The 1024128-nt window shown below is 44.1% G+C and overlaps 29 protein-coding genes, 5 long non-coding RNA genes, 6 other non-coding genes and 7 pseudogenes across 74 annotated transcripts in view; 36 read left to right on the forward strand and 11 right to left on the reverse strand.

Annotated features, from left to right (window-relative positions):
• The window catches only part of SPRY3 (sprouty RTK signaling antagonist 3), a 15725-nt gene extending 14525 nt beyond the window's left edge, over positions 1-1200 (reverse strand). Inside the window, exon 1 of the mRNA XM_053374069.1 lies at positions 1059-1200. The gene's annotated coding sequence lies outside the window, so the exon portion shown is untranslated. The remainder of the gene's footprint in view (positions 1-1058) is intronic.
• Positions 1201-63268: 62068 nt separating this feature from the next.
• Positions 63269-90866, forward strand: TMLHE (trimethyllysine hydroxylase, epsilon). 4 transcript variants are annotated; one of them, XM_053373664.1, is made up of 8 exons: positions 63269-63543; positions 74495-74676; positions 75278-75454; positions 78429-78708; positions 80531-80650; positions 84037-84273; positions 85605-85743; positions 88483-90866. In XM_053373664.1, exons 2-8 carry the CDS (start codon positions 74496-74498, stop codon positions 88612-88614), a joined length of 1266 nt encoding a protein of 421 aa, XP_053229639.1. In that variant the 5' UTR covers positions 63269-63543; position 74495; the 3' UTR covers positions 88615-90866. The 4 variants fall into 4 exon arrangements, with proteins under 4 accessions (XP_053229639.1, XP_053229640.1, XP_053229642.1 ...); XM_053373665.1 differs by lacking the exon at positions 63269-63543 and adding an exon at positions 70112-70454; XM_053373667.1 differs by lacking the exon at positions 63269-63543 and adding an exon at positions 71141-71216.
• A 13059-nt stretch (positions 90867-103925) lies between these two features.
• Positions 103926-332772, reverse strand: LOC128406444 (probable G-protein coupled receptor 34). 4 transcript variants are annotated; one of them, XM_053373853.1, is made up of 6 exons: positions 332663-332772; positions 332096-332243; positions 236127-236239; positions 228601-228748; positions 108560-108675; positions 103926-106857 (listed from the first exon to the last, which is right to left on the reverse strand). In XM_053373853.1, the coding sequence occupies exon 6, from the start codon at positions 106851-106853 to the stop codon at positions 105843-105845; it is 1011 nt and encodes a 336-aa protein (XP_053229828.1). In that variant the 5' UTR covers positions 106854-106857; positions 108560-108675; positions 228601-228748; positions 236127-236239; positions 332096-332243; positions 332663-332772; the 3' UTR covers positions 103926-105842. The 4 variants fall into 4 exon arrangements, with proteins under 4 accessions (XP_053229828.1, XP_053229830.1, XP_053229827.1 ...); XM_053373855.1 differs by lacking the exon at positions 332663-332772 and having other exon boundaries at positions 108560-108670; positions 332096-332303; XM_053373852.1 differs by lacking the exon at positions 332663-332772 and having other exon boundaries at positions 332096-332303.
• Positions 123447-124968, forward strand: LOC128406443 (RNA binding protein fox-1 homolog 2-like). The gene has a single exon (XM_053373851.1). The coding sequence runs from the start codon at positions 123587-123589 to the stop codon at positions 124616-124618; it is 1032 nt and encodes a 343-aa protein (XP_053229826.1). The 5' UTR covers positions 123447-123586; the 3' UTR covers positions 124619-124968.
• Positions 151756-152631, forward strand: LOC128406966 (zinc finger protein RFP-like; annotated as a pseudogene).
• LOC128406967 (vimentin-like) lies at positions 153082-154147 on the forward strand. Its single transcript, XM_053374864.1, has 2 exons — positions 153082-153222; positions 153695-154147. The coding sequence occupies exons 1-2, from the start codon at positions 153082-153084 to the stop codon at positions 154145-154147; spliced, it is 594 nt and encodes a 197-aa protein (XP_053230839.1).
• LOC128406968 (tripartite motif-containing protein 15-like) lies at positions 157083-164491 on the forward strand (annotated as a pseudogene).
• On the forward strand, positions 165686-166223 carry LOC128406453 (DNA-binding protein inhibitor ID-3-A-like). The gene is given in 3 exon segments (XM_053373861.1): positions 165686-165730; positions 165732-165786; positions 165877-166223. Coding segments are annotated over 3 exon segments (384 nt in total). The 3' UTR covers positions 166161-166223.
• Positions 196641-250840, forward strand: LOC128406456 (uncharacterized). Its single transcript, XR_008328501.1, has 2 exons — positions 196641-196719; positions 250617-250840. It is a non-coding gene; the product is annotated as an uncharacterized LOC128406456 (long non-coding RNA).
• LOC128406449 (DNA-binding protein inhibitor ID-3-A-like) lies at positions 198831-199566 on the forward strand. Its single transcript, XM_053373857.1, is given in 3 exon segments — positions 198831-198863; positions 198865-198934; positions 199022-199566. Coding segments are annotated over 3 exon segments (387 nt in total). The 3' UTR covers positions 199306-199566.
• Positions 207928-208691, forward strand: LOC128406454 (DNA-binding protein inhibitor ID-3-A-like). The gene is given in 3 exon segments (XM_053373862.1): positions 207928-207972; positions 207974-208050; positions 208123-208691. Coding segments are annotated over 3 exon segments (402 nt in total). The 3' UTR covers positions 208403-208691.
• On the forward strand, positions 253988-254527 carry LOC128406450 (DNA-binding protein inhibitor ID-3-A-like). Its single transcript, XM_053373858.1, is given in 3 exon segments — positions 253988-254032; positions 254034-254091; positions 254172-254527. Coding segments are annotated over 3 exon segments (387 nt in total). The 3' UTR covers positions 254456-254527.
• LOC128406969 (vimentin-like) lies at positions 254631-255278 on the forward strand. Its single transcript, XM_053374865.1, has 2 exons — positions 254631-254634; positions 254830-255278. Exons 1-2 carry the CDS (start codon positions 254631-254633, stop codon positions 255276-255278), a joined length of 453 nt encoding a protein of 150 aa, XP_053230840.1.
• Positions 264296-265681, forward strand: LOC128406441 (zinc finger protein RFP-like; annotated as a pseudogene).
• LOC128406451 (DNA-binding protein inhibitor ID-3-A-like) lies at positions 311060-311602 on the forward strand. Its single transcript, XM_053373859.1, is given in 3 exon segments — positions 311060-311104; positions 311106-311163; positions 311244-311602. Coding segments are annotated over 3 exon segments (387 nt in total). The 3' UTR covers positions 311528-311602.
• A 7804-nt stretch (positions 332773-340576) lies between the features above and the next one.
• DKC1 (dyskerin pseudouridine synthase 1) lies at positions 340577-526305 on the forward strand. Of its 3 annotated transcripts, XM_053373845.1 has the most exons (15): positions 510806-510907; positions 512666-512730; positions 513206-513292; positions 515403-515494; positions 516366-516550; positions 516683-516747; positions 518944-519070; positions 519871-520001; positions 521104-521247; positions 521732-521852; positions 523324-523442; positions 523958-524064; positions 524429-524492; positions 525121-525279; positions 525776-526305. In XM_053373845.1, the coding sequence occupies exons 1-15, from the start codon at positions 510892-510894 to the stop codon at positions 525842-525844; spliced, it is 1551 nt and encodes a 516-aa protein (XP_053229820.1). In that variant the 5' UTR covers positions 510806-510891; the 3' UTR covers positions 525845-526305. The 3 variants fall into 3 exon arrangements, with proteins under 3 accessions (XP_053229822.1, XP_053229820.1, XP_053229821.1); XM_053373847.1 differs by lacking the exons at positions 510806-510907; positions 515403-515494 and adding an exon at positions 340577-340587 and having other exon boundaries at positions 512664-512730; XM_053373846.1 differs by lacking the exon at positions 515403-515494 and having other exon boundaries at positions 510855-510907.
• Positions 341059-354454, forward strand: LOC128406970 (tripartite motif-containing protein 15-like; annotated as a pseudogene).
• Positions 355012-355716, forward strand: LOC128406448 (DNA-binding protein inhibitor ID-3-A-like; annotated as a pseudogene).
• LOC128406971 (vimentin-like) lies at positions 355928-356447 on the forward strand. The gene is made up of 2 exons (XM_053374866.1): positions 355928-355942; positions 355995-356447. Exons 1-2 carry the CDS (start codon positions 355928-355930, stop codon positions 356445-356447), a joined length of 468 nt encoding a protein of 155 aa, XP_053230841.1.
• Positions 388283-390832, forward strand: LOC128406973 (tripartite motif-containing protein 15-like; annotated as a pseudogene).
• On the forward strand, positions 392004-392567 carry LOC128406446 (DNA-binding protein inhibitor ID-3-A-like). Its single transcript, XM_053373856.1, has 2 exons — positions 392004-392139; positions 392220-392567. The coding sequence occupies exons 1-2, from the start codon at positions 392031-392033 to the stop codon at positions 392501-392503; spliced, it is 393 nt and encodes a 130-aa protein (XP_053229831.1). The 5' UTR covers positions 392004-392030; the 3' UTR covers positions 392504-392567.
• On the forward strand, positions 407967-411215 carry LOC128406974 (protein Shroom3-like). The gene is made up of 2 exons (XM_053374867.1): positions 407967-408282; positions 410979-411215. Exons 1-2 carry the CDS (start codon positions 408013-408015, stop codon positions 411213-411215), a joined length of 507 nt encoding a protein of 168 aa, XP_053230842.1. The 5' UTR covers positions 407967-408012.
• LOC128406452 (DNA-binding protein inhibitor ID-3-A-like) lies at positions 414512-415029 on the forward strand. Its single transcript, XM_053373860.1, is given in 3 exon segments — positions 414512-414544; positions 414546-414615; positions 414696-415029. Coding segments are annotated over 3 exon segments (387 nt in total). The 3' UTR covers positions 414980-415029.
• LOC128406442 (40-kDa huntingtin-associated protein-like) lies at positions 500512-504572 on the forward strand. Its single transcript, XM_053373850.1, has one exon. The coding sequence runs from the start codon at positions 500594-500596 to the stop codon at positions 501668-501670; it is 1077 nt and encodes a 358-aa protein (XP_053229825.1). The 5' UTR covers positions 500512-500593; the 3' UTR covers positions 501671-504572.
• Positions 504789-506626, forward strand: LOC128406445 (protein UXT-like; annotated as a pseudogene).
• On the forward strand, positions 518172-518365 carry LOC128407061 (small nucleolar RNA SNORD17). The gene has a single exon (XR_008328709.1). It is a non-coding gene; the product is annotated as a small nucleolar RNA SNORD17 (small nucleolar RNA).
• Positions 519714-519788, forward strand: LOC128407049 (small nucleolar RNA SNORD83). Its single transcript, XR_008328699.1, has one exon. It is a non-coding gene; the product is annotated as a small nucleolar RNA SNORD83 (small nucleolar RNA).
• LOC128407057 (small nucleolar RNA SNORA36 family) lies at positions 520039-520170 on the forward strand. Its single transcript, XR_008328705.1, has one exon. It is a non-coding gene; the product is annotated as a small nucleolar RNA SNORA36 family (small nucleolar RNA).
• Positions 522762-523006, forward strand: LOC128407060 (small nucleolar RNA SNORD17). Its single transcript, XR_008328708.1, has one exon. It is a non-coding gene; the product is annotated as a small nucleolar RNA SNORD17 (small nucleolar RNA).
• LOC128407048 (small nucleolar RNA SNORD83) lies at positions 523714-523790 on the forward strand. Its single transcript, XR_008328698.1, has one exon. It is a non-coding gene; the product is annotated as a small nucleolar RNA SNORD83 (small nucleolar RNA).
• Positions 526306-529338: 3033 nt separating the features above from the next.
• MPP1 (MAGUK p55 scaffold protein 1) lies at positions 529339-568252 on the reverse strand. Of its 2 annotated transcripts, none has more exons than XM_053373849.1 (12): positions 567816-568252; positions 554075-554218; positions 552628-552706; positions 550696-550781; positions 549652-549720; positions 537253-537449; positions 535978-536084; positions 535456-535536; positions 534607-534687; positions 533037-533239; positions 532162-532236; positions 529339-530638 (listed from the first exon to the last, which is right to left on the reverse strand). In XM_053373849.1, exons 1-12 carry the CDS (start codon positions 567915-567917, stop codon positions 530462-530464), a joined length of 1401 nt encoding a protein of 466 aa, XP_053229824.1. In that variant the 5' UTR covers positions 567918-568252; the 3' UTR covers positions 529339-530461. The 2 variants fall into 2 exon arrangements, with proteins under 2 accessions (XP_053229824.1, XP_053229823.1); XM_053373848.1 differs by lacking the exon at positions 567816-568252 and adding an exon at positions 559338-559463.
• Positions 541176-550997, forward strand: LOC128406455 (uncharacterized). 2 transcript variants are annotated; one of them, XR_008328500.1, is made up of 3 exons: positions 541176-541353; positions 541939-542036; positions 550625-550997. It is a non-coding gene; the product is annotated as an uncharacterized LOC128406455 (long non-coding RNA). The 2 variants fall into 2 exon arrangements; XR_008328499.1 differs by lacking the exon at positions 541939-542036.
• Positions 568253-582891: 14639 nt separating the features above from the next.
• Positions 582892-662645, reverse strand: F8 (coagulation factor VIII). 7 transcript variants are annotated; one of them, XM_053374721.1, is made up of 27 exons: positions 662449-662645; positions 658463-658637; positions 636639-636739; positions 634571-634693; positions 632734-632946; positions 626366-626437; positions 622217-622309; positions 620660-620881; positions 619757-620027; positions 618793-618967; positions 617029-617122; positions 614976-615187; positions 613370-613520; positions 612457-612666; positions 608235-610929; positions 607151-607316; positions 605581-605793; positions 603460-603688; positions 602351-602533; positions 598864-598980; positions 598027-598098; positions 593872-593957; positions 590821-590976; positions 587875-588019; positions 587088-587236; positions 584895-585071; positions 582892-584082 (listed from the first exon to the last, which is right to left on the reverse strand). In XM_053374721.1, the coding sequence occupies exons 3-27, from the start codon at positions 636640-636642 to the stop codon at positions 583927-583929; spliced, it is 6384 nt and encodes a 2127-aa protein (XP_053230696.1). In that variant the 5' UTR covers positions 636643-636739; positions 658463-658637; positions 662449-662645; the 3' UTR covers positions 582892-583926. The 7 variants fall into 7 exon arrangements, with proteins under 7 accessions (XP_053230696.1, XP_053230695.1, XP_053230700.1 ...); XM_053374720.1 differs by lacking the exons at positions 658463-658637; positions 662449-662645 and adding an exon at positions 653908-654276; XM_053374725.1 differs by lacking the exons at positions 658463-658637; positions 662449-662645 and adding an exon at positions 643225-643280.
• A 269-nt stretch (positions 662646-662914) lies between these two features.
• Positions 662915-671473, forward strand: FUNDC2 (FUN14 domain containing 2). Its single transcript, XM_053374729.1, has 5 exons — positions 662915-663104; positions 665075-665222; positions 665420-665495; positions 667983-668120; positions 670059-671473. The coding sequence occupies exons 1-5, from the start codon at positions 662948-662950 to the stop codon at positions 670134-670136; spliced, it is 597 nt and encodes a 198-aa protein (XP_053230704.1). The 5' UTR covers positions 662915-662947; the 3' UTR covers positions 670137-671473.
• A 4589-nt stretch (positions 671474-676062) lies between these two features.
• Positions 676063-681471, reverse strand: CMC4 (C-X9-C motif containing 4). Its single transcript, XM_053374737.1, has 3 exons — positions 681316-681471; positions 680098-680165; positions 676063-677285 (listed from the first exon to the last, which is right to left on the reverse strand). Exons 2-3 carry the CDS (start codon positions 680153-680155, stop codon positions 677116-677118), a joined length of 228 nt encoding a protein of 75 aa, XP_053230712.1. The 5' UTR covers positions 680156-680165; positions 681316-681471; the 3' UTR covers positions 676063-677115.
• On the reverse strand, positions 681396-686397 carry MTCP1 (mature T cell proliferation 1). Of its 7 annotated transcripts, none has more exons than XM_053374734.1 (6): positions 686309-686397; positions 684935-685070; positions 682072-682253; positions 681773-681943; positions 681610-681662; positions 681396-681502 (listed from the first exon to the last, which is right to left on the reverse strand). In XM_053374734.1, the coding sequence occupies exons 3-5, from the start codon at positions 682186-682188 to the stop codon at positions 681615-681617; spliced, it is 336 nt and encodes a 111-aa protein (XP_053230709.1). In that variant the 5' UTR covers positions 682189-682253; positions 684935-685070; positions 686309-686397; the 3' UTR covers positions 681396-681502; positions 681610-681614. The 7 variants fall into 7 exon arrangements, 6 of the variants coding, with proteins under 6 accessions (XP_053230709.1, XP_053230707.1, XP_053230705.1 ...); XM_053374732.1 differs by having other exon boundaries at positions 684935-685073; positions 686309-686393; XM_053374730.1 differs by lacking the exon at positions 686309-686397 and adding an exon at positions 686180-686289 and having other exon boundaries at positions 684935-685073.
• A 25-nt stretch (positions 686398-686422) lies between these two features.
• BRCC3 (BRCA1/BRCA2-containing complex subunit 3) lies at positions 686423-703508 on the forward strand. The gene is made up of 8 exons (XM_053374728.1): positions 686423-686768; positions 689311-689430; positions 689733-689820; positions 697634-697722; positions 699309-699364; positions 700221-700352; positions 702311-702354; positions 703232-703508. The coding sequence occupies exons 1-8, from the start codon at positions 686664-686666 to the stop codon at positions 703405-703407; spliced, it is 810 nt and encodes a 269-aa protein (XP_053230703.1). The 5' UTR covers positions 686423-686663; the 3' UTR covers positions 703408-703508.
• Positions 689828-696988, forward strand: LOC128406895 (uncharacterized). The gene is made up of 2 exons (XR_008328651.1): positions 689828-690679; positions 696789-696988. It is a non-coding gene; the product is annotated as an uncharacterized LOC128406895 (long non-coding RNA).
• An 11823-nt stretch (positions 703509-715331) lies between the features above and the next one.
• Positions 715332-727300, forward strand: LOC128406622 (transmembrane protein 47-like). Its single transcript, XM_053374164.1, has 3 exons — positions 715332-715769; positions 724711-724851; positions 726536-727300. The coding sequence occupies exons 1-3, from the start codon at positions 715565-715567 to the stop codon at positions 726715-726717; spliced, it is 528 nt and encodes a 175-aa protein (XP_053230139.1). The 5' UTR covers positions 715332-715564; the 3' UTR covers positions 726718-727300.
• An 8624-nt stretch (positions 727301-735924) lies between these two features.
• Positions 735925-751652, forward strand: FAAH2 (fatty acid amide hydrolase 2). Its single transcript, XM_053373795.1, has 11 exons — positions 735925-736235; positions 740373-740455; positions 741575-741711; positions 743736-743945; positions 744394-744513; positions 745430-745565; positions 746123-746240; positions 747207-747326; positions 749048-749159; positions 749726-749920; positions 750550-751652. The coding sequence occupies exons 1-11, from the start codon at positions 735987-735989 to the stop codon at positions 750723-750725; spliced, it is 1656 nt and encodes a 551-aa protein (XP_053229770.1). The 5' UTR covers positions 735925-735986; the 3' UTR covers positions 750726-751652.
• Positions 751653-756631: 4979 nt separating this feature from the next.
• Positions 756632-770585, forward strand: LOC128406638 (uncharacterized). The gene is made up of 7 exons (XM_053374177.1): positions 756632-757354; positions 760112-760232; positions 761620-761804; positions 762103-762302; positions 763280-763427; positions 768012-768145; positions 769029-770585. The coding sequence occupies exons 1-7, from the start codon at positions 757297-757299 to the stop codon at positions 769743-769745; spliced, it is 1563 nt and encodes a 520-aa protein (XP_053230152.1). The 5' UTR covers positions 756632-757296; the 3' UTR covers positions 769746-770585.
• A 19576-nt stretch (positions 770586-790161) lies between these two features.
• CLIC2 (chloride intracellular channel 2) lies at positions 790162-806473 on the reverse strand. The gene is made up of 6 exons (XM_053373673.1): positions 805499-806473; positions 798649-798758; positions 797768-797893; positions 793439-793545; positions 792125-792306; positions 790162-790940 (listed from the first exon to the last, which is right to left on the reverse strand). The coding sequence occupies exons 1-6, from the start codon at positions 805553-805555 to the stop codon at positions 790779-790781; spliced, it is 744 nt and encodes a 247-aa protein (XP_053229648.1). The 5' UTR covers positions 805556-806473; the 3' UTR covers positions 790162-790778.
• Positions 800040-829802, forward strand: LOC128406352 (protein eva-1 homolog C-like). Of its 3 annotated transcripts, none has more exons than XM_053373672.1 (9): positions 800040-800121; positions 810776-810975; positions 817767-817890; positions 818467-818619; positions 820730-820873; positions 822416-822490; positions 825781-825870; positions 827185-828167; positions 828925-829802. In XM_053373672.1, exons 2-8 carry the CDS (start codon positions 810832-810834, stop codon positions 827568-827570), a joined length of 1116 nt encoding a protein of 371 aa, XP_053229647.1. In that variant the 5' UTR covers positions 800040-800121; positions 810776-810831; the 3' UTR covers positions 827571-828167; positions 828925-829802. The 3 variants fall into 3 exon arrangements, with proteins under 3 accessions (XP_053229647.1, XP_053229645.1, XP_053229646.1); XM_053373670.1 differs by lacking the exon at positions 800040-800121 and adding an exon at positions 808116-808352; XM_053373671.1 differs by lacking the exons at positions 800040-800121; positions 825781-825870 and adding an exon at positions 808117-808352.
• A 13000-nt stretch (positions 829803-842802) lies between these two features.
• Positions 842803-903128, reverse strand: NHSL2 (NHS like 2). Of its 3 annotated transcripts, none has more exons than XM_053373216.1 (8): positions 902708-903124; positions 861849-861995; positions 859760-859899; positions 858918-859113; positions 856734-856865; positions 852711-854945; positions 847662-847794; positions 842803-845543 (listed from the first exon to the last, which is right to left on the reverse strand). In XM_053373216.1, exons 1-8 carry the CDS (start codon positions 902826-902828, stop codon positions 845267-845269), a joined length of 3381 nt encoding a protein of 1126 aa, XP_053229191.1. In that variant the 5' UTR covers positions 902829-903124; the 3' UTR covers positions 842803-845266. The 3 variants fall into 3 exon arrangements, with proteins under 3 accessions (XP_053229191.1, XP_053229192.1, XP_053229193.1); XM_053373217.1 differs by lacking the exon at positions 902708-903124 and adding an exon at positions 888863-889461; XM_053373218.1 differs by lacking the exon at positions 847662-847794 and having other exon boundaries at positions 902708-903128.
• TRNAK-CUU (transfer RNA lysine (anticodon CUU)) lies at positions 876266-876340 on the reverse strand. Its single transcript has one exon. It is a non-coding gene; the product is annotated as a tRNA-Lys (tRNA).
• Positions 903129-966510: 63382 nt separating the features above from the next.
• On the reverse strand, positions 966511-967986 carry LOC128406175 (uncharacterized). Its single transcript, XR_008328418.1, has 2 exons — positions 967775-967986; positions 966511-966729 (listed from the first exon to the last, which is right to left on the reverse strand). It is a non-coding gene; the product is annotated as an uncharacterized LOC128406175 (long non-coding RNA).
• Positions 967987-984628: 16642 nt separating this feature from the next.
• LOC128406626 (uncharacterized) lies at positions 984629-1005151 on the reverse strand. Of its 9 annotated transcripts, XR_008328550.1 has the most exons (4): positions 1005027-1005151; positions 1004732-1004856; positions 986928-986996; positions 984629-985440 (listed from the first exon to the last, which is right to left on the reverse strand). It is a non-coding gene; the product is annotated as an uncharacterized LOC128406626 (long non-coding RNA). The 9 variants fall into 9 exon arrangements; XR_008328554.1 differs by lacking the exons at positions 1004732-1004856; positions 1005027-1005151 and adding an exon at positions 1004481-1004574 and having other exon boundaries at positions 984632-985440; XR_008328553.1 differs by lacking the exons at positions 1004732-1004856; positions 1005027-1005151 and adding an exon at positions 989019-989095 and having other exon boundaries at positions 984632-985440.
• Positions 1005152-1024128: the final 18977 nt, after the last annotated feature.

Consider the following 1024128-nt stretch of genomic DNA (forward strand, 5'->3'; position numbering starts at 1 on the left):
CCATTAAGCCGAGCAAGCAGGAGTTCCCCCCAACCAGCACATTTTGGCTTACCGAAGTGAAGCAATACACATTTACCCTCTAAAGAGGGGGTTGCGTCCAGAGTCTGAAATTACCTACCACTGCCCCCCGTTAACTAATTATTAATCGTGTTAACGTTATCAATTATTTTATCCCGGGAGGGAACCGAGCCCCTCCAGTCGAGAGAAGCCGCTTTTCTAAAAGTGGCAGTTCTGCGGGCACGTCAGGTTTGCTCCATCACATAAGAAGAAGCTGTTCCGAGACAGCACTCTATCGCCGACCCCTGCATCAAAGAGCGACCCCGCCCAGCCACCGAATAGATCGTCCAGAGATACATACAAGCAACTCTACCCACCCCGCATTCACAAAGAGACCCCTTCCAACAACTGAAATATCTTCTCATGTTTTTACTGGCTAGGTACCTCCTGCCTCGCCCCATTCCATCCCCGCCAGGCTCCCCTCAAAGCGTGCCCAGGGCGATCCCCCAGGCCAGGCAGGAAGAAACGATCCGGCGGCTGCCCGATTATGGGTCAGAGCGCCGTCGAGTCCCGCCTAGGCAGGAGCCCGGCGCCACGCTGCTGCCTTAAGCAACTCTTCGCTTCGGGAAGCTGCTGCTGCTGCTGCTGCTGCCGCCGTTTCTTGAAGAGACAAGAGAGGAACACCCGCCGCTCCTCCAGCAGCAAAGCTGATGGATCTGAACAGGGGCCGCGACTGTCAGCCAGCGCGACCCATGCTCGCCCCACAGCCGCTGCTCAACCTTCCTGATGAGGAACTCTATTGAACGCGAAAGCTCTCGCGTCAGGCAAGAAGGGAAAAGCGACGCTCCCTCCCAACACCTGGAGGAACGCGGAGCATCCCTCGCCGCCACCACCAGCACCCCGTGTAAAAAACAGAGGACCTCTCCGTAGCGCAGGTGCTGAGGGTAAGAAAGAGATTGCAAGTTGCGCCGGCACTCCCTTGGTACCGATAAACCCTTCGGAGTAGGACGCGGAAGAAGGTTGGATGGCTCCATCCATCCATCCCTTCCGCGGGCACTCACCTCGAATGGGATGCAAGAGCTGTTATCAGATGCGCTCCCGCGGACTCCATCCAAGGGACGCCCTGGGGAGAAGCCGCGTCCGTGGTTTTAAGTACAGTCGCCGGGAGAGCGACCGGAGCCGTTCCGGATGAAACAAGGCAAAACCCCGCCTTCGGGGCGGGGCGAGTCTCCGAAGGGGCGGGCTCTGGTTACAGCGCGTGGAGCTGTTTTTGTGAATGTAGCCGCTCTAGCCTGCGCGCTTGTGAATGGAGGGAGCAGGAGGGGCGGGGCGTGTTTTTAGCTCCTCCCCCTGTTCTCCCCCCCACCTTCCCTGCTCTTCCTTTCCCGTAGCTCTTAATGCTACCCAAGTGGCGTCATCCAATTGAAATGGAATCGGCCCATTAGACGTCCCTAAAGGGATCTCGCTGCTGCTCGCCCGCTGATTCCAACCAGCCTTGCAGCAGAGAGTGAAAGAGAGGCGGTGGAGGAAGCAGCTTCAAGAGCTCAAACCAACCTCTCTACAACCCCGAAATCCAGAAGCTCCAAGATCCAATGTTCAATTTTGGAACATAGCAAGATTTTTTTAAGGCGAGCTTGCCTCTGAGCATGTACAGAGTCCCTCTCCCGAGTCATTAAAACTAATCTGAGTGGTTGAGGGAAAGGCTTCTAGGATGTCTTTTTTTAAGAAAAGAGAAATTCCGTCAACACTCTGCCTATCCTCAGAACTTGAGTTCTCAAAAGGCATTTTATTAGAAGTTATCCCAGTTTTCCAGGAAGTTAGGCACTCATACCCTGGTACCTGGTTGCACCTTCCATAACCTGCTTTCAATGGCAGAGGTCAGGTCTGGCTCACCTACAGTGAAAATAAAAGGTGAGAGTACTTCTGAGCTTAAACAGAGTTCCATAGTCTATGCAGAAATCACACCTAAAATTAATATTGGAGGAAAAATTTCCATCTGTTTCAGAGGTGTGTTCACATACGTTCAACAAGTGTGCAGAGTGTTTACCTGTGCACACAGCAGTTGAACTGCCCAAATCAAAAAGTGTACTCTATCCACATAAACCTGTAATGTGTGAACAGGAGACCTTCCAAGGCAGGCTTAGAGATGCAGTATTTCTGTTGTAAGCATTTCAGTGCTGGATCTGGATGATATCGGTATCTAACATCCTGATAGCTGGCATCAGGAATGCAGCTGGGACACTTGTCTTCCTAGAGAGATTGTCTCTGGCAGCATCTTTCGAAAACCAGCAGGGTTTGGCTCTGCAACCAAGAAGGCCACCAAAAAAATATATATCACATTTATCTTAAGACATTTTCACATGTGGCACCCAAAAAACATTTCCACAACTTTGTGCCTAAAGTACACTGTGCAATATGTTTGTGAATAACAGTGCTGTGGGAGGCAAACCTACTGTTCATTCTACCCAGTGCATGTTTTAACAGTAGCATTGCTATGTGTTCACACAGGCACCCAAATAGGCACCATTCTTTATATTTTGTGTGAAACAGCCTGCAACAAAATGCCATCCTCTCCTTTATTTATTTATTCAGAGCATTTGTACTACCCACTGTTCAACCAAAAAGGCTCTTATAATAGCTTGTGTACAATAAATTAAAAACAAGACAATCTAAGAAACATGATACGTAAGAGGAAAAGGGACAGGGAAGGAAGAGGGGAAAGGCACACTCAGCCGTAAGCAAGTATGCTCATAAACTCTACTGTGTTCAGTGGAGTTTTCTTTCAGGTACTTGTGCAGAGGAATGTTGTCAGTGTGCAGTTTTACAGTTCAGTCCTACTCCTCTCTGTTATTATTAGCATTAGTATTAATATTGTCTATATATTGCCATGTCTTTACAAAGAACAGGTGTGACAGATCTCTGCCCCAAGGGGCTTGCAATCTACAATGTATTCAGGGAAACCACAGAGAAACTGGGGAAATGGAGGCATGTCAAGAATAAGGACCGTATTGTTGAATAAACTCATTACGCTAGTGGGAGCCAGAGTAAGGATTCCTGTGAGGGCAACAGAGATCGATCCTCTCCTTCCCCCAATGTGCATCTTTACCACCCCCAAATCTCCTCTAGAGGAGCCTACAAAACAGATTAGAGGGCACACAGGGAGAGGAGAAGGAAAGAATGCTCAGTCCTGTAAGGAGAATTCTGGAATACTCTTTTAGAAGGATATTGACAAGCTCGAATGTGTGCAGAGGAGGGTGACTAAGATGATCAAGGGAGTGGAAACCAAGCCTGATGAGGAATGGTTGAGGCAGCTGGGTATGTTTAGCCTGGAAAGGAGGAGGCTGAGAGGAGATATGGTAGCCAAAGATCACCCGTGTCGAAACAATGATTCTTCAACATCAACATCAACTTCATTGGACTGGTCATGTTGTTCGGATGCTTGATTATCGTCTTCTGAAGCAAATACTCTATTCCGAACTTAAAAATAGAAAGTGTAATGCTGGTGGTCAACAAAAGTGGTTTAAAGACTCTCTCAAGACAATTTTTAAAAAATGTAGTATAAACACCAACAATTGGGAAACACTGGCCTGCAAGTGCTCCAGTTGAAGAACAGCCTTTGCCAATAGTGTCATGGACTATGAAGACGCTCAAACTCCTGCCCAGAAACCTAAGCCCCCACTGGAAAGACTTGTGGATCCAGAATTGGCCTCCACAGTCACTTATGGATTCACTGTTAAGACCATGTTCATGGAAGAAAATCTTACTCTGCTATGAGTGATCATCAAAGAAGAAGAAGATATCATGACTGATGGAGTCATAGCCTTAGAACTCTGTTGAATACAACCCTATGAGATTAGATCATTATGCATACTTTGGCTTAGTTACAATAGGAATTGGGAAAATGTGGGGAGAGGTCTCTCTATCCATCCCTTGCATCTCTCCATGGGCCACACTCCTCACCAGTTCTGCCTTTGCCTTCCTTGACTACTTTTACCTGATTGGCATATGACTCTCAACAATGATAACACCTATTGCGCCCCTAGAAAGAGAGGTGTGTGTGTGTGTGTGTGTGTGTGTATAAACCCCTCTGGTGTTTGTGCCCAAGGTAAGAATCCCATCTACTGCCCAAACCATTTTTGTCATTGGTCCTTGGTCCTTTTGTTGTTGGTTCCATCCCATGAGGGAATGTGGCCTTCAGGTTAAAAAATAGTTCCCCGCTGGTGGAATAGGGAGGTGTCCCAAGGGACTTCTGGAACAGTCAAGTTTTAGCAGAGGAAATAAGGGAGGTAGTTGCCTAGAGCAATTTCAGGAAGTGGTTGGAGGAATTATGGCAACAACAGAAAATGGGAGGCATCATCTCAGGAAGCAGAAGACCTTTGGCTGGCTCAGGGTAGTAGAGCTGGAGGAGGGAAGGTCACAGGAAGGGACATGTCAGGAAATAAGGTCAGGGAGATAAAAAAGGGGCAAAGCCATTGAGAGCTTTCGAGAGGAGGACAGGAATATTGCGTAGGAGCCAGTAGCGGATAGGAAGCCAGTGAATGGGTTTAAGAAGTGTGGGGGGAACAGGGTCAGAGTGACAAAAACAGTAAATATTTTTGCCTGAGTGCATGAAGGTGAGAAAACAGAAGACCAGAGGGAGAAAAAACAAGGAATTTCCACTGAAGGGATAGAGATGAAGGGTTGTCTGTAATGTCCTCATTTTTGTAACATAATGTTTACTTAGAAGTAAAGCCCCATGGAGTTCAATGGGACTTGGGTCCTGATAAGCAATCTTTCAAATGCACTTGCTGGCTGCCCAAGTATACTTAAGCTCGAAGAAAGAGCTAACAAATCAAGCAAGGCTTCACTTTGAACAGACTTCCATATGATTGTCTAGAGGAGATAAAATTTCTATAAATTTTGCTAAGCAATGTAAATGTGTATTTGTGTAATGTTCATGAAAACACAGCTACCAGGGAGAAGCGAGCCTCAAGATGCACATATTAATGAAAATAACATACAAAAATGCATAATAATAGTGAAAAGTGCTTGCCAAAGTGTACATATTAGGCAAAATGGCATACGAAATGTGGACTGTAGGAGAAATTTGCTTTTAAATTAATTCTCACAAGCAGCTTTTTGTAATATAAGCAAATAATGAAATGTGAACTGCTGTAAAGATGTGCAGAACTGAACCTAAGATGGGGGGGGGGGGGAATGAGAACCAGACTGAAGCTGACCAATTTGCTTTTCCTAATTTTTATCACAGTCTTTTTAACCAGGGATGAGAATATCTCATCCACTCCAGGCATGCACAGTAGTCAGGGATGACGGAAACTGTAACCCAACAACACATGAAGTCCCATAGGTTCCCCATCCCTGTAAATTAGGAATGGGGAACCTGTGGCCTTCCAGATGTTGTGAGGCTGCAACACTTGCTGTCACTGACCACTAGCCATGCTGGCTGGAGCAGATGGGAGCTGAGAGTCCAGCAGCATTTGGAGGGCCACAGATTCCCCTCCGCTGCTGTAAAAAGAAGCCCACCTTCGTTTTTATAGAATCCCATGACTCTTAAAAAAGGAGCTTTTGAAAAAGCTACAGAAAATGAGAAAGAGCGAGTAAAACTGGGCAGTGCAGTAGCTATCTATGAAAATCCCCCTTTTTTCAAATGATGACTGCATTTTGTTTTGGGAAGTGCAGGCTTCATAGATTTGCCTTCAAATGCAAACAGAACCAAATGTTCCGTTCTGTCCCTAGTTTAAATAAGGTGACCCAAAGAAAATACTTTTATTGTTAATTCTAAATAACAATTTTAACAACGAAACGATTTAAATTGTACGATTCCCCCAAACCAATCTCATGATTAGGTAGGCTGGCTTGATCTTTGACATTTCAATGTTAACAATTCCCTTTGCTCTATTTTCATTTTGTTTCAGGAGAGGAATGCAGGGGTGGGGGAAGACAATGCAGTTAATTTTGGAGCAAAGAATCCTCCCTACTTCCAAGTTTCCTTGTCAGACTAACAAGGGAAAAGGAGAGCATATAGCTATTTCCGAGATCCATTAGCTTGCTCTTTCCCCTCGCCCACAGCCCCACAGCCTCTCCATTTACCTTCCAGACTCACCAACTCTGGTTCTGCCTTTCCAGTCCAATAATTAACTGCCATGAATCAGCTCAAATGCTCTGGGGATGGGTTCATCTTCTGCCATCACCACACCATAGACAGCAGGGGAAAAAGGGGTGGATGGGGCTTTTAACACCTTTTCTGACCTGGTAGCCTTGCTCAGAGACAGTGGAATTGTTACCATTCCAAGGTCTTTTGCAAGAGGCTCCAGATCTCCTGCTCCTTCTTTAAAAAACCCCACAAAAAACCCACAATCTGTTTTACTGTGCTGTTAGGGTGCCTGAGTGCACTACTGAGACAGCTCTTGAGGAAGAACTACAGCCTCTCATGAAGGAGAGTAGCTCAGTGGCAGAGCATCTCCTTGGAACATGGAAAGTTCCATGTTCGGTCATTGGCATCTCCAGGTATGACTGGGAGTTTCCCATGCCTTGAGACCTTGGACCTTGAGACCTTGAGACTGACAGTCAGTGTTGACTATACTGAGCTAGAGGCAGCTTCCTTCGTTCCTATGGTCATCCATCATGTTAATTAACCAAGGGGGTCTGTACTAATAAATTAGCATGTGCCACTTTTGTGCATATTTGTTTCAGAGGCCTGTTACTCAGTGCCTACCGGTGCTTATCAGTGCCAGTGCCCCCAAATATTTGAGCAGGGCAAGCCGCAGAGTGGTATGGGGAACTTTGCACTTATTCTTTTAAGGGCTTGTGCTAGGTATGTACTGCTGTAAATCAAAACAGCTTCATCCTCCCCTTTTCCTCTTTAACTAACACATTCTAGGTGTGAACCTTACCCTGGAGCTAGGCACTTCTTTTACCTTTAAAAACAGCCAGGCAGGGATTTTAATTACAAAGCTCTTTTTCAGGAGGCACAAAGGTCTTGAATGGGAGGAGGCAGTCCCTGGCAGCAGGATGTAGGTGCCATGGTGTCTGAACCACTGTGATAGCTTGCCCAAGGAAGAAGATGCTGCTCCAGGTCTTCTCTCCTTTTGCTGCGGTTCAGCATGTCCTGATCCACCAGCGCAAAGGAGGGCTTGTGGGAGTGGTTGGGTGCAGGTGCACCAAAGAAGGATGCCAAAAATGCCAGAGCGATCACTTCAAGTACTTTATTAAAAGAAAGGTGTAGACTTACAACAAATCAGCATGACAGGTCTCCCAGCCTCTACAGATACAATATCTGCAGCGAGGGAAGAGCTTGTCCACACCCAAGCAAATGTTTATACATTCTTTAAATACAAAGCACCATGCATCACTTTGCCCAAGACTTCCCATCATTAAACCTGACTAGATGAAGGCATAGGTGGCACAAAACCAAATCTTACAGGTAGTTTTCCTTTCTGGGTCAGAGTCCAGTACCCCAAACTCCACAGATAAGGGCGACATCAAAGGAAGCCAATTAGCTTATATCAAAGAGAGTGAAGTTTAACATATTTCAGCTCATTGTTACGACATCTACCAATTAATTGTGGGGTTATTTTGACTACCAAGATGGCGTTTGCAGAGCTTCCAGAGTTTCCAGTTCACCTTTGTTTCAACACAAAGCACCACCATTACAAATTGCCCCAGAGAGTAACATTGCAGCTTCCAATGAGAACCACCTGGTTCTCAGCAAGAACCAGGTGACCCAAGGTCTGATGGTCCTTTTTTATTGTATGTATTCAAAAGAAGAGCCCTGCTGGGTCAGACCAAAGGCCTATCTAGTCCAGCATCCTGTCTGGCACAGTGGCAAACTAAGATGCCAACAGGAAGCCCACAAGCAGGAAATAAGCATAAGAGCAGTCCCCCCCCCACACACTTGTGCTCCCCAGCAACTGGTATTCAGAGTCATACCACCTCCAATACTAGAGATAACACACAACAGTCATGAATGGCAGCTACAGACAGCCTTGTCCTCTGTGATTTTGTCTAATATCCTTTCAAAGCCATTCAGGGTGATGACTATTACTACAACTTGGGGTAGCTAATTCCAAAGTTCAACTATGTACTTCCTGTTACAGAAAGGTAGCCGTGTTGGTCTGCCATAGTCAAAACAAAAAAATTTTTCCCCTTCCAGTAGCACCTTAAAGACCAACTAAGTTAGTTCTTGGTATGAGCTTTCGTGTGCATGCACACTTCTGTGTATCTGAAGATGTGTATCTGAAGAAGTGTGCATGCACATGAAAGCTCATACCAAGAACTAACTTAGTTGGTCTTTAAGGTGCTACTGGAAGGGAAAAAATTTTTTTGTTATGTACTTCCTTTTATCTGTCCTGAAACTTTCAACATTCAGCTCCATTGGATGACCCCAGGTTCTTGTATTATTGTGATTGACAGAGAAAAACATGTTAGTTTATTTGGTTAACGAATAATAAAAAATGGTATAAATAAAGTAGAATTCCCTGGATGCCTAGATCCAGATTTGGAGCAAGTACTCTTTGGTGAGAGAACCCCAGAAGACAATTACGATTACAAAACATGCAGCAAAGTAAAGGATGGAAAAACAAACCTTTAAAACATCCCTTTCTAAGTTGTTTCCAAAGTTACCCACTTCCCATAGCAGAGAAAGAGACCACATGTTTGAGAGGTTAAAATTGGTTTACATACAAACTCTTCAAAGATCAGATTCATTTGCTTTTCCATCCAGAAGCAAGAAAAAACAGGCAGTATAACATTAATTTCCAAAATGGTACATGCTTCTTTATTATTTGGATGGAAACACAAAGATGGCTTGCTAAAGCCATATGGTCTAAAGCTTGGAGCATCCAGCTCAGACCTCCTTACTGGTCAGGTTCACATGGTGGAAGAAGAAATGAGAATACAAAGTTTGGTAACCCTTCCTCGCAAGGTGAAGGGAAGTGACATAGCTAGGTCTGACAGGACAGCTTACTCTATGGTCTTAACCCCTTCATGCATTAATTAGAGTTAAGCATGTTGGTTATATGAAGTTGGATATCAAACAAAACTTCTGTCCATTTTCTCCACGTCGTGCATAATTTTATACCCCTCTATAATTTCCCTCCCTCCTTACTTACCTACTTTCTAAACTAAAATTCCCAAACATTGTAACCATTCCTCATGGGGCAGTTGCGCTAGTTGCTTGATCATTTTGGTTGCTTTCTTTCTGCACCTGATAAGGGTGGGCCACTCTCTTCTTTGTCTCTCTATCTCTTTGTGACATCCCTTTTTCTCCCTCCATCTCTCCCCTTCACCACCTGGTGGCTGTTGGGGTCGTGTTTCTGTGCTCTGCCACCGCCCTATGGTTCCTGCATTGTCCCTATTAAATAGTGTTCCAGGTTTCCCTGGTGCAAGTGTTTTGGACAGCCATTATACTGATACCCATGTCTGATACCCATTGATACCCATAAGCAAGCTACTGTGGGTTCATGCAAAAGTGTTCCCACAAGCAAAGGCTTCTGTATCACTGTGATAAGGAAACAGCACCATATCCCAAACCAGTTACCACTGGTTGCTTTGGTTTGTTTTTAAACTGGGAATGCATTCCCAAACAATGCTTTGAATTGTCAATGCCTGGGGTTGAAATGCTCTGGATTCCATTTACAAAGAAAAGAAAAGTGGGGGAGATGAGATTTGAGCACATTTGCTGAGAATGATAACCCACTTGGCTCAAGACACCACTTTACCTGGTCCTAGAGACAGCCGTCTTGTTCCAACCTAGTCCCTGAAACTATGACCTGGGCTGGCTGCCCCTGGCCTTCTGGAGCAGCTTTGCACTCTATCAACTAAAGTCAGGAGGCCAATGAATTTCTGTTGCCCTCAGCACCCAATAGCAAGTGTCTCAATGTCACTGAGAGTCCACTGTGTTGGTGTGGTGTGTTGGCATAAGATTGTCCTGGTCACATAGTGGCCCTGGGATTTGGCAAGCACTCAGTGCTGATAGCTGCCCTCACATTTGCTTTCATGGCTGCAAACATAAAGGCTAGGAGCAGCTGGAAGTGAGGAGGGCAATTCGGGCAAGCGGCTGGGGTGGGGTGTGTGTGATAGCATCCTGCTCCTCTGGGAGGGGGATGATGAGCCCCCACCAGCATCTGCCAGCACACTATTTTCACAGCTGACATCCTAGCTGGGGCTAAATATAGTCATTTGGGGCTTCTTGCCTGTTAAACTTTAATAAACCTCTCTACTCTCAATCACATTTCCTTCCCTTCTCTTTCACATTCACTCCTTTTCATTTCTCTTCCTAGTGATTCCCATGGATGCTGCTTTGGGCAGCTGTTGCAGAAAACCCTGGTGTTACAAAAATCCAGAGTGCAACAATAGTGGATAACTTTATTTTATTTTTCTAGATAATTGCAGCCTCTTCACAGACTAAGAAGCCCTCCCTCACAATATCACCAGCATTTTAAAGTCGTCTATTAACAACATATGCAAAAAGTCGAGCCAATCATTTGGTAAAATCAGTTAAAACATTTCGTAAATTAATTAAGTAGAGAATTTCAAACTAGCAAAAAAAGAAAAAAATTAAGTAGGCAAGCCGTAGATTGCTTGTCTACTTATTAAATAAAAGCATCTTGAAATGGAACTAATAGGGCCATCTGAATATCATTGGATGGAAGGAATTCCACAAATGAAGGGTCAACACTGAGAAGGTCCTGCCCCAAAAATCTAACTGAGTGGTGAGGAACCACAGGCCGAGGGGGCCAAATTTTGCGTTCCAGGCCTCTCTATCTAGCCCTTGGGACTCCCCCCCCCCAGTCAAACCCCTCACTGGCTCTGCTTTGCAGCCAAAGTGTTTTTGCCTGGCTGGAATGTGTCCCTGTATTCCAATAATGCCTCTTCATTGCCTGGATGGGGGAAGAGAGGGGTCACCCACCTGTCAAAGTAGTCCATGGGGGCAGGTCATGATCCATCCGAACACAAAGATCCGTTCCCTACACCTGTCATGGATGGAATGGAGGCTTACAGTTGACTTAGAAGAAAGTCCCATTGAGTTCACTGGAGCTTACTCCAAGGCAAGTGAGCATGAGATTGCAGTCTCAGTCAGTGAGAGCATGGAAAGATGTGCACACTGTTTCAGGCAGCTGTTGATGAGTTGAACGATAACAAAGCAGAGAGTGGACATCTAGAGGACTCAGCATTTTCAGCAGTCAATGGCCAAGTAAGCTGTGAAAAGATTTGCCAAACCCACATTGTGCTGAGGAGCTAAGTGTTGCCTGAAAGGGAATTGAGGAAGCTGTGGTGAGGAAAAAGCCAAGAATCCCCCAGTGATGTTGCAGAGTGAGTAAGAAGCAAGCATTTGTCAGCTTATTTTACTCTGGGTGTTAAATGCCCAGAACCAGGGTGCTTGAATTGGTATGGCGGGGGGATGGAGAGTGGAAGCAATTTACTTTGTACCCATCTCTGGAGTTGGACAAAAAGAGGCCAGTTTGTTTTAAATGCTCACTATTCTTCTTTAAAAGAATGAAGGACATTGACGAAGGTGTGAACTGGGAGTTAAGGATTCCCTGATTACAATGATTGCAGTGGGTTCCAGGTGTCTTTGAGGATGGCTTGGAGGCTTCAGCTGATGCAGAATACAGCAACGCAGACATTGCTGACTGGGGATGGAGCAGAAATTCAATTCAGTTTATATTTAAAAGTGAACCTACCTAATTCGCACTTTCTTAACCGGTATGTGAACCAAAACACAACCACCCTTTGAAATTCAATCTTCTGCAAATTTTGCAATGCAGTCCTCCAGCCCAAGTAATGTATACAAAAATGCATATACTTGGGTGAAGTGTGCATCAAAATGCAAATATTAGTAAAATGAGCATTAAGAATGTATTGTATTAAAGGAAATTGCTCTGCAGAAATATGTATCATTAGGCAAAATTGCATATAAAAATGTGTAAAGTAGGAGAAGCACACACTAAAATGGTGGTGAATTTTCACAAGGACTCATTTTTTAAAAAAAATAATTGCAAAGTGATGTGAAAATCTGGAGAACTAAACTTGAGATTGGATAAAGGAGAATTTGAGAGAAACCTACACTGACAGATGTGCAGGTCCCTTGTGTTGGCAAGGGCTAAACACTTTGATCATATTACACAAATGGGTGTGTCACCTGCACTGGCTGCCTGTATGATACCAGGCCTGATCCAAAGTGCTGGTCACAACCTTTAAAGCTCTTAACAGCTTGGGACCAAGTTAGTTGAAGGATCACCTGCACTCATACAAACCTGCTAGACAGTGATGGAGGTCCTACCCTTCTGGTCACCAGGGAGAGAAGGATAGGGCCATTTCTATGGATGTGGAACACTCTTCCCCAAGAGATATGATCAACCTCCTCCTTGTTATCATTTAGATGGGCTCTAAACATGTTTGAATTCATGACTGCTTTTAGGTGGGGAAAGGTAGGGGTACCTATTTTTATTGGGGTAAATTAAGGCAACTCTCACCATCCTGGTACTTTCCTGATATTTGGGGCAACAACCCCCACCAGCCCCGGTGATCCAAAATGTTTTTTTGGGGAACTATATAGGTGAAGACTGTAAGTGGTAGAATTGGGTTTGAAGTGAAATGTTTTGTGGCTCCCGTCATCATCATCATCATCTTATTATTCATCAAGTAGCTTAATGTTTGATTTGGATTTGTTTTTTTCACTTTCAGTGATAAGCTACTGTGGGAAAACAAAATGAGTTGTAGCCAATGCTAGTCCTACACAGAGTAGACCCACTGAAATCATGAACATGGCTCACTTAGGTGGAACAGTCTCCCTCGGGAGGTTTTAGACTCTCCTTCCTTGGAGGTTTTTAAGCAGAGGTTGAATGGCTATCCATCATGGAAGCTTTAGCTGAGATTCCTGCATTTCAAGGGGTTGGACTAGATGACTCTTGGGGTCCCTTCCAACTCTACAGTTCTATGATTCTAGGTTTCTTAATTTTTATGGGTCTAATCTTAGAAAAACTGAATTGAAGACAAGCCTATATTTTGAGCAGCGGTATATACATTAATTAATTTTTTTGAAAATGTCATCATCATCAAAAATATAGAGGACATGCTTCCACTTCTCAACTCTCCCCCCCCTCCAATTTTTTTTTAACATGGGAGTAAACATACTGGAAAAAGCTTAACTGCAAGCATTACTTCATGGCTTGTGAATGTGATGCCTGTAGTTGCCTGTGCAGCTACAGAGAACTTCCATGGTACCCACAGTGTTTTCATTGTTGGAGGAAGCCTTTTATTGCCAACAGAAGGTTTTGCCACCCAAGGACAAAATTTGGGGGCAGAGCGGTAGTCGATGTTAATGTATATGTTTAGATGCAATTTTTAAAATTATTTCTATCGGTCTAAATAGAAGTGCAACACAGGTCACCAAGTGATGAGGTTCAAACTGTTTGATGGGCAACTTCAAAGTCCCCAAATCATTGTGCTGCTCAGTTCTTAAAATATTTGGGTCATAGGCCATGAATCTCTATACAATTTGCAGGTGCAAATTGTGTATATATTTGCAAATGTGTATATATTTGCAGGTGCTAATTTACATGTATAAGTGCCAAGTGTCAGAGGGGAAAGCACTCTGTAAACAAAGAGGGGGGTTTAAAGATTTTAAAGGTGGGGAGGTGCGACTGAATGCAAAAGGTCCAGGGCTTACCTGTGTCTCCACACATCTCCAACAATTGTCCCATCTTATGGTTAAAGGTAAAGGTAAAGGGACCCCTGACAATTAAGTCCAGTGGCGAACAACTCTGGGGTTGTGGCGCTCATCTCGCTTTACAGGCCAAGGGAGCCAGTCCGCTCCTGCAAACAGTTTTTCCAGGTCATGTGGCCAGCGAAACCAGAGCAGTGCATAGAAACACAGAGCAGCGCACAGAAACGCCGTTTGCCTTCCCGCCGGAGCGGTACCTATTTATCTACTTGCACTGCATGCTTTCAAACTGCTGGGTTGGCAGGAGCTGGGACCGAACAACGGGAACTCATCCCGTTGCGGGGATTCAAACCGCCAACCTTTGGCAAGCCCAAGCAGCACAGTGGTTTAACCCACAGCGCCACCTGCTTCCCATATCTTATGGTTAAAGGTAAAGGTAAAGGGACCCCTGACCATTAGGTCTAGTCATGACTGACTCTGGGGTTGCGGCGGTCATCTCGCTTTATTGGCCAAGGGAGCCGGCACACAGCTTCCGGGTCATGTGGCCAGCATGACTAAGCCGCTTCTGGTGAACCAGAGCAGCACACGGAAACGCTGTTTACCTTCCCGTCGGAGCGGTATCTATTTATCTACTTGCACTTTGACGTGCTTTCGAACTGCTAGGTTGGCAGGAGCAGGGACCGAGCAACGGGAGCTCACCCCGTCGCGGGGATTCGAACCACCGACCTTCTGATCGGCAAGTCCTAGGCCCTGTGGTTTAACCCACAGCGCCACCCGCATCCCATCTTATGGTTAGGCATGTATAAAACTGTTAATCTCCCTAGTTGATACCCCTTTTCTACTCCACCTTCCCATTGCTCCTTAGAAACCCATCTGAACAGAAACCCACTGCTTCTAGATTTAGTTTCTTTAAATAAATAAATAAAAATCAAACACTTATTACAGATAAGAAAGCTGCTGGAAGTTATGACTGAAGTTGATATAGGGCATCCCTACTACGGTCACCTCTAAGAGATTAAGTAGGAGGAGGAATTCATCCTAAGAACAAAAAGAAAAAAATGTTTCTTACCTAAATTTCTCCAAGTTGTGGAGGGGGGGTGGCGGCAATTCCCAATCCTCATTAAGAGTTACCTTGAAGGTATTAATAGATCAGCCTCACCTACAGGCTTCCCTGTTCTGTATGAAAAGTTAACTATTTCAGATGTCTTCTTCATAGACTCAGATGGCAGCTTCCCATGTTCATGATTTCTATAGCAAAAAGTGTTTTTTCTCTCAGGCTAGCAAGCTTCCTGGTGGTGGTGTGTTGGGAGTTAGGGTTAGTCTGGAAAGTCCCTGGTAGAGATTTGAGCCAAACCAAAGTCTTCCAGATGCAACAACAACTCACTTTGTTCATTGGGCCATGTGTCGTGCCCCCATGCCAATTTCCCTTCTTACTAATGAGAGCAGCACATCAAACGAGGGCTGGAGATACCTGGATTCTAATCCTGCCTCAGCCATGAACCTCTTTGGACCAGTCACTGTCTCCCTCTCCACCTAAACTACCTCACAGGGTTGCTGTTAAGAGAAAATTAGGGTAGGTGCAGAAAGAACTTGGCATACACTATATGCTGCTATGAAATCAAATATAAAACTCTGATGCGGATAATGGTGCTGATAAAAATGTGCATGGTGAAAGTAGAGTTGCAGCATTTAGAGAGCCAGTAGGATGTAGTTGGACGAAGGCATGAGAGACCAGGGTTGGAATCCCTTCTCTGCCATGAAGCTCACTGGGTGTTCTTGGGCTAACCTACCCCATAGGCTTTGGGGATAAAATAAAGTGGAGAATCATGTATGCCACCTTGGGCTGCAAGAGGCAAAACAGTGGTATAAATGCTGTTATAATCACCATTATAGTTCTTTACTTCTTTTCCCAGCATGGGTCCTGTGTTTTTCACAGCTGTGTGCTGGGCAGAAATTCAGCAGGAGAAGTTTTCCTACCACTTACTCCTCATCCCATTGCCATGCACTGGGAAATGTCCATATCCATGGCATGGCTGATATAGAACCCCTGCCATAAATACAGACAACAACCTTAGATGGACCTGAAGAACTCACCTTTGGCCTCCCTCTTATTCTGCTAACCCATCACACTTGCCACCTTTTCAGTTTTGAAGGCCTGCATAGAGGGGGAGAGGGTCTCTATTTTTTATTCCCCTCTTTTGCACAGAAGGGATGCAGGGGGCAGGGGATGGTCCATTAGGACAAATGGGGCACTGCCCCACCAAACTCAGTCCGCCATTAGGTGGCGCCCACTTTCCTACCCCTTCCAATGAGTCCAGGGGCTGCCAGCTTCTTTCTCCTGAATTTCTCTTGTAGAAGTCAGCAGGGAGGAGGAGGAGCAGGAGGAGGAGGAGGGGAACAAAACTAGGTTTAGTTGGCTCTGGCTCTCATTGGCTCTGGCTCCTCCTTTTGCTTTTATGCCTCCCTGCCTTCAGTCCCAACAGGAACCAGGCACATGCACATACTGAGTCTCTCTTCCTCACTGGTCAGAGGCTGCTGCCTTGCAGGTACCTCAGCAGAGTGCCCATTAGCCAGAAATCTCTCTCTCTCTCTTTCTCTCTCTCTCCACCTCCTGCCTCCTTTCTCCCTCTAAGCCAGAGGCCTGGCTCCTGGCCAGCCAGCCATTTCCTGGTAATCTAATAGCTGCAGATGAACTGAAAATGCATTTCCTGCCACCCCCCTGCATTTCCTGCCACCCTGCTGTAAAAATTTTATTTATGTAACAGGAGAATATGCACTTCTGGTTCTGGCTGCATGGGTGGCTCCTGGTGTTTTTGCTGCTGCTGTTGCGACTGATTGCAGAGCAGAGGAGGGTGCACAGAGTGGTGGGCGGTGAGGCAGTTGAAGAGATTCACTATGCCATGCTGGTTCTAGACAACAGTACTAGGGGGTCCCCGTGTGCAGGATTGCTGCAGAACATAGTGGAGTGCTATCTCTTAACCACACAATTCATTTCTTCTTTTTCACACACACCCCGCACCAAAAAATAAACCCAACCCCATTTTTGCCCATTCGGCTTCTTTACCCATTCATAATTTTTATGAATGGTTTATATTTCAGAAGATCTGTCCATCCTTGTAATGGACAGAGTTTTGTCCTGTTGCTGTTGTCCCCCCCCCCTTCCTTCACTGGGAAAATCCTAAATGGACAGTAGCCCACTTTCACATGAACAGTAAATCTACAGGTGATTGACTAGATTCAAACTAAGGATGCCATCCTATGCAAATTACCTAGGGAGTAAACCCCAATGGCCACAGGCATTGTGGGACTTACTTTTGAGTAAACATAAATAGGTTTGCTCTGTTACAGCACAAGCCCTTTGTCTATTATGTAAATTAAATTGTGTGGGACTTACTTCTGAGTAAGTGGGGTTAGGATTGCAGTATTACTCCCAGGTAAGTATATATGGGATTGCAACCTTAGTTGCACTGAGATCCCATTGACATCAATGGAATAAGTTAGTCATATAGAAAATAATAATAATAATAATAATAATAATAATAATAATAATAATAATAATAATTTATACACCACCCATCTGGCCAGGTTTCCCCAGCCACAACAACAACAACAACAACAACAACAACAACAACAACAACAACAATTTATACCCCACCCATCTGGCCAGGTTTCCCCAGCCACTCTGGGTGGCTCCCAACAGAATTGTAGGGTTGGGAGGGACCCTTAGGGTCATCTAGTCGAACCCCCTGCAATACAGGAATTTCAGCTAAAGCATCAATGACAGAAGACCATTCAACCTCTGCTTAAAACCACCAATGAAGGAGAGTCCACTACCATCAGAGGGAGTCCTTTACAAAGTCATATGTTAGCTTACATATCATTGGGTTTTAGTGGGTATTAAGTGCAGCTATCTTAGGCTGCAATCCTAACCACCACTTAACTGGCAGTAAACCCTATTGAATCCAATAGGATTTATATCTGAGCAGACATGATTAGGCTTGCTCAGTCAGTCTGGATCCAAATCAATACATTTGACAAGTGAATAGATTGATTTTCAGGTTGTACCTACGACCATCCCCAGGACCACTGGGATGAAGAAACATACAATGGTTGGTGCTTCCGCCACCCATTTGTGGAAAACAATAGTCTTAACTATTGCGGGGGGCAGCGGTTCTACTCAATTTTAATCTATATTTCTTAGAGCATCTTTGTGCCCTGTACCAGACTAAAGAAAGAGACAACTAGGTATGGAGATAACAGACAACACATTTAAAAGACATTCCCAAACACCAGAGTTCTCAGGCGCCAATCTTGAGCTTCCCTCCCGCCCCCCTTTACATTTCAGATTTTGGCTAAAGGGGTGTGGCTTGGAGAGTCAACAAGTCACTAGGTTATTTAAGTGCTCAGTTGAGTGCAGGGTGCTAGGAGCGGCTGCCTTAACTAGAGTGCTTTCACTGGGAGCTCTCCTAGGTCCTGAAACCTTAACCTTTCTCTGGCACCTGAGGTTCTTTGCTGCTTGAGGACTGGTGCTGGAAAACGGCTACTCCAGTCAAGGCTTGTTCACCAGAGCAGTCTGGGTAGAACTCAAGGATGTCCAGAAGCTCAGCAGCACGAACAGCAGCGCCTCCCAAAACCACAGTGTCAAATCACCACATTCTGAAGTAAGCAATGCAGAGCTGGATGTACTATTGGTAAATTGACTCAGTAAAAAAAAAAAAAAAGCACTTCTGTGCATTCATAAAATGACAAGTGGAACTTTCAACAAAATGTTGCAGCATGGTGTGTTACTTTTGGGTGTTTCAGGCAGCAATGCATAAGATCATAAGAAGAGGTCTATTGGATCCAACCAAATGCTTATTGAGCTCAGCATCCTGTTTTATATAGTGGCAAACCATATGCTGATGGGACATGAGAGCAATAAGTCTCATTGAACTCAGTAACATGTACTTCTTAGTAGGCACATTTAGGATTGCCTTGACAATTAGAAAGCCATGCCCTCGTTATTCTATTCTGCTCTCATCCAAGTTTAATATTTTTACCCAACAGTCAGCATTCCATGGCTACCTTCTGCAAACCCTGGTGTTCCACTAAACCTGTTAGCACCTCTCCCTTGTGCATGGGGAGTACTGTTTTGGCTGCCTATGCAATGGATATGCACCCTGAACACAGGGAATAGAGACAATGGTGAAAGTAACAAAGAGGGGAATGGCACGATAAACAGGGGTGACTGGTGTTTGCAGTTGGGATGAGTGACATTTAAACAAAGAGCAAAGTAAATTGGGCTGTGCCTTAATTAGAGCCCCGAGTTCTGCTTTGCCTCTTGGGAACTAGAGGAAATTGCTGATGACCTTAATGAGAGAGAGAGAGAGAGAGAGATCAGAAGCAAGTTCTAACTGTATAAGGGGCTTTTCAAATCAGCTTGTGGTAAGAAGAAAGCAGCAATTATGGTGATGGTGGTGATGCTTTAAGAGAAGGGGAAGTTCCATTGCATTTCTCACGGGGTAAGGTAGCTGGTGTAACATGGTGGCTAAGAGTATGAACTGCTAATTAGGGATCTCCTGGTCTGCTTTCACCACTTCTGTGAGCTCAGGTTACTCTCTCCCAGTCTTTGCAACCCTAGTCTGCAATGCAAACATAATCGTATTGACCAGCCTCATGGGGTTGTTGTAGGGATTTCAACAGATTCATTTTTGTGAGGTGCTGTATACTTCCACATGCAATATAAATGTAAAGTAAGCATTCTGTATGAGAATGGGCCTTCTCTGCAGTGGCTCCCCATCTATGGAATGCTCTCCCCAGGGAAGTTCGCCTGGTACCTTCATTATACACCTTTAGGCGCCAGGCAAAAACATTCCTTTTTAACCAGGCCTTTGGTTTATCTTATTGACATCCAACACTCTTTTAGAACGTGGCTTTGGGGGTGTTGGGTTACTGCTTTTGGTTTGATTTTATATGTTGTGGTCTTGTTGTGAATCGCCCTGAGGTCTCCGGGTATAGGGCAGTGTATAAGTTGAATTTATCATCATCATCATCATCACCAATGTAGAATTCTTTTCTGGAAGGAGAGGGTGGTGCCACGATAGCACCCAATGCATGGCACCCAATGCCAGCCTTACCTGACATTTTTGTACCAGAGGCAGCATCAATATGAGACATTATACTAAGACACACCAACAGCCTTGTCTTGTCTACACTGACTGGCAGCAGCTCTTCTGGATTTCAGGCAGGGGTCTTCCCCAGCCCTACCTGGAGGTGTCAGGGATTGAACTGGAGACCTTCTGCGCACAAAGCAGGCGCTCTGGTCCTTCCTCAGACAAATCCAGCCCTCAAATTATGACCTGGGAAAGAACAGAAATGCTCAGCTAGAAACCAATCCAAACCTACACACACACACACACACACACACACACACACCCTCCCATTAGCCTCACTTAATGTCAGTTACTCTGTGTATTAACATGTTTGGGTGGCTATAACCACACTTAGGAGATAGTGGTGAGTTTTTTGAAGCTCCTTAAGCACTCCCTTGAAAAGGAAGGGTAAGAGGGAGGAGCAAACTCTTTCTCTGTTTAAATGCTCCATGTCAAGCCATTCAACTCATTATGGCTGCTTCTGCAGATTGAAGACAGAGGCAACCGGAACACCGTACCATCAGCCCATGAATTATTTAGTGCCAGCTGCAAGCCGTTGCATTTGCTTTGCATTTCCATCCGCTGCTGTCTGGGATGGCAGCATCATATCCAGGAGCTCCTGACTCCAGATTCCTGAACTGGGAGGTGTGTGGACTGAGATGAAACTGGGAGCACAAGAGGATCTAACAAGAGGGTCTCCTTCAGTACATGGGGCCCTGCCTTATATGTACTAGAACAGCTACCCTTTTGATGGCTCCATTGTTCGAGGGTGGCAAACAGAGAAGATCTGCTTAGTATTGGGCCCAGATTTTAGATGAAGCAGTCTGTTGTCGTTTGCTGCATTTGAGGTCTTGGTCACTTTAAACAGGCTCCAAAGGCTTGCTTATTTAGACAAGCCTTTTGCCATTGGCATGCATTGGTATTACTGGTGTGTGTGTGTGTGTGTGTGTGTGTGTGTGCGCGTGTATGCATGCATGCATGCGCAATATGATGGCTGGTGACCATTGGGACTGGTGGGGTCAAAAACAGTGAGGCCAATGGTAGGTGGAGCCAGAAACAATGACAGGCAGAGTCAAATAATTTTACATCTGTCCCTAACCTCCTCCTTGAAAATTATTCAAAGAGAAACTCTAAGGCAAAGGAGGATGAAGCAGGGCCACCCCCTAGACTGTTTGTAGGGGAAAAGGTGGGGAGGTGGGGGCTGTCTGAGGTTGGCTGTGTGGTGGTGTTGGGGTGTTTGATTCAATAATAAATGTACTGTGTTGTCGTTTCATATATACTGAAACAATCCAAGGATCACTTCAGCCAGCTCTTCATTGCTGAAATAAAAACTCTGCGTGTCTCTAAAATCACAGTCTCTTACTTGCTTTGCCTCTTAGTCCCACTTGGGAAGCAGTTGGCTATGAAAAGTACTCTGCACATGCTCACAGGATCTTTGTTATTATTGAAGTGCCAAGTGATGGTGTGTGCAGTTCTGCACACAGAGACACAACAACATATAAATGGGGTTCTTGGCAGCAAAAGCCAAATTACTCAGCAACAGGAGCAGGGTTGATTTTTCACTCTAGTCTTCCTTGAAGCAGCTCAGGGCAACATACATGATCTCTCTCCACACACACCTGGCATGAAGTTTGACCCTCACGATAACTCTGTGCAGTAGACTAGGCTGAATATGATGACTGGCCATCAGGCAGAGCCGAGTATTTTTTCCATCCTAGCCAAGAGCTGCATTCCCTTCTGAGCAACTTCTTGGGGGCCGCATGGTGGGCAGGGCCAAGTGCAAATGTGGATGCAGCCATACACACAAACATTGGTCTTGCTACCCAAACACAACACATCCTCAGGAAGTCATTTGTTAGGTGAGCTTTCGCATAATGACTCAACAAGTTCCATCGACTCCTGTGGGAAAATTTCTAATGTGTTCCTGGCCACAGAATCTTGACTCCAAAGCGATGAGAAAATCCAGGAAAGCCCCCTGAAACCTTGCAAAAGGCAAACAAGAGAGGGGGAAATCCTTTCTTATTTGTCCGATCTCTCTCTCCCCCCCCCCCCCCCAGGTTTCTGGTGAAACAGCTGTCACAGACTAACAAAACACAAAAAGAAAGGCTTATTACTATAGTTTATTTGATTGGAGTAGCACATGCAGGTCCGGCTGTTTGGATATCTGAAACTGCAGTGTATATAGTGAGGTTTTAGGTACTAATTCCTTGGGTTTGGATAAATGAATGTACATATAATGAACGTTTGGACAGCAGGACCTGTGTCTGCATTTCTGCACATGTTCACACCTCCCTATCTATCCTCCATCCAGGCAATCAAGCAGCACTAATAGAGTTCAAGGATTCATTCCAGTCAGCCAAAACGTTTGAGGAGAGTATGACTGAAGCAGGGTGATGGGGATAGAGAGGTTGGATCAGTAAGCGGTGTGACCTGGGAGCTGTCTTGAGGGTCAGCTAGAGAGGTCTGGGGGAGGCACATTCAGCCCCTGAACCCGAGCTTCCACCTGCCCTAGGACATCCAGTGAGCTTTATGACTCAGCGAGGAATCGAAACTGGGCCTGTCCAGTCCAAGCCCAGCAGGCTAACTACACCATCATGCCAGCTCTTTTTGCCAATTTGCTGCCGCCGCCACCACCAAGGGAAGAGCCATGACTCAGTGGTAGGGCATGTGGTTTGCATGCAAATGGTGATAGGTTCACCTCCCAGTATTTTTAGCTGGGCCTGGGATATTCCCCTGCCTGAAATCCTGGAGAGCTGCTTGCAGCCCATGTAAAACAGCTTCCTCTGTCCCTGCCAATCAGCAGAAGGAACCTGAAAATATTATGGGCTTAATGGAGGGGTGTTCACATCCCTCATTAAAGAAGTGCACAGCCTAAGTAACTATATGCACACAAACAACTGACCTGTACACTTGTACAGTCAGAGGCACCAACTCCAGGAGCTCTTGGGAGCCCGGACATCCACAGACATTTTGCTGTGGGTGCCCAGCCTCCACCCTCCACTGCTGCCACCGTCTGCTCCCTTACATCTGGTGCTCTGGCGCCATAGCGGCAACTGGGCCTGTGCCCCTGCCTCAGCTCCTCTATTGGGCCCCACTGCAGCCATGGTCACATCTTTAGCCACAGTGGGCCCCAACAGAGGCCCTGCAGCAGAGGTGCAGGCCCCAGCCCAGTCACCACCATAGTGCTAGAGCACGCACTCACCCGCCTGCCATGCTGCTGTGACGTCACACCATGATGTCATGTCGCGCTGCACCATCATAACATTGTGTCACGTCACGTGTGCCATGGGCACCCAATTTGGCGCCGCTATGTACAGTTGTTCACGTGCGACCTTCAATGAGTGCATACTCTCTGTAAGCACAGGGGCTGAAGTTGTAGTAATCAACAAGTGTGTGCTTTTCCACCCAAACACTTGCGCATGTGCAGATACAGTTTGTACCTGTGCTCAGAGTGACGTGCGAACAAGCCTGTAGGGATGTGAGTTGGACAATGGGCTCCCCCCCACCTAAGCTATCTGAATCAGGAAAGCCAAAGAGAAGAGCAGCAAAGCCCTCCCCGCCACACCCCCCAAACTGCTTAGCCTGAGTGTCCGAGACGACAGATAACCAATGTTATTTAATTTATTTTTTCAAAAGGAAAAAAAAAAGGTGGGGGAGGAAGTTGATAAATAATGTAAACTGGAGAATGCATTAATGAAAGGCAGAACAAAAGGGAGGAGAGGAAAGGAAGGATGAGGCAGAGCAGGAGAGAGAAGGCCAGAGAAGGCGGGGGTGAGTAGGAGGGAGACTGGGGGGGGGGGATATATTCCTGCCCTTATTGATTGTATATGATTACATTAGGCCTATCAAATATTTATAATACATCCCACAAGAGGTCATTGTATGTGTTCCCCCCCATACAGCTGTGCTGTGGTGATGGAAGCAGACTCTAGGACAGTGCAAACCTAGGCTGGTCAGCTGCTCCTCCTCCCACCTCTTCTCACTTTCCTCTCATCTCGTCAGCACTTGATTTGTATCCAGGCTCAGTCACTTCAGGGCAAAAAGGGCCATATCTCAGTGGAACAGCACCCACTTTGCATACGGAACATCCCAGGACTAAACCCCGGAATTTCTGGTAAAAACTCCTTCCGGCCTGAGCCCCCAGAAAGCTGTTGTCAGACTGTGTTGAGAGTAAAGAACAAGCTAGAACAGTCAGACCATTGGCCTATCTATTTAGGGTAAAGCTCTGTACCTGCTTTTGCCTGCAGAAGGTCCCAGGTTCACTCTCTGATGGCAGATAGGGCTGGTCGAGATCCCCTGCCTGAAACCTTGGAGAGCTGCTGCCAACCAGTGTGGACAATGATGGACCAATGGTTTGGCCCAGGATAAAGCAGCTTCCAATGTTCCTATGACAGTCATACTTACTGAGGCTTATGTTGCTGTCTCCTGCTACAGAAGTTATTGAGTTAGAATGGACCACAAGGGTCATCTATCGTTCTGCAAATTTGGGGAACCCATCCCTGATATGTGACTATTCAACCTCTGCTTCAAAACTTCTAGTGAAGGAGAGACCAGCAACGTCTGAGACCATCTGTTCCATTGCCAGTAGTGGGTGGGACCTGAGGCAGAAATAGGCAGAGCAACAAATGCAACTTGTATCCTTGTACAGCAGGCTAGTTTCTACACACACACACACACACACACACACACACACCTCCATCCTGCCAAGCATGAGGCATTATCACAGTTCAATGACACATCTCAGCTGGGCAAAAACTCTCAAGGTGTAAAGCAGGCCCAGTGAGCATCATGGTCTTGGCAAAGGGGGTGTTGCATGGGAAGAGTTCTGAGGGGCAGAAATAGAGGCCTCAAGGTCCACATTTGGGGCTTGGGGCTAAAGTTCCCCACCCCTACCCTAGGCCCAAGATTCAAAGGTAATAGCCTTAGACTGGCTGATGTTTCTGAGATTAAAACTTGCTGCTCTTAAAAATGGATGCCTCGAACCTGAGTCTCAGGTCCAAAGCATATAGAGCAATTGTGTAACAATTTTAAGAGTTTCCTCTATTTGTGAAATTCAGGGCTGAGTGCCAGTACATTTGCAGACAAAATGGCACCATCTCTGCACTCAGGGGAGGCTTTAGCTGACTTGGGGACACCCCAACATTTGCAGTAGTGCAAAGGGGGGGCAATCATTTAAACCATTCCCTCTGTTCCCTGAGTCATGTCAAGAGAATGCTTGAAGGACGCATATAATTTATTTGTGCACTGCAGGAAATCCTTGTGTGGCCAACGCAAACGCAACTGCTGCACAGAGTGTCTAGCATCCCTGAGTCACCACCATTGTAAATCCGGCATCTTCTAAGCGGGGGCAGCAGCAGTCGGCAGTGCAGCCTCAATAGGGGCCCTTTAGAAGAAGAAAAAAAGCTGAGTGCTCCAAGCATTAAGAGGCACATGGACCCAAGTCGAGAGAAAGAGAGCTAGACAGAGGAAATGTCTTAATTTAATTGGGTTTTAACAGCACATTTAGTTCCCATCAGACCAGTTTCCGTTGGCCTGCCAATCTCTCTGCTCTACCATTTCAATTAGCAGCACCTGAGTCAGCAAGCTCGAGGGGTTGGGAAGCAGAAGGAGACTTGAGGCTAGAGTTACAGCAGGCAAACAGATGGTTGCAAGGCGGAGCCCACAGGAATTAAAGGCTGAGGCTTGTTATCTGAAGCCAGCATCTTCCCAGCTGCATGTTCTCTGTGATCTCCCTCATTGTGAGGCCCTCCAATGTTTCCTGCTGTTATATGTTCTGTGTAAATCCAGGTGTGTTTGTGTGTGCATGCAGGAAAGGGCCTAAAATCATCTGCAGAGTGCACGATGGCTCAGCCTTCACTGTTAAAGGATACTATCAAGAGTTGGCAAGGCCCTCGGGAAAGGGCTGTGGCTCGGTTGTTAGCGCATCTGTTTTGCATGCTGATGGTCCTAGGTTCAACCCCTGGCAACTCCAGGAGAATTGCTAGACAATATTGAGCCAAAGAGATACTTAGTATAAGGCTGTTTCCTATGCTTTCAAAACCAATTAAGTGTTTGTTCTTTTGTGTAAGGATGCACTAGGACAGTCTTTACCAACCTTGTGCACTAGGAGGGGGCAACTGTACAGCTCCAGCCCTCTTCCTGTTGGGCTTTTTTCCATGCATTCACTGTGGGGTGAACTCTCCCCAGGCCACACCCCTCACCAGCCTTTCTTCATACCCTCCTTGAGTGCTTTTGCTTGGAGGAATGTGTCCTTGAACTTCAGTAAACCCACTTGCTTGCCTTGATGGAGAACAGAGAGTGGTGTGTAAATGTGTGCAGAAACTAATCTACTGTAGGAGGATGCAGCCCTTAGTTTGTAAAAAGTTCCCAGCCTAATGCAGACTGTATATTGAAAAGGACATCTGTACATCTCAGCATCTATGCATAAGAAGGGGTCCAATTGCAAGGTGCTCTGCCACCTTGCATACACTTATATGTGCACAGGCGGATCGCAGATATCTTTTTCTGTGCCTGCATCCAGTTTTGTTGAGGGTTGGGGCCTGCTAGGGAAGAAGCAAGCTGAGTTGTGCAGATTAAGGTGGAAGTAAGTCAGGTGCACTCAAGTAGAGCTGCTATTAGGGTATGGCAAGGCTGAGTCAGGTGGCGGTAAATCAGGTCAAAGTCATTCTGTTTGGGGTGAATTTAGGCACGAGTCAGGTCAAGGCATGTCAGTTCATTGCTGGGTTTGCACAGCAGGTTCGGGTGAGCAGGAATGAGAACCATGGATAGAACTAAGTCTGCTCTGTTAGCTGAGTAGTAGAATAATGTTGTCTCAGCAAAGAACCAGATTCATCTGAAATCTTTGCCCATGCCCAGGATGGCTGTGAGGACCTGCCATTGATTCTGCAGTTGCATGCTCCTTCATGGCTGTGTAATAGAGAAAAGGACAGTGGGGTTGTTCCCAGAGTATGAGGATGGTGAAAGAGTTGTTTCCTCAGGCTGGGAGGGTGTTGACAGAGTGCTGAGGGTTCACCCCAAGTGAGGTTATCTGTGATTCATCGGAGTCCTTCTCGGGGTGGCATTGGGACATATATACAGGACACATGGCAGCATGAACAGCTGGCACTGAAAGCTATCACTGCCTACTATCCACATGCGCAAGGAACTTAACAGAAAGAGCCCTTCTGTTTTCAACAGTTCAAAATCAGCTCCATCAGCATGCAAACTGAATGTCATGGAACCTTAATGCTCATGTGCATACATTTACCAGCTTGGGCACTAGGCACAAGACTTAGTGGCTAGAAAGGGAGCTGGATCCTGAAGCGTGGCAAATCTAGTAACTCACACTAATAACATTGTAACAAGTCATCCCCAATAAAGGTAAAACTAGGGACAAAATAGAGAAAGAAGTTGACAAGGATGAGGAAATTAGGCCTGCAAATAAGATCTAAGGATAGGTACTGAGAGAACATTTCAGAGGCAGGTGGTACCTTCTCATTGAAGTACCTTCTGGCCTTGGACTGAGCCTATCTGCTCAGGTTGGCCACTAGGTGCTACAGGACTGCACAGAATGGAAGAAGGTCTCCTGTTCCGCTTGAGCGTTGCTTAAGCAAGAAAGTTTTCCTGGACTGTGGTGTATTCCTGAATCATTGGTGGTTCTTCAGTCCTGATTTCTGACAAGTCCCTCAACTCCACCACCTAACTCCTCTGTGCTCAGTTCCAAACTACTATCTTCTTGTTTCTGGCTCACCTCAGTCTGCTGACCACAAACCTGCCCTAAGAGCAGAATGCTTTAGATGAGAAAGCCTTATCCCCAGTTTGAATTGAGAACGAATCTAGAGGCAGGCTCTTGTGGATTTATATTTGTGCATAAGCAGGTAGATATAAGATTAGGCTTTTTTTTTTTTCAGGCACGCAGTTGCCAAGCCACCTGAGGTTTTAAAGCACATAAATTGTGCTCAGAAAATTGCCCAGGAACCTGTTGCTTAGGCATTGTTGAGATGTGTTCTTATCAACTAGTCCCAATTAGCCGCATAACAACTAGATTTTGAACTAAGTGTACCTTCCAAACAGTCTTCAAAGACAGCCCCATGTAGAGCATATTGCAGTACTCAAATCTGGGAGTTGCCGAGTCGTGCATAACTGTGGTCTAGAACAGAAAGCCAAAGAAAAATTGTGCGTATGTTTCCTAACCATATTTCCAGTTCTGATGGGGGAAATGGCAAGTTGATGATAGTAATAATAGTAATAATGAATAATGAATAGTCACTTGTGGGGGAAAAATGGCTTCAGGCTGGAAGCATTTCTTGAGGATTTGTATTTCACTGCACATCTGCCCCCTTGTGGCCATATTTATCCTCAGCAATTTGACTTCAGGACGAACATATCTTTTCCATCCGAAGGACTTGGTAGGAAGAGGGCAGTGTTGGAAAAGGTGTGGGCAAGAAAGACCCAATGTGGGACAAACGGCTTTAGCAGTGCTGCTGCAAGATTTCCAAAGAGCTGTTGTTGCTGCAAACCAGGCACAGCTGGGTCAGGGAAGAAACAACACACAGTGGTTTTCTAAGCCCTAGCTGACAAAAAATATTTGAGGGGGCCAGAGCTCAGAGACAACTTTACTTTGCAGAGCTGGCAATGCTGTGACATCACCAAGCCACATTCCATGACGCCAGCAACCATCCCCTTTTGCGTCTCAGGCTTGAAGGTGCTGAAGGCCTGTAAACTTGACCAACAGAGCCAGTTAATGCACTCAGCAACCAGTCATCACGTGCAGAGGAGCCAAGTGATTCATGTGCACATGTAATGAGCTTTTGCTGAATTTGTCATCTTATCCCATTGAAAAACGTGCTTGAATGAGAGAAATTAGTTTCACTCTGCATTTCTCGTTCTACCTAATATGCACTGTCTGAAGCAATGCTTATACAGTGGTACCTCGCAAGACGAAATTAATTCGTTCTGCGAGTTTTTTCGTCTTGCGAATTTTTCGTCTTGCAAAGCACAGATTCCCTGGGTATTAACGGTTTTAAGAAAAAGGAAACAAACTCGCAAGACGTTTTCATCTTGCGAAGCAAGCCCATAGGGAAATTCGTCTTGCGAAGCAACTCAAAAAACGAAAAACTCTTTTGTCTTGCGAGTTTTTCGTCTTACGAGGCATTCGTCTTGCGAGGTACCACTGTATTTGGAGAAATCCACACTAAAATGTTGAAGTGTCAGGTGGGGTTTTTGGTTTTTTTAAAAGTGTGAACTAGTGTAGAAACGTGGAGAACTGAATTTAAGATTGGGAAAATGAGCTGCTGGGGAATGAACCTGGGGCCTTTTGCATGCAAAAAAGATGCTTCACCTCTAAGCTGCAGTCCTTTCCCAATTTTGTTTTGTCATGCCATTGGTTTTCATTATTAATTAACACTTTCATTTCATTATTTGTTCACACAACCCATGTTTGTTGTTTATTTTATTTTATTTTATTGAATTTATATACCACCCTATACCTGGAGGTCTCAGGGCGGCTCACAGAACAAAACTAGAACACAAAACCACAAAATATATAATCAAAATAAAAACAACAACCCAATATCCACCCCAAAACTATTTTTTAAAAGGACATAGGATTGTTATTTATTCAGGGCTATCTACTCCTGTTATTAATTACTTAGTACCCTGGCAAAGCTGATGCCCAGTGCTTGGAAACTTCATTTTTAAAAGGAACTATTTCTTGTTCTAGTTCATTCTGTGCAAACAAACACACAAACAAAGCCTAGGTCCAATTCAACTATTTCAGATCAAGTTCATTCAAATGAACTTTTTGGTTCATCATTTTAGTTCAATGTCCTCTGCCATTTTTCCCAACATTCAGATTGTTCCAAACTGGTGTGCTGAAGTATAAGGTCCAACGCGGGGACCCTCAGAAATCACAGGCGCTGAAGCCTGTGAACCTGGCGACTCGGCGGGCACCATTTGCGCCCCCCCGACCCGTGAAGGAGCCTTTTTAAAGACTTCGGAACGGGGGACGGGGTGAGCAGCGCGGTGCTGAGAGTCGACTGCTTCTCCTGCGGAGTGAAGCCGCATGCCATGGTCGGAGAGCGCTGACTTCTTCTTGTGAACAATTGGACTTTAAAAGCAACAACCCGTGAGTAGTACGGAAATTGGATTTGCAAAGAAAAAATTTTTTTGAATTAGGCACGATCGGGGAAGGCGCAAACAGGAAGTCCGTCTCCCCGTCTTGTAAATAATTTAAAGCAAGGACTAGTTAACTAAGGTCGAGAGAACTTCTTCTTCTTTATTGGGTAAAAGACATTAATTTCACGATTTGGCAGTATAAGTAATTTTACTGGAGGATAAGAGCTAATTTTGAGAGCTGAAGTGCCACCCCCACGGACCCGGGAGTGATCCGCGAGAGAGCCTGTTGAGGAGATATAGAAGGGTTTGACAGCTGTCAAATTAGCTGTCAAGAAGGAAAAAGAGAACTTTGTTTCTGCTGTCTCTGCTGGATATATTTGTTACAATTTGGTTATATTTTGTTGAAAACAAGGAAGAACTGATACAAACTAACTTGATTTTTGGATTTGAACTGGAAGGAAGATTAAGTAACCAAAATCCCTCTAGAGGGGGTTTTGGGACATTACAAGAATGGCTGAAGGAGGAAAAATTCAAGCTAAATTGGACAGAGTTTTTCTTCTCTTGGGAAAGTTACAAGGCCAAATTGATGTTTTGGCCACCAATGTTGCAACTCTGGACTTAACAGTAAACAAATTCATTGAATTTGATAAGGATTTGACTCAGGAAGTTCATGCAGCTGGACAAGAAGAGAAACTTGAGAGATTTGAGAGTGTGGAGAAAGAGATATATGTTGTTTCTGAGGAAAAGGAAGGAGGAGATGTAATGTTGCAGATGACAAAGGAGAGCCAGAGGCCTGACATGATGGTTACAAAGGAAAATAAGTACTGGATGATGAAAATCTGGTCTGAATTGGAGATTGAAGAATGGAGAGATCTCCTTATGTGGAGATCTGAAGACCTATGGATTACAAATTTGATTAAGGTGGAAGTTGGAGCTTTCGGGACATTTGGACTTAAAAGGAGTAAGAAACAAGATTCGGGCTTCACTTTTAAGTATGGAGGTCTGGCTGGAAGAAACATGGACCCTACTGGGACAGAGCTTCTCCGAGATCTGGTGTTTAATACTAAGGACTACCAAAAAAACCGGCAGAGAGGAATTGAGAGAGAATTAAGAGCCTCGGACGTGAGGTCTCCAGGCTGATAGTAGACTAAGACTGATGGACATTTGTTGGGGATCGAAACCGGGAAAGGGGTGGGGTGGGGTTTGGGAATCCAAAGGGTGTACAATTATAATCTGTTTTTTAATTTTGTTTTGTTATTAGTATGAAAATTGGGGAATTCGTGGAAGGGAATTTGGGTCAACTTTAGAAAAAGGTTTTAAGAATGAGCACTGATGTATAAATATTGATGTTTATAAGTTAAAATTGGTTTTTCTAAAATGAATTAAATATAAAAAGGTCAAAAATTGGGGATAAGAACTTGTTGAACTAACAATTTGAATTGGAATATAAGAAGGGGAGGTGTGGGGAAGTCAGGGAAATATGTTATTGAAAATACGGATTGTAAAATTTATGTGTTTTTAACTTTTTTGTTTTTTCTTTTTTGATTTTTTAATGTATTAAGGTGGAAAATCTCAATAAATATCTTTTTTTAAAAAAATGAAGTATAAGGTCCAAAAGTAAATCAGGGGTCAGGATGAAGCTTTCTCCATAATTGTGTTTCCATACTAGAAGATACTTACCCTGTTTAATTTATTCAAGCCACACAGGTTTTTCCCCAAGCACTGCTTATGATGCCCCATGGCTTCCCTTAGCACTAGGCACTTGGATCTAGGCAGTGACTATTTAAATTTCACTCAGTGCCCCACAGTGATGCTATGTTGAGAGCATTGTGAGAAATTTAGGTGGCATCCACCTACTGACACCACTGCCAGTTAAACCCTAGGTCCTGCCAACACAGGAAGAAGTCTAGCAGAGGATACTCTGTGGGGAAAGGGAAACCTCAAACCTACAGCTAGTCTTGCCATTCTTGAAACTCTGTGCCTCCTCCTTCATGTGTCCTGTCCCTTCTCTCAAGAAGAGCCCACACACAATCAGCACCACTGAACTAAGAATATAATCTAGATTCCGAACCCACCCGATCTCTCAATCTGAGGTATGAAGGATAATAACAAAACCTTTCCACACTGAATACCCTTCCGCTCCAGCTAATGGGATTATGATATGATAAGATTCTTATGTTACGAAAATGACTCAGAAATACTTTTAAAGGGGTCCAACTCCAGATGTCCTGTTTATTGAGCAGTCGTCATGATTGTTTGTCAATGGTGAGAATTCATCCTGATTTGCTTTCAGAGTGTTTAAAAATCATTCACTCATTCCACACAATTTCAGTGCATTTCTTTGCAAATTTCCAAACCACATACTTCCCACCAAATGCTGACAGCCTGGAGGCATCCTTACGTTTGTGTGTTTGGTGTGCACAAAATGGTTCTGTGCAAATTAAGAGCTTGTCACCCTACCCACCCTTTCCCCTCTGAACCCAGTGGGATCCTATTAGGCCTTAGTCAAGACATCAAAGGCACTGAGAAGCCCATCCCAAACTGGTCCGAATTCCACGAGCAAATGATGTTCCTCCTTTATCCATTCCTGCATGGCATATATTCAATACTCCATAAATATCTGCCCATTATGGGCCATGTCGGACATATATTATACCATGTAGGAAGCACAGAGTTTACAACCTAATTGCTTGAGTTGAGAGCTGCAGAAGGACTCCCACCCCCCTCCACACACACAATGGATTTTCTTCTCCTGGAGCTACTAATAGCCAGTGCCTCTTTGATGTTGCCGTTGATGGCACAAACTATCAGCCACATATTCATTCGGCCAAATGCACATTTCTAGATTCTCCCAAGAGGCAGGAATTTCGAATCAGCTTTACTGTCCTTTGAGCAAGAGAGAACTGATGCTGTATTCTGAATGCTCTTCTTATTTACAAATGTACAGTGGACACTTGGGTTGCGAACGTGATCCGTGCAGGAGGCACATTCACAACCCACAGCGTTTGCAACCTGCAGCGCCGTGTCTGCGCACGCGGGTTGTGATTCAGTGTTTCTGAGCATGCGCAACTGCTGAAACCTGGAAGTAACCGCGTCCGTAACCTGAAAAAACGCAACCTGAAGTGTCTGCAACCCGAGGTATGACTGTACAGGTATTGTGTGTCAGGGAACAGTTCTCTGGTTTGAGGGCTGACACAGCCATCGTATGCTGAGGCTGTGCCTCCAAGCAGAAAAAGCACACTACTGCCCTTGGACAGAGGAGAGGGCCAAGCAGGGGACATTTAACCCAGCACCCACTCAAAAGCACCATTTCCAGATCCTGCACAGCTGTTTGTCCCTCTAAACCCACTTCTGAATGCTAGACCACTAACAGATTAGTCTGCCCAGCCTTTGGTTCAATGTTATTTTTTTCCTCTGGGAATTTCCACATAGCAAGAAGGACAGCCTTTGCTGAAAGCTGTTTCCACCCACTCCCTAACTCAGGAGGGCCTGTTGATCCCCCCACACCCGGAAAAAAGAAAAGAAAAGAAAGTCCCTCTGCAACAGAGAAGGGAAATAACATCCCAGGACTAAAATGGACCAGAGAATGGCTATGACATGAAGTGCTAGGGGGAGGGATGGAAGTCTGACCTCTCCCAGGCTCTGCTGTTCTCATCATACCCATTCCTGGCTAGTTTATCGGTCATTGGAGTGAGACCAAGAGAATATCAGCAAGGACAGAATGAATATAAACATCTGAGCCAAGGCTTCCTTCTTGCCATGAATAAAGGGGAGGGGGCAAGTTTAAGGGGAACCTTAATTACACGCCAAAAAAATCAACACAAATAAATAAGTGATTATGTCTCCATGGTAATCAAGTTGAAAATCTGTGGGCTTTGGGAGGAAGATGTGAGTCCTGTTGTCATGAGGAAACTGACAAGGTGATGACCGTGTTGGTTGGGTCAACTTTGGTTGGGGGAAGAATAAGCAGACTTTTGAATCACACAGGGACTACACAAGCTGAGGCCAGAGTAGGAATGGGATGGCATAGCGGCAAGGCAGTGATTGGGAAATTTTCCAGGCTGAGGACCATGTGCAAAACCTTTCAAGGGCTGCATGACAGTGGCGGGTGGGGTCAGGGCCAATAGTAGTTGGAGCAGCAGAGGTGGCTCTCTTTGTACAGTAGGTTACATTCCACCCGTTCAAATGTTGAGAGATTCTACCCACACATTTCTCCATCCAGGCAAGTGAGGGGAATTATCACAGTAAGGGGGCACATTCAAGCCAGGTAAAAGCACTCAAAGTTAGCACAGAGCAAGACCTTGGAGGGAGTGGCTGTGGCCTGAGAGTAGGTGTTGCCCTGGGAGAGTATTGAGGGCATAAAAGATCCCTATAAAAAGAATATCAGAACAGGGATTTCCCACCCACTCCCCATCAGGAACTAGTTTTTGGCTTGCAAATACTTTTTTGTTCTTAAAATGTGGGGGAGTATTCAAAATGGCATCCCAAACGTGAAGTCTGAAGTGGCACAGTCCACTACCCCACATCAAGGCTCTACCCCTGCATTCTGCTGCTTGGAGGTAGAACTGGACCTAATTCTCTGCTCAATATAATAAATTGGAGCTACTTACTTCAACAGGTACACCACCAGTTTACTAATGAGTCCTAGGTAGAATCTACACACATATAAAAATAGCCCTGGAAATGTTTTTTTTAAAGCGTTTTTTAAAAATACATTGAATTTTCCAAAAGGCTCACCATCACCATCTAGTGTCACATTGTATATTGCATTTAAAACATTTTATTTGCAACTGTATAACTGAGTCCTCAGTTGCAACACTTTTTTCATTTAAAAAACCCACTGCAATATGTATAAGATAGCTTTCTATGATACTATGGGTGCATCTAAACACAGGGGGGGGGGGAAATGCTATAAAGAAGTCAGAAATTATATTGCTTTAACAAAAGAAAGAAATCTCTGTGGAAAATCACGCTTTAAAATTTCCTGCTCTTTGGCACCATCTGGTGTTGCATATTTTAGTGCATTCAAATTGCTGTTTCTTTACTAACGTAGCTGAGTCCTGTGTAAGTGTTTGCCCCTTCTCCCCTCCCCCTCCCCTTGCCCCTTTTATGGATTGTCCACAATATAGGTAAAGGTAAAGGTACCCCCTGCCCGTACGGTCCAGTCTTGACAGACTCTAGGGTTGTGCGCTCATCTCACTCTAGAGGCCGGGAGCCAGCGGTGTCCGCAGACACTGGGCCACGTGGCCAGCGTGACAAGCTGCATTTGGCGAGCCAGCGCAGCACACGGAACGCCGTTTACCTTCCCGCTAGTAAGCGGTCCCTATTTATCTACTTGCACCCGAGGGTGCTTTCAAACTGCTAGGTTGGCAGGCGCTGGGACCGAGCGACGGGAGCGCACCCCGCCACGGGGATTCGAACCGCCGACCTTTCGATCGGCAAGTCCTAGGCGCTGAGGCTTTAACCCACAGCGCCACCCGCGTCCCATTGTCCACAATATAGTTTCAGGCAAATAGTTGCTTATTTAATTTAGTCTGACTTTGTTTTTACTCTCAAGGAGAGGAGCTTGTGAGATTTCCTGCCTCAGGCCACCTAAACAACCTGACTTATTTTTAAATTGTACATTGACTTAAATGCAATAGCAGAAATTGCAATGGTAGTGGGTGAATCCAAGGCCGCAGCTATGGAAGAAGCAAGTCCTTCTTGGGGTGCTAATTCTGCGAACCCCTCCACCGTTGACTCAGGTTGCATATATTTGTAAATAATGCTATATGCTAAAGACACCACAGTCTCTGTTGTGCCTCATTCCAGAGGAAACACGAACCCTGGGTAAGCGCCTGGAACCCCTGGAATCTCAGTCGGTGATTGGGGTGGCATGCAACAATATTCTAGGACTGTGATGCCTCTGGTTTGCCTGGATGGAAGATGAAGAGCAGTGTGTGTCTGGCCGCACCCAATTTTGCCATGCCCACCATTGGTATGCAATTCCTGTCCAGGAAGGTGGTCACAAGATAATGTGGCCCTCTGAATGAAAAAGGTTCCTTGCTCCTACCTTAGCAGACAGAGGGCTTTTTTATACAGTGGTACCTCGGGTTAATTACTTTATTCGTTCTGGAAGTCCGTTCTTAACCTGAAACTGTTCTTAACCTGAAGCACCACATTAGCTAATGGGGCCTCCTGTTGCCGCCGTGCTGGGTTAGCGGAGTCTGTAACCTGAAGCGTATGTAACCTGAAGTGTATGTAACCAGAGGTACCACTGTATCTTCCTTTCGGCTTCCCTCCTGCTTCCTTTCCTCCCCCACCCCTTTAAAAGGGAAATTGGGGGCAGGGGGAGAGAAATGCCTGGGAGGTTTGCTCTCAAATTATCCCTGAAGAAAAGTGAAGACCAGGGAGGAAAGATTACATCAAGGGGCATGGAGTCATTCCCAGCAATGCCAAGACTGCTGCCATCTGCCATTGGCTGAAAAGGGTCTCCTCTGTGACCCCCACGGAGAAGAGCGAGCGGCCTTCAGGAATCCTAGGAAGGGCCAGAGATAAATTCTCATGGATGCCAAAATGCCTCAGTTCTGAAGTCACTGAGTGACTCACTCGTTTTGGTTCCTCTGGGAGCCACTCGGCATGAGAGCCCATGAACTTTTCTCTAGCCCTTCTGCCCCAAACAACACACTCCAAATATATAATGATTAAAAAACATGTCTGACCAGGTCTTTACAGCTGTTTGCAAGTCATTGCTCTTTCTCTCACCCCACATGTTACAGTTGGGTACCGTCTACCAAGGCAGGCATTGGAAATGAATCAAACTGAACCGTTTTCTGGAATAATCACTTATACATGCATGAAATCAGTGTGCAAATTATGAGAGTGGGAGAAGCAGTGGCAGGGATGAAATCCATGTGTCCCACCTCTGATTTTCCCTAATTTTAACCACACTCATGAAGCCTTCTAAAAACAGTAGCTAAGAGAACAAGGCTCTAATGGAACCAGGGCCAGGCTGCCCATGAGGTGGGGTGAAGCAGCCACCTCAGGTGGCAGAATTTTGAGAGGGAGCATCCCCTCCAGGTACCCTACCCTCCTTGTCACCAGCAAAAGACGGCACTGACGGCACTGGCAGTGATGCTGGTTCCCAGAGAGATATCTTGCTGTAATCTCACAGAGCATGTGAGATCTCACCGGAAACAGCTACTGTGGTTGCTGCTTTGTGGACGGTGCAGCAAAACAGGATGATCTGAACCCCTGTAATTTAGGCAATGCCTCAAATGTCACTGTTTGATGCTTGGCTATGGCCTAATACATGCTAACACATTTGTAGCCTTAAAAATGTAGTTGTTTTCTCTCTCGAACAGGTATCATTCATGTGTGACCCAGTCAGGATGCTTTCAATCAAGATTGATTTGGGCTGTTGCCATGGGAGTGTCCAGGGGGGGCAGCTGCCTCCCCATCAATAAAAATAAACAAAAACACACAGCTAACCTGGGTTCTGCCGCCCCGCCCCCAAACAAAAGGCCTGCCCCTCACAACTAAAGGCCTGCCCCCCCCAAACAAAAATCCTGGCTATGGCCATGGTTCTTGCCACCCAGAAAGGTGAGTGTAGTTACTTGATGCGCATTTGAAAAACCTACCCCTTGGTTAGGATATCCATGCCTTTTCCTCCCTGCACATGCCCCAAGTGAACGGAGAAGGAAGTAGTGATTGCAATCTTAAGCAGGTGTGAATACATTCACACACCCCATTGCTGGGACTATGTAGGTCTCTTATCAAATAGACACACTGTGGGGTAACACTGAATCAATCTGCAATGAGTTTTCATTTTCAAGGAGAACTTTTGTGAGTAGCAGGGAAATATGCAATAGATCTACAATGTGTGTGGATTATGGAGAGAGAGAGAGAGAGAGAGAAGCAAGTACAGTCATACTTTGGGTTACAGACGCTTCAGGTTGCGTGTTTTCGGGTTGCGCACTGTGCCGAACCCAGAAGTACTGGAACGGATTACATCCGGGTTTTGGTACTTGTGCATGCGCAGAAGTGCTAAATCATGCTTTGTGCATGTGCAGAAGCGCCGAATTGCGACCCGCGGATGTGCAGATGCCGCTCTGCGGGTTGGAACACTGCGGGTTGCGAATGTGCCTTCCGCACAGATCCTTGTGCCCTCAATCTTTCCCAACATCTATATCTTTCCCAGGGAGTCTTCTCTTCTCATGAGGCGGCCAAAGTATTGGAGTCTCAGCTTCAGGATCTGACCTTCCAGTTAGCACTCAGGGCTGATTTCCTTCAGAATGGATAGGTTTGATCTTCTTGCAGTCCATGGGACTCTCAAGAGTCTCTTCCAGTACCATAATTCAAAAGCATCAATTCTTCGGCGATCGACCTTCTTTATGGTCCAGCTCTCACTTCCATACATCACTACTGGGAAAACCGTAGCTTGAACTATACAGACCTTTGTTGGCAAGGTGATGTCTCTGCTTTTTAAGATGCTGTCTAGGTTTGTCATCGCTTTTCTCCCAAAAAGGAGGTGTCTTTTAATTTTGTGACTGCTGTCACCATCTGCAGTGATCATGGAGCCGAAGAAAGTAAAATCTTTCGCTGCCTCCATTTCTTCCCCTTCTAGGTGATGGGACCAGTGGCCATGATCTTCATTTTTTTTTATAAAAAAAAAAGCTTCAGACCATATTTTGTGCTCTCCTCTTTCACCCTCATTAAGAGGTTCTTTAATTCCTCCTCACTTTCTGCCATCAGAGTTGTATCATCTGTATATCTGAGGTTGTTGATATTTCTTCCAGCAATCTTAATTCCGATTTGGGATTCCTCCAGTCCAGCCTTTCGCATGATGAATTCTGCATATAAGTTAAATAAGCAGGGAGACAATATACAGCCTTGCCGTACTCCTTTCCCAATTTTGAATCAATCAGTTGTTCCATATCCAGTTCTAACTGCAGCTTCTTGTCCCACATAGAGATTTCTCAGGAGACAGATAAGGTGATCAGGCACTCCCATTTCTTTAAAAACTTGCCAGTTTGCTGTAGTTCCATGCAAATAGGAGGAAATATTGGAACTGTTCTCATTCTTTGACTTAGGAGGACCTCTAGTGGGCAGGAATAGGCTAAGCCAGGGTTGCCACTTGGATGGATGCATTCTATTTTCCATAACTGGAAATAAAGGAAATAAGTGGCCATGTGTCTTACTGCAGTGCTAGGAGGACAGTCCTCCATGTAAATGACAGCTGGAAGACAATACTTTCTTTGAAGGATTGCTGTGTTTGAAGAGCTGTCTGCTCCAAGTGCAGTTGAAACATAACCCTAAGAATGGGGGATGGGTTTTTACGTCGCTTGTTCACAATAGACACTTGGACTGCAGACTGAGCAGGCACACAGACCACCCGGCCACTGCCTTCCCAGCTAGTATGTGGACAGCATGATGCCTTCCAGCTGTTGTGAAGGTCCAACTCCCATCCAGCTCACCAACATGAGCACAAAGATTCAGGCGGGCCGCAGCTCAGAATGAACTCAGGCTTGCATGCAAAGTTAAAAATAAGAAAAAGGGTTGTTTGGCTATGTTCAAAGCAGGAGGAAGAACAAGCTAGTACGTCCTAAGCATGGAGAAGATGGGAGAAATGCTGTTGGGTGACAGAAAGAAGGCAGAACTGCTCAACACCTACTTTGCCACTGTCTTCACCTTAAAGAAAAGCAGTGCTCAACCTGGTGGTTACCAAAATAAATGATGCAAGGAGCGAGCTGCAGCCCAAGATAGGAAAAGAGGTGGTAAGGGAACACCTAGCTACTTTAAATGAATTCAAAATTCCAGAGTCTAATAAGCTGCACCCAAGGGTACTAAAGGAGCTTGTGGGTGTAATCTCAGAGCCTCTGCCAATAATCTTGAGAATTATTGGAGAACAGGGGAGGTCCCTTCAGACTGAAAGCAAGCAAATGTTGTCCCCATCTTCAAAAGGAAATAAGAAGACCCAGGTAATTGCTGACTGGTGAGCTTGACATTGATACCAGAAAAGGTCCTAAACAGATTATTAAACAATTGGGCTGTGTGCGTAGATTCAGTGATTACTAAGAGGCAGTGTGGGTTTCTCAAAAACAAGTTATGCCCAATCCTTTTTTTAATCTAGTGGCTAAAATGTCCGCATATATTTTATAATCATTATTAAGTAGGGAGATGGGTCTGTAATTGTTTATAAGTTCTCTATTTCTACCCTGTTTTAGTATCAATGCTATATGTGCTTGCTGCCATGTTTTTGGTATTTTCTCTTCCTCCAAAATTTTGTTTATCAATAGTTTCATGGGTAGCACTAGGGAGTCCTCTGTTTTTTTATAATACATTATAGTGAGACTGTCTGGTCCTGGGGACTTTCCTATTTTAGATTTTGCTATCTCTTGTTGTATTTCCATTATAGATACCGGAGAGTTTAGATATTCAATCTTGTCAGTTAATACGTTATACGTTAATACGTTCCATTGTAAATATTTTGTTATTTCTTCTTCTGTTTCACTACCAGCCTTGTAGACACTTTTAAAGTGTCTAACAAAGCTTTCCTTTATTCTGGTTTATCTAACACCTTCCCTTTTACATTTATTTTGTCAATCATTCTGTCTTTTTGCTTCTTTTTTAGTTGCCATGTGTAAAGGGAATTGGGGTTGCTCGTGCGTAAGGGGGCTGCTGCTCTAGGCAACGTTGTCTGGCTAAACCTTTCCCTGGCTGGACAGCCCTTTCTCCGTGGCTGTCTCAGTCACTGGCAGAATCCGTCAGTGGGCGTTTCCTGAACTTCTTCCAACATAAAAGCTCTTTGACGCCAAGTCTCCGCCTAGCCTCCCTGCGCGGAAGCCTTCTGCGCAGAGTGGGCATGGCCAGCGGAGGTCCTGGGCTCTCCCCGCTGGTCTCTGTGGAAGAGTCTTGGAGCCATCTCTCCGAAGTCCTTCCCTGCTCCCCTTTCTTCCTGGTGTCATGCCGATTTCCTTCCCCAAAGGAAGTGTTCTCTCTCTCCCTGCTGGTCCCTTCTCCTGCATCGTTGGGGAGCCTTACCTCCACTCTTGGCTCTGATGGCAGTTCCCTGACACCATGCTAACATTTTCCCTGGCTTATTTGGAAATTAAAATGTTATTTGCTTCATCCATTTTATATTGCTTTCTATTTCATGACTCAGCATTGATGAAATTTGGATTTGTAATACCTTTATTTTTTGTATAGCTTCCTCATTTTTTGGTTTTTTAGATAGTCATACCTCATGTTATGTTTGCTTCATGTTACGTTCTTTCAGGTTGCGTCCCGCGGCAACCCGGAAGTACCGGAAATAGTTACTTTCAGGTTACTTTCAGGTTACTTTCATGCATGCGCAGAAGAGCTAAATCACGCTTCACGCATGTGCACAACCGCCAAATCGCGACCTGCGCACCTGCGCAGATACGGCACTTCAGGTTGCAGGCTTTTCATGTTGCGAACGGGCCTCCGGAATGGATCACGTTCACAACCAGAGGTACCACTGTAATAATTTTTCATTTAATGAAATTTCTTTTCTTATTTGCTCTGATTTACCTTCTTGTAATCTTTTCTGTCTTGCATTCTGCTGTTTGTAAAATCCCCTCATAAAAGCTTTATTTGCGTCCCATATTGTCCTAATATCAGTATCTTGTGTTTTATTTAATTCAAAGAATTCCTTCAGTGCCTTTTGTGCTCTATTTACTATGTCTTCATCATTTAATAACCTATCGTTCAATCTCCATCTTCTATGCTCCCTCCCTTTATCCCTTAGTTCTAACACTATTGCATTGTGCTCTGTTAGTGTTTTTGGTTGAATCTCAACTTTATGTACTTTTATTATTAAGTTATTTGTTGTCCAAATTCCGTCTATCATGCCAGCTAATTATTTAGCTTCTGAGTAATGTGTGTACTATTTGACATTCGGATTTTTGTATCTACATGTGTCCCTCAGATTTAAATTTTCCACCATTTGGAAAAATGATTGCAGCAATCTCCCTTTCCTAGATTTCTTAACTCTTTCTGTTCTATCTAATTCTAAAGAAGTGACCCCATTGAGGTGACTCATTAGAATAATCTCCTCGTTTATATGTTCTAGTAGCTTTTCTTCTACTTCTTTAAAATATTTTGATTTATCACCGTTCGGTGCATAGATCCCTCCGGCTACTATTTGTTCCCCTCCTCTTAAGATCTGTATCCCCAATATTCTTCCTTCCTCGTCTTTAAAAATTTGTTCTGCCTCTAATTTATGGTTTACATATATAACAATCCCTCTTTTTTCCTTCATAACAGAAGAAATAAATTCTTGGCCTAGTCTCTTATTTTTTAACACTATTCTATGACTTCTTGCTACATATGATAAAATGTACCATCTTTCTCTTTACATCTCCAACAAGTTTTTGATCCTGTCTTATACATTTTAGCAACTTTCTCTGGTGTAATGTACCATCTATACATCATTTTCATATACAGTGGTACCTCAGGTTAAGTACTTAATTCGTTCCGGAGGTCCGTTCTTTTTTTTTTTTTAAATAAAATGTTTATTAAAGATTTTTTAAAATTATACAAAAGAAAAAACAGAAAAGAAAACAAAACAGAAAAATAAGAAGAAAAAAAATACATCCATCCTTCTCAAATTTTTAACTTTCATTACCTTCTTTCTTTGACCTCCTCCTCCTCCCCTTTCTTGTATCCTGGTTAATAATTATCACAGCAAATCCTATCCATAATTCATAATATTTTGTCCTTACATTATCTTAATCTATTTTCATCTTGTCTTATAGCAAACCTTGAAACTTAAAACTTATATCTTATTTTGACCAACTTCTCATAACCATACCATTATCCTAATTCTTTAAACATTTTTACTAGAACCAAGTAGTTCCATTTCAACATTTTTCTAACATTCATCAATTATTTTAAAACAGTCCTAATGATAAAAGAAAACCAAGTAAAACAATCCAATCTTCATCCAGCGTCCCTTTCTCCTGGTTCCGGATTTTGTCAGTCCTTTTTGTCCCATTTATCTAGCGCATTAACCTGGTGTCCTTATATCCGAGGCCCTCAAGTCTCTTCCATGTCCCTTCCGCGGCTCTTCTTCATATTTTCCTTCCACTCGTAGGAACTCCAGCTTAATAATATTTTTGACCATTTCAACAGATCAGCCCCATTTCCATAGTCCAGACTAAACTCCATGTGATATTTAAACACCTGTTTCAAATTCCCTCCAAAATTAAAAGCCCCCACAGCTCCAAACATCTGACGGCCCATTACCAGACTCAGAAAGTCCACACATCCTGGCATGGGAGGGTCATTCCAACCCCCCATTTCCAAACCAAACTTAACTTTATCTTTCCAAGCCTGGTTTTTTCCAAATTCATTTATCAAATCCAAAGGCTCATGATCCTGCAGGGCCGCAGCTCCCTCCATTTCTGACACCCAAAATTCAGCAATATCCTCTTCTCTCATCTGTGCTGTCATGTCACACTCCTGTTTTAGTTCCTGGGTAGGCTCCATGTAGTTTCCTACTGCCTGTTCAAAATTTCTGGTCGCATTAGTCATCAAGTCAGTCTTCTGGCTTAGCTGATCCAATAGGGCATTTATTTTACAGAAAGCACCCAACAGAGCTTCTGAAAACATTGTCCTGCAAGGTCACCAGTCCTTTCCCACAATTGTAATCTGTAACAGCTGCAAGCTCCTGAAGTTGGTTACAATTTCACAGTCTCCCTCTAGGGGGACAACTTGTTTATTCTTTCTTTTAAGAACAATAGCAACAAAGTTTCTTTTTTAAAATATTCAGTCAATATTTGTTCCTTTAAAATGCGAAAGGAAACAATGGAGTCACTATGTTACTTTTCTTTTAACTATCTGTCAGAAACATTTGTCTCTGGTCAATGAGCTTCAAACGTCAGTCCTGACACTCCGCTCCAGGATCAGGACGGTGGAAAGTTACTTTACTTTAAACTCACTTCTGCAGGTTTAAACAATCAAAAAGAAAGGTCCCCCTTCTTCTCCTGCTACCGAAGGGGGGGTTCCACGATTTTAAATGATGAAAGCCAGTCCTTTAAAGGTGAATTTCTATGCTCTAGTTACGTTGTCTTTGCTTTATTCTGGCTACAAAGAAACGGAAGGCTGACTTCCTGTTTAGACCTTCCCGTTTCAGTACCAAATTGAAATAAATTTTAAGTCCAATTCCTCTCTGCTGGCCAATCCTTATTTAAAGTCCAATTGTTCGACTTTTAAGTACTCACGGGTGATTCTTTAGATGCCAAATTGTCCCAGGAAAAAGGCAGCACTCTCTGGCAACGGCTATGCGGCTTCGCTCCACAGAAAAAGCAGTAGACTCACAGCACCGCGCCACTTTCCCCTCTTCGCTCTGGAGCCCGTTAGTGGGTTCCTTTGCGGGTTGGGGGGGCGCTAAAGGTGCCCGCCGAGTCCCATGGTCACAGGCTTCATCCGCCTGTGATTTTTGAAAGGGTCCGCGCTTCGCCGTAGCGGAAAAGACCCGTTTCGCGCGGAGCTGGTCCCTCCGGTTGAGAGGGAGTCCGCCATTGCCGATGGCGCCACCCCGGAAGTCCCGGAGGTCCGTTCTTAACCTGAAACTGTTCTTAACCTGAAGCACCACTTTAGCTAATGGGGCCTCCTGCTGCCGCTGCGCCACCGCTGTGTGATTTCTGTTCTCATCCTGAAGCAAAGTTCTTAACCTGAAGCACTATTTCTGGGTTAGCGGAGTCTGTAACCTGAACCGTATGTAATCTGAGATACCACTGTAATTCTCTTTCAATAAAATATAGTCTGTAATTTTAAATTCGCCCTTCACATCCTTTTCCAATCCTCAAATTGTATATAATGACCTAAATCTTGAGTCCACTTTATTTGTGCTGACTTTACCATCTCATCCAACATTTCCCCATATAGCTGGAGATTATACATCTTTTAAAGTAATTTTGTATCACTCTCGATAATTTCTTTTTGAAAATTTGAAAATATGTAACCAAAACCTTTCTTATTATCCTCTTTGAACTGTTCATTCAACTGTCTATGATGTAGCCAACTTTGCAAAAAGACTTTCAATTCTTCACACTCTTTTAGTTTCAACCCCCCCCCCCATCAATAATTTTCTACATTTCGGCCAGCTGCACTCTCCTGTTGAGTGGTTTTAATGCTAATGCTTCCATTGGTAAAAGCCACCATGGGGTTTTGGGTTCTAAAAAATATTTATATTTGTTCTAGACTCTTATAAGCATTTTTCTTATTATATGGTTATGAAAGTCTTTGCATTTTTTTATCTTTCCCATACCATAAATAGGAATGCCAACCAAATCTATTATCATGTCCTTCCAAGTCCAGTATTTCATCTTTCTTTAATTTATTTTTTTTATAAGATATTTATTGAGATTTTACAAAAAATAGACAAAAGTTTACAAAGAAAAATAAATAAAAATACATAAAAGAAAAATACAATAATCATAAAAGTAAAAACACATATTTAAAAGAAAAGAAAAAAATTGAAAAGAAAAATAGATCCATCTTTATGCCTTTTGCTTCATTTACTAGTTTCTTTGACTTCCACCCGCCTCCCCTTTTTGTATTCCCATTTAGCTAATCAATTCAGCAAATCCTTGGCCTATTTTCTTTATCTTAACTCTTTATCTTGACATATTTATAAATGAATATTTTCATCCTTTGTCAATCTATATTTAACATATTCTTTTTAACTTTGTTGCTAACACCTCTTATTTTCAATCCAACGTCAAATTAACATTCTATAACTTTACAATATTTCTGCAAATAGTCCTTAAATTTCTTCCAATCTTCTTCCACCGACTCTTCTCCCAGGTCACGGATTCTGCCAGTCATTTCAGCCAGTTCCATGCAATCTATCAACTTCATCTGCCATTCTTCCAGAGTGGGTAGCTCTTGCGTCTTCCAATACTTTGCAATAAGTATTCTTGCTGCTGTTGTCGCATACATAAAGAAAGTTCTATCCTTCTTTGACACCAATTGGCCGACTATGCCCAGGAGAAAGGCCTCTGGTTTCTTCAAAAAAGTGTACCTAAGTACCTTTTTCATTTCATTATATATTATCTCCCAGAAAGCCTTAATCCTTGGGCACGTCCACCAAAGGTGAAAGAATGTACCTTCAGTCTCCTTACATTTCCAACACTTATTGTCGGGCAAATGATAGATTTTTGCAAGCTTGACTGGTGTCATGTACCACCTATATATCATTTTCATAATATTTTCTCTTAAGGCATTACATGCCGTAAATTTCATACCGGTGGTCCACAACCGTTCCCAGTCAGCAAACATAATGTTATGTCCTATATCCTGTGCCCATTTAATCATAGCAGATTTGACCGTCTCATCCTGCGTGTTCCATTTTAACAGCAAGTTATACATTCTTGACAGTATCTTAGTTTTGGGCTCTAACAGTTCTGTTTCCAATTTTGATTTTTCCACCTGGAAGCCAATTTTTTTATCGAAATTAAAAGCCTCTCTTATTTGATAATAATGAAGCCAATCTCGCACTATGTCTTTTAGTTTCTCAAAGCTTTGCAATTTCAACTTATCTCCCTCTTGTCCCAAAATTTCCCAATATTTAGGCCATTTGGCCTCCATATTGGGTCTTCTCAGAGCCTTTGCTTCCATTGGTGATAACCACCTTGGAGTTTTGTTTCCCAATAAGTCTTTATACCTTATCCAGACATTAAACAATGCTTTCCTGACAATATGGTTTTTGAATGCTTTATGTGCTTTAACCTTGTCGTACCATAAATATGCATGCCACCCAAAAACATTGTTAAAACCTTCTAAGTCTAAAATGTCTGTGTTCTCAAGAAGTAGCCACTCTTTCAGCCAGCAAAAAGCTGCTGATTCATAATAAAGTTTAAAGTCTGGCAGGGCAAATCCACCTCTTTCCTTTGCATCAGTTAGTATTTTAAATTTTATTCTGGGCTTCTTGCCCTGCCAGACAAATCTAGAAATGTCCTTCTGCCACTTCTTGAAACAGTCCATTTTGTCCACAATTTGTAATGATTGAAACAAAAACAACATTCTTGGCAATACATTCATCTTAATAGCTGCTATTCGACCCAACAAGGAAAGCTTCAGATTTGACCATATTTCTAAGTCTTTTTTCACTTCTGTCCAACATTTCTCATAATTGTCTTTAAATAAGTTCCCATTTTTAGCCGTCATATTAACCCCTAGGTATTTTACTTTCTTAACTATTGTCAAATCTTTCTGAAATCTCTCTTTCTCAAGTGGTGTTAAGTTTTTCTCCAAAACTTTAGTTTTAGATTTGTTCAACCTAAATCCTGCCACATGACCAAATTCTTGAATCAGTTCTAACACTCTTTTTGTACTAGATTCCGGCTCCTGTAATGTCAAAACTAAGTCATCTGCAAAAGCTTTCAATTTATATTGTTTAACTCCGACCTGTACCCCTTTGACCAGCCGGTCCCTTCTAATCATGTTTAGCAAAACCTCCAGGACCGAGATAAATAACAATGGGGAAATTGGGCAGCCTTGTCGTGTCCCTTTCTCTATCTTAAATTCTTCCGTCATCACATTATTAACTAATAGCTTAGCCTTTTGTTCTGAATAGATTGCACTTATACCATTTTCAAACCCTTGACCGACCCCCATCCCCTGAAGATTTTTCTTCATAAACTTCCAAGAAATATTATCAAATGCTTTCTCTGCATCTAAAAAAATTAAGACTGCTTTAGTGTTAATATTCACTTGCAATTTCTCCAAAATGTTGATTATATTCCTCGTGTTGTCCGACAAGTGTCTACCTGGGAGAAAGCCAGCTTGGTCCTTATGTATCTCTTCCATTAATACTTTTTTTTAACCTATTAGCCAAAATGTCAGCAAATATTTTGTAATCCACATTAAGTAGGGATATGGGGCGGTAATTCTTAAGTTGTGTCTTTTCCACGACTCTAGCGCTTTTCCCCCTTCCAAAATTTCATTACAAACCTCCTCTAGTGGTTGGATTAGCCAGTCTTTCAAAGATTTGTAATATTTTGAGGTTAAACCATCCGGCCCTGGAGATTTGCCCAACTGCATGTTCTGAATGGCACCTTCTATCTCTTGTTCTGTGATTTTATGGTTCAACATTGTCTTATCTTCTTGAGAGATTTTTTGTAATCCATTTGTTTCTATAAATTGGTCTATGTCAGACTCTTTCTGTGGCCCTTGTGTATATAGCTGTTTAAAATACCTCTGGAAACAGTTTCTAATTTCCCCTGGATTCTGAATGTTCTTTCCTTCCACTTCCAAATTAGTAATAGTATTGAGCTTTTGTCTTTTTTTCATTTGCCAGGCTAACAATTTTCCACATTTATTAGCCGATTCAAATGTCCTTTGTCTCATTTGTTTGATTTTCCATTCAATTTCTTGATTCATCGTTTTCATATATTGCACTTGATATAACTTTATGTCTCTCAGAATCTCTTGTGACTTTGGTTTCGCTCTTAGTTTCTTCTCACCCTCTTTTATTTTTTCCAAAATTTTATCTTTTTTCTCATTTTGGGTTCTCTTCTTTATTGCGTTCTGTTGAATCAGAAACCCCCTCATAACTGCTTTACTTGCATCCCAGATTATTCTTTTTTCAGTATTAGTGTTCAAATTTATCTCAAAGTAGTCTTTCAAAGTTTTTTGGGCCTTCTTGAGAACCTCTTGGTCTCTAAACAAGGTGTCATTCATCCTCCATCTGAAGGGGCCGGTTGATGTTAGCTTCATATCCATTTGCACAGCATTATGGTCGGAGCAGATTTTAGGGCAAATTTCCACTTTTCGAACCTTTGGTGCCGTTCCTCTAGTTATCCATATTTGGTCGATTCTTGTCCATGTCATTTGGGCTTCAGAAAAGAATGTTCCCTCTCTTCCTAAGGGGTTCTTAACTCTCCAAATGTCAATCAAATACAGATTGTCAGTCAGTTCAAAGAAAGTTTTTGGTTGTCTGCCATCTTTAGTTACCACCTGTCGCTGTGACTTATCCATGTTTGTAGATACCACTCCATTCATGTCTCCCATCATAATAATATTATAGTCCATAAAGTCCAACAATGTCTCATGCAACTTCTTTAAAAATTCAGATTTCCCCTCATTTGGTGCGTAGACTCCTAATATCAAAAATTTTTCTCCTTGTGATTGAATTTAAATTGCCACATATCTTCCATGGTCATCTTTAAAAATGAATTTCGGTGATAGGCTTTCTTTTGCATAAATGACTACCCCTCTTTTTTTAACCTTGTCCGATGAGATAAATTCTTGACCCAGCCTCTTGTTAATCAGCAGTTTCCAATGTAGCCTAATCACATGTGTTTCCTGTAAGCAAATCAGGTCCAATTGCTCCTTTTTCAATAAATGAAAGACTTGTTTCCTCTTCTGAGGGGAGTTCAGTCCATGAATATTCCAACTTAGTAATTGCAGAGACATGATGTACTTATTCTACTTTCCTCCAACTGCTCCCAGACGCTCTTCTTCTTCTGACGGTGGTATCACTTTTGATGCCTTGTCCAATCCCAAAGGTGGTGGTAGTATGTCTAGTATGCCTGGTTTTAACGCTTTTGACTCTTCTCCAGCTTCTTTTTGCAGGTCTTCTCCGTGATCTCTTAAAAATTTATCTTTATCTTCCACTGATCTTATCTTGAACTTTTTCCCTTTAAAGGTAAAAGATAGGCCTTGCGGGAATTCCCACCTGAAGACAATTCTATTTCCTCTCAGCAGATCCACCAAGTCTCTGTAAAAGGCCCTCAAGTCCAAAATATGTTTCAGGATATCCTTGAAAATCTCCACTCTTATATCATTTATTTCCAGGGATTTCTTGAAGTGCAAACTCAATATTTTGTCTCTCTCCTCTTTTGATCGGAGGGTGATCAAACAGTCTCTTGCCCGGTTCTTTCTCCCTCTTTTTCCAAGTCTAAAAGCACTTACTATCTTAAAGTCTTGTTTGTCATCCAAGTTCCAATATTCAGCAAATTCCTGTGTAAGAAAGTCACTTAGGTTGCTTTTCTCAATTTCAGGTAGTGACCTGACCCTCAAGTTGGTCTGCTTCTCCCTCAGTTCAAACATAGACAGAAGGGACTGGTGATCTCCAAGTTGTTTAGATATTGGTGTTATTTTTCCCTCTAGAACCTCCACTTTTTCCTTAGCTTCTTCGGCTGTCTTTCAATTAGACGTAGATTCTTCCAGCAATTTTTGGATGGATTCTGTATTAAAGTTCACCTTCTGCCCCAGTTCCTTAATAGTAATAGTGTTCTGGTCAATTTTGGTTGTTGCATCTGCAACCTGATTGCTTAATTTATCCAATTTTTCATAAATTTTCCCCAATACTGCAGTAAATCCCTCTTCCGAAACAGCTACCTCTTCTCGCTGTGATACAGGAGGGCCAGAAGCAGATGCTCTGCGTTGTTGATGTACAGTACTGGTCTGCTGCAGTCTGGCCTTGGATCTTGTTACTTTTTCTGTTCCTTTTTCATTCATCTCCATTTGTCTGAGAACCAAGGTCAGACCCACAAACTTTGTTATTGTAGTGGAAACTCCCAGTGGAAAATTCAATACAATTGAATACAAGTGGAAAATTCCTCTACCAATTGTAGCAATTTTCCAAGCTCCTCTAGGGGGACACAGTATCAATCACAGTCAATGGTGTTACAATGGAAACTCTTTCCCGATACTTCCAGAATCCCCCCTCCAGCAAGAAACACGGAGAATGTCCTTAAGCAAGTTCAATTGCAAAGCTTACTGTCCTTAAGCAAGTTCAATGTTAAGCAAGTTCAAGTTAAGCAAGAATGTCCTTAAGCAAGTTCAATTGCAATGCTTACTGTCCATCAAGTTACAATGTCTTTTAAATAGTGCGACTCTCAATGCAGCAATTCTAACAATCCTGGCAGCCCTTCCCCAGGATTGAGAGGTGGTCTTTATTCTTTTGTACCTTCCTCTGCAGGCAAAAAAGGTTTCTTTCCTTCTCCCCCCCTTCTCCTGCAGTAAAGAGGGGGGATTCTCACATTTTGACGTTCGGATTTAAGGCTTTAAGGCACAGCTTTTAAGGTCTCAGCTTAGAAAGTCTTTGCTTTGATCTTTATACAAGAATGGAAGACGGACTTCCTGTTTGCGCCTTGCCGTTTCAGTGCTAAATCAATATCTTTTTTTCCCTTTTAGTCCCAATCTTCAAAGCTTCACCTACTTACGGGTCGTTGTTTAATAGCCAAATTGTCACAGGAAAAAGGTCAGCGCTCTCCGACCACAGCTGCGCGGCTTCACTCCACGGACAAAGCGATCGACTCTCAGCACCGCGCCGCTCTCCCTGTTGCGGTCCGGAGCCTCTTACGGGGCTCCCTCACGGTTTGGGGGGGTGCTGAAGGTGCCCGCCGAGTCCCACGATCACAGGCTTCTCCCGCCTGTGAGTTTCAAAGGGGTCCCCGCTTCGCCGCAGTGGTAGACCCGAGTTCCGCGGAGCTCTCCCCTCTAAGCTAGAGGGAATCCGCCATTAGTCGTTGGCGCCGCCTCCGGAAGTCTTTCTTTAATTTAATCCAGTCCCGAATCCACGTAATGCATGCTGCTTCATAGTAGAGTTTAAAGTCTGGGAGGGAAAAGCCTCCTCTGTCTTTTATATCTATAAGTATTTTATATTTTATTCTAGGCTTTCCCCCGTTCCAGACAAACTTAGAAATATCTTTTTGCCAGTTTCTGAAGCAGACAAGATTACTTATTATTGGTATTGACTGAAATAATAAAAAAAAATCTTTGGTAGTGCATTCATCTTTATTGCTGCTATCCTTCCCATCAGGGAAGGTTCATTCTGTTCCAAGTGTCCAAATCTTTCTTGATCTCATTCCAAGCTTTCTTGCAGTTGTCTTTATACAAATTCAAGTTTTTATTGATAAGCCAGATTCCTAGGTATTTAACTTTTTGTGGATTTCTATCTTTGTGATCTCCTGCAACTCCTTTTTCTCCATTTTGGTCACATTTTTTGTTAATGCTTTTGTCTTTCCTTTGTTTCCATAACATCCTTCTTGACCGTCTTGTGGGGCTGGGAGTTGGGGGCACTGTTATACAGTGGTTCCGCTCCTTCCTCCTGGGCCGTGTCCAGAAAGTGGTGGTGGGGGATGAGTGTTCAGACCCCTGGCTCACACTTGTGGGGTGCCTCAGGGTTCCGTCCTCTCCCCCATGCTTTTTAATATCTATATGAAGCTGTGGGGAGAGATCATCAGAGGGTTTGGGCTGGGTGTTCATCAGTATGCAGATGACACCCAGCTCTACCTCTCCTTTAAATCAGAACCAGTGAAGGCAGTGAAGGTCCTGTGTGAGTGCCTGGAGGCGGTTGAAGGATAGATGACGGCTAATAGATTGAGGTTTAACCCTGACAAGACAGAAATACTGTTTTGGGGGGACAGGGGGCAGGCGGGTATGGGGGACTCCCTGGTCCTGAATGGGGTAACTGTGCCCTTAAGGACCAGGTGCGCAGCCTGGGAGTCATTTTGGACTCACAGCTGTCCATGGAGGCGCAGGTCAAATCTGTGTCCAAGGCAGCTGTTTACCAGCTCCATCTGGTACGCAGGCTGAGACCCTACCTGCCTGCAGACTGTCTTGCCAGAGTGGTGCATGCTCTAGTCATCTCCCACTTGGAATACTGCAATGCCCTCTACGTGGGGCTACCTTTGAAGGTGACCCGGAAACTGCAATTAATCCACAATGCGGCAGCTACACTGGTGACTGGGAGTGGCTGCCGGGACCACATAACACTGGTCCTGAGAGATCTGCATTGGTTCCCAGTACGTTTCCAAGCACAATTTAAAGTGTTGGTGCTGACCTTTAAAGCCCTAAACAGCCTCGGTCCTGTATACCTGAAGGAGCGTCTCCATCCCCATCATTCAGCCCAGACACTGAGATCCAGCGCCAAGGGCCTTCTGGCAGTTCTCTCATTGTGAGAAGTGAGGTTACAGAGAACCAGACAGAGGGCCTTCTCAGTAGTTGCGCCTGCCCTGTGGAACGCCCTCCCTTCAGATATGAAGGAAATAAGCAACTATCTTCTCTTTAAAAGACATCTGAAGGCAGCCCTGTTTAGGGAAGTTTTTAATATTTAATGCTGTATTGTTTTTAATACTCAATTGGAAGCTGCCCAGAGTGGCTGGGGAAACACAGATGGGTGGGGTATAAATAATATATTATTATTATTATTATTATTATTATTATTATTATTTGTTTAATTTAAACCCTGCCACTTGCCCAAACTCTTGTATTTTTCCTAAGACTTTAGGGAGACAATTTTTTGGCTCTTCTACTGTAATTACCAAGTCATCTGCGAATGCTTTCAACTTAAATTCATTTTTCCCTGCTCTTATTCCCATAATCTGTTTATCTTTTCTTATATTTCTATTCAGAACTTCCAGGACCAAAATGAATAATAAAGGTGATAGCGGACATCCTTGCCTCGTTCCTTTTTCTATTTTGAATGGGGTCATTATCACCTTATTAATAATCAATTTTGCAATACTCTGAATGTCCAAGTATCCAATAATTCCCAGTTGTAATCCTTTTAAGGTTTTGATTGACTTCCAAATATCCAAGCTTGAAACAATCTGTAACTCCAAAAAAAGTCCAGTTAGTCCACCAGTGTCCATGTAGCTGTAATATATTTCCAGGCAGTAGGTCAACTTTCTAAAGATTTAAACTTTGAAGTACTTGTCCTGGTCTTTCAAAAACACAATGGATGTAATTTATTCCACTCCAGCAGTCAAGGTGCTCCACCCTCTTAGGGGTCTCCCCACCTCAGTCGGCTGAGCAGAACCCCTGCCAGGCTTTGGTAGTTGTTTGGAAAGATCCATCAAAATTTTATCAGGTTGAATTTCTTCAAAATAAGTTACAATATGCAGCTCTAAATAAGATCCAATCAACACCTCTCAATCCAATAAAGGTTCTAACAATCCAATAAGTTAATTTCTGTCCATTGAGAAGGGAAGGCTCTCCAGTCTCTAAAGCTGTTATTATTCATCAAAGGCTACAAAAAAATAAAGAAAACCTCTCTCATTCACAAAGAGATCCTCGCAGCTCCAGGCCACAAAAGAGGAAGTATGACTTCCTGTTTAATACTCCACTCTTTCTCCTCTAATTTTAGCCCAATTAAGTTCTGATTTCAATTCTTCAGAGAAAGTTTATTTTTAATTACCTTATTTTGGTATATCTGTTGCTTCTGGAGGCGACCAGTGACTTCGGTCGGTGAGCATGCGTTGGAGCCTTGAATCCCCCTCAACTGCCCCCCCCCTCGCTTACTGTTGAAGCAGTTGCAAGAGCCGGGTCCCGGCAGGAGGAAAAAACGGATTCTGCTGTAATTCAGTTAATGTACTTTGAAAAATTGGGGGGGGGGGGGGAACAGTTGGGTTTTGTGACCAATATATATCTACTAATGGAGCTTTACCTGGTGCCTCAGGTTAAGTACTTAATTGGTTCTGGAAGTCGGTTCTTAACCTGAAGCGTTCTTAACCTGAAGCGGACTTTCCCATTGAAAGTAATGGAAAGTGGATTGATCCATTCCAGACGATGAAAAACACCCCCTAAAACAACAATTTAACATGAATTTCACTGTCTAACGAGACCATTGATCCATAAAATTAAGGCAATAATCAATGTACTGTAAAGGGACCCCTGACCATTAGATCCAGTCGTGGCCGACTCTGGGGTTGCGGCACTCATCTCGCTTTGTTGGCCGAGGGAGCCGGCGTACAGCTTCCGGGTCATGTGGCCAGCATGACTAAGTCGCTTCTGGCGAACCAGAGCAGCACACGGAAATGCCGTTTACCTTCCCGCCGAAGTGGTACCTATTTATCTACTTGCACTTTGACATGCTTTTGAACTGCTAGGTTGGCAGGAGCAGGGGCCGAGCAACGGGAGCTCACCCCGTCATTGCAGGGATTCGAACTGCCGATCTTCTGATCGGCAAGTCCTAGGCTCTGTGGTTTAACCCACAGCACCACCCGCGTCCCTTAATCAATGTACTGTACTATAAAATAAATAAGACAGTATTTTAGATGAAAAAAATTAACATTTTTTTTCCTTACGTGCACTGATGATAGTCAATTTGGATGGGGGGCTTTTATCCATTTCTGAAGTCACACAATCAACCAGTAGCTGAACTGGGTTCCACACAGTCACAAAAACAAGTCACAAAAATGAAGTCACAAGCCACAGTCACAAAAGCCAAAATATGATCTCTGCAGTCTCCACTGTTCTATACAATTTCTGACTGTTTTGGAGCCTTGGTGTACTTTAAGTGTTAATTCAAAACTAATTCAAAATTATTATTGTATTTTTCTTTCCCACCAGTAGGTGGCACTGTGTTCTCTCTTTTTTTGCCCTAGTCTCGCACTTGGTGTTTTATCTTAATGACCTTCTCAGACAGTTCTTTGATTGCAAATCCGGTGACCTATTTCTGTTTCTTTGGTGAAGACAAAGACGCTGACTCAGTCTTTCTATGCTACCATTTTCCTGCTTAGCCTACACTCCACTGTGCCTTCTGCTCCCCTTCTTGTTCGTTCACTGTCTTTCTTCAACTTTCTTCACCTCCTTTTCCTTCTTGCAGCATCCACATATAATATATGCATGGTTATGCAAAAGTTCATAAACAAGAAATAGTAAGCGTAATAAATTGCTGTCAGGGAACACCGCGGCGAAGGCAGGATGCCTTTCAATAGTCAACGTCCAGCAATATTGTAGTGGTAGGTGCTCCAACGTAGGGAGAATATATTCAAACCACTGCTATTTCTGTTTTCATAATTGAATGTAATGTATCCAATTTTATTATCAGCTGATGAAGAATCATCCTTGAAACAGTTGACTTATCCCGGAAACACTGTTCTGTTCCTGTTTTGTTTGCTGTTTATTGCTGCATTCTACAGTGGTTTGAATATATTAGTGGTAGCAATTATTCTGAGATTATTCTCTTTGTTTTACCTGGCATTCTTAATATGTAATTACCGTAATTTTTGCTCCATAAGACACACTTTTTTCTTCCTAAAAAGTAAGGGTAAATGTCTGTGTGTCTTATGGAGTGCATGTGTGGTCCCTTGAGCCGAATTGCCCAGGGGCAAAAAGCAGATCATGCTTTCCCCCCCCTTTTTTTTTTTGAAAAAGGGAAGTGTGTGTTGAAACAAAGCCGCTGATCGGCAAGCGATCCGTAGGGAGATAAGGGAGGCTAGCAATAAAGGAGGCTGTCTGGGAGTAGGGAGGTAAAGACAGTGAACTTGCAAGGAGAGGAGACAGGAAGACTAAAGCAATGAGGAGAGAAATTAGAAGAAAAGGAGGAGAAAAAAACTGCTCCAGCTAAGGAAAAGACACTAAGGCAAACAAGAGGGAAGGGAGTGTTGAAAGAAAACAGCTGATCGGTAAGGGATCAGGAGGGAGATAAGGGACGCTAGTGATAAAGGAGGCTGCCTGGGAGGGGGGAGGTAAAAGCCCATGGATCCTCAGGATTTTTACATTGGGTCACCCCAAATTCACCATCAGATCACATAGCATATCTATGGCTACAGCCTGCATCAAAAAAATGCACCCACTGTTGCGTGGGGCCACAATGGCGCAAAAACGTGGTTACAAAGAACAGATCCACATGGATCCTCAGGATTTTTGCATTGGGTCACCCCAGATTCACCATCAGAGCACATAGCATGTCCATGGCTACAGCCTGCACCAAATTTTTTTTTAAAAAATGCACCCACTGTTTCATGGGGCCGCAATGGCGCAAAAACATGGTTACAAAGCACAGATCCACATGGATGCTCAGGATTTTTGCATTGGGCAATCCCAAACTCACCATCAAATCACATGACTGTGGCCACAGCATGAACCACAAAAATCATACATCCACTGTTTCATTCAAAGTACTTCTCTGTCCATTTACTTGGGAGTAAGCCCCATGGAATTCACAAGGACTTAGTTCTGAGTAGACATCATTAAGTTTATACTGTTAGTCACTTTTTTGCATTAAATAGTTTATAGCAGGTGAGACAGTTAAATCAAAAGCCCATCCTCTGTTGATATGAATCCACAATTCTATACCCACTTATTTGGGAGTAACCCCCACTAAAGTCAACAGGGCTTACTTCTGAGTAGACATGCATAGGATTGTGCTGTAAATTAGCCACACTTTCATAAATCAATGGGACTTAGCTAGCTGTGACTGATTTCAACAGAACCAAAGTGTGGCTTTTAGCATATACCAATACACGGTTCCATGTGCATTCACCGAATCATAGAATTGTAGAGTTAGAAAGGACCTAAGGGTCATCTAGTTCAACCCCTGAGGCACATTCTTTCCTTAAAGAATTTTGGGCACTGCAGTTCGTTAAGTGTTGCTGGGACTGAGGAGTAAACTACAGTGCCCAGAATTCTTTGGGGCAAAGGATGTACTTTAAAGGTGTAGCATGCACATGCAAAGCCCACTGAAGTGAAGAGCATGGCACGAAAGGGGGGTTAACTCAGAAGTAAGGCCCCTTGTATGACTTGCTTTTGTTTTTATATGCTTTCCCTACCAGGACAGTCCAAACTGTAAGGTGAAGTTCACGACAGCATGCACTGCTCACTGAAAAGCTGTTTCTCAGAAGGTTGCCTTACCATGAGTGCTGTATCTCAGAGCATGCTGCAGTTGGGCCAATGTGCTCTCTTGCACCCCCAAGAAAGAGACATGCTCACTGGGGAAATGGCGAGGTTCTTTCCATGGTGGAGCTCTGCCCAGCATTGGTAGAGAGTGATGGCAAACTCTGTGCTCAGGTTCTGTGGTTCATGGTGTCAGTACAGTCTTACCTCGGGTTACAGGTGCTTCGGGTTGCGCGATTTCGGGTTGCGCACCGCACCAAACCCGGAAGTACTAGAACTGGTAACTTCTGGGTTTCGGCACTTGTGCATGCACAGAAGCGTCAAATTGCAACCCACGTGTGCGCAGACGTGGCGCTGCAGGTTGAGGATGCTATGGGTTGTGGATGTGCTTCCCACACGGATCACGTTCGCAACCCGAGCATCCACTGTATAAAAGCTTTCCTGCCTTGCTCTCCCTCCAGGTCTTCAAATATTATGTCATCTAATGGAAAAGAAGATAAGGCTAACAATTATAACTGTTTTAGGGACTTTCCTATATACAGTACCCTAAACATATCCTTGGACCACAGGTATGAAGTTTACGGCATGTAATGCCTTAAGAGAGAATCTAATGAAAATGATCTACAGGTGGTACATGACACCAGTCAAGCTTGCAAAAATATATCATTTGCCTGATAATAAATGCTGGAAATGTAAAGAGACTGAAGGTACATTCTTTCACCTTTGGTGGACGTGCCCAAGGATTAAGGCTTTCTGGGAGATGATCTATAATGAAATGAAAAAGGTATTTAAATATACATTTTTGAAGAAAGCAGAGGCTTTTCTCCTGGGCATGGTCGGCCAATCGGTGTTAAAGAAGGATAGAATTTTTTTTATATATGCTACAGCGGCAGCAAGAATACTTATCGCAAAGTATTGGAAGACACAAGATCTACCCACCCGGGAAGAGTGGCAGATGAAGGTGATGGATTACATGGAACTGGCGGAAATGACTGGCAGAATCCAAGACCAGGGAGAAGAGCCGGTAGAAGAAGGTTGGAAGAAATTTAAAGACTATCTACAGAAATATTGTAAAATTAAAGAATGTTAGAAGGATGCTGGAATGAAGTTATGCGGTTTTAGCAGTAATGTTACAAAGGAGTATGTAAAAATGGATTGTTAACAGGTGAGAATGTAAAGTTACAATATACTATGATAAATTATTAAGATAAAAACAAAGATGGAAAGGATTTGCTGAATTAACTAATTGAACTAGAACACAAAAAAGGGAGGTGTGAGGAGGTCAAGGAAACAAGCAAATGAAAGATAAGATATGGAAAAATTGACTTGTTTTTAATTGTTTTTATTTTTCTGTTTTTTTATGTATTTTGTATTTTTGTTTTATTTTCCTTTATTTTTGTAATTCTTTGAAATTTTAATAAATATTATTTTTTTAAAAAAACATATCCTTGGAAATTGACATTACCTTCAAGTTTTCCTTGGTGTTTTTTCCTCCTGCCATCTCCCTCCAGTCTCTTCCTGCTCTTCCTCGAGGTCTTCTACAATTACTGGTAGATCTTCTGAAAGGAAAATCAGAGAAGGCTGCCAGTTAGATAAACTTTCTTATATACAGTGGTACCTTGGGTTAAGTACTTAATTCGTTCCGGAGGTCCGTTCTTAACCTGAAACTGTTCTTAACCTGAAGCACCACTCTAGCTAATTACCGTTTTACCGTTAAATAGTCATTATTTATTACATCAGCACAGCACCTCCTACTGTGATGAGAAGGAACTGCCCGAACGTAGCACATCACAGTCCCAGTAAAAAGAAAGAAAAGCATTTTATTTCATTTTTGCATTTTAAAGGTAAAGGTAAAGGGACCCCTGACCATTAGGTCCAGTTGTGACTGACTTGCCAGCGCTGTATTTAAAACGCCACTGCATTGTATACAATAGCCAGAAGAAGAAGAAAAAGTTGCCACAAAATAGAGATATTTGCAGCACGTTACAGCTCCATGTAGCTGCCCATCCAGTAGCAGACTGCAGGGACAATTACAGGCGCAATGCAATGATGCCACAGATAATTCTACGATAATTTGCAGCATATTTAAATCCTTTTTCCTTCAGCAAGTTTACGCGTCAACTTCCTGCAAAGTAATGTTAATAGCACGCCAAGTATAAGAACAGAAACACCCACCCATGTTGTAATTCAATGCACGCTTGGAAGACCATATAAATAGGCAGAGGGTTTGAACGGATGGATTTTATTTCTATGACACTTTTCATTCAAAAGATCCCAAAGCGGCTTACAAACAATAAATAACAGTAACATGGTAGAACATCTATCTTACAGTGCATTAAAATGCCCATACAAATGATGTCTGTGACATTACGTGAATTAGGAACTACCTGAGCGCACAACACTCTTAGTACTTTTTTTTTTTTTTTGCATTACAGCCTGACAAACAAAATCGAATATGCAGAGATTTAGGATGTATTTAAACATCATTGCATTTTTACAAGATAGCAAACTGCAAAACCAATAATCAATAATTGCAGCAAAAGCAGGGGTGGAGGATGTCCTTAGCACTTGTGCATATAGGGCTCCTGATCTGCCCAGAGGTTTGCGGTTCTTACAGCAAAACCAGACTACCATTCAACCAACATCAGTTGCTGAAAAGGATAATTTACTACGAACACACCCCCCCAAAATGGGGTCCCCTCCAAACCTGTGCTAGCCTTGCTGAAAGGCAGGAAAGCTCCTTAACCCTCCCATCACCCAGGCGCGGGGGAAGGTGTTGGCTGCCAGTCCTCCCTGCAACTCTCCCTCCCTGCTGCCCCCACAACTGCCATCCCTGCTGGTGGGACAGCGGCCAAGGGTGGGAAACGGGCAAATGGGGGGGGGGGGGACCAGCAGACAATGCTGCTGCTGCTGCCTCCTAGTGGTGCAACTGAGTCATTTTTTACTCTGTGGCTTTTTTCACGGATGTCCACAGGGGGGCAGTCAGCTGTGCTGTGCTTGGAGCCCCGTTTTCTCCCGTTTTGTTCCCTGGAGACCCCTCTCCCCCCCCCAAAAAAAACCAGACGTCCCTGGAGGCCCTACCGGGCTGCCTCTGCTGCCTATTCGCCTCTGTCTCTCTCCTGCTGCTGGTCAGCAGAGCCAAGGCAGAGCCTTGAACAGGGGGAGGGGGATGGGGATGACAGGCAGTCACAAAAGTTGGGGTTGTCAAAGGTGTTGCTTGGCTTTCCCAGATTAAAACATATCCCACCTTCATCTCCAAAGAGCTCAAGAGCTTCCACTGAAATGAGGCTGCATTTTAAATTGTACTTTAATCCTGCTTTTAAGTTGTATTTTAATTAATTGTTTTTGTACTTGATGTTAGCCGCCCTGAGCCTGGTCTTGGCCAAGGAAGGGGGGTATAAATAAAACTAAATAAATAAAACTAATTAAATAAATAAATGAAATAAATAAGGTGGCTCCATGATCCTCTCCTCGTTCAGCCCTGTGAGGTAGGCATAGGCTGAGAGGCAGCTCCCTGTGAGTTTTTTTGGCCCAGAGGGGATTTGAACCCTCTCATGTCCTGGACCCACACTCTAACCACTACATCACACTGTTGCGTCCTCCCCTGGCTTGTTCAATGGTCTGGGCCCAAACCTCACCTAGAGGCAGGAGGTGATAGAGTAAAAGTGACTCAGCCTCCTACTTTCACACACCCTGGGGCAGTTGCTGCTGCCCTTCCTACTCCCTTTTGCCGCTGGCGCAGATGCCCACAAGGAGGCAGAGGACAGTGGCACTGAGCAGAAGGGGAACAGACGGCTGACCAGCAGTAGGCGGGGAACAGGAAACAAGTGTATGGAGTGCCAGTTTTTCTGTAAGGACTGGTCAACTTCTGCCAGCTCATTGTCTCACATGGAAGTGCTCCTGTAGATGCCGAGGTTGTTCACAGAGCCTCTTTGCTGCTGTAACCACTGCTATGTAACCACCGCCTTGCCCATTCCCACAGGGCTCCATTTGCACCCCTGCTCATCTCACCCAGGATTTTGCATGTTTGAGAAAATGAAAGTAAACAGGCAGCAACCAGGAGGAGGAGGAGGACCTGCTCTGTGCAGGACTATGGCAGCCTGATGATGGCAATGGCCTATGACCAGGGCCAGCCCAAGACATTTCGGCACATGAGGTGAACCACAAAATAGAGCTTCCCCTCTTTGCCAGGGAGTTTCTATGCAACACACACAACGTGACAGGCTGTATGTAACTATATAAATTCTTTTTAAAAATTCTTTTTAATTCTTTTAAAAATACAATTCAACATATCATATCATTGACCAGGAGATACAATTCTTATATCAATCTTTTAAGAATTCTGGTGTTCCTTGTATGTAAGTTTCAGACAAAAGTTCTAAGTCTTTCGTCTTACACCTGCATACAAGGAATGCCAGAATTCTTAAAAGCATCTTCACATGGAACATTACAAGATTGATATAAGAATTCCACATCGTGGATATTGCTAACGTAAGAACTAACGCGGGTGGCGCTGTGGGTAAAAGCCTCAGCGCCTAGGGCTTGCCGATCGAAAGGTCGGCGGTTCGAATCCCCGTGGCGGGGTGCGCTCCCGCTGCTCGGTCCCAGCGCCTGCCAACCTAGCCGTTCGAAAGCACCCCTGGGTGCAAGTAGATAAATAGGGACCGCTTACCAGCGGGAAGGTAAACGGCGTTTCCGTGTGCGGCTCTGGCTCGCCAGAGCAGCGATGTCACGCTGGCCACGTGACCCGGAAGTGTCTCTGGACAGCGCTGGCCCCCGGCCTCTTGAGATGGGCGCACAACCCCAGAGTGTGTCAAGACTGGCCCGTACGGGCAGGCAGCGACGCGGACTTATAAAAAATATTGGGGGGGGCCCGGGAAAGCTCATGAATAATAAATAAGCTCATGAATATGCAAATAAAGTGGCGCCGCCTCCTCGTGAGCGAATAGGGGAGAGCGTGCTGCGCCTATTAATCAGCTCCAAAGGAAATTGGGTGGAGCTTTTGCTCGGGAGGGAGGGCAGGAGGCATGCAGCCCGCCCCCCCTGTGCATTTTGGGCTGGGGGAGGGGCGGCGATGGCGCTCTGCTGGAGGGGCGCCGGAGATTATTGGGGGGGCGGAGCCCCCCCAAACGAATTTTTGAGGGGGCTCGGGCCCCCTCAAGCCCCATGGAGTCGGCGCCTATGCGGGCAGGGGTACCTTTACCTTTACTTTAAGAACTAAATAGATTGTATCTCCTGGTCAATCTGCTGGACTCTAATTTCTTATAATATGTTTTGGATACGTCGGTCTACAGAACCACATATTTTGATATATATTGAATCGTATTTTAAAAAGAATTAAAAAGAATTTTTAAAAAAGAATTTATATAGTTACATACAGCCTGTCACGTTGTGTGTGTTGTTTAGTTTTGCATTTACGTGACAAAGTGTTTGGTAGTGTTTTGAAGGGAGTTTCTATGGCCTATGTTATTGACAACCAGTTTGGGATTGCTTTTCGGCAAAAACAGAATGCAAACACTGAAGCAAACACGAAACGAAAAAATGTCCCGGGAACACTGGAGCAACAACAACAAAAAAGTGCCTCCGATTACGCCGGCTTCGCCAGATCCTTACATTTTAACGTTAACTCCTATGCCTTTCCCGCAGCTCCTGCCCTGCACATGGATGAGCCTAACAGCTGCTGTCAAGAACCGGAAACCGATACGCAGAGACTGCAGCCCCTTGAGCCGAGCGACCAACTAACTCCAAAGAGCCCTACAATCATCGATCTACATAGGGGGCGGGATTACAGCCAGGCGTTCCTTCTCCCGTGGGATGGCCGCCATGTGCGGGGCACGGACAGAAATGCCACACGGTGGAACGCCCCCCACCCTCGTTCTGTCTCTCAGCCTCGGTGGCACGAATGGTTAAAATAGCAACCGGACGTGACTTAACAGTTTTATTATGACTTTCCTCTTTGCTTCTACCAAAAGAGTTACTTTCCTGAGACCACTCTGCTCCGCGCACTCTATGGTCGCTGGGTTCCTCCTCCTGCAGGGGCGGGTCGGTCTTCTAGAGGTGCGGATACCTTTGAAGGTAAGGGATGCTGAGCTGAAAGCGGGGGGGGGGGTGCGCGCAGCAGTAGCAGTGAAGGGGAAAGGGAAGCTGGGGTGGGGAGGAGGGTGCAGAACTTCGGAAGCATTCGTGGGGGTGCCTTTTATTGCGCTTAATTGAGACCGCTCGCCGGTAGGACATGTGAGCCCCCAGGAGAAAGTGCCTCTGAACACGCCCAGAGTGCATTTCCCACGCCGAAAAAAAGTCACAACTCATAAGGGATTGGGGGGAGAGAGAGAAAAGGGCAGCTGGTGTAGAGAACGCTGTGCGTGTTTGTTCAGTTTTCTCAGAAGTAAGTCCTATTGTCAGTCATTGATGGTTACTTCCGAGTAAGTGGCAGGATTGCAGCCCATAGGCAGACATGGTCGCTCTACGCCCCCCCCCCCCGCCACTTCTTGTTTAGATATGAAATAGTGGTATCTGTTGATGGGTTTTACAGGGGGTGGGGGTTTAATTAATGTAAATTCAAAAGTACAAAGAAGAAGACATAATCATAGAAGCAGTGCAGAGATAGTATTTTCCAAATAAATAGATAGCAGATAATGAGGGGAAATAACGGCAGAAAAACACATCATTGAAAGCCAAATTTCATGACTTGGTGGCATGTTTGTATAGCTGAATCTGGCACAAAAAAATTAAATCCTACCAAACCTGTTGCTTGATTCTCGAAATGAATGCTGAGATGTCGATCCTGGGGCATATCTAGATGGAAGGGTTTGCCTGGAGAAGCTCTCCCTTGCAAATTTAATGGATGTACTCATGTTTTTATTAGCATCAAATACGTTCCCCACAATGAATCTGCTTGGGGTGAATCATGCTCCCTCTGTTCCTCTGCTGCTGTCTCCAATGCAAGTCAGAACTGAGAAAGGAGGGTTTTTTTGTCATTTGTTCAGGTTGTGGGCTATATGTTTACGGTATATTGTCAGGGGCCACACAAAGAGATTTGCTGAGGTGCCTTTGCACTCATGTATGCTAACGACTTGTGTAGTCCATATTTGTTTAACGGAGTAGCCATGCTCCCCTCCTGGCTATTTTCAATGGAAATAAATATGTATAACTCTTTCTGCTATGTGCCTTGGCTCTAACAAAATGTCATTTCTACCAGCATTTTACTAGGACATTTTGTGCAAGTGGAATACAGTGGTACCTCAGGTTACAGATGCTTCAGTTTACAGACTCCGCTAACCCAGAAATAGTACCTCGGGTTAAGAGCTTTGCTTCAGGATGAGAACAGAAATCGCGTGGCGGCGGCGGGAGGCCCCATTGGCTAAAGTGGTGCCTCAGGTTAAGAACAGTTTCAGGTTAAGAACGGACCTCCAGAACAAATTAAGTTCTTAACCCGAGGTACCACTGTACTCATTTTGACTACTGCAAAAACCTGTTTGCTTCAGCCTAGCATTCCACAAGCAGTTCTTATGTCTTCCTCTCTAATACATTTGACACTATTCTTTCCCTTCCACTCTTTTCCATCTGCATATAAGGAACTGCTGGGTGCTGAGAACCACAACCTGCTAGCTTTCTACTGCGTTAAGGCAAATGGCACAACTGATGAGGAGAAGAACATGACAGATGTTGGGTTATGGCTCTTTAAGATTTGAACAAAGGTCTTTCGTGGGCTTCCTTCCTAGCACATTTTAATCTGGTAACTCAGGAATTGGACTAGAATCATTTGCGTGCAGCATGCATCTCCCATCACTGAAGTAGCCTTTGCCACATCTGAATGATGTATTCCTTGTTTTCCCTGATTTCCAAGCCATTATCCCACTCTTCATACCAGGGATAGGGTATTGGCAAAACCTATTGGTGTTTCTCAACTTTCTGACTAGTTGCAGGACCTTAGCCAGACCTAGCAGAGTACACGCAGAATCCACGGAAGCAATTAGCAACTTGCCTGCAGATAGGATAGATGAAGCAGGAACCAGGAACTTATAGTTAGGTGTTTATTATATACAGTGGACTATTTACAGGAACAGAACACGGATCTTTAGCTAGCTCTCTCATACACGACTCACAACTCCTACACTGACTGACACACTGAACTACTGAACTCCAAAACTCTCAACTACCAGTTAGTGGGCCATTAATTATCACTCCCTTGAGAGAGCTTGACCAATCAGGGAGCGGTCTCAATGCCTCTGTTATCTCCAGGCAGACTTACTCCTTCAGATTGCCTTCTGGCTGGCTGCCAAACCTTAATTGACTCTATGTGAGTTGCTGCACGTACACAGTTTCCCAACATAGGGAACTTCCAGATCAGGGGTGCACAACCTGAGACCCTCCAGATGTTGGACTATACCTCTCATCATCCCTGATCACTGGCTAGGCTGGCTGGGGCTGATGGGAGTTGTAGCCCAGAAACATCTGGAATGCCACAGGTTGTGCACCCCTGATCCAGATGAGTAACTGTTGAAATAAAAATATCTGGCTTCTAGCAAGAAGGCAACTTAATGTCCTATGAACAGGAAAGGACATTAAGTTGCCTTCTTGCTAGAAGTACCCAATGTGGTGCCCTCCAGGTGTTGTTGGACTACAACTCCCATCATCCCTGATTAATGGTAATGCTTGGTAGGACTGATGGGAATTGGAGTTCAACAACTTCTGAAGGGTACCATGTTGGCTACCCTAATTGGCTTTACGGTTTTTTTTTACAATTAAGCGGTATATACAGTGTTTAAAAATAAATTACAGGCAGCAACCATTTCAGGCCTGCCCAATTGATGCACACTGTGCACGCAAGCATCATGCTGGCTTACACTTGCTCTGCCAATGCCTGTGGGGGTCAGGAAAGGAACCCCCGTGCAAAATGGTGGTTGCCTGTAAGCAATTGGAAAGTGTGTTTGAAGTTGCCTTTTGGCTTTCAGGCCTCCCCCAGAGAAGGGATGTCAGGCAGGAACAAAGACTTGCCTGGCTTTTTTTATGTTTGTCTGGCACATAAATTTTTTGAACTGCTGAAGCACCTGGAAGTCAATCTGAGCTCTGCTGAATGTTACATGGCTTTTAGTGTCACTGTGAGTCAGTGCAGACTTACTGGCCTGATCCTAATGTAGCTTCTCTGTGCTCTGCAGGTGCCTTGCCATCTGCTAAGTTATCAGTGTACCCTTCTATCATCTTAGCTGTGGCTTGCTTTAATTGCAGAGCAGAACAGAGTGTACACAGCCCTCCCCAACCCTGGAGCCATCCAAATGTCCTAGAATCCAACTCCCATCGGTCCCAGCAAACATGGTCCATTCCATGGTCAGGAATGGTGAGAGGTGTAGTGCAAAACATCTGGAAGGTCCCAGGTTGTGAAAGCTTGCGGCCGAACCACCTCATCATAGTTTACCTGCCCCTCCATTGCTATAAGAGGACTCCCCATCCTGATTACACTTTGACGATCCTTGATCATACATCCACAAGTTAGGCAGAAGGTCCCAGGTTCAAACCCTGGCATTTCCAGGTGAGTTTGGGAGCTCTTTCTGTCTGAAACCCTCTTCCAGTCAGTGTAGAGAATATTGAGCTAGATGGACAAATGGTCTGAGTATAAGACAGTTTCCTATATTCCTAAATCCTCTAGGCATTGCTAGATAACTTCTGTGTTCCATGAAGTATTTAACACACTGCTGGTACTAAATAAACTTCTTGTAATACATGATGACATGTTTATCTTCTTGGCAGGGTTTTCTTTTGCCATCAGTCCATAGCTGGGTTTTTAAATTTTGTATACGTGTAATCAGAAGTGAAGAATCTCTAGTCTTGCTGATGTTATTGGACTTCCAACTCTCATCAACCTGAACCATCATGGCAAGTCAGTGATTTGAGGCAGGAACCCCCCGCCGAAAATTGTGTTTCATAAGTTTATTAGTAACAATGGATAATATTAGGCAAACTTGGCAGCTCCAGAGCTGTAATTAATGTTTTTCAGGTGATTATCCCTAGCAAATTTGCGAGTCAGCACATCACACACAGTTCTTTGGGTTGCTAAAGCTTATTAGTGTGTCAACTGCTTTCAGTACTTTAGTAGTTTTTAAACAATGTAAAGGAAACCCTTGCTATTGTCATTTCATTTTCACAAACGTTCCAGTAAAACATTCTGCAAAATGTAACATTTAAACCGCATTAAGTAAGCTTTCAATTTACCCTTCAGATATTTGAGGTCAAATGCTTTTGGTGCATCCCGACAAAAGACTGGCACAGAGTACTTTTTGAAATCTTTGCTTACTAAATACAATTAAAATAAACATGGTAAATTTGACTGCTTGTTGATGGCATCGGAGAATTTTCTGATACGAACCAAAAAAATATGTAAATCACTCAAATCAGTCCATGCAAATTAGCCTGATTTACATAGGTGGTTCCCCCGGCAGTTTTCCAATTGATTTTTTTTTGGGGGGGGGGCAAAGCCACATCACTAGTTGTGTGCTGTCAGCCATCCAAACATCTGAACCCTTCATGATGGAACAGCAATTCAGCAGTAACTGGATGGTGTCACCTATGCTTGCAAACGTAATAAGAGTTTGGCTCTTCAGTTCTCTAGTAAAAGCACCCATAGATTTTACTTGTTTATTCATTTTGATACCTATGCCTAACTTAACAACTTAAAAAACAGTTTGAAGACTCTAATAAACACAGAAAGGCAGCCAGTAAATGCTGAAAAATGAGAGAGAGAGAGAGAGAGAGAGAGAGAGAGCGCCACCAAAATAATTTAACCATAGCAGTGAAAACCACTTTGGAAAATGAGCAACCACTTATGGCTCAAAAGCTGCACTAAAAAGGAAAGTTGTGGTCTCCAGGATCTGTGAAATGTTGAGGGTCAGTTTAAAGATTACGTACCAGCCACACAAGAAGTCAATTCTGTTGCTGTGCCTGCTTTTGCTTCTGAACCTACCCAGCACTAGACGCCCTCAAGGGAGGGCCAGTCTTGCTCTATGGATAAAGGTTCCCCTTCCACCTACCTTAACATCTGATACAGGATGAACCAAAAGTAAGTGTACAGGTACTGCTTTGGAATCCACTTTCTTTGTTCTCATCATTCACAATATCAGTAAAGAAAAAAAAAATCATTCATTTTTCTTAAAAGTATACCTACTTTTGGGCTACCCTGTAGTATCTCAGAGGAAGGTATGAAGTGTGAGCTGAGTGGAACCCTGACCTAGAAAGCGTCTTTGGAGTTGGAGATGGGTGCCTGCACCCACACTGGAAGAATGGCAGATGAAGGTGATGGACTATATGGGTTTAGCAGAAATGACGAGCAGAATCCGAAACCAGGGAAGAGAAGCAGCGGAAGAAGAATGGAAAAAGTTCAAGGACTATCTAAAGAAATATTACAAAATTAATGAAAGTTAGAATGATGTTGGACTGGAAAGTAAATGGTTACTATTAGTAATGGTTAAGACAAGGAGAATAAGGAAGATTAACTTAAACTTAAAGTAAAATAAGGGAAGATTTGCTGAACAATTGATTAGAATCTGGAATACAGAAAAGGGAGGCATGAGGAAGTCGGGGAAGAAAGGTATATGAAATTAAGGTATGAAATGGTACTTGTTTTGTGTTTTGTTTTTGTTTTTGTTTGGTTATGTATTTGCTGTTTTTATGTTATGTTTGTGTGATTATAAAAACTGTTTAATAAAAAATATTAAAAAAAAAAAAGGAGATGGGTGCCTGCATCTATGTTAGTACCGTATATACTGCAGTGTTGTTGTAGTTTTGCAGCAGCCCAGTTGTTATACAATATGATCGCATCTTATGCACATTTAACTTGTGCAATTTTAACCATGTGCAGTTGAAATTTCACATTTTAAGTGCAAGAAAATCTGAGAGCTTCAAATCTCTTTTTGTGCAGGATTTGTTTTGTTTTTTTCGTTTTGCCTTGCTGGAGAAGCAAGGTCCTCTCTATGCGCCGGGTCTAGGATGCTCTTGCGAGTGTGTGCAGGAACTTGGATTTCAGTGACAGACCTGGGGGTCTCAAATTTCAGCAGATCCTATGTGGGATGCCAAAATTTGACAAATACCCCCCCTTCCATTCTGCATCATAGTTGCAGCATGGTCTGCAGCCAGTGCAACTGAACTGGCCATACTACCCTAAATTTGCCTCTGCAGATAACCTTGCGAGGACATCTTGGTAGAGAAGTGGGGAAACCAGTGGGAAAGAGCTTTTAAGCTTTCTGTCTTGGTTGGGGATATAAATCTTTTGGTACACAAGCTCCAGAAGCCTCAAGTTGCTTGTGCGAGGTTAGTTGATTCCAAGTGTTTAAGTATATGCATTTTTATTTATACATGGAACTCTTGGAACCTATCGTGCTGTATCTCCATTTTTCGTAGTCACAGCATCCTCTGTGCAAACAGAGCAAAAAGCCTCTCTGGAGACCTGAAGTCACCATGGCCTTCCTTTTATTTTATTTCATTTTTTTCCCTTGGAAAGCACTTAGCTCTTTGCTTTGCTTGCTTTGCTTTTTCAATTTTTTTTTTAAAAAAGCACCAATAAGCTGCCTTGACCTCTGACCAACTTCAGGGAGGGGATATACTGGTAGCTGAAGGACTGTTTCCCCCTCCTTAGATCATCACAGGGAAGCTGTTCTGTTGCTCAGCAGCTTCCCACGGGCTGTAGCTGCACTGCCTTTCTGCCTTTTCCTCAAATTCTGCTCTTGCCCCAATAATACATGCCCTAGGCATGGCTGGTCCTTTCTGCTGTTTTTGGATTTTCTGACAATTCTTGATCATTCTCCTTTATTCCATCTCACCTTTCACCTCTTGGGTCAGACCCAGCACAGTCTGGCCCCCTTGAAGCAAGAGTCTCTTGTCCCCACAAAGGAGATGACCACTTCCTTCCCTTAAACGCTCCAGATCATCACTGAGTTTGTACTTGGTTGGAATGAGCTGCGGATTTCATCCTGCTTATGTTCAGCTGAAGCTCGGAGGTAAACTTTGCTTGACGACAAAGTAATTGCTCAGCCTTTACCTAAAAAACAAGGAAGTGTTAAGGGATGTTGAGGATAACAGAAAATTTACCTCTGAACTGTTTGTTAACTACTGGTCATTGTAAGAGCCATGTTGTTCCCCTTGATTTCTAATTCTAAATTTAATTTGGCAATTTTATCTGCTCAGTTGTGTATATGTTTGTACATTGTATGTAAATTGCCATGATTGGTGGCTGATGCAAATTTCCATCGTTGATCTGTGTGTATCTGCCAGCCTTTGGCTCCTTAAACATGCTGAATTATTGTAAAGGTTAAAGGTGCATGCAAAATCTCTGGATGTGAGCCACGAGCACCTGGGATCAGTGCCAGCTGGTAATCACTGGACCTGGTGGGGTAGCCAAGGGGTCGCCAGATGTGTGGTCATTTAGTTCTGCTTTTCTCCCCATTTTCCTCCCTTGAAAAGATACTGTGGGCACTTAAGCAGTGCAGGAGCAAAAATAATGGTTGGGCTCTGCCCAATCTTCCCCTGGTAACCAGCCTCTCATGCATGGAATTGAATATACAGAATCGCCTGGACTGATTAGATCAAGGGCTGTGAGCCCTTTAGCTGTGAAATATATTCAGTCTGTCTCTGGCAACCTTTGATACTGGAACGGGAAAGGTGACAGAGACTGTGTGTGGGGAAGGAGATAACAGCTTTTAACTCCAGGCTCTTGGCAACGCAGGAGAGTCTTGTTGGCAGGTTTGTTGGAGCAAGCATAGGTTTGTAACAACTTTCTGTTCAGTTTCTGCACACACTTTCATGCCCGTTAGGCTCTTGGAATTACAGTCATTCAAATATCTCATTGATGCTTAGAGAAACTTCATGTTGAAATGAGCAATTCCACTCTTCAGGTTTGTTTTTCTCTCTCTTGAGCTGCTTTCTAGGAATCAAAAGTGGGGATCTAAGAGCTAATTCTGCAGTTTATGGTACTGAGTGCTCTGTTGATTGTTCCTCTCTTGATTTAACACAAGGATCATATTTTTCTCCGTGTTTTATGTTTGCATTTTATCAATGTGTGAATTAGTTTCTTCTCCCTTTGGAAAGAGTTTTGGGAGCAAATGCATTAGGAGAACATAGCAGAAGTGGTTTTTCTTGCTGTCTTTAATTAAAGGAACTTTTTTATCAGACAAGCTTAAGTTGGCATTGGAAAAAAATGCAAGCTTTTGCATTTCACAGCACTCTTGGTTAAACAAAACAAGAAAAGGCGCAGAACCTCGGCAATAGAAAGCAGGTGGTTGAAAAATACGTCTTTGCTGCCAACAGGCAATTCACCTGAAACTCGAAAGTTTGCAACTTCTTGTAGCAGCAAAAATCAGTCTGATAAAAGTATATCATGTCCCCTGCTTTATGCTTTGAGAGCAGCATCATAGCCACAGTCTAGCAGGTAATCACTCATCGATAATGTGAGAGTCTCAAAGGGTCAGCTTTGAGCAAAGGTAAGAATCATTCTTGCTAACTTATCTGTTGATGATAAATGTGAACTCTGATGTGTATGTTATGCTCTTCATGTGAATTGCTTCACGGTATCTTCTTTGTCAACTCTCTTTAAAAAGCTGTAATAGGAAACTGACTTGTATACAGTTGAACCTTTGGTCTATCTAGCTTGGTTTTGTCTGCACTAACTGGCAGCTGTTCTCCAGGGTTTCAGGCAGGAAACCTATCTGGGGATATCAGGGCTTGAACGTGAAATGCAAATGATGCCTCTACCACTGAGTTGCCTGTTACACTACAAACATAGGGAGCTTCCTTATACTATACAGTGGTACCTCGGGTTAAGTACTTAATTCGTTCCGGAGGCCTGTACTTAACCTGAAACTGTTCTTAACCTGAAGCACCACTTTAGCTAATGGGGCCTCCTGCTGCCGCCGCGCCGCCAGAGCACGATTTCTGTTCTTATCCTGAAGCAAAGTTCTTAACCTGAAGCACTATTTCTGGGTTAGCGGAGTGTGTAACCTGAAGCGTATGTAACCTGAAGCGTATGTAACCCGAGGTACCACTGTACTGAGTTCATCTACTATACATTGGTTCATCTAGCTTCCTGGCAGTGTGGATCTCAGGGTTTCAGGCAGGGAATTATTCTCAGCCATACCTAGAGATGCTGGGAATTGAACCCAGTTGGTTGTTTTGGTCTGTTTAACCTGGTTCTATTGTTCTAGTGGTGCTGTACCAACAATGCATGTTGTAAACTGCCCCGTGATCCTCAGATGAAGGGCGGTATAGAAATTTAATAAACAACAACAAAATTATAATACGGATAAGATTAAAATGCTGGGAATTGCAGCTGGCCAGTAAATGTACCTAGGATTGAAGTTCTTAGTAGATGAAAGGAGGGTTGGCCCACCCATGAGGCAAGATGAGGTGACCGCCTCAGGCAGCAAAATCCACAGGGGCAGCAGATCCAACCTGCAATGAATGCATTGCTCACTGTTGCTGCAGCTGCATTCCCCCCTTGTTCCCAGTGTAGATCTTTGTGGTTCATCTCAAGTGCCAAAATGTCTTGAACCAGCCTTGGATGAAATGAATGTTTAGACCCTGCCAAACCTTACATCTCATGCTAGCACGGTCACAAAATAATTGCTGTGAGAATGGTTGAATTAGTGCTCTGGGTCCTGCTTTTGGAGTTTTTCTACAGTTATGAGCAACTTTCTGCAGCCCTCCTTCCCTCCTCCTCTTGTATTTTCTTTCCATCACTGCCATACCAGTTCTGTTTTTTGCCTTGAGCTGAGATATAAAGTCAGTTGCATCTTTGTGAAATACCGCCATAAAGATTAGAATACCTACTTGACCTCTCTGTTGTGTGACCTAAACCAGTAGTCAAGTAAGGATGCTGCTGGCATTGAGAAATCCCTGCTTGGTTGTCACTAGGATTTGGGAAGAGTGGGAGTGTTCTTGTGGGTAGGGGACGCCACATAGAAGAACTTGGGAAGCTGCTTTACCCCAAGCCAGACTGTTGATCCATCTAACTCAGTGTTGTCTGCACTGACTGGCAGTAGCTGTCAAGGGTTTCAGGCAGGAATCTTTCCCCGCCTTACTTGGAGATGATGGAGATTGACACCTTCTGTATGAAAAGCATGTGTTTAACCACTGGGCTATAATCTGTTCCTCTCTTCCTGAGACCCTGTACAGCTCTGCCAGTCAGAATAGGCAATACTGAACTATATGAACAAGTACTCTGGCTTGATAATCTGACAACCCTGTATGTTCCTAAATCCACTTCAGCAGGTGCTTACTTGCAGCCAATCTCTACTCAATCATGTCTCCCAGCAGATCAAGTTAGCAGGATGTGTGCTGCTGTGCCACACCATGGTTCCTAGCATATAATTGCCAGGTGCAGAGGACTGATTGATTACAGCAGGCCGTTTACGTGACTGTTGCCAGCAAAAGACCCAAGAGCTACTGGCCTAATTCTCTTTCCTGCTGTCATCACACAACCTAGCAGTTGACACACTCAAGTCCCATTACCACCCAGAACAGCAGTCTCCCAATTGCAGTCTGATTTAGCAAGTGTCTGAGATGTGGATGTGATTGTTAACCCACAACATGGCCTTGGCCTTATCTCTTCATTGCAAATAACTCTTGATTGTTCTAAAGGTTCTCCTCCAGGTGAATGCGGATAAACCTCACACAGGGTTGGTTGGGAGGGAGGTAAGGTACCTTATTATATACCTTATTTTCAGCTGCATGGAATTCTGTTGCACAACAGCCCTGCTTACCTGTTCGTATGCAAAGGACAAAACCCAGCAGTGACCCCCCCCAGATCAGCATCTTGGCTGAGGATGCTGCAGGTTTCCGCCCCCCCCCAAGAGACCAGCTGCATATCAGGTGGTGCAGCTGTAATCCAGGATTTCACCAAAGTGTCTTTCTCTTCTTATATCGTCGCACACACAGCTCCTTGCATGCAGAGCGTCAAGCATGGATTGCAGTGTGGTTTCAAAACTCTCTCTAACAATGGAACATGTGAGTGAGGATCTCTCCCTATTTGGTCTCCCTTTCCCAGGATGTGGGGTCGCCAGCTGATTCACCTGCTCTCTAGCTCCCAGCGGCTACTGAAGAAAAGTCCCAGGTGCCGGGTGCCATGGCTGCTCAACTTCAGGAAAACCCTTCCAAGTCTGACCCGTTGGCATCACACAGCCCCAGAGTCGCTGAAGTCTGCCTGGCAATTAAACGATGATCACTTGGGTAAGGAGCCTGGGGGTGAGGGGCTTTGAAGGGCTGGGAAGGATAAATGTCAGAGCATGTGAGTGGCTTCCTGGGCAAAAGCGCTTCCATTCAAGATGCCAGCCAGCCGTGCTGCTTTCTTAGGACATTCAGTTTCCCCCTCCATGCAGTTAGTCAATCAGCATTCCATTGCCTGTAGAGCAAACTCAGCCTTCATTGAGCTGTGTGAGTCCTCTTTTTCTTTAGGGTCTCCCTCCCCGCAGAGTTTTTTGTACTTTTGTAAACCTCGGAATTCCCCCAAGCTTGCTTGAAGCTGACTTCTTGTGAGTCAGTTGGTGCCGTCTTGGCTGTTTTGCCATGCGCACTTGCAGAATGTGTTCGTTATTAGAAGGTCGCATCCATATTGTACATTTGAAGCACATTCATGCCACTTTAATAGTCATGGCTGTGGGAGCTCCAGGCCCTAGGATTCTTTGGGGTTGCTTTAAATGTGTGGGATGCATGTGACCTAAATTAGCTGCTATTAAAAGTTTCTGGCAAAGAATGGGATTTCATTTGGAAGAAAATCCTCCTTATTGTTTCTTGCATTTAGCCAAGTGGTGTGTGCGTGTGTCTTTCCTAGAGCTGAAATATGGGGATGTCCTCATGCGCTTTGACTACGTCTGGCTACGTGATCACTGCCGCTCGGCTTCCTGCTACAATACCAAGACCAACCAGCGCAGCTTGGACACAGCCAGTGTGGATCTGTGCATCAGGCCAAAGAGCGTCCGTGTGGATGAAACAACACTCTTTCTTACCTGTGAGTCTATGGAGTATTGTTTTCTGGGGTTTAGACGAGGGGGGAGCAGGAGAGGATGCAGAAAAGGATTTCTCAAGAGCACAACTTGAGTAAAGAAGAAACCAAGAGGCTTTTTCCGTTTATTTGTGGTAAAAGAAGAGGAAACTTGAAATTCTTTGAACATCTGAAGAAAAGGAACCTGTAAAAGATGGGTTCACACCCGTCTTCATGACTTCGCTAGCGATCCTGATACCAAGAATTTGCTTCTTAAGGATTCCTACAAAGTAATTTTTTTTAATTAAAAAAAAATCCAACACAGAAGGAGTCCATGGGGATTCTTAAGGATTTAAAAGTAAGTCATAATAAAATAAGTTCAAATATGGTTCTGTTACGGCCACAAGACTAATAACAAGTAAATAAGACATAGCATAAAACATAAATGGTTGTTTTCCTTGTTGCTCTTGTTGCCCTTTTGCTGAGGCAGGTCTACAAAATCGGCAAAGAAGCAAAAACAGAAAGGATATTCCTGGCAGGAATCAGGAATTAACGAAGTTTTGTCAAATCATATGCAACTATGATTTTGGATTACAGTAATTAATATTTTTGAGAGACTTAATCACATTTTCCATTTTTCTCAGTTATTATTCTTCAAAACTCAGTAATATTGTCCTGTAAATACCTTTTGTACTTTAACCATGGGAAGTAGCTAAACTAAATAAGCAACATCATTTCAGCAAACAGCTGATTCCATACTCAAAACCGTTAAAATTCTCTAAGACATTTAAACAAATACTTAAGAGCATCCAGGCAGGCAGTGTTAACTATGTGCACACTTTAAAATTATTATACCTTCTTCTTCTTTGAATCCATTTAGATGTTATCTTAAATATTGATCAATTATTGAGCTTAATTTTTGGTATCGCCTTCTCATAGGAATCCATTTAGATGTTGTCTTATATAGTCATCAAGTTTCCATTCTTGTTATACACCTATCCAATTGCAACTTCACACATTCTCACATCCTCATACTGTTTCACGTGTTCTTGGATTAAAAAGCAAGCTTAATTGTCAAAAGTAGGTTTAATCAAAATTTGCTATTAAATAATACAAATAGATATAAATAGATCCTAAAAATAGACCCTTTCCTGTGGACTTGAATTTTATACCCCTATATTTATTCAGTTGCTTTTATTGCTTTTTACTGTGCTGTATACTATATGTACTGGACACTTCTGAACTCCTCTTAATTTGGACTTCAGGCTTACTTCACTGAGCTGTCTTTCTGAACTGACTGAGCAATATTCTTATTCTGTCTCCTAACAATTCTTAGTACAAAATAACAGCCAAAACCATTTAAAGACTCCTTCTAGTCAATGAGTAACCATCATTCATGGGAGACTGCTGGGGTCAAAGGTTGCTGAGAACTCAGCAATTTTTCCCAAGACATAGGCTTTCGAGCTTCAGCAAATGTCACATACCACATCGCTGCAGACAAATGTCCAATAAGGATTTTTATTTAATAGCAAAATAAATGAACAAAAACAAGTAAACCAATCACACCCTTTCACAGCAAAACTTCTAGACTTACAAACTCAGAAGCAGTGTAAGAAAACAAATCTCCATTGATGAAGCACCACACACAGTCCAAATCACAGCAGCACAGAATTTGAGCCCCACCTTTATACTTCCTTGTCTCTCCTCCTGTGACTATTAATTTTCATTCCTAAAATGGCAAAGGGTCTTAAAATATCCAACATTATTTCCTGCTTTTGATGATTCTGCCCGTGCATGAAACCTATAGCTCCTTGGGCATTCTGTTGTGCCAGGTATGATTTGCGCCTGTTTTTAGAAAGATTAATCACCTCCTTGTTTTTAACGACATAATGTGCTGTTAGCTGCTTGGTTACAGGAAATTTATATTTGGAAACTTCAACAGAACATCAGTACATCCTCTAGTCTACATCTATTTAATATTTAGCTAGTACCTAATAACTAAAAAGTAATTTCTTACTTAGGTAAAGCATAATACAGAGGTTTAATTTTTAGAGAACAGCCCTAGAAGAGACCCTGTGATCATTATATGTGTTTTCCTGCTGATAAGAGTCCTGCTGTGTTAAGCAAAAAGCCCAACCCGTCCAGCATTCTGTTCTCACAGGGCCCAACCAAATGCCTACGGGAAGCATGCAAGCTTCTCCCTTGATTAAGTGTTGTTTTGAGAAGAAGCCCTTCTGTAAACTGAGGGCATGAGAAACAACTGCTCTCTGGCTGGCTCTGGTTTTAGAAGAAAGTGAAGTTGTTACTGCTTATTTACTTGGACTTGAATATTTTCATTATAAATATACAGAACAACAAGTTCAGCAAGTTTGGTCATTTCAGCCATATGCTAAACCTTATCAAACCAAACCACTCTTTCAGTATTTCATTCAGTTTTGTTTTGTTTTTTAAAACTCATGTTCTACCTTATTCTGCAAAGAAGCTCAAGGCAGCTAAAAGTAGTAAAGGCAAAACAAACATAAGCCCCAGAAAATCCCAACGTGCACTCAAAATAACCTCAGTATGCAACCAAATTCCAGTTGCATAGATCTAGGCGTAGAACCAACCCAGCAAAATATTGCAGAGTTAATGCAGGACTTGGCACAGCTTCACATAGAAGAAGGTGAGCCTTTAGGTTTGATCAGGACTGGGGAGCCTGTGGCTTTTTCTGTTGTTTAGAGTCCAGCTTCCATCATCCCTGATCATTGGTTGTGCTGTCAGAGGCTGATGGAAGTTGGAGTCCAACAACATCTGGAATCCCAACAACAGCTTTCCCTAGCCCTGGGTTGCATTGATGCTACATAGAAGATCAAAGGGTTGCACAAAAGGCTGCTGGAAGAAACAGACTGTGGACTCTGTGTGTTTCTCTCTCTTTTTCTCTGATCATAAAAGGCTTATCAGTTACACAGATCTGCCTTTTGCATTTCGAAAAATGTTTGCACTAATCCTGTCTGTCTTCCAGGGCCAGATGGCCACGTGACGAGGTACGGGTTGGAATGGCTGCTGAAGAACAGCTACGAAGGGCAGAAGCAGCAGGTCATGCAGCCACGCATTCTCTGGAATGCTCAGATCTACCGGGAAGCCCAAGTGCCCTCAGTGGACTGCCAGAGCTTCCTGGAGACCAACGAGGGCCTGAAAGAGTTCCTGCAGAACTTCTTGCTCTACGGGATCGCATTTGTGGAAAACGTCCCCCCAACCAAAGAAGACACCGAGATCTTAGCAGAGAGGATCAGTTTGATCAGGTAACTGTGTGGGTGTTTTGGTAAGTGGAAATATGTCAGGGGCGTGCCTGCGTTGGGTCACAACACTGCTGTGCTTCTCCTCTGACTGAGCTGAGAAAGGAGTGTAGCATTCCAGAGTCTGCAGCCTTTGCATTCAGCATCTCCTTCTGATGCTCATAGGGCTGGAAAGAGACTCGGAAGCATTGACCTCTGACCCTGCAGATGTTGTTGGACTCCAGCTCTCAGACTCAGCCAGTGGCTATGGATTATTTTAGTCCGGAGACATATGAAGTGCTGCATCTTCTCCACCCCTGTGTTAAAAGAATTTAGACAGGACAAGAGTTGCAAAGCACTTTATATATGCAACGAAGGGTACTTTTTAAAAAGCACATTTTATTTATTATCTTGCACCTTCTAAATGCAAAATCTGTGTTCTACCACTGAGATATGGTTTAATCCAGCCTTCAGCTGCCTGGTGCCCTCTAGGTGTTTTAGACTGCAATGCCCATCAGCTCCTGTGCTAGATGAGGCTGATGGGAGTTGCAGTCCAAAAAATCTGGAGTGCTCCAGGTTTGTTTAGTCCTTGTCTACCTGCATCAGTTGCATCTGGGCCCTGGTGGTTGTGGCATTTCTTCTCATGCCCTAGATAATGTGCTCCATGCTGATGTCTATTGAGGATTATTGTGTTGCTGCACAGAACTGGGGTTTATTTTTCTTCCGGCTCGCAATAAAGAAGGGGGGGGGGAAGAGTGCCATCTTTTCCTTTAGCATTTGTTCAAGAGCTGCCAGAGCTGAGCATAGAACAAGGAGCAAGTTCTTTTGGCAGGCTGGGAACATTTTAGTGTTCACGCCAATCACTGCTTCCTGTTTTCCCTGGAAAGGTTAGGAGAAACAGCCTCAGCCCCTGGAGACCCAAAGACCAAAGCAGTGCTTGGGACGTCAGAGGAAAGTACAAGGAATGTTTCTCTTCTCCGCCCCTTCCAATTTAAACTGCAGTTGTCAGGCTGACCCTGGATTGCCCTGGGGGATTAGGAAAGAAGGGATTTATACCAGCTGCCTGCCTGCTGGCTCCCTTTCTCTCCAGCCTGGAAGTGGCCTGAGCAGCCTCTTTGGCCTGGGAGCTTCTAGTTTGTCTTGCCGCTGTGTCTGATAATTGTTCCTTTCAACCCCTCCCATGCGTGGCTTGTTCTTAAGGCTGGATTCCCTTTTCATCTTCTCAAATCCACCCAGATTCGTTCTTGCTTTAGTAAATATTGTTACTCCTGAAAGATTGGCATGTGCAGACAAGATTCGGACTTGCTATCCTTAACCCCAGAAGGGAATTCAGGACTGGGTTCAGAGAGAAATAGCTGAAGTAGGAATAGCTGATTGCAGGTGTTTAGATAAGCAGAGGGAGAGCCTCTTGGCAGTTCCATCACACTCAGAAGTTCAGTGGCCCAGGAAAGGGCATTCTCTTTGACAGCCTTTTAAGTTGTAGAAATTCCTCCTCACAGAGATGTGTCTGGAACCTTCATCATATTGTTTCTGCCTTATGCTGAAGACACTCCTCTTTCCCCTGGACTTTGATACCCAAGATGTGTATTTTCAGGAACTCACCTGTTCTTGTAATTTATTTATTTATTATATTTATATATTGTCCCTTCGTCGAAAGATCTAACTCCATGCATGCTTCCAAGTCTGTGGAAATTACGTCTGAGCAAGCATAGATAGAATTGGTCTGCACAGGTGTTGCTTCACCTGCCCATTCGCATGAATTGTCATCAAGCCCACCTGCTGTGGCTTTAGTGGTTGGTGCCAACACAGAGGCCTTTATGCGTGTGCTTCTCTCTCTCTCCTTTTCCAGGGAGACTATCTACGGCAGGATGTGGCACTTCACCTCTGACTTCTCCCGGGGAGACACAGCGTACACCAAGCTGGCTTTGGACCGTCACACAGATACCACTTATTTCCAGGAACCCTGTGGGTATGTTCCAATGGCCTAAGAGGCAGGGAGTGACACGAGTCACAAATGCACTGCTCCTTTTTGTCATGATCAGGTTTAACCACATTATTATGTTTAATACTTCTATCCCTGTTACGTCTTTAGAACAGCCTACATTGGGCTTCCGTCCAAGCGTTGTCTAGGTGATTAAGTAAGTAATGCAGATGTATTTAAAGTTATCCTGAGGCCTGAATTGTTTAACAAATTTACATGGCCCATCTAGTCCAGCATCCTTTTTCTCACAGCGGCCAACCAGATGCCTGTGGTATGCCAGGGAGCAGAGCATGAGCACAAGGGCAGCTCTCCCCACCTGTGGTTTCTAACAGCTGGTATTGCTGCCTCTGACTGTGGAGCTAGAAGCCATTGATAGCCTTCTCCTCTATGAATTTCCCTAATCTTCTTTTAAGGCCCTCCATCACTGCCTCCTGGGAGAGAGAGTTCTATAGTTTGACTCTGAGCTGCGTGAAACACTTTTTTTAACCTGTGCTAAATCTTCCAATAACTACCCCATTCCCACCCCACCTTACAGGGTTCAGGGAACCCACCCTGCCAGAGTAGTCAGGTTCACTTTACCTCAACAAATGCTGTAGAGTTTGTGGGGCATTCACATTTTGAGTCTGCTATGACTTCAGTCATTGTCAGTAGGGCAGGATCCCCTGAGCTCATTAACAGTGGCTGCACCTGCAATTAGGAGCTAGCCTATTAAGAATCATAGGAAGCTGTTTTTACATCAGAGCCATAGCTTAGTGGTAGAGAATCTGCTTTGCGCGAGGAAGGTCCCTGGTTCAACTCCTGACGTCTCTAGGTAAGGCTGGGGGGAGAACCCTGTTTGAAACCCTAGAAGAGCTGCTGCCAGTCAGTGTTGACACTACTGAGTTATATGAACCAATGATCTGCCTTGGTATAAGGCAGCTTCCTATCAGATCAGACTACTTTCCCATCTAGGTCAGTAGTGTCAACTCTGTGGCAGTGGTTCTCTAAAGGTCCTTCACATCACTTGCTTCCTGATTATTTTTGAAATAATAAAGAATGGAGGGACGTGGGTGGTGCTGTGGGTTAAACCACAGAGCCTAGGACTTGCTGATCAGAAGGTTGGTGGTTCAAATCCCTGAGACGGGGTGAGCTCCTGTTGCTTGGTCCCAGCTCCTGCCCACCTAGCAGTTCGAAAGCACGTCAAAGTGCAAGTAGATAAATAGGTACCACTCTGGCAGAAAGGTAAATGGCGTTTCCATGCGCTGCTCTGGTTCGCCAGAAGCGGCTTAGTCATGCTGGCCACATGACCCGGAAGCTGTATGCCGGCTCCCTCGGCCAATAAAGCGAGATGAGCGCCGCAACCCCAGAGTCGGCCACAACTGGACCTTTACCTTTACCTTTACAGTGAAGAATGCAACAGCACAGGGCATTAAGGGACTCCCCAGCTGTGATCATCTCTTCCAGCTTCTCAGAGTGCTTCAGAAAACCAACAGGAAACTAAGCAGTCCTGCCTTTATTACCAGTGACAGCAGTTTGATGTTTTTATTACCCAGTTACGTGAATTTCAAAACCTAGCTATCACCCTAATATAGTCACATTGCAGAGAGCTCTAGTACAGAGGAATTTAAGTCCCTTTAACCTGTGGCAATTCCAAACAGCCTGCGCCTGCTTGAATAGTGCTCTGAACAGGTCCTGAAAACATTGACCTTGGACAAGATTTTGGGAGAATGTATCCAGCACAGAGACTGCAAAGTTTAAAATCTCTCTAAGGGGAAAAGAAAAGAAGTTGAAAAAGCCTGAGGTTGCACCATTATATTTACCGCTATATGTAATATGTTATGATCAAAAGACAAGAAGCAGGTTTCTAGACCTCAAGATAGTAAAGGGAAACAAAAATGATTTGTAGATTCTCAGAAGCCAGCTGAACTTCAGAGACCTTGCAATATTAGTTTTGCCCCTTCTAATAACTAACAGAAGCAATAGAGAGGCAGAGGGTTTAAACACATTTCTCTACATAAATAGACAAGTGGACAGGAACTGTAGGTTGCTGGCATAGTCAGAAGGCTTAGGTCCAGGTCCATTGCAGGCCTATATTGTTTAGGCCAATTCCAAACTAGATGCAGCAGTGGAAGTTTTTTAGCCTTATTCCCTAACTAAATCCAGGTGACTGAACCAGGTGCATATGGGAGGCATTCAGTGGTTTGCATCCAGAAATGCAGATTCAGGAACCTTTTGGCAGAAACCTGAAGTCTGATGCTCCAGGAGCCCAAAGCAAGGAGGAACCAGGTGCTGTTCTACTTGTATCAGGGAATGGATGCTGTGCTTTCTACTCATTTCCTCCCAGGGACTAGACTTCTTTTAATGAGCCAGGAGCCAAAGCGGTAAAGACAAGAGTAATGTCAAAAACAGCAGTGGGGAAGCCCTTGCCCACAGACCTCGTTATGCCTGTTAGGCCTCCCCATTTGGCCCACCAAGCCTTACCTACCTGCTCTACACCTGATGCCACATATGACATGGCTGAGCCAAAAGAGAGGTTGTAGGCACTGCCAGTCAGCTGATCAATGGTGCCTGAAAAGCCCTGTGCATCGGGCTTTGAAGCACCAACATGCAGCTCGTTTTCCATTCTTAACAGAGCACAGGGCTTTGCTTTTCACCTGCACTCTTTGGTTTCAAACCACACAGACAAGAATATGAAGCCTGACATTGTGGCTTGGGGTGATTGGCAGGTAGCCGGCTCTGCTCATCTGTCATATTGGGGACAAGGAGAGAGATAGGAATTCTGACTGTTGGCCAGCTCTATTGTCCCACACCTGGTTTAGAACAAGGCCACTACAAAGGAGCACAAGAGAGAGTTTGTTGATCTGACCTGTCAGGGCCATTCTTAGAGCCACAGCAGAATCACTTTCCAGGCTACATTCAGTTTCCCTGTTAATTTCCACATTATATTTGAACTTTCGCATGACATAAAGGCCATTTCTAGAAATCAAGTGAAACATAGTGGAAGTTTGGTGCTCATTTCCATGTTAATTACTTCCAGAACAAAAACAGCATGCAACTGCATTAACCCAGAAGATCGTGGGAGTAATTGGCAAAATATGGGGTGATGATGCCAGCCTACATTTCTTTCCTGTGGTTTCCATGGGGAAATGGAAGTATACATGCAGAAAGAGTAATTTTCTACAATAATGTCCATAGTTGGGTCACACCACACCCAGTGACATTTAGCACAACATTTAGCTGGTACAGTATATTGGTCAAAAAGCCAAAGTTCCATAATGCAACAGGTAATGCATTGTGAAAGGAACAATACAGGAGCATTAACAGGATACCCCCACACACACATCTGAATGTACTTATTGCCACCAAGTGACCGGCTCCTTCCTTGCCCTCCACAGCATCCAGGTGTTTCACTGCCTCCGGCACGAAGGGACAGGTGGTCGTACATTGCTTGTGGATGGCTTCTACGCAGCAGAGCAGGTGCTCCAGCAAGCCCCGGATGCCTTTGAGCTCCTCACCAAGGTGCCACTGAAGCACGAATATATCGAGAATGTGGGGGGCTGCCACAACCACATGATTGGGGTTGGGCCTGTCTTGAATGTCTACCCCTGGAACAACGAGATCTACTTGATCAGGTGAGATGGCCAGTGTCTGCCCTGGTCTTTGCAGCACCACAGAGCACTCCAAGTGAACAAAGCTAGAGGTGGACTGAGGCCATTTGAGCCCCTGTCGCCAGCCCTAGGCTCCACCTCCTTTGTGATAGCTACAGTCCTTAAAGGGGCTACACTTGGGCCTGTGACAGGCAGTTCTTCTCAGGCCCAGGGAAAGCACCTGTGAGGGTCCTGGATCTGGCGTTGAGGAATCTGGTCCAGGGGGCTCTTGCCCACCAGACTCCAGTTTAGCAGCCCCCCTGGTCTCCAGCATCAGGCTTTGTGTCAAGAACCCATTCTGGCTCCTTAGGGGGTGACTCTGCAACCTCTTACTTGGTATGCTGGGGGCTGCTGGATTCTAGGGTTGTGACAACATCAGTTGGAGCAGTTTGTGTTCATGCAAACATGGTCAAATTGCATGTTCCACCACCAGAAGAGATACCCAAGTGATTTAACCACCAGTACCTCTTCCTGGGAAACACTGGGAATTGTAGTTCTGTGAAGGGAATAGTTGTTCTCCTAACAACTCAGCACACTTACCAAACTACAGTTCCCAGGATTCTTTGGAGGAAGAAGTGACTGTTTTAAAGTGACACAATGCTGCTTTAAATGTATAGTGCAGATGAGGCCTTAAGCAGTCAGAGTTCAGCCAGAGCTGAACAGGGATGTGATCCTAGATATATCTACAGTCCTTGTTAGTTCCTCTAGCCATCCCAGCAAATAGTCCTGTACCAGAGCCCAGGCGATGCTTCATTGTGGATCTTGTGCTAATAAAATAGTTACCACTTTATTACAGAATCTGGCTGGTCAAGAAGGAAAATCAAGTTGTGCTGCAAAATTACCTTCCGCCCCCGCCCCCTAGCAAGTTCCTACTGAATGACCCCCCAAAAATTAATGTTTGCTTTTTTAAAAAAATCACAGGGGTGAAGCTACTAAAAGATGCACCATTTGGGCAAATTTACTGGCTGTGCACACCTTACGCCATTCCTGTCCTTCCCCGTAATTTCTGCAGAAAACCCAAGTCCAATTTATGTGTGCACAGGTATAGGGAACTTTTGGCTTCACAGATGTTCCTATACTACAATTCCCATCATTCGTGACCATTAGCCTTACTGGCTGGTGGAAACTGAAGCCTTAACAACAGGCTCCCTTCCTCTGATATACACAAAGCGTTTGCTCCCACTGATAAATAGATATCACTTCTAGCAGTCATGCCTCTGCCCATGCAGATCCTTAGAGACTTACTGGTTCCCATGTGGGGATTGCAATCCTTAAGTAGTGCACTGTGGATGTTCCCTTCTGCTGCTTTATTTTAGGTACAACAACTACGACCGAGCCGTCATTAACACGGTGCCTTACGACACTGTGCACCGCTGGTACAGCGCACACCGCACTCTCACCGCCGAGCTAAGGAGACCAGAGAATGAGCTCTGGGTGAAGCTGAAGCCGGGCAAGGTAAAGTCATGGCAAGCAGATTGGCATGTGGCTTTGGTGTGGAGGCGTTTGGTACTAGCAGCTCAGAGTTAAGTGCTCTTCCACTGCAAAACAACAGAATTTGCCCCCAGAAGACGTAGAGATTGCCTGCAATTTGGATGGCACTAAAAGAGGGTTAAAGGGACGCGGGTGGTGCTGTGGTCTAAACCACAGCGCTTAGGACTTGCCGATCAGAAGGTTGGCGGTTCGAATCCCCGTGACAGGGTGAGCTTCCGTTGCTCAGTCCCAGTTCCTGCCAACCTAGCACTTTGAAAGCACGTCAAAGTGCAAGTAGATAAATAGGTACCGCTCGGTGGGAAGGTAAACAGTGTTTCCGTGTGCTTCTCTGGTTCGCCAGAAGTGGCTTAGTCATGCTGGCCACATGACTCGGAAGCTGTCTGCAGACAAACACCGGCACCCTCGGCCTATAGAGCGAGATGAGTGAGCAACCCCAGAGTTGGTCACGACTGGACCTAATGGTCAGGGGTCCCTTTACATCTACTAAAAGAGGGTTGGATGTGTTCACAGAGGAGAGTTCTGTGTTCATGTCTCTTAGTGACAACAATGGCTGTGTTCTACCCCGACTGCCAGAGCCTCTGCCACTTGCTAGGAATCGCAGGTGGGGAGAGGGCTGCTCTGGTCTTCCCTGCAAGCTTCTCATAGGCATCTGGTTCAACACAGTGATAGCAAGATGCTGGACTTGTAGAGCCTTTTTGGCTTGATCCAGCAAGGCTGTTCTTCGCTTTGTGTCCAACCTCTTCCATGCAGGAGGGCAGAAATATATGTGTGCTGCATCTGAACCATCCTTGTTATCTCTTTCAAGTATCTCAAGGGAAACATGAAGGGAACATACTGAGGCTCCCAGCACTAATTTAACACCAAACTAACATCTGCTCAAGAGTGAAGTGGGCAGCAGACACTCAATTCTCTGTATAAAGTAGCTTTTTATGTTCATATTGTGGGGAACTTCAAACCCACGGGCCAGTTTAGCCCATGAGGCTGTACACCCATCTGTCCAAGGTCTGACATCATATGTGGCATAAGGTGTAGAGCAAGGAAAGATGTGGCTCAGATTGGGGTTGCTCTCAGCCCCCATCAGTTGAGGGGTGCTGAGAGGGAGACCTTCTGAAGTCATCCCCTGAGGATGGCTATGGTGATAATTTATTATTTATATGCTGCCCATCTTGACTGGGTTGCCCCAGCCACTCTGGGTGTCTTCCAACAAAGTAAAAGCATTTAGCACAGTAAAACATCAAATATTTAAAAACTTCCCTATACAGGGCTGCCTTCAGATGTTTTCTAAAAGTCAGATAGTTGTTTGTTTCCTTGACATCTGACAAGAGGGTGTTCTACAGAGCGAGCACAAATGCCAAGAAGGCCCTCTGTGATGTCACAAATGACTCGAGATGATTGACAGGTGTGTGGACCCACCCACCTTTCAAAGTTGGGGTGGAGGGAGAAAGGAGCCAGCTGACTTCCCCCCATCATTGCTGTAATAAGTAGCCTCATCATGACTACACACAGTTTAATTATTATTATTATTATTATTATTTATTATTATTATTATTTTATACCCCTCCCATCTGGCTGGGTTTCCCCAGCCACTCTGGGCGGCTTCCAACAAAATATTAAAATACAGTGATCTGTTAAACATTAAAAGCTTCCTTAAACAGGGCTGCCTTCAGATGTCTTCTAAAAGTCTGGTAGTTGTTTTTCTCTTTGACATCTGGTGGGAGGGTGTTCCACAGGGCGGGTGCCACTACCGAGAAGGCCCTCTGCCTGGTTCCCTGTAACTTGGCTTCTCGCAGCGAGGGAACCACCAGAAGGCCCTCAGAGCTGGACCTCAGTGTCCAGGCAGAATGATGGGGGTGGAGATGCTGCTTCAGGTATACAGGACCAAGGCCGTTTAGGGCTTTAAAAGTCAGCACCAACACTTTGAATTGTGCTCGGAAACGTACTGGGAGCAGACACATAAACGTACACAGACAGACACATGCTCCTTCAATACGTGGCCTCTCCAGTTCAAGTGGTGGGAAAGACCCCTCTACCTGTGACCCAGTGATGTAGGAGAGCTGGGGGGGGATCACATCTGGTAACCAATGTGCCCCTTTGGTTTCAGCTAGTGCATAGGTAGACAGGTCTAAAAAGCCTGGGATGCAAATTTTCAAAGTCCTCTAGCAGCTATGGTGGCTCATTGACCAGAAGTAATGTTTTTAGCATTAACTCTGGAAGTGTATGCTAGATTCTGACCAAACTCAGCTTCCTAGAGCACAATATACATCAGGAGGCTTAGTTTGGTCAGAATCGGGTATACAAATCTAGTAAATACATTACTTGTATGTAATGACCACCATAGCCACTAGAGGGCAATAAAAACTCGTGTTCCAGGCTTTTTAGACTCTCATACCCATGTACTGTCTGAAACCAAAGGGGCACATGGGTTGCCAGATGCAAAATATATTGGCATTATTTTTAGCTTTCCTACCCCCCACTAAAAGAGTTGTAATGCAAAGCTGTGCAGACAACCCTGGGTTGGGTGGACAGATCTTCTGACCCTTGTATAAAGCAGCTTCCTCACTTGTCTTCTATTTCCAAAAGAATGGGGGAGACGAGCTACATGTCTGTTCCTGCTAAGATTACCTAACCAGACGCCAATGATGTAACAGGTATAGGAAGAGCCTTGCGGCGTGGACAAAAATTTCCCATTTGTTCTTTCTGCAGGCCCTGTTTGTGGACAACTGGCGAGTTCTGCACGGCCGGGAGTCTTTCACAGGTTACCGCCAGCTCTGCGGCTGCTACCTGACGAGAGATGATGTGCTGAATACAGCCCGCTTCCTGGGGCTGCAAGCCTAGCTTGACCTGGGCTTCCGGAATTTAGGGAATTGCGGATCCAGGAATGAGAGAGCTTTTCGCAATATACCTCACAGACTTGACCTTCTGCTCGCAAGAGGAGGAGAGTTCCCCATGGGATTACTTGATTGTCAGCCAGCCCATGCAGTTTATTTGCCTTTCCCCCCACCCCACACATACACTATCCCAGTTTTTTGGTCTTTTGTTGTCCAACTCCCTTTGGCCTTCACGGCACAATGGACACATTTGGTGCAGGAAGGAATCAAAGTCCGCTGCAGCACTCGAGGTGCCAGATCTTGTTGTGCCTTTTTGCTGTTGTAACTGAACTATAATGCTAACCTTGGTCAGTGGGCATTCTTTACACTGGCACTCCATAGTTTTGCTGACCACAGGACAAGTGAGTGTCCTTAGAAGTGTGGGGAGAGAATTCTCTCCACCTCCACCAGTCTTCAAACACCTTCAAAAATACACAAGTGCCAGGTGTTGGAAGCTTTTAGGGTTGTCCCCATTGCCTGCTGATGGCTCAAACCTGCCATATTGATAGGAAAGCAGCTACAGGAAATTTTGTGGCGAGGGAGGAGAGCTGCATGGCTAGAGCCAGGTAACTATGCTGGGGGTCCTTCCTTACCAGATCTGCAAACGACAGTTTGTGCGCAGTGATATCTTCCCCTTCCCCATATCCTGCGTTGTTTTTCTTTTGCCATGATAGCTCCTCCTAGTCCATGATAGCTGCCCTTTCTTCATTTTGGTTCTTGAATATATATTTTTTGCCTTGTGCTTTTTCTTTTCTTTTCTTTTCTTTTTGCTTTGGCCTTCCAAGGATTTACTCCTACTTCGTTGATAGCCTCTCACCTTGTGAGCAATAGGAAAGTAATTGAATTAGGAGCAGTGGCACTGTCAGGGCAGGACTCTGGGGCAGAGGTCATGGTCCCCACAGCAAAATGAGCATGGAGGCCGACAGACGTGGCAGCAGGACTGACTTTCCACATTTTTGAAGTTACTGGAACAAGATGAATGACCATCTAAAGTGAGGAAGGATTCCCAGCTGTGGTTTCTTTGGTTAAAAATAATAATGAGGTGCTGGTACTCATATCTAGTACCAAGGATGCCAGCACAAAACAAGGCAATGTTCCTCCATACAGGTGGGAAAAAGCACTGACTTCCCATAAGACCAGTGGTGGGCCTACATTTCTGGGGCCCTGACGCTTGCTCTGTTATGGGGGCCCCTTTGAAACCAGGAACGAGGTATGGGTAACCACGGTTGACTTCCTCAATAGGGTTGTTTCATGACACATCACTGCAATTAAAAATTCATAATTCAACTACTGCATCTCATATTTTGATTGAAATTGCTATCCCGCGACACTCCACCTTTGCAGCATTTGTGCTACTGACTCTCAAACTTTGGGATTGTTGAAAAATTAATTGATTTGACTTGTGCAGCTGCACTAAAGTCCCTTCTGGAGCCCCTCTGGGATTAAGGGTCCTGAAGCTTAAACTTTACTAGTTGCATAGTAGATTGGCCCTGCATAAGACCATTAAGTCCAGCATCTAAAATTAACCATCAGCACTGCTGTTTCGAGGGAAGGCCTGAAGCAGTTGAGCCCTGTTCTAGAAAATATCTCAAGAAAAAAGAAAGAAAGAAAGCCAACTTCCTTAAATTCTGCACTCCTTGAGTTGGGAATCTCTCTGCTGGCTGAGCAACTTACCAGTTTTGTTTTTCTACTATGGGCCTTTCTCAGTAGCTGCCTTTTGTACCAGTAGAAATAGGAATAGCACATGGAGGACACTTCTGCTAGAATTCAAGTGAATGTCTTAAGTGAAGAAACTGTGCCCAACCACCTCACTGCCTGTACAAAATAGCTTTTTTGGGCCACGAACAAAGGAATCTGTGTATGTGCAGATGAGGTATGAATGTAAGCCATTCACCAGGAGTACCTTATGGGTCCTACCAGCAGAGTGGGACTTCTTCCTCTCATGTTGCAGTTCTTGGCCAGGACAAAGTTGGGATATCAAGGGCTGCTCTTTCTGGTGACACAGGAAGTCATTACCTGCCATTGCACGAGCCCCTCAAGTAGCAGCTAAAGAACCACTTTTTCTGTCCCTGAATTGAATGTAAACTTCCTGCCACCCAGCCCACATTGGATTTGCATCCATGCTTCAGTTGTTAATCATGGCTAACAATGCAACACTTATTTACAGATGCAGACTCCTTGCCTATGTCTTCAGTTCACACAGTTCAGTCTTTTTTAAAATATATATATATAATTTGTGCATGTTTCTGTTTCTGTGAAATTAGCTTCACAATGTATTTGAGAGTAAATGCCTGAAAATATTTTATATGTTTTTAATCTCAGGCAGAGGGAGGCGTTGAAAGAGCTGAAAGAGGTAGTAGAAAGTCTGCTGTGGTTTAACACATTTCCATTGCTGAACGTGGCAAGATCTGGACCAAATCCATTTCCTGTAGCTGGAACACCTTTTTGTCAAATAGGGGTTGGCAACCGGCTTCAGCTAGCTAGGCCAGTGGACTTTTTTTTTTCCTGGGAAAAGGAAAGCAGCTCCCATCTCCACATGATCTGAGGTATGACCAGAATCAGGTGCACAGGGTCATTGCTATAACTGACCTTTGACATGCCAAACTAAAGAGAGAGAGACCCATTAAGCAGCTGTGAAAATCTGGTCTCTGTATTAGTAAACAGGAAGTGATGCTGTACTTCCCTGGTGGCATTTTTTGGTGCTTGGTGGCTTTCCCTTCATGCATCAAAGTAAGATAATAAGATAAGCTGTTAGATTCCTCCAGGAGTGCCAAAAATAGAGATCTAAAGCTGAGTTCTGCATAGAAGTGATGTATTTTGGACAGTACTGCTGCAGCAGAAAGTGAGGGAGGATGGGGAGATTTGTGTCATTTAATGCTTCTCCAGGAAAATACAAATCCAGGACAAGAGTATAGATTGTAGCCTAGCCTCCTGTGGTCTTCAAGTACCGTACAAGTTGGTCACCAGCAAAGTGTCCAGAGCTGGTTGTTTCCATTACTCTACCAACCCTTTGCTTGAGTACTTGTACCACATCATTGCTGTCTGGTAGGGCTGGGTCGACTGTGACCCTCAAGATAACTGCTGGACTCCTCCAATCACCTCTGACAGTTGGTTCTGCTGGCTGGGGCTGATGGGAGTTGTAGTTCAACAACATCTAGTGGGTGCAGGTTCCTCAGCCCTTTGTGGGGCTTCCTCGGTGACCTAACATGGTTCTAATTCCTATATGAATTTTTTCTTTGACATTTGTTAGCATACAATACCATTCAGGTTTGGGGGAGTGAGCAGGGTGACACACATAATTTCCCTGCTTGTGTTAGCTTTTTTTAAAAAGTGTGGAACATCACGATCAAGCTGATTGTGATGCAATAGCCCAATACGGAGGCACCTTTTCATGCAAGCACACCATCTTTCTGTGAATCTTTCTGAGTCATAAACCTCACCACCAGCCATACGTGCTCCTGAGGCCTGTTGCCTGGAAGCTGGTGACTTTCTGAAGTGGAACCTGGTTTTGAAGCAAGAAAAGAAGGTTGAAAGGCAAATGCCAAGTGTGTTTGCTCCAAGATGCAGATCTAGAGCGGTGCTTTCTGCTGTTGCCCAGGCGCTTCCCTGCACACATTTTTGCAAACAGGGAAATTATCAGAAAGGGCTGATGTAGTTTGTACTCTCTTTCAGCCTCAGCCCTCTGCCGATCTATGCATTTGGTGTTTTGAATAAGAATAGCTTGCCTTCACTGTGGCATTTCTGGTCATATTTTGAAACCAGCATTTTCTGCATCTCTCTGCTAATAAAAAAAAGTGGCATTTCTTTTCAGAGCAGCTGGCTTGTGGCTTAATATTCTATTCAACAGGTGGTTTCATATATAATGCAACCATAGCTTTCTGAGTTCCAGCTAACTTTCTGTAGATACGATGAAAGCTCTTTCACCTTTCCCCAATGACTTTTCCCATTTCTATCTCCATCAAAAGGGGGGGGGGAGAATAGGGAATAAGCCTTTCCTAGGTGCTTAGTGTCTCCCTACTGAGCAGAAGCTAACTAAATAAATGTAAGTAAAATTCTACATGTGGAATTCAGTGTTCCTTTGCACTAGATCTGGGTTAATCTGTGTGCAGAATTTTGTTGGGAAACAGCATGCAGAACGAAAACTTGGATTGCTACATCAGATCAAAATCCATTCACTTCAAGGTTAGCTAACCTGTGGTCCTCCCAGATGTTGCTTGACTCCCAATTCCCGTCAGCACTAGCCAGGACAGCCAGTGCTCAGGGGTGATGGGAGTCCAGCAACATATGGAGGGCCACATGTTCCACTATTTCTGCATGGCTTAAATAAGCACTTTCACAGTTTCCTCCACGAACCTGTCTAAGAATCCTTTACAAAAGCTCTCTAAGCCTGCGAGTATCACAACCTCATCTTATACTTGCAAATTCCATAATGCTTAGTGTGTCGGGAAAGTACTTTTTCCTCTTGTTGATACTGAACCCTATTGCCAATCAGCTTTGTTAAATGATCTCAAATTCCAAATGTTACAAAACAGGAGAGAAGTTTTCATCTTTTCTACATCAGGTATGGGGAACCTATGCCCCTCTGGAAGGTCCTGGACTCCCAAAGTCCATCAACCCTGCTAGATTCCCCTTCCCTGTTCTACACAGTTCGTGCACACCTATTTTTAACCCTCACAGTCTTTCTTAGCATAGATGAAGTAGACTAGAGAAGATGAGCAGCAGCATGCCTTTGGATTGTAGGACAGCTGAGGAGCTGGCCTCCTGGTCAGATCTTGTTTCCCACCCATCCTTTCCCTGCAGCACAGTTAAGAAATGAAAGACAAGTGACACTTGGGGTGTGTGAAAACAAGGCAGTGCTTGCTTTATTGCAATGACATTATTTCTGCATAGAAACAGCATAGAAGCTTGTGGTAAACCTCATCTAGCCAAATACAACATTGCCTCTTGTTTCAAAATGACTTCATTTCCCTAATCTGAACCCAGCACCCTCTATATTTAAATATTTCAATTAAGCACTTCACAAGATCATCCAACAATGGCACCCTATTAGGACCCAAGGTTTCATAACAAAAAATGACAACTTGGGTGTTTCTGAGGTGGCAGCTTTCATTCTCCCCCCATTGTGCCTCAGCAAGTAGGGCTTTTGCATTCACACAGATAATTTTTTAAAAAATCTATTCTTAATTTTAATTTTTGTGTTCATCAACTTTCATGCTGTAGCCCTTTAATAGACTTCAGTTGTTTGATTTTAGAGGAGAGCCATGCTTTTGTCCCCTGCTGTTCATTGTGAAGGCATTTTGCTACATACAATAACAATAATAATAATAAATTTTGTTTATACTCCGCCCTCCCCAGCCAAGACCGGGCTCAGGGCGGCTAACAACCAGTAATAAAAACAAGTTGATTAAAATACTATTTAAAAACAAGATTAAAATACAACATTAAAACATTAAGATGCAGCTTCTTCACAGGAGGAGAAAGAAAAGAGAAAGAGGGGGGAGGGAATCAAACTGATTCTAAGCCAAAGGCCATGTGGAACAACTCTGTCTTACAGGCCCTGCGGAAAGAAATCAGATCCTGCAGGGCCCTGGTCTCATGAGGCAGAGCATTCCACCAGGCGGAGCCAGTGTTGAAAAAGCCCTGGCTCTGGTTGAGGCTAATCTAACTTCCTTAGGGTCCCAAACCTCTAGGGTGTTTATGGACTTTAAGGTCCTCTGTGGGGCATACCGGGAGAGGCAGGTACGAGGTCCTAGGCCATGAAGGGCTTTAAAGGTCAAAAACAATGCCTTAAATCTGACCTGTACTCCACCGGGAGCCAGTGCAGCTGGAAAAGCACTGGGTGAATATGCTCCCATGGCAGAGACCCTGTGAGGAGCCTCGCTGCAGCATTCTGCACCCGCTGGAGTTTCTGGGACAGCTTCAAGGGCAGCTCCGTGTAGAGCGAATTACAGTAGTCAAGCCTGGAGGTGACTGTCGCATGGATCACTGTGGCCAGGTTGGGACGGGAAAGGTAAGGGACCAACTGCTTGATGTGGAGAAGGTGGAAAAATGTTACCTTGGCTGTTGCTGTAACCTGCGCCTCCATGGAAAGGGAGGCGTCAAGGATTACACCCAAACTCTTAACGGAAGGCAATGGCACTAATTGGGCCCCTGCAAGAGAAGGGAGTTGGTCCCTCATCCCCATACCATCCCAACCCAGCCAGAGGACTTCTGTCTTCGAAGGATTTGGTTTCAATCGGCTCCCACGAAACCATCCAGCCACAGCTTCCAAACATCTGGTCAGTGTGTCCGGGGCTGAGTCGGTGTGGCCATCCATCAGCAGATAGAGCTGAGTGTCATCAGCATATTGGTGACAACCCAGCCCAAAGCTCCGGACAATCTGGGCAAGGGGGCGCATAAAGATGTTAAAAAGCACTGGGGAGAGGATAAAAATTGATTGAACTGCATTAGGCCCCTAAATGCAAGCTGGCCTGAGATTGGTTTCACTTGGGAGTGCTCAAATGAAGCCAATTCTAACAGGGATTAGCTCCACTCAGGAGCAGCAGTTGGGAGCTCCCAAGTGAAACCAACCGTAACTAGGGCTATATTTGAGGTCAATTGCAAAAGCCCCACATACCAAGGGATAATTGGCACCATGGTTTAATGTGCTTGATTGTTCATTTGCAGATGCACCTCTACCTATTCCCACATCTGATGTCATAGGGCACCCAGCAGGGGCAGGTGGGCATGACAACATTGTGTGGCTAATTAAGACCCTTGGAGGGCCTAATTTGGCTCATAGGCTAGAGGTTTCCTGTTCCTGTTTTCTTGTCGCCTGGTCATTGCTCTTCTTCTGTAAGCAATGTGCACAGATGCAAATGTGGAAGTGAAACAGTTTTTCCAGTGTGTCTCTGCATGTATACCAAGCATGTCATTTTAGAAATGTGTGTTTATTTCAAATCAGTTTTTAAAATATGAGTTTATTTAGGTGTGTATCATGTGAATCTCTTAAGGATTAGTGTTTACACGAAAGAGTGTTTCAGTGCAAATTTAAAGTTGGGGTAATATTTACCTAAGCCCTTCTTAGAGTAAACCCACTACTCTAATGAACCTGTTTGTCATTTCCATTAACTTCAATGGGTCTACTCTGAGTGTGACTAGCGTTGAACACCACCCACTGACAACTTCTTCTTCTTCTTCTTCTTCTTCTTCTTCTTCTTCTTCTTCTTCTTCTTCTTTTTCTTCTTCTGAACAAAAACCTGCCACTAAAATGGTGTTATGCACATTTAAAACCACACATCTTCCAGTAGCTAGAGTGCTCTACCCATGCAGTGTCAGTGTCAGATTTTCAGAGTTCCCCAAAGAGAAGGGAAAACCTTGGGGAAACAAGACGATGAAGATTTGATGCCAATGTTGTGTAGATGCCCTGTAAACAAAATGAAGGACCAAAGTGTAGCAGTTCCAGAGCGTAGCTGTCAAGCGTCTCTTATTTGGCAGGACAGTCCCTTATCCCAGCGCCATATCCCGCTGCTGTCCCTCATTGATGAGGCTTTGTTTGGCTGCTGGCTGGGCTTTCTGCCTTTGGCTTGGAGGGGCTCCGAAGTTGAACATACCTGTGTCTGGAAAATCCCTTATTTTGGCTGCTAATCCCTTATTTTCGAGGCTGCTGGTCCCTTATTTTCAAATCTGAAAGTTGACAGCTATGTTCCAGACTAAACTCCTAATGTGGAAACACCAGGAATAATCCTGGAGAGTATTATTCTTTAGAAGTCAGAGGAAGGGTACACTTCAACCATTCAGAGGAGAAAGGCCAACTCCACACACACATACCTTATTTCAGGAGAAACACTGTCAAATAATCCAGAAAAGCAGAAGCTGCTGGTTGTTTTCATTCCCAGCCCCCTTCCCCAGTGCTAGAACAAACAGTCCTTCACAACACCAGACCCCATAAATACAGCAACCTCCTTAATCAGAGAACTCAACCCATTTGCAATGGTATCGGGCCTACAGGTAAATTTTGCAAAGTCAGAAGCTGTGTGCTTCAACACCCCTCCTCACACTGTTGCAGGAATTTATGTATAGGTTGGGGGGGTTGCCCCTCTAGCAGATATCATGCACATGCAGCCCACTACCAAAATCAGCACAATCACTTTTGTGACTTTTGTTATTTGTCCCCACAAAATGCTTCATCACAGTTTCTTCAATTTCAAAGGGCCTTTGCTGCACGATACCAAATGTAACAATTCACTGATAAATGTATCTACGTACTGGCTCACTGAGAAAATTTCAAAAATTCATATAGACATGTGAGCTCAGCTACTCAGCAGCCTCTCTGCCTGAGGGATCATTCCTGGCATCCTGATACATGAGTGCCAGACAGGTAGCCATTCCAGAAATAGCAAACCCAGATGACAAAAGGGTGTGACTGACTTGGCTGGGAAACAGGGAAATGTAAATATCTCTTGTTACACTTGATGGGTGTTTGGTGGAGGGCAAGGAGAACCATGGGGCAGGGTCCAGGATGCTCAGATTACTGCCGTCAGACCTCCCCTTTCATGATGTAACCATGATGTATTAGTGATGTAGTTTGGAGGGTGTAACATGGGGATTAGCAGCTAATAAAAGTTTGGGGGCTCTTTAGCTCGGGGCTTCCATCTTGTTCTACCTTGTGGTAGGTGGGAGTCCTGTCGCAATAGTCTTCAATAAAGACGAAGCCTACTGGCTGCTGTTTTGCTCCAATTTTCCTGGTTGGTGTCCTTGCTTTTTGTCCAAGGGAGCCCTTGGATTTCTCCGTTAACAACACCCAAAAAGAACTCACTAATGTCACCAAAATAAAACTTTGCCACACCAAGTTCAGATACCATGGGGTACAAAGAACCAGGAACCTCAATAAATTATAACTCCACAACTACAACCCCTTGTTGGCAGCAAATTAACAAAGACCTAAAGAGATGGAACATGAACGTCACTCTCTCAGACAAAATAGCCATGATCAAAATGATCACCCTCCCATAACTAACCTACCTATTCCAAACCCTCCCAACTGGATCACCCCCAACCCAACTCCCAAAATGGCAGGAAAAAACTACACTTATTCATCTTCTCACACAAAAACCAAGAATAAGTCTCAAATATCTGTACCTCCCTTCCTCAGAGGGAGCATGGGGAATCCCAACATAGAAACATATTACATTGCCAACCAAATACGCCACATAATCCCATATATACAGTGGTACCTTGCAAGACGAAATCAATTCGTTCTGCGAGTTTTTTCGTCTTGCGAATTTTTCGTCTTGCAAAGCACGGAACTGCACCTCTTCAAGCAATGCACCCAGTTTTAAGAAAAAGGAAACAAACTCGCAAGACGTTTTCGTCTTGCGAAGCAAGCCCATAGGGAAATTCGTCTTGCGAAGCAACTCAAAAAACGTAAAACTCTTTCGTCTTGCGAGTTTTTCGTCTTCGAGGCATTCATCTTGCGAGGTACCACTGTACTAGAAAATGAGACAAAACAATGGGTACATCGGGAGAGAGACATAATTGAAAATATCTGCACCACAGCATACCCATTCCTTCCAAACAAACTAAGCAAAAATCCCCACAACACACACCAGTTTCACACAGACCATGCTTAAAGCATGTAAAACAGAAATGGGCAAACTGTCCCCAACCCCATTCCCACTAATTCCCCTGGCACACCACCCATTATTCCATCACTCAGCACAAAACCTCCAGATAAAAACCTGGCAAACGAAAGGCTTATATCGCCTAACCAACTTCTATAAAATTAACAAACCCTTGTCAACACAAGAAATACAAGACAAACTAGAGGACACCCAATTGCCCTGGTTAACACACCACCAATTACATGCCCTCTTAACACACCACGAATTACACACCACTGGTTAATACACACTGGTTAACATACCACCAATTACATGCCCTCTTAACACACCACCAATTACATGCCCACCATTGGCTGTGGGGAGGACTGCAGGGCCTGCTCCCTTCCAGGGCCTTTTCCAACTGGCCCAGGGGGTGTGGCCCAGGCCCTTACTCTCCCAGCTATAAAGGGACTCCTGCTGCAGTGAGGCCTTGGACCATCAGCTGTGGGGAGGACTGCAAGGCCTGCTCCCTTCCAGGGCCTTTTCCAACTGGCCCAGGGGGCATGGCCCAGGCCCTCACTCTTCCAGCTATAAAGGGACTCCTGCTGTAGTGAGGCCTTGGGCCATCGGCTGGGTGAGGACTGTAGGGTCTGCTCCCTTCCAGGGCCTTTTCCAACTGGCCCAGGGGGCGTGGCCCAGGCCCTTATTTGGAACAAATGTTTGGGGAAGTTGGGAAGTGTTCTGCGATTGCTTCCCTGTGTTTTAAAATGTCCTCAAGCAGTCGGTGGCAATTTAAATTTGTAATTCTTTTTTTCCTTTTTTCCTTTGTTGGGGGTGGGTGGGTGGGATGGATATTTGGTTGGGGATTAATTTTAGTATAATTGTTCTGTTTTTGTTTTTTGTTGTTTTATTGGTTCTGTAGAGTTTGTGTTTTGTTTTTAAGGGGCGGGATCAGGGCTGCCTGGGAGTGGGGCCCCAGCGTCGGTGGCAGAAAACTCACGCCGAATCTGACTGGACACAGGTTAGAGCTCAACATCGAGCCTACCAAGTGGCGATAGCGACGGCAAAGAAGACTTTCTTCACCGCCTCTATTGCATCTACAGAAAATAGTAGCAGGAGACTCTTTCAGGTGGTCCGCAATTTAATGGAACCACCTTTACCACCGGGGCCTTGTAAAGACCCCAAGATCTCCTGCAACAATTTTGCAAAGTTTTTTGCAGATAAAATCACTCATATTCGGAAGGAGCTAGACACCACCGTGGGAGCAGGGCTGGGGTGGGAGAGTGCTAGAGCCCTCTGGTCAAGTTGCATGGAATCAATTTCAATCCGTTACCCCTGAGGATGTGGACAGGCTGCTTGGACGCGTGAACCAACCACCTGTCTCCTTGATCCTTGCCCATCCTGGCTAATAAAAGCAAACCGGGAAGGGCTGGGCGATGGGCTCTGCGGGGTGGTGAATGCTTCCCTCTGTGAGGGAACATTCCCAGATCCGTTGAAAGAGGCGGTCATTAAACCGCTTCTTAAAAAACCATCTTTAGACCCGGCCAGTATGGCCAACTATCGCCCAGTCTCAAATCTTCCATTCTTGGGCAAGGTGATTGAGCGTGTGGTTGCTGAACAACTCCAGGCATGCCTGGAGGATGCGAACCATTTGGATCTCTTCCAATCGGGGTTCAGGCCTCATCATGGGACTGAAACTGCCTTGATCGCACTGGTTGATGATCTCCGGCGAGCTAGCGACAAAGGTGAGAGTTGTTTCCTAGTTCTGCTGGATCTCTCAGCAGCCTTTGATACAATCAACCATAACATCCTTCTGGACCGTCTAGAGGGGTTGGGAGCTGGGGGCACTGTTATACAGTGGTTTCGCTCCTTCCTCCTGGGCCGTGTTCAGAAAGTGGTGGGGGGGGATGAGTGTTCAGACCCTTGGGCCCTCACTTGTGGGGTGCCTCAGGGTTCCGTCCTCTCCCCCATGCTTTTTAACATCTATATGAAGCCGCTGGGAGAGATCATCAGGGGGTTTGGACTGGGTGTCCATCAATACGCAGATGATACCCAGCTCTGCCTCTCTTTCAAATCAGAACCAGTGAAGGCGGTGAAGGTCCTGTGTGAGTGCCTGGAGGCGGTTGGAGGATGGATGGCGGCTAATGGATTGAAGTTGAATCCTGACAAGACAGAAGCACTGTTTTTGGGGGACAGGGGGCGGGCTGGTGTGGAGGACTCCCTGGTCCTGAATAGGGTAACTGTGCCCCTGAAGGACCAGGTGTGCAGCCTGGGAGTCATTTTGGACTCACAGCTGTCCATGGAGGCGCAGGTCAATTCTGTATCCAGGGCAGCTGTCTACCAACTCCACCTGGTACGCAGGCTGAGACCCTACCTGCCCGCAGACTGTCTCGCCAGAGTGGTGCATGCTCTAGTTATCTCCCGCTTGGACTACTGCAATGCGCTCTATGTGGGGCTACCTTTGAAGGTGACTCGGAAACTACAACTAATCCAGAATGCGGCAGCTAGACTGGTGACTGGGGGCGGCCGCCAAGACCACATAACACCGGTCTTGAAAAACCTACATTGGCTCCCAGTACATTTCTGAGCACAATTCAAAGTGCTGGTGTTGACCTTTAAAGCCCTAAACGGCCTCGGCCCAGTATACCTGAAGGAGCGTCTCCACCCCCATCGTTCTGCCCGGACACTGAGGTCCAGCACCGAGGGCCTTCTGGCGGTTCCCTCATTGCGAGAAGCAAAGCTACAGGGAATCAGGCAGAGGGCCTTCTCGGTAGTGGTGCCCACCCTGTGGAACGCCCTTCCAGCAGATGTCAAAGCGATAAACAACTACCTGACATTCAGAAGACATCTTAAGGCAGCCCTGTTCAGGGAAGTTTTTAATGTATGATATTTTAGTGTTTTTTGGTTTCTATGGAAGCCGCCCAGAGTGGCTGGGGAAACCCAGCCAGATGGGCGGGGTACAAATAATAAATTATTATTATTATTATTATTATTATTATTATTATTATTATTAAACAACCCAGTAGTAAAATCAGCAGCAACTAGGCCCCTGACAACCTTCAAAATCCTCCTCCTAACAACAAAGGGACACGGCAATGGGATGGTATCCACAATATAAAAAATACTACTCCAAAACCCTACGAACCACCTAGATGTAAGCAAAAAACAATGGGAAGACAGCATAGGCTATGAGATTAACCCCACTCAGTGGAACAGAATGTGGTCTAAACTCCCCCTTAAATCCATATCAACGAGAAGGAGAGAACTCACTCTGAAATTCACCTACAGGTGGTACCTAACACCAAGGAAACTAGTGCTAATATGCCCAGGAACCTCACCAAAATGCTGGAGAAGGTGCACCTCCACAGGCACATACATACACATGTGGTGGGAATGCCCCAAAATCCAACTATTTTGCTGTTGTATGCACAACAGCCATACAAGAAATATGTAAAAAACTAAGCAAGTATTAGAAATCACCCCAGAACTGGCCCTACTAAACATCTTCCAAGACAATAATGCCCACTCACATCACGAAAAACTCATAACCCACCTACTCTCAGAAGCTAGAAGCATCATAACCAGACACTGGAGAGACCTGTCAGAATGGACCAATGGTACCAAATAGACCAGAATCCACCAGCAGCATACGAATCAATATGACTAACCTGATTCAAAAACACCCACCCACCCCACTCACACATGAAAACATAGTTCACCACAGCCAACAAGAAACAACCAACCACACCCTAGGCCAACCCCAACTTCTCTCATCACCAAAGGAACACAAGTGAATAGCAAAGAGAACCTGCACAAACGACACTGACACAAAACCCCACACATACATTAAGCAAAACAGAAACATCGCCTCCTGACCCCACCTCTCTCGCCTTTCCCCCCTCCACCTCTTCCCCCCTTTTCCTTCCCAATGTAAGCCTAATGTCTCAACAAATGAAAATGTATGTATGGAAAATGTAACTTGAAAGAAGAGACATTGCGCATACCTTTGTAAACCAAGAAAACTTTAATAATTTATTTTTTTTAAAAAAAGCAGTGCTCCAACAACCAATTATGAACATAGGGAGCTGCCACGTCCTGAGTCAAATCATTGGTCCATCTCTTTCAGTAGTGTCAGTGCTGAGTAGCGGTGTCTCACTCAGGGGGGACTTTCCCAGCCCTACCTGTAAATACTGGGGTTGAACAAGGGACCTTCTGTGTCCAAAGTAGATGTTCTACCTTTGACCTGCTGCCCTTTCCGCATTTGTCTTGGGGTTGTAGAAGTGAGGAGAAGGACACAGGCACCTGCCAGCAGCCACACAAACAAGAGCTTCCGGATATAGGTTTGGTTGTGCATGTTTATTTGTATTCAGTTGACAGCTGTTTTGCAGATTGCTTGATCAAAAGGCGGAGTATAAATCTACAAATTAAATTAATGATCTGGCCCATAGAAGGCCATCAGCTGGCCTGCTAGATGTGAGGGTTGCAGCTGGTTAGATTGATGAAAAGGGAAATAGGCAAAACAAGTAGGAACTACAACAAAACATCAACAGCATTTGATGCTCCTGTTCAGGATTCCAGCTCCTCCATTGCATTCCCCCTTTCTTGCTTTCCCAGTGACTGTCACTCACCCAAAGGAGGGTAGTCCATTGGGGCAATGGGGGCGCTGCTCCAACAGCCTTAATCTGTCTCCGGGCAGGTCCCATCTGTCTACCTTCTTACTTAATACCTTCTTGCCCTGCTTGTCAGCTTCCTCCTCCTTAGCCTCAACGTTGCCCTTGTAGACTTCGGCAGGGAAGAGAAGGATAGGGACAAAAACCAGAAGGAATTGGCTGTGTCTGACATTGGCTGAGGTTGCACCTGTCAATCGACACTGGCTGTTGGGTATCTTGCCTTGCACCCTACCAGTACAAATGGGTGCCAGCCACCACAGCGCTCACCATTTCAAGCCATCCAAGCATGCTCAGTCCTTGTTGGGCCACTTTTGGTTACATACACAATCAAATTCCCAACCCGAACATCAGAAACAGAGCAGATGCAGCTGCTAAACAAGACTCAGTGCTGTACTGTTGTCATTTAATCTTGGAAACGATGTCCTTGCCAAACATACTTTTAAAGGGTTTTCGACGTCTCACCGATTTGTATTCAGGCATTCTGACATTTATGCTCCCTAAAACTTGCTCCTTGCAATGATGTATGGTTGGTATTTAACTCCAACTCAATTAGCTAAAATGTATAGGATGAGAAACAAGAACTGTTGGAAATGTAAGGATAAAGAAGATTTTTACAATATGTGGTGGACATGCGATAAAGTTAAAAGATTTTGGGAAAATATTTATAATGATTTTTTAAAAAAATGTTTAGATATACAGTGGTACCTCGGGTTAAGTACTTAATTCGTTCTGGAGGTCCGTTCTTAACCTGAAACTGTTCTTAACCTGAAGCACCACTTTAGCTAATGGGGCCTCCTGCTGCTGCCGCGCCACCAGAGCACAATTTCTGTTCTCATCCTGAAGCAAAGTTCTTAACCCGAGGTAATATTTCTGGGTTAGTGGAGTCTGTAACCTGAACGTATGTAATCTGAAGCATATGTAACCCGAGGTACCACTGTATCTACAGAAAGTTAACTGGAACTGAAAAGGCTATGGTTGCATTATACATGAAACCACTTGTTGAATAGAATATTAAGCCACAAGCCAGCTGCTCTGAAAAGAAATGCCACTTTTTTTATTAGCAGAGAGAGAGAGAGAGATGCAGAAAATTCTGGTTTCAAAATATGACCAGAAACGCCACAGTGAAGGCAAGCTATTCTTATTCAAAACACCAAATGCATAGATCGGCAGAGGGCTGAGGCTGAAAGAGAGTACAAACCCTGAAGCGTTCTTGTTAGGTATGACAGGAGAAGAAATTTCAAAGGTAGATAAGAGACTCTTTATGTATGCCACAATGGCAGCTAGGACTTTACTGGCCCCAAAATGGAAACAACAAGAATTACCAATGATAGAAGAATGGCAGACTAAGATGATGGACTATGCAGAACTAGCAAAGTTGACGGTAAAAATCTGAAACCAGAGCAACCAAACGTTCTAGAGTGACTGGAGTAAATTTATTCAATATATAGACAATCATTGTAAATATCTAAAGACACTAGCAGGACTGAGATTAATCTTGTATCGTCAGACAGATGGACCTATCTACTGATGTTTAAAGTTTAAAATATCTAAGGAAAAAGGTAGAATGGAGACGATACAAATGTGTGTGAATATGAAATAGATATTAAAAAACCAGACAATGGGATGGAGGGAAGTCGAGAAGCTCTGTGCAGCTATTAATATACTAAATAAATATGTTATATATATGTTAAAAATAAATAAAAATATTTTTTAAAATAAATAAAACTTGCTCCTTGTTACTTTGAAGAATAAAAAATATGTAATCCCATATGAAGTAATTATAAAATATATAAACTGAAAGAAATGCCTGTTTAATTGCAGAAATAAGGTAAATGATCCATAAATTTACATTTCTCTGATTATGCAGTCTTTTATTTATATATTTAATTAAACAATGCATATACTGCTTAATTACAATAGTCTTTCAACAGTTTGGAGGACAAAAAACAAACAAAGGTCAGTTAAAACTATAAAATCAAACAAGTTAAAAGTTTGTGGAAACAAAAAAGGCACTGGAATCTCAGTGTGGGAGGGAGAGAGGCTAGTTGAATAGTAAAGCATTGGCAGAACTATAAATACTGTTGCTCTGTTAAGGCTGGAGTTCTCCAGGCCAGGCAAATTCATAGGGAAACCATTGAGGAAAACAGATAAAAAGTGGTTTCCAAACTATGAACTTTTAGTGTGACCCAGTCATGCTTCCACCCTATGATACATGCAAGTGTAACTGACCATTTTATGCTTCAGCACCCGTAGCTGCTGCTTTTTCTGTATACATCCTGGCAGTGGCGGACTTTGGGCTCTCAACTTTCAGTGGCGCCCTGTGTGAGACAAACTGGGTGGGGGGGCTCTTCTTGCGCTCTATTCTGCAGCATTTTTGTGGCACCCCTTGCAATGCAGCATACAGTGCATTAGCGCTACCCTAAAACTGCCTCTGGTCCTAGAATGTACTGTTGAACCTGTGAGTGTGGTGTAACTAAGCATACAATTTCAGCACTGGGTCTTCGATCCTACCACCACCACAACAACGTCTTAAAGAAAAATGCAACGTTTTCATTGTAGGGCAAGATTTAAAACCAATTAAAAACAAGCCACCAGCCAAGGAAGGTATTACTGAATCTATATGAAAACAAAGAGTCATGGTAATAGGACTCAGTTGCTTGAATTTGGGACAGGGAGCCGTTTTCAGCCTGAGGGCTGCATTCTCTCATGGAACCACAAACCAGAGATGGCTGGGGTTATAGGCAAAAGCAGAAGGAGCAATGGATGTGACTCCTACCTTTGAACAATGGGATGCATTCCAGCCACATAGAAGAGGTTTCTGCACCCCTGTTTGGATTGTGCATATATGTCCACTCCCTAGCCTAGCGTCTGGCTTCCTTGAAATGTGGTACATATTTGCTGCATATCTTCCATACTGCCCAACAACCAGTCGCTCATCCTGTACCTCAGCTCTCCTGCATTCTGGGGTCTGTGGTGGATTTTCTGTTGCCTGACATGTCTGGGTTCTTCTGAAGAGCTCTTTTCAGTTTCCCATGGGTGGCTGCCAGCAGAGCCCTCTTGAAATTGCTGGACAGAAAAAAGAAAATAATGGGGTCGAAGCAGCAGTTGAGGGCTGAGATGCAAAGGACAACTTCATTGGCAAAGTGGAGGGCCTGAACACTCTCTGCAGCAGAAATGACCCCTACCTGGGCAAAGATGTAAGGCACTCGGACCACGTGGTAGGGGGCAAAGCATATTGTGAAGACAAGCAGGACCACAGAGATCTTCAGAGTGGCTCTGCTGCTAACCCACTTACTTTTCCTTAAGGATGCTGTGTGGAGCTTAAGAGAGATTTTGCAGTAAGAGTAAAGGAAAAACAGCAATAGGAAGAAGAAAAGGAGCACTGCTGTCATGTTGAGCACTGCTGCCAGAGCTCCTCTCTTCTTGAAGTGGAAGCATTTGTGGCTGCAGGGGTCGTTGCTGTTGCCCTTGTTGAAAAAGTATGGCATCATTAGGGCAATGCAGAGCAGCCATACCACTCTGGAGGCAGAAGTGCTGTGAGGTACTTTGTGGATCCGGAACTGCTGGAGGGGCCAGATGATCTTCAGGTAGCGGTCCAGGCACATAAGGCTGAGGAGCAGGATGCTGATGTACATGGTGATATAGAAGACTGTGCCAACCACTTTGCACAGGATGGGAGAGCCACTCTCATTTTGATAAGCAGCCCGGAAGGGCAGGCAGAGGGCAAGCAAGAGGTCTGAGATGGCAAGGTTCTTCATGTACACCGTGATGGAGTTTGTCTTCTGTGTGCCAAACTGGAACACCCAGAGGGCCAGCATGTTGCTGAAGAAACCAAATGTGGAGATGACTGAGTACATCACAGGCAGAGTCCCTGCAAGAAAGCCATCTTGGATTTCACAAGTTGATCCATTAGAATCATTCCTTGGGAGATGGTCATTAGGGGAAAGGAAATTCATAGTTCTGCAAAAGAAAAGGGGGGTGGGACCAAGGTGCAGATGATTAGTTGATTCCACAAACGACTTGGTCCATCTTTGTTCTAGCTGCAAACATCTCTGGTAACATCAAGCATGTTGCTGATTCATATCTGCCTATTATGCAATGAAAGGCATTGCGGTAGCTTGTTGAGCCATGTTAGTTTGGCTCAACCAAATGGATCTCATATGTGGAAATTGCATATCTGATTGCTGTACTAGATGCCATTTTTGTAAAGAAACCTGACAGCGCAGTCATGTTATTTTAAATCATTTTTAGTCCACCTGACTTTTAGCTAATCATTTAAATTTTGACAAAACCTCAGTATATGTTTTGTTTAAGACGTTAAAGGAAATCTAAAATTTACAATTAAATGTTTTAAGTGCTATGTTTTAACACACCAGAACCAAAGTTGCACAGAATGAATGCATCTGTGCATAACTAGTGTTTCATGTGCACTTACTTTGTCCTGTGATTTATTCTGTTTGTCCCATGATTTCTAGTCATGCGTCCAAGAGGGGTTTTCTTTGTCCCATTGCTTTCCCCAGGAAAACTCACTGTTTTACTGCTGAATCAGAACATCAATCCACAGAAAACCCAATGGACATTTGTTCCAATTCAACAGTAAACAGCAGATCTTCCAGGGGAAAGTGACAGAACCAAAACAAAAACAAAAACAAAAGGAACCTCTCAGACCAGGGGCACTGCATGAGCTGCTGGTGGGTGCATGCATGCCCTGGGGACAGGCTGCGGAGGGTGAACAGAGCCTGTGTCAAGCCCTCATCTCCAACATGCCGCTCACCTGGGCCAAGTGGGGCCACACTGCACCCCTGTGCACCAGCAGCCCTTAGCAGGCACAAAGGGAACACTCACACTGCCCTGCCAGCACTGCACCACTTTGTGATACTTTGTGATACTGTGATACTGTGATACTACTCCACTATGTGGAGGAGGATGCAACAGGCATGCACCCTTCCTGTTGTGTCCTCTTCACACAGCCCTGTAGCACAGGGCTGGCAGGGCAGAAGGAGCAAGATGCACTCCCCCAATGCACCCGGGATCCACTGCCCCTCTGCCCTCCCCACGTGGCACCACTTTCTCAGAACCCCAACTATTTAATCACATTATTTAATGATGAACAGTGCCGGATTTATGTATAAGCTAAACAAGCTATAGCTTAAGGCCCCACTCTCTTGGGGGCCCCAAAAACATTTAAAGAAAAAAATTGGAGTACATTTCCAAAATATAAGATAAAGAACAAATAAAATAAAAACCTTCATACAGCAACAGTGTTTTATGTTGTGTAGACTCCCATGATGTAAGTAATGGGCCCCACCTGCTAGCCTGCTCCCTAAAATATCACTTCTTCTTAATTGTAATTTCAGTTCAACAATTACTTTGATAAAATACATATTTTGTTATGTGGAAATGGCTTTAGGTACCTACTATTTTATTTACTTTATTTATTTTATTTACAAAAATCCACAAAGACAAAAACAATAAACAAGAAAACAACACTATCCAGGACAGAAGCGAAAAAATACCCAAGTTTCAGAAATCAGACATATTGAAATCATAAAGCTCCAAGTAATATGAAGGTTATCAAATACCATACCTATGCCTGGTTTTCCAGCTTATAGCTTAAACTAACCATTCTAGGCTTAAAAACAAACCAACAACTTTTGCCTACCTTTGCAGCTTCGGCTTCTTTCACATGTCCCAGCTCTTTTAAAAAGTCCAACGAGCTCGTGACAGAATTTCATGTAGTGTCTCTGCCTCTTTCACCTCTAATGTCAAGATGCTATACTGTCAGCAAAGAGATGGATGTGGTTTGGTATGTGGGAGGGGTTTTTTATATATAAAAAGAGCAAAACTACAAAAATCAGCCCACATCTAACAGTGTCTGAGCCTGCTGCAGAGAGAGCAGAAGTGAAAGAATGTGCTTGCTTGCTTTTCAGCAAAGGGAAACAGAAGCAATCTGATGGAGAGGGGGTAGGGAGTGGACACTTGGGCTTAGGATGAGAAGTGATGGTGTTTTCCTTGTGTGCTTTGTATACAGCATGTGTGTCTTGGGGTGAGATACATATGCATCTGAGCATGCAATTATCAGAATTCCTTCTGTTTTCAATGTTAAAAGCTGTAAGTTTCATTGCTTACATAGCCACAAACATATACAAGAGGCTTGGAGAAACCTCAATTTTTACAAAGTGCAACCCCCCCCCAAAACCCCCACAACCTACCCATTGGGAGACCTCAAAAACATCCCAGTGAGGCTTCAGAACTCTTACTATCTGATGTGGGATTTAGGGACGGGGGGGAGTGGAGTTGCTAGGGTGGATGTTGTGTTGGTTGTAGTCCAGTCTTTCCTTGGTAAAAATTGTAACTGGCCTATTTAAAGGGTAGCACATTTGGCCTTTTGAAATGATACAATGAAAACAAAATGTAATTTTAATAAAGCAACCTCTTAGCAACCACCTTAACATTAGTTGTTCATTTTAGCTGTCTCTACACTAATACACAGAGTACAGGAAACAAGCAAGAGGAACTTGAGCTCTTAATACTGGGTGGCAAATATGACCTAATAGTCATTACTGAATCCTGGTGAGATGAGACTTAAGACTGGAATATAGAAACTGGTGCCTCCCCCCACCTCCAGCTGGATCTCTCCAGAATTCAGCTCTGGCACCTCTCAGATGGGCGCCATTGCCATTCTCAGAGAACAAGGGAGTTCACGGTGAGCTCCAGCATCCCTTTTTCTAGAAAAACAGCACTGGGTACAACCTATTCAAAAGGGATAGACCAAATAGGAAAGGAGTAGGAGTAGCATTATATATAGGATGTGTATGTTTGTAAAGAGATCCATGACCTGGATCATGGAAAGCAGACTCAAAGTCTATGGGTAAAAATGGTAGGAGTAAGAAACAACAGTGATCTTACTATGACTGTTGGCTATAGACCTCCAAGCCAGACTGAGGACATGGATGATGCCTTCCTAGAGCACCTTACCAAGCATTCAGAAAGGAGAGAGGTAGTAGTCATGGAAGACTTCAGCTACCCCAATATCTGCTGGAACTCAAACTCTGCCAAGAATGCAAGGTCCAACAAATTCCTCAATTGCTTCACTAACAATTTCATTTCCCAGAAGGTGGAAGAAGCAACAAGGGGATCCTCACCAATAGGGAGGAACTGATTGACAAAGTGAAAGTACTGGGGAGCTTGGGAGGAAGTAATCATTTCCTCTTGGGTTTCATTATAAGCAGGCAATTAAGAAGGCTGATTTCAAAAAGCTTAAGGAACGGCACTTCTGGGTTGGCGCCTCCGGCAATGGCGGAGCTCCTCCGATCAGGAGGAACTTGCTCCGTGGAAACCAGGGTCTGAACGCCACGGCGAAGGCAGAGACCCACTGAAATCACAGGTGGGAGAAGCTTGTGAACTTGGGATTCGGCTGGTACCTTTTGCGCCTCCCCTACTCACGGGGAAACCCTGTTTTGGGGATCCGGAGCGACATGGGGTGAGTGGCGCGGTGCTTCGAATCGACTGCTTTTTTCACGGAGTGAAGCCGCATTGCTGTTGCCGGAGAGCGCTGACTTTTTCCTGTGGACAATTGGACTTTAAACAACTACCCGTGAGTAGAACGGAAAATTGGATCTTCAAATATCTTAATTTGGCATCGAAACAGGAAGGTTTTAAACAGGAAGTCCGCCTTCCTCTTTTGTAAATAGTTTGAAGCAAAGACGTTACAAGCTAGTCATGGAAAATCTTTGGTAAAGAATTAAATTTCCATCGGATAAAAAAACCAAACCCCCCTTGGAAGCAGGAGAAGAGGGGGGAAATTTTGAACCTAGCGAGCCTGCAGGAGAGGGCGAAAAATCAAATTACCACCGCTCTGAACCTGGAAAAGGGCTGCTAGAAAAAGTGACGATTTGGGAGAGTTCATTGACTGTGAACAGAACGTATTTGACAGCTAACTAAATAAGAGAAGTATACTGTTTCCATTGTCCTCTTCTGCGTTTAAAAAGGAGGAAAAGTAACTGAAAATTGAAACTATCTTTATTGCTTGAGTTGTCTTTGAAAGGATTGATACAAGTGGAGACTGTTTCCCTCTAGAGGGAGCTTTTGAAATAGTTATAGGAGTGGAACTAGGGAATCTCCAGCTGCAAGATAAGAAATTGTGAGAACCGGGAATTGACCTTCGACCATTTAAGAATGTTGACAGAAGCCATAGTGACCGTATTATGCAAGATAAGCTGTTCGCTGGAACAGCTTCACAAGAAGACGGATGATATGACTATTAAAATTGATAGCTAGGGACAAAAAGTGATTAATCTGAGACAAAAAGTGAGCACCAACACAGAAATAATTCAGGACTTGGTACAGGAATCCACTTTGGCAGGACAAATTGTGGAGGAGAAGGAGAAAGCGGTTGTTGAATCTAAAGTAATACAAGAGGGATCCTTAGTTTTACAGAAGCAAATTGAGGACTATAGGTTGAGGCCTTTTATGATTGAATCTAGAAAAAGTCAGATTTTGAGGATCGGATCCCGGCTTGGACTGAAGAAGGAAAGTTGGAAAGATCCCTCTATGCAGGGATTAACTGACTTCTGGGACATGGACTTGGGTTTGGAGGAGATTGAAGCTCTGGGGGCCTTTGGATTTGGAGGAATCTTGAAACATGTCCTGAAACACTTTATGGATCTTAGCTTCAACTATGGAAATTTGGCTGACCTGTCCAGAAGGAATAAAAGTATTGTTGGGTCGGAGTCTCCCCGAGACCTGCTCTTTAGCATTAAAGAATATGAAGAAGACCTGCAGAAGGGACCTGGAAAAGAGTTAAGAGCCTCGGATATAAGATCGCCAGATTGATGGACTATATGGAATTGACGGAAAGGACTGGCAGAACCCGAAACCAGGGAGAGGAGATGGTGGAAGAAGACTGGAAAATTTAAAGTGTATATATAGAAATATTGTAAAATTAATGAGTGATAGAAAAATGGTGGAATGAATTTTTATGGCCTTAGCAGAAATGTTATAAGGAGTTAAGCATATATAAGTATTTTATCTTTAATGGAAAATAAGGTTAAAAATATGTTAAGATATTTATATTATGATAGAAAATAGAGAAAGATGGAAAGGATTTGCTGAAACAATTAATAGAAGTGGAATACAAAAAGGGAGGTGAGAGGAGGTCGAGGAAATAAGGGAATGAAAGATAGATATGGAAAAGGTGTGATGTATGTTTTTAAATGGTTTTTGCTTTGTTTTGTTTAGGGTTAGGGTGGGCTAGGGTTTTGTTTAGTTTAGTTTATTGTGTTTAGTTTAATGTGTTTAGGTTGTGTTTTGTATTGTTTATATATTGTATTGTATTGTTTCTTTTCTCCTTTGTTCTTTCTTTTTCGTTTTCTTCCTTTTTTTTCCTTTTCTGTAATCTTTAAAAGTAATAAATATTATTTAAAAAACAAAAAACAAAAAGCTTAAGGAACTACTGAGTGAAATCCCATGTATTTTTTTGCACTTTTTTCTCCTTCTTTGTTCTTTCATCGCTTTATTTTCTATAACAAATTATTTTAATGAAATGGTGTGTGTGTGTAACACCTAAAGAAACCAGTGTGGCTGCATAAGTAGCTCCCAGAAGAGCTGAAATGTAAGAGATGGAAGCTGGGGTGACAACTTGAATAAAATATTGTTGGGCCAGGTAACCCACCTTGCACACCATTTGAATGGGAATGCCCATCGACTTTGTGGGGGCTCAGCCCCCTCAAATATTATATTGTGGGGGCCAAAGCCCCCATAGCCCCTAGGAGTTGGCTCTTATGGATGGAAGAAAAGAGAAATCATGAAAGAAAAATATACACAAGCAGCCAACAGTTGCAGGGAGAAGGTTCAGGTGAGCCAAAACACAGAATGAGCTATTCAATGCTATTCAATGACAGAGAGAAGGCAGAATTGTTGGACCCCTACTTTGCCTCTGTCTTCACCCAAAAAGAATGAGCCACAAGCTTCATGGATCAGGGGAATACTGTGGACATAGTATCATAGAGTTGTAGAGTTGGAAGGGACCCTAAGGCTCATTTAGTCCAACCCCCTGCAGTGTATCTTGTATATTTATTTCAGTAAGCCTTTTGACAAATGATATTTTTGCAGAGAAGCTGGTAAAATGTGGGCTGGCTGAGGTTAACTCCCTGACCCCCACAGTGGTTTGAAGTAGAGCTCTTGCTTATTGTTTAAAATATAATATTGGTGTGAGTGGTGCAGTGATAGAATAATTGTCAGAATCTACTTTTGGCACAGTTTGTGGTTTGTGTTTGTTTTTAAGCCATTCTTTAATGTATTAGATGGAACTTAAATTGCTTGAATTGCAATTTGTATAAAAGTTAGAAGGGCAGGCCTACAGAAGGGCAGGGCGAGGTTGGCTGTGTACCTTCCTGGCCCGTTCTCCCATCCAGCAAGTGGGTGTGTTTTTGTATAGCTTCAGCTGTTGACTGCATATTGTTAGGCTGTAGAGAGGAATCTGATGTATCCCAAGTTTACCATTGGTTCATTTAGGCAGGTTAGGGGTGACTCTCCAGGGCTGGAGGCAGGGAACCTCTTCCAGCCCCACTTGGAGATTTTGGGGATTCAACGTGATACTTCCTGCATGCAAGGTCGGAGCTCTGCTACTGAGCTACAGCCCTTCCCCCATTAAAGCACCCAGTATTCCCCCATTAAAGCACCCAGAGCCAGGGCTTTTTCGGCTGTGGCTCCGATCTGGTTGAACGCTCTGTCACAAGAGACTAGGGCCCTGTGGGACTTGACATCTTTCCGCAGGGCCTGCAAGACAGAGCTGTTCCACCAGGCCTTTGGCCAAGGTACAGCCTGACACCCTCCTTTGGCAATCCTCACAGAACTCTAGCCCAATGGTTGCCATTAATTTGATTTGAACTGATATTATAATGAAATGATTTTAGAATGTTGTATTATTTTACTGTTGTTAGCCGCTCTGAGCCCGGCTTCAGCCGGGGAGGGTGGGATATAAATAAATTTATTATTTATTATTATTATTATTATTATTATTATTATTATTATTATTATTATTATTATTTCCAGGCTCTCCTCCCATCCAAGTACTCAGCAAGGCTGATCCTTCTAAGTTTTCAAAATCAGGTAGGTTCAAGGTGGTGTGGACATAGGCCAGGATGGGTGAGACTGAGAAATAAGCAACCAGGATGTTTTAATGGGCAATTTTATTTCTGATCATTCAACAACTGGGCGGCAGAATCCTTTCCCAATACAGCAGAATTCACCCAGAGATTTCTCAGTAAAACATGATGCAGGTGTGGGGCCAAGGGTTGAAGACCCATTACTATTTCTGCAGTAGGTTCCCTGCAAGGTCCCTGTCTCCAGCATCATGAAGCTACCTAATGAGCAGGAAAGGGGAGATTTTTTACCACTAATAAGATGCCTGACCCTTTGTGCTGATAGGAACCAATCAGAGTGAAAATAGCCATTGAGGATGGGCTGCCAGGGTCCTGTGGAGAAGGCAAGCAGGAAGATCTTCAAGGAGGTGTTGTCTCCATATGTGCCACAGCTAAGGATTTCCAGGAACTGAAAAGCAAAGGGGACTTGGCTTTCCCTTTCCAGGGAAAAGTGTGCAAGTCCTATTATGTACAACAGAAGTTCATGGGAAACACAACTTGAAGTCACTGTGGAAGAAGACATTGGAATGCACCAAATCATTTGCCCATTTACATGCACAGAAATTAGTAGATCAATCTGAAAGGCAACTTACGGAATTCTGCACTGATCACCACAATGCTTCCCTCCTCCTCCTCCTCCTCCTCCTCCTCCTCCTCCTCCTCCTCCTCCTTCTTCTTCTTCTTCTTCTTCTTCTTCCTCTCCTCCTCCTCCTCCTCCTCACATAATTATAAGATTATGTATAATCTTAGGAGGTTATATATAGTCTTCCCACCCCTGTGGCAGTGAATGTGTTTCCATTAGGAACATAAGAACCACCTGCTAGATCAAGACAATGGCCAATCTAGTCCAGCATCCTGTTTTCTTGCAGTAGTCAACCATTTTTTAAAATTCCTTGTATACCATGTCCCAATATCTTTTGGCGTGTTTACATTGCCACCATATTTGCATCAGGGAGCTTTCTGCCTCAGAGCACTTCCAACATAGATTGGACCCTCTTCTACTCATTTCAGCAAGTTTTGATGGTGTCAGATACCATCTGTACAACATTTTTTGTCTATTTTCTTTTACTGCAAAGCGAGCAGGAAAAAAAACATTTTATTCCAAAGTTTCTCCTAATCGGTAAGCTCAATATTATGCCCAATGTCAATCACCCAATGTATCTTCACAGCTTTGACTAGCTCATCTTTGTTTTCCCAGTCTAGTAGGATTTTATATATTTTATATTTTTTGTTGTTGTTTCCCATTAGTATCTTTTCAAATTCTGAGCCCTCTTCAGCAAATACTTTCTCTTTCTCTTTTCTAAAGCTCTTACTCACTTGCATATATTGGAACCAGTCTGTAAATATTTTTCCTGTTTCTTACCTCTTTTTCAATCTTACCAAATCTTACTTAAAGTCTAGGAGGTCTTTGTATGTTCCCTAGACTTTGTCCATATTTAGCCTTTTTACTGCCACTGCTTCCATAGGCAATACCCAGCCTGGGTCTTTCTTTCAGTGGATGTAGCCTACCTTGATTTCAGCAAGGCATTTGACAATGTGCCCCATGATATTCTTGTAAAGAAGCTGGTAAAATGCGGTCTTGACTATGCTACCACTCAGTGGATTTGTAACTGGCTGACTGACCGAACCCAAAGGGTGCTCATCAATGGTTCCTCTTCATCCTGGAGAAGAGTGACTAGTGGGGTGCCACAGAGTTCTGTCTTGGGCCCAGTCTTATTCAACATCTTTATCAACGATTTGGATGATGGACTCAAGGGCATCCTGATCAAATTTGCAGATGACACCAAACTGGGAGGGGTAGCTAACACCCCAGAGGACAGGATCACACTTCAAAACGACCTTGACAGATTAGAGAACTGGGCCAAAACAAACAAGATGAATTTTAACAGGGAGAAATGTAAAGTATTGCACTTGGGCAAAAAAAAATGAGAGGCACAAATACAAGATGGGTGACCCCTGGCTTGAGAGCACTACATGTGAAAAGGATCTAGGAGTCTTGGTTGACCACAAACTTGACATGAGCCAACAGTGTGACGCGGCAGCTTAAAAAGCCAATGCAATTCTGGGCTGCATCAATAGGAGTATAGCATCTAGATCAAGGGAAGTAATAGTGCCACTGTATTCTGCTCTGGTCAGACCTCACCTGGAGTACTGTGTCCAGTTCTGGGCACCACAGTTCAGGAAGGACACTGACAAACTGGAACGTGTCCAGAGGAGGGCAACCAAAATGGTCAAAGGCCTGGAAACGATGCCTTATGAGGAACGGCTAAGGGAGCTGGGCATGTTTAGCCTGGAGAAGAGGAGGTTAAGGGGTGATATGATAGCCATGTTCAAATATATAAAAGGATGTCACATAGAGGAGGGAGAAAGGTTGTTTTCTGCTGCTCCAGAGAAGCGGACACGGAGCAATGGTTCCAAACTACAAGAAAGAAGATTCCACCTAAACATTAGGAAGAACTTCCTGACAGTAAGAGCTGTTCGACAGTGGAATTTGCTGCCAAGGAGTGTGGTGGAGTCTCCTTCTTTGGAGGTCTTTAAGCAGAGGCTTGACAACCATATGTCAGGAGTGCTCTGATGGTGTTTCCTGCTTGGCAGGGGGTTGGACTCGATGGCCCTTGTGGTCTCTTCCAACTCTATGATTCTGTGATTCTAAAAGGTCCTTATATCTTGCCCAAATATTGTATAGACTTTTTCTTTTTAAAATAATAATATATTATTTATTTTTTTCAGATTTTGAAATTTACGAACAATTATCAAACAACCAACATAGAAAGAGAATTCTGAAGAATCTTCTGGACTTTGCTCTTCCCCTTTGTGGGTCCTTATATTAACCTTTTCCTCCTGCATATTGTCTATTAATCCAAATCTATTAAATTTCCATTCTAACCAAAATTCAACATTAAACTACAAGTGTTATTCCAATTCTACTAATAATTTTAATTATTTACAGTGGTTTTTAAGATAATTTATATATTTTCCCCGTTCCTTACTAAAATTTTAGTCTTCCTGATTTCTGATTATTCCAGCCATTTTTGCCATTTCAGCATAATCCATCAACTTAATCTGCCATTTTTCTTCAACCTTTCCTAATCACATGGTTGAAAAAAAATATTGTGGGCTTTGGTGTTATAATATAGATAACCATGCCCTCCATACACCAGATCAAACTCTTCTAGATCCAAAATGCCTTCATCCTTCACACTTCCTCATAGTACATTTTTTTGCATCTATTAATATTTTAAATGTAAAATCAAGCCTGTCATTTCCAGTGAAAGATCAATGGAGCCAGAGTTCACCAGGCATGGGTAGACCTCTGGGAACAAGCTGTGAAACCATTCGTTTATCACGTTCTTGACGTTGATGTCTGAGCTCAGGATGCACAATGAGATGTCCACAAAAATATCCCCCACAGATATAAAAGGAGTTGGTGTAGTTTCTTGCATGCTGCTCTATAATTTCAAAGGCTTCTGGAAAAATTAAAGAAAGAAGTAGGGGTTGGTAAACCATGTTTCCAGAAAGCAGAAACAGGGGGGAGAGAATCAGGGTCTTCTTCTAAGAGGTGTGTCTTCGACTATGAAATCGACAGCAGATCGAAAGCAACCTCGAAGAAGTGTGTAATTCTCCCAAATGAGAAACATTTCAACACTACCCAGCCCACCCAAATATCTTCTCTCCCTAGACAGAAGCAAAATCAGACCATTACTGAACCTTGTTTGGGGGATAGGCGACCCTTCCTTCTCCAGTGAACATTTAATATATGCCAGTATGCTCCAACACAAATGACGTAACAGCTATGTGGCTTGGCTTTGTCATTTCCGTTTTGGTTGACCACATTTTTTATAATGTTGCTGTTAAATATGCTGAATCTTCTCTAGTTAACATACATTTTTAAAAAAATTGTTGTTTTTATTCAACAGAAATGCTGTTATCTATCTAGGTTGATTTTATATAATCCTGACATAGTTACACTGCTAGAGCCAGATCATTCAAAAGCTGCCATCACCTCTTTCCTTTCATCAACATGCTGTCATGACCTTTGGTTTGTGGTCCACCTGCACCACTGTCTGGATAGATATAGCCTTACTACTGTTGTCTATGCTCTAGTAACCTGTAGGACAGATTACTGCAATGCTTTATACATAGGGCTGCCTCTGAAGACACTTCAGCTGGTGGAGAATTCGGTGGCCTGGTTGCTCACCAGGACAAGACAGTTTGAGCATATTACATTGATCCTGGCCTGACAGCACTGGCTGCCAATTAGCTTCTGGGCCCAATTCAAAGTGCTGGTTTTGACCTGTAAGGCCTTAATTGGCTCAGGGCCGCAATACTTCAAGGACTGCCTCTTTCCATATAAATCTACCTTGACCCTGCGATAAGCTTCTGAGGCCCTTCTTTGTGTGTCTCCTCCTCAAGAGGTCTGGAGGGTGGCAACACAATAAAGGGCCTTTTCTGAAGTGGCTCCCCATTTGTGGAATGCTCTCCACGATCTTTCCCCAACCCATCCTGCCCAAACCCCACACTTTCCCCTAACCTGACCCACCCAAACTGCAAGACCTTTACCCACCCCACCCCAACTCTGTGATGCTTCTCCCACCCACCCTACCTGAACTCCACGCTCCTTCCCCAACTCACCCTGCCCAATCTCCACAATCTTTATCCCACGCACCCTGCCTGAGCTCTGTCCTCTTTCTCACCCTACTTGCCCAATCTTCATGCCACAGTTGCCCCCGCCCGCCCCCTTGCCTTTGCCAGCTGTCTTTCCTCCACCACTGTGGCAGCAGTGGCTAGACTTCAGCCATATGTCTTCTTGCAGCCTACTCGGAGTTGCTGCAGCTGCAGGAAGTGGTGCACCCACTTTGGAAGTGTGCTTCAAAGAAGTGCTGAGCCCATTTCTGGGAGCATGGCAGAGGCCATGACAGTGGGGGAAAAGGCCATGGAGGAGGTGGCAGTGGTGGCAGAGCAGGACATCCAGAATTTCAAACAGAAGGGCTTCTGTGAACCCAGGATGTCCCGGCCAGTGGGACACTTGGGTGGTGTGGAAGCTCTGAAAATCTGCACCAATGCTCATATATAAGAGTAGATCTCTGTTGCATTCTGCTTGTGGCACTGAAGCTTCCAGCTGAAGCTTCCTGTAGAGGAAAGCTGCAGTGTAGCAAGGGACAGCAACTAAGGGATAGGTAGATGCTGGAGATGACAAGGAACAAAGGGGCTCATGGAACAGCTTCACAGGGCTTAAGGACATGAGATCTGTAAGGTGAAGATGGCAAGGTAAAATGTTCATGCAGGCTTTCCTGGAAAGGCCAATCCAGTTAACTAGGTGTATTAAGCTGATTTGTGATACAGTGCAGAGAGAAGAAATATCATGGTGCAGCAGCACAACTGGACACCTTCATCTGTTCCAGCTGCAACAAAGCATGTCTCTCTCATATTGGTCTCTGCAGCCATACCAGGTGCTGCAATTTATCCAACAGTTCAAGTTTGTCCCCAAAGGCCCCCTCCACCATTGTCTCCTGAGAAAGACAGATGCCAGCAGATGTGTTTTGTACTTGTTTCTGAATGTAATTGTATTGTCCACTTTATGCTCTTCACCCACGTGCTGCTGCTTATTATTATTATTAGTAGTAGTAGTAGTAGTAGTAGTAGTAGTAGTAATGTTGGAGGTATAGACATTTTTGCAAATAAATAAAACTAAGTCTTCAACTGGGAAAAGGTGACAGGAAGCAATGGCTGATGACTGAAAATGATAAAGACATAGAGATTTTCATCAAGGTCATGGGAAACTATAGCCTACAGAGCCACAAACCAGTTTGGCTCCAAGAGACTTTCAACTTGCAGCACAGAAATATGCTCTGATCTCCCAAGTCCTGTTCACAGCATTGGGTGAATTATGTGTTAAACTTGAGCACATTCATGGCAGGAACCATCTCTTCTTTATCTGGATTCAGCAAAACACATCCACCACTGAACAACCGTGTGGTTCTTTGATCTTGTGGTGTTCTGCTTTGTCACACTTCCCTTTGCAAGAGCTGCCAGAAGTGGACTTGGGGCTTCCATAGGCATCTTTTGAGCAAGTCTTGGCTCCTGGGGGCAGCCTTCACTCTGGGGAAATGAAACAAGATGCTCTGCACCTCAGCCTCTCCACACATGAAGAATTGGACCATCACCACAAAGCTTGCGAGGCAAGCCACTATTGGTAGTCCAAAGTTGCTGTTGCACCTCAGTGCCTTGCATCTGCTTGGGGCTGTCAGTTTCTTGGATTTGCATAAATTCACCCTGCCTGCGCAAAAAGCACTGGAAACCGAAGAGGCTGAAAGCATCCAAGATGATTCTCAACATCGCACCTTGCCAGAGTTCTACATCACTTTCATGTCGCAGCAGGAGATGTTTCACCCTGCTGTTCCCAGATTGGACTGTTCTAGTTCTTGCTCAGGGGAAGTTGGTGTGTAGACCATATCTCAAAGCCAGTGGTAAAGATGAACGGCAGTGGCCACAGGAACACCTTAACATAGAAGACACAGACACCTCCTAGTGGAAATTTAGCTCCAGGTTTAGCTCCTTCAAATTGCAGCCTACTCTCCCATGTCATACACGAAAGCAACATAGTCCCTTGCACATTTCACTTTCAGCTGCAAGGCACATGGTTGGGAATGAGTTGTTCTTACTGAGTACCAGTCCAAATAACAGACTATATGGCCCAGTTTCAGCCCCAGGTTGGGATAAGTGCCATGTTCCCAGTAAAAGTACCCACAGGGAGCCTCAGTTTATATCCACCAGATAAAGGAGATCAGGATAGGCAAGGACTTGCTGTAGCCACCAGTTAATAAACCAGAATACTTGCAACTTGTCTAAAAGCCACAAACACACAGGCATTTGTGGGTGGTGTGGCAATGACATAGATCACTTGCAGAAACCAAGAACAAGGTGTGAACAGGGCTGTCTTCTGAAGCAAAGATCAGGCACCCATGAGCAGAGGGCATTTTGTAGTGTAGGAAGATGACAACAAACACACAATGCAGACAGCTAAAATTTCCTCAAGGCAGACACCTAAAGGGTGCTAGATGAGAGTGATGCTCTATCAAGTTGCGATCAGATACCACATTAAATTCCATTAGGGACATATGAAGTTGGCTTATGGCAGCTCAGTCTATTTGCCCATCCAAGTCCCATAATGTCTATTTTGGCTGGCAGCAGTTCTCCAGCGTCTTACTGATCAAGACTGTTACAGAAGCGGCATTCAAGTCCTGTTCACAGCATGTGGAAGATTGTGTGTCGGTTGGTTTTTTAAAAAAAACTGGAGCACGTCAGTAACAGGAATCATCTCTTCAGCATCTGGAGTCAGCAAAGCACCCCCCCCCCCCCACTGAACACTGGGGAGAGGTGATGACAGTATATTTATGCTTGTTCAGTTGCATTTGTTGAATCTGACTAATTATTAGTTTTGCAGATCCTCAAGTTGTTATATTATTCACATTTGGTTGTCTTGACTCTTCTTCATGGTGTGCTTGCTGGCAATTGGGTCATCACCATCAGCAATCCAGTGTTGCTGTTGCACCTCAGTGCCTTGCAGGCAGTAATAGAGAAGAAGCCAGGCACCTCCTTGGGTTAGATTTGAAATGAATCAACCACCAACCTCTGGATATCTTGTTAGGTGAATCAGCTACACCTGCCATTGCTATCTCAACAAGGAACAGAAACAGGAACTTTGTCAGTTAGTGGTAAGGAAGATCTGGTGAAACGAACACTGTGCTGCAATTGAAGTACTTCAGTCCTCAGTTAATTAGTCTTTGGATTTAGACCATTTAGCAGTTCCAAAAAGCCAGACCAAAATGGGATGGAAGAAAAAGAAACGGGGACTGTGCACTGCTGGCAGGAAAGCAGGGGACAGGAAAGGCACACCTAGAGGACCCCGGGGCTTGATGGGGGCAGAGAGTGGCCAAGTCTAGGGCTCAACAGTGAAGCTTCCTACTCATGGACCATCTTGCTCAGATTGTTTGCACTCACTTTTCAGCGTCTCTCCAGGGTTTCAGACAGGAATCTCTTCCAGCACTACCTGTAGAAGCCTCCTGGAGCTTTCTGAAGAGCAGGCCAATGCTCTACCACATTGATTCAACAGGTCAATTTCCTGAAGGGTGGGCCGAGGCGATAATCATCCCAATTTATAAAAAGGGCCCCACATCAGACCCAGTGTGATGGCCTGGGAATCCGATTCAGAGGCTGAACCGGAGGAATCCCAGCCTGCACAGGAGTCCCCGCCTCCAGGGCCGGCTGAACTGGGGCAGGGCCTTGATTCTGAAGCACCCACACCTGTGCTGGATCCTCAGGAGCAGGCACCAGGTGAATCCACTCTGGCTCCGGAGGTGGTTGAGGACATAGTGCCTACAGGTGTGCCTCTCCCAGCCCTGTCAAGGGAAGGTGAGTCTCCCCCTGGGTCCATTTACCCTCCAGCCTCTCCTGAGCTGCAGAGGCTCAGGGCAGGGAGGCGGATGGAACTGGTTTCTCCCAGGAGGAGTGCTCGCCTTAAGGCCAGGAGAGGCGGGTCTCCTGGGGGCCGGGACCGCCCCTGGCCTCAGAGAAGATAAAGGCCAGTCCCAGGTTGTGGGAGCAACGTCGTTGAAGAGCTGTTTCGGCCAGCACCCAGTCCTATTCCTCCAGAGTTCCTGTCCTTGCACTGCTCCTCGCTTTGGACCCCGCTTTGCCCGTGGAGGACTGTCTGCCGACCCTCGACCCAGGTCCTGGACCTCGCCCCGCGGTAACCGCCCCCTGGGACCAGCACACCCGGTAAGTTACAGACCTATTAGTCTTTCACCTATACCTAGAAAATTATATGAAAAACACCTCTATATCAAATTAACCAGTTGGATGTACGCTGAGGCTGTCTTGGCGGAGAAAAAAGCTGGATTTAGGCAAGGCAGATCTACTATAGATCACTGTTTTGTCTTAGCATATCTTATTGACAAATACGCCAAGAAAACCTGTGGGGTCTTATATGCAGCCTTCATTGATTTGATTCAATTTCACGAGTAAGACTCTGGGCCAAATTGAATACATCCAGTATAGATAAAAGATTATTATTTTTGACTAATGGCCTATATAAAGATACTGTGTTGTACCTAAGATCCTCCACAAATGGCCAACTCGTAGGCCCAGTACCAGCCACCAAGGGGGTTAAGCAAGGCTGCATTTTAGCCCCAGCTTTATTTAACCTATATACCAATGACATGGTTCAAAGCCAAACATCTCCAGAGTTCCATGCTCCTAAATTGGCCACAAAACCAATCTCAGTGCTCTTATATGCTGATGAGGGAGCTGCGGAGAGGGTGGGCGGGGGAGAGACAGCCAGAGAGGAAGAGAAAAGAAAGGAAGAAACACGAGAGAAGAAAGGGAGGAGAACTAGGATCAAGGGGAACCCCCCCCCCGCTCCCTCTGGGTCACCATTCGGAGACGGGGCACAAAGCAAATAGGCAAAGGGTTCTGCCACAGCCCCACCTGGCGGAAGGGTCTTTCTTTCCCCTTTCTCCAACACCTCCCTCCCCCCGTTTTGGTTTATGGAGAAAAAGAAAATGGTCACTCAGGGTAACCAGGAACCGACAGCCACTCCTGACACAATGGTCCAGCCATTCACAACAATCCCATTCCCACCTCCTCCACAGAATGGGATCCCCACAGAATATGGCGTACCCCACACTCAGGACTATGCAGGCCAGACCAGCGAGCACAATCTGACAATCTACGGGAGTACACAGGCGCACGGAGAACAGAACACGAACACAGCCACCACACAGAATGGATCTCTTATGCAAACAGAAGGAGGGGCACAGACGGATGGCCAGCCGTCACAGAAACAAAGCAACGAGAGTACCGAGAGCAAATCTACTCCAAAACGGCTGCATGTCTCCAACATTCCCTTCCGCTTTCGGGATCCTGATCTCAGGCAGATGTTTGGGCATTTTGGCAAAATCCTTGATGTAGAGATAATCTTTAATGAACGTGGCTCCAAGGGATTCGGGTTCGTAACTTTCAAGAATAGTGCTGATGCAGACAGGGCCAGGGAGAAATTACACGGCACCGTGGTAGAGGGCCGTAAAATCGAGGTTAATAATGCCACCGCCCGTGTGATGACTAATAAGAAGATGGTCACACCGTATGCAAACGGTTGGAAGCTGAGCCCTGTGTTTGGAGCAGTGTATGGCCCTGAATTATATGCAGTTCCAGGCTTCCCTTACCCAACTGCAGCCACCACAGCAGCCGCATTCAGGGGAGCTCATCTGAGGGGCCGAGGGTGGACAGTGTATGGTGCAGTGAGAGCAGTACCTCCAACAGCCACCCCAGCTTACCCAGGTGTGGTTTACCAGGACGGATTTTACGGTGCTGACCTCTATGGCGGATATGTAGCCTACAGATATGCACAGCCTGCTACTGCAACGGCAGCCACTGCTGCTGCAGCGGCTTACAGCGATGATTATGGCAGGGTGTACCCAGCAGACCCTTACCACGCCCTTGCCCCTGCCGCTAGCTATGGAGTTGGCGCTGTGGCAAGTTTATACCGAGGTGGCTACAGCCGATTCGCCCCTTACTGAAGTGACATGAGGCCCCTGCAAGTGGGACAGCCCCCCCCCCCCAGTTCATGAGGCTTGCCTATTGCAATATTTACTAGTAGAGGAACTCTATAGCAAGAGGAGGAGGAAAACAAAAGAAAAAAAACGAGAAATACTTTTTTATACCTCACTATGTTCTTTGAATATGTATTTTTCCTTTAAATTTCTGCCTTTAATTCTTTTGTTCCAAAGATTGTGCATTTTGGGGGGGGGGTTGGTTTGGTTTTTTAAAAAACTGTGGTAAACATAATGCATTTCCATGTGTGTATATGCGTAGCTTATCCTACCAATCATAAAAAGAAATGAATAGTGCTAAGGAGCACCATTAGGAACCAGTATCATGGAACTAAATCAGGAACATGCAGCCATTTTATTTTACCTGTATCTGGTGCCTGAGGCCTGCGATACACAAGGAATAGCCCCCTCTGCCTGCAAAGGGCAGTGCTGATTGGCTGCAGCTGGAACCTGCATGCTGTTTGGAAACGCAAAATGTTCCCTTTTTATCATCACCTGACAAACACGGGCTTAGGACAGTTCTAGAAGTGTCAAGATTTTAGAGTTTTCAAGACAAGACTCCTCAAAACTGCCCAAAGACTTCATCTGTTAATGGTTTTAGGGGGACAAGACTTGAAATACATTTATGATCTTGCTGCTTCTATACATAAGGCCTTTAGTGATTAACGTCCACTACCAAGGCTGTCCTTAGTTTCTTTCACTTGCTGTGGTCTTCCTCTCTTCCTGTCCTTTCTCTCTTTTCTTTTCTGGAGGAGCAGCAGATGTGGGACAACAACTGCAGAACTTGAAGCCATGGTGGAGAGTTACATCTCCAATAACAAGGAATCTGATGGCCATGTCGTGCACACCCTGAACTTATAGAAGAATGATTGGGGGGGGGGGGAAGCTTGCACCAGTGCCACTCTGAGCTAATCAGTCACCCAGTTTCCAAAATCCTTCTTCTTTTCACCCTAAGATACTTAGCTTTGCTGCAAGTATGCCACCAAAAAGAATGCATGAAGAGAATATGGCCTGGATAATGAACCTAGAAAAGCAGCAGAGGCAGTGGGAACGATATTTTGTGTTGCAAAACTATACTTGAAGTAATCCTTGTGTAGCTTCAGCGTCTGGGGACAAGCAGAAATATATTTCATGATGCGGTCCTCCTATCCCGAACAAAAATAGGCCTAAAAAGGTTGATAGGAGAATTCTCAGCATACTGCAGGAGAGAACAGCTGGTGGTAAACTATAATCTATGCCCAGGGGCCTTGTTGTTCTTTAGCTATGCGATCAAATTCTCTACCTCCACTGTGGTTACAGGTGGCCAGTGATGTGAACCCTCTGGTTGAATGCTTGGCTTGTTAAACTGAGCTTCCTTGTCATAATACAATGATTGAAAGTATCAGATCCATTCTTGGAGTTCAACAGTACAAATGAGTACGTTACACTCCTGGTCCAGTAGGCCAGATATGGTACACCAAAAGCGACACTTGATCTTAGCCCAAAGGCTGAGAAGCGATGCTGATGACCTAGTACTTGTATCTAGAACCCAGGTGGGCCTGAGCCGGCTGCTTGCAAAATTAAGTTTATATTGCACGAGGAATGCTTTATCTATAAACTACGATAAGACGCAGCTCATTGTATTTGGGAAGCGTTCTAAAAAGCATGTTTGGCACCTGGATGAACACATCATAAACCAAGTAAATACGTTTTAATATCTGGGATTGATTTATTCAGAAACGGCATCCTGGAATACACAGCTATCCAATATTAAATTGCAAGCCTTTAAATCAGCAAAAGCTATTCTGACATTCGCTGCCTGTAAAGGTGGAAATCTGGTCAACCCAGCTCTATCTGTGTATAAAGCAAAAACAATGGCCCAGATTTTATATGGTGCAGAGGTTTGGGGTACCTCAAAGGTCTCCGGTCTGGAACCCCCACAGAATTATTTTTTAAGAGTTCTTTTAGGTTTACCCAAAGACGTGCAATCTGCCATGGTCAGGTTGGAAACTCGCATGTTGAACATAGAGAGCCAAATAGATAAAAGAATTCTCTGTTACTGGTTTAGAGTTCAACAGTTGGACAACACTAGGCTACCAAAAAAATGCATGATTGAGCTTTCAAATGGATTACCCCTTAAAAACTGGGTACATCATGCTGCCCAACTGATGGGCAAATATGACCTCTCAGTGACTGAGATTAAAGAACTCTCCTTATATTCACAGAAAAAATATTTTTAAACGAACCATAAGGGCAGTGGCAACTAAAAACGATCTAAACTCTATGTGCACATCTACATGCGCCCCATTGTATTTTAAACTTAGAGAGGTCAATGAACACATATCTTATTTTAATGAATTGACTTTTGCAAAGCTTCGAAAAACTTTTACAGAGCTACAACTAAATACAATAAGCTCTGCTTATAGAGATGGGAGACACAGAGGCATACCAAAAAACGAACGTGTTTGCATTAGGGGATGTTCTGAAGTAGAGGACCTTATGCATTATATCTTGCACTGTTCGTTATATAATGATGCAAGAAAAAGATTTTTGGTACCTATAATGACAGGGTCCCCTGGCCAGAACCCCCTTGACATGATGCTATATCTCCTTGCAGACACAGATAAGTATGTGACTGTTGGGATTCGCAGGATGATGAGTAAGTCTGCAGGCTTCAACAGGCAATACTCTGTGAAGTGCTGGGTCAGAGTGACTCAGCAGGAATGTGATTGGCTATCACCTGTTTTAAAAGGAAAGCCTGTTCAACAGTAAGTGTGGTTGTGGTGGTTGTGCTGTGGTGTGGTGGTGCTGTGGTGGAGAGTATTCGTTTGTCTTAAGGAGCAGGTACTCTGTATGGACTATTTTTGTAAATACTTGTATATAGCTCACATTAAAAAGACTGCACTGAAAAGAAACCTGGGACTCTGAGCGTTTCGCTAAAAAGCGCCGTGAGGAATTCGCGACAGTGAATTTATTTCCTGATTTATAATTTGAGAATATTGGATCTGTAGTGCTTTAATTTCCTTTTGGATCTGTTGATTCTTTGGATTAGATCTCAAGTTCTTCTCTTTGTCTTTTAGTTGAGACAGAATATTGTCTTTTTTCTCATTCTGTATTTTTTTCTTAGTCATAATTTTGTTGTATGAGGAATCTTCTCATTACTGCTTTACTTGCATCCCAAACGACTCTTGTTCCCACTTCTGAATTCATATTTGTCTCAAAATAATCCTTTAGAGTCTTTGAGCTGTATTGACCAGTCCAGCACAGTGGGAGGCAGGGGGATAACCTTGTCTAGGGAGCTCTCATTCTGAACTCTCTTGCTCACTTCTTTTTGGGGGAAATTTTGCTTTGCTTTGCCTCCTTCGTGGCTCCATAGAGCTATGAGGCAAGGTTAGCGTGATTCCCAGGTCCTTACAGTTCTTCCTGGTAAGGACCATAATAGATATAGGGCATGGAGTAATTGAGTATCGGCAGTTCTCTGATGACGCGGGTGGCGCTGTGGGTAAAACCTCAGTGCCTAGGACTTGCCGATCGCATGGTCGGTGGTTCGAATCCCCGCGGCGGGGTGAGCTCCCGTCGTTCGGTCCCAGCTCCTGCCCACCTAGCAGTTCAAAAGCACCCTTAAGTGCAAGTAGATAAATAGGTACCGCTTTATAGCGGGAAGGTAAACAGCGTTCCGTGTGCTGCTCTGGTGCCGGTTCGTCAGAGCAGCTTCGTCACGCTGGCCACGTGACCCGGAAGTGTCTGTGGACAGCACTGGCTCCCGGCCTCTAGAGTGAGATGAGCGCACAACCCTAGAGTCTGTCAAGACTGGCCCGTACGGGCAGGGGTACCTTTACCTAGTTCTCTGATGACCCTCTGCTCCGGGGGAGTTTAACCTTGCCTTGGCTAATGCCAGAGTCCGGGTGCTAACACTTAAAGATACTCACTAGCGAAGGCAGGAATTTACGGTAGTTGCCACTGAAGTTTACTGATATCTCTGACAGACGATAAGATAATAGCTAATGCCAGATAAAAATTATTGAGCCAAACTTGCTTTCAGTTCCTCAGGTAATCAGCTAGTTCTAGTTTCTAATTGCGACAGAGGACTCGGCGTCTTTGCATAGAGAGTGTTTTAGTCTCGTTTGCTAGTAAGCCCCTATGCAATATTTATTACTGGAAGCAGGTTGTTGAGCCTCTCTCAAAATGAAGTTGTGAGCCTTGTGAGGCTATAGAAACTCATTAAAAGTTCCTCTCATTCGGGGGGGGGGGCTGGAAGAGAGTTCAGCTTTTCCTTTCCTGCAACTTCCTGCAGCCTCACGATGGAGGTTGTTAGTCTGATAAAATAGCAGGGTAGAACATAAATCGCAGCTTTGAGAAGAGCTCTAATAAAGCATTGAAAGGTAGAATGGGGAGGCAGATAAACTGGTGCCAAGAAATAGATTAGGAGCTTAAATCTTGCCTTCAATTAGGGAGTAGCCAGAGTCACCTTGTCTCCTCCATCTTGACCGGAACTGGAAGTCCGGCATTCAGAAGCCTATTTCCCCCCCCCCATCAAAAAAATTTGGCAATTAAGGCCACATGGGCAGATTTAGAGGTCTTCCCAGAGCCTCTCGAATCTACCTACCCTACTGCTCCAATTATTACACTGGGCAACAATTTTTTACTTTTTGAATGTTGTCTAGATTTCTACAACTGATTTAGGGTATTTTTGCACTGCTGAATCAGGAAATGGCATCTGTTTCTCTCCATCAGGTCAGGTTTACTGTAAACTGAATGGTGGGCATTGATAAAGGTAAGTACATGTAAATTGCATGTTGCTTCAGCATTTTTCAAACTTCAGGGCTTGAACTTTCGTTTCTTGGAACTCCTGGAATGCTCAGCAGCAGGGAGGTCTCTCTTCAGAGTCCAACAGTAGTCAGCCATCATGACTGCGTCCCAGCGACCCTGATACCTGGTCTCCATCTCTTTCATGTCCTGATGGAATCTCTCCCCCTGCTCGTCACTCATTGAACCCAGTTTTCAGGAAACCGATCCATATGTGAAAATAGGTAGTGCATCTTGATGCTCATGTTGCAGCCCAGGTTTCTGAAAGCAGTCAGCATGTTGTTGACAAGTTCTGCGTCGTTTCTGACCTTATTGTTGCCAAGAAAGTTCTTCACTGCCAGAACAAATGCCTTCCACGCTTCCAGTTCCACTTCGTTCATTGAGTTTCCGAACTCGGGATCTCTGATGAGCTGACGGATCTGAGGACCGTCAAAGATGCCAGCTTTCAACTTCTTCATGGTCAATCCTGGAAAAGCCTGGCACAAGTAAGTGAAGCAGTCACCATCCTTGTCCAGAGCCTTGGTGAACTGCTTGATTAAGCCGAGCTTGATGTGCATAGGTGGGAAGAGTATTCTGTCTCTGTCCACCGGAGGGTTGTTGGTGACGTTCCTTTTTTTGCAAGGCACCAATTCCTCCCGCACAGGCCAGTCCTTCTTTGTGTAATGCTGAGCACGGTCCCTACTATCCCACATGCACAGAAAACATGGGTACTTGGTGAAGCCAGACTGTTGTCCCAACAAAAAGTTCACCATCTTCAGGTCAACACATAGTTCATAGTTCTCCTTCAGTGTACTCGAGTGAGCCAGGGGTATAGAGGCAAACTGGTTGCCGTTGTGTAGCAGAACACATTTCAGTGATCACTTGCTGCTGTCAATGAACAGTCTTCAATCTTTGGGTTCGTACTGTGGCACTCCAAGCTTGAGCAGAAGCTGCGCAATATCTGCACAGTACACCAAGTCCTTCTCTTCCGAGAAAAAACGGAGGTACTCTTGATGCCTGTTGCGGAAGAAGCTGATGGGAGCACTGTCAGAGAGGAGGTTTTCCCCTTCAATCTGGATGCCAACAGTTCGGCAGAGTCCTTTAACAAGCTGAGGTCGCGAACTAGATCATTCAACTCCTTTTGGGAAAATGGATGTGGAGCATCATCTTCAAGAACCACTTCTTCTTCTTCATGTCCTTCAACACTGGAGGCATCTTCGTCACTAATGTCCAGAAGTTCCCCAAAGATAGGCACTGGAATTTCATCACAATGAGCTACAGGACGACGTGCTGATTGAAGATCAGGATACTTCATGGGGCGGCTGCCCCATTAATTTAGTTTTGATCCCCCAACTTTATGCTTTGCCGCACCAATTTATGGAAGATTTCGAGGTTTTATGACTTCAAACTGATCCCTTTTCAACATAATCACACAGAACTATCGGACCTGAATACTTCTTGTCATTAAAATAATCATTTCCAATCAAAACAATTATTCGACATGGGATTTTACCCCCACCAACTTCTTCTAAACTGCTCCACACAAGCGTACATGTGAACAAAAATGTAAAAAAAGACATGTGGCCATAGCTCAAAAACTTGACCTGATTGAGCAAAAACAATGTGATTTTTGGATTCAGTGCATCAGATTCATCCTAAATCAACTGAAAAAACGCAGACAACAAATTTGTTGTTGATTATAATTTACACTCAGAAAAATTCATTTCTGAAGGATACCATGCAGAAATGCAAAGGGCTACCGATGCAGGCACTGAACAAAGTGAGTGTCACTCTGGAGCCAGTAACAGAACACCCTTTTCTTTTTATAACCTGAAGAGTTTGAGAAGAAGAAGAAATGCAGGACATGCTGGACAGCCCTGGGAGATTCGACAGCATGCTCTACGTGCTGGGCCATGCAAAATTCACCTCAGGAAGATATTGGTGGGAGGTGGTGGTGGAAGAGGAGAAGGAGGAAAGGGAATGGGCCACCTGGGCCGTAGGGGCTGCAAAAGAGTCTGTCAGGCGCAAAGGCTTTGTCAGCATGCTTCCTTCTGTGGGGATCTGGGCCATTGGGAAGGCCAAGGATGAGTCAGCCTCATCTGATCCCTTCTGGGCTTCAACCCACCCTGAGCGGACCCCTTTGAGCTTGACTTATGAGCCCAGGAAGATCCGGGTGTCCCTAGACTATGATGAGGGTCGTGTGGAATTCTGTGATGCCCACACTAATGGTTTGATCTTCAATTTCCAACAAGCCTCATTCTCTGGGGAGAAGGTTCAGCCCTTTTCCCATGCTTGGTGGGGAGTTGGTCTGAAGTGTTGATTCCTGGGGACGATCCTCACCTCTCCCAGCTCTGTCACCCCCACCCCAGATTGAGAGGAGGTGGCAGCCTAGCATTTTCTCTGCAGTGTTATGAGTTTGAGGTTGCAGAGATCCTAAATTTCTGGATCCAGCAAATGTTAGAATTTAATCTGTGTGTGGTGTGTTAGAACTGGATGCCAGACAGTAGGCTTAGCAAGCATTAAAATACAAGCCAGGCCAGCTTCCCCATGTCGGGAAAGTGCCTGGGAGACAAGCCATGGCTCCCACACCATTATGTTTCAACTTTATTTTTTACCTTTATTCTGTGCAACTGAAAAACTTTAAAATGTTATTAATAAAAGAACTACATGGTGGAAGGAAGAAAAGAAGGAAGGAATGGGCCATTAAGAAAAGTCAAGGAGAATGGGTTTCTGGACCAGATAGCTGTTGGGTGGGGCCCTTCCTGCAGTTCTGAGTTAGTTCAGAAAACAAAGCAAAGTTTGAAAGGAGAGTCTTTACAATGGGTGACCTAGGGGGAAGAAGTTGCAGTCTGGTAAAGGCGGCAAGCTGGGGAGAGGGTCAGAGCACGATGGTTGATGTTATTTTGAATCCTAAACTGCAGCTATGGAAGAGTTTGTTTTTTGAAAAATAAGGAAATAAAAAACCCTTTAAAAAAAAGAAGAGGAAGAGGGGGAAACAACCAGGTGTACAATGGAAATTGAATAATATTGTATAAAAAGGATAATATAAGAGCATTTGCCTGGAAGACTTTGAAATTGAGGTAAAATAATGTAAGCAGAATTAAAGGTAAAGGGCAAAGGTACCCCTGCCCGCACGGGCCAGTCTTGACAGACTCTGGGGTTGTGCGCCCATCTCACTTAAGAGGCCAGGGGCCAGCGCTGTCCGGAGACACTTCCGGGTCACGTGGCCAGCGTGACGAAGCTGCATCTGGCGAGCCAGCGCAGCACACGGAAACGCCGTTTACCTTCCCGCCAGTAAGCGGTCCCTATTTATCTACTTGCACCTGGGGGTGCTTTCGAACTGCTAGGTTGGCAGGCGCTGGGACCAAGCAACAGGAGCGCACCTCGCCGCGGGGATTCAAACCGCCGACCTTTCGATCGGCAAGCCCTAGGCTTAAAGAACCAGAAGGGGAAGTTGAGGGGAGTCTTTGGGTGGGGGGAGAACTGGATTTTATTTCATCCTTTTCTCTTCTTATGTTTAAGATGATTATGCTGATTTTAACATTGTATAAGTGTAAAACCCAATTAAAAAAAAATTAAAGAGGAAGAGGAAGAGGAGGAATACTACCACTCAACTTTATGATCAGTGAAAATATTTGCTACTGCAAAGGTAGCATTTCTGATTTTAAAATATATACATGGGGCTTTTTTGCAAAGAGAAGCATTTTCTGCGTGCACACAATAGAGAATCAACCAGAATGCCAAGCAAGGGGCAGTATCGATCGATCTCTCTCGAGGTTGCTTGCTTGCTTCTCCCGCCTTAAGGAAGGAAATCTTGCCCTTCTGCGAATCCCTGCTGGTTTCTCCTCCTTCATGGCCATGAAAGGAATCAGCCCCGTCAGATCAGTCAGGATCTGCTAGGAAGCAAGCTGCGTGCTGCCTCTCTGATCAGAGCCTCACCATCACCCAGGGAACAAACAACAGAATGAAGCCCCTCGGCCAGTGACTCCTGCTGCACAGGCCTTCAATAAAATGTGATGAGTCTTGCCAAAACAAAAAAACCAGAGCCCGGCTCAGGAGGAGCCCAAGAACCTCCTTTACGACATGAATGACTGCTACTCCAAGCTGCGCGAGCTGGTGCCGAGGATCCCGCAAGGCACCAAAGTCAGCCAAGTGGAAATCTTCCAGCACGTCATCGACTATATCTTTGACCTGCAGATCGTGCTAGAGGAACAGGCGAAGAAGGGGCAAGATCCGCCCTTAGCCAAGACTTCCCTACTCTCTTTAAAAGCTGCAGAACGGGCATCCGAACTGTGAAATCGCACACTTCCAACATTCCCACAGCTTGTGACAAATGTGGACTGATCTGCCGTTTGCTCAGAAAAAAGGGCAGCAAAGAATACCTTTGCAGATATGCAGATTGTATATTTTGGATTATAGTTTTTTAAACATCATTTTCTTGGGGGGAAGGGGACTTTCAAGAACAGGAAAACTGATGTGAAATAGCTGAAAAGCCAGCTTCTTCCCGCTGCGCTCATTGACCGTGTTCAGTGTGATGAGTGTGGTTGCTTGCATCCCCTAGTCCACCTGTCAGTGACCATCTATTTTAGAATATACAAGGGATTGCAAGAAAGAGGTGCAGAATTGAAATATGAGCCACCTGCCCATCTCACCAAATGTCAGCAAGAGCCTTCATATTCTGTATATTCTGTAAATTTTGTAATTCTCTAAATAAAGTACACCAAGCAGTAAAAAAAAAAAAAGATATATACAAGGGAGTTATCCATGCAATCCAGAAATCTGACAAAGGCCACCCATTTAGGGCTTACTTGGATAAAGACCTTACTGTGTGTAGTGGAGCTTGTCCAAAAATACACTCTTATGCTGCTTGGCCCCTTCATATATATATATATATATTTGACAGGCTGGCTCCAATACTTCCAACTGAATGAAAGACAAGAAAAAAAGGGTTTGCTGGAGAAATATCAAAACTAAAGGAAAATCTAACCTAGCCTAAAGGAAAATATCTATCTAAGATGTATAATCTCCTCCACAATTCACACCCTGCCATCAAAGAACTTTTGTCTCACTTAAAGTGCTCAACCTCTTCTGAGGATGCACACCTCAGAACACAGAGACAGGCCACATAAGAAGCCAGTGACTTCTGTCTTACAGGTAGATTTTTCAGATGACCCAGACCTTTTCTCTAAAGGCAAGGGGGGGGAGAGGAAGAACCACTGGAATATTGAGATGAAGAGGAGGAGGAAGAAGAGGAATATGACAAGATTGGTAACCACAGAATGCTTTCCATTATTGAAGTTACAAGAGATGCATTCTGACAGAATGAAAAGCCAAATAAATGTTTGGAGCACGGAATGAATTTTGGTTACTGGTCAAGTGTTATATCTCATCAAAGAATTCACACATTGCTGCTGCTGCCATTGCGAGTTTTGGGGAAGGCCGCTCCCTCCTGCAGGCCAATTCCATCGGGCATAGGGGGCGGAGCCCACACTCACCACCACAGCTTTAAGAGGCTCCAGCGAGGCCTCAGGACACTGCTGCTGCTGCAGCAAATGTCAAAAATGATTTTACATATTTTAAAATGTTTTAAAAGCATTTTTACATTGTTGCACTGTGAACGGTGGTTTTTATTTATATATTTTAATGTTTTTTTAATTTTGTTTGGATAAATGTTGAGCTGGGGTGGGGATTAGTTTTATTTTAGTACAATTGTTTTTGGCTTTGTTTTTACTTTTACTATTTTGTTAGGCTATTGTATAGTTTGTATTTTGCTTTTTAAGGGGAAAGGGTCAGGGCTGCCTGGGAATGGGCCTCAGCCAACAGAATGGCTGGGGCAGGTTCCACAGGGGCAGAAGCACCGGGACACCCGATCTCAGTGATCACGGGCAGGAGGAAGAGCTACGCTAAGACCAGACCATCTCATTACCGAGAAGGTAGGTTTAGTCATTGTCTGAGGACTATCCCTCCCTCTGGGTCTGGTCTTGACCAGAAGGATATTGGAATCAGCAAGGGAAACCCACATGACCTGAAAGTGTTGCTGTGCAATGCCAGGTCAATGATGAATAAGACCACTGCCATCCACGACCTGATTGTGGATGGAGGACTTGACCTGGCATGTGTAACAGAGACTTGGTTGGATGAAACAGATGGGCCTATCTTAGCTGCTGCTTGTCCACCAGGTTTCTCTTACACACAGCAACCCAGGTCATGTGGGCGGGGAGGGGGGGTTGCAGTGATTTTTAGGAAGTCATTAGTTTGCACCAGGCGTCCTATTGGGAAGACCCAGTGCTCTGAGTGCATGTTCTGGAAGCTGGGCAATAGGGGCAGTACAGGATTCCTTTTGGTGTACCGACCTCCCCGCTGCACCAAGGATTCCCTGCCTGAGCTGCTTCAGGTCATGGCAGATGTTCTCCTGGAGACACCTAGCTTGGTTGTCCTAGGCGATTTTAACATCCATGCCGACACGACCTTACAAGGGGCCGCTCGGGACTTTGTGGAAAGCATGGCCTCCATGCGGCTGTCCCTGAATAAGTTTGGCCCAACTCATAGCCGCGGACATGCCTTAGACCTGGTGTTGACCTCTATGGATGTTGGTGATCTGACATTAAGTAAAAGTGAAACAAAAGAAGTGCCATGGTCAGATCACTTCCAGGTGCAAATGGACTTCTCCATGACCCTTTCCCTCTGCAGGGAGGTGGGACCAATTCGGATGGTCCACCCCTGCCACTTAATGGATCCAAGTGGTTTCCAGAGTGTGGTAGGGGATGTTTTATCCCATGTTGATGGCCTTTCAGCTGATTCCCTAGTTGGAATACGGAATTAACCAGGGCTATTGACTGTCTGGTTACAAAGCGTCCTCTCTGATTGCATAGAGCCTGGGAAGCCCCGTGGTTTTCCCGGGAGCTGAGGGTGATGAAACAATTGCTGAAATGGCTAGAGCGCCGGTGGCGGAAAACTCACTCTGAATCGGACTGGGTTAGAGCTCAACATTGAGCCTACCAAGTGGCGACGGCAAAGAGAACTTTCTTCAGCGCCTCTATTGCATCTGCAGAAAACAGCAGCAGGAGACTCTTTCAGGTGGTTCGCAATCTATCGGAACCACCTTTGTCATCGGGGCCAGGTAGGGGCCCCAAGATTGCCTTCACCATGATGAACTAGAGTGAAGAAGAGAACAGCACATCTTCCTGTGTCAAAATGAACCCTTAGATATTTAGAATATTTGTTAGGAAAGCAGCAGCAGAGATAACCTCCCCTCATCTTGACTTATTTGCTTCCATTTTAAGGGTGGAAGAGAATCATGCATGTGTGAAAGCAATGTTGTCCAATGAAATTTGATACTGTGTCACACCAGGCCCACAGACTTTTGAAGAAAAATTCAATGGTGCATTCCAGGCTATTAGCCCATGTGTAGTTCAGATTCTGCAGTTTGATTGCACCCAAATGGCAGAACATTCAGAGTGCTCCTTGCAAGCATGTCTTAAACTTTAGTACCATGGGGCTCCAACCATTTGTGCCATATGACCAAGTAAGGCATCTTTCCAACTGCAGCAGCCCCATTTCCTTTGTCAAACATGGAAAAAAACAGTTCCATGGCACAAGAAGTAACGTAGTGTGAAAGAAACATGGGGGGGGGGGACAGAAGCCCTAACAGAATAATCAGGAAAACCAAAGCAATAATCACCACATCTAAATACAGCCTATGGCGCAAAACCATTAATAGCCCCTTGCTATTTGCAGAATCTACTGATCCCAGAAGAGCTAAATCTCTGCTTGAGGACTTGTTGCCTCCGTTGGTCGGAATCACGGACTGCAGGTACAAGGCAGGGCACACTGACCAGACCTCCTGGCCACCCAGGGCTTCAGCCCCCTCAGTATTTCTAGACAGGGTGCTCAGTTCCCCCAATATTGAGGTGCCCGGCATCCCCCACTGCCGGGCTCTTGCTATGGGGCTGCAAATGACTGTCACCAGCAGCCGTGGGAAGCCCAGGGCCCTGTTAGCAGCGAGGGACATGCGACAAATATGAATGGCCACCCCTGGCAGGTGAGGCGAAGATGGATGAGAGCGAAGGGGAAACATTTGATTTTATCTTTTTGCATACTGCAGGACCTAATAACAGGTTTCCAAACAAATAAACAATTTTTAACCAAGAGGAAGGAACCAGAATGATTGGCAATTAGAGCAAAATCTTTTGTTTTATCATCACATCTTAAACCAGCTTATGGGACAAAACAATAAATTTGGTGCAGGGCACAAGTAGCCGAGTGGGACGTATGGCAGATGTGGATGAATACATTTAGGTCACATCAAGGAATTTGACCACATAGTGCCAAGGAAATGGGACTGGCTAGCGAGGCAAAATGGAGGAGAAATTGGAATGTTAATACCCCCCGCCCCATTTGGGACAAACTGGTGGAGGCGATAGCAATGGGGCAGCTACAAGAATTCTTGGGGAAAAGGAGTTTGCACAACAATTAAGGAAACAGTTCAATGTAAAATATTTAGGACCAGGAAACAACTATCTTGGTCTAGAGAACCAGTGATGGAGGTTTTTTGTTAAGTGAAAGAAAGACAATAATTGAGTTGCTTGAATGGGACAACAAGCACAACTGGTTATAAAGTTGGGAATTCTGTTGCATGATGTGTGGATACTTTTGAATATGGAATTATTAGAGGCCACTCAAATCAGAGAATAATTAGGGAGTGGGATGGAGTGAAGAAATACATGAAAAAATATGGTAAAGACATAAGCACAGGGCAGGGCAGCCATTTCTCTCTCTTTCTCCACATGCACCGAAGAAACAACATCTGCTTAGCCAAAGATGCCCTCTTGGCTTCCAGCCAAGACAAAAGGACTGTCTTCTTATGGAATAGTTTCCAAGTAGATGTTACTTTTCTAAGCTAAGTCTGCCTTCTGGGATCCGATTGTAAACAGCATGTGTGAGTAAACCTTTTTATACTTTTATAGAAGACTGTGTCGTGTCTTATCTTTTATGAGGGAAAAAGGGGAAAATACCAGAACAGTTAATATAGAGGCTTTAGTGAGCCTGAGCAAATGCATCCGCTGCAAGTTTTAAAAAGGGGGAATGTTACTCTGCTAAATTGTGGAACTTGTTAACTCAAGTTGGAAAAGGATATAATCAGACAGAATATCCTCTCTTGCATTCCTCTTTTGCATCCCCCAAAAAACTACTGGAACCTAAAACTCCTTGGTGCATTTTGCCCATCGAAGCTTTTGCTGTTAAGAAGGAAAATATGATGGGAAATTGGGAAACATATAAAATGTTATTAGAGGGGAAAATAATATATTGAGATGAAAAGACTTTGAATTCTATAAATATTTGACAGACTGGCTCCAATACTTCCAACTGAATGAAAAACAAGACAAAATGGGGTTTCCTGGAGAAATATCAAAATGACTGCGAAAGGCTGTGGAGGGAAGATTCACTGCATGTTATAAGGGTGTGTTGAACGAGGAGGTAAGAGAAGGAAGCGCTGTCCTGTTCTCAGATTGGGGACAGCCTCCCCCCTCCTTCTTCCCAACCTCTGGAAGGACCAGACTCAAATTCCTCACCTCTTGACCCCTCAGCAAAAGTCCAAGCTACAACCCCAAGGTGAAGTGCAAACCTCAACCCCACAAGTCATGTGTCCTTAACTAAGTTTTACATTCAGAGGGTGCTATCTAAAGAAGTATCTCCCATTTGTAGGAAGGCCACTTCAACTTCATCTAGCGCTCAGTCGCTTTCTTCACTGTATTCCCACAGCTCTTGGGCAAGCTCTACGGGCTCCTGACATCCCTGAGGTCCATAGACTATGCTGCCAACCACAGGGCAGACTATTTCCACAAGCTGAACAAGGAGAGGGAATTCCACTACTCTGCCATCCGGTCCAAGCTGAATCACATGGTTTCCATGCTGCCTAGGAGGGGGAATGTGGCAGAAAACTACATAGGCTGCCACCCAGTGGGGTGCAACTCAAAGCCTAGGCAGCGGATCAGCACGAGCCTCATAAACTTCAGAGACTTTGCACTGTATTCATCAAATGACTGCTTCTGAGAAATGGGATCGTGAGAGCTGGCACACATAATTGCCATGCAGGAGGTGCTTCTGGCTTGGTGGTGGTGGTTTTTTTTAACTTGGCTGCTCAGCCATCTTTGTGATACTGCAAGCCTTTCTCAGGCTTTGACGTGCCATGGAGAAGAATATGCACATTATACCTTGCGGCACAAAGTTAGCCATCGCATGGAAACACCTTCACGTTGCTCTTTGTGGCTTACATTTTGTGTGCGTCACGTCTAAGTGCTCCAGCCTTCACACTTGGTCAATTCTGTACTGCCCTTACAAATGTTGCTTTTTTGCTCTAAGAAATCATGGGCTAACTTGGTTTCATCAAGGGACAATAATATTAGCCATTTAGAAAGTGCAAAAAGAAAGTGTTTGCAACTGTGATTGTAGTAATCATCTTTCTAAAATATTGCAAGTTTTTGCATAGTGTCTGTATGCACATCAGCTATATATAATAAATTAATCATCATCAACTTCTTTATACCCCACCCATTTAGCTGGCTTTCCCAAGGGACTCTGGGGGGGCTTACAGCATATCTAAAAACATCCAGCATTAAAAATCTCCTGATACACGGCTCAGGAGATCGAGAGGGAGAAGAAAGAGAAGGCAGGAAGGGTAACCATGTCAGACCACTAACTCCTCGAAATACAAATGTCTTCCGGATAGATTGCCCATAAACTCCACCCTTGGTCCAACACGGTTACCTCTTCCATGCTTAGCTAATCTGTTTCTCCTTCCCTCTCTGAGGAAAAAAAACCTGTACCCTTTCCCCGTACAAATGTTTAACTTTAACATATAAAACACACACTAATATAAGCAACATCAAAATACCAAAAACCAGTATAAGCACAGGGTGCCAAGCCAATTTTAAAATGTTGGTCATGGTAGGGCTCTATCCTGAAAAAATGTTCCACTAATGGTGTGTGGTTCAATCCTGAATATCCTGAGTGACTCTTCTTAGCTTGGCTTCTTTTACTACGGCAATATTAGTACTTTGCATTATGACACATTCCAAGTTTTTCCACAATCTTCATGTACTTTCTCATTCCTTTTCTCCAAGCAGACTGAATCCGTTGCAAACACCCTGCAGCCACACAACACAAACCCTGCCAGCACTGAACTTTTCAGTTACTTCAACCACTCCACATTTGCTGAGGGTGCATTTGCATTCCTCTCAGCCAGGAATGCCTCCGTTAGGAGGTACAATGACACCATTTGCAGCCACTGGAATCAGCCAGCAAGTGATCCACAAGAGCCAGATTCTGGACTTGAAGAATCCCAAGAACATTTATCTGGCTTTTAATTCTTTCTGCAAGAGGAGAGAAGTGAAAGGCAGTGGTACATCTGGCGCAGTCATTAGGGAGGTGCAATCACTAGGGACGCAGTCATTAGGGATTAATTCGGGGATTAATTAACAAAAAAGAGGAGGGGATCCTAACAGCCAGAAAGGGTGCTCTGCTTGGAAAGCGCAAACCTCAACCCCTCAGGCCATGTGTCGTTAACTAAGTTTTACAGTCAGTGGAAATATTTGCTACTTCAATGGTACTATTTTTCTAATATAGAATTACAGGGTTTTGCACAGTTTTTTGGGCTTTTCTACACCAAGATTGATTTATTCCTCCTTTATTATATTTATTCCTCTCATCATAACAGGTTTCCAAACAAATAAACAACTTTTAACCAAGAGGAAGGAACCAGAATGATTGTCAACTCTAACTAGAGCAAACTAGAGCAAAATCCTCAGTTTTTTAAACCACAATTTAAGCCAGCCTATGGGACCAAACAATTAATTAGGCACAGGGCACAGGCAGCCGAGTGGGACATACGACAGATGTAGATGAACACATCTAGGTCACATGGAGAAACTTGACCACACAGTGCCAAGGAAATGGGACTGGCCAGCGAGGCAAAGATGGAGGAGAAATTGGAATGTTAACCCCCCCAAAAAAATCTGGGGCAAACTGGTGGAGACAATAGTGGTGGAGAAGCTACAAGAACTATTGGAAAACACAGATAATTAAATGCATTTCCATCTGGGTTGAATCCTGGCCATGGGGGCTCAATTCCCCCAATATTGAGGGGGCCAACATCCACCGTTGGGTTGTTGTTATGGGGAAGCAAATGACAACCACCATCAGCTGCAAGACACACACCATAGGTAGCCGAGTGGGACATGCGACAGATGTGGAAGGCCTGGGAATATATTATGATGCAGCATGCTTTAGTTGGATCAGAGACTGGATTAAGTAAGATTATAATGACTTTTTAGACTTGGAGGGATGGAACAACAGATACGGTTGGCATGCCTATCTTATATATGGCAAAGTGGCAGTACATAAAGAATTTCTAAGTCGTGTAATTATAAATTAATTATATAAGGTCTGGGTGAGACATAGAAGGTTGTTAGAACCGAAAACCCCATGGTGGGAATCACCGTTAGAAGTAATATCGGTTAAAAAGAAAAATACGATCGGAAGAATGGCGACATACCAGGTGCTCCTAAAAGAGGAACAGGGCCAATTAAAACTAAGACCATACGAAGAGGTGACCCAATGCTGCACCACATGGTTGCAATATCACCAAATTGCCCAAATATTCAATCAGGATAAAGAAATAGGATTTGAAAAATAAAAATCAAAATTACAAAAAGTAGTATGACAAAACTCAAAAAAGAATATATCCAAAATGTTTAATTTATTATTAGAATGGGACTTAAAGGATGAAGAAGTAAAAGAAGTTATGACTAAATGGGTATGCAATATAGGATACATAATTCGGCTGGACCAATGGGATAAATTATGGAAATGTGATATTAAATTTACGGCATGTTATACAATCAGAGAAAATTTCATGAAAATGGTGTACCAATGGTACTTAACTCCGGTAAAATTGGCTAAAATTTACAAATTAAAATCAAATACCTGCTGGAGATGCAAAAAAGAAATAGGAACAATGTTTCACATGTGGTGGGAATGCCGACCTATTAAACAATTCTGGAATGAAATTTATGAAGAAATCAAAAAGATGTTTAAAATATCTTTCAGTAAAAAAATCGGATGCATTCCTTTTAGGTATAATCACAAACAATATTCCCAACAATCAAAGGAAAGTATTCCTTTATGCAACGACAGCTGCCAGGATACTTATAGCAAAAAACTGGAAAGGGATAGAAATTCCATCAATGAAAGAATGGCAAATCAAATTTTGTGAATATATAAATCTGGCAAGACTCACAGCATTCATAAGGGGACAGTTGGACCAGAAATTATTAAAAGAATGGGGATTGGCTAAAGAGCATATGAAAAAACACTGTTCTGAAGTAAGCATATCGGTATGTAATGAATAATGCTTTACAGGGTTAAAGAAAAAGAAAAATGGTGTAAAAAAGTACAGAGATGGAAATAATCTACATTGGATACAACAATACAGTAAGAGTAAAAATTTTGAGGTCTTAGAACAAAGTAAGAAAGTCAATATGTGTATATGTATGTATTGATTAGATTAGAATGATGATATATCTGCGATTCCTTGGTCTACGGGTTGATGCCGGCTGGACCTCAACGCCTGCACAGCATCGCTGCCTGCCTTGGTTGCAAAGTTGCCTTGCTCCCTCCCTCGGAAAACGCCGTAGAGTTTTGAGGCTCCCGTTTTCACCCCGTCGGATCCGGACTCCTGTGCAGGGTCCTTTGGGAAACCGGAGAAGGGAGGTGCACTTGCACTTTCTTGGTGGGGAGAAAAGCGACCTCTCCGTGCAGGCGTCAGATGATGGGGCAGAGTTTGCAAGTCGGTGGAGCGACGTTCAAACGCAGGGCTTTGTGCAAAATCCCAAGCGCCATCAGCCGGGGTTTAATCCAAGCGGAATCCATGACGCCATAAAGCTAGGCCAAGCTCACTGAGCCTTTGAGCCTGAAAAATACTGCAGAACTACAGTTCCCATGATCCCTGGCAGCAGAGGCTGATGGGAGTTGTAGTTCGGCAACACCTGGCGCGCCAAAGGTTCCTCGTCCCTGAGCCAGATAAACTTCGGTGCTTCAGGTCTAGCGATTTAGGCCCTTCTGGGATGCACTGCCCGGCCTCCATGAGGCCCTGGATTCGAACTCGAGACCTGAAGATGCCCTTATATGCAGGCTGGAAAGTGCAAGGCATTTTGGGAAGCACACCAGCTGACAAACAGCTGGAAGTTTTGCCTGCTCAGCTGGGATAATCTTCCTCCTGACCCCCATCTTAAAATTTCCTGAGTTCTTGGGGACTAATAAGGGAACTGTAATTCCCGTGCCCCCCTCAAATTCCTGTTATCTGGGGAGATTATATATTTATGATCTCCCTTCCCTCCTCCCTTTGTAATTAAGCAAGAAATATATTTTAAACGAAAGCAAGTAGATTTATTTATTTTTGGTTAAAAAGAATAACGTGCAAATTAACGGGAAGCTGTGTGTTGGTTGAGTGTTCAGGGTTTGTTTGGTCTGTTTGCAATGCGGATTAGAATCGCAGTGCAGGCTTTAAGGGGGGAAATGTTGGTTTTGGTTGGAGGCGCGACGTATTTTTTCCTTTACGGCTGAGAAATCTGCACCCACCTGGCAATTTCCATGCGCCAACAGGAGGCTGACTGCGTCCAAAGTCCTAATCCATCCATCTTATGTTTATTACGAGAAACAGTGTGCACAAATGCCTTCATTGCATTTTCTTTCTAAGGATCTTCTTGGCATTCTTGTCAGTCAACCCTGCAGATCTTAAAAGAGTTTTGTGGACAGTTCTGTTGGCTCGGAAAACAGGAGCTAGTGAAAGCTAAAACTATTTAAATAAAACTTTTTAGTTTATTAAAACTAAACAAAAAAGCAACAACCCCAAAACCTGAGGTTGCATTCCTAAAGCCTCTTATTATCCTGGAGCAAACCCCATTGAATTAAATAGGATTTCTCCTCCTGCATAGCTGTGGCTATGTTTGCACTAGTAACATTGAACTGGCCGGCGTTTTTAAAAGTAGGGTTATGCGACCTCAGGCTGCTTCTGAGAAAACTTGAGAAGTTCTTCAACTGAGATATCTTCCCCCTCTGAGACCCACACAAAGCCCCATGGCTGTCATTTTTCTCCCTTGAAAAGCACAAGGTGCTGAAGGTGGAAGTTGGGGAGAGTGCCAATCTTTCAAAATTCCTTTCTCATCTCTATGGGGCTTTTTCGAGGCTTGGATAATCCAACTAGGTCTTTTCTCAAGATCCGTTGGGAACAGAAGAGTTGGGTGTGTATGCACTTTTTATTTCTGTCTTCGCAGGCACGGGAGAGACATGGCCAGAGGGTCTGGCCACCCGCTCAGCAGCCGAAAATTTGCCAAAACAGCTGGCAAACCCTGCCGTACGACTTGTGCAAATGGTGGATTATGCAATGTATTTATTTGACAACGTGTTCCCTTCTCCTGGTCTTAAAAAACCCATGCATTGTGGTGGGGATGGGGTGAATGATTTGAGAAATTGCCAATATCCCATGCCCCCTTTTCTCCTGTTGTTTTTAAGAAGCACTGAAGCTTGTGTGTGTGTGTGTGTGTGTGTGTGTGTGTGTGTGTTTTGGGTGTGCCGCTTGAAAAAAAATAAAAAATGATGTTATGGTTATATTTGTAGATGTATGCTTTTTTGTCGTGTTTTTTACTTTGTTTTTCTTTTCTTTTTTGTATGTTTTGTTTTTCTTTCTTGTTTGTACAGTATTATTTTGAATTTAATGTTTCTAATTCTTGTTATGATTTTGCATTGGGGAAAAAATAATATAAAAAAAATTAAGAAAGAATTGTTGGAAAACACAGATAATAAAATGCATTCCCATCTGGGTTGAATCCTGGCCATGGGGGTTCAATTCGTCCAATATTGAGGGGGCCAACATCCTCCATTGGGTTGCTGTGATGGGGATACAAATGACAGCCACCATCAGCTGCAAGAGACACATGCCAGAGGAAGCCGAGCGGGACATGCGACAGATGTGGAAGGACACATCTCGGTCACATGGAGAGATATAACTTCACAGAGAAGTGGGACTGGCAAAGGAAATGGCCGGCTTGCCGTGGATGAGGGAGAGGAATGGGAAGTTCAGATGTGTAGTTCAGATTCTGCAGTTTGATTGCCCCCAAATGGCAGAACATTCAGAGTGCTCCTTGCAGGCGTGTCTTAAACTTTAATACCATGGGGCTCCAACCATTTGTGCCATATGACCAAGTAAGGCATCTTTCCACCTGCAGCAGCCCCATTTCTTTTGTAAATGATGGAAAAAACACAGTTCCATGGAACAAGTTCTTTGTAAAAGATTTTGGGCTATTATCCTGCCCAACCCTGCTGTAGATCACCTCATGAAAGCTTTCGGCCAAATATCTAATGACATCCCCAAAGACAAGAAAAATCTATTCCTTTACACAACAGCAGCTGCCAGAATATTGATTGCAAAAAAACTGAAGGGAGGGAAAATTCCATCAGTATCAGAATGGCAAAACAAAATCGGCGAGTTTGTAGAAATGGCAAAATTGACGGCAATTATTAGAGGCCACTCAAATCAGAGAATAATTAGAGAGTGGGATGGAGTGAAGGAATAAATGAAAAAATATGGTCCCGGAATTCAAATATTAATAGAGAATGTGTAAAACATGCAGGGATAAGCAAGAAAATAATAATAGAAGCAATTGAATAATTATTAAATTATAACAACACAACAAGATGGAACAAGTAAAATATTGGGATCACACATGGGTGACGGGGGGTGGGGGTATATGGGAACCTATAATATCATTTATAATATAATTGGTTAATTGTCTTGTATTTACATACAACAAATGGAAGCCTAGATTATTTAGATATATTTTAATTTAGGTAATCTATGTCTTAGGTAGTCTTATGTTAGAAAATGAATATGGATTTTGAATTTGATGTTTGTAAAAAAAAATTGGTTTTGAAATTAAAAAAATTGGATTTTTCATTCTCTCTGCAAGAGAAGAGAAGTGAAAGGCAGTGCTACATCTGGCGCAGTCATTAGGGAGGTGCATTCAGGGATCAATTAACAAAGAAGAGGAGGGGATCCTAACAGCCAGAAAGGGTGCTCTGCTTGGAAAGCAGCAGAGCTGGCTGCTCCGTCCCTTCCTTCCTCTTCCTCTTCTGCTGCTAATGAGGCCTAGAGCAAAGCAGGCCGAGTTCCCGGCTTCGTCATTGGTGCCATTTGCAGAAGGGTGGTTTCCACAGCCCCCCACCATCCCACCCCCCTTCCTCTATGCTAGGTAAATAGAATTACAGGATTTCCCACAGTTTCTGCTTTCCTCTTCATAGCTGCTGCTCAAGTACTATCTTTCCTTTTCAAATAAAAAATTGCAGGTTTCTCCACAGTTTCTTTACATACATCATCAATATCTATGCTTCATCCCTTTCCTACACCAAAATGGATTCACTTTCAAACATGCCTTCAGGTGGTACAGCCACACAGCTCACACCCTGCCCTTAATGAACTTTTCAGTTACTGCACACACTCCAAATTTGCGGAGGATGCACCTGTGTTACTCGCAGCAGGGAATTCCAAAACCCTTCAATAGAAGTGTCCTTACTCCTTTTCTAAACCAAGATTCAATCCCTTGCCAACACCTTACCAGAAGATGCAGCCACACAATACAGACCTTATATAAACCATAAATTGAATATAAATATCTCCTAGAACCTACAACCCTTTGGTGCATTTCACCCATTGAAGCCTTTGCCGTTAAGAAGAAGAACATGAAGGGAAATTGGGCAACATATAAAATGTTATTAGAGGTGGAAATTAATAAATTAAGAGGAAAGGACTTTGACATCCATATATATTTGACAGTCTGGCTCCAATACTTCCAACTGAATGAAAGACAAGGAAAATAGGGTTTGCTGGAGAAATATCAAAACTAAAAGGAACTCTAATCCAGCCTAAAGGAAAATATCTATCTAAAATGTATAATCTCCTCCACAATTCACACTCTGCCATCAAAGAACTTTTGTCTCACTTAAAACGCTCAACCTTTTCTGAGGATGCATACCTCAGAACACAAAGGGACAGAGAAAGCTAAAACATTCTGCAGTTTGAATGCCCCCAAATGGCAGAACATTCAGAGTGCTCCTTGCAGGCGTGTCTTAAACTTTAATACCATGGGCCTCCAACCATTTGTGCCATATGACCAAGTAAGGCATCTTTCCAACCGCAGCAGCCCCATAGGAGGCCTTTATGCCTGTCTAATTCTGTGTTCCCTTTATCCCTTGATGATTAATGTCTTATATGCAATCCTTGTAATGCATTTGTGTTAACCAATCAGCAACAAGCACATATGTGGCAATGCTGTAATATTCAATAAAAGGGACTCCCCAACACATGTTCGGGAGATGCCTCCCAGATGACACTCGCTACCTGTCTGTCATTATTTCAACCCAACAGAAGCTATGTAGAAAATTTTATTTTTTATAAGCCCCCGATTTTTACCCAGCATAACTAATTTTTATTTGTCTTTGGCTTTCTGTAAATTATTTAGCTCAAAGTGTATTTCTACATATATAGCAGGAGACCAAAACACTGGAAAGAAAATACAGTCTTGAAGAGACTAGTAAATTAATTGTGATGCCTATGTTGGATTTCTATTTCTTTTGATGAGTCAGAGTACTACAATCAAGTGCTAGCATATAACTGAGGATCCTTCTAGATTCCATGTTCTGTTTTTTGTGAAGCTCATTGTGTTTAACACAATGTGAGCAATCAGGTAAAAACTGTTAACCTTATTGTTTTTTTCTGGTGCTGTCAGAGTGTATGCTTTTGCACATTTGAAGTGCAGTCTGAAAGCAAATTATGTATATAATAAATTACCCTCCCCCCTCCAAATCTGGGGCAAACTGGTGGAGACGATAGCGGTGGGGAAGCAACAAGAATTATTGGAAAACACAGATAATAAAATGCATTCCCATCTGGGTTGAATCCTGGCCATGGGGGCTCAATCCCCCCAATATTGAGGGGGCCAACATTCCCCGTTGGGTTGCTGTTATGGGGATGCAAATGACAGCCACCATCAGCTGCAAGAGACACACACCAAAGGTAGTGGAGCAGGACATGCTTCAGATGTGGAAGGACACATCTCGGTCACATGGAGAGATATAACTTCACAGAGAAGTGGGATTGGTAAGGGAAATGTCCCGCTAGTCGTGGATGAGGGAGAGGAATGGGGAACAGTCAATGCATCCATCTGTAGATCATTTGCATGCTGCAGGGCTTCATACAATGTTTCTAAACAAATAAGCAAAACATAAATACAAAGTTTTGTTCATGGTAACATTAGCATTGTATAGAGAAACAACGGGTTTCTTTCATATCTTTATGTATTGGTTCATTTAAATTGGTTGTACTTTCCCTCTCCTTTCCTTCTGAAAAGCTCAAAGCAGCTAACAAAAAATCAAACCAATTGAGAATATTTGTTAGGAAAGCAGCAGCAGAGATAACCTCCCCTCCTCCCCTTATCTTGGTTTATTTGCTTCCATTTTAAGGGGGGAAGAGAAGCATGCATGTGTGAAAAGCAATGTTGTCCAATGAAATTTGATATTGTGTCACACCAGGCCCACAGATTTTTCAAAAAAAATTCAATGGTGCATACCGGGCTATTAGCCTGTGTGTAGTTCAGATTCTGCAGTTTGATTGCCCCCAAATGGCAGAAAATGCAGAGTGCTCTGCGTCAGAGCTGGCCCACACCTCCTTGCAGGCATGTCTTAAACTTTAGTACCATGGGGCTCCAAGCATTTGTGCCATATGACCAAGTAAGGCATCTTTCCAACTGCAGCAGCCCCATTTCCATTGTAAAAGATGGAAAAAACACAGTTCCCTGGCAGAACAGGTAATGTCGTGTGAAAGAAACATTGGGAAAAATAACAGAAGCCCTAACAGAATAATCAGGAAAACCAAAGCAATAATCACCACATCTAAATACAGCCTATAGCACAAAACAGAAGATGCAACTACACAACTCAGGTCTTATATAAAACATGGATGAAATATAAATATCTCCTGGAACCTACAACCTTGGTGCATTTCACCCATCGAAGCATTTGCCGTTAAGAAGAAAAACATGAACGGAATTTGGGCAACATATAAAATGTTATTAGAGGGGGAAATTAATTAATTAAGAGGAAAGGGCTTTGAAATCTATATATATTTCACAGGCTGTCTCCAATACTTCCAACTGAATGAAAGACAAGGAAAATAGGGTTTGCTGCAGAAATATCAAAACTAAAGGGAACTCTAATCCAGCCTAAAGGAAAATATCTATCTAAAATGTATAACCTCCTCCACAATTCACACCCAGCCATCAAATAACTTTTGTCTCACTTAAAACGCTCAACCTTTTCTGAGGATGCACACCTCAGAACACATAGAGACAGAGAAAGGTAAAACTTTTTGCAGCTTGATTGCACCCAAATGGCAGAACATTCAGAGTGCTCCTTGCAGGCGTGTCTTAAGCTTTAATACCATGGGGCTCCAACCATTTGTGCCCTATGACCAAGTAAGTCATCTTTCCACCTGCAGCAGCCCCATTTCCTTTGTAAATGATGGAAAAAACACAGTTCCATGGAACAACAAGTTCTTTGTAAAAGATTTCGGGCTATTATCCTGCTCAACCCTGCTGTAGATCACCTCATGAAAGCTTTCGGCCTAATATCTAATGACATCCCCAAAGACAAAAAAAATCTGTTCCTTTACACAACAGCAGCTGCCAGAATATCCCATCACTATTAGAATGGCAAAACAAACTCGGCAAGTTTGTAGAAACGGCAAAATTGACGGCAATTATTAGAGGCCACTCAAATCAGAGAATAGTTAGAGAGCTGGATGGAGTGAAGGAAAACATGAAAAAATATGGTTCCGGAATTGAAATATTAATAGAGAATGTGTAAAACATGCAGGGGTAAGCAAGAAAATAATAGAAGCAATTGAATAATTATTAAATTATAACAACACAACAAGGTGGAAGAAGTAAAATATTGAAATCACACATGGGTGAAGGGGGTGGGGTTATATGGGAACCTATAATATCATTTATAATATAATTTGTTAATTGCGCTGTATTTATATAGAGCAAAGGGAAGCCTAGAGCAATTAGATATATTTTAATTTAGGTAATCTCTGTAATAAGCTTGTGTTAGAAAACGAATATGGATTTTGAATTTGATGTTTGTAAAAAAAAATTGGTTTTGAAAGAAAAAAGAAAAAAAAGAAAAAGAAACCATTTGCAGCCACTGGAATCAGCCAGTAAGTGATCCACAAGAGGCAGATTCTGGACTTGAAGAATTCCAAGCACATTTATCTGGATTTTTCATTCTGGCCAAAATTATGCCAACAACCTTAAACTAAATTTGGCATCAATTGTGTCATTATTTGGGGAGGTCTTGGGGGCTTAACATGCAAGGCACCAAAGTCAGCCGTGGAAATCTTGCAACACGTCATAGATTCCATAGGTCCTCTCCAGTTGTACAGAAGATAGAAAGAGAGAGAGAGAAAAGACCTTGACTGGGGAAAGGATCAGATGTTTTAACCCCGTGAATCCAGTAATGAAGAGTCCCCCACCAGTCTCTTCCAGATAAACTGTGGAACATGGGTCTGGCCAGGCAGTTTCAGATGCCTTGACTGGTCTTCCAGAAACAACTTTCTGCCCTCAATCTGTTATTCTCTTCCAACGGCATGAAAACAAAATTTGCAGGCCGGGGAGGGGGGGCAGTGAAAGCAAGCCCACTTTTTAATAACTATCGTATTGCTGTATTAAACAAGAAGAAACTTTGCACAAGAAGAAATTTTGTGGGGTTTGTGTGTGAGACTGGGCAGGTTATTATTATTATTATTATTTTGAAAGCTCTGAACACTCAGATTCTTCATGCTAATTTACTGGTCAGGAGATTTCTTACTGAAATCGCACACTTCCAACAATGCAGCAACTTGTGACAAATGTGGACTGATCTGTCGTTTGCTCAGAAAAAAGGGCAACAGCAACTAAAAACCCCAACTTACATATATACAGCTTTTATGTATATTTTGGATTATAGTTTTTTAACAACATTTTTGGGGGGTGAAGTGGGGGGTATATGGGACCTATAATATCATTTATAATATAATCTGTTAATTGCGTTGTATTTAAAATTGGGTTTTAAAAGTAATAAGTCTATTATTTTTGTTGTTTTTTTTACTTTAGTATTGTAATGTATATTTTGTGTTGTGTGTGTTATATGTTATGTTTGTGATAAATGTTGAAAATTAATTTTAAAAATTGGGGGGAAAGAAGAAGTTAACCCATCAGGTGGGGAGAGCCAGTTGCGAGGGACATGGGGAACCCTTGCACCTTTTCTGCAGGGCTTGCACGGCTCCCATCTGCATTGTCTGCAAGAGGTCGAAAGAGCACTGCGAACATGAACTGATTAATCTGGACCAGGCTTCACAGTGGTTGAAGCAAATAGTCCAGTTTCTGGTGCAAGAGAGACAAGTGATTATGGAATTGAAACTGAAGAAAGAGCCAGGCATATCCGGCGGAGCTAGAGGAGGAGAAGAACAAGGTCATGGGCGCTTTTGAGCAGATGCGCAACTTCCTGGAGGAGCTGCAGCGCTTTTGGCTGACCAAACTGGAGGCTCTGGAGAAGGAGATGAAGAAGAAAAAGGAAATAAATATCATCAAGCTCTCGGAGGATATCACCGGTCTCAGTGTGAGACACACAGAAATGGAGAAGAAGTGCCAACTGCCCACTATTGAGTTCCTGAAGGGCATTGGGACTACGATGACCAGGTTTCAGGAGTTGAAAAGAAGGCGGACACTGCTGGGACTCTCTCCAGGCATGGAAGAGAGACTCATAATTTACACTCAGAAAAATTCATTTCTGAAGGATACCATGGAGAAATGCAATGGGCTACCGATGCAGGCACTGAACAAAGTGAGTGTCACTCTAGAGCCAGGAACAAAACACCCTTTTCTTTTTATAACCTGAAGAGTTTGAGAAGAAGAAGGGGAAGGCAGGACATGCTGGACAACCCTGGGAGATTCGACAGCATGCTCTACGTGCTGGGCCATGCAAAATTCACCTCAGGAAGATATTGGTGGGAGGTGGTGGTGGAAGAGGAGAAGGAGGAAAGGGAATGGGCCACCTGTGGAAGTTGAGGGGAGTCCTTGGGTGGGGGGAGAACTGGATTTTATTTCATCCTTTTCTCTTCTTATGTTTAAGATGATTATGCTGATTTTAACATTGTATGACTGTAAAACCTAATTAAAAAAATTTAAAAAGGAAGAGGAAGAGGAGGAAAACTACTGCTCAACTTTATGATCAGTGAAAATATTTGCTACTGCAAAGGTAGCATTTCTGTTTTTAAAATATATACATGGCCATGAAAGGAATCAGCCCCACTCATATCAGTCAGGAGCTGCTAGGAAGCAAGCTGCGTGCTGCCTCTCTGATCAGAGCTTCACCATCACCCAGGGAACGAGCAACAGAACGAAGCCCCTTGGCCAGTGACTCCTGCTGCACAGGCCTTCGATAAAATATGATGAGTCTTGCCAAAACAAAAAAACCAGAGCCCGGCTCAGGAGGAGCCCAAGAACCTCCTTTACAACATGAATGACTGCTACTCCAAGCTGCGCGAGCCGGTGCCGAGGATCCCGCAAGGCACCAAAGTCAGCCAAGTGGAAATCATGCAGCATGTAATCGACTATATCTTTGACCTGCAGATCGTGCCAGAGGAACAGGCGAAGAAGGTGCAAGATCCGCCCTCAGCCGAGACTTCCCTACTCTCTTTAAAAGCTGCAGAGCGGGCATCCGAACTTTGCTCAAAAGAGGAGAGGAATCTCTGCCACTAACCTCTTAAAACAGACTGCAAGTGTGGGATCCTGGCACTTGGTTCTCTCCAGTGAGACAGGAGATATGAGAGAGAGAGAATAAAGACCTGAAGAGGGGAAAGGATCAGATGTTTTAACCCCGTGCATCTAGTAATGGAGAAGACTCCACCATTCTCTTCCAGATAAATTGCAGAACATGGGTCTCCGATTTGGAAGGAGGTAGACTCCACCGTGGGAGCAGGGCCGGGACGGGAGAGTGCTAGATTCCTGTCTAGTCATGTTATATGGGATCAATTCCAATCTGTTATCTCTTAGGATGCGGACAGGCTGCTTGGACGAGTGAAACCAACCACCTGTCTTCTTGATCCTTGTCCATCCTGGCTGATAAAAGCAAGCCGGGAACAATGATGCCCTGTGCCAGCCCAAACAAGAAGCGAATGAGTACCGCAGGCAAATTCAGAGTCTCACCTGTGAAGTGGGTGCACTTAAAGGAACTAACGAATCCATGGAACGTCAGATGCGTGAGATGGAGGAGAACTTTAATCTTGAAGCTGCTAACTACCAAGATAACATTGCCCGACTCCAGGAAGTGATCCAGAACATGAAGGAAGAAATGGCTCGCCATCGGCACGAGTACCAAGACCTGCTGAATGTAAAGATGGCTCTTGATATTGAGATTGCCACTTACAGGAAACTGCTGGAGGGAGAAGAGAGCAGAATCACAATGCCCTTTCCGACTTTTGCATCCCTGAACCTGACTTGTCCTGTTCTCAGATTGGAGACAGCCTCCCACCACTTCTCCCTAACCTCTGGAAGGACCAGACTCAGATTCCTCACCTCTTGACCCCTCAGCAAAAGTCCATGCTACAACCCCAGGGTGAAGTGCAAACCTCAACACCACAAGTCATGTGTCCTTAACTAAGTTATACAGTCAGAGGCTGCTATCTAAACAAGTATCTCCCATTTCTAGGAAGGCCACTTCAATTTCATCTAGCGCTCGGTCGCTTTCTTCACTGTATTCCCAGGGCTCCTGGGCAAGCTCTACGGGCTCGCTGACATACCTGAGGTCCATAGACTATGCTGCAAACCACTACTCTGCCATCCGGTCCAAGCCGAATCACGTGATTTCCATGCTGCCTAGGAGGGGCAATGTGGCAGAAAACTACATAGGCTGCCGCCCAGTGAGGTGCAACTTAAAGCCTAGGCAGCGGATCAGCAAGAGCCTCATAAACCTCAGAGACTTTGCACTGTATTCATCAAATGTCTGATTCTCAGAAATGGGACCGTGAGAGCTGGCACACATGATTGCCATACAGGGGGTGCTGCTGGCTTGGTGGTGGTTGCTTTTTTAACTTGGCAACCCAGCCATCTTTGTGATACTGCAAGCCTTTCTCAGGCTTTGACGTGCCATGGAGAAGAATGGTTTGGAATACCAACCAATATGCACATTATACCTTGCGGCACAAAGGTAGCCATTGCTTAGAAACATCTTCACATTGCTCTTTGTGGCTTACATTTTGTTTGTGTCGCTTGTAAGTGCTCCAGCCTTCACACTTGGTCAATTCTGTACTGCCCTTACAAATGTTGCTTTTTTGGTCTGAGATATCATGGGCTAACTTGGTTTCATCAAGGGACTATAATATTAGCCGTTTAGAAAGTGCAAACAGAAAGTGTTTGCAAGTGTGATTGTCTGACACTGCTGCAAATGGCTGAAAATCTTTGGTACTGCAATTGTACTATTGATCTTTTTAAAATATAAACATTGCAAGTTCTTCCACAGTTTCTGTATGCACATCAGCTATATGTAATAAATAAATCATCATCATCATCTTTATACCCCACCTATTTGGCTGGCTTTCCCAAGGGACTCTGGGGGGCTTACAGCATATCTAAAAACATAAAGCATTAAAAATCTCCTGATACACGGCTCAGGAGATCGAGAGGGAGAAGAAAGAGAAGGCAGGAAGGGTAACCATGTCAGACCACTAACTCCTCGAAATACAAATGTCTTCCGGATAGATTGCCCATAAACTCCACCCCTTGGTCTAACACAGATACCTCTTCCATGCTTAGCTAATCTGTTCTTCCTTCCCTCTCTGAGTAAAAAACCTATACCTTTTCCCCATACAAATGTTTAACTTTAACATATAAAATGCACACTAATATAAGCAACATCAAAATACCAAAAACCAGTATAATCACAGGGTGCCAAGCCAAATTTAAAATGTTGGTCATGGTAGGGCTCCAGCCTGAAAAGATGTCCCACAAATGGATTTTTCATTCTCTCTGCAAGAGGAGAGAAGTGAAAGGCAGTGCTACATCTGGCGCAGTCATTAGGGAGGTGCATTCAGGGATTAAACAACAAAAAAGAGGAAGGGATCCTAACAGCCAGAAAGGGTGCTCTGCTTGGAAAGCAGCAAAGAGCTGGCTGCTCCGTCCCGTCCTGCTTCTGCTGCTGGTTTTGGGTTTGCTGGAGAAATATCAAAACTAAAGGGAAATCTCATCCAGCCTAAAGGAAAATATCTATCTAAAATGTATAATCTCCCCCACAATTCACACCCTGCCATCAAAGAACTTTTGTCTCACTTAAAACGCTCAACCTTTTCTGAGGATGCACACCTCAGAACACATAGAGACTGAGAAAGCTGAGACATTCTGCAGCTTGATTACCCCCAAATGGCAGAACATTCAGAGTGCTCCTTGCAGGCGTGTCTTGAACTTTAATACCATGGGGCTCCAACCATTTCTGCCATATGACCAAGTAAGGCATCTTTCCAACTGCAGCAGCCCCATTTCCTTTGTAAAAGATGGAAAAAAACACAGTTGCATGGCACAACAAGTAATGCTGTGTGAAAGAAACATTGAGGGGGGGCAGAACCCCTAACAGAATAATCAGGAAACCAAAGCACTAATCACCACATCTAAATACAGTCTATGGCGCAAAACCATTCAATTCTACATGCCCCTGCTATTTGTAGAATCTCCTGATCCCAGCAGAGCTAAATCTCTGCTGAGGACTTGTTGCCTCAGTTGGTGGGAATCACTGACTGCAGGTACAAGGCTGGGCACACTGACCAGACCTCCTGGCCACCCAGGGCTTTAGCCCCCTCAGTATTTCTAGACAGGGTGCTCAGTTCCCCCAATACTGAGGGGCCCGGCATCCCCCACTGCCGGGCTGTTGCTATGGGGCCACAAACGACTGTCACCAGCAGCCGCAGGAAGCCGCGGGATCACACATGAGTAAAGGGGAGTGGGGGGTATATGGGAACATATAATGGGAACATATAATATCATTTCTAATATAATCTGTTAATTGCATTATATTTACATAGAGCAAAGGGAAGCCTAGCGCAATTAGATATATTTTAATTTAGGTAATCTATGTAATATGTAATATATGAAATATCAAAACTAAAGGGAAATGTCATCCAGCCTAAAGGAAAATATCTATCTAAAATGTATAATCTCCTCCACAATTCACACCCTGCCATCAAAGAACACATAGGGACAGAGGAAGCGAAAAGGACAGGCCACACAAGAAGCCAGTGACTTCTGTCTTGCAGCTAAATTTTTCGGATGGCCCAGACCTTTTCTCAAAAGGGGGGGAAGAGGAAGAACCACTAGACTATTGAGATGAAGAGGAGGAGGAAGAGGAGTACGACAAGATTGGTAACCACAGAATGCTTTCCATTACTGAATTTCCAAGAGATGCATTCTGACAAAATGAAAAGCTTAGTACAAATGAGAAGACATTCCGTTGGCTCCATAATGAGGACCAAATGGCTGTGGAGAAGTTGTCTGATGGAATCAGAAAGTTTGCTGCTGATGCAGTTAAATTGGAGCAGATGATAAAGGAACGAATGTTCAATGCTGCAAATGGAAAGTAGGCATGCCAAACTTATTGGAAGCTGTATGGCTGTACAAGCTGCATATGAATGGATTTTCTGTATCCCAGGCTTTTTCTATGATTTTGCAAACTTAACATATTCTCACTGTGTTTGGCACTTTTCTATATCAAAATTGATACTGCTGTGGGGCGGGTTGCAGATGACTAAAGGACCAATTGACTGGAAGGGTTTCCCTTCAAAATGATGGTGGTAGTGGTAATAATAAAAGTATTGTGGTACAAAAAAAGGAAAAAAGTTTTTAAAAAGTTTATAGTGTGAGTGTTCACCTCTGTTGGTGCATTGTTCAATGGTCTGACACTGCTGCAAATGGCCGAAAATCTTTGGTACTGCAATTGTACTATTGATCTTTTTAAAATATAAAATTGCAGGTTTTCCCACAGTTTCTGTACGTATATCAGCTATATGTACACTTCTCCGTTTTTCTATTACACGATTGTCTTATAAACACGCCATCAGGTGGTACAGCCACACAACTCAAACCCTGCAATTAAAGAACTCCTGTCAAGACACTTCTGAAGTGGACTTCAAGCATTTCACTGAACTGCCAGTGCCCACTTTTGGAACAACGGCCAATGGGAAGTGTGCAATTCCAGAAAGGCCATCAGCCCAGGGTGATCCAGCAGCAGCTCCTATGCAGCCGTCTGCTGTCACTTGGATCAGAGACAAGACAACATACAAGAAAAGGTGTTTGCAACTGAGAACCTTGGCTGGAACATGCCAGGTGTGTGTGGTTGTCTGTCTTCCCACGCTCATTATGCTCCCCATTTACTCCTCCTTGCCCTACAACTCTCATCATAACAGGTTTAAAAACAAATAAATAACTTTTAACCAAGAGGAAGGAACCAGAATGATTGGCAACTCAAACTAGAGCAAAATCCTCAGTTTTTTTAAACCACATCTCAAGCCAGCCTATGGGACCAAACAATTAATTTGGCTCAGGGTACAGGTAGCTGAGTGGGACATATGACAGATGTAGATGAACACATCTACATGAACATATTACAGGGTTTTGCAGTGTTTTTTGGGCTTTTCTACACCAAGATTGATTTATCCCTCCTTTATTATATTTATTCCTCTCACCGTAACAGGTTTCCAAACAAATAAACAACTTTTAACCAACAGGAAGGAACCAGAATGATTGGCAACTCTAACTAGAGCAAACTAGAGCAAAATTCTCAGGTTTTTTAAAACCACATCTTAATGCAGCCTATGGGACCAAACAATTAATTTGGCTCAGGGCACAGGCAGCCGAGTGGGACATACGACAGATGTGGATGAACACATCTAGGTCACATTGAGAAACTTGACCACGCAGTGCCAAGGAAATGGGACTGGCCAGCGAGGCAAAGATGGAGGAGAAATTGGAATGTTAATTACCCCCCCCCCCCAAAAAAAAAATCTGGGGCAAACTGGTGGAGACGATAGCGGTGGGGAAGCTACAAATATTATTGGAAAACACAGATAATTAAATGCATTCCCATGTAGGTTGAATCCTGGCCATGGGGGCTCAATCCACCCAATATTGAGAAGGCCAACATCTCCCTTTGGGTTGTTGTCATGGGGAAGCAAATGACAGCCACCATCAGCTGTAAGACACACACCATAGGTAGCCGAGCGGGACATGCGACAGATGTGGAAGGCCTGAGAATATATTATGATGCAGCATGCTTTAGTTGGATCAGAGACTGGATTAAGTTAGATGATAATGACATTTTAGACTTGGGGGGATGGAACAACAGATACGATTGGCATGCCTACCTAATTTACAACAAAGTGGTGGTACATAAAGAATTTCTAAGTCATGTAATTAGAAATTCATTATATAAGGTCTGGGTGAGACATAGAAGGCTGTTAGAACCGAAAACGCCATGGTGGGAATCACCGTTAGAAGTAATATCGGTTAAAAAGAAAAATACGATCGGAAGAATGGCGACATACCAGCAGCTCCTAAAAGAGGAACAGGGCCAATTAAAACTAAGACCATACAAAGAGGTGACCCAATACTGCACCACATGGTTGCAATATCACCAAAATGCCCACATATTCAATCAGGATAAAAAATAGGATTTGAAAAAGAAGAATGAAATCACAAAAAGTATTATTACAAAACTCAAAAAAGAATATATCCAAAATGTATAATTTATTATTAGATTTGGAGTTAAAGGATGAAGAAGTAAAACAAGTTATGACTAAATGAGCATGTGATATAGGATACGTAATTCGGCTGCACCAATGGGAGAAATTATGGTAATGTGATATTAAATTTACGGCATGTTATACAATCAGAGAAAATTTCATGAAAATGGTGTACCAATGGTACTTAACTCCGGTAAAATTGGCTAAAATTTACAAATTAAAATCAAATACCTGCTGGAGATGCAAAAAAGAAATAGGAACAATGTTTCACATGTGGTGGGAATGCTGACCTATTAAACAATTCTGGAATGAAATTTATGAAGAAATCAAAAAGATGTTTAAAATATCTTTCAGTATAAGACCGGAGGCATTCCTTTTAGGTATAATCACAAACGATATTCCCGACAATCAAAGGAAAGTATTCCTTTATGCAATGACAGCTGCCAGGATGCTTATAGCAAAAAACTGGAAAGGGAGAAAAATTCCATCAGTGAAAGAATGACAAATCAAATTTTGTGAATATATAAATCTGGCAAGACCCACAGCATTCATAAGGGGACAATCAGACCAGAAATTATTAAAGGAATGGGGATGTGCTAAAGAGTATATGAAAAAACACTGTTCTGGAGTAAGTTTATCGGTACGTAATGAATGATGCTTTACAGGGTTAAAGTACAAAGATGGAAGTAATCTACATTAGACAAAACAATACAGTAAGAGTAAAAATTTTGATATCTTAGAACAAAGGAAGTGTATATGTATGTATTGATTAGATTAGAATGATGATATGGTTTTATTTGTAGATGTATGCTTTTTTGTCTTGTTTTTCTTTCCTTTTTGTATGTTTTGTTTTTCTTTCTTGTTTATACAGTATTATTTTGGATTTAATATTTGTAATTTTTGTTACAAAAGCATAGGTCTCTCATGAGACTGCTTGTTGAGATTGCAGTTCTTCAAGGGTTAATGCTATTGTGCCTGAATTGTAATGCTATTTAAAGATATATTTATTTTAAAAGTTGTACTATGCTGCACTCTAAAGAAAACAACTTTAAATGTGAAACTGTAAAATTATGTATTCATCTCATGGTATAAGTTATTTAGTTGGTTTAGCTACAGTATACGAAATATTAACCTAATCAACTAAAATGCTGACATGGGTTTATTTAAATTCTGTTAGTACTCTTTTTATAAGGGTACTTTCAATACTTTTTTTAAAGGTTTTGATCTTAAAAATGCTAGTTTATACAATGATTTTGCATTGAAAATAAAATAATGGGAGAGTTTCATTCAGCGTGTGGAGGGAGCCCCACACGCGACAGCTTAGCGGGCTGCACTGCTCCCGCGCCGGCTCAGCGGTTCGCCGCCTCGTCTCCCCTTTCCGCGGGAGCTGAGACTTCCACATCCTTCATTGAGAAGAAAGAAGCCAGCAGAGCAGGATTAATACAGGATTGTTTCTGGTGGTCTTCTTATACAAAGGCTGCCTTCGAGGGTGGGGGAAGAAGGAAGAAAAAAACACCCTGCTTATTTAATGAGCTGTGAAATGAAGCGCTGCTGCTGCTACTGCTGCTGTAACCTCCCAATTCCTAGATTCATCTGCTCTTCATTATGCTTAATATACATGTTTCTGCACTGTGCATTTAGAAGATCCCAGAAAGGAATTCAAAACAGCTGCCGGGGAAAGACTACCAAACATGCCTACAGAAACACTACAGACAGGTAGCATGGTGAAACCTGTCAGCCCCGCCATCACTTTCACTTCAGCCGTTCCACTCCGCATTTTAAACAAAGGTAGTTGTACTTTCCCTCTCCTTTCCTTCTGAAAAGTTCAAAGCAGCTAACAAAAAATCAAACCAATTGAGAATATTTGTTAGGAAAGCAGCAGCAGAGATAACCTCCCCTCCTCCCCTTATCTTGATTTATTTGCTTCCACTTTAAGGGGGGAAGAGAAGCATGCATGTGTGAAAAGCAATATTGTCCAATGAAATATGATATTGTGTCACACCAGGCCCACAGATTTTTCAAGAAAAATTCAATGGTGCATAGCGGCCTATCAGCCCGTGTGTAGTTCAGATTCTGCAGTTTGATTGCCCCCCAATGGCAGAACATTCAGAGCACTCCTTGCAGGCGTGTCTTAAACTTTAATACCATGGGGCTCCAACCATTTGTGCCATATGACCAAGTAAGGCATCTTTACAACTGCAGCAGCCCCATTTCTTTTGTAAATGATGGAAAAAACACAGTTCCGTGGAACAAGTTCTTTGTAAAAGATTTTGGGCTATTATCCTGCCCAACCCTGCTGTAGATCACCTCATGAAAGCTTTCGGCCAAATATCTAAAGACATCCCCAAAGACAAGAAAAATCTACTCCTTTACACAACAACAGCTGCCAGAATATTGATTGCAAAAAAACTGGAAGGGGGAGAAAACCCATCACTATCAGAATGGCAAAACAAACTCGGCGAGTTTGCAGAAACGGCAAAATTGACGGCAATTATTAGAGGCCACTCAAATCAGAGAATAGTTAGAGAGTCGGATGGAGTGAAGGAAAACATGAAAAAATATGGTTCCGGAATTGAAATATTAATAGAGAATGTGTAAAACATGCAGGCGTAAGCAAGAAAATAATAGAATCAACTGAATAATTATTAAATTATAACAACACATAAAGATGGAAGTAAAATATTGAAGTAAAATATCACACATGGGTGAAGGGGAGTCGGGGTATATGGGAACCTATAATATCATTTATAATATAATTTGTTAATTGTGTTGTATTTACATACAACAAATGGAAGCCTAGAGTATTTAGATATATTTTAATTTAGGTAATCTATGTAATAGGCTTGTGTTAGAAAATGAATATGGATTTTGAATTTGATCTTCGTAAAAAAAATTGGTTTTGAAAGAAAAAAGAGAAAAAGAAACCATTTGCAGCCACTGGAATCAGCCAGCAAGTGATCCACAAGAGCCAGATTCTGGACTTGAAGAATCCCAAGCACATTTATCTTCATTTTCCATTCTGGCCAAAATTATGCCAATAATCTTAAACTAAATTTTGCATCAGTTGTGTCATTATTTGGGGAGGTCTTGGGGGTCTTAACACAAGGCACCAAAGTCAGCCATGGAAATCTTGTAAGGCGTCATAGATTCCATAGGTCCTCTCCAGTTGTACAGAAGATAGGAGAAGAGAGAGAGAGAGGAAAGACCTTGACCGGGAAAAGTATCAGATGTTTTAACCCCGTGCATCCAGTAATGAAGAGACCACCACCTTTCTCTTCCAGATAAACTGTAGAACATGGGTCTGGCTAGGCAGTTTCAGATGCCTTGACTGGTCGTCCAGAAACAACTTTCTGCCCTCAATCTGTTATTCTCTTCCAACGGCATGAAAACAAAATTTGCAGGCCGGGGAGGGGGGGCAGTGAAAGCAAGCCCACTTTTTAATAACTATCGTATTGCTGTATGAAACAAGAAGAAACTTTGCACAAGAAGAAATTTTGTGGGGTTTGCGTGTGAGACTGGGCAGGTTATTATTATTATTATTTTGAAAGCTCTGAACACTCAGATTCTTCATGCTAGTTAACTGGTCAGGAGATTTCTTACTGAAATCGCACACTTTCAATATTGCAAACGCTTGTGACAAATGTGGACTGATCTGTCGCTTGCTCAGAAAAAAGGGAAACAAAAAACCCCAACTTTGTCTATATGCAGCTTGTATGTATATTTTGGATTATAGTTTTTTAACAACATTTTTGGGGGTGAAGTGGGGGGTATATGGGAACCTGTAATATCATTTCTAATATAATCTGTTAATTGTGTTGTATTTAAAATTGGGTTTTAGAAGTAATAAGTCTATTATTTTTGTGTGTTTTTTTACTTTAGTATTGTAATGTATATTTTGCGTTGTGTGTGTTATATGTTATGTTTGTGATAAATGTTGAAAATTAATTTTTAAAAATTGGGGGAAAAGAAGAAGTTAACCCATCAGGTGGGGAGAGCCGGTTGCTAGGGACATGGGGAACCCTTGCACCTTTTCTGCAGGGCTTGCGCGGCCCCCATTTGCATTGTCTGCAAGAGGTTGAAAGAGCACAGCGAACATGAACTGATTAATCTGGAACTGGCTTCACAGTGGTTGAAGCAAATAGTCCAGTTTCTAGTGCAAGAGAGACGAGTGATTATGGAATTGAAACTGAAGAAAGAGCCAGGCATATCCGGCGGAGCTAGAGGAGGAGAAGAACAAGGTCATGGGCGCTTTTGAGCAGATGCGCAACTTCCTGGAGGAGCTGCAGCGCTTCTGGCTGACTGAACTGGAAGATCTGGAGAAGGAGATGAAGAAGAAAAAGGAAATTAATGTCGTCAAGCTTTCAGAGGATATCGCCGGTCTCAGTGTGAGACGCACAGAAATGGAGAAGTGCCACCTGCCCGCTATTGAGTTCCTGAAGGGCATCGGGACAACAGTGAGCAGGTTTCAGGAGCTGAAAAGAAGGCGGACACTGCTGGGAATCTCTCCAAGCATGGAAGAGAGACTCATAATTTACACTCAGAAAAATTCATTTCAGAAGGATACCTTGGAGAAATGCAAAGGGCTACCGATGCAGGCACTGAACAAAGTGAGTGTCACTCTGGAGCCAGGAACAGAACACCCTTTTCTTGTGATAACCTGAAGAGTTTGAGGAGAAGAAGAAAAGCAGGACGCGCTGAACAACCCTGGGAGATTCGACAGCATGCTCTACGTGCTGGGCCATGCAAAATTCACCTCAGGAAGATATTGGTGGGAGGTGGTGGTGGAAGAGGAGGAGGAAAGGGAATGGGCCACCTGGGCCGTAGGGGCTGCAAAAGAGTCTGTCAGGCGCAAAGGCTTTGTCAGCATGCTTCCTTCTGAGGGGATCTGGGCCGTTGGGAAGGCCAAGGATGAGTCAGCCTCATCTGATCCCTTCTGGGCTTCAACCCACCCTGAGCGGACCCCTTTGAGATTGACTTATGAGCCCAGGAAGATCTGGGTGTCCCTAGACTATGATGAGGGTCGTGTGGAATTCTATGATGCCCACACTAATGGTTTGATCTTCAATTTCCAACAAGCCTCATTTTCTGGGGAGAAGGTTCAGCCCTTTTCCCATGCTTGGTGGGGAGTTGGTCTGAAGTGTTGATTCCTGGGGACAACCCTCACCGCTCTCAGCTCTGCCACCCCCACCCTGAGAGGTGGCAGCCTAGCATTTTCTCTGCAGTGTTATGAGTTTGAGGTTGCAGAGATCCTAAATTTCTGGATCCAGTAAATGTTAGAATTTAATCTGTGTGTGGTGTGTTAGAACTGGATGCCAGACAGTAAGTTTAGCAAGCATTTAAATACAAGCCAGGCCAGCTTCCCCATGTCGGGAAAGTGCCTGGGAGACGAGCCATGGCTCCCACAGCATTATTTTGTATAACTTTTTTTTGTGCAAGTGAAAAACTTTAAAATGTTAATAATAAAAGAACTACGTGGTGGAAGGAAGAAAAGAAGGAAGGAATGAGCCATTAAGAAAAATCAAGGAGAATGGGTTTCTGGACCAGATAGCTGTTGTGTGGGGCCCTTCCTGCAGTTCTGAGTTAGTTCAGAAAACAAAGCAGAGTTTGAAAGGAGAGTCTTTACAATGGGTGACCTAGGGGGAAGAAGTTGCAGTCTGGTAAAGGCGGCAAGCTGGGGAGAGTGTCAGAGCACGATGGTTGATATAATTTTGAATCCTAAACTGCAGCTATGGAAGAGTTTGTTCTTTGAAAAATAAAAAATAAAAAATCCTTTAAAAAAAGAAGAGGAAGAGGGGAAAACAACCAGGTATACAATGGAAATTGAATAATATTGTATAAAAAGGATAATATAAGAGCATTTAATTAGAAGACTTTGAAATTGAGGTAAAATAATGTAGGCAGAATTAGTAAATACTTAAAGAACCAGAAGGGGAAGTTGAGGGGAGTCTTTGGGTGGGGGGAGAACTGGATTTTATTTCATCCTTTTCTCTTCTTATGTTTAAGATGATTATGCTGATTTTAACATTGTATAACTGTAAAACCCAATTTAAAAAATTTAAAGAGGAAGAGGAAGAGGAGGAAAACTACCGCTCAACTTTATGATCAGTCAAAATACTTGCTACTGCAAAGGTAGCATTTCTGTTTTTAAAATATATACATGGGGCTTTTTTGCAAAGAGAAGCATTTTCTGCGTGCACACAATAGAGAATCAACCAGGCTGGCAAGCAAGGGGCAGTATCAATCTCTCTCTCTCGAGGTTGCTTGCTTGCTTCTCCCGCCTTAAGGAATGAAATCTTGCCCTTCTGCAAATCCCTGCTGGTTTCTCCTCCTTCATGGCCATGAAAGGAATCAGCCCCATCAGATCAGTCAGGAGCTGCTAGGAAGCAAGCTGTGTGCTGCCTCTCTGATGAGAGCTTCACCATCACCCAGGGAACGAGCAACAGAACAAAGCCCCTCGGCCAGTGACTCCTGCTGCACAGGCCTTCAATAAAATGCGACAAGTCTTGCCAAAACAAAAAACAAAAAAACCAGAGCCCGGCTCAGGAGGAGCCCAAGAACCTCCTTTACAACATGAATGACTGCTACTCCAAGCTGCGCGGGCTGGTGCCGAGGATCCTGCAAGGCACCAAAGTCAGCCAAGTGGAAATCATGCAGCATGTAATCGACTATATCTTTGACCTGCAGATCGTGCTAGAGGAACAGGCGAAGAAGGGGCAAGATCCGCCCTCAGCCGAGACTTCCTTACTCTCTTTAAAAGCTGCAGAGCGGGCATCCGAACTTTGCTCAAAAGAGGAGAGGAATCTCTGCCACTAACCTCTTAAAACAGACTGCAAGTGTGGGATCTTGGCACTTGGTTCTCTCCAGTGAGACAGGAGATAGAAGAGAGAGAGAATAAAGACCTGAACAGGGGAAAGGATCAGATGTTTTAACCCCGTGCATCTAGTAATGGAGAAGACTCCACCATTCTCTTCCAGATAAATTGCAGAACATGGGTCTCCGATTTGGAAGGAGGTAGACTCCACCGTGGGAGCAGGGCCGGGACGGGAGAGTGCTAGATTCCTGTCTAGTCATGTTATATGGGATCAATTCCAAACTGTTATCTCTTAGGATGCGGACAGGCTGCTTGGACGAGTGAAACCAACCACCTGTCTTCTTGATCCTTGTCCATCCTGGCTGATAAAAGCAAGCCGGGAACAATGAGTACCGCAAGCAAATTCAGAGCCTCACCTGTGAAGTGGATGCACTTAAAGGAACTAATGAAATGGGACCATGAGAGCTGGCACACATAATTGCCATACAGGGGGTGCTGCTGGCTTGGTGGTGGTTGCTTTTTTAACTTGGCAACCCAGCCATCTTTGTGATACTGCAAGCCTTTCTCAGGCTTTGACGTGCCATGGAGAAGTATGGTTTGGAATACCAACCAATATGCACATTATACCTTGCGGCACAAAGGTAGCCATTGCTTAGAAACATCTTCACATTGCTCTTTGTGGCTTACATTTTGTGTGTGTCACAGGCTTCACACTTCGTCAATTCTGTACTGCCCTTACAAATGTTGCTTTTTTGGTCTGAGATATCATGGGCTAACTTGGTTTCATCAAGGGACTATAATATTAGCCGTTTAGAAAGTGCAAACAGAAAGTGTTTGCAAGTGTGATTGTTGTAATCATCTTTTTAAAATATAAACATTTCAAGTTCTTCCACAGTTTCTGTATGCACATCAGCTATATGTAATAAATAAATCATCATCATCATCTTTATACCCCACCCATTTGGCTGGCGTTCCCAAGGGACTCTGGGGGGCTTAGAGCATATCTAAAAACATAAAGCATTAAAAATCTCCTGATACATGGCTCAGGAGATCGAGAGGGAGAAGAAAGAGAAGGCAGGAAGGGTAACCATGTCAGACCACTAACTCCTCGAAATACAAATGTCTTCCGGATAAATTGACCATAAACTCCACCCCTTGGTCTAACACAGTTACCTCTTCCATGCTTAGCTAATCTGTTCTTCCTTCCCTCTCTGAGTAAAAAAATTATACCTTTTCCCCATACAAATGTTTAACTTTAACATATAAAATGCACACTAATATAAGCAACATCAAAATACCAAAAACCAGTATAATCACAGGGTGCCAAGCCAAATTTAAAATGTTGGTCATGGTAGGGCTCCAGCCTGAAAAGATGTCCCACAAATGGATTTTTCATTCTCTCTGCAAGAGGAGAGAAGTGAAAGGCAGTGCTACATCTGGCGCACTCATTAGGGAGGTGCATTCAGGGATTAAACAACAAAAAAGAGGAAGGGATCCTAACAGCCAGAAAAGGTGCTCTGCTTGGTCCCGTCCTGCTTCTGCTGCTGGTTTTGGGTTTGCTGGAGAAATATCAAAACTAAAGGGAAATCTCATCCAGCCTAAAGGAAAATATCTATCTAAAATGTATAATCTCCTCCACAATTCACACCCTGCCATCAAATAACTTCTGTCTCACTTAAAACACTCAACCTTTTCTGAGGATGCACACCTCAGAACACATAGAGACTGAGAAAGCTGAGACATTCTGCAGCTTGATTACCCCCAAATGGCAGAACATTCAGAGTGCTCCTTGCAGGCGTGTCTTGAACTTTAATACCATGGGGCTCCAACCATTTCTGCCATATGACCAAGTAAGGCATCTTTCCAACTGCAGCAGCCCCATTTCCTTTGTAAAAGATGGAAAAAAACACAGTTGCATGGCACAACAAGTAATGCCGTGTGAAAGAAACATTGAGGGGGGGCAGAACCCCTAACAGAATAATCAGGAAACCAAAGCACTAATCACCACATCTAAATACAGTCTATGGCGCAAAACCATTCAATTCTACATGCCCCTGCTATTTGTAGAATCTCCTGATCCCAGCAGAGCTAAATCTCTGCTGAGGACTTGTTGCCTCAGTTGGTGTGAATCACTGACTGCAGGTACAAGGCTGGGCACACTGACCAGACCTCCTGGCCACCCAGGGCTTTAGCCCCCTCAGTATTTCTAGACAGGGTGCTCAGTTCCCCCAATACTGAGGGGCCCAGCATCCCACACTGCCGGGCTGTTGCTATGGGGCCACAAACGACTGTCACCAGCAGCCGCAGGAAGCCGCGGGATCACACATGGGTAAAGGGGAGTGGGGGGTATATGGGAACATATAATGGGAACATATAATATCATTTCTAATATAATCTGTTAATTGCATTATATTTACATAGAGCAAAGGGAAGCCTAGCGCAATTAGATATATTTTAATTTAGGTAATCTATGTAATATGTAATATATGAAATAGCAAAACTAAAGGGAAATCTCATCCAGCCTAAAGGAAAATATCTATCTAAAATGTATAATCTCCTCCACAATTCACACCCTGCCATCAAAGAACACATAGGGACAGAGGAAGCGAAAAGGACAGGCCGCACAAGAAGCCAGTGACTTCTGTCTTGCAGCTAAATTTTTCGGATGGCCCAGACCTTTTCTCAAAAGGTGGGGAAGAGGAAGAACCACTGGACTATTGAGATGAAGAGGAGGAGGAAGAGGAGTACGACAAGATTGGTAACCACAGAATGCTTTCCTTTATTGAATTCCCAAGAGATGCATTCTGACAAAATGAAAAGCTTAGTACAAATGAGAAGACATTCCGTTGGCTCCATAATGAGGACCAAATGGCTGTGGAGAAGTTGTCTGATGGAATCAGAAAGTTTGCTGCTGATGCAGTTAAATTGGAGCAGATGATAAAGGAATGAATGTTCAATGCTGCAAATGGAAAGTAGGCATGCCAAACTTATTGGAAGCTGTATGGCTGTACAAGCTGCATATTAATGGATTTTCTGTATCCCAGGCTTTTTCTATGATTTTGCAAACTTAACATATTCTCACTGTGTTTGGCACTTTTCTATATCAAAATTGATACTGCTGTGGGGAGGGGAGGGGTGGCAGATGACTAAAGGACCAAATGACTGGAAGGGTTTCCCTTCAAAATGATGGTGGTAGTGGTAATAATAAAAGTATTGTGGTACAAAAAAAAGGAAAAAAGTTTTTAAAAAGTTTATAGTGTGAGTGTTCACCTCTGTTGGTGCCTTGTTCAATGGTCTGACACTGCTGCAACTGGCTACAGTCACTGAAAATCTTTGGTACTACAATTGTACTATTGATCTTTTTAAAATATAAAATTGCAGGTTTTCCCAGAGTTTCTGTACGTACATCAGCTATATGTACACTTCTCCGTTTTTCTATTACACGATTGTCTTATAAACACGCCATCAGGTGGTACAGCCACACAACTCAAACCCTGCAATTAAAGAACTCCTGTCAAGACACTTCTGAAGTGGCCTGCAAGTATTTCACTGAACTTCCAGTGCCCACTTTTGGAACAACGGCCAATGGGAAGTGTGCAATTCCAGAAAGGCCATCAGCCCAGGGTGATCCAGCAGCAGCTCCTATGCAGCCGTCTGCTGTCACTTGGATCAGAGACAAGACAACATACAAGAAAAGGTGTTTGCAACTGAGAACCTTGGCTGGAACATGCCAGGTGTGTGTGGTTGTCTGTCTTCCCACGCTCATTATGCTCCCCATTTACTCCTCCTTGCCCTACAACTCTCATCATAACAGGTTTAAAAACAAATAAATAACTTTTAACCAAGAGGAAGGAACCAGAATGATTGGCAACTCAAACTAGAGCAAAATCCTCAGTTTTTTTAAACCACATCTCAAGCCAGCCTATGGGACCAAACAATTAATTTGGCTCAGGGTACAGGTAGCCGAGTGGGACATATGACAGATGTAGATGAACACATCTACATGAACATATTACAGGGTTTTGCAGTGTTTTTTGGGCTTTTCTACACCAAGATTGATTTATCCCTCCTTTATTATATTTATTCCTCTCACCGTAACAGGTTTCCAAACAAATAAACAACTTTTAACCAACAGGAAGGAACCAGAATGATTGGCAACTCTAACTAGAGCAAACTAGAGCAAAATTCTCAGGTTTTTTAAAACCACATCTTAATGCAGCCTATGGGACCAAACAATTAATTTGGCTCAGGGCACAGGCAGCCGAGTGGGACATACGACAGATGTGGATGAACACATCTAGGTCACATGGAGAAACTTGACCACGCAGTGCCAAGGAAATGGGACTGGCCAGCGAGGCAAAGATGGAGGAGAAATTGGAATGTTAATTACCACCCCAAAAAAAAAATCTGGGGCAAACTGGTGGAGATGATAGTGGCGGGGAAGCTATGTAGAAAATCTTATTTTTCATAAGCCCCCAATTTTCCCCCAGCTTTGGCTTTCTGTAAATTTAATTACCCAAAGTGTATTTCTACATATATAGCAGGAAACCAAAACACTGGAAAGAAAATACAGTCTTGAAGAGACTAGTAAATTAATTGTGATGACTATGTTGGATTTCTATTTCTTTTGTTGAGTCAGAGTACTACAATCAAGTGTTAGCATATAACTAAGGATCCTTCTAGATTCCATGTTCTGTTTTCTGTGAAGCTCATTGTGTTTAACACAATGTGACAATTCAGGTAAAAACTGCTAACCTTATTGTTTTTCTCTGGTGCTGTCAGAGTGTATGCTTTTGCACATTTGAAGTGCAGTCTGAAAGCAAAGTATGTATATAATAAATTACCCTCCCCTCTCCAAATCTGGGGGAAACTGGTGGAGACGATAGCGGTGGGGAAGCTACAAGAATTATTGTTGGGTTGTTGCTATGGGGAAGCAAATGACAGCCATGATCAGCTGTAAGAGATGCATGCCATAGGTAGCTGAGCGGGACATGCGACAGATGTGGAAGGACACATCTCAGTCACATCGAGAGATGTAACTTCACAGAGAAGTGGGACTGGCAAGGGAAATGGCCCGCTAGTCATGGATGAGGGAGAGGAATGGGAAGTTCAGATGTGTAGTTCAGATTCTGCAGTTTGAGTGCACCCAAACGGCAGAACATTCAGAGTGCTCCTTGCAGGCGTGTCTTAAACTTTAATACCATGGGGCTCCAACCATTTGTGCCATATGACCAAGTAAGGCATCTTTACAACTGCAGCAGCCCCGTTTACTGTATTGTTTCTGTTCGAATGAGAGGGGGTGTTAGGAAAACGTTCTTTAAGAAACAGATAAAAGTTCCTGGAAGCTTTAAAAAGGGTTCCAGAATTTTCTTTAGTGCCTAGGAGTGGCACTCTAGGATTGATTGGTGTCCACTGGAGGTGCAAATAAAGGGAGGAAGTTGCAAGCTGCAATGTTCGTACAAGGAAAGCACACACACACCAAACACACACAACACACAGGACAATGTGTGCTGACAATGGAAGTAAGACAATGTGTGCTGCTGATACTGTGAGTTTTGCTGTGTCAGGATTGTTAAGTACTGGACTGAGATTATTCTGTGCTGGATATATAAAGAAGGAATATAAATTTTCATTGTCGCATTTAACTTGTCTTAAAAGGTGGAGAGAGAAATCTAGTATTTGCACTTAGCAAAAAAAGAAAAGATAAGAAATGGGGGGGTGGGGGAAAGAGCAAACCCTAGCGAGGGAAAATTGTGCATGTCCTGCAACTTTGTATAACAATAGCTTAAAAAGGAATAAGTGGTTTATTAATAAATAAAGAAAAAAGAATATTTTTTCTTTACCTTCTGGTAAGAAACCATTCTAATATTCTATGTGTAAAAAGTCTCTGCATTATATTGTAATTTGAATTTTTTGTAATTAAGACAAAAACCTTGTGCACTCTGCAAAAACAAGACCAAGAAAGAATTTAAAGAGCTTCTTCCTGCTGCTCTCATTCACCGTGTTGAGTGTTGTGAGTGTGGTGGCTTGCATTGCCTTGGTCCACCTCTCAGGGACCATCCAGTAGAGGGCAGGACAAGCCATTCCTGGGACAGTTCTTTATTCAGTGGGACTTGAAAATAAAGATATTTTTCACGTCCAAAAAAACCAAGAAAAAGAAAAACATTTATTTGAATTTTCATTCTGTCTGCAAAAGGAGAGAAGAAAGATGCAGTGCTTCATCAGGCACAATCATTAGAGAGGTTCATTCCGGGATTAATTAACAAAAAAGAAGAGGGGATTCTAACAGCCAAAAAGGCTGCATCATACTATTGTTTGACTCATGTTTCGCAACCCTTTCTCGTGCCTGTCCCTCTCTGAAAAGCTTAGTACAAAATATTGAAAAGCTTAGTACTAAAAGAAAAAAGCTTAGTACTTGGCAAAAGTCCCAAGTTAAACCCAGGGGTGAAGTGCAAACCTCAACCCCTCAAGTCAAGTTCAGAGCCGATGGCCCAGCCGAGGGGAATGGAGCTTTCGCCTGGCCAAGCTATCGAGTGGGTGCAGGGTCGTACCCAGGGAGGATTCCTATGTCAGGAAAAGTATCCCTGAGTGGGTCACTCCATTGTTGCAGCCCCGCATACTAGACGGGAGGAGTATGACTACAAGGGACCACCGCGATGACCAAGGGAAGTTCGAGCAGAGGACAACTATCGAGAGCCGGAGCGCCCACCCCAGGAAAGTCGCCGACCAACGATGTATCAACCGCCTAGCGCAGCCCAGATATACTCGCCAGAAAGGTCTTGGGAGCCCCGCGGGCCGGTTCGGTGGTACGAGGAAGAGGAGGGGTATGGGCTGCATCCCAGAACCTCTTACAGGTATGAAGGGCAGGAACCTCAGCGTCCAGATGGACGAGCCCCGAGTTATCGCCCTGCCCCAAGGTACAGCTATGACCAAGAGGCACGAGATGTGGTTCCAAGGGGCATTACTCGTGGGTTTACCCTGAGGGATTTTGACTTACGTCTTTCCCCTGCGTATAAACCCCCCATGCATGTCCTGAGCTATCTGACTTTATTCGAACTAACCTGCCGGGAACTGGAGCTCCCTTCAAGACTGTATATGTCTATTCTGAAGACGTTGATTGGTGGGGAGTTGGCGGATCTCGTGGGCCATCTTCCTTTGTCCCACGTGCTAGACTATGAACGGTATAAACGCCTTGTTTTGCAAACATATAGACTGCATGCGGAAATCTACATCCACGCTTTCCAGAAGGTTGATAAAACTGCTTCTTCTGAGTCTCCCCTTGGTAGCTGTGAAGGTGGCGCAAAATTTCAACTTTCGGATGTCTGCAGAGGGGGTAGATACATTTGAGGGACTGAGGCAGTTGGTGATTAAAGAACAGTTTCTTTTTGGGGCTATTATCCTGCCCAACCCTGCTGTAGATCACCTCATGAAAGCTTTTGGCCTAATATCTAATGACATCCCCAAAGGCAAGAAAAATCTATTCCTTTACACAACAGCAGCTGCCAGAATATCCCATCACTATTAGAATGGCAAAACAAACTCGGCAAGTTTATAGAAATGGCAAAATTGAAAGCAATTATTAGAGGCCACTCAAATCAGAGAATAATTAGTAAGTGGGATGGAGTGAAGGAAAACATGAAAAAATATGGTTCCGGAATTGAAATATTAATAGAGAATGTTTAAAACGTGCAAGCAAGAAAATAATAATAGAAGCAATTGATTAATTATTAAATTATAACAACACAACAAGATGGAAGAAGTAAAATACTGAGAGCACACATTGGTGAAGGGAAGTGGGGGGTATATGGGAACCTATAATATCATTTATAATATAATTTGTTAATTGTGTTGTATTTACATAGAGCAAAGGAAGCCTAGAGCAATTAGATATATTTTAATTTAGGTAATCTATGTAATAGGCTTGTGTTAGAAAATGAGTATGGATTTTGAATTTGATGTTTGTAATATTTTTTGGTTGTGAAATAAAAATTAAGAAAAAGAAAAAGAAACCATTTGCAGCCACTGGAATCAGCCAGCAAGTGATCCACAAGAGCCAGATTCTGGACTTGAAGAATCCCAAGCACATTTATCTGGATTTTTCATTCTCTCTGCAAGAGAAGAGAAGTGAAATGCAGTGCTACATCTGGCGCAGTCATTAGGGAGGTGCATTCAGGGATTAATTAACAAAAAAGTGGAGGGGATCCTAACAGCCAGAAAGGGTGCTCTGCTTGGAAAGCAGCAAAGAGCTGGCTGCTCCATCCCTTCCTCCTCCTCCATCTTCTTCTTCTGCTGCTGCTAGTGGAGGCCTGGAACAAGGCGGGCCGAGTTCTCGACTTCATTATGGCTGCCATGGGGCCACATTCACCCCGTCCTCCCTGCCCTGCTGGTCCACGTGGCCATTTGCAGAGGGGTGGTTTCCGCAGCCCCCCACCATCCCACCCCCCTTCCTCTATGCTAGGTAAATAGAATTACAGGATTTCCCACAGTTTCTGCTTTCCTCTTCATAGCTGCTGCTCAAGTACTATCTTTCCTTTTCAAATAAAAAATTGCAGGTTTCTCCACAGTTTCTTTACATACATCAGCAATATGTATGCTTCAGCCTTTCCTACACCAAAATGGATTCCGTTCCAAACACACCATCAGGTGGTACAGCCACACAGCTCACACCCTGCCCTTAATGAACTTTTCAGTTATTGCACACACTCCAAATTTGCGGAGGATGCACCTGTGTTATTCGCAGCCAGGTATTCCCAAACCCTGCAACACAAATGTCCCTTCTCCTTTTCTGCACCCAGATTCAATCCCTTGCCAACACCTTACCAGAAGATGCAGCCACACAACTCAGGTCTTATATAAACCATGGATGAAATATAAATATCTCCTGGAACCTACAACCGCTTGGTGCATTTCACACATTGAAGCCTTTGGCATTAAGAAGAAATACATGAAGGGAAATTGGGCAACATATAAAATGTTATTAGAGGAGGAAATTGATAAATTAAGAGGAAAAGACTTCCATATATATTTGACAGGCTGGTTCCAGTACTTCCAACTGAATGAAATACAAGGAAAATAGGGTTTGCTGGAGAAATATCAAAACTAAAGGGAACTCTAATCCAGCCTAAAGGAAAATATCTATCTAAAATGTATAATCTCCTCCACAATTCACACTCTGCCATCAAAGAACTTTTGTCTCACTTAAAGCACTCAACCTTTTCTGAGGATGCACACCTCAGAACACAAAGGGACAGAGGAAGGTAAAAGGACCGGCCATACAACAGGCCAGTGACTTCTGTCTTGCAAGTAAATTTTTAGATGACCCAGACCTTTTCTCAAAAGGGGGGGAAGCAGAAGAAAGATGGAGGAGCAATTGGAATGTTACTACCCCCCTCCAAATCTGGGCAAACTGGTGGAGACAATAGCGGTGGGGAAGCTATGTAGAAAGTCTTATTTTTTATAAGCCCCTGATTTTTACCCAGCATAACTAATTTTTATTTGTCTTTGGCTTTCTGTAAATTATTTAGCTCAAAGTGTATTTCTACATATATAGCAGGAGACCAAAACACTGGAAAGAAAATACAGTCTTGAAGAGACTAGTAAATTAATTGTGATGACTATGTTGGATTTCTATTTCTTTTGATGAGTCAGAGTACTACAATCAAGTGCTAGCATATAACTGAGGATCCTTCTAGATTCCATGTTCTGTTTTTTGTGAAGCTCATTGTGTTTAACACAATGTGAGCAATCAGGTAAAAACTGTTAACCTTATTGCTTTTTTTGGTGCTGTCAGAGTGTATGCTTTTGCACATTTGAAGTGCAGTCTGAAAGCAAATTATGTATATAATAAATTACGCCCCCCCATCCAAATCTGGGGCAAACTGGTGGAGACGATAGCGGTGGGGAAGCTACAAGAATTATTGGAAAACACAGATAATTAAATGCATTCCCCCCTGGGTTGAATCCTGGCCACGGGGGCTCAATCCCCCCAATATTGAGGGGGCCAACATCCCCCGTTGGGTTGCTGTTATGGGGATGCAAAAGACAGCCACCATCAGCTGCAAGAGACACACCCCATAGGTAGCGGAGCGGGACATGCGACAGTGGGGATGTGGATAACCAAGAACGGAGCTCTCTGAATGAGAAGTGGAAGATGCTGGCTGGCCAGCATGAAGACGCCCGCGAGCTGAAGGAGAACCTGGACCGAAGAATATACAATAATGAAGCCTTCATTAAAATATTAATGAGAGACCTGCTGTCTTGAACAATATCCATATTTATATATTTTAAAGCTACAAGATAGAATTCTGTAAAGACTGCTTCTGAGAAATGGGATCGTGAGAGCTGGCATACATAACTGCCATACAGGGGGTGCAGCTGGCTTGGTGGTGGTTGTTTTTTTAACTTGGCTGCCCAGCCAATCTTTGTGATACTGCAAGCCTTTCTCAGGCTTTGCCGTGCCATGGAGAAGAATGGTTTGCAATGCCAACCAATATGCACATTATACCTTGCGGCACAAAGGTAGCAATTGCTTAGAAACATCTTTACGTTGCTCTGTGTGGCTTACATTTTGTGTGAATCACTTGTAAGTGCTCCAGGCTTCACACTTGATCAATTCTGTACTGCCCTTACAAATATTGCTTTCTAGTGCTTTTTTGGTCTAAGAAATCATGGGGTGACTTGGTTTCATCAAGGGACTATAATATTAGATGTTTAGAAAGTGCAAAAAGAAAGTGTTTGCAACTGTGATTGTAGTATTCATCTTTTTAAAATATGAACATTGCAAGTTTGGGCACGCTTACTGTATGCACAGCAGCTATATGTAATAAATCATCATCTTTATCTAAAAGCATCCAGCATTAAAAATCTCTCAGGAGATCGAGAGGGAGAAGGAAGAGAAGGCAGGAAGATTAACCATGTCAGACCACTAACTCCTCGAAATACAAATGTCTTCCGGATAGATTGCCCATAAACTCCACCCCTTGGTCCAACACGGTTACCTCTTCCATGCTTAGCTAATCTCTTCCTCCTTCCCTCTCTGAGGAAAAAAACCTATACCTTTTTCCCATACAAATGTTTAACTTTAACATATAAAATACACACTAATATAAGCAACATCAAAATACCAAAAACCAGTATAATCACAGGGTGCCAAGCCAAATTTAAAATGTTGGTCATGGTAGGTCTCTATCCTGAAAAGATGTCCCACCAATGGTGTGTGGTTCAATCCTGAATATCCTGAGTGACTCTTCTTAGCTTGGCTTGTTTTACTACGGCAATATTAGTACTTTGCATTATGACACATTCCAAGTTTTCCCACAATCTTCATGTGCTTTCTCACTCCTTTTCTCCAAGCAGACTGAATCCCTCGCAAACACCCCATCGGATACCTGCAGCCACACAACACAAACCCTGCCAGCACTGAACTTTTCAGTTACTTCAACCACTCCACATTTGCTGAGGGTGCATTTGCATTCCTCTCAGCCAGGAATGCCTCCTTCAGGTGGCATTCCTTTGTCCTCCCCAGCAGTATATTTTGTGGGAGAGTAGCTAGAGGAAGCAGAGAAAAGCTCCAACCAGTATTATTTTTTCTATTATTATTTTTTTAAATTTTGGAGTTGGTTTATTTTAAATTTTGGAGCTTGTTTATTTTAAATTCAATTTGTAAAGGTCCTTTTAGAAACGAAAAGATACAAACGCAAGTTAAGCACACAGTTTGCTTTTAGTTCAACACTTTCTTCATCCATCAATTTTACCCCAAATCACAAAAGTAATATTACAAGGCTTTCGCAGTGCACATTTACATATTCTGCATATACATCTATTCACTCTTCAAACAATACATTTCCATTGAATTTGGCTTAAAAAAACAACAACACAGCCCCTACATCAAGCTGGAAATATATAACGTTTCAAACCAATGTGTTTTTCCTCTTAAAAAAAGAAAATATGTTACTTGGAAAGAAGCCCATATTACACTAATTCCCAAACAAGACCCGGACATAAGGCAGGTGAAAAATTATAGGCCAATCTCGCTCCTAAATAATAATTACAAATTATTCGCCAGTATATTGGCCAATAGACTTAAAGATGTATTGGGAGAGGAGATTGGAAAGAACCAAACTGGATTTCTACCTGGTAGTTAGATGAAGGACGATGTTAGAAATATAACTGATATGGCGGGCGCCGGGGCATTTTTCCGACGGCTCGGAGCGCTCAGCGGGGCTGTGGCCATCGGGGCGGCTGCCTACGGGGCTCACGATTTTCGTTGCAGCGACCGAGATGACTACTTGAAAGAGCTCTATGAGACGGCCAACAAATACCACTTCTTCCACAGCCTGGCCCTCCTGGCTGTGCCATGTTTATGTATGCCACAATGGCTGCAAGGACACTTCTGGCTCAGAAATGGAAGTAGCAGGAACTTCCAACACTGGAAGACCGGCAGGTCAAGATGATGGAGTTCGAAGACATAATCTGGACTCAGCGTGACGAACTGTTTCAAAAGGACTGGAACAAATTTATATTTTATATGAAAGAAAATTGTAAACATTTGAAAACGTTTGTAGGCTTGAATTGAAATGTTTTGTAATGTAACTATAAGGAACTGATTTATTGATAATAAGGTGAAATATTATAATTTGACAAAGGGTAAATAAGTGCTTATAGAAATGCCAAGAATATGGAATGTTATGTGGAAGTCAGAAAGAGGGAGGCAGGAGGTCGATGCTCTTACAGAGTAATATATTAAGTCATAGAATTATGTAACAAAAGGTGAATATGATTTAATGGAAAACTCAATAAAAATTACTTTAAAAAAATAAGAAGAGAAAATATATTAGGAGTGGCTTTTCTTTTAATAAGTTAGTAAATGAACTACTTCATTGGCACAGCATCCAAATGAGGTGTAGTGGTTGTATAGTTCTTGATACGTTTTGTTTCATAGTTATATTTGGGTTGCTGCTTTTTTAAAAAAAATGGTTAGCTTTTTTTATCATAAAGTTCACAAAACTGATTCCTAGTATGCAACTGAAAGCAGAAATGGGGCACTTTTTCCTTTTGCTTTGCTGCAGATATGCATGGTATTTTACCATAGCTCACAGAATGGCATCATGGCACCGTTTTACTATGTATGTGAATTATTTAAAAAAACTGTTACTCGTTGACATTTTGTCTGGTCAATATATTTCAGCTTCATGTTTTGTTACGCGTATAATATTTTTTCTATTTTTAAAAAAGTGCCAGAACTCATGAGCACTTCCCTTGTTCTCTAATGGTGCCCACCTGAGAGGTGCTGGATCTGTTCGAGCAACTGCCGCAACAACTGCAACAAACGAGGGTTGTTTAAAAGATAGGGAATATAGAATGCAAAATGGTTGACAATTCAGACTGCCTGCTCTGGTCCAGTCCTGTACTGACAGTACCTTCCCAGAGTATGATATTGTGATGTTTCCTACATCTCAGCCTTTCAAACAGTGGCTTGAGTGGGTGGCACCAGTCGCAGATAAAGTGCCTTTGCCGGTGCAAGTGGGAGTTGGTCCCCTTCACACCTTTTGGACTTGGGAGCTTTCAGTGTGTTAAAAAGTCATTGTCCACCTAGACATAGGAGCCAATAGCAGTGGGGCAGCTACAAGAATTCTTGGAAAACAGAGATGATTTAAATCCATTCCCATCTGGGTTCAATCCTGGCCGAAGAACTGAGTCAGTCTTGGTCGCCCTGATGGATGACCTTTGCAGACAGGTGCCTATGAAAAACTAAGGGTTATGACAATCGGAGGCAGTGTATCTTTACTTACTTGCTTCCATTTTAAGGGGGGAAGAGAAGCATGCATGTGTGAAAAACAATGTTGTCCAATGAAATTTGATATTGTGTCACACCAGACCCACAGATTTTTCAAGAAAAATTCAATGGTGCATTACCAGGCTATCAGCCCGTGTGTAGTTCAGATTCTGCAGTTTGATTGCACCCAAAAGACAGAAGATGCAGAGTGCTCTGTGTCAGAGCTGGCCCACACCTCCTTGCAGGCATGTCTTAAGCTTTAAGAGCATGGGCCTCCAACCATTTGGGCCATATGACCAAGTAAGGCATCTTTCCAACTGCAGCAGCCCCATTTCCTTTGTAAAAGATGGAAAAAACACAGTTCCATGGAACAACAGGTAATGTAGTGTGAAAGAAACATTGGGGGGGGGGGGACAGAAGCCCTAACAGAATAATCAGGAACACCAAAACAATAATCACCACATCTAAATACAGCCTATGGCACAAAACCATTCAATTCTTCACACCCCTGCTATTTGCAGAATTTACTGATCCCAGCAGAGCTAAATCTCTGCTGAGGACCTGTTGCCTCAGTTGGTCAGAATCACGGACTGCAGGTACAAGGCAGGGCACACTGACCAGACTTCCTGGCCACCCAGGGCTTTACCCCCTCAGTATTTCTAGACAGGGTGCTCAGTTCCCCCAATATTGGGGGGCCCGGCATCCCCCACTGCCGGGCTCTTGCTATGGGGCCGCAAATGACGGTCACCAGCAGCCGCGGGAAGCCCAGGGCCCTGTTAGCAGCAAGGAACATGCAACAAATATAAATGGCTGCGCCTGGTAGATGAGGCGAAGATGGATGAGAGCGAAGGGGAAACATTTGATTATATCTATTTGCATACTGCAGGGCATCATAACAGGTTTCCAAACAAATAAACAATTTTTAACCAAGAGGAAGGAATGATAGTCAACTAGAGCAAAATCTTTAGTTTTTTCATCACATCTTAAGGCAGCCTATGGGACAAAACAATAAATTTGGTGCCGGGCACAAGTAGCCGAGTGGGACACATTTCGGTCACATTGAGGAATTTGACCACACAGTGACAAGGAAATGGGACTGGCTAGCAAGGCAAAATGGAGGAGAAATTGGAATGTTAATACCCCTCCCCCTATTTGGGACAAAGTGGTGGAGGTGATAGTGAAGGGGCAGCTACAAGAATTTTGGGGAAAATGAGTTTGCAAAACAACTAAGAGAACAAAGTAAAATATTTAGGACAAGCAAATAACTGGAGAACCAGTGATGGAAGTTTTTTGTTAAGAGAAAGAAAGACAAACATTGAAAGCAACAACATGCACAACTGGTTATAAAGTTGGGAATTGTGTTGTATGATGTGTGGATACTTTTGTATATATTTATAATGCTGTATTGTTTCTGTTCGAATGAGAGGGGGTGTTAGGAAAACATTCTTTAAGAAACAGATAAAAGTTCCTGGAAGCTTTAAAAAGGGTTCCAGAATTTTCTTTAGTGCGTAGGACTGGAACTCTAGGATTGATTGGTGTCCACTGGCAGTCCAAACAAAGAGAAGTTGCAGGCTGCAATGTCCATACAAGGAAAGCACACTCACACCCAACACACACATACAAACTCTCAGCACACATGCTGACAACAAGGTTGGAAGTAAGACAATGTGTGCAGCTGATACTGTGAGTTTTGCTGTGTCAGGATTGTAAATTACTAGACTGAGATTATACTGTGCTGGAGATACAAAGAAGGAATTTAAATTTGCAGTATCACATTTAACTTGCCTTAAAAGGTGGAGAGAGAAATCTAGTATTTGCACTTACAAAAAAAGAAAAGATAAGAAAAGGAGGGCGGGGGAAAGAGCAAACCCTATCGAGTGAAAATTGTGTAGGCCTGCAACTTTGTATAACAACAGTTTAAAAACGAATAAGTGGTTTATTAATGAAGAAAGGAAAAAATCATTTTTTTCCTTTACCTTCTAATAGGAAACCATTTTAATATCCTGTGTGTAAAAAGTCTCTGTATTACATTGTAATTTGATTTTTTTGTAATTAAGACAAGAACCTTGTGCACTCTCAGAAAAAAGAACAAAAAAGAATTTAATCAGTAGTGGATCTGGGTGCGTGTGAGTGGCAGGGGCTCCTGAGACCTCTAGTCGTCTTTCGAATGGACAATGTTGAAACAGAGCTTTATCAAAAATGAATGCTGGTCTGTATGATCCCTATCGATAGTTGTTATGATTTCTTCATTCCGTGGGGCTTGAATATAAAGTTATTTTTCACATCCAAAAAAAACAACAACAAAGAAAAAGAAAAGCATTTGGATTTTCATTCGGTCTGCAAAAGGAGAGAAGAAAGATGCAGTGCTTTATCAGGCACAATCATTAGAGAGGTCCATTCAGGGATTAATTAACAAAAAAGAAGAGGGGATTCTAACAGAAAAAAAAGGCTGCATCATACTATTGTTTGACTCGTGTTTCACAACCCTTTCGTGTGCCTGTCCCTCTCTGAAAAACTTAGTACAAAAAATTGAAAAGCTTAGTACTAAAAAAAAAAAGTTATAGTGTGGGTGTTCACCTCTGTTGGTGCCTTGTTCAATGGCCTGACACTGCTGCAAATGGCTCTGATTTTGCTCTTCACTATTCCCCTTCTTAATGAAAAGCACCAGGTGGAAATTGACCATTCTTGTGAACCAGAATCTCAGAAATGCACTGGCAAAAGTCCCAAGTTAAACCCAGGGGTGAAGCGCAAACCTCAACCCCTCAAGTCAAGTTCAGAACCGATGGCCCAGCTGAGGGGAATGGAGCTTTTGCCTGGCCAAGCCGTCGAGTGGGTGCCGGGTCGTCCCCAGGGAGGATTCCTATGTCAGGAAAAGTATCCCCCAGTGGGTCACTCCATTGTTGCAGCCCCGCAGACTAGACGGCAGGAGTATGACTACAAGGGACCACCGCGATGACCAAGGGAGGTTCGGGCAGAGGACGTCATGTAATTAGAAATTCATTATATAAGGTCTGGGTGAGACATAGAAGGCTTTTAGAACCGAAAACCCCATGGCGGGTCTCACCGTTAGAAGTAATATTGGTTAAAAAGAAAAATACGATCGGAAGAATGGCGACATACCAGACACTCCTAAAAGAGGAACAGGGCCAGTTAAAACTAAGACCATACGAAAAGGTGACCCAATACTGCACCACATGGTTGCAATATCACCAAATTGCCCAAATATTCAATCAGGATAAAGAAATAGGATTTGAAAAAGAAGAATGAAATTACAAAAAGTATTATTACAAAACTCAAAAAAGAATATATCCAAAATGTATAATTTATTATTAGAATTGGAGTTAAAGGATGAAGAAGTAAAACAAGTTATGACTAAATGGGCGTGTGATATAGGATACGTAATTCGGCTGCACCAATGGGAGATATTATGGAAATGTGATATTAAATTTACGGCATGTTATACAATCAGAGAAAATTTCATGAAAATGGTGTACCAATGGTACTTAACTCCGGTAAAATTGGCTAAAATTTACAAATTAAAATCAAATACCTGCTGGAGATGCAAAAAAGAAATAGGAACAATGTTTCACATGTGGTGGGAATGCTGACCTATTAAACAATTCTGGAATGAAATTTATGAAGAAATCAAAAAGATGTTTAAAATATCTTTCAGTCAAAAACTGGAGGCATTCCTTTTAGGTATAATCACAAACAATATTCCCGACAATCAAAGAAAAGTATTCCTTTATAAAGTATTCCATTATGCAATGACAGCTGCCAGGATGCTTATAGCAAAAAACTGGAAAGGAAGAAAAATTCCATCAATGAAAGAATGTCAAATTAAATTTTGTGAATATATAAATCTGGCAAGACCCACAGCATTCATAAGGGGACAATCGGACCAGAAATTATTAAAAGAATGGTGATGTGCTAAAGAGTATATGAAAAAACACTGTTCTGGAGTAAGCTTATCGATATGTAATGAATGATGCTTTACAGGGTTAATGTACAAAGATGGAAGTAATCTACATTAGACAAAACAATACAGTAAGAGTAAAAATTTTGAGGTCTTAGAACAAAGGAAGAAAGTCAATATGTGTATATGTATGTATTGATTAGATTAGAATGATGATATGGTTTTATTTGTAGATGTATGCTTTTTGTCTTTTTTTTACTTTGTTTTTCTTTCTTTTTTGTATGTTTTGTTTTTCTTTCTTGTTTATACAGTATTATTTTGGATTTAATATTTGTAATTTTTGTTACAAAAGCATAGGTCTCTCATGAGACTGCTTGTTGAGATTGCAATTCTTCAAGGGTTAATGCTATTGTGCCTTAATTGTAATGTTATTTAAAGATATATTTATTTTGAAAGTTGTACTATGCTGCACTCTAAAGAAAACAACTTTAAATGTGAAACTGTAAAATTATGTATTCATCTCATGGTATAAGTTATTTAGTTGGTTTAGCTACAGTATACGAAATATTAACCTAATCAACTAAAATGCTGACATGGGTTTATTTAAATTCTGTTAGTACTCTTTTTATAAGGGTACTTTCAATACTTTTTTAAAAGGTTTTGATCTTAAAAATGCTAGTTTATACAATGATTTTGCATTGAAAATAAAATAATGTTTTAAAAAAAATTAAAAAAGAATTATTGGAAAACACAGATAATAAAATGCATTCCCATCTGGGTTGAATCCTGGCCATGGAGGTTCAATCCATCCAATATTGAGGGGGACAACATCCCCCTTTGGGTTACTGTTATGGGGAAGCAAATGACAGCCACCATCAGCTGCAAGAGACACACGCCAGAGGTAGCCAAGCGGGACATGCGACAGAAGTGAAAGGTCACATCGAGAGATATAACTTCACAGAGAAGTGGGATTGGCAAGGGAAATGGCCCGCTAGTCGTAGATGAGGTAGAGGAATGGGAAACATTCAATGTATCCATCTGTAGATCATTTGCATGCTGCAGAGCTTCAAACAATGTTTCTAAACCAATAAACAAAAAATAAATAAAAAGTTTTGTTCATGGTAACATTAGCATTGTATACAGAAACAATGGGTTTCTTTCATATTCACACCCTGCCATCAAAGAACTTTTGTCTCACTTAAAACGCTCAACCTTTTCTGAGGATGCACACCTCAGAACACATAGAGACAGAAAAAGCTAAAACTTTTTGCAGCTTGATTGCCCCCCAATGGCAGAACATTCAGAGCGCTCCTTGCAGGCTTGTCTTGAACTTAATACCATGGGGCTCCAACCATTTGTGCCATATGACCAAGTAAGGCATCTTTCCACCTGCAGCAGCCCCATTTCTTTTGTAAATGATGGAAAAAACACAGTTCCATGGCAAAACAAGTTCTTTGTAAAAGATTTCGGGCTATTATCCTGCCCAACCCTGCTGTAGATGACCTCATGAAAGCTTTCGGCTAAATATCTAATGACATCCCCAAAGACAAGAAAAATCTACTCCTTTACACAACAACAGCTGCCAGAATATTGATTGCAAAAAAACTGGAAGGGGGAGAAAATCCCATCACTATTAGAATGGCAAAATAAACTTGGCAAGTTTGCAGAAATGGCAAAATTGACGGCAATTATTAGAGGCCACTCAAATCAGAGAATAATTAGAGAGTGGGATGGAGTGAAGGAAAACATGAAAAAATATGGTTCCGGAATTGAAATATTAATAGACAATTTGTAAAACATGCAGGGATAAGCAAGAAAATAAAAGAATCAACTGAATAATTATTAAATTATAACAAGACAAAAAGATGGAAGTAAAATATTGAGATCACACATGGGTGACAGGGACTGGGGGTATATTGGAACCTATAATATTATTTATAATATAATTTGTTAATTGTGTTGTATTTACATACAACAAATGGAAGCCTAGAGTATTTAGATATATTTTAATCTAGGTAATCGATGTAATAGGCTTATGTTAGAAAATGAATACGGATTTTGAATTTGATCTTTGTAAAAAAAAATGGTTTTGAAAGAAAAAAGAAAAGAAAGAAAAAGAAACCATTTGCAGCCACTGGAATCAGCCAGCAAGTGATCCACAAGAGCCAAATTCTGGACTTCAAGAATCCCAGGCACATTTATCTGGATTTTTCATTCTCTCTGCAAGAGAAGAGAAGTGAAAGGCAGTGCTACATCTGACGCACTCATTAGGGAAGTGCATTCAGGGATTAATTAACAAAAAAGAGGAGGGGATCCTAACAGCCAGAAAGGGTGCTCTGCTTGGAAAGCAGCAAAGAGCTGGCTGCTCCATCCCTTCCTTCTTCTTCTTCTTCTTCTTCTTCTTCTTCTTCTTCTTCTTCTGCTGCTGCTGCTGCTGCTGCTGCTGCTGCTGCTAGTGGAGGCCTGGAACAAGGCGGGCCGAGTTCTTGGCTTTGTCATGGATGCCATGGGGCCACATTCACATTCACCACATTCATCCTTCCTGCCCTGCTGGTCCATGTGGCCATTTGCAGAGGGGTGGTTTACGCAGCCCCCCACCCCACCCCCCTTCCTCTATGCTAGGTAAATAGAATTACAGGATTTCCCAGAGTTTCTGTACAGTACATGAACGCTTCAGCCCTCTTCTATAGTAAGATGGATTCCCTTGCAAACACGCCATCAGGAGGTACAGCCACAAAGTTCACACCCTGCCCTTAATGAACTTTTCAGTTACAGCACACACTCCAAATTTGCGGAGGATGCACCTGTGTTACTCGCAGCCAGGTATTCCCAAACCCCTCAACACAAGTGTCCCTTCTCCTTTTCTGCACCCAGATTCAATCCCTTGCCAACACCTGACCAGAAGATGCAGCCACACAACTCAGACTTTATATAATCCATGGATAAAATATAAATATCTCCTGGAACCTACAACCCCTTGGTCCATTTCACACATTGAAGCCTTTGGTGTTAAGAAGAAAAACATGAAGGGAAATTGGGCAACATATAAAATGTTATGGGGGGGATTAATAAGTTAAGAGGAAAGGACTTTGACATCCATATATATTTGATAGGCTGGCTCCAATACTTCCAACTGAATGAAAGACAAGGAAAATAGGGTTTGCTGGAGAAATATCAAAACTAAAGGTAACTCTAATCCAGCCTAAAGGAAAATATCTATCTAAAATGTATAATCTGCTTCATAATTCACACTCTGCTATCAAACTTTTGTCTCACTTAAAACGCTCAACCTTTTCTGAGGATGCACACCTCAGAACACATAGAGACAGAAAAAGCTAAAACTTTTTGCAGCTTGATTGCACCCAAATGGCAGAACATTCAGAGTGCTCCTTGCAGGCGTGTCTTAAACTTTAATACCATGGGGCTTCAACCATTTGTGCAATATAACCAAGTAAGGCATTTTTCCAACTGCAGCAGCCCCATTTCCTTTGTAAAAGATGGAAAAAACACAGTTCCATGGCACAACAGGTAATGTAGTGTGAAAGAAACATTGGGGGGGTGGACAGAAGCCCTAACAGAATAATCAGGAAAACAAAACAATAATCAACACTTCTAAATACAGCCTATGGCGCAAAACCATTCAATATATAATCTCCTCCACAATTCACATCCTGCCATCAAATAACTTTTGTCTCACTTAAAGCACTCAACCTTTTCTGAGGATGCACACCTCAGAACACAAAGGGACAGCGGAAGCTAAAAGGACAGGCCAGTGACTTCTGTCTTGCAAGTAAATTTTTCGGATGACCCAGACCTTTTCTCAAAAGGGGGGGGGAGAGGAAGAAAGATGGAGGAGAAATTGGAATGTTAATACCCCCCCTCCAAATCTGGGCAAACTGGTGGAGACGATAGTGGTGGGGAAGCTATGTAGAAAATCTTATTTTTTATAAACCCCCGATTTTTACCCAGCATAACTAATTTTTATTTGGCTTTGGCTTTCTGTAAATTATTTAGCTCAAAGTGTATTTCTACATATATAGCAGGAGACCAAAACACTGGAAAGAAAATACAGTCTTGAAGAGACTAGTAAATTAATTGTGATGCCTATGTTGGATTTCTATTTCTTTTGATGAGTCAGAGTACTACAATCAAGTGCTAGCATATAACTGAGGATCCTTCTAGATTCCATGTTCTGTTTTTTGTGAAGCTCATTGTGTTTAACACAATGTGACAAATCAGGTAAAAACTGTTAACCTTATTGCTTTTTTTGGTGCTGTCAGAGTGTATGCTTTTGCACATTTGAAGTGCAGTCTGAAAGCAAAGTATGTATATAATAAATTACCCTCCCCCCTCCAAATCTGGTTCAAACTGGTGGAGACAATAGCGGTGGGGAAGCTACAAGAATTATTGGAAAACACAGATAATAAAATGCATTCCCATCTGGGTTGAATCCTGGCCATGGGGGCTCAATCCCCCCAATATTGAGGGGGCCAACATCCCCCGTTGGGTTGTTGTTATGGGGAAGCAAATGACAGCCACCATCAGCTGCAAGAGACACACGCCATAGGGAGCCGAGCGGGACATGCGACAGTGAGGATGTGGATAACCAAGAATGGAGCTCTCTAAACAAGAAGCGGAAGATGCTGGCTGCGAGCTGAAGGAGAACCTGGACCGGCGAAAGAACGTGGTCTTGGACATCCTATGCAATTACCTCTCGGGGGAGCAGCTCCGAGACTGCCAGCATTTCATGAAGATGAAATCTGGGCTGCTCATAGAACAGCGAGAGCTGGACGACAAGATCAAGCTAGGGCAGGAACAGCTCAAGTGCCTTCTGGAGAGCCTCCCCACGGACTTTGTGCTTAGCAGCAGAAAGGGAGCAGAACCTCCATCAGCCACCGGGACCAGCTGACCTCCCGCACCAGCATCTTCGCTCTGACCCTTCCAGACGCGGCTGCATCAAACCTTTTCTTCTCATAATTATTTAATCAGAAACCTCTTTTAACTTTTTTTTAAAAAAAGTTAAAGAATTGAGGGAGGATTAAATTATTATTTTTAAATTAATGTTGGGGTGGGGGTGGGGAATAAACAGCACGGAAAGATTTCTTTTTCTTCTTCGTCTTCTCCCGGAGATCATGATTTAAATCTGTTTGGAATACATTGGATTCTTGTGGCCAAGCAAGATGCAGAAGAGACTGCCAGCAGGTTCTACGAGGGAGGTCAGTAGCTAATTATAAATAAACTCAAGCTGTCCCTGCTGAAGAGTCTTGCCCCCCTCCCCCCTCTGAGCACCTGACAGTTGTTAAAATAATGACGGATATACAATAATGAAGGCTTAATTAAAATATTAATGAGAGACCTGCTGTCTTGAACAATATCCATATTTATATTTTTTAAAGCTACAAGATAGAATAATTCTGTAAAGATTTTGTACATACGGTAACCAGTTATCGATTCTACTTCAACATGTACGTAGGGGGAAATGGTTAAATATTTTTTTTTTGGTACTTCACATGGGAAAAGAAAAGAGGAACAGCCTCGCCCCCACCCACCCCCCAAAAACCCCATAGTCACACACCATATCTAAATAAAGGACTAGCCGGAAAAGCTACAGGGCAGGATCCAAGGATGCTTGCATGCAGAAAGATGTACTTGGTGAATGTCAACCCAGACGTTGGATGTGGGTGCAGTTTGGCATCTCGTATTCCCTGGGCAAGGATCCCCAGTCAGAGTGCTATGGCTCTGTCCTTTTTCTCCCTCTCCCCTGCATGGTGGGAACCAGTGCAGGTCCGTGAGCAGGGTCCCCCCCGTGTACCATCGAGGCGGTCACTGGGTTGCAGCTTTTTATCTCTCTCAGTGCCCAGTGAATGTTGCCAGTAAGTGACATTTCCACGAAAGTGTTGCACAGCAAAATCCCGTCTTCCAGATCTGCAGTGCGAAGCAGCCGTTGGAACAAGCACTTGTGTGAACCAAACAACTCAGGAGTCAACGTGAAACTGAAGCAAAGAGATACTTCCTCCTTGAGACTCTCTCTTGGGCTCTGTGATATTATTATTTTTTTAAAAAAGAAAAACAGTAACAAGAGAAAGCATGGAACTGCATGCAGCCTGCAAACTTATTTGAATGACTTCTTGATGTGGTTCATTAAATGTCCTTATTTATAGATTGCTTTAAACAGAAACGGAAAAAATAAATTCTTCATGCTCCTGCTATTTGCAGAATCTAATGAGTTGCAGAATCTAATGAAAATTAATAAATTAAGAACTTTGAAATCCTTATATATTTGGCACACTAGCTCCAACACTTCCAACTGAATGAAAGACAAGAAAAATGGGGTTTCGTGGAGAAATATCAAAATGACTGGGAAGGCTGTGGAGGGAAATGCATATTATAAGGGGGCGGTGAAGAAGGAGGGAAGAGAAGGAAGCGCTGTCCTGTTCTCAGATTGGGGACAGCCTCCCCCCTCCTTCTTCCCAACCTGTGGAAGGACCAGACTCAAATTCCTCACCTCTTGACCCCTCAGCAAACGTCCAAGCTACAACCCCAGGGTGAAGTACAAACCTCAACCCCACAAGTCATGTGCCCTTATCTAAGTTTTACAGTCATAGGCTGCTATCTAAAGAAGTATCTCCCATTTCTTGGAAGGCCACTTCAACTTCATCTAGCGCTCGGCTGCTTTCTTCACTGTCTTCCCACTGCTCCTGGGCAAGCTCTACGGGCTCCTGACATCCCTGAGGTCCATAGACTATGCTGCCAACCACAGGGCAGACGATTTCTGCAAGCTGAACAAGGAGAGGGAATTCCACTACTCTGCCATCCGGTCCAAGCTGAATCACATGGTTTCCAGGCTGTCTAGAAGGGGCAATGCGGCAGAAAACTACATAGACTGCCACCCAGTGAGGTGCAACTTAAAGCCTAGGCAGCGGATCAGCACGAGCCTCATAAACCTCAGAGACTTTGCATTGTATTCATCAAATGACTGCTTCTGAGAAATGGGATCGTGAGAGCTGGCACACATAATTGCCATACAGGAGGTGCTGCAGGCTTGGTGGTGGTTGTTTTTTTAACTTGGCCGTGCCATGGAGAAGAATGGTTTGGAATGCCAACCAATATGCACATTATACCTTGCGGCACAAAGGTAGCCATCTCATGGAAACACCTTCACGTTGCTCTTTGTGGCTTACATTTTGTGTGCGTGACTTCTAAGTGCTCCAGCCTTCACACTTGGTCAGTTCTGTACTGCCCTTACAAATGTTGATTTATAGTGCTTTTTTAGTCTAAGAAATCATGGGGTGACTTGGTTTTACCAAGGGACGATAATATTAGCTGTTTAGTTTGTTTAAAAAACTACTAGTGCCTCTCTCTTTTTGTCCCAATATAGGAGCATAGAAAAATATTTTCATTGTATGACCCTGTAGCTGATGGCCTGATAACAGATGGCTAAGAAAAGACAATGACAAAAACAATGTGCAGTGACTCGTAACTTTTACAACAGCCATGGCCATATCTTAGGGCTCCTTTTAAAATTGTTTTTAGTGAAATCACTGACGTTTGTGGTGTGGATGTGGCTGTTCACCTATGAAGGTGCCTTGTTCAATGGGCTGACAAGGCTGAAACCGGCTCTCATTTCTCTCTTCACTGTTCCCCTTATGAAAATCACCGGATTGAAATTGACCATTCTTGTGAACTAAATTCCACCCAACATTGGGGGGATCTTTTTAAAAAAATATTGGGTTGATGGCACAGTGAATGCCATTAACCTAGTGTGATCCAGCAGTAGCTCCTATACAGAAGTCCGCTGTCACTTAGATCAGTGACTAGGCACCATGCAAAAAGAAAGGGTTTGCAACTGTGATTGTTGTATTCACCTTTTAAAATATAAACATTGCAAGTTTGTGCACAGTTTCTGTATGGACATCAGCTATATGTATAAATAAATTATCATCACCATCATCATCATCATCTTTATACCCCACCCATTTGGCTGGCTTTCCCAAGGGACTCTGGGGGGCTTAGAGCATATCTAAAAACATCCAGCATTAAAAATCTTCTGATACACAGCTCAGGAGATCGAGAGGGAGAAGGAAGAGAAGGCAGGAAGGGTAACCATGTCAGATCACTAACTCCTCGAAATACAAATGTCTTCCGGATAGATTGCCCATAAACTCCACCCTTGGTCCAACACGGTTACCTCTTCCATGCTTAGCTAATCTGTTCCTCCTTCCCTCTCTGAGTAAAAAATCCTACACCTTTTCCCCATACAAATGTTTAATTTTAACATATAAAATGCACACTAATATAATCAACATCAAAATACCAAAAAAACCAGTATTATCACAGGGTGCCAAGCCAAATTTAAAATGTTGGTCATGGTAGGATTCTATGCTGAAAAGATGTCCCACCAATGGTGTGTGGTTCAATCCTGAATATCCTGAGGGTCTCTTCTTAGCTTGTACTTTGCATTATGAAACATTCCAAGCTTTTCCACAATCTTCATTTACTTTCTCATTCCTTTTCTTTAAGCAGACTGAATCCCTCGCAAACACCCCATCAGATAACTGCAGCCACACAACTCAAACCCTGCCAGCACTGAACTTTTCTGTTACTTCAACCACTCCACATTTGCTGAGGGTGCATTTGCATTCGTCTCAGCCAGGAATGCCTCCTTCAGGAGGTACAATGAAACCATTTGCAGCCACTGGAATGAGGCAGCAAGTGATCCACAAGAGCCAGATTCTGGACTTGAAGAATCCCAAGCACATTTATCTGGATTTTTCATTCTCTCTGCAAGAGGAGAGAAGTGAAAGGTAGTGCTACAGCTGGCACAGTCATTAGGGAGGTGCATTCAGGGATTAATTAACAAAAAAGAGGAGGGGATCCTAACAGCCAGAAAAGGTGCTCTGTTTCGAAAGGAGCAAAGAGCTGGCCGCTCCGTCTTGTCCTGCTTCTGCCGCTGGTTTTGGGTTTGCTGGAGAAATATCAAAACTAAAGGGAAATCTAATCCAGCCTAAAGGAAAATATCTATCTAAAATGTATAATCTCCTCCACAATTCACACCCTGCCATCAAAGAACTTTTGTCTCACTTAAAACGCTCAACCTTTTCTGAGGATGCACACCTCAGAACACATAGGGACAGAGGAAGCTAAAAGGACAGGCCGCACAACAAGCCAGTGACTTCTGTCTTGCAGGTAAATTTTTCAGATGACCCAGACCTTTTCTCAAAAGGGGGGGGGGGAGAGGAAGAACCGCTGAAATATTGAGATGAAGAGGAGGAGAAAGAAGAGGAGTACGACAAGATTGGTAACCACAGAATGCTTTCCATTATTTAAGTTACAAGAGATGCATTCTGACAAAATCAAAAGCTTAGAACAAAAAAATAAGTTTATAGTGTGGCTGTTCACCTGTGTTGGTGGACATGATAGCGGTGGGAAGCTACAAGAATAATTGGAAAACACAGAAAATTAAATGCATTCCCATCTGTGTTGAATCCTGGCCATGGGGGCTCAATCCCCCCAATATTGAGGTGGCCAACAGCAGAAGCACAGATAACTTCCCCTCCTCCCTTATCTTTACTTATTTTTGGAGGGAAAAAAGAAGAAAAAAACACCCTGCTTATTTAATGAGCTGTGAAATGAAGCGCTGCTGCTGCTGCTGCTACTGCTGCTGCTAACCTCCCAATTCCTAGATTCATCTGCTCTTCATTGTGCTTAATATACATGTTTCTGCACTGTGCATTTAGAAGATCCCAGAAAGGAATTCAAAACAGCTGCCAGGGAAAGGCTACCAAACATGCCTACAGAAACACTACAGACAGGTAGCATGGTGAAACCTGTCAGCCTTGCCATCACTTTCACTTCAGCCATTCCACTCCGCATTCTAAACAAAGGTAGTTGTACTTTCCCTCTCCTTTCCTTCTGAAAAGCTCAAAGCAGCTAACAAAAAATCAAACCACGATTTAGCTATTGAGAATATTTGTTAGGAAACAGCAGCAGAGATAACCTCCCCTCCTCCTCTTATCTTTATTTATTTGCTTCCATTTTAAGGGGGAAGAGAAGCATGCATGTGTGAAAAGTAATGATGTCCAATGAAATTTGATATTGTGTCACACCAGGCCCACAGATTTTTGGAGAAAAATTCAATGGTGCATACCAGGATATCAGTCCATGTGTAGTTCAGATTCTGCAGTTTGATTGCACCCAAATGGCAGAACATTCAGAGTGCTCCTTGCAGTCGTGTCTTAAACTTTAATACCATGGGGCTCCAACCATTTGTGCCATATGACCAAAAGGCATCTTTCCAACTGCAGCAGCCCCATTTCCTTTGTAAAAGATGGAAAAACACAGTTCCATGGTAAAACAAGTAATGTAGTGTGAAAGAAACATGGGGGGGACGGGACAGAAGCCCTAACAGAATAATCAGGAAAACCAAAGCAATAATCACCACATCTAAATACAGCCTATGGCGCAAAACAGAAGATGCAGCCACACAACTCAGGTCTTATATAAACCATGGATGAAATATAAATATCTCCTGGAACCTACAACCGCTTGGTGCATTTCACCCATCGAAGCCTTTGGTGTTAAGAAGAAAAACATGAAGGGAAATTGGGCAACATATAAAATGTTATTAGAGGGGGAAATTAAAAAATTAAGGGGAAAAGGCTTTGAAATCTATATATATTTCACAGGCTGGCTCCAATACTTCCAACTGAATGAAAGACAAGGAAAATAGGGTTTGCTGGAGAAATATCAAAAAAGGGAACTCTATTCCAGCCTAAAGGAAAATATCTATCTAAAATGTATAATCTGCTCCACAATTCACACGCTGCCATCAAAGAACTTTTGTGTCACTTAAAGCGCTCAACCTCTTCTGAGGATGCACACCTCAGAACACAGAGACAGGCCACATAAGAAGCCAGTGACTTCTGTCATACAGGTAAATTTTTCGGATGACCCAGAGCTTTTCTCAAAAGGGGGGGAATGCGAAGAACCGCTGGAATATCGAGATGAAGAGGAGTACGACAAGATTGGTAACCACAGAATGCTTCCCTTCAAAATGATGGTAGTAGTGGTAATAATAAAAGAATTGTGGTACCAAAAAAATTATAAAAGTAAAAAAAGTTTTTTAAAAGGTTATACTGTGGGTGTTCACCTATCTTGGTGCCTTGTTCAATGGTCTGACACTGCTGCAACTGGCTCTGATTCTGCTCTTCATTATTCCCCTTCCTAATGAAAAGCACCAGGTAGAAATTGACCATTCTTGTGAACAAGAATCTCAGAAATGCACTGGCAAAAGTCCCAAGTTAAACCCAAGTCAAGATCTACAGTCAGTTGGTACTGCAATTGTACTATTGTTCTTTTTAAAATATAAAATTGCAGATTTTCCCACAGTTTCTGTACGTACATCAGCTATAGGTACACTTCTCCCTCTTTCTATGCCAGGATTGTCTTACAAACACGCCATCAGGTGGTACATCCACACAACTCAAACCCTGCTATTAAAGAACTCCTGTCAAGATACTTCTGAAGTGGCCTGCAAGTATTTCACTGAACTGCCAGTGCCCACTTATGGAAAAATGGCCACCTCCGGGACGTGTGCGATTCCAGAAAGGCCATCAACCCAGTGTGATCCTGCAGCAGCTCCTATGCAGCCATGCAGTCACATCAACCCAGTGTGATCCTGCAGCAGCTCCTATGCAGCCATGCAGTCACTTGGATCAGAGACAACATATAAGAAAAAAGTGTTTGCAACTGAGCACTTTGGCTGGAACATGCCGGGTGTGCGTGGCTGTCTGACTTCCCAGGCTCCTTATGCTCCCCATTTACTCCTCCTTGCCCTACAACTCTCATCATAACAGGTTTCCAAACAAATAAACAACTTTTAACCAAGAGGAAGGAGCCAGAATGATTGGCAACTCAAACTAGAGCAAACTAGAGCAAAATCCTCAGTTTTTTTAAACCACATCTTAAGCCAGCCTATGGGACCAAACAATTAATTTGGCTCAGGGTGCAGGTAGCCAAATGGGACATGCGACAGATGTAGATGAACACATCTAGGTCACATTGAGAAACTTGACCACACAGAGCCAAGGAAATGGGACTGGCCAGCGAGGCAAAGATGGAGGAGAAATTGGAATGTTAATACCCGCCCCTCCCCCCATTTGGGACAAACTGGTAGAGGTGATAGCGATGGGGCAGCTACAAGAATTCTTGGGGAAAAGGAGTTTGCAAAACAACTAAGGAAACAGTTCAAAGTAAAATATTTAGGACCAGCAAACAACTATCTTGGTCTAGAGAACCAGTGATGGAAGTTTTTGGTTAAGTGAAAGAAAGACAATAATTGAAAGCAACAACATGCACAACTGGTTATAAAGTTGGGAATTGTGTTGCATGATGTGTGAATACTTTTGTATATGTTTACAATACTGTATTGGTTCTGTTTGAATGAGAGGGGGTGTTTGGAAAAGGTTCTTTAAGAAAAAGATAAAAGTTCCCGGAAGCTTTAAAAAGTGTTCCAGAATTCTCTGTAGTGCGTAGGAGTGGCACTCTAGGATTGATTGGTGTCCCCTGGAGGTGCTAATAAAGAGACGAAGTCGCAGGCAGCAATGTCCATACAAGGAAAGCACACTCACTCCAAACACACACACACAAAAACACAAACTCTCAGCACACACGCTGACAACAAGGTTGGAAGTAAGACAATGTGTGCTGCTGATACTGTGAGTTTTGCTGTGTCAGGATTCTTAATTACTGGACTGACATTATACTGTGCTGGAGATATAAAGAAGGACTTTCAATTTGCAGTGTCGCATTTAACTTGCCTTAAAAGGTGGAGAGAGAAATCTAGTATTTGCACTTAGCAAAAAATGAAAAGGTAAGAAATGGGGGGCGGTGAAAAGAGGAAACCCTATCGAGGGAAAATTGTGCATGTCCTGCAACTTTGTATAACAATAGCTTAAAAACTTGTAAGTGGCTTATCAATAAAGAAATAAAAAAAGAATATATTTTCTTTACCTTCTGGTAAGAAACCATTCTAATATTCTGTGTGTAAGAAGTCTCTGTATGATATTGTAATTTGAATTTGTTGTAATTAAAACAACAACCTCGTGCACTCTCCCAAAAAAGAGCAAGAAAGAATTTAAAGAGCTTCTTCCAGCTGCTCTCATTCACCGTGTTGAGTGTTGTGAGTGTGGTGGCTTGCATTGCCTTGGTCCGCCTCTCAGGGACCATCCAGTAGAGGGTGGGACAAGCCATTCCTTGGACCTCCGCCAGGATCCAGGAGGAGTCACCCCACCACCAGTGCTCTTCCAGTAGGGGAGAGTAGTGGATCCGGGTGCGCGTGAGTGGCAGGGGATCCTGAGACCTCTAGTCGTCTTTCAAATGGACAATGTTGAAACAGAGCTTTATGAAATATGAATGCTGGTCTGTATGATCCCTATTGATAGTTCTTATTATTTCTTCATTCAGTGGGGATTGAAAGAAAAGTTATTTTTCACATCTAAAAAAACCAAGAAAAAGAAAAACAATCATTTGGATTTTCATTCTGTCTGCAAAAGGAGAGAAGAAAGACGCAGTGCTTCATCAGGCACAATCATTAGAGAGGTTCATTCAGGGAGTAATTAACAAAAAAGAAGAGGGGATCCTAACAGCCAAAAAGGCTGCATCATACTATTGTTTGACTCATGTTTTGCAACCCTTTCACGCGTCTGTCCCTCTCTGAAAAGCTTAGTATAAAAAAAGAAAAGGGATGGATTTGGTGGGTCCCTCGCAGAAAACCGTACTGGGAAGCAATATGTTTCTGTTATAATTGATTATGTTTCTAGGTATGTTTGGGCTACTATCCTGCCCAACCCTGCTGTAGATCACCTCATGAAAGCTTTCGGCCTAATATCTAATGACATCCCGAAAGACAAAAAAAATCTATTCCTTTACACAAAAGCAGCGGCCAGAATATCCCATCACTATTAGAATGGCAAAACAAACTCAGCAAGTTTGTAGAAACGGCAAAATTGACGGTAATTATTAGAGGCCACTCAAATCAGAGAATAATTAGAGAGTGCGATGGAGTGAAGGAATACATGAAAAAATATGGTTCCGGAATTGAAATATTAATAGAGAATGTGTAAAACATGCAGGGGTAAGCAAGAAAATAATAATAAAATCAATTGAATAATTATTAAATTATTAAATTATTAACAACACAACAAGATGGAAGAAGTAAAATACTGAGATCACACATGGGTGAAAGGTAGTGGGGGTATATGGGAACTAATAATATCGTTTATAATATAATTTGTTAATTGTCTTGTATTTACATACAACAAATGGAAGCCTAGAGTATTTAGATATATTTTAATTTAGGAAATCTATATAATAGGCTTAAATTATAAAATGAATATGGATTTTGAATTTGATGTTTGTAATTTTTTTGGTTTTGAAATAAAAAGAAAGAAAAAGAAAAAGAAACCATTTGAATCCACTGGAATCAGCCAGCAAGTGATCCACAAGAGCCAGATTCTGGACTTGAAGAATTCCAGGCACATTTATCTTCATTTTTCATTCTGGCCAAAATTATGCCAATAACCTTAAACTAAATTTGGCATCAATTCTGTATTTATTTGGGGAGGTCTTGGGGGTCTTAACATGCAAAGCACCAAAGTCAGCCGTGGAAATCTTGCAACATGTCATAGATTCCATAGGTCCTCTCCAGTTGTACAGAAGATAGAAGGAGGGAGAGAGAAAAGACCTTGACTGGGGAAAGGATCAGAAAATATTTGCTGCTGCAAAGGTAGCATTTCTGTTTTTTAAATATATACATGGGGCTTTTTTGCAAAGAGAAGCATTTTCTGCGTGCACACAATAGAGAATCAACCAGGCTGGCAAGCAAGGGGCAGTATCTCGAGGTTGGTTGCTTGCTTCTCCCGCCTTAAGGAAGGAAATCTTGCCCTTCTGCAAATCCCTGCTGGTTTCTCCTCCTTCATGGCCATGAAAGGAATCAGCCCCGTCAGATCAGTCAGGATAAGCTAGGAAGCAAGCTGTGTGCTGCCTCTCTCATCAGAGCCTCACCATCACCCAGGGAACAAACAACAGAACGAAGCCCCTCGGCCAGTGACTCCTGCTGCAAAGGCCTTCAATAAAATGCGACAAGTCTTGCCAAAACAAAAAACAAAAAAACCAGAGCCCGGCTCAGGAGGAGCCCAAGAACCTCCTTTACAACATGAAAGACTGCTACTCCAAGCTGCGCGAGCTGGTGCAGAGGATCCTGCAAGGCACCAAAGAAAGCCAAGTGGAAATCTTGCAGCACATCATCGACTATATCTTTGACCTGCAGATTGTGCCAGAGGAACAGGCGAAGAAGGGGCAAGATCCGCCCTTAGCCGAGACTTCCCTACTCTCTTTAAAAGCTGCAGAGCGGGCATCCGAACTTTGCTCAAAAGAGGAGAGGAATCTCTGCCACTAACCTCTTAAAACAGACTGCAAGTGTGGGATCCTGGCACTTGGTTCTCTCCAGTGAGACAGGTGATAGAAGAAGAGAGAAAATAAAGACCTGAAGAGGGGAAAGGATCAGATGTTTTAACCCTGTGCATCCAGTAATGAAGAGACCACCATCTTTCTCTTCCAGATAAACTGTAGAACATGGGTCTGGCCAGCCAGTTGCTGATGCCTTGACTGGTCTTCCAGAAACAACTATCTGCCCTCAATCTGTTATTCTCTTCCAACGGCCTGAAAACAAAATTTGCAGGCCGGAGAGGGGGGGTGTTGAAAGCAAGCCCACTTTTCAATAACTATCATATGGCTGTATTAAACAAGAAGAAACTTTGCAGAAGAAGAAATTTTGTGGCGTTTGTGTGTCAGACTGGGCAGATTATTATTATTATTATTATTAAAACTCTGAACATTCAGATTCTTCATGCTAGTTTACTGGTCAGGAGATTTCTTACTGAAATCACACACTTCCAACAAGGCAGCAACTTGTGACAAATGTGGACTGATCTGTCATTTGCTCAGAAAAAAGGGCAACAAAAAAACCCCAACAACTTTGCATATATGCAGCTTGTATGTATATTTTGGATTATAGTTTTTTAACATCATTTTTTGGGGTGAAGGGGACTTTCAAGAACATGAAAACTGAGGTGTCTTAGGGCTGTTTTGCCTCATGGTTTTTGTTGCTCAACTCTAATAGAGAGAACACACATGTATCCTTTTTTGGCAGGAAGGTTGATTTCATCATCCATAAATTCTACTTCCTTTGGTGTGTGTGTGTTTTTAAAAAAACTTTTCATAAAAGCTTTTTGCATAATAAATCTTAAGCTGCTGTTTCTTCAAAAAAACCAAATACATACACACACACACACACACTCTTATATGTACATTGCAATTTCTGTTGCAGTTTCTCAACATACATCAGCAGAGTTTATGCTTCAAGAGGAGAGAAGTGAACGACAGTGCTTCATCAGCCACATTTGCCTCTGCGGCAGCAACACCGTCAGCTTGAATGTGCTGGACATCTGCGGTTTTCTGCCTCCCCCCACCCTCTTTTACTCCCACTTTCCTCCTCCATATGATAAAACTTTCCTCTTCATTGCTTCTGATATAGTACTATCTTTCCTTTTGAAATAAAAAATTGCAGGTTTCTCCACAGTATCTTTACATACATCAGCAATATGTATGCCCCAGCCCTTTCCTACACCAATATGGATTCCGTTCCAAACATGCCTTCAGGTGGTACAGCCACACAGTTCACACCTGCCCTTAATGAACCTTTCAGTTACTGCACACACTCCAAATTTGCGGAGGATGCTCCTGTATTACTCGCAGCCAGGTATTCCCAAACCCCTCAACACAAGTGTCCCTTCTCCTTTTCTGCACCCCGATTCAATCCCTTGCCAACACCTAACCAGAAGATGCAGCCACACAACTCAGACCTTATATAATCCATGGATAAAATATAAATATGTCCTGGAACCTACAACTCCTTGGTGCATTTCACACATTGAAGCTTTTGCCGTTAAGAAGAAAAACATGAGGGGAAATTGGGCAACATATAAAATGTTATTGGGGGGAGGGAATTAATAAATTAAGAGGAAAGGACTTTGACATCCATATATATTTGATAGGCTGGCTCCAATACTTCCAACTGAATGAAAGACAAGGAAAATAGGGTTTGCTGGAGAAATATCAAAACTAAAGGGAACTCTAATCCAGCCTAAAGGAAAATATCTATCTAAAATGTATAATCTGCTCCACAATTCACACTCTGCCATCAAAGAAGTTTTGTCTCACTTAAAACGCTCAACCTTTTCTGAGGATGCACACCTCAGAACTCATAGGGACAGAGAAAGCTAACACATTCTGCAGCTTGATTGCCCCCCAATGGCAGAACATTCAGAGTGCTCCTTGCAGGCGTATCTCAAACTTTAATACCATGGGGTTCCAACCATTTGTGCCAACTAACCAAGCAAGGCATCTTTCCAACTGCAGCAGCCCCATTTCTTTTATATTTTTTTGGTTTTGAAATAAAAATTAAAAAAAGAAAAAGAAACCATTTGCAGCCACTGGAATCAGCCAGCAAGTGATCCACAAGAGCCAGATTCTGGACTTGAAGAATCCCAAGCAAATTTATCTGGCTTTTTCATTCTCGCTGCAAGAGAAGAGAAGTGAAAGGCTGTGCTACATCTGGCGCAGTCATTAGGGAGGTGCATTCAGGGATTAATTCACAAAGAAGAGGAGGGGATCTTACAGCCAGAAAGGGTGCTCTGCTTGGAAAGCAGCAAAGAGCTGGCTGCTCCGTCCCTTCCTCCTCCTCCTCCTCCTTCTGCTGCTGCTGCTAATGAGACCTGGAGCAAAGCAGTCCGAGTTCCCGGCTTCATCATCGGTGCCATTTGCAGAAGGGTGGTTTCCGCAGCCCCCACCATCCCACCCCCTTCCTCTATACTATCTAAATAGAATTACAGGATTTCCCACAGTTTCTGCTTTCCTCTTCATAGCTGCTGCTCAAGTACGATATTTCCTTTTGAAATAAAAAATTGCAGGTTTCTCCAGTTTCTTTACATACATCAGCAATATGTATGCTTCAGCCTTTCCTACACCAATATGGATTCCGTTCCAAACATGCCTTCAGGTGGTACAGCCACACAGTTCACACCCTGCCCTTAATGAACCTTTCAGTTACTGCACACACTCCAAATTTGCGGAGGATGCACCTGTGTTACTCGCAGCCAGGTATTCCCAAACCCCTCAAAACAAGTGTCCTTTCTCCTTTTCTGCACCCCGATTCAATCCCTTGCCAACACCTTACCAAAAGATGCAGCCACACAACTCAGACTTTATATAATCCATGGATAAAATATAAATATGTCCTGGAACCTACAACTCCTTGGTGCATTTCACACATTGAAGCTTTTGCCGTTAAGAAGAAAAACATGAAGGGAAATTGGGCAACATATAAAATGTTATTGTGGGGGGGGGAATTAATAAATTAAGAGGAAAGGACTTTGACATCCATATATATTTGATAGGCTGGCTCCAATACTTCCAACTGAATGAAAGACAAGGAAAATAGGGTTTGCTGGAGAAATATCAAAACTAAAGGGAACTCTAATCCAGCATAAAGGAAAATATCTATCTAAAATGTATAATCTCCTCCACAATTCACACTCTGCCATCAAAGTTTTGTCTCACTTAAAACGCTCAACCTTTTCTGAGGATGCACACCTCAGAACTCATAGGGACAGAGAAAGCTAACACATTCTGCAGCTTGATTGCCCCCCAATGGCAGAACATTCAGAGTGCTCCTTGCAGGCGTATCTCAAACTTTAATACCATGGGGTTCCAACCATTTTGCCAACTAACCAAGCAAGGCATCTTTCCAACTGCAGCAGCCCCATTTCTTTTATATTTTTTTGGTTTTGAAATAAAAATTAAAAAAAGAAAAAGAAACCATTTGCAGCCACTGGAATCAGCCAGCAAGTGATCCACAAGAGCCAGATTCTGGACTTGAAGAATCCCAAATCTTCTGATACACGGCTCAGGAGATCGAGAGGGAGAAGGAAGAGAAGGCAGGAAGGGTAACCATGTCAGATCACTAACTCCTCGAAATACAAATGTCTTCCGGATAGATTGCCCATAAACTCCACCCTTGGTCCAACACGGTTACCTCTTCCATGCTTAGCTAATCTGTTCCTCCTTCCCTCTCTGAGTAAAAAATCCTACACCTTTTCCCCATACAAATGTTTAATTTTAACATATAAAATGCACACTAATATAATCAACATCAAAATACCAAAAAAAACCCAGTATTATCACAGGGTGCCAAGCCAAATTTAAAATGTTGGTCATGGTAGGATTCTATGCTGAAAAGATGTCCCACCAATGGTGTGTGGTTCAATCCTGAATATCCTGAGGGTCTCTTCTTAGCTTGTCTTGTTTTATTACGGCAATATTAGTACTTTGCATTATGAAACATTCCAAGTTTTTCCGCAATCTTCATGTACTTTCTCATTCCTTTTCTCCAAGCAGACTGAATCCCTCGCAAACACCCCATCAGATAACTGCAGCCACACAACTCAAACCCTGCCAGCACTGAACTTTTCTGTTACTTCAACCACTCCACATTTGCTGAGGGTGCATTTGCATTCGTCTCAGCCAGGAATGCCTCCTTCAGGAGGTACAATGAAACCATTTGCAGCCACTGGAATGAGGCAGCAAGTGATCCACAAGAGCCAGACTCTGGACTTGAAGAATCCCAAGCACATTTATCTGGCTTTTTCATTCTCGCTGCAAGAGAAGAGAAGTGAAAGGCTGTGCTACATCTGGCGCAGTCATTATGGAGGTGCATTCAGGGATTAAACAACAAAAAAGAGGAAGGGATCCTAATAGACAGAAAGGGTGCTCTGCTTGGAAAGCAGCAAAGAAAGCTGCTTGGAAAGCAGCAAAGGGACTTTCAAGATCATGAAAACTGAGTTGTCTTAGGGCTGTTTTGCCTCATGGTTTTTGTTGCTCAACTCTAATAGAGAGAACACACATGTATCCTTTTTTGGCAGGAAGGTTGATTTCTTCATCCATAAATTGTACTTACTTTGGTGTGTGGTTTTTTTAAAAAAACTTTTCATAAAAACTTTTTGCATAATAAATCTTAAGCTGGTGTTTCTTTAAAAAAACACACATATATATACATATTTTTATATATACATATATACATATACATATATATATATATATATATATATATATATATATACACACACACACACACACACACACATATGTGTGTGTGAACGGCAGTGCTTCATCAGGCACAGTCATTAGGAAGCTTCATTTAGGGATTAATTAACAAAAAAGAGGAGGGGGTCCTAACAGCCAGAGAGGGCGCTCTGCTTGGAAAGGAGCAAAGCTATATGTACTCATCACTCCTTTTCTGCACCAAGATCAAACCCCTTTTCGAAAAGCCCTTAGATTGGCTACCCATTAAGGGGTTACTTAGATTAAGATGTTGCTTGTCCAAAGATACACCCTTATGCCGCTTGGCCCCTTCAACAGCACAGTTTAGGAGTTCAACTGCCTCTTCCCAATGGATGACTTTCTGGACTCACAAAGTTTCTGGTGTGGATGTAGCTGTTCACCTGCGTTTGTGTCTTATTCAAAGGCTCTGATTTCACCTCTTCAGTATTCCCCTTATTTATGAAAAGCACCAGGTTAGAAGTGACCATTCTAGTGAAACTGCATCTCAAAAAGGGCATTGGCAAACTTTTCTGCACAAAAATCGATTCCCTCGCAAACATGCAATCAGGTGGTATAGCCACACAGTTCACACCCTTCCTCTCAGCCTCCTTCAGGAGGTACAATGACACCATTTGCAGCCTCTGGAATCAGCCAGCAAGTGATCCACAAGAGCCAGACTCTGGGCTTGATGAATTCCAAGCACATTTATCTGGATTTTTCATTCTCTCTGCAAGAGAAGAGAAGTGAAAGGCACTGCTACATCTGGCTCAGTCATTAGGGAGGTGCATTCAGGGATTAATTAACAAAAAAGAGGAGGGATTCCTAACAGCCAAAAAGGGGCTCTGCTTGGAAAGCAGCAAAGAACTGGCTGCTCCGTCCCTTCCTCCTCCTCCTCCTCCTCCTTCTTCTTCTTCTTCTGCTGCTAGTGGAGGCCTGGAACAGGGCGGGCTGAGTTCTCGGCATCGTCATGGATGCCATGGGGCCACATTCACATTCACCACATTCATCCTCCCTGCCCTGCTGGTCCACGTGGCCATTTGCAGAGGGGTGGTTTACGCAGCCCCCCCATCCCACCCCCCTTCCTCTATGCTCGGTAAATAGAATTACAGGATTTCCCACAGTTTCTGTACAGTACATGAACGCTTCAGCCCTCTTCTATGGCAAGATGGATTCCCTTGCAAACACGCCATCAGGTGGTACAGCCACACAGTTCACACCTGCCCTTAATGAACTTTTCAGTTACTGCACACACTCCAAATTTGCGGAGGATGCACCTGTGTTACTCGTAGCCAGGTATTCCCAAACCCCTCAACACAAGTGTCCCTTCTCCAAGTGTCCCTGCTCCTTGCAGGCGTGTCTTAAACTTTAATACCATGGGGCTTCAACCATTTGTGCAATATAACCAAGTAAGGCATTTTTCCAACTGCAGCAGCCCCATTTCCTTTGTAAAAGATGGAAAAAACACAGTTCCATGAAACAACAGGTAATGTAGTGTGAAAGAAACATTGGGGGGGGGTGGACAGAAGCCCTAACAGAATAATCAGGTACACCAAAACAATAATCAACACTTCTAAATACAGCCTATGGCGCAAAACCATTCAATGTATCATCTCCTCCACAATTCACATCCTGCCATCAAAGAACTTTTGTCTCACTTAAAGCACTCAACCTTTTCTGAGGATGCACACCTCAGAACACAAAGGGACAGCGGAAGCTAAAAGGACAGGCCAGTGACTTCTGTCTTGCAAGTAAATTTTTCGGATGACCCAGACCTTTTCTCAAAAGGGGGGGAAGAGGAAGAAAGATGGAGGAGAAATTGGAATGTTAATACCCCCCCTCCAAATCTGGGGCAAACTGGTGGAGACGATAGTGGTGGGGAAGCTATGTAGAAAATCTTATTTTTTATAAGGCCCCAATTTTTCCCCAGCATAACTAATTTTTATTTGGCTTTGGCTTTCTGTAAATTTAATTACCCAAAGTGTATTTCTACATATATAGCAGGAGACCAAAACACTGGGAAGAAAATACAGTCTTGAAGAGACTAGTAAATTAATTGTGATGACTATGCTGGATTTCTATTTCTTTTGTTGAGTCAGAGTACTACAATCAAGTGTTAGGATATAACTGAGGATGCTTCTAGATTCCATGTTCTGTTTTTTGTGAAGCTCATTGTGTTTAACACAATGTGACAAATCAGGTAAAAGCTGTTAACCTTATTGTTTTTCTCTGCTGCTGTCAGAGTGTATGCTTTTGCACATTTGAAGTGCAGTCTGAAAGCAAATTATATATATAATAAATTACCCTCCCCCCTCCAAATCTGGGGCAAACTGGTGGAGACGATAGCGGTGGGGAAGCTACAAGAATTATTGGAATACACAGATAATAAAATGCATTCCCCTCTGGGTTGAATCCTGGCCATGGGGACTCAATCCTTCCAATATTGAGGAGGTCCATAGACTATGCTGCCAGCCACAGGACAGACTATTTCCACAAACTGAACAAGGAGAGGGAATTCCACTACTCTGTCATCCGGTCCAAGCTGAATCACATGGTTTCCAGGCTGCCTAGGAGGGGCAATGCAGCAGAAAACTACATAGGCTGCCGCCCAGTGAGGTGCAACTTAAAGCCTAGGCAGCGGATCAGCACAAGCCTCATAAACCTCAGAGACTTTGCACTGTATTCATCAAATGACTGCTTCTGAGAAATGGGATCATGAGAGCTGGCATACATAATTGCCATACTGGGGGTGCTGCTGGCTTGGTGGTGGTTGTTTTTTTAACTTGGCCGTGCCATGGAGAAGAATGGTTTGGAATGCCAACCAATATGGACATTATACCTTGCGGCACAAAAGAAAGTTTTTGCAACTGTGATTGTAGTATTCATCTTTTTAAAATATAAACATTGCAAGTTTTGGCACGCTTTCTGTATGCACAGCAGCTATATGTAATAAATTATCATCTTTATCTAAAAGCATCCAGCATAATATTAGCCGTTTAGAAAGTGCAAAAAGAAAGTGTTTGCAACTGTGATTGTAGCATTCATCTTTTTAAAATATAAACATTGCAAGTTTTGGCACGCTTTCTGTATGCACAGCAGCTATATGTAATAAATTATCATCTTTATCTAAAAGCATCCAGCATTAAAAATCTCCTGATACACGGCTCAGGAGATTGAGAGGGAGAAGGAAGAGAAGGCAGGAAGATTAATCATGTCAGACCACTAACTCCTCGAAATACAAATGTCTTCCGGATAGATTGCCCATAAACTCCACCCTTGGTCCAACACGGTTACCTCTTTCATGCTTTGCTAATCTATTCCTCCCTATACCTTTTTCCCATACAAATGTTTAACTTTAACATATAAAATACACACTAATATAAGCAACATCAAAATACCAAAAACCAGTATAATCACAGGGTGCCAAGTCAAATTTGAAATGTTGATCATGGTAGGGCTCTATCCTGAAAAGATGTCCCACCAATGGCGTGTGGTTCAATCCTGAATATTTGGCATCAAAATTGGCATCAATTGTGTCTTTATTTGGGGAGGTCATAGATTCCATAGGTCCTCTCCAGTTGTACAGAAGATAGAAGAAGAGAGAGAGAGAAGACCTTGACTGGGGAAAGGATCAGAAAATATTTGCTACTGCAAAGGTAGCATTTCTGTTTTTAAAATATATACATGGGGTTTTTTTGCAAAGAGAAGCATTTTCTGTGTGCACACAATTGAGAATCAACCAGGCTGGCAAGCAAGGGGCAGTATCGATCTCTCTCTCTCGAGGTTGCTTGCTTGCTTCTCCCGCCTTAAGGAAGGAAATCTTGCCCTTCTGCAAATCCCTGCTGGTTTCTCCTCCTTCATGGCCATGAAAGGAATCAGCTCCATCAGATCAGTCAGGATCTGCTAGGAAACAAGCTGTGTGCTGCCTCTCTGATCAGAGCTTCACCATCACCCAGGGAACGAGCAACAGAACGAAGCCCCTCGGCCAGTGACTCCTGCTGCAAAGGCCTTCAATAAAATGCGACAAGTCTTGCCAAAACAAAAAACAAAAAAACCAGAGCCCGGCTCAGGAGGAGCCCAAGAACCTCCTTTACAACATGAATGACTGCTACTCCAAGCTGCGCGAGCCGGTGCCGAGGATCCCGCAAGGCACCAAAGTCAGCCAAGTGGAAATCTTGCAGCATGTCAGCGACTATATCTTTGACCTGCAGATCGTGCTAGAGGAACAGGCGAAGAAGGGGCAAGATCCGCCCTTAGCCGAGACTTCCCTACTCTCTTTAAAAGCTGCAGAGCGGGCATCCGAACTTTGCTCAAAAGAGGAGAGGAATCTCTGCCACTAACCTCTTAAAACAGACTGCAAGTATGGGATCCTGGCACTTGGTTCTCTCCAGTGAGACAGGAGATAGAAGAAGAGAGAAAAAATAAAGACCTGAACAGGGGAAAGGATTAGATGTTTTAACCCTGTGCATCCAGTAATGAAGAGACCTCCACCAATCTCTTCCAGATAAACTGTAGAACATGGGTCTGGCCAGGCAGTTTCAGATGCCTTGACTGGTCTTCCAGAAACAACTTTCTGCCCTCAATCTGTTATTCTCTTCCAACGGCCTGAAAACAAAATTTGCAGGCCGGGGAGGGGGGGTGTTGAAAGCAAGCCCACTTTTCAACAACTATAGTATGGCTGTATTAAACAAGAAGAAACTTTGCAGAAGAAGAAATTTTGTGGCGTTTGTGTGTCAGACTGGGCGGATTATTATTATTATTATTATTATTATTATTATTATTATTATTAAAGCTCTGAACATTCAGATTCTTCATGCTAGTTTAGTGGTCAGGAGATTTCTTACTGAAATCACATACTTCCTACAATGCAGCAACTTGTGAAAAATGTGGACTGATCTGTCATTTGCTCAGAAAAAAGGGCAACAACAACAAAAAACCCCAACTTACATATATGCAGCTTGTATGTATATTTTGGATTATAGTTTTTTAACATCATTTTTTTGGGGTGAAGGGGACTTTCAAGATCATGAAAACTGAGGTGTCTTAGGGCTGTTTTGCCTCATGGTTTTTGTTGCTCAACTCTAATAGAGAGAACACACATGTATCCTTTTTTGGCAGGAAGGTTGATTTCTTCATCCATAAATTGTACTTACTTTGGTGTGTGGTTTTTTTAAAAAAAACTTTTCATAAAAACTTTTTGCGTAATAAAACTTAAGCTGGTGTTTCTTTAAAAAACACACACACACACACACACACACACACACACATATATATATATATATATATATATATATATATATATATACACACACACACACATATGTGTGTGTGTGAACGGCAGTGCTTCATCAGGCACAGTCATTAGGAAGCTTCATTTAGGGATTAATTAACAAAAAAGAGGAGGGGGTCCTAACAGCCAGAGAGGGCGCTCTGCTTGGAAAGGAGCAAAGCTATATGTACTCATCACTCCTTTTCTGCACCAAGATCAAACCCCTTTTCGAAAAGCCCTTAGATTGGCTACCCATTAAGGGGTTACTTAGATTAAGATGTTGCTTGTCCAAAGATACACCCTTATGCCGCTTGGCCCCTTCAACAGCACAGGTTAGGAGTTCAACTGCCTCTTCCCAATGGATGACTTTCTGGACTCACAAAGTTTCTGGTGTGGATGTGGCTGTTCACCTGCGTTTGTGTCTTATTCAAAGGCTCTGATTTCACCTCTTCAGTATTCCCCTTATTTATGAAAAGCACCAGGTTAGAAGTGACCATTCTAGTGAAACTGCATCTCAAAAAGGGCATTGGCAAATGTCCTTTTCAGCACTTTTCTGCACAAAAATTGATTCCCTCGCAAACATGCAATCAGGTGGTATAGCCACACAGTTCACACCCTTCCTCTCAGCCTCCTTCAGGAGGTACAATGACACCATTTGCAGCCTCTGGAATCAGCCAGCAAGTGATCCACAAGAGCCAGACTCTGGGCTTGATGAATTCCAAGCACATTTATCTGGATTTTTCATTCTCTCTGCAAGAGAAGAGAAGTGAAAGGCACTGCTACATCTGGCTCAGTCATTAGGGAGGTGCATTCAGGGATTAATTAACAAAAAAGAGGAGGGAATCCTAACAGCCAAAAAGGTGCTCTGCTTGGAAAGCAGCAAAGAACTGGCTGCTCCGTCCCTTCCTCCTCCTCCTCCTCCTCCTCCTTCTTCTTCTTCTTCTGCTGCTGCTAGTGGAGGCCTGGAACAAGGCGGGCTGAGTTCTCGGCTTCGTCATGGATGCCATGGGGCCACATTCACCCCGTCCTCCTTGCTCTGCTGGTCCACGTGGCCATTTGCAGAGGGGTGGTTTCCGCAGACCCCCACTATCCCACCCCCCTTCCTCTATGCTCGGTAAATAGAATTACAGGATTTCCCACAGTTTCTGTACAGACATCAGCTACATGAACGCTTCAGCCCTCTTCTATAGCAAGATGGATTCACGCCATCAAGTGCTACAGGCATACAACGCAAACCTTGTGATTCAAGAACTTTTCCATTACTTAAACAACTCCACATTTGCCACGGCAGCAGCAACACTGTCAACTTGAATGTGCTGGTCATCTGTGGTTTTCTGCCCCCCACCTTCTTTTACTCCCACTTTCCTCCTCCATATGCTAAAGCTTTCCTCTTCATTCCTGCTGCTATATTACTATCTTTCCTTTTAAAATAGAAAAATTGCAGGTTTCTCCACAGTATCTTTACATACATCAGCAATATGTATGCCTCAGCCCTTTCCTACACCAAAATGGATTCCGTTCCAAACATGCCTTCTGGTGGTACAGCCACACAGTTCACACCCTGCCCTTAATGAACTTTTCAGTTACTGCACACACTCCAAATTTGCGGAGGATGCACCTGTTTTACTCACAGCCGGGTATCCCAAAACCCCTCAAAACAAGTGTCCTTTCTCCATTTCTACACCAAGATTCAATCCCTTGCCAACACCTTACCAGAAGATGCAGCCACACAACTCAGACCTTATATAAACCATGGATAAAATATATATTGGTGCATTTCACCAATCGAAGCCTTTGGCGTTAAGAAAAACATGAAGGGAAATTGGGCAAAATATAAAATGTTATTAAAGGGTAAAATTAATAAATAAAGAGGAATGGACTTTGAAATCCATATATATTTGACAGGCTGGCTCCAATACTTCCAACTGAATGAAAGACAAGGAAAATAGGGTTTGCTGGAGAAATATCAAAACTAAAGGGAACTCTAATGCAGCCTAAAGGAAAATATCTATCTAAAATGTATAATCTCCGCCACAATTCACACCCTGCCATCAAAGAACTTTTGTCTCACTTAAAACACTCAACCTTTTCTCAGGATGCACACCTCAGAACACATAGGGACAGAGGAAGCAAAAAGGACAGGCCACACAACAAGCCAGTGACTTCTGCCTTGCAGGTAGATTTCTCGGATGACCCAAACCATTTCTCAAAAGGGGGGGAAGAGGAAGAACCACTGGAATATTGAGATGAAGAGGAGGAAGTACGACAAGATTGGTAACCACAGAATGCTTTCCAGTACTGAAGTTACAAGAGATGCATTTTGACAAAATGAAAAGCTTAGTAGGAAAAAAAAGTTTATAGTTTGGGTGTTCACCTATGTAGGTGCCTTGTTCAATGGTCTGACACTGCTGCAACTGGCTCCGATTTCACTCTTCACAATTCCCCTTCTTAATGAAAAGCACCAGGTGGAAATTGACCATTCTTGTGAACCAGAATCTCAGAAATGCACTGGCAAAAGTCCCAAGTTAAACCCAGGGATGAAGCGCAAACCTCAACCCCTCAAGTAAAGTTATACAGTCAGTGCAAATCTTTGGTACTGCAATTGTACTATTGTTCTTTTTAAAATATAAAATTGCAGGTTTTCCCACAGTTTCTGTACGTACATCAGCTATATGTACACTTCTCCCTCTTTCTATACGAGGATTGTCTTACAAACACGCCATCAGGTGGTACAGCCACACAACTCAAACCCTGCAATTAAAGAACTCCTGTCAAGACACTTCTGAAGTGGCCTGCAAGTATTCTGCAATTAAAGAACTCCTGTCAAGACACTTCTGAAGTGGCCTGCAAGTATTTCACTGAACTGCCAGTGCCCACTTTGGGAACACTGGCCACCTCCGGGAAGTGTGCGATTCCAGAAAGGCCATCAACCCAGTGTGATCCAGCAGCAGCTCCTATGCAGCCATCTGCTGTCACTTGGATCAGAGACAAGACAACGTACAAGAAAAAGGTGTTTGCAACTGAGAACATTGGCTGGAACATGATGGGTGTGTGTAGTTGTCTGTCTTCCCAGGCTCCTTATGTTCTCCATTTACTCCTCCTTGCCCTACAACTCTCCTCATCACAGGTTTCCAAACAAATATATTACTTTTAACCAAGAGGAAGGAACCAGAATGATTGGCAACTCAAACTAGAGCAAACTAGAGCAAAATCCTGGTTTTTTTAAACCACATCTTAAGCCAGCCTATGAAACAATTAGTTTGGCTCAGGGCATTGTGAGTGGTTTGGATGGCCAGCTTCAGTGCTTGATTGGCAGTTAGGCATTGGTTTAAGAATTGGTTGGTGGAGAGGTATGGATTGGCTGTGCCTGCCCCTTCAAAATGCTGCTTCTGCAAGGGTTTTCCATTAAAGGAACCCAGGGGCTCACCATGCTTTTGTCTGAACCCCTGTCAAGGGGCTAGGGCCACACAAGAGCCCCTGGGAGCATGCAAATGTCAGTCTGTGCCCGTGTGGGGTCAGATAGTCGCAACCAATGCCTAAGCAACCACTCACATTGCTTGTAATTTTAATAAAGTTGTGGCCATAATTATGCCAAAAACCTTAAACTAAAAATTATGTGTCAATTGCGTTTTACTGGGGGGTGTCTTGGGGACCTCGACACGCAAATGGCGGGATGTAAAATTGTAAAAAAATTCTAGAATGAGGTATACGAGGAGCTGAAAAAATTGTTTAAGATTTTGTTTACAAAAAAGCCAGAGGCTATTCTGTTAGGCCTAATATCTTATGACATCCCCAAACACAAGAAAAATGTATTCCTTTATGAAACAGCAGCTGCCAGGATATTGATTGCAAAATACTGGAAGGCGGAGAAAATCCAATCACTATTAGAATGGCAAAACAAACTTGGCGAGTTTGTAGAAATGGAAAAATTGGCAGCAATTATTAGAGGCCACTCAAATCAGAGAATAATTAGAGAGTGGGATGGAGTGAAGGAATACATGAAAAAATATGCTAACGACATAAGCACAGGGCAGGGCAGCCATCTGTCTCTCTTTCTCCACAGGCATCGAAGAAGCAACATCTGCTTAGCCAAAGATGCCCTCTTGGCTTCTAGCCAAGACAAAAGGACTGTCTTCTTATGGAATAGTTTCCAAGTAGATGTTACTTTTTTAAGCTAAGTCTGCCTTCTGGGATCCGATTGTAAAGAGCATATGTGAGTAAACCTTTTTATACTTTTATAGAAGATTGTGTCGTGTCTTATCTTTTATGAGGGAAAAAGGGGGAAATACCAGAACAGTTATTATAGAGGCTTTAGTGAGCCTGAGCAAATGCATCCGCTGCAAGTTTAAAAAAAGAGGAATGTTACTCTGCTAAATTGTGGAACTTGTTAACACAAGTTGGAAAAGGATATACCGTATTTTTTGCTCTTTAAGACTCACTATTTCCCTCCTAAAAAGTAAGGGGAAATGTGTGTGCCTCTTATGGAGCGAATGCAGGCTGCGCAGCTATCTCAGAAGCCAGAACAGCAAGAGGGATCGCTGCTTTCACTGTGCAGCGATCCCTCTTACTGTTCTGGCTTCTGGGATTCAGAATATTTTTTTTCTTGTTTTCCTCCTCCAAAGACTAGGTGCGTCTTGTGGTCTGGTGCGTCTTATAGAGCGAAAAATACGGTAATCAGACAATATATCCTCTCTTGCATCCCTGAACATTCCCACAAAAATAAGTACTGGAAGCTAAAACCCCTTGGTGCATGTTGCCCATCGAAGCCTATGCTGTTAAGAAGGAAAACATGAAGGGAAATTGGAAAACATATAAAATGTTATTAGAGGGGGAAATAATATATTGAGATGAAAAGACATTGAAATCCATAAATATTTGACAGACTGGCTCCAATACTTCCAACTGAATGAAAAAAGAAAAATAGAGTTTCCTGGAGAAATATCAAAATGACTGGGAAAGGCTGTGGAGGGAAGACGTAAGATTCACTGCATGTTATAAGGGGGCGGTGAAGAAGGAGGGAAGAGAAGGAAGCACTGTCCTGTTCTCAGATTGGGGACAGCCTCCCACCTCCTTCCCAACTTGTGGAGGGACCAGACTCAAATTCCTTACCTCTTGACCCCTCAAGCAAATGTCCAAGCTACAACCCCAGGGTGAAGTACAAACCTCAACCCCACAAGTCATGTGTCCTTAACTAAGTTATACAGTCAGAGGCTGTCTAAAGAAGTATCTCCCATTTCTCGGCAGGCCACTTCATCTAGCGCTCAGTCGCTTTCTTCACTGTCTTCCCAGTGCTCCCGGGCAAGCTCTAAGGGCTCACTGACATCCCTGAGGTCCATAGACTTTGCTGCAAACCACTACTCTGCCATCCGGTCCAAGCTGAATCACATGGTTTCCATGCTGCCTAGCAGGGGCAATGCGGCAGAAACTACATAGGCTGCCACCCAGTGAGGTGCAACTTAAAGCCTAGGCAGCGGATCAGCACAAGCCTCATAAACCTCAGAGACTTTGCACTGTATTCATCAAATGACTGCTTCTGAGAAATGGAATCGTGAGAGCTGGCACACATAATTGCCATCCTGGGGGTGCTGCTGGCTTGGTGGTGGTGGTTTTATTAACTTGGCTGCCCAGCCATCTTGGTGATACTGCAAGCCTTTCTCAGGCTTTGCAATGCCATGGAGAAGAATATGCACATTATACCTTGTGGCACAATGGTAGCCATCGCATGGAAACACCTTCACGTTGCTCTTTGTGGCTTACATTTTGTGTGCCTCACTTGTAAGTGCTCCAGCCTTCACACCTGGTCAATTCTGTACTGCCCTTACAAATGTTGCTTTCTAGTGCTTTTTTGGTCAAAGAAATAATGGGCTAACTTGGTTTCATCAAGGGACAATAATATTAGCCGTTTAGAAAGTGCAAAAAGAAAGTGTTTGCAACTGTGATTGTAGTATACATCTTTTTAAAATATAAACTTTGCAATTTTTTCACAGTTTCTGTATGCACATCAGCTATATGTAATAAATAAATCATCATCATCATCTTTATACCCCACCCATTCGGCTGGCTTTCCCAAGGGACTCTGGGGGGGCTTACAGCATATCTAAAAACATCCAACATTAAAAATCTCCTGATACACGGCTCAGGAGATCGAGAGGGAGAAGAAAGAGAAGGCAGGAAGGATAACCATGTCAGACCACTAACTCCTCGAAATACAAATGTCTTCCGGATAGATTGCCCATAAGCTCCACCCCTTGGTCTAACACGGTTACCTCTTCCATGCTTAGCTAATCTGTTTTTCCTTCCCTCTCTGAGGAAAAAATCCTACACCTTTTCCCCGTACAAATGTTTAATTTTAACATATAAAATGCATACTAATATAATCAACATCAAAATACCAAAAAAACCAGTATTATCACAGGGTGCCAAGCCAAATTTAAAATGTTGGTCATGGTAGGATTCTATGCTGAAAAGATGTCCCACCAATGGTGTGTGGTTCAATCCTGAATATCCTGAGGGTCTCTTCTTAGCTTCAGAAGCCAGAAAGGGTGCTCTGCTTGGAAAGGAGCAAAGAGCTGGCTGCTCCATCCCGTCCTGCTTTTTCTGCTGCTGGTTTTGGAAAAGCTTAGTACAGAAAAAAAGAAGCTAGATGAAGCTAAAGAGAAGCCACACAAGAAGCCAGTGACTTCTGTCTTGCAGGTAGATTTTTTCAGATGACCCAAACCTTTTCTCAAAAGGGGGGTGGGAGAGGAAGAACCACGGGAATATTGAGATGAAGAGGAGGAGGAAGAAGAGGAGTACGAGAAGATTGGTAAACACAGAATGCTTTCCATTACTGAAGTTACAAGAGATGCATTCTGACAAAATGAAAAGCTTAGTACAAAAAAAAAAAGTTTGTAGTGTGGGTGTTCACCTATGTTGGTGCCTTGTTCAATCTTGCTGCAGAAAAGAGGGGAAAGGATACCCTGCTAGATATATAGACTTTCGGATTAATCATATATATATATAAAATATTATATTTAATATTTGGAGGGACGAGCTGGTGGTTGTGGGGCTCCTACTGATGTGAGAGTAGCATGGATTTCATCTAGTTGTAGAAAATGAGTGAAAAGAACATGCAGATCGTGGAAAAAGTGGAGTGGTTGAAGTAGCTGAAAAGTTCATTAAGGGCGGGTGTGAGCTGTGTGCCTGTACCACCTGATGGCATGTTTGAAAGAGAATCCGTTTTGGTGTAGAAAGGACTGAAGCGTACCTATTGCTGATGTACGTACAGAAACTGGGAACTCCTGCAATTTTATTTCCCTAGCATAGAGGAAGGGGGTGTGTGATGGTGGGGGGCTGTGGAAATCACCCCTCTGCAAATGGCCACATGGACCGGCAGAGCACGGAGGACAGGGGGACTCTGGAGGGCATGGCAGCTGCCACCTGACGAATCCCAGAACTCGGCCCATTTTCCTCCAAACCTCCATTAGCAGCAGCAGCAGCAGCAGTGGGAAGGGATGGAGCAGCCAGCTCTTTGCTGCTTTCTAAGCAGAGCTCCCTCCTCGTTTTTGTTAATTAATCCCTGAATGTACCACTCTAATGATTGTGCGAGATGAAGTACTGCCTCTCCCTTCTTTCCTTTTGCAGAGAGAGTGAAAATCCAAATAAATGCTTTTCTTTTTCTTTTTAGTTTCTTTTAGATGTGATTTTTCACTACTATTTTCAAGCCCCACTGAATGAGGAAAAAATAACAACTATTGATAGTGATCATACAGACGAGCATTCTTTTCAACACTGTCCATTCGAAAGACAGCTAGAGGTTTCGGGAACCCCTACAACTCCCCCCCCCCCAAGGATCCACTAAGTTCTTATGTCCTCTCCCATACTGGAAGAGCACTGGTGGGGGGGGTGACTCCTCCTGGATCCTGGCAGAGGTCCAAGGAATGGTTTGTCCCGTCTCTCCTTGGCAAACCGTAATCCCTCGTTCCGATGCAGCTTGGTTTGGGGGCGGTTCGTTCCCACCCTCTCCTGGATGGTCACTGACAGGCGGAAGAAGGCAATGCAAGCAACCACACTCACAACACTGGCTCCTAACATCACGCCCGCCTACTTGCCAGTAACGGAGGTCAACCCTAGGAGAAACTATTAGAGGTTTCTCCCACACGCTTCTTTTGCCTTTTTCTGCTTCTCTGGTGTGCTTCCAGAGCAGAGTTTTCCCCAGACAAGAACAGGAGTCATACTCAAATTGACAGTCAAGAGCTTCTTTATTGCTTGACTGGTTGCAGAATGCACAAGCATTCTGTTACTCTTATATACAACCCTTTATTACCCTGCTTCTTCTCTCCCCCTCTTCCCCTCAGAAATGCAGTGGCAAAGGTCTAAACTAAAACCTCAGGATGAAGCGCAAACCTCAACCCCTCAGGCCATGTGTCATTAACCAAGTTTTACAGTCAGTGCAAATATTTGCTACTTCAATTGTACTATTTTTCTAATATAGAATTACAGGGTTTTGCAGAGTTTTTTGGGCTTTTCTACACCAAGATTGATTTCTCCCTCCTTTATTATATTTATTCCTCTCACCATAACAGGTTTCCAAACAAATAAACAACTTTTAACCAAGAGGAAAGAACCAGAATGATTGGCAACTCTAACTAGAGCAAACTAGAGCAAAATCCACAGGTTTTTTTAAAACCACATCTTAAGCCAGCCTATGGGGCCAAACAATTAATTTCGCTCAGGGCACAGGCAGCCAAGTGGGACATGCGACAGATTTGGATGAACACATCTAGGCCACATTGAGATACTTGACCACACAGTGTCAAGGAAATGGGACTGGCCAGCGAGGCAAAGATGGAGGAGAAGTTGGAATGTTAACCCCCCCAATAAAAAAAATCTGGGGCAAACTGGTGGAGACGATAGCGGTGAGGAAGCTACAAGACTTATTGGAAAACACAGATAATTAATTGCATTCCCAACTGGGCTGAATCCTGGCCATGGGGGCTCAATCCCCCCCCCCAATATTGAGGGGGCCAATATCCCCTATTGGGTTGTTGTTATGGGGAAGCAAATGACATCCACCATCAGCTGCAAGACACACACCATAGGTAGCGGAGCGGGACATGCGACAGATGTGGAAGGCCTGAGAATATATTATGATGCAGCATGCTTTAGTTGGTTCAGAGACTGGATTAAGTTAGATAATAATGACATTTTAGACTTGGAGGGATGGAACAACAGATACGGTTGGTATGCCTATCTAATTTACAATAAAGTGGTGGTACATAAAGAATTTCTAAGTCATGTATTTACAAATTCATCATATAAGGTCTGGGTGAGACATAGAAGGCTGTTAGAACAGAAAACCCCATGGTGGGTCTCACCATTAGAAGTAATATCGGTTAAAAAGAAAAATATGATAGGAAGAATGGCAACATACCAGCAGCTCCTAAAAGAGGAACAGGGCCAATTAAAACTAAGACCATACGAAGAAGTGACCCAATACTGCACCACATGGATGCAATATCACCAAATTGCCCAAATATTCAATCAGGATAAACCAATAGGATTTGAAAAAGAAGAATCAAAATTACAAAAAGTATTATTACAAACTCAAAAAAGAATATATCCAAAATGTTTAATTTATTATTAGAATGGGACTTAAAGGATGAAGAGGTAAAAGAAGTTATGACTAAATGGGCATGCGATATAGGATACGTAATTCGGCTGGAACAATGGGATAAATTATGGAAATGGGATATTAAGTTTACGGCATGTTTTTTACTTTGTTTTTCTTTCTTTTTTGTATGTTTTGTTTTTCTTTCTTGTTTGCACAGTATTATTTTGGATTTAATGTTTGTAATTTTTTTATGATTTTGCATTGAAAATAAAGTAATTTTTTTAAAAAATAAAAATAAAAATTGTAAAACACAGATAATAAAATGCATTCCCATCTGGGTTGAATCCTGGCCATGGGGGCTCAATCCCCCCAATATTGAGGGGGCCAACATCCCCCGTTGGGTTTTTGTTACGGGGAAGCTACAAGAATTTGGGGGAAAAGGAGTTTGCAAAACAACTCAAGTCAAGTTCAGAGCCGATGGCCCAGCCGAGGGGAATGGAGCTTTCGCCTGGCCAAGCAATCGAGTGGGTGCTGGGTCGTACCCAGGGAGGATTCCTATGTCGGGAAAAGTATCCCCGAGTGGGTCACTCCATTGATGCAGCCCCACAGACTAGACGGGAGGGGTATGACTACAAGGGACCACCACGATGACCAAGGGAGGTTCGGGAAGAGGACGACTATTGAGAGCTGGAGCGCCCACCCCAGGAAAGTCGCCGACCAGCAATGTATCAACCGCCTAGAGCAGCCTGGGTTTACTCGCCAGAAAGGTCTTGGGAGCCCCGCGGGCCGGTTTGGTGGTACGAGGAAGAGGAGGGGTACGGGCAGCATCCCAGACGCTCTTACGAAGGGCAGGAACCTCAGCGTCCGGATGGACGAGCCCCGAGTTATCGCGCTGCCCCAAGGTACAGCTATGACCAAGAGGCACGAGATGTGGTTCCAAGGGGCATTACTCGTGGGTTTACCCTGAGGGATTTTGGCTTACATCCTTTTCCTGCGTATAAACCCCCCATGCATGTCCTGAGCTATCTGACTTTATTCAAACAACTTGCCGGGAACTGGAGCTCCCCTCAAGACTGTATATGTCTATTCTGAAGACGTTGATTAGTGGGGAGTTGGCGGATCTCGTGGGCCATCTTCCTTTGTCCCACGCGCTAGAATATGAACGGTATAAACGCCTTGTTTTGCAAACATATAGACTGCATGCGGAAAGCTACATCCGCGCTTTCCAGAAGGTTGATAAAACTGCCTCTTCTGAGTCTACCATTGGTAGCTGCGAAGGTGGCGCAAAATTTCAACTTTTGGCTGTCTGCAGAGGGGGTAGATACATTTGAGGGACTGAGGCAGTTGGTGATTAAAGAACAGTTTCTTTTTGGGGCTATTGTCCTGCCCAACCCTGCTGTAGATCACCTCATGAAAGCTTTCGGCCTAATATCTAATGACATCCCCAAAGACAAGAAAAATCTAATCCTTTACACAACAGCAGCTGCCAGAATATTGATTGCAAAAAAACTGGAAGGGGGAGAAAATCCCATCACTATTAGAATGGCAAAAGAAACAGCCACACAACTCAGACCTTATATAAACCATGGATAAAATATAAATATCTCCTGGAACCTACAACCCCTTGGTGCATTTCACCCATTGAAGCCTTTGGCTTTAGGAAGAAATACATGAAGGGAAATTGGGCAACATATAAAATGTTATTAGAGGGGGGAATTAATAAATTAAGTGGAAAGGACTTTGAAACCCATATATATATGACAGGCTGGCTCCAATACTTCCAACTCAATGAAAGACAAGGAAAATAGGGTTTCCTGGAGAAATATCAAAACTAAAGAGAACTCTAACCCAGCCTAAAGTAAAATATCTATCTAAAATGTATAATCTCCGCCACAATTCACACCCTGCCATCAAATAACTTTTGTCTCACTTAAAACGCTCAACCTTCTCTGAGGATGCACACCTCAGAACACACAGGGACAGAGAAAGGTAAAAGAGTCTGCAGCTTGATTGCCCCCAAATGGCAGAACATTCAGAGTGCTCCTTGCAGGCGTCTCTTAAACTTTAATACCAAGGGGCTCCAACCATTTGGGCCATATGACCAAGCAAGGCATCTTTCCAACTGCAGCAGCCCCATTTCCTTTGTAAAAGATGGCAAGCAAACTGTTCCATGGCAGAACAGGTAATGCAGTGTGAAAGAAACATTGGAAAAAATAACAGAAGCCCTAACAGAATAATCAGGAACACCAAAACAATAATCACCACATCTAAATACAGCCTTTGGCGCAAAACCATTAAATTCTTCATGATCCTGCTATTTGCAGAATCTACTAATCCCAGCAGAGCTAAATCTCTGCTGAGGACTTGTTGCCTCAGTTGGTCGGAATCACCCGCTGCAGGTACAAGGCAGGCACACTGAGCAGACCTTTGATTTTTTTGATTATTATTTTTTTGTTTTGAAATAAAAAGAAATTGATTATGTTTCTAGGTATTTGGGCTATTATCCTGCCCAACCCTGCTGTAGATCACCTAATGAAATCTTTCAGCCTAATATCTAATGACATTCGGAAAGAAAAAAAAATCTATTCCTTTACACAACAGCAGCTGCCAGAATATCCCATCACTATTAGAATGGCAAAACAAACTCGGCGAGTTTGTAGAAACGGCAAAATTGACGGCAATTATTAGAGGCCACTCAAATCAGAGAATAACTAGAAAGTGGGATGGAGTGAAGGAAAACATGAAAAAATATCGTCCCGGAATTGAAATATTAATAGAGAATGTGTAAAACTTGAAGGTAAGCAAGAAAATAATAGAAGCAAATGAATAATTATTAAATTATAACAACACAACAAGGTGGAAGAAGTAAAATATTGAGATCACACATGGGTGAAGGGGGTGGGGGTATATGGGAACCTATAATATCATTTATAATATAATTTGTTAATTGCGCTGTATTTATATAGAGCAAAGGGAAGCCTAGAGCAATTAGATATATTTTAATTTAGGTAATCTCTGTAGTAAGCTTGTGTTAGAAAACGAATATGGATTTTGAATTTGATGTTTGTAATATTTTTTTGTTTTGAAATAAAAATTAAAAAAAGAAAAAGAAACCATTTGCATCCACTGGAAGCAGCCAGCAAGTGATCCACAAGAGCCAGATTCTGGACTTGAAGAATCCCAAGCACATTTATCTTCATTTTTCATTCTGTCCAAAATTATGCCAATAACCTTAAACTAAATTTGGCATCAATTGTGTCTTTACCTGGGGAGGTCTTGGGGGTCTTAACACGCAAGGCACCAAAGTCAGCTGTGGAAATCTTGCAACACGTCATAGATTCCATAGGTCCTCTCCAGTTGTACAGAAGATAGAAGGAGAGAGAGAAAAAAGAGCTTGACCGGGAAAAGGATCAGATGTTTTAACCCCGTGCATCCAGTAATGAAGAGACCACCATCATTCACTTCCAGATAAACTGTAGAACATGGGTCTGGCCAGGCAGTTTCAGATGCCTTGACTGGTCTTCCAGAACCAACTTTCTGCCCTCAATCTGTTATTCTCTTCCAACGGCCTGAAAACAAAATTTGCAGGCCAGGGCAGCATATTGCTGTATTAAACAAGAAGAAACTTTGCACAAGAAGATATTTTGTAGGGTTTGTGTGTGAGACTGGGCGGAATTTTTTATTTTTTTTTAAAGCTCCGAACACTCAGATTCTTCATGCTAATTTACTGGTCAGGAGATTTCTTACTGAAATCGCACACTTCCAACATTGCAAAAGCTTGTGACAAATGTGGACTGATCTGTCGTTTGCTCAGAAAAAGGGCAACAAAAAAACCCACAACTTTGCATATATCCAGCTTGTATGTATATTTTCGATTATAGTTTTTTAACATCTTTTGGGGGGGGAGGGGACTTTCAAGAACATGAAAACTGAGGTGTCTTAGGGCTGTTTTGCCTCATGGCTTTTGTTGCTGAACCCTAATAGAGAGAACACATGTATCTTTTTTGGCAGGAAGGTTGATTTCTTCATCCATGAATCGTACTTCCTTTGGTATGTTGTTGTTGTTTTACAAAACTTTTCATACAAGCTTTTTGCATAATAAATCTTAAGCTGGTGTTTCTTTTAAAAACCCAAATATATAAATATATAAATATATAAATATATATACACACACACATATATATACACTACAATTTCTGCTGCAGTTTCTCAACAGACATCAGCAGAGTTTATGCTTCAAGAGGAGAGAAGTGAACGGCAGTGCTTCATCAGGCACAGTCCAAAGGGTGTATACATGTGTTCTTTCTATTAGAGTTCAGCAACAAAAACCATGAGGCAAAACAGCCTAAGACACTTCAGTTTTCATGTTCTTGAACGTCCCCTTTCAAAATGATGCTGAAAAACTATAATCCAAAATATACATACAAGCTGCATATATGCAAAGTTGTTGGTTTTTTGTGTTGCCCTTTGTTCTGAGCAAACAAAAGATCTGTTCACATTTGTCACAAGCTGTTGCAATGTTGAATTTGCATGTTAAGACCACCAAGACCTCCCCAAATGAAGACAGAATTGATGCCAAATTTAGTTTACAGTTATTGGCATAATTTTGGCCAAAATGAAAAATGAAGATAAATGTGCTTGGAATTCTTCAAGTCCAGTACTTGGCTCTTGTGCATCGCTCAATATTTGGGGAATGGAGCACCCTGTCTAGAAATACTGAGGGGGCTAAAGCCCTGGGTGGCCAGGAGGTCTGCTCAGTGGGTCCTGCCTTGTACCTGCAGTCCGTGATTCCAACCAACTGAGGCAACAAGTCCTCAGCAGAGATTTAGCTCTGCTGGGATTAGTAGATTCTGCAAATAGCAGGGGCATGTAGAATTGAATGGTTTTGTGCCATAGACTGTATTTAGATGTGGTGATTATTGCTTTGGTGTTCCTGATTATTCTGTTAGGGCTTCTGTCCACCCCCCCCCCCAATGTTTCTTTCACACTACATTACCTGTTGTTCCATGGAACTGTGTTTTTTCCATCTTTTACAAAGGAAATGGGGCTGCTGCAGTTGGAAAGATGCCTTACTTGGTCATATGGCCCAAATGGTTGGAGCCCCATGGTACTAAAGTTTAAGACCCGCCTGCAAGGAGCACTCTGAATGTTCTGTCATTGGGGGGCAATCAAGCTGCAGAATGTTTTAGCTTTCTCTGTATTAAGGGGTTTTGGAAGCGTTCATGTAGCTGATGTCTGTACAGAAACATGAACGCTTCCAAAACCCCTCAACACAAGTGTCCTTTCTGTGTTTCTGCACCCAGATTCAATCCCTTGCCAACACCTGACCAGAAGATGCAGCCACACAACTCAGACCTTATATAAACCATGGATAAAATATAAATATCTCCTGGAACCTACAACCCCTTGGTGCATTTCACCCATCGAAGCATTTGGCGTTAGGAAGAAAAACATGAAGGGAAATGACTGGCAGAATCTGAGACCAGGGAGAAGAGTCGGTGGAAGAAAATTCAAAGATTATTTACAGAAATACTGTAAAATTAATGAATGCTAGAAAAATGTTGGAATGAAGTTAAATGGCTTTAGCAGAAAGGTTATAAGGAATTATGTATAAATAGATTTTTAATGTATTAAAGGGGAAAAAATAAGGTTAAAATAAGTTAAGATAAAATACAGGACAGAAAACTGAGGAAGATGGAAAGGATTTGCTGAAACAGTTACTTGAAGTGGAATACAAAAAGGGAGGTGTGAGGAGGTCGTGGAAACAAGTGAATGAAAGATAAGATATTGAAATTATGGATGTGTTTTAAATTGTGTTTGTTGTATTTTGTTAATTTATTGTTTCAGTGTCAGGGTTATGTAGTGTTTTTTGTTTTTGTCTTGTATTATATTGTATTGTTTTGTTGAATTATTTTTCTTTCTTTTATACTCTTTAAACTGTTAATAAATATTATTTAAAAAAAGAAAGAAAAACATGAAGGGAAATTGGGCAACATATAAAATGTTATTAGGGGCGGAAATTAATAAATTAAGAACTTTGAAATCCATATATATTTGACAGACTGCTTCCAATACTTCCAACTGAATTAAAGACAAGGAAAACAGGGTTTGCTGGAGAAATATCAAAACTAAAGAGAACTCTCCAGCCCAAAGGAAAATATCTAACTAAAATGTATAATCTCCGCCACAATTCACACCCTGCCATCAAATAACTTTTGTCTCACTTAAAACGCTCAACCTTCTCTGAGGATGCACACCTCAGAACACATAGAGAAAGCTAAAACATTCTGCAGTTTGAATGCCCCCAAATGGCAGAAAATTCAGAGTGCTCCTTGCAGGCGTATCTTAAATTTTAGTACCATGGGGCTCCAATCATTTGTGCCATATGACTAAATAAGGCATCTTTCCAACTGCAGCAGCCCCATTTCCTTTGTAAAAGATGGTGATGAAACTGTTCCATGGCAGAACAGGTAATATAGTGTGAAAGAAACTTGGGGGGGGGGGGCAGAAGCCCTAACAGAATAATCAGGAACACCAAAGCAATAATCACCACATCTAAATACAGCCTTTGGCACAAAACCATTAAATTCTTCATGCCCCTGCTATTTGCAGAATCTCCTGATCTCAGCAGAGCTAAATCTCTGCTGAGGACTTGTAGAAATATCCCGTAGAAATATCAAAATGACTGTGAAAGGCTGTGGAGGGAAGATTCACTGCATGTTATAAGGGTGCGTTGAACGAGGAGGTAAGAGAAAGAAGCGCTGTCCTGTTCTCAGATTGGGGACAGCCTCCCACCTCCTTCTTCCCAACCTGTGGAAGGACCAGACTCAAATTCCTCACCTCTTGACCCCTCAGCAAATGTCCAAGCTACAACCCCAGGGTGAAGTGCAAACCTCAACCCCACAAGTCATGTGTCCTTAACTAAGTTTTACAGTCAGAGGCTGCTATCTAAAGAAGTATCTCCCATTTCTAGGAAGGCCACTTCAACTTCATCTAGCACTCGGCTGCTTTCTTCACTGTCTTCCCACCTCTCCTGGGCAAGCTCTACGGGCTCCTGACATCCCTGAGGTCCATAGACTATGCTGCCAACCACAGGGCAGATGATTTCCGCAAGCTGAACAAGGAGAGGGAATTCCACTACTCTGCCATCCGGTCCAAGCTGAATCACATGGTTTCCAGGCTGTCTAGCAGGGGCAATGCGGCAGAAAACTACATAGGCTGCCACCCAGTGAGGTGCAACTTAAAGCCTAGGCAGCGGATCAGCACAAGCCTCATAAACCTCAGAGACTTTGCACTGTATTCATCATATGACTGCTTCTGAGAAATGGAATCGTGAGAGCTGGCACACATAATTGCCATACTGGGGGTGCTGCTGGCTTGGTGGTGGTGGTTTTTTTAACTTGGCCGTGCCATGGAGAAGAATGGTTTGGAATGCCAACCAATATGCACATTATACCTTGCGGCACAAAGGTAGCCATCGCATGGAAACACCTTCACGTTGCTCTTTGTGGCTTACATTTTGTGTGCGTGACTTCTAAGTGCTCCAGCCTTCACACTTGGTCAGTTCTGTACTGCCCTTACAAATGTTGGTTTCTAGTGCTTTTTTGGTCTAAGAAATCATGGGCTAACTTGGTTTTACCAAGGGACAATAATATTAGCTGTTTAGTTTGTTTAAAAAACCCACTAGTGCCTCTCTCTTTTTTGTCCCAATATAGGAACATAGAAAAATATTTTCAGTGTATGACCCTGCAGCTGATGGCCTGATAACAGATGGCTAAGAAAAGACAATGACAAAGACAATGCGCAGTGACTTGTAACTTTTCCAACAGCTATTGCCATATCTTAGGGCTCCTTTTTAATGTGTTTTTAGTGAAATCCCTGAGGTTTGTGGTGTGGATGTGGCTCTTCACCTATGTAGCTGCCTTGTTCAATGGGCTGGCAAGGCTGAAACCGGCTCTCATTTCTCTATTCACTATTCCCCTTGGTTATCAAAAGCACCGGGTTGAAATTGACCATTCTTGTGAACTAAATTCCACCCCACATCAGGGGGGGAATCGTTTTTTAAAAAAATATTGAGTTTATGGCACAGTGAATGCCATCAAGCCAGTGTGATCCAGCAGTTGCTCCAATACAGCTGTCCGCTGTCACTTAGATCAGTGTGGACATCAGCTATATGTATAAATAAATCATCATCACCATCATCATCATTATACCCCACCCATTTGGCTGGCTTTCCGAAGGGATTCTGGGGGGCTTACAGCATATCTAAAAACATCCAGCATTAAAGATCTCCTGATTCACAGCTCAGGAGATTGAGAGGGAGAAGGAAGAGAAGGCAGGAAGGGTAACCATGTCCGATCACTAACTCCTCGAAATACAAATGTCTTCCGGATAGATTGCCCATAAACTCCACCCTTGGTCTAACACGGTTACCTCTTCCATGCTTAGCTAATCTGTTCCTCCTTCCCTCTCTGAGTAAAAAAAAAAAATTCCCCACTTTTCCATACAAAGGTTTAACTTAAATATAACAGTATAAAATACAAATTAATATAAGCAACATCAAAATACCAAATAGAAGTATAATCACAAGGTGCCAAGCCAATTTTAAATGTTGGTCATCGTAGGGCTCCATCCTGAAAATATGTCCCACCAATGGTACTATGAAAGAGTTACTCCAGAGCTGGAAAAGTAGTATCCTGACAGTACTTGGATACTGGAGCAGGACCTAGCCCCCTGTCACACATCAAAAGTGGGGAAGAAATTCATAGCAGAACAGCAAATACAGGTACTTGATTGGCCAGGGAATTCCCTGGATGTACATCCCATTGAGAATTCGTGGGCTATATGCAAAAGTCACCTCTGTGCTGTAGACTGCATGACTATGGAGAAACTCATTCAGGCCCTGATTCAAGTGTGGTACAGGGATCCGGAAATCAACAGTAACTGTTCGAAATGAGCAGACCCCATTCCAAACCATGTTCAAATGCTGCTTTAAAATAGCGGAGGTCATATCCATTAAAAATGTACATGTCTGTGAGTTTTGTACATCTCTGTGTGAGTTTTGTACAATAAAGTATTGTGCGAAATTCATTGTTTCAATTAATTTGTACAGCACATTGTTATGTGTTTAGTAAGACATGGACACACACTAGAACTGTTCACATTACTGAACCAGAAACAGATCAAAACCCCCCCCCCTTAATTCAGAGGGCGCACAATGTGAGTTCCTGCACTAAAACAGCAGTGTTTGCTTTGATAACCAGATAAATAAATCAAGTTGACTTTCAGGTAAAACTATATAGTATGGCCCCTGGGCCATTGCTTCTACATTTATGATGTTCTACCGATGTTGACCTTGATTGAATATTTTCCTTTCAAATCAGTATATAATAAATGTTTGGGGGGAATTGAAAGGAAATGCACATCCCGCCCACTTTAGAAGTCCACAGTTGGTTAAAAGACAAAGGCCTAGTTAAAAAGGAATTACTCATTTTGCTAAGCTCTCATATTAACAGTTTCACCAAATTTAAGAAACTCAGGAAGAAGATGGGTGTGTGTGTGTACTTCCTGACCCTCTGAAGATACCTAGCTTCATGTGCCTAACCCCATCTGGAAGGCCTTAGGACTTCTCAGCAGAAGCTCCACCCTCCTGGAAGAAGACCCACAATGCCACCTACCTTGGAGGGCCACTGCATTCTGGGTGGCAAGGAACTTCAACACCATACCGGCTGATGGGAAGAGCAGCTCCATGATCGACCAGGCCATGGCCGGTTATTGCCCCTCCATCTTCCAGAAGTAGCGCATCAGGTGTCTTGGGATACATACCTGCAAATACAGTCCTGTGAAAACAAGGCCCTCCATGCCAGCTGAGACCTAGGACCAAACAGCTAAATGCCAGATGGCCCAAGAAACCCCAAATAAAAACCTTTAGGACTACATATAGGATATTTTCTGCAATCTACCCCGCCCCACTCTTTAACCCAAATCTAATTCTAACCCCCTACTCCCCCACCCACCACACTCTAGGACAGCGCAACTCCATTGGTTCGATAGAGAATACAAGGTGAGAGGCACAGGGCAACCCAGACGGGTTGGCAGGGAATCACCCTATACTGTAGATAAGCAAGATAGCTAGATTAAAAGCAATTACATGTAATTATGTCAGTATGGCATAGATTGGGAAACCTCATCAAAGGAAAATGCATCACTTCATATATCAACACCAGGACTGACCATGCCTACCTTAATGGATGAGGAACAGGAATTCATGGACAGTCCTATCACCCCAGAGGAAATAGATATGGTCCTCAATAACCTCAAGCCACACAAAGCTCCAGGCCCAGATGGCTTTACAGCAGAATTCTATAGGAAATTCAAAGAACCCCTGATGCCCTACATGACCTGCCTACTCAATGATATCATAAAAGGGTGGGCCCTTCCCCAAATCCTACTCCAAAATAGTCTCCATCCCCAAAACACTGAAAGACAGCCTCAAAGTAGAATCACACCGCCCAATCTCATTAATAAACCAAGACGACAATATTTTCACATCAAACTTGGCCAACCGCCTAAACATTTTCCTACACAAGCTAATAACCCCAGACCAGACTGGCTTTGTCCCTGGTTGCAACATAAGAGACGCCATCAGGAAACTACTGAACGTGATTGAACACAGCACGGCAACTAAACGCCCACTGACAATTATGTCCATAAACATCCTCAATGCTTTGGATTGCTAAGAGTGGAAATACCTATTAGCAGTACTAACGTGAAATTTGGCCCCAACTTCCTGCAAATTCTCAATCAAATATATTCCGAAGCCTCATCAATATGGAGGACTAACAATAGGGACTCTAATACCATAGCAATCCAAAAAGGCACAAAACAAGGATTCCCACGGTCTCTCTTCTTATTCATCCTGGCTCTGGAACCTTTAGCAATCTGAATCCGAGCAGCCACAGACATCAAGGGAGTGGAATTAAAAGGCAAAACCTACAAATTAGGACTCTTTGCAGATGACAGCACCAGACCCCATAAACACAGCAACCTCCTTAATCAGAGAACTCAACACATTTGCAATGGTGTTGGGCCTACAGGTAAATTTTGCATAGTCGGAAGCTATGTGCTTCCCACACACAAAATGGCCTCGCTAACGTCACCAAGATAAAACTTTGCCACACCAAGTTCAGATACAATAGGGTACAAAGAACCTGAAACCTCAATAAAGTATACCTCCACAACTACAACCCCTTGTTGGCAGCAAATTAACAAAGACCTAAACAGATGGAACAACATCAACTTCACTCTCTCAAAGAAAATAGGTAAAGGTAAAGGGACCCCTGACCATTAGGTCCAGTCGTGACCGACTCTGGGGTTGCAGCGCTCATTTCGCTTTACTGGCTGAGGGAGCCAGCGTACAGCTTCCGGGTCATGTGGCCAGCATGACTAAGCCGCTTCTGGCAAACCAGAGCAGCACACGGAAACGCCGTTTACCTTCCTGCCAGAGTGGTACCTATTTATCTACTTGTACTTTGACGTGCTTTCAAACTGCTAGGTTGGCAGGAGCAGGGACCGAGGAATGGGAGCTCACCCCGTCGCGGGGATTCAAACCGCCGACCTTCCAATTGGCAAGTCCTAGGCTCTATGGTTTAACCCACAGCCCCACCCCTCAGACAAAATAACCATGATCAAAATGATCACCCTCCCAAAACTAACCTACCTATTCCAAACAAAAAACCAGGAAAAAGCCCCAAATACCTGCACCTCCCCTCCACAGAGGGAGGATGGGGAATCCCCAACATACATTGCCAGCCAAGTATGCTACATAATCCCATATATACTAGAAGATGAAACAAAACAGTAGGTACACCTGGAGAGAGACACAATTGAAAATACCTGCACCACAGCATACCCAATTCCAAACAAACTAAGGAAAATTCCCACAATACTTAACAGCTACACACAGACCATGCTTAAAGCATGGAAAGCAGAAATAGGCAAACTGTCCCCAACCCCATCCCCACTAATTCCCCTGCCACACCACCCATTATTCCACCACACAGCACAAAACCTCCAGATAAAAACCTGGCAAACCAAAGGCTTATATCGCCTAACCAACCTCTATAAAAATGGCAAACCCTTGCCAACACAAGAAATACAAGACAAACTAGAAGACGCCCAAATGCCCTGGATAACACACCACCAATTACATGCCCTCTTAAACAATCCAGTAGTAAAATCAGCAGCAACCAGGCCCCTGACAACCTTCAAAACCACCCCCAAAAACCTCCTATGAGATTAACCCCACTCAGTGGACCAGAACATGGTCTAAACCCTGCTTTAAATCCATATCAAAGAAAAGGAAAGCACTCACTCTGAAACTCACCTACAGATGGTACCTAACACCAAGAAAATTAGCGCAAATAAGCCCAGGTAATTCACCAAAATGCTGGAGAGGGTGCACCCACACAGGCACATACCTCCACATGTGGTGGGAATGCCCCCAAATCCAACTCTTCTGTACAAAAACCATATGAGAAATATGTAAAATAAGTAAGCAAGTATTAGAAATCACCCCAGAACTGGCCCTACTAAGCATCTTCCAAGACAACAATGCCCACTCAAATCACGAAGAACTCATAACCCACCTATTCTCAGCAGCCATAAACATCATAACCTGGTGAGACCTGTCAGGAATAAGTATGGACCAATGGTACCAAATAGTATGGGAAACCGCCTTATTAAAAAAATTAACCAATAAACTGAAACTGACACAGGGACAAATAGAAGACGGCTTCACCCTGGTATGGCTCCCCTTTATCACATACATAGCCCAACAAGACAATGACAAAAATCCACCAAAAGAATACAAATCAATATGGCTAACCTGATCCAAAACACCCACCCACCCCACGAAAACAAAGACCACCACAGCCAACCACAAATGAACAGCCACACCCTAGGCCAACCCCAACCTCTCTCACCACCAAAGGAAGACAAGCAAACAGCAAAGAACCTGCACAAGCAACGCTGACACAAAACCCCACATATATTAAGTAAAATAGAATCACCCCACCCCACCCCCACTCATCTTTTTTTCCCCTCCACCTCTTTCCCCCATTCTTCCTAATGTCTCAACAAATGGGGGAAAAATGTGTTACGTGGGGGGGGGGAATACGAGACAGAGATATTGCACATATCTTTGTAAATCAAGAAAATCTTTACTAAAGATACATTTTGAAAAATGAAACTGACCTGTAGAAAATGTAACTTGAAAAAGGAAACATTGCACATACTTTTGTAAACCAAGAAATCTTTAAAAAGAAAGTCATTAAAAAATATTTACAGTTTTGCCACATTTCAGAAACTCAGGAAGAAGGATGGGCGTGTGTGTGTACTTCCTGACCCTCTGAAGATACCCAGCCTCATGTGCCCAACCCCAGCTGGAAGGCCGGCCTGCCTTAAGACTTCTCAGCAGCAGCTCCACCTGCCTGGAAGAAGACCCACAATGCCACCTACCTTGGAGGGCCACTGCATTCGGGGTGGCCAGGAATCTCAACTCCATACCGGCCGATGGGAAGAGCAGCTTTGTGATGGAACAGGCCATGGCTTGGGAGTTCCCCTCCATCTTCGAGAAGCACTGCACCAGGCGTCTTGGGATACATCCCTGCAAATACAGTCCTGTGAGAAGAACGCCAGCAAACGTTTTGCTAGCACAGAGCCTGTCCTCTAAAGGGAGAGGCAGAACCTAGGGTGCTCAGAGGCTTGGGGCACTTTGGCAAAGTAAAAGAGGGATATTGGACAGCTCTACGGAGGAATCTAGATACACATAAAAAAACCACTAGTAAAACACATATTTAAAAAATACCAGAGATCTTTTTCTTAGGTTTGGTAGGAAAAGAATTACCGAAGGATAAGAAAGTACTGTTTACGTATGCGATGACAACAGCAAGAATACTACTTGCCCAGGGATGGAAAGAAGAAAGAGCCCCATCGAAAGGAGAATGGATAATGAAGATGATGGACTATGTGGAGATGGCAAGGCTGACCGGGAAAATCAGGCACCAAGGGTTTAACCAATTTACTAAAGAATGATATACCTCTAAAGAATATATTAAAGAACACTGTAAACATTTTAAAATGTTGACAGGATTGACAGAGCACTTGTAATTTAAAATAACAAAGGATAAAAATGAAGTACCATAATTTGGATAAATGCAATTAGATGCAGTTTAAAAAGGGCCCACTGATGACCACAGCTAGTGTGATAAAAAACAAAAAGTTTAAGAGACAGACTTGGTTTGATAAGGAATGTCAGAATAGCAAAAAATCCCTAGCTAGGGTACTTAGAAAATTGAAGTTAAAACAGGATAAGCACAATCTTGCCCTACAAGCTGAGGTAGCCCAGTTACGAAACAACTATAAATTATTACTTAAAAGCAAGAAACAAATATATTATGAACAACAGTGGAAAGAATTGGGAGATGCAGCACTTCAGAAGGACTCACGGAAATTTTGGCATCTGGTTGCCCAAGGTACAAATGGGCTGGGCTACTCGTTAGAAGCATCTGTCCAAGGAAAGGATTGGGTGACATATTTTACAGAAATATATGGCCCCTGTCCTGACCTACCCCCACTAGTTTACTATACTCAGTTATCAGAACTGCCAGAATGGCCAGACGTCACGCCCAATCAGATTAAGAGGCTAATCGCAAGCCAACTAGCTAATAAAGCTCCAGGAGAAGACATGATCCCAATGGAGATCTATAAGATAAGACCTGATTTCTGGTCACCCATATTTGCAAAATTGTTTTCATACATTAACAGCTCAGGTCGCATACCTGAAGGGTGGAAGTTGAGTATAATTGCCCCAATATATAAAAAGGGCGATAAGAAAAACCCTGCCAATTATAGACCCATTAGTTTGTTAGATGTAGCCTCCAAACTATATGCCAGGCTTCTTCTTGGGAGACTAGAAGAATGGGCAGAAACAAATAAGGTGATATCTGAAGTCCAGGCAGGCTTCCAAAGAGGGAAATCCACATTGGACCAGTGCTTTGTGCTGAACTTTCTGCTATGTAAATACATCCATAATTTGAAGCAAAAGTTATATGTTGCTTTTATCGATCTAAAGTCAGCTTTTGATACGGTCCCAAGACACGCACTGTGGCAAAAATTGGAAAAGACAAATATAGACCTCCGTCTATTATTTCTCATCAAAACATTATATACTGACACATCAATACAAGTAAAGGTGGATCTGGCTGGCCATCTCACCGCTAGAATTAAGACCACTACTGGAGTCAAACAGGGATGCATTTTGGCACCTTTCCTGTTCAATTTTTATATTAATGACATGGTTAAAGAACTGGAGGGCCCACAGTTTGCCCCTGCCACAATTCTCGACCAAAAACTCTCAGTTTTAATGTATGCTGATGATCTAGTACTGGTATCTAGAACCCAGGTGGGCCTGAGACGGCTGCTTGCAAAATTAAGTTCATATTGCAAGAAGAATGCTTTATCTATAAACTATGATAAGACGCAGGTCATTGTATTTGGGAAGCGTTCTAAAAAGCATGTTTGGCACCTGGATGAACACATCATAAACCAAGTAAATACGTTTAAATATCTGGGATTGATTTATTCAGAAACGGCATCTTGGAATACACAGCTATCCAATATTAAATTGCAAGCCTTTAAATCAGCAAAAGCCATTCTGAAATTCGCTGCATGTAAAGGTGGAAATCTGGTCAACCCAGCTCTATCTGTGTATAAAGCAAAAACAATGGCCCAGATTTTATATGGTGCAGAGGTTTGGGGTACCTCAAAGGTCTCCGGTCTGGAACCCCCCAGAATTATTTTTTAAGAGTTCTTTTAGGTTTACCCAAAGACGTGCAATCTGCCATGGTCAGGTTGGAAACTCGCATGTTGAGCATAGAGAGCCAAATAGATAAAAGAATTCTCTGCTACTGGTTTAGAGTTCAACAGATGGATAACACTAGGCTACCAAAAAAATGCCTGATTGAGCTCTCAAATGGATTACCCCTTAAAAACTGGGTACATCATGCTGCCCAACTGATGGGCAAATATGATCTCTCAGTGACTGAGATTAAAGAACTCCCCTTATATTCACAGAAAAATATTTTTAAACGAACCATAAGGGCAGTGGCAACTAAAAACGATCTAAACTCTATGTGCACATCCACATGCGCCCCATTGTATTTTAAACTTAGAGAGGTCAATGAACACATCTCTTATTTTAATGAATTGACTTTTGCACAGCTTCGAAAAGCATTTACAGAGCTACGACTAAATACAATAAGCTCTGCTTATAGAGATGGGAGACATAGAGGCATACCAAAAAACGAACGTGTTTGCATAAGGGGATGTTCTGAAGTAGAGGACCTTATGCATTATATCTTGCACTGTCCGTTATATAATGATGCAAGAAAAAGATTTTTGGTACCTATAATGACAGGGTCCCCTGGCCAGAACCCCCTTGATATGATGTTATATCTCCTTGCAGACACAGATAAGTATGTGACCTGGCGGGTAGCACTTTTTGCAACTGCTGCTAGGAAAATTAGAGCAAATTATATAGCCAAGGCAGCCATTAACTGTAAAGGAGATGAATTTATTTGATCCTATCTATCTACCTCAGGCTATGCTCTATCTTTGTCACCAAACTCTGAGTATAAATTGCACACTGTATTAATTGATATTGTTTTTAACATTCGTGACCATGTGATGATTTTAGCTTATGAATTTTACTGTTTAATGTTTTTATTTGTACATTGGGGTACTTTTATAGCTTTGTTTAGAGTACGTAATGTTTTAATAATATAAATGTTTTAAGTCTTTTTTTACCAATTCAGTATATTTTCTTGTCAAATAATTCTGTGTACATTGCGGCAGCCTTTGGCTATGTGCAATAAAACTGACTGAGACTGAGACAGTTTAAAAAGGAAGATAAATTTTGGAAGCCAAGGGAGGGGTGGAGGGAAGTCCGGGGGTTCAGGGAACCCCATAAAGGTACTGATATAGACTGTGGTTTAATGTAGGCGTGTGTGTGTGTGTGTGTGTGTGTGTGTGTGTGTGAAAAATTGTGATTTTTAATTTTTGAAACATTGAAAATAAAAAGTTAAAAAAGAAAATTCTTTTTTAAAGTGTTTTGAAAAATATATTGAATTTGCCATGAGCTCACCCTCGCCATCTAGTGTCTAGCTGGAACCTGTGCCAAGATGGGCAATCAAGATGATCAAGGGTCTAGAAACCAAGTCTTAGGAGGAACGGTTGAAGCAGCTGGGTATGTCTAGCCTGGAAAAGAGGAGATTTAGAAGAGATATAATAGCCATCTTCAAATATCTCAAGGGCTGTCACATGGAAGATGGAGCAAGCTTGTTTTCTCCTGTTCTGGGGGGTAGGACTCAAACCAATGGCTTCAAGGTACATGAAAGGAGATTCGGACTAAACATCAGGAAGAATTTGCTGACAGTAAGAGCTCTTTAGACAGTGGGACAGCCTGCTTTGGGAGGTATATGGGCTCTCCTTGCTTGGAGGTTTGTCAGTAGAGGTTGGGTGGCCATCTGTCAAGGCTGCTTTAGTTGGGATTCCTGCATTGCAGGGGGTTGGACTAGATGACCCTTCAGGTCCCTTCTAATTCTATAAAATCCCCATCCCCATCTGATGGGTCTGTTGGTATTCACAATCTGCTTTTTACAGTCCTATTCTTAACAAAATGAATAACAGAAAGGGCTTATAGGAGAACCATGGTGAATGGTTTGAACAACTCCCAGCAGGTCCAGTCAACATGATGGGCCTTGTGGGAGTTGCAATCTGAAACACTTGGAAGACACAAACTTGGTGAAAGCTGCTGCACAGTGAGGCCTCTGCTCAAAAGAGGATCCCTTCTCTGTCAGAGCCAAGGTGTATCTAGTCCAGCACCCTGCTTCCATCAAGGACTAACCTGATCCCCCTGGATGTTCTTAAGTGGCTCCTCAGCAGTTGGTATTCAGAGGTAGACTGCTCCTTCAACAGGAAGTTCTATTTGGCTATTCAAGCCACTGACCACTGATAGACTCAGCCAAACCCAGGTTCTAGAGAAGGCTTCGCCAACCTGGTATAGCCCAAAACATCTCTGGGGGGGGTGGCACTATGTTGGCAAAGGTCCAACAAAGGGTGTATGTGAAAAAAATGGCATTATTGCACTTTGAATGGAAATAATCTAGGAGAAAAGAGTGGAATTATTTTCAAGTGGCACCTGTAACCCAACCGAGCAAAATGCTTGCTTTGCAGCCAGGTACATAAGGGAATGCAAGCAGGACATTTTGGTAAGATCAGCCGTATCAATGGAACAACTCCCCTAGGAGGAAGCAGCTTTCAGAACTTTGAAGTTTAGAGAAAAAGCAAGTTAGAGGCAATGGAACCAGAGGTTCTAAAATCCTGCAAGACTTGCAGAAAGTAGGTAGGAAAAGTGTTTTTCTCCCTCTCTCATAACACCAGAACTCATGCAGGAACCAATGCAGGAAGATTCAGAGCAGATAAGAAGAGTCTACTGGATCTGGACACTGGCCCCTCTACTCCATCATCCTGTTCACAGTGGCCACCCGGATGCTCCTTAAGGGAAACCCACAAACAGGACAGGAGCACAAGAGCAACTCTCCCCTCCTGTAGTTTGCAGCAGCTGGGATTGAGAAGCATTTCTGTCCTGCCCATGCAAGCAGTGCTGACGGGCAGGGAGGCTTCTTCCCTGTACATTAGCTCTGCCCATCCACAGAGCAGCCCTGTGCCTTTGGCTGACATCTTGGTGGTCACGGTGGGAACAGGATGCTCAACTAGATGGTCCCCCTTTGGCCTGGTGCAGAAGGCTCCTCTGACATTCCTATACACTGCTGGTGAAGACAAGTTGCACGTGTTGCCTCAGAACTTGGTCACTCCAACCCTGCAAGGGAGGAAGAACTATAATAGATCTCTCAGCGGCCTTTGACACCATCGACCATAACATCCGTCTCGACCATCTAGAGGGGCTAGGGGCACTGTTATACGGTGGTTCCGCTCCTTTCTCCTGGGCCGTGTCCAGAAAGTGGTGTTGGGGGATGAGTGTTCAGACCCCTGGCTCTCACTTGTGGGGTGCCTCAGGGTTCCGTCCTCCCCCCCATGCTTTTTAATATCTATATGAAGCTGCTGGGAGAGATCATCAGCGGGTTTCGGCTGGGTGTTCATCAGTATGCCGATGACACCCAGCTCTACCTCTCCTTTAAATCAGAACCAGTGAAGGTGGTGAAGGTCCTGTGTGAGTGCCTGGACGCGGTTGGAGGATGGATGGCGGCTAACAGATTGAGGTTGAATCCTCACAAGACAGAAGTACTGTTTTTGGGGGACAGGGGGCGGGCGGGTGTGGGGGATTCCCTGGTCCTGAAGGCGGTAACTGTGCCCCTGAAGGACCAGGTGCGCAGCCTGGGAGTCATTTTGGACTCACAGTTGTCCATGGAGGCACTGGTTAATTCTGTGTCCAGGGCAGCTGTCTACCAGCTCCACCTGGTACGCAGGCTAAGACCCTACCTGCCCGCAGACTGTCTCACCAGAGTGGTGCGTGCTCTGGTTATCTCCCGCTAGGACTACTGTAATGAGCTCTACGTGGGGCTACCTTTGAAGGTGACCCGGAAACTGCAATTAATCCAGAATGCCGCAGCAAGACTGGTGACTGGGAGTGGCCGCCGGGACCACATAACACCAGTTCTGAGAGATCTGCATTGGCTCCCAGTACGTTTCTGAGCACAATTCAAAGTGTTGGTGCTGAACCTTTAAAGACCTAAACGGCCTCGGTCCTGTATAGCTGAAGGAGCGTCTCCACCCCCATCGTTCAGCCCAGACACTGAGGTCCAGCGCCGAGGGCCTTCTGGCGGTTCCCTCATTGCAAGAAGTAAGGTTACAGGGAACTAGGCAGAGGGCCTTCTCAGTAGTGGCGCCTGCCCTGTGGAACGCCCTCCCGGCAGATGTCGAGGCAATAAACAACTATTTTACTTTTAAAAGACAACTGAAGGCAGCCTTCTTTAGGGAAGTTTTTTATGTCTAGTGCTGTATTGTTTTTAATATTCAGTCGGAAGCCGCCCAGAGTGGCTGGGGAAACCCAGCCAGATGGGCGGGGTATAAATAATAAACTATTATTATTATTATTATGCCAGATGAAAACTCAAACCATCTTGGTCAGCTCAACAGAAAAGTCCAGGCAGGAGAGTGCTCTATTCCCAGTTCAGCCATGGAGAGCCCAGCTGCAGCCAGATATTGAGAGCCAGGCCACCCAGGAGCACATGCCAGCTTTCTTCCTGGGCATATTTGACAAGGCAGTACATCCCACTGAGCACTGCAGGATTCAATTCCAAGTAAGCATGTGCAGGATATGGACAGCATAGCTGTACTGCAGATAATCTCTCTCCAGGGTCAGGCAGGCTGCTGCACTTCAAGGACTAAGGAGAACTAAGATGCTGGTGAAAGGCAGCCCTTAAGATTTCTAGAGACTTGCGCCCCCTAGTGGCAAAAGTACCTGCTCCTCTGCAGCTGCTCTGGGTTAGCAGTTGGGCTCTAGAAAAAAACATTTCCAGGAAAACCAAGAACACAACATAAAGAGCTGTGCTGTACCAAATCTGACCACAGGTGCATCCAGAGTTCTGTACTGACTGCGAGGAGCCCACCCTAGTATCAGACAACGGGACATTCCCAACCGTACCCAAAGAGGCCAAGGATTATCCTTCTGCCTGCACCTCACCTACCCCACAGAAGCTGCTATGGCTTCCAACCTTCCATGTGCAGTACCCGAAAACGTTTTTCCCTCTAAGTGTACAGAAAAGCGTGGTGTTGTTTTTTAAAAGGAAAGAAACCATCATAGAGCAGCAACATAATCCTACACATTTTTACCTAGGAGTAAACTGCAGCGAGCGCAGCAGGCTTTGCTCCCAAATAAGAAGACATAGGATTCATCTAACATCCATCACAACCAAGGATAACGTAAAAGAACCTCCATGGCCAGAAGAAATCTACCCTACCCAAAGAGCCAGGGATTATCCTGTGGAACTTCTGCCTGCACCTCACCTTCCCCACAGAAGCTAAAGGCACCAAGGAGGAGGGCGTGGGACGTGGGGCGCTCAAGCCCAAAAATGGAGGGGTTGGGGGGGACCAAGACGCAGCGGCTTTCCGTCCTTTTTTTGCGCTAGAGTGCGCGCGGCCAACACAACCCACCGCGCCAGGCGCTGCCCTCGCCACCAACGTGCCCAGGGCGCGAAGGGTTCCGCGCGTCAACTCAGCCTGGCCACCAGAGCCAAGCGGGGCTGCGCTTCGCCCCTGCCTGCCCTCGCCAGGAGAAGCTTGGTCGGCAGGCAAATCCCGCTCCCCCACGCTGGCCTGGGACGCGCGGCGGCTAGTCCAAGCCGGGTCCTGGCGGCACTCAGAGCGGGACGGGGTTCCCTGCGTGGGGGCGCCTGGCTCCCGCCCCCTAAAAGTTGCGCGCTTGGCACTACCCTCCCCCGGCCCAACCCCACAAGCCACTGCCCATGTGCTTTCACCAGGGCTTTGTCAGGTCTCAGCCCCAGGACATAGTAACCATGGGGTCAACAAGCGAGTAAGTTCCTTTTCTAAGAAAGCAGACCCCGAGTTCAGCGGTGTTCATACACACGTGCTCTCCGCGGTTTCAGTCTCTTTCCCAAGCCCTGTCTGGAAATACTGTGGCTAGAGTAACCCTGGCCCCACTTGTCTCCCGCCCACCGCCCCCGCCCACCGCAAAGCAAATGCTCTATCGCACCCAAGGTTGGGGTGAAGAGCCAGAGGAGAATTTGGGGTCTCTGAAGTTGCGCAGGACTCCGGAGTTGCTCGGCGAAGGGAAGCGGCTACCCCCCCCACACCCGAAATGCACCACCCCCCCCCCGCGCGCGCCAGAACCCTACCTACCCCAGGACTCTCCGCCGTCCCGCAGCACTTGGAAAAGGGCACGGATGCGCCGGCAGATGGGCTCCGCCCCGATGCTGAGCGGAGCCGCGGCCAGGCGCGCACCCTTGGCCAAGGAGGAGGAGGAGGTGCAGCAGCGAGCGCGCTCCAAGCACCCATTGCCACCCTCCCTCCCGCAGCGCCAGGCAGATGGAAGTAGAGAAGACGCCGAGGACGCCCCAGCTGATAGAAACAGGGATCCGCAGCCCCGCCCCCTGGCCAGTTTAAACTCCAGCGAGTTTAAAGGGACTCTGCTTCCCCATTTCACCCCCGCGGGGACCACACACCCTCCAATAAATTAAACCCGTTATCTTGCGAATACACGTGTATTCAAGCTTATAGCCTGGTTCCCCAAGGAAATCCAAAAGTCCCCATGGCTGCCAACTTTTCAGCCGCCTCCAGACCCTGCCTTGAGGCTCCATTGTTTCCCCTTTCTGTCCCCAGAATTGTCTCCTGCAGATTTCTTTCCCTTAAAGGCACAGGCACACCTGGCAGGCACGTGGAGTCTGAAAGACAGCAGGTTAGCGAAGGCTGACTTAAGCGTGCAGGTGGGAGCCACAGGGACAGAAAGATACAGGAGCTTTGGCAAAAATCTATAATCTAATTTCCAAAGAACATCCTGCATTTAGGGTGGCGATTCTAGGAAAGAACAGCTGTCCCTCTGGGTCTTCTAACCAGCAATCAAACAAACAAGAATTAAGCCCGTAAAACTTTTCTGTTTCTTATTCACCTCTCTGCCCCCAATCTCAGCTAAATAGGAGCTGACACTACACAGGTGGGAGAAGGTGGCACTCTGCACATTCTCCTATTCATTGGGACTTTGGGACCCTGGCTGAAATTACTTTTCAGCACACACTTACTTGGGAATAAGTCCCATTGGACTCAACAATAGTAATTGTGATTTTAGAAAAACTGGTGTTTAGAGGAGTGGCTGGTTTAGCAGATTTGGCTGCCACTGAGTGCTACAATGACAGAGTTCCTGGTTTGTTTTAATTGTTGCACTGGTGACCAGCTCAAAGTGAAGAAGCCTCCAAGCCTTCACAGAAACATGCTAGGAGAACAAATGAACTTTGGACACATTACCCACGTTGGAACAAGAGAGGGCAAATTCAGGAACAAATGAATTCCAAAGGAGGCTCCAACAACAATAATCCTTCAACTGCAAAGGTGTCAGATGTTTGAATGAGAGAATGAAATGCCAGTTTGGGGATGTGATGCTTTGAAAGCAGCTGGCTGTAAGGAGGAAAACAGCCCGATTTTATTTTGTACATTGTTATATTTAGACTACTAATGGGCTAGTAAGGCTGTGAAATGCTAAATTTAATGCCACCTCGTTTCTGTGGAAGCCTGTTCATGTTGGAGATTGAATCTTGACATAACCATTTAGCTATAGCATCATGACCACAATTTGTTGTCTAAAAGCAGCATTGAAGACGGTAGCTACATTTTAATGAATAACTCCACTAAAGATGCCGCAGGTTTTGTAGTTCTGCTGGGGGATTAGAGAGACTAGGTTACACTGCTTTAAATTAAGAAATTAAGTGATTCACAAACTTTGGCTCCCATAAAATAAAAACCTTCCAGTAAGAATCTTGAATTAAAAATCAAAAACACAAAACAATAGTAATTGTGAAGCACCAACACTTTCTGAACCCAGGTAAACGTAAAGGGACCCCTGACCATTAGGTCCAGTCGGGGCCAACTGTGGGGTTGCGGCGCTCATCTCGCTTTATTGGCCGAGGGAGCCGACTATCTACTATCTACTTGGACTATTTATCTACTTGCACTTTGATGTGCTTGCGAACTGCTAGGTTGGCAGGATCAGGGACCGAGCAATGGGAGCTCACCCCCTCATCGTGGGGATTCGAACCGCCGACCTTCTGATCGGCAAGTCCTAGGCTCTGTGGTTTAACCCACAGAGCCACCTGAGTCCCGTCTGAACCCAGGAAGGGCACTTAAATTCTAAGAATTAACAAAACTGCAATGTTTAAAGTATCCACTGTTTCTTTGCAAAAGTGGAGGATAGGGAGAGAATCAGAACAGGTAAGGGCTACACTACTTTTCACTCTTTTAATTAAGCTGAAGAAGCACAAACTTGAGGAATATCCACTATATAAAATCATGCTTGTCTTCTGAACTTTTGAGAGCTGATCTAAGACATTTTGCTGAGGGAAAAGGAGTGGCCAGTTTCTTCTAGCACACAAGGCAGAAAGCAACAAAGCACATGGGTAGGCAAACTAAGGCCCGGGGGCCGGATCCGGCCCAATCGCCTTCTAAATCCGGCCTGCGGACGGTCTGGAAATCTCTGCATTTTTACATGAGTAGAATGTGTCCTTTTATTAAAAATGCATCTCCGGGTTATTTGTGGAGCATAGGAATTCGTTCCCCATTAAAAATATAGTCCGGCCCCGCACAAGGTCTGAGGGACAGTGCTCTCCTGCTCCTTGTCCATAAAACATCTGATAATAATAAATTAAAATCATGAACAACCCGTTGCCCCTCTCAGGGCATCTAAAATCAGCTGCCTGAGGCAGCCATCCTATTCTGATTATCAGGAACCCGCAGGTAATACTCCTCAGCACCTCTATGCCAATAAAACATTCCTTCCCTTCCAGTTCTGCCGCATAGTTGTTTAAAGCACCGCTTTCCCCTGAAAAGTAGCAGCCTTGCTATTCCTTTTCCTGCAGCATCCCATGCTCCCATTTCTAGGAAGGCCACTTCAACTTCATCTAGCGCTCAGTCACTGGGCAAGCTCCTGGGCAAGCTCTATGGGCTCGCTGACATCCCTGAGGTCTATAGACTATGCTGCCAACCACAGGGCGGACGATTTCTGCAAGCTGAATAAGGAGAGGGAATTCCACTACTCTGTCATCCATGCTGTCAAAGAGGGGCAATGCGGCAGAAAACTACATAGGCTGCCACCCAGTAAGGTGCAACGTAAAGCCTAGGCAGCGGATCAGCACAAGCCTCATAAACCTCAGAGACTTTGCACTGTATTCATCAAATGACTGCTTCTCAGAAATGGGATTGTGAGAGCTGGCACACATACCGTATTCTTCGCTCTATAAGACGCACCAGACCACAAGACGCACCTAGTTTTTGGAGGAGGAAAACAAGAAAAAAAATATTCTGAATCTCAGAAGCCAGAACAGCAAGAGGGATTGCTGGGCAGTGAAAGCAGCAATCCCTCTTGCTGTTCTGGCTTCTGGGATAGCTGCACAGCCTGCATTTGCTCCATAAGATGCACACACATTTCCCCTTACTTTTTAGGAGGGAAAAAGTTAGTCTTATAGAGCAAAAAATACAGGTAATTGCCTTACATTTTGTGCTCCAGCCTTCACACTTGGCCAATTCTGTACTGCCCTTACAAATGTAGCTTTCTAGTGCTTTTTTGGTCTAAGAAATCACAGGTTAACCTGATTTTATCACGAAACAATAATAATAGCTGTTTAGAAAGTGCAAAAAGAAAGTGTTAGCAACTGTGATTGTAGTAGTCACCTTGTAAAAAATTTAAACATTGAAAGTTTCGGCACAGTTTCTGTATGCACATCAGCTATATTTATAAATACATCATCATCATCATCATCATCATCATCATCTTTATACCCCACCCATTTGGCTGGCTTTCCAAAGGGATTCTGGGGGGCTTACAGCATATCTAAAAACATCCAGCGTTAAAGATCTCCTGATTCACAGCTCAGGAGATCGAGAGGGAGAAGAAAGAGAAGGCAGGAAGGGTAACCATGTCAGACCACTAACTCCTCGAAATACAAATGTCTTCCGGATAGATTGCCCATAAACTCCACCCTTGGTCCAACACGGTTACCTCTTCCATGCTTAGCTAATCTGTTCCTCCTTCCCTCTCTAAGGAAAAAAACCTATACCTTTTTCCCATACAAATGTTTAACTTTAACATATAAAATACATACTAATGAAAGCAACATCAAAATAACAAAAACCAGTATAATCATAGGGTGCCAAGCCAAATTTAAAATGTTGGTCATGGTAGGATTCTATGCTGAAAAGATGTCCCACCAATGGTGTGTGGTTCAACCCTGAATATCCTGAGTGACTCTTCTTAGCTTGTCTTGTTTTATTATGGCAATATTAGTACTTTGCATTATGACACATTCCAAGTTTTTCCGCAATCTTCATGTACTTTCTCATTCCTTTTCTCCAAGCAGACTGAATCCCTCGCAAACACCCCATCGGATACCTGCAGCCACACAACACAAACCCTGCCAGCACTGAACTTTTCAGTTACTTCAACCGGTCCGGAAATCTCTGCATTTTTACATGAGTAGAATGTGTCCTTTTGTTAAAAATGCATCTCCGGGTTATTTGTGGAGCATAGGAATTCATTCCCCATAAAAATATAGTCCGGCCCCACACAAGGTCTGAGGGACAGTGCTCTCCTGCTCCTTGTCCATAAAACATCTGATAATAATAAATTAAAATCATGAACAACCAGTTGCCCCTCTCAGGGCATCTAAAATCAGCTGCCTGAGGCAGCCATCCTATTCTGATGACCAGGAAACCGCAGGCAATACTCCTCGACACCTCTATGCCAATAAAACACTCCTCCCCTTCCAGTTCTGCCGCGCAGATATTTAAAGCACCGCTTTCCCCTGAAAAGTAGCAGCCTTGCTATTCCTGTTCCTGCAGCATCCCATGTTCCTATTTCTAGGAAGGCCACTTCAACTTCATCTAGCGCTCAGTCGCTTTCTTCACTGTCTTCCCAGTGCTCCTGGGCAAGCTCTAAGGGCTCACTGACATCCCTGAGGTCCATAGACTATGTTGCCAACCACAGGGCAGACTATTTCCACAAGCTGAACAAGGAGAGGGAATTCCACTACTCTGTCATCCAGTTCAAGCTGAATCACATGGTTTCCAGCCTGTCTAGGAGGGGCAATGCGGCAGAAAACTACATAGGCTGTCACCCAGTGAGGTGCAACTTAAAGCCTAGGCAGCAGATCAGCAAGAGCTTCATAAACCTCAGAGACTTTGCACTGTATTCATCAAATGACTGCTTCTGAGAAATGGAATCGTGAGAGCTGGCACACATAATTGCCATGCAGGAGGTGCTTCTGTCTTGGTGGTGGTGGTTTTTTTGAATTGGCTGCCCAGCCATCGTTGTGATACTGCAAGCCTTTCTCAGGCTTTGCCGTGCCATGGAGAAGAATGGCTTGGAATGCCAACCAATATGCCCATTATACCTTGCGGCACAAAGGTAGCCATCGCATGGAAACACCTTCACGTTGCTCTTTGTGGCTTACATTTTGTGTGCGTCACGTGTAAGTGCTCCAGCCTTCACACCTGGTCAATTCTGTACTGCCCTTACAATTGTTGCTTTCTAGTGCTTTTTTGGTCTAAGAAATCACAGGCTAACCTGATTTTATCAAGGGACAATAAGATTAGCTGTTTAGAAAGTGCAAAAAGAAAGTTTTAGCAACTGTGATTGTAGTAATCATCTTTCTAAAATATAAACATTGCAAATTTTTGCACAGTTTCTGTATGCACATCAGCTATATGTAATAAATAAATCATCATCATCTTTATACCCCACCCATTGGGCTGGCTTTCCCAAGGGACTCTGGGGGGCTTAGAGCATATCTAAAAAACATAAAGAATTAAAAATCTCCTGATACACAGCTCAGGAGATCGAGAGGGAGAAGGAAGAGAAGGCAGGAAGGGTAACCATGTCAGACCACCAACTCCTCGAAATACAAATGTCTTCTGGATAGATTGCCCATAAACTTCACCCTTGGTCCAACACGGTTACCTCTTCCATGCTAAGCTAATCTGTTCTTCCTTTCCTCTCTAAGGAAAAAAACCTATATCTTTTCCCCATACAAATGTTTAACTTTAACATATAAAATACATACTAATGTAAGCAACATCAAAATACCAAAAACCAGTATAATCACAGGGTGCCAAGCCAAGTTTAAAATGTTGGTCATGGTAGGATTCTATCCTGAAAAGATGTCCCACCAATGACGTGTGGTTCAATCCTGAATATCCTGAGTGACTCTTCTTAGCTTGGCTTGTTTTACTATGGCAATATTAGTACTTTGCATTATGACACATTCCAAGTTTTTCCACAATCTTCATGTACTTTCTCATTCCTTTTCTCCAAGCAGACTGAATCCCTCGCAAACACCCCATCGGATACCTGCAGCCACACAATTCAAACCCTGCCAGCACTGAACTTTTCAGTTACTTCAACCACTCCACATTCGCTGAGGGTGCATTTGCATTCCTCTCAGCCAGGAATGCCTCCTTCAGGAGGTACAATGAAACCATTTGCAACCACTGGAATCAGCCAGCAAGTGATCCATCCACAAGAGCCAGATTCTGGACTTGAAGAATCCCAAGCACATTTATCTGGATTTTTCATTCTCTCTGCAAGAGGAGAGAAGTGAAAGGCAGTGCTACATCTGGCGCAGTCATTAGGGAGGTGCATTCAGGGATTAAACAACAAAAAAGAGGAAGGGATCCTAATAGACAGAAAGGGTGCTCTGCTTGGAAAGCAGCAAAAAGCTGGCTGCTCCGGCCCATCCTGCTTCTGCTGCTGGTTTTGGGTTTGCTGGAGAAATATCAAAACTAAAGGGAAATCTAATCCAGCCTAAAGGAAAATATCTATCTAGAATGTATAATCTCCTCCACAATTTACACCCTGCCATCAAAGAACTTTTGTCTCACTTAAAGCGCTCAACCTTTTCTGAGGATGCACACCTCAGAACACATAGGGACAGAGGAAGCTAAAAGGACAGGCCGCACAACAAGCCAGTGACTTCTGTCTTGCAGGTAGATTTTTCGGATGACCCAGACCTTTTCTCAAAAGGGGGGGGGAGAGGAAGAACCACTGGAATATTGAGATGAAGAGGAGGAGGAAGATGAGTATGACAAGATTGGTAAACACAGAATGCTTTTCATTACTGAAGTTACAAGAGATGCATTCTGACAGAATGAAAAGCTTAGTACAAAAAAAAAAGTTTGTAGTGTGGGTGTTCACCTATGTTGGTGCCTTGTTCATTGGTCTGACACTGCTGCAACTGGCTCTAATTTCGCTCTTCACTATTCCCCTTCTTAATGAAAAGCACCAGGTTGAAATTGACCATTCTTGTTCAATCTTGCTGCAGAAAAGAGGGGAGAGGATACCCTGCTAGATATATAGACTTTCGAATTAATCATATATATATATATATATATATATATATATATATATATATATATAAAATATACCGTATTTTTCGCACTATAGGACGCACTTTTCCCCCTCCAAAAATGAAGGGGAAATGTGTGTGCGTCCTATGGTGCGAATGCAGGCTTTCGCTGAAGCCTGGAGAGCGAGAGGGGTCGGTGCGCACCGACCCCTCTCGCTCTCCAGGCTTCAGGAGAGCCCCGCCGCCAGCCCCACAAGCTCGAGGGACAGCGGGGAGGCGCAGCGCGCCCTTCCCGCTGTCCCCCGACTTGGTTAGAAGGCTGGCGGGGGGGGGAGAAGCCTGCTCCTCCCCGTAGCCAGCCCCGCAAACTCGGGAGACAGCGGGAGAGGCGCAGTGCGCCCTTCCCACTGTCCCCCGACTTAGCTAGAAGGCTGGCAACAGGGAGAAGCCTGCTCCTCCCCGTAGCCAGCCCCGCAAACTCGGGAGACAGCGGGAGAGGCGCAGCGCGCCCTTCCCGCTGTCCCCCGACTTGGCTAGAAGGCTGGCGACGGGGAGAAGCCTGCTCCTCCCCGTCGCCAGCCCCGCAAACTCGGGGGACAGCGGGAGAGGCGCAGCGCGCCCTTCCCGCTGTCCCCCGACTTGGCTAGAAGGCTGGCGACGGGGAGAAGCCTGCTCCTCCCCGTCGCCAGCCCCGCAAACTCGGGGGACAGCGGGAGAGGCGCAGCGCGCCATCCCGCTGTCTCCCGACATGGTTTGGAGGCTGGCGGAGGGCTTCCTCCTCCCCCAGCCCCACAAGCTCCCAGAGTGATGCCAAAGCTGCGCGCAGCTTCGGCATGGCTCTGGGTCCCGTTCTGGGGGAGGGGGAAGCTCGGGCTTCCCCCGCCCCAGCCCCGCGCCTGGTGGGGGGGGGCGAATAAATTTTTTCCCCTTTATTTCCCTCCCCAAATCTAGGTGCGTCCTATGGACCGGTGCGTCCTATAGTGCGAAAAATACGGTATATAATATTTGGAGGGACGGGGTGGTGGTTGTGGGGCTCCTATTGATCCGAGAGTAGCACGGATTTCATCTAGTTGTAGAAAATGAGTGAAAAGAACATGCAGATCATGGAAAAAGTGGAGTGGTTGAAGTAGCTGAAAAGTTCATTAAGGGCGGGTGTGAGCTGTGTGCCTGTACCACCTGATGGCATGTTTGAAAGAGAATCCGTTTTGGTGTAGAAAGGACTGAAGCGTACCTATTGCTGATGTACGTACAGAAACTGGAAACTCCTGCAATTTTCTTTCCCTAGCATAGAGGAAGGGGGTGTGTGATGGTGAGGGACTGTGGAAATCACCCCTCTGCAAATGGCGACATAGACCGGCAGAGCACGGAGGACAGGGGGACTCTGGAGGGCATGGCAGCTGCCACCAGACCTTATATAAACCATGGATAAAATATACATATCTACTGGAACCTACAAATCCTTGGTGCATTTCACCCATCAAAGCCTTTGGCGTTAAGAAGAAAAACATGAAGGGAAATTGGGCAAGATATAAAATGTTATTAGTGGGGAAAATTAATAAATTAACAGGAAAGGACTTTGAAATCCATATATATTTGACAGGCTGGCTCCAATACTTCCAACTCAATGAAAGACAAGGAAAATAGGGTTTGCTGGAGAAATATCAAAACTAAAGAGAACTCTAATTCAGCCTAAAGGAAAATATCTATCTAAAATGTAGAATCTTCTCCACAATTCACACCCTGCCATCAAAGAACTTTTGTCTCACTTAAAATGCTCAACCTTTTCTGAGGATGCACACCTCAGAACACATAGGGACAGAGAAAGCTAAAACATTCTGCAGCTTGATTGCCCCCAAATGGCAGAACATTCAGAGTGCTCCTTGCAGGCTTGTCTTGAACTTAATACCATGGGGCTCCAAGCATTTGTGCCATATGACCAAGTAAGGCATCTTTCCAACTGCAGCAGCCCCATTTCCTTTGTAAAAGATGGAAAAAACACAGTTCCATGGTAAAACAAGTAATGTAGTGTGAAAGAAACATTGGGGGGGGGACAGAAGCCCTAAAAGAATAATCAGGTACACCAAAACAATAATCACCACATCAAAATACAGAACGTTAGGAAAACGTTCTTTAAGAAACAGATAAAATTTCCTGGAAACTTTAAAAACGGTTCCAGGATTTTCTTTAGTGCGTAGGAGTGACACTCTAGGATTGATTGGTGTCCACTAGAGGTGCAAATAAAGGGAGGAGGTTGCAGGCTGCAATGTCCGTAGAAGGAAAGCACACTCACACCCAACACACCCAACACACACACACAAAAACACAAACTCTCAGCACACATGCTGACAACAAGGTTGGAAGTAAGACAATGTTTGCTGCTCATACTGTGAGTTTTGCTGTCTCAGGATTGTTAAGTACTGGACTGAGATTATACTGTGCTGGAGATATAAAGAAGGAATTTAAATTTGCAGTGTCGCATTTAACTTGCCTTAAAAGGTGGAGAGAGAAAACTAGTATTTGCACTTACCAAAAAAAAGAAAAGATAAGAAAAGGGGGGCGGGGAAAAGAGCAAACCCTATTGAGGGAAAATTGTGCATGTCCTGCAACTTTGTATAACAATTGCTTTAAAAACGAATAAGTGGTTTATTAATAAAGAAAGGAAAAAAGAATATTTTTTCTTTACCTTCTGGTAGGAAACAATTCTAATATTCTGTGTGTAAAAAGTCTCTGTATTATATTGTAATTTGAATTTTTTGTAATTAAGACAACAACCTTGTGCATCAACTAATTTAGCAATTTAGAATATTTGTTAGGAAAGCAACAGCTTTCTCCTCCTCCCCTTATCTTGACTTTTTCACTTCTGTTTTCAGGGGGGAAGAGAAGCATGCGTGTGTGAAAAGCAATGTTGTCCAATGAAATTTGATATTGTCTCACACCAGGCCCAAAGGCTTTTGAAGAAAAATTCAGTGGTGCATACCGGGCTATCAGCCCTTGTGTTGTTCAGATTCTGCAGTTTGATTGCCCCCAAATGGCAGAAAATGCAGAGTGCTCTGCATCAGAGCTGCCCACACCTCCTTGCAGGCATGCCTTAAACTTTAATACCATGGGGCTCCAACCATTTGTGCCATATGACCAAGTAAGGCATCTTTCCAATGGCAGCAGCCCCTTTTCCGTTGTAAAAGATGGAAAAAACACAGTTCCATGGAACAACAGGTAATGTAGTGTGAAAGAAACATTGGGCGGGGGGACAGAAGCCCTAACAGAATAATCAGGAACACCAAAGCAATAATCACCACATCTAAATACAGCCTACAGCACAAAACCATTAAATTTTTCATGCTCCTGCTATTTACAGAATCTACTAATCCCAGCAGAGCTAAATCTCTGCTGAGGTCTTGTTGCCTCACTTGGTCAGAATCACCCGCTGCAGGTACAAGGCAGGGCACACTGACCAGACCTTTGATTTTTATTTTGGTTTTGAAATAAAAAGAAAAAAAGAAAAAGAAACCATTTGCAGCCACTGGAATCAGCCAGCAAGTGATCCACAAGAGCCATATTCTGGACTTGAAGAATTCCAAGCACATTTATCTTCATTTTTCATTCTGGCCAAAATTATGCCAATAACCTTAAACTAAATTTGGCATCAATTGTGTCTTTATTTGGGGAGGTCTTGGGGGTCTTAACATGCAAGGCATCAATGTCAGCCGTGGAAATCTTGCAACACATCATAGATTCCATAGCTTCTTTCCAGTTGTACAGAAGATAGAAAAAGAGAGAGAGAGAAAGACCTTGACTGGGGAAAGGATCAGATGTTTTAACCCCGTGAATCCAGTAATGAAGAGTCCCCCACCATTCTCTTCCAGATAAACTGTGGAACATGGGTCTGGCCAGGCAGTTTCAGATGCCTTGACTGGTCTTCCAGAAACAACTTTCTGCCCTCAATCTGTTATTCTCTTCCAACGCCCTGAAAACAAAATTTGCAGGCCGGGGAGGGGGGGCAGTGAAAGAAAGCCCACTTTTTAATAACTATCGTATTCCTGTATTAAACAAGAAGAAACTTTGCACAATAAATTTTGTGGGGTTTGTGTGTGAGACTGGTCAGGAGATTTCTTACTGAAATCGCACACTTCCAACATTGCAAAAGCTTGTGACAAATGTGGACTGATCTGTCGTTTGCTCAGAAAAAAGGGCAACAAAAAAACCAACAACTTTGCATATGTGCAGCTTGTATGTATATTTTGGAATATAGTTTTTTAACAACTTTTTGGGGGGTGAAGTATATGGGAACCTATAATATCATTTATAGTATAATCGGTTAATTGCGTTGTATTTAAAATTGGGTTTTAGATGTAATAAGTATTATTTTTGTGGTTTTTCTCTCTTTAGTATAGTAATGTATATTTTGTGTGTGTGTGTGTTATATGTTATGTGTGTGATAAATGTTGAAAATTAATTTTAAAAATTGGGGGAAAAGAAGAAGTTAACCCATCAGGTGTGGAGAGCCGGTTGCGAGGGACATGGGGAACCTTTGCACCTTTTCTGCAGGGCGTACGTGGCCCCCATCTGCATTGTCTGCAAGAGGTCGAAAAAGCACAGCGAACATGAACTGATTAACCTGGAACTGGCTTCACAGTGGTTGAAGCAAATAGTCCAGTTTCTAGTGCAAGAGAGACGAGTGATTATGGAATTGAAACTGGCCGAAGAAGAAAGAGCCAGGCATATCTGGAGGAGCTAGAGGAGGAGAAGAACAAGATCATGGGCGCTTTTGAGCAGATGTGCAACTTCCTGGAGGAGCTGCAGTGCTTTTGGCTGACCGAGCTGGAGGATCTGGAGAAGGAGATGAAGAAGAAGAAGGAAATAAATATCATCAAGCTCTCAGAGGATATCAATTTCCAACAAGCCTCATTTTCTGGGGAGAAGGTCCAGCCCTTTTCCCATGCTTGGTGGGGAGTTGGTCTGAAGTGTTGATTCCTGGGGACGACCCTCACCGCTCTCAGCTCTGCCACCCCCACCCTGAGAGGAGGTGACAGCCTAGCATTTTCTCCACAGTGTTATGAGTTTGTGGGTGCCAGACATTCTAAATTTCTGGATACAGTAAATGTTAGAATTTAATCTGTGTGTGGTGTGTTAGAACTGTTGCGTGGGGCCCTTCCTGCAGTTCTGAGTTGGTTCAGAAAACAAAGCAGAGTTTGAAAGGAGAGTCTTTACAATTGGTGACCTGGGGGAAGAAGTTTCAGTCTGGTAAAGGTGGCAAGCTGGGGAGAGGTTTAGAGCACGATGGTTGATGTTATTTTAAATCCTAAACTGCAGCTATGGAAGAGTTTGTTCTTTGAAAAATAAAAAATAAAAAACCCTTTTAAAAAAAAGAAGAGGAAGAGGGGAAAACAACCAGGTATACAATGGAAATTGAATAATATTGTATAAAAAGGATAATATAAGAGCATTTAGTTAGAAGACTTTGAAATTGAGGTAGAATAATGTAAGCAGAATTAGTAAATACTTAAAGAACCAGAAGGGGAAGTTGAGGGGAGTCTTTGGGTGGGGGGAGAACTGGATTTTATTTCATCCTTTTCTCTTCTTATGTTTAAGATGATTATGCTGATTTTAACATTGTATAACTGTAAAACCCAATTTAAAAAATTTAAAGAGAAAGAGGAAGAGGAGGAAAACTACCGCCCAACTTTATGATCAGTCAAAATACTTGCTACTGCAAAGGTAGCATTTTTGTTTTAAAATATATACATGGGGCTTTTTTGCAAAGAGAAGCATTTTCTGCGTGCACACAATAGAGAATCAACCAGGCTGGCAAGCAAGGGGCAGTATCGATCTCTCTCTCCCGAGGTTGCTTGCTTGCTTCTCCCGCCTTAAGGAAGGAAATATTGCCCTTCTGCAAATCCCTGCTGGTTTCTCCTCCTTCATGGCCATGAAAGGAATCAGCCCCGTCAGATCAGTCAGGAGCTGCTAGGAAGCAAGCTGTGTGCTGCCTCTCTGATCAGAGCTTCACCATCACCCAGGGAACGAGCAACAGAACGAAGCCCCTCGGCCAGTGACTCCTGCTGCACAGGCCTTCGATAAAATATGATGAGTCTTGCCAAAACAAAAAAACCAGAGCCCGGCTCAGGAGGAGCCCAAGAACCTCCTTTACAACATGAATGACTGCTACTCCAAGCTGCACAAGCAGGTGCCGAGGATCCCACAAGGCACCAAAGTCAGCCAAGTGGAAATCATGCAGCATGTAATCGACTATATCTTTGACCTGCAGATCGTGCTAGAGATACAGGCGAAGAAGGGGCAAGATCCGCCCTTAGCCGAGACTTCCTTACTCTCTTTAAAAGCTGCAGAGCGGGCATCCGAACTTTGCTCAAAAGAGGAGAGGAATCTCTGCCACTAACCTCTTAAAACAGACTGCAAGTGTGGGATCCTGGCACTTGGTTCTCTCCAGTGAGACAGGAGATAGAAGAGAGAGAGAATAAAGACCTGAACAGGGGAAAGGATCAGATGTTTTAACCCCGTGCATCTAGTAATGGAGAGGACTCCACCATTCTCTTCCAGATAAATTGCAGAACATGGGTCTCCGATTTGGAAGGAGGTAGACTCCACCGTGGGAGCAGGGCCGGGACGGGAGAGTGCTAGATTCCTGTCTAGTCATGTTATATGGGATCAATTCCAATCTGTTATCTCTTAGGATGCGGACAGGCTGCTTGGACGAGTGAAACCAACCACCTGTCTTCTTGATCCTTGTCCATCCTGACTGATAAAAGCAAGCCGGGAACAATGATGCCCTGTGCCAGCCCAAACAAGAAGCGAATGAGTACCGCAGGCAAATTCAGAGTCTCACCTGTGAAGTGGGTGCACTTAAAGGAACTAACGAATCCATGGAACGTCAGATGCGTGAGATGGAGGAGAACTTTAATCTTGAAGCTGCTAACTACCAAGATAACATTGCCCGACTCCAGGAAGTGATCCAAAACATGAAGGAAGAAATGGCTCGCCATCGGCACGAGTACCAAGACCTGCTGAATGTAAAGATGGCTCTTGATATTGAGATTGCCACCTACAGGAAACTGCTGGAAGGAGAAGAGAGCAGAATCACAATGCCCATTCCGACTTTTGTATCCCTGAACCTGACTTGTCCTGTTCTCAGATTGGAGACAGCCTCCCACCACTTCTCCCCAACCTGTGGAAGGACCAGACTCAAATTCCTCACCTCTTGACCCCTCAGCAAAAGTCCAGGCTACAACCCCAGGGTGAAGTGCAAACCTCAACACCACAAGTCATGTGTCCTTAACTAAGTTTTACACTCAGAGGCTGCTATCTAAATAAGTATCTCCCATTTCTAGGAAGGCCACTTCAATTTCATCTAGCGCTCGGTCACTTTCTTCACTGTATTCCCAGGGCTCCTGGGCAAGCTCTACGGGCTCGCTGACATACCTGAGGTCCGTAGACTATGCTGCAAACCACTACTCTGCCATTCGGTCCAAGCTGAATCACAGGGTTTCCATGCTGCCTAGGAGGGGCAATGTGGCAGAAAACTACATAGGCTGCCGCCCAGTGAGGTGCAACTTAAAGCTTAGGCAGCGGATCAGCAAGAGCCTCATAAACCTCAGAGACTTTGCACTGTATTCATCAAATGTCTGCTTCTCAGAAATGGGACCGTGAGAGCTGGCACACATAATTGCCATACAGGGGGTGCTGCTGGCTTGGTGGTGGTTGCTTTTTTAACTTGGCAACCCAGCCATCTTTGTGATTCTGCAAGCCTTTCTCAGGCTTTGACGTGCCATGGAGAAGAATGGTTTGGAATACCAACCAATATGCACATTATACCTTGCGGCACAAAGGGAGCCATTGCTTAGAAACATCTTCACATTGCTCTTTGTGGCTTACATTTTGTTTGTGTCACTTGTAAGTGCTCCAGGCTTCACACTTGGTCAATTCCGTACTGCCCTTACAAATGTTGCTTTTTTGGTCTGAGATATCATGGGCTAACTTGGTTTCATCAAGGGACTATAATATTAGCCATTTAGAAAGTGCAAACAGAAAGTGTTTGCAAGTGTGATTGTAGTAATCATCTTTTTAAAATATAAACATTGCAAGTTCTTCCACAGTTTCTGTGTGCACATCAGCTATATGTAATAAATAAAACATCATCATCATCTTTATACCCCACCTATTTGGCTGGCTTTCCCAAGGGACTCTGGGGGGCTTAGAGCATATCTAAAAACATCCAGCATTAAAAATCTCCTGATACACGGCTCAGGAGATCGAGAGGGAGAAGAAAGAGAAGGCAGGAAGGGTAACCATGTCAGACCACTAACTCCTCGAAATACAAATGTCTTCCGGATAGATTGCCCATAAACTCCACCCCTTGGTCTAACACAGTTACCTTAGCTAATCTGTTCTTCCTTCCCTCTCTGAGTAAAAAACCTATACCTTTTCCCCATACAAATGTTTAACTTTAACATATAAAATGCACACTAATATAAGCAACATCAAAATACCAAAAACCAGTATAATCACAGGGTGCCAAGCCAAATTTAAAATGTTGGTCATGGTAGGGCTCCAGCCTGAAAAGATGTCCCACAAATGGATTTTTCATTCTCTCTGCAAGAGGAGAGAAGTGAAAGGTAGTGCTACATCTGGCGCAGTCATTAGGGAGGTGCATTCAGGGATTAAACAACAAAAACGAGGAAGGGATCCTAACAGCCAGAAAGGGTGCTCTGCTTGGTCCCGTCCTGCTTCTGCTGCTGGTTTTGGGTTTGCTGGAGAAATATCAAAACTAAAGGGAAATCTCATCCAGCCTAAAGGAAAATATCTATCTAAAATGTATAATCTCCTCCACAATTCACACCCTGCCATCAAAGAACACATAGGGACAGAGGAAGCAAAAAGGACAGGCCGCACAAGAAGCCAGTGACTTCTGTCTTGCAGCTAAATTTTTCAGATGGCCCAGACCTTTTCTCAAAAGGGGGGGAAGAGGAAGAACCACTAGACTATTGAGATGAAGAGGAGGAGGAAGAGGAGTACGACAAGATTGGTAACCACAGAATGCTTTCCATTATTGAATTTCCAAGAGATGCATTCTGACAAAATGAAAAGCTTAGTACAAATGAGAAGACATTCCGTTGGCTCCATAATGAGGACCAAATGGCTGTGGAGAAGTTGTCTGATGGAATCAGAAAGTTTGCTGCTGATGCAGTTAAATTGGAGCAGATGATAAAGGAACGAATGTTCAATGCTGCAAATGGAAAGTAGGCATGCCAAACTTATTGGAAGCTGTATGGCTGTACAAGCTGCATATGAATGGATTTTCTGTATCCCAGGCTTTTTCTATGATTTTGCAAACTTAACATATTCTCACTGTGTTTGGCACTTTTCTATATCAAAATTGATACTGCTGTGGGGAGGGGGTTGCAGATGACTAAAGGACCAATTGACTGGAAGGGTTTCCCTTCAAAATGATGGTGGTAGTGGTAATAATAAAAGTATTGTGGTACAAAAAAAAGGAAAAAAGTTTAAAAAAAGTTTATAGTGTGAGTGTTCACCTCTGTTGGTGCCTTGTTCAATGGTCTGACACTGCTGCAAATGGCTACAGTCACTGAAAATCTTTGGTACTGCAATTGTACTGTTGATCTTTTTAAAATATAAAATTGCAGGTTTTCCCACAGTTTCTGTACGTACATCAGCTATAGGTACACTTCTCCCTCTTTCTATGCCAGGATTGTCTTACAAACACGCCATCAGGTGGTACAGCCACACAACTCAAACCCTGCAATTAAAGAACTCCTGTCAAGACACTTCTGAAGTGGACTTCAAGCATTTCACTGAACTGCCAGTGCCCACTTTTGGAACAACGGCCACCTCTGGGAAGTGTGCAATTCCAGAAAGGCCATCAGCCCAGGGTGATCCAGCAGCAGCTCCTATGCAGCCGTCTGCTGTCACTTGGATCAGAGACAAGACAACATACAAGAAAAGGTGTTTGCAAGTGAGAACCTTGGCTGGAACATGCCAGCTGTGTGTGGTTGTCTGTCTTCCCATGCTCATTATGCTCCCCATTTACTCCTCCTTGCCCTACAACTCTCATCATAACAGGTTTAAAAACAAATAAATAACTTTTAACCAAGAGGAAGGAACCAGAATGATTGGCAACTCAAACTAGAGCAAAATCCTCAGTTTTTTTAAAGCACATCTCAAGCCAGCCTATGGGACCAAACAATTAATTTGGCTCAGGGTACAGGTAGCCGAGTGGGACATATGACAGATGTAGATGAACACATCTACATGAACATATTACAGGGTTTTGCAGTTTTGGGGGGCTTTTCTACACCAAGATTGATTTATCCCTCCTTTATTATATTTATTCCTCTCACCGTAACAGGTTTCCAAACAAATAAACAACTTTTAACCAACAGGAAGGAACCAGAATGATTGGCAGCTCTAACTAGAGCAAACTAGAGCAAAATTCTCAGGTTTTTTTAAACCACACCTTAAGCCAGCCTATGGGACCAAACAATTAATTTGGCTCAGGACACAGGCAGCCGAGTGGGACATACGACAGATGTGGATGAACACATCTAGGTCACATGGAGAAACTTGACCACACAGTGCCAAGGAAATGGGACTGGCCAGCGAGGCAAAGATGGAGGAGAAATTGGAATGTTAATTAGCCCCCCCAAAAAAAAAAATCTGGGGCAAACTGGTGGAGACGATAGCGGTGGGGAAGCTACAAATATTATTGGAAAACACAGATAATTAAATGCATTCCCATGTAGGTTGAATCCTGGCCATGGGGGCTCAATCCACCCAATATTGAGAAGGCCAACATCTCCCTTTGGGTTGTTGTCATGGGGAAGCAAATGACAGCCACCATCAGCTGTAAGACACACACCATAGGTAGCCGAGCGGGACATGCGACAGATGTGGAAGGCCTGAGAATATATTATGATGCAGCATGCTTTAGTTGGATCAGAGACTGAATTAAGTTAGATAATAATGACATTTTAGACTTGGAGGGATGGAACAACAGATACGATTGGCATGCCTATCTAATTTACAACAAAGTGGTGGTACATAAAGAATTTCTAAGTCATGTAATTAGAAATTCATTATATAAGGTCTGGGTGAGACATAGAAGGCTGTTAGAACCGAAAACGCCATGGTGGGAATCACCGTTAGAAGTAATATCGGTTAAAAAGAAAAATACGATCGGAAGAATGGCGACATACCAGCAGCTCCTAAAAGAGGAACAGGGCCAATTAAAACTAAGACCATACGAAGAGGTGACCCAATACCGCACCACATGGATGCAATATCACCAAAATGCCCACGTATTCAATCAGGATAAAAAATAGGATTTGAAAAAGAAGAATGAAATCACAAAAAGTATTATTACAAAACTCAAAAAAGAATATATCCAAAATGTATAATTTATTATTAGATTTGGAGTTAAAGGATGAAGAAGTAAAAGAAGTTATGACTAAATGGGCATGCGATATAGGATAAGTAATTCGGCTGGACCAATGGGATAAATTATGGTAATGGGATATTAAGTTTACGGCATGTTATACAATCAGAGAAAAGTTCATGAAAATGGTGTACCAATGGTACTTAACTCCGGTAAAATTGGCTAAAATTTACAAATTAAAATACCTGCTGGAGATGCAAAAAAGAAATAGGAACAATGTTTCACATGTGGTGGGAATGCCGAACTATTAAACAATTCTGGAATGAAATTTATGAAGAAATCAAAAAGATGTTTAAAATATCTTTCAGTATAAGACCGGAGGCATTCCTTTTAGGTATAATCACAAATGATATTCCCGACAATCAAAGGAAAGTATTCCTTTATGCAATGACAGCTGCCGGGATGCTTATAGCAAAAAACTGGAAAGGGAGAAAAATTCCATCAATGAAAGAATGACAAATCAAATTTTGTGAATATATAAATCTGGCAAGACCCACAGCATTCATAAGGGGACAATCAGACCAGAAATTATTAAAAGAATGGGGATGTGCTAAAGAGTATATGAAAAAACACTGTTCTGGAGTAAGTTTATCGGTATGTAATGAATGATGCTTTACAGGGTTAAAGTACAAAGATGGAAGTAATCTACATTAGACAAAACAATACAGTAAGAGTAAAAATTTTGAGGTCTTAGAACAAAGGAAGGAAGTGTATATGTATGTATTGATTAGATTAGAATGATGATATGGTTTTATTTGTAGATGTATGCTTTTTGTCTTGTTTTTTACTTTGTTTTTCTTTCTTTTTTGTATGTTTTGTTTTTCTTTCTTGTTTATACAGTATTATTTTGGATTTAATATTTGTAATTTTTGTTACAAAAGCATAGGTCTCTCATGAGACTGCTTGTTGAGATTGCAGTTCTTCAAGGGTTAATGCTATTGTGCCTTAATTGTAATGCTATTTAAAGATATATTTATTTTGAAAGTTGTACTATGCTGCACTCTAAAGAAAACAACTTTAAATGTGAAATTGTAAAATTATGTATTCATCTCATGGTATAAGTTATTTAGTTGGTTTAGCTACAGTGCTAAACCTAATCAACTAAAATGCTGACATGGGTTTATTTAAATTCTGTTAGTACTCTTTTTATAAGGGTACTTTCAATACTTTTTTTTTAAGGGTTTGATCTTAAAAATGCTAGTTTATACAATGATTTTGCATTGAAAATAAAATAATGTTTAAAAAAAAATTAAAAAAGAATTATTGGAAAACACAGATAATAAAATGCATTCCCATCTGGGTTGAATCCTGGCCATGGGGGTTCAATCCCCCCAATATTGAGGGGGACAACATCCCCCGTTGGGTTGCTGTTATGGGGAAGCAAATGACAGCCACCATCAGCTGCAAGAGACACACGCCAGAGGTAGCCGAGCGGGACATGCGACAGAAGTGGAAGGTCACATCGAGAGATATAACTTCACAGAGAAGTGGGATTGGCAAGGGAAATGGCCCGCTAGTTGTAGATGAGGTAGAGGAATGGGAAACATTCAATGTATCCATCTGTAGATCATTTGCATGCTGCAGAGCTTCAAACAATGTTTCTAAACCAATAAACAAAAAATAAATAAAAGTTTTGTTCATGGTAACATTAGCATTGTATACAGAAACAATGGGTTTCTTTCATATCTTGAAGTATTGGTTTATTTAAGGTAGTTGTACCTTGAGCTTGTTTGGAGGTTCTAGCAGGGGAGCGCAGCTATCGTATACCCTTGACCGAAGAAGGGTACACTCCTTCTATCTGGGATGGTCGTCCTCTTCCACCGAGCGTGCAGCTTTGGGAGGGATGCACATGGAGCGGTGAGGGAGGAAGGGGACACCCGCCTAGCCAGCCAGATCAGCCGAATCAACCCTGGCGATCAATGGGGTGACAGATGTCGCAGCCAGATCGCCCTCACATCTTTCCCTCGACTCCCCCTCCGCGTTGGCGAGGCAGTGGGAAGGACAGAGCTTGGCGCCACCGCCGCAGCCAGCGGCCCTAGCTGTGGCAGCAGCAGCAGCAGCAGCTCAGTTGTGGGAGAGTTTCATTCAGCGTGTGGAGGGAGCCCCACACGCGACAGCTTAGCGGGCTGCACTGCTCCCGCGCCGGCTCAGCGGTTCGCCGCCTCGTCTCCCCTTTCCGCGGGAGCTGAGACTTCCACATCCTTCATTGAGAAGAAAGAAGCCAGCAGAGCAGGATTAATACAGGATTGTTTCTGGTGGTCTTCTTATACAAAGGCTGCCTTCGAGGGTGGGGGAAGAAGGAAGAAAAAAACACCCTGCTTATTTAATGAGCTGTGAAATGAAGCGCTGCTGCTGCTGCTACTGCTGCTGCTGCTAACCTCCCAATTCCTAGATTCATCTGCTCTTCATTGTGCTTAATATACATGTTTCTGCACTGTGCATTTAGAAGATCCCAGAAAGGAATTCAAAACAGCTGCCGGGAAAAGACTACCAAACATGCCTACAGAAACACTACAGATAGGTAGCATCACTTTCACTTCAGCCGTTCCACTCCGCATTCTAAACAAAGGTAGTTGTATTTTCCCTCTCCTTTCCTTCTGAAAAGTTCAAAGCAGCTAACAAAAAATCAAACCAATTGAGAATATTTGTTAGGAAAGCAGCAGCAGAGATAAGCTCCCCTCCTCCCCTTATCTTGATTTATTTGTTTCCACTTTAAGGGGGGAAGAGAAGCATGCATGTGTGAAAAGCAATGTTGTCCAATGAAATATGATATTGTGTCACACCTGGCCCACAGATTTTTCAAGAAAAATTCAATGGTGCATAGCGGGCTATCAGCCCGTGTGTAGTTCAGATTCTGCAGTTTGATTGCCCCCCAATGGCAGAACATTCAGAGCGCTCCTTGCAGGCGTGTCTTAAACTTTAATACCATGGGGCTCCAACCATTTGTGCCATATGACCAAGTAAGGCATCTTTCCACCTGCAGCAGCCCCATTTCTTTTGTAAATGATGGAAAAAACACTGTTCCATGGAACAAGTTCTTTGTAAAAGATTTTGGGCTATTATCCTGCCCAACCCTGCTGTAGATCACCTCATGAAAGCTTTCGGCCAAATATCTAAAGACATCCCCAAAGACAAGAAAAATCTACTCCTTTACACAACAACAGCTGCCAGAATATTGATTGCAAAAAAACTGGAAGGGGGAGAAAACCCATCACTATCAGAATGGCAAAACAAACTTGGCGAGTTTGCAGAAACGGCAAAATTGACGGCAATAATTAGAGGCCACTCAAATCAGAGAATAGTTAGAGAGTCGTATGGAGTGAAGGAAAACATGAAAAAATATGGTTCCGGAATTGAAATATTAATAGAGAATGTGTAAAACATGCAGGCGTAAGCAAGAAAATAATAGAATCAACTGAATAATTATTAAATTATAACAACACAAAAAGATGGAAGTAAAATATTGAGATCACACATGGGTGAAGGGGAGTGGGGGTATATGGGAACCTATAATATCATTTATAATATACTGTATTTTTTGCACCATAACACTCACTTTTTTCCACCTAGAAAGTAAGGGGAAATGTCTGTGCGTGTTATGGAGGAAATGCCTACGGGTGGCATGCCTACGGATTTTCCTCCTCTAAAAACTACGTGCGTGTTATGGTCGGGTGCGTGTTATAAAGCGAAAAATACGGTAATTTGTTAATTGTGTTGTATTTACATTCAACAAATGGAAGCCTAGAGTATTTAGATATATTTTAATTTAGGTAATCTATGTAATAGGCTTGTGTTAGAAAATGAATATGGATTTTGAATTTGATCTTCGTAAAAAAAATTGGTTTTGAAAGAAAAAAGAGAAAAAGAAACCATTTGCAGCCACTGGAATCAGTCAGCAAGTGATCCACAAGAGCCAGATTCTGGACTTGAAGAATCCCAAGCACATTTATCTTCATTTTCCATTCTGGCCAAAATTATGCCAATAATCTTAAACTAAATTTTGCATCAGTTGTGTCATTATTTGGGGAGGTCTTGGGGGTCTTAACACACGGCACCAAAGTCAGCCATGGAAATCTTGCAAGGCGTCATAGATTCCATAGGTCCTCTCCAGTTGTACAGAAGATAGAAGGAGAGAGAGAGGAAAGTCCTTGACTGGGGAAACGATCAGATGTATTAACTCTGTGCATCCAGTAATGAAGAGACCTCCACCATTCTCTTCCAGATAAACTGTAGAACATGGGTCTGGCCAGGCAGTTTCAGATGCCTTGACTGGTCGTCCAGAAACAACTTTCTGCCCTCAATCTGTTATTCTCTTCCAACGGCATGAAAACAAAATTTGCAGGCCGGGGGGGGGGCGGTGAAAGCAAGCCCACTTTTTAATAACTATCGTATTGCTGTATGAAACAAGAAGAAACTTTGCGCAAGAAGAAATTTTGTGGGGTTTGTGTGTGAGACTGGGTGGGTTATTATGATGATTATTATTATTAAAGCTCTGAACACTCAGATTCTTCATGCTAGTTAACTGGTCAGGAGATTTCTTACTGAAATCACACACTTTCAATATTGCAAATGCTTGTGACAAATGTGGACGTATCTGTCGCTTGCTCAGAAAAAAGGGCAACAAAAAAACCCAACTTTGTCTATATGCAGCTTGTATGTATATTTTGGATTATAGTTTTTTAACAACATTTTTGGGGGGTGAAGTGGGGGGGTATATGGGAACCTATAATATTATTTCTAATATAATCTGTTAATTGTGTTGTATTTAAAATTGGGTTTTAGAAGTAATAAGTCTATTATTTTTGTGGTGTTTTTTTCTTTAGTATTGTAATGTATATTTTGTGTTTGTGTGTTATATGTTATGTTTGTGATAAATGTTGAAAATTAATTTTAAAAAATTGGAGGAAAAGAAGAAGTTAACCCATCAGGTGGGGAGAGCCGGTTGTGAGGGACATGGGGAACCTTTGCACCTTTTCTGCAGGGCTTGCGCGGCCCCCATCTGCATTGTCTGCAAGAGGTCGAAAGAGCACAGCGAACATGAACTGATTAATCTGGAACTGGCTTCACAGTGGTTGAAGCAAAAAGTCCAGTTTCTAGTGCAAGAGAGACGAGTGATTATGGAATTGAAACTGAAGAAAGAGCCAGGCATATCTGGAGGAGCTAGAGGAGGAGAAGAACAAGATCATGGGCGCTTTTGAGCAGATGTGCAACTTCCTGGAGGAGCTGCAGCACTTTTGGCTGACTGAACTGGAGGATCTGGAGAAGGAGATGAAGAAGAAAAAGGAAATTAATGTCGTCAAGCTTTCAGAGGATATCGCCAGTCTCAGTGTGAGACGCACAGAAATGGAGAAGAATTGCCAACTGGCCGCTATTGAGTTCCTGAAGGGCATCGGGACTACGGTGACCAGGTTTCAGGAGTTGAAAAGAAGGCGGACACTGCTGGGCATCTCTCCAGGCATGGAAGAGAGACTCATAATTTACACTCAGAAAAATTCATTTCAGAAGGATACCATGGAGAAATGCAATGGGCTACCGATTCAGGCACTGAACACAGTGAGTGTCACTCTAGAGCCAGGAACAAAACACCCTTTTCTTGTTATAACATGAAGAGTTTGAGAAGAAGAAGAAGAAAGGCAGGACACGCTGGACAACCCTGGGAGATTCGACAGCATGCTGTACGTGCTGGGCCATGCAAAATTCACCTCAGGAAGATATTGGTGGGAGGTGGTGATGGAAGAGGAGAAAGAGGAAAGGGAATGGGCCACCTGGGCCGTAGGGGTTGCAAAAGAGTCTGTCAGGCGCAAAGGCTTTGTCAGCATGCTTCCTTCGGAGGGGATCTGGGCCGTTGGGAAGGCCAAGGATGAGTCAGCCTCATCTGATCCCTTCTGGGCTTCAACCCACCCTGAGCGGACCCCTTTGAGCTTGACTTATGAGCCCAGGAAGATCCGGGTGTCCCTAGACTATGATGAGGGTCGTGTGGAATTCTATGATGCCCACACTAAGGGTTTGATCTTCAATTTCCAACAAGCCTCATTTTCTGGGGAGAAGGTTCAGCCCTTTTCCCATGCTTGGTGGGGAGTTGGTCTGAAGTGTTGATTCCTGAGGATGATCCTCACCGCTCCCAGCTCTTGCACCCCCACCCCAGATTGAGAGGAGGTGGCAGCCTAGCATTTTCTCTGCAGTGTTATGAGTTTGAGGTTGCAGAGATCCTAAATTTCTGGATCCAGTAAATGTTAGAATTTAATCTGTGTGTGGTGTGTTAGAACTGGATGCCAGACAGTAAGTTTAGCAAGCATTTAAATACAAGCCAGGCCAGCTTCCCCATGTCGGGAAAGTGCCTGGGAGACAAGCCATGGCTCCCACACCATTATTTTGTATAACTTTATTTTGTGCAACTGAAAAACTTTAAAATGTTAATAATAAAAGAACTACGTGATGGAAGGAAGAAAAGAAGGAAGGAATGAGCCATTAAGAAAAATCAAGGAGAATGGGTTTCTGGACCAGATAGCTGTTGTGTGGGGCCCTTCCTGCAGTTCTGAGTTAGTTCAGAAAACAAAGCAGAGTTTGAAAGGAGAGTCTTTACAATGGGTGACCTAGGGGGAAGAAGTTGCAGTCTGGTAAAGGCGGCAAGCTGGGGAGAGTGTCAGAGCAGGATGGTTGATATAATTTTGAATCCTAAACTGCAGCTATGGAAGAGTTTGTTCTTTGAAAAATAAAAAATAAAAAATCCTTTTAAAAAAGAAGAGGAAGAGGGGAAAACAACCAGGTGTACAATGGAAATTGAATAATATTGTATAAAAAGGATAATATAAGAGCATTTAGTTAGAAGACTTTGAAATTGAGGTAAAATAATGTAAGCAGAATTAGTAAATACTTAAAGAACCAGAAGGGGAAGTTGAGGGGAGTCTTTGGGTGGGGGAGAACTGGATTTTAGTTCATCCTTTTCTCTTCTTATGTTTAAGATGGTTATGCTGATTTTAACATTGTATAACTGTAAAACCCAATTTAAAAAATTTAAAGAGGAAGAGGAAGAGGAGGAAAACTACCGCTCAACTTTATGATCAGTCAAAATACTTGCTACTGCAAAGGTAGCATTTCTGTTTTTAAAATATATACATGGGGCTTTTTTGCAAAGAGAAGCATTTTCTGCGTGCACACAATAGAGAATCAACCAGGCTGGCAAGCAAGGGGCAGTATCGATCTCTCTCTCTCGAGGTTGCTTGCTTGCTTCTCCCGCCTTAAGGAAGGAAATCTTGCCCTTCTGCAAATCCCTGCTGGTTTCTCCTCCTTCATGGCCATGAAAGGAATCAGCCCCATCAGATCAGTCAGGAGCTGCTAGGAAGCAAGCTGTGTGCTGTCTCTATGATCAGAGCTTCACCATCACCCAGGGAACGAGCAACAGAACAAAGCCCCTCGGCCAGTGACTCCTGCTGCACAGGCCTTCAATAAAATGCGACAAGTCTTGCCAAAACAAAAAACAAAAAAACCAGAGCCCGGCTCAGGAGGAGCCCAAGAACCTCCTTTACGACATGAATGACTGCTACTCCAAGCTGCGCGAGCCGGTGCCGAGGATCCCGCAAGGCACCAAAGTCAGCCAAGTGGAAATCATGCAGCATGTAATCAACTATATCTTTGACCTGCAGATCGTGCTAGAGGAACAGGCGAAGAAGGGGCAAGATCTGCCCTTAGCCGAGACTTCCTTACTCTCTTTAAAAGCTGCAGAGCGGGCATCCGAACTTTGCTCAAAAGAGGAGAGGAATCTCTGCCACTAACCTCTTAAAACAGACTGCAAGTGTGGGATCCTGGCACTTGGTTCTCTCCAGTGAGACAGGAGATAGAAGAGAGAGAGAATAAAGACCTGAACAGGGGAAAGGATCAGATGTTTTAACCCCGTGCATCTAGTAATGGAGAGGACTCCACCATTCTCTTCCAGATAAATTGCAGAACATGGGTCTCCGATTTGGAAGGAGGTAGACTCCACCGTGGGAGCAGGGCCGGGACGGGAGAGTGCTAGATTCCTGTCTAGTCATGTTATATGGGATCAATTCCAATCTGTTATCTCTTAGGATGCGGACAGGCTGCTTGGACGAGTGAAACCAACCACCTGTCTTCTTGATCCTTGTCCATCCTTGCTGATAAAAGCAAGCCGGGAACAATGAGTACCGCAAGCAAATTCAGAGCCTCACCTGTGAAGTGGATGCACTTAAAGGAACTAATGAAATGGGACCGTGAGAGCTGGCACACATAATTGCCATACAGGGGGTGCTGCTGGCTTGGTGGTGGTTGCTTTTTTAACTTGGCAACCCAGCCATCTTTGTGATACTGCAAGCCTTTCTCAGGCTTTGACGTGCCATGGAGAAGAATGGTTTGGAATACCAACCAATATGCACATTATACCTTGCGGCACAAAGGTAGCCATTGCTTAGAAACATCTTCACATTGCTCTTTGTGGCTTACATTTTGTGTGTGTCACTTGTAAGTGCTCCAGGCTTCACACTTGGTCAATTCTGTACTGCCCTTACAAATGTTGCTTTTTTGGTCAAAGAAACAATGGGCTAACCTGATTTTATCAAGGGACAATAAGATTAGCTGTTTAGAAAATGCAAAAAGAAAGTGTTAGCAACTGTGATTGTAGTAATCATCTTTCTAAAATATAAACATTGCAAGTTTTTGCACAGTTTCTGTACGCAGCTATATGTAATAAATAAATCATCATCATCATCTTTATACCCCACCTATTTGGCTGGCTTTCCCAAGGGACTCTGTGGGTCTTACAGCATATCTAAAAACATCCAGCATTAAAAATCTCCTGATACACGGCTCAGGAGATCGAGAGGGAGAAGAAAGAGAAGGCAGGAATGGTAACCATGTCAGACCACTAACTCCTCGAAATACAAATGTCTTCCGGATAGATTGCCCATAAACTCCACCCCTTGGTCTAACACAGTTACCTCTTCCATGCTTAGCTAATCTGTTTTTCCTTCCCTCTCTGAGTAAAAAAAATATACCTTTTCCCCATACAAATGTTTAACTTTAACATATAAAATGCACACTAATATAAGCAACATCAAAATACCAAAAACCAGTATAATCACAGGGTGCCAAGCCAAATTTAAAATGTTGGTCATGGTAGGGCTCCAGCCTGAAAAGATGTCCCACAAATGGATTTTTCATTCTCTCTGCAAGAGGGGAGAAGTGAAAGGCAGTGCTACATCTGGCGCAGTCATTAGGGAGGTGCATTCAGGGATTAAACAACAAAAAAGAGGAAGGGATCCTAACAGCCAGAAAGGGTGCTCTGCTTGGTCCCGTCCTGCTTCTGCTGCTGGTTTTGGGTTTGCTGGAGAAATATCAAAACTAAAGGGAAATCTCATCCAGCCTAAAGGAAAATATCTATCTAAAATGTATAATCTCCTCCACAATTCACACCCTGCCATCAATTAACTTCTGTCTCACTTAAAACGCTCAACCTTTTCTGAGGATGCACACCTCAGAACACATAGAGACTGAGAAAGCTGAGACATTCTGCAGCTTGATTACCCCCAAATGGCAGAACATTCAGAGTGCTCCTTGCAGGCGTGTCTTGAACTTTAATACCATGGGGCTCCAACCATTTGTGCCATATGACCAAGTAAGGCATCTTTCCAACTGCAACAGCCCCATTTCCTTTGTAAAAGATGGAAAAAAACACAGTTGCATGGCACAACAAGTAATGCCGTGTGAAAGAAACATTGAGGGGGGGCAGAACCCCTAACAGAATAATCAGGAAACCATAGCACTAATCACCACATCTAAATACAGTCTATGGTGCAAAACCATTCAATTCTACATGCCCCTGCTATTTGTAGAATCTCCTGATCCCAGCAGAGCTAAATCTCTGCTGAGGACTTGTTGCCTCAGTTGGTGGGAATCACTGACTGCAGGTACAAGGCTGGGCACACTGACCAGACCTCCTGGCCACCCAGGGCTTTAGCCCCCTCAGTATTTCTAGACAGGGTGCTCAGTTCCCCCAATACTGAGGGGCCCGGCATCCCCCACTGCCGGGCTGTTGCTATGGGGCCACAAACGACTGTCACCAGCAGCCGCAGGAAGCCGCGGGATCACACATGGGTAAAGGGGAGTGGGGGGTATATGGGAACATATAATGGGAACATATAATATCATTTCTAATATAATCTGTTAATTGCATTATATTTACATAGAGCAAAGGGAAGCCTAGCGCAATTAGATATATTTTAATTTAGGTAATCTATGTAATATGTAATATATGAAATATCAAAACTAAAGGGAAATGTCATCCAGCCTAAAGGAAAATATCTATCTAAAATGTATAATCTCCTCCACAATTCACACCCTGCCATCAAAGAACACATAGGGACAGAGGAAGCAAAAAGGACAGGCCGCACAAGAAGCCAGTGACTTCTGTCTTGCAGCTAAATTTTTCGGATGGCCCAGATCTTTTCTCAAAAGGGGGGGAAGAGGAAGAACCACTATTGAGATGAAGAGGAGGAGGAAGAGGAGTACGACAAGATTGGTAACCACAGAATGCTTTCCATTATTGAATTTCCAAGAGATGCATTCTGACAAAATGAAAAGCTAAGTACAAATGAGAAGACATTCCGTTGGCTCCATAATGAGGACCAAATGGCTGTGGAGAAGTTGTCTGATGGAATCAGAAAGTTTGCTGCTGATGCAGTTAAATTGGAGCAGATGATAATGGAACGAATGTTCAATGCTGCAAATGGAAAGTAGGCATGCCAAACTTATTGGAAGCTGTATGGCTGTACAAGCTGCATATGAATGGATTTTCTGTATTCCAGGCTTTTTATATGATTTTGCAAACTTAACATATTCTCACTGTGTTTGGCACTTTTCAATATCAAAATTGATACTGCTGTGGGGGGGGGGGGTTGCAGATGACTAAAGGACCAATTGACTGGAAGGGTTTCCCTTCAAAATGATGGTGGTAGTGGTAATAATAAAAGTATTGTGGTACAAAAAAAGGAAAAAAGTTTAAAAAAAGTTTATAGTGTGAGTGTTCACCTCTGTTGGTGCCTTGTTCAATGGTCTGACACTGCTGCAAATGGCTACAGTCACTGAAAATCTTTGGTACTGCAATTGTACTATTGATCTTTTTAAAATATAAAATTGCAGGTTTTCCCACAGTTTCTGTACGTACATCAGCTATAGGTACACTTCTCCCTCTTTCTATGCCAGGATTGTCTTACAAACACGCCATCAGGTGGTACAGCCACACAACTCAAACCCTGCAATTAAAGAACTCCTGTCAAGACACTTCTGAAGTGGACTTCAAGCATTTCACTGAACTGCCAGTGCCCACTTTTGGAACAACGGCCACCTCTGGGAAGTGTGCAATTCCAGAAAGGCCATCAGCCCAGGGTGATCCAGCAGCAGCTCCTATGCAGCCGCCTGCTGTCACTTGGATCAGAGACAAGACAACATACAAGAAAAGGTGTTTGCAACTGAGAACCTTGGCTGGAACATGCCAGGTGTGTGTGGTTGTCTGTCTTCCCACGCTCATTATGCTCCCCATTTACTCCTCCTTGCCCTACAACTCTCATCATAACAGGTTTAAAAACAAATAAATAACTTTTAACCAAGAGGAAGGAACCAGAATGATTGGCAACTCAAACTAGAGCAAAATCCTCAGGTTTTTTAAACCACATCTTAAGCCAGCCTATGGGACCAAACAATTAATTTGGCTCAGGGTACAGGTAGCCAAATAGGACATATGACAGATGTAGATGAACACATCTACATGAACATATTACAGGGTTTTGCAGTGTTTTTTGTGCTTTTCTACACCAAGATTGATTTATCCCTCCTTTATTATATTTATTCCTCTCACCATAACAGGTTTCCAAACAAATAAACAACTTTTAACCAACAGGAAGGAACCAGAATGATTGGCAACTCTAACTAGAGCAAACTAGAGCAAAATTCTCAGGTTTTTTTAAACCACATCTTAATGCAGCCTATGGGACCAAACAATTAATTTGGCTCAGGGCACAGGCAGCCGAGTGGGACATACGACAGATGTGGATGAACACATCTAGGTCACATTGAGAAACTTGACCACGCAGTGCCAAGGAAATGGGACTGGCCAGCGAGGCAAAGATGGAGGAGAAATTGGAATGTTAATTACCCCCCCCCCAAAAAAAAAAATCTGGGGCAAACTGGTGGAGACGATAGCGGCGGGGAAGCTATGTAGAAAATCTTATTTTTCATAAGCCCCCAATTTTCCCCCAGCTTTGGCTTTCTGTAAATTTAATTACCCAAAGTGTATTTCTACATATATAGCAGGAGACCAAAACACTGGAAAGAAAATACAGTCTTGAAGAGACTAGTAAATTAATTGTGATGACTATGTTGGATTTCTATTTCTTTTGTTGAGTCAGAGTACTACAATCAAGTGTTAGCATATAACTAAGGATCCTTCTAGATTCCATGTTCTGTTTTCTGTGAAGCTCATTGTGTTTAACACAATGTGACAATTCAGGTAAAAACTGCTAACCTTATTGTTTTTCTCTGGTGCTGTCAGAGTGTATGCTTTTGCACATTTGAAGTGCAGTCTGAAAGCAAAGTATGTATATAATAAATTACTCTCCCCTCTCCAAATCTGGGGGAAACTGGTGGAGACGATAGCGGTGGGGAAGCTACAAGAATTATTGTTGGGTTGTTGCTATGGGGAAGCAAATGACAGCCAACTTGTCTTAAAAGGTGGAGAGAGAAATCTAGTATTTGCACTTAGCAAAAAAAAGAAAAGATAAGAAATGGGGGGTGGGGGAAAGAGCAAACCCTAGCGAGGGAAAATTGTGCATGTCCTGCAACTTTGTATAACAATAGCTTAAAAAGGAATAAGTGGTTTATTAATAAATAAAGGAAAAAAGAATATTTTTTCTTTACCTTCTGGTAAGAAACCATTCTAATATTCTATGTGTAAAAAGTCTCTGCATTATATTGCAATTTGAATTTTTTGTAATTAAGACAAAAACCTTGTGCACTCTGCAAAAACAAGACCAAGAAAGAATTTAAAGAGCTTCTTCCAGCTGCTCTCATTCACCGTGTTGAGTGTTGTGAGTGTGGTGGCTTGCATTGCCTTGGTCCACCTCTCAGGGACCATCCAGTAGAGGGCGGGACAAGCCATTCCTGGGACAGTTCTTCATTCAGTGGGACTTGAAAATAAAGATATTTTTCACGTCCAAAAAAACCAAGAAAAAGAAAAACATTTATTTGAATTTTCATTCTGTCTGCAAAAGTAGAGAAGAAAGATGCAGTGCTTCATCAGGCACAATCATTAGAGAGGTTCATTCCGGGCTTAATTAACAAAAAAGAAGAGGGGATTCATACTATTGTTTGACTCATGTTTCGCAACCCTTTCTCGTGCCTGTCCCTCTCTGAAAAGCTTAGTAAAAAATATTGAAAAGCTTAGTACTAAAAGAAAAAAGCTTAGTACTTGGCAAAAGTCCCAAGTTAAACCCAGGGGTGAAGCGCAAACCTCAACCCCTCAAGTCAAGTTCAGAGCCGATGGCCCAGCCGAGGGGAATGGAGCTTTCGCCTGGCCAAGCCATCGAGTGGGTGCAGGGTCGTACCCAGGGAGGATTCCTATGTCGGGAAAAGTATCCCTGAGTGGGTCACTCCATTGTTGCAGCCCCGCAAACTAGACGGGAGGAGTATGACTACAAGGGACCACCGCGATGACCAAGGGAGGTTCGGGCAGAGGACGACTATCGAGAGCCGGAGCGCCCACCCCAGGAAAGTCGCCGACCAACGATGTATCAACCACCTAGCGCAGCCCAGATATACTCGCCAGAAAGGTCTTGGGAACCCCGCGGGCCGGTTCGGTGGTACGAGAAAGAGGAGGGGTACGGGCTGCATCCCAGAACCAGATTTTGACTTACGTCTTTTCCCTGCGTATAAACCCCCCATGCATGTCCTGAGCTATCTGACTTTATTCGAACTAACCTGCCGGGAACTGGAGCTCCCTTCAAGACTGTATATGTCTATTCTGAAGACGTTGATTGGTAGGGAGTTGGCGGATCTCGTGGGCCATCTTCCTTTGTCCCACGTGCTAGACTATGAACGGTATAAACGCCTTGTTTTGCAAACATATAGACTGCATGCGGAAATCTACATCCGCGCTTTCCAGAAGGTTGATAAAACTGCTTCTTCTGAGTCTCCCCTTGGTAGCTGTGAAGGTGGCGCAAAATTTCAACTTTCGGCTGTCTGCAGAGGGGGTAGATACATTTGAGGGACTGAGGCAGTTGGTGATTAAAGAACAGTTTCTTTTTGGGGCTATTATCCTGCCCAACCCTGCTGTAGATCACCTCATGAAAGCTTTCGGCCTAATATCTAATGATATCCCCAAAGGCAAGAAAAATCTATTCCTTTACACAACAGCAGCTGCCAGAATATCCCATCACTATTAGAATGGCAAAACAAACTCGGCAAGTTTGTAGAAATGGCAAAATTGAAAGCAATTATTAGAGGCCACTCAAATCAGAGAATAATTAGTAAGTGGGATGGAGTGAAGGAAAACATGAAAAAATATGGTTCCGGAATTGAAATATTAATAGAGAATGTTTAAAACGTGCAGGGTAAGCAAGAAAATAATAATAGAAGCAATTGAATAATTATTAAATTATAACAACACAACAAGATGGAAGAAGTAAAATATTGAGAGCACACATTTGTGAAGGGAAGTGGGGGGTATATGGGAACCTATAATATCATTTATAATATAATTTGTTAATTGTGTTGTATATACATAGAGCAAAGCAAGCCTAGAGCAATTAGATATATTTTAATTTAGGTAATCTATGTAATAGGCTTGTGTTAGAAAATGAGTATGGATTTTGAATTTGATGTTTGTAATATTTTTTGGATTTGAAATAAAAATTAAAAAAAAGAAAAAGAAACCATTTGCAGCCTCTGGAATCAGCCAGCAAGTGATCCACAAGAGCCAGATTCTGGACTTGAAGAATCCCAAGCACATTTATCTGGATTTTTCATTCTCTCTGCAAGAGGAGAGAAGTGAAATGCAGTGCTACATCTGGCGCAGTCATTAGGGAGGTGCATTCAGGGATTAATTAACAAAAAAGTGGAGGGGATCCTAACAGCCAGAAAGGGTGCTCTGCTTGGAAAGCAGCAAAGAGCTGGCTGCTCCATCCCTTCCTCCTCCTCCATCTTCTTCTTCTGCTGCTAATGGAGGTCTGGAACAAGGCGGGCGGAGTTCTCGACTTCATTATGGCTGCCATGGGGCCACATTCACCCCGTCCTCCCTGCCCTGCTGGTCCACGTGGCCATTTGCAGAGGGGTGGTTTCCGCAGCCCCCCACCATCCCACCCCCCTTCCTCTATGCTAGGTAAATAGAATTACAGGATTTCCCACAGTTTCTGCTTTCCTCTTCATAGCTGCTGCTCAAGTACTATCTTTCCTTTTCAAATAAAAAATTGCAGGTTTCTCCACAGTTTCTTTACATACATCAGCAATATGTATGCTTCAGCCTTTCCTACACCAAAATGGATTCCGTTCCAAACACACCATCAGGTGGTACAGCCACACAGCTCACACCCTGCCCTTAATGAACTTTTCAGTTATTGCACACACTCCAAATTTGCGGAGGATGCACCTGTGTTATTCGCAGCCAGGTATTCCCAAACCCCGCAACATAAGTGTCCCTTCTCCTTTTCTGCACCCAGATTCAATCCCTTGCCAACACCTTACCAGAAGACGCAGCCACACAACTCAGGTCTTATATAAACCATGGATGAAATATAAATATCTCCTGGAACCTACAACCGCTTGGTGCATTTCACACATTGAAGCCTTTGGCATTAAGAAGAAATACATGAAGGGAAATTGGGCAACATATAAAATGTTATTAGAGGGGGAAATTGATAAATTAAGAGGAAAAGACTTCCATATATATTTGACAGGCTGGTTCCAATACTTCCAACTGAATGAAATACAAGGAAAATAGGGTTTGCTGGAGAAATATCAAAACTAAAGGGAACTCTAATCCAGCCTAAAGGAAAATATCTATCTAAAATGTATAATCTCCTCCACAATTCACATCCTGCCATCAAAGAACTTTTGTCTCACTTAAAGCACTCAACCTTTTCTGAGGATGCACACCTCAGAACACAAAGGGACAGCGGAAGCTAAAAGGACAGGCCAGTGACTTCTGTCTTGCAAGTAAATTTTTCGGATGACCCAGACCTTTTCTCAAAAGGGGGGGGGAGAGGAAGAAAGATGGAGGAGAAATTGGAATGTTACTACCCCCCCTCCAAATCTGGGCAAACTGGTGAAGACGATAGCGGTGGGGAAGCTATGTAGAAAATCTTATTTTTTATAAGCCCCCGATTTTTACCCAGCATAACTAATTTTTATTTGTCTTTGGCTTTCTGTAAATTATTTAGCTCAAAGTGTATTTCTACATATATAGCAGGAGACCAAAACACTGGAAAGAAAATACAGTCTTGAAGAGACTAGTAAATTAATTGTGATGACTATGTTGGATTTCTATTTCTTTTGATGAGTCAGAGTACTACAATCAAGTGCTAGCATATAACTGAGGATCCTTCTAGATTCCATGTTCTGTTTTTTGTGAAGCTCATTGTGTTTAACACAATGTGAGCAATCAGGTAAAAACTGTTAACCTTATTGCTTTTTTCTGGTGCTGTCAGAGTGTATGCTTTTGCACATTTGAAGTGCAGTCTGAAAGCAAATTATGTATATAATAAATTACCCCCCCCCCCGTCCAAATCTGGGGCAAACTGGTGGAGACGATAGCGGTGGGGAAGCTACAAGAATTATTGGAAAACACAGATAATTAAATGCATTCCCCTCTGGGTTGAATCCTGGCCACGGGGGCTCAATCCCCCCAATATTGAGGGGGCCAACATCCCCCGTTGGGTTGCTATTATGGGAAAGCAAATGACAGCCACCATCAGCTGCAAGAGACACACGCCATAGGTAGCAGAGCGGGACATGCGACAGATGTGGAAGGACACATCTCGGTCACATGGAGAGATATAACTTCACAGAGAAGTGGGACTGGCAAGGGAAATGGCCCGCTAGTCGTGGATGAAGTAGAGGAATGTGAAACATTCAATGCATCCATCTGTAGATCATTTGCATGCTGCAGGGCTTCATACAATGTTTCTAAACAAATAAACAAAACATAAATAAAAAGTTTTTTTCACAGTAACATTAGCATTGTATGCAGAAACAGCGGGTTCCTTTCATATCTTTATGTATTGGTTCATTTAAATTGATTGTACCTTCCCTCTCCTTTCCTTCTGAAAAGCTCAAAGGAGCTAACAAAAATTCAATTGTTAGCAATTGAGAATATTTGTTAGGAAACAGTAGCAGAGATTACCTCCCCCTCCTCCCCTTCTCTTTACTTATTTGCTTCCATTTCCATTCCATTTTTTCTGTTGAGATTTATACTTTCAACCCACTTTTTCCCTTTCTAGAGGCAAGGGACCTATTAGGATCATCCACCCCTGGAGGCTGATGTATTTAATGGGTTTCCAGGTAACGCTGAGGGTTTTTTCTGTTTGATATGACTGGCACTCCTATCAAAGCCCTGGCCAGCATCTAGTACCTCTGAATGGCTCAGGCTTTTGACATGATCACTTCTGAGCATCCTTTCCCACTTGACTCCTTGGTATACTGCAGAACTTAGGGAAAGGAAACAAGTTGAAAGATGGCTCCGCGCAAGTGGAGGAAAGATCTGGCTGCATACAACTGAACAGTAGTGTGGACTCATCATTAAGCATACATAGTGGTATTGAAGATAGCAGTACTACTCAGCTACAAGTGATCGCCAAAGAAGAAGAAAGACAGTCCGACTCAAGGAGGTGGTGGAACCAATGGTAGCTATGTGTAACCACTGTGACTTGTTTGCAAAGCATTTTGAGGATAAAACCACTTGCATCCACTGAGATCTTGACTCTGCTGTTATAGCAGATGAGTCTCATGGGTGTCCAGAGCACTGTCTAGTCCTGTTGTTTTGGATAATTTTCAGATAGTAAGGCTTGAGGATGTGGACAAGGTGTTTGTATTAGTCAGGGCAACGACTTGGGCTTCGGACTCTTGCCCTTCTTGGCTGATAAAAACTAGTGGGGGTGGTGGTAATTGACTGGGCCAGGAAGAGTGTTACTATTTCCATCTGAAATGCAGGACAGCATAGCATTCGGATCCAAGTTTCATTAAGAAAACATTATCCATAATAACAGCAGCAGGCAGCTGCAGTCAAATTGGCCAGTCAGAATGGAAAATCCTATTTTAACAAAACCAATAAAAGAGAGCGGCAATACTATTTTCTTGTTTCCCTTGTTCAACTACAATTCCGTAAAACAGTGGATTTGTAAATAAAGGGTGTGATGGGTGGGTGGGATCGATGTGCCTATACTTCCTAATTCCACCCCTGGGCCTTTTCTATACTGAAAATAGTGTTAATTTGTTCCCCTTCCACTGCTGTAAATGTTGCTCCCTTAGAAAATAAGTGATTTATTTGACTGGAACAAAATCCATCTTGTGTCTCCAAGTGGTTTAGGGTTGTATGATCTATGTCTGGATTGGCCCACTTAATGCTATTTATTGCTCTATGAATGATATTAAGATGGATTTCTTAAGTCTGGTAGAATTACTTTTTCTTCTTTTGTGCAATTTTTACTTGCCATAGCAAACAAGACTTTGTCCATGTACCCATATAAAATAACTATTATTGTTCTTTTCCTCTGCATTTTTAAAGCATAAAGCATGCTTTCTCACATTTGCCAAAAGATGCTGATCTCAGATTTTTCAAGATGGCGCCGGCAGTAAGTCTCCTGTGAGCCTCAACAGAGTAGGAGCTTTTTACAGAATAATAACAATAATACAGAAAGACACTCAGAAAAAATCAAAGCTTAGCCTGATAAAGAATCCGGGAACTACCAGGAGGTATTTTCAAACCTCCCCTCTCTCCTCTCCTGAGCTGTTTTTATCTGCCCTTTGTAATCCCGTGGAAGCCATTCAAACTTTCCAAGGCTATCCAGTGCTATTTTGAGGCTATTTGAGTGCTATTTTGAGGCTATCTGAGGCTAATTACAACCTCTGAGCTCCTTTTGAATAAGGCCATAGCACACGGCTAGAGAAGATAACTCAAATGGTACTCACAAGACAGAATTATAAAGAACTGGGGGTTCCTCTAGCTCAAGCACAAGCTGTTGAACCCCCTGCCCCAAAGAAAAAGCAGGCAAAAATTTCATATTATTTTAAACCAAAAGTAGAGGAAATAAAAAACACAGAGAGCCTGCATCCGCACGAATGGTCTGTCAACCGTACTTCGTTCAGAAGGGGCATGGAAGCAGAGGGAGGAGGAGGAAAAGGAGTCGACCTGGCAACCGAGTTAAAGCAGGCAATTTTAGAAAATACAGCCCTTAAGGCCCGACCGGAACAGGAGCCTCAACTGGGAAACCCAGAAACCAAGTCAAAAGAATCCACTCATCAATCTATGCTTAGAGGAAAGGGAGGGTCTCCTGCCCCGACTGAGGTGGAGGAGTGGCCAAACGACACAAGAGTTCGACATCTAGACCTGGGCAGCTACAATTACATAATGACAGGGCTGTACAAAGATCTGTTGGAAGAACATCAAACTCAGCTAATTAAAGAACTGGGGCCAATTAAAAACTTTCTTTCAGAATGTTTGGGTTTGCTCACCTCCCTGATTGAACTAATCAGGAGGAAAGAGGACTGCCACTTTCACAAAGAAGCCAGCAACAAGCCAAATGGAAATAAAACCCAGCCCAACATCAAAGAAAGGAAAACAAGCAGAGCCAAACTAGTCCAAGGAAAAGTATTGGCCACTAGGAAACCTTCCTTAAAGGGAAAGAGTTCAATGCACAAGAAGAAGCTGAAGAATGTGAAAATGGGTCGAAAGGCTAAGCTGCCCTCTCGGACTGGGAAAATGAATTTCTCAAAGTTATTCAAGATTCTGGAGAACTCAAGCACAAAGAACCCCAGCATAACAACGCCAAACAAGAGCCAAAGCCCAAACATTTTAAATAAACATCAGGTGGCTAGCCCTCCAAGGCTAGTAAAACAATCGCTGCCCTCTAGTGGAAAACTAAAGAGAACTCCAGACCCAAAGCAAGAAACTCCCCAGAAGGGAGTACGAAAGAGCCAGAACTTAATTTTAATTAAACATAAACTAGTCCTCCTCCCTCTTTTCAAGCATGGAGGCCTTTCCACGCCTGCACAACAGAGAATTTATATACTTAAGAAAATTGACTTAGTCATCAGGGGCATTATTCCAGCAGAAAACATTGTCAGCGTGAAATTTCTTCCTTTTGATAAGGCCCAAAACAGAGTTGTGGTGACCTTTAAGGATTGGTTGGTAACTAAACAAATCTTGGACAAGAGGGACAGGCTCCAGAGGGCTGGCCTGTTGGTGACCCGCCTATTCGAAGAGTCCGGCGTTCCACCATCCCTCTTAGGAACACGTAAGCCTACTAGTCTGCGCACAGAATTGGAAACGGCTTCTGAAAACTACAAACAAGTCCAACCAGAGGCAGTCAAAATTTCCAAACAGAAGGCTAAGCTCCAAAAAATTTTACTCCCTCCCAACGAACCCAAAAAAGATATCTTAAACAAAAAGGAGCAGTTCTTTCTAGCCTCCCTTGAGCAGATTCATCAGTCCCAGGATGCGTTAATAGCTAGGTTACAAACCATCAAAAAATCCTTACTCCCCCAAGGCTTTTCTGCTTCTTTGGAATTTAACTTTGCTACTAACACAACAAAGCCCTTATCCAACGAAGACTGGACGCAGTGCCGGTTCCTGTCCCCCGAAGAAGTGGGTTCTCCCACACAACCCTTAATACCTCAAACAACAACACACCAGGTAGATCTTGCCATGCCGATGAGTAGGAACGGTGCAATCTTTGTGGACGCCTCAGGATCCTTAGATGACATTCAGGTGGAGGATTGAAAGACAGACACAGCGAGGGGACACTGTGCCAGGGAAACAAAACTTACTAGGTTAGCACCTACCACAAATGATTTTAACAGCTCACTCCACCTCTACAAAAACATTCATTCCATCATACTAAAGAACAAACGGAGGAGTCTACCTTTGCTCCCCTCACCACCATATTTCCACATCTTGTCGTGGAATGTGGCGGGCTGTCTGTCTAAGCAGGGCGATGCTGATTTTCTGGATTTCCTCTCAAAATTCCAGATTATTTGTTTACAAGAGACCTGGTGCCTAGAATCTCATCTCCCTTACTTACAGGGCTATGTGGCTTTTGCTACCCCGCGAAAAAACTAAATAACCGTGGCCGACCTAGCGGCGGTTTGGTCACTTTTATCCCTATAGAGCAAGGGTACAGGGTGCGCCAACTGCAGTGGATGAAGAGCAACAATTTTCAGATTTTACTTATCTCCAATAACACAGGAGGAGATTTTCTATGTTTCAACGTTTATATTCCCCCCGTGTGTATTTCCTCTCAGACAATACAAATCTGGGAAGATTTGGAGTCATGCTTGGAGAAGGCCAAAATAAAATTTCCTGACTGGAACATCCTGCTGGCAGGTGACTTTAATGCTAGGATAGGCAGCGACATCAATTCGTATGGCTCCAAAACCCAGTTTTTACCAGAGGCGGACTGGTTTATCCCTTGGAGTTCTGATGAAAAGGTCCTGAATAAGGCAGGTAATACATTACTGGAGATTGCCTTTAAGCATAATTTGTACAACCTGCATGGTACTTACATGGATAGGTCAGGAGGTTTCTTTTCTTTTATCGGCCCTCGTGGTGCAATTGTGATTGACCATATCCTGGTCTCTCCATCAGTTTTGGAGAGGGCACATGGTCTCAGCACTTTTAACAGAACTGAGAGCGACCATCTTCCTAGAGCAATCTCACTAACTCCCCTCGAATCAGGGGGATTACAACAACTACATTGTGCAGTCCCTCCTCAAGCACCGGCCCCACCGGCGAGCTGGAGCTTAAAATTAAACAACACCTGCACTCTCCAGATTTATTGGTTCTGAGAGACCAGTGTCTTTTACCTAACTCTGATCCTTTTTCTCTATATCAGCGGGTCTCAGAGTCTCTTTTCCCATTACTTACAAACACCAGGCCTCCCAAACAACATAACAAATCGGGGGTCTGGTTTGACAAAGACTGCCGGAAGCTAAGATCCTTGCTTAGGAAACAACAAAACAAGGTAAAACAGGAGAGGACTCTGTCATCTATGGTAAACTTCCACAGATGGCGCTCTTACTATAAAAACACCTTAAAACTCAAGAAATCCCTTTATAGGAAAGAACAATGGGAGGCACTTGATAAGGCAATTAAATCGCGAGACGATAGAAAATTTTGGGCAATAGTAGCACAGGGAGTCTCATCCAAAGGAAAAATTGTAAACAACAGTATTCCATCCAATGTGTGGTTTCAACACTTTTTCCAGCTATACACATCCTCAAATATTGCTAATTCGAGTCCGTCCCTCCCATTGAAGAATGTTCATCTAGCTAGTTGGGATCCTGTTATGGAATCAGAGTGCCTACAGCTAATTAAAACATTAAAAAATGGCAAAGCTCCTGGTGAGGATATGATCCCCCCTGAGGTATTTAAATGAAATACCCAATGGTGGGCCATCTTTTTGGCCAAACTTTTTACGGCAATAAACAACACATGTAAAATCCCAGCAAACTGGAAACTAAGTGTGGTAGCCCCTATCTACAAGAAGGGAGATATTCAAGATCCAGCAAACTACCGTCCTGTAAGCCTTCTGGACATCGCATACAAACTTTATACCCAGTACTTATTAAACAAGTTGGTAGACTGGGCGGACCATTCTAACCTGTTCAACCAGGAACAGGCAGGATTTAGAAAGGGCCACAATATGATAGGTCACTGTATGGTACTACAGACCCTGGTAGCTAAATATGCAAAAGCGTGTAAGAGCAGACTCTTTGTGGCCTTCGTTGACTTGACATCTGCCTTTGACTCAATCTGTAGAGATAGACTATGGAAAAAATTATATGAAACGGATATTGATAGACTACTTTTAAAAATTCTCAGAGAGTTACACACAGATACTACAGTCAAAAACAGAACTGGGCCATTGGGAACTCTTACGGACCCACTGCCATTGGGGAAAGGGGTCAAACAGGGATGCCTGCTAGCCCCATTTCTTTTTAACTTTTATATAAATGATATTGTTCAGTACATGGCAAAGTACAAGTCATTGGCTCCAGCCATTGAAGGTAAACGTTTGAATATATTGCTATACGCTGATGACATGGCTTTAATGGCACTCACTCGAAGAGGCTTACGCAGCATGCTGGAGGGGATTGCAGCCTACTGCTCCCATAACTCACTAAAGATAAACTATGACAAAACAAAAATTGTGGTGTTTACTAGAGCTCGCCACACCTTTAGATGGTCTTTAGACGAACATGTGATTGAACAGTGCCCCTTTTTTAAATATCTGGGTGTTACATTTCAGGCTACATCTAGTTGGCTAGCCCACTTTAAGGCTGTAACCATCCTAACACGAAGAACAATTGGTGTCCTGCTTAGTTTCTTCCATACCCGGGGAGGACAATTGGTGATCCCGGCATTAAGAGCTTTTGTTGGGAAAGCTATTCCCCAGATGTTATATGGGATAGAACTCTGGGGGTGGAACCAGAGGCTGTTGGAACGGCTTGAAATTTTGCATAAAAATTATTGGCTTTGAGGCAACAATGACAGAATGTGCTGACATCAGAAAAATGCCAGCTCCAGCCCAACCAGAAGTAAAATGTATAGGGCATATTTAGAGATTGGTGGCAGAGCTGTCCATATGCTTTGTCCTCCCCAGCAGTATATATTATGGGAGAGTAGCTAGAGGAAGCAGAGAAAAGCTCCAACCAGTATTATTTTTTCTATTATTATTTTTTTAAATTTTGGAGTTTGTTTATTTTAAATTTTGGAGCTTGTTTATTTTAAATTCAATTTGTAAAGGTCCTTTTAGAAACGAAAAGATACAAACGCAAGTTAAGCACACAGCTTGCTTTTAGTTCAACACTTTCTTCATCCATCAATTTTACCCCAAATCACAAAAGTAATATTACAAGGCTTTCGCAGTGCACATTTACATATTCTGCATATACATCTATTCACTCTTCAAACAATACATTTCCATTGAATTTGGCTTAAAAAAACAAAAACACAGCCCCTACATCAGGCTGGAAATATATAACGTTTCAAACCAATGTGTTTTTCCCCTTAAAAAAAGAAAATATATTACTTGGAAAGAAGCCCATATTACACTAATTCCCAAACAAGACCCGGACATAAGGCAGGTGAAAAATTATAGGCCAATCTCGCTCCTAAATAATAATTACAAATTATTCGCCAGTATACTGGCCAATAGACTTAAAGATGTATTGGGAGAGGAGATTGGAAAGAACCAAACTGGATTTCTACCTGGTATATAGATGAAGGACAATGTTAGAAATATAACTGATATGGCGGGCGCCGGGGCATTTTTTCGACGGCTCGGAGCGCTCAGCGGGGCTGTGGCCATCGGGGCGGCCGCCTACGGGGCTCACGATTTTCGTTGCAGCGACCGAGATGACTACTTGAAAGAGCTCTATGAGACGGCCAACAAATACCACTTCTTCCACAGCCTGGCCCTCCTGGCTGTGCCATGTTTATGTATGCCACAATGGCTGCAAGGACATTTCTGGCTCAGAAATGGAAGTAGCAGGAACTTCCAACACTGGAAGACCGGCAGGTCAAGATGATGGAGTTCGAAGACATAATCTGGACTCAGCGTGACGAACTGTTTCAAAAGGACTGGAACAAATTTATATTTTATATGAAAGAAAATTGTAAACATTTGAAAATGTTTGTAGGCTTGAATTGAAATGTTTTGTAATGTAACTATAAGGAACTGATTTATTGATAATAAGGTGAAATATTATAATTTGACAAAGGGTAAATAAGTGCTTATAGAAATGCCAAGAATATGGAAAGTTATGTGGAAGTCAGAAAGAGGGAGGGCAGGAGGTCGATGCTCTTACAGAGTAATATATTAAGTCATAGAATTATGTAACAAAAGGTGAATATGATTTAATGGAAAACTCAATAAAAATTACTTTAAAAAAATAAGAAGAGAAAATATATTAGGAGTGGCCTTTCTTTTAATAAGTTAGTAAATGAACTACATCATTGGCACAGCATCCAAATGAGGTGTAGTGGTTGTATAGTTCTTGATACGTTTTGTTTCATAGTTATATTTGGGTTGCTGCTTTTTTTAAAAAAATGGTTAGCTTTTTGTATCATAAAGTTCACAAAACTGATTCCTAGTATACAATTGAAAGCAGAAATGGGGCACTTTTTCTTTTTGCTTTGCTGCAGATATACATGCTATTTTACCATAGCTCGCAGAATGGCATCATGGCACCGTTTTACTATGTATGTGAATTATTTTAAAAAACTGTTACTCGTTGACATTTTGTCTGGTCAATATATTTCAGCTTCATGTTTTGTTACGCGTATAATATTTTTTCTATTTTTAAAAAAGTGCCAGAACTCATGAGCACTTCCCTTGTTCTCTAATGGTGCCCACCTGAGAGGTGCTGGATCTGTTCGAGCAACTGCCGCAACAACTGCAACAAACGAGGGTTGTTTACAAGATAGGGAATATAGAATGCAAAATGGTTGACAATTCAGACTGCCTGCTCTGGTCCAGTCCTGTACTGACAGTACCTTCCCAGAGTATGATATTGTGATGTTTCCTACATCTCAGCCTTTCAAACAGTGGCTTGAGTGGGTGGCACCAGTCGCAGATAAAGTGCCTTTGCCGGTGCAAGTGGGAGTTGGCCCCCTTCACACCTTTTGGACTTGGGAGCTTTCAGTGTGTTAAAAAGTCATTGTCCACCTAGACATAGGAGGCGATAGCAGTGGGGCAGCTACAAGAATTCTTGGAAAACAGAGATGATTTAAATCCATTCCCATCTGGGTTCAATCCTGGCCGAAGAACTGAGTCAGTCTTGGTCGCCCTGATGGATGACCTTTGCAGACAGGTGCCTATGAAAAACTAAGGGTTATGACAATCGGAGGCAGTGTATCTTTACTTACTTGCTTCCATTTTAAGGGGGGAAGAGAAGCATGCATGTGTGAAAAACAATGTTGTCCAATGAAATTTGATATTGTGTCACACCAGGCCCACAGATTTTTCAAGAAAAATTCAATGGTGCATTACCAGGCTATCAGCCCATGTGTAGTTCAGATTCTGCAGTTTGATTGCACCCAAAAGACAGAAGATGCAGAGTGCTCTGTGTCAGAGCTGGCCCACACCTCCTTGCAGGCATGTCTTAAGCTTTAAGAGCATGGGCCTCCAACCATTTGGGCCATATGACCAAGTAAGGCATCTTTCCAACTGCAGCAGCCCCATTTCCTTTGTTAAAGATGGAAAAAAACACAGTTGCATGGCACAACAACTAATGCCGTGTGAAAGAAACATTGAGGGGGGGCAGAACCCCTAACAGAATAATCAGGAAACCAAAGCACTAATCACCACATCTAAATACAGCCTATGGCGCAAAACCATTCAATTCTTCACGCCTCTGCTATTTGCAGAATTTACTGATCCCAGCAGAACTAAATCTCTGCTGAGGACCTGTTGCCTCAGTTGGTCAGAATCACGGACTGCAGGTACAAGGCAGGGCACACTGACCAGACTTCCTGGCCACCCAGGGCTTTAGCCCCCTCAGTATTTCTAGACAGGGTGCTCAGTTCCCCCAATATTGGGGGGCCCGGCATCCCCCACTGCCGGGCTGTTGCTATGGGGCCGCAAATGACGGTCACCAGCAGCCGCGGGAAGCCCAGGGCCCTGTTAGCAGCAAGGGACATGCAACAAATATAAATGGCTGCGCCTGGTAGATGAGGCGAAGATGGATGAGAGCGAAGGGGAAACATTTGATTATATCTATTTGCATACTGCAGGGCATCATAACAGGTTTCCAAACAAATAAACAATTTTTAACCAAGAGGAAGGAATGATAGTCAACTAGAGCAAAATCTTTAGTTTTTTCATCACACCTTAAGGCAGCCTATGGGACAAAACAATAAATTTGGTGCCGGGCACAAGTAGCCGAGTGGGACACATTTCGGTCACATTGAGAAATTTGACCACACAGTGACAAGGAAATGGGACTGGCTAGCAAGGCAAAATGGAGGAGAAATTGGAATGTTAATACCCCTCCCCCCATTTGGGACAAAGTGGTGGAGGTGATAGTGAAGGGGCAGCTACAAGAATTTTGGGGGAAATGAGTTTGCAAAACAACTAAGAGAACAAAGTAAAATATTTAGGACAAGCAAATAACTGGAGAACCAGTGATGGAAGTTTTTTGTTAAGAGAAAGAAAGACAAACATTGAAAGCAACAACATGCACAACTGGTTATAAAGTTGGGAATTCTGTTGTATGATGTGTGGATACTTTTGTATATATTTATAATGCTGTATTGTTTCTGTTCGAATGAGAGCGGGTGTTAGGAAAACATTCTTTAAGAAACAGATAAAAGTTCCTGGAAGCTTTAAAAAGGGTTCCAGAATTTTCTTTAGTGCGTAGGACTGGAACTCTAGGATTGATTGGTGTCCACTGGCAGTCCAAACAAAGAGAAGTTGCAGGCTGCAATGTCCATACAAGGAAAGCACACTCACACCCAACACACACATACAAACTCTCAGCACACACGCTGACAACAAGGTTGGAAGTAAGACAATGTGTGCAGCTGATACTGTGAGTTTTGCTGTGTCAGGATTGTAAATTACTAGACTGAGATTATACTGTGCTGGAGATACAAAGAAGGAATTTAAATTTGCAGTATCACATTTAACTTGCCTTAAAAGGTGGAGAGAGAAATCTAGTATTTGCACTTACAAAAAAAAGAAAAGATAAGAAAAGGAGGGCGGGGGAAAGAGCAAACCCTATCGAGTGAAAATTGTGTAGGCCTGCAACTTTGTATAACAACAGTTTAAAAACGAATAAGTGGTTTATTAATGAAGAAAGGAAAAAATCATTTTTTTCCTTTACCTTCTAATAGGAAACCATTTTAATATCCTGTGTGTAAAAAGTCTCTGTATTACATTGTAATTTTTTTTTGTAATTAAGACAAGAACCTTGTGCACTCTCAGAAAAAAGAACAAAAAAGAATTTAATCAGTAGTAGATCTGGGTGCGTGTGAGTGGCAGGGGCTCCTGAGACCTCTAGTCGTCTTTCGAATGGACAATGTTGAAACAGAGCTTTATCAAAAATGAATGCTGGTCTGTATGATCCCTATCGATAGTTGTTATGATTTCTTCATTCCGTGGGGCTTGAATATAAAGTTATTTTTCACATCCAAAAAAAACAACAACAAAGAAAAAGAAAAACATTTGGATTTTCATTCGGTCTGCAAAAGGAGAGAAGAAAGATGCAGTGCTTTATCAGGCACAATCATTAGAGAGGTTCATTCAGGGATTAATTAACAAAAAAGAAGAGGGGATTCTAACAGAAAAAAAGGCTGCATCATACTATTGTTTGACTCGTGTTTCACAACCCTTTTGTGTGCCTGTCCCTCTCTGAAAAGCTTAGTACAAAAAATTGAAAAGCTTAGTACTAAAAAAAAACAACGTTATAGTGTGGGTGTTCACCTGTGTTGGTGCCTTGTTCAATGGCCTGACACTGCTGCAAATGGCTCTGATTTTGCTCTTCACTATTCCCCTTCTTAATGAAAAGCACCAGGTGGAAATTGACCATTCTTGTGAACCAGAATCTCAGAAATGCACTGGCAAAAGTCCCAAGTTAAACCCAGGGGTGAAGCGCAAACCTCAACCCCGCAAGTCAAGTTCAGAACCGATGGCCCAGCTGAGGGGAATGGAGCTTTTGCCTGGCCAAGCCGTCGAGTGGGTGCCGGGTCGTCCCCAGGGAGGATTCCTATGTCAGGAAAAGTATCCCCCAGTGGGTCACTCCATTGTTGCAGCCCCGCAGACTAGACGGCAGGAGTATGACTACAAGGGACCACCGCGATGACCAAGGGAGGTTCGGGCAGAGGACGTCATGTAATTAGAAATTCATTATATAAGGTCTGGGTGAGACATAGAAGGCTGTTAGAACAGAAAACCCCATGGTGGGTCTCACCGTTAGAAGTAATATCGGTTAAAAAGAAAAATACGATCGGAAGAATGGCGACATACCAGACACTCCTAAAAGAGGAACAGGGCCAGTTAAAACTAAGACCATACGAAAAGGTGACCCAATACTGCACCACATGTTTGCAATATCACCAAATTGCCCAAATATTCAATCAGGATAAAGAAATAGGATTTGAAAAAGAAGAATGAAATTACAAAAAGTATTATTACAAAACTCAAAAAAGAATATATCCAAAATGTATAATTTATTATTAGAATTGGAGTTAAAGGATGAAGAAGTAAAACAAGTTATGACTAAATGGGCGTGTGATATAGGATACGTAATTCGGCTGCACCAATGGGAGATATTATGGAAATTGGATATTAAATTTATGGCATGTTATACAATCAGAGAAAATTTCATGAAAATGGTGTACCAATGGTACTTAACTCCGGTAAAATTGGCTAAAATTTACAAATTAAAATCAAATACCTGCTGGAGATGCAAAAAAGAAATAGGAACAATGTTTCACATGTGGTGGGAATGCTGACCTATTAAACAATTCTGGAATGAAATTTATGAAGAAATCAAAAAGATGTTTAAAATATCTTTCAGTCAAAAACCGGAGGCATTCCTTTTAGGTATAATCACAAACGATATTCCCGACAATCAAAGGAAAGTATTCCTTTATAAAGTATTCCTTTATGCAATGACAGCTGCCAGGATGCTTATAGCAAAAAACTGGAAAGGGAGAAAAATTCCATCAATGAAAGAATATCAAATTAAAATTTGTGAATATATAAATCTGGCAAGACCCACAGCATTCATAAGGGGACAATCGGACCAGAAATTATTAAAATTTATTCTGTGTCCAGGGCAGCTGTCTACCAACTCCACCTGGTACGCAGGCTGAGACCCTACCTGCCCGCGGACTGTCTCGCCAGAGTGGTGCATGCTCTGGTTATCTCCCGCTTGGACTACTGCAATGCGCTCTACGTGGGGCTACCTTTGAAGGTGACTCGGAAACTACAACTAATCCAGAATGCGGCAGCTAGACTGGTGACTGGGGGCGGCCGCCAAGACCATATAACACCGGTCTTGAAAGACCTACATTGGCTCCCAGTACGTTTCCGAGCACAATTCAAAGTGCTGGTGTTGACCTTTAAAGCCCTAAACGGCCTCGGCCCAGTATACCTGAAGGAGCGTCTCCACCCCCATCGTTCTGCCCGGATGCTGAGGTCCAGCGCCGAGGGCCTTCTGGCGGTTCCCTCATTGCGAGAAGCAAAGCTACAGGGAACCAGGCAGAGGGCCTTCTCGGTAGTGGCGCCTGCCCTGTGGAACGCCCTCCCATCAGATGTCAAAGCGATAAATAACTACCTGACATTCAGAAGACATCTTAAGGCAGCCCTGTTCAGGGAAGTTTTTAATCTGTGATATTTTAGTGTATTTTTGGTTTCTATGGAAGCCGCCCAGAGTGGCTGGGGAAACCCAGCCAGATGGGCGGGGTACAAATAATAAATTATTATTATTATTATTATAAAAGAATGGGGATGTTCTAAAGAGTATATGAAAAAACACTGTTCTGGAGTAAGCTTATCGATATGTAATGAATGATGCTTTACAGGGTTAATGTACAAAGATGGAAGTAATCTACATTAGACAAAACAATACAGTAAGAGTAAAAATTTTGAGGTCTTAGAACAAAGGAAGAAAGTCAATATGTGTATATGTATGTATTGATTAGATTAGAATGATGATTTGGTTTTATTTGTAGATGTATGTTTTTTGTCTTTTTTTTACTTTGTTTTTCTTTCTTTTTTGTATGTTTTGTTTTTCTTTCTTGTTTATACAGTATTATTTTGGATTTAATATTTGTAATTTTTGTTACAAAAGCATAGGTCTCTCATGAGACTGCTTGTTGAGATTGCAGTTCTTCAAGGGTTAATGCTATTGTGCCTTAATTGTAATGTTATTTAAAGATATATTTATTTTGAAAGTTGTACTATGCTGCACTCTAAAGAAAACAACTTTAAATGTGAAACTGTAAAATTATGTATTCATCTCATGGTATAAGTTATTTAGTAGGTTTAGCTACAGTATACGAAATATTAACCTAATCAACTAAAATGCTGACATGGGTTTATTTAAATTCTGTTAGTACTCTTTTTATAAGGGTACTTTCAATACTTTTTTTTAAGGTTTGATCTTAAAAATGCTAGTTTATACAATGATTTTGCATTGAAAATAAAATAATGTTTAAAAAAAATTAAAAAAGAATTATTGGAAAACACAGATAATAAAATGCATTCCCATCTGGGTTGAATCCTGGCCATGGGGGCTCATTCCCCCCAATATTGAGGGGGACAACATCCCCCTTTGGGTTGCTGTTATGGGGAAGCAAATGACAGCCACCATCAGCTGCAAGAGACACACGCCACAAGCAACCGAGGGGACATGCGACAGATGTGGAAGGACACATTGAGAGATATAACTTCACAGAGAAGTGGGATTGGCAAGGGAAATGGCCCGCTAGTCGTAGATGAGGTAGAGGAATGGGAAACATTCAATGTATCCATCTGTAGATCATTTGCATGCTGCAGAGCTTCAAACAATGTTTCTAAACCAATAAACAAAAAATAAATAAAAAGTTTTGTTCGTGGTAACATTAGCATTGTATACAGAAACAATGGGTTTCTTTCATATTCACACCCTGCCATCAAAGAATTTTTGTCTCACTTAAAACGCTCAACCTTTTCTGAGGATGCACACCTCAGAACACATAGAGACAGAAAAAGCTAAAACTTTTTGCAGCTTGATTGCCCCCCAATGGCAGAACATTCAGAGCGCTCCTTGCAGGCGTGTCTTAAACGTTAATACCATGGGGCTCCAACCATTTGTGCCATATGACCAAGTAAGGCATCTTTCCACCTGCAGCAGCCCCATTTCCTTTGTAAATGATGGAAAAAACACAGTTCCATGGCAAAACAAGTTCTTTGTAAAAGATTTCGGGCTATTATCCTGCCCAACCCTGCTGTAGATCACCTCATGAAAGCTTTCGGCTAAATATCTAATGACATCCCCAAAGACAAGAAAAATCTACTCCTTTACACAACAACAGCTGCCAAAATATTGATTGCAAAAAAATTGGAAGGGGGAGAAAATCCCATCACTATTAGAATGGCAAAATAAACTCGGCAAGTTTGCAGAAATGGCAAAATTGACGGCAATTATTAGAGGCCACACAAATCAGAGAATAATTAGAGAGTGGGATGGAGTGAAGGAAAACATGAAAAAATATGGTTCCGGAATTGAAATATTAATAGAGAATGTGTAAAACATGCAGGGATAAGCAAGAAAATAAAAGAATCAACTGAATAATTATTAAATTATAACAAGACAAAAAGATGGAAGTAAAATATTGAGATCACACATGGGTGACGGGGACTGGGGGTATATTGGAACCTATAATATTATTTATAATATAATTTGTTAATTGTGTTGTATCTACATACAACAAATGGAAGCCTAGAGTATTTAGATATATTTTAATCTAGGTAATCAATGTAATAGGCTTATGTTAGAAAATGAATATGGATTTTGAATTTGATCTTTGTAAAAAAAAAAATGGTTTTGAAAGAAAAAAGGGGAAAAAAGAAAAAGAAACCATTTTCAGCCACTGGAATCAGCCAGCAAGTGATCCACAAGAGCCAGATTCTGGACTTGAAGAATCCCAGGCACATTTATCTGGATTTTTCATTCTCTCCGCAAGAGAAGAGAAGTGAAAGGCAGTGCTACATCTGACGCACTCATTAGGGAAGTGCATTCAGGGATTAATTTACAAAAAAGAGGAGGGGATCCTAACAGCCAGAAAGGGTGCTCTGCTTGGAAAGCAGCAAAGAGCTGGCTGCTCCATCCCTTCCTTCTTCTTCTTCTTCTTCTTCTTCTTCTTCTTCTTCTTCTTCTGCTGCTGCTGCTGCTGCTGCTGCTGCTGCTGCTGCTAGTGGAGGCCTGGAACAAGGCGGGCCGAGTTCTTGGCTTTGTCATGGATGCCATGGGGCCACATTCACATTCACCACATTCATCCTCCCTGCCCTGCTGGTCCACGTGGCCATTTGCAGAGGGGTGGTTTGCGCAGCCCCCCCATCCCACCCCCCTTCCTCTATGCTAGGTAAATAGAATTACAGGATTTCCCACAGTTTCTGTACAGTACATGAACGCTTCAGCCCTCTTCTATAGCAAGATGGATTCCCTTGCAAACACGCCATCAGGAGGTACAGCCACAAAGTTCACACCCTGCCCTTAATGAACTTTTCAGTTACAGCACACACTCCAAATTTGCGGAGGATGCACCTGTGTTACTCGCAGCCAGGTATTCCCAAACCCCTCAACACAAGTGTCCCTTCTCCTTTTCTGCACCCCGATTCAATCCCTTGCCAACACCTGACCAGAAGATGCAGCCACACAACTCAGACCTTATATAATCCATGGATAAAATATAAATATCTCCTGGAACCTACAACCCCTTGGTCCATTTCACACATTGAAGCCTTTGCCGTTAAGAAGAAAAACATGAAGGGAAATTGGGCAACATATAAAATGTTATGGGGGGATTAATAAATTAAGAGGAAAGGACTTTGACATCCATATATATTTGATAGGCTGGCTCCAATACTTCCAACTGAATGAAAGACAAGGAAAATAGGGTTTGCTGGAGAAATATCAAAACTAAAGGTAACTCTAATCCAGCCTAAATGAAAATATCTATCTAAAATGTATAATCTGCTTCATAATTCACACTCTGCTATCAAAGAACTTTTGTCTCACTTAAAACGCTCAACCTTTTCTGAGGATGCACACCTCAGAACACACAGGGACAGAAAAAGGTAAAAGAGTCTGCAGTTTGATTGCCCCCAAATGGCAGAACATTCAGAGTGCTCCTTGAAGGCGTGTCTTAAACTTTAATACCATGGGGCTTCAACCATTTGTGCAATATAACCAAGTAAGGCATTTTTCCACCTGCAGCAGCCCCATTTCCTTTGTAAATGATGGAAAAAACACAGTTCCATGAAACAACAGGTAATGTAGTGTGAAAGAAACATTGGGGGCGGTGGACAGAAGCCCTAACAGAATAATCAGGAAAACCAAAACAATAATCAACACTTCTAAATACAGCCTATGGCGCAAAACCGTTCAATGTATAATCTCCTCCACAATTCACATCCTGCCATCAAAGAACTTTTGTCTCACTTAAAGCACTCAACCTTTTCTGAGGATGCACACCTCAGAACACAAAGGGACAGAGGAAGCTAAAAGGACAGGCCAGTGACTTCTGTCTTGCAAGTAAATTTTTCGGATGACCCAGACCTTTTCTCAAAAGGGGGGGAAGAGGAAGAAAGATGGAGGAGAAATTGGAATGTTAATACCCCCCCTCCAAATCTGGGGCAAACTGGTGGAGACGATAGCAGTGGGGAAGCTATGTAGAAAATCTTATTTTTTATAAGCCCCCGATTTTTACCCAGCATAATTAATTTTTATTTGGCTTTGGCTTTCTGTAAATTTAATTACCCAAAGTGTATTTCTACATATATAGCAGGAGACCAAAACACTGGAAAGAAAATACATTCTTGAAGAGACTAGTAAATTAATTGTGATGCCTATGTTGGATTTCTATTTCTTTTGTTGAGTCAGAGTACTACAATCAAGTGCTAGCATATAACTGAGGATCCTTCTAGATTCCATGTTCTTTTTTTTGTGAAGCTCATTGTGTTTAACACAATGTGACAAATCAGGTAAAAACTGTTAACCTTTTTTCTGCTGCTGTCAGAGTGTATGCTTTTGCACATTTGAAGTGCAGTCTGACAGCAAATTATGTATATAATAAATTACCCTCCCCCCTCCAAATCTGGGGCAAACTGGTGGAGACGATAGCGGTGGGGAAGCTACAAGAATTATTGGAAAACACAGATAATTAAATGCATTCCCCTCTGGGTTGAATCCTGGCCATGGGGGCTCAATCCCCCCAATATTGAGGGGGCCAACATCCCCCGTTGGGTTGCTGTTATGGGGAAGCAAATGACAGCCACCATCAGCTGCAAGAGACACACGCCATAGGTAGCAGAGCGGGACATGCAACAGTGAGGATGTGGATAACCAAGAATGGAGCTCTCTAAACAAGAAACGGAAGATGCTGGCTGCGAGCTGAAGGAGAACCTGGACCGGCGAAAGAACGTGGTCTTGGACATTTCGTGAAGATGAAATCTGGAACAGCACGAGCTGGCCAACAAGATCAAGCTAGGGCAGGAACAGCTCAAGTGCCTTCTGGAGAGCCTCCCCACGGACTTTGTGCTTAGCAGCAGAAAGGGAGCAGAACCTCCATCAGCCACCGGGACCAGCTGACCTCCCGCACCAGCATCTTCGCTCTGACCCTTCCAGACGCGGCTGCATCAAACCTTTTCTTCTCATAATTATTTAATCAGAAACCTCTTTTAACTTTTTTTTTTAAAAAAAAAGAATTGAGGGAGGATTTAATTATTATTTTTTAATTAATGTTGGGGGGGGGGAATAAACAGCACGGAAAGATTTCTTTTTCTTCTTCGTCTTCTCCCGGAGATCATGATTTAAATCTGTTTGGAATACATTGGATTCTTGTGGCCAAGCAAGATGCAGAAGAGACTGCCAGCAGGTTCTACGAGGGAGGTCAGTAGCTAATTATAAATAAACTCAAGCTGTCCCTGCTGAAGGAGTCTTGCCCCCCTCTGAGCACCTGACAGTTGTTAAAATAATGACGGATATACAATAATGAAGGCTTCATTAAAATATTAATGAGAGACCTGCTGTCTTGAACAATATCCATATTTATATTTTTTAAAGCTACAAGATAGAATAATTCTGTAAAGATTTTGTACATACGGTAACCAGTTATCGATTCTACTTCAACATGTACGTAGGGGGAAATGGTTAAATATTTTTTTTGGGTACTTCACATGGGAAAAGAAAAGAGGAACAGCCTCGCCCCCACCCACCCCCCAAAAACCCCATAGTCACACACCATATCTAAATAAAGGACTAGCCGGAAAAGCTACAGGGCAGGATCCAAGGATGCTTGCATGCAGAAAGATGTACTTGGTGAATGTCAACCCAGACGTTGGATGTGGGTGCAGTTTGGCATCTCGTATTCCCTGGGCAAGGATCCCCAGTCAGAGTGCTATGGCTCTGTCCTTTTTCTCCCTCTCCCCTGCATGGTGGGAGCCAGTGCAGGTCCGTGAGCAGGGTCCCCCCCGTGTACCATCGAGGCGGTCACTGGATTGCAGCTTTTTATCTCTCTCAGTGCCCAGTGAATGTTGCCAGTAAGTGACATTTCCACGAAAGCGTTGCACAGCAAAATCCTGTCTTCCAGATCTGCAGTGCGAAGCAGCCGTTGGAACAAGCACTTGTGTGAACCAAACAACTCAGGAGTCAACGTGAAACTGAAGCAAACAGATACTTCCTCCTTGAGACTCTCTCTTGGGCTCTGTGATATTATTATTTTTTAAAAAAAGAAAAACAGTAACAAGAGAAAGCATGGAACTGCATGCAGCCTACAAACTTATTTGAATGACTTCTTGAGGTGGTTCATTGAATGTCCTTATTTATAGATTGCTTTAAACGGAAACGGAGAAAATAAATTCTTCATGCTCCTGCAATTTGCAGAATCTAATGAGTTGCAGAATCTAATGAAAATTAATAAATTAAGAACTTTGAAATCCATATATATTTGGCAGACTAGCTCCAATACTTCCAACTGAATGAAAGACAAGAAAAATGGGGTTTCGTGGAGAAATATCAAAATGACTGGGAAAGGCTGTGAAGGGAAATGCATATTATAAGGGGGCGGTGAGGAAGGAGGGAAGAGAAGGAAGCGCTGTCCTGTTCTCAGATTGGGGACAGTCTCCCCCCTCCTTCTTCCCAACCTGTGGAAGGACCAGACTCAAATTCCTCACCTCTTGACCCCTCAGCAAACGTCCAAGCTACAACCCCAGGGTGAAGTACAAACCTCAACCCCACAAGTCATGTGCCCTTATCTAAGTTTTACAGTCAGAGGCTGCTATCTAAAGAAGTATCTCCCATTTCTAGGAAGGCCACTTCAACTTCATCTAGCGCTCGGCTGCTTTCTTCACTGTCTTCCCACCGCTCCTGGGCAAGCTCTATGGGCTCGCTGACATCCCTGAGGTCCATAGACTATGCTGCCAACCACAGGGCAGACGATTTCTGCAAGCTGAACAAGGAGAGGGAATTCCACTACTCTGCCATTCAGTCCAAGCTGAATCACATGGTTTCCAGGCTGTCTAGAAGGGGCAATGCGGCAGAAAACTACATAGGCTGCCGCCCAGTGAGGTGCAACTTAAAGCCTAGGCAGCGGATCAGCACAAGCCTCATAAACCTCAGAGACTTTGCACTGTATTCATCAAATGACTGCTTCTGAGAAATGGGATCGTGAGAGCTGGCACACATAATTGCCATACAGAAGGTGCTGCAGGCTTGGTGGTGGTGGTTTTTTTAACTTGGCCGTGCCATGGAGAAGAATGGTTTGGAATGCCAACCAATATGCACATTATACCTTGCGGCACAAAGGTAGCCATCGCATGGAAACACCTTCACGTTGATCTTTGTGGCTTACATTTTGTGTGCGCCACTTGTAAGTGCTCCAGGCTTCACACTTGGTCAATTCTGTACTGCCCTTACAAATGTTGATTTCTAGTGCTTTTTTAGTCTAAGAAATCATGGGGTGACTTGGTTTTACCAAGGGACGATAATATTAGCTGTTTAGTTTGTTTAAAAAACTACTAGTGCCTCTCTCTTTTTGTCCCAATATAGGAGCATAGAAAAATATTTTCATTGTATGACCCTGTAGCTGATGGCCTGATAACAGATGGCTAAGAAAAGACAATGACAAAAACAATGTGCAGTGACTAGCAACTTTTCCAACAGCCATGGCCATATCTTAGGGCTCCTTTTAAAATTGTTTTTAGTGAAATCACTGACGTTTGTGGTGTGGATGTGGCTGTTCACCTATGAAGGTGCCTTGTTCAATGGGCTGACAAGGCTGAAACCGGCTCTCATTTCTCTCTTCACTGTTCCCCTTATGAAAATCACCGGATTGAAATTGACCATTCTTGTGAACTAAATTCCACCCAACATTGGGGGGATCTTTTTAAAAAAATATTGGGTTGATGGCACAGTGAATGCCATTAACCTAGTGTGATCCAGCAGTAGCTCCTATACAGAAGTCCGCTGTCACTTAGATCAGTGACTAGGCACCATGCAAAAAGAAAGGGTTTGCAACTGTGATTGTTGTATTCACCTTTTAAAATATAAACATTGCAAGTTTGTGCACAGTTTCTGTATGGACATCAGCTATATGTATAAATAAATTATCATCACCATCATCATCATCATCTTTATACCCCACCGATTTGGCTGGCTTTCCCAAGGGACTCTGGGGGGCTTAGAGCATATCTAAAAACATCCAGCATTAAAAATCTCCTGATACACAGCTCAGGAGATCGAGAGGGAGAAGGAAGAGAAGGCAGGAAGGGTAACCATGTCAGATCACTAACTCCTCGAAATACAAATGTCTTCCGGATAGATTGCCCATAAACTCCACCCTTGGTCCAACACGGTTACCTCTTCCATGCTTAGCTAATCTGTTCCTCCTTCCCTCTCTGAGTAAAAAATCCTACACCTTTTCCCCATACAAATGTTTAATTTTAACATATAAAATGCACACTAATATAATCAACATCAAAATACCAAGACCCAGAGCTTTTCTCAAAAGGGGGGGAATGCAAAGAACCGCTGGAATATTGAGATGAAGAGGAGTACGACAAGATTGGTAACCACAGAATGCTTTCCATTATTGAAGTTACAAGAGATGAATTCTGACAAAATGAAAAGCTTAGTACAAATGAGAAGACATTCTGTTGGCTGCAAAATGAGGACCAAATGGCTGTGGAGAAGTTGTCTGATGGAATCAGAAAGTTTGCTGCTGATGCAGTTAAATTAGAGCTGATGATAAAGGAACAAATGTTCAATGCTGCAAATGGAAAGTAGGTATGCCAAACTTATTGGAAGCTGTATGGCTCTACAAGCTGCATATGAATGGATTTTCTGTATTCCAGGCTTTTTATATGATTTTGCTGACTTAACATATTCTCAGTGTGTTTGCACTTTTGTATATCAAAATTTATACTGCTGGGGGGGGGGGATTGCAGATGACTAAAGGACCAATTGACTGGAAGGGTTTCCCTTCAAAATGATGGTGGTAGTGGTAATAATAAAAGAATTGTGGTACCAAAAAAATTAAAAAATTAAAAAATAGTTTTAAAAAAGGTTATACTGTGAGTGTTCACCTATCTTGGTGCCTTGTTCAATGGTCTGACACTGCTGCAACTGGCTCTGATTCTGCTCTTCATTATTCCCCTTCTTAATGAAAAGCACCAGGTGGAAATTGACCAGTCTTGTGAACAAGAATCTCAGAAATGCACTGGCAAAAGTCCCAAGTTAAACCCAAGTCAAGATCTACAGTCAGTTGGTACTGCAATTGTACTATTGTTCTTTTTAAAATATAAAATTGCAGGTTTTCCCACAGTTTCTGTACGTACATCAGCTATAGGTACACTTCTCCCTCTTTCTATGCCAGGATTGTCTTACAAACACGCCATCAGGTGGTACATCCACACAACTCAAACCCTGCTATTAAAGAACTCCTGTCAAGACACTTCTGAAGTGGCCTGCAAGTATTTCACTGAACTGCCAGTGCCCACTTATGGAAAAATGGCCACCTCCGGGACGTGTGCGATTCCAGAAAGGCCATCAACCCAGTGTGATCCTGCAGCAGCTCCTATGCAGCCATGCAGTCACATCAACCCAGTGTGATCCTGCAGCAGCTCCTATGCAGCCATGCAGTCACTTGGATCAGAGACAACATATAAGAAAAAAGTGTTTGCAACTGAGCACTTTGGCTGGAACATGCCGGGTGTGCGTGGCTGTCTGACTTCCCAGGCTGCTTATGCTCCCCATTTACTCCTCCTTGCCCTACAACTCTCATCATAACAGGTTTCCAAACAAATAAACAACTTTTAACCAAGAGGAAGGAGCCAGAATGATTGGCAACTCAAACTAGAGCAAACTAGAGCAAAATCCTCAGTTTTTTTAAACCACATCTTAAGCCAGCCTATGGGACCAAACAATTAATTTGGCTCAGGGCACAGGCAGCCAAGTGGGACATGCGACAGATGTAGATGAACACATCTAGGTCACATTGAGAAACTTGACCACACAGTGCCAAGGAAATGGGACTGGCCAGCGAGGCAAAGATGGAGGAGAGATTGGAATGTTAATACCCGCCCCTCCCCCCATTTGGGACAAACTGGTAGAGGTGATAGCGATGGGGCAGCTACTAGAATTCTTGGGGAAAAGGAGTTTGCAGAACAACTAAGGAAACAGTTCAAAGTAAAATATTTAGGACCAGCAAACAACTATCTTGGTCTAGAGAACCAGTGATGGAAGTTTTTGGTTAAGTGAAAGAAAGACAATAATTGAAAGCAACAACATGCACAACTGGTTATAAAGTTGGGCATTGTGTTGCATGATGTGTGAATACTTTTGTATATGTTTACAATACTGTATTGGTTCTGTTTGAATGAGAGGGGGTGTTTGGAAAAGGTTCTTTAAGAAAAAGATAAAAGTTCCTGGAAGCTTTAAAAAGTGTTCCAGAATTCTCTTTAGTGCGTAGGAGTGGCACTCTAGGATTGATTGGTGTCGGACTTCCAGGTTAGCGCCATCGCCTAATGGCAGATTCCCTCTGAGCTCCGGAGGGAATCGGCTTAGTAGGGGTCGGGTCCTGCCGCGGTGGCGACGCGGGGACCCTCAGAAACCACAGGCGCTGAAGCCTGTGGACCTGGTGACTCGGCGGGCACCCCTGACCCGCGAAGGAGCCTTTTTAAAGGCTCCGGAACGGGGGATGGAGAGCGGTGCAGTGCTGTGAGTCGACTGCTTCCCCTACTGAGTGAAGCCGCATGCCATGGACGGAGAGCGCTGACTTCTTTCTCAGAACATTTGGACTAAAAGTAACAACCCGTGAGTAATACGGAAATTGGACTTAAAAAGGAAAATTGGGGGGGGGGGAATTAGGTACGACCGGGTAAGGTGCAAAGAGGAAGTCCGCCTACCCGCCTTGTAAACATCTTAAAGCAAGGTTTTTATAACTAAGGTTGAGAGAACACCTTTTTCTTTTGTGGATAAAAGCAATTAACTCCACGTTTTGGCAATATAAGTGATTGTGCTGGAGGATAAGAGCTAATATTGAGAGCGGAATGGTCACCCCTCCCCCAGGACCCGGGAGCGATCGGTGAGAGAGCCTGCTGAAGAGACATAGAAGACTTTGACAGCTGTCAAACTAGCTGTCAAAGTTGGGAAAAAAGGAGAACTTTGTTTCTGTTGTCTTTGCTGGTTATATTTGTTACAATTTGGTAACAAATTGTTAAAAATAAAGAAGAAAAGGCTAACTTGACTTTTGGGTTGGAACTGGAAGATACTAAGAAACCAGAATCCCTCTAGAGGGGGATCAGGACATTACAAAAATGGCTGTAAGTGGAAAAACACTGGCTGAACTGGGGAGGACTTTTTTCTCTTGGGAAAGTTACAAGAACAAAGTGATGTTTTGGCTACAAATATTACAATATTGAATGGAACAGTAAATAAAGTTACTGAGCCTGGGAGGGACTTGACTCAAGTCTTTGCAGCTGAACAAAAAAGTTTTGCAGTTGAACTAAAAATCTCTGCAGCTGAACAAGAAAAGAAATCTGAGAAATTTGAGAATGTGATGAAAGAGAAACATGACGATTTGAAGGAAAAGGAAGGAGGTGCTATAATGCCACAGATGATTAAGGAGAGCCAGAGGCCGGTTAAGATGGATACAAAGGAAAATAAGATCAGGATGATGAAAATCTGGTTTGAATTGAAGAATGGAGAATGGAGAGATCTCCTTATGTGGAGATCTGAAGACCTATGGAATACAAACCTGGCTAAAGTGGAAACTGGAGCTTTTGGGACATTTGGACTTAAGAGAAACAAGAAACAAGATTTTGGCTCCACTTTTAAATATGGAGGCCTGGCTGGAAGAAACATGGACCTTACTGGGACAGAGCTTCTTCGAGATTTGGTGTTCAATATAAAGGACTATCAAAAAAACCAGCAGAGAGGAATTGAGAGAGAATTAAGAGCCTCGGACGTGAGGTCGCCAGGCTGACAGCAGATAGACTGATGGACATTTGTTGGGGTTTGAAACCGGGAAAGGGGGGGTGGGGCTTTGGGAATCCAAAGGGTGTACAATTATACTCTGTTTCATTTAATTTTGTTTTGCCACTAATATAAAAATGGGGAATTCGTGGAAGGGAATTGGGGTCGACCTTAGAAAAAGATTTTTAAGAATAAGTACTGATGTATAAAGATTGAGGTTTATAAGTTAAAATTGGTTAACTAAAATGAATTAAAGAAAATAAGGTAAAGTTTGGGGACAAGAACTTGCTGAGCTAAAAATTGGAACTGGAATACAAGAAGGGGAGGTGTGGGGAAGTCAAGGAAATTGGTTATTGATAGTAAGGAATGTAAATTTTATGTGTTTTTAATTGTTTTTTGTTTTTTTTCTTTATTTTTTGAAAATTTCAATAAATATTTATTTTAAAAAAAGAATTGATTGGTGTCCCCTGGAGGTGCTAATAAAGAGACGAAGTCGCAGGCAGCAATGTCCATACAAGGAAAGCACACTCACTCCAAACACACACACACAAAAACACAAACTCTCAGCACACACACTGACAACAAGGTTGGAAGTAAGACAATGTGTGCTGCTGATACTGTGAGTTTTGCTGTGTCAGGATTCTTAATTACTGGACTGAGATTATACTGTGCTGGAGATATAAAGAAGGACTTTCAATTTGCAGTGTCACATTTAACTTGCCTTAAAAGGTGGAGAGAGAAATCTAGTATTTGCACTTAGCAAAAAATGAAAAGGTAAGAAATGGGGGGCGGTGAAAAGAGGAAACCCTATCGAGGGAAAATTGTGCATGTCCTGCAACTTTGTATAACAATAGCTTAAAAACTTGTAAGTGGCTTATCAATAAAGAAATAAAAAAAGAATATCTTTTCTTTACCTTCAGGTAAGAAACCATTCTAATATTCTGTGTGTAAGAAGTCTCTGTATGATATTGTAATTTGAATTTGTTGTAATTAAAACAACAACCTCGTGCACTCTCCCAAAAAAGAGCAAGGAAGAATTTAAAGAGCTTCTTCCTGCTGCTCTCATTCACCGTGTTGAGTGTTGTGAGTGTGGTGGCTTGCATTGCCTTGGTCCGCCTCTCAGGGACCATCCAGTAGAGGGCGGGACAAGCCATTCCTTGGACCCCCTCCAGGACTTAGGAGGAGTCACCCCACCACTAGTGCTCTTCCAGTAGGGGAGAGTAGTGGATCTGGGTGCGCGTGAGTGGCAGAGGATCCTGAGACCTCTAGTCGTCTTTCAAATGGACAATGTTGAAACAGAGCTTTATGAAATATGAATGCTGGTCTGTATGATCCCTATTGATAGTTCTTATTATTTCTTCATTCAGTGGGGATTGAAAGAAAAGTTATTTTTCACATCTAAAAAAACCAAGAAAAAGAAAAACAATCATTTGGATTTTCATTCTGTCTGCAAAAGGAGAGAAGAAAGACGCAGTGCTTCATCAGGCACAATCATTAGAGAGGTTCATTCAGGGAGTAATTAACAAAAAAGAAGAGGGGATTCTAACAGAAAAAAAGGCTGCATCATACTATTGTTTGACTCATGTTTTGCAACCCTTTCACGCGTCTGTCCCTCTCTGAAAAGCTTAGTATAAAAAAAGAAAAGGGATGGATTTGGTGGGTCCCTCGCAGAAAACCGTACTGGGAAGCAATATGTTTCTGTTATAATTGATTATGTTTCTAGGTATTTGGGCTATTATCCTGCCCAACCCTGCTGTAGATCACCTCATGAAAGCTTTCTGCCTAATATCTAATGACATTCCCAAAGACAAGAAAAATCTATTCCTTTACACAAAAGCAGCGGCCAGAATATCCCATCACTATTAGAATGGCAAAACAAACTCGGCAAGTTTGTAGAAACGGCAAAATTGACGGCAATTATTAGAGGCCACTCAAATCAGAGAATAGTTAGAGAGTGCGATGGAGTGAAGGAATACATGAAAAAATATGGTTCCGGAATTGAAATATTAATAGAGAATGTGTAAAACATGCAGGGGTAAGCAAGAAAATAATAATAAAATCAATTGAATAATTATTAAATTATTAAATTATTAACAACACAACAAGATGGAAGAAGTAAAATACTGAGATCACACATGGGTGAAGGGTAGTGGGGGTATATGGGAACTAATAATATCGTTTATAATATAATTTGTTAATTGTCTTGTATTTACATACAACAAATGGAAGCCTAGAGTATTTAGATATATTTTAATTTAGGAAATCTATATAATAGGCTTAAATTATAAAATGAATATGGATTTTGAATTTGATGTTTGTAATTTTTTTGGTTTTGAAAGAAAAAGAAAGAAAAAGAAAAAGAAACCATTTGAATCCACTGGAATCAGCTAGCAAGTGATCCACAAGAGCCAGATTCTGGACTTGAAGAATTCCAGGCACATTTATCTTCATTTTTCATTCTGGCCAAAATTATGCCAATAACCTTAAACTAAATTTGGCATCAATTCTGTCTTTATTTGGTGAGGTCTTGGGGGTCTTAACATGCAAAGCACCAAAGTCAGCCGTGGAAATCTTGCAACATGTCATAGATTCCATAGGTCCTCTCCAGTTGTACAGAAGATAGAAGGAGAGAGAGAGAGAAAAGACCTTGACTGGGGAAAGGATCAGAAAATATTTGCTGCTGCAAAGGTAGCATTTCTGCTTTTTAAATATATACATGGGGCTTTTTTGCAAAGAGAAGCATTTTCTGCGTGCACACAATTGAGAATCAACCAGGCTGGCAAGCAAGGGGCAGTATCTCGAGGTTGGTTGCTTGCTTCTCCCGCCTTAAGGAAGGAAATCTTGCCCGTCTGCAAATCCCTGCTGGTTTCTCCTCCTTCATGGCCATGAAAGGAATCAGCCCCGTCAGATCAGTCAGGATAAGCTAGGAAGTAAGCTGTGTGCTGCCTCTCTCATCAGAGCCTCACCATCACCCAGGGAACGAGCAACAGAACAAAGCCCCTCGGCCATTGACTCCTGCTGCACAGGCCTTCAATAAAATGCGACAAGTCTTGCCAAAACAAAAAACAAAAAAACCAGAGCCCGGCTCAGGAGGAGCCCAAGAACCTCCTTTACAACATGAATGACTGCTACTCCAAGCTGCGCGGGCTGGTGCAGAGGATCCTGCAAGGCACCAAAGTCAGCCAAGTGGAAATCTTGCAGCATGTCAGCGATTATATCTTTGACCTGCAGATTGTGCTAGAGGAACAGGCGAAGAAGGGGCAAGATCCGCCCACAGCCGAGACTTCCCTACTCTCTTTAAAAGCTGCAGAGTGGGCATCCGAACTTTGCTCAAAAGAGGAGAGGAATCTCTGCCACTAACCTCTTAAAACAGACTGCAAGTGTGGGATCCTGGCACTTGGTTCTCTCCAGTGAGACAGGTGATAGAAGAAGAGAGAAAATAAATACCTGAAGAGGGGAAAGGATTAGATGTTTTAACTCCATGCATCCAGTAATGAAGAGACCACCATCTTTCTCTTCCAGATAAACTGTAGAACATGGGTCTGGCCAGCCAGTTGCTGATGCCTTGACTGGTCTTCCAGAAACAACTATCTGCCCTCAATCTGTTATTCTCTTCCAACGGCCTGAAAACAAAATTTGCAGGCCGGAGAGGGGGGGTGTTGAAAGCAAGCCCACTTTTCAATAACTATCATATGGCTGTATTAAACAAGAAGAAACTTTGCAGAAGAAGAAATTTTGTGGCGTTTGTGTGTCAGACTGGGCAGATTATTATTATTATTATTATTAAAACTCTGAACATTCAGATTCTTCATGCTAGTTTACTGGTCAGGAGATTTCTTACTGAAATCACACACTTCCAACAAGGCAGCAACTTGTGACAAATGTGGACTGATCTGTCATTTGCTCAGAAAAAAGGGCAACAACAACAAAAAACCCCAACTTACATATATGCAGCTTGTATGTATATTTTGGATTATAGTTTTTTAACATCATTTTTTTTGGGGTGAAGGGGACTTTCAAGAACATGAAAACTGAGGTGTCTTAGGGCTGTTTTGCCTCATGGTTTTTGTTGCTCAACTCTAATAGAGAGAACACACATGTATCCTTTTTTGGCAGGAAGGTTGATTTCATCATCCATAAATTCTACTTCCTTTGGTGTGTGTGTTTTTTAAAAAACTTTTCATAAAAGCTTTTTGCATAATAAATCTTAAGCTGCTGTTTCTTTAAAAAAACCAAATGCATACACACACACACACACACACACACACACACACTTATATGTACATTGCCATTTCTGCTGCAGTTTCTCAACATACATCAGCAGAGTTTATGCTTCAAGAGGAGAGAAGTGAACGACAGTGCTTCATCAGCCACATTTGCCTCTGCGGCAGCAACACCGTCAACTTGAATGTGCTGGACATCTGTGGTTTTCTGCCTCCCCCCCCCCACCTTCTTTTACTCCCACTTTCCTCCTCCATATGCTAAAGCTTTCCTCTTCATTCCTGCTGCTATATTACTATCTTTCCTTTTAAAATAGAAAAATTGCAGGTTTCTCCACAGTATCTTTACATACATCAGCAATATGTATGCCTCAGCCCTTTCCTACACCAAAATGGATTCCGTTCCAAACATGCCTTCAGGTGGTACAGCCACACAGTTCACACCCTGCCCTTAATGAACTTTTCAGTTACTGCACACACTCCAAATTTGCGGAGGATGCACCTGTTTTACTCACAGCCGGGTATCCCAAAACCCCTCAAAACAAGTGTCCTTTCTCCATTTCTACACCAAGATTCAATCCCTTGCCAACACCTTACCAGAAGATGCAGCCACACAACTCAGACCTTATATAATCCATGGATAAAACATACATATCTCCTGCAACCTACAACTCCTTGGTGCATTTCACACATTGAAGCTTTTGCCGTTAAGAAGAAAAACATGAAGGGAAATTGGGCAACATATAAAATGTTATTGGGTGGGGGAATTAATAAATTAAGAGGAAAGGACTTTGACATCCATATATATTTGACAGGCTGGCTCCAATACTTCCAACTGAATGAAAGACAAGGAAAATAGGGTTTGCTGGAGAAATATCAAAACTAAAGGGAACTCTAATCCAGCCTAAAGGAAAATATCTATCTATAATGTATAATCTGCTCCACAATTCACACTCTGCCATCAAAGAAGTTTTGTCTCACTTAAAACGCTCAACCTTCTCTGAGGATGCACACCTCAGAACACATAGGGACAGAGAAAGCTAACACATTCTGCAGCTTGATTGCCCCCCAATGGCAGAACATTCAGAGTGCTCCTTGCAGGCGTATCTCAAACTTTAATACCATGGGGCTCCAACCATTTGTGCCAACTAACCAAGCAAGGCATCTTTCCAACTGCAGCAGCCCCATTTCTTTTATATATTTTTGGTTTTGAAATAAAAATTAAAAAAAGAAAAAGAAACCATTTGCAGCCATTGGAATCAGCCAGCAAGTGATCCACAAGAGCCAGATTCTGGACTTGAAGAATCCCAAGCAAATTTATCTGGCTTTTTCATTCTCGCTGCAAGAGAAGAGAAGTGAAAGGCTGTGCTACATCTGGCGCAGTCATTAGGGAGGTGCATTCAGGGATTAATTCACAAAGAAGAGGAGGGGATCCTAACAGCCAGAAAGGGTGCTCTGCTTGGAAAGCAGCAAAGAGCTGGCTGCTCCGTCCCTTCCTCCTCCTCCTCCTCCTTCTGCTGCTGCTGCTAATGAGACCTGGAGCAAAGCAGTCCGAGTTCCCGGCTTCATCATCGGTGCCATTTGCAGAAGGCTGGTTTCCGCAGCCCCCACAATCCCACCCCCTTCCTCTATACTATGTAGATAGAATTACAGGATTTCCCACAGTTTCTGCTTTCCTCTTAATAGCTGCTGCTCAAGTACAATATTTCCTTTTGAAATAAAAAATTGCAGGTTTCTCCACAGTTTGTTTACATACATCAGCACTATGTATGTATGCTTCAGACTTTCCTACACCAATATGGATTCCGTTCCAAACATGCCTTCAGGTGGTACAGCCACACACTTCACACCTGCCCTTAATGAACCTTTCAGTTACAGCACACACTCCAAATTTGCGGAGGATGCACCTGTGTTACTCGCAGCCAGGTATTCCCAAACCCCTCAAAACAAGTGTCCTTTCTCCTTTTCTGCACCCCGATTCAATCCCTTGCCAACACCTGACCAGAAGATGCAGCCACACAACTCAGACCTTATATAATCCATGGATAAAATATACATATCTCCTGCAACCTACAACTCCTTGGTGCATTTCACACATTGAAGCTTTTGCCGTTAAGAAGAAAAACATGAAGGGAAATTGGGCAACATATAAAATGTTATTAGAGGGGGAAATTAATAAATTAAGAGGAAAGGACTTTGACATCCATATATATTTGACAGGCTGGCTCCAATACTTCCAACTGAATGAAAGACAAGGAAAATAGGGTTTGCTGGAGAAATATCAAAACTAAAGGGAACTCTAATGCAGCCTAAAGGAAAATATCTATCTAAAATGTATAATCTCCTCAACAATTCACACCCTGCCATTATAGAACTTTTGTCTTACTTAAAACGCTCAACCTTTTCTGAGGATGAACACCTCAGAACACACAGGGACAGAGAAAGCTAAAAGATTCTGCAGTTTGATTGCCCCCAAATGGCAGAACATTCAGAGTGCTCCTTGCAGGCGTGTCTTAAACTTTAATACCATGGGCCTCCAAGCATTTGTGCCATATGACCAAGTAAGGCATCTTTCCAACTGCAGCAGCCCCATTTCCTTTGTAAAATATGGAAAAAAACACAGTTCCATGAAACAACAGGTAATATAGTGTGAAAGAAACATTGCGAGGGGGACAGAAGCCCTAACAGAATAATCAGGTACACCAAAACAATAATCAACACTTCTAAATACAGCCTATGGCGCAAAACCATTCAATGTATCATCTCCTCCACAATTCACATCCTGCCATCAAATAACTTTTGTCTCACTTAAAGCGCTCAACCTTTTCTGAGGATGCACACCTCAGAACACAAAGGGACGGCGGAGGCTAAAAGGACAGGCCAGTGACTTCTGTCTTGCAAGTAAATTTTTCGGATGACCCAGACCTTTTCTCAAAAGGGGGGGAAGAGCAAGAAAGATGGAGGAGAAATTGTAATGTTAATACCCCCCTCCAAATCTGGGGCAAACTGGTTGAGACGATAGTGGTGGGGAAGCTATGTAGAAAATCTTATTTTTTATAAGCCCCCAATTTTTCCCCAGCATAACTAATTTTTATTTGGCTTTGGCTTTCTGTAAATTTAATTACCCAAAGTGTATTTCTACATATATAGCAGGAGACCAAAACACTGGAAAGAAAATACAGTCTTGAAGAGACTAGTAAATTAATTGTGATGACTATGTTGGATTTCTATTTTTTTTGTTGAGTCAGAGTACTACAATCAAGTGTTAGCATATAACTAAGGATCCTTCTAGATTCCATGTTCTGTTTTCTGTGAAGCTCATTGTGTTTAACACAATGTGACAATTCAGGTAAAAACTGCTAACCTTATTGTTTTTCTCTGGTGCTGTCAGAGTGTATGCTTTTGCACATTTGAAGTGCAGTCTGAAAGCAAATTATATATATAATAAATTACCCTCCCCCCTCCAAATCTGGGGCAAACTGGTGGAGACGATAGCGGTGGGGAAGCTACAAGAATTATTGGAAAACACAGATAATTAAATGCATTCCCCTCTGGGTTGAATCCTGGCCATGGGGACTCAATCCTCCCAATATTGAGGAGGTCCATAGACTATGCTGCCAACCACAGGACAGACTATTTCCACAAACTGAACAAGGAAAGGGAATTCCACTACTCTGTCATCCGGTCCAAGCTGAATCACATGGTTTCCAGGCTGCCTAGGAGGGGCAATGCGGCAGAAAACTACATAGGCTGCCGCCCAGTGAGGTGCAACTTAAAGCCTAGGTAGCGGATCAGCACAAGCCTCATAAACCTCAGAGACTTTGCACTGTATTCATCACATGACTGCTTCTGAGAAATGGGATCATGAGTGCTGGCACACATAATTGCCATACAGGAGGTGCTGCTGGCTTGGTGGTGGTGGTTTTTTTAACTTGGCCGTGCCATGGAGAAGAATGGTTTGGAATGCCAAACAATATGCACATTATACCTTCCGGCACAAAAGAAAGTGTTTGCAACTGTGATTGTAGTATTCATCTTTTTAAAATATAAACATTGCAAGTTTTGGCACGCTTTCTGTATGCACAGCAGCTATATGTAATAAATTATCATCTTTACCTAAAAGCATCCAGCATTAAAAATCGCCTGATACACGGCTCAGGAGATTGAGAGGGAGAAGGAAGAGAAGGCAGGAAGATTAATCATGTCAGACCACTAACTCCTCGAAATACAAATGTCTTCCAGATAGATTGCCCATAAACTCCACCCTTGGTCCAACACGGTTACCTCTTTCATGCTTTGCTAATCTATTCCTCCCTATACCTTTTTCCCATACAAATGTTTAACTTTAACATATAAAATACACACTAATATAAGCAACATCAAAATACCAAAAACCAGTATAATCACAGGGTGCCAAGTCAAATTTGAAATGTTGGTCATGGTAGGGCTCTATCCTGAAAAGATGTCCCACCAATGGCGTGTGGTTCGATCCTGAATATTTGGCATCAAAATTGGCATCAATTGTGTCTTTATTTGGGGAGGTCATAGATTCCATATGTCCTCTCCAGTTGTACAGAAGATAGAAGAAGAGAGAGAGAGAAGACCTTGACTGGGGAAAGGATCAGAAAATATTTGCTACTGCAAAGGTAGCATTTCTGTTTTTAAAATATATACATGGGGTTTTTTTGCAAAGAGAAGCATTTTCTGTGTGCACACAACTGAGAATCAACCAGGCTGCCAAGCAAGGGGCAGCATCGATCTCTCTCTCTCAAGGTTGCTTGCTGGCTTCTCCCGCCTTAAGGAAGGAAATCTTGCCCTTCTGCAAATCCCTGCTGGTTTCTCCTCCTTCATGGCCATGAAAGGAATCAGCTCCATCAGATCAGTCAGGAGCTGCTAGGAAACAAGCTGTGTGCTGCCTCTCTGATCAGAGCTTCACCATCACCCAGGGAACGAGCAACAGAACAAAGCCCCTCGGCCAGTGACTCCTGCTGCAAAGGCCTTCAATAAAAAGTGATAAGTCTTGCCAAAACAAAAAAACCAGAGCCCGGCTCAGGAGGAGCCCAAGAACCTCCTTTACAACATGAATGACTGCTACTCCAAGCTGCACAAGCAGGTGCCGAGGATCCCGCAAGGCACCAAAGTCAGCCAAGTGGAAATCTTGCAGCATGTAATCAACTATATCTTTGACCTGCAGATCGTGCTAGAGGAACAGGCGAAGAAGGGGCAAGATCCTCCCTCAGCCGAAACTTCCTTACTCTCTTTAAAAGCTGCAGAGTGGGCATCCGAACTTTGCTCAAAAGAGGAGAGGAATCTCTGCCACTAACCTCTTAAAACAGACTGCAAGTGTGGGATCCTGGCACTTGGTTCTCTCCAGTGAGACAGGTGATAGAAGAAGAGAGAAAATAAATACCTGAAGAGGGGAAAGGATTAGATGTTTTAACTCCATGCATCCAGTAATGAAGAGACCACCATCTTTCTCTTCCAGATAAACTGTAGAACATGGGTCTGGCCAGCCAGTTGCTGATGCCTTGACTGGTATTCCAGAAACAACTTTCTGCCCTCAATCTGTTATTCTCTTCCAACGGCCTGAAAACAAAATTTGCAGGCCGGGGAGGGGGGGTGTTGAAAGCAAGCCCACTTTTCAATAACTATAGTATGGCTGTATTAAACAAGAAGAAACTTTGCAGAAGAAGAAATTTTGTGGCGTTTGTGTGTCAGACTGGGCGGATTCTTATTCTTATTCTTATTCTTATTCTTATTCTTATTATTATTATAGCTCTGAACATTCAGATTCTTCATGCTAGTTTACTGGTCAGGAGATTTCTTACTGAAATCACATACTTCCTACAATGCAGCAACTTGTGAAAAATGTGGACTGATCTGTCATCTGCTCAGAAAAAAGGGCAACAACAACAAAAAACCCCAACTTACATATATGCAGCTTATATGTATATTTTGGATTATAGTTTTTTAACATCATTTTTTTGGGGTGAAGGGGAGTTTCAAGATCATGAAAACTGAGGTGTCTTAGGGCTGTTTTGCCTCATGGTTTTTGTTGCTCAACTCTAATAGAGAGAACACACATGTATCTTTTTTGGCAGGAAGGTTGATTTCTTCATCCATAAATTGTACTTACTTTGATGTGTGGTTTTTTTAAAAAAACTTTTCATAAAAACTTTTTGCATAATAAATCTTAAGCTGGTGTTTCTTTAAAAAAACCATATATATATATATATATATATATATATATATACACACATATACATACACACACACATGTGTGTGTGTGAACGGCAGTGCTTCATCAGGCACAGTCATTAGGAAGCTTCATTTAGGGATTAATTAACAAAAAAGAGGATGGGGTCCTAACAGCCAGAGAGGGCGCTCTGCTTGGAAAGGAGCAAAGCTATATGTACTCATCACTCCTTTTCTGCACCAAGATCAAACCCCTTTTCGAAAAGCCCTTAGATTGGCTACCCATTAAGGGGTTACTTAGATTAAGATGTTGCTTGTCCAAAGATACACCCTTATGCCGCTTGGCCCCTTCAACAGCACAGGTTAGGAGTTCAACTGCCTCTTCCCAATGGATGACTTTCTGGACTCACAAAGTTTCTGGTGTGGATGTGGCTGTTCACCTGCGTTTGTGTCTTATTCAAAGGCTCTGATTTCACCTCTTCAGTATTCCCCTTATTTATGAAAAGCACCAGGTTAGAAGTGACCATTCTAGTGAAACTGCATCTCAAAAAGGGCATTGGCAAATGTCCTTTTCAGCACTTTTCTGCACAAAAATTGATTCCCTCGCAAACATGCAATCAGGTGGTATAGCCACACAGTTCACACCCTTCCTCTCAGCCTCCTTCAGGAGGTACAATGACACCATTTGCAGCCTCTGGAATCAGCCAGCAAGTGATCCACAAGAGCCAGACTCTGGGCTTGATGAATTCCAAGCACATTTATCTGGATTTTTCATTCTCTCTGCAAGAGAAGAGAAGTGAAAGCCAGTGCTACATCTGGCTCAGTCATTAAGGAGGTGCATTCAGGGATTAATTAACAAAAAAGAGGAGGGAATCCTAACAGCCAGAAAGGTGCTCTGCTTGGAAAGCAGAAAAGAACTGGCTGCTCCGTCCCTTCCTCCTCCTCCTCCTCCTCCTCCTTCTTCTTCTTCTTCTGCTGCTGCTAGTGGAGGCCTGGAACAAGGCGGGCTGAGTTCTCGGCTTCGTCATGGATGCCATGGGGCCACATTCACCCCGTCCTCCTTGCTCTGCTGGTCCACGTGGCCATTTGCAGAGGGGTGGTTTCCGCAGACCCCCACTATCCCACCCCCCTTCCTCTATGCTCGGTAAATAGAATTACAGGATTTCCCACAGTTTCTGTACAGACATCAGCTACATGAACGCTTCAGCCCTCTTCTATAGCAAGATGGATTCACGCCATCAAGTGCTACAGGCATACAACGCAAACCTTGTGATTCAAGAACTTTTCCATTACTTAAACAACTCCACATTTGCCACGGCAGCAGCAACACTGTCAACTTGAATGTGCTGGTCATCTGTGGTTTTCTGCCTCCCCCCCCCACCTTCTTTTACTCCCACTTTCCTCCTCCATATGCTAAAGCTTTCCTCTTCATTCCTGCTGCTATATTACTATCTTTCCTTTTAAAATAGAAAAATTGCAGGTTTCTCCACAGTATCTTTACATACATCAGCAATATGTATGCCTCAGCCCTTTCCTACACCAAAATGGATTCCGTTCCAAACATGCCTTCAGGTGGTACAGCCACACAGTTCACACCCTGCCCTTAATGAACTTTTCAGTTACTGCACACACTCCAAATTTGCGGAGGATGCACCTGTTTTACTCACAGCCGGGTATCCCAAAACCCCTCAAAACAAGTGTCCTTTCTCCATTTCTACACCAAGATTCAATCCCTTGCCAACACCTTACCAGAAGATGCAGCCACACAACTCAGACCTTATATAAACCATGGATAAAATATATATTGGTGCATTTCAACAATCGAAGCCTTTGGCGTTAAGAAAAACATGAAGGGAAATTGGGCAAAATATAAAATGTTATTAAAGGGTAAAATTAAGAAATTAAGAGGAATGCACTTTGAAATCCATATATATTTGACAGGCTGGCTCCAATACTTCCAACTGAATGAAAGACAAGGAAAATAGGGTTTGCTGGAGAAATATCAAAACTAAAGGGAACTGTAATCCAGCCTAAAGGAAAATATCTATCTAAAATGTATAATCTCCGCCACAATTCACACCCTGCCATCAAAGAACTTTTGTCTCACTTAAAACACTCAACCTTTTCTCAGGATGCACACCTCAGAACACATAGGGACAGAGGAAGCAAAAAGGACAGGCCACACAACAAGCCAGTGACTTCTGTCTTGCAGGTAGATTTCTCGGATGACCCAAACCATTTCTCAAAAGGGGGGGAAGAGGAAGAACCACTGGAATATTGAGATGAAGAGGAGGAAGTACGACAAGATTGGTAACCACAGAATGATTTCCAGTATTGAAGTTACAAGAGATGCATTTTGACAAAATCAAAAGCTTAGTAGGAAAAAAAAGTTTATAGTGTGGGTGTTCACCTATGTAGGTGCCTTGTTCAATGGTCTGACACTGCTGCAACTGGCTCCGATTTCACTCTTCACTATTCCCCTTCTTAATGAAAAGCACCAGGTGGAAATTGACCATTCTTGTGAACCAGAATCTCAGAAATGCACTGGCAAAAGTCCCAAGTTAAACCCAGGGATGAAGCGCAAACCTCAACCCCTCAAGTAAAGTTATACAGTCAGTGCAAATCTTTGGTACTGCAATTGTACTATTGTTCTTTTTAAAATATAAAATTGCAGGTTTTCCCACAGTTTCTGTACGTACATCAGCTATATGTACACTTCTCCCTCTTTCTATACGAGGATTGTCTTACAAACACACCATCAGGTGGTACAGCCACACAACTCAAACCCTGCAATTGAAGAACTCCTGTCAAGACACTTCTGAAGTGGCCTGCAAGTATTCTGCAATTAAAGAACTCCTGTCAAGACACTTCTGAAGTGGCCTGCAAGTATTTCACTGAACTGCCAGTGCCCACTTCCAGAATTCCAGAAAGGCCATCAACCCAGTGTGATCCAGCAGCAGCTCCTATGCAGCCGTCTGCTGTCACTTGGATCAGAGACAAGACAACATACAAGAAAAAGGTGTTTGCAACTGAGAACATTGGCTGGAACATGGTGAGTGGGTGTGGTTGTCTGTCTTCCCAGGCTCCTTATGCTCCCCATTTACTCCTCCTTGCCCTACAACTCTCCTCATCACAGGTTTCCAAACAAATATATTACTTTTAACCAAGAGGAAGGAACCAGAATGATTGGCAACTCAAACTAGAGCAAACTAGAGCAAAATCCTGGTTTTTTTAAACCACATCTTAAGCCAGCCTATGAAACAATTAGTTTGGCTCAGGGCATTGTGAGTGGTTTGGGCCGCCAGCTTCAGTGCTTGATTGGCAGTTAGGCATTGGTTTAGGAATTGGTTGGTGGAGAGGTATGGATTGGCTGTGCCTGCCCCTTCAAAATGCTGCTTCTGCAAGGGTTTTCCATTAAAGGAACCCAGGGGCTCACCATGCTTCTGTCTGAACCCCTGTCAAGGGGCTAGGGCCACACAAGAGCCCCTGGGAGCATGCAAATGTCAGTCTGTGCCCGTGTGGGGTCAGATAGTCGCAACCAATGCCTAAGCAACCACTCACATTGCTTGTAATTTTAATAAAGTTGTGGCCATAATTATGCCAAAAACCTTAAACTAAAAATTATGTGTCAATTGCGTTTTACTGGGGGGTGTCTTGGGGACCTCGACACGCAAATGGCGGGATGTAAAATTGTAAAAAAAAATTCTAGAATGAGGTATACGAGGAGCTGAAAAAATTGTTTAAGATTTTGTTTACAAAAAAGCCAGAGGCTTTTCTGTTAGGCCTAATATCTTATGACATCCCCAAACACAAGAAAAATGTATTCCTTTATGAAACAGCAGCTGCCAGGATATTGATTGCAAAATACTGGAAGGGGGAGAATGGCAAAACAAACTTGGCGAGTTTGTAGAAATGGAAAAATTGACAGCAATTATTAGAGAGTGGGATGGAGTGAAGGAATACATGAAAAAATATGCTAACGACATAAGCACAGGGCAGGGCAGCCATCTGTCTCTCTTTCTCCACAGCCATTGAAGAAGTAACATCTGCTTAGCCAAAGATGCCCTCTTGGCTTCTAGCCAAGACAAAAGGACTGTCTTCTTATGGAATAGTTTCCAAGTAGATGTTACTTTTTTAAGCTAAGTCTGCCTTCTGGGATCCGATTGTAAACAGCATGTGTGAGTAAACCTTTTTATACTTTTATAGAAGACTGTGTCGTGTCTTATCTTTTATGAGGGAAAAAGGGGGAAATACCAGAACAGTTATTATAGAGGCTTTAGTGAGCCTGAGCAAATGCATCCGCTGCAAGTTTAAAAAAAGAGGAATGTTACTCTGCTAAATTGTGGAACTTGTTAACACAAGTTGGAAAAGGATATACCGTATTTTTTGCTCTTTAAGACTCACTATTTCCCTCCTAAAAAGTAAGGGGAAATGTGTGTGCGTCTTATGGAGCGAATGCAGGCTGCGCAGCTATCTCAGAAGCCAGAACAGCAAGAGGGATCACTGCTTTCACTGTGCAGCGATCCCTCTTGCTGTTCTGGCTTCTGGGATTCAGAATATTTTTTTTCTTGTTTTCCTCCTCCAAAAACTAGGTGCGTCTTGTGGTCTGGTGCATCTTATAGAGCAAAAAATACGGTAATCAGACAATATATCCTCTCTTGCATCCCTGAACATTCCCACAAAAATACGTACTGGAAGCTAAAACCCCTTGGTGCATGTTGACCTTGGAAGCCTATGCTGTTAAGAAGGAAAACATGAAGGGAAATTGGAAAACATATAAAATGTTATTAGAGGGGGAAATAATATATTGAGATGAAAAGACATTGAAATCCATAAATATTTGACAGAATGGCTCCAATACTTCCAACTGAATGAAAAAAGAAAAATAGAGTTTCCTGGAGAAATATCAAAATGACTGGGAAAGGCTGTGGAGGGAAGACATAAGATTCACTGCATGTTATAAGGGGGCGGTGAAGAAGGAGGGAAGAGAAGGAAGCACTGTCCTGTTCTCAGATTGGGGACAGCCTCCCACCTCCTTCCCAACTTGTGGAAGGACCAGACTCAAATTCCTTACCTCTTGACCCCTCAAGCAAATGTCCAAGCTACAACCCCAGGGTGAAGTACAAACCTCAACCCCACAAGTCATGTGTCCTTAACTAAGTTATACAGTCAGAGGCTGTCTAAAGAAGTATCTCCCATTTCTAGGCAGGCCACTTCAACTTCATCTAGCACTCAGTCGCTTTCTTCACTGTCTTCCCAGTGCTCCCGGGCAAGCTCTAAGGGCTCACTGACATCCCTGAGGTCCATAGACTATGCTGCAAACCACTACTCTGCCATCCGGTCCAAGCTGAATCACATGGTTTCCAGGCTGTCTAGCAAGGGCAATGCGGCAGAAAACTACATAGGCTGCCACCCAGTAAGGTGCAACGTAAAGCCTAGGCAGCGGATCAGCACAAGCCTCATAAACCTCAGAGACTTTGCACTGTATTCATCAAATGACTGCTTCTGAGAAATGGAATCGTGAGAGCTGGCACACATAATTGCCATACAGGGGGTGCTGCTGGCTTGGTGGTGGTGGTTTTATTAACTTGGCTGCCCAGCCATCTTGGTGATACTGCAAGCCTTTCTCAGGCTTTGCAATGCCATGGAGAAGAATATGCACATTATACCTTGTGGCGCAAAGGTAGCCATCACATGGAAACACCTTCACGTTGCTCTTTGTGGCTTACATTTTGTGTGCCTCACTTGTAAGTGCTCCAGCCTTCACACTTGGCTAATTCTGTACTGCCCTTACAAATGTTGCTTTCTAGTGCTTTTTTGGTCAAAGAAATAATGGGCTAACTTGGTTTCATCAAGGGACAATAATATTAGCCGTTTAGAAAGTGCAAAAAGAAAGTGTTTGCAACTGTGATTGTAGTATACATCTTTTTAAAATATAAACTTTGCAATTTTTTCACAGTTTCTGTATGCACATCAGCTATATGTAATAAATAAATCATCATCATCATCTTTATACCCCACCCATTTGGCTGGCTTTCCCAAGGGACTCTGGGAGGCTTAGAGCATATCTAAAAACATCCAGCATTAAAAATCTCCTGATACACGGCTCAGGAGATCGAGAGGGAGAAGAAAGAGAAGGCAGGAAGGGTAACCATGTCAGACCACTAACTCCTCGAAATACAAATGTCTTCCGGATAGATTGCCCATAAACTCCACCCCTTGGTCCAACACGGTTACCTCTTCCATGCTTAGCTAATGTGTTTCTCCTTCCCTCTCTGAGGAAAAAAACCTATACCTTTTCCCCATACAAATGTTTAACTTTAACATATAAAATACACACTAATATAAGGAACATCAAAATACCAAAAACCAGTATAATCACAGGGCGCCAAGCCAAATTTAAAATGTTGGTCATGGTAGGGCACTAGCCTGAAAAGATGTCCCACAAATGGATTTTTCATTCTCTCTGCAAGAGGAGAGAAGTGAATGGCAGTGCTACATCTGGCGCAGTCATTAGGGAGGTGCAATCAGGGATTAAAAAACAAAAAAGAGGAGGGGATCCTAAAAGCCAGAAAGGGTGCTCTGCTTGGAAAGGAGCAAAGAGCTGGCTGCTCCATCCCGTCCTGCTTTTTCTGCTGCTGGTTTTGGAAAAGCTTAGTACAGAAAAAAAGAAGCTAGATGAAGCTAAAGAGAAGCCACACAAGAAGCCAGTGACTTCTGTCTTGCAGGTAGATTTTTTCAGATGACCCAAACCTTTTCTCAAAAGGGGGGGGGGAGAGGAAGAACCACGGGAATATTGAGATGAAGAGGAGGAGGAAGAAGAGGAGTACGAGAAGATTGGTAAACACAGAATGCTTTCCATTATTGAAGTTACAAGAGATGCATTCTGACAAAATGAAAAGCTTAGTACAAAAAAAAAAAGTTTGTAGTGTGGGTGTTCACCTATGTTGGTGCCTTGTTCAATCTTGCTGCAGAAAAGAGGGGAAAGGATACCCTGCTAGATATATAGACTTTCGGATTAATCATATATATATATATAAAATATTATATTTAATATTTGGAGGGACGGGCTGGTGGTTGTGGGGCTCCTACTGATGCGAGAGTAGCATGGATTTCATCTAGTTGTAGAAAATGAGTGAAAAGAACATGCAGATCGTGGAAAAAGTGGAGTGGTTGAAGTAGCTGAAAAGTTCATTAAGGGCGGGTGTGAGCTCTGTGGTGCTACCACCTCATGGCATGTTTGAAAGAGAATCCGTTTTGGTGTAGAAAGGACTGAAGCGTACCTATTGCTGATGTACGTACAGAAACTGGAAACTCCTGCAATTTTCTTTCCCTAGCATAGAGGAAGGGGGGGTGTGATGGTGAGGGACTGTGGAAATCACCCCTCTGCAAATGGCGACATAGACCGGCAGAGCACGGAGGACAGGGGGACTCTGGAGGGCATGGCAGCTGCCACCTGACGAATCCCAGAACTCAGCCCATTTTCCTCCAAACCTCCATTAGCAGCAGCAGCAGCAGCAGTGGGAAGGGATGGAGCAGCCAGCTCTTTGCTGCTTTCTAAGCAGAGCTCCCTCCTCGTTTTTGTTAATTAATCCCTGAATGCACCACTCTAATGATTGTGCGAGATGAAGTACTGCCTCTCCCTTCTTTCCTTTTGCAGAGAGAGTGAAAATCCAAATAAATGCTTTTCTTTTTCTTTTTAGTTTTTTTTAGATGTGATTTTTCACAACTATTTTCAAGCCCCACTGAATGAGGAAAAAATAACAACTATTGATAGTGATCATACAGACCAGCATTCTTTTCAACACTGTCCATTCGAAAGACAGCTAGAGGTTTCGGGAACCCCTACAACTCCTCCCCCCAAGGATCCACTAAGTTCTTATGTCCTCTCCCATACTGGAAGAGCACTGGTGGGGGGGTGACTCCTCCTGGATCCTGGCAGAGGTCCAAGGAATGGTTTGTCCCGTCTCTCCTTGGCAAACCGTAATCCCTCGTTCCGATGCAGCTTGGTTTGGGGGCGGTTCGTTCCCACCCTCTCCTGGATGGTCACTGACAGGCGGAAGAAGGCAATGCAAGCAACCACACTCACAACACTGGCTCCTAACATCACGCCCGCCTACTTGCCAGTAACGGAGGTCAACCCTAGGAGAAACTATTAGAGGTTTCTCCCACACACTTCTTTTGCCTTTTTCTGCTTCTCTGGTGTGCTTCCAGAGCAGAGTTTTCCCCAGACAAGAACAGGAGTCATACTCAAATTGACAGTCAAGAGCTTCTTTATTGCTTGACTGGTTGCAGAATGCACAAGCATTCTGTTACTCTTATATACAACCCTTTATTCCCCTGCTTCTTCTCTCCCCCTCTTCCCCTCAGAAATGCAGTGGCAAAGGTCTAAACTAAAACCTCAGGATGAAGCGCAAACCTCAACCCCTCAGGCCATGTGTCATTAACCAAGTTTTACAGTCAGTGCAAATATTTGCTACTTCAATTGTACTATTTTTCTAATATAGAATTACAGGGTTTTGCAGAGTTTTTTGGGCTTTTCTACACCAAGATTGATTTCTCCCTCCTTTATTATATTTATTCCTCTCACCATAACAGGTTTCCAAACAAATAAACAACTTTTAACCAAGAGGAAAGAACCAGAATGATTGGCAACTCTAACTAGAGCAAACTAGAGCAAAATCCACAGGTTTTTTTAAAACCACATCTTAAGCCAGCCTATGGGGCCAAACAATTAATTTGGCTCAGGGCACAGGCAGCCAAGTGGGACATGCGACAGATTTGGATGAACACATCTAGGCCACATTGAGATACTTGACCACACAGTGTGAAGGAAATGGGACTGGCCAGCGAGGCAAAGATGGAGGAGAAGTTGGAATGTTAACCCCCCCAATAAAAAAAATCTGGGGCAAACTGGTGGAGACGATAGCGGTGAGGAAGCTACAAGACTTATTGGAAAACACAGATAATTAAATGCATTCCCATCTGGGTTGAATCCTGGCCATGGGGGCTCAATCCCCCCCCCAATATTGAGGGGGCCAATATCCCCTATTGGGTTGTTGTTATGGGGAAGCAAATGACATCCACCATCAGCTGCAAGACACACACCATAGGTAGCGGAGCGGGACATGTGACAGATGTGGAAGGCCTGAGAATATATTATGATGCAGCATGCTTTAGTTGGTTCAGAGACTGGATTAAGTTAGATAATAATGACATTTTAGACTTGGAGGGATGGAACAACAGATACGGTTGGTATGCCTATCTAATTTACAACAAAGTGGTGGTACATAAAGAATTTCTAAGTCATGTATTTACAAATTCATCATATAAGGTCTGGGTGAGACATAGAAGGCTGTTAGAACAGAAAACCGCATGGTGGGTCTCACCGTTAGAAGTAATATCGGTTAAAAAGAAAAATATGATAGGAAGAATGGCAACATACCAGCAGCTCCTAAAAGAGGAACAGGGCCAATTAAAACTAAGACCATACAAAGGGGTGACCCAATACTGCACCACATGGTTGCAATATCACCAAATTGCCCAAATATTCAATCAGGATAAACCAATAGGATTTGAAAAAGAAGAATCAAAATTACAAAAAGTATTATTACAAAACTCAAAAAAGAATATATCCAAAATGTTTAATTTATTATTAGAATGGGACTTAAAGGATGAAGAAGTAAAAGAATATGACTAAATGGGCATGCGATATAGGATACGTAATTCGGCTGGACCAATGGGATAAATTATGGAAATGGGATATTAAGTTTACGGCATGTTATACAATCAGAGAAAAGTTCATGAAAATGGTGTACCAATGGTACTTAACTCCGGTAAAATTGGCTAAAATTTACAAATTAAAATACCTGTTGGAGATGCAAAAAAGAAATAGGAACAATGTTTCACATGTGGTGGGAATGCCGACCTATTAAACAATTCTGGAATGAAATTTATGAGGAAATCAAAAAGATGTTTAAAATATCTTTCAGTCAAAAACCGGAGGCATTCCTTTTAGGTATAATCACAAACGATATTCCCGACAATCAAAGGAAGAAAAATTCCATCAATGAAAGAATGGCAAATTAAATTTTGTGAATATATAAATCTGGCAAGACACACAGCATTCATATAGGGACAATCGGACCAGAAATTATTAAAAGAATGGGGATGTGCTAAAGAGTATATGAAAAAACACTGTTCTGGAGTAAGCATATTGGTATGTAATGAATGATGCTTTACAGGGTTAAAGAAAAAGAAAAATGGTGTTAAAAAGTACAAATATGGAAGTAATCTACATTAGACACAACAATACAGTAAGAGTAAAAATTTTGAGGTCTTAGAACAAAGGAAGGAAGTCAATATGTGTATATGTATGTATTGATTAGATTAGAACGATGATATGGTTTTATTTGTAGATTTTTGCTTTTTTGTCTTGTTTTTTACTTTGTTTTTCTTTCTTTTTTGTATGTTTTGTTTTTCTTTCTTGTTTGCACAGTATTATTTTGGATTTAATGTTTGTAATTTTTTTATGATTTTGCATTGAAAATAAAGTAATTTTTTTAAAAAAATAAAAATAAATATTGTAAAACAGAGATAATAAAATGCATTCCCATCTGGGTTGAATCCTGGCCATGGGGGCTCAATCCCCCCAATATTGAGGGGGCCAACATCCCCTGTTGGGTTTTTGTTACGGGGAAGCTACAAGAATTTTGGGGAAAAGGAGTTTGCAAAACAACTAAAGTCCCAAGTTAAACCCAGGGGCGAAGCGCAACCTCAACCCCTCAAAGTCAAGTTCAGAGCCGATGGCCCAGCCGAGGGGAATGGAGCTTTCGCCTGGCCAAGCAATCGAGTGGGTGCTGGGTCATACCCAGGGAGGATTCCTATGTCGGGAAAAGTATCCCCGAGTGGGTCACTCCATTGATGCAGCCCCACAGACTAGACGGGAGGAGTATGACTACAAGGGACCACCGCGATGACCAAGGGAGGTTCGGGCAGAGGACGACTATCGAGAGCCGGAGCGCCCACCCCAGGAAAGTCGCCGACCAACGATGTATCGACCGCCTAGCCCAGCCCTGGTTTACTCGCCAGAAAGGTCTTGGGAGCCCCGCGGGCCGGTTCGGTGGTACGAGGAAGAGGAGGGGTACGGGCAGCATCCCAGACGCTCTTACGAAGGGCAGGAACCTCAGCGTCCGGATGGACGAGCCCCGAGTTATCGCCCTGCCCGAAGGTACAGCTATGGCCAAGAGGCACGAGATGTGGTTCCAAGGAGCATTACACGTGAGTTTACCCTGAGGGATTTTGACTTACGTCTTTTCCCTGCGTATAAACCCCCCATTGATTTCCTGAGCTATCTGACTTTATTCAAACAACCTGCCGGGAACTGGGGGTCCCCTCAAGACGGTATATGTCTATTCTGAGGGCGTTGATTGGTGGGGAGTTGGCGGATCTCGTGGGCCATCTTCCTTTGTCCCACGCGCTAGACTATGAACGTTATAAAAGCCTTAAATTGCAAAGATATGGACTGTCTGCGGAAAGCTACAGCCACACAACTCAGACCTTATATAAACCATGGATAAAATATAAATATCTCCTGGAACCTACAACCCCTTGGTGCATTTCACCCATTGAAGCCTTTGGCGTTAAGAAGAAATACATGAAGGGAAATTGGGCAACATATAAAATGTTATTAGAGGGGGGAATTAATAAATTAAGTGGAAAGGACTTTGAAACCCATATATATTTGACAGGCTGGCTCCAATACTTCCAACTGAATGAAAGACAAGGAAAATAGGGTTTCCTGGAGAAATATCAAAACTAAAGAGAACTCTAACCCAGCCTAAAGTAAAATATCTATCTAAAATGTATAATCTCCTCCACAATTCACACCCTGCCATCAAATAACTTTTGTCTCACTTAAAACGCTCAACCTTCTCTGAGGATGCACACCTCAGAACACATAGAGACAGAGAAAGGTAAAAGAGTATGCAGCTTGATTGCCCCCAAATGGCAGAACATTCAGAGTGCTCCTTGCAGGCGTGTCTTAAACTTTAATACCATGGGGCTCCAACCATTTGGGCCATATGACCAAGCATGGCATCTTTCCAACTGCAGCAGCCCCATTTCCTTTGTAAAAGATGGCGAGCAAACTGTTCCATGGCAGAACAGGTAATGTAGTGTGAAAGAAACATTGGAAAAAATAACAGAAGCCCTAACAGAATAATCAGGAACACCAAAACAATAATCACCACATCTAAATACAGCCTTTGGCGCAAAACCATTAAATTCTTCATGATCCTGCTATTTGCAGAATCTACTAATCCCAGCAGAGCTAAATCTCTGCTGAGGACTTGTTGCCTCAGTTGGTCGGAATCACCCGCTGCAGGTACAAGGCAGGCACACTGAGCAGACCTTTGATTTTTTTGATTTTTTTTTTTTGTTTCGAAATAAAAAGAAATTGATTATGTTTCTAGGTATTTGGGCTATTATCCTGCCCAACCCTGCTGTAGATCACCTAATGAAATCTTTCAGCCTAATATCTGATGACATTCCCAAAGACAAAAAAAATCTATTCCTTTACACAACAGCAGCTGCCAGAATATCCCATCACTATTAGAATGGCAAAACAAACTCGGCGAGTTTGTAGAAACGGCAAAATTGACGGCAATTATTAGAGGCCACTCAAATCAGAGAATAACTAGAAAGTGGGATGGAGTGAAGGAAAACATGAAAAAATATCGTCTCGGAATTGAAATATTAATAGAGAATGTGTAAAACTTGAAGGTAAGCAAGAAAATAATAGAAGCAATTGAATAATTATTAAATTATAACAACACAACAAGGTGGAAGAAGTAAAATATTGAGATCACACATGGGTGAAGGGGGTGGGGGGTATATGGGAACCTATAATATCATTTATAATATAATTTGTTAATTGCGCTGTATTTATATAGAGCAAAGGGAAGCCTAGAGCAATTAGATATATTTTAATTTAGGTAATCTCTGTAGTAAGCTTGTGTTAGAAAACGAATATGGATTTTGAATTTGATGTTTGTAATATTTTTTTGTTTTGAAATAAAAATTAAAAAAAGAAAAAGAAACCATTTGCATCCACTGGAAGCAGCCAGCAAGTGATCCACAAGAGCCAGATTCTGGACTTGAAGAATCCCAAGCACATTTATCTTCATTTTTCATTCTGTCCAAAATTATGCCAATAACCTTAAACTAAATTTGGCATCAATTGTGTCTTTACCTGGGGAGGTCTTGGGGGTCTTAACACGCAAGGCACCAAAGTCAGCTGTGGAAATCTTGCAACACGTCATAGATTCCATAGGTCCTCTCCAGTTGTACAGAAGATAGAAGGAGAGAGAGAAAAAAGAGCTTGACCGGGAAAAGGATCAGATGTTTTAACCCCGTGCATCCAGTAATGAAGAGACCACCATCATTCACTTCCAGATAAACTGTAGAACATGGGTCTGGCCAGCCAGTTGCTGATGCCTTGACTGGTCTTCCAGAACCAACTTTCTGCCCTCAATCTGTTATTCTCTTCCAACGGCCTGAAAACAAAATTTGCAGGCCAGGGCAGCATATTGCTGTATTAAACAAGAAGAAACTTTGCACAAGAAGATATTTTGTAGGGTTTGTGTGTGAGACTGGGCGGAATTTTTTATTATTTTTTAAAGCTCCGAACACTCAGATTCTTCATGCTAATTTACTGGTCAGGAGATTTCTTACTGAAATCGCACACTTCCAACATTGCAAAAGCTTGTGACAAATGTGGACTGATCTGTCGTTTGCTCAGAAAAAGGGCAACAAAAAAACCCACAACTTTGCATATATCCAGCTTGTATGTATATTTTCGATTATAGTTTTTTAACATCTTTTTTGGGGGGGAGGGGACTTTCAAGAACATGAAAACTGAGGTGTCTTAGGGCTGTTTTGCCTCATGGCTTTTGTTGCTGAACCCTAATAGAGAGAACACATGTATCTTTTTTGGCAGGAAGGTTGATTTCTTCATCCATGAATCGTACTTCCTTTGGTATGTTGTTGTTTTTTTACAAAACTTTTCATACAAGCTTTTTGCATAATAAATCTTAAGCTGGTGTTTCTTTAAAAAACCCAAATATATAAATATATAAATATATAAATATATATACACACACACATATATATACACTACAATTTCTGCTGCAGTTTCTCAACAGACATCAGCAGAGTTTATGCTTCAAGAGGAGAGAAGTGAACGGCAGTGCTTCATCAGGCACAGTCCAAAGGGTGTATACATGTGTTCTCTCTATTAGAGTTCAGCAACAAAAACCATGAGGCAAAACAGCCTAAGACACCTCAGTTTTCATGTTCTTGAACGTCCCCTTTCAAAATGATGCTAAAAAACTATAATCCAAAATATACATACAAGCTGCATATATGCAAAGTTGTTGGTTTTTTGTGTTGCCCTTTGTTCTGAGCAAACAAAAGATCTGTCCACATTTGTCACAAGCTGTTGCAATGTTGGATTTGCGTGTTAAGACCACCAAGACCTCCCCAAATGAAGACAGAATTGATGCCAAATTTAGTTTACAGTTATTGGCATAATTTTGGCCAAAATGAAAAATGAAGATAAATGTGCTTGGAATTCTTCAAGTCCAGTATTTGGCTCTTGTGCATCACTCAATATTTGGGGAATGGAGCACCCTGTCTAGAAATACTGAGGGGGCTAAAGCCCTGGGTGGCCAGGAGGTCTGCTCAGTGTGCCCTGCCTTGTACCTGCAGTCAGTGATTCCAACCAACTGAGGCAACAAGTCCTCAGCAGAGATTTAGCTCTGCTGGAATTAGTAGATTCTGCAAATAGCAGGGGCATGTAGAATTGAATGGTTTTGTGCCATAGACTGTATTTAGATGTGGTGATTAGTGCTTTGGTTTCCTGATTATTCTGTTAGGGCTTCTGTCCCCCCCCCCCCCCCAATGTTTCTTTCACACTACATTACCTGTTGTTCCATGGAACTGTGTTTTTTCCATCTTTTACAAAGGAAATGGGGCTGCTGCAGTTGGAAAGATGCCTTGCTTGGTCATATGGCACAAATGGTTGGAGCCCCATGGTACTAAAGTTTAAGACACGCCTGCAAGGAGCACTCTGAATGTTCTGTCATAGGGGGGCAATCAAGCTGCAGAATGTTTTAGCTCTCTCTTTGTTAAGGGGTTTTGGAAGCGTTCATGTAGCTGATGTCTGTACAGAAACATGAACGCTTCCAAAACCCCTCAACACAAGTGTCCTTTCTGTGTTTCTGCACCCAGATTCAATCCCTTGCCAACACCTTACCAGAAGATGCAGCCACACAACTCAGACCTTATATAAACCATGGATAAAATATAAATATCTCCTGGAACCTACAACCCCTTGGTGCATTTCACCCATCGAAGCATTTGGCGTTAGGAAGGAAAACATGAAGGGAAATGACTGGCAGAATCTGAGACCAGGGAGAAGAGTCGGTGGAAGAAAATTCAAAGATTATTTACAGAAATACTGTAAAATTAATGAATGCTAGAAAAATGTTGGAATGAAGTTAAATGGCTTTAGCAGAAAGGTTATAAGGAATTATGTATAAATAGATTTTTAATGTGTTAAAGGGGAAAAAATAAGGTTAAAATAAGTTAAGATAAAATACAGGACAGAAAACTGAGGAAGATGGAAAGGATTTGCTGAAACAGTTAGTTGAAGTGGAATACAAAAAGGGAGGTGTGAGGAGGTCGTGGAAACAAGTGAATGAAAGATAAGATATTGAAATTATGGATGTGTTTTAAATTGTGTTTGTTGTATTTTGTTAATTTATTGTTTCAGTGTCAGGGTTATGTAGTGTTTTTTGTTTTTGGATTGTATTGTATTGTTTTGTTGAATTATTTTTCTTTCTTTTATACTCTTTAAACTGTTAATAAATATTATTTTAAAAAAGAAAGAAAAACATGAAGGGAAATTGGGCAACATATAAAATGTTATTAGGGGCGGAAATTAATAAATTAAAAACTTTGAAATCCATATATATTTGACAGACTGGCTCCAATACTTCCAACTGAATGAAAGACAAGGAAAACAGGGTTTGCTGGAGAAATATCAAAACTAAAGAGAACTCTCCAGCCCAAAGGAAAATATCTAACTCAAATGTATAATCTCCTCCACAATTTACACCCTGCCATCAAAGAACTTTTGCCTCACTTTTGCTCAACCTTTTCTGAGGATGCACACCTCAGAACACATAGAGAGAGAAAGCTAAAACATTCTGCAGTTTGAATGCCCCCAAATGGCAGAAAATTCAGAGTGCTCCTTGCAGGCGTATCTTAAAATTTAGTACCATGGGGCTCTGACCATTTGTGCCATATGACCAAATAAGGCATCTTTCCAACTGCAGCAGCCCCATTTCCTTTGTAAAAGATGGTGATGAAACTGTTCCATGGCAGAACAGGTAATGTAGTGTGAAAGAAACTTGGGGGGGGGGACAGAAGCCCTAACAGAATAATCAGGAACACCAAAGCAATAATCACCACATCTAAATACAGCCTTTGGCACAAAACCATTAAATTCTTCATGCCCCTGCTATTTGCAGAATCTCCTGATCTCAGCAGAGCTAAATGTCTGCTGAGGACTTGTAGAAATATCCCGTAGAAATATCAAAATGACTGCGAAAGGCTGTGGAGGGAAGATTCACTGCATGTTATAAGGATGCGTTGAACGAGGAGGTAAGAGAAGGAAGCGCTGTCCTGTTCTCAGATTGGGGACAGCCTCCCACCTCCTTCTTCCCAACCTGTGGAAGGACCAGACTCAAATTCCTCACCTCTTGACCCCTCAGCAAATGTCCAAGCTACAACCCCAGGGTGAAGTGCAAACCTCAACCCCACAAGTCATGTGTCCTTAACTAAGTTTTACAGTCAGAGGCTGCTATCTAAAGAAGTATCTCCCATTTCTTGGAAGGCCACTTCAACTTCATCTAGCACTCGGCTGCTTTCTTCACTGTCTTCCCACCTCTCCTGGGCAAGCTCTACGGGCTCCTGACATCCCTGAGGTCCATAGACTATGCTGCCAACCACAGGGCAGATGATTTCCGCAAGCTGAACAAGGAGAGAGAATTCCACTACTCTGCCATCCGGTCCAAGCTGAATCACATGGTTTCCAGGCTTTCTAGCAGGGGCAATGCGGCAGAAAACTACATAGGCTGCCACCCAGTGAGGTGCAACTTAAAGCCTAGGCAGCGGATCAGCACAAGCCTCATAAACCTCAGAGACTTTGCACTGTATTCATCATATGACTGCTTCTGAGAAATGGAATCGTGAGAGCTGGCACACATTACTGCCATACTGGGGGTGCTGCTGGCTTGGTGGTGGTGGTTTTTTTAACTTGGCCGTGCCATGGAGAAGAATGGTTTGGAATGCCCACCAATATGCACATTATACCTTGCGGCACAAAGGTAGCCATCGCATGGAAACACCTTCACGTTGCTCTTTGTGGCTTACATTTTGTGTGCGTGACTTCTAAGTGCTCCAGCCTTCACACTTGGTCAGTTCTGTACTGCCCTTACAAATGTTGCTTTCTAGTGCTTTTTTGGTCTAAGAAATCATGGGCTAACTGGGTTTTACCAAGGGACAATAATATTAGCTGTTTAGTTTGTTTAAAAAACCCGCTAGTGCCTCTCTCTTTTTTGTGCCAATATAGGAACATAGAAAAATATTTTCAGTGTATGACCCTGCAGCTGATAGCCTGATAACAGATGGCTAAGAAAAGACAATGACAAAGACAATGCGCAGTGACTTGTAACTTTTCCAACAGCTATTGCCATATTTTAGGGCTCCTTTTTAATGTGTTTTTAGTGAAATCCCTGAGGTTTGTGGTGTGGATGTGGCTCTTCACCTATGTAGCTGCCTTGTTCAATGGGCTGGCAAGGCTGAAACCGGCTCTCATTTCTCTATTCACTATTCCCCTTGGTTATGAAAAGCACCGGGTTGAAATTGACCATTTCATAACCCCTTGGTTATGAAAAGCACCGGGTTGAAATTGACTAAATTCCACCCCACATCAGGGGGGGAATCGTTTTTTTAAAAAATATTGAGTTTATGGCACAGTGAATGCCATCAAGCCAGTGTGATCCAGCAGTTGCTCCAATACAGCTGTCAGCTGTCACTTAGATCAGTGTGGACATCAGCTATATGTATAAATAAATCATCATCACCATCATCATCATCATCATCTTTATACCCCACCCATTTGGCTGGCTTTCTGAAGGGATTCTGGGGGGCTTACAGCATATCTAAAAACATCCAGCATTAAAGATCTCCTGATTCACAGCTCAGGAGATTGAGAGGGAAAAGGAAGAGAAGGCAGGAAGGGTAACCAAGTCAGATCACTAACTCCTCGAAATACAAATGTCTTCCGGATAGATTGCCCATAAACTCCACCCTTGGTCTAACACGGTTACCTCTTCCATGCTTAGCTAATCTGTTCCTCCTTCCCTCTCTGAGTAAAAAAAAAAAATTTCCCCACTTTTCCATACAAAGGTTTAACTTAAATATAACAGTATAAAATACAAATTAATATAAGCAACATCAAAATACCAAATAGAAGTATAATCACAAGGTGCCAAGCCAATTTTAAATGTTGGTCATCGTAGGGCTCCATCCTGAAAATATGTCCCACCAATGGTACTATGAAAGAGTTACTCCAGAGCTGGAAAAGTAGTATCCTGACAGTACTTGGATACTGGAGCAGGACCTAGCCCCCTGTCACACATCAAAAGTGGGGAAGAAATTCATAGCAGAACAGCAAATACAGGTACTTGATTGGCCAGGGAATTCCCCGGATGTACATCCCATTGAGAATTCGTGGGCTATATGCAAAAGTCACCTCTGTGCTGTAGACTGCATGACTATGGAGAAACTCATTCAGGCCCTGATTCAAGTGTGGTACAGGGATCCGGAAATCAGCAGTAACTGTTCGAAATGAGCAGACCCCATTCCAAACCGTGTTCAAATGCTGCTTTAAAATAGCGGAGGTCATATCCATTAAAAATGTACATGTCTGTAAGTTTTGTACATCTCTGTGTGAGTTTTGTACAATAAAGTATTGTGCGATATTCATTGTTTCAATTAATTTGTACAGCACATTGTTATGTGTTTAGTAAGACATGGACACACACTAGAACTGTTCACATTACTGAACCATAAACAGGTCAAACCCCCCTTAATTCAGAGGACACACAATGTGAGTTCCTGCACTAAAACAGCAGTGTTTGCTTTGATAACCAGATAAATAAATCAAGTTGACTTTCAGGTAAAACTATATAGTATGGCCCCTGGGCCATTGCTTCTACATTTATGATGTTCTACCGATGTTGACCTTGATTGAATATTTTCCTTTCAAATCAGTATATAATAAATGTTCGGGGGGAATTGAAAGGGAATGCACATCCCGCCCACTTTAGAAGTCCACAGTTGGTTAAAAGATGAAGGTCTAGTTAAAAAGGAATTACTCATTTTGCTAAGCTCTCATATTAACAGTTTCACCACATTTCAGAAACTCAGGAAGAAGATGGGTGTGTGTGTACTTCCTGACCCTCTGAAGATACCTAGCTTCATGTGCCTAACCCCATCTGGAAGGCCTTAGGACTTCTCAGCAGAAGCTCCACCCTCCTGGAAGAAGACCCACAATGCCACCTACCTTGGAGGGCCACTGCATTCTGGGTGGCAAGGAACTTCAACACCATACCGGCTGATGGGAAGAGCAGCTCCATGATCGACCAGGCCATGGCCGGGTATTGCCCCTCCATCTTCCAGAAGTAGCGCATCAGGTGTCTTGGGATACATACCTGGGAATACAGTCCTGTGAAAACAAGGCCCTCCGTGCCAGCTGAGACCTAGGACCAAACAGCTAAATGCCAGATGGCCCAAGAAACCCCAAATAAAAACCTTTAGGACTACATATAGGATATTTTCTGCAATCTACCCCCCCCCCCACTCTTTAACCCAAATCTAATTCTAACCCCCTACTCCCCCACCCACCACACTCTAGGACAGCGCAACTACATAGGTTCGATAGACAATACAAGGTGAGAGGCACAGGGCAACCCAGACGGGTTGGCAGGGAATCACCCTATACTGTAGATAAGCAAGATAGCTAGATTAAAAGCAATTACATGTAATTATGTCTGTATGGCATAGATTGGAAAAGCCCATCAAAGGAAAATGCATCACTTCATATATCAACACCAGGACTGACCATGCCTACCTTAACGGATGAGGAACAGGAATTCATGGACAGTCCTATCACCCCAGAGGAAATAGATATGGTCCTCAATAACCTCAAGCCACACAAAGCTCCAGGCCCAGATGGCTTTACAGCAGAATTCTATAGGAAATTCAAAGAACCCCTGATGCCCTACATGACCTGCCTACTCAATGATATCATAAAAGGGTGGGCCCTTCCCCAAATCCTACTCCAAAATAGTCTCCATCCCAAAAACACTGAAAGACAGCCTCAAAGTAGAATCACACCGCCCAATCTCATTAATAAACCAAGACGACAATATTTTCACATCAAACTTGGCCAACCGCCTAAAAATTTTCCTACACAAATTAATAGCCCCAGACCAGACTGGATTTGTCCCTGGTCGCAATATAACAGACCCCATCAGGAAACTACTGAACATGATTGCACACAGTGCATGATTGCAACTAAATGCCCACTGACAATTATGTCCATAAACATCCTCCATGCTTTGGACTGCTTAGAGTGGAAATATGTACCTATTAGCAGTACTAACATGAAATTTGGCCCCAATTTCCTGCAAATCATCGAACAAATATACTTCCAAGCCTCAGCAATATGGAGGACTAACAATTGGGACTCCAATACCATAGCATTCCAAAAAGGCACAAAACAAGGATTCCCACTGTCTCTCTTCTTATTCATCCTGCCTCTGGAACCTTTAGAAATCTGAATCTGAGCAGCCACAGACATGAAGGGAGTGGAAATAAAAAGCAAAACTACAAATTAGGACTCTTTGCAGATGACAGCACCAGACCCCATAAACACTTACACCACAAAGAACTCATAACCCAACTACTCTCAGCAGCCAGAAACGTCATAACCAGACACTGGAGAGACCTGTCAGGAGTAAACATGGACCAATGGTACCAAAAACTATGGGAAAATAGTCCTATATTTTTCTAGCCCTACTAGAAAAATTAACCAATAAACTGAAACTGACACGGGAACAAATAGAAGAAGACACTTTCACCACGGTATGGCTCCCCTTTATCACATATGTAGCCCAACAAGACAGTGACAAAAATCCACCAAAAGAATACAAAACAATATGGCTAACCTGATCCAAAACACCCACCCACCCCACTCACACATGAAAACAAAGACCACCACAGCCAACCACAAATGAACAGCCACACCCTAGGCCAACCCCAACCTCTCTCACCACCAAAGGAAGACAAGCAAACAGCAAAGAACCTGCACAAGCAACGCTGACACAAAACCCCACATATATTAAGTAAAATAGAATCACCCCACCCCACCCCCACTCATCTTTTTTTTCCCTCCACCTCTTTCCCCCTATTCTTCCTAATGTCTCAACAAATGGGGGGGGTGTTATCTGGGGGGGGTACAAGACAGAGACATTGCACATACCTTTGTAAATCAAGAAAATCTTTACTAAAAATACATTTAAAAGATACAAATGAAACTGACCTGTAGAAAATGTAACTTGAAAAAAGAAACATTGCACATACTTTTTTAAACCAAGAAATCGTTAATAAAAAAGACATTTGAAAATATTTACAGTTTTGCCACATTTCAGAAACTCAGGAAGAAGGAAGGGTGTGTGTGCACTTCCTGACCCTCTGAAGATACCCAGCCTCATGTGCCCAACCCCAGCTGGAAGGCCAGCCTGCCTTAGGACTTCTCAGCCTGGAAGAAGACCCACAGTGCCACCTACCTGGGAGGGCCACTGCATTCTGGGTGGCGAAGAATGTCAACTCCACACTGGCCAATGGGAAGAGCAGCTTCGTGATGGAACAGGCCATGGCTTGGGAGTTCCCCTCCATCTTCGAGAAGCACTGCATCAGGCATCTTGGGATACATCCCTGCAAATACAGTCCTGTGAGAAGAACACCAGGAAACGTTTTGCTAGCACAGAGCCTGTCCTCTAAAGGGAGAGGCAGAACCTAGGGTGCTCAGAGGCTTGGGGCACTTTGGCAAAGTAAAAGAGGAATATTGGAAAAGCTCTAAGGTGGAATCTAGATGCACATAAAAAACCCACTAGTAAAACACATATTTAAAAAATACCAGAGGCCTTTTTCTTAGGTTTGGTAGGAGAAGAATTACCGAAGGATAAGAAAGTACTGTTTATGTATGCGATGACAACGGCAAGAATACTACTTGCCCAGGGATGGAAAGAAGAAAGACCCCATTGAAAGGAGAATGGATAATGAAGATGATGGACTATGTGGAGATGGCAAGGCTGACCGGGAAAATCAGGCACCAAGTGTTTAATCAATTTACTAAAGAATGACATACCTCTAAAGAATATATTAAAGAACACTGTAAACATTTTAAAATGTTGACAGGATTGACAGAGCACTTGTAGTTTAAAATAACAAAGGATAAAAATGAAGTACCATAATTTGGATAAATGCAATTAGATGCAGTTTAAAAAGGAAGATAAATTTTGGAAGCCAAGGGAGGGGTGGAGGGAAGTCCGGGGGTTCAGGGAACCCCATAAAGGTACTGATATGGACTGTGGTTTAATGTAGGCGTGTGTGTGTGTGTAAAAAATGTTTTGTTTTGTTTTTGAAACATTGAAAATAAAAAGTGAAAAAAGAAAATACTTTAAGTGTTTTGAGAAATATATTGAATTTGACATAAGCGCACCCTCGCCACCTAGTGTCTCATTTGTATAGTGCACTTAAAACATTGTATATGCATCTGTATACCCAAGTCTTTAGTCTGTGGCTGTATTTTTGGCACCGTTTCCTCTCTTTCCACCAATCAAGGGTGGACCACATGCTTAACACTAGTCAACAGTGTGATGCAGCAGCAACAACAACAAAGCTAACACTGTTCCAGGCTGCATCAACAGAAGTATAGTGTCCAGATCAAGGGAAGGCATAGTTCCTTGCTATTCTGCCTTGGTCAGACCACACCTGCAATACTGTGCAATTCTGGCCACCACAATTTAAGAAGGATGTTGACAAGCTGTAACCTGTGCCAAGGAGGGCAACCAAGATGATCAAGGGTCTAGAAAGCAAGTCTTAGGAGGAACGGTTGAAGCAGCTAGGTATGTCTAGCCTGTCTTTAGACAGTGGGACAGCCTGCTTTGGGAGGTATGTGGGCTCTCCTTGCTTGGAGGTTTGTCAGTAGAGGTTGGGTGGCCATCTGTCATGGATGCTTTAGTTGGGATTCCTGCATTGCAAGGGGTTGGACTAGATGACCCTTCAGGTCCCTTCTAATTCTATGAAATCCCCATCCCCATCTGATGGGTCTGTTGGTATTCACAATCTGCTTTTAACAGTCCTATTCTTAACAAAATGAATAACAGAAAGGGCTTATAGGAGAACCATGGTGAATGGTTTGAACAACTCCCAGCAGGTCCAGTCAACATGATGGGCCTTGTGGGAGTTGCAATCTGAAATACTTGGAAGACACAAACTTGGTGAAAGCTGCTGCACAGTGAGGCCTCTGCTCAAAAGAGGATCCCTTCTCTGTCAGAGCCAAGGTGTATCTAGTCCAGCACCCTGCTTCCATCAAGGACTAACCTGATCCCCCTGGATGTTCTTAAGTGGCTCCCCAGCAGTTGGTATTCAGAGGTAGACTGCTCCTTCAACAGGAAGTTCTATTTGGCTATTCAAACCACTGACCATTGATAGACTCAACCACACCCAGGTCCTAGAGAAGGCTTCGCCAACCTGGTATAGCCCAAAACATCTCAGGGGGCACTATGTTGGCAAAGGTCCAACACAGGGTGTTGGAAAAAAATGTGGGAAAAAATTGCATTATTGCACTTTGAACGGAAATAATCTAGGAGAAAAGAGGGGAATTATTTTTAAATGACACCTTTAACCCAACAGAGCAAAACACTTGCTTTGCTACCAGGTACATAAGGGAATGCAAGCAGGACGTTTTCTTAAGATGAGCCGTATCAATGGAACAACTCTCCTAGGAGGAAAATATGCAGCTTTCAGAACTTTGAAGTTTAGAGAAAAAGCGAGTTAGAGGCAATGGAACCAGAGGTTCTAAAATCCTGCAAGACTTGCAGAAAGTGGGTAGGAAAAATGTTTTTCTCCCTCTCTCATAACACCAGAACTCGTGCAGGAACCAATGCAGGAAGATTCAGAGCAGACAAGAAAGTATTCACAGAAGAAAGTAAGAGGAGTCTACTGGATCTGGCCAATGGCCCCTCTACTCCATCATCCTGTTCACAGTGGCCACCCGGATGCTCCTTGGGGGAAACCCACAAACAGGACAGGAGCACAAGAGCAACTCTCCCCTCCTGCGGTTTGCAGCAGCTGGGACTGAGAAGCACTCCTGTCCTGCCCATGCAAGCAGTGCAGCCCTTAAGATTTCTAAAGACTTGCGCCCCCTAGTGACAAAAGTTCCTGCTCTTCTGCAGGTGCTCTGGGTTAGCAGTTGGGCTCCAGAAAATAAACATTTCGAGGAAAACCAAGAACACAACATAAAGAGGAGCTGCGCTGTACCAAATCTGACCACAGGTGCATCCAGAGTTCGGTACTGACTGTGAGGAGCCCACCATAGCATCAGACAAGGGGACATTCCCAACCCTACCCAAGGAGGCCAAGGATTATCCTGTGGAACTTCTGCCTGCACCTCACCTTCCCCACAGAAGCTAAAGGCACCAAGGAGGAGGGCGTGGGACGTGGGGCGCTCAAGCCAAAAAATGGAGGGGTTGGGGGGGACCAAGACGCAGCGGCTTTCCGTCCTTTTTTTGCGCTAGAGTGCGCGCGGCCAACACAACCCACCGCGCCAGGCGCTGCCCTCGCCACCAACGTGCCCAGGGCGCGAAGGGTTCCGCGCGTCAACTCAGCCTGGCCACCAGAGCCAAGCGGGGCTGCGCTTCGCCCCTGCCTGCCCTTGCCAGGAGAAGCTTGGTCGGCAGGCAAATCCCGCTCCCCCACGCTGGCCTGGGACGCGCGGCGGCTAGTCCAAGCCGGGTCCTGGCGGCACTCAGAGCGGGACGGGGTTCCCTGCGTGGGGGCGCCTGGCTCCCGCCCCCTAAAAGTTGCGCGCTTGGGACTACCCTCCCCCGGCCCAACCGCACACGCCACTGCCCATGTCCATACACACGTGCTCTTCGCATTTTCAGACCCGACTCTTTCCCCAGCCCTGCCAGGAAATACTGCGGGTAGAGTAACCCTGGCCTCACTCTTCCCCACCCCCCACCCCCCGCAAAGCTCTATATCCGCGCAGCAGCCCTTCCTCCTGAAACCAAGGACCCAAGGTCGAGGGACAACCGGACACATCCCCAAAGCCACAGCCAAGGCTGGGGTGAAGAGCCAGAGGAGAGTTCGGGGTCTCTAAAGTTGCACGGGACTCCGGAGTTCGGAGGCGACGCGAGGCGGCTCCCCAACCCCCCTTATCCCCCGCCAGAACCCTACCTACCCCAGGACTCTCCACCGTCCCGCAGGACTTGGAAAAGGGCACGGATGCGCTCCGCCCGGATGCTGAGCGGAGCCGCGGCCAGGCGCGCACCCTTGGCCAAGGAGGAGGAGGAGGTGCAGCAGCGAGCGCGCTCCAAGCACCCATTGCCCTCCCGCAGCGCCAGGCACATGGAAGTAGAGAAGACGCCGAGGACGCCCCAGCTGATAGAAACAGGGATCCGAAGCCCCGCCCCCTGGCCAGTTTAAACTCCAGCGAGCTTAAAGGGACTCTGCTTCCCCATTTCACCCCCGCGGGGACCACACACCCTCCAATAAATTAAACCCCGTTATCTTGCGAATACACGTGTATTCAAGCTTATAGCCTGGTTCCCCAAGGAAATCCAAAAGTCCCCATGGCTGCCAACTTTTCAGCCGCCTCCAGACCCTGCCTTGAGGCTCCATTGTTTCCCTTTCTGTCCCCAGAATTGTCACCTGCAGATTTCTTTCTACCCCTGCGTTTCCCTTAAAGGCACAGGCACACCTGGCAGGCTGAAAGACAGCAGGTTAGCGAAGGCTGACTTAAGCATGCAGGTGGGAGCCACAGGCACAGGAGAAAGATACAGGAGCTTTGGCAAAAATCTATAATCTAATTTCCAAAGAACATCCAGCGTTTAGGGTGGCGATTCTAGGAAAGACCAGCTGTCCCTCTGGGTCTTCTAACCAGCAGTCAAACAAACAAGAATTAAGCCCGTAAAACTTTTCTGTTTCTTATTCACCTCTCTGCCCCCAATCTCAGCTAAATAGGAGCTGACACTACACAGGTGGGAGAAGGTGGCACTCTGCACATTCTCCTATTCATTGGGACTTTGGGACCCTGGCTGAAATTGGCTTTCAGCACACAATTACAGTGGTCCCTCAGGTTACATACACTTCAGGTTACATACGCTTCAGGTTACAGACTCCGCTAACCCAGAAATAGTACCTCGGGTTAAGAACTTTGCTTCAGGATGAGAATAGAAATCGTGCTCCGGCGGCAGCAGGAGGCCCCATTAGCTAAAGTGGTGCTTCAGGTTAAGAACAGTTTCAGGTTAAGAACGGACCTCTGGAATGAATTAAGTACTTAACTGGAGGTACCACTGTACTTGGGAGTAAGTCCCATTGGACTCAACAATAGTAACTGTGGTTTTAGAAAAACTACAATGTTTAGAGGAGTGGCTGGTTTAGCAGATTTGGCTGCCACTGAGTGCTACAATGACAGAGTTCCTGGTTTGTTTTAATTGTTGCACTGGTGACCAGCTCAAAGTGAAGAAGCCTCCAAGCCTTCACAGAAACATGCTAGGAGAACAAATGAACTTTGGACACATTACCCACGTTGGAACAAGAGAGGGCAAATTCAGGAACAAATGAATTCCAAAGGAGGCTCCAACAACAATAATCCTTCAACTGCAAAGGTGTCAGATGTTTGAATGAGAGAATGAAATGCCAGTTTGGGGATGTGATGCTTTGAAAGCAGCTGGCTGTAAGGAGGAAAACAGCCCGATTTTATTTTGTACATTGTTATATTTAGACTACTAATGGGCTAGTAAGGCTGTGAAATGCTAAATTTAATGCCACCTCGTTTCTGTGGAAGCCTGTTCATGTTGGAGATTGAATCTTGACATAACCATTTAGCTATAGCATCATGACCACAATTTGTTGTCTAAAAGCAGCATTGAAGACGGTAGCTACATTTTAATGAATAACTCCACTAAAGATGCCTCAGGTTTTGTAGTTCTGCTGGGGGATTAGAGAGACTAGGTTACACTGCTTTAAATTAAGAAATTAAGTGATTCACAAACTTTGGCTCCCATAAAATAAAAACCTTCCAGTAAGAATCTTGAATTAAAAATCAAAAACACAAAACAATAGTAATTGTGAAGCACCAACACTTTCTGAACCCAGGTAAACGTAAAGGGACCCCTGACCATTAGGTCCAGTCGGGGCCAACTGTGGGGTTGCGGCGCTCATCTCGCTTTATTGGCCGAGGGAGCCGACTATCTACTATCTACTTGGACTATTTATCTACTTGCACTTTGATGTGCTTGCGAACTGCTAGGTTGGCAGGATCAGGGACCGAGCAATGGGAGCTCACCCCCTCATCGTGGGGATTCGAACCGCCGACCTTCTGATCGGCAAGTCCTAGGCTCTGTGGTTTAACCCACAGAGCCACCTGAGTCCCGTCTGAACCCAGGAAGGGCACTTAAATTCTAAGAATTAACAAAACTGCAATGTTTAAAGTATCCACTGTTTCTTTGCAAAAGTGGAGGATAGGGAGAGAATCAGAACAGGTAAGGGCTACACTACTTTTCACTCTTTTAATTAATCTGAATTAATGCTTGTCTTCTGAACTTTTGAGAGCTGATCTAAGACATTTTACTGAGGGAAAAGGAGTGGCCAGTTTCTTCTAGCACACAAGGCAGAAAGCAACAAAGCACATGGGTAGGCAAACTAAGGCCCGGGGGCCGGATCCAGCCAAATCGCCTTCTAAATCCGGCCTGCGGACGGTCCGGAAATCTCTGCATTTTTACATGAGTAGAATGTGTCCTTTTATTAAAAATGCATCTCCGGGTTATTTGTGGAGCATAGGAATTTGTTCCCCATTAAAAATATAGTCTGGCCCCGCACAAGGTCTGAGGGACAGTGCTCTCATGCTCCTTGTCCATAAAACATCTGATAATAATAAATTAAAATCATGAACAACCCGTTGCCCCTCTCAGGGCATCTAAAATCAGCTGCCTGAGGCAGCCATCCTATTCTGATTATCAGGAACCCGCAGGTAATACTCCTCAGCACCTCTATGCCAATAAAACATTCCTTCCCTTCCAGTTCTGCCGCATAGTTGTTTAAAGCACCGCTTTCCCCTGAAAAGTAGCAGCCTTGCTATTCCTTTTCCTGCAGCATCCCATGCTCCCATTTCTAGGAAGGCCACTTCAACTTCATCTAGCGCTCGGTCACTGGGCAAGCTCCTGGGCAAGCTCTATGGGCTCGCTGACATCCCTGAGGTCTATAGACTATGCTGCCAACCACAGGGTGGACGATTTCTGCAAGCTGAATAAGGAGAGGGAATTCCACTACTCTGTCATCCATGCTGTCAAAGAGGGGCAATGCGGCAGAAAACTACATAGGCTGCCACCCAGTAAGGTGCAACGTAAAGCCTAGGCAGCGGATCAGCACAAGCCTCATAAACCTCAGAGACTTTGCACTGTATTCATCAAATGACTGCTTCTCAGAAATGGGATTGTGAGAGCTGGCACACATACCGTATTTTTCGCTCTATAAGACGCACCAGACCAAAAGACGCACCTAGTTTTTGGAGGAGGAAAACAAGAAAAAAAATATTCTGAATCTCAGAAGCCAGAACAGCAAGAGGGATTGCTGGGCAGTAAAAGCAGCAATCCCTCTTGCTGTTCTGGCTTCTGGGCTAGCTGCACAGCCTGCATTCGCTCCATAGGATGCACACACATTTCCCCTTACTTTTTAGGAGGGAAAAAGTGAGTCTTATAGAGCAAAAAATACAGGTAATTGCCTTACATTTTGTGCTCCAGCCTTCACACTTGGCCAATTCTGTACTGCCCTTACAAATGTTGCTTTCTAGTGCTTTTTTGGTCTAAGAAATCACAGGTTAACCTGATTTTATCACGAAACAATAATAATAGCTGTTTAGAAAGTGCAAAAACAAAGTGTTTGCAACTGTGATTGTAGTAGTCACCTTGTAAAATATAAACATTGAAAGTTTCGGCACAGTTTCTGTATGCACATCAGCTATATTTATAAATAAATCATCATCATCATCATCATCATCATCATCTTTATACCCCACCCATTTGGCTGGCGTTCCCAAGGGACTCTGGGGGGCTTAGAGCATATCTAAAAACATAAAGCATTAATAATCTCCTGATACACGGCTCAGGAGATCGAGAGGGAGAAGGAAGAGAAGGCAGGAAGGGTAACCATGTCAGACCACTAACTCCTCGAAATACAAATGTCTTCCGGATAGATTGCCCATAAACTCCACCCTTGGTCCAACACGGTTACCTCTTCCATGCTTAGCTAATCTGTTCCTCCTTCCCTCTCTAAGGAAAAAAACCTATACCTTTTTCCCATACAAATGTTTAACTTTAACATATAAAATACATACTAATGAAAGCAACATCAAAATAACAAAAACCAGTATAATCACAGGGTGCCAAGCCAAATTTAAAATGTTGGTCATGGTAGGATTCTATGCCGAACAGATGTCCCACCAATGGTGTGTGGTTCAACCCTGAATATCCTGAGTGACTCTTCTTAGCTTGTCTTGTTTTATTACGGCAATGTTAGTACTTTGCATTATGACACATTCCAAGTTTTTCCGCAATCTTCATGTACTTTCTCATTCCTTTTCTCCAAGCAGACTGAATCCCTCGCAAACACCCCATCGGATACCTGCAGCCACACAATTCAAACCCTGCCAGCACTGAACTTTTCAGTTACTTCAACCACTCCACATTCGCTGAGGGTGCATTTGCATTCGTCTCAGCCAGGAATGCCTCCTTCAGGAGGTACAATGAAACCATTTGCAGCCACTGGAATGAGGCAGCAAGTGATCCACAAGAGCCAGATTCTGGACTTGAATAATCCCAAGCACATTTATCTGGATTTTTCATTCTCTCTGCAAGAGGAGAGAAGTGAAAGGCAGTGCTACACCTGGCGCAGTCATTAGGGAGGTGCATTCAGGGATTAAACAACAAAAAAGAGGAAGGGATCCTAACAGACAGAAAGGGTGCTCTGCTTGGAAAGCAGCAAAGAGCTGGCTGCTCCGTCGCGTCCTGCTTCTGCTGCTGGTTTTGGGTTTGCTGGAGAAATATCAAAACTAAAGGGAAATCTAATCCAGCCTAAAGGAAAATATCTATCTAGAATGTATAATCTCCTCCACAATTCACACCCTGCCGTCAAAGAACTTTTGTCTCACTTAAAGCGCTCAACCTTTTCTGAGGATGCACACCTCAGAACACATAGGGACAGAGGAAGCTAAAAGGACAGGCCACAGAACAAGCCAGTGACTTCTGTCTTGCAGGTAAATTTTTCGGATGACCCAGACCTTTTCTCAAAAAGGGGGGAATATGAAGAACCGCTGGAATATCGAGGTGAAGAGGAGGAGAAAGAAGAGGAGTACGACAAGATTGGTAACCACAGAATGCTTTCCACTACTGAAGTTACAAGAGATGCATTCTGACAGAATGAAAAGCTTAGTACAAAAAAAAAAGTTTGTAGTGTGGGTGTTCACCTACGTTGGTGCCTTGTTCATTGGTCTGACACTGCTGCAACTGGCTCTAATTTCGCTCTTCACTATTCCCCTTCTTAATGAAAAGCACCAGGTTGAAATTGACCATTCTTGTTCAATCTTGCTGCAGAAAAGAGGGGAGAGGATACCCTGCTAGATATATAGACTTTCAGATTAATCATATATATATATAATATATATATATAATATTTGGAGGGACGGGGTGGTGGTTGTGGGGCTCCTATTGATCCGAGAGTAGCATGGATTTCATCTAGTTGTAGAAAATGAGTGAAAAGAACATGCAGATCATGGAAAAAGTGGAGTGGTTGAAGTAGCTGAAAAGTTCATTAAGGGCGGGTGTGAGCTGTGTGGTGGTACCACCTGATGGCATGTTTGAAAGAGAATCCATTTTGGTGTAGAAAGGACTGAAGCGTACCTATTGCTGATGTACGTACAGAAACTGGGAACTCCTGCAATTTTCTTTCCCTAGCATAGAGGAAGGGGGGGGTGATGGTGAGGGACTGTGGAAATCACCCCTCTGCAAATGGCAACATAGACCGGCAGAGCACGGAGGACAGGGGGACTCTGGAGGGCATGGCAGCTGCCACCAGACCTTATATAAACCACGGATAAAATATACATATCTACTGGAACCTACAAATCCTTGGTGCATTTCACCCATCAAAGCCTTTGGCGTTAAGAAGAAAAACATGAAGGGAAATTGGGCAAGATATAAAATGTTATTAGTGGGGGAAATTAATAAATTAACAGGAAAGGACTTTGAAATCCATATATATTTGACAGGCTGGCTCCAATACTTCCAACTCAATTAAGGAAAATAGGGTTTGCTGGAGAAATATCAAAACTAAAGAGAACTCTAATTCAGCCTAAAGGAAAATATCTATCTAAAATGTAGAATCTCCTCCACAATTCACACCCTGCCATCAAAGAACCTTTGTCTCACTTAAAACGCTCAACCTTTTCTGAGGATGCATACCTCAGAACACATACCTCAGAACACATAGGGACAGAGAAAGCTAAAACATTCTGCAGCTTGATTGCCCCCAAATGGCAGAACATTCAGAGTGCTCCTTGCAGGCGTGTCTTGAACTTAATACCATGGGGCTCCAAGCATTTGTGCCATATGACCAAGTAAGGCATCTTTCCAACTGCAGCAGCCCCATTTCCTTTGTAAAAGATGGAAAAAACACAGTTCCATGGTAAAACAAGTAATGTAGTGTGAAAGAAACATTGGGGGGGGGGGGACAGAAGCCCTAAAAGAATAATCAGGTACACCAAAACAATAATCACCACATCAAAATACAGAGCGTTAGGAAAACGTTCTTTAAGAAACAGATAAAAGTTCCTGGAAACTTTAAAAACGGTTCCAGGATTTTCTTTAGTGCATAGGAGTGACACTCTAGGATTGATTGGTGTCCACTAGAGGTGCAAATAAAGGGAGGAGGTTGCAGGCTGCAATGTCCGTACAAGGAAAGCACACTCACACCCAACACACCCAACACACACACACACACACACAAAAACACAAACTCTCAGCACACACGCTGACAACAAGGTTGGGAGTAAGACAATGTTTGCTGCTCATACTGTGAGTTTTGCTGTCTCAGGATTGTTAAGTACTGGACTGAGATTATACTGTGCTGGAGATATAAGAAGGAATTTAAATTTGCAGTGTCGCATTTAACTTGCCTTAAAAGGTGGAGAGAGAAATCTAGTATTTGCACTTACCAAAAAAAGAAAAGATAAGAAAAGGGGGGCGGGGAAAAGAGCAAACCCTATTGAGGGAAAATTGTGTATGTCCTGCAACTTTGTATAACAATTGCTTTAAAAACGAATAAGTGGTTTATTAACAAAGAAAGGAAAAAAGAATATTTTTTTCTTTACCTTCTGGTAGGAAACAATTCTAATATTCTGTGTGTAAAATGTCTCTGTATTATATTGTAATTTGAATTTTTTGTAATTAAGACAACAACCTTGTGCATCAACTAATTTAGCAATTTAGAATATTTGTTAGGAAAGCAACTGCTTTCTCCTCCTCCCCTTATCTTGACTTTTTCACTTCCGTTTTCAGGGGGGAAGAGAAGCATGCATGTGTGAAAAGCAATGTTGTCCAATGAAATTTGATATTGTGTCACACCAGGCCCAAAGACTTTTGAAGAAAAATTCAGTGGTGCATACCGGGCTATCAGCCCGTGTGTAGTTCAGATTCTGCAGTCTGATTGCCCCCAAATGGCAGAAAATGCAGAGTGCTCTGCATCAGAGCTGCCCACACCTCCTTGCAGGCATGCCTTAAACTTTAATACCATGGGGCTCCAACCATTTGTGCCATATGACCAAGTAAGGCATCTTTCCAACGGCAGCAGCCCCTTTTCCGTTGTAAAAGATGGAAAAAACACAGTTCCATGGAACAGCAAGTAATGTCGTGTGAAAGAAACATCGGAAAAAATAACAGAAGCCCTAACAGAATAATCAGGAACACCAAAGCAATAATCACCACATCTAAATACAGCCTACAGCGCAAAACCATTAAATTTTTCATGCTCCTGCTATTTGCAGAATCTACTAATCCCAGCAGAGCTAAATCTCTGCTGAGGTCTTGTTGCCTCACTTGGTCAGAATCACCCGCTGCAGGTACAAGGCAGGGCACACTGACCAGACCTTTGATTTTTATTTTGGTTTTGAAATAAAAAGAAAAAAAGAAAAAGAAACCATTTGCAGCCACTGGAATCAGCCAGCAAGTGATCCACAAGAGCCATATTCTGGACTTGAAGAATTCCAAGCACATTTATCTTCATTTTTCATTCTGGCCAAAATTATGCCAATAACCTTAAACTAAATTTGGCATCAATTGTGTCTTTATTTGGGGAGGTCTTGGGGGTCTTAACATGCAAGGCATCAATGTCAGCCGTGGAAATCTTGCAACACGTCATAGATTCCATAGCTTCTTTCCAGTTGTACAGAAGATAGAAAAAGAGAGAGAGAAAAAGACCTTGACTGGGGAAAGGATCAGATGTTTTAACCCCGTGAATCCAGTAATGAAGAGTCCCCCACCATTCTCTTCCAGATAAACTGTGGAACATGGGTCTGGCCAGGCAGTTTCAGATGCCTTGACTGGTCTTCCAGAAACAACTTTCTGCCCTCAATCTGTTATTCTCTTCCAACGCCCTGAAAACAAAATTTGCAGGCCGGGGAGGGGGGCAGTGAAAGAAAGCCCACTTTTTAATAACTATCGTATTCCTGTAGTAAACAAAAAGAAACTTTGCACAATAAATTTTGTGGGGTTTGTGTGTGAGACTGGTCAGGAGATTTCTTACTGAAATCGCACACTTCCAACATTGCAAAAGCTTGTGACAAATGTGGACTGATCTGTCGTTTGCTCAGAAAAAAGGGCAACAAAAAAACCAACAACTTTGCATATATGCAGCTTGCATGTATATTTTGGAATATAGTTTTTTAACAACATTTTTGGGGGTGAAGTATATGGGAACCTATAATATCATTTATAGTATAATCGGTTAATTGCATTGTATTTAAAATTGGGTTTTAGATGTAATAAGTATTATTTTTGTGGTTTTTTTCTCTTTAGTATAGTAATGTATATTTTGTGTGTGTGTGTTATATGTTATGTGCGTGATAAATGTTGAAAATTAATTTTAAAAATTGGGGGAAAAGAAGAAGTTAACCCATCAGGTGGGGAGAGCCGGTTGTGAGGGACATGGGGAACCTTTGCACCTTTTCTGCAGGGCTTGCGCGGCCCCCATCTGCATTGTCTGCAAGAGGTCGAAAAAGCACAGCGAACATGAACTGATTAATCTGGAACTGGCTTCACAGTGGTTGAAGCAAATAGTCCAGTTTCTGGTGCAAGAGAGACGAGTGATTATGGAATTGAAACTGGCCGAAGAAGAAAGAGCCAGGCATATCCAGCGGAGCTAGAGGAGGAGGAGAACAAGGTCATGGGCGCTTTTGAGCAGATGCACAACTTCCTGGAGGAGCTGCAGCGCTTTTGGCTGACCGAGCTGGAGGAACTGGAGAAGGAGATGAAGAAGAAAAAGGAAATAAATATCATCAAGCTCTCGGAGGATATCGCCAGTCTCAGTGTGAGACGCACAGAAATGGAGAAGAATTGCCAACTGGCCGCTATTGAGTTCCTGAAGGGCATTGGGACTACGGTGACCAGGTTTCAGGAGTTGAAAAGAAGGCGGACACTGCTGGGCATCTCTCCAGGCATGGAAGAGAGACTCATAATTTACACTCAGAAAAATTCATTTCTGAAGGATACCATGGAGAAATGCAATGGGCTACCGATTCAGGCACTGAACACAGTGAGTGTCACTCTGGAGCCAGGAACAAAACACCCTTTTCTTGTTATAACCTGAAGAGTTTGAGAAGAAGAAGAAAGGCAGGACGCGCTGAACAACCCTGGGAGATTCGACAGCATGCTCTACGTGCTGGGCCATGCAAAATTCACCTCAGAAAGATATTGGTGGGAGGTGGTGGTGGAAGAGGAGAAGGTGGAAAGGGAATGGGCCACCTGGGCCGTAGGGGCTGCAAAAGAGTCTGTCAGGCGCAAAGGCTTTGTCAGCATGCTTCCTTCTGAGGGGATCTGGGCCGTTAGGAAGGCCAAGTATGAGTCAGCCTCATCTGATCCCTTCTGGGCTTCAACCCACCCTGAGCGGACCCCTTTGAGCTTGACTTATGAGCCCAGGAAGATCCGGGTGAGTAGGCAACTATCCATGGGTTTATTTATTTGCCTGCCTGCCTGGAAACTGAGTGAGTGAAGGAGAACTTTAAGCTTGCTTTGAAAAGTCTGTTTGGCAGCTTCCCTCTGAAAAGGAATTCTTGCGAATATTGGAGATGTTGGAGAAAAATCTTTAAGCTGCATGAAGAGAAACTCCCCTGTTTAAGGTGAGGCCTTTGGGAGTTTCCCTTTCATCTGAGACCGAACCGCGGTGGGCCCTGCGATAAGCTTTGAAGGAGAATCTTATATTAGTCTTAGTCCTGGTGGGAGTAGGTCTTCAAAGGAATGGTCTGTATTGCTTACCGGTAGTCTCTTTGTAGACCTAAATTGATGGCCTGTGAGGGTGAAGGTGAAGACTTTGAAATACTATCCCCCCTCTTCTCGATATCTGAATTATGGGATATGGGAAACGTCTTAGAGATTCCGAGGAGATAGTCCCCGTTCCCTTTCCGAGATCAAAGCAAACAAGGGTTGAACCATGTCACTTTAAAGAAGGGAGTAATCTACTGGATTGTTCCTACATGGTAGAAACTCAGAACCGTTTCAACCCACTGATTGATTGCGCGTCAGCACTTAAAGACGAAGAGCGAATAATTCCACAAATAACAAGCGATGTGGCCAACAGTAAGAGTGTAGTCTCTCCTCAGAAGGAGGAACTGGTCCTTGGCACGGCCAATCATATGACATTTGAACAGTCCCATTTAATAATCAAAACCTTGCACTGTATATTCAAAAGACTAGATGATCTTTCGTCCCAGCTGCACAGCCTCCAACAAAAGCTAGTTACTACTTCCCCAGTGTCAGCCGGTGTTAAGTCCCTTGAAGAGAGGAAGGGGACGAGGAGTTTGTCCTTAAATAACAAACGTACTGACAAATTTAAATACAACCTTAACCTTCAATTAGGTCCTCAATCCTTGATCTTAACACCAAGGAAAGTGAGCCTAACCATACAAAATGGGGACCCAAGATGGAGAACTCTGGGTGGTGCCAAGGAACTCCTAAAGGTGCTTTTAAATATGGAAGCAACACAAATTGACCTCTGTGCAGTCCTCCCCCTTGTCCATCATCATAAATCCCAGAGAGTCTTGCTTGCGTTCCAATCCACAAAAATTCCCACTATCATATTACGAAAGAAAGCATTTTTGTTTCGCTGTGGGATAGCACCAACGGGAGCCTTTATAGACCCTACGCCTAAACCCCTACTGTTGGAGGCAATAACCAAAGAGGGCTCAAAATCTGCTAAACCCGATCTACTAGTGGACACCAGAGTGGGGGTTCAATCCCAGGAGAAGAGTTATGTGGCCTCCACTCCCCTAGCAAAGAACAACGACCATCCGGAATGTAGCATGACACCACCAGAAGAGATCGAACTCATTGCCTCCTTTGCAGATTTACCAGTGGTGGAACAAAAAGAAATTATTAATAGACTGGAATCGCTTAAAACCCAACTTATTAGGAAGCTCAGCACCAGAATACTCACGTACAGTGAACATGACTCCTTAGAAGAACCAGATCATATGGATCTCTCAATATCTAATGCTAAATGTATGTCGGCAATGGAGGATAAGATACAACCCCAAGAAGCAACTACTAGTCCTTCCCTCCAAGCAGAACAATCCTCTGTGCTCTTAATAGATTTACATGACCGTCCATCGAAAAACATACCTAAAGAAAGCAGCACACAACAGGAAAAATCTCCTTCTACACATTCATCGATGCCAGACCTGGAACCTTCTTATAGCACTGACCAATCAAGAGAAGAGGTGCCTTTGCCAACCTTCCCAAATAGCCCTCTCGCCCAGCCTTATCCCTCTTTGCGGAGTATTATGGACTCAACAGCAAGACCAGTGACGGAACTGATTATAGATCCAACAGGCCACATAAACCAAGTAGCCCAAAAGACCAGTAGCAGGCTACAGAGAGACCAAACTTCTGACGAGATAGCTGGTCCACCCCGGGTGGCCCATCAAACTCTTTTGGAAAAGGGGTCCGCCCCTGTTCAAAGTCCTACTCCTAGTAGATGGAGTGGCCAAGCTCAACAGTCAGATGACCTTGTAAATCCCACTCAGCCTTTACGAGAGGTTTTTCATCAGAGGAAGATAACTGATTTCTTTATTGGCTCCCCTCTTCCCGTATTAAAGTTGAGCCAATTTTCCGAATGACAGTCAATTGGAGGAACGGGAAAACCCCAGCCTTCAATATTAAGTTGGAACATTGCTGGATGGAAAAGTAAAAAATTAGATCCAGAATTCCAAAAATATATTAATTCCTTTCTTATCATACTATTACAAGAAACTTGGGTGGAGGAGGAAATTGAGTTAAATGGCTTTGAGTTTATATGTCTGCCTGCTAGCCCTTCAACGAATGGTGGCCGCCCTAAAGGTGGCCTTACAATTGGTATCTCCCTCAAACTTCGGGCTAAACTTTCACTAGTGCATGCATTTCCGCCTTATGCTATTACCGGACTGATCTCTGGTGGAAACTTCTCTTTATTGGTTACAAATGTCTATTTCCCTCCGGGAGGGTTAGCAGCTGATCTTACTTCTAGATGGGAATCCCTAGAGGATTTTTTACTTTCTTGTTATCTTAAATATCCCAATGTCCCCTCCATTACTGGAGGCGATTTTAACGCTCGGATAGCCTCAAATCGGGAGGCTCTTAAAAAGTCTAAGTGGTGGGTTGACCCCAGCGTTCAAACTTACGATCTAGTATACACCCCCACTAGAATATCAAAGGATGTAAAAGTCAATAAGGCGGGAGTGATGCTTTATCAGATGACTCTATGCCTTAATTTAATTATATTAAATGGCAGATGTCCTCCAGACATACCAGGAGAGTTCACCCACCTGGGGTTAAAATCAAACAGTGTTCTCAACTATGTATTGGTTTCCCGGTATCTATTTTTGAATGTCACCTCTTTTAAAATTGATAATGCCCAATTTAGTGACCATCTTCCCCTGATAACTAAGTTATGTGTTGACTGGCAGTTGCTTGACCGCTCCCACCCAATCCCGGTGATTGTGGAGTCGTCCACTAAAACAAAGGGGACTAGATGGTCCCCTGCCCTCGCTCATAGATATACGGATTTTATCCGAGAAAAATTTTCTGGTGATCAGCCGGACGTAGGAATAGTCCCGCGTGATCCTATTACCTGTCTGAATTTTTTTTCTTGCCTGATAGAAGTTTTAACTCGCTTTTTTACTTCTCCAACCTATGGAGTTAAAAACGATTATTTTAAATTTGGCGCCCCTTGGTTCAACTCTGCTTGCAAACTAGACAGACTCCATCTACATACAATATATAATGACTATAAACTTTCCGGCGCTCCGACCTTACCTCCATCTTATTCCCTGGCTAAAAAAGCATACAAACAGGCCCAGAAATCGGCCAAACAGGAGTGGCATTTAAATCGTTGGCAGACTATAATTTCTGCCTCAAAATCTCATAACTCCCGGAAATTTTTGTCCTTAATAAAGGGAAGAAACACGAAATATCCCTTAACGGTGATCCCGGCCCCTACATGGGAGCAGTTCCTGAGAAAATATTTCTCAGTGGCAGAAGCTCCGGCCACTCATTGGAGACCTTCTAATCCCCTTCCCGTCTGGCCTAATACTGACCCTGCTGAAATCCTAGAATTGATAGCTGAGCTGAAAACTGGTAAGGCCCCTGGGCCAGATTTGGTCCCTGTTGAGGCTATAAAGCTTCATTCTGCATGGTGGGCAGGGATTTTAGCTAAAACGTTCGATGAAATAAATGCCATAGGCTTAATACCAGGAATGTGGAAGGAGGCCATTATAATTCCTATCTACAAAAAAGGCCCTCCCGGTGACCCAGGGAATTATCGGAATATCAGTCTGCTATAGTCCATTGGGAAAATATATGCCCGTTTTTTGCTGGCAAGGTTGATGAAGTGGTCAGTTGAGGCTGACCTGATTGGACATGAGCAAGCTGGATTTAGATTAAATCGATCCACAACAGACCAGGCAATTATTCTTTATCACTTAGCCCGGAAATACTCGACACCTCGATGGGGCCAACTTTGCGCAGCTTTCATAGATTTGAAAGCTGCGTTTGATAGTATTCCGAGGAAATTACTATGGGATAAACTTGCCTATTGGGGAATAGATAGAAGGCTCCTGTGGCTTATCTCCCAACTTCATGCCGGGTCCGTGGCCAGGGTGAGATTATCCCCTGCTGGAGACCTGACTAACCCAGTGCCAGTAAATAGGGGTGTATGCCAGGGTTGTATTTTAGCGCCTCTTCTTTTTAACTTATTTATCAGTGATATGAGGAACCCATTAGCCGTCTCACAAAAATTTATCCACACCCCTCGTATAGCTGATTACCGTTGTCCTTTACTTCTCTACGCAGATGATGCAGTACTACTCTCTTACTCCAGAGTGGGTTTAAGGAGGGCACTAAAGATTTTCGCGACATATTGCCATTCTAATCATCTGTCTATCAACCACACCAAGTCCAAAGTACTGATATTTTCAAGGAGTCGAAAACTTTATTCATGGAAACTGGAGGGCACGAAAATCGAACAAGTACATAAATTTAAATATTTAGGAATTTATTTTCAATATAATTTAGGGTGGAAAGCGCACGTTGAATATCTTCAAAACAAGACAAAAGCCCTATCACACTCCCTCCTCCGTTTTTTCTACTCTGAGGGGGCCTTATTCATCCCTGCGGCCTTGAAAGTGTATAGCATCAAAGTGATGGCCACAATGGCCTATGCTGCGCCTTTATGGGCTGCCTTTGCAAACCTCTCAACTTTAGAGTCACTTCAAAGCCAATTCTTACGCTGACTTCTAAAATTATCAACATGCGTAAATAATGCGGCTATTCGCTTAGAAATGAAGATCCCCTCAGTGGAGCTAGTTATATGGAGGAGAGTTTTGATTTATTGGATATCCCTATGGCATAAACTCCCGAACCACTATCTCATTCAATGCATGTGGCGAGATGACTTCACAAATTTGTGGTCAGGAAAAATCCATGCCAAATTGCTGTCCTATGAGATTTCGCCCACTGAATTGCTCAAACTGGATCTAAATGTGGCAAAAAGGTGTATAAATCAAAGGCTGGATGATGTGGAGCTATACAAAAATTTCGTAGCTGGTGGTGGAGCCTGCTCGCCGTTAAATTTCGGCATAACCCCTATCTACCGCGCTCCGTCCTACTTAACTTCACTTATGGCCGCGTCTCACCAATATGCCTTCATTAGAGCTAGGTTCAATGTCTTTCCAACAAACGTGCTGAGACATAGATTCACTAAGGGCCAAGTCCCTTCTATGTGTGCTTGTGAAATGAAAACATCTGAATCTCTACATCATGTCATGTTTATCTGCCCTTTGTACAGTTCAGCCCGTGCTAGTATACTAAACTCCATAATCCAGCCTATGGCTGACAAACCAGTAGACCTACAGCTTGCCTGGGTTCTTCAAGATGTGGATCCTTATATTACCCAACAGGTTGCTAAATTCCTAACAGCCGTCCTCTCGTACAAGAGACGGAATGGAATGTTAGCTGATTATTGATAGTTATAAGAATTTTCTATAATGGCATCAGATATTGATTTTAGTGTAGTGCCTAAAATTTTTAATCTTAATCTTAATTTTTTTTTATTTTTTATGAACGGCTAATATCTGTACTTGTGAGTTGTGAACTGTGTTATACTACTTGTGGATTGTACGAGTCCGCTGTTTTATTTGATTTGTTTTGTTGTGTTGTGTTTCATGATGGGCGTAAAGCCGAATAAACATTTTGAAGTTTTGAAGTTGAAGAAGATCCGGGTGTCCCTAGACTATGATGAGGGTTGTGTGGAATTCTGTTATGCCCACACTAATGGTTTGATCTTCAATTTCCAACAAGCCTCATTCTCTGGGGAGAAGGTCCAGCCCTTTTTCCATGTCTGGTGGGGAGTTGGTCTGAAGTGTTGAGTCCTGAGGACGATCCTCACCGCTCCCAGCTCTGCCACTCCCACCCTGAGAGGAGGTGGCGGCCTAGCATTTTCTCCGCAGTGTTACGAGTTTGTGGGTGCCAGACATCCTAAATTTCTGGATCCAGTAAATGTTAGAATTAAATCTGTGTGTGGTGTGTTAGAATTGGATGCCAGACAGTAGGTTTAGCAAGCATTAAAATACAAGCTAGGCCAGCTTCCCCATGTCAGGAAAGTGCCTGGGAGACGAGCCATGGCTCCCACACCATTATTTTGTACAACTTTATTTTGTACAACTTTATCTCGTGCAACTGAAAAACTTTAAAATGTTAATAATAAAAGAACTACATGGTGGAAGGAAGAAAAGAAGGAAGGAATGGACCATTAAGAAAAGTCAAGGAGAATGGGTTTCTGGACCAGATAGCTGTTGGGTGGGGCCCTTCCTGCAGTTTGAAACAAAGCAGAGTTTGAAAGGAGGGTCTTTACCATTGGTGACCTAGGGGGAAGAAGTTGCAGTCTGGTAAAGGCGGCAAGCTGGGGAGAGTGTCAGAGCAGGATGGTTGGTGTTATTTTGAACCCTAAACTGCAGCTATGGAAGAATTTGTTTTTTGGAAAATAAAAAAATTAAAAACCCTTTAAAAAAAGAAGAGGAAGAGGGGGAAACAACCAGGTGTACAATGGAAATTGAATAATATTGTATAAAAATGATAATATCAGAGCATTTAGTTAGAAGACTTTGAAATTGAGTTAAAATAATGTAAGCATAATTAGTAAATACTTAAAGAACCAGAAGGGGAAGTTGAGGGGAGTCTTTGGGTGGGGGGAGAGCTGGATTTTATTTCATTCTTTTCTCTTCTTATGTTTAAGATGATTATGCTGATTTTAACATTGTAAAACTGTAAAACCCAATTTAAAAAATTTTAAAAGGAAGAGGAAGAGGAGGAAAACTACCGCTCAACTTTATGATCAGTGAAAATATTTGCTACTGCAAAGGTAGCATTTCTGTTTTTAAAATATATACATGGGGCTTTTTTGCAAAGAGAAGCATTTTCTGCGTGCACACAATAGAGAATCAACCAGGCTGCCAAGCAAGGGGCAGTATCGATCTCTCTCTCTCGAGGTTGCTTGCTTGCTTCTCCCGCCTTAAGGAAGGAAATCTTGCCCTTCTGCAAATCCCTGCTGGTTTCTCCTCCTTCATGGCCATGAAAGGAATCAGCCCCATCAGATCAGTCAGGATCTGCTAGGAAGCAAGCTGCATGCTGCCTCTCTGATCAGAGCCTCACCATCACCCAGGGAACAAACAACAGAACGAAGCCCCTCGGCCAGTGACTCCTGCTGCACAGGCCTTCGATAAAATGCCATGAGTCTTGCCAAAACAAAAAAACCAGAGCCCGGCTCAGGAGGAGCCCAAGAACCTCCTTTACAACATGGATGACTGCTACTCCAAGCTGCGCAAGCTGGTGCCGAGGATCCCGCAAGGCACCAAGAGTCAGCCAAGTGGAAATCTTCCAGCACGTCATCGACTATATCTTTGACCTGCAGATCGTGTTAGAGGAACAGGCGAAGAAGGGGCAAGATTCTCCAGCAGCCGAGACTTCCCTACTCTCTTTAAAAGCTGCAGAGCGGGCATCCAAACTTTGCTCAAAAGAGGAGAGGAATCTCTGCCACTAATCTATTGGAACCACCTTCGTTATCGGGGCCAGGTAGGGACCCCAAGATCTCCTGCAATGCTTTTGAAAAGTTTTTTGCAGATAAAGTCGCTCGGATTCAGAAGGAGGTAGACTCCACCGTGGGAGCAGGGCCAGATTGGGAGAGTGCTAGAGTCCTGTCTAGTCATGTTATATGGGATCAATTCCAATCTGTTATCTCTTAGGATGCGGACATGCTGCTTGGCCGAGTGAAACCAACCACCTGTCTTCTTGATCCTTGTCCATCCTGACTGATAAAAGCAAGCCGGGAACAATGATGCCCTGTGCCAGCCCAAACAAGAAGTGAATGAGTACCGCAGGCAAATTCAGAGTCTCACCTGTGAAGTGGGTGCACTTAAAGGAACTAACGAATCCATGGAACGTCAGATGCGTGAGATGGAGGAGAACTTTAATCTTGAAGCTGCTAACTACCAAGATAACATTGCCCAACTCCAGAAAGTGATCCAAAACATGAAGGAAGAAATGGCTCGCCATCGGCACGAGTACCAAGACCTGCTGAATGTAAAGATGGCTCTTGATATTGAGATTGCCACCTACAGGAAACTGCTGGAAGGAGAAGAGAGCAGAATCACAATGTCCTTTCCAACTTTTGCATCCCTGAACCTGACTTGTCCTGTTCTCAGATTGGAGACAGCCTCCCACCACTTCTCCCCAACCTCTGGAAGGACCAGACTCAAATTCCTCACCTCTTGACCCCTCAGCAAAAGTCCAGGCTACAACCCCAGGGTGAAGTGCAAACCTCAACACCACAAGTCATGTGTCCTTAACTAAGTTTTACACTCAGAGGCTGCTATCTAAATAAGTATCTCCCATTTCTAGGAAGGCCACTTCAATTTCATCTAGCGCTCGGTCACTTTCTTCACTGTCTTCCCAGGGCTCCTGGGCAAGCTCTACGGGCTCGCTGACATCCCTGAAGTCCATAGACTATGCTGCCAACCACAGGGCGGATGATTTCTGCAAGCTGAATAAAGAGAGGGAATTCCACTACTCTGTCATCCATTCTGTCTAGGAGGGGCAATGCGGCAGAAAACTACATAGGCTGCCACCCAGTGAGGTGCAACTTAAAGCCTAGGCAGCGGATCTGCACGAGCCTCATAAACCTCAGAGACTTTGCATTGTATTCATCAAATGACTGCTTCTGAGAAATGGGATCGTGAGAGCTGGCACACATAACTGCCATACAGGAGGTGCTGCTGGCTTGGTGGTGGTGGTTTTTTTAACTTGGCTGCCCAGCCATCGTTGTGATACTGCAAGCCTTTCTCAGGCTTTGCCGTGCCATGGAGAAGAATGGCTTGGAATGCCAACCAATATGCACATTATACCTTGCGGCACAAAGGGAGCCATCACATGGAAACACCTTCACGTTGCTCTTTGTGGCTTACATTTTGTGTGCGTCACTTGTAAGTGCTCCAGCCTTCACACTTGGCCAATTCTGTACTGCCCTTACAAATGTTGCTTTCTAGTGCTTTTTTGGTCAAAGAAATCATGGGCTAACTTGGTTTCATCAAGGGACAATATTTTTAGCCATTTAGAAAGTGCAAACAGAAAGTGTTTGCAACTGTGATTATAGTAATCATCTTTTTAAAATATAAACTTTGCAATTTTTTCACAGTTTCTGTATGCACATCAGCTATATGTAATAAATAAATCATCATCAACATCTTTAAACTCCGCCCATTGGGCTGGCTTTTCCAAGGGACTCTGGGGGACTTACAGCATATCTAAAAACATCCAGCATTAAAAATCTCCTGATACACGGCTCAGGAGATCGAGAGGGAGAAGAAAGAGAAGGCAGGAAGGGTAATCATGTCAGACCACTAACTCCTCGAAATACAAATATCTTCCGGATAGATTGCCCATAAACTCCACCCTTGGTCCAACACGGTTACCTCTTCCATGCTTAGCTAATCTCTTCCTCCTTCCCTCTCTGAGGAAAAAAACCTATAGCTTTTTCCCATACAAATGTTTAACTTTAACATATAAAATACATACTAATATAAGCAACATCAAAATACCAAAAACCAGTATTATCAAAATTTCAAAATGTTGGTCATGGTAGGGCTCTATCCTGAAAAGATGTCCCACCAAAGGTGTGTGGTTCAATCCTGAATATCCTGAGTGACTCTTCTTAGCTTCTCGTTTTACTATGGCAATATTAGTACTTTGCATTATGACACATTCCAAGTTTTTCCGCAATCTTCATGTACTTTCTCATTCCTTTTCTCCGAGCAGACTGAATCCCTCGCAAACACCCCATCGGATACCTGCAGCCACACAACACAAACCCTGCCAGCAATGAACTTTTCAGTTACTTCAGCCACTCCACATTTGCTGAGGGTGCATTTGCATTCCTCTCAGCCAGGAATGCCTCCTTCAGGAGGTACAATGAAACCATTTGCAGCCACTGGAATCAGCCAGCAAGTGATCCATCCACAAGAGCCAGACTCTGGACTTGAAAAATCCCAAGCACATTTATCTGGATTTTTCATTCTCTCTGCAAGAGGAGAGAAGTGAAAGGCAGTGCTACACCTGGTGCAGTCATTAGGGAGGTGCATTCAGGGATTAAACAACAAAAACGAGGAAGGGATCCTAACAGACAGAAAGGGTGCTCTGCTTGGAAAGCAGCAAAGAGCTGGCTGCTCCGTCCCGTCCTGCTTCTGCTGCTGGTTTGGGGTTTGCTGGAGAAATATCAAAACTAAAGGGAAATCTAATCCAGCCTAAAGGAAAATATCTATCTAGAATGTATAATCTCCTCCACAATTCACACCCTGCCATCAAAGAACTTTTGTCTCACTTAAAGCGCTCAACCTTTTCTGAGGATGCACACCTCAGAACACATAGGGACAGAGGAATCTAAAAGGACCGGCCATACAACAAGCCAGTGACTTCTGTCTTGCAGGTAAATTTTTTGGATGACCCAGACCTTTTCTCAAAAAGGGGGGAATATGAAGAACCGCTGGAATATCGAGGTGAAGAGGAGGAGAAAGAAGAGTACGACAAGATTGGTAACCACAGAATGCTTTCCATTATTGAAGTTACAAGAGATGCATTCTGAGAAAATGACTGCTCCCTACATAAAACGGGGGGTGACCTTTGCGTGGACATGCGCAGCCCCTGGATCTGGAGTGGCTCCATCAGTATAGGCTTGGCTTTGCCTTCCCTCAGGTGGGATACCTGGAGGTCTCCGCCTACCCCAGTCAGTTGTTCAATCCCACCTGGGGGAAGCGTTGCCAAGGAGATCAGGCCAGGTAGGGGAGGGAATACCTGCCCACACAATAGAGGGAGGATCTTACCTGGGAATCCTCACTTGCCTCCAGAGCTTCTCCCACCCTACCCACCCTCAGTTAATGCCTTATTTTGCAGGTTAACTCTTCTTCACAGGTTTTGCAGGTTAACTTTTCTTCACAGGTATGCGGGCGCTGCTACGTTAAGGTCGCTGTCAAAGGGCCGGAAAGAAATTTCCCTGCATTGGCAGGTTTCGCCTTTCCCGTAGCAAAACGTCACAACTTTGGCGGTATCAGGCCTTGGGCAGAATCCTTTTGTCCATCTTCCTCTTTGCAGCGGCGATACCAGGGTTCCCTGTTAAAGGGGTTTCTGAAGGGTGGCTTTGACTGTACGCCGAAAGGGCGTCATTGCTCTCCCCTGTGTCAGCGGCGTAACGGGGGCGGCTATCTCTGCTTGAACATATGTTCTCCAGAGCCAGCCCATCCCCCACACAAACACTGGATAACCTTGATGCTCCCTAGGTCCCTGGCTGGGGACTGGGGAGGGAGAACGCCCAATGCCTGAGCCAAGGTCTACTCACATTTGAAATTTAATAAAGTTGTGGCCAATTTAATCCCATAGCACGTTGATTCGTTATTCCACATGACAGGGGGGGGCTGCTCGGGATCTGGGGACTCCACCTGTCTATGCAATGAAAAGCTTAGTACAAATGGGAAGACATTCTGTTGGCTCCATAATGAGGACCAAATGGCTGTGGAGAAGTTGTCTGATGGAATCAGAAAGTTTGCTGCTGATGCAGTTAAACTGGAGCAGATGATAAAGGAACGAATGTTAAATGCTGCAAATGGAAAGTAGGCATGCTAAACTTATTGGAACCTGTATGGCTGTACAAGCTGCATATGAATGGATTTTCTGTATTCCAGGCTTTTTATATGATTTTGCAAACTTAACATATTCTCAGTGTGTTTGGCACTTTTGTATATCAAAATTGATACTGCTGTGGGGGGGGGATTGCAGATGACTAAAGGACCAATTGACTGGAAGGGTTTCCCTTCAAAAAGGTGGTGGTACTGGTAATAATAAAATTATTGTGGTAAAAAAATAAAAATATAAAAAAGTAAAAATAAGTTTATAGTGTGGGTGTTCACCTCTGTTGGTGCCTTGTTCAATGGTCTGAAACTGCTGCAACTGGCTCTGATTTCGCTCTTCACTATTCCCCTTCTTCGGGAATCACTATTACAAGGAATTACACACCCAACACACATACAGACACACACCCAACACACACAAACTCTCAGCACACACGCTGAAAACAAGATTGGAAGACAATAGCTTAAAAACGAGTAAGTGGTTTATCAATAAAGAAAGGAAAAAAGAATATATTTTCTTTTACCTTCTGGTAGGAAACCATTCTAATATTCTGTGTGTAAAAAGTCTCTGTATTATGTTGTAATTTGATTTTTTTGTAATTAAGACAACAACCTCATGCACTCTCCCAAAAAAGAACAAGGAAGAATTTAAAGAGCTTCTTCCTGCTGCTCTCATTCACCGTGTTGAGTGTTGTGAGTGTGGTGGCTTGCATTGCCTTGGTCCGCCTCTCAGGGACCATCCAGTAGAGGGTGGGACAAGCCATTCCTTGGACCTCCGCCAGGATCCAGGAGGGGTGTTTCACAACCCTTTCGTGTGCCTGTTCCTCTCTGAAAAGCTTAGTATGAAAAATTGAAAAGCTTAGTACTAAAAAAAAAAGTTTATAGTGTCGGTGTTCACCTCTGTTGGTGCCTTGTTCAATGGCCTGACACTGCTGCAAATCGCTCTGATTTTGCTCTTCACTATTCCCCTTCTTAATGAAAAGCACCAGGTGGAAACTGACCATTCTTGTGAACCAGAATCTCAGAAATGCACTGGCAAAAGTCCCAAGTTAAACCCAGGGGTGAAGCGCAAACCTCAACCCCTCAAGTCAAGTTCAGAGCCGGTGCCCCAGCCAAGGGGAATGGAGCTTTCGCCTGGCCAAGCCATCGAGTGGGTGCTGGTTCATCCCCAGGGAGGATTCCTATGTCAGGAAAAGTATCCCCCAGTGGGTCACTCCATTGATGCAGCCCCGCAGACTAGACGGGAGGAGTATGACTACAAGGGACCACCGCGATGACCAAGGGAGGTTCGGGCAGAGGACGACTATTGAGAGCCGGAGCGCCCACCCCAGGAAAGTCGCCGACCAACGATGTATCAACCGTCTAGCCCAGCCCTGGTTTACTCGCCAGAAAGGTCTTGGGAGCCCCGCGGGCCAGTTCAACGGTACAAAAAAGAGGAGGGTTACGAGCAGCATCCCAGACCCTCTTACAGGTATGAAGGGCAGGAACCTCAGCGTCCGGATGGACGAGCCCCGAGTTATCGCCCTGCCCCAAGGTACAGCTATGACCAAGAGGCACGAGATGTGGTTCCAACGCGAGTTACTCCTGAGTTTACCCTGAAGGATTTTGACTTACGTCTTTTCCCTGCGTATAAACCCCCCATGCATGTCCTGAGCTATCTGACTTTATTCGAACTAACCTGCCGGGAACTGGAGCTCCCCTCAAGACTGTATATGTCTATTCTGAAGACGTTGATTAGTGGGGAGTTGGAGGATCTCGTGGGCCATCTTCCTTTGTCCCACGCGCTAGACTATGAACAGTATAAACGCCTTGTTTTGGAAGCTGTATGGCTGTACAAGCTGCATGTGAATGGATCTTCTGTATTCCAGGCTTTTTATATGATTTTGCAAACTTAACATATTCTTTTTGGCACTTTTGTATATCAAAATTTATACTGCTGTGGGGGGGGGGGAATTGCAGATGACTAAAGGACCAATTGACTGGAAGGCTCCTGAGACCTCTAGTCGTCTTTCGAATGGACAATGTTGAAACGGATATGGACTGCATGCGGAAAGCTACAGGCGCGCTTTCCAGAAGGTTGATAAAACTGCCTCTTCTGAGTCTCCCCTTGGTAGCTCCGAAGGAGGCGCAAAATTTCAACTTTTGGCTGTCTGCAGAGGGGGTAGATACATTTGAGGGAGTGAGGCAGTTGGTCATTAAAGAACATTTTCTTTTTTGGGCTATTATCCTGCCCAACCCTGCTGTAGATCACCACATGAAAGCTTTCAGCTTAATATCTAATGACATTCCCAAAGACAAGAAAAATCTATTCCTTTACACAACAGCAGCTGCCAGAATATCCCATCACCATGAGAATGGCAAATCAACTCGGCAAGTTTGTAGAAATGGCAAAATTGAAAGCAATTATTAGAGGCCACTCAAATCAGAGAATAATTAGAGAGTGGGATGGAGTGAAGGAAAACATGAAAAAATATGGTCCCAGAATTGAAATATTAATAGAGAATGAGTAAAACATGCAGGGGTAAGCAAGAAAATAATAATAAAATCAACTGAATAATTATTAAATTATAACAACATAACAAGCTGGAAGAAGTAAAATACTGAGATCACACATGGCTGAAGGGGAGTGGGGGGTATATGGGAACCTATAATATCATTTATAACATAATTTGTTAATTGCGTTGTATTTACATAGAGCAAAGGGAAGCCTAGAGCAATTAGATATATTTTAATTTAGGCAATCTATGTAATAGGCTTGTGTTAGAAAATGAGAATGGATTTTGAATTTGATGTTTGTAATTTTTTTTAGGTTTTGAAATAAAACTTAGAAAAAGAAAAAGAAACCATTTGCAGCCGCTGGAAGCAGCCAGCAAGTCATCCACAAGAGCCAGATTCTGGACTTGAAGAATTCCAAGCACATTCCAAGCATCCTCAGTTTTTTAAACCACATTTTAAGCCAGCCTAACAAGCCAGACCCAACAATTAATTTGGCTCAGGGTGCAGGTAGCCGAGGGGGACATACAACAGATGTAGATGAACACATCTAGGTCACATTGAGAAACTTGACCACACAGAGCCAAGGAAATGGGACTAGCCAGCGAGGCAAAGATGGAGGAGAAATTGGAATGTTAATACCCCCCCTCCAAATGAAGGGCAAAATCCTCTGCCATTTGCAGAGGAATGGTTTCCGCAGCCCCCTCCCATCCCAGCTCCTTCCTCTATGCTAACTAAATATAGTTACAAGATTTCCCACAGTGTCTGTACAGACAGCAGCTACATGAACGCTTCAGCCCTCTTCTATAGCAAGATGGATTCCCTTGAAAACACGCTATCAAGTGCTACAGGCATACAACGCAAACCCTGTGATTCAAGAACTTTTCCATTACTTAAACAGCTCCACATTTGCCTCTGCGGCAGCAACACTGTCAACTTGAATGTGCTGCACATCTGTGGTTTCCTGCCTCCCCCCCCCCCACCTTCTTTTACTCCCACTTTCCTCCTCCATATCCTAAAACTTTCTTCTTCATTGCTGCTGCTATAGTACTATCTTTCCTTTTAAAATAAAAAATTGCAGGTTTCTCCACAGTTTCTTTACATACATCAGCAATATCTATCCTTCAGCCCTCTTCTATAGCAAGATGGATTCCTTTCCAAACTTGTCATCAGGTGGTACAGCCACACAGTTCACACCTGCCCTTAATGAACTTTTCAGTTACTGCACACACTCCAAATTTGCGGAGGATGCACCTGTGTTACTCGTAGCCGGGTATTCCCAAACCCCTCAACACAAGTGTCCCTTCTCCTTTTCTGCACCCATATTCAATTCCTTGCAAACACCTTACCAGAAGATGCAGCCACACAACTCAGACCTTATATAAACCATGGATAATATCAATATCTCCTGGAACCTACAACCCCTTGGTGCATTTCACCCTTTGGCGTTAAGAAGAAAACATGAAGGGAAATTGGGCAACATATAAAATGTTATTAGAGGGGGAAATTAATAAATTAAGAACTTTGAAATCCATATATATTTGACAGGCTGGCTCCAATACTTCCAGCTGAATGAAAGACAAGAAAAATAGGGTATGCTGGAGAAATATCAAAACTAAAGGGAACTCTAATCCAGCCTAAAGGAAAATATCTATCTAAAATGTATAATCTCCTCCACAATTCACACCCTGCCATCAAAGAACTTTTGTCTCACTTAAAACGCTCAACCTTTTCTGAGGATGCACACCTCAGAACACACAGGGACAGAGGAAGCTAAAACATTCTGCAGTTTGATTCCCCCCAATGGCAGAACCTTCAGAGTGCTCCTTGCAGGCGTGTCTTAAATTTTAATACCATGGGCCTCCAACCATTTGTGCCATATGACCAAGTAAGGCATCTTTCCAACTGCAGCAGCCCCATTTCCTTTGTAAAAGATGGAAAAAACACAGTTCCATGGTACAACCAGTAATGTAGTGTGAAAGAAACATGGGGGGGGACAGAAGCCCTCCTCATCCTCAGCTGGATCGCCATGGCCCCTTGACACCCTGTTCTGTCCCCATGTGGCCCCCATCTCCCAACGCCAGGGCAGCTAGACCTGCCCCTCCCTCCTCCCTTAGGCTAGCCAGAAGGAAGCCCTAGGAGAGATTTCCAAATGTCAGAGTGGGATCCCTTGAGGTCTTTAGCCCGCCCCGAATGCGTCTCTGTCCTGCATCTTGGAATTCCCCGAATGCCGAATCCCTTTTAAAAAAGCCAAGATCCTTCCGCCCCCCCAAAAGAAAATTGCAACCAGATTTGAGTTTGCAATGGAGGCCTCGAAATGCAATGTCTGATCGGTGCTTTTCAATTTGTGTTTTTTAACTTAATAAATGATGAGAGTGGTTTCACTTTTTAAAAAAACCCATGCACCTTTTTTTTCTGTGAATAAATTTATTCCATGGGGGAGGGAGAAAGAAATATAATTGATATAATGGAATATCTGGACTCCAGGAGAGACAAACAAGCTGCCCTAATGTTTCTGGATGCTGAAAAAGAATTTGATAATGTCTCTTGGCATTTTTTGAAAAGAAATTTAGAATTTATGGACATCGGTGAAAAACTTTTAAATCATATTCGGGCTATTTATTTGGAACAATATGCTAAATTGATAGCATATTTAGCATATTCACATAGCATATTCACAGACAAAATTGAGATAACAAAGGGAACCAGACAGGGGTGCCCGCTATCGCCATTGTTATTTATAACAATACAAGAGGTCCTGTTGAGGAAAATAGAAGCAACGAAAGAAATAAAGGGGATTGGTGTAGGCTCAAAAGATTATAAGTATAAGGCCTTTGCCGATGACGTTGTCTTGAATTTAGAACAACCTATGTCCAGTGCAATAGAAGCTTTGAAAAAGCCTGACGAGTATGGGCAATTAGCAGTCTTTAAGCTCAACAAAAATAAGACAAAATATTAACTAAAAATTTGGACAGTAAAGAAATAGGAGAACTACAACAAAAGACAGGTATGTCGATAGAAAAAAAAGTAGAGTCTGGCTCACATCTAAGAACATAAACCTCTTTAAAGACAACTATGAAAAGGTGTGGAATGAAGTGAAGAGAGATCAGGAGATATGGACTAGAATGAAATTATCAATGATGGGTAGAATCTCAGCTATCAAAATGAACATGTTACTGAGACTGTTGTTTTTATTTCAGACAATTCCGGTGGAACAAAACAAAGAAGATTGTCTAAATTTATCTAGCAGGTTAAAAAGCCAAGAATTAAGTATAAAATATTGACAGATGCAAAAGAAAGAGGCGGTTTTTCCCTGCCAGATCTAAAAATTTACTACGAGGCGGCGTGTTTTTGTTAGTTGAGAGAATGGATAACCTTAGATAATTCAGATATATTGGATTTGGAGGGATTTGACAACAGATTCGCGTGGCACGCCTACCTGTGGTCAGAATGGTCAGAATGCACAGAGGGTTTTTGAACCATGCTATTAGAAAATCATTGTATGAGTGTGGAGCAGACATAAAACATTATTGGAATGCAAAACTCCGAGGTGGCTCTCACCTCTGGAGGCTTTTGCAGTCAAAAAAAACATAAATATGTGAACTGAATGGGCGACATACAAAGACTTGCTGATGGAAGTGATAATAAAATAATGTTAAAGACATTCGAAGAACTAAGAGGAAAGATGGTTGCAATACCATCAGTTACAAGATGTGTTTAGAGAAGATAATAAAAGAAACAGATTTGGAAGTAACAAATCTAAATTAGAGACAGAATTACTGGGTAGTAAAATGAAAATACTGTCGAAAATTATCAGTTACTACTGGAGTGGCACACAAAGGATGAAGAGGTAAAAAGTGTTATGATTTGGGGCAAAATATTGATTTTAAAAGGTGGGAAAAACTGTGGACCGAAACAATTAAATTCACAGCATGTGTGTCACTCAAAGAAAATATATTTAAGATGATGTATCGATGGTTTTTACACATGCCAAACTTGCTAGAATGTATAGAAATCAAGACAAAAATTGTAGGAAGTGTAAGGAGAAGGAGGGGAACTTCCTCCATCTGTGGTGGACTTGTTCTAAAGTGAAAGCCTTCTGGGACTTAATATACGAGTTAAAAAAGGTTTTGAAATATAATTTTAATAAAAAACCAGAGGCATTTCTATTAGGCTTAATTGGTGAGGAAATACATAAAAGTGATGTAAACATGTTTATGTATGCCACAATGGCTGCAAGGACACTTCTGGCTCAGAAATGGAAGAGCAGGAACTTCCAACACTGGAAGACTGGCAGGTCAAGATGATGGAGTTTGAAGACATAATCCAGACTCAGCGTGACAAACTGTTTCAAAAGGACTGGAACAAATTTATATTTTATATGAAAGAAAATTGTAAACATTTGAAAACGTTTGTAGGCTTGAATTGAAATGTTTTGTAATGTAACTATAAGGAACTGATTTACTGATAATAAGGTGAAATATTAAGGAATCCCAAAATGGCGTTGTCGTTAGTGGTAGCGTCGACTTGAGATCCGCATCAGTTGATGCTGTTTTTATTATTTTTATCAGTTTTTATTAGCTTTCATCAGCCTCAGTATTTTATCTTTGTTATTTGGCAGCTAGTAATTTACAAAGCTTGAGTCAAGGGCTTGAGTTAAAAGTCTAAGAGAAAGTCTGGAAAGTTCCGGAGAAAGCCTTAATTAGCTCCGGCTCAGCAGGAGTGGAGATTAGACGCCCTATCGTGGGTAGACGCTGAGCTTCCTGATTTACAACAGAAATTAGTAGCGGCTCTATCTCTGGGAAATGCCTAGGAAAAAGAAACGACCGGCCTCATCTCCACAAGTGAGCCCACAGGAGAAGAGCAAGCAGAGCAAAATGGACGATTTTGTAAGAGCACAGAACTCAGAACCTACTACACCAAATAGAACTCATTCCCAGGTAGGTGGGGATGCTGTAATGGGTGGAGATCACCCAGGGGAGGATGCTGAGATGAGCGCTCATGAACTACCCCACGAACTACCATCTGAGGGGGCACCGCTCTATGCAGAAATACTCGCGGACCACTGTCTGCTGACTGCAAGAACAGTGGAGGAAATTAACATCAAATTAGAAAAGGTAACGTCTCTCCTGACGGAGTTGGTGCTCCTGGCAGCCAAAAATAGCTCACTCAGATCACTCAGTACTAAAGAGACCGACCATAGCGTTGCCCTCCCTCTAGACCATCGTGTACAGGGGTGTAACAGGTCTGGACTTGATAGCCGAGAGACTACAAATACTAAAAACAACAAAAGCGAAAGTAGGGACCTGATCCTACAAAGTACTCAAGTAGCTCTCGATATATATCCTTTTAATGGTATGCTGCCTTACTGGAAATCAATCAACAGTGTGAAGAGAAACTTTAAGCTTTTACTAAATATCCATTGCAACACTCTGATCGCGATAAACTTGCTTTGCACGGACCCCCAGCACACTAGACTCATGCTGACATTTTCTGACTCAGCTACCCCTAAAATGCTACTGAAATATAGGGCCATTTTACAGGACTATAATATTGTTTTAAGGCGTGTTTTTAAAGACACAGAACAAAAACAACTACTGCCAAACTTGTTGTATAGCTGGACCGACCCCAAGCAATCAATGCCCTCTCTGCCGAAGGGCTTTCGCCATAAGGCCATGATTCATTTGGAAGGGCCGTCAAAGATGAATATGTGCAGTGAACCCAGCCTCAACAATCCCTTGGAGAGGAAAATATCTGAGCAAAAAGGCCAAACACACCAAGAACGCCAGCCCAATCTAGATAATTCAAAGATAGGACACTCTATTACGCCTTTGGCAGATCCAGAATTTCACCACTCTCTACTCCAGCTGGAATCTGATCAGCCAATGCCAAGTGACGCCCCTCCCAAGGGAAATGGGACACATAGAAAGCCAGAGACAGATTTAATTGTCTTTGACGAAGACCCCCCCCCCCGATGGTCCCAGCAATTCAGATAACACCGTCGATGCCGGGAAATCGGGAAAATGCTGCAAATCAACGCCGAGAACAACACCGTGCATATCCTAAGAAAGGTTGCATCATTCCGAACCAGTGAGAGAGCTGATAACAATTTCCCCACCACAATGAAGCCAAGCCAGTTATGGAACGAGCAGCCTTAACTTTATCTCATGGAACATAGCGGGTTGGGCCAACAAACTAGGGGATGAGCCATTTCGTGAATATATAACAGGTTTTGACATAATAATGCTGCAGGAAACTTGGGCAACTGACAACATAGTTCTCGGCGGTTACGACGCCTATGAAATCAAGGCCTCTAAACCGCTCGGAAGGGGACTACTGAGGGGGGCCTAGTAACTCTGGTTTTCACTCAGTTGGGGTCACAAGTTACTGAGTGCTCAGCTTTCGAGCAGCTGGCACTGAGGATCACTTTGCATCTGGAATCCAAGAGTATCATTCTTGTTTCAGCTTACATCCCACCATATACAGTGCAAACACAGATAGAGAGCACGTGGCGTAAATTCCATAGTTTCCTTTATTCCCTACAAATTAGGTACCCTGGATTGCCTTTTTACCTAATGGGAGATATGAATGCCAGAATAGGCTCAAATGATGATAGCCTGGAAATAAAATTCCCAATATTAAGAGATCTAAAGGAAAATAGCACCCTCTTTCTAAACCCACCCCCATGTAGACATTCGAAAGATTGCCAAATCAACTATGCCGGATTCTGCCTGGCTTTTTTACAAATAAGTCTTGACCTCATCATTGCTAATGGGGCATTCCTCGGGGACAGAGAAGGCGAGTACACATTCATAAATACAAATGGAGCCAGCACAGTAGACTACTGTCTCACTACCAGAGAGGCCTTCAAATCAATTAAAAAATTCACCATAGATAATAGGACTGAAAGCGACCACCTACCTCGAATCATCTCCACTACTGGCCAAAATTCAATTCAGCACTCTCACATAGAACATGAGGTTATAGATAAAGCAAATTATCCAGCATTGCGTAGAAAAAAATGGACACTTGAGATAGCAATTGCAGTTGAGAATAGATTGAATTCACAAACTGCAATTAAGTTAAGATCAATTATAAATAAACAATTTATCAATAGACTCCTCCCTGACGGCTTACGAAAATCTCATTGAGTCCTTGCAGGATGTGGTTTCGGTTAACATAAACTCAGCCAGCAAGCCACGCACTGCTAAAGGGCGCGGTTGATTTGACCAAGAGTGCCGCACAAAGAAGGAAGCCTTAAGGAATGCTTATTTGGCCTATAGAAACGCAGGATTAAACTACTTATCTCCATCTTATTTCAAAATCAAAAAAGAGTATAAAGCCCTTTTGGCCTCAAAAAAAAGGCAGTCCGAACAAAATTCCTGGTCCCTGCTATTGAATGCCTCACTAAACAATGAAACTAAACTCTTTTGGCAACTGGTCTCCGACTCAATGAAAAATAGTTCTTCAGCCCCCAGCTGTGTCATTCCAGCTCAGGTTTGGGAGAATCACTTCAGAAATATATTTATGGAAAATCCAAACCTCCCTTCCAGCTTACCGGAGGATGACAGAGCAGAATTGTCACTGTTCCCTAATTGGAGGCCGGTTACTGTGGAGGAAATCCATACATTAATTGGGAATCTGAAGAGTGGAAAGGTTCCGGGGAAAGACTTCATCCCAGCAGAGTTGATTACATCAAACCAGCACTGGTTTGCTTCTGGCAGCACTCTTTACGGTAGTAAATAACTCGGGTAAGGTACCATATAGCTGGAAACATGCTATAGTAGTTCCAATCTTTAAGAGAGGCCACCCAAATGTACCTTCCAGTTATAGGCCAATTAGTCTGCTCTCAATAATTGGGAAGCTGTATGCCCGTTTCCTCAGTAGCAAACTGACAATTTTTCTAAATGAACATAATATACTATCTGAAGCCCAGGCAGCTTTCCGTGAGAACCATTCAACAACAGACCACTGCCTAATGCTGTCCTTCCTAGCTGAGAAGTATACCAGGCCCCTACAGGGTAAACTCGTCGTGGCCTTTATGGATCTGAAATCAGCATTTGACTCCATCCCCAGATCCCAGCTATGGTCCAAATTAAGTCTGATTTTGCAGGACAAACGACTTCTCTTTCTCATAAAAGCCCTGTACAATGGAACCAAACTGCAGGTCCAATGCGGTCGACAGGGACAGTTATCAAACAGCATCGAGATGACTAGGGGGGTGATACAGGGTTGTATTTTGGCCCCCACATTGTTTTGTCTATTCTTAAATGACCTAGAAGAGAACTTAATGGACCCAGATGGACACATTCCAAAAATAGGAATGAGAAGGACCCCTTTGTTGTTATATGCTGATGACACGGCCATCATCTCACGTTCCAGACCGGGTTTGAATTATCTGTTGGGGAAATTTTCTGATTACTGTTCTGGAAATGATTTATCCATTAATTATGAAAAATCTAAAATTTTAGTCTTCGAAAGAAGATTCTCCCGGTCTAAATGGGTGCTGGATGGCCATAACCTTGAACAGGAAATACTTCCGTTACCTAGGGCTCACATTTCATCATACAGGATCTTGGAAGCACCATTGGCAAACCTCCCTCCAAACGGCGGAGATTACAAAGCTAGCCATACTCAGATTCTTCTTCACAAAGGGCGGCAAATATGTTCCAGCAGCCTTGAGGGTTTTCAACGCAAAGCCAGTTTCCCAACTCCTGTATGCAGCAAATGTCTGGCATAATGGGGACCTGCCAAAGCTAGATGGCTTTCAGGCAAAAATTTTACGATCTCTGCTACAGGTACCTAACTGCGTCCCCAACTCCGTACTTCTGTTAGAAGCTGGTGAATGCCCAATTTCAACTAAAGCGTGGTGGGCTGCCCTAAAACATTGGCTCAGGATTTCAGTGTTTAATCTAGGGAAGGGTTTGTACCAACACTTGACCAATGAGGAATTTGTCAGCAAATGGCAGAAAACCATGGCTAAAAAAGCCACCTCTATTGGTCTGTCTCCCCCCCCCCAACTGTATTACCTGGGTTATGAAGGCACCCAAAAGATTTTAAAGCAAATATTATGGGACAATGCACACAGTGACTTGCGATCTAGATCACACACAGTCTGTAGTCCGCTGGCAGTAGGAGTTCAATATGGGTATGTCTTTAAGTTAACATCTTACATCAAAAACCTGACAGTACCTAACTACCAAAGGCTTTTCACCAAAGCCAGACTAAATGTCTTTCCCTCTGCAGTGTTGGATGGTAGGTTGAGAGGAGTTCCCTACCAGGACAGACTTTGCTCGTGTGCTCAAGACATCGATTCCATAAATAATATTTTTTTGCATTGTGCAAAATATGAGCAGGCCAGGGCTGAACTGATACTACCCTTGCTGGTACCTTTCCTGGGAAAATCAGAGGCTCACTATGTCAGGTTCCTACTGGAAGACCAGACAAATGCTAGAACGTTAGCAGTGTCAAAGTTTTTATCGGTGGTTGCAAGAACAAATGAGCCCTATATTCTAAACAAAATGCTTGATTAACCTGGAGGTAGGCTGTATGAATTGTGTATTGATTTGTAATGATTTGTTGGGTCTCTGGACCGTAATAAAGATTGATTGATTATAATTTGACAAAGGGTAAATAAGTGCTTATAGAAATGCCAAGAATATGGGAAGTTATGTGGAAGTCAGAAAGAGGGAGGGCAGGAGGTCAATGCTCTTACAAAGTAATATATTAAGTCATAGAATTATGTAACAAAAGGTGAATATGATTTAATGGAAAACTCAATAAAAATTACTTTAAAAAATAAAAAGGAAATATATTAGGAGTGGCTTTTCTTTTAATAAGTTAATAAATGAACTACTTCATTGGCACAGCATCCAAATGAGGTGTAGTGGTTGTATAGTTCTTGATACGTTTTGTTTCATAGTTATATTTGGGTTGCTGCTTTAAAAAAAATAGTTAGCTTTTTGTATCATAAAGTTCACAAAACTGATTCCTAGTATGCAACTGAAAGCAGAAATGGGGCACTTTTTCCTTTTGCTTTGCTGCAGATATGCATGCTATTTTACCATAGCTCACAGAATGGCATCATGGCACCTTTTTACTATGTATGTGAATTATTTTTTAAAAAAATGTTACTCGTTGAAATTTTGTCTGGTCAATATATTTCAGCTTCATGTTTAGTTACGCGTATAATATTTTTTCTATTTTTTAAGAAGTGCCAGAACTCATGAATACTTCCCTTGTTCTCTAATGGTGCCCACCTGAGAGGTGCTGGATCTGTTCAAGCAAGTTCCAGCTGAGAAAAAGCCCTGGTTCTAACTTGCCTAAGTGGGGAAAGTTGGCATTACTACAGTGAGCGAACAGATGCAAGAAGCAGCATCCTTTGGCCATAGAGCACCAATGCCAGGGAAATTGAAGAGACTCAGGGCAAATTTAGTTGCCTGACAGCATGAGTGAAACTAACTCTGCAGACAGGCATATAGGGCTGGGGAGTGTGCTAGGAACCAAGAAATACAAAACACCACCTTTTTTGTGCTTAGGAAATATGCAGAAAAATCAACTGCAGCTCCTCTGGTGAATTTCCTGAATTAAAATCTCTTTCTGTCTCTTTTAAATTCTTTCCAAACCCATCTCCTATTTGGGAGTGAGCCTGGATCATTAATGTTCCAGGTAATGAGAGGCCTTGGTGAGTGCATTAAAGGAAGATTGTGACTCTTATCATATAATGATATCATATAACATTGGACAACAGTACTTTTTACCGATATGAAATTCAGTGCAACATACCATCCGCTTGGCCAGAAAAGTCAACAAATGTGTCATTGGCACAGTGTCCAATCGGAAGTGAGGGCAGTGGAGGAGTCTGGTCTTTCTGCTTCTCTTTGGTCTTAAGAAGCGGCCATGGATAACGACCCAATTCTTATTCTCTTGCTTTTTGAATCTTGAAAAATATGTACATTAGGAAAAAAACTATCAATTTATTTTCTGAAATTTCAAGCCGCTGCTGCTGCTGCCCAGGACTGACCTGCTGATAGCTTGAAGGGCCCTGCCCTGCTTCTCTTTACCTGGGTTGTGGCGGGGCCTGACAGGCTCAGTAAAGGCCTGCTGCTCGACAACTCTGAACACTCCCCCCCCCCCGCAAAATGGGTACACCACTGCCAGCCCCTGCCATAGGATTTTATGCAGTGACCATTACAGACCCCATACATCATTCCTGTATACTTCTATCCCTGTACAATTTTCCTCAATACAATTTCATCCTTTTTATATTAATTTGGGGTCAGTCAAGCAAATCTTTCAAACATCACCACCACCATCTAATTGGGGTTTGTGTGACCCCAGCATCAGCCTGGTAAAGCAGTTTCTCACATGTCAAAGATTTAAATAAAAGTAAAATTATCACACAATATCTTGAAAGGGAAAGGTACCTGCATCCTTTTGAGATTCAAATAATAAAGCTGCATATGGTGTCATACAAAGGACCCCAAATCAAAAGGTTAGTTAAAGAGCCATTGAGAGGCGGGAGACAAACTATATAGAGAGTCTTGCTGTTTGCATTATTAGCTGCTTGTGTGCTTGTTCATGGCAGTCATGTTTTCAAGATGCTCTTCAATCTGACAGATAGAAACGTTATTTTAAAAACAAATTTAAAAGGTGGGCATTCGATCCATTTTCACTATGAAGTCTCCCAATTTTTGCCTTCAACCATCCTCGAAAATTGCAACGCTCTCAAAAGCTTCACTAGGAGTTGACATCCTTCTGTGTGACATCTCGTTACACTGGCAGTTTCTTGAACATCCAGCAAGAATAGAAAAGAACTCAGCTTATGTTGACACAAAACAGCATGATAAATTGTGACACACAAACACACACACATCTGTATCACCACACACACACACACTATGTATTATTTTTCCCTGTGGTGGAATAATTACAATTCTTCTACCTGCACCAGGAATGGAGAATCTTTGTTCCTCTGAAGGCCATCATTCTTGACCACTGGCCATGCTGCCTAGGGAAGATTGGGGATATTGTTTAGCATCATCTAGATGGGCCTACAGGTCCCCCATTCCTACAGTAGACATTTCCATTCTTCACCCAATGATAGGTATATTCCCTGCTTCACTGTCACTAGTGAATCCACCATGAAAAATTTGTTCTATGCTAAAGGCATCCTTAGCATTCTTTTACTACAAAATGCAAGTTATAAAAAGGAGCTAGTTTTTCAGACAAGGAAAGAGCACCGAAGAGAACATACCTATGGAGTGCATTACCAAAATACATCCCTGCAGGTATAAACTGAATGGAGAAAATAAAAAAGATCACTTTGTTTGGATCACAGAAGCTAATACGTGCTTTCTATTCAAAGTTCCTGTTTAATGGCTAAAATGTGCCAGTTTTCAAGAATTCCACAGCAGGAAAGTTAGCAAGGAAGGGAGCAAACTAATATATTTCTCCTTAAACAAGAAAACATTAAAATAAAAAGGAGTACTCATTAGCATGGCATGGTACAGAGCCAACAATATTCCCATTATTGCTTATTATTACTATTACCAAGACTCTTTTCAAAAATAGATTAGAGGTTTGGCAACAACTCAGCTGACAAAGGAATTGTGAGAAGCAGAAAACTCCATCATTGTACCCATTATTTGCTTTAAAGGAAAACCAAGCACCTCTAAGTACAGCACCTCATCAGGTATACTTTATTCATCAGCACTAAATATATATGAAGCATCCAAGTATGAAACTAAGGCATTAATTATGGAAAAACTAACTCTAAGAGAATGGTTTTAAGTACTTTTTTTTTACTCAGCCCAAATTTGCCCAAGTCTGCAGCCCAACAAATTCTCAAGATCGTTTTATAAACGTTTAATTTATCGCACACTGTTTATGGTTGCTTTCTCCAGTCCTACCCACTGTAGCCCTCGCAGGAGAGGATCCTCTAGGTGTTTATTGTGGGCTTTATCCTGCTGCGTGGGTCCTCCACCACCTCAAGAGGGCTCAGCTTTCACAAAGGCAGAAGTGGCTCTTTTCAGGTGTAGCCTATCAGAAGGCAGAAGAGCCACATTTCCCAGATAAACTCAGTAGAGGACTAGACCTCTTTGGACAGAGACCTTTTCCATGGCACAAGAGCGTCCTGCATAAAGCCTATTTGCACAGAAATCTTTAACGCCTGCTTGGCCTGGTCAGTTAATAGCGCAGTTTACTTTTCTAAGGAAGCCTCCTACTTGAAGAACTAAGCCAAGGCAGCCAACAACAAAGTGTTTGGTGTTGATGGGTCACTATTGGAGAGGTAGCTCAAAGCTTAGGTGGTGTACCCCCAGATTTTTGAAGAAAAATTCAGTGGTGCATCCCGAGATATCAGCCCATGGGTAGTTCAGATTCTGCAGTTTGATTGCACCCAAATGGCAGAAAATGCAGAGTGCTCTGTGTCAGAGCTGGCCCACATCTCCTTGCAGGCATGTCTTAAGTTTTAAGAGCATGGGCCTCCAACCATTTGGGCCATATGTTCAAGTAAGGCAACTGTCCAACCGCAGCAGCCCCATTTACTTTGTAAAAGACAATGAGGAAACCAACAGAGGATGAAGTACCAAAGCAATGATTTTTGAAGAAAACTTCAGTGGTGCATCCTGGGGTATCAGCCCATGTGTAGTTCAGATTCTGCAGTTTGATTGCACCCAAATGGCAGAAAATGCAGGGTACTCTGTTTCAGAGCTGGAAAATCAATTAAAAAAAAAAAACCCTCAAAAATATTGAATATCACATTTTCTTTAGGAAAACAATGAGACCAGGGGAATAACCTCACGCTCTGTGTCAGAACTGGCCCACCCCTCCTTGCAGGCATGTCTTAAGCTTTAAGTCCATGGGCCTCCAACCATTTGGGCCATATGACCAAGTAAGGCAACTGTCCAACTGCAGCAGCCCCATTTCCTTTGTAAAAGATGGGGAGGAAACAAAAAGGTGAAGAAATAAGAAAGCATTGATTTTTGAAGAAAAATTCAGTGGTGCATCCCGGGGTATTAGCCCATGTGTAGTTCAGAATCTGCAGTTTGATTGCACCCAAATGGCAGAAAATGCAGGGTGCTCCTTTTCAGAGCTGGAAAATCAATAATTTTTTTTTGAAAAAAACCCAACAACATTGAATATCACATTTTCTTTAGGAAAACAAAGAGACCAGGGGATTAACCTCATGCTCTGAAAAGGCTGCAAAACAAAGATCATGTATAAATTGTGCCTAAGGAAGGTTCTAAACAGCTGAGGGGTATAGGTTGGTCCTGCTGCTAGTACTCTTCTGGCTGTTAATACCCGCAAAACTGCCGCAACAACTGCAACAAACGAGGGTTGTTTAAAAGATAGGGAATATAGAATGCAAAATGGTTGACAATTCAGACTGCCTGCTCTGGTCCAGTCCTGTACTGACAGTACCTTCCCAGAGTATGATATTGTGATGTTTCCTACATCTCAGCCTTTCAAACAGTGGCTTGAGTGGGTGGCACCAGTCGCAGATAAAGTGCCTTTGCCGGTGCAAGTGGGAGTTGGTCCCCTTCACACCTTTTGGACTTGGGAGCTTTCAGTGTGTTAAAAAGTCATTGTCCACCTAGACATAGGAGGCGATAGCAGTGGGGCAGCTACAAGAATTCTTGGAAAACAGAGATGATTTAAATCCATTCCCATCTGGGTTCAATCCTGGCCGAAGAACTGAGTCAGTCTTGGTCGCCCTGATGGATGACCTTTGCAGACAGGTGCCTATGAAAAACTAAGGGTTATGACAATCGGAGGCAGTGTATCTTTACTTACTTGCTTCCATTTTAAGGGGGGAAGAGAAGCATGCATGTGTGAAAAACAATATTGTCCAATGAAATTTGATATTGTGTCACACCAGGCCCAGATGTTTGAAGAAAACTTCAGTGGTGCATCCCGGGGTATCATGTGTAGTTCAGTTTCTGCAGTTTGATTGCACCCAAAAGACAGAAGATGCAGAGTGCTCTGTGTCAGAGCTGGCCCACACCTCCTTGCAGGCATGTCTTAAGCTTTAAGAGCATGGGCCTCCAACCATTTGGGCCATATGACCAAGTAAGGCATCTTTCCAACTGCAGCAGCCCCATTTCCTTTGTAAAAGATGGAAAAAACACAGTTCCATGGAACAACAGGTAATGTAGTGTGAAAGAAACGTTAGGGGGGGACAGAAGTCCTAACAGAATAATCAGGAACACCAAAACAATAATCACCACATCTAAATACAGCCTATGGCGCAAAACCATTAAATTCATGCTCCTGCTATTTGCAGAATCTACTGATTCCAGAAGGGCTAAATCTCTGCTGAGGACTTGTTGCCTCAGTTGGTCAGAATCACTGACTGCAGGTACAAGGCAGGGCACACTGAGCAGACCTCCTGGCCACCCAGGGCTTCAGCCCCCTCAGTATTTCTAGACAGGGTGCTCAGTTCCCCCAATATTGAGAGGCCCGGCATCCTCCACTGCTGGGCTGTTGCTATGGGGCCGCACATGACTGTCACCAGCAGCTGCGGGAAGCCCAGGGCCCTGTTAGCAGCGAGGGACATGCAACAAATATGAATGGCCACGCCTGGCAGGTGAGGCGAAGATGGAGGAGAGGGAAGGGGATACATTGGATTTTATCTATTTGCATACTGCAGGGCATCATAACAGGTTTCCAAACAAAAACTTTTAACCAAGAGGAAGGAACCAGAATGACAGGCAACTAGAGCAATATCTTTTGTTTTATCACCACATCTTAAGCCAGCCTATGGGACAAAACAATAGATTTGGTGCAGGGCACAAGTAGCCGAGTGGGACGTATGGCAGATATGGATGAACACATTTAGGTGACACTGAGGAATTTGACCACAAAGAGCCAAGGAAATGGGACTGGCTAGTGAGGCAAAATGGAGGAGAAATTGGAATGTTAATACCCCCCCCCCATTTGATGGGGCAGCTACAAGAATTCTTGGGGATAAGGAGTTTGCAGAACAATTAAGGAAACAGTTCAAAGTATAATATTTAGGAGCAGCAAACAACTATCTTGGTCTAGAGAAACAGTGACGGAAGTTTTTTGTTAAGTGAAAGAGACACAATAATTGAGTTGCTTGAATGGAACAACAAGCACAACTGGTTATAAAGTTGGGAATTGTGTTGCATGATGTGTGGATACTTTTGTATATGTTTTTAATACTGTATTTCTGTTCAAATGAGGAGGGGTGTTAGGAAAACATTCTTTAAGAAACAGATGAAGGTTCTTGGAAGCTTTTAAAAGGGTTCCAGAATTTTCTTTACAGCATAGGAGTGGCACTCTAGAATTGATTGGTGTCCACTGGAGGTGCAAATAAAGGGAGGAAGTTGCAGACTGCAATGTCCGTACAAGGAAAACACACAGACACACACACTGTTTTTGCAGATTATGGCAGGGCCTTCGCAGATGCCTCCAGAGGCTGCCTCTCCTGCAGAGGATGATTTGCTGCTGCCCAGTGCACCTTCTTCCAGAAGGAAGGGTCATCTGAGGAGGTGATCCAGGAGGAGGGCAAAGAGGAGCAGGGATGGTGATTCTACTGTACTTCATTGTCAGGTAAATCGTCTCAGAGCTCTGATGCGATTCAGATGTCACCTTGGACCTCTACAGGGGTCAGAGTGAGGCCATCCCAGGCCTTTCAGCTCCACCTAAGGTAGAGAGGCGATCGCCATGACGGAATGTTAGACTCAGGGTTGCCAAGATCCCCACAGCTCGCTGGGATTGTAGGGACGCAGACGTGTGGACTGCTGAAATGGCTCCACATTTCGAATGGAAATTCCCTGAGCGATAGAAAATGAAGCAGGTATACAGGCAGCTGGCTTGGCAGCAGCTTTGTTGGAACTTCAGTAGCGGTTCTTGCCAGCATCAGCCCTGTAAATATATGCATCTTTGTGTTAGGTGCTCTGGATATCATTCGGCCACTGCTTGCTGTATTAGACAGGCACCCCTTTTTGTGGTGGAGAAGGGGGCTCAAAGCAGCAAGCCAAAAATGCCCCCTGCCCAAGCAGGGCTGGGGCTGATAAACTAGAATTCAATACCTCTTGCCCATACTCTCATAAGATTATCTCCCTTGTAAGCCTGGCTGGAAGCTTATAGAGATTGGTCAGCTGTTTTGTACTTGTGGGAAGGGTTTCCCAATATTTTAGGATTCCCGTGGCTGTCCAGCCCATGGCCTGGAATACAGCAAATCTAAAGTCGGTTAGAGAGCTACCTGGGGTAGCCAGAAAGCAGATTAGAAGAAGCTTGCATTGAGGCGTATGGCTGGACCCCTTTGATTCTCCTTTTATTCTCGACTTGCATTTATCCCCATTGGGGATTGTCCCTAAGAAAGCCCCATGTGATTTCTGTCTGATCCATAATTTATTGCATCCCAAAGACTCCCGTGAATGACGCCATCCCATTGGAACTTTATTCCATGAAATACACATCCCTGGATCAGGCGGTTAAGCTTATCAAAAAAAGACTGGAAGAGGGGCCTTGTGAGCAAAAGGCGTTATTGAATCGGCTTTTAGGTTATTGCCGGTTCACCCTCAAGATTTTAAGTGGTTGGGCTTTCATTTGGATGACACTTCTTATATTGATAAGGCGATGCCAATGGGCTGCGCAATACCCTGTGCAGCATTTGAGTCCTTTAGCACTATCCTTCATTGGGCTTTGCGAGTTAAGTCTGGTTCACTGGGGTGACCCATTATCTTGATTATTCTCCTGGCTGGATCATGTGACACCAGCAACTGCGTAGTCTTAGTGAACGCCTTTTATTCCCTCACTGAGGAGCTGGGTGTCCCGTTGACAGCAGATTAGACAGAGGGTCCTTTTAGCGTATTTAGGGATCCAGATGGATATCGTTGCTCAAACATGCCACTTGCCTATGGAGAAGCTGTCTGCCTTGAATAAAGTTATTTTGTAATACTTCCTCTGAAGCAAGTGATGCTTCATCAGATCCGATCTTGCTGGGTTATTTAATTAATCTTGCATACAGAGTGGTTGCCCCAGGCCGCCCCTTCCGTTCCCGCTTGGCCAGGCTGCCTGCGACCCGAGGTCCCCTTGCTTTCGTGCACACTTACCAAGTGAGGTGAAGGTGGATCTCATGTGGTGGTTGCAATTCCTAAGTGAATGCAATAGCAGTTCACCTTGGCAGGATACCTTGAACCTGCACAGTGATTTTCAGGTTAATGCTGATGCTGCTGGATCTTTGGCCTTTGGTTTTTATTTCAGGGGCTGCTGGTGTGCAAAGACATGGCCTCAAGCCTGGTGTGGTGAGGCAATCATGTGACCTAACTTTTCTTGAGTTTTCCCCATTGTAGTAGCAGTTCACATCTGGACCGAGGAGTTCAGTGACCGTCGGATCTGCTTTTGGTCTGATAACCAGGCAGTGGTGAGCATCTTGGCAAAACAGTCCTCACGCTCCAGCAGAGTCTCTGCCCCTCCACTCACACTTCTGAGCTGCGCTGCTTAAGGTTTAAAATTGTGCTTCTGCTTTTAGCTCTTATGAGAAGGCCTGGACTGTTTTCTTAGCCTTTAGCTGGCAGTCCTCGGTCATTCAAAGGAACTTGCCCCCATCCTCTGAGAAGGCCCTGCAGTATTTGGCCCATCTGCTGCAGATTTGATGTGTAGTTACAATTATCAGAATTCAGTCCACTGCAATGTCTGTTATAGTGAAACTTTATTTTTCAGAGACTCTTGTAAAAAGTTTGTCATGTGCGGGGCCTTGGAAGGTTGGAATAGGCTCCAACTTCATAGGACAGTGGGCAGGAAGCTGGTCAATTTTTACCTATGCAGTTTCCAGAACAAATTAAGACTTGTCTGCTGGTTAAAGTTCAAGGCGAGACTCCTTTCAGTATTCCATTGCATTTTTGGTGCACTGAGGGTTGGAGAAATTGTGTTGGAGCCAGAACGGGGTAGAGAGTATGGAGGCTTATTGCTTCGGGACTTTTCCTTACCTGCTTTGGAGCTTGTCATTAAAGTCAGGAGCTCTAAGACAGACCTAGTGGGAAGGAGTGCCACCATCAGGCTTCTGGTCATAGGTGAGGAGGGCCCTTTGCGTGGTTATGGATACCAGAAATATTTGGCTTTTTGTTCCCCTGGGGGCTGGCCCGCTTCTAGTGCACAAAAATGGGTTACCGTTAGCCAGGCATCAATTTGCTTGCGTCGTGCGCCAGTTATTGCGGCTTGCCTACCCCTGAACACGCCTCATTCCTTCCAAATAGGTGCTGCTACAAAGGCTGCGCACTGGGGCCTGTCAGTAGACAGGATTGTGAATATGGGTCATTGGAAGTCTGACTCTGACAAGGGTTACGTCAGGAAGCGTCGCCAATGATGTCTGTGCTGATGCCTGTTCGTTATTTCCTTTTTTCATAGTAGCAGCTGTGCGCATTTGGATTGTTGGCCACAGCATTGTACATTGGACGGGCAAGCGCACTGATGAGTCTGGACTGGGGTGCCATCTTGGTCTTCCTGCCCATGTGAACGTATCCTGGATGTCCAGATGGGGAATGCTTTGGGAGGAGTTCCTTCCTTTGGTGCGGTCGAGTGTGACCTGTGTAGGTCCTCCCACAGCGCTGGTGATGCAGCTGGGCAAAAATGATTTTCTGTCTTCCTCCAGCATAAGCTTGCATTCCTGCATGCAAGAGGACTTGGATGAGTTGATGGCAGCTCTCCCTGGACTCAACATATTTTAAAGCATTGGTTCAAGGTAGTCTGGGGTGTGTGTGTTGGAGAACCTGTTCCCTCCAATGTGCAAAGGTATTCCGTTAAAGGTATCCAGGGATTCACCATGCTTTTGTCGACCCCTTTCGAGGGGTAGGGCCATGCATGAGTCCCTGGGAGCATTTGGGGTGAGCTTGAGTCTGATCCTGGTTCATTGCTCCCCCACGATGTTTACCTGTACTGATGATATGGTGGGGCCCAGTCGTCAGTGCTGCCCTGCTGAGGTCAGGTGCAGCTAGTCGGGAACCAATGCCTAGACAAACTACCACCGAGCAGGCCAGAAAGTGCGTGAATAAGGCGGCGGTAAAAAAGGTCCTTGCTTTAGGTGGTTCCATGATTTTGCACCCTGTGATTACCTTCAAGGCTGCTGCCCTCTTTAGGGCTGATGGGGTGCACCTTTCCCTTCAGGAAAAAACACCTGGTTGGCTGCTGTTGCGTTGGGTTTGAAGGAAGGGTTGAAACTGTGAGTGGTTTGGGCGGCGACCTTCAGTGCTTGATTGGCATTGGTTTAGGAATTGGTTGGTGGAGAGGTATGGATTGGCTGTGCCTGCCCCTTCAAAATGCTAAAATTGTAAAAAAGATCTAGAATGAGGTATACGAGGAGCTGAAAAAATTGTTTAAGATTTTGTTTACAAAAAAGCCAGAGGCTTTTCTGTTAGGCCTAATATCTTATGACATCCCCAAACACAAGAAAAATGTATTCCTTTATGAAACAGCAGCTGCCAGGATATTGATTGCAAAATACTGGAAGGGGGACAAAATCCCATCACTATTAGAATGGCAAAACAAACTTGGCGAGTTTGTAGAAATGGCAAAATTGACAGCAATTATTAGAGGCCACTCAAATCAGAGAATAATTAGAGAGTGGGATGGAGTGAAGGAATACAGGAAAAAAATATGGTAAAGACATAAGCACAGGGCAGGGCAGCCATTTCTCTCTCTTTCTCCACATGCACCGAAGAAACAACATCTGCTTAGCCAAAGATGCCCTCTTGGCTTCCAGCCAAGACAAAAGGACTGTCTTCTTATGGAATAGTTTCCAAGTAGATGTTACTTTTCTAAGCTAAGTCTGCCTTCTGGGATCCGATTGTAAACAGCATGTGTGAGTAAACCTTTTTATACTTTTATAGAAGACTGTGTCGTGTCTTATCTTTTATGAGGGAAAAAGGGGGAAATACCAGAACAGTTATTATAGAGGCTTTAGTGAGCCTGAGCAAATGAATCCGCTGCAAGTTTTAAAAAAGGGGAATGTTACTCTGCTAAATTGTGGAACTTGTTAACACAAGTTGGAAAAGGAAATAATCAGACAGTATATCCTCTCTTGCATCCCTGAACATTCCCACAAAAATAAGTACTGGAAGCTAAAACCCCTTGGTGCATTTTGCCCATCAAAGCCTTTGCCGTTAAGAAGGAAAACATGAAGGGAAATTGGGCAACATATAAAATGTTATTACAGGGCAAATTAATAAATTGAGATGAAAAGACATTGAAATCCATAAATATTTGACAGACTGGTTCCAATACTTCCAACTGAATGAAAAACAAGACAAAATGGGGTTTCCTGGAGAAATATCAAAATGACTGGGAGGGGCTGTGGAGAGAAGACATAAGCATGTTATAAGGGGGCGGTGAAGAAGGAGGAAAGAGAAGGAAGTACTGTCCTGTTCTCAGATTGGGGACAGCCTCCCCCCTCCTTCTCCCCAACCTGTGGAAGGACCAGACTCAAATTCCTCACCTCTGGACCCCTCAGCAAATGTCCAAGCTACAACCCCAGGGTGAAGTGTAAGCCTCATCCCCACAAGTCATGTGTCCTTAACTAAGTTTTACATTCAGAGGGTGCTATCTAAAGAAGTATCTCCCATTTCTAGGAAGGCCACTTCAACTTCATCTAGCGCTCAGTCGCTTTCTTCACTGTCTTCCCAGTGCCCCTGGGCAAGCTCTCCAGGCTCGCTGACATACCTGAGGTCCATAGACTATGCTGCCAACCACAGGGCAGACTATTTCCGCAAGCTAAAAAAGGAGAGGCAAGTCCACTACTCTGCCATCCGGTCCAAGCCGAATCACGTGATTTCCATGCTGCCTAGGAGGGGCAATGCGGCAGAAAACTACATAGGCTGCCGCCCAGTGAGGTGCAACTTAAAGCCTAGGCAGCGGATCAGCAAGAGCCTCATAAACCTCAGAGACTTTGCACTGTATTCATCATATGACTGCTTCTGAGAAATGGGATCGTGAGAGCTGGCACACATTACTGCCATGCAGGGGGTGCTTCTGTCTTGGTGGTGGTTGTTTTTTTTAACTTGGCTGCCCAGCCATTTTTGTGATACTGCAAGCCTTTCTCAGGCTTTGCCGTGCCATGGAGAAGAATGGTTTGGAATGCCAACCAATATGCACATTATACCTTGCGGCACAAAGGGAGCCATCACATGGAAACACCTTCACGTTGCTCTTTGTGGCTTACATTTTGTGTGCGTCACTTGTAAGTGCTCCAGCCTTCACACTTGGCCAATTCTGTACTGCCCTTACAAATGTTGCTTTCTAGTGCTTTTTTGGTCAAAGAAATCATGGACTAACTTGGTTTCATCGAGGGACAATAATATTAGCCATTTAGAAAGTGCAAAAAGAAAGTGTTTGCAACTGTGATTGGAGTATTCATCTTTTTAAAATATAAACTTTGCAATTTTTTCACAATTTCTGTATGCACATCAGCTATATGTAATAAATAAATCATCAACAACATCATTATCTTTATACCCCACCCATTGGGCTGGCTTTTCCAAGGGACTCTGGGGGACTTACAGCATATCTAAAAACATCCAGCATTAAAAATCTCCTGATACACGACTCAGGAGATCGAGAGGGAGAAGAAAGAGAAGGCAGGAAGGGTAATCATGTCAGACCACTAACTCCTCGAAATACAAATGTCTTCCGGATAGATTGCCCATAAACTCCACCCCTTGGTCCAACATGGTTACCTCTTCCATGCTTAGCTAATCTCTTCCTCCTTCCCTCTCTGAGGAAAAAAACCTATACCTTTTGCCCATACAAATGTTTAACTTTAACATATAAAATACATACTAATATAAGCAACATCAAAACACCAAAAACCAGTATAATCACAGGGTGCCAAGCCAAATTTAAAATGCTGGTCATGGTAGGGCTCTATCCTGAACAGATGTCCCACCAATGGTGTGTGGTTCAATCCTGAATATCCTGAGTGACTCTTCTTAGCTTGGCTTGTTTTACTACGGCAATATTAGTACTTTGCATTATGACACATTCCAAGTTTTCCCACAATCTTCATGTGCTTTCTCACTCCTTTTCTCCAAGCAGACTGAATCCCTCGCAAACACCCCATCAGATACCTGCAGCCACACAACACAAACCCTGCCAGCACTGAACTTCAACCACTCCACATTTGCTGAGGGTGCATTTGCATTCCTCTCAGCCTGGAATGCCTCCTTCAGGAGGTACAATGAAACCATTTGCAGCCACTGGAATCAGCCAGCAAGTGATCCATCCACAAGAGCCAGACTCTGGACTTGAAAAATCCCAAGCACATTTATCTGGATTTTTCATTCTCTCTGCAAGAGGAGATATGTGAAAGGCAGTGCTACATCTGACACAGTCATTAGGGAGGTGCAATCAGGGATTAAACAACAAAAAGAGGAAGGGATACTAACAGTCAGAAAGGGTGCTCTGCCTGAAAAGCAGCAAAGAGCTGGCTGCTCCGTCCCGTCCTGCTTCTGCTGCTGGTTTTGGAAAAGCTCAGTACATAAAATAGAAGCTAGAGGAAGCTAAAACGACAAGCCACACAAGAAGCCAGTGACTTCTGTCTTGCAGGTAGGTTTTTCAGATGACCCAGACCTTTTCTCAAAAGGGGGGGGGGAGAGGAAGAACCACTGAAATATTGAGATGAAGAGGAGGAAGATGAAGACGAATATGACAAGATTGGTAACCCCGGAATGCTTTCCATTATTGAAGTTACAAGAGATGCATTCTGACAAAATGAAAAGCTTAGTACAAAAAAAAAAGTTTGTAGTGTGGGTGTTCACCTATGTTCGTGCCTTGTTCAATCTTGCTGCAGAAAAGAGGGGAGAGGATACCCTGCTAGATATATAGACTTTTGGATTAATCATATATAAATAAAATATTATATATAATATTTGGAGGGACGGGGTGGTGGTTGTGGGGCGAGAGTAGCATGGATTTCATCTAGTTGTAGAAAATGAGTGAAAAGAACATGCAGATCGTGGGAAAAGTGGAGTGGTTGAAGTAGCTGAAAAGTTCATTAAGGGCGGGTGTGAGCTGTGTGGCAGTACCACCTGATGGCTTGTTTGAAAGAGAATCCATTTTGGTGTAGAAAGGACTGAAGCGTACCTATTGCTGATGTACGTACAGAAACTGGAAACTCCTGCAATTTTATTTCCCTAGCATAGAGGAAGGGGGTGTGTGATGGTGGGGGGCTGTGGAAATCACCCCTCTGCAAATGGTCACATGGACCGGCAGAGCATGGAGGACAGGGGGACTCTGGAGGGCATGGCAGCTGCCACCAGACCTTATATAAACCATGGATAAAATATAAATATATACTGGAACCTACAAAACCTTGGTGCATTTCACCCATCAAAGCCTATGGCGTTAAGAAGAAAAACATGAAGGGAAATTGGGCAACATATCAAATGTTATTAGAGGGGGAAATTAATAAATTAAGATGAAAGTACTTTGAAATCCATATATATTTGACAGGCTGGCTCCAATACTTCCAACTGAATGAAAGACAAGGAAAATAGGGTTTGCTGGAGAAATATCAAAACTAAAGAGAACTCTAATACAGCCTAAAGGAAAATATCTATCTAAAATGTATAATCTCCTCCACAATTCACACCCTGCCATCAAATAACTTTTGTCTCACTTAAAACGCTCAACCTTTTCTGAGGATGCACACCTCAGAACACATAGGGACAGAGAAAGCTAAAACATTCTGCAGTTTGAATGCCCCCAAATGGCAGAACATTCAGAGTGCTCCTTGCAGGCATGTCTTAAGCTTTAATACCATGGGGCTCCAACCATTTGTGCCATATGACCAAGTAAGGCATCTTTCCAACTGCGGCAGCCCCATTTCCTTTGTAAAAGATAGAAAAAACACAGTTCCATGGCAAAACAAGTAATGTAGTGTGAAAGAAACATTGGGGGGGAGACAGAAGACCTAAAAGAATAATCAGGTACACCAAAACAATAATTACCACATCAAAATACAGAACGTTATGAAACGTTCTTTAAGAAACAGATAAAAGTTCCTGGAAAACTTTTAAAAGGGTTCCAGAATTTTCTTTAGTGCGTAGGAGTGACCTCTAGGATTGATTGGTGTCCACTAGAGGTGCAAATAAAGGGAGGAGGTTGCAGGCTGCAATGTCTGTATAAGGAAAGCACACTCACACCCAACACGCACACACACACAAACATAAACTATCTGCACACACACTGACAACAAGGTTGGAAGTAAGACAATGTGTGCTCCTGATACTGTGAGTTTTGCTCTCTCAGGATTCTTAAGTACTGAGATTATACTGTGCTGGAGATATAAAGAAGGAATTTCAATTTGCAGTGTTGCATTTAACTTGCCTTAAAAGGTGGAGAGAGAAATCTAGTATTTGCACTTACCAAAAAAAGAAAAGATAAGAAATGGGGGGGGGGGAGAGAGCAAACCCTATTGAGGGAAAATTGTGCATGAACCTGCAACTTTGTATAACAATTGCTTAAAAAACGAATAAGTGGTTTATTAATAAAGAAAGGAAAAAAGAATATTTTTTCTTTACCTTCTGGTAGGAAACCATTCTAATCTTCTGTGTGTAAAAAGTCTCTGTATTATATTGTAATTTGAATTTTTTGTAATTAAGACAACAACTTTGTGCATCAACCAATTTATCAATTTAGAATATTTGTTAGGAAAGCAACAGCAGAGATAACCTCCCCTCCTCCCTTTATCTTGACTTATTCACTTCCATTTTCAGGGGGGGAGAGAAGCATGCATGTGTGAAAAGCAATGTTGTCCAATGAAATTTGATATTGTGTCACACCAGGCCCAAAGACTTTTGAAGAAAAATTAAATGGTGCATACCGGGCTATCAGCCCGTGTGTAGTTCAGATTCTGCAGTTTGATTGCCCACACCTCCTTGCAGGCATGTCTTAAACTTAAACTTAAACTTTAGTACCATGGGGCTCCAACCATTTATGCCATATGACCAAGTAAGGCATCTTTCCAACGGCAGCAGCCCCATTTCCTTTGTAAAAGATGGAAAAACACAGTTCCATGGCACAACAAGTAATGTCGTGTGAAAGAAAAATTGGAAAAAATAACAGAAGCCCTAACAGAATAATCAGGAAAACCAAAGCAATCATCACCACATCTAGATACAGTCTATGGCACAAAACCATTAAAACCGGTACTGGGAAGCAATATATTTGTGTTATAATTGATTATGTTTCTAGGTATTTGGGCTATTATCCTGCCCAACCCTGCTGTAGATCACCTCATGAAAGCTTTCAGCTTAATATCTAATGACATCCCCAAAGACAAGAAAAATCTATTCCTTTACACAACAGCAGCTGCCAGAATATCCCATCACTATTAGTATGGAAAAACAAACTCGGCAAGGCCACTCAAATCAGAGAATAATTAGAAAGTGGGATACAGTGAAGGAAAACATGAAAAAATATGGTCCCGGAATTGAAATATTAATAGAGAATGTGTAAAACCTGCAGGGGTAAGCAAGAAAATAATAATAGAAGCAAATGAATAATTATTAAATTATAACAACACAACAAGATGGAAGAAGTAAGATATTGAGATCACACATGGTTGAAGGGGAGAGGGGGGTATATGGGAACCTATAATATCATTTATAATATAATTTGTTAATTGCGCTGTATTTATGTAGAGCAAAGTGAAGCCTAGAGGAATTAGATATATTTTGATTTAGGTAATCTATGTAATAAGCTTGTGTTAGAAAACAAATATGGATTTTGACTTTGATGTTTGTAATATTTTTTATTTTGAAATAAATATTATTATTATTATTGTTGTTGTTGTTGTTGTTGTTGTTGTTATTATTATTATTATTATTATTATTATTATTATTATTATTTTAAAGCTCTGAACACTCAGATTCTTCATGCTAATTTACTGGTCAGGAGATTTCTTACTGAAATTGCACACTTCCAACATTGCAACAGCTAGTGACAAATGTGGACTGATCTGTCGTTAGCTCAGAAAAAAGGGCAACAACAAAAAAACAACTTTGCATATATGCAGCTTGTATGTATATTTTGGATTATAGTTTTTTAACAACATTTTTGGGGGTTGAAGTGGGGGGTATATGGGAACCTATAATATAATTTATAATATAATCTGTTAATTGCGTTGTATTTAAAATTGGGTTTTAGAAGTAATAAGTCTATTATTTTTGTGGTGTTTTTTTCTTTAGTATTGTAATGTATATTTTGTGTGTGTGTGTTATATGTTTGTGATAAATGTTGAAAATTAATTTTAAAAAATTGGGGGCGAGAAGAAGTTAACCCATCAGGTGGGGAGAGCCGGTTGCGAGGGACATGGGGAACCTTTGCACCTTTTCTGCAGGGCTTGCACGGCCCCCATCTGCATAGTCTGCAAGAGGTCGAAAGAGCACAGCGAACATGAACTGATTAATCTGGAACTGGCTTCACAGTGGTTGAAGCAAATAGTCCAGTTTCTGGTGCAAGAGAGACGAGTGATTGTGGAATTGAAACTGGCTGAAGAAGAAAGAGCCAGGCATATCTGGCGGAGCCAGAGGAGGAGAAGAACAAGATCATGGGTGCTTTTGAACAGATGCGCAACTTCCTGGAGGAGCTGCAGCGCTTTTGGCTGACTGAACTGGAGGATCTGGAGAAGGAGATGGAGAAGAAAAAGGAAATAAATATCATCAAGCTCTCGGAGGATATCGCCGGTCTCAGTGTGAGATGCATAGAAATGGAGAAGAATTGCCAACTGGCCGCTATTGAGTTCCTGAAGGGCATCGGGACTACGGTGACCAGGTTTCAGGAGTTGAAAAGAAGGCGGACACTGCTGGGCATCTCTCCAGGCATGGAAGAGAGACTCATAATTTACACTCAGAAAAATTCATTTCTGAAGGATACCATGGAGAAATGCAATGGGCTACCGATTCAGGCACTGAACACAGTGAGTGTCACTCTAGAGCCAGGAACAAAACACCCTTTTCTTGTTATAACATGAAGAGTTTGAGAAGAAGAAGAAGAAAGGCAGGACACGCTGGACAACCCTGGCCTGGGAGATTCGACAGCATGCTCTACGTGCTGGGCCATGCAGAATTCACCTCAGGAAGATATTGGTGGGAGGTGGTGGTGGAAGAGGAGAAGGAGGAAAGGGAATGGGCCACCTGGGCCGTAGGGGCTGCAAAAGAGTCTGTCAGGCACAAAGGCTTTGTCAGCATGCTTCCTTCTGTGGGGATCTGGGCCATTGGGAAGGCAAAGGATGAGTCAGCCTCATCTGATCCCTTCTGGGCTTCAACCCACCCTGAGCGGACCCCTTTGAGCTTGACTTATGAGCCCAGGAAGATCCGGGTGTCCCTAGACAATGATGAGGGTCATGTGGAATTCTGTGATGCCCACACTAATGGTTTGATCTTCAATTTCCAACAAGCCTCATTCTCTGGGGAGAAGGTCCAGCCCTTTTCCCATGCTTGGTGGGGAGTTGGTCTGAAGTGTTGAGTCCTCACCGCTCCCAGCTCTGTCACCCCCAACCTGAGAGGAGGTGGCAGCCTAGCATTTTCTCCACAGAGTTATTCGTTTGTGGGTGCCAGACATCCTAAATTTCTGGATCCAGTAAATGTTAGAATTTAATCTGTGTGTGGTGTATTAGAACTGGATGCCAGACAGTAGGTTTAGCAAGAATTAAAATACAAGCCAGGCCAGCTTCCCCATGTCGGGAAAGTGCCTGGGAGACGAGCCATCGTTCCCACACCATTATTTTTCAACTTTATTTTGTACAACTTTATTTTCTGCAACTGGAAAATTTTAAAATGTTAATAATAAAAGAACTACATGGTGGAAGGAAGAAAAAAAGGAAGGAATAGGCCATTAAGAAAAGTCAAGGAGAATGGGTTTCTGGACCAGATAGCTGTTGGGTGGGGCCCTTCCTGCAGTTCTGAGTTAGTTCAGAAAACAAAGCAGAGTTTGAAAGGAGAGTCTTTACAATGGGTGACCTAGGGGGAAGAAGTTGCAGTCTGGTAAAGGCGGCAAGCTGGGGAGAGGGTCAGAGCACGATGGTTGATGTTATTTTGAATCCTAAACTGCAGCTATGGAAGAGTTTGTTTTTTGAAAAATAAAAAAAATAAAAAACCCTAAAAAGAAGAAGAAGAGGAAGAGGGGCAAACAACCAGGGGTACAATGGAAATTCAATAATACTGTATAAAAATGGTAATATAAGAGCATTTAGTTAGAAGACTCTCAAATTGAGGTAAAATAATGTAAGCAGAATTAGTAAATACGTAAAGAACCAGAAGGGGAAGTTGAGGGGAGTCTTTGGGTGGGGGGAGAACTGGATTTTATTTCATCCTTCTCTCTTCTTATGTTTAAGATGATTATGCTGATTTTAACATTGTAAAACTGTAAAACCCAATTAAAAAAATTAAAAAAGGAAGAGGAAGAGAAGGAATACTACCGGCTCAACTTTATGATCAGTGAAAATATTTGCTACTGCAAAGGTAGCATTTCTGTTTTTAAAATATATACATGGGGCTTTTTTGCAAAGAGAAGCATTTTCTGCGTGCACACAATAGAGAATCAACCAGGCTGCCAAGCAAGGGGCAGTATCGATCTCTCTCTCTCGAGGTTGCTTGCTTGCTTCTCCCGCCTTAAGGAAGGAAATCTTGCCCTTCTGCGAATCCCTGCTGGTTTTTCCACCTTTATGGCCATGAAAGGAATCACCCCGTCAGATCAGTCAGGATCTGCTAGGAAGCAAGCTGCGTGCTGCCTCTCTGATCAGAGCCTCACCATCACCCAGGGAACAAACAACAGAACGAAGCCCCTTGGCCAGTGACTCCTGTTGCACAGGCCTTCAATAAAATGCCATGAGTCTTGCCAAAACAAAAAAACCAGAGCCCGGCTCAGGAGGAGCCCAAGAACCTCCTTTACGACATGAATGACTGCTACTCCAAGCTGCATGAGCAGGTGCCGAGGATCCCTCAAGGCACCAAAGTCAGCCAAGTGGAAATCTTGCAGCACGTCATCGACTATATCTTTGACCTGCAGATCGTGCTAGAGGAACAGGCGAAGAAGGGACAAGATCCGCCCGCAGCTGAGACTTCCCTACTCTCTTTAAAAGCTGCAGAGCAGGCATCCAAACTTTGCTCAAAAGAGGAGAGGAATCTCTGCCACTAACCTCTTAAAACAGACTGCAAGTGTGGGATCCTGGCACTTGGTTCTCTCCAGTGAGACAGGAGATAGAAGAGAGACATGAACAGGGGAAAGGATCAAGTGTTTTAACCCCGTGCATCCAGTAATGGAGAGACCTCCACCAATCTCTTCCAGATAAACTGTAGAACATGGGTCTGGCCAGCCAGTTGCTGATGCCTTGACTGGTCTTCCAGAAACAACTTTCTGCCCTCAATCTGTTATTCTCTTCCAACGACCTGAAAACAAAATTTGCAGGCCAGGGAGCGGGGGGCGGTGAAAGCAAGCCCACTTTTTAATACACTCTCTGATTTAACTATCGGATTGCTGTATTGCACAAGAAACAACTTTGCGGGGTTTGTTTCCGTGTGTTTGTTGTGTTTAGACGGATTTTTTTTCTTTTTTTAAAAGCTCTAAACCATCAGATTCTTCATGTTGATATTCTCATCAGTAGATTTCTTAATGAAATCGCACACTTCCAACATTCCCACAGCTTGTGACAAATGTGGACTGATCTGCCGTTTGCTCAGAAAAAAGGGCAGCAAAAAATACCTTTGCAGATATGCAGATTGTATGTATATTTTGGATTATAGTTTTTTAAACATCATTTTCTTGGGGGGAAGGGGACTTTCAAGAACAGGAAAACTGATGTGAAATAGCTGAAAAGCCAGCTTCTTCCCGCTGCTCTCATTGACCGTGTTCAGTGTGGTGAGTGTGGTTGCTTGCATCCCCTAGTCCACCTGTCAGTGATCATCTATTTTAGAATATACAAGGGATTGCAAGAAAGAGGTGCGGAATTGGAATATGAGCCACCTGCCCATCTCACCAAATGTCAGCAAGAGCCTTCATATTCTGTATATTCTGTATATTTTGTAATTCTCTAAATAAAGTACACCAAGCAGTAAGAAAAAAAAAAGGTATATACAAGGGAGTTATCCATGAAATCCAGAAATCTGACAAAGGCCACCCATTTAGGGCTTACTTGGATAAAGACGTTGCTGTGTGTAGTGGAGCTTGTCCAAAAATACACTCTTATGCTGCTTGGCCCCTTCATATATATATATATATATATTTGACAGGCTGGCTCCAATACTTCCAACTGAATGAAAGACAAGAAAAAAGGGTTTGCTGGAGAAATATCAAAACTAAAGAAAAATCTAACCTAGCCTAAAGGAAAATATCTATCTAAGATGTATAATCTCCTCCACAATTCACACCCTGCCATCAAAGAACTTTTGTCTCACTTAAAGTGCTCAACCTCTTCTGAGATGCACACCTCAGAACACAGAGACAGGCCACATAAGAAGCCAGTGACTTCTGCCTTACAGGTAGATTTTTCGGATGACCCAGACATTTTCCTCAAAAGGTGGGGGGGAGGAAGAACCACTGGAATATTGAGATGAAGAGGAGGAGGAAGACGAAGGGGAATATGACAGGGTTGGTAACCACAGAATGCTTTCCATTATTGAAGTTACAAGAGATGCATTCTGACAGAATGAAAAGCCATATAAATGTGGCCAGGTAGGGGCCCCAAGATCTTCTGCAATGCATTTGCAAAGTTTTTCGCAGATAGTCTGATTGGAAGTGATCCAAAACATGAAGCAAGAAATGGCTCGCCATCGGCATGAGTACCAAGACCTGCTGAATGTAAAGATGGCTCTTGATATTGAGATTGCCACTTACAGGAAACTGCTGGAGGGAGAAGAGAGCAGAATCACAATGCCCATTCCGACTTTTGCATCCCTGAACCTGAGAGAAACAAACCTTGAGTCTATCCCAATAGACACCCACTCCAAGAGAACACTTCTTATCAAGACTGTTGAAACTAGAGATGGACAAGTTACAATGAAACTTCTCACCATGATGAACTGGAGTGAAGAAGAGAAGAGCACATCTTCCTTGTGCCAAAATGAACCCTTAGCAATTGAGAATATTTGTTAGGAAAGCAGCAGCAGAGATAACCTCCCCTCCTCCCCTTATCTTTACTTATTTGCTTCCATTTAAAGGGGGGAAGAGAAGCATGCATGTGTGAAAAGCAATGTTGTCCAATGAAATTTGATATTGTGTCACACCAGGCCCACAGATTTTTGAAGAAAAATTCAATGGTGCATACCGGGCTATCAGCCCCAATGGCATAACATTCAGAGTGCTCCTTGCAGGGGTGTCTTAAACTTTAATACCATGGGGCTCCAACCATTTGTGCCATATGACCAAGTAAGGCATCTTTCCAATTGCAGCAGCCCCGTTTACTGTATTGGTTCTGTTCAAATGAGAGGGGGTGTTAGGAAATCATTATTTAAGAAACAGATAAAAGTTCCTGGGAGCTATAAATAGGGTTCCAGAATTTTCTTTAGTGCCTAGGAGTGGCACTCTACGATTGATTGGTGTCCACTGGAGGTGCAAATAAAGGGAGGAAGTCGCAGACTGCAATGTCCGTAGAAGGAAAGCACACTCACACCCAACACACACACACACAAAAACACAAACTCTCAGCACACACGCTGACAACAAGGTTGGAAATAAGACAATGTGTTCTGCTGATACTGTGAGTTTTGCTGTGTCAGGATTCTTAATTACTGGACTGAGATTATACTGTGCTAGAGATATAAAGAAGGAATTTAAATTTGCAGGGTCGCATTTAACTTGCCTTAAAAGGTGGAGGGAGAAATCTAGTATTTGCACTTACAAAAAAAGAAAAGATAAGAAATGGGGGACAGGGCAAAGAGCAAACCCTATCGAGGGAAAATTGTGAATGTCCTGCAACTTTGTATAACAATAGCTTAAAAAGGAATAAGTGGTTTTATTAATAAAGAAAGGAAAAAAGAATATTTTTTCTTTACCTTCTGCTAAGAAACCATTCTAATATTCTGTGTGTAAGAAGTCTCTGTATGATATTGTAATTTGAATTTGTTGTAATTAAAACAACAACCTCGTGCACTCTCCCAAAAAAGAGCAAGAAAGAATTTAAAGAGCTTCTTCCTGCTGCTCTCATTCACCGTGTTGAGTGTTGTGAGTGTGGTGGCTTGCATTGCCTTGGTCCGCCTCTCAGGGACCATCCAGTAGAGGGTGGGACAAGCCATTCCTTGGACCTCCGCCAGGATCCAGGAGGAGTCACCCCACCACCAGTGCTCTTCCAGTAGGGGAGAGTAGTGGATCCGGGTGCGCGTGAGTGGCAGGGGATCCTGAGACCTCTAGTCGTCTTTCAAATGGACAATGTTGAAACAGAGCTTTATGAAATATGAATGCTGGTCTGTATGATCCCTATCGATAGTTGTTGTCATTTCTTCATTCAGTGGGGCTTGAAATTAAAGATATTTTTCACATCCAAAAAAACAAAGAAAAAGAAAAACATTTATTTGGATTTTCATTCTGTCTGCAAAGGAGAGAAGAAAAATGCAGTGCTTCATCAGGCACAGTCATTAGAGAGGTTCATTAGGGATTAATTTAAAAAAAAGAGGAGGGGATTCTAACAGCCAAAAAGGCTGTTAGACAATTATACTATTGTTTGACTCGTGTTTCACAACCCTTTCGCGTGCCTGTCCCTCTCTGAAAAGCTTAGTACGAAAAATTGAAAAGCTTAGTACTAAAAAAAAAGTTTATAGTGTGGGTGTTCACCTCTGTTGGTGCCTTGTTCAATGGCCTGACACTGCTGCAAATCGCTCTGATTTTGCTCTTCACTATTCCCCTTCTTAATGAACAGCACCAGGTGGAAACTGACCATTCTTGTGAACCAGAATCTCAGAAATGCACTGGCAAAAGTCCCAAGTTAAACCCAGGGGTGAAGCGCAAACCTCAACCCCTCAAGTCAAGTTCAGAGCCGGTGCCCCAGCCAAGGGGAATGGAGCTTTCGCCTGGCCAAGCCATCGAGTGGGTGCTGGTTCATCCCCAGGGAGGATTCCTATGTCAGGAAAAGTATCCCCCAGTGGGTCACTCCATTGATGCAGCCCCACAGACTAGACGGGAGGAGTATGACTACAAGGGACCACCGCGATGACCAAGGGAGGTTCGGGCAGAGGATGACTATTGAGAGCTGGAGCGCCCACCCCAGGAAAGTCGCCGACCAACGATGTATCGACCGCCTAGCCCAGCCCTGGTTTACTCGCCAGAACGGTCTTGGGAGACTCGCGGGCCGGTTCGACGGTACGAGGAAGAGGAGGGCTACGGCCAGCAGCCCAGACCCTCTTACAGGTATGAAGGGAAGGAATCCTCAGCGTCAGGATGGACGAGCCCCGGGTTATCGCCCTGCCCCAAGGTACAGCTATGACCAAGAGCCACAAGATGTGGTTCTAAGGGGCATTACTCGTGGGTTTACTCTGAGGGATTTTGAATTACGTCTTTTCCCTGCGTATAAACCCCCCATTGATTTCCTGAGCTATCTGACCTTATTCGAACTAACCTGCCGGGAACTGGAGCTCCCCTCAAGACTGTATATGTCTATTCTGAAGACGTTGATTAGTGGGGAGTTGGAGGATCTCGTGGGCCATCTTCCTTTGTCCCACGCGCTAGACTATGAACAGTATAAACGCCTTGTTTTGGAAGCTGTATGGCTGTACAAGCTGCATATGAATGGATCTTCTGTATTCCAGGCTTTTTATATGATTTTGCAAACTTAACATATTCTGTTTGGCACTTTTGTATATCAAAATTTATACTGCTGTGGGGGGGGGAGAGAATTGCAGATGACTAAAGGACCAATTGACTGCAAGGCTCCTGAGACCTCTAGTCGTCTTTCGAATGGACAATGTTGAAACAGATATGGACTGCATGCGGAAAGCTACATCCGCGCTTTCCAGAAGGTTGATAAAACTGCTTCTTCTGAGTCTATCATTGGTAGCTGCAGAGGGGGTAGAAACATTTGAGGGACTGAGGCTGTTGGTGATTAAAGAACATTTTCTTTTTTGGGCTATTATCCTGCCCAACCCTGCTGTAGATCACCTCATGAAAGCTTTCAGCTTAATATCTAATGACATTCCCAAAGACAAGAAAAATCTATTCCTTTACACAACAGCAGCTGCCAGAATATCCCATCACTATCAGAATGGCAAAACAAACTCAGCAAGTTTGTAGAAATGGCAAAATTTACAGCAATTATTAGAGGCCACTCAAATCAGAGAATAATTAGTAAGTGGGATGGAGTGAAGGAAAACATTAAAAAATATGGTTCCGGAATTGAAATATTAATAGAGAATGTGTAAAAGGTGCAGGGGTAAGCAAGAAAATAATAATAGAAGCAATTGAATAATTATTAAATTATAACAACACAACAAGATGGAAGAAGTAAAATATTGAGATCACATATGGGTGAAGGGGAGTGGGGGGTATATGGAAACCTATAATATCATTTATAATACCATTTGTTAATTGTGTTGTATTTACATAGAGCAAAGGAAGCCTAGAGCAATTAGATATATTTTAATTTAGGTAATCTATGTAATAGGCTTGTGTTAGAAAATGAGTATGGATTTTGAAATTGATGTTTGTAATATTTTTTGGATTTGAAATAAAAATTTAAGAAAAAGAAAAAGAAACCATTTGCAGCCTCTGGAATCAGCCAGCAAGTGATCCACAAGAGCCAGATTCTGGACTTGAAGAATCCCAAGCACATTTATCTGGATTTTTCATTCTCTCTGCAAGAGGAGAGAAATGAAATGCAGTGCTACATCTGGCGCAGTCATTAGGGAGGTGCATTCAGGGATTAATTAACAAAAAAGAGGGACTTCCGGAGGCGGCGCAAAACCGTGATGGCGGACCTCTTCGAGCTCTGAAGAGGGGCACCGCAGAAAAGGGTTGCTCGCGACGGCGCAGCGGCAACCCATCAAGATAAACCACGGGCAGAGTGAGTCCGTGGCCGTGGGACCCGGCGGGCACCTGGAGCGACCCCGAAATCACAAAAGGAACCCCGTAAGGGGCTCCGGAGTGAAGGAGGGGGAGCGGTGCTGTGGGTTCATCGCTCTTTCTGCGGAGGCGAAGCCGCGCGGCTGTCACGGATGAGCGCTGACCTTTCTTCCAAGAAACATCGGGCTGAAACATCAAACCCGTGAGTAAGGACCTAAGATTCTACAAATCAAATCGGAAAATTTGGCTAAAAACGGGAGACGAGAAAGAGGAAGTCCGTCTTCCGACACTGCTTTCAAGATCAAAGCAGACGGTCTAAAGAGCGGAAAGCGCTGTGAACAGGGAAGCTTTGAAGCTTTAAATCGGGACTTTCGTGCACATTTGAATTTTACTTTTAAAGAATAAATACAGCATAAAATTGACCTGGAGCGGACACCCCAAGGGCAAGGGAAGACTCTAACCCCAAATTCCCGGGTGGCCGGGTAAAGTTGTTTAAACTGCGGAACTGTTGCAAGCTTCCAGATACTTTTGTAACTGGATAGTGTAATTTTGAGCTCACCTAGCTGAAGTGGATACAATTGCAGGCACCTTGCTGGAACTTTGTTATATGTTTAAAAGGGCTCTGCAGGACCTTTCTTTTAGCGTGCTGGAACTAATTTGCTTTTAAAATTGTTTTTAAAGTTGGAACAAAGAGACTTTAATTGCGGAAAGTTACCTTCTTCTTACTAAAACTTTGGTGGCACTCCCCCTAGAGGACATTGGGAATATAGAGGCCTGGGAAAGTTTCTCTGTTTACCTTCTCTCAATAGACTGTTTTTAATTCTGGACTTGCCTTTCCCATGGGATTACAACACTTGACCTTGAACGTTGACTGATGAGTGGCACAGGAAAGACAAGAGCAGCCAAAGCTAAGGAAGCTAAGGAGAAAGAGAAAGCAAAAAAGCAAGCACAGCTTTTGCAAACAACTTTAACTCAGGGACGTAGATTATCAGTTCCAGCTGTGCTTGCGACACAAAAAGTAGAAACCGAAAAGCCTGAAAAATCTGAAGAGGAAGATATGGCAGCAGGAGGAGCTGAGGCAGTACTGAAACAAGTTTTGGAACAATTGTCAGCAATAAATCAAAAAATTGATAACCAATCAACAAAAATTGACCAAGCAACATCCTCGATCCAGAAATTGACAGATCAGGTTTCCCAACATACCCAAGCAATTGAAAAATTGCAAGGAGCAACAGAAGAGAATCGTAAACTGGCAGGGGAAGCCGTTCAAATTGCAACATCAGCTAAAAAAGAAGTCGAGGAAGTTAAAGCGGAAGTCAAGCCTCTTTATAAACAGATAGGGGACCAACAAACCTATCTCTCGTTGGTGGAATTGAAAAATCGCGAGACCAACCTCAGACTAAGGGCAGTCCCAGAAATTGAACAAGAAGATTTGAAAGGACTTTTGACAACAGAGTTTACAAAGTTCTGGGACCTAAAAGAAGAAATTGATTTCAAAATTGTATCAGCTTTTCGGTTGGGAAGATTAGTAAGAAAAGATAGATCCAGAGACTGCTTAATAGCTTTGAGATCAAGGGAGGAGAGAGACAAAATACTAGGCCTACACTTCAAAAACTCAATTGTGATACAAGAGAAAAGGGTGGAAATTTACCGAGATATTCCTAAACAGTTATTGGACTTGAGAGCCACCTACTCAGATTTGGCTAAGTTGCTGAGACTCAACACAATTCCTTACAGGTGGGAGTTCCCACAAGGGCTATCATTCACTTACAAACAGAAGAAGGTTAAAATAAGATCACCAGAGGACTTACAAAAGTTCCAGCACGATCACGGAGAAGACCTCCAAAAAGAAGCAGCAGCTAATTGGCCTATACCCAACCCAGGTGGAGCAATACCTGCACCTTCGGAACCAGAGGAGAAAGAAGATACACCGCTCTAGGTGTAGCAGAATAGTTCAGGATGTCTCTGCGGCTACTCAGTTGGAATATAAATGGCGGAAATTCCCCGGAGAAAAGAAGGAGGTTATTTCACATATTGAAGAAAGAACAATTGGACATTATTTGCCTACAAGAAACCCATGTGACCAGGCTCCACAGGAAGGTTTTGGTAAATAAAAGATTAGGCCAAGAATTTATTTCGTCTGACAAAGTAAAGAAAAGAGGAGTGGTGATCTACGCTAAGGAGAGCCTGATACCCAAATTTCTATTTAAGGATGAACAAGGAAGAATTTTGGCAATTGAAATTCAAACCCAAGGAGAAAAAATATTGATATTAGGAATTTATGCCCCAAATGACGGGAAATCAGAATTTTTCAAGAAGCTGCATGAGACGTTGCTGGACTATCTGGATTATGCTAACATCATAATGATGGGAGATATGAATGGAGTGGTGTCTACACATATGGATAAGTCTTACAACCAAAACTTAACATCAGACGGCAGACTGCCCAAAACTTTTTTCGAACTGACTGACAATCTGGATTTGATCGACATATGGAGGACAGAGAACCCCCTAGGTAAAGAAGGAACTTTTTTCTCTGAGGCCCACCTGTCTTGGTCAAGGATCGACCAAATCTGGACCTCCAGGGGGCTGGCACCCAAGACTAAAAAGGTGGAAATCTGCCCAAAAACATGCTCCGACCACAACGCCTTGAAAATAGAACTTAGATTAACTCAACCCGGTTCCTTCAGATGGAGAATGAATGACACACTACTAAGAGATCAAGAGATTGTGAAAAAGGCCCAAAAAACATTAAAGGACTATTTTGAGATAAATCTGAATACTACAGTTGAAAAAAGAACGATCTGGGACGCAAGCAAAGCTCTTATGAGAGGGTTTCTGATACAACAGAATTCAATCAAGAAAAAACTCTGGAACGGAAAGAAGGACAAAATATTGGAGAAAATACACCAAGGAGAAAAAAAACTGAGAACCAAACCAAAGTCCAAGGGGGTGCTGAGAGAAATTAAATTCCACCAAGCAGAATACTCAAAATTGATTAATCAGGAGATTGAATGGAAAATAAAACAGATGAAGCAAAGATCTTTTGAATCAGCAAATAAATGTGGAAAGCTGCTAGCTTGGCAGCTGAAAAAAAGACAAAAGCTAAACACGATAACAAATCTAGAGATTGATGGAAGGATCGTACAGAAACCAGAAGAAATTAGGAGGTGCTTCCACAGATACTTCAAAGAACTGTATGCACAGGGGCCCCAGAAAGAATCAGAGATAGATCAATTTTTAAAGATAAATGGACTATCAAAAATAACTCAAGATAAAAGATCAATCTTGAACTCTACAATAACCTCACAGGAAATTGAAGGTGCCATTCAGAATATGCAACTAGGCAAATCTCCAGGCCCGGATGGACTTACCTCCAAATATTACAAGGTTCTGAAGGACTATTTGATACAACCTTTGTTGGAGGTATGTAACCAGATTATGGATGGGAAGAGGGCACCAGAAACGTGGAAAGAAGCCTTCATCACATTGATACCTAAGTCAGAATCTGAAAAGACTCAGCTTAAAAACTACCGTCCCATCTCACTCCTAAATGTGGATTACAAAATATTTGCAGACATTTTGGCAAATAGACTTAAAAAAGTCTTAAATGAAGTAATTCATAAAGACCAAGCTGGCTTTCTCCCTGGTAGACATTTATATGAGAACACTAGAAACATCATTGACATTTTAGAACTTTTGCAGACTAACAGGAACACAAGGGCGGTGTTAATCTTTATTGATGCGGAGAAAGCATTTGACAACATATCTTGGATGTTTATGAAGAAGAACTTGGAAGGGATGGGAGTGGGACGGGGGTTTGAGAATGGATTACATGCAATCTATTCAGAACAAAAAGCTAAATTAATAGTGAACAATGTGGTGACGGAGGAATTTAAAATTGAAAAAGGGACACGACAAGGGTGCCCTCTATCCCCTCTGTTATTTATTTCAGTCCTGGAGGTGCTATTGAATATGATCAGAGAGGACCGGTTGGTACAAGGGATAGAGGTCGGAGTGAAACAATATAAACTGAAAGCTTTTGCAGATGACCTAGTTTTGACACTGCAGGAGCCAGAATCCAGTACAAAAAGAGTTCTCGAACTTATATCTGAATTTGGTCGGGTGGCGGGATTTAGGTTGAATAAACAAAAAACTAAGGTTCTGACCAAAAATTTAACAATTACAGAAACAGAGGGGTTTCAGAGAGAAACAGAACTGAATGTGGTTAAAAAAGTGAAATACCTTGGGATCTATTTGTCCTCCAAGAATTTGAATTTATTTAAGGATAATTATGAGAAATGTTGGTTGGAAGTTAAAAAGGATTTAGAAATTTGGTCAAGATTGAAACTTTCCTTGTTGGGAAGAATTGCAGCTATAAAAATGAATGTGTTGCCGAAAATGTTATTTTTGTTTCAAACCTTACAGATCGTGGACAGAGTGGATTGCTTTGGAAAATGGCAGAAGGATATATCTAGATTTATCTGGCAGGGCAAAAAGCCCCGAATAAAGTTTAAAATATTAACAGATTCGAAAGAAAGAGGGGGGTTTGCCCTGCCGGACTTGAGGTTGTATTATGAAGCTGCAGCCTTCTGCTGGCTGAAAGATTGGTTTTTGTTGGAAAACACCGATGTCCTAGATCTGGAAGGTTTTAATAATGCTTTTGGATGGCACGCATACCTATGGTACGACAAGGTTAAAGCACATAAATTGTTTAAAAGCCACATTGTCAGAAAAGCAATTTTTGCAGTCTGGATGAAATATAAAGACTTACTAGAGAGTAAAACTCCGAGGTGGCTATCACCAGTGGAGGCCAAGGCCCGAAAAAGACCCAATATGGAGGCCTATTGGCCGAAATATTGGGAATTGACTGAAAAAATTGGAGACAATTGGAAGTTGCAGAGCCAGGACAAACTAAAAAATAAGGTGCGAGATTGGCTACATTATGCTCAAATTCAAGAGGTTTTCAAAATGGACAAAAAAGTTGGTTTCCAGATGGAAAAGTCGAAACTAGAGACAGAATTGTTAGAACCAAAGACAAAGCTGTTATCTAGAATGTATAACTTGCTGCTTATGTGGAATTTACAGGATGAGACAGTTAAATCTGCTATGATTAAATGGGCACAGGATGTTGGACACAACATTATGTTTGAAGACTGGGAAAGGTTATGGAACACCGGAATGAAATTCACGGCCAGTACGGCCTTGAAGGAAAACATTATGAAAATGATATACCGGTGGTACATGACCCCAGTCAAGTTAGCTAAGATACATCACCTGTCTGACAATAAATGTTGGAAGTGTAAGGAAGCAGAGGGGACTTTCTTTCACCTCTGGTGGACATGCCCAAAGGTTAAGGCTTTCTGGGAAATGATTTACAATGAGTTGAAAAAGGTATTTAGGTATACCTTTCCCAAGAAACCAGAGGCCTTCCTGTTGGGCATGGTAGACCAGAAAGTGTTAAAGAAGGACAGAACTTTGTTTATGTATGCTAGTACAGCAGCAAGAATACTCATCGCAAAGAACTGGAAGACACAAGATTTACCCACGCTGGAGGAATGGCAGATGCAGTTGATGGACTACATGGAGATAGCTGAACTGACCGGCAGAATCCGAGATTTGGATGTAGAAACAATTGAGGTGGACTGGAAAAAGTTTAAAGACTACTTGCAAAAGTATTACAAACTGTATGAATCTTAAGACGGTGCATGATTTGGAAATGATACGCTTTAGCAATTATGATTAAGTAAATAGTAAACTAAGTGATAAAAGAGAAAAGGAGATAATATGAAATTGAACATGTTACGTTTATTTTAAAGGTATAAAAATTGTGACATAATACATTGAATATAGATACATAACATGTAAAAGTTACAATAAGGTATGACATAAGGTAACAAATTGCTGACATTGTTAATATAAAGAACGCAGAATCGGAAGGGGTGGGGAAGTCCAAGTTGGGATTTTTGTTAAAAAAAAAAAATGGTTTCTTGTAAACTCCTTATTTGTTTGTAATGTATAAAATTTGGAAAGAAACGTAATAAAAAATATTATAAAAAAAAAATAATTAACAAAAAAGAGGAGGGGATCCTAACAGCCAGAAAGGGTGCTCTGTTTGGAAAGCAGCAAAGAGCTGGCTGCTCCATCCCTTCCTCCTCCTCCATCTTCTTCTTCTGCTGCTGCTAGTGGAGGCCTGGAACAAGGCGGGCTGATTTCTCGGCTTCGTCATGGCTCCCATGGGGCCACATTCACCCCGTCCTCCCTGACCTGCTGGTCCACGTGGCCATTTGCAGAGGGGTGGTTTCCCCAGCCCCTCACCATTCCACCCCCCTTCCTCTATGCTAGGTAAATAGAATTACAGGATTTCCCACAGTTTCTGCTTTCCTCTTCATAGCTGCTGCTCAAGTACTATCTTTCCTTTTCAAATAAAAAATTGCAGGTTTCTCCACAGTTTCTTTACATACATCAGCAATATGTATGCTTCAGCCTTTCCTACACCAAAATGGATTCCGTTCCAAACACACCATCAGGTGGTACAGCCACACAGTTCACACCCTGCCCTTAATGAACTTTTCAATTACTGCACACACTCCAAATTTGCGGAGGATGCACCTGTGTTATTCGCAGCCAGGTATTCCCAAACCCCGCAACACAAGTGTCCCTTCTCCTTTTCTGTACCCCGATTCAATCCCTTGCCAACACCTTACCAAAAGATGCAGCCACACAACTCAGACCGTATATAAACCATGGATGAAATATAAATATCTCCTGGAACCTACAACCCCTTGATGCATTTCACCCATCGAAGCCTTTGCCATTAAGAAGAAAAACATGAAGGGAAATTGGGCAACATATAAAATGTTTTTAGAGGGGGAAATTAATAAATTAAGAGGAAAGGACTTTGACATCCATATATATTTGACAGGCTGGCTCCAATACTTCCAACTGAATGGAAGACAAGGAAAATAGGGTTTGCTGGAGAAATATCAAAACTAAAGGGAACTCTAATCCAGCCTAAAGGAAAATATCTATCTAAAATGTATAATCTGCTCCACAATTCACACTCTGCCATCAAATAAGTTTTGTCTCACTTAAAACGCTCAACCTTTTCTGAGGACGCACACCTCAGAACACATAGAGACAGAGAAAGGTAAAAGAGTCTGCAGTTTGATTCCCCCCAATGGCAGAACATTCAGAGTGCTCCTTGCAGGCATGTCTTAAACTTTAATACCATGGGGCTCCAACCATTTGTGCCATATGACCAAGTAAGGCATCTTTCCACCTGCAGCAGCCCCATTTCCTTTGTAAAAGATGGAAAAAACACAGTTCCATGGCACAACAAGTAATGCCGTGTGAAAGAAACATTTGGGAGGGGAGGACAGAAGCCCTAACAGAATAATCAGGAAAACCAAAACAATAATCAACACTTCTAAATACAGCCTATGGCGCAAAACCATTCAGTGTATAATCTCCTCCACAATTCATATCCTGCCATCAAAGAACTTTTGTCTCACTCAAAGCACTCAACCTTTTCTGAGGATGCACACCTCATAACACAAAGGACAGCGGAAGCTAAAAGGACAGGCCACACAACAAGCCAGTGACTTCTGTCTTGCAAGTAAAATTTTCGGATGACCCAGACCTTTTCTCAAAAGGGGGGGAAGAGGAAGAACCGCTGGAATATTGAGATGAAGAGGAGGAGGAGGAAGAGGAGTATGACAAGATTGGTAACCACAGAATGCTTTCCATTACTGAAGTTACAAGAGATGCATTCTGACAGAATGAAAAGCTTAGTACAAAAAAAAAAAGTTTATAGTGTGGGTGTTCACCTATGTGGGTGCCTTGTTCAATGCTCTGACACTGCTGCAACTGGCTCTGATTTCGCTCTTCACTATTCCCCATCTTAATGAAAAGCACCAGGTTTAAATTGACTATTCTTGTGAACCCAAATCTCAGAAATGCACTGGCAAAAGTCCCAAGTTAAACCCAGGGGTGAAGCACAAACCTCAACCCATCAAGTCAAGTTCTACAGTCAGTGCAAATCTTTGGTACTGCAATTGTACTATTGTTCTTTTTAAAATATAAAACTGCAGGTTTTCCCACAATTTCTGTACGTACATCAGCTACATGTACACTTCTCCCTCTTTCTGTACCAGGATTGTCTTACAAACACGCCATCAGGTGGTACAGCCACACAACTCAAACCCTGCAATTAGAGAACACAAGACACTTCTGAAGTGGCCTGCAAGTATTTCGCTGAACTGCCAGTGCCCACTTTTGGAACAACTGCCACCTCTGGGAAGTGTGCAATTCCAGAAAGGCCATCAACTCAGTGTGATCCAGCAGCAGCTCCTATGCAGCCGTCTGCTTTCACTTGGATCAGAGACAAGACAACATACAAGAAAAAGGTGTTTGCAACTGAGAACATTGGCTGGAACATGGTGGGTGGGTGTGGCTGTCTGTCTTCCCAGGCTCCTTATGCTCCCCATTTACTCCTCCTTGCCCTACAACTCTCATCATAACAGGTTTCCAAACAAATAAACAACTTTTAACCAAGACGAAGGAACCAGAATGATTGGCAACTCAAACTAGAGCAAAATCCTCAGTTTTTTTAAACCACATCTCAAGCCAGCCTATGGGACCAAACAATTAATTTGGCTCAGGCTGCAGGTAGCTGTGTGGGACATACGACAGATGTAGATGAACACATCTAGGTCACATTGAGAAACTTGACCACACAGTGCCAAGGAAATGGGACTGGCCAGTGAGGCAAAGATGGAGGAGAAATTGGAATGTTAATACCCCCCCTCCAAATCTGGGGCAAACTGGTGGAGACGATAGTGGTGGGGAAGCTATGTAGAAAATCTTATTTTTTATAAACCCCTGATTTTTCCCCAGCATAACTAATTTTTATTTGGCTTTGGCTTTCTGTAAATTTAATTACCTCAAAGTGTATTTCTACATATATAGCTGGAGACCAAAAAACTGGAAAGAAAATACAGTCTTGAAGAGACTAGTAAATTAATTGTGATGCCTATATTGGATTTCTATTTATTTTGTTGAGTCAGAATACTACAATCAAGTGTTAGCATATAACTGAAGACAGGAGTGCCTGGCGTGCTCTGGTCCATAGGGTCACGAAGAGTCGGACACGACTAAACAACTAAACAACAACAAGCATACAACTGAGGATGCTTCTAGATTCCATGTTCTGTTTTTTGTGAAGCTCATTGTGTTTAACACAATGTGAGCAATCAGGTAAAAACTGTTAACCTTATTGCTTTTTTCTGGTGCTGTCAGAGTGTATGCTTTTGCACATTTGAAGTGCAGTCTGAAAGCAAATTATTTATATAATAAATTACCCCCCCCCCTGTCCAAATCTGGGGCAAACTGGTGGAGACGATAGCGGTGGGGAAGCTACAAGAATTATTGGAAAACACAGATAATTAAATGCATTCCCCTCTGGGTTGAATCCTGGCCACGGGGGCTCAATCCCCCCAATATTGAGGGGGCCAACATCCCCCGTTGGGTTGCTGTTATGGGGATGCAAATGACAGCCACCATCAGCTGCAAGAGACACACGCCATAGGTAGCAGAGCGGGACATGCGACAGTGGGGATGTGGATAACCAAGAACGGAGCTCTCTGAATGAGAAGCGGAAGATGCTGGCTGGCCAGCATGAAGACGCCTGCGAGCTGAAGGAGAACCTGGACCGGCGAGAGCACGTGGTCTTGGACATCCTATGCAATTACCTCTCGGGGGATCAGCTCCGAGACTACCAGCATTTCGTGAAGATGAAATCTGGGCTGCTCATAGAACAGCGCGAGCTGGACGACAAGATCAAGCTAGGGCAGGAACAGCTCAAGTGCCTTCTGGAGAGCCTCCCCACGGACTTCCTGCTTAGCAGCAGAAAGGCAGCAGAACCTATCCAAGTTTTATTACGGCAAAAGCCAGTGACACTAAACACCACAAGATCAAACAAAAAGAAATCAACAACAACATCAGAAAAGAAAAAAGGGGGGGAAGGATTACACAAGGGAACTTCGCAGTGTGCCATTCAACAGAGGAGATTTACGCATCCTGATTACTAAAGTGCAAAATTTGGCCACCTCATATGATATTGAGCTTGAGGAATCTTCCAGAAGGTATTTTCATAGAATTTCGGGGGAGGATTCCAAATAATGTTGTAGGGGTATAAATTTTGATAAAAGCGGCAAAATAAGTTGAACTCGCTCTTCACTATAAAATTCGCAAAATAGAAGGATGTGTGTGACAGATTCTACCTTATTAGACATACAGGGGCAGAGACGCGCATGCATTGGTACCCGCGTGAATTTGCCGTATAGCACTGCTGAGGGCATTGTCTCAAAGCGGGCTCTAGAGAAAGCCCATCTATAAGCTTCGTTAGTGATGTTAGTTAAGTAAGGGGCAGCTGCAAAATTAGGCCAAGCTTTTAAACATCTATACGTCTCCGGGAGTAGGTCGTCTTCTTGTTGTAGTTCGACATTGTAAAGTCTCTGAGTGATAATTGCTTTTGCCTTGTTCAGAGTTCCAATAAAAAGGTTTTCAGGGTTTAGGCCAATTTGTTTGATCTTATTAGTTATTTGCATAAGCCAAGGAGGATAGGGAACTGCAGCCAGGAAGCAAGGTAACAGTCCCTTAGGATTGTAATGGATTTTCAGCCAGAGGGATATTGCTTGCTCCCAGACTTTTAATTCCACTCTGGGCAGTCCTGCCTCTTGCCTTAAGACTGCATTAGGTGTACACTTTGGGGTAGCAAATAATGATCTTAAGAATTTTGATTGTACTGTTTCAAGGGTCTTAAGGTTGGCAGAGGGGCTAATTTGAGAGCCATACAGGAGTTGGGCTAAAGATTTTGCCTGAACCTCCATCAGCCACCGGGACCAGCTGACCTCCCGCACCAGCATCTTCGCTCTGACCCTTCCAGACGCGGCTGCATCAAACCTTTTCTTCTCAAAATTATTTAATCAGAAACCTCTTTTAACTTTTTTTTTAAAAAAAAGAATTGAGGGAGGATTTAATTATTATTTTTTAATTAATATTGGGGTGGGGGGAAATAAACAGTACGGAAAGATTTATTTTTCTTCTTCGTCTTCTCCTGGAGATCACGATTTAAATCTGTTTGGAATACATTGGATTCTTGTGGCCAAGCAAGATGCAGAAGAGACTGGCAGCAGGTTCTACGAGGGAGGTCAGTAGCTAATTATAAATAAACTCAAGCTGTCCCTGCTGAAGGAGTCTTGCCCCCCTCCCCCCTCTGAGCACCTGACAGTCGTTAAAATAATGAAGAATATACAATAATGAAGCCTTCATTAAAATATTAATGAGAGACCTGCTGTCTTGAACAATATCCATATTTATATTTTTTAAAGCTACAAGATAGAATAATTCTGTAAAGATTTTGTACATACGGTAACCAGTTATCGATTCTACTTCAACATGTACGTAGGGGGAAATGGTTAAATATTTTTTTTTGGTACTTCACATGGGAAAAGAAAAGAGGAACAGCCTCGCCCCCACCCACCCCCCCAAAACCCCATAGTCACACACCATATCTAAATAAAGGACTAGCCGGAAAAGCTACAGGGCAGGATCCAAGGATGCTTGCATGCAGAAAGATGTACTTGGTGAATGTCAACCCAGACGTTGGATGTGGGTGCAGTTTGGCATCTTGTATTCCCTGGGCAAGGATCCCCAGTCAGAGTGCTATGGCTCTGTCCTTTTTCTCCCTCTCCCCTGCATGGTGGGAACCAGTGCAGGTCCGTGAGCAGGGTCCCCCCCGTGTACCATCGAGGCGGTCACTGGATTGCAGCTTTTTATCTCTCTCAGTGCCCAGTGAATGTTGCCAGTAAGTGACATTTCCACGAAAGCGTTGCACAGTAAAATCCCGTCTTCCAGATCTGCAGTGCGAAGCAGCCGTTGGAACAAGCACTTGTGTGAACCAAACAACTCAGGAGTCAACGTGAAACTGAAGCAAAGAGATACTTCCTCCTTGAGACTCTCTCTTGGGCTCTGTGATATTATTATTATTTTTTAAAAAAAGAAAAACAGTAACAAGAGAAAGCATGGAACTGCATGCAGCCTGCAAACTTATTTGAATGACTTCTTGAGGTGGTTCATTGAATGTCCTTATTTATAGATTGCTTTAAACAGAAACGGAGAAAATAAATCTAATGAAAATTAATAAATTAAGAACTTTGAAATCCTTATATATTTGGCACACTAGCTCCAATACTTCCAACTGAATGAAAGACAAGAAAAATAGGGTTTCTTGGAGAAATATCAAAATGACTGGGAAAGGCTGTGGAGGGAAGACATAAGATTCACTGCATGTTATAAGGGGGCGGTGAAGAAGGAGGAAAAAGAAGGAAGCGCTGTCCTGTTCTCAGATTGGGGACAGCCTCCCACCTCCTTCCCAACCTGTGGAAGGACCAGACTCAAATTCCTCACCTCTTGACCCCTCAGCAAATGTCCAAGCTACAACCCCAGGGTGAAGAGCAAACCTCAACCCCACAAGTCATGTGCCCTTAACTAAGTTTTACAGTCAGAGGTTGCTATCTAAAGAAGTATCTCCCATTTCTTGGAAGGCCACTTCAACTTCATCTAGCGCTCAGTCGCTTTCTTCACTGTCTTCCCAGTGCTCCTGGGCAAGCTCCTGACATCCCTGAGGTCCATAGACTATGCTGCCAACCACAGAGCAGACTATTTCCGCAAGCTGAACACGGAGAGGCAAGTCCACTACTCTGCCATCCGGTCCAAGTCATCATGGGGTGACTTGGTTTCATCAAGGGACTATAATATTACATGTTTAGAAAGTGCAAAAAGAAAGTGTTTGCAACTGTGATTGTAGTATTCATCTTTTTAAAATATAAACATTGCAAGTTTTGGCACGCTTTCTGTATGCACAGCAGCTATATTTATAAATAAATCATCATCAACATCAACATCTTTATACCCCACCCATTGGGCTGGCTTTCCCAAGGGACTCTGGGGGGCTTACAGCATATCTAAAAACATCCAGCATTAAAAATCTCCTGATACACAGGGACTTCCGGGTTAGCGCCATCGGCTAATGGCCGATTCCCTCCGAGCTCCGGAGGGAATCGGCTCCGTAGGAGTTGGGTCTTGCCGCCGCGGCGACGCGGGGACCCTCAGAAATCACAGGCAGTGAAGCCTGTGAACCTGGTGACTCGGCGGGCACCATTAGCGCCCCCGACCCGCGAAGGAGCCTTTTTAAAGGCTACGGAACGGGGGACGGGGTGAGTGGCGCGGTGCTGAGAGTCGATTGCTTCTCCTGCGGAGTGAAGCCGTGCTGCCATGGCCGGAGAGCGCTGACTTTTTCTTGTGATTTGGACCTCAAAACAACAACCCGTGAGTAGTACGGAATTTGGATTTGTAAAGAAAATCCTTTTTGAATTAGGCACGATCGGGGAAGGCGTAAAGAGGAAGCCCGTCTCCCCGTCCTGTAAACAACCTAAAACAAGGACCTGCTAACTAAGGTCATGAGAATTCTTTCTCTTTTACTGGGCAAAAGACACTAATTTCACGGTTTGGCACTACAAGTAATTGTACTGGAGGATAAGAGCTAATTTTGAGCTGGGGTACCACCCCCCCTCAGACCTGGGAGTGATCCGCGAGAAAGCCTGTTGGAAAGGTACTGAAGAATTTGACAGCTGTCAAACTAGCTGTCAAGACGGAAAAAGGCAACTTTGTTTCTACTGCTTCTGCTGGCTATATCTGTGACAATTTGATTATACTTTGTTGAAAATAAGGAAGAACTGATACAAACTAATTTGATTTTTGGATTTGAACTGGAAGGAACACTAAGTAACCAAAATCCCTCTAGAGGGGGCTTTGGGACATTACAAGAATGGCTGAAGGAAGGGAAATTCAAGGTAAGTTGGACAGAGTTTTTGTTCTCTTGGGAAAGCTACAAGGCCAAGTTGATGTTTTGACTACAAATGTTGCAACTCTGGACTTCACAGTAAACAAATTCATTGAATTTGATAAGGATTTGACCCAGGAAGCCTATGCAGCTGGCCAAGAAGAGAAACTTGAGAGATTTGAGAGTGAGGGGAAAGAGGTATATGTTGTTCCTGAGGAAAAGGAAGGAGGAGCTGCAATGTTGTCAAAGATAAAGGAAGGCCAGAGGCCTGACATGATGGCTACAAAGGAAAATAAGAACTTGATGAAGAAAACCTGGTTTGAATCGGAAACTGAAAAATGGAGGGATCTCCTTATGTGGAGATCTGAAGACCTAAGGATTACAAATTTGATTAAGGTGGAAGGTGGAGCTTTGGGGACATTTGGACTTGAAAGGATTAAGAAACAAGATTCAGGCTCCACTTTTAAGTATGGAGGTCTGGCTGGAAGAAACATGGACCCTATTGGACTAGAGCTTCTCCGAGATTTGGTGCTTAATACCAAGGACTATCAAAAAAACCGGCAGAGAGGAATTGAGAGAGAATTAAGAGCCTCGGACGTGAGGTCTCCAGACTAAGACTGATGGACATTTGTTGGGGATTGAAACCGGGAAAGGGGGGGTGGAGTTTGGGAATCCAAAGGGTGTATAATCTAACTTGTTCTGTTTTTATTTTGTTTGGATATTTGTATGAAAATTGGGGAAATCGTGGAAGGGAATTTAGGCCGACTTTAGAAAAAGGTTTAAAGAATAAGCAATGATGTATAAATATGAAGTATATAAGGCAAAATTGGGTTTTTTTTTAAAAAAAGAACTAAATATAAAAAGGTTTAAAAATAGGGATAAGAACTTGTTGAACCAACAATCTGACCTGGAATACAAGAGGGAGAGGTGTGGGGAAGTCAGGGAAATATGTTATAGAAAATAAGGATTGTGAACCGTATGTGTTTTTAAACTTTTTTTTTTTGTTTTTTCTCTTTTTTGATTTTTTACGGTGGAAAATCTTAATAAATATCATTTTTTTAAAAAAATCTCCTGATACACGGCTCAGGAGATTGAGAGACAGAAGGAATAGAAGGCAGGAAGGGTAACCATGTCAGACCACTAACTCCTCGAAATACAAATGTCTTCCGGATAGATTGCCCATAAACTCCACCCTTGGTCCAACACGGTTACCTCTTTCATGCTTTGCTAATCTATTCCTCCTTCCCTCTCTGAGGAAAAAAACCTATACCTTTTTGCCATACAAATGTTTAACTTTAGCATATAAAATACACACTAATATAAGCAACATTAAAATACCAAAAACCAGTATAATCATAGGGTGCCAAGCCAATTTTAAAATGTTGGTCAGGATAGGGCTCTATCCTGAAAAGATGTCCCACCAATGGTGTGTGGTTCAATCCTGAATATCCTGAGTGACTCTTCTTAGCTTGGCTTGTTTTACTACGGCAATATACTTTGCATAACTTTGCATTACGACACATTCCAAGTTTTTCCGCAATCTTCATGTACTTTCTCATTCCTTTTCTCCAAGCAGACTGAATCCCTTGCAAACACCCCATCGGATACCTGCAGCCACACAAATCAAACCCTGCCAGCACTGAACTTTTCAGTTACTTCAACCACTCCACATTTGCTGAGGGTGCATTTGCATTCCTCTCAGCCAGGAATGCCTCCATCAGGAGGTACAATGAAACCATTTGCAGCCACTGGAATCAGCCAGTAAGTGATCCACAAGAGCCAGACTCTGGACTTGAAGAAATACAAGCACATTTATCTTCATTTGTCATTCTGGCCAAAATTATGCCAATAACCGTAAACTAAATTTGGCATCAATTGTGTATTTATTTGGGGAGGTCTTGGGGGTCTTAACACGCAAGGCACCAAAGTCAGCCATGGAAATCTTGCAACACTTCATAGATTCCATAGGTGCTCTCCAGTTGTACAGAAGATAGAAGAAGAGAGAGAGAAAAGACCTTGACTGGGGAAAGGATCAGAAAATATTTGCTACTGCAAAGGTAGCATTTCTGTTTTTAAAATATATCCATTGGGCTTTTCTGGAAAGAGAAGCATTTTTCTGTGTGCACACAATAGAGAATCAACCAGGCTGCCAAGCAAGGGGCAGTATCTCGAGGTTGGTTGCTTGCTTCTCCCGCCTTAAGGAAGGAAATCTTGCCCTTCTGCAAATCCCTGCTGGTTTCTCCTCCTTCATGGCCATGAAAGGAATCAGCCCCGTCAGATCAGTCAGGATAAGCTAGGAAGCAAGCTGTGTGCTGCCTCTCTGATCAGAGCCTCACCATCACCCAGGGAACAAACAACAGAACAAAGCCCCTCGGCCAGTGACTCCTGCTGCACAGGCCTTCAATAAAATGTGATGAGTCTTGCCAAAACAAAAAAACCAGAGCCCGGCTCAGGAGGAGCCCAAGAACCTCCTTTACGACATGAATGACTGCTACTCCAAGCTGCGCGAGCTGGTGCAGAGGATCCCGCAAGGCACCAAAGTCAGCCAAATGGAAATCTTGCAGCACGTCATCGACTATATCTTTGACCTGCAGATCGTGCTAGAGGAACAGGCGAAGAAGGGGCAAGATCCACCTGCAGCTCAGACTTCCCTACTCTCTTTAAAAGCTGCAGAGCGGGCATCCGAACTTTGCTCAAAAGAGGAGAGGAATCTCTGCCACTAACCTCTTAAAACAGACTGCAAGTGTGGGATCCTGGCACTTGGTTCTCTCCAGTGAGAGAGGTGATAGAAGAAGAGAGAAAATAAAGACCTGAACAGGGGAAAGGATCAGATGTTTAACCCCGTGTATCCAGTAATGGAGAGAACTCCACCATTCTCTTCCAGATAAACTGTAGAACATGGGTCTGGGCAGGCAGTTTCAGATGCCTTGACTGGTCTTCCAGAAACAACTTTCTGCCCTCAGTCTGTTATTCTCTTCCAAGAATACAAACAAAATTTGCAGGCCGGGGAGGGGGGGCAGTGAAAGCAAGCCCACTTTTTAATAACTATGGTATTGTTGCATTAAACAAGAAGAAACTTTGCACAAGAAGAAATTTTGTGGGGTTTGTGTGTGAGACTGGGCGGATTATTATTATTATTATTATTATTATTATTATTATTATTATTATTAAAGCCCTGAACACTCAGATTCTTCATGCTAGTTTACTGGTCAGCAGATTTCTTACTGAAATCGCACACTTCCAACATTGAATCAGCTTGTGACAAATGTGGACTAGTCTGTCATTTGCTCAGAAAAAAGGGCAACAACAACTAAAAACAACTTTGCATATATGCAGCTTGTATGTATATTTTAGATTATAGTTTTTTAACATATTTTTGGGGGGGTGAAGGGGACTTTCAAGAACATGAAAACTGAGGTGTCTTAGGGCTGTTTTGCCTCATGGTTTTTGTTGCTCAACTCTAATAGAGAGAACACATGTATCTTATTTGGTAGGAAGGTTGATTTCTTCATCCATGAATTGTACTTCCTTTGGTGTGTGTTTTTTTAAAAAAAACTTTTCATAAAGGCTTTTTGCATAATAAATCTTAAGCTGGTGTTTCTTTAAAAAACCCAAATACACACACACACACACACACACACATACATACATACATTGCAATTTCTGCTGCAGTTTCTCAACATACATCAGCAGAGTTTATGCTTCAAGAGGAGAGAAGTGAACGGCAGTGCTTCATCAGGCACAGTCATTAGGAAGGTTCATTTAGGGATTAATTAACAAAAAAGAGGAGGGGGTCCTAACAGCCAGAGAGGGTGCTCTGCTTGGAAAGCAGCAAAGCTATATGTACTCATCACTCCTTTTCTGCACCAAGATCAAATCCCTTTTCGACAAGCCCTTAGATTGGCTACCCATTAAGGGGTTACTTAGATTAAGATGTTGCTTGTCCAAAGATACACCGTTATGCTGCTTGGCCCCTTCAACAGCACAGTTTAGGAGTTCAACTGCCTCTTCCCAATGGATGACTTTGTGGACTCGCTAAAGTTTCTGGTGTGGATGTGGCTGTTCACCTGTGTTTGTGTCTTATTCAAAGGCTCTGATTTCACTCTTCAGTATTCCCCTTATTTATGAAAAGCACCAGGTTAAAAGTGACCATTCTAGTGAAACTGCATCTCAAAAAGGCACTGGCAAATGCGCCCCGATGGCACCTTCCGTGGCCGCCTCCCCCCTGGCGCCCTACTCCCCCTCGCCTGCCTCCTACCCGTCCCCCGCCTCCGTCTCCTCTTACCCATCGCCGGGGCCGGCCTCCTACTCTCCCCCCCGTGACGTCCTATGCCTCTCCCGTGACTTCATACGCCTCCCGCGTGACGTCGCCCTTCCCCTCCTTCCCCTCGCCCTTGGTGGCCACCAGCTACGCTTCCATGGCCTCCTCCACTTTCCAGAGCCAGGCAGCGGCTACCCCGTTCCCATCCCCGGGGGCCTCGGCAGCCCGTTCGGCTCGCATGTGACTTCTGCACTTTCTGACATGGCCTCCACTTTCTCGCCCAGGACAATCAAGATCTGCTGAGAGGAGAAAACCACCAAGACTTTCGCGACGCCCGCCCACCCCGTCTAGGGAGGGTGGGGTGCAAATAACGAATCTTCCTCTGGCACTTGGTGGAGGAGCAGTGGACTCCCTCGCAAGCCAGCCAGGCCCCCCAGCTTTCCAGCAGCCGGGGGGTGGGCTGGGGTTGGGACTTATCTTTCAACTTCAACTGCCTGAAGACACAAGCTCCAGGACACCGGAGTTCCTCTCCACTTCTGTTCTGCATGGACGAGAGAGGTCTTTTTTCTTCCGCGATGATTTCCCCCCAGCCCGCAATTCATTCCTTAGGGGGGAGCAATGGGACTTTGGGGAAAAAAATCCATGCATAGACAATGTAATATTGTATTGTGTGCCATGGCTTTGCTTTCCTTCTGGGTTCTTGATGTGAACAACCTCTTTGCATATTCATATTGCATTCTTTGGAGTACGAAGGGCAATCTCTCTCGCGCGCACTCTTTCTTTTTTGTATAAATGGTAATTTTTCGCTCTTTTCATGACGACAAAGCTGTACTGGGTTTTACAATTTGGTTTGAGGGGCGGGGGTGGGGGAGGAATAAAACAAACAAACAAAAGCAGCACTTAACTATGTATTTGAGCATGTCAACAGAATGTGATGTTCTTTGTAAATATCACCTAGAGGATGAAACACTCTCGCATGGCAAAAAGTTTTTGTTTGGTTTGATTTGGTGTTTTTCCTTTTGAGATCAAAAAATACAAAACACGTCCCAAGTCGTGGTGCCCTGCTGAAGTCATGCAACTCTGTGATTGGATGCTTTGCATCTAGTCTTAAGGTGAAAAAAGGGAAAGTGGGGGGAAAGCGACTCTGAGACGCGAAAACACACACACACACACACACACACACACAGGAAAAAGGGGAAAGGAGCCGGGAGACAGAATGTAAGCAAAACAAAGCAAAACAAAATCCCGAACTTCTCAAAAAGTCTATTTTTTGTTACAGAAGTGTAAAATTTATAAATATATTCAGCAGTTGGAATGTTGTAGTTACCTACTGAGTAGGCGGCAATTTTTTGTATGTTATGAACATACGGTTCATTATTTTTGTGGTTTTATTTTTGACTTTGTACTTGTGTTTGTTTAAAAAAGGTGACTGTTTGGCTTATAAACACATTAAACACTGGCAAATGTCCTTTTCAGCACTTTTCTGCACAAAAATTGATTCCCTTGCAAACAGGTGGTATAGCCACACAGTTCACACCCTTCCTCTCAGCCAGGAATGCCTCCTTCAGGAGGTACAATGACACTATTTGCAGCCCCTGGAATCAGCCAGCAAGGGATCCACAAGAGCCATATTCTGGACTTGAAGAATTCCAAGCACATTGATCTGGCTTTTTCATTCTCTCTGCAAGAGGAGAGAAGTGAAAGGCAGTGCTACATCTGACGCAGTCATTAGGGAGGTGCATTCAGGGATTAATTAACAAAAAAGAGGAGGGGATCCTAACAGCCAGAAAAGGTGCTCTGTTTCGAAAGGAGCAAAGAGCTGGCTGCTCCGTCCCTTCCTTCTTCTTCTTCTTCTTCTGCTGCTGCTGCTAGTGGAGGCCTGGAACGAGGCAGGCCGAGTTCTCGGCTTCGTCATGGCTGCCATGGCACCACATTCACCCCGTCCTCCCTGCCCTGCTGGTCCATGTGGCCATTTGCAGAGGGGTGGTTTCCGCAGGCCCCCCCATCCCATCCCCCTTCCTCTATGCTAGGTAAATAGAATTACAGGATTTCTCACAGTTTCTGTACAGACATCAGCTACATGAACGCTTCAGCACTCTTCTATAGCAAGATGGATTCCCTTGCAAACACACCATCAGGTGGTACAGCCACACAGTTCACACCCTGCCCTAAATGAACTTTTCAGTTACTGCACACACTCCAAATTTGCTGAGGATGCACCTGTGTTACTCGCAGCAGGGAATTCCAAAACCCTTCAATAGAAGTGTCCTTACTCCTTTTCTAAACCCAGATTCAATCCCTTGCCAACACCTTACCAGAAGATGCAGCCACACAATACAGACCTTATATAAACCATGAATTGAATATAAATATCTCCTGGAACCTACAACACCTTGGTGCATTTCACCCATCAAAGCCTTTGGCGTTAAGAAGAAAAACATGAAGGGAAATTGGGCAACATATAAAATGTTATTAGAGGGGGAAATTAATAAATTAAGAACTTTGAAATCCATAGATATTTGACAAGCTGGATCCAATATTTCCAACTGAATGAAAGACAAGGAAAATAGGGTTTGCTGGAGAAATATCAAAACTAAAGGGAAATCTAATGCCGTCCTGTTCTCAGATTGGGGACAGCCTCCCACCTCCTTCTCCCCAACCTGTGGAAGGACCAGACTCAAATTCCTCACCTCTTGACCCCTCAGCAAAAGTCCAAGCTACAACCCCAGGGTGAAGTGCAAACCTCAACCCCACAAGTCATGTGTCCTTAACTAAGTTTTACATTCAGAGGGTGCTATCTAAAGAAGTATCTCCCATTTGTAGGAAGGCCACTTCAACTTCATCTAGCGCTTGGTCGCTTTCTTCACTGTCTTCCCAGGGCTCCCGGGCAAGCTCTACGCGCTCGCTGACATCCCTGAGGTCCATAGACTATGCTGCCAACCACACAGCAGACTATGTCCACAAGCTGAACAAGGAGAGGGAATTCCACGACTTTGTCATCTGGTCCAAGTTGAATCACATGGTTTCCATGCTGTCTAGGAGGGGCAATGTGGAAGAAAATACATAGGCTGCCGCCCAGTGAGGTACAACTTAAAGCCTAGGAAGCGGATCAGCACAAGCCTCATAAACCTCAGAGACTTTGCACTGTATTCATCAAATGACTGCTTCTGAGAAATGGAATCGTGAGAGCTGGCACACATAATTGCCATACAGGAGGTGCTGCTGGCGTGGTGGTGGCGGTTTTTTTAACTTGGCTGCCCAGCCGTCTTTGTGATACTGCAAGCCTTTCTCAGGCTTTGTGTGCCATTGAGAAGAATGGTTTGGAATGCCAATCAATATGCACATTATACCTTGCGGCACAAAGGTAGCCATCACATGGAAACACCTTCATGTTGCTCTTTGTGGCTTACATTTTGTGTGCGTCACTTGTAAGTGCTCCAGCCTTCACACTTGGTCAATTTTGTACTGTCCTTACAAATGTTGCTTTCTAGTGCTTTTTTGCTCTAAGAAATCATGGGCTAACTTGGTTTCATCAAGGGACAATAATATTAGCAGTTTAAAAAGTGCAAAAAGGAAGTGTTTGCAACTGTGATTGTAGTGATTGTCTTTCTAAAATATAAACATTGGAAGTTTTTGCATGGTTTCTGTATGCACATCAGCTATATGTAATAAATAAATCATCACCAACATCTTTATACCCCACCCATTTTGCTGGCTTTCCCAAGGGACTCTGGGGGGCTTACAGCATATCTAAAAACATCCAGCATTAAAAATCTCCTGATACACGGCTCAGGAGATCGAGAGGGAGAAGAAAGAGAAGGCAGGAATGGTAACCATGTCAGACCACTAACTCCTCGAAATACAAATGTCTTCCGGATAGATTGCCCATAAACTCCACCCTTGGTCGAACACGGTTACCTCTTCCATGTTTAGCTAATCTGTTCCTCCTTCCCTCTCTGAGGAAAAAAACCTATACCTTTTGCCATACAAATGTTTAACTTTAACATATAAAATACACACTAATATAAGCAACATCAAAATACCAAAAACCAGTATAATCACAGGGTGCCAAGCCAAATTTAAAATGTTGGTCATGGTAGGGCTCTATCCTGAAAAGATGTCCCACCAATGGTGTGTGGTTCAATCCTGAATATCCTGAGTGACTCTTCTTAGCTTGGCTTGTTTTACTACGGCAATATTAGTACTTTGCATTATGACACATTCCAAGTTTTCCCACAATCTTCATGTACTTTCTCATTCCTTTTCTCCAAGCAGACTGAATCCCTCGCAAACACCCCATCGGATACCTGCAGCCACACAACACAAACCCTGCCAGCACTGAACTTTTCAGTTACTTCAGCCACTCCACATTTGCTGAGGGTGCATTTGCATTCCTCTCAGCCAGGAATGCCTCCTTCAGGAGGTACAATGAAACCATTTGCAGCCACTGGAATCAGCCAGCAAGTGATCCATCCACAAGAGCCAGACTCTGGACTTGAAAAATCCCAAGCACATTTATCTGGATTTTTCATTCTCTCTGCAAGAGGAGAGAAGTGAAAGGCAGTGCTACATCTGACGCAGTCATTAGGGAGGTGCAATCAGGGATTAAACAACAAAAAGAGGGAGGGATACTAACAGTCAGAAAGGGTGCTCTGCCTGAAAAGCAGCAAAGAGCTGGCTGCTCCGTCCCGTCCTGCTTCTGCTGCTGGTTTTGGGTTTGCTGGAGAAATATCAAATACTCTTATATACAACCCTTTATCCCCCTGCTTCTCCCCCCCCCCCCGCCTTCCCTTCAGAAATGCAGTGGCAAAGGTTTAAATTAAAACCCCAGGATGAAGCACAAACCTCAACCCCTCAGGTTTTCCTAATATAGAATTACAGGGTTTTGCACAGTTTCTGGGCTTTTCTACACCAAGATTGAATTATTCCTCCTTTATTATATTTATTCCTCTCACCATAACAGGTTTCCAAACAAATAAACAACTTTTAACCAAGAGGAAGCAACCAGAAGGATTGGCAACTCAAACTAGAGCAAACTAGAGCAAAATCCTCAGTTTTTTAAACCACACCTTAAGCCAGCCTATGGGACCAAACAATTAATTTGGCTCAGGGCACAGGCAGCCAAGTGGGACATACGACAGATGTAGATGAACACATCTAGGTCACATTGAGAAACTTGATCACACAGTGCCAAGGAAATGGGACTAGCCAGCGAGGCAAAGATGGAGGAGAAATTGGAATGTTAACTCCACCCCAAAAAAAATCTGGGGCAAACTGGTGGAGACGATAGCGGTGGGAAAGCTACAAGAATTATTGGAAAACACAGATAATTAAATGCATTCCCATCTGGGTTGAATCCTGGCCATGGGGGCTCATTCCCCCCAATATTGAGGGGGCCAACATCCCCCGTTGGGTTGTTGTTTTGGGGAAGCAAATGACAGCCACCATCAGCTGCAAGACACACACCATAGGTAGCCGAGCGGGACATGTGACAGATGTGGAAGGCCTGAGAATATATTATGATGTGTCATGCTTTAGTTGGATCAGAGACTGGATTAAGTTAGATAATAATGACATTTTAGACTTGGAGGGATGGAACAACAGATACGGTTGGCATGCCTATCTAATTTACAACAAAGTGGTGGTACATAAAGAATTTCTAAGTCATGTAATTAGAAATTCATTATATAAGGTCTGGGTGAGACATAGAAGGCTGTTAGAACAGAAAACCCCATGGTGGGTTTCACCGTTAGAAGTAAGGTAAAAGTAATGTCGTGTGAAAGAAACATTGGAAAAAATAACAGAAGCCCTAACAGAATACTCAGGAAAACCAAAGCAATAATCACCACATCTAAATACAGCCTATGGCACAAAACCATTATATTTTTCATGCTCCTGCTATTTGCAGAATCTCCTGATCCCAGCAGAGCTAAATCTCTGCTGAGGACTTGTTGCCTCAGTTGGTCGGAATCACTGACTGCAGGTACAAGGCAGGGCACACTGACCAGACCTCCTGGCCACCCAGGGATTTAGCCCCCTCAGTAATCCTAGACAGGGTGCTCAGTTCCCCCAATATTGAGGGGCCCGACATCCCCCACTGCCGGCCTCTTGCTATGGGGCCACAAATGACTGTCACCAGTAGCCGCGGGAAGCCCAGGGCCCTGTTAGCAGCGAGGGACATGCGACAAATATGAATGGCCACGCCTGGCAGGTGAGGCGAAGATGGAGGAGAGGAAAGGGGGAACATTTGATTTTATCTATTTGCATACTGCAGGGCATCATAACAGTTTTCCAAACAAATAAACAACTTTTAACCAAGAAGAAGGAACCATAATGATTGGCAACTAGAGCAAAATCTTTAATTTTATCATCATGTCTTAAGCCAGCCTATGGGTCAAAACAATAAATTTGGTGTAGAGCACAAACAGCCAAGTGGGACGTTGGCAGATGTGGATGAACACTTCTAGGTCACGGAGGGCCCACCAGGGGGCGCGTTGGAAGATGGCCGACAATAACATCTCTCTGACCCACATGAGGTAGTTTAGGGGCTGCTATGGGAAGTAGGCAGCCTTCCCTCCCCACCAGGATGTGGTGGGGTGCTGCCTGGCCAGTGGTGTTCACAATGCACCCCTTGATCCGAGAGATGGCGGTGCAGAACACTTGGCACGAGCCCTCGGTGAGGTCAGCTCTTCCTGACGCCGATTCCGATTAGCGCGTGCTGGTTGCTTCAGCCCGGAATTATAATTGGAAACAGATGATTGGAAATGAAGCTGAAGCACATATATCAAGCAAAGCTCGACAGATAAGGCTGCTGAATAATGGATCTCTGCGACTGAAAGCGACGGATGGATAAGTAAATCTTTTGATATGTCATCACCAAGAGACTGTATGTTTGGAACGAAGGGGGGGTGGAGGAAAAACTCTTTTTTTTTTCTTTATATGATGTGACAAAAATAACCCTCCACTCCAGAAAGAAACAAGATCGTTGCGTCTTTTTTAAGAAGCATAAGCAGAAGTTTAAGACTGTGTGGGAGGTGGAAAATAAGATCGGTGGACGCTGAGGAATTTTTATGACGCAGTAAAAAAATGGCGTCTCGCCATGACAGGCTGCCGGAGAAAAGAAAAGAGAGATGGGGGAGGAGAATCAGGAATGCTGGAAAGAGAAGGAGTACGAAACTGAAGTTTGATCTGACAGAGCCCCTTGATCTATTTGATTTATTCGGCTAGCCTGGAAAAATAAAAGACAATGAAGATTAATTTTGTTTACGGAGGTGTTGAACAGGGCTGTCCTGGACTAATCGCACACAGAGAAACCAGTTTTCAGTCTGCTTATGAGAATCATCAGAGATCGCAAAGAAAGGAATGTACGACAACAACAAGATGAAGAAAATATATAAAGAACTTTCTGGACTGAACTGGATAGGACTGATTAATTAATGCAGTAAAATAAGTGAAGTCTGGACTTAGCCGGAATTTTGGACTCGTGTGGAGCTTGATATATGGGTACCCCCCAAAAAATTTATAATTTGGTTGTATAATTTGGAACTAATGTGATTTGAACAATATGATGTGATTGGCCTGTTAATAAAAATTATTTTTTTTTTAAAAAGAACACTTCTAGGTCACATTGAAAAACTTGACCACACAGTGCCAAAGAAACGGGACTGGCTAGCGAGGCAAAATGGAGGAGAAATTGGAATGTTAATAACACCCCCCAAAAAAAAATTAGTGGAGGCGATAGTGGTGGGGTGGAGGTTCAGCACCTTGTGCTACGGTTCCCGCAACCACAGGGACCGCCCCAACTGTTGCTCCTGGGGGACCAGTGGAAACTGTGGCCGGCACGGCACTGCCTCATGTTAACTGGCCCAACTTAGAATTTAACACACACCCCTCCCCAAGATCACCATTCGCCGAATTGCTGTGAACTCTTTTCGGGACACAGGCTCTGTGACTAAGAGCGTGCCGAGAGACTTAGTTTTGCCCCAGCAGATTCAGCCTGAACCTCTGAAGATTAATCCCTGTGGCGTGGAAGCGATTTCTAAGCCTACAGCTATTGATCCAGTTTCCTACAAGGGTTATAAGGGGGATCATCTTGGTACAGTTCAGACCCCCAAGTCTGTGAAATCCCTGCTCTGGGGGGAAATGATCGGGGATGGGAAGTTCATCGCCAACAGCTTGCAGTGAGCCCCCTAGCAATGGGGCCCGTTCCATTGCAGATGGAGGAAAGTGCAAGTGCATCCTGCCAGCTGCCAGCTGAGAGCCGCGAGGAGGAGGGGGTTGTCAGCACTGCCCAGACAAGCTGCTGTGGAAAGTTTTGAGTCTCCTGCCGTGGTGGGGATTTACAATGGTTTGAAGCCAAGCAGAGGTCTGACCCTTCCTTTCCAGATTGCCGAGATGCTGCAGAGAGCCCTCCTCATGGGGAGGATCGTGTCCTCTTGGTGTACAAAAAGGGACTCTTGTAGCGACAGCTTTGGCTGAAGAACATTGAGGACAAAGATAACATGCCCAATGTCTTGCAAAGTCTCTGCGTCAGAGCTGGCACACACCTCCTTGCAGGCATGACTTAAACTTTAATACCATGGGGCTCCAACCATTTGTGCCCTATGACAAAGTAAGGCATCTTTCCAATCGCAGCATCCCCGTTTACTGTGTTGATTCTGTTCAAATGAGAGGGGCTTTTAGGAAAACATTCTTTAAGAAAGAGATAAAAGTTCCTGGAAGCTTTAAAAAGAGTTCCAGAATTTTCTTTAGTGCCTAGGAGTGGCACTCTAGGATTGATTGGTGTCCACTGGAGGTGCAAATAAAGATAGGAAGTTGCAGGCTGCAATGTCCGTACAAGGAAAGAACACTCACACCCACACCCACACACATACACACCCACATCCAACACACAGAAAGTATCAGCACACACGCTGAGTAAGACAATGTGTTCTGCTGATACTGTGAGTTTTGCTGTGTCAGGATTCTTAATTACTGGACTGAGATTATCCTGTGCTGGAGATATAAAGAAGGAATTTAAATTTGCAGGGTCGCATTTAACTTAACCTTAAAAGGTGGAGGGAGAAATCTAGTATTTGCACTTACAAAAAAAGAAAAGATAAGAAATGGGGGACGGGGCAAAGAGCAAACCCTATCGAGGGAAAATTGTGAATGTCCTGCAACTTTGTATAACAATAGCTTAAAAAGGAATAAGTGGTTTTATTAATAAAGAAAGGAAAAAAGAATATTTTTTCTTTACCTTCTGCTAAGAAACCATTCTAATATTCTGTGTGTAAGAAGTCTCTGTATGATATTGTAATTTGAATTTGTTGTAATTAAAACAACAACCTCGTGCACTCTCCCAAAAAAGAGCAAGAAAGAATTTAAAGAGCTTCTTCCAGCTGCTCTCACTCACCGTGTTGAGTGTTGTGAGTGTGGTGGCTTGCATTGCCTTGGTCCGCCTCTCAGGGACCATCCAGTAGAGGGTGGGACAAGCCATTCCTTGGACCTCCGCCAGGACTTAGGAGGAGTCACCCCACCACCAGTGCTCTTCCAGTAGGGGAGAGTAGTGGATCCGGGTGCGCGTGAGTGGCAGAGGATCCTGAGACCTCTAGTCGTCTTTCAAATGGACAATGTTGAAACAGAGCTTTATCAAATATGAATGCTGGTCTGTATGATCCCTATTGATAGTTGTTGTCATTTCTTCATTCAGTGGGGATTGAAAATAAAGATATTTTTCACATCCCAAAAACAAACAAAAAGAAAAACAATCATTTGGATTTTCATTCTGTCTGCAAAAGGAGAGAAGATGCAGTGCTTCATCAGGCACAATCATTAGAGAGGTTCTTTCAGGGATTAATTAACAAAAAAGAAGAGGGGATCCTAACAGCCAAAGAGGCTGCATCATTCTACCGTTTGACTCGTGTTTTGCAACCCTTTCATTGTACAAAAAAATTTAAAAGCTGAGTACAAAAGCTGAGTGTGGGTGTTCACCTCTGTTGGTGCCTTGTTCAATGGTCTGACACTGCTGCAACTGGCTCTGATTTTGCACTTCACTATTCCCCTTCTTAATGAAAAGCACCAGGTTTAAATTGACCATTCTTGTGAACCAGAATCTCAGAAATGTACTGGCAAAAGTCCCAAGTTAAACCCAGGGGTGAAGCGCAAACCTCAACCCCTCAAGTCAAGTTCTACAGTCAGTGCAAATATTTGGTACTGAAATTGTAGTATTGTTCTTTTTAAAATATAAAATTGCAGGTTTTCCTACAGTTTCTGTACGTACATCAGCTATATGTACACTTCTCCCTCTTTCTATACGAGGATTGTCTTACAAACACGCCAATAGGTGGTACAGCCACACAACTCAAACCCTGTAATTAAAGAACTCCTGTCAAGACACTTCTGAAGTGGCCTGCAAGTATTTCACTGAACTGCCAGTGCCCACTTTTGGAACACTGGCCACCTCCGGGAAGTGTGCAATTCCAGAAAGGTCATCAACCCAGTTTGATCCAGCAGCAGCTCCTATGCAGCCGTCTGTGGTCACTTGGATCAGAGACAAGACAACGTACAAGAAAAAGATGTTTGCAACTGAGAACATTGGCTGGAACATGGTGAGTGGGTGTGGTTGTCTGTCTTCCCAGGCTCCTTATGCTCCCCATTTACTCCTCCTTGCCCTACAACTCTCATCATAACAGGTTTCCAAACAAATAAACAACTTTAAAACAAGAGGAAGGAACCAGAATGATTGGCAACTCAAACTAGAGCAAACTAGAGAAAAATCCTGTTTTTATAAACCTCATCTAAAGCCAGCCTATGGGACCAGACAATTAATTTGGCTGAGGGTGCAGGTAGCATCATAAGGTATATTTCCAACTGCAGCACCCAACCTTGGATGAAATCACCTTAGAAAACATAGGGACAGAGAAAGCTAAAACTTTCTGCAGCTTGATTGCCCCCAAATGGCAGAACATTCAGAGTTCTCCTTGCAGGTGTGTCTTAAGCTTCAATACCATGGGGCTCCAACCATTTGTGCCATATGACCAAGCAAGGCATCTTTCCAACTACAGCAGCCCCATTTCCTTTGTCAAAGATGAAAAAAACACAGTTCCATGGCAAAACAAGTAATGTAGTGTGAAAGAAACATTGGAAAAAATAACAGAAGCCCTAACAGAATAATCAGGAACATCTAAACCATTAATTTATTCATGCTACTGCTATTTGCAAAATCTACTGATCCCAGCAGAGCTAAATCTCTGCTGCGGACTTGGTGCCTCAGTTGGTCGGAATCACCCGCTGCAGGTACAAGGCAGGGCACACTAAGCAAACCTCCTGGCCACCAAGGGCTTCAGCCCCCTCAGTATTTCTAGACAGGGTGCTCCGTTCCCCCAATATTGAGAGGCCCGGCATCCCCCACTGCCGGGCTCCTGCTATGGGGCCACAAATGACTGTAGAAATATCAAATAGAAATATCCTGTGGAAATATCAAAATGACTGGGAAAGGTTGTGGAGGGAAGACTTAAGATTCACTGCATGTTATGTGAAGAAGGAGGGAAGGGAAGGAAGCGCTGTCCTGTTCTCAGATTGGGGACAGCCTCCCCCCTCCTTCTTCCCAACCTGTGGAAGGACCAGACTCAAATTCCTCACCTCTTGACCCCTCAGCAAATGTCCAAGCTACAACCCCAGGGTGAAGTGCAAGCCTCATCCCCACAAGTCATGTGTCCTTAACTAAGTTTTACGGTCAGAGGCTGCTATCTAAAGAAGTATCTCCCATTTGTAGGAAGGCCACTTCAACTTCATCTAGCACTCAGTTGCTTTCTTCACTGTCTTCCCAGGTCTCCCGAGCAAGCTCTCCAGGCTCACTGACATCCCTGAGGTCCATAGACTATGCTGCCAACCACAGGGCAGACTATTTCCACAAGCTGAACAAGGAGAGGGAATTCCACGACTTTGTCATCCAGTCTAAGCTGAATCACATGGTTTCCATGCTGCCTAGGAGGGGCAAAGCGGCAGAAAATGACATAGGCTGCCGCCCAGTGAGGTGCAACTTAAAGCCTAGGCAGCGGATCAGCACAAGCCTCATAAACCTCAGAGACTTTGCACTGTATTCATCAAATGACTGCTTCTGAGAAATGGAATCGTGAGAGCTGGCACACATAACTGCCATACAGAGGGTGCTGCTGGCTTGGTGGTGGTTGTTTTTTTAACTTGGCCGTGCCATGGAGAAGAATGGTTTGGAATGCCCACCAATATGCACATTATACCTTGCGGCACAAAGGTAGCCATCTCATGGAAACACCTTCACGTTGCTCTTTGTGGCTTACATTTTGTGTGCGTGACTTCTAAGTGCTCCAGCCTTCACACTTGGTCAGTTCTGTACTGCCCTTACAAATGTTGCTTTCTAATGCTTTTTTGGTCTAAGAAATCATGGGGTAACTTGGTTTTACCAAGGGACGATAATATTAGCTGTTTAGTTTGTTTTAAAAACCTGCTAGGTGCCTCTCTTTTTTTTGTCCCAATATAGGAACATAGAAAAATATTTTCAGTGTATGACCCTGTAGCTGATGGCCTGATAACGCCTAACAAAAGACAATGACAAAGACAATGTGCAGTGACTTGTAACTTTTCCAACAGCTATTACCATATCTTAGGGCTCCTTTCTAAAGTGTTTTTAGTGAAATTTTAGTGATTAGTGAAATTTTAGGAGATTTTAGTGAAATCCCTGAAGTTTGTGGTGTGGATGTGGCTCTTCACCTATGTAGGTACCTTGTTCAATGGGCTGACAAGGCTGAAACCGGCTCTCATTTCTCTATTCACTATTCCCCTTTTTTATGAAGAGCACCGGGTTGAAATTGACCATTCTTGTGAACTAAATTCCACCCGACATCAGGGGGGATCGTTTTTTAAAAAAATATAGAGTTTATGGCACAGTGAATGCCATCAACCCAGTGTGATCCAGCAGTAGCTCCAATACAGCCGTCCGCTGTCACTTAGATCAGTAACTAGGCACCATGCAAAAAGAAAGGGTTTGCAACTGTGATTGTAGAATCAATTGCAAGTTTTTGCACAGTTTCTGTATGGACATCAGCTATATGTATAAATAAATCATCATCACCATCATCATCTTTATACCCCACCCATTTCGCTGGTTTTCCCAAGGGATTCAGGGGGGCTTACAAAGGCTTTGCGTTGCTTTCGCTGAAGCCTGGAGAGCGACCTGCGCACCGACCCCTCTCGCTCTCCAGGCTTCAGGGATAGCCGCGCACAGTCCCTTTGGCAGGGAGAGGCTGTACATGGATATGGCTTCTTTAGCCCCGCGCAGCCTCTCCCAGCAGGGAGAGGTTGCACGGGGCTAAAGAGAAACCCAAAACAGCAAGTGGGATCCATCCTGCTGGCTGCCTTGGCTTGTGACATTGCAGTGCGCAACCCCTCCAGCAGGGAGAGGCTGCACGGGGCTAAAGAGGAAGCCAAAACAGCAAGCAGGATCCATCCTGCTGGCTGCCTTGGCTTGTGACATAGCCGTGCGTAACCCCTCCGGCAGGGAGAGTTTGCCGCGCATAACCCCTTTGGCAGGGAGAGGTTGCGCGGGGCTAAAGAGGAAGCCAAAACAGTGAGCGGGGTGGATCCCGCTGGCTGTCTTGGCTTGTGCCATAGCTGCGTGCAACCCCTCCGGTAGGGAGAGGTTGCGCGCAGCCTACACGCTGCTCTTTGGGGCTGGGGGGGAAATAAGATTTTTTTCCTTGATTTCCCCCCCTAAAAACTAGGTGCGCCCTATGGTCCAGTGCGCCCTATGGAGCAAAAATATGGTAATTTTTGCTTCAAATTATGGATGTATTTACATAGCAGAAAGTTCATCACAAAGCACTGGTCCAATGTGGATTACTTCCATGGGTGGCAATCAACGCTAATTACAGTCCTGTTATCTGCGGAGCTCCGAAGCCTGCTTGCTAAGCCGTCGCCATCTTGGAACCGCCCATTCCACAAGAGAGTACTGGGTATAGTCCCTTTGAACTTTTACTAGGGCGCAAGGTCAAAGGACCTTTAGATCTACTCTGAATTAATTGAGAGGATCACCCAGATAGTGATCCAGATTCAGTAATGGAATATCTGTATAAACTGCAAAACACTTTACACCGTTGCTTAGAAATAGCAGGAGAAAATTCAAAAGCCGCCCAGTCAAAGCAAAAAGTCTGGTATGATAAAAGGGCCAGAGAGAGAACCTTTGGGCCAGAAGATGAAGTGTTGCTGCTAAGGCCAATAAAGGGAAATAAATTGCAATTAGCCTGGGAGGGACGGTACAAGATTGGGTCCAAAATGAGTCACGTGAACACGCTAAAACCCTACCATAGAACAGAAAGCTGGGCTCTATATGCTATAAGAGAGGACTCAGAAGAAACAGACGACATACTGTGCTGGGAAGGGAGAGGGGAGCAACGTTGTAATCAGAAAGAAGTGAATCTAGCCCCGTCATTAACCCAATCACAGCGGGAGGAGGTAGGAAGTATCCTACAAAAATAGAAAGCCGTCTTTAGTAATGTTCAAGGAATAGCAAAGGGAGTGGTCCATTGCATAGACACTGGGGATGCTAAACCCATTGCAGTGACCCCTTAGAGGATAACTGGGACATACATGGATAAAATCCGCAACGTGGTGCAGGAGATGCTGAAGGCAGGGATCATAACCCCCTCAGAGAGTCCCTGGGCAGCACCACTAGCTTCAACACTGACCGACTTGACTCGTAAGAAAGAACCGGAGCGTGTGGAGGGGCAGCAGTCATTTGAAGCACTGAAGAATGCCTTGACTACCGGACCAGTCCTCGTTGCACCAAAGAGTTCACCATCTTTACCCACCCACCACACTCTAGGACAACACAACTCCATTGGTTTGATAGACAATACAAGGTGAGAGGCACAGGGCAACCCGGATGGGTTGGCAGGGAATCACCCTATACTGTAGATAAGCAAGATGGCTAGCTTAAAAGCAATTATATTAAATGTGAGGGGGTTGGGAAACCCCATCAGAAGACAATGCATCACTTCAAATATAAACACCAAAACTGACTATGCCTACCTTAATGGATAAGGAACAGGAATTCATGGACAGTCCTATAAACATTGCAAGTTTTTGCACAGTTTCTGTATGCACATCAGGTATATGTATAAATCATCATCATCTTTATACCCCACCCATTTGGCTGGCTTTCCCAAGGGACTCTGGGGGACTTAGAGCATATCTAGTAACATCCAGCATTAAAGATCTCCTGATTCACGGCTCAGGAGATCGAGAGGGAGAAGGAAGAGAAGGCAGGAAGGGTAACCATGTCAGATTGCTAACTCCTCGAAATACAAATGTCTTCCGGATAGATTGCCCATAAATTCCACCCTTGGTCTAAAACGGTTACCTCTTCCATGTTTAGCTAATCTGTTCCTCCTTCCCTCTCTGAGTAAAAAAAAAATTCCCCACCTTTCCATACAAAAGTTTAACTTAAATATAACAGTATAAAATACACATTAATATAAGCAACATCAAAATACCAAATAGAAGTATAATCACAGGGTGCCAAGCCAATTTTAAATGTTGGTCATGGTAGGGCTCCATCCTGAAAATATGTCCCACCAATGGTACTATGAAAGAGTTACTCCAGAGCTGGAAAAGTAGTATCCTGACAGTACTGGGATACTGGAGCAGGACCTAGCCCCCTGTCACACATCAAAAGTGGGGAAGAAATTCATAGCAGAGCAGCAAATACAGATACTTGATTGGGCAGGGAATTCCCCGGATGTATCTCAATCCCATTGAGAATTTGTGGGCTATATGCAAAAGTCGCCTCCGTGCTGTAGACTGTACGACTATGGAGAAACTCATTCAGGCCCTGATTCAAGTGTGGTACAGGGATCCAAAAATCAACAGTAACCGTTCAAAATGAGTAGACTCCATGCCAAACCGTGTTCAAATGCTGCTTAAAAATAGCGAAGGTCATATCCATTAATAATGTACATGTCTGTGAGTTTTGTACATCTCTGTGTGAGTTTTGTACAATAAAGTATTGTGTGAAACTCATTGTTTCAATTAATTTGTACAGCACATTGTTATTTGTTTAGTAAGACATGGACACACACTAGATATGTTCACATTACTGAACCATAAACAGGTCAACCCCCCCCCCTTAATTCAGAGGGCACACAATGTGAGTTCCTGCACTAAAACAGCAGTGTTTGCTTTGATAACCAGATAAATAAATCAAGTTGACTTTCAGGTAAAACTATATAGTATGGCCCCTGGGCCATTGCTTCTACATTTATGATGTTCTACCGATGTTGACCTTGATTGAATATTTTCCTTTCAAATCAGTATATAATAAATGTTCGGGGGGAATTGAAAGGAAATGCACATCCCGCCCACTTTAGAAGTCCACAGTTGGTTAAAAGATGAAGGTCTAGTTAAAAAGGAATTACTCATTTTGCTAAGCTCTCATATTAACAGTTTCACCACATTTCAGAAACTCAGGAAGAAGGATGGGTGTGTGTGTACTTCCTGACCCTCTGAAGATACCTAGCTTCATGTGCCTAACCCCATCTGGAAGGCCTTAGGACTTCTCAGCAGAAGCTCCACCCTCCTGGAAGAAGACCCACAATGCCACCTACCTTGGAGGGCCACTGCATTCTGGGTGGCAAGGAACTTCAACACCATACCGGCTGATGGGAAGAGCAGCTCCATGATCGACCAGGCCATGGCCGGTTATTGCCCCTCCATCTTCCAGAAGTAGCGCATCAGGGGTCTTGGGATACATACCTGCAAATACAGTCCTGTGAAAACAAGGCCCTCCATGCCAGCTGAGACCTAGGACCAAACAGCTAAATGCCAGACGGCCCAAGAAACCCCAAATAAAAACCTTTAGGACTACATATAGGATATTTTCTGCAATCTACCCCCCCCCCCCCACTCTTTAACCCAAATCTAATTCTAACCCCCTACTCCCCCACCCACCACACTCTAGGACAGCGCAACTCCATTGGTTCGATAGAGAATACAAGGTGAGATACACAGGGCAACCCAGACGGGTTGGCAGGGAATCACCCTATACTGTAGATAAGCAAGATAGCTAGATTAAAAGCAATTACATGTAATTATGTCTGTATGGCATAGATTGGGAAACCTCATCAAAGGAAAATGCATCACTTCATATATCAACACCAGGACTGACCATGCCTACCTTAACAGATGAGGAACAGGAATTCATGGACAGTCCTATCACCCCAGAGGAAATAGATATGGTCCTCAATAACCTCAAGCCACACAAAGCTCCAGGCCCAGATGGCTTTACAGCAGAATTCTATAGGAAATTCAAAGAACCCCTGATGCCCTACATGGCCTGCCTACTCAATGATATCATAAAAGGGTGGGCCCTTCCCCAAATCCTACTCCAAAATAGTCTCCATCCCAAAAACACTGAAAGACAGCCTCAAAGTAGAATCACACCGCCCAATCTCATTAATAAACCAAGACGACAATATTTTCACATCAAACTTGGCCAACCGCCTAAACATTTTCCTACACAAGCTAATAACCCCAGACCAGACTGGCTTTGTCCCTGGTTGCAACATAAGAGACCCCATCAGGAAACTACTGAACGTGATTGAACACAGCACGGCAACTAAACGCCCACTGACAATTATGTCCATAAACATCCTCCATGCTTTGGACTGCTTAGAGTGGAAATATGTACCTATTAGCAGTACTAACATGAAATTTGGCCCCAATTTCCTGCAAATCCTCAATCAAATATATTCCGAAGCCTCATCAATATGGAGGACTAACAATAGGGACTCTAATACCATAGCAATCCAAAAAGGCACAAAACAAGGATTCCCACAGTCTCTCTTCTTATTCATCCTGGCTCTGGAACCTTTAGCAATCTGAATCCGAGCAGCCACAGACATCAAGGGAGTGGAAATAAAAGGCAAAACCTACAAATTAGGACTCTTTGCAGATGACAGCACCAGACCCCATAAACACAGCAACCTCCTTAATCAGAGAACTCAACACATTTGCAATGGTGTTGGGCCTACAGGTAAATTTTGCATAGTCGGAAGCTATGTGCTTCCCACACACAAAATGGCCTCGCTAACGTCACCAAGACAAAACTTTGCCACACCAAGTTCAGATACAATAGGGTACAAAGAACCTGAAACCTCAATAAAGTATACCTCCACAACTACAACCCCTTGTTGGCAGCAAATTAACAAAGACCTAAACAGATGGAACAACATCAACTTCACTCTCTCAAAGAAAATAGGTAAGGGTAAAGGGACCCCTGACCATTAGGTCCAGTCGTGACCGACTCTGGGGTTGCAGCGCTCATTTCGCTTTACTGGCTGAGGGAGCCAGCGTACAGGTTCCGGGTCATGTGGCCAGCATGACTAAGCCGCTTCTGGCGAACCAGAGCAGCACACGGAAACGCCATTTACCTTCCTGCCAGAGTGGTACCTATTTATCTACTTGCACTTTGACGTGCTTTCAAACTGCTAGGTTGGCAGGAGCAGGGACCGAGGAATGGGAGCTCACCCCGTCGCGGGGATTCAAACCGCCGACCTTCCGATTGGCAAGTCCTAGGCTCTGTGGTTTAACCCACAGCCCCACCCCTCAGACAAAATAACCATGATCAAAATGATCACCCTCCCAAAACTAACCTACCTATTCCAAACAAAAAACCAAGAAAAAGCCCCAAATACCTGCGCCTCCCCTCCTCAGAGGGAGGATGGGGAATCCCCAACATACATTGCCAGCCAAGTAAGCTACATAATCCCAAATATACTAGAAGATGAAACAAAACAGTGGGTACACCTGGAGAGAGACACAATTGAAAATACCTGCACCACAGCATACCCAATTCCAAACAAACTAAGGAAAATTCCCACAATACTTAACAGGTACACACGGACCATGCTTAAAGCATGGAAAGCAGAAATAGGCAAACTGTTCCCAACCCCATCCCCACTAATTCCCCTGCCACACCACCCATTATTCCATCACACAGCACAAAACCTCCAGATAAAAACCTGTCAAACCAGAGGCTGATATTGCCTAATTAACCTCTATAAAATAGCAAACCCTTGCCAACACAAGACATACAAGACAAACTAGAAGATGCCCAAATGCCCTGGTTAACACACCACCAATTACATGCCCTCTTAAACAACCCAGTGGTAAAATCAGCAGCAACTAGGCCCCTGACAACCTTCAAAAACCACCCCCAAAAATCTCCTATGGGATTAACCCCACTCAGTGGACCAGAACATGGTCTAAACCCTGCTTTAAATCCATATCAAAGAAAAGGAAAGCACTCACTCTGAAATTTACCTACAGGTGGTACCTAACACCAAGGAAATTAGTGCTAATAAGCCCAGGTACCGTATTTTTCGTTCTATAAGACGCACCAGACCACAAGACGCACCTAGTTTTTGGAGGAGGGAAACAAGAAAAAAAACATTCTGAATCTCAGAAGCCAGAACAGCAAGAGGGATCGCTGTGCAGTGAAAGCAGCAATCCCTCTTGCTGTTCTGGCTTCTGTGATAGCTGTGCAGCCTGCATTCGATCCATAAGACGCACACACATTTCCCCTTACTTTTTAGGAGGGAAAAAGTGAGTCTTATAGAGCAAAAAATACGGTAATTCACCAGCTAGAGAGTTCCAGAAAGAGATCTACTTCTGCTTCATTGACTATGTAAAAGCCTTTGACTATGTCGACCACAGCAAACTATGGCAAGTTCTTAAAGAAATGGGAGTGCCTGATCACCTCATCTGTCTCCTGAGAAATCTATGTGGGACAAGAAGCAACAGTTAGAACTGGATATGGAACAACTGATTGGTTCAAAATTGGGAAAGGAGTATGACAAGGCTGTATATTGTCTCCCTGCTTATTTAACTTATATGCAGAATTCATCATGTGAAAGGCTGGGCTGGATGAATCCCAAGCCGGAATTAAGATTGCCGGAAGAAATATCAACAACCACAGCTATGCAGATGACACAACCTTGATGGCAGAAAGTGAGGAGGAATTAAAGAACCTTTTAATGAGGGTGAAAGAGGAGAGTGCAAAATATGGTCTGAAGCTCAACATCAAAAAAAGAAAGATCATGCCCACTGGGCCCATCACCTCCTGGCAAATAGAAGGGGAAGAAATGGAGGCAGTGATAGATTTTACTTTCTTGGGCTCCATGATCACTGCAGATGGTGACAGCAGTCACGAAATCAAAAGACGCCTGCTTTTTTGGGAGAAAAGCAATGACAAACCTAGACAGCATCTTAAAAAGCAGAGACATCACCTTGCCAACAAGGTCCATATACTTAACGCCATGGTTTTCCCAGTAGTGATGTATGAAAGTGAGAGCTGGACCATAAAGAAGGCTGATCGCCGAAGAATTGATGCTTTTGAATTATGGTGCTGGAGGAGACTCTTGAGAGTCCCATGGACTGCAAGAAGATCAAACCTCTCCATTCTAAAGGAAATCAGCCCTGAGCGCTCACTGGAAGGATAGATCCTGAAGCTGAGGCTCCAATACTTTTGGGGACGACAGAGGACGAGATGGTTGGACAGTGTTCTTGAAGCTACTAACATGAGTTTGACCAAACTGTGGGAGGCAGTGGAAGACAGGAGTGCCTGGTGTGCTCTGGTCCATGGGGTCACGAAGAGTTGGACACAACTAAACGACTAAACAACAACCACCTCTGGTTAAGAACTTAATTCGTTCTGGAGGTCCGTTCTTAACCTGAAACTGTTCTTAACCTGAGGTACTGCTTTAGCTAATGGGGTCCCCTGCTGCCACTGTGCTGCCACCACACAATTTCTGTTCTCATCCTGAAACAAAGTTCTTAACCCAAGGAACTATTTCTGGGTTAGCGGAGTCTGTAACCTGAGGTACTACTGTATTTTATGCTTTCCATTCAAATGTTTAACTTTAACATATAAAATACACACTATTATAAGCATCATCAAAATAACAAACAGAAGTAAAATCACAGGGTGCCGAGCCATTTTTAAATGTTGGTCATGGTAGGGTTCTATCCTGAAAATATGTCCCACCAATGATTCTACGAAAGAGTTACTCCAGAGCTGGAAAGGAAGTATCCTGAGGGTACTGGGATACTGGAGCAGGACCTAGCCCCCTGTCACACATCAAAAGTTGTGAAGAAATTCATGACAGAGCAGCAAATAGAGGTACTTGATTGGCCAGGGAATTCCCCGGACGTAAATCCTATTGAGAATTTGTGTGCTATATGGAAAAATCACCTCTGTGCTGTAGACTGTACGACTATGGAGAAACTCATTCAGGCGCTGATTCAAGTGTGGTACGGGATCCGAAAATCAACAGTAACCGTTCAAAATGAGTAGACTCCATGCCAAACCGTATTCAAATGCTGCTTAAAAATAGCAGAGGTCATCTCTGTTACTAATGTACATGTCTGTGAGTTTTGTACAATAAACTACTGTACTAAAGTCATTGTTTCTGAAGGAAGGGACGGTTTAGCTCTGTCACAATATAGATTCCAATAAAGATTGCTTAAGCAGGTTTGGCTTGTGACACTGGTCAAGTTTGCAATATAGATTGCCTGAGCAAGCTTTGGCTTTAGATTCCAATAAAGATTGCTTAAGCAGGTTTGGCTTGTGACACTGGTCAAGTAAAGAATAAGAGGAGCCACGTAGGCTCAAAAGACAGGGAAATGGGTAAGGAACGTGCTTAACGTGATTATCCTCCTAAGGTGTGCCTATAGGTTGGCAATTGGTGATTGGTGGAAGGAAGGTGTACCTATAGGTTGGCAATTGGTGATTGGTGGAAGGAAGGTGTACCTATAGGTTGGCAATTGGTGATTGGTGGAAGGAAGGTGTACCTATAGGTTGGCAATTGCTGATTGGTGGAGAAATGTGTACCTACAGTATAAGAATGCCTGCCAAATGCCATGTATTTACAGCCAGTGTATTTTCAGGAGCTATCCAACTGGTTGTCTCTGTGTACAAAATGTCTTTGTACACAGATTTCAATAAACTCTTTTTCTCCAAAGAAGATTTTGCTTTCCTGGTACTTTTGTTCCCTCCAAGGTCCGGGGATGGCGTGGCTGATGGATCCCTAGGTAAATAAGGCTTCATTTCTTTGGGGGCTCGTCCGGGATAAGCCCCCTCCCCAAATATGGACCGGAGGGCCAGGCTCAACCAAGGTGAACAGCTCAGCAGCGTTTGCAGGCTCCCGTGCGCACCCCGCCTGTTTCGTGGGGGGAGCCAGCCACACTGTCCTGCAGTGGAGACATCTTGTTGAGGGAGAAAAACAAAGAGGACGGCGCCGAGGGGAAGGGAATCCGCAGCGGAAAAGGTAAGCCCGACGGAAAGGGCAGCCCGACGGAAAGGGCGAGGCCTGATCAGCCTCACCTGGTTATGCAGTAGAGTGCAGCCAGGAAGGGAAAAAAGGGCATGGCAGGTGGGCCACCAGGAATAAAGGGGATTGGTTGCGCAGTAGAGTGCCAGCCACCAGGAAAAAAAAAAAAAGGGGGGGGACTGGTTGTGCAGGAGAGTGCCACCAGCAAAAATTTGGAACAGAAGAAGGAGGGAAAATTACTTTGGTGTGTTTTGTGTATTGCATGCTGACATTATTTTGGTGTGTTTTGTGTATTGCATGCTGAAATTATTTTGGTGTGTTTAGTGTGTTACATGTTGAAACTATATTGATGTGCTTTGTATGTTGTATGTTGCATGTCAGATACTCTAGTGACTGAATTGTCAAGTGTGGGCCAGGGCTTAGTGTCCCCCTTGGCCGAGCGATTGTAGGGCTGTAGTGTGTGGAGTGTGAAAGAATTTACAACCTGTTAGGAGCAGAGTATCTGGAGAAAAAAAAAAAAAATGGGGTCTGGGGCAAGCCAATATAGTCCTCTGGAATGTTTTTTTTTAAACAACTGGAAAGCAGCCACAAAGCATGATGATTGGGGAAATTGAGAAGACAGAGGATGAGGACATTGTGTGAAGTTGATTGGCCCCAACAAACTAATTGGCCATCGGAGGGCAGTCTTAATTTGCAACTAATCAACCCACTGTATCAAAATATCTTGAACGTCCACCCAGACCAGATCCCCTACATTTCTACTTGGAAAACCAATGTAGAAAAGAACCCATCATGGTTGAAAGCCTGCCGAGGCGACGCCCCACAAAGTACAGTTTGTGCAGTTCGACCGGCAGGGAAGTCAGAAAGGCCCCCAGTGATACTAGACCCAGAAGATGAGGAGGGAGGAATTATTAAACCACCTCCACCCTATGCTCCACCAACTGCCCCTCAGGCAATTCCACCAGGCCCAGGTCCCCAGGCACTGGGAGGAGCTGGTCCCCAGCCCAAACCCAAGACTGATGAGTCAGAAGGAGAAGAGGATGATGAGGATGAAGAGTTTGTAGAAAGATTAGTCAAGCAGCTTTGTTGAGACTGGACAGCGGAAAGCAGGCTATGCAGTGGTAGCCCTGGAAGACCAGGTGATCGAAGCAAAGTCACTCCCCGCCTGGAACATCGGCCCAGCTGGCAGAGCTAACTGCGCTTACCAGAGCCCTGAGCCTGGCAAAGGGACAGAAGATAAACATTTATACAGATTCTAAGTATGCATTCCTGACTTTACATGCCCATGGAGCCTTATGGAAAGAAAGAGGTTTGCTTACCTCCAGAGGAAACCAGGTGGCCCACCCACAAGCTCTATTGAACCTTCTGGATGCTGTATGGGAGCCCGAGGCAGTGGCAGTTATCCATTGCTATGGCCACAAGACTGGAATGTTAACTCCATATGCTAGCCAAGATATGCAATTGAATAACTATGTACAGTCACTCTCCCAAGTTCTCTCCTGTTTCAACAGGTGGACCCAGGCTCGCACCTCATGTGTGTTAACTGAACGGTTTCATCAGTTCGAGCCAGGTGATGAAGTGTGGGTGAAAGACTGGCAGCGAGCCCCCCCTACAGCCTTGCTGGAAGGGACCATACACTGTGCTACTTTCTACACCTACTGCTGTGAAGGTTGCTGGCATCACCCCGTGGGTCCACCATACTCGAGTGAAGAAAGCTATTTCAGACTGGACAGTTACACCAGATCCAGAGAACTCCCTCCGGCTGACTATCGCCAGACGCCTGGCAGACGACCGCTCTGCTGATATCACACCGGAAGCTGATATCTCTACGCACAGCTGAATAATTGGATGGGAGGGGCGCCCGCCGGGAGCACCTCCAACGTTCCAGCCTTGCAGCCTTTGTCCCCTGATAACGTCCAGAACCCTGAACGAACTTTAGTATGCATTATATGGTGTGAGGAGGAAGCAGTGGGGATTTTGACACCAAGCATTTGCAGTTTACAGGCGGCTACCTATTCGTGTGGGTGTGTAGTGGCCCATCCACCGTGGGTACCCTCTCCTTGGGGGGCAAGGTTATCCTCCACCCATCAGGGGTACCATCATCCCCCGGGGATTGAGGGGTTTTATCTCCACACCATAGGGTTTGACACTTGGAGGTATCCCCGACCTTGTTTCCCTAACCAACTCGAGCGTCCGGGTAACCCCAACCCCCCTTCCAGACCCATACCATGACTGATCTGTGGTGGGAAGAGCCCTGGCATTCTTGGCGTTAGTGGGTGGGAGTTATCTCAACTGCCCTTGTCACGTGGATGTCTCTCTCTCTTTTTTTTGCTGGCACGAGCGCCATAGAATTTGCGGGAAGAAGCGTCCCTCCTCCATCCCACTGACAGTTCTCCTTCTCTTCCTAGTTGGGGAACCCGCCTGCGCTCTGGCCCAGGGGGAAGTAGGGTCCTGGATCTCCCAGGTAAACATTACCCGTATCATGGTCACGCGGGGCATCCACAACCCTTACAACCGCTGGCTGCAAACGGCAGAAATGGTAGCTAAGGAGGAGAATAGGACCCGTTGCCTTGTTTGTGCCTTGGGACCTCTGGATGCGGCTGGGGGCATGCCCCTGCTTCCGTTGCCTCTTAATCGGACCCGAATCCAGTATACTGGAAGTAAATTCCAGTGGGGCCCATACTGGAATCATCCCTATCCCCTCCGGGTTTATCGGATTCCCGGATGGTTCTGTGTCAACCAGACCAAAAATGCCACCCTTGGACACAATATAACTTTTACTGGGCGCTCCTCATGCAAGTGTACGTGTAACCCCACTGATACCACTGAGTGTGGCGGAGCCTGCACCAATTTAAATCTTTTAGCTTTTAGTTCTATGGGTGACCATATGGCCACCCAGAACAAGGATCCTGTATATTGGATTTGTGGGACAAAGGCTTTCCACCACCTCCCCAACGGTTGGTGGGGCAATTGTTATCCAGCCTTCCTTTTACCCCCCATGTGGCTGCTCCCTACCACCTTATTTCCCCATCGCAATCACAGATCTGTTGATATCATGAATATAGCCTCAGGGAGCAAGCAGACGTGGGGAAAGGATGAATGGCCACCTGAGCGAATAATTGCCCACTATGATCCGGCCTCCTGGAACCCTGATGAGTTAGTAGCAGGTGCCAGAGAGCCCATGTACAATCTAAATCGCATAATCCGACTCCAGGCAGTAGTAGAGATTGTGGCCAATGCAACGGCCACCGCCCTTCGCCTTGTTGCTACCCAGCTGGATGAGACCCGCACTGCTGTCCTCCAGCTGCGTTTGGGAATGGACTTTATTCTGGCCAAACAAGGAGGATTTTGTGCTGCCCTCAACCTGACTGGTGGAGCATGCTGCTTCAATATTTCAGATCATGGTGAAGCCATCCGTAATCTAGCCGCAAGTATTGAGAAGGTGGCACACGTCCCTGTACAAATGTGGGAAGGATGGAATATGTCTTGGCTAGATAAGTTTTTGCCAAATGGGTGGCTCAGAGGAATGTTTTTTTATGCTCTTAGGACCAATTTTATTTTTATTGCTTCTTTGCTTCTGTATTCCCTGCTTGGTGCAATGCTTGCAAAATATGGTGCACAAAACAATGTCGCGCATGATGGGTCCCCGAGTGATAGCTTTGATGCGTGAATACCAGCCTATTGCCTTGGACGAGCCAGAAGGCTGTCCAAAAGAAGAGGAGGGAATGAAGGAAGGGACGGTTTAGCTCTGTCACAATATAGATTCCAATAAAGATTGCTTAAGCAGGTTTGGCTTGTGACACTGGTCAAGTTTGCAATATAGATTGCCTGAGCAAGCTTTGGCTTTAGATTCCAATAAAGATTGCTTAAGCAGGTTTGGCTTGTGACACTGGTCAAGTAAAGAATAAGAGGAGCCACGTAGGCTCAAAAGACAGGGAAATGGGTAAGGAACGTGCTTAACGTGATTATCCTCCTAAGGTGTGCCTATAGGTTGGCAATTGGTGATTGGTGGAAGGAAGGTGTACCTATAGGTTGGCAATTGGTGATTGGTGGAAGGAAGGTGTACCTATAGGTTGGCAATTGGTGATTGGTGGAAGGAAGGTGTACCTATAGGTTGGCAATTGCTGATTGGTGGAGAAATGTGTACCTACAGTATAAGAATGCCTGCCAAATGCCATGTATTTACAGCCAGTGTATTTTCAGGAGCTATCCAACTGGTTGTCTCTGTGTACAAAATGTCTTTGTACACAGATTTCAATAAACTCTTTTTCTCCAAAGAAGATTTTGCTTTCCTGGTACTTTTGTTCCCTCCAAGGTCCGGGGATGGCGTGGCTGATGGATCCCTAGGTAAATAAGGCTTCAGTTTCAATTAATTTGTACACCACATTGTTATGTGTTTAGTAAGACATGGACACACACTAGAACTGTTCACATTATTGAACCCGAAACAGGTCAAACCGCCCTTAATTCAGAGGGCACACAATGTGAGTTCCTGCACTAAAACAGCAGTGTTTGCTGTGATAACCAGATAAATAAATCAAGTTGACTTTCAGTTAATACAGTCTAGAATGGCCCCTGGGCCACTGCTTTTACCTTTATGATATTCTACCGATTTTGACCTAGATTATTATTGTTTCAAATCAGTATATATTAAATGTTTGGGGGGAATTGAAAGCAAACCCACATCCCATCAAAAGAAAACGCATCACTTCATATATAAACACCAAGACTGACCATGCCTAACTTAACGGATAAGGACCCGTCTATTCAATGATATCATAAAAGGGTGGGCCCTTCCCCAAATCCTGGACCTACCCCAAAATAGTCTCTAACCCAAAACCACTGAAAGACAGCCTCAAAGTAGAATCAGGCCACCCAATCTCATTAATGAACCAAGACTGCAAGATATTCACATCAAACTTGGCCAAACGCCTAAAAAAATTTCCTACACAAGTTAGTAGCCCCAGACCAGACTGGCTTCTTCCCTGGTCACAATATAACAGACCCCATCAGGAAACTACTGAACATGATTGAACACAGCACAGCAACAAAACGGCCGCTGACAATTTCGTCCCTAAATATCCTCAGTTCTTTGGATTGCTTAGAGTGGAAATACCTATTAGCAGTACTAAAATGAAATTTGGCCCCAATTTCCAACTGTGTTTATACTCACACACAAACACCCCACTGGAATGAGAGGGGGGTTGGAGGAAGTGTCTGTGCAGGGCCAGTGTGAAGACCCAGTGCAAGGCTTCAATGCTTCAAGGCCAAAGTCTAAAAGAAAACCTAGACAGAAAGAATAATTTTTTTTGGGGGGGGAATATCTCTCAACTGACTATTTTGCTGTCAGACCACAAGTGCTCAATATGCCACCCAAAAAGTCAAGAAACCCTGTGATGGAACCAACCTATGAAAGCTCCGAGGGAGAGGAAAATGGAAATTTAAAGCCCTATACGGCCTAGGACCCTCGTACCTATGGGACCGCCTCTCCTGGTATGTCCCACAGAGAAATTTACGGTCTGCAAATAAAAACATCCTAAAGATCCCAGGCCACAGAGAGGTTAGGCTGGCCTCAACTAGAGCCAGGGCTTTCTCGGCCGCGGCTCCAATCTGGTGGAACGCTCTGTCACAAGAGACTAGGGCCCTGCAGGACTTGACATCTTTCCGCAGGGCCTGCAAGACAGAGCTGTTCCACCAGGCCTTTGGTCAGGGCACAGCCTGACCCCCTCCTCTGGCAATCTGCACAGAATTTTGCTTGATGGTTGCCATTAATTTGATTTTAATTAATTTTATAATGAATGTTTTTAGAATGTTGGACTATTTTGATTGTTGTTAGCCGCCCTGAGCCCAGCTTCGGCTGGGGAGGGCGGGATATAAATAAAATTTATTATTTTTATTATTATTATTATCCTCAGGAAGAAGGGAAGAGTTTAGAAGAGATATCAGAAATTCCCTGAGGCAGTAGAGCCTAGACTGTCTTTAGAATTTGAAAAATGGAAGTTGGAACAGGAATACAAATTTAAATTAGAGAGAGAAAAAATTAAGGCTGAACAAGAAAGAGAAAGAGAAAGGGAGCAGTACCATTTGAGGGAAAAAGAGATGAAATTTCAGTTAGAAATGCGGAAAATGGAATTGGCATCTGTGGAAAACCAAAATAGTAATAATAGCACAAATGGTCAAAGTCAGGTTAAGATAGACCTCAAGCATTTTCCTGAGTTCAAAGAGAAGGATAATCCGGAGGCTTTTATCGTCTCATTTGAAAGAGCATGCAAAGATTTCCAAATAAAAGAGGAGGAAAGAATGATAATATTAAGGGCTAGAATTAGTGGAACCTTCGCCAAAATATATCCACAAATGCCAAAAGCCCAGTCTAGAAATTTTGACATGTTTAAACAATTAATTTAAACCCGATTTGGAATCACCTCAGAACGATTAAGAAAGAACTTTGTTCAGGAGTGTGACAAAAGTGAGGGAAGAAACGTTTGCTCAACTTGGAGCTAAAATTTCAAATTACCTCACAAAGTGGCTACAGCAGGAGGGTGCAGAAGATCAGGGAAATTATAGTGCTCAAACAATTTTATACAACCATCAATGAGAAATTGAAATATCTGGTAAAAGAACGACATCCCCAAACTATACAGGAGGCAGCCACAATAGCTGACCAAATTAATTAAATTAGAGACCATGGATTTGATGGTCCGAACTTTGGTGAAAAGTGTGGGAGTACCCCAAAAACAAATTTCAATATGCCAAGGAAAGCCCTACCTCAGTGACAAATAAGGGAAATATGCCACAAACTAAAAGTCCAACTGACAAGGCCCTGACTAACATTGGTCCCACTGAAGGAAAAGGAAATAAAACTAATTATACTGGGTACAGGGAAATAAAGTGCTGGACGTGTGGTAAATTAGGCCACTGGAGTTTGGACTGCGGGGATGGAAAGGGTAAAACTGTCAATTCTGGTTCTCAAAAACAGACTTATTGTATCGACTCAGTGCAGCAGGAAGAGGCTAGGCAGTTTGCCAAGGAAATTGAGGTTTTAGCTAGGCCTCAGCCTGAGGAAAATTTTGAGGCTCGTGTGGTACAATGTTACTTGATTAAACAGGATAGTTTCCTCTTGAGAAATGCTGGGGAAAACATCTGGGTTGGTGATAAAAAGTATCTTGGGTTAAGAGACACTGACTCACAGATTACAATCGTCCATCCAGACATAATTTCCACCACTAAATTAATACCTGAGAAAACAATAAAATTAAAAGGAATTGCCAAAGAACCATTTCTGAGGAAGTTCCAGCAGCAGTTCTTATCGCCTGGGATCTCCTAGAGCATGTTAAGAGTGCATTTGTAGTTACTCGCTCAAAGAGGGGCCAAGAATCCCCCGATACTGAAGAAACTGAAACAGTTGCCAGTGGAGGCACGGCTAGGAAACCGCTCCTGGAAGGTTTGGGCGGAGCAGAAACTGAAGCTGTTATAGTTCCTTTTAAAAACACCCATAAAGCTAGTTTTGCTCAGGAGCAAAAAGGGGATGTTGGGTTAAACAGTTGTTTTGAGGTGGCTAAGTCTGACGCTCCTTTAACCCCTGAACGCCCAGAGAGATTCTGTGAAGAAAATGGGCTGTTGTATAGGGAACTCCTTGCCACACTCTATGGGGGGGGGGGGAGGAATCCGTGAACAACAACAATGAGGTAATCCCTCATACCTATAGAGAAAAGATTTTGCAACAAGCCCATAATAGCATTTTTGGTGCACACATGGGAATAACGCACACTAAACGAAGGGTCGCGCAGAACTTCTACTGGCCAGGCATGGGGAAACAAATCAAGCTATATTGACAGGCATGTGATATTTGCCAAAGACAAGGTACAGGACAGGACAAGACAAAAGCCAAACTGTATCCTTTACCTGTGATCTCTACCCCATTTCAAAGGTTGGGGCTTGACCTAGTAGGGCCATTGCCAAGAGCCACGAAACGGGGCAATAAATATATCCTGACCATAGTAGATTTTGCAACCCGATATCCAGAAGCGATCCCATTAAGAAATATTGAAACTGAGACAGTAGCAGATGCGTTGATTAACTACATGAGTCGCCTGGGGTTTGCAAGTGAGTTGGTCAAGTACCTAGACATCTCATTTACATCCCGGCTCATGAAAAGATTGTGGGAAGCGTGTGGCATCACACATATAACTTCCACACCATACCATCCAGAGACTAATGGATTGGTTGAGAAGTTTAACAGAATTTTGATCCGTATGATCAAAGCCTACGTAGCAGAAAACCCTAATGACTGGGGCTGCAAATTACAACCCCTCTTGTACGCATACCGAGACATTCCACAAGAGTCAGTCAGTCAGTCAGTTTTACTGCACATAGCCAAAGGCTGCAACAATGTACACAGAATCATTTGAAAATTAAAAGAAAATATACTGAATAAATACAAAAGACTTAAAACATTTATATTATCAAAACATTACGTACTCTAAAGAGAACTATAAAAGTACCCCAAAATACAAATCAAGACATTAAACCACGGGTGTCAAACACAAGGCCCGCGGGCCAAATCCGGCCCGCCAGACCTCGTCATGTGGCCCGTGTAGCATTTCCAGGATCGTGGGACAAAACTGGCCAGGCAGCCACGGCCCCGCTCCCCGGGGAACGTGCCCCGTCATCCTCCGCTTCTGCCTTGCTCCCTGTGACAGGAATTCCCCAAAGTGCATCAGCATCTGCCACTTGCCCAGCAGCCCCGGCGCCGCCTTGCGCCCAGCGCCCCCGCCATCCTTGGCGCAGGGAGCGAGGGGTGTGCAGGCAGGCGCTGCCCGGCGGAGCGACAGCTCCTTCCGAGCGGCTGGCAGCGTCTGGGCATGACTGGCCTCCCGCCTGGTCCCGCGGCGGCTGCAGACGCGGCCGAAGCAGCGCAGGGAAGGAGATGCCCAGCCGCCCAGCCCAGCCCCGCACGCTCCCGCTCTCTCTCGGCGGCCGGGGAGCGGGGCCAAAGCGGGCCCCCACCCGAGTGGCGGCTGCGTGAGCCAATAGGCGAGCTGGGGGAGAGGGGGAGGCGGGGCTCCGGAGAACAAAGGAGGGAGGGGGCAGCCGGGAGAAGGGGGCGGGGCAGGAGGAGCGGGGAGCGCGGCGCCCGGGACGCCCCAGTTCCGCCGAGTTAGAAGCCGGCGGCCTACCTCTGCTGGCCGCGGAAGGCAGCTGGGTCTGGGTTGCGCCCCGAGAGCGGCAGGGTCCCGCGCGCAGCCTGCCCTCCAGGCTGGGAAGCGGCTCCTGGGCTCCGCCTGAAGCCACGCAGAGCCCGCAAGGCGCCCTCGGCGCAACTTGGCCGGGGCAAAAGGCGAAGCTCTGGAGGGAAAGGCGGCCAGATTCCCCTCCTCGGCGGGTCCGGTGGTCTCCCGCCTCCTCTGAGGAAGGGTCTCTTCTTCAGCTTTTCTGATCCTTCGTGGCCCCGTTGGGAGAAGCCAAAATAAATAATGGCCGTGCCATTAAAGTTCTCTCTTTTATAAAAGGGATCCTAATAGAATCGTAGAGTTGGAAGGGATCTCCAGGGCTATCCAGTACTGTACAACCCCTGCAGTGCAGGAATCTCAGCCCTAGCATCCATGGCAGACAGACATCCCACCTCTGCTTAAAAACCTCCAAGAAGGGAAAAACCTCCCGAGGGAGACCATTCCCCTGTTGAACAGCCCTTACCAGCAGAAAGTTCTTTCCCATGTTTAGTCAAAATCTTTATTGTAACGTGAATCCACTGGTTCGAGTCCTACCTTCCCTAATGGAAGAATACAAGCTTGCTCCATTTCCCATGCGAAATGCCCCTTAGACATTTGAAGATGGCTATCATATCTCTTCTCAGTCTCCTGCCTTAGGTTGGTGGATCGGTGGACCTCCCATGGGAACGTAGTCCAGAGGGAGCATGCCTGGACTCGGAACCCTTGACTGAATGCTGAAATCCTCACCACAGGCAGGAAACTCACTGCCATCAACAGAGGAATAGCAGCGCTTACTCCCCATGACCCTACAGTAGCTGCTGCAATAGTATTTTGACAGGCATGTGACACCCATATCTTTATCCCAACAGAAGTGCATGCTTTTAGTACTTTCAGGTGGGATCTGTCTTGGTGGTGCATCCTGGAGGCTGCTCTTTAAAATGAAGGCTAGGGACCCTGTGAAGATTGAAGCACCCTGCCAGCTGACTATAAAAAAGCTGGCGGAACTGGGGATTATGAACTGGCCTAAGGTGGTGTGAGTGTGTATTCTGTGTCACTCCCCTCTACACTTGAGGTTCTGGAAGTGCAGTTGCGTTCCCAGGTGCCAGAAATGGTGGTACCTCCCTTCTTCGCACTAGAGCACGGGTGTCAAACACAAGGCCCGCGGGAAGTCACAGCTTGAAAAAGACAGTCAGACCTAACGCCAGACATTGATGGACTGACCTCAGAAAAACGATGTCAGCCATCTAGTCAGAAAAGTTAAAAAAAAGTTAATGCCTTGTGTTTGCCATATGTGTAATAAAAAGTGTTTGGCAATATTTGTATGTTTTTAAAAAAAAATACTGTCTGTTACCAAAAATCATTTTTCAATAAATTGTACAATAATTGTACATTTGAATATCTACTTGCCATTATTCTGACTATGTTTCTGCTTTCAGAGCTAGTTATTACTTACATTATTACAAAAAACAGTAATAATTAAATGCAGTGACAATAATTTATGATAATAAAGAGTGGACACATAGTCCTACAGATACAACCGGCCCTTTGAGGGTGACCAAACTGCTGATGCGGCCCCCGATGATTTTGAGTTTGACACCCCTGCATTAAACAATAAAATTCATAAGCTAAAATCATCACATGGCCACTAATGTCAAAAACAATGTCAATTAATACAGTGTGCAATTTATACTCAGAGTTTGGTGACAAAGATAGATAGATAGGATCAAATAAATTCATCTCCTTTACAGTTGATGGCTACCTTGGCTATATAATTTGTTCTAATTTTACTAGCAGCAGTTGCAAAAAGTGCTACACACCAGGTCACATACTTATCTGTGTCTGCAAGGAGATATAAAATCATGTCAGAGGGGTTCTGGCCAGGGGACCTTGTCATTATAGGTACTAAAAATCTTTTTCTTGCATCATTATATAAGTGACAGTGCAAGTATAAATCATAAGGTCCTCTACTTCAGAACATCCCCCAATGCAAACACGTTCGTTTTTTGGTATGCCTCTGTGTCTCCCATCTCTATAAGCAGAGTTTATTGTATTTAATCGTAACTCTGTAAAAGCTTTCCAAAGTTGTAAAAAAGTCAATTCATTAAAATAAGATGTATGTTCATTGGCCTCTCTAAGTTTAAAATACAATGGGGCGCATGTAGATGTGTACATAGAGTTTAGATCGTTTTTAGTTGCCACTGCCCTTATGGTTCGTTTAAAGATATTTTTCTGGGAATATAAGGGAAGTTCTTTAATCTCAGTCACTGAGAGGTCATATTTGCCCATCAGTTGGGCAGCGTGATGTACCCAGTTTTTAAGGGGTAATCCATTTGAGAGCTCAATCAGGCATTTTTTTGGTAGCCTAGTGTTGTCCATCTCTTGAACTCTAAAACAGTAACAGAGAATTCTTTTATATATTTGGCTCTCTATACTCAACATGCAAGTTTCCAACCTGACCATGGCAGATTGCACGTCTTTGGGTAAACTCTTAAAAAATAATTCTGTGGGGGTCCCAAACGAGAGACCTTTGAGGTACCCCAAACCTCTGCACCATATAAAATCTGGGCCACTGTTTTTGCTTTATACACAGATAGAGCTGGGTTGACCAGATTTCCACCTTTACAGGCAGCGAATTTCAGAATAGCTTTTGCTGATTTAAAGGCTTGCAATTTAATATTGGATAGCTGTGTATTCCAAGATGCCGTTTCTGAATAAGTCAATCCCAGATATTTAAACGTATTTCCTTGGTTTATGATGTGTTAATCCAGGTGCCAAACATGCTTTTTAGAATGCTTCCCAAATAAAATGACCTGCGTCTTATCATAGTTTATAGATAAAGCATTCCTCGTGCAATATGAACTCAATTTTGCAAGCAGCCGTCTCAGGCCCACCTGGGTTCTAGATACAAGTACTAGGTCATCAGCATACATTAATACTGAGGGTTCTTGGTCAAGAATTGTGACAGGGGCAAACTGTAGGCCCTCCAGTTCTTTAACCATGTCATTAATATAAAAATTAAACAGGAAAGGTGCCAAAATGCATCCCTGTTTGACTCCAGTAATGGTCTTAATTCTAGTGGTGACATGGCCAGCCAGATCCACCTTTACATGTATTGATGTGTCTGTATATGTTTTGATGAGAAATAATAGACGGTCTATATTTGTCTTTTCCAATTTTTGCCACAATGCAATGGGACTGTATCGAAAGCTGACTTTAGATTGGTAAAAGCGACATATATCGTATTTTTCGCTCTATAGGACACACTTTTTGCCCTCCAAAAATTGAGGGGAAATGCGTGTGTGTCCTATGGAGCGAATGCACGCTCCTTGGCTTCAGCGATAGCAATGCTAAGCCTCCGAAGTGCAGAGGGAGTGCTCCCTCCGCGCTCCAAAGGCTTTGCGTTGCTTTCGCTGAAGCCTGGAGAGCGAGACCCCTCTCGCTCTCCAGGCTTCAGGGATAGCCGCGCACAGTCCCTCTGGCAGGGAGAGGCTGTACATGGATATGGCTTCTTTAGCCCCGCGCAGCCTCTCCCATCAGGGAGAGGTTTCACGGGGCTAAAGAGAAACCCAAAACAGCAAGCGGGATCCATCCTGCTGGCTGCCTTGGCTTGTGACATAGCAGTGCGCAACCCCTCCAGCAGGGAGAGGCTGCACGGGGCTAAAGAGGAAGCCAAAACAGCAAGCAGGATCCATCCTGCTGGCTGCCTTGGCTTGTGACATAGCCGTGCGTAACCCCTCCGGCAGGGAGAGTTTGCCGCGCATAACCCCTTTGGCAGGGAGAGGTTGCGCAGGGCTAAAGAGGAAGCCAAAACAGTGAGCGGGGTGGATCCCGCTGGCTGTCTTGGCTTGTGCCATAGCTGCGTGAACCTCTCCGGTAGGGAGAGGTTGCGCGCAGCCTACACGCTGCTCTTTGGGGCTGGGGGGGGAAATAAGATTTTTTTTCTTGATTTCCCCCCCCCTAAAAACTAGGTGCGCCCTATGGTCCGGTGCGCCCTATGGAGCAAAAATATGGTAATTTTTGCTTCAAATTATGGATGTATTTACATAGCAGAAAGTTCATCACAAAGCACTGGTCCAATGTGGATTACTTCCATGGGTGGCAATCAACGCTAATTACAGTCCTGTTATCTGCGGAGCTCCGAAGCCTGCTTGCTAAGCCGTCGCCATCTTGGAACCGCCCATTCCACAAGAGAGTACTGGGTATAGTCCCTTTGAACTTTTACTAGGGGGCAAGGTCAAAGGACCTTTAGATCTACTCTGAATGAATTGAGAGGATCACCCAGATAGTGATCCAGATTCAGTAATGGAATATCTGTATAAACTGCAAAACACTTTACACCGTTGCTTAGAAATAGGAGAAGAAAATTCAAAAGCCGCCCAGTCAAAGCAAAAAGTCTGGTATGATAAAAGGGCCAGAGAGAGAACCTTTGGGCCAGAAGATGAAGTGTTGCTGCTAAGGCCAATAAAGGGAAATAAATTGCAATTAGCCTGGGAGGGACGGTACAAGATTGGGTCCAAAATGAGTCACGTGAACACGCTAAAACCCTACCATAGAACAGAAAGCTGGGCTCTATATGCTATAAGAGAGGACTCAGAAGAAACAGACGACATACTGTGCTGGGAAGGGAGAGGGGAGCAACGTTGTAATCAGAAAGAAGTGAATCTAGCCCCGTCATTAACCCAATCACAGCGGGAGGAGGTAGGAAGTATCCTACAAAAATAGAAAGCCGTCTTTAGTAATGTTCAAGGAATAGCAAAGGGAGTGGTCCATTGCATAGACACTGGGGATGCTAAACCCATTGCAGTGACCCCTTAGAGGATAACTGGGACATACATGGATAAAATCCACAACGTGGTGCAGGAGATGCTGAAGGCAGGGATCATAACCCCCTCAGAGAGTCCCTGGGCAGCACCACTAGCTTCAACACTGACCGACTTGACTCGTAAGAAAAAACTGGAGCGTGTGGAGGGGCAGCAGTCATTTGAAGCACTGAAGAATGCCTTGACTACCGGACCAGTCCTCGTTGCACCAAAGAGTTCACCATCTTTACCCACCCACCACACTCTAGGACAGCACAACTCCATTGGTTTGATAGACAATACAAGGTGAGAGGCACAGGGCAACCCGGATGGGTTGGCAGGGAATCACCCTATACTGTAGATAAGCAAGATGGCTAGCTTAAAAACAATTACATTAAATGTGAGGGGGTTGGGAAACCCCATCAGAAGACAATGCATCACTTCAAATATAAACACCAAAACTGACTATGCCTACCTTAATGGATAAGGAACAGGAATTCATGGACAGTCCTATAAACATTGCAAGTTTTTGCTCAGTTTCTGTATGCACATCAGGTATATGTATAAATCATCATCATCTTTATACCCCACCCATTTGGCTGGCTTTCCCAAGGGACTCTGGGGGACTTAGAGCATATCTAGTAACATAAAGCATTAAAAATCTCCTGATACACGGCTCAGGATATAGAGAGGGAGAAGAAAGAGAAGGCAGGAAGGGTAACCATGTCAGACCACTAACTCCTTGAAATACAAATGTCTTCCGGATTGATTGCCCATAAACTCCACCCTTGGTCTAACACTGTTACCTCTTCCATGCTTAGCTAATCTGTTCCTCCTTCCCTCTCTGAGTAAAAAAACCTATACCTTTTCCCCATACAAATGTTTAACTTTAATATAACAGTATAAAAGACACACTAATATAAGCATCATCAAAATACCAAATAGAAGTATAATCACAGGTTGCCAAGCCAATTTTGAAATGTTGGTCATTGTAGGGAGCTATCCTGAATATATGTCCCACCAATGGTACTATGAAAGGGTTACTCCAGAGCTGGAAAAGAAGTATCCTGAGGGTACTGGGATACTGGAGCAGGACCTAGCCCCCTGTCACACATCAAAAGTGGGGAAGAAATTCATAGCAGAGCAGCAAATACAGGTACTTGATTGGGCAGGGAATTCCCCGGATGTATCTCAATCCCATTGAGAATTTGTGGGCTATATGCAAAAGTCGCCTCCGTGCTGTAGACTGTACGACTATGGAGAAACTCATTCAGGCACTGATTCAAGTGTGGTACAGGGATCCAAAAATCAACAGTAACTGTTCAAAAATAGTAGACTCCATGCCAACCCGTGTTCAAATGCTGCTTAAAAATAGCGGAGGTCATATCCATTACTAATGTACGTTTGTGTGAGTTTTGTACTACTGTACTAAAGTCATTGTTTCAATTAATTTGTACACCACATTGTTATTTGTTTAGTAAGACATGGACACACACTAGAACTGTTCACATTATTGAACCTGAAACAGGTCAAACCCCCCTTAATTCAGAGGTGTGAGGAATTCACAATGTGAGTTCCTGCACTAAAACAGCAGTGTTTGCTGTGATAACCAGATAAATAAATCAAATTGACTTTCAGGTAATACTGTCTAGAATGGCCCCTGGGCCACTGCTTTTACCTTTATGATATTCTACCGATTTTGACCTAGATTGAGTATTATTGTTTCAAATCAGTATATATTAAATGTTTTGGGGGGGGGGAATTGAAAGGAATCCCACATCCCGCCCACCTTAGAAGTCCACAGGTGGTTAAAAAATGAAGGTCTAGTTAAAAAAGAATTACTCATTTTGCTAAGCTCTCATATTAACAGTTTCACCAAATTTAAGAAACTCAGGAAGAAGATGGGTGTGTGTGTACTTCCTGACCCTCTGAAGATACCTAGCTTCATGTGCCTAACCCCATCTGGAAGGCCTTAGGACTTCTCAGCAGAAGCTCCACCCTCCTGGAAGAAGACCCACAATGCCACCTACCTTGGAGGGCCACTGCATTCTGGGTGGCAAGGAACTTCAACACCATACCGGCTGATGGGAAGAGCAGCTCCATGATCGACCAGGCCATGGCCGGTTATTGCCCCTCCATCTTCCAGAAGTAGCGCATCAGGTGTCTTGGGATACATACCTGCAAATACAGTCCTGTGAAAACAAGGCCCTCCATGCCAGCTGAGACCTAGGACCAAACAGCTAAATGCCAGATGGCCCAAGAAACCCCAAATAAAAACCTTTAGGACTACATATAGGATATTTTCTGCAATCTCCCCCCCCCCACTCTTTAACCCAAATCTAATTCTAACCCCCTACTCCCCCACCCACCACACTCTAGGACAGCGCAACTCCATTGGTTCGATAGAGAATACAAGGTGAGAGACACAGGGCAACCCAGACGGGTTGGCAGGGAATCACCCTATACTGTAGATAAGCAAGATAGCTAGATTAAAAGCAATTACATGTAATTATGTCTGTATGGCATAGATTGGGAAACCTCATCAAAGGAAAATGCATCACTTCATATATCAACACCAGGACTGACCATGCCTACCTTAACGGATGAGGAACAGGAATTCATGGACAGTCCTATCACCCCAGAGGAAATAGATATGGTCCTCAATAACCTCAAGCCACACAAAGCTCCAGGCCCAGATGGCTTTACAGCAGAATTCTATAGGAAATTCAAAGAACCCCGGATGCCCTACATGACCTGCCTACTCAATGATATCATAAAAGGGTGGGCCCTTCCCCAAATCCTACTCCAAAATAGTCTCCATCCCAAAAACACTGAAAGACAGCCTCAAAGTAGAATCACACCACCCAATCTCATTAATAAACCAAGACAACAATATTTTCACATCAAACTTGGCCAACCACCTAAACATTTTCCTACACAAGCTAATAACCCCAGACCAGACTGGCTTTGTCCCTGGTTGCAACATAAGAGACCCCATCAGGAAACTACCGAACGTGACTGAACACAGCACGGCAACTAAACGCCCAATGACAATTATGTCCCTAAACATCCTCAATGCTTTGGATTGCTAAGAGTGGAAATACCTATTAGCAGTACTAACATGAAATTTGGCCCCAATTTCCTGCAAATCCTCGAACAAATATACTTCCAAGCCTCAGCAATATGGAGGACTAACAATTGGGACTCCAATACCATAGCATTGCAAAAAGGCAAAAAACAAAGATTCCCACTGTCTCTCTTCTTATTCATCCTGCCTCTGGAACCTTTAGAAATCTGAATCTGAGCAGCCACAGACATGAAGGGAGTGGAAATAAAAAGCAAAACTACAAATTAGGACTCTTTGCAGATGACAGCACCAGACCCCATAAACACTTACACCACAAAGAACTCATAACCCAACTACTCTCAGCAGCCAGAAACGTCATAACCAGACACTGGAGAGACCTGTCAGGAGTAAACATAGACCAATGGTACCAAAAACTATGGGAAAATAGTCCTATATTTTTCTAGCCCTACTAGAAAAATTAACCAATAAACTGAAACTGACACGGGAACGAATAGAAGAAGACACTTTCACCCCGGTATGGCTCCCCTTTATCACATATGTAGCCCAACAAGACAGTGACAAAAATCCACCAAAAGAATACAAATCAATATGGCTAACCTGATCCAAAACACCCACCCACCCCACTCACACATGAAAACAAAGACCACCACAGCCAACCACAAATGAACAGCCACACCCTAGGCCAACCCCAACCTCTCTCACCACCAAAGGAAGACAAGCGAACAGCAAAGAACCTGCACAAGCAACGCTGACACAAAACCCCACATATATTAAGTAAAATAGAATCACCCCCACCCCACCCCCACTCATCTTTTTTTTCCCTCCACCTCTTTCCCCCTATTCTTCCTAATGTCTCAACAAATGGGGGGGGGATGTGTTATCTGGGGGAGGATATGAGACAGAGACATTGCACATACCTTTGTAAATCAAGAAAATCTTTACTAAAAATACATTTAAAAAATACAAATGAAACTGACCTGTAGAAAATGTAACTTGAAAAAAGAAACATTGCACATACTTTTTTAAACCAAGAAATCGTTAATAAAAAAGACATTTGAAAATATTTACAGTTTTGCCACATTTCAGAAACTCAGGAAGAAGGATGGGCGTGTGTGTACTTCCTGACCCTCTGAAGATACCCAGCCTCATGTGCCCAACCCCAGCTGGAAGGCCAGCCTGCCTTAGGACTTCTCAGCCTGGAAGAAGACCCACAGTGCCACCTACCTGGGAGGGTCACTGCATTCTGGGTGGCGAAGAATGTCAACTCCACACTGGCCAATGGGAAGAGCAGCTTCGTGATGGAACAGGCCATGGCTTGGGAGTTCCCCTCCATCTTCGAGAAGCACTGCATCAGGCATCTTGGGATACATCCCTGCAAATACAGTCCTGTGAGAAGAACACCAGGAAACGTTTTGCTAGCACAGAGCCTGTCCTCTAAAGGGAGAGGCAGAACCTAGGGTGCTCAGAGGCTTGGGGCACTTTGGCAAAGTAAAAGAGGAATATTGGAAAAGCTCTAAGGTGGAATCTAGATGCACATAAAAAACCCACTAGTAAAACACATATTTAAAAAATACCAGAGGCCTTTTTCTTAGGTTTGGTAGGAGAAGAATTACCGAAGGATAAGAAAGTACTGTTTATGTATGCGATGACAACGGCAAGAATACTACTTGCCCAGGGATGGAAAGAAGAAAGACCCCATTGAAAGGAGAATGGATAATGAAGATGATGGACTATGTGGAGATGGCAAGGCTGACCGGGAAAATTAGGCACCAAGGGTTTAACCAATTTACTAAAGAATGACATACCTCTAAAGAATATATTAAAGAACACTGTAAACATTTTAAAATGTTGACAGGATTGACAGAGCACTTGTAGTTTAAAATAACAAAGGATAAAAATGAAGTACCATAATTTGGATAAATGCAATTAGATGCAGTTTAAAAAGGAAGATAAATTTTGGAAGCCAAGGGAGGGGTGGAGGGAAGTCCGGGGGTTCAGGGAACCCCATAAAGGTACTGATATGGACTGTGGTTTAATGTAGGCGTGTGCGTGTGTGTGTGTGTGTGTGTGTGTGTGTGTGTGTAAAAAATGTTTTGTTTTGTTTTTGAAACATTGAAAATAAAAAGTGAAAAAAGAAAATACTTTAAGTGTTTTGAGAAATATATTGAATTTGACATAAGCACACCCTCGCCACCTAGTGTCTCATTTGTATAGTGCACTTAAAACATTGTATATGCATCTGTATACCCAAGTCTTTAGTCTGTGGCTGTATTTTTGGCACCGTTTCCTCTCTTTCCACCAATCAAGGGTGGACCACATGCTTAACACTAGTCAACAGTGTGATGCAGCAGCAACAACAACAAAGCTAACACTGTTCCAGGCTGCATCAACAGAAGTATAGTGTCCAGATCAAGGGAAGGCATAGTTCCTTGCTATTCTGCCTTGGTCAGACCACACCTGCAATACTGTGCAATTCTGGCCACCACAATTTAAGAAGGATGTTGACAAGCTGTAACCTGTGCCAAGGAGGGCAACCAAGATGATCAAGGGTCTAGAAAGCAAGTCTTAGGAGGAACGGTTGAAGCAGCTAGGTATGTCTAGCCTGTCTTTAGACAGTGGGACAGCCTGCTTTGGGAGGTATGTGGGCTCTCCTTGCTTGGAGGTTTGTCAGTAGAGGTTGGGTGGCCATCTGTCATGGATGCTTTAGTTGGGATTCCTGCATTGCAAGGGGTTGGACTAGATGACCCTTCAGGTCCCTTCTAATTCTATGAAATCCCCATCCCCATCTGATGGGTCTGTTGGTATTCACAATCTGCTTTTAACAGTCCTATTCTTAACAAAATGAATAACAGAAAGGGCTTATAGGAGAACCATGGTGAATGGTTTGAACAACTCCCAGCAGGTCGAGTCAACATGATGGGCCTTGTGGGAGTTGCAATCTGAAACACGTGGAAGACACAAACTTGGTGAAAGCTGCTGCACAGTGAGGCCTCTGCTCAAAAGAGGATCCCTTCTCTGTCAGAGCCAAGGTGTATCTAGTCCAGCACCCTGCTTCCATCAAGGACTAACCTGATCCCCCTGGATGTTCTTAAGTGGCTCCCCAGCAGTTGGTATTCAGAGGTAGACTGCTCCTTCAACAGGAAGTTCTATTTGGCTATTCAAACCACTGACCATTGATAGACTCAACCACACCCAGGTTCTAGAGAAGGCTTCGCCAACCTGGTATAGCCCAAAACATCTCAGGGGGCACTATGTTGGCAAAGGTCCAACACAGGGTGTTGGAAAAAAATGTGGGGGGAAATTGCATTATTGCACTTTGAACGGAAATAATCTAGGAGAAAAGAGGGGAATTATTTTTAAATGACACCTTTAACCCAACAGAGCAAAACACTTGCTTTGCTACCAGGTACATAAGGGAATGCAAGCAGGACGTTTTCTTAAGATGAGCCGTATCAATGGAACAACTCCCCTAGGAGGAAAATATGCAGCTTTCAGAACTTTGAAGTTTAGAGAAAAAGCAAGTTAGAGGCAATGGAACCAGAGGTTCTAAAATCCTGCAAGACTTGCAGAAAGTAGGTAGGAAAAATGTTTTTCTCCCTCTCTCATAACACCAGAACTCGTGCAGGAACCAATGCAAGAAGATTCAGAGCAGATAAGAAAGTATTCACAGAAGAAAGTAAGAGGAGTCTACTGGATCTGGCCAATGGCCCCTCTACTCCATCATCCTGTTCACAGTGGCCACCCGGATGCTCCTTGGGGGAAACCCACAAACAGGACAGGAGCACAAGAGCAACTCTCCCCTCCTGCGGTTTGCAGCAGCTGGGACTGAGAAGCACTCCTGTCCTGCCCATGCAAGCAGTGCAGCCCTTAAGATTTCTAAAGACTTGCGCCCCCTAGTGACAAAAGTTCCTGCTCTTCTGCAGGTGCTCTGGGTTAGCAGTTGGGCTCCAGAAAATAAACATTTCGAGGAAAACCAAGAACACAACATAAAGAGGAGCTGCGCTGTACCAAATCTGACCACAGGTGCATCCAGAGTTCGGTACTGACTGTGAGGAGCCCACCATAGCATCAGACAAGGGGACATTCCCAACCCTACCCAAGGAGGCCAAGGATTATCCTGTGGAACTTCTGCCTGCACCTCACCTTCCCCACAGAAGCTAAAGGCACCAAGGAGGAGGGCGTGGGACGTGGGGCGCTCAAGCCAAAAAATGGAGGGGTTGGGGGGGACCAAGACGCAGCGGCTTTCCGTCCTTTTTTTGCGCTAGAGTGCGCGCGGCCAACACAACCCACCGCGCCAGGCGCTGCCCTCGCCACCAACGTGCCCAGGGCGCGAAGGGTTCCGCGCGTCAACTCAGCCTGGCCACCAGAGCCAAGCGGGGCTGCGCTTCGCCCCTGCCTGCCCTTGCCAGGAGAAGCTTGGTCGGCAGGCAAATCCCGCTCCCCCACGCTGGCCTGGGACGCGCGGCGGCTAGTCCAAGCCGGGTCCTGGCGGCACTCAGAGCGGGACGGGGTTCCCTGCGTGGGGGCGCCTGGCTCCCGCCCCCTAAAAGTTGCGCGCTTGGGACTACCCTCCCCCGGCCCAACCGCACACGCCACTGCCCATGTCCATACACACGTGCTCTTCGCATTTTCAGACCCGACTCTTTCCCCAGCCCTGCCAGGAAATACTGCGGGTAGAGTAACCCTGGCCTCACTCTTCCCCACCCCCCACCCCCCGCAAAGCTCTATATCCGCGCAGCAGCCCTTCCTCCTGAAACCAAGGACCCAAGGTCGAGGGACAACCGGACACATCCCCAAAGCCACAGCCAAGGCTGGGGTGAAGAGCCAGAGGAGAGTTCGGGGTCTCTAAAGTTGCACGGGACTCCGGAGTTCGGAGGCGACGCGAGGCGGCTCCCCAACCCCCCTTATCCCCCGCCAGAACCCTACCTACCCCAGGACTCTCCACCGTCCCGCAGGACTTGGAAAAGGGCACGGATGCGCTCCGCCCGGATGCTGAGCGGAGCCGCGGCCAGGCGCGCACCCTTGGCCAAGGAGGAGGAGGAGGTGCAGCAGCGAGCGCGCTCCAAGCACCCATTGCCCTCCCGCAGCGCCAGGCACATGGAAGTAGAGAAGACGCCGAGGACGCCCCAGCTGATAGAAACAGGGATCCGAAGCCCCGCCCCCTGGCCAGTTTAAACTCCAGCGAGCTTAAAGGGACTCTGCTTCCCCATTTCACCCCCGCGGGGACCACACACCCTCCAATAAATTAAACCCCGTTATCTTGCGAATACACGTGTATTCAAGCTTATAGCCTGGTTCCCCAAGGAAATCCAAAAGTCCCCATGGCTGCCAACTTTTCAGCCGCCTCCAGACCCTGCCTTGAGGCTCCATTGTTTCCCTTTCTGTCCCCAGAATTGTCACCTGCAGATTTCTTTCTACCCCTGCGTTTCCCTTAAAGGCACAGGCACACCTGGCAGGCTGAAAGACAGCAGGTTAGCGAAGGCTGACTTAAGCATGCAGGTGGGAGCCACAGGCACAGGAGAAAGATACAGGAGCTTTGGCAAAAATCTATAATCTAATTTCCAAAGAACATCCAGCGTTTAGGGTGGCGATTCTAGGAAAGACCAGCTGTCCCTCTGGGTCTTCTAACCAGCAGTCAAACAAACAAGAATTAAGCCCGTAAAACTTTTCTGTTTCTTATTCACCTCTCTGCCCCCAATCTCAGCTAAATAGGAGCTGACACTACACAGGTGGGAGAAGGTGGCACTCTGCACATTCTCCTATTCATTGGGACTTTGGGACCCTGGCTGAAATTGGCTTTCAGCACACAATTACAGTGGTCCCTCAGGTTACATACACTTCAGGTTACATACGCTTCAGGTTACAGACTCCGCTAACCCAGAAATAGTACCTCGGGTTAAGAACTTTGCTTCAGGATGAGAATAGAAATCGTGCTCCGGCAGCAGCAGGAGGCCCCATTAGCTAAAGTGGTGCTTCAGGTTAAGAACAGTTTCAGGTTAAGAACGGACCTCTGGAATGAATTAAGTACTTAACCGGAGGTACCACTGTACTTGGGAGTAAGTCCCATTGGACTCAACAATAGTAACTGTGGTTTTAGAAAAACTGCTGTTTAGAGGAGTGGCTGGTTTAGCAGATTTGGCTGCCACTGAGTGCTACAATGACAGAGTTCCTGGTTTGTTTTAATTGTTGCACTGGTGACCAGCTCAAAGTGAAGAAGCCTCCAAGCCTTGACAGAAACATGCTAGGAGAACCAATGAACTTTGGACACATTACCCACGTTGGAACAAGAGAGGGCAAATTCAGGAACAAATGAATTCCAAAGGAGGCTCCAACAACAATAATCCTTCAACTGCAAAGGTGTCAGATGTTTGAATGAGAGAATGAAATGCCAGTTTGGGGATGTGATGCTTTGAAAGCAGCTGGCTGTAAGGAGGAAAACAGCCCGATTTTATTTTGTACATTGTTATATTTAGACTACTAATGGGCTAGTAAGGCTGTGAAATGCTAAATTTAATGCCACCTCGTTTCTGTGGAAGCCTGTTCATGTTGGAGATTGAATCTTGACATAACCATTTAGCTATAGCATCATGACCACAATTTGTTGTCTAAAAGCAGCATTTAAGATGGTAGCTACATTTTAATGAACAACTCCACTAAAGATGCCTCAGGTTTTGTAGTTCTGCTGGGGGATTGGAGAGACTAGGTTACACTGCTTTGAATTTAGAAAATTGCAGAGTGATTCACAAACTTTGGCTTCCATAAAATAAAAACCTTCCAGTAAGAATCTTCGATTAAAAATCAATAACAAAAAACAATAGTAATTGTGAAGCTCCAACACCTTCTGAACCCAGGAAGGGCACTTAAATTCTAAGAATTAACAAAACCGCAATGTTTAAAATGTCCACTGTTTCTTTGCAAAAGTGGAGGATAGGGAGAGAATCAGAACAGGTAAGGGCCACACTACTTTTCACTCTTTTAATTAATCTGAAGAAGCACAAACTTGAGGAATATCCACTTTATGAAATCATGCTTGCCTACTGAACTTTTGAGAGCTGATCTAAGACATTTTGCTGAGGGAAAAGGAGTGGCCAGTTTCTTTTAGCACATGAGGCAGAAAAGCAACAAACAATGGGTAGGCAAACTAAGGCCCGGGGGCTGGATCCGGCCCAATCGCCTTCTAAATCCTGCCTGCGGACGGTCTGGGAATCTGTGTGTTTTCACATGAGTAGAATGTGTCCTTTTATTTAAAATGCCTCTCTGGGTTATTTGTGGGGCATAGGAATTCGTTCCCCCAAAAAAATTTAGTCCGGCCCCCACAAGGTCTGAGGGACAGTGCTCTCCTGCTCCTTGTCCATAAAACATCTGATAATAATAAATTAAAATCAAGAACAACCTGTTGCCCCTCTCAGGGCATCTAAAATCAGCTGCCTGAGGCAGCCATCCTATTCTGATGACCATGAACCCGCAGGTGATACTCCTCAGCACCTCTATGCAAATAAAACACTCCTCCCCTTCCAGGTCTGCTGCGCAGCTGTTTCCCCTGAAAAGTAGCAGCCTTGCTATTCCTTTTCCTGCAGCATCCCATGTTCTCATTTCTAGGAAGGCCACTTCAACTTCATCTAGCACTCGGTCGCTTTCTTCACTGTCTTCCCAGTGCTCCTGGGCAAGCTCCACGGGCTCGCTGACATCCCTGAGGTCCATAGACTATTCTGCCAACTACAGGGCAGACTATTTCCGCAAGCTGAACAAGGAGAGGGAATTCCACTACTCTGTCATCCAGTTCAAGCTGAATCACATGGTTTCCATGCTGCCTAGGAGGGGCAAAGTGGCAGAAAACTACCGTATTTTTCACTCTATAGGACACACTTTTTCCCCTCCAAAAATCAAGGGGGAATGTTTGTGCGTCCTATGGAGTGAATGCAGGCTCCTTGGCTTCAGCGAAAGCAATGTGTAGCCTCCAAAGCGCAGAGGGAGCGCTCCCTCCACGCTCCGGAGGCTACGCATTGCTTTCGCTGAAGCCTGGAGGGACTCCTGGCTTCAGCGAAAAGAACACGAAGCCTTTAGAGCACAGCGGGAACTCGCGCTGCACTCCAAAGGCTTCAGGCCTTCATCCAGCTGCCCTCCAGAGGCTTTGCAGACTGTCCCAGAAGCCTCCTCAGGGCACAGGGATGAAGGCTCCCCATGCCCTGCGGAGGCTTCGCACGAAGCTAGAACAGCTAGAGGAAGTGCTGCACAGCGCTTCCTCTAGCTATTCTGGCTTTTGAATAGCCCCACGAAGCCTCCGCAGGACACGGGTATCCCAGCGGCTACCCCAGAAGTCAGAACAGCAAAAGGCTATCCCAGAAGCCAGATCCCTCTTGCGGTTCTGGCTCCTGGGATTCAATATTTTTTTTTATCTCGTTTCCTCTCCCCAAACTAGGTGCGTCCTATCGTCTGGTGCGTCCTATAGAGCGAAGAATACGGTACATAGGCTGCCGCCCAGTGAAGTGCAACTTAAAGCCTAGACAGCAGATCAGCACAAGCCTCATAAACCTCAGAGACTTTGCACTGTATTCAACAAATGACTGCTTCTCAGAAATGGGATTGTGAGAGCTGGCACACATAATTGCCATACTGGGGGTGCTGCTGGCTTGGTGGTTGTTTTTTTAACTTGGCCGTGCCATGGAGAAGAATGGTTTGGAATGGCAAGCCAATATGCACATTATACCTTGCGGCACAAAGGTAGCCATCTCATGGAAACACCTTCACGTTGCTCTTTGTGGCTTACATTTTGTGTGCGTCACTTCTAAGTGCTCCAGCCTTCACACTTGGTCAGTTCTGTACTGCCCTTACAAATGTTGCTTTCTAGTGCTTTTTTGGTCTAAGAAATCATGGGCTAACTTGATTTCATCAAGGGACTATAATATTAGATGTTTAGAAAGTGGAGGGGGGTTGCAACTGTGATTGTAGTATTCATCTTTTTAAAATATAAACTTTGCAAGTTTTTGCACAGTTTCTGTATGCACATCAGCTATATGTAATAAATAAATCATCATCATCATCTTTATACCCCACCCATTGGGCTGGCTTTCCCAAGGGACTCTGGGGGACTTACAGCATATCTAAAAACATCCAGCATTAAAAATCTCCTAATACACGGCTCAGGAGATCGAGAGGGAGAAGGAAGAGAAGGCAGGAAGGGTAACCATGTCAGATCACTAACTCCTCGAAATACATATGTCTTCCGGATACTTTGCTCATAAACTCCGCCTCTTGGTCCAACACCTCTTCCAACACCTCTTCCATGCTTAGCTAATCTGTTCCTCCTTCTCTCTCTGAATAATACAATGTTACCTCGGGTTAAGAACTTAATTCGTTCTGGAGGTCCGTTGTTAAGCTGAAAATGTTCTTAACCTGAGGTACCACTTTAGCTAATGGGGCCTCCTGCGGTGGCTGCGCCGCCACTGCACAATTTCTGTTCTCATTCTGAAGCAAAGTTCTTAACCCAAGGAACTATTTCTGGGTTAGCAGAGTCTGTAACCTGAGGTACTACTGTACTATATGATTTCCATTCAAATGTTTAACTTTAACATATAAAATATATATATGTATGTTTAACTTATAACATATAACATACACACTAATATAAGCATCATCAAAATACCAAATAGAAGTATAATCAAAGGGTGCCAAGCCAATTTTGAAATGTTGGTCATAGTAGGGTTCTATCCTGAAAATATGTCCCACCAATGGATCTACAAAAGAGTTACTCCAGAGCTGGAAAAGAAGTATTCTGACGGTACTGGGATACTGGAGCAGGACCTAGCCCCCTGTCACATATCGAAGGTGGAGAAGAAATTCGTGACAGAGCAGCAAATACAGGTACTTGATTGGCCAGGGAATTCCCCGGATGTAAATCCTATTGAAAATTTGTGGGCTATATGGAAAAGTCGCCTCTGTGCTGTAGACTGTACGACTATGGAGAAACTCATTCAGGCACTGATTCAAGTGTGGTACAGGGATCCAAAAATCAACAGTAACTGTTCAAAAATAGTAGACTCCATGCCAACCCGTGTTCAAATGCTGCTTAAAAATAGTGGTGGTCATATCCGTTACTAATGTACGTTTGTGTGAGTTTTGTACAATAAACTACTGTACTAAAGTCATTGTTTCAATTAATTTGTACACCACATTGTTATGTGTTTAGTAAGACATGGACACACACTAGAACTGTTCACATTATTGAACCTGAAACAGGTCAAACCCCCCTTAATTCAGAGGGCTCACAATGTGAGTTCCTGCACTAAAACAGCAGTGTTTGCTGTGATAACCAGATAAATAAATCAAATTGACTTTCAGGTAATACTGTCTAGAATGGCCCCTGGGGCCGCTTCTACCTTTATGATATACTACCGATTTTGACCTAGATTGAGTATTATTGTTTCAAATCAGTATATATTAAATGTTTGGGGGGGAATTGAAAGGAAACCCACATCCCGCCCACCTTAGAAGTCCACAGTTGGTTAAAAGACAAAGGCCAGGTTAAAAAGGATTACTCATTTTGCTAAGCTCACACATTAAGAGTTTCACCAAATTTAAGAAACTCAGGAAGAAGGATGGGCGTGTGTGTACTTCCTGACCCTCTGAAGATACCCAGCCTCCTGTGCCTAACCCCATCTGGAAGGCCTTAGGACTTCTCAGCAGAAGCTCCACCCTCCTGGAAGAAGACCCACAATGCCACCTACCTTGTAGGGCCACTGCATTCTGGGTGGCAAGGAACTTCAACACCATACTGGCTGATGGGAAGAGCAGCTCTATGATGGAACAGTAATAAATAGAATTATTGACGAAGAAAAAGAAATTATTGACCCAAAACAAATCAAAGAAAGATTTATAAAGTATTACAAAAATTTATATAAAGTAGAATTGAAAGAGGAAAAGAAAATCCAAAAATACCTATTAGAAAATAGATTACCAGATAACGAAGAAGAAGAATATGCAATTTTAAATTCAAATATTGAACTTGAATAGATCAAAAAAGTGATTAAAAATATGAAGGATGGGAAATCGCCAGGACCAGACGGAATTTCAGTAACATAAAAAATTAGAGGAAATAATAACACCCAAATTTAAATTAATTATGAATGAAATTTTAGACAAAGGAGAAATACCCAATTTGTGGCAAGAAGCATTGATAACCCTTATCCCAAAGCAAGGTACGGATTTGAGACTTATAAAAAACTACAGGCCAATATCTTTATTGAATATAGACTATAAAATATTTACTGGAGTTCTTCCAAATAGAATGAAAACTCTGCTAAAAAGGAAAATTAAAAAAGATCTGGCAGGATTTTTGCCTGCCAGACAAATAAAGGAATATGCCAAAATGAATCCAAGAAATTTCAATGCTTTTGTTAGACTCTGAAAAGGCATTTGACAGTGACTCTTGGAAATTTATGATTAAAACCTGCAAAAGTTTAAATTTAGGTAAAAGAATTATGAATGGAATTCAAGCAATTTACAAAAAACAAAGAGCCAAATTAATCCTTAACAACGAAATTACAGAATAATTTGACATCGAGAGAGGGACACAACAGGGATTTCCTTTATCCCCACTCCTATTTATAACAATATTAGAAACTCTATTAATAGCCCTGAGAAAGGACGAAGAAATAAAGGGCATATCTTGGTACACAGTGTTACAAAGTAAGAGCATTTGCAGACGATGTGATTATTACAATCAAAACACCAAAAGAAAGTATAAAAAAGCATTAGAAAGAATGAAAGAATTTGGCGAAGTAGCAGGATTCAAATTGAACAAAGATAAATAAAAATTGATAACAAAAAATATAGGCGAGAAAGGGAAAAAGGAATTAGAGGAAACAACAGCACTAAAAATAGAAAAGTGAACTACTTAGGGATATGGATTACAAATAAAAATATAAATTTATTTAAGGATAATTATATCAAAAAATGGAAAGAAATTAAAGGGAGTATGGATAAATGGGGAAAACTAAAATTATCATTAGGAGGAAGAATATCTATGATTAAAATGATGATACTCCCCAAAATTCTATTTTTATTTCAAATGATTCCAATTGTAATAGGAACTAAATATTTTATAAGCTGGCAAAGAGATCTTGCAAATTTTATATGACAGGGGGAAAAGGCGAGGATAAAATTAGAAGTAATGACAGGCCCAAAGGAAAGTTGGAGGATTCGCAGTGCCAGATTTAAGAAAGTATTTTGAGGCAGCGTGTTGGTGTTGGATAAAAAAATAATGACGATAATGAAGTCCTAACACTAGCCATGCGACTAGAATTGAAAATCGCATCCTTAGAAACTTGTCTGTGGAAGCAAGTCTTCAATTACTGGTTATCATTGTGGCATAGATTACCAAACCATTACCTTGTCCAATGCTTATGGCGAGATGAATTCTCTAGCCTTTGGACTAGTAGAATTCATGCCAAACTCCTGAGTTATGGAATCTCTCCCTCAGATTCCCTAAAACTAGACCAAATCACTGCTCAAAGATTGATCCGCCAAAGACTGGATGACATCGACTTACAGCGAAATTATACGCTGGGGGGAGGTGTTTGCTCGCCCCAGAACATCGGTATCACTTTAACTTACTGCGTTCCATCATACCTCTCCTCCCTTTCGACTGTTGCCCGTAGACTGGCCTTCACCAAAGCGAGGTTTAACGTTTTTCCCTCCAATGTCCTGAGACATAGATTCTCAAAGGGCCAAGCCCCCGCCGGGTGCGAATGTGATAAGGTGACGCCGGAGTCGCTCCAGCACATTATGTTCATTTGCCCCTTGTTCAATGTGCCACGGGCAAATTTGTTGGGATCAATCATTCAGAAACTAGAGGGTACCCCACCAAAATTCCACCTTGCCCAAATCTTGCAGGACAAGGATACCCACACAACCCTGAAGGTGGCTAGGTTCCTGGTCGTTGTCCTTTCCCAAAAGCGATGCCAAGGAGCACTACAAGCTAATTAAGGCGTAGTATGCCTTTCCATCTTATAGTATTTTATTGTTATAGTGGTGTTTTAGTGGTTTTTCCCTACGGCACAAGTTGTCACTTATGTGTTGTTTTTATCTGTATGGGCCTATGGCCGTAATAAATGAAATAAATAAACACTAGAGGGTTGGGACAAAATATATGGCTGGCATGGCTATTTATTTTATGACAAAAAAGAACAACATAAAAAAAATTTAAATCACATAGTAAGAAAGGCTCTACTGGATGTCTGCGAAAGAACAAAAGGAAAAATTATTGAGAAAACTCCCCAATGGGTTTCACCAGTGGAGACAACCACAACATTAAAGAGGAATGCAAAAGAGACTTGGCCAACATATAGAGAAATATTAGAAGATGCAGACAGAAATATTAAATTAAAAACTTACGAGCAATTACAAACATTTGGAATAAATTGGTTATTCCAATATTATCAATTAAAAGCAACATATGAAAAAGACATAAGAAAGGGGGGATTTGGAAATAAAACTTCAAAATTAGAAAAGGAAAATTGCAAAGTGATCAAAAATACTTGCAAAAATGTATAGATTAATAATGAAAACCACCTTAGAACAAGAGACGAAAGGGGAAAACATGTTAAAATGGGAGCACGATTTGGGATATGAGATATATGTGGAAAGATTGAAAACTTTTTGGGAGAAAAACATAAATTTTACTGCGTGTGATTTATTAAGGGAGAATTTCAGAAAAATTCACCACAGATGGTACCTAACCCCTGACAGATTGTCAAAATTAAATAAAAGGAACAATGACAAATGTTGGAAATGTAACAGAATAAAAGGTACGTTATACCACATGTGGTGGACTTGCCCAAAGATTAAAACCTTTTGGGACATGATCCATGACGAAATAAAAAAAAATTGATAAGGACATCAAACCAAAAAAAGGCAGAGGCTTATCTATTAGGAATTCTAGATAAAGATATCCCAAAAGATAAAACTAACATTTCTATACACGACAGCAGCAGCAAGAATTTTGATTGCTAGCTATTGGAAAGAAGACAGCATCCCAACAAAAAGAGAATGGTTGGGGAAACTTTGCAAGAACCTGGAACTAGCAAAACTGATGGATATAATAAGGAGAAAACCCAAAACCATGGTTATGAACCAATGGGAGTTCTTAAATGATTATTTACAAAAACAGGGCTCGACTACAAAAATCTGGTTGTGTTTAGAATAATCTTGTGCATAATATAAAAAATACAAAGTGAGACATTAAGGAAAGCCAAAGGGAAAATATGAAGAACAGAGAATCTGACAAACGGATTATTAAAAACGTGTGAGGCAAACGGTGGAAGTCTTTTTTAAAAAAACACACTTTACTTAAGGTAGATAAGGACAAGATGAAATTATACAATTAAATATAAATATAGATGGGAAACGGCTATGTAAAGTGAATACTTATCTACTTTAAAACATTTCCACCTATGATCTTTTTCTTTTACTTCTTTATTTTTTCTTTGCTTTTTTCTGATATCTTATCTTTCATTTCACTCCTTTATTGTGAATAGCATTTTGTAGAGGTATATATAACTGTAAATATGAAAAGAGACAAAGTATTCTCTAATTTTTTTCCTTGGTTATATGTATTTTCTTTTTCTTTTGTATTTTCTTTTGTTGTAAATATGTATGTTTTCTAATTTGTGCTTAATAAAAAATAAAATTAAAAAAAAGAAATTCAAAGCAATGGCAGGCGGAAGGGAGGACACCTGAGAACACCTGTGAAACATGGCCCTCCATGCCAGCTGAGACCGAGGACCAAGCAGCTAAACACCAGATAGCCCAATAAAAACCTGCAATTTCTGCAATCTACCCCTCCCACTCTTTAAGCCTTAATCTAATTCTACTGCCTTACTCCCCTCACCACCACACTCTAGTTCAGCGCAACTCCATTGGTTCAATAGACAATACAAGGTGAGAGGCACAGGGCAACCCGGATGGGTTGGCAGGGAATCACCCTATACTGTAGATAAGAAGATGGCTAGATTAAAAGCAATTACATTAAATGTGAGGAGGTTGGGAAACCCCATCAGAAGACAATGCATCACTTCAGATATTAACACCAGGACTGACCATGCCTACCTTAACGGATGAGGAACAGGAATTCATGGACAGTCCTATCACCCCAGAGGAAATAGATATAGTCCTCAAAAACCTCAAGCCACATAAAGTTCCAGGCCCAGATGGCTTTACAGCAGAATTCTATAGGAAATTCAAAGAACCCCTGATGCCCTACATGACCCGCCTATTCAATGATATCATAAAAGGGGGGCCCTTCCCCAAATCCTACTCCAAAATAGTCTCCATCCCAAAAACACTGAAAGACAGCCTCAAAGTAGAATCACACCGCCCAATCTCATTAATAAACCAAGACAACAATATTTTCACATCAAACTTGGCCAACCACCTAAACATTTTCCTACACAAGCTAATAACCCCAGACCAGACTGGCTTTGTCCCTGGTTGCAACATAAGAGACCCCATCAGGAAACTACTGAACGTGATTGAACACAGCACGGCAACTAAATGCCCACTGAAAATTATGTCCCTAAACATCCTCAATGCTTTTGATTGCTTAGAGTGGAAATACCCATTAGCAGTACTAACATGAAATTTGGCCCCAACTTCCTGCAAATCCTCAAACAAATATACTCCCAAGCCTCAGCAATATGGAAGATTAACAATAGGGACTCTAATACCATAGCAATCCAAAATGGCACAAAACAAGGATTCCCACTGTCTCTCTTCTTATTCATCCTGGCTCTGGACCCTTTAGCAATCTGAATCCGAGCAGCCACAGACATCAAGGGAGTGGAAATAAAAGGCAAAACCTACAAATTAGGACTCTTTGCAGATGACAGCATCAGACCCCATAAACACAGCAACCTCCTTAATCAGAGAACTCAACATATTTGCAGTGGTGTCGGGCCTACAGGGAAATTTTGCAAAGTCAGAAGCTATGTGCTTCCCACACCCAAAAAGAACTTGCTAACATCACCAAGATAAAACTTTGTCACACCAAGTTGAGATACAATGGGGTACAAAGAACCAGAAACCTCAATGAAGTATACCTCCTCAATTACAACCCCTTGTTGGTGGCAAATTAACAAAGACCTAAAGAGATGGAACAACATCAACTTCACTCTCTCAGACAAAATAACCATGATCAAAATGATCACCCTCCCAAAACTAACCTACCTATTCCAAACAAAAAACCAAGAATAAGCCCCAAATACCTGCACCTCCCCTCCTCAGAGGGAGGATGGGGAATCCCCAACATAGAAGCATATTACATTGCCAACCAAGTATGCTACATAATCCCATATATAGTAGAAGATGAAACAAAACAGCGGGTACACCTGAAGAGGGACACAATTGAAAATACTGGCACCACAGCATACCCAATTCCAAACAAACTAAGGAAAATGCCCACAATACCTAACAGGTACACACGGACCATGCTTAAAGCATGGAAAGCAGAAATAGGTAAACTGTCCCCAACCCCATCCCCACTAATTCCCCTGCCACACCACCCATTATTCCATCACTCAGCACAAAACCTCCAGATAAAAACCTGTCAAACAAAAGACTTATATCGCCTAATCAACCTCTATAAAAACCGTTGCCAACACAAGAAATACAAGACAAACTATAAGACACCCAAATGCCCTGGTTAACACACCACCAATTACATGCCCTCTTAAACAATCTAGTAGTAAAATCAGCAGCAACTAGGCCCTTGACAACCTTCAAAACCTCCCCCCAAAACCTCCTATGAGATTAACCCCACTCAGTGGACCAGAACGTGGTCTAAACCCTGCTTTAAATCCATATCAAAGAAAAGGAAAGCACTCACTCGGAAACTCACCTACAGGTGGTACCTAACACCAAGGAAATTAGCGCTAATAAGCCCAGGTAATTCACCAAAATGCTGGAGAGGGTGCACCTCCACAGGCACATACCTCCACATGTGGTGGGAATGCCCCCAAATCCAACTCTTCTGTACGAAAACCATATGAGAAACATGTAAAATAACTAAGCAAGTATTAGAAATCACCCCAGAACTGGCCCTACTAAACATCTTCCAAGACAATAATACCCACTTACACCACAAAGAACTCATAACCCACCTACTCTCAGCAGCCAGAAGCATCATGACCAGACACTGGAGAGACCTGTCAGGAATAAGTATGGACCAATGGTACCAAATACTATGGGAAACAGCCTTACTAGAAAAATTAACCAATAAACTGAAACTGACACAGGGACAAATAGAAGAAGATGCCTTCACCCTGGTATGGCTCCCCTTTATCACATACATAGCCCAACAAGACAATGACAAAAATCCACCAACAGAATACAAATCAGTATGGCTAACCTGATCCAAAAATCCCACCCACCCCACTCACACATGAAAACAAAGACCACCAGAGTCAACTACAAATGAACAGTCACACCCTAGGCCAACCCCAACCTCTCTCACCACCAAAGGAACACAAGTGAACAGCAGAGAACCTGCACAAGCAACGCTGACACAAAACCCCACCTATATTAAGTAAAATAGAAACATCACCACCCAACCCCAACCCCCACTGATCTTTTTTTCCCCTCCACCTCTTTCCCCCTATTCTTCCTAATGTCTCAACAAATGGGGGAGAAATGTGTTACGTGGGGGGGGGATACGAGACAGAGACATTGCACATAGCTTTCTAAATCAAGAAAATCTTTACTAAAAAAAATTAAAAAATACAAATGAAACTGACCTGTATATTTCAAGAAAATGTAACTTAAAAAAAGAAACATTGCACATACTTTTGTAAACCAAGAAATCTTTAATAAAAAATACATTAAAAAATATTTGGTAGGAGAAGAATTACCGGAGGATAAGAAAGTACTGTTTATGTATGCGATGACAACGGCAATAATACTACTTGCCCAGGGATGGAAAGAAGAAAGAGCCCCATCGAAAGGAGAATGGATAATGAAGATGATGGACTATGCGGAGATGGCAAGGCTGACCGGGAAAATCAGGCACCAAGAGTTTAACCAATTTACTAAAGAATGACATACCTCTAAAGAATATATTAAAGAACACTGTAATCATTTTAAAATGTTGACAGGATTGACATAGCACTTGTAATTTAAAATAACAAAGGATAAAAATGAAGTACAATAATTTGGATAAATGCAATTAGATGCAGTTTAAAAAGGAAGATAAATTTTGGAAGCCAAGGGAGGGGTGGAGGGAAGTCCGGGGGTTCAGGGAACCCCATCAAGGTACTGATATGGACTGTGATGTAATGTAAGCATGTTTGTCTGTCTGTGTGTGTGTGTGTAAAAATGTGTTTTTTCTTTTTGAAACTTTGAAAATAAAAAATTGAAAAAAGAAAATAATTTTAAAGTGTTTTGAAAAATATATTGAATTTGCCATAAGCTTACCCTCGCCATCTAGTGTCACATTTGTATAGTGCACTTAAAACATTGTATATGCATCTGTATAGCCGAGTCTTTAGTCTGTGGCTGTATTTTTGACACCGTTTCCTCTCTTTCCACCAATCAAGGGTGGACCACATGCTTAACACGAGTCAACAGTGTGATGCAGCAGCAGCAACAAAAAAGCTAACGCTGTTCTAGGCTGCATCAACAGAAGTATAGTGTCCAGATCAAGGAAAGAAATAGTTCCTTGCTATTCTGCCTTGGTCAGACCACACCGGGAATACTGTGCACTTCTGGCCACCACAATTTAAGAAGGATGTTGACAAGCTGGAACCTGTGCCAAGGAGGGCAACCAAGATGATCAAGGGTCTAGAAACCAAGTCTTAGGAGGAATGGTTGAAGCACCTGGGTATGTCTAGCCTGGAAAAGAGGAGATTTAGAAGAGATATGTTAGCCATCTTCAAATATCTCAAGGGCTGTCACATGGAAATGGAGCAAGCTTGTTTTCTCCTGTTCTGTGGGGTAGGAGTCAAACCAATGGCTTCAAGGTACATGAAAGGAGATTCAAACTAAACATCAAGAAGAATTTGCTGACAGTAAGAGCTGTTTAGACAGTGGGACAGCCTGCTTTGGCAGTTATACGGGCTCTCCTTGCTTTTGAATTATGGTGCTGGAGGGGGGGCACTATGTTGGCAAAGGTCCAACAAAGGGTGTATGTGAAAAATATGGCATTATTGCACTTTGAATGGAAAAAATCTAGGAGGAAAGAGGGGAATTATTTTCAAATGGCACCTTTAACCCAACAGAGCAAAATGCTTGTTTTGCTATTACTGCCTTGCCATGGCAAAGGGGCTTGAACAACTCAGAGAAGCTATGAGCTATCTCGTGCAGGGCCACCCAAGATGGACAGCTCATAGTGGAGAGTTTTGACCAAACGTGATTCCCCTGGAGCAGGAACCAGCAAGCCACTCCAGTATCCCTGCCAAGAAAACTTCATGGACAAAGACAACAGGCATATAAAAGTTATGATGCTGGAAGATGAGCCCCTGAGGTCGGAAGGCGTCCAACATGCTATTGAGGAAGAGCGGAGGACAAGTACAAGTAGATTCAGAGCTGATGAAGCGGCTGGGCCAAAGCCGAAAGGCCACTCAGTTGCGGATATGCCTGGAAGCAAAAGGAGAGTCCAATGCTGTAAAGAAAAATATTTCATAGGAACCTGGAATGTAAGAACCATGAACCTTGGTAAGTTGGATGTGGTCAAAAATGAGATGGCAAGAATAAATATTGACATCCTGGGCATCAGTGAACTAAAATGGATGGAAAAGGGCGACTTAAGTTTGGATGACCATCATATCTACTACTGCGGGCAAGAAACCCTTAAAAGAAATGGAGTGGCCATCATAGTCAACAAAAGGGTGGTGAAAGCTGTACTGGGATGCAATCTCAAAAATGATAGAATGATCTCGATACGAATCCAAGGCAGACCATTTAACATCACAGTAATCCAAGTTTATGCACCAACCACTGGTGCTGAAGAAACTGAAATTGACCAATTCTATGAAGACTTACAACACCTTCTAGAAATGACACCAAAGAAGGATGTTCCTCTCATTATAGGGGATTGGAATGCTAAAGTAGGGAATCAAGAGATAAAAGGAACAACTTGCAAGTTTGGCCTTGGAGTTCAAAACGAAGCAGGGCAAAGGCTAATAGAGTTCTGCCAAGAGAACAAGGTGGTCATCACAAACACTCTTTTCCAACAACACAAGAGACGACTCTACACATGGACATCACAAGATGGGCAGCATCGAAATCAGATTGATTATATTCAGGAAAAACAAGACCTGGAGCTGACTGTGGCTCAGATCATTAGCTTCTTATAGCAAAATTCAAGCTTAATCTGAAGAAAGTAGGAAAAACCACTGGGACGGTAAGATACAATCTAAATCAAATCCCTTATGAATACACAGTGGAAGTGAGGAACAGGTTTCAGGATCTAGATTTGGTGGACAGAGTGCCTGAAGAACTATGGATGGAGGCTTGTAACATTATACAGGAGGCAGCAACAAAAATCATCCCAATGAAAAGGAAATGCAAGAAAGCAAAGTGGCTGTCCAACAAGGCCTTACAAATAGCGGAGGAGAGAAGGCAAGCAAAATGCGAGGGAAATAGTGAAAGATACAGGAAATTGAATGCAGATTTCCAAAAAATAGCAAGGAGAGACAAGAAGGCCTTCTTAAATGAGCAATGCAAAGAAATAGAAGAAAACAACAGAATGGGAAAAACCAGAGATCTGTTCAAGAAAATTGGAGATATGAAAGGAACATTTCGTACAAAGATTACCATAATAAAGGACAAAAGTGGTAAGGACCTAACAGAAGCAGAAGACATCAAGAAGAGGTGGCAAGAATACATGGAGGAATTATACCAGAAAGATACTGATGTCTCGTACACCACAGGTAGCGTGGTTGCTGACCTTGAGCCAGACATCCTGGAGAGTGAAGTCAAATGGGCCTTAGAAAGCACTGCTAATAACAAGGCCAGTGGAAGTGATGGTATTCCAGCTGAACTATTTAAAATTTTAAAAGATGGTGCTGTTAAGGTGCTACACTCAATATGCCAGCAAATTTGGAAAACTTAGCAGTGGCCAGAGGATTGGAGAAGATCAGTCTACATCTCAATCCCAAAGAAGGGCAGTGACAAAGAATGTTCCAACTACCGCACAATTGCACTCATTTGACACGCTAGCAAGGTTATGCTTAAAATTCTACAAAGCAGGCTTAAGGAGTATGTGGACTAAGAACTCCCAGAAGTACAAGCTGGATTTCGAAGGGGCAGAGGAACCAGAGACCAAATTGCAAACATGTGCTGGATTATGGAGAAAGCTAGAGAGTTCCAGAAAGACATCTACTTCCGCTTCATTGACTATGTAAAAGCCTTTGACTGTGTCGACCACAGCAAACTATGGCAAGTTCTTAAAGAAATGGGAGTGCCTAATCACCTCATCTGTCTCCTGAGAAATCTGTATGTGGGACAAGAAGCAACAGTTAGAACTGGATATGGAACAACTGATTGCTTCAAAATTGGGAAAGGAGTATGACAAGGCTGTATATTGTCTCCCTGCTTATTTAACTTATATGCAGAATTCATCATGTGAAAGGCTGGGCTGGATGAATCCCAAGCCGGAATTAAGATTGCCGGAAGAAATATCAACAACCACAGCTATGCAGATGACACAACCTTGATGGCAGAAAGTGAGGAGGAGTTAAAGAACCTTTTAATGAGGGTGAAAGAGGAGAGTGCAAAATATGGTCTGAAGCTCAACATCAAAAAAAGAAAGATCATGCCCACTGGGCCCATCACCTCCTGGCAAATAGAAGGGGAAGAAATGGAGGCAGTGATAGATTTTACTTTCTTGGGCTCCATGATCACTGCAGATGGTGACAGCAGTCATGAAATCAAAAGACGCCTGCTTTTTGGGAGAAAAGCAATGACAAACCTAGACAGCATCTTAAAAAGCAGAGACATCACCTTGCCAACAAGGTCCATATACTTAACGCCATGGTTTTCCCAGTAGTGATGTATGAAAGTGAGAGCTGGACCATAAAGAAGGCTGATCGCCGAAGAATTGATGCTTTTGAATTATGGTGCTGGAGGAGACTCTTGAGAGTCCCATGGACTGCAAGAAGATCAAACCTCTCCATTCTGAAGGAAATCAGCCCTGAGTGCTCACTGGAAGGACAGATACTGAAGCTGAGGCTCCAATACTTTGGCCACCTCATGGGAAGAGAAGACTCCCTGGAAAAGACCCTGATGTTGGGAAAGATGGAGGGAACAAGTAGAAGGGGACGACAGAGGATGAGATGGTGGGACAGTATTCTCAAAGCTACCGGCATGAGTTTGATCAAACTGCGGGAGGCAGTGAAAGATAGGAGGGCCTGGCGGCTCTGGTTCATGGGGTCACGAAAGTCGGACATGACTAAACAACTAAACAACAATAACCTCGGGTTAAGAACTTAATTCGTTCTGGAGGTCCGTTCTTAACCTGAAACTATTCTTAACCTGAGGTACCACTTTAGCTAATGGGGCCTCCTGCTGCCGCTGCGCTGCCGTGAAATTTCTGATCTCATCCTGAAGCAAAGTTCTTAACCCAAGGTACTATTTCTGGGTTAGCAGAGTCTGTAGCCTGAGGTACTACTGTACTATATGATTTCCATTCAAATGTTTAACTTTAACATATAAAATACACATTAATATAAGCATCATCAAAATACCAAATAGAAGTAAAATCACAGGGTGCCAAGCCAATTCTAAATGTTGGTCATGGTAGGGCTCTATCCTGAAAATATGTCCCACCAATGGTTCTACAAAAGAGTTACTCCAAAGAGTGGCAGATGAAGGTGATGGACTATATGGAATTGGTGGAAATGACTGGCAGAATCCGAGACCAGGGAGAAGAGTTGGTGGAAGAAGATTGGAAGAAATTTAAAGACTATTTGCAGAAATATTGTAAAATTAATGAATGTTAAAATGATGCTGGATTGAAATTAAGTGGCATTAGCAACAAGGTTAATAAGAATATGCAAAAATGGATGGTTAATGGATGAAAAAATATAGTTATAATATGTTAAGATATAGAGTTAAGATAAAGGAAAGAGGGTAAGGATTTGCTGAATTGATTATGTAAATTGGAATACAAAAAGGGGAGGTGTGAGGAGGTCAAGGAAACAAGCAAATGAGCCTAAAGATATTTAAAAAATGGATTTGTTTTTAATTTTTTCTAATATACTTGTTTTTTGTATCTTGTATTTTTTCCCTTTTTTCTTTGCTATGTATTTTTGTATTTTTTGTATTTTCTCTTATTTCTCTCTTTTTTTACGCTTTTTCTTTATTCTGTAAACATTTGTTTTTTGTAAAACCTTAATAAATATTATATTAAAAAAAAACCAAGAGTTACTCCAGAGCTGAAAAAGAAGTATCCTGAGGGTACTGGGATAATGCAGCAGGACCTAGCCCCCTGTCACACATCAAAAGTGGGGAAGAAATTCATGACAGAGCAGCAAATACAGGTACTTGATTGGCCAGGGAATTCCCCGGACATAAATACTATTGAGAATTTGTGTGCTATATGAAAAAATCACCTCTGTGCTGTAGACTATACAACTCTGGAGAAACTCATTCAGGCACTGATTCAAGTGTGGTACAGGGATCCAAAAATCAACAGTAACTGTTCAAAAAAAGTAGACTCCATGCCAAACCGTGTTCAAATGCTGCTTAAAAATAGTGGAGGTCATATCCGTTACTAATGTACGTCTATGTGAGTTTTGTACATGTATGTTTGAGTTTTGTACAATAAACTACTGTACTAAAGTCATTGTTTCAATTAATTTGTACAGCACATTGTTATATGTTTTGTAAGACATGGACACAACTAGAACTGTTCACATTATTGAACCTAAAACAGGTCAATCCGCCCTTAATTCAGAGGGCACACAATGTGAGTTCCTGTACTAAAACAGCAGTGTTTGCTGTGATAACCAGATAAATAAATCAAATTGACTTTCAGGTAATACTGTCTAGAATGGCCCCTAGGCCATTGCTTCTACCTTTATGATGTTCTACCGATTTTGACCTAGATTGATTATTGTTTCAAATCAGTATATATTAAATGTTTGGGGGTAATTGAAAGGAAACCCACATCCCATCAAATGAAAACACATCACTTCATATATAAACACCAAGACTGACCATGCCTACCTTAATGGATGAGGAACAGGAATTCATGGACAGTCCTATCAACCCAGAGGAAATAGATATGGTCCTCAAAAACCTCAAGCCACACAAAGCTCAAGGAACAGATGGCTTCACAGCAGAATTCTATAGGAAATTCAAAGAACCCCTGATGCCCAACATGACCCACCTATTCAATGATATCATAAAAGGGGGGCCCTTCCCCAAAACCTGCACCTACTCCAAAATAATCTCCATCCCAAAACCACTGAAAGACAGCCTCAAAGTAGAATCATACTGCCCAATCTCATTAATAAACCAAGACCACAAGATATTCACATAAAACTTTGCCAAACGCTTAAACATTTTCCTACACAAGTTAGGAGTCCCAGACCAGACTGGCTTTGTCCCTGGTCACAATATAACAGACCCCATCAGGAAATTTCAGAACATGATTGAACACCAGACGGCAACTAAACGCCCACAGACAATTATGTCCCTAAATATCCTCAATGCTTTGGATTGCTTGGAGTGGAAATACCTATTAGCAGTACTAACATGAAATATGGGCCCAATTTCTGTGAAAACAAGGCTCTCTACACCAGCTGAGACTGAGGACCAAGCAGCTAAACGCCAGATGGCTCAAGATACCCCAAATAAAAACCTTTAGGACTACATATAGGATATTTTCTGCAATCTACCCCCCCACACTCTTTAACCCAAATCTAATTCTAACCCCTTACTCCCCCACCTACCACACTCTAGCTCAGCGCAATTCCATTGGTTTGATAGAGAATACAAGGTGAGAGGCACAGGGCAACCCAGACGGGTTGGAAGGGAATCACCCTATATTGTAGATAATCAAGATGGTTAGCTTAAAAGCAATTACATTAAATGTGAGGGGGTTGGGAAACCCCATCAGAAGACAATGCATCACTTCATATATAAACACCAGGACTAACCATGCCTACCTTAACGGATGAGGAATAGGAATTCAATTTTTTAATTTTTATTACAGTGGTACCTCGGGTTACATACGGTTCAGGTTACATACGCTTCAGGTTACAGACTCCACTAAACCAGAAATAGTACCTCAGGTTAAGAACTTTGCTTCAGGATCATAACAGAAATCGTGCTCTGGCGGCACGGCGGCAGCAGGAGGCTCCATTAGCTAAAGTGGTGCTTCAGGTTAAGAACAGTTTCAGGTTAAGAACGGACCTCCAGAATGAATTAAGTATTTAACCTGAGGTACCACTGTAAGTACAAATTAGAAAACATACATACTTACAACAAAAGAAAATACAAAAGAAAAAGAAAATACATATAACCAAGGAAAAAAATTAGTGAATACTTTGTCTCTTTTCATATTTACAACTATTTATACCTCTATAAAATACTATTCACAAGAAAGGAGTGAAATGAAAGATATCAGAAAAAACAAAGAAAAAATAAAGAAGTAAAAGAAAAGGATCATAGGTGAAAATTTTTAAAAGTAGATAAGTATTCACTTTACATAGCCATTTCCCATCTATATTTATATTCAATTGTATAATTTCATCTTGTCCTTATCTCCCTTAAAAAGTGGGTTTGTTGTTGTTTTTTAAAGACTTCCACCGTTTGCCTCACGCGTTTTTAATAAGCCGTTCATCAGCTCCTCTGCTCTTCATATTTTCCCTTTGGGTTTCCTTAATGTCTCACTTTGTATTTTTTATATTACACACAAGATTATTCTAAACACAACCAGATTTTTATACTTGAGCCCTGGTTTTGTAAATAATCATTTAAGAACTCCCATTGCTTCATAACAATAGTTTTGGATTTTCTCCTTATTATATCCATCAGTTTTGCTAATTCCAGGTACTTGCAAAGTTTCCCCAATCATTCTCTTTTTGTTAGGATGCTGTCTTCTTTCCAATAGCTAGCAATCAAAATTCTTGCCGCTGTTGTCGCATATAGAAATAATTTAGTTTTATCTTTTGGGATATCTTTATCTAGGATTCCTCTGCCTTTTTTGTGTCGGATGTCCTTATCAATTTTTTTATTTCGTCGTGGATCATGTCCCAAAAGATTTTAATCTTTGGGAAATTCCACCACCAGCATTTGTTGTTGTTCCTTTTATTTATTTTTTACAATCTGTCAGGGGTTAGGTACCATCTGTGGTGAATTTTTCTGAAATTCTCCCTTAAATAAATCACACACAGTAAAATTTATGGTTTTTCTCCCAAAAAGTTTTCAGTCTTTCCACATATATCTCATATCCCAAATCGTGCTCCCATTTTAACATGTTTTCCCCTTTCGTCTCTTGTTCTAAGGTGGTTTTCATTATTAATTTATACATTTTTGCAAGTATTTTTGATCACTTTGCAATTTTTCCTTTTCTAATTTTAAAGTTTTATTTCCAAATCCCCCCTTTCTTATGTCTTTTTCATATGTTGCTTTTAATTGATAATATTGGAATAACCAATTTATTCCAAATGTTTGTAATTGCTCGTAAGTTTTTAATTTAATATTTCTGTCTGCATCTTCTAATATTTCTCTATATGTTGGCCAAGTCTCTTTTGCATTACTCTTTAATGTTGTGGTTGCCTCCACTGGTGAAACCCATTGAGGAGTTTTCTCAATAATTTTTCCTTTTGTTCTTTCGCAGACATCCAATAGAGACTTTCTTACTATGTGATTTGTAAATTTTTTATGTTGTTCTTTTTTGTCATAAAATAAACAGCCATGCCAGCCATATATTTTGTCCCAACTCTCTAGTGTTAGGACTTCATTATCTTTTAATAATATCCATTTTTTTACCCAACATAGGAACAGGAATTGATGGACAGTCCTATCAACCCAGAGGAAATAGATATGGTCCTCAAAAACCTCAAGCCACACAAAGCTCCAAGCCCAAATGGCTTTACAGCAGAATTCTATAGGAAATTCAAAGAACCCCTGATGCCCTACATGACCCACCTATTCAATGATACCATAAAAGGGGGGCCCATCCCCAAAATCTGGACCTACTCCAAAATAGTCTCCATCCCAAAACCACTGAAAGACAGCCTCAAAGTAGAATCATACTGCCCAATCTCATTAATAAACCAAGACGACTAGATATTCACATCAAACTGCCAATTATGTCCCTAAACATCCTCAATGCTTTTGATTGCTTAGAGTGGAAATGCCCATTAGCAGTACTAACATGAAATTTGGCCCCAACTTCCTGCAAATCCTCAAACAAATATACTCCCAAGCCTCAGCAATATGGAAGATTAACAATAGGGACTCTGATACCATAGCAATCCAAAATGGCACAAAACAAGGATTCCCACTGTCTCTCTTCTTATTCATCCTGGCTCTGGACCCTTTAGCAATCTGAATCCGAGCAGCCACAGACATCAAGGGAGTGGAAATAAAAGGCAAAACCTACAAATTAGGACGCTTTGCAGATGACAGCATCAGACCCCATAAATACAGCAACCTCCTTAATCAGAGAACTCAACACATTTGCAATGGTGTCGGGCCTACAGGTAAATTTTGCAAAGTCAGAAGCTATGTGCATCCCACACACAAAAAGAACTTGCTAACGTCACCAAGATAAAACTTTGTCACACCAAGTTGAGATACAATGGGGTACAAAGAACCAAAAACCTCAATGAAGTATACCTCCACAACTATAACCCCTTATTGGCGGCAAATTAACCAAGACCTAAAGAGATGGAACAACATCAACTTCACTCTCTCAGACAAAATAACCATGATCAAAATGATCACCCTCCCAAAACTAACTTACCTATTCCAAACAAAAAACCAAGAATAAGCCCCAAATACCTGCACCTCCCCTCCTCAGAGGGAGGATGGGGAATCCCCAACATAGAAGCATATTACATTGCCAACCAAGTATGCTACATAATCCCATATATAGTAGAAGATGATACAAAACAGCAGGTACACCAGAAGAGGGACACAATTGAAAATACCTGCACCACAGCATACCCAATTCCAAACAAACTAAGGAAAATTCCCACAATACCTAACAGGTACACACAGACCATGCTTAAAGCATGGAAAGCAGAAATAGGCAAACTGTCCCCAACCCCATCCCCACTAATTCCCCTGCCACACCACCCATTATTCCATCACACAGCAGAAAACCTCCAGATAAAAACCTGTCAAACCAGAGGCTGATATTGCCTAATTAAGCTCTATAAAATAGCAAACCCTTGCCAACACAAGAAATACAAGACAAACTATAAGACGCCCAAATGCCCTGGTTAACACACCACCAATTACATGCCCTCTTAAACAATCCAGTAGTAAAATCAGCAGCAACTAGGCCCTTGACAACCTTCAAAAACCTACCCCAAAAACCTCCTATGAGATTAACCCCACTCAGTGGACCAGAACATGGTCTAAACCCTGCTTTAAATCCATATCAAAGAAAAGGAAAGCACTCACTCGGAAACTCACCTACAGGTGGTACCTAACACCAAGGAAATTAGCGCTAATAAGCCCAGGTAATTCACCAAAATGCTGGAGAGGGTGCACCTCCACAGGCACATACCTCCACATGTGGTGGGAATGCCCCCAAATCCAACTCTTCTGTACGAAAACCATATGAGAAACATGTAAAATAACTAAGCAAGTATTAGAAATCACCCCAGAACTGGCCCTACTAAACATCTTCCAAGACAATAATACCCACTTACACCACAAATAACTCATAACCCACCTACTCTCAGAAGCCAGAAGCATCATAACCAGACACTGGAGAGACCTGTCAGGAATAAGTATGGACCAATGGTACCAAATACTATGGGAAACAGCCTTACTAGAAAAATTAACCAATAAACTGAAACTGACACAGGGACATATAGAAGACGATGCTTTCACCCAGGTATGGGTCCCCTTTATCACATACATAGCCCAACAAGACAATGACAAAAATCCACCAACAGAATACAAATCAATATGGCTAACCTGATCCAAAAATCCCACCCACCCCACTCACACATGAAAACAAAGACCACCAGAGTCAACTACAAATGAACAGTCACACCCTAGGCCAACCCCAACCTCTCTCGCCACCAAAGGAACACAAGTGAACAGCAGAGAACCCGCACAAGCAACGCTGACACAAAACCCCACATATATTAAGTAAAATAGAAACATCACCACCCAACCCCAACCCCACTGATCTTTTTTTCCCCTCCACCTCTTTCCCCCTATTCTTCCTAATGTCTCAACAAATGGGGGAGAAATGTGTTACGTGGGGGGGGGGATACGAGACAGAGACATTGCACATAGCTTTCTAAATCAAGAAAATCTTTACTAAAAAAAATTTAAAAAATACAAATGAAACTGACCTGTATATTTCAAGAAAATGTAACTTGAAAAAAGAAACATTGCACATACTTTTGTAAACCAAGAAATCTTTAATAAAAAAGACATTAAAAAATATTTGGTAGGAGAAGAATTACCAGAGGATAAGAAAGCACTGTTTATGTATGCGATGACAACGGCAATAATACTACTTTCCAGGGATGGAAAGAGGAAAGAGCCCCATTGAAAGGAGAATGGATAATGAAGATGATGGACTATGCGGAGATGGCAAGGCTGACCGGGAAAATCAGGCACCAAGAGTTTAACCAATTTACTAAAGAATGACATATACCTTGGGACTCCTCTGCCCTTTCCTCCTCCTGGTTTTCTCCCGGGAATCGTCGCTGTATCTGGTCGCAGTGGCAGCGCCAGCATTGCCCCCCATCCGTTAGCACCTCATACGACACGGGGCCAGTGACCCTGGTGACTGTGGCGGGTACCCATGCTGGGCCTGCCCCAAAATTCTTTGCGTACACTGGGTCCTGAGCCTCGAAGGTCCGGGGGTTCTTGCCTTCCCCCACCACTACCTCATCCTGAGCTCTATCGGGGTGAAGGCGGTCCAATCTGATTGCAAGGCGCCGACCCATTAGTAGTTCAGCGGGGCTCCGGCCAGTCGTTGAGCTGGGGGTGCTGTGCTGTGCTAGAAGGAATGTGGCAAGGCGGTACTCCCAATCCCCTTGCGTCATGCGGCAAAGGGTGTCCTTGGTGGTCCGCACCATGCGTTCTGCTTGGCCATTGGTGGCAGGGTGGAATGGCGCCGAACGGATGTGGCGGATGGCGTTCTGCGCTGTGAAGGTTTGGAATTCTCCTGACGTAAATGCAGTCCCGTTGTCTGAGACGAGAGTGTCAGGGAGCCCGTGGGTTGCAAACAGCCTGCGTAGTACCCGGATGGCTGCGGATGTAGAAGTGGACGGTACCAGTGCGACTTCCAGCCATTTGGTGTAGGAGTCCACCACTATGAAGAATGTTTTCCCCTGAAAGGGGCCAGCGAAGTCCACATGCAGGCGTGACCATGGTGCTCGGGCGGACTCCCAGGACTGGACTGGGGCCCTTGGGGGATCGGGGCGGGATTCTTGGCAGGCCTGGCAGTGTTTGACCCAGGCCTCTATCTCTCCGTCGATCCCCGGCCACCACACATAACTCCTGGCAAGGGCCTTCATTCTTACTACCCCTGGGTGTGTCTCGTGTAGGGCTGTGAGGACCCTTTTGCGGAGGGGCTGGGGAACAACGACCCTGCTTCCCCATAACAGGCACCCCTTGTGGGCCGACAGTTCATGTTTGCGGGTTGTGTAGCCAGCGAATTCTGGCCCGGGGCTGCTGCTGGGCCATCCCCTCCACACCCAGTCCAGGACCCGGGAGATGACCCTATCTTTCTTGGAATGGTGTGCAACTTCTTGTGCCTGAATGGGGCGGTCAGGAAGCAGTTCCAGGCTCATAACCTCTTGTGCAGGTGCTGGGTCGGGGCCTGTTTCCGGTAGTGGTAGCCTGCTGAGGGCGTCCGCATGGCCCATCGCCTTCCCCGGATGGTGAATCAGTGCATACTTACTGGTAGCTGGCAAGGAAAATTGACCACCTGAGGACGCGAGGAGACAGCACTTGGGGGGTCTGCTTTCCAGGGGCAAACAAGCCAAGCAACGGCTTGTGGTCAGTCACCACGGTGAAGGGCCGCCCGTACAAGAAATCATGGAATTTTTTTACTCCCTTCACGATTGCCAGACCCTCCTTGTCGATTTGCGAGTAGTTCCGCTCGGTTGCGTTGAGTGTCTGGGAAAAGTATGCCACTGGTACCTCTCTTCCATCCGGGAGTTGGTGTCCCAGGACAGCGCCAATTCCATAGGGCGAGGCGTCGCATGCTAGCACCACCGGCAGCCTCTCGTCGAAGTGTGCCAAGACTGAGTTTGAGACCAGCAAGTCCTTGACTGCCTGGAATGCGGCCTCCTGGTGCTGGCCCCACACCCAAGGGGCCCGCTTGTCCAGGAGTCTGTGTAGGGGCTCCGCTACCGCGGCCTTGTGGGGAAGGAAGGAATGGTAAAAGTTCAATAGTCCCAAGAAGGCCTGAAGTTCAGTCTTGTACTTGGGCGCTGGGGCATCACAAATGGCCCGTACCTTGTCCCCAGTCGGGTGGACCCCTTCTGCGTCCACCATAAATCCCAGAAAGTCCACCTGAGGCACTCCTAGTAGACATTTTTCCCGCTTCACCTTGAGACCCGCCGTCTGGAAACGGTGCAGAACGGTGCGGAGGCGGTCCTCAAACTCCTCTGGTGTGGGCCCGGCAATCAACACATCATCAAAGAAGGGGGTGACGCCAGGAATCCCTTTAAGGAGTGAGTCCATTAGATTCTGGAATATGCCTGGTGCCACGCTGACACCGAATTGCAGCCGCTTTACCCTGAACGCTCCTCTGTGCGTCACAATCGTCTGTGCCTCTGCTGTGGCCTCATCTACTGGCAGCTGTTGATATGCTTGGGCCAAGTCCAGCTTGCCAAAAATTTTCGACCCAGCCAGGGTGGCAAGAACATGGCTGACCACTGGCACTGGGTATGCATGGGCCGTGAGGGCCTTGTTTATGGTACATTTGTAGTCTGCACAGATGCGAACCGAACCATTAGGCTTGACGGGTGTGACGATTGGGGTTTCCCAGGGGGCATTAGGCACCGGCTCCAGCACTCCTTGCTCCACGAGCCGGTCCAATTCCTCGTCTATACGGGGTTTCAGGGCGAACGGGACCCGGCAGGCCTTGAGCCTGACCGGTCGTACTGCGGGGTCAAGCTGTAGAGCAATGGGGGGGCCCGTATACTGTCCCAATTTCCCATCGAAAACCCCCGGAAATTCCTTGCATATGGCGTCCACGTCCACTTGTAAGCTATGATGGGTCTGTTGGTATTCACAATCTGCTTTTAACAGTCCTATTCCTAACAAAACAAATAACAGAAAGGGCTTATAGGAGAACCATGGTGAATGGTTTGAACAACACCCAGCAGGTCCAGTCAACATGATGGGCCTTGTGGGAGTTGCAATCTGAAACACTTGGAAGACACAAACTTGGTGAAAGCTGCTGCACAGTGAGGCCTCTGCTCAAAAGAGGATCCCTTCTCTGTCAGAGCCAAGGTGTATCTAGTCCAGCACCCTGCTTCCATCAAGGACTAACCTGATCCCCTCTGGGTGTTCTCAAGTGGCTCCGCAGCAGTTGGTATTCAGAGGTAGACTGATCCTTCAACAGGAAGTTCTATTTGGCTATTCAAGCCACTGACCACTGATAGACTCAGCCAAACCCAGGTTCTAGAGAAGGCTTCACCAACCTGGTACAGCCCAAAACATCTCAGGGGGCACTATGTTGGCAAAGGTCCAACACAGGGTGTATGTGAAAAAAATTGGCATTATTGCACATTGAATGGAAAAAATCTAGGAGAAATGAGGGGAATTATTTTCAAATGGCACCTTTAACCCAACAGAGCAAAATGCTTGCTTTGCAGCCAGGTACATAAGGGAATGCAAGCAGGACATTTTCGTAAGATCAGCCGTATCAATGGAACAACTCCCCTAGGAGGAAAATATGCAGCTTTCAGAACTTTGAAGTTTAGAAAAAAAGCAAGTTGGAGGCAATGGAACCAGAGGTTCTAAAATCCTGCAAGACTTGCAGAAAGTAGGTAGGAAAAATGTTTTTCTCCCTCTCTCATAACACCAGAACTCATGCAGGAACCAGTACAGGAAGATTTAGAGCGGATAAGAAAGTATTTACAGAAGACATATGAAAGACAACATTAGAAATGTTGGGGATATTTTGGAAAAGTTAGAAGCAAGAAAGAGTTGTAGAGCAATATTAATGTTTATTGTTGCAGAGAAAGCCTTTGACAATGTATCTTGGAGTTTTATGTTACATAATTTAGAGAGTATGGGGATAGGCCATGATTTTTTAAATGGTATTAAACCGATCTATCTAGAACAAAAAGCTAAAATTATTGTAAATAATGTGGTTTCAGAGGAAATTAGAATTGAGAAGGTAACCAGGCAAGGGTACCCACTTTCCCCTCTGCTGTTTATTTCAGTCCTGGAGGTCTTGCCAAGTATGATTAGAAAGGATGAACAAGTCAAAGGTATTACAGTAGGTTTGAAACAATATAAATTAAAAGCCTTTGCTGATGATCTAGTCCTGACATTACAAGATCCAAACTCCAGTGCAGTCAAAGCACTGGAGCTGATACAAGAGTTTGGTCAGGTAGCAGGATTCAAATTATACAAGAGCAAGACCAAAGTAATTGAGAAAAATCTGGATAATGAAGAAAGAAAACTATTACAAGAAAAAACGGGACTAGATTTTGTGAAAAAAGTTAAATATTTGGCGGTGAACCTGACTGGGAAAAATTTGAATTTATATAAAGATAATTATGAGAAATTATGGAATAAAATTAAAAGAGATTTGGAGATATGGTCAAACCTAAAACTGTCATTAATGGGCCGGATTTCTGTAATTAAGATGAATGTGCTGCCAAAGATGCTTTTTTTTGTTTCAAGCCCTCCCAATTATAGATAATGTGAAATGTTTTAAAGAATAGCAGAAAACACTATCCAGATTTATCTGGCAGGGGAAGAAACGCAGAATTAAATATAAATTACTTACAGACTTTAAAGAAAGAGGGGGATTTTCCTTGCCAGATTTAAAAATTTATTTTGAAGCTGCTGCACTTTGCTGGATTAAAGAATGGATGCAATTACAGTGGTGCCTCTCAAGACGAAAAGAATCCGTTCCGCGATTCTCTTCCTCTAGCGGTTTTTTCGACTTGCGAAGCAAGCCCATTGACAGCTTAGCGGATTAGCGCTACAGCGGTCTAGCGGCTTTCAGCGATCAGCTGTTAAGCGGCTTATCAGCGGAACAGCTGATAAGCGGCTTAGCGGCTTAGGAAAAGGGGGGGAGCGGGGAAAAACCCGCGGGGACTCGCAAGATTTTTCGTCTTGCGAAGCAACCCCATAGGGAAATTCGTTTTGAGAAGCGCCTCCAAAATGGAAAACCCTTTCGTCTAGCGGGTTTTCCGTCTTGCGAGGCGTTCGTCTTGCGGGGCACCACTGTAGAAGACATAGATCTATTAGATTTGGAGGGATTCGACAATGTGTTTGGTTGGAATGTATATTTATGGTATGACAAGGTAAAGGCCCATAATGCATTTAAAAACCATGTAATTAGGAAATTGTTGTATAATGTTTGGACAAAATATTTTAGAAAGAAAGATGCCCAAATGGCTTTCACCAATGGAGGCGAAGACCCAGAAAAAACTAAATATGGATACCAAATGGTTGAACTATTATGATTTATTAATAGAAGAAAAAGGTTACAAATTAAAACCATTTGATCAAGTTAAAGATAAGTTAAATTGGTTACCAGATTAATGAATTGTATAAACTGGATAAGAAAAATGGTTTTGCTTTTGAAAAATCTAAGTTGGAGACGGAGTTGTTCGATACAAAAGGTAAAAAATTATCTAAAATGTACAAGTTATTGTTGGAGTAGCATACAAAAGATGAACAAGTTAAATCTGTGATGATAGATTGAGCAAGAGATGTAGGACATAATATAATGTTTCAGGATTGGGAAAGATTGTGGAAGAAAGGGGTCAAGTTCTCTGCATGTACTGTGTTAAAGGATGTACATGAAAATGATGTACAGATGGTATTCGACTCCTGTAAAATTAGCAAAGATATATCATAACTGTGACAATCTATGTTGGAAATGTAAAGAAAAGGAAGGGACCTTTTATCATACGTGGTGGACCTGTCCCAAGGAGAAAGAGTTCTGGGAAAAGATTCATAATGAATTGAAAAAAATGTTGAAATATACATTTATAAAGAAACCAGAGGCCTTTCTTCTTGGAATAACAGGTTTGGAATTGCCCAAGAAAGATGTTATTTTTGTATGCCACAACTGCTGCTTGTATTTTGTTAGCTAAAAAGTGGAAAACCCAAAAATTACCAACGATAGAAGAATGGCAGATGAAGATGATGGATTTTTCGGAGCTAGCCGACCTAACCGGAAGAGTCCATGACCAGAAGGAGGAGGAGTATCAGGAAGAGTGGATTAAATTTAATGATTACTAAGTTAAATGGGACGCGGGTGGGTAAAACCTCAGCGCCTAGGACTTGCCGATCGCAAGGTCGGCGGTTCGAATCCCTGCGGTGGGGTGCGCTCCCGTCGTTCAGTCCCAGCGCCTGCCAACCTAGCAGTTCGAAAGCACCTCCGGGTGCAAGTAGATAAATAGGGACCGCTTACCAGCGGGAAGGTAAACGGCGTTCCGTGTGCTGTGCTGGCTCGCCAGATGCAGCTTGTCACACTGGCCACGTGACCCGGAAGTGTCTGCGGACAGCGCTGGCTCCCGGCCTATAGAGTGAGATGAGCGCACAACCCTAGAGTCTGGCAAGACTGGCCCAAACGGGCAGGGGTACCTTTACCTTTACTAAGTTAAATATGTTAAGTTAAATTAACTGAAAACAGCTTGCAGATACTCAGTTGGCTTAGGATTTTATTTATGTTAAGTGATGAATTAATATGTTTAATTTCATAATGTGAAGATCTAAGGATGTTAATGTTTAAGTTAAATTTTATAAGAACTGTGATTTGGAAAACCGTTAAAAGGATATGCAATGAAATCCAACCAAGCGAGGAAGTCACTTAACAATGTTAATAAGTGTAATTTTCAATAAGGCTATGATTTATGTTTCTTTGTCTTATGTGTTTGTTTGTTTATAATGTTGTGAAAACCAATTTGAAAAATTTGAAAAAATGGAAAATAAAGTATTTACAGAAGAGAATAAGAAGAGTCTACTGGATCTGGCCACTGGCCCCTCTACTCCATCATCCTGTTCACAGTGGCCACCCAGATGCTCCTTAAGGGAAACCCACAAACAGGACAGGAGCACAAGAGCAACTCTCCCCTCCTGCGGTTTGCAGCAGCTGGGATTGAGAAGCATTTCTGTCCTGCCCATGCAAGCAGTGCTGACGGGCAGGGAGGCTTCTTCCCTGTACATTAGCTCTGCCCATCCACAGAGCAGCCCTGTGTCTTTGGCTGACATCTTGGTGGTCACGGTGGGAACAGGATGCTCAACTAGATGGTCCCCCTTTGGCCTGGTGCAGAAGGCTCCTCTGACATTCCTATACACTGTTGGTGAAGACAAGTTGCCTGTCTTGCCTCAGAACATGGTCACTCCAACCCTGCAAGGGAGGGAGAAATATAATGCCAGATGAAAACTCAAACCATCTTAGTCAGCTCAACAGAAAAGTCCAGGCAGGAGAGTTCTCTATTCCCAGTTCAGCCATGGAGAGCCCAGCAGCAGCCAGATATTGAGAGCCAGGCCACCCAGGAGCACATGCCAGCTTTCTTCCTGGGCACATTTGACAAGGCAGTACATCCCACTGAGCACTGCAGGACTCAATTCCAAGTAAGCATGCGCAGGATATGGACTCAACAGCATAGCTGCACTGCAAAAAGTCTCTCTCCAGGGCCAGGCAGGCTGCTGCACTTCAAGGACTAAGGAGAACTAAGATGCTGGTGAAAGGCAGCCCTTAAGATTTCTAGAGACTTGCGCCCCCTAGTGACAAAAGTTCCTGCTCCTCTGCAGCTGCTCTGGGTTAGCAGTTGGGCTCTAGAAAAAAACATTTCCAGGAAAACCAAGAACACAACATAAAGAGCTGTGCTGTACCAAATCTGACCACAGTACGGACTGTGAGGAGCCCACCATAGTATCAGACAACGGGACATTCCCAACCCTACCCAAAGAGGCCAAGGATTATCCTTCTGCCTGCACCTCACCTACCCCATAGAAGCTGCTATGGCTTCCAACCATCCATGTGCAGTACCCAAAAACGTTTTCCCCTCTTAGTGTACAGAAAAGCGTGTTGTTTTTTAAAGGGAAAGAAACTATCATAGAGCAGCAGCATAATCCTATACATTTTTACCAAGGAGTAAACTGCAGCGAGCGCAGCAGGCTTTGCTCCCAAATAAGAAGACATAGGATTCATCTAACATCCATCACAACCAAGGATAACGTAAAAGAACCTCCATGGCCAGAATAAATCTACCCTACCCAAAGAGCCAGGGATTATCCTGTGGAACTTCTGCCTGCACCTCACCTTCCTCACAGAAGCTAAAGGCACCAAGGAGGAAGGGATGGGACGTGGGGTGCTCAAGCCAAAAAATGGAGGGGTTGGGGGGGGACCAAGACTTTGCGTCCTTTTTTGTGCTGGAGTGCGCGCGGCGCGTGCCAGGCCAACACAACCCACCGCGCCAGGCGCTGCCCTCGCCACCAACGTTGTCGGGCACACGTGCCCAGGGCGCGAAGGGTTCCGCGCGTCAACTCAGCCTGGCCACCAGAGCCAAGCGGGGCTGCGCTTCGCCCCTGCCTGCCCTTGCCAGGAGAAGCTTGGTCGGCAGGCAAATCCCGCTCCCCCACGCTGGCCTGGGACGCGCGGCGGCTAGTCCAAGCCGGGTCCTGGCGGCACTCAGAGCGGGACGGGGTTCCCTGCGTGGGGGCGCCTGGCTCCCGCCCCCTAAAAGTTGCGCGCTTGGCACTACCCTCCCCCGGCCCAACCGCACACGCCACTGCCCATGTGCTTTCACCAGGGCTTTGTCAGGTCTCAGCCCCAGGACATAGTAACCATGGGGTCAACAAGCGAGTAAGTTCCTTTTCTAAGAAAGCAGACCCCGAGTTCAGCGGTGTTCATACACACGTGCTCTCCGCGGTTTCAGACTCTTTTCCAAGCCCTGTCTGGAAATACTGTGGCTAGAGTAACCCTGGCCCCACTTGTCTCCCGCCCACCGCCCTCGCCCACCGCAAAGCAAATGCTCTATCGCACCCAAGGTTGGGGTGAAGAGCCAGAGGAGAATTTGGGGTCTCTGAAGTTGCGCAGGACTCCGGAGTTGCTCGGCGAAGGGAAGCGGCTACCCACCCCCCCACCCGAAATGCCCCCCCCCCCCGCGCGCCAGAACCCTACCTACCCCAGGACTCTCCGCCGTCCCGCAGGACTTGGAAAAGGGCACGGATGCGCTCCGCCCGGATGCTGAGCGGAGCCGCGGCCAGGCGCGCACCCTTGGCCAAGGAGGAGGAGGAGGTGCAGCAGCGAGCGCGCTCCAAGCACCCATTGCCCTCCCGCAGCGCCCGGCAGATGGAAGTAGAGAAGACGCCGAGGACGCCCCAGCTGATAGAAACAGGGATCCGCAGCCCCGCCCCCTGGCCAGTTTAAACTCCAGCGAGTTAAAGGGACTCTGCTTCCCCATTTCACCCCTGCGGGGACCACACACCCTCCAATAAATTAAACCCCGTTATCTTGCGAATACACGTGTATTCAAGCTTATAGCCTGGTTCCCCAAGGAAATCCAAAAGACCCCATGGCTGCCAACTTTTCAGCCGCCTCCAGACCCTGCCTTGAGGCTCCATTGTTTCCCTTTCTGTCCCCAGAATTGTCTCCTGCAGATTTCTTTCCCTTAAAGGCACAGGCACACCTGGCAGGCACGTGGAGTCCAAATGTCTGAAAGACAGCAGGTTAGCGAAGGCTGACTTAAGCGTGCAGGTAGGAGCCACAGGGACAGAAAGATACAGGAGCTTTGGCAAAAATCTATAATCTAATTTCCAAAGAACATCCTGCATTTAGGGTGGCGATTCTAGGAAAGAACAACTGTCCGTCTGGGTCTTAAAACCAGCAGTCACACAAACAAGAATTAAGCCCGTAAAAGCTCTCTGTTTCTTATTCGCCTTTCTGCCCCCCATCTCAGCTGACACTACACAGGTGGGTGAAGGTGGCACTCTGCACATTCTCGTATTCATTGGGACTTTGGACCCTGGCTGAAATTAGCTGTCAGCACACACATACTTGGGAGTAAGTCCCATTGGACTCAACAATAGTAATTGTGAAGTACGACACCTTCTGAACCCAGGAAGGACATTTAAATTCTAAGAATTAACAAAACCGCAATGTTTAAAGTGTCCACTGTTTCTTTGCAATAACCTTCCACATCTGCCCGCTGGCCCTGCTTCTCCTCTCAGCTACCCTCTGAGGCAGAGGGCAGTGGCGTGTCTTTCTCTCCAACAGTGCCTGGACGCCTTGAACTGATGTGCCGCTTCAACCAGCCTGGAAGGGATCTCAAGAGCACGCGGGAAAAAGTGCCTCAGACAGACACACACAGGGGCTGCTTCGCTCTCCCACGAATAAAAGGTTTCCCGGGTTGTTTCTCCTCACTTTCCTTGACAGCCGGGCGCTGGCGGCCTCTCTTTGGGTCCCCTAACTTTGCCCAAGGAAAGGGGGGGGGAAGTATCCCGTTTCCCCTCCCCACCTCCTCTCTGCCTTCCCCAGAACCAATAACAAGCTGCTCTGAGGTACACTAGTGGCGGGAGGGGGGCGGTGGAGGGAAGAGAAGGGAAGCGCTGTCCTCTTCTCAGATTGGGGACAGCCTCCCCCCCTCATTCTCCCCAACCTGTGAAACAACCAGATTCAAATCCTCGCCTCTTCACCCCTCAGCAAACCTTTTAGGCTGCATTTTAATGTATTTTAATCTTGTTTTTTAAGTTTTATTTCAATCCATTTTTTTTATTGGTTGTTAGCCGCCCTGAGCCGGGCCTTGGATGGGGAGGGCGGGGTATAAATAAAATTATTATTATTATTATTATTATTATTATTATTATTATTATTATTTTCCCCCTCTTCTCTTCTCCCCTCCCCCCCCCCCAAGCTAAGAGGCTTTTCCTCACGCCCAAGTCTGAAAATCACCCAGAGGGCTACTGAAATTTCATGTTGGTGTTGCTGAAAGAGGAAAGGGGATGGGGAGTTGTGTGAGGAAGGTGGGGGTGGGGAGAAGGAAGGAAGGAAGGACCAGTGCCACCGCTGCAAGGACTTCCAGAGGGGGGGGGTGCCCTTGACTAGGGGGGCACAATCTGGATGGTTCTGCCAGGTGCACACGATCACATAGTGCGCCACCTGATGACTTGTTTTTCAGCAGTCATCCTGGTTTGCTTACACAGCAATTCGACTATGTCAAATATCTACTATTTGTTCTGATATGTTTGTAGGAGTTACATGACAACAAACTGCATTCATCCTGATTTGCTTGTGGGGTGTTTTCTCATTAACCATTCATTCATCCCACACTTTCTAGTGAATTTTCCCATCACTTTTCTCACAGAAGGAAAAATACATGTGTATTTTTTTTTGTTTTTTTAAACATGAACTTGTTATTCACACTTTTGCTTGTCCTGTATTTTTTTTCCAAAATTTTTATTGGTTTTCACAATATTATAAACAAACAAACACACAAGACAAACAAACATAAATCATAGCCTTATTGAAAATTACACTTATTAACTTCGTTAAGTGACTTCCTCGCTTCCCCTTGGTTGAATTTCATTGCATGTCCTTTTAACGGTTTTCCAAATCCCAATTCTTATGAAATTTAACTTAAACATTAACATCCTTAAATCTTCACCTTATGGAATTAAACATATTAATTCATCATTTAACATAAATAAAATCCTAAGCCAATTAAGTATCTGCAAGCTATTTTCAATTAATTTAACTTAACAAATTTAACTAGATAATCATTCAATTTATTTAAATTTGCTTGTCCTGTATTTTTACCCTATTTGTGTACTGATCAGTTTATCTGGGTCTGAGAGCTTTTCTCGTTGTTCCACAGCTGTCTTAGGGGAAAAAACAATATTATCTGCTGAATCAGAAAGTTGACCAGCAAAATCTGTCTTCAGATTTTCTGCACATCTGATTAAGATCCAATTCATTGGAAAAACCAAGCTACCCCATCAATTAGAGACTGGCAAACAAAATTATTTGAATTTGTTGAACTTGCAAAAATGACACAAAAAATCAGAAACCAAAAAAATACAAAGTTTATTAATGACTGGAACAAATTTATGATATATATCGAAGGGAATTACAGAAGCCTAAAAACTATAGCAGGTCTGATATAAATCTTACGACATGCAAATTATTAACAATCACTAGCTGCGGGAAAAATAAATTATGTATATTAAGAAGCCTGAAAGCGGGAGGGATGGAGGTCAACAGAGTGTAGAAGAATGATTTAAGTTCCTAAGATATAAAGAGACAAGCGTGAAGACAAAGAACTGTAACGGAAATGGACAATATTTTTACGTTATGTTTAGATATTTGTTATGTATTTTTTCTTTTCTTTGTAACTGTTAATTTGTTTTCCTTTTTGGTTACTTACATGAAACTTAATAAAAAGAAGTTAAAAAAAAAAAGATCCAATTCAGCAAGTAAGTTCCTATTTTCACAAGGCACAGTCGTGGAGCAATGAGAAAAGGTCTTGGAGTTAATTGCTACACAACATAATCAAAATACAGGTCAAGCAAAAGTGTGGACAAACCCAGAGTGCTTTAATCAATTTCAATTATAGAAAGCTAAAGTTCTAGTACACTCTTAAATCTCTCCTGCATAATACTGACAGTTTGGAGAGACCTCCAGATTCCTGCATCAGTTTTCTATATGTAGAATCTCAGCCATTTGTCAACAGTATTGCATTAAGGATAAACACAATTCAAATATAACAGAATTATCAGTTGTGAACACACACTCACAAATGAGCCTGTTGCACCAGCCAAATGGCCCATCTAGACTCCATTCACATGGCAGTTCATTCTACTTCCCCAATGTTTCCCTAACATTATTAGAGACAATGTGGTATAGTGGTTAGAGTGTTGGATTAGGACCAAGGAGACTAGGGTTCAAATCCTCACTCAGCCATGAAGCTCACTGAGTGACATTGGCCCAGCCATTGTGTCTCAGCCTAACCTACACCACAGGGTTGTTGTGGGAATTAAATGAGGAGGTGGAGAACCATGTGTGCTATCTTGAGCTCCTTGGAGAAAAAAGGTGGGATATAAATGAAATTAAGAAACAAACTATTAATTGTGGCATTCTCTTTGAACTTTAACACAAGGAGAAAGCTAGTTCCAGAAAATAGAAAATAGAGCGTGTTTAGCACTCATTTCTGTGTTATTTGATTCTACACAAAAAATCTATTTGCAGCCCCCTTAACACGGAAAAAAATCACATGTGTAAGGTGATGAGATTTGGAACAGTATGTCAGCATACCATTCTTAGTTGTTTGCAGGGAGGCACAACAGTTTTGGGGGAAGGTAGGTCTTGTTTATATATTTCTGGAATGAGAAAGTAAATCATATTTTTCCTTTTAATTTATTCACACTTTGATAGAGTTTTTATTATGTTATTTAGCTCTTCATATGCCATTTCCTTGTTTTTCCTTTCCATTTCTTCTCTCTTTTTTATTTTATTTTGCATGAGAAGCAAGAACTTTTGATGCATAACAGTTTTGGTTACATATTGTCACAACATATTAATAAAAATTATTTTAAAATATATAGAGAAAATATAGATAACACAAAGAGAACATAAATTCAGACAGAAGTGCCAGTGTTGCAATCAGGAAAACTAACACAGCATCACCTACATGTCTGATTGCAACCTAAGAGGACCAGGCCACTTTATGGTGCCGCCACACTTCCACTTGTCCAGTGCCGAGAAAGAATGGGTCTCAGCATTTTCCCCTGATATAGAAAAAATAGCGGTGGTTGGCTTTTGCTGCCCAACTCCCCAACTCCCCTAAGTCCATGATCCGTCAGAGATGAATGGATGGTGGCAGGATGCAGTGAAAGCAAGGCAGATATTTATTTTTCAGTTGCAACAGAGTTCCTTCCCCTCCTAGCAAGGAGGCAAGAGACCCAGAACCCAGAAAAAACATCTCTTTTAAGGGTTTGCATTTTGGCGTGGAGGAGGAGAAACCCCCTCTACAAACAGTCAGAAATTACATCTCACAGAAGGTGGGGTTCCTTTGGCTCAGACAGGCTGAAGTGTGATATTCTTGAGGATTTAGCAAGTTTTACATAATTCCAGACACAGTTTGGGACGCGGGTGGCACTGTGGTGTAAACCAAACCAAGCTTTGGGCTTGCTGATCAGAAGATCGGCGGTGTGAGCTCCCATTGTTCAGTCCCAGCTCCTGCCAACCTAGCAGTTCGAAAGCACGTCAAAGTGCAAGTAGGTAAATAGGTACCACTCCAGCAGGAAAGTAAACGACATTTCCATGCACTGCTGTGGTTTTGCCAGAAGCGGTTTAGTCATGCTGGCCACATGACCCGGAAAAACTATCTGCGGACAAATGTCGGCTCTCTTGGCCAGTAAAGCAAGATGAGCGCCGCAACCCCAGCATCGTTGGAGACTGAGCTTAACTGTTAGGGGTCCTTTACTTTTCTGAGACACAGTTTACACAAAACATTAGCATTTGATAAGACAATCAGGATGCCCATCCCTCAATGCGGAGCATCTGGGCAGACAATGACAATACAAAGGAGGTTCATAGATGTAGGAGAGGAATCCTTTCAGGAACTTCCCCTGATGTTCTCAGGCAAGGGGAATTAAGGAGGCAGAGGAAATATTTAGAGTCTTTAGGAGAGTCAAGATGGCTTTTGGATTGCTTTCCTGTACTAGTTTAGACATGTGGTTCATATACTTATGTATGTGTGTTTACCTTGTGCAGTTATCAACGTTCATTCTATATTTGAAACCTTACAATTCCCATAACACCCCCTTGCCCTGCTCCTTTCCCACGGAAAAAACCCATTCTAACTTCAAACAGGAGAAAACGGCTATCCCGCGGAAAACTCAACTGCTCCGACTGAGCACTAAAGGAGGATTTCCCCCAGAAAGACACATCATTTTGTGCTGTCTTTCTAGGCACGGGTTCCGTGTTCTAAAGTGCTGCGTCTGGTACGTTGTTGGTTGTTTCGCCACAGCGCTTTCCCTGTGAAAACCTCTTTTTGTTCCACCTGGATCTGTGCCTGGAAAGCAAAGTACAGGTAGGAGTGCGCTGAGATGAGCCCAGGGATGGAGCCCAGGGATGGGAACGGCTGCCTCCGCAGTCGCCATGGTTACACGGCCCTTAGCAACGCCTTCTTCTCCACTTCCTGTTCCGTCGCCCGGCAACGCTCTGTCGCCATTTCCTGCGGGGCCTAGCATAGGAGAGCTGTCAGTGAAGCCGAAGCAGTCGGGAAGATGCTGTCCGTCCCGGGTACCGGCGGTGGCGGCCTGTCGCCTGGTTTCAGCGGAGGGGAATCCGGGTCGGGATCGGGCGGCGGAGGCGACTTCCTGACGCGCTACCGGCTCGTGTCGACCAAGCTCCGCCGGCGCTTCCTGCGCAAGCCGAACGTGTCTGAGGCGGCCGAGCAGTTCGCGGCGCTGGCCAGGGAGCTGCGGGCCCAGGAGAGCCTCCCGTACGCGGCCTGGTGCCAGCTAGCGGTGGCGCGCTGCGCCCAGAGCCTCGGGCACGCGCCCGGAGAAGCGGCGGCGCTGGGCGAAGCGGCGCGCCTCTGGCTCAAGCACGAGCGGGAGCTCCGCCTGCGCCAAGGCCCCTGGCTGGGACTGTCTGAACACCTGCCGGCTGCCCAGAGCTGCGTGGCTTTCGGCTCCCGCCTGCGCCTCGACCTGGGCCAGCCCGCGCTGGCAGCCGGGCTTTGGCTCGAGCTGGGCAACGAGCTGCGCTCCGGCGGGGAGCCGGGCCAAGCCGTGCCGGCCCTTCTGCGCGCCGCAGACCTCCTGGCGGTCGCCCAGCTGCCCCTGGAGGCTCTGCGCTGCCTACGCGACGTGGCCTCCTGCCTGCTGCTTTGCCGCGACCACGATGGTGCTTTGGCTGTGCTCACCCAGGCGCAGCTGATGGCTCAGGCCGGCACAGGACCCTCTGCCGGTGGATCGACATCTTCGGCTGCCGCAGCCGCTTCTTCATCCGTTCCGGTCAGCCCGCCGCCGGGAGCCTTCCTCGACGAGCTGCTGCACTGCGAGGTGGCCCGCGTCCTTCTCCTCCTGCTGCTCCAGCCGCCGCCTTCCAAGCTGATGCCCGAGCACGCCAAGACCCTCGAGAAGTACTCCTGGGAGGCCCTGGATGCCTCGCCGGGCTACGTGCCCTCAGAGCTCTTCCTGCTGCTGCAGTCCGCTGTCATGGCTTGCCAAGAGAAAGACCTGGAGGCGCTCAAGGTGCTGCAGAAGGAACTCTGGCCGCTGCTCACTCCGGAGCAGAATCACCTCCTCCATCTGGTGGTACAGGAAATGATCAGTCCCTCAGGTCAGGGGATATGACCAAGGGTACTTTGGTATAGCCTACGGTTCTTAGACAACTCTTTTTTGTTTTTCACAGAAGTGTTGCAAAGAAGGTTTGCTTTGCTGATGGAAGTGACACTTCAGTCTCTGTCCTCCTAGCTTCCAGCCTGCATTTTCCATTAAGTCTACTGCACCTTTTCTCTGCATGAAGGAAACACGGTGGCAAAGCACTGCCTTTCATTCTATTGGGGCTTACTTTCTTCCTATCCACATCTATTCTTTCCTAACATTACTTAGACTTCACTAAGGACTTGAGAGAAAAACACGAGGTGTCCCACATTCCCCCCCCCCCCCGCTGTTGGGCTGATTTTATCATATTGGACTTTATAAAACACTTTCTTCATCATTGGTTCCAGAAATTACACTTAATTTATAACACATTGTAAACTTGAAAGTAATGTTGCGGAATTTTAAATGTTGATACTTATTTATATTTTACATTTTAAAGTGTAAGTACACATGTGAGAGGTAGCTGTGTTCTCTTGCACATGGCTTTGTGTTGAACTGCTGGATTCTTGCTTGAAAACTATGCTGCCAGTTTTCTTCTTACGTTATTGGAACCGTCCACAACCAAGTGTCCTCTAGATTGCTTTGCACTACAACTTGTCTCAGCCCCAGCCAGCATGGCTTGATGGAAGCTGTAGTGTAGTCTAAAACATCTGGAGAGTACCAGGTTGGGGAAGGCTTTTTTAGTGTTTGAATACAAAATTCATTACAGTAAGCCCACAACATATGCAGGAGTTACATTCCAGGTTTCACAACTGGTTCAATGGCAGATGGGATTGCCAGTGTCATTTCCCCCATATATACACAAATTGCTGCACACGTAAAGCTGAATGCACGAAAGTTAAATGCACTTAAGTTGCAGGCTTACTGTAATCATTATTCAAGAATCAAAAAAATCCTGTCCGTTTAAAATCAGATTTAAGAGACTTTCATGTAGGCCTAGACTGCATAAAGCCAGCAAATTGAAAACCAAGGCTGATGCTTTAATGTGTGCTTGTGCCCCAGGGAGATCACTTTGGTGGTGAAAACTGAGCAAAATAAAAATGATATTGTGCAGTGTCACAAGTTGCTGATTTGAAACTTAGCCTTAGTGCACCACACATTTCCTTTGCCTTCCAGCCTTAAATCCAGATGAGAGTAAAAATGCCTGGGACTTGCATAAATGCCTCATATAGTCCTGGTCTTGTATTGCCTTATGAAGCTTTGTTAGAGAGCAAACATATTTGTTACTTATATCAGTAAGTAATGGGTAGGAGGGGGAGGTCTTCTCTGCTGCAGAAAAGGATGAGGGTGGTACTGGTAATGCTTGAGGTGTGTGCAGTCTTATTTCCTAGTACAGTCGTACCTTGAATCCTGAACACCTTACAAGTCGAACGTTGTGGCTCCTGAATGCCACAAACTTGGAAGTGAGTGTTCCGGTTTGCAAACGTTCTTTGGAACCCACCTTCCAATTGGCTGCAGGAGCTTCCAGCAGCCAATGAGAAGCCACACCTTGGTTTCCGAACGTTTTGGAAGTTGAACAGACTTCAGGAACAGGTTCCATTCGACTTCCGAGGTATGACTGTACTGTTGTAATCGCTGATGATGCTAATGATAATATATGTAATAACTTTCGAAAATAATCCCTTTATATATATCATAGACTTTAAAAGAGGCAACAGCAAAAGATGCATCTGGGAAGTCGTCAAAGTACAGATTTTGAGCAGGAATAGGTTGCTTAATTATTTATGCAGGCAACCCCTTACTTACGCATGTTCAATAGGTGTGCAATTGTACATACAGTGGTACCTCTGGTTACGTACTTAATTCGTTCCAGAGGTCCGTTCTTAACCTGAAACTGTTCTTAACCTGAAGCACTACTTTAGCTAATGGGGCCTTCCGCCACCACCGCACAATTTCTGTTCTCATCCTGAAGCAAGGTTCTTAACCCGAGGTACTATTTCTGGGTTAGTGGAGTCTAACCTGAAGTGTATGTAACCCGAGGTACCACTGTACGTGCATCACATCGAACCCAGAAGTGACCTTAAAACATTCCAAAAAAGGGGTGGAATGGATGTGTGTGTGCACAGGCTTTTTCAATGGTGTTTCAAATATATGATTTCACTAACATGCCCGGTGCCTCAGAACGTAACCACCACATAAATGGGGGGGGTGTGCCCTGTATTTCAGTCCATTTTTAGGCTCATGCCTTTTCTACTTTAAAAGTCACTCACTGGAAGTTACATGAAGTGTCAAGTTAGACAACTGAGCTCACAAATCTTAGCCCATACTTCATTTATGTTGTGTGCTTGCAGTCTGAAAAAAAGAAGTGTTGGAAGAGCATAAGAGCCAGCTTCTTGGGGCTGAGGTCTGTTTGGGCCCTCTAATAAAATATTTGAGGGGTCCACCCCCCACCCCACCCCCGTTGATGGGCTTTGCCATTCAAATGGTGTATGTGCGCTGTGTCATGTGTTTGGTTATGCATGGTGGGGCTTACCTGCCCCCACCCCAATATTTTATTTAAGTTGGTACCCCTGTGGAAGAGGGTGCTTCTACTCACTTCTTTATACCACCCAGACTGCTTTATCACCACCAAACGACTCTAGTGCCAAAGCAATCTCAGGTATCTTGGCAGCATATATGTGATGGAAGTAATAAATAAATGTTTCTTATTCATGTTGCAGTTCCAATCCAGAATGAAAACCTTTTTTCATTCTTAGTGTTGTGCTACACAAAAGATCAGTTTGAAATTTGGCATATTCACAATGGGTAGATCACGTAGGACAGACAATGTGGTGCTCCTCAGATATTCTATAGAACATTAGGGCTTATAATAATGGGACTTCATTTGTCTTTTTGTCCTACCCTTCTTAACTAAAGGGAATTCCTGTTCCTCTTTGATTGTAAAAATAACTTGCTTTGTTTGGAATTTACAGAGAGTAAGGTAAACATTTTGTGCCTTTACCACTCAATCCTAAACCAGTTAACTCAAATGTCAGCCTTGTTTTATTATTTGGACACAGCTTAAGTCATATGCATACTAGATGGTAGAGATGTCAGGCGCCAAAAAAAAACAACCTCAAAAAGACTTCAGGTGCCATCCTGGCACTTGGTTGCAAGTGGCTGATAGCCAGATGCAAAATGAGATGCATTTAAGCAAATCTGTTTATTATATTACAGGTGCACTAGCATCTACTTCTATGTGTAAATGCCTAGCTATCACTAGATTGTAGTGAGCAGTGTTAGAAACTCAGATATATAAGGTAGGCACAAAATGGCTCCTTAAGCCAAGGTTACAGTTGCCCAAATGGAATATCTGGTTGCCATTTTTGGGCAAGATGGCTTTAAAAAGTCTTATTTTTCAAAGGATGGACAGACTGATTGATTCTCAGTTAAACATCTGGCTAGTTCAGATGACAGCCTTGAACTAGGTTAAGAACTTTGAGAACATAAAAGGGAAAAAATCACTTTATTCATAGACAGTCCACATTGGCCTATTCCTACCTCTTTTTCTTAATGGTGACACAGACAGTTCGTAGCATAGGAATATTCTTCACAGTTGTGAGCAGGGTAGTGGGGTGGGGTAAATGAAGACAAGTGACAACCATTAACTATAACGTCGTCCACTGCTCCAGCTCAGGCTGCACAGAAAAAGCATTTTGGTTTCTGAAATCCATTCTGATTGTGCAGATAAAATATAACTGATGGAATTATACAGGATGTGGTATTAGTATGTGAAAACAGTCAAGATCCAGGCATGCACCTCCAGATAGTGGAGATGTCAGGCACTATCCTGGTGTCCAGGTATCTTCAGTTGGTTGCAAGTGGTTGATAGTCAGGTGCAAAATGCACCTGGTGCCTGGCTAATTTTGAACACTAGTGGTGAGATGCATTTAAGCAAATCACTGTTTATTATATTACAGTTGCACTAGCTTGGCTTGGCAGAAAGATGGTCTTGAGTTTCAAGTTTTGAGGAATTACATTATTCCCTGTTTACTTGGACTCAAAGTGAATTCACCAATTCATCAATAGCATAACAGTTGTGGAAGCATCTGCGTGGAGGGAGGGTAGCCTCCCTCGCCCACCTGCCCACGTCTCCCCCCCCCAGGCCCTCCTCTCCCTCACCCAGCCCCTCAGTTTCCAACTGGATTGCGGAACGTCCAGCTTCTTGTTTCTGTGGGAGGAAGGCGGGAGGGCCCAGAGTTACAGTGAGTAACAGTCCCACTGATCTCCCCTCCAGGCTCTGGCATGAAAGCTCCCGCGGGAACCTCGCCAGAATGCCAGGTGAGCAGCAGGTACAGGAGAAGGTGCTCCAGTGCGAAGCTATCGTCGGTGAAGTTCTGCAGAGGGGTCTCCAGAGGGTTCTGGAGCAGCAAGATCAGGTCTATGAAAATGTGGCTCAGTAACTTCAGCTCAATAATATTATTGAGTGATTGCAGGAGATAGGAAGCCAGGAGCTGACGACTCAAGTGGATCTAGGCTACAATTTCTATGTCAATGTAGAAGTGCCTGATGTCTCCACCATATTGGTAGCACTGGGTTATGGGTTATTTGTGGAGTTGACTCTTCCTGGGGTGCTTGCCTTCATTGAGAAGAACAAGAAGCTACTAACAGAGTTCAGTGAAGCCCTTACCAAAGACTGCCAAGATCAAAGCCAATATTAAGATGGTTTTAGAGGGCTTGCATGAACTCCAAGGTCTCCAAGATTTGCCTGAGGAGACCAGAAGGGACATCTTCCTTTAGGCACCTGCCCTTCCTAGAGGGAGCGTTTTCAATGTGATATGCTGGAAGAAGAGTTAGTCTCTTGGGCATTTTGGTGGTGGCAGCAGGAACTGTGTTTGTAACTGAGGAAACCCTTATGAGTTGGGTAGGGTGAATGTGCTTACAGGGATAGCAGATCAGAGAGTTTGAGAGAGAATAGTTTCTCTTGGGGTGGTTGATTTCACTGCTTCATATTTCACTGCTTCATATATATATTCATATATATATTCCTCTGTTTCCCCAGGAACTGTGTCTTAGTTCTTATTCTGTGTTCTTAGTTCTGTATCTTATAAGTTCATATCAGTTTGTGAAAGTAATAAACAAAGATGATTATTTTAAAAAACAACAACCCAAAACAGCAGTTATTGATTTTTACCAGCCATGACTTTGGCAACCCACTACACAACTACGCAGAGCTGATCATTTATGCCAATGCTTCACCCTTTGAATACTGCAAAGGATCATTTTAAGCTTTGTGTCTGGTACCTCTCTCACAGCCATGCTCAATGCTGTGATGTGAAGCATGGAAGTTCTAGGTTGCAGTGAGGTCTCTGCAGCCATGATGAATACATCAGCTCCAAGATCTAAAAATGAGGGGGTCCAAGCCCCATACAATGAAAATTCTGTTCAGTGGTAGTGAACACTGCCCTCCGCAAAACTTTTTTCTTCTATTTATTTATTTTCTTCTATTTTCTTTTTTCTCTATCCTCACATAGAGGAGGGAGAAAGGTTGTTTTCTGCTGCTCCAGAGAAGCGGACACGGAGCAATGGATCCAAACTGCAGGAAAGAAGATTCCACCTAAACATTAGGAAGAACTTCCTGACAGTAAGAGCTGTTTGACAGTGGAATTTGCTGCCAAGGAGTGTGGTGGAGTCTCCTTCTTTGGAGGTCTTTAAGCAGAGGCTTGACAACCATATGTCAGGAGTGCTCTGATGGTGTTTCCTGCTTGGCAGGGGGTTGGACTTGATGGCCCTTGTGGTCTCTTCCAACTCTATGATTCTATGATTTTACTCCAACGCCCATCAGCCCCAGCCAGCATGGCCAATTCTCAGAGATGATTAGATTTGTATTCCAGCAACATCTGAATAGCCCTATATTGGACCTATTGGCTACTCCTGCCTTAGGTCCATATACATTGCTAAAAATAAAGGGGAAAGCACTCCATTTACCTATTGTTTTATTAAATATACACATAACCTGACACTTCAGAAAACTTTCTATGCATGAGTACAAAATCATTAGAATATGAAATCAATCAACTCAAACACTCATGTAATAAAACAACAGAGGGGTTTTTTTAATAGCGTAAAACTGAAATGAGAACCCAAGAGATTAATCATTCAAGAGACTTTTCCAATACTTTACCCTCAAAGGATAGTTAAGCCCCTGGCATCAATAACAACTTTTTAGAAGCCTACACCTTCTGTCCGGCTCAAGGAAACCAGTTTTTTTAAAAAACAAAAAACCAGGCCTAAGTTATAACAAAATTAAAATAGACCAGGAAAAAAAGATTGAAGAATGGTACCATTCCTCAATCTTATTTTTTCCTAACAAGAACAATGATTAGACAAACAGGATATGACTTATCAGAAAACAATCATGACAAAAATGTCACATACTCAAGGACGAAGTCTCAGATTAATAATCAACAGTTTCTTGATTATACTTTGGCTGTGAGTCTGGCATTTGCACATTGGATTTGAGGCACACACCATTGGCTTTTTTTATTGGAAACCAGATACGAACTGGAACTCGCTTTCACCTCTAACTGCCAATGCAATGTATAAAGGAAGGAATACTTCTTTGGTGATCACTCACAGCCAAGTAAGAATGTCTTCCATAAACACGGTTTTAACAATGAGTCCGTAAGTGACTGTGGAGGCCAATTCTGGAACCACACGGCCTTCCACAGTAGGGACATTGGTCTCCAGACGGGAGTTGATCACGATATGGATTTGCCAAGCGTGCCTTCCTCTTAAGTACATTTCTCCCTTGCATCCTGAGTTCAAGTGTCTTCAAAGTCCATGACACCTTTGGTAAAGGCTGTTCTCCAATTGAAGCACTCGCAGGCAAGTGTTTCCCAATTGTTGGTGTTTATACTACATTTTTTAAGATTTGCCTAGAGAAGGAATACAAATGCAATGGGATAAAGCAACACTACTGCACCAATAGAAAAAGAGTATGTTTTAATTTATTAATCCCCTTTTACATTGTTACAGGGATTTTTTACAATGGGGGGGGGGTTGCTCCTCCAGCACACAGTGTGCACCCCCTCTTTGTTCACACACACAATGTCTCCTCAAAGCACCAGATAACACATGACACCACACAATTTCCAATGTTCTGTTCAGGAAGGAAATGGCTACCAAGGAGGGAGCTTGGGACATGAGTGAGGGCAGCCATAACCCATAAAGTGTGAGCTCAGGTACTCAGCAGCCCCTCTGCCTGAGTGATAATCTCTGGCATCCTGATACCTGAGTTCCAGACAGATAATAATAATAATAATAATAATAATAATAATAATAATAATAATAATATTTTTTTATTTATACCCCGTCCTCCCCACGGCTAACACCAGATATAAATTACAATAAAATGTAATAGAAAAGAGTTAATTAAAATACAACTTAAAATACAGCCTCATTTTAATGTAGCCCATAAATCAAGACCATAAAGGGAGGAAACATCAGATATTCACCCGAGCCAGCTATTCATGCTGGTCCTACATGGGAAATTTCCATGCGAAATCCCATATATGGGATCAGAGTGAGTCCATGCCGAAGGCCAGGCAAAACAGCTCCGTCTTGCAGGTAGCCATTCCAGAAACAATAGCAAACCCAGATCAAGACAAAAGGCTGTGATTAACTTAGCTGGGGAAAAGGGACATCTCTTGTGTTTGGTGGAGGTAAAGGTAAGGGAGGGGCAAGCCCTGATGCTCAAGTTTCTGTCGCCAGACCCTTCCAACACGTGATGTATTTGTGATATATGCATGATGTAATTTTAGGGGTGTTGTGGGTATCTTTGTAAAACTGATAAAAGTGGGAGCCACTCTTTGTTCTCTGCTTCTTCCCCATTCTCCCATGTGGTGGGTGGAAGTCCTGTTGCAACAGTTATTTGAATGAAGACCAGGCCTATTGGCTGCTGTTTTGCTCCTATATTCTTGGCTGGTGTCTTTGTTTGGTAATCCAAGTGAGCCCAAGGATTTTCCTATAACAAACATGTGCATCAAGGCAACTTACAAACATTTAAAACAGCTAGAAAGAGTTTTTAAAAACAGTAGAAGTAAAAGGTAATGGTAAAGGACCCCTGGACGGTTAAATTCAGTCAAGGGTGACTATGGGGTGCAGCACTCATCTTCCTTTTCAGGCCCCTTTCTGGGTCATGTGGCCAGCATGCCTGGAGGCTTTTTTATTTTATAGTAGACTAATATTTTAAAAAAATATTTGCCGTTTAAGCCTTATGGCATGCAAGTGGTGTTAAAACGTAGTATAAGTCATAGCTGTCAACTTTTCCCTTTTCTTGCGAGGAATCCTATTCGGAATAAGGGAATTTCCTTTAGAAAAAGGGAAACATTGACAGCTATGGTGTGATTACTTTGCTTCTCCACATCTGATCACTATGTGTTGCTGGATGGTTTGGATTTCCAGGCTGTAATGGGAGAATAAATGCTCAGTTGGAAGAAGTCTCTTGATTTGCTGTTTCTTTTTCATCCAGATGTCCCACCCTAATATGTTGGTCTATCATTTTCAAAATCAAACATCTTTATTAGGACACCTTTATGAGGACTGGCCGAAATACCATAAAAATGTGTGGAAGCGTCAGAGATTTCCAGAAATTTTCATAATACTAGATACGCCTGGCAGGTGTAATTTGCCCACGTTTCTCTACCATAAAATAACGTGCTCAACACACAATCCTGGTTACACACCAAGGATCACCCCCCCATTATCCACTTGGCCAAGCCGCCTGAGCATTGTTTCCACGAGATCCCCACTTTCTGTACAGCCCTGCACCTCCCCCAGCGGGGTTTTATTGCCATCTGGCTCGTGCAAAACCTGCTGGGTGCCGCTGGGTAATTTACAAAAAAAAAAAAACCGCCTCTGCCTCTTGGACTCCAGCTCCCATCTTCCCTGGCTCACTGGCTGGGGCTGCTGGGAGTTGGAGTCCCTTCATAGCCTGAACTCCGGCGCTGTTTAAAAACCCGCCTCTCGGAGGGGAGGGGGACTGTAGGCACCTAGCCTCTCTAGCGCTTTTCTGCCCTCTATGGTGCACCCGCCCGCCCCGCCCACCAGCTCCCTGCTCACCCAATCGCCGCTCCGTCCCTCTTTTCCCGCGCGCCGCGCCGCGCTGCTTGTCGGGACAGGGAGCGGAAGTGGGCGAGGGGATCCCTTTTTCGCTGGCGGGAGGCGAGGTGCGCGCGTGTCTCTCAGAGGCAGCGCGTGGCGAGGGCAAGATGGCGGACGGCCCAGGTGGGTGCGCGGCGTGCGCTCGGGGTCAGGGCTGTCTTCTCCGGACCTGGGGCGAGCTTCGGGCGTGGATCTGACCTTTTCGGGTGCCCTCCATGCGGGCGCAGTGGGGCCTCCTGTAACCTGAGGAGGGATCGCGCTTCTTTCGGGTCGCGGAGAGGATCGCCTCCGGGGAAGAACGGGAATTAAATGCTTAGTTTTTAAGGGGGGGAATGGGGGCGTAGGAAGAGTTGCTGAAGTTCACAGATTTAGCGGAGGGTAGTGTTTAGCTTTCTCAGCCCTGTCCTGAGTCCGATCGTAGCGAAACACGTGGCTACTTGTACAGTGTTTAGAAACGACTCTGTGCATGCTCGGATGTAGTGGGGGGTTTTTTTGGGGGGGTGAGCGATTCCATAAAGCGAGATTGGCCCTCGCCTCCGTCTTTCCGCCGGGTAAGGGTGCATGGGGCAAAACCCGTTTTTACTCCATGGTGCAGCCAAGTCTGAACATGCTCCTTTAAGTCCTCATATTCCTTCAATTTCCACTTCCCTTCTTGTTATGTTAATAAATCTTTGTGTGTTGGCCAACCTCCTTAAGGGATGATGCTTCAATAGGGGATAGCCACCATGGGGATTTGGGTTCTAATAAATCTTTATATTTCTCCCACACTTTAATCAGTGATTTTTTTATTATGTGATTATAGAACCCTTTATGTACTTTATCTTTTCCATACCAAAGATATGCATGCCAGCCAAATCTGTTATCATGTCCCTCCAACTGTTGTTTCCTCCTCCTCTAACTCCTGTCTCTGCTCGTGCGCCTCCGTCTTTCTTTTTGGGGAGGAGGGTGTTGGGGCAACTTTGCCGCCAGGTAAGGGTGCATGGGGCAAAAACCGATTTTGCCGTGGATGTCCGCATCTCAGCGCCGGTGGGGGGAGGGAGAGGTTGCAGTTCTCCCACCTTGGAGCCGATTGTAACGTGTTCAATGTTTCACAGCATGTTTGTTTCCTGGTGGGGGGGGGCAGATTCGCAGGAACTATCGATATTCCGTGGCTGCAGGAAAAAATGCATTTCGAGGAAACGGGCTATTCAGTTTGCCCACTTAAGGCACTAAGGCGCTTGCCCACGTGGGTGGCTTGCATGAGCATTGACTGCAGCCAATTTATCCCATGCAACTGTTTCCTCCAGTACCTCTCTTGCAGGTTTCTTTGGTCACCCACAGCACGCTCTTGGTTTCTCATAGGTTGCAGTGCTTGTTATTTGCAGTGCCTGGCAACAATTCTCTTGCAAACCTAGAATAATGGTATTAACTGCAATAGCGCCATATATAAGGAATCTTGCACAGTACTGTAAACTCTTACAACCGTTTTCATGCCAAGGGCCCTGTTCCTTTCTAGGTGCCATGTGCCAGTGGTAGGTGGGGCCAGAGGCAAAAGGAGACAAAGGATTAAATGCAAATTTGTACAGTAAGCTAGTTTCTTCACACTCTGCTCTATGCAGTGCAAGAAAGAAGCATGAGCCAAGTTCAAGAATGGGTTCCAGACAGGCAAAAGCACTAAGCAAGGCTGTGGGTTGGGGAGTATGTATGGCCTGGGAAGAGTTCAGAGGGCTAGATGGAGAGGCTGGAGGGTTGCATTTGGACTCCAGCTCATAAGTTTCCTATCTGATCTAAAATTTGAAATCAGATTACTAATTTTAGGTTTGATTTTAGATGGGTGAACAATGCCAAGTTTACTTCTAGTTCCATTTATTTGTAGTATTTTTATTTTTTGTCTTTCTGTAGGCTCTGTCTCTAAGAAGCACAAGAAAAAGAAAGAACAGAAATATCTGGTAGAGGAAGATGTTGCTGTGAGTTGCTTTGTGATATTGCTTAATTTCCATACTAGAATTCTATTTAGGGCAAGAACTTTTAAACCTCTCTGCACCCTGTAGCCTACATGGTGCTTTGCAGATGTTGCTGGACTACAGTTCACACCATCTACTTCCTGGGAATATGCTGTTCCCAGGGGTGTGCAAACATTCCCTCTCCTTTTCAGCACTGTAGTTATAACTTTGGCTGATAATTGATGAGGGCAATTGATTGTCTAGAGGCATGCATTCTGGGCAGGAGCTAATAGTGATAGCATTTCTCTCTTTGTAGAAGTCCCCTTATAGATAAAAATTGTTGCATGATGAGGAAAAACAGCAGCATGAAGAGTGCAGTTCTAGTTATTTGCTCTTTATGTCTAGACTAGAGAATATTCTTGATGAGTAAAGGAACATGGTGACCAGCATTCTTCATTGGTGGTTATAGTTGCTAATTTGCCTATTTGATTGTTCCTAGGATATACAGTATTCTGAAGAATTCTTTATCAAGCCTGAATCCAGAGTGGCTCAACTGGACACATCACAATGGCCTTTACTTCTCAAGGTAAACAGAATTGTGCAAATGAACTACATATTTAATTATTAGTGTTCTATATAAAGCTTACGTTATAATTAAATTTAACTAGAGCAACTAATTTACAGTATAATTAACTCTCAAAATTCCATTTAATTTACTGGCAAAAAGAAATGTGAAATTTTTGTGGCTGAGGTTTCTTTTTATCTTTTATATTTATCTTTATAAATATTAAGATTCTTAATTGATAACCATATTCCTAAATATTTCACCTTTTTATGAATCTCTATGTTTATGGATTGGGACAAGTCTTTCTTCTCTGATTCTTTTAAGTTCCTAACTAATAATTTGGTCTTGTTTTTATTAAGTTTAAATCCTGCCACCTGCCCAAATTCTTGGATCTTTTCTATAACTTTAAGGATAGAATTATTGGGTCTTCTACTGTAATTACTAAATCATCAGCAAATGCTTTCAGTTTAAATTCATTTTTACCTGTTTTATTCCTACAACATCTTTATCAGCTCTTATATTCCCTGCTAATACCTCTGGGACCATAACGAACAGAAGCGGTGATAGGGGGCAACCATGTCTGGTTCCCTTTTGTATTGTATATTGATTTGTTATCACCTGATAAAAATCAACAGTATTATGGTCTGAGTAAACAGCTTGGACTCCCCTTATCAGTTTTTCTCCAAAATTGATTTCTTCAAGAATTTTTTTCATGAAATCCCATGAGACATTATCAAATGCTTTTTCCACATTTATAAACATTAAGGGAGTTTGTTTTTCATTTCTTACTTCAAGATATTCTATTATATTTAAGATACTCCTGATGTTATCTTTAATTTGTCTGTCTGGTAAAAACCCTGTTTGATCTTGATGAATATATTCTTGCAGGACTTTTTTCATTCTGTTAGCTAATATCTATGCAAATAATTTATAATCATTGTTTAATAATGAAATAGGTCTATAATTTTTTACTAGGGTTAAATCCAAATCTTGCTTTGGAATTAATGTTATATATGTTTCTTTCCATGTCTCTGGGATTTCACCTGATCTTAAGATCTCATTCATAGTGTCCTTTATGGGAATCACAAGCTGTTCACCCAATTTTTTATAATACTTTGCTGAGAGTACACTCAGTCCAGGAGATTTACTTGTTTTTGCTTAGTTTATTGCTTCTGACACTTCCTGCACTGTTATTTGGTTTTGTAAAAGTCTGGGTTTTTCTTTTATTTTTGGTAAGTTACTGTTTTTTAAATATTGATTTATCTAACTTTTGCTCTCATATCCTTTCTTATATAAGTAGGTAAAATATGTAACAAAGGCTTCTCTTATTTCCTTTTTGTCTGTAAATTTTCCATTCATCTTTAATAGTAGTAGTAGTAGTAATAATAATAATAATAATAATAATAATAATAATAATAATAATTTATTTATACCCTGCCCATCTGGCTGGGCTTCCCCAGCCACTCTGGGTGGCTTCCAAAAGAATATTAAAATACTGTGATACATCAAACATTAAAAGCTTCCCTATTTATATATATTTTTGTTCATTTTTCCTCATTTGCCATGCCAGCCGTTTTCCTGACTTATTGGCATATTCAAAATATTTCTGTTTCACTCTCTTAATTTTCCACACTATTTCTTCATTAATAATAATTGAATATTGTATTTGTAATAATTTGATTGCTTTTAAAACTGATTCTTTCTTTGGTTTTTTAACTAACTCTTTTTCTAATATTGCACCCAAAATTTCTCTTTTCTTTTTTTCCTTTTAATTTCTTTTGAGTTGCATTTTGTTGGACAAACAGTCCCCTCATCATTGCCTTACTAGCATCCCACACTACATGCTGCCTGGTAACCAGATTCAAATCAAAATAGTCTCCCAGAACCTTTTTTGCTTTTTCCAAAAACATTTTATCATCTAATATGTCTTCATTCAATCTCCATCTAAAGGAGGATTGATTTTCCTTTTTGAGAGCAAATCTTAACCAGTTATATGATTTTTAATCGGCCGAGCAACTTGTTCTATATCAAATAGTTCCAATGAGTTTTAAGACATTGAGATTTGGCTCCAACCTAAGAACTCCACAGCATTAATTGTTCATTAATTCTTGCTTGCTTTGGATTTTTGTAGAACTTTGACAAGCTGAATGTGAGGACAGCACACTACACACCCCTTCCTTCTGGTTGTAATCCCTTAAAAAGAGAGATTGCCGAATATGTAAGGTAAGGCGAGATAGAGCTTAAGAGTAGATTTCCCCCACATGGTGTTCCTTCTGTAATCTGGGGGAGGTGGGTTAGTTATTAAACACTTGGGAAAGGCACAAATGAAGCTTAGATGAACACAAGTTTTGGATGGGGCTCCACTGCCCACTTTAACTCTTCCGGGATTTTCTCTAGAGGTGACAACCATTACCGTCCTCCATGCACGTCGACCGAGTGCACATAAGTGCAACTTGTTTTGACCCCCTTCTTCCCTTTTCCAGGTTCAAAAGGATCTGCATGTTGGCAATTGCACACCATTTGGACGCGCCTGAAATGATTGCCACCTGTATAGTGACATGCATACATTGGCCCTTAAATATTGCTTTGTATCACAGCTGCAGAGTTTGGGGTGCTGGATATTCTGTTGACCCTACTATATGTTTTGGAGGATTTTTTATTCTTACTTAATACCTGCCAGTTACTGTAGTTTCTTTGTTCTATCCATGAATGCTTTTGTTTGGCACAATGTCTCTTAACTTTTACTGTGCCATGTAATTTATAATCTAAAAATTGTTAGTCACAAACTGTTTGCTAGTTAGCAAACTGGGAGGAGGGTAGGTAAAAAAGAGTTGAGGCTGTGTTACTACAACTGTATGCCAAAAAAATGTGGCATAAATATCAGGCACAAAATTAGCACAATTCAGTATTGCCATGGACACTGTATCCTGCTTGAAATCCCTAGTTGCTGGTAATGCTAATCTCAAAATTTAGGTTATTAATATGTCTTGTTTTAAGGTAGATTTGGGTCCTAATTCAGGTTTGTTCTTTGAAGAGCAAGCAGAGTCCACACCTATATAGATTATTGTTAACAGTCCCTGTGGTTCTCTTCCAGGACGGGCTTCATCAATCTGGACAAACCTTCTAACCCTTCTTCCCACGAAGTGGTTGCCTGGATCCGCCGCATCCTACGTGTTGAGAAGACAGGGCATAGTGGCACATTGGACCCCAAAGTGACTGGGTGCCTGATTGTATGCATTGAGCGAGCAACACGCTTGGTCAAGTCTCAACAGAGTGCAGGTATACCATCTGCTTTGTCTCTTTATCAAGCCTAGAAGTGTATTGCTAGACATAGAAACAGCACAATCACCGGTATGGTGAAAAAAGTAAATTAAAGTGGCCTCTCCTGACTACTCTTCTGTCGTCTTCCAGGCAAAGAGTATGTGGGAATCGTTCGGCTGCACAATGCAATCGAGAGTGAGGTTCAGCTGTCAAGGGTAAGTCTCTGCTAGGCAGGAAAATTTGAGAGGTGTGTGTTTGTGTGTGTGTGTGTGTGTGTGTGTGTGTGTGTAGTCATGAACATCAGTGTGAATGATGGCAGTAGAAACTTTTCCCAAATTAAATTTAGCTGTAGGGGTTATGATGAGAGCAACTATTTCTTCACATGGATATCTGGGTAGCATGCAACAGGCATGAATGTTGTTTGAAATGCCACAATAAATCACTGTTAAAATAATCACAAACAAAAATTAGATGCAAAAACAAATCAGAGTAAGTTTCAATTTTCAAGAGTACCGTATTTTTCGCACCATAGGACGCACTTTTTCCCTCCTAAAAAGCAAGGGAAAATGTGTGTGCGTCCTATGGAGCGAATGCAGGGGGGAGGCAGGCGGGGAAAGCCCCCAAGAGCCGCACACAAGCTTCGTGCACTTTTGTGGGCTTTTTCCCAGGAGGGAGAAGGGACTGACTGGCCGCATCAGTCCCTTCTCCCTCCTCGGGGAAAAGCCCCCAAGAGCGGCGCCCTCTTTAAAGGCTGCGCGGCTCCTGCAGGCTTTTCTACGGGGTGGGGGAATCCTCCCACCTCCCAGAAAAGCCAGGAGAAGCCGCGCAGCCCCGTTAAAGAGTGCGCTGCTTCTGCGGGAGGTGGGGGAAGCTGCAGCAGATTCCCTCCTCCCGGGCTCCCTTTGAAGCGGCAATGTGGGAGGGGAGCAGCTTACACTCATGTAAGCAGCTCCTCTCCCACTTTCCTGCTTCAAAGTGGAGGGAATCCACTGCAGTTGCGAGCAGAGGATCCATGGCTCCGCTTCCTTCCCTCGAAGCAGGGTGCAGGGGGGAAAGACGGCAGGAAATAGATGCTGGGCAGGAAGACACAACCACACTTTGACCACTGAAAGTCCACCCCAGATTTCCACTGAGACGGCCAGGCTAATCTCGATGGCCATAAGTCAGACTCAGCATTATTAACTGGACTTAGATAAGCCATGGTTCCCCTTCCTACCCTCCTCTGAGGCTCGATTTAAAGCAGCAAAGTGGACAGGAGCCACCTGCTTTGCTGCTTTAAATAGTTTAGTGCAACATTTGATTCAGAATATTTTTTTCCGTATTTTCCTCCTCTAAAAACTAGGTGCACCCTATGGTCAGGTGTGCCCTATGGAGCGAAAAATACAGTAATTGACTGTTTCTTCAGACCAAAAGTGGCAGCACAAAGCAAATTGCCGCTTGTTTCACTTTCTGCTGGGTAGATACATTTCTAGGAACCACAGGTATGCTGTTCTGGGTTCCATGAACCAATCTTTGGAATGTTTCTCTTTGTTGTGAATCAGCTCAAATTGCCAGTCTCAGTCTATCCTGTTTGTTATGGGAAGTATACTTTGGACTGTAGTTCTGTGTCCCTTGAAAACTGTTAAGATGTATGGGAAGGGCAGAGTGATGATGCTGTTTTATCCATTCTCTGAGTGGTGCTGTTCTATCCTTCCTGCAACATCAGGATTCCTGTTCTAGGTTCTTGGTGCTGTGCAGCTTCCAGCTGCCTGCAGCGTAGACATAGAGCAAGCAGAACTGAGGCTCCTTTTATTTGGGCCTTGGTTTTCTAAGATTAATGACAGCTCTGACTGCCTATAGCCGCATGGTATTGAAGCCACCCTTGTGTCATTGCTAGAGATGCCTGGGGGTGGGGGGGGGCAACAACAACAAATATTGATTTAGTGGTCTCTGTGATCTGGGAGCAGGTTCATAGCCGCTTTAAAGAAGTTGAGCTGGCTGCATGGTGGTGGTTTCTTCAAAGATCAATTGGAATTTCCCAGGAACATTCTATGCATACTTGTGAAGCAGAGTGTGCACCATTGCTCAGCACTTCAGGTAGCAATTGCAGTTCATTTTGTTTTTTGGTAACCATGGTGATTAATGATCAAGCTAGTTGATGAGTACAGCCCCGTGCTTGCCTTGATTTAGCCAGATGTTTTGCCAACTCATGGTTTTGCATTACCATAGCTGTTTTAACTGCATTAAGCTTCTTAAGACCACATCGTACCAAACCAAAGTTAAATTTACTTGGTGAATGCAGTTGATAAAATGGAGCTTGGTGTGTTTGGGGAAAACACCTGAAATTTCATCCTTCCTTTCATGTGTCAATCATGTATTACCACAAGGGTGCGAGCATTTTAAAGTGGTATCTGATCTGCTTCCTTCTGCAGGCAATAGAAACACTGACTGGTGCCCTCTTCCAGCGGCCCCCACTCATTGCTGCAGTGAAGAGGCAGCTGAGAGTCCGAACAATCTATGAGAGCAAATTGGTAGAATATGATCCAGAAAGAAGATTGGGTAATGAAACTGTTTTATGTGAGGTCTGCAGATGAAGGGGGGAGCGCACCACCCCTGTCAGTGTGATCCCAGTGGGGTGCCATCGCCCCCACCTGCTTTCCACCCCCCGGTACCGGAACATGAAGCTCCGCCACTGTGCAGTATTAGTGGTTTTCCTATAATGCACTCTTTGAAGAGCTGTGGTTGGGAAAACTATAGTTCTCTTCATCCCCCACCATTAGCCATGCTAGCTACAGCTGATTGAAGAGTGCACCAGCATCTGAAGGGCCACAAGTTAATGTGCCTTAAATCATGAGCTTATGCTCAAATCACATCTGCAAAGCAGAAGCTGAGCTTTGAGAAATTGGGGGGGGGATTCCCCCCTACTGAAACCCTTTCTGGGTTACTTCCTAAGCCTCTCCAGCCTTTCTTCTCCAATTTTTTAATACACTGTTCTGGGTGACTAGATCACTTCCTTGACCGGTTTGAAGTTTTCTTAGGATGTTTAAAGCATGGGTGGCTAACTTGTGGTCCTCCAGTTCTTAAACTATAGTTCCCAATAGCTCCAGCCATCATGGTTGATGTTCAGGTACAATGGGAATTGTAACTCAGCAACATCTGGAAGGCCATAGGTTAGCAACCCCTGGTTGGAGGCGTTTTCTGAGCCAAATGATGTAAAACAGATCACATAGCACACAGTGCAAAGATGACTTACATCTATCACCCAATACTGATGGCTCATGGATGCTTTCTGTTCGAACTCTTTAAGTCAACAGAACTCCATAACACTCACATCTGCTGTGACTTTGCCCTGTTCTCAGGTATCTTCTGGGTGAGCTGTGAAGCTGGGACCTATATCCGGACATTGTGCGTGCACCTGGGCTTGTTGCTGGGAGTTGGAGGTCAGATGCAGGAGCTCCGGCGAGTGCGATCTGGGGTCATGGGAGAGAAGGTACGTTGCAAGGTGTACGTCAGAGCACATGATTGTCACCCAAAGTGTTGAGTTCAGTACAGGGCTGACTCCCCTGTTCTGGTAATTAAACTTTGGGACAGTGAGTAGTTGGGAGGTGTCAAAGGCAGGAAGCTTTGTTTCTGCCAGTTCTGTCCCCCAACCCACAAAAATTACCCATGGCCCCTATGAGACTAATTGCACAGAATCCCTTATTGACTGTTCATTACAGGTGAATAAAACTAGTGTTTCTGGAACTTTGATAACTTGATGTTTGCTGCGCCCATGTCACCTCCGCAGAAACTTGGCTTCCAACTCATATTCAGTCCTCTTGTGTAGTTCTGCTCTCTGCAGTCCTCTAGAGTGGGGAACAAACAACCGCTCAGTAGTCCAAACCTTTCCCTGCATGTGATTTTGGAAAGTTATGCAGAGCAGGCTAGCGTTGCTGGTGACGTCTTCTACATGGGGAAAGAGCTTTAGGCTACGTGAAGAGAATGCTGTAGAATTTATGAATGGCCAAACTTAAATAGCTGTATGGAATTGCAAAGGAGAGGCATTAATGCTGTCTTTCCCAATCTGGTGTCTTCAATGCATATATTAGACTGCAGCTCTCATCATCCCTGACCATTCCTTGTTGGCTGGGGCTGGTGAGAATTGTAGCCAAAAACATAGGAAGAGCACCAAGATGAGGGGGTTGCTTTACCTTGTGGCTCTTCACTATTCACTCTTTTGTTTTTGTCTGCTAACACTTGCCTTTGTGTGTGTACCCCAATTCCCAGTGTGTTCAGGACATGAAGCTTGTACATGGAACTATCTTCTTTTCTCCCAGTCCTTTTGCCATGGGCAGTGGCCTGCAGGCTGTGAGGACATATGGCTCAATGATGCAGTGCATGGCTTTGGATTTAGACAGTTCTAGATCAAATGCTTGGCATCTGCAGCTGGTGCAGGACCAGATTGCAGTGATGGAAACTAAGAGACTAAGAGTTGCTGCCCGTCAGAGTAGCAGTAGTTGGGATGGATGGTAAAAAAAACACCCTGGCTTTTGTGTCAGGCTGCTTTCTGTATTCCCAGTTATATACTATAGTGGGCTGGTTTCTGCTTCTAGGACCACATGGTGACTATGCATGATGTGCTGGATGCCCAATGGCAATATGACAACAACAAGGACGAGACGTACCTCAGGAGGGTGATCTTCCCCCTGGAGAAGCTGCTGACATCCCACAAGCGACTTGTTATGAAGGACAGCGCGGTGAGTTCCCGGGACTTATAGCCAAGGCACCACAGTCCTTGGCTACTGCTTTAACAATGTCACTTTCTTGTCAGACTGTCTCTTAGAAGAGGCATTCCTTGTTTTCTTACATTGCTGCCTTCTAAGATGATGTTTCACTGTCTGCAAAAGTACTTTTATTTAAGAATCTTCAGAAAATGATGCAGCCTGACTTCTTTAGTCCTAATTTCTGCTTCCAGGGCTGTTTACAGGTGGGAGGGGTGGGGGCAGGTACCTTAAGGGAGTAAATGCCACTGTTGGTGGTTACAGTATTGACAGTGCAGGATGCTGTCCAGTATGGAGCTTTTCTTACCACCATGCCATGCAAGCCTCTTGGTGAGGAGGTATAATTTTTGTGGGCATAACTCCAAAGACTTGGGAGTACATGCGTTGAAAACTGAAAAACAGAATTTTACAGTGATAGCTGTTGGTCGAAGCATGATCATTTTTACTATTTTCTGCTCAGGTGAACGCCATTTGCTATGGTGCAAAGATCATGCTTCCTGGCCTGCTGCGGTATGAAGATGGCATCGAACTCAATCAGGAAATAGTTGTTATCACCACAAAAGGAGAGGCCATCTGCACAGGTGAGAACTGGCAGCTAGGCACTTCCCTTCTTAGGTTGTTTTAATTGAGTTATTGCAAACATAGGTGCTGGCTCCCTGGGTGCCCAAACACCTACAGAAGGCCCATGAAGGGCCGGACACCCACAAATTTCTGTTCCAGGGCCATGCATGCTGCATGGCACCCAGGGCTCCTGGGCATCCACGATTGTGGGGCCAAAACGGCACTCGTGATTATGCTTTGTGTAAAGGAAGTGGGTTGCAGGAGGAGGCATCATTCTGAGCTCAGACCTTGGCTGCCTAGCCTAGTAATGTTTCTTCCAGCTAGCAACACAGATTCCAGCATATCCAGCAGAGGTTTCTCTCCCCAGCCCTGCTGCCTTTTTTTCAGGCTCCATCGGCAGGTGATTATGAATCAACACTTCATTGTGGAGTTAATGCAGTTTCCTTCTTCCAGTACTGGAATGGGTGGCAGTGACAATATGCCTATTTGACATGAAAACATAGTTTTCTTACTGTACTTTTTTCGATCTATTACGTCTCCTATTATGCACTGCTTTGGGTTCGGTACTTTCAGTAGGAAAGTGCTCGTGAAATGAAATAAAAATGGAATGGACGGCATTACATATTTTGTTGGAGAGAAGATGCGTGTTCAACTCCACACTCTAGCTTTGAAAAATGGTCCTGCAAGTGTGACCTCAGATTATGGACGCCTGCCTTGGGCTGGGCAAAAGCAAAGTGTCTTGGTGAGTGAGACTGAAACAGTGGGAACAACTATGCAGCTTAACTCTCTCCCACTGAGAAATGAGGCCCATCTTTCCTGCTGACTCCCAAAGTGTGTGGGGAACTACATAGTAATTTTGCAAATTGCCTTCCCCTTTTAAACAGCTTTCTTCAACTTCCCCACCTGCCTGCACTTGCTCAGGGCCACATGTGAAGTGATGATGAAGTTTATCCATTCTCTGAGTGTTGCTGCTCTGCCCTTCCTGCCACATCTTGATTCCTGTTCTTGGGTCTTGATGTTGAGTGGCCTCCAGGCACCTTTCAGCCTTCCAGTGTTCTACTGGGGGGCATGGGGATGCTTGGCTGGCTGCTGGCAGGGCCTGGGTGGAACAAGCAGGGTCAGAGACCTTTATGGGGCTCTGACTCAACCAGGAAGAATGAAACTGTCTGATCACATAGTGCTCTGGTGTGCTTTTCCAAACAAAAAAAATCTGAGTGCAAGAATGTGAGGAAATAGCATTAAAATACCCTTGTGGGTAGGTGTTGACCTGTGTCTTGCTTACACACTTCATATGTGTGTGTTTCTCACACCAGAAACATACATTCTGCTCTCTAGAAGGAGAACCTCCTTAAGTAGTAAATAGGGATGCTATGGGGGATGATGTTGTAAGTCTTACTCTGGTGGGTTACAGAAAGAGCATGTGTTGGGCAATGCCAGGTTCTGTACTGTGTCATTCCTTAGGGTGCTCAACCTGTACTCTTCTTCCTGCAGCCATTGCCTTGATGACAACTGCAGTGATCTCTACTTGTGACCATGGAGTTGTAGCAAAAATCAAGCGTGTGATCATGGAAAGAGACACGTACCCTCGCAAGTGGGGACTTGGCCCAAAAGTGAGTATTGAGATGGCACTGCGTCATTTGACTGTACAGGGGAGCAGATTCAGAAGAGCAGCTTGATACTTGCTCCTGGAGCAACAGAATTTTCAGGGAACCGGGTGCATCATCCCACTGGGCGTGTGTTTGAACTGTTCGCTTGGTGCCTCAGCTTTGTATCAGATTGTACATGCCTGGCTGCACTTTCAAAGATCTTGGCCGCACCTTGCTACCACAGAAACGGGTAGAATCTCTGGTCACTTGAAATGGTTGCTTTTGCTGTTGGTGAGCCAAATGATGTTAAAGTAGACTTCAAGAGCACTCTGTGCAAAGATGACCCAGATCTATCACCCAAGACTGATGGCTCTGTTAGGCGCTGGACATAAGGGGTGTTGGGTCCTCAAGTCGCATAAGAGCAAGAGAGATTTGTTTTATTGCTGCTTGTGGACCTTGAGGGTTATGGAAATGGCAGCAATAAAAAAGCACATGTCCTTGCCTTGTGACATGTGTCTCCTCTGCTTATTTCCCCATAGGCTTCTCAGAAGAAGATGATGATCAAGCAAGGCCTGTTGGACACACATGGCAAGCCCAATGAGAAAACTCCCCAGGCTTGGAAGACTGATTATGTGGATTATAATAGGTAATGTTTGCAGCTCCCATTGCCTTAAGTGGGGGTGGGGTAAGGTGTGCTGGTTTGGGGTATACAAAGTGCATTGTGCTAGAAAAGGCAGGGCAGGGGTTGCTATTTCCTTGGGGCGGGGGAAGCAGGCAGTTATCCCTTTCTAGCCTCCTTTCTATGGCTCTAGAGGGAGTCAGTCTGCTAAATGAAATAAGGAAAACTGCAGCTTGCCCCCCATGCATTTTGGGTGTGTTTACCAGCTTTCCGAACATAACCAACACCAATGTTCCAATTCTAGTATAAAAAGTTAGGCGGAACAGGGTAGAATTGTACATAATGCACCAGGTGGCTGAAAGATGCAAATAAAGCTCCTGTTTTCTCCCAGGGTTGCTGGAAAGGAAAAGGTAAAAGAGGAAGTCGCCCAAGAGGAGCCAGAAAGGCCACCAAAGGTTGGTTTGTTGCGGGACTGCATTCCAGCATTTTATTTTTATTTGGGCAGTGTCTGTTAGAGCCTACCTTTTAGTATTGTTTTGAATGTGTGGGGTTTGGGGGGGCTATTGAGAAGACAGCAGGTAAAGATCTCCAGAGTAGCTGTGGGTGGTGTGATCATTAAAACTTTGTAGCTGCCTGCAGTACTGGTGACCGTCATTCACACTGAAGCTTGGTCAAATTCAAACTGTTTTGTGTGGCAAGGGAGGCTTGAAAAACCTGTCAGTTCTCTTGGGAGGGGGTGCAAATATTCTTGCCATCTCTCGTCTTATTAGAAGTTTGCCCAGCACCCTCCAGTTCTGCCCAGGTTACCACCTAGTCTTTGTCAAGGGAGGAGATGTTGTCTCCTGGTGCTGGGTGAGCAGCCTTATTTCGTCCTCTCTCACACAGCTAACAGTACAATCAAAACCCTAAAGTAGTTCACTTTGCTCCTTGCTCTGCAGGTAACTGCATGTGAATGGCTTGAAATCCCTGGTTTTCATGAGCTCCTTTGCAAGATCTGTCTTAAAATGCTCCCATAGAGCAGCCTGTATAGTAGTACCCTGTTCTTGGCTGAAGCCTGTCTGATGTGTCTTGTTTCCCACTCAGCGGAAGCGGGAGATTGAAAGTGATGGGGAAGCCGGTGCAGCAGCCTCCTCTCCCCCGGCCTCTCCAGAGTCGCAAGCAGAAATCAAGAAAGCGAAGAAGAAAAAGAAAGAGAAGAGGAAGTCGGAGCTTTCTGAGAGTGGCAGGGAGCTAAGCGAAATGGTAGGCCTTGTGTAACCCACTGTGCTTGTGTGCCAAGGAATCAGCTGGTATATGCACACTTAAAAGAAAAACCAATTTGCACACACATGTGCATGACAATTGCTGTGAACAGCTCAGCATTTATCTTCCATTTAGGAAGAATCTCACTTTGAGTTGTGGCTTTCTGATAACTCATGGATGCAGTAGCTTCTAGTTATGTTGTTTGCACGTGTCTCTTGATTCCTTTGGGGCGAGGGACAAGGATAGGTGGAATGATAGAAGGAGAAAGTGAGGGGGAGCCCTCTGCAAGCAATGAATTCAATTTCTTGCAGCCCATTGTGTGGGGTGACAAGACAAAGGCAATGATTCTGTTCACTTTTGACCTGTGGCCATTCTTACAGTTGCCCAACTCCTGCGTGACCTACTCCCAGCAGGAAAAAAACACTGATCCCCAATACCAGAGAGGTAGCCAAAAAACAGAGTGGCTCTTCTGAACTCTCGTTGTTTCTCCTCTCAGGGCAGTAACACCAGTGTGAAGAAGAAAAAGAAGAAAAAGAAGCAAGAAGAAACTGAGAGCTCAGAGTAACCAGCAAGAACCATCCAGAGCAGGCAGCCTGGGCCAGCATAAGAAAGAGTCTGAAGGCCTTAATGAACGTGCAGACTGGATCATTGAGCAGAGACTTGACCTGATTGCTGTGCAAATTAATGTACTTTTGTGGGGGGGCCAGCATGACAAGCTCCCTCTGTCCTGTTCTAAGGATAGCTGGAGGAATTGGAGGCCACAAACCCACCCAGGCCTTGGTGACTGTGAGGAGTTGCCCTGAGCTTGTGAGACTCCTTTTCTGGGGGTAACACAAGGCAGCCCTTGATTTTGGCACTAGTAGCAGAGTCTTCCTTTGCCCCTCCTGCCTTCTTCCTTTGTTTTTCCCTCTGCTTGAATGTGCAGGAGCTGCTGAATGGTAGTGCCAGCTTGTCTATGGGTGGGGGTGAAAAGGGATTTTGTTGTGAGTGGTCAGATGCTTCACTTTAAAAATGCTTTTGTATTGACCTCCTTGTGCTTACTTTGACTCTCTTAATGAGCCAGAATCCAAACGTTTTCCCTCAGGGTACCATACCGCCTCCTGTTGCTTTTTAAAGCAGATACTGATTTTGGCGGGGAGGAGAGATCACACCTAGAAGTCTTGGAAGACTTGCTTCTGGTCCTTGCAAGCTCACATTCTCCTTGGTCCCAGATGTCTTTCATTCAGCAAAATTGTCTTGCTTCCTAATCTGGTTGGGGCTAGTTGAAAAGTGATGCTGAAGCAGAGCAATAGTCCAGATCAGTGTTTTATCCCACGTGCAGTTTTTATAGGGGATCAAGCCTTCCGTCCAGCTTTTTTGACTGGGCTGAGAAAACAATTGGAAGTCTGTACCCCTGTCCTGTGCTCACATGCACATGAGGTCAAGGGACCTCTGCATGTGGCTGTCGCATTTGGGGGCAGATGCTGTGGTCTGTTCCCACCCCTGTTTTCCTTTTATTTTCCCCCACACCCATTTTTAGCCAGAGTACCAAAGTTGATTTTAAAAGGAGGGATGGTTCTTAATTTTTTATTAAATTACAAAACTTCCAACTCTTACTTTTGGTTTCTTGTGGTAGTGGTGGTGGAAGCTTCTACAGAAGGTGGGGGGAGAGTCGGGGCGGTTCTGTCTTGACTTCTTTGTTATGCTTTCAGTTAACTGCTCCAGCCATTCTTCATGTTGGTTTTTCACAAGCGGTGGGGGTTCCACGCACAGTACAACCATTTAAAAGAAATTATATGTTGACTGACTTTGTCGCAGGCCAATGGTGAAGTGACATAGGCAAAACCTTGAAGGAGAAGCAGTAGTGATGTATTAAAAGGGTAAAGGACCCCTGGACAGTCAAAGGCGACTATGGGGTGCGGCGCTCATCTCGCTTTCAGGCCAAGGGGGCCGGCATTTGTTTGCAGACAGCTTTCCATGTCATGGCCAGTGTGACTTAACTGCTTCTGGCACAACGGAGCACCATGACGGAAACCAGAGCACACGGAAACGCCATTTACCTTCCTGCCGCAGCAATACCTATTTATTTGCACTGGCGTGCTTTCAAACTGCTAGGGATAGAGCAATGGGAGCGCACCCCGTCACGGGCGTTCAAACTGCCGAGCTTCTGATTGGCAAGCCCAAGAGGGTGGTGCTGTGATCCTAGTATTGTATTAGGCAGGTGTTTTTTCATCCCAAGGGTGGTATTCTGTTGTGGAAAAACTGGGGAGGGGGCAGATGCCAAAGGGAATAGAACAATGGCTTTCTGCTACTTACCTTTTGGGGCAGTAGGTTACATTCCAACTATTCAGAAACCACACGCTACCCTCCTTCCAAGCAAGCAACAGGCATTAGTCTACTTCAGTGACACATTCATTGGGCTGCCAAGAACATTCAAGGGTGTGCCTGGGAAGTCCTCAGAACCAAATAAGAGGCCTTGAAGGACTATGTGATGGTCCTGAGATTCTCCAACTATTGTAGAAGGCTGGGGCTTAGCAGGTACAGCATGTAGAGTTGGCGAGTGCACTTTTGAAAACAGAATATGCCTTCTCCAAATTTTACACTACCACCACGATGGCTACTATAAGGTTCCCAAGCATAGCTGTCAACTGTCCCTTATCCCAGTGCTGTGTCCTGCTGCTGTCCCTTATTGATGTCCCTTGAATTTCCCGGATTTCAAAGGAAGCAGCTCCTCTCCCTCCCTGCCGGCCAGGCAGGAGGGAGGCTCCAACTGTGTTGCTTGGCTGCGTTGCTTACCCAATAAGGAGTTTAAGAACGACTGGGGGGTGGAGCTTGCATGCCTTGTGCTGATCAAATTGGTTGCATTGCCTGGGGACTCTCCTTTGCTCAGCGCTTCCCAGCGGAGAGGTGACAGTGGTTTCCCTTGCTGCATCCCCTTTGCCGGGTTGCTGCGCTGTGGGAACCACCACTTGAGGCTTCGTTTGGCTGCTAGTTGACTACAATCCCTTATTTTGGCTGCTGATGCCTTATTTTCGAGCTGCTGGTCCCTTATTTTCAAATCTGTAAGTTGACAGCTATGTTCCCAAGGCAGGATTTTCCAGGGTTGCTTTGAGATCCTGCTGCCTAAATATTTGGATGCCAGCTCATGCCACCACATCTTTGGATCTGAGTAAGGAGGTGGTCTAGAAAGAGCTTGATGCTAAGGGAAATTGCTGTATTGTTTTGTTTGGGCCAAGGTGCCACACTTAAAACTATAACCACCAGAGGATATGCCACATAAACAAGCTTTGGGCACAGTGTTTCTACTGCTGCTTCTGCCAGCTTAACCTTCGATAAGTTGTCTTTGTGCCCTCATCCTGCACCAACAGTTTACAAAGGTAGCGATCAAAGAACTTGCTAAAAATATTCACTCTGAAGAGAGGAAGAAACAGCCTAGCAAATCAACTGGCAAATAATAGGCCTTTTCTAGGTCCCAGGAATAGCAGCCTAGTGTACCTTGCCCTTCTGATGAAAAGAGCTTAATGTTGGTAGAGGATAATGCTCTGCAAGACATTCCTCAAAGGAGTGATGCAGGCTCTCCAAATCTGCTTAACCAAATCTGCTGCAACCAAAGCTAATGTAGATGCCTCTGTGCCCAAATTGGAGGAGGGGAAGTAGAGTTTAGAAAACAGGAATCACTGAGCCCCAAACCTATAGGTATGTCTGCCAGAGAAGCCCATTTTCCCCAAGTATTTTTCACAATGTGGTAGAAAGAGTAAAAAGGGAAAGAGTAAAAAGGGTTCAGTGGACAGGCTGTAAGGTCCCACTTGTGGCTGCTTTAATTGCTGGCACAATTGCTCCAAGGGATGGAGATTTACCGGTAATGCATCAGAAGCTGGCTCTCTAGCCTGCCTCGGGAACCATACATTTGTCTCCTAGGAGCAATGGTGGTTGGCTGTTGTGAGTGACCATGCCGGTCTAGTGGGGGATACCGCCAGCTGCAGGTGGGCAGCTTTTAAATTGGCACATTTTTTGGTCCTCGTGGGTAAGCGTCTTCTGCCATCTGGGGAGTAGTGGGGGTAATAACAAACACAAGTCCTGCAATATTTCAACACTTTATTGCTGCTTGATTTCCCTGTAATGGACTCAACCAAAGGTCCCTATTGCACATCTTTTGGGTCTTTTTGGTATCCTCAAAGGTATGAGGTTTCAATGCAGGTCAAGCTTACACCCCTACACCCTTAACCGCTAGTTACATATCTCAATCTTGTTTTAGACATGGACAGTTAGTTGAATAACAACCTCCCACAAAGGTTGTGCTTGCAGGTGGAGGTGGAATGAACTTGCTCTGTTAATCGTTTTTGATAAGGCAAATATGGGAGGGAGGGCAGTTATTTTGCATATAACAAGTCAGCCACCCTAACGTGAGAAATGTGCCATGATCAATTTCTTTACAGAACACAGCATGCAGGTGCTGAGAGTCTTGAGTTTTTTCCTGTTCCCTCCTTGTGTCATGAGCTGCCAGTTAAAACTTAATAGCATCTACTCTGGCTCCCAAGAGTGTGTTATTCACAACTGTACTGATTCTGAGCATGAACAGTTGGACAAGTACAAGTCTGTAGAGAGACAATGGTCCACATGTCTGGGGAAGGAGATACTGATCACTAACGGCCTGATCACCCTACAGTGGGTGACAGCAGATGTGTAAAATTCAAAGAAGCATCCACTCAGAAGATTAGTGTGCAATATGTGGGGAGCTTGAAGGAGCAGTGGTGTATTACAGTAGGAAATCTCACTTGACAAGATCTAAAGAAATTAGGGTTCTAAAACAGCTGGCACTGTTCAGTTTAAAACACGGCTCAGCCTGCATCTTAGCATTCACATCATATGGCTTTCACACCAGAAGGTGCTCTTAATATCACTCCTGAAGACATCTTAATGGTTTTGGATAGGGGTTTTCCTCCTTATGTGCCAACATTTGTATGTGTGGGCTACCCTGTGCTAAGCACAAGCCATGCACATACTCTTCTGAGGGTGTTTGCAGCTGGAAGGATGGGGCTCTTGCCCTGGCAGTAACAGAGCAACAGCTGCTCTGAGGAATGGGGACAGGACAAGGGGGTTGTGCATTGGACAAAGCACAGAGCAGGCAAATGGGTGACCCTCTTTGTCCTCAACTTGCTGTAATGAGGGCAGGCAGAGGGGATCTGGGAGCTACCAGGCCAGCTCAGTACACCCAAGACACAGGAACCCACTGGGGAGAGTTGCAAGCGCGCTCAAAGGCCGCCTGGAGTTGCTCAAGGCTCTCGTCAACACCATTGTTCACCAGCGACAGGTCGAAGTAGTGAGCATATCTGCTCCGGATGGCCTCTGAATCTTTCTGAAGCTGCAGCAAAGTATCCGACTGCAAAGGAAGAGGAATTGTTCGCAGTTAGTGACATCAGGTAGACAGTCTAGCTGAAGCTGCTCTGTACACTTTGCGGGGTTTCTCAGTTCAGCATGCAACGGCCTTGATGCAGCCTAGAACTTTGCTAAACTGCTTGCAAAATGGCTAGGCTGCATGTATGTGGTGGTGGTTCTTGAAATGTGCCAATTAATCCTGGGTGGCCTTAGTGATATAATTCCCATGGTCCACTCATTAGCTCTATGCATTTTAATTCATGTGTACAAACACCAGACCTCTCAACACTTAGGGTCTTTTAATACTAATCAGCACACACACACCCCGTGCATTCTTTGCTGGGTCAAATCACGGACACCTAATCCCCCTCCGCAAGAATCCAAGCAGGCACCAGGTTAGGGGTGGGCAACCTGTAACTTTCTAGATAATTGAGTCCAACCCCACCTACAGTATGGCCTGTGGACAGGAATAAGACAATCTGTAATCAACAAGAGCTGGAGGGCACCAGGCTGGCTGCTAGGTTATCTGGTGATCCCTAACAATTTTGGTGGCGTAAGCAACATAACTTGCTCTAAATCAAAGGAGCTGCGTGGCAGAATGGGTGGATAAAGCCAGATTAAACCCACTCTACCGAAAGTTGCATCTTAAGGGAAAAGAGATCGTGGCTTCATTAAACTGCTCTCTGGCAAGAGGTATGGAAGAAAGGTTAAGGCAGTGGTCGTCAGCCCTCGCCCTCTTGTTTGGTCCAATGGGCCCATTTGGGGGGAAGTTGTCATTGTGTTCTGCTAAGGAACGATGCCCCACAATCTACTGCTACATGCAGGCACTCCATAAAGGTAAAGGGACACTTGACCATGATGTCCAGTTGTGGCTGATAGGGTTGCGGCGCTCATCTCGCTTTATTGGCCGAGGGAGCCGGCATACAGCTCTGGGTCATGTGGCCAGCATGACTAAGCCGCTTCTGGCAAACCAGAGCAGCGCACGGAAACGCCGTTTACCTTCCTGCCGGAGCGGTACCTATTTATCTACTTGCACTTTGATGTGCTTTCGAACTGCTAGGTTGGCAGGAGCAGGGACCCAGCAACGGGAGCTCACCCCGTCATGGGGATTCGAACCACCAACCTTCTGACCGACAAGTCCTAGGCTCTGTGGTTTAACCCACAGCGCCACCTGCGTCCCGCAGGCACTCTATAGTAGAGGCTTAAGTGTGACTTATCTAAAGGCACATAGTCGTACCTTGGAAGTCAAACAGAATCCATTCCGGAAATCCGTTCAACTTCTAAAATGTTCAGAAACCAAAGCATGGCTTCTGAATGGCTGCAGGAAGCTCCTGCAGCCAATTGGAAGCCCCGTCGGATGTTTGACTTCCAAAAACAGTTCGCAAACCGGAACAGTCACTTCTGGGTTTGCAGCATTCAGAAGCCAAAATGCTCGAGAACTAAGCTGTTCAAAAACCAAGGTACAACTGTACTACGAGGGTGGAGCATGAGATGTCATGCATCTAATGTAACACTGACACCTCTTACCTGATCTGCCTTGTCCGTGGGAGCGATGAACACAATGAAGGGTGAGAACTCAGCTGTGTGGATGATCTTCAGTGTCTGGGGGAAAAGAAAAGAGCCATTGGGGCATAGTTCCTACAAAGCTAAAAGGCTGCATACCCACACGCCTCCCTGCCTGCCTGAATGACAAGCCTGTCCAGGATGCTGCAGACTTGTGTTACCTCATTTTAGGGCAAGATGCTCCTGCAGCACCTTTTCCTTTCAGTTTTGTTCTTCAAGAAAAAGGGGAACACACTCTCACTAAAGCATCTAAAATGCAACTACAGTTCCCATCTGACTTAGAGACAAAGCTAGCACAGTACCCCCAGTTTCAAGCCTCTCTGAATACACGGTGCGAATGTGTCCAAAAAAAGCGAGGCAAGGAAATCAGCAGTCCTTGCACTTCAGTAAACATGTGCACAACTCTGACTTTTGCATTGTTCATTCGCCCATGCCAGGTTCTCAAGGAGTTTAAATACACTTGTCTCTTTAGCACTTTCTCCTGGGCTCAGCGGGGCAGAGGAGAGGCTAAAACAAAGTGCTGTTCACTTACCAATCCCCTTCCCTTTGCTCCTACTCCCATTCCATTCCTGTGCACCTTCAGCATGGAACATTTTGTGGCTAATATTGCCCTCTCCTCCACCTCTGGCTCCTAAGCTCTTGTCCCTTTACAAAGGTTTGCAACAAGCTAAACTGTGGAGCAGGGACAGCAGGGCTAAGTAGCTGGGGATGTTGAGAGACGGAGGGGGTTCAACAACACCTGGAGGACCACACACTCCCCATCCCGAAGCTAAAGGTACAAAGGTGCTCCCAGAACGCTTCATATTTTTTTTTCCAAGCAGCAGGCTGCACTTTCCTACCTGTGGCTCAATGTCCAGAATAGCAATTTTGTCCTGCTCATGAATCTTGTGCACAGTCTCAAATTTGGTGCCAAACATATTGCCCTGGTAACTCCCAAACTCCAGGAACTCGTTGGCAGAGATGTCTTTTGTCATCTCCTCCGTGGTGACAAAGTGGTAGTCTTTCCCATCCACCTCGTTCTTCTTCTGAGGGCGGGTGGTGTCTGCAGAAGAAGGGGCACAGAGAGACATGGGAGCTGGGCTGCTGCAAGGAGATAGCAAATCTGCCTACAGGTCCAGTTTGGGTTATTTGGGAGCTTGGGGAAGGAAGAACACAACTGGAGGGAATTCTTTACAATCTCAAATGGAGGAGGAAGAGCAGAGTGCATTAGTCATCAGAGGACCTTCTCTGCATGTTGGAAAGTGCTGACATGAGAACCAGCCTTCTCAGTGGCAGCCCCCAGTGGCAGTGACCCGAGAGATTCCATGAGCTTCTCCAGCGAATCAGAAGATTCCCAGAAGGGGGCGCCTATGGTAAGGGCAAGGGGGGTCCCAGGGGGGACGCTCCAGAAACAAGGGGCCAGCGGGGACTCTCAAGGGAGCAGCGGAGGTTCAGGACCAGTTCCCCCACCAGAGCGCAGTGGGGGGGAAGAGTCACATGAGTCAGGACCAGCCTCTCCTCCAGCGGGGAGAGAAGATGAGTCAGGGATAACCACGCCCCCATCGGAAAGTGGGGAAACGGAGGGAAGGTCAGGTCCAGCTAGCCTCCCCGAAGGAGGGAGCAGTGACACAAGTGTAACGGTCAGAAGGAAAGTGGGAGGCTGCGCGCGCACGCCAAGTTCAAATGTGCAGGAGCGCGGGACAACAGAAAACCCGGATTGGGAGCCAGGTCCAAAAGCCCGAAGGAGGGAGGGGGAAGAGTCAGGGGACTCAGCGTCAGAGGAGTCTAGGAAGGGTGAGACTCCGACTAGCAGGCGGACCCAGAGAAGGAAGGAACAGAGGAAGAGGTGGAGTAAGGCTAGAATCTTAAACTGGTGTCAGGGGGGAGGAGATTCAGATGGAGCTTCGGCCGTCTAAGGTACAGACGTAGCGTTGCACGCTGCGCGTGTGGAAGTGAAACTGAACTTCAATAAAGACTTTTATACTAAAGAAGGAAGCAGCGTTGGTCTTGTGTGAGCTGGGACCTTGGGCAGCGCTGACAGTTACATTATGCAAGAGGAGGTCTGCTACATTAGCAGCACAGTAGCACTGAATACGGCCCAATGTCTTCTATACCACATGCTACTTTGGTGACACACTGCAACCGAAAGAAACATGCAATGGAGCCAGTCTGGTGTTATAGTTCAAGTGCTGGACATAAGCCTGGGAGACCAGGGTTCAAATTCCCACTTGGCCACGATGCTCACTGGGTGACCTTGGGCCAGTCCTAAATTCTCAGCCTAACCTGCCTCACAGAGCTGTTGTGAGGATAATATGGAGAGGGGAAAGAAGCACATATACTAACTTACAAGTCTAGGAAGAAGCTGGGACAGAGGCTAAGCAATGCTAAATAAATGCCACAGCGGAAAATTTTGCGTTCTGGGTGACTTACATGGAATGGGGTATCCAAACTTCTCCGGGTTCTTGCTGAGCAGGGTGTTCTTAATGTGGCTTCGGCCAACTCCGCTGGCCCCTGGCCCAAGAAAGGGAGAAAAACAATAAAAGGAAAATGATGCTCCAGCTCCGTTTTCTCATAACTGAAGAACTTCCACTTACATCAGGGAAAGGGCACATCACAATGTAATGTCAAAGTCGGCCTCTTTTGCCCTCTCTCTAAGGATGAATAGTTTTGTTTGGTCTGCATATTTTTAAGTGAGCTGGATCAGAATGCTATTATCCATCATATTTTGTGATACCCCACCCAAAAATACTACCAAAGTGTGTAATTTGTGTTTGTGCACATGTGCATGTGCATAATGTGTTAAGGAATGTGTACATTGAGATAATTCTTAATTCTGAGTAATCACAAAATACATAGTTAAATGAACATTTTCATACACTTCTTTATGTCAAGATCATTTGCATAAATGGGACAGAGCAGTTATAGGTGCACTCATTAAAAACTGACAAAGAGCAGACATAGACCAGACACAGACCAATTCATCCATTCCTTACGCTTATCTGACCATCTTAAACCTATACCACTGACCAGCTTTAACCAGAATATAAATGATTTTATCTAGCCTCTGATCTCCGCACTCCACAATCCTTCTTTGTCCATTCACTTTACCACCTCTACTCAGAGTAGAACTAGCATTGGGTTGAAATCCATTGGCTGCTGGAGTGGGGCTGGCTATAAAAAGCCACAGCACATATAGCTGTGACTACGTGCTGCATATTTCATTTATTCCTTTATCATTTAGAGACAAGTCAGTACTCTGTGGGTTGCACTGTGTCATACCTATAAGCACCAGTGTCTTCCGCTTGAAAGCTGGCAGCCTCACCACCTCCTCATAGGACACCACATCCAATTGATCAAAAACTAGGAGAGAGAGAGACAGAAAATAAGATCCCTCACTGAGCCCCAAAGGTCCCCACACCCTGTCAATCACCTGACATCACAATGACATCAGGAGATGAACGCCAGGACTTCAAAGCACCATGCAGGGCCTGCAAAGATCTTTGAAGCATCACGGCTCAACAGGCTTGAACAATGGGTGGTGACTTGAAGCCTGCCTTCTGCATGGATCTTCCCCCTGAGGAACTCTTGACGAACAGCTGCATCACTCCCTGCCCTGCACCAGACATCTCATATGGTGCATGTGGTTTGGGGGAAGCAGCCTCCCAGGCTCGATTAACACCTGTGCTGGGTCAAATTTGACCCACAGACTAGAAGCTTCCAACCCCTGGTTTCACCCTGAAGGCAGGGGAAAAAGGAATGTGGGACAACAGTGGAGGAGGAGGGAGACAAGGAGGTGCTCACTTGAGCTGTGCTTTGCCAGGTACTTGTCTTTGCATTTCTTCTTCTTTCCGAAAGGGCTACAGCTTTGGGTTCCGCTGGAGTTGCCCTGGGGCATGCTTGCAACGCGCCTGCAGGAAAGGGGAAAAGGTATATTGTAGTAAGAAGAAAGTGGCAATAAAATCAGGCCTCCTCTTTTCCTTTCCCTGACCAAAGCCTGGGAGCAGTGCTTCAAACTGATGGCTTAATTGAGGCAATGATCTCTGTCCTTCAGTATGTGAGGGGGGGGGAGAGAGGAACAAGTTTGAGGACTTTCTATGGCAGACGTGGGGAAACTTTGGCACTTCAGATGTTGCTGACTGGCGGTGATGATGATTACCTCATTTAATTTCTATACTGCTCTTCATCCAAATATCACAGGGTAGTTCACAACATAAAGATACAAATTCCATAATAAAATTAAAACAAAAAAAACCAATAATCACCATACCACAAACACATTTAAAAGACCACAGAATGTTTAACCTGAAGGCCTGGTTACAGAAAAATGTTTTCACCTGGTGCCTAAACATATGGAATGAAGACGCCAGGCAAGCCTCCCCAGGGAAAGCATTCGACAAACAGGAAGAACTACAACTCCCATTAGCCCAAGAAAGCAAAGGCCAAGGGTGATGAGAGTTGAAGCTCAGCAACATCTGGAGGGCAAAAGGTTCCCCACATCTGTTTTGCAGAACTGAGGCATGGATCTTCAGCAGCATCAAAAGGCAAGTGTAATGATTCGTAGGTCAAAATGAGGACGCATTGGTTGCCTCAAACATTTGAGGTTTTGTTTTGGCCTTTGGAGCACCTTAGCTCTTCTGAAGCCAACAAATCTATAGCATTATTTCTGTCTCTGAAATTTGCAGCGCACTCTGCTAAATTGAAGACAGGCTCAACCAACAACTGGAAAGGGGTGGCAGGCTCAACCAACAACTGGAAAGGGGTGGAAGTAAGAGTTTTGAATACTCATGAAAAGAGAAGGAACCCAAATGCCAATATGAAGATGCTGCAGGCTACTGGTCTTTGTATAGTGGGTCACAACAGGAGCACTACCACCAAGCAAAAAATATAGAAGAAATAAATAGGTACCCAATGCATGTTTGGGTTAAAAGTGCATCCTGGGTCAGAAAAGGTTGAAGATGCCTGCTGCAGGCAACACCAGAGATCCTATCACAAGATGGGAAGAGCCTGAAGAGATCCAGCAGGGAACCTGGAAGGGAGGAGCACTAGGCAGGCAGGGGCCTCATCCAAAGGACATACCACTCCTGTAGCTCCAGGGAAGGGATGAGTCCTGCGGATCCATTGGAGGAGCCCTCCACCCGGCCCTGCCACCAATTGCTGTCATCCTTGTTGATGATCTCAATGATGTCTCCTGTTTGGAACTTCAGCCCAGCTTCTTTGCAAGGAATCAGGCTGTCCTTCCGGGGGTCATAGTCAAACTGGGCTTTCATGAACATCTGTAGCGAGAGAGAGAACCAGAGCTCAAGATTAAAGTCAGGAAATACCCTTCAACTTGCAGGAGGTAGCACTGCTTAGGCAGGCAAGGGGTTAAACTGGATGCAAGAAGGACTGGAATGTAGGGCAGCCAAAATTTTAATAATTGTTTATAAGTCTGTCTACAGTAAATGATGATGATGATGATGTTACTGATCTGCAATACAGCCATTGCTTATCCCATTGTAAAGAGAAAGCTGCTGCCAAATAGATGGTCAGCTTATTATCTGAAGTTAGCAGGATACACAGCTGACCTCTTAAGTCTTAAGACTTCCCTTGTGAAACATGAAATACATGCTGGGGTGAACAAGGACTATTGTGTTTAACTGCTTAGCCGGAACAGAAAAAAAACGCGTATTAAAGCCTCCCTATATGGGCTAAAATTGTAAAACAAAAAACAAGAACATCCGCATTTGCCGAGAGCAATTTGTCGTCTCAGAATCAGAACATGAGTCCACTTGACCTAAATGCCTATTCTTAGATACCTTCAAAATTAGAGACAAGGTTTTGTTTTTATTTTTCGCTTGAAAGGACATACTTCATGGGCTACGTCATTGAAGGTTTTTCAGGAACTTCTTTAATACAGCTAAACTCTGGATTAAACACAAATTCCACAACTATAGGCTCAATTGCTGAAAGTTCAGTCCAATTAATATTGTTGGGGATCACTCTTTATGCATCATCATGATCTCACATTGCATGCACACCAGCACATGCCACAGTTAACAAAAGCCACATCCCCACAAAACCCTGGTTTGCAAACCCACCACAAACTATAGTTTTCAATGGCGGTGGTTCCGTTAGGGCAAGCCAGGTGCTTGTCAGACAGAACACCCCTCCTCTACTCCCCCTGTGCACTGTTCAGGGTTTCTGGGGTTGGGTTTGGCAGAGGGCAGTGCTCCATGGAAGGAGAAGAAGGGAGGAAGCCCCATTGCACAAGTTGAATCCTGTGCATAGTACCTGGTTCATATGGTAACCTCTGTTTGAGTGGGCCAAGGCTTGCAGCATTAATAGGTGTAACATAAACTGTGGTTGGTACTGGAAAGCGAGGGAGGAAACTCCTCCAGAGAAGGGAGGAGGAAAAGTAAAAGAATGATGCAAGCTTATGCCCCACTCCTGAATGTATTTAAACAAGGTTGAGAGATTTGCATTGTCAGAGCCTTGTCTCTGAAAAATGTATCATCTGAACACAGCTTTAGTTGTGCCAATACGTGCCTTCTCTATTTCAGCACCCAGGACCCTTCTTCAGCCAGAACTCACTCAGTTCCGACACCTCTCAGGTAGGTGCCATTGCCATTATAAGAGAACAAGGGAGGCATACATGCTGAGTTCTAGCACCTCTTTTCCTAGAAAAACAGCACTGCCAGGACCGGAATTCCATTCTCTTTCAAACTCCTCCCCGCCCCCCTTCTCATGTTACCTTTACACTTTAGGAAACACAGAAAGCTGCCAGGTTAGACACTTTGTCCATCTGTGTTTCTTTCAAAGCAAGCAAGCAAACAAAAGGGACTGCAGAAAGGGATGGAGTGATCCAGGTTGGGACTGTGGCCGGGGCGTTTCCAGGTATAAATTGCTCACTGTAATCAGCTACCTGGCACATCTTTTAAAACTGAGATGCCAGGGATAAAGCCTGGGAAAGTACCGTATTTTTCGCTCTATAACACGCACCTGACCATAACACGCACATAGTTTTTAGAGGAGGAAAATCCGTAGGCATGCCACCCGTAGGCATTCCCTCCATAACACGCACAGACATTTCCCCTTACTTTCTAGGAGGAAAAAAGTGAGTGTTATGGTGCAAAAAATACGGTATATGCTCACAGAGCTACAGTTCCTCCTCAGGCTTCCTTCAGTGCCTGGGTTGGTGAAGAACCCTTGGACCTCACAGTGCAGAGGGGACCCAGGCTGCAATCTCCACACCAGTCCAGCACCTCTCTTTACTCTTTAGTCTCATTTGCTGCTTTGGCCTCTTCCCCACCATCCTTTGTCCTGGCCATCTCATGTAGAGTGAAGGTTGCCAACTGCACCTCTTAACAGCTACAGAGCAAGAGGGCATTAAGGAAGGAGCATTTCTCTCAGCACTGGGTCACCATGCCTAAGGAAAAGCTTCCCCTGCAGAGTTTCTGCTTTCCAGGCAATGGTTAAATAGGCCAGGAAGGGCGGAGGGAAGCGTGAGAGAAAATGCATTTTGTGGGCTTGGGAGTGGATGGGAAACATATTGTGAAATCCCAGAAACCAGCATCATCGCAGCAGAGGGTTCAGCAGTGGCTAGAGGGTGGGGCTTTAGCTGCTTGAGTACTAACTTCCCCTTCCCTACGAGTAGGAAGAGTAGAACTGCACAAGTGACTCCAGAATCATCTTTCTGCATGTGACCCTGCTGCCCAAAAACTCTGTTTGCCTTCTAGAGCCTTGCTTTGAGCCCCCCTGTCAGAAGAGATATGGAAAGTGGGCATCCGAACAGGATATTTTCAGCGGTGCTGTCCGAGATTTGGAACAGCCTTCTAAGAGAAATCTGCCTGGCCCCATCACTGCTCACTGTAAGGTGGGCAGCAGAGTAAGTTTTATTCTGGTAGTCTTCCATTTCATGCAGGGCATTAAGTCCCAATGATCAACAGGTCATCCACAATGGGGGGGGGAGGCGGAGATTTGTTCCCTGCTTGCTACATAAGGCCCAGCACTCAAAGATTGGAGACCACAATAAGTATATGTGATGACCGCTGCATGCATTTTTTCCTAGTGTAAACTACCGTATTTTTCGCTCTATAAGACGCACCAGACCACAAGACGCACCTAGTTTTTGGAGGAGGAAAACAAGAAAAAAAATATTCTGAATCTCAGAAGCCAGAAAAACAAGAGGGATCACTGCGCAGTGAAAGCAGCAATCACTCTTGCTGTTCTGGCTTCTGGGATAGCTGCGCAGTCTCCATTCACTCCATAAGAAGCACATACATTTCCCCTTACTTTTTAGGAGGGAAAAAGTGAGTCTTATGGAGCAAAAAATACAGTACCTTTAATATTTTGAGAGGCACGGAACAGATTTTGATAATGGATAGATGAGCAACAATATACAGATGCAGCATGTCTAATTTGTACAAATTATTTTCCCAGATGCAGAAATTCAGTTTGTTCTTTTCGTTTTCTTTTGCTTAAAATGTGGGTTCTATTGGTGCAGAATTTGACTATTATTTTTAAAGCAAAGAATACACCACTGTTGCCATATGGATGTAATTAATGAGGAATGAGCACTAAAAATAGGACAGCAGTCTAATTGCCTCAGATTAGACAAACTCAGAAGGAGAGGAGAAAAGAGACTGGCTGGATGTTCTGCAGCTGGTAGAATTCACACGAGGGCTACTCAAATAATTGTGCTGCATCAAGTGGGCACAAAAATGGCAAAATAGAGACACATTCTAGAACCCACCCACCCATCAAAAAACTGAATTGGTGTAGAGAAAGAATTTCCTGGCATCTTATAACAGATTTATTGGAGAATTTAATATGGCATAATAAAATACTCTTATACTTTAAAGTGCCACAAGTCTCCTATTTTTGCCACTGGTTTTTGCTGTAACAAAGGAATGCAGCTACCCCGACCCTGGGAAATTAACAGCCTGGGGAGGAAAACAGCAGCCCAACAACTTCAGGCATCTGCATTGCCTTAGCAACAGAAGCACAGCACAGGCCTCTATGTTGTCTTGGTAACAGCTGCACAGCCTCAACAGTACCACGAGTGGGCTGATTTCTTCAGGAAAAGCTTGACCGATCCCACATCCCATACAGTGTCAGCGGGTGACAAAACAGCATGAAAGAGTGGAGAAGATCCCGCTTTGGAGGGCAACTGGTAGGCAACCATACCTGAGCACAAAAGTAACAGGCACCCAAACACACACACTCTCACACACACAGAAGGCCTTAAGCCTGCTATTTCCTGTTTGGCACAGCAAAAGAGGATGACTTGGGAACTGTCTGGCTATCTATATTACCATGACAGGTGTTAACTTTTGCTCACTCACATGTCTGGCTAAAAGGACTACTAGGCAAATTATGGGTGACTATACCTTTCTGCAGCTTTAAGCCAGGGGTTGACAATGCGGTTTTTGGACTACAATTCCCATCATGGCCAATGGTCAGGGGAGATGAAATTCAGCAACACCTGGAAGGCACCACCTTGGCTATCCAAAGCAGGTGTGGGGAACCTCAGGCCTAGAGGCCAAATCTGACCCTCCAACCTCTGTCTGCCCCTAGGGACTCTTCCCAGGCACACCTCTCATCGGCCTTGCTCCACACCTTGAGTGTTTTTGACTGGGTGAAAGAAGTCCATCGATGATGCCTCTTGCTTGCTTGTGTACAAAGCACCCTACAGGGAATATGTACATCAGTTGCCTTGGCTGCTTTTGCCTCTTGCTGTACCCACCATGACCTCAGGTGACACTTTCTCCTTTGCCTGCGCAGTTCAATATCAGGCAAAGGCACCGAGGTTTGTAGCCAACACCAACCAGTCTTTACCTGCCCAGCACCAGATGCAACAGATGACACCAGGATTAAGGCAGGTGGGTGCAGCTTGGGAGGAAATTGGGTGATAGATCAATTATTTTCCATGCACATACCAAATTCCCCCTTTCAAGCAATCTTAGGCCCTACATTTAAAGCACTATTATTGCACTTTAAACAACCATGGCTTCCTCCCCGCACCCCAGGATCCTGGGAACTGTAGTTTGTTAAGAGCGTTGAGAGTTGTTAGGAGATCTCTATTCCAACAACTCCCAGAGTTCCTTGGGAAGAGGGATAGATTGTTAAACCACTCTGAGAATGTAGCTCTTTGAGAGGAACAGGGGTCTCCCAACAACTCTCAGCATCCTTAACACACTACATTTTGGACTCACAGCTGTCCATGGAGGTGCAGGTTAATTCTGTGTCCAGGGCAGCTGTCTACCAGCTCCATCTGGTATGCAGGCTGACATCTGGTATGCCTGCAGACTTTCTCGCCAGTGGTGCATGCTCTGGTTATCTCCCACTTGGACTACTGCAATGAGCTCTATGTGGAGCTACCTTTGAAGGTGACCTGGAAACTACAACTAATCCAGAATACGGCAGCTAGACTGGTGATTGGGAGCAGCCGCTGAGGCTACATAACACTGGTCCTGAAAGATCTACATTGGCACCCAGTATGTTTCCGAGCACAATTCAAAGTGTTGGTGCTGACCTTTAAAGCCCTAAATGGCCTTGGCCCAGTACACCTGAAGGAGCGTCTCCACCCCCATCGTTCGGCTCGGACACTGAGGTCCAGCAGCAAGGGCCTTCTGGTGGTTCCCTTACTATGAGAAGCAAAGTTACAGGGAAACAGGCAGAGGGCCTTCTGGGTAGTGGCTCCCACCCTGTGGAACACCCCCCCATCAGATGTCAAAGGAATAAACAACTATCTGATGTTTAGAAGACAGCTGAAGGCAGCCCTGTTTAGGGAAGTTTTTTTAATGACTGATGTTTTAATGTATTTTTAATCTCCTGTTAGAAGCCACCCAGAGTGGCTAGGGAAACCCAGCCAGATGGATGGCATATAAGTAATAAATTATCATCATCATCATCATCATCATCATCATCATCATCATCATCACAGTACGGAGGATTCTTTAGGGGAAGCCATAAACAGTTTGAAGTGGCATCGACTTCCGGAGGCGGCGCGAAACCGTGATGGCGGACCTCTTCGAGCTCTGAAGAGGGGCACCGCAGAAAAGGGTTGTTCGCGACGGCGCAGCGGCAACCCATCAAGACAAACCACGGGCAGAGTGAGTCCGTGGCCGTGGGACCCGGCGGGCACCTGGAGCGACCCCGAAATCACAAAAGGAACCCCGTAAGGGGCTCCGGAGTGAAGGAGGGGGAGCGGTGCTGTGGGTTCATCGCTCTTTCTGCGGAGGCGAAGCCGCGCGGCTGTCACGGATGAGCGCTGACCTTTCTTCCAAGAAGCATCGGGCTGAAACATCAAACCCGTGAGTAAGGACCTAAGATCCTACAAATTAATTCGGAAAATTCGGCTAAAAACGGGAGACGAGAAAGAGGAAGTCCGTCTTCCGGCACTGCTTTCAAGATCAAAGCAGACGGACTAAAGAGCGGAAAGCGCTGTGAACAGGGAAGCTTTAAAGCTTTAAATTGGGACTTTCGTGCACATCTGAATTTTTCTTTTAAAGAATAAATACAGCATAAATTTGACCTGGAGCGGTCCCCCAAGGGGCAAGGGAAGACTCTAACCCCAAATTCCCGGGTGGCCGGGTAAAGTTGTTTAAACTGCGGAACTGTTGCAAGCTTCCTGATACTTTTGTAACTGGAGAGTGTAATTTTGAGCTCTGCTAGCTGAAGTGGATATAACTGTAGGCACCTTGCTGGAACTTTGTTACATGTTTAAAAGTGCTCTGCAGGACTTTTTTCTTAGCGTGCTGGAACTAATTTGCTTTTAAAATTGTTTTTAAAGTTGGAACAAAGAGACTTTAATCGTGGAAAAGTTACCTTCTTCTTACTAAAATTTTGGTGGCACTCCCCCTAGAGGACATTGGGAATATAGAGGCCTGGGAAAAGTTTCTCTGTTTACCTTCTCTCAATAGACTGTTTTCAATTTTGGGCTTGCCTTTCCCATGGGATTACAACATTTGACCTTGAACATTGACTGATGAGTGGCACGGGAAAGACAAGAGCAGCCAAAGCTAAGGAAGCTAAGGAGAAAGAGAAAGTAAAAAAGCAAGCACAGCTTTTGCAAACAACTTTAACTCAGGGACGTAGACTATCAGTTCCAGCTGTGCTTGCGACACAAAAAGTAGAAACCGAAAAGCCTGAAAAATCTGAAGAGGAAGATATGGCAGCAGGAGGAGCTGAGGCAGTACTGAAACAAATTTTGGAACAATTGTCAGCAATAAATCAAAAAATTGATAATCAATCAACGAAAATTGACCAAGCAACATCCTCGATCCAGAAATTGACAGATCAGGTTTCCCAACATACCCAAGCAATTGAAAAATTGCAAGGAGCAACAGAAGAGAATCGTAAACTGGCAGGGGAAGCCGTTCAAATTGCAACATCAGCTAAAAAAGAAGTCGAGGAAGTTAAAGCAGAAGTCAAGCCTCTCCATAAACAGATAGGGGACCAACAAACCTATCTTTCGTTGGTGGAATTGAAAAATCGCGAGACCAACCTCAGACTAAGGGGAGTCCCAGAAATTGAACAAGAAGACCTAATAGGACTTTTGACAACAGAGTTTACAAAGTTCTGGGACTTAAAAGAAGAAAGTGACTTCAAAATTGTATCGGCTTTTCGGTTGGGAAGATTAGTAAGAAAAGATAGATCCAGAGACTGCCTAATAGCTTTGAGATCAAGGGAGGAGAGAGATAAAATATTAGGCCTACACTTCAAAAACTTAATTGTGATACAAGAGAAAAGGGTGGAAATTTACCGAGACATTCCTAAACAGTTATTGGACTTGAGAGCCACCTATTCAGAATTGGCTAAGTTGTTGAGACTCAACACAATTCCTTACAGGTGGGAGTTCCCACAAGGGCTATCATTTACTTACAAACAGAAGAAGGTTAAAATAAGATCACCAGAGGACCTACAAAAGTTCCAGCACGATCACGGAGAAGATCTCCAAAAAGAAGCAGCAGCTAATTGGCCTATACCCAACCCAGGTGGAGCAATACCTGCACCTTCGGAACCAGAGGAGAAAGAAGACACACCGCTCTAGGTGTAGCAGAATAGTTCAGGATGTCTCTGCGGCTACTCAGTTGGAATATAAATGGCGGAAATTCCCCGGAGAAAAGAAGGAGGTTATTTCACATATTGAAGAAAGAACAATTGGACATTATTTGCCTACAAGAAACCCATGTGACTAGGCTCCACAGGAAGGTTTTGGTTAACAAAAGATTAGGCCAAGAATTTATTTCGTCTGACAAAGTAAAGAAAAGAGGAGTGGTGATTTATGCCAAGGAGAGCCTGACACCTAAATTTCTATTTAAGGATGAACAAGGAAGAATTTTGGCAATTGAAATTCAAACCCAAGGAGTAAAAATATTGATTTTAGGAATTTATGCTCCAAATGACGGGAAATCGGAATTTTTCAAGAAGCTGCATGAGACGTTGCTGGATTATCTGGATTATGCTAACATCATAATGATGGGAGATATGAATGGAGTGGTGTCTACACACATGGATAAGTCTTACAACCAAAACTTAACATTAGACGGCAGACTGCCCAAAACTTTTTTCGAATTGACTGACAATCTGGATTTGATCGACATATGGAGGACAAAGAATCCCTTAGGTAAAGAAGGAACTTTTTTCTCTGAGGCCCACCTGTCTTGGTCAAGGATCGACCAAATCTGGACCTCCAGGGGGCTGGCACCCAAGATTAAAAGGGTGGAAATCTGCCCAAAAACATGCTCCGACCATAATGCCTTGAAAATAGAACTTAGATTAACTCAACCTGGTTCCTTCAGATGGAGAATGAATGACACACTACTAAGAGATCAAGAGATTGTGAAAAAGGCCCAAAAAACATTAAAGGACTATTTTGAGATAAATCTGAATACTACAGTTGAAAAAAGAACGATCTGGGACGCAAGCAAAGCTGTTATGAGAGGGTTTCTGATACAACAGAATACAATCAAGAAAAAACTCTGGAATGGAAAGAAGGACAAAATATTGGAGAAAATATACCAAGGAGAGAAAAAACTGAGAACCAAACCAAAGTCCAAGGAGGTGCTGAGAGAAATTAAATTCCACCAAGCAGAATATTCAAAATTGATCAATCAGGAGATTGAATGGAAAATAAAACAGATGAAGCAAAGATCCTTTGAATCAGCAAATAAATGTGGAAAGCTATTAGCTTGGCAGCTGAAAAAAAGACAAAAGCTAAATACGATAACAAACCTAGAGATTGATGGAAGGATGGTACAGAAACCAGAAGAAATTAGGAAGTGTTTCCACAGATACTTCAAAGAACTGTATGCACAGGGGCCCCAGAAAGAATCAGAGATAGATCAATTTTTAAAGACAAATGGACTATCAAAAATAACTCAAGATAAAAGATCAATCTTGAACTCTACAATAACCTCACAGGAAATTGAAGGTGCCATTCAGAATATGCAACTAGGCAAATCTCCAGGCCCGGATGGACTTACCTCCAAATATTATAAGGTTCTGAAGGACTATTTGATACAACCTTTGTTGGAGGTATGTAACCAGATCATGGATGGGAAGAGGGCACCAGAAACGTGGAAAGAAGCCTTCATCACATTGATACCTAAGTCAGAATCTGAAAAGACTCAGCTTAAAAACTACCGTCCCATCTCACTCCTAAATGTGGATTACAAAATATTTGCAGACATTTTGGCAAATAGACTTAAAAAAGTTTTAAATGAAGTAATTCATAAAGACCAAGCAGGCTTTCTCCCTGGTAGACATTTATATGAGAACACTAGAAACATCATTGACATTTTAGAACTTTTGCAGACTAATAGGAACACAAGGGCGGTGTTAATTTTTATTGATGCGGAGAAAGCATTTGACAACATATCTTGGATGTTTATGAAGAAGAACTTGGAAGGGATGGGAGTGGGACGGGGGTTTGAGAATGGATTACATGCAATCTATTCAGAACAAAAAGCTAAACTAATAGTGAACAATGTGGTGACGGAGGAATTTAAAATTGAAAAAGGGACACGACAAGGGTGCCCTCTATCCCCTCTGTTATTTATTTCAGTCCTGGAGGTGCTATTGAATATGATCAGAGAGGACCGGTTGGTACAAGGGATAGAGGTCGGAGTGAAACAATATAAACTGAAAGCTTTTGCAGATGACCTAGTTTTGACACTGCAGGAGCCAGAATCCAGTACAAAAAGAGTTCTCGAACTTATATCGGAATTTGGTCGGGTGGCGGGATTTAGGTTGAATAAACAAAAAACTAAGGTTCTGACCAAAAATTTAACAAACACAGAAACAGAGGGGTTTCAGAGAGAAACAGAACTGAATGTGGTTAAAAAAGTGAAATACCTTGGGATTTATTTGTCCTCCAAGAATTTGAATTTACTTAAGGATAATTATGAGAAATGTTGGTTGGAAGTTAAAAAGGATTTAGAAATTTGGTCAAGATTGAAACTTTCCTTGTTGGGAAGAATCGCAGCGATAAAAATGAATGTGTTGCCGAAAATGTTATTTTTGTTTCAAACCTTACAGATCGTGGACAGAGTGGACTGCTTTGGAAAATGGCAGAAGGATATATCTAGATTTATCTGGCAGGGCAAAAAGCCCCGAATAAAGTTTAAAATATTAACAGATTCAAAAGAAAGAGGGGGGTTTGCCCTGCCGGACCTGAGGTTGTATTATGAAGCTGCAGCCTTCTGCTGGCTGAAAGATTGGTTCTTGTTGGAAAACACTGATGTCCTAGATCTGGAAGGTTTTAATAATGCTTTTGGATGGCACGCATACCTATGGTACGACAAGGTTAAAGTACATAAATTGTTTAAAAGTCACATTGTCAGAAAAGCAATTTTTGCAGTCTGGATGAAATATAAAGACTTACTAGAGAGTAAAACTCCGAGGTGGCTATCACCAGTGGAGGCCAAGGCCCGAAAAAGACCCAATATGGAGGCCTATTGGCCGAAATATTGGGAACTGACTGAAAAAATTGGAGACAATTGGAAGTTGCAGAGCCAGGACAAACTAAAAAATAAGGTGCGAGATTGGTTACATTATGCTCAAATTCAAGAGGTTTTCAAAATGGATAAAAAAGTTGGTTTCCAGGTGGAAAAGTCGAAACTAGAGACAGAATTGTTAGAACCAAAGACAAAGCTGTTATCTAGAATGTATAACTTGCTGCTTATGTGGAACTTACAGGATGAGACAGTTAAATCTGCTATGATTAAATGGGCACAGGATGTTGGACACAACATTATGTTTGAAGACTGGGAAAGGTTATGGAACACCGGAATGAAATTCACGGCAAGTACGGCCTTGAAGGAAAACATTATGAAAATGATATACCGGTGGTACATGACCCCAGTCAAGTTAGCTAAGATACACCACCTGTCTGACAATAAATGTTGGAAGTGTAAGGAAGCAGAGGGGACTTTCTTTCACCTCTGGTGGACATGCCCAAGGGTTAAGGCTTTCTGGGAAATGATTTATAATGAGTTGAAAAAGATATTTAGGTATACCTTTCCCAAGAAACCAGAGGCCCTCCTGCTGGGCATGGTAGACCAGAAAGTGTCAAAGAAGGACAGAACTTTGTTTATGTATGCTAGTACAGCAGCAAGAATACTTATCGCAAAGAACTGGAAGACACAAGATTTACCCACGCTGGAGGAATGGCAGACGCAGTTGATGGACTACATGGAGATAGCTGAACTGACCGGCAGAATCCGAGATTTGGATGTAGAAACAACTGAGGCGGACTGGAAAAAGTTTAAAGACTACTTGCAAAAGTATTATAAACTGTATGAATCTTAAGATTGTGCATGATTTCGAAATGATACGCTTTAGCAATTATGATTAAGTAAATAGTAAACTAAGTGATAAAAGAGAAAAGGAGATAATATGAATTGAACATGTTACGTTTATTTTAAAGGTATAAAAACTGTGACACAATATATTGAATTTAGATACATAACATGTAAAAGTTACAATAAGGTATGACATAAGGTAACAAATTGCTGACATTGTTAATATAAAGAACGCAGAATCGGAAGGGGTGGGGAAGTCCAAATTGGGATTTTTGTTAAAAAAAAAAAAATGGTTTCTTGTAAATTCCTTATTTGCTTGCAATGTATAAAAGTTGGAAAGAAACGTAATAAAAAAAATATTATGAAGTGGCATCACAGAGCTTTGAATGTATGGTGTGAATGTGGCCCTAAGTGTGTGGTGATGATCAAAGGATTAGGATAAGGGTGGTGGAGACTGCATAGGATTCCCAATGGCCAGGCACAGATCCTGACACCACATCCTTCTTTCTCCCACTCCATGATTAGGCAAAAGCAGAATGATGGGGGGGGGGACGTACGAATATGAACCTATTTTACATACCAGCTGCGGAATTCATCTTTCTGCAATGCAGAGTTTTGGCTTAGAGGCACAGAATTTAAGCTCATGCAACCAACCTACTGCTTTGAAGGTGGAAGTACTACCACCTACCTGGAGGGCAGGAATGCGGCTTTGCTGGTTGGGAATGACCTTTAGGGAAATGGTTCCCTTAGTTTCTTTCTGATGGACAAAGGAAAAGGAGAGAATCAACCTCTGCTAAATCAACCACACAACGCAGATCACAACCTCTTCTTGCATAGCTCGGGGCTCCTGCAGTTGCAACCTGTCTCCTAAAACTGAGAAAAGCTGCACCAGCTAAAGTTCTCTCTTCAGTGCAACTGTGAAAAGCATAAGAGACAGAGAGATGGTGCTTCCTTGATAGTACTTCTAGTTTTCCCATCTTAAATTTCTATACTTAGCTTTCAGTGCAGAAATGCCCGAGTTCTCTGTGCCCACAGAGAAGAGGTGTACAACCTCTGACACTCCCCATGCTTGTTGGACTACAACTACTTATATCAGCCCAGAGGTTTCTAATAAATCAATAAATCTAATAAATAAATAAATAAAACTTCCATAACCGTGATCATTATCATCAATTATGTACTGCCTGTTGCCAAACTAGGCTTCTAAGCAGTTTACAAAGTATAAAAACCAGTTACACAAACATTAAAAGATAAACATCTATAGGTACACAACAAAACAAAACAAATCCCATTAAAACAAGACAGTAATTAATCATCCCTGGTCACTGGCCACACTGGATGGGAGTTTCAAGTCCAATAACACCCAGAGGGCCACAAGCTGCCCATCTCTGCAGTAAAGAATCAGGGCTACTGCCGGCTTTTGGTTTCTCCAGGATATTTCAATCGAGCCTGCTTCTGGCTCTCATATGAGCCCAGTCCTTTTCCACACCTTGCTGATTTAAAGGCAAAGTCAAGAGACGCTCCCAGCAAGAACACTTTAACTTCCTGCTGGTTTTTCCTGAGCTCGGAGAAATGATAAAACAAAGAGGTGTGGGGGTGGAACCTAAGGTCCACCGGCTCCTACAGATTGGAATAATTCATGCTCAATTATCTTTTAAAAGGTCAGGAAGAATCACAGCAGGTTGCTGCTCCTGAAAGAGAAAACTCAGGTCCCTCCATCCCTGGTACCTACCAGTATCTTCTGCAGCTGGTCTACAGAATGGTTGGCGACACTCTTCCCATTGATTTCTAGGATCTCATCCCCCACATGAAGGGAGCCTGGCAGAGTAGGAGACATGAACCTCATGAAGCAAGGCAGTGCCAACAGCAACAGACAAGAGTCTTAATAGTAGCTAGAGAGGACAACAGCTACTGATAAACAGGCACCACACTGGCAACTCCTGGGACTACACAAAGGCTACACTTTTACTAGATTGTAGTAAAAATGAAAATGATTTTTTTTTTAAGCGCATCACTAGCAGCAGTTTAAACATACTACTTGTGGGACTCGCATTATTGAACTGAAAAAAGCAAAACTATGAATTCACATGAGTGAATATGCCTGAAATGCTTCAGAATCAGGTTTGCTTTTATAAAAACACACTGTGAACCCACTACTTGAGCTATTGCTGCTATTCATGCAAAAGGAGCTCACTTCCTAAGTTCTTCCTTAGAGAGTTAACAGCTGCTTTGAATAGGAGGGAAGGGTGGCTCCTTTCAAGCAGGCACGGCCAGGGACTTCGCAAGGGCTCTAGGACTCAGAAGGCCTCATCGCTGACTGGCCTCATCCTGACAACCCATGCTGCTTCTAGCAATCACTCACCTGGGCACTAGCAAGACTTCTGAATGAGAGCCAAGTCCACCATCGCAGGTGCCACCATCACAGAGAGGCCAATGTCACATGTGCAACATCAGTGAAGCTGAATGCGACAGCAGCACAGCTTCAATGGCCACTGCCTTCTCCTTCTACTGCTGTCAATGGAGCCACTCTGCACTTGGCACAGTGCTTGGCCGCCTCCACCCTCTGACTGGGGGCCTCAAAAGGGCTCGGCTCCCAGGAGTTGGCGCCCCTGCCCACCATATTGGAATAAGCAAAATGCAATGCCTGACCTCGTAATCTAACATGGTGGGTGGCATATCAAAGCCAGGCACTGGCTTGGGTCTCGTTCAAAACCAGGCCTGGCAGCTGAGAGACTGGTGATGAAGGGAGGAATGTCCAGCAACGAACAGCAGCACCAGGCAGAGGTCCCACCACTGGCCCAAACTCCTTGCTCTCTGGTACAAGGAAGAGAGATCTACTCTGATCTCCATCGGGGTGCTTAGCTGTCCAAGTCCATCTCTTCCCCCACCACTAAAACATCTCTATTCTAAAGGCAGACGGGAAACTCTCCATTCCATCTAATGGGGAAAGGAATAATTTGCCTTTCCATGCAGTGAAAAATCTCATCATATTCTCAGAAGAGGGACAAAAATAATTCCAAGCATCTATGGCAACCAGGAGCTGGAGGAGGAAATGACAGGACTGTCACCCAAGAAGTTATTGGGTGGTTGCTTTTATTTTGATTATAGTCATACCTTGGAAGTCGAACAGAATCTGTTCAGGAAGTCCGTTCGATTTCCATAACATTAGAAAACCAAAGCGTGGCTTCTGATTGGCTGCAGGAAGCTCCTGCAGCCAATCGGAAGCAATGGAAGCCCCATTGGATGCTCAGCTTCCTAAAATAGTTTGCACACTGGAAAAGTCACTTCTGGGTTTGTGATGTTCAGGACCCATAACGTTTGGGAACTAAGTTGTTCAACTTCCAAGGAACTACTATATACATTTTGTGGTTTTTTTTTTGATTTTGTTATGTGAACCATCCTGAGACCTCTGGGTATAGGGCAGTAGGAATATAAAATTCAATAAATAAATAAAAATAAATAAGTGGGCTTGGCCTGCAGAACTCAGGAGGTAGGAAGAGAGACACAAAAAGTAGAACTGGTTGGCTCCAAAAGTAGAATTGGGCTCAGGCTCTACCAACTGTTGGGTCTCCTTCCTTTCTGCCCAATAGACATCAGCTTCCATTGGCGCTGGTTCCTAGGGATTAAACAAATATATATTTCCAGGCCTGCTACTGCTCTTTACCTTGCCTGTGGATCATGCCTCCATGGAGGATTCTGGCCACCATACAGCTCTTCTTCTCATTCAGCTTCAGCGTGATACCCTGGAACAGAAAGTCTGTGACAATCTGGATCAAAGCTACAGTGTGAAGACTCTGCTTCTCTGCAGAAGCTTCTCCTGCCCTAACTAGGCAGCCCCAGGAGATGCATCCAGGAGGGGAGACTCCTAGCCAAACTCAATCTCTGTTCATTTCCCTTGTACGTAACAGCTGCCAGCTAACACTTCGCTTTCCAGGTCAGAACTTGCACAAAGGGTTGGCAAGGATTGGGATCTGCCAAGGGCCCCACACCCCAGCAGGGGATCCATGCAGCTGACCAGAATACTCTGAGCCTGGCTCATCCTCTTCACCTCTGCAACCTGCTTGCTCATCTGCCTTTCACAGAGAATGGGTCCCAGCTCATAGTAGAACATCTGTTTTGCATGCAAAAGGCCCCAGGTTCTATTCCTGGTATCTCTAGATAAGACTGGGAATGTCCCCTGCCTGAAAGCCTGGAGAGGTGCTGTAAGTCAGTGTAATTAGATGGACCAAGGGGCAGCCTCACTCTGGCCCAGACAGCAATGGAACAGATGACAAGAAGGGTCAGTTGATGCCACTGCCTGCTTGTTGATAGCTGCCGTATAGGTCAGTTGCTAGTGTGAAACTCTTAATTTCCGTGGGTTTGAGCCCCAAGTTGGCCAAAAGAATCCTGCATTGCAGGGTGTTGGGTTAGATGAACCTCACGGTCCCTTCCAACTCTACAATTCTACAATTGGCTGGCAGTAGCAATAATAAGGTTAGAGGAGGAGGAGGAGCTGCAGATGGCAGCAACGAGGAACTAGACTCACTGGGGAGGCACTGGGGGTAATTCCGAAAAATGGGAACTGGAACTGCTTCTAGGACAAGAATGGGGAAACCTGTAGCCCCCCAAATGTTGCTGGACTCCAACTCCCAACAGCTCCAGCCAGTATGGCCAATAGTCAGGCACGATGGGAGTTGTAATCCAGCTACATCCAGAGGGCCACACGTTTCCCATGTCTTAGGTCTTGCTCCTGGAGGCTCCTTCCATGGCTACAAGAGAGTTAGGGACAGAACATCTCTCAAGTGAAGAGGAAATCTCAACTTCAGCCAAGCTGCACACAGCCAAAAGCTTCAAGCTCATTAAAGCCTTCCACCTCTGTCCGTCTAGGCCAGCCTTTCTCAACCTGTGGGTCCCCAGATGTTGTTGAACTACAACTCCCATCACCCCTAGTTAGCAAGGCCAGAGCTCAGGGATGACGGGAGTTGTAGTCCAACAGCATCTGGGGACCCACAGGTTGAGAACCGCTGGTGTGGGCCCAGGAGTTTGCCCAGGAGCAAGAGAAATATTCCTCCACCATCACCCCACTGCCTACAACCACAAGGACTTGAAGCACTCTAGCTTCACCAGCTCACCATGGGCTCCTCCGCGACCTTTTCAAACTGGATGAACCTCATTTTCCGTATCTCCCGGCCATTTGTGTGGGATGGGCTGCCCAGCATGGCTGAGCCATTGGAGTAAATATCCTCGGACACTGCATTCATTGAGGATGGAACTGCCTGTAAAGGCAAAACAAAACAAAACCCCAAGTTTAGGAGCAGTACCCAGGCCCTGCTGTATCCTGGTCTCCCAGAAGCCACACCAAACTGGAAACTTTAGCCCAAGAAGTATTAAACTCAGCCATCCATTCCCTGCTCCTATCCCTGAGTCAATATCGTGCTCATGATGGCAGCTGCTGGGTCCTAACACAGCATGGATTTATGTTTTGGCTGCCTAGCTGCTACATGTTCTCTCTCTTCTAGCCTTTAGTGATTGAAGGCGGTCACCTTCAATGCACTCAGCTGTTTCTGAAAACATTGCAGCCATGGGATGACAAGTCAAATTGGCCACAATCATGGCTGTCATATACTCTTGGCTAACATGAATGAATAAGTCAAAATCTTGCAGCAAGGAATGCTTATTTCCTCATCTTATATTCAGCAAAAATATCAGGAGTGCACTTTCTATGCATGACCAACTCTGCCAAGACAGAAGAGAGCCCAAATTTAAGACCAGTTCTTTTTAGAACAATCTGTTTCAGCGGTTCTGAGACTCAGGTGGTTCACAGAAACTGTCACAGAACAGGGTAGAATATCCATACTTGCCTTTACGCTTTTCTTTTCCTGCCAGAGATCGAGGTCCTTCTAGGGCCCGATTATCGAAAACACTAGCAAGTCCCTGGCTGGAGTCCATGATTTTAATAATATTGAGCTAGTTTTAACAATGAAGATGGTGCAGAAGAAACGTTTATTTTCTTCATACTTAATCCAGAAGCAAAACAGCTTTCTTTCCCACGAAATTGTTACTGCTCTAGTGGTTGTTCACATGTTACATTCAACCAGTCTACAACATGTGTACCTGCATACTAAAATAATTTAGCTGTACAGTTGTGCAGTTATTAACATGTAATGTTCTACAAGTGTACATAGCAGGCTGTGTACATAGCAGCTGAGCTGTACAAACTGACAAGTGTGCACTCTTTCACACAAGCATTTGTACATGTGTGGAGACATCCTGTACCTGTGTCCAGTGTAACATGGGAACAAGCCTACAACTGCATGGATGGTACCGTCCTAGCTGGGCTATCAGGCAGTCTGAGCAAACCAGCCAGCTCCACCATGCCCCAGCAATTTTCAAAGACTCTATGGACGAAAAAGTTTAGGAACGACTGATCCGTTTCATTTCATTTGCTTGATTTTATTTTTAAGTTGAGTAAGAAGCCTTTGGGGAACATGGGGTTCTGGTTCTCCAAGAACGATACACTCCTGTGCTCTTACACTTTGCTGGCGCGGGGCTGGGGGGAATTGTCAGCTAAAAGCTGAGGTGCACTTACAAAAGGGATTAAGTTTGACCAGTTGCAACCAGTGCTTTGAAAACATATGCACTTAAGCTCTACCCCCCACCCACCCAACCCACATTAAATGTTGTTCTTTTTCAGACAGGATGGGGGCTACTTGCAGATGGGCTGCTTATTAACAAAAAAAAATGTAGCTGCTAACCTCCACTTTCTAGCACAATTATGCCTTGACATTTTCTAATTGCAAAAAGTCTGGTAAGAAAAGTGAAGGGAAATGGCACACTGGAAAGTGTGGAATAACAACCAGATGCTGGCAACATCATTCTAAGCCTCTGCATGAACCTAGCAGGATGAACGCTCAACAAACAGGCAGCATTATATGACCTCTGTGCAAGTTTTGTACAAACACGTCAGCATTAATGTTCAACAACCAACCGTTCCAAAAGCTCCTACAGCTTTTGAGGCTTTGCCAGCAATTGCCCACACATCATCAAACCTATGATTGCAATTTACATACATAAGATAGAATCTTGTTGTGTGTAATGAAAGAAAAGGAGGAGGGGGAGGAAACCTCAGCTTCTCAGATGCTGAATTCTGGACTGCAATCACACTGCCTGAACTTGGATAGTACTGCAGATTGTGCACTGGTCTGGCACCGAACCTTCTCTCAGGAAAAACAGGCCTGCACTTGAACCAGCTTTCAAACACTACACTCTCAGTTGTCACCAGAGTCTTTCAAGTCCTGGGAGAAGAAGAGTTAACACACACAAACCGCGAAACAGAGATCTGGTCAACCTCAGAATGGCTGTTTTTAGGGTAAAAAAAGCGACAACTTCAAAAGACTGGATGACAAACATATATTCGGCTTCATTCCAGTAACAGCAGCCCAAGCTCACCCATGCGCAAAGCCACATTTTGAAGGATACCCCCTAACCAGAGTCCTTTCACATAGTTTAGCCCTTGCTCTTGCTCTTATCTTCCAGAAGCAGACAAAGGACGTAGTGGATTGGTGATTAAAGCCTGTTAAAGAACAAAAGCACAACAAAAACATATTAACAGTCCCTGGAAAGGTCTTATCTCTTCTAGACTATAAGCCGGTTTCAAGAAACTGAGCATATATAAACAGCACTGACTGTTTTCCATCTCAATGTCAGGGTGGAAAGGTAGATATGTTTAGTTCATTAGGCTGGTGCTAGACTGTTGGGGGAACTGGGGACAAAGTCTCCTCCTCCCCTGCCCACTTTTGCTAAAATGGCACCATCCTCTCAAGAGATAAGAGTAAACCCATCTACACCAACCCGGGTCTCTAAAGCAAGGATGGATAATCTTTTGGAGAGATCAAGGGCCACATCCCTTGGAGGCAAATAGTTGGGGGTGGTGTTAGAAACTCAGATATATAAGCTAGGTGCCAAATGGCTCCTTAAACCAGGGTTAGTCACCAAAACGAAATGCTTAGTTGCACTTTTTGACCAGATGGCTCAAAAGTCATTTTTTTCAGTATGACTTTTTAGTTCCTGAAATTCATTCTGATGGTGCAGATAAAATATCATGGGTAGAATGTGTTTCTACATATTGGTGGGAGTGAGAAGGGTCGAAGCAAAATTGTGGACCACCCCTTCTTTCTCTCACCTTTATTCATTTGCCATCCATTCATATTCTCTCTTCCCCTCTCTGGGGTTGGAGGGTGACACAACAGATGGGGGCCTGGTAAGCAGGTTGCACATCTGTCCTCTAAGGGAGTGGTTCCCAATTAGCTAAGTACTGTGGACCCCTTGTCTTTCAAAAGCCAAGCCATGGGCCCCCTACTTTTGAAAATGTTGCTATTTCTATGGTAGTTTTTGTTATGTGAATGTTGCCAGGGACTCTGGGTGGGTTACATGGACCCCCTGGGGACCACTGCAATTGGGAACCACTGCTTTAAGAAACCAAAGTTATACTGCCTCAGAGAATGGAGGCTCTGTCTAATTATAACAGTCAGTTGCCACTGACAGTCCACCACTGACTAAGGCTCATTAGAGTCTGCTGCAACCCTTACAATCACTGAACATTTAGCTCAGGGGTCGGCAACCTAAAGTCCATGGGCCACAAGCAGTGCACAGGGGTCGTTTAACTGGCCCACGAGCCGCCCGCTCAGCAAGTCCCCATATGCTGCACTAAACCAGTGCGGTGCATGGAATCCCTTCCGGGGCACCAGAAATCACCTCTGCGCAGACGCAGGCGCCGGAAATCACGGGCACACACACTCATATGAACGCGCAATCCGGCCCACGGAGGGATCTCCGCTGGAGTGAACCGGCCCAGGCGAGGTAAACCTTGAAGACCCCAGATTTAGCTCAAACCAACTTCAGGTCTTATTCACATTAAAGAGTCAACTTCTTCCAATAGCAAAGACAGATTTCCTACCTCCTGTCCAATTTGGATGAATACACACACACTCACTGACTTCTCTGACCAATACAATACTCTCACCCATTTACTATTTCTGAGCTAACCTCACCAGGTTCAGTTTGAAGCACACCTCATTAGCCCCCTTGGCCTACCCCTGCCCAGTGCTATTGGCATACATCTCACTGCATACATCTCACTTCCAATCTGAGCCTCTCCACGCTAATGCAAACAAACCCAGATGTTCCTGGTTAGATATTAGCCTATGGGTTTTACCACTTCATTTAGCAGGCTCTGCCCATCCACACAGAAACCGTTGCTAGCCTAGGAAGGTGATTCTTAAGTGCTTCGGACCAGTAGTGATTAAACATCTGCAAACATAGCCTAAAGCAGGGGTAAGTCAATGTGCTTCCTTCCAGCTGTTCTTGGACTCCAGCTCCCATCATTCCTGACTACTGGTCACGCTAGCTGGGGCTGATGGGAACTGGAGTCCAACCACATCTGGAGAACGTCACACTGGGTACCCCTGGCCTAAAGGAAACAACATTCATACCAAAACCACACCCATGGACAATTGTGCAGCAGTGGGCCTTTGGACTGATCTAGAAGGTAACAGAGATCCTCTGGGTATACAGTGCTGAAGAAGATGGACTAGTTGGTTATGTGAGAACAGGGTGCTGGACTAGCTGGGTCTTTGGTCTGATCCAGCAGACTCTTCTTATATCCTTTCCCTTTGCCTCAGCGAAGTTGCTGGTGGCAACCCTGGCCTGGGTTCAAAGTGCCCGTCAGGGGAGCTGACTCAGCCTAGAGTCATCTCTTATCTGTTCTTCCTTCCTTGAAGCAGCCTGTCACACAGTTCAGTGCCAGACCTCTGGGCTCAGCAAAGATTTCCCCAGAGTGCAGCACATTCCAGGCCATTAGGCTCAAAGGTTGGCCTAGTCAAGATGTCCCCACCCCCTACACAGTCTTTCCCCCAACCATCGGCGCAGCCAGGATTTATGTTGGGGGGTGCAGGCTTTAGGCTAGGAGGGGGGCAGAACCTCAGTTAGTTAAGTATTTTGTATTGATTGGATAAGCTCATGTCCCCAACCTTTGCTTTTTGGCTAAACGGTGCCTTGTCCTGAAGATAATCCGGATGTAATCAGGAGAAATGAGAGCTAGAAGCAGGAACTTGGGGATTTGTGGACAACAAAGCTTATCCTTGAGGGTCAGCAACTTTAGGAGGAGCAGCAGAAACCCAAGCACCTTCGCAGAAGTGTATGTAGCAGCAGGGAAACCACCCTCCATTTTGGATTTCCCACAATGACCCAGAGGTGGTCGTGCAACAACACTCTGAGGGACTGTGGGAGTGGTGGGCAGATTCTCAGACCTGACTGCTATTGCCAGGGAAATTAGGCACCTGTGAAGCAGCAGCCAGCCCTCATCAAGGGCCTCCACCAATAAGGAATGGGACTCACTTCAGAGCACTTTCTAACCAGGAGGAGGCCTCCATTCTCTGGGCAGAGAAGGGTTTCTGGGCTCTGAAGTGGCTCCACCCACCCTAGTCGGCCATCAGACTCCCCTGACATACTGTAGAAGCCTTCTGGGTCAGGCTAGGACTTTGCCTGAGCAATAAACAGTTCTAACTCCTTGGCTTGAAATTCTTGGGAAGCAATTCTAGGTTGTAACCTCCTGGCTCTTGATCAACAGCACGGACAAGCTTAAACTTTGCCTCACTTTTGAAGAATGAATGAATCCCTGGCATGTTTGCAGTAGAGGCCTGGTGATCAGGGCATCAAAACTCTAGTGTGTTTGCTGGGGTAACAGCTGCTCAGCATCACAAAAGAGCACACACAACCCACCCACTCTAGGCAGCTTCTGGCATATATTTTTTTTAAAAAACATTAAACTGTTTGTTTATTTAAAAAAAACTTCCCTAAACTGGGCTGCCTTCAGATGTCTTCTAAAAGCCAAATAGTTGTTTATTTCCTTGGCATTTGATGGGAGGGTGTTCCACAGGGAGGGTGCCACTACCGAGAAGGCCAAAACAAACCAGAAATGGGGAGCCTGAGGTCTTTCAGTTGTTGTAGAACAACTTCCATCATTCCTGGCCATGCATGCTGGGGCTGATGGGAGTTGAAGTCCAATGACATCTGACAGGCCACAGGTTTTCCCACCAATGCACTGGTTCCCTGTAACTTCACTTCTCGCAGTGAGGGAACCGCCAGAAGACTCTCGGAACTGAACCTCAATGTCCAGGCTAAATGATGAGGGTAGAGGCACTCCGTCAGGTATATAGGGCCGTTTAAGGCTTTAAAGGTCAGCACCACTAACACTTTGAACTGTGCTCAGAAATGTACAGTGAAGATCCTTTAGGTGTTAAATGGTCCTGGCAGCCGTTCCCAGTCACCAGCCTAGCTGCTGCATTCTGGATTAGTTGTAGTTTCTGGGTCACTTTCGAAGGTAGCTCCACGTACAGTGCAATGCAGTAGTCCAAGCAAGAGATAATTAGAGCATGTGCCACTCTGGCAAGTATAAGGATGAGTCTCTGTGGAACATACCAAGTGCTGTGCTTCGCCATCTAAATCAGAGGTGGAGAATCAGGTTCCAAATGCAGCTCTCTCTATCTGGTCCTCAAGATTCTTCCCAGGCTGCACACCCTTCCCAACACCAATCTCCATGAGCATTTTGGGTAGTATGGAACATACCCTTTAACTCTGAAAATGCCTGTTGTTTGCCGGTATAGGCAGGGGTGTAGGCGTATGTGTACAAATCAGCCTAATGTAGAAAAGTGATATCTATTTATATATTTTATTTTAAAATCTGTATCTCACTTTTCACTTCTTCAAAGAGGCTTAGGGCAATCAGATACATAATGCACAAAATTGAAAAAAACAAATTAAAACTCCAAAACGTAAAGCCCCAAGAATTTAAAATGTAAAAAAAAAACAGAGATCTGAGAAGCATTCAAAGTACAAAGGCCTCCTGAAATAAAATGTTTTGAAACTCAGTAGAGATTTACATCCACTGCTCCACTATTTTTGCCTCTGGTCCCACTCACTATTGGTATCCGGCCCCTGAGAGGTTGCCCAGAATGAAATGTGGCCCTTGGACAGAAGACGATTCCCATCCGTGATCTAAATGCATTCCAAACCGGTTCACCACAATCCAGTCCATTTCCCCCATCATGACCTCCCCCCAAAACAGACCAGTTGTTTTTCTCCTGCACAGTTTAGTCTTTGACTGTCCTTTTGGAAGTTGGACCTGAAGGGAATATGTTTTTCTGCCAAGAGACCGAGAAACGTGATGCTGATGCCGTAAGCACTTGGATTATCTTCCCAGGGCTTCCTGAAACTCAAGTATTGTAGACAATTGTGCCAGTGCCCAACCCACCCACCCCCAGCTTTCTTTTTCAAGGGAGGAAACAGCTGCATGAGGTTACAGCTGTCACAGACAACTCCCAGAACTTGCCAGATGCAACAAAGCATGTCAGAGACAGGCCAGCTCAGCAGAATTCAGCAGCAGCAGCAGCAAAATAGTAGCTACTGAGGAAGTGACCAAGGGTCCAGATGGTCTGAGATACCCTGCTATGTCTAGGATAGAGACGGGGCTTCTGTGACCCTCCAGATCTCATTGGACCCCCATTAGATCCAGTATGGCCCACTGGTTATGGGTGCTGGGAGTCATAGTCCAAAATTTTTCTGGAGAGCCACAAGTTCCCTATCCCATGGGAACCCTAGGGTAAGAACAGACGAGGAGGTCTCTATTAAAGCTTCTGGACAATCAGTGCCTTGGTGACTTACTACATAGGTACAGTGGAGAGGTGGAAAAGACTGAAATGGTGGCATCCAATGGGCTATTGAACTGACCAGTCCCATTAGTGGAAGCCCACGTAAGGACTTTAGCTAGTGCAATGGGGCTTTTCCCCGACCTCCCTCAAGTTGGGGTTTGGAGAACCCCTAGAACAGCACGTGAGGGAAGGTCCCATTCCGTCGGGCAAGCTGAAATGCTTGTGCCAACAGAACATTTAGGGAGGAGTGATGTTGAATTCTCCTCATATTTTTACTCACAGACGTGAGTAGGCAAGACAAACTTTAGTATTTATACAGCACTTTCACAACATTATCACTGGGATTCACAGTAGGAGGAACTGCACAAAAGAAGGGGGAACTAGGGAAGGGGGATTTTTGCAAGAGTGCCCCGTTCAAGGTTCATGCCAGCCATTCACTCCAAACAGGGCATTCCTCTCCCCAACGACTTCTCCATTTTCTTATTTTCTTTCCAACCAGTACTCCATAACAGATGAACATGATCTATCTTCTCTGTGGTGTATTTTGAGGGTTTGGGACCGTTCACGTTTTTGTTTCATTCTGTTAGTTTTCTGGAACTTCTGCAAATCTTGGCGTTTCCTTGACTATGCTAATACCACCGCCTTATTTCTCATTTGGACCCCAGTTTCTAATGGCATTCACCATCCAAGTTTGCTGTAGGAAGGAATTATAACAGCAGCAGCAGCAGCAGCAGCAGCAGCAGCCAGCTCTTGCTGCCTTTTTGCAAGCAAAACCCGAGGACTTTTGCTGTGTATCCAAAGCTGACAGCTGGTCTAGAGATTTCTTTTCATTACACACATCTTAGCGGCAGTTTTAAAAAATCCAAACAACCCAAAAGCAGCCTTGGTGACTATTATGAGAGCAAAAGCAGCAAAAGATAGTGCTTTATTCTTTCTCTGTTGCCATTTACCACTCAAAAGTGCTACCCTAGTGCAGTTTCAGGTGGGTATTTAAACAAACAGCAGCTTTTTTTCAAGAAAGGAGAAATGAGCAAGGCTGCTTTTGATCTTTAAAGATGGTGCTTCATTCAGTCCCCCCCCCAAAAAAAAAGATTCAAGAAGCAAAGGCAATGGCTGCCATCTCTCCAGTATGTGAATGGTCAGGTCACCTGACTCAGGTGTAAATCCAACAAACAGATGCAGGTCTTGCTGCTCCCAGTTCGGGAAATGCTCTGCAGCTCTGGCAAAACAGCAAAAGATGGAAACCTTGGAAAGGAACAAACAGCTTCTCCCATTATCAAGGGTTTCATTATAATACAAAGCAGTCAAATGCAAAGCAGTGCATTAAAATATTTAAACACTAACAAGACTATTTATTTCCAAGTCATTAAAAAGGTAAAGGTAAAGGGACCCTTGACCATTAGGTCCAGTCATGGACGACTCTGAGGTTGCAGAAAGAGTAAAGCATGGCTCAGGGTTGACTTCAGCAATGCACCCTCTTGAAAGCACATGATACCTTGCTGAAGCTAAGCAGGTCTGGATCTGTTCATTGCCTGGATGAGAGACTGCCAGGGAATACTATATATACTGCCTTGAGATTTATGGAATAAAATTGGAATATTAGCACAGCAGATAGATTAATGAACATGGCATAACATGAAATGTATCTAAAATGTGTGGGGGTGATGCCTGTGTACATATTGACATGCATTTCACATGATTTTAGATGTAACTTGCACAGTACGGCGTCCATTCTAGCTCCCCAGTTTGACTAGAATTATGTTAGTTCATTGTATGACCTACACATTGTATGAAACAGAGCTGTTTTAACATATAGCAGAAAAATATGATAGTCTATTTCTCCCCCATCCTCAGTCACTGCCAAATGGAAGTATAGAACTGCCAAGCCATGTTTTAATTCACCAAACGGTTGGATTCTATGGACAAATGGATCTTCACATGGCTCCCACTGTCATGCAGCAACTGTTTTCGCAGCTAAGGCATCATAAGCAAACCATCCAAAGACATTCTCTGTGCAGATCAGGCCAAACATGAAACATTATACAACAATGGTGCATTTAACAGGAGCATCACACAAAAACCCCAAGAAACAACAACTGGACTACTCTTCACAGCAAGGCGATTTCATTTGCAGCACTGTCTTCAGTTCTGCATCTGCCACACGGTTCAAAGAGGGTGCTGACCAGTCAGAAGGTTTTCACAGGAGAGTGACAAAAAATGAGTGTCTCCAGGATGCCAAGTCATGTGGTAGAAGATCGAAGAAGCTGGGTATCTTTAGCTCAAAGGAAAAAAGGGTTGCACATGGGCAAGTTGCCAAAAGGTACACTACATAGATTTGATAATGCCAAATTCCCCCATTGCCAAGTCATAAAAGCTAGACATTATCCAAGCTAAACTACTTACTATGCAGGAGATCTGCAACTGGATCTCCCAACATATTTACATTAACTCAAAAGCAGCTATAAGGCAGTGGGGAGGGAAGGAAAATTGGACAGAAGAAGCAGCACAAACAGAGGATGTGTTCAACCATTTCCTTCCGTGCTATTTCCCTGGTCTAAATACTCCCCAAGTTGCTGTCTGTACCATGCCAGTATTTTTTTGGAACAACTTCAAGATAACACTTCTCTTACCATGAATTGGTGCCACATAGGTGAGCTATCATAGAGGTATCTACTCCTCCCACTATTGTTCCACTGCGGTCATTGAGACCTGCTGGGGAAACTTGCTTTCCTTGACTGCCCCTAATCTGTATATCAACAGCATCAAAAGCAGCGATAGTTACCAGGATAAAAAACACACACCAAGAAGCCTGTTAGGGCCTGAACCTTGTGAGAGTCCAGCAGCAATGCTAAATTGTTTTTTTGCTCAGACTTGTTTATAGCCGCAGCTGGTGATTAATGGAAGAAGAGATTTGTACTGCATTTTTTTAAAAAGTGTTTATATATTTTTAATAATACTCTGTGTTACAAAGATGTCTGCAAATGTGACAGGAAGGCTGGCAACTTCAACCCCGCTGTCTGCAAATCCCTTACAGACAACCAAGTTCCTGGAGATAGTCAGGTTGTGTATCCATAAGCAGTGACCAGAGGAGGAATGACTGCTGGGAGGAGCACAGAAGAAAGAAACTCCATGGTGCACTTGTAGCAGCAAAACCGGACACTTTCATCTGCTCCAGCTGCAACAAAACATGTCTCTCCTGTATCGGTCTCTACAGCCACAGCAGGCGCTGTAACCTTCGAACAGTTTGACTTCACTCCCCCAAAGGCACACTCCTCCACTGTCTCCCAAGGAAGACAGATGCCAACAAGTTCAAGTATCCAAAGCACTTCAGAAGTGTGAACTCATTCGCACAACAGCCCCATAAGGCAGACCAATCATATTAAATAGCACAGATTGGAGTGTGGAGGCAAGGAGAGAAAAAGCCGAAACAGTAGTGCATTGGTGGGAGAACCTGTGGCCCGTCAGATGTCAGTGGACTTCAACTTCCATCAGGCCCAGCATGCATGGCCAAGAATGATGGAAGTTGTTCCACAGCAACTGAAAGGCGACAGGCTCCCGATTCCTGGAGTCCTGGCTTGTTTTGGACTTGCTCGAAAGCACAAATGCTGGACCTGAGTACAACAGCATTCTCCGGACCTGTGAATCCCCCAACAGTAGAGGCAGAAGTTAGCCATTATGTCTAGCAGACCCTGATAGTCTTATCAATGTGGGGAAGAGCCCTGCATGAGATTCTGAAGAGCCAATATTAGAGATTGTGAAGGCACAGAAAAACAGAAAGGGAAAAAAATCCCGAAGAAGTTTTCCCTCATTTTCTTTATTGGCCTTCACATCTCTAGCTATTGCTAGCAAGAATAGGCAGTGCTGGGAGAGATGTACAAAGAAAACTGATCTAGTATATGACAGCTTCTTACGTTCCTATCATCACTTCCCCCAAACTGGATAGCTCTGCAGCTAAATCAGCACAAGCCAATTGCCACTTCCAGTTCTGACCAGATGCAACTTTGCAGCAGAGAGAGAGAGAGAGAGAGAGAGAGAGAGAGAGAGAGAGAGACAACTTCCTCTGAAGTAAAGCACTGAATCCTTCTCACATACACAATACACGCACAGGCTCTACTCAGAAGCAAAGGGACAAGATGACCAGCTGAAAGATGCAGCTGTGCCCCCAGACTCTTAATACTTGTGATTAGCTTGCCAATAGGCAACAAGGGAGGAGGACACACAGGCAACAAGAGAAAAGCAAGCAAAAAACAAGCCCCCTCCCTTAAAAGGGTCAGTCTCCATGGTCTCCCTTAAAATGTACTTGCTATAACAGTTCCAGAAAGAAAAAAGTGTATTGAGAGCCACATTTCCACCAACTACATTCAAATTGTCTGAATGATCTATGAACTTAGCAACAGTAACCCAGCACTTCATGTTTTTCCAATGTGCGGAACACCTTGCACACCTGCACATGAGCCTCTTTGATGGAGGTCTGTCCTCACACTTCTGTCCCCCGCTGTGGTGTTTGCAAAGGGAAAGCCACAGAAGGGCCAGTCAAAGAGATCTAACTTGCAAGAGGCCCTTGTTTGCAGCAGGATGCATGAGCTGCATAGCATATCTACCCCAATCTGTCCTGGCATTCTTGTTTACCTGGATGGCTCCACAGCTGGCTATTCTGTTCTGACTAGCCATTCATGAACATGTTCTGCAGATCTCAGCACCTTTGCTTCAAGGAATAGCTCTAGTCCAGGGTTTCCCAAACTTGAGTCTCCAGTTGTTTTTTGACTACAGTTCCTATCATCCCTGACCATTGGTCCTGCTAGCTACGGATGATGAGAATTGTAGTCTGAAACACCTGGAAAAGTTTGGGAAACACTGCTCTAGTCGAAAGTGTCCAGAGGTCAAATTTCCCAATGCGTCTTCTCCAACTGATTTCCAAAGTGCCACTCTAGAAAAAAATGGGGTATCCTCCACAGCAGCTTTCAATCCAATGTATCAGAGTTATTGCTAGAAGAGAAACCCCAGAGCACAGGCAGAAAAAACATTGGTTCCACGCAAGGGACTGTGTTCAGATCTCAGCCAAAAAGCATGAAACTGAGAAGCACCCCAATAGACCATGTACTGTAACCCACTTAAAACAACTGTCCTCTGCCACTTGCAAGGAGTGTGGTGGTGTCCAGCCACCACAAGAGCAAAAATCACTGGAGTTATTCGAAATGAAAGTAGAAGAGGGAAATCTATCATCACCTGGATCCCACAGACAATCGTGTCCCACCAGACTCTGCCACTTCCAAAGGGAACTAGCCTAGTGACAGAGGACAGGAACATAGGAAACTGCTGTCTACAGAGTCAGACCACTGGTCCATCTAGCTCAATACTGCCTACACTGACTGGTAGCAGCTCTCCAGGATTTCAGAGAGGGGTCTCTCCCAGTCAGTGCTAGGCATTCAGCCTGGTGCCTTCTCCATGCAAGCAGTTGTTCTGCCACTAAGTTGCAGCTCTTCCCTGTTTTGCATACAGAAGGTCCCAAATTCAATCCCACCGCATCTCTAGCAAGGCTGGAAGAAGGACGCATGCCTGCCACTCTGCTTAGGTGATATCAAACTGCATGGGGTCAGTGGTCTGTCAACGCATCAGGCAGAAGCTCCCCACGTTCCTTTTTTTTTTTTTTTAAAAGGTGGATTCAAAAGTACATCTCCCGCGTGCATCAGCTGGCCTAAGCTGGTCCATTCTGCTTCCTAGATAGCATTGCTGGTACCCAGGTAACGCAAATGGCATAGGCAGACCTTCGCATGCTTAACGGGACGTATACCCCACTGCGTGCAACAGCGTTTACTCTCTAGTTTCAGAATTGCAGCCCGAAGTCTCACTTGCGAAGTCACATAAAACTCAAGACCGGTTGGGGCCACCCTAGTCCATGCCCAAATTTATCCACCCCAACGGGATATGTGTTAAGTAACAGGCAAGCAATGCATTTGCATCGATCAGCATATAGAGTAACTGGACAACGTGGGTGGGTGGGGGCCTCCCGCCCAGCATCGGAAAGGTAACAACCCGCTCCTTGCTTTAAACATGAGCGGGAGGGAGGGGCTTGCCCACCTCCAGCGCTACGGCGCGTTCAGCGGCCGTTGCCACGTCTTCCCACGGGCCACCCCCGCATGCCCCGATCTCCAGAAGCGCCTCTCACCTCGGCCTTAGGCCTGTTCTGCAGAAGGTGCTCCAGGTACAGGTCGGACAGCGCGGTCCTCATGCTGCTCACGCTGTCACTCCGGCTGGATTTGAGCGTCATGGTTGGTGGGCGCCAGGCGCGAGTAGCTAAGCACCCCGGGGTAGTGTGATGCTATGAGACTCGGAGTCGAACGGCGTCTCGTCAGCGGCCCGAGGGGCGCTGCTTCCACCCGCAAGGCAAGATCGCTGTCAAGCCGCTGCTGCTGCTGCTTTTGGAGCCGAGTAGACCCCGCGCGCGCACTACAGCCGGCCGGAGCGTCCTAAACCGAAAGGGTTGCAGAGTCACCGTGCGCCGGAGAAGGCAGCAGAGGGGAGGACCAGGCCCGCCCGCTGGGAGTGGCTAAATAGGGAGGGATCTCTCCACCCGGCCCACAGCGGCTGCCAAAGCAGCAGCCCTGCGTTCCCCTAGCCACTTAAAGCCGCCGTGCGCCGTGCGCTGGGGACAGCGGTGCAAGCCTTATCCAACCTCTCCAAGCCGCGCGCGCGCCCTCCTGCGCCCCCTCCTGCCAGAGCCGAGTGTCTTTCTGCTGCCTGCCAGAGCCACCGCTTCGCTTACGCAAAGCACGAGGCTCTGTCTGCAATGTTGAACGAGCTGGGCAGTGCAAGCAGCAGCGATTGTTTTGGGGGCCGATAAGCGACGTCACCTCAAGAACAGAGGGGGCTGCCTTCGGGCGAGTAACATTCGCTGGCAGCAGCGGCTCTCCTGGTTCTCAGGCAGGGGTCTTCTTCGGCCTTCTGTGGACAGTGTCCGTGACTGGACTTGGTCTCCACGTCTGCAGAACAGGCGCTCTCCCATTAATTCATGCATAAATACGGTGCTTTTTGTGGTTGCGTGGCAATCGGCGATTCAACTGGTGATCGGCGATCTAGGAAGCTGACTTGTACAGAACCAGACCCTTGGTCATTATAGCTCAATATTGTCTACACGAACTGGCAGCGGCACTCCCATTATTTCAAACCAGGGTCCTTCCCCGCCTTACCTAGAGTTGTCAGAAATTGAACCTGGAGCCTTTTGCATGCAAAGGATGTGCACTACTAATAAGCCTGTACTGTACTGTACTTACTGGGAGTAAGTCCCATTCAATTCAGTGGGGCTGTAAGCAGAAACTGAGTGCATCAGCACTCAGTATTCTAAGACCTACTGCCTCCCACTGTGGAGGGAAGAACATAGTCACCAGGATTAGTAGTCATTGGCTGGTCCATAAATCTGCCTAATATCTTTTAAAGTCATCCAAGTTGGTAGCATTGCTACCTCTTGTGGGAGTGAATTCCATAGTTTAACTATGCACTGTGTAAAGAACTTTTGTGTGCTGTGAACCTTCCAGCTTGTGCAAGTCATCACTTGATGTTGGACTGTTATCAGGTGCTAAGTATTGTATGCCTGTGGGAACAGGGCCCTTTTCCCAAGGAAATGTTGAAATGTTCCCCAGCTTGCTTTTGGTATAATATCCTTATTTGGTATAATGACCTTATTGAAACAAAGGGAAACTGAAATGTAAAACTGCTGAATTATAATTAAAGAGATTTAACACTATCACTTGTGGATTAAATAGGGACAGTGGATCTTTATCAGCTTACATGTGTAAACTGGCTGACCAGCACCCTGCATGGATTATCCTTCCTGCATGTGATGAAGAGGGCTCTAGTCCCCCAAAATTTATGCTATAATAAATTAGTCTTGAGGGACCCCCAAGGCTCTCTTCTTGTTGTTGTTGTTCATTTTGTAGTTCATTTTCCATCATTCCATAGTTCATTTGTAAAAGCTGCGCTGCAGAAAAATTTAGTTTTCGATCCATGGGGAAACTTCCATCTTTTTAAGCTATAGAAAAGTATGCATGCTTTCATAATCCTGAAATGGAAAGCTTGATCCTTTTTCATTCACCATTTCCATGTATTAATCTTCCTCCACCCCAAAAGGAGTGTAATAAGCATGCATAACAAGCCCAAATTGGTGTACAGTTGGTATATTTTGCACAGAGTACAACAGCCCCCAGCAAGGAACTGCAAGCCTGTGAAACCACTTTCTCCACACCTGGGAGCTGTTGCAACTGCGACAGTTGTGATACAGGTAACGGGAGAGCCACACAGCTTCCTGTTTGCCAGGTACTCTTGGGGTTTTGGCTGGGCCTCAAATGCCCAGTGATGGTGCAGTTAGGTAATATTAATTACTAGGCTTATTGTTCTTATGGGAATGTATTTTTAGATGGCAATGTGCATTACTTCCCTTACTTCAAAATGCAGTAGACAGCCATTTGAGATCCTCCTCATCCCCCTAAGTAGGGGCTTGGTTTCTGCCCCAAAGGCCTCTCCTGATAACCATGCAACAATTGCCATAATTAGTATGAATCACAGAATTGTAGAGTTGGAAGAGACCCTGAGGATCATCAAGGCCAACCCCTTGCAATGTGGGAATATGCAGCTATCCCATATGTATGAGATTAACAGGAACAGTCACAACAGCATTCTAAAGTCCCAGTCCTTTTCAAAATATGCATACAAAACATATACCGTATATTGATGACCTGATTTCCTGATTTCTTACCCTTTGTGATCAGCCTAACAACCACAGTTTATGCAAGCATTGCTGCATGTGAAATGACAACATTTATTCAAAAGGAGTAACAACAGTAGTTTGTTTGGTTTCCCCCCCCCACCCCCCTCTGAATAATCAGATCAGGTAATGTGACCATCCAGGATTTTGCTGAGATTAGTGATGGGGCTGAGTTTTCAAACCTGGTGAAGGATCACAAAGATATTCAAATGGATGGCTGAAATATGCTGATCGCTTCCGGCAGCACCTCCTTAATCCATAAGGACTCTGGAAAACACACACAAAAGGCCACACTGATGAAAAATGCATTTGTGTATGCGTAAATGGACTATAAAAAGAATAGAAACTGATTGCCTAAGAAAAAGCAGGAACCCCCAGAATTGTGGAAATACACAGAAAAGTGAAGGCAGTGTTCTTTATTTTACCAACTCCTTCCAAACCACACAGTCAGTGCCGGATTTATGTATAAGTTAAACAAGCTATAGCTTAGGGCCCCACTCTCTTGGGGCACCCCAAAAAAATGAAAGGAAAAAAAAACCTGGATGTACATTTCCAAAATATAAGATAAGTTCAACAAATACTTTGATAAAATACATATTTTGTTATGTGCAATTGGCTATAGATACCTATTAGGTCCATAAATTACCATATAGCATATACAGTGGTACATTGGGTTAAGAACTTAATTCATTCTAGAGGTCCGTCCTTAACCTGAAACTGTCCTCAACCTGAGGTACCACTTTAGCTAATGGGGCCTCCCACCCCCGCCGCCACCCCGCTGCACGATTTCTGTTCTCATCCTGAAGCAAAGTTCTTAATCCAAGGTACTATTTCTCAGTTAGCGGAGTCTTTAACCTGAAGCATCTGTAACCTGAAGCATCACAAAAAAACAGTGACAATTTGTTGACAAAGGACAGCTGGACATATAAAGGACCCCATTACCTTCAGTAGCTTAGGGCCTCATGAAACCTAAATCTGGCCCTGCACACAGTACTGAAAACTGGCAGAACTTAGAATGCAGCTGTGCCCCATCTTATACTGGTGCTGCTCGTTTTTTCCTGCTTAAATGCAGAACCTTGCATTTCTCCATACTGAAATTCATTTTGTTAGTTGGGGCCTGGTTCTTCAATCTGTCAGGGTCATCTTGAACCCTAATTATTTCTTCTGCAGTATTTCCTACCCCTCCCAGTTTTGTGTCATCTGCAAATTGAATGAGCAGTACCCCCTCAATTCCTTCACTTAAGCCGTTTATAAAGACGTTGAACAACTATGGGCCCAGGACAGAACCCTGTGGCACCCCACTTGTCACTTTTCCCCAGGATGACAAGGAGCAATTAGCGAGCACTCTTTAGGCTCTGTCGGTCAACCAGGTACAAATCCACCTTATAATTACCTCGTTTAACCCACATTTTACCAGCTTCCTCGCAAGAATACAATATCATGGGGGACTTTGTCAGAAGCCTTACTGAAATCAAAATTCACTGTGTTCACAGCATCCCCCAGCGTTATTCAGCTAAAAGCAAAATAAGACCCCCTCCCTTGTACTCTGAGAAAACAAAAGCCTTTTGCTGTTTTGAATGTCTTTATTTTTTTAATGTTTCACGTACTCTATGTATGCAATTTAATACCCTGAAGTGGTTAACAGTAAAAATAAAGAAAAATTTTTAAAAATTGTGTGTGTGTTCAAGTTTCAAATCCAATACAATTACAACCCTATTCCCAGTGCTTTTTCTCTAGAAAAATAGGTGCCGGTACTCACCGTGAAGTTGTTACAGTACATGCCACACTTTTCTCCAACATACCCCTGAGTACCCCCTGCGGGAGAAAAAAGCACTGCCTATTCCTGAAACTAATTTGTTGAAACTGATTTTCATTTCTGAATATTAAATTGGGACCTGCTGGTGAAGGCAGGGTAATAAACGTAAGGATCATGACAACAGGAACAACAATCTGCACTTAGAGGGCTCATTGAAAAAGTAAAGTCTTCACAAGGTACCAAAAATATACATAATAGAAATGGGGCCCAACTCCAGTGGACTAGGGAAAAGTTCTAAAGGGTAGGGGACACCACATTACAGTAAAAGCCTAATTTCTACATTGCATGGGCAGATCATTTGATGTGATGATATCTGCAGGAGACCCTCTGAGCATGAGTGCAAGGATAGGTAGAGTACATAAAGGCTGAGAAAATATTTCCTAAGAACACAGGGAGCTTCCTTATACGGAGCCAGACCATATACTGAGCACTGACTGGCAGTGGGTCTCCTGTGTTTTTGCCTCACTACCACCTTAGGGTCTTTTTCAGTTATATTTCAATATTCCCCACCACCATCTGCCTCTGTGAGCCTCCCTCTCTCTGAAGGTGAGTGCTATTTAAAGCTGGTCACCAGAAAGGCAGCATTGACTGGTTGCCTCTGACTACAGACATCTGACAGAATTGCGCAAGAAGACAGTCTAATTGAGGAAGTTCAAGCCAGGGCAACCTTTGGACAAAGTTACTGCAGGTCATTCAGAGGAAAACAAGTTTCATATCTCAGGCCCATCTGCACTTACATTTAAATAAATATTATACCACTTTATACAATCATAGTTTCCTTCCACCCCTGAAAAAGAAAGAATTATGGGAGCTGTAGTTTATTAAGGATGCTGTGAATTGGTCCCTATTCCTTTCATAGAGCTACAATTCGCAGAATTTCCTGGGAAGAGGGATTGGCTGCTAAACCGCTCGGGGAACTGGACTGGACTGGATTCCCAATTCCCACCAGCTCCATCTGATCAGAGATTATGGGAGTAGTAATCCAGTGTTGGTTGGAGGGTCTACAAGGCCCTCATCCCTACCTTAGTTCAGACATTGGGAGGTGGAATATATCCCTTGCCATGACACTTACGTGGCACAGCAGAGAAGGAACAGGATCCCCAAAGCAGCTGGGAAGGCGTACAGAGCCGATCTTGGAAAAGAGTGGAAGACATGAGTCCAGACATCATCCAGGTAATCTGACAGCCAGGACCGGCGAACACCTGCGAAGGAGACAGTGAAGGCACAAAAAATAAAACTGACAATGTGAGCAGACACAGGTCTCAGTGGCTCCCTGTGTGACTACTTTTGGTGGCTGGAAGAACTCACTTGAAGAACTCACACTCCAGAGCTAGCCGGGAAGGAAATTTGATTCTGTTTGCATCTCTAGGTGATTCTAGAGCCTTTCTACCTAAATTTTATAGAAATTTATTCATGTATACAGCAGCAGCAAGAATGTTACTTGCCCAAAAATGGAAAGAAGAAGAAGTCCCAGCAAAGAATATGGATACAAAAAACTTACAGAATATGGAGAAATAGTGAAACTCGCCAGAAGAATAAGAAATCAAGATAACAAATTTTTTATAAAAGAATGGAAATGGTTTATCGAATATTTGCAGATAAATTGTAAACAGATAAAAATACTGGCAGGATTATTGTAACAACCTGCAGCTACATAAGAGTGTATATATATAAAGAAGATAAGTAAAGTTAAATTAATTTGGATATGCAGAAGATATTAAAAATAAATTTAAGGAACTGCAGAAAGAGGGGGAAGGAAGTCAAGTTTTAAAATGTCAAAATGATTGTAAAATCAGTGAAATGTATATATCTGAAAAGTATATAAAAAATAAAAATAAAAATTTGTAGGTGATTCTATCAAATTCAATTTTTTAAAAAAAATCTCGTGAATTCTGATACAAAAGCTCTATGAGTGATCTAACATGGTGTTTTTGTTTTGTTTTGTTCTGTTCTGTTCTTCTTCTTGGTGGTCTGTTTGTTACTTTTTGGTTATGGTATACTGTTTACTGAAAACAATAGATGTTTGATTTTTAACAAATCCTTTAATCCAAATTCTTCAGATTTCCTTGCCCTGCTCCACTCTCCATGCCCCATTCCATTCTTTTCCAGAGGTTTCTCAACCCATAGGAGTGGCTTTTGGCCTGGCACAAAGCAAAATAAGTGCATATTGCACAAGCAGAGTTCCACTAGCTGGATTCTCTGGATTCAAACCATTGTTGTGGTGGTTTTTTTCTCTAGAACAGGCAAAAGGAGCTTAGTAGCAGAAGTATCATAGCAGCACCAGGGGATGGGTTGTGTATGTTCCTAATTATACATTTTCCTCAGAGAGATGTATTAATTCAGAGGTAGCCTTGGTGCCCTTCACATCTTTGTTGGGACCCCAGTTCCCATCAGTCCCAGTCAGTGAGGCCAATTGATGGAGGTTTGGGGAGTTGTAGTCCGACAGCATTTGGAATGCACCATGTTGGCTACGCTTGTATTATTGACTGAAGATAGCTGCTGACTAGGGAAAGACACAAATACATCACTTGTGATTGCAGAATCCTGGACATCCTCTTGGTCCTGGGGCTTTTATTTATTAGTTTTTGTATATATATTTTTAAAAAGTATAAACTGCCCACCATAAAATATATTGTGGCAGTGGACAGAAGAAATAAACAAACACAAGAAAACAAAGGTAAAAACACGAAAGATAGTTTAAATCGATTACGCTCAGGAAGAATTTTGGCCAACCTAAGCATGCAACAGCCAGGGGCTCAAAACTCACTGAGTGGTTCCAACTGACAAACTAAAAAGAAATTTCATGGTGTGTTTTTTCAGTATGAAAGTCAAAGTCTGGAAGAACTTTGACCCTTTATTAGTATCAGCATCTCAAGGAGGCAAAGTTTTTTTCACAGAAGCAGTGCCTGAGATCCTTGATCTCATTTGCTGAGCCTTCAGATGTATTTATATAAAGTGTAGGCTTTAATTCTGAGCTCATATTCTTTGCACGTTCTTGACCAATATGGAACCCTAAGACAGAGCTGACCGGCCTCAGGCAGTAGATCCCACCTGCCAGTGGTGGACCTACCCTCTGCCTGTTTGCCACCACCACCTGCCTCCTTGAGCTGCCTCAGGTGGAGTGCAAGTGAGCAGCTCTGTGTGGGTGTGTAGCAGCAGGTGAGTGGATGGGCAGAGGCATTTTCAATGTCCTGGTCTGGCTGTGTGCCTAATGATAGCACACTGGAACTAGATTTCTTTACGGGGGTGGGGAACCTGCAGCCTTCCAGATGTTGCTGGACTACACTGCCCATCATCCTGGACTATTGCACACTCTGGCTGGGGCTGATCCAAGCTGTGTAGTCCAGCAGCATCTGGAGAGTCAAAGGTTCCCCACCGTCACCTTGCAAAACTTCCTGGTCTAATTGTTTTACCTCCTCTCTTAACAGTTATGCTTTTTAATTGGCTTGCTTTGAGGCACATTTTGTTTTCGGTGCTTTATTTTGTATTTTAATGATGTGTTGCCTTTTCAACTGATTTATAAAACTGGAGAAGGATCATAGCTTAGTGGCAAAGTATTTGCTTTGCACGAAGGTTTCAAGTTGGCATGAAGAAGGTTTGATCCCCACAACGCCAGGTAGAGCTGTGAATGTTCCTTGCCTAAAACCCTGGAGAGCAACTACCAATCAGTATAGACCAGTGTTCTTCAAACTTAGGTGCCTGTATATTATTGCATTACAACTTCCAGTGGTCTTAGCCAGTGGTCAGGGAAGGTGGGAGTTGCACCTGAGGTTGAAGAACACTGCTACAGTCAGTGAAATTGCAGATAATTGAAACACATTGAAAAAGCCTGCAAGCACCCCAGTTTGCCCCCGTTCCGCCCTTTCGGTGATGTTTCCATGACATCTTTATGGGTCTGGGTCACTTCTGGGTCACATCTTTATGGCTCTAGGTCACTTCTGGGTTCAGTGTGATGCGTGTGATCACTCACACATAGGATGCGGGTAAACTTTAGGCTGCTTCTATACAAAATACTGAGCTAGATGGGCCAATGGGTCTGACTCAGTATAAAAGGTAAAGGTAAAGGACCCTGGATGGTTAAGTCCAGTCAAAGGCGACTATGGAGTTGCGGTTCTCATCTTGCTTTCAGGCCAAGGGAGCCAGCGTTTGTCCGCAGACAGCTTTCCGGGTCACGTGGCCAGCATGACTAAACCACTTCTGGTGCAACGGAACACCATGACAGAAGCCAGAGCGCATGGAAATGCCATCTACCTTCCCACCACAGAGGTACCTATTTATCTACTTGCACTGGCATGCTTTCAAACTGCTAGGTTGGGAGGAGCTGGGACAGAGCAACGGGAGCTCACCCCCTCGCGCAGATTCGAACCGCCGATCTTCTGATCGGTGAGTCCAAGAGGTTCAGTGGTTTAGACTATAGCGCCACCCACATCCCATCAGTATAAAGCCTACGATCCTGTGGTTTTATACCTGTAAACCACTTGGAAGTCATTTGGGCATGAAAGCAGCATCTAAATTAATAAACAATGAAAAAATAATAAGACAACTATGTAATTTCCTCACTAATGATTATGTGGCTGTTCTTCAAATGAAATTAAAAAACTTACGGTGAATTTCAAGGCCCAGATCCATTTTCTTTGTGTTCACCTGCAGAGACAGAGGAGGCCTCCTGATTTGTCTTGAAACGGTGCGCCTTCTAAACCCATTGAGAGTGACAAATGCACGGGAAATCCTTGCAGGGGAGGAGATGCCCTGGATGCAGGAGGTACAAACTGCCAGGCACAGCATGTGGGCATGCACTATTTTGTGCCGTGTCAAATCCATGGCTTTCGCAGGCTGCAGGGATTCTGTCAAGCCTAGTGATTTCTCTGGACTGTCCACACAAAACATAAACACACATACAGCCGTCTTGGCTGAGCAAACCCCCGTCTTTGAGGCCAGAAGAATCTAAAAAACACAAGTGAATGGGGGGTAGGAGATGAGGGAAAGGACAAATGATAAGATGCAGCAACTGCCATATGGTAGACATAATCAGATTCTCTTCTGCTCTTCTAGAGGGTAGGACTCCAATCAATAGATTCAAGTTACAAGAAAGGAGGCTCCTACTAAACATTAGGAAGACAGACCCTCCAACTGTCCCTGATTTATAGAAGCCGTCCCAGTTTCTGATTGGATCCTGGAAAATCCCGCTTTTCCTTAGGATGTCCCTATTTTCACTGTAGAAATTTTGGAGGGTATGGATTTGACTCACGAGCTGTCTGAAGGCAATCCTGTAGAGGGAAGTTTTGTTTAAAAATGGGCAGCTTCCAGCACATATAAAAACATAGTAAAACACCAAACCTTAAAAAGCTTCCCTATACAGAGCTGGTTTCAGATGTCTCCTAAAGGTCTGCCTGCTGAGGGCCTGAAGGGCCCTGCCCCTTGCCTCTTTCCACCTGGCTTGGGGCAGGGCTTGACAGGCCCCACAAGTACTGTGGCTACTGCTCAGCAGTGAAGGCTCCTCTTTTAAATTGTTTTTAATTTTTATCTGTGTTGTTTTAAATGAGACCATCTTGGCTGTGAGCCCTGGAAGACCTGCACCCTTCCTTGCTGGCCTTTTCCCATCTGGCCTGGGAGAGTGGAGTGCGGACTGACTCCAGCTACAAAAGCTGAGGCTGTTGAACAGATTCTTGGGCTGGCGTATTATTTATGGAGGGTTGAGAGAGTCATTGCTGTTATTGATATTATTGTTGTATCTTTAGTTTTAGATCTTATGATTTACGTGGAAATTGTTTCCATTTGGTTGTGTACTTTTTGATGTGTTCTATTTATTGTTTATGACTTCTGTTATGTTTGTAATTATGTAAATCTTGTCATGTTGTAAGCCGCCTTGAGCATAGTTTCAACTATGTAAAGGCAGCATACAAATAATAATAATAAAAATGATGATGATAATTACTCATCTCCTTGACATCTGATGTAAAGGCATTCCACATGGTGGGTGCCACTACCGAGAAGGCCCTCTGCCTAGTCCCCCTGGTCCACTGACCGCATGCCAATGGGCCATGACTAGGATTGCCAGACCTCCAGGTCTGACCTGGAATCTCCAGGCTTGCCTGGCCCCTTCCAAGTGGCAAGTGGCAGGCCTGAATCTCCAGGTGGGTGAGAGTGCCTTTAATAAAATAAAATAAAATTTATTAAGAAGGCTGTGCATGCAGTAAGCTTCAACTGCAGGAACCAGCTACAAATTCTAGCACAGATACTGGGGTGGCTCTGCCCTCCCCTCTCCCAATTAACCTCCATCTCTAGGGCCTGCTCCTATGACATCAGCAGGGGGGCATCCCCATGACATCACCAAGGGCAGTCCCTAAGTCTCAGGTTTGGCCCCTGATATATCAGGGTGTAGGACTCTCCTGGCCCGGCAACCCTTGCACTCTGTCGTCCAGTTCTAGGTCACCAGCACACTTGCCCATGATGGTTAAAGTATAGTTACCAGATTTTTTCCCCAATAAATCCAGGGACACTTTATTTTTGAAGCTGGGTAGCAACAAGGAGTCAGTAGTGGGGATGGTGAGGCAAAAGACCCTGGGCCCAAGCACACATGCATATTGTATAAAGGAGTAAAGCCCTTCTTTCGCACCGTGAAACATAAAAGTGAGTTTTTTAAAAAACTGGGCAATAGCACTCTGTGTGCCCGTGACTCCTGAGCCTTCCCCAATCTCCTTCCCCCTTCCCCCTTTGTTTTGACAGATATGGGGAGGCTCGGAAGTCACAGGCGGGCGGCCATTGCCCAGGAGGGGCCAGCCTGGTAGTGCAGTTGGCTCTGGCTGGCTTCAGGAGCTGATTGCTGCCATGGCGCTGAAAAATGGCGGGTGCCATGGCAGCAAGCAGTGAGCAGCTCCTGAAGCCAGCCAGAGCCAACTGCAGTAACAGGCTGGCTCCAGGATGCTGCCGCTGCCATGTTTCCAGGGGACAGATTTTCAAATCCAGGGACTGTCCCTGGGAACGTCTGGCAACCCTAGGTTAAAGCAGCAGGGGGGAGTCATTTCAGATGTATTCCCACCCACACCCCACTTTAATTGTGGATCTAGTTGGAATGTTGAGGGGGTACGGGTGGCAGCATGTCTCATTTCTCTTTGTTTCAGGCTTCAGCAGTAGATAGACAGCACCCAGGCTAGCTCTCTGGCCAGTTTTCTATCAGTTTTGTCAACCCCCTGTTGCCAAGGCCCGACTGGCCTCTGCTAGGATTCTGGCATTTAGTGTCCCCGGGCATTTAGTGTCCCATGCTGCAAAACACTCTTCCAGCAGAGAATAATAATAATAATAATAATAATAATAATAATAATAATAATAATAATAATAATTTATTTATACCCCGTACATCTGGCTGGGCTTCCCCAGGAACATTCTCTTCTGACTTCCAGGCATCTTTGCATGCTGACAGGCTTTTGCAAGCACTTTTTGTGGTTATTTACAGCATTTATAATGGTGTTTCATGTTGTGTTGTTGTACACCGTTCTGATATCTTTATGATATGAATCATAGAATAATATTCTATGCAGGAATATGAAGCTGTCCCATATGGGGATCGAACCTGCAACCTTGGTATTATCAGCACCATGCTCTAACCAACTGAGCTATCCAGTCCATAAAAGAACCTGAGCCTCCCATGTGACAGGTGGGAATACTAACCACTATTTTAAAAAATAAATATTTTCTCCTCCCAACCTGGCAAGCTTTAAACACCAGCAAATAATTTCCTTTTAAAGTATTTCTGCACATTTATAGGCCTGTTGCTGTGCGGTATTAGGAAAAACCTGCTCACCCAGAAATCAGAACCGTATCCGTTTTTTAAAACGATGGTTTGACAGGGCAATGTTCCTTTAATCCAGAGCAGCTCACAGGCAATCAACAATTTCCTTTCCATTGTCTTTCCATTGCCCTTATTTTACTGAGCAGATCATGCTGCAGATATACATCATTTGTCATAGCAGAGGCAGGCACTTCACACCCCATTAATCGCTCAGTGGTGCAGAATGCAATTTGTTCCTCCTGAGACAGGCTTGATTTGAAGCAGTATTTGGCCTTGGAACATTTGGGCATGTCTTGGAACCTGTCCAGTTACCTACCTTGGAGGTGTTTTGCAATCTATCGCTTCCCCTCCCCCCCTTTTTTAAAAAAGCCCAGCTTATCACAATACACATATATGAACACACTAAGATGCACACTAGTTTTACACTTGTACTGTCACAATCACAGATTCCACGCGCAGCTCTTGGGGCTACCAATAGCAGCTTTAAAACCACCTTTAATATGTTATTGATTTTGTAATAAGTGCTGGGCACTGAGCTGACACTTCCATTATCAAATATAGCAGAGTCAGCCCTGGTTAAAAGGCACATAAGTAAACCCATGTTTTTAGGACTATGCTCAACATACCGTGATGCAGATGCCAGTGGAAAAACCCACAACCAGTGTCCAGCCTTGCAGAAGCCCTGCCTGATTTCCACAATATCCACATGGAACCAGACAACCTTTATGACATCACAGCTCTCAACTATATGGGAATACTGGAGCATGACCTCGAAAGGAACCCCTGTATCTTTAACAGCAACATTCCTGGGAAGATGTACAGCAGAATCCTATAAATGTCCACTTAGAAACATGGGTACTTTTAGGGGATAGTCCAGAGCACCTGAGCCCTGGGTCTTCTGCAATGGATCTCAGATCTATTGCAGCTTTCGCTCCATAGGAACCAACTCCCAGAGGCCATGGGGGCTTCGTCCCCCACCATAAAATATTTGATGGACACAAAGTTGATGGGCATTCCCATTCAAATAGTATGGATGCACTGTGTCATGTGATCAATTATGTGGGGTGGGGCTTACCTGGGTACCCACAATATTTTATTTAAGTTGGCACCCCTGTTTCCCTCCTTTCTTCTTCCCCCCTCCCCCCAGAGTTTACTTTGCTTTATAGGGAAGTTAGGCTCACTCTAATAAACAGTGCTGGCAAGAGCACAGCCATACCCAGTCTTAATTTCCCACATCCAGGCATGGAAATTAATACACACAACTTTTATTTAAATTTATGTCATGGGCATAAATTCAGGTATTTTGCAAAGTCCTGCTGAGTTTGATGGCACTAACTCCCAGGAAAGTGGGGGCAGTTCTGTAGTCTTATTTATTGAGTCACTATATTAATAATATTGTCTTTCAGCTATAATGGCTCTCAGAAGCAGTTTACATTAAATACTAAAACACTAAAACAATTCACAATAAATAAATAAATAGTGTTGGGCTGTGTCTAGGGAACCCTGGGCTCAGCCAGGAAATTCACTACGGGGCCTTGGGTCACTCACTCTTAGCTAACCTACCTCGGTGTTGCTTAATTTACTTGTTGGAATGCAGAGTCATGTTCTTTAAAAAATGTCATTATCTTTAATTTGGTAGCAGCTAGGATAGCATTGACAAATGATTGGCAGCCTGTGCCCTGTTCCATTATGCAGTGTTGTACAGTCAGCTGTTTCACCAGGTAGCAGCCAAGGCTCCAGCGGGGGCTTTAGCACTCACAAAACCTAGATGTCATGGATGCAAGGTATCCCTGCGACCACAATCTGCTGTTCCTTCTCAAATGCCCAAGGACCACTTGTGTCCTAATGATAGTACTGTGGCCCTAAAGTCAACTTCAGAGGCCCTATTCTCTGCCCTATGACCTGTTATGATCTGATTGGCTGGTAACAAGGGCAGGGCCTTTTCAGTGCTGGCACCATGGTTGTAGAACTCCCTACTAGGGAAATCTGTCAAGCCACCTTTTACACACGCTGCGAAAACCATTTTAAGCTTAAGCCTTATCGCCTCTATGCCAGCTCTTAGATTCTCTTTTAAAAAAATTTATGCAGGTATACTTGATGGTCATATCCACACCATACAGTTATAGCAAAGAATCATGGGAACTGTAGTTTGCCCCCTCATGGAGCTAGAATTCCCAGCACCCTGAACAAACTACAATTCCCAGGGGGCAAACTACTTTGTGGGAAACCATGTGCTTTAAATGACTGGTGTGTGTATATGACCAAAGTTGTTCCTTTTCTGACTGCTTTTCTTGCTAGTACAACACACAACGTTGGACAGGTCTTTTGAAAGGTGGTGTGCAAATCAAGAAAAAAAATCAAATAATAAATCAAACATGTTTTGCCTCTCCAGTTATTTGAGATCCCAGGAGTTTATAGAAAATAACTATAAACTGCAGAAGGAGGCCTCCCTCCCTAATTAATTATTACCTGCTATTAATGCTGACTGTGCTTGCAGCTAGGACTTTTAATGCTGGGAAAGCTCAGGAATCAGTCAAGGGAGGAAAACAAGAGGAGAAAGTACAGATCTTAACAAGACAAGTGGTCTTTAATCATGAGGTACTGTTCTCTGACTACAGATACGCACAGGTAGAAATCTGAAAACAAAAAGGCATAAAAATGCTTGACACACTCACATTCTGTAACAACATCCAAAAGGATCTGAAATGTATGTATTCTCCTGATGGAAAACAATGGTTAAGATTGTGGAATTGGCTCTTACACAGCACAAAGAAGGAAGTGACTTGATAGGTTTATCAACTGTCCACCTTCATGTGATGGATGGTTTGAAACGGAATTAAGTAAATAATTGGAGACACCTGATTGCACAACAGTGGACTAGACTGACCTTTGGTATAATCCAGCAGGGCTCTTCTTATATTCTTATGTAACAAATTCTAATTCAGGGGTGGAGAACCTGTGGCCCTCCAGATGTTGCTGGACTACAACTCTCATCATTCCTGACCATTAGCTGGGAGTGATATGAATTAAAGTACAACAGCATCAGGGGTTGGGCGGGGGTGGGGGGCTATCCCTGTTCTACTGACTATATCTATTTCTGTCTATTTAGGACTCATTCACATTTTATATTTCAATGGATTTTTATATTTTTCTCATAACACTGATGCTAGAAAATATTTCCTTATTTTACTCACCTTAATTCTATGCATGTGTGGACCAAAATAGGATGCACATACTTCTGTGGGCCTTACTTCCAAGTAACTGTGATTAAAATTACAGCAAGCAAACCAAATAATATGGCATTGATTACATGATTTAAATTCACATGTCTAGTTTTTTAAAATTTCAAAAGCAGCCATGGGGCCCCCAGTGAAGACCATGCTCATTATGGGACATCTCACTCTCTCAGAATCGCCATTCATTCCAGGTGAGAAGTTGCCTCTGGCATCATAAGAAGCTTTCATCATTGGGTGAATAAGAGCTCTTTTTTGAGGGCTGCAGCACTGCAGCATGGAGAACCATCATTTTACCTCCTCCTCGTGTGCCATAGATCCAATCCTGATCTCCCGGCCCACACTCATAAACAACTGCTTTTTTTAAAAAACAACAACAACAACTAGACACATTAATTGCAAACACATAGTTAATATTACCCCTAGTTTAGCCCTAAGAACCACGATGCAGGTACGTATTGCAAGAAACAATATGTTTCCAGTAATCGGTGCAGAAGCATGAGCCTTACAATGATTTTTGTTTCTTACGCTACAAAAACATTATCAAAAATATATGGGTGACAGAAATCACTTTGCTCAAATGTCACTGATATAAGCTTGTTCCAGCTGGCATGGCGTGGGTGGCTTGCACAAGGGCTGCTGAAAGTTCGCTGCATTGGCAAAAGTGCAGGTGCATCCAGGCTAGGCCATCTGCTGGGTGTCGCAGCCCAAAAACTCCATTCTCAGTGCAATGTGGTTATTCCAGCGAACAGGGTGTATCCTCAAATATTGAGCAAATAGTGGAGGGTCTAGGAGGTTCACCACTGGGCTGAAATGATCTTGGTTTCCCTGGAAAATCTGAAAAGAAGGTGGGTAGGATAATTAATTCTTCCTTTGACCTCTAAAGCTGCTTGAAAAAGACAGTAAGTTACAGGGGCTGGGTCAGGCCTTTATTGCCACATAGCAGCCTTGGACCCTTGTGGGACCCATTAGGGAAAGGTAAAGGACCCTGGATGGTTAAGTCCAGTCAAAAGCGACTATGGGGTTGCGGCACACATCTCACTTTTCAGGCTGAGAGAGCCGGCATTTGTCTACAGACAGCTTTCCAGGTCATGTGGCCAGCATGACTAAACCGCTTCTGGCGCAACGGAACACCGTGAAGGAAACCAGAACGCATGGAAACGCCGATTACCTTTCCACCGCAGCGGTACCTATCTACTTGCATTGGCATGCTTTCAAACTGCTAGGTTGGCAGGAGCTGGGACAGAGCAACAGGAGCTCACCTTGTTATGGGGATTCAAACTGCCAGCCTTCTGATCGGCAAGCCCAAGAGGTTCAGTGGTTTAGACCACAGTACCACCCACCCATTAATGACACCTGCCCAGGCATCTCCTTCTAAAAAACTTTGGATGTCCAGGAACTACCCACATATATTGTTGGCTTACACTGGAGAGACAGCCATCTTAATTTTCCACAATGCTTTTCTTCCCTTTTCCTCAAAGCATGTTTAGAGTGCCATATAGTTTGAGTTAAACAAGGAAATAAAATTGCCTCCCTGCCACCTACCCACCTGGAAGACATATAACATTCAAGTGAAAAAAACAAGGGAGCCGTCACTGGCTAGAATAAAGAGGCACCAGTGACACCCCAGAAGTGTAGGCCTTATTTACCTTCTCTTTCCCGCCTTGTAGGACAGAGGCCCAGTGCTTGCCATCCAGGCTGCTCGAAAGAGAAAATTCCTTCACAAACATTTTGGTGAAGGCAGACTTTGCACCTTGAGTCATCAACCCAGTCACCCGCATGGTCTTACGAAAGTTCACCTGAAGCCACTCCGCTGAGCTGTCAACCTGTGGAAAAGACAGTGAGGCCTTCAAGTGCCTGCTCTTATGGCTGCTCTGGGACACTTCTTTAAACCTCTCTGGTTTTTCCCATTTTAACTTCAGTGTTCTTCAGCGCATTGCCCAACAAAAGATAGTAGGGTCAAAGGCCTGTGTCAAAGTGGTGCGTCTTCAAGCATACAAAATACTGTACAATGTAAGTACAACACATCTTTGTGGGGAAGGAATTCAACAACTTAGGGGGCTGCCACAGAGAAGGCCCACTCCCAGGCCATGAGCCCATGAACCTTTTGAGGCTGGTGGAGCTAACTAAAGGGCCCCCTCTGCTGAGTTTAAAACTAAAGAGAATCTGTAGAGAAGGAGGAGTCTTTCAGTATTGGTGACCTAAGTTATTTAAACATGAGTGTAAGCACCTAAAATTGGACCCGAAAATTAACCGGCAACCTGTTCAGCTATTTTGAAACAGGGGTCATATGAGTTCTATAGGAAACCCCAGTCGGTAATCTGGCCACTGCATTTTGGATGCTATATTCAAGGGAAAGACCCACATAGGGTGCATTGCAGTAATCCAATTGGGAAGTAACCAAAGCATGGAATACCATAGCAAATTTGTTTCTGTCCAAAAGGTGTCATAGCTGGCAAAATACATTCCTAGTCACTTGAGCCTCCAGTGACAGTGTTGAATCCAGGAGCACCCCCAAGCTACAGACCTGCCCCTTCCAGGAGAGTGCTGCCCTGTCCAAGGCAGGACATCTCCCTGCCTCGTGGACTCAAGGACTCACAACACCTCTTTCTTTTCAGGGTTCAGCTTCAATCTACTGGCCCACATGGAGTCCATTATTGCCTCCAGGTACTAGTCTAATACCTCAACCACCTCCAGACTCTTTTGGGAGGTAGTGGACGCTTCTTCATTGGAGGTTTTTAAGCAGAGGTTGGCTGGCTACCTGTCATGGATGCTTTAGTTGAGATTCCTGCATTGCAGGGAGATGGACAAGATGACACTCAGGGTCCCTTCCAACTCTATGATTCTCCTGATTCAGATCGAAAAGAGAGGCAGAGCTGGGTGTTATCTACATATTGGTGACACCTCACTCCAAATATCCTGATGACAGCTCCTAGCAGCTTTATATAAATGTTAAATAGCATGGGGGACATTAAAAAAAAAAGCCCTCCACAGCTTGTGGTCACAGCTTCTGCAGGACCACCTTCTCCCATATGTATATACCCTGAGAGATGGGCAAATATGCCCATTTTGATTTCCATATTTCCAGTCTTCACTTCTCCAAGTTTCCACATCAGTTTATGATTTTTTAAAAATCGAAATGTCCCCTAGAAATCAGTTTCTCCTAATATACACTTTTGTATGCACTTTGGCTAATGTACACATTTTTGCAAGAAATTTTCCCTATTATATTACATTTTTATATGCCATCATATTTATTTTTAGGCAAACTTTCCCCTAAAATAAGCATTTATGTATGCATTGTTTGGCTGGAGAACTGCATCACAAAATTCGGAAAAATGTGACTTTAGAAGGATAGCTGTGTTTCAGTAAGTGTATTGGTTAACAGAGTGTGAATCTGGTAGGTTTTTGTTTAAATGAAAGCAAAATCAGATTTCTCTCCCACCTCTGATTTCTATACACACACACGTTCAGGGATACCTTCCAGGCACTCAAGCAGGGCACAGGGCACAGCTGGGAAGGGAAGGAGCTGGGAGGTGGGATTTAAACAGGACTGCACTGCACATAGTCCACCACAGACAATGCTTCACACCATAATGCTTCATACCATCTCCAACTCAATGCTTTGCAATAGTCAGTTCACCCATTCACCTGCTAATCATACAATGCTGAGTAACAATCTAGAGCAGGAATGAGGAATTTGTGGCCTTCCAGATGTTGTTGGACTACAACTCCCATCATCCCTGACCACTGGCCATGCTGGCTGGAGCTGGTATGACACCAGGAGAGCCACAGGTTCACCAGCTCTGCCTTAGACCCTTCCTGCCCATACACAAAATTACCTTTGGTCTCCAAGCATTGACTCTCCCATTCAAGTTAAGCCGGGCCAGAAAGGGGGACCAAGTGTAAAGCACATTGCTGATGTAGGAAGAAGCTGAGACCTGCTCATTGGTGATAGCATTGCTTTCCATTCCTAGTGGCATAGAGCAGCCTAGGAGAGAAAAGTGGAGAAACAACATGACCCTCACTTGCCCTCAAGAGCCCTCTCCTTCCCACCCTGCCAAGGGAGGCCCTCAGTTCCTGAAGTGGCCCTGGTCACACCTTCAAGTTTACATATACCGTGACAGATATAAATGCTCTTTGATCATTTGCCATGCACTGACATGGTTGTAAGAAACCTTATGTTGATTTCCAACACTTCTAGTGGGTTAGAAACTGAGTCCTATGATGAATGGTTGAAAGAGATGGGCATGTTAACCCTGGACAAGAAATAATTAAGGGGAGGCATGACAGATGGAGCAGACCTGTTCTCTGATGCTCCAGAGGACAGAAGGAAAACCAATGGGTGGAAACAGAAGAGAAACAGATTTCAGATAAACATTAAGAGAAAGGGAAAGAGCTGTACAACAGTGGAACAGACCACCTCAGGAGGTGGTGAGCTCTCCTTCACTGGAGATATTTAAGCAGAGGTTGGACAGCCATCTCTCAGGGACGCTAGAGTTGCATCTTATATGGCAGATTCTTCACTAGGCAAGGGGGGGTGAAATAGAGGACCTCCAAGGTCCCTTCCACCTCTGCAATCCTATGGATTCTATGAATGTGAAGGATGAGAGGGCCTCACTGCCATACTGTTCAGGTCGCATCCGATGAGCTCCATGCGCAATGTGTTGCGGATGCTGAAGTGTGTCGGGTGGAGACGGATATAGCGGGCTACAATGGGAGGGTTAAGGCTGTTGTCTCTCACACCTGCTGCATCCACGTTCCCAAAGAATATCTGCAGGCAAGGAGAGTAAAACACAGATCAGGGGCTATGCAAAGCCTGCATGGAATCCATACTCTAGCACTGAAGGCAAGCTTTCCATATAAAAACAAAGAGAAGTTTTAGGAAGTCATGAGGTCAATAACACACACCCTTTAAAAATATTAATTTAACTGCAATAGCAAGGGAAGGGCCATAGTTCAGCAGCAGAGCACAAGCTTCTCATACAAAAGGTCCTAAACTTAATATCTGGCATTGCTAAATATGTTTGAGAAAGACCCCAAGAGAGTGGCTGCCAGTCAGTGTAGACAATATTGAGCTAAATGGACTAATGCTCTGACTCAGTGTAAGGCAGCTTTCTATATTTCACCTTTTTACTCTCTATACCTAGTTTTGAGGCATCTTACATAGGTGGTGTGTGCTAAAAAAAATAAAATTCTATGCCAAGATAATCCAAATTATTTGCTAAGAAAAGCTGAATTCCTTCTAAAAGTATGCCTGTTCAGTACACTTGAATATTTCCCATTTGGCCCAACTTATTCCAATTTTGCTAGTTGTAGAGAGGGGCAAAAAGCATTGATGCCCTGCTCCTGGTCACAGGTTTCTGAGAGAGTTCACCAGGAATTCCCTGCACATTTAAACATAGCCTATCACTAAAGTCTTAAGGACTACAAACTTGGTGAGGTGTTTTGCTTTGCATTAAAGTTAAAGCTGAGGTTCTAAGGATGCTGAATCCTTCATAATAATACCACTGATGTTTGCACTTGTCTGGTACAAAGCGTGACCTGTGGAGTCTATGAAGCTCTGAGCATGGTTAAAAATACCTGGGTGCTTGACAATAACTGCAGTACCCTCTACATGTCTTCTCAGAGGTAAGTTCTGCTCAGCTTAAGAGAGCTTACTGCCTGAAAAGCGACTATGAAATTGCAGTCTAAAATTGTACATTTTTAAACTGCCTAAAGGATAGTATGCATTAACAAAATAAAGAAGTTAATATTCAATAGCTTTCTGGCATATGTCCTCACAAGTAAGTTCTGCAGCTTCACGTGATTTCTTGAATGTATGAGGTGCCAATCCTAAATCTATTTTTTTAAAAAGATATTTATTCAATTTTCCAATTTTTTATACAAAAAACAAACAAACAAACAAACAAAGAGATTAAAAAAAACACATATCCTAAATCTAAATCCTTTTACTAGGGAGTAAGTCTACTTGACCTCAATGAGAGTGACTGCTGAGTAAACATTAGATCGCACCACACATAGTGTGGGATAAGCAGCTTCATTTAATAAACATGCATAAGTCTAATTAATGCATGAATAATACCATAGAGTAAGATGTCCTGCCAGGCTTAACCAATTTTGTAACCGTAGTCTACACGAGAAACTCAGTGTGTGAGGAGGCTAACCTCTAATCTAGGAACTTTCACTACTTTGAAACTAAGCCAACTTTTACTGCCTGTGTATTTTTTTCTTAATGCTGTATGTGAAAGCACATGAATCTTGGGAGAGTTTGTAAGTAAACCAATTTTAACTTACCAAACATATGGCCTTTTTCTACGATGAGGAAGAGGGAAACTTTGGAAAGAAACCTTTTTAAGGGGACAATTTTGGAACTTACTTTGAAGGGCATGTTTTAAAAGTCTAGCAGCCTTTAATTTCGGCACTTTACTTTGCTGCACATTTTATGACTTTAAATCTCTGCTGGGATTCTCTCACCAAAGAGCACTTGCCCCAAACCTGGGTTTTGGAATCCAGGAACCCTCCTTTCTGTTATACCTATTTTTCCCTTGAACCAACACTACAACTCATTACCCTCAACTCAAAGCTTTGCAAGTCATCTCATCCATTCTTCTGTTAATTATAAAATATTAAGCAATCAACTAGAGCAGGGCTAGTGAACGTGCAGCCTTTCAGATGTTGTTGGACTACAGTTCCCTTCATCCCTGACCACTGGCCATGCTGGCTGGGAGATGGAATCTAACACCTGAAGGGCTACCAGGTCCCCCCTCTCATCAATAAGAACCTGTACTTAACTTTAGTAATAATTTGGGAAGGTCATGTACATTCACCTCATTCTATGTTTTGCATTGGGTGGAGATTCCCAGGGTCAAAGGGCTTGTATTTTTTTTTTTTACTGGTTGTTTCTCTTCATGGTTTCTGACAGTGCAATCCTGCATATGTCTATTCAGAAGTAAGACACACTGAATTCAATGAAGTTTGCTTCCAAGTAATTGAAGTAAGGATTACAGCATAAGTTCTGCTTCTGCTTCTATTGTTCCAAAGTCCTAAATGTTAGCAAAGGCACTTAAATAAGGCAGTTGGAGTTCAGAGAGAAAAATCCTGATAACACTTTACTAAGGAAATGGAGTAAAACTGCATATAATTTGAGGAGAAAGGTGAAACAGAGTTGTTTTGTCTTTCTTATTTCAGGCATTGTACATCACAGAGGGACATTCACCTAAACATACAGAAGAGAAATCCCTCAGGACTATACAGCAAATCAGGGCACATGATACCTCAGTAAAGTTCATGCCACTCTGACTGGTTGCTAAGCAACACAAACACCACCCTTTAGGTAGCTTACACCAAAAATTGAACAAACCTGTGAGCTACATACTGAATAATCTCTGCTATTCCACTTCCAATCCAAAGTGAAAAAATACATGTTTGCTATTGTATGTGCAATGGCAAAGTCTGCATATGGGCGGGGGGGAATCAAGGTGAAATTTTGCTTTCCTTTGTGCCTTCTTCCTTTCCACTTTCTTTGCTCTCTGTCTTCTGGTTAGAGGAAGATTAGGGAGAAAAAGCACTCACCATCTTGGAGCTGGTGGCATTGCCTTTATAACACTTCCATTTCTCTCCATCACTACTGTAGAATATCTCAAACTGGGAGATGTAGAGGCTGGAGAACTTCTGCCGGGCTCCTTGTGTCTTTATCCCATGGATGATCTGTTGTCGTAGCAGGTCTACCTGGACAATAGAAAGCAGGAATTCACACCAAGTGAGACAATTGATTTTTGGAAGCTATGAGGGCCAGAGATAGCAGAGGGAGAGGGAGAGAGGTTGCTTCTCAGGGCAAATGATACTAAGCTTGAGAGAGCAAAGGTTTTGCGTTCAGAAAGTTCCAGGTTCAATCCTTTACCAATGGAGGCTTGTCCATTAGGGCAAACAAGGCACTACACCACCAACTTCAGTCCCAATTCAATAAAGACTTTATGATAGATCAGACACAAACAGTGAGGATTGGACATGTAACATCTAATTCCTTAAAAATCAGCACTGGCACACCAGTCCTTACCTGTATTCATTGTATACATATGATTGTGTATCATCTGACCCGTCTACTGCAATTATTAAGTTTGCAGATGACACTACCATAATGGGTTTAATAACAGGTGGAGACGAATCAGTGTATAGAGAGGAGGTCCAAAAAATATCTACATGGTGCCCAGGGAACAACTTGCACCTTAATATCAGCAAGACAAAGGAGATGGTGTTGGACTTTCGGAGGAAGAGAGGAGAACTAGCTCCGCTGTGCATCGGGGAGGGCTGTGTGGAGAGAGTCTCTTCCTTTAAATTCCTAGGAGTTTATCTCAGTAAAGACCTTACTTGGAAAATAAATACAACCCAGGTGGTTAAGAAAGCCCAACAGAGACTCCATCTCCTCACAGTATTGTGGAAGAACGATCTCAATCAACATTTGATGATCTCTTTCTATCTGTCAACAATAGAAAGTGTCCTTTCATACTGCATCAGGTGTGGTACGCTGGTTTGACATCATCTGATAGGAAGTGTCTACAGAGGGTGGTGAAATACAGCACAATATATTATGGGCTGTCCCATGAATCCGCTGGATGAATAGCAGAAGAACATTGCCTCAGGAGAGTGAGGAAAATTCTCAGGGATGATTCACACCCTGGCCGGCACTTTCTTGATGTCCTGCCCTCAGGCAAAAGATATAGAAGCATGATTAGTCGCACCAACAGGGTAAAGAACAGCTTCTATCTGTGGACTGTTAGGCTGCTGAATGAAAATATAACAACAGGGCAACTGACTTTCGGGTTTGGTGGGTGTGCGTCAGTAAATGAGGTGAATGAAGACTAAAAGAGCTGAGTGGGGGGTGCTCGTGTAATATCACTGTATACAAGTTGTACAAGTGACAATAAAGTATTTCAATTTCAATTCCTCCTACACCTACCTTCTTTGTTATGACTACCCAGCGGGTGGCCCTGCCCATCTGCTTCCTTCTCAGTCTCAGTGTTGCCCCTTGTAAAACTCAAGAGGGCAAACATTAGAATTATCTGGCTCTACTGTCATTGGCTCTAGCACTGCCTAATGTTGGTCTTCCTGCTTTCCTCCCCACCAGCCCCAGAGAGGACCAGCCACCACTGTCCTTGGTATCTTCATATAGGGCTAGGAAAGATCCATGTTCAAGAAGAGAAGGCTGCCACTAATTTATATGTATATGTATATGTGTATGTATGTGTATATGTATATGTATATTGTGTGTGTGTGTCTCCCGCCTCTCCTTTTAAGGGGCACAGGGCAGTAAATTTCTGGGATTAAAAAAATCTATCTGTCTGTCTGTCTGTCTGTCTATCTACAACACACACACCTAAAAACAAACTGCTTCACCCTGCCTATCCACAGGCAGCTCTTGTTCCTGTGGAGACATGAAGGGCTCACTGGTCACTACCTCATGACTGCTCATAGCCCATGGTTGTTCCTTCCTAGCCAGCGCATTGGGACTGGAAGGGCAGGAGGCAGGTTGCCCCACAGTAGCTGGAGCCAGAAAGCCAATGACAGGCAGAACCAACTACCGGTAATACTAGTTCTGTCCTTCTTCTCCTCCTCCCTACTGAGTTCTACATGGGCAGCCCTGAGACTGAGGCAGAGGCAGTGCCCTATTTGCCCTAATGTACCTGCCTCCACTGCCAGCCACGAAAAGGGGTTAAAAACATGGAAGGAGGCACAGCAGGGCTCCCTCCTGAGGCAATTGTGGCAAGGGCAGAAGAGCTGCTTCTTTGCACTTGCCCTCTCCAGGCATTTAGACTTTCAGGTGCAGGGGGCAAGTCACGCTGAGCATACAGAGCAAAAGGTCTGAAGGGAGAGAGGGAGGCTTCACATCTATATAGGCTCCATGCGATCTGGAACCCTGAGCAACTGGGGTATCAGTTTTCTTGGAAGCTTTGGCATGCAAAGGCTACATCCAGGCTTTTGCTCTGAATGTGCCAATGCCAGAGGAAAGGCTCAGAGGGCAGCCCCAGTCTCTTCACTCACGCATTCTCCAGAAATTTAAGTATAAAAACCTTACTCTGTTGAAGAGCTGTCTGTGAGTGAGTAGAATGCATAAAGATAGATAAGCTCACTAAGTCCACTCTCTCCCCGCTGCTGCTGCTGCTGCTGCTGCCACCACCATCACTATCCCCCTTCCACAGTTAGTAAGCAACAATCACCATAAAGGAGTCTCCTGTACTCATGCAGGCTTCCTGTGTGATGCAGAACCCTGGAAAACCAGAGTTCTATCTCACCTAGGAGCATCCACAAGCATGGTTGGCTCTTCACTGCAAATGCTCATCCTCCAACTTGTGGAGTTATGGCACTTGCCCTCACTCATATGTTCTGCTAATTTGTGAGAATATAGCTCCTGAGTAGGGTTAGGCAGTAGTCTTAATCAAGTGTTAACACTTCCGTAGAAGGCATGAGAAAGGAGCCTGAATACGGCTCCTCTCTGGAATTAAAAACCTTTAGTGTCACCGTTGCCTGAGGCAGAGGCTAGTTTGAGGATTCTGCACCCCTCTGAGACTGGTGTTAGTGCTATTCACCTGCAAGATCTACGCCCCCCCCCCGATTAATAAATCCTACCTGGATCCAAGCGTTCTTTTCTGCAGTACTCCAGGCATTGATCGAACCAGACTTGTCAAGCCTGGCCAGGCTGGGGACCCATTGACCTTGGACAGGAAAAGTGAAGGAAGGAGGAATAGGACTAGATTAGAAAACGGGCATTGTTGGGAAGGGAGCAACAGTATCTCTCTCAACAACAGGTTTTTTCCAGTTGCCCTAGAAGCCATACTTCAGGGATGTCCAACTTCCAAGAGACTGCGATCTACTCCCACTATAAAAACGCTGGCAGTGATCTACCCATTGGATTGACCAAAACTGCTGAGCTTTTTGGGGAGAAACACCAACATTTGTTCAGCTTCTTCAGGAGAGGCTTCAGCAAAGTTGTTGAGCTTTTTGTTCAGCATGGTTTGGCTGAAATGGTTTCATGAACCAAATTAGGCCAGGAGGCCAGAGGTTGCCTACCACTGACTGAGGCCCATCTGAACTATACAAGTAAAGCAGTTATCATGCCACTTTGAACAGCCATGGCTTCCCCCAAAGAATCTTGGGAAGTGTAGCTTGTTAAGGGTGCTGAGAGTTGTTAGGAGACCCTTATTCCCCTCACAAAGTTACAATTCTGAATGGGAGTAGTGGTCTCCTAACACCAATGGAAAGTTCCCAGGATTCTTTGGGTGAAGAATCAGATCGGATACTCCCTGCCGATGTAGACAGATTCCTTCAAGCTGGAAGGCCCACCACTTGCCCCCTTGACCCATGCCCGTCCTGGCTGATTAGAGCATGTCCAGACGAGGTGCGGGCTCCCCTGGGTGAGATCATCAATCAGTCCCTTGGCACAGGGACTTTCCCAGGGGAGTTGAAGGAAGCAGTGGTGTGTCCATTCTTAAAGAAAACATCTCTAGATCCTTTAGATCTATCTAATTATCGCCCGGTTTCGAATCTTCTGTACCTGAGTAAGGTGATTGAGAGAGCAGTTGCCAAACAGCTTGGTAGGTTTCTGGATGAAACATCGACTCTGGACCAATTTCAGTCCAGCTTTCACCCTGGTTACGGGACAGAGACAGCTTGGGTCGCCCTAACAAATGATCTCTATAGACAGCTGGATCGAGGCGGGTCAGGACTGCTGATTCTCTTAGATCTGTCAGCAGCCTTCAACATGGTCGACCACGAACTTTTAGACCACCGCCTTGGCAACGTGGGGATTCAGGGCACAGTCCGACAATGGCTGCGTTCCTTTATCTCAGGTCGGGGACAGAGGGTGATGCTAGGGAGGGAGTTGTCGCCGCGGCACTCCTTGGTGTGTAGAGTCCCGCAACGCAATCCTTTCCCCAATGCTTTTCAATATCTTTATGCGCCCCCTTGCCCAGATTGTCTGGAGCTTTGGGCTGGGTTGTCATCAATATTCTGATGACACACAGCTTTATCTGTTGATGGACAGCTGCCCTGCCTCGGCATCGGACACAATGACCAGATGCTTGGAAGCCTTGGCTGGATGGCTGCGTGGGAGCCGGTTGAAGTTAAAGCCTTCGAAGTCAGAGGTCCTCTGGCTGGGTTGGGATGACATGGGGTTGGGGGGCCAACTCCCATCTCTTGCGGTGGCGCAATTAGTGCCAGCGCCTTCTGTCAAGAGCTTGGGTGTAACCTTCGACGCCTCTCTTTCCATGGAGGCGCAGGTTGCAGCCACAGCAAAGGTGGCATTTTTCCATCTCCGCTGTATTAAGCAGTTGGTCCCTTAGCTTTCTCACCCTGATCTGGCCACAGTGATCCATGTGATGGTCACCTCCAGGATTGATTATTGTAACTTGCTCCACACAGGGCTGCCCTTGAAGCAGACCCAGAAACTCCAGCGGGTGCAGAATGCTGTGGCAAGGCTCCTTATGGGGTCCTTGCCACAGGATCACATTCATCCTGTGGTTTACCAACTGCACTGGCTCCCGGTGAAGTACAGGGTCCGGTTTAAGGTGCTGGTTTTGACCTTTAAAGCCCCACGGGGCCTAGGACCCAAGTACCTACGGGACCGCCTCTCCTGGTATGCCCCATGGAGAACCTTAAGGTCCACAAATGACAACACTTTGGAGGTCCCAAGTCGCAAGGTGGTTAGATTGGTCTCAACTAGGGCCAGGGCCTTTTCAGTACTGGCCCCGACTTGGTGGAACGCTCTGTCACGAGACTAGGGCCCTGCAGGACTTGACATCTTTACACAGGGCCTGTAAGACAGAGCTGTTCCGCCTGGCCTTTGGTTTGGACTCAGTCTGACCCTTATGTTTTCCCTCCCCTTACGATTTTGATCCATGGGATACTTTTAAAATGAGGCTGCATTTTAAATTGCATTTTAACCTGTATTTTAAATTGTTTTCCCCCCATTATGTTTTTATTGTAATTTTGCTGGTGTTGGCCACCCTGAGCCTGCCTCTGGCCGGGGAGAGCGGGGTAAAAATACTTTTTAAAAAAAATATTATTATTATCATTATTATTGCTTAAAGTGGGATGATATTGCTTTAAATGTATAGTGCAAATGGTGCCTGAAAAGCTTCGTCTTGTCCACTGGATATGTCATCCTCCATCCCTCTGGTCTCTGGGTGTCTTTCCCAAACTTTTTTTTTTTTAAAAAAAACACTACTCATTTGCTGAATGCTCAGATGAAAGTAACATTTCCATGGACCCAATAAGAATGAGCGGAAAGCTAAAGTCACACATGACACAAATAACAGCAACTTCCACATGGAAAACATGGCACTTCAAGAGTGCCCATAGATGCATAAGTAAACAGGAACCTGAATGTCTCTATTTTGTCTCTGAAGACTGAGCCCATCTAGGCCTTGTGCCAGAAGCCAGCATGGGCAGGTCAGTTGCCAAAGCCAGCAGGAGGATGAGCTCTCTATGGCTGCACCGGTCTCCTTTTTAAAAAGTAAACATTTGTTTGAAGTCACCCAGCTCTGCAGGGAAGCAGTGGGCGAGGTAGCTAGAGCTACTACCACCACGCACATCTTCTACATCTCTGGGTCCCACACCCATCTTTGGAGGAACCACTGCTTGTGCTACTGCAGACAGGTCGGAACAGCAGAAATGTCAGTGAAAGACCAGCAACGGAGGAGTACTCTGCTGCCTGTGCTACTCTGGACCCCCCAATCCCTTTAAAAATGTCAAGGACTCCTGGTGCTACCAGTCAACCTGTTTATCGATCATTCATTCTGATATTTTTGCAGGGAGATGCTGGCCATTTAATAAGCATTAATTCTGATTTGTTGTCAGGGAGGTAAGATGACACCACATCAGAACAAGCATCTCCTCCATACTTTCCAGGGTGTTTTCCTATCACTTTCCTCATCACAAAAAGTCCAATCTCCATTATGGAAGCGGGTTTCTCGCACGAGACCTCGTAATAATTAAAGTTGCACAACCTGAATTTGCAGGTAGTATGTGACTGACTCCCACCTGAAAACAGTGAGAGTCTGGAAGCACCCTCAGTGGAGGGCCAGGGGACATGGGAAGCTACCTTATGCCGTCAGGCCATTAATTCATCTATTCACCATTGTCTACACTGACTGGCCTCTCCATTCCTCAGCTTCATGTGGGTTGAGAGTCTTTTAATTCCCCCTCCTTCACATGACATTCTCCAGCTACTGTTATCCAACACTTTCTCCTCCCTAAATCTGGGTATTCCCTATGCAATGGATGTAGCACTCCTATCTGGATTTACAGAGCATAGGGAAACTCTGGATTTAGGGAGGAGAAAGTGTGGTTGGAGGAGAATCCCTCATGGGAGAGGGGGGAATTAAAAGGGATTCGCAATCTACACTAAGCTAAGGTATGCACAAGCCCTGCCTGGCTTTCCAGAGTTTCAGACAGGAGCCTCTCAGCCCTATTTGGAGAGTCTGGAAACTGAAACTGGGGCATTTTGCATGCAAAAGAGTAGCCATCATATAATATTTGTGCAAGCAAATCACAATGAATGCACAATAAGCAGGTTGTCTGGATGAGCTCCCTGGATGAGCCTGGAAGCACCTGAAGCCAGGAGTCATGGTGTGGAGGTTCTGATTTCAAAATATGAGACACTCACAGAGTTCTGTGGAGCTGTAATGTTCTGGTAAATGCGTCACTCCTCCTAAATGGGATGGCAAGAATATGTAGCAGAAACAAGTGTTCCATCAATTAATAAACCAAGATTCAAGTGCTTACCATAGTGTTCTGAAGCTGTGATCTGTGAGTCTGCGATGTAGCCAGAAGCTAGGCCCAGAGGAATTTGACACCCTGAAATGAAAAGTTTGAGAAAATATAAAGGTGTTTTAATAAAGACTTATAAATAACATTTTCTAAATTCTGGGCTTTGAGCTGTCCTGGGAATGCCAGACCATGTAATATATTGCAAATTCCAGCTTAATATTTGGAATGCCTGATGGCTTGCTCTTGTAAGGCAGGACTAAAGTTGCAAAGATCTCAATTCTGCCTAGGTTTTTGGGGTGTCATTAAATCCATAGAAGCAATAAGGACTCTACCTTATACACCAAACCTTAGACATTGGTCTATCTAATTCAAAATTGTCTGCACTGACTAGCAACAACTCTTCAGGGTTTCAGCCAGGGGTTCTGTCCCAGCCCTACCTAGAGACACCAGGGATTGAAACTGAGACCTTCTGCATGCAAAGCAGATGCTCTATCAATAAGCAACAGCCAATTCCCCATTACCTGCTGTAAAATGCAACAGAACAGCATTCTCCCTTTCATCTCTTCACCCATTACAAATGTTCTTTTAAGTGTATCCTGACCTGCTCTTTGTCTGATTGCCACAAGGAACAAATGTGAGCTTTATGTTGAAAGTAGCTTTCAGTCCAACTTGCAGATGTGTGAGGGTTGATCAACAGCTAGAGCTAAGTGGTAAAAATCTAGATCTTAGGAATGTATTGTCACTCCTTTTATGTCTTTTTCAGAAACATAACACAGAGAAACTGAGATCTGAGCCTGTCCCTATCAGAGAATCAAAGTGCCAAGAAGATGAATGTCGTGCTTTGCTACTCACGCTGGTCGTACACTAGGAAGAAGGCACTCATCCCAGCCTGCTCATGCTCAGCAACCATACATTCCACCTGCCAAATCCCAGGGTGGGATGGGCTCATTTCCACTGTCTCAAAGGCACCTGCAACCAGAAGGGGGAAAGAAGGTCAGCTGGTTATTCACTACTGGGTGCTGAACACTAGAGGAAGGAAAGAAGAGTTTTGCATGTGAGTTAAGGTTGAGCATTGGAGACTCTCCTTGTGAAGAGGGTGGTCCTTCAGAATGAAGTGATGTTACATGCAAATGCAAGTTCTTTGTCTAAGAGAAACAGCTTTAAGAGGTGTTATAACAATCCTAAGGTCTCAAATACAAAATAAATGTTCATAGATGTACAAGGCAAACACATACATAAGTATATAAACCATGTGTCTGAAATAGTACAGGAGAGCAATCCTGAAGCCATTTTGACTCTCCCAGTGACCTCAGATATTCCTCTGAAGTAAGGGAGGAAATTGGGGAAAGCCTTCCCATTGTCTTTTTGCTTCCAAATCCTGTTTTAAAGGGTGTATTTGTGTATAAGTTCGGAATAGAGTAGTTATTTTCCGAACTTAAAAATGGAAAGCTTAATGCTGGTGGTCAACAAAAGAGGTTTAAAGACTGTCTCAAGGCAAATCTAAAAAAATGTAGTATAAACACCAACAATTGGAAAACATTTGCCTGTGAATGCTCCAATTGGAGAACAGCCTTTACCAAAGGTGTTATGGGCTTTGAAAACACTCAAACTCAGGATGCATGGGAGAAACGTGCTAAGAGGAAGGCATGCTGGGCAAATCCACACCGTGATCAACTCCTGTCCGGAAACCAATGTTACCACTGTGGAAGGACATGTGGATCCAGAATTGCCCTCCACAGTTACTTATGGACTCATTGATAAAACCGTGTTTATGGAAGACAATCTTACTCGGCTACGAGTGATTGCCAAAGAAGAAGAAGATTTGTGTATGAATAGGGTGAGCCTGTGACCTGGATTCAGGAACTAAAGTATTAGCCATCATAAAAAGAATGGCCAGGCTGTCCAGTAATGCAATCAGTGATCATTATCAAGTATCCTGGCAAACAGGATTTCTGTTGTAGATCACCTCCTCTGCTGTATACATCCTTCTGTGATGTATGTATGATGCTTCAGGGGGTGGTCTTGGGCTACAGATTGGGCAGTTTCAAAACTCTATACAAGGGTTTGTGCATCATTGTTCAGGGTTCTCTTTCCTCCCTCCTGTGTGTGGGGAGTGTGGACCCTGTTGCAACAGTCCTTTTCTATTACAATAGAGATCATGCTTACTAGCCACTTTGCTTCTCAATATATTCTGGTTGGCCTCTATTATTTTCTCCTACCGATAGGGAACCCACTTAAGAACTCCATATGGGCTCTTGGATACCCCATAAGGGAAAAGGAGCAGTTTTTTCTTATAACAGAGGGAATGATATTGAGTGGAGAAGGGGGGGGGGAGAAAGAGGGAGTGCTCCACCCTTTTTCCTCCTGCCACTTTGCCAAGCAGCCTTGCTGCACACTCCAGTGTTCAAAAAGCACATCTGCAGCATTTTGAGCTCTACAGTTAACAAGGAATCTGCAGAAGAGAGGATTTAGCAGGGATGTAGCACTCCTTTCCCCAGGCTACTCACAACTGCTGTTTCCTAAGGGTGTGGGTGTGTGGTAGAACTCCGGTAGAACTGGAGTTAAGATCACAGAAAGCTGTTTTATACAAAGTCAGTATTATCTGCACTGACTAGCAGCAACTCTCCATAATTTCAGACACAGGGAATTCCCAGCTGTACATGGTGAGGCCGGGGATTGAACCTGGGACCTTCTGATTATTATTATTTCTTAAAAGATGCTCTACCACTGAGCTACACAGCCTTCCAGGTAGCTACAGTCCATTCTGTCAGCTTCAGTTACAGTACATGTTGTGGGCAAGTTAGCCTTTGAGAGACTCTCTCTGGGATATGATAAAGAATCTTCAAAGTATGTGTGAAAGCTGGAGAGAGCAGCCACCTAGTTTACATGGGTGCTATTGGGGCTTCGGCATTGCCTATGTCTATCCATGTTTATTCTCCTAGTTAAAAAACCAGCAACAGATTCAAATGTGTAAAGTGGATGGTACCGTATTATACCTGTTGTTACCTGCCACCCTAATCTCCAAGTAGTGAGAGAGACTCCAGGGTACTTAGCTAGGGTTCAGTTTCCTTGGAATGAAGATCAGCAGAGATTGTGATGCCTTTAGCGCATATGGTTTTATTTACGTTGTGTGTGTGTGTGTGTGTGTGTGTATACATGCAATCTGAGCATAGGACGGAGGGGCTCTACAGCATTAATACTGCAACAGCTATTGCATCCCAATTAAAACTCCATGAGAGCCCCAAAGTCTGTTTTCTAGCTTGCTTCCAGCTCTCTCCCACATACAACTCTGGCTATTGTCTCCCTATGTAGCAGCTAAGAGAAGAGGGTGAGGGAAAGGCCCATCCATTTGTTCTATGGCACAGAGCAACACTTTTGGTTATGCCAGATGATAGTGCTTAACTACCCAGCCAAAGCCATTACCTTGACAAAAGAACTGACTTGGCAAATTTCCCCTTATACATTCTACCCTCAGATACAGGATCCTAAGTTTGGAAGGGGAACCAGGGTTTCATGCAGACTGGACGTCCCCCCAACCAAAAAACACCCCACATAACATTATATTAGATACTTGTCAAAAATGGGTGAGTCTAAAGTCTCCCAGTCCTTACTTGGAGTGAAGGAACTGAGGAATATGATCTACATTTCCAGATGCTGCAACACAGTTCTTGGCTATCTTTAAATGTGTTTTGAAAGAAAATAGTCTCCAATGTCCCTTCTAACTCTTAAGGGCTATATTAGAGTTGTTGCTTAGAGCAGTAACCACTGAAGTCAATGGAAATGACTAACCTAGGTCCATTAATTTCAATGGGCCAACTTAGGGTAGAGCAAAGTTGGATACGGCCCTAAAATTCTACAATGATGAATTTGAAGAACTGAGTTCTGCTAAGCCCTGGTTTAAGTTAAGCATGATGTAAGCTAAGCATGATTTAGCATGATTCTGTACATGGCTTCTACTTAGTTTATTGTTATCATTATTACATTTATATCCCACCTTTCCTACAAGGAGCTCAAGATGGCATACCTTGTTCTACCCCTCCTCAGTTCTATCCTCACAACAAACCTGTGGGGTAGGTTAGGCTGAGAGGCAGTGACTGGGCCAGGTTCATCCAGTGAGCTACATGGTCCAGTTGGGATTTGAACCCTGGTTTCCCAGATCCAATCCAACATTCTAGCTGCTGCACTACACTGACTCTCTACTGCTCTATGTGTCCTCTAGTGCTATAAAAGAGGCACTGGCTGTTGAGCTCTTTCCCCCTGAGGATATTCCATAGTATTCCAAAGGCAGATATAAGCTGGCAAGAAGGTTATGTATAAAGTCATCCATTTCATGGCTTACCAGGATAGAGGTTGTAGACTCCTAATCGGTACTCCTGGGCCGTTCGGATGGTAAACACTTGCCCATGGAAGTGGACAGAATGGATGTCTTTGGCACCACCCACATTCAACAGATACCACCGCACCCTCTGGTGCTGACCCATCACTAGTCCTGGTAGACTGTCTCTGACATAACCATTGATAGCTGGAGAACAGAGAGAAGAAAAGAAGAAGGAAAATCAGAATGGGGAAAAGGAAGAGCAAAACCCTTATGTATGCTGTTGTTTTCCATTGTTCTGATATATATACATTTGTTTTCATATGTAACAATTCTTATATAGTCAATTGTTTTCATATAAAACAAAACAAAGCAGTATATACAAAAACAGCAAATACCATATATCCCACACTAAAAAGCCCAATTCCCTATGTTGTGAAAATCCAAATAGGAGAGTTACATTGATTGCATAGGGAATCTCTGGATTCTGGGAGGAGAAAGTGCAGGGTAACAGCAGATGAAGGAAAACAGCACGCAGACAGGTAAAATTAAGGGGTGCACAAGGGAATCACAATCCACATTAAGCTGGGGTATGGACAGGCCCTAAGAGCTCTGAATCAACTTTAATTGCACAACCTCCTAGTGGTGCAGCAATAAAGCTGCTAGGACATTTGCAAAGCTAAATAGTGTCTGGTATGGTTGCAGCAGGTTGGGCTAGATGACCCTAGGGGGTCCCTCCAACTCTACGATTCTATTATTTGTCTGCCCCAGCTGCAAGAAAACATGTCTGTCCCATATCAGTCCATATCAGTCCACCAAAGGCGCACTCTTCCATTCTCTTCCTAGACAGACAGATGCCAACACACTTCTATGAATCTGAATTTACTGGCATGTGATTGAAAATAGCGACAGTCAGGAAGAGCCATTAGCTGTTCCCCTCTGAAAAGGCTCCATCTTATACAGCCACCTTCTGCAGATCACACAGCAGAGGGACACAGAGCGGAGCTTCCATCAATGAGTTGAGTAGATTTACTTGGGAGAAGGCAGGGATTTCCATCACATCTCTCCTTGCCCCAGTGCCAATTATACTGGGAGCATGGAAAGAGACGAAGAGGTGGAAAGGAGGCTATTACCATGGAAAGAATTGCTTGCTTTAAAGGCAGGATCATCTGTCTGGATGTGGCAGGGATGCAGACAGTTCCTCTCAAGGTTCTCAGCGAAATACCAGCTCTTGGTCTCATCAAAGATGGTGAAGAGCAAGGAGAATTCCTGGACAGCCAGCTGCCTTCTGTATGCTGTGCTCAGTACTCCAGGGCGGCAGATAATCAGAGGTCCAACAAGACCAGAGTGTAGGTCTTTCTCCTAGAATTAAAAATTGAGGGCAGGTGGAAGTGAGGCGTATCAGTTCCTGTACCCCAGCAGCACTGCAAATACGGAAATCACCGATATGGTGCTCTCCAAGACATTGCTGGATGGCATCATGTTGGCTACCCCCATCTTAGAGTCATGTTCATGCCATGTCAACCTGGATCATGAGGCTGAGAAGCCTCACCTTTTAATGGGGATTAGACAGATTCCTGGAGAATAAAGCTTCCCCTCCTTTGTGACTAGTATACAGGGGGTGTAAAAAAAAAGAAAGAATTGCAAGCTAGCTACTTTTCTGTGGGCCTACTTACAAGTCTGGTATAAAAACTGAAATCTTAGAAGTCAGATCCAGTTATAGCTATGCAAAGCTGACGTGTATGAAGCTCTCATCCCTTCTCTTCCTTCCCTTTCTCTGCTCCCTTCCCTTTCTCTGCCACAATAGCACCTTCCATTTAATGGTTTCCCCAGATGGGCTGCAATCCTAACTATATATGAAGCAGGACAAGGCCACTTTCACATCAGATGTAATTTTCAAAGTCCTCCCTTTGCGCCCGTGTCACTTAGAATGGGAGCATGGAAAGCCAAGGGGATGCTGATGGAAGTAACAAGGACAATTATGTCCTAGAGCCATCTGTGGCAAACTCCCTCAAATGTCTTAACTAAAAAGATGAGGAGTTGCAGTTATGGAAAGGGAATCTCAAGGAGAAGGGGTGTCGCTCAGTGGGAGAACACATGCTTTGCACACATGGCATTCCAGGTTCAAGCCAGGTAAGCCTGGGAAGGGCTTCTGCCTGAAATCTTGAAAAGCAACATTCTGTGACCTGACTAGGAATGGGGAAATCTGCTGGTTTTGTTTTTCCCAGCCTTGAGTTTAGTTCTCTACATTTCCACATCAGTGTTTGTTTGTGTGTGTGTGTACTAAAATATATGCACTAAAATACTAATGAATATTATATAAAATGTCATCATGAATATTTATCAGTATTTTAGTGCAAATCTGCCCTAAAATACACATTTTGTTTGTAATTTTTGCCTAATACTGTATACACATTTTTGCAAAGCAATTTCCCCAGATATAATGCAGTTGTGCATGCTATTTTCACTAATATATGCATTTATATTTATCCTGGTGTATGCATTTTTGTACACATTACTTGGCTAGGGAACCGCATTGCAAGATTTGGAGAAGTGCAAATTTGAAAAGTTGGCTGTGTTTCACTTTGGATATTGTTTCAGAAAGTACAATTTAAATTTGCATTTAAATCCATCTTTAAATGCAAACTGAATCTATTTTTTCCATCCTTAGCCATGACTGACCTCCTCTCTTGACAAGAGCATATGCAGACCTTCCCTCTGATAGAACTCAGGGAACAAGAAAAAAAAGAAGAGCCTTCTCAAGTGTGGCCCCCTGCCTGTGGAATGCTCTTCCAAGTGAGGCCTGTTGCAGCCATTGACATCCTTTGGTGTTGCATTAAGACTTTCCCCTTCAACTACGCATTGGATGGAATTTGATCCAGCTGAGTTTAATGCTGTTCGTGGTAAGTTCACCCCATCCCATAGAAGCTAGTGTTTTAATGTATTAATTTGGTTGCTTATATTTTGTTGGAGTTTTTTTTTTATGATGGTAGCTGTTTTTAACAATTTTGTATGTTTTCAAACTTGATCTAAGTTGCCTGGAGATAGCCTTGTGTTAAATGACAATCAAATCAAATCATCAGTATGCAGATATAATTTGCTTGTTTTGCACATTAAGTTTCATCAGCTTGCAAGAAGAGACTTTGCTTTTTAATCTTTGCAAGGTGCCCGCTGTTAGGTCTGGCCAGCCCTCCTGTCATGGCCCATGAAATGCCCTGATACAAACAGCAGGAGAGCATGCATTACCCACTTACCAGGCTAATACTGGAGAAATATGCCCATGCCTTGCAGTCAAACTCATTGGCTGTAGGAGCCATGTGTGACAACACCTTGATGGAGTAATCTCGGACCTCCCCCGGCTGCACAGAGTCCTGGATGGGCTGCTCTACTTCCTCCCCATTTCCTTCATAGGGCAGCAGGTTAGAATGGAATGAATACGGTCGGGAAGCCAGATTCTTGAAAGTCACCTGGGTGAAGGGAGGGAAGAACAGGCGCAAAGAGGAGAGTTAACTTTTGGGAAGGGGGATAAATAACAAAGACAATGCAAGCTGTTCTTTACTCTATTGGGGTCACCTTTTAACCTGGAAGACGATACACCCAGTGCTGGCTTGGGTTGGTGGGAGTTGTAGCCCAAAATGCCTGGAGGCCACCGGGTTGAGGAAGGCTGATCTGAGCCAAAACTACCAAGGTAACCCTGGGGGCCTAGCCCTGTTGGGCATATTACTGGCCCCCTCCCTAAATGGTCAGCTTTTTTAAAAAGTACCTTGCCCTTTTACATATGGATATATTAATGCACAAAGGCAGAAATCTGCCCAATCACTCACCAAGAAGAATTGTAATTAAATAACTTTTTTTAAAAAAAGAAGTAATCTTACACAGGTAACTGTAATGATGCCCCACCGCATCCATAGACCTTCTTCCTATACATGACCAGCCCAAGACATTTTGCTGCTTTGGATGAAAGACAAGGTGATGTGTTTCCCCCATCTCCTATTCAATATACAAAAGCCAACTGAACTGGCAGCTGACACTGGAGATGAAAAAGTGTCCTGTTGGGCACCTGACAGTAGGCTAGCCTAGTGGCACGGGGCAGTTCATGTGGCACATACAGTTCTGCCATCCAAAGTTTTGTCTGCTGCCTCATTTTGCCTAATGGGTAGAGCTGACCCTGACTCCTTAACACAAAGTGTGTGGCTACTAACCTGTTATGGACAATCAAACTGGCTCGAGGTCTGAAGGAGCCTTGGGCTGTGTCCTTGTCTCTATCAGTGCAAAACTGCCAAGCGTCTCAGAAAAAAAGGGACATCCTGGTTTTTGGAGTGAGATTGTGGTGACCATTTGGGGGACTGCTCTCTCACCCTCGAAAAAGCACTTTTTCCAGGGCAAGATTGTGGCATGGTGTCACGTGACTCGACGTGGAGCACATCCTGGAAGACATGCATCCCTGTTTTTGAAATGAAAATGTTGGACAGTATGTCAGTGGGATGCTGATCAGTGCCAAGTGGCTGGGTCTAGTTGCCATTTCAATTCTTCACAGAGCCCCAGAGCAAAGTTCTGCCAAGGGCATTGTAGGGAATTTAAGTGGCAAGCACTGGGCCCTTACTAGGTGGCTGGGGTCCTTGCAGTTGCCTAAGAATTCCAAGTGCTGACATCAGGCTTTTCTTACAATGATATGAGCTGGACGTGATATGTAAGGTAAAATACAGACCTAAACAAATGGATTATGTAGAGGAGGGATAGACTATTTTTGTTTTTATAATCCCACTTTAAGTATGAGAGATGACACCCTCCAGCTCTTCCCGTATTTCACATCAAGTGTCTCACCATGATGACATCATCAACCTGTGCTCGGATGTATGGTCCCAAGATGCCCAAGTGTTCTTCCAATTCTCCACGGACCTGTGGCTGAGTGAAAGAGCTGTCCAGGTACTCTTGGTAAACTACTTTCTTGTACTGCCTGGATGGCTTCTTCCAGCTGTTCTTCAGATCCCTGTGAAAACATAAGAGGCTGGTGTGGTCAAGTACAGACTTTTTTTTGGAAGCAGCTGCAGACTAGCATTTCTATATGTAACTGCCTTGCAATCCAGCACCATCTAGGGCAGAGAAAGGGTGTTCTGCAACATTTATGCACCCTGTCACCTAATATTTCTTAAGCAGACCTTTATCTAGTCACTACCAGTCAGCTCCTCTTGTGTGTTTTTTAAGGCATATATCATGGTTGCAACTTTCTGCTGTCCCAAAATCCAACAGACAGGTCACCATTTCACTTATGTGCCCATGCACTGTGCAGCTCTAAGAAACACTGAGAGAATATTTATACATACAGTAGGTCCCAGTTCAGGTCTTTAATCCGCTGTAAGGCTCAGGATGCAATCTTGGGTCATCACCATCTCTCAGCTTAACCGACCTTACAAAGCGGTTGTGAAAATTAACAAGTTGGGGAGGCGCTATGTATGCTGCCCTGTGCTGCTTGGTGGAAGGGTGGGATGCAAATGTAATATTCAACTTTTTTTTAATTAAATGCTTTTAAAGCAGTACAAGGATGATTGTGAAGAAACTACATCACCATTTCAGAAAGTTTCAATACAGCATCAGCCAAAAGCCTTTCCCTCTTCCTCCTCACATCACCTCTGATCTTTGGAGGTAAATGTTTGGAGGTAAAATCTCAGGAGCATCTCATATAAGCTCACTGGTCTAGATCAGCCTTCCTCAGCCTTGGGACTCCAGATGTCATTGGACTACATCTCCCACCATCTCCAACCACTGGAACATGCTGGCTGGGGATGATGGGAACTTATTCTAAGGTCAGCACAATCCTGGGACCCAACATGGGAAATGGCTGCTCTAGAGAGCATTGAGGCTTATGAATTTCTAGCCCCACAGTCCCCAAAAGCTGGGCAGAACTTACTTGTCTCTTAGATATGGTGAAGATGGTTGGTTCCCATAATCCCACATCACCTCCACTGCAGCAATGAAGTACTGTCGGACTCTGCCAGTGAAAGTACGTGGATCCTGGTCATCTTCCCCATATATATCAAATTCTTGCTTGTCCTCAGAATTGCTGTAATCATCATAGTCAGATGCTCGATTCAGTGTCTTTGAGGAGTTTGTCACCATAGATCCTTTGAGGTCGGTCGGTGCCATGGAGACCTCCATATGGACCTTGGCTCCTGAGGTCCTACTCTCACCTTTGCTGAATCCATGCACTGGGGCTCCAATTTCTTCTACTCTTTTCCTCCTTTCAAATTTTTGAATATTGCCACTTATGGAACGAACGTCCCCTCCTTCGCTATGGATTTCCTTTTGTCTATCTGCTTCCTCCCACAGCTGCTCTTGAAAGGGACGATTGACAGCTAGGTGACCTTGAGAGTCCAGATCGTTTTCTGCTGAGGCCCATCTTTCAGAATTTTCAGTCTTCTCCCTTTTTATTTCTGGATCACTGTGAGACATAACAGGAACCTCTGGAATTGCAGGAAGTCCAGCCTCATTTGTCTTATGGAGAACAGAGCCAGCACCTTTTATTTGTCCTCCTGCAAAGATGGTGGGGGCCAGTCCAGGTTTAGCTTCCATACTACTGTGCCCAAGAGTTCTGGGATAACCAGAAATGGTGTCAGCTGCACCCCCTTCATCCTCTACTTCGTGAGACAAACTGGCTCCTCTCCAAGTCTGTTGGGAATCAGGAAAGTTCAGGGAGTGTGGGGCTGGACTGGACTGGACTGAGGTGAACAGAGAAGATGAAGCAGTTGTCTTGCCAAGTGTGGTTGCTTGTTGGTTTCTTGTAGCTCCATCTGCCAAAGGTGCCTTTATTATAGAAGCCTTGGCCTTATTGTTTAACTTGAAGAAGTTACCATTGAGCAAAGCCTGAGCTCTTTCTTCAGCTTTTTCAGAACTCTTCATTTCCCTTGCTGGTACAGCATGTCTTTCTTCCAACGTGGCCTGGTGTGATTTCAGAGACCTCTTTTCCAAGTGACCACCACATCCATGAGGACCCAGATGACAGGGCTGCAACCTCATCCCATCTGATGACTTTTCATGGCTCTGAATTTCTGGTTCTGGTTGTAGCTTTATCTCCCCCTTTCTTACAAACTCTTTAGAATTTGTGTCATTTCCCAGGTCAACTAGCTGTGATGGAGGTGACTCCCCTTGATGAAAAGCATCCTCTTTTTCTGATAAACTTGTTTTAGGAAGCAACAAACTACTCAGCAATCCATGGGAATTTGGGTTCCAGATTCTGTTTGTGGTGGCATCAACAATGAGCAAAGCTTTATTCTCTTTCCCCCCAAAATCCTTATTTTGGCTAGTTTCTTGGAAACCTTCTTGGAGTGCTGAGCTGTCTGGTCTTTGACTAGTGTGAAATGGATGTGTAGAGAATCTATCATTACTCTCCAGAATGTCATTAGTATAGTCAGAGTTCTCTAGAATATTTGGGTTGTTAGTCAATCTGTTTGGAGCCACTTGCTCACCATTCTGTGCAAATAAAGAAGCATGTTCCTTCAAATTATCTGGGCCTCTAGTAGCTGTGTCAACCATCTCTGTCTCATGACCCTGAAAACGCTTTGCTGGAGATGTTGTCTCATGTACTTTGTCATGAGAGGCTGTATGTGCACTATTTTTGCCATGAAGGAAGTCTTCACTTACAGATGTAAAAGGGCCTTGACTTCCTATAGCTGCAGTAGATATTTGCAGTCCTACTTTCTCATTCAATGTTGTATCTGGCATCAACAATACAGCGTTATGCCCTTCAACTGTGTTAACTGTGTTTACATCTTCAAGCGAAGCTCTTTCAGAAAATCTGGAATCTGGATATACGTCATTTTGTTGTGTTAAATTACTGTCAGTTTTACGAGGGAGTCTTTTCACATTCAAGGTCAGTCTTTCTGCAAGGCCCATCCCATCCTGCAACCCCTTTGACTGAATGCTGGTAACAGGGTCTTCAGCAATTGCCTCCACCTTTTCCGATGGAGGGGCTGAATGAGGCTTCATGATCTCCACTGCCTCCTGTTTATCTGATTTCTCTCGGACCATCCCAGCTCCTTCAAGTGGGCTGAATGTCCCAAAGGGAAGAGTCTCGTTACCCAGGCTGGTTGCAGTTTCTAACACACTCTTATTAAGATGAGACTCTTTCCATGAGAGAGAAGAGTTTCCTGTGAAAGAATGCTGTTGGAAACTTTGCTTGAGTATAGTTGATGGTTCTTCTTCTGCTGGAAAGGCATCAGTGGGCTTAACAAGGTCATCTTGGGAAGAAGGTAAAGAAATGTTATCTTGATATAAGGACTCTCCAGGAGGTGACGGCAAGTCAGTAGGATTCTTTTTCTTGTTTAATTTAAAAAGCTTATTGGTTTCACGACAAGGAGCAAAATGGTGGTTGGTCTTCTGCATTTCATTTTCTGCATCTCCATGCTTCTTTAGGCAAGGCTGGACAGGCCTGCTTTTCCTGGGGAAGCCTCTTGGTTGCAAGACATTGGCTTCATTTAGTTCACCTTCTGGTATTAATTCATAAGAGTAATCATATTCCATTTCATTGGGGCATTTGGAAACAGTGAACGTGGCTCTCATTCCTTGCCTCCTGAAGTCTGGGTTCAAGCATCCCAATATCCATGTGCCTGTCTCAGGTAAAAGGATTGAAGGAAAAAATGAGATCAGTATTGGCAATAAAGCACAGGGGCTTTCTCTCTTTCTGCTCGGTTAGGGGTACAACAACCAGAAGGGGTAGGACCAATAACACTCTCTCTCAAAATTCAAAATGTGTCGATGAATTCCAGGAGGCTGACTGCTGGGTTACCAGGTCCCAACAGACAATGTGTAGACCTCTTTTACTGAGAACAGAGGCAGCCTGGGAAGGGACAGAGCAGACCCCACTATCCTACTGTATGCGTGAGACAATGGATAATAGGTAACATACCCAATGCCCTGCAGATGGAGTCTGACTTCCATCAGCTCCAGCCACACAGAGCCGGCCCACCCATGAGGCAGGGTGAAGCGCCCACCTCAGGTGGCAAAAGTGTAATAGGCAGTGCTCAGCCCACCTCATCAGTTCCAGCAGAAGTGGCCAGAGGGAGGTGTTTCAGCGCCCACAGGTGGAGAAGCTTGAGTGGCAATGATTTATGGAATGCCCTAGCTGCTGCCAAGTTTGGTGAGAACTGGGGTGTTCCTATATGCCACATTACTGCTTGGCTCCCCTGCTCCCTGGGGTGGAGAAGCTGAGCAGCAATGCTTTGAGCAGTGCTCTGGCTCCCTCCAAATTTGGCTAGAGCCAGCGCATTCCTGCATGCTATATTGTTGCTTGGCCACTCAGCAGAGAAGCTGAGTGACAATGCTTTGTGGAATACCCCAGCTCTTGTCACGTTTGGCAAGAGCCAGGATGTTCTGGCAGCAGAACTGGTGGTGAAATAGGACAGGATGCCTCTGTCAACCAGTATGGCCATTGGTCAGGAGTAGTGCGTACCTCTGAGTACCCCTTTAAAAATGCACTGGTCAGGGGATGATGTGAGATGTAGTCTAACAATGTCTGGAGGGTACAACGTTAGCTACGACTGCAATAGATCAAGAGAAGGAACTCCTGAGCCTCTTTAAATGAGTCCATCCTGCTTAGTCATCCTCACTTTAACTCTTCTTTCAAGGAAAACAAAGCAGGACAGACATTAAATAATGTGAAAGGTTAGAGAAGCTGAGTCACTTTTTCATGTCAAATGACTTCTGGTGCTTAGGAAGGGATAAGATTTGGCATATTGTCTTAAGTAGCACGGGATGCGGGTGGCGCTGTGGTCTAAACCACTGAGCCTAGGGCTTGCCGATCGGAAGGTCGGCAGTTTGAATCCCCACAACGGGGTGAGCTCCCGTTGCTCGGTCCCAGCTCCTGCCAACCTAGCAGTTTGAAAGCACGTCAAAGTGCAAGTAGACAAATAGGTACCGCTCCAGCGGGAAGATAAACAGTGTTTCAGTGTGCTGCTCTGGTTTCGCCAGAAGCGGCTTAGTCATGCTGGCCACATGACCCAGAAAAACTGTCTGCAGACAAATGGCTCCCTCAGCCAGTAAAGCGAGATGAGCACCGCAAGCCCAGAGTCGTTCGCGACTGGACTTAACTGTCAGGCGTCCCTTTACCTTTACCTTAAGTAGCACATCTAACTCACCTGGTTTCTCCATGGACATGAAGACAGTCTCTCCAGAGAGGGGAAAGAGCGTGAGGGTCTCTTCAAAGACTGTGTTGTGCTGAAAAGTATTCCCGGAGAAGAAGACGGACAGAAACTCAGTCTGGGAACCTACACTGAGGATGTACCAATACACAACTTTGTTTTGGCAAATCTTGAAGTGCAGATTATCAAAAACGTAGCCATTTATACCTGTAAGAGAAGTGAGATGGGGAAAATGCCATGGACATCCAGGTCACAGGGTAGACTGAGGCCAAAAAAAGAGTTTCAGAAACAAACAGATGAGGATTAAAATAATAGAGTCCTAGAGTCCCTAAAGACTATTTTAAAAGTAGCTGCTAGTTTTTGGAAAGCACATGGGTGGAGTAAGAGTGCTCAGTCCTCCCTGCAACACAACAATAGTGCATTAGTGGTGATTTTTTTCCTGCTTTATTAGATCTGCAAAACTTCCGCAATGAATTACTGCTGTTTGGAGGGGCCCATGTGCCACAAAAGTGGACAAAAAGAACAACACAGAACATTTGCTGAATAAAAAGTAATGCAGAAAGTTACAGGATATGCACTGATTATAACTGAAGTAGTATGAGCACCCCAAAACTTCTAAAGGCACAGACAGGTACTGAAAGCAGGATTGTGTATGGTATGGCTGCTGCAAATAGTATCATGAGCTCAAATGATTATTAATGCACAATAAAAGGACTTCTGAAAGGGCCTGTACTGAATGAAATTTAGATGATGTAAATAGATCTCACACAGCACGCTTAAGCTTGTATGTGGCTGTGTGTGTGTGTGTGTGTGTGTGTGTGTGTGTGTGTAGCTTTTCTGGGATAGGGATGCACCCTTCCCCCCCCTTTCCTCCCCCACCCCCCACAGCTTTTCTTCTGGGGCTACTCACTGTGCATAACGTTGGAAGCATAGAACTCAGGATCCTGGGGGTTGACATTGGCTGCATCAGAACAGGATTGGTTGATATTCTCCTCCAAGTACCAGCTGAGGTTTTCATCAAAGACAGAAAACAGCACAAATCTTGCTTCATCTGACATCATCTGGAAGAACCACAAATGAAAGGGTTGAGGAGAGACAACAAGCATCACTGCTCAAGGTTTTTTGGATATGGAGATGAGATGGCAGGAGGGGAATATTGTTTCCACCTTGCTTCTTTGTTATCCGGTTCTAGGTTTCTTGCTAGAATGTGTGCCTTTGGGTGCCCAACTCTGAACTGCTCCCCATGCAGACCTTTAAATCATTTCTCTGCAAACACCTCAGAGTTAAGCTGGAGTATCAGTAATTACAGCAATCAGTCAACTGTTTGGTTCCCATGTCAACTTGTCACCTCTAGTATATCTAACAGTAAGCTGATACTGCTAAGCATGGCCTGGGTTGCCATTTTTTAAAAAAATGAATTAGGAAGAGATCTGGAGATCATCCAGTTCAAACACCCAATAACAAGTGGACAACCATGCAGAGCCTTGCCACAGTTATCCATGCCCTGGTAACATTCCATGTTAGATTATTACATTATTAATTTGAAAATTATGCAGCTACTCAATGACATAAGCGCCAGGTTGTTAGCCAGGGTTCATCTTACAGAACTCATTATTCTGCTATTTTGTAAAGTCTTCATTGACCTCTTGCTTTTTTTGGTTACAATTCAGAGGGCTGGTCACCCATGGCTGCCTGTAAAGTACCTTTGCATGGTCTAATAGACACATAAGGCAGCAGCAACATCCCAGAAGCAAAGCCAGTTTGGGCTTGGCAGTGTCTGGTTGAAAGTCTCTGAGTAGATAAGGACCATCTCCTTCCCCCACTGGCATTGTCAGCTGTAATGCTAAGTCAAATTGCGGCTTTGCATGAACACTGTGAAGCTTCCCAGATGGGATATCACAACCACAGAGTGATTCTCCCCAGTCCTGCTGCTGCTATGCTAACCAAAGTCAGGCTTTGGTTTAGCATTACATATGAACCTAGGCTTGTGGTTTGCCTCCCCCAGGAAAACCATGACCAGTAAACCAAGAACAAACTTTAGTTTCAGCTTGTGGTTTGTCTTGCAAACCATGAGTTCCAAGTTCAGGCAATATGCTAAGCCATGCCAAGAAATATCTTAGCCCCAAATAGCAATAACAGGACTGGAAGAGGTGTGCTGCTGCAGTCTTAGTCTTTGCTCTGGGAACCTGCAAGTTTGCACATTCACGCTAAGCATAGTTTGCACTGAATCCAAACCAGATCACTGTAGCTACCCCTTATTGGGTTTCACATGCTCTTACTCTCTCAAGCACATGGCTAAAACTCCCTTGGGAAGATAGGTGAAGGGAGGGGGGAATTTTAGGGGGAAAGAAGTGAGCATGGAAAGAGTTACACACACACACACACACACACACACACACACAAAACTTCTTTACTCATAGCTAACACATTTGGGCTCTAATACACACACCTACACATAACATGAAGTTGCCCTCATGCTATTTTGTGAAGCTTTCTCCTAAGATACAAGGACCAACCTGATTCCCTCTCCGGTCCATGGTCTCTTTGAAGCAGATCAGCAGTGGTCCAATTAGCCCAGAGGCTAAATCCCGAGCAGGCTTGATAGAGCTGTAATAGTAGTGAGTCAGGCAGCGGGGATCTGAGTTGGTTGGGCCATCCTCAGGCATTATCTTCCACCTGTAGGTGAACACCTGGTTAGGTCGAATGGGCAAGAGCTTCATAACGTGATCTGGGAGGAAACAAACCGTAAGACCATTGTGTTACTGTATTTGCCACCAGCTTTTAAAAATCAAAAACTGGCTAAAGATGTACAGGGCAATCCTAACTGTGGTCAGCTCAGAAGTGATTCAATGGGGCTTACTACCATGTATGCACCTGTCAGTTTCAATTCCTCCCAGTTTCTCATTGTTCAGTCTACTCTACAGTTCCATGTCAATTTGCAGGATTGTTTTCCTAATGTCCTCACACAAATCCATCAGCGTTTTAGTACTACTTTCTCCTGGCCTACACATTTTTGCCTGCAATTTTACCTAATGCTTTGCAAAAGCAATTTCCTCTCATATATGCATACAGCACTGTTTCTATTCCACTGAAGTTCATCTTCCACCAAAAATGACATTATTTGTTTTGCCATCTGTTGTGGCAAAATTACATACAAAATTCACGTAATTAATTGCGCAAGTCACAAAAATTATGTTATCATTACGCGTTCTACCCCATTCATTTCAATGCAAAGGAAATAGAGGCAATTCCCGGTTTAGGTGTGTCTGAATGATGGGCGATCACACATACATGCCAAACCTGGAAGTAGCCCCAAAACACCCTCCGCTGACAGGCATGGGGGACCAGAACGGAACCCCCATGCAAAAGGAGGATTGCCTGTACAAGGCAAATGAGAACATAATCAATGATGTATTATTTGCGGACTGAAAAGTGAATACTGATCCATTCTGAAAAAGGGACAAATAGCAAGCACTAGCAATTTCTGCTCCCATTTTTGCTGCTGATAAAATCCTCTGACATCCCTACTCTTCTTTAAACAGGACCTTTACAGTGGTACCTCGGGTCAAGAACTTAATTCGTTACGGAGATCTGTTCTTAACCTGAAACTGTTCTTAACCTGAGGTACCACTTTAGCTAATGGGGCTTCCCGCTGCCGCCATGCTGCTGCAGCACGATTTCTGTTCTTATCCTGAAGCAAAGTTCTTAACCCGAGGTACTATTTCTGGGTTAGCAGAGTCTGTAACCTGAAGCGTCTGTAACCCGAGGTGCCACTGTAGTTAAGATTTGTTCTTGGCCATAGCTCGTATTTAAGAAGGAGACAGCTTAGCCACAATCTCAAGTTCAGATGACACTCTAAGCTGACCTAAAAGGACTGGAGCGCCAGCACATTTGCATGGTCCTGGTAAGCTACAGTTTGGCTTACCGTGACACGCAAACCAGATTGGTACACCTCAGTCTCTTGCAGAAGAGGGCAAGCAGTAGCCTTTAGAAAGCCACATGGCAGCCTAGCAAAAGGAAAAAGGAAAGGAAACAAAAAGTGGGGCATTGGAAGGTAAAATACAGTGGAAAAGTCTTGCTAAGACCGGAGCATGACTAACAGCAGACAATGGTAAGCAGCAGCAGGCAGATTTCTAAAAGCAAGGTGGTGCATATTCTATGATGCTACACATGTACCAAAGTTAGGATTTTGTACCAAAGTGAGCACCCTACCAACCTTGTTTTTCAAAGACATGTCTAGTCCTTAAGTGGAATACAAAGTAGGGCTTGAAAGCTGATGAGGAAACACCTGGTGATCTCTCAATTGAAAAGCAACTTGCATGAATTGTTCAAGATTGCTCCCCACCCCCATGATTAGCTGAAGCAGGATAAATAATTGACAAATATGCAAATATATGCATGGTTATTTTAATGTGTGTATGCTCATAGAGAGCAAATTATTTCGTTTTTTCCTGGTGCTGTATGGCACAGTACTTTCCACAATAGTTTGATTAAAAAGGGAAAAAAGACAATATGCATGCACCCCTCCCACTCTAAGGAATCTACTCCCATCTGCTGAACGAGTCTTACGTTTGCTGCTTCTCATGGGGTAAAAGGAAGTGACACTGGTGATGCCATGGGGGTAAATGTTGTACGGCCGGCTGGCTAGATTCTTGAACATAATCTGAAATGACAGTTTTCACATTTTAACCAGGATTTGTAGCCCTGCTGGAGCCCAAATGTCAGGTGTAACAATATATTTTATCAGAGCCTGTACACTGTTTAGAAGACTGGCAAGCTGGGAGAAAAGAACCACCCCAAATGTTTTGCTCTACATCCAGACCGATGAGCTTGGCAGAAAGCACTGGAAGTCTTTGACACAAATCAATTCAGCCTCTGCCAATTTCTGTGAAAACTACCACAGACTGCTGAAATGGTTGTGTCAACGAGCCCTGAATCTTCCCTGAGAATCCTAGGTTACATCTCAGGTTGAGACCAACTACATTTGTTCTGGGTATAAGCTTTCGTGTCTATGTGCCCATCCTGTATTTTTATAGTAGTGTCCAGAAAATGTATTTCTTGCATAGATTGCTTCATTGTTAGGTTGATGGTGGGGTGAAAGTCACTGAATGTCTGGTGGAAGGTGTCCAGGGTCTGCTGACCATGTGTCCAGATAATAAAAATATCGTCAATGTATAGCAGGTACAAGAGAGGTTTGAAAGGGTAGGAGTTTAGGAAGCATTGTTCCAAATCTGCCATGAAGATGTTGGCATACTGTGGGGCCATGCGTGTGCCCATTGCTGTGCTGCTGATCTGAGAAAAACAGCACCCCACCCTCCCACTATATATAAGGTTTTGGTGACTTCTCCTTCAGTGTATCTGAAGAAGTGTGCATGCACACGAAAGCTTATACCCAGAACAAACTTAGTTGGTCTCTAAGGTGCTACTGGACAATTTTTTAAAATTTTTTTATTTATTTCGACTGCGTCAGACCAACACTGCTACCTACCTCAATCTCAGGTTGAGAACATGATTAGTAGAAATACAAAACAAATAGGGCAGTTACAATTTACAAATTAGCAAAAGATTCAAGAAGGGAAAAGAATACTGAGCTACAACCCTCAAACAGTTTCCCAAGACAGAATAGATATATAAATAGTTCCTCAGGATAGAATTGTCTTCAGCAGCACTGTTTTAAAATAATGCTTTAGAGTCTAGACCATTTGAGTTCATTCAGATGATCATTTAAAACTTGGTTTAGGTGATTGTGAAGAAGCTGCAGCAAGCCTCAGGCTTGTGTATTCCTACTCATCTCCTTGCTTCATATTAAGATGAGGAGAGTGAAAGCTGTTGTTTCCGCATTAGAAAACAAGCCACAGTTCCACATCACATGTGAACTCAGGGAACTGTGGTTTGTTAGCCAAAGTTACTTACACAAGGTTACTCACACAAACCTTACTTTTCCTTTAGACCACACCACAGGGTCTCCCATTTCTGCCCTAGACATTTTTAAATTTCTAAAAGTTCTTACATAGTTCTTACACAGAATAACAGAATTGTAACATGAAACTGTGGTTTGGTCTAAAGGAAAAGTAAAAACTTTCACACCCCTCACAGATAAAGGAGGAGGAAAACAGAAGGAAAGTGTGTGAGCTTAAGACTTGCTGCAACTCACTGACAATCACCTAAGTCATAGTTAGGTCTTAGGATGGTATGGGGGCAGGAGAAGGGTGTGGATGTGTGTGTGGGTGAATGACTGAGAAAGAAGAGGGGGTGAGAGAAAAAGAGACAAAGAGCGTGGGGGGGTATACTGATGATCACAAAGGGGTAGCTCTGACCTTTCTCATCTCTTACCATAAACTCATCACCAGTTTCTCCTTTAAGGACCGGCCCTAGAATCCCCATGTGGTCTGGTTTCGATGCCTTCCGCCTCTTGAAATTCGCATCCTCGTACTCCACAAACACGACTTTCTTATACTTGGAGCCAATCCTCTGGGGACCATGTTCCAGAAACTGTTTGGCGTAAGCACTGCAGAAGAGAAGGGAGAAACGTTCTGGGATGAGCTGGTGTTAGATCTGGAGAGGGCTATCATGCTTTGGCCATCACATCTCAGGCACCTGAGACATGCACCTAGCCAGATAAGTATTCATCTCATCACAGACTTCAGGGAAGAGGTCCTGGAGTATTGGCAGTGTCACTGTCAGTGGTCATCATTGTGGGATACCTGTCAATGTAGGCTGAGTAGCAAGTTGTTGAGCAGGAACACAAATTGTCTTGCCTAGCTTGACCCACTATCCAACCATCAACTTCTCTGTGACTACATTTCCTGTCTTAGGTGTTTGTTTTGTACTGCTTAGAAAACTACAGCTGCTTTTATGATATGACTGTAAATTGCCTTAAGACATATATGTAAAAAGCAATTCCTAAATTAAATAACTACTACTACCACCACCACCACTGGGGGCTGTCTGGTTGGCACTGACCTATGAACAGAACCTTCTCAGTGGTGGCTCCCAGATTGTGGAATGCCCTCCCTGGTGACCTACAGGTGGAATTCTAAAACAATCTGTCTACCCTGGTATTTCAAGACTGAAAGATCAGTTGTTTTGAGAATGTTTCAAAGTATTTTTAGAATGCTTTTTAAAATGTATTTTTAGTATTGCCGCCTTGGGCTCCATCAGGAAGGAGGGAGGCAGGGAGGGAGGGATAGAAACTGAACAACAACAACGATAATGATAATATTACTGTGCCAGATTCTGCTGCAGCCTGCCACAAACTTAAACCCTATGCTTACAGAAACACAGCTGACCCTGTTACCTGGATAAATAAGTGGAGTTATCTGAAGCATAGTCCCAAACAACCTCTTCTGCTGCTATATAATGTTTCCAGGTCATAGGCTGCCTCTTGGCACGGGAACGGCCTGTAATCCTGGGTGGAGAATCACCCATTTGGATCACTGTGCTTTCCATATCGGCCTCACTGTATTCCAAGTAGTCCTCTTCATCCACGTAGTCCCCTTCCGCCACCCTCATCTTCTTCATGGGTAGGTTTGGACAGACTTCTACCGTAACTAAGATTTCCATGCCAGCTGGAAGTAAAGGTCAGAAATAGGTGTTATCTCCTATGTGCCTACTTTGTCTTCCTTGGGCTTAGAGCTCACTAAGGTGGTCAACCTGTGTCTGGCCTGCACCCCTTCACATTTCAGGTGGGAAATCTGTTGACGTCTGACTCCTCCTCTACAGACAACATTCCCTGCACAAATAATGCTGTTGTTCTCGGAATCTTTGATCCTTAGTATGTTGGTGAGCTGCAACTCCTATCATCCTTGGATACTGGCCGTTCTGGCTGCGGCTGGTGAGGGTTGTAGCTCACCAACATATTGAGGGTCACAGGTTCCTCAACTCTGCCCTGCACAATTTAAAATTAAGCAACTCACAAATTCATGAGGCTGATGGCATCTGTAGTCTATCAGCATCTGGAGGGCCACAGGGTCTCCCATTTCTGCCACATACAGTTTTAAATTAAGCAACTAACAGTACGCTGGAGCCCCAAGAGAAGGCAGGGTGCAGAAGCTAGTGGAACCTCTCTGTATCCTAGCCTGTTACTATGCATCTCATATCAACTCAAATACCATTTTTCAATAAAGGGTGGGAGAGGTTCACCCATTGGTTTTCCATTTCTGATCCTTCATTAGCACCTCCTCTTTCCTATAGCTGTTACCTTGCTGGTGTGATGGGATCTGGCAGAACATCTGAAATATGCCGATGGTTGTGGGCATTGTCTCGGCAGTGAGAAAAGTAGCTGGGGAGAGGTCCAGAGTAGTATGCCGATGGTGTCTCACAAGGAAAGTGTGGCCCTCAAAGAAAATGGAGTGGACTTCAGGTTTGGTGCCCAAACTAATGACATACCAGTAGACCAGTCTGTTCTGGCACACCTTGAAATCTACAAGAGATATAGAAAATATACAAGTGAGGAAACTGTTCAGTGATGCTCAAGACATCCCAATGGGTGCTACCACAGGTTGGATCTTGCCCTGAAGATTTTATTTTGCCCCTGGCAGCCAAGCCAAACTTCACTTGTAAGGTAAAGAAAAAGTTTATTCCACTTTATAGAAAGAAAAATGTTCCATGCTTTAAAGTTGGATTTTTTTAAAAAAAAATCATTTTGTATGTATCTCATCTGTACATACTTACATTAAATACCATGTTAGAGTCTATGGTGAATCTCTTACTGCTGGAAGCACTAGCTTTGTTTATGAAGCCTGATCACTCAAGAATGAATTGGTTTTGATGCTATCAAACAGGGACTTGGGGTCAGGACAAAGAAGCAGAGAGAGGAATCTTGAGCCAGGAGTTGCAGCCAAGAATCTTGAGCCAGGAGTCAAAAGAGCAGTTGCTATTGTTATTGCCCTTTGTAGTCCTTCCAGACGAGGAGGAGAAACCAATGACTAACCTGGGTTAATGGAGTCACTCCACAGCCTAGAAACCCTTTAATAGCAATGCATGTTTCTCCCCATAGCTCTGATAGCTATGGAACAGCAACATACAGATCTGTGAATTATATATTCTAACTCAGGCATAGGCAAACTCGGCCCTCCAGATGCTTTGGGACTACAACTCCCCTCATCCCAAGCTAAGAGGACCAGTGGTCATGGAGATGGGAGTTGTAGTCCCAAAACATCTGGAGAGCCAACTTTGCCTATGCCTGTTCTAACTCCATCAGCTTCTAACAGTGGCAAAAATACTAGGGCTAGTCCTTCTGTACAGCATGGTGAAACAGAGTGCTTCAAGCCACAGAATTTAGCCAGGTCATCTCCACACCAGACATTTAAAGCACTATTAATTATACCACTTCAACAGCCATGAAGAAACTGTAGCTCACAATGAAGTGGTATAACAGTGCTTTAAATGTCTGGTGTGGGTATGACCTTAGCTGAAGGCAGAAATTGGTGCCAGGATGGTAAAGTAAGACTTGGTTGGCAAAAGGGAATATTTGTCTAGCAAAGTGGGGTGCTGCTTGGTGTTCTATTTCAACCCACAAAACAGCTTGGACCAACCCTGAAAAATGCCCCTCCTAAGCCACCATACAAAATGGCTCCTGAGAATGTAGAATATAGAAGCTATATAGAATATAGAAATTTAAAACATCCCTCTGCTTTTCCATTGTGCTTCTGTTCAGCTCACTCGTGGTGTTTACATTTACCACCATCACCTTCTGTCAATCATTCCATCATTCACTTCTTTTTTTCTTGAGGGGAAAGATATAGGTGGCACTTACCAGGCTGGGAGAGATTCATGAATCCATTGATAGTGTGCAGCTCAGGGGACAGAGCATTTCCTAAGGTGTTGGATTCAGAATACCAGCTTTTGCCTGATGGGAGACATTTGAAAGACAGAGGAAGATTGCATGACTCTTCTCAAGATCCACAAGAATGTCTGCTTCAAATATACAGAATAGGCAGAGGCAGCTGCTGTGAAAGAACTTGCAAGTCATTATTGAAAAAAGAACAACAAACATGGCAAAAAAAAGAGAGTGCTTGGACATGGAGTTTTAAAACATGGACCTGTGCCAGGAAAGAGTGAGGCAAAAGGTAAGTGTGGATAAGTCCTTTGTTGGATGTCCATTAGTTCTAATGTTATAACACACAGCGAGAAACATCTCCCAATCCACTTTTTCCACACTGTGCATTATTTTACATACCTCTACTGTGCCTCCTCTTTTTTGCCTTTCTCCTGCTATACTAAAACCACAAAGGCATTTTCTCATAGGAGAGTTTCTCCAACCCTTTAATCGTTTTGTCTGCCCTTTTCTGGATCCTATTAACCATGGGTGTAGCCAGGATTTTTGTTAGGAGGGGACCAAAAAGTTGTTTAGCTTTTTTTGGGAGATCACAGGTAAAATCCCCCCCCCCAAAGGACACTACGGGGGCAGGCTTTTGTTTGAGGGGCAGGCGTCTGCTGTGGGGGAACAGAACCTTAGTTAACTGAGTATTTTTAATGTATTTCAATACTTTTTGGGCTATGCCCAAGCATATACCCATAATCTCAATATCATGTCAATAAAAACTAACAGGCTCACTCACTTGGCAGCAACTCTGGTGTCATTTGCAGGTGGGGTGTTTTTATTTGCTTGGGTTGCTTACCAGGAAAGCTGGCTGTAGGTCTTGCTTTATCAGTTCTGTTGAATTTTATGGATTTTAAAAATGCCTACTTTCTTCTTTTTTATCTATTTAGCTGTTGTTGGCTTTTAATTTGTGTGTGTGTGTGTGTGTGTGTGTGTGTGTGTGTGTGTGTGTAAACTTCTACCCTGGAAGTTTATTGAAGAGTGTCATAAAATGTTTTGTGGGTGGTGTTCAACAAAGTTTTACTCACAGTGTGAATGGTAGACCCACTGAAAGTAAAGAACAGGACAAAGTTAGGTTCAGTAATTTCAGTTGGTCTACTCTGAGTAAAACTTAGTTGAATAAAGCCCAGCAAAATAAGTCAGCAGTCTTGTACATACTGACCTGGGAATAAGTTCCAATGACTAATGAAGCTTACTTTTGAGGAGACAGGCATAGGATTTTCACTTAAAAATGGGGGTAAATCCTGAGACTATAAACAAATTAAATTTCTGTGTTCCTATACTCTTTTACTCATTCTCCTGCTGTAACTGAATTAATTCCTGTTTCGTAACTGGCCCTTTGAAGGCTGACTGACTCTTGGGATTTCTTTGAGATGCTCCAGTCCAACCTGTGCAGCTTCTCATCAATATGATAAAAGGGCTATGGAGTTGATGGAGAACCCGTGGCCTTCAAGATGTTGCTAGCCTCCAGTTCCCATCAACCCTGACTGCTGAGGGGCGTTAGAGTCCAACAATGTCCTGAGCTTTCCTCGACCTTAGTCTAAGGCAATATCACTCTGGATCAGACCTGATCTAACACATGCAGCAGAACTAGATAGGTGAAATATTCATCTGGCAGACTGGACTATACCAATCTAGTCTACCAGGTAAGGGATTATATTGGTCATGGTTCTCCTGAGGACCAAGTTTCTTGCAATCAAAAAACAAAGTAATGCATCAGGAAGAAAGGTAGCCAACTTCCTGCTGGGCTAATTTTCTACTTGAAATTATTTTATAGTGTTGCTGCAATAAAAAGTGTAACACCCACCAACCAATAATCTGAAATGATACAGTCTACTCTATTGCCTTAGGACTATTCTACCTTATTGCTATCACATGCTGAAGCATGATAACATCTCAGTCGCAAATCATTTGGCCAGTCCTTGAAACTCTTAAGGAGCCTTTTTGGCACCCTGAAGACACACCAATTTATTGCATTAGATTATGTGGCCCAGACCCAACCTAGTCCATAACATAGCTCTTGAAATACGTTTATCTGAAGCTGTGTCCAGGGTCACCACCAGTTTTAGCATCATCCTTAGCAAGAGAAAGGAAATTCAAGAAGTGGCAGAGAGACATTTCTAGATTTGTCTGGCAGGGCAAGAAGCCCAGAATAAAATTTAAAATATTAACTGATGCAAAGGAAAGAGGCGGATTTGCCCTGCCAGACCTTAAACTTTACTATGAATCAGCAGCATTCTGCTGGTTGAAAGACTGGCTGCTTCTTGAGAACACAGACATTTTGGATTTGGAGGGTTTTAATAATGTTTTTGGGTGGCATGCATATTTGTGGTACGACAAAGGTTAAAGCACATAAAGCATTTAAAAACCATATTGTCAGGAAAGCATTGTTCAATGTCTGGATAAGATACAAAGACTTATTGGAAAATAAAACCCCAAGGTGGTTGTCACCAATGGAAGCGAAGGCTCAGAAAAAGCTCAATATGGAGGCCAAATGGCCGAAATATTGGGAAATATTGGAACAAGAAGGAGAGAAATTGAAATTGCAGTGTTTTGAGAAATTAAAAGATAAAGTGTGAGACTGGCTTCATTATTATCAAATAAGAGACGCCTATAATTTGGACAAAAAAATTGGCTTCCAGGTGGAAAAATCAAAATTGGAAACAGAACTGTTAGAACCCAAAACTAAGATACTTTCAAGAATGTATAACTTGCTGTTAAAATGGAATACGCAGGATGAAACGGTTAAATCTGCAATGATTAAATGGGCACAAGATATTGGTCATAACATTATGTTTGCGGACTGGGAACAGTTGTGGACCACCGGTATGAAATTTACGGCATGTAATGCCTTAAGAGAGAATATTATGAAAATGATATATAGGTGGTACATGACACCAGTCAAGCTTGCAAAAATATATCATTTGCCCAATAATAAATGTTGGAAATGTAAAGAAAATGAAGGTACATTCTTTCACCTTTGGTGGACGTGCCCAAAGATTAAGGCTTTCTGGGAGATGATCTATAATGAAATGAAAAAGGTATTTAAATATACCTTCCTGAAGAAACCAGAGGCCTTTCTCCTGGGCATAGTCGGCCAATTGGTGCCAAAGAAGGACAGAACTTTCTTTATGTACGCAACAACAGCAGCAAAAATACTGATTGCAAAGTATTGGAAGACACAAGATTTACCCACCCTGGAAGAGTGGCAGATGAAGGTGATGGACTATATGGAACTGGCGGAAATGACTGGCAGAATCTGAGACCAGGGAGAAGAGTTGGTGGAAGAAGATTGGAAGAAATTTAAAGACTACCTACAGAAATATTGTAAAATTAATGAATGTTAAAATGATGATTGGATTGAATAGGGGGTATTAGCAACAAAGTTAATAAGAATATGCAAAAATGAATTGATAATGGATGAAAATATAGAGTTATAATATGTTAAGATATAGAGTTAAGATAAATGAAAGAGGGTAAGGATTTGCTGATTTGATTACCTAAATGGGAATACAAAAAGGGGAGGTGTGAGGAGGTCAAGGAAACAAGTTAATGAGCATAAAGTTATAAAAAATGGATTTGTTTTTAATTCTCTTTTACCTATTCGTTCTTTGTATATTGTATTTTTATTTGTATTTCTTCTTTTTTATGTATTTTTTTCAGGTTTTCTTTTTTTTGTTCTTTTCATATGTTCTTTTTTGTATTTTGTAAACTGATGTTTTTGTAAAATTCCAATAAATATTATATAAAAAAAATTAAAAAAAACAAAATGCAATAAAGAAATAACCACACACACACACAAAAAAAGAGAAAGGAAATTGCTATTAGCTACAAAAGGTTTTTCCTCCCTGCAGGGATGTGGAAAAACATACAAAAGATGGAACATGGGAAGCTGCCTCACACTCACTCAGGGTCCTTCTAGCTCAGTATTTTTTACACTGAGTGGCAGCAGCTCTCCAAGGTTAAAGAGAGGAGGGTCTCTCCCAGCCCCACCTGGAGATGCCAGGGGTTCAACCTGGAATCTTCCACATGCAAGACAAATATTCTACCCTCTTCTCCCCTTCCTCCCCACACCATTCTTACCTTCATCAAACACTGCAAAGAGTAGCACAAATTCTTGCACTATGCTTTGAATTCCTTCACTCATCAGGGTCCCTGCATACAAGATTTTTGAAAATGGAATCATTAAAAAAGAAAAAGAAAACCTCCAGTACCCAGTCCTGTAATGCAGCAGGGCTGGGCAGAGATAAAGAGCCACCACTTACATCATAGCAGGGACAATTATATAATCTCTGGGGTGCTCTTTGCTGAACCTCTCCGTGCCTCCCTTTTGCAGAAAGAAACCCACAAAATAAGCTCAGCAGAAGAAGAGGTGGGTAATACTAGCAAGCAAAACCAAAACTGGAACTTTAATTTTGAAAAATTCTTTTATTATGATTGACCAAAACATCAACAAAGGGTGATCCAGCTTTTGAGTTATAGAATCATGGAACTGTAGTTAGAGGGGACCCTTAGGGTCATCTAGTTCCTGCAATGCATGAACTCAACTAAAGCATCCATGACAGATGGCCATCCAACCTCTGCTTAAAAACCTCCAAGGAAGGAGAGTCCACTTTCCAAGAGAGTTCATTTCACTGTCAAACAGTTCTTACCCTCAAAAAGTTATTCCTGGTGTCGAAATCTTCTTGTAATTTGAACCTGTTGGTTTGGGTTCTACCCTCTGAAGTATGAGAAAACATCTTCATGTGACAACTTTTTGATATTTGAATATTGCTATCATATCTCCTCTCAGTCTGCTCTTTTCCAGGCTGAACATACCAAACTCCCATAACCATTCCTGATAAGGCTTGGCTTCCAGACTCTTAATCATTTTGGTTGCCCTCCTCTGCACACATTCCACATTTTCAATATCCTTCTAAATTGTGACCCGCCTAACCTTTCCCCTGCAACTGTTTCCCTTCTACTTGTGTATACTCTTTCTTCATGATTTCCCCTTTCTTCAATTTTTTATAAACGCCCTTCTTAAATATCAGTTCATCTGTAAGCTCCTTATGTAGCCACACTGCTTTCTTTAGGTACCTCTAACTTTTCTTACTTGTTGGAATTGTCTGCATTTGTGCCTTCAATGGTTCACCTTTAAGAAACTCCCATCCATCTTGTACTTCCTTCTCATGGATTTCTTCACAAGTGTACACATGCTTTACTGCTCCTCCCTTCTTGTTTTGTCTATTCCTTTATACCCCTTAATTTCTACATTCCAGTCATGAGCCTCATCCCACTAGCCATCAGTAAAGCCTATTAGGTCATATTTGCCTTCCTATATTATCGTCTTGCTTGTTTCACATACTCTGCACATTAGTACAGAGACAACTGAAATCATTAGCCATTCCCTCCAGCTGCTTCCTTCTTGTAGTTTCCAGCCCTTTAGCAGAATTCTGGAGCATCATCTCAGTTTCCTGTGCATCAATGAAGCTATTATCCCACATAATATGTGCTCCCCTGTATTTTCTCCCCCTGCCCTCAGGATTTAGTTTAAAGATCTGATCAGGTTTGCAAGACTCTTAACAAACACATTCTTGCCAACCACTCTGAGGTGCAACCTATCTCTAGCCAGAAGCCCTTCTTCAAGGAAGCAGAGACCATGGTCCAAGAAGCCAAACATTTCCTAACAACACCTGACTGGCAGTTGCTCGACCGCTCCCACCCAATCCCGGTGATTGCGGAGTCAGCCACTAAAATAAAGGGGACTAGATGGTCTCCTGCCCTCGCTCATAGATATACGGATTTTATCCGAGAAAAGTTTTCTGGTGATCAGCCGGACGTAGGAATAGTCCCGAGTGATCCTATTACCTGTATGAATTTTTTTTCTTGCCTGATAGAAGTTTTAACTCGCTTTTTTACTTCTCCAACCTATGGAGTTAAAAACGATTATTTTAAATTTGGCGCCCCTTGGTTCAACTCTGCTTGCAAACTAGCCAGACTCCATCTACATACAATATATAATGACTATAAACTTTCTGGCGCTCCGGCCTTACCTCCATCTTATTCCCTGGCTAAAAAAGCATACAAACAGGCCCAGAAATCGGCCAAACGGGAGTGGCATTTAAATCGCTGGCAGACTATAATTTCTGCCTCAAAATCTCATAACTCCCGGAAATTTTGGTCCTTAATAAAGGGAAGAAACACGAAATATCCCTTAACGGTGATCCCGGCCCCTACATGGGAGCAGTTCCTGAGAAAATATTTCTCAGTGGCAGAAGCTCCGGCCACTCATTGGAGACCTTCTAATCCCCTTCCCGTCTGGCCCAAAACCGACCCTGCTGAAATCCTAGAATTGATAGCTGAGCTGAAAACTGGTAAGGCCCCTGGGCCAGATTTGGTCCCTGTTGAGGCTATAAAGCTTCATTCTGCATGGTGGGCAGGGATTTTAGCTAAAACGTTCGATGCAATAAATGCCACGGGCTTAATACCAGGAACGTGGAAGGAGGCCATTATAATTCCTATCTACAAAAAAGGCCCTCCCGGTGACCCAGGGAGCTATCGGAATATCAGTCTGCTATCATCCATTGGGAAAATATATGCCCGTTTCTTGCTGGCAAGGTTGACGAAGTGGTCAGTTGAGGCTGACCTGATTGGACATGAGCAAGCTGGATTTAGATTAAATCGATCCACAACAGACCAGGCAATTATTCTTTATCACTTAGCCCGGAAATACTCGACACCTCGACAGGGCCAACTTTGCGCAGCTTTCATAGATTTGAAAGCTGCGTTTGATAGTATTCCGAGGAAATTACTATGGGATAAACTTGCCTGTTGGGGAATAGATAGAAGGCTCCTGTGGCTTATCTCCCAACTTCATGCCGGGTCCGTGGCCAGGGTGAGATTATCCCCTGCTGGAGACCTGACTAACCCAGTGCCAGTAAATAAGGGTGTACGCCAGGGTTGTATTTTAGCGCCTCTTCTTTTTAACTTATTTATCAGTGATATGAGGAACCCATTAGCCGCCTCACAAAAATTTATCCACACCCCTCGTATAGCAGATTACCGTTGTCCTCTACTTCTCTACGCAGATGATGCGGTACTACTCTCTTACTCCAGAGTGGGTTTAAGGAGGGCACTAAAGATTTTCGCGACATATTGCCATTCTAATCATCTGTCTATCAACCACACCAAGTCCAAAGTACTGATATTTTCAAGGAGTCGAAAATTTTATTCATGGAAACTGGAGGGCACGAAAATCGAACAAGTACATAAATTTAAATATTTAGGAATTTATTTTCAATATAATTTAGGGTGGAAAGCACACGTTGAATATCTTCAAAATAAGACAAAAGCCCTATCACACTCCCTCCTCCGTTTTTTCTACTCTGAGGGGGCCTTATTCATCCCTGCGGCCTTGAAAGTGTATAGCATCAAAGTGATGGCCACAATGGCCTATGCTGCACCTTTATGGGCTGCCTTTGCAAACCTCTCACCTTTAGAGTCACTTCAAAGCCAATTCTTACGCCGACTTCTAAAATTACCAACATGCGTAAGTAATGCGGCTATTCGTTTAGAAATGAAGATCCCCTCAGTGGAGCTAGTTATATGGAGGAGAGTTTTGATTTATTGGATATCCCTATGGCATAAACTCCCGAACCACTATCTCATTCAATGCATGTGGCGAGATGACTTCACAAATTTGTGGTCAGGAAAAATCCATGCCAAATTGCTGTCCTATGAGATCTCGCCCACTGAATTGCTCAAACTGGATCTAAATGTGGCTAAAAGGTGTATAAATCAAAGGCTGGATGATGTGGAGCTATACCAAAATTTCATAGCTGGTGGTGGAGCCTGCTCGCCGTTAAATTTAGGCATAACCCCTATCTACCGTGCCCCGTCCTACTTAACTTCGCTTATGGCCGCGTCTCACCGATATGCCTTCATTAGAGCTAGGTTCAATGTCTTTCCAACAAACGTACTGAGACATAGATTTACTAAGGGCCAAGTCCCTTCAATGTGTGCTTGTGAAATGAAAACATCTGAATCTCTACATCATGTTATGTTTATCTGCCCTTTGTACAGTTCAGCCCGTGCTAGTATACTAAGCTCCATAATCCAGCCTATGGCTGACAAACCAGTAGACCTACAGCTTGCCTGGGTTCTTCAAGATGTGGATCCTTATATTACCCAACAGGTTGCTAAATTCCTAACAGCCGTCCTCTCGTACAAGAGACGGAATGGAATGTTAGCTGATTATTGATAGTTATAAGAATTTTTTTTTTTTTATAATGACATCAGATATTGATTTTAGTGTAGTGCCGAAATTTTTTAATCTTAATCTTAAACTTTTTTAATGAAAGGCTAATATCTGTCCTTGTGAGTTGCGAACTGTGTTATACTACTTGTGGTTTGTATGAGTCCGTTGTTTTATTTGATTTGTTTTGTTGTGTTGTGTTTCATGATGGGCGTAAAGCCGAATAAACATTTTGGTTTGGTTTGGTTCCTAACAACACCTGTGCTGCCAGCGATTACTTCCAGCATTTTCCTCTCTCTTCCTGTGCCACAACCTTCAACAGGAAGGAGTGATGAGAAAACCACCTGTGCTCCAAGGCCCGTCAGCTTCCTTCCCAGAATCTCATAATCCCTTGCTGTACACCAAAGGCTGTGTGTGGCACTATTGTTTGTACCCCCATGAATCAGAAGGAAGTGGTTGTGGTCAGTTGGCTTTATAAGACTTGACAACTTCTCTGTCACATTGTGATTCTTTGCACCTGGAAGACAGCACACTTCCTGGGACATCCTGTTTCCTCTGTAGGGAGTCACCTACCACCACTTCCTCTTGGGAGTGGCAAGGATTGTTCTGTATATTGCACCTTCCAAAGCCACTTTGGTCTGAGGTCTGCAACTGCTGTCCTTGCTCCTTTGGCCCAGAATTGGTGTCAGAAGTGGGGGCATGCAATCCATTTTGCAGCTCCACTGACACAGCATGACTCCTGACAGTCCTGCTTCTGTGTGTCATGTTCCTCCAGAGGTTTGTCTCCTGCAATCTGCAATCTTCCTCCACTGCTGTTCTAGGACAGTACACTCTACTCTGTCAATAAATTCCTCATCTTTCCCAGTAGCTCAAAGGATAGGTGGATAGGTGGGCCTCAAATTGCTATAATATCTCTCCCAGCAAGGCACTTGTTGCAGGTGTCATTTTGCACATTCTCAGGCAGGAAGAAAAGCATGACACAGGTATTGGAAGGTCACTGCAGCACATCCCTCTCTGACCATGTCTCTTGGTCCTATGTATACCTGAGCCTCTCCCTCAAACACCCCTGCTAAATGCCATACAAACGCCCCTGTTTACAAGTCCTGTTCACAAGCCCCCAGAGACTGCAATCAGCTAAATAGAACTGCGGCTGGCTGCTAGTCAACAGAACTCTTCAACTGGCTGGAGTTTAAGCAAAGTACTGGGGTGCGAGTAAATTTTTTAATTTTTTTTTTTTAACTTGCATCGTACTGAAGCCATAATGCCTGCACTGGTCAAAAACATACTTTTGTAGCATAGCTTTAGAAATGGTTTGGCAAAGGTTGGTTATCATGAAAAGCATTTGCACTTCAGAAACTTCCACTGCTGGCACCTCCCAAGAGCTCCCGTGTTCTACTCACAGCTGGCCAATAAAAATAATTCCCTTCCTTGTGTTATAGGAAATGAGTAGCTTCCAGAATGGAACAAAACAGGACTCTTGAAATGTTGCTTTAACTCTCTGCATTGTCTCAGATATTTTCTTCTCCCTTCCCCTCCTTCCCGTCTTCCAGATAGCACAGTTGTTTAGCACATGGAGCGATGAGTTGGACGATGTTGGGTACTAATCTCATCCCAGCCATGAACTTATTGGTTGGCATGAAGCAAACCACTATTTCTCAGCTTTGTTGCTCTGTACCTAATTCTGAACAATATAGATAACAATATTGGCCTACATTTTAGGGGTGTTGTAAAGGCTGCAGAGACCAGGGCTAATAAGGCCCTTTACAACAAGAGTCCAAGATATCTGAAAGACCACCTGATCCCTTATATCCTGGCCTGATCACTGAGATCTTTTGGGGAGTCTCAGCTGGCGTGGTCCTCCATGGCCCAGAAGCACAGCTTGTAGCTACTAGAAGCCATGCACTCAGTGTAGTGGCCCAAGCCTTATGGAACTCCCTCCCACCTGAGATTAGACAGACACCTACCTGGTTGAACTTTAGACACACGACTAAGACATTTTTGTTCCAGCAGGCATTTTAAGGAAGTGTTTGGTTTATTATACGTATTTAGTGTTGGATTGTCCCATTTTCTGAAAGTTGTTTTTATGTATACTACTTAGAAATCTGAATTAATTAAGTGCTTTAGAAATGTGTTGAATAAACGTCTGTGAAATGTCTGCAAGTATTTCAGAAAAAGTGATACAAATGGGAAGGTCTCTTCCATCTCCTGGTCTTACCTGGCTGACAAACCAGCAGGGCCCCAATCAAGCCAGAGTTAATATCCTTGACACTGTCCACATGAGAGGAGTAGGCATAAGTCAAACACTGTGGGTCAGACCCGGTTGGACCTTGATCTTTTAAGACGTCCCACACGTAAGTCTGAGTCTGGCCAGGCTCCACAGCATCGTCTTCTTTCTCTGGCCTGCTGCTTGCATCATCATAACCTGCCCCTGAAAACACATAAGCAACCTTTCAGTTAACATTACAGTTGCTGGAGCCAATCCTTTCCTTTAAGGGTAGGAATGGGTGAATCTTTTAATTTTGGTTTCTCATTTTTCCAATGTAAAATTGAGTTTACATTCCCCCATCAGTTTGCAATTTTTTTAAAAAGTCCCCATTAAAATCACCAGCACTTTAGTGTGACCCCCCCACACACAATATTTACATATGTGCATGGAATTTGCCTAGTGTACTTATTTTTGCAAAGCATTTTCCCATATTAGGATATTTTTAAAAAAAATATATTTCACTGACATGTTAAAGCACACTTTGATATTGCATTACTTGGATGGAAAACTGCATTGAAAAATTTGGCGAAGAGTGAATTTCAGAGGGCTTTTTTGTTTCAGTCCGTGTATAGCGTGGATTAGGTAGGTTCGCCTTAACATATGAACTGAACTGAATTTATCCCCCTTCCCTATTTATGACAGCCTTTTACTGATATCTAATTTTCACCCTACAAGAGTCAGCATACTGGATCTGAACATGACTTAGGGACTGTCCAGATGTCCTTTGTATTGTGTATTCATGATGATTTGTGCTCATTATGGTATTGGGGCAATTATATCCAATCCTACTTCCAATTCTGTTATAGGATTGGATATAATTGGATATAATTGCCCCAATACCATAATGAGCACAAATCATCATGAATACACAATACAAAGGACTTCCAATTCTGTTATAGGATTGGTTTGGGATGCCACAGAGACAATTGGGTGGCAATGCTCTTCTAAGAGAAGGTCGCCCCTTTCACCTGGCCATGGAATACTGTAGGCAGGAGGACAACAGCCCAAGAGCTAGTCTTTATTTCATCCGCTCTGGAAGACAGAGAGACTTGGCTTGCTCTCTGTGCTGAATGCAAAGTTATGGCTTTGGGCATCCACCTGGAAACCTAATGGGAGAGCAAGATCTGTTGGAATATCTAAGCTGTGAGCTCCTCCATCCTTTGCTCAGGTTGTATAGATGCATAAATATAACCAGATATCCTAAGGACACCACAGTCTCTAATGACCAAGGAAAACAAAGCTTGGATAAGTACTGGAACTCCCCGGAGTCTGTCACTCTTCAAATACTGGAGTGCCTGCTGCAACACTGATTGCAACTGCAAAAGTTTTAGGACAGTCACACTGCTTTGTTTTCAACTGGTGAGCCTCCTGTAACTTCCAGCTGGAATCCTGTAGCTTTTTACAAAACAAATATTCCAGGATGGTGGTGGGAGGTGGGGAGTTATCCCACTTTTGTTGTGATTTAGGTCAAGAATCCTCCCCATTACAATAATGTAGTAACACTGGGGAAGCATTGCAGATCAGCTAATAGTGGAATGATGTTTGGATGGTCCAGTATCAATGCACCACTAATGAATCAATCATTGCGTCAATGCCATGTTGCAGAATACAAAAAACCCAACCCAATCTGGATATGGCTGTAGGAACACAGGTTTGAATCCCTGATCAGCCACAAAGCTAATTGGGAAGCCTTGGATCAGGTGTTAGAATGTGCGGGTCATACCAAATTCTGTTAAAGGGGTGTGCAATATGAATGGACATGGTGCTCTGTGTGTATCAAACTCACCCTCTGAAGCTTTCCAGTAGGACACCCCTATGGCGTGGATGCTGAAAGGACGGGAAGCCAGATTCTTAAAGGTAACGACCACCTTGTCATGAACTTCTGCTCGGATGGTAGGGCCCAGAAGACCTGTAGGGGAGGAGGAGGATGGGAACCTTAATATCTTGGATCCCACTTGATTAAGAATTTGAACTCAGGTTGCAGTTTTTACCAAAATGTTCAGTGCTCAGATCAATGTGATACATAGGCAAAATGCTGTTCAAAGGCACAGTAGGTGCTCTATATACAGCTGCACAAGTAAAGGTGTCGATCCAAAAATGATAGTTCCCCCACCCCACCCCTTCAAGCCTGTAATAAGCAAAAGGGGCAGGCACAACTAGTGCAGCAAGCGGTTCTGATACTTAGACTGGGTAAGCAGCCTAGCACTTCTCTGACAAGGTTGAACCATCCCTGTCTGTTCATGCCTGTGTTGGCATCTCCATGATTTGGGTGGTGGAGGAGGTGGACAGGAAAGCTAATGTAACAGCCTACAACACCCAGAGAGGTGACACTGGACAGCTTTCTTAGGGTTGCTATATTTCAAAAAGTGAAAATTCGGATACAAAAGTTGTTGTAGAGCTTTTTTGTTTAGTTTTGCCCAAAGTTGAGGTTTTTTTGTTTTGCTTTTTTTGCAAATTCACTAAACTATAGACTTCCAATATGCCATATATCCAGGTTTTCCCAGGCATGTCAGCTATTTCCGTCTGGACACTATTTCTGACTGCTATATTCCAGCTATGTCCGGCAAATTCCAGGCGTATGGCAACCCTATGCTTTCTGATAACTCCAGAGGCAGAGTTGGCAGAGCAATAAGAACCAGCCTCTGTCAGCTTTGAAGATGGAGCCAGGGCTTTTTTTCCTCCCCAGCCAGAACTTGCCAGAACTCAGTTCTGGCACCTCTCATGTGGGCGCCATTGCCATTATAAGAGAATAAGGGAGGCGCTCATGGTGAGTTCAGGCACCTCTTTTTCTAGAAAAACAGCACTGCTGGTGAGGTGCCCATTGGGACTTGTGAGACAGAAGGCAGGACACCCAAACCGTAGATGGAGCCAGAGCCAATGAGCCTACTGAAGGCTCGTACACACTTCCACTTGTGTAGTGCCTGGAAAACAGAGGTTCAAGTGGTTTTCTGCTGGACCCGCACTTTTTAGGCACGAGTGTCCAAGTGAGTTTCGCCTTGCCCTGCTGCTTACCACTGAAAGCCCTCTTTTTAGCAGTAGATCGGAACAAATGGGGAAAACCTATATTAACAAATGAAGCTGCCAAGCAGTGTTACCCCACGTCCACGCCCCGGACTGGTTTAAGTCAGAAAAGGCGGGCTAAGCACAGACTGCGGTTGGTGAAGCAGTACCCCATTTGCACTTACTCTGCTTAGATTGAAACAGCCCTGAACACTTTTGACATTTCTGTATTTGCAAATATGTGGGTAGCAGAGCTGACGTAGTGGGAAGAGATACTCCTACAAGGGAACAGATAACAAGCTCCAAGAGAGGGCACATTCTCTACAGCCAGCTCACAGATCTCAATCTCACTCACAGATACATTTCACTGTCTGTCCTGTAATCAGTAGCTCCCTTTGGGGATACCTAAGCCAACCATTCTATGCTAAATTAGCAAGCAATCTACTTAATAAAGACATGCAGCTATAACATAAATATCCCACGTCTTCACCAAATGATCTACAAAGTAGCTTGCAAGAAAATGAATGTGTCAAAAACCACCATAATACAAGTAACATTTAACTTGTATGAATTCAGCATTAATGTGCTTGGTAAAATAATAATAATAATAATAATAATAATAATAATAATAATAATAATTGGGGGAAGAAAGGGTGTGGGTGTCCGGCCCATCTGCACTGTACATTTAAAATGTATTATATCAGTTTAAAAAGTCATGGTTTCTCCCAAAGAATCCTGGGAGTTGTAGTTTGTTAAGGATGCTTAGAGTTGTTAGGAGACCCCTATTATCCTACGACTCCCAGAGTGGTTTAACAAGCAGTCCCTCTCTCTACAAAAAAGATCCTTTTGCTTACCCATCCAAGCAGGCTTGGGTTTTGTTTGTGTGAAGGTAGAATCTGTGTATTCCAGATATATGGCTTTCTTGTACCGAGTGGTTGGCGTGGGGGAGAATACCCTGGAAAAGGAAAGGGGCATGGTTAAATTAAACAGATATAATCTATACTGTCTGTATTTGCTTTGAGTTCTGAGTTATCAGATTATATAATTTATATTTATGCCCAACTCTTCCACCAGTAATACCCAGAGCTACTTACAAAAAAAGGGAAAACAATAATTAGGAAATAAACACTCAGCAGTAACCCCCCCCCCCAAATAATGAAAAAGTAATTGTGAAAAGCAGCGATTAAAATAATTAAAAACAGCAGCAGAACTGGGTATTTAAAACCTGCTTGAATGAAAAAAAAAAGTTCTCAATTTCTGTCTGTGGCCACATCTGGCTTCATTTAAAGCAATATCATACCACTTTAACAATCGTGTCTTTCCTCAAATAACCCTGGGAACTGCAGTTTGTTATGGGTGCTGAGAGTTATTAAAAGACCTCACAGTGTTATCATTCCCAGAGTTCCCTGGGAAGACGGGTTGATTGTTAAACCACTCTGAGAAAACTGTAGCTCCATAAGGTGAATAAGGGGTCACCTAATAACCCTCAGTACCCTTAACATACAATAGTTTCTAGGATTCCTTTGGGGGAAGCTATGACTGCCTAACATGGAATGATGCTTCATGTCCTCTTTTTCCAAGACACACCCTCTTTTTCAGGATTAAAATTTTTGTCCTGGTGGATTTTTTAAATTTGGCAAAACGTCCAGGTCTTTTTTTGTTTGGTTTTGGTTTTGTTTTGTTTACACAGTAACCCAAGAATTTTTTTTAAATAAATAAAGACAATATAAAAAGCCCTACACTGACCAACATATTCCACTGTAAAGAATTATACAAAGAATTAAATCAGTTTCTCTGCAACTTTCCCAGTCCTCCCCACAGTGACATGTTAGAAAGCTGTTAAGCTGGAGTTTGGTGATGCAGTGCAGCAGAATTCCACCAGGGTGCTGAGTTGTAAAAAAAAACGGTAAAAAGGGTTTTTCATTCTGAAAATCGGTGACTAGTGTCTTTGTAACAGTATACGGACAATAGAACACTGGGAAGCTGAATTGGGGACAGGAGAAACAGAGCAGTGAGAGAACATTTGACATAGGTCTCATTTCAGTCAGGGGGGAGCGATCTTCTGGAAAGAGAAGAATCCCATAAAGAGAAATTGGGAAGCTGAATTGGAGATAGGAGAAGTTTAACTTCCACTGAATTTACCCTATTTATACTTTATTGTTTCCTGAAAGAATTCTATCTCCTGGTACATCATTTTTTTTTCTTACCAACTTCCCTAGGTCTCCGGGTTTTCTTTTCAAAAAAGCAAAACTTGGCCCGTAGTTAAGGGGGTTCCCCACCATTGACGGTAACGTCATGATATGAAATGAAAAAAACCGCAAGTAGAATAAAGTGTTTTATATTTCTATGAGAGAAAAACCCTGTCAGAAAATGGCACCCCCTCATAAAATTCTAGAAGTGAAAGGGGACAGTTGGGAGAAGCTCAGTCTGAAGGAGCAGCATCTGAGGAAGTTCTAGTCAGGATTTAGAATTTAGGAAAACAAAACTTGAAATTGCCAAAATTCAAACAGAAGCAGAAAAAGGAAAAGTCAAGCTTCAAGCAGAACAAGCTAGGCTTCAAGGAGAACAGCAGATTCAGTTTGCCAAAAATGTCACTATAGCAGGATAAAGAGAAACATGAAAAAGGAATGTACAATCTTAAAATGTAAGAGAGGCACCTGAAGGGTAGAGTTACCAGCACCACAGAGAAGCGGGGAAGTTACCTTAGTGGAACAAAAGAAATTTCCACAATATCAGAAAAGAGATGACGTGAAAGGTTTTTTTGTTTAGTTCTAAGAGAACTTGTAAAGATTTGGAGGTTCTAGATGAAGCCAGGACAATATATTTGCATCCACTGATATGTGGCAGTCTCAGTGAGGTTTACTCAGAGATGAGAAATAAAGAAACCTCAGATTGTTTACTCTTTAAGGAAAGAGTGAGGATATGATTTGGGCTCATTGTTGAACAGAGCAGAAAAACAATTAGAGATATTAAAAGGAAACTGGTGAAATGTACGCCCAGTTAGGTTGCCTCCTAGACAGAGCCTTAAATAGATGGGTTGAGGGATGTAAAGTTCAGACATTTGAAGAACTGAAGCACTTCTTTAAACATGTTCCCTCACACTTTATTTGGTTTTTGAGGGATAAAAAGCTGCAAACAGTGATGGAAGCAGCAGATTTCCTGGACGAGATAAAAGGGGACATGGGAGAGTTGTTATTCTCACGAACCTTCAGGAAAAGAAAGGTTTGAGACACCAAAAACCAAACAAAATAAAATGGGAAAGTTAATTTGTTTTCACTGCCAGGAAAAGAGTCACACAAGAAATCACTGTGCAAAATTAGAGAAAGCTAAAATATCAACTTTTGTCAAAAATGTTGAGTTTATTAGAAAGGCAGAGCCTGTCACAAATCAGCCCACAAACTCTGCTCAGAGCTAAGCCAGCCTGAGAAACCAGCCAATGTTTTACAGATCTGGAGAGTTTAAAAATATATAAACAGGGATTATATGGAATTCCTAGCAGCAGTGCAGGCGTAAAACTGTTAGAGAGTGCAAAACTGCAACACCAGGTGCTCCCTCAATAAAGCTGTGCGCTTCTGTCCCTGGACTCTGTTGAAAAAAACCCAGCTTTGCCATGCAAACCAGGAAGTGACTTCACCAGGCAACTAATTTTTCTTATCTCTGTGGCTGCAATCTCCTAGGTGACATGGACGCCTTTGGCAACTGAATGTGCATGCGTACTGCTTCCATTTCCCACCCAGCCACCCACTCCAGGAGGAACAAAGTAACTGTGGAGGCTCCCTGCATACTTGAAATTATTGAACAGAGATTGTACCGGGTGTCTAGGAAGAGGAAGTGTACTGCCCTCTGGGAAACAAGAAGGTAGTTAGTGATTCCCAGAAAGTACAGGCTGCAAATACACCAGCTAGCCCATGAGACACCAATGTCTGGATCTCTTGGAATAAAGAAAAATAGGGAAAGGACATCAGAGCCTTCAGTAAGGCTTGTGCAGCATATCAGCATGCAGGTCCTTCCCTCCATCCCAAAGCTGGGCAACCACTTACTAGGCTTCCAGTATTTGTTACCCCGAAATTGATCTTCTCAGTTTTGGGGTACTTCAGGCTTGGCGTCATGTGCAGGAAAACTGCAGGCATTGCTCTGGCAGGAAGTATGGGCACTCTCCTCAAGTGGATCTTCTCAATTTTGTGCCACCTCTGCTCCGCACCCTGCTCCAGCTCTGTAAGGAAATTCCGGGTCTCTGCCTCCAAATGGATCTTCTCAATTTTCTGCCACCCCAGGCTTGGTGCCCCGTGCAAGAAAACTGCTGGCATGCTAAACTGCTGGCACTGCTCTGGATCTGGGAAGGAATATCCAGGGCTCTGGCGGGGTCCTAGAGCCCTTCCCTCATTCCCAATGATGGGAAATCACTTACCAGCTTTGGGAAGGTAGTGCCAGGACTCCCAGGGCCCTAGCTCCGCCCTCTCAAAGCTAGACAGAATGGGCAGACTTTATAATCTTTCATAAAATGGCACAAACCTGTGCGAGGCCAATATTTGGAATCTCCAAGTGGATCTTCTCAATTATGAATCTTTTCATTTTATACTACCTCAGCTCGGGTGCCCTGTGCAGGAAAACTGCCGGATCCTGCACTGCAGCTAAGCAAGACGCCTGGCTCTAGGAAGGAAGCTCCACGGCTCTGCAGGGTCCTAGAGCCCTTTCTGTCTATCCCAAAGCTGGACAAACATTTACAGGGCTTTGGGAAAGGGGGGCAGAGGGCTTTGGGACGCTGCTGGAACCCTCACCTGCCTTCCCAAAGTGGGGTACGCAGCCCTCTATCTTGCTGGGGAACCAATTGGGGGAGGGGTTTACAGGAATTATGTATTTTTGTCCCAGGGTTCCAATCGCTAGAGGTGCATTTAGGATTTCTGAGTGACTCTAATAACACAGCACTGTGTAACAATGAGAATCGCAATAATGGACTAGAAACAGCATTAAGTACCCCAGGAAGAATACCACACACCCCAAGAAAAGTGGGTCATACATGCAATGAGGTTCATAAATGAGGTTCTGCTCCTTGAAAAGGCATGGAGGTTGACAGAATGAAGTGGCCACCCTACATAAACGTAGAGCTGGGAGATGTCTGGAGATTTCACTTGCTAAATATCCATGCTGTGCAGGAAAACTGCAGGCTCTGGGAAGGAAGAGCCAGGGCCCGTCCCTCCTTCCCAAAGATGGGCAAGCACTTACTAGGCTTCCGGCTTGGGGAAGGCAGTTCCAGGCTCTGGCATCATTTCAAGGAACTTGCACCGCCCTCTCCAAAGGCACACAAAATGGACGGCACTTGGAAATTGTTTACAAAATGGCGCCCTGTGCAAAGTCCGATTTTGGGCATCGCAATGTGTCAACACCGCAATATATAGTGTGATGTCTGAAATAAGGATAGAACTATGTAGAGGTGAATGGGGTAATGTCTGGGCAACTGCTACTGCTTAGAAGTCTGAAAGTGTTATTTATTAGAGTACAGATCATTTTTTAAATTAGCACACTTCCTCTAAAATTCAAGCTGCAGAAATAATTAGTAGCATAGATGTAATATACTCAGAGTCGCAAAGTGATTTCATGCTCTTTATTCAGCTCATAGTGGTGAGGAGGAATGAATGAATGTCCCCTCAAAGTATCTGCTTTATATACATTATTTACACAATGGGCTGCACATGATCAGACTGCTGCCTTTTGGATCCTATTGTTCTAGGACCCATCAGACTGCTGCCTTTTGGATCCTATTCAACTCAGTACATAACAATAGATATCAAAGGAAAGGTGAGAGAATGGTCCCTAATAGACAAGTGGGAGACACAGATACAAAACTGCACACATGCACACAGAAGGGGACAAGGAAGGAACACATCTTAAATAACGCTACAAGGTTTATTATTGTAATTTTTAACTTAGAAGCCCAGGGCAGCTTCTAAGGGGGCTGGCTGAGAACAGGGCGGGGCAGAAAAAAATGGGGCTTTAGAGACATAGGTGTAGTCAGGATTTAGTTGGGGCAGCAGGCGTCACATTGGGAGGGGGGGCAGAACCTCAGTTAAGTATTTTTATTGATTTACTTGATGGGGAGAACTGCCCCCCCAGGCTATGCCCATGTTTGGGGAGGCAAGGCAAAAAGGGCTTAAGTAATAAATAAATGAAGAGTGGAGGTAACCAACTCTCCTTTTATTTATTACTGGCACAGAGACACCTGCACAAAGTTGCAATCATATAAGGTTTCTGTCGTCCCCAAATGGATCTTCAATATTAGGGGCACTGTGCAGGAGAACTGCCAGAACTCTGGCTCTGGCAACAGGGTCCTAGAGCCCTTCCCTTCTTCCCAAAGACGGGCAAGCAGTACTAGGTTTCCAGCTTGGGGAAGGTGGTGCCAGGGCTCTGACAGCACCCGAGCCTTCGCTCTGCCCTCTCAGGAGCCAGATAAAATGGACGGCACTTTTAAATTGTTTACAAAATGGCACCCTATATGAGACCACTTGGCGCCCCCAGGTGGATTTTCTCAATTTTGCACTACCTCAGACTTTTGGATGAATTAAATACCATGGCTCTACATAAAAATGAGAATAGTACTAATGGACTCGAAACAGCGTTAAGTACCTCAAGAAGCAAAAAACAAACAAAAAAAACCCAGGTGCTGCATACAATTTATTATATCATAAATGAGATTCTGCGCTCATGGGAGCTGGCAGACTGAAATAAGCATCCTAAATAAACATAGGTCAGAAAGGAAAGGGGCGGCAACAGGGCTGGACGATGTCTGGTTATCAAGATCGTGATTTGTCACCAGCTAAACATTGTGATATACCAATATACAACCATGTCTGAAATAAGGATGGAATTATGTAGAGGCAAACAGGTTATGTCCTGACAACGGCTACTACTTAGAGGTCTGACACTTATGTTTACTTGCCTTTAACGTATTGTTACCACTGTTATTTTATAGTATAGATCATTTTAAAATTAAACCCCTTCTCTAACATTAAAACGGCAGAAGTAATCAGTAACATAGATATCAACGGAAAGGTGTGAGAATGGTCCCTAATACATACAAGGGAGACACAGGGAAGAAAGAGTCTTAAACAACAGGGCAATATTTATTATCTTCAACTCAGAAGTAAATAACCCCAGGGCGGTTTCTAAGCGGGGGGGGGGGGTTGCTGGCTGTAGGCAGGATTGGTCAGAAACATGTGGGGCTTTGCAGAGGTGAGGCAGAAAAAGCTTACAGTGCCAAGCGCTGTGCTTTCCCAGCACAGAGACAGACATAGAGACACTTGTTCAAAGATGCAATCATGTGAGGTTTTTCCGGCTGCGGGTGTGTGTGTGTGTGTGTGTGTGCGCGCGCATGCGAAAACTGCGCAAGCTCTAGGCAAGGTTTTAGAGTCCGTCCCTCCTTTCCAAAGATGGGCAAGCACTTACTAGGCTTCCGGCTTGGGGAAGGCAGTTCCAGGTTCTGGCATCATTTCAAGGAACTTGCACCGCCCTCTCCAAAGGCACACAAAATGGACGGCACTTGGAAATTGTTTACAAAATGGCGCCCTGTGCAAAGTCCGATTTTGAGACACCTCGACATCGTGATATGTCACCGGCTAAACACCGCAATGTAGCACGATGTCTGAAATAAGGATGCAACTGTCTATGGGCGGTCGGGGTAATGTCCAGGCAACTGCTATCACTTAGAGGTCCTAAACTTATAAATATTTACTTACCTGTAACATCTTATTTTAAAGTACATATTTTTTTATTTTTAATTAGCACACATTCTCTAAAATTCAAGCTGTAGAAGTAATTAGTAGCATAGATATCAAACGAAAGAGAATGTTCCCTGTTAGACACGTGGAAGACACAGACACACAAATGCGTACACAGAAACGCAGAAGGGGAAAAGGGAGGAACAAGGTTTAAATAACTGGGCAACGTTTACTAATATTTTAAATTCAGAAGTAAATAATCGGTCTTTTTTTCCATGGGATAAGCAGCAGCTTTGTGGCACAGGGAAGTAAATAAATAAATGCAGAGTGAAGGAAAGTCATTCTCCATTTATTCATTCCTGCGCAAGATAGATAATATGGATGGACTTTGGTAATCATTTGAGGCCAACGATTTGTCACTCACAAATGGATCTTCTCAGTTACGGATCTTGTCTGGGAAGGAAGAGCCAGGGCTCTAGCCTTCCCTCTTTTCCAAAGATGGGCAAGCACTTACTAGGTTTCCAGCTTGGGGGAGGCGGTGCTAGGGCTCTGGCCCATCCCAGAGCCCTCACTCCACCCTCCTGAAGCCAGACTACATGGACACACACTGTAATCTTTCACAAAATGGACTCCTCTGTGAGAACAATTTGGCGTGCCAAAATGAGTCTTATCAATTTTGCACCACATCAGCTCTGGCACCATGTGCAGAGAAACAGCCAGCACCGCTCTCAATCCCATGCTGCATCTAAGCGAGGCATCTGCTTCTGGAAAGGAAGCTCCAGGACTCTTGACAGGCTCCTAGAACCCTTTTGCCCTTCCCAAATTCGGGCAAGCTGTGGTCCTGGTTCTGGGGTCAGCAGCGAAGCTGAGGTTGTTGGCACCCGGGGTAGAAGTGTTTGCGCTGGGGGGGGAGTGGGTAGGAGAGCAACTGAACCTGGACAGCACAGTCGGATTTTGTGTGGACTAAGGGTAAACGACAAGAACATGGAGATTTGCCTTGAATTGCTGGTGTTAATAATGGAAACTGATATTGCAATGTGCGATTTTTGAAATAACTGCAATTTTGAAAATGTGCAAAATGGTCTGGTACCTGTATGCTCACCCATTGCTCAGGACAGGTTTGAGATAACCTCCCATTTTGCAATGATCTTGAAGGGTGGGACATGTGGCAAAAAACTAGAGTTTGGTGATACAGTGCGCCAATGCGCTGAGCTTTAGTTTCACTCTGATTGGCTGCACATACAGCTAGCCAGAGTAGAGGGTGGAGACAGCAAATTGGGAGGGGAAAAGAGAAAAGAGTTGAAAGTTTTAGTTCTGGTGTTCAGCTGGTGTCCAGCAGAGTGTATGTGCAAAATCCACTCTGAGGAAAATATCTGTAGCCAGAGAAGGAAGTCTCTGAGCTTAGTTTGAAAGACAGTGATTAGTGTCTTTGTAAAAGTATACAGACAAGAGAAAACCCTACTTGGGTCTCATTTCAGCCAGAAGGGAAGTGATCTTCTGGAAAGAAAACCATCCCAACCCAGTTGGAGGAATGTGGTGACCCCCTGGCTCTGTAATACTACTAGGGGAGCCTCATGAGCCTCATTTATAGAAGGCTGGGAAACTGACAGAAAGTACCACCTTGTTTAAGAACCAAATTATTAAGTGGTAACAACTATGCAATTAAGTTTAATGAAGTGAAGTGAAGTAACTGAAAATAAGCTGTGCATTTACCACCTTGTTTAGGCACCTGTAACATCAAGTGAATTCACCATTTTTATAGTTTACTGTTTTCTGAAAGTATTCTATCTCCTGACACATCTTTTGTTTTACCAACTTTGTTCTGTAAAATAAATTAATTTTTTCCTATTTAACTCCCCTAAGTCACCCGCTACCAGAGTTTTCTTCTCAAAAAAAGCAAAAAATAACCAGTAGTTAAGAGGGGGTTCACCGCACATGGCTTAGTGGGCATTTGAAACCTGATCTTATTTTTCCAATCTTAAATTCAGTGCTCCACATTTCCACATGAGTTTGCTTTTTTAAAAAAGCCTCATTAACATATATTTCATTTTAGTGTGAATTTATCCTAAAGCGCACAATATTGCATGCAATTTTGCCTAACATATACTTTTCTGTTAAAATAAAATTCCCTAATACATTTTTGCCTGTCATTTCCTACTAATATATATGCACACTTTACACATACACACAACACACATACGAGGGTAATGTGCACATTACTAGGTTAGGAAATTACATTTCAAAATGTGTTTGGATTGCATATTGTTTTGTTTTTGTTTAAATAAATGTTATTAGATTTTATAAAGAGATACAAATATCATTTTTTATCCCAACTAAAATTAAATCCAGAGAAAAATAAGGGAGAAGAGAGAGACAGAAAGAGAGAGAGAAATATAGAATTAAAAGAGAGAGAAATAAGAAACTAAAGAACTTCTTAATCTTCATTTGTCAGCTATTGAAAAACATTATTCAAGTCATCTACTCCAATATAGCACACAGCACAACTACTCTCTATAAATCAACATTATCTTTAGCTTTCAAAGCCAAATGTCATTATTTCTTTTTCACACAAAATGTCTAAGAGAGGTTTTCAATCTTTTGTAAATGTTAACAATGACTGTTCTCTGATTCAGCACAACAATTTCACTAAGTCTAATAATTATAATTACCATTCCTCCATTGTTGGTAACAGTGAGTTTTTCTATATTTGTGCTTATAAAAGTATTGCTGCTGTAATCATATACTGGAACAAAATTTCATAGTCATTTTCTAACTGTATATCCATAAGTCCCAGCAGGAAGAATTCTGGTTTCAGTTTAAAGTTCATCTTCAAAATTCTCCATATCAAAATATATTTGTATCCATTTTTCTTCTTTTTTATATGTCTACTAAGCATGGTAAAATGTCCCTTCATGTTCTTTACATTTCCAACAAGTATTTTGGATATTTTTGTGCATTCTAGATAGCTTCTCAGGAGTTAAATACAGTGGTACCTTGGTTCGCAAACGCCTTGGTTCCCAAACTCCGAAAGGTGTTCCAGTTTTTGAACGTTTTTTGGAAGTTTAACGTCTGATGCAGCTGTTGGCTATTGTTTCCAGGGCGCCTCCACCAATCAGAAGTTGTGCCTTGGTTTTCAAACATTTTGGAAGTCAAACGGACTTCTGGAACGGATTAAGTTTGGTGCTTTTGTTTTTGCTTTTTATTTTGTGTTTTTGAGGCTTTTTTAGTTAATTTGTTTTTGTGACTGTGTGAAACCCAGTTCAGCTACTGAATGATTGATTGATTGATTGATTGATTGTGTGGCTGTGGAAATGGATAAAAGCCCCCCATCCAAACAATGACTATCATAAGTGCAGATAAGAAAAAATAATAATTTTAAATTTTATCATCTACAATGCTGTCTTATTTATTTTATAGTACAGTACATTGTTTATTGCTTTCATTTTATGGATCAATGGTCTTGTTAGATAGTAAAATTCATGTTAAATTGCTGTTTTAAGGGTTGTTTTTAAAAGTCTGGAACAGATAAATCTGTTTTGCATTGCTTTCTATGGGAAAGCACGCCTTGGTTTTGGAATGCTTTGTTTTTGGAACGGACCTCCAGAACAGATTAAGTTTGAGAACCAAGGCACCACTGTACCAACAGTACATCATTTTATTTTTAAAAATGCTTTAGAAAGTGTGAATTAGGCATATTCACCTTTAGATGCAAACTTAATCAGATTTTCCCTCCTTCCTTACTGGTTGCTGCTATGCAAGTATCTTTGTCCAATTACTTTTTTAAATTTTTTAAGTTTCTCTGTTGATGGAAAAGGATCATCATTGGCACATGCTTTCCCACAGAGCCAACATGTTTATGTAAGGAAAAAAAGAGTCGCACTATAAGGGAAAGAGATAATGAAACCCTGTTATTACTGTCTTATCACCAGTGTTATCTGCAATGTTTGGAGGCTCACACTGAGCATCCATTAGAGGACAAGAAGTGTTGACCTGCGGAGAATGGACTTGGCAGGCCAGAAAGGTCGCTGATCATATTCCTTTGGGATGACTCAGACTGGCCAAGGAAATCCGGAATTTAGGAGCAACTGGGAAAACAAGCAAGTGGAACTGTGGATATCAAGTCTAATAGTCTAATTTTGCATGGTACAAACAGTGCTGCTCCCACCAAATCAGAGCTCTAACCAAACTGAGAGTCCAGCCCTTCAGGGAAAACTGCCTTACTTGAAAATCTACAAATGATCTTGGTTCAGCTGTGATGCCATCAGCATCCCAAACACAAAAGACAAAGCAGAAGGGAAGGAGATGAGAGCTCTCATAATCAAACACCAAAAAGATGCTTGGATCAAGGGAGGAAAAAATCCCAAAGCTGTTTCATCGAGAGTTTTCCTACTTCCCGGGGTCAGCCCTAGCTTTTTGGGTGGGGACTCTTAGCTACGGCACAGAGATAACATGACAAATTCTTTGCCTGGAACACTCAGAGTCATTAGGCACATTTGGTCTGTAAAGTTTCTCTTGAGATGCCAAAATAAACAGGCCCTGCCATTGTATTGAAGTTTCCCATCACAGCCTGGCCCTCCTTGCCTAGGAAGTAGGAGCTGGAACTTTCAAGCTCAAAGACAAAGCAGTTCATTCCCCTCCCTCTTCTCACAAGGACAAGGAGCAACTGTACCATGCACATAGGAGCCAACTCCTAGGGGCCAAGGGGTCTTCAGGCTTCATCCCCCCCAAATAAAGTATTTGAGGGGGCTGGGTCCCTCCAAAGTTGATGAGCATTGCCATTCAAATGTGTGCCACATCATGTTTGTGTGCCACAACATGTGATTGATGTGGGGTAGGGCTTACCCCCCCATATTTTATTCAAGTTGGCACCCCTGGCTGCACATGAGGAGGCCTTTCAGCAGTGCGAGTCAATGTGGTAGGGAAGGGATAAAACAAGTGTGAGCAAAGCCGTCCATATCCATTTCTCATTTTTCCAGTCTTCAGTTCTCCACATTTCCACGTCAATTTGAAACAAATTAAAAACCCTCCCCTCAAAAAATTCACCAGCATTTTAGTGTACATTTCTTCTAATGCACACATTTGTTTGCAATTTTGCCTAGTATGCTCATTTTTCACAAAGCATGCAATACGGTTTTGTATGTCATTTTTCCTAATAATTTTTGTTATGCAGACCTTACCCGCAATATATGCATTTTTCCACACATTGCTTGGCTGAAGAACTGCACTGCAAAATTTGGAAAAGTTTTGAAAATTTGGGAAATTTTGAAAGATGGCTGTGCTTTGGTTCTCATATTGCTTAGGTGGGCTTGTCTTTAAATGTGAACTGAATCCAATTCTTCCCTCATACCTTGCGTAGACTCTATACCATCTGGCTGCAGTGCAGAGAGAGAGAAACAAAACTGGGCTGTTTTTGTACCTGTTGAGAGGCCAGGTGCCTTTTACAGTCCCTAAATTACCAAAATCCCTAGCAGCAGCTATTCCACCAGTCTATCTGATCTGTCTGTCACAATTCCATCTGGCCTTTACAGTGGCACCTTGGGTTACATATGCTTCAGGTTACATACGCTTCAGGTTACAGACTCCGCTAACCCAGAAATAGTGCTTCAGGTTAAGAACTTTGCTTCAGGATAAGAACAGAAATCGTGCTCCGGCAGCGCGGCGGCAGCAGGAGGTCCCATTAGTTAAAGTGGTGCTTCAGGTTAAGAACAGCTTCAGGTTAAGAACAGAGCTCCGGAACGAATTAAGTACTTAACCCGAGGTACCAGGGTATATGAATTGTAGCTTTAAAGAACTTGTGTATTAAGCATTCATCCTGATTTGCACAAAGCTTACACAGAGGTTAAATTATGCCCCACTTTTACTGAGTGTGCACTGTATTCTGCTTTGTTTAAGGGCCAGGTATACAATGGTGAGCTTTGCTTGCAGGGTGTCGTTCACACATCTTTCTGTTAGTCATTTGTTCGACCCACACTGAAATGAACTTCCAGGGTGACTGTTCCCCCCCCCCCAGAAAATAAAGGGTTTGTCGTGCAAGGGTTACAAAGTGCTTCACTTCACTTAAAATGCACAAATCTAAAGTTCTGCCATGCACTTGAACTGCTCACACAAAACTGTGACTATCTGGAAGCACCTTGACTTTGCTCTTCCTTGCCCCCCTCCCAATCCCTTTTCCTTCTGTGTCATGTATTTTTAATAAACATATTTTTTATTAAAGATTTCTTGGTTTACAACTGTATGTGCAATGTCTCCCCCCCCCCCCCAAGTTTCATTTTCTACAGATCAGTTTCATTTGTTGAGACATTAGTGTTACATTTGGAATACAGTGGTACCTCGGGTTAAGAACTTAATTCGTTCTGGAGGTCTGTTCTTAACCTGAAACTGTTCTTAACCTGAAGTACCACTTTAGCTAATGGGGCCTCCTGCTGCCGCCGCTGCACAATTTCTGTTCTCATCCTGAAGCAAAGTTCTTAACCGGAGGTACTATTTCTGGGTTAGCGGAGTCTGTAACCTGAAGCGTCTGTAACCCGAGGTACCACTGTAAAAGGGGGAAAGAGGTGGAGGGGGGAATGGTGAGTGGGGTGGGGTCAGGTGGCAATGCTTCTATTCTACTTAGTGTATGTGTGGGGTTTTGTGTCAGTGTCACTTGCGCGGGTTCCCTTCACTATTCACTTGTGTTTCTTTGGTGGTGAGAGAGGTTGGGGTTGGCCTAGGGTGTGGTTGTTTGTTTGTGATTGGCTGTGGTGAACTTAATTTTCATGTGTGAGTAGGGTGGGTGGGTGCTTATTAATCAGGTTAGCCATACTGAATCATATGCTGTTGGTGGATTCTTGTTGTTGTCTTCTTGGGCTGTGTATGTGATAAAAGGGAACCATACACATCATATATTTGAATTGCATTTAAAGCACATGACTGCTCCCAAAGAATCCTGGGGAACTGTAGCTTATGCATCACTGAGTGACAATTTCCAGCACCTTTAGTCACCCAGGACAGCACTACAGTTCCCAGGATTCTTTGGGGGAAGTCATGTGCTTTAAATGAATATTGTAAGTGTCATGAGTCCTGTGGCCCTGCCAGTTTCAGAACTGAGGCAGTAGCTGCCGCAAGATGCGGAAGAATAGTAGGATATGGAAGGAGTAGCCCAAGAGGGATGACAGAGACCCTGTTATTTTGCCTTTAGAGGTTGGGGATGGAGAGGCAGTCACACTGGCTCTCTGAACTCCATCTCATTGCTGAGAACCCAATACCACCTCAGCTACTGCGAACAGGCCCACAACTCTCAGAGAAACGTGAGCCTCCAGATGCATCAGACTTGCAGTAAGAAAGAGTCCCACGAGTACACAAGCCACGTCTCGCCTTTTTAATGCCAGGAGTGTTGGGATTGTTTGTCGAGATATCTTAGAAGCTCTTGATACATTTAAGCACCTGACGAGAAACACCAAATGGCACCACCTCCCCACCAGGGAAGAAAGGGCAACATCAGGATCTGCTGCCCCTGTGGATTCTACCACCTGAGGCGGTCACCTCACCTTCCTTAATGGGTGGGCCGGCCTTGCTCACATCCCATCTCTGACACCTGATGCTGTTTCTGAACTCTCTAGTCATGCCTTAGGAAATCTCTGCCTATAGGCTGATCTGTAACATTGCAAGCTTTCTTTCTTATTCACACTTAAGAGTCTCTGTGGTAGCTTTTGGGATAAGAGCCAGGACAGTAAGCCTGAGGGCATGGATTTTCTTACTACTGATCTGTATCTCTGAAAGCCTTTCCGGCAGCACAAAATGTGTTAAATAAATATATGTCTATGTTCTGTGCCAAAAACAGCAACATTCTGAGACCTGTATGAATCAGGAACTCACAATTAACTGTACTGTTCATTTTAATGTCAATGTGGTTTTTAAACATGAATATAGTAGGCTGGGTTACAACTTAAGCTGGGTTATGTTCTTAGGATCACACCTAAAGACAAAATCACACATAGGACTCAGCTATACAGCTGCAAATACAACATTTTAAAAATGTGTTATAAAGGGCAATATAAAAACGTGACACTAGAGGATGACAGTGAACTATGCAAAATTCAATGTATTTTTCAAAACTTTTTTAAAGAAGGCATTTTCACAGCATTTTTAATATGTGTGTAGATTCCACCATAGACAAAGCCCATAGGGTTCAACAGTGGGTGGGATTGCCAAGGTATTTTTTTCCAGAATCCTGCCCCTTTCCGACCCCATTCCTTTTTTTAATTGTTAAGCTTAATGCACAAAAGTTAAATGCGCACAAGCTGCAGAACGTAAGAAATGAGTATGTTTATAAAGTTTAAAAAGCCAGTGTGGTGTAATTAATTAGAGTGTTGGGCTAGGGCCTGGGAGACCAGGATTCAAAACCCAATTTAGCCATGAAGCTCACTGGGTGACTTTGGACTAGTTACTTTGCCTCAGCTTAACCTACCTCACAGGGTTGTTGTGAGGAAAATAATGGGGAGTCAGGAGAACCTTATATGCCACTTTGTGCTCCATGGAGGAAAGGTGGGATATAAATTAACTAAATTTCAGATATTGGGTGTCACCTTAGAAGAGGCATTGCCCCTTCATTTTCAGTTCGGAGGAGGAAATGCTTTATTCTGACCATGCCTACTGCAATGGTACAAGCACCGCCCAAGTATGTTTTTCTCTCTCTTCAAAACTATTGTTTTGGTATAAAATAAGCAGTCTGAAACCCACGTAGTTGCTTGACTAACAGTACACACCTAACCATTTCTCTACTGAGAAGCAAGTCCCCTTGAATTTAATTGAACCTATTTCTAGGTAAGTGAAGTTAAACTCACTCACTTACCGTACCTGCAAGAAAGTCCCACTGAACACACTTTCTTCTTTTTCTTTTTTTAAAAAGAAAACTAAGATTCTCACAGTGCTGAATTCTCATCACAATGTAATACAGTCATGCCTCGGGTTACAGATGCTTCAGGTTGTGCGTTTTCAGGTTGTGCACTGCGCCAAAACCGGAAGTACCAGAACGGGTTACTTCCAGGTTGTGACACTCGTGCATGTGCAGAAGTGCCGAATCGCGACCCACGCGTGCGCAGACACGGCACTGCGGGTTGCGAACGCTGCAGGTTACGAACATGCCTCCCGCGCAGATCGCGTTCGTAACCCAAGCTTCCACTGTAACACAATATATACACTTCCCAACTTATGGGTTCCAGAGCTGAACCCTTTGATGATCCAGTTTAGTTCTTCTTCAAATCTCCCCCCCCCCCGCCCCGTGCCCTGTCTGCCTCCCAGCCAGGCTTGCATATACCATTAGTCCTCAAAGGCACTGCTTGAACTACCTTACAGGATTCACAGACTACAGGATTGCCAAAAAATTTTTGCTAACACCAGTCCTGTACTTTGAGCAGCATCCTGACAAACAGACATTGCATGCAACCTTTCATTGCATGGGGGAAAATAATGGGGGGAGGACTCCACCTGTTAACATTATGTGTGTTAAGCTGCTCTTAAAGGTCACTTAAAGGCCAAGCCACTTAAGAAATGTGGCAACCCAAGGCTAAAAATTAATACCTGACAGGCTGAAATGGCGGCAACTGGAATCCAGCAACACCTGGAAGACCACAGGTTCCGCTTGACCATTTTAACGAGTGATGCCAGGGACTGCCTGCCAGAATGAGGCTTCACTTGTCAGGCCAGCAAAATGCTACTAGCAAAATCATAGGAAAACTGAGCTGGCAAACTTAGATACAGACAGAGACCCCGCACATCTACCCTGTTGGTGCCATCAGAGCAGAGCTCTGGGGCAGAGGTCCAGGGTCCCATGCAGCTGAATGAACAAAAGCACACACACCCTCCATGCAGCAGGGATGGCTTCTCACATTTTGAAGGGGACAGACATTGCCATCTATAGAGCACCTACACCAGAGCTTTCCAACCTGTGTGTCGCGACATGCTTGTGTGTCGGCTGCAGTGTGTAATGGTGTCATGCGAACGCTCCTCATGCTCCTCCCAGGAATGGAAAGGGGTTAGTTTAACGTCTGGTTTGCTAGTAAAACTGAACTATTGTGTCGCGAAATGATGCACATCTAAAAAGTGTGTCACCAACATGCAAAATGTGGAAAGCTCTGCACTGCACAGTAAGGCCACTAAGCCCAGAGTCTAAAATCCCTTTGCAATAGCTAGATAAGCACCATACCTTTAAAAGACATTCAAAGCACCCACAGAATCCTGGGAACTGTAGTTTAAGGGCATTGGGAATTGTAGTTCTGGGAAAGGTCAGTTCCCAGGGTCCTTTTTTTGTGTGTGTATGGGGGGGTGTTGAATATGCTCTGAAGGTATGGTACATACACAGCCAACATCACCACAGCATATAAACATAAAGAAACAGGGAAGCAACTATGGATGACAAATGGACTATCTTTACCCCTTCTGGCTGCCAGGCACATAGTCCCAGTCTGTCTCCACTGCTCCGATGTAGTATCTTCTGGTGATGCCAATGCTCTGCTCAAACAGGCACCACAGGATGACGATGCAGCTGCACAGGGGCAGCCTCTGCATGGTCTAGTGTGTGTCGAAGAGACTCCAGAGGCAGTTCCGATTCAAGGAGAAATCTAGGAGGAGGTAGGTGATGGTTGCCTGACCTATTTAGCAAGCGCCATCCTCAACGAGGGAAGTGAAGGCAGGCCACGCAACAACTACAGGTTTGGGCGAAGCTCTAACAAGTTTTCAATATGCGACCGGATAGGGAATCACAGTCACGCACACAGACTTTCAGTGTGCTGGGATGTGTGAGTGAGCAACACTGGGTGGAGAGCAACAGGATGGAGAGGGGAAAAGCCAAGGGGGGGAAAGGTTGAGCAAAGTTTAACCTCTTATTCGCTGTCGGGACACCAGATCCAGGATTAGGTTAAGAATTGGCTCTGATAGACAAGGCCAAGACTCATCTAATGCATCTTTCTCCAACAGCAGCCAGCCCTTGTAAGTCTGCAAGGATGAACCAGCCATCCTTCTTGTTTCTTCTCCTTGCATCTGATATGCAGAAGTATACTATCACAACAGACAGTAGTTCTGCTAGCCAATAGCCATGGACAGATCTGTCCTCCACAATTTTATCTTATCCCTTTACAAACAAACAAAATCATAAGAGCATTTCTCAATGTGTTCTGAAGGTTCCACATGACCCAGTCTGAGGGGCAAGCTGTGGCAGCCTGGCTAATGGTCAAGTATGATTGGGGGTGAAGACTCTCTCAGAGATACCTGATCTGCCATTGTCAGAGTCTGTTTGCCTATGAAATTCATTGTGTCCTCCACTGAACAATCTGGCGGACTGCTGCAACTTGCAAGTAGGTTACAGAACCTCTCTCTCAATAACTTTAATTATAAAAACTTTAAAAGGACAACATCACGTGCAAATCATATTACAACAACACGAAACATATAAAAGAAAAACAATCAAGAACAGTCACCAAAATGGCTTCCTTGAAAACTGAGGGTAGTACCAAGCAAAGCAGGCGACATAACGTTATAAAAGAAAGAAGAGGAACATCACCTTGTTAAACTGGCTTGGGTGAAGGTAGCCTGATTCCGAGCAATCAGTCAAGTGAAATCATCTGTCATAGGGGTTGCCAAATAAGTCATGCTTCTCTGGGATAAGTGGCATCATACAGTGGTACCTCGGGTTAAGAACTTAATTCGTTCTGGAGGTCCGTTCTTAACCTGAAACTGTTCTTAACCTGAAGCACCACTTTAGCTAATGGGGCCTCCTGCTGCTGCCACACCGCCACCACACGATTTCTGTTCTCATCCTGAAGCAAAGTTCTTAACCCGAGGTACTATTTCTGGGTTAGCGGAGTCTGTAACCTGCAGCGTATGTAACCTGAAGCATATGTAACCCAAGGTACCACTGTACGTTGTTTGTTCATCTGCTTCACAAAAGACATCAAAGTGGTAACAAAGTCCACACTGAACCTCTTTGAAAGCCATAGCCAGGTGCAAAAGGGAAGAGTGGGCAATCTTCTCTTAGAACCAAGGAACATGGTGCAAATGCTCAGGCCTAGTATTCGTTTTCAGCACCATAACTGAGCTCACATTTGCACAAAAAACCATTCCTGGTTTCTTCACACACACGTTTTCTACATCTCAGCATCATAATTAGGGCTGGGGTTGGGGGAGGCCTTACCTTTAAAACAACTGGAACTCTTTTCCCCTAGTGCAGGGGTAGGGAACCTGTGGCATCCCATATGCTACTGGACCACAATTCCCATAATCTCTGACCATTGACTTTTGCTGGCTGGGGCTGATGGGAGCTGGAGTCCAATAACATCTGGAGGCCCACAGGTTCCCCACTACAGCAGTGGCATGGACATCCGCATTCTTATGACGCTTCTGTCACCACCTCAAAAAATTTTTTTGCCCTTCCAGTCTTACGGCATGTCTACCCTGACTTATGGGATTATTATACTGTTGATCCAGTTCAAAAGTTCAGCAGGGTTAAAGCTTCCTAATCTCCTCAGGGTCCCAGTCCAGCTCTCCCCCTCACCTGCATTCAAAAGCTATTTGTGTTTTTAAAAGCCATTACTAATTGCAGTGAATGTCATCCCCTTTACTTGGACCTTTATCCACACTGTACACCTAAAGCTCATTAAAAGCACATGGCTTCCCGCAATGAATCCTGGGAACCGTAGTTTACTCCTCACAGAGCTACCATTTCTAGCACCCTAAACAAGTTCATCACATCCACACCATAAATTTAAAGTGCATGTATAGCACATAGATTCCCCCATAGAAAACATATGTGGTGAGTCTGGAATTAACAGGTTTTTCTGAGTCAGTTTTCTAACAAAGAGAGATGAGAATGGAGGAATTTCCCCCAGAAATGTCTACTAACTTTTTTCATGGTCAAAACAAGTCCTCTTCCTCCAGCCTAGGAAAGGGCTGATGCCAGATGATTCACCAAAATGTTTTATGCAAATCCTCTTTATATATTTTTTATATTAAAATGACTGTTTAAAAAAACAGAGTTGCTTGTCTCAAAGTATTTTTGGAGTACTATGAAGCATAACAGGCAGGACAATGATGGCTAGGGTCTTGGCTTCTCAAGCAAAGGAGAAACACAGGGCAAGGTCAGTGGGGGGGATGAAAGACCTATTTATGGTTCATTTCAGACACAGTATTGTACTGCCTGCCCCAACTTAAGAAAAATCCTCCCTCTTTTAAGGTGCATTTCAATCTTGCCCACTATGTCAAAAAGGTTCCCTACCCCTGGACTACATAAATAAAGATATCTGTCCAAATCTTTTGCCAGTCAGATTTATTGGATAAGCTCAAGTATTTTGAAAGAGGGCAAAGAACTTCTCTCTCTCTCTGACCCCTTTCCGCACACCATGCATAATTTTATAAACCTCAGTGATTCCTCTCCTCTCCTGAGTCGCCTCCCTCACCCCAAATTCAAAAGCCCCAAATGCTGTAGCTTTTCCTCATAGGGAGGATGCTAGTCGTTATATCATGTTTCTCCAACAATCCTGTAATAAATATAGCTGTATCCATTGATGGCTGATACATTTTCAGAGAAAGGAAAAGTTGTTCTTATTTAGAAGTCAGCACATGGCAGAGGAAACTGATATGACTATAACATAAGACAGAGAAGACTTTAGCAATGACTAACTCCTGAGTGGTGGTTGCCCCAGATACTGATTCTTTAAAATTTGAAACGAATGAGTCACGGGCAGGCATCAGCACCCATCCTTGTGCACCTGGGAGAGTTGATTGGCACCAACACCCGTCTTGGTGCCTGCAGTATGGGCAACTACAAGCCTACCATGTTAAATTTCCCAAAATGCCCTGGAGAACCCACCATGGTAGCACTTCAGAGCATTGTGGGAAATTTAAAATGAGTTACCTGGTGGGCAGCTACACAGCTCTAATTGAAGGAGTGATTCAACTATTGGTGGGTAAAACCACTTTGGAGTTTCCCTACTGGGCCAGGGGGATGGTAGCAAACAATGCTGGGATAATGAGGGGCCCTTCTGAGCAGCTGCCTTGGCCGTTGGCCAGTGCCTGACCTAGCTGAGTACTGCCACTGGACCTTTCTGGGAAAACTCACTGCTTCGCACTATGGAAAGGGCTTCTTCCAGCCTGCAACACCTGCATAAGGTGTTGCAGTCTATATATATAAAAAACTCCATTTGTGAAACTTTAGAGGGTATGCATTTGAGCTGTGTGGGTTTCCTTTGCTAAAAGCAAGAAAATTGAGAGTTCACCTGCCAAACCACATAAAGATCGGTGGCTGAGGGAGGCAGTGGCTTTTACCACTTTCCTTCCCATAACTCTATCCGTACATGGGTTAAGGGTACTTAGAAAGCATGGGGGAAATTGCTCAAGGCAATGAGCTAATCTTACAGGGCTCCTGAAAATGGGCCCCAATTCTTTTTCTAGGGACTCTCCCATCTGAGTAAGTCAGAAGTGAGTCAGAAAGTTCACATCTCACAAGCCACCTACACCTTCCTTCTGGTTATCTGGGGGAAATGGCCTTGGTAGCAATTGTCATTCATCACTCAGGGAATGGAGCCTATGAGGGGGATAACATGTTATTGTCCTGAATGAGGCAGAAAAAAACACCCACCAAAAATGATTAATAAAACATGGAATTTCCCAACAACCATATCAAAATGCGGACTGGGGGGAACCTCATTCTGTTCAAATTTTTGTCCTTGTTTTGGTTTTGGGTTGGTTGGTTTTCATTATTTGCAGTAACCCATCAAGTTTAAGTGAAGAAGGAAATTGTTTAATGGAAGGGTGTGTGGCTCTAGCAAGGTAGAGTAAAATCAAATTGCAGAATATAACCTTCATATTAGACTCTGGAGAAGGAACTTCCTGAGGCTGCGTACACACCATTCATTTAAAGCACATTTCATGCACATTCACACATAGAATCCTGGGAACTGTAGCTTAGCCTTCACTGAGCTACAATTCTCTATTACCTGAGTCAGGGAGGCTGTGGAGCACCCTTGCTTGGATGTAGTGGAGGGCTGGATGAGGAGCAATAAGCTGAGTCCCTGTAACTGAGAGCAGCGCTGGCCCAAGGCATTTTGGCACCTGAGGAGAATTCCAAAATGGTGCATCCTCTCCATCAGGGAAGAAGGGCTCAGGGAAGATCTACATCAGGAACAAGGGCGGGGGAGGGGGAGAGAGAGAGAGAGAAAGATTGACATCAGGATTTGCAGTCCTGGTGGACCCTGCCACCTTAGGCGGTCACCTCACCTTGTTTCATGGGTGGGTTGGCCCTGGCTGGGAGGCTCCCAAATCTGGGAATTAGATGTTCTACCTATTGTGCTGGATTGTATGGCATTCACTTTGAAGTTGCAAGTGCATAATTTGGTGGGGTGCTCATAGATCCAGCCCTGTCACTAGAAGTTCAAGTGGCCTCAAGTGGTAAGGAGCACCTGCTGCCAGCTTTGGGTGGTTCACCACCTACAGATGTTCCTGAACAGGGAAAGCCTGACTACAGTGTCCTGTATATTGGTAACCTCAAGTTTGGATTTGTGTAACACACACTGTGTGGGGCTGCCTTTAAAACTGGCCTAGAAGCTGCAATTAGTGCAAAATATAGCAGTGAGTCTGCTCTGTGATACAGCCAGCGGAGAACATACAACACCCCATCTGAAAATATTGCAATGGCTGCATTATATGTTGAACTGAGCAAGGTGGCAGCATAACTATGGAAATCCTGAGATATGGCTTGTGTTGACTTATATGAATTTTTGGAGCTGCCTAAAAGAATGTCTTTTTGACCATGTATTATATGCTCAGCATTAGTGCCTGAGTTGATTTGTGTGTGTGTGTTGCTTTTCTAGTTGCTAAGAATTGATACAATTTTATTTTTATTTTGCATTTGATATTTTGCATTTGATATTTTTATGGTCCCAGTTCTGGGACTGCGACTGTAGCAAAGAACAGGCTGTAGATTACATGAATGAATGAATGCATTCTCCCATACTGCCTCAGTGTCCAGGGAGAGCCAATGGTTTGAGCCATCTGAACTGGCAGTGCAATCATTTTTGCAAACAATTCTATGAACTCCTTTTGTAAAAGGATGTAAAAGGTCCTTAAGCAGCATTTTATCCACAGAGCAATGAAGATCATTAGGAAGCACAAAGAGGCTATGTAAACATTACCAGCTTAAATTGCAGCTAGATCATTCTTTTTTCTTAATTCAGATTGAAGCTAGTTTTGGGGGAGAGTGCATCAAAAAGAAGTATTTCATAAGAAATAATGGGATAAAGATAAATATGGGTTGTGGCTAGTATAAGGTACATGTACACCGTTTCCCAAATGGGAAACAGTTTCTCAAATGGAAATGCACCAGATTCAGAGTAAATGGGAGTGTACACAAAGCCAGGAATTGAACAAAACATGCCTTATTTCCAGAAAATGACAGGCGTAAGAGAAAGGGAGAAAAAGAGAGAAATAAACCCAGGTGGTTTCTCTTTCTTCTACAAATTTCAGTTTCAAATGCTCTGTGAGTAGCTGTGGAGTAGGGACTGTCCCTACTGGGGTGAGTAAGACAGTCAGAAATCGCCCAACCAAGAAAGGGGAATTCACTAACTCTTGGCAAAGCTACTAATAGCAGGACCAGCAGCAGCATCCTCATTACAGAGACTAGAAAGCTGCCAAGGTGGGAGGGCCAAGAAGGGGCTCTCAGGCTACAACTACAACATAGGCTCCTTATCCCTGCATCTACAAGGCTGACCTATGATTACTCTTCTCCGTACAACCTGAGGAAGCAACCTGAAGCACTAAGCAAGAAAAGGACACACTCCAAGGATGACTCCATATACATATATATTATTTTCTCTCTTTTTCCTATTTTGACTTCTTGGAATGGAGTACTGCTGGTAACATGTTTATATTCCTCCCTCCTCTAGCTCACAGCCTGAAAGGCAGACTAAAGACAAACTGTGTGCGTTATTCTTGAGCATCAGTTCATACTGCTGTGGTGGAGTGCTCTAGTCTTGATTTGTAAAGGAAAGTAGTAAAAATTGTCCCATGAACTGTGACCGGGTGCATATTTTAAGAACCAGGCTGCTGGCCTCTTCCTCTCCCTGGCAGAGGAAACTCCATGCAGGCTGGCATATCGTCTGATCATCATCACAGATGTTTATCTGTCTTGTGTTTCTTGTTGCAGCAGGAAGGAAGGCACAACCTCAGTCACTCAAGAGGATCTGCAGCGGGGAGCACTCGGGCAAGCAGGTGCACTAATGCTTTTTCTCCGAGCTGTGAAGAACCCATCATACCAAGCAGGGCTGAGGACAGAGGGATTGTGTGCAATCTTCTTTTCAGCTGAAGGGTTCTAATTGTATATTCTGTTGCACTCTGGCAGATTGATATTAATATTTACAGAATGTGACCCTTTCCCTCATTATTTATTTATTTTTGCAATATGTTGCCTCTTTCTCATTATGCTGTGTCTAACAGGAAACTGACCTCCCTTAATCTAGCCTGATCGTTTTCTTCTCAAGGAGATTAGGAAAAGCACTCTATATCCGGTGTAAACAGGATGCTCAGTAGTTGGTGTAGGATCTGTCAGATGATACCAACAGCTACATCTGATTACTGGGTTTCCTGTGGCATCAGGTTCTGCAGCTGCTAAGACCTCCTACCAATGATGATTGGAATTGCAACTAGCCTAAGCGTATACAGCTCCAACATGGGAGCTCTCCCACAAGCTAAGTGCCCAGGACTGTTGGTGAGCCTAGGATAGCTGGATATGGGGGGGGGGGAGGTGCTGTTTCTAAGAGCTTGTTGGAGAAACTCTTGGGTGAAACTCAATTAATTGTTCCAATATAAAAGGTATTGTGTCCCTTGAACTAGCTGAGCCCTCTCCAGAAATCAGTGTATTAATTAGATTTGCCAGTCTGCTAGAATTTTGACTGTTTGTTTTTGTTTTTTTAAAAAGAGCAACATTTAAATCCTGTGTGCAATGCTTAGATCTTTTGTTGAGCACAGGTCAGAAAAACACAAAAAGCATATCATTCTTCAATAAATTGCTTTTTAAGATGACACTGGCCTTCCTTCTTTATTCTGGTATTTATTTAAACTACTCATATACTGCTGTTGTGGACAACCTCCTTGCATAAAACTGTAAAAAGGGTAATATTTTCAACACAAATGACACAATTAAAAAAAAAATCTGTTTGCTTGCCTTGAAGGTTACAGTGTTACATGGCAATTCATTTAGGATTCATTACTTCCATAACACAATCCTATACATGTCTACTCAGAAGAAAGTCACACCGAGTTCAGTGAGGCATATTCCCATAATATGTGTGTACAGAATCGCAACCTTAGGTCTAGGTGGGGTTCACCTTCTTAACAAGAAGCTGGTTCCTTTAGGAAAGTTATAACTCTGCTCATGTTCACAGTCTGTGTTCTTTAAAAGGTTTTAAAAATAATAATAATAAATAAACTCTGCATTTGTTGAGGTGCATTACACCCTTAAGGTTTTAAAAAACAAACAAACCTCTCCACATGCTCAGAGGCTATGTGTCACTGAAGAGCAGCTGTGTAACTAATTGTGCGCCATTCCAGGATCTTAAAAAGTAAAAGGGTAAAGGGACCCCTGACCATTAGGTCCAGTCTTGGACAACTCTGGGGTTGCGGCGCTCATCTCGCATTACTGGCCGAGGGAACCAGCATACAGCTTCTGGGTCATGTGGCTAGCATGACTAAGCCACTCCTGGAGAAACCAGAGCAGTGCACGGAAATGCCGCCTACCTTCCCGCCGGAGCGGTACCTATTTATCTACTTGCACTTTTATGTGCTTTCGAACTGCTAGGTGGGCAGGAGCAGGGACCCAGCAACTGGAGCTCACCCCGTCACGGGGATTCGAACCGCCGACCTTCTGATCGGCAAGCCCTAGGCTCTGTGGTTTAACCCACAGCGCCACCCGCGTAAGCGTTTACATTACCTGTGTTCTTAAACTCTCTCTGCACATGTTTATTATGGGCACTGTAGCTCTTTTGGGGTGGTAGAACGTCTGTACATGCTCAGAGGTCCTCTCTCGGCCAGAATGATAAGTGTACTAGCAGCCTGATCCACGGGAGGGCGCATAATAAGGACCGCGCTCTAGTAACAGGAGGCCGCACCACTCAGAAACCCGCTAAGCCCTTTGCTCCTCCCCTCAGCATGACGAACTGGAGCCTACAGCAATAACTAGGGGGAGGAAAGTCGGAGGGGGCGGTAACTGTCTGAGACGTTCCCGCCTCTAACCTCCGGTGGTTACCTAGGTGATCAAACAATCAGGCTCCGCCTCCTCACGTGTCCCACAGGCGTTCAGTGGTGGTGGCGGTGGAGGAGGAGGAGGAACATATCGCGGCGCGGATTAACCCACGCCTCTCCTCTGCGAACGCGCATGCGCGCGGCGGCGAAGGCCGGGGGCGGGGCCTGCTAACCCTTTGGAGGAGGAGATGGAGGAGGAGCTGGGGTTGGAGCTGGGCGTGTCTCCGTCGCCGTCACGCATCGGCAGCGCCCACTCCTGCTCCTCCCTCCTCCGCCTTGAACAGGAGGCCAAGCGCAAGAAGCGGGCGCAGCAGCAGCAGCGCAAGGCCGCCGACATCATGCCGGGTGAGAGGCGCTAACGTTCGCCGCGCGGGAACCTTTGGAGTGACGTCACTCCGCTTGGCTGGGGGTGGGGGAGAGAGGAGAGAGAACCTGCCCGTTAGTTATCTCCTCCCCGGGGAAACCTCCATCTCTACCGCCCTAGTGAGTTGCTATTATTAACATGCCACTTGGTGCCCCGCCATTGTTCCAGTGATCTCGGGATAATCCCGTCCCCGTCCATGTTATCACCATCACCACAAGAACCCTGCAGGGTAGGGCAGATGGAATGGCTGGCTCACTGGGTGACCTTGATGGCTGGGCGAGGGGTACAAGGGGACCTTGGGGCACAGGTTCTCCACGTACCCGTGGGTCGTCTTACTAAACTTTTACCTATGTTAATCTGTTGTGACCCGTGGACAGCCTGAAAGGGCAAGCAAGGGCTGTGGGATGGAGACCCCGAAGCGTTTGAAAGACTCCTCACAAATCCCCCTCATGGAAGTGATTCCTACTAATCAGACCCCCCAAGTGTCCCCATTTTCCACGGACAGTCAGTCCAGGATTTGCAGAAGGATTTGCAGTTTCTGATTTGATTCTGAAATGTCCCTTTGGACATCCCTATTTCATCAGAGGGTATGGTCAGTGATCTGACCCCTGAGCCATCTGAAGGCAGCCCTGTACAGTATAGGCAAGTTTTTTAAAATGTTTGATGCTTTATGTTTTTATGTATGTTGGAAGCCACCCAGAGTGACTGGGGCAACTCCAACTCAGTCAGATGGGTGGGGTATAAATAGTATAATAATAATAATAATAATAATAATAATAATAATAATAATAATAATAATGGAGTTAGGACACCCCTATTCTCATTGGAGAAATGTTGGAGGGTATGCTATGTGCTACAGGCAACCAGATGGAAAGCTGTTTATCAGTTACCTGTCAGCTGTGTGTTGTTGAGCCTGGTACTATGCCATGCCTTTTGTATCATGTGTTGTGGTTCTTATAGATTGAGCCTCCTTAAGATGAAACATAGGAAATTGCCTGATACTGTCTGTCTGTCCATCCAGCTCAGTGCTACCCTTACTGATTGGCAGCGGCTGTCCAGGATTTCAGGCAGGGAGAATTTTCCCAGCCGTACCTTGAGATGCCAAGGATTGAACCTGGGGCTTTCTGCCTGCATAGTAGATGCTCTGCTACTGAGCTACAGCTCTTCCCTTGAGGATCTTCAAACAGACATCATTTGACAAGGGTGCAAGCCATTGCACAGTGCTAAAGCATAGACTTTTCCACGCAGAAGGCCCCATGTTTAATCCCCAGCATCTGTAGTGAAAAAGAACTTGAATAATGGCTTTTGGAAAGGCCTTCAGCTGAAGTCTTAGAAAGTTTCTGTTGAGAGTGGAAAATACTAGGCTAGACAGAATAGTGGACTGGCTCAGGATAAGGCAGTTTCAGGTGGCATCTTTATGATAAATCATAATGTGACGCAGAGACATCCCACTGTATCAGTAAAAGATGAACCTGGTGTTTTAAAGATTGAATGTGCTATAATTCCTCTTGTTGACGGTGTGGATAGAGGGCGAATTTGTATGTTATCTCTTATTTTAAAAACCCAGCAATTTAGCCCCCCCCCCCGCAAATACAAAAATATTTCAAGTTTAAGGTTCTACTAGTGTTTTGCTGTGTTATTTAGGGTTGCTGCCTTGCAGGGGTGAGGAACCTGTAGCCTTCCAGATGTTGTAAGACTCCAACTGCTATAAACTCTGGTCACTGTCTGTCCTGGCTGGGGCTGATGGGCGTTGGTATCCAGCAACATCTGGAGGGCCCTTATTCCCCAGCCCTACTTGTATTGCTTAAATAACAGGTGAAAGCTTCCTTCTGCTCCTCTGTCTACAGTAGGCAACAATTGGGCAGCAGTTGGGCCTTGCTCAAATAGGATAGAAGTTCAGCAATGGGCTTTATCTTCTTCCTTGCTCATGTCTTTTTTCTTGATTTTGCAGTAGGGCGAAGCAGTGATGACGTGCTGGATCTGACCAAGTACACAAAAAACCAGCCATGGTGGCGCAAGCTCTTTGCACCCAACTCAGGGTCCAGTGCAGAGAAGTACAACGTAGCAACCCAGCTGGCAATCGGAGGCGCCACTGGATGGTGAGGCAGTGCTGTACATTGGCTGCATTTGTGGTAGATGGCAGGGGAAGGGGACAGCAAATTCACCCAACTCTTGTAGTAACACAGTCTCTGTGCTACAGATTGCCATTTTTACTTACTGCAGATGGAGCTGCCTTGTCAGTTATTCTGTATAGTTGATGTAATTTTCCTGAATTATCCCCGTTTTTGATTTGCAGGTGCACTGGCTTCATCTTCCAGAAGGTTGGGAAACTGGCGGCGACTGCTGTGGGAGGTGGCTTCTTCCTGCTTCAGGTTGGTGGTTGCCTACCTTGGATTTGGGAGTAGTTGACCAGTAGAGTGAGGTATCTTGGCTGCCTTAACTGCAGAAAACTGCATGCAGCTGTGACTCATCTTTTTCACATGAGTGGTTTAATGGGATGTCTAGGCAGCATCCACAACCCAGCCCTAGTTGGGGCCTCTTGTTCACTGGCTTGCCTGTGCAGGAGATTCAAGTTGGAACACTTTGGTAGTTCCTTTTATAGCTGTGCCAAATGGCCTCTTGATATTTTCCACCCTGTTTGTGGGCAGATAAATTTTGAGTGATGGTGGTTGATTTCACCATATTCTCCAGGATAGAGCCCACCATTAGCGGTGGCTTTCTTTTCTGCTAATGTATTTTTCTCAGCTGACAATCCCTGAAAGTGGCAGCAACAACTATTTGTGTTGGGCAGCTTAAGCACCATTTTGCATACTTAGCAGGACTCCCAAATTTGTTCTGATGGTGGTGAACAGTATCCACTACAAAAAAAAAATAGGGAAATTTCTGCACTGTGACGAGTCTTTGCTTGTAGGGGAAGAGGGGGGGAAATGGATAAACATCATTTGCAGCATTTTGGCTCAGCTGTAGTTTCTTCATCATTCCCTGGCAGAGCTTTAAAATATTCCTGGCAGTGGCAGCATCTAGTTCGCAGTTGCTGCAGCTGCATATTGCTGAATCTGGTGCTATGCCATGCCTTGCAAATAATGTGTGTTGCTGTTCTTATAGAGACTCTGGGCATTTCAGCAGCCTACAGACAGGTTGTTGCACTTAATGGAGTGCCAGCACAGTACAGTAGCTAGGGTGTTGAACTGGGACCTCGTAGGCTAAGGTTCAAATCCCAGCTCAGCCATGAACCCATCTTGCTCTCAGATGAACCCATCTTGCAGGATTGTTGTGAGAATAAACAGGGAGGTGGGAGAACCATGTATGCTGCCCTGAAGTCTTTGGACTGATTGAAATATCTGGCTGAAATGCTACAAGTGAAGTTTTCTGTCTAGAGACATAGTGGCTTGTATACAATGTTAGTCCTACTCAGAGTAGACTCATTAAAATTAATGGGCATAGCTAACTTGAGCCCATTCATTTCAATGGGTCTACTCTGGCTAAAACCTAGATTCAACCCAGTGTGTGTGTTGTGGGGTAATGCATCATATCTTGATATCTGCCTATCATAGATCTGTTAAAGCAGGTGTGAGGAAATTTCGGCCCTGCAGATATTACTTAACTCCAATTCCTACCACTGGCCATGCTAGCTAGGTCTGATGGGAGTTGTAGTTCAGCAGCATCTGGAAGGTCAACGGTTCCCCACTCCTGTGCTAAAGATATAGGGCCTCTGTAAATATTAATATAAAAAGAGAAGATGATAGCAAGCCTTTTTGTCTTCCAGCTGGATTATCAAAGGATCTCTGATTTTCTTTTCTTTTCTAAAACATTGGTTTGTGCAATATAGAGTTTTGGTTGCCACTGGAGAAGATTCTGATAGCATCAACAGCAACACATGATCACTTGCAGCAAAGCCAATCCACTGCTAATTTTAAACATCAGCATCAGTGGAACAGCTCCTCTATTTTAAGCTTGGTGCTCACACAAAAAAATGATCTTCGTTTGAACCATACTTGCTTCTGTGCCTTCTATTCCAGCTTCCATGCAGGTCTTCCATGTGATAGAAGAACAACTGCTAGAGTGTACTGGGGAATGCACTGGCTCAGTGGGCTCTTCAATCATCCATGGACTCCCCCAAAATCGCTCAGTCTTACCGAGTACTGGCATTGGTTATATTTGTTTGATTCATCCAGGCTTTTCTTAAAACATCCATTCCAGGGTTTGTGTGGCCAACAGAGCCCTGCAGTTCTGATTCTTTGTGTTAGATTACCAGTCTTCCTGCTGGACAGCCAATTGTATTCTGTACACATTAAGCAGTAATTCTTAACTTTTTCAGACCTGGGATGCATCTGTAACTTGTTCATGCATTTCTTGACTGACTGGGTTTAAAAAACAAAAACAAAACACCATATACTTATATAGTGGTAAGTGCTGCTGTTGTGATCTACCTTAGATCAAGCTGTGATCCAGTACTGACTCCCAATTCACCGGTTGAAGGCCAGTGCATTAAAGCAGGTGTGTCAAACTTTTGGCCTTCAATATGCTGCTCAACTACAGATTGTATCATAACTGGCCATTGACTGTGCTTCCTGAGGTTGATGGGAGTTGTAGTTCAGCAACATCTAGAGGGTCAATGGTTCCACACACCTGCACTAAAGAAGCCTAGGTTCCTGCTGTCCTTGACTCCAAATGCTGTTTTGTTCACTGCTTTTCTCAATAGCTGCTACTCATTGGAAGGGCAGTTCTCCTGGGGCTACTGCTTTGAGCTGCTATGTAGCAATGTGGATGGGGTACAAGAAATGGGCAATGCTGTCCATAAATATTTATCCAGCTAGACGTGTAGTGTTTTGCTTCAGGAAACATTTTCTCTACTCCAGCTTGCAAACCACACAGGCTACATCAAAGTGGACTGGCAAATGGTTGAGCGGGATGTGAGCAAAGCCAAAGAACAGCTGAAGTTTCGTGGGAGCACCACCAATCAGCTGACACCAGAAGTGAAGAGCAAAATGGATGAGGTGAGACTGGTGGGCAAGTTGGAGAGATATGGGAGGCTAGCAGCAAAGCTTTGAGTAGGAAAAAGTGTTTGATGTGATAACTGTGCAGTAAAGAGGAGATGGGCACAAATTATTAAATATGTTATGGGGGACCTGCAGATATTATTAGACACCCAACTCCCATCGCTCCTGTTCTGGATTACTGGCCCAAAGGAGGGCTTCTGGGACTGGTTGGGTGCAGGTGTATCATCATCATCATTTTATTTGTATGCTGCCTTTCCATAGTTGAAACTATGCTCAAGGCGGCTTACAACATGACAAGATTGACATAATTACAAACATAACAGAAGTCATAAACAATCAATAAAAAACATCAAAAAGTACATAACCAAATGGAAACAATTTCCATGTAAATCATAAGATCTAAAACTAAAGATACAGCAATAATATCAATAACAGCAACAAGCTCTCTCAACCTCCTGTGAACAGCCCAAGAATCTGTTGGTTGCCTAAAATGCCAGAGTTGTAAGTTCTGGTGCTTTACTAAAGAAGGGGTAGACTTACAGCAAATCAGCCTGACAGTTCTCCTAGCCTTTGCAGATGTGGGAAAAGAGATAAGAGATGACTTATCCACACTCAAGCAAATGTTTATACATTCTTTATACAGCAAAGCAGCACACATCATCTCACCTGGCTAGATGAGGGCATAGGTGGCAAATACCTTACAGATAGTTCTCCTTTCTGGGCTCAGAGCCCTGCACTCCAAGACCACAGATAAGGATCACATCAAAGCAAGCCAATCACCGTATTTTTCGCCCTATAGGACGCACTTCTTCCCCTCCAAAAATGAAGGGGAAATGTGTGTGCGTCCTATGGGGCGAATGCAGGCTTTCGCTGAAGCCTGGAGAGCGAGAGGGGTCGGTGCGCACCGACCCCTCTCGCTCTCCAGGCTTCAGGAGAGCCCCAGCACCAGCCCCACAAGGTTGGGGGACAGCGGGGAGACGGAACACCGCCATCCCGCTGTCTCCCGATGTGGTTTGGAGGCTTGACGGTAGGGAGACGCGTGCTTTTCCCCGCCACCAGCCCCGCCAGCTCCGGGGACAGAGGGGAGGCGCAGCGCATCTTCCCGCTGTCCCCGGACCTGGTCTGAAGGTGGGCGGCGGGGAGAAGAGCACTTCTCCCCGCTGCCGGCCCCGCAAGCTCCGGGGACAGCTGGGAGGCGCAGCACGCCTTCCCGCTGTCCCCAGACCTGGTCTGAAGGCGGGCGGCGGGGAGAAGAGCGCTTCTCCCCGCTGCCGCCCCGCAAGCGCCTGGGGGGGGGGAATAATTTTTCCCCCTTTAATTCCCTCCCAAAAAACCTGGTGTGTCCTATGGGCCGGTGCGTCCTATGGGGCGAAAAATACGGTAACATATATCAAAACAAGTGAATATAAACATATATATGAGCTCATTGTTACAGCAGCTACCAATTAATTATGGGATTATCTTGACTACCAGTATGGCGTTAGCAAAGCTTCTGAAACAGTTAGCCTTTGGTTCAATACAACTCTAAGCCAGGATAGAGGTCCGGAGGTTCCCCATCCTTGCATTAAATTGAGAGGGAGGTGTGAGAGCAGACAGTGTTTGCTTACCGAGTATGGCTGTAACAAAATCAAGATGGTACACTGAAGGGAGAGCCAGTTTGTCAGCAGCAGATTTCAGATTTCAAGTACAGTTGATAGCTTCTAGGCAGAATCCAGAGACAGTTCTCACTTCTGAAGACTCTGGTCTGAGTAGGCCTGCACAACCAGTGGCCCACAGAGTCGGGGCTCTTATGCTTGCTTCCGCCTTATAATTGCAAATGTGGGGGTGTCTTTTTGTCAGGCACTTGAGCAGCCACAATGCATGTCCAGGAGGCAACATGTAGCTTCTGAAAATCAAATAGGGACCAATATAAGACTTGTCTTTTCTCTTTTTCAGGTGATCTCCTTTCTAAAGAAGAATGTTCTCCTGACTGGAGGGTTCGTTGGAGGGTTTCTGCTTGGCATGGCTTCTTAGGAGCCTCCTCTGATCTGGCTGCTGCTGTTGCTGCCACCGCCATCTCCTACTCAGTAATCGTTCGTTTTCTCCATTGCTGAACTTGTCCGCTGGAACATTCTGACCTCTCTCTGTATGCACCTTATGGCCTCCAGAAACACTGCCACAAGCTCCTTTTGCTCCTCTCCTTTTTTCATTTGATTGATTGGTCAGTGGTTGAGAGGCAGCATTAGGCTGAAGGCTGTTTGCTGTGAGGCTGATTCCTACTCCTGCCTGATATGTCAGGTTTTGTATAATCATCCCCAAATTCTTTTCCAGTGGGAAAACGTGCACAAAATGTTATGATAGGATATGATAGTACCCTGCAGGGGAGCACCCAACTCCCTTGTAGGCACCTTCTCATTGTGTTGTACCCCCTGGGTGGCAAAGAGTACAGCCTGTGCTTTGGAGAGCACAGAAGCTTAGCAGCCTAAGGAGAGGGTGTGCCAGGCCATGTCCCAAAATAACCTGCATCTAGTTTTGGCTTATTCTTCCCTGGACAGGCTCTGAATACTGCTTCCTAGAAATGCCAGCAGAAGAGAGAAACAGGTCTTCCTGACACCTCCCAAACTTTTATTTTTACCTCTTGCTGAAGCCACAGAGCTGGAATGATCTGTGGAAACTCTTGACTGCTGTGTGGGATTTCTGCCATCCTCTCCTGCTGAAGGAGGGCTAAAAAGCTTGTAGTGGGTGGGGTGAACCCTCTTCCCAGAATATGTATTTTGAACACTCACTTGATTATGGTTCAGCTAAACTTTGCTCTTGGTGGTAGAACGGCTAAAATAATGACTGGAGTTGGAAAGCTTTCTACATGACTCACGCCATTAGTAGCAAAAGTTACTGGATTATGGGGATGGAATGCTGTGTTTTGCTGCTGGAGCCTCCTGCTCTGTCTTTTATGGACCTTCTCCCTGAAATGTATGGAGGAAGAGCTAGGCATGGTCTGCTGTTGCTGTAAACCAGCCTTCTCCAACCTGGTGCCCTCCAGATATTTTGGTCTTAGCAGTCCCAGCCAGCATAGCCAAGGGGAGTTGTAGTCCAAAATATCTGCATGCCACCACTCTGGGGAAAGTTTTTCTAGATCATGAGTGCTGCATGAGAGATGTGACTCTTGCCCCCCAAACTGAAGATGGAGAAGTAATGGTTGGATTATATTGACAGAAGTTGGTTTATCTCTGCATGAGTTGCATTCTGGACAGAAGCCTGCACTTTTCATATCTGCTCCAGGAGCACTTAAAGCTGATTTTCTAATACGTGTTTTTTCCCCTCTTGCAGTCCCTACCTGTCTGTTACATGTAAAAATTAAAATGATATCCTGAGCTACATTTATAAATGAACAGATTTATTATAGCAGAAGCTTTAATGGTTCGGAGCAGGGATAGGAACCCATGGCTCTCCAGATGGAGCTGCACTGCAACTCTCATCATGCCATCAACTATGCTGGGTGACTGATAGAAGTTGGAGTCTGGCAGCTTCTGAAGGGCTTCCCCAGCCCTGGCTTTTAAAAATACTACTCTTGTTAGTTCATTCTTGCAAAAGGCTGCCCTGCAAATTTATTATTTATTTATGTATTAAATGTATATACCATCCTTCATCCAGAGATTACAGGGTGGTTTGCGGCATAAAAATAAAAAATGGAAACACAATATATATAACATATTAACAAAAAAACCCAATAATCCCTCGTCCCCCAAACACATTTAAAAGGCCATAAATTGTTTAATCAGCCAAAGGTGCTTTCACCTAGCACCTAAAGATATGTAACGAAGATGCCAGGGAAGCCTCCCTGGGAGAGCATTCGACAGATGGGGAGCCACTGCAGAAAAGGCCCATTCTCGTGTTGCCACCCTCCAGACCTCTTGAGAAGGGGCCACATGAAGAAGGGCCTCAGATGACGCTTTCAGAGTCTGGGTCAGTTCATACAGGGAGAGGTGATCCTTGAAGTATTGCGCTCCTGAGCCACTTAAGGCTTTATAGGTCAAACCCAGGACTTTGAATTGGGCCTGGAAACTAATTGGTAGCCAGTGCAGTCAGGCCAGGATTAGTGTTATATCCTCGAACCGTCTTGCTCAGGTGAGCAACCTGGTTGCTGAATTTCGCAGCAGCTGAAGCTTCCAAATTCCAAAGGCAGCTCCATGCATAATGTGTGACAGTAATCTAACCTAGAGGTTATTATAGCAGAAACTAGGTTATCCCTGTCCAGATAGGGTCACAGATGGGCCACCAGCCAAAGCTGATAGAAGGCACTCTATGCCACCAAGGCCACTTGAGCCTCAAGCAACAGCAGTGTGTCCAGGAGTACCCTCCACGGCTACGTTCCTACTCCTTTAGAGGGCAGGAAACCTCCCATCCTGGTCTAGTGAACCACCCACTAACAGTGCCTCAGTCTTATCTGGATTGAGCTTCATTTTGTTGGCTCTCATCTAGTCCATTACCAAGGCAAGACAATGATCCAGCATATCCACTGCCACATTTGCAGATGTAAAGGAGTAGAGTTTTGTGTGAGTAGCATATTGCTGACAGTACTCCAAAACTCCATATGACCCCACTCAGCAGTTTCATGTAGATGTTAAACAACATGGAGGATGAAATCAAACTCTGTGGAACACATATTGAAGGTTCCATGGGGCTGAACAGCACACCCCAAGCATCACAGTCTGAAAACGTCCATCCAAGTAGGACCAGAACCACTTCAAAGCAGTGCTGCCCATCCTTAACTCAGACAGCCGCTCCAGAAGGATACCATGCCTGATGCTATAAAAAGCCACTGAGAAGTCAAGGAAAATTCACAAAGACATATTTCCCCTGTCTCTCTCCTAACAAAAGTCATCATACAGGGCGAGTAAAGCGGTTTCTGTGCTAAAGGTGGGCCTAAACACTGATTGAAATGGATCTAGAAAATCAGTTTCCTCCAAGAAAATGGATCTGGTCTGCGACCACCCACTCAGTAACTCTGTCTAAGAAGGGGGACAAGGATATTGCCAAGCTAAAACATGTAGAGCAGGGCAACCAAGATGATCAAGAGTCTTGAAACCAAGCCTTATCAGGAACAGTTGAGAGTTGGGTATATTTTGCCTGGAAAAGAGACTGGGAGAAGATTTGATAGCTGTCTTCAAAATACCTAAAGGGCTTGTTTTCTTCTGCTCTGGAGGCTAGGACTGAAACAATGGTTTCAAGATATGAGAAAGTAGATGACGATCTGGAGCTTTCTTATGGCAAGAGCTGTTCAATGGTGAAATGAACTCCCTCAGAAGGCAGGGGGCTCTCTTTCATTGGAGGTCTTTAAGCAGAGTTTTGATGGCCATCAGTCAGATGCTTTAGTTGAGATTCTTGCACTGCAGGGGGTTAGACTAGATGAGCCTTGGGGCCCTTTACAACTCTGTGATTCTATGACCCCAGTTCCCATCAATCCTATCCACCAGTGAATGATGACAAATGATGGGAGTTAGATTTCAACAACATCTGGAGCGCCACAGATCTGAGGAATAAACAGTATATTTGGGTGCTGCTTTTTCGCCAATCTCATTTATTTTTTGACTTTATCAGGATTTCATTGCCTCTCGAGCAATGATTGAAAGAGCCAATCTGTTAAGTGGCCACCAGAGGGTGCTAAAAGAATTGAGCTGGCCTCCAATTTGGAAACAAGGGCATAAATTAGGAAGAGCTATGTTGATGAGAGAGAGAGACCATCAATGAAGGTGGGGTGTTGTTTTTTTGTTAAAAAACAAACCCAAAGCAGCCACCCACAAAAACTCCAGTAGCTACCCACACTTGAGTCTAGAAAACTGCTAAAAGTTTCAAAATGTTTTTATATGATATTTAAATGTTTGAGGTGAGAGTTTAAAATAAACTGGTTTTGCTGTATTTTGTTATTTGCTGTTTGTTTTTTCCTAGTACCTACTGTACTGAAGTGAATGCTGAAGGGAGATATGACTTTAAGGCAGGGGTCAATAATTGTTTGGGCCAAATGGCTGCATTCCCTCATGCAGTTCGGGGATTGCATGCTGGAGTTACCTGCAAACACACACACACACACACACACACACACACACACACACACACCTTTGTACACAAGGTTATGCTTGGAGGACAGCTACATGCCTATGAGATGTCCTTATTCTGCACACCGCGTCTACACTGAGCTATCCACAGTGATGCCAAGGTCCTCTTTCTGGTCAGTTACTGCCAGTTCAGATTCTGTTAAGCCTATATGTGAAATTAGGATCCCTCCACCCTATGCATCACTTAACACCTGCTTGCATTGAATTACATGTCATTTCAATGCCCATTTGCCCAGTTTTTAAGGCTAGTTTGGTGTTCTTTGCAGTCCTTTTGCTTTAATGACAATTTGATGTCTTCAACAAAACTGGCTGCCCCACTATATAGTTTTTGAACAAGTTTAAAAGCAGATCCCAGTACAGATCCTTGGGGGACTCCACTTTCTACATCCCTCCAGTGAGAGAACTGCCCATTTGTTCTTACTTCCTGTTCGTTAACCAGGTGCTGATCCACAAGAGATCCTCTCCTCTTATCTCCAGTTGTGACACCCGCACCCACCAATTTGGCTTCAGAACAAGTTAAGGTGACCGGAAAACCTAGTGACTTCGTACAAGTGGCTTGCAGACTGTGCCGCCTCCCACTTTTAACTAAAACAATAACATCCTTACACAAATCCTTGCCTGGGAGTAAGTCATTTGAATTCAGTGAGGCTTGCTTCTGAACAGACAGGCTTAGAATTGTGCTGTATGTTTCTGGGTTAACATTAACCAGCTCCCTGAACTGAACAGTACCTGTGAAAAACTACTTTATCTCAAGTCAGAATTATGGTCTATCGTGCACAGGATGTCTTTCCAAGGGTTCAGGCAGCTGTCTGTCATTTGCTTCCTTTAATGAAATGCCATGGATTTAATCTGGGACCTTGTGCATGCAAAGCAGATCTCACCAGTGAACTATAGCCCCTCCACAAGCAATCTTCAGTATTTACCCTCTATACCTTCTTTGTGAAATAAACATGTAATCACTACTGTAGTGGCTGCATGCGTGGTACAGGTGAAATCTGAACCAAGGCATTTCCTTATTCAGAGATTCGGCTGTTGACTACTGTGGCGACAATAATCCTCTGATCCTTGCTCACTACAGAATTTCTCACTACAGACTGAGTTAGTTAAAATGTAAGTTTGACATCATACCTACTCGTTTTGTAGTGAGCAAGGATCATGAAGGTCTATTGTTACCACAGTTATCTTGCAGCATCTGCCTACTACTCACCAGTTAGGTGTATCTAGCAGGGGCTGCCAAACTGGTCTACAAACCTCATTCAGGCGGTCTGAGGTGTGTTTATTGATTTGTACTGAAGATGGGAAACAGCATATCCATTACGTTAAATATTTATATTGATTTCTTTAATTGCTTCTTTTATTTCTTACATTTTACGGCAATTTGAATTTATGGGATTCAAAATGTATGTAAGAGAAGCAATAAAGTTTAAAATCATTTAACAGAATACATTAAAATTGCTACAACCAGCAGAACAGTCATTAAGTCCACCAAGACGCTCAACAATTTCCAAGTTATCTGGGTGGGAAGCTTGGAAAGCACTTGTATACAGTGGTACCTCAGGTTATGAACTTAATTCGTTCCAGATGTCTGTTCTTAACCCGAAACGGTTCTTAACCCAAGGTGCACTTTTGCTAACGGCGCCTCCCGCTGCTGCCACCGTGCGATTTCCCTTCTCATCCTGGGGCAAAGTTTGCAACCCGAAGTACTACTTTCAGGTTAGCGGAGTTTGTAACCTGAAGCGTCTGTAACCCAAGGTACCACTGTATAGGATTGCAGCCTAGGAAAGGCAAGACAAGCGAGAGATGTTGTAGGCCATACGTCTTAAAAACCATTCTTACAGTTCTGAAAGTATGTTCAGATAGTTTATTTTATTTTTGCAGCATTAAAGTTAAATATTTCCAACACAGATTGTTCCACTGGTTTTGGTTATGCCTGCTTATGATGCACACAGAACATTGCAGTGGTCTTGAAGTTACTTCAACACTGAGAGGTACTAGATTGAACACAGAATAGTAACAGGGTGGTCAAAATCCTCTGAGATGTGTTCAGGAGGGTCTCAACTGGGGGGAGAGAGGTGCTACAACCACATTCCAATTGAAATGAGGCTTTGCTCACACAAGTTACAGAGTGGGGGATTTTAAAAATACCTCTTCCACCACTCTGGTTTTCCAGAAAGTGACTATTGCTTTGCAAAGGCGGAGGGGGAGAACACACCACTCTATAGCTATCCCTGAAATCAGCTGCTTCCACAACAGCATTCACATAATTAAGCATTGTGCAATTGGATTTGAGTGCTACTATATCTACAGTCCAAAAGAAGAAGTGGTATGTCCTGTTTTGCAGATAAGGAAACAGAGGCACGCAGGTAACCTAACTATTGCCCAGCCAAAAAGAGGGTAAGCCCGAGTTCTCTGGAGCTTTAGTTGCCAACACTTCATACAACTGCACAGCAAAATGCAGGAGCACGACAAGGACAACTTCTGAAAGACTGGGAAGTGCTGACTTCACGGGAGTACAGTTTCTGCATCTTAAGGATGTTATTCTGTGTCTAACAAGGTTGTTTAAAAAACTTAAGATTCCAGCATAAAGGCTGCTTGGACTTCACTTTGCAGTGAAATATTGCTACTCCTGATAATAAAAGTAGATGACGTTGAACATTTACACATCAAGTTAATTATACTCCAATCTAATCCACAATAAGGCTACAGTACTGACACGTTTTGATAGTAGAACAACTAGCAGCTCTACCCTTAACAGACGGGCCATTGTTCTCTGGCTTCTGAGAATGTCCGAAAGAGGAGCTGCCTTGCACCTCGTGTCAACGCAAGCGGTGCAGATGAGGTATTGTGCAGCAACGAAGTTTGCAGGAATGTCTTCCACTCCCCCAGAGGTTAGTACATCCTCAGGGTTTGGGGGCTTGAAATCCGTGGGAAGAGGGTACCTGCTTCTCTCTCTCTTTTTCCTGCAACTCAAACCCTGAGCAGGAGATGGATCTGCCCTTGGGAAAGCGGGCACAACATCTTCTCATCTCCTGGAGGACGGCTTCACATTTTGATTCCAAGTAGTTGTTGGCTGTGGGAGATGCAGGGGACAGGAAGCAGAGCAAATAGTGAGCAAGCTGCAAAACAGGCACATGAGGGTTCCCGCACAGAAAGCCACATTTTGAGAGTGTATGCTCACCTTAGGCTACTCCTTCCACCTCCTACTGAAGACATTCCTCACATTTCACATTTATGTATAAAAGTGAGGTCTCTGCTATTCAATTTCCCACCTAAAGCACCTTCGTGTGGAATAATGAAAGGATTAGGGGAGGACTAGTACCTCTGATAGGGACGCGGGTGGCGCTGTGGTCTAAACCACTGAGCCTAGGGCTTGCTGATCAGAAGGTTGGCGGTTAGATTCCCCGCGACGGGGTGAGCTCCCGTTGCTTGGTCCCAGCTCCTGCCCACCTCGCAGTTCGAAAGCACATCAAAGTGCAAGTAGATAAATGGGTACTGCTCCAGCAGGAAGGTAAATGGCGTTTCCGTGCACTGCTCTGGTTCGCCAGAAGCAGCTTAGTCATGCTGGCCACATGACCCGGAAGCTGTCTGTGGACAAACACCTCCCTCGGCCTATAGAGTGAGATGAGCACCGCAAACCCAGTCGTTTGCGACTGGACCTAACGGTCAGGGGTACCTTTATCTTTACCTTTAGTACCTCTGATGGGAGTAATTTGTCCACCTTTGGTCCCCACCCTGCACCCAGCTCTCACCTGTGGCTCCTAGAAGCTGTCAGCATGCGACAGCAGCCTCAGCCTGGGACCGGTTCTATTGGCTGGCTAAACCAAGTGAGGGTAGCTAATGGGCCTCAAGCCCTCAGTGAGTTAGGGACTTTGCCCTGCATGCAGAGACAGGCTCCAGTGGATTGAGTGGATGAGACCAATAGTGGGTCCCGTGGTCAAGAAAGCTGTTTCTGCTCATGCTGTAGAGGGAAGTGAGGGGCAGATGGGGCTTGTCAACCTGGGGAGGCAGCTCACCTAGTAGAAGGAAAACTCTGATCCTAAACCTCTGCTGCTTTGTGATATATCTTCAGGAGTCCCTAAGATGGCTGGATAGCACCTTGTATCCCTCCTTCCAGCAACTCCTGCAGCCAGGATGGTGCCAAACATATTACTTTGCTTTTCTTTTGACCACATAAGTGAGGCCAAGAGCAGGGTCCTGCTATCTGGGCAGCCCAGGACCTCCATACACACTGCCCAGGGTTGCACCCCAGTGCTGCTAACACAGCGGTTTGACTTAACCTACAGAGGCGCATTCCACTGTCTCTCGAGACAGAAGCATGCCATTCTCCGCACAAGAAGCACTCTGATACAATAAGGCAGTATCAAGCCAGAAAGCACATTTTGCAATGGCCCTTGGTCAATTTCCAATACAATATTTCTGGTTGATCTGTCACCTAAGTAATTTGAAAGAATCCAAACGCAACACTTTTTATGAGGACCAAGTGACAAGCTTTTGAGAGCCCCAAAATTCTTTTTTAGGTTGGGTATTCATGTAAACCAGTAACAACCAGAAGAGCAGGGGGACAGGTTAAAACATGTTTCGTTACATGGTAAGATGGGAAACCCCTGCAGCCTGTAACATCTTTTCCAGGTTAGTCTTCCTTTTGAATACTAAGACACAACTGGTAGGACTGTATCCCAATTCAAATGAAAGGTTAAAAATCATTATAACAGTCCTACCAATTGTCTTTTGATAAGATAAGAGCAAAGCAACAGGAGAGCTTTGCCCTCTCAATGCTCACAGAGCATCACTGTCCAATGTAAGCACAGCTGAGGACTTCAGAACCTTCTCCTACAATTGTCCACCTACAGAGCACTAAGGTTGTTACAAAAGGTTCCCAATGGGAAGAGTGTTGGAATAAAAAAAGACATTTTCTTTCTCCACAAGCTCAGAGTATCTGGATGGGTCCAGGTCTTTGTGAACAGAGACTAGCCTTAAACTTGAAAGTATCATTTATTTCAGAGACCGCTGGTCACTTACTTCAAAACCAGCACATTTCAGAACAAAAACATAAGAGGGATGTTCATTCTTTCTGTTTCAAAAACACTTCGCCTTTAGCAGTTGGCTTGGAAGATGACTCGGAGGGACTGTACAGCACATACAGAAGATCTCAGGTTCAATCCCTGGTATCGCCAGTTAGCAAAAATGCCTCTGTCTGTCAGAGACCCTGGAGAACTGCTGCCAGGCAGAGTTTACAGCAATAATGAATGTTCCAGGTCCCCTCCAGATGCTGCTACCTTCAGAGGTAGCAATCAGAGAGAGAACATTCTCTCTGGTGGTGCCCCACGAGTACCATGTTGGGCTCGTCCCATTCACTTGAGTTTTTAACAGTCACTATAGCACATCAAAGTGCAAGTAGATAAATAGGTACCGCTCCTGCGGGAAGGTAAACGCCGTTTCCGTGCACTGCTCTAGTTCACCAAAAGCGGCTTAGTCATGCTGGCCACATGACCTGGAAGCTGTACACCGGCTCCCTCGGCCAGTAAAGCAAGATGAGCGCTGCAACCCCAGAGTCGGTCAAGACTGGACCTAACTGTCCCTTTACCTTTACCTAACTTCTATTGGTTTGCTTCTATTTTATTTTCTTACTGCTGATTAATTTTTGCAATTTCAAACTATAATCTTACTGAACGGCTTGAAGACCCAAAAAAGGCAGGGATGGGGAACTTGCAACCTGCTGGATGCTGTGACCCAGCAGCATGGCCCAATGGTCAGAGATTATGGGAGTTGGGAGTTCAGCAACATCTGGAAGGTCACAAGTTCCCTATCCCAGGTATAATCATTTTTAATAGTTTTTCTTTTTTTCTTTTTAAATGAAACAAACCCAAAACAACGCAACATACCTTGCAAGCATTTCTGGATTTCACAGGCATATTTCTGGCAGGGGTCTTTCTGAGCCATGTCTGTGGAATTAAAAGAAGAGGAAAATACAACTGTATTTAAGAACTAAGGGAGTGAGTTAGCAAGGCATCTCCTAACAATCCTGCTCACTGGCAAGGCCCGCTTTTCTTGCACAGCAAGGACTGATCCCTTTCAAGCACATCCAAGGCTACAGTCCCAGAGCCCTCTGAAAAAGTGTCTCTGCCCAATCAAGCAAACCAGTGTGGAATACAATGTCTCGTGCCCTCCCATGTCCCCCAAAATTTGGTCAAAGATGAGACAAGAAACACCTATGATTGCTTCGTTGGTCTAGTAAGGTCCAGGTTCCTCCCTACCCACCCCTGCCATTTCTAGGGTGACACTTAGGACTATAGATGCATCCTTTTCATTGTGGATTCTGCACTGAGAATAGGTTGGACTAGAATATTTCCAAGGTCCCTCTATGAGCAGCAGCTTGGACTAGAAGGCCCCCTGAAGAACCACCGGGGGGCAGGGGGAGAGATCACCAAGTAAGCACTGACGATGCTTGTTGAGGCAGGGTTCTCCCCTCTGAGTCAATGTCTTGCATAGCATGAAGGGGGTGATGTAACTTCTGGCAACGCTGAAGCAGATTAGTACAAAGGTGGGGAACCTGTGGCCTTCCACAGATGTTGCTGCGCTACAACTTCCATCATCCCTGACCACTGGCCATGCTGGCTGGAGCTGATGGAAGCTGAAGATGCCACAGGCTCCCTCCCTCCTGGATTAGTAGAGCAACGAACCACATTTGCAACATTCTGAACTGCTGAACAGCAAGGCGGCTTTTCAGACCAATTTAACTCAGCAAGAATGCACAGGCCACCCTGCTGGGTCAGAACAATGTTTATCCCACCCCACAGTAAGAGCCCTGCCAAAGGCCTACCAAGCCCCACAGTGACCGCGGTCAACCATATGCCTTCCGGGAAGCTCACAAGCAGGACATGAGGACAATAGCCCTCTTCTGCTTTTGCACCCCAGCAATTGGTTCAGCATCTTGTCCCCTGTAGTGGCTTCCCAGCCGCTTCCAGGGAACTAAACATGGAGAGAACACAATGGCAATCGCTGTGCCTTGTTGCGGACCCCAGCAATGCCCAGAAATCGGTGCCCTGACTATATTTCCAGTGGAGGGCAGCAGGGGGAGGGGGGTGTTCCATCCTGCCTACCTAGAACTCCCCCTGTTATTTCAACTGGCCGCGGCACTCTTCTTCACTGCCTGTCCTAATCTCTTGGGTGGCAGCACTGCCAAGAGAGCTGCCTGCCATGCTCCACCACAGAGGCAGCGGCTTTTTAGTGCTGTGAGTTACCACATAAAAAACAAAACAGGGAGACCATCCTAGAGTCACACAGCTCCTGAAAGACAAAAACCAGCATTAAAATAACCGCCATGAGTGCAAAAAGTAAAGAGAAAGGAGGAAGGGGGCGGGGGAGACTGAGAGTGGGAAAACAGCAGAGCTCACCAGATTTAATCACTTGGGAGGAGTTTCAGCAGCAGCTCTTCCACTCCCATGATCTGCAAGAGACAAAATAAAACTTTCGTTGCATCCCAATAAGATGCTGGGTCATCAGTGCTGGAGTCACAGCTAAGCAGCTTGTATCTTTTTTTCCTGCCTGGAACCTTACCATTAAATGGTGTTCGATGTTCCAGATGCGAGAGTTACTGTCCCGGTACTGCTGTCCCTCTGAAAGCTGCCACATGTGGGGCAGCTGGGATGCAGGGAGATGGCTGGGGCACACCGCCTGGCCCAGGGGGACCCGGACTCTCCTGATCCGGGCTTTCACTGTATCTGCCTCCTGGGTGGAGAAGACACACAAAACAAAACAAAAACGGGAGGTGGGGGGGAGAGAACATGAGGTGTTGCTAAAAGGCTAAAACCAAAACACCAAGGCAAAAGGGTGCTGAGAGTATTATTCCTGCTTACCTCTTCTGATGCCACCAGCCATGTTTTCTGGTTCTCATCACAGTAGACGCCTATGCGCCGCACCCAGAGGCGGACTGGTGGGGCTCGGGGATCACCACCTTCCTCTCCTTCTGCCATGCCCCGTTTCTCTTTCTAGGAATGCCCTCCCTTGGCTCCCATTCTACACATGGTCCCCTTTGTCTCTGAACAAAGACATGGGATGAATTGTTAGTCCTGAAAAGAACCAGCACTGGGCATGGCAGCCAGGTGGAATGCAACTTTCCTGAACTGTGAGAAGCATTTATTATTATTGTTATTCTTTTAACAGAAGGGCGGGGAATGCTGGAAATGTACAGCTGCCACAGTAAAACAGGAAGCTGTCTTGTTGGTCTATCTGAAGTCAGACCATTGGTCTATCTGGATCAAATCCTGAATGCACCCACCTTTGCCAAAATGGAGCCCCCCCCACCAAGATGTTTTGGACTATGATGGTCATCAGACCCAGGCAACACAAGATGCCAGTGGCTCCCCATGGTCACAGGCTTTTCCAAATCCTATCTGGAAATTCCAAGGACCTGGGATCTTTTGCATGCAAACCAGGTGCTGCATGACCCTAGGGCCTCATGAAATTCTTTAGGAAAAATACAGCCTGCTTGAAAGACTCACAGCAATCTTTTTGGATGAAATGTGCTACAGAATCATGAACTTGGAGCTGTTTAATGGGACCTGCTGTCATCCAAGTTGGCCATAGAGTACTGAGGATGCATGCTGCACAGCTTTCAGCAACTAGTGGCCTGTGGACGGAATGTGGTTTGCAGATGACTTAGCAAATCCGTATCTATCCATTTGCTTTCCAGTCTTTTCCCCCATTTTGGTTCCTCTGTTTTCTTCTTTCACTCAATTCTCCATTCCAATCTGTAGCATCTTCTATGAAAGGGGGGTGACCTCCCCCCACAACATACAAACTTGGTCAGTTTCCTCCACAAAACCTGGATGTTAAGATGAAATACAACCGCTGCCAGTTCTCTCCTTTGCTCTTGCTCAAAATACTGCAAGTACTGGAGAAGCTAGAAGTGCAAAACTATGGAAATTGTGAGGAGCAAATTGGCTGAGTCCCACCAACCCTGAGTACTAGAAGTTCCCCTTTCCCTATTTCAATTGAGTTGTTAAGCAGTGGTCACTGGCATAGGAAGATGAACATTATTTCAGCAGGGAAAGTCTATTCTACTTGGCAACTCACCACAGAACCCATGGTAAGACAAGTTAAAACCCTTGTATTGGGGCAAAGCTTTGTATAAAAAGGGTGATACTGATAGTGGAGAGGAAGAAAAATTAGAATAGCACCCAGAAGATAGAATTTGGTTAGTTTCACATTTTGGTCATGATGGACACTGTGAAGGCTGGAGAATGCACAGGTGCTTATCACAACTCACGATATGTGTGTACGGAATCACTCCTCAATAGTGTGGGAAGTGCGGCAAGAGACGGTGTGAAAGGAAAGACAGCAGATTAAGAAGACAAAAGCACATAGTTTTTCTGAAGCACAGCAGGAGCACCTCCTTTCTAGCGAATTAAGCCCCTAACTACAATGATGTCTTAAGCCAGGGGTAACCAACATGGCGTTGCTCTCCAGATGCAATGATGGCCACCAACATGGGTGACTTTAAAAGAGGATTAGACAAATTCATGGAGGAATAAAGCTATCCACGGCTACTAGTCATCAGCCAGATCCAGCAGGATGTTTTTATACATTGTTGGACTCCAACTTCCTGTCAGCTCCAGCCAGCATGGCCAGTGGTCAGGGATGATGGAAGCAGTAGTCCAATTAGCATCTGGGGGACCCCATGCTGGCTACGTCTGCTCTAAGCTGAAAGGAGAACAAAGTCAGGTTCACATGCTAACATTCTAGGAGTATAAACGGAGGTTGTGGTGATGTGATTAACTACTTTGGCACCAGCCCTTGAGAAATTTGTATCCACAGCCACATCACTGCAAAAGATGCATGAAGAAGATCGAGGCAGGAGGCTTCCCCCCACCCCCAAAATGACACAGCCAGTATAATTCCTCCAGCACTCCACAGGTATCCTTGGAATCAAACTGCTAAGCATACTATGTACTGTAGGGGGCTCAAAGCACACACAGACTAAGAGTCAGCGCACGCCCTTGTTGCACGCAAACTGTATTGGCAGTAACCCGCCCCTCCAAAAAGTTGACATGGGATCAAGATACTAACAGAGCCAGCTGGGACCCACTTACTCAAAAGCCCACAGTTTTCTTTAGTGATATAAGTGCCCAAGCTTTCGTTTCTGCAGCAAACTTTCCTAACAGAACAAAGTACTCTTATTTCGTCATGGGACTATGTTCCACTTTGACTCAGAGAGGAGACCATGGCCAAGACTGGTGGGTTTTCCCCTCCCCCTACACCTGGGGGGGTCTTCCAAATAAGTTTTCTTTCCATGTAGATAGAATCACAGGGTTCAGCGTGCCTTGTTGCAATATTCCCCAGCAAGTTCTATTAATATCATCAGCCCCTAAAAGTGAACAATTTTCATATGAAGAGAATGCGGCTTAAAAGTCTGTTTGTGCACAGCAAAGGTGTTGTGAGAGGGTGACCAATGTTGTAACTGTGCCACCAGAGTACGCAAGCCCTATTGTGACCCTCACGGTGCTCTTTCACTCCTACAAGCAATCATAATATCTGTTACAAAGACAGGCAGCCACCCCCAGAACTGGAAACAGCCACTAATTTCCCCAGCATTTTCCCTCATCTGCCGAATCCTGCTTGTCAGAGGAAACAAAATAAAAGTAAATAAAAGATCAGCAGGAAACATTACTGACTAGAAGATAAAACAACAGCAACCTCTCTGGGTCAGGAAGTGACTACCTGATCTATGATGATGTCTTGTCTTTTAAGCCTCTGTTCCAAAGCTGAGCCTTTCACAACTGAATTTCTCCTTCATCACCCTCCAGCCAACTGCTTATCAGGTTACCAGAATGCAAAGAGGTGTGGCCTTGTACAGCTACTGCAAAACAGACACTGATGAAACTACCTTTTACAAGACAAACAGGAATGCAATTGGTGACGGCAGAAGGGTGGTAATAAACCTGAACTACACAGAAAATCAGCAACCAAAGGAGACTGTAGTTTCCACAAAGCAGTTGATTATTGCAAATCATATCAAAACAACTGCTTAATGAAATGTACAACATGAAGAACGAAAGCCTTGCCTTTCACTACTCCTTCCTACAAGTTGCTAAAATCATGGTCAACTTAAATGTGCAAAATTAAGAAACTTCTTCCCCTCCCCCCGTCCTTGCTCCTGATTTTGAGGAGTATCAATGTAACAGAGACAGTAGGCAGTTTCTGGCCCAAAGAAACTCCACCTAGAAAAGCCTCTTTCTAAGCAGTAGAAGACCAGGAAGAAGGACTTGCGTATCTTTGTTGAGGTTAAGCTTCCTGGACTCAGGCCAGATGCGTAAGTAACAACAGAAATCAATTACATATTCCCAATGTAATGTCAAGAGTGAGGTCTTCTGGGGAAAGGGCCCCTTTGGAATATCCCACTTGGATTTCCACCGGCAGAGCTCTTATACCTTAGCAGCCAGAAATCCAACAGGCAAATCTTCACTCGTTGCTGCAGCACTATCCTAGAAGCTACACCTCTTGAGTTTTTGCTTGCCACACACACACAAAAACCCACAGGAAAGTAGCCTGGTTGATCTAGCAGGAGTAGCTGCTGAAAAGAGAACATATTCATCTGCATCCTCTAGGTTGCCAGTCAGTTCCTTCCTACGTTCATCACCTTCTTCTCCCCCCCTTCCCCATTGAAAGAAGCTCTGAGCATCATCAGTACGAGACAGGCAGAAGCTCTACAGGTCCAGCTTTACCTAGTGCAGCGGAGGAGCTACGCCTGTTGAATTTCTGCCAGCAACGGGAGCTTGGCTACTTCCCTAATCCCAGCTCACCCAAAGTTCCCCCCTCCTCCTTCTCTCTTCCACACACCCCCACTATCCAGGGGGAGTCTCCATGGCAACATGGCCCTGATTTGCACGCAGAAAGATCTAGCACCCCACACCGCCTCCCCGGCGAGGCATGCCTCGTCCCGCTCGAGGAGTAGCCGGGCGCTACCTGGCCGCCAAAGTGGAGCTTCTCCGCCCTGCACTCGGCGGGTCTCCCTCTCCCTCCCGCTTCAGCCCCTCAGCCCCGCAGGCGCGCAGCTCTGCCCGATGCCGACGCCCCCCTTCGGGCGGAACCGACCTGGGCCAGCGACGCCAGCGGAACCAAAGAACGCTCCTTGCGCGGGGCTAGCCGGACACTTCTGCGGACGGACAGGAAGTCGGCGTTGTCCAGGAAACACCATCTCCCTCTCAGAAGAGGCCTAGGCGGAAGAGATGCTCAGGCCCGCAGGACCGCTTTCGCCCTAGACTCGTAAGGTTGGAAGGGACCCTGAGGGCCATCTAGTCCGACCCCACTGCAACGCCTAACGTTGAGCTTGGACCCACAGCCGTGAGAAACAAAAATAATCTCATGTGCTGCTACCGGCTGAGTGATCCCCGGCCTCCCCTTTAAGAGGGGAGACAAGGAGCGGCGAAGAAGAGCGAAGCAGGCGGCGATGGCGTTGCAGGCGGCGCACCTGGAGGCCGACGCCTTCCTCGTCTGCATGGTCCACGCGCTGAGCACTGAGCAAGAGGAGGTCATGGGCCTCTGCATTGGCGAGGTAAGGAGCGGGGTCTGCTGCTGCCGGGGAATACTGCGGAGGAGGGACCGGGGGAGCCGGGGCTGGCTTGGAAGTCCCACTGGGTGCAGGGCGCTTACCTTCTGGGCGGATCCGTTACAGGCCGCAGCCGTAACCCTCACCTGTCAGTGGGCCGACTCCCCCACTGACTTCCACAGTGACGATTGATCACAATATTTAACTCTATCACTCCATCTCAGGGCAGCTCGCAGAAAAAAATTAGAAGAGCTGAAAACATAGGGGGATCTTTAAAAATAATAATGAAGCAATAGAATTATTTATCTACATTAAAGCATACAGAAAACACTGCTGCAGGTGCTATGAAACACCCCTTCCACATTTGTAAAATCACAACCCTGTAGTGTGGCAGCTCCTGCACTTTGGAACTCCTTGCCTATTGAGATTAAGCAGGCACCATTGCTGTACTCTTTTCCGCGCCTTCTCAAGCATTGTTACTTAGACGCACCTACCCAGATTCTTAGAAAGTTGAGGTAATTTTAATCTGTGTTAGTATTATAATTATGTATGTTTTAAAGTATGGTTGTGACACACACCCCCTCGATTTTATTGTTTTATCTTTTTGTAAACCACTTTGAGGTGTTTTTTGTTTTTCATAATCAAGCGGTGTATGATTTTTTTGAAAGAAATAATTGCAATAAAAGCAGCGCAGCAACGGACCTTTCCTAAAAAACAGCCTGTTCCCAAAAGACTGTTGGAGCAAGAAAGTCTGACACATGAAGAGAGAAGCAATGGGTTGTAACCATATTTATGAGGAAAGCATGCCTTTTTTTGTTTTCAGATTATATTTCTGTATGTTATAGTGGGCATAATTTTAAAAAGCACACATCCTCTCTGTGGGAGAAGGATGAATTGCCTTTTAAGATGGATCATGCCACCTGCCAGTTTTAATAGAATTTGTGTTAAGAAATAATTTTATAAATATGTTGCCTCATGAATCAGGATTAAATATGGCCCAGAGTTCTAAAGAATAAAAGCATCTTTATTTTAAGATGCCATGTGCATGTTCTGAAGCAAGTTTCATGTTAGAAAAGGTGCACTCTTTCCCCATTTCTCTCACCCGCAGGAAAGGGATTTCTCTCTTGAACTGAGGCTTGCTCTCTGCAGGTTTTTCAAGTACTGTACATTTCTAAAAGTGGTGCTCTTAAAAAGCCTCTTGATTACTTTGTATAACTTTTAGTCATTTAGAATATTTTAACCCAGGGAGGGGAACCTGGGGCCTAACAAGTATTGTTCTCCCAATTCCCATCATCTCACCCAGCATGGCCGATTGTCAGGAATGATGTAAGCTATTGAGTCTGACCAACTAAATAATGCATCACTAGGAGGAACTGACAGTATGAGTTTAGAAATATTTTCATAGCTTGACCCACTTAATATTTGTTTGTACCGATAATTAGGTAGTACTGGGCAGCACTGAACATTTTCTCAAGTACCTCTACAAAGAGTTGCATCCTTAAAGTCTTTTCTTCTGTTCCATTGTTGGGGGATTGACTACAGTAGGATTGATTACTGGCTGCATCTGTTGTTATGGTTGCTCTCCTAGATTGCAATTGCATGTCTCATGCAGCAAGTTTCAACAGGGACCTGCAGCAGTGTTGCTCTTTTATGCCAGGGCTCTCAGAGAGCATGTGAATTGATAAAGAGTAGCATCTCTGCATGTGTGCTCTGAGTAACTGCAGCCTGGCATCTGGAGTCAGGTGCAACACCCCTAGATGGAAACACATGGTGTCTAGTTATACAGTGGCCAAAGTATCTCTCGGTTAAACTTTAAACTACATGAGTCTGGGCTCCTGTCTTCAATATATTTTCTTCATTAAAACTTTTGTCTGCTTAATATAATAAAAACCTCTAAGAAGTTTTCATAAAAACAATAGAAATATAGCAACATTAAATAAAATTTCCTAAAAACTAGATAAAAATGTAACAGTGTTAACAAATAAAGCTGTGTAGTGAACAAAACAAAGAATTTGGAAAGCTTGAGCAAACATAGGTGTTCAGAAGTGTTTAAAGCTCATTATTGTCTCTCAAAATTACTCAAGGGAGGGCATTCCAGTGGTGGGTGCAATTACCAACAAAACCTGCTTCTGTGTTGTCACCAACACAGATTTTAAAATCTTCTGATCATGGAGCAAGGTCTCCTTGGAAGAGCTTAGGTTGGCTTGATCTGTACCAGGGAAGGAAATCACTTTCTTGGATGGCTTTGGACAGTCAGGTTCTTTGCAAAGGTTATTTGGAGGGATGTAAAGGCAGCTCTGCTCAGTTTGAAAGCAAGTTTTCAGAAATAAGTCTCTGCTTAAATGATCTTGCATGTGTGCGAGATGTAAGAATGAAGAAGGGTTTTTCAGTGAGAGTAAGCATATTCTGGAATCACAATCTTATTGTGTTGCTGCTGCCATTGCATGCACATTTACCTGGAGTGAGCTCCATTTAATACAGTGCGATGCATGCCCAAGTAAGCATGTGAAATGTTGTGCTTCATATGTTTTTCTTCATTTATCCACAGGTTGGTACTAGCCGAATAGTTCATATTCACTCCGTGATCATTCTGCACCGGTCAGATAAGAGAAAAGATCGTGTGGAGATTTCCCCAGAGCAGCTCTCAGCTGCTTCAACAGAAGCAGAGATATCCTTTGACAGAAATTATGGGATAATAACACTTGAGTATTTTCAAGGCAGGTAGTCCTCAAAGGGCATGAGATTTTGGGAAAGTGACTTAAATCACTTTGCAAGTGATGGCCTAGAAGGGAAATGTCCTGCCCATAGTTCTCTGCTTCTTTCCTTTGCTGTTCTGAAAGAACATTTCATAATAATAGTGTGTGCGCATGTTTGAGATTGGCAAATGTAAGAACGTGTATTTTTAAATGCATGACTAGATTTGCAGTAGGGAGCTATTTTTAGTTTTTGGAGAAACCTTAACTAACACACAGATTGGCTAAGTTAACAGGACAGCCTACAAGAGTTGTTGGCTGGTATCATTCTCATCCCCACATAACAGTTTGGCCATCACACGTAGGTAAGAGTTTTCTTCTGGGTAAGACATGTGTCCATCATCCAATATATGCTGACTTGGGGTGGGCCGCTTTTTAAGGGGGTGAGATACCTGAAAGATTTTGTACGTATGTATATGAGAGAGAGGGAGAGGGAGAGGGAGAGGGAGAGGGAGAGAGAGAGAGAGAGAGAGAGAGAGAATTTAATGTAAGGATAAGATCTTGTGACAGGTGGAGCCTTCATTTTCCTACCAGGCAGGACCTGTATGAGCTGAATGCTCCTGGCAAAGAATCTTTGCTGATTACAATAGACTTTTGGGGATGTGTGCACTTCTTTTGCTCCATTATAGAAACATAGGAAGCCGGCTCAGGCCAAGTCAGAACACTGATCACTTAGCTCAATATTTGTCCACAATGACTGGCAGTGACTCCCCAGACCAACATGTTGATGCTGGAGATTGAACCTGAGACCTTCTGTTTGCAAAGCACACACCACGGCCCTTTTCTTACCTGACTTGGGAAGAAGGAAATGCAGAAAAAACTGGTGTGTGTGTCCCCACAAAAAAAAAAAAATCTCACCATCTAAGGCATCAGGCTCATATTTATATGGTTTCTCTACAAAGTCTTACTTGAAACACAAGATGTTATGAATATGGATTGGCTACTTGAAGCGTGATCGGCACATGTGTACAGTTTCATTGGTTAATAAAAACATGCTCCTATCTGCATACACAGTACTATGGCAACAGGTAGGTTTTAGCAAAGTTGCATTTTTAGCTTGGCCTACAAACCATATTAGCTAGGTGTCACCTTCTATTCCTGATTTCCTACTGTCCACCTTGGAGACTCTTATGTTTGAGTTACTGTTTTATTTCCCCTTTGTTTGTTTTTTTTATAGAATATTTATTAAAGTTTTTAATAATAATACAATAAAGATAAAAAGAAAATAAAAAATAATAACAAAAATACAGAAGTAAAAAAAATTAAAACGAAAAAAATAAAACATGCAAATTTCCCATTTCTCATTTTCCTTTAACATGTTTCCCGGACCTCCTCGTACCTCCCTTTTTTGTATTCCAATTCAGATTGTTAGTTCAGCAAATCCTTGCCATTAAGTTTTAACCTGTTTCTAAGCCTGATTCTCATATTCCCTTAAGACATTACAGCTGGAAACCACTTAATTTCTATCCAACATCATTCTAACATTCATTAATTTTGCAATATTTCTGTAAGTAATCTTTAAATTTCTTCCAATATTCTTCCGCCGACTCTTCTCCCTGGTCTCAGATTCTGCCAGTCATTTCTGCCAATCCCATATAGTCCGTCACCTTCATCTGCCACTCTTCCAGGGTGGGTAAATCTTGTGTCTTCCAATACTTTGCAATAAGTATTCTTGCTGCTGTTGTAGCATACATAAAGTAAGTTCTATCCTTCTTTGACACCAATTGGCCGACCATGCCCAGGAGAAAGGCCTCTGGTTTCTTCAGGAAGGTATATTTAAATACCTTTTTCATTTCATTATAAATCATTTCCCAGAAAGCCTTAATCCTAGGGCACGTCCACCAAAGGTGAAAGAATGTACCTTCATTTTCTTTACATTTCCAACATTTATTATTGGGCAAATGATAGATTTTTGCAAGCTTGACTGGGGTCATGTACCACCTGTAAATCATTTTCATAATATTCTCTCTTAAGGCATTACATGCCGTAAACTTCATACCTGTGGTCCATAACTGTTCCCAGTCAGCAAACATAATGTTATGTCCAACATCTTGTGCCCATTTAATCATAACAGATTTCACCGTTTCATCCTGAGTGTTCCATTTCAGCAGCAAGTTATACATCTTTGACAAAATCTTAGTTTTGGGTTCTAACAGTTCTGTTTCTAATTTTGATTTTTCCACCTGGAAGCCAATTTTTTTATCCAAATTATATGCCTCCATTATCTGATAATAATGAAGCCAATATCGCACTTTGTTTTTTAATTTCTCAAAACTCTGCAGTTTCAGTCTATCTCCTTGTTCCAAAATTTCCCAATATTTCGGCCATTTGGCCTCCATATTGAGCTTTTTCTGAGCTTTTGCTTCCATTGGGGACAACCACCTTGGGGTTTTATTTTCCAATAGGTCTTTATATCTTATCCAAACATTAAACAATGCTTTCCTGACAATATGGTTTTTAAATGCTTTATGTGCTTTAACCTTGTCGTACCACAAATATGCATGCCACCCAAAAACGTTGTTAAAACCTTCTAAATCCAAAATGTCTGTGTTCTCAAGAAGCAGCCAATCTTTCAACCAGCAGAATGCTGCTGATTCATAGTAAAGTTTAAAGTCTGGCAAGGCAAATCCACCCCTTTCCTTTGCATCAGTTAATATCTTAAATTTTATTCTGGGCTTCTTGCCCTGCCAGACAAATCTAGAAATATCTTTCTGCCACTTCTTGAAACAATCCATCTTGTCCACAATTTGCAATGTTTGAAACAAAAACAGCATTCTAGGCAATACATTCATCTTTATAACTGCAATTCGACCCAACAAGGAAAGCTTCAAATTTGACCAAATTTCTAAATCTTTTTTCACTTCCGTCCAACATTTTTCATAATTATCTTTAAATAAGTTCCCATTTTTAGCTGTCATGTTAATCCCCAGGTATTTCACTTTCTTAACCACAGTCAAACCTGTCTCATTCTGAAACCTCTCTCTTTCAATCGATGTTAAATTTTTCTCTAAAACCTTAGTTTTTAACTTGTTCAGTTTAAATCCTGCCACTTGACCAAATTCTTGAATTAGTTCTAAAACCCTTTTAGTACTAGATTCTGGCTCCTGTAACGTCAATACTAAGTCATCTGCAAATGCTCTTAGTTTGTACTGTTTGGCTCCGACCTGTATACCTTTAACCAACCGGTCCCTTCTAATCATGTTTAGCAAAACCTCCAAGACCGAAATAAAGAACAATGGGGAAATTGGGCACCCCTGTCGTGTCCCTTTTTCTATCTTGAATTCTTCCGTTACCACATTATTTGCAATTAGTTTGGCCTTTTGTTCAGAGTATATTGCACCTATACCGTTTTCAAAACCTTGGCCTACCCCCATCCCCTGTAGGTTCTTTTTCATAAAACTCCAAGAGATGTTGTCAAAAGCTTTCTCCGCATCTACAAATATCAGAACTGCTTTAGTGTTTATATTCACTTCTAATTTTTCCAAAATGTCAATTATATTCCTCAAATTGTCAGACAAATGTCTTCCCGGGAGAAAGCCCGCTTGGTCTTTATGAATCTCTTCCATCAGTACTTTTTTCAATCTCTTGGCCAAAATGTCAGCAAAAATTTTGTAATCCACATTTAATAACGATATAGGGCGGTAGTTCTTAAGTTGTGTCTTTTCAGTCTCTGTTTTCGGTATAAGTGTGATATACGCCTCTTTCCCCGACTCTGGTGCCCTTTTCCCTTCCAAAATTTCATTGCAGACTTCCTTCAAAGGTTGTAATAACCACTCCTTCAAAGATCTATAGTATCTGAAAGTCAGCCCATCTGGACCTGGAGACTTGCCTAATTGCATATTTTGAATGGCACCTTCTACTTCCTGTTCAGATATTTTATAGTTCAACATTAATTTACTTTCTTGAGAGATTTTTTTGTAATCCATTTGTCTTCAGAAATCGGTCTATATCCATTTCTTTCTGTGGCCCTTGTGAGTATAATTGTTTGAAGTACCTCTGGAAGCAATTTCTAATCTCAATTGGATTATGTATGTTCTTTCCTTCCACTTCTAAATTAGTAATGGTATTTAGTTTTTGTCTTTTTTTCATTTGCCAAGCCAGCAGTTTCCCACATTTATTCGCTGATTCAAATGTCTTTTGTCTCATTTGTTTAATTCTCCATTTTATCTCCTGATTCATCAATTCCATATATTGTACTTGATATAGTTTTATTTCTCTCAGGAACTCCTGCGGCTTTGGTTTTGCTCTCAATTTCTTCTCCCCTTCTTTTATTTTCTCCAGAATTTTATCTTTTTTCTCATTTTGACTTCTCTTCTTTATTGCATTCTGTTGTATCAAAAACCCTCTCATGACAGCTTTGCTTGCGTCCCAGATTACTCTTTTTTCAACATTGGTGTTCATGTTTATTTCAAAATAGTCTCTCAGAGTTTTTGGGGCCTTTTTATACACTTATTCATCTCTAAATAAGGTGTCATTCATCCTCCATCTGAAGGAGCCAGTTGTTATTTGCTTCATCTCCATCCTTACAGCGTTATGGTCGGAGCACGTTTTTGGGGAGATTTCCACTTTCTTTATCTTTGGTGCCATTCCTCTAGTTATCCATATTTGGTCAATTCTAGTCCATGTCATCTTGGCTTCAGAGAAGAAGGTTCCCTCTCTCCCCAGGGGGTTCTTTGTTCTCCAAATGTCAATCAAGTCCATATTGTCAGTCAATTCAAAAAAAGTTTTTGGTAGTCTACCATCTTTGGTGACTACCTGTCTTTGTGCCTTGTCCATGTTTGTAGATACTACTCCATTCATGTCCCCCATCAGAATTAAATTATAGTCCAAATAGTCCAATAAAGTCTCATGCAACTTCTTGAAGAATTCAGATTTCCCCTCATTCGGAGTATAAATTCCTACAATCAAGAATTTCTCTCCTTGAACTTGAATTTCAATTGCCAAAAATCTTCCTTGCTCATCTTTAAAGATTAATTTCGGTAATAGTCTCTCCTTTGCATATATCACAACTCCTCTTTTTTTAACTTTATCAGATGAAATAAACTCTTGTCCCAGTCTTTTATTAATAAGTATTTTCCTGTGTAGCCTCGTTACATGTGTTTCTTGTAGACAAATCAAGTCCAATTGTTCCTTTTTTAGTATATAAAAACACTTTTTCTCTTCCGAGGGGAGTTAAGACCATTACAATTCCAACTTAGAAGTTGCAGAGCCATGATGGGGTTACTTCGCTTTACCCCCAACTGCTCCAAGTAACTGTTCTTGTTCTGTCAGTGGTGTCTCTTTCCCTGGACTGTGCAGTCCAAAAGATAAGTTTGCTATGTCATGTATTCCTTTTTCCAGTGCTCTTGGTTCTTCTCCGGATTCCACTTCTTTTTGTAGGTCTTCTTCATGATCTTTCAAAAACCTGTCCTTGTCGTTAACAGTTCTTATTTTTATCTTTCTTCCTTTATATTTAAAAGATAGGCCTTGGGGAAATTCCCACCTAAAGAGGATTCTGTTTCTTCTCAACAGGGCAACTAGGTTTCTGTAGTTGGTCCTTAAGTCCAAAAGATGTTTTGGAATGTCCTTAAAAATCTCCACACTTAAGTCGTCAATTTCCAAAGTTCTTTGATAGTGCAGGTTCAAAATTTTATCTCTCTCCTCTTTTGTTCGGAAAGTAATCAAACAGTCTCTTACCTTGTTCCTCCTTTGTCCTTTACCGAGTCTAAATGCACTCACTATCTTAAATTCTTCCTTCCTCAAATCCTGTTGCCAAAAATCTGTAAATTCCTGTGTAAGAAAGTCAGCCAAATTATCTTTCTCACGTTCTGGTACCGCCCTGATTCTTAAATTCCTTCCTTTCTCTTTTAATTCAATCATAGACAGTGTCAGGTCGTGGTCCTCCAATTTTCTATATACTGGTGGTATCTTCTCTTGAGTAGCGGTTGCGATTTCCTTTGCTTCTTCAGCTATCTTTCGGGTCGAAGCAGATTCCTGTAATAGTTTTTCGATAGACTGTGTATTGGAATTCACCTTCTGTCCCAAATTATTAATGCTTGTAGTGTTCAAATCAATTTTAGCTGATGCTTCAGTTACTTGTTTATTAGTCTCAGCTACTTGCTTAGCTAAGTTTTCCAAAGATTCATTAATTTTTCCAAGTGCCTGTGCCAAAACGTCTTCAGACGACATAACTTTTGGTTTAGCCTGTGAAGGTGCAGCCCTGATGTGCCAGATGCTCCAGATGTTGAGGCCCTTCGCTGCTGCACAGTATCAGTCCAGTATTGTCTGCCAGACCTAGTAGTCTTTTCCTGTGCCAACTCTAACTTTCCTCTCTCATTTGCCATAACACTCTCATGAGAATCCAAGGTCACTCCCACGGCTGAAATATTTGTTTTGAAAAGGAATTTTCCTATAGCCCAGTTGTTGTTGCAACAATGTCAGTACTCCTCTAGGGGGACACAGTTACAGTTCAAGTTTGCAACTTTTTCGAAACAAATACAGCCCTTATAAGTCCCCCAACTCCCTTAAAAACAACAGTTTCAATATAGTTAAAAGTTACTTTAAAGTCAGGAGAAGTCCTGAAACACTGTAACTCTCTCACAGAGTTAATTCAGAAGACCTTAACTTGCCGACAGGCTTTCCACTGGCCGGCTTTTCCTGTCTGGGGGCAGCTCGTTCCCAGGTTTTAGGCAGCGGATATTGACTTTCTTTCTCCCCCTTTCTTGCAGGTAAATATACTCAACTCTTTCTCCCTCCACTCCTGCAATCTGGAGGGGAAACCACTTTCTTGAAGTTAGGATTTGAGTCTTTTCTGAAAGTCTTTCAAAGTTTCCGCTTTACAGTCTCTTTGCTTTGATCTATTTACAAGTAGGGAAGGCAGACTTCCTGTTTGTACCTTCCCGTTTCGGTGTTGAATTCACTCACTTTTTCTCCAATTAATTCAGTTTAATCCTACTCACGGGTAGTTGCTTTTAAATCCAATTGTCCCAGGAAAAAGTCAGCGCTCTCCAATAACGGCTGTGTGGCTTCACTCCGCGGAAGAAGCAGTTGACTCTCAGCACCGCGCCTCACCCCCGTCCCGCTCCGGAGCCCTTAAAAGGGTCCCTTCGCAACTTGGGGGGGGCGCAGATGGTGCCCGCCGAGTCCCCACATTCCCAGGCTTCCCCCGCCTGTGATTTTTAAAGGGTCCCCGCTTTGCTGCAGCGGTGAGACCCGATCCCACGGAGCTGGTCCCTCCGAGACTCAGAGGGAATCCGCCATTGATCGCTGGCGCTGTTTCATTTCCCCTTTGAAGTTCCCTGCTCTTACTCCTCAAAGCCACCTAAATGCTTGCTGTTGTGTGCCAAGTGATAACGAAGCGAGAGCCCCTAAGAGGAATGGTAGACTGAGAGAAGAGGAGAAGAAATGGTTTTTATTCACAGAAGAGGGTCGGAGAGAAAAGGGGGGAAGTGCAGTTTAAGCAAAAGGGGAGAAAGCAGTTTGCTCCACCCACCCACCCCCCCCAAAAAAAAACAGGGAGAGGAAGAGCCCCAAGATCGAAATCTATAAATAGAGCCCAAAGATGCAGCAGGAGATGATTAAATAAGGGACTCCCAGGGCTGTCTTAGATTTGGCTGTAATCTTGCTTTTAGAGGCTTACATCAGGGGTTGGCAAAGTTTACCTTGTCTGGGCCAGTTCACTCCAGCAGATATCCCTATGTGGGCTGGATTGTGCATTTGCATGAGTGCGCCCATCTGCGATTTCCAGTGTCTGTGCATGCGCAGATTCAGACGCAATTTTCAGCACCGCGGAAGCGAGTCCCCACGCTGCACTGCGACAGTTTAGCACAGCGCGCGGGAACTCGCCAAGTGGGCAGCTTGGTTCGGGGGTGGCTCGTGGGCCGGTTAAACGACCCCCGTGGACTGCTTGTGGCCCATGGGCCTTAGGTTGCCTACCCCTGGCTTACATTATTGTATGGTAACTTTCGTTTTCAAATGTCATACAAATCTCTTCTCCAATGCTCTCTGCTGCTCCTGAAAAAAAGGACATCTATGATCTTTCCTTGTCTGGCTTGATCTTTCACACTAATGATCCAGTGGCTTCTGTTAAGCCGGGGAATGTAGAATTTGTAATATGTTTTGCCAATTGTATGCCTGCAGACCTCTGCACACAAGCGATGTATCAGATGATGGACCAAGACTTTGTGGGGCTTATCTTCTCCTGTTTCAATGATGACAAAAACACAAAGGTAAATAAATGACACCCTTTCCTGTGTCGTAGCCATTATTGCTCTCTGTTCCTTTCTGAAAACAATGCACTATTCTTTCTGGAGCCTGGATTAGATCACTGGTCTTCACAAGTGGGTTGTGGCCTAATCCAAGGTAGGTCACAACAGGAGCATTACCACCATGCAAATATGTGATTAAAGATTAAGACATAGGTCCCCAAATGCATGCTTGGGTTAAAAGTGGGTCTTGGGTCTGAAAAGGTTGAAGATCCCTTGACTGGAGATACTTGAAGTAGTGAACTCATACATGATACCTATTGCTGCTGTGGTTTCAATTTCAGCATAGTTTGTGAGCTGAGTGGTTTTAGTCCTGAGACACATAAAATTAAATTAGAGTTGAGCTGTAGACTAGGTCTCTCCCTTTCATTCGTTGATGTTATGGTTTGTCACTTTGTTTTCAGTGATTACACACACATAAATCCCGTGAAACAAGTGCATGAGCTTGGAGAAGGTAATTAGGGTCCCAACACTTTTCTTAACTACTTGGTCCTTTGTGTCTTAGAGTGCACACCCTCAAATCCAGGCTCCCTAGCTTTCCCCATACTTGGGTCTGCAGATGTTGCTGAACCACATTAAAAATGGACAGGCATAAAATGTGGGAAGATACTAAGAGGGTGCATTGGGGAAAGGCAGACTGTCTTCTTTGGAATACCTAAACATGGACTGAAGTTCCGTTTCTGAGCCACTTAATCTGGATTAGGTGGATCACTAGTGCTGTGGTTTAGTGAACAATAATTGTTGGCGGAATTTAGCAGTGGGTGTTACAATAGGGGAACATAAATGCAAAGACAACATGCACAAAGTTGTCCAAGAATGACCTGAGAAGGAAATAAAAGAACACATTCCCCCCCAATACTGGTATTGACATCAATAATCACTTATCTCCCATAGTAAACAGCAACTTCAAGGAAGAGGACATGGTTTTTCTTGCAACTGCATGTGTGGGTCAGGGAGGGTTTAACCCTGCTCAAAAGCAACAGTAATTCTAATTGTGCACCCACAACTACTGTTAAACAGAAACAAAACCCAGGTATATTCATTGGGACAATGCACTTCACTTTTGGCAGTATATCACCTAAATAGGCTCCTTCTGCAGCAATCAGTCTTCAAGGTGCCATTGGAATGTTTATCATTTAATGGAATGTGAGCTTTAATCTCTGGCTGGAGTGCAGTGGGGGGAATGAAACTTAGTGTGAAATGGGATGTATGCCTGTACAACTCTGTCCACTCAAGCAACAAGACTTCCCTTCCCCACACCTGTGCTAAACCTGTTATGGGGTTTCTCCCAATCATCCAGAAAAGATTTAAGGAGCACAGGGGCATGGTGGGGGAGAGGGGAAAGTTCCGCTGCATGGAATATCTTAGTTGAATCCCATCCAGTGTGTTTATTTCCTTCTTCCCTCCCAGCTTCCCAAGTAGTAGAACACCTGAATAGAGTGTCACTACATAGAGATGTGTGGCTCTTTTGGGGTTTGGATAATCAAACACCCTGTTGTATAATAATTTTTTCCTTTCTTTAACTCACATAAATCTGCTGATTATTCCAGACTGGCCGGATTCTGTTCACCTGCTTCCAGTCCATTCAAGCCCAAAAGAGCTCCGAGTAAGTACTCTGTTAAGTAGGAGGGTTTGGCAAACTCAGTGCCTTTCTCACTTTTCTTTGAACTTCAGCTTCAGTGGTTACTTTTTATGTATAGCAGTTCTGCTATGTTTTAATTCTCAATTCTTCATCTCTAGGCAATTCTGGGTTCAAAATTCCCATTGTTCTGGGCGCATTTTGCGACAGGGGATTTCATTAGCGGGAGCAGTTTCTGTGCCTAATATTTCAGATTAAAACTGCAGAGTGGAAGGAAAGGAGGAGCTTTTTCTGCTTCCCCACTTCTAGCTACTCTCTGAAAACTGGAGAAGAGACCCGCTTAAGAATAGTAGGGGGATGGGCAGGGGAAGGATTAGACCATGTGAAAAATGAACGTAATATTTTACCTTCAGTTCATTCACTTTCATCTTTGTATTCTTGTTATAAAAAAGTGTGCCTAGACATTCTATTGTTGTGCCCAGCTGCTTGTATCTTTATAGTTCCTGTTTTTCACCTGGCATCTATGGACGATAATAGTGTGCACACTTTTCTAGAGTAAGCCCCACTTAACACAGTTTGTATGTGCTGTGTATATTGTGCTCTTCTAGCATTTACTTCTCTTACTGGGCTGAATGTTGTACTTTTATAGGTTCTTATTCTTTTTCTGTTGCATTTTAATACTGTTTTATGGTTTTAAACTTGTATTGATTTTATGTTGTGAATATGTGTGGTGGAAGCTACTTTGGGAGGGTTTGGTTCTAAAAGACAGCCAACAAATACTTCAAATTAATAAATAAAAATGACTTCCAACTAAGCACACATAGAATTATGCTGTCAAGGCTCCAAAAATGGAACAGTAACACAAATATTCTTCCCCTTGTAGGTATGAAAGGATTGAAATTCCTGTGCATATAATACCTCACACCACCATGGGGAAAGCGTGTCTTGAGTCAATGATGGAGCTCCCCAGGATCTTGTGTCAAGAGGAGCAAGATGCTTACAGGAAAATCCACAGGTAAAATGAGAGCCAGGCTTCCTTCTTTGCTTTATTTGGATACGCTTATCACTTGCTCTCCTTTGCCATCAAGTACAGTGGTACCTCTGGTTACGAACTTAATTCGTTCCGGAGGTCCGTTCTTAAGCTGAAACCATTCTTATCCTGAGGCGTGCTTTTGCTAATGGGGCTTCCCACTGTGTGCGCGCCTCCGGTGTGCAATTTCCATTCGCATCCTGGGGCAAAGTTCGCAACCAGGAGCAGCTACTTCCAGGTTAGCAGAGTTCATAACCAGAAGCGTTTGTAAACAGAGGTACCACTGTATGGCAGAGGTAGGCAGCCTACAGCCTAAGGGTTCCATGCAGCTCTTGGCCTAATTTCATTGAGGGGGGACCCAAAGGGACCCAAAAGCTGACACAGATGGTGGGAGAAAGGTGGCAAGATCTCTCAGCGGCTTTCGATACCATCAAGCATGGTATACTTCTCGAGTGACTCTCTAAACTAGGGGTGGGTGACACCGCTTTACGGTGGTTCCAGTCCTACTTGGATGGTCATTCCCAGATGGTGTTGCTTGGGGAATGCTTTTCAGCCCGTCGAACCTTCAGTGTGGGAGATTGTCTGCCGTTGATGGGGTTACACTTCCTCTGAAGGAGCAGGTTCGTAGCTTGGGGATACTCCTAGATATTTTGCTGTTGCTTGTGGCTCAGGTGGCCTAAGTGACCAAGAGTGCCTTCCATCAGCTTCAGCTTCAGCTGGTGGAACAGCTACGTCCCTATCTGGACGGGGATAGCCTAACTATTGTTGTCTATGCTCTGGTATCCTCAAGGTTAGATTACTGCAATGTGTTATATGTAGGGCTGTCTTTGAAGACGGTTCTAAAACTTCAGCTAGTGCAGAATTCAGCAGCCAGGTTGTTCACCGGAGCAAGATGGTTTGAGTGCATTACACCGATCCTGGTCCGACTCTACTGTTTCTGGGTCCAATTCAAAGTGCTGGTTTTGACCTATAAAGCCTTAAATGGCTCAGCACCACAATACCTTAAGGACTGCCTCTACCTCAGGCATCCCCAAACTTGGCCCTCCAGCTGTTTTGGGACTACAACTCCCATCATCCCTAGCTAACAGGACTAGTGGTCAAGGATGGTGGGAATTGTAGTCCCAAAACAGCTGGAGGGCTGAGTTTGGGGGTGCCTGCTCTACCTGGACCCTGAGATGATCTTCTGAGGCCATTCTTTGTGTGCCTCCTCCTCGAGAAGTCCGGAGGGTGGCAACATAAGAACAGGCCTTCTCTGCAGTGGCTCCCCATCTGTGGAATGCTCTCTCTAGGGAAGTTCACTTGGCGCCTTCATTACACATCTTTAGGCGCCAGGCAAAAATGTTCCTTTTTAGCCAGGCTTTTGGTTGATTTGATTGACATCCTATTCCCTTTTAAAATGAGGGGTTTTTTTTGGAAGGTGGGGTTATTGGGTTGCTGATCTTATTTTGATTATATATTTTGTGGTTTTATATTTTGATTTTGTTCTGTGAACTGCTCTGGGACCTCTGGGCATAGGGTGGTATATAAATTCAATTAATCATCATCATCATCTGCAGGAGTAATTTGGCCCTTGCCTGGCAGTCGCTGGGCTAGAAGAAAGAGGGTTTGAATTAAGTAAATAATGAAAATGTTGGTTTTGCAGAAGCATCTGCTTGACTACTGTGGGAATCAAGCCACTGGGACAAGAGGGTCTGATCCAGCAGGGGGCATTTCAAAATCCCATGTGGACCATGTGGTGACCCTTGCCAGTAGCCAAGTAACCTACTGTGGTCCAGGAAGTGGACATTGACATGAAGTGACCGGGAGGGAAGAACTACCTGGATTGTAGTCTTTATTTTTTTTGGAGGAAGTTGTTTTGTGAAGCCTGATAGAAAACATACTGTGACTTTTGTGTTTTGTGGGAGTGCTGACTTGACACCAGTGTGCTCTCTTCCTCCATTTAGCCTTACCCATCTGGATCCCATAACCAAGATCCATAATGGTGCAGGTAAGGATGTCCAGATCAAAAGTACCAATGCCACACATTTTGGTACTTGAAACATTTGCAGTCATCAGACTTTGGACCCGGATTGTCAGAGGCTTGGCATTAAATGATAGTTGCTCCACACCAACAGTTTGAAAAGTGTAGGGAAGCCTCTTCTGTTTAGATGTGAGCAGTTTGCTGAGGGAGTGCATTATCCTTATTGTGTGGCTCCCAGTTTCATTAACCCCCTTCCATGGCTGGGATTTGGTCTGTACTGTTGATACGCCAAGATTTGGCGTAACTACTTACTCAAGATAGCAGGTATGATAACTTGTTTGCCATGGAGGACAGGGAGGCAAGCCTTTTGTTTTGCCAGCATGCTAGCCTGAGTACCTTAATGCAAACTTGTCCGTGGTCTTGCTTCTTTCTTTTGATGTGTTTGCTCTGTGAGCTATTGGTGCCTGTCTTGCCTTCACAGTTAGGTATCTTTAAGCTGTTAAATTTTGAAGGGCTTATATAATTTCTAACACCGTATAGGATCAGGCTGTTAAGTCAGCCTTGGAGTGAATTGAGTGCCAAGGAAACCCTTTGGAGTGCCAAGGAAATAATAATTATTATTCAACTATTTTACTTTTAAAAGACAACTGAAGGCTGCCCTGTTTAGGAAAGTTTTTAATGTTGGATGCTGTATTGTTTTTAATATTAGGTTGGAAGCCGCCCAGAGTGGCTGGGGAAACCCAACCAGATGGGTGGAGTATAAATAATAGTATATTATTATTATTATTATTATTATTATTATTATTATTATTATTCTCATCGTCATCATTACTGGTACACTGACACTCTGCAGAGGGAGATGGTTGTATCTCACTATTTACTGCATGACTTCTTTCCTCGCCAGTGTTCACTAAGAAGCTCTGCAGCCAGATGTCTGTCATCAGTGGTCCTCTTATGCAGTGGCTGGAGGATCGCTTGAAGAAAAACAAAGAGAGGGTGCAGGAACTGCAGCAGGAGAAAGAGAAACTTCTGGAGGAACTCGCTGCCTTGGAGGGAGAAGAACAGAACCTCATGGCCTAAGAATCAGCCAAATATTCCCAAGTTTGGCTTCATCCTACCTTGCTTCTTCTCCAACCCTCCCATCTTGTTGGGTACATTCTGTGCGTGATGCAGCACAGAAGCTTCAGTCAAGCGGTTAAACTCACCACATAAAACATTTGTTCAGCAGAAACATTTGTTGTTTACTGTGGACACACAAACATGCACTCCATATACATATGCTCCGTATTCAGACATCTGAAGGCAGCCCTGTACAGGGAGGTTTTTAACGTTTCAGGTTGGCAGCATATAAATAATAAAATTATTGTTATTTCCCCACAGTGAACACAGGCAAATAATAGTTTATACCAGTAACGATTCAAAATTCTGTTTCAGTATCCATTATTTTTGTCATTGGTTACATATATTATAATTAAATAGAGAAGTAACAAGGAGTGAAGGAGGAGGGATAACCTATGTGCACCAGACTGTATTGTATACTGTATGTCCTGTCCTACTATATGCTTCATTGTTTGTGAAATTAATAAAGTTGTACTAAACCACATAAAAGTTAGCTAAAGAATCATAGTTCTGTTCTTCGTGCTGAGTTCCATTTCTTCATTAACTGTTGGGGAAATGTCTTGAGCCTGTTTGGGTGAGTTTTAAAATATATTCTCTCAACAGTTTCAGTTCTTTACCCTAGATTCAGACAGTGTTTTTTTAATTAGGGCAATGTAATCTGCTGTGTTAAATGGAGCTTCTGGTCTCTCTGAGCTGTTTTTTCCCCTTCATTGTATTGAGCCCTGGTGACCATTTTGGAAATGGGCTTGTGATTCTCTGATGATCTGAGACAGAGGTAAAAACCAGTTGTCTACAGGGCATGATTTTCTGGTCGTACAGCTCATAGCCTGCTTGGGGCTATTAGAAGTTTGAGCAAGACTTCGTTTTGCCGCAAGTAAGGCAAACCTATTTTTGCTTATGGGGAGAGAAGGAGCAGCAGATCGAAACACCGTCTCGCCTTGGTGATGTCACTGCCCTTGCAAGCTTTTTCTTTATTATTAATTCTTCTACCGCCAGTACTGGATCCTCCTCAAACAATTATTTCAGCGTAGCCAATTTTGTTTCGTAACAATAATCCTTTATGCTAGGTACTGCCACACCTCCGCTGTTTTTTATTTGTTTGTTTGTTTCTGGAGTTTGGCAGCTACCTTAGGCGGGTTTTGGTTCCATTTGAGATGCTGCATCAATCGCTGCCATTTTGACAGTATTTCAGATGGGACAACTAATGAAATGTTTAGGAGTATAAATGAATTTTGGGTACTCATCTTTACAGTAGATATTCTCCCATACCATGAGATAGAAAAGGCATTCCAATATTATTTAAAGAATTGGAATATTTCAGTATGGGTTCAGAACTCATCAGTTAGACTTGACTTTTGGAGCTCCAGTAATGGGAAATGGAGGTATGTCAGAAACATGCAATCTCTCTAGAGGAGCTAGTCAGGGATGTCCTTTATCCCCTGTGCTCTTTGCCATTGTGATTGAAGCGTCGGCTATAGCAGTAAGAGAAAATGTACACATCAATGGGATCTAACATGGCTCTTTAGATACTAAGATAATTCTTTATGCTGATGAAGTGGTTCTCACAGTCTCACCCAAAGAAGATTTATCAAAAAGTCATAAGGTTATTATCTATAATAGTGAGAGATCAGATTTTTTTCTATGTTTTTTGCTGTTCTTATTTTATCTGTAAGCTGCCTTAAATTCCTGTTGTTGGGGAATGTGGGGTACAAATAAATAAATAAATAAATAATACAATAGTGCACAGTGTTACAATGTTTCTGGCCATCTCTTCACAGTGATGTTTTGTTCATAACCATTTCAAAAATCTGCTGGAAAAGATAATCATGGAAGGCTTTTCCTTCTGTTCTATCACCACATGGCCCCTGGGGCACAGCTGAGCTAATGTTGATTTTTTAAAAGGGAAGAGCTTTCAAACATTTGAACTTGGAGAGAAAATGAGGGGAATCTGCAAGTGTGTTTGTCTCTGTTGTTTCAAATCAAATACCTTTATTGGTAATATAAAACGTTTCAAATCACTGGGATAATTAAAAGGACAAGGGTTATAGGGTCACACTGTGGTCACGTGCACTTAGATATTCTGCTACTCCCAGTCTATTTCCTGAAGGGATGGTTCGTTGGGAACCATTTCGGGTAAAATTGTGGTTAAAAAGGAAGCTACTGGAGCAGTGGTATCTTTGTCCCGATCTGCCAGGAGAAACCATTTGATTTCCAGTTGTGGGCTGGAGGTCCAACATTTTACTCAGCATCAGTTAGCAAGGTCTGCTATGTAAAGGGCAATCTAAGAGAATGTGGTCCATTGAGTCTGGTACTTCTTGGTTGCAGGAACACAAACGGGCTTGATACGGAGTGTGTGAGAATCTACCTTTAGTCACTGTAGAAGGGAAAGCATTTAGTCTCACAAGCATAAAGGCTCTTCGATGGGAAGGAAGTAGTAAATCCTTTAAGTATCTGGCACAGGTTCCATAGGGTGTTGTAATACCTAAGGTCTCCAGAGAACAAGATCTCAGAGTGTGAGGTAACAAGCGCTGTCTTTTGTGGTTGCACAGAAGCTGCTTGATTAATTGGAATGTGATTTTCGTCACATGCTTCAAGGCTCTTGAGAACAATGCCCAAACTATGGATTTTGTCTTGAATTGCTCTATACCATGAGATTAGATGCGGTCTTCAAGCATAGAGGTTAAGAAGGAGTTAGATGTTGTTCTAATGTGGACTTTCAGCCAGGCCTTTATAATCAAGAGAGCCATGCTTTGGTTTCCATCAAATGTTGGCCGGTTTCAGCACATAAAGTTAAATAACTTACACATTTAGGGGCACCAAGGATCTTACAAAGAAGGGTCGCTTGGATTTGTTCAACGTCTCTATTGAATGCTTGTATCCAAATTGGAATACTGTACAATAGCTGAGAAATATTAATTATTACATATTATAAAGGACCTTGGCATTAAATATATTGCAGCAGGGACCATCTGGTTGCCTTTGAGGAAGAAAAAATGGAGAATCACTGATGTCAAATCAAATCAAATTTTATTAAACGGTCACAGACCAGATTAACTCGTACAGCTAGTCAGCAAAGCATAACACCGGAAAAAACAAAGGACAATTTCAATACAGATTAGGCCATAACAGCAATTTAAAATTAGACAGCATAAATAAAATTAAGTATTTGCCTTCGCCTGCATGTTGGCATTGGAAAGCTCTTGTTTCCTGCGCCTAATAGCGGCTACACAGAATTTGGCAACATTGATCGTAATTTCAGGAACCTTATCTTCTACCAAGGCTCTCATACGTTGGAGTTCTGGTTCATTTTTAAGCATTTGTAGAACTGGGGCAATAAGGGTCAGGCGTAGATCCTCGTAGTAACTACAGTGCAGCAATACATGCAGACTTGTTTCCACTTCCGATGAGCCACATGGGCAAACACGTGACTCATATGGTTTGCCCTCATATCTGCCTAATAGCAGGGCAGAGGGCAGAACGTTAAATCTGGCCAGGGTAAAGGAGTGTCTGTACTTAGGTATTTGTAAATCAGCCAGATAATTTGCGGGTGAGAACCCTCTCCCAAAGTCTCTAATTGTGGCATATTTATCCATTTTGCCCATATGACATTGCAGCTCTATGTCCCTAATGCGTTGAAGCACTTGACTTCTGGCTCTCTCATATCCTGCCGCTATCAAGATCTGCGGGGAGAATCCCAAGCTTCTTATCTTTTCAAACAGGGAAGCTTTCCAGGTAAATCACTGATGTAGCGCATTCTTCTTGAATAATCATTTGACGTCTGTGTGTTGTCCAGTTTAAATTTGGCTGGCAAAATATCCCTAGGTATTTGAAAGATTTTACCTGGTCAATGGGATGATTTTCTAGTCTCCATTTGATGATTTGATGACTTTTAGGGGGGGGAAATCATAATTTTAGATTTTTGGTAATTAATTCTCAGGGAGTTGATCTGGTAAAAGGAAGAGAACGAGTTCAGAAATCTTCTAAGGCCGACCTGGGTATGAGAGAGAATTGTGGTATCATCCGTGTCTCTGTTGTTTGTTAAATACTTAAAGTACAGATGAGGAACCTGTGGCCCTCCAGATACTGAATTCCAGCTTCCATCAACCCCAGCCAGCTTGGCCAGTAATCAGGGATGTGGGGAGATGTAGCCCAACAACATAACTTCTCTCCCTCCTGGGTTCTGGAGGTAAGAACAAAGAAGAACCCACTGGATCAGGCCAATGGCTCTTCTAGTCCAGCATCCTGTTCTCACAGTCACCAACCAGATGCCTGTAGGAAACCAGCAAGCAGGATTTAAGCACTAAAGCCCTCTTCAGTATAGACAACAATAATGGTTGCCACGTCCATTACACACAGCATAATAGAAATCTATGTATATTGACCATGTCAGTCACAGTTATGGAGGCATTTCTGCCACCGAAAGAGGATGCTGAATAAGGGGAGGCAGATGAAGAAGCTAAGCTGCTGCAGGGAGGGTGGGCTGGTCCTGGCTGTTTACAATTTGCCTCTCCTTTGGGAAGTTGGTAAGAGTTGTATGAGGCATTGCCTTCTCCCTTGCTGGCCACTGAACACTACTCAGCTCTAGAGATTTCACTAGCTATTATCCACACATTTTAAAAATATGTGCCAACGCTCTTAATATGCTGGATTATATGTCTTTTGTGGAATGCTATGCTTACATTATGTGGATTTAAAACAATCACAGATATAATGATTTCCTATCAGGTTTTTCACCTTGTGCCATAATCTGAAGATTGGTAGGGGGCGTGACATCATTTTGCAATCACATCCTTACCTCTGGTTTGGTCTTTAACCTGTTTCTGCCTCTGCTGCTGCTGAGCACTAAACTTTAAAGTCTTTCAGAATCAAAGCTTAAAGTGATCACTTTAACTTTTATCTGTGGCCACCTGCTTCTTGAAGATAAGAGCCAGGGGTTTGAAGAGCTGATGGGAAGCGTCTGGAAAGGACAGCTGTGGCTGCAGTTTCTTACAGCAGTGTCTCCAACAACGTTGCTAATGCTGTTCTTTAATCCTCATTGTAATCATCGAGAAACTTCCGAAGTGCATCCAGGTCTGGAAGGGGCTGCTGCTTCCTTCTCCCTTTTTTTCTGTTCCAACGTGTGCTAAAACTGAGCAAGTTTATCTTTGGCACGGCAATTGGTCTTCCAAGTTTATGCTTGGCACAGCAAAGCTGTCCCCCCCCCCCCAGTCTTGCTGTCAAGAAAGTTCTTCAGGGATTGGAGAAACTTCAGCTAATGATTATTTTCATGCATCAGGGACTTGATAAATGGGGTGGTGATATCAATGCTTTAAGATGATGGGTTAGCCCAGGAGCCCACACTTGAGTTGTCGACATATTGAGCAAAAATGTCTTTACGAAATCATGAAAGTCTTCTAATTGTGGGATCAGGTGTGTTATGCAATCAAGGACCACAGACCCAAAGAAAAAAGGATTAAAAGCACCTTGTGGTGTATGGGAATCCCAGACAGTTAATGGCCTAATTTTTGTGGGGCGGTCTGCTAATGACCCAGAAAATGATGTGCAGAATTTTAGAGGGCAGGGGCTCTCCTAATGATAAAGGTAAAGGTACCCCTGCCCATATGGGCCAGTCGTGTCCGACTCTAGGGTTGTGCGCCCATCTCACTTAAGAGGCCGGGGGCCAGCGCTGTCCGCACACACTTCCGGGTCACGTGGCCAGCGTGACAAGCTGCATCTGGTGAGCCAGCGCAGCACACGGAAACGCCATTTACCTTCCCACTAGTAAGCGGTCCCTATTTCTCTACTTACACCCGGGGGTGCTTTCAAACTGCTAGGTTGGCAGGCGCTGGGACTGAGCAACGGGAGCGCACCCTGCTGCGGGGATTCGAACCGCTGACCTGACGATTGGCAAGTCCTAGGCGCTGAGGTTTTACCCACAGTGCCACCCGCGTCCCCTCTCCTAATGATATTCCGAAGCAATTGACACAAGGTTTAACTTAAATGCAATTAAGCATTTAAGGGAACAAATTAAGGGCCTATCAAATAAAATACAGGATATTTCAAAGGCAGTTGCACTTAGTATGAAGCCTGAGGATGATGTTAAAGCCCTACAAAAAGTGATGCTGGGTGCACCTTCATGTGGTAGATTGGGAGGACCACAGCAGATGATGTAATGTGATGGTCCAGAATCCTTGGAAGGCACTAAGTCAGTGTGGTTCTTTGTCAATGGGCTGAATAGCCTATTCCCAGGTTTGCATCTCAGCTGCAGGATGTGGAGAGAATGCACAAAGCACTCTGTCCAAAGCTGCCTCAAGAGCATAAACTTCAGATGTTGAGAATGGGGGGAATTCAAGCCCTTTAACTGAGCAATTTTGAGACTCTGTTGTAAGCTGGAACATCCCTTTAGCACAACAAGGCAATACAGCATTGATAGGAGGAGGCGTAAACAATAACGGTACACCTGAGGCAACATGCTACTTTAGGAGGGGAAAACAGGCTGAATAGTATACCTACAGGGCTGCCCTCCAAGAAGAGAATGGCTGGGGTGGCTATTTTGCTTCTCCCCTGCACAGCATTTGCTGCTTGAAGTGGCTGCCTCCTTTTGCCTAATGGTAGGACTGATCCTGCTGGTGTTGGCCACATATTTGGAAACCCTCCTTTTTAGCATTGTGCAGTACAAACAGATTTTTAAAAGGATTGTGATTTTCAGTATGCAGTGGTACCTCGGGCTACGAACTTAATCCATTCCGGAAGTCTGTTCTTAAACCAAAACCGTTCTTAAACTGAGGCGCACTTTCCCTAATGAGGCCTCCCGCCACCAGTGCCCTTCCACCGTTTGGATTCCGTTATTAGACCAAGGTAAAATTCGCAAACCGGGACACTTCTTCCGGTTTTGTGGAGTTCATAAACCAAATAGTTCATAAACAGGGCTGTTCTTAAACCGAGGTACCACTGTACTGATTTTGAACTCAGTGCATTGGGGAATGGAAGCAATAATGTGCGGCTTCCCTGGTAAATGGGTAGAGTACCCAGAGTACATGTAGAGGAACCAGCCTCATTTGGAGTGTTGCTTGGCTTGGCCATTCACATCTTAATTTCCTCCTGCACTTTTTCAGTTTGTGCAGGATATGGTCACGCTTGGCCTCTTAACACCCCTTGCACACAATTATCCTGCTGCTGGCAGGTCATGTTGGCTACATGCAATGATGGTCTTGAGGGCCTCCATTTTCAAAACAGCAAAGGGTGCTTCTAGCAGTTGGACCTCTTAGTAAGGAGATGAAACATGTAGGTTGGCCTGTGGTGGGAGAAGGCTATAGCCCATTTCCCATCCAGGTGCAAATATAATGGGCCGTGGGATTGCCATGTGTGCCTCTGTAATTAGGGTAATGTGATGCTTAGAGGGCTGGATGCAATGCTTGCAGAAGAGATTCTTTCCATTGGAAAAAAGATTGAATGTTGGTGGTGGTAATGAGCTTGAAAAATATGACCGCAGCTGGAACTGACAGGAGAATTTGGTCCTCAGGCTGAGGCATTTACAGAAAGCCTCAGCAGATGGTTCAAGAAATGACCTCGTCATTAACTTGTTCATTAACTTGTCCATTAACTTGTTCTCAGCCACTCCCAAATCTGATCTCTTAGACCTTGAGGTGTATGCCATCAAATGCCAGCAGTGCCCTTCGGCTCTCTATATTGGACACACAGGCCAAACCCTACGCCAAAGCATAAATGGACATAAATCTGACATCAGGAATCACAAGACAGAGAAGCCAGTAGGAGAACACTTCAATCTCCCAGGACATTCAATACAGGATCTCAAAGCAGCTGTCTTATTACAAAAGAATTTCAGAAATAGACTTGAAATAGAAGTTGCTGAATTACAACTTATTACTAAACTGAAAACTATGGAGAGACCTGATCTGAATAGAGATATTGCATTCTTGTCTCATTAAATATGCTAAAGTTATTTTTGGTCATCTGCACACTATCCCTTGCTTTTATCAACAGATTTACCATACCCATTGGGTCAATCACCCATCTCCTACTACCCTTCTGAGAAAAACCCCACCCCATATATATAAGGGTCTGGTGACTTCTGTTTCAGTGTACAGTGGTATCTCGGGTTACATACGCTTCAGGTTATATACGCTTCAGGTTACAGACTCCGCTAACCCAGAAATATTACCTCGGGTCAAGACCTTTGCTTCAGGATGAGAATAGAAATTGTGCTCCGGCGGCGTGGCGGCAGCAGGAGGCCCCATTAGCTAAAGTGGTGCTTCAGGTTAAGAACAGTTTCAGGTTAAGAACGGACCTCCGGAACGAATTAAGTACTTAACCCGAGATACCACTGTATCTGAAGAAGTGTGCATGCACATGAAAGCTTATACCCAGAACAAACTTAGTTGGTCTCTAAGGTGCTACTGGACAATTTTTAAATTTATTTCAACTGCGTCAGACCAACACAGCTACCTACCTGAACCTTGAGCTCAGATATCGATAAAAAGTAGATCATGGCACACATAGGAGTCAACTCCTAGGAGCTGAGGTCGCTCCCCCCCATAAAATATTTGAGGGGGCCAGCCCAACCCCCCAAAGTTGATGGGCAATGCATTCCTTGGAGACTGGATCTGCTGCTTCCATATCCTGCTGCCTGAGGCAATTTGCCTCATGGGTGGACCAGCCTTGACCCATTCAGGTGTTTATCTGCTTCATTCCATTTTGTCCCTACATGTTTTGCACCTCACCCCCCAACCAGTCAGCATTCTGTGACCACTGACCAATTTTAGCCCTTGTTTTGACAGCTTCCCCCCATTTTTAAAAAGAAACATTTGATTATATCCACATATATATATTTATATTGTACTTCTCCAATCCACATGATTCCACCAAGCCTGCCTTTTGTGCATTGAACTGAGTGAGTTTGTAGATGCTGATATCTCTACAAGGGACGGTCTACGCTATGTTATCCTCTTGCACCATCCCAACCAGGTCATTCCACTTGCTTAGCTATAGGAAGAATTGGTTTCCCACACATGCAGTTGGCATAACCTGGCAGGGAGTCAGAGGGGAACTTGCATTCCATTCTTCTCTGTTGCCTTCCTGGGTAATGTTACAACAGGTTCACCGAGTTCACGGCTCCCTGGCAGCTGGCCCTGCTATTTATAAGCTCCCGAAGAGGAGGTTGAAGGAGGGTAAGGGGTGATGAGGTGTTTAATAGACACAAAACAAGACAAAGCAGTGCATACCCCACTGTGCAAAGCTCACACCTGTCATTTCTGAACATGAATTGGGGGAGGCAGGATGATGATGATAATGCAGCACACTGCAACTGAGACAATACCTTCTCTCCCCCTCCCTTTCTTACTTTATTTACTTTTTTTAAAAAACAAACATGCACATTAAATAATTCTTCGGGACAAATTAGGTAAGGGAAGACTGGAAAATTGCTTTTCAAATGATGTCTCTCTTCAGTCACTTAGCAGTGGTGTAGTTCATTAATGTTAGATTCTGGATGTAATAGTCTCAACATGGTGATGGGAGTGCCTTCGGATCATGAGTGGAAGATGTTTCTCAGACCAAGGGGCACATTTTATTCTGAACAACCTTTCAGGGACCACATGCCAGTGAGGGGCACAGACAGAAGCAAAAGTGGGCAGAGCAATAATTGTAAATTTTACCAGGAGGCTACACAGATTCACACACCTCTCACTGTCCCCCAGCCAGGCAAGAAAGAGGCATTGTTCAGCCAGACAAAAACATTTGAGGAGGGGGTGAAATAGGGTTGGTGACTTGGAGGGAAGAATCCAAACAAAACAGGCAAGTTTTTGTTTTCTTAATGGGCAGCCAGACCCCCAAATGGGAAGTTAAAAAAAAGCATTTGGACAATTGAAAAATTCAAATCTTTTAAAAACTGCTTTACCTTGTGATGTAAAAAGTGAATGAGAATAGTGTGAAAAGTAAATGAAGTAGTCCAGGTTCCCCTAGACCCCAGACCCAGATCAAGCAGACCCATTTCTCCTCCCCCTGCCAAAAATACTCCCCACAGTTTCCACAACTATTGTCCACTGAGCATTCACCAGTGTTAGGAAATACTGTCATACCTCATGTTACGTTTGCTTCATGTTATGTTCTTTCAGGTTACGTCCCGCGGCGACCCGGAAGTACCGGAAAGGGTTACTTCAGGGTTTTGCCGCTTGCACATGCACAGAAGCGCAAAATGACATCATGTGCATGCGCAGAAGCAGCGAATTGCAACCTACGTGTGTGCAGACACGCTGCTGTGGGTTGCGCTCTTTTCATGTTGCAAACGGGCCTCTGGAACAGATCTCATTCACAACCAGAGGTACCACTGTACAACTCTTTTCTACAAGTAAAGGTAAAGGTACCCCTGACTGTTAGTCCAGTCGCAGAAGACTCTGGGGTTGCGGCGCTCATCTCGCCTTACTGGCCGAGGGAGCTGGTGTACAGCTTTCTGTGTCATGTGGCCAGCATGACTAAGCCGCTTCTGGCAGACCAGAGCAGCACATGGAAACGCCGTTTACCTTCCCACCGGAGTGGTACCTATTTATCTACTTGCACTTGAAGTGCTTTTGAACTGCTAGGTGGGCAGGAGCTGGAACTGTGCAACTGGAGCTCACTCTGTCGCGGGGATTTGAACCACGACCTTCTGATTGGCAAGCCCTAGGCTCTGTGGTTTAGATCACAAATTTTCAGTTCTGAGAGTTCTCTCCCAATTCTACATAGGCTTCTAAATGTCATGGAATGTGGCCCTAACCAAAGTACCATGTCCCTACATGCAAGAGAAGTGAACAAGTGTGTTGCAGCAGAACATCATCGCAATAAACAATTTTGGTTCGCATATTGTAAAACTAAATGTTGTAATAGCTGTCCTGTGAAAGCTATAGCCTAAAAGGTGCAACCTTAATACATAAAAGAAAAACAGCGAACCTGTGAAGAAGATAAAGGGAGCAGATGGACCAGCTCTACTATGGGGCAAAAGGAGGCAAATACATCAAGCGGCAGATGTTGAGGACAGCCATGGTAGCCCCATGGCTCAGTCTAAGCTCCCAGCTCCCTAGCCTGGCATGCTGTCTCAGGTGCAGCAAAGTTATCCATCTCTCTCACTAGCACCTAACTAAGAGTCAACTGCTGGTTCATTTGGCTTCTGTATGCAGAATGGAGAGTGGCCGCCATCTTGCCACCCTTGCATTGCAGGGGGTTGGACTAGATGACCCTTGGTAGCCCCTTCCAGCTCTACAATTCTATCATTCTTTGTCCTTTTCCTCAAGTAGCAGGATGGGGGGGGGGCTGGGGAGACAGCAGGTTAAGCAGCCTTCAGCTTGTTGGTGGGAACGGCAAGATATAAATGTGATAAGGATTATGAAGTTTATTGTTATTCTCCCTCTACTCCCATCATAATCGTGGGGGCTATTTACTGGACCAGTATTAAATCACCTGTTACCTCAATCCTTCAGTTCAGATCTAATGCATATGCAGTACAAGTCAAGGTACCCTTTGCTAAATAGACGGGTTCTAAGCTCCGAAACTATACAAAAGAGGGGCGAGCAGCTTCTGCCTTCCAGTTTGGATTGCTACTCTTCGCACTCTCCACGCCCCCTCCTGTTACGACAGGTAGAAATTAATCGGGTCTAGCCTTCTTTGCACGGATAATCAGGGCGCGCGAAGAGCTTGCTTATGATTCCAGCCTGCCATGCAGCTGTTAACGGAACAGGTGTCTTTGATAGAGGGAGAAAAGAAAAAGTCAGATTGGTGCAGAGAGACAGCCAGCCCTAGCTTCATCGTCCAGGAAAGTCCAGCTGCCTCTGGGATCCGGAGAGCTTTCCCCCCCGCCGCCGGACAGTGCCAGGGGCGGGGTCAAAGGGGTGGGATCTGGGGCTGGAGGGGACACGCGGGGCCGCTGCTTTGCAAACTTTGCAGAGTCTAGCCAAGACCGAGAGTCCCGGGTGGGCTATTCCTCCTCCTACGTTTTTCCAAAGCTTTGCAGAGCCAATAGCTGCCGCAGATATCGGTGCGCTCTCGGAGACAGACATCCAGCCGACGGGCGCCTTCTTCCTAATCCTGTCCCGCATCTCTCTTAGCGTCTGCCGACGGTCTCTCACCCGTGCCAAAGCAGTTCGTGGGGATGTCGGCCGCAGATGAGGATGGCTTCCTGCTCCGCCCTTTCAAGCTGATAGCCCTGCTGTGCGCCTTCATCGCTCTCGCCCTAGATGTGGCGGCCCTTCTGAGCCCTGCCTGGGTCACGTCGGAGCGCTACTCCCGCTCCCTCTGGGTGTCTTGTATGCAAGCCCGGGATGGTGTTTGGGAGTGCAGCTCCACCCTCCAGACTGGTAAGGGCCCCCCCCCGGGGAGAGTTAGAAATGCTGGAAACATGCACGAGGAGTCGGGCAGCAAAGAGACTTGGTTGCGCCTGGGAAAAGACGGGGTGGGTGGGCAAAGTATTGCTGTATTTATTTTTTAAGGCATTAAAAAATATGCCAAAATCGAAATCCTGCCTCATCCCACCAAATGGGAGTTTAATGCCACCAGCTCCTGAGAACTAGAATATACTTTTATCAACTGCATGGAGTGTTATCTTGAAGAATACTAGGGCAGAAGATGCTGAGCTGAGCATCCCAAGTTTATTCCTAGGAATCTTCAGGTGGAAGAGAGTCTTGCCTGGAAAGCTGCTGCCAGTCAGTGTGGACAGTACTGAGCAAGATTGACCAATGGTCTGGGTTGGTGTAAGGCAGATTCCTATGTGCCTATATGTGTAGGTTTGTTTGTGTGTATTTTAAGACTTGCAATCTGCTCCAGCCACACTCCATATGCATGCATAAAACATAAGCGGTGGAGTCAGAGGGAAATACAAGGCCAGTGCTACCATTAGGCTGTGTGAGGCAATCTCTTCAATCGACAGATGTTGGGTGTGGGTGTGTTCTCTTCTGCTGGAGACCAGAGCTGTGTCTAGGGGTGGCCACCAGCAAAGAAAGTTGTTGAGCAGGTCAGATACTAAATCAAAGAGGGATGAGGGTCTGTAAGGGGGGAAAAGGAAGCTAGCTTGGTATTGAAGCCAAAACGTCTGCAATGGACAACAATCTTTTTTGTTGTGTAGACTTAGAAGGCCAGCAGCTGTATGAAGGTTGTCATAAAGAAGGTTTGTGCACCACTGAGAGTGTGATCCTAAATGTGACTAACTCAGAAGTAAGCACACAAGACTTACCCCTTGGGTAAGGGTACATGGGATTGCAGCCGAAATACAGTATATATAAAATAATTGCAGTGACCATTCCTGAAGCAGCATTGATTTTGATATACTGGTAAAGTAAGTCATAATGGTAACATGCTCATGGTGGTATCAGGGTGGTCATATTCAATTCTGCTTTCAGTACTGTTTGTGCTAGCAGAAGTTTTGGGGTGAACATACTGCTTTGTTTCCAATCAGTGCACATCACATAGCATCCTGCTGAAATCATGTAACTTTTCATACCATAAATGGGTTTTTTTCTTTTTGGGGGGGAGGGGAGGGGGATAGGTAGTTGGCCTACTCTCTGTCAGCTATGGTGCAAGCTGCCCTTGCAGATGGCAGTAGTACAGAAACAGTGAGGAAGCATCACAAGATCACTAATAAAGTGGAACTAAATGTATTATTACTGCGCCAGTGACATGTTATGGAATACACCCTCCCCCCAAAAGCACCAGTCTGGAAGGCCCTAAGTTCAGATGAAGCTGCAGGGTTTTGGGCTGTGTATGCATTAGTACAATAGGCTCACTCAGCAGAAGGGTTTGGGTTAAAAGGAGGACTTGCCTGGTGTAAGTAAATCTGTTTTGCCAAGACTGTAAAGAAGTTCCCACTGCATCAGTGTCCAGGGATTTTGACTGCTGGCAGCTGTAACTCTTTGGGGCATGGCCTCTTGTTCTGTTGCAAATGTCTTACTTCTGTTTTTCTATTAAAAAAAATATTTTCAGGAAAGCACAGAGGGCTGGAAAGCAGGGCTCTTGGAACAACTGTTTATTTTTAAAAGCAGCCTGCACACCCCCCCTTCTTTTTCTCTCCTTCATCACCGTTGTAAGGTAGGCTGTGCAGAAATAGAGTGACAGTCCTAAGTTTACCAAGGGAATAGAGATTTGAACCTGGGTTCCACTACACAGCATGAGTTATTGGAGGCTGCAATAAAGAGTGCTCTGGTATCATATTCAAGTCAGCCTCCATTGGGAACTAGCCTGTCAGCTAATGAATATTCAGAAATTTGCAAATGGGCCTCAAGGGGAGCCCCAGGCACATACACGACAGTAGTCTAGCTTCCAGTTAGGGAGCCATGAATGGTGGTCGGTAAGGCAGTAGATTTCCTAGAAAGGATTGTGGCCTTTTCATCAGGTGAAGGGGGTAGAAGTGAGACCTGCTTGCTGCCTCAGTGTAAGTTTCAAGGTCAGTGAATACCTCAAGGTTAAGTGTGAGCCTCTTAATTTTTTCAGATTCTCTTAAAGTAGCTTGCTGCTACCACCTTCTCCCTAGTTTATAGCACAGGGGTTACCACCTAATGGCACAACAGGGCCAATTACCTATTGAACAAGCACTGCCATTTGCTTTTCCTCTATTGTTTTGGCAGTAGAGCCTGAGACACAATAATCAGAAATGCAACAGGTGCTGGGGGAGGCAGCTGGGGAACTCCTTGCAAAGGCAATTTTCTTTTCTTTTTGCAACAATTCAAGCCTACAAATTGGAAATGGCTGCAGGGGGGGTAGGTGGGGAGGAGGAGAGAAGAGTTTGACATTTGTCTCGGGTGTGAAGGCTCTTTAGTCTTCGCAAGGAGAGTAACAGATGTGTGGCATTTGCTATCCAGGCTGCGCTCTGGAGCTCAAACCTGTGATTTATTGTCAGGCTCTTCTGCTGACCACCTGCTTACTGGCTAGAGTCCTTCACTGTCTTCTGCTCTCCCCTGCTCAGCTTGAGGAGTGGGAGACTTCATAGAAGAGGGGTTTGGGTGAACTCAGATTGTGAGTCCCCATGAAGGAAGGGTGGATGAGGTGACAGAGAGGTCAGTTGCCCTTGCCTTGGATGAAGCGTGATCCCTAGATTCCACAGCGTTCAGTTTAAAAAGAGAGCTTCTAGCATTTGTAGGACCTGTGATACGAGGCAAAATGTGCAGGCATTTTTCTTTTGTTCTGTGAGAAACCTGCATGCTCCCACCTTTCAGTTGCATGTGTTTGTTTATTTGTAGCTTTTAACTACCCTGCCCTCTGCCAGAAAAATAATAATCCTGCAGACACCCGTAATCCTACACACCCATCCAAACTTGCAGCAGTTAGGTCCATTTTTGTTCCATGTAGAGATTCTTCAATTCAAGCTTCTATAATAAAAAAAAAGTCTGCTTTTTCTCTGCTGCAAGTTAGAACTGGGAAACTGACTTTTCCAGTCTCCTCCTGAGACAAAAATACAAGCAGCTTGAGAAAGAGAGCAAGGGCTGGCAGCTGAGGGTGCTGGTGGAGCTGGAACAGTGAAGGTATTCAGTAGGGATGTATCACTTGTCTGGGGAACCTGCAGCCCTCCAGATGTTGCTGAAAACAGCTGTCATCTCTGGCCTTTGGCCATGCTTGCAGGGGCTGACTGGAGCTGTTGCTGAGGCACATCTGGAAGGCTGAATGGCCCCCACGCCTGATTCAGGTTTGAGAATTCCCCTCTAGCTACTTGAATTCAAATCCCACAGGGGGGTGAAGCCCAAACAGCTAGATCAAATCATGATTCCCTATGCTTGGTTCCTTGTCCCTACAGCAGGCCTTCAGCTAAACAAATAAAAATTTCACTTTATTTTTAAATCTAGCATTTCCATCCATCTCCGATGAGAAAGCTCCTCCCTCTCCCTTTGGCATCCAAAGTGTAGCTGCCTTTCCCATGGAGGCAAAGGCCACCCTGTTCTCTAAACCACTTCTGGCATGGTGAAAATTGTTCTGTTTATCCGGAAAGCTCTTCTGTGGATCTTGGATCAGTTAGGGCCTGATGCATGCGGGGATGCCTCACAGCTGGTGGCGGAACCTCTGAGTCCTCCCAGCTGTGCCAGGAACAGGATGGTGAGCAGTGGTGACTCAGTTGCTCTGTATGGTTCTGTTTTTGTTTTTCTAAGTCCTGGGCTGACAGTAACTAAGAGCTGCAGTCCTACTAGAAACACATACTGGAGCATGCTCAGTAAGTCTGGTTCGAAATTGGGGTGTGGGTGGTGGTGAAAGGAGTGCAGGGGATGTCACGTAAACATTGAAGCAGCTGTCAATTGCCTTCCTTGGGTTGCATCCACACCATCCATTAAAGCAGAGGTAGGCAACCTAAGGCCTGGGGGCCGGATGTGGCCCAATTGCCTTCTCAATCCAACCTGTGGACAGTCCAGGAATCAGTGTGTTTTTACAGGAGTAGAATGTGTGCTTTTATTTAAAATGCATCTCTGGGTTATTTGTGGGGCATAGGAATTCGTTCATTATTATTTTTTCCAAAATATAGTCCGGCCCCCCACATGGTCTGAGGGACAGTGGACCGGCCCACGGCTGAAAAAGGTTGCTGACCCCTGCATCAAGGCTTTCCCATAAGAACAATGAGAGCTGTAGTTTTACCCCTCACAGAGTTACAGTTCCCCGTGCCCTTAGCACATTGCAGCCCCCTTTGGGGATTCTTTGGGAGAAGTCATATGGTTTAAACGGATGGTGTGGCTGTGACCATAGTTGCAAAGGCAGTCTTGTCTGCTGATAGCCTCGTAGTCTGTCCTGCCCAGCATCTCATTGTTGGGGAAGTGAATAGTTTGACATTCTTAGCACCTGCAGGAAGTAGTCATAGGAAGGCCTTTGAGCAGAAGTCCAGCGCCCCTGACAGCAGCTGGGTTTGCTTGCGACACTCTGAACAATATAATACACATCAGCATGTAAAGAGGCAGGGGAAGATGTCAGACAGTTGCCCACCCCCTTTCTGCCACAAGACCAGGATGTCTAGACTCTAGAGCAGCGTCCCCCAGGTCAGTACTGGATTATCCAGTAGGCAGAGTAAGCATGTACTTATAGTGTACCATTCTTCGCAAGTGTCCTGGAAAAACTAGAACATCCCATTTTCTTCCATGAGAGCATAGTGGCCATTTGGAGTGCCATGATCTCACCCCGAAAAAGTGCTTTATTGAGGCTGTGATTTATTGTGCAGGGACGGATTTAGGTTTGATGAGGCCCTAAGCTACTGAAGGTAATGGGGCCCTTTATATGTCCATTGTCCTTTGTCAACAACAAATTGTCGCTGTTTTTTGTGCTGAATATATGCTATATGGTAATTTATGGACCTAATAGGGATCTAAAGCCATTTGCACATAACAAAATATGTATTTTATCAAAGTAATTGTTGAACTGAAACACAATTAAGAAGAAGTATATTAATAGTGAAATAATTATTAAGCTCTAATTTATAATGATTTTTTATTCATAACAAACTTAATAATGCAAACACTTTTTTCCTTTAATTTTTTTGGGGCCCCCCGAGAGAGTGGGGCCCTAAGCTATAGCTTGTTTAGCTTATATGTAAATCTGGCACTGCTTGTGTGGATGCACGATCATGGCCCCAGAAAAGCACATCTTTTGGGCTCCATGATCTCATGCAGGTCATGTGGCTTGCATGGGAGTATGGTCGGGAAGAAGGGCATCCCAGTTTGGGGCCTCAACATGTTGGAAGGCCTCTAAAGGTCTTAATCTGACTCTGTTCCATAGATTGCTGGGACCACAACTCCCATCAGCCCCAACCAGCATGGTCAGGGGTCAGGGGTGATGGAAACTGTAGTTCAAAGCATCCAAGTTGAGGAAGGCTGCTCTAGAGTCACAGTTTACCGAACTGCACTCCTGGACAGCCATTATTTTAAAAGCTGTGGAGAAGAGCTGGGCGGAAACATTGTGGGAATTTAGCCGGGTCATCCTTCAAAAAGGAGGCCCCTTTCTCCTTGCCCCACAGATGTCCCTAAAGTTAAACAGACCTCTTGCTGCTGCATTTGACTTGGTCACAATTAACTGCTGATTAATAGGAACTGGGAACCAGTCCTTTGTTGTCACAATAGGCAGATAGTAAAAGGGCCTGTGATTCCAGATGATTCACTAGCTGCTTTCTGCTGTGCCAACCCGGTTCAGAACCATTCCCATCCCAGGATATGCTTTATCCATGTATCTGCTTAGAAAGCTGTTTTATCAACTTCCCCTTATGCTGCCTCTCCCTTGTCTTGTTGCTTATGCTGAAGATGTGCCATTATACTATGGAAGAAAGTTAAATATATTCCTGGTATAGGTGACTGATGCTGACTGAAGCTGCATGTATTGTTTGATTCCACTGACCTTTCCTGTGGTCTCTATAAATCACGTGTGCATATACAAGCAGAAATAGGAAAAGTTCCTTAATTTGCATAATTTTGCATTTCTTACTGGGTTCTGAAGACCTGCCCTCTGGGTCTTATTCAATCTGCCCTCTGAGAATCAGCAGGTATTTGTTTGCATGCTTTCAATGTGGCTTCCATAGTCACAAGGGCTAGGAATTTGGAGTTGTTTTACTTACTTAGTTTGTTTAAGTGGGATTCCCCGGAAACTGAAGCCTATGCCTTATTTTTTCCTAATTCGTACATGCACAGCATCACACTGTGCTAGCTATGCAAGCTCACCTCCTGACAAATCATATAAATATATATTGCAAGGTGTGGTTAGTTTTATATATATATATATATCCACACCTTGCAATCAAATGATTTTCAAAGTGGCTTACAGATGACAGGTTGTAATAATATTTAAAAACCAATATTCACACACAGATATACTCCTCTCGCTGGTGATGAATGGGGACAGAGTATGCTATCTCCATCACCACAGCAGTTCCAGAAAAATTGGTAGTTGAAGCAGAGTGGAGGGGAGGAGAGGGAGTGAGTATCCCGCAGCTACTGCTCCTCTGTCTGTGAAGGATAGGGCCAATTTGCTCTTCCGCTTGCCAAAGGAGGCAGGAATATAGGAAACTCCCTTATACCAAGTCAATCTGCTGGTCTGTAGAACTCAGTATTGTCTGCACTGACTGCCCGCAATTCTCCAGGGTTTCAATAGCAGAAATTTCCAGTTCTACCTGGAGATGCTGTGGACTGAACCCGTGACCTTCTGCATACAAAGCATTTTGGGGGGAAATACAGTTCAATGGCAGAGATTCAGGCCCAGGTTCAGTTCTGCAGCACTGACATATTGGGAAGGCCCTCCGCCCCAAACCCTGGAGAGCTGCTGCCAGTCTGTGTAGACAATACTGAAGTAGATGGTCCACTGATCTATGGCTCTGTCTGCTTGGTGTGGGAACCTCCCAGCAGCCAAAGGCCCAGAGTATGCTGCCCTTTCAGGCTCAGGGAAATAAGAACATAGAAGAGTCTTGTTGGATGCTTGCTGGATGTTCACAGTAATATGCTCATAGAACTTTTAGAGTTGGAAGGGACCTTGAGGGTCATCTAGTCCAACCCCCTGCAATGCATGAATCTCGACTAGATCACACATGACAGATGGCCATCCAGCCTCTGCTTAAAAACCTCCAAGGAAGGAGAACCCACCACTTTTGGATGGAGATTGCTCCAGCATTGGACAGCTCCTTCTGTCAGAAAGTTCTTCCTTATTCCTTAGTAGTAGTCTCCTTTCTTGTAACTTGAAGCCATTGGTTTGAGGCCTACCCTCTGAAGCAGAAGAAAACAAGCTTACCCCATCTTTTTTTGTGATTTTATGTCTAGTCCTGCCATTTGTTTGCAAATAGCAGCCAGCCAGATAGCTCTGGGAATCTTAGAAGCAGGGAAGCTGGTATACCCCCTGCATTGAAGGTCTTTCCAAACCTGGTTTCCTCCTTTTTTTTAGCTCTCATGGCCAATACTGGGATGGTCATAGAGGACCCCAAATGGTTAGAGACCTGAGTGATCTATGTCCTCAATAAATACAAAATAATGGGGTGGGGGCCCTTGGGGATACTCTGTGTTAGGTTTGGAGGTGAGAAATACAACTTCACATTTCCATGACTAGATATGTCTGTAGGCTCTGCCTTTCTCACTTTTTATCACAGGATAAATGATTTATGCATCAAGTAGGCAACTTGGCTGGAAATTCAGCTCTTATTTCTGTTAGAATAAGCATTCGTTCTCTCAGTTTCCTATCATCAGGCTGTGAGTGCCAGTGATTACTCAGCCAAAATAGAAGCACCTATGCAGAGAGGAGGAGCAGCATACTTTGGCAGAGCTATAGAGTAAATGTCTATACACATGAATAGCCGAATTTGTATATCCAGCCAAGATAGAGCCAGAGTCTGTGCAGCTTATTGGCTGATGGGAAGCTGTGTTCAGCAACTGGGTTGAGTAAGTGGATTCTCAAGAACTGATTGCTACAGTTCTGCAGAAACAATAGAGCCTTAAATATTAGTAAGGTGAGTAAGTTAGACCTTAAGGCAGCCTTCCTCAAACTAAGCCCTTCAGATGTTTTTGGCCTGCAACTCCCATGATCCCTAGCTAGTCAGGGATGATGGGAATTGTAGTCTCAAAACATCTGGAGGGCCGAGTTTGAGGAAGTCTGCCTTAAGGTGCCACTGAATTGATTGTTTTTTTGCTGAGACAGGCCCCATCTATACATTTAAAGCAGTCTCACACAATTTTATAAACAGTCCAAAGAATCCTGGGAACTAGTTTGTTAAGAGTGCCAAGAGGAGACCGCTATTCCGATCACACAGCCAGAATTTCCAGCATCGTTTAACAACCCATCCCTCTTCCTTGGGGATTTTTGCTTTGTGGGCTCTAAAACAGAGATGGAGAGCTTCAGGCCCAGGGGTCAATGACAGCCTACCTACCCTTTTGGCCCTCAAGATTCTTCCCAGGCCACACACACCTCACCAGCCCTGCTCTGCCCCTCCTTTTTAACAATTTTATTATAAACTCCTCAAGTGTTTTTGTATAGCTGGAATGTGTCCTTGAACACTGATCATGCCTTTTGCTTGCTGGAATGGAGGACAGCATGGGGTTTGTGATTGTGTGTAGAAACCAGCCTACCACACAAAGGCAAAATTCACATTTATTGTATTCCTCTGCTCACTTCCACCCCGGCCCCACCCACCACAGACAGGCATGTGTCCCATGTGGAAATGTGGTCCTTGAGCTGACAAACTCTGATCTAAAACAGCATATGTGTATGTCACTAGGTTTCTTGGTGACTAAACAAGACCCTCATGTCTGTTGATAGTGCTTTGAGAGTCTTTTTCACAATTGTTCCTTATCCCGCCCCTTTCCCTTCCTACAGACTGGCAAATAACTGCTTTGGTGTTAATCCTGACGGCAGCCACCATTACTCTGCTGTCATTCCTCCTGTCTCTGACTTCCTTCTGCCTGGGGATCTATAAGCGCTATTACCGGGTTGTTGCCATCCTCCTTTTTGCTGCTGGTACGTATCCTATAACCTCTGCTTTTGTAACATCAGTTCATTTCTATGCTGCTTTTATTTATTTATTTGAAATGTATTTATATACCGCTGTTCATAAAAATAAATAAAACCAGAGTGGTTTACAACAATTGTACATAAAACCACACAATAAAAACCATATAGAAAAGTTAAAATAAGAAATTGGCTAAATATCAGGGCTCACTGCTTTTGCTGCTGGGCCAGGAGTGAAGTGGGAGCCATATATGTTATGCTTTGTTTCAATGTTCAAGCACAGTCATTATAGTTTAAAACCCCTTCCATTCACTCCATTTCTTTGCAATTGTCTTTTTGCTTCTTTCAAAAAAAATACCTTGCAAGTTCTTGATGGGCTTGCCTAATATGCCCTTTCCGATACCCAAGCAGCATCAACAATGGACCTATAGGTAAGGCCTAGCTAATTGCCAATGGCTGTCCTTTCCATTTTTACTCCAGATGAACTTGGGCCAAATCTACAATAGGCATTTAAAGCCCTATCATGCCACTTTAAACCGCCTTGACTTCCCTAATAGAATCCTGGGGACTGTAGTTTCTTAAGGGTGCTGAGAATAACAGCCCCTATTCCCTCACAAAGCTACATTTCCCAGAGTGGATTAACAATCACTCAATCCCTCTTCCTAGGGAACTCTGAGATTGGTAGCTTTGTTGGGGGAAAAGTTGTCAGCACCTTTAACAAGCTTATTGCTTATTATTATTTATTGACTTTATATCCCATCCTTCCTCCTCACAAAAGGAGCCATGGGTGGCTGTTCCCAGGATTCTTTGGGAAAGCAATGACTTTTAAAGAAGCATCATGATACTTTAAATGTATAGTGCAGATGCAGTCAAACCTCGGTTGTCGAATGTAATCCATTCCGGAAGGTCGTCGGATGTTCGGCTTCCAAAAAATGTTTTTGTTGGGAGCCAAAATGTTCCAGAACAGAGGCGTTTGGGGACCGAGATTTGACATCATCATCATTATTATTATTATTATTATTATTATTATTATTATTATTATTTTTATATTCCGCCCTCCCCGGCCAAAGCTGGGCTCAGAGCGGCTAACAACAAGTAAAAATAGCACAGTGTACGTAAAATCACACAGTCAATTAATTATAATACATTCTAAAATCCGGGATCAAATTAATGGCAACCATTGGGCTAGAGTTCAATGTGGATTACAGAAGGAGAGAGGGGGACAGACTGTGCTTGGCCAAAGGCCTGGTGGAACAGCTTTACCTTGCAGGCCCTGCGGAGAGATGTCACATCCTGCAGGGCCCTAGTCTCTTGTGACAGAGCGTTCCACCAGATTGGGGCCACGGCTGAAAAAGCCCTGGCTCTGGTTGAGGCCAGGCTAATCTCCCTGTGGCCTGGGATCTCCAATATATTTTTATTTGAAGACCGTAAGGGGGACATACCAGAGGACACACAGTGGGACATACCAGGAGAGGCAGTCCTGTAGGTATGAGGGTCCTAGGCTGTATAGGGCTTTAAAGGTTAATGACCTTGTCTTAAGATAGATGTTGAGACCAGTTGGTAAACTCAGAAGCAAGAATGTGGCAGACTTGGAGATCAGTTGTTCCTGATCTCCCCAGTGTCTCCATGGAACAAGTGTATTTTCCTTCTTTGGATTTCTAACAGACCTTTTTTCTTTGTTGGATTGGTCTAGTGGTTCTGCATGTCTGTGCCTTAATCCTCTACCCCATCAAATTCATCGACAGCAGCATGCTGAAGAGCTACCACGAGTTCAACTGGGGCTATGGCTTAGGCTGGGGATCTGCCGTCTTCATGCTGGGTGCTGCCATCCTTTACTGCTTACGCACAGATTTGTATGAAGATGCATACTATTGAGGCAGGCAGATGGAGCTGGACTGGATTATCAGACTGCTGGGACCAGACTGGTAGACAGGAGGAGAGAGATGAAATAGGGAAAGGAGTGGTGGATTGGCACACTTGGCCCTTCCAGATGTGCACCTCATCTTGGCAAGATGCTGGCAGACGCCTTGAAAAATGAAGATGCAGAAATCTTGAGTTGGACACCCTTCAAAGAATTAGAGGAACAAAAAACTATAAAAGAGCCATACTTCTCCACAGAATAACTAGCTTGAGATCTTTTGCTTGTTTCTGTTATTCTATGCTGGAAACGTCTTTATTTTTAAAGAGAACAACTCCCTGTGTTGAAGTAGAACTTGGTTGCCTTTATTTTGAGGTGCTTAGCACACACCCTTTCACATGGTGCAGGAGACAGGTGGGGGAGCATAGGGTGAAGTCAACTGGATCTGTAAACGTATCAGTAGTAAATCCACTTGATCCTGGGAAACCAGAAGTGCACAGAGACTGTTTTGCTGGTGGTGATCTCGGTCCCTGCTCTGTGCAGAAAGTGTGTGGGTTTGTGTAGCTGCAGAGTTGAATAAACCAACCTATTAAAATGAGATTGCCATGGTGCATGTTTTTGTGTTGTATGTATGTGAAAGCTTTGAACAGCTCAGCATTCCTGGGAGGGACTTGTGCAGAGAATGGAGTTGAAAAGGTCAGGGTTGGTGGGGAGGTATCAATGTAGATGGAAACAGTCACATCAGATTGATTGAAATCAGTAAGGAAACTCATGTTACTTGCACAATGGGTGAGAAACTGGGAAGGCAGCACCATTCAACTTCTTTGCCTCTTTGAGAAAACACACACAAATGGGACATAGGAAATGCTCCTATTGGCCCATCTAGCTCGCTTTGTCTACACCGGAGGTAGGCAACATAGTGACTCCAAATGTTTTGGACTACAATTCCTATCAGTGCCAGCAAGTATGGTTATTTGTTCAAGGATGAGGGGAGTTGTATTCCAAGGCATTTAGAGGACACCGTGTGGGCTGTGTCTCATCTACACTAACGTGGCACCTTAGGATTTCAAACGAGTGTTCCCTGCAGTGCTAGGGATTGAACCTGGGACTTTTTATGTCCTAAGCAGATGCTCTACCCAGACTGACTTCTTCATAAATTGATATCACATGGCTTACTCTGTTAAAACAAATGAAACAACCTGAATGTAGAAGCCGAGATGATTTTTCAACAGCTAATGGAGAAAGACTAGATTTCACTTCAGCTGTTTTATTTATAAAGGTAAATTCTTTATCACCTTGTTATACAAAGAATATAATGACCAGAATAATAATAATAATAATAATAATAATAATAATAATAATAATTTAAAGTCAACAACCACAAAGGACTGTCAGCATAAAAATAACCCCAAGAGATGCCTGAAAGTTGAAAGTGATGGGCCTACTGAATCTCCACTAGAAAAGTACCTTCCACTACGAGCCCAGCAACACTCAATGCCCAATTTCTGGTTTTGAGGCAAGCTGGGTCTCTGTAACCTGGGAAACAACTAACACCACTCCTCCGCGTGATTTCATTGATCGAGCTGGGATATAAGGACTCGGGTGGGGGTGCGGTCCTTAAGGTATCCTGGACTCAAGTTGCTCAGTGCTATCTCTGTTAACACAAAAACCTTCAACTTGGCCTGGTAACATGGTGAAAAGGTAAAAGGCCCGCATCCTCAGTGGACACTGACTAACTATTGGAAGGGGGAAACAGGAAGCCTCCAGGGAGGGAAGAACACAATGGAATATGTAGAAGAGGCCATGACTGGCATTTTGAATAGGAGTACTCCATACTGAAACATTTTGTTGCAGGTCCCACTTCTCTCTACTAAAGGTAAAGTCCAGTGTTTTTCTAAATAAAGGCAAGGTATCTTCCTTCTTTGTCTCAGCACCTGGGAAACATTAGAATACAAATTAGTTATGGTCTCATTTACTGATTGCCAGATAAATGAATTCCCTCTTCCCGCCTCATCATGAAATCTGAGTGTGACAGGGTTTTAAACAACTATCCTAGTGTTTGGTGCATACGGAGCAGCTGTTAGAGTTGTAAAAACCACCACCCACCACCTTACTCATCTGAGTGTCCTCTAGATGTTTTGGACTGCAATTCCCATCATGAGTTGGTGCCAAGTGGGGCTGATGGGAGTTGTAGATAGTGTAAAACATCTGCAAGGCACTAAGATGTGAAAATCTTCCAATAACCAATCAATCTACCTGCCTACCAAACTAACTTTTCTTATCTTCTGCCTGAAAAATATCCTGTGTCACTCAGAAACTATATCAGCACTTTCTTTCAAAATACTGTATGTCACCTTCAAAGTTTCCTTTTGCTGTCCTTTGCAATGAGGTCAGCACAGCCACAGACTGCCATAGAACATACCTTGATAGTAAGTATAAAGTGCAGGAAGAAATGAAGAAAATTGTGCCATCATGTGGCTATGGTCAGGCTCTGCACTGCTGACCACATCAGTCACATCTGTACCTAACATTAAATGCAGTACAGTGGTACCTCAGCTAACAGATGCTTCAGGTTACAGATGCTTCAGGTTACAGACCCAGAAATAGTACCTCGGGTTAAGAACTTTGCTTCAGGATGAGAACAGAAATTGTGCTCCGGTGGCGCGGCGGCAGCGGGAGGCCCCATTAGCTAAAGTGGTACCTCAGGTTAAGAACAGTTTCAGGTCAAGAACGGAACTCCAGAAAGAATTAAGTTCTTAACCTGAGGTACCACTGTATTGTACCAGTCATGGCTGCTCCCTGCTCAAGAATTTTGGGAATTGTAGTTTACTAAGAGTTGTTAGGAGACCCCTATTCTCCCTGCAGAGTGTCAGTTCTGAGTGGTTTAGCCATCAATCCCTCTTGCCAGGGAACTGGGAAATATAGATCTGTGAGGTGAATAGGGGTTTCCAAACAACTCTCAGCACCAGCTACACTTATCACTTGTTTTATAACAGGGGTAGGGAGCCTCTAAGCTGTAGGCCAGGCATGGCCAAACTTGGACCTCCAGCTGTTGTGGGACTACAATTCCCATTATCCTTAGCTAACAGGACCAGTGGCCAGGGATGATGGGAATTGTAGTCCAAAAAAACAGTCCAAGTTTGGCCATGCCTGCTGTAGGCCAAAAGAAGCCCTCCAGGCCATTCTGGTCCTGAGGATGCTCGCTGTGTCATGCCCCTCATCAGCCTCGCTCTGCACTCTGAAGTAATTTTGGCTGTTTGGAAACTTTCCTCTATGATTATAGGTAAAGGTAAAGGGACCCCTGACCATTAGGTCCAGTCGTGACCGACTCTGGGGTTGCGGCGCTCATCTCGCTTTATTGGCTGAGGGAGCCGGTGTACAGCTTCCGGGTCATGTGGCCAGCATGACTAAGCCGCTTCTGGCGAACCAGAGCAGTGCACGGAAACGCCGTTTACCTTCCGGCTGGAGCGGTACCTATTTATCTACTTGCACTGGTATGCTTTCAAACTGCTAGGTTGGCAGGAGCAGGGACCAAGCAACGGGAGCTCACCCCGTCGTGGGGACTCGAACCACGGACCTTCTGATCGGCAAGTCCTAGGCTCTGTGGTTAGCGCTACCCGCGTCCATTATACTATATAATCATTATATAATTATAATCATTATACTATGATTATACTTCTTGCTTAACTAGATTGAAAGTTTGCGGAGGGGGGGAGCTTTCAGAGAAACCCCTGGCTTTTGCACAAGTGGAATGGAGCCCACAGTACTAAGTTAAGAGTCATTTCATTGCTCCACTTCCCATTGCCTTCTACCTTGCCCAACACTGGCATGAACCCTTGGAAATTTCTCAATAAGGGTGTGTGTGTGAGAGAGAGAAAGAATAAGATACAGTTCAGTAAAATAAGTAAAAATTACTTTGATAAATAAATATTTCACAATAACTCCCAAAGAATATGTGGGTTGGTATTTTCTTGCATCTTATTGTACCAATGAAAACACTTCATTTCTTATTTTTTTAGTAACATTGTCTCCCTTCTCTGACTCTGACCATGTTGGTCCATTTCAGCATGCATACTGCAGAAAAATTCATGCATAGTAGGAATATGATTTTCTATTATGCATGTGTTTTCTATGAGGTTAACTTTGCACCTAAGAGACACTGTCCTTATGTCAATTTATCTGAGAGCTGCTTTCCATGGTTGGGGAAATGTGCTGAGCAGATACTCAAAGGTACTTTGTCTTGAGAGACATTTTTCAAAACAGCCAATTCTCTCCCTATAGGGTTTCACAGATTTTTGCCTTTAGGTTATTTTAAGTAAATATTAGAAAACTGTCCATGGCAAATTGCATTCAGAAGATGCTTACAGGTGTTTAACAATGTGCCTAGAACCTTTGACACATTAACATTCACAACAGCAGCTAGCTTTGCTGTTCTGGTTTGGGTGTGACTTTCTATGCTGAAGGCAGTCTCTACCAGGGAGGGAAGAAACTTGATTCAACTAGGATTTTAAAGTGATTCTACCACACTTTGCAAACCATGTGAACTGAAACACTACTATTATTTGAAATTTGCACTTTGCCTAATTTTGTGATGCAGTTCTCCAGCAAAAACAAAATACACAAAAATGCACATACTGTATTTGGGCATATATTTGTAATTATATAAAATGGTGATGAGTGGAGTGCTGGCAACGTCCTGACCCAAGATATTGGTCTTTGTCAGGCAGGCAGTCAAGTCATGTTTTCATAGCAGTGACCAGAGGAGAAATGACCACTGGGAGGAGCACAGAGAGAAGAAACTCCATGATGCATCTGTAGCAGTACAACTGGACACCATTATCTGCCCCAGCTGCAACAAAACATGCCTCTCCTGCATAAATCTCTCCAGCCACAATGGGCGCTGCAACTGTCCAACAGCTTGACCTCACCCCTAAAGGCAGACTCCTCCATTGTCTTCCAAAACCAGACAGATGCCAACTCAATTCAATATAAAGTGCATTATATTTGGGAAATAGCTTGCAAAAATGTGTATATTATGAGAAATCTGCACTAAAATGCCGATGGATTTTCAGGAGTTTTTCTTTTAAAAAATTATAAACTGTAGCAGAAATTGTAGAGAACTGAACATAAGACTGGGAAAAATGAAAAGGAAAAAAACAGCAACTGGGTTGACATACCATAATCTCCTGTGTGGTAAGTGAACATTACTCGCTTATGTGTGTGGGGAAATAAAGATACAGTGATACCTCGCAAGACGAATGCCTCGCAAGACGGAAAACTCGCAAGACGAAAGGGTTTTTGGTTTCTTGAGTTGCTTCACAAGACGATTTTCCCTATGGGCTTGCTTCGCAAGACGGAAACGTCTTGCAAGTTTGTTTCCCTTTTCTTAAAACAGTTAATACAGTTGCGACTTGACTTCGAGGAGCAACTCATAGCACGCGGTGTGGTAGCCTTTTTTGAGGTTTTTGAAGACTTTGGTGATTTTTGAAGCTTTTCCAAAACTTTTCCGACGAAGACGCAAGACGAAAAAAATCGCAAGACGACACAACTCACGGAACGAATTAATTTCGTCTTGCGAGGCACCACTGTAACGTATGCCAAATGACTAATGGCAGATTAACACAACCAATTAACATCATCATCATCATCATCATCATTTATTTGTATCCTGCCCTCCCCGGCCAAAACTAATCGAGCAATTTTCTCTTGCAGACACACAGGTCCAAAGTCCTCCCTTCTGATTGCAGCTCAGTGGCAGAGCATCCGCCTTGCACACAGAAGGCACCAGGCAAATTCCTGCTGGCACCTTGAGATAGGGCTGAGAGATACCTATGTGAAATCACACCACATAGAAAAACCCGAGTCAGATGGACCAAGTATCTTACTTAGGATGCTTCTTAACATGCAGTAATTCATCTTGGTACAGTTGCTTTTTTAAAGGAACTTTGATGGCTGTTGTTGGCATCTGTCTCAATTGTGTGCTTCCAGGGGTGAAGTCAGACTGCGGCATCTGCAGCACTGAAATGTCCTCCCAGAGGCGTGAGTCTGGGTATGGAAGTCCTGGGCTGCCCAGGTGAACAGACTCTCCTCTTGGCCTTGCCGATGTGGTTCAAAGGAAAGCAGAGCTATACGCTTGGCACCCATTTGGCTGCAGGAGTTGCTGGAAGGAGCCGCACAAGGCGCCATTCAATTGTATTAGGGACTGCACTCTGGATTTGTGTAGTTCTCAGGGCCGTCTTAAGCATATGTGGCGCCGGGGTGCAAAGATTCCTCTGCCCTCACCCCCCCCCTGGTTTCCCAGAGTTGTCGACCTTTTTTAGGGGGGAGGGGAATCGCAAAGTTGTCAGACCATGTGGTGAGGCAGAAAAATGGCAGCCCACAGAAAAGCTTCGCAGGTCTGTAGAATATAGATCGCTTGCCCACTTAAAAAATGGCTGCCAAACCAAACCAGGTGCTATAGCCGGCAATATTGACCACGTGACCAGAAAACGAGATGGCAGCCCTCAGGTTGGCGATCTCACACTGCACGTAATGACAAACAAAAAGCAATCCAAAAACCCACACAAACTACAAGGGGTATTCACAGCAAACACTGCCACTAATGCCAATTGTCGATACAGTGGTACCTCAGGTTAAGTAGTTAATTCGTTCCAGAGGTCCGTACTTAACCTGAAACTGTTCTTAACCTGAAGCACCACTTTAGCAAATGGGGCCTCCTGCTGCTGCCGCGCTGCCAGAGCCTGATTTCTGTTCTCATCCTGAAGCAAAGTTCTTAACCTGAAGCACTATTTCTGGGTTAGCGGAGTCTGTAACCTAAAGCGTATGTAACCTGAGGTACCACTGTAGAGCGTTGCAAGCCCCACTGTTAAACAATAAAAGCTGGTAAAAACTGCCTTCAAGCCATTTCTACAGTGCATGAAAAGCCCAAGCCTCTTAAAGTAGAAGGCAGCTCTTTAAACACAGAGGGAAACACACAGCCCCCAGAGCACACACACCCTCATGCAAACCAGGAGTGACCAGGAGGCAAGCGGCAAACACACACACTCAAACTGTGCAACAGGGACTGGGAGGCTGGTGGCGTGTGAGAGATCCAAAATCTCGCCCGTGATGCAGGGGGCAATAACATGCCCCCTGCAAGCGCGGGAAGCGATGCCCACTCACAACCCCTCCCCTCGGGGCGGGGGCAGCAGCAGAGCAGAGTGGCCCGGTGCCTACAGCAGAAGAGCCTGCGGCACAGCCTCTGACAGAATCTGCTCCGCTCGTCAGCGCAGCTTCCCCAGACTCCAAATTTTGGCCCTGGACTCTTGCTGGGCGCCCCTGAGAGGCCGGCGCCATGCGTGCTTCCAAAGATGTTATTTTTGTTTCAAATGATACCTATAATTAAGGGAACAAAGACCTTCAGAGAGTGGCAAAAAGTGATCTCAAGATATATCTGGCAGGGCAAAAAGCCAAGAATACAATTTAAGTTACTAACAGATGCGAAGGAAAGAGGTGGCTTTGCCCTGCCAGATTTGAAACTATACTATGAAGCGTCCTGCCTCTGTTGGTTAAGGGAATGGATAAAACTAAAAAACAATAAACTGTTAGATTTAGAAGGATTCGATAACAGATTTGGATGGCACGCGTATTTATGGTTGGAAAAAAGGAAAAGTCATAAGGGATTTGAGAATCATATATTTAGGAGCCCCATAATAGAAATATGGGAAAGATATAAAAACATATTAGAACCTAAAGTACCACACTGGTTATCCCCACTAGAGGTAATGAGTGTAAAGAAAATTAATATGAGAGAGAACTGGATTACCTATGGAGATTTGTTGTTCAAAGAAGGGGGGAAATGGAAAATGAAGCCATATGAACAAGTTAAAGAACATGTGTATGATTGGTTGCATTATTTTCAAGTAAATGAAATGTTTAAAAAGGACTGTAAAGAAAGGGGCTATACAGAAAAAGAATCTAAATTTCAAACAGAGATAATAAATAATGACTACAAGATAATGTCTAAAATGTACAAAATGTTGTTGGAATGGCAAACAAAGGATGAGGAGATAAAGTCGGTAATGATACATTGGGCCAGAGATTTTGGCTATAATATCCAATTGGCTGATTGGGAGAAAGTATGGAATGAAAATATGAAATTTACTGCATGTACGGCGTTAAAAGAGAATATTATGAAAATGGTATATAGATGGTACATCACACCGGTTAAGTTAGCAAAAATGTATAAAACATGTAATAAGTGTTGGAAATGTAAAGAAAAAGAAGGATCGTTTTTCCATATGTGGTGGGAATGCAAGAAGGTAAAGGGTTTCTGGGAAATGATATATAATGAGTTGAAGAAGATGTTTAAATATACTTTTATAAAGAAACCAGAAGCCTTTTTGTTAGGAATAACAGGAAGAGAGATAAATAGAAGGGATTATAAACTTTTTCAATACGCCGTAACAGCAGCGAGAATCTTAATGGCCCAAAAATGGAAACAAGAAGAACTACCGACTCTTGAAGAGTGGAGAATGAAACTTTTGGATTACGCAGAACTGGATAAAATGACCGGGAAAATCAGATACCAACGGGACCACAAGTTCATCGAGGACTGGGGGAAGTTTACGGATTATCTGGAAAGCATATGTGATGAACAGATAACGCTAGTGGGATTTAAAGAGGCTTTGTGATAGTTAAAGATGTATTGTCAAAAGAAATAGAAAGCAAAGGATAAGACCAATTGGCAATATTTAATATAGAAAATGTGTATAAACAGTGTATATGGATGATTGTCGGAGGAGCTGGTGGAAGTACGAAAATCGAAAATATGTAAACATTGTTGTGATGAATTGGCAAAAGGAAAACTTAATACAAATTTATTTTTTTTAAAAAAAGAGAGGCCGGCGCCATGGCGTGACGGGCCACTAAGCCCAATGGTTAAGATGGCCCTGGTAGTTCTTATCCTCTTCTTCTTCCAAAGGTAGCCCACAAAGCAGTGGAGGTTCAGGACCAGAGTTTTCCTTCTAGGAGGACTACCTTCTTAGGTTGACAAGCCTTCATTCATTTAAAAAGGGTCCTTTAGGAGCTACTTGTTTCTGTTTCTTAACTCTCCCTCTGACTGAGGAAAAACTAACTAGCCGGTAGTTCCTTCGCCTGACGATTTAAATCTCGGGGACGGGGAGGAGCGAGCGGAGGGGGCGGAGCTTGGCGCCGGCGTGCCCCTCACACCCACCCCGAATGGGCGTGACCGCGCACCTTCCGCTCTGATCGGCAGCATTGCCCCGGAGCTGCGACCTCTTTTGCCATGGCGCTCTCTCGCGCAGAGCGCTGCGTCGTGCTCGTGCTGCGCTTCCTCTCGGGAGCCCTCCTCGCGCTGCTCAGCCTGGCGGCGCGCGCCTCAGCCATCCGCTCCCCATTGAGGGCGCCGTCGGCGGTGGCGGCTTCTGCTGCTTCTCCTCCTGGCCCCAGCAGAGCCCGCGCCGTCCCGCCGCCTGAACACCCATTGCTGTTGCTGTCCGCAGTGGAACTGGCGCGGCGGATCCGCCGCAGGGAGGTAAGGGCCCGGACAGCCCGTCTCTGAGTTAGAGAGAGAGAGAGAGAGAGAGAGAGATGTGGGAGGGGATCGCCCCGCAAGGGCTGCTGGGCACTGTAGTTTTGCTAGGAGGGGGTCTACTCTAAGGCAAAGCTTGGGGATTCCTAGCCTTTCGCGAATGCCCCATGTTCCTAGACCACCTAGGCTTCCATATATCTTACCTTGGACTCTGAGGATCTGCTTATGAAGTTGTGCCACAAAATCCAGTTCGGAATATTTAGTGGAAGTCCTCTGTTCCAAGGTAGCAGGGGCATGTCGGCTCCCACAGCCTTGGTGCTCTCTTTAATTTCTTTGCAGCTTGTTTGTGGAGTATGGAATCTAGATCTGGCGTGGGAGATTCTTGGCCTAGGCACAAGGGCTGAACCTTTCAGAATAAATCAACTTAACATGAATCCCAGGATCTTTGTATGTAGAATCTTAAGTCCACATAGTTCTATTAGATACTCCACCTGCTTTCAAAGAAAAAACAAATTTATCGCGAGAATGTGGGCGATGTTCCCTTTAGTAAAAGGAAAGAGGCAGTACTCTTTAATAGTACTTTTACTATTAAAAGTACCACTTTTACAACCAGAATGGTGAAGGCAGATAGTATTGGGCACCCAAAAGGTGGAGGGAGCAGAAAAATACCCATCTGCTGCATTAGGTTTCTTTCTAGCACAGTGAAGAGACCAGGATTGCACCTGTTGCCATTATGTGACAGTAGCAGGATCGGCAGAGGAGCCATAGGATTCTGCGGTGGCTCAGCCCCACCCCTGAAGCACCCTGTTTCAGAGATTTCTGCTGGTGGGGACGCCACTAGTGGTTGATTCTGCTCACTATTTGGATGGGTGCATTGGGGTGCTCTTTGCTGGCAGCGCTTCCACACTGATGGTTGGAGCTTCCCTGGTTGCAAAAGCCTTTAAAATGACATTTCTGGCCCCATTCAAACTCCCTTCAGCACAGGGATTCGGGGATTTGGATTGCTCAGTTAGTCATCCATGGTAGTAGTCTACTGACTCCAAACATGTAGCTTTCATGTGGGAAAGACCAAGAGCTGGGGGTGGGAGGGTGGGAGAGAGAAATCCAGCTCCTAAAAATGCAATATCTGAAACTTTTCTAATTCTTCAGATGGTTTGGTAAGCCACTATCTCTGCAGCATTAAAGTTCATTTGCTGAACATTATACCCATTTGATAAGGGTCTTGTTCTGCCTTCAGTTTACCCACTATATAAATGTTTTAAAGAAATCCCACCAAATGCAAAGCCTGCCACGCTCTTGCTGTTTACCTTCTGCCCACTTTTCTGTGGAAGATATAAATAAATTTGCAATGAGCCCTGCTGGTGTTCATGATGAAATAAATTTGGATTGGTTCCACTTGAATACTTTTCACTGGGGTTGTTGTTGTAACTGCACATCATAGAATTATCCTAGCAATTCTGAAATAGCCAGAAGCATCTGGAGAAGAGTAAGAGAACATCCTGTTCTTAGTTTTAATTTTTTTTTTGCAGATTAATGCAAATCATTATTAGGGATAGAGAGTTGCTAGACCACAATGCTGCTGGCTTCCTTGCTTTATCCACCTGTATTACCGATTTTTAGGTTGGGTGGGGGAATGGCAAACCAGCCTGGTCACCTGGAGGCAATTTTTACTCTCAGCAAGTTACTATTTGAAAATCTAGATTTAAGAAGGTAATCATCTGTACCACCGTTGATGCTGAGGTCCCCTCACCTCCAGTTCTAAATGCACCTGTTGCATGAGTGAATTCAAATTTGCTTCATCAACACTTGCTTCTAAACTAAGGTTACCAGTTGTCCCCATTTCCCGGGGACAGTCCCCGGATTTACGAATAAGTCCCCATACAAAATCCATTGAAGTTGAAAAATGTCCCCAGATTCATTGAAAAAAATCTGGTAACCTTATTCTAAACAAGCATTACACTGTTCTTTAGCTGCTTTGTGTCAGGGCAAGAGATTGGTATTGAGAATCTCGTCTCCTGCCCCTCCCTTCCTTAAAGGAATGTGTTTTTTTCCAGTGACTTGCTTGGTGTGTATTGTAAAGAGGTTTGGAATCTTAGGAGAAATCTTGTGTACATTCTCATTTAGAAGATTTTCAAATAAGCCTCCAAGCACTGTTCAGATTATAACTTATCCAAAACCTGTAGAGGTTACCGTGGCATAGACTTTTGACACAGGCAAATAACATACAGTAATTGTCTTTCATGGTTATACAGGAAAATGGGCTCATTTGAGTCCTTACATTCTGTTGTGCATCTTTCATAGGGGCGGGGAAACTTTGTGTCATCATCACATGTTGCTGAACTGCAGTTCCCATCGTTCCCAGCCATTGACCATGCTTTCTAGGGCTTGTGGGAATTGTAGTCTGGCAACACCTGGAGGTTTCCCATATTCTCCCCCATATCTCCAACTCTTTCTTAACCTCTTTCCACAATTTAATATACCGTATTTTTCCTTCTATAAGATGCCCCCATGTATAAGATGCCCCCTATTTTGGGGGACTCAGATTTAAGAAAATGGGAGGAGATGGCCCCGTGTATAAGAAGCCCCCTAATTTTTGACATTATTTTTAAGGGGGAAAACCTAGTCTTATACACGGAAATATACAGTAATTATTTTCAAATAGGTTAAGATTTCTTAAAGGTAAGGTAAAGGGACCCCTGACCATTATGTCCAGTCGTGACCGACTCTGGGGTTGCGGCACTCATCTCGCTTTATTGGCCGAGGGAGCCGGTGTACAGCTTCCGGGTCATGTGGCCAGCATGACTAAGCTTCTTCTGGCGAACCAGAGCAGTGCACAGAAATGCCGTTTACCTTCCTGCCGGAGCAGTACCTATTTATCTAATTGCACTTGACATGCTTTCGAACTGCTAGGTTGGCAGGAGCAGGGACTGAGCAATGAGAGCTCACCCCGTCGCGGGGATTCAAACCACCGACCTTCTGATCAGCAAGTCCTAGGCTCTGTGGTTTAACTCACAGCGCCACTCGCGTCCCAGTAAGATTTCTTACTGTCAGCCAAATTCCCAAATACATCTTTTTGCCTATTTTTAAACTAGACATCCTTTCTAAAAAAATTTTTTGACTGCTCATCCATGTTTTTGACCAACATTTTGGTTTTATCTGAGCTTATTTTGAAACCTGCCACTTCTCCAAACCTTTTAATTTCTTCTAATGTTTTGGGAACGCTCTCCAAAGGTTGTTCTAGTGTCAACACCACTGACACCCTTAATTTATAGACTCTATGTCCCACCTCAATACCTTTAATATTCAATGAACATTTAAAGCACATTGCCTCCCTCAAATAATACCTGTGGGAAACTATATTTTGTTAAGGGTGCTGGGAGTTGTAGCTCAGTGCGGGTGAAATGCAGTTCTGAGTATTCTTTGAGGGAAAACATGCATGTTAAATGTAGGCACATTCCCAGATGGCAAGGGAAATAATTCGTAATAGTGAGCATGAGCTAAATTCTCCCTCTTTCTGAAATCCGTTGTTATCAGCGGCTTCCCTCGCATTGCTGCTCACACCCAATGGTTAATGATAAACTTATTTATCACTTATTTTATTGCATGTATATTACACCACTTTCCCAAGGAACTCAGACATACAGTGCATGGGCTTTTCCAATTTCCCCCTACTCAACAAATATTGTGAGGTGAGTGAGGCTAAAATACTGACTGAAGGCTTCCTTACATGGCCATGTGGAGAGCCTCCTTTCTCAGAGATAGTGTACCACTGACAAGTACTTTTCTGGCAAGTAATAGCAGGGAGTGTGCGATGGACGTTTTGCCTTGCTTGTGAGCTTCACAGAAACATCTGTAAACCATTTTGTGATGCTGGGCTATTTGGACCTTTGGTCTGATCTATTGAAGTTCATAGCAGCCCAGAGTGACTTGAGCAGCATATAAAGAATGAATCATCATCATTATTAAATTATTATAGAATATTCAAACCTTGATTTCCTTGCTCCAAGCCCAGCATTTTATTCATGGCATGGTGCTAATTGCTAATGAAACAAAACACAATGTTCAGCACATATGATCATTAGATGCTCTGAAAGTTAGCCAGATTGCAGCAATCTTTTGAGCACTTTTTATTCCTTGCAGGTGAAATGTATTGATGTTATTGAAACATACATTGGGAGGATCAAAGAAGTCAACCCGTTGATCAATGCGGTTGTAAAAGACAGGTGAGTGATGGAATTTATACTTTCTGTTTCAACATATTTCTACTTCTGACAGGAAAAAGGGCAGGCAGATGCGGTGCTCCGCTAGAGATTCTCTGTTGCCTCACACATTGACCTACTTTGAGTCAATACAGTTCCTGAAGAATTCTTCCAAGTGCTCGCATAGTTATGATTTGCAACACAATCATAGCAAAAGTAACTAGTTTGTAGCTTCTCCGAATCCAAACAAAGGGAGCTCTGCTCATTCTCGGAAGTACTTGTCCTTTCTGAACCTTTCGCTGACCTTGGCCATCCTGTATTCAGACTAAGAACATGAGAGCTGGCCTACTGGATGAGTGGGGCAGGCAGGTGGGATAAAGTGGCATCTCACCTAGTACTCTGTCTCCCAACAGCTGCTGATCAGATGCTCCTGGAAGATGCACAAGCAGGGGCATGGTGGGGAAAGGTGATGTGATAGGTGGCCCATCTCACGGGGTGGGACAAAGCAGCACCCGGCAATAACGAGCCTCCCACTCACCAACCTTCCTGCAGGGATCTGCATTGCCAATGCATTCTCTGGAATCTTTGGACTCCATCATGCCTATCATCCTTTGCTGGTGGGCATGTGGCTGTATTTTGGAGAGATGGTCTAATAGGTCAGACCCCCTGTAGACCACGACTGGCTGCAAGGTGGAGATTCTCTGTCCCTGTTGTATACCATCATGTTCTTCTTTTAAGGATTTTTAAAAAGCCGTTTGACCATTTGTCCTCGCTCCCAGGCAGGAAATAGCAAGGGGCTGCATACCTGAGGGGAAACCTGGAGACAGAACCCTGTTTTGTTTATCCGAGGTCAAGAACCTCTTTGCTGTTAAGCAAATATTTCTAGAGAAGTTGCAAAGCTGTGGTGATCACAAAGCAAAACAAAAATAAAAAAACAGCAACATTTAGACTTGTTTCCTCTAGGCTCCCTCTCAAGTCTTTCTCCAGCTTCACCTCTGGCTGTGGCTCCAGAGATGGAACTTGGGAGGAGCAATAGGTGTGGGACAAAATGAGCATCGTAGGAAGACCAGTTAGGTTCCAGGCTCTAGAGATTGACGGGTTTTCTCTTATTTCCTCTGGCTCTTACCCAACCATCCCTCTCAGGTTTGAGGCTGCCCTTGAGGAAGCTCATCAGGTCGACCAGCTGCTCTCTGAGGGGCAAGATGATGAAGAGTCACTGAAGGAAAAGTTCCCCTTCTTGGGGGTCCCTATCACCATCAAAGAAGCCTTTGCGCTATACGGTGTGTTCTCTTGCATAACCTCCACCCACCTCTTGACCGCAGTCTGTAGTCTTCCCTCATTTAATTTATTTATCTATTTCATAGATTTGTTTCAGTATGAATATGTTACAGTAATGGGTAACAGAGCAACCCTTAAGACGTTTTGTTTGTTGCTTTCTTAAATCAGCATTCCTTCATTCTTTTAAAACTCTGTCGATGAGATCTTATAAAATAGTGACTGCCAAATGTATCTAAACAATGGTGCTTGAATCAGTTGAATCCTTTTTTAAAAAATAAATTTTATTAAGTTTTCCATTTCAACAATCCAATCAGATCACATTAAATATTCCAAATTTTACAAATACATATCATATAGTCCAAATATTTTGCCAATTTATAAATTTTTGTTGGGGCTTCCCAGGCTTCAAGTTCAGTGGGGTCCAATCATCTTATGTTTCTATGCCTTGAGTTTCCAATAGTTCCTTCTTTAAATCTTCCTGTTGTTATCCTTCCTTCTTTCCTGGCCTCTGAGTTATTTCCACAGGCAAGTTGAAGTGAGCAGTAATATGCTTCTGTGTGAAATTTGTATGACTGTCCTTTTTTTTTTTTTGTAGCTGGTAAGTCTATTATTTGCAGTATATCCTCACATGCTGGTGTTTATGCTGAATCAATCCAAAAGTCCTTCTCTGGTGGCAAACGCCATCTTCTCTCAGTTCCGATGAAATAAAATCTAGGCGTTCGCTCATTAATTTTCTCAGACAGGTTGCATCAAACATTAGTCTTTCCAGGGGAGATTTGCCAAATCAGACTTGAAGTACAGATATAATAACAAATTAAGAGCTCGCCTCCCCCATGACTATTTATCTCTGCAACTCGGTCTATCCCAATTAAATAGTGCGTCACATCACTCTTCCGGAGAGTCTTTTATCTTCTTCGAAGTATTTCAAAAAACAAAGGCTTTAGTTAGTATTTGAATCAGTTGAATCCTAAGGGTATTCTTCAAAGAGTGGGCGACTCATTTAGGACTTTGAAGACAAAGGTTCAAATCCACCACTCAGCCATGATGCTCAACCTAACCCTATGTCACAGGGTAATTGTGAGGATTAATTAGGAGGTAGACATGTGCTATCTTGAACTTCTTGGAAGAAGAAGAAGGTTTCCAATTGTTGTGTTTTGGGAAAGCTATGTTATCTTACAATAGGGTGTGCTGTATAAAGTGCAGCCCACGTCCTTTTCTCAGTGAGTGACATCTTTGCTAACCTTCTAGGGATTTTCCTTCATGTAGTACTGGAGACTAAGCTAATATCCAGCTGCTCTGAGGGCGCCAGGTTTTAGTCTGAAACCAGCAATTCTCTGGTGTTGCTGCATCTTAGAGGGTGTGGTCCCAAACTTGTTAAACAAGATACTCCTTCTCCAGTAGAGCCAACCAATTTTTGCACTCTTAATGAGGTACCTCTGGAGTATCTAGGGATGAGATTTACTATTTGTGGTTTGCTCCCCACAAACCTATTCCTCCTTGGCTAAGCCATACCTCTCTTCACACATACAAAACAAGTAAGATACTTCTTGGTTTGAGGACTGTGTACTTGCTTGTATACTTGAGGACAGAGAGCATGCTAAAAGATCAAGGAACTGGCTGGAAAGGAGGAGGTGGGTTATAAAGCACAGAGTGAGCAAAAACCATTACTGTATTAGGTTTTGTTTTCATTTTAGTTCATTACTTACCTTTCTCCCTTCCACTGCTAAAAGGAGCATTTGCTTTCCCCAGCTGGAAAGATGATAAAGATGAGCTTTATCTCATCTACTACAGGCTGCAAATGATTTACAGAAAATGAAAAACACCTACCAAATAGAACCAGAGATACCTGCTTGATTAAACATTGCTGAAATAGTGTGGTGTATCTACCATATTGCATCATTTTCCAGACATTTGGGGGACAGCTACTCCCTTGGCTCTTGGCCTTATAGCTCCCCTTTAGCACTGCTCTAGGCTATTGTGGAACCTCTGACTCTTTTTTTCCTTTTTGTTTCCCTCGTTGTGGTAGGGTTGCCCAATGCCTCTGGACTGGTTAGCCGTCGTAACATTATCTCCACATCCGATGCTTCGGTAGTGTCACGGGTAAAGCAGGCTGGCACCATCCCACTGGGTGTGACCAACTGCAGCGAGCTGTGCATGTGGTTTGAGTCGAGCAACCGGGTCTATGGTCGGACCAACAACCCATATGACCTAGAGCGCATCGTAGGAGGCAGCTCAGGTGAGTGGGCTACCTCGTTTGTGAGAACATGCTGCACTGAACAGATAAATTAGTCCTGGCTGATCAAATCTCCTGCTAGTGATTAACTGCTCATGTGATGGTGGTTTAAACAAGTGACCAGAATGGAGGGCAGTTGGGAATACGTTGCTTATTTTTGACTTTGATACAGCATAGAAGTAGGGTTGTATAGGGATTGGGGACCAGAAAGCCACTTATAATAGTTTGCAAGTTAGGTATGCCAGTGATGCTTCTATTTTGTTGGATCTGCAAATATTTGAGATTAGTACTGGTTAGCAAGACAATCCCTGGGGGGAAAAAATCTGATTAGCCCACTCTGTTTCTCCATGTGTATTTCGGTCTCCCAGAGCAGATTCTGTGAGTGGCAAGTGCGGGGTTACTCAGATATGCCTGTGGTCCACTGCCAGTCTGTCCTTTGTTTGCCTTCCAGGAGGAGAAGGCTGCATCCTGGCAGCTGCTGGTTCTGTGATCGGTGTGGGCTCAGATATTGGGGGCAGCATCCGTATGCCGGCTTTCTTCAATGGCATCTTTGGACACAAGCCCACCACTGGTACAAAATGCCCATTTCTCATTGCTTCTTTTTCCACCAAGTTAACTAAAAGAAAGGACAGAAAGAACAGTTGTAGGTTGTCTTGATGCTCTTACCTCTCAAGAATTAGGGTTTATTTCCTTTGGAAGGTCAACTGGACCTTAAGGTAAAAGCCTTTGGGAATTTGGGCATCCAGTTCAGAAGGAGAGTCAGCTACCGTTCCTGAAGGCCTGGCTGTTTTGGCTACACAAATTGGCATCTCAGTACAGTGGAACCTCGTGTTATGGACGGGATCCGTTTCGGAGGCCCATCCGTAACACGGAACTGATGCATGCCAAAGTGCCACATCTGTGCACGCACATGGCACGATTTAGCACGTCTGCGTCTGTGCGAGTGGTAAAACCCAGAAATAATCCATTCGAGTACTTCCGGGTTGCCATGGGACGCAACACGAAAACACGTAACCTGAAGCGGACGCAGCATGAGGTATGACTGTAGTGGAGGCAGCAAGTCCAAATCTGGCAACGGTATCCTGTTGAAAACTTTTTTAAAGCGTTGCATGGCTATTAAAAGACAGGAAGGCCCCTGCCTGCCAGTTCACAGCAATGGGAGGAGGGAAGAGAGCAAGATTTGCAGCACCTGCTCCTTCTTTGGCCAGAGGATGGGGCCAGGATACTTTATCCCTGTTGCCATAATGTTCATTGTGTGGAACAGAAGGTGGACCCGAGTGTGCCTTCTTCAGTTCTGCAGTCTCAAGGTAACTGGCAATAGCAGTATCCTTTCTGTCAGAAAACTGATTAGGGTTCTGGTTTGGACCTAAACTAGCCTTGAATACAGTGCTCTGTGTATGGGAGAGGTGGCATATGAACCCAACCCTGTCACTAAACTAAAACGATGTGGTTTGTCATGCAAAGCTAAACTCGGTGTGTTCGTCTAGGTGTGGTTCCCAATGACGGCCAATTCCCTAATGCTGTGGGCATTCGGACAAAGTTCCTGTGCACTGGCCCAATGTGCCGTTTTGCAGAGGACCTGGAACCACTGTTGAGGGTCATGGCTGGGTCAGGCGTTACAAAGTAAGTGGTTCTTATTACTTTTGCAGTGCATAAAGTGAATCCTAGTCTGCTAAGAAGTGCAAATGTGTTTGGCACCTGTCATTATTGTCACTGGCTGTCTTTGCCCCCGACGGTAGAGATCTGCACAGTGAGGGACAGGGCTAACTGAGGCAGAGGTCGGAATACCCCCCCTTCACAACACCATGTAGGAAAGCCGATTTAACTGGCCGTTGAATCTTATTTCCACACTGGCTGTGGGACAGCATCCCTCACTGTGCCTCTGGGTACCAGGCTTGCTTCAGGGGTGCAGCATTGGCTGCATAGCTCACTTGACTCTGTTATCCATTACTTTGCTCTGCTCTGTACCCTCTATCATCCTCTGCCTTGGTCTGCCTAATGGAGGACAGTATCCCCACTGGTCTGGTGCCTTCGGTTGCTGTGGCATTTTTTTACCAAGAGTTGATTATAAGAACTTGGTGTACATCAAGGAGCTGGTCAACTCTGCCGACTTGAACTGAGGATGGGACCAAAGCGCTCCTCGCTTCTGACTTGTGGCCATCTTATTCCTTCCTATTCAGGTTGAAGCTGGATGAAAAAGTATCTCTAAAGAATGTGAAATTCTACTCCATGGAGCATGACGGAGGTTCTGTCTTTGTTTCCCCAGTGGACAAAGAGCTTCTTCAGGCTCATCGGAACGTAAGAGGAAACTGCATCTGGTAGCTTAAAAACTTGAGGGCCATCACAGTTATCAGGGAGTTTAGGTAGGCGTTTGATAAATGGCAGCTGAGTCAGCCTGTTCAAATTTGCCTGTGCATGCCTTCGTGTGCCCCAGCGTACCTGGGCACTGTTTATTTCAAATTCATGCACAGGTCCATAGCTCAGTGGTAGAGTATATCCTTTGCATGCGGAAGCCCCCTGCCCCATTCGGTTCCCAGCATCTCCAGATAGGAAACGATCCCTTCCTTAAACCTTGGCTGTATATCTACTGGCTGTGTTATATTTATTATTATTAATAATTAAATGCATTTTTATAGGAAAAAAGTCTCAGTTCAACTTGCAGCAAGATTATGAATACAAAGATAGCATAAAATAGCCCCAAAGCAGTGCAATTATCTTGAAGGAGGATTGCCAAATCAAAATGGGAAATGTAAGGGCTACTGTGGAGCTTTGATAGCTAAGCTTAGGGTACATTTACATAATGTTCTGGTGAGCTGTGGAAGTCTTGAAGCTGGAGTGTAGGGAGCAACCCCTATGTTCACTAGCGGTTGCAGTGAAAGTACCAAAGATTAAGGAGAACCACTCTCTATCCTTCTCTGTGTGTGAGAGAGTTCACACATGCATACCATCTTCACCCTGTGATTACAAAAAATTATTGAAAAAAGTTGTTGCATAGCAAAGTCCACAGACACAGTCTTCCTATCATGTTGCCTGAAGCAGAGTGGAGCTCCTCAGAAGTTCAGACGTCCATCTGTGAATGTCCAGGTGTTACCAGTCCTCCTAACTCTGATGTAGTGGTGATAATATTGTTTTGGTGTACTGTGTCTGTGTGGAATGAGAAGAATCCTATATTTTTCTTAAATGCTCTTCGGCCCCCAGGCTTTCCATTCCTCCGTTAATAACTGTTTACTCAATGGCTGTTATTTTCTCTCTTATGTTTTCAAGGTGGTAAAGCACCTGGAGGCTGACCTGGGTGTTCAAGTTCAGCCTGTGAATATTCACAAAATGAAGTATTCCTTCCAGATCTGGTCTGTCATGATGTCTTCCAAGGACAGTGATGGGCAGGTATGTAAAATGCAAACCAGGGCGTAAGCCTACCTGCGACAGGGGAAGAACAGCAGCGATGGACAAATTGTCTTTCAGGGATGCTGATCTTCACATGAAGGTTTCTGTGCACTTACATTGTTCTCTAGAGCATGGTTCTAAAAAGTACTTAGTCCTTCCCATGGGCCCCAATCTGTACTATACGTTTAAAGCAGTACCATGCAACCTTACGCAATTATGGTTTCCCTCAAAGGATTCTGGGAACTGTAGTTTGTTAAGAGATTTGCTAGGAGATCCTTATTTCCCTCCCAGAGCTACAATTACCAGAATTCCCTGGAAAGAGGGATTGTTTGGTTTGGTTTTTTAAAAATAATTTTTATTTGATTTTACAAGTATAAAATTGTAACAGTACAATATACCGTATTTTTCACACCATAGGACGCACCGGACAATAGGATGCACCTTGTTTTAGAGGGGGGAGAACAAGGGAAAAAAATTCTTCCGCTCTCTGCCCAGCGCCCCTTCAGCGAAGCGGCAGGAAGCGCTGCGCAGAGAGTGGGAGAATTTCCCCCCTCTTGTTTTCCCGCTCTAAAACAAGGCGCCGTTTAAGGTGCGTTCAGGCGGCTACCTTGGAAGCCTGGAGAGCGAGAGGGGTCAGTGCGCACCGACCCCTCTTGCTCTCCAGGCTTCAGGTTCCTTTCGACCTGCTCTTTGGGGCTGGCGGGGGGAAGCCCACCACCAGCCCCAAAGAGCAGGTCAGGGAGCAGCGGAAAGGCGCAGCGGAGAGGCTGCTGCCATAGTCACGCGTCACTTCTCCAGCTGGGAGAGGGTCGCGGGGCTATGGCTTCTTTAGCCCTGCACGCGCTCTCCCGGCTGGAGAGGTGACGCACGGCTATGGAGGCTCCTGCCATAGCCGCGCGTTACCTCTCCAGCCGGGAGAGGGCCGCGGGGCTATGGTGTCTTCGCTCCATAGGACGCACACACATTTCCCCTTCATTTTTGAAGGGGAAAAAGTGCGTCCTATAGAGCGAAAAATACGGTACATAACAATATTTAGAGATTCTTTGAAATCTCTGGACTTCCCACCTTCCCCTCCATGGGTCCTATTATCAACTGCATATTATTTAATCATCAAAATTTTATATCTCTCAATTTTTGTCCATAATACTTTCTACATTACAAGTGTTACTGTAATCCTGCTGACATTTTCATCTGCTTACAGTGGTCCCTCAGGTAGATTGTAAATTTTCCCCATTCTTTATTAAAGTTTTGATCTTCTTGGTCCCTGAGCTTTCCGGTCAGTTTCACCATTTTGTCATAATCCAACCGCTTAGTTTGCCATTCTTCTCTGGTAGGGACTTTGTCTTCTTTCCATCTAGAAGAGAGATTGATTGTTAAACCAGTCTGGCAGTTGTAGCTCTGCGAGGAGAATAGGGATCTCCGAAAAATGCTCAGCAACCGTAGCAAACTACACTTTGCAAGATTCTTTGGGAGATGCTGTACCATGACTGTTCAAGGTGACATTGTTGTCTTTTAAATGTCTGGTGCAGTTGGGACCCATGCCTGCTTCCATAGCTCTTGCTCCACTATGAAAGATTTATTTATTTGTCATTGTACCTTGTAAAATTGAGAGAGGAGGTTTGGCAAACCATGCTTAAAATATACTATTTTAAAAAGCTAGAAGCAGAAAACGTTACGGAATTCTCTTTGTCCTTGCTTCTCCATTCATATTCATATTACAGCAAACAGAAACCTTCACAGAGCTTCTTGGGGATCATGGAAAGCCAGTGTGGCCGTCATGGGAGCTGCTGAAGTGGATGATAGGGATGTCTTCACACACCATCCCAGCCATTGGTAATGTCCTGTTTTTAAACTTAAGAGTTTTATTCTAAAATAGCTGCACTTCTTTGATGTGCTTGTTCTATCCAGGTTGTTTGGCAATTTCCTGGTAACTATGGAGTGCTGGCAAAGAAATGTATATAATAATGCTTGGGACCAAAAGGTGGTGGTGCTTACAATCTAGGACTGGGATAGCCAACATAGCGCCTTCCAGATGTTGGTGTACTACTAGTCCCATCACCCCTGACCATTGGCCATGCAGGTTGGGGGCTGATGTCTGCTGGACTCCAACAACATATGGAGGGTGCCACATTGACTAAGGAGTCTGGCGATCCTCAACTCATCCAGTAGCATGGAAGTTTGGGAGTGAAAGGCAGCAACTAAAAGAGTTGTTTTCAAACGCTTGTGTACCTGCTCTTGGCTGTGGCCCGTGCTAAGGGATGATGGGAGTTGCAGTCCAGCAATATCTGGAGGGCATCACGTTGGCTACCCCTGTTCTAGTATATCATGTTATATATGATCCAGCCTTTTGCAATGACTGCTGTTTGTCTTTGACCTACCTGCATCTCTGTGCTCTTTAGCACTAGGATTAACCGAGAAGGTGGTGAAATACAGTCCCAAAGTGAACGCTAAGCTAGCAAGCATGGCACAGAGTCTGCAGACTGAGATGGTGAATCTACTGGGAAATGATGGTGTCCTCTTATATCCTTCACACCCTGTAGTTGCTCCCAAGCACCACACTCCTCTGGGGATGCCTTTCAATTTTGCCTACACGGGTAAGGAGTTCCTATTTTGCATATGCATGTATTACTCATGTACATTCTTTCAGTGTACATGATGCTTTGCAGAGTACAAAATGTTAGACAGGTCACTGCCTTAAGGAGCTTATAATGTAAAAATTCAAGACAGGAAAAGCAGAGGAAGCAGGAGACCAGGAGAAAAAGGGAAGCAGCATGCAGTAATTGTATTTCACCATTTGGGTGAATCTGGTTTTCTTTGCATGTGTACATGCTCATGTGCACCCACCGAATAGGATATAGCATATGATGCAGCCATGTGTGTGCAGTACATGGGTATGTACTATACAATTCCACAGTCCTGCTACCTCCAAACAAGGGGATACAACTTTTCCATGGGGTTATGTTGACCTCCTGATTCTGGGAAGTCTCTGGGTATGGAGCAAACTGTGCTTTGTTTATTAGGGGCCTCTGTGACATATTGTGTTTCATTAGCCAGTGCAGAACCCCTTGATTTATTCTTGCACTTAAAACCAGTATGATAAATTCCAAATTCTCAGAGAATGTTTCTAGATAGCAGCGAAACAAAATGTCTTGGATTCTAGTTCGTTTGTTGCAAAGAAGTGCTTTGAGTCCCTAATTCCTTTCACTCTCTCTTCCCCTTTTAGCCATCTTCAACATACTGGGCTTACCAGTGACCCAGTGCCCGCTCGGCTTGAGCAAGGAAGGCCTCCCCTTGGGCATCCAGGTGGTGGCAGGACCCTACAATGACCACTTGACTCTGGCCATGGCACAATACTTGGAGAAGGCATTTGGAGGATGGGTTCTCCCTGGTACATCCTAGCGTGTGTTGCCCGAGTCCTGGTGATAGCAGAAACACGAAGAGTGCCCCACCTGTAGCAGCAGGCAGCTGCATCTGATATTGGAGGAGCTCTGATGCCTGTCTCCCCTGCACACACTTGCAACCCAGGGGGACTTAATTCCCTCCCACAGGGCCAAAGCTGATAGAGAGTCCAGCTGCACCTTTAGCTTTCTTCCTTTCTTATTACAAAATTACTTGAGAAGTTTAGGCAATAGGATGCTCTCTCCTTTCTCAGGGAAATTGGGGGTTTTGGGGAGGGGTGTGAGGGTTCTGACAGGACAATCGTATTGTGAGATATGGGAGAGGGTTTTCTGTCCCTGACTGTGGTGTTGGTAGTATAGGGCTCCTGGTTCCCTATGTAACGTGGTTTTTCTTTGCTGCTTTCAAGGCCAGGCCAAGGGCATCTGTAATTTTTATCTGTGCTGGAGACTAGTTCCCCTACTTGAAAATGTATTTGGGAAATTGGGGTCCCCCAGCTTCCCACAATTTGCACAGAACACTGAGAACAGTGCTGGAGAAGATGTTGTTGAGTCCTCACTAAGTTGGACTTGGGAGTTCCCAGCCATGGCTCATGGTGGAAGAAGACGAGGGCAGCTTTTTAATCTCTTGGAAGGCACACCTTAGTAAATCTAGGACTGTTCAAATGAACATGATGGAACATGTGATGTATCAAGTGTTTTCCCACACACATTCCTCTTCTGAGCCTGTGGGGCCATGTCTTGTGGATGTGAGGTTCCAAATCCTGCTTTGTATGTCTATTTTTCATGATGTTGATAAATCCGTACGTTACTCTATGCACCTTTTGACTGGGTACACTGAAAAACAGTGCTGTTGGCCAGTTCCCATGGACCAAACAAAATGAAATGTATGTCATTTGCACCAAAGAGAATATAATGATATAGTACTTTAGGTCTGTGGTTCTGTTTCTTCTCTTGAACTCTCCTTTTCTTTGAACCGAATCTAACACTGTTAGCCAGTGTCAATAAGGAGCCAAAATGTGTTTGGATCGCAGTGCTGATGGTATATGACATAATTAAGTATAGTTGTACCTTGGTTTTTGAACAGCTTACTTCTCGAAAGTTTTGGTTCCCGAACACCACAAACATGAAAGTGACTGTTCCGGTTTGCGAACTATTTTTGGAAGCTGAATGTCCAGTGAGGCTTCCTGCAGCAAATCAGAAGCTGCGCTTTGGTTTCTGAACGTTTTGGAAGTTGAACAGACTCCGTTCGACTTCCAAGGTACAACTGTAGTTAGGTTGTGCTTTTCATCTGTAACTTCACGTGCATGAGGGTACCACCAGTGCTGTGCACCAGAACTGAATCAGGCCAGCTTGTGTGGACCCAGGCTCGGGCTCAGAGAGCGCTGGATTGCCCTGGGTCAGGTTGCCCCACCTGGATTTGTCAAAAGGCAGCCTAGCTGCATGGTGGAGGTAGGTAGGAAGGAGAGGCAGGCAGAATCTGCTTCACTAGCACATTCCCTACAGGAAAGCAGCTTCCAGCCGGCAAGTGGAAGTTTCAGTCCTTCTCTCTGCAGTGTGGTCAGGAGCAACGGGGAAGGAGATCCCGTGTCTCCTTGCTCCATCCCACCTTCTGCCCAAATGTTTAATTAGGGATGGATCCTAATTAGGATGGATCCAGGTTGGGCGCATAGCCTCAGTATGCAGTATAATACTTTAGCCAATCACTTTATTTGTGTCTCTGTATACTGTATTCTAGGGACGTGGGTGGCACTGTGGGTTAAACCACAGATCCTAGGACTTGCCGATCAGAAGGTCGGCGGTTCGAATCCCTGCCATGGGGTGAGCTCCCATTGCTCGGTCCCTGCTCCTGCCAACCTAGCAGTTTGAAAGCACGTCAAAGTGCAAGTAGATAAATAGGTACTGCTCCGTCGGGAAGGTAAAGGGCGTTTCCATGCGCTGCTCTAGTTTGCCAGAAGCGGCTTAGTCATGCTGGCCACATGACCCGGAAGCTGTACGCCAGCTCCCTTGGCCAATAAAGCGAGATGAGAGCCGCAACCCCAGAATCGTCTGCAACTGGACCTAATGGTCAGGAGTCCCCTTTACCCTTTATACAGTATTCTAAAAACTACTATAAAGTGATGTTCACAACAAGCAAACCCACACCACCTTAATCATCAGTATGTTATTACCGTGCAACCAAAGGCAATTCAAAACAATTTAATAATAAATCCCAAATACGCTAGTGTTGTACCAAAACACACCATTCATAATTTATTACTAATACAAAGAGGAAAGGTCCCCCTGAACGTGGGGGTGGTGGCAACGGAATGAGCCCTTTTTAAAGGGCTGCGACATTTGGCACGCCACCCACACTTTGTCATTGCAAGTGGGTAGGAGGGCTGAGACCAAGAAAGGTCTCCCTGAGGCCACATGGTTCCTAGAAGTAGGAGAGGCTTCCTGATTCGCATCAGTTTTCTTTGTTCTGCTTTTTCCATGGAAAGGAGCTAGGATCTGCAAGGAACTGAAACCTCATCCTTTGAAGAGCGGACGATCTTACTCAACTCTGCTTGGGCTTGTGAGATGCTGAGATGCACCTGTTTGCAGCCACAAGGATAAGGAATTAATTAATTAACTATTGACATTATTTAAAAAGCTGATTCTAACAATGCTGAATTGGATGTTATCCCTCTTTTCCTCCCAAAGGAGCCTAGGATGCCAAACATCAATGGTAAAAACAATATTCAGCAATCAAATGCCTGAATCTCAATAATGAGGGAGATCAATGCACTTCACCAGGATGGGCATTGCACAAACTTGGAGCCAGCACTGAGAAGGCCCTGTCATGGGTCAATGCCAACCAGCAGCCCTTAGTGGCAGCACCACCAATAAGACCTCACTTGCCAATTGTAGGGTCTGAAATGGTTGGTACGTGTTTCAGCCACCTTTTTGTTGACATGGTCAAGATGGTTACGATTTGCTCCTGCCCAGAGTTCTTACAGGGTAGTTTTGTAATTCTTGCAGTCAATCAACAGAGCGAATGTTAGGTATGAAAAGTTAAATAGTCCAGGGCAAAAGGGATAAATTAACGGAGGACAGCAGAACCGGAAGGAATACATATTGCCATAAAAAATGGTAGACCCTCTAAGAGTCTCACATCACCCAACTGCCCCACTGGGATGGGTGGGTGGAAGGAAGTATTCCCTTTCAACTACTCATTCAAAATTGCATATACACAATTATGCTTTCAAGACTGTTTACGCCTGCCAGTGTTTTGCAGTAGACATACTGCTTCATTTGCAAATTGGTTCATGCCACATAGCTTCCTGCTGAAAGCCTGTAACTTTTCATACGATAAATATCCCAGGTCTACTACTTTTTTGTCCCACTTTCATTGCACTACAGTGCAAGAGTTCTGCAGCTAGCAAAATCGTGGTAGCATTTGGGAGCTATCACAGAACAACTAAGAAAGCAGAACGATGTCAGCCCAGCCCAGTATAAATTCACTATTACTGCATCAATGAGATGTTGCAGACTAAACCCCCACAACATTTTGGAGAAGGCCTAAGGCAGTTGCCTGCAGTACTCCTGACTCAATTTGCCCTATGGGTTAAACCGCGGAGCCTAGGGCTTGCCAATCAGAAGGTCGGTGGTTCGAATCCCCGCGACGGGGTGAGCTCCCGTTGCTCGGTCCCTGCTCCTGCCAACCTAGCAGTTTGAAAGCATATCAAAGTGCAAGTAGATAAATACTTCTCCGGCGGGAAGGCAAACAGCGTTTCCGTGTGCTGCTCTGGTTCGCCAGAAAGCGGCTTAGTCATGCTGGCCCCATGACCCAGAAGCTGTACGCCGGCTCACTCACCCAATAAAGCGAGAGGGGTGCCGCAACCCCAAAGTCGTCTGCGACTGTACCTAATGGTCAGGGGTCCCTTTACCCTTTACCTTTTATCAAAACTTCTAATCATAAAACTATATTATTTAGTCATTTATTTATTTCACTATTGTATGTATAATAATATTTTGACTGTAAAAGTTTTGAAGGGTGAGATACAAAGCCTTGGAGATGAAACTGACTGATGGTTCATCAAATAATACACTTTCCATCCAACTATATGTTTCAAGCCATCATACCACTCAAACCTATAGAACAGTTACATCTAAATTCTACATACACACACATCTATAAATTATTTGTGAGGCAATGATGGACAATCTAGGTTCCTTAAAATCTCTGTGGAAATCAGATTTGAAGTATAATACTGAGCCAATTGAGTGGCATAAACTTTGGGGAAAACAGACAACTAAGACCATATCTGTAAGGTTGAAAGAAAACCGCATAAAGATACTATCTTGGTGGTGTTGCACACCTCTCATATGCAATAAAAGAAACCCTCAATCAAACCCACTATATTGGAGAGGTTGCCTAACGCTTAGGATCTTACACCCACATGTGGTGGAACTGCATGGTGGTTCAAGGTTTTTGGAGTTTAATAATGGATGAAGTCTTATTACAAGTCAAGTGGTTCTCTGTGATCCCATACTAGCATGGTTAAACTGAAGTTTTAAAGGGCTAATAGTTTAAAGAATTATTAATCCTTCTTTTGGTGACCATCAGACAAATTTTGGCTCAAATTTGGAATACAGCTGCCAATGCACTTGTGGAAAAACTAAGCAACTTACAGACAACACACTAAGGACAATCCTGAGGAAACATGGTACATTTTTATTCAACACATCAGAAACCGTGACATGACAAAGACACATCCATTGACTCATGGTAATCACTGGAGTGAATATCTTATGTACATGGAGTGAATGGCAAGCAGGGTGCAGGCAATAGGGAGTTATTTCGAGTTAGACCATTTGTCTGTGTTTACTACTGAAAATGGATAGACTATAAAAATAAGAGTGAAGGCTGAAAGAGTGGCAGAGCAACACAGGAACAGTGGAAGCTGCCTCATATGGAGTCAGGCCATTGGGCCATCTAGCTCTGTATTGTCCACACTGGCTGGCAGCAGCTCTCTGGGATTTTCAGACTGAACCTGGGGCCTTCTGCATGCAAGTCATGTGCCGCTACTACTGAGCTACAGACCTTCCCAATAAACAATGATCCATCCATTGTTGACAGCTGTACGAAAGAAAGGAACTATCTAGGGTGTAAGAAGCAATGGGGGGGGGCTTTCTCAGCAGCTGCAGCCCAATTATGGACCACTCTGACCTGTGAACAGCAGTTGGCCCTCTCCCTCATTGTGTTTAGCTGGTCATTGAAGTCCTTTAATTACAGCAGGCTTTTATCATATAATGCAGGTAATGTGTTCATTAACACAGGAGTAGGGAGGAGGTTTGCTGATCTGTATCTGTTTATCATGCAGACTTTATCCAAAATGGTTCTTGTTTAATTAAATTTGAATGATCTCAGCCTGGTGTGGTGATTTGCAAAAATAATCTCACTGTTTTAGATTTTCCTGACAGTGGCAGTGATTGCGTCTTACATATCGGATATGGTTATTTCCCCACTTCTTTCTTATTCCCTTTTTCCTATTTACAGTGCTGCTATTGTTCTTGGTTAAAGGTAAAGGTAAAGGGACCCCTGACCATTAGGTCCAGTCGTGACCAACTCTGAGGCTGCGACGCTCATCTCGCTTTATTGGCCGAGGGAGCCGGCATACAGCTTCCGGGTCATGTGGCCAGCATGACTAAGCTGCTTCTGGTGAACCAGAGCAGCGCACGGAAACGCTGTTTACCTTCCCGCTGGAGCGGTACCTATTTATCTACTTGCACTTTCATGTGCTTTCAACAATGAGCAGGAACCGAGCAACGGGAGCTCACCCTGTCGCGGGGATTCGAACTGTCGACCTTCCGATCAGCAAGTCCTAGGCTCTGTGGTTTAACTCACAGCGCCACCCGCGTCCTTTGTTCTTGATTGCCCACCATCAAATAGCCATTGCTCCCAGGCACTTCTACTTTATAAGTTTTATTTGCTTGGGGTGGGAAACAGAACCATTTAAAATCATTGTCTTTGCATGTGAATGGCACAGATCATCAGGAATACACATCCCCCATGGGAAAAACCAGGCACCCAGTCATCACCCTCACTCTCCCTTTCCCTTTTTGCAGATGTGGATGACCACATACAGGTGAAAAGTTGGCAAGGGAAGTATTTGCGAGTGGGGATTTCAACCTGGATCTACCCAGCCCTAGTCCATCACTCTGTTAGTCTGCCTTTGCAAAAGGAGCTCTGTTTGACTGCTGAGATTAAAAGGGGCAGGTATAAAGCTTCCTTTTTACTTTGAATCAGGTGGCTTGTTGTGACGTTTAGTATCCACAGCATACTGGCTCCCAACCAGCATTCCACTCACAGATCATGTGCACATAAACAAAAGGACTGTCCTTACGCACCCTTTTCCTGCTCCTCCCCCTGTTCAAAAAGAATTTGCTCGCTAATCCTTCACTTAAGTAATTGGTGTGCAATGAGAGAACTCAGTCTTAAGGTGTGGTAACTTCAGGAATTCATCCTTCCACATTTGCCCGATTCATATGATTCAAATGCATGGCCGCGAGACAGATGGAAGGAGAGCAGAGCCCGCCAGCCAGGAACCATGGCCCTTGCATTGTGGGCTGCATTTTTGCTCTTTATCGGTCACTCCTTCCAACTTGGTAAGTCTTTGATTCCTTAAGTTGGTGAAGAAAAGTTGACTAGCTGTTCTTGGTTCCTAGTGCCTGGACCAGGGATGGGGAACTTGGGGACTCCTCTGGAAGTTGTGGGACTCCACCTCCCACCAGCCTCCCAGCTAAGATGAAGGATGATGGGAGTGGTAGCCCAACAACATCTGAATGGCCATAGCTGCGCCCACCCCCATTTCTGGCAAAGAAAGAATGTGTCCTGAAGGCCTTTTATCTATTTGTAGATAAAGGTCCTTCCACGGCTTTGGGGGGGGGGATATAAGCCAAGAAGTAAATCCTATTTTCCAATAAATTCATGCATGCAAGCACAGGAATATGTTGCTTTGATAACATCAAGCAAAAACTGGCAAAAGGCAAAAGGTCAGCCAAGATGAAGTGATGCAATTAGGTAATTTTATGTTCTGAAGGTGATAATTATGAGAGAGTCATGGAATATATGTGCGTCAATTAATTTTAGATGACCATGTCTATTACTTATATCAAAGTGTGATAAGCAAGAACTGCTGAGTTCTGGGGTCCTTATTCTGCTGAGAGAGCCGTGGGTGTCTGCCCCCAAAGCCCTGACCTGCCCACACACTGGTGAGGTGTTAATGAGGTTCATATAGATTCACATAGATCACAGACACCTCGTTTGATTTGTGCAACATTCTAGATCTTCGCAATTACCAGGACCCAGAATTACAAGGCATTAGGAAGTTGTGCTATATATGCAGGCATTTCTGAGTATTGCAACACAAATTTTGACCTTGGATAAGTCAAGGAAGTGTCCTGCCCTATCATTGGTTTAAGCTGATGGCTGTCAACTGAAATGATCAGCTGATATTTCCTCAAAGGAGAGGGTAAGGCAGGGGTCAGCAAACTTTTTCAGCAGGGGGGCGGTCCACTGTCCCTCAGACCTTGTGGGGGCTGGACTATATTTTGAGGGGGGGAAATGAATGAATTCCTATGCCCCACAAATAACCCAGAGATGCATTTTAAATAAAATGACACATTCTACTCATGTAAAAACATGCTGATTCCTGGACCATCCGCGGACCGGATTTAGAAGGCGATTGGGCCGGATCCGGCCCCTGGGCCTTAGTTTGCTTACCTATGGCGTAAGGGAAGGGTTTAGGGGGTATCTTCCTGAAAAGGCAATCTACCTGTAAATTGTGGAGCTAGAGGTGGACAGGAAGGAGGGCAGCAGAAAAGAAAGCAGTTCTACTTAGTACGGAGGCAGCCACAGTCAGAGGTGAAATGTGTCAGGAAATTAGAGAATCAGGTCAATGCAAAGAAAAGTTGAAAGCATCAGGATACCTTTAGCTAATTGAGGATTCCCTCTGTTCCAATCTCCCAAGCCTCCCAATTCAAAACTGTTTTCCTCAACAAGAAGAAGAAGAGTTTGGATTTGATATCCCGCCTTTCACTCCCTTTAAGGAGTCTCAAAGCGGCTAACATTCTCCTTTCCCTTCCTCCCCCACAACAAACACTCTGTCGGGTGAGTGGGGCTGAGAGAAGTGTGACTGGCCCAAGGTCACCCAGCAGCTGCATGTGGAGGAGCGGAGACACGAACCCGGTTCCCCAGATTACTAGACTACCGCTCTTAACCACTACACCATACTGGCTCAAACCCCTATCCTTTCAGACCCCATTCCTTCAGGCGAATTCATATCCATTTAGGAAATGTTACCTTCAGGTACACAGAAAAAAACTCTGCACTGTTGCTTTAAGAGCCACCTAACCTGTAGAACTGGATTTTTAGAGCTCTACCAGGAAGCTGCACAGAGCTTTGCTTAATAAAGCTGTTTCTTTAACCATCGGCTGTGTGGAGCAACCACCACCACCACCACTACTACTACTACTATTATAATTATTCATTTGTTCCCCACCAGTCACTCTGGGCAGCTTAAAGCATATGTCAAAATATAGTAAAACCTTAAATCTTAAAAAAGCTTGCCTATACAGGACTACATTCAGATGTCTCCTAACAGATATCTGTTCAACAGACAATACACAGCATACATCTGCAGCCTGTATAACGGGTGGGGAATTGGCCCATTTGGGTGGGGCTGCCCACTTGTAGCTCATCTGACATCCGGTGATTCAAAGTTCCTTTGCAGTCCTGCTACTTATTTGGTAGATCTTTGAAGAAGATCTTCTGCATCCTGGTATGAGTTCAAGCCAGATCTGCAAACCACAGGGTGGGTGAGACGCTAGATTCAGTTTGCCTTTAAAGGTGACCTTACTCAATCTGCTCTTTCTAAAACACAGCCATGATTCAAAATTCACCCTTCTGTGAATTTTGCAACACAGTTCTCCGGCCAAGTTATCGGTACAAAAATGTGTATGTTTGGGTAAAATTAGCGAATGCAACTTACAAACATGCATCGTATTAGAGAAAATAGCTTTGGAATCACGTTATATTAAGCTACATTGCCTAGAAGAATGCTGATGAATTTTCATGAGGACTTTTTAAAAAAGAAGCAAAATGCAAACTGCTGTGGAAATATGGAGAACTTAACTAAATACTGGGGGGGGGGGATGAGAAATGGAGAGAAACCAAAACCCATCCCAACCATCTCACTCTGCATCTGGGCCTGGCTTGAATCCAGCCTTTCCCATCCCCTGAATTCTAAGTATATACAGTATTCATCAGGATTTATCCTTTTCAGCTGAAAGTAGCATATTTGGAGAGCTCTTTCCTTCCAGAGTTCTTGATTTGTTCACTTCCCCCTTCTCATTCATTCTAAGGAATCCTGCTTCCTCCACAAAACGTGACACTAATTTCGGAGAACTTCTACACTTTCTTGACATGGCACCAGTCTCCAAACTCGACCAACAGCACTCAGTATGAGGTGGAGAAAAGTAATGGGTATGCTGACATTTTCTTTTCCAAGAACTACCTCTTTTGAACTTATACTGAACCAGACAATCAGTCCACCTAGCTAAGCGTTGTCAACACTGAGGGTCAAACTTGCCAAGAAGTTAACTGCGTGAGTGCAACTAATGTCCCTGGTTTTTGTCATTTGTGCAGCAGCTGTAGGACTGTGGAATGATGGGGAGGGTAAGTTTCAGTCTATCCACCCACACTCCCAGTGCAACGGTACTGACCAAAATCGCCGCTTGAAAATTATTTAGATTTTAAGAAAGGTCTCTATGGGTGTTCAGAGCAGTTTCCCTTGATGTGTTTTCTGGGGGTAGGGGTGGTGCATAGGTGACAAAGGAAAGGGGCTTTTCAGTTGTGGCTCCCCCATCTGTGCCACTCTCTTTTCAGAGGCCTTCAGGTAAAAACATACTTTTCCTTTCAGGCTTTTGATTGGACTACAGTGATGTTGCTTGCTTTTAGCTAGGTTGCCAATGTTTTCTGTTGCTCTTATTTCTTGTTGCTCCTTGTCCATTTTTTTTAATGAAGAACATATGTTTTGATGTAAATGTGTTTTTTTCTACAATGTGTTTTAGTTGTTTATGCTTATGGTCTTAAATATGTTGCAAGCCTTTTGGATGCCTTTGTGCGTAACAAGAAATGATCATGTTCAATAAATAACTACAACAACAGGGGGTAAATCAGTGCTCCAGGTATGGAGGTACACCATTGGCTCCATCCTGGCCACAGTCTTCCTGAAAGCAGTATCATTTTGATCATGACTGAAATCATGAACGAGAGATTAACTTTCAGGGAAAGCCCTGGCCCAAGCCATGTTGCCGCTAGAGGCAAAACCCCAGATGGCAACCCCTGTGACCTAGCCCTCAGCACCTTCTGGTGGCCAGCACTTGGCCCTGCCGGATGCTCACTGTTGCTGGGTGCTTGCTCTTTGCTGCTCCTCAACCCCACCGCTGGCACACTCATGGATAGTAGCAGCAAACCTATACTTACACTTGGGCTGCCCCAAAGAGGGCAAGCAAGAAGAAGGGGTGCGCAGAGGATCCTGCCACAGCCTCCCATAAGCCTGCCACTGCAGCTGCCAGAGTTGAGGAGCAGGAGGCAGCAAACACCCAGCAGAGGGTAGCACTCTGCAGCAGCGAAGGGCAGGAGCTGGCTTTGGGGGCAGCAGCTCCACTTGCGAGGCGGAAGGCATGATGGTGTGGGGGTAGGAGGTGCAGCCCCCCGACGAGCCTCTTGCTTGTCTTGCCACTTTGGGCAGTGGTGACTCTTCCTCCTCTCAGGGTGCTGCCCTTCACAGACAGGCTGGCTGTGGGTAGAGTGGAACAAATGCTAAGACAAGAGATGTCATGGTACTATTGCATCTTCTGCTTCTAAGTAACAGATCTTATCCTGACTGGATCAAAGAGCCGTCCTGCAGAAGAAGGAATCTCAGAGGAAACCGAAGCTGCCAGCTTCATCTGTCAGACGTTTTCAGTTTTTACCAAGCCAGGGTGAGAGCCCAGGATGGAGGCAGGTGGTCAGAATGGACCTATTCGGATTGGCTGCAGCCATACAAAGACAGTAAGGAAACTTTTTCTGTTGAAGACTTGAATTGGGTTAGGTGACCATGCATGTGCTACTTTGCAGAAGAAAGGCGACTCCTTCTGAAGGGGTGTCCTGTCCATCTCTGGTTTAAAACATAATGTAATGTAAACATGGATTTAATATGGCACGTCGTCTAGTCCTGACATTCAGAAGAAAGCGCAGAGATTAAAAGTGCTGACGGTGGCGAGATCTGAATTGCCTGTTCTGCCTGGGGCACTGAAAGGTGAAAGGGAACCAGCCAAATGTATCTCCTTCTTTTCCTCTCTCTTTACAGCTGTTGTTGGCCCCCTCATTCTCTCTCTGGCTGCTGCAGATCATAGCATTACGGTATCCATCTCTATGCCCCAGATCCTACTGAAGGAAAATGACTCATTGGATTTTACATCCCTTCTAAAGATCCGGATCATCCTCAGTAGTGAAGGGGGAGATTTCCAGAACGTAATGTTGTGTGAAGATGAACTGAACAGCTGTTGGGTTTGTTGTTGTTGTTGTTGTTGAACAAGATTCTCCCTTTCTTTGATGCCCATTTCCTTGAACCAGGCAGATTGTATTGAATGGGTTCACACAGGGGTGGAGAACCTCAGGGCCAGAGGCTGAAGGCATCCTTCCTTGGCCCTTGAAACTCTGTCCTGGCCACCCTACTCATTGTCCTTGCTTTGCATGCCAAGTGTTTTTGCCTGGCTGGAATGTTTCCCTTAACATCGATAATATTTCTTGCTTGCCTAGATGGAAGATAGTAGACACTAGCCTATTATACAAAAGGGGAAGTTGTGTTTGTTGGTCCACCCACTTTTGCCCTGGCCCCACCCAGCACTGGCATATGGCCCAAAAGTGCTACAATTCTAAATTGTTTAATGGTTAATCCATCTTTGCAGGGGCCTCTGGGAATTGTAGCTGTGAGAGGAATAGGTGGTGTCCTAGCAACTCCCAGCACCCTTAGAAAACTGAAATTCCCAAGATACTTTGGGAGAAGCCATGACTGTTTAAAGTGGCATGAAACTGCTTTAAATATATAGTGCAGATGGATCTTAGTGGAACTTATTTCTGAGAAGAGATGCATAGGACTACAGTGCAACCGGGTTTTTTTTCTTTCCTTTTTGTAGAGGCTAGATTTGGACCAGGGATTTCCTGATCCACAACTCAGTTTCTTAGCCATTAGGCCACACCAGAAATATCTAATTGTGGTTTTCACTGACCTTCCTCAATATGAATGACCACCAGATCCAATTGGAGTACTGCTCCCACCGTCCCTGGCAACTGGCAATGTTGGCTGAGGCTGATGGGAGTTGTAGTCCAACATCTGGAGAGTACTAAGTTGGAGAAAACCTGTTTGCCTACAGCCTTATCTAAAGGCTTCCAGTTTAAAAACTGACCTTAAAAGTGACGCTAGCCTTTTGTTGTTTCTAAGAGCATGGAACTGCTTTGACACCCTATGTGTCTTCTTTCCCAAGATGGATAGCAAACAAAGAAGAATAAATGTAACAAAACACACCTTTAAGAATGTGAAGCCAAATACCAATTATTGCGTCAAAGCAGAAGTTGCCAACCAACCAACCAGGGAAGCTGTGCAGTGTATTAAAACGCCACCTAGCTCAACAGGTAAGAGACAAAGAGGCTTCACCCCCACTCACTTTGGACTGGGGTAATCTACCTAATCTTTGCTGTTTTTGTGCACCACCCCAATATCTCAATGTGCAAGAGACTCCAGGGGTGCCTGTGCTTACCCAGGGTTCAGTTTCCTAGGAAGAAAGGTCAGCAGAGACTGTGCTGTCTTTAGAAGATGTGGCTTTATGTGGCGGCTAAAGAGATTGAGGTTGAATCCTGACAAGACAGAAGTACTGTTTTGGGGGGACAGGAGGTGAGCAGGTGTGGAGGACTCCCTGGTCCTGAATGGGGTAACTGTGCCCATGAAGTACCAGGTGTGCAGCCTGGGAGTCATTCTGTTGTTTTTTTTATTAAAATGTTTATTAAGGATTTTTAAAAAAAATTATACAGAAGAAAAAACAGAAAGAAAAAAAAGACAAAACAGAAAAAGAAAAAGAAAAAATACATTCTCAAATTTTTAACTTTCATTACCTTCTTTTTTTGACCTCCTCCTCCTCCCCTTTCTTGTATCCTGGTTAATAATTTTCACAGCAAATCCTATACATAATTCATAATATTTTGTCCTTACATTATCTTAATCTATTTTCATCTTGTCTTATAGCAAACCTTGAAACTTAAAGCTTAAATCTTATTTTGACCGACTTTTCATAACCATACCATTATCCTAATTCTTTGCACATTTTTACTAGAACCAAGTAGTTCCATGTCAACATTTTTTTTTAACATTCATCAATTATTTTAAAGCAGTCCTAATGATTAAAAAAAACAACAAGTAAAACTATCCAATCTTCATCTAGCGTCTCTTTCTCCTGGTTCCGGATTTTGTCAGTTCTTTTTGTCCCATTTATCTAGCGCATTAACCTGGTGTCCTTATGTCCGAGGCCCTCAAGTCTCTTCCATGTCCCTTCCGCAGCTCTTCTTCATATTTTCCTTCCACTCGTAGGAACTCCAGCTTAGTAATATTTTTGACCCTTTTCAACAGATCAGCCCCATTTCCATAGTCCAGACTAAACTCCATGTGATATTTAAACATCTGTTTCAAATTCCCTCCAAAATTAAAAGCCCCCACAGCTCCAAACATCTGACGACCCGTTATCAGACTCAGAAAGTCCACACATCCCAGCATGGGAGGGTCATTCCAACCCCCCATTTCCAAACCAAACTTAACTTTATCTTTCCAAGCCTGGTTTTTTCCAAATTCATTTATCAAATCCAAAGGCTCATGATCCTGCCGGGCCGCAGCTCCCTCCATTTCTGACACCCAGGATTCAGCAGTATCCTCTTCTCTCATCTGTGCTGTCATAGCACACTCCTGTTTTAGTTCCTGGGTAGGCTCCATGTAGTTTCCTACTGCCTGTTCAAAATTTCTGGTCGCATTAGTCATCAAGTCCGTCTTCTGGCTTAGCTGATCCAATAGGGCATTTATTTACAGAAAGCACCCAACAGAGCTTCTGAAAACATTGTCCTTCAAGGTCACAAGTCCTTTCCCAAGGTTGTAATCTGTAACAGCTGCAAGCTCCTGAAGTTGGTTACAATTTCACAGTCTCCCTCTAGGGGGATAACTTGTTTATTTTTTCTTTCAAGAACAATAGCAACAAAGTTTCTTTTTTAAAATATTCAGTCAATATTTGTTCCTTTAAAATGCAAAAGGGAACAATGGAGTCACTATGTTGCTTTTCTTTTAACTATCTGTCAGAAACATTTGTCTCTGGTCAATGAGCTTCAAACGTCAGTCCTGACACTCCGCTCCAGGATCAGGACGGTGGAAAGTTACTTTACTTTAAACTCACTTCTGCAGGTTTAAACAATCCAAAAAAAGTCCCCCTTCTTCTCCTGCTACTGAAGGGGGGTTCCACGATTTTAAATGATGAAAGCCAGTCCTTTAAAGGTGAATTTCTATGCTCTAGTTACATTGTCTTTGCTTTATCTAACTACAAAGAAACAGAAGGCTGACTTCCTGTTTAGACCTTCCCGTTTCAGTACCAAATTGAGGTAAATTTTAAGTCCAATTCCTCTTTGCTGGCCAATCCTTATTTAAAGTCCAATTGTTCGAGTTTTAAGTACTCACGGGTGATTCTTTAGATGCCAAATTGTCCCAGGAAAAAGGCAGCGCTCTCCGGCAACGGCTATGCAGCTTCGCTCCACGGAAAAAGCAGTAGACTCACAGCACCGCGCCACTTCCCCCTCTTCGCTCCGGAGCCCGTTAGTGGGTTCCTTTGCGGGTTGGGGGGGCGCTAAAGGTGCCCGCCGAGTCCCATGGTCACAGGCTTCATCCGCCTGTGATTTTTGAAAGGGTCCCCGCTTCGCCGTAGCGGAAAAGACCCGTTTCGCGTGGAGCTGGTCCCTCCGGTTCAGAGGGAGGCCGCCATTGCTGATGGCGCCACCCCGGAAGTCCTGGACTCACGAATGACGCATGGAGGTACAGGTCAATTCTGTGTCCAGGGCAGCTGTTTACCAGCTCCATCTGGTACGCAGGCTGAGACCCCATCTGCCTGCGGACTGTCTCACGAGAGTGGTGCATGCTCTAGTTATCTCTCACTTGGATTACTGCAATGTGCTCTATGTGGGGCTACCTTTGAAGGTGACCTGGAAACTACAACTAATCCAGAATGCGCAGTGACCAGGGAGAAGAGTCGGCGGAAGAAGATTGGAAGAAATTTAAGGACTATTTACAGAAATATTGTAAAATTAAAGAATGTTGAATGATGTTGGATTGAAATTAAGGGGTTTCCAGCTGTAATGTTTTGAGATAAGGATTTGCTGAGTAAATAATTTGAATTGGAATACAAGAAGGGGAGGTATGAGGAGGTCAGGGAAATATGTCATAGAAAATTTAGTATTGAGAACTGTATGTGTGTTTTTTTGTTTTTCTCTTTTTGTTTGTATAAAATTGGAAACTTAATAAATATCTTTATAAAAAAACAAAAAACAGAATGCGGCAGCTAGACTGGTGACTGGGAGTGGCCACTGAGACCACATAACACCGGTCTTGAAAGATCTACATTGGCTCCCAGTACATTTCCGAGCTGGGGACGCGGGTGGCGCTGTGGGTAAAACCTCAGTGCCTAGGACTTGCCGATCGTATGGTCGGCAGTTCGAATCCCCGTGGCAGGGTGAGCTCCCGTCTTTCGGTCCCAGCTCCTGCCCACCTAGCAGTTCGAAAGCACCCCTAAGTGCAAGTAGATAAATAGGTACCGCTTTATAGCGGGAAGGTAAACGGCGTTTCCGTGTGCTGTGCTGGTGCTGGCTCGCCAGAGCAGCTTCGTCACGCTGGCCACGTGACCCGGAAGTGTCTCCGGACAGCGCTGGCTCCCGGCTTCTTAAGTGAGATGAACACACAACCCTAGAGTCGGACACGACTGGCCCGTACGGGGAGGGGTACCTTTACCTTTACCTTTCCGAGCACAATTCAAAGTGTTAAAGCCCTAAACTGCTCCAGTATACCTGAAGGAGCATCTCCACCCCAATCATTCTGCCTGGACACTGAGGTCCAGCGCCGAGGGCCTTCTGGCGGTTCCCTTGCTGTGAGAAGCCAAATTACAGGGAACCAGGCAGAGGGCCTTCTCGGTAGTGGCACCCGCCCTATGGAATGCTTTCCCATCAGATGTCAAAGAGAAAAACAACTACCAGACTTTTAGAAGACATCTGAAGGCAGCCCTCTTCAGGGAAGCTTTTAATATTTAACAGACCATTGTATTTTAATATTTGTTGGAAGCCGCCCAGAGTGGCTGGGGAAACCCAGCCAGATGGGCAGGGTATAAATTAATAATAATAATAATAATAATAATAATAATAATAATAATTTTGGCTTTATGCGCAATCTCTGGAACATAACCCCTGCGTAAGTTGAGTCACCTGTATACTGAAAATATAAAAGTGGGATGGCTGTCTCCTCCACTCCTCTAAATATGGACTAAATTAAGATTTCAATATCTCTTTTTTTTAATAATATTTTTTATTAAGCTTTCCATTTTAACAATCCAATCAGATCACATTGCATATTCCAAATTATACAAATACATCTCATATAGTCCAAATATTCTGCCAAATTATAAATTTTTGTTGAGGCTTCCCATGCTTCAATTTCAGTGGGGTCCAATCATCTTATGTTTCCACTGCCTTGAGTTTACAATAGTTCCTTCTTTAAATCTTCCTGTTGTTATCCTTCCTAAGATTTCAATATCAAGGCCGTCAGGATTAGCTTTCCAAAGCTTAAACTGCAATGGACCTACTTATTCCCCGGGAAAAGCCCTCATTCACAATCCTGATACAATGGTACTTCAGTTTATGAACTTAATCTGTTCCGGAAGTCCATTCTTAAATTGAAACCATTCTTAAACCGAGGCGTGCTTTCCCTAATGAGGCCTCCCACGGCCGGTGCCCTTCCACTGTTTGGATTCCATTCTTAGACTGAGGTAAAGTTCGCAAACCGGGACACTACTTCCAGTTTTGCGGCGTTTGTAAACTGAATCGTTCATAAACAGGACTGTTCTTAAACTGAGGTACCACTGTAGAATAGAATGGTGTTAATTGAAGAAAGGTTATTTTTTTCTCCCAACTTTTCTTACCCCATTTCAGGTGACTACTGGACCCTTTCTGTTATAGTGTTGGCCTCTGTTTTTGGACTCATCCTGTTGAGTGGGGTTGGAAAGACTTTCCTTAAGCAGTACATGCAACTGAGCACCTCAGAAATGGATCTGCCCAAATCCCTGGTGAGTAGCAATTGTTTGCTTCAGCTTGGCACAAATATCAACAGATCTGCATCCTTTTTTGATAGAATGTATGCTTTGAGCCAACTCTCTTGTGGACACATACAGCTGTTGTTGTTGTTGTTGACAGGGACCCAAGGCAATTTACAGATAAAAATAAGAACAGCTAAAAACATAGAAAAAATAACAATTAAAAACAATTAAACGTGTGTGTGTGTGTGTGTGTGTGTGTGTGTGTAGAAGCTGTCAGTTCCCCCAAGCCTGTTGGAACAGGCTATTATTCTTACCTGTATCGTCCTTGGACATCAGTGTTTTGCATACCCTACAATTTTAAACCAGTTGCCACCTGTGAAAGTCTCAATCTACATTTGCAGCAAAGTGAGTTGGTAGTGAGGAGAATAATCCTGAAGTGATAGGATGAACTGTGTCATTTCAGACTGCAGGTGGAAGAAATTGCAGTCTTGAATGCTCCCCTCTGGGTGGGTGGGGGGAATCCCCTTGCAAGAAGACCTCTAGCATAGCAAGAAGCAAGCTGGAATAGAAGCTTTTTCACTGATGCTTTTATTAATAGGCAATGTTTAAAAAATAATGGGGGAACCTTAATATTGTGGAGCAGCAGATTGAAAAAAAACAGAACAAGCAGTGTGCCATGCATGGGAAGGCTCGGACAAATAAGAGAGCCTTCACCTGGCACCTGAGCAACTGGAGAGAGTATTCCACAAATGAGAGAAGCCCCTCTCTATCTAGTCACCACCTGTCTTGCCTTTGAAGAGAAGGACCTCTGATGGACCTATTTCTCCCCATGAAATTTTATGCGGTAGCATACTGCCCTGTTGAATTTCTTCCTGGTTTACATAGGAGCAACAATCTGTTCATTTGTCCACAGGTTTTTCTGAACAGGAATTCATCTGCTCTGATACCTGCACTTCACTTGGAAGCTGATTCTGTAGTTTTCATCTCAACTACTGTGCAGCTGCCCTTGGAAGATGGTCTGCCAACAGAGCAGGAAAACCCCCAGTTCCAACAGATTCCAGGCAGTTTAGGTGCTCAGGGATCAAGTGACTATTGTCCAAATGGTTTTGATAAGGGCAATGAGGACCCCTCTTGCTTGTCAGTTGCTGTTGTAGACTCCCTCTCATCAGGAGGGCTGGTGAGGGAAGATTATTCAGCTGATGAGGACTACAGAAGTGCTGTGGAGCTCTTGGAATCTTCTGAACACCCATCGCCATCACCAGGAGGATTTCGTTTTGGTGGCTTGGAGAAAGTCTCTTGGGAATGCAGAACTAGCTATAAAAGTGGCCAAGTGAGATGGCTGCCTTCATCTGGGGCTGATATTCCCCTCAGCTCTTTGAAGTTGCAGGCTCATCTAGACACACAAGGCCTTGTGTACAGTCCAGGACCTTTTGATCTAGTGAAAGGCTGCAATACCTACCCAGAGGCCCCAGCCAAGCAGGTCGCTGAGTTACAGGTGTACCAGGATCAGAGCAGTTTCTTAGAAGATGCGGAGCTTCGTAGCACCTCCAGCCTGGAAGCCAAAGACACAATGGCAATGAGTTTCCCTGGCTATGAACTTCACCCACCCATCCTTTTCTGTGGACCATAGTTTTTTGATGTGTCAAATAAGCAACTGGGAAATGCAGAAACCCCAGCTGCTGTCTCACCTTGTAGGAGAAGGTGGGAGCTGAAGAAGAAAGAGAGAGGTCTGTCCTGACGGGTCTTCAAAAGGGTTACTGGCCTCTCTTTCCCTCCCACTATATCCCACTATATTTTGCTTCCTGACATGCACAGTTCCACCCTCCTCCAGCTCGCCACCTCACCCTGATCCCTGGCAACTGATGCCTGAAATGGCTGTTTCACTCTGCCTAATGGTAGGGCAGGCACTGAGGATGGCGAGACAGCAATCTGACTCATGAACCTACCTAATCCAAATGTAGCCATGTAACTGGAGTGCACAAAGGAGAGCCAGAAAATTGTAAGAAGGAGTAATGGTAGAACTCCTCCTTCTCATGTGCCTCATGTGCACTCATCATCTTCCCAGTTCCCATATCAATGTTATAGAAACGGGGGTTCGCTTTTACAGCTGAAGTCCCACTCAAGGGGCTCAGAATTCCCCAAGGTCTGTTCTCAGAAAAATAAAAGGAGACAACAACCAAGTACTGTAAAGGTAAAGCAAGGTTGGCTGCTAAGCCTGATCCTTATTGAATGGTTGGAACAGAGATTCCCCCTCCTTCAACAGGAAGAAGAGCCGCAAACAACGTGGGTAGCAAGTTCTAAAACTTCAGAAAGTGTCCCAGCCTCTTTACAGAAAGACCACCCAGAAACGTAATAGAAATGTAATAAAAAGGGGTTGTTCTGTGAAATCGGGAGCATGCATGGATTACATGCTTTCCAACTTGTCTATCATGATATTTTATAAATTGCTTGTCTCACTCTGCCATTCATACTTTGGACACATTAACCATTCCTGTAGATATTGCAACCATCCCTGTCTCCTCTTCTTTCTTAGCCTATTCTTCTTGCACTGACTCAGATCTCTCCCCTTTTATACACAAAAGACCTCCATTTGGCTGGTTTCACCTTCTTCTGGCAAGTATCAAACCTGCCAGTTGCCCATCAGCAGTACATTTAGGAGTTCCTCACTACATAGGTGGCTGCTGGGGTCTGATATGGAACAAACTTGGCTCCTCCATTCCCCTTTTGGCTCACTATAACATTTTGACATGAGTATCATTCATAAAACACATTATTCGTTCGTAAAAACATCTTATTTTCTAAGAGGAAGGTTATAAATTGATTCTTTCTGGGTGGCATGTGCATTCCATTTACAGCAGATACTCTTCCTGGTTGATGCTTGATGGAAGGCGCTGACAGCTCAACAACGGAGTGTTAATTATGTATCTGCACCGTTCTGCAAGGTGCCTGCTGTTGCAAAGAAGAAGCTAGCAAGGAGGGCAAAGGCACAAGTTCCTAAGGAAAAACGTGTTTTTTAAAAAGAGTAGCATCTTGGTGGCCATGCTTGTGAACTCCTGTTACCTTGGAACAGTTCCTGTGACATTAGTACAATAATGCTTCCAACTTTGCTAGAAGGCACCTAGGTATTCCACTTACCTGAAAGAGGAAATTTCCACCATGCTTGGACCTTACCAGAGTTCCACTTTTGTGCAGTCCTGGTCTATTCCTTGCAGTTGTACATAGGAGGGTGTCTCCAGACTGTGTCTCTTGTGGGAGGGATTCAAATTGTGCAATTAAAGTAGATAAAAGTGCTCTGCCGTCCTTGGCCTGAAGGCATCAATAATGATGCGAGTGGGGGAATTAACTCTCAAGGATGCACAGACATAAAGTGGCTACAATATTTGCCCAATGCATTTTGAACACACTTATTCAGCGGCCCTGCATGTAAGAACAATGAACATACCTTATTGAAACATTTAAACAATATGCAAATATTGTTGAAACTAATATTATTAAAGCAGACCCTTTGTAAATATATGCCGGTTGGCTACATTCTTCCAAATATCAGAGGCACTATGCCGCTCACTGAGGAGAGTGTTGTGTGCTCAGGCCTCGCTTGCACAACGCTCTCCTCAGCGACTGGTGTTCAGTGAAAGAAAACTAAGCCTCCCTTGACTGGGCCAAGGCCCACCTCATCTATCATTCATTTTCCAGAGTTCAGTCAAATGCCTTTACAAAGGCTTTACTTGGCCAGATAACAACATTACAGTGGTACCTCGGGTTAAGTACTTAATTCGTTCCAGAGGTCCGTACTTAAACTTAAACTGTTCTTAACCTGAAGCACCACTTTAGCTAATGGGGCCTCCCGCTGCCACTGCTCCGCCGCTGCACAATTTCTGTTCTCATCCTGAAGCAAAGTTCTTAACCCGAGGTAATATTTCTGGGATGGCGGCGTATGTAACCTGAAGCATATGTAACCTGAAGCGTATGTAACCTGAGGTACCACTGTATAACATTGAGAGTAGTGAGGATTTTGAAGGACGCTTGGTTTTCAGTTCTTATATTGCTTTTAAAAAGTGCAGATTAGGTAAATTTGCCTTTAAATGAGAAACTGGATCAAATTTCTTCCCCATCCCTACTCATCACTGACCCTTTGGGTCTTCTGATTCAACATACAGTGGTACCTCGGGTTACAAACTTAATTCGTTCTGGATGTCTGTTCTTAACCCGAAACCGTTCTTAACCTGAGGCACGCTTTCACTAATGGGGCCTCCCGCTGGCGCGCAATTTCCATTCTCATCCTGGAGCAAAGTTCGCAACCCGAGGTACTACTTCTGGGTTAGCAGAGTTTGTAACCCGAAGTGTTTGTAACCTGAAGCGTTTGTAACCCGAGGTACCACTGTATAATGATAACAGCAAAGCATCTTCCCATTATTTTTCTCCTCCTACAACATGATGGGAGTCTGAGGAGCTACCAGGTGTGGCATGAGATTTTATGCCAGCAGCACCTTTTAGGTGTCGTAATGGCAGACCCTCCAAACGTCCCTGTTTTTCAGGGACAGTCCTGGATTTACAGAAGCTGTTTCTGTTTCTGATTTGATCCCAGAATGTTCTGCCTTTTCTTAGGATGTTCCTATTTTCATCAGAAGGTATGGAGTTATGCAACCTCCAGCCCAAGGAGATAAGTAACTATACAACCTTTATAAGGCATCTGAAGGCACCCTAGTATAGGGAAGTTTTTTTTAGAATGCTTAATGTTTTTTTAAATGTTTTTGTATATGTTGGAAGCTGCCCAGAGTGGCTGGGGCAACCCAGTCAGATGAACTGGACATAAGTTGTTGTTGATGATGATGATGGTGAATAGGACGTCCCTATTTTCATCAGAGAAATGTTGGAGGGTATGTAATGGTGCCATAGGGAGGGAGCTGCCTTTTCCCAGTTCAGATTATCTGCCCATGTAGTCCGATCTTGTTTACTCTCTCAGGCTGGGCAGAGTAAACAAGGTTATTCACTACTCTTTGGCTGATCTGTGGCTTTGTTTAAGCAAACGATGCTTGTTTATCTTGGATGGGCCTCATGGCCTTAGATAGCTTCAACTCAGCCAGAGCAATGGAAGGGAAATATATGCTTGGAACATGTCTTAATTTATGTATTTTTATATTTCCCACACCTTCAACACTGATCTTCCCAGGGCAGCTAACTGAATAGGGAAAAAATGAATGTCTAATTTAAAAAGTAGTAGTAGTAGTAGTAGTAGTAGTAGTAGTAGTAGTAGTAGTAGAGCAGAGAATGAATACAGGAAATTAAAATCACAAACTGAAGCAGGAACAGCCTATGGTAATAGATAGAAAAAAATATTTACAGGAGCAGGTCCTAAAGGGCTGGAGAAACTGGTTGTTTCATGACTGGATTACTGCAATGAGCTCTATGTCGGTCTTCTGTCACATTTGGTCTGGAAGTTGCAGTTAGTTCAGAATGCAGCAGAACAACAGGAGGCCTTGTCAGATTATAACACCTGTGCTCTGCAACAGGTTACTGATTTTCAATGGGGTCAAGTTCAGGGTGTTGCTATTAGCATATAAAGCCATTGACAACTTGGGATCAGTTTACCACTCAACCAGTTCTATCGGTGGAACTGGCACGACTAAAGCTGCCACACAATACCCATTCTGCATTTGTAAGAATTTGATTGTTAAGTACGGCAGCACATGCACTTTAGAGCTCCCTTCCTATTTACATCAAGCAGGAGCCTTCGCTGTGGTCTTTTCAGAGCCTGCTAAAAATAAATCAATTATGTTTTAGACAAGCCTACCCAGAAGCTTAGAAAGCAGAGGTGGTTTTAATCTGTTTTAGTGTATTAACTTTTGTATGTTTTAAAGTAGGGTTGTGATGTTTTTCTTGATTTCAATTGCTTAAAATTTTCGTAAATCACTTTGAGTTTTATGTTGTTGTTTTTTTACAGTCAAGCAGTGTATACATTTTATGAAATAAATAAAAATAAATAAATAAAACACAAATGCATCTTAACTGTAAACACCCAGCATCTTAACTGTAAGGAGGTCTCTCGGTTTACCTTTTTAGGGAGGGCATTCCATACAGCAGTAGGGAGCGATGGATGGATGCATAAATTGCAGTTTTTCTCCGTTGCTCATTTCCCCAGCCTTAAGTTTAGTATTCCACATTTTTGGATCAGGTTGTTGTTGTTTTTTTAAAGTCCTCATGAAATTTGTCAGCATTTCGCTGCAAATTTCTCCTGTTGAGTACACCATTTTGCAAGCAATTTCCCCTCCCTGTGTAATACATTTTATATTATTCTCATGGATACATGGCAAGGCTGCCATATTTCATTGACGTAGCTGGAATCTGGCAGTTGGAATCAGTGTGTCTGAGCATCTGAAGTCTAGATTTTGTCAAAAATCCTAAAAAATAGTTTCAAAAAATTTGGGCAAGAAAAAAAAAAGCTCAACAACTGTTGTGTCTGGATTTTCACTTTTTGAAATATGGCAACCCTAATTATGATTTTTTAAAATGCACACTTACCCCAATCTACACATTATTTGGTTGCAGAACTGCACTGTAAAAATTAGAGAAGTACAAATTCAGAAGGTTGGTTGTGTTTGGGTTCACATATCATTTCAGACCATAAAGAAGGCTGATCACCGAAGAATTGATGCTTTTGAATTATGGTGTTGGAAGAGACTCTTGAGAGTCCCAGGACTGCAAGAAAATCAAACCTATCTATTCTTAAGGAAATCAGCCCTGAGTGCTCACTGGATGGGCAGATCGTGAAGCTGGGGCTCCAATACTGGCCACCTCATGAGAAGAGAAGACTCCCTGGAAAAGACCCTGATGTTGGGAAAGATGGAAGGCACAAGGAGAAGGGGACAACAGAGGACGAGATGGTTGGACAGTGTTCTCAAAGCTACAAACATGAGTCTGACCAAACTGCGGGAGGCAGTGGAAGACAGGAGTGCCTGGCGTGCTCTGGTCCATGGGGTCACGAAGAGTCAGACACGACTAAACGACTAAACAACAACAACAATCATTTCAGAAAGTGTGAATTAGGTAGGTTCGCATGAAAAGCCTAACTGAATTTCTGTGGTCCAAATTGGTGTGTGTGTGTATTTGCAGGTGTCATTTTCTGCAACATGCCATTGATGCAAGAATAGTGCATTGCTGGCGGATTTATATTGGACCAGTCACAAGTTATTCTAAAGCGCAATGAAAGCAGGACAAGAAATAAATTTGAACATCTGCGGTGTAAAAAGTTACAGGGTTTCCTCAGGAAGCTACAGGATATGGCTGATCGAAAGAAAACAAAGCAGTATATCCACATCGAAGTTTCTGCAGGCACAAACAGTATTGAAAGCAGAATCACGTATAACCACCCCAGTACCATCAAGAGCACAAATAATCATAAACGCATAATAATAATAAAAAAGTGTGCCTGGAAGTGGGAGTCCTATATAAATCATCATAAATAGAAGCTACGCTTATGAACCTTTCAGGGCTCCTTTGATACCCTTCTATTGCCTTGAGCCAGCCAGAGTGGTGGGATCACGTCAATAATTTTTCATCTGATGGCAACAGACAGCCAGTAAATAGAAGCAAATTGAATACAGGACAGGAATAGATGTAGTTAGGACAAGCTGCCTAAAGCAATGACGGGCACTCCAGGCCAAGATGGATGACTGTTCTGACTCATCTGTCTTCTCTCATCCCTCTCACGGGATGTGCTGCGGAAGGGAAAATGAACCTGTCAAGGTTAGGGGTGAAAAACGAGTTTTGTAGCAGCTGATGTGACTCCTCTGGAAAGATGCATGCGGACTGTTTGTCCAGTTTCCAGCAGCCGGAAGAGCCATATGATAATGGCTCAGTTGTGGAGCCAGCAAGAAACACAATAGCAGAAAGTGGCAGAGGCAGCCACAAGTAAGAATGCTGTTGGAGCTTTGGTGTCTGTTCCTAGCATAGCAATCACTAGTTTATTGCACATCCATCCTGATTTGCTTGCATAAAACTTGTGCGGAGATTAGATCTGAAGTCCGTTGAACATTTGCTCTGATTTGTTTGCGGGGTGGTTGCATGACAATCAGCATCCATTCTGATATGCTTGCAGGGTATATCTTTCTATGGGTATATCTTTTGCATATCTTTCTATCAGTCATTCATTCATCCCTCACACATAAATGCACTGGCCTGTTACTTTCCTGACCGCAAAATAAATAAATAAATAAAAATTCTTCAAAACACTGGATTTCTTGCGCTGGGGAGCAAGAAGCCTTACATCCACTTTTAGTGACACAATCTAAAGTCCTGGTATGCACTTGAATCCCTCTTGCAAAACACCATCGTTCAGGGTAGATAAAAGAAAGTTATCCTTCAAGCAGCTCAACTGTGGAACTCACCCAAACTGGAGGCAGTGATGGCCACCAATCTACAAGGCTTTAAAAGAAGATTAGACAAATTCACGGAGGCGAGGGCTATCGAAGGCTACTAGCCATCAAGGCGGAAATACTTCTGAATACTAATTGCTAGAAACCACAAGAGGGGTGAGTGCTCTTGTGCTCTGGTCCTGCTGGCAATTGGTTTGGCCACTGTGAGAATAGGATGCTGGACTGGATTTGCCACTGACCTGATCCAGTAGGTCCTTCTTATGTGTGTATATTCTGGAGGTGCTCACAGTCATGTGGTTTAGAAAAGCAGTGAAACTTTTATCCTTTCCTTGGCTGGCTGCTCTTGCCTCTCCTACTAGCAATACTGGCTTCACCTCTTAACCCAGCACAAGGAAAAGATCACCTAGCCTATTAACACTCATTGAAGTCACAACAGAACCAAACCCCCCCAAAAAACTCGGAAATAGGCACAGGTGGTGGTTCTGCTGGCAAGAACGGGAAAGATCCAGTTTGCAAGGAGGAACTTTGATTTGAGGGCTAATAGAGGAAGCTACAGGTAGTTGGGGAGGGTAGGTCTCGCAACAACCACTAGGTATAGCGCACCTGTGAATAGCAATGCTGGAGACAAAACAGTTGAGAGCGGCTGCAGATTTCATGTCTCTCCTGTTGAGGGCTTCCTAGAGATCTGGCTGGACACTATTTGAAACTAGAACTTGATTTGTTCCAGGAGGGTGGGTGTTTCCTTTAAAACCTTGGAGCAATGGGCAGCTGAAACTTGCCAATAGAAGAATACCAATGGGACTCTTCTAGTATCCTTCCCTTGCAATCAGTTTCTTGGACTCTTATAATGGGGGTGGGACACCTCAGGCCATGGGGCCTGGAGAGGCACTGCCAGCCAGGGTTGACAATACTGAATACAGTAGACTAATGATCTGACCTTGTATAAGGCAGCTTTACATGTTCCTATGATGCTGAGTCTTGCTTGCCTGACAGGAGGATAGTAAGTGTGTAAGTGTGTGCAGAAGCTACTCTAATCATAATCATAAATATAATCATAATCATAATCATTTTATTATTTATACCCCGCCCATCTGTCTGGGTTTCCCCAGCCACTCTGGGCAGCTCCCAACTGAAGACTAAAAACAGAATAAAACTTCAAACATTAAAAACTTTCTAAACAGGGCTGCCTTCAGAATGTCTTCTAAAAGTCAGATAGTTGTTTATTTCCTTGACATCTGATGGGAGCGCGTCCCACAGGGTGGGCGCCACTACCGAAAAGGCCCTCTGCCTGGTTCCCTGTAACCTCACTTCTTGCAGGGAAGGCCCGCAACACTGGACCTCAGTGTCTGGGCTGAATGATGGGTATATAATTATATATATAATTCAATTTATATACCAAAAGATACATAATTAAAATACATTATGGAATGTCAATGATAAAAACATACAATAGCAAAAAGCATACTGACAGACAGCCTAATAAAAAAAATAGTCATCATAATAACAGTCCTCCCCCCCTCCTTTTACAGGCCCTAAACGGCTCCAACCCTGTATACCCGAAGGAGGTGCTCCACCCATATCGTCCAGCTCAGAGGGTCTTCTGGTGGTTCCCTCATTGCGAGAGGTGAGGTTACAGGGAACCAGGCAGAGGGCCTTTGCGGTAGTGGTGCCTGCCCAGTGGAACACCCTCCCATCAGATGTCAAGGAGCTAAAGAGCCAGTGCTTTTTTCCTTTTAAAAATGCTTAGGGGTACTCTCATTTTGACTCAAGCAAATCACCATTTTATATTTCAAATCAGGAAAAATAAATATTGTAAAGTACAAAGATTCACAAAATGTTTAGGGGTATGTGTACCCCTGAGTCCCCCCCTCCCGAAAAAAAGCACTGTAAACAATTATGTGATTTTTAGAAGACATCTGAAGGCAGTCCTGTTCAAGGAAGATTTTAGTGTGTGATGTTGTATTGCGTTTTTACTACAGTGGTACCTTGGGTTACAGACGCTTCAGGTTACAGACTCCGCTAGCCCAGAAATAGTACCTCGGGTTAAGAACTTTGCTTCAGGATGAGAACAGAAATTGTGCGGTGGCGCAACGGTGGCGGGAGGCCCCATTAGCTAAAGTGGTGCTTCAGGTTACGAACAGTTTCAGGTTAAGAACAGACCTCCGGAACGAATTAAGTTGTTAACCCGAGGTACCACTGTATTTTTGTATGGGAGCTGCCCAGTCAGATGGATGGCGTAGTAATAATAATAATAATAATAATAATAATAATAATAATAATAGTTAATAGTCATAGGCCTGGGTAAAGAGGAATGTTTTGCCTGGTGCCTAAAGACATGTAATGAAGGTGCCAAATAAGCCTCTCTGTGGAGAGCATTCCACAATTGGGGAGCCACCACAGAAAAGGCCCGTTCTCTTGTTGCCAGCCTCTGAACCTCTGTGGGATGAAGGATATAGAGAAGGGCCTCAGATGACAAGCACAGGGTCTCGATTCATATGGGGAGAGGCGATCCATAAGGTGTTGCAGTCCTGAGCCATGTAAGGCTATACTATACAAAGGTAATGTTCTAAAGTTGCTCTGCCTCCTTTTGCCTCTGGCACGTGGCTCCCAGAAAGTTGCCCAGAAGGAAGTGCAGCCCTCAGGCTGAAAAGGGTTTTCCATCCCTGCACTTATAAGACTGTGGTTTTCAGCTTGGATGGACTCTTGACTCCAGCAAAACGTTAGCAGGAAGCAAAGGAAACGCATCATCAAGGAGCTGGCATTTGCTACCAAGAAGCGCCCACCTCTGTAGGGCTTTTCATAGGGCAGGGGAAGTGGGTAATCTTTACACAGTAACATCCTGTGAAGCGGAAATGCTGGTTTGCATTTTGCATATACAAAAAAGAAAATAAAAAATGGTACCATCTATTTTTCTGTCCATTCCATTCAGTCCAGGCCAAACTCATTGTTAACTTCAGAGAGTCGTTGACGTCACGACGTTTCATTTCTACCCTAGGTTCTCCCAGCCAAACCAAACAGTAATGAACTGTCTGATCTAGTCCAAACATTTGTTAAGGGCTACCTGTTCAAGCGACGATAGAATGGAAGCGTAAAAGGATGGTGGTGCATTAGGATGACAAACTGTCACTGCGATAGATGGATGACTGGGATGATGAGAATCTCTTGCAAAATGATAACATATTGATCCTGCAGAGATAGATGGGTGGAGAGGATATAAAGGAGGGTCCAAGCACGCAGGCCACTGCGAGATCCTCACAGTTTGGCCAAGCTGCAAAGGAGGACAATGAAGATGCAGTTCCAGCTTCTGGCGTATGTTATGGTAGCACTTTCATCTATCTGCTGCGTAGCGGCCTATCCTGTTTACCCAGACATTGAGGCCATGCAAGGTAAGAAACAATCTTGATTATGATTTGGGGTGGAAGTTGGTCAGTGCTGTTGTGATGGTTTCACGCTAGGCTACAAATGCATGTCAATATAAGCAGAGCATTGCTAGATCAGACCAAGGCCCATCTTGGCCTTCCCTAATCTAGTGCCTTCCATAAGTTATCAGGCTCTAACTCTCTTAACATGGTCAATGGGAGTTGTAGTCCAAAAGTCCAGTGGTTGTACTCCAATGGGATGACGGGAGTTGTAGTCTCTCTGGAGAGCACCAGATTAAGGAACTTCTGATGTATCTGTTCTGCTTCCCATAGTGGGAAAGTTACAAGCACGCATGTTTTTAAATGTTCTGTCCAGATTTTGTACCTACGGATTTTAACTTGGTGGATAACGCTGTCGGATTCATACCTGATGATGCAGCTTCTTTTGGACTTCGTCCATCCCGGAATCTGAATGCAGCTCACTCTGCCCTGGAAGAAGGAATTAATCAGGTCCAGAAAAGTAGACAATGGAACGGTTAGTGTGGGTACATGATTTGGGAGCACTTCCTGATGGGTTGTTCATTCACACAAAATGTGGTTATCGTCCCACACTTTTCTAGTTCAATCATCCCATCACTTTTCTAACCACAGGGAGTCCAATAAGAAAAATGACAGAAAATGGTGATGGAAAGTGCAGGATCATATCCGCTTGCTGGCATCGTCATATAACCTCTGCACAAATGTATCTGCATGAATGCTAAATAATCGACTGGTCTAAAAAAAAAACCTTAAAATCCCCTCTTTTACTGTACTCCTCCTCCCCATCAGCTCTGCATCATATCAATGAATACTGGAATCAGGCTAGTAAGATGCTCCCTTAATTATTTTTTCTTTTTTCTTTTTGCTATCTCCGAATTATTTTTATTAATTTTCCAAATTATTACAAATCAAACCACATTAATTTAATTTAATACAGTTTCTTAAAATCAAGTTTCTGGCTCCTGTTCCAAACGCATGACCATCATCGTTTCCTCACATTGCCTCATGGTTTCTTATTTGGAGTCCTGTTGACACCCTTCACTTGAAGTTAAAACCATTATTCCAGCTGGCTGCTTTTTTCACCTTACAAAAAGCACCTACGTTACATTTTATAAATAAGTAACCCATTTCACATGTGTAGTCCTTCATATATGTTATTGTTCCAAACCTGGGAGAGTTAATTACTGTCTTCCATTGTTCAGTTCTTTGCAGTGTTTATCTGGATGGTATAAGGTCACATTCCATTCCTTCCGCTGTTTGCCGACTAGCATAGGAGCTGCAGCCATAAATAACTCACAGAATGCATATCCAGTTAGGATTTGTTCAGAAAGAATGGGTGCATCATAGAATCATAGAATTATAGATTCCAGTGCTTATCTTGGTTACCTGGGGCATTAACTGTCAGACCAGATAGGTCCTGCCCCTTCATTGTTTGTGATGTCCAGAATGTGTTCATTTGTCCTTCTCAGCAAATGATGCTCATTACAGTTCTTGGTTTCGGACTGAGATTAGTTCCTCCTTAAAAAGTTGCTTCCAACAATAGAGTGTGCTTGACATTTTCTTCATTTTGCTTTCCAAATTACCAACTGGCATTGCCTGCCTCCCCTTTCTTCCTTTTTTTCCGCTTGAAAAATAACTGCGCGGCAAAAGCTCAGTTTCTTTCTGACTATTTGTGGGGCCGTTTCCAGATGTATTCTGTCATTGCAGGAGTCAAGGAGTCACTGCAAGATGACAGTGCCGATAACCTGGTGAGTGTCAAAGACATGCCCTCCCAACTTTTCACAGATTAATGTAGGACACTCTTGTATACGTATAACATCTTTACCCTCAGCAAATGTGCTGCTTTGCATGCAAAAGGTCCCAGGTTAAATCCCCAGCCCCTCCACATGGGACTAGGGAAAGCTCCCGTCTTGAAGCCTTGGAGTTGCACTGCCAGTCAGTGCAAACATTACTAAACTACTTGGACCAAAGCCTAACTTAGTATAAATCAGCTTCTATGCTGCTAGATGTTCCCTGTACTATCACCCATTTACCATTTCAGCCTCCAATGCCTGTATTCATCCACTCTAGCTCTTTTCTCTAGAACTCCCAAACCTTCATGTTTTTAATAGAGTATCCGCATGTGGATGGCATTCATCAGTGCATTTAGAGAGTTCAGTTTCCAAAACGACATGGGAACCAAAACACAGCCATCCTTTGCAATATGCAGACCTCTGAATTTTGCAAAGCATTTTCCCAATCAAATAATGTGTACGGAAGTGCAGATACCAGGATAAAATGTGCATTAAAATGAATATATTGTGAAAATAACATTCAAAACCACATTTTATAGGGAGGGGAGGCTTTGCAAAATCACATATAAAAAATGTGTATATTAACAGAAATTGTCAGTAACATGTTGATTAATTTTCATGAGGACTTAAAAAAAATCAAAAACTAATGTGAAAATGTGGGGAACTGAAATTATAATTGGCGTAACAAGTAATATCAAGAAATCAAAATTGACAGATTTGCCCATCCCTAATCCAGAGAATCAGATTGTTTTTTTCTACAGTTCTTATGTGTGTCTGTTCCTCCCTTTTCTGACACGCCTTTCTATATCACTGACATCTGATTGGTAGTATAAAAATGCATGTCAGAGGATGAAACGTAGAAATGTGTATTTTGAGAGAAAATGGGTTTAAAAACACATATGTCAATATGAACTTCCCAGGCAGATTTGAGGGGAGAATTGCAATATTATGTGGCACAGAGACAGAACAGTCTTATGAATGAATACACGCACACCTGACATGGACTGCCAGTCGACTGATTTCTCCATCTTCAATTTTCAGGTAGAGGATATCAAAGCCATTCTGTGGAAGCTGGCAGCAGCAGACAAGTTCCGCAGCCAGGCCTTTGTCAAAGCAGACCAGTCTCCTCAGAAGCCGAGCAAGAGAGGTGAGATGCCTCCGGATCTCAGTAACGTGGTTGAAAGGAGAACTTGAACTGCTTTCTAAAATATGCAGGTGGTAGAATTCTGGGTCATGTACAGGTGTAAGGTCCCTGGGCAGAGGCCTCACAGAATTCTCAAATAGGGTTGGAGAAGAATTTCAATTCAGTTTTCATTTAAAGGTGAATCTACCTAATTTGCTCTTTTAATAATAATAACCAGTGCTTTTTTCTGGGGGGATGCAGGGGTACACATACCCCTAAACATTTTGTGAATCTAAGTTTGGCCTCATTGAGGGGCAGTATTTCAATATGAGTAGGAAAATGAGAGTACCCCTAAACATTTTTAAAGAAAAAGCACTGATAACAACAACAAATTTATTAAATTGGTTTTTTTTAAAAATGAAAAAAATATTGATATAAGTATATACAAAATACAGTAAAAGTAATAAATTGCTTTCAAGTTTTCCTCCCTATGGTAGCTTCATTTTACTTTTTCTGTTTCTGCATGCATGCATTTGTATTGGTTACCCTAGTTTGCTCTTTCTGAAACAATGCAAGAACCCAGAAACATCTAAAGAACACCACATGGCCCACCCCTGACTAAATGCATAGGGGAAAACAAGATGAATGTTATTTACACAATAGTGATTTTAAAAATAAAACAAAAAACAAATAGCAGATTGAGGGGTGGGAGGGATCTGGACTTGGGCAAAGGCTAGGGACAGGGAAGACATTCATACCTATATGAATATTGTAGTGCAGTTCCCCAGCCAGGTAATGTATACAAAAATGCATACGTTGGGATAAAATGTGCACCAGATGAGTAGATTGGTGAAAATAATGGATAATAATACAATTACATTATGGAAGACCACATTGCAGAAAGTGTGAAAGGCAAAAACTGCATGCAAAAATGTGTATATTAAAAGAAATTCGCACTAAAATACAGTGGTACCTCGGGTTAAGTACTTAATTCATTCCGGAGGTCTGTTCTTAACCTGAAACTGTTCTTAACCTGAAGCATCACTTTAGCTAATGGGGCCTCCTGCTGCCACTGTGCTGCCGGAGCACGATTTCTGTTCTCATCCTGAAGCAAAGTTCTTAACCCAAGGTACCATTTCTGGTTTAGCAGAATCTGTATCCTGAAGCGTATGCAGTGGCGTAGCGTGGGGGGTGCAGGGGGGAGTGGCCGCACCGGGCACAACATCTAGGGGTTAGGGTTAGGGGGCGCAAATCCACGGGTTAGGGGGTGCAAATTACTTGCCTTGCCCCGGGTGCTGACAACCCATGCTACGCCACTGAGCGTATGCAACCTGAAGCGTATGTAACCTGGGGTACCACTGTACTGATAAATTTACATGAGGAGTTTCTTTTTTAAAAAACCCTACTGTTATGGAAATGCGGAGTCTAGAAAAATGAGAAACTGAGATAAACTGAAACTGACAGCTCTGCCCATCCCTAACAAAAGGTTAAAGCCTTTCCCCATACTGAGGCCGTGATACCAACCATCCCCAACCCCACAACTCAGCACACATTTTTGTATGAATACGGTCACATGAAGTGAGCAGTTAGTGAAGTGTTTTGCTGGTGCTGGGATGTGGGTGGCGCTGTGGTCTAAACCACTGAGCCTAGGGCTTGTCGATTTGAAGGTCAGTGGTTCGAATCCCCCTGACGGGGTGAGTGCCCGTTTCTCGGTCCCAGCTCCTGCCAACCTAATAGTTCGAAAGCACGTCAAAGTGCAAGTAGATAAATAGGTACCGCTCTGGTGGGAAGATAAGCAGCGTTTCCGTTTGCTGCTCTAGTTTTGCCAGAAGCAGCTTAGTCATGCTGGCCACATGACCCGGAAGCTGTCTGTGGACAAACGGCAGCTCCCTCGGCCTATAGAGTAAGTTGAGTGCCGCAACCCCAGAGTCGTTCGCAACTGGACTTAACTGTCAGGGGACCTTTATCTTTACCTTTTGCTGGTGCTATGTATTTGGCTTGTGCTGTTCAATTTTAACCACAGGCTTAGCCACACATACCCACTTCTTTAGGTCAATTTGCGGTTCATAGACAAATTAGTGCATCCCAAAATAAGAGCAGTGTTTCTTGCCATTAATTGTGGTGACTTCTTCCTTCCTGCCCCCCCTTTCACTTTTCTTTGCCAGCTTGTTTCTGGAAGTACTGTGTTACCAACTGAAGGCCAGGATCCGACTGATCTTCTCTGCGCATGTGTACCCGTCTCCCCAAATGCCTCCCAGAGACTGCCTTCAAACCCAGTCTGTCCAGAATGTGGGCTCCTTGCTTACAGCTGCGCTTCAATGCACCAGTTAACCTTGAATCATGCCATGCCATTTTGGTTATGCAGAAGAATTTGCTTTGCCTTGCAGATACAATCCTTCATATCACCACAACAGCCCCATAGTGGAGAACAGAAACCAGTTCTGATACAGCTGTTGGCTTTGTTCATGGCATAGCAGATGAGGAAAAGAGAGACAGCTCAAGGAAAGAGCTTGCACCTTCATTGAACTGGGTATGGAAGTTGTGGAAGAGTCTGTTCTTCCAAAGCTCAAAGCCTAAACTCATTGCCCTCCAGATGCCCTCCACCAAAACTCATTGCCCTCCAGATGGTGCTGAACTACAACTCCCATCAGCACCAGCCAGCATGGCCAACGTTGAAGGATGGTGGGAGTTGGAGTCCAATAGCAACTGGGAGGCCACTGGTTCCCCACTCCTGCTTTGGCAGCAGGTGAATTAAACTGGGCCTTGGATTAGCTTAAAATCAGATTCCATCATGAATAAACTTCGTTCCTGAAGTCAAAACACAACAGCCTGAGTTGGCTGTTGTGTGAAGCTCCCACAAAGGCAAACCCCTTCCAGTTAGCAGACTTCAGAAAAAAGCACCGGAGGAAGAACAGCAAGTTGCAAGATGCCTATTTTTATGTATTTATTTTATATATTTATTTGCTTCTTAATCCACAAAAAAACCATAGGCTGTTTTCATAAAAACAATGTAAAATATTCATCAGAAAAAGCAAACTTTAAAATGGAGTAGGCATAACATTTATCAGAATAAAACCAGCAGTTTTTAAATTTAATAAAATTATATGCATGTAAATTATTAATACCATTAAGATAGTGACATCGGGATGAATGGCCTCTGCAATGTTTAGCAATGCTTGGATGCAAGCAGACACTCCTTCATAAAATAACAATGGGGTGTATCCAGTACTAGTTCTAATCAGGGTAGCTCCATTGAAGTTACTAGACATGTTAGGTTCATTCATTTCCATAGACCTACTCTGAATAGACCTTAGTTGGATACAACCTAATTGTTTTAAGACTGCCTTGAAAATAAGCCCACAAAATTTATTAGCCTGCAGAGCTGTATTCTTTACCCTTCTAGAGGCTGGCAAAGAAGAGAGAGAGGGAGCTCCCTCTTTCAGCAACCCACGGCATTTCTATTCTGGCTGTAAAGGAAATGTGTGTTCTTTCCTCTGGCAGGCCAATTGTATGCTTGACGCAGAGAAGGAGTTGGAGGTGCATTCTGTACCAGCTCTTCCTCCCCTAACCTGCTCACTAACCTCTTATTGCAATGGTAGGGTTGGGGTATTGATTAGATTCAATTCACATTAAAAGCCAAACCTATCTAATATGCACTTTCTATGACCAGAAACACAGCCAACCTTCAAAATCCATGGTTCTCTGAATTTTGCAGTCCAGTTCTCCAGGGTACATAAATGCATATATTAGGGCAGAATGTGCATAGAAATGCATATATCAGTGAAAATAAAATGCAAATAGGCATAATAAAGGGGGAAGTTGCTTCATATAAAATTTGTATACACAAATGGGCGTATTAGGATAAATCCTCACTAAAATGCTGGTGGGTTTTCATGTTAAAAAAACAATAATACAAAATTACTGTGGAAATATGGAGAACTGAACTGAAGATTTGGGGGGTGGGGTGAATGAGAAACTGAAATGGATAAGATTCATCTATTCTTAATTGCAAGTGATGGTTTGTTCCCCGAGTACTGCAAGGCATCTGCCACAGAATGCTTGCTCACCTGGGGAGCAAGTAAAGTCCTAGTCTGTCCCATTTGACCACTGTGGGTAATGATGCCAGTCTATAGGCCCTGCTGTGTAAGGGAGTGAAGATCTCATGCCACAACTGTTTAGACTGGGGTGATTATCCAAAGCAAGACCCCAAACAATGATGATTTTGGACAACATATTCCCTCATCCTGCATCCTTCTGCATTAATATGACCTACTTCATTGATCCCCATGACAGCAAGCCTGTGTTGTTTTTCCTTGTTGTACTGATTAAAATCTTTCTGTATTTATTACTGGGATTATTGTCTCTTCGTTTGCATTGCTGCCTGTTTCCATGGTCTTGCCTTCAGCTAATTTTGGTTGTGCAATGCTCAATAAAGAACTGGCTATAATCTAACCTCTGCAAAAACTGTGTACAAGCAAATCAGGATGAATGCTCAAATAAACCAGTCATTTATAGGGGCCGTAATGGGGAGGCTGAACTTAAGCATTATTTGGACCACTATATTTATCACAGTGGGGCAGGCACATGGATGCCAGTATGAATTGTTCTGCATAGAAACAATTGCAAGGCAGTGAACTGACTGTGTGAAACTTTCTTCGTGCTGCACATACATGGCAAAAAGAATCTGAAAAAAAACCTACTAACAACTGTGCCGTCTTAAGTGCATGGAGAAGACTGTAGTGGGAATTTCCACAGAACTGTGCTTTAACAGCCAATAAACCGAATGTCAAAATATAAAGAATTTTATGTAGGGGAGGGAAAGGGGTAAGACGAAAACCTCTTACTCATGCATGCACACACACATACAAACCTGCAAAAAAATAAAATAATGTCAGTCTCTGGATGCAAACACATGACATTTTATTTCAGCATCAGTGAAGACTCCAGATTTGTTTTTTTTTTACGTAGCCCACACACCAACAGTCTAGTTCTATGGCATATTTTATTGCCCCTGGAAAGAAACTGGTTTCATTCTGAAAATAAAAGTTCATTGCCAATAATGGTGCCCCTTTGAAAATAGTCCTAGCAATGGGGAGCATATTCACAACTGCCCAATTATGTTGTGGGTAGGTGTGCAACAAAGTTGCCAACACCACTTCCTTCTTAGTTCACTTGACATAGGAGCCAACTCATAGGGGCCAAGGGGTCCTCAGGCCCCCCAAATAAAATGTTTGGGACTCCCAAAGTTGATGGCATTGCCATTCAAATAGTGTCTGTGCATCACGTCATGCAACTGAATATGCAGGGCAGAGCTTACTTGGGTCCCCCTAATATTTTATTCAAGTTGGCTCCTCTCACACATGCAGGGAAGAATAACCTAATCAAGAGAAGGGTTTTCAAATGTGTATCAAGTAACGACACACACCCTTGTAGACAACAGGATCTAGAATGAATCTAGACTGAAAGCAGCACATTGAGGACAAGCATAAACATAGTCCCTGTCCCTGGACTCATGATTTAAAAAGGATGAGGAGGGAAAAGGTTTCATAATAAAACATATAAGCATGCAGCTCCAACTTTCATCATAAAGCGATACCGTCCTGGCACAGTGTTGCCATTTCATTTGCTGTTGCTATTAGTTGGGCATTTTGCTAATTAGGAGGGATACAAACCAATAAAAGGCCTGCCTAATTCTGTCCTCCATCCAGGGCTGTCTTTACCTGGGGGTGCAAGGGGTGCAAGGCACCCTGGCACCAAATTCTGGGGGTGCCAGGTGGGCGACCAGCGCTTACCGCTGAAGCTGCCCAGGCGCCTCCCTGCCGAAGAGCAGCGCTATGGCTGGGGATGGGCTTGGTCAAGGGCGCTAGCAGTGGCAGCAGCAGTTGGAGCTCTCCGAAGTCCCAGCTGTGGGCAGGGGGGTGGGGCGAAGGCAAGGCAAGGCTCATTTTCTTCACCTAGGCTGACTTCCTGGGCCGCTGGAGCAGCCTGCCGAGGCCGCTACCTGTCCTGCGCACTCCTTGGGCCCTGATCTCCCTCTGAGAAGCCCCTGCTGCCCTCAAAAGCGGAGCTCGTGGGACAATGGCAATGGCGCCAGCCCTGTTTTGCCCACGCGTGGCGCCAGGAGGAGCAGTGCAGCGCCGCCCTGGGCGCTCGGCAGGTTGGCCTCCCCTTTGCCCCCAGGCTCCCCTGCGTGAAGGCAGCATCTACCCCCCTCACCCCACAACCCCAGTCTCCCCTGCCTGAATGTAGGGTCCCCCTTCCTCAGCCACACACCTGTCTCCCCTGCGTGAAGGCAGCACCTCCCTTCCTCAGCCACATACCCCCTGTCTTCCCTTCGTGAAAGTAGCATTTATTACTACTCAGGAGGCGGTGGTGGCGGCAGCAGCAAGATGGTGGCGCTGGGCGGATCTTTGCACCCTGGCGCTGCATTTGCTAAAGACAGCCCTGCCTCCATCATGGGACATGCAGCAATCATACTCAAGCAGTCTCCAGCAATGATTTTCCATACACATATCCAGGCCAAGTTGTGGAAGTTGTATATAAAATAAAGTTTATTATAAAGTTGTATATAAAATAAATGTTTTCTTAATAGACAGTAAACTGGCACATCTATTTTTTTAAGTGGAAAGTTTCCTTGTTCTAGTGCAATGGAAGAAGGCTAAGAGATTCCTTGAGAGACAAGCACACCAGCAAGTGCCTTTGTGGCACCTGAAACACCAATACACATTATTGTGGCATAAGGGACCATGGTCAGCTGACACAGACCTATTTAGTTACCTATTTAGCATAATATTACCTCCTTTGACGGGCAGCCCAACTCTAGCTTCCTGGCCAAAGCAGAGTAAATGGCAGCCTGCCTCCCACTTGCATTAGTACCAATACTTTCAAAAGGATTGCCCAGAGTCATTCATGGGAAGAGAGAGGGTTAGGAATGTCTCCTGCCTGAAACCTAAGACCCACTGCCAGACAATGCTGAGCAAGATGGCTCAATGGCCCAACTTTCAGAATAAGCAGCCTCCTATGTTCCTATGTGTGATGCAGTGGGCTCTGGCCAAGGTGCATTTATTAGGCAACAATACATGCCTTAAATCTTTAATGTGCCATAAGGACATGTCTGTGTGTTTGTTTTTTGTTTTGCTACAACAAACCTAGCTATTCCTCTGAAATTTATCCTTTAGAATCATAGACCTGTAGAGTTGGAAGGATCCTGAGGGTCATGTAGTCCATTCCTCTGCAATGTAGGGATCCTGCCCACAGCTGTTCCTGGGTGGCCTCAAACCATCAACCTTCTGGTTAACAGCCAGACGCACTGATCCAATGTGCCACAGGAGGGCCAGAGATATATTTAATTGTATATCCCTGTATATTTGATTACATTGCAAACATTGCAAATATTGCTACTACCCTCATACAGTATCATTAGCTATTAACTGGGGCGGGCAACCAGCACAGATAGGGCACAATCTTGTCAGCTGAGATGGAGCCAAAGGGGAACCTGGAGTGTTGTGGTTAGAAAATGGCAGCATTTAGTGATGATTGCCTTCACCGGCCCCAAGCAGGCACTTTACAGGTGTATGTTTCCCAGCCCCCACCCATCAGCTCTGGCTCCACCTACTGTTGGCCTCCCAGCTACCCGCCATACTAGTCTCAACGGCCACCAGCCCCCCACTGCCACATACCAACCATGTCCAAAGGTCATGGGTTGTTAGCTACTTCTGCCACCACAAAGTGGAATGTATAGCACTTCTGGACATCATGGGAAGAAGGCACTCAGATGTGACAGAACAGACAGAATGAAGAGACTTATTTTTCCCTAAAAAGTTTGAAGAACTCCTTTAGGTCTAGTGTGGTGGAGTGTCCAGAACAAATGTGAGGGGTGTCTCTTGAAGCCAGCATGATGAAAAGAACTCACTGACGAGAGCCTCTCGAGAAGGAGAGTTGGAAATGCCAGGAGCCAATGTGAATGGAATATGGCTCTTAGCTCATCTTCTTGGCCACAGTGGCATAGGTGTGTTCAATCTCCTCATCAGCTGGGCAGGTGTGACTGAACTCATCGCGGGCGTAGGCGTTGTGGAGATAGCGCCAAACTGCTGTCATCTCCAAGGGGATCTCAAAGTTGCGGTACTTTTTTGCAGCGATCTGAGGGGAAGGGATGGATGTAGAGAAATAATAATAATTGGAGACTGATTTCCTCTTAAGCACAAAGTGTTGCTCAGGAGAGAGAAAAGTTGGGGCAATTAATTGGTGATTAAAGCTGGTGCCAGGTTTGGCATGATCCCTGGGCAGGATTATCCAGCACCCCACCTTAGCAAGCTTCCTTGGTGGTAGAATTCCAGTGGGAAATGTGCAGCTGTCTGCCCCTGGTTGGTTCCAAGAGGCAGCCATTTTAAATTGCCTACAGTGGCCCAGAGTGCATCCAAGGCATCATGGGAAATTCTAAATGGCAGTCTCCCAGAACCCACTGCAGAGAGGGGCTTGTGGCAGCCATCAGCACTGGTGGGCCCTGATGGAGTGTGTGGGCCTGGCCAGCTGCATGTCGATGCCAGATGTAGTTAAGGTAGAGAGCGTGACCTTGACAGAAGTTGACAACAGTCTCTCTGTGCTTTAGCTTACATAGAGGAACACAGGGAAGATGCTTTAAACTGAGTCAGACCATTGGTTTATCTAGTTCAGTACTGCCTGCACTAACTGGCAGTGGCACTCCAGGGATTCAGAGGGAGGACATTCCAAGTCCTTCCTGGAGATGCTGGGGACTGAACCTGGGACATTCTGCATGGAAAGCAGATGCTCTGCCAATGAGCTAAGGCCCTTCCCAGCCCTTGTTTGTTGTATGGTAGCATTTGGGAAATTCTGATCCTGTGGTCTAGTGACAAATATTTAGCCCATCTCAAGTCAAGGCTGCAATCAAGCAACATCTTGGGTGGAAGACAAGCTGCAGTGGAACAGAAACAGTGCTGTAAGTGACAGATGTGGTGTATAAGAGTGTTGAACTCTGACCTGGGAGACCAGGGTTCGAATCCCCACTTAAGCCATGAAGCTCACGGGGTGACCTTGGGCCAGTCACTGTCTAGCCCCACTGACCTCGTGGAGTTGTGAGGATGCAATGCAGATTGGTGAACCAAGTACACCACCCTGAGCTCCTTGGAGGAAAAGGTGGTATATAAATTTAATAACTAAAATAAAATACAATAATAATAAACATGGGGCAGAACGGGAAATGCCTTCTTGCATCCCTACCCATAAGCAGCCGCTTGGAGAACTGAGCCTTGATCTCTGGAACAGACATCATCAGCTTAGCATACTGTACTGGGAAATGTACTCACCTTGATTATGTGGAGTTTGGGAAGCAGGTTGCAATCAGCTAATGTCATCCAATTCCCATCTAGGAACTTTCTCTTGGAGACCGGCACATCTTCTGCACAATCTTGGTCAATTTCCTCTGGGAGTGGAGTGCTTAAATAATCATCCAGGCGCTTGAATTCTCTCAACAAAGCCTTTTCCATATCTGAATCATAAGAACCAGCCACGAATTTAAGCGTTTGTCCAATTTAAACAGTTTTAGTCCATCATTTCGCTTTTGCTTTCTAACCAATTTTATCTATTGATTGATGGACTGCCCTGAAATATGTCAACACTGTTATATTTTAAGGGCTTTGCAGATGGGCAAGATAATGGCTACATTTGGCTGCCAAGCTATACCATAGCTCAGCATGGCATGAATAAGCCTAGGAAAGCCTTGGGCTTGCACAAACACCTTTCCTTCTGTCCACCCCTGACACAGCCAGGAGGAGAATGGGGATGCTTGTTGCTTCCAGTTTTGCTTAACCATCAGGGCTGGTCCAGCCATTAGATGGGGTGAGGCACCCACTGCAGGTGGTGTAAGCCCCCCAGGTGGCAACCCTTTTATTGCTTCTGCCAGTGGCAGAGAAGTGGTGCCTGCATCAGCACTGATTTTGGCTGACACCTTGCCAATTTCAGGCAAGATATTGCCGAAATCAGACAAGATCTCATGGAGAATGGGAGATCTCACTTGAAATTGACAAGATCTCACCCCAAATCAGTGCTGATGCTAGTGCCACTTCTCTGCCATCAATGGAGGTGGCAGGGCAGGTGGTGCAGACAATTTGGTGATTAAAACCAATTAAAAAACCCTTGAGGAAATTAATCTGGATTTTAGTGCAAATTTATTCTTGTAAACACATTTTTTGCCCACAATGTTCACTCATGTACAGACTTCTGTAATGCACTTTTGAATATGATTCTCACTAATGTATTTGTTTTTATGCCCTAATATGTGCATTTTTGTAAACATTGTTTGGTTGAAAAAGTGGCATCACAAAATTTGGATAAGTGCACATGGCAAAGGACAGCGGTAATTTAGTTCGTGTATCGTTTTGGGAAGGAGAAATTCAATTAAATAAATTTAAATACTTAACTAACTGACCAACTGCATAACAGATAACTAGGTTCTGTCCCCCCTAACATGAAGCCTGCCCCCCTAAAATAAACGCCATGACTCCCAGATTATCGAGTCCCCTCTTATGAATATGATAATACAATTAGCATCACTCCTATGTATTGTTCTTGCTTATTTCATTCTAGATATTTCCCAAAGGAAATAAATTTAATAATCTTACTTTTGTTTGCTTCCTTGTGGGGGTTCTTGATGTACGCAGAGAACTTGGCAAAAATGTTCCTGCCAACAGCCATAGAATCCTGGTTTTGTGGGGTGAGCCGGGGGTATCTTAATTAGAAGTACAGAGTTAATTTAGATGTGCAGGAAAATAACTCAGAACTCTCATGCTTCCATTGAACCAGCCACTTGCTTATCTTATTGTCTCGAACCCCATCTCATAAGAGCTTGAAAGAACAAGAGACACAATTCTGGACACCATAACAAGGTATTCTAGAGACATGGCATACAACTGAGCACAACACAAGGTCTCTGAAACCTCAGTAGGGTAAAAAGGGGCAGAGTCTGGTAGAGTAGGGGTGGAGGCTAGTGGTACCCAGCAGAAACAGGAGGTGGAACCTGGCAGGTTATAGGAAATACCTGGTAGCTGAGTAAACAATGTTATCTCTCAAGCTAAGCAGAAAACAACCTGCCCCCCTGATTCTGGCTTCTCCCCACTAAGATTTTACACCTCATTCTTAGGACTCTAAGAGGCAAGCTAAACCCTGAAGCTTCATGTCAACTGTTGAAGTGGTACAGAGAAATCCTGTATCTAAGTGGAAGTGTTGTCTTCAGTTTTGCAGGGAGGGTAAGTCCTGGACAAGATGTCTTCAGCCACCACTGTCTGGGCATCCACCTCCTCGTTGCTTTTGCCACTGTGTGCTGGCTTGTGTTGTGAAAATGACATAAGAAAAAGCCCTGCTGCTGCACCAGGCCGGCCAGTGGCCCATCTAGTCCTGCATCCTGTTTTTGCAGTGGTCATAGGAAACCCGCAAGGGACTCCTTGGCCCAATTTGCATCACCACTGAAAAGGATGCTGCTGCTGCTGCAGCTCCTCCTCCTCCTCTTTGCTCAGCCCACCTGCTTGCTGCTTTAGAGAAGACAGGCAAGCAGGCAGCAAAATCAAGGAGGAGGAACATCAGGGTCAGAGGACTATAGGGGTTGGCAGTGGGGGGCCACTACTGGGAGCCCAATGATGCTGACCTTTTAAAAATAAGCTTTGCTAGTAGGCAACAAAATTTGATCAGGCAGGGCTGGCAATTTGCTGAGCATTCAGCCTCTGCACAGCTGTTAAAGCCTTTCTGGTGCTGGTTTGTGGGAAGAGAAAAGCTTGTAATGCAACTTACAACCAGCAGAGGGTACTGCTGTAATACTTTGCATTTCCTTCGAGCCCTTGGCACTGACCTTTTAGGTTGTGGACATGCCATATATTTAAAGCACATCGTTTCCCCCAAAGAATCCTGGAAACGGCAGTTTGTCCCTCACTGAGTTATAATTCCCAGCACCCTTAATAAACAACAGTGCCCAGGATTCTTTATGGAGTATCACGTGGTTTAAACATGCTTTAAATATATGGTATGCCTTAGTGTCTTAAGCTGAAATTTTGACACCAAAGTGTCTTTTGGGATTTTTTCTTTTTTTTACAACAAAGGGATGTGGAACATGAAAACAGTATAGTTCTCTGGGCGTAATCTATACTCTCGTGTGACACCTGAAAGACTAGATTCAGAATGGCATACACTTTCTTTCTCCCCAAGAAGATAAGAACCATTGCAGCCTAGTGGTTAGAGCTGGGATACAGTACTTGTGGCCCTCTGGGTGTCATTGGACTCCAGCTCCCGTCAGCCCTGGCCAGCAAAGCATCTGCGTTTCTCTTGCGCTTGCGACTGATTGCAAGGGAGACCCTTTGCAGAGCATTAGTCCTTTAAAGTGCCTCCTGTTTACTGCAGCTGTGGCCAGAGAATTGAGAGAGCACGTGCCAACTATGACTGCATCTTGGCTATGCTCCTATCCTTAGCTCTCTTGTTTCCCTTGGCTTGGCTATGGATGCACAGTCCTTTAAAGAGCAAAGAGACCCCATAAGGGAGTGGGGGTGGAAATAAATTCTTGAACTTCGCTGCCATTGCATCCCTACAATTGAACACTGGGGCATGCATGTAGTCTTCCCATCTGCAACCTTCTCTGTGCCTCTCCCACTTTCTTTGGGGCTCTCTGTGTCCTTCTCTCTCCTCCTCAATGCCCCCCCCTCTCTTCCCTGCAGTGATAGAGAACTTCCCTTTATTGTTTTTTAATCTCTCCAGCCAATACACTTCCTCCCCGATCCTGGTGGGGAAACAGATGGGTTTTACAAGCAGTCCCTGTCTCTCAACGGGAGGCCAAAATCACGGTCACTCCAACCCCTGCAAGAGGTCATTGCTTAGTTGCATATGTTCATTTCACATTCCGAAAGACACAGCTATCACGTTGGTGAGCATCCTAGCGGAGCTAAAATTGTGTCGCTCTGGACTCTGTTGCTGTCGCCTTCTGTACAGGGGTCGGGAAATTTTGGGATGGGAAACCTGTGCACTCCAACTCCCATCAGCCCCAGCCATCATGGTCAAGGATCAAGGATGGTGGGACTCACTAGTCCAAAGACAAAGGACAAAATGCTGCCCCCTCTGCATTCCTTGTAGAGAATCCAACTAGATTGGCAATTGATTCTTATTACTTCAGTCCTGATGACAGGTCAGAATCCTCTCAGCACACCTGAAGGCATCAAATCAGCTTGAGGGGGAGCATGGCAGGCCAAGAAGCATGCACTGGTCTGCCCCATCATCAGATGAGAAAGGCCAGTGGATTTGGAGGGAACAACCAGAGAGCAGCTACCACTGCTCACCAGTGTCTGCTGCTTGAGACAGTAGCCTCAGTGTGCCTTGTGGTAGGGCAGGCCCTGCCTTGAGTCACACATCCCTGCCACGGTGGAGGCAAAAACCAGTTTTGTCTGGTGAGGACAGAAAGAAAAACAACAGGAAAAGGGTGGAGGCACTTCCAGACCGTTGCTAATTTTTGGTGGGATTCAACCACATACCAGCAAAATCAAGCTGTGTAACTGGGAGACCTTTCACAAAAAACCCAGTTCTCTGAAAGATCAGACTTTCTGCAGTAAGGAAAGGAATGGGGAAATGCACTGGGAAGAGTAGGACAACACTTACTCTGATGCAACGTCATCTGACCTCCCTACAAACAAAGCAAGATGGATGCTCATTAAGTAGCCAATATTCACTAATCTCCGTGCATACATATTGGGGCGAATGTTCCATAAACAGGGTGTTTGGAAGCACTCAGAAATGAGTTTTTGGTTTCACCCGGGGAGCTGGATTTCCTAAATAAAAAAATTCCAAGTAGACTGACATTACGTGTTGGGCTAGCAAGGCCTGCCTGTGTGTTTGCTCCTGCACCCTTATATCTTTCTCGAAACACAAATGATTACGATGGCGCAACCATTTCCCAGTGGCCGAAAGAAAATAGATGCTGTAAGGGCTGCCATGGGCTTCCTACAGTACATGGGAGGAGCCTGATATAATAGTGACTTATTCTCCTTTCCCCAACAATAGAATGTTGCGATACTCTTTGGACGAAGGAGTGCTTTTATATGGTGTGTTATAAATAAATCTATTTATACCTCTTCTGTTTATAAAAAGGGTAGAGCATGCAGCACAAGCCGTGTTTATTTCCAAGGTCTGACTGATGCAAGTTCCTGATTCTAGTCACATCCACACCATACACTGAAAGCACTGTTATGCCACTTTACCATCCATGCAAACTGTAGCTTATTAACAGCACCCTTAACACAGTACAGTTCCCAGGATTCCCCACATCTATTAAAGTGGGAGAATAGTGTTTTAAATGTATGGTGCAGCTGTGACCAGCCTTTTTTTATCTGTTCCTCACTGCCAGCATCCCACAGCCCCTCATCTGCAGGTAATAAGGCTTCTGTCCCTTTAACCATGGCAGCACAGGTAAAACCTCAACAGATGCAGCTTTCTCCCTCAGCGACAGCACCATGATAGGGAATACTTTATTCAATGCCTTTCTATGTGCTTCACAGCTGTTAAAGACACTTGAAGCCCTGCCAAAGCTGGTGGTTGCAAAACCTATCCTCCTGGTTCATTTAGGGAGCATTGCACATTTGGTCAGAGTGAAAGGGACAGTCAAACAGATTAAATAACCCAATAGATAAGACCACAGCTTGAATTTCCCTGCTTAGTTTGAATTGACAGGATACAGCTTTTACAGGTGATCGATTAGAGGAAGGCAGTTTCTCTACATTGTGCATGGAAAATGCAACAGAATTCTGCCTCAGCACCTGGCATTGCACAGAAGAAAAGAGTGCCTCTGTACATGCATCAAGTGCTTTTTCTGCACAACCGAAATAACATCTGAAATCAGAGCAAAGGGGCTAACATAACATTTTCAGAGGGATATGTATCTAGGAGGAAATGAAAGGAGCCTAAGATGTTAAATATTGAGGTACTTGGGTGGTGGAAGAGTCTGCTCCAGAAAGTCTTCAATCTTCAGGAAGTCTGTTTTCAGCTCCTTGTTGAACACCATGAACGGAGGCTTGGTCCCAGGGGCCAGGTCCTTTAGCTCTTCAGGTTTCCTAAACAATGGGGGTCAACAGAAGAAGGAAAGGAAAAGGAAAAGGGTGTCCTTCTGCCTATATTGGAGGTATTCTGCCTATATTGGAGCCTAAATGGACCATTTAGATATCATGGCTAGTAGCCACTCCTCTAAGCTTCTTTTAAAGACTGTGCATCTCTCTCCACGTGGCTATCACTGCAACAAAGGCCCTGCATCCCAAAAGTTAACTGGGTATTGCAGGAAACCTCAGGCCTGAGGGCCAAATGCACCCCTCCAGGCTACTCTATCTGGCCTTGGGGATTATCCCCAGGCCACACCCACTTCCCAGGTTGACACCCCCACCGAAACTGCTTTGCATCATCCTTGAGTGTTTTTGCCTGATTGGAATAGATGTTTGCCTCTATGGCAGACAATGTGTGTGTGTGTGTGTGTGTGTGTGTGTGTGTGTGTGTGTAGATAGATGCACAGACTTTAAAAGAAGTTTCATCTAGAAAGATGCAGACCTTATGGCTACAATATAATGTTTTTTCCTTTCTTCCCCCAGCCACCCACCTCTCTGCTTTGTTTAACCAGTTCTGCCTGATTAACAATTCTCGAGAACTCAGAACTCGAGAATATGTGAACATTTATATATATATATATATATATATATATATATATATATATATATATATAAATGTTCCTAATAAAGATGCTGCCAAACTGCAGGTCTTGGAATTTCTCTAATCTTTTGTGAAGCATGAAGGATGCAGAGGTCCACCTCCATCCTCTTACCTGGTCATATCAACTGTTGTCACGTTGAACCGGACGCCTTTGAGCCACAAGACCATGAAGAGGCTTTGGCAGAAGGGGCAGTTCCCAATGTTCTCTCCATCTAAGCCAGCCTGCAGTTAGAGGCAGAATGGGAAGCACTCATTGGCCATCCCTCTATGAGAGGAGCTTCACAACACACACAAACACCCCGACAAGGAAAGATTCTGGCAGTTCTAAACAGCTAATTTTCTGCGTTATACGGTGCACATGCAACAGAGAAGTCTCAGATCATGCTGGCAGCTGCTTTGTGGAAAACGGTGGTTAAAAAATGCTTTATTTATTTAGTGTTGGGTGTTCACAGAACTTAGAATTTTAGAGCTGAATGGGGCCTTAGAAGCAGGTTTCCCCCCCCTCCAGCTGGAACTTGCTGGAACTCTGTTCCGGCACCTCTTAAGTGGGCATCATTGCCATTATAAGAGAACAAGGGACACGTTTATGGTGAGTTCTGGCACCTCTTTTTCCAGAAAAATAGCACTGCTTAGAGGTAATCAAATCTACACACCCCATTTAATGCAGGATTTGAAGTACAAGATACAACTACAGCATCCTTGGAGGCTGACTGTTTTCCCTTTGCTCAAATAGCCCCAGGGATGGAGAGTTCACCTCCTTCTGGCGAATCAGAGCAGCACACGGAAACGCCGTTTACGTTCCCGCCGGAGCGGTACCTATTTATCTCCTTGCACTTTAACGTGCTTTCGAATTGCTAGGTTGGCAGAAGCAGGGACCGAGCAACGGGAGCTTACCTCGTTGCGGGGATTCGAACCACTGACCTTCTGATCAACAAGCCCTAGACTCTGGTTTAACCCACAGTGCCACCCGCGTCCATGTAATATTACTATGTTGGGGCGAGGGAACAGATGAAGGCAGGAATTGAGTGTGTGAGGGAGAGAAAGACGGGTTCCAGATGCAAATAGGACAGGTGGCTCCTGCAATTTTAATGGATGTATGGAAGAATGAACTCTTGGAAGCTGTAGCTTGTTATGCAAGCTGCAGCTACTGAAATGCGCTCCTCTACACAACTAAAGTGTAGCAGCCTAGCTCTCTTTCTCCAGCTACCTGAGAAACGGAGTCATTGCTGGGACATGGTACTCATTCCTATGCAGCTACTCAGATGAAAGTTCCACTGAGGCTTACTCCAATGCAAACTTGCACAGAACTGTAGCCTAGACTCCGATTCTTGAGCAAGTTTCCAGTCTCCAAATCTCATACCACTTTGAAATGGGTTTTGGGAACTGTTTTGTTGCAGCAGCAAATTATGCCCTTAGCTTTGCTTGCTGTTATTCCTGAGTCCTGACGTCGAGCAGAACTCCACACCATACATTTAAAACATGTGACTTCTCCCAAAGCATCCTGGGAACTGTTGTTTTTTAAGGGTGCTGGGAATTGCAGCTCTGTGAGGGGCATTTCCCGTAACAGTTTCTGGGATTCTTTGAGGTAAGCCATGTGCTTTGGACGCGTGTTGGATGTGTTTTAAATGCATGGTGTGGATCTGCCCTTATCCTGCCACCAGCTGCCATGCCCCTTGCCCCCCACCCCAGGTGCAACAGACAGCAGTCACCACTGAGTAGCTCTCATGAATAGATCACCAGGCTAAGCCCACCCCATCTCAAACCCTGGGAGGTGCCGCTTAGCTGGAAGCTGGCATTATTTATTTTCTTTCTCTTGCTTTCAAATGAAACCGTACATTGCTTCCGTTTCCTTAGGTGGGAGCTGTATCAGGGGTGAAAGCAATACTGAAAGCCCTTGGTGTTCTTTGCCAGTCTATTGTGGCAAAATATTATCTTCTTGGCCTGTGGCTGTCAGGGCCTCGGGAAGTGAGATAAAGGAAAATACACAGAACTCTTGGTTGGGAAACCTGGAAGGAGAATGACAGTGTTTTGGTATTGTAGTCCAACAGGAAGGGAGTCTGCACACTGGCCAGGGAAAACCTCAAGAGGGAAGGTGTGGAGGAAATAATATACTAAAGTTTTCCATAACAATAATCCCCATCCTTTTATTTCTGTTTCTTTTCATTAGTGAAGCTAAGGAGCCTATTCATCTTTTCCAGAGATCAAATCTGTGTTTTCCCCACAACAACACCCTCTTTGAACTCTTGAGATTTGATGTAGAAATAACTTCGCACAATCATGTTAGCCTGCTTTAGTTTGAAACCACTCTCCTGTACAACACTAAGGTATAGAAACTTATTTTCAGAAAATGAAGAAAAAGAAAAGAAACAGTCACCTGGCAACTTCCCACTTTCCCAATATAGGCTCGTTCACACATTACACTGAACAGAGGGACAAGTTGTCCCTACATGTGGACAAGTATTTGTGTGAAAGTATTTGGATGTTGGGGACACGGGTGGCGCTGTGGGTTAAACCACAGAGCCTAGGGCTTGCCGATCAGAAGGTCGGCAGTTCGAATCCCCGCAATGGGGTGAGCTCCCGTTGTTCGATCCCTGCTCCTGCCAACCTAGCAGTTCAAAAGCATGTCAAAGTGCAAGTAGATCAATAGGTACCGCTCTGGTGGGAAGGTAAACGGCATTTCCGTGCGCTGCTCTGATTCACCAGAAGCAGCTTAGTCATGCTGGCCACATGACTTGGATGCTGTACACTGGCTCCCTCAGCCAATAAAACGAGATGAGCGCCGCAACCCCAGAGTCGGTCACGACTGGATCTAATGGTCAGGGGTCCCTTTACCTTTACCTATTTGGATGTTACATGTACAGGAGCACACAGATCAAGCACTGTGTTCCCAGGTGCACAAAATGTACACTTATTAAATATGATGTTTAAACACTGCTTATGTCAGGCCTAGACTGGTTTTAGTATTATGGGGTGTACTTTGTTTTTCTACTAGAACCCAGAGATCCACCAACCAGGGGCATTGTTAAGAGAATGGACCATGAAACCCAACCTCTGGTACCTTAATTATGATTTGTTAAGATAAATGAAGCCGTAGCACTTCAGAGAGGTGATGTCAGCAATCTTTACAATGCTCCTGCAAGGTAGACCAGTAATACTATATCAATGTACTGATGGGTTGCTCTCCAGCAACCACTGTTGCCTGCAACTGGCCCTCAGGGGCAAAGAAATTGCACACCCCTTGTATACTGCTTAGTTTCAGCAAAACGTCAATTTCAGTTCTCTTTGTTTCTCATTTTTCAAAACTTAAATTGAGTTCTCCACATTTTGCAGAAAGTTGCGATTAAAAAAAGATTCATTGTGATAATGTGCCAGCATTTCTCCTAATACACACTTTTTAATATGCAGTTTTGACTAAATACACATCTTTGCAAGCAATTTCCCCTAATGCAATGCATTTTTCTTTGTTATTTACACTAATATATTAATTTAATGTACACTTTCCTCTAACGTATGCATTTTTTAAAAAAATTATTGTAAACATGGTCTGGTTTTAAAGAATAGCTGTGTTTCGGTTCACGTGTTCTTTCAGATTTGATGGATTCGCTTTTAAATGCAAAGTGAATTGCCTGATGAGAGTTATAGTCCAGCAACAACTGCAAGATGCAGTTACATCTTGTAATATTGCAGAGGAGGGCATGACTGGTCAGCATGAACCCTTAACAAGACCAATACATTACAAGGTAGGGATGGGGAACCTGTGGTCCTGCAATTGTTGTGGATTCTCCTTCCTTGGAGGTTTTTAAGCATAGGTTTGATGGCCATTTGTCATGGATGCTTTAGGTTAGGGGGTTGGACTAGATGACCCTTGAGGTCCCTTCCAAGTCTAAAATTCTAAATTCTACGATTCTGTGATTCAGTTCCTACCTCTGCTGCAACATTTCATTACCGGTTACACTTGTAATCTATAGTACAGCCGTAGCTTAGGCTATACCTTCAAAGTACATTTGAAACACATTCTTGTTTCAGACTCTTGGCTCTGTAGTTCACCCCTCACAGAATTACAATTATTAGAAACCCCTAACAGTGCCCAGACGTCTTTTTGGATATGTGTGCTTTAAATGTGCTTTAATGTATCATGTATGCACCTTAAAGACTCAAGCTGTGCCCACACTATAACTTTGGAGCGTATTCGAAGCACATTCTTTCCCTCAAGGAATTCTGGGCATTGTAGTTCACCCCTCACAGAGTTACAATTCTTTTTTCTTTTTTAAACAAACAATGTTATTAAAAGGTTTTCCACATATAACACAATAAAAACCAAACAAAGGAAATATCTAAAGAGAGCAAAAGAATAAAAAGGAAAAGGAAAGAGAGAGGAAAAAGAAAAAAGCAACACACAACATAGAAACGAATTTTTTAATATTCTATCAACCTTCTGTCTTAGACTTCAATTCACAGAGATCCATGTCTTCCCAGCTTCCACCTGGGACAGCTCCCAGCTTTCTCAGCCTCACACCTTGAGGAAAAACCATTCTATTCTGTCTCACGCACAGAACTCTTCTATCGATCTTTCAGTTATAATTCTCAGCCACCCTTCACAAACCACAGTGCCCTGAAGTACCGTATTTTTTGCTCTATAAGACTTACTTTTTTCCTCCTAAAAAGTAAGGGGAAATGTGTGTGCGTCTTATGGAGCGAATGCAGGCTGCACAGCTATCCCAGAAGCCAGAACAGCAAGAGGGATTGCTGCTTTCACTGTGCAGCGATCCCTCTTGCTGTTCTGGCTTCTGAGATTCAGAATATTTTTTTTCTTGTTTTCCTCCTCTGAAAACTAGGTGCGTCTTGTGGTCTGGTGCGTCTTATAGAGCGAAAAATACGGTATGTGAGGGAAGAATGGGCTTCGAATGTGCTTTAATGGTACAGTTTGCACAAAGCCTTAGCAAGAGAGGCTGAAAGATATAGCCTTAAAAGAATAACAACAACAACAACGAAAAAAATACTGCAGCCATTTTTTGGGCACTGCACAGTTCTTATCTGTATCCTGTAAAAACATTCACATTTACTATGGGACAGATCTCTGTGACAGGGCTGATAAGTTAAGGGTGAACGTCAGGCACAACAACTTCCTGAGAGGAGCACTGCCTCTCCCCACGCTGGTCCCCAAACTAACTAAGCTTCTGAAAACACCGAAAGCCAAGCAAACAATGTGGAATCTGTGGCATGAATCTGTGGTGGAGGCAGACTCTGGTTGCACATGCAACATACATTTAAAGCACAGACACCAAAGAAGCATGGGAACTGTAGTTTATCCCTTACAGAGCTACAACCCAGCACCCTGAACAAACTACAGTTCCCAGGATTCTTTAGGAGGCAAAACGGCTTTAAATGTATGGCGTATACTCAGTCTCTGGCTCCCGTGGGCACACTGTGTACACATCAGTACACTAAATCTTCAGTGTTGTGAAATCCAAGCAAGTCCAAACTTTTGGGTCTGTGAACTGGTCACACCCAAGCATGCAACCAAAACTTTGGTGTGTCAGACAGGCTATTTATAAGCACAAAGAAGTGCACAAACACATAGGAACATAGCACATTAATGCAGTGGCATAGTTAAGCTAATCTTAAACTCTGGACTAAGTGGGTGGTACTCAACTAAGATGCTGAGAGTTGTTAAGGGATCTACTGTTCCCAGCACAGATCTACAGTTTTCAGAGTTCCCTGGAAGAGGGATGATTGCTGAGCCACTCAAGGAATTGTAGCCCCATGATGGGGATAAAGCTCTCCAAACACTCTTAGTGCCCTTAACAAACTACAGTTCCCAGGATTGTTTGGGAGAAGCTGTGAATGTTGAAACCGCTTTAAATGGATAGTACAGATGGAGCCCAAATTTGCTCCATTAATTTCAACAGGTCTTCTGCGAGGCACATACCTCCACATGTGGTGGGAGTGCCCCAAAATCCAACTATTCTGGACAACAGCCATACGGGAAATAAGTAAAATAACCAAGCAAGTATTAGAAATCACCCCAGAAATGGCCCTACTAAACATCTTCCAAGACAACAGTGCCCATTTACACCACAAAGAACTCATAACCCACCTACTCTCAGCAGCCAGAAGCATCATAACCAGACACTGGAGAGACCTGTCAGGAATAAGTATGGACCAATGGTACCAAATACTATGGGAAACAGCCTTACTAGAAAAATTAACCAATAAACTGAAACTGACATGGGGACAAATAAAAAAAGACACCTTCACCCCGGTATGGCTCCCTTTTATCATGTACACAGCCCAACAAGACAATGACAAAAATCCACCAACAGCATACAAATCAATATGGCTAACCTGATCCAAAACACCCACCCACCCCACTCACACATGAAAACAAAGACCACCACAGCCAACCACAAATGAACAGCCACACCCTAGGCCAACCCCAACCTCTCTCACCACCAAAGGAACACAAGCGAACAGCAAAGAACCTGCACAAGCAACGCTGACACCAAACCCTACATTTAGTAAGTAAAATAGAAACATCGCCACAAGACCCCACCCCCATCCATCTTCCCCCCATCCACCTCCTTCCCCCTTTTCTTCCTAATGTCTCAACAAATGAAACTGATTTGTAAAAATGTTACATGGGGGGGGGGAATACGAGAGAGAGACATTGCAAACACTTTTGTAAATCAAGAAAATCTTTAATAAAAAAACAAAGAGGTCTTCTGTGAGTAAAACTTAGTTGAATGACTCCTATAAGTCTTACAGGATTATTTCACTTAACTAAGCCAGCCCAACTGCATTTGGGGACCTTCCTATTCATTCTGGGAAGAAGGGAAAGCAGCAGCTGATCTGAGGCTGATGCAAAAATACCCCAGGGCTTTTGTTGCAGGTCCCATTACTAAACATATTTTCCTGACCGGCTTCTGCCCCAAAGCTTCACCATGAATTAGTCCAACCCTTACCTTGACAAAGAGCTCAATCTCCGGTTCCTTCAGGGGGCTGCGAAGTCGACTTGCCATCGTCTCTTCTTCTGCCCGCAAAACACTGCTGGTGAACGGTTATTTCGCTCTGGTTGTCTCTCAGCAAATGTCCACAGGGAAGCAGGTGGGAGTTCTGACAGTACGGAGTTTTTCTCCAGGCAGCCGTGAAGATGAGTCCCTCTCCAGGACTGTATGTCACTTGGCTATGAGTTCACCCCCGTCACTTTCCTTCCTTCCTCCAAACTATTTAAGCCAGGAGCTTTGAGGTGTGCAGACTGACCCCATGGGGTGGGGGGATTTCCACAGAGGCCTACCAGGTTCCAGGCGTGAGTCAGCAATGTTGGGCTATCAAAGAGCAACACACCACCTTCTCCTCTGGTATATCAAGGAAGCCAGATGTTGCCCTGACTCTCTGAGAAACATCCCAGAATAACTTCTGTTCTTTGAGTGCAACTCCACAGCTACCAGAGTTTCTATTACAGGAAACAAGCCGGAGATTTTCCTGTAGTGGTTTAAGAGGTTGCTTATTTAATATATCACTCCTAGATTTGGGGGGTTTTCTGGGGTGTGTGTGATACCTTCTCTCATGCACTTTCAGTATACTAAGATACTCCCATTTTTGAGGGCCCAGGGGCACATTTAGAAATCTAATAAACTGTCATGGGTACCATGAAATACCTACCCTTTCCACACACTGGTGATGCTCAGACACAAAGAACTGGAAAAAACAGCCCCTTGACAAAATTTCCCCATAATATATCATACTGCAACACACACCTGCAACCCCACAGACTCCAATGCATACAAATACAACCCCACATACCAACACAAACCTCGGTAAAACACACCTATTACTCCCTCACATCCAGAACCTCACAAATCCCAAAGCATCTGAAACTTCCACATCCCCTGCAACCCCACATCCCCTTCCTACGACCCCACACATTATTGCTAGAGCAGGGTGTTCCAATATGTGGCCCACATGTGGCCCTCAAGGCCTTTTTTTGGTGGCCCTCAGTAACATTTTATGCCCCCCCCCCATGGCTGAGTGTCTGTGCAGGATGGGAGGGATGGGAATGAAGAAAGGAATATTCTGGAAGATCAGATAACTGACTGGCAAGAACCCTGGCATCATTCCACACTGCAACATTTTATTGCAGATCCCATGACCAAACTCAAAATGTTTACACTTTATATTTTATTTCATTTAATAAACAAAATGAAAACAAAACTCTAAAACTAAACAAAAAACTATCACTCAACACAACTGAATCTTTCCCCTTATTTTGAAGGGAGGAAGTTTTCCTCTCTAAACAATTTAACAAAGCCTAGAAACTGGAGGAAAACCATGCTGCCTTTCTTCGGAGCAAGCCACGAGGCAAAACCGGCTGATGTTTGTCCAGTATGTTGTGTTCTGCCATAAATAGCCGCCTTTCACAGCTCTGTTTAAAGAGCTCCATTGGTGCTCCTCTGTGTCTTGCCTTTTTGTCCTTGCTGACCTCAGTTTTCAAAACCAGCGTATTCTGTAGGCAGTGGTGGATGAGACAATCTCTTTGGCTGTGGGGCATTCAACCAAACTCATTGATGTGTTGCTGAGGGATTAACCCAGCCTCCCCCAGCCCAGTGCCCTCCAGATGTTTGGGATTATGGCTCCCACCAGCCTCACTCAACACAGATTTTGGGGTTCAAGAACCCCACAGCCCCTGCTTTTGTGGGGAGGGAGCAGCTGCCTGGCTTTCTGTTCACCTCACCTTGGCCTACATTTCACCAAGAGATTGTCCAGGCTGCTACTGATCTCTTGGCAAAACTGCTGCTTTAAAGTACAAACCAAAATCGATAGGCATCGTAACCCAGGTGTATGATGGCCAATTTAAAAATGAACCTGAGAGGATATATATATCTGCAAGCTGAGTAAGTGACTGTCTATGGCATCAGACCACAAGGGGCATCTAAATCCAAAAAACCCAATAAATTTCAAGTTTTACATAACTGGTTTAAAAAAGGAAGGAAACAGGGAAACCAGATTCTACAACAGGTATCATCATTCAGATGTGACAGAAATATACTTATCAGCTGCACACCATCGTATTGTGTTTATAAATCTGTAAAGAAATAACCATAATCAAAATGTCACTAAGCCAGGTAGCTGCTCTTGGTTTGGTGTACATTAAAGGTTTTAATATATGCTAAATACGAAATCATAAAGGTACTTTCATTTTGAAAGCATCTCACGTGCAAATACACTTATTGCAAGACACGTTTTAGTTAGATTTCTAGTTTTAAGATGCATCCTCACCTATCTCCCAGGATATATGCAGATATAAATGTTTACTGCAGTGTTTTTATTCTCACTGTCCTTTCTGTTGGAATAATACACGTTCTTTTGGGGCCTCTTAAACTTAGGGCAATAATGCCCTCCGGACGTTGTTGGGACTATCAGCTATGGACCAAAATGGCAGGGGTTGATGTAGAGGGCCCCACATTGACTACCCCTGGCTTAGGGGTAGTTAACCAAAAGAGGTCCAGTAAGTCCAATCAGGAACGTTGGACTTACTGGACCTCTTTTGGTTAACTAGGAAACACACCCGCACTGCCGGCAGTGCTAAGAACCAGCTCATTGTGAATGGACAATAGGAGCATTTGAGTTCCAGCAGCAGAAACAGATGAGAGAGACCACGAAGTCTGGAGCACAGGGGCAGGCAACAGCAAGAAAACCAGGACTGTGTGTATGATGCGATGCCCGGATCTTGGCTGATGAGTTGGCTTCGGATGTTTGGGGTTGTGCTGGGCTTCTTCTGTTTTTCAACTTTGCTGAAGGCAGCTCCCGAGTTTTCAGGTGAGTCTGTGAGATGAGCTAAAACTGAGAGGAGGGAGGCTCTTCTCCAGCATCCGTCCTGCTGCAACTGCTGTCTCCTAACAGGCAGTGACTGTAGAAGGAAGGCAGCCCCCACTAACCTTACACCCAAGATCTTAGAAATCTCTGTTCCATGCAGAGAGGCGGAGGTGGGAAGAAAGGAAGGGGGACAGTGGAAAGGCTGACTCAAAGAGCCTTTTTCTTAGACCAGGGGCGGCCAACTTCCAAAAGACTGCAATCTACTCACAGAGTTAAAAACTGACCCCCTTTTTGGGGATTCAGGTCAAGTTGTTGAGCTTTTTCAGGGAGGAGGAAAGCCCAATTTTGGGAGGTGCAGGGCAAAAATGTTGAGCTTTTTTCTGGGGGGGGGACCAAAGTTGTTGAGCTTCTTTTCGGGGAGCAGGTGATCTACCAGTGATCTACCACAAATGTCCAGTGATCTACCAGTGGATTACAATCTACCTGTTGGATGTGCCTGTCTTAGACTATTGATTGATGACTCCTTGAATCACAGAGTTGCAAGGGACTTCATGGGTAATCCAGCCCAGACTCCTATTGCAGGAAATTACAGATTCCTTGACAGGAGAGCCCACCACCTTCTGAGATATTTTGCTCTACCATCAGGAAGTTTTTCTTCCAGACTTTAAAAAGAAAACTGGGTGACATTTTGCTGGTCCTCATTTGAAGAGCAGCCTTGGAGTATTATTGACATAAATCTAGGAGAGGAATTCTTCAGCTCATTTCCGAATTCTTCAAATGCCTTTGAAAGCGCTGTGTAGATATGTACATCTTCCTAATTTTAATGCATTCTTCCCTCTTCCCTATGCACCCCATAATGGAAATTCTTGTCACATTTGGGGTTTCTAAGTGAATCTAGAACTTAAATTACTTTCAGGACTACACTCTAGGGCTGCCTTAAAGGAAAGAACTCCACGCAAAAAGCAAAAATTACTAAGTACAACAAAGAGTTTAAGGTGCTATAGTGTGCATTATTTTTGCTGCAACAGACCAATGCAGCTGCCTTTCTGGAAATGGCTAAGATGACTACCAATGTGATCATAGTCACATCCCCATAGTCACACCTCTTCTAAGACTGTACAAAATTAAAATCAACTCAATGCAGACATGTATGGCTGCAAGGGTCCCTTCCAACCATACAATTCTGTGATTCTAATAGCAAGCCTGCTATTATCTCACCCCCTCCCCTTTTGCTTAACATCCAACCTGATTAAATTTCTGTTGGATTCAAGCTCTTCCTCGCAATTCTTTGGCGTTTTGGGTGGTCATGATGAAAGGATCTTGTCATTTTTCAAACTAAAAATGCATGCTATTGCAACCCGCCTCTTTGTCTGCCCCACTCATTTGGTAGGTTTCTCTTTTAGAAAAGCTTGCTTATTTGGCATGCAGAGGGGAGGCAAATAGCACCAATGAGAAATCATAGTCTCTGCATATGTGGTGACACATTGCCTCTTTTAGTGCTTGCTCTACAGCAGCACTTACCCACAATGCTAAAACAAAACTACATTAGAATCTTGCCCCCCTCAAACCCAGCTAAAACATCTAACACGAAATCCCACTGCCATCTTACTTGTGTTCCAGTTATGGATGATGATGGATTTAGTGTTTCAAATCAAGCTGCAACAGCAGGTACAGTGTTTCTTATGGTTCCTTTCAATAAAGCTGTTGTTCCATTATAGGGCCAGAACAGACTGCAGAGTGACTGAATCCAGCGTGGTTATGCTGATGTTCTTGAACATTTTAAGTTGGGATGGCCAATGTGGTACACTCCAGGTGCTGCTGGACTCCAACTCCCATCAGCCTCAGCCAGCATGGCCAATGGTGAGGGATGATAGGAGTTGTAGTCTGGTGCCATCTGGAGGGTATCACATTAGCAAGATGTTATGGACACAATAATAGTGCTTTAGTTTCTTCTGCGATGCTTCCCCAATGCTCCCATATTATTGCTGACTAGAAGGACTATAGCACAGCAAAAGTGGGACCAATATAAACCATAACATTTGTGGTATAAAAAGTTGTGTGATTTCAGCAGGAAGTTGCAGCATATGCAATGATTGGAAATGAATCTGTGTAACCACCCCAAAACTTTTGCAGGTGTAGAGAATGCACACCTGGGGCCCCCTCTAAGTGATGTTCCTACATCATGAGTGTCTCAAGAACCAACCCGAACTCATCACATTTATTGATGGTGGCACCAAGAGATAGAGGAGTGTAAAGATTGGTGGACACTCAAGTTTTAAAAAATTAGCTTTGCTAAGCCAGTTCTGGCCCAGAAGTGGATGGTTTCACTTATTTCTATATTTACAAATGATAGATCAGCAGACTTATATTTAGCATTATTTTCTTTCCAGAGATACCCAAACCTATTTGCTTTGTTTTTCCATCAGGTTACTTACAGAAGATTTTGAAAAACCATACTGCCCACGCCTGTGATAGGGAGCAGATGACAATAATTTGCCCCCACAAGACTTCCATTAGTGTCCTTTCTGCATTCTATGGACGCCGAGTGCCCAGTCGAAACCTATGCCCAACCACAGAAGACCTCTCCTTGGAAAGCACCGATTGTGTGTCTGCCACAGCTCACCAGGTAAGATGCCCTAACATTTACATAGAACAGCACAAAAAATGTGTGGATAGAATTAATAACAGAGAACTGGGGCACTGCTTGCCTGAGCAGAAATTAACATGCTATTTTTAAAAACTGGAATGTGCAAGGTTTTTTCCCCTTTTTTTTTTAATCAAGCAGCTGCAGCTCAGTGGTAGAATATCTGATTTGCAGGTAGAAAATTCAACCCCCAGCTTCTCTAGGTAGGCCTGGGAATGTCCCCCATCTGAAATCAGAATAGATCTGGCCAGAAGGGCTCAAGTTTAGCCAATGAGCTTCAGTTAGAGTGTTGAACTAAAATCTGGGTTCAAATCCCCACTCATGCATGAAGCTTACTGGGTGACCTTGGTCCAGTCACTGTTTCTTATTCTAGCCTAATCTTCATAGGGTTGTTGTGAAGACAAAATGGGGAGGGGTGTGTGAACTCTATGCTCCTTGGAAGAATGGTAGGATGCAATTTTTATAAAAAATGCTCACAAAAATTAGGACACCTATCCACTAAAATACAAATGAATATCTGTGGGGACTTTTTTGAAATAAATAATAATTGCAAACTGATATGGAAATGCAGTGAAATGAACTTGCAGTTGGAAAAATAAGAAATCAAAGAAATCAAAACTGATGGACTCATCCACTTACTTCACAATATACTGGCTGCTTAGAGTACAAAACCCATCCAAGATGAACTAACAAAGTTTGCTCAGTAAGCAAGCCAGCCAGCTATGTTTATCCAAGATTAAAGTCAAGGCATTTCCTCATTTGCACAATTCATTTGGCAAAGAGCTGGTCTGATGGGAAGGGTGGGGAGGAGACCTGAGAAGCAAGCTTGTGCTCTAGAAATTCAGAACCTTGCATCAGGATCTGACTCACTGCTGTCACCAGGAAACTTCTTCTTTGCATAGCTCACTATGTCTCCTTAGCACTGCATGCACACAACATGTGTGATCTTCACTCATGTGATAATCAGCATGGAGGTAGCACTGTATTCTCCTTTCCCATGCAGAAGGGATTTTCCTTGCTTTCATGAAATGGCCGCAAGTAGCAGCTGTAATGTGGTTGCTACAGGAGTAGCTGGTGTCAACAAGAATATGCCAAAAATGCAGAGGATGGAACGAAGCATTTCAGTGTGCTGGGCAAGAGGATAAGTCTACCAATGGCTACTAGTCATGGAAGCTGGCTGATGAGGACAAATGAGGTGCTGCCCAGCCAGCCTTACCAGTGGTGGGAGGAAAAAATCCTTAAATAAGAGACACGGGGGAATGATTAATGGACTTCAATGTCTGTACACTAATGCACAAAGCATGGGAAATAAACAAGATGAGCTTGAGCTCTTGGTACAGCAAACTAAATATGACATAATAGGCATCACTGAAACCTGGTGGGATAAGTCCCATGATTGGAATGTAATAATGGAAGGATACAATCTATTTCAGAGAAACAGACCAGACAAGAAAGGAGGAGGAGTGGCGTTATATGTCAGGGATGTGTATACCTGTGAAGAGATCCAAGATTTAGAACCTCAAAGCCAAAGTGAGAGCATTTGGGTCAAAATTAAGGGAGAGAAGAATAACAGTGACCTCATTGTGGGAGTTTACTATAGATCCCCAAGTCAAACGGAGGACATAGATGATGCCTTCCTGGAACAGATGGCCAAGCATGCAAAAGGAAGGGAGATAGTAGTAATGGGGGACTTCAATTACCCGGATATTTGTTGGATGTCAAACTCAGCCAAGAGCATAAGGTCAAACAGATTCCTCACTGGCCTTGCAGACAACTTCATTGTCCAGAAAGTGGGAGAAGCAACAAGAGGAACAGCCATTTTAGATCTGGTCCTAACCAATGTTGATGACCTGGTTAGTGGGGTAGAAGTGGAAGGATCATTAGGCGTGAGTGATCATGCTCTTCTGAAGTTTACTATACAGCAGAAAGGAGCAGCCAAGCATACTAGGACTCAATTTCTTGACTTTAAGAAAGCTGACTTCATAAAACTTAGGGAAGTGCTGGGTGAGATCCCATGGACAGTAATACTAAAAGGAAAGGGAGTTCATGATGGCTGGGAGTTTGTTAAGAAGGAGATAGTAAAAGCACAACTTCAGGCAATACCAATGAGACGGAAACATGGAAGGTGCCTAAAGAAGCCAGGGTGGCTATCTAAAGAACTTTTAACTGAGTTAAGATTTAAAAAGGATGTGTACAAAAAATGGAAAAGGGGGGAAACCACCAAAGAGGAATTCAAACAAATAGCCAGCACGTGTAGACACAAATTCAGAAAAGCTAAAGCACAGAATGAACTCAGGCTTGCTAGAGAGGTTAAAAGCAACAAAAAAGGCCTTTATGGGTATGTTCGTAGCAAAAGGAAGAACAAAGAAACAGTGGGGTCACTCAGAGGAGAAGATGGTGAAATGCAAACAGGGGACACAGAAAGGGCTGAACTCCTCAATGCCTTCTTTGCCTCAGTCTTCTCCGATAAAGAAAACAATGCCCGACCTGAAGAATTTGGAGCAAATGATTCAGCAGAGGAAACACAGCCCAGAATAACTAAGGAGATAGTACAAGAATACTTGGCTAGTTTAGATGTATTCAAGTCTCCAGGGCCAGATGAACTACATCCAAGAGTATTAAAAGAACTGGCAGATGTGATCTCAGAACCACTGGCAGTCATCTTTGAGAATTCCTGGAGAACAGGCGAAGTCCCGGCAGGCTGGAGGAGGGCAAATGTTGTCCCTATTTTCAAAAAGGGGAAAAGAGAGGACCCAAATAATTACCGCCCAGTCAGTCTGACATCAATACCAGGGAAGATTCTGGAGCAGATCATTAAGCAAACAGTCTGTGAGCACCTAGAAAGGAATGCTGTGATCACCAATAGTCAGCATGGATTTCTGAAAAATAAGTCATGTCAGACTAACCTGATCTCATTTTTTGACAGAATTACAAGCCTGGTAGATGAAGGGAACACAGTGGATGTAGCCTACCTTGATTTCAGCAAGGCATTTGACAAGGTGCCCCATGATATTCTTGTAAAGAAGCTGGTAAAATGCGGTCTTGACTATGCTACCACTCAGTGGATTTCTAACTGGCTGACTGACCGGACCCAAAGGGTGCTCATCAATGGCTCCTCTTCATCCTGGAGAAGAGTGACTAGTGGGGTGCCACAGGGTTCTGTCTTGGGCCCGGTCTTATTCAACATCTTTATCAACGACTTGGATGATGGACTCAAGGGCATCCTGATCAAATTTGCAGATGACACCAAACTGGGAGGGGTGGCTAACACCCCAGAGGACAGGATCACACTTCAAAACGACCTTGACAGATTAGAGAACTGGGCCAAAACAAACAAGATGAATTTTAACAGGGAGAAATGGAAAGTATTGCACTTGGGCAAAAAAAATGAGAGGCACAAATACAAGATGGGTGACACCTGGCTTGAGAGCACTACATGTGAAAAGGATCTAGGAGTCTTGGTTGACCACAAACTTGACATGAGCCAACAGTGTGACGCGGCAGCTAAGAAAGCCAATACAATTCTGGGCTGCATCAATAGGAGTATAGCATCTAGATCAAGGGAAGTAATAGTGCCACTGTATTCTGCTCTGGTCAGACCTCACCTGGAGTACTGTGTCCAGTTCTGGGCACCACAGTTCAAGAAGGACACTGACAAACTGGAACGTGTCCAGAGGAGGGCAACCAAAATGGTCAAAGGCCTGGAAACGATGCCTTATGAGGAATGGCTAAGGGAACTGGGCATGTTTAGCCTGGAGAAGAGGAGGTTAAGGGGTGATATGATAGCCATGTTCAAATATATAAAAGGATGTCACATAGAGGAGGGAGAAAGGTTGTTTTCTGCTGCTCCAGAGAAGCGGACACGGAGCAATGGATCCAAACTACAAGAAAGAAGATTCCACCTAAACATTAGGAAGAATTTCCTGACAGTAAGAGCTGTTTGACAGTGGAATTTGCTGCCAAGGAGTGTGGTGGAGTCTCCTTCTTTGGAGGTCTTTAAGCAGAGGCTTGACAACCATATGTCAGGAGTGCTCTGATGGTGTTTCCTGCTTGGCAGGGGGTTGGACTCAATGGCCCTTGTGGTCTCTTCCAACTCTATGATTCTATGATTCTATACCTTCCTGCCATCTCACTTACAAGTAGTCGTGGGGATGCCTCTGCCTGTCATTGACTCTAGCTCTGCCTACTGCTAGTCTCCCTGCCCCACCAGTTCCAATGGTCAATAGCCACCAATGTAGCCACTCCTACCTCCATGGTCAGAAGCAGAATGTCTCTACATGCCTGTTGCTGGGAATCACAAGCAAGGAGGGAGCTGTTGTATTCACGTCCTGCTTGTGAGCTTCCCATAGGTTTCTGGCTGGCATCTGTGAGATCAGAATGTGGACTCAATGGGCCACTGGTTAGACCCAGCATAGCTGTTCTTATGCTCTTCAGATTCACTAAAAGAGATTCCTAGGGAGAGGTTGTATGGGTAGGCTCACAGTAATGGTCCTACAGGGAAGAGGACTCTCTGAATGTATAATCTGCAGTATCCGATAAAGTCAGCTGTTTTTGCTGCCTGTCTATACCTTGGGAAACAAGCTATTTGCAGTAGTGCAGTTAGTTAATTTTAGGCTCTTGGCTTAATGGGTTTACAAGGAATGAGACACTCCATAATGATAATGTGCATTCCTTCATGTACTTCAAAATGGGCTAAGCCAGACCTCCCTCTGATGGGGCCCCTGGATTTCTGCTGCCAAATTCTGCCCTGACAGCACCACTGGCTGTTTGGACTGCTGAGTCGTCATGAGTTGAACAGGCTTTGATCTAGTCAGGAGAGATAACATGAGCAGCTGCAGGGCCTTCTAAAAGCACATCACTCCATCTAGTGCTTGGCTGAAGACTAGCAATTGGCAGCTGTGGTTTCGTCAGTAAACATTAGAATTTAAGTAGAGCTTGTGTGTTAGAACCTGGGGAAATAGCTAGATGTGTGTATTTAAGAGACATCCACATGTGTATTTTAGTTGTGATAGTCCCTTTTAATCATTTAATTAGCATGTGTGAAGGCTAATTGAGTCAGACCTCTGTGCTAGACCTGTACCAGACATCACTAATTCTGTGATGTCAGCATGGGTTCAGAGGTAATAGAGTTCAGCCCAATTTCTTTGGAGGTAATGATCCATTAGCACAACAAAGCATCAAAGAACTAGGTGGGAGAAAGCAGGTGAGTGGGGCCTCTCTCTGTGTACTAGGGCTTAGGTTAGCTAGGTTAGAACAGGTGGGATGTGACCATTCTTGGAGAAAGGCAAGCAGCAGGGCAGGGATGCAGCTGCCTTTGGAAGAAGCTGGCACTGTTTGGGATGAGATGCTCAGAACTAGGGCTGCCATATGTCCAGGGTTTCCCAGACATATCCGGGATTTTGACCTTGAAAACCGCTACTGGGAGGAATTTGCAGTTCACAGCAAATTGTCTGGAAATCTTGGGTGTATGGCAATGACACCTTTTTTTGAAAAATAAAGCTCCAAAAGTGGTGAATATAAATTTCAAAAGAAGGCAAATTTGCCCAAACAGCTCAGCATGTGTGTTGGGCAGCGGTGGCTGAGGCAAGAGACAGGCTTCGCTGGACTGAGGGAGAGAGAAGGCGTGTGGGGCCTCAGCTCAACTTTTGCACTTGCCTTTCAGAGGCAGCGGCTGGGGCAGGAGGCTCCCAAGCAGGATGCTGAGGCAGAACCCGGGGAAGGCAGCACTGAGCCATGCCATTGAGCAAATCGAACTGAGGAAGGCAGGGAGTGGGCTGGGGGGTTTGAGGGGGAGAGAAAAGAAGAAAAGTCGTGTGAGGAGAGGTAGCCGAGACACCTCTTGGCAACGGATGTTGTTGCTCTGGTTGTCGAGTTGACAGGGGCTCCAGGAGGCAAGCCAGTCACCAGTATGCAACCAGGGAAGGGGATTTTCAAGCAGTTTTAATGATGTGCCCCCCCCCCAAAAGGCTCAAAAGCTCAACAACTTTGGTGTCCGGATTTTCACTTTTTAAAATATGGCAACCCTACTCAGAACCCCCTCCACAGTGTACTCAGGTTGTAAATATGTGTAAATAACCCGTATTTCAGAAAGATACCACAGTCTCCCCTGTGCCTCATTGTCCAAAGGGAAACACAGACCCCCTTGGTAAAGCACCAGGAACCCCTGGAATATCATACTGCTCATGGAGATTGGAATGGAGTGCAATATGTTAGGATCTCCCATGTGGGTGCTCTGAAGGTCAGTGGGACGTGGGAGAGCATGTTTCTACCCACACATGTTGTAGTCATCCTTTGTTAACCTGTAGCCCTGCAGCTGCTTTTCGGCTATGGCCAAAACTATGAGGCAGTTGTCTTGGGCAGCAGAACTCCAAGGGGCAGGTGCTCATCCCATCCCATCCCCTCTACTATTGGCAGCTTCTGGCAAGATCTCATACATGCCATGAAATCTCATGAGACCTCGTCAAATTTTTGTGTGATTTTGAGAGCTCACCAGAATCCAGTGACGACATCACCACTTGGCAGGCGCCACTGCACAACCCCAATGAGAGTGACTTCAGGCAGGAGGTTTCCATGGCAGGTGGCACATTCCTGTTTTGCCTCAGGCGGCAAAATGGGACCGGGTGTCCCTGGTATTGACTTTTATGGGGAGTTGCACTGGAATTTGATGGGAGTTGTAGGGAGCTGTAGTCCAAAATATCTGGAGGGTACCAGGGCACCTTTCTAACAAAGAACTTAACTCCGGTACAACTTTAAAGCCTCTCCTTCTCCTACAGAAAATGATGGATGAGTGTCAGGACCAGCGATGGTGTCATTTCTCTGTCCACAGCCATGTGTTCGGCCCTGATCCATGCCCAGGTACGCACAAGTACTTGGTGGTCTCCTACAAATGCAGACCAGGTGAGTGAGTTAAACAAGGCATTAAGTAGGCCAGGGTTCATTGGTGTTAGCAGTTTATGATTCTGATGTTCCTTTTGAAGTCACATTTGCTTTTCTTGATTAAGCAGTCCGCAGTCAAGTAATGTGTACAAAAATGCACATATTGTGATAAAAGCACGAATAAACTGAAAAATAATGCATCTATGTGTGCATAAAACATGTGTGCATCTGTTGGTGAAAATAACATAAAAATGCATTATAATAGGGGAAATTGCACACAATCATGCATACATTAGGAGACCAAAATACTGGTGAATCACAAATGGATGTGGACAGTGCTTTTTTCCTGGGGGTACGCAGGGGTACACATACCCCTAAACATTTTGTGAATCTTTGTACTTTTGTCCATTTATTATATTTATTTTCCCCGATTTGAACTATAAAATAGTGATTTTCTTAAGTCAAAATGAGAGTACCCCTAAACATTTTTTCAGAAAAAAAGCACTGGATGTGGAAATGTGGAGAATGGGTGAGTGGAAAAAATGAGAAATTTCAGAGAAGCTGAAATTGACAGATTTGTCCATCCCTGTGTCCCAGCCAACCATCGCCTGAAGACCGTGTGTGAAAATGAAAAACTGAGACTGCAGTGCCGGAACAAGTCCATCCTAGCTATTTACTCTGCCATCTATGGGAGGCCTTTGCGGGGAAAGCCAGAATGCGAATCGGTGAACAGGACGGGACCTGACATAGGTATGAAGGGAAATTCAGATGGCCTGGAGTTTCCCAGGACAAAGCTAAGAGCTTCTGGAGCTTCAACAGTCACCAAAGGATTAAGAGTAGATCAATTTTATTTATCTATTTTACCAGATTCCATTTCTGAAATGCTCCCCTCAAAATATCTCAAAGCAATTTCAAAGTACCTTAAGGACTATCTCATTTCTTATGCTCCAGCCCCAATCACTGATATCGTCTGGCGGGGCACTTCCTGTGGCTCCCTATGGCTTTGAAGTTTGGTTGGCCTTCACAGGGGACTGAGCCTTTAGCATGGCAACCTCTGTCCTGTAGAACTTCCTGGCACTAGATGTTTAGCCAGAACCATCTCTCCCTTCTTCTGAAAACTATCGTCCCTAAAAACAGGACTTTGCAATATGAATTTCCTTTTTCTTTTTAGCCATTCAATATTTCTTGATTTGTTTTTGCTGCTTTTAAAGTGATGTTTTTTATGGATAGTTTTTGCAAATTTTATTCTTACACGTTGTATAGCGCCTTGATATAGATATTTATGAAAGCGAGGGTTATCACTATGAAAACAAACAAACACCAGCAATTAAAACAATTAGGAACAATTCCTTACTTAAGACCATAAACAACAATCCCATACATACAAACAATTAAAAGCAATTTCATATGTAGTAACATTTACTGATCCATCACAGATACATAATGGGATAAAGATCTCCACTTGGAAGCTTGTTGGAGAAAGGCAGGTCTTCTGTAGAAATCAGAGATAGTGGCTGTTGAACATGTGAGAGTTCTAATTTTAGGTAATGCCCCCTTTTCTCCTAGCACCCAGTCTCTCACTCACCTGCTGAGTTTTTCATGCTGTTTGCATCACTCAAAGACAAATGTGGTCTTGAACAGGTGCATCAGACTTGTTACTGAATACCAGCCACAAGAAATCTGTGGCAGGTCTGGCTGGTCTCCCCACTTTGCCCAGGGACTGCTTCAGTCATGGCACACCACCTGCCCTGCATCTGATGTCGCATACAATAGGTGAAGATGCTGCTCCCTGCCAAATGTTGGGTTTGTAGACACTGCACATCAGTAGGCAGGTGGCAAGTGCAGTGCCCTGTGCCGTTGCCCCCATGGGTTGATTTCAAATCACACAGGCAAATCAAGATGCCCCATTTGAAGCCATTGTGATGCAAGGTGATTGACAGAAGGGCAGCACTATCCACCAGTCAAAAAGACCCACAGGGATTGGGGCACCTAAGCATTGTTTCGCCAACTAGAAAGAGTTCCCCACCTTGGCCAAAGGTGAATAATTTATACTACCCATCTGAGAACCTAGAACTAGGGGTTGGTTTCCATCTGGGGCTGAATGCCAACTACTGGAGCACCCTAGTCCTGCTTCTTCTCCTTGCTGTTTCTCTCTGTTCACCTTTCTGGGTAGAAGAAAAATTATGGGACCAAGGAGTAGCAAATTTCTCTCATCTCTCTCTCCTCCCCGTGACAGTTGTATCATACCCTCCAAAATTTTCATCTCCAGAATGGGAACATCTGAAGGGGCATGACTTCTGGTCTGGTGGTCTGGCAATCATCACTTGGGTCATACCAAAGTGCTGGACTGACCCTGCTGACTTGTGCCAGAGTGAGTGCCAGGCCACAAAATGGGACATTCCAGGATGCAAACAGAAGCTGGGATTGACTTCTGTGGTTCCTGCTTAAAACAGGGGGCTTGGAGGTAGATATGCTGTAGACTTCAGGCCGAAGAGGTCAGTGAATAGGCAGCAGCAACAGAAGTGAGGAGAAGGGCACCATTGCCCAAGATCCTTGCGAAACCTGAAGCCAGCAGTAATAGAGCCTAAGTGATGAGAGATAACCTTCACACTGATGGAGGCCATTTAAATTTACACAGTGGAAGAGAACTTTCAGAATGCCACTGTTTGTCACAATGAAATTTCAGAAGTGTGATATCAGGTGATTGTCAGGCCTGTAGTGGGTGGGGGGTTGGGGAAGGCAGGATTTAACCTACTTGCCTTATGCTGTTTCCCACCCCTAAGTTTGTGGTTGAACTGAAGCCAGGTGTAGCACTTCTGCAACGTTCTTTGGGACTGAATGTGCTGTGTCCATGCTTTAGAGTGTCTGGCTCCTGATGCCTTGAGGAGAGTTTCCCGGAGGTGTCACAAGAAGGAGAACTGCACCATTGTTGCTGATAAAGCCACTTTCGGAGACCCCTGCTTGCCTGGAGTGAAGAAACAGCTGAGAGTCTCCTATACTTGCGGTAAGCTAGGTAAAAAAAACTGTATCAAATTGTGCTTGATTGGAAAACTGGCACTGTAGAAATCAGAGGGACAGGAGAATGCTTAAACTGCTTGACAGCTGAAGGTTAAGATATGGATGGCACTCCTACCTATAAGAATTGCTGCTGCCACAAAAAATCCCTGTGGCCAAAGGCCCTTCTAGGCCAGCATCTTGTTCCTCATAGTGGCCAACCCAGATACCTCGAGGAAGCTCACAAGCAGGACACAAGGACCTCTCCCATCCTTGTCTTCCAATGACTGGAATTCAGAAACCCTCTGATGCTGTAGGTAGTATACAGCCATCATGACGGGCATAAGAACTTAAAACCAGCCCTGCTGGATCAGCTCAGTGGTCCATCTATTCCAGCATCTTATTTTCATAGTGGCCACACAGATGCATATGGAAAGCCTGCAACAGCATTCTCTCCTCCTGTGGTTTCCAGCAACTGGCATTCAGGAGCCTCTTGGGCTTGTTGATCAGAAGGTCAGTGGTTCGAATCCCCGCGACGGGGTGAGCTCCCGTTCGTCGGTCCCTGCACCTGCCAACCTAGCAGTTCGAAAGCACGCCAGTGCAAGTAGAAAAATAGGTACTGCTGCGGCAGGAAGGTAAATGGCATTTCTGTGTGCTGTGGTTTCTACAGTGTTCTGTTGCACTAGAAGCGGTTTAGTCATGCTGGCCACATGACCCGGAAAGCTGTCTGTGGAGAAATGCTGGCTCTCTCGGCCTGAAAGTGAGATGAGTGCCGCAACGCCATAGTCACCTTTGATTGGACTTAACCATCCAGGGATCCTTTACCTTACCTTTTTACCTATTATTGAAGTAAATACATGTTCTCTCATGTGCTTCTTGTACTTTAGTGTTTCTCTCTCTGACAAGCAGTGACATTAAATAATTCTAGATGGAAGCATTTATTTTATTCATGTGTCTCTATTTACCAGTACTATTCCAACTATCCCTTGTCTACCCAAACCCCCAAATCTTTATAGTTCCTTTTCATTAAGATAAAACTTTTAAGTTTAATCTTGCTGCTGCTTGCATATTTGATTCTAAGTGTAGCTTGCTTGTTCTCATTAGGCTTGGTGTTGTCCTTCTCCTTAGAATAGTTTTGATCTGATGAGTTTAAGTTCAGTGTGTCATACTCTGCTTTATTTAGTCTGTCTTGACTGCAGCCATGTTATGTTTATATTATTTATCAAGCCATAGTCTGCCTTGTTAAATTCTTAAGGTGCTATTCATTTAAGTTTTATTCAGAAGCAGACCCACTGAAATTAATGAACATGCATAAGTTAGGTTAATTAATTTTAATGGATTTATTATTGATAAAGGGTTGAATACCACCCCTTGTGTCTTGTGTATATGGCTGTTTCACAAACACACTGCCAGTGTGCTACTTCATGTGCAAGCATTCACTGTTGCACGCAGTAGCAACTATAAAATGGGCATCAGTCGTATGAAAGTTGGCAGCAAAACCTCCACCATGACCCCCCCAATCACAAACAATGATTCCTCTTCCCCTTTTTAGTGCCAAGGCAGCTGCTGGAAGAGGTGGGCCGCAACTCCCAAGAAGACCCTTTCTTAATCTCAGACTACACACATGGTAAGTATCCCGCTTTTACCTTAATCACAAGTAAAGCTCTGCTTTAGAATCTGCTGGTAGAATCTTCTACCACCACAATCCATCTAAGGCAGGCAGACAATCCCTTCTGCATATAGTGGTCTCAGGTGGTGAATGCTGAGAGGACTGTATCCTAACTGGGACCACAAAGAGAGAAGAGTGTGCTATCAGCATGATAAGCAGAATCGTGAGATTTGCAACTTTTTAACCCCCCCAAAAAACTTTTCAACCCCCCCTTTCCTAAACAACCCAATGGGTATTCCATGAAGTAGGTGGAAAAAATAAAAATGGAAGGTGAGTGGTGGTTAAGTGTTCTGTTTGGAGGGAGTGATTGGTTGCAACCCTCAATAAAGCATTTTGTTCAGGTCAAAATTGTTAATTAGATTCCCTATTGAACAAACTAAGGCCCTTCTGAGCCTGTTTTGTGTGCAGAACAGAAAGCATGAGGGACAAAGCATGTTCCTTTCCTTTCCATCAGCTAATTGCCTTGGCCTAATAGCCCCCAGAACATCCTTATTGGCTTCTCCCCCTAGTATTCACTGTATTAAAAGGACACAAGTCCTGTGTTTCCCAGGGGTCTTATCTGAACCTTGTTGAGCTGCATCTCCTTAATTACTGTATTGGCCTAAATATAAGCTGCACCCGAATATAAGCTGCACCTTTAAAATTGGAGGGGGGCAGGGAGAAAAAAACAATACCCGAATATAAACCACAGCGGACTGGCTGCATGCCTTTGCCCCGTGCTCCTGGTCTACTCTGCTTTGCCAGCGGCCCCCCTTCCCCTCTTTGATCCAATGGCTCAGGGTGGGCTTTGGAGTGGCGGGTGGCAGCGCTCCTGGGCTGCTTGCTGAGAGGGGAGGAGCCATGCTCCTTTGCCGGCAGTGTAAGGTCCTGAATATAAGCCACACTTTAACTTTTCACAATTGGAATTGAGGGGGGAAAGTGAGGCATATATCTAACCCCACTTGGAAGTTTATCTGGTTGTTATACAGTGGAGCCTTGGGTAACATACCTTCGGGTAACATAACTTTCGGGTTGGGAACGCGGCAAACCCGGAATTGTATACTTCTGGGTTTCGCTGTGCGTGCATGCACAGATGCGCTTTACGCACCGCACATGTGTGCAGAAGCGGCGCCTCATGTTGTGGACTTTTCGGGATATGTACGGACCCCTGGAACAAATTAAGTTCGTATCCGGAGTGTCTACTGTATTTGTTTAAATATTCGCTAAAGTATTCCCACTCCTCTTTTATATCCAACTCATCTTGATTTCTTATCTTTGCAGTCAACATTGCTAACTCCGCATATTCTATTAGCTTATTCTGCCAGTTTACTTTTGTGGGACTATTTTCACCTTTGGACATAAAAATGCTTTCACCTTTGGGCATAAATTATTCTTGCTGTTGCTGTTGCTTAGAGGAAGGGACTAAGTACTTTATTGTGTATTTCACCCTCTACTATACTCAATAAGAACATCTCCGGTTTTGTTTTATGTTTTTTTTAGAAATGATAACCTTACCATCTTTTTTAAAGTTCTGAGTATATCATCTCCCAATAATCTTTGGCTTTCTTCCAACCCCACCACATATGTCCCTTCAATCTCTTCACATTTCCAGCATAAATTGGTTCATTTTGCCCAATTCCATGCCCACCACTTTTCTCAGTTGTTATCAGTTCTGCCTTGAATGGGGGTTCCATTTCCCATCTTTGTTCTCCTGCGACTTTCCCTCACTGCTCAAGATCCCACCTGGGCTCACCTAATCTCCTCATGTTCAGAGGGAAATTCATTGCCCATGTTCATTCATGGGGGGCAAGAGACAAGCCATGTCTCCAAAGCAGAAACTGTGTCAGTGAGTCTATCCTGAGTGTTAACACTGTGAGTTGAGCAACCATGGATGGAAGCAGCAGCTAGAAGCCAGTTAAAGTATATTAAAGAAGCAATAGCGGTGATGGGGCCTTGCATCATCAGCTGTAGTTTTTGTTTAGGGAAGGAGAGTGAAGGCCAGCTGGCCATGAAAGAGAGGACCAGAGAGGACAGGAAGCACTGGATTAGGCCTAGCCCAGAACAGTCTGCCCCTTGAGGCAACAGGACAAGATAGTGCCTATTTTTCATCTCATGTGCAGAAGTGAACTGGTTGGCAGATAATTCTGACTGCAACACGGCTGATGTGGCAATGCCCTCCATTGCATCAGTGGCAGCATGCTAGTTTAAAGGTGTGGCAAGACAGGTTGGGTGGTGTACACAGCTCTGTCCTCCAACAGAGGGGAGTAGTTGGGAGGTGTAGGAGAAACAGTTGTGGGGGGCAGCCACCTCTGCTCTCTGCCCCTGATGCCTGACGTGTCCACCACCAGCCTTGCATAGGAAGTGGCCTTGAGTGTAAGGCCTTTGGTCCATCTCTCATGGTATCATCAACACTGACTGACTCCAGATTGCAGCCAGCCCTACCTTGCTGTAGATGATGGTTCAATATCTGGATGCCACATAACTTAAAGACCTCATCCTCAGAATGCACACCTGTCACCTAACGGAGCAGAGGACTCTGAGATTCATTCTTCACGTGAAAGCAAGGGGCAGTGTGGTGTACTGGTTAGAGCACTGGACTGGGACCAGAGAGACCAGACCCAGTCAGCCCTGAAACTCCCCAAGGGACCTTAGTCTCGTCATGCACTTTCAGGCTAGTCTACCTCAAAGGGCTGTTATGTGGATAAAAACAGGGTTGGGTGGGATAGAAATGGCTACACACGTAATAATAATATCCTTCTGGTCCCTGAAACGTTTTTGGTTGGCAGACGTAAATAGGAAGCAGAAAAAGTGAGAGTGAGGTGAGGCCAAAGCTCACCAAAAGGGTGTGATGGTGACAGCCCATGCTAATCACCTGCTGTTACATGCTAACTGCCTCTGGACATGGAAGTTCTACTGAGCTCTCATGGTTAATAACCATGGGTAATAAATCTGTTCTTTCTGAAGTTGTTGTCACTACAGCGTGCCTTATCTCAAGTCAGACCATTGGTCCATCTAGACCAACATTGTCTATACTGATTGGCAGCACCTCTCCAGGGTTTCTGGCAGGGGTCTCTCCCAGCCCCACCTGGAGGTGCCAGGGATGAACCTGGGACCTTCTGCATGCAACGCAGTTGCTTCACCACTGAGCCCTGGTCCTTCCCCTTTGTGATGGTGAGTTCCATAGATTACATGATAAAGGAGATGCAGTTTAAGGCTTAACGTCCGAAACCCTTGTCAGTAAGAACGTGCTATCCCCTTGTTTGCTGCAGGTGGCTGGTACACTGGGCCGAGACTTTCCAGGCTCCAAGAAAATCTGATGATATTTACTAGCTCTCTGGAAACTTTTGCCCTTTTCTGGGGTATGTCTGACTTCCCTGGGTGTGCAAGACGGGCAGAGTTGGGATGCTGGGGGAAACCAGGCCAATCAGGGCCATGGCAAACGTTATGAGGGCGGCAAAGCTGTGACTGGGTCTCCCGACCTTTGCGGTAAACGGGGGTGGCACGTAGTTACTGCCAGAACAGAGGAAATGTGCCACTCCCCAAAAAAGAGAAGGCAAAAGGTTTGCACATGCTAAATTATGTGTTATAGATTCTGATGTAGAAGTGACTGTTATAGCTGAAATAGAAATGCAACATGTCTTGCCATAGTGGTCTGTTCTGAAAACAGAGGACTGCTTTCTGTAAAGCAGGATAGCTTAACTGTTAAGCAGCTCTTTTAAGCCATTTTCATCAGTTCAGCAGTGTCAGGAGAAAGGTGCTTCGCCTATGTCTCCTACCCCAGCCTTTTCCAGATCTGAAGTATCTCTGTCTCACTGGAGAAATGCAGGGACAATACAGATCCCCATCTTCTCACCACAGCAAGACTGTTAGCAGCTTTCAGATGGGGAGTGGGATTTAGAAAAAGGAAACAGCACTCCACCCACTTCAATAAAAACTGAAACCTTAAAGTAAAACTACAAGAAAAGGGTGAACCCTTCATGGATCTCACATATCACATTTGACCTTTGGGGATGCTTTTTCTGTGGGTGCAACCCCCACCCTCTTTAAAGACATCATCCTAGAGTTGCAGAAGGAAAGCCCACTGGAATGAATGGGCACCCCCCACCCCATTTAATACAGATTTGCCAGTTCTACAGATATGCAGATATGCAGTAAGTAAAAACTGGGTGTGGAAGTGGTAAATTCCAATTAGACAGGAAGAATAAATTTGGGGTGGCATTTTGATGACAACGGCATTGCGTGCGACAGGGAAGGGGAACCTTTGGCCCTCTAATAGGTTATTGGACTGCAACTCCCATCGTTCTTGACTATGAGTCATGCTGGCTGGGTCTGATTAGAGATGTAGTCCAGCAACATCTGGAGGGCCAAAGGCTCCTCATCCCTGGTGCAGGTGCTGTAAACTTGCATGCATGAGTCACACTGAGTGCACAATAAATTGGATGTGTCCTCTCTGTTTATCAGTCCATCTCTCTTTTCCTCCAGTTAAACTGCAGACTTAGGTATATGAGGAGGAGAGGGTGGCTGGAGCCGATGCCACGTTCAGGAGGTTCAGTCCCCCCAAACCATGCCCTTTCTGCTATTGGCCCCTCCCTCTCAACACCCTATCTCTGCAAGGGAGGAGAAGGTGGGTTGGCTTCCCCCCTGTTGAGTCTTACTTTCCTTTTTCTTTGCAGGCGTTCCTGAGAAGGTGGGCTTTTATTTCCTGTGCGGAGTCTCAGGAGGCCTGGTGTTCCTCCTCCTCCTCTTTGCACCCAAAGTGGCCTTCCTCCAGGATTTAAAGGAGGCTTTCAAAGCTGCAGAGCTGAGCGAAAGCTTAGAGCTGGAGACCACTAAGCTGCAGGATGAGCAGGATGACGAGAATCACGATGACAGCTCCTCCGACTCCTCCTTCCGCCGCCTCACTCGCACCTACCGCAACTCCAACAATATATTTGGGCCAGAGCTCACTGCAGCCCTGGAAGGAGCGGCAGACCATATGGGCCACGAGGGAGATGAGATCTGGATACCCAAGGAGTCCAGCCCATATGCCATCCACAAAATTAAGTCTGCTACCAAATGAGAAAGAATTTGCCATGGGAACAAGGTCAGAGCTGTCTGTTGTAAGCTGAGGTGGACTGAGCTCAATGGCTTCGTAGAATTATTGAATCATAGAATCACAGAGTCAAAAAGAATCCCCAAAAGTCATTTAGTCCAACCCCCTGCAGTGCAGGAATCACATCTAAAAAATCCCTGACAGATGACCATCCAACCTGTTTAAAAACCAATGAATTAAGAGTCCACCATCTTCCAAGGTAGCCCGTTCCGCTGTCCAACAGCTCTTACTGTCTGAAAGTTCTTCCTAATGTTTAGTTGGAATCTCCTTTATTGTAACTTTAATCTGTTGGTTTGGGTCCTACCCTCTGGAGCAAGCAGAAAACAAGCTTGTTCCTCCATCTTCCACATCACAGCCTTATAGATATTTGAAGATGGCTGTGATATCACCCTTCAGTCTTCTCTTCTGTAGGCTGATCATACCCAACTCCCTCAACTCCTTACAATAAAGGAGATTCATAATGTCTCCAGACCCTTTATCGCTGGGGCTTTGCGAAGTTGGTTTTGCTATCTTCTTTTCCCATTCCAAAGTATTTGGGGCAAGGGATTAGAAATGTAAAATACCGTACTTTTCTCTCTATAACACGCAGATTTTTTCTCCTAAAAAGTAAGGGGAAATGTCTGCGTGTTATTGAGCGAATGTGTGGTCCCTGGAGCCGACTGACCCAGGCAAAAATCAGGCAAAAATACGATCGCGGGAGAGAGGAAGCTGTTGCTTTCCTGCATTCTGCCTCAGGGTCTTACTGCCCACCCTCTTCTGTTTCGGTTCCTGTTTGCTCAAACGGAACAAAGAGCAGGCAAATCTCCTCCCCTCCAGGCAAGCAGAGGGGAAAGGAAAGGATCGTGTCCTTCCTTCTAATTCCTCTCCGTTCTCCGGTGCTGCTGCGTCCAGGAAAGCATTTTAGGGACTCGCAGGCAGCCAGAAAACATGCAGGTGGGAGAGAGAGGGGGGGCTGGCTTGGGTGGGTGGGTGGGTGGAAACTTTTGCCTTCCTTTCCTCCCTCCCGTTAAACCCCTCTCCTGCATTCTTAGCCAGCTGCTTCTCTGCACACCCCTCTCGTGCTCCTTGTCCCTTCTGTGTTTTTTCCTTCCCTCCCCACTTAAAACGTGGTTACAAAGCACAGATCCACATGGATCCTCAGGATCTTTGCATTGGGTCACCCCAAATTCACCATCAGATCACATGTCTGTGGCCACAGCATGAGGCACAAAAATGGTACACACACTGTTTCATTCAGAATCCCCCCCCCTTGTTTTCCTCCTCTAAAAACGATGTGCGTGTTATGGTCAGGTGCGTGTTATAGAGCAAAAAATACGGTAAGTGAGTATATTATGAGTAGGTCCCCATTTGCATCTACATTTAAAGCGGTGTTATACCACTTTAAACTGTCATGGCTTCCCCCTTCCAGAGCTGCTATTCACAGAGTGGTTTAACAATCAATCCTTTTCCCCAGATAACTTTGGGAGTTGCAGCACTGTGAGGGGAATAGGGGGTCTCCTAACAACTCTCAGCACTTGCTAACTACAGTTTCCAGGATTCTTTCAATGCCTAGTGCAGATGGGACCTTAAGTTACAGAGATAGGGAGCCTGTGGTGACCTCCAGATGTTGTTGTACTATAACTCCTACCATCCCTTCCCATTGGGCATGCTGGCTGGGGATGGTGGGAGTTGGAGCAAGCCTTCCAGTTGTTGCTGCACTACACCTCCCATCATTCATGACCACCTCTGGTTGGGGTTGATGGGAATTGTAGTCCAACAGCAACAGAAGGGCATCGCTCTGCTCTTATCATATTTCTTTCATTTTCTGAATGCCAAACTAGACCAAGTTAGATATAGGAGGAAGAACTGCCGGGTCTGCCTGGTTTCAATGGCCTTCAGCAACACTATCCAGAGAAATATTGATGTGGAAACCTAGTCTTTGTTGTTGTTGTTTTAAAAAATACTCTAGCTCAGTATATGTAACACCTGGAAGCTGACTTGACATAAAACTATGTAATGTGAGTTTTGAAAACAGGGAGAGGCTGCTGCATTTAACAGATTGATTTGCTCTTCCTACTGCATTTTTAACCTTATTTTTCAGATACGCTCATGAGCAAAATCCGGCAGCACCTGCTTCCTTCTCTGGATGTGTTTAACAGGCCTGAATGCCAAGAGCTGTAAATCTGAAAATAAAAATATTTTGCACAAAATTTAAAGTTTGGCCATAGTAGTATGTTGTTCTTGTTCTAAAAAAAAGGTTGTGACTTATTTATGAGTTCAATGTACATTATTGGTAAATACAACAATTGCAAATTAAGGTGAGTACAATTCACTGGTTTATTTGCTGGAGCAAGCCCTGTTGTAATCAGACTTATCTAGTCAAATCTTCTGCTGATGCAGGAAAAATCCTGGCTTGCCACCCCACTGTGGCTGGTGGCATTTCATGGTGGAAAGTCAGCAGGGTCACAGTTGGTGGGCCGGCACAGCTCAGGCTCCTACTGTCCAGAGGACCCAATCAGCAGGTTAAATGGGCTGAAGGGGGCTGGGGCATGTTCCAGGTACATAGGTGGCCATTCTGCTTCTGCTCAAAAATGTCTAAGGAGTAAGAGTCCCACAACTGCTGAAGCAGTCTGTTCTGCTGTAAAACAACTTCAGCCACCCGACTTTGGGCCCTATTATTTGGAGCAATAAAACCCCCAAATTTGATCTATGTGACAGCTCTTCAGATATTTGAAAATGGGTATTAAATCGGCTCTTAATTGGCTCTCTTCAGGCTAATCATCCCCAACTTCTTCAACTGAATGGAAACTGAGATCACATTCATATCATACATTCGGGTCACATGAATCCTGTAAATTGTAATTTAGCCCTAGCCAACCCTTAAAAAAGTACAGTTTTATTTAATAATAAGAAACTATAGCAATATTTGGGGAAAGCCTTTTGTTTTAAATGTGGACAGTGCTATTTTTCTAGAAAAGGAGGTGCCGGAACCCACTATGAACACATCCCTCATTCTCTTAGAATAGCAATGGGGCCCACCTGAGAGATGCCAGAACTGAGTGCCAGTGAGTTCTGGGTGGGGGGGGGGGAAGCCCTGGGTGTGGATATGACCTCTGCAGGAACACTCTGATGCTCCCTCAGGGAGCTCTTTTTCATTTCAGTGGGGCTTGTGCAGACTAACACCCTATGTATTTGTGTCCTCTCTGTTCTTTAGTAATACCCCCTACCCCCGCAGCAACACCTGTGACTGGAAATAAAGGAGGGAAAATGGAATGTAAATTCAAACGTGTCAGCAAATAGGAAAAAATTCTTAATTCCACCAGTCTTTGAAGCCTAGGTTCCTTTAAACACACACACACACACACACACACACACACACACACACACACCTTTCTGTTCCTTGTCTCCAACAATGGTTCTGCTGATGGACATCTTTGTTTCTTCCAACAAAGGTGTTTGCTTGTACAGTCGGTATGTGAAAAGATAACGTAATTACACATGTGGATATGTGTTATGTTAAAAGTGGCTGGAATGCTACTGCCAAAAAGAGAGAGACCTATTGCGTACTTGGACCTCCTTATCACTTGTACTAATCTAGGGGTATCCAACTTTTTTAGGCCCTTGGGCACGTCTGGATTTTTGAGTGAATGCTTTGGGTGTCCTCTCTCCCCGCTCTCCTACTTTTAGAAGGGTTCTTCTAGGAAAAGTCAGGTCCAACCTGAGTTGCTCTTCCAACTTCCCTCCTTCAGCTCTATGTACTTTTCAAGGAGAAAAAGGCAACCTCCCTCACTAACTCACAATTAAGGGACCAGCTTACTGGGGTGTGAGGATTCACAGGCTTTGCATATTGTTTCGGAAACTGCGGTGTAGGCATGTCTGGATTACATTTTCAACCGTATCGATTTTCTCCCCCATTCCGACATTTTTAGTCATACTTTTTCAATATGGCTAAAAGCAGTGAAGGCTGGGAAGAAAGGGAGAAGGCAATTTTAAAGCTGAAAATTAGCATGGAGGAAACCCAGTGCCAGCCTTCTGCATTCAAGTGTGCCTGTTGCAAGACATAGCGCATAATAGTTTTAAAGCAAGAAAACGTATGCTTTCTTCAGAAGTTTTGCTGTACCCACTGGCATATCTGTGTAAATTCAGTTGCTTAATCAATCACTTAATCAACTCATTCATACAATGGGTTATTTAAACTAGTGGCAGCCCTAGAAATAAACAAGGGCAGAACCAATTACAGCAGAGCGCAGGAGGGCATTGTAGAAGGAAACCTGAGATGTGTCCTCAAGGTTAACACATCCAACTTGCCTGAAATCTTCCAGCATGGCTTCCCCCCCTCCCCACTCTTTGCTCAGAGTGTAATTCACCCTCTGAGGCTTCTCTTCGCCCTCCCCATCACCTTTGCAACCCACAGGTTCAAGGAAATAACATCAGACTTACAAGGCAGTCATTATTGTTTTTTAGACATTTAGATAGTGTATTACCAAGCTTGCAAGGAGTTAAAAAGTACAACATTCAGAAATATAAAAAGTCTCTCTATGCATCTCCATATACTGTACAGTGGCAAGAATCTGAGTTCAAAAGAGGGTGTGAGCACCCCAAATCAATTTTTCATTGACACGCACAAAAGGAGTCAATAAACTGTTTCCGTCATTCTTGTGTGACCGGTTCACGATAAGACAGACTAATGCAAATATAGAGATAGCTAGATTAAAGTATAGGTAGGAGACTTAGGTTACCTAGGCTGTACAGAAATACCTCAGGAGTGGGGGTGGGGGGAAAGTTTATCTAAATCCACTTAGGTGTAGAGCAAGGAAAATGGATTCCTAAGAGAAGCAGGCTTCAAAAAAGAATAATTACTCTCTAGGCATTTTGTGTTTTTTTAAACTGTAACCCAGTTAAAGAAAAGACAAGCACAGGTATCCTCTAGCAAAATGAGGATTTGCGTGTTTTTTATGAGTGTAGTGTCAGGATTAATGATTGTTTTCCGTTTTGAGGGCAACCCTAAACACATTTACTTGGGAGGCAAACTCCACTAAGTTCAACAGGACATGCTGTCAAGTAAATATGCTTAGAATTGCAGTCCAAAAATTGATTTTTTTATTCTACAGAAAATCAAAAGGGAGGAGGGCAAGGTTCTGAGGCAGATATGAATGAAAACCAATGTGCAAATCTCTTGCTAGTAGGAATCCGGCAGCCTCAACATTATAATGCAATCAAGTAAAGGTTTAGCCACCACTGCTAATTTCTCCATTTTACCTCCTTTTCAATGGTTTTTCTTTTCTTTTCCTGAGCAGACCTATGTGACACTATACAAAGTTTAATGGCATTTCATTGCTTACCAGCCACACATTCAGGCAACAGTTTTTCTAGAAAGCATCCGGCACTTATCTTTGTAGATTCACCCTGTAATGTGGTGATGCTTGACAATTAAAAACAAAAAAAGCAAAAAGCAAAGCAGACTGCTTCTCCTTGCACCTCTGGTGTGTGTTGTGTGGTCAAAATACATTCATGGGATGAATCTTCAGTAGAAGTGAAAGTGCTTGTTTGAAGCCCTTTGTGGGGATTTTTCAAAAAATATATCTATATATCTCAAGGACACAAGACCAACCCCTCCCCTACGATCGGCGATGATTCATCTATGAGAAAGTACACTTGTCCTGGTCAACGGGTTTGTTACATTGGGAGAACATTCATCCTGTTGGCCCAGTAATGAGCTAAAATGGTACATTCATGTCTCTGCAGCAATTGCCAGCAGTTGGGGGTGGACTCTCTGTCCTGTGTCACTTACACTGACACTCAATCTTAGGTCGGTTCGGTCTTGTTTTGTGCAGTGCTTTTTTATTTTTAAGAATGCATGAAAATTTCGTAGTTGAATGGTTCACATGACTGCAGACATTTTTGTATGTATTCTCCCAAGAAAAATGCCGCCCCCACCCCTACCCACAGTGCGTTCCCACCAAATATGCATTTTAACTGCAAAATACTTACTTCCATGCACACATTTTTAATTAATTTTTTTGTACTTGAAAACTGCATTACCGAATCCAGAGAGTTTTGTAATCTGATCGGGGTTGTGCTCCTGCAAGCAAGTACAGGGCCATTGGACTGGGCTGGTCTGCTTTGAAAAGTGGACCCAGCGAATTCCTTCCCTACCAACAATGCCACACCCCAACTGGCTTTTGCTGCTTGGTACTCCTACTGTTGACAGTCATACCACCACCACCATTCTATTTGCATGCTGCCTTTCCATAGTTAAAACCATGCTGAAGTGGGAGTTTTATGGGAGCAGACATACACAAGGTCTGATTTCAACTACAGCAGGAAGTGGTTATGAGGAGGGTTGGTCGAGGCTGTGCCTTGACAGTCAGAAGCTGCCAGAAAGTTTGCAAAATAATAATGATAAATCCCCTGTCAAAGCTGTGATTGAAAGAACACACACATATATCTATGTAGGAAGATGGCTGCGAAGCAACGCAGTTATTTTACCCTGTTAAATTCAAATGGATTCGCTGGTAGGTGAAAAGCAAGGATAACCCAGAACTACTCATGGCAAAAGGGGATCAATCCTAAATCTGGAAAAAAATTGCACTCAATGTTATTTAATTTTTAAGAATCTGAATGGCAGGTTTTCCATTTTGAAAAAAAGAAGAAAATTCAGCATTTCAACGTTAAAAACAAAACCTGCAATTCTATAGAAGTCTACTCAGAAGTAGGTCCCGTTGAGTTCAACAGGACCTCTTCCTACATAAGCATGCATTGGATTGCAACCTGAGTCTATCTGATTGATTTTTAAGCCCATAATGTTAGGTATTAACTTGGCAAACCCAAAACTTTTAGAAGTCTCCCTACCCCTAAATCTAACAGGATCCAGACTTAGGAATTCGGGTATATACATCCATCCCCGGCCCCACACCAAAGCAGATTCAAGATTGGAGAATTCCACCCACCCTACTCTATTGATTGCCCGCTTTGGAGAATGAAAACCACAGAAGGCACCCAGCAGGCAAATGATTCTGCCACCAGGACTTGTCTGGGGAAGCAGAGGATATTGTATCTGCTCCTGGCCTTAGGACACCTGCTCTGAAAAAAATGTAAAGAATCCAGGTTGTTAGGGTTTACAATCATTGGTACTTCAGCACATTCCTGAGTTTTGCTTGAAGGACAAGGATAGCCCCATAATCCCACTTTTCTGGGCCTGGGGACACATTTGAAAACTGAAGAAAAATGTTGAGATCACCATAAAATACCCATTTCACAGCGGAAAATCTGGTGCTGCTCAGATCCCAACACCCTCCCCCCCATCAGCAGGCAAAACACACACATCCCCCATACACACAGAACACGGGGGGCGGGGGAGGCAGGCAACACCCTTCTCCCAAAGACAACTTGTCACAGAACCAAAAATACTCTATTAATATATATATATGTATATACACAAATAAAAACTGGGAGGGGTAGGATATCTGTGGACACCAAGGTGTGCATCTGAGGGTACCATGGTGGTCACAAGCACCACATCAGGGACCTCAGAGCTCCGGGCAGAAATTTCTGAAACAACTACAAAGCTTTCCCCTTTCCTGCATTTCTCCCCTCTGGCACAAGTTCTATTTGCCTGGCTGTTAGATTTGGAAAAGGGAAGTGCCAATCACGTGGACCTTGGTAATGAGCCACTTGTGGGTAGGAGGAGAAATAAAGAACTGCATAACAGGATGGTGCCAGAGCCCCCAGAAGGCCCTTTTGGTTCTCTGGCTTGTGTTTGTTCCAGTCAAGCTCCAACCATGCTTGGGCAGGACTTGGAGGGCATGAGCAACAGACAAAAGTTGTAAGCGGGATCAATGGTAGGGAGTGGCGATCTGAATGCAGAGGGGTGGTGGGAGGCAACAGCTGGGAAAAAATCCAAGGGAAGAAAGCTTAGAGCTTGGGGACTACTGGTGGGATGGCAATGTGTGGTCAGAGGAAGAAGAGGGAGAAACCTAAGAGGAGGAAGTGTCAGAAGCTGAAGAGGTAACAGGCCTTATTGAGCAGGGAGAGTCTGTGGCAGAGAGAAGTCCAGAAGCAAAAGCAGAGGCAGAAGAGGAGATGGAGGGGAGGGGAGGGGGAAAGTTTCACTCCTGTCCCCATTGGACAGCTTAAATGGCAGGTGTATACTTAATAAACTGATGCATATCTGGTTTGACCCTTTAGGGAGTCTACAAATCACACCCAGCAAGTGCAACAAATAAGTCTGGGATACAGAAACAGAGGGCCCTAAGAAAAAAGAAAAGAGGGTTGAAGGAATGGCGACCTGGTAGATTCTCCAAAATCCAGGGAGGGAGCTAAAGTATAATTTGCTTGTGTCAAAAGGAGGGGGCCTTCCTGTGACTACAGAAGAAACAGAATCAATTTGTGTAAAATTAAACAGCCACACAGCACTTGTGTGCTTTAAAGAAAGTATTGGGTTGTATGTAACATAGTGCTAAGTTAAAGTCACTTAGTGGTACATTGTGCCAGCAAAACTTTGCTGTGCAAGATTTTGCACGTGCAGGCTACTCATAACTTTGACAAGCAGGATACTGTACAATCTGCTGCACAACAGATTCCCACTAATGCAAGAGTTGCATTTGATCCCTCTGTTGCACATTAAAACTTGCCCTTTGAACTAGCACAAGTTCTCTGTGATCATGGATCGAGGATGTTAGATACATCCCTATATATTTAACCTGCTGTTATGTGAGACTCCCAGTGGACTGTATCTAAGAGACTGGTGGGGTCTGCACACTTTCATTAATTCTGCAGCAAAAGATGCTCTCAAGACCATTCAGTGGGTAAGGTAGTGCACTTTTTACATCATTCAGATAGGAAGCTTGAGTCACCTTATATCATTTTCTTTTTCTAATAAGGAAAACACACTGTCTTGTTCATAGCTTTTCATCCTTCTAACTACCATCTTCCTTAACCTCATTTCCTAAGCTAGAACCTCACCAGATCCCCTTTTATTGGAAAGGGGACTAATCTGCAGTGCTGCTACCTGGTGCTGACCCACTTTGTAGGTGAGGGGATGGATAACATTTAGCCATGTTGATGGGACCACCGAAGAGGACAGTCCCTCCTCTTCAACCACCACCATCACAATTTTGTATATTTCTAGCCTAACTGGAAAAGCAACAGCAAAAGCAGAACCAAAAAGAGCAGGGGGGGGAACCCTCACAATCAATGAAGCGTGGACATTTTTATGATATATTTTTCTTGAACGTCTGAGCTGGGAAGTTAATTACAGACCTAACTGTGCAAATCCATGGCAACAGATGGAGGAACATGTAATTAAAGCCAAACTAACAGTGGCAGCAACTGGAGCCAAGCACATTTTAAAGCAAATTCTGGTTCATCCAAGCAGAAGGGGCAGGTAACACCTCCTGGGAAACAAAAGACTATTAATAGAAAGAAGCCTTGCTGCTTCTTAGGATGACTGTTGCTGAAGCGCTTCATGCAGGAAGGAGAGAAACACTTTGCAGAGGGACAGAAGAAGCCTGAGCTTTGGTTTTGGGCTGTACAAAGGAAATGTCCAGGAACACATTACAAACACAGAAAAGGTCGGTCACTTCACTGGCCAGAATACATTAAAAAAACAAAAAAACCTGAAACATCTCTTGACACTACAGATGTAGATTCAGTTATAGGTCACTCATTAATCTTCCACGTCAAATGAAAACATTCAGTTATTAGTCATGTCAGACCCGCTAGAGATTGAAGCTTTTTCCATGTTCTTTTTTTGGCTTACAGAGGCTAGAGACTGAATGCATTCAGGTCAGTAGGCCTTGGTGCTATTGGTCCAAGGAGTTGGCTAGGCAAATATCAGAAATGGAATGAGCAGTTGTCCACACATGAGTCTATTGCTTGGCCTCTCACAACTGAATGCATGAACTGCTTTTGTGTGCCACTGGCTGTTTTTGCACATAACAACAGGCCAGATTTTCTGTATTGTTGTGGTTTATTGTGAGCCTGATTGCTCACCCCTGGCACAAACAGGATAAACAAACTAGGAAGCCTTAGCTTCTGGTCATATTGAACTAGTGATTATACTTTGTTTCTCCCTAGCAAGCCATAAGTATTAGCCTACCTTAAACCATGCTTCGTAATTGATTTCCTGTTCATGGCTTCTTGTTAGGGAGCAACAAACCATGACACACACCCCGGTTCAGATGTAACCAGAAGTCATGGCTTGTTGCATTACTATATTGTTCATGCCAGTAAAGGATTGAATCAGAAGCAACTGGGCCGTACAGACTAGCAATACCACTTGTTCACAGTAAAACAGAAGAAGACAGAAAGTCTGGCTTGTTGTTATGTGTGAATGTGGCCAGTGTGTTTGAAGCCAATGTGATAGGTCCTTCATACATTCCAATGATCATTTAATGTTGCAACCAACAAGCAGTAGACATGTGTCATCAGGCTCTTCCTGAATAATGTGGACCCAGAAATCTGCAGAATAGCTGCTATACAGTGATTATATAGGAAGAGGAAAACCCAAGAAGATCCAGATAGGTTTGACTAGATTTCCAGACTTAGTATGGTGTTTGACAGCCATTAATTGAATTGTTAGACTGCACAGCTAAGCAAAATGATAAAGAACTGTCAACATGAGGCACTAACTGGGCCAGGCCAAATTAGCCACCAGCTGTTGATGGAGTAACTTTCTTCACAGAGGAGGCAACACAGTTGATGGTTGTAGGGTTTTTTTTTTGTTTTTGCAAGACTTTTAAACTATGGGGGATAGCTTTCTTCAAAATCCACATGCCTGGTACAATTCAGAAAAAAATCAGCAATGATATTCACCTGCAGCAAAAAGACAATGGTAATAATCAGCTGTGATGCTAAAAAGGCTTCTTTGTCTGCAGGGCATCACCTCTGAATGTGGCTGATGTGATAAAGAAAGTGAAGGAAGAGATTCTTTTTAAAAGAAAGAAGAAAAGAAAGAAAAAGCAATGTGCATTCCAATTCATAGCATAATAAGGAGGAAAGCAAGTTGTGCTGAATCCAACAGTTGTTTTGGCCTGAAGCTACAAAACTACTTCCCAGGCTACTTCCCATTTCTTAATCACATTTAATTTCGGAATATGCATTTGGCTCATTGTCCTCTCTCGGCTGGGCTTTGCATCAGCCTGGCACATATTCTGCAGGGTTCTTGAGCACAGGTACCATGGAAGTGTGCTGATTCAACTCACAGATTAAAGCCCAGTCTTGAGATAATGAATATGGGCTCAAATAGCAAACATCAGGAGGGAGCTGGCTATAAACTTGGCTTCCTGAACTGTTGGAAGAAGGAGGGCTCCAAATTGCCTTCTCACCTAGGGGGCAGCACAAAACCCAATATATATCCTTAGACTCTTGCAAAAAAAGAAAAAGAAAGGAGAAACAGACAGAGAGAGAAAGATAAGAGGGAGAGATAGAGAAAGAAGAACGTTGCTAAGAGCCCTACCATTTCACTCCTCTGAAAATAAAGCATTTAAATCTCATCAACAATTGCTGACTGTTGTTTTGAAATGGGAGTCTAAAGTGATGAAGAATTGCATGCTTCACCAAGGACTGGAATGGCTCACAAGAGTGTGCATGCTTTTCTTCCAGCTCTTCGAGAGTACGAGAAACCAAATGTATTTGATGCAAGTTGGACCAATAAAAAGGAAGCCTTTCTTTGTGTATGAATGCCACACTTCAACTGAATGGCACTTATTTCCAGGTCAGCGTGTTTAGGATTGCAGCCTAAGAGAACAATTTAAATGTACTGCTGTTCTTCCTGGACTGCCCTGCTTCAGACTGCTGATTGTGGAATAGCATGTTTCAAAGCTCCCCGGTGCTAAATTTCAAAACCTAATTTCCCTGCATATACAGTGGTACTTCTGGTTAAGAACTTAATTTGTTCTGGAGGTCTGTTCTTAACCTGAAACTGTTCTTAGCCTGAGGTACCACTTTAGCTAATGGGGCCTCCCGCTGCTGCCATGCAATTTCTGTTCTCATCCTGAAGCAAAGTTCTTAACCTGAGGTACTATTTCTGGGTTAGCGGAGTCTGTAACCTGAAGCGTCTGTAACCCGAGGTACCACTGTACAAAGTTAGCACATAAGGCTAAGCTAAAACCCTGTTTCTTTTTCAGAAATTTCATTTAAGTGTGCCTGCAAACCTTCGTTTGCCGACTCAGGCAGCATTATGTACTTCTGCAGATTATTTTTTAAAAAAAATGCTTTCAGTGTCATTATTTCTTAGGACCAATCACATTGTGTACAATTTTCTCATTAGGAGTTGACCACTTGAACAGCTGAGTTTCTGCCCAACTGTTGGCGAATAGGTCATCCTCCTCGGTTTCATAATGATTTGAATTTCATGCTGGCTATGCCTTTATATAAGCAATATATGACCACTTATGTTACCATGACACCATTTCATTCCTACTCCCCAGCAAGCACAGAGATTAATGCATTTGTTAAATGATAAAGCCAAGATGGCTAGAGTAGTGTCATAGCAAAGCAAAGAAATAATGCAATAATCCCCTCCACCCGATGATTTGATAGACCAAAGTTCTGCAAGAGGAGACCGTCATTTAAGGATTAGCTGATATGGACAACTATATTTGATTTGACCAGCATTAATTCTATATATCACACACACAGCCTCACACAAAGGCACACAGAGAAAACTAAGTCCTGGTGCAACCCAACATTAGATTATTAATCCTGGGCAGGATATGTTTCATTTCATACAACTGTACTGTATAGGGTACTCTGGAAGTCGTACAAAACTAAGCGCAGTATTTTAAAAACACCCTGTTTTCACTTTTTATGAAGTTGCAATTGGCTTACATTAGCTATTGGCTATCATTACTACCCTGTTCCATTAGGGGCACTTTTGGTAATCAGAAAATCAGATCAGTGGCCAGATGAATGAGGAGGCAGTCAGGTACTGCATGGAAAACAAGTTTTGAGACACAGTATATACCTGGATTTGGATGTATGTTTAAAGCAATAATGGGGAACCTGTTCCAGCCTGAGGGGAGCATTCCCACATTGGGAACTTGCCCAGGACCTGAAAACCAGGGGTGGGAAGGGCCAGAGGCAAAAGTGGACACTTCAAGGGATGTGACTGCTACATTCCAACTACATAAAAGATAAATGTTGTGACACCCATGCATTTCTCCATCCCCCATCCAGACAAGCAAGTAATTTTATTACAGTTAAAAGATACACCCCAGCCAGGAAAAGCTCTCCAGGGGAGTACATAGCAAGGCAGGGAAAATGTCCTTGCGAGAAGAGCAGAAGCTTCTACTTTAGATTAGTCTCAGTTTAGTGCATTGTTTGAAACCTAAACTGTGGCTAATTTTAACTATAAATTGAACAAGCCAGCTTCACAACCTAGGCTGTTGGCTTGTTTCAAGTAACTATAGTTAAAACTGAACACAGTTTTCCTAGCGGGTTAAATGGGCCTTTACCATGAGTGTTTGTTTTGCTAGGGTTTTAGTCTTGATTCAAATGTGTTTTTGTGTGCGTGTGTGTTTTAAAAAATTATCTTACGTGAAAATTGCCTTGAGGTGGTTGTTTAGAAGGTGATGAAGAAATATATGACGATGATGATAATAATAATAGTAGGCACATTTTTTTGTAAACATTATTTGGCTGGAGAACTGCACGACAAAATTTGGAGGAGTGCGGATTTTGAAGGCTAGCTTTTTCAGTTCACATATTTTTCAGAAAGTGTGGGTTAGATTGGTATGCATTTCAATACAAACAGAAGCAAATTTATCCTTCATCCCTCAGTTGCAACCAGTTTCAGGCCTATTTAAATGTCACAGGTCCAGATCAATGAACCTGGAAACTATATGTATAGAGATTAAAAAAACAACAACATTATTTGCAACCTTATAAAACACCAGCTCCCAGGGTTCCTGGAGCAGGCGTCTGTCTATGTGTGTGTGTGATGACATGAGTTCCACCTTCATTTCAAACTAGCTAAAATTTGCAATGTAAATATGCCCCTAGTCTTTCCAAGCAAGCCCCTTTGGATATACCTAAAAGAAATGATCTTTTGCCAAGTTTATCTGTGATTGCTGTAGCCCTTCCCCATGTTCTAACAATCACTGAAACAGGAAGTAAGAATGAGTTACGCTTCCTATTTTCACCATAGCATTTAGAAAAAGAGAATGTTAAGCGCTAATACGTACATTCTGTGGGGACTCTGTTCGGTTCCCAAACTACAAGGGTGACGCAAAGGGCCCCCAGTCACCTTAACTTTTTATCATTTCCCCCTTAGCTCCTGCTATTCCAAATGTGGGACATGTTTTGGCTGAAATTGGGGAGGATTAGGGCATCAGTCTCATGAATTTCACTAATCCCCTCTCAGAAAAAAAAACCCCAAACCCTATCTACCATAATTTGAACACTGGTCTTTTTTCGGTATTTTGCAGCATGTGAAAGCATCCTGAGGGGGGAGGAATCTTTGTATTGAACATGGGTAGATTGATCTTAGAAGGTGCACGGCAAACCCTGGATTCCTACAGAGGATCTTGTGATTTTTGCTCACTTCAAGTTAAATTGGCGAGGTTTAAGATAATCACCGGAAGGAGCCATACGTTATTGGGGAAGGAGTTGGGTATTTTACTGATCCTTGTCATCTCTTTTTAAATGACCCACCTTCCATACTCCCTAGGACCCATGGAAAACAGGAGCCTAAAACTCAGGAGGAGATGTGTCAGGTGTAGCTGACCAGATGCTACTGGCGTTACACATCAGGGAGCAGTACGGAAAGTGAGCAAAATAGCATCATTCAGTAGTAGCAATAGCTCTGGGCATTTCTAATGATTGTCTTTTCAACCCCCCCCCCCGCAACCCATCAGTTCTTCTTGCTTTTGTTTGCTTCTTGGCCCAGTCAGCAGGATCCCACACACTAGCTGTGTGCGAGGGAAAAGCAGGAGCCAGATTGTGAAAATCAGGGAACGCAACTTTCTGCCTTGAGAGAGGAACCGCAGGGCAGTGGGGAGGCAAGAGAGGGACTCTAATACAGTGTCCCTCCCTGACTATGGACATTCACTGCAAGGCCATTAAGTTGTGTGAGCATACCAGAGGTTGCAAAGTGCTAATCAGCTGAAAAAATGGTATACTGGGGTTGAGGGGGTGGGGGAAGAGATTCAAGACGCTGCCCCAGACAAAACCTTAAGTATCAGCAAAATGCCTTTCATTGAGACAGGTAGGAAACATGGAGAGGGAAGGGGCTTTTATATTGTGGTATGCCCTGCGGTGCATGTGCATTCAATGCTTCTTTAGACACATTACATGTGAAGATTATACACACACATACACACTGCACTGCAGTAAGGGCTGGTTCACCCAGACTTAAGAGTGGAAGGTAGCGTTTGCCTACATGGCAAGCATTATTATTATTATTTTGGGTCATCTTGTGGATGATCAATGTAGTTACATTGTTTACCAGGTGTGGGGAACCTCTAGCCCTCCAGATGTTGCTGAACTAAAGCTCCCATCATCCCTGGCTATTGTTCTTCTTGCTGAAGTTGATGAGATGTGTAGCTCGGCAACATCTGGAGAGCCAAGGGTTCCACATGTCACCTGTCCTCCAGGTGTTACACAACAACAGCTCCTATCACAGGCACAGACAAACTCGGCCCTCCAGATGTTTTGGGACTACAACTCCCACCATCCCTAGCTAACAGGACCAGTGGTCAGGGATGATTGTAAATTGTAAACCACAGATTGTAAATTCTGTGGCCAATTGCCCTCCACCATTTAAAGTATGCCCTTCCCTTTGCTCACATGTATCCCAGCTTAGGAAAACACCTAGTTAATCAGAATAAGCAGGCTCTAGTATATGATAGCTTATGCCACAATTCATCTGCAAGTGCGTACAGTGCTGCAAGATGCTTTTAATTCTTTTTTCATCTTCATGATGTAAAAAGAAGAATCCTACCAAGGACGGAAGTGAAGAATCCGACCAAGATAGCTGATGCAACCATTATTCAGCCCCAACGCTTTGCATTGATCCTTAAAACAATATTACCCCATCAGTACAGTTCAATCATACGCCCACTGTTCAAGATGGCACTGAACAACCAGCCCATTAGTCTAAGTCTGGTGTCTGCAAAGAGCCCCATGGTGTCCCAGCTGGGCAGAGTCCATTGTGTGCAGGATTCGGCTCTAAAGACACAATTAGCTCAGGAACCCAGCAGCTACAAGACAATTTACTTTTGTTCCATTTAAGGCTGTGAAGAGAAGCAGGTCAACAGCATTAACGAGAGCTTCTAGTCAGATAATGGATTTCTGGTTCCAAGGATATAGAAGGGCTAGGAAAATCTTTCAGATTCCAAGCTGAATATTTGCATTTAAGGCAGTGGGGGAATCAATCCTGTATCAAAATGTTCCAGGTGTCAGCCCTCCCGAGAGCTGAACGAATATTTCAAAGTTATCAGGGGCCAGCATAGAAATATTAGGCTGAAGGGTGATGAGGCCAGATTGAGGAATTTTGCCCGCCCTGAGCAAAAGAACAGCAAGCAATATGTTAAGGACACTGGAGTTATAGGGCTCATCCTAAGAATCACAGAATTGTAGAGTTGGAAGGGAACACGAGGATCATCTAGTCTAACCCCATACAATGCAGGGAGCTTTTTCGCTCAACGTGAGGCTTGAACTCACCACCCTGAGATTAAAAGCCTCATGATTGCTAGTCATGGGCCTAAGAGGCTTTAATTTTGTCCCACCGCTTTCCCCGGGAAAACCCACTCTTCACTGCTGAACTGAAACAAATCTCAGTCCACAGGAAACCTGACTGGCGTTTGTTCCAATTCAGGCGTAAGCAGCAGGTTTCTCCAGGGAAAGCGAAAGGGCAAAATAACTTCTCAGACCCGTGACTAGGAATCACAGAAGTGGGGCTGAGCCCTGATATGACCGTCAGGCATCATCAATAAAAATAGGGATCTTTGTTGTTCCTCTGCTTGACCAACACCTGCCTCCCAAGTGACCACCTTTCCACACCGCCACCACTACCTCAGGAGTTTCGCAGTCAAAACTAAAAATGATCAAGTCAGGTTCTGCGGGGTGGGGGGTGGAATTAAAAAGAAAAGAAGCCACAACAGCCATATATTGTATCCTACAAGCACTGAAAGTACCACATGCCAAAGAAACTCTGAACAGTTCCAAGCTAGCTTCACTGCAGAGAAGAAATCAGTACAGAGGGACTCCCCAACCCGCCAAATTTGTAGTCTTGGAAAGCAGGAGGATCAGGATGAAAAAGAGAGGAGGTATTCTACTCCTCATGCAATTGAAGAAGGTTCCAGGCCTAGGTCTGATACCAATGCAGGATAGCCCTGTCTAGGAACACCCATGCCGCAGGTCCTTCTTCCAGTGTGGAAAAAGATATAAAAGTTTCCTCCCTTTTAGGGCCAAGATGTGTGGCTGATTCCATTGGGGATGAGTGTGTGCTCTACATTTAAGACACTTTTTCTTGGGTCAGGAGTCCCCCCTCCAGTAAAAAAAGAAACAGAAAAAAGTCTGGCACCACTGCCAACAAATCAACAAAGATGAAAAACAACAACACAACCCCCCCACCCCGGTAATGGAGTGGTAGGCTCACCCTGACCCTTAGTCAAGCAGATCTCCCCAAGGGTTGGATTAGGGCATTGCGTGAAATGACAAAGCTCTCTCTCTCGACATACTCATGGCTGGGTCTTAGGGCCCTGAATTGTCCCGTCCACAGCAAACTCGGTCATAACTCGCCGAGCCAAGGGGTTGGTGGTCTTCAGAAGTTCAGCCGCAGACGTGCGGATGCCTGAAGCGCCCTTGCCACCTTTCTTTTGAAGGAGTGCCTTAAAATCTTCATTCCTGCTGGAGGTTCTTGTGACGCCCGTCGGAGCGCACTCGTTGCTCTTTGAATTCTGCCGGTTGCCAAAGGCCTCGCCGGATTCCTTCCAACCAAGCAACTTCCGTTTGGACCTGCAAATGCAAACACACACACGCACACACACACACAAACAGATCAGAAAGTCACTTGAGGTTAGGCAGAGCTGGCGCAGCCGTAACAGTCTAAAATGGTGTAATGGGACCCATCCAGAGGAAACAATGGGAGCTTTGTATGCAATGGTTCAATTTGCCATGGGTGTTTCCAGAGCAGCCTTCCCCAACCTAGCACTTGCCAGATGTTTTGGACTACAATTCCCATAATGCCTGGCTGGGGCCCAGGTTTGAGAAGGCAGCCCAAGGACTATCCAGCCGTTGCTCTCCTGTTGTAAGCTGCAAGCAGAATTGCAGCTGTCTTTTCTTAATGTGGGGGTAAGGTGCTTTTTTGACATGTGCTTGCTGCTACATTCCATCCACACTGATGGGTGGGACACAGCTCCCTAGGCGGGGAAGTGACTATTCACTCAAGCAAAGTTTTTAAAATAAAATAAAATAAAAATCACTCTTCTGCCACTCATCTTCTACTTAAAATCAGTTATTTAATTAGTGCTGAAATGCTTATTTACCATAAGCACTATTTCCCAATTACTTTCGACATTTGTGGAAATAAATGCTTTTAAAAAGTTAGAAAGTGTGTTAGGCCAAAAACTTGTTGATAGAATGTAGCATTTTAAAAATCCTTAAAAATAAATCTTCATTTTAACACTACTGTGTGAATATGTTAATATTTTTTTGGGGAAAATTTTAGCTAAAAATATAGATGAAAAAGCACTCTATGGCTCATTAAAAGTGTTACTGGTAATACTGGAGATGTCCTGAGTGGCAACAGGCTCACCTCAATGGGTTCGCTTACATTGCTCATCAAAGCTACATCTGCAGGAAAAGATGGAAGAGCAGAGCTAAGAACCTACCACACCTGTAGCGACTGCATTACTGTGCTTTAACTTTCTAAAAAGGCAGGTTTGCTGTGGTCTGAGGAATCATAGAATTGTAGAGCGGGAAGGGACCACGAGGGTCATTTGGTCCAACCCCCTGCGATGCAGGAAGGTTTTGCCCAACGTGGGGCTCAAACCCACGACTCTGAGATTAAGAGTCTCATGCTCTACCGACTGAGCTCTCTCTCAGAGGAACCACACGGAAAACACAAGGAGGATAATGATCAGATTATGACCTCCTGTGGGTGCTGTGAAAAGTGAATGAAGTAAGAAAGCACAACTCTAGCTAGCTCTAGTTATCTTGAATGGAAGCAGAATGTGAGCTTTCTTTCGTCAGTGGGCAAAAACACTGCGCCCTTTGCAGCACTGGTGGGGGGAACCTGTGGCCCTCTAGATGTCATTGAACTATAACTCCCATCGGCCCCAGCCAGCATAGCCAGTGGTCAGGGGCAATGGGAACTGTAGTTCAGCAGTGTCTGGCAGGCTGCAAGTTCCATCTGCCTGATGTACAGGGACTGGCTTTAAGCAGGGTGCAGCAGTACAGTTAGGTCACTTTGGACCCTTGGCTTACTTATGTTACAGAGCCCTCTCTCTTTAGATATAGCTTCGCTTACTTCGAAATGTGGTAGGGCAGCCCTGATGCAGTGGGGGGGACCCACCTCTGGCTTGTTCTGCTAAGTGGACTCCTAGAGCTCTTCCCCAAAGCTCTAACTGGGTGAATTCCTGGGTGAAATGGGTGACAGGAGTATAGAATCTGAGACATGGTGCAAATATTTGATTTGAAAATACAAGCCTCTGGTCCTTATGATAAGCTGCAGAGATCAGCATGAAAACAAGCAAGCACTCATGAAAGTGGTGCAGGAGGTGGGGTTCGAAACAGCCCACCTGAAATGCAGTGGCTGGCCTGCAGTGGCTGTTAAACAAATGCATAACTGGCACAGGAGCTTGGCTTTGAGAATAGACCCAAACTGGTGATTGGCAACTATTATGAGATCTCTGGAATTGAGTTGTGCAGATTCTGGAGGACATGAACAGGGGATGAAGTGAGGAAGGATTTTCGGGTGGGGTATGCATGAAGCTCACAAAGAGCAGGAAGGGTCTTTCCCCCCCAAGTTAAGGCTGGCGTACGGTGGGGCTAGAGTGGTGGGGTGAGCAAACCACCCCACACCCTCAGAGGAGCTACCAACTCCCAAAATGCAACACCTGGATGGGCCCCCACCTGTGGATGACAGTAAACAAATCCTCTGTGGTTCGGGATGTCACAAACACATCGTCGTCCTCCTCGGTTATCGACTCGGCGGTTTTGTCACTTACAAAGCTTTTCTCTTCGGCCCTTAAGCCCACTGAGCTCCCTGAAGAAAAGAAAGCAAGAGTCTTGGCCAAACAGGTCTCCTGCCAGTGAGATCTGGGATGTTGGCGGTAAGCTTGTGGGGAGGGGTGGGAGAGAGGCACTTCAGAAACAGCCAGCTGGAGAACAGGTATGGGGAACCTGGAGCCCTACGGGTGCTGTTGGAGGTCAACTCCCATCAGCCCCAGCCAGCGTGACCAATGGTCAAGGATGGTGGGAACTGAAGTCCAACAACTCCTAGAGGGACACAGGTTCACCATCCCTAGGCAGAGGAGCCAGGTGTGGGGGGTGTGGGGGTGTTTGAGAGACAGAGAGAGACAAAGACAGAGACAGAGAGACAGGGAGGACAGGCAATGCTCCTTTAATCTACAATAACCAGATATAGCACATGAAGACATTGGTTTGATTCTTGCCACCACCTCTTTGTGCACCTGCAGAGGCCTTTCCTGATGCCCAGAGGATCCCCTGTCCCTTATGCTGAAACTGGGCTGGGAAGGAGGATTCTTCTGGAGTCAAGAAAAGAGTTTGTAGTGTGTACTTGGTTGTGTATTGTCCTTACTACATTTTTCCTCTTTGCAAATGGACCCACAGGCTCCAAAAAGGTGGGTGAACCCAGATATAACGGGAAAGCAGCGAGCAAAGGGGTGGCAGGATTACTATCAATTAATATCATCTCCTTCAAAGGAGAGCTTCAAATACAAGTTTAATCTTTTCTTACTTAGGCCCCACTTTTCCTTCTACTTTCTCCATCTTGCCCATTCCTAAATCTAAATTGAACACCCCCCCTGAAGCTTCAGGGATGAGGGGAGAGGGGAAAGGCAAAGAAAGCAATTGTACCTTTCTTTCCAACTCCAACTCCTTTAATCCTTTTCAGCTAAAAATAGCTTTTCAGGTGAGTTGAGAGAAAAATAGAAGAAAGAGTTAAAGCTCCATTTGCCAGAGCACAACTTTCTGGAACTTGGAAGTATGCCCAGTGGACATGCCCACACCATACATTTGAAGAACTCTTATACCACTTTATCCTGGGAACTGTAGTTTGTTCAGGATTCTGGGAACTGTAGCTCGGTGAGGTGCAGCACCCTTTTAAGAAACTACATTTCCCAGAATTCTTGGGGGAAGACATAACAGGTTAAAGTGGTATGAGAGTGCTTTAAATGTATGGTATGGATGTGACATCAGACTAGGGCGGCTCTACTTTCAGAACAGCAACCCTGAAACACCATTTCTTTTTATTCCCAGTGTTCAGGGGAAGATTGTCACTGGTTATCTAGCTGAAACAAAGCAAACTACGGGTACCTAGAAGAAGAAGCATAAACAGCAACAAGACTGTGAATCTAAGAAAGGCACCGTATTGTGCTCAATATATATATATATAACATAAACTACATTAAGAAAGATAAAATGAAACGAAGCTAAACAATGTTAATTAGAAAACATAAATAAGAAAACAGAGAACCAGCTGCGGAAAAAATATGGTAACTCAGTCGGAACTGAAAAAGAAATTGCATCCCACCCCCAGCTATCGCTCCTTTGTTTTATTTATGTTTTCTGATTAAGAATGCTTTGCTGCATCTTTACTGGTGCATTTTAAGTTAGATACGTTGAGTACAATATTATACCTTTATTGTATTCAAGGTCTTGTTACTGGTTATTAAGTAGACAAAATGACACCCACACCTACGCACAAGGAGGAAGTATAAGCAAACCCAAGGAGGGAAACCCCAAATTGGCTTAGTCTGGGGAAAGAGCTAGGGAAGATGTGGGTACGATACCCTCTCCCAGAGCAGCACTTTGAAGCAGCTGCTGGTTATTATTTTCAAGCGAGAGATCCTAACCACAGATCTCCTGTTATTGCATCCATTTTCAAGTGAACACAGAATTCACAGGCATTCCCTTCCCTTCCTGAAGATCTTCAGGTGTTCACAGGAGGTTTGTTTGCACGTTACAATGAACACAGGGACAAACTTGTATCTCCACATGTGCAGGGGTTTGTGTGAAAAAGCACACACTTCTTATTTGCACAGCTCAGCTGTTGCGTACACAGGAAAACAGACTGTAAAGATCACTGGACGATACATGAGGCTTGTTGACAAGTCACATTGAGCACAGGTACAAGCGGTCTCTACACATGTGGAACTGTGTGAAAGAGTGTACACTTGTTGAGCATTGCATGTTAACAATAGTACAAGTGTTTGTGGATGCAGATGCGCAGATTATGCACTCGTTGAATGTGGTGTGCCAATAACTCTATGTAAATAACTGTACAAATGTACAGCTCAGCTATTTATTTATTTTTACGCAGATTGTAAACTAGATGAATGCAGCATGTGAACACCCCCTAAGCTGATGGGTTTTGCCGTTAGGTGGAGCTGAGAGCTTGATCCAAGTAGGAGCAGCAGGCCTTCTATGTCCACGAGAAATGCCAAGTACCAGAAGGGTGCAGAATGAGGGGCAAACAAAGGGGAAAGGTGGGAAGGTTTGAGCTGACTGATGATGGTTGGAGAAGGAGCTGAAGAGAGATCAGAGGGAGAAAGAGATAGGGGGAATGAATAAAGCTAACAGACAAGATGTTGGGAAGAATGGACATATAGAGGAACAGAAACTAACAGATCAAGAGAGAGAGAGAGTGGGAGCGCGGGGTCACATCTGCACTTTAAATTCAAAGCACTATCAAACCTCTTTAAATAGTCATGGCTTCCCCCAAAGAATCATGGGAATTGTAGTTTGTTAAGGGAGCTGAGAGTTGTTAGGACACCCCTCGAAGAGACGATTCTCATAGTAGTTTTACCATCAGTTCCTCTTCCCAGGGAAGTCTGGGGAATCTTAGCTCTGAGAGGGGAATAGGGCTCTAACATCTCTCAGCATTTTAACAGATTACAGTTCCCAGGATTCTTTGGGAGAAATTGTGGCTATTTAAAGTGGTGTGATCCTCCTTTAAATGTACAGTGCACATGGGGCATGAGGGAGAGGCTGCTATCCAGCTGGTAACTTTAGATTGTCATGCAATCAAAAGTTGCTCAGGATTGGGTTAATTTATTTTGCTGTTCTTTGTGTATTTTTTAATTTATAGGTAGCTTCCACTAACTATTTCAATCCATAGCAAAAAGCAAGATTGTCCAAGCATCCATCAGAGTATTAAAGATGTTTTGCTAGTCTTGCCTCTTCCCATTTATATTTGACTACTGGGCATTACACATCATATCATATCACATCAGAGCCAATTCAGAACAGTAGTTAGAAAGTTAGACTAGAACAGCGGAAGGTCAGGTTCTAATCCCCATTCACTTAGTTTGAACTGCTCCTACCTTACAGGGTTGCTATGAGGATAAAGCTGGGAGGGGAAGAATTCATTGGAGGGCAGGCAGGATATGATTTCAAGCAATAACCAGTACATATACTATTAAAAGTAGATACGATATTAGTAAAATGATTGTCATTCTTGTTAATTTTTCATGCTACTGTTGTGATTGTGAGCTGCCCTGAGTTCAAAATTATTTCGGAAAAGCAGAATACAAACATTAAATCAAATCAAATATGCATCTCAAGATGAATAGGGAAGAACTTCTTCCTATGAGCTTCTTCACACATTACCAAGTTCTCATGTGAAAGCAATCCTGGGAGGAAGTTATAGGGTGCAGCACAAATAAAAATGGTCATGTGTGACAATCACATGACATAGTTTTTCCCCCCTATGCAAGAAGGAAGGGGAAACTGCGGCCCTCCAGATGTTGTTAGACTACAAATACCACCATCCTTTATTATTGGCCTTGCTGGCTGGGGCAGGTGGGAGCAGGAGGCGAACAAAACCTGGAGGGCTACAAGGATTCAGCACATAATGCAAAAGCAAGGACTAATTGCCTTTTCCCAGCCTGTGTACGCTGAGCAAAAAACACAAGCCCCAACAACATCCTGAATGCAATCATCACACATTACTTCTTACACATAAAGGAGCTACAGAGCTTTGGCAGAACACATGCTTTCCATGCAAAAGGTCCCAGGTTTCACCCTCAACATCTATAGCTAAAGAGGAATCAGTTTGGAGGTGACGTAATTAAAAACTCTGCCTAAAATCCCCAGGAGTTGCTGCCAACCTGAGCAGGCAACACAGTTAAATGGTCACGTAGTCAGATGTGGTATAAGGCATCTCTCTGTGTTCCAACATGTGTGTAGCTGCCTCATGCTGGCCTTGTTTGCACATCACACGAAGCCAAATATTGGCTTGGTGTGAACGCATGATTGGGTTGGGCAAACTCCTTGCCTGGACTTTTTGACGACTGCTACACTGCAGCTTCATCACGCTGGCCACGTGACCCGGAAGTGTCTCCGGACAGCGCTGGCCCCCGGCCTCTTGAGTGAGATGGGCGCACAACCCTAGAGTCTGTCAAGACTGGTCCGTACGGGCAGGGGTACCTTTACCTTTACTACACTGGGCTAAGCTAAGGTTTGGCTAAGCGTTTTGCCTGGGCAGTTAAGCTCTCTCCAGACTAACCACAAGGTGTATCCAAGAACAAACCTAAGCTACAGACTGTGGTTAGTCTCTGGAGGAAGCTTAACCATAAACCAGGGTTGGGATGGCACTCGAACCCAAACATTGGATTAGCTCAGTGCAGCCCACCTGCAAAAAGAGCAGAGGAGGAGCAAAGCAGGTGCAAGCTGGGAGACAGAATGCTTGCACCAATCCACACACAATGCGAAAAGCAGCCACCCATCCGAGGGTCGTCTACTGTAAGTGTCAGCACCTCTCCAGCATCTTGAGGGCACCAATCTACCCCATCACATTCTTGATACTTTTAAGTGGGTTTGAACCTGGGACCTCCAGCATTCAAAGCAGGTGGTCTGCTGCTGGACTACGCTCCCTTTTCAACCACCTTAGGGCAGAAGAGAACCCAGGAAGGACTCTTGAAAGGCAGAGCCACTTACCTGAAACATTTCCCCAAGACAACCCTGCAGTTGTTGGACTGATGCTCACTGCATTAGCCACAGGGGTCAATGCCTTGCACGGAGTCAGCTCGGAATAAGCACAGTCCTCGTCCAGCATGATGACAGGGCTGGCAGCCAACCTTGGATCCCCGACGCAGGCCCCTGGGTGGAGCGGGGAGCTCACCAGCGGTAGGTAAAGCACACTAGGCTTCTTGGGGACAGGGGGAGGGACTTTGGTTCTGTGGCTCTCCCCGCCAGGTGTTCTCTCCAGCGGCAGCCTTGGCTTCAGCTCCTCCTCCAAGCTGTCCTCGGAAAGCCGCCGGGCAGAGAAGAACGTCCCCGGAGGCCCTTGTGCTGGAGAGACGGCTGCCACGGGGGGCTGCGGCTCCATAGGGCTCCAGCCATCTGCATCCCACTGGTGCTCAGGCCTCCTGGCCACTATGTAAACGTTCTCTACAGCGACCGAGCCCTGGGGTGTCAGTGGAGAGGTTGGGGAGCCCACGGGGGACTCTTCCTGGACTGGAGGGGTCTTGTGCAAGAGCATCGGGGGCCTCCTGGAAAGGGGTGGCTTCTCTGCCACCGGGGGCCGGACCTTCTTGCCAGGCTCCTCGACAGGCTCAAGGCTCTCTAGGTTGTCCTCTGTTTCAGAGCGGCTGATGGACCGCAGGCGGACGGAGCGCAGGTCCAGCTGTGTCACCATGGGCATGACGGGCTGCACGGGGCTGAGCTTCGGCCCCAGCTTGGCTCCAAAGGTGGAGTCGGAGTGGTGCCGGCTCACTTTGGGCTTGGCCTTGAGCGAGATCTTCAGCCCTGAGAGGTCCAGGTGCGACGGCGGCGCGAACGGCAGGTCAAAGGACAGCCGTGACTTGGGGCTTCTCTCCATGGGCGAGACTGGGGGCAGCGAGGATTTCCTCTCGGGCACAAGGGGTCTCGCGCGCCCACTCTGATGCGGGGTGTGGCCCAGAACGGCAGATGTTGGGATGGTCGGGGTCGGAGTTTCCGACTGGCTGGAGTAGCCACTAGAGGGAGACATCACCCCTGTCAGTCTTGCCGGGGAGGAGGTTTTCAAGTTGACCTCAGCGGAGAGCTGGGAAGGTGTGGTGGCCCGGGAGACGGAAGGCGAGGGGAGGGACTCAGAGCTACCCCGTGCCTTGGAGAGCTCGATCACGGTGGTCCCAGTGGCCGTGCTGGAGCCAGAGAGAGAGCAATAGGGGTCGCCAGGACTCCACTCTGGCATGTACCACTGCTGTGAGTACGGCACGCTTTCCAGCTCTTTGGTTGTGTCCCCAGGGACTTGGCTCTGGGCCTGCGCGTCAGGCAGCAAGCACAGACTTTTTGGTCTCTGGTCCTGCGGCAGCGGCTCGTCACCAGCTTCTGCAATGCTTAGCTGCCCCTCCTTGATCAATGAGACGCTGCGGGTAGGTGGGCAGGGCTTCTTTTTGGCCTTCTTGAGAGAGATGCTCTTGGTGCGCGGCCGCCGTGACCGCACCTGAGCCTCCTGCTCCACCGCTAGCGAGACGTTGTCTGTGCTTGTGCTGCCCTCGGAGCTGGCGCTGGGGTAGCTCAGGGCACAGGTCTCACTGCCCCCGATATCCATGGAGCACAAGGAGGCTGTGTCCGTGGGGACGGAGAGAGACCTCTCACGGAACTTGCACATCACCCGCTGCCTCTCCGCTTGGGGGCACTCCTCTTCACTCGGGGTGGCGGGGACCAAACGAGCCTTGACCTCTGCTGCCCCACACCTCAAGCCTCCGTTGGCATCTACAGGGGACTCAGGAGAAGCGCAGAACACCCCAGACCCGTTGCTCCCAACTGTGTTGTCTTTGCTGATGAAGAAAGAAGCAGGCCGGTCAGAGTCTGGGGTTCCCCTCTGGCTGCGGGGAGACTGGGCCCCGCTTTCCATCACCAGCTCACTCTGGCTCGCGGAAGGGCTCACGTAGCCAAAAGATGCTGCGCTCCAGGCAGGGGAGAATGTCAAGTCCTCCTTGGGGCCGTTGCACGATGGGCTGGCATACACTGCCCCAGGGTTGTCTGTGTGGCCAGCAGGCCCCTGGCAATACCGTCCTTGTAGAACTCCCCCAAGGTCACTGAAGGTCTTCCTCAGCTGTGGCCTTGGCTGAGGGGAGCGGGCCTGGTGGGTGGAGCTCCTCCCATTGGCCACCTCAGGGACAAAATTGCAAGAGGCGGACTCTGCGATGGTCGCTGGAGGGTTGAGAATGGGGCCGTTGCTGTTCCCTGCAGGGGAGCGCAGAAAAAGGCAGGAATTAAGCACAGCCTGGAAGATCTCCTGCTTGGGCCACTGAAAGGTCTTAGATCAGGGGTTGGGAGTTTCAGGCCAGGGGCTCAATGCAGCCCTCAATACCTCTCTATGTGGACCCCAGACCACACACCCCTGCATAGCCAGCCCCCTTCTCCCCAGGGCTAGTGAAATTTACATTCATCCCCATGCCCACTTTTCTCTCCAGCTATGTCCACTATTGGAATGTGGCCCCTGGAAGATTCTCAGAACAGAATGTGGCCCTCATGCTGGATAAGATTTGCCCCCCCCCCAAAGTAGAAACTTCACATTTCACTGCCAGGGGGCAGCTGCCCCCATCAACACAAAGAAATCCAGGCCTGGCCATCCTCCTGCTTCGGGGAGGGAAGAGCTCAGCTGGCCTTGGACAGTGTGGTAAAGGTGGGGCCATTATTTACTTTTATCTGATCATGCAAAGAAAAGAAAAAACACATCCATGGGTGTTGCTTCACCCCGCAGCCAATAGCACCCCACTTCATAGTTTGAGAACCACTATAATAAAAGGTTTTTCCTTTTCTTTTTTAAATTTCTAAAGTTGCAAATCTTCAGATCTGCCCTAAAGAGCAAATTCTGCTAGTCAAGCTCTTACGTGGCTATTCTTACATATGTCGCTATTCTCTGCCCCCCAAATATGTGTATTCCCTACTTAACATAGATGCATGCCAGTGTTTGGGGGTGGAGGAGGATATCCCGAGATACATTTATTCACAATTCAAAGAAGAGTCTTAGGGAGCCTGTTCCTAAGGAAAAAGGGGCTAGAACAAAATACTTTGGGGGGGGGGGTGTTTCTCAAACAAAGTCTTCCCATTAAAAAATGTACCTACATCCCCACAAATGGAATACTTATGGATTCTGTTTGTTGGTACTGAAATCCGGCTAAGCTGCAACTTCATATTTTTCTAGCCAAATTAAGATGCTCTGATCCTGTAGCTCTGTGAATTGTTCTGCCTCTGTGTGTGTTGCAGACACTGGTTTTTAAATGAAAACCACCTTCAAACCTACTTCAAAAAAACAGCAAATAATATAATAGATCGCTCCCAGAATTGTAAAAATGAAGCTTGAAAACGGTCCATAAAGTCAAATTCTGAAATTTGACAAATTTTGAGTGTGCATGAAAATTTTACTTTCGCCCTGTAGCTATAACCCAGTATTTTGGAGGAGCCCTACAGGAAATTCCTATAAAGAAGCCCATGGCAAACATCCCCTCTCACATTCTGTTCTTCACAACAGCCAGAGTCAGGGAAGTCTTGATTCTACAAGTGCTTCTAAGGGTCCCTCCAGACATCCTTTTTATTGTGCGTTCATGATGATTTGTGCTCATGATGATATTGGGGCAGTAACACACCATGCTGCTTTCAATACTGTTTGCAGCTGCAAAAGTTTTAAGGGTGGACATCCTGCTTTGTTTCCAACTAGTGCATGTCCGCTCACTTGCTGCTGAAATCCTGTAAATTTTAGACCACAAAGCTTTTTTTTTTTGTCCTGCTTTTTTTGTGCTGTTTTGCAAGACTGCCCCTCCAGCTGGTAATAATGTGGCAATGTTGGAAAACAACTAATACAGAAGAATGGTATGGTTCAGTATAATTCCACCACTAGTACGTTAGCATAGCTTCAATGACATGTTGCAGAATATATCCACGGAAAACACCGGTCTGGAGGGACCCTAAGCCATCAAGCTATTTCCCCTCCTCTCTAGTGGCAGAGAGTGGCAGCATTGCTTTTGTCACCTGGGTCCCGCAGGGCGAGGTGGGGGAAGCCAATGACCGTCCGTCTCCGGCGAAGCAAGGACTTGGGATTCATGGCTGTCTCTGTGTTGAAGAGGGAGTGGCGAGTACTTGCGTGCCGAGCGAACGGCTGTCCTGTAGCCAAAACAAAGACACTCAGCCATCCAGGTGGACCGTGAGAAAACACAGAGGGTGATGTGAGATATGGGAAGGATGGTGAATTCAACATTATGATAAGATGGCAAATGGTGGCTTGGGGTCCTGCATGACTTCCTTCAGCCTGAGTTTATAAGCGAACCAAACTGATTTGGGCTGCATTCACACAGAAGGAAGTTTATTCTGTTATCCCAACATTTCCCAAGCTGTTGATTTCCACAATATATCTGAGCTTCTACACAATGTAAAAGCCACTTCTGGACATATGGCAGAACATGAGCAAGTTTAGTGCTCATTTCTGTGTTATGTGCTTCCAGAAACACATTCCAGCATATTAGGTGACTGGGCGTATAAGACGACCCCCAACGTTTGCTGTTCAGTTTTAGAGTTTTAGAGTTTGAGCACCACCAGGGGCAGAGCATGCGCCCCTCCACTGCCGCTGCCGTCGCAGCAGCAGCAGCAGCCCGAGGCGAGGCGTTTGGCAGGCGGGTGAACGGCGTGCTCGGAAGGACTTTCTGTGTCCCCTTCTGTGGGGAGGGAGGAGGAGCGACGGCAGAAGGAGCGCCTCTGCTCACCGGCTCCCTCTCCTCCTGCCCAACACGTATACCCGGCGTATAAGACGACCCCCGACTTTTGGGGTGATTTTCCAGGGATAATAAGTCACCTTGTACGCCGGAACATACGGTAATTTGCAAACAGCAATGGAAATGAGTACTAAACTTGTACTATATTCCACTATCTTTCTGGAAGTGGCTTTTCATCAGTTTATGTAAATGTACCAAAGCTGTGTGGAGAAAATTATTGTTTTAGGTTAATGCATGTTTTAGAATAACATACGCTCAAAAAATAATGTGAATATTTCATGCGGTTAAAAAGAATAAGTAAATCCACACATTGATGCAGAAAGAGCACAATACAGACTTATGAATGAACACATGGAAAACTGGCATGGACTTAGGAAACAATGACCCCTCCATCCCAACTGGAATGGAAGTGGGGTAAAAATGGCTTTAAAGCAGGGAAGAGATTTTTGAGTTGATGCTACTGGGAACATGGGGAAGGTAGAAGCCAGTAACGGTAGGAATGTAACAGGGCAGATGTCTTTACTTTATGTGTTCACTTTACCCCAACAGTAATGTCTGAAGAGTGCTTTCAGCACCCCATCAAACCATTGCTTGTAATGTGAAGCTTAAGAACCTCACACTGTATGTTCCAGATATCCAGCAGACAACCCATGGTTGAGAGCTCACCACTCAGTTTCCATAAGCTCACTCTTGTCTCCATGGTTCATCAACCTCTGAACAATGGCCTAAATGTGGTTTTTCAGTGGTTTGCGAATTCTGGCATTAATAGCAAGCCACAGTTATCACAAACTGTGGTTTGCTGTTATGCCTAAATCCACAAATTAATGACAAACCCCAGTTTGTTTGCAAACCAGCTTCAAACCATGGCAGATTATCCTGCTTCGGAAGTCCCTTGCAAGCCGTGGTTTGCATGTTCAAACATCAATGCCAAATTATGGTTTGGCATTAGGACTGAGTGCAGTCAATGAATTGCTTTATCCTTGAGCTCTCTTCCTGCCAAAGCTTGGAAGCGAGATGGGCGGTACATGGGCAGCATGTACCGTAAGAACTAAAGTGACAAAGAGACAGACATACTGGTTAACCTTGGATGCATTAGATGAGACTTGAGTAACTTGAGCAGAATGCAGAAGAGACTTGAATAACATGAGCAGAATGCAGAAGGGGAGGGGGACATAGCAAGGGGGGAAATGTCTCTGAGAAGACCTAGCCTGATGGGACACACTACAAATGCCAATTCATGTGAGTCCCAATGAAACCTCCTTCATCTCCTGTGCTTTTCAATCTTGCTAGATATCTGACACATCATGCCTCACACCGGCCAGCATGGTGAACTAAAACCTTGTTTGCTGCGACCCCCAACCATTCTGCGTCATATGATAACTCTTTAACTCCTCTTCTCTACTACACACACACATAGAGAGACAGACAGACAGACAGTCAACACTACCAGAGACGTTGATGGGAACAATGTTGGCTTGGGTTGAACAGGGCTGGTGCAACCTCCTCTCTTCAACGGAGGGCAGAGGGCCAGTTCGGGTCCAGGTGGTGTGCTTGTCTGGTGTAGTGGGCAAGCTAATTGAAGGCTCTGGGGCCCTCACCCCCAGCGTGGTTGTCTCGTTCTCCTTCACTTGCTGGCTTGCAGGCTGTCAGAAAGCAGTGGGGAGGAGGGGGAATAAGTGAATTCAAACACAAGCGCCCTACTCCACTAGGGCTACTATTCAGAAGAAGGAATTCAGAAGGAAAGGGATTTCAGGCAGCTCTTGGATATCAGGCGATCTGCTGCATTCCTGCAGTTGATCATCAGAGGTTGTCCTCCAAGTACTTGCCACCTCTTAAGTCAGGAGTGAGCATGTTCCAGGAGCCAAATGCAGTGCTCCAGGGCTCTTTGGCCCTAGGAACCCTCCCCAGGGAACACCTCCCTCTCCAGTCAACCCCCCCACCCCCAATCCTTCATGGCCCCGTTTTGCACCCTTCCGGAGTGCTTTTGCCTGGCTGGAATGCACCCTTGAACTCCAACAATGCCTTTTGCTTGCCTGGCCCTCGGACAGAGATGAATGTGTATGTATGTGTACAGGAACAAAACTACTGCACACAAATGTTAAAAGTATACATCCACTGCTCTGCCTGCTTTGGTCTGTGGCCTTGCTTGCCACTGGTAATTGGCCCTTGGAAGGTGTCCCAGAAAGGAATGCAGCCCCTTAAGGCATGGGCTGGTAGAACTTTGGACCAAGGCACCGGGTAGGAATTGTATTGGGGAATATGCAATGCTTAGAAGCTTGCCAGACTCACCATGAACACAAACTCCAAGCGTTTGCTGGGTACTGGGGGCCGCGGGCTGCAGTCGAGGGGCCTGTCTGCGGAATGAGAACTGGCATAGCGGAAAGTCTGACCACTGGCCCTGGCTTCTGAGTAAGGCTCCTCGTACTCTTCTGGAAGGAGGGAAAGAAAGAAATCAGCTCAGTCTGGTCATACCAACTGCCTCCCAACGATTCTGCATTTTTCTTAATGCTCCTAATTACAGAGGCGGCTGGATTTGGGGGGTGGGGAGGGACCCAGCATGTGAATGTGCAATTTTGTGAGCATTATTTGTGGGTGGGTGAGTTGAATGACAAAATTCTGCACAGTTTTTCAGTTCTAATCTCCAAAAGGTGGCCTGTTAGAAACCCCCGAGATTTATGGTGTAGCCTACACTTTCTCAGTCATAATATCTGTCCCTCCCAACATAATATGATTATACTACATATGAGTTTTATTCGCATGGGAATTTTTAAATGTTCCCCTACTCAGAAAAGAAAGTTTGTTTGGTTTTTGGCATATAATCAAATGTGTTAGAAAGAGTGTAAACTTCTGTCTTTGCTTCTCCTTTTTTCCCTTTTGGGTAAACACATTGCCACCCAGTGACAGCTTCATTAAAATTCTCTATTTCTCAGTTGTTTTCTCTGTGTGACAACCAATTCTCTACTAGAAAATACAAAGAGAGCACCCTTCAAAATGAACCAGGCAGTTTCGTTCTCCTGAACCTAAAGGAAAATATCCTGAGTAACACATTTACCACAGAAGACCCCAAAACAGCATTAAGATAAAAGCAGGAAGCTCTGTCTGGATAAGCAACTTCCTAGGTCATTCTGAAGCTGGTTTTTTTTGGGGGGGGGGTCTTCCCTGATATGTGTATAACTTTAAATTTCACCATAACATTCTTCATTCACAGCTGCACCTGCCAGCTTAAAATAAATAATTGTACCTCTATAGGAATGGCTTTATTGTTTTCAGAGTTTGTAGAAATAGTTCTAATTATCTTTAGAATTTGTGCGTTAGCCTGTTTTTACCTTGTATGCCACTTCCAATGGGGCTGTGGAGATGTTTATAAATTTGCAGAAGAAATAAAGACACAGAGAAGCTGAATGGTGGGGAGCAGGCTTATATTGATAAATTGCCTCAAACAGTCTGCACAGTTTTGCTTCGAAGCACTCATTCTGCAAGTGCTAGAGATGTATGTGGCCCTTGCATTTGTAAGTCCAAGGCTTCATGCGCTCCCTCTAAGGGAGATGCAGAGGCCAGCAACACAAGAACGGGCCTTTTCAGTGTTGACTCCCCAACTGTGGAGTGCTTTTTTCAGAAAGGCCAGCGTGCACCATTATTATCGGAAGAGCCTGCTTTCTTAGGCTAGTGCCCCGTTTAGCCCAACATCCTCTTCTCACAGTGGCCAAGCAGTGGGAGATGCCTATGGCAAGAAGGACCTGGGCGCAAGAGCGCTCTCCCCAATTGTGATTCCCATCAACTGGAATCCAGAGGTATACTGTGCCAAGTGAATATTTAGGTGCCAGAAAATGTTCCTGTTTTACCTAGGTGTTTGGTTCATAACTGGGATCATTAGGGTACAATACCTTAGCCTGTTTTTGGTGTTCCTCTTTTAGCAGGATTCACCCTTTCATAATATTTCAGGATTAGCATTTCTCAGTAAATAATGTTGTGTTCTTTTCATGTTGTTTTAAATCTTCGTAGGTTTTCCACAAGTTGCGACATTTTTTGAATTAATTTTTTTGTAGCGAGCAATGAATAAAGATTTCTTTTCCTAAACGAAAGCTCAGAAACAGGCCTCCCTTTGCCCAGCAAAGAAGTACCACCTGCTCCTCTTTCGGCGACGCTGCTTATAGCCAGTCCAGAAGCTTCACTCTCAGCGCCAATCACAAGGGTTGATATTGCTGCACATCCCCATTCTCTGCACCCATTGTGAGTCCTTGGCAGACCCCTTCTGCAGGATTATCCGCCGGCTCCTTCCCAAGCCCAGACACACCGACTACCTGGGGCTGAGACCTGCAAGTCGGAGAGACAAGCGGACCTTTCCTACTCCCTTCCACAGACCCTCACCCCCACGCACCTTGGAGCAAGCTCTGGAGATTGAGTTCAGCTTCATGGTGAAGCTCCTCCACCCCAACAGGACGAGCCAAGAAGATATTCACAGGCTGGTGCCATAGCAGCTTGGGAGGAGTGGGTTTCTTGACGTCCAGGTCTATGTTAGAAGTCGCTGGGGAGAAAAGATAGCCAGAGGGTGAATCACAGCCCCAGGCAGGGACTCTAGAAATACAAAGAGGTCTTAAGGCCTGTCCATGCTATACGTTCAAACCAGTTTCAAACCAGTTTCGCCACCACAGCTCAAATACCCTGCTTTCTGCAGCAATCCAGATCTGCCATGGGGAGCCCACCAGCAGACTCCCCAGCTGTTGCAAGTGGCATTCAGACGCTTGCTGCTTGCGATGCTGGCCATGGTATACAGTGGTACCTCTGGTTACGTACTTAATTCGTTCCGGAGGTCCATTCTTAACCTAAAACTGTTCTTAACCTGAGACACCACTTTAGCTAATGGGGCCTCCCGCTGCCGGTGCGCTGCCGGAGCACGATTTCTGTTGCTGATCCTGAAGCAAAGTTCTTAACCCGAGGTACTATTTCTGGGTTAGCGGAGTCTGTAACCTGAAGCGTCTGTAACCTGAAGCATATGTAACCCGAGGTACCACTGTATAGCCATCATGACTAGCTGCTGTGGACAGCCTCATCCACCACCCATTTGCCTAACCCCCCTCCCCTTTCTGAAAATACTTACAACAATCAATCTCCGTATATCACCCCCTGCCCCAAATGTTCCATACATATACACAGGGGCAGCGTGCCCCATTTCGCTGCTTGAGGTGAAACAGGAAGTGCTGCTTTGTTCCTGCTGCTGCTGCCACTGGCGGCAGGACATGCAGGGCACCTACAGGCATGCCGCCTGGGTGTGTGCGTTTGTGTTTCTTCTGCCTGAAGCAGCAGCCTCACCTACCTCATGGTTGGGCCGGCTCTGCATATAAGATGCAAACGATACAGTAAAACATTAAGCTGGGTTGTATAATAGTTTATAGAGTTGATTCTATCCACTAGCTGTCTTCTATTCTCTGTTTTAACAGATTTCCGCAGAGTGGGCTGTGGGTGGACTGTCCTTTCCAGTGCACTGAGTGAACGTGTACCATACAGTTTCAAAATAATTATTTGGTTTTTGTGTTTCTTAGTGCTCTAAGATGACTCCTTAGTTTCTCCATAAGTGGTATGTTCCACAGTCCTTCCTATCATGTCTCTAGAGTTGTTAGTAGCTGTTTTCCAATATTGTGTTAATATATTTCTGCCGCAAGCATGAAAAGAGATTAGTAGTTCCTTAAACAGTAAAATTCTTAGAGTCATCTATAAACGGATTTAATACAGCTAGCCTCAGATTAGGTTGTCCCACTTCTTCGTGATTTACCCTGTGGCAGTGAGTTCCATCAGTTCCCCTTCTGCTGCCTATCTGGAATCTTCTACCCTTTCATTTCACTGGATATCCCTGGCTTCTATTATTAACAGAGAGAGAGATAGAAAAGAAGCTTGGCTGCAGGACCTATTAAGCCTCACTGTGGCTTTCCGAGACTTCACATGAGAGCTAGAAAGCTGTGTTGATTGAAAGAAAATACCCACTCCTCATTTCATTTGCCAAACTTAACTGTTAGCATTAAGAATGAGCAAATGTTAATTTTCTCATTTTTCCAATCTTAAGTTCAGCTCGCCATATTTCCATTATCAGTTCGATTTTTTTTATTAAAAACAACAACTCACGAAAATCTATCAGCTTCCCAGTGCCGATTTATCCCAACAGATACACACAGTATGCAGTTTTCCCTAACGGACACATTTTTTAAAAAGCAATTTCCCCAAACATGATGAAAGAATCAGAGTTGGAAGGGACTCTAGCGGTCATCTAGTCCAACCCCCTGCAATGCAGGAAATCTGCCCACAGCCATCTCTAGGTGGGCTCAAACTACCCACCTTCTGAACGACAGCCAGACACATTGGTTTTTCACTTAACAGATGCATTTATATGCACACTTTCGATGGTATATGCATTTTTGAACACATTACTTGGCTGGAGAACTGCATTGCAAAATTCACAGAGCAGTGCTCCTTTCGAAAGATGGCTGAGCTTTCAGCCTGCACATTGTTAAGAAAAGCATGAGTGTGCCTTTAAATGCAAGCTGAATCAAATTTCTCCCACATCCCTAGTTAGCATTGTATAATGTGCGAACAGAGCAGAATGGTCCTTCCTGCACCAACATGTCCTTATGCCAACTGTCTGTTCCCTGTTCTCCAGGCACAAAAGGCACGCTTCCCTCCTCATCAACACTCTCCCAGGTTGATGGGTTTCTTTGTTGCTGAGCCCCGGAACCACCATGCAAACGGCAGGATGAGTTGGAAATAATTGCACTATTTCGTGGTGGGAGGAGTGTGTTACTGTGCTTTCCTCTGAAGAGCTCCCATGGAGGGGGGTGGGGAGAGAAGGAACCTATTTAGGGATGCAATGGGCAAATCCTCCCAGGGCACCCTGGCATAACCTGTGGGCTGCCAGCATCATCGATAAGGGCAGAAGCTAATTGCTGGAGGTAAACCCCCTTCATTACACAAGGAAAGAACACATGGAGACAGAAACACAGAATAATGTCTAATGCAGTACTGAGTCACACCAGTGTTGTCAATAGTGGCTGGCAGAAGCTCTCCAGGATTTCAGACGGGGGTCTTCTCCCAGCCCAAACGGGAGATACCAGGGATTGAACCTGGGACCTTCTGCATGCAAAGCAGATGCTCTGACACTGAGCCACGGCCGTTCTGCTGTGAAATGGCACCTGGTGGGCTGGAGGCCAAGTCATAAGGCTACTTCGCATGTAGTTAAGAGCACACACTTTCTCCTGTCCAGATAGCATCACATCTGCAGGGCGCGGGTGTGTGTGTGTGTGTGTGTGTGTGTGTGTGTGTGCTCTCCCTTGCTACTTCAGCCAAAGCTTTTAATTTCACAGCCAGAATGCTTTGCAAGGCATTTCCTGCCCACATTTACCCACAGTAGCCAGCAGGTGGTGTAATTAGCTGTCCAAAGGCCAATTTCCGTAACAGGCTGGCAGCTCCTCACTTAGTATGTGGTGCTCATCTCTGGTTCTGAGCCAGCCTGCTTCACAGGGAAGCTCTCAGACCCAGGAGCCGTTTGGTGAGGACTAAAAATAGTTGTTGGCGTTTTTGTTTTTGGTGGGAAGAGTGGGTTTTTTAATCTTTTAAGTGATGCACAAGTGTGTTCTATGAAGGACATCCTCTCGTTTTAATGCCTATTTTGTATTTTGGAAAGCATATTTGTTAGCCAATGTCGATTGTTTTAAAACTTGTTTAAAAAACAAAGATTAAGAAGAAATAAGGTGTTGTTGCGTTTTGTGTGTGTGTGTGTGTGTGTGTGTGTGTGTGTGTGTGTGGAACCTCTCCTAAGATGGAGTTTGCCATCTGCAGTTTTTGTAAGCTGCTATTTTTATCTGCTGATTTGAGATGTGTTTATACTGCTGAAGGCTCCTCCCTGCTTCATTTCCTACAATCTTATCTGTTTGAAAAACAAAATGCAAAAGGTTCTTTTGAATAAAACGGAGGGGGGTGGGGACATCTGGTCTGCAAGGCAAACTTGGTCCACCAGGAGTTTGAGGCTGGTTTCCCCAAATCACACCCACCCGTCTTATGTCAGGTGTGTGGGCAGGTAGTCACAGCTGCCAACAAACTATCAGGATCCTTGATGTGCACAATTAAGTTATGGCAAGGGAAAGCAGGCTTCAGTTCTGGCTCTACTGCCCATCATCTGTTGGAGCCAAAAAGCACTGGATCATATTCCCTGCAGAGACCTCAAATGTACAACCCTCCTCCCTGGGTTTGCAAAATGACTTCAGGACTTCAAAGCACCCAATCACCTGGTACCCATGTGACACTGTGACTGACCCTGGGCACAGTCCCAACCACCTGTCTAATTTTGCCCACAAGGGGTATGATCAGGTAAAGCCCACAGGGCCATAAAGACTCCCCACCTCTTAATAAGTATTAGTAATAATACTGTAAGACAGAGTTGTTCCGCCTGGCCTTTGGCTTGGAGCCAGTTTGATTCCCTCCCCCTCTTTCTTTTTTCTTTTCCTTCTCCTCCTGCAATGAGGCTACATTTTAATATTTTAATGTTCCATTATTTTAATGTTGTATTTTATTTTTGTTTTTAAGTTGTATTCATTCAACTTGTTTTTATTATTGCTTGTAAGCCGCTCTGAGCCCGGCCTTGGCTGGGGAGGGCGGGGTATAAATAAAAAATATTATTATTATTATTAATAAAAAGCACCCAGATTTTAAAAAATCTGTTGCTGAGTTAAATTGCACCAATTAGTCAATCCAAAGATTTTAATTGATTTAAGCCAGATTGTTTTCTAGTGCTGAGCTAGAATATAGGAAGTTGCCTTTATACTAGGGTAGGCATATGTTAGCTACTTGATAGAGAACACACTCTTATATTTGAAGGCATGCCTGGTTCTGGTCTGGTTTAAAGATTAAAAAAAATGCAAAAAGAGAGAGAAAGACAGACAGACAAAGGAAGGAGTTTTGAAGCTGCTCAGCTGCTAGCATCGTATCAGACACCCAGGTCAAGTGCCCATAGTCTTCCTCAGCACGATGAGATGTACTGCCATTCTTTTTGAATAACAGTAAGGACTTCCATTTTTGCATCTACACGCATAAATTACCACATGCAAAGTGTATGCAAGCCTTTAGGCGGTGCATAAGTGATCATTCTACCTCCTGCAGAGCCAAATAATTGCTCTGTGTAGTCCAGTATAATCCACAACAGTGGTTGGGAACCATAGGATGCAACCCTCAAGTCTGTCTGTTTTGTCACCGGGACTCTGCCCAAGTCATACACTCATATCCCAGGCCACACCCCTCTCCTCAAGATATGCCTCTCGTTCCCTCGGCTCCATGGTCAGGTCAGAGGGGGCCAACCAGCAGTGGACCTGCACCATGCTAGACCGTCATGTGACGGCTGAGGAGGAGCACCAGGAAGGACGAGGCAAGTGAAGAGGAGGTCACTCCTTCCTCCTTCTCTCTATGGTTGCTCACACCGGGCTGGGCTCCTCATCAGCTGCACCAACAGCGACACAACCGCCATTTTGGTTCTGGCCAAGCTCAAATACAGTAATAAAAGTGTCGTGTTTGAAGTCCCAATGGGTCTGGGGACACTTTTGTCCAAAAACAGGGCAACTTCGTTTTTCTAGGGACTGGTGGCAACCCTATTCATGGCCTCTACAAGTGCTCTTGTCTAGCTAAAATACTATGATAATGCCTGGATGGAGAGAGGTTTGTGTGGGTGTAGGAACATGTGGCTTCGGCATGGAATATATCCTGCTGTAGAAATGTAAGAGGCCTATTTCTTGCTATGCCCACTTTCGGGCTCTGGCCTCACCCCTGGAAGTGTGGTTGAAATTAATAAGCTACCCTGGTCTACTGGCAGTAGCTCACCAGAGATAGGGCTTTTTCCAAACCCAACCTGGAGGTGCTGAGGATTAAAGCAGGGAGTTCCTGCATGCAGAACATGCTCTCCACCACTGAGCCACAACCCATTCCAGAACAGCCTGGAGAAAATAATCCTTGCAAAACATTCTGTTTTTTCCTTGCACCCTTGTCTCCAGTGGCTTTGCAGCAAAAGTCCCAGCGGTTTGGCTTCAGAGAAACCACTGTGCAGGCAAAAAGAGGATTTCCTTTTGCTAACAGTTTCCTGCCTGTTTTTCATGAAGATATGGCCCAAGAATGGGGGAGCAGAGACTGACACTACAGCTGGGCGATTCGCCCCCCCTCTGGAGTTTCAGAAAAGGGGCTCAGAAGTTTCAGCTCTCAGGAGACCCAGCTCCATTACCATGCTGCTGGTAGGATTTTTGTGGCCTTTGGTCAGGGAACCTCTAGCAAAAAAAACACCCCATCATCTGTGCTCATTTGCAGAGAATACGCCAGCAGTTAAAAGAAAAAGGGGGAAGTGATGGGACTTTAAGATGCCTTGTCATGCCCTGAAGTCTCGCATCACAGTGGAACAAATGCTCTCTCTCTCTCTCTTACACACACACACACACACACACACACACACACACACTTCGCACTTCTAGGCAACTAATGTCCTGACACTGTTCCACGCACCAAGAGAGTGCCACAGCAGTGCATTTCCATGAAATCCATCCCATAAATTTCCTGCACAATTCAAGGAGGACAGTGGCTCTTGGTGGAAGAGGGTTACCCTCCATGCTGGAGGCGTTTTTGAAGCAGACTGCGTTCCATGGGCAGCAGCCTAATAAATTTTGGCACTTGGAAGTGAAAAACCTGATTCGCAGCCACCTTCACAATGCTTGCCAAGTCCTCACCCAAATCTGGTGGTACAGACCACCTGTCCCCATGTGGAAAAGTGCACCATCAAAGCAGCTTCTCCATCACCTTGGCACACCAGAAGGTAGCTTTACCAACCAAATTACATCCTGCGGTTGTAACAGGTTTCATGTAAGGCTGTGCATACCAGATCACTTTTCAAAAAAAAACAAAAAAACCCTAGTTTTATTGTGTTTGTATAAATAAAACTCAAGTCATTGAGAACTTGCTAGTTCTTTAATGAATCACCTAATGAGTTGCTAGAGGCAACCACCACATGGCACATAGTGGAGCTGACCCTGCTTCCCATCCAGACAAGCAGAGTTGGATCCCATCATTTCATTTATTTTATTTCATGAATTTACATCCTAGTTTTTGATACTTTTTTTGCATTTCCTGGAATTTTGTCCTGCTGAAGGAGGATGCTTCTCAGTTCACAAGGTAGTTTTGTGACTCATGCACAGCAAAATTAGATGGTAGAGGCCTGAGGTGGTAGAATGGACTGTACCGCTTCAGGGGACAAGTGAGGACCACATCATTTAATCTTATTTTTATTTTTTAAAAAGGAACAGAGTTTTAAATGCTCCTGTGTGTGTGTGTGTGTGTGTGTGTGTATAAAACAACCAACCAACCATCCAAAAAGCTCCTCTCAAGCAGAAAACTAGGACAGCAGGGAGATAGGATCTCTGATGTGTTAAGAAATAAAATATTGCAGGGGGTATTGTTCTCTCTTGCTCTCTGACATGGGGAAACACTGAAAAATGGCCCTCTCCAACTGCCGCCTGAAATATTATAGTCCACTCTACCATCCCATTCTGCTGTATCTACAGAAAGGATGCATTCATCCCATACACTTAAAGCACATGCCTTCCACCCCCAGAATCCTGGGAATTGTAGCTTTGCCAGGGTAAAGTACAGTTCCTAGTTTTCTTTGATCATGTGCTCTAAGTGTATGGTGCGTAGGCATAAACTCCCTGTAAACACTGCATAAGCAAATCACCTAAACATTAGGAAGAACTTCCTGACAGTAAGAGCTGTTTGACAGTGGAATTTACTGCCAAGGAGTGTGGTGGAGTCTCCTTCTTTGGAGGTCTTTAAGGAGAGGCTTGACAACCATATGTCAGGAGTGCTCTGATGGTGTTTCCTGCTTGGCAGGGGGTTGGACTCGATGGCCCTTGTGGTCTCTTCCAACTCTATGATTCTATGATTCTAGGATGAATGATCCACTAAACAGATTGCCTGTTCACTATATTGCACACCTTGTATTTAAAGCACATCCTCCCAACAGAATCCTGGGAATTGTCATTTGTTAAGGGTGCTGGGAATTGGAGCCAAACTACAGTTCGCAGGATTCTTTGAAGCCATTTAATTTAAATGAATGGCATGTACTATTCAAGTCCTATGAAGGAGTTGGGTATGCTTAACCTACAGCAGAGATAACTGAGGAGAGGGCATGATAACGCTCCTCATTAAACGCCGTCACATACAAGTGGGCAAAGACCTATTCTTGGATGCCCTGGAGGGCAAGACTAGGCTCACAACCACATTTAAAGCATACGGCTCCCTGACCAGAGAATCTTGGGAACTGTAGTTCACCCCTCCCAGAGCTACAATTCCCACCACCCTTCACAATCTAGTTTCCAAGACTCATTGGGAGAAGCAATGCGCTTTAAATGTAAGTGAGTCTGGATCTAACGAGCTGAGGTCACTAGAAAGTAGTGGTTGATTGAGCCTCAGGAAATACACCTTGGTAGCAGGTGAAGTTAAGACCAATTGCCTAGAGCAGTGGCTAGGCTTTCCCTCGCCAGAGGTCTTCAAGCAGAAGCTGGGCAGCCATATTTTGGGGGTGGCTCTTGCACTGAGCAGAGGTGAGGATAGAGTCAGAGATTGGAAGGGGCTGCAAATATAATTAAGTCCAACCCCCTGCGATGCAGGACTCTTTTGGCCCAACGTGGGGCTTGAAACCACCAACCCTGAGATTAATAGGAGTCTCATGCTCTACCAACTGAGCTATAGCCTTCGAAGTCTCTCAAGCTCTATAATTCTATGACCATGTAAGAGAGTGGACACAGGCCCCCCTGTCCTACTCTAGCACTGTCATGTCTGCAATACCCCCATATTTCCTGCAAAAATGTCTGGAAACCAAAGAAAGGGAAACAAAGGCTGGAAGAATTTGATCTAAGGTTGCCAACCTCCTTCCACAGCAGGGCTTTGCCACCTTCAAAGGCTTGCACACCAAATTCGGACATTAGAACAGGTTATATAAAATGGGCCCAATTTCTCTTACAGCACCCATATGCACAGTATTATGATCACCCATTATCTCTGGTTCCACATCCCTTTGTTTCCATTACAGGAATGTACTGGGGGGGGGGGTTACCTGCCCCCACACTGAAAGGCTACTGGAACAACGGGGTTTTCACCAACTTGCAGTCCAGAAGGAAATGTTCTGCCTCCTGCGCCCACTTGCCGTTTGAATTCAGGTTGCCATAGCAACCTGACATAATGGAAGACTTCCCCCCTTTTAAATAATTTGACTTGTTGCCATGCCAACAGAGGGAGGTACGCAGGAGCAGATTCGTCACTGAATACACTTGCCTACATCCCCCCCCCCCCAATACTGGAGGGTCCAAAAGGAGCCTAAGCCTCATGCACAAACAGAGCCCAAACCTGAACAGAAGATAAAAGTTCAGAGACAGAGATGCACCCACGGAACTTAAAGCCTGTGGGATTTAACACAATGGGGTGGGGGGTCTGAATCTCTGTGTTATGACTGTTCCAAATTCTGCAATATGCATACATTTTTCACCTGGGGTGTTAAAGTCCATCAGTGGTTGTGCTGCAAGAACAACTCCAAAGTTAGAAACTCTAACCTGTGGCCCTCTTGAAGTCAGTAGACTACAACACCCATCATCCAACCCAGCTAGAATGGTCAAAGGTCCAGGATTATGGGGACCTGTAGTCCAGTAACATCAAGAGGACCACAGATTTCCCCATCCCTGCTGCACCCTAATGTTTTGTGAATCATGGACAGCAGGAGTTTTCAGTGTGGCATCCAAAACTTACCAGGTATTGCACCAAAAAAACAGCATCAGAAATGGCAAACAAATCTCACCAGTGCATTGCCTGCCACATCACCACCAACACTCTTTTGAAATGTGCAGCAAGGACTATAACCCAGTGGGAGAGTGCAGGCTTTCCATGCAAAAGGTCCCACTTTTCGATTTCTGGAACCTACAGTTAACAAAGGATTGGGCAGGCATATTCCTGCCTAAAATCCTGGAGAGCCACTGCTCGTCAGAAGTACAGTAGAAATACCCTGCTAAGTAGGTAAGCTGCCCCTTTGCAACTTTTAAGGTTACTGTTTGATTCAAACAGCTGTTTTCTGGGCAACCAGTGAAAAGTCAAGCACCCTTCTCCCCAGGCATGCCCCTTGCTTATGCTAACAGACACCATCTGGAGGTTTGCTCAGCATATCCCAGAGCACCTTGCAGCAGATGCACTGTGCCTTGGCAAACAACTATATGAAATCTGTCAACTCAAGATGGATATTCCTGTTCTTGCTAGAAGAAGAGAACATTACGGTATCCATGGATACAGAATGTCTTGTCCACACCAGGTTCTAAGAATCTCAGAATAATGAGACAAAAGCAACAGAGTCCAATCGAGAAGGGCACTTGGGGGAGGTCGGCATTGTCTATAGGGCTAAGTGGAGGAATGCAGCCTCGATTGAGATTGTTGAACAGGCAGAGGGACCGCAACCTGTTTTGAAGCATGGGTGTGTGTGTGCTACCTTCTTGATGGCAAAACATCCAGAACAGCTATGTAACAGGCAGAAATCCAACATATGAAGCTGTCCCCATCACTGCAACCACATGCTAGGGAAAGCTCTCTTGCTCCTGCTTTCAGTAAGAACACTGGATAGCTCAGATGTTTGGAGCGTGGTGCTGATAACGCCAAGGTCGTAGGTTCGATCCCTGTATGGGACAACTGCATATTCCTGCATTGCAGGCAGGTTGGACTAGATGATCCTCACGTGCCCTTCCCAACTCTACAATTCTATGATTTTTTAAAAATCCTGCAAAGACCCACCTAATCCAGTGTTCTGTTCTCATGGTGGCCAACAAGACATCCAAGGGAAGCCTGCAAAGCAAAATCAGAGCACAGCAGGACTCTCCTCACATGTGATTCCCAAGCAACTGATATTCAAAGGCATGCATCCACTGACAATGGAGGGGGAATAAATATTAGAAGCAATATGCCTCTGAATACCAGTTTCTGGGATCTCAAGCAGGGAAGGTGCTCATGTCCTGGTTAGCAACTATGAGAACAGGATGCTGGACTACAGAGGTTTCCTGTCTGGTTCAGATACCTGGATCCTGCAGGGAAGAAATAAAGAAAAAGAGATAACTCAACTGGGTATGACCATTTGGAGCAGCGGTTCTCAACCTGTGGGTCCCCAGATGTTGTTGGACTACAACTCCCATCATCCCTGAGCTCTGGCCTTGCTAGCTAGGGGTGATGGGAGTTGTAGTTCAACAACATCTGGGGGCAGCAGGCTAGCTAAGGAGCTACAGCATAGGCCAGCTTTGCCCATGTCCGACCCCTCAGCATTTGCTGCCTAAAGAAGCTTGCCTCACTCTGCCTCATGGTATAGCCGGCCCCTGCTCCAGCGGTTTAGCCACAGGCATATAATAAGCAAGCCCCATACCTAGATTTCAGAACCACCTCCAGAAATTATAGGACCATTTTCAATTTTTTTGAAGAGTGGGAGAAGGGGAAAAAACACACACAAAAACCAGGGCTTTTATTCCCATGTCATCAAGAACTTTGGCTTGAGAACATTGGGTGCTAACACAAAAGAGAGGCAGGATGACTCATCGGATCTGCGCAATTCTTGAAGTGTTTGTGGTCTTGAGAGACTGCAGGGGTGGGAAAACCTTTTTGGCCTGGCAGACCAGATCCTTAGCTCCCGACAGGATGTCATTATGATGGCAGTTGGCGACAGGTGGATGGTCCTGCTGCCTGTCAGAGTTGGCCCACAGGGATGGAGGCAGGACAGAACCCCCTGCCCGTCAGCTGATGCGCAGGGAGTTCAACCTTGTTATTATTTTTTTTTTGCAGACATCAGTTGTGTGGGCACCTGATCCAGCTACAATTCAACCTGTCCCATCACACCTAGTGTTGCATATGATGTGAGGTATGCAGCAAGCAGGCAAGGTTTAGGGGAAACGGCCTGGTGGGCTAAATCCCGTAAGCAGGAGGTTCCCCACCTGAGATAGACTATGGGTCTATCTCCTTTGGGTGTGCATGATGACAGTAGGAGGGGCCAACACGAATAGACACCCCTTTTCTCTCTCATTCACGCATATTAGCATGCATGCCATCCATGCATCCTCTCTCCCACATGTAAAGGTAAAGGGACCCATGACCATTAGGTCCAGTCGTGACCGACTTTGGGGTTGCGGCGCTCATCTCGCTTTACTGGGTCATGTGGCCAGCATGACTAAGCCGCTTCTGGCGAACCAGAGCAGCGCACAGAAACACCATTTACCTTCCCGCCGGAGCGGTACCTATTTATCTACTTGCACTTGACGTGCTTTCAAACTGCTAGGTTGGCAGGAGCAGGGACCAAACAATGGGAGCTCACCCCATTGCAGGGATTCGAACCGCCAACTTCTGATCGGCAAGTCCTAGGCTCTGTGGTTTAACCCACAGCGCCACCCGCGTCCCCTCCCACATGTAAATATCCCCTAACTCATCATCCTCTCTTCCCTGGAGTAATAGGCAACTAGCAGCTTGATAATTCAATCCATCCTATCCAGCAGTTTTGCTGGGGCTTGGCTCCTACCGTAGCACCTGGCCCCCAAGGAACTTAGTCCTTTTCCTCCTGCGTGTATACAATTGCTAGTCCACATTCCTATCAACGCAATAGCCATGCTTTGGACGGATGAAAGCCTGAAGGGGCCAGTAACACAGCTTTCCACACAATTACTCACTCCCACTTGACTGGAGATACAGCCAAGGGACTCTTTAACCACCTCCTCCATTTCAAGAGCAACATATGCTTTGACAGAACCTCCCGTTAGTTGCTCCGAGACACAGCCAAAGGGTCTTTTGAAACTTTTCCTCTGTGAATTGCACCAGAGGCTCTACCTGAGTAGCAGCTGGGATGTATCAGAGAAAGAAAGCTGCCCAGAGCCTCTTCTGGGAGGCAGCAGAAGAGCCCTTTGGCTGGATCTCTGCTCAAATGGGAGCAAGCAAATGTTTCTGCTGTTTAATCGCGCCCGTTTAAAACAACAACAACAACAGAGGGGGAAGCAGGTACCAAGCAGGCAACTGTCACTCTAGACATTGACTTATACAGATAGACCTGACAGTACAAATGCTTTTGAAGGCAGCTGTGCAAGCATCAACTTTGACCATCACATCTGTGCATTAGTGCAGCTTGGTTGCTGGGGGCAATCTGGATCTCGGTAATAATGAGGAATTGGGATTTGCCCCTTGCGTGTAATTTAAGAGGACACCTGCTCAGTAGATCAGTTAGTGTGGGATTTAAAGCTAGCCCAGGAATAAGCCAGCCCTTCGTCATTCCACTACCAGAGGACATAAAGCGGGATTTCTCTCCCTTTGGGCCTGAATTTCAGCTGGCTGCTGCAGGCAGGAGGAGGCAGGAGGCAGGAACCCAAAGGTAAGAATAAAAATCAAAAGCCCATTTGCAGAAGACAGGAACAGGGGAATCTGTGACCCTCCATATGTTATTGGACTACAGCTCCCATCAGCCACAGCTACGCTGGGGAGGGATGGTGGGAACTGCAGTCCAATAACATCTGCATCTGGACAGCCACTGGCTCCTCGTCTGTGGCATATGGGATGCTTCAATTGCTGGGCTCTGGAATTTTAGGACTACATTTCCCAATAGCCCCTGCCATGGGCAGCATCTCTGACCTAAGGAGGGTTGTGTGGCTGGGAAAAGGAGGGGAAGCTGGGTGTGTGTGGAGGAATAGAGAAAGGGCTACAGGCTGGAAGAAGACCAACAAAACACCAGCACCGAGTCAGTGGTGGAAAAGATGATTCCTGCTAGCAGTCAGGAGTGCAGGATAGCCCTGAACTTGTTTCCAGAGTCAGGTCACATCCACACTTTTACATTTAAAGCACCCTTAAAACACTTTAACTGCCAAGTCTTCTCCAAAGAATCCTGGGAACTGTAGTTCGTTAAGAAACGTAATCATACAATTGTTATTCTCAGCACCCTTAAAAACTCCAATTCCCAGGATTCTTCATGGGAGACTCTCTAGGGTTTCAGGGAGGCGAAATTCCTACCTGAACCTACCTGAGATGCTGGGGCTTGAACCAGGACCTTCTGCGGGCAAAGCAAGTGGTCTCCCCCACTGAGCTGTGGCCCTTCCCAAATATAGGCAAATCTTAAATAGCATTAGTAACCCATTCATCCACCCATCAAAATCCTCAGCATCATCCGAGACCTACTATCTCAGCCAAAATGGACATAGAGTTGGAGATCTATGACTGCACTTCCTGCTTTTTTGCAGGAGGGTTGCTTATTTTGAAGCCGCTGCATGGGGAGCGTGGGCTCTGAATTTGATCATGGAACTGGGAGAGAGGCGGTATTCCTTCTTGTGCTTGTGTCCTGATCTGAATTGCCTTTTGCTGGGTGGAGGGCATAAGAAAGCAGTTGTTTATATCAAGCCTGGATTCAGGCAACCCCCTGTGGTGCTAACAGCAGCTTACGGGGAGGTGAGGAAACAATGACAAAAGCATCACAGGGAAAATTATTATACACACACTTTCCCCCAGCTGCCACTGCTCCAATCGAAATGCAATCCTCCTCGCCTTGCAGGAAGCTAAGGGAAATAAAAGCACTGGCAGATCTCACAAATCAAGTAGGGTTTTCAGCTCTCAAGAGGTACCTGGTGACAATTAGTGCTTCCATGCAGATGGCCCTAGGATGAGCTCATAGAATCACAGAAATTGTAGAGTTGGAAGGGAATGTGAGGGTCATCTCGTCCAACCCCCTGCAACGCAGGACTCTTTTGCCCAACGTGGGGCTCGAACCCACAACCTTGAGATTAAGAGTCTCATGCTCTACCAACCGAGCTATCCTTAAGCATCTCCAGTTAAACGTGGACAAGGCTGCAGGTAATAGGGAAGACCCTCTGCCCGAGAAGCGGGAGTGTTGTTGTCAGAGTGAACAACACTTTGCTAGACAGCTAAATTAGTTTGGTCTAGCACACGACACCTTCCTATGTTCTCTACCCCCAACCCCAGCAATAGAACAGACCTTGGTGCAGAAGGAGTCCAGATCTTTGCAGTCCTCTGTCTTCCGCCCCTGTTCTTCTGACCACAAGCACTTACTGTCCAGCAGGATGGGATGAGATGAGACCCCAGTGCCCTAGAGCTTGCATGTCTGTCAGCTACAAGTTCCCTTCCAGAAGCTCTTCAGCTGGGGCTGCAGCTGGTAGAAGTGAACCCCACCCTCAGATAGACCATATGCCCTACATGAGCTAACCGCAATGTTACAAAAATAGCTTGTGAAATGGGAACTGTGGGGAGAAAGGGGCAATTCTGATAATACACAAGGGGAGAAGTGAGCTATGGTAGATCACCACTTTTTCTCCTTCTCTCTCTCTTTTTTTAAAGGACTTTGGTTCCACACTGAGTAGTCATAAAGCAAGCAGAAATCATCGGGTGAAAGTTTTATTGGAACGGAGCTGCAGGGATGACAAATCATTCACCTGTTGATTTCTGCTCATTATAAAACCATTTAAAAAACACGAAAACTCTGCCCATTAAGCAGAAGGGAGTAAACTCAATGTCTATAGGATTTTAGCTGATCAAGCACCTCTAGCTGCCCAAATTTATCCCATTCTGCTAGGAAAGCGCTGAGCTGCCTTGTTTTTGGTGTTTCAATTTGTTTAACTTAGTACATTCATCTCTCATCTCTCCTCCGTTATGGAGCTCAAGGCAGTGCAAGGGTTGACAAGACCCAGGACTTCCTCCGTCCAGGAAGGGCTGTACACACAGAGCATGGCCCTCTGATAAGGACATTTCTTGGCTAGAGCAACCACTGCAGCCCGACAGCAAGGCCTGCCTAGGAAAGCTGTCAGCAATTAGCCCTAGAGCAGGAGTAGCCAATGTGGTGCTGTCCAGATGTTTTAGACTACAACTCCCATCAGCCCCAGCTTGTGCAATCCATGCCAATTTTATGCAAAGCTGTGGCTTCTCTTTTTGGCGACTGGTAAGTGACCACCCTCCTCCAGGAACTTGGGAGCTCTCTGGCATGGCATTCTCAGAGGGGACCCCGCACCTGGAAAAAGCAGGACATACAACAGAATTACCCAAGGCTGCCATTGATCTTCTTGGATATTCTGTACAAGGGTGGTTTGGCTGTGCACAGGATTCCTGCATTGCAGGGGGTTGGACGAGAGGACCTCTGGGGTCCCTCCCAACTCTATGATTCTATGATAGCACCCTTGGGGTGGCGAGCCCTCTGCTGGACTTGGGGCTCCTGGAAAAGGCCCATGTTTTCCATCTTCTGGGGCCAGCCCGAAGTGGAAGCCCTGCAGGTTTCTGTACTATTTAGAGTGAGTCTTCCACCACCTCCAGAGTCAACACTCTGCAGCTGCTGAGGAAAAGGGTGGCATGCCTCCCTTGCTCTCCCCTACATGGCTTGGGACTGGTTTTAAGTAAGAAGGCAGATAGGGGAAGGGAGGGGTCTGATGGAGGGAAGCCCACTTGTCCTTGGCAAACCCCACAAAGCAATTTACACAGGAATATTAAAAGAAAAAGCATAAAGTATATAATAAAACAGCCGATAGATGCTACAACGGGTGTGGGAAGACACCTATTGAAAACTAGATCTTCCTTGAGGGCAAGGTGATGCTTTGGTAGCCCCCACAGGTGGTGGCTGGGGGAGGAAGATCACACACACATGTACAGTTTGTTTATATAATCCAGCTGATCCGAGAGTACACATTCATCACGGACTGCTTCTTGTGTCATAATTTTTAATTATTAATAGTAATGAACATTCTTAACTCTTTGAGGAAATCTATATCCATCAACCAAAAAACAACCACCACCCCCATGTCTTTTAACAAGCCAGTTTCCCTTATTTGCTTATATTTGCAGTTCTGGGAGTGTATGCCACTATTTTGGTCCAATGTACATAAAAACAAGCTGCTAAACTTGTTAAATGCCAATAAATTAGCAAGTAACTGAATCTGAGGCTCGTCCCCTTTTGAGTTTGAGGTCCAGGACAAATGACTATCCTCGCCGCCCCCCCCCCGGTCTGATTGGCCCTGGAGCCATCCTGAATTTTCTGCTGCATAGTAAAAAGAGGTCACCTATTACCCACTTTCAATTTCTATGCCCTCTAACTTTGCCCCTCCTCCTCCTTAGGAACAGAGGAAGTGGCCTTATAACAAGTAAAGGAAACAGTCCATCTAGCTCACTGGTGGTGAACCTCTTTTCAGCCCCAGAGTTAAAAGTGGTTAGAACGATGAATATAAATTTTGCATTTATAGACATGCTCTATGCTCCACCCAGGCCAGTGAGAAGCAGAGCTCAAGGATACTTCCCAGCTAAGCAAAAACACAAGGTCCTTCCTGGAGATGCCAGGGATCTTCGAAGGAGATGCTCTGACCACTGAGCTATACACCCTGCCTCCTGGCACTGCTCGCTTGCTTGCTCACCTGCCCTCTGTGAGTGAGCAAACAGTTGGAGGAGCAAGAAGATGGAGCATTAACTCTCTTCCACATCTCATTGGCTCCTTCTAAGAGTTGAAGTGAATCAGGCCCAGGAGGAGAGACAAGGGACAAGCTAAAGGTAAAGGTAAAGGAACCCCTGACCATCAGGTCCGGTCGTGACAGACTCTGGGGTTGCGGCGCTCATCTCGCTTTAATGGCCGAGGGAGCCGGCATACAGCTTCTGAGTCATGTGGCCAGCATGACTAAGCCGCTTCTGGCAAACCAGAGCAGCGCACGGAAACGCCGTTTACCTTCCCGCCAGAGCGGTACCTATTTATCTGCTTGCACTTTGACGTGCTTTTGAACTGCTAGGTTGGCAGTCAGCAATAGCCAGTAGCTGGGAATCACAAGGGCTGAGATGAAGGTAGAGCATGAAGATTCTTAACCTTAGGGTCACTGGTTCAAGCCCCATGCTGGGCAAAACATTCCTGCATTGTAGGGAGTTGGACTAGGTGAGCTATGACTCTTGTGCTCCCTCCCAAGTCTAAAATTCCAAGATTCTAAGCTGTTCTGCTGAGGTCCTGCTTTCAGGCTTACCATGGGCATCTGGTTGGCCACCGTGAGAACAAGATGCTGGACCAGGTGGGCCATTTCATCTGACCCAGAAGGGCTCCTATGTTCTTAAGTGGCAGAAGAAAGAGGCCACAATCAGTAAGATTGAGCCCACTGAGATCAACTTGCCCAAGGTTCCCCTCCAAAACGGAAAAACCCAGCACTAGGCTAATCCCAGAAGGTCAAAGCATCTGAAAAAGAACAGAATTTGATGTTGGTGGATAAAAGACAAGGGGAAGTGTGGTGGTGGGGCAGGAACCACCACATCAGCACTCTCAGAATAAACTGAACAAGAAATAACTGGAAAACAAAGGGAGGGGGAATCCCTTCCAAAGAACATTTCCTTTTAATGGACCTGGCTAAAGATCTTTCCACAGAAGTACAGGGTGGAACAGTGCGCGCACACACACACGGTTAGTTCACTAGCAGGAAGTGTGCACTCCTGTGCATGTGTGCATATGTGTGCTGCCCTCACAGGCCTGCAGTCCAGCCCCACAGAGCGTGGGAGATGCACAGCATCATTTGAGCACACCATGTGCTGCTCCAGAGCTCAGCCAGGGCAGGCGGCCAAAGAGCTTGCTAATAGCCTGTCTGAGAGGCGCATAAGTTCCACCTGCTGGCTGTGGTGGCAAACCACAGCTCCGACGGACAAGTGGAATGGCTGAGAGCGAGGCACCTAAAGGGACACGACAGGATGGCGCCGTGCCCAGGCACACAACCTGGAGGGGCACAGAGCACAGCTGTCGTGTGCCAGCCTGCCCTTGTGCCAGCCTGCCCCTGCAGAACAGACCTCCTGTGACACCCACAACAGGGTGAAGCTGCTCTGAAAGCAGGTTGCTAAGGAACCTATCCTCCTGCCCTCAGGATCATTGTTCAGCCAATGGCAACATGCTCCAATGACATCATGAGCCTTCAGCATGTCATGAATGCCATGTGCCTGGCTTGATTTCTCCCTTCGCAACGTGAAAGAGGGTGCTGCTCAGAATCAAGGCAATTGCCAGGCTCCTCCGCATCTCTTTTAAAAACCAGGAGTGCTGTGTTAACAGTCCCTTCTGCCCCATGCGCAAAATCATACTGCCTCCTCCCGGCTCCGTTTCATTTTGAGCAAAGCAAACCATTTCATTCTGAGCATTTTAAAACTTTCTGTTTGATTTGTGGTGTCTTTATTATCACTAACCTAGTGTCCTCTGGATGGTTTGGAACACAACTCCCATCCAGCCCAGCCAGCTTGTGGGAGTTGTAGTCCAAAACACCAGGTTGGCAAAGGCCAGCATATAGCAATAGCAAGCTTGTTCTCTGAGTGCCAGTTCTTACATAGGCTGCAGACACAACACATATTTAAAGCACATTCCTGCCCCCCTCAACACTTCCCCTAGTATATTTCTCCACCAGTGTCAAGCTCTGTTGTTTCTCAGATGCTTTGACCTTCTGGCATTAGTCTACTGCTGGTTCCAGGTTTGGGGGGGGGGGCTGGGCAAGATGTTCTCAGCTCTGCCCCTCTCACTGCATGTGGCCACTTTCTTCTTACAGTTAAGAGCCCTGAGGAATCAGGAATCTAGCCCAGCATCCTGTTCTCACAGAGGCCCAAAGAATCCTGGGAACTGTAGTTTATTTAGGGTGCTGGGAACTACAGTTCGTAAGGGTAAACTATAATTCCCAGAATTCTTTCTGAAGGCATGCTGTAAATATATGGTGTGTACACAGCTTTAGTCAAAGCGGCACCACCCATGCTCAGTGTGTGTGTGTGTGTGTGTGTGTGTGTATGTAAGGGGGAAATCTTGACTAACCCAATGAGGATTGAGAATAGGTTCAGAATGCTGACTGGCTGCAGGAAGGGATCAGTTAGGGAATGGAAATGGAATATCTCGGGAAGGGCACACATGGCTGCTGGGCACCCTGAACAAGAGCACTCCACACCCAAGTATTGTGTTTTCTGTCTCCTATCTGTAATCCATCTATTTGCAAGGGGGCTGATTGGGCAGTCAGCCGTGGGGCTGCAGAAGCAAGCAACACATGCCAGCAGTTCTAATTCCATAGCAACATCTAGCATTCCCCAGAGAGCTTCCAGCTAGTTGAAAACCTTTTATCAGTTTTGTCAATCTGGCTAGGCGGCTGCAATTTTCATTCAAGATAACCTGGAAAATAATGCAACAGTCCTCATGGAGCCTGGATCTAGGACGTTTATTCAGAACGCCTTTTCTGGCTGATCTGAGATCTCCAGCCCTTTCCTTCTAGATGAAAATGAAAAAGGAACCACTTCACCCCTCCCTCAAACCCCACCCAACCCCCAGAAAAACCAAAGGCTTTGATCTGCATGCCTTATATTATAGGGATGAATAGCAACTGAATTGCACTGATTTCCCCCTATTTTCCCCCATCACAATGTATCCAGCACCTGCCCTACTGTTCTAGCATGCAGGCATCTGCCACAAGGCTTGCAAGCTATTCAGAGCTTTTTTCCTCTAAGAAAACAAGCAAGCTTCCAGCTTGCTTTATTCAGAGACACCCTCCGAATCGCATGACTCCAAGACCTCAAGAACAGGGAGGGAAGAAAAAACCTCCAGATATATCACATGGCAAGGCTGCAGAAAGAAAAGAATTCTTAGGGAACAGCAAAGATTCTCTTAAGGAGCCAGCACTTTTCAAGAGGTTAGGGCAGATTGAGGGCTGGGGGAACCATTGCACTAGCAGGAACTATTATCTCACTGGTAGAGCATCTGAAGCCCTGGGCTTGATCCTCTGCATCTGCAGGTAGGGTTGATAAACCCTGGAGAGCCACTGCCAGTCAGTGTTGACAATACTGAGCTAGATGGACAGATGGTATAGCACAGTTTCATACGTGGAGCTGGAGCATGAGGCTGGCCACATCTTTAGCCTAGCCATGATGATGATTTATTACATTTCCCAGTAGCCTTGGTCAAAAACAACCCAAGGTGACTTACAGGTTGACTCACTGGGCATCAGGTCGGCTGCTTCCTTCCTTCCAACACCACCCCTGTCCCCCGGGAACTCCTTTCTCCCTTGATCCAGATACCTTTGCAGTTGACCTCTAAACACAATTCAAGGAAATTACCCACAAGCCAGAGTGGGAGTAAAGAGGCCCATGATACAGTCTGAGAGGTGAGATCAGACATAGAAAGACAACTTAATGGCATGGTGAAGCCTGCTGCCTGCCTAAATGACCTCATCGGTGTTGCTGGAATTACCAGGAATGCTGCCTTCTCCCTGTGATGCAAGGCTGGCTGAAAGCAAGCAGCAACAGCACTCCCAACAACTTCAGCCAGGGACAAGTGGCAGGGAATCCTTACAAGGGAGAGGTCAGGGTAGGCTTCAGAAGAAAAAAAGGTGTCACTGTTCCCAGACAGACAGAACAGCAACAGTCCTACAGGCAGTAGTAGTTGGGGGTCTATTGGGAAGCCAGAAGTAGGTGGAGCCAGAGCCAATGACAGGCAGAACCAAATGATCCTAGTTTTGTCCTCTTCCTCCTCCTTGATGAGTTCTATAAGGGCAAACTGAGACTACATAGGATGAAGCTGATATGCAGCACTACGCCCTGGAGTGATTTTAAGTAGGAATGCAGGGCAAATGAGGTTATTCTAGTTTGGGTCCCTGAATGTCTCCTTTGCCAGCCTTGTGAGAGTGGAACCTAATTACAGCACAATGCAGAGTATGTTTACTCAGGAGGAAAGTCCAACCTATACACACATACGATGGCAGCACTCGGGGAGGTTTGCTTGTGGGATGAGCTATTTATGATAACATCTGTTCTACACAGAAAAGAAGTGGAAAACAAGCATTTTGCTTTCAAAAAAAAAAGCAAAAGCAAAGGAGGTTTTGCAAGGTAACAATTGAACAGTTTGCATGGTAGCCATGGAATCATGGAATGGTAAAGTTGGAAGGGACCCCAAGGGTCTGCTCCAACCCCCTGTAATGCAGGAATATCAAATAGAGCATCCATGACAGATGGCCACCTAACCTCTGCTAAAAAAAAACTCCAAGGAAGGAGAGTCTCCATTCCACTGTCAAACAGTTATTACCATCAGAAAGTTCTTCCTGGTGTTTAGTTGGAATCTACTTTCTTATATCTTGAATCCATTGGTTTGGGTCTTACCCTTTGGGGCAGGAAAAAACAGCTTGCTCCATCTTCCATGTGACAACCCTTTAGATACTTGAAGATGGCTATCCTATATCCTCTCAGTCTCATCTTTTCCAGGCTAAGCACATCCAACTCCCTCAACTGTTCCTCATAAGGCTTGGTTTCCAGGCCTTTGATAATCTTGGTTGCCTTCCTCTGCACACATTCCAGCTTGTCAATATCCTTCTTAAGTTGTGGCACCCATAACTGGGCACAGTACTCCAGGTGTGGTCTGACCAAGGCAAAATAGTGTTGCTATTATTTCCCTTGATCTGGACAGTATACTTCTGTTGTTGCAGCCTAGAACAGCATTAGCTTTTCTTTTCTTTTTGTTGCTGCATCACACTGTTGACTCATGTTAAGCTAGTGTTCTACTAAGACCCCTAGAACCTTTTCACAAGTACTACTCGCAAGCCAAGTGTCCCCCCTATCTTAGTTTTGGGCAGCTGGCTATTCCTGCTTAAGTGTAGAACCTTACATTTGTCCCTATTTGAATTCATATTGTTAGTTTTGGCCCAGTTGTCCAATATGTTAAGCTCATCTTGAATCCAGATTCTATCTTCTGTAGAATTCGCTAGCCCTCCCAATTTGGTTTCATCTGCAAATTTGATGAGCATCCTTCAAATCCTTCACCCAAATCATTTATAAATACATTGAACAACAATGGGCCCAGGACAGAACCCTGCGGCACCCCACTTGTCACTTTTTTCCAGGATGATGAGGAACCATTAGTGAGCACTCTTTGGGTTCGGTCAGTCAACCAGCTACAAATCCACCTACAGTTACATTGTCCAGTCCACGTTTTACCAACTTCTCCACAATAATACTCTTGTATACTCCTCCTTCATGATTTTCCCTTTCTTCCTTTTCTTATCCATGCCCTTCTTAAATCTCAGCTCATCTGTAAGCTCCTTATGCAGGCACACTGCTTTCTTTAGATACCACTCACTTTTCTTTCTTGTTGAATTTGTGCTTTCAATGGTTCACCTTTAAGAAACTCCCATCTACCTTGGACTCCTTTCTCTTTTGAGTACTTCTGACCATGGTGAAGGTCTCATGCATGGAAAGATCATGCATAATGATACTACAGGGCTGCAAAATCCTAGGCCTTCAGTCAAACATATGTTCTTAAAATGCTGAAGGTGTCGCCAGGAACTTTAAAAAAAATCAGGCATTATGCTGTCCTGTGGTGCCAAGGAAAGAGATAGTCATAGCTGAGCCTTATGATGCAGACAGAGAACAAGCTGGTGAAGGATAAGTGGAGCGTTCCATTCTTCCTCTGCACATAGGGATGTGGGAGAAATGCATTTAAAGGGGAATCTACTGAATTCACACTACCTCAAGCAATTCAAGAAGCAAAATGCAGCTATTCTTTGGAATTTGCACTTATCAAAATAGATGCTTCTACCATTTTACATTATGTGAAGCTGTTAACCCAACCTGTTTATGTAACTGATTGGTTTTCTTAATCAATTAAAACTAGTTTTATTTTTGAAAGCATTGTAAGATTCAAGTTCTTATAAAAATTGCAGTTGGAAAGCGTCCTCTTAAAAGAGAAATTATGACAGGAGGGAATACATCTTCTAAGGTGATGCCTACTACAATCAACGCACATGTCCATCACATTATATCCACATTTGAACATGCTGCCTTAACATGCAATAGTTAAAAGGTGGGGATAGGGGTAGGGGTGCACACACAAACACCCCCCCCCCAAAAAAATCTGTGTATGTCAGTTCCTGTGCACAGCAGCCCTGATTTTCACATGTAGAGCACAGGAAGTTTGAGTGGGCCTTTTAGCTGCATTCACTTGAATGTGCATAGAATTCTCGACACAAGATCTACCCACCCGGGAAGAATGGCAGATGAAGGTGATGGACTACATGGAACTGGCGGAAATAACTGGCAGAATCCGAGACCAGGGAGAAGAGTCGGTGGAAGAAGATTGGAAGAAATTTAAAGCTTATTTACAGAAACATTGTAAAATTAAGGAATGTTAGAAGGATGTTGGAATGAAGTTGTGTGGTTTTAGCAGAAAGGTTATAAAAGATTAAGTAAAAATAGATTGTTAATTGGTGAGAATGTAAAGTTACATTATATTAAGATAAATTATTAGGATAAAAACAAAGATGGAAAGGATTTGCTGAAATAGCTAATTGAAATAGAACACAAAAAAGGGAGGTGTGAGGAGGTCAAGGAAACAAGCAAATGAAAGATAAGTTATTGATTTGGTTTTTTTAATTGTTTTTATTTTTCTGTGTTTTTGCTTTTTTTTCTTTTCCTTTCCTTTAATTTTGTAATCTTTCAAAACCTTAATAAATATTATTTTTTTTTAAAAAAAATGAATGCGCATAGAATTCTCTGCACTTTGGCGGACTCAGGTGGATGCTAGTAAATGCCCCGTGGAGACCTGACCATCCCACTGAACATGGAAAGGCCAGGAGCTGAGCAAGCTGCACTGATGTGTATGGGATCATTGGAGATGGGGCTTGTGTGTTGTGTTGTGTTGTGTGTGTGTGTGTGTGAGAGAGAGAGAGAGAGAGAGAGAGAGAGACCCCACCCACATTTTTAACTACTTGATGTTTATGTGAAGGTCTGAACATGGCTGAAACAATCAATTGCTTTATTAGCTCATAGGTAAAGGGACCCCTGACCGTTAGGGTCCAGTCGCGGATGACTCAGGGGTTGTGGCGCTCATCTCACTTTACTGGCCAAGGGAGCCAGCATTTGTCCGCAGACAGTTTTTCTGGGTCATGTGGCCAGCATGACTAAGCCGCTTCTGGCGAAACCAGAGCAGTGCACGGAAACGCCGTTTACCTTCCTGCCGGAGCGGTACCTATTTATCTACTTGCACTTTGATGGGCTTTTGAACTGCTAGGTTGGCAGGAGCACGGAACGAGCAACGGGAGCTCACCCCATCGCGGGGATTCGAACCGCCAACATTCTGATCGGCAAGCCCTAGGCTCTGTGGTTTAACCCACAGCACCACCCGTGTCCCTTTATTAGCTCATACCTATAACCAAACTGAGATTTCCTTAACCTAGCAACAGCCCTTAAAAAAAATTACCTGAGGGTGCACACCTGTACCTGCAAAACCGAGTCTGGAAGTAACAGGTTGAACAGTTTCTGAAGTTGGGCAAAGAGAAAGAAGCATTTCACATTTTGAGGAAATGGATGGGGAAAGCACTTGAGAGGGGTTGATGCTGTCTCCGCTGCATTTGAACATTATAGTAGCAGTGTGTGTGCTTTGCATGAAGAAGATCCTAGGTTCAATCCCTAGCAGCTCTCCATTAAAAACAGGATCAGGTAGCAGGTGAAGAGCAGGGCTCCTGACAGACAGCTGAGAAAGCTGCTACCACAGCAGATGCCACCAGGCAAGATGGCCCAGCGGTGTCACTTAATAAACAAGGCAGCTTCATATGTGCCAGGTTACCCCACCACCACCAAACCTGTTCAACCTATATACTTGGAAAGATTCTTCAGATATAACTATGCAATCCGGGGGGGGGGGTACCCTTTTTAGCTTGAGGGTTGCATTGCTTCATGAGGGCATATGGCCATTTGCAAGGGTTGGGCAGGGCCAGAGGCAAAGTAGATATAACACTCAGGATGACTCTTACCTTTGTTTAGTAGGGTACATTGCAGCAACATAAGAAGGCAGAGGTTTCTAAACCCTCCTCCCTACCCCAATACCTCTCCATCCTCCATCCAGACAAGTCAGAGGCATTAGTTCAAGGCTGGTTAGGCAAAAGCACTTAAAAGAAGCCTAAAGCATGCTCTGGGGAGAATCCTGAGGGCAGGACAGAAAGGGGTATGTGGGGCACCACTGACCGGGAAAGCATGAAAACCCACCTCTCCTTTCTAAAATCCCCTTCAGCACTGATTAGCCTTGCAAACCCATAATCTCATATTTCAAACAACCTGTCTTACTCTGTCCTCTTGCAGAAAAAGAGCAGAGATGTTGTCAGGGTTTCAAGTCTATCAAATTGTTCCCACCCACCTTTCCTGTCCCTGCCCAAAACTGATAGATAACACAACAACTTAATTTTTTTTTGTTGTTGTTTTTTTTAAGAAAAACAAAGGCAGCTTTGTAGATCCCAGTTTGCTATTGCATGAGAAAAGATACAAAGCAGACAAGCTTGTGCATTTGTGCCACTGTTGATGTATTAGTACCAGATATGCATGCAAAAAGTTGTGTGCCTGGGGAAGACACAAATCTCTTGCCCCCTTCCCCCACCAAATAAGAGATTTGTACTAATAACATCCCATTAGTTTTCTCTCTCTACAGTATTAGCATGCAGTGTGTCTTATTTGCAGAGGACAGTCCTCTATTTTAAGGACTATCCAGTCGAAGCACAGTCTAAAAATAATGAGCCATAATAAGGGAGAGCAGTGACCTTACACTTGGATTACAGACTGAGCAAGAACACAGGTCAATTGGTTACCCACTCACGGAAGATGTACTGTATTTCTAGTTCAATTACAGTAATTTTTTCCTAAATTTGCACCTGCACCCACAAATTACCACATGTGCTTAATAAAAGAGAAGTACTATAGCTCAAATGTTAAAGCACCGGTTTCGTTTGAAGGAAGTCTAAGGTTCAATTCCTGCCACCTCAAAGCAGGGCTGGGGAAAACTCTTGTCTGAAACTCCAGAGAGCTGGAGTCAGTGGAGACATTATTGAGCTAGATAGACCAATGGCCTGATGGGGTAGAAGCCAGCTTCCTTTGTACCCAATACACTGCTGTGTGTTGCAGTTGTCTCCAAAACAAAGCCTTGGAAGATTGCTATGTATCTTGTCATTTCACCTAGCCCCTCTTGCCCAACACACATCTGTGACCTAGTCCGGGAGCAGGGTCTAATTGTCATCTGGGCAGCCCAGGACCTCCAAACACACTGCCCAGGATTGCGTCCCAGAGAAGTCACTTTGGTACTGCTCTCGCAGTGGTTTGACTTCACCCTCGGAGGTACACTCCATTGTCTCTCGAGACAGAAGGATGCCAACGATAAAGGGGCTTCTATAGCTTCCTACTGGGTGCAAATTCATAGCGACTGTAGCGCAAAGCTAGCAACACCCTCGGCAGCAGGTGCTGCCATCCCTGCCTTCAGTGAGGTAACAAGACTCAACACCTTGCTCCATGCACATCAAAGCTCCTTCCCGTTGACACCCCCTTCCACCCACCGGCGTTACTTACCTGCTCTGTGCAAGGACATAAGCAAGGATCCTGCCCTCTCCATGAGTGCTGGGGTCCCACACGCAGCACCAGCGGTGTCAAAGCACGCACAGGGGCATCCACACCACACGCAGATGCCTTCACAGCACCCTGGTCTGTGCAACAGACACCCACCCACCCCTGCTGTCTTTCGGCCTAGTCCAGTTCTGAAATCGGCAGCAAGGTGAAATCTGCAAGGCGGCTGCTTCTTCAGGCGGATTGTCCTGCCATGCCAGGGCTGAAAATAGTTTAGGAAGCTGCCCCTTTTGTTCCTAGCGATCCGCCTGCCTCCAGTCCTCCTCGGCTGAACTTCCTTTTCCCACTTTCTCTGGCCCCCTCGGCAGGGAGAGGAAATCACCAGGAATTGGCTGTTTGAGTCAACTCCCGCTGGCCCATTGTCACAGGCCTGTCCCTCCTTCCTTCCTATCGACAAGGCCCTGGGAAAAGAGAGAATGAGCCTGTGTTTGCACACAGACTTGTAGGCCAAGTGGGACCTTGTTTTCGAAATGCTTCCTTTACTCGACTTCACACACCTTTAGGAAAATGGCTCTAAGATCAGAAGGATAATCTCTTTAGGGCTTTCCCCTCCCCCTGGTGGTGGGCCTGGCTCCCCTCTCCTCTTGCAAAGGAGGCTTTCCACAGCTGCTACTCCTTCCAAACATGCCTTAGGGCTGGAGGCTGAGGAACCAGGAGAATCTCTTTAGAAGGCAGATTTGGCTTGAGGGCTGCTGGTTGCAGATTATAAAGCAGGGGTGGGGAGCTTTGGGCCTAGAGGGCCACATCAGGCCTCTTTATCTGGCCCTAGGCCGCACCCATCTCTGATATTGTTCTGCCTCCTCCTTGAGCAACTTGGCCTGGCTAAAAGGTTTCCTTGAATTCTGATCACGCCTATTCCTTGCCTGAATGAAGGATAGAGAGGAGAATGTAGAAACTGGCCAACTAGGTAAAGTAAAAAAATAATTGTGTTCATTGCTGCACCCACTTTAGCTACCATCATCAACCGGATCACAGGGAGAAACAGAGATGCACTGTAACATATGGTTCCTTTCTGACAGTTCTGAAGGATATTCTGAGCTCTTCAGCACTGAAGGAAGACGTAGTTCGTGCTTTATTTTAAATCATCTTGTTAGATCTTTGGGCTGATCCTGCAAGTCTACAACTGAAAAGTGGCCAGCCAAGGAGCCAAGCCAAGTGCAGCTACAATCAATAAAGCCATCTCCTGTTGCTTCTTGCAAGCATCAGTTTTATAGGGTTCCCAAATGTGGATTCTCCAGCTGTTTTTGGACTACAGTCCCCATCATGCCTGACCACCAGTCCTGCTGGCTAGGCATGATGGGAGTTGTAGTCCAAAAAAAGATGGATGCTGTTTGGGAAACCCTTATAGACTGGCTGGCATGTCAAGCCATCATCTCACTGTAGAACAATGAGATGAGAAGAGCCAAAGGCCCTTGCTGGCAGAGTCATTTAAATATTTCAGACAAAGTCCAGAGAGAAAAGAAAATGATAATACTGTATAACCTGAACAAGAACAGTATATAACTTCAGGTTTTGTCTGTCTTAAGTCAGGCTAGATATACAATTACAACACATAGAAGAAAACTATGTCAATATGCAAATGACATTCAGCTCTGTTTCTCCTTGCCACCTGGTGACGTTTGTGTCTGGAGGCAATAAAGAGGTGGAGGAAGGCCAAAACACTGAAGCTACATAAATCCCAGATAGGTTAGAGATACTGCAGGTTGGTAGTTCCTGGGTTGATGAAACACAGAGAGAAAGCTTGTTCTAGAAAGGGCTGCATGCCCGCTGAAGGCCTAGGTACATAGCCTGAGGGGTTCTCCTAGATTTTCCTCTGTAGCTAGGGCCCAGGTGGCTTTAGTGGTATGAAGTGTCTTTTTCCAGCTCTGGCCTTTTCAGCTACAGCTACTCCTGGGAAGAGAATGCCTGGCCATAAAGATTGGTGCACAAATTACCTATCAGTTAGATTACTGCAATTCATTCCATGTGGGGTGGCCCTTGAGGACTGCTCATGGACACTGCAAAATGCAGCAGCCAAAGTATTAATGGGAATGTCTGCAGAAAAGCATATAACAACAGTTCTCATCAGCCCCAGTTCAAAGTCTTAGTTCCAAGTTTAAAATGCTAAATGGCTAAGGATCTGGATATCTGAAGGAATGCATTTCTCCAAATAGTACTGCCTGGGCCTTGAGGCTGCACATTCAGCACCAGATGAAGACTTTGTTCTTCAGTCCGGCCTTCTGAATTGGCTGTGTATGTGCGTGCTGTGTAAGGAGCGACATAGCCAAGATTCTTAATTGTATTTCACTTTTATTGCTTAGTGCATTTTAAACTGCTGATACCTTCCCCGAGATCACTAGTGATGAGGGGTGGGACATACATTCTTTAAAATGAAAGAAAACAAACATTGCTTCTAAAATGTGACAGTTCCATTTTTAGTACAGTGGTACCTCGGGTTACATATGCTTCAGGCTACATATGCTTCAGGTTACAGACTCTGCTAATCCAGAAATAGTACCTCAGGTTAAGAACTTTGCTTCAGGATGAGAACAGAAATCGTGCTCTGGCGGTGCGGCAGCAGCAGGAGGCCCCATTAGCTAAAGGTTAAGAACAGTTTCAGGTTAAGAACAGACCTCCGGAACGAATTAAGTACTTAACCTGAGGTACCACTGTATTAATTTCAAGCTCAAGGACGTCAGTTGCTGTGGAGTAGAAAGTTTGCATGCAGAAGGTCCCATGTTCAAGCCCTGGCATCTCCACACCATCCATTTCAAGTTCTCTTACACCACTACAACACCCATGGCTCCCGCCAAAAGAATTCTGGGAACTGTAGTTTGTTAAGACCTCGCTGAGCTACAGTTCCCAGCACCCATATGAATGCTCCATGATGTGGATCTGACCTAAGCGGATCTGGTAGAGGGAAACAGGAAATACCTTCCTTTGTCCAAGACCCTGGAGACCTGCTAATTTAGGCTGCTTTCAGATATGTGGGTTACTGTGCTACGTTTGTTGGTTACAATGCTAGCTCTTCTGTCCCAGTTTTTAACATTCCTTTTATACTGCAGTACTTTGTTGCATTATGGCACTCTGGTTTTTTGATCAATACACCACCATGTCACACTAAATTCTGAACAGCAGGAAAGAACTGTATCCTGGGATACTACCCTAAATTCTGTCACATGGAACTACAATGCAAAACTCCTGAGATTTGCCAAGTTAACAGGGTTGCAAACGGATTCCACTCGTCCCCCTTGAAAAAAATTAAAGTGGGAACAAGCACTAAACTTCCAGTTAAATTCCTCTAGATTTCCAGAAGTGGCATACAATTTGGACAAGAAAATTGGCTTCCAGGTGGAAAAATCAAAATTAGAAACAGAACTGTTAGAACCCAAAACTAAGACTTTGTCAAGGATGTATAACTTGCTGTTGAAATGGAATACTCAGGACGAAACGGTGAAATCCGTTATGATTAAATGGGCACAAGATATTGGACACAATATTATATTTGCTGACTGGGAACAGTTATGGACCACAGGTATGAAGTTTACGGCATGCAACGCCCTAAGAGAGAATATTATGAAAATGATATACAGGTGGTACATGACCCCAGTCAAGCTAGCAAAAATCTACCATTTGCCCGATAATAAATGTTGGAAATGTAAAGAAACTGAAGGTACATTCTTTCACCTTTGGTGGACGTGCCCAAGGATTAAGGCTTTCTGGGAGACGATATATAATGAATTGAAAAAGGTATTTAAATATACCTTCTTGAAGAAACCAGAGGCCTTTCTCCTGGGCATAGTTGACCAATCGGTGTTAAAGAAGGATAGAACTTTCTTTATGTATGCTACAACAGCAGCAAGAATACTTATTGCAAAGTATTGGAAGACACAAGATTTACCCACTCTGGAAGTATGGCAGATGAAGGTGATGGACTACATGGAATTGGCGGAAATGACTGGCAGGATCCGAGACCAGGGAGAAGAGTCAGTGGAAGAAGACTGGAAGAAATTTAAAGACTATTTACAGAGACATTGTAAAATTAATGAATGTTAGAATGATGTTGGATTGAAATTAAGTGGTTTCTAGCTGAAATGGTATAAAAGAATATGAAAAAATGGTTTTTTATAAGTACAAATTTAAGGCTATAATAATTTAGGATTAAAGATCTGGGTAGAATAAAGAGGGAAAGAAACTGCTGAGCTAATAAATTGAACTGGAATACAAAAAAGGGAGGTATGAGGAGGTCCGAGAACCAAGTAAATGAAAAATAATGTGATGAAAAGATTGATTGTTTTTAACTATTTTTATTTTGTATTTCTTCTTTTTTCTTTTTCTATTTTGTAATGTAAAAATCTTAATAAAAATTTTATTTAAAAAAAAAGATTTCCAGAAGTGGCTTTTCTGTAGCATGAAAGTTAACAACAACAATGACAAAAACAACCACCACAACCCAGGTCCAACACTAACACTGAAGAAAAAGCAGGAAGGGACTAAAGCCTGAGAGAACTACAGTGAGGGAAGAATAGATTACCTTTCTGTCTATTACTTCCCAACGGGTTCCGCTAGCTTACTGAAAACAGTGTTGCTTTACTCCCAGTAATGGCAGATGGGGTTTGTAGTCCAATCGCACCTGGAGGGTCACAGGTTTCCCCAGCCAAGAAGTAAACCATACCTGGGCCAGGTAGACAATGGTCTGTCTTAGAATAAGGCAGCTTCCATCTTTCCTTACTTAAAACAACTTGCAAGCTAACAGCAGCAAGACCCTACTGCTTTTGCAAGAACCAAAGCCAGGATGTTTACAGCCAGTGTGGTGTAGAGTGGTGAACTACAAGATGAGAGACCAGGGTTCAAATCCACATTTGGCCATGTGGCTCCCTGGGTGACCATGAGCCAGTCACTGTCTCTCAGTCTAACCAATTCCTAAGGGGTGTTGTGAGGATACAAACGGGGAGGGGGAGAACGTATGTATGCCAGCCTTGGACAAAAGCTGAGCTATAAATGCAATAATTAGCACGATCTGGCTTTTCCTTGCTAGATTCTGGCCGTGGGACTCTTAACGCTCAGCTGCATGGATCTGCCTGAGCTGGGCTGCAGGTTGTTATTCTCCGTGGCTGTGAGACTCAATTGCTCAGATTCCTTTATTGCAATAAAATCTAACTATTCCTGCAAGAGCCTGGCTGGAGTAATACCAGAATCATCATAGCTGTATAGATAACCTTGCATGGCCCCCAGGGCTCTTTATCTGTGTTCCCACCATCACCATCAACTTTCCACTGCAGAGATGAGTTTTGATATATCAAGATGTATGTGCTCTAGGCTACAGATGCACAGTGAAGGACAACAATCTCCAGCGTTGAACATGCACACAGGCATGGCTGTCTCTATTCTCCCATTCATCCTCCCACCCCACCCATCAACTTCTTTCCCCACCCCTCACCCCATTTCCCTTTCCTGTGAAAGCCCTATCTCCCGACCACTGGAAATCCTGCTTGCTGCTACTCCCACCCTCAACTCTCAAGATTTCAGCAGGAATCGTTTGCACGCTTGCAAGCCCATGTCTATAGCCATGAGGGCAAGAAACCTGTTTACTTGTTTGTTATAAATTGAGTAACAGATTAGATGTTTTAGGTGCTGAAAGCTGCACCCAGTAGCAAATTCAGAACTTAACTATTGGAGAATATGCCCAGCACTGATAACCAGGGCTGAACTGGATGTTTTCAGCTAAGTAATAGAAACTGGGTGAAGAGCAGCAATAGGGGCTGGTTTCAGGGAAATTTAATCACACCCTTATAAATAAACCCATGACAGTTAGTTGCCTGTCAAAAAACAAAAGGAGACTGAAGTCATATTCACGCCATAAATTTAAAACACATGCCTTCCCCCCCTCTGGAGAATCCTGGGAATTGTAGTTTGTTAAGGGGTAGAGTAGTGGTTCTCAACCCTCCCCCCCGGGCCACACTTTCAAATTAAAAATTTGCTCGTGTCACACCAATTTTTTTGTGGATAAGAAATAAATTGGAAAGCAACTCCTAGTAATGCCTGATTTATAACATAGAACACAACTACTTTCTAATATGGTCCAGAAAGTATAAAAGAATGCAGCTACATAATAACATGAACATGAACCATTCCCAAAATATAACAGATTGTCTTCCTGCCATGTTTGCCATCCTCTCCTGCCACACCAGTGTGCGAGATTAGGACTCAGGAGACCAGAGTTTAAATCTCCACTCAGCCATGATACTCAGCAAGTGACCTTGGGCAAGCCTAATCTACCTGACAGGGTTCTTGTGGGCATAAAATAGGGGGGGGGGTAGAAGAACGACATGTACCAACCTGAATGACTAAATGGTGGCCACTATCACTTTCTCTCCTTCCCTCACCCCAACGCTTCTAGAATGACACTATATAAAATTGTTCACACGTTACACTGAACACAGGTATAAGCTGCCACTACAAATGCACAGGTGTTTGTGTGAGACAGTGTACACGTGTTGCTCAACTATTGCGTATGCGGACTGTGCACACATTGAAGGTAACATGTGAATAACTATATGAGTGTATTTGTGTACATGGGTTTGGATGTTGAACCCTCGCTAAATGTAACATGCAAACACCCCAACGTTACAACATCACATCGTTCCAAGGGCTTGCAGGGTGCTGGCAAACCCAACTTTACTAAAGAAAAGGCCACTGTTACTGCCACTCACTGGACTCTTCCCCTCAAACCGTGCAAATAATCCTTCTCCCCAAATCATCTGAAATGCTCTATCCTATTTGCCACGATTGGAGGAGGCGGCATTTTTGCTCAGCCTTATGGCTTGGGGTGGAGGGGTGAGGAATGAGAAGGCCTTGGGACCAGAGCCCAGCTTTCAGGAGCCAATGTCAAAAAAATGTTAGGCTCTTGCCCAGAGCACGCATAGCGATATGATCAAAATTCTTAGGCATCAGCACGAAACATTTAAAAGTCTCCTGGTATTTTTCCAGCTTGAGTTGCCGAATAGGATCGTTTCATGCCAAGAAAAGTACCTTGGAAGACTGTTGACTAACATGGGCTTCAAAGCTCTCTCTCATCCCAACCATCCCTATCGCCTTCACTGCAGTGGGTGGGGTGAAGCCATCAGCCTGCCTCTTTCCCTTCGCAGTTGCTGCCTCTGCCCCCTGAATGGTGAGTTGAAAGCAATCACCTGGGCCCCATGGCAACCACAGGCCATTATTTTCAGTGCATGGAATAGTTTTCAAGGGAGCTTTAAAAAAACGCACCACCTGCCAGCTTCTCTTGAATAAACTGGGAAGAGGAAGGCAGGTGGGTACAGGAACATAGCAAGCTGCCTTGTACTGAGATGACCAGTCCTTTTTGCTTAATATTGTCCACACTAACTGGTAGCAGCTCTCTCTAGGGTGTCAGGCAGGGGTCTCCTCTAGTGCCACCTGGAGATGCCAGGATGCTGTGGGATGATGGGAGTTGGAGTCCAACAGTACTTAGAGCTATGAAAGTGCACAGACAACTCCCACCCCCTTTTTTCAGTGCTATTCTGTTTGTGTTATCTTCAACACTGCTTCATGAATAGTCATAACCAGTAAAGCAGGCGGGTGGGGTGGGGAGCGGGTAGGAGTAGAGCTCCGAGACATTTTTCAGAGGCGTGATATCATCATCACTGATGGACTACATGCACACATGTTGAACTTGTTTAAAAATAAATAATAGTAATTACAGGTTTTTGTATAACTAATTATAAAATAAAATGAAATCACTAAAAGACTATATAGCACACACTAAACTTAGAGCAAGGGACGCGGGTGGCGCTGTGGGTTAAACCACAGAGCCTAGGACTTGCTGATCAGAAGGTCAGCGATTCGAATCCCTGCAATGGGGTGAGCTCCCATTGCTCGGTCCCTGCTCCTGCCAACCTAGCAGTTCGAAAGCACGTCAAAGTGCAAGTAGATAAATAGGTACCGCTCTGGCGGGAAGGTAAACAGTGTTTCCGTGCTCCAGAAGCAGCTTAGTCATGCTGGCCACATGACCCGGAAGCTGTACGCCGGCTCCCTCGGCCAATAAAGCGAGAGGAGCGCCACAACCCCAGAGTCGGCCACGACTGGACCTAATGGTCAGGGGTCCCTTTACCTTAAACTTAGACCAAACTCTAAGGGAGGAGATACACTGACCTGCCTAGTAATAAGAAACAATCAGCAACACTTAACACACAACCCATTCTGCACAGTACATTTAATGCAGTATCATTCCTCTTAAAATGGTCATGGCTTCCCCCCAAATAATTCTGGAAGCTAGTTTGTTAGGGGTCCTGAGATCATTCCTCTCACACAATTGACAATTCCCAGTGATTTAGCAGCCAATCACTCTTCCCAGGGAACTCTGGGAAATGTAGTTCCAAGGTGGTGGTGGTGGGTGTCTCCTAACAACTTGCAACAAACTACAATCCCCAGGATTCTTTGTGGCAGTTTAAATGTATAGCACAGATAAGGGCTCAAACTTAGGCAAACACCACAACAGCAAGAGGAATGTGAAAAAGGAGGACTCTAATGGGTGTGAGGAGGAATTGGAATGATCCAACTCAGGGGGGGAAAGGCACAACAGATTCAAAAGGAGCAAAAGAACAGTGAGGATTTGGAAGCAGAGAATTGGAAGCTGGTAAGCAAAGGTAATTAATTAAGAAAAGCCTATGCGCCAGCAGAACTCTGCTAACGCTCCTTCCTACTCCTAAGAGACAAAATCTGCAAAAGAGCAAAGAAAACCACGTGAATCAAGGCTATATTTACTTCCATCAGTTTCCCTCCCTCAGAGCACAGGGATTGGAGAGTCCTGGTAAAATCATTCCCTGTGATTGCAAACGAGACCTGTCAATCACACAGGAGCTCTCCCGCCCTCCCCACACATTAGTTTCGCTTTTTAAGAAATACAGTGCAATGTTTTTTTAAAAATCTGAGTCCACCAAACATGGGGGGCGGGTGAGGGGGGGGCTTTCTGCTTCAACTCGGGGTGCTTTGTGCAAATCCCTCTTAACCTTGGAGAACCCCACAATCCTTTTAAGGCACCCCCCTTCAGAATTCAATATTTGTCCAAACCTAGGGCACAACCTAGACTTCTCTGCAAGGTTGTTTGCTTTTCTGATTGAAAGCTGAAGTTTGCTTTTCAGTTGGCTGAAGATCTTACGTTAAGGTTCACAGGCTCTTGCAGAGCATCCTGACACGATAAGATAAGCAGGCAATACTGAAATTCCTCCTCCTCCTCCGTACAACCGTTAAAAAGATATTGTACTGCTGTCCTTTATTGCATCTAATCTGGAGGTATCCCTTTCATCCCACTTCTGCCCATTTCCCATCGACTCCAATTATTTCCTGGGTAGTTAAAGAACAGGGTTCTGCAAAAACAGCACAGGTTGCAAACACACAACACATTTAAAGACATTTAAGATGTTGCTTCCCCCCAAAGAAACCTGGAAACAGTAGTTACCTCACAGAGCAACAGCTCCTAGCACCCTTGGCAAACAGCAATTCCTAGAATTCTTTGAGCTGCAAAATGTGCTTTGTGCTACAAAGGACAGAGTCTTGTGGCACCTTAAAGACGATCCAATTTATTATGGCATAAGCTTCATGAACCACACTCAACTTCATTAGATGCATGAATGACATAATAAATTGGCAAGTTTACACACATACGTAACTCCCATAAGTAATCCAAAACATTTAAAGGATATCAGCATGGGGAAGGCTCAGGAGGAGATGTAAGGATGTGAGCAATGAAATGCCAAAACCAAAACCAACAACAACACCAGAATGCATTAATTTCAATGAGTCTACTCTAAGGAGAGCTAGCGTTAGATACAGCACAACCCCCAGCAACCTCCCCCATGGATAATAGCGTAACAATCAGTTTATTAGGTTCAGGTGACAGTCCCAGAATATTGTACTGAGCTAGTAAAGAGAGATGGAACAGTTCGCATGTTCACAACTGGTTGGGAAGATCAGGGTTGGTCCCCGATCAGCCATGCAATCAATTATTGCAATGGTCTGCATAGCTTTCTGGGAGTAAGCCAAGGTGAACTCAAATGGTGCTTGCTTCTGATTTCATAGGATGTACAATTGGTTTACTCTGACACAAGGCAAGGTCTCCAGAATTAGCAGTAGCAGCACCTCACCCCAATATAGCAGCAGCAAGAAATATAAATATAATGTATGGGTTAAATAGCACAGTTGTGCCCAGTATGTGCATTGCTAATACAGGATAAGAAAGGAAATGGTGCTCTCTTGCTCCCATCTGCCCCAGCAAGCATGGTCAATGGCCAGGAATTACGAGAGTTGTCCTTCAGTAACTTCTGGAGGGCCAAAGGCTCCCCACACGTGACACAGACTGCTGCCATAGTTCAGCCTTCCTTAACCAAATCTGCCAAACTGTTCTTCCATTTCAGTGACCTACAGCTTGATCCTGTGCAGCTTGCTTCTAACACAGGGTAGTCCAAGTTTTCATACCAAGTGGGACTCTAGGACCCTGCTCTAGGAGCCCTCATGTCTCCTTCCCAAAGCGCTTACCCAGCTTTGGAAAGGCTGTGTGTGTGTGTGTGTGTGTGTGTGTGTGTGTGTGAAATGTTGCTGAGGGCAGCCAAAAAATGCCTCGAGGGCTGCATGCCTCGGACCACCCAGTTCTAGGGAATATATGCAAAAGATGGCAGCCTTACAGAACAATCCTCTGCATATTTTTTCCCCAAAAGTGAGCCCCACAGCCTGCAATAGGTCTTACTCCCTTGCGCAGATGTAGCGATTGTGGCAATCTTGGCAACGCTGGAAGAGGCTGAGGGAGGAGTTGGAATCTAACAACATCTGGCAGAATGCAAGGACAACGCTTTTTGGATCAGTTTGGTGGTAAAAAGTAATCTATACCTGCAAATAAAATAAATAAGCGAACGTTATAAAGAACCCTGTGGGATCAGACCAAAGGCCCATCTCACCCAGAAACCTGTTTTCACAGGTACCAACCAGATGCCTATGGGAAGCCTTCAAAGCAAGACATGAGAGAAACAGCACAATTCTCCCCACTTCTGCTTCCCAGCTACTGACACTTAGTGGTATACTTCCTCTGATACTGGAGGTACTGCACAGATATCCTAAGTTAACAGCCATGGACAGCCTTATCCTTTACAAGTCTGCCCATCTCCCGTTTAAAACTATCCAAGCTGATGACCATCACACGGTAGGAAAATCCCATCCTTACCTTCTTTTCTAAACGAAAAAGCCCCAAATGTTGTAACCTTTTCTCCATGCCTTTGATTACGTTGGTTGCCCTTTTCTGAACCTTTGCCAGCGCTACAATATCCTTTGTGAGGATGCAATACAATTGAATACAATATTCCACGGGCAATTGCACCATAGATTCTCATAGCAGAATTCCATTATTGGCAGGTGTGTTTTTCCCTCCAACGGTCTCTCCTACTTACCCCTAACAGAGAATTCATCTTTTTTTGCAGCTGCCACATACTGGGTTGACATCATCCTTAAAGCTATCCATTACCATTCCAATATCTCTTTCCTGGTCAATCGCTGCCAGTCCAGACCCCTTTCTGATGTTTTGGACTACTTATGGGAGTTATAGTCCAAAACATCTGGAAGATACCTGGTTGGGTAAGGTTGTGGGATGTATGTATAAACTTGCCAATTTAGGGTGTCCATGCATCTAATGCATCAAAATAAACAGCTAGTTCCTGCCAATCCTGATGCTGTCATTAGCATCAGGTTTCATTCATCACCTGCTGCTTCCTCTGGAGAAAGGAATACTTTGGGGCTATTTTGATTAGGGATAAGGGGACAGTCTGGTGTGACCAAGTGGCAGACCACCCAGGGAAGATAGAGCAAAGGGGGCAGTGAATGTAGGAAGCGGAGGACAAGAAAACTAACAATGGTCTGTTTATTTATTGCATTTATGTTGCACCTTTTCCTCCAAGGAGCTCAAGGTGGCACACTTAGTTCTCTACCTCCTCATTTAATCCCTACAACCAGCCTGTGAGGTAGGGTAGGCTACTAGTCATATTGGCTATGTTCTACCCGCTGCTAATTCTGGTTGGCCACTATAAGAACAGGATGCTGGACGAACTGAGCCCTTGGCCTGATACAGCAGACTCTTATGTGCGTAGGAGAAAAGAAGAGGGAAGAAGGGCATTTGTGCCACATGCATTTTCTCAGAAGTAAATCCTACTATGCCCAATGCAGCTTGCTCCCAGGGAACCTCACAAAGGGTTTTTTGCAACCCCTACAGCACAATCCTATGCATGTCTACTCAGAAGTCCAAATGAGTTCAATTACGACTTACCCTCCAGTACGTTTGTATAGGATCACAGCCCTGGGATGCTCTCTTCATTAGCTGTGCCCCTTCAGCTGGATTCTATGGACGTTTTACTCTGGAGGAAGTCCCATCCCATTAAATCAAATAGGATCTAAATTCTAGGTACCAGGATGCAGGATGGCAACCATCAGGGAGGCATTTGTACACGTGCATTGAAAGATGGCACGCATGTGTGTGAGTGAAAGTGATTGGTCAGCACAGGCAAACAATCAGTAAACATAAGAACATCAATCACACACACACACACACACACCCTCCTCAATGCAGCCAGTTCACACGTTCAACTATAGGTCATGAGGCAGGGAGCACCTGTGTAAACCTGCCCTTAAATATGTGAGGAGGAAAAGGGAAATAGGGGTGGGGAAAGAACCTGACACATGTCTTTCCAACACCTGAAGAACCTATGCCAGTCTAATCACAAACACAACATGATGCAAATAGAAAAGAGAGAGATCTTCTGAACACACCTTTTCTGACCTGCATGGACACAAACCCTTTGGATGTTTTCTCTGCTAGTCTTTTAAGATACAATAAAGGCACTCTGCAACGCTGCGTTCATATAGAATCACAGAACTATAGAACTGGAAGGGACACCAAGGGTCATCTAGTCCAACCCCCTTCAATGCAGGAATCTTTTACCCAACGTGGGGCTCGAACCCACGACGCATGCTCTACCGACTGAGCTTCCTAGTAAGCAAGCTTAGAATTGCAGCCTGGAGCATCTCACCTGCCACCTGAGATTCAGACAGCTGCTTGGGTGAGAAAGGAGATCAGAGAGTCTGAAGGGTCTTTAAAGGTCATAAAGCCCAACCCACTCTGCCGGTGCAAGAAATTTTGCAACCCTGACAGGTAGCCTTCTTGGGGAAAATCTCCCCTGCAAGAGGAGGATGGTGATTTTTTTCTTTCGCATCTTGGCACTTCAGATTTCCCTCTTTCACAAGCACACACAGGTGCAACTATCTAATTTTAGGCTTTTGGCTTTATTTCCTTTTTTAAAAAAAAAATCAGCCCTTTTTTTTTTAGAGAGAGGAAGAGAGTAATGTGCATTATTACTTCACTTACTTCAGTGGCTAAGCCAGCTCTGCTACATTTGGGAGCCCTCCTGGCTTATTCAGCTGAGTGGAGCCCTGACCCTCCCTCCCCAAAAGTCTGCCTGCCCCATCCTTGATGGCACCGCACGTGCACAAGCTCAACGTGTTTCGAAAACCGAGCCTGTGCTGCCCAAGTGCACGTGTGAACCCCCTCCCGCTTCCCAGGAGCTCCTTATCCTCTGAAGGGCTGTAGCTCCGGCCTCAAAACGCTCCCTGCGGCGCTGAGCTGTTACGGGGAGAGCAAGTTACTGGCGGTGGCCGGGGGGGGCGGCTCTGAAGCCATGCATCCATCCATCTGCAAAGGTTCCAGGAAGAAGCAAAAACCTGATAGGCTCAAATCATCCTTAATCTCTGTCTCAACCCTACCTGTTGCCGGTTGCGCGACGGCGGTGGGGGCAGAGGATGAGGAAGGGGAGACAGCAGCGGTGCGCGGGGGTCGCTTGCTGCGGGGCGCTTTGCCGAGCATCACCGGCGGGGAGTTGCCCATCTCGGTGCGCTGCTGTTGCTGCTGCTGCTGCTGCAGGATTCTCCGGGGCGCAGGAGAGCATCGCTCAGGCTCCGGAGCTCGGCGGGAGGGAGGCTCGAGCACAGCCAGCCGCCGCTCCTGCGCGACGATTCTGCCCGGGACTGGCGGCGGCTGTTCAGCTCATGCCCTTCTCTGGGTGCTTCGAGTCTCCGCCGCCGCCTTTGCATCAGCTGCAGGCGCCGCAGCAACAGCGTCGCCGCCACCACCTGCCCCCGCCCGCGGGCGGGCTGTGAAAGAAAGGAGGGGGGGAAGAACCACAAAAAAGGAAAGGGGGGGGGAGAGAATAAAATATTCTCCCAAGCCTCCTCCCTCCAGATCTTTTCGCAAGCCTGACAGTCTGACAGGAGACTAGGCACCCGCACACCCACGCGTGTGCAAAAAGCCACGCGCACCCTTATTGGGAGAGGGGACCACCCGGTGGCCAAGCAGCGGCGGGGTCGCCTTCGGAAACTGTTCTCTGCAGCAGGCAATGCTCAGTACCCAAGGGCCTTGGAAAGTCATCAATCATTGAGAGGAGGGCTCCCCAGAGCATGTGCAGAGAGTCCCTAGACATCTCTCCCATGGAGACTCCATTCGGACCGGGAAGCACTTCTGTGAGCAAAAGCGGGGGAGGGGGGTGGAGAAGAGAGGCTCAACTTGCATGTTGCTGGTGATAAATAGCACACTTCTCTAATGTGTCAGCCTCTATTAGCTGGGAGGCAAGGGTGCCCTGCAAAATGTACACGTGGCAGGTCAGTGAACACAATGCACAGGGTGTCAGATCGTGTTGGGTCTCTCTAACATTAAGCAACACGCAGAAAATGCTCTATTTGTTCGGAAGAAACTCTTGACATTTTGGGAAGCAGTGAGGCAGGGGAGGGGGATAGAGAGCGTACAGTCTGTGGGTATCTTGTCTGAAATGTGCACACAGCAAATGCCCACAGAAAGAGATGAATAACCATATGCACTTGTGTGCCTCTAAATTGCCACAGATGCACACAAGCAATATGTGCCGCTAGAAACCTGCAGGCAGAAACCTTGTACACAAATGCAACCCCTCACCCCACAAGAACAAACCAGAGCATGCATGCCTTGGACTGCAGCCATGGAGAAACCACTGCCAAGACTTTGAACCTATTTCTATCACCCTCCTCTTACCAAACCTGCCCTTTTATCTGACATGTTGCCTGATCAAAGAGATCTTAGCCAATTAAACTGTATGAGTTTTAGCTGGTCAGCTGAGCATCAACAGAGGCTGCAATCCTAAATAGGACTGGCAAACGTTTCTGAATAAGAATATATAGGATGGCACAGTGACCTAAATGAGTTTGTATATGAGTTGGCAGGGGGAGCAATAGTTCTAAAGCACATAACATACTTTGGGTTTTGTTTTTCAGATCAGAGGTTGGGAACCTGAGCCCTCCAGATGTTGCTGGACTCCATTTGCAGTTGAACAACATCTGGAGGGCTACTGTTTTCATTAGGGTTCTGCTTGTTTTCAATGTATGGGGATTGTCATCTGCAAGCATCCTCTTTGCAGAGGCATTTTGCCACCATCACCTTCTCTCTCACACACACAGGATGGAACACTGCTTCTACAACAGTACTTGCAATCTGCAGTTTACTTCTATTAATAATAAGGATAATGTTTTGAAATTAAAAGTGCCATTACTCAAGGTAGCTTTTTAGTCGATCAAAATGCTGCAGCCCAGCTCACATGTCTCTAGAGCAGCTAAGGAGGGGCGGCAGGATCAGGCCAGGGGCCTTTCTAGTCCAGCATCCTGTTCTCACAGTGGTCAACCAGATGAGGGTAATTAGCTATGAAACCCCAACAATTTGAATCCCCTCCAAACCTGGGCCAAAAGTTTGCAGTCGTTTTGCAGAATTTTGTAGTGAAAACCCCGCGTTTTGCAGCCCCCCATAAACTGAGCAATTGATACATCAAACAGGGCCAACCAGATGCCTATGGGAAGCCTAAAAGCAGGACTTTTAGGCAGTAGAAAGCAATAGCTTTCTACCCATTAGTGATTCCCAGCAACTGGCTTTCAGAAGCATTCTGCCTCTGACTGTGGAAGAAGAATATATCCATCAGGATTAGTAGCCATTGATAACATTATCCTACACAAATTTGTCTAATCCTTTCTTAAAGCTATCCTTGCTAGTGGCCATCACTGCCTCTTGTGGGAGCAAATTCCAGTGTTTAGTAATGTGATGTGCGAATAACTGTTATCAAGAGGAGACCTGCCGGGTTGGTGTGTGTGTGTGTGGAGATTAGAAATAAGACTACAAAGGTTTATTTTTTAAAATAAAAATAAAAGACTCTGCTGGCTCAGTCAAAGCTTGGAACAAATGTTCAGAACCCTTTTTGGATTCTGTGCTTAGTCCCTAAAAGACAAGGCAACATGGGCAGATTGGGAAGGGAGGAGCGGCTGTGAGCTGTGAGGCATATCCTGCTTGCTCCGAAGCCTTCTCTAAATCTGTGCTACTGATGCAGCTCAGGAATGATGCTGATGGCACTCTGCTCAGCAAGGCTGCAAGTCCCCAGAAGCTTCTGGTCCAAGGTCACACATCTCCTAGTTCCTCCACAAACTCCATCAATTAGCAGTGCAATCCCACACATGGCATGTCTAATCAGAAGTGTCACTGAGTTCAGGGGGCTCAGTTCCTAGGTCAGTAACAACTGTAGCCTGGATGTGCTTCACAGGCCCAGTGAGAAGATGAAGTGGTGCCACTCCACCTAACACACTGAGAAAAAGAACATTAAAAAACAAGAAGCTACCACTATATTACACCAGAGTGGGAAAGCAATTTCTGACTGGAGGCCTTAGATCAGGGGTCTCCAAACTAAGGCCCGCAGGCCGGATAAGGCCCGAGGGACTCGTTTATCTGGCCTGTGGCGAGCCCCGCCACCCGCTGCCATCGCCCGCTCTTACCAGCGCTGCACTGTGTGGCTGCCCACTTCCAGGTCAGAGGAGCACTGGCAATAGCTTGCGCACATGCACAAGTGTTATTTCCAGTGCACATCCGGGTGGGAGGAGGCCTGTGCACATGCTCACAAGCTATTTCCAGTTAGCCTCCGACCTGGAAGTGCGCCGGAAATAGCGTGTGCGCACACGCTTCCCCCCCCCCCTCCGGCCCGTGATCGGCACTGGAGACACCAGCCCGAGGCGCAGTAAGTTGGTTGACCCCTGCCTTAGACAGAGCTCCTCTCACTCCTCCCCAAGATAGCTGCACTACTGGTTTGGGTATGTTGGGATCTCTCAAATAAGCAGAGATTTAAGGCTGAATCTCTGCCAGCTCCCTGTTTGCCTGTAGGAACCCATTTATAGTGGGCATGAACTAGGGCTGCCACTTTTGTTCTGGCAAAATACAGGGCAGTGCAGTTGGGGGGCGATTTCTTTTCCATCCGGTGCTGAAGTGTCTTCAAAGCAATCCATTACAATTTATTGCAGACTAACTGGGTGGTCCCTCTGGAATTTGTCACACAGGCACATGTAAACACACACATACACACAAATTTGTAAACCTGCCTGTGCTTGGCTACTCAGAGTTTAAATACATGACCTTTCACACACCCTTTCAAACACATGCATTTGGTGAGGATCCCTAACTTGGCACAGAGAGAGAGAGAGAGAGAGAGAGACAGAGAGAGAGAAGACCTGAAATACAGGACAAAACACTATCAATACAGGAGGTAGCATTTTACATTGAAACACAGGGCAATCCTATATTACACAGCAACCCTAGCATGAACATATGAAGCCATGCTATTGGTCCATCTAGGATCAGGTAGAAGCTTCTATAGGGAATGAGGTGTCTCCCAGCCCTATTAGATCCTTTCATCTGGAGATAAGAACTGGCAAGGCCAGCACTGGAGGTAGGCACTGTAAGGCAGCTAAGGCCCACAGACCAGAACCCACCCCCCCAAAAAAGACCTTATGCCTGCATCCAACCTCCCTATGTTCATAAGCAGCTGCCATATACTGAGTCCATCCAGCTCAATAACGTCTACTCTGATTGGAAGCAACGTTATAGGATCCTGAGCGGGTGTTTTGCTCTACAGCACGGGTGTCAAACACAAGGCCCGCGGGCCGAATCTGGCCCGCCAGACCTCGTCATGTGGCCCGTGTAGCCGCCGGCGGCCGCCAGCCTTCACCTTTTATTCTCGCTTCTTCTTTTTTTTGACACAAGAAAGCCGCCTCTTCAGCACATGCGCGGCAGCCTACAAGCCAGAGAATGTCTGCCCTCTAGCGGCGCCGGCCATTCTACACAGGAAACCTCCACTTTACATGCATTCAGGAAACCTCCACTTGTTTTTATATTGAGCGCATGCCATCCTGTGATGTGACAGATCCAACGGCTGCCTGAACCCTTCTCTCCTGTACTGTAAGTCCTACAGATACAACCGGCCCTTTGAGGGTGACCAAACTGCTGATGTGGCCCCCGATGAATTTGAGTTTGACACCCCTGCTCTACAGTACTGACATCCTTTAAACTGGGGAAGCCAGGGACTGAAACCGGAACCTTTTGCAGGTGAAGCAGTTGCTCCAGCCACAGAACCAGGGGTGGGAACAAAAGGGACTGCAAGAAAACTGGGGGCAACTATTTATGGTAGGTTTCCTGTTCAGAGTGGTTCCTCTTCCAAGGGAACTCTTGGAATGGTTGCTGTGTGAGGGGAACACGGGTCTCTGAACAACTCTCAGAACCCCTAATCAAGCTATGTTCCCCAGGATTCTTCGGGGGAAGCCATGACTGTTTAAATTATTATTATTATTATTATTATTAATACCCCGCCCATCTGGCTGGGCCTCCCCAGCCACTCTGGGCGGCTTCCAACTTAATATTAAAAAACAATACAGCATCAGATATTATAAACTTCCCTAAACAGGGCCACCTTCAGTTGTCTTTTAAAAGTAAAATAGTAGTTTATTGCCTTGACATCTGCTGGGAGGGCATTCTTAAAGTGGTACGATACTGCTTAAAATGTGTAGCAGTGATGCAAGATGCTGTATCAGTGACTGCTAGACATTCCCTCTGGGCCAGAAGCGGATTATTTACTTATAAATAATTTCTGGAACACTCTTCATTTAAAAATTGAAACACCCCGAGGCATTTTACAAGAGGAGACAGCAATGAGCTGAATCAAAATGTCAGTCCTGCACACAGTGTGTATGCAACAGACCATTGCTTGGTGGCAAGAGTGCATGGCTTTGCATGTAGAAGGTGCTAGCTTCAAACCTCGGCATCTCCTGTTGAAAGGATCAGATGAAGACCTGTGCTTGAGACCCCAGAAAACCGCTGCAAGTCAACCAATGATACTGGGATGGACAGACAATTAATCGTGACCTCCTATAAAGCAACTTATTCTGTTCCTAAGTAAGGTTTTCACATCAAGGGTGGGAGGGTGCTTTCAGGACCCTGGAATTCGAACTGCAGGGAGGGGTTTACAGAATGAGAAGGAAACAAAGAGTCCTAGAAATCCCACCTGCATTCATTTAGCCTCGCTTTATAAACCACTGTTAGTTCCCCATTTTGCCATTCATTAAAATCCATCAAATTCTCTCTTGGATTTATGAAATTGGGATGTGGAGGGTGGAGAGAAAGGGGCTGCCTGTATGTGGGAGGCAGAGCGTAGACTTCAGCACATACTGGCTGTTAAAGAACAGAAAGATAAGGACAGAAAAGGGTCCTTTGACAGGAAGGCTTGGAGATGCCTAACCTGAAATTTTGATGCCAGTTATTTCTGAAAAGCTGAAGTCTATATGGGAAAAAAACACCCCAAAGCTATTTTGTGCCTCACTTACAGAAGCCAATTCCCCACTATCATCTGTGCTAAGAAGACAGAGTACCATAAAGCACTGGAAAGTTGCTATGGAAACAGAGGCAAATTGGATCAGTACTCAGCATCCCTTGGCAGAAAAGCTCCTTCATTGACTGCTGAGGGAGCCCATTTCCATGGGCATGTGTATGGAAACCCAACCACCTGCCCAGGCAGCAGTGCCAGCAGCACAAGCCCTCAAGGTGACACTCGCCACCCCAATGAGAACAGCAGCCAAAAATCTGCAAGCCAAGCCCACCAAGTGGCACACAACTGCTGCAGAACTTGGCTGCCTTCAAGCCCCCATAATGCCCATGCAACTGAGATGTGTGAAAGTCAAGTAACATCCACAAAGAGCAAAAGGTAACACCCTAGTCCTGTGTTAAGAAGAAGAAGAAAATCTCCTGCAGGTCCAGCCTCAGGTCCCTGGGGGCAGAATTCTGTTGGGTTCTCCTGACCTTATAGACAAGGCTTAAAGTTGCCATGTTTGCTCTTGTGCTTCTGCTTTGGCTGTGTGCACACTGGCACATGGCTGGCAGAAATTAAGCCGGTGCTGCTTGATGGGGAAGACGTCTCCTGTTGAATTTCTGCCTGTCTGGCAACTGTTAATGGGGAAAGGCTATAAGCTTTATGGGCATAAGCTTTGCCTGCCAAACATGCCAGTTCAGTCCTTGCTCATCTCTGAGTCAGGCTAGGAAAGACACCCCCCCCCAATCTTAAATTCTGAAGAGCCACTTGTGGAATGCTCTCCTCAGGGAGGTTAACCTGGCACCTTCCTTACATACCTTTAGGCACCAGGCAAAAATGTTCCTCTTCATCCGGGCCTTTGGCTGATTAATATTCCATGGCCTTTAAAATGTGCAGGGCCTTTTCAAAGCTGACCCCCATATATATTTATGGAACCTGCCCACCCAATGGAGGAATGTCTGGGCCTGGCTCCTTGCTTGATTGCTTAAAAACTTTTTTGATTTCAGTCTATCTCTGGTTGAAATGAAGGGCTAATTTTGCAAACTGTTGTTGATCCCTGTTATTAAATCTACAATTCTGCTACTGGTATGTGTTAAGAATTTTTAAAATGGCTTTTCTTTTGGTTTTAAACTTTTTAAATACAGTCGTACCTTGGTTGGTCGAACGTCCTGGAACTCAGATGTTTTGGCTCACGAACGCTGCAAACCCAGAAGTGAGTGTTCTGGTTTGTTTTGGAACCTAAACGTCTGACGGGGCTTCCGTGGCTTCTGATTGGCTGCAGGAGCTCCTTTTGACTTCCGTGGTACGACTGTATTGACTTTTCAATATTTTTATGATACTGCCTTGGGGGAGGGGACCCTTTCGAAAGGCAGCATATAAATCTTTAAAACACACACACAAGTCCCCACTTCCTCCCCAATTCCATCCTATATCCTCCGTTCAACACTTCCTTAGGACAGCACTTGGGGACATGTTTACCATTAGTCCAAATAGGGGTTTATTTGTTGAGGCAGAGGAGTCAAAGAGAAGGAAGGAGGAGGACTGGAAACAGATGGCTTCGGAGACATAGAAGAGGGGGGAAATGGGAAGGGGGCAGAGAGAGAAGCACCATATTTTACAACTTGAACTTATTAACACCTTCCTTGCCTGTTTAATGTACACTTTTGCATGCATAGGATAGGTCTGATTAGTTAAAATGTCGAAATGTGCTTTCCACAAACCAATGTTTTCAGAAAAGGGCAAAGGCTTGTCCTCACCCACCCACCAATAATATGGGGGGCGGGAATCACATTCTTCCATGTACATTCAGACTTCCACATGACCTTTTTTTGGGGGGGGACCAGGATGTTTTGCTTATTTGAAATATAAGCCGTAGCCAGAGTCTCCAGCTTGCTTAGGATCTTTAGATGGGAACATAGGAAGTTGGCTTATACTGTGTCAGACCCTTGGTCCATCTAGCTCAATACTGTATACACTGACTGGCAGCAGCTCTCCAGGGTTTCAAGCAGAGTTCATTCCCAGCCTTATCTGGAGGTGCTGCACATTCAACATAGCACCTTCTGTATGCATACTACTAAACTATGGCCTTTTATTCTGAGTTCTCACAGCATGCAAACCTTGCTTAGAAGGCAGGCCACACGCCATGGCACAGATGATTGACAGCAGCATCTTCACTGCTGGGACCTGTCTCATCTACAGCTAAAATTTGCCATTTTAGCTAAGTGTTATCTGCGGCTGGTAAGAGCTCTTTCACTATTTTTCACCAAAAGTAGCACCTTCACAAGCATTACAGCCTGCAAAGATTGCTCACTCCCTTTTTTGGGGGGGGGAGAGGAAAGGTCAGCTTCCTTTGCCTTAAAGAACCAAGCAGATGTTCTAACAGGCACAGTTTTCCACGAAAGCAGGAAATGCTGCTCCCACTGGATATTTGTATAGCATGCAAAGGAACCCATCAAGAAAAATAAAAAGTTAGCTGCACCCAATTTTCTTCTTGAGGAAATAATCCAGCAAGAGTGCCACCCTTCAATCAGAACACATTTGCATTAGAATCCCCCACTCAATGCATTTTCAAGATCTCTTGAAAACCAGATGAGCTAATCTGCCTTAAACACCCCTTTGCAAATGCAAACACAGGGTGTGTGAAGCTCAGCAAAGAGTGGGTTTTAACCCTTTCTTTTACAGTGCACTTCCCTATGTACGCCTTGCTCCAGATTATTAGGATTTTTATTTATTTGATTTATTGCCCATCCTTCACCATAAGGCCCCAGGATAATAATAATAATAATAATTTTTTATTTGTACCCCGCCCATCTGGCTGGGTTTCCCCAGCCACTCTGGGCGGCTTCCATAGAAATCAAAAATACAGTAAAATATCACAGATTAATAACTTCCCTGAACAAGGCTGCCTTAAGATGTCTTCTGAATGTCAGGTAGTTATACCGAGAAGGCCCTCTGCCTGGTTCCCTGTAGCTTTGCTTCTCGCAATGAGGGAACCGCCAGAAGGCCCTCGGCGCTGGACCTCAGCGTCCGGGCAGAACGATGGGGGTGGAGACGCTCCTTCAGGTATACTGGACCAAGGGCGTTTAGGGCTTTAAAGGTCAGCACCAACACTTGTGCTCGGAAACATACTGGGAGCCAATAGAGGTCTTTCAAGACCGGTGTTATGTGGTCTCGGCGGCCGCCCCCAGTCACCAGTCTAGCTGCCGCATTCTGGATTAGTTGTAGTTTCCGAGTCACCTTCAAAGGTAGCCCCACGTAGAGCGCATTGCAGTAGTCCAAGCGGGAGATAACCAGAGCATGCACCACTCTGGCGAGACAGTCCGCAGGCAGGTAGGGTCTCAGCCTGCGTACCAGGTGGAGTTGGTAGACAGCTGCCCTGGATAAAGAATTGACCTGCGCCTCCATGGACAGCTGTGAGTCCAAAATGACTCCCAGGCTGCGCACCTGGGACAAGATCGCGGCAATTTAAAAATGCAGTCCAGTGGTACCTTGGGTTACATACGCTTCAGGTTACATATGTTTCAGGTTACAGACTCAGCTAACCCAGAAATAGTACCTCGGGTTAAGAACTTTGCTTCAGGATGAGAACAGAAATCATGCTCCGGCGGCGCGGCGGCAATGGGAGGCCCCATTAGCTAAAGTGGTGCTTCAGGTTAAGAACAGTTTCAGGTTAAGAACGGACCTCCGGAACGAATTAAGTACGGTACTTAACCCGAGGTATCACTGTATTAAAAACAGCTGAAAACAAATTACAAATTAAGAATAAGCTGGGCCCTGTTATATACAATGGTACCTCAGGTTACATACACTTCAGGTTACATACGCTTCAGGTTACAGACTCCGCTAACCCAGAAATAGTACCTCGGGTTAAGAACTTTGCTTCAGGATGAGAACAGAAATCGCGTGGCGGTGGCGCAGCAGCAGCAGGAGGCCCCATTAGCTAAAGTGGTGCTTCAGGTCAAGAACAGTTTCAGGTTAAGAACAGACCTCCGGAACGAATTAAGTACGTAACCAGAGGTACCACTGTATAGGGTCTTCAACTGGTCTGAAGCTGGCATTAAGGACATGGAGCCTGTTATGACAGCAAAGTGTGAGGCTCTTGTGACCTACAAGCATGCACCCTGCAAGAAGATGCCTGCTGCACTAAGAAAGGCAAGGTGTGACGCCCAGCGGATTACCAGATGATGTGCTAAAGGCTTCTGGCTGCAGCTGTGTCAGAACATTCAACTCTTTGCTGACAGCGGCAAAGGCATGAAGACAGCCTTTGGACCAACAGACAGGAAAACTACACCGCTGAAAACCTTGTCTAGTGAGATCATCGCAGACCGCAGAAAGCAATTGAGCCAATGGGCAGAGCACTATCAAGAACTGTACAGTGGTACCTCTGGTTAAGAACTTAATTCATTCTGGAGGCCCGTTCTTAACCTGAAACCATTCTTAACCTGAGGCACCACTTTAGCTAATGGGACCTCCCGCTGCGCCACCACTGCTCGATTTCTGTTCTCATCCTCAGGTAAAGTTCTTAACCTGAGGTACTACTTCTGGGTTAGCGGAGTCTGTAACCTGAAGCATTTGTAACCTGAGGTACCACTGTACTAGCAGGAAAATATGGTCTCCAGCACAGGAACTGACAGCATCCAGACTCTGCCTGTATTGGAAGAGCTGGGTTTTCCTCTTTCCCTCAACAAGCCTAAGAACGACATCAACTCTCACGCACGTGGTAAAGGCCCCAAGACAGGATGGAATCCCAACAGAAGTGTTGAAAGCCAGCCTCAATTCCTCCCTCAAGATGCACCTCCACAAAATGTTGGGGAAACGGATCCACAAGACATGCGCGTAAGAACAAAGGTGACCACCATGACTGTAACAACTACCATGGAATCTCCCTGCTGAGTACTGTGGGGAAGGCCTTTGCCCTTGCAGTTCTCAACAGGTTTCAGTCACTCACTGACAGGGTCTATCCCGAGTCACAATGCACTTTAGAGCTCAGAGCTCAATAGTCAATTTGATTTCCTCACTAGGCCAGCTTCAGGAGAAAGAGCGAGAGAAGAGATGCCCCCTTGTGCATTGCCTCCACAAGACCTGACAAAGGCCTTTGACCTTCACAATGCTCAACGATTTAGGATGCCCACCTAAGAGACAAGAAATGCCATGGTGCACCTATAGCAGTAAAACCGGGCGCCTTCATCTGCCCTAGCTGCAACAAAACATGTCTCTCCCATATTGTGGCAGCAGGCCCTGTGACTCTCCAACTGTCTGACTTTACCCCGAAAAGGCGCAATCTTCCACTGTCTCCAGAGGCTGACATGCCAACAATATATTGTCAAAGGCCATAATAAAGAGGTGTGTCTTCAACATAGGATAGGAACTATATAATTAAACTGCTGTGTTCTCACAATTAAGTTAAGGTGGGATCTATAACTTTCAAATCGCTTTGTGGAGGATGGGACAGGGTGGTGGAGGGAACACTTTCTTTTCAACCGTTTATCACAGCACTTCGAAGTGATAATAGCAGCATTAAGCAATCTTGCTAAGTAATCAGCACAAGTCCAACTGTTTGCTTTCCATAAACATTAGAAGGGAATACAGTGGTACCTCAGGTTAAGTACTTAATTCGTTCCGGAGGACCGTACCTAACCTGAAACTGTTCTTAACCTGAAGAGCCACTTTAGCTAATGGGGCCTCCTGCTGCTGCCGCGCCGCCGGAGCACAATTTCTGTTCTCATCCTGAAGCAAAGTTCTTAACCTGAAGCACTATTTCTGGGTTAGCGGAGTCTGTAACTTGAAGCGTATGTAACCCGAGGTACCACTGTATACCTTTCTGCCCGGATTTAACTAACTGCAACTGGCTGAGTGTATTTGAGGGGAAGTTATCTGGATTCTGTGGTATTGTGAACACTCCTCCCTCCTCCTCTATTATTATTAGCCCATTATTTGGCTTTAAATTTATGGGAGCTGCCTTCGGCACTTTTTGTAAAAAGTGATATAAATTTACATAATAAGAACTACATTTTTTAAAATTGCATGCTGTGGTTCTTTATCCCAGGGGGCACATGGCTGCAAATAAGGATAGCATCCAGCCACAGAAGGTGCTTTCTGCTCCACCCGCTGCTCCACTGTCCCAACATTGTGTACGGTAGAGCAAAGGAAACTTCTTAGGACAAGGAGCTTCTGAATTATAACAGAAGTCATAGGAACCTACCCCTTATTGAATGGACCCTTGTTTTCCAAGGAAAAGTGACTCTCCAGGGTTTGAGACGGGAAATTTTTCCTAGCCCCACCTGGAGATGCCAGGGATTGAACCTGGGACCCTGGCACTGAGCTACCCCCCCCCCCACCTGGGTGTCTTTCTCACAGTAGGAGGAGGGTGTGTGCACCAGGCTGCATGCAACCATACAACACTCCCAGCCAATCCCTGGTGGAGCAGGTTGGCAGAGTGGGGTTGGGTGGACGACAAGTTGAAAAAAGCGCGGGGGGGGGGGCAGAGTTTGATTTTAAAGAAAAGTTTTGAGAAAACACTGCTATAGTAACCGAGGGTAGAAATGTCATATAAGACGTGGGGGTGGGGGATGGACAAAAAAACACTGGCCGACCCTTTCCCTTCATTACTCCTTCCTTACAGTTCACTCTCTCCTGGACCACCCAATTCTCTTCCTAGCAAACAAGGAAAATAAAATTGAAGGGAGCCGAGGGCTCACCTCATTAGGGCTGTTGGTCTGGTTTTAATGCTAAAATATTTTAAGTTATGATAAAAAAAAATTGTCTCTAAGCATATGCAGAGTTTACTCTCCCTCTTTTTCTCCCCCCCCCCTTTTTTTATTGTCATTCATGCAAACAACCCCAGCCCCTGCCTGCCTGAAGATTTGGGAGGCACCACGCAGTTGTCACACTTTTCTGGAAGCAATTCCTCCCTGCAGGACATCCACGGGCTCCCATGCAATCCTTTCCAGAAGGGCATATGACCACGTCTTGTTAGCACCACCCTTCCTTCCCTCCCTCCGGCGCTCCCATGCCGCTCGTGCCACAGTGCCCTGCAACTGCCCACATGGGGAGTTCCGGCTGCTGCGCTCCCCTACAGCCAGCGGCATCACAGCCCAAAAGCATAGCACGAAACGGAATGACGGGGGACGACCCAAAACACTGAATGCAGGCAGTTTTACATACTTGGCTGTTGCTGCTGCTGCTGTCGCTCTGGGAAGCCTCAGATGAGCATAGCCCAAAGCGGGGTGGAACTGCTGTCCATCTCCCAAATGAGTCACAAGCCCCCGCTGGAACCTGGCAGTTCCCAGGCCCTCTGCCCACCCGGAGCAGGCTACTCCCCACCTCACAGCCTGGGCTTGGGAGGGGGGCTGCAGCAACTCACCCCTTTTTCACTGCCTTCCCTAACTCAAGCCAGATTTGCTTCAGGCAAAGCAGTCTCCTGCAGTTGTTTCTCCCGACCAGGCCCTTCTTAAAGGCACAGGCCCTAAATTTGCTGGGCAGTGGGATTCTCCCGTCATGCTCCCAGCACCCATGCAAGGCTTCCTGCCCAGCTCTGGAAAAGAAAGGTTCAGGGCATGACAGTGGAACATGAGCACAGGGCAAGTCCCTGGAGAAGAGGTGTGAGGCCTGTGGCCTCTTCAGAAGTTACATACACTTCAGGTTACATACGCTTCAAGTTACACACTCCGCTGACCTAGAAATAGTGCTTCAGGTTAAGAACTTTGCTTCAGGATAAGAACAGAAATCGGGCTCCGGTGGCACGGCGGCAGCAGGAGGCCCTATTAGCTAAAGTGGTGCTTCAGGTTAAGAACAGTTTCAGGTTAAGAACGGACCTCCGGAACGAATTAAGTACTTAACCTGAGGTACCACTGTATTGACATCTGTCTCGAGAGACAATGGAGTGCACCTCCAGGGGTGAAGTCAGACTGTGGCATCTTGTAGGACAAAAGTGTCCTCAGGGCCCAAGCCTGGGTTGTGTGCCTGGAGGTCCTGGGCTGGCCAGGCAGCAAGCAAGACCCCCTCTTGGCCTCTCTAGTGTGGTCCAAAGGAAAGCAGAGCAATAGGTTTGACACCACCTTGGCTGCAGGAGTTGCCGGAAGGAGGTGTACAAGGCACCATTCAACCGTTTTAGAGACTCTACGTTGGATTTGTGAGGTAAACAACTTCAAAAACAACACACTAGCCCTTCCTATGTGTGTGTTTTTGACAGGCAGGAACAAAACATGTTGTCATGGCATGGAGATAGAATGACCTGTGTTCCTCCTCCACCACCTGTTCTTCTTAATTTACCCATTCTTCATCCTGAGGCCCAGGGAAGGTTACAATTAAAATGCAATATTAAAAAACAGTTTAAAGCAACTTACAATAATAGAAATAAGGTGGGTCAGTGTGATTATGATGTGTGTTGAGTTACCATTTTGCATTTTTATATTGCAAAACCGCCCCATGATCTTCGGATGACTACAATACAAATTTAACAAATAAATTAAGTAAGTAACAAATTGTCAGAAGCCAGGGTGAAGAGCTGTGTCTTCAGCATTTGCCAGAAGCTGTACAATGAAGGACACATCTGTGTGGAGAGGGAATTCTACAACATAGGGGCTGCCACAGAGAAGGCCCTCTCCTGGGCCAACAACTGCCCTCCCCACAAAAAACCCCAGAAAACTTCTGAAGGTTCGGGAATTATTCAGATTATCTTATTTTAGCACTGGAGAGGGTCTGTGAGGAAGGAAGCAGTCTTTCCGGTATTTAGGGATGGAGTCCTTTAGGGCTTTAAATGCCAACATGAGCACCCTGAATTTGCTCCAGAAACAAACTGGCAGCCACTACAGCTATTCTGAAACGGGCTATATGCAAGATCTAAACGGAACCCCAGCCAGTAATCTGGGCAGGGCATATTGGACATTTCTGCGTGTCATGCTGCCAGAAAAACATAAAGCCAGGTCTGTAACAAAACAATAAAAGAGTTAGCAAGGGCAGTAGAGTGGATTCAAGTGGCACTGGGCTTTCTCTAACCACAGAACATTGGGGGGGGGGGAGAGAGAGATAAAGGAGATTGGCTATGCCACCCCAGGAACCAGGCATTTACAAAAGTCAGGCAGGCAGACATTAAAAGGAGCTAGAAGAGAGAGGAGGAGGAAGCCCCAGTGAGGGACTGCTCCTCCTCCCCTCCTTTAATAAAACAGGATGAGGTATTTGCTTGGTAATTTGCCCAGCCATGGAATGCCAATTGGGAATGAGTAGTGCAGACAGAAACACCCTTGGATCCTTTTATGCACCCAAGAGGAGGCACAAATTTTATTTCCTTTTTTTAATTTAATCTCCTTGAACACAGAGCCAGGAAGATTATGGGATGGTGTTGGCAGCATTAGACTTCTAATGTGAGAGAAGACAGGTATTAGGCCTCTCTAACATTGCAAACCTACAAACTTCAGATCTCAGATTTGTGCAGTTTGGTTGTTGTTCAGGTGGCAGGGGAGCACTCCGCACATTCTCAATAGTGCTTTCCCCAATGCTGTTCAACCTTTCAAGGGCAACATGGTAACTTCCAGGCAGGTTTTTGTGGACTCGGTACCATTCACACATATTTTGCCCATAGCATGCATATGCCATTTTATTTTATTTCGAGATTTATTAGCAGGTGTTTTATTATTTCTTTGAAGTTTAAATGCCATTTTCTTATTTAATTCCAATCCACTGCTTCCCTGGGGGGGTAGTAGGAAAAAACCCCCCACAGAAGTGCAAAATCTAATTTATTTATTTATTTATACATCGCCTTTTTCCTTGATGGGACTCAAAGCGGCATAGATTGTGTGTGCGTGTGTGTGCACGCACGTGTGCATGCGCACACAAAATATGTGGTGGTACTGTAATTTGATGGAAACGCTGCAAAAAACAACCCACCAATCTTGTGTGCATGGGTAGCACAAAGTCCACAGTAAATTGACATGTGGAAGTATCATGTATTGTAAAAAGGTCCCAATCCGGGTAAGCATGTTTTATCTGTTGAGTTCTGGCATGAAGCTCTGGTTCATGGGGCTGGTTCACCCATGTGCATGGCCAATAATGAAGGGCAGGGCAGTCAAGGAATGCCCAAAAACGAAAGCAACAAATATAATGTGATGGGCTCTTCCAGTATACCTGAAGGAGCATCTCCACCCCCATCGTTCTGCCCGGACTCTGAGGTCTAGCGCTGAGGGCCTTCTGGCGGTTTCCTCACTGCGAGAAGCCAAGTTACAGGGAACCAGGCAGAGGGCCTTCTCGGTAGTGGCACCCACCCTGTGGAACGCCCTCTCACCAGATGTCAAAGAAAAACTACCAGACTTTTCTAAAAAGTCTGAAGGCAGCCCTCTTTAGGGAAGCTTTTAATGTTTAACAGACCATTGTAATTTAATACTTTGTTGGAAGCCGCCCAGAGTGGCTGGGGAAACCCAGCCAGATGGGCGGAGTATAAATAAATTATTATTATTATTATTATTATTATTATTATTATTATTATTCGCTGGAGATATTTCAATAGAGACCAGATGGGAATTTGCAGAACCTGTGTGGAGTGGAATTGCTAAAAAACGGTGGGATGGCACCTTGTACGCAACTCCTGCAGCCAAGCTGGTGTCAAATGGATAACTCTGCTTTCCTTTGGACCACATCAGCAAGGCGTGGGAGGGAGGGGTCTTATCATCTGGGCAGTCCAGGACCTCTTTGCACACTGCCCAGTCTTGCACCCCAGGGAGGTCACTTTGTCTTCACTACCCTCCACCCCCACCCCACCCAGCACCCTCCATTGTCTCTTGAGACAGATGATGCCAGTAACAGGCTTGAAAGAAGAATGAATGGAATAATGATGGACAAACAAGGAAGTGGGATGGACCATTGGGTGGAGTCAGAGTGACAGGTAAAGAGTGCTGGTTGGAAAACGAGGACTGGAGCAGGAAGAGAGAAAGAGAAGATGAGATGAGAGGGAAAATGCAAATGCATACAAGAGTCAGTCATTTTAAAGTAGGATCTAAAACTACAAATCCCATCAGCCCCCGATTGGCAAAGGTTGTTTTAACATGTCTGTATTTTGTTCAGGGTAGACTCAAAGTTTATTTGAGAAGGAGCTACCGTCAGTAGGTGGCAATAGGTATTTTAAGGGAAGTCTGGACTCAGTGAAGGAACTGAGAGACTGACTGCATGGCCACCCAGGGACACACCTGGCAGGAACCCCAGAAACATCACAATATATCAGTGGCTGGAAGGGGGGCAATGGAAAGAGAGAGCTATTGCCTTCATGCTCTGCTTGTGGGTTCCCCACAGGCATAGATTTTTGGGCAAGTTGGATCCAGCTGGACTCCTCTTGCAATCAGACTTCTCTGCACAGATTGCAAGGTTCCAGGCTCCTTGGCCTGACTTCTGCATACCACATCAATAAGATGAAGTCAGACGTGTTAACAATCAGATCATATTCCCAAACACATACTAAAAACATAACGAAACTCCATATTACCGTACTGTTAAGTCTGAAAAGCGGATTTAAGTATTTTATTATGAGAAGAGTGTAACTGGGGCACAGCTAACCTCCTGCAAACAAATCAAAATCCAGGTATTATTTATTCATTCGATTTATCACTCACCCAATAATAGTAGTTCTCTGCATGACGTACACAATAAAACCGGTTAAAAATCAGAAATCCGATTTGCCTCTCCTCTGTTAAGTGGCACACCCCTGCCTTTTGTTAGCTTGTGGAAATACCTTCAGTTGGGATCTTTGGATCTCAAGAGATCGCAAGAAGCCAACACTAGCTTTGCAGAATCAGACCGAAAGCCTGTTTGGCCTGGCATTCTGTTCCCACAGTGGCTAACCAGTTGCCTATGGAAAGTCCACAAGCAGCGTATACCCCAGGGACACGCATATCAGTTCCTCCAGTACTCACCTCTATTTTTAAAAATCTTCCCACAAAGGATGGTCTCAGGACTTGCAGTTTCTTTGCTGCGGTCTGTAACCTTCTGCAAAGCTTTTTCCAATGAGGTGGCAGGACCATATGCTGTGCAAAACAGAAGCATCACCACCCACCACCCAAATGCTCTGTGACCAGGTTGCCTCTGGAAAAACTCCAGGTGCACAATGCTGACAGAGATGACAGCCAGATGACAGCTCAGCACGTGCAGACAGGCACGCGCGCACACACACGGAACAACTTTTTTTTAAAAAATGAGATATTTTAGAACAACAATGAGAAACTAAGAGCTGGATGTTGCCCTACAGGTCTTCACTATCTTCCTCCCCAGATGACACCTCTCACTGGCCCTGCCCCATATCCTGGCCAAAAGGTGTCTTAAGAGCTATGGTAATTCTTGTCCTGGCATGGGTAGAAACCGCTGGCTTTTGCATGGCTGGTATGTAAGCCAACTGAATGAATGTAAGCCTTTTTTGCATTGGCAGAAGATTGCGGGCTGATGAAGGTTCCTCTTTCCCTATGTTAAAAGGACTGTAGCTAAATGGAAGGTAATGCACTTTGCCTGAAAACAGGCCCAGTGTTCAGTCCCTGGCATCTCCAAGTAAACCTGGGGAAGCATGCTGATTTGCCAGTTTTACTCTACACCAGGGGTCGGCAAGGTTTACCTCGCCTGGGCTGGTTCACTCCAGCAGAGATCCCTCCATGGGCCGGATCATGCGCACACCTGCGATTTCCGGTGCCTGTGCAGATGCGATTTCCAGCACCGTGGAAGCGAGTCCCCACACTGTGCTGCACCGGTTAGCGCAGCACATGGGGACTTGCCGAGCGAGTGGCTTGGTTCAGGGGCAGCTTGTGGGCCAGTTAAATGACCCCCATGGGCCGCTTGTGGCCCATGGGCCTTAGGTTGCCGACCCCTGCTCTACACGAATCCCCCCCAAATCACAGCTTCTTCCTCTATAGGTGCATGCCAAAAGGACACAGACACAATTATCAGCATCTGAAGTAGAAGCCGTTCAGCCTTGCTCAGCCTCTGACCTATTGCGGAGGTATGGGATGCTGCCTGTTGCACTGGCTGCAAAGTTAAGGGATGTTGCCCCGTGAAGTGACAGGCCTGGGTTCTGCACTCATTGCACATCAACTCTTTAGTTTTCTATTGCTAATCATGCAAGGACATAGGGAGGGCTGCATAAATAATGGATGGGGAATCTGTGAACTTTCAGCTGCTGTTGGACCCCAACTGCCATCAGCTCCAGCAAGCATGGCCAATGGCCAGGGAAGAAGGGAACTGTACTTTAACGATATCTGGAGAGACACATGTTTCCTCATGTTACCTGCCTAGCACCCCATTATTGCATTTTTTATTTTGTATTTTGTATTCCCACATGAAAGCTTTTAACACTTTTCCTGGAACCGAGAATTTACAGTGTCAATAATGTGCATGGAAGACGGAGGTGAGGGTAGTAAACAACAGTAAGCCACCTTATGCTGAATCATAGAGTTGTAGAGTTGGAAGGGACCCCAAGGGTCATGAAGTCCAACCCCCTGCAATGCAAGGATCTTTTGCCCAATGTTGGCCTCGAACCCACAACCCTGAGATTAAAAGTCTCATGCTCTACCAACTGATCTACCCCAGTCAAATCAGACCACTGATTTTGTCTAAAGAGACTGGCATGCTTCCGCATGATTCCACCCATCCATCTAAATGCTTCTAGCTTCATGGGGACACATAGGGAGCTGTCTTACACTGAGTCAGACTACTGGCCTATCTAGCCCAGTACTGTTTACACTGACTGGCAGCAGCTCTCCAGGCAGGGGGCATGCCCAGCTCTACCTGGAGATGTCAGGAACTGACCGTGGGACATCCTGCATGCAGAGCATCAAACTACAGACCACTATCTATGGTCAGTCCCTGGGATGCTACCCTGTTTCAGAAAGTACACATTTGGTAAATTTGCCTTTGAATTCAAACTGTATCAGATTCACCACCACCACCTCTAGCTGTCGCTCAATCTAGTTTGTCTATCAGCCATTCTCCCTTCATCCTACAATGAATTTGTGCCTGGGACTCACTCACCTCAAACCTCGCTGATTTCTTCCGTCAAATTGTTTCAGCAACAGCTGTTTCGCAAAATCAAAGCAAGCAATTCCACAAGGGAGGATACATGCACAAATAGTAAACACAGGAGTATTTAACAGCAGGACAGCAAGGAACAAAAAAAGCAAAATGAGACCAGACAATAAGTGCTAATCTGGACATACCTTAGTTTCCTGGTGTGCTCTTTACACACCAGTCATCAGCCGGTTAGGAATATTGCAAATCCTGATCTGCACGCAATAGTGCAAAACCAGGAAAATGAAATATTGTATTGCTTCAAGCTCTTACTCCCTCTCAAGCGTAGCAAAGCTTTTGTAAGTGGTTAAAGCTGCAAACACTGAAAACAGCTGGGCTTCAGTTTCCTTTCTACCCCACTAGATCCTGGTCAGAGAAAGCAGGAAAGACCTCTGTGTATTATCACTTCCTTATCTTCACATTATGAAATCAACGTTCACCCACCCTCTGTCCTCCAGGCAACAAAGAGTAAATGGGCCCTCCCCACTTACCACATAGGCCAGAGCATCTCTGAATACTCCAAGGCGGAGTCACAAGTCATCTGCTTTAAACTACAGAAACTTTACCGCTTAACTGCATGCAAGAATCTGAAGCTGTATGAGCCCACCCTGAGCTAATGGCTTTAGGCAAGAGATAAAGTGGTGAAGCAATAGGTCCTCCCTATCAACCATTGGCTGCAACCAGAGTGGGATAAGTTTGTGGGCTGCTCCAGTGTGCTTTGTTTTTCAGGTTTTGTTTTTACATATACATGCAAAAATTGAATGTCAGTAAAGCATGCGAGCAAATGCACACTCGCAAGCATACATGTTAAAGAGCAAAACGTTCCAGCGAACTGGAGTTAGTTGCAGCTCCTCCCTGCTGTTTGTGTTTAATGATGTGGATTTACTCCAGTCTTATTCCAGGGGCCCCTGGCAAGATGCAATTTTTTAAAATGATAATAAAAATCCTAGCAAATATCTCCTTTGCTGGATTTATTTAAGCAACAGCTGGGTGGTGAGGTGTCAGGGATGCTGTAGGTAGATTCCTGAGGCTTGAAAAAACCTCAGAAACTTCATTTGGTCCAAAATGCAGCAGCCAGATTATTGGTTGGGGTTCTGTTTAGATCTCATATAACCTATTTTAAAACAGCTGCACTGGTTGCCAGTTTGTTTCTGGGCCTAATTACCTGAAAGACTTTTTCTTTACAGACCCTCTTGGGTGTTCAAATCAGCAATCATCTTGATTGTTCCGCAAGACAATCATGCAACAGAGAGGCATGTCAAGTTCCCATGCAGAGCAGAATGAAAGAGCATAAGATCCTACCAAAGTGGGTGTGGTCCCCTTCTCCCAAATGGCAATGAATTTGCAAAGCAAGTTGAATAGCAGTGACCTAAAGAGGAGCAATTTATTTCTGCAGTATGTGAGCCACACCCTGAAGCCAACAGACTTCTTTGTTGTTTAGATGGGCTGAAAAGATCCAGTTAGAATGGGTGTTCACCACTCACCATAGACAACATTTCTGGGATTTAGAATGGCCAGCTAGCTAGCCATATCCAAATGTCAGTGAAACAAGATAAAGGCTGCAATCTGATAAAGACACATTAGCTTGGTTTGCCCATAACACTAAACCATGGTTGTGAACCATTGTTAATAAACCACGGTTATGGCTGAAGTGTCTGGCAAATGATTACATAAACCTTGTTTTATTGCATAACAGAATACCAGTGAGTGCAACGAAGCCAGCAGTTTAAATCTCGGGTTACAGAAGTTTCAGGTTACAGACGCTTCAGGTTACAGACTCTGCTAACCCAGAAATAGTACCTCAGGTTAAGAACTTTGCTTCAGGGTGAGAACAGAAATAGCACCATGGAGGCATGGCGGCAGTGGGAGGCCCCATTAGCTAAAGTGGTACCTCAGGTTAAAAACAGTTTCAGGTTAAGAACAGACCTCCAGAACGAATTAAGTTCTTAACCCGAGGTACCACTGTACGTAGTTAAACTATGGAACTCTCTCCCACAGTGGGCAGTTTTGGCCACCAACTTGGATGATGTTAGAAGAGGATTAGACAAATTCAAAATAAGACTATCAACCAGAATAAGGCTACTATTCCACATAATAAGGCATACTATATCCACAGCTACTAGCCATGATGGCTATAGTCTACCTCCACTGTCAGAGGTGTTATGCCTCTGAATACCAGTTGATGGGAATCACAGGTAGGCATTGTGCTGTTATGTCCAGCTTGCAGGCTTCCCACTGTTGGCCATGGTTGGCCACTGTGAGAATGGGCCATTGGTCTGATCTAGCAGACTTGCCTTAAGCTCTTTTGTTAAGAAAGAGGGACAGCTAGATAGAGGTAAGAAAAGATCGGTGGAGCTCTGAAATATACTCAGAGTCGCGAAGTGATTTCATGCTCTTTATTCAGCTCATAGTGGTGAGGAGGAATGAATGAAAGTCCCCTCAAAGTATCTGCTTTATATACATTATTTACACAATGGGCTGCACATGATTGGCTAATTCCGGAATTCTACTGTAAGCCAATCAGGTTGTGGATTCACTTCTATCTGGAGCATGATTGGGTAGTTCCTGCCAACCAATCATACTGCTGCATTGTTCTAGGACCAATCAGACTGCTGCATTCTGAATCCTATTGTTCTAGGACCAATCAGACTGCTGCCTTTTGGATCCTATTGTTCTAGGACCAATCAGACTGCTGCAGTTTGGATCCTATTCAACTCAGTACATAACAAGCTCCTTAAGCACCTGGGCCAATGAAGAAAAATGTGGTAGTGGTGGGGTTATCCTAGGGAAGCAAGATCTAAAATAAGGCAGGGCTCCTGTGCCTGTAGCAGCTGTTGTAGAATTGCAGCACATACAACTTCTGAAATTCCTTGCCTGTCCTCTTTTGCATTTGGCCGCCCTAGTTCCTTTTAAGAAGGCTGCTTGCAAGATCTTAGCCCATCTCTTCCCCACTGCCTCCTCAAAAAAATCACATATACACAAAGGGCCAATCTAGCTGCTGGCCAGCTCCTGCTGTGCACATTACGGGAATGGCACCAGAAAAAAAATAGAGAGGATTGCTTGCACCCTTGAAAAAGTGGGTGCATTTGGAAGGGGATTTGGAACATTTCTTTCCTAAGTGCCTCAAATTCCACATTGGAGCCCATGGCTTGGGATATGTGAGGTGCAGATGTTGCGGGCCTAGAAGGCCTTTAGAAGCTGGACAAAGCTGCTCTCCTACAGTGCCACCTGCAGGAGCTGAAGGCAAACTGCAATTTCAAATCGCAGCTGAACATAATCTGCAGGCCTGTGAGTGGTCAGTCGAAATTGTGGCTTCTGTTCCAATTTGCCTGCACAAAGATTATGTGGAAGTGAGAAACTGAGATTAGGGTCTCTTCCAACTTTACAGTTCTATGCTTCACAAATAAAACAGCTGGGCTGCTGCTCTGCCACTGCTTGAAGCAGCCCCTAAGTGGTTTTAGCAGGCATGCCCAGCTCTCAAGAGACTGTGATCTACTCCTACTATAAAAAAAGGCAGTGATCTACCCATTGGATTGACCAAAGTTGTTGAGTTTTTTGGGGGGAGGCTTCACCAAAGTTATTGAGCTTCTTTTGGGGATAATTCACCACAGTTGTGGAGCTTTTTTTGGGGGGGCGATCAATCTGGATCACGCGATCAACAAGGATCGACCAGGGATGACACGCGATCGACCGGTAGATCGCGATCGACCGGTTGGACATGCCTGATCTATGGTATAAAACTCCCCACCCTGAAAAGTATTAACATTCAGCAAGCCTCCCCACCCCCTGTAAAAGTTACTGAAAATCTCTCCTGATTTAAGTGGGGGGTGGCCCCATGAAATATGGGGGCATTCACCCCCTCTTCTCCCCCCATCCCAGTTTCAAATTTCGTGTCATAAGCTACTCAGGGCAGGGACTTGTCCCCTTGTGCTCTGTAAAGTGTCCCATGCGCTGACAGTGATACAGAAATAACAGAAGAAGCCGCATTATACAGAGTCAGAGCAGTGGGTCCATCTAGCTCAGTGCCAACTGCACTCTCAGCAGGTGACTGGGGACATTCCCATCCTGGGACTGGGCCTCGGACCTTCTGCATGCAAAGCACTGCTCTACCGTTGAGCTACAGCCTTTCCCATAAGGGGCCAGCAACTCCTCCTTTCCGGAACTTTCTCCTGCTATCCTGCAAACTGGTCCCATCATTTATTTATTTAATAAAATGTCTATACCGCTTGATTGTAAACACACACACACAAACCCACTAAATTCCAAGTGGTTTAAAATAGGAACAGAACAGCAAGATCCATAACAAACTCTTTGTAGTTTCAGTTATCTTTAAACCCAGTTTTCTTCCTCAACATAGGGCATAATTCAGAGCCAGCAATGGTTGTTTTACAAATCTTCCAGAGTGGGGGGCGGGGGGAGACAATGCCACATGCCTGCGGCTGAAGTCAGCTGAAAGGAGCCTCAGTGCAAAAGCACCCTATCGTGCCCTTTCTGGCCAGTCAGGGTGGGGATATAGAGAGAGGGTCTCAAGTGGGATTAAACACAATCCTAGATTTATCCCTATTAATAAATCTCCATGGAATATTTCTAAATCGATCCTTCATCTGGTGGCCTGGCCTTCAGTTTATTGACAGAACCAGCCAGACTTTTCCAGGGAGGTCTAATGAACTGGGTACAAATTGATGCAACGAAACAGCAACAAACCTGCACATACAAACCTGCACATAAGCCATACATTTAAAGAGCATTCAACACACATGGTTCTTCCCCACACCAAAAAATCATGGGAAATGTGCTTTGCAAAGTGTACCAAGAACTGTGATTTTGTGAGAGGGAATCTGTAGCTCGGAGAGTTCTTTGTGGGGAAAGCATGAGCTTTAAATGTGTGTTGAATATGCTTTAAATACAAGGTGTGGGCACGTCCAAGAATACTTATTGCAAAGTATTGGAAGACACAACATTTACCCACCCTGGAAGAGTGTCAGATGAAGGTAATGGACTATATGGAATTGGCGGAAATGACTGGCAGAATCCGAGACCTGGGAGAAGAGTTGGTGGAAGAAGAGTGGAAGAAATTTAAAGACTATCTGCAGAAATATTGTAAAGTCAATGAATGTTAAAATGATGTTGGATTGAAAATAAGTGGTATTAGCAACAAAGTTAATAAGAATATGCAAAAATGAATTGATAATGGATGAAAATATAGAGTTAAAAATGCTAAGATATAGAGTTAAGATAAATGAAAGAGGGCAAGAATTTGCTGATTTGATTATGTAAATGGGAATACAAAAAGGGGAGGTGTGAGGAGGTCCAAGAAACAAGCAAAGGAGTTTAAAGTTATGAAAAACGGTTTTCTTTTTAAATTTTTTCTTACTTTTTGTCTTGTCTTTTGTATGTTGTATTTTTTATTTTTATTTTTTCTCTTATGTATTTTTGTATTTATGCTTTTGTAAAACTTTAATAAATATTTCATTAAAAAAATAAAAAAAAAAATACAAGGTGTGGACGAGACCGCGTACTAACCTAATCATGTTCTCGTTCTACACTCCCAGGCTTCGCTATCTATACTCACGACATCCTATAGGTGGCAGCAGCGGCTTAAGGCCGATTCCTGGGAGGTTAACGCTCCTTGCATTTGCGATCAAGCTTTTTCCGTATTGTCTTGCGCTTTATTCCAACATTTGCCAACGCGGATCAATTCATGCATCACCAGACTGAAGTGGGCATTCAATGCAGTTTATTGAAATAAGTAAAAACCACACAGATCGGGTAGCACCGGTGATGGCTTATCCATATTTAACTTTTGCCTGCTCTTTCCAGCCACAGGTCTGCGCTGAATTGGAGTACAGTAATTCGAGTTTTCAGTAGATTGCTGTTTGCTCCGACTGAGCTTTAAGGAGTGGGTTTTCTCAGGGAAAGCTCCAGAGCAGAAAGAGAGAGAGAAAGAGGGAGAGAGGAGTGCTTGGACATGGAATTTTAAAGCGCAGACCATGCCTGAAAAGCATGGAGAAAAGGTAAATGTGGATAACCCCTCAGTAAGGGGGGGTGACATTGCCCCACAGAAACTCTTCCATAGACATGGGTTGCCAACTTCTCCACTCCCTTTTCTCTGCCTTTAACATGCACACCAACATTTAGAAATTACATTTTCTCCCCTTCACAACAAAATAATTAATAGTGGAAAGGCAGAAGTCTAAAAGTTTTTTTTAGAAAAAGGGTGGGAGGAGCAATGCTGTCGAGGCTTCACCTGCTGAGTTTCTGCCTGTTGCAAAATGGGAAGTGCTGACAGTGGCGTAGCGTGGGGAGTGCAGGGGGGGCCGGCCGCAACATCTGGGTGTTAGGGTTAGGGGGCGCAAATCCACGGGCTAGGGGGCGCAAATCCACGGGTTAGGGGGCGCAAATTACTTGCCTTGCCCCGGGTCTGACAACCCACGCTACGCCACTGAGTGCTGAGACAGCTCAGTCAGTAGGGCATGAGACTCTTAAACTGAGGGTCGTGGGTTGGAGCCCCATGTTGGGCAAAAGATCCCTGCATTGCAGGGGGTTGCACTAGATGAACCTTCCCGTCCAACTCTACTATTCTATAATTCTGTGAAGCAAGCAAACAAAGAGGCACAGGGGCCGCCCAGAAGAAAAAGTGCTTCTCCCCTCACAAGAGCCAAACCGTTAGCACAGAGTGTGCCAAGGTGCTTCTCACCTGCTTGCATCCCTGAAGGATAACTGCTTTCAGAACCGGCCTATGAAGCAGCCGCCGATCTACCGCTTGGTGCTGCCCACTCCGTTCTCCCTTGGAGTCCTTTCTTGCCCTGCACCGACTTCCCAGCTGGGTGCATGTTCAGGAGAAATGTCTGCTCCTGGCTGTGCGATGAACCCCGGAGAGAGGGGCCTCTGAATAAGAGGCGTCTAGTGCGCTGCTCTCTTTCACTTGAACAGGCAAGCGACGCACACACAAAATGCCAATTCTCTGGGCAAGCACACTTGGCTCATTCAGCAGGGCAGAGTGCAAGAGAGCCTCCCAGCCAGCCTCAGCACCCTCCACTGAAGCCACACTTTGTGCCAGCAGCCAATGCCCTGTGTATACTTGTGTGCGCACAGCCTTCGCTGGCTGCCTGGTGAGCTGCCAACGGGCACAGTGTGCTTGGTACTTTAGAGAAGTGTTGCCAGGAAGGGGAGGGGAGTGAGGTGGTGGTGGGAAAAGGCCTCTGAGAATAAGTCTTCCTGGATCTCGGATGTGATGGAGCTCAATGGATCTGTTGTCAGTTCTGCTCCTAGCCCTAGCCTGCCAGAGAGGGCCTGCGGTGGGCTGCCTTTTCTCTCCAGGTACCAAGCAGAGGCATGATTCTAACAGAGCCTGTGAATGCTTAAGAGCACAGAGGAAAACCTCTGACATCTACACACATTTATTAATGGTTATGAGGATTCCACCACCGTGTGTGTGTTACCTGAATACCAGGCAACAGGTGGGCAACTCCTAGGAAAGTCAGCTAGCAAGGGCTGCCTATGGAGCTCTATAGATAAGGTGTGGGGAACCAGTTGCCCTCCAAATGTTGTTGGACTCCCACATTCATCAACCCTAGCCCAGCAGGGATGGTGGGTATTGCAAACCAGTAGCATCTGAAGGGCCAGGGTCTCCCTGTCCCTGCTGCAAATGTAACAGAACTGTTCCTGCCTTTGTATTATCTCTTCCTACTTGCCTCACTGAAAACAAAAGATTGGATTTTCAATAGTTCCACAAAAATCAAAGGCCTGAGACAACAGGGCCATAATTTATCAGAAGCCTCTTGTTTATTTTATATCACCCGATTTACCTGTTTTTTCAAAACTCATTTAATGCCTTTCCACAGGTTCATCGCACAACACTGCCACTCCAGGAAAGATGCATCAATAAGTATTAAATATAACAAGAACAGGCCAACTTTTCAGTGGTGGTTCCCTATTTGTGGAATGCCCTTTTCAGGGAAGCAAACCTGGTGCCATTGTTTTCTGTTTCTAGGCACCAGGCAAAAAACATTCTTATTTACCCAGGTGTTTGGTTTTTAAATTGGGAGGGCACTTAGAAAATATGTCAGTGCCCTTTGTTACACTCATTCTTTAAGTATGCTGCAGAGGACTTGCCCCCCCCTTCTCTCTATATATAGGCATCGTAAGTTTTTGTTTATACCTGATTTTAAGGTAATTATAATTTTTTTTCTTTCTTTTTTTACTACAGAGCCATTAATGGCACTATATAAATAAAGGTGAATGAATGAATGAATTATAATAACTGTGGTGGTGGTGGAAGAAGAGGGGGGAAACAAATAAGCAGCTGGATTAGTTTTGCTAAAGTTTCAGCCAGCCTTGGCCTTCTGAACGGATATCCCATTTCTTTGCCCTCTCCTGTTTTTCTGCCTCTTCCCTAGCTGAGAATGCTCAGTCTTCATTGAAAAGTTTCTGTCCCTCACTGCTCATCCATATTTTTGTTCTTTGGCAAAACATGGCCCAACCATGTTCGTTGCTCTCTGTTTAATTTCCCAGCGGCCTCATTTTGGCTACAATTCTGTCAGCACATACCAACTGAGTTTGCTTTTAGAACTGATGGTGTTTATTAAGTGCTATTCATGAGTGTTGCGGCCTCTTTGAACGCCTAATTCTCCACAAGGCCAACCTCCTTAAAACTTCTGCTTGGTTTCTTCAAACCAGAAAGGGAGGTGCCCTTAAAGCAGGGGGGGGGGCATCACTTTCAGCCCAAGGGCCACATTCCCTTGTAAACAACCTTCTGAGGGCCACATTCCAGTCATGGGCGGGGCCAGAGGCAAAAGTAGGTGGAGCAATGAATGCTATTTTTGCCTTTGTATAGTAGGCTATTTTTCACACCCATATTCACACATACCTCTCTTATCCTCCAGGGCCAGTGAGAAATGTGGTCTTGAGAGAGCTGTTTGGGAGAGCCACATTTCGTTCCTGGGCCTAAGGTTCCCCACCCCTCTCTGAAAGATACATATTCAACAAAATCCAATTATCCTCACAACCACAGCACCACCACGAAATTGGTTGTGTGGTCTCTTTTCTGCCATAGTTCCTGATCCTGGCTAGGCAATGCCCACACCTCGAGAATGCAACATCAGAGGCTTTGCGGGAAATGTAAATGCTGCCTGGGCCCCGGGAGTCTGGGAGATCTCATTTTAATTTCCAACAATGCCCCACAGCAACACTATGTCACGAGATGGCAGAAAACCAGGGTTCAAATCTCCAAGCAGCTATGAAGTTCACAGAGCGGCCTTGGGCCAGTCACTACTTGCATACACACCATACATTTGAAGCACATGACTCTTTCCCCACCCCCTGCAAAAAAATTAATAAATCCTGGGGACTGTGGTTTACCCCTCACAAACCTACGGTTCCCAGCACCCTTAACAGATTACCCAGATTCTTTCGGGGGAGGCCATCCGCTTTAAATGTATGTCAAATGCATGGTGTGTACACAGCCACTGTCCCTCATCCTAACCTACTTCACAGGGTTGTTGTGAGGGTAATGCCCTGACTAGAGCTGGGGGGGGGGACGACCTTGTATGCGATGTTGTTTGCTCCTTGGACCAAAGCTGGGATACAAATATAATAAGTAAATAAATAAATACCCGCCACTGGGATGTAAACCCACATGGCACCAGAGGGCCTTCTCAGATCTGGAGCCAGCCCTCCTCTCCCACATCCTAGCCCCCAAACATTCTGCATCTTTAAGCAATCCCTGAGCAGAAAACTGTTGTGTGTAACCCTTTTATAGACACCATGGATGGCGTGAGCCCATTGCTGGCAAGATAGGAAAACACACACACACATACACGCACGAAAGAGAGACCACCCATTAAGTGGGATTTACAAGATGCTTCTGGCGCAGGCTTTGGCTCCCAGCACGAACTGTTCCTGCCCCAGACAAGCGCAAGCAGTTTTGCCCCATAATTCTTTCTTCTTTCATCTCCCTTGACAGGTCTCGGCCATTCCTCTTCCCAAACCACATTTCTTTTGCATCATCAGGACAGTTTAAAGACTTGGAAAAGGTGGGATTTGCTTAGTCTTCCAATTAGCAGCGCTGAAGGAGTTTTTGTGTGCAGGGGAGTGAATCAGGGGGCCTCTCCCTGCTGTATCTACCGGTTGCTTTGTGACCTTTCTAGATCACTCCCTGCCCAGCAAACAAAAGGAATTTCTTTTCAAAGTACCCTAAGTGTGCCTCAAACCATTTTGCCTTTTCTTCATCCGTTTATGTGATGCTTTGTAGAGTGGAAGAGAATAGGTCCCTGTCCCAAGGAGGTCACAATCTAAATATCTGAACAGGGCAAACTAGAGCTAGAGAGGAGACATTGGAGACAGGGTAAAGTAAGAGAGTGCATTGGTTGGGGGGGGGAGAGAGCAATGTGCAGCTGTTTCCTTTTCACATGCTTAGCCTTAGAGCAGATGTGGGGAACCTCTGGCCTTCCAGATTGCTGCTGAGCCACAATTCTCATCATCCCTGGCCACTGGCCATGCTTGCTGGGGCTAATGGGGGTTGTAATTCAGCAGCATCTGGCGGGCCAAAGGTTCCCCACACCTGGCTTACATACAGATTCATTTTAAACAGAGAATGGAAACATTGAGCACCATCGTTTATCGACTGTTGGGATAGCTCAATTGGTAAAGCATGAGACTCTTGAGGTCAGAGTTGAGAGTTCAAGCGCCGCATTGGGCACAAGATTCCAGGGAGCTGGAGTTTGTCCACAGACAGCTTTCCAGGTCATGGGGCCAGCAAGACTAAACCGCTTATGGCACAACGGAACACCGTGATGGAAGCCAGAGCACATGGAAACGCCGTTTACCTTCCCGCCGCAGTGGTACCTATTTATCTACTTGCACCAGTGTGCTTTCGAACTGCTAGGTTGGCAGGAACTGGGACAGAGCAACAGGAGCTCACTCCATCGTGGAGATTCGAACCGCCAACCTTCCAATCAGTTTAGACCATAGCACCACCTGCGTCCCAGTATAAAACACTGCAAGTGTGTTTGTTGGGGGGACGGGGACTGGCTGGTTTCTCACAAACAAATGAAAAGAATAGTGACTGTAACTTGTTGCCTAAATATAGCTCAGGTTCTACAGATGCTAAACATGCACTCTCTCTTAAAAAAAAGGAAGGAAGAAACCAGGGAATCTGGAGATTATGGTTCATCCAAGGGGGATTCCCTCCCCCCCCACACACATACACCATATCACCCTGTGGACACCCATGATTCCTGATAGTAATGTGTTTTATGAAGAACTCATTCCCAGATTTGCTTGTGTTCCTATTTCCTCCTCCCTCCCATTTTGCTCTTATCTTGTAATTATTACATTTTAACCCTGAAGGCAGGGACTGTATAGTTGTCGTTTTAACCTTTGTAGAACTCTTAGCCTGCGTGCACATTACCAACCTAAAAAACAGCAAAGTCATCATTTTTCTCAATTTGGATTGAAGCTGGTTTGTTAGGGGAACTCATAAAAATGCAATATTTCATAAGAAACAAGAGGTATGGATTTTGGTTAATGTGTGCACTCCACTTTCCAAACTGATGGTGGGAACGCAATGAGTGTAAACAGGAGCATGTAAACAGGACCCTTAGAAAACTTAAAGCAAGAAAGAAGGAATGCCAGTGCAACAATCTGCAACAGAGCGACAATATGATGACATGGGCAACTCTCATGCAACACAGCTGTATCCAAATGGCTTAGTGTCTAAAGGAGATAGCAGTCTGTGTCAAAATGGGAATTCTCTCAAGTGTTGAGTGCCATTTCATGATGCTGAAATTCCCTCTGCTGTGCAAACTAATCTAAGTACACAACCAAATTCTTTGCTATACAGGGCTCATATTTGCAGATCTACATTCGGCCACTGGTCCATCTAACTCAGCATTGTCTTCACTGACTGCCAGCAGCTTTCCAACATCTCAGGCAGAGATCCCTTTCCCAACCCTGGTGCAAAGACCCCTTTTTCTTATCTTTTGAAGTGGAGGCCTGATGGAGTCAGCTGTCAATAAAATAGCACCTCCTTCATTTATAGTCAAAAGCCATTATTGTTACTAGCATTAGTAGTAGTATTAGTCTGATTTGCAACTTTATAGTGCACAATTTATGCACCTGAGTTATCATCATATAAAATAATACATGTGCATGCATGGATCTGATAACCATGCCACACGTTGTTTGTCAAATGGGCACCAATGCTACACCTTCTTTCACAAAGGAAAAAGGAAAAGAAAGCGAATGCATTCCAGTTTTCAGAGGAAGATCTGCTAGGAAACTAATGAAGATTAAGCTTTGGGGATGCTAATCTTGGAGAGGCCCAAGTGATGACTTTAGCCCACATTGCTTTAAAAAATTGCTTTACAAAGTGCCTAATGCATGTATATAACACTTCCCTAATTCCGGCCCCCATAACTCAAAAACTGTAAGGCATAGGGAATTTTTTATCCACACCAGTGACTTGGACATGTAAGATAATCCAGTACAACTTCAATCAAAATCTTAATTGTAGTAGTTACTATCAGGGGTGTCTTACCCATAGAGGCTAATGGCGCAGGGTGCCAGGGTTTCAAGTTCTGGAGGGCGCCAGGGAAGAGGTGGAGGTTGGACGCGGCGTCTCCTGGCATCAGCTCGCTGCCCTCACTTGCCTCCGCCATGCCGAAGCAGCGCCACACCCGGAGCCTCCGTCTGCCGTGGCCACCATGGCACGAAGCGGCCAGCCTCCGCCTCTTCCCCACCGGAGGAGCCGCCCTCCAGCCGATGCCCGCCTCCTCCAGCCCCACCGGCAGCACCGTCCTCCCTAAAAAACTCTGGGAAAAGGGGGGGGGCCAGGGCGGAGGGAGCTTTGTACCATGGCGCCGGATGTGCTTAAAACGGCCCTGCTTACTATTTTTTTAAAAATTATGGTGGTCTGTCATGGAACAACCCCATTGAAGGAGATAACAGTGGTTGCCCAGACCTTGCTGCAGGTTGTGAAGGGGCCCCCGTAACAGTACAAACTTCGGGGCCCCCCAAAATGTAGGTCGGCCCCTGCCAGTGTGGCCAGCTTTACAAGGAAACTGTTCATGCTACCAGTTTCGGCTGCTGAGTAAATATTTGAGGAGACAGCCTGTGATAAGCACGCTCTCCTGCTAAGTCTGCTGCCCTAGGTCAAATCCCTGGCATCTCCAGGTAAGGCAGGGAAAGAACCTTGGTCTGAATCCCTGGAGGTCCCATCCACACTTCCATTTGTCCCTTAATGTCAAGTCACAGGTCTGAGAGGTGTTCCACCTCTGTGGAATCATAGAATTGTAGAGTTGGAAGGGACCCCGTGGGGCCATCTAGTCCAACCCCCTGCAGTGCAGGAATCTTTTGCTGAATGTGGGGCTAGAACCCACAAGACTGAGATTAAGAGTCTCATGCTGTGCTGACTTAGCTATCCCAGGTACGTCCAGCCACTTTCCCTGGAAACCCCAAAGTTTACTGCTGAATTGGAACAAACATAGATCAGTTGGTTGGATCGTGGTGCTGATAACGCCAAGGTTGCAGGTTCGATTCTCGTATGGGGCAACTGCATATTCCTGCATTGCAGGGGGTTGGACTCTCTAGATCAGCAGTTCTCAACCTGTGGGTCCCCAGATGTTGTTGGACTACAACTCCCATCATCACTAGCTAGCAAGGCCAGAGCTCAGGGATGATGGGAGTTGTAGTCCAACAACATCTGGGGACCCACTGGTTGAGAACCGCTACACTAGATGATCCTCAGGGTTCCTTCCAACTCTACAATTCTATGATTCTATGATTCCGTCAGCCCAGACTGCTTGAGGCACAGGTAGAAGAAAGAATTCAGCGTACCTCAGCAGAGCATCCACCCAAGCTACCGAAGGAGTCAGGTGGGCAGCCCACCTCTGCAGATTTACCTGTGATCCATGGTGTTCATCCTCATCACACGCCAAAAAAGGACACTGCAGGATCAAATCAGAAGCCGGACCATCACAAGATCTCTGCTCCATTCAGCTACAGCCTGAAGCAGGGAAGAGAGGCAGCCCGACACTCGCTTGCTCACTCACTGGGAGGAAAGCTACGCTGTGGGAGTGGCAAGACAGGAGGGCTGGGGGAGGCGACTGTCGGAGGAGCAAACACTCCTTTCCAGACACCCACGCAGGAAGGGAAGGCAGAAGGCAGGAGGGAAGATGCAAGCCGGGGGAGTCAGGTGGTGCCAGGCCCAGCCACCCATCTCTGCCTAGTGGTGCAGTGTGGAAATAGGAAACTGCCACATGGAACAGGAAGCAGACACATTTCAAGCACATCAGAGAGATAGACATGATTATATTATTGGTTTTTGCAATCACACATGTGTCTGGTTTTCCCAAATTAAATTAATTTTATTGTATTTGAACGTCACTCACTCTAATAAAATGATAGAATGGTAGGAGTTGGAAGGGACCACAAGGGCCATTTAGTTCAATCCCCTGCAATGCAGGAATCTTTTGCCCAACACAGGGCTCAAACCCACAATCATGAGATCAAGAGTCTCACACTCTACCAACAGAGCTATTCCAGTGTCCTAGTTAACTCAGGCTGTGAATTCCGCCAAAGATTATAGTGAAAATGGCAGCACTGATATGTTACTGGACTACAACTCCCATCAGCTCCACCCAATGGTTGAGGTCCATTGGCGTGTAGTCCAAAATTGAGAAGGTACCTAGCTGAGGAAGGCTGAAACAGAGCCTAGAGAGAGTCCAACTTCTCCCACGTATTTCCAATTGCAAATCGTTTTTTATCTTTTCTTCCCATAAAGGCTTGAAATGACAAAACGAAACGAAACTGACACTCCATTGATTTGCACCGCATGCAAATGGGCCTATGTGCATGAGAGCAGTGGAGAGAACTGTGTCACATTCCGGTTGACAATCAAGACAACGTCAACATTTCCAGTGACAGCCTTTGGCCCTCTCGGATTACCACGCTGTTCTCAGCAGAGCAGAGGGCTTCACAGCACAGAGATAGGAGGCAGAGGCTGTGCAGTGCAGGTGTGTGACCTTTCAGGCCCAAAGCGAAATGACCCACTGGAGACCCCTCCTCCGGGGCCAAGCAAGCCCACACGTGGTGAGCCAGAGTCCTGCATTTCCTGTCTCAGCGCCAAGGCACGCTTCCTCTCTGCCAAAACCCACACCCCTTGGGCTGCCCATTGGACCAGAGCCTGCAATCTGGAAGTGATTTTCTTGCTCGGCTCAGCCTGGCCTGCTTGGGAACAAGCTTCTGGCCCCCACAAATCCCACTTGGATGGAAAGATCTTCTTGCTTTGCCTCCAGTTGGAATCCACAGCCAGCCACGGATAACAAAACATGTTTCTGGGCTGAGCTGCAAGCACAGCACAGCACCGAGACATGTAGTACGTTTATTGCAGATTCGTTTTGTCCCCTCACGAATAGAAAAATAAGCATGACATGCTTCAGTACAGGATATTGGGAGACACAAGACTTGAAACATACTGAAAATTACAGTAGTTATTTCTAAAAGAAGCATCCATATGTACACATGCACAAAATGGGCAGGGCCAGAGGAAAAAGGGAGCCGAGCAATTAATGCAGTTGTTGCTTCTCTACAGACCTCTCTCTCTTACCAACTTCAGTGTGACCAGAGTTCAAGGCCACATTCCAGCCAAGTGAAAACATTTAATGAGGTAGTTAGTAGGGCCTTCAAGGGGTGTGGCCTGGGGGAGGGGGTGTGGCCTGCCAATTCCAAGAGTCAGACAGAGAGGCCTAGATAGCTGCATTTGGTCCCTGTGCCTGAGATTGCTCACCCCTGCTTTTTAAGCTACCTTCACCCAATACAAGCCCCCTCTCCCAAGCCCAATACATAAGGCGAGTTTGGATTGCACCCTTATTTATTCAAGAACTGCATTGTAGCATTTGGGGAATAAAACAGCCTGTGGTTTGCATAGGTCTGGGAAATGGGAATCAGTCCAATTTGTATCAAAATCTGCAAAGATCAAATTCCTCAAAGTTCTCCAATAAGGAAGCATTTCCAGCCTTTAGCCTTCTTCAAGTGTTTCCCCAGTTCAGGCCCTTCAGTGCCTTTTGAAACGTTTCAAGGGAAGGCACAAAAAAAGAAGTAAAAATGTAGTATAAACACCAACAACTGGGAAACACTCCAATTGGAGAACAGCCTTTACCAAAGGTGTCATGGGCTTTGGAGAAGCTCGAACTCAGGACGAAAGGGAGAAACGTGCTAAGAGGAAGGCACATTTGGCAAACCCTCACCGTGATCAACTCCTGCCTAGAAATCTATGTCTCCACTGCAGGAGGATGTGTGGATTCAGAACTGGCCTCCGCAGTCACATATGGACTCACTGTTAGAACCGTGTTCATGGAAGACAATCTTACTTGGCTACGAGTGATCGCCAAAGAAGAAGAAAAGTGCCTAAAGGAAGGAACCAACTGACCTTCCCTGGGGAGAACATTCCACATTCAACAAATGGAATATTTTACAATAATTTATTTTAAATACCATCACTCCCTTATGCCACAGGTCCTCAAGGAGGCTTACATACCAAACCTAAAAAGCAAAACAATAAAACCCTCACCAAATTGTTAAAATGCAGGAAGCAGATTAAACCATGAAACAGGGTACCACCACAGAATAGGCCCTGCTCATGGCGGTTTTGTTTCTCACATCTGGAACAGGACCACCAATGATAATCTGGGCAACCAGGTGCATTCATGCAGGAGGAGAAAGTTCTTGCTTTTCTCTAGCATCTCAAGATCTGCAAAGCTTGCCTAAGATCCCAAGAGCTGAATTGCCTAAATTCAGAGCAAAACATTTTTGCTTCAGTCAATGGCACTTTGTAAATCAAAGTGTTTTCGGAAGGACCTCAGCTGTGTGGGAAAGAGCTTTGCATAGCCCCTGCAAATCACTACTGTGATCTCTCAGCCAGGCTTGCTGCCTAGAATGAAGAACTACAGAGTGTGACCTAGCGCTCAAATTAAGAGGAAGCCTTGCTGAACTGAGCTGCTTTGTCTTGAACCTTATTGTGGGAGACACTCAGGGCTTATCCACACTTACCTTTCTTCCATGATTTCCAGGCACACTCCACACTTTAAAGCTCTTTTTTCTTTTGCTCTGGAGCTTTTCCCGCAAAAACCTGCTCTTTAAATCTGAATCAGAGCAAACAGCAATCCACAAAAAAACCGAATTGCAGTTTTTTGTGCTTCACCTGTGTCTGGAAAGAGCAGAGCAAAATTTAAGTGTGGATAAGCCCTCAGCCCACAATGCACACATCCAAAGCATTATTCTGACTGCTTTGATCCTTTTGCTGTTAGCATGAGCCTGAAAATTTGTCATGAACTCGAGCTACATCCTGCTTGGAAGTAACTTAATTCAAGCTGCACACCCATAGACCATGTTTGGAAAATGCAGCTGACTCCTTTATTCCCTCTTGTTTGTTCCAGACCTCAAGCCTGCAAAGTCAGAGGGCACGGAACGGCTGGTTTTTTGCCACTAAACACCAGTAAACAGTTTATTTCAAAGAAGGCGTGGAATAGGCTTCTGAATCCAGTGCTAGGAGCAAAGGAGATTGACTCATGCAGAATTAGCTGTTCTTTTCGGAGTGGGGTGCAAGAGGAGGAGGAGGAGTGCTTTTTCAGCCAAAATGCAATTTTGAAGATGGTGGGAGTCTTCTTCTGTAGGTGGGATGTACAATAAATTAGGGACATGTGGGGGAGAGACCTGCAACCAAATATTGCAGTGTATCACAGTCCCCAAACAAGAGTGCTCCTGTTCAGGGGTCCAGCCAGCTTTGAACCCCTATAGCAATAGTCATGCCTTGAAGGAGAAAAGAGGGGCTGTTCTTGGAATGGTAGAAGGGATGGACAATATGTTCATTTCAGGTGGTTTTTTTTCCAGTTTCACATTCCTCTTTCACCCCAGTTTTAAATTCAGTCCTCCACATTTCTGCATAGGTTTGTTTTTATTTACCCAAAAAAGTCACAAACATATTAGTGCATTTCTCCCTAACATAGTGTTGTATATGCAGTTTTGTTTAATATAGTTTTTCATTTAAGGAAGCACATATAACATAATCCAGAAATGCAAAATTGAGAAGAACAGGGGAAGTGGCAGACTCTGAGTCCACCTAGCTCAGTACTGATTGTGTCTTCCGCCTTGGGTCCCAAAATGTTGTTGGACTCACCCATCATCGCTAACCATTGGGCAAGCTGGCAGTGGAACGTGGGATCTATAGACCAACAACATCTGGGCACCCAAGATTGAAGAACCCTGGCCTATGATGACTGCAATAGTACTCCAGGGTCTCGGTCAGAGAAAATTCTATCACCTGATTGTTTTTAAACCAGAGATGCCAAGGACTGAACTTGTGTCTTCTGCACACAAAGCGTGAGCTCTGCTACTGAGCTACAGCCTTGATCCCTATGCAGACAGGGCACCACAAAGATCTCCACGGCATTTCTGTGTATGCTGCACACCTCTGTTCCTTGCATAGGTAAAGGGACCCCTGACCATTAGGTCCAGTCGTGGCCGACTCTGGGGTTGCGGCACTCATCTCGCTTTATTGGCCGAGGGAGCCGCCGTACAGCTTCCGGGTCATGTGGCCAGCATGACTAAGCCACTTCTGGCAAACCAGAGCAGTGCATGGAAACACCGTTTATCTTCCCGCCGGAGCGGTACCTATTTATCTACTTGCACTTTGACGTGCTTTCGAACTGCTAGGTTGGCAGGAGCAGGGACCAAGCAATGGGAGCTCACCCCATCGTGGGGATTCGAACCGCCGACCTTCTGATCAGCAAGTCCTAGGCTCTGTGGTTTAACCCACAGTGCCACCCGCGTCACGTTCCTTGCATACAGGGGTCCATTTATGACCTCTCTGCCAGGGGGCCTTCAGATCCTGGGACCAGCAGAGCTAGGGAGATTCCCAAATTTGCTCCCCCCACCACCACATTCTGGCTCAGCCTGCTGCAAGCAAGAGTGTCAGGCTGCTGCTTTTTAAAACTGCTTTCCCACCCCCACCACAAACCTCCCCACCGCCATGCAGGTTGGAAAGCAGGCGAATCTCTCCAGAACAAGCATCCACTCACGGCATACAGAACTCACCCAGGATGCAGAGCCAAAAGTTCCACTCTGACTCAAACAGTTACAAGGGGAAGGAAAATAAAAGAGACAGCACAATAAGCAAAGTCAGCACCTTTTCTCCGCCTCGCAGCATCCTGCCTTCACCAAGGCCTTTTAAGCAGCGGGAGAGCTTCATCCTGTAACACTGTATTTGTTCTGGCCTTCAGGAGGGACAAGGCATCCTACTGACTAGGACCAGGAGTACCTAGTTTACAATTCAAGCACAGAAACCCTCCTTTCCATAGAATGTCAAGGGCAAGGGTGAGGGTGAGAATCTGTTGGCCATCAGCCTCTGTGCCAAAACAGCTTTTCTACAACTGGTGCAAACTGTGCCCCGCTTGAGTCCTGTTTGCACTATACATTTAAAGCAGTATTTTATCGGCATCCATCTGTCTTGAGAAACAGTGGAGTGCATCTCCTGGGGGTGAAGTCAAACCTCTTTGTGTTAGCAGCACTGCAAGTGACCGCCCCAGGGGCGCAAGGCTGGGCAGTGTGTGTGGAAGTTATGGACCCGCTTCTCAGCCTCACTGATGTAGCCCAAAATAAAGCAGAGCAATTATGTTTGGCGCCAGCTTGGCTGCAGGAGTTGCTGGAAAGGAGGCGTACAAGTGTCTTAGGGAATCCATTCTGGATTTGTGTCGGCTTTCCTCCTTAGCCTTTTCTTCTTCTGAAAATATCCTGCAAGGCCACCGAAGTTTAGGATCAGAGTTGTCCTCCTCCTAGATGGGCTACCTTTCCAGGTTGATGAGCCCCTCAATTCTCTCTACGGCATGTGAAGAAACTGCCTTTTTGAACCCACTATTGGTCTCGTCCACTCAATCTGCTAGTGCCTATCTTCGCGTACAGGGGAATATGACACCACTTAAAAGAGTCATGGTTTCCCCCAAGTAATCCTGGGAGCTGTACTTGGAGTTGTTAAGAGACACACACACACATCTGTACCCCCTACTTCATTATTGTTAACAATATTTAGAAATGAAAACATCAGTTTGAGATACAAAGTATTGATTACTTTTCAGGGGTGCCAACTTGAATCAGGGGTCCTAGGTCTTCTTCTTCTTCTTTGGCGATCGCTCGTAGCCGAGTTTTAACATTGTTTTAACAATGAGTCCTTAAGTGACTGTGGAGGCCAATTCTGGATCCACACATCCTTCCACAGAGGGGACATAGGTTTTTGTGGGTGGGAGTCGATCATGGTGTGGATTTGCCAAGCGTGCCTCCCTCCTCAATCACATGACACGGTGCACGCACACCATTTGAATGGCAATGCCCATCAACGGGGCAGGGGGGAGGGGCTCAGATATTTTATTGCAGGGGCCAAAGCCCCACAGCCCCTGGCAGTTGGCTCCTATGTTTCTTTTAGTAGCAGTTCAACAACTTGTCGCACAAAACTTTTGAGCATTTGCAAATGTCACCATGGCAACAGAAAGTTTGGACTGCAGCACATTCAGAACAACTGACCAAGGAAGTTAAAGCCTTAGCAAGAAAGAGAGAAGAGGATGATTTTATAGAGGCATTGCATCCTTTCATCACATACTCAACAGAACATCAAATACAGTGGACTCACATTTGAAACTTTGCAGTAATGTTTTCCCTTAGGATTCTGTGCTTTGAGGGAGGGTGGGAGGGTAAATGTATGTTAATAGGGGTTATGTTCTCATGTTCCTTTTGAAAAACCAATTAAAAACATTTATTTTAAAAGTGCTGCTCCCCAAGGATGGCCTCACAATGCATTATGAATTGCTAATTTTATTCCGATACCAAACATTTTATTTCACTGTACTAAAAAAAATATATATTCCATCTTTTTCAAAGCTAAAAGAAAAGAAGCACGAACACAAGAAGGGTCCTGCAATTTCAGACCAAAGGCCTGTTTAGTCCAGCATCTTGTTTCCCATGCTGGCCAACCAGATGCTAATGTGAAGCCCAGAAACAGGACTTCATCCCAAACAGCTGTCTTCTCTGGTGAACGGTATTCAGAGGCGTGTGGTGTTTGAACACTGAGCTGCAGAGGGGTGAATTAGATTAGGATAACAGCCAGGAGTTTAAACACCCGCTTCCTTGGCTCTGATCAAAGTGATCCATTCCTGACCAGCTGCTGTACAATGAGTAATTAAATAATTAAAAAGATGGGAGATAGGTCTTATAGGTCTATGACATCGTGCCTGGCTTTGCCCACAGCAAAAGTTCTCCACATTTGGAATGCCCTTCCCAAACAGATCCAGCAGTCTCATTTTGGTTCATTTTTCTCATGCAAACAAATGCATCTTCTACAAAAAGGAAGATTGGTGTTTTTATAAAGTTGGCTTATGGATGTTTTGTTTGATGTTTTATTTTAAACGGAATAGGTTGTTTCATGTGTCCCAAGTTTTATTGTTTCAGCTGTCGGCTGATTGGAGTTATCTTCTTGAAAGAAATATAAATTACATAAAGAAAGAATTTTGAGCCAGTGCTCAGCAGAGGTGCTAATCTGCTTCGCAGTTCCAAGGCTCAGATTATATAAAACAAAAAGGAAGAAGAGTGCCTTTAAGCTTATACAGAATGTACTGGGGGGAGGCATGGTTTGGGTCTTCCAGATTGTCCACTGCCCCAGAAACTCCTGTTTCAACAGTGGGGTTGACTGAACCAAAATGAAATACTTTTGGAGGCTGCGTACACACAATACGTATATTTAAAGCACATTTAAACTACGTGACTTCCCCCAAATAATTATTGGAATGGTAGTTTACCCTCTAACAGAACTACAGTTCCCAGCAACCATAACAAACTACCTGATCCTTTGGGTGATACCATGTGCTTTAAATGTATGGTTGTGTACATAGCCTAGTCTCATTGATTTATGTAGCTGAGTTTTTAAGCACATAGCTTGTTTTCCAACCAAAGTGAAAAGGACTTAAAAGTGCTGGAACTTAAGCTGGATCATGTCCTACATGCTTTGCAGTCTTTGTATGATTTTATTCTCTAACTGCCCTGTGAAATTGTTTGACATTGTTCCCATTCTACAGATGGATCCTCTCCAATCCAGCTCCCTGTCTCCACATGGCTGACTTCACAGTTCTGCAGCGGACTGTGTATGCAGGCTCAGGGGAATAAGGGATTCACTTTCCCATTTCCTGTAGTTCATTCCCAGACTCCAACAATTTAAAAATCTCCTCCAGTTTGTTCCCAAAGCCGCAGTCCAAAGCTGGAAACTCATCCACTCTCTGCCCTGTGTGAAAACAGTTCCTTCCTGTATGTTGGATCCAATTTTAAATGGTGTTCTTGCTTTAGATTTCACTTCTGCTCCCACTCATAACTTCCTGAATCTGAAAACCTATGAATCAACCCAAACCTCTTACACCACTATATTCTAGAAAAGCAAAAGGGAGGATCCAATTACAAGAGCAGACATTTGGCCTTATACATGCACAGCCCAGCCTGAGCCATGGCACATCACTGCTTGTTTCCAGAAATAATTTATAACATCCAGGTTTCAATCAAACAGAGCCGGCCCTACCATTAGGCAAGGTGTGGGGAACCTCTGGCCCTCCAAATGCTGCTGAACAGCAAGTCCCATCAGCTCCAGCAAGCATAGCCAATGATGGACATTGTAACAGTCCAGCAATAATCTGGAGGACAAAAGATTCCCTACACCTGGTCTTTAGACCCCGTTCCCTCCGAGACCTGTTTCCGTCATTTCCACCTTGTCTAGGAGACCTATTTTATCTAAAAAAAACACTCCCATTTGCTCTATCGGTAAGGGTCTCTTTGGTAGAGCTGTAGTGTTCCTCTGTTCTCGTGGGGGGTTAGCTATCTCATTTGGGGACAACCTGAGGTAGCCAAGCCAGGAGCTTGAGGGCTTTGCGTCCTGGTTGGCCCCTGCCATGTCGTACACCAATGGAGGCTGGGACTGAAGGTCTATGCATTTGAATGAGCCTCCAGACATCCTCTTGCCAACTAGACATTTTGGAGAGAAGGACCACAAATGTGGACCCTCCTTGGCCCCATTGTGAGCATCCTTCCCAGCCAATCTGTTTCTTAGTGTTTCTAATCTTTCCAAAATTTCAGCTTGGGCTGAATGACCAAAATCGGCTTATTAGAGCATTTTCTTCTGTAGGGAAAATGTCCTTTCGCTCGCTCATAGGGTATTGCGAGTCGTATAGGGATGTGCCTTTCCTTTTTTATTTTGGTGACTCTTGTTTATGATGGTCAAGCTTTTGAGGTCAGTTTTCCTTTTTAGATTTTTTCTGATCCTCATTTGCCATTGGCTTGTCACCCTTGGCATCAAAGAGGGAGATCTTTGGTACCCTATTTTCGAAGAATCTTAGTATTACTATCCTTTCCTGGATATGAGTAGATGTCTTGCTCTGTGGATAAGGTTGGCCAGATTTTGATCATGGAAGGTGATCATTGCTTGTATTGTGTGACCATCATAGTATAAATACTCTATAGAAGCTGTATCAGTTGGCTTTACTACACCTGGCAGTATATCATTTAAGATGTTCAAGAGATGCTTTATGCGATCTATCCATGGGACGAAGCCCTTCGGTTTTGGGTAGTTGGCGAATACAAGTTTTTGGGGAATTAATACCAATCTCCAGCCTTTTTTCTGGCTCGAAACTTGCCGGACCTGTAGTATGTTCCCATCGACATTATGGGTCACCACCTCTCTACTACCCGTGTTACCAGTTGGTATCCTTCCAGGGCTCTGGGAAGTTACTTCCATTGTTACGATGGTTTCAGAGCTCTGGTTCGTGTTTTCCTTCTCAGATATAGACTGGGGCTTTGCCTACATCCAGCCCTGCCCACACTTCATGGAGGAAGGAGGGCTTTCAGCTCTAAGGCTCATTTCAAGGCAAGTTTTTGCTTTATAACCAACCCTCAGTACTTGTTTTTATCTCTCTCTTCTGTTTTACTTTTTAACTTCTTTTAGTGCTTCCACTAGTGCTGTGTCTTGTTGTTTTAACATTGTTTTATCTCGTTATTTTACTGCTCTAACTCCCCCATATTGCAAGGCTACAAGAAGCTGGGCCGGGCTGGGTTGAGCACTTCACCAGGCACTGCTGAACAAAAGGTCATGTCAAACTTTATAAGATACAAGCTATAAATTAAGGAAGATAAACACCCTAATTGTCAGAGTTGCTGGTGAACCCAAGTGGCAGATACAGTGAACCCTCAAAGTGTTTTTTTTCCTGCTGGATGGCACTGACTGGCCCTGCAAATTCAAGGCCAATGTATTTGGAGATAATTGACTTCAGCAAACCGTTGATAACCAACTATATTTACTATGGTATTTACTAGAAAGAAATGCAAAGACCTGGGAATCATGCCAGTCCCGTTAATCAGTTCCCCAGAACCCCAAAGGAGGCAGAGTAAAATTACAGTGGTACCTCGGGTTACATACGCTTCAGGTTACAGACTCCGCTAACCCAGATATATTACCTCGGGTTAAGAACTTTGCTTCAGGATGAGAACAGAAATCGCGCGGCGGTGGCGCGGTGGCAACGGGAGGCCCTATTAGCTAAAGTGGTGCTTCAGGTTAAGAACAGTTTCAGGTTAAGAACGGACCTCCAGAACGAATTAAGTACTTAACCCGAGGTACCACTGTACTCATTATTTTCTCCAAAATGAAGAGAGAAAGAGGGACCTGAACGGGTTAATCTTAGATGAGGTTATTCCTCCACCTTCCACTGTGCTGGATTGGTCAGCTCAGCTCAAAGAGCTCCGACAAGATCCCGAGAAGTTTTTGAATGTTGGAAATTCAAATTGGCTGCCGCTATTTTAAAAAATGGCTATCTTTCAGGGACTGAAGATGACCTCCAGCAACTACATCTACAAGAAACACTGACAGAATGTTCATTTAGCTTCATTTAGCAGCTCATATTATTCAAGAACTGCAGTGTTTAATTGTAACTCTGTGAGGGGTAAACTATAGTTCCCAGGATTCTTCGAGGAAGCCATAATTTTTAAAGTGGTATAAATGTGGGGTCAGGGTTATGCCACAAAATTGCTTTGAATTACTTGCTTAGTTTTAGGAATTTTTGATCAAAAATATTTTGATCTCTCTTCGGGCATAGTTTCATTCCTGGTGAGCCAAAATAGTGTAAGGTGGTAGAGTTCCAGACCAGGCCCAGAGAGGCTTGAGTTCAAATCTCCCCTCAGACATGAAGTTCACTGGATGATCGATCTTAAGCCAGCCTCTCTCAGCCTGGCCTGCTTCACAGAGTTTCTGTAAGGGTGAAAACAGGGAATTGGGGGACCTGCTTTTCAGAGCAGAAGGCATAGTTCACAAGTATGCAGACCACTTTTACTCCATTTGCAGATGTGGAACAAATGCTGAGAAAGAAAACTCCACAGGGAATAGACTCATAAGTCCATGACCTTGTAGGTCCATTCAACTCTTTATTCAATGTTTGCTTTCAACCCCAGTTAAATGGCTAAACAATCCAATGTGTGACTCTTAGAACTTCAGCGATACTCCATTGACTTAATCTCTCAATACACTGGTTTGATATTTTCATGGAACTGTTATTAAAAACACATTGGTGCAAGAAGATTGATCATGACCAAAATAACAGCAGCATTAAAGGTATAAGTGATGGGAAATCCAATTGCGCACTCTAGTACATTTTAAAATACAGTGGTACCTTGGTTCTCAAATGCCTTGGTACTCAAAGAACTTGGAACCCAAACACTGTAAACCCGGTAGTAAGTGTTCTGGTTTGCGAACTTTTTTCAGAAGCCGAACATGCTCCATTCTGAGTGTTAGACTTCCAATTTGAGTGCCACACTTCCAATTTGAGTGTTATGCTGAGGTCCGTCTGTTTTTGCTATTTATTTTTGCATTTTTGTTTTTGCGGCTCTTTTCGTTTTGTTTTTGTGACTGAGTAGAACCCAGTTCCGCTACTGAATATATTGACTGTGTGACTGCAGTACATTGTTTATTGCTTTCATTTTATGGATCAATGGTCTCGTTAGATAGTAAAATTCATGTTAAATTGCTGTTTTAGGGGTTGTTTTTAAAAGTCCGGAATGGATTAATCCATTTTGCATTACTTTCTATGGGAAAGTGCACCTTGGATTTGGAACGCTTTGGTTTTGGAATGGACTTTCGGAATGGATTAAGTTTGAGAACCAAGGTACCACTGTACACTTGGCGTAGTTTTTTCAATACTGGAATAATGCTAAGTCACAAGAAAATGCTTTTTGGTCTACAGAATAAAAGCTCATCCCTAAAAGATGCTTTTGGCTCACTCTTGACATGCGGGGGGGGGGGGGATGGCAGCCCAGAGCAGATGGAGAAGCAGGAGAGCTTGCTGGGCACTGTCAGAGCAGTTGAAAACACCCTGCAGTTACACTGGAACTGTTCTCCAAGAAGGCATACTTTTTAAAGGGTCCTTTAAAAAAAAAACACCTTTGCTGAGAAATCTGAAACACAGGCTCCATGATACTTTTTCAAACCCCTCTGGTCAGAAAACCCAGTGGAAAACATACCAGAAACCAACAACAGATTGAGGGGAAGGGGGGGGGGAATAGACAACAAACTGTAAATTACACAATCGGTTGGAGGGGTTTTATAGATCATCTTGCCAACCTCTGCTAGAGTTTCCCCAGCAGACGGCTTTCTAGCTTCTGGCTGGAGACTTTCCACAAGGGACACCCTTAGGCTATTGGTTCCACTGTCAAATTCCTCTTGATATATTTCCTAACGTTCAACCAGAATCTACCTTTCCATAGCTTAAGCTCATTAGATGTTGTTTTGTCCTCTGGGGAATAAGAATACAAGGCTATGAACACATTAGTGGTTTAAAACACAGCAAGGTCATTTCTCCCTATTGCATTTTCGATCTCATTTGGCACCCTGCTGTACACACCGGAGAAAAGCAGGTGGTCACCTGATGCCCTTACCTCTCCCCTTGCAACCCCCCTCCCCCCGAACTCCTATCACAAAGCCTTCACCTGAGCATATGCTGCCACCCACGCAAGTTCAATGGCTGTGAAGCGAACATGGCTTAAGCTACCCTTTCAGGTAAGATGCTGGTTTGAAAAGAAAAAGTATCATGCAACAATATTTCTCCAGAAACTACAGGGTAGCTTTAATCTGAGCCTTTGAAGCTGAGATCTTTCCCTGTCTGCATCTGTGCTGGAATTGTTTTAAGCTTAAGATGTTTTACATATTACTGGCCACCCTGGGCTCCTTTCAGAGGAAGGGTGGGTTATGAATTTAATATTTTATTAGTAATATCATGAGTAACATCAGAGCTGGCAAAGCCATTAGGCAGGGTGAAGCTACTGCTTCAGGCAGCAGAAGCCCCCCCCCCCAGAACACCCATGGGAGAAGCCTGCTGCCATCACAGTGCTGATTTTGGGGGCAAGAGCATGTCCGTTTTGGGCAAGATCTCACTTGAAATTGTGCAAGATCTTCCCATTTTGCCGCAAGTGGTGAAACAGGACACATCAGCCCTGTGTAACATGTAAAGGTAAAGGAAAAGGTACCCCTGACCGTTGGGTCCAGTCGCAAATGACTCTGAGGTTGCGGCACTCATCTCGCTCTATAGGCCAAGGGAGCCGGTGTTTGTCCGCAAACAGCTTCCAGGTCATATAGCCAGCATGACTAAGCCACTTCTGGTGAAACTAGAGCAGCGCACAGAAACACCGTTTACCTTCTTGCTGGAGTGGTACCTGTTTATCTACTTGCACTTTGACATGCTTTCGAACTGCTAGGTGAACAGGAGCTGGGACTGAGCAATGGGAGCTCACCCCATCGCAGGGATTCAAACCGCTAACCTTCTGATCAGCAAGCCCTAGGCTCAGTGGTTTAGACCACAGTGCCACCCGCGTCCCTTGTGTAACATGCACGTGGATTCAGATGCTAACAGAGGGAGTGCATTGGAGCCAGAGTAAAAGTCCAAAATGTAAACAGTCCAAGTTTTCCCTTCTCCGGGCTAAACAGTTGCAATTGCAACCAGTTCCTTCAGCTCCCTTCCCCACAGCAGACATTTTCCTGCCTGTGGGCTTCTTGAAGGCATGTGCTGGACCACAGTGAGAACAGGATGATGGACCAGATGTGCCTTTGGCCTGATCCAGCTGGGCTCTTCTTTCATTCTTATATTCCCTACACCTGATCATCTTCACTGGCCTACTCCGAACCTGTTCCAATTTGTTTTCAGCATCTTAAAGTTTGGCACCCAGAACTGGGTGAGGCCTAAATACCAGATAAAGTTGGCTATTGAGGCCTAAATACCAGATAAAGTGGGCTATCGCTTCCCCATGACTTAGAAACTATTGTTCTATTCACACATCATTATCCTGCTGCCCAGGACCTTTGGATCCTGCCTCTCTACAGAAATGCCTGTGGATTAGCAGCTATTGCTATCAGCCAAGAAGGCACATAACTTCCCCCAAAGAATCCTGGGCGCTGTACTTTGTCAGGGGTTCTGCAAACTTGTAGCTCCATGAAAGGGTAAACTATAGTTCTCATTATTCTTTGGGGGAAAGCCATGTGTTTCCAACATGCCAAATGTGTCAGAATTGCTGCTTCGCCAGCTCCCCCCCCCCCCCCCCGCAGCTGAGCTGCATCTTGTTTCGAACCATTTTAAATTTTGTGCGTATCATCTTCTTCCGGCTACGTGACCTATCTTTAAAAATATAAGAAGAGCTCTGCTGAACCAGCCCAAATGCCTGTCTAGTCCAGCTTTCCATTATCACAATGGACAACCAGAGGTCTGTCCGCAAGCAGGTAAACAGAAGCACTACTGCCTTTGACAATGAAGGTGGAGCGTGGCTGCAAAGTTGCAGCAAGCAGGGTCAGCAAAACCACCACCACTGTCATGTTAGAAAGCCCATCGGAAGCCTTTGCATTTCCAAACTAGGAAGAAAAAGCTGGGAAAAGAGACAATTCTTCTCTTTAAAAATGCCTCTGGGCATGGGCAAGGGGCCTATTCTTTTTTTTCACCACAGGACATACATGGAGGATTTCAGAAAGGATTGAGACTTGACATCTGACTCTTTTGAGAGTTAACTGCTTCCTTGCCACCCCCACCCTCTGGGTCTGCAGAGAGATACTTGCACAGACTGGCCACCTGCTCTACTCTACAGAGTAGAGTCCTCCATTCAAATGGCTGTGAAAGGACAAGTCCTCTATTTCAAGGAGCCCTCTGGTTGAAACACTGAGCTCCTGTCCGACCCCTGCTTTCTACGCAGGGCACAAGGAAAGTGTGGATGAGCCCACGGTCCGACTCAAGTCTGGTTTTATGATAAGAGAACTTAGGGAGGGAGAGAAGTATTGAAGTTGCCCGTCACAGTGACTGCCACCCAGAGAGCACACTGGCCAGGCACAAGCAGGTCACCTGCTCGCAGTCTTCATCACTAGCGTAAGCTGCATTGCATTTGGGTGACGCCTTTCCTCTTTTAGTGGGGGGGGGGGAGAGAAGCTGCCTTACAGCAAATCCCTCCCGCCTTCTCCGCCTTGGAAACAATCCGCGCGCCCTTCTAGGAGCGGCCCACGTGCTATTCCCAAAGAGCGCGGTGGCCCTGCCTCGACGGGGCGGGCGGTGACTTTTCTTTCTTACCTGCCTCTCGAGACGCCCCGGGGCGCATGAGCCCATGGACTCTGCAGAGGCGGCTTCGAAGCCGGTGGGCGCGGCGGGCCAGCTCCAGCAAGCGACCCTCTAGGTCCGCGAGCAACGCCGCCGAGTGTCCGCAGAGATCCGCCAGCTGCCGCAACAGCGCCAGCGTCGCCAGGCCGCACACGTCGTGGAGCTGGGCCAGCGGCAGAGCAGCCAAGCGAGGGGCGACGGCAGCGGAGGGCAGCAGCCGGCGCGGTTCCACCGTGCGCTTCCAGAAGGGCATCTTGTTGTCCTTGTTGCCCTCCGAAGAGGAGCCGCCGCTGTCCGGGCGTCCCTCGGAGTGGATCTGCTGCCTGGAGGTCGGTCGGCGCCAGGCTGCTGCTACTTTTCTAGACAAGGAGGAAGCTGACGGCCGCTCGTCCGACGGGGCCTCCCAGGAGCGGTCCGGTTCTTCCTCCGCTTGCCCGGAACTTTGAGGCAGTAGAAGTCGAGTTCTCCTGAGCTGCTTCCCGAGCCTGACCAGCCTGGGGAACGCCTCGCCTCGACGGGGAACCCCGAGGAGGAGCTGCTAGTATAACCCCAAAGGATTAGAAGGGGCGGTTCTCCTATTTTCCCGAGCAGATTTATTTTGGAACCGGCCGACTGTCGGTGGTAGCAGACTTAGCAAGAGAGAAGCGAGAGGCTGTACTGACATCATCAGTTTGGTTTTGCAGCCTCAGTTCGCGAGTTGCTCTCTCAGGCCCACCCTAAGAGCAGCGACCGTCCCCTCGCCGGAGCTCATAGCCAGCCGGATCCGATGCTATGTCACTTCAGAAAAAAGTCCTCCTTGAATGGGGCTCCACTCCGGTCAGGATGGCGAAGCCTTACTGGGCGCGTGTTCCTCACACACGAATGCCAAACCGAGTGTACATTAATAGATGGGTGGGGGAATTCTCCTCTGTTTGGCTTTCCGCCCCGCGTGAAGAGCAACGTGCACAAGAAAACGTGCACAGTTCCACCACAGATAGTTATACTTCTCCCATTGTTTTCACCGGGAGAGTTAGTTAAAACACCTGCGCTTTTGCCAAAGGCAAACATGAGCGTGGTAGAGAGAGGGGGGTGATTTTCATCAGAAGAGAAGTGTTAGGCTCCCATGCATTCCGGTTCTGGCCCTGCACCCCTTCTAACTACTTGCACTTCACATTCAAAGACACATTAACTTAGGTTTGACTGCAAACTGTTTACACTTCGCCTGAGACTATAAATCCGTGTTCACATTAAAACCTTAGGGTGCAGAGAAGTTGTCCACCACCCAGTGCTTGCTAGCCTTTCAGATTATCATGATTTCATTAGTGTCAGATTCGTTTCTGTTTGTGTACATAGTGTTGACGGGGCAGGGATACTTTTACCCTATGCAAAGGTGTTCACACCTTGGCTACAGGTGAATTAGGAAGAGCTTAAGGACGCCTGCCAGTGTTAAGCTCGTTTTAGAAAGGAAAACATCAAACAGTAATATTTTATAGCAAAATACAGGATACATAATGCGTTTTGAATAACTTCATGTCAACCTTAACCCAGCACTGGAAGCACTGTGATTGTGCAGTAAATGTGAGTGTGGACACAGCCTAAATACCATTGACCTGAGTTGGACTAAATGCTGAGTAAAGATGAACAGGACTGAGCTCTGTGTGTGTGCAGAAAGCAACTATAGGGTTGCACTCTGTCACCTCAGCTTTTGGCTGAAGGCAGACTGGGAAGCTGTGGTGGGAAAGATGTGTGAACTTAACTTCCCCTTGAGATCTGTCCCTGCCCCCAACTGCAGAAAAGAAGCTAGAAACCCTCTTGAGGATTCCTTCCTAGAAACTGTAGGCATCTTTAATTTGCTGAAGAATGCCCCACTGTATTCAATGAACTATTATTCCCAAGGAAGTACCGTATATGTCTGCTTGCAGAAGCATGGCATTTCCAAACTCCTAAAGTTCTTATATCTCTTCCCCCTCTAAAACAAAAAAGAGCTAGTAGGATATTCAGAGTTTGTCTACCCTGGAATTTAATGTGTGTTTGTAGCTATTTGCACTCCTATTTAATTTGTGTCATTCACATGACGTTACCCTCAGACAACACCAATCTCGATGCTTTGTCAATTCAGATTTTACCTGATGCAGGGATAATCCAATAAATTGGAGAAAACCATCTTGAACACACTACTCTCATTTGTTTCCATGGCTTTCGGTGAGTGGATCAAATGTCACTTATAACTGATGTATTGAGCAGCAATCTGAAAAGTATGGTACGTGCTGAGAATTTACAAATGCTCTCATTTCTTTTCCAGCATGCTAGTAAGGACAGGGCAGGAGCTCAGATAAACACACTTTTGATCCCTTAAAGGTAAAGGGACCCCTGACCATTAGGTCCAGTTGCGGACGACTCTGGGGTTGCTGGGCTTATCTCGCTTTACTGGCCGAGGGAGCCGGCGTACAGCTTCCGGGTCATGTGGCCAGCATGACTAAGCCGCTTCTGGCGAACCAGAGCAGTGCACAGAAATGCCATTTACCTTCCCACCAGAGCGGTACCTATTTATCTACTTGCACTTGACATGCTTTCAAACTGCTAGGTTGACAGGAGCAGGGACTGAGCAACGGGAGCTCACCCCGTTGCAGGGATTCGAACCGCCGACTTTCTGATCAGCAAGCCCTAGGCCAGTAGTTTAACCCACAGTGCCACCCGCGTCCCTTTTAGTTGCAGAAAAGTTGCAGAAAACAAGTAAATATATGATGGCGACTGGTTTACAATTGCCTGACTACAGTATGTGCTTTAGCACACTTCTTGAGTGGAGAGTGTGTTTTTATATATTTAAAAAGAAAAAGACAAGGTGCACGTACAGCTCTCTCTTTTTTTTTGCACACATGCCCTGTCAGTACTTAATTGGCATCATAGAATCAACAACCAAGAAGGCAGCAGACACAAAGGAGAATGCCTGCTGGTATGAACGGGAAAGAATGGAGTTGCTTCTCGTACACAAATTCAGATACATATTAGTGGCAGCTACTCCAGTCTAATTTGAATGGTGGGGGAAATGGTTCAACAGCTAAATGTATGGTCAAATGTGGAGCAGCAATAAAAAGTTAAAACTTCTCTCTCACACACACACTACCTGCTGGGTGCTCACCTGCCCCATGAAGTGAAAATGCTCTAATGTTGAAAACCACCTTTGTTTTTAGACAAAATTATATGGTAGAAGGAACACTGTAATTCCCCAGAACCTGCTACCTTTCCTCATTCAGCAGGCACTTCCAGGCAGTCACCATTTTTCATTGGGATTCAGTCACATACTGGCAAATTAAAGTGGCACAACTAAAGTTTATTTAAAGCGCTTAATGTAACAAACCCACCCACCTGAACTGGGACTTTTGGCAACAAGGTGATGGAGGAGATGCACTGACTGAATGTTCAATAGATAACACCATCTGAGCTCCCCACAAATGTGCGAACAAGGATGAATGTTCAATAGACGGGACATCTGCGAGTAGCCACTATAGTAATTAATTTTGCATGTGAGCCTACTCCCACAGCCCTGTCCTAACTGGGTGTGTATGTGTGTGCTGTGCTCTTTCTTAGTTGTAGCACATTGTTATGTGAGCAGGTGTTAACACAAAACACATCATCATTTGCACATACTCTGGTAACACCAGATCCTTGATATATCTCAAAAGCATACATAATGGGACTGCTGATGGGTCATAAGATGAACTTCATTTACTATTACACTTCAGAAAAATAACTATTTTAGGGCAGGGCCATGTCAGCATTTGGTGCTTTGTGGTTCTATCCTATATTATCACTTCTCTATACAGTATACAAGTTTCCTACAGCTGAACTACTTATTGAGCATCCATCCTGATCTGCTTGCACAAAGCTTATGCAGGGGTTAGATTATGCCCAGACTTGATTAAGGATCCCCCCCCCCCCGATTTATTTCTAGGGAGCTAATGCATCAATTAACACCCATCCTGATTTGCTTTTGTGGTATTTCTACACCTTCCTAATAACCATTTATTCATCACACACTTTTCAGAGCATTTTCCCATTGCTTTCCTGACATCAAAAAGTCCATTAAAAAAAATGGATTTGCTGCACTAAGCTGATAGAGCACTTTTAATATGCTTTAATTGTGCAAACCTAAATATCTGGTATGCACTTGAATCCCTCCCACAAAATATTGACCACCTGGAGGCTTGCAGGTGTCAAATACCAGCAAGCTATCAATTTATAAAAGCTTTCCTTGAGATTCATGCTCACAATTTGTTGCTGGATACGTTGACAGGTCCAGTTCCTAATGTCTGTGGGGATATATTGTCCCAATTCCTTATCCTACCAATATTAATAGGCATAGTCTTCATAATGATGCTATATACTTTAATCACTATTTTTTTGGTTTCTGTTCTTTCGTCATTCTGTTATTTCTGAAAGACTGTTGTATTTCCTTATCAGGTAATAGGCCTGACTTGAAAATATTGGAGGAAATAATAACATTGCCCCATTCTGTTACTTATTTCTTCACTGGATTTGAAAATACTTGTAATCTTCAAGGGCACTGAATTCCAAAAAGTAGGTGCCACAACCTAAAAGGCTGATTCCTATGTTATGTGATACAGGCCTTCTGATAAGATGGTATCTACAAGAGGCCCTCATCTGCAAAGTGCAGTGATCTATTGGGTCTGCAAGGGGTGAGAGAGAATCTTTCAGATATCCTTGTCCTAAGCTATATAAGGCTTTTCACACCAAAACCAGCATCTTGAACTTAGCCCAGTATTTCTGCTCCAAATGTTGGATTTATCAGATTGTTCAAAATCTTTTAACTGTCATTCTTTAGGTAAGCTACTTTCTAAAGAATGAAACATCCCGCTTCATTTTTAAAAACTCCCATTTTGGAAATTTCAGGAGGCTTGTTTTTTTATTAAAAAAATACTTGTGCACATAGGAGCCAACTCCTAGGGGCTGTGGGGGCTTCAGCCCCCCTCAATAAAATATTTGATATGGTATGTGTGTCATGTGATCAATTATGCAGGGCAGGTCTCTGCTCCCCGAATATTTTATTCAAGTTGGCGCCCCCGTTTGTTCAGTATGACAGTTAAATATAGCATGCTGCCTAATTTATGTAACTTCAGTAAATTATTTAATTGTCTGTTTCCAAATTGCATATTACCATACCTTCATTCTATTGGTTGAATAAGACACAATAATGCACGTGTGTGTGTGCACACCCACCCACACCCACCCACCCACACATACTGTTGGGGTATAATGTTCTGCACCACCTCCACTGAAGACTCCAGGTGTAAATATGTGTACAATAAGCCATATTTCTTCCAGACACTAGCCTCTGCTGTGCCTTGATTTTCCCAACGGAAACACAACCCTGTGTGAGCACCTGGAACTTCTTGGATCTTGCTATGACTCAAAGGAGATTGTGAGTGGTACACAACTTTGTATTATTTATGTGTACTTGCTGTATGATTTGTACTTGTAGTATGCTTTGATAAATGAGTAAAAAGGCTACAACAGAGCATGTGCAAAGTACTTCTCTCTCTCTCTCTCTCTCTCTCTCTCTCTCTCTCTCTCTCTCTCTCTCTCTCTCTCTCAGTACTGTTCCCAATGCTCACAATTAACCCTCATGGCCACAATTCTTTGATAATTTTGTGATGACTTTTAGCAGGTTTTGTCACATTGGCTCAAGCAGCCATATGGCTGCTGCTGCCATGGGCACATCCGGAAATGTGAGTGTGCATCTGATTTTAGCACTCTAGTGCCTCTGCACAGGTTGCATTTGTGACTGATGGTGCCTGTCAAGAGCTGCATGGCCTGAGAGCCAATGCAATGTCAGAGTGTTGATGAGGACTGGGTTCAAATCACCACTCAGCCATGCAGTCATTAGGTGACCTTGGGCTAGCCATTACAGTCGTACGTCAGGTTAAGAACTTAATTTGCTCTGGAGGTCCGTTCTTAACCTGAAACTGTTCTTAACCTGAGGAACCACTTTAGCTAATGGGGCCTCCTGCTGCCGCCGCTGTGCAATTTCTGTTCTCATCCTGAAGCAAAGTTCTTAACCAGAGGTACTATTTCTGGGTTAGCGGAGTCTGTAACCTGAAGCGCCTGTAACCTGAGGTACCACTGTATTTCTCATTCTAACCTTCTTCACCACTGTGTGCCCCTTGAGCCCTCTGAAATTGGCTGGGGGGAGGGGGAAGGTGTTCAGAAAAACCCCAGAATTTTCATGGGAGTCAGCTCCTAGCAGCCAAGGGGTCTTTGCTTTCCCATAAAATATTTGAGGGGGCTATCCCCCCAAAATAAGTTGATGGACGTTGCCATTCAAATGGTGTGTGTGCACCGCATCACGTGATTGATTGTGTGGGGGCCCCAATATTTTATTCAAGTTGGCCCCCCTGCCCAGTGTAGGGCAAGGAGAGCGGGGGATTGTTCCATCTGACAAATGGAAACGCTTGCTCAGACAAAATGATGAGAAGAGCGCAGCATTGAATTCCGCCCATAGTAATTAAAGTTGACTTCAGATTGAGACTGTGCAGCTAAAAGCATTACTGAGGAAATGTGGGTGCCACATTATGAGGTAATTCTGTGAAGGGTGGTACTGTGGTCTAAACCACTGAGCCTCTCGCTTGCTGATCAGAAGGTTGGCGGTTCAAATCCCCATGACGGGGTGAGCTCCCGTTGCTTGGTCCCTACTCCTGCCCACCTAGCAGTTCGAAAGCACATCAAAGTGCAAGTAGATCAATAGGTGCTGCTCTGGTGGGAAGGTAAACGGAGTTTCCGTGCGTTGCTCTGGTTCACCAGAAGCAGCTTAGTCATGCTGGCCACGTGACCCAGAAACTGTCTGCGCACAAACACCGGCTCCCTCGGCCTATAGAGCGAAATGAGCGTGCAACCTCAGAGTCATCCGCAACTGGACCTAAAGGTCAGGGGTACCTTTACTTTTACCTTTACCACCAGTTAGCACTTTGTATGTGCTCAGAATTCTAAGTCCCTTTTTGTTCTTCTTTCTGCTGTCATTCAGATAAGGGGTGTCGATGGGGGCCAGTCCTCTTATACTCCTTAAAGCACCAAGCACATTCATGGTGATACACAAATACTAAGTGAAAAACAACGGTGGCCTTGTTTCTTTTCACATTTCCTAACCTCAGCGTGGCGGGGGCGGGCGGTGGTGGTATAGGGGGAGGGCAGTGGTGGTATATCATTTCAATAGGTCCTTCCACTGCTATTTCTGCTGAATCCTTCCTTTTCCTCCACATCCAGCCACCTGCAAGTTGACTTCCAGCGTGATACTTTTAGAACAATGCATACTCGGGAGACAAAAATGCAATGTTCCAGTGCACAAAGTGAAATGAAATGAGAGGGCGATGGTTATAATTTATTGAACAGTTTTAGATTGCCGTCTGCTGGCCATTAATATTAAGGCAAGTGGTACCTTGGGTTAAGAACTTAATTCGTTCCGGAGGTCCGTTCTTAACCTGAAACTGTTCTTAACCTGAGGTACCACTTTAGCTAATGGGGCCTCCCGCTGCTGCCATGCTGCCAGAGCACAATTTCTGTTCTCATCTTGATGCACAGTTCTTAACCCGAGGTACTATTAGCGGAGTCTGTAACCTGAAGCGTCTGTAACCTGAAGCGTCTGTAACCCGAGGTACCACTGTATCCCAAACAGCCTGGCTGGCTAGCTGAGAGCTGAAGCAGAACACACACACACCCCTCTTTATTTCATTATTCACATGAGTAGGGATTAGGAAGAAAATTCAGTTAAGTTCACATTGAAAGGCGAATCTATCTAGGGGCTCATCCAGACTTCATTTTGTTGTGTGTTTCTAGGAACAGGTCCCATACCTCCCAACATTCCTCAGATGAAAATAGGGCCATTTTTCACTCCACCCCCCAACAGACCCCCCTCGACCACCCATCATTTTGTGTCCTCCCCCTCTGAGCCTTTCCTATCAGAACAAGGGCGAATGCCACCAACACTTCACCAATGGGACATGCACACACATCCTCCACCATTGTCAAGTATGAAATCTCCTAAACAGGTGACAGTCAAATACTAATAATGCTAGCTTTAATTTCAGCACTTTGAGGCCCAGGGCAAGTACTGGCTGCCCCACACTCTGGAAGCACCTGCAAGGTGTTGCTAGTAGGATAAAAAGCTCTCAACAGCTTGGGACTGGTTTACTTGTGGGATCAACTTGCCCAATGTATGCCCACTGAACCACTTCAATCTGTGGAACTGGCACTGTTATGGATGCCACATAATGCTAATTCCACGCTTGTAATAAATACATCTTTTTGAGTGGCAGCACCTACACCTTGGAACTCCCTGCCCATTGAATTAGACACACACCTTCGCTGCATGCTTTTCAGTGCCTGCTTAAAACAGTTTTTGTTCAGGCAAGGCTATCCAGACCTATAGAAGTTACATATATTTTATTTCTTTTTTAGCTACTGTTGGTTTTACTCATCTTTTGAATATTTTAAAATACCTACTTTTCTTTTTCTTTAAAAAACACATTTTAACATCTTATTTTATATTTTTGTAAACAGCTAAAAGGTTTTTTTATAGAAGCAGTATATATGTGCAAGTGTGTGTTTTAAATAAATAAAATAAAAAATACATCTCCAAGTGAATTCAATGCCTGCACTGAGAATTTATATTGCAGTAGTAAATTTGAATTTTACCCAAAACTATCACCCATCTATGGACGTGGGTGGTGCTGTGGGTTAAAACACAGAGCCTAGGGCTTGCCGATCAGAAGGTCAGCAGTTTGAATCCCCGTGACGGGGTGAGCTCCCATTGCTCGGTCCCTGCTCCTGCCAACCTAGAAGTTCAAAATCATGTCAAAGTGCAAGTAGATAAATAGGTACCGCTCCAGCGGGAAGGTAAACGACGTTTCCGTGTTTGCCAGAACACGTTTCTGCTCTGGTTTGCCAGAAGCGGCTTAGTCATCCTGGCCACATGACCCGGAAGCTGTACACCAGCTCCCTCGGCCAATAAAGCAAGATGAGTGCCGCCACCCCAGAGTCGGTCACGACTGGACCTAATGGTCAGGGGCCCCTTTACCTTAACCTATCACCCATCTATTCCTCAAGGCAGATCTTATGAAGAATAATTTGAATTATTCTGCACCAGTAATTAAACATGCTAACATGCAGTAGGCCAGAAATCTCTACAACACTTTACTCTAGTTAAATAAGCAGGGATAGATTGTAATACATCTAAAAACATACACAGAAGGTGCTTTTCACTGTTGTGATGTTTACAAAGCCCTGAATTTCTGCACCCAAAATTAGCATTGCTCTAAAGGCATTTAAAATCGGGCAAATTGATCCCATGAGCTTAAATTCTGGGAGTCTTTTTAAGGCAACGCAAATATGCAAGCAACTGGTTTCTGCAGAAAAACTGTATACCAAGACAGCAGTACTATTTCCCCTGCTCTATTTCTTTAGAGCATTTACCATTTGTGCAAAGTTTTTTCTCTTACCAAAGACCACTACTTTGGATTTAGAACCATTAATAACTAGAATCGTTTTTGTACAGAAAGCAATAAATGTCTCAATAACTTTCTCATGCCGTCTTAAGATGTCAAAAATAAAATAATATCAACACAAGTAGTACATTTACAAGTCTATCCAGAATCTTGGGCGTATGGATTTTTTTTATACGAATGTAGAACTATATTTTTTCATATAAAAATGAAAAGACAATGGATTTAAAATCCAGCCTTGTTGAACTCATTTACATGCAGGAAGCTCTGCAAGAACACATCTCCAGCCTGTTTGAACTGTCAAACATGTTTCTACACAAAGCACCCTTATTTCAGAAAGGAAGTCTCAAATCAATATTTGCTTTAAAAAAATAATTCCTCCTAGAGACAACTTCTATTTATAGAATCAAAACTGCACTTAAATCAATAAATGCAGCCGGGCTGCCTTTTGCCGTATATTAGTTATAAAGTGGAATACTGTAAAACAATCATCTTGCTATTCTGGAGTCAAGCCTGCTGTTCAGCATATAGGATTCTCTTCTGCCTGGGTCAGTAATACTTGAAGGACATTCTTCACATCGTGTTTAGATGATTTATCAGTTAGGCTGGTTTGTCTGTAATTTCTAGGATCTTGACAGTTCTTAAGCGTTGGTACAATGCGGCCTGCCAGGAGTGGACAGCATGGAGATCCACTCCCCTGACCTCTGGTCATTTGTGTCTCTGTTGCTTACCAGGAAGTAGAGAGCAAGTGGCAAGGTGGTGGCAAGGTGCAAACACAGCAGCAGAACCAATCCTGCTGCTGCTTTTGCAACCCCCTGCTTCCTCATACTAAGTAGCAGCAATGTGAGCTACTGGAGGTTAGTTGAGTGGTGGCACCCTCCCATGCTGCCCACGACTGGTGCTGACTCATTCAAGAACCCTTGTCAAGAAGAGAAGAACCCTCTGTTTGGTACTCCATTTCCTTTTCTACAACTAGTTAAGTCTGTGTGTTGGGAGTGAAAAAATACAGTAGGTGCTTCCAAAAACCCAGACCTCCAACAGGTGGAAGAATAATGAATTGCACCCCCTTATTTAGAAATTCACCATCTTGTCCCTTAGAAGGAAACAGGGGGAATGATCACTAATATAAGCTCCTCCTCCCAAGACCTTGGGCCTCTCCACATCATCCATGATGATATGTGATATCAGGCTGGTTTTTATGCTACCCCATTTTCAATACAGTTTGTGCCCTGCAAATATTTTGAAGATGCACATACTGCTTTGTTCCCAACTGGTGAACGTCCCATAGCTTCCTGCTGATCACCACTGCTGATCACTACCCACCACTAATCATAGAATTGTAGACTTGGAAGGGACCACTAGGGTTATCTAGTCCAACCCCCTGCAATGCAGGAATCTTTTGCCCAATGTAGGGCTTAAACCCACAACCCTAATATCATGAGTCTCACGCTCTACCAACTGAGCTATGCACTGTTATTGCATTAATCTGTTGCAGAATGCACCTGCAAAAACACACCAGCGTGGTGGGATATTTTTTTTTATCTGATCCCACTCACTCTCAGGCATTAATCTGAGATGCCATTTAAAGTGTGTTAACGTAATTGCACTTGAATCCCTCCTGCAAAATACTGACAGTCTGGAGGCACTCTGAGTTTATGGGTCATTTTGAGGAATCTTTGGAAAAGGACAAATTGCTGGATGACCTGATGCAAGAAGTAGATCCCTGAGCTGTCTCACAACTTGCCAAATATAAACGAGGAAGTGATAAAATAAATGGAGACAAACAAAGTGAGTGACTTACCAACTGAGGGGTGATTCATTATGATAATGAGGGACCTGGAACTTGTTAAAACCTTTTTGTCTGAATGTAAGGAGCTGTTCACTACACAAACGGAAAGTTGTAAAAATATGGGTTTGTGCATGGATCAGAAGGAGACTCTTCCCAAGACAAGCTGCTGATTTATAAATCCTCCGACAAATGTCTACAAAAGAGTTGATGGGAGGAAGGGGAGTAGCAAGGGGGGGACATTAAAAAAATGTAAAGAAGGATGAAAAATAATCACAGCACCATAAGAAAATTATGTTGGGGGGGGAAACATTTAAAATCTGTTACAGGGAACTCCAAATTCTGGTGAACAGAAGCAGTTTAGAAAAGAGAAAAGGGAAGATAAGAGAGAATAACAGAGTCCAGAAATATGGACTGGCCTTATCTGTGTGTGCTTGATAAAAATCTGGAGACACAAATGCAGGATCCTTGGACATGTGCACTTCTGGGAAGTAACTCAAGGAGTAAACAGGAAGGTTCAACTGCAGGGCACAAAAGATCTGGAACGTGCCAGAGGGAAGGTGTATGCAGTTCTGCAGCCTATGTGGTGAGGCACAGCCACCCTCCTGAGACTAAGGTCATTGCAACTTACCTGGATGGTGCAAGCAAGCGCTGAAATGGAAAGAATCAACATATACCAAGCATTTGCAGGAGGTAGTCTACAACTCCAAGGAAAGCGTTCTTTTAGGCTCCTTTTTATTATTATCTTTCTCCCTCTAGAAGCGCAGAATGAGTTTTTAGAGAGACTTGGAATCCAGTGGAATCATTTACATACAGCTGCAACTTGGGTTTGGATTTGGTGGCCAAAGATACCGGTAAGCTATTACATGGGCAGAGTTTAAATGCTGGGTCAACATACTTTATTTTTTTGCATCTATCCTTCATCAAAGACTCCAGGGCAGCTTCCAGGGCCCTCCAGTTGTAGCTGGACTGCACCTCCCACCAGCCTGTGTATGCATCATGCATCCAAAGCTCATTTTAAGCACATCCCCACAAGAATCCTGGGAACTGTAGTTTGTTCAGGGTGCTGGGAATTGTAGTTTTGTATTGGGTAAATTATGCTTCTCAGTATTCCAGTGAGCTTCATGGCTGAGTCGGGATCTGAATCTAGCTGTCACTCTAAATCAGGTATCTTTAATCTGATTCCATTTCTTTTCAATTTTTCTTTGGCCAGCAATATTTTTTGCAAAGGCTTCTGTTTTGAATTCACATAGACAATGCCTATTAATGTGAGTGGTTCCTTGGGATGTCAGAGAAGGACAGAAATCTAAATGGGAGTGGAAATTGCTGATGTTGACCTATTCATCTCGCCTCCAGAACGGGAACCAATCCAGCAAATACAATCAGTATTTGCTGTAGTTGTTGCTTTCAGTCCCCAAATGACACAGAATAAATTACTTTTACCCACATTTGTGTTGCTTTCCCTTTGAAATGAATGGGATGGAATAACGTAATGACAACCTAAGTTATGTAATTAATTATGGAAATTGTGTAGGTTGTGTAATTTTGCCCCATCGGACAGCAAGACAAATTATATAATTTTTGGTGGAATACAAACTGCAGCAGAACGGAAATAGCTCTGCATGCAACAACTGTGGAAGAGGAAACAAAGCCTTCTCAGTATTTGAAAACTGGTGTATCCATGCAAGAGCATTATGCTGGTTTCTACTTGCAGAGAAAAGAAAGGAAAACCTTATGTTATAAAAACAGCAGCCTCTCCCACAGCTCAGTGCAAGACAGACGACCAAGCCTCAGTGAAATGTGATCACTGTTCCTGCGTCTGGGGCGCAGGCAGGAACAGCACCTTTTGCTGCAGCCTGCTTTGAGCACTACTTTGATTTTCTCTCATTAGCATGCGGAAGGGAGAGAAGTGTCACTCAATGGTGATCAATCAGTGTCAGTTCTGCTTATGGTGATTGAATGCAAGTCAAGTGAGCACCTGGGTCCCACAGGCTTTTTTTAAAGCACGATGAGTGCATTTAGAGGTTGGAGCACTGCATGGTGTGCCACGTGGGGCTCCCCTTGAGGAATGCTGACACGCTTCAGCAGCGAGACCACAGGAGCACATTACACTGATGGGCCAATATTTGCATTAGCCTCAGACAGGCACCAGTGAGAGAACCGGTTTTGATTTGCTAAAAGCTTAAATCAGGGGTGAGGAGCCTTTGGCCCATGGGCCAAATCTGGCCTGGCACAGGTCCTGATTTGGCTCGTGATGTGCTTTCCTCCAAACAACGACCCACCTTCCCTTCAACTGATATAATATGTGACGGCAGAGATGCAGCGGAAAGTCAGGGTGAGGGGGGTGAGTTCAAGCCGCTGATCAACAGTTGATGGTCAATGACTTCTTGCAAGGAACCCCATTGCACAGCTGATCCCTGTGGTCCACAGGCTGCACTATAGTTCCCAAGCACCCAACATTTAACTGGTTGTCGAGTGTTTGGGAAGTACTGCAAAGAGGACAGGTTGTCAAAGTTGGCCTGCACCAACCCCTAGTCTAAATGATTGGCACCTGACTATTGGCAGAGTACCTGCTTTGCATGCAGAAGGTCCTTGGTTCAATCCCCGACATCTCTAGTAGGACCTGAAGCCTTGGGAAGCTGCTGCCAGTCAGTGTACTCAATATTGACCTTCTCTGAGAAGGCAGCATCCTTTGTTCTTCTTTCCACCATCTGTAAGGGTAGCATCAGACAGAGTGCCTATGTGGAAGAAACTGCGGCCAGCTCATCCATGCAAATAACTGGTTATGAAAGGAATCTAATCACATCAGTAAGGAAATGCCTGGAGGTGGAGACCCACAGAAGATTGCACTTCCTATGCCACAATTAGGGGGGGAAACTGCATCTTCGAAGTTCCGTAATATTTCAGGGTACCCACATTTCACACAGAGAAATGCACCTTCTACCTGATCAACCTCTGTGTCCATTAACCAGTTCAGCCTCTTTCCATCCTGATGCCATCAGCTCTGACTGACAGGTGGTTCAGCAGGGTTTCAAGAGGAGGCCTTTCTCAGCAGTTGCTACTGATATTTCATTCTGACTCAAGATGGCAGGAATGGGAGCTTCTGCATGGAAAAGGTAAAAGGTAAAGGATCCCTGCATGGTTAAGTCCAGTTAAGGGCGACTATGGGGTTGCGGCGCTTACCTCGCTTTCAGGCCGAGGGAGCCAGCGTTTGTCCACAGACAGCTTTCCGGGTCATGTGGCCAGCATGACTAAACTGCTTCTGGCACAATGGAACACCATGATGGAAACCAGAGGTCACGGAAATGCCGTTTCCCTTCCCGCCACAGTGGTACCTATTTATCTACTTGCACTGGCATGCTTTCGAAATCCTAGGTTGGCAGGAGCTGGGACAGAGCAACAGGAGCTTACTCCATTGCGGGGATTCAAACCGCTGAGCTTCTGATCAGCAAGCTCAAGAGGCTCAGTGGTTTAGACCACAGCACCACCCGCATCCCATACTGCATCCCATACTGATCAGTTTCCCTAAACTTTCATGTTATAATTTTGCTGCAGGTTTTTTTCCCCTTGGGAAACTTATATTTCAGTTTCGAAGGTTTACTGGCCTGGCAATCCAATGAAGTTAAAATTACATCCTCTTCAGGTATTGCTTCTCCCATGGCAAGAGGAAGAACAGGGATGTGCTGACTAGTTCTGCACTCTTTGGTGCACTGTTCTAATTCATGCAGGGAACCTCAATAAATACAGCAGACTCTCCACTGCAGACATTTGTCCTCCAATACAGGAATCGGGGTAGGAGGAAGATTGGGGAGATCATGACCACCCTCCTCCCTGCCAGCTTCTGCTGCCTCCCCCACAATCACTGTCCAGCAAAACCTCTTGTGAACAGCACTGACTGCTGTTGTTACAAAAAACAGCCTGGAGTAACCTTTTTTGGGGGAAGATTGGCATTACTGTTTGGTTCTCAGAGGATGTTTGAATGGATATTCCTGTACCGGCCAGTAGGTGGTGCTGGTCATCTATTCACGAAATCACCTTGCGCATTTCACAAACAGGTTTTTTGGGGGAGATTAAGGGTTTTCCCCGACGTACCATATGTAGTTGCCGTTTGAGCCAGCATTTTATGGAGGGAATTTGTAGCTCTGTACCTGTGGTCGCACGTAGCGGCTATTAGAGAGTTGTGTTTTGATTCCTACACGAGTGGTTGCTTGTGTCTGAACTGAGAAAAGTTCTGTGGCTGTAGGCACACCGCTGAGTTACCCAGGTATTCCTCCAGCCAGTAAACGTCAGCATTATGAGTATGCACGCAAGGATAGCCTTTCTATATCTTCTTTCCCTGTTTGTATTTAATGCCCAGTGCTCTAAGAGGAACAGAGTGTTTGTCCGAGCTATGGCAAACCTGGTTATTGTGATGTAATTCTGTCTGCAGATAACGCTTGCTATCGTGAGCAGTGCTTTGATCTAGTTGCCGTCGCCTCTGTCTGCCACATCTCTCCTCTGAACGGAGCTCGCAAACTGACAGCCCAGACCTGTGAGAGGGAAGTAGCATGAAACAGGTGTTTCCAAAACACACCCACCAATCCAAAAACAAAAAACAAAAACAAAACACCAACCAGGACAGTGTTTGTATACATGCCACTCAAATGAAAGCACTGAGGATCCATTCCAGATCTTTCACAAAATTTGGATTTTTTTTGGTGCTAGAAGAAAAAGCTGCTTTTTTATTTATTAAAATCACATTATTCCAGATTATTATATTAATAAATATGATGTCACATGACAGCGTACCAGAAAGAAAACCTGGGAAAAAACAGCAGCTATACCACTCTTAATGGTAATAATAATAATTTTTTTTATATACCCTGCCCATCTGGTAAGTGTGGAAGTGTGGAAAAGTGTGGAAGTGTGGAAAAGTCCACTGTTTTGTATCTCAAAACAGTGACAAAAGCATATTCTATGAGTTTTATTCAGACCTGTAGTGCATAAAACCACTCTGTGGAAAAAATGGCAATGCTCAAACTTTTTTTTTTTTTAAGGTGGGGGGAATCAAACATTCAAACTTTTTTTGGCCACAACGTATCTTGAATTGCACTTAAATGCAAAGTGTTTTATATTAATTTGAAGCTTGAGATATGTATTCTGGATGGTGTTGGGTATGTTTTTCAAATATTTCATAGGCGACCATTCCTGCTCTTGAGACTTGGAATGAAATTTTTGCAAACAGTGCAAAATTGGGCAGAACTTCATTCAGGGTTTGAACCGACATCTGATGCATGAAATTTTTGTTTTGTTAAAAAGAAAAAGAAAATCCAGTTTTAAAACAGTTGAAACGTAAGAACATGATCCCATCAAAATAACACATATTCATTAAGCCCCGTTTTATTTTGGTGGGCATATTAAGCACATACTGAGATCTACATTGCCTTCTCCTTTGCCATCATAAGAAGAGCCCTGCTAAATCAGGCCAGAGGCTCTAGATCTAACCCAATGCTCTCTTCTCCCAGATGCCTCTTCTGATTGGGAGCCCTCAATCAGCACCTGAGCACAGCAGCACTCTCTGCACTTTCAGTTCCAGCAACTGGTATTCAAACCACACTGCCTCTGACAACAGACATAGCATAGCTGATAGCCTTATCTTCCATCAATAGAATGCATTGGAGCTTCACACTTTATTTACAGGATTTACTGCTACAATGTCACGGGCTGGTTGAACTCAGAGGAATGATGGGAGGATCCAGCTGGGAACCCCATGGGAAGAAGGGTCAGTGTGTGGGGACTGACGGTGGGACAACCATGTGTGATCAGAGGGAGAAGATTGGGAAGAGGACGTGTCCAAAGCTGAAGAAGGAACAGGGCTAAGTGAGCAGGGGGAGCCTGTGGTAGAGAGCAGTCTAGAAGCAGGAGAGTCAGAGGAGGGAGGCCAAGAGGAGTCAGGCTGGTAAAGAGTCACAGGTGTTTCCCCCTCCTGCTACAACAAGCTCCTTTCCTGTTAAGTTGTGGGCGAACATAGCAGACGACACAGCAATTTCTCCAGAGCAGCTCTTTACTTGTAAGCTGGACAGAACTGAACAGCAAACAGTTCAGCCGGCCTGCTTTTATAGGCAGCCGGCTGTCAACATTGTAGCAACAACAACCCAGGGTTTCCCGCCTAAAATAACTGACGTGGACCTGAGTGAAAACTATCTACAGTATCCCCCTGCTGGCCCAGGGTGAGAACTTCAGTACATAACATTTCCCCCTGATCTCCCAGAACTAGGCAAGGCATGAAAAGGGTGGAGGAAAGATTGGCGATGTGCAGACACAGTTTCTGATTGCTTACAGAAAACCCCAGAGAGGAAGAGACTTAGGCAGTTGTGGGAGGACTTTGCAACTGCCTCATAGGAGGCAAGATCTACTGGGAAGATTTGCTGAGCACATCCTGTTTTTTTTCTAATAAAGAGTTAACGTCTTCTACGCCATGTGATTTACTGCTGGCTAGTTCCTGACATACAAATATCAACATGTATCAAACAGCCTGGACCATGTAAAGTGTGACTTGGTCCCAGAACACATTGACTCCTAAGCAGGTTAAAATCCATTCCTTTTATCAGACAGGGGTCAACAAACTTTTTCAGCAGGGAGCTGGTCCACTGTCCCTCAGACCTTGTGGGGGGGCCGGACTATATTTTGGAAAAAAGAAAGAAAGAACAAATTCCTATGCCCCACAAATAACCCAGAGATGCATTTTAAATAAAAGCACACATTCTACTCATTTAAAAACACCAGGCAGGCCCACAAATAACCCAGAGGTACAATTTAAATAAAAGCACACATTCTACTCATGTAAAAGCACTCTGATCCCCGGACCATTCGTGGGCCAGATTTAGAAGGCTATTGGGCTGGATCTGGCCCCCGGGCCTTAGTTTGCCTACCCATGAGATAGAGCATTGCCACTTCCCCCCTCTTAGATTAGAGATGCCTGCAGGGTAGGGATGGGCAAGAAATTTGATTCAGTTTGCATTTAAAGGTGAGCTTATGCATCTGCATTTTTTGAAACAATAACTAGCCTTCAAAATAAGCTAGCTTTCAGAATGCTCCCCGCCCCCGAATTTTGCAATGCAGTTCTCCAGCCAAGGAAAGTGTAAAAAATAATAATGCATGCGCTGGAGTAAAGTGTGCATATAAATGCATATATTCGTGAAAACAATATATAGAAATGTATTATATTAGAAAAGATTGCTTTGCAAAAAATGTGTAGTCAAAACTGCATATAAAACTGTATAGTAGGAAAATGTCACTAAAATGCTGATGAATTTTCATGAGCGCTTTTAAAAAAACATATATGCAAACTGATATGGAGAACAGAACTGGAAAAATGAGAAACTAAGAGTAACTGAAACTGACAGATTCTTCCAGCCCTAGCTATACTTCTTCAGGTAGGACTGGAAAAGATTCCTGCCACCCAGAGTAGACACTATTGGCATAAGTGACTCAGTATAGCATACTTTCATACGTTTGCTTAAACTCATCTTAGTAGTTTAGTGGTATAGCACGTATTTTACATGCAGAAGGTCTTGGGTTCAATTCCTGGCATCTTCTGGTGGGTCCTGGAGTCAATAAAATGACCAAACAATGCTTCCAGATCACCTGTCCATTGAGCATTCATTTTGATTGGTTTGCAGAGAGGTTACACAGCATTGCATCTGGCAGCTGCTACCCCATATTTCCCAGTGTACATTTCTCTTACCATTTTCCTCATTGTAAAAAGCCCACCTTTTTATGGGTGGGTTTCTGGTGCAAGGAAGGGAGTAGAAACCCAAACTGACACATTTGCCAATCCCTCCGAGAGGTGTGCATTTGGTCCCTGAGCTGAAACGTCTGTACCCCTGGATCTGAGTGTTCTTCATGAAAGCTCGTTGCAGACAGATTATCTTGAGATGAGAAGAAGGGGAAAATACATCTTGGTAATGTCTCTTGGCTGGCTCACCCTGAAGAAATGTATGTTCTATGCCTTTGCTAGAACATTTTCTGTTTCACTGGTGGAGGGAGGATGGCGAAGCATAAGGCAACTCTGACGACGATGACAACTGGAGAAATGAAATGCATTATCTCCCTCCCTTCTCTCTTTTCAGTCGGTATTAATGCTGCCTGATCTTCCTTGGAGGTGGGGGAAGGGGCGGGAGCGGAGCCGTCCTCCCAATATAGAAGCATTTGATGGTTATCTCTGGAATTGAATAGGACTCCGTCAATCCTCATTAATGTTCAGTAATGAGAGATTATACAAGCTCTCGACTTACCTAACAGAAAAACTGCAATTTTCATTTCCTCCCCCTTTTTCTTTTTTCCGGTAGATGAACTGCAAAATGTTATTGTTTCTGTAATCTATTCTTATTCCATTATTGGGTGCTAATTATCTTCCCAGCGCTGATCGTTTACCAGGTTTAATGAGCTCTGCACAGCACTGAATGCAAAGCAAATGGGTTTCGTCAAAAGTATGCCAGGCCCCAAACAAACATAAAAGACCCCTTGAAAGTTACATGTTCAAACCACTTGCACCCAGGATCCTGCACACAGATTAGCCAAGCATAGCATCAGGTACGCCATATATTCCGGAGCTGGGATAAACTTTTATTTATTTATTATATTATATTCATATACCGCCTTTCTTCCAAGGGATCCAAAGTGCTTTACAACTTTAAAATGCCAAAGCAAAATGCTTGATATGAAATATAAACTTGACTCTGAGGATGGGGTGGGGGACATTGTGACTGGATCAGGTTCAAATGTGTATTATTATTATTATTTTTTAAAAAAAATATTAAAGATTTTCCTCATTGTCCTCACATGCATTGTCGCTTTTTTCAGGTTGTGTTTTCTACAGATCAGTTACATTTGTTGTGAGACATTGGTGTTATATGCAGTATAGGGTTGGGGAGAAAAGAGGGAGGGTACAGGAGAGAGTGGGTGGGGTGGTAAAGCTTATGTTCTTTTACTTGGTGTATGCATTGGGGTTTTGTGTCAGCGTTACTTGGGTAGGTGTTCTTTCTATTCGCTTGTTATGTTTCCTTGGTGATGAGAGAGGTTGGGGTGGCCTGGGGTGTGGTTGATTGTCTTTGGCTGGCTGCAGTGGGATTTGTTTGTGCGTGGGGTGGATTGTTGGGTTAAGTTGTTGTTTAGTCGTTTAGTCATGTCCGACTCTTCGTGACTCCATGGACCGGAGCACGCCAGGCACTCCTGTCTTCCACTGCCTCCCATAGTTTGGTCAAACTCATGCTGGTAGCTTCGAGAACACCGTCCAACCATCTCGTCCTCTGTCATCCCCTTCTCCTTGTGCCCTCCATCTTTCCCAACATCAAGGTCTTTTCCAGGGAGTCTTCTCTTCTCATGAGGTGGCCAAAGTATTGGAGCCTCAGCTTCACGGTCTGTCATTCCAATTAGCACTCAGGGCTGATTTCCTTAAGAATGGATAGGTTTGATCTTCTTGCAGTCCATGGGACTCTCAAGAGTCTGCCATATCAAATCATATGCTATCAGTGGATTTATGCTGTTGTCTTGTTGGGCTGTGTATGTGATAAAGGGGAGCCATGCTGAAGTGAAGGCATCCTCTTCTATTTCTCCCCATGTCAGTTTCAGTCAACTGGTTAGCTTTTCTAGTAAAGCTGTTTCCCATACTACTTGACATCAGTGTTCCATGTTTATTCCTGACAGGTCCTTCCAGTATCTGGCTATGATGTTTCTTGCTGTTGATAGTAGGTGGCTTATGAGATCTTTATAGTGGGCATTGTTATCTTGGAAGATGTCCAGTAAGGCCAGTACTGGGGAGACTTCTAGTACCTATTTAGTTATTTTGCTTATTTCTTGTATGATTGCTGTCCAGAAGAGTTGGATTTGGGGACATTTCCACCACATGTGGAGGTAAGTGCCTGTGGAGGTGCAGCCTCTCCAGTGTTTTGGTGAGGTTCCTGGGCGTATCAACGCCAGTTTCTGTGGTGTTAGGCACTATCTCTAAGTGAGTTTCAGAGGCTCGTGTGTGTGTTTGCCTTTCTTTAGGGGAAGGTAGGGAATGCAATTCAGTTTGCATTTGAAGGATAACTTACCCAATTCTCATTTTCTGAAAGACTTTATGAATTGAAACATAGCTATCCTTCAAAATCTATTCTGACTTAAATCTTGCAGTGCAATGTACAAGAATGCATACACTATGGCAAGTCACATATTAGTGGACATAACTTACAAAAAATGCATTATATTAGGGGAAATTGCTTTGCAAAAATGTGTATTTCAGTCAGATTGCATATAAAATTGTGCATAGCAGGAGAACTTTTCACAAAAATGCTGGGGCATCTTCATGAGAACTGGAAAAAGAAAAACTGATGCAGAAATGTGGAGTACTGAACTTAAGCTTGGAAAAATAAGAAATTTCAGTAAACTGAAATTGATGTATTTGACCATTCCTTCTCAGAGGTAACCTCAGCCTGGAGATGTACCAGGTGCTTCCTTCTCAAAAAGCTGCCAGAATGTGGATGGGGAATGTTTTGCTCTCTGCACATGTTGCTGGGACTCCAACTCCCACCAGTTCTTTCCAGCTTGGCCAGTTGTCAGGGATGATGGGATTTGTAGTCCAGCAAAATCCAGAGGGCCACCGGCTCACTATCTCTATGCTTAAAGGCACCAGAAAGCCAGAAATGTGAACACAATGCACACCTTCTCCAATATCAGGTGTGGCTCTGAGAACTGAGGTTTTGATCTCACAGCCAGTTCATATGGTACACTGCGTACTTCCCACCTTCTTTAGATGTGGCTGGCTACTCTGCTCTCCTTCCACCACTGGGCACAGAGGAGGCTGCTGAACCAGTGTTATTAATGTCTCTCCCTGAAGACTGAGCAGAGGTAATAGTTTAATGTTAAGATCAAAATTAATTAACTGCCCATTTATGTGTGTTGGCAGCTTGATTTAGAACGCACAAATGTTATGGAGAGCCAATGACTGGACTATTAGTGTCCTTTACGAGTGGAATGGGGAGGGGATGCAATTTAAGGCATTTAAGTTGCCAATTAGCCTCTCCAGAACCTACTGAAGGATTCTTTTCCTCACACGGTGGTGCTGGGGGACTCCAATATCCATGCCAAAGTTGCCTCAAATGGGCTGGCTTGGGACTTCATGGCATCCATAGCAATCATGAGGCTGCCTCAATTCAGCAATAGTCCAGCACACCCTCAATCTAGAGCCATAGACACAAACGCTCCTGAATGCCCTTGTGTCACAGGAGTCTGCTGGTCAGTAATCACACAATTAAAAGTTGGAGTTAACTCTGCATTAGCAAAAACATGATCTCCACAGACTTCTCTGAGTGTCAGGTCTAATGAGCACAGCAGCTCATTATTACTCCATGAAATCCGTTGCCAAGACTGGAAGCCTCTGCCTCCTCACAGCCATCTAAGTGTTCGCCTCTCCAGGGCTTTTTCCAAGCAATCGGAAACTGCACCTGTGTGCAGTCAACCTATCCTCCGCCCTTTTCATGCCTCTCCTGGTTGTGGGTGACCAGGTGGGAAGGGAGCTTGTCACAGCAGGGAAAGGAGAGACACCCATGACTCTTCACCAGCCTGACTAATCTCTGCTTCTTGATCTCCCTCTTCCCATCCTCCTGCTCCAGCTTCTGATTCTGGACTTCTCTCTGCCACAGACTCTCCTGGCTCACTAAGCCCTGTTACCTCTTCAGCTTCCATGATCTCCTCTTCCCAATCCTTTCCCCTGTGACCACTTATTGTTGCCCCACCACCAATCCCCGGGTTCTAATGGTAGCCTTATTTCCTTGAGAGTTCCCAAGCTGGTTCCTCCCATCATTCCTCTGCATCCAGCTTGTCCATGACACCTTGCCATTGCCATTGCCTCTGGACTACCTTCCTTTCTGGGTGCCTAAATAAAAGTGTCTTCCCAAGAGGCAAGAGAGAGACCAATACAAGCCGGATAGGGGCCAGAGGTGTGGGCCAGACTGGCATAGCCATGGCTCTAAATATAAGTATAGAACAAGGATGCTGGTGCTGCTCTTAGCAACCGACAACTCAGCTCCAGCTCAGAAGTCAGGATGCTATATGCATACATAAATTGGGATTGGCTTGTGTGCTCAGCTGATAATTAATAGCTGGCACCTTTGCACTGCTTCACTTTGTGAGCTATGCAGTGAGGCAAAACCCTGGTTGTCTGCAATGAGCAATTAGTGTGGTGCACACCAGTCTGGACTGTCCAACACGAAATGCTCAGAGGCACTGGAGGGTGGCCTTTTAGGGCAAATCACGTCACTGCCCCGCCAACCTCAGTCTGCCCTTAGCCAGACCCCACCTGCCTGCCTTCCTGCTTACAACCTGTCCAGGAGGTGTCCCCAGCTGCAAGCTTCCTCCTCCTTTGTCTCAGTGTTGTCTTTGTAGAACTCAGGGCAGGAGGTTGCAGCAAAGGGAACAGTTCCTTTCCTTTTCTGGCAATTGCACTGGGGAGCAGTGGACACTGGGATTTGGCTTGGGTGTATGGGCTAATTTCAGAAATTTTGAAACGAAAGTGTCAGTGAAGGCAGGTGCCATTAGGACAAAAATGGGGCCAGTCACCCAGCTCCTTGAAGCCCACCTGCCTTCCTATTTACAAGCCAGCCCACGGGTAGCCTTGCCAACCAGTTTCCTCCTCTGCAATCTTTTTGCAGAACTCAGCAGGGACGAGGATTTGGGCAAAAGAAGAATTAGTCGACTCCATTTGCTGTTGGCTCTGCCTACCACTGCTGGCCAGCCTCTCCTTTCAGCCTACCATTAGGCACTGGCCACCAATGGAAGGGACGCGGGTGGCGCTGTGGGTTAAACCACAGAGCCTAGGATTTGCCGAACAGAAGGTTGGTGGTTCGAATCCCCTCGACGGGGTGAGCTCCCGTTGCTCGGTCCCTGCTCCTGCCAACCTAGCAGTTCGAAAGCACATCAAAGTGCAAGTAGATAAATAGGTACCACTCCGGCGGGAAGGTAAACGGTGTTTCCGTGCGCTGCTCTGGTTCGCCAGAAGTGGCTTAGTCATGCTGGCCACATGACCCGGAAGCTGTACGGCGGCTCCTTTGGCCAATAGAGCGAAATGAGCGCCGCAAACCCAGAGTCGGCCACGACTGGACCTAATGGTCAGGGGTCCCTTTACCTTTACCAGTGGAACCTGTGCAAGGTTTGGTGACAGAGACTGCTGCTGCAATACCCAACTCTACAGTAGTTCATTTCTCCATCTGAAAGGACGTTGGTCTCCAGGCTTAGGGTCAAATCAAGCATAACATGTGAGATGCTCTGACCTTTTAATCTCCTTTTATTTATTTAAAGCATCCAGAGGGGTCAAGCCGTGACAAAAGGGGAAGGGATATTTAACCCTTTTACCCCTGTCAAGACTAAATCACCACACCTGCAAAAACTGCTTTTAACCTTTTGGGGGAGCAAGTACAGGCATGGCACAGCAACGCGGCAGAATACAAATGCATAATATAATATTCAACCTAATGCAGAATATAAGTAACAATGACAACTGTGTAAGAAACATAGCTAAATGAATATTTAACTGGAGGAGATATCAGACAAAGCATTGAAATAACTGGATGTCAGGAGACATTCGTTTTTAAGTACATTCCTTTCCTTACGACTTAAAAAAAAAAAGGAGAAGCACTTTTCATAGAAGACTCTGTTTGACAGTCCCTGATGGCATTAGCTGTCAGGAAGGAGATCAGTCCTTTACCGCAGTGTCTAAACCATGCTCTTGTCATGGTTTGATCCTTTTTCTCAAAATATAACATGGAAAGATGGATGAGGAGTAGAGCCAGGCTGGTGTCAGCAGTGCAGGGAGTGAGTGAGGGAAAGGGGACATCAAAATGAAAAGAAAGCTGATCGGTGGGGTTGTTTTTTAAAAAAAATGCACACATAGCCTCAGCTCTTATATTGTGATATAAGATATTATACAGTGATTCCTTCACCGAATGGATTTTTGAGCTTCTACTTCTCGTTTTGTCCTGCAGATCCACACCCACACCCACATACCTCTCCCACATGAGCACAGTAAACATTTTACGTATTTATTTGATTCCAAGCTAAATGAGGCATTGTCTCCTTGCATTTAATGTGTGTATTATATTGTTACATGCCACCCCAATATCCACAGCAGTACAAGATTCTGGGAAGTTCCAGGTGCTTATCTGGGGTTTGCATTTCCTGTTGGACAATGAGGGACACCAGAGACTTAATGATATATCATTTATTCACACATATATACAACCTGAGCCTACAAGGCAGGGGCTCACAGCAGTCACATTCCAAGAGGTTCTAGATTCTCCCATAGACGCAGAAGAATTCCTGCTCTGCAGCTTGCCTTCCTAGGTCACATTATGTGCCGTTTACTCTAACTTTGCTGAGCCTAAGCTCTGGTCTTTTCTAACATAGGGAGAGGGCCCACTCCTTTAATCCTTTATGTTTCTAATGGATCCTTATCCTAGGCTATTACCTCAAGGGAAATTAGTCTGACTCAATTAACACTTAACTCATGTTGATTCCCTAGGATTAAAGAGGTGTCTAATAAACAGTTCAGGAAGTTTGTCCAGCTTCATAAGCCCTCCACGCACGATAATTCCAGAGGCTTAGGAGTGGGTCCAAACACACTGCTTAATACACAGTAATACACATGGGTCTAGTTAATGTTCTGACACTTGGTAGTCTGACACACAAGCCCTGATTAAATTCTAACAATTACTGGACCCAAGAAAGCACCTACAAACCCATAACTAGATTATAGAGACAGAGAGAGAGAAGCTGGTGGAGTGTGATAGTTCTTGGAATAACAGTAGATGTGGAGGGGAAAAACTAACCCTGCCCTAATTTGATGTGGTTCAGATGAACCTCCACAGCTGCTATTTCAGGCTGATGGGAGATTTCATCCAAATGCAAATAAGAGTTTCTGGAGAGGAATTTGTAACACGACCAAACCAACAGAAGCAATGTTTAAACTTCCCCTCCCTGTCTGCTACAATCCCAGTTAAATGTTAAATGCAAATACAGTGGCACCTCTGGTTACGTACTTAATTCGTTCTGGAGGTCTGTTCTTAACCTGAAACTGACCCGGAAAAACTGTCTGCGGACAAACGTCAGCTCCCTCAGCCAGTAAAGTGAGATGAGCACCACAACCCCAGAGTCGTTCGCGACTGGACTTAACTGTCAGGGGTCCTTTATCTTTACCTTTACCTAGTCTGGGGTATACATAAACAAGAAGAACATTCAGTTCAGTGCCAGCAGCTTGAAAGGTAGGCTATGATCTGCATTCCAGGTTCTAGGAATATAAATTGGCCAGCACTGCCCATCAGGCAAGCATCTCCAGCTATCAAGCTCTACCAAAGCCTAGCAAGATAGCCATTGCTTTGCTTTGCTTTGCACAGCAGAGCAGCACAGTTATGATAGGGCATGGATTAAGTTGCCACCAATTAGCTTGCCAGGCACACACTTTTAAAGTAAGAACTTTGGTAGTTTAGCTGCACAAAACACATTTTGTACTTATTATAACTAGCTAAAACTACATACCGGTACATACAGTGTTCTTGCCAAACTCCATTGAATCTTACTCATGTGAATATTAGTTCATAGAATCATAGAGTTGGGAGGGATGCCACGGCTCCAACCCCCTGCAATGCTGGAATCTCAACCCATGGTCTCTCATCCAATTCGAAACCATACTGGACACTGCTTAGCTTTGAAAATGTGCCAGCAATTTTCTTGCTGCACCATATGAGCAAGATTAAACCGCCCTTTAATTATTAGGCATTGCCAATGGTGGCTGGGTCATTAGGACCAATGGGGTACTGCCCCATTAACCTCAGCCAGCCTCAGCCAGCTCCCACCCACTGGCCTTCTTATTTTTATCCAGTCCAGGGTGGGGATGGCTGCCAGCTTCCTCTTCTTCAGTCTCAGTGCTGCCATTGTAGGACTCAATAGAGAAGACCAGTGTTAGATGGATCCATTTGTCATTGGTTCTGCCTCTACCTACAGTTGGGCAGTCTACTTTCTGTCCCACCTTGGCACCCACTCCAGGGGTCAGCAACCTTTTTCAGCCATGAGCTGGTCCACCGTCCCTCAGACCATGTGGTGGGCCAGACTATATTGCGGGGGGGGGGGGGGGGAATAAATGAATGAATTCCTATGCTCCACAAATAACCCAAATATGCATTTTAAATAAAAGCACACATTCTACTTATGTAAAAACACCAGGCAGGCCCCACAAATAACCCAGAAATGCATTTTAAATAAAAGGACACATTCTACTCATGTAAATACACACTGATTCCCGGACCGTCTGCAGGCCGGATTGAGAAGGCGATTGGGCCGCATCCGGCCCACGGGCCTTAGGTTGCCTACGCCTGACCTACTCAGCCAACATTGAGTATTCTCTCTGGCCTGGAGTGGTGGTGACTTTCCAACACCAAGCAGAAGGGATCTTCTGCTAGCAGTTTCTGGAGATGAGGCACAGGAGGAGAAATTGGTCTTGTCGTTCTTAAGCACCCAAATTGGCTCAGTCTGATCAATGACAGATTTAAGGGAAGTAAGTGATTTGTCCAATAAGTGTCTGCAAAGAGGGGGAACATCTCCCAGCCCTCAAAGATGATCACAGGGAAGAGGATTTAGATGCTTTAACTGGATTCAGATGGATTATTTTGGCCAGATTAAGCAGTGAAAGCACTTTGGCAAGACTGCAAATGGGAGAAGCATCTGTTAAATCAAACATTATACAAACTCTATCATGTGTTTGTGGGTTGGATTCAGGTTAAACATAGGCCTGTTTATTCATAATGACAGCCTGCCAAGTTTAGCCTGTGTTCTTTAGAGAAAGTGTGGGAAATGCTTAAATGGACACAACATTTATGCAAATTAGGGCTGCTTTGCATCCACATTTCAAGGCTGATTTCTTGGGGGGAAATAGTTCACCTTTCTGGTATATGTTGACTTGTGCAATGAAATGTTGGTTAATGTATTGCTCTTTGCCATTGAAAAAATAATAATCAAATAAAATCCCCCTGAAACCAACACTTCTTAAATGGCAATCCTATATTTGCTTACTAGGAGCAAGCCACATTGAACTAACAAGACTTCCTTTTGATGGAGCAGACATATATAGGGCTGCACTGTCAAGCTTAGAGCTTATGTCTCTCTCTCTCCCCCTCCCCCCATTAATTGCAAAGGAACTTGAGGCAGGTACACACATTAAACTTTTTAAAACAAGAAAAAGAAATTTGCATTAAATCTGCAATGTTTGTGCATGGGAAATGTAGGTTCTCAGCTAACTGTAGCATACTGGTAGACATCCCAGCAGGTTGGGCTAAAAGATTTCCTCCTCCTTTACGAGTTGTTGGCATCTGTCTGTCTTGGGAGACAATGGAGGAATGTGCCTTTGGGGCTGAAGTTAAACTGTTGGAAGGTTACAACACCTGCTGTGGCTGTAAAGAGGGACACAGGAGAGATACGTATTGTGGCAGATGAAGGTGTCTGGTTGTGCTGCTGCACAGCGTTTCTTCTCTCTGCACTCTTCCCAGCTGTTATTCCTTCTCTAGCCACTGCCAGGGATGCACAACCTATCTGTCTATCATTTGCAGACATCTTTGTAATGCAGAGATGGCCTGGCAATGGTCCTGGTGCCTGAAGCCAGCTCCCCGTAGAGCACGTCCTTAGGGCAGAGCACACCATTATAAGTAAACAAATATACTTACAAACATACTTAGGACACTGTGTGCTGTGCTGTTGCTGGCTTGTACCACCATGGCCTTTCCAGAGTAGCAGTTGGTGCTTGCAAGGGTGATTATTGAAGTCATGCAATGTTTTTGCAGAAGTGCAAAGATTGATAAAAGGGAAAACCACGCATTCCAATGCCTAAACATTTCCAGATGAAAAGTAGTCTCCAAGGGCTACACTTTTTATTTTATTTATTTAAATAAGTTGATGTTTTCTAGGACGATGGTTGAAGTCACAATTTTTCTGGAAGTGCAAAAGCTGATAAGTGTGAAACACATTCTGTTGCATGGCACTCCAATCTTAGAGTGGTGTGAGATCCCAGGGGTTCCAATTTCCTCAGAATGAGAGACAGCAGAGACTGTGGTGTCTTTATGATATATGGTTTATTTACACATATATACAGCCTGAGCCTACAATGGAGTGGCTCACAGTATTAACACCCCAGAGAAGGTCTTGCTTCTCCCACAGTCACAGCCTTGGATTCAAACAGAAACCATGCATGGCTTTGTCTCTCTGACTTCTGCCTGCTTCTAGGTCACCTCACATACACTCAAGCTCCAACGTTTCCCCAGTGAAAATACGGATGCCCTAAGGAAAAGAGGGACATTCCAGGATCAAATCAGAAACCGGGATGGTTTCTTTAAATCAGGGACATCCCTGGAAAATAGGGACACTTGGAGGGTCTGTTCACATTGCAGTGATGAAATTAAAGCCATACCAGGACTGCAAGGAACTGTTCCTTGTTTGGTCAAACAGGTTGAATTATTCCAGCCCAGATAAGAGAGCAGGCGGAGGCTGTGGAGGGGGACCACTGAGGGGTATGGCCTGGGGAGAGATTGTATCACCTGAGGAAAGTCCTGAGGGTCAGAGTGAGAGGCACAGAGGGATTAATTACCCACGACCCAAAACCTGAAGTTCTCCATCCCTGGTCTAGGGAATGCGTGGGCAACCTACAGTCCTATGGCTCTTTTCAAGCAATCAGTCTAGCAAAAGCCACATGTCTTTTACCTGGCAGCCTGCTGGATGGAGGGAAAGAGGGATGGGGGAGGGATGGCTCTCTCCACCTTGGTCTCTGACTTTAGCCCCCCGCACCACTGGCATATGGGCATCCATCCTGCCCCCCGCCAACACAAATTGCACACATGTATGCACACCTGGGAATGCATCTCTCAACAGGATAAAAAGGTTTCCCCACTGCTGGTCTTGGAAGACTAACTCTTGCCTGCCAGTAGTTCATTTATATGGAGCTCAGTGCCTGTTTGCAAAAGTGAGCTGACAGTTTATGCTTGTTGTTGTTTGTTGTTTTTACTTTCTTTCGCACTCTTGCTTTTTAGTTCTTCTACCCTCCTCTCTGCAATTAATCAAATCAATATATGGAGATGGTGGAGCATCGCAGCGAAACAGTACAGTGCCCTCCTACTCTCAGGGGATTCCAGGAGCAGATAATTTTATTAAACTGTTTTCAGAAGGTTATTGGAGTTATGAACAAGAGAAGTGCCAAGATGTGAAAAATGGCCCTGTTTTTCCAATACAGCTTTTCGCTGCTTGCCTGTTTATAAGAACTCTGGGTTTCTGTTCATGCTTAAACACACACACACACACACGGCAAAATGCATTGCAGAAGCCCAGAGATTTTGTTTAAAATATAGTAAATCAGCCCCCTAGGGCTGCAATTATTCTTTTTTGTGGGATGAAGAAAGCAGGTTGGCTGGCCCAAGACCATCCTGCAACCATCAAGTCAGAGCAGGGATTTGAGCCCAGGTTTCCTATGTCCATCGCCAAAACTACATCTATGTTGCACTTAAAAAACTAAATGATTGTTACCTTTCAGCAGGACTACAAGAAGTGGTAGCATAAAATAATTGTCCTGCTTAACCAGTTGCTTAACTGTTGGAAGTTTGGGTGTAATTCTTCTTCTTCTTCTTCTTCTTCTTCTTCTTCTTCTTCTTCTTCTTCTTCTTCTTCTTCTTCTTCATTACATACCCTTCACCTTAAAGTCCAGGGGTGGGTTCCACCATTACAAACAATATTAAAAACAATTTAAAACAATTTGCACGAGGGGTTATAAGAGATAGAGCAAAGGACCTCCAGATTCCCAGGCTATCCCTGTACCTTTGGCCTCTTTGCTGACTTTAAAGGCATCTTTAAAGTTAGACAGGTGCCTCTTAGGTTGTAGCCTCCTTACAACTCTCCCCCACTCCTCCTCACACTTCTCTCTCAGACCTCAAGTTAAGAGGTCACTTTGGATCCATCCTGGGAGAACAAAGGAGCAAGCATGGCTGCATTTGTCTAAAGCAGATTGTCTGGCCATCTGTTCCAGATGCTTTATCTGAGATCTCCACCCCCACATTGCAGGGGGTTGGACTAGATGACTCTTGGGGTCCCTTCTAGGTCTACGATTCTACGATTCTATTCGGCTCAGTTTCACTATTAACTCTTTCCCCAATACCCGTTTTCTGCTTCCAGCTGCCTTCCCCCACCCCTGAGTATTGCACTAGATACCTTACCTAGCCCTGTATCTCAGGAGAGCAGCTTGTGTTATATTTTGATCAGAAAAGTGACAGGGAGAAAAATGATTAAGCACCTCTTAATCCTCCCTCCATGACTCCTCTATGCCACCAGCTTAAAAAATTCTTGATTAGGTGAGCCTACCCAGATATTCAATTTTGTTAGATAAATCAGTTGAATATATTATTTAAGAAACAAGAAAACGCACCATAATATAGAGACTAGAAATGTGTCTTTAAGGAAATCAATGAAGAATTTAAACAGAAGATGACAGGAATTCAAATTATCTGTATGATCCAAGGTTATCGACTGCAGATACTGAGCAGCAATTAAGAGACTGGTAAAAGTAGAAAATTATGTTTCTTTTCTTATAAGTGACCATAAGTGTATAAGAAATGTTATGCACTCCATTTCTACTCCAGTTTGCCATTAAAACAGCCACGACTTGAATTATAGCTATATTTTGATATCATGTCTACTGTTTTTAATAGCTATTTTTATTGCTATTTTTAAATGAACTTTTTAAAATGATTTCAGTGAACTGCTTAGAGATAGTCTTTTGATCAAGCTGCATATAAACAAATAAAATAAAATTTGCAGTCTCCAGAGGGTGCTTTTTATCTAGAAATGTTGGGGCATTTATATTGTGAGGAGGGTTTTTTAGAGGGGCTGAGGGGTGCCTGCATGATGCCTGAGTCCTTTGTAATTCTTGGGGTCTGGGATCCAACAGGGGTTAAAACCTAAAGGAGGTCTCCATTGTTGAACTAGCTAGGCAAGCTTCTTCATGAGTTAATGCCTATGTATGGGTTGTTAGTATAACAAAGGAAGCTGTTCTGTGCTGGAATGGTCCCCTCCCTCACCTGACGGTTAGTGAGAAAGACCCTCCAAGTGTCCATATTTTCCAAGGACAGTATCCCTATTTTCATTGGAGAAATGTTGGAGGGTATGGAATTATCTGACCCCTGAGCCGTCTGAAGGCAATGCTCCAAAGGGAAGGATTTTTTAAATGTTTAATGTTTTATTATGTTTTTATGTATGTTGGAAGCTGCCCAGAGTGGCTGAGGCAACCCAGTAAGATGTGTGGGGTATAAATAGTAAAATTATCCTTATGGAATGGGACGTCCCTATTTTCATCAGAGAAATGTTGGAGGGTATGTGTGAAGACAGATTTAATAACCTTTTTTTTTATTAGTAGTGGCAAGAATGGTGACGGCAAAACATTACTGTGCGATGGCACCACTTTCCCTAGAATTATGAAAGAGTAAAGGAAAGTGAGAAGCGGGCATTGCGAAATCAGGACAGTTATGCTGGTTTTGGCGAAATGCAGTTTTGCTTTATTAGTTTATATAAATATACAGGCTGGTGTCAGAAGGCTGCCAGCTATCCATGAGTCTTTCAAGACAGAATTGACCTGACATGACTGGATATTTTGTGGGACTAATGGAGCTGCTCTGTGGACTGAAGAAACAGCATGAAATGTCCAAACAGTTGCTGAAGAAGATGGGCAGGAATGGGAGCTCTATTTCTTGTTCCTTTTGTTGATGTATTGTTGTTATATCTATACATAAAAAAGCAATACAATTTTATATAAAGAAAGAAAGAAACCAAAAGAAATAAGTTTCACATACAAGTAATTACATTTCTGCAGCCAGGTTCCTCTATGTGCTGCTTCAACATTTTGACCATTCTTCCTTTCATTTTGTCTGCCCTGAGCTCTCTTGATCTCCATTGGGCATAGGGAGAATGTGCCCCCACCTACCCACCCTAGCTTTTGTTACCATGTGGATAGCGGCAGTGAACAGTCTTGGCTTTTTAATAAACTCCAATGTGTGTTTATTCAGTGCTTTTCCAGCCCTTGACAAATGCAATTTTTGAGCTTTCTTGCAGCAGCTAAGAGCACTGTTTCCCCAATTATGAGCATTGCCCTTTCAAGCTTGGCATACTTTGCTGCTGGGCTTTGACCAATTCTAAGCCGCACTCAGATAAGCAATTTTACAATGCATTTGCTCTATTTATCACATTAGTATCCTGCCATTTGACCAAGGGACACAGGAAGAGATACATGCCATTGACCCACTTCATCCCATGGTACGGTCTGTACACTTTGGAGACGTACGATACAAGTAGCTTTGCCAAAGCTAAGCAGGTTTGGTCTGCTCAGTGCCTGGGTAGGAGAGTACGTGGGAAACTCATGAACACCATTATGAATTCCTTGGTAGAAGGAAAGAAGTGTGTGAATGAATTAAAACAATTTTAAATAGTGTTGAGGGTGCTGGGCATTTTGCTCCTGCCAGACATTTCTGGATGTGACCTGGGGGTCTACTGGGAATCTCTTGCAGCTGTTCCATAATTCTGAGATCTCCTGCATATGCTTGAAAATCCCCAAGATCTTCATTCAGCCTTTATTACTAGATCTGGAGAGTGTTAAGCTGGCTGGCTTGAATTTATCTGGTTGGTGTCCAGATGGGAGATTGCCTGGGAAACCCTTGAGTTCCATGGAAGAAAGGTGGGATTTAAATGTAATAAATCTACAACACCATACTGCAGAAGTAGGTCAGGTTGAGAAACAATGGCTGGCTCAAGATCTTCCAGCAGCCAAGCCAGAGCAGGAATTTGAGCCCAGGTTTCTCTGGCAAATGGCCAAATCTAAACCTGCTCTCTCACACTTAAAGAACAAAATGATTGTTACCTTCCAACAGGGCTACAAGACGAGGTAGTATAACCTAGTTGGCCTCTCCTTACCCAGCTAGCTCTGAGCTTTTAGGAAAGTGAGCTACGTTTGCAGCATCTCTTGACTAAGTGACCTAGCAGCAGATGCATTAGAGTCATATTCAGGCAGGTGAACTTCCAACAGGTAAAGCAGGTCCAGACTTGGCACATAGAGCAGAATGAGGCTAGACGTAGACAGGGCTAATTAGATCCTTGGTGGGGAGTTAGGGAAGTTTGATTCAGTTCCCATTTAATGATAAACTTACCAAAATTCACACTTTTTTTAAAAAATGGAAAAAACGAGACACTGAAAGTTATACAGCAGAAATTCCCTACCTTCCTGCTGAAATCCTGAAACATTTTATGCCGCAAATGTTCTGAGGTGTGCAAGAGTACCTCTCCAAACTGCAATAATGCAGAAAAACATAGGAGAATAATTAATAAAGCAGAACGACATGTGGACAGTTCAGAATAAACCCACCACTGATGCACTATTATTACATCAGTGACACTTTGCAGAATACACCCATTGAAATATAGTAGTCTAGAAGGGCCCCTGCTGTGGGAGCAGTGGGCTTTGGCTATCTGCTGGAATTTCAAGCTGTGTGTCTCTCCATCAAAGCTTAAGCTGTATATTCGTTCAAATACGCAAATATCACAAAGAGACAATAAGCCTCCAGTGATCTCCTTCCACAGGAAACCTAACTTCATCAGGTGACAACTCCTGGAATTTTTCACTGCTTGTGGTGCTTGTGGTATTGTGCAAACAATATTCTGTGTTTGTAAAACTGCTCTGTTAACACTGCAATTTTGTGACTGCTTTACTAGCAAGGAAAGCGCGCACGCACTCCCCCCTCCCCCCCCCGAGAACAAAGAGGGAGAACCAAACAGAGGAGATCAAAGGTGGAGTAGATAACAGCCAGGACAGATGGGAGGAGCGACGCTGGCCGTTTTCAAAATGGAAAGAAGGAATGGGGTCCTGTCTGATGTTTGGATCATAAACCCTTCCCAGCAGCCTTTTGAATGGGGACTGAAAGAACTCGAGAATGCCCACCAAAGCCAAGACTGTACTTGGATTCCTCTGATCTCACCTGAGCATCAAATTCAAGAGGGATGCTGACAAACTGAAAAGGATGCTAAGAAGATGATAAGGGATCTACAAAGCTAAATCCATTGAGAAAGGGCTAAAGAAGCTGGATAAGATTGTCCTTCAGACTGAAACTCAGCTGTCAGAGAATATGAGTTTTTTTGCTTCTTCTTTTAAACACAGCGGAAGAAGACTTCAAAAGACATGGAAGTACTTGCTTCAGCCTCGCAAACCAAAGAGGGGATGAGGCTGGCTAATAAGTGCTAACCCTCCCCACTTAAGATGCAGGACAAGGCTGCAGAAATATACAATTCTTCTCAAAATATCTAATAGGGAAAAAAATATCCAAAATAAGGGGAACACACACACAGAGCCATAGGGCTTCTTTGGTTGTAATCATGCTGGAGACTGCCAGCATAAGAGAACAAGGGAGACGTTCATGGTGAATTCCGGAACCACTTTTTCTAGAAAAATAGCACTGCATGGCACCCATTCTATGTACTCTGGCCTAAAAGGCGTGGCAACCCATGCTCTATGCTAATCTCTTACAAACAATAGCAAAACTTGAAAGCCATTCATTTACCAGAGCAAGGTGGTTTTTGTCAGTTATCCTTGTGATTACGCAGAAGAAGTAAGAAGATAATAAAGGCCTGGAGTTATTCTCTCCCCCACATTTCCCCTCCACTACAGAACTGCCAATATTCCTTCCAAGAGAAATAAGGAGATAGACATACACACTCATTGCAGACGTCCTTCGATAGTTCAAAAGCAACTCTCGCTGCACGATGCTCACACAAGAGAATTATCTATTTCCTTGTCGACAAACTCATTCCTTCCGCCCCCATGAAGCATGGTCAGCTACTCCTTCCCATGCCTCAGTATCCTCAATTTAATAAGAAGTCCACATAACATCTTCAAAAGGTATGGCATCCCTGGGGGAATTAAAATTCTTCCCCTTGCTGACAAACAAGAGGTAGCGGGTTTAATCTAGACTGGGGATTTCTGGGTCACTACAACTAGCTCTGGAACTCAACATGTAAATGCAAAATGCTTTGCAAAATGTCCATTAGCTGCAAAGTCAACATATTCAGCCATGCACCTGTAATGTAGCTGGGCAAACATCCCATTATCAATGGAACAGATGTTTTCCGCTTTGTAAATTGGCCTATTATCAGCACGGTAAAGAGGTTCAGTCACTGCTCACTCAATAATTCTGCTGCGTTTCCAGTCAGCCCCTAAGAACTATGTCTGAGGACTTCATGGGGGACTCATATAGTCAGGTGCATAGAACAAATCTGTGGGGGGAAAGAAGGCAAGAAAAGGAAATAAAGGACCCTTACTAGTGACCAGAGCTGTATCAAAGTATAACATATTGGTTAGGTTTTTATTGAAGGGGCTATAAGAGAACTGCACTGACATCATTGTCAAGAAATATGTGCTTCCAGTTGGAAGTTGCAACAATGGAGACATTACCAGGATCACATGCTGCTTTGTTCAAAACAAAACAGAAACCAAGCATAATAATTTATCCTAGAAAATGGTGGAGCAAATCAGAGCATTCCATGGCAGACTTCAGGGCACTGGAAAACCCCAACTTCATGCATTAATGTAAACTTAATGAATATCTCTGACATTCCTATCCTAAAACATAGTTTAGCATTATGCAAAGTTTGGAAGCTTTTGCTTCCACTTTTTATTCGCCTCACCTTGCCATGTAATTTAAACAAGCTGGACAAAATGTGGTTGATCTTAATGATGGTTGGGGGAAACAAGCTAATTTCAAATCACAATTTGCAAAGCTTTCCTGCTTTACATTAACCATAGCTAAGATAAACTTTATGCACAAGGGCCGGTGGATGAAAAAGAGATAGAAGAATTTCTTAAAAAATATGGATTACAAAAAATATCTGAACAAAGTAAAGTGATTTTAAACCAGAAAATAACTGAGCAAGAAATAGAGGGAGCCATTCAAAACATGAAATTGGGAAAATCTCCAGGACCAGATGGCCTGACTTCCAGATACTACAAAGCTTTGAAAGATTGGTTGATTCAACCGTTTAAGGAAGTCTGCAATGAAATTTTAGAGGGGAAGAAGGCACCTGAATCGTGGAAAGAAGCATATATTACACTTATACCAAAATCTGAGACTGAAAAGAACCAGATTAAGAACTACCGCCCTATATCATTGCTCAATGTGGATTACAAAATTTTTTGCAGACATTTTGGCAAAAAGACTGAAGAGGGTTTTGGTGGGTGAGATTCATAAAGACCAGGCTGGCTTTCTCCCAGGAAGACATTTATCTGACAATGTGAGAAATATAATAGACATTATGGAGTTACTCGAAAACAATATTAATACTAAGGCAGTATTAATATTTGTGGACGCTGAGAAAGCCTTTGACAATATCTCTTGGAGTTTTATGAAAAAGAATCTCAAAGGAATGGGGGTAGGCCAAGGTTTTGAGAATGGTATAGGTGCAATCTATTCTGAACAAAAAGCAAAACTAATTGTAAATAACGTGGTTACTGAAGAAATTGCTATTGAAAAAGGGACACAACAGGGGTGCCCAATATCCCCATTACTTTTCATATCTGTTCTGGAGGTGTTATTAAATATGATTAGAGGGGACCAGCTGGTTAAAGGGATTCAGGTCGGAGCTAAACAATATAAGTTGAGAGCGTTCGCAGATGATTTAGTACTAACTTTGCAAGAGCCAGACACTAGTACCAAAAGAGCCTTGGAGATAATACAAGTTTTTGGTCGAGTAGCAGGTTTTAAGCTAAACAAACAAAAAACAAAGGTATTGGGGAAAAATCTAACAGTTGTGGAAAGAGAGAAGTTTCAGAGTGAAACTGGATTAATGGTAGCAAATAAAGTGAAATATCTGGGGGTTAATTTAACACCTAAGAATGTGAACTTATTTAAAGATAATTATGAGAAATGTTGGACAGAAATTAAGAAAGATTTAGAAATATGGTCTAATCTGAGACTTTCCTTGTTAGGCAGAATTGCGGTTATTAAGATGAATGTTTTGCCAAGAATGCTGTTTTTGTTTCAAACATTGCAGATTGTGGACAAGATGGACTGTTTCAAGAAGTGGCAGAAAGATATATCTAGATTTGTCTGGCAGGGCAAAAAGCCCAGAATAAAATTTAAGATATTAACTGATGCAAAAGAAAGAGGGGGGTTTGCCCTGCCGGACTTAAAATTGTACTATGAAGCAGCGGCTTTCTGCTGGCTGAAAGACTGGCTACTTCTTGAGAACACAGACATTTTGGACTTGGAAGGGTTCAATAATAGGTTTGGTTGGCATGCATATATATGGTATGACAAGGTAAGAATTCACAAAGGTTTTAAAAACCATATTGTTAGGAAAGCACTATATAATGTTTGGATTCGGTATAAAGATTTGTTGGAAAATAAAACCCCTAGGTGGTTGTCACCAATGGAGGCTAAGGAAGTGAAAAAACTTAATATGGAATCTAAATGGCCAAAATATTGGGAAATTATAGAACAAGAAGGTGGAAATGTGAAATTACAGAGTTATGAGAAATTGAAGTTTAAAGTAAGGGACTGGCTTCATTATTACCAGATAAATGAAGTATTTAAACAGGACAGGAAAATTGGCTTCCAGGTGGAAAAGTCAAAGTTAGAAACAGAATTGTTAGAACCTGTCAGCGCTGCCCAAGGTCCCAGCTCACACAAGACCAACGCTGCTTCTTCCTCAAGTAAAAAAGTCTTTATTGAAGTTCAGTTTCATTTCCAGACGCGCAGCGCGCAACGCTACGTCTATACCTTAGACCGTCGAAGTTCCATCTGAATCTCCTCCCCCCTGACACCAGTTTAAGATTCTAGCTTTACTCTACCTCTTCCTCTGTTCCTTCTTTCTCTGGGCCCTCCTGCTAGTCGGAGTCTCAGCCCTCCTAGACTCCTCTGACGCTGAGTCCCCTGACTCTTCCCCCTCCCTCCTTTGGGCTTTAGGACCTGGCTCCCAATCCGGGTTTTCTGCTGTCCCGCGCTCCTCCACATTTGAACTTGGCGCGCGCGCGCAGCCTCCCACTTTCCTTCTGACCGTTACACTTGTGTCACTGCTCCCTCTTTCAGGGAGGCTAGCTGGACCTGGCCTTCCCTCCGTTTCCCCACTTCCCGATGGGGGCGTGGTTACCCCTGACTCATCTTCTCTCCCCGCTGGAGGAGAAGCTGGTCCTGACTCATGTGACTCTTTCCCCCCACTGTGCTCTGGTGGGGGAACTGGTCCTGATCCTCCGCTGCTCCCTTGGGAGTCCCTGCTGGTCCCTTGTTTATGGAGCGTCCCCCCTGGGACCCCCCTCGCCCTTACCATAGGCGCCCCCTTCTGGGAATCTTCTGATTCGCTGGAGAAGCTCATGGAATCTCTCGGGCCACTGTCATATTCCCCTACGCTCCCCTCTGATTCTTCTCCTCTGCTCTCTATTTGCTCTCTCCCCTGCTCTTCTGCTCCTGAGCCTCTGACAGAACCCAATACTAAGAATCTGTCAAGAATGTACAACTTGCTGTTGAAATGGAATACACAGGATGAAACGGTTAAATCAGCTATGATTAAATGGGCACAGGATATCGGACATGACATTATGTTTGCTGACTGGGAACAGTTATGGACCACCGGAATGAAGTTTACAGCATGTAATGCCCTAAGAGAGAATATTATGAAAATGATTTATAGGTGGTACATGACCCCAGTCAAGCTTGCAAAAATCTACCATTTGCCCAATAATAAATGTTGGAAGTGTAATGAATCTGAAGGTACTTTCTATCACCTTTGGTGGACGTGCCCAAGGATTAAGGCCTTCTGGGAAATGATCTATAATGAAATTAAGAAGGTGCTTAAGTGTACCTTTCATAAGAAACCAGAGGCTTTTCTCCTGGGCATGGTAGGCCAATTGGTGTCAAAGAAAGATAGGATGTTTTTTATGTATGCTACAACAGCAGCAAGAGTCCTCTTAGCAAAGTATTGGAAGACACAAGAACTACTCACGCTGGAAGAGTGGCAGACGAAGGTGATCGACTATATGGGACTGGCGGAGATGACGGGCAGAATCCGTGACCAAGGGAAAGAGACGGTGGAAGAAGACTGGAAGAAATTTAAATTTTATCTTAAAAATTGTTGTAAAATTAGTGAGTGTTAAAATGTTATGGGTAAAGCATAGCAGATTTGCAGCGATAAATGATTGGATAAGTGAAAAAAAAGGTTAAAGAAAGGGAATTATAAGTAATTTAGATCAGGGGTTGCTGAAAAAGTTTAAAACAGGGATGCAGAAAAGGGAGGCATGGGGAAGTCATTGAAATTGGGTATAAGAAAAAGAAAATTATGAAATTATACATGTTTATATGTTTGTTTGTTTGTGTATTGTGTTTGTAATGTCTTATAATATATGTTGAAAAACTAATAAAAATTTTATAAAAAAAAAAGATAAACTTCAGTTTATCTCTTCCAAAGGAAGATTTCCTTTCCTATGTTTTTATACTTGCATCAAATAATTTTTTTAAAAAAAATTGTAATGCATGTGTATTAAAATTATTCATTGAAAGTTTTGTCAGAAATTGGTGCAGGGCCTAAGCATATTCATTGCTCACTATTAGGTTTTACAGCAGCAAAAAGTGGCTTGTTAATCTTTCCAATTTTCCTTTCACCAAAGTCAGCAGTTGAACCATAGGTTCCAGCAGGTTGATGCTCAGTGAAAAGAGGGCACCTTTGTTCCTAGACATTTCAGGAAGGAAACCTCACATGAACATGTTGCAAATTGGCCAAGATTCAAGTTAATGGAGGATATCAAATACAGGTCTCCAACCTTGCAGCAACAGGCCAGAAGACACTCAGCTGACCTAGTTTTCAATTCTGTGCCTGGCAGCTTCCTCTTGGGTACAAAATTGTATTTGTGGTAAATTTGCTGTGCCTCCCTGCTGATGCTTTTAGGCACTCAAAGCCAGCTCAGAGGCTGCTGGATGTTATAGAAGTGACTAAGGAGTTAATTTTTATAAATTCTAAGTGATGGAACTAGAACCTGGGACCCAGAAACAGCATGTTCAATTAAGCAGACTCAACCCCCACCCCTCCAGAGAATTCTGTGGTGCTGTCCGCTAAAGCAGGCACAAACACACTGGCATGCTTCTAGAGTTGCTGGTTCGAATCCCCACCCCTTTCAGGACAAAACATGAGGGAATGGTTGTAGTGGAGTAGCAGAGCACATTCTTTGCATGCAAAATGTCCAGGCAGGACTGGAAAGGCCTCCTGCCTGAGACCTTGGAGAGCAGCTGCCAGCTGTAGCCAGATGTCAGGGGCCGCCTGGATGTAGTGGGAGGCTGAAGAACACCCTAGGGTAGCAGCAGAGGTGGAAGGCTCACAGCCAGGATCAGGGTGCACTGGCGGAGGAAGAGGGGTGGGGGGGGAGCACCCCACCCCCCACAGCGCGATCCCGGTGGGGTGCCATTGCGGCTCCCCTCCTGCGCGCTGGGCACCATGGCCCCACAGACGGCATGCTACACCCACAGGACATGCGTCACATCCCTGTGGGCAGCACGCCACGCCCCCAGGATGCACACCTGCCTGCTCTCCACTCCCCGGTGCCGGAGCATGAAGGTCCGCCACTGTCAGGGTGGTGGGATTCTGAAGACAGGTCAGAGGGGGAGGGAGGCTGGGAGGCGGAAGAGGTGACAGGCTCAAAGGAAAGAGAAGAGGCAGAGGCAGAAAGCCCTTCTAGGGCAGCAAATAGTGCAGAGGGAGACCTGAAAGAGAGGAGATGGGGACAGAAGCTGCAACAGCTTTGCAGCAGCTGCCTAGTCCCACTGTAGTAAGCTGCCTTCTCCATTTGACTCCAAGGTCCCACAGGACTTTGCATGTAGCTGAACAGAAAGCTCAAGAAGCCTATGGGGGGGGGGTTCTCCCCACCAGAGTTTATTCCAGCTTGGGAGATACCTGGAGGAGGAGGAAGCAGGGGGCCCCAAGGGCAAGTCTTGGCAATGTCACAACTGAGTGCAGCCATGCCTGTGCACTCGCTGCTTGTATACTATTTTCTTGAATGAAACACTGGCTTTCCTTTGAGGCTCTGAGGCTCCATTCTGCCTTGCCCTGACATCAGAGGGCACAATTTCATTAAGTGCCCACCCTGCATATCCAGCAGTAATATGAGCACTCGCTGTGCAGCAAGTATGATTTCTGGAGTGGCGGGAGGCACCTCCCACTTGCCCAACTCATATATTTCTGGAAGAAGAAATGTGTAAGTGAGAACTACAGCAAAATGTGGTGGTGTGGAGGAGCGCTCATGTTCAGAATTCCAGGCCAATAGCCATGCTCTTTTTCGGGACATTCCATTCCACCATCACCACTACCAGTTTTCAATTTCCTTCCCCCAAGGTGCATCATTCAATGCCTACCAAGCATGCTTGGTTCTCATCCAGCTGTTCTGGTCCCCACCCCACCCCACTGGGTCTCCCCGAACTCAAATATTTTGTGTGTGGTACGTCTCCAACCCATGGTAGTCCTCATAGCCTGCTGCTATGGATGTATCACGGATGGTGCCATTTTGATTGCATAAGGGGTGCATTCAGACGTAGCAATCTAGAATAGCTCAGCTGGTAGAGCATGAGACTCAGAGTTGTGGGTTCAAGCCCCACATTCAGCAAAAGATTCCTGCATTACAGGGGGTTGGACTAGATAGCCCCTGTAGTATCTTCCAACTCTACAATTTTGTGATTCATATATGCCAATAAAGGTTTGAGAATGTGAGATTCCATGATTCTATTATTATTGTGATAGTTTTCCTGAATATACTGCTAGTGCTCCTATCCCAAATTCTAACTTTCCTTCCAGAATGTAGTTCCTGTTGAATGATGGAACTTTGACTTTTCAGTTGATATACTGTGCCATCAAATCACACTAAATTTTAATTCGTGGGAAGGAACTGTGTGCTGGAATACTGTACCAAATTTCAGCACGTGAAAATACAGTGCAAAAATATATATACTGTATGCGGTTTTCTGGGTTAATGGGCTTGCATGCTATTTTTGTGTCTTCTGGGAGCAAATAACACAGAAATAAGCATTTAACCTCCTGCTAGATTCAGCTTGTTCTCCAGAAGTGTTTATGTGAAAGTACACATAAAACGTGGAAATTATTATATAAAGAAATGTTGAGAAAATATTGAGTCTTTTAATATAAAGGATATATGACTATCACCATAAAATTCCCATTATTCTTCCCTAGCAAGTAAGCTGACCTGTTAAAATATTAACTGAAACTTCATATAGTTTAGGGCAGGCATCGGGCAGGGCTTTTCCAGTCAGAGTCCACATACTCTTCTGGCATGCTGGTGGTGGACAGTGCCAGAAGCAAAAGTGGGCAGTGCAGCCCACCTCAGTCATCCCCCCAAAGGCCTTAACTTCCGGAGGGGCCTGCACAACAGAGGACAACAGCAAACACAATTCCAACAGCTTTTCCGTACCGCAATTTGGAGAAGAGTCAGCCAAACAATATTATTCGCTTGGTGAGGCTAATGCTGACAGACAACCCATCATCTCCCCCTGATCTGTTAGCGTATTTTACTGTCTTGTTAAATCTCACAGATGTGTTTGCATGTCACTGTTAACAGAGGTTTCCTTCAGGTTCCGATGGGTTGAGGAAGAGTTTTGAGTTTTCACCCTGGCAGGTGGTTGAGGTTATTATATAACCTTGTGAGCCACAGACGGTTGCTGAGAGGGTTTATGGTTTACAACGTCTTTCTTAGCTTCCCCTCAAAAACAGGAAAATAACACCAGTCCTTAACACACCCACACCCACACACCAATTTCTTTCAGTAATGACCCCCCTCCCATCCCTAATAATAGCTTTAACTACCTATTTAGCAGCAAACAGTAACTATAACATATAAGTGAACCACTTATAACCCCTCCTGCAAACAAGAAGAATTCAGATAAAGGACAAAAAGAGGAAGCAGGGAGCAGCTGTGGGGGTGGGGGGGAGAGAAGTTAGATATGTTGGAACATAAGAAGATGGTAAAAGACTCTGCCAACCTAGCAGTTCAAAAGCACACAGTGCAAGTAGATAAATAGGTACTGCTCCAGCGGGAAGGTAAACAGTGTTTCTGTGCACTGCTCTGGTTTGCCAGAAGCGGCTTAGTCATGCTGGCCACATTACCCAGAAGCTGTACACCGGCTCCCTTGACCAATAAAGCGAGATGAGCGCCGCAACCCCAGAGTCGGCCACGACTGGACCTAACGGTCAGGGGTCCCTTTACCCTTTACCCTTAAAAGATTCTGCAAAAATCCATAGCTGGGCAATATATAGATTCTTTCCCTCAAATAATTCTGGACACTGCAGCTCGCCCTTTATAGAGTTTCAAATCCTAGCAACACTTAACAAGCAATAGTGTTCAGATTTGTTTTTGAGGGAAATAATGTGCTTTAAGGTTACAGGCACTTCAGGTTACAGACTCCGCCAGCCCAGAAATAGTACCTCGGGTTAAGAACTTAATTCGTTCCGGAGGTCCGTTCTTAACCTGAAACTGTTCTTAACCTGAAGCACCACTTTAGCTAATGGGGCCTCCGGCTGCCACTGCGCCACCACTGCACGATTTCTGTTCTCATCCTGAAGCAAAGTTCTTATCCCGAGGTACTATTTCTGGGCTGGCGGAGTCTGTAACCTGAAGCGTCTGTAACCTGAAGCATATGTAACCCAAGGTACCACTGTAGTGTGTATGCAGACTTTTCTAACATCAGCTAAAGGCAGACACCATAGCTTCTCTGTCACTCTTCCAGCTTTTTCTCCCTCCCCCGCCTCCTCCCTCTACTCTTCTTTGCTCTGATGAAGTGTTGAGGAGGACTCAATTTCTTGCTTAGCATTTTGTGACATTTTGATTGGCTCTGAGTTAGGTCCTGACTCAGATTTTTTTTGGGGGGGTAGGGCATTCAGAAGTGGAACAAATGTAGGGGGCGGACTGCAGGAGGTGCCCCTCACTTTGAGTACAATTCGGTCAAGTGCTAGCTTTGTGTGACAACATTTGCTACGCTGGGACCCTACAGAGTTCGATAGCAGCCTACCATGAGATATTATGTGGTGTCCAAACTTTTTCAAAAAGGGCCAGATCTGATTAAGTGAAGGCCGACCAAACGGCCAACCAAAGTTGTTAACCTTTTTTTAGGATTGAAGTCGTTGAGGTTTTTTTAGGATTTTACCTCAGGAAATAAACTGCCACACGGGCCGGATTAGGCCCCCGAAATGGACTTTGGACATGCCTGCTCTAGATTGCTCTTTTTGTCCCAGCCAGGCAGAGAAACGTGACAAGAGGCAGACAGCAAGGAGTACATCTTTGTAAGAAGAAGCAAAACATGAAAATTAAGTGAAGAATTAACATCGGAATAGTTTATTGACTAATTAAGAAATGCAATGTGATATTAGATTATTAGCACTCTGCGAAATTCAGAGCTTGGGAAGCCACCCAAAGATATATAATTTGGCATTTATATTTGGCTTTTTTATTGTATTGTAATTTGGAATGTTTTAATGTGGTTCTTTTTGGATTATTAAAATGGAAAACTTAATAAATATTATATACAAAAATAAATAAATGAAATAAATACTCAATGACCTGCCTTTCAATTAAGTAGAAATGAAGCAGCTGGTTGCCATGGTGAAATTATGATGACACTGTCACTCTGTAGTGGCAGTGCTGAAGTCGTAAGTCAGATCAAAGGGGAATTTCCCCCCAAGACCCTGCCTACCAGTTAACACTGACCTAAGGTTTTCCAGTACAATATGAAATGGTGCACACGCTATATCTTGTTCATGTGCTTAGTTCATAACTTTTCTCTTAGTTAAATTAATAATAATGATATTTTATTACTTATCCCCAGCTACTATGCGCAGCTTCCAGCAAATATAAAAAATAATGTCAAACATAAAAAACTACCTGATACAGGCTGCCTTCAAGTATCTTCTAAAAGTTCTGTAGTTCTTTATCTCCTTGACATCTGATGGGGGGAGGCGTGTTCCACAGGGAGGGTGCCACTACCGAGAAGGCCCTCTGCCTGGTTCCCTGTAAACTCACTTCTCGCAGTGAGGCAACTGCCAGATGGCCCTCGGAGCTGGACCTCAGTGTCTGGGCAGAATGATGGGGATGGAGACGCTCCTTCAGGTATTCTGGGCCGAGGCCGTTTAGGGCTTTGAAGGTCAGCACCAACACTTTGAATTGTGCTCGGAAATGTACTGGGAGCCTTTTGGATTGGTGCTATATGGTCCCGGTGGCCACTCCCAGTCACCAGTCCAGTGCTGCATTCTGGATTAGTTGTAGTTTCCAAATCACCTTCAAAGGTAGCTCCACGTAGAGCGCATGGCAGTAGTCCAAGCAGGAGATAACGATTGTCATCCTAAGAGCTGTGCTTCTTTCTTCCAGTTCTATGCGGTGAATGCGGACTATGGCAAGCTGAAAAAGGAGCACCCAGATTTCTGAAGAGCAATCCCTCTACAAGCTGCACAAGATGAAGTGGTTTAGATCTTCCAGAAGCCATCCGCACAACTCATATGCTTAAATCATCCAGGAAATCTTAAAATTGATTGCACAATTTGCTTAAAGTCAAAGAGTTCAAGAGAAGCAGAGAAGGGGGTGCTGGATACTGACTGCTGGATACCCCATGCCGCTTCCATTGGAAAAGGGGCATGGTTTAAATAGCCCGGTCGCCCCGCCCCTTCCCATTGTGCCCTGCCCCTTTCCCTGCAAGGGTTCAAGTGAGTGCAAATCGCCTTGGGGTGCAGCAATCTTTGGGGGAGGGGAGGATGCAATGCCAGTGGGATGATGGAGGGGGAGATAGCAGGCAGGGAAGCTGCTGGGCAGGTGGGGGAGGGAAAGCGACCCTCCCCCCCCAAAAAAAAATGAAGGGAGGTGGAAACAGGAAGAAGTAAGACTTTGTATCTCATGCCATTTTGAAATGTCTTAACTTGAAATGCCAATAAAGGTATTTGTATTGTATTGTATTGTATTGTATTGTATTGTATTGTATTGTATTGTATTGTATTATGATTAACAAGGGAAGTGGAATGTTAATGAGGCGGACGCGATACTTCTGTAAACTGGCACGCCCCTTCATGACTTGCGGCCGGACAAGCGACTTTATGTGTTTTTCCTGATGAAGCTATGCCTGATCTTGGGTTACCCCACTTGCAAGTGTGTATAATAAAAAGGTTTCCTAATTCACTCATTTTGTCCAGATAACTTTATTTAAAAGGATCCAGAGACCTTAAGTCAAAGGAACCAGTTTATTGATCTCTCACAAAGGGCAAAATAAATAAATAATACCAATCCCTCAACTGCCAAAACAAACAGGCTTGCAGCACTGTAAAAACTAACAGATTTTGGGAAAACTTTTTAAAAATGGGTCAGGGGGCCATGGTGGGTGCTGAAGGTTTCTGAGGGTGCCATGGAGTCCACATGCCCCACGCGTCACAAGGGAGGGGGCTCCTCAGTCATCATTTCTTTATTAACAAGTGCCGCCCTGCCCTTGAGGCCTAGTTTCCCCAGCCCTATGTATGGTCTCCTGTGATGTCACACACAGACATAGCGACTGAGGGGAAAGAAGCAGTTTCTTATTCTAGAATTTCAAACACAGGAGGGCAGGAGGGGGACATTTTTCAGCCCAGTGGTTGCATTTCCCTCCACACAACACTAGTCAAATGTACAAATGAACAGAGCAATGAAAGCAAGCCTTATTTTCGCACAGGAAGGTGTTCAAGGAATGACATGCAGAGAGAAAGCACCAAACCCAATTAAACCTATTCAGAAATAGGTTGTCCAACCCCCTGAAATTCAGGAAACTCAGCTGAAATTTATGAAACGCTTGTATTTCTGCATGTGTTTATAGCATCCATATTGCTATTCGGAATACTCTAAATGGGGGAGGGACCTCAGCTGCACACCCACCTCCCTTCATTTTTCGGGGGAGTGGTCCAGCAGCTTCCCTGCCAGCTATCTCCCCCTCCATCGTCCCGCTAGCATTGCATCCTCCCCCCAGGCCCACCCCAAAGATTGCTGCGCCCCAAGGCATTTTGCATTCACCTGAACCCTTGTAGGGAAAGGGGCAGGGCACAATGGGAAGGGACGGGGTGATCAGGCTGCTTAAACCACACCCCTTTTCCAACGGAAGCGGCATTGGGGGGGTCAGTATCCAGCACCCCCTTCTCTGCTTCTCTGAACTCTTTGACTTTAATAGGAAGTTTTATTACAAAAAAGGTTAACGTTTTATTATGTTTTTATATATGTTGGTGCAACCCAGTAAGATGTGTGGAGTATAAATAGTAAAATTATCCTTATGGAATGGGACGTCCCTATTTTAATCGGAGAAATGTTGGAGGGTATACATTTCAGACCTGGAGACTTGGCAACCCTAGTTCCCTCAAAGACTTTTGTCTTCACCTGTGTATTGGGGAGGTGAGGAAAATGACAAAATGGCACAGCATTCCCAGGCGCGGAAGCAAACCTTTCTGATCCTGGGTGGCAAGTGAGCTGGGGAGGCCGCCTTTCATGGGGTCGAAGATCATAATTGAATCACACAGTTAGCTGGCCACCGTGAAAGGAAGGCACAGAGAAAACCTCAAGACATTAACGATAACTAACCCCAACCCAGTGATCATTAATTTATTCCCTCAGATGCTCTCCCCGCTTCCCTGCCCCAACTGTGGGAAAGAAATGGCCTCATCTGCATGACAAAAGGAGTTTGTGTGTTTTGTGTTTGTGTGTAAGGGCATCGAAGCAAGAGGGGTAGAATTAAAATAGTGTGACATAAGCTCAGCTTTCATAATTGGCGAACTTGGGAACTTGGCGTTGTTGGGGCCTGACAAGCTGGCAACGTGTGAGTAATTATCTCATTAACCTCAACCAAGCGAAGGCAGTGAAAGGGAATCAGGAGCACATTCCTCCTCCTTTAACTAAAGATTCCCTCCTTTTTCCCAGCAGGTTTTTGAAGGGCAAGTGGCTTGCAGGGTGTGCGAGAGAGTGAGAGGGAGACTGTTCAAGAACCCAAAAAGTCAAGGGACAGCTGACTACCTTTTCTGGTGTGTGTGCTGTTTTGGGGTGGGGAGTGGGGAAGGCAAGGGGCCTCACAGGGAGCAACCCACAAGGGCAAGTTGGGAACCCGGATGAGGCACCTCAGGGCATGTTGACTGCGCAGGAGGATTTTATTTGTTTGCTTGCTTGTTTCGAAAACTTGACACCCCGAAAAGAAAACTTCCAGGGTGACTTACTCTACCTCATTGTTAAAACAGTAAACGGATATAACACTAGTAAAATAATGGTGAAAAACAGCAGTGTCTGCCTTATGGTTTTGTGTGCCTGCGTGTAAAATAATCCAACAGCATTAAACAGCTCTGGAGTTTACCTCATCTTGTCTCCAGTTAGATTAGGATGACATATATGGGTCTTTTTTCCTCCTGTTTTTTCTTCACAACAACCCTCTGAGGAAGAGTACCGTAGGTTGAGAGTAACTGGTCACTCAGAAAGCTTGGTGGCGATTTGAGCTCAGGTTTCCCCGGTCTTTAGGTTATCTGCACATTATATGGCCTGAAACACAGTGAGGTTGCTTTTGTTTCAAGTCCATTTTTGTTTTGCCTGGGGGTAGAGGGGAGTATGCATGTCTTCAATTGATGGCCATTACTTGCATTGTTTCCCCATTCTGAACTGCAATTCACTGAAGCTGAGCATGCGCGATGGCTGATTTGAAATGTTACACACCTCATAGAATCATGGAATTGGAAGGGACACTGAGGACCATCTAATCTAACCCCCTGAAATGCAGGAATATGCAGCTGTCCATTATGGGGAATTGAAACTGCAACCTTGGCGTTATCAGCACCACGCTCTAACCAGCCAAGCTATCTGGCTTCTACTTTACCACAGCTTATATTATATTATCATAGCGAATGGAAGCTGCTATGAAGGGAAACACAACAAGTAGCAGCATATCTCAACATCTGGATGGTTGGCTAATGTCATGTGTATCTCACTTCAAACACCAGTGGTGGGAGCACACTGGAGTTAACAGTAATGTGTACACAACCACAGCTCAACACTCTTAATTGCTACACCACATTGGCAATAACGTAAGATTTGGTGCCATGCAAGCCTCTCTGAGGAGAACATATCAGAGCTGAAAAGCATATTACACTCAAAACGAGTCACCACTTGCTTCAGCTGTGTGAATGTACCTTCCAGGGAAAAGCCTCTGGAGATCACCAGGTTGGACAGGTTTACGGATAGTAGGTTGTATCATTTGAGCATTGCAACACTGGGAAGCTGCCTTCGGCTTTAATAATCCAGTATAAAAAACAGTGTGACATAGTGGTTAGAGTGCTGTGTTAAGTGTCTGGGAGACCAGGGTTTAAACCCCCCATTTAAACCCTAGCCCCTGGCCCAGATAAGCTCATGATTGGGGGAACCTGGTTTTGCCTCACTAACCAGCAACCTTCATTTCCAGGTTTCTGAGACATTTGAGGGTTCGGAGTACCATAAATACATATGATTCACATTGTGGCTGTTAAATGTTCAGAAAAAGTCAGAAGCCGAAGGCAGTATAAGTTCCTCAACTAAGTTTAGTCAACATTTGTCAGTGCCAACAGTTCACTCACAGGAACACAAGAACCAAACTGACTGGACAACACGATAATAATGCCAAGCATGAACTGACCGTGAGTTGACAGTTGACAGCAGTTGAAAGAGCATGCGCTTGCCATTAGAACGTTTGTCTACCAACGTTTCTACAATTGGTTAGAACGCGCCTTGTAACATAAAATGTGCTAAACCCAATACATAACAGTGGCTACAGCTGCGCACTAAGCATTCGGTTCGCTTGCAAAGCTATGTGCATACCAGTCCCATAGCCTGCAAGTGTCCTGGAAAAAGCAGGATATCCAAGTTTTTTCCTTTGAGAGCACAGCAGCCATTTGGGACGCCATGATTTTGCACCGAGATCTTTCCCACCCACCCCAAAAAAGCACTTTTCAGAGCCGCAGTCTCATGCAGCGCTCCAAAACAAATGTTTTTGGGCAGTGAGAGCATGCCCCCCCAAAAGTGTGCCTTTTGGGCTCTATTATCTCACATGGGTCATGTGACTTGTGCAGGAGCACGGACAGAAAGACATGAGTCCCAGTTTTGGAATTCAACATGTTAGGAGGGTATGCAACACCTGTAAGCGTTCTCTGATGTGAAGTTGTACACATATGCATCAGTAAACACAAGGAGCCCCTTCACTCACCAGCCGACTGTGTAGATCAGTGCTTTCAACACATTTCATGTCGGTGACACAACTTTTTAGACATGCGTCATTTTGTGACACAGTAATTCAGTTTTACTAGCAAAACGGAGGTTAAACGAACCCCTTTCCCGCCCCGGGAGGAGCGTGGGGAGTGTTTGCACGATGTAGCTACACACTGCAGCTGACACACTAATGTGTCATGAAAGCTCTGCAGTAGATGGTGGTTGGTGTTGCCACTGCAAACATTGGTGACAAGGTGATCCACACCCCACAAAACCACCCACATTTTATTTCATTGTATGCTGAGCGGTCACTGGACTCCCCCACTGCAGTAAAATGTAGTGATGGCAACACCATTTGTGCCAGGTCAACTCCTTAGGACAGTTTCCCCTTCCTTGCCCCAGACAGCAGCCTTCTTGGATCTAGTAAAATGGCTACCAATGCTTCAGGAACCTAAGCACTGTGTATGGCATCACCCCCACCCCACCCCACTTCCCCAAACACTCATTTAGAAAACCAGAACAAATCTAACCTTCTCTTTTCCATACTGGGCCCGGCATCATTAGCACACAGTGCAGTGTCCTGCAATAATTGAGTCGTGCATTTTGTGTTATGAGTAATTCTTTTCCCAATTAAGAGAGCTGTGTGTTTGCAGCTTGTTATTGGGGGTAATTAGCACCTTTCCCTGACTTGGCTTAATTAACTTCTCATGCTTGCTTCCATGTTGAGTATTTTTTGCTTCAGAGACAGGCAGTATTGGGGCTCCCTGCAGCATTTAATTACCTCTCTTACTGCTCTTCAGAACGGTCCGTTCAATAGTTGCCTTCCTCGCAATAGTCCTTGTTCCTTTTTATGTACTTTAATCTTCATTTTTCTTTTCAGCCTATAAAATGGTAGATGTGACATTCCTAAGGGCACATAAACATGAAATATTAGGATGTGCATAATTTGGATCAGTGTGATGTCATAATAGAGCATGCTAAATTTAAAAACAGATTGTAAGTGTCTCTGTGGAAGCAGCTTAAGGCTTGAGACAATAGCTCTGTCTCTTGATTTATTTACAAGAGTCTTTAATCACCTCATGGCTCATGTATTGTAAACAACTGTTTGATGTACAAAACCAGGGATGCAAACACGAGCATGAAAACTGCACAGCAAATTAATAAATCCAGATTAAACAGCCAGCACGTGAACCTTTTGTTTCTAAAGCAGTCAGCCCTACTTTAAAGTTTTTTCTACATGTAGCTACATTTTAAAGTGTTCCCCTGAAAGCAGGGCCATGGAGAATAAGTGAAGTTGGAAGTGATCTAAAAGGTCATCCAGCCAAGCCCCTCCTGGTGCAGAAAACCGGCTCCTACAACATCCCTGATAGACAGCCATCCACCTACTTATTAAAAGCCTTAAAAAAAAACCCCAATAAGAATCCATAACTTTTTGAGGCAGTCTGTTCCACAGTCCCCCAGCTCCTACTATCAGGAAAGTCTTCCTAACGTTCAGCCGAAATCCCCTTTCGTCATTTGAACCTGTGATTTGGGTCCTAGGCTCAGGAAACCCAAAGGAAATCCATTTTGCTACGTAATTTATGTGACAGCCTTTGGGATTTTGAGTATTGTGACTCTGCCCTGCAATGTCTAGTCAATCAGTCCAGTCAGATTAATCAGTGTTAAAACTTGATAAATGATAAACGTGCCCCTAGTTAATCAAGCATCTACCTACCTACCTATCTATGATAAAAATTGCAAAGGGCAGGATTTTCCTCAGAATAAACATTCCTCATATTTTCACACATAGGAGGCAACCGTGCCTGGTTCAAATGGGCAAGAAAGATCTCCCATTGGGAGCTTTTCTTTGAACACCGAAGCCCTGCAGAAAGCTGAATTGACCTCCCCATGCATTATCAAATATGTGGGGAGGTCAATCCTGCATTGTTTTGGGTGCAGAAGATTCCCAAGCACCCAAGAGCCAGCTGGCACCCCTTGGAGTTTCTCACTGCTTGTGTAGTGTGCAACAACAATTTTATTGTTGCAACTGCTTCCCTTTCATTGTGCCTGCATCTGCTTGGCCACGATGATACTGCCAGCAGCTCTTTAATTCCCTGCTGCCTGTCCGCCAGCAGCATCAGGATTTGTAGGGCCATGGCTCCCTCCCCACCCCGCTGGAATCCCTGGAGCGCAGTTCTGGCGCTCTTTTTTTACCCTGCTTTGTCCAAGAGGTCCACACACCGAGCAAAGGAAATCCCCAAGGGTAGAATGATGGCCAAAGTGGCCTGAATGGGATGGGGGTGGGGAGGCAAGCAGTGAGGTCACATGGTCACAAGGGGGGCTGAAGTGGCCTGAGCAAGGGGGGGGAGCAGCAAGCAGTTAGCCCAGCGTCTTTGGTTTCAAGATGGCGCCGGTGTCTGGGTTGGCAGCTGAGGCAGTGAGTTCAAGCCAGGGATGTGGGCCATGATGAACCAGCTGCTTTAGTCATGGGTTGGCCCTCTGAGTTCTGGGGCAAGTGTACTGTTATGTACAGCCATACCTCAGGTTGAAGTAGCTTCGGGATGAATATTTTCGGGTTGCGTTCTGCAACGACTCGGAAGTAACGGAGCGCGTTACTTCTGGGTTTCACCACTTGTGCATGCGCAGACACTCAAAATGACATCATGTGCATGCGCGGAAGCGCCGAATCGCGACACGTGCAGATGCGCAGACGCAGGTTGCGTTCGCTTCTGGATGCGAACGGGGCTCTGGAACGGATCCTGTTCGCATCCATAGGTACCACTGTGCTAAGCTTGGATCCAAGAACAATAGGCAAGTAGGATCCTAGAATGCAACAACTGATTGGCCTGCAGGAAAAGACCAATCAGGCTCCAGGAGGGAAGCAGAATTAGCCAATCAGATGGAACTCATTGTGTAAATAATGTATATAAAAGCCTGAGGTTTGGGGGGGGGGAATTAAAATCACTGTTTACAAGCTGCAATAAAGAGCATGAAATCATTACAGGACTCCGAGTATATTTCATGTACATTGCTTCCTACTCCGTCTACAGGAGCAGAGTGATTGTACCTCTCCATTACAGTGTGAGTGCTTTCCAGGGAATCCCCTGACAGCGTGGCATTTAGTCTTTTGAACGGATGGTTCTAAATGGGGCAAAATAACTGTGGGACATCAGATGTTTCCAACTGCCACTTGATTGCACAGCCCTACTTCGTTTGCTGTGGGCAAACTTTGAGCTTTAATTACCTTTCTTCAGAATCGCCTCTCTCCCTCATGTATATCTTTTTATTTAAATTCTTGCCGGCCAGGAATAAGTGCTGCTGGATTCTGCTCCCAGCCTGGGGGGAATGCACAGGATATGCTGGTAATGGAATCCTCATGAAATACCACCCTCTGTATACCAACAGGAAACTGAATTCTATGAGTTCTAGTCCTTAGGTAGCTGAAGCAGCACTATCCACAGAGAAGCAGGTTTGGGGGAGAACCCAAAGAGTACAAAGGAAATCTGTAGGAAACAGACTGTGGGGATGTGGGGGTGAGGCAACAGACCAGTGGGAACTGGTCTTGCTCAGTGGAAACTTAATGCTGACTTTTGGTGATGGTAAAATCACCAAAAGTAAAGTAAAAAGAACAGGGAGGGAGGAGGAAATGGACTGGAGAATCCTTAGCAGAAGCATCCCACAGCTGCAACATTTTGTTGCAGATCTGGCTTGTTCCCTCTATTTCCAGTTTCCAGGATGCAACTGCCATTGGTTGGGTTTTTTTAAAAGCCCAAAAGCACATGGATCAATAGGCTTTGGGGATCACCAAGGTCTGTAGAAGTACTAGAAAGCTTTAAGAAAGCTTTAACACTTTAGGCAAAATGATACAACAAAAACAGTTCATAAAGGACCGAGTGTGCTCAGTGGGAGTGGAGAGGAAAACTAAGATGTAGGGGGAATGGGGTTGAGCAGACTGGGTAGAATCCTGAACAGGGGCTTCTGGGTGCAACTGGGAAGAGAAGGAGGTGGATAGACCCTGAGTGCGTCTTGCACAAGTCCTACCATAGTGCTGGCCCCAGGTTGTGTGAATTGCACAGCGACAACATCTCCAGGCACTCTGAGCCCCGCCAGCAGGCTCTCCTGGCAAACCTGACACTGGAATCCTGAAGCTTAAACAACTCGCTCCTTTGGCATGGCTTCCTTGCCCTCACCTTGCGCTCAATTCCATTAAGTAAATACTCCCTTCACAGCCCGCTGGCTGAGGGTGACATGCATTTAATGAACAGCTGCAGGGCCCCTAATCACATTGGCAATTAGGGTTGTAATTAGAGCAACTTGCAAATGGTTTCCATGCTGATAAAACATGACAGAACGGAACATTTTCACTCACTGTCAGCTGCCAGACAATCTGCTATCCATCTAATGGCAATTTAATTACTATTCCATCACTACCTTTGTTTTCGACTGCCCTGCTCTATGGCTTGGGTGGGCCCGCATGAGCACAATCCTATCTGACAGCAGGGCTAATAGCTGTGAATGAGAAGCACTGGACCCCCTCCTTGCAGAAAGCTAGGTCAGCAGCTTAGGTTGGGGATGGTGATTAGATCTATCAAGATGCCTGTGCTCAGACATCAAGGAGGGCTGTCGAAATGCGGAGTTCTCCAGAAGGGTGAATTAAAGAGCAAGGGGAGGGATTCTGAAATGTCCTTGAAAGCAACCCAGTTGGAAGGCGGTGTAATGTAATGACCAGTTAAGGCCAGGTAAGGTTACTAATGGACACCTATGTTTTTAGGAAGCAGCATTAGCTTTTGGAACACATTATGATCAATGCCACAAGAACCACCGGTTGAAAATTTCAGGGAAAGCCAAGTTGAGGAGACATTTCCTAACACTGAGAGCTTTCCAACAGTGGAATAAACTAACACCAAAGCGGCCAATAATAATAGTAGTAGTAGTAGTAGTAGTAGTAGTAATAATAATAATAATAATAATATAATAATAATAATAATAATTTATTTATACCCCGCCCATCTGGCTGGATTTCCCCAGCCACTCTGAGCGGCTTCCAACAAAGTATTGAAAAACAGTAGTCTGTTAAACCATAACAACTTCCCTAAAGAGGGCTACCTTCAGATGTCTTCTAAAAGTCTGATTGTTTATTTCTTTGACATCTGATGGGAGGGCATTCCACAGGGTGGGTGCCACTACCAAGAAGGCCCTCTGCCTGGTTCCCTGTAACTTGGCTTCTCGCAGTGAGGGAACTGCCAGAAGGCCCTCGGCGCTAGACCTCAGTGTCCAGGCAGAACGATGGAGGTGTATGTTGGCTGTTTGCAGTTTAGTAGCGCAGAGAGCTTGCTGGGGAGACCATGCATTAAAAAATAAAGGACTCAAAAATAACTTAAACTAGGTTTTAATAAGAAAAACAAAAACTCCTTTTACACTAAGTACATTAACAACCAAACCAGACCCAACCACCAACCCATCCCCCAGGGTAATGGGAGAGCTAGGTGCTGCTCCTTATATACTACACCCAAATGCTGACACACCTTAATCAAATTCAACTCAGCAGCACCTGCTGTGCTTCACAGCTGTAAAGCTGGGTCTCGTTATCTTACTCTGGCCCTTGCTCTGGCCCCTTAAAGACATACACATCGGGTGCAACAATGATGAACCTTTACATTTAAATAAACCATTCAACATTTCCCCTGCGGTTCATCATTGTGGAACAAAAACATAAAGCATATTTTGTACATGTCTTTCATGTGTAACCTTTGGAAGTGCTTTAGTAAAAATGTCCGCAATTTGATTGTCACCTGGAACATATTCAAATACAATCATTTCGTCAGCAATTAGTTTCTTTACAAACTGTAAGCGTAACCTTAAGACTCTAGTGCGCTGCGTATTGGTCTCTGAACACAGGATAGCAAGTCCGCTCTGGGAATCAAGGTAAACTTTTATTGGTAGTGTTACTTGCATCTGTAGGTCTGCAAATACTTGCAGATACCATTCTACATCACGAGTGGCCTGAACGCATGCACATAATTCACTCTCTGTTGTGGAGAGACAAATAATGGTTTGTGTCCGGGACTTCCATTCAAATGGACAACCGTTATAACAAAACACCATACCAGACACACCCCTGCAATTATTTTGTTCCACTGCATGAGATGCATCGCAGAAAATTTCAAAACCTTTGTCAATACATGTTGTAAACTGCAACCTATAATGTTTGGTGTGTTTAAGGTAATTTCTGAACATCATTGTAGCTTTTTGGCTCAAAAACTGCCTTATTGGCATACACAGTATTAAAATGTTCATCTGCAAAATGTTGTGGCTTCTGCCTCTTTCTATCTGAACGTCTTAGTCCAGAAGGAGAGTCAGACTCCTCAGACTTAATGGGACTAAGTGAACCACTAGTTTCAGGTTGTAAATCATTGTCAGATTGAAGAGATGCCTGTAGGCTAAGCTCACGGTCAGAAAAATCAAGAGAATCTAACCTCCCCTCGGGTCCCTTTAACTTTAAATCATCAAACAAATCAGATTCAACAGGCTTTTTGTCTTTTTCCATTAATTCAGAAGCACCATTTCCTGCTGCTGCTGCTTCTTCCTCTTCTTCCTCAGTATTATCTATACCATCAGTATCTTGGAAGACAGCAACTCCATTCCAATTTACAGTTTGTATCATGCTTCTGGTAATATGAAATTTGCCAGTTGCTGGTATGTAAATTCTGTACGCCCCCTGCTGGTAGCCCATTAATTTTCCCTGGACACTACGTTCACCCAATTTCTGCTTAGCGGGATAATGCATAATTACATCTGAACCCCAAATGCGTAGGTATTTCAGATTAGGGCATTTTTTAAACAGCTTCTCATAGGGGGTGACATCTAAACCAGAATGATAACTGCGATTTCTAACATAACAAAAGGCATTGAGCGCTTCAGCCCAAAAGTCTTTGGGCAGATTAGCATCGTGCAGATAAGTTTTAACCCCTGCCTGTAGGTCACGCTGCACAACTTCAACAAGCCCATTTTGCCAGGGACTTCGGGGGCAAGATAACTCATGAGTAGTCCCCTGCGCTTCCAGGAATTTCTCAAAATCCTCAGAAACAAATTCCCCGCCCCGGTCAGAAAATAGGTTCTTAATTGGTTTGTTAAAGTGCGTTTTTACCCAGTTGCAAAAAACTTTGTACTTCTCAAATGCTTGGGACTTCTCAGCTATTGCATAAGTCCAACAATATCTACTATACTGGTCTATCAGAGTAAGCCAGTACTTAGAACCTCCTAATGATGGTGGGAGTGGCCCAACTAAATCACAATGTACACGCTCAAATGGCTCAGTTACTTTCCTATCTGAGCATCTACCCTTGCGTGCAACCTTAATCTTATTCTTGCAACAGGATAGACATTGCATAAAGAATTTACATGGTTTTAAGTTGAGGCCATCAACAATATTCTTTGTCTTAATTACATCAGCAAAATTCAGGTGTCCCAGAATTCTGTGCGCCTCATGGACACACCCGGAATGTGGCCTTACATTCCTCAACCCCTGGCTTGACTGTGCTGCTCTGCAATTTATAGGCGATTGGGAGTAGGTGCGAAAATACAGTCTATATAAACCATCAGATTCCCGGGCATATAATAGACGTTTGTTCCCATCGAAAAACTCACACATTGACTTTAAGAAACGCACAGTTATGCCTTGACGAGCAAAACACCATACTGATAATAAATTGTCCACTGACGGGCAGTAAATGCAGTTCGCTATTGTAATGTTTAAAGAGTCAAGTGTAACAGTACCCCTGCCAAGCGACTGCAAGACTTGTGAATTGGCTAAATGTACATTACCAATTTCCTCTTCGAAAGAAATAAACAAGCTTCGATCGTTGCAAATATGCTGAGATGCTCCTGAGTCCACAACAAAAGACTTCCACTTGGCACGTTTAAGTCTTTTACGATCTGTTGTCCTAGCATGGAAAACTCGCGGCTCGTTTCTGTCTCTACTATACGATGTCGGCTGCTGGGCTGACGACCGTGACTGACGAACAGAAACAGGCTTGGGAGTACTTTGCTTTCTTTTGGATCTGCAGTCCTTTGCAAAATGTCCTTGTTTATTGCAGAACCAACAATGCTTTGCAGCTTTAAATGCAGTTGTATCACCACAGGTTTGCATATGGCGTTCCTCATTACTTCTGGAAATAGGAGTGCTTATGGCACAAGCCTCCCTTCTGTCCAACTCGCCCATTAATCTTGCCGTCACCCCTTCCACAGTTAATTGTGCTGGTGGAACAGCAGATATCTGGCTAGCTATACCATCAAAGTCCTCATTAAGGGAACAAAGAATGATAAAAACATACTGAATATCAGGTATCTCCATGTCCCTTCGAATTAATTCGCCGCGTATTGCCTCCAGACGTCTCAAGTGTGCTGCCAAATCACCACCAGGCTGCAACTTCGTCTGGTACAACTGCTTGAAAAACGTCAATGCAGACGCTGACTCTTTTCTAACATGCACTGCTGCAAGACTGTCCCACATTTCTTTGGCAGTTTTCTTATTTCTTATATAGACTACTTGCTGGTCGCTGACTGCCAAATTAATTATCGCCCTGGCTTTTGCATCTCCTTTCGACCAAGCATTAGTCACAGGGTCAGGAGGGTCATCAGTTACATAGGTCCATACTTCTCTAGAGGTCAAAAGCGCCTCCACCCGAAAAGACCATAAACTATAGTTCTCATCTGTTAGCTGTGGGAAGAACAGAGCCTTCTCAGCTTCAGGAACCCGGTCAACCATTCTGGAACTCTTCCAGACCCACAGAACTACGCTAACAGGAGAAGGAGTTTTCAAACCTTTCTCAGAGTCCAAAAATATGCAGTCATCCACTCAGCAGCTGGGCCCATAACCAAAGATGTTGGCTGTTTGCAGTTTAGTAGCGCAGAGAGCTTGCTGGGGAGACCATGCATTAAAAAATAAAGGACTCAAAAATAACTTAAACTAGGTTTTAATAAGAAAAACAAAAACTCCTTTTACACTAAGTACATTAACAACCAAACCAGACCCAACCACCAACCCATCCCCCAGGGTAATGGGAGAGCTAGGTGCTGCTCCTTATATACTACACCCAAATGCTGACACACCTTAATCAAATTCAACTCAGCAGCACCTGCTGTGCTTCACAGCTGTAAAGCTGGGTCTCGTTATCTTACTCTGGCCCTTGCTCTGGCCCCTTAAAGACATACACATCGGGTGCAACAATGATGAACCTTTACATTTAAATAAACCATTCAACAGTGTATACTTCAGGTATACAGGACCGAGGCTGTTTAGGGCTTTAAAGGTCAGCACCAACACTTGTGCTCGGAAACATACTGGGAGCCAATGTAGGTCTTTCAAGACTGGTGTTATGTGGTCTCGGTGGCCACTCCCAGTCACCAGTCTAGCTGCCGCATTCTGGATTAGTTGTAGTTTCCGGGTCACCTTCAAAGATAGCCCAACGTAGAGCGCATTGCAGTAGTCCAAGCGGGAGATAACTATAGCATGCACCACTCTGGTGAGATAGTTTGTGGGCAGGTAGGGTCTCAGCCTGCGTACCAGATGGAGCTGGTAAACAGCTGCCCTGGACACAGAATTGACCTGTGCCTCCATGGACAGCTGTGAGTCCAAAATGACTCCCAGGCTGTGCACCTGGTCCTTCAGGGGCACAGTTACCCCATTCAGGACCAGGGAGTCCTCCACACAAGCCCGCCTCCTGTCCCCCCAAAACAGTACTTCTGTCTTGTCAGGATTCAACCTCAATCTGTTAGCCGCCATCCATCCTCCAACCGCCTCCAGGCACTCACACAGAACCTTCACTACCTTCACTGGTTCTGATTTGAAAAAGAGGTAGGGCTGGGTATCATCCGAATATTGATGAACACCCAACCCAAACCTTCAGTGCCTTCAAGATACAACAAAGGAGATTCTGACTAAACATTGGGAATATCTTTCTAACTGTAAGGGACTGGGTTGTTCAGCAGTGGAACAGACTCCCTTGGGAGGTTGTGGAAACTCCTTCCTTTGTTCTTAATCAGAAGTTGGATGGCCATCTGCCATGGATGCTTTAGCTGAGATTCCTGCACTGCAGGGGGTTGGACTAGATCAGGGATCAGCAAACTTTCTCAGCAGGGGGCCGGTCCACTATCCCTCAGACCTTGTGGGGGGCCAGACTATATTTTGGAAGGGAAAAAAATGAATTCCTATGCCCCACAAATAACCCAGAGATGCATTTTAAATAAAAGGGCACATTCTACTCATGTAAAAACACGCTGATTCCCAGACTGTCCACGGGCCGGATTGAGAAGGCGATTGGACCGGATCTGGCCCCCGGGCCTTAGTTTGCCTACCCATGGACTAGATGAACCTCAGGGTCCCTTCCAACTTGACAATTCTATGATTCTGTTTTGGGAGGTGGGGTAGGTGCAAGTTCACTGGAGGTGTATAAGCAGAGGCTGGGCAGCCATACAACAGAGGAGCTGTATTTGCAGATTCTTGCATGGACTTGATGACCTCCAATGCCCCTTTCAAATTCTTCAATCCAATTATTCTAATACTTACCAGGAGAACCAGGCAATGCTGTTTTCTGTCATCATCTATTCTCACTCCACCCCTTTGGTGGTCAAATTCCAAACCTGTTTTACTGCAGCTGGAACATTTGCAGAAGCAAGCAAGGGGGTTTATCACTTGAGCCTGAAGCTGCTGCCATCAAAAATTGATGGGGTGTGTGTGTGTGTGAGGGTGGGTGGGTGTGTTTGGGAGAAAGAGCTTTCTCCTGTCAGGGCAATAAGCCACAGCAAGTTTTTCTTTTCTAGACAAAAACTGCTGCTAACAAACATCAGCCCAGTCCTTCTGTTCCATTGCAAAAGCCCAGTGGGGGCATCTGTCAGAAAGCCAGTCAGAGTGTGTGAAAAGATTTAAAAACCAGGGACGTGAAGAAGCCACAGGGAAGACAGCGGAGGGATTGAAGAGGAGCGATGCCTTTAACTGACATCAGTCTCACTGTATCATCCACCCAGTCTTCTTCACTTCCTCCTCCAAGCTTAGGTCTGCTCCAAGTTCAGTGGGCAGATTTGGAATTAGACTTGCTTTGACAAATTAACAACCATTATGGGCGCAACACAGAGAAGAGGCTGGGTTCTTCCACTTGCAGAGCTGTGCTTTATATAAAAAAAGCTGCCATATGCTCAGTGCTATATGGATCATCCAACAGAAAGTTCAGGAAAGGGCAACCCAAATGATGGGAGTGACTTCCCTGTGAAGAAAGGTTGCAGCTTCCCAGTCTATTTAGTTTAGGGGGAAAGTGAGGAAGATGCAAAAGGTTAGAAATGTGTAAACATTTGCATGGCAAGGAGAAAGTGGATAGAGAAAAGCCCCCCCCCAAAAAAAACAACAACAACACCAGAGCAGGGTTCAGCAACCTTTTCCAGCTGTGGGCAGGTCCACCGTCCCTCAGAGCATGTGGTTGGCCGGACTATTTTTTTTTGGGGGGGGGGAGAAATGAACAAATTTCTATGCCCCACAAATAACCCAGAGATGCATTTTAAATAAAAGCACACATTCTACTCATGTAAAAACGCTAGGCAGGCTCCACAAATAACCCAGAGATACATTTTAAATAAAAGCACACATTCTACTCATGTAAAAGCACTCTGATTCCCGGACCGTTCGCAGGCCGGATTTAGAAGGCAATTGGGCCACACCTGGGTCATGGGCCTTAGGTTGCCTACCCCTGCACTAGAACTTGTGAGCTTCTAATGAAGTTGCATGCTGGAAGATTCAGGACAGACAAACGAAAGGACTTCTTCATGCAGTGAGAAGTTAAACTATGGAACTCTCACATGAGGGAGTGATAGCTACCAACCTAGAAGGCTTCAAAAGCGAATTAAACAAATTCCTGGAAGAGAAACCTATTGATGACTACAGTGGTACCTCTGGATGCAAACGGGATCCGTTCCGGAGCCCCGTTCGCATCCAGAAGCGAACGAAACCTGCGTCCGTGCATCTGCGCATGCGCGCAGTGGCGTAGCGTGGGTTGTCAGCACCCGGGGCAAGGCAAGTAATTTGCGTCCCCTAACCCGTGGATTTTAGCAGGGGGCAGAGAGCTGCGAGCGCGAGCGCGCGCCCCCAGATGTTGCACCCGGTGCGGCCGGCCCCCCCTGCACCCCCACGCTACGCCACTGCATGTGCGGGTTGCGATTCACCGCTTCCACGCATGTGCATGACGTCATTTTGACCGCCTGCGCATGCACGAGCGGCGAAACCCGGAAGTAATGTGTTCTGTTACTTCTGGGTCGCTGCAGTGCGCAACCCGAAAATACTTATCCTGAAGCTACTTCAACCCAAGGTATGACTGTACTAGCAATGATGGCTATGTTCTGCCTCCATTGTTGGACACAGTAATGCTTCTGAATACCAGTTTCTGGAAATCACAGAAGGGAAGAGTGCTGGACTCCACTGGACTCCAGCAAAACTATACCAGAAGAAAATAACAAGTGCAGACAACTGCTGGAGATGTGGGAGTAAAAATGTGAACTTAGTACATATGTTGATTAACTGCCTGATGATAAGATCATTTTGGTGCAAGGTGAAGATATTTATAGCAAGAGTAATAAAAAGAAATTGTTATTTAGGGGAACTGAATTTAATTCTAAATTATATTCTGGAAGTGTGGGAGATTTCAAGGGGTCAAAAAAAAATGGATGTACCATGCTATATTAGAAGCAAAAAAACTTGTTTTGATGAATTGGAAGAGCCGCAAAAAGATTCAATTGAGCACATGGATTGATAATATGGACAGATTAGCTACATAAGAACGAATTGCATGTTGACGCAAATTAAGAATGGATAAATATGAAGAAATCTGGAAGGAATATTTAAGCGATAAGGCGGATAGTGGTGGGAAGTAGGGGGAGGAGACAGGAGACAGAGGCGGGAAAATATTGTTAAAAAAGGTGTAGTCATAGGTATATCAGTGTATTCAAATCTGAATTGTCAAATTGTGTTATTAGTGTTATTATGGTTTTTGTTGTATGTGTCTTTTGCGGGTGATGTTTGTATCGAAAAAATGTTAAACAAATTTTAAAAAGAAGAAGGGGAAAGTGCCGTGATTTCCCCTTGGGGCATTTGGTCAGCTACTGTGAGAACAGGATGCTGAACTAGATGGACCTTTGGCCTGATCCAGCAGTGCTCTTCTTACATTCTTATGTTAACAGGCTTGGGGTGCTTCCAGATGACTTATTTATTGAGCTTTTTTTATGTTTGCAGGGAGATTATATGATGTTGGCTATTTATCCTTATTTGTCTCTAGGGAGGTTAGATGATGTTGTGTCAAAGCAAGTGTTATGCAGTCATCCCCAATGAATTTCCCTATCATTTTCTTTACCACAAAAATATTTTTTGGGGAAGTGGGTATCTTGTGCCAGGCTGTCATAAGCAACATTAATTGCACAATGTGAGCTTGCTGACAAGTGATGGAATCCCACCTCAAAATAGTGACAGTTTGGAAGCGCCCATGCTGTGTGCAGATGGAACCAAGGAAACTCTGCTCACCCCATGACAAAAGCACAAGTTCCTACTGTTCCTACAGTATAAATTCCTACAGTATAAATGTGAAGGGGAAATGGAGTCACCAGAAGACTCCAACATTTCTGTTGGGCCCGCCGCTGAACAGTGGAACAAACTAAGGAGTACATACTAGGTAAGAAGAGTTACTAGAGCAGGGGTCGGCAACCTAAGGCCCATGGGCTGCAAGCGGGCCATGGGGGTCGTTTAACTGGCCCCCAAGCCGCACCCGAACCGAGCTGACCGCTTGGCAAGTCCCCACTAAACCAGCACAGCACTGCACAGGGACTTGCTTTCACGGCGCTGAAAATTGCACCTGCACAGATGCCAAAAATCGCATCTGCGCAGACGCCGGAAATTGCAGGTGCGCATGTGCTCATGATCCGGTCCACGGAGGGATCTCCACTAGAGTGAACAGGCCCAGGCAAGGTAAATCATGTCGACCCCTGTACTAGAGATGTCCATTCTTACAGTTTAAGGCAGGAGCCAGAGATGCAGAGCTACATGTCACCTCTTGAGGATATTTATTTATTTAAGTTTAGTTCTTTAAGTTTCTGAAGATATGCTTGCAAATGTATGAGCAGTTCCTGGTGGAGCTAGCTTAAGGACCAAACAGACAATGATGGGATGTCATTGTTCCATGCAGTTCTTGGTTGTGGTCCCTGAAATCCATTACATAAGAGATGCCAGGAAATGAGCCTTGGGCCTTCCTTTCAGAAGGAAAGCATGTTCTCTGGCACTTAAGTAAGCAGCATGCTGTTTGCTATGCCCATTGTCCAGCATTTGGCCTGGGTCCAAAACACAGAAGCTGCCACTTGCACACAAGAGGCGACTGCTTTCTGATGTCCCTCAATAGCTTTGTTGGAGGACTGATTTGCTTGGCCTATTGTGCAAGGCAACAGCAGCCAGTTGCAAAAAATGCATTGCTTCAGAATGTCAGAAGAATGAGAACAAGCACTCCCTCCTTAGAGCAGATTGCAGGAGTTGAATCATTCATGCCAAACTGTTAGGCTACTCTGAGTACAGACCAAGCCCGAGAATGCATAGTAACTGGGAAGCTGGCTTGAAGGGCCTGGGATGAATTAGATATTATGGAAGGTCATATGAAGCTGCCTTGAGTCAGAACATTTGCCCCTCTATCTCTGTATTGTCTACATTGACTTTCCAGGGCCTGGAGAAGCTGAAAACCCAGTCATAGAAACTTCATGCATGTTGCCTTGAGGTCAGTTGTGGAATAAAAGAGGAGCATTAGCTCAGTAGTAGAGCATATTTTTATTAGCTTGACATGATAGGCTTGTTCACACATTACACTTAACACAGGTACCACCTGTCTTAACACATCTACAGGTATTTGTGTGAAAGAGTTTGCACTTATGTATATAGTTCAACTGTTGCGCACACTTGTTGAATGCTACATATGAATAACTATTTTCGTATGCAGGTGCACAAATTGTGCACTCAATAAATGTAATGTGTGAACATTCTTATGTGGCACATACAAACAAGGACACTGAGAGAGGTCTCTGCAGTGGCATGAGGTGGCAACTTTCCCTTATACACCTGAGTTTTCTAATCTTAGGAGTGAAAATTGAAGGTTTCCTTGTAGTCAGTGCCAGGCCTCTTGCCAGGAACCCATGAAATAATGGGTGCCCCAAAGCTTATTTAGAATGCTTTTTGCTTTTGTTGAAGAACCTCCAGTTCCCAAGCTTAAGCAGAGATGGGCAAAGGGAAGAGATCCCTCTGCCACCTTTGGAAAGGGCTGCAGCTCAGTGGTAGAGAATGTCTCACACGCAGAACTTACCAAGTTTAGTTCCAGCATTTCCTGATAGGGCTTTCCCAGCTGAAACCCCGCAAAACCATTGCCAGACTGTATAGACATCCATTCCTGAGATCATTGGTCCAATGGTCTGTCTCATAAGGCAGCTTCCTATATTCCTACGTCCACCTCTTACTTTTAGAAAGAAAGTTTGGAGATGGCTCAAAGTTACCTGGCTTTTTCTATATTAATCCTTCTTTGTCCATCCCCAACCAGAGAGAAAGGGGTTGAAGTAACCCCTATCATCTTGCCACCCCTATTCAAAATGTGCAGTTGGGTTCTTCATAGCACAGGAGCCTCATTTGCTGCTGTTCTGAGCTCAGCCCTACAAACAGCCTTTGAAAATGCCGTGGATTCATCCCAATAATAGCAGCCGCTATTTGATCCTTCGCCTCATCTCAGAGATTAATGTTTCATGGGAGAAAGCCCTGAGCAAAGAATAAAGAAGAAAAAAATGTTTTATATTTTGTGTGGGTTTGCACCATATGTTCCCAACTTTATAAATATTTTACAAACTTATGTTCAACCAGGCTTAGGTGGCATCAGAGCATCTCATTCCCCAAAACAGCAGGAGCACCACTTCTCCCTCCCTCCCTCCCTCCCTGCTAGCCAGCCAGCCAGCGAATGTCTCATCCAGGGAAGACAAAGTTCCTTTCACTGATTGCTTGCATGGCAGCCACAGCCCAAACAGTTCCTGGATGGTTTGGGAATTCCATCCAAGAATATTTGACTGAGCAGGGATGTGACCCAGGAACAGTGCCATCTGCATCCCCAAACACCTGCATACCTGTGAGGAGGACAGGATCCTGTTAATCAGGTCAAGAGTCTTTATTAAGCAAAAGTCTCCTTGTTGCTTAGAACAGCCTGACAGGATCTTTTATAGTGAAAGTGGAGAGTTACTCCTTATCATATGTCTTTCTCTGGTATATCCTTCCTCCTTTGTGGCCAAGGAATGGTGGTGGCACTCTGATGGGATTACAGAGAATTGTGGGCTCAAGAACTAACCCTGGCTGGTCTAGGGGTGTGGGTGTTGCCATACCTGCTCTGCCTCTCATATGACTTTCTGGGACACCTCAACCTCAAGAGCTCAGATGCTGTTCTCTGTGGTTATGCTAGTGTATACATGGGACAGTACATTAAGCCAGGTGGAATGTTCAGCTGGGTCATGGATGGGGGACCTGTGGCTGACCAGTGCTGTGGGATTTCAACTCCGATCATTCCCAGCCAGCATGACCAATGGTCAGGGATGCTGGAAATTGTACTTCAAACAGCATCTGGAGCACCAGAGTTTTCCTGTCCCTGAACTAGGTGAATGGAGAGGAGGAATAAAAATTTAAAAATAGTCCAGTAGCACCTTAGAGACCAACTAAGTTTGTTCTAGGTATAAGCTTTTGTGTGCGTGCACACTTCTTCAGATACGAGAGAGGAGGGTTCATCCTTGGATTAGGATGGGCGAATAAGTCAATTTTGGTTTTTCATTTTTCCAATCTTAAATTCAGTTCTCCACTTTTCACATCAGTCTAAGACATTAAAAAAAGGCCATGAAAAATCATCAGTATTTTAATGCAGATTTCTCCTAATATACACATTTGTACATAATTTTGTCTGATATACTCATTTCCCCCTAGTGCCATTTCCCCTAAAATAATGCACTTTTGTATGTTACTTTCACCCATATGGGTATTTTAATGCAAATTTTACCCTAGTAAATGCATTTTGCAAGTGCACATTGCAAGGCTGGAGAACAACATAGCAAAATCCAGAGAGGTACAAGTTTTGAAGGATGGCTGTGTTTCAATACTTGTATTGTTTAAGAAAGTGTGGAATAGGTAGGCTTGCCTTTAAATGCAAAGTGAAACAAATTTCCCCACCATTCCTCTCTTGGATTAGAGACAAGTGAAATCATGCATCCACTTTCTTGTGCAGTGTCTGTTATTACAGAGGGTGGCGATGCCAGGTGTGATTTGACACTTGCAGAGCCAGAAATGCCCAAAAGCTTTTAGTGACACCGCCCATCTTTGGGCACCCATTAGTCACCTTCATCCCAGCAGGAAATCAAGGAAGGATACATGGAGTAATGTACATTTCAGTGGCGAGTCTGAGATGGAGGCACACTCAATATGTCTATGAAACGTATCATCTTTCCCTCTGGATCAAGCTTAAGTGGAACCTGTTTTTGTGCTACAAGCGAGATGGATTTGCACAGCTGACCAACCCCTGCATCAGTCCAGAAACTTTCTACTCTTGTCCTCCGACTAGGGCTGTGCACCCTGTTGATAGGCTGGCTCTTCTGTCAGTCATGGTTCCAAATGCCCCTCCTTCTGCGAGAGGTTGTGAAAGTGTAACCAAAACCCATGCACATTCTCTGTCTCTTCCTCTTGTGTGTAAAGCCCTTTTAAAAAGGAACTAAACAAAAACATGGATGCAAATAACCAGTGCATGGAAATAAAGCAAGCATAGCAAATAACCCCCCTGGAACATGAAATGGTGTGTGTGTGTAACATCTTTTGATCTTGAGGCTGTACATGTGTCAGTACAAGAGAGAAGAGAGGGAAAGGCAGAGCTCTTCCCATAGGAACAAACCTACACCTGTTCTTGTCTCCAGGTAAGCCTGCATGTAGGCTGTTTCTGCCAGCAAGATCCAATCCCTCTTCTCCTCTGTGGCTTTCCTATGTGTGCATGAACAGGGCTCTGAGACTGGTGGTGAGGATTTTTGAGCATCTCTTGATGTGTGAAAATGTACACTAGGCTTTGCGAAAAAGAAGACCAAAACGACTCCTCTGCCCTCATTCTGTTCTTATATGAGGAGCTTCTCTGAAATTACGATCCAGCTATGGAGAACACATTAAAAGAAACATCTATTGGGAGAGACATATCCTTTCCCTGCCCCTCCCACCCATCCTGTAAGTTCCAAAGTACCCATAAAGAGATCACTTTGAGCATCCCGGAGTTGCTAATTTTGTGCAGCAGCAGCTCTCCTCACAATTTACCTATGGGCTTCCCTGGGGCACCTGGTTGGCCACTGTGTGAGATGGGATGCTGGACTAGATATGTCTTCGGGCTAATTCTGCAAGCCTTTCTTAAGGTGGGCAGAGAACACAGCTTCAGGTATCAATGCTAGGGGAATTCAGATAACCACACACCCCTGTATGTGAGCGGGATGTGTGCTTGGGCTAGCCCTGCACCCAGTAGCGCTTGGTGTGGAGGGGCAGTGGCACATACTTAAAGGTCCCATCACTGCGATGTTCTAGGAGGGAGAATTGATGGGGTGGGAAGTGCATGGTGCAAACATGTGACAGGGAGTACTGTGCAAAATTCCTACCACCTCACCTCTGACAGTGATGGGAGGTCACGTAAGTGCTGCTGCCCTTGCTCACAGCTGCTACTGCCAACACCCTCTCACCCTTGGTTGCTGTGCTTCTACAATCCAAAGCATGTCAGGAGCAGTTCAATGTGTGTACCAATGTAGAGCTTCTCAGCACAAGTGGGGAAGCAGGTGGATGCCCTCTCCTGCAGAGGAATTCTACATGTGCGTACATCAAAACAGGGTGGCTTAGGGAGCTTTATCCAGCAGGCCCTAAATCTCTTGCCCCTTCAACTTAATTGTATGTGTGTGTATTTTACTCTGCCATATGGAGCAGTTGGGGACATACTGCCCCAGGCATTCACCATATTATTTCCCCAGAAACATCTATCATATAAAATAGTACATGCAAATTTGTCTCATGGGCATTGTGCCCTTTAAGTATTTAGCAGCTCTTCTGCATCAAGCCAAACATGGAGCCCCTTCTGACATGCTCAAAATAGGCTGTGCTGCCACAGGTCACATTGAGCCAGCATGAAAAAAACCAGAGTTGTTGTTGATTTCAACACGAGAGAGGCCTCTGAATCATTCCTCCGGTTTGGATACTATCAGATGTTGACTGTGGCTAGGGGTTGGCAGAGGCTTGATGTAGCTGGATTGGGACCCCCTCTTCCTCCTTAGAAGCTGGAGAGGGGACAGCAGCCACGGCAGCAGCGTAATAGTTGAAATATCGAGGGGAGGAGGGAAGGGAGAAGGAAATTTGCAGAGTACTCCAGGGAAAGCTCAATGATGAGAAAAGTCCCAATACTCCTATACTAAGAGTTAAGGACTCACTAAGACCTCTTTGAAGGAAAAATATTTGGTGCTCTGAGGACACTCCTAGTTGCCTGCTCTGATCTGGGGATGGGAAGTCTGGAACAAGAAGGATGCTATGGATATTTAGGAAGCTGCTTTAAACCTGTCCATTTACCTCTTTGATCCCACCAACATGGAGTGGGCAGAAGAACACAGGAAGTGCTGAGAACCAATTGGCGAGTGTGTGTGTGTGTGTGTGTGTGTGTGTGTGTGTGTGTTTGTGTCCACACCATCACGTTTAACACTGGTTAATCTTGGGCATGCCTTTTGCCATCAGGGGATGAAATGTCTGCACCCGAAATATAACCACACAATTTAGCCCAAATGCCCAATGTTCTGCTCCACACAAAGACACACCTGGAACGTATACATATATATTATATATTTTATGTATATATATATATATATATTTATATTTTATATATACACATTAACAAAAAAGCTGCAAAACCCCCAATTATGTTACATATGAAAAGAAAGTCCGACAGGTTTCACGGTAACCAAAATTTCACCACATCCCCAAAATCAGATTACAATGCAACTGACATGATACAAGTAGCCAAGTGCAGCACAGGGTCAGGGGTCAGGGAAGAGCCAATAGATGTCTCCAGGGAGAAAAGCTCTTTAAGGGGGCTCCAAATTACTCCACTTCTT

The sequence above is a fragment of the Podarcis raffonei genome, chromosome Z (genome assembly GCF_027172205.1).
Source record: "Podarcis raffonei isolate rPodRaf1 chromosome Z, rPodRaf1.pri, whole genome shotgun sequence".
NCBI classification, from domain to species: Eukaryota; Metazoa; Chordata; class Lepidosauria; order Squamata; family Lacertidae; genus Podarcis; species Podarcis raffonei.

Bases quoted from the DNA above. Each gene is read 5' to 3' on its own strand.
- TMLHE (XM_053373664.1), top strand. From the start codon at position 74,496: ATGTGGGGTCGCCAGCTGATTCACCTGCTCTCTAGCTCCCAGCGGCTA. The intron at 74,677-75,277 runs GTAAGGAGCCTG...TGTCTTTCCTAG, and splicing joins ATTAAACGATGATCACTTGG to AGCTGAAATATGGGGATGTC. The intron at 78,709-80,530 runs GTAACTGTGTGG...CTCCTTTTCCAG, and splicing joins GAGAGGATCAGTTTGATCAG to GGAGACTATCTACGGCAGGA.
- LOC128406444 (XM_053373853.1), bottom strand. From the start codon at position 106,853: ATGAATTTCCTTTCCCCTAATGACCATCTCCCAAGGAATGATTCTAAT.
- LOC128406443 (XM_053373851.1), top strand. From the start codon at position 123,587: ATGGAGAAAAAGAAAATGGTCACTCAGGGTAACCAGGAACCGACAGCC.
- LOC128406967 (XM_053374864.1), top strand. From the start codon at position 153,082: ATGAATGACTGCTACTCCAAGCTGCGCGAGCCGGTGCCGAGGATCCCG. The intron at 153,223-153,694 runs GTGCAAGATCCG...GGCTGATAAAAG, and splicing joins CAGAGGAACAGGCGAAGAAG to CAAGCCGGGAACAATGATGC.
- LOC128406446 (XM_053373856.1), top strand. From the start codon at position 392,031: ATGGCCATGAAAGGAATCACCCCGTCAGATCAGTCAGGATCTGCTAGG. The intron at 392,140-392,219 runs GAACGAAGCCCC...AACAAAAAAACC, and splicing joins CACCCAGGGAACAAACAACA to AGAGCCCGGCTCAGGAGGAG.
- LOC128406974 (XM_053374867.1), top strand. From the start codon at position 408,013: ATGCTGGCTGGCCAGCATGAAGACGCCTGCGAGCTGAAGGAGAACCTG. The intron at 408,283-410,978 runs GTTTTATTACGG...AACTTCATCTAG, and splicing joins AGGCAGCAGAACCTATCCAA to CGCTCAGTCGCTTTCTTCAC.
- LOC128406442 (XM_053373850.1), top strand. From the start codon at position 500,594: ATGCTGTCCGTCCCGGGTACCGGCGGTGGCGGCCTGTCGCCTGGTTTC.
- DKC1 (XM_053373845.1), top strand. The intron at 513,293-515,402 runs GTAAACAGAATT...GGATTTTTGTAG, and splicing joins AATGGCCTTTACTTCTCAAG to AACTTTGACAAGCTGAATGT. The intron at 523,443-523,957 runs GTGAGTATTGAG...ATTTCCCCATAG, and splicing joins AGTGGGGACTTGGCCCAAAA to GCTTCTCAGAAGAAGATGAT.
- MPP1 (XM_053373848.1), bottom strand. From the start codon at position 559,448: ATGTCAGGGGAGTCTGATGGCCGACTAGGGTGGGTGGAGCCACTTCAG. The intron at 552,707-554,074 runs GTGAGCTGGTGA...TTTCTGTTCCAG, and splicing joins AGGTCGCGGAGGAGCCCATG to GGTATCACGCTGAAGCTGAA. The intron at 530,639-532,161 runs GTAAGAGGTGTC...CTTCCTTTGCAG, and splicing joins CCACGGACAAGGCAGATCAG to TCGGATACTTTGCTGCAGCT.
- F8 (XM_053374720.1), bottom strand. From the start codon at position 654,041: ATGCAGAGGCTGCCCCTGTGCAGCTGCATCGTCATCCTGTGGTGCCTG. The intron at 620,882-622,216 runs GTAAGTGCCACC...TATCTCTTGTAG, and splicing joins CATGAATCTCTCCCAGCCTG to ATTTCAAGGTGTGCCAGAAC. The intron at 598,981-602,350 runs GTAAGCCATGAA...TTCTGGTTGCAG, and splicing joins AGTCTACAACCTCTATCCTG to GTGCCTTTGAGACAGTGGAA.
- FUNDC2 (XM_053374729.1), top strand. From the start codon at position 662,948: ATGGAGGAGGAGCTGGGGTTGGAGCTGGGCGTGTCTCCGTCGCCGTCA. The intron at 663,105-665,074 runs GTGAGAGGCGCT...TTGATTTTGCAG, and splicing joins GGCCGCCGACATCATGCCGG to TAGGGCGAAGCAGTGATGAC. The intron at 665,223-665,419 runs GTGAGGCAGTGC...TTTGATTTGCAG, and splicing joins ATCGGAGGCGCCACTGGATG to GTGCACTGGCTTCATCTTCC.
- CMC4 (XM_053374737.1), bottom strand. From the start codon at position 680,155: ATGGCTCAGAAAGACCCCTGCCAGAAATATGCCTGTGAAATCCAGAAA. The intron at 677,286-680,097 runs GTATGTTGCGTT...CATCTCCCACAG, and splicing joins AATCCAGAAATGCTTGCAAG to CCAACAACTACTTGGAATCA.
- MTCP1 (XM_053374734.1), bottom strand. From the start codon at position 682,188: ATGGCAGAAGGAGAGGAAGGTGGTGATCCCCGAGCCCCACCAGTCCGC. The intron at 681,944-682,071 runs GTAAGCAGGAAT...TTCTCCACCCAG, and splicing joins GGCTGGTGGCATCAGAAGAG to GAGGCAGATACAGTGAAAGC. The intron at 681,663-681,772 runs GTAAGGTTCCAG...TGTCTCTTGCAG, and splicing joins ACATCGAACACCATTTAATG to ATCATGGGAGTGGAAGAGCT.
- BRCC3 (XM_053374728.1), top strand. From the start codon at position 686,664: ATGGCGTTGCAGGCGGCGCACCTGGAGGCCGACGCCTTCCTCGTCTGC. The intron at 686,769-689,310 runs GTAAGGAGCGGG...ATTTATCCACAG, and splicing joins TGGGCCTCTGCATTGGCGAG to GTTGGTACTAGCCGAATAGT. The intron at 697,723-699,308 runs GTAAATAAATGA...TGATTATTCCAG, and splicing joins ATGATGACAAAAACACAAAG to ACTGGCCGGATTCTGTTCAC.
- LOC128406622 (XM_053374164.1), top strand. From the start codon at position 715,565: ATGTCGGCCGCAGATGAGGATGGCTTCCTGCTCCGCCCTTTCAAGCTG. The intron at 715,770-724,710 runs GTAAGGGCCCCC...CCCTTCCTACAG, and splicing joins CAGCTCCACCCTCCAGACTG to ACTGGCAAATAACTGCTTTG. The intron at 724,852-726,535 runs GTACGTATCCTA...GGATTGGTCTAG, and splicing joins CATCCTCCTTTTTGCTGCTG to TGGTTCTGCATGTCTGTGCC.
- FAAH2 (XM_053373795.1), top strand. From the start codon at position 735,987: ATGGCGCTCTCTCGCGCAGAGCGCTGCGTCGTGCTCGTGCTGCGCTTC. The intron at 743,946-744,393 runs GTGAGTGGGCTA...TTTGCCTTCCAG, and splicing joins CATCGTAGGAGGCAGCTCAG to GAGGAGAAGGCTGCATCCTG. The intron at 746,241-747,206 runs GTAAGAGGAAAC...TATGTTTTCAAG, and splicing joins TTCTTCAGGCTCATCGGAAC to GTGGTAAAGCACCTGGAGGC.
- LOC128406638 (XM_053374177.1), top strand. From the start codon at position 757,297: ATGGCCCTTGCATTGTGGGCTGCATTTTTGCTCTTTATCGGTCACTCC. The intron at 761,805-762,102 runs GTAAGGAAACTT...CTCTCTTTACAG, and splicing joins GCTGCAGCCATACAAAGACA to CTGTTGTTGGCCCCCTCATT. The intron at 763,428-768,011 runs GTAAGAGACAAA...ACCCCATTTCAG, and splicing joins AACGCCACCTAGCTCAACAG to GTGACTACTGGACCCTTTCT.
- CLIC2 (XM_053373673.1), bottom strand. From the start codon at position 805,555: ATGGCAAGTCGACTTCGCAGCCCCCTGAAGGAACCGGAGATTGAGCTC. The intron at 798,759-805,498 runs GTAAGGGTTGGA...CTCTAACTGCAG, and splicing joins AGATTGAGCTCTTTGTCAAG to GCTGGCTTAGATGGAGAGAA. The intron at 790,941-792,124 runs GTGAGTACATTT...CCTTCCCCTCAG, and splicing joins CCAAACTCCACATAATCAAG to ATCGCTGCAAAAAAGTACCG.
- LOC128406352 (XM_053373670.1), top strand. From the start codon at position 808,253: ATGCCCGGATCTTGGCTGATGAGTTGGCTTCGGATGTTTGGGGTTGTG. The intron at 822,491-825,780 runs GTAAGTATCCCG...TGTTTGCTGCAG, and splicing joins AATCTCAGACTACACACATG to GTGGCTGGTACACTGGGCCG. The intron at 825,871-827,184 runs GTATGTCTGACT...TTTTCTTTGCAG, and splicing joins AACTTTTGCCCTTTTCTGGG to GCGTTCCTGAGAAGGTGGGC.
- NHSL2 (XM_053373216.1), bottom strand. From the start codon at position 902,828: ATGGGCAACTCCCCGCCGGTGATGCTCGGCAAAGCGCCCCGCAGCAAG. The intron at 856,866-858,917 runs GTAGTGTTGACT...TTTTGGCTACAG, and splicing joins TGTTCCCATCAACGTCTCTG to GACAGCCGTTCGCTCGGCAC. The intron at 854,946-856,733 runs GTGACAAAAGCA...GCTCCCCTGCAG, and splicing joins CCTCGCCCTGCGGGACCCAG to GGAACAGCAACGGCCCCATT.